The 1,153,433-nt window shown below is 43.0% G+C and overlaps 3 protein-coding genes and 1 long non-coding RNA gene across 4 annotated transcripts; 2 read left to right on the top strand and 2 right to left on the bottom strand.

The window, feature by feature from the left end:
* Nucleotides 1-416,102: 416,102 nt before the first annotated feature.
* Nucleotides 416,103-427,884, bottom strand: EIF1B (eukaryotic translation initiation factor 1B). Its single transcript, XM_030203301.1, has 4 exons — nucleotides 427,616-427,884; nucleotides 426,950-427,113; nucleotides 419,749-419,850; nucleotides 416,103-416,465 (listed from the first exon to the last, which is right to left on the bottom strand). Exons 1-4 carry the CDS (start codon nucleotides 427,644-427,646, stop codon nucleotides 416,421-416,423), a joined length of 342 nt encoding a protein of 113 aa, XP_030059161.1. The 5' UTR covers nucleotides 427,647-427,884; the 3' UTR covers nucleotides 416,103-416,420.
* LOC115470283 lies at nucleotides 418,056-419,037 on the top strand. The gene is made up of 2 exons (XR_003942164.1): nucleotides 418,056-418,669; nucleotides 418,864-419,037. It is a non-coding gene; the product is annotated as an uncharacterized LOC115470283 (long non-coding RNA).
* A 35,176-nt stretch (nucleotides 427,885-463,060) lies between the features above and the next one.
* PRLH (prolactin releasing hormone) lies at nucleotides 463,061-502,558 on the top strand. Its single transcript, XM_030189990.1, has 3 exons — nucleotides 463,061-463,101; nucleotides 465,543-465,719; nucleotides 502,008-502,558. Exons 2-3 carry the CDS (start codon nucleotides 465,563-465,565, stop codon nucleotides 502,169-502,171), a joined length of 321 nt encoding a protein of 106 aa, XP_030045850.1. The 5' UTR covers nucleotides 463,061-463,101; nucleotides 465,543-465,562; the 3' UTR covers nucleotides 502,172-502,558.
* A 22,477-nt stretch (nucleotides 502,559-525,035) lies between these two features.
* Nucleotides 525,036-1,017,172, bottom strand: MYRIP (myosin VIIA and Rab interacting protein). The gene is made up of 17 exons (XM_030203295.1): nucleotides 1,016,768-1,017,172; nucleotides 977,545-977,697; nucleotides 741,162-741,383; nucleotides 683,963-684,099; nucleotides 677,796-677,876; nucleotides 660,206-660,303; nucleotides 654,319-654,399; nucleotides 634,172-634,303; nucleotides 615,434-615,611; nucleotides 609,672-610,321; nucleotides 606,608-606,796; nucleotides 560,334-560,522; nucleotides 552,196-552,357; nucleotides 546,046-546,150; nucleotides 545,889-545,949; nucleotides 534,266-534,384; nucleotides 525,036-526,141 (listed from the first exon to the last, which is right to left on the bottom strand). Exons 2-17 carry the CDS (start codon nucleotides 977,652-977,654, stop codon nucleotides 526,109-526,111), a joined length of 2,547 nt encoding a protein of 848 aa, XP_030059155.1. The 5' UTR covers nucleotides 977,655-977,697; nucleotides 1,016,768-1,017,172; the 3' UTR covers nucleotides 525,036-526,108.
* Nucleotides 1,017,173-1,153,433: the final 136,261 nt, after the last annotated feature.

Raw genomic sequence — 1,153,433 nt, 5'->3', positions numbered from 1 at the left:
GGGTGCAGTGGACTTCAGGCAGGCGGACCCAGGCCCATCCCCCCTACCTGTTACACTTGTGGTGGAAAATGGGAGCCCTTCAAAACCCACCCAAAACCCACTGTACCCACATGTAGGTGGCCCCCTTCACCCCTTAGGGCTGTGGTAGTGGTGGATAGTTGTGGGAAATGGGTTTGGGGGGCTCTGTACCCAAGGTAAGGGAGCTATGTACCTGGGAGCAATTTGTGAAGTCCACTACAGTGCCCCCTAGGTGCCCGGTTGGTGTCCTGGCATGTGAGGGGGACCAGTGCACTACGAATCCTGGCCCCTTCCATGACCAAATGCCTTGGATTTGGCTGGGTTTGAGATGGCTGCTCTCAGTTTCCATTATGGCCGAAAACCGAGGGCGCCCATCTAAAACCCAGCCAAATCCAAGGCATTTGGCCGGCCCCAACTGTATTATCGAAATGAAAGATGGCCGCCCATCTCGTTTCGAAAATACAGTCGGCCCCGCCCCTTCACGGCGCAGTCCTCGGAGATGGGCGCCCTTAGACATGGCTGGCCCCGTTCGAAAATGCCCCTCTATATCACTCATTACTCAGTAAAGTGGGAATAAGGGAAAATACTTAGCTAAAGAGTTTCAAAAATCAGCAGCAAGTTTAAGACCCTCCAGTCATAGACCAAACTTCACAACTGGGTCTTGTCATGACTGTGGCCGTGACCCCTCTTTGACTCACCTTACTTCCGATGGTCAGCTTCTGAGCTAGCTCCTGTCTGCATTGTTGTTTCATTCCTGTGTGTTTCAAGCCTCACTTTGGTGTTCAGTGTGTTTCCTGCCTCTGTCCTGTAGGGTTTCCACTTCTTGCATGTTTCAAGCCTCACGTTCAGTGTATTTCCTGCCTCTGTCCTGTTTATAAGGAAGTTTTGGACTTTTATTCAAGGCCTTTGCAATGCCAAAGGTCTCCAGGTTAGTCCGTGTGCAGTGTGGCACATATGCCTTGTTCTAGTCTGTGTGCCCGTGGTCACTTCTGTCTTGATTTCTTGTTTAGGGTGCCTGTGTGCACTTCTGCTTCTGTTCTTCTCTGTTTGTCTGTGTGGGTCAGTTTTGTGTGCTGCCTAGTCTGCCTTGCTTGTTCTAGTCCCCTCTACCTTCAGCTTCAGCCTTAGTTCCGTTGTTTGTCTGTGTGGGTCAGCTTTGTGTCTGCCCTGTTGTCTTTAGCTTCAGTTCCCATCCTGCTTGTGTCTGCCCTGCAAGCCTTCAGCTTTAGTTCTGACTCTGCTTGTGTCCGCCCAGTTTGAGAATCCTGAATCCTGTTCCAGTCAAGCTTATGTGAGAATCCTGAATCCTGTTTCTTTGAGCATCCTGAATCCTGTTCCAGCCAAGCTTGTGTGAGAATCCTGAATCCTGTTTGTTTGAGTATCCTGAATCCTGTTGTTCCAGCATTATCTGCCTACAGCTTCAGCTCCAGTCCTATCTGTTCCAGCATTCTCTGCCTACAGCTTCAGCTCCAGTCCTGTCTGTTCCAGCATCCGGTTCCTGCCTAGCCAAGTCTGTTCCAGCATCCAGTTCCAGCCAAGCCAAGTCCATTCCAGAATCCAGTTCCAGCCAAGCCAAGTCTGTTCCAGAATCCAGCTCCATCCTTGCTTGTTAGTCCAGGCCTGGTTGGGGGGGTTTGCCTCCTGCTGCCGCTTGACGATAGTAGACCAAGGGCCTGATGACCCTACCCTACTATTTAGCATTTCTATAGCGCTACAAGGCGTACGCAGCGCTGCACAAACATAGAAGAAAGACAGTCCCTGCTCAAAGAGCTTACAATCTAATAGACAAAAAATAAATAAAGTAAGCAAATCAAATCAATTAATGTGTACAGGAAGGAGGAGAGGAGGGTAGGTGGAGGCGAGTGGTTACAAGTGGTTACGAGTCAAAAGCAATGTTAAAGAGGTGGGCTTTCAGTCTAGATTTAAAGGTGGCCAAGGATGGGGCAAGACGTAGGGGCTCAGGAAGTTTATTCCAGGCGTAGGGTGCAGCGAGACAGAAGGCGCGAAGTCTGGAGTTGGCAGTAGTGGAGAAAGGAACAGATAAGAAGGATTTATCCATGGAGCGGAGTGCACGGGAAGGGGTGTAGGGAAGGACGAATGTGGAGAGATACTGGGGAGCAGCAGAGTGAGTACACAATTTCCTGCTAGTAAAGCTTCACTTAGGAAATGGCGACAATCGTGATTGATACCCCTACTAAGATTAAACTGGTGGTTCCTGATGAAGCCCTGAAGTAGGTGAAACATTTTGGGCCCCGTTGACAAAATGCACAGTTGGAGTGGGGTCATCAAGCCATCTAAACTATAAGCTAAGTTAATCTATGCTTTAGCACTGGCTTGTTTGAAATACAAGGCTCTAGTATGGGCGTTTTGTGATTGAAAAAGAGTGAGATAGAAAACCCTATGAAAGAGTCTAGATCACGGACAAAAAATCTTATATAGATATCAATGTCCTGTTGGTCAGACCTTGGTAAATACCTTGGTTTCTGAGGGTTTTTCTGCTTTCACATTTGTTATTCACTCATTTAACATAACCCTTTAGGATTGTGATTGGCTGTTGATCAGTGTGTGGAGTTTTTTTTTATGAACAATGATTAAGGGAGAGCCTGCCTATTGTTATTGGTTGTTAAAGCCAATTAGCAGCTACTTTAACTATTAAGTTACATGCATTAATGGGCACTATTCTATAATTTGCATGCAAAACCTTGTATAGTAAACATCAAATTGTGCATGCATGTTTATAGAATCAGTGGGTTAATATGTCCTCATGGAGGCGTTAAGTGCACCTGTGCTATAAGACAGTGTTTCCCAAGTCCAGTCCTGGAATAACCCTTGCCAGTCAGGTTTTCAAGACATCCACAATGAATATTGTGATAATCACAGGACTGCCATACCCTGAGGAGGCCACCAGAGGGCGCTCTCCAACAGAAAACATGGGAAATGCCCACTCTGGCCACTAGAGGGAGCCAAGAGAAGTACGTCCCCGTAATGACCTGGAGGGACAGCTAGGGGGTGCTCAGGATACAGGACCTGTGTTCCGGAAGGGGCCACTAGGGGAGTGGTCAGAGTTGGGGAGAGACAGGTGAAGAGAGTTATGGGCCTGGACCTTTCTGGAACCAGGGGGAGGGGCCTAAAGAGGTGGGGTGGATTATTGGCCACCCTATAAAGAGCGTCCTCTAAGACAAGAGAGGGAGAGGAGATGGGGGACCTGCAATGGATGAAGTCAGAATGTGAAAGTGAAGGAAGAGGTCTGCTGGAGGAGAATTGGAAGCTGAGAGAGAGGGTTCCCTCAAAAACCCTGAATGTACTTACCTGACTATTGACATGTTATTAATGACACTGGGGATTATTTGAAATGGACTAACAGCCGTGGGGTGGAGGATAGGACTGTAGAGTTAGAGAGAGTAAAGAAAGTCCTATCCAGGGGAGGTGGCTGTTTTACACTGAGACCCATGTCTCTTCAGTAAGTGGGCTCAGTGGAGAAGAAGCCAATTGACTAATAAGCTGGAAAGAAGTGTTCCCCACAAGGTGCTAATAAAGTGTATTTGCATCCACTGTGGCTAATTTGCATATTTGTGAAAGCGGAGAAACCAGGGCAATATTCCCCAAAGAAAGTGTCAAGGGGAACTGCTGGAGTACCAGAAGGGTGACCGGTTACCAGAGGGTATAGCAGGTAAGGATTCATAGCAGCGGTAATAACTGGGGGGAACAGCCACCCTGAGTGAAGGAGCCCCAGTCCTTGAGGTTAGGAGTACAAGCAGCCATAGAGGAGAACTGTCTGAATCCTTTCCAAGAAGCCAAGTGCCAGTGAGGCTGGCCGGAGAGTATGTGAGACAGGACAAGAGCCACTAGAGGGCCTCAGCACATGTGAGAGACCCCTGGGGGTTTGCAATATGCATGAGCTTGATTTGAATACACTATCACCATTATATGCAAATCTCTTTCATGCATATTCATTGTGGATATCCTGAAAACCTGATTGGCAAGGGATACTCCAGGACCAGACTTGTGAAACCCTGTTATAAGAAGCCTTGACGGTTAATGCAACTATTTACCATGAGTTAACTGCCAGATTGTCCAATCCCCATCTCTGCCTATGATACACCTCATTCCCTCTACCATGCAGTCAACCCACCACTGTCCATGTTGCCCTTGGAAGTTGGGAGGAGGGGCTGAGAATAATATTATTTTCTTTCCATATGATATCCAGCCTATAGCAGTCAGAGTTTTTGAATTACTGACCACCATGGCCTGAATTAGCCTCTGATTTCAGTGCTAGACCCTATCCGGCTACTGGTACTGAATAGCCAGGCTTCAGTGGGCTCCGGAAATTATTTGGAACTGCTGATATTCAGTGTCGGAACCCAGATAACTAACAGGGCATAGCTAGGACTGCTTTTTATGTGGTCCCACTTGCTTGGCACCAGTATTAAATATCATCAGTCCCTGGATTACTTCTGGGTCTATCCTGATCTTGCCCCTGGACTGCTCCGGCACTAAACGGCTACTGCCACAGAGGTCAGACATAATATTCAGTAGCACTGTCTAGCTAAGTGTTGCTAAATATTATGACCTAACCCAGTCAGCACTATTTAACTGGACAGAGGCCTCGTTTGCATGAATAAACAGCGATAAACATTCACCTCTTTAATTTGAGTAAATTTCCCCCCTCCCCCCCCAAAAAAAAACAGAACTCTACAAGGGTGACTTAAAGAACAAATATGATCTCAAAAATCTACAAAACTCACAGCACATTCTCCTATTGATTTCCAAATATTAAAATATTTACTACTACTACTACTTACTACTTAACATTTCTAAAGCGCTACTAGGGTTACGCAGCGCTGTACAGTTTAACATAGAAGGACAGTCCCTGCTCAAGGAGCTTACAATCTAAAGGACAAATGTACAGTCAGTCAAATAGGGCAGTCAAATTGGGGCAGTCTAGATTTCATGAATAGGTATGAAGGTTAGGTGCTGAAGGCAACATTGAAGAGGTGGGCTTTGAGCAAGGATTTGAAGATGGGTAGGGAGGGGACTTGGCGCAAGGGCTCAGAAAGTTTATTCCAAGCATAGTCCTATTATGTTTTCCAGCAGCTATTGTTTTATATTTAACCACTGAACATGCCAGATTCTATTGAGTCTACTCTTGAATATGCTTTCTGAAAATTAATGTCAAGGATAATGAGAACAAAATACCTATTATTCTTTTTTTTTGTGAGGATATTTTCTGAGTCAAAACAATAGGTTTCCATATGACAATAGCACAGGAGTTATCACCTTGAACACACACAATTTTTTCAAGACAAAAGTCAGATTCCGATAGGTTGGATCAGTGGTGCTTAACAGCTGGCAACAATATATAACAATTTAATAATAGATTCAAACTAAGACACAAATGGAACAGAAAAGTTTTATATTTATTTGGCAGGATAATTTCTACAAGATGTGACTGGCTGTGGTTGAAAACATATTAGCGGCATGGTTATCAAGTGAGCCACCATTAAAAATTTTATTTCAAAACGAACTCATGCTATTGTACTACAGGTTCCATTTTATGCAATGAGACCTAGATACTAATAACCAAGGTTAACAGTACAATAAAATGTCTTAACAGTAGCCTATGCTGATGACTTCTCCCTCTTAGTCAATTATAACAGATGCACTGGTTAAAAAAACAAACCCCAAAACATTAATTTGAGAAAAGAGAAGGAGCAGAGGGTGTTGGTGCAGGCAGATTAGAAGATCTGCCTCCACTGGGGAAGGATGGATGAGTTTGTTTTTTTGCATGAGACTGAACTTGATTGAGACTCTTAAGACATCAACTGAAGAGACACTGAATAGAGCTACCGTACCTTGATAGCTTCTTTCATGCTATTTTTGGATTATGACTTGGTTACTTTGTAGTTTTTGATATTCTCTTTTTCATGGTCAGAATCACATGATTTTATTTAGCTGTGATCATGAGATGGCAATTACTAAAAGATTGATAAACACTGCTTTACAGACTGTACCACAGTTTGTTTGTTTTTTTTTGCCTTTTTCAGCTATCAGCTCTCTTAAAGTATCAGATTCTGTGTGGCCAGATTTGCAAAGGAGAATTTTCTTTTTCAAAGTTTTCTAACTGTGCTATTGTGAGTTGAAAGTGGCAACTTTAATAAGGAGGTGTATACCTTTTCCTTAAGTCACCTTAATTCTGGCAGTTCTTGCTGCTAGTCTCTAATAGTTTGACTTCAGATTTGACACAATTCCTCCCTGTGCTTGAGCTCTCTTTGAGCCTTTTCAACTGCTGTTTCTAATTCATGGCACATGTCCTCATTCTGTAATTTAAACTTCTTGAATTTGTTGCACCAGCTATTTCCCTTAGCTTGAGGTACTATCCTTACTGGTTTTCACTGTTTTCAGACTCCAGTCTCAATTGTGGCAACTTCTTGAGTCTGTGCTACTAACTCAGTTATTGCAGTTTGAGAGAAATCAATCTTGTCTCTTGAAAAGCCATTCATCTCTGAAGGTTTACACTTTCCTGACCTTAAATAATGAATGAGGAACAGCATCGCACTTAGGGGCCTATTTACTAACCTGCTATTTTACCATGTTATTTTCCATGGGATTAATTACCTGAGTATCACAATTTAATAAGTCCTGTTGTAAACATGCTTATGTTGATGCAGCAAGAAAACATTGTTTGTTGATAGGTATGTGGTGGTGGGCTGTAGCCTACGGCCATAAGCCCCTGTTGACCCCACTGCAGTTTCATTCCTTGTATTCAGATAGGCTCTGGTAGCTTGTGGTGCTGCATCCCAGCAGCCTCTATCCATAAAGTGGCCAGAATATTAGTATGTATAGGTTTGCTAAACATTTCTTTAAAGAAACACACACACACACACACACACACACACACGTCAGTCCTCAACCTCCCCTCCTAAAATAAACCCCACCAAAAATAATAAAACAGGTTTGTTCAATGAGTGTTGAGTTAAAACAATGGCTGATGAGCTGTGCAAACTATATAAATACCACCAAAATCTATTATTTTATGCTTATAAGTAAATTTTAGGATAGTCATAGGTGCTTTCCCCAGACACTTCATTTGTAATTATACTGGTCAATAATCAGCTGGTAGTGGTCAGCATGGTTTTAAATGTTAAGAGAGTCAATGCTGGGCCATGTCCATTCATCAGCATTGAATATCCAGGTCTGCCCACACTGCTGCTGGCTGCCCAAACTTATGTAGGTCCTGGCTGATAGTCAGCTGAGACACGCATAAAATACCTAGGCAGGTCCAGGCTGAATAGTAGCTGGGACCCTGTATAAGGTAAAATTATGTATAATCATACCTGATAATTTTCTTTCCATTAATCATAGCTGATCAATCCATAGACTGGTGGGTTGTGTCCATCTACCAGCAGGTGGAGATAGAGAGCAAACTTTTGCCTCCCTATATGTGGTCATGTGCTGCCGGAAACTCCTCAGTATGTCGATATCAAAGCTCCATCCGCAGGACTCAGCACTTAGAGAATTACACCCACGAAGGGACACTCTGCCCAGCTCACCACCGCCGAAACGGGGGAGGGGAATTAACCCAGCTCATCCCCACACAAGTGGGGGAGGGGAATCCGTCCAGCTCATCCCCGCGGAGCGGGGGAGGGACACCACACCCGCCGATGCGGGGGGATCTGGCTTATCCTGCAACCGCAACCGCGGGAGGAGCTGACTGACCCTAACACCGCCGAAGCGGGAGGGGTACAAAGCTGCCCTACAGCCGCACGAAGCGGGAGGGAGTGCCGGCAGAATTTATGTCTCAATCCAGCCCCGTAAAACGGAGGGGAGAGGAATGCAGCAGCTCACTGTAACACAAGTCGTCTCAACTCTTGAAGAATCCAAGTGAAAGAAGAACTTGAACACGAAGTCCTCCTGAAGTAACTGAAGGCTAAACTTGAACCTAAAATTCAACCAGAATATAAACAGTACAGATATCTGGGAGGGGCTATGGATTGATCAGCTATGATTAATGGAAAGAAAATTATCAGGTATGATTATACATAATTTTACCTTCCATATCATCAAGCTGATCAATCCATAGACTGGTGGGATGTACCGAAGCAGTACTCACCCAGGGCGGGACATAGAAATCCCTGACCTCAACACTGAAGCTCCAAACCGGGCCTCCGCCCGTGCAGCCACAGTCAAACGGTAATGCTTGGAGAATGTATGAGCCGAAGCCCACGTTGCCGCCTTGCATATCTCTTCCAAGGAGACGGATCCGGCCTCTGCCATCGAGGCCGCCTGAGCTCTCGTGGAGTGAGCCTTCAGCTGGATAGGCGGCACCTTCCCCGCGGCCACATAAGCCGCTGCAATGGCTTCCTGGACCCATCTTGCCACTGTAAGCTTAGCAGCCTGCAGACCCTTACGAGGACCTGCAAACAGGACAAACAGATGATCCAATTTCCGGAAATCATTGGTCACTTCCAAGTATCTGATGATGACTCGTCTCACATCCAGATATTCAAGAGCGGAGTACTCCTCTGGGTAGTCCTCCCTACGAAAGGAAGGGAGACAGAGCTGCTGATTCACATGGAAGCGAGAACCAATCTTGGGCAGGAAGGAAGGCACTGTGCGAATAGTCACTCCTGCCTCAGTGCACTGCAGAAAAGGCTCTCGACATGAGAGCGCCTGGAGCTCGGAAACTCTTCTGTCTGAAGTGATAGCCACCAAAAAGACTGCTTTCAACGTCAGGTCTTTCAGAGATGCCCTCGACAAGGGTTCCAAAGGCGGCTTCTGCAATGCTCTTAGCACCAGGTTGAGATTCCACGCAGGCACCACTGAGTGCAGAGGAGGGCGCACCACATCTGGCTGCGAAGCCAGGGAAGCACCCTTCAGGCGGCCCCTGAAGCAAGCCAGAGCCGCTACCTGGACTTTAAGGGAACTGAGCGACAGGCCTTTCTCCAGACCTTCTTGCAGGAACGCCAACACTGAAGAAATTGGAGCAGTGAAGGGAGAAAGTGAGCCTGCTTCACACCATGCTGCAAAGATACGCCAAACCCTGGCGTAAGCAGTAGAAGTAGAGCGCTTCCTCGCTCTCAGCATAGTGGCGATGACCTTGTCTGAGAAGCCCTTCTTCCTCAGACGCTGCCGCTCAATAGCCAGGCCGTAAGACCAAAGGGAGAGGGATCCTCCATCACCACGGGACCCTGATGTAACAGGCCCTGCTCCACTGACAGCCGCAGAGGATCGTCGACTGAGAGCCTGAACAAGTCCGCATACCAGGGACGTCTGGGCCAATCCGGACCCACCAGGATTACCCTGCCGGGATGCTTTGCCACCCGGTCTAGCACCCTGCCCACCATGGGCCAGGGCGGGAACACATAGAGGAGCTCTTGTGTCGGCCACTGTTGGAGAAGAGCATCTACTCCCAGGGATCGAGGGTCCCGTCCTCTGCTGAAAAAGCGCGGCACTTGGCCATTGGCCGATGACGCCATCAGATCTAGGCTCGGCTGGCCCCAGCGCTTCGTGATGTCCAAGAACGCCTGAGCAGATAGTTGCCACTCTCCGGGCTCCAAGGTATGGCGACTGAGAAAGTCCGCCTTGACATTCATGACTCCGGCAATGTGGGCCGCTGAAAGCTGCTCCAGGTTCGCTTCCGCCCACTGGCAAAGACTTATAGCCTCCTTGGCTAGAGGGGCGCTCTGGTACCTCCCTGGCGGTTGATATAGGCCACAGCCGTGGCATTGTCCGACAGGACCCGTACAGGCTTCAACACGAGTACCGGGATGAACTCCAATAACACCAAGCGAATGGCTCTGAGTTCCAGGAGGTTGATAGACCACTTGCCTCTGCAGGAGACTAGAGCCCCTGCGCTGTCCTTCCCAAGCAGTGGGCTCCCCAGCCCATCAAAGAGGCGTCTGTCGTGACGACAATCCACTCCGGGGTCACCAGAGGCAATCCTGCAGACAACTTGTCTGTCTGCGTCCACCAGCTCAGCGCCTTGCGCACTGCTGGGTCCACGGGAAGGCGCACAGCATAATCCTCCGACATCGGAGTCCAGCGCAGCAGCAGAGATAGCTGTAGTGGTCTCATATGAGCCCTGGCCCAGGGCACTACTTCCATCGTGGCCGTCATAGAGCCCAACAGCTGCACGTAGTCCCAAGCCCGAATAGGAGAGGCTACTAGGAACTAGTCCACCTGAGCCTGAAGCTTGACAATCCGATTGTCTGGCAGGAACACTCTGCCCACTTGGGTGTCGAATCGAACTCCCAGATACACCAGGGACTGAGTCGGGCGCAGCTGGCTCTTCTTCCAGTTGATGATCCATCCCAGGGAGCTCAAAAGAGCAACTACCCGGTCCATAGCTTTGCCGCACTCTGCATAAGAGGGGGCTCGGATCAACCAGTCGTCCAGATAAGGATGGACTTGTACTCCTTCCTTTAGCAGGAAGGCCGCTATGACCCCCATTACTTTGGAAAAGGTCCGCGGAGCAGTAGCCAACCCGAAAGGGAGGGCTCTGAACTGGAAGTGTCGTCTCAGGACTGTAAAACGCAGAAAGCGTTGGAGAGGAGGCCAGATGGGAATATGCAGGTACGCTTCCTTGATTTCCAAGGAAGCCAAGAACTCTCCTGCCTTCACTGCCGCTATAACAGAGCGGAGAGTCTCCATGCGAAAGTGCCTCACTTTCCAGGCCCGATTGACCCCTTTGAGGTCGAGGATAGGCCGGACAGAACCTCCTTTCTTTGGAACCACAAAGTAAATGGAGTAACGTCCCTTGCCAATCTGATTTTTTTCGGCACCGGAACGACCGCACCCAGGCGGATCAGGTTGCCCAAGTTCTGCTGCACTACCACAGCTTGACCGGAGACTTGCAGGGAGAGAGTACAAACCCGTCTCTTAAGGGTTGGCAGAACTCTAGCTTGTAGCCGTCTCTGATGACTTCCAGCACCCACGCGTCTGAAGTTATAGTGGTCCACTCGCCCAGAAACGAGGACAGCCGTCCTCCAATCTGCACTGGGGCGTGGACCAAGGCCCCGTCATTGGGTACGAGACCCTGGGGGAGGACCGGAGGGAGCACCTCCGGGACGGCGGTCTCTGCGAAAGGAATGCTGCTTGGGGAGAAATTCCTCCTGAAGGAAGAGGGGGCAGAGGAACCCGACTTGCCCGGGCGGTATGGAGGTATCGGGACGAGTACTAACCCGAGCCCTGACCTCTGGTAATTTCTTGCCCTTAGACGTGCCGAGATCGGTCACGATTTTGTCCAGCTCGACCCCAAAGAGCAGCTTGCCTTTAAAAGGCAATCTAGCCAGGCGGGATTTAGAGGCGTGGTCAGCAGACCAATGTTTCAGCCAAAGCCACCGCCGCGCAGAGACTGTCTGAGCCATGCCTTTAGCTGAGGCTCTCCAGACATCATACAGCAAGTCTGCCAAATAGGCTAAGCCCGATTCCAGGGCCGGCCAATCAGCCCTCAAGGAATGATCCGAGGGGGAAGCCCGCTGCACCATAGTCCGGCACGCCCTGGCCACATAGGAGCCGCAAACTGAGGCCTGCAAACTTAAAGCAACTGCCTCCAAGGACGACCTTAAGGCCGCCTCCAATCTTCTGTCTTGGGCGTCCTTTAGGGCCGTGCCACCTTCCACCGGCAACGCCGTTTTCTTAGTCACCGCAGTGATTAAAGAATCCACGGTAGGCCACAGATAGGCCTCACGTTCACTCACAGCCAAAGGATAGAGGCGGGACATAGCCCTAGCCACTTTAAGGCTCGTTTCCGGGACATCCCATTGAGCCGCAATTAAGGTGTGCATGGCATCATGCACGTGGAAGGTTCTAGGCGGGCGCTTCGTCCCCAGCATAATGGCAGAGCCAACAGGGGCTGAGGGAGAGACGTCCTCCGGAGAGGAAATCTTCAAAGTGTCCATGGCCTGTAACAACAGGTTGGGCAAATCCTCTGGGCTAAAAAGCCGCGCTGCAGAGGGGTCATCCGCTCCATCCGAGCGGGGATCTATCTCCTCCAAGGAATCCGCAAAGGATCGTTGGGAGACCTCAGACACGCTGCCCTCATCTACATCGGAGGAGACAAAAGTCCTCCAAGGCCTGGAAATCAACCCGAGGGCGTTTACCTCTGGGAACCTCAACCTCTTTATCAGAAGAGGGAGCAGGGGCAGCGTTTTGCATGAGGAAAGCCTGATGCAGCAGCAAAACAAACTCGGGGGAGAAACTCCCCAGACTGTGCACTTCCGCAGCCTGGGCAACAGGCCTAGACGCACTCTCAACCGGCGCTCGCAATAGCGGGGGAGAGACATGCTGCGCATCCAAAATGGCGTCCGGCGCGAAACTCCGTGAAGGAGCCGCGCGGGAAGAACGGCGCTTAACTTCAGCCGCTTTTGTGCCGTCGCCCAAATTAAGGGCGTTCATGGCATTAATGTCTCCAACCTCAAGGGCGGCCCCGAAGAAGCCGTCCGAGCCGCGTGGCCGGCCAAGATGGCGGAGGCGAGGAGTGGGGGATGGGCGTTTATGGCGGGAAAAAACCGCCACGCCGGAGGAACGACCGGGACATTCATCGGTCACTAAACTATCACCCATCAAGGGCGAATCAGGTTGTAAAACCCCCGCATCCCCTCTAGAAGCGCTCCAGCGATCCGGGGAGCGACCCTTTGCGCCCTCGCCCTCCGACGCCATTGCCACGAGGAGAAGAATCGGGGAACCCCCTGCCCGCTATAAAAAGGTAAAATTACCTGCTTGCCGCTCCGAGCTGTAACGAACTGGTGTCCCAGTGAGTAGCTGCAATGAACGTTTAAAGAAACGTCGAATTAAACGCCTTTAAAGACGTTTAAAAATATATATATATTTTTTTTTTTTAAACGGAGCCAGCGGGAGGGGGGAGAAAAGGAGGGACCTGGCACCACCAGGTTTGCACTTGCTCAAAAGAGCCCTCAACCCCAGGCCTCAACAAAACCTAAGGATTAGGCTTGGAGGCCTAGCCAGAGCTGCTGCTGTGTGTGACCACCACCTGCTGAGATAGAGAACATACTGAGGAGTTTCCGGCAGCACATGACCACATATAGGGAGGCAAAAGTTTGCTCTCTATCTCCACCTGCTGGTAGATGGACACAACCCACCAGTCTATGGATTGATCAGCTTGATGATATGGAAATGCCTCTTTAATTTTTTCTTCCATATCTCACCTCCTCTGATTTAACTTCCTGTGGGTGAGGCATGGGAGAAAGAGAGAGAGATGCTGGGCATGCAGGGGGTGTGAAGGAAAAGAGGAAGAGAGAGACAGACCCATACAAGGAGGGGGGAGATAGAGATATACGAGTCCTGTTGGGGAGGAGGGAGATAGACTATACCTGGGAGTAGGGAAGACAGGGGGAATGATGTTGGACCTGGGAGGAAGTAGAGGGAAGAAAAAGAGAGAGAGAGCACAGAACCAAAAGTGGGGGGAAGAGAAGGGGAGAGAATCCTAAACCTGGGGGGGGGGGGGGGGGGAGAGAGTGAGAGAAAGAGAGAGAGAGAGAGAGACTAGATCAGGGGAAAGAGAGGGGGAGAGTTGATGGATCAATGAAGGGGGGGGGGGGAGAGATTCCAGACCAAAAGAGGGAGAAATGTTGACCCTGGGGTAGGGAGGGCAGGAGCTGCTGGGGAGAGAGAGGAAGATGGGTGGGGTTGGACAAGGAAAGAAAGAGAGATGGGAAAAGCTGGATATGGGAAGGTACAGGGACGGAGAAGAGATGCTGGGTATGCAGGGAACATAGGGACAGGGACACAGAGAAGAGATGCTGAAAAGAGTAAGGTAGGGACACAAGAGAGAAATACTGAATATGGAGGAAAATAGGAACACTGAGAGGGCAGATGCTGAATATGGACAGAGGAAAGGGACAGGGACATAGAAGGGAGATGCTGGACGGGCCAGATAGGATGCAGAGAGAAGATGAATGGTGTAACATGGAGAGAAAAGAAATTCCAAAGAACAGAAGACCCTGAAAAGATAGTTAAAAAACAGATGAACAGAAAAGAGACACTGAGAGCAAAGTAATGCTTGAACAACAAAGTTCAAGCATTACTTTGCTCTCAGTGTCTCTTTTCTGTTCAAAGTTCAAAAAAAGTATTTCTTTCTGAATTTATTAATTTAATTGTAATAAGACAGCTTTGGGAAATATGCATCTCTAATATCTTGCATTTCAGTTTTTTATTTCTGTTATTCTGATTCTTCCTTCTCTCCTTATTCCCTTCCAACCACTCTTTCCTCCTTCTACAAGGTCCCCTATCTTTTCCCTTCTTCTCTTCAAGATCTCATCTCAGTGCGAATCTTCCTTCATGAGTACGCAGTTATAGAATGCACTTCCAACTCAACTGAAAACGATCAATGAATTAACTTTCTGCAAATCTCTGAAAACTTATCTCTTTAACAAGGCCTACCACGAGAACCCATAACTAACTATAACACAACACTTATCCACCTTTACTCAGTATTTATCTTTCTTTAACTGTCTGACCAGATCCTCTTCCCTTCCTTGACTTCTTTGTAACACCAACTGTATTCTTTACCCTGGTATGGCGATGTCATAACAGGTCTTTGTAAGCCACATTGAGCCTGCAAATAGGTGGGAAACTGTGGGATACAAGTGCAATAAATAAATAAATTCCACCAATCACTAGGATCTCTTTTCACACCATCAAAAAACTAATCCCACCATGAGAAATAATAAATTACTCAGATACTTTACAAAAAGTAACATAGACATATATTATTTAACACAGAAATCTATACAAATTTATGCAAATATGGATCAGAAACATAGACAAAGACATTTTTAACTCTTGCAGCAGAATCTACTCTGAGGTGCTGCAGGCAACTGGGGGCTTTGATTATAAGTATTGTACCAATTCATTTTAATGTAATCTAAATCAAGCCAGGAAGCAAGGGTAAATTGGGTGACTTTGCTTGCGCCGGTCGGGATATTGACTGACCTGCACACAGGCAGGCTTTTTAATCTAGGAAAGGCAATGTTTAAGACTGCTTAAGTATATTTGCTGGAGGAGCTGATTGTGAAAAAGCAGAGGATTCAGTGGAAGTTTAAACCAGTGCTTAAGTGTTAGCATTACCGATGACCACAGGTCAAAGAGCAATTGAGACAAGTACCTTCCTATTGTTTCTCAAGCACCTTTCCCTGACCAAGAGCAACCCCACCCTCTGGGTCGACTTGCTAGTACCCAAAGACACCCAGAGAAGTCAGAAGGAGAAATTGCTTTGTACTGACAAATCTGCGAACAATTTAACACTTTAAGCAAGCATAAGAAAGACTAAGAAATATATTAGCTTAAAATGACAGTAGCAGAATAGATCAGAAACTCTGAAGCAGGATAACAGAGGAAAAAGGAATCTTCCAACCTGAGTTCCTTATGCTGCATGTATAACACCTTCCTGCTAATTACACTGAAGGTTGCTATGAAGTAGGTACCTCCCAACCTGAGCTCCCTGTGGAGCATGTATGACACCTCCCTGCTAATTACCTTGAAGGTGCTCTGAAGTTCCCCCCTCCCCCCTGCCTCCAGCCAAAACCAGAAACAGGAGCCCTGAAGGCTCTCTGGGAAAGGAGGAAGGGAAGTAATTAGTCGCTAAGAGACGGAACTAAAGAGGACCCTGACTCAGAACCACTCTTCTCACCCATCTTCCCCCTCCTTCTCTGTTCTTTAATCACTGAAACCTGAAAGTCTGAAAGGCTGAAAGGCAAGCTGAAATAACACACAAGACCGGAACACCAGACCCCACTCCAAAGAACAAAGTCCTATCACGCATCCAATCACCGGAACATGGTCACATTAGTAGCCCAGAGAATAGAAACCAAAATGAATACCCTCAAACTATTCTTAATAATCTACTCCTTAACACTGATCCACGTAACACTAACCACCCCGCTTGCAGAAAGTAACACTATACCCATACTATACAATCATCAACGATTGATCAGATACACCACACCTAAATAGGGTTACCATTCGTCCGGATTTCCCCAGACATGTCCTCTTTTTGAGGGCATGTCCGGGGCGTCCGGCGGATTTTGCCTCTACCCACGTTTGTCCGGATTTCTGATTGGCCTGGAGGTTTGAAAATTACCCAGCAGATGCTGAATGTTACTTCATTCTTAGCCAGGAAGAAAGAGATACAGATCTATTTGCTGAGGCTCGGTGAATTATATGTCCTGATCTTCCCAGGAACTGTTTAGACAGTATGCAAATGTTTAGTTAGTGTTATAATTGATCCATATTACAGTTACCTATTATTGTTTGCTAATTGCACATGTTTTGTTCAGTGTTCAATTTTTATGAGAATAAACACAATTTGTTTGTTCACTCTGCTTGTCTGGACTGATAAAGAATCCTGGTGGTTTGTGTGTTGAGCCTGTGAGTGCTTTCTGGAAACTGTGGGACCACTTGGAGTATGGCCCCAGTAACCTAGAAATCACTGAGGATAATTTGGGAGTGGGAGACTTGCTCAGAGGCAGTTGTGACCCAGTCGGTGGGAGGAGGGTGCTAGTATAGAGCACAAGCAGCAGATGCAGGTGGACCTGAGCTGTGCTGGGGATAGACCTCTAAGTGTCCATGGGTAACCCCAGGTGGGTGGCTAGGTGTTTTGTGACAGTGTTAATACCAGTTATACATCTGATTACTAAGTAGGCATCACTGGAGTTAACGGTGGAGGAGAAGGATGCAGATAAAAGAGATTTACCCAGTGAGTGGAGTTCCTAGGGAGGAATGTAGGGAGAGATAAGAGTGGAGAGGTACTGAGATATTTATCACTGACATGGTCAACATCTTAAAAAATACCTTGGGCTTATTACATTTGTATGGGTCAATATTTAAACTCAGCATTTAAATTATTCATGGGTGGTTAGTGCCGTAATGCTAAATGTCCATTCAGAATGTGGAATTTATTTATTTATTTACGTCAATTTATATACCGTATCTTATTGCAACTGCAAAACAGAACGGTTTACAATTTGTAAAAAACAAAGTGTACAATAAAACAGACAAAGGATCTCCAATCATTACAGGAAAGCACAGCAAACCAGAATTAACTACATAGTATAAAAAGAATACAGGTTATGCTTTAATATACGGACAGCACCACATGACAAAATTAACTAAAAAAATGAATAAAGCCATGTTTCTTTTATTCTAAATTCTGTTTAGAACAACTCTCTGGATACTGGCAACACTCAAACTGTTATCCATATAGATAACCAGATAAAGGTAGGAAAACAGTTTTTCCCACCTAACTTGATCCAGAAAGTTATCCAGATTGTGGTCTGAAGATCACTGTTTTCCAGTTAACTGTTGGCTGTGAATTTGCCCCACCCTATTCCCTGCCCTGACACTATCTGGCTAATAAATATAACAGAAACCTTCAAAACAATTTTAAACAAAAATTATCACTCTCATGATTCGTATATATATAATTATTTTTTGAAATAAAATCCAAAAATTTTTTTTTTTATTGTGCTCAGTTTTTGGTGTATTGCTGTGGACTAGTAATCCAGGCTTAGCAGGAACACCACCCATTCATCATGGCACATCCTACCTCCATCCTAATAGTATTGTTCAATAGATGGGCAAAGTCCAAAAGAATATAATAAGCTTGATGTTCAAAAAAATATATAAATAGCAATTACTTAACTTAAGTAGAGATGTGCAGAAAAAAATCTTCTTCCTGCCAAGTTCTTGTCCACTGCAATGCTTTTTTTTCCAAAAAAAATCCCTCTGTGCAGGATGTAAGACCATAAAGGTCACGATTCAACAGTTTCAATTCAATTCAATTGAAACTGTTGAATCGTGACCTTTATGGTCTTACATCCTGCACAGAGGGATTTTTTTTGGAAAAAAAAGCATTGCAGTGGACAAGAACTTGGCAGGAAGAAGATTTTTTTCTGCACATCTCTACTTAAGTTAAGTAATTGCTATTTATATATTTTTTTGAACATCAAGCTTATTATATTCTTTTGGACTTTGCCCATCTATTGAACAATACTATTAGGATGGAGGTAGGATGTGCCATGATGAATGGGTGGTGTTCCTGCTAAGCCTGGATTACTAGTCCACAGCAATACACCAAAAACTGAGCACAATAAAAAAAAATTTTTGGATTTTATTTCAAAAAGTAATTATATATATACGAATCATGAGAGTGATAATTTTTGTTTAAAATTGTTTTGAAGGTTTCTGTTATATTTATTAATTTAAAAATTTGAAACCGTTTTTTTGAGAATACCCAGAATTACGTTTGGTATTACTATCTGGCTAATGCCAAGGTGGACTGTAAGGATATTCAGCATCACTATCTGTGTGAAGGGTATTCCTAAAATAGGACCTTCACATTTACATGACAGATGTGAATAGAATACTGGAACTTTCACAATAAATGTAAACTGGCTCATGTAAGTGATACCAAAACACCTAAGTACTGTTCTATAAGGGTGAACATAAGTGGCATACACCCTAATTCTATATGTAGTACTCAAAATTATATGCACAAATATGGGCACATACCCAATTTGTGTATGTAATTTAGTTGATAAACAAGCCAATTAATGCTGATAATTATTATTGGTGCTAATTGGCATTAATTTAAATTTATCCACGTATCTGTAGGAGCCAGCAGCCACACATAAATTTATGTGTGGATCTCAAAAAGGGGCATGACCATGGAAGGAGCATGGGTGGATCAGAGTATTTTTGGAATTTGTATACAGTTTTGAAAAATAAAAGGGATCCGTGCCTAATTTAGGTGCAAGAATTTATACCCGGTTTTACTTGGTGTAAATCCTTGGTGTATTGGACACAGGCAGGTCCATTTTTCACCACACCTGCAAAATAGGCCTTTTTGTGGGGCCGAAAATGGACGTGCGTGAAAATAAAAATTGACACGCATCCATTTTGGGCCTGAGACCTTACCACCACTCATTGACTTAGCGGTAAGGTCTCACGCATTAGCCAGGAGGTAATTGTCAGTGCACGTACAATGCCAATTACCGTTCGGTTAGCACCACGCACAGTAAAAATTCTGGCACGCCTACTGGACGCACGTACAAAATGAAATTACTGCCCAAGCCACATGGTAGCCGGGCAGTAGTTCCAAACTGGTGCGCATTGGGCACTCGTAGGTGCCTACGCGGCTTAGTAAAAAGTCCCCTTTGTTAACTCTTTTTTCCTGTATGAATGATATTAGTTAATTCTTTCCTGTCATACTCTGGTGTTCTTTTCTATTTTAGCAGTTGTTCTTATTGCTCTCAGTTGTAAACCACTTTGATTTTTTCACAACTAAGCGGTATAACAAATTCAATAAATGATAAACGACATACAGTGGACATTCCCAGTTTCGTGAAGCTTACAGTCAAATGAAAGAAGACAGAAAACAAGCAAGAAACAGACAAAATATGTGCATGGGAGATGGGGCCAGCTGCAAAGGATGAAGCTTCTTGAGAGTTGTGCCCCCTCCCCTCCCCTCCCCTCCCTGTAAGCCTGATGTGAATGCCCTAGCCCTAGCCAGACAAAAACAAGCAACCTATTTGTTCAATCATAAAAAGATGAGATACTGCATCTGAAAGAGATGAGTAGGAGCCTTGGAGCAATGTATTTTACTTTTATCATCCATCAACTTGTCATAATGCAAAGGAAATTGAATTAACTGAGAGTGTGAAATATGAGTTGTAAAAAAGACAGCAATTTTTTTTTCCTAAAAAGGTCTTTGGAGAATCAGCTAGTAACTCTATTATGAATTTAAAAAGACAAAGGTGATGTCGGCATCACAAGAGTTACGTGGTTTACAGTTGAAGGAAGAAATTAAAGATTGTTTTCTTGTTATAATCTAAAAACAATATGATTTGTTAAGTAGTGAAATGTGCTGGTAGTGGTCATTGCCCGTGGAAGGTACCTCAATGAGCAGTTCTTTCCTGTACTGCATATACTATGTATTATGTTGACATGGTAAGTAACATACTATGCCATAATATGTGCACTTATTTGAATCTATTGTCTATGTTCGACTTATTCTTCCCGTACACTGTCTTGGGTAAATTTCTTCAAAATAGTGGTAAACAAATCCTAATGGATCCTAATAACTAATAAATACAGTAGACCCGATATTCAGACTGCAGGAGTTTTTGGCTGGCTCAAACTTAACTAGCTAAACTGATATTCAGCACTGGCCAGTTAATTTTGAACTGGCAAAAGATGGGCCTGATATTCATGCAGCCAAATATGGCCACAAAACTTGCCTGAAAATTGGCGGATAGCTAGTTATATCATGTAATATAACTGGCCAGCTGCTAGCTGCTATCAGCGAATTTTCAGCTGGTCATGGCTGGTCATGTCCTGCTGAAAATTCACAGATAGCTGATTATGGTGTATTTTACATGCCAGGTGCTGATTCTGGCCAGTAAAATGCTTTTGAATAGCAGGGGGATTCAATTTATTTATTTATTTTATTTGTTACATTTGTATCCCACATTTTCCCACCTATTTGCAGGATCAATGTGGCTTACATAGTACCGGAGAGGCGTTTGCATACTCCAGTGCAAACAAATACAAAGTGATGTTGTGGTAAGATAACGATAAAGTTTATGTGGCACAGCCACATTAGAAAATTGTTCAATGGAAGAGTTGTGTTATGTTCATTTTGTACTTTAGGTTTGTATTGCAGCATTCATGCATTTTTTTTGTTACATTTGTACTCATGGCAGGCTCAATGCAGCTTACATGGGGCAATGGAGGGTTAAGTGACTTGCCCAGAGTCACAAGGAGCTGCCTGTGCCTGAAGTGGGAATTGAACTCAGTTCCTGAGTTCCCCAGGACCAAAGTCCACCACCCTAACCACTAGGCCACTCCTATGATGTGTTGGTAGGGTATGCCTTTTTAAATAGGTTAGTTTTTAGTTTTTTCTGGAAGTTTAGGTGGTCGTTCGTAGTTTTCAAGGCCTTTGGTAATGCATTCCACAGTTGTGTGCTTATGTAGGAGAAATTGGATGCATAGGTTGATTTGTATTTGAGTCCTTTGCAGCTTGGGTAGTGCAGATTTAGGTACGTTCGTATAGATTCAGATGTGTTTCTAGTTGGAAAGTCGATCAAGTCTGTCACCGTAGATAATTTTGTGGACCAGAGTGCAGATTTTGAAAGCAATGCATTCTTTGATTGGGAGCCAATGTAGTTTTTCACGGAGGGGTTTTGCGCTTTCAAATCATGTTTTTCCAAAGATAAGCCTAGCTGCCAGGTTTTGAGCGGTTTGAAGTTTCTTTAGTGTTTGTTCTTTGCATCCCGCATAGATTCCATTGCAGTAGTCTACATGGCTTAGTACCATTGATTGTATCAGGTTGTGAAATGTTTTCCTCGGGAAGAATCGTTTCACTCATTTGAGTTTCCACATTGAGTGGAAACATTTTTTTGTTGTGGATGTCACTTGGCTCTCTAGTGTTAGGTTGCGGTCCAATGTAACACCGAGGATTTTCAGGCTGTCTGAGATAGGGAGGGTGTGCTCTGGGGTGTTGATGATTGTGGGGTTGTCCGCGTTATGTTGGGATGAGATGATGAGAAGATAAGACAGTGTGTTTTTTCTTTGTCGAGTTTTAGTTGAAATGCATTTGCCCAGGAGTCCATGATGTTCAAACTGGTTGTGATTTCGTTGGTGATTTCTGTCAGTTTAGATTTGTAAGGAATGTATATTGTGACATCATCTGCATAGATGAAAAGGTTAAGGCCTTGGTTGGATAAGGACTTGGCTAGTGGGGTCATCATTAGGTTGAAGAGGATCAGTGATAGCCGTGATCCTTGTGGTACTCCACAGTCTGCTTTCCATGGTGATGATATGTTTCAGTTTGATTTTACTTGTTATGTTCTTGTGGTTAGGAAACCCTTGATCCAGCTTAGTATGTTTCCACCAATCCCGAACTTATCTAGTAGTCTTATTAATATATTGAGGTTTACCATGTCGAATGCGCTAGACATGTCGAATTGGAGGAGGAGGATGTTTTTGCCTTTTGCTATTTCCTGCTTGAATTTGGCTAGGAGAGTGAGTAGTACTGTTTCTGTGCTGTGGAGGGGGCGAAAAGCTGACTTTGATTCGTGTAATATTGAGAATGTATTTATGTAATCTGTAAGTTGTTTGGTTACCATGCTTTCCATCAATTTGACTGACATTGGGATGAATGCTACTGGACGGTAGTTAGTGATTTCATTTGTTTTTTTCTTGGTGTCTTTTGGTATTGGGGTGAGTAGTATATTGCCATTTTCCTTAGGGAAGAGACCTTGCTGTAGCATGTAGTTTAGGTGGGATGTGAGGTCTACTATGAAGCGGTCAGGGGCAGATTTCATTAAGTAGTTGGGGCAGGTATCTAGTTTACAGTGAGTGTTGGAGAACCTGCTGAGTGCCCGTGCAACTGTATTGATGGTGAAGAGGGCAAAAGTTAACCATATATGGCCAGCCAGGTATTCTCCCGTGGTTGGGTCCAACTCGTTAAGGATGTTTTTGATGTCAGTGTTGTCCTGAGGTAACATGTTGTGTAAGTTTACTATTTTTTCGTTGAAATACTTAGCAGGTTTATCTGCAGATGGATGTCTGTATTCGATGTAGTGACCAGGTTGGTGTCTAGGAGTTTGTTCATGAGTTGGTATAATTTCTTTGTATCTTTGTAGTCTGTCCCTATTTTAGTTTTATAGTATGATCTTTTGCTCTGTCTTATAGTGTATTTGTACTTTCTTAGTGATTGTTTACATGAGTTGAGTGTGTGTTCATCTTTTGATTTTTTTCCATGCTCGTTCGAGTTTTCTGGATTGTGTTTTTAGCCTTTTCAGTTCATCAGTGAACCATGGTATCAAGTTATGCTTACATGATGATCTTTTTCTTAAGGGTGCTATTTCATCTAGTATGCATTTGCATCTTTTATCCCATTCCATGAGGTAGTATATGGAGTCTGTTTGTGCTGTCCATTCATTCTTATATATCTGTTGCCAGAATGTTTTTGGGTCTACTTGACCTCTTGTTCTGTAGGTTGTGTGTTCTTGTGTTTGGTGTAGTCCCTTCTTCCGCCAGTGTAGGGATAAGTTTAGTTTATAGTGATCAGACCAGGGTGTTTTTGTCCATTTAATATCTGTTATTATTAAATTCTGGTTTGTTGAAAGTTTGTGTGAGATGAGATCAAGTGTGTACCCTTTGATGTGGGTTGCTTGGAATTGTGGGCATTTGAGATCCCATAATTGGAGGAATTCCTTACATTCTCATGAGTTGATTGAGTTTGGGTCTTCTAAGTGAAGGCTGATGTCTCCTATTACTAGTACATTGGAGTTAGTTACACATATGTTTGAGATGAAGTCCATGAAGTTAGTCTGGTTTTCGTTCCAGTTACCTGGAGGTCTGTAAAACAGGATGCAAGACAGATGTTCGCGAAGGGTTTTGTTGTGAATTCTGATTGAGGCCATTTCAAGTTGAGGTGTCATGGACTCGGCAGTAGTTTCAGTGGTAAAGTGAGATCGATAGATTAGTGCTAGGCCTCCACCTCTCTTTTATTTTCTGGTCCAGTGTATGATTTTGTACCCTGGAGGGCATAGGTCTAGGATTATAGGGTCCTTTTGGTAATGGATCCAGGTTTCATTGATGAAGAGTATGTCAAGGTCTTCTGCCATGATCCAGTCAGTTAGTATTTCTGTTTTGTTTACTGCAGATCTTGCACTGATGTAGCCTACTTGGATTGTTTGGAATGGGTCTCCTGGGTTTGGTGTAGTGTGGACTTTTATTACTTGTTGTTTTTTTGTTGATATGAGTTTGTTCGGACCCTTCTTTGCATTCTGTGGTGGTTGTCTGCATGTTGGTGATCTTCCTTTATTTAAGTTGTCAGTTTGTTTTGTGTCCTCTGAAAAAGAGGACACGTCACGCCCCCTACCCCGCCCCCGCCATGCCTCATGCCCCGCCCCTGCCACGCCCCCTCCGGGTCCTCGTTCCGGCCCTATTCCCCGCCCCCCTGTCACATAGTCCCCTCCCCCCCTCTCACATACCCCCCCTCACTTACTATCTAGCCCTGGTGGTCTAGTAGCGTCTTCTCTTCGGGGCAGGAAAGAGCCCCCTCTTTCCTGCCCGGAGCGCTGCCTGCCCTTGCCTGCTGCATCCTCCTCGGTCTGGCTGGGGATAAAAAAAGGCCACCGAGAGTTGAAGCGGCCTCGCGAGAGTTCAACTCTTGGCGGCCATTTTGAATTCCCAGCCAAACAGAGCCCAGAACAGTCAAGTTTCAAATAAAAACTGGTTACATGACTACTGACACTTCCTATTATCTATGTGCTAAATTTGGGGGTCTTTTACTAAAGCTCAGATCGAGTTATCTGCAGCAGGGCCCATTTTATTTCTATGGGCCCTGCTGCAGATAACTCGAGCTAAGTTTTAGTAAAAGATTCCCAAAGACAAGCCAGTTCTCTGTAACAGCTTTAAGCATAAACATGCAACATCTGCTGGCCAAACAGGAGAACTACACTTCAGAACATGATGCAGGAAAATATCCAATACATTTTTACATGCTTGAAAACACACTCTTTCTTCACAAACACACATTAATGTGCATTAAAAAAATTAACATAGTAAATGAGGAGCTAAGTCTACGACCAAGAACATGTATGAGTGATTTGGTCATATCTAAGGCATGTGTGTGTTTGTTGGAGGGAGGGGTGTAGTGTATAGTAGGTGTATTTGTAGTGTAATATGTATAGCAGTTTGTAGTGGTTCTTTGTGTGTGTGTGTCAGTCTGTCTGTCTATGTGAGGATGAGCAGGATCACGGAGAGAAGTGACTTGGAAAATGCTTGTGAGTACAATCCATCATCAGCTGCTTCAGTTTTTTTCCCCTCTCTTTGTCTGTGTTGTTTTGTATCAAATTACTGGAAGGGTAGGAGTGGGAGAGCTTTTGGAATGGAACACTGGTAAATATTCTGCACCCTCTCACTACTTCCCCCTTACTGCTACTTGGGTTTGCTAGGTTAGCTGATTTCAGAGGTCACACATTCCTAAGGCAAGCTGAACTGAACTTCATACAAATATTTTCCCTAGGTACAAAATAAGAGAAAATCAGTACTGAACAGAAGACAGCCCTTATTATATGCTGGTCATCATTTTTTCTGTGTGTGTGGTGGGGGGGGGGGGGGGGGGGGGGGGGGAGGAAGGGGGATGAGAACTGTTGGCAGGAGAGAAAAACAATTACACACTGTGAAGCCATGTACCACTCCAGGATGTATCCGTTTATATTTGAGATGAGGCGAGTGTGGATTGTATTTTTTCTTTTTCATAAAATCAGTCAGAGAAATTATTTATTGCATTTGTATCCCACATTTTCCCACCTCTTTGCAGGCTCAATGTGGCTTACAATACATCATGAATAGGGGAAATATATGATAAAGTATACTTTTAGTAATAAACAAAGGTTCTTGGGTAATAACAAGCAAATATTATAAGACAATTCTAGATTTATGTATAGGAGTTCATATTTGTTGATCTTTGTGGTATGCCTTGTTAAAGAGATGGGTCTTCAGTAGTTTGCGGAAGTTAGTTAGTTCATAGACCGTTTTCAAGTTGCGCGGCAGCGCGTTCCAGAATTGTATGCTCAAGTAGGAAAAGGTTGACGCATGCGTAAGTTTGTATTTTAGACCTTTGCAGTTGGGGAAATGAAGATTAAGGAATGTGCGGGATGATTTTTTTAGCATTCCTGGGTGGTAAGTCTATCAGGTCTGACATGTAGGCTGGGGCATCTCCGTGAATGATTTTGTGAACTAGGGTGCATATTTTGAACGTGATGCGTTCTTTAAGTGGTAGCCAGTGTAGCTTTTCTCGTAGGGGTTTAGCACTTTCATATTTTGTTTTGCCGAATATGTGTCTAACTGCAGTGTTCTGAGCTGTCTGAAGTTTCTTGATTATTTGCTCTTTGCAGCTGGCGTAGAGTGCGTTGCAGTAGTCTAGATGACTGAGTACCATTGATTGTACCAGGTTGCGAAAAACGGTCCTTGGGAAGAAAGGTCTTACTCTTTTTAATTTCCACATTGAGTGGAACATCTTCTTGGTTGTATTTTTCACGTGGCCCTCAAGTGTTAGGTGTCGATCAATGGTGACGCCAAGAATTTTTAGGGTGTCCAAAATTGGAAGATTCAGCTTTGGTGTGCTAATGGTGGTGAATTTGTTCGTGTTATGTTGCAAAGTGAGTATTAGGCATTGGGTTTTTTCTGCATTGAGTTTCAGCTGGAATGCATCCGCCCATGTATGCATGATGTGTAGGCTTTGGTTGATGTCATTGGAAATTTCCTTTAAATCTTGTTTAAATGGGATGTAGATCATTACGTCGTCTGCGTATATGTATGGGTTGAGGTTTTGGTTTGATAGTAGTTTGGCCAAGGGTATCATCATTAAGTTGAATAAGGTCGGTGAAAGGGGGGATCCCTGTGGAACTCCGCATTCAGGTATCCACGTGGCTGATATAGTCAAATTAGATGTCACTTGGTATGATCGTGTGGTTAGGAACCCCTTGAACCAATTGAGAACATTGCCTCCAATTCTGAAGTACTCGAGGATATGTAGTAGTATTCCATGATCAACCATGTCGAAGGCACTAGACATATCAAATTGTAGAAGTAGTATGTTCTTGCTAGGCTTATGATTCAAGTTTATCACTAATGGAGACCCCACAAATCCTTAGGGCCAAATGCAATAAATTTATTTTATGATGCAGCTAAATAAACACACAGTTATCAGGGTGGACTGCAGAACTGATTTCAAAGCCAGATATATGCTTTAGTTAAAGGTCACTAAAAGGATGCTAGGCAACTTGGAGTATCCCACAGCAATAAAAGTATAATCCCTCTACTAAAAATAGTAGAAGTCACTTGTTTGGATTCATAGTACCCTCAGAAATGACCCCAGTATATAGATGACTGTGAGAGAGTCTGTAGGAAATTGGCTTTGCCTCTTAACAGCATACATCACAGTCACACAGCCATCTTAAAAGGCAGGCCACCTTAAAAGGCGGGCCACAGAACAAGAAAGAGATGACTCAGCAGGAGCAGAAAACAGAGGGCATGGTGAAGGCAGGATAAAAGCCCAGATGATAGAGGAGAAGCCTTCCACTCTGTGCCTCCACGACAGAAGTGTAAGCAACATACACACACACACACACACACACACACACACACACACACACACACACACACACACACATAATTAATATATAAATAAAAATCAATGTATTTATGTGAAAACAAGAGGGTGACCTTTTTCTGTCACGAGAAAATAAGCACAAAAAAACCTCTTTAAAACAATTCTACAGCTAAGTAACTAAACCACATGATGTTCTAATCGTAAACCATCACTGTTAAGTCGATTCATAATCGTTAGTCGCTTCCTGAGTATAAATCATTATTGTAACTTCCACCGGAAGGCACACTGAAAACAATCATTGTAATTTCAACAGAATGTAAATTGTAAGCCACTTTGAACCATAACTGTTTTGGATAATAGTGGGATACAAGAATGCATAAATACATACATACATCTAATATAATAAAACACACCCTCAACGTTCTGAGGACAACGTTCTGAAGCCATCTGACGTCACTCCCAGGCTGAAGGGTTCGTGGATTCGTGGTGTGAAGCCTTCAAGCCAGCCAGCTGTCTCTGCCCCGCCCTCGCGTCAAACGTCATGACGTCGAGGGCGGAAAAAAAACCAAACAAATCCGGCAGCGAAGTGTCAGGGAAGGATGACGTCAAAAGAAGGCAGAACACAGCGAAGGGAAAGCTAGACGTCGGGAGCACCGCCTCCTTCCCTGACGCTTCGCTGCCGGAACCGCCACGGAGGTAAATTTAAAAAGAAGAAAAAAAACAAAAAGAGATGCATGGATGCGACAGCATGGATGCGAAGGGGGGGGGGGGCATGGATGCGAAGGGGGGGGGGGGGAGAAGAGGGCGGGCCAGGCATGGGAGAGAGAGGAGCATGGATGCGAGGGGGGGTCATGGAAGGGAGAGAGGGGACTTGCTGGAAAAGGATGAATGGAGGCGGCAGGGGACAGAGGAGCATGGATGGGCATGGATTGGGAGGGCAGGGCTCAGGGAGAGAGGGGAATTGCTGGAAAGGGATGAATGGAGGGGGCAGGGACAGAGGAGCATGGATGGGCATGGATTGGGAGGGCAGGACTCAGGGAGAGAGGGAAATTGCTGGATAGGGATGAATAGAGGGGACAGATGGGCATGGATGGATATGGATTGCAGGGCAGGCCTCAGGGAGAGAGGGGAATTGCTGGATAGGGATGAATGGAGGGGCCAGGTGACAGAGGAGCATGGATGGGCATGGATTGGAAGGGCAGGACTCAGGGAGAGGGGAATTGCTGGATAGGGATGAATGGAGGGGACAGATGGGCATGGATGGATATGGATTGCAGGACAGGCCTCAGGGAGAGAGGGGAATTGCTGGATAGGGATGAATGGAGGGGCCAGGTGACAGAGGAGCATGGATGGGCATGGATTGGAAGGGCAGGACTCAGGGAGAGGGGAATTGCTGGATAGGGATGAATGGAGGGGACAGATGGGCATGGATGGATATGGATTGCAGGGCAGGGCTCAGGCAGAGAGGGGAATTGCTGGATAGGGATGAATGGAGGGGGCAGGTGACAGAGTAACATGGATGGCCATGGATTGGGAGGGCAGGGCTCAGGGAGAGAGGGGAATTGCTGGAAAGGGATGAATGGAGGGGGCAGGGGACAGAGGAGCATGGATGGGCATGGATTGGGAGGGCGGGGCTCAGGGAGAGAGAGGAATTGCTGGATAGGGATGAATGGAGGGGACAGATGGGCATTGATGGATATGGATTGCAGGGCAGGCCTCAGGGAGAGAGGGGAATTGCTGGATAGGGATGAATGGAGGGGACAGGTGACAGAGGAGCATGGATGGGCATTGATTGGGAGGGCAGGGCTCAGGGAGAGAGGGGAATTGCTGGAAAAGGATGAATGGAGGGGGCAGGGGACAGATGGCCATGGATTGGGAGGGCAGGGCTCACACTCTCTCTCTCATATACAATGTCTTTCTGACTCTCACTCTCACACACTCTGTCTCACACTGTATCACATTCACTCTCTATGTGCCACACAGTCACTCACACACTCGCTTGGTCTCATACACTCACTCTCACAGAGAATCTGTGTCTCACACACACTCTCTCTCTCGCCCACACACACACACTCTCTCTCACACTGTGTCTCACATACACACTTGCACACACTCTCATTCTCACACACAAACTCTCTCACAAACACACTCACACCCAGACTCACTCTCTCTCTCACACACTCACACTTTCACTCTGACTCTCAAACAGTCACTCTCACATACACTCTCCCAAACATACACACTCCGAGGAAAACCTTGCTAGCGCCCGTTTCATTTGTGTCAGAAACGGGCCTTTTTTTACTAGTACATACATAAATAACAACTTTAATGACCTGGAGATTTAATATTTTGACTCACAGTAAAACTACTTAAAGATATGGATACAAAATTTAGGCATATTAAAAATGATGAATTCCATTCTACAAAGGATTTTTAAAACTGCAAGAAAGCATGAACAAGAACAATGAAGAGTAACTGTCAACTATCTTCAAATTCAAGGAGAAAGGAAGAGTGCTTTAGTTCACAAGTACAATAAAGAATGCATAATCTTTTATTTAGTCTTTTCTTTTTGATGCCTCTTTCTTACTCTAACGTATTATTCTTTCTGACATACCATTTGCCCCACAGGCTATTTTTTCATCATTTCTACTCTCTGTAATTCTGTTCCCAGTGTCCCCTTTTATGTGACACTGCCAAAAGGACTGACTGAACATTTCAAGGAGGTTTGGCTAGGCAGTGACAGTACATGGCAAGGAATGTAAAGAACTCTGTATAACCAATGTGATAATGTGTGGAAGGGCTTTCTGACTAAAAAAAGTCATTTTAGAAAGGTTGGTGTCATTTATATAGGATGAGGCAAAAAAAAAAGTAACCCCCTTGAGACTGTTGCCATTTTCTCAGAAATCGCTTTGAATTTCAAAGAGAAATTTTCAATACTTGTCGTTATATTTATGAATTGCTATTAAACAACATCTATCTTAAACTATTGATGTTAGACATTTTAGCATTACTACCTTACGATTTTTGCACATTAAAAGTGTTTGAGCTAAAACACCGTAAATTAACGTCATTCAAATGATATCATTAACATTGTGTCAGAATTTCACAGTCACTGAATGCTCAAAGTGTCCATCCCCAGTTTTAACACATCCATTGGTCCCTATGGTAGGCTGTCCTAGATAGCATGCACATGTAAATGCAGGTTTTACAATGATGCTATTTACACATGTAGATGCTGCAAGACATAAATGAACCAAAATTCAGCCATGGCATTCAGTGTATGTTTTAAATGCTAGCCACAGTGATTGTTATATATAGATAAACAACATCAACATCCAGGAATTGGGCAGTACTGAATATCTGGGTATAATCATGGAGAGAGCCATGAGTATCCAGGTGAGAGCAATGTTCAGTATCATTACCAGGATAGGCCTGAATAACTTAGGATGACTTGCTTTCTTCCTTCCTAGGTTATCAAGGAAGTTATTCAGATACTGCTGTTGAATACCTCTTGTGTCCAGATAACTCCTGGTTCTACCCAAGCTGCCCCCCGAACTGCCCCAATGCTATCCAAATAGTACCAGAGGCACCTGCATAGATTTTCAGGGCCATTATTGAGATAATGTTGATGAAAATCTGGCTATGGCGCGGGCTAACAGCACATATCCAGGCTAAGAAAGGACACAGGTAATTACCATTTTACAATGGGGAATGCATATACCTTTAAAAAACGTTCCCTGTTGGCATCTACAACTGCTCCAAAGCAATGATTGAAGGGGCAATGTGCTTAGCTCTGTGGTATCCAAATAAAAAGAAAAGAAAGTTATTTCACTCAGTTCTTTATTTGGTTCCTTTTGTGCAAGTTGTAAGTGGTGGCAAATTCACATGTATGTTGCAAGATTGGCACTTAAATGTGTAGTTAGTGGTGCTTACATGTGTAAACCCTGGAGTGGTGCTGCTTTTTATTATTTAATGGAATGGCTGTTGCTGATGGGTTTATTTGGTAGTGACCTTATATGTATTTTACAAAAAGTTCCATTAGCACAAGGAATCCAGCAGAAAAAGAATTAAATCCTCTGTGCTGTGCTCCCTGCAAAATCTAAACTGTAATGGGCCAAGGACACGGTGGTTTTCCAAGAATTCCTGCATTTGAGGTTATCAATAGAAATCAAACAAAATAAAACATGGAAAAGAAAATAAGATGATACCTTTTTTATTGGACATAACTTAATACATTTCTTGATTAGCTTTCGAAGGTTGCCCTTCTTCGTCAGATCGGAAATAAGCAAATGTGCTAGCTGACAGTGTATATAAGTGAAAACATTCAAGCATTGCTATGATAGTCTGACAGTCTGATAGTCTGCATTTGAGAAAAGGGCTGATAGTTCAATGAAGTGTTTAGGAAAGAAAATACTAAAAAAAAAAAAAAAGGAATGGTAAATCTCTAAGGGGCCCTTAAGCCTCGGTAAAAAGTGGCCTGCGGTAGCGTAGGCACGTGTATTGGGCACGCGCCGGGCCAGTTTTTACCACATCTACAAAAAATGACTTTTGTTAATGGGACAGGAAAAAGGTCTGCAGAAAAAATGAAACCAGTGCGCGCCCAAAACCGGCCTGAGCCCTTAATGCCACCCATTGATCTAGCGGTAAAAGCTCATGCGCTACACGTGCAGTGACCGGTGCTGATTACGGCCAGAATCAGAGCGCATAGCAGGAAATAAATAAATAATTCATCCATGCGTTATGGGCATGCACCAAATCTGAAATTACCTCCAGGAGAGTGCGCTGGCCTGGTGGTAGTCTCATTTGGGCATATGCTGCATGTGCGTAGAGCCTACCGCGGCTTAGTGAAAGAGCCCCTAAATCAAAAGTGTCTAACAAAGGCTTCTTTTCCACAGGCTGAATTATTGTTCCCTTAAGTAAATGAGGTGGAAAAAGCATCCCTTAAGGTAGCATTAATATTTGAATTATCTTCACCAGAGAAGTTTTGGTAGACACTAGAAAGAATTCATCTGCGAATATGGACATTTTACTTTCATTATCAAGACAAAAATTATATTATAATATGAAATGATATGACAGTGATAGTGTACATTTGTCTTGCATTGACCTGGATTTTTTGTTATCTCATACAAATTATCATACCAATATTTAAAATCCAGAACCAGCATTTTTTTTAAATGCTGGCTGTGGCATTTAAAACAATCACATATATTCTGTGCTGCAAAATGTATAGTCAACAGTGCTGAAATTACATTTAGCCACTGCCACTGAGCTATACATTTAGCCACTGCGCAGTTGAATATTGCCAGGATCTGTACTTTTAGATAGAATACTTTTACCCTTGCTCCACCCTGCAACTAAATGGACAGTGCAGAATGGTAAGAAGTTCTGACTGTATAGTATCACTGAAGGACCCTTTTACTAAGCCACATAAGCGTCTATGTGTGCCCAACGCACGCCAATTTGGAGTTACCGCCCAGCTACCATGTGGCTCTTGTGGTAATTTCATTTTTGGCGAGTGTCCAATATGCACATCTGAAAAATAATTTTTATTTTCTGGCAGGCGGCCGCTATGCGTGCCAAGTGGCATTTGACATGTGTAGGTCATTACCGCCCAGTTAACATGTGAGACCTTATCACTAAGTCAATGGCTGGTGGTATGGTCTCAGACCCAAAATGGATGTGCGCCAATTTTGATTTTGCCGCACGTCCATTTTCGGCAAAAATTTTTAAAAGATGGATTTGCATGCGCCCAAAACATGCGCCTACATTACCGCAGGCCATTTTCAGCGCACTTTAGTAAAAGGACCCCTAAAAATTCAAGGATAAGGCATTAATAGATTTAGCAGCCACCACTAAGTATGTAAGGGGGCCTTTTCATAGCAATGCTAGCGTTTTTAGCTCATGATAAAAATCAGCTAGCTGAGACACCCATAGGAATATAATGGGCATCTCAGCATTTACCGCCTGCTGATTTTTACCGCAAGCTAAAAATGTTAGTGCGGCTTTGTAAAAGATCCCCATGGAGGGGCATTTTTGAAAGGTCGTCCAAGTATGAATTAAGACGCCCTCGCAAAGTTGGCCAAAATCAGGTAGGTATAATCGAAAAATAGTATGGATGTACTTAGACATTCCATTATCGCAGTGCAAAACGCCCAAATCAGAGACGCCCAAAGTATAGTAAAAAGGACATCCCTAAAACATTCACTGTACTTGCCAATTTGTTATATCAACGTCCTTATTACTATACTTTGGACTTTTCCGATGTACCTAGTTGTTCCATAAGTACAGTGCATGTAGTTGCGGACATCCAGGTATGGGAATATAAGGAACATTCATAAGTGTAAAGTACAGTAACAAGGACGTGTTTCTCACAGAACTGCCGAAGGACATCCATCTTACTAGGCCCACTGAAGGACGGCGGGCCTGTAAGAGGGACGTTCTTCTGCAGTTCTGTGAGAAACATGTCCTTGTTACTGTACTTTACACTTATGAATTTTCCTTATATTCCCCGTACCTGAATGTCTGCAATTACATGCACTGTACTTGCGCAACATGCAGCTATGGGAAATATAAGGAACATACATATTTTATTGTGTATGTATGAAGAGGTTCACACACTTGATAATGATCTACATAAGGAAGGCTCCGCACTTATGAACATGTACTCATCCAAATAAGGCCCCGCACGCGTGATGACAGTCCATGCACGTCATGGACGTCCATGTGCTGACTCGTCCATATATGGGACGGTCGTCCATATATGGAACTGTGCATGTGAGGATGTCCATCACGCATGGGCGTCCATATAAGGTGATGCACGTTTTCCAACGGTTTATTCACTGAGTCTGCTCCTGGTGCAGCTCTGCCTGAGGTACCAGCGCAGGCTCTTCAGGCACCACCACCACTTGGCCCCAGGACTGTGTCCATTAGAACATGGACACAGATACGACAGATCCTGGAAAGGTAACTGCTTTTTTTCACACACCCCCCCCCACTGTTCCTGGGTTATCAGGTCCCCCTCCTGTAGCACCACATTTAAGAACTCCCTCAGCAGTGTAAGCACTAACTGTAGTCTGCATTCAAGGGTAATCAGTGATATGTGCACATGCACATTCATTAATAGAATCTATGTACTAGAAAGGAAAACCATTCCCACACTTACAATACTGCACACAAACAGTACTTTCTGTCCTCAATGACATCACCTGTACCAATGTAATGTCCCCCCCCCCCCCCCCAATCAGCAGTGTTGTCTGTCTCTACAATTTGGCTGCCAAATGAATTTGTGTTGTGAAAGCAGGGGGTGCAGGGAGGAGGACGTGGCCTCCCTTGAAGGACTTGGGGGGGGGGGGGGGGGGGGAATTGTATATAGTTCTATTTGTTTTGTTAAATGCACGTTGGAAATATTTTTTCATATAACAGGTTGTGTGTCTCTACTTTGTGCACCACATATTATCAAATGCTGGGGTTGATGTGAGAGGAGTCAGCAAGCTGGGTTGCATGACAGGTGAAGTGTGACAGAGAAACTTTGGTACATATGTGTCATAAATGTGGCCATACAGAAGGCCACCTGTTCCTTCCAAACTGCAGGGCTGTATGGTAAGGGGGGGGAGGCTGGGTGAGCATTTCTGTTGAGGAACAGAAATGCCCATCCAGCCTCTCCCCCCTTACCATAGAGCCCCACAGCACAGAGTTGTGTAAATAATAGGTATGTTGTCTAGCACTAGTGATCTGCCAAGTAGAAACTTGCAGATAACCATAGGTAGCGCATAGACGATGTTAGCTCTCTGATCACCAGACACCCTTACCCACAACCAAACCAAATTGGTGAGGGCCAGGAAGGAGCTACAAACAGCTGGGTCATCTTTTCACATTGAATGTGTCAGCAATGGTATATAGTGCTGAGGAGAAAAGAGAAAACAACGATAAAAGCATTAGATGGATGTTTACTTTACCACAATTGCAATATAATACATCAGGTACAGAAGGGAACAGGCTAGGGGAATTATATAGGCACTGGGCTGTAGCCACCTGCAGGTAACTTAGAATAGGAACTTTAACCAGAACCTCTCTCCCTCACCATGACTTAAGGGCTCAAGGCCGTGGTAGGCACGCACCTATGGCCACCTTGAAAATAGTTTGCAGGATAGAATTTAGAAATGTTGTTCCATAACTATGGAGGATTGTAGGACTGTGTTGAATAATGTGAAAAAGACATTCAGTGCATATATGCTTCCCACCTCCCCACCCCCAACAACCTTGAGAATGGGTGGGCACTTCATAAAAGGGGACTGGGGTTCACCACATAAAGAAGGATGGAACCTAGTGGGGAGACACATGAGATGGAAAGCGGGAGAAAAACTACCTGCTGTGTATACCCGTGAACCTGGTGAAAATAGAGGTAAGATTTGAATATAGAGAACATACAGAGAATGGGGAGCCCTTGACCATGAGGGATGCACACATCCATTCTCAGGTCATCTTCCCCTCCCCCACCCCCACCCCACAGGCAGCCACAACTGAGTGTGTCCAATAGAGAACAAGACATCTGTACAATGAATTGGGTAGAAACAATCATGGCTCTCAGAGTCCAGTGTATTACAGTCCACTGCTGTCTCTTGCAATCCTCTTGACCAGCTGTCCTGCAAGATGCAAGAAGTGTTTGTTTAGCACCTACATAGCAGAAAGGGAAGAGGTGGCTGAGAGGTATGAGCTTACTTTGAGCTTGTGGTGCAAGAATCTGTTGGCTCCAAGGGACCAGAGGCTACCTGCTTCAACAAAAGAGAGAGAGAATGGGGGGCAGTGAGGGAGCATAGCACACACAGGAAGGAGCTCCTGGAAGGTAGAGAATGGAGAATTGGTCACATGTAGAAAATGCAGAGTATATGCTAAGCTACCAGCTAACACCCAGTCTGAAACAAAGCCCACAGTTATCTTTCAAGAATTGGCCAAAAGTTCCCCCCCCCCCCAAAAAACAAACAAACAGATATACAAAAGCATACAGTGGCAAAAACAAGGTTTACTATAACTGAAGCTAAAATGCTTTGAAATACCACCCCATAATCTAAAGAAAAACCTCTAAAATGCAAGCACAGAGAAAGCCGTTTTAAAGAGGCGCCAATAAAGGGAATACAAATGGGAAGAGCAGCTGGGGACGTTTATCATTATCACGCATAATCAAAATGAGGACGCCCAAAACACAGAGCAGCTGGGGATGTTTAGGGATTTTGTTAATAATCGAAACTAGGACACCCATCTCAGGGACGCCCATCGCATTCCTACATGGGCGTCCCTGGGATAGTATTTAAGCATCCTTCTCTGTATTTTTGAATCTTTGCATCGCATTGGTACAATTGCACCAAAGCAACCACCCACTCACAAGGGTAATTTCTGCGACCCAGAAATTGAACTGCTGGTTCAGGAAATCCAGAGGAGGCACACGCATCTCTTTGCTCCCACGGGCCAGAGGCTGGCTGCTACAACAAAGCAGAGAATGGGAGGCAGTAAGTGACTGGCTCAATGCGGTCTTCAACTGCAGCAGGGATGTGGAAGACTGCAAACAGAAGTGGCGCCAGCTGAGGCGTGATGTCAGGAGGAAGGCTGGTGCCAACCCCCTAGCAGATGACACCGCTAACTTGACCCCCATCAAGCGCATCATTCATGGGCTCTTGCCCCAGGAGGGGATCCACAGTATTGGGTCCCTTGACACATCAGCACAGCCTGAGGGCTCAGGTAGGTTCACCATTAGGAAGCTGGGGTATCTGTTGTGCTGCACTACACTCTGTTTTACACAGTGGGGTGCTCCTCAGTAGAGGAAGGGGTGAGATTATCACATGCAATACAAATCACTATTCATTACAGACCATGACACAGGGAGTAGCAGGGGTACACTGCGCTCCTCGTCTCCAGCTCTGTATCATATACAATGACATCTGTGGCTTGCCTGCCAATCCCATTCATCACTATCTCTTTGCTGGGTCTTTGCGTGTGGGGCTATGTATATGAATGCTGAAAAACAAAAGTGGGTTATTTTGACCAACACATTTCCTCCCCTTTTGCTATGCAGTTGATGACAGTCAGTCAGAGGAAGAAGCTGGCCCTACTGGCCACCAGCCCCAGCACTCAGAGCAGCAAACCAGTGGGCCTGCACAAAAAACCACACAGGACCATGGGTTGGAACCACAGGACCCAGCAGCAGCGCTGGCTCTCCCTCCACGACCTGCAGCAGAGGCTCTCCCTCCACCACCTGCAGCAGAGGCTCTTCCTCCACTACCCGCAGCCTTTGCCGATGGTGACACTGAAGAAGAAGAAGAAGATGCAGAAGGGGGGGCACCTCCTGAGAAGAGGCCATCCAGCCACAGGAGGCAGCTACTGCGCCTCACCACACAGTTGCTGGGCCAGAATGTGCACATGGAAGACTACCGGTGCCAGAAATTGGAGCTGCAACGGGAAACGCTCCAGGTGCAATGGTTAGTGGTACAGCAGCTCCAACGGCTCCACAGCTGATGCAGCAACAATTGGCTTCTACTTCCACCACTGCACAGCAACCACCCACTAAGAAGAGGAACTTGAGATCCTCAGCCTCCCCAGCCACTGGTCCAGCAGCCACCACACCAGCTTCCTGGGTCCTGTGACCAGGTTGCAGGGCAAGCCACAGAGCGCAAGGTGGCTGGACATCCACAGGGCAGCCAAGGCAGCAGGCTGCCTTGTGGACACAGAGGAGGAGAGTGGGAGCTCATCAGAGGACTCTCAACAGAGTTCCCCTGCAGCACCAGCTGCAAAGGGACACGGTGGGAGGGGTAGGAGGGGACAGGGCCAGGGGAGGTGGCGGGGAAAGTGATGGGACATGCTGGGGGGGGGGGGGGTGAGGGTTAGAGGGAGGGGAATATGCACAGAGTGGGTGATGGTGGTGGTGGTGTTGGTGTTGGTGTGTAAATACTATGTCATAGAAATAAATGTCAACTTACTCTCACACAAAACTTGTCTCGATCAGTTTTTGTCTGGCTCTGACCCCCAGCTGGTGTGCATTTTGCTTTGCTCTGTGGGCGGGAGGTGGAGGGAGCTCCTCATCCTGTTCATCTGGGGCCTGCTGCTGTGGTGGCTGTGGATCTTCTGGGAGGACCTGTCCTCTGCACATTGCCAAATTATGTAGCATGCAGCAGGCCAGGAATATCTTTGCCACCTTTTGGAGACTGTACAGGAGCTCCCCCCCCCCCCCCCCAGAACAGTCCAGACATCGAAACCTGTTCTTAAGTTGTCCGAAGGTGCGCTCGATGATGCCACGGGTGATCCGATGTCTACTGTTGTAGTTCTCCTCTGGCCCTGTTTGTGGGTGCAGTATGGGGGTCATGAGCCAACTCCACTGTGGGTAGCCTCTGTCTCCTTTGGAGAGAAGCAGGATGAGAAAGATGAGTGTGTATTGTTTGTAGCAAGTATCTTGTGGCGGTGGGGGGGGGGGGGGGGGGGAGGAATAGTGGGTTGTGGAGTGAGCAGGAAGGAGACAGTGCTGAGGGTTGTCCGGTGGAGGAGGTATAGTTTGGGCAGTTCCATGTTGCACTTACATAGGAGCCATCCGCCAGTGATCTCCCCTCGCTCAAACCTGCGGAAGATTCCTGAGTGCTGCAAAATATAGGCGTCATAGGTGGAACCTGGGTATCGGGCACATACGTCTAGAATCTCCCCCTGGGCATCACACACAAAGGTGCAGTGAAGGGCGACTAAAATGATAGCGGGGATGGGACGACTTCCCTATGAAGAAAGACTAAGGAGGCTAGGACTTTTCAGCTTGGAGAAGAGACGGCTGAGGGAAGACATGATACAGGCATATAAAATAATGAGTGGAGTGGAACAGGTGGATGTGAAGCATCTGTTCACACTTTCCAAAAATACTAGGACTAGGGGGCATGCGATGAAACTACAGTGTAGTAAATTTAAAACAAATCGGAGAAAATGTTTCTTCACCCAACGCGTAATTAAACTCTGGAATTCGTTGCCGGAGATCGTGGTGAAGGCGGTTAGCTTGACAGAGTTTAAAAAGGGGTTAGACGGTTTCCTAAAGGACAAGTCCATAAACCACTACTAAATGGACTTGGGAAAAATCGACAATTCCGGGAATAACATGTATAGAATGTTTGTACGTTCGGGAAGCTTGCCAGGTGCCCTTGGCCTGGGTTGGCCGCTGTCGTGGACAGAATGCTGGGCTCGATGGACCCTTGGTCTTTTCCCAGTGTGGCATTACTTATGTACTTATGCATATTGAGTGAGTGGCCTCTCGTGCCCCGGGGGGAGAGGGGTCTGAGTGCGACATGTGTGCAGTCAATGGCGCCTATGATCGAGGGGAAGGTGATGTACTCAGAGGTGTGGGTAAGGAAGGCATCAAGGAACTGGGTGAGGCAGTTAGAAATGGAAGCCTGGGTGAGACCCGTGTTCATAGATAGGACAGAATGGAAACTCCCAGCAGCCAGAAAAGATAGAGAAGCAGTGATCTTTAGGTGCACAGGGATGGGGTTGTTCCTATGGGTCCTGGGCTGCAGGAGGAGTTTGAGCTAGTCACAAAGGTGCTGAATGTCAGCCCTATCAAAGCGGTACCTAGTGAGACACTGCAGGTCAGTGAGGTCTAGGAAACTGCTACGGGGCCTGAAAACTCTGGGGCATGAGTACCTCCTGCGGTGCCTCCCCTCTTCCTCCAACATGTAAGCCACCTATGCATTTAGTGCCTCCATTTCCCTACACTACAAGTGCAATGCAGTGCCACCAGTGCTCACCTCTCCCTACCAACTTGGTGAAACACAGCAGCAACAAACAGAAGATGACAATCCCACCACCGACAAACAATGCGGTCACACACAGCAGAGCCACACTGCAAGCACTCTCTGACCCACTACAAACTCTCCTGCCACACCCTCTAACCACTCACTCTCCAAGCAGCAAACGACAGTCTTCACAAACACGATGCAGCAGTACACAGGACTAAAAGACAAACAGAGACTACAAACAGGTAAGGGAATGAATTATGAACTTGGGGACAGTGAATGGGGAGGGATAAGGAGAGGGGATGGGGGAGATAGAGGAAGGAGTAGTGGTGTCTGGGTTTGGGGGCTAGAAGGGGTAGGGCAAGCTGAAAAGGTAAAACACAAAGGAGGCAGGTGAGGGTGAAAACGTTCTGACTACGGCACACAGACAAAGGTAACAGCTACTCAACAAACTCTCACCTTTCTCTCCCAACAACGCTCTCGCCACTCTCCAACTGCACAAAATCGCTAATGGGTCTAAAGACAACTTCCCCCTTACCCTGGTCACTTTTATTTCAGGTCTAACTAAGGATGCCCATGTTCCCACCCATGCAAAACCATTTCTCTAGCCGTTATCTGCTGGAGGCGCCCATCTCGTAACGCTGCCCCTAACACGCCCACTGTGGGGACAAACATAGATGGGCGTCCTCGTGCTGAGGATGCCTTTACAGCCTTGTTTCGATTATTGGAGTTGGGCGACCTTCTTTCACGGGGAAATGCTAAATAGTAATAGTAGTAGTAGACACCCATGCACCTTTTGTGTCACTTTTTGGATGCCCTTTTCTTTCGAAAATGAGCATATTAGTGTCTTTGAAAAACTAGTCTTAAATCTGTTCAGATGGTGATAGAATTTGCTGGTTTGAACATTATCTAGATACACTACACACTATACTTGTTCTTAGACAAAAGGCTGAGAAGCGATGTAACATGTCTCATGTAAAAAAGGACCTTAAAAATGAATATACTTCTGAGGATGGGAGAAAAACAATCAACATTCCAGAAAATCCAAAAGTCCTAAATCTAAGGAAGGTATAGAGTTTTAAAAATCATAATTTTTATAAATGAGAGAATTGTTTATGAACAATTTTTTCAAAGGCATTTACTTGACCTATATCAAAGCAAATGTTCAATTGCTTGAGTATATGTTTCTTTTATTTCTCTATGAAATATTTATCATATTTGAAGTACTGTACATTTGAGGAATTAAATTTTTCTGAATAATGTTGTAAATAAAATATGGTTGCTTCTTCAGCAAAATTATAGTAATTTTTGCCAACATCAAGGAGAGGAATAGGAAAAGAGTAAAATATTTATCTTTACCTATAAGGCATGCTGAATCAGCCTGAGGTCTATGGATCTCAGTATCCTGTGCCTAACAGTGGCTAGTCTCGCAGATCCCAAAAAGCAAATGAAATTTCTTATAACTCATATCAAAGGAAAAGCAATAGCTTTTCCAAGACTACTTATCTAATAATTGTGTTATGGATTTTTACATGAGAGACGCCCACAATGTTAGCCACTTTAATCTCATTCTCCGGCAACAAATTACACAGGCCAAATTATGTGTCATTAAAAATCATTTATATTATTTGTTTTCAATCTACTGGTGTTCCCTATTGAAACATCCTACTTCATTATTGATTGTATAAACATTTATAATATCTCCTCACATTCAAATTTTCTCCAATTTGAAGACACTAAACTGTTTAGCAGTTTTGCTTATGGAGGGAAAGCAACTATTGGGGATTAAGGGGCCAAAAAACATGGGACAAGTATATAGGATCTCTAAGAGAGTGAAAGGGAAAGTAGATGGCATGGATGGGCAGACAGGAAAGGCCATATGGTCTTTATCTGCTTTCATTTTTCTATGTTTCTATGTCAATCCCGGCATCAGTCTTTTTGGACATAAGTATGCATGTTTTCAGTTCTTTTCTGAATTGGGGATAGTTGGTGATGCTTCTTGTGATCTTTGGTTTTGAGTTCTACCATTTGGAACCCAGGTAACTAAATTTATCCATATAGATAGTTTTGTAGTTTATGTTTCTGCAGTTGGGTAGGTGAAGAAGCAGGTAGCCTCTGGTTTCTGGGCTTGCATTTCTCAGGGATAGTTTGATCATATCATAGCATATATTCAGGTAACATACCGAATAATATTTTGTAGATGATGGTGCTAGCTTTGAAGATTAGTCTTGCCTTGATTGGCAACCAGTGTAGTATTTCAAACAGCAGAGTGGCTTTTTCAAATTTCAACTTCTTAAATATTAGTCATGCTGCCATGTTTTCGATGGTTTGTAGCAATTTTAGTGTGTTTCCCTTACACGCTACGTATACTGCATTACAATAGTCTAATTGTGATAGTATCAACGATTGAATAGTCTCTGATCCTTCTCAGTTTCCATAGTGTTCTGAAGTATCTTGTTGTTACTGCTGATATTTGACTGTCCATTGATAGAAGTTTGTCAAGGATAATTCCCAATATTTTTTAGCTGTGTTTTGATTTTGTTTGTTTGATTGTAATGTTTTGGAGTGATGCAGGGTTGTGTGGACTTGATAGAACCAGGAATTTTGTTTTATCCCTATTTAGTTTGAATTTGAATGTTGCTGCCATTTTTCAATGAGGTTGAGACCTGTTTTAGGTTTGTCCAGTATTTCTGTGACACTGTTTTTGAATGGTACGTAAATAGTAACATCATCTGCATATATGAATGGGTTGAAACCCATTAGTTCCAGTTTTTTTTTCTGAGTGGAGCCATCATTACATTGAACAGTATAGGAGATATTGGGGAGTCCTGTGGTACCCCACACTTGGAGGTCCAGGAGGCTGATAACTGGTTGGACATCTTCACTATGTAGGATCTGGTCTTTAAGAAGCCATCGAATCACACGGCTACTGTCCCACTGATTCCTATGTAATTAAGCAGGGTCATTAGTGTTGCATGATCTACTAGGTGGAACATACTTGGCATATCGAATTGTAGTAATATTATACTCTGACCTTGGCTTATCAAGCTCCTGAACCTCGTTATCAGGGTTGTTATGACTGTTTCGGTATTGTGTTGTGGTCTGAATTCTGATTGGGATTTATGAAGTATTGAGAATTTTTTCATGTATCCCATTAGTTGTGCTACCAGGCTCTCCATTATTTTGGTCAGTAGTGGTATTGATGCCACTGGTCCCGAAGTGGTGAACTGGATTAGGAACTGGTTGACGGACAGACGCCAGAGGGTGGTGGTGAATGGAGTTCGCTCGCAGGAGGGAAAGGTGAGTAGTGGAGTGCCTCAGGGATCAGTGCTGGGGCCCCTTCTGTTCAATATATTTGTGAGTGACATTGCCGAGGGGTTACAAGGTAAGGTTTGCCTTTTTGCCGATGACACCAAGATTTCCAACAGAGTGGACACCCCGGAGGGTGTGGAAAACATGAAAAAAGATTTGAAGAAGCTAGAAGAATGGTCTAACGTTTGGCAATTAAAATTCAATGCGAAGAAATGCAAAGTGATGCACTTGGGGAGTAGCAATCCAAGGGAGACATATGTGTTAGGCGGGGAGAGTCTGATAGGCACGGACGGGGAGAGGGATCTTGGGGTGATAGTATCTGAGGACCTGAAGGCGACGAAACAGTGCGACAAGGCGGTGGCAGTAGCTAGAAGATTGCTAGGCTGTATAGAGAGAGGAGTGACCAGCAGAAGAAAGGAGGTTTTAATGCCCCTGTATAAGACGTTGGTGAGGCCCCACCTGGAGTATTGTGTTCAGTTTTGGAGGCCGCATCTTGCGAAGGATGTTAAAAAAATGGAAGCGGTGCAAAGAAAAGCTACGAGAATGGTATGGGATTTACGTTCCAAGAAGTATGAGGAGAGGCTTGCTGACCTGAACATGTACACCCTGGAGGAAAGGAGGAACAGGGGTGATATGATACAGACGTTCAAATATTTGAAAGGTATTAATCCGCAAACGAATCTTTTCCGGAGATGGGAAGGCGGTAGAACGAGAGGACATGAAATGAGATTGAAGGGGGGCAGACTCAGAAAAGATGTCAGGAAGTATTTCTTCACAGAGAGGGTGGTGGACGCTTGGAATGCCCTCCCGCGGGAGGTGGTGGAGATGAAAACGGTAACGGAGTTCAAACATGCATGGGATATGCATAGAGGAATACTGTGCAGAAGGAATGGATCCTCAGTAGCTTAGCTGAAATTGGGTGGCGGAGCAGTTGGGGGGAAGAGGGGGAGGTGGTTGGGAGGCGAGGATAGGGGAGGGCAGACTTATACGGTCTGTACCAGAGCCGCTGATGGGAGGCGGGACTGGTGGTTGGGCTGGGCAGACTTGTATGGTCTGTGCCCTGAAGGGGACAGGTACAAATTCAAGGTAAGGTATACACTTATAGGTTTCTCGTTGGGCAGACTGGATGGACCGTGCAGGTCTTTTTCTGCCGTCATCTACTATGTTACTATGTTACTATGGTCTGTAGTTTGTGAGATCACTAATCATGTTAGTTGCATTCTTGGAGATTGGATTAGTACGATTTTACCTTTATCTTTTTGGAATTGTCCTTTTGATAACATATATGTGAGGTTTACCATCATATAATTGGGTCATTTGTCTAGTAGGCATTTTGCATGTGTGTATTTTGTCAATGCTGCCTTCATTGTACTTGTTTTGAGTGGTTCAAAAACAAACCAGATTCTGTCTGCGATGGTTTGGATGTTGGTTTCGCATTCTTGTAAGAAGTCTGTGATGGATGCCTGAGGTATCGTGAGGTTGGATCTTATTTTTGTTATTTTTTGTTCAAAATAATGTGCAAGCTTGTTTGCATTAGGTGGTGTTTTGGTTGAAGCCAGTACATCCTAGGTTTTTAGTAGATTGTTCATGATTTTGAATATTTTTTTTCGTATTTTTCTGTTCTGGGTTCACACATGTGTTGTAGTATTCTGCTTTTACTTTCCTTATATTGTGTTTGTAAGTTCTTATGGCTTTCCTCCATATGTATTTGTTTAGTTCTGTTTTGTTTTTAGCCCATGTTCTTTCTAGTTTCTTGCATAGTTTTTTTTTTAATATATATATAGTTAGTAGTTCATTGTTGAACCAGGGTCTTGGTTATTTTTTGTTTCTTGTTTTCTTTTTAAGTGGTACTATTTTGTTCAGGATATTTTCACTTGCTTCATTCCAGTTTCTCATGAAGTGGATGTCATATGGTGTTAGGTTGCTATGTTCAGGGCCGCCAAGAGGGGGGGCAGGGGGGGCAAAATTCCCTGGGCCCCGCTCTGGGTCAGGCTGCAGGTGCTGCAGTCCCCGGTCTCACCTGCCTGCCTCCTCAGCTCCGGGCCCCCTGCATTCAAAGCGGCAGTCACAGATCGCCTCCCTTCGGGCCTTCCCTCCCTGTGTTCCGCCGTCGTGTAAACCGGAAGTTACATCGGACGAGGGCGGGACACAGGGAGGGAAGGCCAGAAGAGAGATGATCTGCGACTGCTGCTTTGAATGCAGGGGGCCCGGAGCCGTGGAAGCAGGCAGGTGAGACCAGGGACTGGAGCGGTGGGGGGGAGCCACGGAGGGTGGCAGAGGCAGGGGGAGCGGCAGGGGCGGCAGGGGGAGTGACATGGAGCGGCAGCGCCGGGGGGGGGGGGGGGGGGGGGTACGGAGGCAGGGCGGCCTTGCCCCGGGCCCGGCCTAGTCTCTTGGCGGCCCTGGCTATGTTCATTCCTTGCTGTTTCCAAGAAAGTATGGTTTTCTACTTTCCCTCTGGTTATGTATGTGTGTGGTAGTTTTGGTGTTCTGTGATTTCTGCTCTCTTTCCATTTTAATGTGAAATTGAGCTTGATGTGGTCTGACTAGACTACCTCTTCCCATTTGTGGTTTTCTTTTTTTTTATATATATTTGCATTTAAGATTCAAAAATAACATATAATGTTAATCAGGGGAAAAAAAAGGATAAATAAAGAAAGGCAACATTCTATGTAAAGAAAAATTTACAACTTGTAGACCACAACGTAAAGACAAGATACAAGGAAAAAATTCTGAATCCATTTGTGGTTTCTAGTGTGTGATTGTTGATTGCTAAGAACCTGTGAGTTAGTATGCTCAGGAATGACCATATGTATGGGATGAGGTCCTTTGTGCTGTTGTGAAATGTCATTGGTCTAAGAAGTTCATTAGCACTCTGGTGTTGGTGTCGTTCTGTTTATCTAGGTGCAGGTTGATATCTCCTATTAATAGGACATTTTGTTGGTGTGCAGGTATTTGATACAAAGTCCATGAAATCTTCTTGGGAATTTGACCAACTAGCAGTTGACCTCCTAGTTTTGTGTAGGTGATTTTGCATGCCAATATTTCAATTGTTGAGGATATGTGTTTAGCAACTGGCTCTATGGTGAAATTGGTTTTGTATATTATTGTTACACCATCTCCCTTCTTTTTGGTTCTGTTGACATGTATTGTTTTATATCCTAGTGGACATAGATCCAGTAGTGCTGGGTCTTGTAGCCATGTTTCTGTTATTATCAATAATCCTAGTTGTTCTGTTTCTATCCATGTGCTTTGGCCTCTTTAAGATTTCTTTTTCCTTTTAGTTTTGTCCAGAATGATGTTTCTCCTCCTTATCCAGTGGTCTTTTTTTATTACGGCTCTTTGCTTTGTCTGAGTTTCTTGTAATGACTCTAATGTTTAATTTGAAGTGTTACAAATGTGTGCAATTATTGTTAAAGTTGCATTAAAAATATCATGAAAAAATCTATACATACCAGAGAACAGCTGTCACTCCCCAGGTGGAAATAATAGGTCCGCCCTGTGCATTCCCTTTATGAAATAGGGAATACACATGTAGATTTTTGTCCCAACCAGATCACACTGAAACCATAACTCCAACATTGCACCTTGCAATTTCTATGTATTATGGACAGCCATATGTATATTGAGCCTCTTCTATAACTGCCATTTAGATATGAATATCCTTTTCACATATAAATGCCATAATTTTCACATGAAAATTGTGAATAACGGTTCTAAAGCAACATGTATAATAACACAGTAAATGATGGCAGATAAGGACCTATCTCAAGTTCACTTGGCTTATATCTTGTTTAATAAATTCTTCCAACATAAACAATCCCAAGATATTTAATCTCACCCATATATTCCACTTGTAGCAGGAAGAAAAGCCTTCAGAAGCTCAGAGAGCCAACATATAATAGTTGTTTCTTAAGCAAAATTCATTGTAGATTGCTTTAATTCCTGAGCAGCCTCGTCATCAGTCTAAAAAACATCAGCCTTTTATTTTTAAATGAGATAATTCCGCCTGAAATATAAATGAAAGAACCTGAATGTTTCCTCCTACCTGTTACACTTGTGGTGGAAACTGTGAAACTCACCAGAAACTGACTGTACCCACATATAGGGAGATAGGGTTTCTCCTTCCAATTTCGTTTGATTAAGGGAGGTTTAGGAAGAAGACTACAAGGAGGAGGAACAGTAAGTTGCAAAGCACTGTCTGGAAGCTCCTTTGGGCCCTCACGCAAGAAAGAATTCTGCATTTCTGTGTTCACCTGGACAACTACATGTTCTGCTACAGCTAAGTAATGGCGTGCAACATTGCTTGGTTTTTTTAAGGTGAACTCTGTGAATAAGGAAAAACACAAAGAATCAGATTCCAATGATAAGTAAGAAAGGTACAAGTTTATAAAGAAAATTGACACATTCTAATGTTAGAAATATATATTTATGTACTTAGCTGATAATCTTCATGCTAAGGTTTCTGTAGTACCTCTGTGGAATAAAAAGAAATAAACATCAGTAAATGATTATAAAGGCATATAGGAGACTTATGTTCAAATGTTAAAAATATATATATTATTAAATTACTAAAAAGGAAGGTTAAATACTTACCAGGTTGTGTTATGGGAAAAATACTTGTATTTGACTTTATAAAACAAAATAAAGAAACTGAAATTGATTCAACTTTTATTCTGTTCAACTTTTATTCTCATACCCTGGCTGTAAGAGTGGAAGTTGAGTTAAATGTACAACCTTCCCCCGTAGTCATCAGTGTGTTCCTAGACACTCAGTTCGACTACAAATATTAACATCTGATATCCTGGGCCACACCCTTTATGTTGCGAGTCCCAGGGGGACGGGGTTTACATATATAAAGTCCACAGCAGTGCCCCCTAGGGTGCACCATTGCTCTCCTGGGATGTCTGGGAGGGCCAGTCTGCTAAAATGTTGGCCCATCCTACATCCCAATGGCTTAAAAATGTGCATTTTTAACTTGTGTGGGTCTTTTTTTCGAAAAAGGCCTGAAAAGATAAATGCACAAAGCGCAAAACCTTGTTTGAAAAGGTATTAAAAAAAAAGATAGATGTTTTTCTTTTTTTTTTTAATGGCTACATTTGCTATTCGGATTTGGGGCGTTTAGCACTTAGACGTCATATCGAAAATGCCCCTTCACGTAATGTTGTAAATCTAAGTGCTTTGAAAATATGCCTTACAGTCAATGACAGCTGGCCTACTGGCATTAACTAAATTTGGAGTTTTGTAGGAGTGGTGATTTATTATGACAAAAGATTTTTTTTCTTTGGAGATGGGTTTATGAGGTGATGATTGCAACTATGATGTATAGTGTGTATTGTGAGAACTGGTGTAAGATGTTCTGTGGGATATACTATGGTGCAATAGATAGAATTCCTACCTTCTGATTCTCTGAACTCAACACTCCTGCTTGTTCATTTTCTTTCAATATTTTAAATCCAGCATTACGTTGCAAAGACTCTGAATTAAACATAGCTCAATGTTCTGTTCTGCTACAGGTAGACACAATAGTTCATTTTCCAAGTATTAGAGAACTTGTGACATAAGAATAAATATGTAGAAACTGGTTTAATTTCAGGAAATAATGTTCCTTAGAATCTCTGCAACCTGTTGTGATTCATGTGGATTATTTTGTACCTTGAAATCTCTTGTGGGCATTCATTGTATCCCTTTTGCCTTTTGCAATAAATGAGCAGTTATTGACCATGCTATTCCCTTCATTTGAGGAAGTTTATTGAAGTCCTCAAGTCATCCTTTCCAGCACTGAAGAACAACAGCAACTGAAATATAAACGTAGTTTGGAAACTATATGGAAATTTAAAACACTAAGCAAATCATTATTTGCAAGTATGAAGTTGCCTAACATGTGAAGTCTCTACAGGGGCAACGTATTGTGAGACTGTAAAATGGAAATGGATCCTTTTGCATCATCTGTTCTTGCTCAGTGCTGCAGGTCTTCAAAGATACTGAATTCCAAGTGTGGATGTGAAGCGACTGTTCACGCTATCCAAAAATACTAGGACTAGAGGGCATGAGTTGAAGCTACAGTGTGGTAAATTTAAAACGAATCGGAGAAAATTTTTCTTCACCCAACGTGTAATTAGACTCTGGAATTCGTTGCCGGAGAACGTGGTACGGGCGGTTAGCTTGACGGAGTTTAAAAAGGGGTTAGATAGATTCCTAAAGGACAAGTCCATAGACCGCTATTAAATGGACTTGGAAAAATTCCGCATTTTTAGGTATAACTTGTCTGGAATGTTTTTACGTTTGGGGAGCGTGCCAGGTGCCCTTGACCTGGATTGGCCACTGTCGGTGACAGGATGCTGGGCTAGATGGACCTTTGGTCTTTCCCAGTATGGCACTACTTATGTACTTATGTACTTATTTGTAGTCCCTGATGTTACCCATTAAAATCAGTTCTGCAGACACAGATTAAGCTGAGCAGGAGTCCTCCGACTGCACTGCTGCAAGTGGGTGGTGGTGCTTCAATATTGTGTTTTCAGTGACTAGAGATAGGCAGGTTCCCTGAAGTCCTACAGAGCTTGGCCTTTCCTCACTATTGAAAATGTAGTAGTGAAACAACACCCCCTACTGGTAATGCTGTAGGTGAAGGACTGCCGCTCAGCTTAGAGGGAACAATGGCTGCAGATCCTATAATGCTTCAAGATGAGGTTGTCAGAAATCCAGGACAGGCTAAAAGGTCTCCCTCCTTGAACTGGGTAACGTGGCAACCTCTGATATTGAACTTGACAATGTTGCCTTTTTTACTACATGGCCAAGTTCAGTGAGCAGGTTCTTCAGTCAGTGTGCATTGTGCAAATGTAGTGTATAGTACTCTGTACCTCGCAAAAAATGCAGCCTACTGAACCACATGGTGTATATCAGCAATGCCTTCATTTCTATGCCTGCAACCTGTTTCTCTCTACTGGCATCTAGACTCCACTGGAAGGGCCTCTTCCAGAGGAAAGCTTCATGAATAAGGCCTGTTGTGCTCAATAGTCACTTTAGAGCAGCCTTGATGATGACTTGAAATCAAATGGTCACTTGACTATCTAGTAATTATTGGATTTAACAGAAAAAAGGCTTCAACACACAGGTGCTTCACTTAGGGAGACTGAGAGGAATCAGAAAAGAAAGGAAAAGGGTAGGAGAAACAGTGGAAGAGGATAAAGATGACACAGTAAGTTGAAGTGAGAAAAGTTAGAAGAAAGAACAATCCAGTAGCATAGAGACAAAGATAAAACATGCACAGAATCATAAGCAAAAATACTACAGTGACCTTACTTAGACCTCTGGGAGCAAATGTGAACTATGTAGTTGACTGGAAAGGACGTTAATTGACATTCCCTCCCAAGCTGACAAATCACCAATAAACAGAAAACCCACCAGAGTGAGCATGCTCCTGCAGTTATATAAGAGACTGATGTTTGTGGCATCTAGATGAGGCAGAACTAGAATTATAGAAGAAGCACAAGAAGTAGTATTTACAGTATTTATTATGGATGATAGCTAAGAAAGTGATTCAAAAGAAGAACGATCTATATCTTTGCTTTATTGGCTTTACCAGGGTGTTTGATAGAATAAATCAAACTGATAGTAGTAATGTGCAGAGCTACTGCTTCTAAACATGAGATCAGGCTAATCGTGAATTTATATTGGAATCAAACAACTACAGCTAGAGCAACAGCTAGAGGTACAACATGAAAATATAAAGAGAGTAAGACATGGCTAGTCTTTTATTCAATTTAAACAGTAAATTTTTAATCTTGAAACTCTAGCAGGAAAGCAGATGCATCAGCTGAATATACTTGATGGACACATGATATGCTGAGGATAACAGTATTACTGGTAGCTAAGAAAACTTACAAAAATAGGTTATAAGCAATTTGTAAGTTCTACAGAATGTGCTTGAGCACCAAGAAGCCGCATTATGGTAATCAGCAGAAAGAATAGCACTGCTGTAGGAATATTTGCTGAAGGAATGAAAGTAGAACAAATTAAAGAATAGAGAAGTTGAAAAGTACACACACTCTATGTATTGTACAAAGCCATGCATTACATCAGTGAGATGATTGGGTGAAGAGCGTATGTGTGATTGTATATTAATGAGTAACCAGATGGGCTGTGTATGAGTGTGTAGCTGGGGGAGGGGTTCTTGAGTGGCGGGTTTGTAGGACTGGTGAGGAAACCATAAGACCAACCTGAACCTCTAACACTGTGCGGCTCAAGCTTACAGATAGCTGAGTTGTGGCAGGGGAAGCAGGAATCCTGCTGATCTTCTGAGAGCCAGGTAAAGGCTCTCGGTGGGCTGGGTTTTGGCCTGCAGGCCGTAAGTTGGACAAGCCTGTGCTCATGATGCTTGAAACCATAAGACCAACCCAAACTTCTGGCACCATGTGGCTCAAGCTTACAGACAGCCGAGTCACATGGGGAAAAAGGAATCCTGCTGAGCTTGAGCTGCTGGAGCCAAGTGGGAAAGAGACTGGGTGAAGACTGGGGGGGGGGGGGGGAGGAGGTACATGAGAGAGAGAGAGAGAAAGAAAGAAAGATTGGTGGGCCAATATTGAGACCACGGGAGGCAGCCTGGCTAACTCCTGCAGTCAGCAGCACTGAATATTGGGCGGTGGGTGTTCTCAGAGAATGTGTGAGTGTGTGATTCTCAAAAAACAGAGTGTGAATGTGTGCCTATGTATTTTGGCCCTTTGTTACAAAATATAAAATGTGGCCCCCAATATAAAAAAGTTTGTCTGACCTAGAACTATTCCGTAATAACTAAATCCTCACACACCAATGTGTACTTGTCCCAAAGAAGATGGAAATGTGTGTGTGTGTGTGTGTGTACTCAGTTTGGGGGTAATTTTATAACAGGATGCCTATTTAGAAAGGTAAAAAAGGCACCTATTCTAAACTTGTTTTATAAAGGTAGGGGGTGCCTTTAAGCACAGGAAAAGATGAAAGCATAAGTATTTAGTTCTTATATGCCCACTGGGAAAATCAGAAGCCTGTACCTAAATCAGTGCACAAAATAAATTAAGTCAACCGAATACACTGCAAGTGGTGAAGATGGCAAGTCCGTAATTGCCCTTCTATTGCACTGGAGCTGAAATGATCTAAGCCGAATATGATATGGCAGCTAAGCCATCTGGCTTCAGAAATGAGATTATACTACATAGAGGGGCAAAATGGAAAGATCGTCCAAGTACGAATTAGGGCGTTCTCACGAAAACGTCCAAAAATAGACCTGTATAATGGAAAAATAGTGTGGGCGTTTTTCGATAATCGATTATCCCTGTAAGAAAACAATCAAATGACGAGCGCATAAGCGTGACTAAATTGGGCGCCCTAAGACGGTCGATTATTGCAGGTGCAAACGACCAAATCACGTGGTGTGTAAAATAATGTACATAGGTGTATCGCAAGTACAGTACATGTTGTTCAGGCCATCCAGGTACGGAAATATATGAGGAACGCATATATGTGTCAACTACAGACATATCATGCTGCTCCACCCATACTTCCATCATATGTGCCCATCTGAATGTCCGGATCTGCATGCACTGTACACCTACTAAACATGCAGTAAATGCATATTGTGTATATGTGAAAAGGGTCGGGTGGGGTGCGTCATACTCATCTATATAAGGCACGTTTCACACTCCTGCAGGCATGTGCACGTCAAAGACGTCTATGCTTACGAGGGCGTCCACGTGCTGATAGGGGCCATATATGGAATGGTCATCCATATATGGAGCTGTGCATGAAACGACGTCCCTCACGCAAGGTCGTCTATATAAGGCACTTCTTTTCCAACACGTGGAAAAATGGCACACCGGCGAGAGCCCAATTTCGGCGAGGAGGAGAGCCTGCTGCTGGTGCGGCTGTGTGTAAGGCACCGGCACAGGCTCTTCATCCAGCACCATCACCTGCCCCCCAGGCTGCAGGCCATGCGAGCCTGGTCCCGCATCCGGGAAAGATTAGAAAGGTAAGGTTATGGCCCAACCCCCCTCCCCTCCTGTACCTACACATATAACAGCTCCGTCATCAATGTTACCAGCAGTAACTGGAGTGTCCATGCAAGGATCATGAGTAATATAGGAACATGCACAATCACTAATAATTTGTATGTTATTGAAACGACCACCATTCCCACATCCCTACAAGAATGTATTTCGTTAGGTTTGGTATGTGACTATGCTATTAGTGTTATGTGACAATTTCGTTAGTTATGTGAAGGCCACATTTTCCAACCCCTCTTTGGAGCCTCCGAATAGTGGAAGCATGAGACCAATGAAACCTATACCATACTTTATAACATGGTCATGATAACACATATAAAGTAGTTTAACAAGCATACATTATAATGTATACAAACGGTACTGTCTGGCCTCATGCCCACCTCTCTGGCATCATCTGCATAGGAACCAACTAGGTGGCTGCTGTGGGTGCTTCACCACCCCACCCCCAATATCAAATATGTATGGAGGGAGGGGTCATCTCCACTGGGGGTTCCACCCCCCAAAATGGAAAAAAGGTGGCTCCTATGATTCACTACCAATGGAGGTGCCCCCCCCCCCCCCAACACTGTAGACCCTCTCTCTCTGGTATGTGAATAGCAAATGAATGTGTGCAGAGGACAAAAAGGACCAACACCCCTGACCCCTGCTCTCCAAACTTATATCTTACAGACGCTTTGGAGTCCACCGGGACCTCGAGTCCCTCCGGAGGCGGTTCCGGCGGGTGAGGCGGGAGAGGCCCGACCTCATCCGGGCGGTGCGAAGGCACCTCAGGGCTCGCCGTAAGTATTCAAAAACAGGACACCTGTACAGATTACTACATACATTTCATGAATAAAGCAAATGTGTTGTACAATATCACTTCCCATGTGCCTAATAGCCACCTAGTAATACCAATCTGTCCCAGATCAAGGATGCAGGTTGCAGGGGTTCTCCCATGAGCGTGCCTGCAACGTCCGACCATCCCCCCGAGATGAATGAGATGATATGCCACACTTTACTATTCCCCTTATTGTGGTGGCTGATTACTGTGTCCTGGTACAGCTGCCTGAGGCCCTACTTGTACTGCATGTTATGGCCTAAATCACATAAAAGAATTGTGCTCAACACCCTTCCCACTGCCCCCCCCCCCCCCAATAACTCCTACAACAACTGCCCATCAACCCCTCGTTGCATCTCACAATGCAAACATGCTGGTCAGCAATGAATTTGGTATGGCAACATGTCCTGCGTGGTGTGTGTCAGAGGAGGGTCCAGGGTTCTGTTTCATGTCATCTGATGCAGCTCATTCCCCATGGGCATAGGCTACGCCTTACCACACCCTGCCCCATCCCCTGCCTCACGCCACCCAGCTACTGCACTATGCAAGCCATGGTGTATGCACTGATCTCAATCACACTCCTTTTTACATACACAGGACTCCACCAGCAGGAAGCTGAGCGGCAGGATGAGGAGGGCCACCACCTCCAGGAGGAGGAGGAGGAGGAGGAGGAGCAGGAGGAGGAGGAGGAGCAGGAGCACATGGATGAGGAGGAGGAGGAGGAGCAGGAGCACATGGATGAGGAGGAGGAGGAGGAGGAGCAGCAGCCAGGCCAGGAGGCGGCCCACCAGGAGGAGGAGGAGGACTCGGAGGAGGGAGTCCTCATCATAGATGAGGAGGACAATCATGAGGACCCCTCCCCACCTGCAGCTCCGTGTGAGGCCTCTCCCTCCCCTCAGGCAGCGCCATCGCCTGGCCCACCTCCATCCCCTGGGCCAGCGTCCGTGTCCCCTGGCCCACCTCCATCCCCTGGGCCAGCGTCCGTGTCCCCTGGCCCACCTCCATCCCCTGGGCCAGCTTCCGTGTCCCCTGGGCCATCTTCCGTGTCCCCTGGCCCACCTCCAGCCTTTGGCCCAGCTACTGTGGTCCGCCTCCTGCAGCAGCTGGTAGATGGCCAGCAGCAGCTTATAGTTGGCCAGCACCAGCTGCTGCAGGAGGTGAGAGCCCTACGGCAGGGCAATGAGCAGCTCCAGGGCCCACTAAGGGTACTGCTGGGGCTGCTCATTGCCCTGCTACAGAGGGCCTTGCTAAGAGGGCGTGGCCGCCCTTAATTGAAATAGGGGGGGCCTGTTGGGGGTGTGGGGAGTGGGTGGGGGAGGGAATTGTTGGGGTTGTGTGTGTGGGGGGAGGGAAATGTTGGGGTTGTGTGTGTGGGGGGAGGGAAATGGGGGTTCTGTGGGGGATGGGGGAGGGAATTGTTGGGGTTGTGTGTGTGGGGGGAGGGAAATGTTGGGGGTTCTGTGGGGGGTGGGGGAGGGAATTGTTGGGGTTGTGTGTGTGGGGGGAGGGAAATGTTGGGGTTGTGTGTGTGGGGGGAGGGAAATGTTGGGGGTTCTGTGGGGGGTGGGGGAGGGAATTGTTGGGGTTGTGTGGGGAGTTGTGGGGGGGAGGAGGGCATTGTTGGGGCTTATTTTGTAGGGGTGGGGGTGGGGGGAAATAAATGTTTTGTTACAATATAACTATCAGTGTGTGTGTGTGTGTGTTTGTCTCCCTTGTGCATTACATATCACCAAATGGTGCTGTTGAGTTGAGAGGAAGGAGGCAGCAATATGCATAGCATTAAATGTGCTGTGTGAATGAGAAGGTGATGTATGTCTGAGAATGTTGGCCATACAGAACGCCACCTGTTCATTCCAACCTGCATGCCCATATGTGCAGGGGGGTTGGGCCAGGGAGGCTGGATGGATATTTGTGTTTATTAATAAAAATGGCCAGCCAGCATCTCTCTCTCCCTCCCACCCCTCCACCATACTGACCCACAATACAGAGTGCCATCAATAAGAGATTAATAGTGTACCACGTGTGATCTGCCAGGTACACACTTCCACATAACTCCAGGTACCACATACACAGTGTTTGCTGTCTGATGGACACATATCCTTACCCACAATCCACATTGGTGGGGGGGGGGGGGGGCCAAGAAGGACCTACAAACAGCTGGCTCATATTTTCACATTGAATACATCAGCTATGGTATATAATGCTGAGGAGCAAAAGGGAAACAATGGGAAACCCAATAGATGGATGGTTACTTCATCACAGTTGCAATGTAATACTTGTGTTAGGGAAGGGCACAAATAAAAATGGTGCTCATTATTTGCAGCTGTGATCACACTTTCTCCAGTAGTCGATCAAGGTGTGTTACATTCAAGTATTCTGGGTTTGTGTCAAACTTTGTTCCTGAAGTGACTTGCCTTAGGTGGGATTTGAACCAGCAACCTTATGATTATAAGGCTGGTGCTCTAACCACTAGACCACAGCAGCCACCAGGCTTTAGCCACCACCAGTTACTTTGGGTTGGTACCTGTACACACACCCCTCTCCCTCACCACCACGTCATAGGACTCAGTGGGACTACCTGTAGCCACCTCGATCATTTTGTCCAGGCTACCGATTAAAAACAATGTAATGTGCATATTCCCTACCCTACTACCTATGGAGCAATTTAGGAAGGTGTTCCATAAATGTGCTATACACATCCATTGCATTAATCATTCTCCCCTCCCCCGCCTATGGACCTTGAGAATGGGTGGCCACTTCATAAATGGGGACTGGGGTACACCACATAAACAAGGAAGATGGAAGCTACCGGGAACCAATACAGCACCTCCAACAGCTGGCCCACACCACTGAGGACCTGCCAACCCGACAGTACAGTGCACAGGAACCTGGTGAAAAGAGAGCTACCTAACATCTGACTCCAGACTACATACATACAGTGAATGCACACTCCTTGACTATGAGCACAAAGAGAAGAGGTGGCAGACAAATGAGAGCTTACCATGAACGTCTGTTTCAAGACTGTGTAGTGCGCCTTTTATCTTCTGGAACATTAGCTGCACATCTCCCTGATTGAAATGACCCTTACCGAGGGGTGCTTGATTTGGGCCGACTGTACTAAATTCTTGGCCCCCACACACTGCCTGCTACAACCAGACAGAGAGAATGGGAGAAAGGAAGGGAGCATCAGGGGATGTGGGAGGCAGGAAACGGAAGGCGTGGTGGCTGAGGGCCAACAATTATTCCTCCCCCCCTAAATACACAGGTGTACCCAAGCATACTTAGCTAAACACATACCTTCATATAAGTGAGGGTAAAACCCTGTAAATGATTATTACGAACAACGGGCAAGGTCTAAGTGCAGGAAATGGCAGGTAAAATGGAAATGAAGAAAGGGAAGGCAGGTGGAGACGCCCATACTTATCTACTCATAATCGAAACCATGTGTTCCTAATCGCTATCTGAGCTGGGCACGCTTAGGAATTATGTGTATAATTGAAAAAGAAACGCCCATATCACAAACGCCTATTCCCCCGTCTCAATGGGCGTTCTTGGCGCCTATATAAACGCCCACTCCGTATTTTCGAAAACCCCATTGGTACAATGCCACCACGCATGCCGCCGACCCGGAAGGGTAATTTTGTCGAGGCAGAGGTGGAGCTCCTGGTGCAAGAAATTGTACAGCGCCACCGGAGTCTGTTTGCTCCCACAGGGCAGAGGCTGGCAGCAACAGTAAAGCAGCGCGAATGGGAGGCAGTACGGGACAGCCTGAATGCTGTCTTCCATGCTGGGAGAGACGTGGAGGACTGCAAGAGGAAGTGGCGGAAGCTGAGGAGGGATGTTCGCAGGAAGGCGGGGGCCAATCCCCCAGGCAATGACACTGCCAACCTTACACCCATGGAGCTGATGGTGTACTCCCTCCTACCCCAGGAGGGCATCCACGGGATTGGCTCCCTGGACACCTCGGGCCAGGCTGAGGACTCAGGTAGGTGTTTCATTATGCAGTTGGGGTATCTGTTGTGCTGCACTACACTTGTGTTGGGGTCAGGGGGAGGGAGGTGAGGAGTGGGGGGCAGGAGGAGGGAGGTAGGTGGGGGGGGGGAGTATCTCTGGCTGTCTTTATGTATATTAACAGGCCACCTTTATGATGCTGTTGTGACCTGGTAACCCCTACTCCCTAGCTCTCTACCCTTACTCCCTATCCCTACCGTTGTCATTGGGTTTCCTCTTACCTGTCCTGTGTGCCCATATTTATTGAATTAATTGTAAGCTCTATTTGAGTAGTGGTAGTGGTCATGTGTGTTATAGGAGCAAGCAGACAGGGTGGGTGCTGTGTGTGTGTGTGAGCACCCCCAATATTGAGGAAAGATCATGTAGCTGCGCAGGGAGGAGGGTTGGTCACTGGGCTTAGCACCCCCAATACTACTTTCCAGTTGGCTCCTATGGGTGTGTGTAGGTTACTACTGTGGCAGAACTTTGGGGGCCGTCCTTCCCTACTACTCCTCTATTTTCCCATTACCAAACTGTGCCTAGTTCCTCCTGTGACCTCTGTGCTCTACTGAGTGTGGGCCACATGCATTCAACTGAAGGAGCCTGTAATGGGGGTCATAAAGCAGTTCTATGCAGTTTAGCAAGTCCGTAGTAACACAACACATGCTGCAATGTTGTTCAATTTAACATTTATACAACTAACAGCTTGAGCACAACGTTGTGAGTGGTGTCCTTCTCTTGGCTGCTCATCCACCACCTCTACCCAGCTGCCTGCGGGGCTCTCTCTTTCGTACCCGTGTCAATTCCATTCCTCCTCACCATCTCTTTGCTGGGTCATCAGGTTGGGGGACATACCAATGTATATGAATGCTGAAAGACAAAAGTGGGTTATTTGCACCAACACTATTCCTCACTCTTGTGCTATACAGGTGAAGACTCGGAGGAGGCTGGCCCTAGTGGCCTGCAAGGCCAACGCCCTACACCATCCGTCCAGCCTCAACCTCCACAGCCTGCAGCACCAGCAGTCCAGCCTCCACCACCTGCACCAGCTATGCATCCTCTGCGTCCACCACCACCTGCACCAGCTGTCCAGCCTCTGCCACCACCACCACCACCTGCACCAGCTGTCCAGCCTCTGCCACCACCACCACCTGCACCAGCAGAGGCCGCACCTCCAGCACCGGAGGACTTTGTTGAGGAGGAGGAGGAGGGCCCAGCTCCCCGCCAGAGGCCATCCGGCCAAAGGAGGCAACTCCTGCGGCTGGCCACCGAACTACTCCGCCACAACGTGCGCTTGGAGGAGTACCGCCAGCAGAAACTGGAGCTGCAGCGCCAAGCACTGGAGGCACAGCAGCGAGCACACCAGGAACTCCTCCAGGCGCAACGTGAAGGCCACCAGGAGGTGCTCCAGCAACTGAGACGGCTGGAGCAGAGCATCCAACACCTGCGCCCTCAGGGCACCGCGCCTACTCCAGCCCCCATGCTGCTGGAGCAGCCCCTGCCATCAACATCCTCCTCCACTGACCACCAGCAACCACCAGCTAAGAGGTGGGCATTGCGATCCTCAGCCTCCGCACCCACTCCTGCAGCACCCACCAAATCTGCTCCCATTCTGGGTCCTGTGGCCAGACCACTAGAACCAAGAAGGTGGCCCGATTTCCACGGTGCAGCCGAAGCCGCAGGCTGCCGTGGGGATAGGGAGCAGGACACTGGGAGCAGCAGCTCAGAAGAGGGTGAAGAGACTTCCCATGCAGCACCAGCTGCAAAGGAAGGGCGTGGGAGGGGTAGGTGTGGGAGGGGGGTGGTGGTGGTGGTGGTGGTGGGGTTGAACACACACATATGCACTGAATGTCAAAAATAAATGTTCACTTACTTTCACCTAAAACTTGTTTCAATGAGTCTTTGTCTTGCTCTTACGCCAAGCTGGTAGGCATTGAGCTCTGCTCTGTGGGCTGGGGGTGGAGGGGGCTCCTCTTCCAGCTCATCTGGGGCCTCTTCTGGTGGTGGCTGTGGCTCCTCTGGGAGAGGCTGTCCTCTGCGCTGGGCCAAATTGTGTAACATGCAGCACGCCACAAAGATCTTGGCCACCTTTTCTGGACTGTAGAGCAGCTCTCCTCCAGACCGGTCCAGACAGCGGAAGCGGTTTTTCAATAAACCAAAGGTGCGCTCAATGATCCCCCGGGTGCTGCGATGTTTCCTGTTGTAGGTTTCTTCTGGGCCTGGTTGTGGGTGGATCAGGGGGGTCATAAGCCATGTCCTCTGTGGGTAGCCTCGGTCACCTTTGCAGAAAAGCAGAATGAGATAGATGAGTGTGTATCGCTTGGAGCAGGTACAGGGGGGGTGGGGGGATTTGGATAGTGGGTTGTGGTGGAGGAAGCCAGGGCGGAGGGTTGCCCAGTGGAGGAGGTCTAGTATGGGTGGTACATGCATGTTGCACTTACCTAGTAGCCATCCACCAATGAACTCCCCTCGCTCGAACCTGCGGAAGATGCCCGAGTGCTGTAGGATGTAGGCATCGTGGCTGGAGCCGGGGTACCTGGCACACACGTCTAATATCTCCCCCTGGGCATCACATACAACTTGCATGTTCATAGAATGAAATGCCTTCCTATTTCTGTAGGTGGCTTCGTGTGCCCGGGGGGGTCTGAGGGCTACGTGTGTGCAGTCTATCACACCGATGACCGAGGGGAATCTAGCAACAGCATAGAAGGCGGCCATGTTGTTGTGCAGGGCCTGGGGGGTGGTGGGGAAAGTGATGTAGTGTGAGGTGTGAGTGATAAAGGCATCTAGGAACTGGGTGAGACAGTGTGAAATAGAAGCCTGGGTGAGGCCTGTGTTAGCAGCTAATACGGATTGAAAACTGCCAGTGGCCAGGACAGAGAGAGCGGAAGTGATTTTGAGGTGGGCAGGGATGGGGTTATTCCTACGTGTCTGGGGCTGAAGGAGGGGTGTCAGCTGCTCGCACAGCTGACGAATAGTGGCCCTATCAAACCTGAACCTTGTTAGACACTGCTGGTCAGTGAGTTGTAGGAAGGTGGTGCGGGGCCTAAACACTCGGGGCCGTGAATATCTCCTGCGGTGGGTGGCTTCTTCGTGTAGCATGCATGCCACAAGTGCATTAAGTGCATCCATATCTCCACCACCAGTGCAAGTATTAGGACTAGTAGTCAAACAAACAGCAACACACACAGATCTTTCACTTCCAGCCACCACGCCCTCTGGCCACTCACTCGCCAAACAGTACAGGAACACAGAGACAAACGGAGGTCAGGGAATAGAGTACACACGTGGGAAGAGTGAATGGGGAGGGATAGGGGGAGGGGAAGGGGCGATGGAGCAAAGGAGTAGGAGTAAGGAACGGTCAAAGGGTAAGACACAAAAAGAGGCAGGGCACACAGACGACGGTCACAGGTACTCAACACGCTCGGCTTTCTCTCTGCAACCACCACTTCCGCTCTTCCACCAACAATATCGCCACTCTCCAACTACACACAATCGCTAATGGGTCTAAAGACGCTTTCCCCCTTGCTCTGGTCGCTTTTATTTCGGGTCCATCATATTACGCCCATCTTCCCGCTCAACCAGAGCCCTTTCGCTATTCGTTATACGTTGTACCCGGCCACGTCGTATCACCGCCCCTAACACGCCCCCGACACGCCTCTTATTTGGACGTTTTTACGTCCACGTACGAGCGACACGGGCGCACTGAAACATTGCTTTCGATTATATGGATTTACTCGTTTTTGTGAGATTAACGTCCATCTCTCGATTTAGGTCGGAACTTGGGCGTTTGTCTCGTTCGATTATAAGCAGGATAGTAACATAGTAGATGACGGCAGAAAAAGACCTGCATAGTCCATCCAGTCTGCCCAACAAGATAAACTCATATGTGCTACTTTTTGTGTATACCTTACCTTGATTTGTACCTGTCCTTTTCAGGGCACAGACCGTATAAGTCTGCCCAGCACTATCCCCGCCTCCCGCCACCGGCTCTGCCACCTAATCTCGGCTAAGATCCTTAGGATCCATTCCTTCTGAACAGGATTCCTTTATGTTTGTCCCACACGTGTTTGAATTCCGTTACCGTTTTCATTTCCACCACCTTCCGCGGGAGGGCATTCCAAGCATCCACTACTCTCTCTATGAAAAAATACTTCCTGACATTTTTCTTGAGTCTTTCCCCCTTCAATCTCATTTCATGTCCTCTCGTTCTACCGCCTTCGCATCTCCGGAAAAGGTTCGTTTGCGGATTAATACTTTTCAAATATTTGAACGTCTGTATCATATCACCCCTCTTTCTCCTTTCTTCCAGAGTATACATGTTCAGGTCCTCAAGTCTCTCCTCATACGCAAATCCCTTACCATTCTCGTAGCTTTTCTTTGTACCGCTTCAATTCTTTTTACATCCTTCACAAGGTATGACCTCCAAAACTGAACACAATACTCTAGGTGGGGCCTCACCAACGACTTATACAGGGGCATCAACACCCCCTTTCTTCTGCTGGTCACACCTCTCTCTATACAGCCTAACAACCTTCTAGCTACGGCCACTGCCTTGTCACACTGTTTCGTCGCCTCAGATACTATCACCCCTGTGGGGCTCATGGCCACAGTAACTGCCAATCATTCTACTGGTTTAGAGATTAAAGCCAAGGTCACAAGGTTGCACACAGTTGTCATGGAAATCTGGTATACACTCAAAGACATGAACAGTGCTTAGGGTCTTAAGAGGGGATAATGCAAGCAATGGAGCACAGTACAGGGAAACTGTCACTGTTGCAGTGCAATCTGGAGAATTTAGCTGATCATAGTTGATGGAAAAGCCTCAGGATCTTGGGCCTATCCGAGGGAACAGAAAGATAGAACATGCTTACCCATTTGGAGAGTTTCATCTTGAGATTTCTTGGAGAGTTCTTTGACAAGCTGTTCACAATGGAATGAGCTCATCAGGTGCCAACTCATATTCATAAAAATCAGAAGTTCCAATGGCCAATTGTTTGGAAAATCTTGAGGTTTTAGCAGGTGCTAATTATAGACTTTCACAAAATCCAAAAGCTCCCTACTTCATGATGACAGGACAGTTGTGATTGTTGTGTTCCTTGCCAAAACCACTGACTTGCAGAATAAGCAGTTCCTAGTATTGTTTGTTTATTTTATTTATTTACAGCATTTATATCCCCCAACAAATATAGCGGGTGAAAATAATGAATTGTGAGATAAACTTATCGATGATGGAGGGAAAGAAGACCTCAGATCAGTGACATTTATTGATCAGTAAGATCACCACATTACAGTCACAATCATGTAATCACTGGTCTTCTACCAGCCTCCTCCCTAAATGTTTAACTTGTGCGCTTGAGCATATAAATAAATGCTATATATCCAAAAAACAAAACCACAGCTACTTAGCTTTATTGTTGCAAACTTAAGGGCCTCCCCAATGGTCCCGTTTCACCAACTGGGGCTTCATCAGGGAGAGAAAGCCCCGCAACATCCAACTGTGGGAAAAAAACAGGCAAGCTAAGAACGCCGCCAGGAAAAAAATCATTTATATCCCACAATTTTCCACCCATGGGAGGCCCAATGTGGCTTACAACAATCTACATAAAAACACAGCATGTCAGGGGTCAAACAATTAATGTCCTAGAAGTATAATGGGGAAAAGGCAAAGCGAGGTAAAGTAAAAGAGAAAGAGCAGCGGTGAGTAATGTGACACCGGGGTAAGACAGATCAGAAGGTAGAGATGCCTGGCGGGAGTGATGCGTACGTTTTGCCAAATAGAAAGGTCTTGAGGCACTTTTTGAAAGTAGGGTGATCAGTAGTAAGTTTCACCAGTTTAGGCAGTTCATTCCAGAGATGAGCGCTAGAGTAGGAGAAAGTTGATGCATAGGTGCTTTTGTATTTAAGTCCATTATATACTGGGTAATGGAGGTTTAAGTATGTTTGTGAGGATCTGTGGGAGTTCCTTGGTGGCAAGTTGATTAGGGTGTTCATGAATGCAGGGGCTTCACCATAGATGATTGTGGCTTCAATTTAAGGATATCTGGGTGCAGTTCAATCTTCGATACCCCACCTAGATGCAGGTGATGTGAAAGAATGCTTCAATGAGTTATGATGATCCCATAACTCTCATCACTTTTCTTGACTCTGTTGACAAGTCAGAAAATATGACTTGTCAACAGACTGTATAATCCATGATGGACTGTCACATGTGAATGCACATTTTAGAGACAACATAGAAATAAAAATTGAGATATCCAGGTCGGGACATGCTAAATACTGGTAGCATTTTAGAAAAAGGATCTGCCAATGAAAAACTTTTTTCTAAACTACATGCAGGAACAGAAATGTATGTGCTGGCTATATGTGGTGGTGGTAGCACTCATTTTGCATTTGTGAATCTAAAATATGAATGGAGGCAACTCAGCAACATACATATTCAGATGTTGGCACATATTTGTCTAAATATACTTTCAAAAAACACTGGGGACTTTAGGGAGTGACCTCCCCTAATCCCTCATATAAATCACTTTTAAAAAACCTAGGCACCTCCCGAGCAACTGTAAATCCTAACATTGATCTCAGACTGCATAGCTGTAGATTCCATTTAAGAAATGGGGAATACATTTGAAGGCATCTGAAAAGTCAACCTCTGAGGTAGAGATTTCAGGGTTCTTAAAGAATCTGACTGACCCTATGATTTCCCTCCAGGTGTTTGAAAAGCTTAATGCTATTATAACTTTGGGGAAAGTTTGTACCGTTAATGGATTCCATAAGAACCAGAAATCACCAGGGCCAGATGGTCTGAATTTTACAAGCAATTTTGTAAATTTATTTTCTACTAAGCTACTAAAATTATACCAGTACATGTTGGATAAGGATTGTTCATGGAAGCCTGGTAAGGGCAGTCAATATATCAATAACTACCAGCCAATGTATTTAATTAATTAAGATACCAAGATTTATTTAAAAACTGTCTCTTAGACTGGGATCAGTATTATTAGTGCTAATTTATCCAGATCAGATTGATTATCTTAAAGTCAAGTCTATTGTTGATGATGTAAAACTGTTTTCCCACCTCATTCAGACTACATATGGGGTTTAGGAAAATTTTCTGGCAGTCTCAGTGGATACAGAAAAAGACTTTGATAGGCTAGAGTGAGAATTTCTGTTTTAAGTAAAAGAGAAGTATTAATTAAGATGCTGTGTGGCCCCTGATGAGAGGATTACTGTTAATTCTGCCACCTTGGAGACTTTTTTTCTATATAGAGAAACTCACCAATGCTGTCCTCTATCTCCATTATTTTTGATCTCAGCACCAGAGCAAATCAGACAATTCATCTGCACTTGGAGTGAGTGTTGGAACTACTTGCTGCAAGGTACCTGCTTATGTAGACCATGTGTTGATTTTTTCTCTCTCTCTCTCTCTCTCTCTCTCTCTCTCTCTCTCTCTCTCTCTCTCCAGACACTATTATCTTTAATATGGGAGCTTTTCCAACTTTCAGGCTATAACATTAACAGAAACACTGAGATTTTACCTTTGATTGTATACTGCTCAGTGGCCATAGTGTGTGAAGCTCAATTGAAGTGATCCCTACAAGTGATTTGGTTCTTGGGAGTGATCTTTCCTTTTCATCTTGATATGGTTCTTTCTCTGAATCAATCACTAAATAGCTCCAGTCTTATTGAATACAAAATATCTTTATTAAACACGTGTGCTTCAAAACCTGCTCACGTGTGTTTAAAACCTTTATTCACAAACAATGTTCTCTTATATCTTTCATACTCATTCACACCTTATAGTACCTGCATAGAAAATCTATAACAAGGAGGATTTATATATACATGACTTTCTTGAATATCATTACACACTGTGTCAGAGTTCATAACTTCTTGTCTCTCAAAGAGACTTCACAGAATTAGAAATACGGTACCTTTGCATGTGTCCATTCACTCTGCTCTTCCGGTTTCCGGTTTCACATAAAGTTTCATGAAAGTTCAAGACAAACCCCAACACACTTCTCTGGGGATGAACAACTCCACTTGCAATAGATTTCAGGCACTACATAAGCAGAATGAGACTTTCAATCTCATAACTGCTGTTACTCCAGTCCTTAAGCAAGCATCGGCTCCTCTATGCAGGACCGCATTTCGTTCTCTTCATCAGGAGGAACCACCATATCCCCTAAAATTACACAATTCCACTGTCACCCCTTCAATTCAAACCTCTAAACAAATTACTATCTCATCAAAATATAATGTTTTATATATAATAACTGCACTTACTTTAACCAATTCTGTTTGGCAGCGTGCCAACAAAGGACTTTCTCAGGCCGGGACCCTGCCGTGGCTCTGAACTAACCAGGGAGAATCAAAACCCCCACCCTTATATCTTCCCACAATGCATAGCTTCTTTTTTTCTTCTCCCTTAAAGAAACAGGCACTTAAATCCATTCTACCTCTTGATTAAGCCCCATGGGTGTCACTGTTTGCCATGTATAAATATATCTCTGTTCTATGGCTAATAATCTAGAACTGATGTCACCCCCACAGCTCCTGTCTAGGGGAATTTGTGTTAGTATCACACACTTTAACTGATCTACAGTGTGATTACACTCATACCAATGAGCAACCAAAGGGCACATCATTTTCTTCAAACGTAAATTACTTACATGCTCTGCTAGTCTGTTCTTTAAGGGACGTTTAGTGTGACCTATATAATAAAGTTCACAAGGACACATAATGCAATACACCACTTGGGAGCTATTGCAGTTAGTATTATACCTTAATATGAATTCTTTATCACTGTGGGGTATACCAATCTTTTCAGTGTTTAGGGAAAAGCGGCAATATACACATCTCCCACATGGGGAGTGTCTGCCTTCCTCCTCTCTTTGTTTTGATTTCTTTAGTAATTCTCCCACATTAGCTTGTCGTCTATAAGCTACTTTGGGGTGTTCCCTAAATTCTGGGTGTATCGAAAGAACATGCCAGTGCTTATGTATAATACTGCTAATATTAGATGCTTTTAAAGAAAACGGAATAACACATGCCAATGCCTTCGAAGGAGATCTTGACTTAGGTAACATTAACCAAGGGCGGTGGGCGTATAATGCCCTTTTGTATGCATTTTAAAGGATCTTCATTGGGTAACCCCGAGCTCTAAATCTTTCTATCATTTCAGCAGCCTGTTTCTTGAATTCTGAGATAGAGGAGCATAATCGTCTAAGACGCAGTAATTGACCAACCGGTATCCCTTTTTTTAAACCCTGATGGTGGAAACTCTGATAATGTAACAAAACGTTGCGATCAGTGGGTTTGCGAAAAATAGTAGTCGCAAACCCTTTTTCTTTTGTTCTAATTATTTTAATATCAAGGAACTCTATTTCATTTTGGGCTATTCGAGAAGTGAATTTAATATTAGAATCTACACTATTTAAATACTCCAGAAATAACCTTAATTCTACCATAGGGCCATGCCACAACATAATCACATCATCAATATATCGTTTCCAAGATGTAATATATTGAAACCATCTAGACGCATACACATATCTTTTCTCAAAGTGCATCATATAGAGGCATGCTAATGACGGAGCAACACTTGCCCCATAGCTACCCCCTTTATCTGTTTATAAAATAGATCTTCAAATTTGAAGTAATTATGGCATACCACCCACGTTAATAATTGCTTCAATACTTCAATTTTGAGCTGCGAAATGTGGAGATTTTCAAATTGCTCACATGCTATCTGTATAGCTCTGTCTTGGGGAATATTTGTGTAAAGGGCAACTACGTCCAACCCCACCATGTAAAGATCTTTTTTATTCAATGTGGGTTCTAGCTGTTCAAGCATTTGTATTATTTGCATTGAAGCAATTATTAACGTGGGTGGTATGCCATAATTACTTCAAATTTGAAGATCTATTTTATAAACAGATAAAGGGGGTAGCTATGGGGGCAAGTGTTGCTCCGTCATTAGCATGCCTCTATATGATGCACTTTGAGAAAAGATATGTGTATGCGTCTAGATGGTTTCAATATATTACATCTTGGAAACGATATATTGATGATGTGATTATGTTGTGGCATGGCCCTATGGTAGAATTAAGGTTATTTCTGGAGTATTTAAATAGTGTAGATTCTAATATTAAATTCACTTCTCGAATAGCCCAAAATGAAATAGAGTTCCTTGATATTAAAATAATTAGAACAAAAGAAAAAGGGTTTGCGACTACTATTTTTCGCAAACCCACTGATCGCAACGTTTTGTTACATTATCAGAGTTTCCACCATCAGGGTTTAAAAAAAGGGATACCGGTTGGTCAATTACTGCGTCTTAGACGATTATGCTCCTCTATCTCAGAATTCAAGAAACAGGCTGCTGAAATGATAGAAAGATTTAGAGCTCGGGGTTACCCAATGAAGATCCTTAAAAATGCATACAAAAGGGCATTATACGCCCACCGCCCTTGGTTAATGTTACCTAAGTCAAGATCTCCTTCGAAGGCATTGGCATGTGTTATTCCGTTTTCTTTAAAAGCATCTAATATTAGCAGTATTATACATAAGCACTGGCATGTTCTTTCGATACACCCAGAATTTAGGGAACACCCCAAAGTAGCTTATAGACGACAAGCTAATGTGGGAGAATTACTAAAGAAATCAAAACAAAGAGAGGAGGAAGGCAGACACTCCCCATGTGGGAGATGTGTATATTGCCGCTTTTCCCTAAACACTGAAAAGATTGGTATACCCCACAGTGATAAAGAATTCATATTAAGGTATAATACTAACTGCAATAGCTCCCAAGTGGTGTATTGCATTATGTGTCCTTGTGAACTTTATTATATAGGTCACACTAAACGTCCCTTAAAGAACAGACTAGCAGAGCATGTAAGTAATTTACGTTTGAAGAAAATGATGTGCCCTTTGGTTGCTCATTGGTATGAGTGTAATCACACTGTAGATCAGTTAAAGTGTGTGATACTAACACAAATTCCCCTAGACAGGAGCTGTGGGGGTGACATCAGTTCTAGATTATTAGCCATAGAACAGAGATATATTTATACATGGCAAACAGTGACACCCATGGGGCTTAATCAAGAGGTAGAATGGATTTAAGTGCCTGTTTCTTTAAGGGAGAAGAAAAAAAGAAAAAAGAAGCTATGCATTGTGGGAAGATATAAGGGTGGGGGTTTTGATTCTCCCTGGTTAGTTCAGAGCCACGGCAGGGTCCCGGCCTGAGAAAGTCCTTTGTTGGCACGCTGCCAAACAGAATTGGTTAAAGTAAGTGCAGTTATTATATATAAAACATTATATTTTGATGAGATAGTAATTTGTTTAGAGGTTTGAATTGAAGGGGTGACAGTGGAATTGTGTAATTTTAGGGGATATGGTGGTTCCTCCTGATGAAGAGAACGAAATGCGGTCCTGCATAGAGGAGCCGATGCTTGCTTAAGGACTGGAGTAACAGCAGTTATGAGATTGAAAGTCTCATTCTGCTTATGTAGTGCCTGAAATCTATTGCAAGTGGAGTTGTTCATCCCCAGAGAAGTGTGTTGGGGTTTGTCTTGAACTTTCATGAAACTTTATGTGAAACCAGAAACCGGAAGAGCAGAGTGAATGGACACATGCAAAGGTCCCGTATTTCTAATTCTGTGAAGTCTCTTTGAGAGACAAGAAGTTATGAACTCTGACACAGTGTGTAATGATATTCAAGAAAGTCATGTATATATAAATCCTCCTTGTTATAGATTTTCTATGCAGGTACTATAAGGTGTGAATGAGTATGAAAGATATAAGAGAACATTGTTTGTGAATAAAGGTTTTAAACACACGTGAGCAGGTTTTGAAGCACACGTGTTTAATAAAGATATTTTGTATTCAATAAGACTGGAGCTATTTAGTGATTGATAATACGGGTGCTCCAGCAGCTCTATTGAGTCCCTAATTGTATAACATTATCTTTCTCTGAATGCCAAGAGGATCCTGGAGTCAGTTAAAGAATTGTTAGGTACATGGTTACCACTGCATATATCTTGGTGGGGGAGATTAGAGATAATTTAAATGATGGTGTCCCTACTTAGCATGATCTCAGTGCTTTTTCGTGTAGGTTTTTTAAGGAGCTGCAGTGCATGACATCTTAATTTTTTCTTTCTTTCTTTTTTTTTTGTAACTTTATCTGAACATAAAGTACAATAGCATCAATGCAATAATTTGCAAAAACAAATCAGCATTCAGGAATAAATCAGATGAAAAATCAGCAAGTCAAACATCATGAGTTCCATGCATACCCATATTTATTTTATTTACTAGGATTTATTTAGCACCTTGTCCTGCAGAAAATTAGGCTGTGATACTTCCTATTGTACTAACATGAAAAACCTCCAAACAAGAAGCATGCCATCTGAGACCATAACTGTCACATGGGTTCCTTCTCAAGATGTCTTAGGATGTAATTATGGAATGAAGGAATAGCCTAATGGTTAGTGTAGTGGCTTGAAAACCAAGGGAACTGAGTTTGATTCCTACTGCAGCTCCTTGTGACTCTGAGGAAATCACTTAACTCTCCATTGCCCCAGGTACAAAATAAGTACCTGTATCTAATATATATATACCACTTTTATTGTAACCAAAGAAAGGCAGTCTATCAAACCCCATCCTCGTTCCTTAATTCAGTATTTTCAAACAAGAATCAATATAGCCAGCAAAAAGCCTATAAAAAAAGACATCTATGATTGTGTCATAAGATGAAGAGAATGGAGGAAGAGAAAATGTATTCTATTTTTAATAGTGGTGTTTTAACTTTATGTTTAGCATATACTTGTTGAGTGAAGAAGGTGTATAGTATTGGAAATTAAAAACTTGTGAAATAGATGATAGAATTTTTATCGGCATAAGGGAACAGCTAACTAATACCTTGCTGAAGGGCTTTATAATAACTATAATTCGATCAGTGTCGATAAAGCTACTTAACAGAACCAAAAGAAAACACCCTCACATATTCAGGGAATATGAAACAATAGAATTCAGTTGAATTTTTGCTTATTGCATTGTGCAGCTGTGTTGAGCCTTAAACAATAGAAATTCTCAAGCAGTGAATCATTAGAAACTAATTATTTGCATGGCAATTATCACTTTGAATAATTTGTATTTTAAATGTGTGATTTATTATTCAACTGCAAGGAGACAAATTATCTTTTTGATGTTTTCCACTCCAGCATTCTCTCAATATATGTTTGTATTCAGTCCCCTTTCTGTTTTCTCACCTCTGCTTTCTTTAGGGTATGACATAGTACATGGGCCAAGTAGTATAAGAATTAGAGATAAGACATGTAAAGATTATGTTCAAAGAGCTGCTAAGGCAATAGACAGTGCCTTCATCCCATCCATGATTCTTCTAGAATAAAGCTTTACTAACCACATTGGGCCTGCAGAAAATTAGGTTGTGATACTTCCTATTGAGCCAACATGAAAAGTCTATAGACATGATGCATGTCATCTGAGACTATAACCTCCATATGCATTTCTTCTTAAGTTGGCTTCTGAAAGAAACTTCTGGAATAAATATAGAAAAATAATTACTCAAGGATTTTAATAATAGTTAAAATATTTAGAACCAGAGGGATGTGACATTCTGCGAGTGATTCCTATAGCCTACCCTAAGAGGGTCCTTCTAGTCCAAACCTAGAGTTTATATATATATATTTCCCAAATAATTCCAGGGTTTCCTCCACAACTGCAATTGCAGAATTAGAATTTGTACATCATCTGTATCTTGGATAATGGATGTATGGAACAGGACCAACTGGGAATTGTTCTTACCCCTTCAACAACTAGGTATTCTTGCTGGTAAGGAGTTGTAGGCTGGCAACATCCGCATTAGTGGGTGCCATTTTTTTTTGCTTGTTTGGGATGGGGCAGAGATTGAGTTGCTGAGTGGTACTTACCTATTTACTTAAGTAAAACTCTCTAAACTTCACCATAGAACTAAAGCAGTGGGAGGTTCTAGAGGAGTGTAATATTTTGCGAGCCCATAGCCTCCCTTGAGGATCCTTCTAGTCAAATTTCACAGAGTATTATACTGCCCTGGAACCTCCTATTATTGTAATTTTCCCATTCTTCAACAGTATATTTCTGTCTATTTTTCTGAGTGGGGACAAACTATCTAAAAGGTCAATAGAATGAGACCAAATTTGGCATGGAGGAAATACAGGAAAAAGTCACATTGAGTTTGAAAATGGGCCAGATCAGATTGGGGATTCCAGAAAAATAAAGTACCAAAACATATGGCCTAGTTCATGGGAAAGGCAGTTCCCACAGCTGCAACATAGAAACATTGAGACATTAAAGCATAACTATTAGGGAATTGCTCCTTTAAAACTGGCCTTACCCTTTCCTATCCTCTCTAAGTTACACACATACAGCACACTGTTGGTCCCCTATTCCCAACAAAAATACATACATATACTTTTTCGTAAGAATTCCTATATTCAACAACAATCAGCAAAATTTCTTTTGTCATATGAATATAACTATGAGAAAACAATAGAAACAAATACACAAAGGGGCTCATTTTCCCAAATGTCCCAAAAGTGGGTGGATTTTGGGGGGCTTAGCAGACAAGATAAGGAAGCAATGGTGAGATGTGTACCTGGGAGCATTTATTTGAAGTCCACTGCAGTGCCTTCTAGGGTGCCCCATTGCTCTCCTGGGATGTCTGTGTGGCCAGTCTACTAAGAATGCTGGTTCCTCCTATATCCCAATGGTTTGATTTTGTGCATTTTTCACTTGGATTTTTTATTTTGAAAATGGACCAAAAAGATAAACGCACAGAGCACAAAAACAGTCATTTTTGGAAAAAAAAAAAAAGATAGACATTTTTTTGTTTTGAAAATGGCTACATTCCCAACTTGAATTTTGGACTTAGATGTCATATTGAAAATGCCCCTTAAAGCATTCCTATAAGTGGCCGAGGACATAGACCTTTTCAGCAGCTGTGGCAGCAATGAGAAGGAATTTGGGAGGGAGAAAAACAGAGAGAGAGAGAGAGAGAGAGGAAAGAGGTGAGAGTAAGTAAGGCTCCAACCTATGGCCTAGTTCCCCAAAACAGTGAGTGCTCCTCAAGGTCTGTTAACTATCCTATATATATATATTTTAATCATACATCATCTAATGTTGATGTTACAACTGTTTCCCCACACAGAAGTATATATATGGCAATTCAGCATATTCATGCAGGAAAGCTACGAGCACAAGCCCAAACTCAAACAATTTGGTTATGCCACCTGCCTGTGCCCCCCTGAACTTTGCCATCTGCTCACACACTCTCACACTGTTGTTCCATGTTCCAAAGGTCATGGTAGAAAAACAAACTTGTAAAGCAGTAACTAGCAACCGATCAAAGCATCCATTGTTGTAAATAACTCTAAGCCACCAGTGTCCCCCTCCACAGGTAACCATTGATCCCCAATGGGCAAACTGTGCACCATACCCACTCCCAGATGCCTGGTTCTTCATGTATAGTCATTCAGCTAGCACCCATACTACACATACACATGTACACATCATACACAGACACAATTATACAGATGCACACACAGAAACACATACAGAAACACAAGCCCAGACACACATAGAGGGGCACTTTTGAAGGATGTCCAAACAGAATTGGGATGTCCTGCTCATAACGTCTAAACAAATGTCCATCTCACAGCCATTTTTGAACAGGAAATATGTCAGGGTTTCCTATTTAAAAATATGTGAGAATGTCCAAAATGAACAGCCATTTTACAAACTGAAACATCCAAATTATGAATGCCAAAAATCCAGGTGCAAGGATGTCTGTCTGGCAGCATTTTTACAGAAATGGCCACACAGATGACCTTGCAGAACAGCGGGAGAGCCTAGTACTCAGTGCAATGGACTGTAACCCAGGGTACTCAGGTTCATATCCCCCTGCATCTCTTATTTTAAATGCTGAGCCCTCCAGGAACAGGGAAATACCATTTCAGTAGCCTTCAGGCTTGCAAGTGTCTTTAATACTTAGGTATAGTAGGTATATGTCTGTTTCTGGAGGGCTCACAATTTAAAGGGGAAAAAAAGAGAACTGAACTGTGAATTGAACCTGGGTCCCCTAGTTTACAGTCCATTGCTATGCCTCAGACCTGCTTTCTGCCTTGTTCAGAATGCCCATAATACATGATACAACCTGGTATTCCTTTCCAGTTTCACTTTCAGAGGAGAGGGGGGATGACAGCAACCACTGGGGGATTACTTAATCCTTCCTGTGGTCAGCTGCTCAATCAGAGCACTTTTTTTTTTTTTTTTACTCTGGTCATGGCTGAAACAGGTCTAAACAAAAACTTTTATTTTAGACTTGGACATTTCTTCCCATTTGTTTATCAATGTTGGATGTCCTAATTTTGGGCCCTCCCTAGTTCTGCCCAAAACACACCCACAACATGCCTCCTTGCTATTTGGATGAACTGCAGTGTAGGATGTCCAAGTTCCACTGTTCCAAAATTGCAATTTGGATGTTTTTGGCAGATGGACAGATTTATTTTTTTGCCATTTTGAGATGTTCATGCCCTTTGAAAAAGATCCCCATACTGAACATGCACACAGATATACACATGCATTCATGCATTCTTAGTCATATATGTACACAGACACACAGATAGACCCACAGATGAACATGCACATATAGATTAATATACATAGAAAAACACACATGCATACATTTATATATACATGCATACACATACACACATATATAAACACATACACATATAAATGTGTACACATAGAGATATACAAACATGCAAACACATGGATAAACACACACATGAAAAGGCATGGATGCAGACACAGACAAACATACACAGATATATAGACATACACACATGCATAGAAAGGTTGAAAATTATTCTATGTGGCATTTTGTGCATTTTCCCCTACCAACCTCTTCCTCCTGCTGTCACAGCTATTCCTGTTGGGCTGGTTCTTAGTAATTCAGATGTGCATTTTATTTTCTTTCTTGTACATTCTACTGTGAAACCTACCAACTGTATCTTCTTAATGGTTGCTATGGACTGAATCATGTGGAGGGGCATAATCGAACGCGAACGCCTATCTCCATGGGCGTCTATGTCCAAAAATGGGTATGTGAAGAGGCGGGACAGACCGTATTTTCGAAAAAATGGACGTTTTTCAGCTGGGTGTTTGTTTTTTTTAGCGATAATGGAAACTAAAAACGCCCAGCTCAAAAACGTCCTAATCAGAGCCATTTGGTCGTGGGAGGGGCCAGGATTCGTAGTACACTCGCCCCCCCTGACATGCCAGGACACCAACTGGACACCCTAGAGGTCAGTGCGGTGGACTTCAGACAACGCTCCCACATGCATAGCTCCCTTACCACGGGTGCTGAGCCCCCAACCCCCCTCTCCCAAAACCCACTACCCACAAATGTACAACACTACCATAGCTCTTAGGGGTGAAGGGAGCACCTACATGTGGGTACAGTGGGTTTTGGAGACCTCCCATTTACCAGCACAAGTGTTACAGGTAGGGGGGGATGGGCCTGGGTCCATCTGGCTGAAGTGCACTGCGGTACCCACTAAAAGTGCTCCAGGGACCTGCATACTGTGAGCACTCTGGAGGGCGGGTACAAGGGAGAGGGGATAGTGGTTCTTTCAGCCGGCATCATCCCCGGTCATTCAGCCCAGCTAGGAGAGCAGGGCGCCCTCTAGGGATCAAACTGCCAGGGAAAGCTGTAATGCAGGAAAAGAACTACACTCCCCAGAAGCCAGTGCAGGGTCAGCTGAACTCTCAGGAGGGGGAGGGTGGAATGACTGATTGGGAGATGAGGTCTGATCCTGGAGATGGGGAACAGCTGGTGGAGCTTGGGGAGGAGGAGGAGATGGAGTGGAATAAAGCAGAGGTAGAAGGAGAAGGTAAGGAGGAGTGCATGGAGGTTGGAAGGTTTGCTCAAACTTCCTCAGGAAAGGTAAAGGCTTTGGTGGCGGGAGTGTGGCCCAAGCTGTGCATACTTGGAGAGGATAAAATAATCCAGTGGGGAAGCCACTGGTGGAAGAAGCTAACCCATAAACTATCTAAGGGTAGAAGATAGTGCTGATGAGGGAAGGCTACAATTGGGAGCAAGACAAAGGTTTGCTGGGGGGTGATATTCTGAGTTAAGATTGGACTATGTTAATAAGCTGAATGTGGAAAGACTGAACTGACTCTTGCATTCTTGAGGAAGAAACTGCTTGAAGATTAAAGCTGTATTAAAAGATGCTGAGAGAATAAAGACCTGTGGTTTTCAAGAACTATAAGACTGCTGAAGTTTGTGTGTCCCAGTTGTGAGCTGATCCTGGGCGCAGGTCAGCTGGGCAGCAGTTAAACTAGGCTAGAAGCAGTGCAGCAAGGCGGTGGTTGCAGCTCGTACTGGGGAAAAGCTAACCAAGCTAAGCAGGGTCGACCCCGGCTCTCACCTGGAAGGGTGACCTGGTTACAGATTGGTGGCAGTGGTGGGATTGTCTGAACAACCCGCCGGTGAAAGAAGCGTGCATTGCTCCGAGTTCTGGTAAGCATATACGGGACTCGGGTAACCAGGTGGAGGGGGATATAGAGGGCCGGAGCTGTGTAATACCGCACTTGGAGAGTGTTCTTTGTTGTTCCCTTTCTCTCAGGTACCGGTGGCGAAGGCGACATGGAGTCGAAGGAGCTGCTGTCTTTTATGGCCCACCAGTTCCAAAAGCAGCAGGAAATGGCTCAGAGACTTCTAGAGGATTCCTTGGCTGCTTCTCGAGCACAGATACAACCGGTGCTGGAGGTGGTGCAGGAATTGTTACGGGCAGTACCCCTACCGAGGAAAGAGAGCACCTCATTGGAGGCTACAGCCACGGGAGCTGTGCCTGGAAGCCTGGAGCCTGGACGGGTTAATTGGCTGCCGTGGGGCAAATTAACAGAGCAGGACGACATTGAGGATTATCTGGGGACTTTTGAGCGGGTAGCATTGGCGGCTGCCTGGCCTCAAGAACAATGGACCATCAGACTGGCTCCCGCCCTGTCCGGGGAAGCCCTGGCAGCTTTTCGGAGCCTGTTGCCAGGGGACGTGGTGGATTATCAAAAGCTGAAAACGGCTATTTTGGACCGGTATGGGGTAAGCAGACAAACTTATCGCAGGCGCTTTCGGGGTTGGAGGTGGAGGGAGGGGGAGACTCCGAAGGCCTTGGCTCAGAAGCTGATGGACTTGGCTACCAAATGGCTAGAACCTGATAAGAGGGCAGTGACTCAGTTGATGCAGGATCTGGTGCTGGAGCAGTTTTTAGAGGCTCTACCGGACAGTATCAGGGTTAATTTGATCAGGAAGGGATGTGAGACTCTGGAAGAAGCTATCAAAGGCTTTGAATACTTTCTGGAGTCACAATACTCTGAGGGGGGAGAGGGGGTCTGGCGGGGTGGTCGGGGTAAAATGTTCAAAGGATCTGGGTGGAGGGAGGAAGGTCCTAAGGAGGATGATAGAATGTGCTACCGATGTGGGAAGTCGGGACATGTGAGGAGGGATTGTAGGGCCAAGTTGGGGCTCATATCTCAGGTAACCCCCTCTAAGGAACCCCAGTTTACGCATTGGGTTAAGATAGGAGGGGTCCCGGTGGAAGGACTTTTAGACTCAGGAGCAGACCAGACAATGTGCTCCCAGAAGTTGTGGGGGCAGATTGCCCGGAAAGGGGGGCAGCAGGGTAGGAAGAGAGACCGGTCCGTGGCTATTCAGTGCATACACGGGGCCTCCTCAAGGTATCCGGTCCGGCTAGTAGACATACAGGACCAGGAGGGCCTTCAGTGGGTGTGGGTGGCTGTACTTCCTAGGCTACCTCAGGATCTCATTTTAGGAAGGGATTGGGCTCCATTCACATACTGCCTTGGTGGTAAGCAAGCCTTGGTATCTACCCGGGCCCAGGAGAGGCAGGAGAAGGAGCAGGAACTGTCCCTGGCACAAGTATTTCCATTCCAGGGAGAGGTTATGGGGCGGCCGGGGAAGACAAGGAAAGGCTCTCAGCAAAAGAAACGAGGTCAGGAGCAAAGGCGGCAGCATTGTCAAGAGCTCCTTCATCAGGGGAGGTTCCCAGGGGATACGGAACAGGTGTTAGAGAGATTCCCGGATTTTTGCAAAGAGCAAAAAGATGACCAGACCTTGCAGTATGCGTGGGAGCGGGTAGATCAAGAGGGAGAAACCAGCTTCCCTCGGTTTGTTAGTGACAAGGGGTTGCTATATCGGCTGTCCTGTAAAGCAGGGGGGAAGGAACCTCAGAAACAGTTAGTAGTACCGAGGGGGTTTAGGGACCTGGTGTTACGGGTATCTCATGATCATATCTTAGGGGGTCACAAGGGGGCTCAGAATACTCTCCGGCAGGTATTAAACAGATTTTACTGGCCCGGGGTGTATAAAGAGGTGGAACAATTTTGCAGCTCCTGTAGTCAGTGTCAGAGGGTATCAGAGCAAACACCGAACAGAGTGCCCCTACGACCCCTTCCCCGTATAGGGACTCCTATTACCCGTATGGCAATGGATATGATCGGGCCCATTGATAAGTCCCGAAGGGGGTATTCCTATATTCTAGTGATCATGGATATGGCCACAAGGTATCCCTGGGCCGTGCCGCTTCGTACCACCTCAGCGAAAGTTATTGCGGCCCAGCTAATTCGGATCTTTTGTGAGGTGGGGTTTCCTAGGGAAATGATTACCGACCGGGGGACCAATTTCATGTCACGAACCCTGGCCCAGGTGTGGGAGGCTTTCGGAGTACAGCATATTCGGACCGCAGCTTACCACCCTCAGACTAATGGCCTGGTGGAGAGATTCAATAAAACCTTGAAAATGTTGTTGAGGAAAGGGTTAGGTTCCTCCCATGAGGAATGGGATCTTTTGTTACCATTTGTTTTGTATGTGTGTAGGGAGAATGTTCAGGCCTCTCTGGGCGTATCACCATTTGAATTGATGTATGGGAGATCACCCCGGGGAGTGTTGGATGTGTTAAGGGAGCAGTGGGTTCCTCCGGAAGAGGAGGATCGGGATGTAGTGAACTATCTAGTGAAGCTGAAGGAACGGTTGCATAAATTGAGCCGCGGGGCTCAGCAACACTGGGAGAGGAGTCAGGATTATCAGAAAGCCTATTATGACCAGAAAGGGGTGGAGAGGGCATTGGAGGTGGGGGACAAAGTCTTGATTATGGTTTCAGACTCACCTCATAAGTTCACGGGACGCTGGAGGGGTCCTGCTGTCATAGAAAAGAAGTTAGGTCCAGTCACCTACTTAGTAAGGAATGAGCAAGGCCGGGAGCAGACCTATCATATTAATGTGCTTAAACCTTGGCAGGAGAGAAGGGGATTATTTGGTCAGTCTAGGATAGAAGCTGAGGAAGAATTAGGACCACAGATCACGGAGATATTCAAGGCAGGAGAACCGCAGATTGCGGCTACATTGCCAGGGAGTCAGCAGAAAGAGGTTCAGGCACTGGTGGAGGAGTTTCGGGATGTCCTGACTCCTTGCCCAGGGGAAACCCACCTTATCAGGCATGATATCATCTCGGAGCCGGGCCGGGTGGTCAGACAGAGACCTTACCGTCTCTCACCCCCAAAGAAACAAGAGGTGGTCCGACAGGTACAGGAGATGCTGGATTTCGGGGTCATTGAGGAATCTGTCAGTCCATGGTCGAGTCCTGTGGTGTTAGTGCCCAAGTCCGATGGTACGTGGCGGTTTTGCATCGACTTTAGACGAGTTAATGCACTGTCAGATTCCGATGCCTATCCGATGCCACGTATCGATGAACTATTGGATCGGTTGGGTACTGCCCGATATCTGTCCACCCTGGACTTGACCAAAGGGTATTGGCAGATCCCTCTGACTCAGGAGGCCAAGCCTAAGACAGCCTTTTCTACACCCATGGGGCTCTATCAATTTAAACGCATGCCATTTGGTCTTAATTCCGCAGCAGCTTCCTGCCAGCGGTTGTTAGATCAGGTTTTAAGACCACATCAGCAATATGCGGCGGCTTACCTGGACGATGTTATCATTCAGAGTGAGGATTGGCCCTCTCATATGATAAGAGTGAGGGCAGTATTAGAGGCTTTCCGTCAAGCAGGTTTGACTTTGAACCCTCAAAAATGTTGCTTTGGGCAGGAGAAGGTTAAATATCTGGGATACCGGGTGGGGAATGGTCAGATAACTCCGCTCTGGGATAAGGTAGCGAGTATCCGGGACTTTCCCTGCCCCAAAAATAAGAAACAGTTAAGGAGCTTTTTGGGCCTAGTGGGGTACTATAGGAGGTTCATACCCCACTTTGCCTCCATTGCTACACCCCTCACTAATAAACTTCAGAAGGGGTCCCCCAACAGTCTACGATGGGAGGAGGGAGGGCTTCGGGTGTTCAATGAATTGAGATTGGCCCTGTGTCAGGAACCCCTGCTGAGAGCCGTGGATTTTGATAAGCCCTTTGTACTGCAAGCTGATGCCTCGGGGGTAGGGTTGGGGGCTGTGTTGTCTCAGGTACACGAGGGACAGGAACATCCCCTGATGTATCTGAGCCGGAAACTGCTCCCCCATGAGGTCCGGTACTCGACCATCGAGAGAGAATGTTTAGCGATAAAATGGGCAGTGCAGATGTGCCATTACTATTTAGATGGGCGTAAATTTACCCTGGTTACTGATCATGCGCCTTTGAGGTGGTTAGGCCAGATGAAAAATAGTAATGGTCGTCTCACAAGGTGGTATCTGGCTTTACAGCCCTATCAATTCAAGGTGGAGCATAGATCAGGCAAATTTCTGACAAACGCGGATGTTCTTTCTCGGATTGCCAGTGCAGGACAGGAGAAGACTGGCAATCGTTTGAGCCGGGGGGTGTGTGAGCACTCTGGAGGGCGGGTACAAGGGAGAGGGGATAGTGGTTCTTTCAGCCGGCATCATCCCCGGTCATTCAGCCCAGCTAGGAGAGCAGGGCGCCCTCTAGGGATCAAACTGCCAGGGAAAGCTGTAATGCAGGAAAAGAACTACACTCCCCAGAAGCCAGTGCAGGGTCAGCTGAACTCTCAGGAGGGGGAGGGTGGAATGACTGATTGGGAGATGAGGTCTGATCCTGGAGATGGGGAACAGCTGGTGGAGCTTGGGGAGGAGGAGGAGATGGAGTGGAATAAAGCAGAGGTAGAAGGAGAAGGTAAGGAGGAGTGCATGGAGGTTGGAAGGTTTGCTCAAACTTCCTCAGGAAAGGTAAAGGCTTTGGTGGCGGGAGTGTGGCCCAAGCTGTGCATACTTGGAGAGGATAAAATAATCCAGTGGGGAAGCCACTGGTGGAAGAAGCTAACCCATAAACTATCTAAGGGTAGAAGATAGTGCTGATGAGGGAAGGCTACAATTGGGAGCAAGACAAAGGTTTGCTGGGGGGTGATATTCTGAGTTAAGATTGGACTATGTTAATAAGCTGAATGTGGAAAGACTGAACTGACTCTTGCATTCTTGAGGAAGAAACTGCTTGAAGATTAAAGCTGTATTAAAAGATGCTGAGAGAATAAAGACCTGTGGTTTTCAAGAACTATAAGACTGCTGAAGTTTGTGTGTCCCAGTTGTGAGCTGATCCTGGGCGCAGGTCAGCTGGGCAGCAGTTAAACTAGGCTAGAAGCAGTGCAGCAAGGCGGTGGTTGCAGCTCGTACTGGGGAAAAGCTAACCAAGCTAAGCAGGGTCGACCCCGGCTCTCACCTGGAAGGGTGACCTGGTTACAATACACACAGGCATCTAGGACTTGTTGCTGCTATATAACATTGGCACACCAGTTGACACCTGAAGACTAATCTCTCCGAAAACGTTCTTTATTTGAATAAGCACGCTTACTCACAGTTAACTGCAGATCAGAGGTTGTGCCCCACTGGCAATGAGTCTCCCTGGTACTGAGATTAGCAGTAGGTCAGAGCTGGCAGAATGTTGTACAATGCCCTCTTTCAGCCACATTCAAGGTAAGAACTAAGTTCTGTAACGTGGCTAACACGTGAAAGGGATCTAAAACTGGCTTACAAAAATGGCCACTACCTCATGGACTACCAGAAACAAAACAGGGCACACTCTGACCCAGGACGCAATATAGGTGTTTTTCTCTTTTGATTATCAGCAGGATAGTTTGCTATTGATTGTTATGTGTATGGCTTCATAATGGTGGAAAAGCATATTTATTGCCTTTATACATTGGCACCCTGTGGTTGATACGTAAAATTCATCAGTTTGAACCTGTTGACAGCTAATAGTTAGATATATTAGATTTATTTTATTATTTCCAGATCAGTGGAACTTTAATAGAATAGATAATAGGATAACTGTAGGCACTAAAAGTCCAACAACAGAAAGAAGGAATAAAAGGATTGAAACCAATTCTGATGACGTACTTGACCCCTCTGCATCATTATACATTACGCCATCTAAACATAATTTGAACAGGTTTTCAGCTAGGGCAAATTTGGAAAAGAGGCTCAGTAACAGACACATCACTACCATAACCACAAAAGATTCAGAGGGCATAATTACCTTATTCCACAGGACCAGGGCGAGGAAGAGGGGGAAGGAGGAGAAGAGGAGGACCAATGAACAATAAATCTCAAGTTCAGATTGACCAGTTCAGAAATTTGAATAGGTTTTGGAAATAAAAGACCATGTTGATTTGGACACATCTAAAGAGAAATTATTTAATTTGTCATCTAGGATATTGACTCAGACTGAGCTTGCTGTTTTGGAAAAAGGGATAACGTTATATTCCAACCCCGAAATATAATGCTTTTAATACTAGGGTTAATTTATTTAAGTTCACAAGAAAACTTAAAATTATTATTTTTCCAAGAAAGGAGCTTCTAGCATGGATTTGTCAGTAATAGCGCATGGAATCCACCTGAAATACCAATCCTATGATATAAGCATTTGAAAAGATGATTCTTGAAGATGATGAGGTACTTGAATCTAAGGGTAAAGAACCATTTTTAACATGACCAAGGAGTAGTTTAGTAGTAGGTACAGTGCACTTCAGACGGGTGGACCCAGGCCCATACCCCCGCCCACCACCTGTTACATTTGTGGAGGAAACAGCTAGCCCTCCAAAACCCACCAGAAACCCTCTGTACCCACATATAGGTACCCCCATCACCTGTAAGGGCTATGGTAGTGGTGTACAGTTGGGGGTAGTGGGTTTTGGGGGGCTCAACACACAAGGAAAGGGAGCTGTGTACCTGGGAGCATTTTATGAAGTCCACTGCAGTGCCCCCTAGGGTGCCCGATTGCTGTCCTGGCATGTCGGGGGACCAGGGTACTACAAATGCTAGCTCTTCCCATATCCAAATGGCTTGAATTTGGACATTTTAGACTTGGATGTTTTTGGTTTCGAAAATGGAGGAAAATCAAAGACATCCAAATCCAAGGATGTCCATGGTATTTTCAAACACAAAGATGGATGTCCATCTTTTTTTGAAAATGACCTTCTCCCCGCCTCCGAATTTGGACGTTTTACAAAGACATCCAAATTCCTACTTAGACGTTTCTTTCAAAAATGTCCCTCAATGTTTCTCTGGGGTTGTACAAGGCACATTTGTAGGATTGTTTGAATAGTTTATAAGAATATCCTCTATCACAGAATTTATCAATCAACTTCTTAGAAGATTGTTTATATTGTGATGTGCTATCACAAATTCTTCTATACCGCAAAAACTGGGAGAAGGGAAGGTTGTTTCTTAAATGGATAGGATGCATACTGTCATACAAAAGAAATGAATTCCTATTAGTAGGCTTAATATATACATCCGTTTTGAATACTCCTTCCTCCTTGAGCACTAACACATCTATAAAATTAATAGCCTAAAGATGGGCCGCATACTCGAAACGAATGGTAGGATGACATCAATTCAAAAAATTTATAAATTCATGTAGATCTTCTTCAGTACCATCCCATAATATGAAAATGCCATCAATGTACCTACCCCAGTATTGCACCTTGGGAACAGAATATGCAAAATTTGTTTCAAAATGGCCCATGAAAATATTAGCAATGGAAGGAGAAAATTAAGCTCCCATTGCAATCTCTGATGTTTGAAGGTAAAGCACATCATCAAAAATAAAGTGGTTGTTAAACAAAGCTAATTTAATCAACTTACTCAAAAAATCAGTGACATTGCAGCATTATATACTAATATTATTCAGAAAGAAACATTGGATGTCATTAGGGATACATTACTTAACAGAACAGTTGATTTAAGAATCCCCACTGAATACATATTAAAATTGGCATCTATAGCCTTACAAGAGAATTATTTCATTTTTGAAGGCAAGTTTTACAAACAAATAAAGGGGACAGCCATGGGAGTGACCATGGCCCCCTCATTGGCAAACTTATATGTTGCAAACTTTGAAAAGAGATTTTTAGATGACCGTTCCTTTAAGGACAATTATGGTGCAGATTTATAGATGCTATCTTTTTAATTTGGATGGAAGATGAAGTACAATTATTAGAGTTTCATACATGGTTGAATACTAAAGATTTTAATTTGAAGTTTGATTTAAATTACAATGCAGTTGAAGTCCCTTTCCTGAACATTAAGATTAAGTATACAGGAGATAGATTTGAGACAACCTTTATCCTGAAGGAACTGATGTAAACAAACTTTTACATTTTGACAGCTATCATAGTATGGCATTGAAGCAGAATCTTCCATTCAATCAGTTTGTAAGAGTTAGGAGAATATGCAGAACTGGTATTGATGAATTATGTCAATTTAATAATATGTATGAAAGATTTCATGAAAGAAGCTATCCAGGTAAATATATTAAAGAAGGTTTGATTAAAGCTAGCAAAAAGGACAGGAGCTCGCTGTTAACTGTTCAACCTAAGAAATCCCAGGACAAAATAGTATGCACTATGTATTTTGATCATTTATCACATGACTAGCCGTTAAGCCCGTTAAAACGTGCAAGCTTTTTGTTTTTAAAAATGTAATGAAAGAGCAAGAGGAAGAAATGAAAGTTGAGGGGTGAGTTTTTTGTTGTTGTAAATTTAATAATTCTCTCTTCCATCCATCCATGTCCAGCAACCCCCCTCTCTCCCCTGCTCTCCCCTCCCCTCCATCGATCCATGTCCAGCAACCCTGCTCTCACCCCTGGCCTCCCCTCCGTCCACCAACCCTCCTCTCTCCCCTGCCCTCCCCCCATATCCAGCAAACCTCCTCTCTCCCCTGCCCGCAACCCTCCTCTCTCCCCTGCCCTCCCCCCATGTCCAGCAACCCTCCTCTTTCTGAGATGAAAAGTTGAAGCCAATGTTTAGTCTCTGTTTCTCCTTCAACACAAAGTAAACAAACTGTAACCTCTGACCTGCTGCATCCATGTTGTCATTCTTATATTGTTGGTATCATTTTTTTTAAATTTATCTCACTTATATTTTCAAACATTGCTGGCTTGTGCAGTATACAGATGTACACAGAGGAAGTATAATAAGGGAATAACTTTTCATAGGTAGTCATTTGTTAGAAAGTGTAATAAGTGTATCATTTGGAGGGGCTGGTTATAGGGACACCCTAGCACTGTTGTATTTGTGCAGACATTTTTTTTCTCAAGATAAATGGCCTCTAAAACAAACATCATATTATGAGTATCAGGTGCTCAACATTCAGAGTTTCTATTTATTTATTTACTTAGTTATATACTTTATATCCCACATTAAACATGAATTGGGTTGAAACCTGGAAGCATTTAAAAAAAATTTTTTTCCCATGCCTACATCAAAAGAAATTCAAGATGACATGAGGTGGAATGGGAGGAGCCAAGTCACAGTGGGTGGAGCCAATACAGAGTGGGCGTGGCTGGGGCATATACTAAAAATCTCCCTCACAAAAATCAGTACCCCCTGGCAGCAGCTCTGCCTTCAGTGCTTTTATCTGTGCCCTTTTGCTCCAGAATCCCACCCTTCTCAGGACAGCTTGTGTAGGCTGCAAATAAAATGCAGTATTAAAAGTAAACACTGTCACCCAAGCACAGTTTTCGGAGTTACTTCTCCTTCTCTTGCATTTTGGTAATGCAGAGTGCTGATCTTAAATGGACGTAGCAATACTACACACATCAGAAGCCTCCAAGTTACAGCCTGAAATGGGGTTTGCCCCAGGCAGCTAGCTAGCACAATTAGACCGCCATGCCACAAGGGGGTGCTCACACCTCGAAACTCACCCGCAGCGAGTACACTCTGGCCTGTGGATGCAATGCTCCACCGGCAGCACCGAGAGTCCTCGCAACACGCTCTCCTCCGCTTCCTCTTTCTCCTCGTCCTCAGGCAGTGCTGCAGCCCCACATACCAGCAGCAGTTCCCCTGATGACTCGGCTTCCGCAGTCTCTCCCTTCTCCCTCCCTCCCCCTCCAATTCCCACGCCCCGTCCTTCCCTCCACCCTCCCTCCCCTTTGCATTACGTTCGGGTTGTTTTCTGTACTCTCCGCCCCTTGCCTCGCCTCTGACTCCTTTCTGGTTCTGGAGCTGGTGGAGGTGGGGCTTGGACTTTTGCTCTCTCAACGTTCGGGCTCTACTGCGCATTTGCGGGTGAGTCGGTCCAAGCTCATTTATATAGATTGATATTATTAAGATTTCCAAGAAACATTGGCCTATTGTTCAAACCATACCACACTTTTCTAGAAAAAAGATTATAGTTGCTTTTATAAGACATAAGAATTTAAAGGATTTGATTGCACCATCTGCCTTACCTGTGCCATTCAGGAAGGATAGAGTAGGGGGACATTTTCCATGCTGCAAGTGTTCAGTGTGCTATGTTTATCTCTGGATGGGTAGTTTGTCTGGTGATTTGTCCTTGCAAGCTTTTGTACATTGGGAAATCAAAGAGACCATTTAATAAAAGGATCATCGAACATAAGATCGCAATCACAAGAAAAACTATAGATAAGCTATTAGTGGAACACATGATCTCAAAAGATCACAAGTTTGATGAATTATGTTTTTTAGTTTTACACAAAATTATACCTCATTGGAGAGGTGGAGATACAGATAAATTGGTATTGCAAGAAGAACAGAGATTAATCTTTAAATTTAATACAGTGATACCATATGGGCTCAATCAACAGTCTGATCTGATTGTATTATTGTAAACCAAAGAGGACACACAATAAACACATAAACACTATGATTGAATGATACACCTTATAATGAGGAATAACTGAACATGTTTTTGTATGTACGTTATCTTTATGTTTTTGAATAGAATTATTGATATTGTTTTAACTAGTTTATTCTTGTTTTTAAATGTTTTCATCACATCTTTGTGAAAGATTGTTAATAAAGTTGATTTTATGTTTTGTATACAATTATTCATATTGGTTTTAACATTATATGTTTTGGTTCATAAGTCATCTTATCATACATTCATGTGTTTTTTTTAAGTTTGTTTGCTAATTGCATTCTTTTTATATGTGTTAAGTTTCAAGGTACTTCCCCTGTCTCAATGACGACATTTTCATCATTGAAACATATCCAAGATGGTTGCTGGAAAGCATGGCATTTTTGATATTTTTACTATTTTTTCACGATTCCAGCATTTTGTTTTTTTTAATTAGCGATTTCAGGAGAGCACATGGTGAAGAATAGAAATATATCTTTGTTTTTGTTTAAAAATTTTTTTTAAATTGGAGCTTTTTTATGTTGATTCATTTTTAGCTGTAGCTTTGTTAAGTACAGTTTGAGCTTTTAGAATACTGTTTTATTGAGTCCTTCATATTTTTGTTGATTTTGATGGATTTTGAATTGTTTTGAGTAGTTTCTCTGCTATGTGACCTATGAATCCCAGAACTTGTATTTAAATGAGCCTTGATTCAGCATGGTGGTTTTCACAGCCTTCACTTTGAGAGTATGAAGAATTGCTTCAGAGCAGTATTCTGCTGTTACTTACAATGTAGGAGCTGCTTATAGAAAGTATCATTGATTTTGTGTCCTTCTTTTATACGAGTTCAATCTATATTTATGTGCTCTTTTATACCAATGAGCTCCTTTATATTTAAAAGGTCATTTTTACCTACATTATATATCACCCCTTATTAGGTATGTGTCCTTTTTGGTGTAAATATCAGTTATGTTTTCAGAAAGAGGCACATTTCATTTCACAACATGCTCTGATTGATCAAATGAATGCACATTTATAGGATGTTTTAAACACTTTGCATTGCACATTTGATAAGGATAAGTGATTTATTATGAATATTGTTTATGACTATCTCTCACTTAGTACACACATTTTCCACCTGTGCATGTTTTTTTTTTTACATTTTTTAATGGATTTATCATTTTAATAGTCTTTGCACAATGTTGATTCAATGCTTGCCTGTAATGATATGATTTTCCTGCTATGCATGTTTATTTTATCTTAATTTAAGTTATGTTTTTAGAATTAATTTGTAAGTGAAAGTTGTTTATGTCTGGTCCAACAGTGTGTTGTAAACTCCTGATGCAGCCTTTTGGCGAAACATGGCCATGTCTGGTAGTTGTAAAATAAAGCTTTCTACAAGCTAGTCTGCTTGTTGCTATTTGTGGATTCAGTAGAATGTTTGGGTACCGCTCTATTCCTCCCAGGTCTGAGACCCATACAAACACACACACACACACACACACACACACACACACACACACACACACACACACAGAGGCAACATAGATACAAACATATGCAAAAACACATACACCCACACACACACACACACACAGAGGCAACATAGATACAAACATATGCAAAAACACATACACCCACACACATACAGATAGATGCCAACAATCCAGATGTTATATCATATTTACTGTTTGTAGATGAGCTGAAACTCTACAGTTCCAGTGACCAGCAATTAATGGAGCAATTCAAGTGGTGAAAAGCTTTTAAAATGACATCAAGATGACCTTTGGGCTGGACAAGTGTGATAGGGTGACTTTTCTTAGGGGATAGTCAAGCAAAACTGAAAACATCTCTCTGACTGATGACTGTGAGATAAAGGAACTTGAACAGGAAAGTGTATATAAATATCTAGGAGTGGAGAAAGGAACAACAATCAAGCAGACATCACTGAGAGAAAACAATCAGTAAGCATTGTTTTAGGAGACTAATTAAGGTGCTCATTTTCAAAGCATTTAGATTTTCAACATTACATGGTAAGCTAAGTAACTGTAGTCTATACGCTTTGAAAATAAGCTTCCATAATTGATATTAAAGAGTGCATTAACATCAGGGAATAAGATACAGGCTACTAATCAATTGGCACTTGCACTCCATATAGCTTTGGCATTATAGACTGGTCTCTTAAAGACCTTGAAAAACTAGATATGTAAAAGAGAAAACTCCTCCGTGCCCATGAGGTCATTTATAAGAATCATTGTATACCTAGACTGTGCATTCCTAGATCTGAAGGTGGGATGGGTCTCATAGTAATAGGTTACACCTATCAAGATAGTACCATAGGCCTCCAGGCTTACATAATGGCATATTCAGATCCCAATTTAGAAAAGATATTAAACTATGAAAGACAATTTCTAGAATCCAGTTCTATCATTAAACTTGGCTAAGCATTCTGATGAGTGGAAGGAATGGTTGAAACTCCATTGGTAATGAAAGGGAATTTGCAAAGGATGAGTTTTCAAGGAATTGGGTCAGCAGGGGAGAAACAACAAGTGGCAAACGCATAAATACAGCAGGAAATACAAAATATTACCCCAGGAACCATTTATGGGTCAACATCAGACACAAGAATGGTTAAGGACTGGTGAATTGAACCCTAAGGCCATTGATAGTTGCAGCCCAGGACAGCGGATTACAGATGATATGGTTTACAGCAAGCATTGAAAAAGATTGGTGCAACAGACATCTATAGATTCTGTAAGAAAGAGCTAGAAACAGGTACTCATGGCAGTGCTGATAGCAGCAAATGTTTATACAGAAAAGCACAATGTTGCACATCTCATTCACTGGAAACTCTGTAAGCAGTAAAACATCAGTCTACTGGAAAAGCATTGGGATCATGACCCTAAGAGAATTCTGGAAAACATAGAGGTTATGATCACCTGGGACTTTCCCATCCTGACTGATAAAAAGCTGGATGCCAGAAAACCAGATACAGTGGTAATAGAGAAAAATACCAGAGCACCTTTTTTGCTTTGTGAATATTGATGTCCACAATCTTTGAAACTGAACGGTTGACTCATGAGGCAGGCATTTGATTGGTGAAACGCAGATCTGCGTCCGAGTCCACTTTATGTATGTATTTTAGACTTTCTGATTAAAGACTTTTTAAGTTACTCTTGTGTTGGAATTAGATTGGTCCTCCTCCAGTCCCTTTTGCTTCCCATTGTTTTTGGATTGAGGGATTGTCTTCTTCTTTCTCTTTTTTTTTTTGAGGTGCAAAACTAACCCATTTGGAGAAATTGCCCCCAAGACAGATAGACATGCAGAGAGGTTGGAAATTCTATGAGCCATGCGCCACATGCTTTCCTAACTTGTTTGATTCTGCTTCCTTGCCTTGCATGTCTTATGGTGTGAGAAAAAGAGAAAGGTGCATGTGTGCAGAGAAAGTATAGAATATCTATACATGTTCATTGCATCCATGGAAAGGAAAGAAAGGAAGGCATGAAAAGATGTAGATCATTGAGAAAAGAAGAAAGATATGAAAAAGATGATGGGTCCATTTTACTAAAGTGTGGTTATTTTTCTACTTATATTTACCCCAAGATTCTATGTAGCACGACTTACGTTGCATGTGGAAATCCAGTTGTATTCTGGATTTGCACGTGCAACTTAATTAGCTAACAAGTCAATCAGCGCAGATAATTGCCTCTTGACAATTGACATTAATTGGCATTAATTTGAATTTATGTGCACAACTATTTAAACGTATTCTGTAAAATGATGCATGTAAATTCTAAGGTGCACAGCTTAAAAGGGGGAATAGCCATGGGTGTGGAATGGGTGGATCATGGGCATTTCTAAAAATTATGAGCATTGCTATAGAATACAGCAGATCCTAATTTAGGCGTCAGCATTTACATCAAGTTTTACTTGGCGTAACTGCCTGCTACTAACTTTAGTTGCAGGCAGTTACGCTAGGTGTATTCTATAAACTGCTTTATACTTTATTGAATATGCCTATGCATTTTTTTTGAATGCCAATTTTTTAGGCATGATATATAGAATCTAGCCCTCAATGCCAAAATTAACATGCATTAAATGAAAAGCCTTTGTGATAAATGCAGGGACTGAGCCCTGCATCTGCTCTGCATTTACCACACAGGACAGAGAGTTACCACATCTCATGTTGCTACGTTACCTGCAGTGACAGTGAGTGAGGAACTATAATATCTACCTCCGCAGGTAATATGGTGTTAACTCAACATAAAGAAAGCTGTAAACCTACACTTTCAATACGGCCCTGTGTGTGGGGAGTAAAAAGCATAAGAACATAAGAGCCGCCATACTGGGTCAGACCAATGGTCAATCTAGCCCAGTATCCTGTTTTCCGAACAGTGGCCAAGCCAGGTCACAAGTACTTGGCACAAACCCAAATTGTGGCAACACTCTATACTACAAAACCCAGGGCAAGCAGTTGCTTCCCATGTCTGTATCAATAGCAGACTATGAACTTTTCCTCCAGGAATTTGTCCAAAACTTTTTAAAACCCATATACGTTAACCGCTGTTACCACCTCCTCCAGCAAAGAGTTCTAGAGCTTAACTATTTGTTGAGTGAAAAAATATTTCCTTCTATTTGTTTTAAAAGTATTTCCATGTAACTTCCTCGTGTCCCCTAGTCTTTGAACTTTTTGAACGAGCAAAAAATTGATTTACTTCTACACCACTCAGGATTTTGTAGACCTCAATCATATCTCCCCTCAGCCGTCTCTTTTCCAGGCTGGAGAGCCCTAACCTCTTTAGTCTTTCCTCATACGAGAGGAGTTCCATCCTCTTTATCATTTTGGCTGCTCTTCTTTGAACCTTTTCTAATTCCGCTATATCTTTTTTGAGATACGGCAACCAGAACTGAATGCAGAGCTCGCTGCTCTGCTTTGCTGCATGTCTAGAAGCATGCCTCCTGCCTTATTCTAAACCTAAATTTGGTAAGTATGATGTTATTACTTACTTTCTACATTGCCCCCACCATCTCTGCCCACCAGCCTTCTCATTGATGCTACTACTGCCCCTGGGCTTTTTCAATTTTCTCTGCCTTCGCTCCCTTTCCTTCTCTAACTACCCTGCTGCTGGCCTTGAAGCTTTCTCTGCCTGCGAATTGTGGTGTTGGCCTGCTGTCACTGCCTTCCCCAGGTCAGAACATCTAACACCAGCCACCACTATTCTGCGTCGTTCCCTACTCTTGCTCTGCATGGGATGCCAGTGTAGAGGGGAAGGTGAATGGGAGGGGTATGATTGAGCCTCCTGCTTGGTAAACCCTGCTGAGCTGGCTAATTGCCTTTTTCAGTGACACTGGGTAGTGCCACTGAATATTGCCTGTGACCACTCAGGAACTGTCTTATTAGTGGCGGGGCAGTTCAAGGGAGGAGCTTGGGTGACGTCAACACTTAACCAGTTAGCAGTGATAGTCAGTCCTCTGGCCAGTTAATATGTGGATAAAGTTAGGACAGCTAAAAGGCTGGGCTAGCTTCATCTACCAAGCTAACTGGACACTGGTCTGAATATCAGCCTGTGGCCAGTTAAGTTCTGGGTGACCTCACAGGCTGTATATTAGGCCCAATATATTTATTTGTGTATATGTTTACAATAATGTTGTTTAAGTAATTCAGGTACCCTTCCAAGTCACATGAATTGTCAACTATGAAAATGTGGTCTCATTGGAAAAAAGTCTGAAAAGCAAGCGTATAAAGGTTTTTAAGAGAAAAGCAAGTTGACTATTGAAAAAGGCTGTATAACACTGCAATGATCAGAAAGCAGCAAACTGAAACGTACTTATGTATGTATAAAAATGTATGCCATTCCTCGGTATGAAGATTTTTTGCTATTCCTTTTAAATGCTTACTTTTTTTATTTTGCCCCACCAAGATATTAAAAAAACACTTTTTTAGTGTTCTTTAACTAAATGTAGAAAGCACTATAATATTGATTAAAGCATTCTATTGGGAGGTATCTCATCCCAGCAGACTGATCTGAAACAAAATTGGAGGGAATGCAAACAATGTAGCTGTCACTTATCCTAGTGAAAATTAGATCAATAAGGCTACAGAGAAGGGAGTTATCTTGCATTTGGAAGGATAATTTTCTATATTACAACAGTGGGTTGGCTGCTGACGAGACGGCAGGCATTTTGGGCAAATAGGCAGTACCTATCTCGTCCACTGCTAAAGAGAAGACTGTGGCAGCTAGCTAGTAAACGATACCCGGTCAAAATAGCCCCAACGAAAAAGCTCCAAACAAAAAAGCTCCCGACATAATAGCCCCTGACATAACAGCCACTGTCAAAACGGCCTGCCTACAATATAACCCTTGACAAATTAGTCCCCTAACAAAAGGGCCCGATCAGGCTGCCCAGAATATGGCACTGCATTTGTTTTCCTAATAATCTTACCTTGCTAAACAGGATAAGGTTGGTAAGACTATGAAAATTATGACAATATTGTGTTTTTTAATTAGCATGTTGATGGATGAATAGCTTCCTTAAACAGCAGAACAGATCATGAATACCAGTTGGTAGCTATAGAATTTTGTTTATTTATATATGCTTTATACAATGCAATGTTGGTAGGAGCCTTTATCAGTGAAGATTTCACTTGTAGATTATTATCTTTTTTTGTGGTGTGTTATTTTTTCCTAGGGGGCTATTTTGTCAAGGGATATTTTGTGGGAGGGGCCATTTTGTCAAGGGCTATTTTGTTACAAGGCTGTTTTGTCGAGGCTATTTTGTCAGGGCTATTATGTTGGGGTGCCCTAGTAAACCCATTCTGCCAGAAAGAAAGAAGGCAGTACCCAGCAGCCTATGAAACCCATCCTGTTAGTCTTCGGAGAGTGAGGGTAGACAGCAGAGCTCATCATCCCCACCAGCCACCAAGTACGGGAGAATCTGTGCTGACTCTGCCGACTGCGGAGGAGTGTTTGTTTCCACCAGCCTAGCAAGAGTTTTTAAATTTTGCAAGCTGGCTAGCTGTGTTCATTTCATGCATGAGATTAATTCCACCAGCCAGTCTGTGAAATTTGACAATATTTAAGGTGTTGGCAGGAACAGACACTCCTCTGCTGCTATGCAAGAATGGACTAAACTGACTTTTGCATTCCGTTCCATCAACTATCAAAAAATGAAAAACAAACCAAAAAAAACCCCCATGGGATTGCTCATTTGAAAAGTGCTATCAAATCCCTGCATATATATGAGATGTTGTCACTGTATTGATTTATTTGTTCATTTCTAAAGAATGGGATTGCTATTCAATGAGAGATAACTGGGCAGGAGCAAATCCTGTCTGGTGAGTTCCCACTGAGTGACTCCACACATGATATTCAGTGGCAGTTTACCAGATAGTGTCACCAAATATTGTGTGTGACCACCGCTGCACTATCCAGTTAGTGCCGGGGCAGTCTGGGGACAGATCAGAGACAGAATCAGAGGTTATTGGGGCACCATCGATATTCAGTGCTAATGCCTGAATAACTATCATTTTGCATGGAAAGGGTAGTGAATTTGTGTAAAGGCCTCCCAGTGGGAGTGGTGGAGACAAAAGCAGTATCTGAATTCAAGGCGGCTTGAGACAAATATATAGGATCACTAAGAGAGTGATAGGAAGAGCAGATAGCATGGATGGACAGACTAGATAGGCCATATGATCTTTATCTGCCTACATTTTTCTCTGTCTCTTGCCTGTTATTGTAGACGATATACCTCCATGAATGATGAGAATGTTACAAATCCATATAAACCAGAAGACAAGGCAAGATTGGCCAAAGTATGACGAGGATGATTAGGACAACAATTCAAAGCCATAATAGGGACCAGTAACTGCAATGCAGAAGGAAATGAAACAGGATGCCTTCAACATCAAGAGAAACCCAGACTATAAGAGAAGCTGGGAAAGGCAATACAGGATAGCTAGGCCTTGATGCCTTCCTTATATTTGCGGTTATCAATAGAAATCAAACAAAATAAAACATGGAAAAGAAAATAAGATGATACCTTTTTTATTGGACATAACTTAATACATTTCTTGATTAGCTTTCGAAGGTTGCCCTTCGAAAGCTAATCAAGAAATGTATTAAGTTATGTCCAATAAAAAAGGTATCATCTTATTTTCTTTTCCATGTTTTATTTTGTTTGATTTCTATTGATAACCTTTAAGAGTGGACTAACACGGCTACCACACCTCTCTACTTATATTTGCGAGAAGAGCAATTTGGGAATCAGTTGCAGGTCTGCTGAATGGTAGTGCACTGCCACTGAGCAAACAAACTGGTCTGTTAAGTTTCCTACAATATTATAAGTAGGCTGATGGTATAGCATGGGCAGGGATCATTTCTATAGTTTATATACACAGGGTTCTTCCAGCTGGTTGTTTGGGAACTTAGTAGCACAGTGGGGCTTCGGGTGATGTTATTGGGTAGAATGTTCTGCATATTCTGTTGCTCTTCCTAAATGGAGAGGCCCTGTACAACAGCCCCATAATACCACCTCTCTACAGTGTTACTAAAGGATGGGTAAGCCTGCATGCTCTGTGGTGCTTATGGAGGATGAAATGAGAGACTAAGATGCTAGAAAATAAAACCAAGGTTACAATGCTCCAAATAGATTGCAGGATACATGACAGGAAGAGTTATCTCACTAAAAGACCAGACAATTTTAAAGAAAATAAGAATTTTATTTAACTCTGCAGCTGAATATTAAAAGACATTCTTATATAGACAATTAATTTTTGTTCACAGAACAGGTAAATTAAAACAAACTATGATCCGTAATTCAACATAAATAGAAAAATATATACTAATACTGTACTTTCTGTTTCTACGGTTCATCTTGTTTTTGTAAAGAATGTTTCTTTACAGGTAAAATTGATCTGCCTATGTTTTACCATTTTCAGATTCTGGATAAGCCCTCACTTATTGTATTCCCTCTCTTACATATTCAAACCCTAACACAGGTAAATCACATAAGCCATTTACGTTTATTATGATGCTGCTTCATATTTTCAAAATTCAACTCCAGGCTTCCTGTGGGGTGGAGGAGTAGCTCAGTGGTCAGTACAGCAGGCCTTGATCCTAGCAACCTGGGTTCAATTCTCACTGCAGCTCCTTGTTACCCTGGGCAAGTCACCCAACTCTCCAACACCCCAAGTACAAAAAAATGTAGATTGTGAACACTCTAGGGACAGAGAAAATACCTGCACATAATGCATACAACACTGTGTATGTCTAGTAGCACTATAGAAATGATTAGTAGTAGCTAATAGTACTTACAACATTTGTTGTGACACTGCTTTAATGTTTTCTAAATTCAGCTCCAGTTCATTTGTTTTACAGTTCTGCTGTTCTACCCACCCCCTTGACAAAATAATCATTGTCCAATGTGTTTTAGAAGCTTATCTGGAACCTTGCAATTAATATTTTAACAGAGCTCTGATTTTTGCTAATAGTATGTTTAGAATAGCAATGAACCTTTGAGTCTGTCAAATGTACATAATATGTGAGCTCAAGACTGCCACATGTGGGGAATCTTAAACTGCTAGTTTTCTGATCTCCCACAGGGTTCTCATGATGAAATAAGCTGGTCCCATATTTGCAGGCTTTCTCAGCCTCTCTTCATCATATTGCTCGGGCTTCTCTTGATCAGCCCTTTCCCACATTTTGTCTTCTATGGCCATAAATGATTTGAGTTCTTAGGATATCCCTAGTGAATATTCATATGAAAAATTTGCATACAATAGAGGCAGTATGTGTGCAAATCTATTTTGTGCATATTGATTAGCCTTTCATAAGCCACTATGCAATGTATTCATTTAATAATTGATTACAGTCCTCAGAAGGTAGTGTGATAGTGTTGACACATCGTAGCCTGTTATTTATAAACTGTGAAAAGAGGTTGCAATGTTAAATTTGATGCACCATTATGTAATTTATCGAGCTGTTGATAACATAACACTTGGAATAATTGTATTAGAACTTGTTCTGCAAAGCTACTTCATCAGCTCATTAAGAAGAAAATTAATAGGTGTTGTCAGCTTTTAAATTATCAGGACATAATAGCTTTTTCCTGTGCTGTGCTAATCATTTTCTGTTCAGATGGTAGTGGTGAACATGAAGCATCATTTCTCAGAAGATGTCTGGCTCAGAAAAGGGATGTTCAAGTCGGGCTGTTAAAAATTGCTTGGGGGGTTTTACAAAAGAGTCACTGAACACAAAGGGGTCGATGGCCAAAACAATTGAACCCGGCACATTTAACAGGTTAGTACGCTGAATATTAGCACTAATTTTGTGGGCAGTCCGAAAGCGGAGTCAGCACTTATGTGCTTAAGTGCCGTGCCGATATTCAGCACTTAACTTCTAAGGGCCCTGTTTACTAAGCAGCGTTATAGGCACGATAACATTTTTAACACGCATTAACGATGTACGCGCATTAACCATGTACATGCCTACAATATCCCTATAGACACCAACATGGTAAGTGTAGGCACGTTAAAAACACTAATGCACCTTAGTAAACAGAGCCCTAAGTAGACCTTTTACAAAGGTGTGCTAAAAATAAGTGTGCACTAAATGCTAGAGATGCCCATATATTCCTACGGCTGTCTCTAGTGTTTAGCACATGCTAAAAACACTACCATGCCTTTGTAAAAAAAAACCCTAAGTTAACTGGACAAATCGGACTGCATAAAGCACACTTCTGTCCTTGTCTGGTTTCACTTAGGTGGTTTAATGCTGAATAAGGCACAGAGGGGCCTTTTTACAAAGCCGCGGTAGGCTCCATGTCCGTGTAGTGTGCAAATAAATGAGACTACCCCCAGGCTAGCGCACCCCTGGCAGTATTTTCAGATTTGGCACGCACCCATACAGCTGGGACAAATTAATTTTTTATTTCCTACCACACACAGCATTTCCAGTGTTAATCGGCAGTTGGTGCACACTGACCGGTCACTGCACGTGTAGCGTGTGAGCACTTACTGCTAGATCAATGGGTGGCATTAAGGGCTCAGGCCACAAATAGGTGTGCGCTGGTTTCAATTTTACCGCAGGCCATTTTCCTGGCCCATTGGAAAAAAGCTCTTTTCCCCAGATGCGGTAATAACTAGTCCGGCACACTAAAAGCACACACCCACACTACCGCAGGCCACTTTCTGCTGTGGCTTAGTAAAAGGACCCCTTAATAAGGGATAGCTGGACACACAAATCAAGATATTCAATGTTGATGAATGGACATCACCTGGCATTGAATATTTGGGCATAATGCCAGCAGTTGCAACCCCTCCCCCCCAAAAAAGTGCTGATCGCTGCCAGCTATTTACTCCTGAGCCTTTTGTAAAATATGTACAAGGACATGTATATGTAAATTTCCTGGCATATACAGTGTGAACAGTCATACTGCAAGACATTGTGCAAAAAAACAAAACAAACAACAAAAGTGTGGCTTGATTCACGTGTTATACATGAACTAGTTAAGTGCCAAATTTGCATATTACACATGTAAGTCCTGACAATTGCCCATGTATGTGCTGGATTTTTAAAAAAACTAATAAATGAGACAATTAAGGAGCTGAGTTCTAAACTTCAAATTTTTGGCTTTTTGAGGTGACTTTTAATGTTCGAGATACACAGTGGGCACAATTGCCCCCTCACTTATTCCTTGAAACCCCAGGTTGAAAGAAGCAGTTAGCTCACACTTATGCATGCTTCAGAGGAGGTGTAAATATGGACAGGGAACATGTTTTAGAATATATGTGCATTACTCTACTAAAATGGGAACTACTTATACACTTTGGAAGCCTGCACACACTTGGGTCAATATTGAGCTTGTGGCAGCCAGCAATTTCACAGGCACTGATCACCACTGGCAGTAAATGACTCAGGTATTCAAAGCAAGCCTTATCTGGACAAAGGCATTCAATATCTGAGTCTTCAGCAGATACTGGAAACTATCCGGGTGCTGTTCAATAGTCAGAACAGTGCCCAGATGCCTATCTGGATTAAGTTAGGGACAGCACTTACCTGATTAGAGCACCAAAAATCATCACTAACCAGTAAGTGCCAGTTCTGCCCTAATTCTGTCTCTGGACCACCCTGTCAGTAACCAGATAGTGCCATGGGAGTCAGAGACATATTCAGCAGAACCAACTGGTTAACTGCTGCTGAATATGTGCTTTGGGGCTAGCCAGTGGGATTTAACCAGGTAGGAGCCTTCCTACTCAGTTAAATCCTTCAGAATATCTATGCCACTATGCCCAGAACATGCCCCCTTGAAATCTTTGCATGCAATGAACATACACGTGCATGAGCAGCTTTTCAAAAATCACTATTTATATAAGTATTCCTGTTTATGCATGCAAACTCACTTTTACACTGTAAATGCCATCTAGCCCACTGTAAGACAGTGAGGGGCATAGTGTGGACACCCTGTGGGGAGTTGCAGTTCAGCCATCTTTACAGCAGGTGGTTAAAACTCTGCCGGCACTCAGTACCCCCAAGTACCCCCTCAAAAAAAGCCCTGGTGCAGCCTAACTATGTTATGCGATATTCTGGTATTTCTAAAATTGATTCTACTCTTCCTCCTACTCACTGGAGGGGTAGGAGGAGAGTGGGTGTCTCTTGCTGAATCTGCCTTCTTTTATCACCTGATCCAGATCTGTGGTTTTTACCATATGATGTTGCACATATATATGCAGCCCTGTGCAGTTTAAACTAAGGGGGTCTTTTACTAAGGCATGCTCATGTTTTTAGAGCGTGCTAAAATTGGTCACACGCTAAACATTAGAGATACCCATAGGAATGCACTGGCGTCTCTAACGTTTAGTGCGTGCTCAATTTTAGCACGTGCTAAAAATGTGAGCGCACCTCAGTAAAAGGGGGTCTATGAGTCTGGTGCAGAAAGCAGCAAAAGATACACATAGCTTGAAGTGCCTGTGTCTGCCTCCTGCTGGTGAAAGAAAGGGGGGAGTAGGATGGCCAAGCAAGGTAGAAGAGAAAATAATCAGAAGAGAAAAGGAAAACAGAGAGTGTGCAGGGGAAAATAAGACTGAAAAAGGAAGCGAAATGGAGAGAATGAGGATGCCATGGGTGGGAGAAAAGGTCAAGGGTAGAGAGAGGAAGGACCAAAGATGGATGATATATGAGGGAGAGGCAGAGAGATCTAAGCCTAAAGGACAAAACAGGGCAGAAGTCTGAAGATGGGGCACAAAGAAGGGCGAAATCTAGAGGTGAGGTACAGAGAATGAGAACGGAGAAGAAAAGAAGATGCTTCCAGGAAGGGGGGCATAAGGCTGAATGGGGGCAGGAATAACTGGGAGAACCAAGGAACTGGGTTGTGAAAATGAAAATTTGGGTTGTGAGTAAGGCTACATGAGAGGAAGGGCAAGGGGTGACACTGGGAGGGAAAGAGGACTGAGAAACTGTAGAAAGTAAAATCTACAAGTCAGTGGGCTTGAATAAGAGAGAATAGAATAGTAGAGGGCAAAAGCCAAGAAATAGAAAATACATTTTAAAGTGGGGGTAAAGGATGTAGTGTGAAAGGAGAAGAGAATTCAGAAAAAAGGGGAAGAAAAGAAAGACCATCAAAAAAAGAAAATAAATAAAATACCCTGATACCTAAAAAGATTAAACAATATTTTATCAGTTGTGTGTGTGAATATACCATAGAATTTCTACAGAATTTTCTGCTGAACTGCAGCAGGAAAACAGGGGCTTTGGCTATAATACTGAGTCCAGGGCTAGGATGTTACATGGCCTGCAGGATTCTTCACTCTACTTGAAGAGAGCTGGCATGGGGCTACAGCCTGCAGTAACTAGAGTTGACAAATGGCTTCAAATTTGCCTGACAGGCTAATCATAGTTCTGATTTTCCAAATGTGTATTTCCCGAGAAATGCAAGACTACAAGTCCATACAAGCAATGGGCTAACCCAAAACTTGATCATCAGGCTCCCGGGCAAATATAGAGCCTGTTTCAAGCTTAATTGTAGTTTCTTAAAGATTGGGAAAAGCTACTTGGAGGAGATCAGTGCCACTGAACAAGGCCTGAAAACAGAGGGGTCCTTTTACAAAGGTGTGCTGAAAATGACTTGCAGTAGTGTAGACGTTGATTTTGGGCACACGCTGATCCATTTTTTAGTGCGCCTGTAAAAAAGGCCTTTTAATTTTTTTGCCGAAAATGGACATGTGGCAAAATCAAAATTGCCATGTGTCCATTTTGGGTCTGCGACCTTACCGCCAGCCATTGAACTAGCGGTAAAGAATCTGGGCGGTAATGACCTACGTGCATCAAATGCCACTTGGCACACATCCATTATGCGCACCAGAACATAAAAAATATTTTTCAGACGTGTATAGCGGACGGATGACAAAATTGAAATTACCAAAAGGGCCACGCGGTAACCGGGTGGTAACTCCAATTTGGCGTGCGTTTGGCATGCATAGGCACCTACGCAGCTTAGTAAAAGGGCCCCAGAATTACCCAAAGATTTTTGCTAGTGACATGTGCTGGTGGATAAAGAAATATTATGAAAAGAACAATAACAGTATTCACAATGGAGAAGGGTAGTTAGTGGGGTTCCTCAGGGGTCTGTGCTAGGACCGCTGCTTTTTAATATATTTATAAATGATTTAGAGATGGGAGTAACTAGCGAGGTAATTAAATTTGCTGATGACACAAAGTTATTCAAAGTCGTTAACTCGCGACAGGATTGTGAAAAATTACAAGAGGACCTTACGAGACTGGGAGACTGGGCGGCTAAATGGCAGATGACGTTTAATGTGAGCAAGTGCAAGGTGATGCATGTGGGAAAAAAGAACCCGAATTATAGCTACGTCATGCAAGGTTCCACATAAGGAGTTACGGACCAAGAAAGGGATCTGGGTGTCGTCGTCGATAACACACTGAAACCTTCTGCTCAGTGTGCTGCTGCGGCTAGGAAAGCAAATAGAATGTTGGGTATTATTAGGAAAGGTATGGAAAACAGGTGTGAGGATGTTATAATGCCTTTGTATCGCTCCATGGTGCGACCGCACCTTGAGTATTGTGTTCAATTCTGGTCGCCGCATCTCAAGAAAGATATAGTAGAATTGGAAAAGGTGCAGCGAAGGGCGACTAAAATGATAGCGGGGATGGGACGACTTCCCTATGAAGAAAGACTAAGGAGGCTAGGGCTATTCAGCTTGGAGAAGAGACGGCTGAGGGGAGACATGATAGAGGTATATAAAATAATGAGTGGAGTGGAACAGGTGGATGTGAAGCGTCTGTTCACGCTTTCCAAAGATACTAGGACTAGGGGGCATGCGATTAAACTACAGTGTAGTAAATTTAAAACAAATCAGAGAAAATTTTTCTTCACTCAACGTGTAATTAAACTCTGGAATTCATTGCCGGAAAATGTGGTGAAGGCGGTTAGCTTAGCAGAGTTTTAAAAGGGGTTGGACGGTTTCCTAAAGGACAAGTCCATAAACCGCTACTAAACGGACTTGGAAAAATCCAAAATTCCAGGAATAACATGTATAGAATGTACGTTTGGGAAGCTTGCCAGGTGCCCTTGGCCTGGATTGGCCGCTGTCGTGGACAAGATGCTGGGCTCGATGGACCCTTGGTCTTTTCCCAGTATGGCATTACTTATGTACTTAACAGGGAAGGTAGAGAGGAAAAAAAAGGATTAATAGGAGCATGAGGAAGACATAAGGTAAGGAAAGGACCTTGAGAAAAGACAATAGGACAGAATGACATAGGTGCTAAATGATGTTAATAGAGTACAAGAATCATTTCTCAAATAACTACCATATCATCCCATGAGTTGTACTCAGATCACTCAAATGTAATCCAAGGTCAGCTATAAAACAGACACAAATGTCTTTTGTCATATAGCGAAGAAGTCCTATGACTACAACCAATAAATGCATCTTTGTATCTTAATGAAAGATTGCATAATTTGTCTATAGAAATATCAGTTTTTTTCAAATCATGTTTGTCAAAGACAGAAAAGAGCATTCCATGTATTCATGTGAAAAACAATAATAACAATATTCAAATTGCACAATAGATCGAATAAATATCTTTTAGATTTTTCAAGATATACTTGAAATATTTGTGACTTTCTTTCTATGACTTATTACATGCTTTCAGCAGAGGCCTATATGTTTTATTTTTTAAACCAGAAGCACTCATTAGTGGACTCTTCCCCCCCCCCCCCCCCACCTTGTGATCATCTATTTTTGACTTTTACAGTGTTTGCTTTGAGTTATTACTTTTTCTTCTCTGATGTTTCTGGTATCAGCTTTCCAATTAACTCAGAAGCTGAAAATATACAGAAGAAAGAAACAGCTGGAATTCTGCTCTAGGTAAAGCTTGGGACTTTTTTTTTAGAAAGTTGAATATTGCTGATATACTTCTAGGCAGTAGCTAGAATTATGAGTTCAATGTATGATGTTCTCTTTATTAAACTATTATTTAATATTTGACATTAAATAAAAAGACTGTATTTACTAATGTTCTTTGCTCGGAGGAGGCCTTCTTTTTCCTTTAAAAGAAAAGAATAGATGTGTTCCCAAGGTATGCTTTAAAACCCTTCTTTAAAAAGAAGTTATTTGCTATATTTTTAATATTCTTAAAGCTCTCGGTTCTTTGAGAGAAGTGTTTATGCAGAAGGTCAAAAATTGGGAGTGATGCATTGATTTAATTGTTTCCTTGCTTTACAGTGGAAGATCACACAGTAGTGCAACAGGGTTGATATTTCCCCCGTGTTATAATCCTTGTAGCAGCTTGTTTATTTATATTCCATCTTTCTCAGGGTAAAGTATAAAAAAGCATTCATAAAACCATACAGATAACTACCTAAGGTGCCCTTTTACTAAAGCCTAGTGTGCACTAATGGACAGTAATGTAAGCTAAGTGCCAAGTGACCCATAGGTATAAAATAGGATGTGCAACATTAAATGCACGCTAAGGTCCTTTAGTGCGAACTCAGCTTTAGTAAAAGGGCCACAAAACACAACACAAATTAAAGACTACCAAATTACATAAAAAATCAAAAATAAATCCAACTAGTGGCAATGAAATTGCATTTGATGGCACATACTTTGCAGTGGGTATTGTGCATGGGTATAGTTTGGGCAGATTATGGGCAGCGTGCACAAGTATGTGCATTAATTATAAAAGACTATACAAGCTCATTTTCAAAGCACTTAGCCTCCCAAAGTTCCATAGAAACCTATGGAACTTAGCCTCCCAAAGTGCTTTGAAAATATGCCTCTATGGGAGCCTTTTACAAAGCCATGCTAGCATTTTTAGGTAAATGCTGAGATGCCCATGAGCATCTCAAAGTTTACTGCCAGCCATAGGTGCCCCGTTTAAGAGGCTTAGGGAGGCTGAGCTTCCCCAGCCCAACCGTGACCTTCCCCTGCTTCCTCTGTCAGTACTTCCTCGCTTAATGCCATCCATGCAAAGTCACTGCCTCTGCCCTCTTCGATTGGGGCAGGAGCAAGAAGAGAAAAATTGTATCTTCCTCTCCCCCACTGGCGCCCAACCCCCGCTCACTTCTTTGCTTACTCCGCCTGCCTGACTCGCTACCTCCTTGACTCAGTGACCTTAAATAAAGTGAAATCACCTATGGTGGTGGGGCTATAGAGCTTTGTGCACCGCGACTGCCTCTGTCAGTCCTCCCCAAACACTCACTCACAGGCTCACAGCCAGACTCTCCCCCTGTGAAACACTTTCTGCTGACATTCCGGCAGAGCCTGCGAGTGAGTGTTGCAGCATGCGGCTCTATACCGGCAGCTCTTTTTCTTTTAGTGCTCAGAACTGCTGCGGAAAGGAGCCGCAACTTTGAACTGGGGATGGCAGGCTGGCTGTGGTTTTAAAGTGGGGGCAGGCCACTGGAGGTAGGGAGCCCAAGGAGGTAAGACTGAGAACAAGAGACCTGTGTGAAGTGATGATGTGATTTCATGTGCCCTAATGAAAAGTGAATCAAATTTTACTTCCATTTAATTTCAATATAGCCTATCTTTATAACACCAGGGGGTATGTTTACTAAGGCGTGTTAGCGTTTTTAATGTGCCTTTAAAGTTAAAGCGCATTAAATGCTAATACACCAATACATTCCTATAGGCATGTTAGCGTTTGACAAGTGTTAAAACACTAACGTGCCTATAGCACACCTATGTAAACACAGACGCAGGCTTCCTAAGGCAGATTACAACAGCTGTTACGATGAACCCATCAGGAAAAAGGATATCCTCAATGAATTTGGCCATCTCTATTGCAAAGAACGGTGTAGAAAAATGAACACAAAATACAGAGTTTATAACTGCTGTTTCTACCAGCTACAATATTTTTTAAAGTTGTTTTAGTGATAATCAATTTTTATTTCATGATATTTAGCTCTATATATGGGAACAGTGCCGTAACGAGGGCGGCTGACACCCGGGGCGGGTCGCCACTGCGCACCCCCCCGGGTGCAGTACGGCGCACCCCCCCTCGGTGCGCGCACCCCCCGGAGCGCATTCTTACCACTGACGTAGGAAAGGGGACGGGTGGGAGGGCCGCTCCACCCCGAGTGCACGTCGCTGGGAGCTGCGTCGGCTCCGCTGGTTCCCTGCTGTCTCTGCCCCGGAACAGGAAGTAACCTCTTCCGGGGCAGAGAGAGCAGGGAACCAGCAGAGCCGACAACCCCCCAGCGGCGTGCACCCGAGGCGGACCGCCCCACCGCCCCCCTTCCTACGCCACTGTATGGGAAGCTTTCAAATAAATGAAAATCTGTCAAATAAGTAAAAAAACAAATTGTCCTCCATCTTTTAAGGCACTGCCTGTTCAATTGGAACAGCTTTAACTTTTTACAGATGGACCACGCAGAGGCAGTTCCTCATTTCTAATAATCTTTTGCTATTGTTTTCAATACCATTTACTATTGGGTGAGTGACAATGGTGGCAAGCTCTGCCTACTGGAATCAGCCCATATAATAGGCTAGACAGGTTTCCTATGATATCATTCTGCCAATTGTAATATTTACAGTGCTGCCTTTTCATGCATAATGTTGTTGCTCTTTGAGGGGCCCTTTTACTAAGCCGCTTAAGGCTCTAAGCGCCCAACACATGCCAAAATGGAGTTACTACCCAGCTACTGTGTGGCTTTTGTGGTAATTTCATTTTTGGTGCACGGCTGATACACATGGCTGAAAAATAATTTTTATTTTCAGCCGCACATATCAGACGTGTTGCAAGTGGTATTTGGCGTCTGTAGGTCATTACCGCCCGGTTACCGCATGAGACTTTACTGCTAGGTCAATGGCTGGCGGTAAGGTCGCAGACCCAAAATGGACGAGTGACAATTCTGATTTTGCAGTATGTCCATTTTCGGCAAAAATGTTTTTGGAGGCCTGCTGAAAAATGGATCGGCGCATGCCCAAAACCCGTGCCTACACTACCGCAAGACATTTTTCAGCGCACCTTAGTAAAATGACCGCAGAGTCCTCGGAGTTAGTGTTGTTGTGGTATAGTAAAGTTCTCAGTGTGTTTTTGCACAAGTTTGTGCATAGTGTTTTGCAGTTGAGGGATTGTATGTTGGTCTTACTGTGGAATTTGTTGCCAGAGAATGTGGTAAAGGTGGTTAGCTTAGGAGAGTTTAAGAAAGGTTTGGACGGCTTCCTAAAGGAAAAGTCCATAGACCATTATTAAATTGGACTTGGGGAAAATCTACTATTTCTGGGATAAGCAGTATAAAATGTTTTGTACTTTTTTGGGAACTTGCCAGGTATTTGTGACCTGGATTGGCCACTGTTGGAAACAGGATGCTGGGCTTGATGGACCTTTGGTCTGTCCCAGAATGGCAATACTTATGTACTTATGAAAGTGGTGATTGATAACGGTCATTGCCTTCAAGATGCAGTTCTATCAAACAATTGCAGAACAGAAAAAAACCCCACAGAACTGCATTCCATAGCAACAAAATAACCTCAGGTTCAGTGCAGCAGAGAAGATTATGGATGGTTTATTTTGTACTGTCATTTCTGTGTGTGTGCTTGGTTAGGCTGTCTGTTTTTAAGTGCCATTCTTTTATTCTTCGTTTTTATCATTTGTTTTATTGTAAACTGCCAAGATCCTTTTTGGATAGCTGGTATAGCAAATTTTACTAAATAAAACAATAAAAAAATACCTTCTTAATATTTTAAAGTATCAGTTTGATTTACTGATTTTATATAATGGGTGCTATGTCTTGTTGATCCCACATGTCCAAATTTTGGGAAATCAGTAAGGCAGAGCTTTACTACTAAGCCATCTCTACAGAGAGCCTATTTACTAATCTGTGTTAAGGTTTTGCATTTAATGCACATTAGTATCAATTTTGAATATATGTTAAGTGCAAAATATCTGCGGTTATTGTAAGACTGTAAAAGGAACATTTCTGGCATGCGGATACAACCAGCCCAGCTGTTTATGTGCATTACTAACTGTGAATGCAGCTGCAGATAACATGGATCCAGTCAGCTACATCTTTAGAGATGTATTATCATAATACAGTTAACTGCAATGAGCACTTCCCACCCCTTCCTCACCCCTTTCCTGCCTCTATCCCCCCATTAACACAGAATTCCAGGTTAGTAGTTAATGCATGATTTCATACGCGTTAACTGCCTTAATGTATGATTTCATATGTGTTAACTGCCTCAACTCTAATCAGAAAATATTGTTTTGATTTTAAAAGCTGCCTCAAAGATATTAAAACTACACAGTCCCAAGGAATATAAGAAAATTAGAGATACATGAAACAATCTCCTAGTGAACATGGTGGGGGAATGAACAATGAGGCTGATATTCAAAAGATTTGGGTAACATTGAGAATTACCTGCACAAATCTTTGTATTTACAAATTCCCTCATCCTCTGATTTGACAAACCCATGTTTTTTATTTGAATATTTCACATCTAGAATGAATTGAGGCTTTCACCATGGTCTTTAAAATGACAATCATACTCTGCCTATGTTACATCCAAAATGTACTTGGCCAGACAAAATTTAACCACTGACAAAGATGCATCATTGATGCATTCTAGATTTGTAGTTAAAATTAACCAGAAAGCACGGAATAGCAAAACTGTACAGATGAAGTTAATCTGGTCCCTGAGTCTGACAGAGGCTTTTCTAAAGATAAGCAGATAAAAGAAAACTGGCAAACTTTGGGACTCATTTTCGAAAGAGAAAAACATCCAAAAAGTGTCATAAGGTACAATTTGGATGGATTTCTTCTTCAAACGTCCAAATTGGTATTTTTAAAACCTGTTTTGGAGACATCTGGCACTGCATTTTGTCTGCAGTGTGCCCAAATCACAAGGGGTTATGTTGGGGGTGTTTAGAAGGTGGGATTAAGGTATGCCTAACACTTTAACTGTTTTACTGCCATAATGGAACAAAACCAAAACGTCTAGACCTGTTTTTCTAATGATTAAGACACAAAAAGGTGACCTAGATGACAACTAGATGAATTCAGAGATGACCCCCCCTCCCACCCACCCCCAAATATTGGGAAAAAATATACTCACCAGCCTCTATGACAACCTCAAATGTTATAGCCATGTCTATTAGAGCAGCATGGAGTAGTGAAGTGGTGGGTGCAGCGCATTAGAGACAGGTGGACCCAGGTTCATTCCTATTCCTATCTATGACACTTGTGATAGAAAATGTGAGTTCTCCAATACTCACCAGAGACCTACTATACCCACATATAAGTGCCACCTTTACCCCTAAGGATTTGTGACAGAGTATACATTCTGTCATGGAGAAAAGAGAACCACCAGCACAGGAGCCAGGCTAGAGCAAGGCTATGTAGAGTCACTACATGAATTTGAGTTAATCTCACAACAACCCTTTACATCCAAGGTGAGGATTTTAGACCCCTGTGTGGGAGGAAGTAGTCATCAGGGAAGCTATGTGGGAGATATTGACATAATTCCCTGATAGCTGGGTATGAGCAACAGGTGAACGGAGTGAAACAACCCTTATTTACATATGATCTACATAGGTGGGACTGAGATAAGACCTTGTAGTCAGTCAAGTAGTAGAAGTAGAGTTCATTCCCCCCTCCTCTTTTTTTTTTGGGGGGGGGGGAACAGAGAGAGAAAAAATAGTGGACTACTTGTGACTACTAGCTGATGGATTATTGTGACTACTAGCTGATGGATTATTGGCTGTGGGGTTCTAGATAGCTATTCATAGATGGCTTTTTTTAAATCTTATTTAAGATTCAATTTCTTGTTCTTGAGTTTTAGGTTCTCAACTTGTGTGCCTACTTTTTATTCTGGATTATCATAGTGCTACAGAATTGGATACTTGGTCTATACCTTCAGGTAGGTGGTATGGAGAATTGGATACTCAGTTCATACCTTCATATTGCTACAGAATTGGTCTACATATTCATGTGGATGGTGTGGAGAACTGGATACTCAGTTCATGCCTTCAGGTGGACAGAGCAGAGAACTGTATACTCGGTTCACGCCTTTGGGTGAGTGGTGCATGACAAGTGGTGACAGAAGTGGGATCATCGAAACCACACACAGTGCTGGATAGCTCTAGAACCCTTGCAGAGTGCAGACTCACATGTACCACTGGTAAAAGTACTTTCGGTGGTACAGGTTGAGGACAGAAAGTAGGGGGTTCTATGGAGTGCTTGGGTGGGGCTTAACACTTAAGAGGAGGCACACGTGCAGCTTTAGGAGTGGCACTTGGTGTTGTTTCTTTTCGATCTTTGCAAGAAGATGGCATCAGAAGCCTTCATGAAATAGGTCATGGAGCAGATGAAGGCCCAGCAAGAGGCAATGGACCTCTGGTTGACATGGAGGGGCATAATCGAATGGGGACGACCATCTCTAAGGGTGCCCATCTCTAAGGACGTCCTGGTGAAGGGGCAGGGAAACCCGTATTATCGAAACAAGATGGGCATCCATCTTTCGTTTCGATAATACGGTCGGGGACGCCCAAATCTCAACATTTAGGTCAACCTTAGAGATGGTTAACCTAAATGTTGAGATGGTCAACCTTAGAGATGGTCGTCCCCGGTTTTCGGCCATAATGGAAACCGAGGACGCCCATCTCAAAAACGACCAAATCCAAGCCCTTTGGTCATGGGAGGAGCCAGAATTCATAGTGCACTGGTCCCCCTGACATGCCAGGACACCAACTGGGCACCCTAGAGGGCACTGCAGTGGAGTTCAGAAATTCCTCCCAGGTGCATAGCTCCCTTACCTTGGGTGCTGAGCCCCCCAAACCCCCAAAAAACCCACTCCTCACTACTGTACACCACTACCATAGCCCTATGGGATGAAGAGGGCACCTACATGTGGGTACAGTGGGTTTTGGGTGGGTTTTGGAGGATTCACATTTACCACCACAAGTGTAACAGGTATGGGGGATGAGTCTGGGTCCGCCTGCCTAAAGTGCACTGCACCCACTAAAACTGCTCCAGGGGCCTGCATACTACTGTCATGGAGCTGGGTATGACATTTGAGGCTGGCATAAAGATGGTGGGAGGGGTTAGTGACCACTGGGGGAGTAAGGGGAGGTCATCCCCAATTCCCTCCAGTGGTCATCTGGTCAGTTTGGGCACCTTTTCACAGCTTGGTTGCAAGAAAAAATGGACCAAGTAAAGTCGGCCAAGTGCTCATCAAGGACGCCCTTCTTTTTTCCATTATCGGCCAAGGACACACATCTCTTAATCATGCCCCAGCCCTGCCTTCGCTACGGTGCCGACACACCCCCTTGAACTTTGGTCGTCCCCGTGACGGGAAGGGAAAGGAAAGGGAGTTGGGACTTGATATACTGCCTTTCTGTGGTTTTTGCAACTACATTCAAAGCGGTTTACATCTTCAGGTAGTTATTTTTGTACCAGGGGCAATGGAAGGTTAAGTGACTTGCCCAGAGTCACATGGAGCTGCAGTGGGAATCAAACTCAGTTCCCCAGGATCAAAGTCCACTGCACTAACCACTAGGCTACTCCTCCAGTTGAGGAAGCCCAAATTTGGCTTTCGATTATGCCGATTTGGGCGACCCTGACAGAAGGAGACCCATCTCCCGATTTGTGTCAGAAGATGGGCGCCCTTCTCTTTCAAAAATAAGCCTGATAGTGATTTTCTTGTAACTTGAAAAATATTGAGGCAGTTTGTGAGACCTTATGATAAGTGGAACTGACTGCAAACCCCAAGAAATGCTACTTAGGACAGAGAGAAGTTCAGTATCTGGGGCACTGAGTAGCGAATGGGTGTGTGAAGCCAGTACCATCGAAACTCGAGGCTATTCAGGCTGTAGTTATGTCCCAGACAAAGAAACGGCTGACAGCATTCTTGGGTATGATAGGATACTAACGGAAATTCATTCCCCAGTTTTTGGAGAAAGCTACTGCTCTCACAATCCTGTTGAAGAACTCCCGGTGAACCAGCTGGTTTGGGATGAGGCTGTGAAGCAGGAATTTAAAAACCTAAAGGAAGCCCTTTGTAAAGAACCAGTGCTAAGGAAGATTGACTTTGGCCAGGAGTTCATTTTACAGACAGCTGCCTCAGGGGTGGGGCTGGGGGGCTGTCCTGAGTCGAGTGAAAGGGGAGAAGAAACATCCGGTTATATATATTATTAGAAAGCTCTTAGATATAGAAAAAAATATTCCACTACTGAAAAGGAGAGCCTCGCTGTGAAGTGGGCTGAAGAAAGCCTCTGATATTACCTGTTAGGTAATTGTTTAACCCTGATAACAGACCATGCTCTACTAAAAGAATTAGACCTGATGAAAAACCACAACACAAAGCTGATGTGGTAGCATTTGGTACTTCAGGCCTATGACTTTTTGGTGGAGTGTGTAAATACAAACTATTTGTCCTAGGAAAATGGTGCTATATACCCTGAAGAAAAGCAGCAGAAAAAACCCCAAGGAGTCCCCAAAAGACTCATAGAAAAATACATAGAGTTACTACATGGATCTGAGTTAGTCTCACAGCAACCCCTTACATTTGAGGTGAGGATTTTAGACCTCTGTGCAGGAGAAAGTAGCTATCAGGGAAGCTATGCGGGAGGTGATTGGGGGGAGGGGACTAACCCTTATGAAAGATATTTGACATAATTCCCTGATAGCTGGGTATGATCGACAGGCGCCAGAGACTGAGTGAAACAACCTTCATTTGCATATGATCTAGATAGGCAGACAGACTGGGGAATTGTGGGAGGAATTAGAAATTTACCCTACACTCAAGGGAGAGACTAAGATAAGACCTTGTAATCGGCCAGGTAGCAAAATTGGAGTTCATTTTCTCCTTTGGTTGTAGAGAGTACTGGATTACTGCCTGATGGGTGTTAGGCTGATGGCTTCTAGAAGACAACTCAGTAGATTAGTTGCTGGTGTATTACTTATAGATAGATCATTGGCTAGTGGATGGTTTTCTTCCAGGTTTCTTACTTTGCTTGAGATTTATTTTTTTAGCTTTGAACCCTGGATTTGTGTATCTTAATTTTACTCTGGATTATTGTATTGCTAGAGAATTGGATACTCAGTCCACACCTTATGGCAGATGGGGCAGATGGTGGGATACTCAGTCCATGTCTTCAGATGGACAGGGCAGAGAATTAGGCACTCAGCCCACACTTTCGGGTGGGCGGTGCATGATAGGGCCATTATAGTGGTATACAGTTGGGGGGGGGGGGGGGTTTAGAGGGCTTAGCAGACAAGATAAGGGAGCAACAGTGAGATGTGTGCCTGAGAGCATTTATATGAAGTCCATAGTAGTGCCCCCTAAGGTGCCCCATTGCTCTTCTGGGATGTCTGAGAGACCAGTCTGCTACAAATGCTGGCCCATCTTACATCCCAATGGCTTGAATTTGTGTGTTTATAACATATGGTTGTTTTTCAAAAATAGAATAAAAACATAAATGCACAAAGCACAAAACCTTGCTTGAAATGATATTTGTAGGGGAAAAATAGATGTTTTTCTTTTATCGAAAATGGGTATATTTCCTATTCAGATTTTGTACATTTAGCGCAAAACATCCAAAGTCTGACTTAGACGCACTATCGAAAATGTTCCCCCACGTCACTCGCTGTGCTGCTTAATATAGCTCCATAGAACTGAAAATGAGGAAAGCATAGGACAAGCACAGAATAGCGGAAAAGCAACATAAAACTGGAAAATAGATCTATCTGAATCAGCAGAAAATTGATTTGTATTTGATTTGAAAAACATGTGGGACTCACAAACATTTCTGTTCGAAGTGTGAAGCAAATTCCTGTGAATTGCCTGAACTTCTACAGATTTTTTGACATCCAAGGCTTATTTTCTCTGCCTACTTCAGATTTTCATCAGATATGCTTGGAAAAAAAATCTGTTGAATTTCCAAGTGAATCTAGCAAAAATCTGAAATACACATGAAAATTGAATCAAGCTGCAGTACGCCTGGTTTGATTTTGACATAGAATAATTTGTATATCTCTACAGGAGAACAAACAAGGTTTGAGGTATTGCAACAGGAAGGAAAAGTAGGCAGTCTAGAAGAACCCTGTGGTCTTTGTCTGCTGTCACACTGTGATTTTAGATTTCACGATCCCCCCTTGCTTGTATAAAACAATTACATTAGTCATATACACAGTTTCTCAAATATTAAAATGTCAACCTGAAGAAAAAAAAAGGAAAAGTAGTCAGAAAGACGTAAATATTACTGAGTCAGATGGAATGAGAGATTATTATAAGTATTCAGAGTAGCAAGGAAGGTGCAGTGAATTATCCTGAGAAATCTCTGTGGTCATGCATAAATGTTGATGAAGCTACTGTTGAATAAAAGTATAATTTCAAAATGAGAGAACATTCCACAATCTCTTTAGAAAATCATTTCATATCACACATATTGTGGGTTTAAAGAAACACTTTAAAACAGGATAAAAAATACATATGGAGGAAAAAGGTCTCATTTAGGGGCCCTTTTACTAAGCTGTGGTAAAAAGTGGCCTGTGGTACCTTGGACACGTGAAATTGGTGTGTGCCGTAAATGGCTGTGCACTAAAATTAAAAGCAGCGTGAGGCTAATTACTGCCTGAGCCCTTACCGCCACCCACCGACCTAGCAGTAAGAGCTTACGTGCTACTTGCGCAGTAATCAAGCAGCAAGCGTCAATGTGGCCACACTGCCGATTACCGCTGGGAACGCCTTCTGTGGTAGAAAACAGAAATATATTTTCTACCACAAGAAATAGTACAAACCAACTTCGAAATTACAATCGGATGCCTTCGCTACCTCAGAGATAGTGTCAATTTGGCACACTACACACGCATTAGCCCTACCGCTGCTCAGTAAAAAGGGTCCCTAAATGTCTGTAATGCTCACATGCAGTCAGCATTAAAAAAGGTACAATCCTTGGGAGCAAGGGTCCACTTTCCAGGAGACCTCCAGAAGGCAACTCCTGTCTCTGAGGCAAAGACAGGAAATGCAGAAAAAAAAGTCCATAGTCTGATATTGAGATAGACATTGGGGGGGGGGGGGGGGGGGGGGGGGTATAGGGGGTAGGGGGATTTTTTTTTTGGAGGGGGGTTGATTGAAAATACTGTAAAAAATTTGAGGTTTCAATTGGTATTCATTGCAGCATTGATTATTTTTTTTGTGCGTTCTTATACAATATGCATTATGTATCAAGGTTGTGTATACATTGTATTGTATTTTGTCCTTACTATTTTGTTTCATTGGCGGATGTATTGTTTTTTCAATGCTTAATAAAGACCTTTATAAATAAAAAAAAAAGGCACAATCCAGACTTAGACATCATTGGCCAAAAAAACCTTCTTTTTTTGAATCCTCACTTTATTATATTTTCTTCTACAAAATGTCCCAATTCATATTTCAATTGTGATTTATTTTTGTCATTTTTTATATTTACAATGCATACTTAGAGCATATATAATCCAAACATCAAGCACACTTATCTTGTACTTCTGATAGGGTCCCGTTTTGCCCAAAGTTTTCTCAAGGGAGAATGTTCCCAACACAATCTGAAAATCCAAAATGTAGATATACCTGAAACAGCGTGTCTACGATGGCTCACATCCATTTCAACTTTGACATATTTGAAAAAAACTAATTATAAAAAATAGTTGAATGTTGAATCACATCACAGTACTTACTTGGCGACCTGCTCAGTTCATTCTCTCCACCACAAACATCAAACACGGCATCCACATTTAACTAAGACGCTCCCGCTCAGCTACTGCATGTTTTGAAAATGACTATTTGGTAGATGTTTTTGTGCTGAGTGCATCTAACTTGCAGGACCATTTTTGAAAAACAAAAGTCCAAGAGAAAAACACACGAAAACAAGGCTGTGGGATTTAGGAGGAACCAGCATTCCTAGTAGACTGGCCACACAGACATCCTAGGAGAGCAGCAGGGCACCCTAGGAGGTATTGTAGTAGACTTCACATAAAAGGTCCTAGGTACACATCTCACCATTTCCCCTTATATTCTGTGGCATACCCTCCAAAACCCACCAAAACTGACTGTACCCAACTATACAGTATTACAATAGCCCTTATGCCTGCAGGTACCACCTATATGTAGGTACAATAGGTTTTTGATGGGTTTGTTGTTGGAAACAGGATACTGGGCAAGATGGACAATTGGTCTGACCCACTATGGCTATTCTTATGTTCTTATGGTATCATCACCTTCTCATTGCTCCTTGCATGGCCCCAGCCTGCAAGAGGAATGAGTCAAGTAGTACGCCTTACCTGCAGCTGCTCTGGAAGGGGGGAAGGGCTGATCAGAGGTCTAGATCATATTAGATTGTATCGCTGCAGAAGAGCTATGATGGGCCAGCATCATGCTATATTTTTTGGCAGATAGCACAGGCTGAAAGAAGCTATAAATAGGGCCATGAACCTTTATGTAAGGAAAGTAAATAAAAGCAAGAGGAAAAAGGAAACCGATATGTTTCTCCAAGCAAGTGGTTGAGAAAATAAAGGCTAAAGAGTTGGCGTTCCAGAAATACAGAAAAACTCAAGAAAAGGAACACATGGAGGAATACCGGATGAAAATGAAAGAAGCCAAGAGAGAGATACGACTGGCAAAAGTGCAAGCGGAAGAACAAATGGCTAGAAATGTAAGGAGGGGTGACAAAAATTTCTTCAGGTATATTAGTGAAAGGAGAATGACTAAAAAGGGAATTGTGAGACTAAAAGATACTGCGAACCGCTATGTGGAAAATGATGAAGAAAAAGCAAATTTGCTAAATAGATACTTTTGTTCTGTTTTCACAGAGGAAAATTCTGGAGAAGGACCGTGATGGACTGGAAATAGTACAATTGAGAATGAAGTGGATAGAGCACCGTTCACAGAAGAAAGTGTGTATCAACAACTTGAAAAGCTAAAGGTGGACAAAGCCATGGGACCGGACGGGATCCACCCAAGGATATTGAGGGAGCTCAGAGAGGTTTTGGCGGGTCCTCTTAAAGATTTGTTTAATATATCCTTGCAGACGGGAAAGGTTCCGGGGGATTGGAGAATGGCAGAGGTGGTCCCTCTTCACAAAAGTGGTGATAGGGAAGAAGCTGGAAACTACAGGCCGGTAAGCCTCACTTCGGTTATTGGAAAAGTAATGGAGGCGATGCTGAAGGAAAGGATAGTGAATTTCCTGGAAACCAATAAGTTGCAAGATCCGAGACAACATGGTTTTACGAAAGGGAAATCGTGCCAAACGAATCTCATTGAGTTCTTTGATTGGGTGACAGGAGAATTGAATCAGGGACGAGCTATGGACGTAATCTACTTAGATTTCAGCAAAGCTTTTGACACGGTTCCCCACAGGAGGCTCTTAAATAAACTGGAGGGGCTGAAGATAGGACCTGAAGTGGTGAACTGGATTAGGAACTGGTTGACGGACAGACGCCAGAGGGTGGTGGTGAATGGAATTCGCTCGGAGGAGGGAAATGTGAGTAGTGGAGTGCCTCAGGGATCGGTGCTGGGGCCGATTCTGTTCAATATATTTGTGAGTGACATTGCCGAAGGGTTAGAAGGTAAAGTTTGCCTATTTGCGGATGATACTAAGATCTGTAACAGAGTGGACACCCGGGATGGAGTGGAAAACATGAAAAAGGATCTGAGGAAGCTAGAAGAATGGTCTAAGGTTTGGCAATTAAAATTCAATGCGAAGAAATGCAAAGTGATGCACTTAGGGAATAGAAATCCACGGGAGACGTATGTGTTAGGCGGGGAGAGTCTGATAGGTACGGGTGGAGAGAGGGATCTTGGGGTGATAGTATCTGAGGATTTGAAGGCGACGAAACAGTGTGACAAGGCGGTGGCCGTAGCTAGATGGTTGTTAGGCTGTATAGAGAGAGGTGTGACCAGCAGAAGAAAGGGGGTGTTGATGCCCCTGTATAAGTCATTGGTGAGGCCCCACCTGGAGTATTGTGTTCAGTTTTGGAGGCCGTATCTTGTTAAGGATGTAAAAAGAATTGAAGCGGTGCAAAGAAAAGCTACGAGAATGGTATGGGATTTGCGTTACAAGACGTATGAGGAGAGACTTGCTGAACTAAACATGTATACTCTGGAGAAAAGGAGAAACAGGGGTGATATGATACAGACGTTCAAATATTTGAAAGGTATTAATCCGCAAACGAACCTTTTCCGGAGATGGGAAGATGGTAGAACGAGAGGACATGAAATGAGATTGAAGGGGGGCAGACTCAAGAAAAATGTCAGGAAGTATTTTTTCACGGAGAGAGTAGTGGATGCTTAGAATGCCCTCCCGCGGGAGGTGGTGGAAATGAAAACGGTAACGGAATTCAAACATGCGTGGGATAAGCATAAAGGAATCCTGTGCCGAAGGAATGGATCCTCAGGAGCTTAGTCAAGATCAGGAGGCGGGGCTGGTGGTTGGGAGGCGGGGATAGTGCTGGGCAGACTTATACGGTCTGTGCCAGAGCCAGTGGTGGGAAGCGGGACTGGTGGTTGGAAGGCGGGGATAGTGCTGGACAGACTTGTACGGTCTGTGCCAGAGCCGGTGGTTGGGAGGAGGGGCTGGTGGTTGGGAGGCAGGGATAGTGCTGGGCAGACTTATACGGTCTGTGCCCTGAAGAGCACAGGTAGAAATCAAAGTAGGGTATACACAAAAAGCAGCAAATATGAGTTATCTTCTTGGGCAGACTGGATGGACCGTGCAGGTCTTTTTCTGCCATCATCTACTATGTTACTATGTTACTATGTAGGTGTTCTCCACTATCTGCCAATAAGAACATAAGAATAGCCATACTGGGTCAGACCAATGGTCCATTTAGCCCAGTATCCTGCTTCCAACAATAGCCAATCCAGGTCACAAGTACCTGGTAGAAACCCAAATAGTAGCAGCATCCCATGCTATCAATCCCAGGGCAAGCAGTGGCTTTCTCCATGTCTATCTCAAGACCAAACTATGGACTTTTCTTCTGCATTTCCTGTCTTTGCCTCAGAGACAGGAGTTGCCTACTGGAGGTCTCCTGGAGGGTGGACCCTTGCTCCCCAGGCAGAACCCCAGGCAAGAAAAACTCTAGCTACTAAATAAGTATTAGACATAATAAACGTTTATTCAAATAGTCCATGAAGCCAATCAGTAATTATTGAAATATCAATAAATAAAATCCCAATAGAGTATAACATGTAGCAAATAAAAACAGAGTTTTTCCCTGGGAGCTGTCAATATGTCCTCTTGCTAGTGTAGGCAGATTGAGGCTCAGTTCTGTTTCCTATTAAATACTTTTTCTTCCTTTCTTCATTATCTTAATTATAATTACCCTTCCTACATAATGCATATGCATCTTTCCAGAATATTCTATTTCCTGTTATGGTGAATCATATTCCAGCACATTCCATCAACTTCTATCATTTATTCCTTCAAATTCTTAGACAGTCATATAAAACATAAGTTTTCATTTGATATGGGTTGACCTATGTCCTTGTTATGCACAGTCATCATACTAGCCCCCTCCACCCTCTTGCTGAACCTACAATTTTAACCATGCCCACTTACTTCTTCTAATTGTTTATCTGGATACTGCAGGTGTCTTTAGTCATAGGAGTCTCTGTCTCTTAGTTGCTGACCAGCAACTTATCACAAGTTAGCATAGGCCAAATGTCAAACCACAGCCTTAGAAGGGTAGTTACCAGAAAGAATACAGTTTTATTGCTGTCTTGCAATTCCAGATCTGCTCCCAGCTTAAGAAAAGCAAAATAGCTATATTAAAATAAAAACTAGAAACATAGATGGTTTGCACCTTGCTAAGGCCTCTGTGATATACACTTTCAGGATCTAATCCAAACCTTTCTAAACCCAGATATGCTAACCACTGTTACCATATCCTCTGGCAGTTAATTCCAGAGCTTAACTATTCTTTTAGTGAAAATATATTTCTCCTATTTGTTTTTAAAGTATTTCCATGTAATTTCATTCAGTGTCCCTTAGTCCTTGTACTTTTTGAAAGAGTGAAAAATTATTCACTTTTACCCTTTCTACTCCACTCTGTCTGTCCTTTGCATAAATGCAAATCCCACTACAGCTCCTTCAGGTCTTTGGCAAGACACTTAACCTTCTATTGCCTCTGGTACAAACTTAGATTTTAAGCCCTCTGGGGATAGGAAAATATGTACTGTATCTAAATAGTATCCCACTTTGAGCTACAACTGAAAAAAAACATGAGCTAAATCTAAACCCCCCTCTTATTGAGGTAATTCTATACAACAGGGGCGGACTGACCATTCGGACAATAGGGCAGTACCCAAGAGCCCATAACAGTAGAGGGCCCACGCTTTTCTAGCCTCCATCTAGTTTAATCCCTTTTGATAGCCTGGGGCCCGTGACCCTTATTGCCCAGGGGCCCAAATCACTATCAGTCCACCCCTGCTATAAGGAGATGCCTAAAAATAGGCAAAAAGTATGTGTGTAAATGCCGGTATTCCAGCCATTTATGTGCACATGTGAATAGCATGCCAGCTATGCGCTACATATACATGTAAACACATACATATGTGCCATAGCAGGAGCTTTCCCCAGGTCTCTCTTAATAACACTTTGTAAACTTTTCCTCCATAGATTTGTACAAATGTTTTGTTAAACCCAGCTAAGCTAACTGAATTTACCCTATCCTCTAGCAATGAGTTCTAGAGCTTAACTATGCATGAGAGACTCCTGAGAAAATTAAAGAGTCATGGGATAGGAGGCATTGTTCTGGTGTGGATTAGGAATTAGTTATTGGACAGAAAACAGAGGGTAGGGTTAAATGGTCATTTTTTTTCAGTGGAGGAGGGTGAATAGTGGAGTGCCACAGGGATCAGTGCTGGGACTGCAGTTATTTAACTTATTTATAAATGATATGGAAATCGGAACAACTAGTGAGGTGATTAAATTTGCAAATGACACAAAACTATTCACTGGTGTTAAAAAATATGCGGACTGTGAAATATTGCAGAAAGACCTTAGGAAATTGGGCATCCAAATGGCAGATGAAATTTAATGTGGACAAATGCAAGGTGATGCACATTGGAAAGAATAATCTGAATCACAGTTACCTGATGATAAGGTCCACCTTGGGGGTCAGCAACCAAAAAAAAGATATAGATGTCATTGTAGATAATAAGCTAAAATCTTCTGCTCAATGTGTGGTGGCAGCCAAAAAAGCAAACAAGATGGTAGTAATTACTAGGAAAGGGATGGTAAATAAGACTGAAAATACTATAATGCCTCTGTATCACTCCATACAGTGGTGTAGTCACAGGTGGGCCTGGGTGGGCCGGGGCCCACCCACTTAGGGCTCAGGCCCATCCAACAGTAGCACATGGTAATAAAAATGCTGCTCTCCACAATACTGGCACCTTCGCATGCTCAGTTTTCAGCGCATGTCTGCTGCAGACTACCAAGGTGGAGACTGGAGAGAAGCATTTTCCTACCAGCTGAGATATTTTTTTGGTGTGGAGGGTGGGGGAGAGAACATTTGGTGCCCACCCACTTTTTGCCTAGGCCCACCCAAAATCTGCTGTCTGGCTACGCCCCTGGCTCCATAGTATGACCTCACCTGGAGTATTGCGTTCAGGTCTGGTCGCCGTATTTCATAAAAGATATAGCGGAATTAGAAAAGGTTCCAAGAAGACAGACCAAACTGATAAAGGGGATGGAACTCCTCTCATATGAGGAAATGCTAAAGAGGTTAGGGCTCTTCAACCTGGAAAAGAGACAGATGACAGAAGATATGATTGAAGTCTACGAATTCCTGAGTGGTATAGGGGACACTAAAGGAAGCTACATGGAAATATTTTTAAAACAAGTAGAAGGAAATATTTTTTCACTCAACAAATAGTTAAGCTCTGGAACTCTTTACCGGAGGATGCAGTAACAACAGTTAGCGTATCTGGGTTTTAAAAAATATTTGGAAGGTTTGGACAAGTTTCTGGAGGAAAACTGTATAGTTTGCTATTGAGACAGACATGGGGATGCAACTGCTTGCCCCAGGATTGGTAGCATGGAATGTTGCTACTAATTGGGTTTCTGCAGGTACTTGTGACCTGGCCTGGTCACTGTTGGAAACTGGACCATTGGTCTGAACCAGCATGGCTACTCTTATGTTCTATGTTCTTATGAGTGAAAAAAAATATTTTCTCTGATTTGTTTTGTGTATTATTTAGCAATGTCATGGTGTCTTCTCTAATTCAGCTAGAGGCAGATAGCATTTTTTAAACACTGACTGCTGCATGCTGAGTTAGGCCCCAATATACAATGCTGAGTCATGCCTGGGCACCAGCAAGGAATATCAGTGCCAGTCTGATCCCCTTGATCACTTTCTGAGCCACCCACTTCACTGATTCCCAACCACACCCCCCGATCTGAACCCCCTGATGGATATCACTATAGGAAGCCCTGCCTAAACCCAATACCTACCCCTTCCTGCACCCCCAAGACCTCTCTATCACCTCCCTTCACACCCAGGACTTTCCAGGCGAGATCCCTTGTATCTAGTGAGATAAGGCTGGAGTGATCCCATTTTTACTCCTGCCCCATTGGCTCCAACTGTTAAAATGGCAACATCCCTAGCAGATTTTTCTCAGTTGTTTAAACTTTCTTTTTAGTTTATTTCAGACATTTTTTAATTAAAGGCCTCTTTTTTCAAACTGCGCTAACAGTTCCCTCATGGCTATAATGATGGAGCCCATTCAAAGTGGATAAAAGAGGCCCAAATACATTAACCTTTTAACATACACAAATCACTTGCATGTGTGTTAACTTGAAGGTTAATACATATTAGATCAATTTTGAGTGCACTAATTTTTTAACCAGCTAAATGTACACTAATGAATGCATATCCCCTGGAATGAAAAGAGCCAGAGAGGGGTAGGGAGGACAGGGATAGGGAGATGGCAAGAGAAGGGAGATGGGCTGGGAATGGGGTTAAGAGAAGGAGGTGGAAAGTTGGATAATAAGCTAGAGGTAAAAACAGACGGCTTGATTTTCAGCCAGGGACGTCACCGTTTAAAGTTAAGCACTGGGCCCAGCACTTAATATATACAGTATGTGTAGCTGCATTATCCATTTAAATAGTGCTGTTGATTATACATGTAAGCTATGACCGTGCCTGTAGAATCCACTTAAATTTAGGTCTGCAGTTCACCCTCCTAAACCTACACATATGTCTATAATATAGCTCTAGCCAACTCTACACATACACTCCATCCACATACCCTCTTACACCCATACAAACATCTATACCTCTTTTGCCTCAAACACATCTCCATTATAAACTCCCCATACTTACACCTCACATTTGCACAATGCCCATTCTACAAAACTATATCGGAAAGCACTCCCAAACACATATCTTTGCATTCTTTTCTTTTTTTGCCTTCACTCTCTCAGCATTCTTTGCCATTATTTTATCCCACTGCGTTTTTTTCTGAGACTCAGGGGATCTTCACTGTCTGGAGGAGTCATTGGCTGGCTTGGGCTGCCACAATCATTGCATGTTTCTGAGTGCACTACTTCTGTAGTGATCCCATCCCTGAGGGATTCTGACATACAGTGATTAAACACAGATTTCCCACAGACTGCAACAGTCCAAGTCCTAGTACAGGCCCCAGAAAGCATGTTTTAAAAGTTAATTTAACACATCTGTCAGTGATCTCAGAATGATGATGTTAATTAGGTGTGCTCATACAAGGTCTCACAATCATTTGGTAATTATTAAACATAACTCTGGGCCATTACAATGTATGCTCTTCTCTTTGCCATCCTTCAGTATAATTGAAAGTATGAATATACTGTTATGATGCCAGACACAATTTCTGACTAATTTTAAGCAGCAACTTTGCTCATGTTGTCCCTGTGGAGGTGACCAGCCTAAAGCCTTCACCTCAAGGCTTTCTTGTCACAATTTCTCTGTTTTACTTTCTTAGTTCTTTGAAACATGTTTGACAGGTAAGAAATGATACACATAAGGGGATTTATCCTGTGTTGCCACAAATTAAAATGCGAAGACATCACCATGAGAAACCCTGAAGGGGAGAAGAACTATGAGTACAATGTTTGAAGTTGCTATTAATGCTACATAACACACATCCTAGAAAAACATGACAAGACTATGAAACATTTAAGGCTTGACGTGTTAAAACTTTTTTCCCCATTCTGCGTGTATGGGAAAAAAAAAGCTTAGTAAATCTGATCCTCAGAGTCATGCAAGCTGCGTAATCAAGACGCTTGCTGCCTAAACTCTTGAGAAATAATTTGATTTTGCATTGTGTTAACTGAATTGGAGGTGCTGCTCAGATTGCTTGATTTTATAGCATTGAGAATACAAATAGAGTTTTTGTTTTACACAAATGGCAAAGATTGCAACTGAGAGAAGAGCAAGCATGACTTTAATGATTATGAAGAACAGTTACTAAGCTGCATGATTTAAACTGCCATACACTGAATAGAAGATATCAGTGCATTGTCCAAATGCACTCAATCTGCAGCCCCCACATTACCTCTCTACCCTCATCTCCCCCTATGCCCCTACCCGTAACCTCCGCTCACAGGACAAATCCCTCCTCTCAGTACCCTTCTCCACCACTGCCAACTCCAGGCTCCACCCTTTTTGCCTCGCCTCACCCTATGCTTGGAATAAACTCCCTGAGCCCATACGCCAAGCCCCCTCCCTGCCCATCTTCAAATCCTTGCTTAAAGCCCACCTCTTCAATGTCGCTTTCGGCACCTAACCATTGGACCTCTATCCAGGAAATCCAGACTGCCCCATTTTGATTGACTGCATTTTTGTCCTTTAAATTGTAAGCTCCTTTGAGCAGGGACTGTCCTTCTTTGTTAGATTGTAAAGCGCTGCATAACCCTGGCAGCGCTTTAGAAATGTTAAATAGTAGTAGTAGTATTGTCCACAATGACACTTAGATCCTTTTCCTAAGTGGTGGCTTCTAATGTGAAACCTAGCATTGTGCAGCTATTGTCTGAGTTATTCTTCTCGATGTGTACATGTTTGTGACAGAGTGGACACCCCGGAAGGAGTGGACAATATAAAAAGGGATCTGCAAAAGTTAGAAGAGTGGTTTAATGTTTGACAGTTAAAATTTAATGCAAAGAAGTACAGAGTGATGCACTTGGGGATTAGAAATCAAAGGGAGCCATATGTGCTGGGAGGTGAGAGGCTGAGACAGGGAGAGAGACCTTGGGGTGAAAGTGTCTGAGGATCTGAAGGTAATGAAACAATGTTTTAAGGTGGTGGCCTTAGTCAGAAGGATACCAGGCTGCATAGAAAGAGGCATAACCAGCAGAAGAAAGGATGCCCCTGTACAAGTCATTGTTGAGGTCTCACTTGGAGTATTGTGATCAGATTTGGAGGCCGTATCTCGCTAAAGGTGTAAAAAGACTTGAAGCAGTTCAAAGGAAGATTTCGATGTCTCTGTACTTGTCTCTATATTTGACATTAATACTTATATTATATAGGAACTATTCAGGAAGATAGGGAAAAACATTACAATTATTAAACTATGTTTCTTTTCAATGTTACTCAAACAATTAAAACTCAATAAAATCTCTTTGAAAACAAAACAAAGGAAGGTGAGAAAAATATTATGGGGATTGCACCAAAAGATATATGAGAAGAGACTGGAAGACCTGAATATGTATACCCTAATGCAGTGCTTCTCAGCCCAGTTCTTGAGGCACACTTAGTCCCATCAGGTTTTAGGATATCCATAATAAATATGCATGAGATAGATCTGCATACACTGCCTCCTTGGAATGGAAATCTATCTAATGCATAATCATTGTGGATATCATGAAAACCTGATGGGACTAGGTATGCCTCAAGGGCTGGAGTTTAGAAGCACTGCCCTAGAGGAAAGTAGGGATATGATATAGACATTTAAATACTTAAAAATTATTAATATAGACACAAATCTTTTCCAGAGAAGGAGAAACAGTAAAACTAGAGAGCAGTAATTGAGGTTGAGAGGTGGTAGAAATAGGAATAATGTTAAGAAATTCTTTTTCACGCAGTGGGTAGTCAATGTTTAGAATGCCTTACCCAGGTGGTAGAGACAACAATGGTGATGGAATTCAAAAAGGCATGCAATGAACACAAGAGGATCCCTAATTAGAAAATAGATGGTATAATCAAAATTCTCAGGTATATCTGGTTATAAAATCAATTGGGACAAAACAGAGTGTCTTCCATTACACGACTCTCCTGACTTAACTGAATTCTTACCCACTTATAACACATTTATCACATATTAACTATCGAGGTATATATCTGTGTTGCTCTTTTTCAGATACCATTAGTAAAAATGTAGAAGAGCTTATAAGTTCTTTGAAAACTTCTACCTCCAAATGATCTTCATTATGTTTAAGTTGGTGGGGTCATCTTGAATCTATAAAGATGACCATAGCCCCTAGAATAATGTTAATCTGATTGTGAGCCCTTGTGCCTAGGCCAAGGCTTAGAAAGGACCTTGGCCAAGGCCTAGGGTAGACCAAACAAGCGCTAAGCAATACCACGGGCCAAAAAGCCCCGCACACTCAGGACAATCAACAAGCACCACTAGAAAAGGGAAATAGACCAGTCAGGTGGGCTGCAAGGCCGATCCGGAATCCACTCGTACAGAGTCCAAGCGTACGGGCCTCACAGCCAAACTGGAACTGAATCATACACTAGGGAAGGGAAAAGAACAACGAGGGGTCCCCGAAGGGACTGGAGCTCAAGCAACGTACACAGCGCTAGCCAGTGATACCAAGGGAAGGGCGACAGACAAAACTGGCAGAAACAGCCTACGACCAGAGGGAGAGAATACAAATAAAGGCTACACAGAAACTCAGGTAGTGGAGGGCAAAGCCCACAGGGAAAAAGGGAAAGCTGGGGACAGAATGGGACACTATAGACACGGACTGTATAAGAGTGAAGCTCCACAAGAAAGCTAAACAGGGAAGAACAGGCTGAAGGAAAAGGCTGCTTTCAAATAAGGACAGGAAAGAAACAGGCACACAAGAGTACAGAAAGGGATAAGGCAGACACCAGAGAAAGGCTGCCCAACAGAGGCAGCGCTCACAGAAGGCAAATACCAAGCACTGCACATAAAGGGTTAACACTGAGTAAAGGGAAACAAATAAAGCAGGAATGAGCTTACCATGGACAGAAAGGCTGCTTAACAGAGGCAGGGAGAGACGAGGGAGAAGACAGACCTAGCTGCCCTGCAGAGAAGCAATCAAAGACATGCTGATTACAACATAGCTATGGGTGGGCCTGGATGGGCCTAGGCCCACCCAGTTTATCTGATTCACCAATTGGCGCCAATCTTCTAGGCGCCAGTTCGGCTGCACAGCTTTTTAGTTCAGCCGTACAAACCTGGAGCGTTAAGTCCTACTTGTACCCATGGGCGTAGACTGGGGGGGCGAGGGGGGGCATTGCCCCCCCAAATGACGACGACCCGCAGCGGCGAACGGGCGGCCAGCAGTAGTAAAGGCAGCAAGCAGCAGACAGGCTCGACTCCGCTTCTCTGCCCTCTCTGCATCCCGCCTTCCTCTGATGTCATTTCCTTTCAGGCGGGAAGCAGAGAGGGCAGGGAAGCGGCGTCGAGCCTGTCTGCTGCTTGCTGCCTTTACTACTGCTGGCCACCCGTTCGCCGCTTCAACTTCGGTACCAGGGGCTGTTGGTAGCGGCGCTGCAGCGATTACAACAATCTGCCTCGGAGCCTCAGCCTTCCCTGCCACACGTCCCGCCTATGCGGAACAGGAAGTTGTACCGGAGGAGGCGGGACATGTAGCAGGGAAGTCCGAAGCAGACTGCTGTTATTGCTGGCTGGCTGCAGTGCCGCTACCGGCAGCGATCAATGCAAGTGAGTGAGGAGGAAGGAAAAGGGAGAGACGCTGGAACCGGGATTGGGGGGGAGGTGAGAAAAGGAGAAAAATGGAGGTACTGTTCAGCTGCACCTTTGGGAGGAGCGAGGTGATGGAACCATGAGGGTAGGGGTGAATGGTGGCAGGAGGAGGATCTACAGGATGGAGGGAGAGAGGTGCAGGTCTGCTGTGCTGGATATTTTTTTTTGGGGGGGGGGGATGATGAACAGAGAGGAAGAGGTGATGGATTGGGGGGGGGGAAGGGATTGTTAGATGTGGATTAGCTGGTAGGAGGGAAGAAGGGAGAATGGATGGTAGGAGGAAGGGAAGAGAAAAGAGAGTGTCAGGGAGACAGAGAAGCGAGATTCTGGTCATTGAGGGAGCATAGAGACAGGGACACAAAGGGACAATGCTGGACAGAGAGGGGATAAGGGCATACAGGGACAATGCTGGGAGGGAAAAGGGGATATTGGAAGATGCAGGACATAGGGTGGGTAAGAGGACAGGGGAGATGCTGGAAATGGGGCGTAAGAAAATGATGGGAGGGTGCTAGACATTGTACGGGGATGGGGACAAAGAGGGGATATGCTGGACATAGGAGAAATAATGATATAATGGAGAAGCTGACATGGAAGGGGACATGGAGGGATGCTGGATTGAAGTAAGGGAAGGAGGATATGCTGGACAGAAGAGGGTGAGAGAAAGAGAATATACTGGTCAGAGGAGTGAAAATAGGGAGAGAGGGTGCTGTATAGAAGGGAAGAAATAGAAAGAGAGGGTGCTGGAAGAGGGGAGAATTAGCAAAAAAAAACCCAGGAATAACAGGATGAAGATTGGGGTGAGGGACACATTGAGGGCAGATACTGAAACTCCAGGAGGGGTAGGGACAGGGCTACTGCATAAAGAAGGCACTGCATAAAACAGAAGACACTTGGGACCAAAGCGAATAGAAAAACTAAATGATGAGACAACAAAGGTAGAAAAAAGTATTTTATTCAGAATTTATTAATTGGAATATGTCAGCTTTTGGAAATGTGCATCTGTGATATTTTGCATGTAAGTTTCAATTTTTCTGGTATTGCTGCATGCTGAGTCTGTCCTTGGAATTAGTGCTGTTATGGTTTAGTAAGAATATGAGTGTGTTTTTGCACAAGTTTGTGTATAGCGTTTTGCAGTGGAGAGATTGTGTGTTGGCCTTACTGAGGTGGCACCAAAACATCAGAAAGGGTGTAGAGCCTAAATCATGACACACTACCTCTTGAAGGATCTACATATAGCCTATGCATTTCTAAGGTCAACACTGGCATGGTATGGGAAAGGGGGTGGGGAAATACTACAGGAGAGGAAGAGGAGGTGCTGGGTAAGGAGGAAAGAAGGAAGGGAGAAAGAGCCGGCTTGATATCTCATACATATTCATTATGGTTATTCCCAAAAAAAGCCAGCTCTTTTTCCCTTCCTTCCTCCCTATTAGCATATTCATTTGCATATGTATATATGCAAATGAATATGCTAATATGCTCCGCCCCATCCTTTGCCCCCCCCCCAAATGAAACAGTCAAACTACGCCTATGCCTGTACCTGCCTAATTTGTTTTCCTGCAGTGCTCGGGTCTGGGTCACTCTGGGAGCATGAAGTTGATTGTCTGCGGGAGCTGGAAGGACCTGCTCTGAGAGGGTAGTTTAGTAGTTTAGCAGCTCATCACTGACTGTATCGCGGATGCTAATGCTGCTGCTGCCATAGTGCTTTGTCTGCACTCTGCAGCTGCTCTCACCTAGTGGCTGCTGCCCTGCCCCCACGCCCCCCACACCCCACGGCATGCATGCTGTTTGGCTGGGCGCAGTCTCTTCCAACTGTGCCTGTGTACCACTGTCAGCACTGAGCTCCTCCTAGGACCCATCCCGAATCTAGGTCAGATCCTAGGAGGACCTCAGTACTGGCAGTGAAACACAGACACAGTTGGAAGAGACTGGGCCCGACTAAGCCGCATGCACACTGCGGGGGGACAGGGCAGCAGGCACCGGTGAGAGCAGTTGCAGAGTGCAGACAAAGCACTATTTCAGCAGCGGCATTAGCAGCTGCGATGCGATGTCAGTTCAGCCCCAGTCAGGCCTCAGTGCTCCCCCACTGCCACAAACAGGGCCAGGCACAGGATCCAGCACAGTCTGCAATGCTCTGCTCAGCTCTGCACACTGACTGCATAGTGTGCATAACTGCAATCTTTTGAGAAACTCAACAACACTCATGCCCAGGTAAAAACAAATGTTTTCATTTTTATTATGTGTAATGCTGGACTGCTGGTGGGTTTTTGGGTGAAGATGGGCTCAGTGTCCAGGTTAAAATAAAATTTTAAAAAAGGTTGTACATTTCATATTTGTGTGGATGGTTTCTTACAGAGACCATCCACACCAACATGAAATATACAACTTTTTTTTTAATTTTAACCTGTGCACTGCAGAGCCCATCCCCACCTAGAAACCCACCAACATTAAATACAAAAACATTTTAAAAATTATTTTAACCTGGGCCTGGGTACTGCAGATCCCAGGATTTTAAAAAAAAAGTTTTATATTTAATGTAGGCAGGTTTCTGGGTGGAGGTGGGTTCTGCCATGCGCAGGACATTAAAAAACAAAAGGTTTTATATTTAATGCTGGTGTGCTTTAAGGTAGGTGGGGGGTGAGATTAGGAAGGGCAGGGGAGATGCCAGATTATGGGGGGATGGGTAGGGTTTAGGACAGGGCTGACTTAGTGTCATGGACTCCGCCCCTCAGGAGCAGACCACGCCCAATTTCCAAATAAAATTTCTCTCGAACTGTAGTCGGTGACCTGTATCCGGGCTGTCTGACTCCCAAAGGACGGCGTCCACACCAAAATATAGGAAAGGTTATAGGAAAGGAGGTAATTTAGGGAAATAAGGATAGAACAAAGGAAAATATAAGGTACAACAATTACTAAACCAAATAACCAGTCCTCAATAAACTTTAAAATGTAACAATTTATTTGTCAGATAAACAAATATATATATATTCCTAAAATAACTACTTTAATTTCTATTTTCTAGGTTATCGTCTCTTCTATTCGTTACAAAACATCATTTTATAAACATCAGATAAGTATTCAAACGTTTGTTTCTCCTTTGTCTCTTATCTATTTGCAAGTCTATTTCATTTTCTCTTTTCTCAAAGAATTGATACTTTTCTTCACTTTTGTTTTTCAGGTCCTGGACCACTCAATACAACATAACGGTAAGTATGTTTAAGTTTATTTTCTTTTTATCTCTTTTCCTTTAATTTCTTTACCACACTCTGTTGTCTTCTTTGTTCTTGGCTGGCTCTTTGACCTTTCTTGAAACGTTGGGGCCCTTGATAGGTTCAGTATTCTTAGGGTCGAGTATTTTCTTTTAGGATTTTCTTCTTTCACCTAAACCTGTCCTTAACAAAGTAACTGAAGAGAAAACCCTTACTCCTTAACTTTTTCTCTGGATACCTAATAGAAGGGCTTAAATTATACACTGGCCATTCTAGATAATAAAAATAAATTAATCAAATACCCTAGACTAAATTTCCTATGCTAATTGACTTTTTTTCTATTCTCACAGAGAACTTCACTCTTCTTTACTGCTCTTCTCAATTTCCCATATACACTCTACAGTCACGCAATACTTAACCCCTATCTCAACTTTCATTAAATTTTCATACATAAAATATTTATTGTTTTCCTCTCAATCACTTTCATTTCACCATAAAACTCACTTTTTCACTAAACTTTGTCATTTAAACAATTTCCATACTTTGTAGGCCTTCACTTCGCACAGCTATTTCACACACACCCTTCTCCCTCTGTGTTCAGAAGCTCTCTCCAACTGCCCACTCGGCCGTTGCCTAGACAACGGAGCTTCCCTGGACATTCCGCCATCCAAGCAACCAATCAGGTGCTCTACTTGATTTGGAATTCCTCCACCTGTCCATCATGGAACCCCTAACCAAAATTCCATTCTCCATTTTAATCAACTGTTTACCCATTAAAAATCATTAAAAACCTATTTTCCCCAATTTTTACCCCTAAACTCTTCCCAATTAACTTCAAAATTTCCATGCCGCCTAATATAAATTCCCCCATAATCCCTATATTTTTAGAATTCAAATTAACCCTTTCCTTACCCCACAATCAAACATTACCCCATAACACTCCTCCGAAAACCCAAAACTCCCCAAAAACCTATCCAAAAATTAGAAGACCCCTTCCCGGACATAATATGTCGAAATTATTAAAATCGGACCATTTAAACCCCCCCGAAGCACCCCAAAATGTCCCCCTATTAAATTAACCCCGTAAACCCCAATTTTAAAATTACACCCCCCCTAATTTACCTAAACTAACCCCCCTGAACACAAATCTGCAAACAGAATTCAAATCCGTTAAACCGTTCAGAATCTACGCCCCTCTACACCTATTATCACATTTTAAATAATATAAAAAATAAAATTTGGGGCCAAATACCCCCTTACCTGAAAGAAAAATTTCCTCTTTCGCTAAGACCCCCGCTAGTTCCGGTCCCGGTGATCTCTCCTCAAAAACGGAGGAAAAACAAAAAAACCTCCGTGGCCGGGCCAAAATTTAGGCCCCGGCTTCGGCCTACACGGAGCTTCGCGCCTCTCGTGCACGCGCGCGCACGCCAACTCGTCGCGTTTCCTCTCCTCCTCCTCGTTTCTCCAGTGCAGAGGGCCCGCCGGCCCCCAAACAAACCCGGAAATGCTGCCGCTGCCTCCCGCAGCTCCGTAGCAACTCTTCACCCCCGGGGACATGCTCAATCGTCCCCGGGAGTCGCAATTCGTGGCGCTGCCTGGCCTCCACCCCCGGGAACGGAATAAAAAAACACGGCGCTGCTTCGCCAGACTGCGATCGGGCCCACACCTGCCCAGAAGACACCCCGTCCCTCTGGACCACCCGAACAGCCCCAGAACGACCCCCGCTCCCACAAGGTGGGACCGGACTTCCCCACAAGACTTCCCAGGTAAAAAAACTTTTCTTCTTTATTTTAACCCCTTATTACATTCGCCCGGACTGAGAATCAATATTGTCCCCAATATTACTATATTATTCTTTACAATCACAGACCACCACACAAACTTTCATGAATCCTATAACATTACTTCCTATAATCACTCTCAACCCAAATCCCCATTTTTTCTTAACCACCCTCAGTCATCCTTATATATTCCACTCTATTCAATCCTATTCTATATCTTATTCATATTTTTCCTCTTATATAACTCTTTAAACAACCATACGAATATTTTCATCTTGCAAGGTATACCGTTAAACTTTAACAGTACATTTCCAAAACATTTCATAAATTTTCCAAAATTTATGACAATTACTTTCAAATTCTTAAACTGTTCTTTAAAATAACAAAACCAACTTCAACTGTAATTTATTTTTTTCTTAAGTCCTACTTTTCATTTAAATACAAAATTTTCTTGTAAATATGTTGAACATTTTCCTTTGGTACTACGTTTTGACATTCGGATGTTATCAACATTTTCTTCTATTGTAGATTCACTCACAGGATTAATCCTAAATTCTGTATAAACCAAATATCCTTCATCTATTACATTTTTTCCTCTCCTTGAACAGCCTGACTTCACCATTTGACAACTCTCAATTTGAGTCTCTTCAATTCCTTCCCTGCACATATAATATTTCTTTACTAAATTCCTATTAATCACTTTTTCTTCCATTGAATTTTTTATTCTTAATACATTGGAAGTATCACCCCAAATTTGTACTATTTGGTATGGCTCCTCCTCCCATGTGTCCTGAATCTTGTGCCGACCACGAAAACCTCGCCTCTGCAGCAACACCCAATCCCCCTCCCGAAGAACTTCAGCTCTCGATTTCTTATTATATTGGCTTCTTAGTTTTTCATTTTGTTCCTCAGAAGCTCTTCGGGCCAGATCTCTCGCCAGATCTAATTTGGACTGGTGTTGCACTATCCAATCTTCCAAGGAATTAACTTGTCCTGTTTTCCAACATTCTTCTTCTTGTCTCACTAAATCCTGATGTGGCATCAAATTTTCTTTTCCCAAGAAAAGAAACGCTGGAGTAAATCCAGTAGCATTATGTATGGAACTATTGTAGATCTGGTTAATCTCAGGCAAGTAATTGGACCAGACCCTTTTCTTTTCAGGTGGAAAAGCACGTAATATCTGGTGAAATGTCCGATTGTATCTCTCACACCTCCCGTTTCCCTGCGGATGGTAAGGTGTGGTACGGGTCTTCTTTACTCCATATAAGAGACAGAGTTCTTTTATGACTTTGGACTCAAACACAGTTCCTTGATCCGAGTGCAACTTATCAGGTACTCCGTACATTGAAAACCAATGAGTGACCAGGATCCTCGCGGTTGTCTTTGCTGTTTGGTTTCTCGCGGCGACAGCGATAGTAAACCTTGAAAACATATCTGTCATCACGAAAACGTTTTCATATCCTCTGCTGTCCCTGTCTAATACCGTGTAATCCACTGCCAACACTTCGTGCGGTTTTACAACATTAAAACAACTCAATTCCGTTTTCTCAGCCGGGAATAATTTCTTTGAAAAACAGCATCTTTTGCAACTGTTAATCCATTCTTCTACATCTCTCTTCATTTTGGTCCAAAAATGTTCCTTTCGGAGATTCTTAAATGTCGTTTCAGTGGCAAAATGACCTCTATCATCATGGAATTGTTTTAATATTTCCTCTCTCAATTCCTTTGGTACCACCACCTGTAATTCTTCGCTGCCAAACCTACAGTCCTCATAGACCCTGTATAATACTCCTTCCCTTATCTGCAGACGTTCTCTGTGTTTCCACAGAAGTTTCTTATCCAGAGTATCAAGTTCTTCTAAACTTGGTAGCCGATTTTCTTTCAGCCACCTCATCACCTCTCGAATCGTATCATCCGACTTTTGTTTTTTCACTATCTCGGACTGATGTTCAGCACACTGTAATGTACCACAGGTGTACTTTTTCTTCTGGACAGATTTTCTCTTTTTAGCATTCACTCTCACTCCTTTACACAGAAATTTCAGGAAATCTTTCTCCTCCTCTGGATCGCTCAACTCAGGCTCTTCATTATTTGACAGTCTGGATAATGCATCTGCCACAGTATTGCTTCTGCCGGTCTTGTACTCCACACTAAACTCTAGTTCCGCCAACTGAGCTAACCATCGCTGTTCCACTGCTTGAAGGTTCGCTGTATCAAGATATTTCAGCGGATTATGGTCCGTTCGTACTACAAATTTCTTATAGATGAGGTATTCTCGAAATTTCTCCGTGCAGGCCCACTTCAACGCCAATAATTCAAGCTTAAAGACCGAATAGTTATTCGAATTCCTTTCTGATCTCCTCAGCCCTCGGCTGGCATACGCGATCACCCTCTCTTCGCCCTCTTGGATTTGACTAAGTACTGCCCCCAAGCCTTTGTAACTGGCATCAGTGGTCAGTATGAATTTTTCTGTGAATACTGGATATGACAGCACTGGAGCCGATGACATTCTCTCTTTCAGCTCTTCAAACGCACTTTGGCAAGCCTCTGTCCAAACGAATTTATTTCCCTCGGCCACATTTTTCCCGGTAATCAAATGTAGAGGAGCTGCTATCTGTGAAAAGTTCTTTATAAATCTTCGGTAAAAGCTCGCAAATCCAAGGAAACTCCGAACTTCTGTTTTATTTGACGGGATCTTCCATTCCTGTAACGCTTTTACTTTTTCAGGGTCTGTGGATACCCCTTGTTGCGAAACAATGTATCCTAAGTATTTAACTTCCCTACAAGCAAATCTACACTTAGACGGCTTGATTTTAAGCCCATGCCCTTTCATTCTTATCAGAACTTTTTCCAACCGCTCCAGATGTTGGTCAAAAGTCGGCGAGTAGATTAAAATATCATCCAGGTACAGCAAGAGGACATTAAAAACATAATCGCTCAAGATTGTCTCCATTAATCGCTGAAATGACGCTGGGGCATTGCACAACCCGAAAGGCATCCTGGTCCACTCATATAGTCCAAACGGGGTAGTCACCGCTGTCTTTTCAATGTCTTGAGGCCTCATTCCCATCTGGAAGTATCCAGATGTCATGTCTAGGGATGTGAACCACTGTGATGATCCCAGTGCATCCAACGATTCGTCTATCCTCGGTAGAGGATAGGCATCCCTTATAGTGATGGCATTAAGTTTTCTGTAGTCGCAACAGAACCTGATGCTTCCATCCTTCTTTTTAATTACCACAGCTGGAGATGCCCATGGACTTTGGCTTCTTCTCAATATCCCTTGTTGCACCAGATCTTGCACATGACTCTTGAACACATCAAAAATGTGAGGCGATACCCGCCTAAATGGTTGACGTATTGGATTAGATGTTCCTGTGTTGATAGGGTGTGTCACCAAATTTGAAAACCCGATATCACTATCGTTCGTCGAAAACACTGTCCTATGTTTCCATAGCAGTTTCTTTAATTTATCAGCTTGTTCCATGTTCAAATTACTCCAGTCCACCTTCACATTCGGAATCTGATCTTCCCAATTATGTCCCATCTCTTCCTGAATTTCCAGATTCATTTCAGATGAAATCATTTCAGGTACCTGTACCTCAGCTATTTGTGATTTACTTGGTATAATTACATCTTGGACTCCGATGTTTACCATACGAACTAATACATTTCCTTTATTTTGAGTTACCAATGTATTAGCCACTAATACTCTCTCTGGTAAATTATTCTTCCCCGAAGCTGAGACCAACAACGGTCCTGAGACTCCTCTGATTTGCTGGCATTTTCCCAGTAATATTCTCTCCGACATTGCCGGTAAAATTTGTCCCACACGCCCTTGGAGTTTTACTAAACCCACAATTTCTTTAACCTGTGTAGTTCTGTTCTGGGAAATCTTTGAAAGAATTCTCGATATTTTCACAGGTTCCATCACAAAACAGGATAGGTCCTTAAACAGCCCCTCCAAATGTTGAAGTACGTTCATCCCTAAAATTCCTTGTACTGAGTTTTCTTCAACATGTCCTTCCAAGAAATTATCTTTTACTATAAACACACATCTCTTTGGTATCAGCTGCCCTAAACACTGTACGTCAGCGTCGATGTATCCTAGTACAGGTAACTCTGTTCCGTTGACAGCCACTAATGTAAGTTGACTTGCATCTTTGAGGCAACTTGTGTCCGGGAAGTTTTTGTAGAAAAAACTTGCTAACACGGTGGACACGTTGGAACCTGTGTCAACTGTACACAGCGTTTCCACACCTTCAATTTTTATCTTCAGAAGTGGACTAGACCCGATAGCCCGCTCTCCAAAAAGTTTTTCTTCTTGACTTTGCTCCACATTTAGTTGTTTCTGCATCCTTACATTAGGTTTAAGGTTTTCACCTTTATTAGGGTTTGACTCTGCCTGATTATTTCCAGCTCTCATGGACGTTCCACTGGTCCCAGGAATTTCAGCATTCCTAGGTCTCTCTTCCTGTTTGGTCCTGTCAATTCTCTCACTGCGACAGTAGCGAGCGATGTGTCCGGGTTCTTGACAGCGATAACAGATGACATTATCAAAATTCGTTCTAGTAGGTCTCACCCTCTGACTTGAGCCGGGATACTCTCCTTGGTTATACGAGTATCTAGTAGTATCTCTTCTTCTCCTGTCCCCCTGTTCTTCCTGTCGCTCACATAGTCGCGAAAACATGTTCGTCATCTGTTGCATCATATTCATCATCATAGTGGTTTCTCTATTTTCTCCTCTTCCCACTTCTTCTTCGTTCTCCCTAGGTCTTTGGAGAATTCTCCTAGGTGCAGACTCACACATGATTAATCCTTTCTCCTCTCTGGCCCAGCGTATGGCGCTCTGCATAAGATCTGCAAAGGACATATGAGCATCCTCTTCACTTCTTTTTGACACTTCACGGCGTAGCATTTCATCTTTTAACCCCAACACGAATTGCTCTTTCAGAGTTTCTTCGGCATTGCCGATCCTCCCTCTGTCTCTCTTCATAATTGCCTCTAACTTCTCTTGAAGTTTGTATGCAAATACCCGTATGCTTTCCCTATCTCCTTGACGAAGATTGTAAAACTCCTGTATTCTCAGCCCAATTGCCGCTCTGTCTCCATACACTTGTCTGAGAAGCTTGTAGATCTCCTCTACTGCACAATCTCGTGGTAACGTATATTTCACGGTGTCCAGCGCTATGCCCTTGAGATGGTCCCGCACCACTTCCACCTGGTCCTCTTCTGGCACTCTTAGAATCCTTAACCTCGACTTCATCCGGTCTATCCATTCTTCTACCCCGAGATCTTCAGGGCTTCTTCTAAAACCCGAGAAATCTGGAACTGTTCTGTCCTGAGGTATTATCACCGTATGTGTGACAATCTGTGGAACCCGACTTCTCACGTCACCGCTTTCGTTCTCCATGCTGCTTCAGGTGAGAGTGTTGCTACAGAGGCAAGGCCGCAAACAACACCAAACCCAGACCACAACCCCAGTACTGACACCACCAAAATCAGACTGTTCACAGGAGATTATATTATTTACCAAATTCTTACTCTTACAAACCAAATTTTGTTAAATTTAACAATTGTTAACCCGCCCAAAGCTAGTAATCCTGCCGACTACGCCAATTTGTCATGGACTCCGCCCCTCAGGAGCAGACCACGCCCAATTTCCAAATAAAATTTCTCTCGAACTGTAGTCGGTGACCTGTATCCGGGCTGTCTGACTCCCAAAGGACGGCGTCCACACCAAAATATAGGAAAGGTTATAGGAAAGGAGGTAATTTAGGGAAATAAGGATAGAACAAAGGAAAATATAAGGTACAACAATTACTAAACCAAATAACCAGTCCTCAATAAACTTTAAAATGTAACAATTTATTTGTCAGATAAACAAATATATATATATTCCTAAAATAACTACTTTAATTTCTATTTTCTAGGTTATCGTCTCTTCTATTCGTTACAAAACATCATTTTATAAACATCAGATAAGTATTCAAACGTTTGTTTCTCCTTTGTCTCTTATCTATTTGCAAGTCTATTTCATTTTCTCTTTTCTCAAAGAATTGATACTTTTCTTCACTTTTGTTTTTCAGGTCCTGGACCACTCAATACAACATAACGGTAAGTATGTTTAAGTTTATTTTCTTTTTATCTCTTTTCCTTTAATTTCTTTACCACACTCTGTTGTCTTCTTTGTTCTTGGCTGGCTCTTTGACCTTTCTTGAAACGTTGGGGCCCTTGATAGGTTCAGTATTCTTAGGGTCGAGTATTTTCTTTTAGGATTTTCTTCTTTCACCTAAACCTGTCCTTAACAAAGTAACTGAAGAGAAAACCCTTACTCCTTAACTTTTTCTCTGGATACCTAATAGAAGGGCTTAAATTATACACTGGCCATTCTAGATAATAAAAATAAATTAATCAAATACCCTAGACTAAATTTCCTATGCTAATTGACTTTTTTTCTATTCTCACAGAGAACTTCACTCTTCTTTACTGCTCTTCTCAATTTCCCATATACACTCTACAGTCACGCAATACTTAACCCCTATCTCAACTTTCATTAAATTTTCATACATAAAATATTTATTGTTTTCCTCTCAATCACTTTCATTTCACCATAAAACTCACTTTTTCACTAAACTTTGTCATTTAAACAATTTCCATACTTTGTAGGCCTTCACTTCGCACAGCTATTTCACACACACCCTTCTCCCTCTGTGTTCAGAAGCTCTCTCCAACTGCCCACTCGGCCGTTGCCTAGACAACGGAGCTTCCCTGGACATTCCGCCGTCCAAGCAACCAATCAGGTGCTCTACTTGATTTGGAATTCCTCCACCTGTCCATCATGGAACCCCTAACCAAAATTCCATTCTCCATTTTAATCAACTGTTTACCCATTAAAAATCATTAAAAACCTATTTTCCCCAATTTTTACCCCTAAACTCTTCCCAATTAACTTCAAAATTTCCATGCCGCCTAATATAAATTCCCCCATAATCCCTATATTTTTAGAATTCAAATTAACCCTTTCCTTACCCCACAATCAAACATTACCCCATAACACTCCTCCGAAAACCCAAAACTCCCCAAAAACCTATCCAAAAATTAGAAGACCCCTTCCCGGACATAATATGTCGAAATTATTAAAATCGGACCATTTAAACCCCCCGAAGCACCCCAAAATGTCCCCCTATTAAATTAACCCCGTAAACCCCAATTTTAAAATTACACCCCCCCCCTAATTTACCTAAACTAACCCCCCTGAACACAAATCTGCAAACAGAATTCAAATCCGTTAAACCGTTCAGAATCTACGCCCCTCTACACCTATTATCACATTTTAAATAATATAAAAAATAAAATTTGGGGCCAAATACCCCCTTACCTGAAAGAAAAATTTCCTCTTTCGCTAAGACCCCCGCTAGTTCCGGTCCCGGTGATCTCTCCTCAAAAACGGAGGAAAAACAAAAAAACCTCCGTGGCCGGGCCAAAATTTAGGCCCCGGCTTCGGCCTACACGGAGCTTCGCGCCTCTCGTGCACGCGCGCGCACGCCAACTCGTCGCGTTTCCTCTCCTCCTCCTCGTTTCTCCAGTGCAGAGGGCCCGCCGGCCCCCAAACAAACCCGGAAATGCTGCCGCTGCCTCCCGCAGCTCCGTAGCAACTCTTCACCCCCGGGGACATGCTCAATCGTCCCCGGGAGTCGCAATTCGTGGCGCTGCCTGGCCTCCACCCCCGGGAACGTACCCAACCGTTCCCGGGAATAAAAAAACACGGCGCTGCTTCGCCAGACTGCGATCGGGCCCACACCTGCCCAGAAGACACCCCGTCCCTCTGGACCACCCGAACAGCCCCAGAACGACCCCCGCTCCCACAAGGTGGGACCAGACTTCCCCACAAGACTTCCCAGGTAAAAAAACTTTTCTTCTTTATTTTAACCCCTTATTACATTAGGCTATAGAGAGGGGTGGGGGGTAGGGTAGGGCTAATGCCTACCTACAGGATGGATGATGGGATCTTGTCATATGTTGAAGTGTTTGCTATTATAGTAGACTTATGTCTGGTCAAGTTTAAGATACGGAATAATGTAACTATATAAAAATATTGTTTTTCCATTAAGTATGCATGTGGTTTATGTTGATGAAGGCAGCTGTTGGGCAGAAATTCATGATCAAGTGCATTCTAAGGCATTATTTTGTAGTATCCCAAGAAACACTACTCATACTTATATACATAGTGCCCACCCATATTAGCTCTGGGCCCACCCAAAATGTCAGGTCTGGCTACGCCACTGCCAGCACACACATGGAGATCACAAATAAAAGGAGAGCAAGCAAAACTCCTCAAAATACACACTGTGCCAGGAGCACAGACAGAGAAAGAAAACCAGAGCTTAGCTGACAGGAATTTAGCACTAGGGAAAGGTAAGTTTAATAGGTCTGACTTCTGACTTCTGCTGCTTCAGACTTCAGCTCAATCCCTGACAGGCCAATCAGAAGTGAGTCCCAGTCATTCCCCTGCCTGTCTCAGTAGAATCATAACAAATAAATTACCTTCTTAGCATGCTACCTATTTCTTTACTTATTTCTCTATTTAAATCAATTGACAAGATTTTATCTAAATTTTCATGGAACTCTAAACCACCTTTGAAAATACTTGTTACCTAAAGATAAAGGTGGTGTCAATGTTCTTCATTTTTACCTATATCATGACGCTTTTATATTATCCAAAGGTTATCACTGGTTTACTCATACTATTGATGACTCTTCTCCTACTTGGCTTCAATTTGAATCTGAGCTCAATAAATCCTTCCCTCTATTTATTTTGGCTCTTTTCTCTTCACAGTGTGTTCACTCTAAAATTGGCACCCAAACTGTCACATGGGCCACTATCAGGGCCTTTCAAAGATTGACACCTGCTTTATGAGAACCCTCAGGTTGTGCAAATGTTATCGTTTTATGGAACAATAAAACTATATGTGTGGCCAAGCAACCCATTCATTGGCCTATTTGGCAACAGTGTAATATTTGGTTTTGTGGAGGGACATAATCGAACGGTGCCGGCCAAATAGATGGGTGGCCATCTATTTGGCCGGCGCCGCGAAAAGCAGTCCCGAACCATATTATCGAAAAAGGTGGCCGGCCATCTTTCGTTTCGATAATATGGTTGGGGCCGGCCAAATGTCAGAGATGGCCGGGTTTGAGATGGCCTGCATCAGTTTATACCCATAATGGAAACCGAGGCCGGCGATCTCAAACCTGGCCAAATCCAAGGCATTTGGTCGTGGGAGGGGTCAGCATTTGTAGTGCACTGGTCCCCCTCACATGCCAGGACACCAACCGGGCACCCTAGGGGGCGCTGCATTGGACTTCAAAAATTATTCCCGGATGCATACTTCCCTTACCTTGGGTGCTGAGCCCCCCAAATCCCCCCAAAACCCACTTCCCACAATTGTTCACCATTACCATAGCCCTTAGGGGTGAAGGGGGGCACCTACATGTGGGTACAGTGGGTTTTGGGGGGTTTTGGAGGGCTTAACATTTACCACCACAAGTGTAACAGGTAGGGGGGGATGGGCCTGGGTCCACCTGCCTGACGTGCACTGCACCCACTAAATACTGCTCCAGGGACCTGCATACTGCTGTCAGGGAGCTGGGTATGACATTTCAGGCTGGCATAGAGGCTGGCCAAAAAATATTTTTTTTTAATTTTTTTTGGGTGGGAGGGGGGTTGGTGATCACTGGGGGAGTAAGGGGAGGTGATCCCCGATTCCCTCCGGTGGTCATTTGGTCAGTTGGGGCACCTTTTTGAAGCTTGGTCCTGAAAAAAAAGGGACCAAGGGAAGCCGGCGAAATGCTCGTCAAGGCCGTATTTCTTTTTTCCATTATCGGGCGAAGCCGGCCATCTCAAAGCACGCCCCGTCCCACCTTCGCTACCCTACCGAAACGCCCCCTTGAAGTTTGGCTGGCTCCGCGACGGAAAGCAGTTGGCGCCAGCCAAAATCGGCTTTCGATTATACCGATTTGGCCGGTTTCAGGAGATGGCCAACCATCTCCCGATTTGTGTCGGAAGATGGCCGGCGATATCCTTCGAAAATAAGCTGGATTGTCGACTTATAACAGAAGGTTCTTTTAAATCCTTTGCCCAACTGATATATGAATTTCAGCTGCCTGAATCTCAGTTTTTGCATTGGATTCAACTCAAGCATGCTATTCAATCGTCAATCTGGGACATTACTCATGTGACTTATAAAAAACATATTTGGCCTTTCATAATTGGTCATTGTTCTATATCTCACTATGCCACTTTATTTCACAAGGAATTTCAAAATTATACCTCCAGTTCATTCCGCAGTACACAGCATGTTTAGGTGAAAGATTTGGGTAACTCATTGACTGATCTCCAGTAATTTACAGTCTGGTTGTCAGGCCCCAAAGCCTCATTGTCAGCTTTGTTGACACAATCTATGTTCTTCCTATACCACAGAATCTTATGGATACACAGAAAAAGTAAACTGTTAGGCTCAGGTACTTTTGACCTTTGTTGGTCGTGTCAATCAGCTATTGGTACACTTCATCTTATTTTTGAATGTTAAAATCTACAGACAAGGCCAACTCATAACTTGGGGGATGGAGTGTAGGACTAGATGTTTGGAACTGATGTAGCCTCTTCAACCACCACTGTCTGAGCTAGAGGTAGCTCAAGTGACTTTGCCTCCAGGGCTGCCGGAGGAGTACGTGTCCTTCATGGACATCTTTTCTAAGAAGGAGAAGGAAGAAGACTGGAGAAATGCTGCACAAGTGTTGGCGGGAATTCCATTAGAAACCGGACAAAAACTGTACAACATTACTTCTGAAGAGCCTAGGGCTTTGTGGGAAACTCCAGCAGCTAAGGCTGAAAAAAATAACATCCTGTTCAGTAGAGGCCCAGCGCAAGAGTGTGCATAAAATGTGGGAGTCCATGAAGGAGCCCCTGATCAATGCTACTAGGCAATATAAAGCCCCAATGGACAGGAAGAGATCCCCAGTGCTGGGCCTGAAGGTGGGAGATCATGTGTGGCTTTCTACACTGAATCTGAGGCTCTACACTCCATCCTCCCAGCTTGTTCCTAAGTTCATTGGTCCTTACCCCATCCTTAGATGGGTTAACGCCGTTACCTACCAGCTAAAACTTCCCCGGTCCTTGCAGGCACACAACTCCTTCCATATTTCCTTGCTTAAACTTGTAGTATGGGGAGCCAGCCAGAAGGGTTCTCCTGATCTAAGTACTGTCCTGTTGGATGCTGATGGGGAATTTGAAGTTTCCGCTATATTGGATTCCTGGGCCAGTTGAGGAGCCCTGCAATTTCTGGTAATGTGGAAGGGTTGTGGACCGGAAGACAACTCATGGGAGTCCGCAAGTAATGTACATGCCTGATGTTGGTACAAAAATTTGTTGGTAGGTTTCCCTGGAAGCCAGGAGCCCGGGGGGGGGGGGGGGTACTGTCACGGCCATCGACGTCCGTGCCTTGCTCTTCAGTGCCCTGTTCTATCTAGACCCATTAAATTTACCTGCAGTTCCGATCAGTGACCTGTGGAGTTGCTGTGGAGTGGTGGGGCCCGGGCCAGGGGTGTCATCGGTGCTGGGCCCTTCTTGGATTGGCCTCTGCGTGCACTCAGTGTTCTGGAAATGATTCCTGATTGAGCTCGGGCTTGCCTGGGGCTCTGCTGGTTCCATCTGCTGTTTCTCTGTTGGGCCGTGGCCTGAAGCATTGCTGTGGCTTTTGCCTTCCTGCTCTTCTCCGGTGGGACCTGCCTCTAGGCCTTGAAGTCCTGGGAGCTTCTTGCACTTCATCTGGGTCCCCGATCATCCTCTGTGGGTCCTTAGTCGCTGGCTGCAGTGAGTGGGTTCTGTGCTGTTTGTGCTGGGACGGCGTGGAGTGCTGTAGGTCCTGCTCTCATCATATCTCTGGACGAGGTGGATGTGCTCAGAGTACAGAGGGATCCATGTGGGCTGATCCTGGTTCCTGTTTTGCTGTGCTGTGCCTGCGTGTCTTTTGCCCTGGGAGCATTCAGCTCGGGCACCTTAGAGACTGTTACCTGTTTGCCCTGGGATCATTCGGCTTTGGCATTGCTTGCTTAAACCTTGTTTGCCCTGGAAGCATTCGGTTCAGGCACTTCAGAGATTGTTATTGACCCTCTGCCTTGGCAGCCTTGGCTCGGGTATTGCTTGCTTAAACCATGCTTGCCCTGGGAGCATTTGACTCAGGCGTTCCTGAGACTACTTTAAGTTCTTTTGCTTTGCTGCTGCTCATCTCCTGCTTCTGAGAGAGTTTACTTACATGAGAGTCCTGACAGAATGAACCTTTATCTGACTGCCAGCAGTTTTACCACTTCCAGCTAAATGCCTTTGCTTGCCATTGTCCCACCAGGGTAGGGCTTTACTTAGCTTCTTGTGTTTGCTTTTCCAGTTCGGCTGCACTGTTCCCCTATTTGCCATTATTGTATGCTGTATGTTTTGCTTTGCTTTAGCTACTGTTAGGATGTGCAGATAGGTTGCTTTGTTCTTTCCCTTTTGTTTTCCTAGGCTGTTTGTTTGCACTTTTGTCTTGTGTTCCCTTTGCTGCCAATAAAGCTACCTTAGTTCACCTCCACTTGCAATCCAGTCCAGTTCTTTTAAATACTCTTGTCTCTGATGGGACTCCATCTACCCAGAGGTGGTAGAGTGATCTTCACCCAGCCACTTCTGAGCCAAGGACTCACAAACATTACATACACCAAGGATGTGTCTTCAAGGGCTTCTGCCCAGGAGGGAAGGGTTAGGATGGCCATTTTAGTTGGCGATTCGATCATTAGTTATGTAGATAGTTGGATGGCTGGTAGACATGGGATTGCTTAGTCACTTGCCTTCCTGGTGTGAAGGTGGCAGACCTCACACAGCACCTAGATAAGGTTTTAGACAGTTCATAGTAACATAGTAGATGACGGCAGAAAAAGACCTGCACGGTCCATCCAGTCTGCCCAACAAGACAACTCATGGGAGGAGTCTGCTGTTTTGATACATGTGGGTACCAATGACATAGAAAAATGTGGGAGGGAGATTCTGGAAGCCTAATTTAGGCTCTTAGGTAGAGATCTCAAATCCAGAACCTCTAGGGTTGCATTTTCAGAAGTGTTCCCTGTTCCACATGCAGGACCCAAGAGGCAGGCAGAGCTCTGGAGTCTCAATGCATGGAAAAGGTGATGTTGCAGGGAGGAGGGTTTTAGATTTGTTAGTAACTAGGCAACATTCTGGGGAAGACGGAGCTTATTCCAGAAAGATAGGCTCCACCTTAACCAGGGTGGAACCAGGCTGCTGGCATCAGCATTTAAAAAGGAGATAGAGCAGCCTTTAAACTAGAAACTGGGGGAAGGCTTACAGTCGCTCAAAAGCACATGGTTCAGAACAAGGTATCTTTAAAAGATATCCCCAAAACAGGCAAGATAGAGCATCCCATTAGCGAGGTTGCAATAGAAACCGGACCAAGAGGGGCATTTTCGATATGACATCTAAGTCCGACTTTGAACGTTTTGCAAAATCTAAACAGGAAAGAAGGTCATTTTAGAAAAAGAAAAACATCTATTTTTTTTTTTCAAAAATACTGTGGACATTTTGTTTTGGACTTTTTTTTTGGTCCATTAAAAAAAAAAAAGTCTAAGTGCAAAACACACAAAATCAAGCCATTGGGATGTAGGAGGAGCCAGCATTTTTAGTAAACTGGTTCCCCTGACATCCCAAGACAGCAAAACGGCACCTTAGGGGGCACTGCAGTGCCCTCACTGATGCACTAACTGAATGGAAAAAGCCCTTCCCTTACCGATCCCTTAGCGATTCGGAAAGGAATGGGCATGCATGAAGGAAATCGCATGCAAATGAACTGCTCACTGTTAGCTCATTTGCACACGATTTCCTTCCTAAGGAGGGGAAGCCAGTGCAGAGCAGCCAAGCATTATGCGTGGCTGCTCTGCGCATGCCAAAGATGACTTAATACATGCAGACAAGCTGCATGTATAATAGCAGTCTAAACCTTAAATAAATTGCCATCTAAACCTTAGAAAAATACAAGTCCAGGTGAAAACGTCCAAGTGCTCGTCAGGGATGTCTTTTTTTTTTTTTGGAGTAGGGGTGAAGGACGTCCTTCGCTATGCCTCCGTCCCTGCAACGGGATGCCTAAAATGTGGATGTTTCTGTGAGAAGGACGTCCATGCCTGGATGTTTCTGTGAGAAGGATGTCTGTGCCTTTGCTATTTCTCTGACACCCCTTTTATTTATTTGGATTTTGGATCACAAATAGCAGCAGTGGGATTTGAACCGGCCACCTCTGGATTGAAAGAAGGACGTCCACACCTTCACTATGCCTCCGCTGACACACATACACCCCCCCCCCCCCCCAGGGACCTGCATACTGCTGTGATGGACCTGAGTATGATATCTGAGGCTGGCAAAAAAAGTTTTTAAAGTTGTTTTTTTCAGGGTGGGAGGAGGTTAGTCACCACTGGGGGAGTCAGGGGAGGTCATCCACGATTCCCTCCGGTGGTCATCTGGTCAGTTCGGACACCTTTTTGAGGCTTGGCTGTAAGAAAAATGGACCAAGTAAAGTCAGCCAAGTGCTCGTCAGGGACGCCCTTCTTTTTTCCATTATCGCTCGAGGACGCCCATCTGTTAGGCATGCCTCCGACATGCCCCCAGGAACTTTGGTCATCCCCGCGACGGGAAGCAGTTGGGGACGCCCAAAACCGGCTTTCGATTATGCCGATGTGGGCGACCCTGAGAGGACACCCATCTCCCCCGATTTGTGTCAAAAGATGGGCGCCCTTCTCTTTTGAAAATAAGCCTGAAAGTGACTTAAGATAGTCCAAATTATGACTTGACCAATTCAAGAAAATATGATCATGTAACCCCTTTATTGAAATTCAAACATTGGCTTTCTGTTAACCATAGAATCACCTTTAAGATCCAATGCGTAATTCAAAAAAGTTCACCATACAAGCATTCCACTACATTTCCATATGATCACTCAGATCAGCTTTACAAAATCAACTCATAGTTCCATCATACTTCTCTGGAACACAATTCTATTATACTTACATTTGGAGGAGTCATTGCAAATGTTTAAGAAACAGCTTAAATCTCTTTTGTTTCATGATGCTTTTGTGCTCCAACAGTTTGTTGACCTGAAGGTGGGGGCCAGATTGAACACCACCAGATATATACACTTTTGCTTCTATGTTTATATATATATGCTTTTTGTCTTCTTTACTGTTTTATTTTATAGATTATATATTTATTACTTTTCTTTTTTCTATCCTATGAGATTATAGTGTTCCTTTCATATTCATTTTAAACTAGTTTTGTAAACCACCTAGATGTTCTCCCAAATGGGTGGTATATCAAATTTTAAATAAAGTGGATAACCTTGAGGCTTGGACCAGAAGGGTAGTGGTTTGAATCTGGGTGGTGAGTAGTATCAATCAAGGGTGGTTGTGGCTTAGATCAGAGTATGGGGGAAGGGGTACCAGTCTTTCCATACATGCTACTTTAAGAGGCTTCTCTGGGCCACCAAGCTAAGCATTAGCAGCCCATTGTTGCCATTATCTTTCCATGAACAATGCAGCTTTCAAAATCAAATGTAAGCTGCATTATTCATTTTGTATAATAATTAGCAGTTTTACATGCATTTGCATCTCATTATTATTTACCTTGCATTGAGCTAAAACCATCTAGTAGGGGCAAATGATGCACGATTTTGTCATTTAACCAGAGGCATAGCCGCTCATTCCTCTATGCTCTCTCTCTCTCCACCCCCCACCCCCCCCCCAATTAAAAATTGTTCCTTTGCTGGCAGGAATGGCCAAGCCCCACCAATTCAAGAGCACCGTGGCCCGAACTTCCCCTGGTCTGAAGAAGTCAGCAGTGTGCTTTCCAGCCACTGATGCTGGCACTCCTTGTGCATGCTCAGTGCATATGCATGAACTGATTGTAGGCAGGTCTGTGTACCAAAAGGAGGGCATTGATGGAGTATCTATAGTGCTCTCCCTCTTGTATTCTTTAAGCCACTTATTCTTGTATCAAATTTCTTATGACTATCTACTTTTATGACAATTCATTATTTGGATTTGATTGTTTTCATGTTTTTAAATACCCAATGTACATAGGGAAAAAAACATTTTTATCTGTATGCAGACACTTTTTTTCACCATTTGTAAGACAGTACAATTAATGTTAACTTCTTAGCAGCAGCAGCAATCCATGTGTTTTGCCATAGAATGACCCTCAAGAGGCTGCAGATGCTCAAGGCCTTGAATATTAATAAGGTGAGGACTCGACTGAATTTGCCGCAACCTCATCTTTTAATGTACTTATGCAACATAGTCTGGATTTAATCACTATTTAAGGCCTCCTCAATAGAGTGATACAAAGACATTAATATAATTAAGAAGATGCTAGAAATCTCCCCACAATCATAAAGTGAATGTTCCCCAAATATTTATGCAGAAAAGCATCATTGATAGAGATGGATGAACTTATTGGTCAACCAATGAGACTGAGGAATTTCATTCCAAACATCTTGTAATGCTAAAATATGCACCAGAGTAAAGTGAGAGGCAGGAATGAAAAAATTCCGCAATGGAGAAAAATAGCTTATAAGGGAATAATTGGCTGGAAATGCTCCAAAATAATTAACTGCATGATGAAAACCAACATACCTAAGAGAGATGCTACTTTTGAAACATCCCTTGACAGCTTATGTACAACTTTCATTACTCTTCTTAACAATGCTGCATATTACATTTTCACAGCAGCATAAAATTTATACTAAATTTACAACTCTGATGAAGGCTTGTGCATGAATTTATAAGCTAATGCACAGTTAAGATACTTGGTTTGTGAAAGGATATCATCTGATAAATGCTCTAATGCACTATTTATTCTAAAACTTATTTTGGTATTTGTAAGAAGAAGGATCTTGGCTGAAAGTCTGGGAACAGCACCCTTAACTTAGTGACTAGAGATGCACATTTCATTTTGACATGAACAGAAAAACACGATGAATGAATCCTTTTTCAATTTGTTTCCCTTTAAACAAACTGAATAGAGATGAATCCTGAATGATATGAAAACCATGTGTTTCCATTTATTTTCAGCACCATTATAATCTATAGGTCTTGGAAAACAGCACCTATAGATCTTGGAAAAAGGCACATCTTTTTCTTGTATAGAGAGAAGCCACAATAAGGAGAGACAAAAAAAAAAAAAGAAGCAGGAACATTAGACTTACTATTTTGAAACTGTTTAAGAAGAGGTAGAAATAGCCTATCTCAGTCTTACTTCTTCCAGACAGGGGCGTAGCCAGATAGCAGATTTTGGGTGGGCCTAGGCAAGAAGTGGGTGGGCACCAAATGTTCTCTCCCTCACCCCCCACACCAAAACAATATCTCAGCTGGTAGGAAAATGCTTCTCTCCAGTCTCCACCTTGGTAGTCTGCAGCAGGCATGCGCTGAAAACTGAGCATGCGAAGGTGCCAGTATTGTGGAGAGCAGCATTTTTATTACCATGTGCTACTGTTGGATGGGCCTGAGCCCTAAGTGGGTGGGCCCCGGCCCACCTGTGACTACACCACTGTTTCCAGATGCTGTGACTGATAACATCATCATGAAACTGAAAGAAACCTTGGACCATCCCCATTTTAAAATCACTTCTCTCTTGGATTTTAGAGGGAGTGGATGATGTTTTAGCTTCAGGAGTAAAAAGGGGTGAAAACATCTCAGGTTGAAACAGAAAGAAACCAAAGAGAATATACAGGGCTCGGAGGCCAATGCAAAAAGCTACCACAGGCAGAAGCATGCAGTTAACAAGCAGTCTGTGCTCAAAAAGGATTTCTGAGCTGATGTTTTTTCACACGGTAGACATCAGCACACAGCATATTCTAATGTATCGTAAAGAAACTATCAGCTATTCTGTAGCATGTAATTTAGGTGGGATGTGAGGTCTGCTATGAAGCAGTCTGGGGCAGATTTCATTAGGTAGTTGGGGCAGGTATCCAGTTTACAGTGGGTGTTTGAGAACCTACTGATCGCCTGTGCAACTGTATTGATGGTGAGGGGGGCAAAGTTTAACCAGGTTCGGTCAGCCAGGTATTCTCTAGTGGTTGGGTCCAATTCATTAAGGAATTTTCAATGTCAGTGTTGATCTGAGGTGGCGTGTTACGTAGGTTTACAATTTTTTCATTGAAATACTTGGCAAGTTTATCTGCAGATGGGATGTCTGTATTCGATGTGGTGACCAGGTTGGTGTCTAGGAGTTTGTTCTCAAGTTGGTATAATTTCTTCATGTTTTTGTAATCTGTTCCTATTTTCGTTTTATAGTAAGATCGATTGGACTTTCTTATAGCGTATTTGTACTTTCTTTGTGATTGTTTCCATGTGTTGAGTATGTGTTCATGTTTTGTTTTTTCCATGCTCGTTCGAGTTTTCTGGTTTGTGTTTTTAGCTTTTTCAGTTCATCAATGAACCATGGTATAGAGTTATGCTTACGTGAGGTTCTTGTTCATAAGGGTGGAATTTAATCTAGTATGCATTTGCATCTTTTATCCCATTCCATGAGGTAATATATGGAGTCTGTTTGTGTTGTCCATTCATTGTTGTATATCTGTTGCCAGAATGTTTTCGAGTCTACTTGATCTCTAGTACTATAGGATGTGTGTTCTTGTTTTTGGTGTAATCCTTTCTTCCGCCAGTGTAGGGATAAGTTTAGTTGTAGTGATCAGTCCAGGGTGCTTCTGACCATTTAATATCTGTTATTATTAAGTTCTGGTCTGTTGAGAGTTTGTGTGAGAAGAGATCAAGTGTGTGCCCTTTGACGTGGGTTGGTTGCATTTGTGGCCATTTGAGATCCCAGAAGTGGAGGAATTCCTTGTATTCACATGCGTTTATTGAGTTTGGGTCTTCTAAGTGAAGGTTGATGTCTCCTATTACTAGTGCATTGGAGTTGTTCACACATGTGTTTGAAATGAAGTCCATGAAGTTGGTCTGGCTTTCGTTCCAATTACCTGGAGGTCTGTAAAACAGGACACAGTTCAAATGATCGCGAAGGGTCTTGTTGTGGATTCTGACTGAGGCAATTTCAAGTTGAAGTGTCATAGACTTGGCAGTGGTTTTGGTGGTAAAGTGGGATCGATAGATTAGTACTATGCCTCCGCCTCTCTTTTCCTTTCTGGTCCAGTGTGTGATTTTGTATCCTGGAGGGCACAGGTCTAAGATTATGGGGTCATTTTGGTCATGGATCCAGGTTTCATTGATGAAGAGTAGATCAAGTTTTTCTGCCAGGCTCCAGTCTGTTAGTATTGCTGTTTTGTTTACTGTGGATCTGGCGTTGATGTAGCCCACCTGGATTATTTGGAATGGGTCTTCTGTGTTTGTCTGACATCAGTGCCGGGCAAAATAGCAGAAACTAATATAAAGAATAAAATTACAGAACATGTAGGCACACATGGTTTAGTGGGACAAAGTCAGCATAGATTTAGCCAAGGGAGGTTTTCCCTCACTAATTTGTTTCATTTCTTTGAAAGCGTGAATAAACATGTGGATAAAGATGAGCCAGTTGATGTAGTGTATCTAGATTTTCAGAAAGCTTTTGACAAAATTCCTCATGAGAGACTCCTAAGAAAATTAAAAAGTCATGGGATAGGAGGCAATTTCCTTCTGTGGATTAGGAATTGTTTATTAGACAGAAAACAGAGGGTAGGATTAAATTGCATTTTTCTGAATAGAGGAGGGTGAATAGTGGGATGCTACAGGGATCTGTACTAGGACTGGTGCTATCTAACATATTTATAAATGATCTGGAAATCGGAACGACGAGTGAGGTGATTATATTTGCAGATGACACAAAACTATTCATGCGAATTGTGAAAAACTACAGGAAGACCTTAGGAAACTGGATATCCAAATGGCAGATGAAATTTAATGTGGACAAATGAAATTTAATGTGGACAAATGCAAAGAGATGCACATTGGGAGGAATAATTTGAGTCATAGTTACCTGATGCTAGGGTCCACCTTAGGAGTCAGCACTCAAGAAAAATATCTAGTTGTCATTGTAGACAATACACTGAAATCTTCTGCTCAGTGTATGACAGCGGCCAAACAAGCAAACAGGATGCTATGAATTATTAGGAAAGGGATGCTAAATAAGACAAAAATATTAAAATGCCTCTGTATTGCTCCATGGTGCGACCTCACCTTGAATATTGTTGCCACTATTTGGGTTTCTGCTAGGTACTTGTGACCTGGATTGGCCACTGTTGGAAACAGGATACTGAGCTAGAAGAATCATTGGTCTGACCCAGTATGTTTATTCTTATGTTCTTAAATGCTATTCTGTAACTATGTGCATATCTGATAGTGACCAGTTTATACTAATCCTGTAACCAGGTGACCCTTCCAGGTGAGGCCGAGGCTGTTCCTGCTTAGCTTCAACTGACTCTTCCCAACTGGATAAACCAGCCCAACTCTTGACCAGGGCCTGCTCTTTCCTGTTCTGTGTCTCCCTCTGTTAGTCAGCACCCTTCATGCTCGATCATCATACGATCCCATGGACTCCAGCACACTCAAGATTCTTAGAAAAACACTAGGCTTTATTGTTCAAGCTCTTTAATCACAGCATTAGTCTTCATTTGATCACCTCCTTCACCTGGAGGATTCATCTTAACATTCACATTTACTTCCTCAACACAGTTCATTCTATTTCCAAACAGTAACTGCTGGTCTTGCTCAGAAACATATCATAACCCTCATCAGCACTATCTTCTATAAGCAGACAGTTTCTGGGTTAATTGCTTCCACCAGTTTCTTCCCCACTGGCTCACTTTGGCTTCCCCCATCCTCCACAATCTAGGTAATACAGAAGCCACCAAAGCTTTTACCTTTCCTCCTTGAGTTTGAGCAAAACCAGACACCTCCATACACTCTACCCCTTCTTCTTCCCCTACTTCCTCTTTATTGCATTCTATGTCCTCCTCCACCCTGAGCTCCGCCAGCTGATTCTCATTCCCTAAATCAGAACTCATTTCCCAATCATTCATTCCTCCCTCCCCTTCCTGAGAGTCCTGCTGGAACTGCAGTGGCTTCTGGGGAGGGTAGTTCCTTCCCTGAACTAGTGGCTTCTGGGGGAAGTAGTTCTTTCCCTGAACTAAAGACTTCACTGGCATTTTGGCCACCAGAGGGCAACCTGCTCGTCTAGAAGGGATGACAGAGGAAGGACACTGACTTTTAAAGGAACAGCTCCCCCCTTGTTCTTGCCCTAGCACTGCAGAGTGCTCACAATACACATAGGCTGAGTCTGCATGGAGCATGGTTGGGTCACAATGTTGAACACATAACTCACAGAATACTATAAGTTACACATGTATCTCTGTAACATAGATGCACACACATATACCAGTACTATGTGCTCATGCGTAAGTGCATACATGAGTCTCTTACTTGCTAAGCTATGCCCGGGGACTGGGTTTAGAATCCCTGTTATAAAATAGTAGCACTTATGCCCATAAAAGGCATCAGTAATTGCCAGTTATGCATGTAAGTGCTAGGTGCCATTTTAAAATGTACCTGCCAAAGTCATTTAGTGGATAGGGGCAAGGGGTTGAACACATGAGCAGAGCATGGTGAACTTAGGCTTACCAACTTATACCAGCCATTAACCTGTCATAAGTGAGCATGATTCCATTTTGTCATGTTAGTGCAGCTTTGTCCTAATCTGTTATGGCTTAGGCATGCCCTGAAGCCGTCATATAATTGGCACCAAACCCACCTCCTTGTGGCTCCTACATCTTGGCACCAAGTTATAGAATTGGCATTTAAATGTTTTATTTTTATTGTGTGCTGTAAGAAGAGGCAGTAAAAAAAAAAAAAACTAGAGTCAATCCAGCTCATTTTCAAAAGGGATCGCAGCACCAGCCAACCTTCAAGGGGGGCGTGTTGGTAGGGTAGTGAAGGTGGAACGGGGGGACGAGGCAGGGGCGTGTTTACGGGATGGCCGGTTTCACCTTATAATGAAAAATAATGGCTGGCTCAAACGAGCATTTCGCCGGCCAGACTTAGTCCATTTATTTTTAGGACCAAGTCTGAAAAAAGTGCCCGAATTGACCAGATGACCACCGGAGGGAAGCGGGGATCACCTCCCCTTATTCCCCCAGTGGTCACCAACCCCCTCTCACCCCCCCAAAAAAACTAAAACTTTTTTTGCCAGCCTGTATGCCAGCCTGGCATATCATACTCAGCTCCTTGACAGCAGTATGCAGGTCCCTGGAGCAGTTTTTAGTGGGTGCAGTGCACTTCAGGCAGGTGGACCCAGGCCCATCCCCCCTCCTACCTGTTACATTTGTGGTGGTTAATGTTGACCCTCCAAAACCCCCCAAAACCCACAGAACCCACATATAGTTGCCCCCTTCACCCCTTAGGGCTATGGTAATAGTGTAGAGTTGTGCGGAGTGGGTTTTGGGGGGCTCAGCACCCAAGGTAAGGGTGCTATGCACCTGGAAGCTATTTTTGTTTTGGGTTTTTTAAATTTTTTTAAGTGCCCCCTAGGATGCCCGGTTGGTGTCCTGGCATGTCAGGGGGGCCAGTGCACTACAAATGCTGGCTCCTCCCATGACCAAATGCCTTGCATTTCGCCGTGTTTGAGATGGCCGGGCCCGGTTTCCATTATGGCTGGAAAACGAAGCTGGCCATCTCATGTAAATCCAGCAATCCTGCTGTAAACCCGGTGAGCGATTTGGCCGGCACCAAGCGTATTTTGAAAATATGCTTGGCACCGCCTCCTCGCGGAGCCAGCCCCCAAGATGGCCGGTGCCGTTCGATTATGCCCCTCAATATAATCAGTAATGTTAAATTATTATTAGGAATTAGCTCCCTCCTTTTTAGTGAGAATAGAAAGTGAATTACATTCCGGTATAGTAGGCATTTCCCTGTCACCAGAGGGCTTATAATCTATGAGTCTAATATTCAAAGGATTTATACTCCTAACTTTGGGGTCCTTTTACCAAGCTGCGGGGGAAAAGGGCCCTGAGCTAGTGGTGGTCATAAATATTAAATCATCAGAGTGGGCATATTATATTACTTGCATTTGTTATTTTTATTGATTGATCTTTTCAGATTTTTTTTTATGGTCTCACTTTTCTTGGACCATAGAGAAGTCATCAATAATTCCAGAAAAAAAAACGTATTTATCTTCAATTTTCTCTTTGGCACTCTATAGTCATGTTTTATGTATGTGCATAAATATCTTAAACAAGAGGAGGTTTTAATAATTTTTTACTTTGCTCATCCTGAAATGCATCTTTATTTACTTCTGCCCATCTAGCTCTGACCTGTCACATGCAGCCACACACCATTACCCTAATTTTCTTCAACACCCAAGGTATCCAAGCCTCCTGCCCCAGTCCTTACCTTGTTCAAAATATTTAGAGGAGGTTCTGTTATGAACTATTTTTATTGATTCTCTTTGATCAGTTATTGTATGTTACACTGAGTGGTCCTTGGTGCAGTAAAGTTTGGAATATACCCAACCCTGGCTACTCTAGAATGAGAAGTAGAAATTGAGATACATTATAGGTACATATTTATTTAGGCAGTAGAAAAACAAGACATTCGGATTTTTGCGACCCAAGTGTATGACCCTGCATTTTTTGGGAGTAAACCTTAGTTGCCAAATATCGGTCCATTCCTCTAGCTTCACTAGGTCCTTCCTCATGTCATTCACACCCTCCAGGGTGTCCACCCTGTTGCAGAGTTTAGTATCATCCGCATTGAGACTCCGGTGCTCTGCCTGTCTCTTGGGCCCTTCGCGTGGATCTGGATTTGAGCTTTCTACCTAAGAGCCTAAATTTGGTTTCCAGAACCTCTCTCCCACATTTTCCTATGTCATTGGTACCCACATGTACCAAGACAGCCAGCTCCTCCCCAGCACTATCTAAAATCCTATCTAGGTGACGCGTGAGGTCCGCCACCGCACTAGGCAGGCAAGTCACCAGGCGATCCTCACGTCCACCAGCCACCCAGCTATCTATATGCCTAATGATCGAATCATCAACTACAACAGCTGTCCTAACCTTTCCCTCCCAGTCAGCACTTGGAGACATATCTTCGGTGCGAGAGGATAGTACATCCCATGGTGGGCAGGTCCTGGCTACAGGAGTACTTCCTACTTCACCAGGGTGATGCTCTCCTGCTAGGAGACCTCCCTCCTTCAAGGTAGCACAGGGGCTACCAGACTGGAGGTGGGGCTTTGCTACAACATCCCTGTAGGTCTCCTCTATGTACCTCTCTGTCTCCCTCAGCTCCACCAAGTCTACTACTCTAGCCTCAAGAGAACGGACATGTTCTCTGAGAGCTAGGAGCTCTTTGCATCGGGCACACACATATGACATCTCACCAACTGGGAGATAATCATACATGTGACACTCAATGCAAAAGACTGGATAGCACCCCTCTCGCTGCTGGACTGCTGCCTCCATCTTAGTGCTTTTGAGTTTTTCAATAATTTAAAACTTGCTACAGTATTAAGGATATTAACCTAATATAAAAGTGTCTTTTAGTTTATATAGTATATTGTATGATTTATTTAGTGTTTCCTTCTTAGATGGTAATGAAATGTATTTAAAACTCTGTAAGAGCACTCCTTGCTTGTTACCCTAATTACAATAACTGACTATAAATGAAGAGTTGTCCTAGGGGTGGGCAGGAAGACTAAACTAGATCCTGCTGCGCCTGCTAGATTCTATCTGTTAATGCTGTGGTAAAAAGTTTTTAAAACTAAGTGGAAAAGACTAAGGAGATTAGTTGATAAAATTTGCTTTTTATATTTTTATTTTGCCTAACACTAACCTACAATTCCTTCTTTAAACCCTAATCTTTAAGTTCCCAAAGCACAATAGCGTTCACTTACCAGAGAAATGTCCTCTTTTCTCGGAACTTCTCAGAAAGAAAGTTCAGTGGGACCTTTCCTTTATATAGTTTTGAATCTAAGGGACCTTTTTTAAACAGACTGACTCAGCAACCTATGCAAGTATTCTACTTCCCCACACCTTAATTAACACTTATTTCAGGTTGCTGATGAGCTACCTCTCCAGCAGCCAAGGAACAGAAAATAATTGCCTTTTAGAACAAGAGTTTTTGGCTGTTTAGTTTCTACCTCTAGAAAAGGTTTCAGCTTAAAACTATGGGAAAAGGGTTTGTACACTATAAAATAGTTAATGATGCTTGCTTTTCTCCCTCTCTCTCTTTTTATTCCCCCCTTAAAACTAAACTAGGTCCTGCTTGCTTTTCCCGCTCTCTCTCTTTTTATTCCCCCTTAATACTAAACTAGATACTGCAGTGCCTGCTAGATCTATCTGTTAATGCTGTGGCACAGAGTTTTTAAAACTAAGTGGAAAAGACTATCCAGCTTATTTTTGAAAGAGAAAGACACCCATATTTCGACCCAAAATGGGAGATGGGCGTCCATTTCCCGTGGGCGCCCAAATCGGTATAATCGAAACCCGATTTTTGGCGCCCTCAACTGCAGTCCGTCACGGAGACGAACAAAGATCATGGGGGCGTGTTGGAGGCATGGCAAAGGTGGGACTGGGACATGGTTATCGGCCGAGGAGAGATGGGCGTCTTTAGCTGATAATCGAAACAAGAAGGGCGTTTTTGACGAGAATTTGGTCCGTTTTATTTGGACCCTTTTTTTCAGGTCCAAGTCTCAAAAAAGTGCCAAAACTGACCAGATGACCACCGAAGGGAATTGGGGATGACCTCCCCTGACTCCCCCAGTGGTCACTAACCCCCTCCCACCAAAAAAATCCCACTTTACAAACTTTTTTTCCCAGCCTGTATGCCAGCCTCAAATGCCGTACCCACCTCCATGACAGCAGAATGTGTTCTATCCTCTGACAGCCTTTCCCTGGTTCTGATGTGGGTCTCGGGTGAGTGTGACACCTTTTCTGTTAAGGGCACTGCAGAGTCACATCAGCAATGCATTGTGGTGGGTGTAGGGTATTGGGCTCCATGATTCCACTAGTTTGTGTTAAATGCTCACGATGTTGGTAGTTGGTAGGCTCTACTCCCATGGTGCTTTTCCCTCTGCTTACTGGGTCAGAGTGTGCCCTGTTTTATTTCTGGTAGTCCATGAGGTACTGGCCATTTGTGTAAGACACGTTTAGATCCCTTTCATGTGTTAGCCACGATGCAACACTTAGTTCTTACCTTGAATGTTGCTGAAAGAGGGCATTGTACACCATTCTGCCAGCTCAGACCTACTGCTAATCTCAGTACCAGGGAGACTCGTTGCCAGTGGGGCACAACCTCTGATCTGCAGTTAACTGTGAGTAAACGTGCTTATTCAAATAAAGGATGTTTTCGGCGAGATTAGTCTTCAGGTGTGAACTGCTGTGCCAAGGTTATACACCAGCAACAAGTCCTGTCCCTGGAGCACTTTTAGTGGGTACTGCAGTGCACTTCAGGGAGACAGACCCAGGCCCATCCCCACCTGTAACAATTGTGGTGGTAAATGGGAGGCCTCTAAAACCCACTGTACCCACATGTAGTTGCCCCCTTCACCCCTAAGAGCTATGGTAGTGTTGTACATTTGTCCCTCCCACGACCAAATGGCTTGGATTAGGACGTTTCTGAGCTTGGCATTTTTAGTTTCCATTATCGCTAAAAAAAAATGCCCATCTCAGAAAGGACCAAATCCATGGCATTTGGTCCGTCCGAACTGTATTTTCGAAAAGAAAGATGGACGCCCATCTTTTTCGAAAATACGGTCTGTCCTGCCTCTTCACATACCCGTTTTCTGACATAGACGCCCATGGAGATGGGCGTTCGCGTTCGATTATGCCCCTCTATGGAGATTAGTTGATACAATTTGCTTTTTATATTTTTGTATTGCCTAATACTAACCTACAATTCCTCCTTTAAACTCCACTCTTTAAGTTCCCAAAGCACAAAGCAAAATAGCGCTCACTTACCAGAGAAATGTCCTCTTCTCTCAGAACTTCTCATGACTTTTCACTTCTTTGCATTGAATTTTAATTGCCAAACATTAGACCATTCTTCTTGCTCTTGCAGATCCTTTTTCATGTTTTCCACTCTCCACTCTGTTACAAATCTTGGTATCTTCCGCAAAAAGGCAAACTTTACTTTCTAACCCTTCTGCAATGTTAGTCACAAATATATTAAACAAAATCGACCCCAGCACCGATCCCTGAGGCACTCCACTACTCACCTTTCCCTCATCCGAGCGAATTCCAATTACCACCACCCTCCGTCAACCAGTTCTTAATCCAGTTCACCACATCGGGTCCTATCTTCAGCCTGTCATGTTTATTCAAGAGCCTCATATGAGGAACTGTGTCAAAGGCTTTGCTGAAATCTAAGAAGATTACATCTATCGCACATCCTCGATTCATTTCTCTGGTCACCCTGTCAAAGAATTCAATGAGATTTGTTTGGTATGATTTACCTTTGGTAAAACCATGTTGTCTTGGATCTTGCAACTTATTGGATTCTAGGAAATTCAGTATCCTTTCCTTCAGCATCACTTCTATTACTTTTGCAATAACTGAAGCGAGGCTTAGCAGCCTGTAGTTTCCAGCTTCTTCTCTGTCAACACTTTTGTGAAGAGGGACCACATCCACTTTTCTCCAATCTCAAGGAACCTCCCCAGTCTCCAAGGATTTATTAAACAAATCTTTAAGAGGACCCGTCAGAACCTCTCTGAGCTTCCTCAATATCCTGGGATGGATCCCGTCTGGTCCCATGGCTTTGTCCACCTTTAGATTTTCCAGTTGTTCATAAACACTCTCTTCTGTGAACAGTGCTATATCTGCTCCATTCTCAAATGTACTTTAGTCAGTCAATCATGGTCCTTCTCCAGGATTTTCTTCCGTGAAAACAGAACAGAAGTATTTGTTTAGCACATTTGTGTTATGATCCTACTGGGACAAGCATGGTAGCAACAGGGTCTTGGTCCTGATTGGCTATGTCAGGGATTGGGCTGACGTCTGAGGCAGATGATGTCAGATGCCAGAACCTATTTAAACCTACCCCTGCTTGCACAGGACGCTCTAACGTTAATTCCCTCAGCTGTGAGCTTACCTTGTGATTCTACTTTGTCTGTGTATGGCATAGTGTGAGTTCTCTCTCTGTGAGGTTAGTCTTTAACCATTTACTTTCTGTATTTACTGTTTGACTCAGTGGGAGCTGTTCCTTCATTTACTTGTGCTGTAGCTCAGCTGTGAGCTGTTTCTTTGTGTAGGTTCCCTTTATCCCTTTACTTGCCGTATCTATCATTTGAATCCTGTTTAGCCTGCTCTTCCATTTAAGCTGTGTGACACAGCCCTGAGCTGCCTCACTGTGTGGTTTCCCTTTTTCCCTTTACTTGCTGTATCTGTTGTTTGAATCCTGTTTAGGCTGCTCTTCCAGTTATGCTGTGTGGCATAGCCCTGAGCTGTCTCTTTGTGTAGTTTCTCTTTTATCTTTTACTTGCTGCTGTTGTTACTGTTAGTACTTGTGTGTTTGGTCTTGTGACCTTTAGTTGGTGACTGTGTTTTGTGCAGTGTGTGCGGTCTAGTTAGTATTCCCTTCAGGGACTTTGAAGGGGTGAACAAACATGTGGATAAAGGGGAGCCGGTTGATATTGTGTATCTGGATTTTCAGAAGGCGTTTGACAAAGTACCTCATGAAAGACTCCAGAGGAAATTGGAGAGTCATGGGATAGGAGGTAGTGTTCTATTGTGGATTTAAAACTGGTTAAAAGATAGAAAACAGAAAGTAGGGTTAAATGGTCAGTATTCTCAATGGAGAAGGGTAGTTAGTGGGGTTCCCCAGTGCTCTGTGCTGGGACTGCTGCTTTTTAACATATTTATAAATGACCTAGAAATGGGAGTAACTAGTTAGGTAATTAAATTTGCTGATGACAAAAAGTTATTCAAAGTCATTAAATCGCAGGAGGATTGTGAAAAATTACAAGCGGACCTTACGAGCCTGGGAGACTGGGTGTATAAATGGCAGATGACGTTTAATGTGAGCAAGTGCAAAGTGATGCATGTGGGAAAGAGGAACCCGAATTATAGCTACGTCATGCAAGGTTCCACATTAGGAGTCACGGACCAAGAAAGGGATCTAGGTGTCATCGTTGATGATACGTTGAAACCTTCTGCTCAGTGTGCTGCTGTGGCTAAGAAAGCAAATGGAATGTTGAGTATTATTAGGAAAGGAATGGAAAACAAAAATGAGGATGTTATAATGCCTTTGTATCGCTCCATGGAGCGACTGCACCTTGAATATTGTGTTCAATTCTGGTTGTCGAATCTCAAAAAAGATATAGTAGAATTAGAAAAGGTGCAGAGAAGGGCGATAAAAATGATACAGGGGATGGGACAACTTCCCCTTTATCCGTTTTCGCATCCTGTTCAAACTTCTTCTACTAACCTATAAATGTACTCACTCTGCTGCTCCCCAGTATCTCTCCACACTCATCCTTCCCTAAACCCCTTCCCGTGCACTCCGCTCCATGGATAAATCCTTCTTATCTGTTCCCTTCTCCACTACTGCCAACTCCAGACTTCGCGCCTTCTGTCTCGCTGCACCCTACGCCTGGAATAAACTTCCTGAGCCCCTACGTCTTGCCCCATCCTTGGCCACCTTTAAATCTAGACTGAAAGCCCACCTCTTTAACATTGCTTTTGACTCGTAACCACTTGTAACCACTCGCCTCCACCTACCCTCCTCTCTTCCTTCCTGTTTACATTAATTGATTTGATTTGCTTACTTTATTTATTTTTTGTCTATTAGATTGTAAGCTCTTTGAGCAGGGACTGTCTTTCTTCTATGTTTGTGCAGCGCTGCGTATGCCTTGTAGTGCTATAGAAATGCTAAATAGTAGTAGTAGTAGGAAAGGCTAAAGCGGCTAGGGCTCTTCAGCTTGGAGAAAAGGCGGCTGAGGGGTGCTATGATAGAGGTCTATAAAATAATGAGTGGAGTTGAACGGGTAGATGTGAAGCGTCTGTTTACGCTTTCCATAAATACTAGGACTAGGGGGCATGCGATAAAGCTACAATGCAGTACATTTAAAACAAATCGAAGAAAATGTTTCTTCACTCAACGTGTAATTAAACTCTGGAATTCGTTGCCAGAGAATGTGGTAAAGGCGGTTAGCTTAGCGGAGTTTAAAAAAGGTTTGGACGGCTTCCTAAAGGAAAAGTCCATAGACCATTATTAAATGGACTAGGGGAAAATCCACTATTTCTGGGATAAGCAGTATTAAATGTTTTGTACATTTTTGGGATCTTGCCGGGTATTTGTGACCTGGATTGGCCACTGTTGAAAACAGGATGCTGTGCTCGATGGACCTTTGGTCTGTATATATATATGACTAGAAAACCTTGGGGAGGGTGGGTGGAACTATAAGTCTCAGTGAGTCAGCAAAGTGCAGTATGAAAAAAAGTTCTCTAGGTGTTGCCAGCAATGAAACAGTTTGATAAAACAAATTCAGTTTAATCCAACAGTCAAATTCAGCTAGAATTTAACTTTCCTTTTGTAAATCTAAATATTCCCAATAATTATAGCAGCTTCATCAATGTAAAATGCAAATTTAAAACCAGTGGTCAGTGATTTTAAAAACATGGAGCACCTCAGGCTGAGTATAACCTAGATATTCAATACCAGGTCATGTCCAGGCACCAATATTAAATATTCAGGTCAGCCATTGACCAGGAGGTTATGCAGGTGCTATAGCCAATATTCAGCACTGGCATCCACATAGCTAAGCAGGTGAAGATAGGACACCTTTTGTTCAGTCCTGTCTGCCCAGTTAACTACATCTATACTGGGATTGAATATTGCCAGGGCCTATGTAACTCCCAGCTCTTCCCCAATTCTGCCCAATGACCACCCCAGCACTAACTGCACAGTACCATGGTGATCAGAGGGAATATTCAGTGGTACTGTGTGGTTAAGGGCTGCTGAATATCCAGAGACAGTCCACTGAGCAGGATTTAAGCGTACAGGAGCCTTTCCTGCTAGTTCAAACCCTATTGAATACACACTCCCTTGTATCTAGAAAGTCTGAAAAAGTAAGAAGTTATTTTAAGACACTTTTTTTTTTTTAAAGATTTCTGACTGCACTTTATGGGAAAAGGGATTTTAACATCACAGCTGTGCATTTTTAACCTGAGTTTTAAGATATATATTTTACATTGTAATTTTTAACTATCATATTTATTAAATATTTATAAAATCATTTAAGTGTAATAAAAACTGTAAAATTTGCACAAGAATGCAATTGTAATATTTCTTCCCATAGCACTAACAACACCAGGAAAAATCATTAGCACATTATATAGCAACTTAATTCAAAAATATTCTTTTCATACACTGTTAGGCTCATTCTAATAGAGTTACATCTGATATCACTCAAGCCATTTGTAACATAATAATAACTGCTAAACAGGGGAAATGTAACTTCACAGATGAATAAGTTTACAGATGGCACCAGCTATGATTCTAACAAGTGGCATTTTGAGCAACCTGAAAGGCCTTCAGGGTAGATCTAAGTCCAGTGTCAAGATTACTAACGACTGCATCACTGCCTGAAATTATCAGCTGTCAGCTTCTTAAAGCACTGGATCAGATTCAGTTTAAAAAGGCCTTATGAACTGTTTTAAAGTTTCATGTCTAGTGTAGGATCAACAAATAAACCCAAGCTTTTAACATTTGAATCAGTTCATCCCTCTATATAAGGGAAATGGCTGCATCCCAATATCTCCAATCATTTTGAAATATTGACACCTATGCAGTAGTGTACGTATATAGCAACTCAGTGTCAGCTTTGTCTCTCACTAATGGTCAGCCTCTTGTAGATATGATCATGGCGTAATGAGGTCCAGGTAGCTCCATTTTTCCAGCACCAATGCCATATGTGACAAAGCTACAGGCAATGTCTATGATCTACTGTTGAAAAAACATTCTAGACCATTACTTGGGCAGCAGATATTTACATGCTCATAGCTCTGTCCTTACAAATGTCCTGCTGATCTTTATTCTACAGAGGCTGCAATAGCATATCTGACTGGAGAGGAGGGATGCAGGGATGAGAAAGTTGGTCCTTCCCAGTATCAAGAGTCCCACAGGCAGCAGCTAGCATTGCTTGGCAATGTGGAGGTTCAAAGGCTGGAGGGAAGGGCACCTGACATCCCAGCTGATGAGCCTGAAGAGGAGAAAGACCATGAAGTGGTGGGTGAGGAAGTTGCATTTGAGGAGATGCATCCTGATAAAGATGAGGTAGAGGATGAGGAGGACTGTGCAGCAAAGCCAGTGGAGGACAGCTACCAATATCATAAAGAGATTTAGGTGGATGACACAATATTGCGTTCCATAAATGGCCTTGGGCAGGAAGAAAACATAATATCAGAGCTACCAAGAGACATCCAGCAGCAACACGCCCTGCTCAGGGCAGAGATCTATAGCCTCTGCAGAGATGTTCAGGGTCTGGAAGTTACACTATCTTTATGTTTATTTAAAATCTTGATATACTGCTTGGGCTAATGGGCAAATCACAGCGGTGAACAGTTAAAATGGTCATAAAAGAAATAGCGGAAAGGAGCTTCATAAGCTAAAAGGAAAGTTACATTCATACCCATCTACAAATCGTCAACCTGGCTCCCATTCGATGCTTAGCATCCCACCTGTTCACTATAGGCAAGTCTGAAAAAAATGTGTTTCATTAATATGTAAATTTTTGATAGGAGGTTTCACCTCAGATCTGAGGGAGGAGTTGGTTCCATAGTTTTAAGGTTATGAAGAATAAAGAGGAGTTTCAAGTGCACTCATAATGAGTTTGTTTAAGGTCAGACAGGATACGTCTGTGTGAGTCCACAGACTTTAAATGGCACAAAGGTGTGTAGGGCATGGCCACTGAAGACAGATACGGTGGTAGACCTAGGCAATATGCTCTATGAGCAAGACAGAGAACTTTTAAAGAAATGCAGAATAATTCTAGGAGCCAATATAAACGTATTAACAGTGGTGTAACATGCAATGGGGAGTACTAAGTGTAATCATGAGAGGACTCTCCAGAGTCTCTGAGGGGGAGGGTTCTGAGGTTGTGGGTGGTAAAGGATCCAGCCCAAGGGGGTGGGTTCCTGGATAAGCTGCAGAGGGAAATGATTCTGGTCGTTGAATAATAGGAGAGGAGGAGTTAGGAGTTGATAAATGTTATTGTGGTGGAGTGTATGAGGTCTTTGGTTGCCTGTACTCTTGCTGGCACCCTAGGAAGAGAGGGGGAGTCCTGGATGGATTCAAGACACTAAGGCTGACCAAATAAGTGGTTTTTGTAAATTCCAGCATTAACCATGATAAGGAGGAATGCTCCAGGTGAGAAATAGGGGATCCCAGCCTGGGAGCAGGAACAGGGTAGAGCTGTTTGGAGCCAAATGTAGTAGCCCAGAGAAGTACTCCAAGTGTGGACAGACCAGGAGGTCTGGTCCAAAAAGGAAGAACTGATTGCTGCATAAGTTCTGCAGGCACAACCTTAGATTGTTACACCCAGAAGGGATGGATAAGGACAGGAGAAGCTGTAAATAAGTATATATTGTAGGATTATAAATTGCCTTGAAGAAGATGCACTGGAAGCAAAGAAAAAAAATGAAAGGAATCCCACATAGTATGTGATCGGCAAATGACAGTGGGAAAGAGGAGAAGGCTTGAGAAAAACCACAGACGCTGGATGGTCATCAATAGCAAAACACTTTATTGCTAATTTTTGCAATAACATGTGATACCCGACATGGCACCATGTTTTGGCACTAAGTTCCTGCCTCAGGGGTCATGAGACATTGATGTATCCAAAAAAGTGTTAACGCTTCAATAATAGCAGAATGATCAGATCTCTCAAGGAAAGCAGGCACACAGCATTCTAGCATAGATCACTCTGGCAGCAATTTGCCACAGCGTAAGTATCATTGGGGGGGGGGGGGGGGCACCTCGCTCAATGCTTGGCCATGGCAGGAGAACAAATAGGGAATGGGATGGGTAGCACAATTGCACATAGGGCATGGATAGAGTTGGTATCATGGGAGCACTGTACACATCTTTTCACATAAAGACACATAGGGTAGGGGTATATTTGTTACTGAACACAATAGGCACACCTTTACATTGAGACACATGGGGGGAAAGGGAATAATGTACATGAGGTCACTTCTAATTAGTGTGTCTGAAAGAGTTCATTCCTTGCAGCCAGTGCACACTGGAGTGCCTGTGGGGTATTAGGTTTTGATGTTATGCAACCTCCCCCTCCTCATCACTGTTGGTGCTTTGCAACATTGGTCCCTCTGAGTCAGGAATTCTGCAATGGAGTGTTTGGTTGTAGAGCATGCAAAACACCATGAACAGTGTTGTTCAAAGTACTAGGTCAAAGTACTTAAGTTAAACTAAAAGTACAGTGAAGAAGACATGAAAAAATTTACCTAAGTAAAAGTAAAAAGGTTATTACCAATATAATCCAACGAGATCAACCAAAGCCTCCAAATCATGCACTCTTGGGTGGATGCATTCCAGCTAAAACTTAACGCAGAAAAAACACAATGTCTTATACTCACCTCACAACATAACACAAGTAACTTCACTACCATAACCACACCAAACTTTATTCTTGGAGTTACCATTGATCGAAATCTCACACTAGAAACCCACGTGAAGAATACAACAAAAAAGATGTTCCACTCCATGTGGAAACTCAAAAGAATAAAACCTTTCTTCCCAAGATACATTTTCTGTAACCTGGTACAATCAATGGTGCTAAATCACCTGGACTATTGCAACACACTGTACGCTGGCTGCAAAGAACAGACTATCAAGAAACTTCAAACAGCCCAGAATACCGCAGCCAGACTCATATTTGGAAAAACAAAATATGAAAGTGCAAAACCCTTAAGAGAGAAACTTCACTGGCTCCCACTCAAAGAACGTATCGCGTTCAAGATCTGCATGACTGTTCACAAAATCATCCACGGAGATGCCCCAACCTACATGCTAGACCTCGTGGACCTCCCTCCCAGAAATGCTAAAAGATCAGCCCCAAATTTCTTAACCTACACTTCCCCAGCTGTAAAGGATTAAAATACAAGCTAACACATGCGACTAGCTTCTCTTACATGAGCACGCAGCTGTGAAATGCACTACCAACTGACCTGAAAACAATTAACGAAATAACTAACTTTCGCAAATCTCTGAAAACCTCTCTCTTCAACAAGGCCTACAACGAAAATCCATAGCTTAACTATAACACTTCACCACTCCACCCTTATTCTGAAACTCACCTTTCTATAACTGTCTGCTTAGATCTTATTTCTCATCCTTGATCTCTTTGTAACACCAATTGTATCTGTTTACCCTGGAATGGCAATGCCATAACAGGTCTTTGTAAGCCACATTGAGCCTGTAAATAGGTGGGAAAATGTGGGATACAAATGTAAATAATAATAATAATATAATACTTTTTTTTGAATAAAAAGTAAAAGTACTTTATTGCTCTACAATTCAATCCACTTTGCTTTTAGTAAACTAAATTCTGAAAATTACTGTCACTCATGAACGTGTGTTTATGAGTCATTAATTCAGCACAACTAAAAAGGCATTCAACAACTGCACTGGCAGGAAGTGATGTGTTCAGTCTGATAAAATGTTACTTCAAATCAGACTAGGCTACAATACTACTGATGCCTTCTAACTGGGTATGAAGGTATCGATCAAGGGAATCTCTGAAACACTTGCAGGCTAATTTTCAAAAGAGAAGGACACCCATCTTTTGACACAAATAGGAAGATGGGCGTCCTTCTCACAGGGTCACCCAAATCGGTATAATCGAAAGCCGATTTTGGGTGTCCCCAACTGCTTTCCATCATGGGGACAACCAAAGTTCGCGGGGGCGTGTCGGAGGCATAGCAAATGTGGGACTTGGGCATTCCTAACACATGGGCATCCTCCACCCATAATGGAAAAAAAAGGGCGTCCCTGACGAGCACTTGGACGACTTTACCTGGTCCTGTTTTTCTTACAACCAAGGCACAAAAATGTGCCCGAACTCACCAGATTGCCACCGGAGAGAATCGGGGATCACCTCCCCTTACTCCCCCAGTGGTCACTAACCCCCTCCCACCCTCAAAAAACATCTTTAAAAATATTTTGTGCCAGCCTCAAATGTCATACTAAGGTCCATCACAGCAGTATGCAGGTCCCTTGAGCAGTTTTAGTGGGTGCAGTGCACTTCAGGCAGGCAGACCCAGGCCAATCCCCTCCTACCTGTTACACTTGTGGTGGTAAATGTGAGCCCTCCAAAACCCACCAGAACCCCACTGTACCCACATTTAGGTGCCCCCCCTTCACCCCTTAGGGCTATGGTAGTGGTGTACAGTTGTCTAGGGACGACCATCTCTAGGGACGACCTAAATGTCAAGATTTGTCCATCCCCAACCGTATTATCAAAACAAAAGATGGACGCCCATCTTGTTTTGAAAATACGGGTTTCCCTGCCCCTCCACTGGGACATTTTGCGAGGACGTCCTCAGCAAAACTTGGGCATCCCTATCGATTATGCCCCTCTTGGTTTCCTTATAGCAAACAATGCTTTATCATTATCATTGTCATTATCATCTGCATTAGTGGTGCTATCTAATTAATCAATTGCATCTTCATCTTCATCTTGGTTATCATCATCATGCTGTCCAATTACAGAGAAGGCTTTCACAAAGTTGGAATCATTGTCTGTTGTTGTTCTAACAATTTTTCATCTGATTGCAAATTCTGTTTGAATATCTTTTAGAGCTGATGTAAGAACATCAAATGTGTGGGAACCCTTCAATCTTCTTAAGGCCAGACAAGAAGACTTTTCTGTAAAGTCTTTATCAATCCAGTGGAAAGTCACCCAGATTTAAAATTTTCCATGGAATGACCAGAAGTCTATTGTGGTAGAGTCATATGTCTTTTCACCAAGAACTGCAACCACCTTCAACTTCATCTCAGCTTTAAAGTGATCCAAATCATCACTCTTTTGCTTGGATGGAAATCAATAACCAGTTCAACAACCACCGGCAACTCCACTGTTCTCATAGACTATAATCCCTGAATACCAAAATTTAAGACACAATGATCCACTGTTAGTGTGACAAGTTTGCAATAGCAAAATCCTGTTCCAGTTTTGCTGCTTCATTTGGTTTACCGAAGAATCATCATTTATGTATTGCTAGTGCTTTTACTTTTTACTTCTGAATGCAAGCATCAGATGTAATTAGGTCAAGCAGTAACAACCTGTGAAATTACTACTTTGGTAAAAGTAAAAGAAACAAATGTTTCCTGTACTTCTATACAAGTAAAAGTGGCAAAACCTTTACTTAATACAGTAGCTAATTACATTTACTTATGATATGCAGTTCTTGTTAAATATTGATAACTCTACTGAAGATTGTTCCGAAATATTGTGGCTTTGTCTAAATTTCACTGGTCAATGGATGAAGGGAAACCATTTAAAACTGAATATAGTGAAAACCCAGATATTGTTTTTATCTGGATTTCCATCAGATGCTATCCCTATCCCTTTCTCAGTGGATGGTATTATAATTCCAATTGTTCAGTATATTTGGAATCTAGGGGTTATACTTGATTCCGCATTAACTATTCAACAGGTTTTCTTTAAACTGGGGTCTATCAGAAAAATCAAATATTATGTGAGTGAGACAAACTTTGGAATGGTAGAGCAGAGAGCATTGTTAGTCCTTATTTTGACTATTGTAATGGGTTTGCTATTTGAGAGCATTGCAAATGACACAAAACACCACTGCGAGAGCAATAGCTGGGTGTTCACTTTTTTTTTTCACATTACACCAATTCTGAAAAATTGCACTGGCTACCAACTGAACAACAAATTTAATTTAATTTTTTATTGTTTTTTAAAGTTTTAACTAACTTTGTTTCAGTTATAGTTTCAGCAAATCTAAAGCTTTATCAACTGCCAAGATCTTTGAGATCTGTTAATAAATGTTTAGTAAAAGTTCTTTTCATTCACTGAGATTGGAAGAATAGAGATCTTCTATTTTTTGGACTCTTGGCCATGTAATATAACAGCTATACATAGGGAAGTTTAAAAAAAATTTGAAAACCTTTTTATTTCAAAATTCATATGTATTAATCTCAAATGCTTTGATGCTGGAATTGGGATTCATATTGAGGTCTGATAAGATATTGAGGAGTAAATTTATTTTAATGATGTAAGAGCTGAACACTGTTCCCCTCTAAGCTGAATGAGAGTTCTCCAAATGCACTGCTGCCAGTGAGTGGTGGTGCTTCAATATTGTATCTTCAGTTTCAAGAGACAGGCAGGTCCCCTGCAGTCCTGCAGAGCTTGCCTGTCCTTCACTATTAAAAATGTGATAGTTAAACAGCACCACCTGCTGGCAGAACTGTGGGCGGAGGACTCCTGCTCAACTTAGAGGGAACTGTAGAGCTCAGTAATGTTGTGTTGTCTTATTTTTTTGTATTTTGTGAATGCTATGTTTTTGATTGTTTATTGTTCTCTGCCCAGAATTTTAAGATGGTGTAGAATACAAATAATGTAAAATAAATATAAATAAATTATTGAAATGCCTCACATGTATGCACATCCCATGAAGTAGGCTCCATTGAATCTGCATATTTATGATCTGAGCAACCTTCTCATCAAACCTGCAAATATAGGGGCCCTTTTACAAAGGCACACGAGTGTTTTTAGTGCATGCTAAAAATAAGCACACTCTAAATGTTAGAGATGCCCATATATTTCTAAGGGCGTGTCTAGTGTTTAGCATGTCCTAATCATTAGCGTGGTCTAAGACCTCTAGTGTGCCATTGTGAAAGGACCCCATAGTCAGCATATAGACATAAATATCTTGAGGGTAATATTCAACCATGGTGGTAAGCAGCTTGTAAGTTGCCTCCAGCTGTGGGCAGAACTAACCCCTGATATTCAATGCTGGGGCATTCACAACTCCTGGAATTAAAAATCTTGGTATGTGTGCTGACCCAAAAGTTAGCCAGGCATTCAGAGCAGTGCCCAGTTAACTCAGCACATAAAGTTAAGACAGTTCTTTTGCTGTCTTGGATGGTTGTGCTTACTTATCTGGATAGTGCCAGAGCCGGTGGTGCGAGGCAGGGATAGTGCTGGGCAGACTTATGCGGTCTGTGCCAGAGCTGGTGGTGGGAGGTGGGACTGGTAGTTGGGAGGCGGGGATAGTGCTGGGCAGACTTATAGGGTCTGTGCCAGAGCTGGTGGTTGGGAGGCGGGGTTGGTGGTTGGGAGGCGGGGATAGGGCTGGCCAGACTTATACGGTCTGTGCACTGAAGAGGACAGTACAAATAAAAAAGTAGCACATATGAATTTATTTTCTTGGGCAGACTGGATGGACCGTGCAGGTCTTTTTCTGCCGTCATCTACTATGTTTACTATGTTTAGTGGACTGAGTGCTGACTCTGCCCAAGCTCTGTCTCAGTCTGCCCCTAACCTAGTGGCCCTTTTACTAAGGTGCGCTGAAAAATGGCCTGTGGTAGTGTAGACGCGTGTTTTGGATACACACAGAATCATTTTTCAGTACACCCGTAAAAAGTGCTTTTTAAAATTTTTGCCCAAAATGGACGTGCTGCAAAATGAAAATTGCCACGTGTGGGTCTGAGACCTTACTTCCAGCCATTGACCTAGTGGTAAGGTCTCATACGGTAACTGGGCAGTAATGGTCTACGTGCATAAAATGCCAATTACCGCCCGATTACCACCTAGGCGCCAGAAAATAAAAATATTTTCTAGCTCACATAGCGGATGCGCGTCAAAATGAAATTACTGCAAGGGCCACGCAGTAGCCAGGTGGTAACTCAGAATTGACGCATGATGGGTGTGCGTAGGCGCCCACGCAGCTTAGTAAGGAATGCCCAGTTAGCGAAGATATTCAGTGAGACCACCCAGTTTAGAGCCAGTAAATATCAGCAGCTAGCCAGCTCAGTGGGGTTTAGCCTGGCAGGAGCCTCTCTTGCCTGGTTAAATCCTTTTGAATATCCACCCCCTCAATTCTAAATAATTCCTTAGCTGCAAATATTTGGAGGTAGTCATTTAGATATTTAGATAAGCTCAGGAAATATTCAGCTCTGTCTCAAGGAAATGTACTGCTGTGAATAATTTTGTTTGAAACTTTCCAAGGCTGCTGGATGATCTTTAAATAAAAGTGTTATAAGACTAGTGCAATTTGGATGAATAATTCTTAAACAATATTGGATCGATGAAGATATGCACATTGCTGCTCTGACTCAGTTCAGTTTAAGCAACATTGAAGCTGTGAACTCTGAAGATTCTATTTCTGGTGAGTCAGGTGGAACTGAATGTAATTCATATTATCAAATCCTTCCAACTGATGTAATATAAGTATTCTTAATTTCTTTTGTGTGTTGTCTTGAAACCATAGAATTTATCATTTGTATTGTACTTTGAAACAGATATCCCCCTTTCCTGAGAGTGATTTCATGGATAAGTGAAAAACTGTTGTGCATATTGATTGCTGATGTGTACAATATGGTCCAAATCATAACATACATGGGCCCTCTGTTTCATTTTTCTCTTCCCACTGCTCTTTAAATCTATCTCAATCTAGAGAAATACTCAGAGGGAGAGCAACCCCATGACCAGAAAGTGAAATGGCTGGAAGAGAACACAAGACAAATCAATGCAGCTCATTTTGACAAGCCGTCTATCCTAGAAGACATTAACAATGATGACTTTGCCAAAGATTTTATATTAAGCTGTGGGTATTAGGTAAATGGTTTGTCCTTCCTTAAGCATTAAAATCAGCATACAATGATCTGTTTCTGAAATGCCTTTGAAAGACCTAGCACAGTAGGCGTAAGTAATGTACAGGGAAGGATTGCTTCAGCACAATAATATGTGTGTGAAATAAACAAGGAGGTAATTTACATGGATTAATAGATGTGCTATCATATTTGAACTCCAGTTTAGGATGGCATAAATTCATTGACATAATACTTCAACAATGAGATGTGATGTGTTTTCATTTATATTGTATTAAACTAGCAGATTACAAATTTAGCCTGTTATGTTGAAGAAACCGTGGCACAAAATTGCTGCTTCTAACATATTAAAACTGTCCTTGTATGTCAAGCACTAATTGACATGTGAAATTAAATTACAGAGCACAATAGATTATTCTGTCTTATCAATGTATCCTGCTGAAGAAACAGACACTAACTCTATCTGCAAAGCTTTATATTTTATTCGGATTTAATCCCAGTATCCTACTACAAACAATGCATTTGATAATGAAGCTGCTAGATTACTATTTTTCCTTCCTAAAACCTATAGAAAAGTTGTTGTTCTGCCTGTGAAGCATGATAGCTAGTTCCTCAATACTAACTCATGAAAGAGCATGTGGTCATATATTTGATGTCAGGTTAGGGGCCTATCATAGTCACGTGAAGAACAATTCTATAAAATGACACCTCAGTGTAGGAACTCCAATGCCATGAGTGCTTAGCACCAATTCTACCATGACATTTTGGCGCCAAGATTCTGATATAGAATACTAGCCTAAGGTTAGCATTGGTGTGCCCATATGTAGGTACACCCTCTTACACCACGCCAATGGCAGATGTAAGTTGTAGTGCCTAGTTTCTATTATTCCATAACACGTGCCCAGCTGAGAGATATGCCCATAGCCCTCCCATGCTCTACCCACATGTACTTCCCCTTGCAGTTAGGTTCTATAGCACTTAGGCGCTACTTGATAGAATAGCATCTAGTGCATGTGGAGGGGTATTTTCAATATGACATCTAAGTCGGACTTTGGAAATTTTGTACTAAACATCCCAAATCCAAATAGGAAATGAAACAGCAAAAGTCTATATTTTTTTCGAAAATGACTAAATGCAAGATGTTCTTATGCTCTGTTTATTTATCTTTTTGGTCCATTTTCGGAAAAAAAAATTCCAAGTGAAAAAAGCACAAAATCAAGCCATTGGAATGTAGGAGAAGCCAGCACTCTTAGTAGACTGGCCACCCAGACATCCCAGGAGAGCAGTGGGGCACCATAGGGGGCACTGCTGTGGACTTCAATTAAAAGCTCCCATGTACACATTTCATGGCTACCCCCTTATATTGTATGCTGAGCCCTCCAAAAACCACCCAAAACTGTACACCACTACAATAGCCCTTATGGTTAAGGGGTCACCTATAAGTGGGTACAGTAGATTTCTGGTGAGCATGGGAGGGCTCCACTTTCCACCACAAGTGTAACAGGTAGCATGGGATATGCACCTCAGTCCTGCTCTCTACAATGCACTGCACCCACCAGTACACTACTTAAGGGACCTGCTTGCGGCTCTAAAAGTCCTGGCTATAACATCTGAAGCTGTCATAGAGGCTAGTATGCATTGCTTTTGTTCACATCTTTGAGGAGGAGGAGGGGGGGTCATCCCTGATTCCCTCTAGTGGTAATCTGGCCATTTAAGGCACCTTTTTGTGCCTTATTTGTTCTAAAAACAGGTCTAGACCCAAACATTTAGAATGTAACCCTGTACGGTTTGTTTTTGTTCCATTATGGCTGTAAAACATCCAAGTGTTATGAACGCCTTAATCCCACCTCCAACATGCCCCAACACACCTCCTTGTGATTTGAACTCACTGCATAGATTTGCATAGATAAATGTCTGCAAAATAGATTTTGAAAATACTGATTTGGACATTTTGAGAAGAAATTTGTCCAAATGCTGCTTTCTGTCACTTTTCGTATATTGTTCTCTTTCAAAAATGCCCCTTGTAGGCGCCTGTCAATTTAATGGCAGCAAAGTTGAATTGCACGTGTGTATGGTAGGGAAGTCAGGGAATCCTGGCCTAAAATATGTTTGTTTTATTTTATTCAGGAGAAGAAAGAACATATTTTTCTGAAAACTAGCAATGTGACAAATATTGGCATTGTGCTGAAGAAGTGAAAACTGAAATTTATTATATCAGTGCTGATGGCAATACTGCACTTCCATAGCAAAGTCAGAGGAGTGTGGTAGCCATGTTAGTCCACTCTTAAGGTTATCAATAGAAATCAAACCAAATAAAACATGGAAAAGAAAATAAGATGATACCTTTTTATTGGACATAACTTAATACATTTCTTGATTAGCTTTCGAAGGTTGCCCTTCTTCGTCAGATCGGAAATAAGCAAATGTGCTAGCTGACAGTGTATATAAGTGAAAACATTCAAGCATTACTATGACAGTCTGACAGGGTGGGAGGATGGGGGTGGGTAGGAGGTATGCATGGGGACATCAAAGCATATCATTGATATTCTAACAGGATGGGTGTGGATAGGTGAGGGGTGGGGTGATCAACAGAGAAATACAGCTTTATGGTTTATAATGGGCTAGGAACCCCAGATCCTTGTCAAGTCCTTTCTGTTGGGTGTTAAAATATTCAATCATTCTGACTTCAAAGGTCTTACGTTCTTGTATGGTTTTAAAGTTACCTTTCAGGATTCTCACTGTGAAGTCACTGGTACAGTGTTCTGGTCCTGTAAAATGCTGACCAACAGGGGTGGGAGCCCTACTGGCACCAGTATTGTTCATGTGATGTCTATGTAAATTGAATCTTGTCTTAAGCATCTGGCCTGTTTCTCCAATATAGCATAGCAAAGTCAGAAAACTCTGTTGTGTCACATAGCAAATGATGATCGATTACATCACACTGGCCACAGAATATAACAGTATTTGGGATTTTGAATGAAAATCATGTACCGAGACAGTGTTTTGTCATTAGTAACACATGCTGGTACCTAAAGAGTGAAAATCTTTTTTTCCACAGGAACCTTCTTGTAGGTGTTAAGACACATGATGATTTGCTATCATTCTTTCTTGGCCATGATCAGCATAGTAATTAATGATAAGATTTTAACCCCAACAGATCAAATATAAAGAACAAGTCTGTTAGTATAAAGTAGCTTCTCTCTAGGGGATGGAATATTGGGCTGGCTGTAGGGGAAGAATTCAAATGCCCTTGCACTATAAATCAGTGCTGTCAAATGCAATTAACAATGGCCTCAGGTGAAAAAGATACTTCCTTTGTATTCCCATTAGGTTTTATTACATTTGGTATTTAAGATAAAGTAGCACATTTCTGGCATATATAACCTAATTGTGTTTCTAGTTGGCACAAAAATCCACCAACGTGACAGAAAGCTTTGCATTCTTTGTACTGTGTTGAAAAACTACAGTTCCTTTTAAATAACAAAAATCATGGATTAAGACTAGATTGGGATTTTTCCCCACAGCTTTCTTAGGGGATTTTAGCTCAAAAGCTATAGGGCTGATAGCTCACAGCGGTCAACAGTTTCTGGAACTTATACGATTAGCAGACTGAAAATTGTCACTAACCGGGTAAGTCCTTGCTCTACCCTGACTTTGCCCCTGGAATATCCTGGCAGTAACCAGACAGTGACATGGTGGTCAGAGCACATATAGAGTCTGATTGAATGCTGATGAATATTACATTACAGTAATTACTTATATGCCGCTCAAGCCGTAACAGATCAAAGCAGCTTACAGTAAAAAGAAGTAGGGCAATTTTCGAGAACAACATGACAAGTTAACAACAGTAGTACAAAGGAATAAAGCAGTTCTCTAGATGAACTTAGGTAAATACAGGGCCACCGAGAGACTGGGCCAGACCCGGGGCAGGGCCGCCCCCGAGGTCGCTGCCGCCGCTCCCCCCTCCATCCCCTCCCGAGGTGGCCGCCGCTCCCCCTCCACCCCCGAGGTCGCCGCCGCTCCCCCTCCACCCCCCCCCCCCGAGGTCGCTGCCGCCACCCACCCCCTCCGTCTGCCACCGGGCCGGGCCCCCTGCATTGAAATCACAGCGCCTCTCACCTCCGTGTGAAAGCGCTGCAGGCAGCATGGCAGCAGATCGCCTCCCTTCGGCCCTCCTTCCCTCCTTGTGTGCCGCCCTCGCGGAAGTTACGTCAGATGAAGACACAGGGAGGGAAGGAGGCCCGAAGGGAGGCGATCTGCTGCCCTGCTGCCTGCAGCGCTTTCACACGGAAGTGAGAGGCACTGTGATTTCAATGCAGGGGCGTGGCCCGGTGGCAGATGGTCAACGATGGAGGGTGGGTGGGACTGCGGCACCGGGCCCGGCCCGGGGAATTTTGTCCCCCCGCCCCCTCTCGGCGACTATGGGTAAATATACAGAATAGCCAGGTTTTCAATGATTTCTGGAACAACATATAACTGGTTTGAGTGTGTATACATAAGAGTAATTCTTTTCATTCCACCACTTGGTGATCTAATATGGGAATGTCAATTCCAGCTCTTTCTTGTAAACAACCCCCTGGGGTGACAGATATTGAAATGTTAGAAAATGCCTTGAATTGCACTTATAATTCTTATCGAGCATGATAACAAAAGGTACCATATATTGCGGTGCCTGACCTTGGAGTATCAAAAAGGCAAAGCAGCATAATTTAAATATTGAGTGGGCCTTCCCTGGTAACGAGTGGAGACTTCACAATAAAGGTCTGGTGCTTTCAAATTTTGAAACTCTAAAAATTTGGCTAGCCACGGTATTTTGCAACATCTGCAGGCATTGCTTAATCTCTATTTTGCATCAAACATAAAAGAAATTTACAGTAATCTAAGTGCGGAATCAGTAAATTTTGAACAATCAATTAAAAGTCTCCAGAATGAAAGCAAGATCTAATTTGCCTTAATAATTTAAACATGTGCTCTAAGTGCTCTCTGGGATTTAAGCCTTCCCACCTGGTTAAACCCCTTTCTCTTTTCTCCATATTTTGTCTAAGGATCAGCTTACTTCACCTGAATACTATATTAGCAAATGCTACTGAGTAGGACCAATGTAGTTTGCAATTGGAATTGAGAGAACATACAAAGCATAAATTTTTCATGGTAAAAGCAGAGTAGTTCAACTCAACTCAGCTCAGCTCAACTCTGCTCTGCTTTGTATTTTATTTTAATTCCCTTAGCAAAACATTCAGTGAAATGTCTTGCCTTAAGCAATGACGCTGTTACACTGCAAAATCAAGAATGCTCTGGGATAGGATTTGAACTGGGTGAAAATGTTTCAGCACTCATCTTCTGACCCTACTGTACTCAAAGTGACACTGTTTAGTACCTCAGTTTCCCCTGAAAAGGAGTCCCAGAAAGGGAAAGGCATTCAGGTTGGGCCACTGTGGCTAATAAGGTACTGACTAACAGGACTCTCTCCCCCCCCCCTCATTTTTCTTGTGCAGGGGTGATGACTTCTTTCTGTGCTGCAAGTTTAGGTCTGATCAGCAAAGAGAAGGACAAGGGGCATGGTGGTGTGAGAAGGATGACTCCTTGGTGGAAGAAGAGCAGTGGCACGCAATTTGGTGGTGGGGGGGGGGGGGCGGGGCGGGGCAGCCCAGAGTAAACTAGGGGGCAACACATTCCTCACTCTCCCCTCTCCTCCATGTGGGCACACTAGGCATACCTTTACTGGCAAGGATGCCGGCCATCTTTCTCTTTTGATCTAGGCACAGGAAAAAAAAATTATTCTTCTAGGCTTCAACCTAATTCATGTTTAATGTGGGGTATCAATGTTATAAATATGTAAATAAATAGATAGAAACTCTGGATGTTGAGCACCTGATTCTCATAACAAATGGCTCTGGCAAGCTGGTGCAAGCTGGCTCAAGTACACCACTGGAGGAGGGGTATAGGGAAAGAGAAGAGGATAGCAACATTTCTTTTCTTCTTTCTCCCTTAATTGTTTTTATGTTATGAATCATGTTTTATATTGCAAATATGATTTTTGTGTTGATGTTGTAGTAGGGTACCTAAGCCAACTTTGCATCTTATAAGAGTAAACTGGGGGGTTAAGGCATTGGAGGCGTTCCATCACCCAAAAGTACCGCATGGGTATAGTATAGCACCAAGAGCATTGTGCGGACCCTTGCTAGTAGTATGGCAGGGTCTCAGTTTGTTTGCTGAGAAAGTCTTATGAAAGATTCAAAAATGCAGTACTGCAAAGCAATGCCTTATAGGAGAAAACTTATTTTCAGGTTTCTGCAATCCTTACCTTGGCTCAACAGCCCTCTCTATGGATAACATACAGTAGATGTAATGACCCTTAAGATATTCAGGAACCATTTCTTTAATAACTTTAAAAAACCTAATGTTCAGCGTGGTGTGTCCAGTCAGCATGTCATATGGACAGCTATATATAGACCTGGTTTTCAACTGGATATCCCTTTTCCAGTTTTGAATATTCCAGTCTAACTCATAGCGGCTAACTCCGACAATAGGTATGTGAAACCATTATAATTCAAATTTGAATGTTCTATCACTTCGATTTTATTTTACACTTTCTGCCATTATGCCTCTTTCTCAGTAGTTTCAGAGTGCCCTTCATTTGGAGGGTTATGGTAGGCATTGAGATGGTTGAGGGAGGCGGGTACATGAGGAATATTGAGACTATAGCTTGCTGGCATGTGACTGTTGGGGTTTTGAAGTCTATTATTGTGGAACTATTTATTCTGTGAAGCAGTACATTATAATAGCAAGACAAAATGATAAGGGGGGAAATGCCATTTTACAATAACTGGCTTTACCTGATAACCTGCTAATGTACTAGTCCTGGTTTTCATTTTTAGCCTGTTATATTTCATATTCCTGGCTGCCACTCTCAGTCATATCTTTTCCCTGGTTGCAATACCATCAGCTAGACCAGACTGCAAGGGCAGGAGAGTGGAGGTGGCGGAGGAGATGGCAGTTCTGCAGGCACAGCCCCACGGACAAGCTCCAGCACAACCCCAGCACTGGAGGCCCACAGGGTGTAAAGGCTGAAAGTGAGTTACCTCCAGCTCACAGAGGAAGAGGCATTTCAGCAAACCCGCTTTAATAGAGCCACCATTGCTGACCTTTATGAGCTGTTGAGAAATGATCTTGAGGCCCCACCCTGAGCAACCATGTCTTGCCAGTGGCTGTGAGGGTTATCACAGCCCTGACCTTTTTGGCTACTGGCAGTTTCTAGCATGTTGTTGGTGGCACCACAGGCATCACACAATCTGCCCCCTGCTATTGTATAGACTCTTTCCTGTGAGCTCTGTTCAGCCATCTGCGTAAGCACGTCACCCTTCCATGTACCCCTGAACAGAGGCAGCAGACCATGAGGGAGTTTCCTTCAGTGTTGGGGGTGATAGACTGCAAACACATTACCCTAAAACCACCTGGACGGAATAAGCAAGCCTACTGGAACAGAAAGATGTTCTATTCAGTGAACATGCAGGTAGTCTGCAATGCTGCGCTCCTCATCATTGATGTGTGCACCAGATTCCCCACTTCCTGCCACGACATCTTCATTCTGGACAAGTCCAGGCTAGAGCAGCACTGTGCCAACTGTCTCCTGGGGGATGCCTGTTTGTTAGGTAAGTGCCAGTAACAACAACAACATCTCTGGTCACCACACAAGGTTTTAGAATACATGCAGACACACACAGTGGTCTGGCAGGCCTGATGTTTGTACCACACCTATGCACATTTATTTATTTATTTGTAGCATTTGTATCCCACATTTCCCAACCTATTTGCAGGCTCAATGTGGCTTACATTGTTCTGTAATGGTGATCACCAATTCCGGAAAAGATAAATATATAGTTAAAAGGAGGTGACAGAGAGGATTAGGTAGTCAAATAAAGAAAGTTCATTTGCATAGCAAGAAATAGAAGGTATTTGATTAAACTTCAATCGTGGTAGATTAGCTTAAAGAATCAGGAATAAAGAGTTATGTTATGTATAGTTCTGATAAAGATTTTGTTACTAGTATCTAGGATGGGTCTTTGTGGTATGCCTTACTGTAATCACTACCCATCCATCACCACAAATGTATGCAGGGGCACAGATATGGGTTCTGAATCACACCTGTATGATTGTCAGCACTGTCACATATGCCCATTAGCACTGGGCCCCACTGCAGTACTGCCTGTGTGACTTCCACTTATGCCCATTGTCCTCACAGTGGTGGTACCCATGCAGAGTCAACCTGTATGGCCACTTAGCTATGTGACCCATGATAGCCTGATCTAGAAGGTAGCTGCCTTCCTATGTAAGAGTCATGGGTTCAAGCCTGCCTGGTCTGCCCCTGAGAAAATGGCTACTAACATCAGTATGATGTCCTCAGACACCCCAGGAGGAGTGCTACAATGAAGCTCACCAGAGGCCAAGCTCTATAATAGAGCACACCTTTGGCCTGCTGAAAAGCAAGTTTCATTGTCTCAATGGGACAGGTGGTGACCTTCTATATAGCCCCAAAAAGGCCTGTGACATTTTTGCAGCTTGTTTCATCTTACATAACATCACCGGGGAATAGCTTCCCAGAGTAGGAGATCACTGAAGATCAGGACGGAGGTACCATCTTCTGCCAGGAGCAACCTGCGCCCATTGGAAGACAATCATCTGTTGCTACAAGAGGCCTTTTAAATGAAAAGGTGAGAAATGTATTTACAAGTGACAACAAAGTGTGTGTGTTTGTATGTATGTGTGCTAGTGGTGGGGAATTAAATAATACAGGGGAGAAACCCAATGGCAGGGAACAAAAGAGTATGCACCCAACCTCCTTCTATGCTTTGAAGCCAACCCACCCCTCCCCTTCCTCCTTCTGTGACCCCCTCTACCTGGCCCTCCTCCCCTTTTCATGCTGCACCATACCCCCAAAGGTCCTCTTCAGAGTCCTTGCACTGAGGTGCAAAGGTGCAGCTTCTGAGGCTGTGCTGGCTACATCCTCCTCATGTTCCCTGTCTATCTCTGGCAGTGATGCAGCTGCTGGGGTGCTGGATAGGGGTGGTCTCTACTCCATGAGGGTGCCTGGATCCATAGGAGTGCTCCATGGTGGCTCAGCACCTTCACCACCTCTTTTAGGGAGGTTGCTATGCAGCTCAGTGCCCCTGCTATGGAGTTCAGCACCCTTTCTTGCCTCTGTGAAGACTGGACCAGCATCTCTGAAGCAAAGGCCTGTCTCTCTTGATACACCCCCATTGTGTCCCTCAAGACTGCCACATCTCCCACTAGCTGCCTAGTTAGTAGCAGCATCTCACGCTGATTCAGCTGCACCTAAGTAGGATCAATATTCTCCTCCTCAGAATCTTCCAGGATTGCATTTCTAGGGCTGCTAGCTCAGGCTGGGTGCCCTCTTTGGCCCAGGAGCAGGTGCCTGGGGTTGCTCCCTCTCTGTCTCCTGTACATGGTGGGAAGGTCACAGAGGCCTCTGGTGAAGGTTGTTCTATAGCCTGTGCCTATGCTGGGTGTGTTGCTGGGAGTGGCGACATTGTGACCTCTTCTTCAGGACCATTGCCTGACTCCTTCTGCCCCTCCTCCTCCTTCTCCACTTCCACTTGCTCAGTTGATGCAGGTGGTGGTGGTAGTGGCTCCCAGTCGGATGGGCCTGGGTGTGGCTCACTTGTGTGGACAAAAGATAGAAGATATATGAGATATCCTAACAAGGGTGTCATCACTTTTGGGCCATCACACTTGGGAAATCATAATGGGGTCCAGGTTGCTAACAGTTGTCCCCTCGTAACCTTGTACATCACCCTGTAGTAATATAACAGCAGTAATAGCTGACCATATATGTATTCCAGACATTATGCACAACTGTACTGTACCTCTGCACACATTCCACAACTACCTATGATAATGCACATTGTGCCTGCCATTGGATATGTGAATATGTGCAGGGGTATGCAGGACATGGGTGCTAGGTTCTCACAGGTAACCCACTGTATCCCACAACCTTCCCTACGACCAATAGGTGCCAATGTGTATGCTAAGTCAAAGATTGATATGTGTTGTAATGAGATCTGATATAGCTGTTCTGCTCCCTTACAGCTGTCTTGTAATGGTGCTTGTCCTGTGACACAAGTTAGCACTCCAGGTACATCCAATGGATGTGGTATATGCCAATGACGATGCAGTTGTGGCCTACACATGTACCATGCATGTCCACACACCACGTGATCCTGAGGCATATATCCCCTTGTACCCACATTTTTGAACTTCATACAGCCTTATATCTTGAACCACCCAGGAAATGTGCACATCTATGGCCATGTGCCTTCAGGCTGCCATCAGCCACAGAAGCTGCAATGTTGTGCATCTCTGTCATACAGCACTCTGAAGGCACATTACACACTTTCATATACAGCAAGTACCTGGTCTCTGACAAACATGTGAACAAATAGGCACTGGTAGATAGTACACAACCACTGCTATGCAGTAGCAGGTCAGAAAGACCAGTATGGCTCATGGTTACTTCCTGAGGCTGTGTGCTGTCCTGTGCTGCTCCTGCTCACTGAGAGGTGTTCTGGCATCTGCGGGCAGTTGGTGGTTCTGGCCCTTTTTTTTCATATATAGCGTTCCTCCACTTTTTTTTTAAATTTATATCTTCCATCTCTCTATTGTGGTGGTGGTGGATGGCGTTTATCTCTTCCATTATTCGCTGCCACAAATGCTGTCTCTCATAGACCTCCCCACTATCAAGGAGAATGTCCCTGTGTCTGAGGATCAGATTGAGAGTCAAAGTGATTCTCTGGAGGAAAATTTGCTTTTCTGGAAGCTGGAAACTTCCCTGCAGGACAGAGTTTCCCAAGTAATGGCTGGCTATATTGGGGAGATGCCTGGCTAAATTGGGTCAAATTAGATGGTTTATAGGGTAACCGGTTAACTTTTTAATATCATCCACATCTGAAACTGCTTATCCGCAGCTCCTGCAGTTAACACTCTCTAACCATCAATATTCAGCAGGTAGCCATGGCTAGGCTAACTGGCTGTCAATGAATATTGGTGCTTAGCTTCATATAGTGTAGAAATCTCTGTGCATATGAAAGCTGCTTGTTATGAAAAATGGATTCTGTACTCTGTAACCCCTGACTGAAGCAGATCCTGGCTGTTTCTTTTCGAGGTTGTGTGATAACAATAGCAGCCTGCCATGGAAAACTGATAACAAGTGAAGACATTAGCAGAATATCAGAAGGGTGAAGATGGACATGACAGACTCTAGGGGCAAGGTGCAGCTTAAAGATAAGAAGAGCATTTCTTAAAGAATGGAACTGATGGACTGATGTTCAGAAGCAAACTAGGGCGCTAGTTACTATTAGTGCCATACTAGTGCCTGTGTTTGCTACCACCTCATGATCAGAGCCCCCGAACATGTGAGACAATGCACTCGCGTGCTTTGACCACAAGTAGCATGCAAATGCATGCTAAACAGTGCTCGTAACGTAAGTAGCAATAAAATGCATGCTAAACATATTCCGCCCCAATGATCAGCAGGCAGCACACCAAACATTGGCATGCTGTCCGCAGCAAGCCATAAACTCTCTTATATGGTGGAGATTTGCATTTAGTGGAGGCAGAGCATGCAAATAACTCTCATGAATATTCATTGTGGATATCCTGAAAACCTGACTGGCTGGGGTGCCTCCAGGACCACGTTTGCATTAAAACATCGTCTTTAAGGAGGCAGCACAGGTCCCGTATAATACCTCCTTAAAGACGATGTTTTAATGCACTTATATTTATGTATTTTTTAGGGGAGCCCTTGACACAGCCTTTTAGGGCGAAACATGCATGTCGGGCATTGTTGAACCCCTGGTCTGACCGTTCAGTGCAAGTTAAGTATTGCTTATAAGTAACTTAGAGATTAAAAAGTAAAATGAACAGTTAAATAAGTAAATGAAGAAACAGTTTAATAAAATATTATTGCCAGTGAGGATTTGGGTGCTGTTGAATGTCCAATAAAAGAGTGAAGTTGGTCATGTTCACTGCTGAGGCGATAAAAAACATATGAATGATTTCTATATGATATATGGTTAAGGTGGAGGTTAAAACCTATATATGAGCCTTGTTAGGGGAGTAGTTATACTCAGATCCATGACAGCAGTATGCAGGTCCCTGGAGCAGTTTTAGTGGGTGCAGTGCACTTCAAACAGGCGGACCCAGCCCCATCCCCCCCTACCTGTTACGTTTGTGGAGGAAACAGTGAGCCCTCCAAAACCCACCACAAACCTACTGTACCCACATCTAGGTGCCCCCTTTCACCCATAAGGGCTATTGTAGTGGTGTGAAGTTAGGGGTAGTGGGTTTTGGGGGGTTGGGGGGCTCAGCATACAAGGTAAGGGAACTATGTACCTGGGAGCAATTTATGAAGTCCAATGCAGTGCCCCCTAGGGTGCCTGCTTGGTGTCCTGGCATGTGAGGGGGACCAATGCACTACAAATGTTGGCTTCTCCCACGTCCAAATGGCTTGCATTTGGTCGTTACTGACATGGACGTCTTTGGTTTCAAAAATTGCCGAAAATCAGAAATGATCATGTCTAAGGATGTCCAAATCTAGCGATGGCGAAATTTGTGGATTTGGACGTCACTGATGGTATTTTAGAAACGAAAGATGGACGTCCATCTTGTTTCGAAAATACGGGTTTCCTCGACCCTAGATTTTGCCGTTTTGCAAGGACATCCAAATTGCAAGTTGGACATCCCTTTAGAAAATGCCTCTCTATGTCTACTCCATTAGAGGTCGTATGCAAGAATAATCCTTTGTTGACCAAAGACATTATTAGATACAGTGAAAAATGGACAAAATTGAGTAAAAAGATTTCTTTTATGGATTGGCCAATGGGTGGTGGTTTAGAGGCAGCTACCCTTTTTGGCTTCTTAAAAATTATTGGAGGAAATCCGGTCAAAGCCACATAAGTGCATATGTGGGATTAATTGAAGACGCTTTACTATAAGTATTATATATAAACTAGTAAAAAGGGCCCGTTTCTGGCGCCGATGAAACGGGCACTAGCGGGCACAGGACTCCCTTCCCCTCCCCTTACGGTACCTGTTCTGTCGGGGCAGGAAAGAAAGAGCCCCCTCTTTCCTGACCGTAGCAGTGGTGGTAGCTTGCATCGTGTGTGGGAGTGCGGCTCTCGGCATTTCAAAATGGCCGCCGAGAGATGAAGTCTCGCGAGGCAGCTTGAACTCTCAGCGGCCATTTTCAAACGCCAAGAGCCGGACTCCCACTGTCCCACATGATGCAGCAAGGAAGCCATCGCTACAGGGAGGAAAGAGGGGGCTCTTTGTTTCCTGGGCCGACGGAACAGGTACCTCTAGACCACCAGGGAGACACGCGAAAGGGGAGAGAAGGTGACAGGGGGGAGGGAGGTTGGTGAGGTAAAAAGTGTGCTACCGTGGGCGGGGCGGTAAGTTGTAAGGGGCGGGGTTGTGTGGCGAAAGGGGCCGGGTTCATGTGCACGTCGGCGGCAGCAGGGATTTGTTGGAAGGGGAGGAGTAGGGAAACACGCTCCCTTGCGTTAATTTGTTTTCGTGTTCTGTCCTCCACGTCATGATGTGTGACGCGAGGGCGGGGCATGAAGATGTTGTGGCTTCACTACCATGAAACCACGAACCGGTGTGTGAGTGACTTCAGTGACATCAGTGTCCTCAGAACGTTGAGGGTGCGTTTTATTATAGTAGATATTTTTTATCAATTATTTTATTCATTGTATTTTGTTTACTTAGGGATGCTTTGTAGATTTTAGGATTGTAATATAATGACTGAAAAGAAGGAAGGTTTAATACTTGTAGGGTGGGTATGTAATGTTAATCCTTATTGGCTAAGGATATTAAATTGCACAATGACAAATGGCATAAATGAACTCTAGCCCTTTCTTGTCCTGGCTCAAATAGGAATCTCTAGTGGCCCATAAGTTGGTAGGCTTGTTGAAAACCTTAGGGAATTGTAAGAAGGACAAAAGTTTGAAAAAGCATTTATTAATGTTTGAACTTTGGAATAAAGTGAGAAAGGATGAGGCTAAGAGACTTACTAGTTAGGTTCAGAATGAAGTTGAAAGGAAATGAAATTTTAGACAAGGCATCTAAGAGCTTCTGCAGCCACCTCCATATAACAGTGATTCAGGAGCTTCTTCTTCTTCACTATATCCATCACTTATGTCCTTAACCAGCCCGATCCCTTTGGTGCTACTTCCTAATAGGTAACCTAATCCTGAAGATTTTAAAGTATGCCTCATGCATTTGTGCATTGGTTCCCCTAATTGAATCTAGTAGATGCATTTTTTTTCTCTGAGCATGAATGCTGATTTGAGGCAGTTTTTCTTCCACCTTTTTCCTCAGACTGTGAGGCTGATTTTCTGCTTTAGTGACAGGAGAAATGCAGAGGTTATCAGAGACTGCAGATAGAGGTACTTTAGGGAAGAGTAAGAGGAAACAATTGAATGATAAGTTGCTCAGCTACCGGCAACCAGACTTGGGTCCAGATGCATGAAAGTAACATTAAAAAACCATAATAGTTACGGCAGATGGTAGAATTTACCAATTTTGAAAAAACGACTAATGCTGAAAAGAAATCACATGCAAATGAGCCTCACGGTAATCCAAAGGCCGACGCGTTAAAGTTCCCACTAACCGGTTGAAATCCACATTAGCGAGGTTGCAAATACATGCGCACAATAGCCATTCGCTAAACATACGGCAAGTGCTGCAGCTGTTGTACATTTGTTGTATAAAATGTTTGTACGTTTGGGTAGCTTGCCAGGTGCCCTTGACCTGGATTGGCCGCTGTCGGGGACAGGATGCTGGGCTCGATGGACCTCTGGTCTTTTCCCAGTATGGCATTACTTATGTACTTATGTACATTACTTGTAATGATAGTTTAAATCCACATTATTCTTTTTTTTTTTCTATTCATTTCTGTCCATAGCTGTTTAAATGAGCACTTTCAGTTTGCCCCATAGGCAATATGCAACACCTCAGTTGACTAATTAAGCTTGTAAACAAGAACCATTAAGGTATCCATCCCAAGATAGCAACAAGAGAAGCTGGTTTCATCAGTCAAACTCTGAAATTAATGTCTCTTTTAGTGTGGAACTGGAAGTCAATGGTTTATAAAATACATTATTTTGTACAAGACAGCAAATTTGTATAAGATAACTGGTTTTGACAGTCTCTTAATCCAAATATGGATAAAGAAATTAATAGATCATATATAATGAATTCATCAAAAGATGTTTTGGCTTTTGCTGTAAAATAAATAGATATATAGTGTAATATAACCATACTTTGTTTACCAAAAACAAGCTAGCTCACTTTTAGAAGAGAAGAGCAAGGGTTCAATAAAAATATTTGAAATCATAAAAATGAATAATACCAGTTTAGATCTGAAGTGAACCTGGCTTACTATTGAACAAGACTGCTTACACAGGAGCCGATGCATGAAATAATGCTTCTCTTGGTGCCGGGACTTACTTTTGGTTTAGCATAAATATTTTTTGTGCGCTAATATAATTTTGCAAAGGTTTTAGTGCACAAAACATTTGCACTAAGTGTATCACTATCCTAAGGTTGGTGTGATGAGCATAGAAATACATGTGAGTGAGCTGCATGTAGAATTATTTCTGACACAATAGAGTATACTATATTTTAGTGCAGCTTTTTTTTTCTTCCAGCATCGTTCAGAATCTTTGCTTCACCCCTGCAAGTAAAGTGAACTTTTTAACATAGAATCTGAGTTTAAAAACAGGCCTGGTAGGCCTGATGAATGACAGGAAACATGTAAAAAAAGAACCTGGCACTCGTACCTCATCAGAGACATGACCGTGTGTCCTATTGTGCACCTAAGACAAGGTTAGATGTCCTAGTATGCTCCCACTTTACCTGGATACATGTTTAGTTGCCCTGTTGTGCCCAAGGACAGAACCCTGTGCCCTACAGGCCTACAGAGAGAGGGCCAGATACCTTGTTGCATCCCCCATCTGAATCAGATACAAGGGGTAGATGCACTGGTGTGCCTTAGCTCACCCAGAGATAGGGTCAGGTAGCCTGTTGGGTTTTACCCTACCCAGAGGAAGGGCATGATAACTTGGTGTGCCTTTGCCTCAGAGACAAGTCCAGGTGCCCTAGTGTACCTCTACCCAAGAGGGTAGGTCCTTCATGTGGCCCCACCTCAGAGCTACTAGAAAGGGACTTCCATGACTTATATACTAGATTGCTTTAAGTAAGTTTTAATATCACTGTAACTCCAAAAAGTGTATCAGGAACACAAAATGGTAAATAATGATTACTGAAAGCAAAGGACTTGACATGAAGCAAGGCTAAAAAGGAGCCAAGTGCTTGGCTGAGCAAGAAAGCAAGACTGAAGCAGAAGGGATTAAGCCCAGAGGCAGTGTAGAAATGCCAAGCCTGCCCTGGGATGGTTCCTGCTGGGCCAATCAGGAAACAGGAATTAAGATTACCAAAATCACAAGACACAGCTAGGAATAGTCTAGCTAGATGCAGACTCTTAAGAGGCAGAAGAGCTCCTCCTGAAAAGCAGGTGTTCTCTAGCTCGAGGCTCCCTGGTTTGAAACTGGCTCATATGCTAAGAAACTATTAACAATATCACAAAAATTAAAACATTACAGAAGTCTGAAAAACAATTTTCTAGTCATTTGGACATCCAGGATGGGGAGTAGGTTTTATTTATTTATTTATTTATTTATGTATTTATGCATTCTTGTATCCCACTGTTATCCAAAAACAAGTTTTAGTTCAAAGTGGCTTACAATTTACATTTTGGTGAGATTGCAATACTTTTTTACAATTTTGTCATGGAGAGGGTTTTGATTGATTCTGTAGTTGACTTTAGAATTTAGAGGATGTAGCTTTGAAAAGGTAGGACGATAGTTCATGTGGTTATTTTGGGAATTTTGAAGATGCCAGTTTGAAAGGTGGGATGATGATAGTTTGTGTAGTTAGTTGTCGGGTATTTGAAAAGGTGGTTCGAGGAGGTAGTACAGTGATAGTTTATGTTGTTAGGAATAGAATTTTTTAAAGAGGTAGGTTTTTAGTGATGCTTCTTGTGGCTTTTGGTATTGAGTTCCACTATTTGGAACCCAGGTAGCTGAAACCTGCTGTATGGTTTTATAGTTCATGTTTCTGCAGTTGGGTAAGTGAAGGAGTAGGTAGCTTCTGGTTTTTGGGCTTGCATGTCTCAGAGATAGTTTGATATATGTCCCGTGACAGTATAATAACTGGGAAATTCACACAAGGATTCAGAATTTTAAGTCCAGGACTTCAAGAAGGAAAAATGTTAACAAAGGCTCCAGAATACTTTCCCCAGAACTTACAGTGCTAGCAACATGGCACAAGAAAAGTCTTTGTAGTAAATTTCTAAAGTAGTTCCAGGAGGGAGAGGCTAGCACTCATCCTGATTCATTATGGGTACACTGCCAAACAAGACCAATAATACAGATCTCTAACCTCCTCAAAACCTGCTTCTGCTATCTAGATAGATCTTAAGAACAAAACGTTCAAATTGCTATTTTCAAAACCTATTTTGCAGACGTTTATCTATGCAATTGATCTGCAATGCGTCCAAATCACAAGGTGACGTGTTGGGAGCATGTTGGGGATGGGATTAGGGTGTCCCTAACACTTGGATGTTTTTCTGCCATAATGGAACAAAACAAAAACATGCAGGACTAAAACTAAGACATTTTGAGCTAGACCTGTTTTAATAATGACAAAGCCAAAAAAAAGTGCTCTACATGACTAGATGACCACTGAAGGAATAAAGGAATGACCTCCATTTACTCCCCCAGTGGTTACTGACCCCCTCCCACCTCCCAAAGATGTGAAAGAAACAGTACATACCCCACATGTGAGGCCAACAACAAAGAAAATACGAGAACGAATCATTTGCAAACGAACATCATGAAGGGAAGGAACTAGCAATAACACTTGATCTTGAGGCTGAACAGACCGAACAGGACAGCACTCCCACAAACTCTGAGTCAATGCCAATGGAATATCATCATGTAAATCTCTAAAAACCGACACCAGAAGCTTAAACTCAACCTGCCAAATTATAGGCAACCAATGTAGTTTCTGTAAATGCTGGCAATGGGTGGGTCAGGGAGGAGGGCTGACACTAATGGATAGGTCTGGAAGGTGATATCTTTCTGGTGGGCTGTGGGAGGTAGTGGGTGCTGTTTGGGAGGCAGGGTGGGCAAAACTGAGCAGCCGATTTCGGTCACAGATCTGGTTTCAGACAAAACCGAAAATCCTGGTTTCGGTCAGGCCCTATCACCAGTGCCAACGTGCATACTTAGATGACTCCTTCCTCTCAGGTGTAATCTTTCTAAAATGGGGTTTACATTTCTTACCCATTTGTAATGTTAAAATGGGGCTGGATTCATCCCCAGTTATTTCTGCCCCATTGGTTTGGTATTCCAAAATGTCACCAGCTGGGAAGGAAAGGGGGGAAGAGATTGTTGAAAAAGTGTAGGATTGAAGAATAGGGGAAAGTGTGAAGGGTCTGCTGTCAACTGAGGAAAAGGACTGGCAGCAAATGCTAGAATTTTACGTGATGGTGGGCCAGTTGGGGAGGGGGCACTGCCTGAATGTGCACATGAGCAGCAGGACAACACTAGAAAAGAGAGCTAGAAAGTGCATATACTTGTGTGTGTTTCTGTGCTCTGGTGCAGACAGTCTCAAATAAATAAAGTTTCTCCTTGATAATCTAGGCTGGAATGAAGAAGTTCAGTGAAGAGAATTAATAAAGTGGGAAGGATAAAACATACAAGGGTACTGTACAAGTGAATAGAAATTAGGAGTTAAAAGCAGCATCAAAATGTGGGCTTTTAGCCTAGATTTGAAGATGGCCAGAGATGGAGCTTGATGTACTAGCTCAGAAAATCTATTCCAGGCATATGGTACAGCAAGATAAAAGGAACAGAGTCTGGAATTGGCAGTGGAAGAGAAGGGTACAGATAAGAGAGATTTACCCAATGAACAGAGTTCCTGGGGAGGAGTGTAGGGAGAGATAAGATTGGAAAGGTACTGAGGAGCTAACAGTGAATGCACTTCTAAGTCAATAAGAGGAGTTTGAACTGTATGCGGAAATGGATAGGGAGCCAATAAAGTGACGAGGAGAGGGCTAATATGAGCATAGTGACACTGGTGGAATATAAGTCATGCAGCAGAATTTTGAACAGATTGAAGGGGAGAAAGATGGCTTAGTGGGAGACCTGTGAAAAGTAATTTGCAATAGTCTAAGCGAGGTAGGTGATAAGAGTGTGGATAAGGGTTTTGGTAGTGAGCTCAGAAAAGAAAGGACACATTTTGGTGATATTATAGTGAAAGAAATGTCAGGTTTCAGCAGTCTGTTGGACATGTGCAGAGAAGGAGAGAGAGCAGTCAAAGATAACCCCAAGATTATGAGCTGATGAGACAGAGAGGATGAGAGTGTTATGCACAGAGATAGAGAATGGGGGAAGAGGAGAGGTTGGTTTAGGGGAAAAGATAAGAAGCTCAGGCTTGGTCATGTTTAGTTTCAGATGGTGATGAGACATCCAGGTAACAATGTCAGACAGGCAGGCTGATACTTGGACCTGGATTCCTGAGATTTCTGGTGTGGAGAGGTAGATCTGGGAGTCATCAGCATAAAGGTGATACTGAAAACCATGGGATGAGACCAGAGCACCAAGAGAAGAAGTATAGATGGAAAAATGAAGAGGTCCCAAGACAGAGCCCTGAGGTACACCAACTGATAGTGGGATAGAAGTGGAGGAGGATCCACTAAAAGTGCAATGGGAGAGATAAGAAGAAAACCAGGACAGAACAGAGCCCTGAAATCCAAGTGAGGACAGTGTATTGAGGAGTAGGCAGTGATCAACAGTGTCAAAAGCAGCAGATAGATCAAGAAGGATGAGAATAGAATAGAGACCTTTGGATTTGGCCAAGAACAGGTCATTGGAGACTTTAGCAAGGGCTGTTTCAATTGAGTGAAGAGGGAAAAGGCCAGATTGAAGTGGATCAAGAATAGCTTGAGATGAAAAAAGGCAACACAATGGCAGTGAACAGCATGTTCCAGTATCTTGGATAGGAAAGGGAGGAGGGAGATGGGGCAATAGTTAGAAGGACAGGTTGGGTCCAATGAAGGTTTTTTTGAGGAGTGGTTTAATTATGGCATGTTTGAAGGAATCAGGAACAGTTGCAGAGGAAAGTGAAAGACTGAGGAACTGACAGATTGAAGGGATGACTGTTGGAGAGTTAGTGTTAAGTATATGGGTGGAAATAGGATCATAGGAACAGGTAGTTAGTTTGAAGGAGGAAAGAAAATGTGTGGTTTCCTCGTCAATGATTTCATTAAAGAAAGAAAAGGAGGCAGGGGTTGAAGGGGTGGAGGTGACTTGGTTGAGAATTCAAGGTTAATCTTGTGAACCTTACCATGAAAGTACTCAGCAAGAATCTGGGGAGAAAGTGAAGGGGGAGTTGGAGGTGAAGACACTTTGAGGAGAGAGTTCAGTGTGGCAAAGAGATGCTGAGGGTTTGAGCCAAGAAAGTTTGTCAACTGGATGTAGTATTCCTGTTTGGAAAATGAAAAAGCAGACCGGAAGGAGGTCAGCAAGAATCTGAAATGTATGAAATCAACATGGGCATAGGATTTCAGCCAAAGGCATTTGGCAGATCGGGCACAGGAACATAGGTAGCAGATTCTAGAGGTCAGCCAAGGCTTGGGTTTGGTATGCTTTACATAATGGGGAATTGGAGGAGCAAGAGTATCCATAGCAGAGGAGAAAATAGTATTAAAGGAAGAGACAACCTCATTGACAGACTTGGATAACATAGTGGTTGACAAGAGGTTTGGAACACTGAAGGACAGAATAGAAGAGTCAATAGCCTAAAGATTCCTAAATGTATTGGTGGAGATTGGATGGCACTGGTGGGAGGGTGGTTAAGTGTGAAAGTTATCAGATGATGGTCAGAGAGAGGAAGAGCTGAGGTGCAGAAACTGGAGAGTGAGCAGTTGGAGAAGATAAGATCAAGACAGTGGCCATTCTGGTGAGTAGGGGTAGTGGAGCACAGTTGAAGATTGAAAGAAGATGTTAAAGCAAGAAACTGAGAGGCATAAGAATCAGAAGGATCATTAGCATGAATGTTAAAATTACTTGGGGAAATATATTTGATCACTGTCCAAATTCTGCCTCCACTCTGCCTATATTCTTTCAGAAACACTGTTAAACCAAAGTTGGCTGATCTCTACTAATAATGTGTGAAATTGTCAAATAGATAACAAATAAAGTTTAGAGTAATACACCGCTACTGAGATGTGCGATCGTGTGGCCACTGCTAATGGAGGAGGAGTCTCATATTCTTACACAGCTGATTTCACATCACCCCACGGTGAGTCTTAGCTTCCGTGTACTTTTATAATCATTGACTCGCCTTCCCCCTCCTATTACTAATGTTGTCTAATGACCACTGCTCTAATACATTCTGTGAACACACTCTGGAGTGGTCTTATCTATGTCTTAACAACATCGATGGCTGCACTCTACTTATCTGTGTCGGCCACCATGCCCTGTTTCCCCGACAGGTGCCTGTTTCGCAAGAACGCTTTGTCAAGGAGAGATAATAGCCCGGACCGCTTCACCTCACTAGCGCCGTCTGTAGTAAGGAAGGCATCAAGAAACTGGGAAAGACAGTTGGAGATGGCTGGCTGGGTGAGGCCTGCACTGACTGCTAGCACTCAATGAAATGTGCCAGTGGCAAGAAAAGCAAGGGTGGCTGTAACCTTATGGTGGACTGGCACTGATTATTCCTGCATGTCCTGGCCTGACGAGGGGTTGTAGCTGCTGTATGGCAGCTCTATCAAAACACTACCTAGTAAGGCAGTCCTGATAATTGGGGTTCAGGAGCCAGGTCCTGGGCCTAAATACTCTCTAATAGGGGTATCTCCTCATAGGACTTCCCTCTAGACTCTCAGCCACATCAAGCAAAGCATTAGCCAAAATAGCATTCAGCAATATGGTTAATGTGCAGGTGTCCCACCACCACAGGTGCAACCCACTAACCCCAGAAATACCACTGTGCACACCCCAACCTACTGCACATAGCTGAAACACTGACTCACCAGCAGCAGCAGCAGCACACACAGCCCTCACAAGCTGGGACTGGACAAACACAGGGGCACGGCATGGATTGACAATGAGGGAGCTGGAATGGGAGGTGTAGGGGTTTAGAGACAGTGAGGATTTGGTGGGGCAAGGACACAGTGAAGGGGGAAGGGGGCTAGCAGGTGTTGTCAAGGGGTTCAAGAGGTGAGACACAGAGGAGGCAAGGCAGGAATTGTGAGGGACAAAGGTTTCAGACTGTGGCAAACAAACACAGCTAACAAACAATTCAGCCATCTTCCACTCTCATTCACAATGTGACCAAATCTACATCTCCAGTCTCCAGCTCAGCAAAAGCATAAATGAGTCCACAGAGAGGTTGAGGCTTGAGTTGCTCACTTTTATAGCAGGTCTAAATTGAGATGTTTTCATTTCCACCATGGACATCTTCCCCCGATCTGTTATCGCTGAAAAAAACATTCATCTTGTAACACCACCCATGACATGCCTCGACAACACCCCCATAACACCCATTCTCTAAATGTCTTCTCAGACATGCACAAACCACTTAAACATTTTCTGAAATTGTGTTTGGTTATGGAGATTTATTCGTTTTTGGCAGAAAAACATCTATCTGGCCCTTTTCAGATGTTTTTCTGCTTTGAAAATGAGCTCCATAGGCAGCCATAATAAGGAAAATTAATTTAAATTACAGACTCATCAATTAGTTTACAAAAAAAGGGGGGGGGGTAGAGGGAACCAAGGATAAAAGCTCTTAAGAATTAAAATACGTTAAGATGTGGAGGGGCATAATCGAACGTCGCCGGCGAAATAGATCACCGGTGATCTATTTTGGCGGCGGCGCTACAGCTGGCCGGAGCCGTATTATCGAAAAAGATGGCCAGCCATCTTTTTTTTCGATAATATGGTTTAACCCGGCCAAATGCCAGAGTTCGCTGGGTTTGAGATGGCCGGTTTTGTTTTTCAGCGATAATGGAAAAAAATGCCGGCGATCTCAAACCCGGCAACATCCAAGGCATTTGGTCATGGGAGGAGCTAGCATTTGTAGTGCACTGGTCCCCCTCACATGCCAGGACACCAACTGGGCACCCTAGCAGTCAGTATGGTGGACTTCAGAAAAAGCTCCCACATGCATAGCTCCCTTACTTTGGGTGCTGAGCCCCCCCAACCCCCCCCCCCCCAAAACCCACTACCCACAAATGTAGAACAGTACCGTAGCTCTTAGGGGTGAAGGGGGCAACTACATGTGGGTACAGTGGGTTTTGGAGGGCTCCCATTTACCAGCACAAGTGTTACAGGTAGGGGGGGGGAATGGTCCTGGGTCCGCCTGCCTTAAGTGCACTGCGGTACCCACTAAAAGTGCTCCAGGGACCTGCTTACACGCAGGCCTCTAGGACTTGTTGCTGCTAATAACCTTGGCACACCAGTTGACACCTGAAGACTAATCACTTTGAAAAAGTCATTTATTGGAATAAGCACGTTTATTCACAGTTAACTGCAGATCATAGGTTGTGCCCCACTGGCAAAGAGTCTCCCTGGTACTGAGATGAGCAGTAGGTCAGAGCTGGCAGAATGTTGTACAATGCCCTCTTTCAGGAACATTCAAGGTAATAACTAAGTACTCTAAAGTGGGTAACACATGAAAGGGATCTAAAAGTGGCTTACAAAAATGGCCACTACCTCGTGGACTACCGGAAACAAAACTGGACACACTCTGACCCAGTTAGCAGGGGGAAAAGCACCATGGGAGTAGAGCCCACTACCTTACACCCACCACAATGCATTGTTGATGTGACTCTGCAGTGCACCTAACAGAAAAGGTGTCAGACTCACCCGAAAGCCACATCACAACCAGGGAACGGCTGTCAAAGGATAGAACACATTCTGCTGTCATGGAGGTGGGTACGGCATTTGAGGCTGGCAAAATATGTTTTATTTTTATTTTTTTAGTGTGGGAGGGGGTTGGTGACTACTGGGGGAGTACGGGGAGGTCATCCCCGATTCCTTCCGGTGGTCATCTGGTCAGTTGGTGCACCTTTTTTGAGGCTTGGTCGTGAAAATAAAAGGACCAAGTAAACCCGGTGAAATGCTGCTTAACGCCGCTTTTTTCCCATTATCCGCGAAAGCCGGAAATCTGGTAGCCATGCCCATGCCCGCCCATGTCCCGCCTTCGCTATGCCGCCGACACGCCCCCTTGAACTTTCGCCGGCGAGGCGACGGGAAAGCGGCGATGCTTTCAAAAAAGCCGCTTTCGATTATACAGATTTGGCCGCTTTTGAGAGATCATCGGCCATCTCCTGATTTATGTCAGGAAATGGCCGGCGATCACTTTTGAAAATGAGCTGGATAGTCTTCTCTGCTATCCATTGTTTCTGAAAGACTCATTGTAGTCTCTAAAACAACTGTTTTCTTATTAATTCAACCAACTGCCACAGCTATAAGTAGACATTATAACCATGCAACTAATTACCAAGATCAACTAGGTCTAACAGAGACAATACCTGATTCATAAGAAAGATTTTCTCCAGTCTTTGGTATTCTGCATAAATTAATCCTGAAATGTTCCATCAATTTTTTAGGGATGAGCACAGCGCAAATTTTTGGTTCATGTTCAATTCAATCATCAGTTTGGTTTGTTTTCAGAATGTGAATTATTTGGATCATTTGATCTATTAAAGTAAATGGCATATGCAATTTTGCACTTAATGATGGGAGTTTCCATTCATTTGTAATCATATTTGCTGGCAGGTATCTGCCACAGAGGAGACACCACTGAAACATCAAGCGTGGCATAAAAAAATCACAGCATCAAAAGAGGGATAACATCACTAACAGTTTCATGAAGACTTCAGGCCTTGAACACTTCTGAATTTCTAAAATCTTTTTCAGTATAGTACCTCACTCCATGAACTCAGCACGGTTCAAAGATGGCCGCTGACTAACAGGCTGGCGATCAATCGGCTCCCGATCCCCTCTCGGAGCTCACCTGTTGTCTAGCAGGGCACTGGCCTGGATCTGATCTTTGAGGTCTGCGAAGATCTGGGGCTCCTCTTACCACCTGTCTTGGAGCAAGCTGTGTCAGGGAGCCATTGGTGATCTTCAAGTTTCGGTGCCGGTGGATGGCCTGTTCACTTTGCTGGAGCGGTTGTGGGTGCCAGGTAGGGGCGGGGTGCTCGATGGGCTGGCGATTTCTGTCTTCAGGCTCCCTCGGTTCGTCTGTGCCGCCGGTTTGCTCCGCTCTGCGGGACTGGCCCACCATGCTCTGCCTGAGCCCTATCGCTGCCGGGCAGACTGTTGACTGCTGGGTGCTGCGCTGTTGCCTCTCCCCTGTTCATCATCTCATCCATTGGGGAGTCTGCTGCCTTCGCGTCCTCCTGCCCGCCTGTCGGATTTGTACCCCGGCTTTTCTCTTCGGCTGGCCTGATGGAGGTGCATTGGAGGAGGTCTCTGGCTTGGAAAGCCCCGACGGTTGATGCTGCGGAGGACGACCGTTTGGTCCGCCATCTTGACTCTTGCACCACCGACTCCGTCGCAGAGGAAGCCTGCCTCCAGCGTCGTCCTGCCTCTGCATGCTGCTGCTGTGTCTTCAGATCTTCATTCGCCTTGCTGGACCTGTTCTTGTTAGGCTGGATTTCCATCATCCCTCTTGGCCCACCTGGACGTCTGCTGCCCATCTTTGTCTCCCTTACCTTTCCCTTTCCCTTCTCATTCTGCTCTCCCGCCCTATTGAAATGTAACTGTAACTGTATTTAATTTATTTTATTGGTTCATTGTAAGCCACTTTGGGGCTGCAAACCTGTGGCAAAAGGTGGGGTATAAATGTCCTAAAATAAATAAATAAATAAAACTACTTCTTTCTCAGATATCTCTTTTAGTAAAGCAGAAAGTTGACAAATTTGCCCTGAGAGTCCAAGTTCCCAAATTTGTTTCCAAATCTCCTCTAGATTAAAAATGTAAAATCTTGCCAAAGTTAAATCAAAATAACAATGAGGGTATTTTTACTCCTTCATTGGTTTCCCAAATAGATGCACCCACAACCATTCCCATGGATCTTCCATGGAAGAAGTTCCAGTCCTCTTATCATAGGTCTCAACATCAAGGAGACTTATTCATCCCATGACATCTAGCCCCCTCCTCCAGCATAATCCGGGCCTATGGCACTGTTCCCACAGCAGCCATAACTCCAGTGTCTCCCCCTCCCATCAAGGCTGTCTTGATATCATCCAAATTGGATGGCTTATCACTGATGCAACTCTGCATGGCTGGGTCTGTTGGTTGGATGTTCAGTAACATATTGCAAACCACGGAGGGCAAACGAGCAGTAAAAGCTCACGGTTCTTTCAGTGACTCCACACTAGAATCAAAAGTGACTTCATGTGCTACAGAGGCTATTGGTCTAAAATGTTGGGGTAAGCCTGGGTACAGATGGACAATCACAGAGTTTTCCCTTACCTTTTGCTATCATGGAGGATTTCCTGAAACTCTACAAAAGGTTTAGTGATAGTCTTTAAATACTGCCCTCCAGCCAGGCCAACAGAGTGGTTTACAATATTAAAATTTTTCTGCTGAGATATTACTGAATCCTACAAATACTTTGAAGGTTTATGAGACCGCAATATCATATGTTTTGTGTGACCATAATACTTTTGTGTTTGGTGCCCTATTTATATCACACTTTTGGATAGGTTAGGGGAACATGAGAACTCTAGGGACTTTTATCTGGATAAGTTCATGTCTCCAGACCACAAATGCATGCCATGCATGTAAACATGTGCTTTAGAATGTCCGTTTATTTAGTTCTTGATTGAAATTGTTGTTTTCTTTTCCTTCTTATTTCTTGGTCTATTTTTAAGCAATTCATAGAGTAATCTCTGGTGGTATAGAAACTGGTTTTATTTTGCCCACCTACTGGATTAGGTTTAGTAATAGCTATTTCCTACTGAATCTCATTCTCCCTGACTACCTCATTAGATCTTAAGTTACTTCATTTCAGAAGCCGAGTGAGAGAGTTTTTCCATCTCTCCTCTTTTTCTATGCTATCTTCCAGTTTTATGATATTGTGGCAATACAACAATAATAATATTAAGAAAAGAAACTTTTGCTGCCTTTGGGATGATATTAGTGATCAGAAAACTTTTTTCTCTTCACTTCAATTGTTATGCAGACTGAGAAAATGCTGTTTTCTTGTTTTAATTTCTGAAGAGTATTCATCCCCTCTGAGTTCTCACACAGCGAGAATAGGAACATAGTCCACAGTCTGGTATCCGAATGCATGACACAGTCAAAATAACTATACAAATAGCACTTTGTTTTCAGCTCTCCCAGGGTACTGGCACTGTAATTAATGGTCCTCTCCTTATGAGAGGCTGCCCTGGCCCCTACATCTAGAGAATGCTAGCAATTTCTGTAGTGGCTTTGTACTGCTTTCTCTGTTCTGCCACTGGAGAAATGTGGCAGCAGTTTCAGGGACCAGGATCCAATGCCCAGCTGAATCTAAGGCATTAGTAGGCACATACAAGCTTTTTCTGCTGTCTGTGCCATGGACAGCAGGGGAAGGGAGGGGCAGAAATTGTATAGGCAGTCACTGGTGTATTCCATTCTCTTTTGTAGGGCTGAGCTTCCCATTCTAGGGGCTGGGATTTTCCTGGCCTGGAGAGATTGTTTTTGTGGTTGAGTTTGGCCATTGTCATAGTATATTGGGAGTAAGAGTTTAAATGAAGGGGGATACAACTGGCAAACAAAGCAACAATGGTCTAACGTGGGACACACTAAAACATCCCTTATTAGTTTTTTGCATGTGTTTGCACTAACTGTATGCTAAATATTTTGGGGGAATTATTTTTAGGGGATGTGTCAGGGGCAGAGAGTGGGTGTACCTGCACTAACCAGTTAGTACAGCTACATTACTGCATGCTAACTGAGAGTGGTAAAGGCAGTTAGCTTAGTGAGGTTTTAAAAAGATTTGGACAGCTTCCTAAAGGAAGTCCATAGACCATTATTAAATTGACTTGGGGAAAATCCACTGCTTATTTCTGGGATAAGCAGCATAAAATGTATTGAACTTTTTCGGGATCTTGCTAGGTATTTGTGACCTGGATTGGCCGCTGTTGGAAACAGGATGCTGGCTTGATGTTAACTGGGCAACACTCGGAATATTAGCTGATTCCCAGTTAAGTTTTGGGTCAGTGGATATTCAATGCTGGAAGCTGTGCATGCCCCAGTATTGAATATCCAGAGTTAGGCCAACCTGTGGCTGGAGGCAGCTTATAAACTGCTTAGTGCTGTGGGCTGAATATTAAACCCAATGTTTCCAGTGCCTTCTTTCTCTAAATCAAACTCTAGTATTTGCCATCAGGTGACTGTTATCACATGTTCTAAGTATTTATCTTCGTTAAATCAATTCTCCATTCATTTGACTGCATTTATAAAGTCACACGTAGAAAAGAAAATGGCACTTCTCCCATAGTAATGGTGAACCATATATAGTATGGTTCTGACTGTGATTATTACAGAAATGTACCAAGCAGCACATTTATGTCTCTAGTGGGTCTATTATTAATTACTTTAATTATTTAGAATTCATTTTAAAAGCAATTAAAACAGACATGTATAAATGTACTAATAAAACAGAGGAAGTCCAATAGCAAAATATAGATCGCATATGCAGCAACCTGCCCTACAGCCAAAAGCAAAAGAAATCCATGCCATAGTGACTATGTAGATAAAATTGGCAAGCAAAATATGCAAACTTTTCCAAGGATTTAATTAATCCAATGGGAACTGTCAGTACTGAATTCCAAGCATATGGCAGTGGAGATTTGGTGCAGGAGTCAATATCTCAAATTTTTCTTAGTAGGTGCATTTCACTGTTGTGTGAGCACCATTGTTTTTAGTTCCATGCTTTGCTACTTGAGAAGATTTACTCCCTGTTTACAAAACTGCTCCAGCAGCTGCCGCATGGCAATGCCGACATGGTCCATTCAAAGTGAATTGGCTGTGTCAGTATTAGCACACCGCAGCCGCTAGCGTGGCTTAGTAAACAGGAAGGTTAGCCAAGGATGATGCTTCTGAAGGTGGTTAAACATTAGAGAATCTTTGGCCAAAGGATAAGGTTGCCCAATACTAGGTAAGAATGGTGTTGAGATGAGCTATTTACTACTAGATACATTAAACATCAAGCTCTGGATGAGGCACAGGGCTAAAAGGTATTCTACTGTCTCCATTGAAATAAAAATTGATACCAATTAAAATAAGAGTGAATGTTTCTATCTGAAATCTGGATGGTTTATTAGTGGAGGACTGGCCTAGTGGTTAGGGTGGTGGAGTTTGGTCCTGAGGAACTGAGTTTGATTCCCAGCACAGGCAGCTCCTTGTGACTCTGGGCAGGTCACTTAACCCTCTGTTGCCTGCCATGAGTGGGAAAGCACGGGGTACAAATATAACAAAAGAAATGTATACAAACGGAGCAATATTTAAGCTTCTTTGCGAGCATGTAGGCTTGTAGGGCCTTTTAACCTATAGGTCTTCATTCTATTCAATTCCTGGTTTTTATATCCCACATATTTCCAACAGGAATCAAAGCAGGTTACTTGTTTCAGTACTTGCTTCATCAAGAAACCAAGCTGCAAAATGCAAAATATGACATAAAAAACTATTCTCAAAACCAACTATATACTCACTTGAAATTACAAATAATTAAAAAAAAACTCCTACTGGCTACTCCTTCCAGCTTGAGAATGTGCCTCCCATGCTATGGTTCATTGCCATTTTTTGCTTCCATCAAACACTGGCAGAAGATTTCCGCGTATTGTCTACATTGACACCTAGACCTTTATCTTGGGTGCTGACTCTCAAGGTGGACCCTAGCATCAAGTAACTATGATTTAGATTATTCTTTTTAATGTGCATCACTATCCAGCTTATAATCGAACGAGAATAACGCCCAAGTTCCGACCTAAATCGGGAGATGGGCGTTCTTCTCACAAAAACAAATAAAGCGGTATAATCGAAAGCCGAACTTTGGACGCTTTCAACTGCACTCCGTCGCGGATGCGGACAAAGTTGACGGGGGCGTATCGAAGGCGTGTCGAAGGCGGAACTGGGGCGTGGTTATCGGGCGAACAGAGATGGGCGCCCTTCGCCGATAATGGAACAGTTTTGAGCTAGAATTTAGGACACTTTTCCTGGACCCTGTTTTTTGACGAATAAGGCCCCAAAAGTGCCCTAAATGACCAGATGACCCCCAGAGGGAGTCGGGGATGACCTCCCCTGACTCCCCCAGTGGTCACTAACCCCCTCCCACCACAACAAATGATGTTTCACAACTTTTTACTTTCACCCTCAAATGTCATACCCTCCTCCCAAGCAGCAGTATGCAGGTCCCTGGAGCAGTTGTTAGGGGGTGCAGTGGACGTCAGGCAGGTGGACCCAGGCCCATCCCCCCCCTACCTGTTACAATTGTGCTGCTTAATGCTACTAGTCGTCCAACCCCCCCAAACCCACTGTACCCACATGTAGGTGCCCCCCTTCACCTCTTAGGGCTATAGTAATGATGTAGACTTGTGGGCAGTGGGTTTTGAGGGGGATTTGGGGGGCTCAACACCCAAGGGAAGGGTGCTATGCACCTGGGAGCTCTTTTACCTTTTATTTGGTTTTTGTAAAAGTGCCCCCTAGGGTGCCCGGTTGGTGTCCTGGCATGTGAGGGGGACCAGTGCACTATGAATCCTGGCCCCTCCCACGAACAAATGCCTTGGATTTATTCGTTTTTGAGCTGGGCGATTTCATATTCCATTATCGCTGAAAAGCAAAAACGCCCAGCTCACACCTTGACGAATAAAACATGGGCGTCTTTTTCTTTTAAAAAATACGATCCACCCCGCCCCTTCACGGACCCGTTCTCGGAGATAAACGCCCATGGAGATAGGCGTTTCTGTTCCATTATGCCCCTCCATGTCTTTGTCCACATTAAATTTCATCTGCCATTGGGATGCCCAGCCTTCCAATTTCCTAAGGACTTCCTGCAATTTTTCACAGTTCGCATGCATTTTAACAACTTAAAATGTATTTGCAGATGACACAAAACTATTCAAACAACTTTGAATAGTTTTGTGTCATCTGTAAATACATTCCCCTCACTTGTCATTCTAATTTACAGCTCATTTATAAATATGTTAAATAGCACCAGCCCCAGTATAGATCCCTGCGGCTCTCCACTATTCACCCTCCTCCACTGAAAAATATGGCCATTTAACCTTATCCTCTGTTTTCTATCCATTAACCAGTTCCTAATCCGCAACAGAATGTTGCCTCCTATCCCATGGTTTTTAATCTGCCCAGAAGTCTCTCATGATGGACTTTATCAGAAGCTTTGTGAAACTATAGATATACTACATCAGCTGGCTCACCTTTAACCACATGTTTATTCACATCTTCAAAGAAATGAAGCAAATGCTCCTGCAGTAAACAGATTCATTGATGTGTTAACAGCAAAGCTTGCGAAGGAATTGGAGTTTGGAAGAATTACAGGGCCCTTTGATTTTCCACCCATACACAATATGGTAATATCACCTTTAGGAGTTAATCCGGAGAAAAAGCCAGATAAATTTAGATCAATCCATAATGTACAATATTTCTTGGGAAGGAGTATGTTTGTTTATTAATCTTGTTCTTTGCTCAGTATAGTATTCTTCATTTGATTCGGCTGTTGATCTACTCCGGTGCTTGAGATGGTTTCGTTGATGGCAAAGGCTGATGTTGAATCTGCTTTCAGATTATTGCCCATTCATCCTGATTCTTTTTATTTGTAGGACTTTAAATTCATAGGAAAATATTATGTGGATAAATGCACGCCTGTGGGCTGCACAATGGTTTGTGCATATTTTTAAGCTTTTACTTTGATGGATTGTGGCACAAGTGGCTTGTTCTGATGCTTTCAGTCACTATTTAGATGATTTTTTCTTCATGGGCATAGCAGATTCTAATGAATGTGAACACGTGGGTATATTTCAAAATCTAGTGAAAGTTATTATTCTATTGGCAGCAGAACAATCTGAAAGTCCCTGTAGGTCACTGACCTTTTAAAGGATAGAATTGGATTCAGTCAATGGAATCCCAGTTATCAAAGGAGAAAATTTCAAAGCTGTTTGAGCTCAGAGAGACAGTAAGGACTCAATTCTGTAAATGGCACCAAAATTTAGGAACTAAAAAAAAATGTGTGCAAAGCGCTAGTCTGTAAATGGCGCTCCAACTTGAGTGTTGTTTATAGAATAGAGCTTAGCACAGGGGTTCCATACTGTAGAAATATGCTAGCCCTTGCTCTCAGTAAAATATAGGCCAATGGCTCAGGCTAAGAGCTAGGCCTCTCTTAGAATCAAAATCATCTCTGATAGAAAATATATTTCACTGCAGCTCAAGCTGAAATGAGTTCCCAGAGAGCTAGGCCCTTAAGAATCAGAGATCACCTTTGACACAGTTATATTTCACTGTATAAATGCTGAACTGGCAAGGGAGGGGGCATTTGCTCTTGTCCACAATCCTGAGTCTGGCACCTGCAAGAAGTCATGAGCCAAGATGTTTTTGATTAAAATGAAAGATAGTAGAGGGTTAGCTGCAAGTAAAGGGAAGGGGGAGCTGAAGAGAGCAGAATGACCTATGAAGTCATCTCACAAGATACGCTCTGGACATATCTTGCTTAGAGTTAGAGCTTGAGAACTTGTGAAATCATTCTTATCAACTGATAAGGGTCAAGAGCCCTGGTGACAAAGCTGGGGTCCATTAAAATGAATAGGATCAAAATGGTTTATAAGGAGCAGTCTGAGGGGTATTAGATGCAGAAGTCTTCAGAAGGCTGGAGAGAGAGATGTGTCATGAACTGCTGTACCATCAAATGAATACCTGCTTGCCTGTACCATCTTTGGGTGAGAAGACAATGCTAATAAACTATATTACTCTATCTACTGAATACTGGGCTCCTTTCTAATTGGGGAGGTTGCTACTGCCTGACAGTTGTAGCTGGGTCACCCATCCAGGACCCAGCCAGGCTCAACCCTGCTTAACTGCCTCTTCCTCCACATGACTGTTGCTGTCTTGTCTTCACGTTGTGAGCCCTTAGGTCCCGCAAGGCCGAAAGACCTTAGAGGACAGCCGTGCAACCCCAATCTTTACCCGCGGCGACCGCCGTTCACCAGAGGTTGAGCCCCCAGCTGCAGGCGGTCAGCGGGACTGCTGGAACCGCGGGGTAGACGGCTGACCTGGCAAGAGTCGGAAGAAGCGGGCTAGCAGTAAACAGCCGTCAGGCACAGGATAGCTCTCAAGGCAGGCGGCTAGCAATCTGTGGACAAGGATAGCACAGTCTCTGGATAAGCGGCTAGCAATCTCTGGTCAAGGACAGCACAGTCTCTGGATACGCGGCTAGCAATCTCTGGTCAAGGATAGCACAGTCTCTGGAGAAGCGGCTAGCAATCTGTAGTCAAGGACAGCACAGTCTCTGGATACGCGGCTAGCAATCTCTGGTCAAGGATAGCACAGTCTCTGGAGAAGCGGCTAGCAATCTGTAGTCAAGGACAGCACAGTCTCTGGAGAAGCGGCTAGCAATCTCTGGTCAAGGATAGCACATACAATGCAACGCGGAATCGCTGCACAGGCTTCGGGAAACAGAACCGGAAGCAAGGAAGTCAGCTAGGTTCTGTTTTTAAATATCGCGCCACCCCGCCCTCGGGAAGAACCCCACCAATCCGGCCCATGGAGTCGGCAGAGCCCCTGGATTGGCTCTGCCCGAACTCCAGGCGGAGTCATCGCCCTGGTCCCCCAATCCGGTGCGAGGTAGGCGGAGCTCCAGAGCCCCCCGGCTCTGGAGCGAAGAAGACGTCGGCTCCGGTGCCGCCATTTTGGGCGGCGCGAACCTCATCCCGACCTCCCTTCCCCAAGAGGCCGGCGTTCGTAGTCGCCGGCCGCCGGTCCCGGCCTGACCTGCCAGTCCCGCGGCAGCGCCGGCTCCTATGTGGGACCCCTCTGGCCGTCCTCCTGTGCCGCGGAGGCCGCTGGCTCCCGCTCCCCGCAGCGGGAGAGCAGGTAGGGGCGCGGGACGCGACAGTTGCTTTCACTCCACAGCAATCTGGCTCCTCTGAGCCTTGGCTCCAGGCCCTGTGAACTCCCAGGACTTCCTCCTCCCTCCATTCCTTTCACAGAGGCACATTCAAAGCCCAATGTTTATAAGTAAGAGCTTTTATTTTCTTGCTTCAAATCAACAAAACACCCTTCACTCCAGGTTGTTTAGGCTAGCAGCCCAGAGCACAATTCAGGTTCAACACAGTCAAATTCAGGTTCAAAACAGTCCATATAACTTCACTTCACTTTAGCTCAGATTACTTCACTTAGGGAACAGTACATTATCAGAGGGAAAAAACAAATAGCTTGGTAGGTTGCAGCCCAGACCTTTTTAGTATGAAACAGTTTGCACCTTCTTACAGCACGGTTACACAGCTTTATTCCCACCTGGTTCAGGCTGGGGTTTCAATTGTGCCCAGCTCTCTTTCTCTCCCACAGGCTGCACCTGTTTCCTCTTTAGTAGAGATTTCCCCCAGTGCCTCAGCCTCTCTCCTCCGGTCTTCCACCAGTCTCTCCAAGGTACAGCTAGCCACCCTCTTACAGCAGCTTTTTGGGTTTGAGCCAGGGCTCCAATCTCCATCTGTTCCTCCCCTAGTCCTTCAGTAATCTCCATTTTATCCTCCTCTTCAACTTCCCCCGCCCCCAATCTCTCCAGCTGGACCTCATCACCTTCCTCAGAGACCATTTCCCAATCTTCTATCTCCTCCCCTAACTCTTGCACAGCCGGGTGGGGAAGAGAAGGATTCTGGGACTGGTAGTTCCTCCCCTTCTTCCTTAATCCAGCCAACCTCTCTGCCTCCGGTAGCCCAGCTTTCTGAATGTGGATGTTGTGCACATGAAATCTGCCCCGTTGGGATTCCCCAGCTCCCTGTACCCCCTTTCTTTGTGCCTTCCCGGATCCCCTTTCACCTGCACTCTCACACGGTGTAAGTCTGTCATGAGCAGATTCAAGGTTGAGGTAATTAAGTATCTAGAGGGGATATGCAGTTCTATCCAGGATAGTAGAGAGAGCCCCCTGGCTTCCGCTGCCCAAACGGGTGAGGCAGACCTAATAAAATAAACAATATCCAATTTACACCACCTGAACCTTGGGGTAAATCCCTGTCCCTAAATTAGGTGTGGATCCCCCGAATTCTATAACACTGCACAAAAATGCTAGAAACACACCTGACCCTCCCATGGTCATGCCCCCTTTTGGATCTGTGCAGACAAAATATATGAGAATACCCCTGTCCATGCCCCCCTCCTTGAAATTACACATTATGGGCCCTGTTTTCTAAGGTGCACTAGCATTTTAGCATGCACTAAAATGGGAATAGGAGGTATCAATGTCCTGGTTCTCCTAGCACCGTGCATCAAGGAAGATTGATGCTTATGCTTCTTGAGCTTCCATTGATGCATTAAGCCTCGATCCCCCTGTGTCGATGAGAAAACTGCCGAATCCATATGGGTTTTCAGTGTCTGTGTTGGGTCCGATGTTGACCAGTCCCAGGGCCTGCTAACAGCACCCAGTGTTGAGGGAGGTGGAGACCCACTCAATACTGGTGAACTCCCAGTGGATGCTGAAGTCAGAGCAGCCATGGAGGTTGATTCCACCAGTGCCGAAGTAGATGGATCAGCCTTTGAAGAGCAAAACAAGATGCTCCATTTGAGCCAGTCATATCCACTGAGTTCTCACCTGCATTTGTAAACAGAGATCACTGAGGGGTCATGATCTGGCCAAAGGCACCCGATGCACCAATTGTGTGGGACTATGGCAGAAATCACATGCCTACACTTGGCACACCTCTTGAAGCCACCGGGGGTCATCTGCGACTTCAAAAAAGGAATCTCAGCTAAATTAAAGTCCTCAATCTTGAACCGATAAAAAAGGGGCAGTGTTTAAATTGAGGATGGGCTGCAGCCTAAATGCACAGCCATGAGAAAATAAAGGAAACTTAAAAATGCCGTAAAAGAACTAAAAAAAAGGGGGAGGGGGGAATGGCAAAAATTGAAAATGAAGAAAAAGGATAATGAAAAGATGAAATGCTAGGACAGGAGGACCTGTGCTCATGCATTGCACAGGAAGGCACCAGAACATGCATGGTGGGACACTGGTAGAACTTTCTACCTTACTAGCTAGTCAGGGTTTGCCCAGGCCTGCTTGTCCTTGGAGAATTAGTCTTACATTCATACAGGTTAATCCATGTCTAAACTCCTTCAGTTCATACATTTATAAGCAATGCAATTAACAGGGCTCCATAAAGAATTTAATAGTAGAAATACATGAAAAAGAAACATCAAAACACTATGGACTTGATATTCAGCCGGCAGTGATTAGCGTTTTGCTGATCGCCACCGGTGTCATCTCTGGAAATTCAATGCCAGGCCATGTCTAGGATCCAGCATTGAATTTCTGGGTATATAGAGCTAGTGAAACCATAGTCATTTAAGTGCAATAGTCAGCACTTAACTGGCTCTTTTTTTGGAGTAGAGTCAAGTTAGACCAGGGTTAAAGTACACTAAACAAAGACTTGTTTGAAACATAAAAATAAAACTCACCCTTCCAAGAATATTATTAAGAAAAAAAAAAGAATAACTCAAATAAACTAAGGCTTCTAATTCAAGCACTCAGGCTGGAAAAACCATTCTGCTGGCAAAGGATAGGCCGGGGAATCTGGGAAGAATGGTAGGCAAAATAGTCCTTATCTGACAAAAACCTTCTTTATTTTGTAATGGTGGGATATTCCAATTGTAGGTGAATTTCATAAATTAAAATGATTGTCATAAAACCCTAAAAGAATCAGGCCAAATTAGACTGAAAAAGCTTTCTTAGAGGAACATAATGCAGGATGATTTGTTATAACTAGTAATGGGAGTGCTGTAAGCTGAAACTGCAAATATGAATGTTTAATAAACAGGAAAATAAAACCCACTGAAATTGAAGGATTATCATTCTGAGCTGGAGCATTGCTGAGGAACAGATTTTCAAGCTTAGAGAATCTATCCAGGAATTAGTTACTGGCTCAGATTCAGTTACAGCAAGCTGCTGAAGACTTCCCTGGAGTATTCCTCTCTCTAAAGATATCCGGGTTGCAGCTGTACACATGGGGAGTCAAATCTGTGTCATCTAGAGATAAATCAGAAACAGTTATAGCAAGGATTTTAGACTATAGCATAGAGCAGGGATGGCCAGCTTTCACCACTCTGGGGACAAACTGACTTTTTAAAAACCTTTTGGAATGCCAGGACTAACTCTGGGATTTTCAGCTCTATGGCAGAAAACAAAGCATTAAAGCCCCAATGCTCAAAACTCTGGTGATATTCTGATGGTATTTTCACTCTGCGCCATAAAAATACCATCAGAACAGCGCAGAAGGGGGTGCGTGTGTGAGAACGAAACAAGATGGTTGCTTACAGATTGAGCTCCGCTTCTCACTATACTGCTTTTCCTTGTCATAACATCAGGTCACGTATATTGGTGGAAAAACTGCATCATGGCCACATCAAGATCACATAAAAATGAGGTTGTGATTCAATACTCAACTCAGGGGCTAAAGCGATCAAAACAAGAGCTGCCATCACTTTGTAAAAATAAAAATGATAGCCGCAAAGAGGTTTCTCTTCAAACCTTGTTGGCTGAATTGCTTCAGGTTAAAGATTTAATTAAGGACAACGCAGAAACATTGTCTGAGCTTAAAGAAGAAATTCTGAATATAAAGCAGCAGCAATCCTATCATTCTTCTCGTGTAGAGCAGTCCGAAAACTGTTTAAATGCTCAGGCTGATCAACTGTCAGAGATTCCAAAACTGACTCAGAAGCTACAGTGGATGGACAGAGAGTTAGAAGATTTAAATAATAGATCTCGGAGGAACAATATTAAAATTTTGGGTTTACGAGAGAAATGTGAAGGACAAGATTTGTTTCAATTTTTGTCATCCTGGATCCCGAAAGTCTTACATACATCCTTCTCACCGCCGCTAGAGTTCGAAAGAGTTCACATGACACCATCATTTCTTATACAAGGAGCAAGGAGACCACGTCCGATAGTGGCAAGACTACTACGATATACTACTACTACTACTACTTAACATTTCTAAAGCACTACTAGGGTTACACAGCGCTGTATAATTTAACATGGAAGGACAGTCCCTGCTCAAGGAGCTTACAATCTAAAAGACAGGTGTACAATCTAAAGCTTACAATCTTAGAGACAGGTGTACAATCTAAAGACAATCTAAACAATCTAAAGACAAGTGTAGAGTCCGTCTGATAGGGCATACTATATTTCACAAAAGGTTAGGTGCCGAAAGCAGCATTGAAGAGGTGAGTTTTAAGCAGAGATTTGAAGCAGTGGCGTAGCCAAGGGTGGGCTGGGGTGGGCCCAGGCCCACCCACTTTAGGTTCAGGCCCACCAAGTAGCAGCACACCTATAATGTGGCTGGCAGGGACCCCAAGCCCCACCAGCCAAAAACTCCCAACAACTGTTTGCTGCCGGTGGAAATCTGCTATTTAAAAGGTATATGGGGGAGAGGGGATGTTTGAAAGACCATATGGCATGCAGGCAAGAGAGGGAGAAACCAAATCACTTGTAGGACAAGGCGGAGTTCTGCCCACCCACCTTGGGTCCAGGCCCACCCAAACTTGGGTGTCTGGCTATGCCCCTGATTTGAAGATGGGTAGGGAGGGGGCTTGGCGTAGGGGTTGAGGAAGATTGTTCCAAGCATAGGGTGAGGCAAGGCAGAATGAGCGGAGCTTGGAGTTGGCAGTGGTGGAGAAGGGAACTGAAAGGAGGGATTTGTCCTGTGAGCGGAGGTTACGGGCGGGAACATAGGGGGAGATGAGGGTAGAAAGGTAGTGAGGAGCTGCAGATATCAGCATGCTTATCAGATACTGCAACTTGCAAAAGCAACATCTACGTTGAAATTTGAGGGTCACTCTGTCCTCATTGTGGCAGATCTCCATAAACATACTATAGACAGAAGAAAAAGGTTTCTAGTAATGCGTATGCATTTGAAAAGCATAGGAGCCAGATATGGGCTGTTCTTGCCTGCAAAAATGAAAATTACGATCAATAATGCCACAAAATCCTTTGAAGATCCTGATGCACTGATGGATTACCTAGATTAGCAAGGTTTTTCACCTATGGATGTTTCTACTAAGAAGTCATTGTCTGCCTCCTGATCTTCCTATTGATGTTTACATTTCATTTAGGTTCCACTATATTGTGATCTTGATGTCAGAGTTTACTCTTATTCATTTTAATTAGAATATATTATTACTATATCCCGTTTTATTTATGGGAAGTTGTAGTTCTCTCTTTGGCTGTGAGTTCAGCTTGTGATGGCACTTAAAAAGTTACTTTTTAAAGTTGTTTATTCAGTTGTTATTTTTATTATTGTTTACATACAGATATTGTTATTCTTCAAAAAGCTAAGCATTGCATTTTATTTTTGCTTCTATAGGGCTAGATGTTTTTTTACATAATATTGTTTCGTTGACCATAATTTTTATTGCTCTAAATGTACAGTCAACTTAATTTTCTTTCAATTAATATAAAGGGTCTAAATAACCCTTTTAAGAGAAACAAGTTTTGGACAAAGTTGTCGCCAGAGGTTCTTTTTATTCAAGAAACTCACCTAGATTCTAATTCAATAAGGTTGATCACAAATCAAAAATATATCCTTGGGTCATGTTCTCCAGCAAAGGGAAAAAAGAATGGTACTACTATCTTCTTAAAATCTTCTTTTTCTTACTCTATTATTTCTTCTAACTCTGATTCAGAAGGTAGATGGTCTTATGTTGTTACATCAATTGGATCAATGCAATTTTTCTTTGGTTGTATTTATGCTCCAACAAATGATGACCCACAGTTCTTTAAAACAATTGCTGATACTTTAGAAAACTATTCTCATATTCCTATTTTAATTTGTGGAGACTTTAATGTAACTCTGAATCCTTTGATAGATAGAAAGTCTACTTGTTTAGCTCCGTCATCTAAATGTAGATCAGTTCTTCTGAAAATTATGGAAGATTTAAACTTACATGATATTTGGAGAATACTAAATCCAACAACTAAAGATTAAAGGAAACCGATATGGTTTTCAAAGCAAGTGGCTGAGAAAATAAAGGCTAAAGAGTTAGCGTTCCAGAAATACAAAAAATCTCAAGTAGAGGAACACGGGGAGGAATACCGGATGAAACTGAAAGAAGCCAAGAGAGAGGTACGTCTGGCGAAGGCCTAAGCGGAAGAACAAATGGCTAGAAATGTACGGAGGGGAGACAAAAACTTCTTCAGGTATATTAGTGAAAGGAGAAAGACTAAAAAGGGGATTGTGAGACTAAAAGATACAGCAAAACGCTATGTAGAAAATGATGAAGAAAAAGCCAATTTGCTAAATAGATACTTTTGTTCTGTTTTCACTGAAGAAAATCCTGGGGAAGGACCGAGAGGGACTGGCAAAAGAACACCTGAGAATGAAGTGGATAGAGCACCGTTCACGGAAGAGAGTGTGTATGAACAACTTGGAAAGCTAAAGGTGGACAAAGCCATGGGGCCGGACGGGATCCACCCCAGAATACTGAGGGAGCTCAGAGAGGTTCTGGCAGGTCCTCTTAAAGATTTGTTTAATAAATCCTTGGAGACGGGAGACGGGAGAGGTTCCGAGGGATTGGAGAACGGCGGAGGTGGTCCCTCTTCACAAAAGTGGTGATAGGGAAGAAGCTGGAAACTACAGGCCGGTAAGCCTCACTTCGGTTATTGGAAAAGTAATGGAAGCCATGCTGAAGGAAAGGATAGTGAATTTCCTAGAAGCCAATAAGTTGCAAGATCCGAGACAACATGGTTTCACCAAAGGGAAATCGTGCCAAACAAATCTCATTGAATTCTTTGACTGGGTGACAGGAGAATTAAATCAAGGACGTGCTATGGACGTCATCTACTTAGATTTCAGCAAGGCTTTTGACACGGTTCCCCACAGGAGGCTCTTGAATAAACTAGAAGGGCTGAAGATAGGACCCGAAGTGGTGAACTGGATTAGGAACTGGTTGACGGGCAGACGCCAGAGGGTGGTGGTAAATGGAATTTGCTCGGAGGAGGGAAAGGTGAGTAGTGGAGTGCCTCAGGGATCGGTGCTGGGGCCCATTCTGTTCAATATATTTGTGAGTGATATTGCCGAAGGGTTAGAAGGTAAAGTTTGCCTTTTTGCGGATGACACCAAGATTTGCAACAGAGTGGACACCCCGGAGGGAGTGGAAAACATGAAGAAAGATCTGAAGAAGCTGGAAGAATGGTCTAATATTTGGCAATTAAAATTCAATGTGAAGAAATGCAAAGTGATGCACTTAGGGAGTAGAAATCCAAGGGAGGCGTATGTGTTAGGTGGGGAGAGCCTGATAGACACGGACGGGGAGAGGGATCTTGGGGTGATAGTATCTGAGGACCTGAAGGCGATGAAACAGTGCGACAAGGCGGTGGCCATAGCGAGAAGGTTGCTAGGCTGTATAGAGAGAGGTGTGACCAGCAGAAGAAAGGAGGTTTTAATGCCCCTGTATAAGACGTTGGTGAGGCCCCACCTGGAGTATTGTGTTCAGTTTTGGAGGCCGTACCTTGCGAAGGATGTTAAAAAAAATGGAAGCAGTGCAAAGAAAAGCTACGAGGATGGTATGGGAGTTGCATTCCAAGATGTATGAAGAGAGACTTGCTGACCTGAACATGTATACTCTGGAGGAAAGGAGGAACAGGGGTGATATGATACAGACGTTCAAATATTTGAAAGGTATTAATCCGCAAACGAATCTTTTCCGGAGATGGGAAGGCAGTAGAACGAGAGGACATGAAATGAGATTGAAGGGGGGCAGACTCAGGAAAGATGTCAGGAAGTATTTCTTCACGGAGAGGGTGGTGAACGCTTGGAATGCCCTCCCACGGGAGGTGGTGGACATGAAAACGGTAACGGAATTCAAACATGCGTGGGATAGGCATAAAGGAATCCTGTGCAGAAGGAATGGATCCACAGAAGCTTAGCTGAAATTGGGTGGCGGGGGGAAGAGGGGTTGGTGGTTGAGAGGCTAGAATAGGGGAGGGCAGACCTATACGGGGTCTGTGCCAGAGCCGGTGATGGGAGGCGGGACTGGTGGTTGGGAGGCGGGAAATACTGCTGGACAGACTTATACGATCTGTGCCCTGAAAAAGACAGGTATCAATCAAGGTAAGGTATACACATATGAGTTTATCGTGGGCAGACTAGATGGACCGTGCAGGTCTTTTTCTGCCGTCATCTACTATGTTACTATGTTACTATGTATCTTCAATCATGGTCGTTTTTGATGTAAGCTGAATGTCGCTAGCAAATAACTGGGTCCTAATAAAGGTTTTCTGGAGCATCTCACCCTGGTGTCTCGGATTGATCTCTTGAAGTTGTGTTTTCCACTTCCTTCTGTTGTTGCTAGCAAATAACTAGCATTTGAGCCAAAATCCTGAATAACTTTTGCCATGGGAACAAGACAAATGTTGAAAAGAACTCAGGCAATACAGAGCTCTGAGGCATCTCCCAATGCAGTTGCTGTGGGCACAAACATTGACCATTCCAATTTATACTCTGCATTCTGATGGTAAAAAATGAAATGCTGAGAAGCTGTGTAAGGCCTATCTAAAGGTATTTCAAAGCAATTAGGAAGTAAGTCCTTTGATTTCCAGTCAATTCAAAACAAAAGCAATGCCTGTTTTGCAAAACTAAAATTTATTTGGGGTTAATATTCAAAAGGACTAGTACGTTTACTAGCAGCCGATAAACATGTGCTGATTTTTAACATCACTGTATGGATTCAACTGTCAAAAATCACTCTAACCTCTTCAGTACTGTCTGTATACTTGCAGGACAACATTTGGACTAAATGTGGGTAGTAATACCTAGCTATAAACAGTAACAATATTCAACTACTGTCCATACAGCTATGCAGCTGATTTTAGGTCTTTGCATGGTGGTCATTCTCGGCTACCTGCTGGTTTATTTATTTATTTATTTATTTATTTATATTTATTTATTTCACACACTTGATGTACCACCAAAAGTCTACACATAGGCAACTAAGCAGTTTGCAAAGTAATAATACATGAAAGGAAGATTAGAAAAGAGGTACATGATCAGTTCTGAGTAAAGACAATTAACCAAAAGCGGAAAAACAGATAGAGAAAAGATGGGTCTTCAGAGCTTGTTTAAAGGCAGGAAGTGAGGGTTGGTCTGTGATGTAAAGTGGTAAGTCAGTCCAGAGTTTAGGACCAATATGTCTAAATGCAGAGTGATAGGATATGGAAAAGCAAAGTTGGGTGGGAGAAGGCAATACTAGAAGATTGTTATCGCCTGAGCGGAGACAGCGGAAGGGAGCATAGGGAATGAGGAGGTTATTGAGATAGGCAGGAGCAGAGGGAGACCTGGATTTGTAGATGAGGAAAAGGATTTTTAATGTGATACAAGGGGAGATGGGGAGCCAGTGTTCAGAGAAGAAGAGAGGGATGACATGATGAAAATGGCATTGTGGAGTAATTCAACTGCTGTAGAGTGCAGTAGTTGAAGTCATTTGAGGGAAGAGAAGGGGGAGGCCAGCATAAAGGAAGTTGCAGTAGTTGAAGTGAGAGATGACAAGTGCCAGAATAAGTGGGCGAAGGAGGGCGGCAGGAAGGAAGAGGCAGACAGAGCATACATGATCAAGTGCTGCCCAATGCACCCACGGCCCTTGTTGTTTGCCATCCTTGCTCTGCTTCATGTCTCATGACTGGGGGCCCTCCATATAGCCTTAATGTAGCCAGGAATGTACAATGTTCATGGCCATGTTAATGGATTTAAAAGTCCTGAGAATTTTATGAAGCTCAGATGCCACAAGTTAGAAAATCACCATGGATTTATTTGTAATCAATTTTGCTATGCTAGAGTTGTACTGTTTTAGCACTCTTTAATAAATAGACCTGCTATATATATATATATCAAGTAAAGATATTTACAATGTTGATATCTACCTGAAAGTATTTTTACATTTCATCAAGACCCAGGTTAATTTCCTGTGCAAAACACAGATAATAGCCATTCCATAGTAGTAAGTGAGAAACATAAATAGACTAGAGAAGGGCAAATAAGGCTGTCTCAGGTTTGGAAAACAAAAGCAGATTCAGTGTATACTAACTAAATTATGTTCCTGTGACTGTGGAATATATCTTCCTACCACTACAATTACATAACATAAACAGTTTCTAGAAACTGAATACAAAATAGTTTTCAGCTATAATGATCATCCAGTAAACTGGCACAACACTATGCTTTTTATTTGCCATCCCTTTGTTTGATCATGGGCAGCAGCTAAGAAAAAGTCAAGGAACATTGTTACTGAGATCCCCGATAAAAATTCTAATATAGAACCTTCAGGATGGACTTCTAAAGGGTATTGATGTTACGGCAGTTTGAAGGCCTGTAATCTAATGCTCATTTTGCAATTGTCATCTGAGGTACAAGTCCAGAAATGGAGCTAATTTGGGTAGTAGAGAAGGAGTAAAAAACCCACAAATTTAAATGCAGATTGGAGAAATAACACTGACAGCCGATAAAGAAGACACTTGGCTGTAATGCTTTATCACAGCTGAGGGAAGGAGCTGATACAGTAATTGCATATGTCCTCTTCACTTTGAAAAGCATTTCCAATTGGCTTCAAGCTGTAATTATAAATAAATCGTTGAGAAGTGGCTTTCTTCCCTGCAAGATTATTGTGAATTTCTATAATCACTTTTGTGGAGATTTCATAGGAATCAAGCTGTAAAGATCTATTAACTAGAAGTTTGCATTGTTGTACACAGCACCTGTCATTTCACAGGACTCCATTTGTTATAGAAATGCCTAGGATTTTATTTAATATTTCTAATATGTTGTTTATCATAATCAGGACTCCTGGGGGCCCTTTTACTAAAATACTAAAAACTCCAGTAATATATCAAAACCTTTACTTTTTATTATCGCCAAATGCATTATTACAAAACAGGTGACATACGTCATCTAGCTGCACTCACATCCATCAACATACTAAGCCATGTAAGCATCTATGTGCGCCCAACATACACCAAAATGAACTTACTGCATAGCTGTTGCAGTAATTTAATTTTTGCCACACGTCTGATACGTGGCACTTGGTGCGCGTAGGTCATTACCGCCCAGTTACCACGTGAGACTTTACCACTAGGTCAATGGCTGGTGGTAAGGTCTCAGGCCCAAAATGGAGGCACGGCAATTTTCATTTTGCCACACATCCATTTTCATCAAAAATTTTTAAAAAAGGCTGTTTTTTGCAGGTGCACTGAAAAATGATTCTGTGCGCACCGAAAACCCACGCCTACACTACCACAGGCCATTTTTCAATGCACCTTAGTAAAAATAACCCCCTCGTTTGTAATGATGCTGCAGACAATGGAAAAATTAGCATGGGATCTGCAAAAAGAAAAAAGAAAACCCCTTTTTTGGGATGCAGTAAAAATGGGCTTAGGCCAGATGCAGTAAATGACACTCAGATTTGGGTGCTGGGAAAAATCAGCATGAAGCGCTATTCTATAACTAGTTCTCCTAGTTGCGTGCTTTTTATAGAATAGTGCCTAGAGCCGATTCCTGCACCCAAATTTGGGTGCCAATATTTACGTCAGCTGAAACCTGGTGTAAATACCAGTGCCCAACTCTTCTATCCAAAAATATTGTGGGTACTAGCACCACTCACACACTGTTATACCTACTATTCATATGCACACGAGGGGAATCAGAATTTCAATTTTGATCTTTAACAGCTTATCAGGCCTCTTGTGAGCCATCCCATGTCAAGTCCCAATCTTAGGTCTCAACATCCTCAATCATTTAATCCTCTTAATGTGCTTGCTTACTTATTTACGAATGTTTCAAATTTATTTGTTTAACTATAAATGTTACTTCGTAAAAAATGTACAGCTAATGCTATACAAACTTGCTATCAAAACATGACCAAAATCCCTATCAGGCTCATTATCAAAAGAGATGGACGTCCAAAAAGTGACATAAATCGGCACTTGGACGTCCATCTCACAGAGATGTACAAATCAGTATAATCGAAACAACATTTTGGACGTCTTTCTCAGAAGTCCGTCGCAAGGACGCCCAAATCTCAAGGGGGCGTATCGGAGGCGTTGTCGAGGTGGGACTTGGGCGTTCCTAAGAGTTGGATGTTTTTGAGCCATAATGGAAAAAAGCAAAGACGTCCATGACTAAAACTTGGATGTTTTCACCCAGACTTGTTTTTCTTACAAATAAGGCACAAAAAAGTGCTCGAAATGACCAGATGACCACTGGAGGGAATCAGGGATGACCTCCCGTTACTCCCCCAGTGGTCACTAACCCCCTCCCACCCTCAAAAAACATGATTAAAAATATTACTTGCCAGCTTCTATGCCAGCCTCATGTGTCATACTCAGGTCCATGACAAGGCATGCAAGGTCCCTGGAGTAGTTTAGTAGTAGGTGCAGTGCACTTCAGACAGGTGGACCCCCCCTACCTGTTACACTTGTGGAGGAAACTGTGAGCCCTCCAAAACCCTCCAGAAACTCACTGTACCCACATATTGGTGCTCCCTTCACCTTTAAGGGTTATGGTAGTGGTGTACAGTTGGGGTAGTGAGTTTTGGGTGGGTTTTGGGGGGCTCAGCAGACAAGGTAAGGGAGCAATGGTCAGATGTCTACCTGGGAGCATTTTATGAAGTCCACTGCAGTGTCCCCTAGGGTGTCTGATTGCTGTCCTGGCATGTCAGGAGGACCAGTGTACTAAAAATGCTGGCTCCTCTCACGTCCAAATGGCTTGAATTTGGACATTTTAGACTTGGACGTCTTTGGTTTTGAAAATGGCTGAAAATCAAAGACGTCCAAATCCAAGGACATCCAAGGTATTTTTGAACACAAAGATGGACGTCCATCTTTTTTTCGAAAATTGACCTTTTCCCCGCCTCCGAATTTGGACATTCTACAAAGACGTCCAAATTCCAACTTAGACATTTCTTTCGAAAATGCCCGTCAATAGAGTCCACCGCGATGAGCTGCCAGCGCTTATTACTGATGCCTTGCAGGTCCTCTCTATAGAAGATCCTGGGAGTACTGAGACCTCCTCCGGTAATCCGAGGATGGCAAGTACTAACAAGCCTGCTTGAGCCTTTCCTTTGCATGACTCCATCCAAGAGCTTATCACGGCTCAATGGGCTGACCCCGAGGGGCCTTTGAAAGTCGCCAGGGCTATGGGGCAATTATACCCTCTAAGTGAGGAGCATTTGGCGCGCCTAGCAGTGCCTAAAGTGGATGCCCTAGTCACGGCTGTGACAAAGAGGACTACCCTCCCAGTTGAAGGAGGAGTCGCCCTGAAGGACATGCAGGACCGATGCCTGGAATCAGGATGGGAGTGGTTAAATGTTGACTTCCCCCAACCTCTTTGCCTTCACCTAGATAGTAACGTCCTGGACTTTTCCTGAACCATTTCAGAGAAGGGGAAGGATCATGAGACAGGATTGACATTGCTTGAATACAGAATTTTTCTACCATCCTGACCTCATCATTGTCACCACTAAAATGTGTTCTATGATTGTTAGTCTCTGCTGATACATACATGAAGACCAACCTCATAAAGGTCTTGGAATCCTTATGGATAGAAATTCCATGTGTAAAGCAGACAAGGATAGTGATAGGAGTGTACTACCATCCACCTGGCCAGGATGAACAGACAGATGCAGAATGTTATCAAAATTAGGGAGGTTCACAAACTGGGTAACATAATAATAATAATTGATTTTAATTACTGCAATATTGACTGGGTAAATGTAACATCAGTGCATGCTAGGGGGGAACAATTCTAGACCTAGTCCTTAGTGGAGGTCATGATCTTCTGGAAGACATAATGGTGCTGAGGCCACTTGATAACAGTTATCTTAACATGATCAGATTTGATATAATCTCTGGAGTAAGTACACACAGGAAATCCAATACATTAGCATTTAAGTTAAAAGAAGAGAGTATGATAAAATGAGGAGAATGGTAAAAAACAAAACATAAGAATAACCATACTGGGTCAGACCGATGATCCATCTAGCCCAGTATCCTGCTTCCAGCAGTGGCCAATCCAGGTCACAAATACCTGACAGAATCCAAATAGGAGCAAGATTCATGTTACTGATCCTAGACTATGGACTTTTATTCCAGGAATCTTTTTTAAAGCCAGATAGAGTAACTCCTGATACCACATCCTCTGGCAATGAGCTCAGGGCTTAACTATTTGTTGAGTAAAAAAATATTTCCACCTGTTCATTGTAAAAGTAGTACCATGTAAATTCCTTGAGTGCCCCTAGTCTTTGTAGTTTTGAAAGAGTACAAAACCAATTTACGTTTATCCGTTCTACATCACTCAGTATTTTGTAGATCACTATCATATCACCCCTCAGCCGTCTCTTTTCCAAGTTGAAGAGTCATAAACTCTTAAGCCATTTGTCAAATGAGAGGAATTCCATCCCCTTAATCATTTTGGTTGCCCTACTTTGAACCTTTTCTAATTCTGCTATATCTTTTCTTAAGATACAGTGATCAGAATTGCATACAATATTCAAGGTGTGTTCGCACCATGGAGAAATACAGATGCATTGTAATATTCTTTCTCTTATTTTCTATCCCTTTCCTAATAATTCCTAGCATGCTGTTTTCTTTTTTGGTTGCCACTTCACACTGGGCAAAAGATTTCAGTGTATTGTCTATGATGACACCTAGAGTATGATAAAATGAGGAGAATGGTTAAAAAAACTTAGAGGAGCAGATGCAATGATCAAAAATATCAGGCGTGAATGTTATTCAAAAATACCATCCTAGAAGCCCAGACCAGATATATTCTGTGTAAGGAAGGCCAGATGACAGCCAGCATGGTTAAAAATTGAGGTGAAGGAAGTTATTAGAGCTAAAAGAAAATCCTTCAGAAATGGAAGGATCTGACTGAAAATAATAGGAAACAACATTTTTTTTTAATTCAATGAATAGTTAAGCTCTGGAACTCTTTGCCAGAGGATGTGGTAACAGTGGTTAGCGTATCTGGGTTTAAAGAAGGTTTGAACAAATTCCTGGAGGAAAAGTCCATAGTCTGCTATTGAGACAGATATGGGAAGCAAGTGCTTGCCCTAGGATTTGTAATATGGAGTGTTGCCATGATATGGGTTTCTGCCAGGTACTTGTGACCTGGCTTGGCCACTGTTTGGAAAACAGGATACTGGCCTAGGCAAATGCAAAGTGAAGGAAGACAAAGACAGACTTTGAAAAGAAGATTGCATCGGAGACAAAAACATATAGTGAGAACCTTTTTAGGTATATTAGAAGCAAGACCATGGTAAAAAGAATCAGTTGGACTGCTAGATGATTGAGGGGTAAAAGGGGCACTTAAGGAAGACAGGGCCATAGCCAAGAGATTAAATGAATTCTTTGCTTTAGGCTTTACTGAGGAATATGTAGGAGAGATAACAGTCTACAATCAATATATATCAATCCTCACAAAAAACAAATAGTACAGGGAAATCCATTGAAATCACGAGGAGGCAAAAGTCTCAGCAAGAGTGGATTTCTACTGGATTGTTTAATGCAATAAAGATGAATATTATAATCTGTTTTGTTTTTCGAAGGTGCTCATAACTGAAGTGGCCCTGCAAATCCCTGGTGCAGTTTGTCGAAACGTTATCCATCATCGGAGGCAGTTGGATAGCCACAGAAACACTGCTGTGAAACAGGCATTATTACACAAGCTATGAAACGGGCATTCATACACAAGTTAAGTATTTTTCATGAATATTATTATCTTTAATAGATTTACATTCAATTTGATTTAGCTTTGACACAGGAGGTTTTTTATGCCTATGATTGCAACAGAGCCTAAAAAAGACTGAGAGAGTCATGGCTTGTTGCGGCTTTTTCATCCTTGTGATTTCAATGGATTTCCCTGTACTATTTGGTTTTTTTTTGTGAGGAATGATATATATTAATTGTACATTGCAATACCTCACTTCCTTCAAATTTTTCTAGAGATATACCAGTACCAGAAATGGTATTCATAATTGATGAGTCATAGAAATTGCAACAAATCTCTGTAAACCAGGACAATATAATTGGGCAGTTTGACAAATTGAAGAGTATCAAATTGGACCAGATTGTATACATCCCAGAGTATTGATAGAATTGAAAAATGAACATGTGAAGCTATTGTTAACATGTAATTTATCCTTTGACCCAGCATGGTACTGGAAATTTGGAGCATGGCCAATGTAACGCCAATTTTATTTAAGGGTTCCTGAGGTGATCCGGGAAATTATGGACTGGTGAGCCTTATGTCAGTGCAGGCAAAATGGTAGAGGCTATTATAAAGATCAAAACTACAGAGCATATGCATAAGTATGGATTAATGAAACAAAGCCAACTCAAGGGAAAACTTGCCTCACCAAACTACTACATTTCTTTGAAGGGGTGAATAAACATATGAATAAAGGTGAACTGGTCAATATCGTGTATTTGGATTTTCAAAAGGCATTTGAAAAAGAACATCATGAAACACTCCTGAGGAAATTAGAAAGCCATGGGATAGGAGGTAATGTCTTATTGTGGATTAAGAACTGGTTAAAAATATAGAAAACAGAGAGTATGGTTAAATGTTCAGTATTCTCAATGGAGAAGGCTAGATAGTGGTGTTCCCCAGGTGTCTGTGCTGGGACTGCTGCTTTTTAACATTTATAAATGATATAAAGATGGGAATAACTATTGAGTTAATTAAATTTTCTGATGTTACAAAGGGCCCTTTTTACTAAACCATGCTAGTGTTTTTAGCGCATGCTAAATGCTAGTTGCTCATATGTTCCTATGGGTAACTTTAGCATTTAGCATGTGCTAATCATTAGCATGCACTAAAAACACTAGCATGGTTTAGTAGACAGGGTCCAAAAAAGTTGTTAGATCACAAAAGGATTGTGAAAAATTGGAAGATGACCTTATGAGACTGGGAGACTAGGCATCCAAATGGCAGATAAATTGTAAAATGACAAGTGCAAAGTGATGCATGTGGGAAAGGGGAACCCAAACTATAGCTATCTAATGCAAGGTTCCACATTAGGGAGTCAAAACCCAGGAAAAGAATCTAGGTGTCATTGTTGATGATATGTTGAAACCTTCTGCTCAGTGTGCAGTGGCAGATAAGAAAACGAATAGAATGTTAGGAATTATTAGCGAGGTGTGGTAGCCGTGTTAGTCCACTTTTAAAGGTAATCAATAGAAATAAAACAAATTAAAACATGGAAAAGAAAATAAGATGATACCTTTTTTATTGGACATAACTTAATACATTTCTTGATTAGCTTTTGAAGGTTGCCCTTCTTCGTCAGATTGCAAATAAGCAAACGTTGGTAGATGACAGTATATATAAGTGAAACATCAAAGCATTTCAGTGGCAGTCTAACAGGATGGGGGTGGATAGGTGAGAGACAGAGAGATATGCATGGAGACAGGAGGGTGGCAAACAAAGCAGTACATTTCTATGGTTTATAATGGGCTAGAAACCCCAGATCTTTGTTAAGTCCTGCCTGGTGGGTGTCAAAATATTTAATCATTCTGACTTCAAAGGTCTTACATTCCTGTATTATTTTAAAGTTACCTTTCAGGATTCTTACTATGAAATCACTGGCACAGTGTTCTGGTTTTGTAAAGTGCTGCCCCACAGGCGTGACATCCTGGCTGGCACTGGCATTTTTCATATGATGTCTATGTAAATTAAATCTTGTCTTAGCATCTGGCTTGTTTCTCCAATATAGCACTCTTCGTCACATTTTTTACACTGAATGATGTATACCACATTGGAAGATGAGCATGTAAAGGATTCCTTTATGTTGAATATTTTTCCTTTGTGAATGACTGTGGGGTCTTGTGAAATGTTTTGGCATAGTTTGCAGCTGGATATTTTGAAGGGGAGGATAAGGGTTTTGAACAGATGGAAGTGGAGGGGGGAGAAGGAAGGAGGCTCAAGAGCCGAGGGAAACAGAGCAGAGCCTTACCTTTAATCATTCCTCAGAGAGAGAGAGAAGGGAAAAGGTAGTGCCCCCTAGAAAATGGAGGTGGGAGGACTACATTTCCCAGCATCCCCGGGGAAAACCCTGGTATAGGGATTATTGGCCCCAGCATTCCCCGGGAGAAGGCTCTGACAAGGCAAGGGAGGGGCACCTGGAACATAATCAAGTAAGAGAGGAACAGCCGCCCAGAGTAGAGGAGAATGAGCCCATAGACTGGCAAGCTGCTGGAGAGAAGGAGCAGGAGGCCGGCTCTGAGGAACCCATGGACCTTTCTGCCTGGGCTCATGCCTTGAGAGCTAAACTGAAAAACCAGGTGAACTCTTGGTGTCTGAGCTGGGCTGAAAGTGGAATGGGGAAAGGTCATGCGGGAGGAGGGTCAGTGAAGTAATAGAGTGACCCAGAAAGGGGGGGGGGATCTTTTCCTCTTTCCCAAAGGAGTTCAGGCTGTGTTCTTTGAAGAGACTGTGTGTCTGAACTGAGTGCTAAGGCATTAAGCACTGTGGATTTTGAACTGTTGGGAAAACAAACCTTCTTTTGTGTGGGGGAGGGGAAAGTAAGCTACAGTGTTTTTTTTCCTTTTTGTGGGCTGAGGCCCACAGAACTGTGTGTTTTGAACTGTTTGCAGAAACCACATGGGGGTGGACAAGATACAGGGATTCTTTTTGGGGTGTGAAGTTGGACTACAGAGGAACCTATCTGTGGGGACTGTTAATATGGCTCCAACTGAATTGTGCAGCAGCTGGAAGGGGACGTGTTTGTGTTTCTGCTGTACCTGGGCCCTGAGAGAAAAACAGGAGCAACTGTTTTGAAGGGCTGCAGGATTCCTTTTGAAAGTTACTGAACTGTGAATCCCTGACAATAAAGGAGCTTGGTGACTTTTACCTTTCTTTTTGGAGTTTATTTTCTTTGAGCCCTGCCCTGTGGACTGCAGTGGGCCGAGAGGCTGAGTGGCCAGGGTGGAGACAAGTTCCCGAAGACCCTCGGGCGGAGGGAAGGATCTTTCACAAGATGTTGCAAGGATGTGTGCCATTCTCTTCTTTTTGAGTCTGTGTTGGGAGCTTACTTCTAATTAGCTTGTGTATTAAGTTGGGTGGATATCGGAAAACCAGTACTGGTGGGGATGGGAATATCTCTTTCTGTAATTCATCCTCCTGGAGTAGAGGCTGCAAATCTTTTTTTTTTTTTTTTAAATCATTTATTTATAATTTTTTCATTTTACAAGGATCACTTGCAAAACAGTAAAACAGAGATGATTGTACATTAAAACAATATTTGAAGAAAACAATCTCAACAAGATAAATGGATTTTGTACAATCTTTCTCTTTCTTAGACCACAAAATAAATAGGGAGAGTGAAACAAGACAAGGAGATCAATTTAAGCAACAGCAAACAAAGAAAACGTGGTATTAACCCGATTATCCCCAGTTATTATTTATCTAAATCATGTTTCCACATTGATCATCTGGTTGGTTTCTTCAAGACCATAACGGTGCATAGTCCATCAATTTCATTGAAAACATACTTATTGTCCAATATTAGTGAAAGTAATACACCTGATTTCATTTTTTTTCCCTTTTAAAACCAGAAATTGTTTAACAATACAAACCCTTGAATCTTCAATCCAATTCCCTCTGATTAAAGTAATCCCAGTTTCACAGGCTTCACTCCTTTTGAATTAATATATTAAGAGGAATCATTTCAGAGGAAAAAAAACATTAGGAGTCATACCTGGAACTCTGGGAAAACAACAATCTCGATATTAATCATCTACAACAATATTCATTTTGTTCAAATTTTTTCTGGTCTTATTATCATTTTCAAATCTTAACCGTTTCCTACTTCAGTAGAACTTCATTTGCTGTATATTCTCAAATGATTCGATTAGATTATCCATGTGGCTCATTAACAAGACTATATCTGAAGCAAAGTCATTCTCTACCACCGTCAGGTCCTGGAGCACCCTCCAGATGACATTCAATGCAACCTCCACGGGAGCCAAAAACTCCAAGCTGATAACTCTTAAGGGTTTAGGAGTAGCACCGCCGACACGGGTTCAGCTGTAAACGACTTCCGTTTCAGCATACACTCCTGACTCACTCCTCCACCCCTTTGGGCATGGTGGTTAAATGATTTTGAGCGATGAAGTTGTTTCCAGGTCCAAGAGCATCGACGCTCCTTCGTCGGCGCTAATCAAAGGACTCATCAACCCAGTCATCTATGGGCAGCTCGTCATACAGCGGTCCCACACTTGCTGCACAGGGGACAAAACGCTGGTCATCGGCGGCTGACCCCCCATTGTCCCCTTCCTCTGTTAAAGCAACTGCAATGCAGAGAGGAAATTTCAAGTGAACAAAAACTGAACTTCAGAGGACAGCTGGGCCGTTGAGTGTACGAGCTTCAGGTCACCATCTTTCCCCTCTCCCTAATTTGGGACACTCTTTGTCTGGTTTCTCCTCAGAGGCCTGTCTGATATGGGTAACCCTTCAGCATAGCCCTCTGAGTCATTGAAACACGGAAGCCCCTCCACCACTTACAAGGTGGTGTCCCTTCGGAGGGGGGCTGCAAATCTTTTATGATTTTTCTTAATTTTTCCAGCTCTGGGTTGTATGTCACTATAAGGGGCATTCTGTCTGTGGCTTTTTTTCTTTGTACTGTAGCAGATTTTCCCTGGGTGTTTTGAGAGAGGAGGCAATATTCTTGGAGATTATTTTGGGGTTGTAGCCTTTCTGTTCAAAGGATGCAGTCAGGATTTCAAGGTGTCTGTCTCTGTCCCCTGGGTCAGAGCAGATATAGTGGTATCTTGTGGCTTGGCTGTAAATAATGGATCTTTTTGTATGTGAAGGGTGGAAGCTGGAGTTGTGGAGGTAGCTGTATCTGTCTGTGGGTTTCTTGTATATAAATGTTTGTATATAGCCATTGCTGATTGAGACCGTGGTGTCCAAAAAATTGACTTTTTCTGGGGAGTAGTCAATTTTTAATCTGATTGTAGGATGGTATGTATTGAAGGAATTGTAAAATTGTTTCAGAGTTTCTTCCCCCTCAGTCCAAATCATAAAAATGTCATTGATGTACCAGTAGTATTTCAGGGGTTTGGTCTGGTATGCCATAAAGAGGTTGGCATATTGGGGTGCTGTTCTGGTGCCCATTATTTGTAGATAGATATTGTTAAAGTGGAAGTAGTTGTGAGTTAAAATAAATTTGATTAATTTTGTAACAGTTTCTGGTGAGTATTAATGGTCTTTATGGCTGAGCTGGAAGAGTCATTTCTGAATACATACCAGACCAAACCCCTAAAATACTACCAGTACATCGATGACTGTTGCCACAACATTTGGCCTTCTAAGAACAGATAGTAAATGTATGGAATAACATTAAAGTCAAGGTGATGGAGACAAAACTAGGAACAGAGGGTCCTTAACATGGGAAAGTTAGAGGAAAGTCAGAAGGGCCTATAATATTGCAGTAGGCTGTTAAAATTGACACATAAGATAGATCTGACAGCTGCTTTCCATCAATGTATATGTTTCTATACTTACATAAGCTTGAGAATGACACTCGTTTACAATTATCACTGCTGACTGAGAAAGACTCTTCAGATAATGAAAATGAGAAGAGAATCCCATGAGTGTTGAATGCTTATTTTAAATTTTCTTGTAATTTTCTCGTCTCTTTCAAGGAGAAATTAAGAGGTTCACCTAGAAAATGTAAGTACTGTTCTCAAATCAAAGAAAGAACTCAGAGTATAAAAATAAAGCACAGAAAAACATTGGGCCTGATATTTAAAAGGGTTTAACAGGGCAAGAGAGGCTCCTGCCTGGTTAAATGCCACTGAGTCGGCTGACCGGCCATCGATATTCAGTGGTGAATTCCTGGGTAATGCTGCTGAATATCTCCTCTAACCGGCCATTCTCTATCGTCTAGGTAGGTGATCCAGGGGTGGAGTTTAGGTAGAGCCACAACTAAGCCAGTTAGCAGCAATATTCATTCCATTAACCAGCTAAGCAAGGGGCCTTTTACTAAAGGGTTGGCGTGCGGCAACAGGCTTTTTGTGGCCAATCCGGAACTACCGCAGGAGCCCAGTGGTAGCTCCCACCCCCAGAGTGCACCATTTCCAGTGCTACAAATTAGGATTACTGTTGGGTTAGCATGGGAGTCCTTACTGCCACCTCAATGGTTGGCAGTAAGTGCTTCTCCCCCCCAAATGGCCACGTGGCAAGTGGTTCACTTACCACATGGCCATTTCTGTTCCACAAAAAGAAAGTCTTTTATCCGCTGCAGTAAAAGGAGGCCTTAGCATGCGTCAAAAACACATGCTGCCGCTGCGCAGGCCCCCTTTTACCGCAGCTTAGTAAAAGGACCCCTGAGTATATAAACAGCCTGAGTAAATTGAGCACCAGTCAGAATATCAGTTGGTGATCAGTTAATTTTTGGTTCAGTGCTTATACCCGAATATTTAATGCTGGGACAAATCATGCCTTACCATTGAATATCTGGGATTAGTTCAGCCCACAGCTGTAAGTGACTTACAATTTGCTTAGTGGAGGAGTAGTCTAGTGGTTAGTGCAGTGGACTTTGATCCTGGGGAGCTGAGTTCAATTCCCACTACAGCTCCTTGTGACTCTGGGCAAGTCACTTAACCCTCCATTGCCCCTGGTACAAAAATAAGTACCTGAATATATGTAAACCACTTTGAATGTAGTTGCAAAAACCTCAGAAAGACAGTATATCAAGTTCCCTTTCCCTTATTGCCATGGGATGAATATTACCCCAATTAATTCTTTAAAAAAAAAACACCCATTCAGTCTGATGATCTCATGGCTCTTAACAAAAAAGGTGACTAGAGAAAATTACGTGGAAAATGAAGTGGAGGGCGGCCACTCAAAACTCAAAGACCTTGGCTTCAAGCATGCTGGGAGGACATACAAGAAGTGGAAGGACAGTGGTCCAGGCTGAAAGAAGCTATAAATAGGGCCACAAACCTTTATGTAAGGAAAGTAAATAAAAGCAAGAGAAAAAGGAAACCGATATGGTTCTCCAAGCAAGTAGCTGAGAATATAAAGGCTAAAGAGTTGGCATTCCAGATATACAGAAAAACTCAAGAAGAAGAACATGGGGATGAATACTGGATGAAACTGAAAGAAGCCAAGAGAGAGATACGTCTGATGAAAGCGCAAGCGGAAGAACAAATGGCTAGAAATGTAAGGAGGGGTGACAAAAATTTCTTCAGGTATATTAGTGAAAGGAGAATGACTAAAAAGGGAATTGTGAGACTAAAAGATACTGCGAACCGCTATGTGGATAATGATGAAGAAAAAGCAAATTTTCTAAATAGATACTTTTGTTCTGTTTTCACAGAAGAAAATCCTGGAGAAGGACCGCGATTGACTGGCAAAAGTACAAATGAGAATGGAGTGGATATAGCACCGTTCACGGAAGAGAGTGTGTATAAACAACTTCAAAATCTAAAGGTGGACAAAGCCATGGGACCGGACGGTATCCACCCCAGGATATTGAGGGAGCTCAGAGAGGTTCTGGTGGGTCCTCTTAAAGATTTGTTTAATATATCCTTGCAGACGGGAGAGGTTCCGAGGGATTGGAGAACGGCGGATGTGGTCCCTCTTCACAAAAGTGGCGATAGGGAAGAAGCTGGAAACTACAGGCCTCACCTCGGTTATTGGAAAAGTAATGGAAGTGATGCTGAAGGAAAGGATAGTGAATTTCCTGGAAACCAATAAGTTGCAAGATCCGAGACAACATGGTTTTACCAAAGTGATATCGTGCCAAACAAATCTCATTGAGATCTTTGATTGGGTGACTGGAGAACTGAATCAGGGACGAGCTATAGACGTAATCTACTTAGATTTCAGCAAAGCTTTTGACACGGTTCCCTACAGGAGGCTCTTAAATAAACTGGACAGGCTGAAGATAGGACCCGAAGTAGTGAACTGGATTAGGAACTGGTTGACGGACCGACGCCAGAGGGTGGTGGTTAATGGAATTCGCTCAGATGAGGGAAAGGTGAGTAGTGGAGTGCCTCAGGGATCGGTGCTGGGGCTGATTCTGTTCAATATATTTGTGAGTGACATTGCCCAAGAGTTAGAAGGTAAAGTTTGCCTATTTGTGGATGATGCTAAGATCTATAACAGAGTGGACACCCGGGAGGGAGTGGAAAACATGAAAAAGGATCTCAGGAAGCTAGCAGAATGGTCTAAGGTTTGGCAATTAAAATTCAATGCGAAGAAATGGAAAGTGATGCACTTAGGGAGTAGAAATCCACGGGACACGTATGTGTTAGGCGGTGAGAGTCTGATAGGTAAGCTATACACAAAAAGTAGCACATATGAGTTATCTTATTGGGCAGACTGGATGGACCATGCAGGTCTTTTTCTGCCATCATCTACTATGTTACTATGTTACAGAATGAACTTGGAAAAAAATCTACAATCAAGGATTCTGGTTATTAGTGCAATTAATGGATAGTCAGAGCCAATGCTAGGGTCTGTGGTGACCCCTGCAAACTCTCAGTCGCCCACGCCCCAGTCCAGTCTAGCCCAACCCAGCATCTCCTTTCTCTCTTCTCCCTCCCCCTTCTCCAACCCGCCCCCTTTTTCAGCCCCAGTTCCAACTCCATTCTCTAACCCATCCTCTGGATCAGCTCCCACCTCCAGCTCTGCCTCTAGTTAAATGGGTCTGGTGCACCGGCAATGCATGCTCCTCAGAGCCACAGATTAACTACCTTCTGGTTTCACAAAACCGGAAGTAGTTAATTTTGTGACTCAGGAGTACACGGTGCCGGCACACCAGACCATTTGATTAGAGGCAGAGCAGTGACAGTGAAAAAGAACAGGGCAGCTGGGGAGGGCTAAAGCCAGGCACCCCCGAATGTTGGCAGCCCCCTGCCTTGCATACCCTGCTTACTGCGTTCTGCTGGACCTTTGAGTAGATTTATGCAATTATGTTTAAGGTTGGCATAAATCTGAATATAATTGCATGTGAAACTAATTTTCTTAAAATAAAATATGTCCTAACCTGTTGTATGAATCATAATTATTTTCCTTTGGCAGTTCTGTATGCCAGTTTTCATTTTTAGCTGCTTTTTTTTTTCCTGTTTCCCCTGTTACCACACTCTTATTCACTACAACCTGATTTCCCCTTTCAGAGATCTCTCTTTTTCATTCAATTCCTTCTACTTTCCCAATCTTTTCTTTCAATCCTCTTTGAATTTTGTATTTTAACAGAAGAGTTTTCAATTCATTTGTAATAAAAGGTACTTAAAAGTTGTGGTAGGTATTTGTTACAGAAGCACAAAGTGACACAAACTATGAAAAGAAGACCCAAAAATATGGAGAGAGGGGCAAAATGTCACCAACTTTGGCAGGAAGACCTCTAGGCACATATAATTCAAGGAGAACTTGGTTAGACAGCAGAACATTCTAGAGATTTCAGGTAAATTATATATCAATGTTGCAGATACAGCAAACTATGCTCCTAAGGTAAGTACATACAGTTAGAATGTGTGATAGATTCCTACTAGCCCAAACAGATAATTTGAGTACAGATGATCTGAATAATTACCGACCTATATCGTCTCTCTATTTTTTTAAATTTTAATCTAAGGTACTTGAGAAAATTGTTTATAGTCAACTGATGCATTTTGGGACTAATTAAAATTTGTTGGACAAATTTCAATTTGGAATTTAGACCTCACCATAATATTGAGATACTCTTGTTTGCTAGTCATGATGAAATACTTCATGGCTTTGGATGTGGAGCAAATTATGTATTTGATATCTCAGCTGCATTTGATATGATTGGCCATAATATATTGATTCAAAGGCTCTGGGGATAGTAAGTTCTGAATTGAGTTGGTTCAGATCTTTTGTGAGTGATCATTACCAATGAGGTTTTGTGAATGATGGTATGTCTTCTTGGGTGCTTTTATATACAGGAGTTCCTCAAGCTTCTTCCTTATCTGCATTATTATTTAATATTTATCTTCAACCTATATGTCAGTTGTTGGCTGGTCTTTGTCTTATAAAATCTATGCTGATAATATCCAATTTATTGTTCCAGCTGGCTGTTCTATAGGCCAGGCGTTTGACTTGGTAGAATTGTATCTCCGTACCATTGAAAAATGGATGTTGGCAAACAGGTTATTGAATATGGACAAAATTGAAATTTGTCTTTGTCAGGTTTTATTGACTTTTCACCACCAGATAAAATAATTATAAATGATCATCGCATAACTCTCATCAAATTGTTGAGAAACATAAGAGTTATGATTGATCCATGCTTTTCTTTAAAGGATCAAATTGCTGCAACTGTAAGAAAAGTGTTTTATAAACTTTTAATAGTGTGTCATTTGAAGCTCTATTGGAATTTTTTTAAATCTGTGTACTATTTTTCATGCTTTATTGTTTCTCATTTTGATTTTTTTGTAATGTTTTATATATAGGTCTAACAGAGATTGTGTTAAGACCATTACAGATAGCAGAAAAAACAGCAGCAAAAGTACTGATGGGAGGAAACCATTTTGAATCTGCATTACCACTCTTACAAGCATTGCACTGGTTTCCTATTATATACTGGATAAGATTTAAGATCCTATTTCTGGTACATAAAGCCCTTACACAAATACCAAGCAAGGAAATTCCCTACAAGAACAAGTCCACAACAACCAGAAAAGTAGGGAAGGGAAGATGGCCAACCAACTAACAAATATAGTCCAGAGATAGGTTGCTACACAAATTTATTAACTAGATACCAAGCACATACATCACTCAACATGGAACTATGTTTTGGCAACAGAATGCCTGCTTCAGGAGTCAGTATATCTGATATGTGATATTTGTATCATTTACAACCTCTAACACTTTGAAAGCACAGGTAAAACTTTTTGCTGGTAAAAAAAAAAATGCTAACGGCACCATTGCCGGTGTAAGGTGTTTGTGGTTGGGCTAGAGTTCTTATCCTTTGAATGGTCTTTTCATCACTAAAACAGCATGGGGCCTTTCATTTCCTCACCGAGCACCTGCATGAATCCGTACTCGGTTTGTTAGTTCGCATTTTTTTGGTGGAGGCAGCTGTCAATCCTTAACACGCAGTTTCTCAATATGCACTGTATTCAGCATTACAGCACCAGTCAGGGATCTTGCATCATGTAGGAAGAAGGGATAATTGATTTCAAAGCCCAAGATGCACTATTTCTAGTTAAAGAAGACACTCTAGACATGGATGAGGTGATATAAAAATAAACGTAGTTCCTCCCTCTGGGTAAACTAAGTAACAGATGCCAAGGGAGGGGGACAATATACCAATAGTGCAATATTATCCTCAGGAAAACCATGGAGAGGAATAGTGTATACAGGTTTGTATGTCTCAGTGGGGAAAAGACAGTCACAAACTCACAATCCAGGCTTTCTTATCCACAAAATGAAAACACTTATGCCAGCCTGTTGGTTGGGGTAACCAGCACTTCAAAACTTTGTGGTGAATTGTAGTTTCTCAGCAGCTAACCTTGCCATAAGGCCATCTCTTCTACAATCACAAAAACAAAACCATATATACCCCACTGGCATCCAAGCTAGAATCTCCGTGTTTTATAACTCCCAAACACAGAGCAGATAATTTTCAATACTTTTTCAAGTTTTTGAAACACTGTGTGTTCAGAAACAACACTGATTTTATCCCCAGGCCTTCACATTTTTTTACTTTCTTTTATGCTTTGTCTTGATTTTAGACTGGCTTCCATAATTTACTGTTATTTGAGAACACGCTAAAATGTACAGTCGTTAAAATCTCCCCTTTTTCTTTTCGGAGTAGAAACTTTTCAAATATATGTTAAGTTGTAACTTGCTTTTTGATATTTAAAAGAGCTTTTAAGTGTGTTCTCAGTTACATAAAGTCTTATCCTGCTCACGTATGATATGTGGTTAAAACTCTTTCTTATTAAACCACCACGCTTTCTTTGATCAATAAAGTATATCCAGGTTCCTGGAGAATGGCATTATGATGACATGGTAATGTTGTCTATTGAAAAATCATACTTAGTCAGCCTTGCTCTATTGGTAGTTTTCCATGAGTAAATATAGACAACTAGATACATTGACAAACAGGAATTAAGGCTGCTCTATCATTTCCTCCAAGATATTTTTCTATGGCTATAAAAGCAATGCAAACAGTAGTCACAAACATATGCTTATATTTATTTGGGATTTCATATATTGCTTTTGCTAATAAAAGGTCAAAGCAGTGAACAATAATACTACAGATAATCTCAAGCAGAGTTGATTACCAGGATGGACTGTACATTTTATGCCAGAAAATGTAACTAATTTGGAGGTTCTTTTCTGTTAAACCTATCCACAAGTCAGTCCATATCACTGAGAGGAATGATTATTGTTGTGAATATGTGGGGAAATTTGCAATACAAATTAATGGTTGTCATCTCCTCTTTAAATCATACAGGTTGGTCGCCATGCTGCGGGGCAGACGCTGAAAAGCTAAGCTCCGTGCTCATTCCCTCAAAAGCCCAGCAAACGAACTTTAAAACGCCTCCCAAGATACAGGGAAATTACAGGGAGATAGGGTAACTAGCCCTAGAGATATTCTCTGAAATTTGGGTCATCAGCTTGAGAAGATGGCGACAAAAACAGTCCGTAAGGATCGGGAGAAAACGAAACTACCGACGAACAAAATGGCGGAGCCTAGCAGTCCAGGAGAGGCATCGGCGGGATCGGCATGGGCCGCTGAAATCACTGCCGAAATCAAAGTGGCTGTGGAAGCGGCACTGGATAGCAAACTACAACAAATATACGATCGAACGGAGGAAGCGCATGAAAGACTAGACTCGGTCAGTCTCGAGCTGGATGCGGGCCTACAACGTACCTCCGACCTGGAAGATCAGGTGGCGATGCTTCGAACAGACAATACAGCCCTGGTACGGAAAGTGCAGGACTTGGAGTCTCATATAGATGATCTCGAAAACCGCAGCCGCCGGAATAATCTGAGGCTGGTGGGACTGCCGGAAGACATTTTGGAAAAGGATCTGCCACGCTTCCTGGAGGAATGGATACCCAGGGAACTCCAATTAGAAAGCAGTTTCACTACCTTTGCGGTGGAGAGGGCACACAGAATCGGCCCACAAAGGAATGCTGGCTCAAGACCGCGAATAGTAATCTTCAAAAGCCTGAATTTTCGTCATAAACAACAAATAGTGAACGAGCTAAGGAAAGGAGGTCAACTACAATATCAAGGGAAAAAAATATTATGTTTCCAGGACTACTCCCTGTTGGAATGTAATTGTATTTTTACATGCATTGCCTGTCACCTATTATTTCTCTGTGATTACTCTGTGACCTCTGATGTGAATTACTTAGAGAGGTCACACAGCTATGCAACTTCCTGTGGGGGTTAGACACATCAGATGCAGCAGACACAGCACATGCAGCACATGGAGCTCATGATCTCTCCTAACCTGAGAGGATCTATGGTGGTGTGAGCATCCATTACCATCTAAGCACATGGAAGGAGCTGATAATACAAATGTATAGTAATATGTATATATAAGCCTGTCTGATTATAATCTAACTACAAACTGTGAGTAAACAGATGTTTTGTTACTTCAACTTTAAAGTGACTCAGCAGTGAATTATTCAGGGGTGAATGAGAGAGAGATGAAGAAAGAAATTAACATTTCTAAAGCTGAAGCTGTGTGTACTAAAATCTGCTAATTATTTACTACAAATAATCCAACAAAAGGGTTATGGGCCCAGGGCCAGGAATTGAAAAAGAAGAGAAATATTACCAGGCAGAAAAAAAGGCCACATTTTTCTCTTAAGTTTTAAAGGAAAGATTCAGTCTGTCTCTCTCTCCCCCCACACAGCAGACAGAAGGCTAAGAAAATGGCTGAGGGAAGAAATTCACCATTGTTCTATTCTCTCAAGGTGCCTAAATTAACTGAGTTTAATTATCAGCAGTGGGAATTAAGATTCATATGTCTCCTTCGAGCAAAAGGATTAAATATATGCTTAGACCAAGACAGAACAGCTGAAAATATGGCTGAATGGGACAATGCAAACTATTATGTGAAGTGCATGCTTTTGGAAGCTCTCTCAGAGAAACAAGCCATATTAGTGGAGGGAAAAGATACACCAAAGGACATTTTATATAAACTGAGAACTATGTATGCAACTACATATGCAAAGCAGCAACCAATTTGGTTGGCAGAGTTGAATGAAACCAAATTAAGGGATAAAAGTAAATGTAATGATCACATTATGCATCTTATGTCTTCATTTCAAAAGTTAGAACTTTCTGGAATTCCCATGTGTGATGCATTGAAAAGAGCATTTCTTTTTACCTCACTATCAAAGAAGTTTGATGTTTTTAGGTCTGTAAATGAGGCCATTGAAGGGCAATCTTTTGAACAGGCAACATCAAAACTAAGGCAGGAATGCATAATAAATGATTCTGAGGAGATGTGTTCTCAAAGTCAGTCAGAGAGAAATGAAACAAATTTCTTGGCAAAGAACAGAGGAAGGCGGAGCTATGGGAAAACTCCACCCAAGGGCAAGCTGATTTGCTACTCATGTGGAAAGGAGGGACATGTATCTAAATGGTGTAAGGAAACACAAAACACTCCCTCTAGCTCACCTAAGCCAATGGAACTAAAGAATTTTCAAACCAGGAAATGTATGAAGGACAAAGATAAACACAAGGGCTTTCTAATGGCAGAAAAATCTTTGACTATGGTAAATAATAATTCAAATGAAAGTACTTGGATTTTGGATTCAGGGAGCACATGCCATTTAACCAATTCTAAGGATTTCTTTCAGGAAATGTGTCCAGAGGAAGGTATTCTTAAAACTGCAAACGCAGGGACTGCTAAGATCCAAGCAAAAGGTATTGGATTCTTAAAATGCAAAGTGTCTAATGAAGTTAAAGAAATTCCTGTAAGTGATGTCTTGTATATTCCCCAAGCAGTTTGCAATATGCTTAGTGTATCTACATTAGATAAGAAGGGATTTGTGATTCATTTTGAAAACAGTAAGTGCACAATCTCTAAAAATGATGAAGTGTATGCTGAAGCTTTTATGCATAATGATGTTTATAAACTGAGCATTTCAGGTGAAGCCTCACATATGGCGCAAGTAAGGAAGAATGATGGTAAATATAGTCTGGAAATCTGGCACCGCCGCCTGGGACATCGTGATTTTAAGGTGATCCAGGATCTTTACAGTAAGCAACTGGCCACCGGCATTCAGATAAGTGCAGATGCTGGTAAAATGGAGAAATGCATAGACTGTGTTACTCAAAAAGGTGTGAGACCCTCATTTCCTGCATACACAGGAAATAGGAGTAATAAAGTGCTGGACTTAATACACAGTGACTTATGTGGACCGTTTAATATCCCATCATTGGGAAATAACAGATTTGTGCTGATATTCTTGGATGATTTCTCTAGATACTGTGTGGCCTATTTGCTGAAAGAGAAAAGTCAAGTCACAGACATGCTGAAGAAATACGTAGCCATGGTGAGCAATAAATTTGAAAGAAAACCAAAGGTTCTTCAGACCGACAATGGTGGTGAGTTCACTTCACAAAGCATGCGCACATTTCTAGAACAAGAAGGCATTCAACATATCACAACAGTAGCTTATACACCAGAGCAAAATTCTGTTGCAGAGAGAAAATTTAGGTCACTTGTGGAAATGACCAGATGTATGCTGTCAGATAACAATCTCCCTAAAAGACTATGGGGAGAAGCCATTCTCACAGCAGTGTACCTACAAAACAGAATGCCAACTAAAGGCGCTGAGCGCACACCACATGAGACATGGCATGGTAGGAAGCCAAACCTGTCACACATAAGAACATTTGGAAGTACAGCATATGCTCATGTACCAAAGCAAAGAAGGCATAAGCTGGATTCCACAACAGAAAGGGGCATTTTAGTTGGCTATGCTCCAGGACACAAAGGATATAGAATTTTGAATCTGAAAACTGGCATTGTTGGCATAAGACATGTTACATATTTTGATGAAAACAAGAGGGTTGATAAAGGCTGGATTATCCCAGATGAGCCTTATCATCCAGAATATGAAACTAGAACCATAATAGACATGCCAGTGTATATAAATGCCATACCAAGGCAGATGTCTGAAAGCAACTCATCTGTATCTAACGAGGAACAGGCAGAGGAAGCAGACACAGAAAGGATCATTGAAGAAGACAGTACAGTTGGAGAAGGGGAATCAATTGGAGAAGAACTCTCAGATTTAGAGGATGCGGAAAGGTCAGACCAACCTGTTGTCAGACGCTCATCCAGGGAAAACAAAGGTGTTCCACCCCCAAGACTGTCTTACCTAACAAAGTCAGCAGAAGCTCAAGAGCCCTTAACATGGGATGAGATTGAGAAAATGCCAGCAGAAGAAGCTGCTGAATGGCATAAAGCTGCACAAGAAGAAATTGATGCATTGGATAAAAATAATACTTGGATTCTTACAAAATTACCTCCTGGCAAGAAAGCTATAGGATGCAAATGGGTATTCAAGTTAAAAAGGAATGCACAAGGAAAAGTGGAAAGGTATAAAGCCAGATTAGTCGCAAAGGGATATCTTCAAAATATGGAGAAGATTTTGATGAAGTGTTTGCACCTGTAGTGAAACACACGACAATAAGAACACTTCTGAGCATTGCAGTCTCAAAAGGCATGCAAGTCAAACACATTGATGTGAAAACAGCATTTCTTCATGGAGAAATAACTGAAGACTTGTACATGGAACAACCAACAGGTTTCATAAATACAAAACAAAGACAGCTAGTGTGTAAATTAAACAAAGGTCTTTATGGATTAAAGCAAAGTGCAAAATGTTGGAATGAAAAATTGCATGAAATATTGACAAATTTAGGATTTAAGCAAGGTGAAGCAGATAAATGCTTGTACACTAGGTGCAGAAATGGACAATATGCATACATTTTAGCTTTTGTTGATGATCTGCTCATTGCAAGCAAAAGTGAGCAAGAGTACAAGGACATTGTAAAGTGTTTAAACCTCAATGTTGAGATAAAAGAACTTGGTAATGTGTCATACTATCTTGGTATAGAAATTGAGAAACAAAATGATGGTTCTTATCTTCTAAGCCAGAAGCAGAAAATAAATGAGCTTATTGAAAGTTTAGGTATGCAAGATGCCCAAGTTGTAAGCACTCCCATGATCACTGATTTTCTGAAGGATGAAACAGTAAGAGAACCTTTACCAGATAACATCCAATATAGATCAGCCATAGGTAAGCTTTTATATCTAGCTACCACATACAGGGCTGATATAGCAAATGCAGTAGGAATTTTGAGCAGAAGGGTCAGCTCACCTACCAAATCAGATTGGACTGCAGTTAAAAGGATGGTAAGGTATTTAAAGGGTACCATTGATTGTAAATTAAAGATTTCAGCCAATAGTAATCCAAAACTAATATGTTACTGTGATTCAGATTGGGCAGGGGATCATTCTGATTATAAATCCACAAGTGGATATGTGTTTATGTATGGAAATGTACAAATTTCATGGGCCAGTCATAAACAAAGTATTGTGAGTTTGTCTTCTACAGAAGCTGAATACGTGGCCGTATCGGAAGCGTGCAGAGAACTGATGTGGATTGAAAAACTTTTGCTGGATTTTGGTATAGCTGAAAAAAGACCAATCCAGATAATGGAAGATAATCAGAGCTGCATCCGACTGTCACAGAATGACAAGGTTCAGTCACGTACCAAGCACATCGCAACGAAATACCACAACGTGCGAGAGTTGGCAAAAGAAGGGGTCATCAGTCTACACTATTGTCACACCAGTGAGATGACAGCTGACATCATGACCAAACCGTTACCCAGAGAACATTTTGTGAATCTGCGTATAAAGCTTGGACTTTGTATGAATAAATAATTGCATGACAGTTATGCATGAGAAGGGGTTTGTTGGAATGTAATTGTATTTTTACATGCATTGCCTGTCACCTATTATTTCTCTGTGATTACTCTGTGACCTCTGATGTGAATTACTTAGAGAGGTCACACAGCTATGCAACTTCCTGTGGGGGTTAGACACATCAGATGCAGCAGACACAGCACATGCAGCACATGGAGCTCATGATCTCTCCTAACCTGAGAGGATCTATGGTGGTGTGAGCATCCATTACCATCTAAGCACATGGAAGGAGCTGATAATACAAATGTATAGTAATATGTATATATAAGCCTGTCTGATTATAATCTAACTACAAACTGTGAGTAAACAGATGTTTTGTTACTTCAACTTTAAAGTGACTCAGCAGTGAATTATTCAGGGGTGAATGAGAGAGAGATGAAGAAAGAAATTAACATTTCTAAAGCTGAAGCTGTGTGTACTAAAATCTGCTAATTATTTACTACAAATAATCCAACACTCCCAACATGTACAACAACTGCGGAAGGCATTTTCCCCGCTATGTACGGAACTGTATCAGAAAAAAATCAGATTTGCGCTGCTCTACCCCGCCAAACTTAAAATTAATGAGAATGGGGTTACTAAGATCTTTGAGCAGGTGCCATCAGCGAAGGAGTACGTGCAGAAGATACTGGCGGGCCAGATGGGAGAGAACAGCAGAGAAGCTACCTGAGACTTCCAATGGTTTGTACATTTGTACAGTAGTAAGACCTGCAGGACATGTGTGCTAAGACCGTACTTTTGAAGAAATGTGAGAAGTAACAGCATATGAACAGATTATAGAAAGGGGACTGAGAAATAAAGAGATGAGGATATTATCAGGGGAAAATACAGGAGGCAGAACCAAGATGGGGGGGAATGATGGTGATATGAAGTGATCCTCTAACGAATAGGATGGATGGGATATGGTTTAGAGGGTGGGGGGGGGGGGGGGGGGGAGAAAGGGGGGGGGGGAAAGGGGAGGGAAAGAAGGGTGGAGGGGCTATTGTATAGATCAGATAAGAGGGAAAAATGTTTGTTATAATGTGGCATCTAAGAAATATGTATATATATGTGCTGTAAGAAATTTATATAATGATGGAGGAAGGAAATACACGGGCTGGCTGCAGCTGAGACAGCGACCCGTAATGTTTAGAGGGGAAAGTATGCGAGTAGGAACTCAGCTTAATGGAGAAACATGAAGGGGTTAACGTTATATTCATGGAACGTGGGAGGAATTAATTCTCCGATAAAGAGAGAGAAAATATTAGGAGCATTGAAAAAAAAAGGAGCGTCAATTGCTATGTTACAAGAAACACATCTCACAACACAGGAACACCAAAAACTTAAGTCCTGGTGGGTTGGTACAGTGATAGAGGCGTCAGCAGTGGGGAAAAGAGCGGGGGTGGTAATATTATTTCACAAAACACTGCAGGTGGAACAAGAATATATATACTGTGATCCTGAGGGTAGATATATCATAGCTAAGGTAAAGGTTAATGGAGTGAGGATGATAATGGTCAACGTCTATGCCCCTAATGTATATAATAAAACATTTTTTGGGAAATTACTTAAAAATATACAACGGATCAAACTACAAGATCAACAGGCTCGAATAATTATAGGAGGAGATTTTAATACAGTAGCGGAGCCAGGGATGGATAGAACGGGGAATTTGGGTACAAAACAAGGGGATCACACGAAGGGGATACCACTTATATGTGACACACTTGCAGTAGTCGATATCTGGTGAATTTTAAATCCAGACACTCGAGACTACACTCATTACTCCCGAGCACACCAAACACAATCTCGGATTGACTATATACTGATAGATGAAAATGGGGTTACTGAAATTCGAGAAGTTGGAATAGATCCCACTATCATATCTGATCATGCACCAATATATATAAGGTTTCATAACATAGGAACACAAAATCAAGCACGCAAATGGATGTTCCCCTTAGACTTATACTATGACAGAAATTTTCTTCCTTATATTAGAGGAAAATGGAATGAATACAAGAAACATAATGAGGAACATATCTCGAACCCAATATTATACTGGGAAGCAGCTAAGGCGGTGCTTAGGGGATTCATAATTTCCTATAGTAGTCACAAGAAACAAAGTAGAGAAAAAGAAATAATTCGCCTGGGGAAACAATTAGTCAGGTTAAGAAGGACATATAGATCCAAAGATCAGAGAGCGATTAGAGAACAACTGATGACCACACAGATACAACTGAACACACTAATACATCAAAGGGCGACAAAGTCTGCTACATATTATCAATATCATCTCTATAAATTTGGCAATAAACAAGGAAAATTTCTAGCGGGATTAATTAGGAGAAAGAAAGGACCACAGAAAGTTTTGGCGTTACAACAATCTTCTGGGAAAGTAGTTCATTCAGATGAAGAAATTAGACAGATATTTTTAACATATTATACTAAACTATATAATCCAAACAGTGATGAGCTGCTAGATCCAGCTATGTACCTAAGTAACGTAACCATGCCCCAGATAACAGAGACCCAAAAGGTGAGGATTAATAAGCCCATTGAAATAGATGAAATCACTACAGCAATTAAACAAAGCGCCCACCATAGAGCCCCAGGACCTGATGGATATCGAGCCAAATTTTATAAACTACTCGAAACAGAAATAGCACAACCACTTATGCGTTCATTCAATAGGGCAGTGGAACAGGAAGAACTCCCAGAGACACTGAAGTTGGCAGATATAGTGGTATTCCCAAAGCCTGGGAAAGACCCTAACAGACCGGAATCCTATAGACCGATCTCTCTAATCAATTATGAAGCAAAATTATTCGCAGGGATTTATGCCAATAGATTGGCCAGGATATTACCAGACTTGAAAGCGACACCACAGGGAGGATTTATAAAAGGGAGGCAAGTAGTTAAGAACATAAGGCAAATATTAGCTTCGCTAGAAGTGGTTAAAACACAGAAGGTAGATTCACTGGTTATAAATTTTGACGCCGAAAAGGCGTTCGATAGAGTGGATTGGGGGTTTATGTTTAGTACATTGGGAGCATATGGATTTGAAGGACAGTTTGTACAAGCTATAGCCACGTTATATAACACACCATCAGCTAGGCTATTTATCAATGGAGATTATACATCGGCAATAGAGATTCATAGGGGAACAAGGCAAGGCTGCCCATTATCTCCTTTACTTTTTGCTTTAACATTAGACCCCCTGATCCGGACAATCCTAACAGATACTGAGATCACAGGAATAAACATTGGAGATCGAGAATTTAAAATCTCCGCTTTTGCGGATGATCTATTAGTACATGTGGCCAGGCCGAGGGAGGTACTACCAGTACTATTGGACAGAATCAAAGAATACAGATCCTTTTCGGGATTCTTGCTGAACATGACAAAATCAGAAAGTATGCCTACTAATGCAACGATCCCAGAGCGGTGGGAAGGGGAGTTTCCGTTAAGGTGGGCTATGGGACGTCTTAACTATTTAGGAATTATATTAACTGCGAACCCACTAAAAATATATCGGGAGAATATAGATAAATTACTACAACATACTAAATATACATTGACTCAATGGCAGAATTTGCCGCTAACGCTGAGCGGTAGAGTCAGCTTGTATGGTATGGTGGTCTTTCCTCGGTGGCTATATGTGTTGCGGCAATTGCCATTATATATACAAAATAGTGATATGAGACAGTTACGAAAGATGCTATCCTACTTCTGCTGGGGGGGGGAAAAAACCTAAAATTGCATTAGAGAAATTAATGGGAAATTTGAGACTGGGAGGATTGGGAATGCCAAACCTTAGAGGGTATAACTGGGCGTGTTTGATGAGACATTTGGCAGACTGGATATTAGCATCAGATGACTACACTTCGTGGCAGCTGGAACGAACTCTATTTAAACCATACCATCCATATTATTTGCTACATGTGGCCACCAAGGAAATCCCGTCCCAATGGAGGAAACATATATTATTAGAACCGATGAAACGAACCTGGCAATATTTGGTAAAATTGCTGGGAGGTAACCCCAGATACACTGACCTCTTACCCTTGAAAGGGAATGCAGAATTTGCACAGGGACTCACATTGGGCAGATATGATAATTGGGCCACAGCGGGGATAATAGTGGTGGCAGACCTATATCAAGATACAGGAGAGTTCAGAACATGTGAGGAATTAAGGAGGATAGTGGGGGAGCAAAACATTGATTGGTATTCATATTTACAGGTGAAGACATACACAACTAGACTAACTACAAGAGGATACACTAAGGAAATGTATCAGATTTTAGAGCAATTCTTCCTACCCCCAGGATACCAAAGAGTAACAGTTTCTGGAATATATAGGGAACTTACTAAGGTGCTGCCGCCTAAACAGTATGAGGAGGTGGCGCAAAGATGGACACGGGATTTGGGAACAACAATTAGTACAACAGAGATTTTAGCAAATATAAGAACAATTAAAGATCATATACAAAGTGCACGACATAGAGAGACCCAATATAGAATAATTACAAGAGCATACTTCTCGCCTAAACAGGCATTTCATGCAGGACTGATCTCGGAATGTAAATGTCCTAAGTGTGATCATATAGATCCGTCTTTAATTCACATGCTATGGGAATGTGAGGAGGTGGAACGATTTTGGCGACATATACAGAACTATTGTGCATACCTACTGAATAAGCAGATACGATTGACACCTTCAGGTAGTCTATTGGGAAATTCGATGTTGGGAGCGTAAATTCCTATATAAAGCTTGTATAATAGGGAAACATTGTATCATGCAACGTTGGTTGGCAACGGAGGCTCCATCCTATTGGCAATGGCGAAATAGTCTACATATGTTGGTCTTATGGGAAGCGAAAGATAGTAGAGGTTCGCTTCGACGGACCAAGGAGTTTTGGGCAATATGGGAACCTTATATTCAAACCCTTCATTATCGAATACGAAGTTTAGTGATAAATAGTACACATGTATAGATTTGAGATAATTACGGATGTGAGGACATATGGAATATTATAGCCTGGATGTTACTGTAAGGAGACTGGATTGAAAGAGAAGGGGGGAGGGGGGAGGGAGCAAAAGGGGACTAAAAGAGAAGGGGGAATTAGATAAATGCTGATGATGGTAGATACCATATAGATATACATAGACATAATGACATATAGAATATAAGTCACATGTTTGATGTTACTGATATTATTCAAAGTGATATATCACCAATAATAAAGTTGAAGGGGGCGGAAAATATAATGAGGTGGGGGGGAGGAAAAGATAAAAGAATGATGACTGAATATATTGGAATGTTTGTTGAAAGAAGTTGACGCTATTCTATTGTATACATATTTGTAGGGCACATGTATAACTTTTTTTCTATGTTGTCATTAATAAAAACATTGAAACATAAATCATACAGGTTTTGTTCTAGTGGTTAGTGCAGCAGACTTTGATGCTGGGATACTGGGTTTGATTCTCACTGCAGCTTCTTGTGATTCTAGGCAAGCCACTTAACCCTCCATTGCCCCAGGTACAAATAAAAATCTCTGACAGGGTGTGTTTGTTGTAAAAAAACAGATAGGGGCCCTTTTACTAAGCCGCATAAGTGTCTACACGTGACCAACGCGCGCCAAAATGGAACTACTGCATGGTTCTTAATTTCATTTTTGACACACGTTCGATGCGCACATCTGAAAAATATTTTTTATTTTCGGGCGTGCGTAACAGACATGTGCCAAGTGGCATTTGGCGCGTGTAGGTCATTACCGCCCGGTTAGCGCGTGAGTCTTTACCGCTAGGTCAATGGCTGACGGTAAGGTCTTAGACCCATAATGGACACACAGCAATTTCCATGTTGCTGCACTTCCATTTTCGGCAAAAAAAAGGCCTTTTTTTACAGGCGCACTAAAAATGGGTTGGCACGTGCCCAAAACCCGCGCCTACACTGCCACAAGCCATTTTTCAGCATGCCTTAGTAAAAGGACCCCATAATTACTATTGCTTGATCTCAGCCCTTCATCAAAGGCACCTTCAAACTGTGACCCACTGAGTGAAAAGCTACCAAAAGAGATAAGGTCTATAAAAGTTTGGGAGGGTAAATTTGGGCAACTTTCATTTTTGAAAGGTTTGTGTACTATAGGGTCAGTAGAATAGGACTATGCAATTTTTCTCACAACTTTGATGTTTTTCATGTTCTACAGCCTAACAACTGCAGGTACCTAAAAGGTACCTAAGTGGGATGTGATTTCTAAGGTTAATTACTTTAATTTATTGATAAAAACAGTGCTTTTTTTTCTGCTGGTACGCACCGGTATGGCGTACCGGCACCTTTTTTCCCCCTGGCGAGTCCTGCACCCTTTCTCTCACTCCACTACTTACTACTATGTCAGACTCGGCAGTGCGAACAGTGCAGGCAGTGATTGAGAGAGGCTGGAAGCGTCGGAGCTTCCCTCTGCGAGTCTCGCCTATGTTGTTTCAACTTCCTGTTTCCGCATAGGCGGGACTCGCAGAGGGAAGCTCCGATGCTGCCAGCCTCTCTCAATCGCTACACCGTTCGCGCTGCTGAGTCCGATGCTGGCAGCCTTTCTATTGTTTCGCTGGGAGGAGGATGGGCTGAGGGAAGAAGAATCACTGGACATGGGAGAGGCCAAGGGGAGGGCAGGGGATAGAGGAGAATCGCTGGACATCATGGGAGGGCAGGGCAGAGAATTGCTGGACATTGTTGGGATGGGAGGGGAGAGCAGGGAAGAAATAATTGCTGGACATCGATGGGATGGGAGGGGAGGGCAGGGAAGAGAGAATTGCTGGACACACAACCTGCAATGGAAAACTGGGAAGGCCTAGAATTAAATCTGCAGTTACCGCACAGTAAAGTCCCACATTAAGCTGCAAGAACTGCATATTTTATCACAGTTTAGTAAAAGGGTCTCATAGGATAAGTACCATGGAAGTTCACTTAAATGTACAAAAATAAAGTGTATAAATAAGAATATAAAAACAAAAGCATTGCCATATTGTGACAGACCAATGGTCCATCTAGCCCTGTATCAAATTTATTTATTTATTTGCTGCATTTGTATCCCACATTTTCCCACATATTTGCAGGCTCAATGTGGCTTACATTGTTCCGTCATGGCGATCGCCATTCCAGAGTGAGAGATAGAAGTGGTATTACATAAAGATCATGAGCGACATAGTAGATTAATCAAACAAGTATAAAGAAATCACAGTTCAGGATAAGAGAAAGTAGTATAGCGTTAAAGTTCATATGATGGGTCGTTGCAGTATGCCTTGATGAAGAGGCAGGTCTTCAGTGATTTCTGAAAGTTGGATAAGTCACGCATTTTTTTCACGTCAAGTGGTAGTGCATTCCATAGCTGCATGCTTATGTAGGAAAAGCTGGATGCATGTGTTAATTTGTATTTTAGTCCTTTGCAGTTGGGGAAATGGAGATTCAGGAATGTGCATGCCGATCTTTTAGTGTTCCTGGGTGGTAAGTCTATGAGATCTGATATGTAGACCGAGGCCTCTACATAAATGATTTTATGAACCAGGGTGCAGACTTTGAACGTAATATGTTCTTTGAGTGGAAGCCAGTGTAGTTTTTCTCTTAGGAGGATGGCACTTTCCAACAGTGCTCACTATATTAAACTTGGGTTCAAAATAATTTATCTTTTTTTATTTTTATGTATGCACTTTAAAAAAATACTATAAAGTGTTTTAAATTATTTTAAATGTGCTCAGACCATACCGTTTACACCCATTATATCCCCAACAGTGGCCAGGTCACAAGTATCTGACAAGGTCCCAGAACAATAAAACAGATGCTATGCTTATCCTAGATATAAGCAGTGAATTTTCCCAAGTCCATCTTAATAATGGCTTATGGACTTTTAGGAAATTATCCAAACCTTTTTTAAACCCTGCTATGCTAACTACCTTTACCACATTCTCTGGCAACAAATTCCAGAGTTTAATTACACATTGAGTCAAGAAATATTTTCTCTGGTTTGTTTAAAACTGACTACTTTGTAGCTTAATTGCATGTCCCCTAGTCCTAGTATCTTTGGATAGAGTAAACAAGCGATTCACATCTACCTGTCCCACAAAATCTATATATATAAAACTCACCCTCAACGTTCTATTTGCACTGACGTCACTGAAGCCAGTTTCGTAAGTTCGAAGCTCTGAAGCCACACAAAATCACAGTCTGTGGGCCCCGCCCTCGCGTCAAACGTTATGACGTTGAGGGCGGAGCACATTCTCAGCTCCAACGTTGTACTGCACTGTAGCTCTGCTCCGCCCTCGCGTCAAAACGCGATGATATCGAGGGCGGAGCACACGTTACTCTATCGGTTCCTACTGCAGGGGCATTCACATGACGCTGAAATCTTCTGTTTCGGCAGGTCAGTGAGGTGGGGGGCCTTCGGAGAGGAGGGAGCGCCGGCAGCGACGACATCGGTGGGGGTGTAAGGGGGTGCACTGGCAACACGCACATCGGGGAGAACGGAACGGTCACGGACGCTGGAGGGCGTGCCAAAAGGGCCAAGGTCACAGCACATTCGCACGGAGGCTGCAGGGGGGCCGGCGACACACGGAGACAGAAAGGGACGGAGGGGAGCCTTGCTAGCGCCCGTCTCATTGAGATTTGAAACGGGCCTTCGTTACTAGTAATAAAATAAAAAAGAACAAAAATATTTGAGATAATATGATGGATCACCTAATATATTTTTACTTCATTTGTTAATTTCTGTACTTTGCAAGAGTTAAGTAGATAGCAGGTTTCTGCAGATTACGCTTCTATTTTTATAGCATGTTTACATATCCAATGGGATTCACAAATGCCAGAAGACACCTAACATTCAGTTTTATCACATGTGCAGGAACAGTAAATATAGCTATTTTTCTAATACCACTTGGCAGTTATCACTTCAGTTCCGCTCAATAATGTTCTAAACTGTTTATGTGTAAATTGCAAAGATGAATCTCTGTACAACTGTGTGACAATTATGCGTGACATATACTGGCTATGTGCAGCTCATTTAACACTTTGAAGTCAATACTATTGATCAGTTACTGCAAATATTTTCTCTCCATTCATTTTTGCTCATTGACATACTGTTCCCAAATAGGCCTTAATCCAGAAACCATGCAATTGGAGAGGCCCTTGCATGTATAAAAAAGCTTTACTCAAAGCCCTTAGTATCCTTATCAAAACAAACTTTGAAATCAAAGACCAGCATCCTATTGAGCTTGATTAGATCTGTTTTATAGACCTTTGTTCCTTCAAAAGCCCTGGTCAAATCCACTTTCCTAAATCCATCCAGCAGCTGCTCTGTCTCTGGTTAGCAGCATTTGTGTGGAAGCTGGTCTTTAATTAGACTTACTACATTCTCTACGTACTACAAAAAAAAAAAAAAAGCTTGCAGGGGACTATTAATCATCTGCTTGTTAATACATTTCAGACATTTCAGTTTTAACTTTTCCCTTGTTGTTTTTTCTATCTTCCACCATATAATTTTGTAAATGATATTTAATTTATTAATGAATACAAGAGGGTCAGAAAGGTTGATGGGCTTAATTATGGGGGGAGGGTCATGGCATTTATACACATGTGGTTTTATATCACTGGAAAAGGCCAATGTTTTCAATCCAAAAGAAATGTACACTTTTCTGGTATAAAAAATTCCCTCTTTGCTAAAGACACATGGTAGCTTATTTAAATTAAGACACTAGCCATTAATTTATATTATGAATATCTTGGGAAATCATTTATTCATTTTTCTCTGACTTTTTAGCACTATTAACTGAAAAATAGATTTTAAAAGGATTCATGTATTTTTATTGAAATGTTATGAACCTTGAAAGTATGATAATGCTGTAATATTATATAAAGCTAAGGAACAGAAATGAACACATTTATTATTATAACATGTATCTATAGTTTTTCCTAATACATTGAAATATTATACATTTATATTAATATTCACATTAAACACATTATAAAGCAAGAAAAATAAGTACATTTTTCAGTTTTATAGTAGATGACGGCAGAAAAAGACCTGCACAGTCCATCTAGTCTGCCCAACAAGATAACTCATATTTGCAGCTTTTTGTGTATACCCTACTTTGATTTGTACCTGTGCTCTTCAGGGCACAGACCGTATAAGTCTGCCCAGCACTATCCCCACCTCCCAACCACCAGCCCCGCCTCCCAACCACCGGCTCTGGCACAGACTGTACAAGTCTGTCCAGCACTATCCCCGCCTCCTAACCACCAGTCCCGCTGCCCACCACCGGCTCTGGCACAGACCGTATAAGTCTGCCCAGCACTATCCCCGCCTCCCAACCACCAGCCCCGCCTCCTGATCTTGACTAAGCTCCTGAGGTTTTCAAAGTAAACAATGCATAGTTTTACTCAAGGCTTTTTTTGAGGGGGTACTTGGAGGTACTAAGTACCGGCACCTTTTCCATTGTCTGCTAAAATTGACCCATGGACTCTAAGTTTTTTGAAAGAGCTCAGGCTCTACACATCAATTCTGCCTTGTCATAGATTCTGTGACTGGTTGCAGGGGGCCTGGTATTGTGAGGTGGGTCCCTCAATGATCACCTTAACCCTGAAGAGTAGTTTAGCATTTGAGTACCAGCACCTTTTTTGCTACAAAAAACACACTGGTTTTACTTCTGTACTGTGAAGTCACACTGGATGTAGCAAATTTTAATGATGTGACATGTATAAATCTCTAAACATTTCTGGATTTTCAAATTAATTATTAGCTCAATATTTAAAAGGTCTTGTCATATAAGAGAGACACTTAGGTCTGCCAAAATTTAAGCTTTTCCACTGAGCATCTACAGTCAGGGTCGCTGAGAGACTAGGCCAGCCCGGGGCAAGGCTGCCCTCTTCAGCCCCCCCCCCCCCCGCCGCTCCCCCTGCCGCTGCTGCCCCCATCGCTCCCCCCACAGCTGCCACCCCCATCGCTTCCCCCCACTGCTGCCGCCCTCCGCCGCTGCAGTCTGCGGTCTCACCTGCCTGCCTCCATGGCCCCCGGGCCCCCTGCATTCAATGCGGCAGTCGTAGATTGCCTCTCTTCTGGCCTTCCCTCCCTGTGTCCCGCCCTTGTCTGATGTAACTTCCTGTTTCCACGAGGGCGGGACACAACTATTACTACTACTTAACATTTCTGGAGCACTACTAGGGTTACGCAGCACTGAACAAAATAAACAAAGAAGGACGGTCCCTGCTCAAAGGAGCTTACAATCTAAAGAACGAAATGTCAAGTTGGGCAGTCTAGATTTTCTGGGCAGAGGTGAAGAGGTTAGGTGCCGAAGTCGACATTGAAGAGGTGGGCTTTAAGCAGAGATTTGAAGATGGGCAGGGAGGGGGCCTGGCGTATGGGCTCGGGGAGTTTGTTCCACGCGTGGGGTGAGGCGAGGCAAAAAGGGCGGAGTCTGGAGTTGGCGGTGGTGGAGAAGGGTACTGAAAGGCGGGATTTGTCTTGAGAGCGGAGGTTACGGGTAGGAACGTAAGGGGAGATGAGGGTTGAGAGGTAAGGAGGGGCTGCAGATCGAGTACATTTGTAGGTTAGTAGCAGAAGCTTGAATTGAATGCGGTATCTGATCGGAAGCCAATGAAGTGACTTGAGGAGAGGGGTGGTATGAGTGTATCGGTTCAGGTGGAAGATAAGACGTGCAGCAGAGTTCTGAACGGACTGAAGGGGGGATAGGTGGCTAAGTAGGAGACCAGTGAGGAGTAGGTTGCAGTAGTCAAGGCGGGAGGTAACGAGGGAGTGGATGAGAGTTCGGGTGGTGTGCTCAGAGAGGAAAGGGCGGATTTTGCTAATGTTATAGAGGAAGAAGCGACAGGTCTTGGCTATCTGCTGGATGTGCGCAGAGAAGGAGAGGGAGGAGTCGAAGATGACACCGAGATTGCGGGCAGATGAGACGGGGACAATGAAGGTGTTATCAACTGAGATAGAGAGTGGAGGTAGAGGAGAAGTGGGTTTGGGTGGGAAGACAAGAAGTTCAGTCTTGGCCATGTTCAGTTTCAGGTGGCGGTTGGACATCCAGGCAGCAATGTCGGATAAGCAGGCCGATACTTTGGCCTGGGTTTCTGCAGTGATGTCAGGTGTGGAGAGATAAAGCTGGGTGTCGTCAGCATAAAGATAATACTGGAAGCCGTGAGATGAGATCAGGGAGCCCAGGGAAGAGGTATAGATAGAGAAAAGAAGGGGTCCAAGGACAGAACCCTGAGGGACTCCAACAGAGAGCGGGATAGGGGTGGAGAAAGAACCATGAGAGTGTACTCTGAAGGTACGATGGGAGAGATAAGAGGAGAACCAGGAGAGGACAGAGCCCTGGAACCCAAAGAGGACAGTGTGTCCAGAAGTAAGTTGTGATTGACAGTGTCAAAAGCGGCGGATAGGTCGAGGAGAATGAGGATGGAGTAATGACCTTTGGATTTGGCGAGGAACAGGTCATTACAGACTTTGGATCATGCCGTTTCTGTCGAGTGAAGTGGGCGAAAGCCAGATTGAAGCGGATCGAGGATGGTATGAGAGGCGAGAAAATCAATGCAACGGCTGTGAACGGCGCGTTCAAGTATTTTGGAGAGGAAGGGTAGGAGGGAGATGGGACGGTATTTGGAGGGACAGGTAGGGTCAAGTGAAGGTTTTTTGAGGAGAGGTGTGACAACAGCATGCTTGAAGGTGTCAGGGACAGTTGCGGTGGAGAGAGAGAGGTTGAGGATATGACAGATGGGAGGGGTGATAGTAGGAGAGATGGTGATAAGTAAGTTGGTGGGAATGGGGTCTGAGGAACAGGTGGTGCATTTCGAGGAGGAGAGAAGATGGGCGGTTTCCTCTTTGGTGATATCAGGAAAAGAGGAGAAGGAGGCCTGGGTTGATTGGTTGAGGGAGTGGGTGATAGGATGAAGAGGAGGAGAAGTTTTAGTGGTGAATTTGAGGTTGATCTTCTGGACCTTGTCGCGGAAGTAGTCAGCCAGAGATTGAGGAGAGAGTGAAGGGGGAGTGGGAGCGGAGGGCACTTTGAGGAGGGAGTTGAGGGTGGCGAAGAGACGACAAGGGTTAGAGCTGAGGGAATTAGTCAAGTGAGTGTAGTAGTCCTGTTTGGCGAGGAATAGGGAGGACTGGAAGGAGGATAGCATGAATTTGTAATGAATGAAGTCAGTATGGGTGCGAGATTTCCTCCATAGGCGTTCAACCGATCGGGAGCAGGAGCGAAGGTAACGGGTGCAAGGGTTGAGCCAGGGCTGGGGATTAGTGCACCTTGTGGGACGGGAAACAGATGGTGCAAGGGTGTCTAGGGCGGAGGAGAGAGTGGCATTGTAGTTGGAAACAGCCTTGTTGATGGACTCGGAGGACGTGATGGACGGGAGGAGATTAGAGATACTAGCAGATAAGGTGGGGGGGTCAATAGCCTGGAGATTCCTGGAGGTAGTGGTTAGTGTTGGGCGGGACTGAGGGGGAGGGTGATGAAGTGTGAATGTGATCAGGTGATGGTCAGAAATGGGAAGAGCAGAGACGCAGAGATTAGAGGGCAAGCAGGTAGAAGAGAGGACGAGATCAAGGCAGTGACCTGATTTGTGAGTAGGGGTGGTGGAGCTCAGTTGGAGGTTGAAGGAGGAGGTTAGGGTGAGGAATTGAGAAGTGTATGAATTGGATGGGTTATCAGTGTGTATGTTGAAGTCACCAAGAATTAGGGATGGGGATGAGGGCTCAAGAAAAACGGAGAGCCAGGCATCGAAGTCAGTAAGGAAGGAAGGGAGGGACTTATCAGGGGGGTGGTAGATGACTGCAACTCGGAGTGGCAGCGGGTAGAATAGACGGATGGAATTGTCTTCAAAGGATGAGAAGCAGTGAGACTGTGGGAGGAGGAGGGGTTGAAAACTGCAGGAGGGCGAAAGTAGTAGGCCAACGCCGCCACCTCGGCTAGCTTTGCGGGGCGAATGGGAGAAAAGGTAGCCTCCGTGGCAAAGGGCTGCGACTGAGGCAGAGTCGTCGGGGGTGAGCCAGGTTTCGGTTAGGGTGAGCAGGTGGAGGGAATGGGAGATGAAGAGATCATAGGTGAAGGTAAGTTTGTTGCAGATTGAGTGGGCATTCCATAGGGCACACGAGAAGGGGAGGGAGGAAGGGGGGAGGAGGGCAATGGAGATGAGATTGGAGATATCGCGGGAACGTTTGCATAGATGAGACGAGGACGGGGACATGTGTGGTGGACCTGGGTTGGGATTGATGTCTCCCGCGGATAGCAGGAGAAGGAGCAAGAGAGAGCGGAGAAGGGTGGGGGAGGTAGGGCACCGAAGGCGCCGAAGGCTGGTTGCGCTGAGGAGGAATGGGGAAGGGTTCATGGCAGGAAGGAGGTGTTGGAGGTTGAGAGATAGGAAGGAGGAGGAGGACAGTAGGGATGGTGAGGTGGTGGGGGATAGGGGTAGGTAGGGTATTGCAGTAGTAGGCAGGATGGGTGGGGATGGGTAGTGAGTTCGTGTGGTAGACAGAGGAGGGAGGGGGAAGAGATTGGGGAGGGATAGGGCGAGGAATAGAATGTGAAAGGGGGCCATAGGTAGTGAGAGAGGTAGGGAGTGAGTGAGCAAGCAAGTTGAACAAGCTGGTGGGGTGGAGCAAGCTGATGCAGATGGACTGGGAGCTGGATCAGGTAGACTGGAGCAAGCTGGTGCAGATGGACTGGATTGAGCAGGGGAAGCTGGATCAGGCTGACTGGAGCAAGCGGGATTAGGTGGGCTGGAACAACAGGAGCAGAAGGCTGGAGAACTGGATCAGGCTGACTGGAGCAAGCTGGATTAGGCGGGCTGGAACGACACAGGGAGGGAAGGCCCAAAGGGAGGCGATCTGTGACTGCCGCTTCGAATGCAGGGGGTCCGGAGCCGAGAACACAGGCAGGTGAGACTGGGGACTGCAGCGCCGGCGGCCTGACCCTGGTGCCGGGCCCCCCTTGAAGGTCTGGGCCCGGGAAATTTTGCCCCCCCTGCCCCCCCTCTCGGCGGCCCTGTCTACAGTAAATGCAAGTTCCTACATTAATCAGGGGCTCTTTCACAAAGCAGAGGTAAGCCCAATGCGGGCTTGCTGCACACTATCCCAGAAATACCACCAACCCAACATGGCCATCAGCAGTGGTTCTGGCTTGAGTACCGTGAAAATATTTTTGTAGTGCGGCACTAACCCAGCGGTAATCGGGCAGTGGCTCCCAAACCTGGTCCTGGAGGTACCCCAACCCATCAGGTTTTCAGGATATCCACAATGAATATTCATAAGAAGATTTGCATGGACTGCCTCCTTGGTATGCAAATCTCTCTCATGAATAATCATTGTGGACATCTTGAAAACCTGATGGGTTAAGGTGCCTCCAGGACTGAGTTTGGGAACCACTGACTTAGTACTAACATTTGGCGCTATGTGTGTAGATGTTTAAAATGCTAGCATTTTTTGCATGGATGTGTGCACATCAATGCTAATATGGAGGGGTATTTCTGATATGACATCTAGGTCTGATTTGGGATGTTTTGTGAAAAACGTCCAAAATTCGAGCGACAAATAGAACGATTTCTGAACCAGAAAAATATCTATTTTTTTTGTTTTGAAAATCACCATTTTCTACATGTTTTTTTGCTCAGTGCTTGTTTCTTTAGGTACATTTATGAGAAAAAAAAGTCATAGAGAAAAAATGCACAAAAATAAGCCATTAGGTTGTCTGGGGGCCAGCATTTTTAGTAGACTGGCCAAACAGACTTCACGGCAGAGCAGGTTGGTTTAGGAAATCTATTTAGAAATTCGTCTAAAAGGTTGGAATTGTCTTTTGATTCTGATGTATATAAGTCAGAGTAAAAAGTGTGGAAATATTTTAAAATTTCTAGAGTATTTGAAGTTAAAGTTCCATCTGTTTTGACAACTGAAGTGATCTGTGTCTTTATCTTCTTTCTTTTAAGATAATTAGCCAATAACTTGCTACATTTATTAAATTCTGCATAGTGTGTTAGCTTTTGCATGTATATTTAATTTCCAGCTTTGGAACTCCAAATTTTATTATATTCATATGTTAAATGATATATCTGATTCAATATATTAGGGTCCTCTGACAATGAGTATTGGTGTTCAGCCTCCTTAATTTTAAGTTTCAGGTCAATTAGGTGTTTATTTTTGAATGCTGATGTCATAAGAGCTTCTTGTTGTTCAATAATTTTAGTATTCTAGTAATCCAATTTATATTTAATTTAAGTTCATGGGAGAGAATGTTCTTGAGAAACTCCTGGTTCTCATCGTTACACCCATTTATAGGAATATTATAGGCAAAACATTATGGTTCTTTTGCTGTTTATGTCTCTCTTTGTTTCAAACTGTTTATAAGACATGGATCAAATAATTCATTTTGGTATTCCTGGTTCTGTATTTCATTGTATACTTGTGTTAGAATTCTTTTTCAAGCCACTCATACTTATTTATTTATTAGGATTTATTTACCGCCTTTTTGAAGGAATTCACTCAAGGCGGTGTACAGTAAGAATAGATCAAACATGAGCAATAGGCAATTACAGCAGTAAAAATATTCAAGTAACAATACAGAGTATGGCATGGTATACTACTTGCAATGACTACACAATACGTAATAGAACATGCCATAGAACATGTCCATGGATTGAGGCAGTGGCGTACCAAGGGGGGAGGGGCGGTGGGGGCGGTCCACGCCGGGTGCACGCCGCTGGAGGGGTGCCGCGCGCCGGTCAGCTTCCTTCGTTTCCATGCTCCCTCTGCCCCGGAACAGGAAGTAACCTGTTCTGGGGCAGAAGGAGCATGTTAACGAAGGAAGCTGACTGGCGCGCGGCACCCCCCCCCCCCAGCGGCGTGCACCCGGGGGGGGGTCTTTCGCCTGGGTGGGGGGTGTCCTTTCGACGGGGGGGGGGGGGGGGCGCGCTGCACCCGGGGGGCGGGGCGCATCGGCGATCCGCCCCGGGTGTCAGCCCCCCTAGGAACGCCACTGGATTGAGGCATCCACTCAAAAGAAAAGAAAAAATTGGTTAGCTCTTAGGAAAATGCTCAAATAGCTCTCTTACAAGAAACCTACCTTTCTGATGATCTTCTCTATTAAGTAATTCAAATTGGGTTGAAAAAAATGTATTGCTCACTAGCATTAGGGAAAAAAAAACAGAGTGGCAATCCTTTTTCAGAAAAATGTTGATGTTCAGGTTAAAGAGGAACAGAGAGCTACAGAAGGTAGATGGATTCTGTTAAAATTACATCTTTGTATTGAAGACCTTCTTCTGTTGAATGTCTATGCTCCAACTCAAGACAAACCAGAGTTTATTTTCACATATATTTGATAAGATTTCAGAATGTGAATCTCTTCCTTTAATAATTGCTGAAGACTTTAATTTGCCTTTGGATGTTTGATTAGCTTGACAATCCAGAGCAAATTTTCCCAACTCCAAATCTCATGTAATGCTATCATTCTATATTTTTCAATTTTGTCTTAGAGATCTCTGAAGGCAACAGCACCCAACAGATAGAGATTACACTTTCATTTCAGCTCCATATCAAAGCCTGTCCAGAATTGATTATTTGCTAATCTCTAATAATTTAATGCAACAAATTACACATACTGATATTGGTATTGACCACTGTTGGAAACAGGATGCTGGACTTGATGGACCTTTGGTCTTTCCCAGTATGGCATTTCTTATGTACTTATGTAAGAACACAAGACCCTATCTAACTCTTCATCATCTCAAATGCCAGGGTCTAAGAGAGAAATCTACACTCACAACCAGTTTCACATACGTATGCATCAAAACCTGGAACTCTCTACTGAAAGACTTAAAGGGAATTAACAACTACCTAACATTCCGAAAACAACTGAAAACTCATCTCTTCATGAAATTCCTATCCGACAAAATCACATATCCAAGGAGATCCCAGCCACCTCACCACATCGCATGACCAAGGACATAATGGAACCAGGCTCGCAATGATACTTACAACTGGATACTTGTTGACCTAAGTTAATTCTAAGCCACATTGAACTTACCACTAGGTTGGAAAATGTGGGGTACAAAAGCAGAAATAAATAAATAAATGGCACATGTCAGCATTTGGTCCTTCATATTGAAGCTAGGTCAATATGAAGGACCAAACAAGTCTGTGTGCTCCCTTTTATATTCCCTCCTTACCATGCCTTGTAAGCAGCAATGCTTGTTCATTTCTGATAGCACACTAGATGTACTTCCTTTAATTTTACCAAATCTAAGGCCCCTTTAGTGATTTTCACAATCAACACAACCCCTGTATTTCAAAGATATAATACTTGCGACCCCTGAGGCAGGCAGCTTTATCCGCCGAAACATGGTCCCGTGTCGGTCCTATCCTGGTGATTTTTAAATAAAGTTTCTATTTGTATCAAGTCATTAAGTCACCTCCCCCCCCCCCCCCCCCCCCCGCCACACATACACACACAAACACACACACACACTTTTTCTCCTTACAATATTCTGTAATTTAGTATCAGGGCATCACTTGTTAAGACATACAGCTGCAGAGGGTACTAGCGAGCGATGTTGGGATGGCTGCGTAAAGAACTTGCTCTCTCCCCTGCTTGTAAAAAATTGATTTTTAATCTCCTGGATATTGCAAATGTTTGTAATATTTGAATGTACTACTGATAAGCATGTTGCTATCAAAATCCAGTAAGCAAGATGTAAACATGTAAACTCTCTACTTCCCATTAGCTCCATATGGCTGAAACATGATCCATCAACACTGGAGAAAATGATACCTGGTAAGGCAAATGCAACTGCATCAGACGCTTTAGTAGAGGAAATTAAAGCATTAAGAGGTCCTTTTACTAAAGGGTTCCTCACATGGGTGCCAGCTGTAGTTCCTCCCCCAGTGCACACCATTTCTGCATTAATGCTTAATGCTTCGGCCTATCCCCTGGTAAGCCTTTTCCTCAGCTGAGAGGTGCCCAGCTCTACCACCGCCTGCCTTTCAGGTGCTGTGGAGGACTCGCAGCTTATCTGCATATCATTTACAGCCTTTTCCGGGGTGACTCCCAGGTCCACTCCGATCCACTCAGGGCCTCTGCTCTAGGTGCCATTTTTCTCTTTACATCTACTTTTCTCTCAGTTTAAAAAGGGGTTAGATAGATTCCTAAAGGACAAGTCCATAGACCGCTATTAAATGGACTTGGAAAAATTCCGCATTTTTAGGTATAACTTGTCTGGAATGTTTTTACGTTTGGGGAGCGTGCCAGGTGCCCTTGACCTGGATTGGCCACTGTCGGTGACAGGATGCTGGGCTAGATGGACCTTTGGTCTTTCCCAGTATGGCACTACTTATGTACTTATGTACTTATGTAGTTACTACTTATGGCTCCAGTACACTTTTTCTTCTTGGCACTGTCCCTTCCTAAGTTCTTTCTCCATCTTAAACCACTGTACACTGCAGGAACACATTGTCCACCATCTGTATTCATCATCTCACCATCTCTTTTTTCCCTCTTCCTTTTTCTCAGCTCTCAACCTTAAACATTTCCTTCCTTCTATTCATCCATCTCCTTTCTATCTGAGTACATCTCGCCGTCGCTGTCGTCGTTCCTCTCCTACTCTTCTCCGTATTCTCTTACTCCTTCTCCTGCTCTCCGCTGGGGACATTAATCCCAATACTGGTCCTCCACATCAGCTCTCATCCTATCCATGCAAACACCTGTCCTCATCCTATCCATGCAAACGATTCCGGAATGTCTCCAATCTCATCTCTATTCCCCTCCTCCCCCCCCTCTTCCCTCCCCTTCTCGTGTGCCCTGTGGAATCCCCGCTCGGTCTGCAACAAACTTCCCTTCACCCATGATCTCTTCATCTCCCGTTCCCTTCAACTGCTCGCCCTAACTGAAACCTGGCTCACTCCCGACGACTCTGCCTCAGTCGCGGCCCTATGCCACGGAGGTTATCTTTTTTCCCATACTCCCCGCCCAGTTGGCCACGGAGGAGGCGTCAGGTTTTTACTTTCGCCCTCCTGTAGCTTTCAACCCCTCCTCCTACCACAGTCTCACTGCTTCTCATCCTTTTGAAGTTCACTTCATCCGTCTATTCTACCCGCTGCCACTCAGAGTTGCAGTCATTTACCGCCCCACTGATAAGCCCCCCTCTTCCTTCCTTACTGACTTCGATGCCTGGCTCTCCGTTTTTCTTGAACCCTCATCTCCGTCCCTCATTCTTGGAGACTTTAACATACACGCTGACGACCCATCCGACTTTTACGCTTCTCAGTTCCTCACTCTGACATCCTCCTTCAACCTCCAGCTGAGCTCCACCACCCCTACTCACCAAACTGGCCATTGTCTTGACCTCGTCCTCTCCTCTACCTGTTCACCCTCCAATTTCTGCGCCTCTGCTCTTCCTCTCTCCGATCATCACCTGATCACCTTCACACTTCATCACCCTCCCCCTCAGTCCCGCCCAACACTAACCACTACTTTCAGGAATCTCCAGGTTGTCGACCCTCCCACCTTATCCTCTAGTATCTCTAATCTCCTCCTGTCCATCATGTCCTCCGAGTCTGTCGACAAAGCTGTCTCTACTTACAATGCCACTCTGTCCTGTGCTCTGGACACCCTTGCACCATCCATCTCCCGTCCCACAAGGTGTACTAATCCCCAGCCCTGGCTGACCCCTTGCATCTGATACCTTCGCTCCTGCGTCCGAACTGTTGAACTCCTATGGAGGAAATCTCGCACCCATAGCGACTTCATTCATTACAAATTCATGCTATCCTCCTTCCAGTCCTCCCTATTCCTTGCCAAACAGGACTATTACACCCAATTGACTAATTCTCTCTGTTCCAACCCTCGTCGTCTCTTTGCCACCCTTAACTCCCCTCCTCAAAGTGCCCTCCGCTCCCACCCACCCCCACTCTCTCCTCAATCTCTGGCTGACTACTTCCGCGACAAGGTGCAGAAGATCAACCTCGAATTCACTACCAAGCCACCTCTTCCTCTTCATCCTTTAACCCACTCCCTCAACCAACCAACCCAGGCCTCCGTCTCCTCTTTTCCTGATATCACCGAGGATGAAACCACCCACCTTCTTTCCTCCTCGAAATGCACAACCTGTTCCTCTGATCCCATCCCCACTAACTTACTAAACACCATCTCTCCTACTGTCACCCCCCCCCCATCTGTCATACCTTCAACCTCTCTCTCTCCACTGCAACTGTCCCTGACTCCTTCAAGCATGATGTAGTCACACCACTCCTCAAAAAACCATCACTAGACCCTACCTGGCCTTCCAACTACCGCCCCATCTCCCTCCTACCATTCCTCTCCAAGATACTTGAATGCACCGTTCACAGCCGCTGCCTTCATTTTCTCTCCTCTCATGCCATCCTCGATCTGCTTCAATCCAGTTTTCGCCCTCTACACTCGACAGAAACGGCACTCACTAAAGTCTGTAATGACCTGTTCCTTTTTTCAATCTACACCTCTTCCCTGAGCTTGCTGATCTCATCTCATGGTTTCCAATATCATCTTTATGCTGATGACACCCAGCTTTATTTCTCCACACCAGACATCACTGCGGAAACCCAGGCCAAAGTATCGGCCTGCTTATCCGACATTGCTGCCTGGATGTCCAACCGCCACCTGAAACTAAACATGGCCAAGACCGAGCTCATTGTCTTTCCACCCAAACCCACTTCTCCTCTCCCTCCACTCTCTATTTCAGTTGATAACACCCTCATCCTCTCCATCTCATCTGCCTGCAACCTCGGTGTCATCTTTGACTCCTCCCTCTCCTTCTCTGCCCATATCCAGCAGAGAGCCAAGACCTGTCGCTTCTTTCTCTATAACATCAGCAAAATTCGCTCTTTCCTCTGTGAGCACACCACCTGAACTCTCATCCACTCTCTCATTACCTCTCGCCTTGACTACTACAACCTACTCCTCACTGGCCTCCCACTTAACCATCTATCCCCCCTTCAATCCGTTCAGAACTCTGCTGCGTGTCTTATCTTCCGCCTAGACCGATATGCTCATATCACCCCTCTCCTCAAGTCACTTCACTGGCTTCTGATCAGGTACCGCATACAGTTCAAGCTTCTCCTACTAACCAACAAATGCACTCAATCTGCAGCCCCTCACTACCTCTCTACCCTCATCTCCCCTATGCTCCTACCCGTAACCTCCGCTCAAAGGACAAAGCTTTGAAAACACATCTCTTCAACAAAGCCTACAAAAGTCACCCTCAATGAAACAAATCATTCCTTAAACTACCCAAGTACACAAAAAAAAACACCTCTCACACGACCTTACCTAACACCTTCTATCTAAATCCTCTTTCACCTCTGTTTATGATCAACTGTTTTTAAATCATGTAACGACGTTATCATATCTATACTCTGTAAGCCACATTGAGCCTGCAAAAGGGTGGGAAAATGTGGGGTACAAATACAATAAATAAATAAATAAATAATAAATAAATAAATCCCTCCTCTCAGTACCCTTCTCCACCACCGCCAACTCCAGCCTCTGCCCTTTCTGCCTCGCCCTATGCTTGGAATAAACTCCCTGAGCCCATACGCCAAGCCCCCTCCCTACCCATCTTGAAATCCTTGCTCAAAGCCCACCTCTTTAATGTTGCTTTCGGCACCTAATCATTGTACCTCTATCCAGGAAATCTAGAGTGCCTCAATCTTGATTGACTGCACTTTTTGTCCTTAGATTGTAAGCTCCTTTGAGCAGGGACTGTCCTTCTTTGTTAATTGTACAGCGCTGCACAACCCTGGTAGTGCTTTAGAAATGTTAAATAGTAGAAATGTTAAATAGTACTACAGAAAATAAGATTTTTTTCTAGCAAAAGGGATAACTGGTGGTAATCAGGCAGTGCTGCAAGCTGCCCAGTTACCACCAGATTAGCACAGGATCTCTTACCGCCACCTCAATGGGTGGTTGTGGGTGCTCCCCTCTGAAATGGCCATGTGGCAAGTGTGAACTTACCTCATGGCCATTTCTTTTTTTGGCCTTTTCACCCACTACAGTAAAAGGGGCCCTGGTGCATGGCAAAAATGGCCACCGACATGAACACAGAGCTCCTTTTACCACGGTGTAGTAAAAGAGATTTACAAATGAAACATTTTGAAACCACATGGAAATTAAAGAATGATTTGACTACTCTTACTGAATCATTAGCAGACTTTCAACAACGACTTGGAAAAAGCTGGTAGTACAGTTCGAGACCTTAATCAGCTTCAGTCCTATACAGAAAAGCATCTGCAACAATTGGAACATAATATGGAGGACTTAGCTAATAGAAGCAGGAGAAATAACACCAGAATCCTTGGTCTGAAGGAGGGTGCCGAAGGATGAAATGCTATTAAGTTTTTGGAAACTTGGCTTCCTTCAATATTGAAATTTAATTTAGATCACCCAGTTGAGTTTAAAAGGGCACATAGATCACCATCTAAACTTAAATCGGACATGAAACATCCACATCCAGTAATTGCTAAATTACTATGATTTCAGCAAGCACTACAAATTCTGACTGTGGCAAAAACTATTTCATCATTACTTCATGAACGCCACAAAATTCTGATGGTTCCAGATTTGGCTAAATCTTTGGCACTTAAGAGGAAGCAATTCCTGCTGATGTGCTCAAATCTGAAAGATCTAGGTGCACAATATGGCTCCCAATATCCAGTATGAATGACCATCACTCTGAACAATGTTTCTTACTCCTTCACATTGCCAGATTCTCTTCAGGATTTCTTGGATCAGTATTCAAACATAGGCATGGCTGGATGAGTATACCACTAGAGGAATTAAGGCATGACCCCTCATGATTCCCCCAGTGATTGTTATCTACCTTCCTCTCCCCTGAAAGTGAAACTGAAAAGGAATACCAGGCCCTATGACAGCAAAGGTATTATGGGTATTCTGAGTAATGTAGGTCCAAGGAATAGCCTAGTGGTCAGTGCAGTGGACTGTAAACCAGGGGATCCAGGTTCATTTCCCACTTCGGCTCTTTCTCTCTTTTTTTTTTTTTTTTTTTTAAGTTTAGATTGTGAGCCCTCCAGAAACAGATATATATCTACTGTACCTACAGATTTATGACACCTGCAAGCAGGGGTGTGCTGGTAAATTTTTAACAACAGGCTCTTTCTCCGGACGTAGCCAGCTCTGCAGTTGGAAAGGCCAGGGGTGGCCGGGGGTGGGGGTGGGGTGGGGGAGCAACACTTGCCTCTCTCCCCTCCCTCACTTCGTGCGGGCACGCTAGGTATACCTTTGCTGGCAGCCAATAAATGGACTGTCACCACTCCCAACATCTTGCTCTGAGCAGCATCCTGGAACTTCTCTCAAATGCTCGAGAGGTCCCAGCCTGATGCCCAGAGCTGGAAACAAGGAGCGGGGAGCAGCAGTAGTCTATTTACTTGGCTGGCAGGGCTCAGCATCCCCACCAGCAAAGTAAAAGAGAATTCAGCAGGGGGCCCAAGCCCACATTTTGGGAGCCAGTTGTTAAAGTAGCCATGGAGGGCTCTACTTTAACAACCGGCTCCCAAAATTCTTAAAAACTTAACAACCGGCTCTTGCGAGCCTGTGACAGCCTGCTCCAGCACACCACTGCCTGCAAGCCTGAAGGCTACTGAAATGGTGTGCAATCAGGTACAGTAGGATTTCCCTGTTCCTGGAGGGCTCAGCATTTAAAAGAGTTGTAGGGGGATATGAACCTGTCTGCATGCCTCCTGTAGCAAATTATCATGCCGACCCTCACCGGTTTGGGACCTGGAAGAGGGATTTCCTCTGCACCATTTATTAGCCAGCAGGATTCTGTACCACTAACAGATATAATGGACAGAAGATCTGGCCCACCAATAAGCTGCTTCATATCAAAGCTAGTTTAAATTAGTCAAGATAGAGGGATTTTTAGATCTGCATTGCTAAGACAACTTGCAATAAGTAGTAATGCTAACCCATTCTTAGTTACAATATAAAGATAAATAAAAGCAGAATGACCTTAGAGATGGAACTGATTCTCTAAAAGGGTAATTCTATAAATGTGTGCCGGCATTTAAGCGCTACCTGCTGGATTCTATACAGCACGCCTAGGATTCCATGCCAAAATCTAAGCATGTTCCATAACAACTTATGTAACTTAATTGACTCAACAGGCTAATCAATGTTGATAACAGCACTTAACAAGCAATAATGAGCACTAATTGGCAATAATTAGAATTTACACATACAACTCGCTAAGCATATTCGGTAATGAACTGCACCTAAATTCTAATGTGTGCGGTTCAAAAGGGGCATGGCTATGGGTGGGGAAATGGGCATTTTGTGGGCATTCCAAAATTTATGTGCATAGTTAAAGAATATGCCCCTGTGCATATAAATCTACACGCAGGGATTTATGCCATATTTTCATTAGTGTAAATGGAGGAGCATAATTTTAGGCGCTGGGATATCAACTAAGCATATTCTCTATACCACACATAAATCTAGGCGCTACTTATAGAATACGCTGCTTTGGTGGAAATGTTTACCATGTGGATTTTTTAGGCACCGCTTATAGAATCTAGTCCCACATGTGCAGATGAATGGTGCCTTAAGTGCCACTTACATGCACACTTGACTTAAGCACTAATCTATATAGGCACATGTAAGTGACAATGTGCGCACCTATGAGGGGAGTGTACACATGGATGGCGCTTGAGTAGAACATGGGTGTATCTCCAACTAGCATGCAACAAATAGAATACTATAAGATGTATACATAGCCTGCCACATTTACATGTGCCTATTTACGCTAGACATTGATAAAATAATCAAGCTGTAGGAAGTGGGAGAAGTGACAATCCAATTAGTGAAAAAAATAACTTTTCTGGGTATATAAGTCATTTCACCTTAACTTACATTGTACAGCTAGATATAAGTACTAAAGCATTAGAGCATAAGGAGAGCATTAAAGTCTGCATGTTAGGAAAAATTGCATCTTCTAGTCACGAATTTATTTCCCCACAACTTCTCTAAGGGAAACTATTTGCATATATTTCTGTGTAAGTAGAAATTTATGCAAACAGAAAAAAAAATCATTGCGGAATGTTTGACCCAAAGGACTAGGCAAAAGTTTCTCGGTGCTTTTGTACAAATCTTTGCTTGCCCAAATTTTCTGTAGAACTTTGTTCTCTTTCAGAAGTTGAAGCTGTGGGCAAAATCTGTTCTATTTCAATGTTTTGCAAAGTGATGTGGTTGCTGTGTTAGTCCACTTTTAAAGATAATAAATAGAAATAAAACAAAACAGAGAAAAAAAAAATAAGAAGATACCTTATTTTATTTGATTAGCTTTTGAGAGCAACCTTTCTTCTTCAGATCCGAAATAAGCAAATGTTGACAAATATCTCTATATATAAGTGAAACATAAAAGCATTCTAATGACAGTCTCACAGGAAGAGGATGGGTTGGGTTAGGTGAGAAACAGTGGGGGCTGGGTGGATGAGAGACAGAGAGGGAGGGATGCTAGATAAGAGGGTGACAAAGCAGAAGAATTTTATGGTTCATAATGGGCTAGAAAACCCAGATCTTTGTTAAGTCCTGTCTGGTAAGTGTCAAAATACTTCATCGTTTTGACCTCAAAGGTCTTATGTTCCTGGATTGTCTTAAAGATTCCTTTTAGTATTCTCTCCATAAGTGTTCTGGTTTTGTAAACTGGTGTCCCACAATCCTGGTTGGCATTTGCATTTTTCATATGATGTCTATGTAGATTTAATCTCGTCTTTAGCATCTGGCTTGTTTCTCCAATATAGTACCCTTCACACTTACTACTACTTATCATTTCTATAGGGTTACTAGACGTACGCAGCACTGTACACTTGAACATGAAGAGACAGTCCCTGCTTGACAGAGCTTACAATCTAATTAGGACAGACAAACAGGACAAACAAGAGATAAGGGAATATTAAAGTGAGGATGATAAAATAAGGGTTCTGAACAAGTGAATAAGGGTTAGGAGTTAAAAGCAGCATCAAAAAGGTGGGCTTTTAGCTTAGATTTGAAGACGGCCAGAGATGGAGCTTGACGTACCGGCTAATAACTGTTAGCATCTACTGTATCCAATTACCCCCATAGAGTATGTAAAACCCAGAATGCAGAGCTTCAAATCAGGTGTTCTGCCTGTCATTTCTTTGGGGTTTTTTGTATATATATATATATATATATATATATATATATATATATATATATATATATATATATATATATATATATATATACACACCACATTAGAAGATGAGCATGTGAAGGACTTCCTTATGCTGAATATTTTTCCCATGTGAATGACTGTGTGTCATTCTCTTCTTTTTGAGTTTCTGTATGATCCTTAAATCTTAACACTTAAAAACCTGAAAAATATCAGATGCAGTAATGGAACATCATGCTGCCACTCCACAGTTGATAGATACATTTCATATAAGTGAGAGCATCTAAAACTAAGGGCCAGGCTAACACAGTATTGGGAGTTCCAGGGAACGGACGGAATGCTAGGGACTCCCGGCTCCTAGAAAGGCGGAAGAGAGCTCAGGCCCTCCATGATATAGGTCAAGGGGAAACCATGCCGTGGGATGCAGGGGAGGTGGTAGCAAGGTTCCCTGCCTTTGCCCAGGGGCAGAAAGGGGATCCTGTCCTCAAGAGAACTTTGGAGCAAACCAGGGGAGTTCTTTCAGAGTGTGTCCCCCGCTTTAGGCTAGACAAGGAGTTATTATATAGAGAAATTCGGGAACCGGTGGGAGGCACCATCCGACAGCAACTAGTAATGCCCCAGGTATTCCAGAAAGTTATTCTCAAGGGCGCCCATTATCATCCGTTAGCAGGTCATAAGGGCTCTCAGAACACACTAAAACAAGTCCTGGAGCGGTTTTATTGGCCAGGGGTACATCGGGAGGTACAGGAGTATTGTCAAAGCTGCCCTCAGTGTCAGAGACTTATTGACCGGCTTCCCTCATGAGCCCGGTTGTTGCCCCTTCCCATCATAAGGGAACCTATGACTAACCTAGCCATGGACATTATCAGGCCCCTCATTAGAACCCCTAGGGGATTCCTGTACATTCTGGTCATCATGGACCGAGCTAAGTGGTTTCCCTGGGCTGTTCCCTTACAAAACATAAAGGCCAAGGGAATAGCCACTGAGTTAGTTAAACTCTTTTGTGAGATAGGGTTCCCTAGGGAGGTTCTTACTGACCAGGGCTCTAATTTCAAGTTCGGTAGCATAAAACAGTTATGGGAGGCCTTTGGCATCTGGCATATAAAAACCTCCGCCTACCATCTCCAGTCAAATGGAATGGTAGAAAGGTTCAACAAAACCCTTAAGGGTATGCTGAGGAAGGGATTAAACCGGCAGTATGAGGACAGGGATCAGCTACTTCCCTTTGCTCTATATGCCTGCCGGGAAAATATTCAGGCATCGCTGGGGGTATCCCCGTTTGAGCTAGTATATGGACGGCTACCCCAGGGAATTCTGGACATTATACAGGAGCAGTGGGTGGAGCGAACAGAAGACCCCCAACCCATCAGTATATAACTCCGGGAATTAAGGGCCCGGTTACATCACCTATCACAGTATGCGCAGAGCAATTTGGGAAGGTGCCAGGGGATTCAAAAGGGGTACTATGACCAGGGTACCAAGGCTAAGCACTTCCAGGTAGGGGAGCGGGTCCTGGTAATGATCCCCTCAGACCCTCATAAGTTCCTCTCGCAATGGAAACGGCCTTACACAATAGAGGGTAAAGTAGATCCTTGGACCTATGGGGTTAAAAATAACAAAGGAAGAGTCCAAGTGTATCATGTGAATGTACTACACCCATGGATAGAGCAAAGCGGGATGGGAGGAAGACCTAGGGCCCCAGCTGAGTGACCTCAAGGAAGGGGGTACTCCAGGTATAGGTACTTCCCTGGAGCCCCAGCAGAGGCAGGCGGTGGAGGCACTGTTGAGGCAGTTTCAGGACGTGCTTAACCACCTTCCTGGGGAAACACGGGTGATCACCCACTATATTCATATTGAACCGGGGCAGATCATTCGCCAAAGACCCTACCGAGTGCCCGAGGCTCAAAGACAAGAGATTATCAGGAAGGTGCAAGAAATGCTGGACCTTGGGGTCATAGAAGAGTCCCACAGTCCATGGGCTAGTCCGGTAGTACTAGTACCAAAATCTGATGGCTCCCAAAGATTTTGCATCGATTTCAGGACGGTTAATACCATCTCTAGGTTCGATGCCTACCCTATGCCCCAAGTAGATGGTTTATTAGATAGATTAGGACAAGCCCGGGATCTTACTACTCTAGACCTTACAAAAGGCTATTGGCAAATTCTTTTAGCAGAGGAAGCCAAGCCTAAGACTGCCTTCATTACACCTCTAGGACTATTCCAATTTAGGAGAATGCCATTTGGCTTGAATGGGGCGGCGGCATCCTGTCAGCGCTTAGCCGATCACATCCTGCGGAGGCATCATGAGTATGCAGCCACCTACATGGATAATAGCGTAATGTTTAGCAGGGAGTGGGCATCCCATTTGCCGCGGGTTGCAGCAGTGTTAGAATCCCTGCGGGAAGCAGGATTGACGGTGAACCCAAAAAAGTGCATGTTTGCCGCCCAAGAGGTGACATACCTAGGATATCGGGTAGGGGGAGGAGTCATAAAACCCCTAACCGATAAAGTGCAGGGTATACGGGACTTCGCCTTGCCCCTCAACAAAAAACAACTACGTAGCTTTCTGGGACTCATGGGGTACTATAGACGTTTCATCCCTAACTTTGCAGAGATCTCCAGCCCCTTGTCGGATATGTTAAAAAGGACTCATCCCAATACTTTGATATGGGAGACACAGGGGAGGGCAGCCTTCGACATGCTACGACACATCTTATGTCAAGAACCCTTCTTGAGGGGGGTAGATTTCGGGAGGCCCTTCCTTTTACAAACCAATGCCTCTGAAACAGGGCTGGGAGCTCTCTTGTCCCAGAAGTTTGGGCAGGAGGAACACCCAGTGCTGTTTCTGAGTAAGAAACTGACACCCGCAGAACGGCACTATGCGGTGATAGAGAGGGACTGCCTAGCCCTTAAGTGGGCCATGGAGGCTTTAAAATATTACCTCCAGGGTCAACCTTTTATGCTTATAACGGATCATGCCCCGTTAAAATGGTTGCAGCAGATGTGCGGCCAGAACAGCCGCCTTACGAGGTGGTATTTAGCCCTGCAGGCTTTTTCCTTCACAGTGCAGCACCGGGCAGGAAAGCTCCATGGAAATGCAGACGCTCTGTCCCAGATTGCGGACCCTTGGGAGAGTCCTCTATGGTCTTCCGAGGGTCGCAATTTCTTGAAGGAGGGGGGGGGGGGGTGTGATAAGGCTACTGCCAGAGTGGCTAGGATGAAGCTTTTAGACCCTGAAAAACAAGTACCAGAAGCCATTGCAAGGAGGGAGGCAGAGAGTAGCATAGAGACAAGGGAATAGATTCCCAGCTCCAGCAGAGGGAGCCAGGGGGATAGCCAGGCTGAGCCTATAATTTCATCACCCACTAGGGGGAGGCGGAGGGAAGAAGCTCAGTTCTCCTGGATACGCAATCAATGTACCATGCAGCCCAGCTGGAATAGAGAGGGGCCCGTGGAGAGGGAAGAAGATGATTGGATGGATTATACGGAAGGAGGGGTAGATCAGAGGGGAGAGGAATCCCCGGAGGGGAGAGAAGCATCTATGGAGTGGGAGAGTTCCAAGGCAGGGATGGCCAGCTCCTGAGGGCTCGGAAGGGTGTTGGAGGTGAGAGTAACCTGCTTTATTGAAAGCCTGATGTATTTGGAAACCTGCTTCATTTACCTGCTTTATTTAATTTTGCCTCTTGTTTTGCAAGTAGACTTTTTGTTTTTTTATATGTATTTGGGTTATTTTCTTTCAAAATTAAGTGTGAAATTTAATTTAAAATTGTCTGACCAAGGTGATAGCAACCATGATATTTGAATATTGATGGAGTCTGTGAATCTATGCGCTAGAATATTAAGTTGCTTCAACAGTGGCCAATCTAGGCAATAAGTACCTGGCAGAAACCCAGTTAGTAGAAACATTCCATTCTACCAATCCGGGGCAAGCAGTGGCTTCCCCCATGTCCATTTCAATAATAGACTGTGGAGGTTTCCTCCAGTAACTTGTTCAAAACTTTTTTAAACCTAAGTACACTAACCGCTGTTACCACATCCTCCTGCAGCAAGTTCCAGATTTTAACTATTCTTTGAATGAAAAAATATTTCCTCCTATTTATTTAAAAGTATTTCCATGTAATTTCATTGAGTGTCCCCTGCTTTTTGTACTTTTTCAAAGAGTGAAAAATCCATTCACTTTTACTCGTTCTACACTACTTAGGGTTTTATAGCTGTCAATCGTATCCCCCCCACCCTCAGTCATCTCTTTTCCAAGCTGAAGAGCTCTAACCTCTGTAGCCTTTCCTCATATGAGAGGGGTTCCATCCCCTTTTTCATTCTGGTTGCTCTTCTTTGAACCTTTTCTAATTCCGCTATATCTTTTGTGAGATACAACAACCAGAACTGAATGCAATATTCCAGGTGAGGTCGCACCATGGAGCAATACAGAAGCATGATAGTATTCTTAGTCTTGTTTTGCATCCCTTTTCAAATAATACCTCGTATCCTGTTTGTTTTTTTGGCTGCCACCACACACTGGGCAGAAGATTTCAGCTTATTGTTTATACCACTGTGGAGTGGCAGCATGATGTTCCATTAGTGCATCCGATATCATTCAGGATTATAGAAGGGTAATTTATTTGTGGAATATGTTTAAATTTCTAAATAAAGAGTTCAAAAAATTAATTTTTCTTCCACCCAAAAAGCAGGTGAAAACATCACAGCTAATATGCATCTATAGCAATAATCAAGGCAAAATCATGCACATAATTTGCTCTGATTATTAGTGAAACCCCATAAATAAAAATGACTCCCTTATTCTCATCCCTTCAGGCAGTTTGGTTATTGTCACCAATGAGAGCAATTTTCAAAGCCAATTATCCAGCTAAATATCAATTTACCAGAGTGAATTTGTCTGCTTGAAAATTGCCCTCCTGTGCTTGCCTAAAACAATATGGAGGGTTTCCATAATACTCATACCTTTAGCCAGGTTTAAAACAGGCATTTCCAAGAGTATATTTAGGTTGGGAAAACAGAAACATACGTACATTGTTTTTCCAAATATGTGCGTGCCCTTTTATTTCTTCCTCATCCATCTGATGTGCACACAAATAACAACTAAAAATGTATAGGCACTTTTTGCATATGGATTTTACAGTACCCCAATTACACACAGAAACTGCCATGCTGGTATCTTTTTGAAAATTAGCTTCCTGGTATGCAACATAGAAGTGCTTGCTTACTTTGCAACTACACAAGCTGCTCAAATTACCCCATCACTGTGTACAATGATTTCATAAATTACCTGGTGAGCTTCCATTTGCTTAAAATTGATTTAAAATAGGACAATTTTTAATTATGTGTTTTCTTTCTCTTCTTAGTGACATTCTATCCCAGCATATTAATTACATCTCCTGCAGTGTGCACTGGATTCAGCCCATGTTACACTTCCTCACGTCATTAACTGACATCGAGTGTAGTCTGTTAAGGCTCTTGGATCAAGGGAAGCCATTCATTAGACTGTACATCAAAGCACATATCCAATCACTCTTCCCTTGCAAAAACTTTTATTAAAGTATAAAGATACTTGAAATCATGTTTTGGTTTTCTTCTTTTTTAAATAATTAATCAGGAAATTAAGATATTGATAAACTGATGAACTATGAAAAAAACTTTAAAGACTTTTATAGACCTAATTATGTTCCAGGCTGGCTAAGCCAAGTGCCTTCTTTCTGGCCAATATTGACTCATCATTAAGTGGGAAATCTTGTTCACTTGACTCTATTACAACTTCTAAAAGAAACAGTATTGACTCATTTGAAAAGTGCAGAACAGATCTTAGGTTATATAAAAAGATAAAAAGAATTTTAGAACGTTTCTAAATGGCAGAAGGCTTGGAGATTATTCTGGTGCTATACAGGTCCTGAAGTTAAAAGCCAGAAGTCAACTTATGACCACTTGAAAATGCCATGAGCAAGGAAGACTCAACAAAATCAATTGTTCTCACAAGAAGTGCCACAGTGATAAGTTAAAAAATTAATTTGAGTTTCATTGCTGAGGTACAGTATGCCGAGCAGAATCACAGCACAATGTCTTAGATCATGGCAGAACGTCTATATGCTAAGAAGCTAACAATGAAATAACCTATTTCACAAACAGTATTGTGGGACCTATTTCTACTACTTTATACACTATAAACCAGTGGCACAGGCAGACCTGACATTTTGGCTGCGCCCAGAGCTAATATATATCAAACTTGATCAGATATGTCATGGAGTGGCTTAGTGGTTAAAGCACCGGTCTTGCAATCCAGAAGTGGAGGGTTCAAATTCTGCTGCTGCTCCTTGTGATCTTGGGCATGTCACTTAACCCTCCATTGCTCAGGTACAAACTTAGATTGTGAGCCCTCTTGGGACAGAGAAATATCCAGTGTACCTGAATGTAACTCACCTTGAGCTACTACTGAAAAAGGTGTGAGCAAAATCTAAATAAATAAATGTCTCCTATAATGGCAAATATGTCAACACACATAACAGTATAATTACAGCAATGTCATATACTTTGCTCATAACAAATGTAAATGTCTGATTAAGCAAAATAGGAAGAAAACCTTTCAAGTCTTTTCCCCTTCCTTTGGCTCTACTGCTTTCTCTCAATTCTGATGCATATTCTTCAACTTTGCTTTATAAGAAACATATATCAAAGGACAGAATGAATCACAGATGAAGAACAAACCAAAAAACTTTACTGAAAATGATTCAACATGATTTCATTTCGCCTGAAGGCTACGTCAGGGGCATTTGTAAAAAAAAAAAAAAGTTTTAAATAAAAACAAGAACAAAGCCATCTCTTACTTATGAAATGTAGAAAGTACAGGTGTGGTTGCATGCACTCAAGAAGTGTAACTTTTTAAAAAGAACAGTACAGTGTGCTTTAATACAAAAACAGTAAGTGCATAATATGGAATGCATATTGTGTTGTGGGACAAAACACATTTTTTACATATGTGTTTGGTGTAGTGAGACAAAGAAAAAAATCAAATACAGTTTAAATAAGGAGCACATATCTAATAGGTATTGACAAAAGGTATATCCTCTATAGTCAGCTCGGCCTTCTCAAAGGCTAAGAGCCTCTCTGTATATAGGCTTATAAAAGTACCTTGTGGGCAGCCACTAGTGATGTTTTAGATAAAGTAAATTGGAATTTGGTGCTAATGTACAATTCCAAAGCTGTATAATAGTATCTAGCAAATTAAGTTGAGAAACTATGCTCACTAAAGAATGAGGTGCCGTCTTTTGGTGTTGAATATATCAATAATTCTGTCATATTCCAATGAATCACACAGTTTTCTTTCAAATGATAACAGTGACAGATTATGGAGGCGACTGGTGAGCATTGAAGCTCTCGATGCCGTTTTGATCCTGTTTACAGTTGAAAACAGTTGTTCCACAGTGCAAGTTGACATCAACAGAGTGATAAGTACTCTTAAAAGGGCATTGACATATGGGAAAATGTCCACATTGCAGTTGTCTAGTACTTCGATTAAAGATGGAAAATTTATGCCTTCTGCTACTTTGCGTTTAAGATGCTGAACGAGCACTGTTAATTCAGCTTCCTCTATGGTAATGCCTTATAAAGTGCACGGGGGCAGTAGACTCTCTCTTCGGCCAAAGGCCTCAGATGTTGACATACAGGCAGCAGAAGCAGTCATCATTCCATAACCATCATCTTGAAAATGATTATTCAGTTCACTTAGCTGGCAGTCAATTATCTCATTCCACTGATGTCTCAAATCTTCATTGCTTTGAACAGAAGATTTACCTAAAGTGGAAAAAAACAATGAATCACCAAACTTTATAGGTAGCATTGTCTTTCGAGAGGAAGAAACATCCCACTTTTCAATATCATATTTCTCCATGAGATCCTCTGTTAACTTAAGAACTTTATCAAAGCCATTTGATGTGTTGTCCCTAAACTGAACAAAAGCTTCTTTTAGACACTCTATAAGATTAATGCAATCTGTAACAGACAATATGGCACTCTGTAGTCCTTTCGTGGCAAAATCACTGCTTTCAAATAATTTCCCAAATGTAACTGCCAGAAATAAGAATTTCTTTGTCTTTATCTGATCAAGAAGAGATAGGGAATCTAGTTTTGTCTGTTCAGCAGCATTTGAAAATTCAGCAAGTACTTCAAGAATAACATCAAAAAGCATCAATAATTTTTTCACAGAGCCAAATTTTGAGCTTCACCTTGTGTCTGTTGATTGTTCAAGTTCAAGGCATTGTCTATCAGGATGGAGTTGTTTCTGTACTTCCAAAAAACGAGCACGCCTATCAGGCTTATTTTCGAAAGAGAAGGACATCCATCTTTCAACACAAATCGGAAGATGGGCATCCTTCTCACAGGGTCATCCAAATCGGTATAATTGAAAGCCGATTTAGGATGTCTCCCAACTGCTTTCCGTCGCAGGGATGGCCAAAGTTCACGGGGGCATGTCGAAGGTGTAGCGAAGGCAGGACTTGGGCGTGCCTAACACATGGACGTCCTCGACCCATAATGGAAAAAAGGGCGTCCCTGATGAGCACTTGGATGACTTTATCTGGTCCTGTTTTTCCTATGACCAAGGCACAAAAAGGTGCCTGAAATGACCAGATGACCACCGGAGAGAATCGGGAATGACCTCCCCTTACTCCCCTGGTGGTCACTAACCCCCTCCCACCCTCAAAAAAAAAAACTTTAAAAATATTTTGTGCCAGCCTCTATGACAGCCTCAAATGTCATACTCAGGTCCATGACAGCAGTATGCAGGTCCCTGGAGCAGTTTTAGTGGGTGCAGTGCAGTTCAGGCAGGCAGACCCAGGCCCATCCCCACTTACCTGTTACACTTGTGGTGGTAAATGTGAGCCCTCCAAAACCCACCACAAACCCACTATACACACATCTAGGTGCCCCCCTTCATCCATAAGGGCTATGGTAGTGGTGTACATTTGTAGGTAGTGGGTTTTGGCGGGGTTTGGGGGGGCTCAGCACACAAGGTAAGGGAGCTATGTACCTGGGAGCAATTTATGAAGTCCGTTGCAGTGGCCCCTAGGGTGCCCGGTTGGTGTCCTGGCATGTAAGCAGGACCAGTGCACTACGAATGCTGGCTCCTCCCATAACCAAAGGGCTTGCATTCTGTCATTTCTGAGATGGGCATCCTTGGTTTCCATTATCACCGAAAATCAAAAATGACCAGTCTAAGGACGACCTAAATGTCAAGATTTGGGCGTCCCCAACCATATTATCGAAACAAAAGATGGACGTGCATCTTGTTTCGATAATATGGGTTTCCCCGCCCCTCCAGCGGGACATTTTGCGAGGACGTCCTCAGCAAAACTTGGACGTCCCTTTTGATTATGCCCCTCCACATGTATCTGTCATAAAACTATGCAAGGAGTTCAGAATTTCAAAAAACGTGCTAACAGAGGGACATGCTTTAGATGCTGTGCAGAGAACCAGATTGAGGCGATGAGAATTACAGTGCACATAAACAGCCCGCCGAAATGTGTGTTTCAAAATGACATGAACACCTCCTTTTTTTCCAGACATCACAGATGATCCATCAAAGCTGAAGCCAACACATAACTCTGGATCTAATTCAAGCACTTCAAGCACTTTTATGATTTTATCAGAAATCCCATTTGCTGTCTTGTCTGCAGTATCAACAAATCCAACTGCCCTTTCCTTTATTACTCCTTTGTGTAGGTACCTGACACATACTGCAACAAGCTCATGTTTAGAGAGATTTTTGCATTCATCTACTGGCGAAAAACACATATAAACACAATCAATAAACATGAGCGAACAACATACACCACGAGAGGAAAAATAGACCCCATAACATTCTGGCAACAGATCTACCAGAACGAATGGTCAACAAATGCTGACACCATCCAATTCCTCCAAGAATGGGACGAATTATGTACAACAACATTAGACAAAATCGCCCCAATCCAAACCAGAACATCACACAGGAAAAAACCAAACCCATGGTTCACCGAAGAGCTGAAAAAACTTAAAACACAAGTTAGGAAACTAGAATGCACATGGAACAAAAAGAGAGATGAACAAACACTAAATGCCTGGAAACTACTTCGGAGGAAATACAAATATACCATAAAACAGACTAAAAGACTACATTACAAAACAATAATAGGACCAAATTACAAAGACACACATAAACTTTTCGACCTTGTGAACAAACTATTAGACACCACACCAGTTACAAACAACAGCAAAGATATACCAGATGTTGACAACCTTGCGAAATACTTCAAGGAGAAAATTATACAACTACGACTTAAAATACCCACCAGCCCTATTGAATACGCCACACTTCTAGACTGTCTAGACCCAGAAGATGGAACATACCCAGCAGACAGAACTTGGACCGAATTTGAACTAATATCAGAAGACCTCATCTCTGAAACACTTAAAAGATTTGCCAAATCCCACTGCAAACTAGACATATGCCCAAACAACCTCATGAACTCAGCTCCTCAACAATTCAAAATAGACTTAACGAACCACGTAAACTTCATGCTACAAAACTGACTTTTCCCTAAAGACAAAAGAAAAATTTTACTCACCCCAATACCCAAAGATACAAAGAAAAGCGCAAGCAAAATAACCAATTACAGACCAGTAGCATCCATACCACTAATAACTAACATAACCGAAGGAATGATAACTAAACAACTCACAAACAATCTAAACAAACACTCAATACTGCATGATGCCCAATCAGGATTCCGATCGAACCACAGCACAGAAACAGTATTAATTACCCTCATGACTAAATTTAAACAAATGATTGCAACCGGCAACAATATACTCCTTCTACAATTTGATATGTCAAGTGCCTTCGACATGGTTGACCACGAAATCCTATTACACATACTCAAATATTTTGGCATTGGAGGAAATGTCCTAAACTGGTTCAAGGGGTTCCTAACCCAGCGGTTATATCAAGTCACATCGGAGTGGCCTAGTGGTTAGGGTGGTGGACTTTGGTCCTGGGGAATTGAGGAACTGAGTTCAATTCCCGGCACAGGCAGCTCCTTGTGACTCTGGGCAAGTCACTTAATCCTCCATTGCCTGCCGCATTGAGCCTGCCATGAGTGGGAAAAAGCGTGGGGTACAAATGTAACAAAAAAAAAACTCAACAACGTCTGCTGCATGGACACCTGAGTGTGGAGTACCACAAGGATCACCCCTCTCACCAACCATTTTCAACCTAATGATGACCCCCTTGGCAAAACTCCTATCAAACCACAACCTCAACCCATATATATACGCCGACGATGTAACAATATACATCCTTTTCAAACAAGACATTAAAGAAATCTTCAACGAAATCAACCAAAGTCTACACATCATGAACACATGGGCAGATGCATTTCGCTTGAAACTAAATGCAGAAAAAACTCAATGCCTGATACTCACTTCCCAGTACAACACGAATGAATTCACCGCTATAAATACACCTAAACTAAACCTTCCAATCTCAGAAACGTTAAAAATTCTTGGAGTCACTATCGACCGCCACCTAACACTCGAAACTCATGCAAACAACACAACCAAAAAGATGTTCTACTGCATGTGGAAACTGAAAAGAATAAGACCATTCTTCCCAAGATCCGTCTTTCGCAGCCTAGTGCAATCCCTCGTACTCAGCCATCTGGACTACTGCAATTCACTATACGCAGGTTGCAAAGAACATATACTGAGGAAACTTCAAACAGCCCAGAATACAGCAGCCAGACTCATCTTCGGAAAACCAAAATATGAAAGTGCAAAACCCTTACGAGAGAAGCTACACTGGCTCCCACTCAAGGAATGCATCACTTTTAAAGTATGCACATTAGTCCACAAAATCATTCACGGCGAAGCCCCAGCCTACATGTCTGATTTAATAGACTTACCACCCAGAAACGCTAAAAGATCATCCCGAACTTTCCTCAACCTCCACTTCCCTAATTGCAAGGGCTTGAAATATAAGGCGCTTGCCGCATCAACCTTTTCTTACATGAGCACGCAGTTCTGGAACACACTACCACGCAACCTGAAAATGATCTACGAACAAACCACCTTCCGCAAACTATTGAAGACCCATTTTGAGAAAATTTACGGAAAGAACCAAAACACATAAAGCCCACACTCATTGTTCAGTTATGCATCAATACAGCCACTCCTGAATTCTCATCCCCCGGAATCTCACCACACTCAAACCTTTACTCACAGAAAATGTATACCAAGTGTTTTCCTGTTATCATATATTGCCCCTTTTTGTCTCCCTTGTTTCCTTCCAAAGTTTCTGTGCTTTTTCCATGATTATACTCCTTATCGATACTTTAACTTTGACTCAAATAACTCATCACAATGTAATCCATAACCAAGTTGTAACAAATTGTATTTCCATGACTCATAATGAATTGTAAGCCACACTGAGCCTGCAAAAAGGTGGGAAAATGTGGGATACAAATGCAATAAATAAATAAATAAATAAATAAATCACCCAGAATTGTATAGTATGTATTATTGGTTTCATGTATTTCGGATTTTGGTTTTGCTCTATGTGCTTTAAGTCAACCACGCTTAAAACTGGGTGGGCGGGCCTGAGCTGAGATTGGATGGGCCTGGGTCCGCCCAGGCCCGCCCATAGCTACGCCCCTGTTTGGAACATCTCAGTGAGACAAAATGACAGAGACAAAATGACACAGCCTCTGGTACAGGTTATGTTAGCTAGTTTATAGGCTTCAGCCTGGATTACATATACATCCCAGACACTGAAGCACAAGCACCTGTTGGCAACCACCTTCCTACAGGTGAATGGACTGTCTGCTCATTTTGTGGGTCAAGAGGAATGTCCCTTTAAGGACAATTATGGAGTGGAGGAGTGGCTAGAGCACTGGTCTTGCAATCCAGAGGTGGCCGGTTCAAATCCCACTGCTGCTCCTTGTGATCTTGGGCAAGTCACTTAACCCTCCATTGTCTCAGGTACAAACTTAGATTGTGAGCCCTTCTGGGTCAGAGAAATATCCAGTGTACTTGAATGTAACTCACCTTGAGCTACTACTAAAAAAGGTGTGATGGAAAATAAAATTATGCTTGTTATTGGACAGTGGGACTTCTTCTCATGCACCAATGTGCAAACTCCTCGAATTACAGATGTGCTCATTCTGCCACATGTTAATGGCTATGACAGTGGTGTAGCAACAAACCACCTAGACTGTCACACACCAAACCTGTGTCTGGACATTTGTGTGGTAATGAAGTGGCAATACGCCAGTTAGACTTCCTAGTGTTGACATAAACAGTTACAATCTGGGTTTGTGAGAAGCTGTGCATCAGAGGTTAAAGTTGACAATATATATAACAGATGCCATGTCACCTTCATGACTGTGTGTAGAAAATGTCTACTGTGTGTTTTGGATGCGTGTCAAAAATGGAATTACCGTCCGGGGCATGTGGTAGCCGGGTGGTAGTTCCAATTTGACGTGTTGTACATGAGTAGCCACCTACACACCTTAGTAAAAGGGCCCCACAATGAAGTTAGCCAGAACTGCTATATAGGAAGCAACTTTATTGAAGACCCCACACAGGGCCTGCGTCTGGGGTCTGCATGAAAATTACATGTATATTAAATAATGATTGATATAACTCATAAATCTCAAACAAAAATAAATCAACAAAAGTAACATCTATTAAATTACATTAAAAAAGAACTTGAATGAAATATAACGTATAAAAGATCTATTATAAAAACCGTTTTTACATGTATCACAACAATCAAAAGTGAAAAATCAAAAATTTAAATGTAAACTATAAAGCATTTAGAATTACATTTAAAATCAAATATAAAATAAAGCAACCCTTGTGTAAAGAGAGGATATAAAGCAAAATGTACATGAAAAAATTGTGTGAAAAGAGAAAGGAATAACAGGTCATAAAGCTGCATAATAAAAACAAGATAAACTAAAGGGGTATTTTTTGTGAGCAGATAAAAGCACAAAAACTTTAAATAGCATTCTCAAATACAAATAGAAGCATTATGTTTCAGTGGCGTAGCAAGGGGGGTGGGAGGGGCGGTCCACCCCAGGTGTCAGCTCAGGGGGGGTGCTCCCTGCCAGCTCCCCCCCTCGGCGAATCGACACCCCCCCCCCCGACCAGCTCCCGCACCCTACCTTTAAAAAGAATATCGGGAGGCGAGGCGCAGCGCCTCGCACCTGCCCTGCACATAAAAGAAATGTGGACCGTCGGGTCTTCCCTCGCTCTGTCTGTCCCGCCCTCCGCTGATGCAACTTCCTATTTCCGCAAGGGCGGGACAGACAGAGCGAGAGAAGGCCCAACGATCCACATTTCTTTTACGTGCAGAGCAGGCGCAAGGCGCTGCGCCTCGCCTCCCAATATTCTTTTTAAAGGTAGGGTGCGGGAGCTGGTCGGGTGGGGGGTGTCATCGTGCTGCACCCGGCGGGGGGGGGGTGCAACGGCAAACCGCCCCACCCCGCATGGCAGCCCCCCCTGCTACGCCACTGCTATGTTTCCTGTGTTGGATCAATTTCTTTCAATAACTCAATCTGTTTAAAAGAAATATACAAATAGATGCATACATGGCAAAGTTACAGGAACAATATGGATTTACTATGAATTTAAAAAAATGCAAAGATTCTAAGATGATTCTAGTCAAATAAAATTATTCTGTGCTCACAACAAAATTTTGAATACTCAGTTTAGTGAATAAAAAGGTTAGTAAATAAAAAAATGTTATACAAACATGCCTAATAAAATCTATAGTGACTCAAATTATATGAGAGAGAAATGTGCCAGATTACTCATAAAATCTCACATGCAATTTTGTTCTATAAGAAATGGCTGCTAAAAAATGAAAGTGCAGAAAAATTGAAAACACAATTTGTAAACTGCTACAAACCATCAAAGTGAATGGGCTGTGTCAGCATTAGCACACGGCAGCTGCTAGCGCAGCTTAGTAAACAGGTGGGCATATCTTTTCAGAGATATCTGCACTTCATTACAGCCAAGGGAAATATTACCTCACTAATTTACCACATTTCTTTGAAGACATGACGAAACATGTAGATAAAAATCAGTCAGTTGATTTAGTGTATATAGATTTCAAGAAAGCTTGACAAAGCCCTTCATCAGAGACTCCTGACAAAATTAAAGGAGGCAATGTTCAGCTATGGATTGAGAACTGGTTAAAAGATAGAAAACAGGGGTAGATAATGGCCATTTCTCTCAGTGGAGGAAGGTGAACAGTGGAGTGTCCCTGGGATCTATACTAGGATTAATGCTTTTTAACATATTTATAAATGATCTGGAAATGTGAATGATGAGTGAGGTGATTAAACCCCCTGTTTACAAAGCCAGCTAGTGGCTGTCAGTGGAGTAATGCTGACACATCCGATTCATGGTTCCTCATTAGGATTCACCACCCAGGAAAAGGATCTATGTGTCATCACTGATGATAGGTTGAAACACTTTGCTCAGAGTACAGTGGTGGCTAAGAAAGTCAATGGAATGTTAGGAATTATTAGGAAAGGAATGGAAAACAAAACGGACAATATTATAATGTCTCTGTACTGCTCCACGGTGCAACTACACTTGAATATTGCATGCAGGTTTGGCCACCACATCTCAACAAAGATACTGCTGAATTAGAAACGGTACAAAGAAAGGCTGCAAAAATGATAAAAAAGGATGGGATCACTTTGCTACGAGGAAAGTCTAAAGAGGCCAGGAGGGGCATTTTTGAAAAAACATCCAAGTGAGAATTGGGACCTTCTTGCTCATAACGTCCAAAAAAGATGTCCATCTTACAGCAATTTTCGAACAGGAAGGATGCCCAGATTTCTTGTTCGAAAATATATGAGAAACACATCCTTACACTGGAGACATCTATCCTAAAAATGCACTTTTACAAACTGAAACATTTAAATTATAAATGGGGGGAAAACAAGGCTCAGGGACATCTGTCTGGAAGCATTCTTATTAAAATGGCCACACAGACTCTTTGCAGAACAGAGGAGTAGCCTAGCGGTGAGTGTAGTGAACTGTAAACCAAGGGACATATGTTCAAATCCCACTGTAGCTCTTTTTTTTTTTTTTTGTAAATATGATCCCTCCAGAAACAAAAACATACCTACTTACCTGAATGTACAATAGCCTTTAGGCTTGCAGGCATTGTCACTGAACTCTATAGTGAGTCTACTTTCACCATGTATTCAGTCAGCTTAAACTTAGTATTCCACTACCAGAGAAGGTTCTAAATGCTTAATCCAATTGTTCAATTTAATACAGTTGATCACAAATAAAAGAAAGATATACACTTACAGTGAGATGAGATGAAATAAGGGTTGTCATTACAGTTTTGAGTCCATTTTATGACCGACCCTTCTGATAGAGACGGGGCTGCATGGGGAACAGCTACATACTGCTGGTAAAACCTGTCGTTTCTTTCTCTTTAACATCAGCAAAATCCGTCCCTTCATCTCTGAGCACTCTACCAGAACCCTCATCCACACTCTTATCACCTCTCGCCTAGACTATTGCAACCTGCTTCTCACCGGCCTCCCACTTAGCCATCTCTCTCCTCTGCAATCAGTCCAAAACTCTGCTGCATGACTCATTTTCCGCCAAAATCGCTATGCTCACATTAGCCCTCTCCTCAAATCACTTCACTGGCTCCCTATCCGTTTCTGCATTCAATTCAAACTTCTCTTACTGACCTATAAGTGTTTTCACTCTGCTGCTCCCCAGTACCTCTCCACTCTTGTATCTCCCTACACCCCCCTCGAGCACTCTGTTCTGTTGACAAATCTTTCTTGTCTGTCCCCTTCTCCTCTACTGCTAATTCCGGACTCCGTTCCTTTTATCTCGCTGCACCTCACGCCTGGAATAGACTTCCCGAGCATGTACGTCTAGCCCCGTCTTTGGCCGTTTTCAAGTCCAAGCTAAAAGCCCACCTCTTTGATGCTGCTTTTGACTCCTAACCACTGCTCACTTGCCCTGTACCTTTTCTCCCCTCCTCTTTAATTCCCTTACCTCTAGTTGTTCTGTCTGTTACCTGTCTTGTTTAGATTGTGAGCTCTTTGAGCAGGGACTGTCTTTTTGTGTATGGTGTACAGCGCTGCATATGCCTTGTAGTGCTATAGAAGTGATAAGTAGTAGTAATAGGTAAATACTTAAAGGTTAAAAAAAAAATCAACATGAATTTCTAAGACTTGGGCAATCAAGCAGTAAGATTACTGCCTCAGCATGGAGAGGTTCAGGTCTCTCAACATGCTGGCACTCTAACAAGCTGCCTTCCTTCTCTTCAAGAGAGCTACACGGGCCTTCAGTGGGAGGGGGAGCTCTGTTCCTCCCAGCATATATAAGGCATCTAAGCAAGCCAGAAGGGTCCCATAAGGCACTGGGAATAGAGCTCAGGTATTCAGAAAAGTCAATCACTCAAGAACTACAATCACTGTTCCCTCTAAGTTGTGTGACTGCATGGCCACACATCTTCTCTTCAGGAGCTACACAGCAATTCGGGCCTGCCACACACCAGGCACACAGGACCTGTCCTACCTACTTCCTGCTGCTGCCGTTTTTCCAGACTAGCAGCAGCAGCAGAAAAAAATATATAGCCATTATGGGCCTGCACTGTGTAAACTTATGGATGCCGGACTCATCCCCTCCAACGTCACTTCTTGTTCCAGGGCACAGCCAGCAGCCACAGGTTTACATGTCTGATTCTGTGATAGGTATATTTTGTGACATTTGGCGCGCTAGGTCATTACTGCCTGGTTACTGCGTGAGTCTTTACCGCTAGGTCAATGGCTGGAGGTAAGGTCTCAGACCCAATGGACGAGCGACAATTTTCATTTTGCCGCATGTACATTTTTGGCAGAAATTTTAAAAAGGCCTTTTTTTACAGGCGCGCTAAAAAATGGATTGGCGCACACCCAAAACCCGTGCCTACACTTCCGCAAGCCATTTTTCAGCAGGCCTTTGTAAAAGTTCACATTTAGGGGCCCTTTTACTAAGCTGCAGTAAAATGTGGCCTGCAGTAGTGTGGTCGTGTGAAATTGTCACGCGCTGGGCCATTCTGGGCCACCTTGAGATCTTCAGACGCTACTGCTCTGAGGTAACCTCTCCTGGTCTGTGCACATCAGCCTGTCGCCTCTGGATTTCTGCACCCAAAATGCATTGTTCTGCATTATTTAGCATTAAAGCTGAAGTATCAGGCATTTGCCTACATTTCTAATTCTTGTATATTACTTTTAAGTAAAGAGAAAATTGCCCTTACCACAGAGTAGCTGAAGTTAATCTATTGACAAATAATGAGAAACGGAGCTAGTCACACAGAAGCTGCTAGCGTTTCTCTGCAATCCTATATCTTAACAGGGTCCATTGTGTGTACATATTCATACTTTAAGAGCTTGCAGTGCTTGGTGTTCTCAGTTTTTAACACAAGCTCATGATCGTTAAATATATCTCTTCATTAGTTTACTAAAAGAGAGAAAAGTAATGTAGCTTAGTTTGTTCCCAATAGTATCTTCAGCCCCAAACCCTTGCCGCCTCTAAAATTAAAAAAAGTAAGGCTTTTTTTTATTACTATTATTATTTCCACTGATCCTCATAGGTTATGCATACATTTGGCACTAGAATATTTTGGGGCCGTTACTAAGCTTTAACTGGTTTCTTCTTGGAGATTAGTATTATTTTTCAGAAAAGCTACTTAAATAACAACTTGCTTTTATTAGTGCAAGGGAGGGAAAGTAACAGGAGAGAAGGGCAAAGTTGGACAGCCAGATATGCAAAAATAAACCACTGCTAGAGTAAAACATTTTTATGCATCTGTTTATTTGCACAACCAATTTCAGCTGCCATTTTTTCCAGCTCGTGTAAGATTAATATTTAAAGATATAAATTATTTACGGAGTATACAATAAATGCCAATGTTATGAAACATTCATAGTTCAGAATGCTGTAAAACACGAGCCGCTCATCCACATTCGGAGATTTAAAAATGTGGTGTATGTAGGATATATTTCATGGAAGGTTTTCCAGAGAAATAATGTTGAGCAAAGAGCTTAAGAAATGGCAAGTTTATACTGTTTTCTTTCATATACTAAATAATAAATCAGTTGTTCATATCTCACCCAAAGTACACATTCACATCTACACCTGCTATTTATACTTTCTAACTCTTCTTACTCTCGTACCTTTCTAAATGTTACATCTTTGCTTATACCCTTCTCTATCAATTAAAATGTTCGATTTCATATTGTGTTGACATTGTAAGTAGTATACTATTAGACAAACTGTACAATTAGACAGGGATTTTCAAACTTAATTAACACATAATCCAAATACTCTAGGAAGTTTGAAAAAAAAATTAGTTTGTGTGTGTCTCCCCCTTGTACTGGAAGTAAAAGAGTTTTTTAAATCATCTGATTTTCTCCTGCAAGTATGAGTTTTTGCGGATGATTCCTTTTTCTCTTTTTCTCCTTTATGGAACCAATGATAATAACTTACTCCTAAATTTGATAGAGGTTTTGTAATACTGTATGTATTTTCCCTATCTGGAGCTTTGAGGTTCTGGTTGTGTAAATCCTGATTATGGATTTCCTGATTGAAATCTTTCCAGTACAAGGGGGAGACACACACAAACTAATTTTTTCAAACTTACTAGAGTATTTGGATTAAGTAGTATACTATCATACTTTGTATTGTTATTTCAATATTTTTAGTGCTGTAATTGCCCATCGCTCACGTTTTTTCTATTCTTAATGTACACCGCCTTGAGTGAATTTCTTCAAAAACGCAGTAAATAAATCCTAATAATAATAATAATATGGGCTAGAACGGAAAGATGTCTCTTTTGGCCTGGAGCATTGATTGGTGAGTTGTGCTTCTGTGTAGCATCTCAGCACGTGGTCAGTCCTCACTCATTCTCAAACTAGGAACTCCTCTAACCTTACTAAGGGCTCCTTTTGCTAAGCGGCGGTAAGCTTGCTATAATGGAAGTACCACCAGGCTACCGCAACAGCCTAGCGGTACTTCTCACCCCTACTGTGCTGTCATTTTCGGCTCCCCCTGAAATGGCCAGGCAGCAAGTGCTTTACTTGCCACCCGGCCATTTCCTGCAGGAAAGCAAGACCTTCCTTTTACGAGACTGGGAGACTGGGCGGCTAGATGGCAGATGATGTTTAATGTGAGCAAGTGCAAGGTGATACATGTGGGAAAAAAGAACCCGAATTATAGCTACGTCATGCAAGGTTCCAAATTAGGAGTTACGGACCAAGAAAGGGATCTGGGTGTCGTCGTCGATAATACACTGAAACCTTCTGCTCAGTGTGCTGCTGCGGCTCGGAAAGCAAATAGAATGTTGGGTATTATTAGGAAAGGTATGGAAAACAGGTGTGAGGATGTTATAATGCCGTTATATCGCTCCATGGTGCAACCGCACCTTGAGTATTGTGTGCAATTCTGGTCGCCGCATCTCAAGAAAGATATAGTGGAATTGGAAAAGTTGCAGCGAAGGGCGACTAAAATGATAGCGGGGACGGGGCGACGTCCCTATGAAGAAAGACTAAGGAGGCTAGGGCTTTTCAGCTTGGAGAACAGACGGCTGAGGGGAGACATGATAGATGTATATAAAATAATGAGTGGAGTGGAACAGGTGGATGTGAAGCGTCTGTTCACACTTTCCAAAAATACTAGGACTAGGGAGCATGCGATGAAACTACAGTGTAGTAAATTTAAAACAAATCGGAGAAAAGTCTTCTTCACCCAACGCGTAATTAAACTCTGGAATTTGTTGCCGGAGAACTTGGTGAAGGTGGTAAGCTTGGCAGAGTTTAAAAAGGGGTTAGACGGTTTCCTAAACCGCTACTAAATGGACTTGGGAAAAACCACAATTCCAGGAATAACATGTATAGAATGTTTGTACGTTTGGGAAGCTTGCCAGGTGCCCTTGGCCTGGATTGGCCGCTGTCATGGACAAGATGCTGGGCTTGATGGACCCTTGGTCTTTTCCCAGTGTGGCATTACTTATGTACTTATGGTACTTATGTACTTATGGTACTTATGTACCAGCTGTGGTATAAGGGGACCTCGGCGCGTGTGTAAAACATGTGCTGACACCAGCACCAGCCCCCTTTTACCACAGCTTGGTAAAAGGAGCCCTGGACTTTCCACTGCCCCATTCTCACCCACTTTACTCTCTTTTTCCTCACTCTCCCTAACACCTTCTCCACCACTAAATCTACCTGCCTTCCCAGCTTTTCCTACCTCCTGAAGAGACCACTATGAATCATATAAACTTTTCTTGCCACATCTGGTGAATTTTGAAGCCCCATAAAATCTTTACTTCTCACTTTCTATGACATTTTCCTTGACTGAGTGTTCCCAATAATCTTTATATACTTGAAATCCATTTTTTGTTTTTTGCTGAAGTGCCAGTATATTATTTGAGAGACATTATTGTGGTGTTTCCTATACTCGGTTTCAGCAATTTTACTGTAAGCACTAATTACATAAGCCACAGTTTCATCTTCTTCTTCTTTACATAGGGGTCCTTTTACTAAGCTGTAGTAAAAAGTGACCTGCAGTAGTGTGGACTCGTGAAATTGGTGCACACTGGGCCATTTTTTTACCACAGCTGGAAAAAAAAGGCCTTTTTTAATGGGACAGTAAATGGCCATATGCTAAAGTTAAAAGTAGCACATGGCTATTTACTGCCTGAGCCCTTACCACCACCCATTGGAAAGAGCACACGCCAACTACAAAATTACCACTGGGCACCCGTGCTATCCTGGCACTACCCATGCATCAGCCCTACCATTGCTTAGTAAAAGGCCCCCATAATCAACATTTAGAATCTTCACTAATCTTTTCTCTGTTTGCTTTCATGACATTTGTTTGCATAGCTTGCTGTTACGCTGCAAAAATAACAGTATCAGTTTCTCTTTTTAATGATCCATTTTGCAGCCATTGCCAATGTTTCTTTATTGTCTATGCTTTCATCTATGCTGTCTGGATATTGCCTGTGTAAGTGTTTTTTCTTCCAGTTCTCTGACCTGCTCTTAGGGGCCCTTTTATTAAGCAGTGGTAACAAGTGCACTACTGTAGTTTGGACGCATTAAATTGGTACGCGCTGGGACATTTTTTTTTACTGCAGCTGGGCAAAAAGGGCTTTTTTAATGGGGCAATAAATGGAGGTGCACTAAAATTAAAAGTAGCGTGTGGCTATTTACTGTCTGAGCCCTTACCGCCACCCATTGATCTAACGATAAGGGCTCACACGCTACTCGTGAGGTAATCAGGCAGTGTGCGTCACTGTGGCCGCACTACCAAATTACCACTGGGAACGCCCCCCACAGTAGAAAATAGAAAAATATTTTCTATCATGGGAATCAGCGCATGACAACTTCGAAATTACTGCCAGATGACAATGTAGATTTGGCATGCTACCCACATGTTAGCCCTAATGCTGCTTAGAAAAAGAACCCCTTAATTTGTTCCTTTCCATATTCCTGTTCTGTTTTCATTTCATACTTTGATCATTAATTTTTCGTTGCAGTGCAAGGCATACTCATTTAGACCCCTCTTTTCCTGTTCAATTGTTTAGAAAAAAAGAAACAATGAAGGCCATATGGCCTATGCAGTCTGTCCATCCATGCCATCTACTATCACTTCCTTTCCCCTAGAGATCCTATATTCCCACGCTTTCTTGAATTCAGTTACAGTTTTCATCTCCACCACCTCCAATGGGAGGCCATTCCACAAATTCACTACTCTTTCCGTGAAAAAGTATGTTCTCGGGTTATTCCTGAGTCTGTCCCTTTCACCTTCATCCTATGCCCCCTCATTCGAAAGCTTCCTTTCAATTGAAAGTGACTCGCTTCCTGTGCATTTATGCCAAAGAGGTATTTAAACATCTCCATCATATCTCCCCTCTCTCGCCTTTCTTTCAAAGTATACATATTGAAATCTTTAAGTCTGTCCCCATATGTTTTATGACGAAGAACCACTGAACATTTTAGCAAGTAAAACGAGTAGCCACCCTCTGGACCAATTCCATCCTGTTTATATCTTTTTGAAGGTGTGATCTCCAGAATTGTACACAAGATTCTAAAAGAGGTCTCACCAGAGTCTTATACAGAGGCATCATCATCTCCTTTTTCCTACTGGCCATTCCCCTTGCTATGCACCCAAGCAACCTCCTAGCTTTTGCTGTCACCGTTTCTACCTGTTTGGCCACTGTGACAGAACAGTGTGTTTTAAGCCTATAAAACTGCCTGTGTTTTGGGTCTGTGAGTGCTTTCTGGGAACTGTGGGACCACTGGGAATGTGGTCTCCAGTAAACTAGAAATCACTGGGGATAACTTGAGAGCAGGAGACTCGCCCAGAGGCAGTTGTGACCCAGTCGGTGGGAGGAGGGTGCTAGTGTAGAGCACAAGCGGCAGGTGCAGGCGGACCTGAGCTGTGCAGGGGATAGACACTCTAAGTGGTTGTGGGGTAACCCCAGGTGGGTGACTAGGCGTTTTGTCACAGATCTTTATTCCTTCTTTTATTGGCAGCGGTGGGATTGTCAGACTCAGTGCGTGGAGTGAGGGTCACCGTCCAATGTGTGGTTCAGAGTCGTTTTTATCTGTAACCCTTTATCATTTGTTGCCATTCTTTGAACCTTTTCTAATTTCGCTCTATCTTACAGCATCCAGAATTGGACATAATACTCTAGGTGAGGTCGCACCATGGAGTGATACAGGGGCATTATAACATTCTTTGTCTTATTTTCAAGCCCTTTCCTAATAATTCCTAGCATCCTGTTTGCTTTCTTGGCCACTGCAACACACGGGGCAGAAGATTTCAGCATATTATCTAAGCCATTACTTCATGACTTCCAAATGCTAAGTTTTCTCTTAGATTGCAGGATACTCAATAAGCCACAACATCCTATTGGAAGAGTAGCCTAGTAGGTACAGCATTGTACATGACATCCAGAGGCGCCTGGGTCAAATTCCATTGCTACTCTGTGTGATCTTGAGCAAGTCACTTACCCTCTATTGCCTCAGGTACAAAATTACCCATGGGCAGGGGAATATCTACTGTACCTGAATGTAACTTACCTTCAGCTAGTACTGAAAAAGGTGTAAGTAAAATCCATTACCCGCAGAACTGAAAACAATCGACGAAACAACTACCTTTCGCAAATCTCTGAAGACATATTTATTCAACAATGCCTACAATGAGAACCTACAGCCCCACTAATCCACTTCACCAACCCATTCAGTTATGAAAGCCCACCTTCTATAAATACCCTAATAAATCCCTTCCTTCTCTTTCTTCCCTTAATTAATCTCTACACAATATTAACAATACTTGATACACTGGAAAAACCATGTTAATAATACCACGTAAGCCACTTTGAGCCTGCAAATAGGCGGGATAAGGTGGGATACAAATGCAATAAATAAATAAATAAAATATTAAAGGTTGTAATAACTGTAATCCCGGTGGCAAACCTTCAGGGGGTGGTAGGCTCCCTTCAGCAGTCCACAAACAAAGTCCTTCCAGACAACACAACTTTTAGCTCCAAACAGTTTATTTCCCCTCCTCCACAAATCTCAGTTCAAGGGGGTTAAAGTCACTTCAGTTTCCAAAACAAAGCAACAAGAAAAAAACGTCCCTTTAAATCCAAGTTCTCCCCAGTTCAACAGCCTGGGTTTCAGTTTTAAAAGTCTATCCGCTTGGGTGGTTGCAGAATGGCAGTACACCGCCCACAACACAGCTAATTGACTCCTGTGACCACCCACCGCCTTCAGTCCCTGCAACTCTGCCCCAAAGTACAATTACAGTCCATGTCAACCGGCTCCTCCAAACCTGGTGTGCTGGTCCGTCCAGCCTCTCCTTCCTCCAAGCACTCCATTAACTCTGCTTCTCTGCTAGGCTGTTGGGTGGAGACCTCCTCCCCCTCCCAGGTGGAAGGAATCTTGTACTGATTTCTAACCTAAGGGAATTGAGCTTGGTCATCCCTGCTCCCCCTTCTGGCTCTCGTCTGCCATAGCAGCTGCACTTTCCAGTCCTTTTCCCCCTCCCTTCCACGTGGGGGCCATACCGGGTTTTGGGACCTACCCCCCCCCCCCCCGATCCCTTCTCTCAGGGCCTTGTGGGGAATGTAGTCTGGCTCCATACCTCCTCCTGACCTGCTTAGACCCTCCAACCTCCTTACAAGGTTCATTGACAAGCACTACCACCTTGCAAAATTACCAAATTTGGATCTAAAAGAGATGGTGTGCCAGATTCTTATTCTTAATACTATACACAGGACAAGTTGTATTTACAAAACTGGTCAGGTAATGCATTAATTATAGCACTCAGCTTTGGGAGTTTAAGGAAACAGAATGTGTATCATGATAAATATTGATAGAAAACCTGAATTATTAACTTTACTGGATCAGGATGAACTCACTCTGATTGGGGTTCCAGATGTATTCTTTCAACCGTCTGTTGTTGGTCAGGATGCTGAGGGAGGCTCTTGTTCTTGCAGAGGGGAGCCTGATGTTCATCCTTTGGCTGGCAGAGAAAGCGTTCTATTTGCAGAGTGGATAGGGGTGGAACATGGAGAGGGTCTTGCCTTCTGCATATTTATTTATTTATTTAGATTTGGCTCACACCTTTTTCAGTAGTAGTTTAAGGTGGGTTACAATCAGATATACTGAGTATTTCTCTGTCCCTGGAAGGCTCACAATCAGAGGAGTCCTTTTACTAAGACGCGTAGGCGCCTACATGCACTGAATGCATGCCAAATTGGAGTTACAGCCTGGTTACCGCATGGCCCTTATGGTAATTTCAATTTTGGCACACGTAGCGGACGTATGCCAAGTGGCATCTGACATGAGTAGGTCATTACCGCCCAAATTCTTTACTGCTATGCCTATGGCTGGCGGTAAAGTCTCAGACCCAAAATGGACACACGGCAATTTTGATTTTGCCACACATCTATTTTCGGCAAAAAAAAAGAGGCATTTTTTGCAGGTGCATTGAAAAATGGATCTACGCGCACCCAAAACCCACACCTACAGTACCAGAAGCCATTTTTCAGCATGCTTTTGTAAAAGGACCCCTAAATTTGTATCTGAGGCAATGGAGGGTTAAGACAGAGAGACTTCAGTGAGGGTTCAGCCAAAGAAAGGAAGTGAGGTCTGCCTATAATTTCTTGTTGGGCTGTAGGAACTGAGTACACTTGGTGCATAGTAATTCAATTTCAACACGATGACAGTTGAAACTGGTTCTTTCTAGGTTTTGACATGGAAGCATGAGCTTGCAGGATAAATCAGTTTGAACTGGTTCAGCTGGTCACGTGTTCTGACAGCTTGGTTCTCACACACGCATCCAGGAATATTCACGGTCTATTGTCTAGGAATTTCAGGATATATGGTCTTTCTTGATAATACCCCGCCCCTTATGATTATTATCAATATGTAAAGAGCTGAGGGCTATTATTTGGGGCAGGCATATCCCCTACCTGGAGAGTGGTGGCAGTTGACTCTCCTGCACTATTCCTGTCTTCTTTTGTTAGGCAGTGGTTAACCACCTAACATTTTTTTTCCAGACTGGTAATACTCTGAAAGAGGAGTAGGGGGCCAGATATGCTTTTTCAAAGCAAGTTTCAGCCAGAAAGTTTCAACAAGCCACTTTTATATTTTTGTATCCAGCATAATTATTTATTTAGGGTCCTATTTTCTAAGCTGTGCCATAGGTGCTAACTTTTTAGCCTGTGCTAAAAATTAGCATGTGCTAATGATAGAGACACCCATTATATTCCTATGGGTGTCTCCAGCATTAGCACACTAATTTTAAACAGGACCCTTAGTTAGTTATGCGTATGTTTGATATACTGCCAAATCATCAAAGATATTAAGGTAGTTAATACAAATATAAATGGGCATGTAGAAGTACATGTTATTACAATGGACAAGGACACATTCTGAACATCACTTTACATACATACTAAAGTCAAAAGTATAAACAACCCATGAGGGATCGGTTCAGGTGTGATAGAAATTGATGTCTCATGGGGGTTCCCGTAGATAAGATTTACCGAGGAAGTGTTAATTGGTATATGCTATTAATTTAAAAATCTAAATCTAATCTAATCTAAATCTAAATCTAATTTATGACAATCTGCATGTCTATGTGCTGTGGAAAATGTGAGGCTGCCATGAAATAATTAAACCTCGCTCTGAATAAGTCATGTGATTGACATTTTTCTTGAGAGTTAGAGTAGCCTAGCCTTCACTTTGAAACTTTCCTTTTTGAAGTTTGAAACCACCAGTTCAAAGCATCTACCTTTTCTCATTCATTTTCAGACGTTTTGACAGCAAACTTATAAACTGTAAGAAAAAAAAATAACAGGTAAAAGATCTTTCCCATATGTCATAGGCATAATTGCAGCTTGCAGAAGTCTTTGGATATGACACATTCATGGCCTCTGCTCTGAGTGCATGCTGAATGGTCTTTATTGTGACTGTGGCTTGTACAGATGTGCATTTAAATGAGTTCATCCATGGCTTCACAGGATTCCATTTACTACTTCAAGATATTTCAGATGAAAATTGCTCAATTCTTAGCTGTCATAGGGCATTAACATTAATAGGTCTTGACAGTTTATTCATTGTGAATTATTTATCTTTGTCAAACTCACCAGGAGGGCTCAACACTCAAAGGAGTGCCTGTTTTCCATTTTGCTAAACTGTCATTGCCAGAATTTATCATTTGACAGGTGGGTATTATTGACTTGTCTTAAAATAGCTTATGTAGGTCTGTTTAGTTTACCATTAGACTAAGAATCAAATATGATAGACACAACAAATTAAGTTTTTATTTGGCATAACATTTTATATTTCATGGATACTTTAGGGGTCAGATTTATTAAAATATTGTGCGATTGTAGAAATCTTAGAAGGTGCCCAACATGAGATTTATCATTCTCCAGCACCACCCACTTAGCCCTATAACACCTCATCCCTATGAATAAACCTTTGCTCATAAGTATGTTAATAAGTCACAACTTATGGAGTATAGGATTGGGACGAGAATACAAATGTTTGAGTGGGTGAATAGACATTTACACTAATGATCTTCAAAGTGTTGAAAATCTTCCTCTCACATATAAAGTCAATATTCTAAATTAGTTATACAAAAATTGTGGTCTGTAAGAAAATAATTAATGAAAAATAAGATGTTAAATTATTTTATAGTAATAGGAATGTGTTTAAGATCTGTTATCTATACATCCTTCAGTTTTTAGCACCAAGCAGTAAATGAAAATGTTACATCTAACGAGTAGTTACCACTAATCTGTGTTAAGGGAATAATACAAAATGGAGTCCTTTTACTAAAGGATGTTAAGCCCTAAAGTGTCATTAATGTGGGAAAACGCTTACTGCAAATCATATTAAAGCAAGTTATGGTAATCTGCCTATAGGGTGTTTGATTGTCTGCAGGAGCTCTTCTCACTTTAAATTAATTTAATTTCTTTTCACAGTTATTTAGTGATCATTAGATTAGTACCTTTTCCTGGGTTTTGGTTGCTATAGCGCAAACTAAGCACATGTTACGTATATTTGTAAAATATTTTCGGTAGGGGCATAGTGGAGGTGGAGAATGGGCGTTGAAGCATTAATCAGTTAACATTTGCATTAGCACATGCAAACTGAATAACATAGGCTTAGGGGCCCTTTTACAAAGGCACGGTAAGGTTACAATCAAGCTCATTTTCGAAAGAGATGGACATCCAAAAAGTGACATAAATTGGCACTTTGATGTCCATCTCACAGAAGCGTTCAAATTGGCATAATCGAAACCGCATTTTGGACGTCTTTCTTGGAAGGACATCCATATCTCAAGGGAACATATCGGAGGCGTGTTGTAGGGGTATTTACCTGAGATCTCACCTTTGCTGGTCTTGGCCTATACAGCCATTTTATTATTACAATATGGATTTCAGCTTGGCCTGTCTACATCAGTAACCAACTTTGTTGCAAAGGAAAATTACTGCTGAGCATTGCAAGATGATTTCATCCAAGGACATATTCTGTGTTGCAAACAAGCCTGCTATCTCCTGGGAAGATTGGAGGAGAGAAACACACATGGCTCCAGGAGTATCTGAGCAGACATGGAGGTTTGCTTGCCATCGATAGTAGAATTTCTTGACCGTGAAGTTGGCTGGACATTATGTCATAATATGTGATTGGTCCACAGGTCATCTGACCAGTGGATACCAAAACGTTTGCACTGAAGTGAAGGAGAGAGATGACCGGAGGTTTTGCAGGTGAACAGAACGCTCGAAAGAGCCAGAGACTGATTTTCCTAACACCAGTGAACTGCTTGCCTTGTAACCAACTGACAAGGCCTGCTCAGCTACAATATCAGGCCTTATCTAAGACTGTACCATTTGCATCCAGAATTCAAATCTCGGACCTTATTCCTGGACTGAGAGACTCGCTGAGAACTCAGCTTGAGTCTACAGGAGAAATCCACTTTGGAATCATTGGAAGTCTGCCACAGACTGCAGGGTGAGATCAGAATTTATTCCTATGGCCAGAGGGATAATTAGTCCTTGTCTTTATTCTGTGACAGATGGGTTATGTCATGACTTACGGTCTGTGAATTTAGCTGCCGCGGTATTTTGCATAAGACGTGTGGTATAACTTCTGATGCTAATCATTAGGAGTGGTTGTGTAATCACTCATTTAATTAGTCCATTAGGATAATCATATGTCATTACCTGTATTTTGGTTATAATCTCTTTGTATAGCAAGTTCTTGTATTTTGCTTGGCATTTTGCTGCAGAACTATTTTTATACATATATTTTTCTTTATATAATAAATAATATATATTCCTTCTGTGGCATTGTTTCATTTTCCAGCACAGCTATCTTGTCATTGGGATAAAGAGGTACGCTCCCCTAGACATGAGTCCAGGATATTGCTATTTAGTAGTGTTCTGTCAGCTAAGTACCTCTTGTATAGAACATACCTTACAGTGTTCAAGGCGGGACTTGGATGTCTTTGAGCCATAATGGAACAAAGCAAAAACGTTCAGAACCAAAACTTGGACGTTTTGAGCTGGACCTGTTTTTATTATGAATAAGGCACAAAAAGGTGCCCCAATGACCAGATGACCACTGGAGGGAATCAAGGATCATCTCCCCTTACTCCCCCAGTGGTCACTAACCCCCTCCCACCCCAAAAAAGTGTGGTGAACAACAATACGTGCCAGCCTCTATGCCAGCCTCAGATGTCATATTCAGGTCCATGACAGCGGTATGCAGGTCCCTGGAGTAGTTTAGTGGACTTCAGACAGGTGGACCCAGGCCCATCCAAAACCCACCAGAAACCCACTGTACCCACATCTTTCAACATAAATCGGAAAATGGACGTCCTTCTCTCAGGGACGTCTAAAACGGTATAATCGAAACCTGATTTAGGACGTCTCCAACTGCAGTCCGTCGCAAGGATGTCCAAAGTTCAAGGGGGCATGTCGGAGACATAGCGAAGGTGGGACTTGGACGCCGCTTAGTAAAAGACCCCCATAATGAGTCACAGACTTCCAAAGCCAGTGCAGGGATCTTAAGCCCCTAGGCAAACCATGAGCCAAGTTAATTATCAGGCTCCTAGCCCCTCCCCCCGACATATATTTTGATAATAAAACTTAACAGTTGTGACTGTCCTAACACCACCTCCCAGAATAGTCCTGAAAACATGCATTAATTGTACAACATAATGAGAAAATGGCTATTAAAAACTGTCTCCCTTCTGGTGAGTAAATATAAATGTTGATGGTAGAATATCAGGATCTGTTATACTGCACTGAATTCAGCTGCTTTTTACTGTCCCCCAGAAGCTGCTGCCCTAGGCAGCTACCTAATCTTGCTTAATGATTAAGTCAACCCTGCAGACTTCTAAGCCAATTGTTTGTGGTTCAGGTGAAAGCTGAAAGGTACTCCATCCTGGTTCTTTCAGTTAGCCAAAAGCTTTTTACAGGACCTACTTTTATCTAACTAAATTGCAGGTGTAACAGATTTCCAGCAGAATTCTACCATATTTTAGCACTTAGAGTATACAACCATACCAAGTCCAGATGGGGCCAAGGACAACTGTGTCTCTCTGCAGTGTGAATTATTTGCCAAGACACTTTTCTGGCCACAGACACAACTAAAGGTAATTTAATCAGCAGGGTTTTAGACATTCCAGCTGTTAACTAGAAGCCAAGCAGAAGCACCACTTTTTAAGAGATATGTATGCTTATTATTGCAAGCTCAAATATCTAAGGTGCCCTTTTACAAAGGCACGGGAGGGCTAAACCGTGGGTGGTGTGCGCCCAATATGCACTACCACCGGGGTAGCGTGTGCACCCGGCGGTAATTCTGATTTGGGCGCATGCTGAATCCCACTGTAGAAAATAATTTTCTATTTTCTATTGTGGGGGCGTTCGCAGCAGTAACTGGCAGCATGCCCACATTGGCGTGCGCTGCATGGTTATCGTGTGGGTAGAGTGTGAGCCCTTATTGCTAGGTCAGTGGGTGGCAGAAAGGGCTCAAGCCGTAAATGGGCATGCGCTAGTTTTCCCAGCCTATTAAAAAAATAGCTTTTTTCCCAGCCACAGCCCAAAATGGCCCAGCACGCGCCTAAAAGACACACCCACATTACTGCAGGCCACTTTTTACCGTGGCTTTGTAAAAGGACCCCAAGGTACTACTATTCATTTCTATATAAATAAATAATACCAGATCACCGTACTGGTCACCGGCATGTGGAGTCCCTCAAGGATCCCCCCTTTCACCCACAATCTTCAACTTAATGATGATTCCACTAGCCAAACTCCTGGCCGACCAAAACCTTAACCCCTACATATACGCTGATGATGTCACAATCCACATTCCGTTTAAGAAAGACCTAAACGAAATAACCAACGAAATCAACCAGAGCTTCCAGATCATGCACTCATGGGCGGACTCATTCCGGCTAAAGCTAAATGCTGAAAAGACCCAATGCCTAGTCCTCACATCCCAATACAATACAAACATATACTCCACTATAACCACACCTTACTGCACACTACCTATAACAGAAAACTTGAAAATTCTGGGAGTTACCATTGATCGAAACCTCACACTCGACACCCACGTGAAGAATACAACGAAAAAAATGTTCCAATCGATGTGGAAACTCAAAAGAATTAAACCTTTCTTCCCAAGAAATATCTTTCGCACCCTAGTCCAGTCACTAGTTATAAGCCACCTGGACTACTGCAATGCCTTGTACGCAGGATGTAAAGAACAGACCATAAAAAAACTCCAGACAACTCAAAACACAGCAGCCAGACTCATCTTTGGAAAACCTAAATATGAGAGCGCGAAGCCCTTGAGAGAGAAACTGCATTGGCTTCCGCTCAAGGAACAAATTGAATTCAAGTTATGTACAACCGTGCACAAAATCATCCACGCAGATGCCCCACTCTACATGCTAAACCTAGTAGACCTGCCGCCCAGAAACGCCAAAAGATCGGCCCACAAATTCTTAAACCTGAACCTTCCCAGTTGCAAAGGAGTGAAGTACAAACAAGCATATGCCACGACCTTTGCATACAAAAGTACACAGTGCTGGAATGCACTACCCAAAACCCTGAAAACCACGAACAATCTAACCAGCTTCCGCAAAGCTTTGAAAACGCATCTCTTTAACAAAGCTTACAAAAGTCTCCATCAATGATACAACTCTTCCCCCAATTCACCCAAACACACCTAAACACAAGCTTCCACCCAACTACCACCTCTCTTACCTCTGCTTTTGATCAATTGTATTTAAATTAGGCACTGTCTTTATCAAAACCTACTCTGTAAGCCACATTGAGCCTGCAAAAAGGTGGGATAATGTGGGGGTACAAATGCAATAAATAATATAGTGCTACTAGACATATGCAGCGCTGTGCACATTATATGCAGGTACTTTCTCTGTCCCTAGAGAGCTCACAATCTAAGTTTTGGTACCTGAGACAATGGAGGGTTAAGTGACTTGCCCAGAGTCACAAAGAGCTACAGGGGGAACTGAACCCAGTTCCTCAGGATCATCAAAGTCCACTGCACTGACCGCTAGGCTACGCCTCTACTCCAACTATTATCTAGTTGCTGTTTCTGAGAGAACTGTGCCTACCATGGAAGAGTTAGCCTTAAATGCAGAGCATGCTAGATCACACAGAAGAGCAGCCAAAGCATTGTACTTTAAAAATTCATGACCATATCAAATTCTGGTGTACTACAGTATCTTCTTTTTCAGATTGAATTCCCGTATTGATAATAAGAAGATCCTAGCATGGTACAATTGATTGAAAACTAATCCTGAATGGCTTGGAAACTAGCATATGCTGCTTTACTGTTTCCAGGTCATTAATTCTATACACTGTCATCAGCAGTTTATTGCAGACATATGTCAACACACATTATCATGCCTCAGTTCAGAGCAAATGTCAGAATATTGATTCCCGCTCTCAAACTCTGATGTCTTTCTGTGTTTACAAACAACCCACTTTTCAGGCACAATTAATTTGATATAAAAGTCATATTGTTGCAGCAGACTATATTATATAATAAATAATCATTCTGACATACTCGTTGATAAAAGTCATGGTAAAATGTCATACTTTCCACTTCAAGTCAATTACAGTGTTATGTATGAGCTCAATAAAAAACCTTTTTGCAGAAAATAAAATGTAAAGGAAAAAAGGTCCTTTCAGATTTCAAAGTAAAGTAAATAATGTATATATGTACACATATGTATATATAGACAGATATATGCTTATGGTTTATTAAGCATTTGATATAGCACAATTAGTACAGAGCACAGCAAAGCAGTTTACAAAAAATATTTAAGCAGGAATAAAGAAAAGAATACCAAAATTCAGATAGGAAAGAAAAACCAGATAATAGATGCAATTAGAAATGAGAAGCTAAAAGTCCAGCAACAGTTTATTACAAAGAAATAAAACCCAACTTGGCCATGTTTCACTAATTAGGCTGCATCAGAGGTAAAACCAATGTTTTTTCTATCTGATTCCAACATCTCTATCTGCTTTCAGTAGCTACAGAATTCTGTTCATAAAGGAATCAGATAGGACAAACCTTGATTTTTACGCTAATTGGTGAAACATGTTCACGCCGGGTTTTGTTTCTTTCCAATAAACTTTTATTGGCCTTGTATTCAGTGGGTCAACTGTTTTCTTGTATCCTGTGCACAGTGTGGACTCATAGCCACACCTTTGTTTCCTAGTATCTTCATTGGTTACTGATTGAATGGTACGAAAAGTTACAGATTTTGACTTTGGTGTTTAAGATGGCGTGCCTTTCCCTTCTGTTATTGCTTAATAATTCTTTGAGTCTGCATTGTCCTGAATACAGTATGTCTTCCCATGATCTGATTCATTTGGCTAAGCCTTCACTCCAACTATCCCGTAACGCCAGCACTTTCAGTAGAGTCATTTCTATAGCTGGCCAATTCTTTTGAATCCAATGCCATCAGTGTATAGAATAGAGAAGGATTTGGCAAGTTTTAGAAGAATGCTACAAATATTTTGTATTTCGGGGCATGTTTCTGAAGTGTTCTAAGCAGTTAGTGTGGGATTTAATGTGCACTAACTGTTAGCAAAAGCATATAGTAACTGCTTCTGCATGCAAAAAACAGCCAGTGCACTCAAAATCCTGTGTTAGGGGACAGGAACTGAACGGGTTATGGGCAGAGAATGGACAGCCTGCACTGTACAGTTAGCACATGGTATGTGCACCTGCACTAATTGTATGTACAAAGGGGGAAACCTCGCTCAAAATCAACCTCAATGGTAATGCTGAATTTCAAAGGTACCAGGATAACTTCTGATTCTACCTTGGTTCTGCCCCCAGACTGCCCAGATAATGCCACTGAAAATCAGTGCCTGACCGCAGGGCGACTCTTATCCAAGTAGAAGCCTCTCTGCCTCAATATCAACTTCTAAGCATTATCTGTAGTGTGGTCTATAAAATCTTACTTTTGGCTTGCATATTAACTCTGGTAATCCCCAGCACAGCAAAAAGCAATTGTACATATTCATTGTTCCATGCCAAATGATTGTAATTGTAGTTGAGGTAACATAATAAAGATTAGTGTAAAGTGATTCCTTTGGCTTCTGGAGTGGCATTGTTATTTCTATAATTGTTCTCTTCCAACAGTAATAGCCTTTGTAATAAACGTCAAGTTTATTGAGGCATCTTTCTGGTTTCTAAGAATTATTTCATTTTAATTGTAAGTTTTATTGCTTATTTTGGCATTGTTACCATTCATATGGCTAATTTTCTTTACAAATATACAACACATCCCACAGTAAATGTCCCTACAGTAAAGTGGTACACAAAAGTGCTATTTTACCATGGCTTAGTAAATAAGGGCCTAAGTTTGATTTCTGTTTAATGTAGCGGCTGAGCTACCAAAGGGAAGTAAACAGTAGACATATCCTCCAGAATTCATTGTCCAGTTGCAAATTATTTCCTTCTCAAATTATGATGTTCTTACCAAATCACTGAGAAGCTTTGATTCTCTCATTAAAATTAACATTTTATGCAACGAAATAGCTTCCAACTTTACAGAACTTTGAATATCACTATGCAACTTCTTTATTCCATTTTCCTAAATAGGTATGTTTGCTTAAGTAATTTCACTTGTACAAAGAGGCTTCAGCTTGTCTTATTAGTGCCCGCATGATAATTCCAAACAAAGGGTTCCTTTAACAAAGCTGCGCTAGCAATTCCAATGTGGCAAATGCAACAAAGCCCATAGAAATTGGATGGGCTTCATCGCATTTGATGCGCTAGAATTGCTAGTGCAGCTTTGTAAAAGGAGCCCAAACTGTTACAAGTAGCAACCGGCTTGCATTCATACATTTATGTACTCATTACATAAGGTATGAGGTGATACAACATATGCATACCTGATCTTGATTTGTCTATGCCATTTTCAGGGCATAGACTATAGAGTTCTGTCCGACACCGTCCTTGTTCTAAAACTTCTGAAGTTGCCATCAAAGCCCCTGAAAAACTTCATTCCAGTCCATCCAAATCTATTCAGTCACAATCAGGGCACAAACTGTAGAGTCTGCCCAGTACTGGCTTTGCTTCCAATTACCAGTGTTGCCACCTAGTCTCCGCTAAGCTTCTTTGGATCGATTCCTTCTAAACAGGATTCCTATATGTTTATCCCACACATTTTTGAGTTCCGTTATGGTTTTCATCTCCATCACATGCCGCAGGAGGGCATTCCAAGTATCCACCATCCTCTCAATGAAAAAATACTTCCTGACATTATTTCTAAGTAGGCATCCCTTCAACCTCAATTCACGCTCTCTAGTTCTACCACCTTCCTGTTTCTGGAAAAGATTTGTTTGCAGATTAACTCCTTTCAAATATTTGAACATCGGTATCATATCACCCCTGGTTCTCCTTTCCTCCAGGGTATAAATGTTCAGGTCATCAAGTCTCTCCTCATGCGTCCTGCTGTGCAAATCACATACCATTTTTGTTGCTTTTCTTTGAACTGCTTCCATTCTTTTTACATCTTTAGTAAGATATGGCCTCCAAAACTGAACACAATATTCCAAGTGGGACCTCACCAATGACTTGTACAGGGGCATCAATGCCTCCTTTCTTCTACTGGTTATACCGCTCTGTATGCAGCCTAGCATCCTTCTAGCTGCGGCCACTGCCTTGTCGCATTGTTTTGTCACAATGAGATCCTCAGACACCATCACCCCAAGGTCCGTCTCCTGAGCCGAGCTTACCAATCTCTTCCCTCCTATCTGGTATATCTCTTTCGGATTTTTGCACCCCAAGTGCATTACTCTGCACTTCTTTGCATTAAATTTTAACTGCCAGACTCTTGACTGTTCTTCAAACATTTGGAAATCCCTTCTCATGGTTTCTACACCCTCCAAGGTATCCACTCTATTGGCTATCTTCGTGTCATCTGCAAAAAGGCAAACTTTTCCTTCTAACCCTTCCTCAATGTCTCTCACAAATATATTAAACAGAATCGGCCCCAGCACCAATCCCTGAGGCATTGCACTGCTCACTTTCCTTTCTTCCGAGTGGATTCCATTTATCACCACCCTCCGCACCTGTTGGTCAACCAGTTTCCAATCCATTTCACCACTTTGGGTCCTAAGTTCAGTCCTCTCAGCTTATTCATGAGTCTTCTGTGAGGGATTTTATCAAAGGCTTTGCTGAAATCCAAGTAGATTACATCTAGTGCATGTCCTTTATCCAGTTCTTTGGTCACCCAGTCAAAGAAGTCAATCAGATTCGTTTGGCAGGATTTTCCTTTGATAAAGCCATGTTGCCTCGAATCTTGTAACCTGTTGGCTTCTAGAAAGTTATCTATCCTTTCCTTCAGCAGTGACTCCATTATTTTTCCTACTTCAGATGTGAGGCTTACCGGTCTGTAGTTTCCCACTTCTCTGTCCCTTCTTTTGTGAGGAGGGACCACATCAGCTCATCTCCAGTCCTGAGGAACTTTTCCAATCTTTAAAGATCTATTAAATAAATCCTTACGTGGTCCTGCCAGGACTTTTCTGAGCTCCCTCAGTATCCTGGGATGTATCCCATCAGGCCCCATAGCTTTATCCACTACCAGATTTTCATGCTGCTTATAAACACTTTCTTCCATGAACGGTGCAATATCCACTCCATTCCCAGACAGCTGGCCGCAGTCCTTCTCCAGGATTTTCTCTCATGAACACCAAAGAGAAGTATTTGTTTAGCACGTTTGCTTTATCCTCATCACTCTCTACAAAGCCATTCTCAGCATCTTTCAGTCCTACAATTCTATTCCTATCTTTTCTCCTTTCCCCAATATATCTAATCATAAATTGCAGCAAGTATATCATGCTTGGCTTATCGTTGTAAATTTTCCAACTAGTATTGCTGTGCGAACTTCCTCATCAGCCAGAAAAACCTCCGTTTACACTAAATGGAGGATTTTCTGGACAGTAGTTCTGGTTGGAAAATTTACATCTGATATATTTTCTGTAATTTATGATTAGAGGTTTCTCAAAAGCAAGATAATTGCCATACAGCAAACCCAATATATCTAAAAAAGGTCTTGTCACCTCTACATCTTTAGCCATATTTTCTTCTGCCTACACTTTCGCTAGCTATATTTCCCTCTTAGCTTCTTTGAGTTTAAGCTGGTAATCTCTTCCGTGACCTTCCTGTTGCATTCTTCTGTATTTCTTGAACAAAGCTTTTGCCCTTGTTTTTTCTCAGCTACCTGTTTGGCCATTAATTAAAAAATAAAATAAAACAGAAAAATCAGCCATTTTATCTCAATGGTGAAAAGTGAGAATGACCCGCATAAGGAAGTGCTAAGACCACTTTTTACTGCAGTTTGGTAAAAAGGCCCCTTTATGATCATTATCCCCTCATTCTATAACAGGTTGCAAAACTTGAGCACCATTTTTGCACTTACATTTATAGAATACTGTCATCCATGCTCATAAATATACACTTATGTGTGTAAATGGAAGCAGTACTCTCAGTGCCATTCTATAACTTACATATGCATATGTGTTAGCATGAAAAGGCTAAGGGGTTTTCACAGGGGAAGGGCATAAGTGGGGCTGACATTTATATGCTTAGTTTACAAAATATTACAATTTATGCACCTAAATGTTGCAATTATGCACTCATGTTCACCCCAGCCATAGACCTAGCCTAAATGTTAGTGCATACATTTAGGCACATCAATGCTGACTTACGCTAGTATTATATAAGAACATCTACCCATGCAAGCATTGTTATAGAACAGGTGCACTGCCTTAATTGTGGCATCTGCATTTGCCCCTTATATACATATATAGGAGTGAATTCTATATATGGCACCAAAATAATCAAAGCCGAAAAAAGCACTATTCTATAAGCAGCTCTTAAAGTTAGGCGTGGTTCATAGAATAGCACTTACACCCAGGACTAGCGCCTAACTTTAGGCGTGGCCATTTGCATCAATTGAAACATGGTGCAAATGTATGCACCTAAATTAGATGCATATCCCCATTATTATATAACAACACACTTAAATACTAGGAATAGCCCCATTCCGTCCATGATTCTCCCTTTTCTTCACTCCTTGTTTTTACTTGCGTGTAAAATTTTGGAACAGATCCCACACCTAAATTTATACATGTAAGTTCCAATTAAATCTAATTAATGACAATAATTGCTTATTAAGATACCGATTATTGGCACTAATTGGCTCATTCAAATAAATTAGGTGCATAAATTGGGCTCGCAATTTTTAGCGACTTTTATAGAATTATGAGGATGGGGCAATTCTAAAAATAGCACTCAAAAATGAGTGCTAAAAAAAAACTGGCACTAAGCACTATTCTATAAAGGATGATTCCCATGCCTAACTTTGCGTACCAAACTTACACAAGCTGAAACGTGGTGTAACTGTAGCACCCATGTTAGGTGCGCTACACCATATTCTATAACTACACTTGTAACTTTTTGGAATGCCCATGACACACCCATGCCCCTCCCTTGCCCATGCCCCCTTTTGGGATAGGCACTATGGGAGTTAGCCTTATAGAACAGCATTCAACCAGATGCATGTATAAATATTAATGAGTGTCAAGTAACATCAATAATTGGTTGTTAACACCCAATTATTCATGGTTAAGAGTTTGTTGATCAATTAATGTGTGTGTACCTCTGGCAGCATGCCCAACTTTGGATTCCATATATAGAATCCAGGGGATATGGGCATGTATGTACAAAAATGACTTTACAAAATACCCCATAATGTTATAACCTACCTGTTATTTTGTGGAGGAGTAGCTTAATGGTTAGTGCAGCAGGCTTTGATCCTGGCAACCTGAGTTCAATTCCCACTGCTGCTCCTTGTGACCTTGGGCAAGTCATTTTGTATTTGGGGCAATGGAGGGTTAAGTCACTTAACCCTCCATTGCTCCAGATACAAAATGCTTAGATTGTAAGCCCTCTAGGGACAGAAAAAGCCCTGTATATAATGTGTACAGCATTGCGTATGTCTAGTAGCGCTATTATAGAAATGATTAGTAGTAGTAGTAGTATTCTCTCACTTACAATAGAACAGATGTGATGATCCATATATCAGGCTTCCTGAACCTCCTCATTAAAAACCTCCAATTTATTTGGTGCTCAGTTCACCCAACACTGGGATTTATAAAAATTTACATCCAAAAAGTAATGCAACTTTTTCAGAGAATAAAAACAATTCAGATCCTATGTGGAGGAAGAACATATCTCAGGACTGTCATGTAGACACAAGGGCTTACACAGGATTTTAAGGCAGCCCCCTCCAAAAGGCAGGAGAGTGCGTTATTGCTTTCTTTTCAATATGAATGAGCCCCATTATCCTTCTTAACTACACATACAACTGGATCACAGCATGAAATTGCACACATCTGAAAGATGGGGCGGAGGAGCTCCACTGTCCTAGATGAGACTCTGATGTCAGCATGGAGAAATATGTATGCATGCTGTTTTACTCTGTTGACCTGGGAATGTCTCTTAATCCAACTGGAAATTTGCACATTATGGAAGCCCACATATACTTTGGCTTCAGGTATTTATTTATTTAGATTTTGCTCACACCTTTTTCAGTAGTAGCTCAAGGTGAGTTACACCTCCTTTTCCCCCCTCCTCTTTAATTCCCCTTACCCCTTAGTTGTTCTGTCTGTTACTTGTCTTATTTAGATTGTAAGCTCTTTGAGCAGGGACTGTCTTTATGTGTATGGTGTACAGCGCTGCGTATGCCTTTTAGCACTATAGAAATGTTAAGTAGTAGTAGGTACACTGGATTTTTCTCTGTCCCAGGAGGGCTCACAATCTAAGTTTGTACCTGAGGCAATATCTAGATAAACCATTATTCCTATGGCTAAATGGCTTTGAAAATTGTTATCCATGAAATCAGTTTCTGTCAGTAGCTCTAAGTGGGCAAATAGGTGCCTCTTGATGGGCATCCAAACCTTGCTCCTGATTTTGAAGTCGTTCCTCTGTGAATTGTACTGTTCTGAAAACCCAATTCTCTCTCCCCTCCAGTCTGGATAGGGGAGCACATACTCTTTGTATGACTGGATTTCAATGCAAGTACTTTGTGCAGCTTCTATTTTCAGTTCCTTTGTATGCAGAGCATATGCTAAGATGCGGTTTCTGTATGCCCACAAACACACGTTCTCTTCAGGATCGACCATCTGCTGCTCATAGTGTGGCTGTTTTTGCAGGAGAGAAGCCAGTTATTCCAATGCCAAGAGGCAGGGAAACCTAGCCCAACTGTCTACCTCCTGTCAAAGTCTCTTCTGACACTTGCCCTGTAAACTGGAACACCTGAAGAAAAGGGAACTATGAATCCATGACATATTTTAGTGTGTTGTGGGTAAGTAAACATGCCTATGTGTGGTCCTGGTTTTACTCTGACAAGCTAGTATGTGTGTCTCACTCCCTCACCCACACCATAGCCACCCCCCACATACATGCTACTCATGCAAATCTATCTCATGAATATTCATTGTGGATATCCTGAAAACCTGACTGGCTGGGGTGCTTCCAGGACCAGGTTTGCGAACCACAGTTCTGTTGCATATATCCAGTGCACTGTTGGCAGCTTGGTGTATTTATCTGATTTATTCCTCAAGTTTGTCACCCACCTCTCAGGCCCAGATGCATGAAAGACATTGGTAATTCCCGTTCCCTACCGATTCCATAGCGAATCGGTAGGGAACGGGAATGCATCAACGATAGGGAATGCAAATGAGCTACTCATTGTAGCTCACTTGCATTCTCTAGTCCTTCGGTACCTGAGTCGGAGAATCGAGACGTCCCTTTAGATTAGGCTCCTCTTCCTGGTCTCTTCAGCCAATCAAAGCGGGCTTAGCTGGCTGTTGTCAGCGAAACGCGTTCTGATTGGCTGAAGAGACCAGGAAGAGGAGCCTAATCTAAAGGGACGTCCCGATTCTCCGGCAACCAGGAAAATAGAAAAATTTCGCTGTGGAGGGGTAAGTGGCGCGGCGAAGACTCTCAAGAAGGGGGAAAAAAAACACGAGCGCCGGCAGAACAAAAAACTGCAAAAAAAAAAAAAAGACGCCCCTCACATGCGCTCCCTGCTTTTTTCTTTTTTACCTTTTTTGGGGGCCCTTTTCCTTTCCGATTCCCTCACAGGAGCCCTAACAAGAGGTCAGACATCTCGTTAGGGTTCCTATGGTAAGGGAATCGGAAAAACGGTAGTGCATCTGATTATAATGGGCTGCAACGGTACTGCAGCTCATTATAATAGCTTTTCAAACATTTGCATTCCGTTTTCGTTGCCTGCTACCGTGGCAGGGAAAATGCCCTTAGTGCATGCCCGGGGTGAACTACTTGCGTTTTAAACTGGCTGGAACCAGTTTAAAACGCAAGTTGTGGGCTCGTTAGGTTTTGTGCATCTGGGCCTCAGTCCTTTAGGGAAGGGAAGGGGGATGGGATTTGATAAACCACCTTTCCATGGTTACAACCAAAGCAATTTACATATTATATACAGGAACTTATTTTGTACCTGGGACAATGAAGGGTTAAGGAGGTCTTTTCCTAAAAATTAGTTCAAGTTATCTGCTGCAGATCCCATTTTATTCCTATAGGCCTTGCTGCAGATAACTCGAGCTAATCTTTAGTAAAAGACCCCCTAAATGACTTGCTCAGAGTCACAAGGAGCTGCAGTGGGAAATAAATAATAAATGACCTTTAATTGTGTGATTGTGATTAAAATTCAAAAAGGCTACAGCGCTCTCCCAACAATTTGAAGCAGCGCATAACAATCTATAAATATATTGCATTACATTAATGTCCAGTCCATTACTTATAAAACACCACGACATCATACAAACCAAGACCTTTGCCTTGAATTATCACATTCCTACAAAAATTATTTTGAATATCCTAGGTTTGCAGAGTTCCAAAACGTGACTACCTCAGTTACTCCTTTCATGAACCAGGAATTGTTTCTCAACTTTGTTTCTCAACATTTCTAATTCCAGAAATGTTTGATACACTCTTTGCCTACATACAATCTCTCTTATACTTATTATATCTGTGTTCTAGACCTCATACCTTTTCCTGTCTCCCTTTTTAGCCATGGTTCAACACAAAGAGAGAACAAAAAAGAGACATCAGATTGCACTAATCTCTATATGTTGTGCTTTCTTTGTGTGTGTGTCCTTTCCCCCTCCCAACTATTCATCAGCTGTACCTAGCTTAACCAAACTTGGGGGCAGATGCAGAAAACTAGTGTGAACCAAACTGTGTGGTTATTATGGGTTTATTATACAGGTTACTGGCCGAGCAGTGCAGAAAGGGGTTGAGAGTGGGTGTTAACTCATGCAGTAAACATGGCTGCACGTTGCATCAACATTTATGGTAATGAGGCAATTATCTATTCCCCCACAATGTAAAGGAAAAAAATGGTTTATGGTGCATATACAATGCTAGAGATTTTTCACAAGGTGTGGGGCAGGAAAAAAGGACTGGTTGAGAGGAGGGGGTGTCTAGCAGCACCCCTTCCCTCCCCTCAACCTGACCCACCTGCCCCCAATAGCTTTCCATAACAGTCCCTGGTGTCTAGTGGCCTTCTCCTTCCCCTTTCCCCAGCTCAATGGCCCCCAAAGTTAAAAATTAAAAAAAAATCCATGGTAGTCTAATGGTCCCTCTCCCTCCTCTAACCTGGCTCAATCCAACCCAACTCCTCCTTCCCCCAACTTAAAAAAAAAATTCCTTGTGTCTAGTGACCCCCTCCTTCCCCTGACCCAGCCCCCTTTCCCTTCACTTAAAAAAATGAAATCCTTGCTATCTAGGTTACCCTTCCACCCATATCAACCCCCCCTCCCCCCCACAAGGCATGACTTAAAGAAGCAGGTGCAATTCCTACTTGCGCCTGTCTCCAAAAAACATAATGCCTGATCCTGCACAATACATTTTGGGATGCACTAAGCAGGGGCAGTCTGCCATATAAGGGTAGAAGCTGAACCTTGGCCATTGGAAGGGGGCATCTGACATTTGTAATTTTCTAATTTTGGGAGTACTATGAGGAAGGATGGTAGGAGGAATCAAAGTTGCATTATTTTCCATAGGAATTCTGGGCCCTTTTATTAAGCTGCAGGCCTTTCCTGTGGACTAAGCCCAGGATTTTCCTATTTGTTTTATTTCTGGCCATGCACTAATATTGGCATTAGCATGTGGCCATTTAAAACAATTACGGCGGGAGCATTTACCATCTCTTATGTAGGAGGGGCTAAGGGCTCCCACGTTATGGATGTGCTAACCAGTTAGCACTGTGGTGATGGCAGTATTCTAGCTGGTTAGTACATCCATGCCCATTCTCCACCCTACGCCCGGATTTGCACACGCAACTTAAGTTGCTCTATGTAGAATCTAGGGATAGTGGAAAACAAACCAGCAGATCAGTATAATATCCAAAAAGACTTTATTGAGGATACCGTGTATGAAACAAATTCTCAATAAAGTCTTTTTGGATATTATACTGATCTGCTGGTTTGTTTTCCACGTTGGATTTTGCAGATCGTTTGCCTTGTTGCTTTCTGGAATCTAGGGATAGTGCCTTGCAAACGTCATCACACCTTTCTAGATTTTTTACATCCTGCTGTCTAAAAAGACAAGTGTCACATGTATTAAAATAGGAGGCAAACATTCAACAGACATTAAAGTTATATGCAAAGAAGAATGCATGCATATATATGATGATATTTCTATATTCGAACTACACTTTTCTGGGATATAGTTGGATTTTTAATATTATTATTTTTTTTTAATTTTTATTTATTGATTTTAATTATAGTACAAACAAATCAAGTTTGTAAGGCAATACAGAGAGTTATTGAGGAAAAAAAAATATATATATATATTCCATTTAAACATACATGTCAAACTTATTTATCTTATCTCTCTTCCTTAGACCACCATAAGATAAGGGGGGAGAGTCCAAACAAATTTAAGGAGAATTATTACTCTAAAAGAGAGAGAGAGAAAAAAAAAAAACTTAGCACAAATTGGCATAGTCTTGATTTTACTTTCTCTTAATTCTTACTTGCTGATATCAATCGTTCTTCCTGTTCAGCTGGATGGATTTTTAGCGTCCAGAAAAACCTTTAGCTGGGATGGCTAAAAAAAAACGTATTTAATGCCAGACATACGAATTATACATTTGCATGGATATGCCAAGGTAAATATTGCACCCAGCTCTTTCACTTCATCTCTCAATGCAAGAAATTGCTTTCGCCTCTGCTGTGTTATCTTAGTAACGTCAGGGTAGACCCATATTTTCTGCCCACAAAACAGGGCTGACGAATGTTTAAAGTACATTTTCATAATCATATTCAAATCCTGTTCAAAAACCATAGATATTATAAGGGTCCCTCTTGAAGTTATTTCTATCATTGAGTCTTCCAGTAGTGCTGTTAAGTTCTGAATATCTATTGCAGGGGGTTGAGGTACTTCTTGCTTTTGCACTTTAGGTAAATAATAAACCTTATTACAAGGTGGAATATCCGCTGGGGAAAACTTCAAAATCTCCTGCAAATATTTTTTGAAAAAGTCTCGGGGAGTCAAAGCTGGTGAAATAGGAAAATTCAACATTCTAAGCGTGAGGCGTCGGTTGTGATTTTCTATCTGCTCTATTTTACGAGCAGTGAAAACTTTATCCTTCACAAGAGAATCAACAGTTGACTTAACCATTTTTATTTCTTCTTTTACTATGGCAAATTGAGTAGCAGATTCTCTTTTAACTTCCTCATGGGATTCTGACATTAAAGTCAACTTACTTGCAATCGTGGAAACTTCTCTTGTAGATTTAGCCACCTCAACAGTCAGTCTCTGAAGCGCCATCCAAATAGCTTCCATTGTCACCTCCTGGGGCATTTCCAGCTCCAGTGTATTCTCAACTGCTGTTCCAGGGGAGAAACCGCCAGATAGGGACAAGTCATCGACCACATCGGTTCCCGCTTGATCCCCTAACTCCACTCTGGCTCCTGCGGGACAAGGAGGCGGATTCAGCGTCGGCGGCGATAGGGTAATATCTAGGCCCCTGGCCAACGTCGCTCCTTCGTTGTCGGCCAACGCGGGGATCGCCGAACCAGTATCGAGTGGTAAGCTTCTCACGAAGCGGTCTAACGTCTGCTGGTTAGGGGATGACGTTAGTGCAATTGGCGGTTGCACTTTTGTCGTCCCCTTTCTTTTAGTATGGGGCATAGTAGGAATCGAGGAAAAAAGTCTTAAGAAATACCCGCAAACAATTCGAGAGCTTCCGTGAGCACAGCTAGGACGCCATCTTGCTCCTCCCCCCGAGCGGCCGGATTTTTATTATTTATTAATGTGTGAAGTACTTTGTGCATATACTATTTTGCTGCATTAATAGGTATTTATTATTCAAGCCTGGTGATCACTGTATGTTTTTAAAAGTTGTCCATGGCATTTTTAAAAATATGTATACCAAAAAACCCCCCCATGAAACATGCAGTTTGCTAATAAGATGGCTATTCAAGACTGGGCTATTACACAAATAGGTGGCAGTGTTAAACATACATGGATAAGTGACTGAGAACAACTATGGGGTCGATATTCAAAGTGATGTAACTGGGTTTCTCCTGCCTGGTTAAATTGCTTGTGCCTAACTATCCACTGACATTCGGTCAGTGGCACTTAACTGGACAGAGCTGCTGAATATCTGCACTAACCACCACGGTCCATAGGCAGAGTTTGGGTGGAGCTGGTACTTAACCAGTTAGTGGTGATATTTCAGTTCACTAATCAGCTAAGTAACAGGATAAAATTAGGACAGCAAAAAGACTGCCCTAACCTTATTTGCTGAGCTAACCAGACACCAATTTGAATATAAGCTGGTACTTTGTTAACTTTCAGGTGATATTCCAGCATTAAATATCTAGGCTCAGGTCTGCCCACAGCTGTCAGAGGTTTAAAAACCACTGACCAACATGCAATGACTATTACCCACTATGGCCCAAATTCTATATATGGTGACTAAAGTTGCACACACAACTTAATTCACAAGCCAGTCGGCACCAATATCGGACAATAACAAGCAATTATCAGAACTAATTGGCACTAACTAGAATTTACACATGCAACTTTCTATGTGTATTCTGTAACGTGGTGCGTATAAATTCTAATGTGCAGATCTCAAAAGGGGTGTGGCCATGGAAGAGATATGGGCAGGTCATGGGTGTTCCTGCAAATTATGCGCAGTGCTATAGAATATGCCCTATCCGCACTTAAGTTAGGCATTTACATCAGGTTTTTGTTGACATAAATGGTTGTGTCTAAATTTTAGTCATGGGGACAGGCGCTATGTATATTCTATAAACTGCTCCATAAGCAAGGTTTATAGAATAGCTCTAAGTGTGATTGTTCCAGTACAATGTTTTCGGCACGATATATAGAATCTGGCCCTATATGTTGGTTTCATTGATCAAAGTACTAAGGGACTGTCTTGGAGTGATGATTTGGGGATGTGCAAGTGATTAAGCTTTGTTGCGGCATATTGAAATCATTAGATGTCAGAACATGTTTGAACCCTTGATGCAGGCGCTGCGCGTCGAAACACGGCCCATATCGGGTCACTAATGGAAGATTGATTTTCAAGTTTTACTATTAAAGGAACTGTGTCTCGATTTTGAAGGCTCATGGTGCTTCTTTTTTGTTTTCTGGGCTTTATTTTGTACTTTGGACCCTCTTTGTGCTGTTTTGCCTATATGTATGGCAGCAATATCTGGTCACTATGGAGGTGATTCTGTAGTTTGGTACCACAATTGAGGCGCACATTTTATATGGGCTGGGAGGCTGTTTATGCGTGCAATTTCAATTACAAAATACTAGCGTAAGTCGGCAGTTACAAACCTACATTTAGGCGTGCCCACTTACACTATAGCAGGAGTAAGGGCGCATGCCTACATGCAGCACTGTGAATACCCCCTTGCATTTACATGCTAAGACAGCTGTGTGCTAAAGTTATAAAATACCACTGAGTGCACACATGTATTAGTATTTATCTAATCTAATCCAATATAGGCATTTCTAGTCCGCTTTACCCGCCATTTGTCTTTATCTGTAATCCACCTTGAGCCTTGTGTTAAGGTAGTGGTTCCCAAACCTGGTCCTGGAGGCACCCCAGCCAGTCAGGTTTTCAGGATATCCACAAAGAATATTCATGAGAAGGATTTGCATGTATTGCCTCCACTGCATGCAGATCTCTCTTATGAGTATTCATTGTGGATATCCTGAAAACCCGACTGGCTGTGGTGCCTCCAGGACCAGGTTTGGGAACCACTACCTTAACACAAGGCTCAAGGTGGATTACAGATAAAGACAAATGGTTCAGAGAACCACTGAATTACAAAAAAACTTCTTAAGTAGAATACTTCATAAATCAAAAAAGACTGCATTTTAAATTAGCATAATCTTAAATTTACAGATACAGTGAATTAAATATGGTATAGATTGACCTTGCTGTGTATTTTTGAAAATGTAATAAAAAGATTTATTTTTAAAAAGTTAAAAATGTAACATTCTTTTCAGAATGAAGAATCATTCAAATATTGAGAAAAAAAGAAAGGTCTTAAGCACCTTTCTAAAGATGTGTAATAACACTCTGGAATTCGTTGCCAGAGAATGTGGTAAAGGCAGGTAGCTAAGCAGAGTTTAACAAAGGTTTGGATGGGTTCCTAAAGGAAAAGTCTTTGTGACCTGAATTGGCCACTATTGGAAACAGGATTCTGGGCTTGATGTCCCAGTATGGCAATACTTACATACTTATATGTACTTATCTTTTGGCAGATTATTCCATAATTCAGGACCTTTGCCAATTGTAGTTCTCTTCCTAGTAGGTGTCTTACAACAAATCAACATAGAAAGCATTTTTAATTTTATCTTTTGAGCCGAACACAAGGATCTTGAAACAGAGTAAATCGATACTTCATTAGAAAGATAATCTGGTACTAAACCATATTTATAACTTAGGTGCACAATTGGCACCTAACTGGGGGGTTCTTTTACAAAGGCATGCTAGTGTTTTTAGTGCATGCTAGTACACCGTGATTTGATGGCATGTACTTTGCCAGTAGCTGTGCACATGGGAAGAGTTTGGGCTGACCATGAGCAGACCACACAGATATATGCATAAATTATAGAATTCTATCATCTATGTGTGTAGGTGCATGGAATTTTATCAAGAACACCTGGAAAGAAAGAGATAAATCAGCCTATACCTTTGTAGGCTGACTGACCAAAAGTAAGTGTAGTGCCAATCCCAAGATAATTGACTCAAGAGCAAAAAAATAACACGATTATTGAAAGACATAAGGAAAAATATCTGGCAGATATTCAAAACTATTTAACCATCCAGGAATGGTTCCTGGTCAATTAAATAGCATTTTTGCACCTAACCTTGGATATTCAGCATGAGATAACCAGTTATCTCCAGCTGAATATTTGCAGTTAGCGGCTAGCCATTAACCAGCTATATTGCGCAACATAGCCAGTCAAGTATGGATATTCAGCACAAAACCAGCTATGTTTAGTAGATAAAATAGGCCACATGAGCACTTAACCGGTTAAGTTGCCGTGGTCAAAAATGAAACCGGATGTTCAATGCTGGTTGCTGGAAACAGCCCAGCATTGAATGTCCAGGTTGAATGCTGGGGGTGGGCAGTCAACAAGTTGCCCGCCACCAGCTGAATATTGGGCAGTATTTGTTTAACAACACTAAGGGCCCCTTTTACAAAGGTGCATTAGCGTTTTTAGTGGATGCTAAAAATTAGCGTGCGCTAAACTCTAAGACGCCCATTATATTTCTATGGGCATCTTAGCGTTTAGTGCAATAAATTTGTAGTGCATGCTAAAAATGCTAACACACCTTTGTAAAACACCCCCTAAAAAAGTGAAACATATGAAATTTTTTTCAAATGCTGAAGAAAATTAAGAAATATTTACAAAATTAAGAAATATTTATTAGCAAAGTTATAATGTTTAGAAGATAGCCAATCATAGATAGACCAGTGGAAGGAATTCAGCTCTGGAGTCTCCACCGATGCTGCCTGAGCAGCAAGAAAGCCAGTGGGTGCTCTCACCTCTGACATCGACACTTCCACGCATGCTCTGTTTAATGCATGAACTAAGCATGCACAGAAGTGCCGGCATTGGTGGCTGGAGCACCCCGCTGACTTCCTGCTGATTAGGCATCACAGGCGGGGGCTCCAGAAGTGAAACTCATTGACTAGCAGGGCTTGAGTATCTCTGCCAGCCATGCATCTGGTGCTGCAAGTTTGAAGGGCACCTCAGACCAAAGTGGGGGAGCCCAAGCCCCTGAGGCCCCCTGTGGCTGCACCACTGGTTACAATGTTAAGACTGGAAGCAAACTAGTCAGCCTACTATGGTATAGTTAGTGAGCAAGTGGTAGTTAACCTTTCTTTCTGGGTGCTCTCTATAGAATTCCATGGTAGGTACTAACATCTAGGTATGGGCATTTATACCAGTTGTAGTATTCTATAAAGAAAAGTAGATACCTACTTTCCTTTATAGAATAGGCTTAAAATAGTTGCCATAGCTAGTGCCTATAGAGGGTGCCCTGTTATAGAACTACCTTCCTTGTTAGAGCAATGTGGTTTATTTTGGAAGTGCTTTTCAGCAGGCCTAAAGTAAACAATTCTATAACCTAGGTGCCCATATTGGCTGAGACTATATCAGGCAAATGGTGTCCATTTTTCAGACATTGGGTTGGATATTTTTTTCTATCTGGAATTCAGGATTGATTGGAAACTTGTGTCTAGTACAACTGTTCTCCAGCCTTTCAAGTGAGGCAGTGGTGACAAGTTGAGCTGTCACCGCTAGTGACAGTGTTTGGGTGGAATTTAGGAATACACTGGTATGATTAATAGTTAAATCTATACTAAACAAAACAGCACACCAGTCCAAATGGCCAATCACATAGTGATATTGTAGGAGAAAACCCCTCAGAACCTATCGGACCACACGTCCTAGGTTTACAACATGCCAAAAAAATGGCCGTCGATAGTTTCTATCATGGGGGTTATAAACTTTTCTCCATTCATTATTTCTTTTCTTTTTTATGTGCAAATAAAATGCCTCAAAATTACAACTCAAAATACTTCTTTACCGTAGTAATACTGGAATACTCTACTGAAGCAATAAATACAGCTAAGTACTGTATTTATTGCTTCAGTAGAGTGTATAAATGTTGCTCGCATTTGGCGCTTCCAGTATTACTACGGGTGAAGAAGTATTTTGAGTTGTAATTTTGAAGCATTTTATTTGCACATAAAAAAGAAAGAAAAAATTAATGGAGAGAAGTTTATAACCCCCATGATAGAAACTATCAACGGCCATTTTTTTTGGCATGTTGTAAACCTAGGACGTGTGGTCCGATAAGTTCTGAGGGGTTTTCTCCTACAATATCACTATGTGATTGGCCATTTGGACTGGTGTGCTGTTTTGTTTAGTTTGGGTAGAATTTCCCTACCACATGTAGGGAAATCCTGAGGTTCAGTATGGGTGATGAAGATGGGAAGGGAGTACTGGAATGGTTCATATACCATGGTCCTGGGGGGGGGGGGGGAGAGCATGGTTCTGCTATACCTCAGACCATTTAAATTCTTGGCTCATATAGAACTTAGTTGACATGGAGGGGCATAACTGAACGAAAACGTCTATCTCCATGGGCGTTTATCTCCGAGAACGGGTCCGTGAAGGGGCGGACCGAACCATATTTTCGAAAAAAATAGACGTCCATGTTTTATTCGACAACTTGTGAGCTGGGCGTTTTTGTTTTTCAGTGATAATGGAAAATGAAAGCGCCCAGCTAAAAAATGAATATATCCAAGGCATTTGTTCGTGGGAGGGGCCAGGAGTCGTAGTGCACTGGTCCCCCTCACATGCCAGGACACCAACCGGGCACCCTAGGGGGCACATTTACAAAAACAAAAAAAAAGGTAAAAGAGCTCCCAGGTGCATAGCACCCTTCCCTTGTGTGTTGAGCCCCCTAAATCCCCCTCAAAACCCACTGCCCACAAGTCTACACCATTACTATAGCCCTAAGGGGTGAAGGGGGGCACCTACATGTGGGTACAGTGGGTTTGGGGGGGGGGGGGTTGGACGACTAAGCATTAAGCAGCACAATTGTAACAGGTAGGGGGGGGGATGGGCCTGGGTCCACCTGCCTGAAGTCCACTGCATCCCCTAACAACTGCTCCAGGGACCTGCATACTGCTGCCAGGGAGGTGGGTATGACATTTAAGGGTGAAAATAAAAAGTTGTGAAACATCATTTTTTGTGGTGGGAGGGGGTTAGTGACCACTGGGGGAGTCAGGGGAGGTCATCCCCGATTTCCTCTGGTGGTAATCTGGTCATTTAGGGCACTTTTTGGGGCCTTATTCGTGAAAAAACAGGGTCCAGGAAAAGTGCCCTAAATTCTAACTACAAACGCATACTTTTTTTCCATTATCGGCGAAAGGCGCCCATCTCTGTTCGGGTGATAACCATGCCCCAGTCTCGCCTTCACCACGCCTCCGACACGCCCCCGTCAACTTTGTACGCTTCCGCGATGGAGTGCAGTTGAAAACGTCCAAGTTCGGCTTTCGATTATACCGCATTATTCGTTTTTGGGAGATAAACGCCTATCTCCCGATTTAGGTCGCAATATAGGCGTTTTTGTCTTTCGATTATAAGCTGGATAGAGTAGAATTTGGAGATCCCACAGGGTAAGTGGCCATTTTATGGTTCTATATTGGTTTCATATTATTATCATTATTGTTTTCATGCTTACAAGTAATGTATGAATACACATTAGGCTGTAATTTTTGATTGGATATAAGCTTCCATTTCTTTGATATGTGATTGTTTAGTTATTCCTCCTGATGAAGATCTGTTGAAACTCAGCTGGAACTATTAGTGAAAGATTAGTGAAGCAGCTAGAGTCAAGGATTTACAAGATGGGACACATAAAATTGCTTTTATTTTGATACTACACTATTTTTGGTGTTTGTTTTTGATTTTCATGATTTATGGATATCGGCTTTGATGGGAGAAACATTTTTTGAACTGGGTGTGGATCCATCTTCATGCAACTGACGCTCTCTTATACGCTGAAAAAGCTTACAGATAAGTAGTCATATATAATGGGTTGCTTAATGAGCATATGCCAATCAGCAGACATTAACAGCACTTAGTGATTTAATCACCTAATTCCAGTCATTATTATGTCTTTGTAACATCTGTTTAATATCTTAGATTTATTATGTATACAGAGTGACATATTCAAATATATTTACCATAGGTAATTTTTATTAGCTTTATAATAATTGATATAACCAACTATATATGTAATTTACTCTAAATTAATTGCAATTGAAATTACCTTGGCAAGGTTTTGGTGATCAAATGCTTGTTAGAGACAACGTGTCTGTTTTAAATAATGAGAACGCTAAGGGTGCGATGATGGTTCTCTACTCAGCCAGTCACGTTTAACTATGACTGATGTGTGAACTGAGCACTCATTATAATAACACATTCAAAATAATATATATGTTGTTTAACTTTATGATTTAGGTGCATTATGTACAATAGGACTATATTATTTTGGAAAATACCTAATATTGATGTAATTGGATTTAGAGGTATAAGTTTATTTATTTAATTTCCTATAGACATTTTTGAGATATACCTCAGATCATGCCAAGGAGAACTATAAGGATTGACAATTAATAATTACGGTCAGTGTGTTACAATCTGACCATGAAATGGTTGAAAGTTGAGATTAATCTGTTATAATTTAAGTGTTAAATCCAAGTTGTTGGGATTAATATTTGTAAACTTAATATAGCTGTGATCAGTTGTGCTACAAGTAGTGTATGAATATTTAATTATTTGGGCTGGAATGCAAGTTGAAGAGGTGCAAGGGTATGTGAATACCAAAGTTAGGGAGCCACCTCTGGAATACACTGGGAAGGGGGGGAGGGTGGTGAGATAACATGGCTGAGCCTCATTAGGGAAGTATGGGAGTGAGGGGGAAACATTGGGAGGTAAGCTAGCAACTGGAGGTCTGTTGCTGATTGATTGTCTGGGCCCTGGGGTGAAAAAAAGGCTCAAATCAGAAGAAGGAGTTGTGGGAAATGAGGCGGCACGTTTTAGCAGGCTCAGTTAGCTCTGAGCCTGGGCAGTGAGAGGGTATTTCCTCATTCTGAGTGATTGATTTTGGAGGTCAGGGATCAGGTTTTGATACAGTTGAGCAGGGGGGATAATGCTGCAGCAGTATTTGAGTGGAATTTTCCTACCACATGTTGGAAATCCTGAGGTTCAGTATGGGTGATGAAAATGGGGAGGAAGTATTGGAATGGTTTATATGTGGTACTGTCACCAATAAATTTGTTCTGTTTGCTGAAATTGAAAAAATAAACAAATCCTCAAAAGTTTAATAGAATAAACTTAATAACAAAATGAAACCTCAAACCTCCTGATAGCAGTCTGCCGTAATCACATTCACTACCTGCTATCTTTATAGGAGTGCCAGTACTATCATTGGTTTCCCATTAGGTACTGCCATGGACCTAGGGGGAAAGGCATGGTTCTACAGTACCATGGACCATGACAGGGGGAACAGTAAGGGTTAACTGTTAATAATTACAGCCAGTGAATTACCGTCTGACCATGAAATGGTTGAAAGTTGAGATTAATCTTTTATAATTTAAGTGTTAAATACAAGTTGTTGGGTTAATATTTGTAAACGTAATAAAGCTGTGACTGGTTGTGCCACAAGTAGTGTCTGGATATTTAATTATTTGGGTTGGTATGCAAGTTGAAGAGTTGCAAGGGTGTGCGAAGATCCAATGTTAAGGAGGTAGGTAGGAGGGTCATCAAGTATTGAAGGCTAAGACAGGTGTTGAACGAGGCAGGTGAAAATGCTTTTCCCATACTTTTGACTTTCCTGTACTATGCTGCTCTGGCTAGTTCAGTTTTGAAGTATCAATGCATCCTATGAGGGGTACAGTGGAGATCACTATAACCAAACATATTCTATTTGTAAAGGAAGAGATCTGCAGGGCTTATTATAAGACAATGAAGATAACGTACAATGTGTAAAGGGATTGAGAAGATTTAAACTTGTGGAGTTTTGCATTTAAATGAACCTTCTTTAACTGTCAAAGAGCATTTTCATCATTTGTTTTCTCATTACAGCAGTGGATATGTTTTTATTTCACCTGGAATGAAAAACTTGTATCCTCCTCCTCCCCCCCCCCCCCCCCCCCCCCACACACACAAATACCTTTCTTTCTTTCTTTCTTTCTTTCTTTCTATTTTTTTATTCCTAAGCATTTGGTCTGAGCAAGTAGCAAGGAAATATTTACAAGAGGCATGGTGCTGAGCAAATATGTGTTTTTGGCTTCTTGACTTTATTTTGTATGATTCCAGTAAATTGTTTTTGGCCACTTTTATAGCAAATAGCTTCAGAAACAAGGAGAAGACAGTGTTTTATTAAAAACTGTCTCCCTGTTTTTCCAGAAGCTAATCATCAGATCCCTATATCTCCTGTTCCTTCACGTAAATTATTTGGTCAAATGAACACACATTTCAGCTTTCATGCATGACAGAATAAAACAAATCCGTAGGCAGTTCCACACCCTGTCTCATGCTGCAGTGCCGCATTTTACCACTCAACAGATGGTCTTAAGTCAGCAGGCTGATGGAGCTGGCAAGGAAGGGTGGCCAAGCTATGAAGGCAGCACACTCAAAGGAGGTGAGAATACAGCTGCCACTATTGTGACAGTCCCTAAAGAGCAGATACCCCTCCAGCCAATGGGACCAGAAGTACCCCAGCCAGCTGAGCAAACTGTCTTAAGTGAGAGGGAATAATACAGAGAAAAAATGTAGAAAACCTGTTAGAAAAAAAGCATTAATTATGACTAGAGTTTCTGAATTTAGGTTTTAACTAATAAACACTGATAAACTACTCACATTGAAAAAAGAAAATTTAGGGACTCGTTTACTAAAGGGCATTAAGCCCTAATGTGTGATTAGTGTGTGAAAAAAGGCTTTTTGAAAAATGTGTTAAAGTATTTTGTTGTAATTTCCCTGTTGTCACATGCTAACCATACAGTAACTACTTTTTACAAATATTTTTGTAGGGGGGGTGTATCATGAGCAGAAAGCAAGCATTCCTCTGCTATCTGACTACTGCATTACAATTAACGCATGCTAACTGAATAATGCAGTGTTAATACGGGAGCATCTAGCACCTCCTAAATAGTTCCCACATTAACCCCAGCAGGTAGTGCACGCTAATGGCTATATTAGCGCATGACCTGCATAAAAATATATATTTTTAAAGTTTTAAACATGCCGCACAAAATCTGGGCTTATCATGCTGGAAAATCCCACATTAAAATGCACTAAGCCCAGATTTCAGCATATTTTAGTAAACGTGCCCCCTTAGATAGGCGTTATTGGATAAACACCAGGGGGGGGAAGCACCATAGTATGCTCCCACCCCTCCCCTGGTTTTTCATAGTCTAACCACCTAAGAACAGAAGCCATAGTTATGACAGTAAATCACTCGAAAATAGTCATAATATTTAGAAACATTGGGGTCCTTTTACTAAGCAGCGCTAAAAAGTGGTCAGTGTTACCCCTAGCCCAGGACTTTCTCACATGCTGAGGCCATTTTTAGCACAGTGGTAAAATGGCCCCATTTTCCATTTTTCCCTATCAATGGTCACGTGCTAATTTCCCCATTACCACGTGGCAATCAGTAAGCCACCTATTTTGTAGGCGGTAAGGGCTCATGCATTAGCCATGTGCTAATTGGTTAGCGCAAAGTGATGTAGCTGTGCTAACTGATTAGTACAGAACACGCCTACACTTTGACCCCAGAAACACCCCCAGTGCTAAAAAATAAATTCTATTTTTTTTTAGTTCATGGGAAGCATGTACCGATCCCACAACTACTGTGGGTTGCCTGAATGCGCCTGCAGTGAACATGCATTAGTGCTCACTGCAGCTTAGTAAAAAGACCCCATTGGTTGCAAAAATGACAAACATTTCACTTGTCAGTGTGTGTACTATATTCTCCTGCATTCAGGTGGTCTGTTCTTCCCTTTTTGATGCCAACAAATAGCTCCCCTGAAATTAGAAAGGAGGCCAAGCCTCAGCTGTATGATTACCTTATCACGCAGATAATATTTTGCATAAGACCATCATATGTTCCATTTCTAGCACTGCCAAAAATTGCTTGGCAATTACATAAGTCAATTTAGTGTGCCAGATTGCTGTTTTTACTCTCTCTGTGACTGCTTCATTATTTAATAGGAAATGAATCCTTCTGCCTGTTACATAATGGGTCCAAATAAGGCTGAATAGCTGAAACTTGGCAGAAGCTATCAGATATTTAATAGCAGGAAGGGTAAAAGAAAACGATCATTTCTTTTTCCCTTTGAGGGCAGGATGTGTATCAGCATGTGCCAAAGAAAATAAAAGGAGGATTAAGGATATCAAATGTGCCTTGAAATGTTATCATGTAAACATAGACTGGTAAATTTATCAGTCAATTCATATTTATTGCCACTAAAATTTGAAATTCCTCATCATATATTTATAAATATTAAGTGTATATGACTTTTCTTTCCTGTAGTGTCCAGTGGTTTTTGTTGTTGTTCTGAAAGTATTTTAGGGGCCCTTTTACTAAGCCGCGTAAGGCTCTACGCGCACCCAACACGTGCCAGAATGGAGTTAGTGCCCAGCTACTGCGTGGCTCTTGCGGTAATTTCATGTTTGGTGTGCATCCGATATGTGCGGCTGAAAAAGTAGCATTTGGCACGTGTAAGCCCAGTTACCTAATGAGACTTTACCACTAGGTCAATGGCTGGTGGTAAGGTCACGGGCCCAAAATGGACACGCGGCAATTTTGATTTTGCCGCAGGTCCATTTTCAGCAAAAATTTTAAAAGGCTTTTTTTTACAGGTGTGCTAAAAATGATTCTGCACGTGTCCAAAACCTGCGCCTACACTACTGCAGGCCATTTTTCAGTGCACCTTAGTAAAAGGACCCCTTAGTTCTTTGCAGTGTCATTTTGGATAGTTCATATATGGGTGAATATCATGTGTGAGTGAAAATGTGCAGAAAATGTGACATCTACTGACGGAATTTCTCAGACATTTTCTCTTAATATGAGCAGATTATGTAACCACAACACCCGTTCTAAGTTTACACCTTTCAGCCATCTATAGATAGAATATCTCAGGGGCCCTTTTACTAAGCCACATAAGGGTCTACACACGCCTAATACACACCAACTTGGAGTTACCGCCCGGCTACCACATAGCTCTTGCGGTGATTTTAATTTTGGTGCATGTCCGATACGTGCATCTGAAAAATAATTTTTATTTTCGGATGCGTGTATCGAACATGTACCAAGTGGCATTTGACACACGTAGGTCAGTAAGACTTCACTGCTAATTGGACACGTGGCAATTTTCATTTTGCTGCACATCCATTTTTGACAAAAAAATTAAGAAAAGGCCTTTTTTACAGGCGCGCTGAAAACACGGTCTGTGTTGAGTCATGGATAACAATAAAGATTAGAGTTATTAGAGTGAAATCTTGCCATCATTTTGTCTCCTTCACTGTGTTGGTTTATATGTTTACATATTTTACAAGAGCAGCTCCCATCTAAAACTGACAGATTCCTGCTGGGAGAAAAATGTTAAGTTAGAAAGCATGTAGGCTAAGGTGTCATCCATGTATAGACAGAGGAGCTATTTAAACATCTAAGAAATAAACAAGGACTGCACTAGGGTTTAAATGTGTGTGTACTGTCAGTTAAACATATAGGTTGCAAAGTAGCAGCCAAGTAGTAGCACAAACATATATGGCTGCCGTTTTGGAAACCTACAGTGCATTTCCTGATCATCCCTGTATCAGACCCCCCCCCCCCCCCCCAAACAGGCAACCCCATCCCCATCACAATGTCCCCCCACCCATAACCAGGCACCCTCCCCGCAATTGGAATGCACCCCTTCTCTGGAATAAGCCCTTCCTGATTGGAAGGCTCCCTCAAGAACCAATCTTGCCATGATTGGAAGGTCCTCCCAAACCAGCACTCATGATTGGAAGGAGCCCCCAAACCAATGTCCCCAATTGGAAAGGCCCTCTGCACCAGACTAACTGATAGGATCCCTCTCCCCTCTAGCCAATCCCAAAACCCCACCCTCTCACAGGGTTTACCTGGTGGTCTAGAGTGTAGAGATGGGAGTGGTCCCCCTCTGCACCCACCCTGTCTGGTACCGGCTCAGGAAAGATATCCCATGAGCTCTAGTATTAGTCCTGCAAGACTATTACTAGGAGCCAACCTTCCATATACGGGCTAGAACCTCTAAAAGGACTTTTGAGTCTTAAAATACTAGGTGTTATTATTGACCGAAATCTTACACTTGAGACTCAAGTCAACTCCACCGTAAAGAAAATGTTTCATTCAATGTGGAAACTCAAGTGTATAAACCCTTTCTTCCCAAGGGATGTACTCCGTAATTTAATTCAATCAATAGTATTAAGCCACGTTGACTACTGCAATGGAATCTATGCGGGATGTAAAGAACAACTCACAAAGAAACTCCAGAAGGCACAAAACACAGCAGCCAGATTGATATTTGGTAAGACACGATTCCAAAGCGCCACACCACTCCATGAAAAACTGCACTGGCTTCCTATCAGAGAACATATCTCTTTCAAAATCTGCACCTTAGTCCATAAGATTATCTACGGTGAAGTCCCAGGTTACATGATTGACCTAATCAACCTCCCAATCAGAAATAGTACCAATTCATCACGGTCTTACTTGAATCTTCAATACCCAAATTGCAAAGGACTAAAATACAAGACAACCCATGCGTCCAACTTCTCTTACATAAGCACGCGCCTGTGGAACGCACTGCCACAAGTGGTGAAAACAACCTATGATCACCTAAAATTCAGGAAATTATTAAAGACTCACCTATTCGGAAAGGCATACCCGACTGGCCCAACTTAAATGCCTCAACCCTGCAACACTTCACAATCAAAGATTGTATTAGACATTAACAAACCCTTTTACCTTAACCCAACTTGATGAATTCTTAGCTTCCCTATCCCACTACAACATTTTTTGTACTTATCCCCTACCGGACTTGGTGAATGCCTTTACGGTATTATGTAAGCCACATTCAGCCTGCAAATATGTGGGAAAATGTGGGATGCAAATGTAATAAATAAATAAACTGTCTGCTAATCTGTGTTAACAATCTGTAAACAGCACTAATAATTCTAAATGAATACATTGTGAACTGTGTGACCCCTGCTAATTGGTACTGGATAGTTGTAAATAAAGACTAGGTATATAGCTGGCCACATGTTATATGCTTGACATTGTTGGAATATCAATTGAAGAAGTTCAGTAAAACTTCTGGTTCAGATTTTTAAAAACATTGGAGTCAGCTGAGTTATTTATGTAGAGACCTTTAAAAGTCTGAGCTGCTTATTCAGCTTCCTGATGTATGCCGGTCCTGGTCTTGGTTCTTCAACCAATAATTGTGATTGTGTACCCTGTCCCTACTACACTGGGTTTACCTTAAGCAATCACCTAACCACTACTGAACACATGGAGTTTTATATAAGTAATCAATGCATCGAAGATAAACATCCATCTGCCAATTTATGTCACTTTTTAGGCATTTCTGTCTTTTGAAAATGAGCCCCGTGGAGGGGCATAGTCGAACGCGAACGCCCATCTCCATGGGCGTCTATCTCTGAGAACGGGTACGTGAAGGGGCGGGACAAACCGTAGTTTCGAAAAAAACAGGCGTCCATCTTTTTTCCGATAATACGGTTTGTGCCATCCAAATGCATCAGGTTTGTGCGGATTTGAGCTGGGTGGTATCGTTTTTCAGCGATAATGGAAACCAAAGACGCCCAGCTTAAAAATGACCAAATCCAAGGCATTGGGTCGTGGGAGGGTCCAGGATTCATAGTGCACTGGTCCCCCTCACATGCCAGTACACCAACCGGGCACCCTAGGGGGCACTTGTAACAATTAAAAAAACAAAGCAAACTACCTTGAAGTCCATAGGTCCCTTCCCATGGGTGCTGAGCCCCCCAAATCCCCCCCCAAACCCACTGCCCATAACGCTACACCATTACCACTGCACTTATGGCTGAAGGGGGGCACCTAGATGTGGGTACAGTGGGTTTTGGGGGCGGTTTGGAGTGCTCCCATTTACCACCACAAGTGTGACAGGTAGGGGGGATGGGCCTGGGTCCACCTGCCTGAAGTCCACTGCACCCACTAACAACTGCTCCAAGGACCTGCTGTGAAGGAGCTGGGTATGACATTTGAGGCTGGAATACAGGCTGGAAAAAAAAGTTTTTAAGTTGTTTTTTTGGGTGGGAGGGGGTTAGTGACCACTAGGGGAGTCAGGGGTGGTCATCCCCCATTCCCTCTGGTGGTCATCTGGTCATTTAGGGCACTTTTTTGGGACTTGTTCGTGAAAAAAAAGGGTCCAAAAAAAGTGATCCAAATTCGCGCTAAAAACACCTTTCTTTTTCGATTATCGGCCGAGGAAGCCCATCTCTCCTCAGCCGATAAACACGCCCCAGTCCCGCCTTCACCACGCCTCCGACATGCCCCCATCAACTTTGGCCGTTTCCGTGACAGATTGCAGTTGAAGACGCCCAAAATCGGCTTTCGATTATACCGATTTGGACGCCCATGGGAGAAAGACACCCATCTCCCGATTTGGGTCAAAATATGGGTGTCTTTCTCTTTCGAAAATGAGCTGGATAGTGTCTCAAAGATATCAGAAAAGAGCTCTAAGCTCTAACCAAAACAAATGCACAAAGACAGGCATTTTCGAAAGGGACATCCAAGTTGCGATTTGGACGTCCTTGCAAAACGGAGAAATCCAGGGGCGGGGAAATCTGTATTTTTGAAACAAGATGGACGTCCATCTTTTGTTTCGAAAATACCATCAGAGACGTCCAAATGCTTAAATTTGGATGTCCCTAATCATGGACGTTTCTGACTTCTGGCGATTTTCGAAATCAAAGACGTCCATGTCAAAAATGTCCAAATGCAACCCATTTGGGCATGGGAGAAGCCAGCATTTGTAGTGCACTGGTCCCCCTGACATGCCAGGACACCAGCCGGGCACCCTAGGGGGCACTGCAGTGGACTTCATAAATTGCTCCCAAGAACATAGCTCCCTTACCTTGTGTGCTGAGCCCCCCATAACCATAGGCGGTCGGTGGCCCAACTTTTGGGGAGGCTAAAGGGGGCGTGGGGTAGGGGCGGGTTAGGGGTGGGGCCAGGGGTGGAGCTTAAATCCATAATTGTCTAATAACACACAGAAAAAAATAAATAAAAATAAGTCACAATTAATACCTTTTATTAAATTTAGATATTAGCTATGTATCATATGTCAAAGAATAAAGTGGTTGCTCAAAGCATATACTAACCACAATCACTCAACTGCAAAACACTATGCACAACTTTGTGCAAAAACACACTCAGAACCTTACTGTACCATAAATATTACACTGAGCAGAACCTAATACACCAATATACCACCCATACGGAAAACACAGACCGTCAACAATATGAAACAAGGGATCATAATATCACAATTCCTCATGTACAGCCACAAAACAACTTGTTAGGGTGGATAGTGTTCACAATGAGCTCCTTTTATTAATGACCAGATAGAGATAAGAGTTTTCAAGTTTGGAACAGTAAAGTCATCACAAGAACAAATTATAAGAAAACCAACGGACTGCATTAGGGGCGTATAGCCCATTTAGTTTTGTTTAAACAAAAGAGATCTGCATGAAACAAAATATTTGTTTTTATTTTGACTTATAAAACTTCTTTCTCTCTCTCTCTCTCTGCCCCATTCCAACATTGCCCCATTATCTTGCCCCCAACCACCATCCAACATTGCCCCTATGTCTCCCCATCTCTCTCTCCTCCCTTCATCATCCAGCATCATCACCTTGTCCCCCTCACCAGTCTCCTGTTCAACAAAGCAATCTACTATAATTAAACTCACCCTCAACGTTCTGAAGACAATGTTCTGAAGTCACTCAGCCACTCCCTGAAGGGTTCATGGATTCATGGTGGTGAAGCCACAACACTGACCATGTCTCTCTGCCCCGCCCTCGCATGACGGACCAATCAGAAAAAACACCCTCAACATTCTGAAACACAAAGGACCATCACAACACCGTTCCCAGGCAACACTAGGCAACGTAAGACGGACCAATCAGAGGAAACTACGTGACAATAAGGGAGGAGCATTCCCCAGCAGAATGGCTCATTATCTGTGCAGCACGGAGAGCACAGAACCACCGCTGGAACAAGAGAAGAATATTCCTGCTGTGGGTATGTGCAAAAATAGACCGGCACAGCACATCCCACAACCCCCAAGCAAAAAACAAAACAAAAAAAGACACACATCAACAACCTGCACACACACTGCACCCTCACACACTCACACACACACACACACACACACACACAAAATAACTCTGTGACACATACACACACACAAAAAAAAAAAGCCACATGCTAGCGCCCGTTTCATTGGTTTCGGAAATGGGCCTTTTTTACTAGTTTAGCAATAAAAGACTCAAACCAATGGACTGCATTAGGGGCTTATAGCCCATTTAGTTATTTTTAAACAAAAGAGATCTGCATGAAACAAAATGTTTATTTTTATTTATAAAACCTTCCCCTCCGAAGGGACACCACCTTGTAAGTGGTGGAGGGGCTTCCTTGTTTCAATGACTCAGAGGGCTATGCTGAAGGGTTACCCATATCAGACAGGCCTCTGAGGAGAAACCAGACAAAGAGTGTCCCAAATTAAGGAGAGGGGAAAGATGGTGACCTGAAGCTCGTACATTCAACGGCCCAGCTGTCCTCTGAAGTTCAGTTTTTGTTCACTTGAAATTTCCTCTCTGCATTTGCAATTGCCTTAACAGAGGAAGGGGACAATGGGGGGTCAGCCGCCGATGACCAGCGTTTTGTCCCCTGTGCAGCAAGTGTGGGACCGCTGTATGACGAGCTGCCCATAGATGACTGGGTTGATGAGTCCTTTGATTAGCGCCGACGAAGGAGCGTCGATGCTCTTGGACCTGGAAACAACTTCATCGCTCAAAAATCATTTAACCACCATGCCCAAAGGAGTGGAGGAGTGAGTCAGGAGTGTATGCTGAAACGGAAGTCGTTTACAGCTGAACCCGTGTCAGCGGTGCTACTCCTAAACCCTTAAGAGTTATCAGCTTGGAGTTTTTGGCTCCCATGGAGGTTGCATTGAATGTCATCTGGAGGGTGCTCCAGGACCTGACGGTGGTAGAGAATGACTTTGCTTCAGCTATAGTCTTGTTAATGAGCCACATGGATAATCTAATCGAATCCTTTGAGAATATACAGCAAATGAAGTTCCACTGAAGTAGGAAATGGTTAAGATTTGAAAATGATAAAAGACCAGAAAAAATTTGAACAAAATGAATTTTGTTACAGATGATTAATATCGAGATTGTTGTTTTCCCAGAGTTCCGGGTATGACTCCTAATGTTTTTTTTCCTCTGAAATGATTCCTCTTAATATATTAATTCAAAAGGAGTGAAGCCTGTGAAACTGGGATTACTTTAATCAGCGGGAATTGGATTAGAGATTCAAGGGTTTGTATTGTTAAACAATTTCTGGTTTTAAAAGGGAAAAAATGAAATCAGGTGTATTACTTTCATTAATATTGGACAATAAGTATGTTTCCAATGAAATTGATGGACTATGCACCGTTATGGTCTTGAAGAAACCAACCAGATGATCAATGTGGAATAATGATTTAGATAAATAATAACTGGGGATAATCGGGTTAATACCACGTTTTCTTTGTTTGCTGTTGCTTAAATTGATCTCCTTGTCTTGTTTCACTCTCCCTATTTATTTTGTGGTCTAAGAAAGAGAAAGATTGTATAAAATCCATTTATCTTGTTGAGATTGTTTTCTTCTAATATTGTTTTAATGTACAATCATCTCTGTTTTACTGTTTTGCAAGTGATCCTTGTAAAATGAAAAAATTATAAATAAATGATTAAAAAAAAAAAAAACCTTTAACCTGCAGCACTGTTAAATATTTGCAGTTGAGCTGAGAACACTTACCCGCTTGCTTGCTGCTCGATCCACTCAGCTCAGTCAGCTGCCTCCTTCCCTGGCTCGGTGACTCATAAGAGCCGCTTAGGCCAGCCGCATGCTGCAGCCTGCAACATTCATGCCACCCACCCTTCAAACGCAGGGCTGCCTGGCATTGCAGCCAAGCAACTCTCGAACGTTTCCTCCGATGTCCGATCCTTCCCTCCCTCAGCTGAGCTTCTGATCGACAGCCCTGAGCCCTCCTCTCTCTCCGTTCACCCCCCCCCCCCGGCGTGTGTTTAACTGTTTTAGTTTAGTGGCAGCGAGTGGCGACGGCAGTGATGAAAAAGAAAGCACTGCCGGCTCGCTTCCAGTCCAGCTTCTCCCTTCCCTTCTCTCACACAGTCCCGCCCTCACGGAAACAGGAAATACGTAATCACAGAAGGCAGGACTGTGTGAGGGAAGGGAAGGAAGAAGCTGGACTGGAGGCGAGCCGGCAGTGCTTTCTTTTTCATCACTGCCATCACCACTCGCTGCCACTAAACTAAAACAGTTAAACACACGCCGGGGGAGGGGTGAACGGAGAGAGAGGAGGGCTCAGGGCTGTCGATCGGAAGCTCAGCTGAGGGAGGGAAGGATCGGACATCGGAGTAAACTTTCGAGATATGCTTGGCTGCAGTGCCAGGCAGCCCTGCGTTTGTGGGGTGGGCAGCAGCAAGGGGAAGGTCACGGTTGGGCTGGGGAGGCTTAGCCTCCCCAAGCCTCTTATACGGGGCGCCTATGCCCATAACCCACTACCCCCAACTGTACACCACTACCATAGCCCTTGCAGGTGAAGGGGGGCACCTTTATATGGGTACAGTGGGCTTGTGGTGGATTTTGGAGAGCTTGCTGTTTCCTCCACAAATGTAACAGGTGGGGGGTATGGGCCTGGTTCCGCCTGTCTAAAGTGCACTGCAGTACCCACTAAAACTGCTCCAGGGACCTGCATGCACTGTCATGGACCTGAGTATGACATCTGAGGCTGGCACGACATATTTTTAAAGATGTTTTTTGAGGGTGGGAGGGGGTTAGTGACCACTGGGGGAGTAACGGGAGGTCATCCCCGATTCTCTCCAGTGGTCATGTGGTTTTTGTACCTTATTCGTAATAAAAACAGGTCCAGGTGAAAACGTCCAAGTGTTCTTCAGGGATGTCCTTGTTTTTTTCGATTATGGGTCAAAGACGTCCAAGTGTTAGGCATGCCCAAGTCCCGCCTTCGCTATGTCTCCGACACGCGCCTTTGAACTTTGGAAGTCCTTGTGACTGACTGCAGTTGGAGACATCCTAAATCGGGTTTCGATTATACCGTTTTAGACGTCCCTGAGAGAAGGACGTCCATTTTCCGATTTATGTTGAAAGATGAACATCCTTCTCTTTCGAAAATGAGCCCAAAAGACATTTTTGAGAGTCAACTGCTGTTGAGCATCAAGCCTCAGAATGCCTGCTGTGGAAATTGATTGTACTAACAAGGCCAAGGACAGTAAAGACCTTTGTCGTCTGGCAACCTTTTCTTTCGGAATATGTTTGCCTTGTATAAATAAATATACCTTTATTTCTGAACTGCTCAGTTGTATGTCAGTGTATCTCCTCTTCACCTGCTCCTCTTTATCCTTCTGAAATGTGATGCCTACATACATAAGTAATGCCACACTGGGAAAACACCAAGGGTCCATCGAGCCCAGCATCTTGTCCACGACAGCGGCCACTTCAGGCCAAGGGCACCTGGCGAGCTTCCCAAACGTACAAACATTCTATACATGTTATTCCTGGAATTGTGGATTTTTCCCAAGTCCATTTAGTAGTGGTTTATGGACTTGTTCTTTAGGAAACTGTCTAACCCCTTTTTAAACTCTGCCAAGCTAACCGCCTTCACCACGTTCTCCGGCAACGAATTCCAGAGTTTAATTATGCGTTGGGTGAAGAAAATGTTTCTTCGATTTGTTTTTAAGTAGAGGAGTGTGGTAGCCGTGTTAGTCCACTCTTAAGGTTATCAATAGAAATCAAACAAAATAAAACATGGAAAAGAAATGTATTAAATTATGTCCAATAAAAAAGGTATCATCTTATTTTCTTTTCCATGTTTTATTTTGTTTGATTTCTATTCGATTTGTTTTAAATTTACTACTCTGTAGTTTCATCGCATGCCCCCTAGGCCTAGTATTTTTGGAAAGCGTGAACATACGCTTCACATCCACCTGTTCCACTCCACCCATTATTTTATATAGCTCTATCATGTCTCCCCTCAGCCGTCTCTTCTCCAAGCTGAAAAGCCCTAGCCTCCTTAGTCTTTCTTCATAGGGAAGTCGTCCCATCACCTCTATCATTTTAGTTGCCCTTCGCCTTTCCTCCATATCTTCCTTGCTCTGGTGAGGAACATGCGGCCCATTAGGGATGTGCATTCCTTAATGTGCATTCAGTTCATTAGTGTACCTTAATAACTTAATTGCATGCTAAATTTATTTAATGCAGTCAACCCACAAATTAATTAGTGCACATTAAAACAGTTTCTCACATATTAAAATTTTTTTATAGTGACATGGAGGGACGTAATTGAATGGGGCACCCAAGTTTTCCTGAGGGCGTCCTCGCAGGACTTCCTCGCAAAGGGACGTGGAAACCCATATTATCGAAACAAGATGACCATCCATCTTTCGTTTCGATAATATGGTCGGGGATGCCCAAATCTTAACATTTAGGTCAACCTTAGAGATGGTCATCCTTAGAGATTATCGTCCCCAGTTTTCCGCGATAATGGAAACAGAGGACGCCCATCTCAGAAACGACCAAATCCAAGCCCTTTGGTCATGGGAGGAGCCAGCATTCGTAGTGCACTGGTTCCCCTCACATGCCAGGACACCAACCGGGCACCCTAGGGGGCACTGCAGTGGACATCACAAATTGCTCCCAGGTGCATAGCTCCCTTACCTTGGGTGCTGAGCCCCCCAAAACCCACTCCCCACATCTGTACACCACTACCACAGCCCTAAGAGGTGAAGGGGGCACCTACATGTGGGTACAATGGGTTTCTGGTGGGTTTTGAAGGGCTCACATTTACCACCACAAGTGTAACAGGTGGGGGGGGGGGGGATGGACCTGGGTCCACCTGCCTGAAGTGCACTGCAGTACCACTAAAACTGCTCCAGGGACCTACATACTGCTATCAGAGAGCTGGGTATGACATTTGAGGATGGCATAGAGACTGGCAAAAAATATTTTTTAAAGTTTTTTTTTGGGTGGGAGGGGGTTAGTGACCACTGGGGGAGTAAGGGGAGGTCATCCCTGATTCCCTCCAGTGGTAATTTGGTCAGTTTGGGCACCTTTTTGAGGCATAGTAGCAAGAAAAAATGGACCAAGTAAAGTCGGCCAAGTGCTCGTCAGGGACACCCTTCTTTTTTCCATTATCGGCCGAGGATGTCCATGGGTTAAGCACGCCCCAGTCCCGCCTTCGCTATGCTTCCGACACGCCCCTGGGAACTTTGGTTGTCCCCGCGACGGAAAGCAGTTAAGGACGCCCAAAATCGGCTTTCGAGTATGCCGATTTGGGCGACCCTGGGAGAAGTACGCCCATCTCCCGATTTGTGTCAAAAGATGGGCACCCTTCTCTTTCGAAAATAAGCCTGTTAGTAAATGTCAGCAGATAAAGACTTGTATGGTCCATCCAGTGTGCTTAGATGGTTTTCATCCTTCTTAACAAAAAGATCATACAGGGTTAAATTGGATAACAACCTTTCCAATAAGTGGACTAATCCTTGTGGTATTTCACAGGGTTCTCCACTTTACCCTGTTTTATTTAATGTTTTATCTACTCTCTGGGAATTTTATTATAAAATCAGGGATATAACATGTAGCTACCCTGGTGATACTACGGTTTTAATACCAGTTGGTTTAGAGTTAGCTGTCGAGTTAGATATAATATCAAGTTGTATATCATCTGTTCACAAAATACTCTTTAACATAATGATGATCCCATTGACAAAGTCCCTATCCAATCGAGGCCTTAATCCGTTCATATATGCAGACGATGTTACAATCTACATTCCCTTCAGACATGACTTAACAGAAATAACCAATGAAATCAATGATGACCTGAACATCATGGACTCCTAGGCAAACTCATTCCAACTGAAACTGAAAAAACACACTGCCTCATCCGCTCATCTCAATATAACAAATAAAAACCCACAACCATAGACACCCCAGGACACACTCTCCCTACCTCAGACAACCTAAAAATATTTGGAGTCACAATCGACTGCAACCTTACCCTCGAGAGCCAAGTATACTCTGTAATAAAGAAAATGTTCTATTCAATGTGGAAACTTAAACAATTAAAACCTTTCTTCCCGAGAGAAATTTTCCAAAACCTAGTACAATCAATGGTCCTAAGCCATGCAGATTACTGCAATGGAATCTACACGGGATGCAAAGAACAACTCACAAATAAACTCCAGACCACCCAAAACACAGCAGCCAGGCTGATATTTGGTAAAACACGATTTGACAGTGCTAAACCCCTCTGAGAAAGCTGCACTGGCTCCCAATCAAAGAAAGAATCATCTTCAAAATCTGCACTTTGGTCCACAAAATTATCTACGGAGTCCCAGGATATATGATAGACCTCATAGATCTACCAACCAGAAACAGATTCGGATCAGCACAATCATACCTAAACCTGCATTACCCAAATTGCAAAGGACTTAAGTACAAAACAACTTATGCATCCTGCTTCTCCTACATAAGTGCACAACTATGGAATGGACTCCCAACAACTGTGAAAACAATTCATGACCCTTCCAGAAGGAAGGGATCCTCAGAAGCTTAGCCGAGATTGGGTGGCAGAGCCGGTGGGGGGAGGCGGGGCTGGTGGTTGGGAGGCGGGGCTAGTGCTGAGCAAGACTTCTACGGTCTGTGCCCTGAAAATGGCAGATACAAATCAAGGTAAGGTATACACAAAAAGTAGCACATGAGTTTATCTCTTTGAGCAGACTGGATGGACCGTGCAGGTCTTTTTCTGTCGTCATCTACTATGTTACTATCCTGCTTATTTTCGGAGATCGCCGGCCATCTTCCGACACAAATCAGGAGATGGCTGGCAATCTCCTGAACCCGGCCAAATCGGTATAATCGAAAGCCAATTTTGGCCGACGCCAACTGCTTTCCGTCGCGGAGACGGCCAAACTTCAAGGGGGCATTTCGGCAGGGTACAGAAGGCGGGATGGGGCGTGGTTACGAGATGGCCAGCTTCGCCCGATAATGGAAAAAAGATGGCCAGCTCTGACGAGCATTTTGCCGGCTTCACTTGGTACATTTATTTTTAGGACCAAGCCTCAAAAAAGTGCCCCAATTGACCAGATGATCACTGGAGGGAATGAAGGATCACCTCCCCTTACTCCCCCAGTGGTCACCAACCCCCTCCCACCCAAAAAACAAAAAAAAATATTTTTTGCCAGCCTCTATGCCAGTCTGAAATGTCATACCCAGCTCCCTGACAGCAGTATGCAGGTCCCTGGAGCAGTTTTTAGTGGGTGCAGTGCACTTCAGGAAGGCAGACCCATGCCCATCCCCCGTACCTGTTACACTTGTGGTAGTAAATGGGAGCCCTCCAACCCCCCCCCCCCAAACCCACTGTACCCACATGTAAGTGCCCCCTTCACCCCTTAGGGCTATGGTAGTGGTGTAGAGTTGTGCAGAGTGGGTTTTGGGGGGATTTGGGGAGGGGGGGCTCTGCACCCAAGGTAAGGGAGCTATGTACCTGGGAGCAATTTATGAAGTCCACTGCAGTGCCCCCTAGTGTGCCCGGTTGGTGTCCTGGCATGTGAGGGGGACCAGTGCACTACAAATGCTGGCTCCTCCCACGACCAAATGCCTTGCATTTGGCCGAGTTTGAGATCGCCGGCAATAGTTTCCATTATCGCCAGAAACCGATGCCGGCCATCTCTAAAGCCGGCGAAAATGCTGAGATTTGGCCAGCTCCAACCGTATTATTGAAATGAAAGATAGCCGGCTATCTTATGTCGATAATACGGTTCGGGCGCCGCTTTACGGCGCTGGCCATATAGATGGCCACCCATATAGATGGCCAGCACGGTTCGATTATGCCCCCATATGTTACTATATTAAACTTCAGGAAATCATAAAAAACCAACCTCTTTAAAAAGGGTTACCCCACCGGCCCACCGTAAATCCCCACCCCCAGCAACACATCCTAACCAATGATAATACTGGACAATATACAATCTTCACTCCCTCCGATCCTCATGGTGCCTAATACATACCTACCTCTTTCGACCACAATATCACCTGTATTTGTTATCAACCAAATTGACAAACACCATTACGGTACTATGTAAGCCACATTGAGCCTGCAAATAGGTGGGAAAATGTGGGGTACAAATGTAACAAATAAAATAAATAAATAAAATCTTGGATGACCAGGTTTAGACTGAAGTTAAATACAAACAAAACAAATTGTCTATTGATAGATACTAAAGTTACTAATATTTCAAATTCTATTTGTGTCGCATATACACACTATAAACTCACATTGACTATCAAAATTTTGGGAGGATGGATTGATAATAGACTATCTCTACAACTGCAAATCAATCATCATATTCAGAAATCATTCTTTCTTATGAGAAAATTACATTTAATACGTGCATATTTCGAGACTGATAGTCCAAGCAATATGAGGGGTCCTTTTATTAAGCTTGGTAAAAAGGGGCCTGCACTAGCATCAGCATGTGTTTTTGATGCACGCTGAGGCCCCCTTTTATTGCAGCGAGTAAAAAGCTGTCTGTTGTTCTGGAAAAGAAATGGCCGTGCATTAAGTGAACCATTTGCTGTGCAGGCATTTTTTTGGGGGGGGGAGCTCTTACAGGGGTGGTGGTAAGGGCTCCCGCGCTAACCTGGCAGTAACTGGGCAGCACAAGGCACTGCCTGATTACCGCTGGGTAAGCACCAGTGCTACGAAAATAGAATCTTTTTTGTAGTGCGGGAAATGGAATTCCCGCTGTGGTGCACAGCAAGCCTGTTGCTGCATGCCAACCTTTAGTAAAAGGACCCCTTAGTTACTTAGCCTGCCCTCGTCAACAGCTAAAAACAATTCAGACCATTCAAAACACAGCTGTGCGATTGATTTTCTCCTTGAGTAAGTGTGATAGGATTTGTCCTTATTTTGTTCAATTTACATTGGTTTACCAGTTGAAGCGAGAATCTTGTTTAAATCCGCATGCTTCCTTTATTAAATTTTGCAAGATGTAGTCCCACATTATGTATACCAACATGTGGTTTTTGCGATTCAGATTGGAGAGACCATAGATTGCTTAACTCTAGTCTAATTAAGATACCACCGTATCTGCTCTGACCCAAGGGACAGAGACAGACATCTTGAAATCCTGACTGCATCCTTCGAACGGAAAGGCTACAACCCCAAAATAATCTCCAAAAATATTGCCTCTTCCTTCAAAACACCCAGGGAAAATCTGCTACAGTACAAAGGAAAAAAAGCCACAGACAGAATCCCCCTTATAGTGACGTACAACCCAGAGCTGGAAAAATTACGAAAAATCATAAAAGATCTTCAGCCTCTACTCCAAGAGGATGAATTACTGAAAGAGATATTCCCAGCCCCACCAGTGCTGGCCTTCCGACAGCCACCCAACTTAAAACACAAGCTAATCAGAAGTAAACTCCCAACACAGACTGAAAAAAAAGAGAAGGGCACACATCCCTGCAATATACCCAGCTGCAAGCTATGCCAAAACATTTCACAGGACCCCACAGTCATTCACAAAGGAAAAATATTCAACATAAAGGAATCTTTCACATGCTCAACTTCCAACATGGTATATATCATTCAGTGTAAAAAATGTAATGAAGGATGCTATATTGGAGAAACAGGCCAGATGCTTAAGACAAGATATAATTTACATAGACATAACATGAAGAATGCTGGTGCCAGCCGGGTTCCTACCCCTGTGGGGCAGCACTTTACCAGACCAGAACACTGTACCAATGATTTCATAGTAAGAATCCTGAAAGGTAACTTTAAAACAATACAGGAACATAAGACCTTTGAAGTCAGAATGATTGAATATTTTGACACCCAACAGACAGGACTTTACAAAGATCTGGGTTTTCTAGTCCATTATAAACCATAAAGTTGTATTTCTCTGTTTATCTCCCTCTTCCCTCACCTACCCACCCCCACCCTGTTAGACTGTCAATGAAATGCTTGGAATGTTTCACATATATATACCGTCATCTTCCACATTTGCTTATTTCCGATCTGACGAAGAAGGGCAACCTTCGAAAGCTAATCAAGAAATGTATTAAGTTATGTCCAATAAAAAAGGTATCATCTTATTTTCTTTTCCATGTTTTATTTTGTTTGATTTCTATTGATTACCTCTAAAAGTGGACTAACACGGCTACCACACCTCTCTACTTTTCCATCTATAAAAGAGAAAAAAAGGATGAGATTATTAGAACGCTCTTGGGTGTTTCAATTTGCAAAATTATGGAAGGACATTCTGCCTCTATTTTATAATTCACATTCCCACTTGGATTTTAGAAAGAGAATTAAAACCTGATTATTCGGGAAATTTGTTTTAACTAATAATTCTTGATGATAATATTAAGTAATATTTTGTAATAATGTTGTACTTTATCGTATATTGGATGTTATCCTGGGATATGACCTGGTTTCTTTGTTGTTAGCTGCTTAGAACTGAGAGATTATTGCAGCATATGAGGCTTTATGTAATGTAATGTAATGTAATGTAATGGGCGAGAGGGGGAGCCCTGCAGAACTCTGCAGACAGGGATCAAAGCCTCTGATAACACCCTGCTTCTTAATTCTGTAACTTTGCCCTACTAGAAAATCCCTAATCCAATTTAACGTTGCCCCTATGACACCAAAGCTATCCAACCATAGAAGTCTGCCCAGCACCAGTCCTACTTTCCAACTACTCAAGTTGCCATCAAAACCCACTCCAGCCTTGATCCTGATCTGCTTTTGTCATTTATGGTACCAGACTGTACAGGTCTGCTTGACATTGGGCTTACTTCCAAACCTCTGAAGCTGCTGTCAAAGTTCACAGTGAATGTGTGTGAAGCAGACCAAAAAATGTTCAGAAATCAGGATAAAAAGGCCAAATGAACTGAAAATGAACCAACAATTTTTGCCTTGTGCACATCTTTACTGCCCGTATCCCAAGAGGTTCCCTATATAAGCTATTTTTTTTTAATATTTTGGAGGAATACTGGGAACCCATTGACTAAAGTCACTCAACCCTGGGAGAAGTCTCATGAAGACAAGAACTTTCAGATGTTCAGACTAGATAGGGGATGGTACTTGGCCCCACACAAGAACTGAAGAGGAGGAGCAGCCTAGTGGTAAAAGCAGCAGGCTGAGAACAAGAGAAGTCAGGGTTCAAATCCTGCTTCTCTACTGTTGGCCCTTGTGACCACAAGCAAATCACTCCAACTTCTATCAATTTGTAGAATTAAATTGAGAGCCTGCTTGCACACAGAAATAACTGGTGTGCTTGACTGTAACTTACCTTGAGCTCAGATTTGGAAAAGGTGAGTGATTAAATCTAAAATCCAAACTGGCATTCAGGTTGAAACCACTGAATGCCTGTAGTGACCTTTAATTAGGAACTGACAATCATGCCAATACCTTGGCAACTGTAAAACCCATGTGCAATATTGACCAAGGTTTGAACACCACCTTTGGGTGGAGAAGACATATTTGTAGGTTTTTTAATGAATTTGTTCTCAATGCGTGCACTAGCTGTTTTTTTAATTGGTAAAGAGAAGCGCAAAAAGACATATTCAGCCTCAAAGGTCCATGGGTAAAGTACTTCAACTTCATCTCCTGTGCATGCCCTTTTTTTGAACTCTAGTTCTTGGTCCGAGCTGAGCATTTTCACTAATATGCAAGGTAGCACGATAGCAGCTGGTCTGAAGCAGATGCTAAATTATGAGCATGAAGAAGATCTCAGTAAACAGCATTGAATAATAATAGTCTACATTATTTATCATCCAAAAGGTAAGCAACATTTGTATATAGCATCCATTCATTCATATTTGCAAAGATGTAGATTTTAAAAAGATAAAGAAAGTATGAATCCCAAACTAGATAGAAAAACTGGGTTGAAAGAGCTATAATAAAATCTAATCTATTCGAAATCACATGAAGTAAGGAAAGTCAAATATCAAGAGACACATTTTCATTGAGAGATTCCATGAATATTCATTAAAGCCAAACCAGCTTTAACTTGCCATCTCAGCTTACTATCATTGCATCCACTTAACAAATAAAACAGTACAAAACCTCCACTCTCCATTTATAAATATCACTTGGAAAAAGCTCCAGCCAAACCAAACCAATTAGTTGTTTACTCATGAATATGGACACCGATCTGTTCTTTGCTTTACACTCATTGTTGTTTCATGATTTTAAGAAGAGGACACTAACATCTCTTCTAACTATTTCAGTATGTATATTTTAATCTGTTTCCAAACATGAGAAACTTACAAACCCCATTCCCCTTCCCAACAAAAAACACATACAAATTATTTTAGAAAAAAAACAGGGCTGCAGTTTTATTAATTATTATTAATCATATCTTGTACTCAATATGTATAACACCTTTTCAGCCTATATATCATAAATTTGAAATTCTTGACTAGACAGTGACATACTAGTCAAACAGTTAAAATTCAAAACTTCGGCCATTCGTGTCCCTCATATTGTGCTGAGGGACACTTGAAATCAAATGCTATCATAAACTCTTCAAACATGCATGAAATTCAAATCCTAAAGCGGTGACACAAGAGAATATATATACAGTGCACTCCATTTAAGTGCACGTCGGATAAGCGCATGCTCTAACTGCATGCCGTATTTCGGTCCCATTTTTGGCACCATCAATTTCTATGGGGACCAACTTCAGTTTAGCACTGTACATACATATATATATATATATATATATATATATATATATATATATATATATAAATGGTGAGTGTCGTACTCACTCGCAAATGCGCAGTAGAGACCCTCTCTGCCTCGCCCCCGCGTCAATATGTGATGACGGGGGCGGAAGAGAGGGTCTCTACCGCGCATTTGCGAGGGACACCGCCGTTGCTAATGCTCCCCCCACCCGGAGTCGCCGCCGCCACCCACCTTCCACCCGGTCGGGCCCTCGCTCCGCTATTGAAACAGCGAGGGCACGCAGCACACAGCTCTGCTGAGCTGCCGTCGGCCTTCCTTCTTCTTCTCTGCCTGTGTCCCGCCCTCGACGATGTTCGTCACATGAGGGCAGGACACAGGCAGAGAAGAAGAAGGAAGGCCACGGCAGCTCAGCAGTAGAGCTGTGTGCTGCGTGCCCTCGCTGTTTCAATAGCGGAGCGAGGGCCCGACCGGGTGGAAGGTGGGTGGTGACGGCTCCGGGGGGGTGAACTCGACGGCGGGGTGGGGGGCCTTCCAACCCCCCCTTCCTATACTAGCCCGTTTTTACGGGCTGAACGGCTAGTAAATATATATATATATAGTCTCTTAGGCGCCCCGTATAAGAGGCTTTGGGAGGCTAAGCCTCCCCAGCCCAGCTGTGAGCTTCGCGGCGGCCCCACCTGCCTCCCTCTCCAAATGTACCCCGAGACTCCCGACAACGAAATCTTCTGCTGCCGCCGCTTCTATTGAGCAGCGCAGCGGCAGCCGCTTTTCTTGGAGGCAGCATAGCATAAGAAGAAAAAGAAGCGCAGGGCCGCAGCAGCATTCAGACATGCGCTGTCGGCTCTGCCGGTCTCTGCCCCGTGACGTCAATTTCCCGTTTCGGGGGCAGAGGACCGGCAGAGCCGACAGCGCATGTCTGAACGCTGCTGCGGCCCCACGCTTCTTTTTCTTCTTCTGTCAGCGCTGCTGTAAAGAAGCCCGGGCCGGAGGGAGAGAACGTGTGGAAACGGTAGGAGGAGAGAGAAGGAGAGCAGGGGAGAGCCAGAGAGCGATTGGGAAAGAAAGAGGGGACATAGAAAAGAGCAGGGGAGAGCCAGGGACATGGAAAAAAAAAAGCAGGGGAGAGCCAGAAAGAGATGGGGAGAGAAAGAGGGGCCATGGAAAAGAGCAGGGGAGAGCCAGGGACATGGAAAAAAGCAGGGGAGAGCCAAAAAGAGATGGGGAGAGAAAGAGGGGCCATGGAAAAGAGCAGGGGAGAGCCAGGGACATGGAAAAAAGCAGGGGAGAGCCAAAAAGAGATGGGGAGAGAAAGAGGAACCATGGAAAAGAGCAGGGGAGAGCCAGGGACATGGAAAAAAGCAGGGGAGAGCCAGAAAGAGATGGGGAGAGAAAGAGGGGCCATGGAAAAGAGCAGAGGAGAGCCAGGGACATGGAAAAAAAGCAGGGGAGAGCCAGAAAGAGATGGGGAGAGAAAGAGGGGCCATGGAAAAGAGCAGGGGAGAGCCAGGGACATGGAAAAAAGCAGCGGAGATCCAAAAAGAGATGGGGAGAGAAAGAGGGGACATGGGCAGGAGAGAGAGAGAGAGAAGCTGCTGGGAAGAAACTGGGGGAGACCCTAGCTGTCAGACTGAGAAATGCTGGCTGGATGAAAGGAGGGAGAAAGAGGAAAAATGCTGGAAGGAGGGAAGAAACTGGTAGGGAGGGAAAGAGGAAAGACACTGGAAAGATGGGGTGAGAGAGGACATGCTGAATGGAAGAGGGTCAAGAGAGAGAACTGTCTAGAAGGAAGGGGAGATAGAGGGAGACAATGGACGAAAGGATTGGGAGAGGGTAATGGGTGGAAGGATGGAGAGAGAAAGAGAGATGACACTGGATGGAAGGGTAGGAGAGAAAGAGCGAAGGTGCTGGACATGGATGGAGGGAAGGGAAGTATATGCACATGGATGGAGGGGAGTGAGGAGAAATGCTGGATATGGATGGAGGGGAAACTGTTGAATTTAAGAGCTGGATCAGGATACTGAAGGATAGGGACAGGGCTACAGATGGTAGACAGGACGCATAAGGACACAGGAGGATGGTGGACATGGTGAGAGAAAAAATATCAAATGGAAAGAAGACACTGCATAAAACAGAAGACACTGGGACCAAAGCGAATAGAAAAACTAAATGATCAGACAACAAAGGTAGAAAAAAGTATTTTATTCAGAATTTATTAACTGGAATATGTCAGCTTTTGGAAATGTACATCTGTGATATTTTGCATGTAAGTTTCAATTTTTCTAGCATTGCTCCATGCTGAGTCTGACTTCTTGAGGTAACTTTCCAGTTTTGCCTTCATATCTGTTGTGTCATGTGGTTTTCATGTGTAATCAAGGTGCAGTATTCTACTAGTGTGTAGTATTTACAGCCCATTTTGGGTTTTTTTTTTTGTTTCACTAGGTTGTGTACTGGTGTTTTAGAGCCCAGTGTAATTACAGTGCTGCCTTTCCACGCATAAGATTGCACCTCGTCCTGTCCTTGGAATTAGTGCTGTTATGGTTTGCTAAAGTTATGAGTGTGTTTTTGCACAAGTTTGTGTATAGTGTTTTGCAGTGGAGAGATTGTGTATTGGCCTTTCTGAGGTGGCACCAAAACATCAGAAAGGGTTTTAGAGCCTAAATCATGACACACTACCTCTTGAAGGATCTACATATAGTCGTTCATAAAAGGAGCTCATTGTGAACACTATCCACCCTAAAAGGGTATTTTGTGGCTCTACATGAGAATTGTGATATTATGATCCCTTGTTTCATATTGTTGACGGTCTGCATTTTCCGTATGGGTGGTATATTGGTGTATTAGGGTCTGCCCAGTGTTATGGTACAGTAAGGTTCTGAGTGTGTTTTTTGCATAAATTTGTGCATAGTGTTTTACAGTTGAGCAATTGTGGTTAGTACATGCTTTGAGCAACCACTTTATTCTTTGACATATGATACATATTTAATATCTAAATGTAATAAAAGGTATTAATTGTGACTTATTTTTACTTATTTTTTTTCTGTGTTGTCAGACAGTTATGGATGTAAGCCCTGCCCCTGGCCCCACCCCTAACCCCGCCCCTTTATCCTCCCCAAACAGTTGGGCCACCGACCACCTATGTATAGTCTGTGCTCAAATAAACAATTACAATCATCTTACAGATAAAATTCTAGGGCATACCTTTCTACACCGCCAAGCTGTGACAATCCACCCATCCCTATACATCCAACCTGACAGGGAAGATGGGAGGGCCACAAAAATCCCTCACAACTTTGAGATTCTAATTGTAATGCTGGCAAATTCTTTCTCCCTACCGACTGGCTACAATTCCAGCCAATGACTACAATCAATTTTCCCAGCCAAGGCAAGCCCACCAAAGGGGACTGGTCATTCCTGCACATGTTATTTCAGCCCCAGGTAATTCTGGGGCTTTCTTCATATATTAAGGGAGTATTAGCTTTTATACAGGTTTCCTGAGAATGAACCTGAAAGCTGGAGTAAAGAGTTTTATTCAGTTTTGCCATTATATGGAGAATTACTGTAGGATCTGAATTTTTTTCTTAAATTTGCAAATAGGTTTTTGCAATAAATATTTCCCTAGTGAAAGAAGGCGGATCATAATCATTTACTACCCTCTTTTGGCTTGTAAAATACTGTATAACATATATTAGATTTGACATGTGTCAAATGCTCAGTTGTGGCACAGAATTTCTTAGCTGCACTTGCAGTATAAGTTTCTGCAGAACACTGGTTATTCTTGTATATCCGTGTGTTTTCTCACAGATTTCACTTTACTGTAAGGTAGGTAGTTTTCAGAGCTTCAGATACACTAAAAAAAAAACTAAATAGTGGCATAACAGCAAGAGCAGATTTTGGACTTTACTTATAAAGGAAGGTTTCCCATGCTGGAAAAAAAATCTTTACTAAATAAGACTCATTGATCTTTTGAGGCTGAGAACCCTCTAGAATCAAAACTAATAATAATGGGTGAATGACAGAATCTCACAAAGAACATTCTTCTAAAGTCTCACACATTTCATTGGCACTGTTAATTTTGCATTTCTTGTATTTTTATTTATTTATTTATTTATTTATTTATTTATTTATTTTATTGCATTTGTATCCCACATTTTCCCACCTATTTGCGGGCTCAGTGTGGCTTACAATATATTGTAAATAATGGAAATACAATTTGTTATAATCAGTTATGGATTACATTGTGAGAAGTTAAGCGAGACAAAGTCAAGGTATCGGGAATAGGACAAGAAAAAGAACAATGGAACAATGGAAAGAGACAACGGGAAATTGGTAGGGTAATAGAACCTTAGCAAAAGAACAATTCGGTATAACATTTTCTGTGAGTGAAGGTTTAAGTGTGATGAGATTACGGGGGATGAGAGTTCAAAAAGAATGTATTGGTGTATTTTTGGAATAGTGAGTGTGGACTTTATGTGTATTGCTCCTTACAGTAAATTTTATCGAAGAGATGAGTCTTCAGTAGTTTGCGGAAGTTGGTTAGTTCATGGATTGTTTTCAAGTTGTGTGGTAGTATATTCCAGAATTGCGTGCTTATGTAAGAAAAGGTTGATGCGTGCAGCGCCTTGTATTTTATGCCTTTGCAATTAGGGAAGTGGAGGTTAAGAAAAGTTCAAGATGATCTTTTAGCGTTCCTGGGTGGTAGGTCTATTAAGTCAGACATGTAGGCTGGAGCTTCACCGTGAATAATTTTGTGGACTAATGTGCATACCTTAAAAGTAATGCGTTCCTTAAGTGGGAGCCAGTGCAGCTTCTCTCGTAAGAGTTTAGCACTTTCGTATTTTGGTTTTCCGAAGATAAGTCTGGCTGCTGTGTTCTGGGCTGTTTGAAGTCTCCTCAGTATTTGCTCTTTACAACCTGCGTATAGTGAATTGCAGTAATCCAGATGGCTGAGTACGAGGGATTGCACAAGGTTGCAGAAGACGGATCTTGGGAAGAATTGTCTTATTCTTTTCAGTTTCCACATGCAATAGAACATCTTTTTGGTTGTGTTGTTTGCATGGGTTTCGAGTGTTAGATGGCGGTCGATAGTGACTCCGAGGATTTTTAGAGTTTCTTAGATTGGAAGGTTTAGTTTTGGTGTGTTTAAGGTGGTATATTCATTCGTGTTGTATTGGGAGGTGAGTATTAGGCATTGAGTTTTTTCCGCGTTTAGTTTCAATCGAAATGCATCTGTCCAGGTGTTCATGATGTGTAAACTTTGGTTGATTTCATTGGATATTTCTTTGATTTCTTGTTTGAACGGGATGTATATTGTTACATCGTCGGCGTATATATATGGGTTGAGATTATGATTTGAAAGGAGTTTTGCCAATGGGATCATCATTATGTTGAAGATGGTTGGTGAGAGGGGTGATCCTTGCGGTACTCCACATTCAGGTGTCCATGAAGCGGACGTAGTTGAGTTTGATGTAACTTGATATGACCGCAGGGTTAAGAACCCCTTGAACCAGTTTAGGACATTTCCTCCGATGCCGAAGTATTCAAGTATGTGCAATAGAATTCCGTGGTCAACCATATCAAAGGCACTTGACATGTCGAATTGTAGGAGAAGTATATTGTTGCCGGTTGCGATCATTTGTTTGAATTTAGTCATTAGCAAAATTGTATTTGCAAAATTGTCTAATATCAAGAAAACACCTCAAACCTGGCAATTAATGATTGTTAATTTGCTTTCCTCATTTTTTCTCTTCTCAATCCGACCCTGTGAAAAGGTAAGATTCAATTGAATGTAGTGACTGCAGGGCAGGACTCATGAAACAGACTCATAAATCGCAACCAAACTAACCATGACACTATTTCATAATGTTCCATGGCTAATTACCACCTTGCATACCTTTCTAATCCTCAAAATCACTAAAGTGCTTGCATTATTTTAAACTGAGATGTCTACATTTTTTCAAAAGGTATATCAGCACTGTCACAAAATGCCTAGCACCCACCTAAGGCTATCCCTGTGACCACTTAGAGGGTCTGTCCCCAGCACTGCTCAGGCCCACCTGCGCCTGGGCACATGCTCTATACTAGCACCCTAATCCCACTGTCTGGGTTCCACTTGCCTCTGGGTGAGTCTTCCACTCTTAAGTTATTCCCCAGTGATTTCTAGGCTACTAGGGCTACACTCTCAGGGGTTCCACAATTCCTGGAAAGAACTCACAGACCCAACACACAAACCACCAGGATTCTTAGGGGGTCTTTTACTAAAGATTAGCTTGAGTTTTCTGCAGTATGGCCCATTTTATTCCTATGGGCCCTGCTGCAGATAACTCAAGCTAATCTTTAGTAAAATATCCCCTTAGTCAGTCCAGGACAAACAGAGCTAATAAATGAATTGATTCATTATCATGAAAAATTTGAACAGTGAACAATATAAAACAGATAGAAAAACAACAAGCAATAACAGGTAACTGAATAAAGATCAATATGAAAACTATCTAAATACTTTATTACTACCTGGGTAGCACCTGGGGAATTTCAGGAAATTAACTGCTCACAGGACTTGAACAGGGACTCAGGACAGAGATGTTTCTTCTCTGTACTTCCACACTGAGACTAAAGAAAATCTAGTACCTCCTGGCTAGATTTGAACTCCAAAGCCAATCAGAGCCCAGGGCACCAAATTTGAAAGTATCTAGCCAATGGTACTGCAAATTGCCATTTCACAAGCTTAAACTGGAAAATAGTCCTTTCTGCAACAGCTTTAAAACACAAAACAGATGCCATCTGCTGGCCAATTAGGAGAAATACACTTCATTAAATAATACAGTCACAGGCATAGAAACTCACAGTTTCGTCACACCTTCTCTCTTTAAGAGACACCCCAGACTGCAGCCTCTTCAGTCCGCTGGTCAGGTCTTGACAGTCCAGTGTCAGGGCAGTCCTGGCTTTTCCTTCCTGGAGAGTCCATCAGCTTTTCTATGCTCACTGCCCTTCCAGTGTTGTATGGTGAAGTTGTACATCTGCAGGGACAGGCTCCACCAGAGTAGCTTCCCATTCTCTCCCGAGATTCTTTTAAGCCAGACCAATGGGTTGTGATCTGTGATGACAGTAAAGTCTCACCCATACAGGTATGGTTGCAGTTTCTTAAGGGCCCATACTAAGGCCAAACATTTTTTCTCAATAGTGGCATATGCTACCTCACTGTCAAGGAGATTGCAACTTAGGTAAACAATGGGGTGCTCCTCCCCTTTGCTATTCACTTGACTGAGTTTAGCCCCAATGCATCAGTCTATACCACAAATCTTTGTTGGTAATCAGGTGCAACTAGTAGGGGAGCTGTAGCCAGTGCAGTCTTTAATACTTGGAAGGCCGCTTCACACTCTGGCAACCAGGTAATGATTCGGGGCAGTCTCTTTTTAATAAGGTCAGTCAGGGGCTTGATTATAGTGTTATAGTGAGGCACAAACTTTCTCTAGTACCCTGCTGTCCAAAGGAAGGCCAATACTTGCTCTTTGGTTTGGGGAGTGGGCCAATTTTGCATAGCCTCCACTTTAGCTGGCTCAGGCTTTAACTGGCCACCTCCCACTCTGTATTCTAAATATTGCATTTCTGCCATCCATACCTGACATTTGCTAGGCTTGATGGTCAGATGGGCCTCCCTGATTTGGTCTAACACTCCATGTAAAATGGATCAGGTGATCATTCCAAGTCTGACTGTACACAGCAATGTCATCAAGATAAGCCGTAGCATGCTCCTGGAGTCCATCTAACAGATGATTCACCACGCACTAAAATGTACCAGGGGCATGTTTCATTCCAAAGGGCATCACAGTAAATTCATAAAGGCCAAATGGGGTAATGAATGCTGATCGCTCCTGAGCAACAGCTGTTAGGGGAATCTGCCAGTACACTCAGCTAGGGTCCATTGTAGTCAGGTACTGGACCCCAGCTAAGTGATCTAGCAAATCGCCCATCCGATAGATATCAGATATAGTGCATTCATTAAGCCTCCTGTAATCCACACAGAAGCAGGTTGTGCCATCTTTCTTAGGAACAAGAACTACAGGGGAAGCCCAGGGACTATGAGACTTCTTTATGACACCTAGAGCTAGCATCTCATCATTCTCCTGCTTCATTTGCTTCTCCACCTCAACAGATATTCCATAGGCATACTGCTTCAGTGGTTTATGATCACCAGTGTCTACATTGTGATTAGTCAAATGAATAATTCCTGGCTTAGGAGAAAACATATCACCATACTTTTACAATACTGCTTCCAGCAACTGCTTCTGAGTGGGGGTTAACTGCTCTCCCACTACAACTTGTTGTGTAGATACCTCTTGTAATATCTCTGCTAGGAGATAAGGTATGGGTTCACTATTCTGACACTCTTATGGTGGGCACCACACAGCTAGCACCATGGCTGTGCAATTTGCATAGGCCTTTAACATATTTACATGAAAGGTATGCTGCTTTCTATCTTGAGAGTCCATAGATATAATATATTTTTGTATCATTTAGGTGCCATATGACCTTGTATGGTCCCATTCAATTAGCCTGAAGCTTATTCTGAAATACTGGGACTAAAACAAGTACCTGCTGGCCCTCATAAAACTCTCTATTTTTAACCTTATGATCATACCAGGCCTTTTGTTTAGTCTAGGCTGCCTGCAAGTTATCTCTAACAAAGCCCACAAGGTCTTCTAATTTCTGCCGCATATTAACTAAATATTCAATTACAGGGGTGTCAGAGGTGTCAACTTTCCCCTCCCAATGTTCTCTTATTAGGTCAAGGGGCCCTCTCACTCTCTGGCCATAAAGCAGCTCAAATGGGGAGAATACAGTAGACTCCTGAGGTACATCTATGTATACAAACAGTAGGTAGGGCAAGTACTTTTCCCAGTCCCGGTCTACTGACTCCACAAAAGTCTTTAACATATGCTTTAATGTCCCATTAAATGTCTCTACCAACCCATTAGTTTCAGAGTGATATGGGGTGGTATGTACAGATTTCACTCTACAGTGTGCCCACAGATTTTGGATCAGTTCAGGCATAAAATGTGTCCCTTGGTCTGAGAGTATTTTTCGTGGATATTCTACCCAGGAAGATATTTCTAGCAGGGCAGTGGCAATTTTCTCTGCTTCTATTGAGGATAAGGCTACTGCTTCAGGATATCTGGTAGCAAAGTTCACCATTGTCAGTATATATCTTTTCCCAGTCCAACTAGGGACAGCTACAGGCCACACTGTATCCACAGCTATCCTCTTAAATGGCTCACTGAAAATGGGTAAAGGTTTCAGAGGTGCTCGGGGGTGATCTTGGTGCTTACCCACTCTCTGGCACACATCACAGGTTCTATAACAATCAGCTGTAGCTGAAGGTACTCCCGGCCAATAGAAATTGTGTCAATCTAGTGCATTTGCATGTCTTCCCCTGATGTCCTGCTAGTGGAATGTCAAGTGCAATCTGTAAGAGTTGTTCTATATATTCTTTGGGCACTACAAGCTGTTTGCCTGCTGTCCAGGGCCTGTTAGGATCAACGTGATCAGTTTCTCTGTACAGCAAGCCCCCTTTCCACAGGATACGGTCTTTATGAGTCTCATCAGTCGGTTGACCAGCCCTCTGCCGCAGGGCTTCCAGATCAGTGTCAGTGCTGTGCTTCCTGGAAAGCATGTTTCTGTCCTATGTCAGTATCCATAACTGGAAGGGTCTCTGCTGGTGACTGACAGATCAGGGTCAACAGTCTGCTCAATAGGTATATCAATTAAATCAGGCTGTTCCATTCTTATGACCCCAGTCACCTCTGGAACTGGTGCTGCTGGAAGCACTGGAGCACCTCCTCCTGCAGCTTGGTCAGCTGGTTCCTCCTGGACTGGCTCAGGATCTGGAACTGGAGAGGTGATCTCTGCTGCTTCTGCTTGTTGGGCCACCCAGGCCTGACTACAGGTCACCATAGCGGAAAAGCTGACTCCACTATCAAGAGTAATGTTCATTGGACCCATGTCGGGTCCCACACAGCATCAGTACCAGCATGTTTTCCATTATTCCTACTTCCTTGGAGACAGGATAGGTTCCGAGGGATTGGAGAACGGCGGATGTGGTCCCTCTTCACAAAAGTGGTGATAGGGAAGAAGCTGGAAACTACAGGCCAGTAAGCCTCACTTCGGTTATTGGAAAAGTAATGGAAGCCATGCTGAAGGAAAGGATAGTGAATTTCCTGGAAGCCAATAAGTTGCAAGATCCGAGACAACATGGTTTTACCAGAGGGAAATCGTGCCAAACGAATCTCATTGAATTCTTTGATTGGGTAACTGGAGAATTAAATCATCGACGTGCTATAGACGTAATCTACTTAGATTTTAGCAAAGCTTTTGACACAGTTCCCCACAGGAGGCTCTTAAATAAACTGGATGGGCTGAAGATAGGTCCCGAAGTGGTGAACTGGATTAGGAACTGGTTGACGGACAGACGACAGAGGGTGGTGGTAAATGGAGTTCGCTCGGAGGAGGGAAAGGTGAGTAGTGGAGTGCCTCAGGGATCGGTGCTGGGGCTGATTCTGTTCAATATATTTGTGAGTGACATTGCCATAGAGTTAGAAGGTAAAGTTTGCCTATTTGCGGATGATACTAAGATTTGCAACAGAGTGGACACCCAGGAGGGAGTGGAAAGCATGAAAAAGGATCTGAGGAAGCTAGAAGAATGGTCTAAGGTTTGGCAATTAAAATTCAATGCGAAGAAATGCAAAGTGATGCACTTAGGGAGTAGAAACCCAAGAGAGACTTATGTATTATGCGGTGAGAGTCTGATAGGTACTGAGGGGGAGAGGGATCTTGGGGTGATAGTATCCGAGGATCTGAAGGCGACAAAACAGTGTGACAAGGCGGTGGCTGTAGTGAGAAGGTTGCTAGGCTGTATAGAGAGAGGTGTGATCAGCAGAAGAAAGGAAGTGTTGATGCCCCTGTACAAGTCGTTGGTGAGGCCCCACCTGGAGTATTGTGTTCAGTTTTGGAGGCCGTACCTTGCGAAGGATGTTAAAAAAATGGAAGCGGTGTAAAGAAAAGCTACGAGAATGGTACGGGATTTGCGTTCCAAGACATATGAGGAGAGACTTGCTGACCTGAACATGTATACCCTGGAGGAAAGGAGGAACAGGGGTGATATGATACAGACGTTCAAATATTTGAAAGGTATTAATCCGCAAACAAATCTTTTCTGGAGATGGGAAGGCGGTAGAACGAGAGGACATGAAATGAGGTTGAAGGGGGGCAGCCTCAGGAAAGATGTCAGGAAGTATTTTTTCACAGAGAGGGTGGTGGATGCTTGGAATGCCCTCCCGAGGGAGGTGGTGGAGAGGAAAACGGTAACGGAATTCAAACATGCGTGGGATATGCATAAAGGAATCCTGTGCAGACGGGATGGATCCTCAGAAGCTTAGCCGAAATTGGGTGGCGGAGCAGGTGGGGGGAAGAGGGGTTGGTGGTTGGGAGGCGAGGATAGTGAAGGGCAGACTTATACGGTCTGTGCCAGAGCCAGTGATGGGAGGCGGGACTGGTGGTTGTGAGGCGGGAAGTACTGCTGCGTAGACTTGTACGGTCTGTGCCCTGAATAAGGCAGGTACAAATCAAGGTAAGGTTTACACATATGTTTGTCTTTTTCTGCCATCATCTACTATGTTACTATGTTCTCTGTATCTAGGCTTGGTACCCCAATCCAGGAATACTCAAGCAATGGGTACAGTCTCTCTGGATCCATTAGCCAGCACTACCTCTGCAGTGTGCCCTGGTAGAATAGCATCTTCTGGCACTAGCTCTGGTCATAACAAAGTCATGCTAGAGCCAGTGTCCACAAGCCCAGCCACCTGGGTCTGATTCACAGTTACTGGGGTGCTGTAGTGTAGCATTCATCTGCTTCCCTGCCTGATGAGTGACCAATAACTTTCTGTGCTGTGGCAACTGTGTGGGCCTTCATAGTGGTACTGGAGCCACCCACGAAAGCCGCCAGCTTTAGTGCAGGAACTGAAATGCTTTTTAGTGCAGGTTTGGGATTATCTGGGCAATCCACTTTGAAATGTCCTGTATGTCCACACTAACAAGAATGCTCATTCCTAAAGTCTTTAGGTCTTTTGGGAACACTGGAGGGTTTGCTGACAGTCTCTGAGGTTACAGGGATATTTGGCTTAGGGCCCTGGCTGTCCTTAGATCCCTGCTGGTGCGGATAAGGACAGCTTCTCTTTGCCAATCAGAGATGGTTAGCCATAAAAATGTCAGTCAACTCAGTCGCCTTCTCTGAAGTACAAGGCTGGTGAACATGTTCCCTCATCTCTGGATGACAACGCTGAAGAAACTGCTCCAGGATCATCAGGTTTTGGCAGTCCTCCAGGGTTTTAACCTCAGCTCCACTGAACCACCACTGATGCTAGTATCTTAGCTGAATCACAAACTCACTGTGCGTATCATTTGCCCCCTTTTGCAAAGTCCAGAACTTTAGTCTAGAGGTCTAGGGGGTAATGGCATAATGGTTCAACAAAGCTTTGTGCACCTCCTCAAACTAGGAGCACTTCTCCAAGGACAGTCCTTGGAATTCCTCAGGTGCTCTACCAGTGAGTTTTCCTCCCAGATAGCGCACCCAGTCTTTCTGAGGAATCTCATTCAGGCGGCAAATTTTTTCAAAGGCAGTTAGGTATCCATTAATATCATCTCGGGTATCAAATTGTGCATATAAGTTGGTCCCGATCCGAGCTGTGAATCCTGCCTCTGGCCTCAATGCAGAGGTTGGGTTGGAATTCTGGTAGTGAGCCATCTCTTTCTCCAACTTCATTTTCTGCAGATGGAATTCCCGTTCTTTTCACCGCCATCGCTCTTCCTGTTCCTCTCATCTCTGGTTCTTCATCTCTTAGCCTCCTTCAATGACACTGGCTGCCAGATTTTGAACCTATCTTTGCTTCTTAGTAAGTGGTACTTCCCCTTAAAACTTCAGCAGTTCCATCTGTTTCCTTCTAACTGCTCTCAGATCTGAATAATAGTTAGGTTGTACCCTGATCTCTCTCTCTCTCTCTCTTTGCAGATTATGTGTTGTTTTTTTTAGTACTTATAAAAAAAAGATCCTTTCTCTCCTCTCTAGGACTTAGTGCTCTTTGCTCCTTTTCACATGCTCACCTCTCAAGAAGGATGCACCTAGGTGCTAGGTGGCTGGGTTCCATCTCCTATAGCAAAGGCTTCCAGCATGTACTCATACTGCTTCTGGTTTCCAATCCTTTCCCTGATTCAAATATGGAACTGGTAGCAGCTTCAGTCTCCTCACTTCTCCCAGAGGTTAAGACAAGATGTCCTCAATGATCCTTCCTATCTTGTATCAAGACACACTTGGCCCAATACACTGCAGGAGGTAGCCAGGCTGTCTCCCGCGGTCAGCACCGAGCCCAGATATTTAATGTTGGGCTATTGCCGATGACTGGCATTGAATATCTGATTCATTTTGGGCTGCTAAGAGCATAGCCGGACAAGACGATATTCAGCACTGTCCAGCTAAGTTCATAGTGGCCAAAGATAGACCTGCTATTGAGGCGGCCAGTTTTAGCCACAAAACTTAGCCAGCGATGCACAATATAACCGGCTATCAGCTAAGCGCTAACCGGCTGAATATCTCCAGATAGCCAGCCAGGTGCCATTCCTGACTGGTTAAATGATTTTGAATATCAGCCAGACTGTGCCCTGTTGGAATGTAATTGTATTTTACATGCATTGACTGTCACCTATTATTTCTCTGTGATTACTCTGTGACCTCTGATGTGAATTACTTAGAGAGGTCACACTGCTATGCAACTTCCTGTGGGGGTTAGATGCAGCACATGCAGCACATGGAGCACATGGAGCTCATGTTCTCTCCTAACCTGAGAGGATCTATGGTGGTGTGAGCATCCATTACCATCTAAGCACATGGAAGGAGCTGATAATACAAATGTATAGTAATATGTATATATAAGCCTGTCTGATTATAATCTAACTGCAAACTGTGAGTAAACAGATGTTTTGTTACTTCAACTTTAAACTGACTCAGCAGTGAATTATTCAGGGGTGAATGAGAGAGAGATGAAGAAAGAAATTAACATTTCTAAAGCTGAAGCTGTGTGTACTAAAATCTGCTAATTATTTACTACAAATAATCCAACAAAAGGGTTATGGGCCCAGGGTCCAGGAATTGAAAAAGAAGAGAAATATTACCAGGCAGAAAAAAAGGCCACATTTTTCTCTTAAGTTTTAAAGGAAAGATTCAGTCTGTCTCTCTCTCCCCCCACACAGCAGACAGAAGGCTAAGAAAATGGCTGAGGGAAGAAATTCACCATTTTTCTATTCTCTCAAGGTGCCTAAATTAACTGAGTTTAATTATCGGCAGTGGGAATTAAGATTCATATGTCTCCTTCGAGCAAAAAGATTAAATATATGCTTAGACCAAGACAGAACAGCTGAAAATATGGCTGAATGGGACAATGCAAACTATTATGTGAAGTGCATGCTTTTGGAAGCTCTCTCAGAGAAACAAGCCATATTAGTGGAGGGAAAAGATACACCAAAGGACATTTTATATAAACTGAGAACTATGTATGCAACTACATATGCAAAGCAGCAACCAATTTGGCTGGCAGAGTTGAATGAAACCAAATTAAGGGATAAAAGTAAATGTAATGATCACATTATGCATCTTATGTCTTCATTTCAAAAGCTAGAACTTTCTGGAATTCCCATGTGTGATGCATTGAAAAGAGCATTTCTTTTTACCTCACTATCAAAGAAGTTTGATGTTTTTAGGTCTGTAAATGAGGCCATTGAAGGGCAATCTTTTGAACAGACAACATCAAAACTAAGGCAGGAATGCATAATAAATGATTCTGAGGAGATCTGTTCTCAAAGTCAGTCAGAGAGAAATGAAACAAATTTCTTGGCAAAGAACAGAGGAAGGCGGAGCTATGGGAAAACTCCACCCAAGGGCAAGCTGATTTGCTACTTATGTGGAAAGGAGGGACATGTATCTAAATGGTGTAAGGAAACACAAAACACTCCCTCTAGCTCACCTAAGCCAATGGAACTAAAGAATTTTCAAACCAGGAAATGTATGAAGGACAAAGATAAACACAAGGGTTTTCTAATGGCAGAAAAATCTTTGACTATGGTAAATAATAATTCAAATGAAAGTACTTGGATTTTGGATTCGGGGAGCACATGCCATTTAACCAATTGTAAGGATTTCTTTCAGGAAATGTGTCCAGAGGAAGGTATTCTTAAAACTGCAAACGCAGGGACTGCTAAGATCCAAGCAAAAGGTATTGGATTCTTAAAATGCAAAGTGTCTAATGAAGTTAAAGAAATTCCTGTAAGTGATGTCTTGTATATTCCCCAAGCAGTTTGCAATATGCTTAGTGTATCTACATTAGATAAGAAGGGATTTGTGATTCATTTTGAAAACAGTAAGTGCACAATCTCTAAAAATGATGAAGTGTATGCTGAAGCTTTTATGCATAATGATGTTTATAAACTGAGCATTTCAGATGAAGCCTCACATATGGCGCAAGTAAGGAAGAATGATGGTAAATGTAGTCTGGAAATCTGGCACCGCCGCCTGGGACATCGTGATTCTAAGGTGATCCAGGATCTTTACAGTAAGCAACTGGCCACCGGCATTCAGATAAGTGCAGATGCTGGTAAAATGGAGAAATGCATAGACTGTGTTACTCAAAAGGGTGTGAGACCCTCATTTCCTGCATACACAGGAAATAGGAGTAATAAAGTACTGGACTTAATACACAGTGACTTATGTGGACCGTTTAATATCCCATCATTGGGAAATAACAGATTTGTGCTAATATTCTTGGATGATTTCTCTAGATACTGTGTGGCCTATTTGCTGAAAGAGAAAAGTCAAGTCACAGACATGCTGAAGAAATACGTAGCCATGGTGAGCAATAAATTTGAAAGAAAACCAAAGGTTCTTCAGACCGACAATGGTGGTGAGTTCACTTCGCAAAGCATGCGCACATTTCTAGAACAAGAAGGCATTCAGCATATCACAACAGTAGCTTATACACCAGAGCAAAATTCTGTTGCAGAGAGAAAATTTAGGTCACTTGTGGAAATGACCAGATGTATGCTGTCAGATAGCAATCTCCCTAAAAGACTATGGGGGGAAGCCATTCTCACAGCAGTGTACCTACAAAACAGAATGCCAACTAAAGGCGCTGAGCGCACACCACATGAGACATGGCATGGTAGGAAGCCAAACCTGTCGCACATAAGAACATTTGGAAGTACAGCATATGCTCATGTACCAAAGCAAAGAAGGCATAAGCTGGATTCCACAACAGAAAGGGGCATTTTAGTTGGCTATACTCCAGGACACAAAGGATATAGAATTTTGAATCTGAAAACTGGCATTGTTGGCATAAGACATGTTACATATTTTGATGAAAACAAGAGGGTTGATAAAGGCTGGATTATCCCAGATGAGCCTTATCATCCAGAATATGAAACTAGAACCATAATAGACATGCCAGTGTGTATAAATGCCATACCAAGGCAGATGTCTGAAAGCAACTCATCTGTATCTAACGAGGAACAGGCAGAGGAAACAGACACAGAAAGGATCATTGAAGAAGACAGTACAGTTGGAGAAGGGGAATCAATTGGAGAAGAACTCTCAGATTTAGAGGATGCGGAAAGGTCAGACCAACCTGTTGTCAGACGCTCATCCAGGGAAAACAAAGGTGTTCCACCCCCAAGACTGTCTTACCTAACAAAGTCAGCAGAAGCTCAAGAGCCCTTAACATGGGATGAGATTGAGAAAATGCCAGCAGAAGAAGCTGCTGAATGGCATAAAGCAGCACAAGAAGAAATTGATGCATTGGATAAAAATAATACTTGGATTCTTACAAAATTACCTCCTGGCAAGAAAGCTATAGGATGCAAATGGGTATTCAAGTTAAAAAGGAATGCACAAGGAAAAGTGGAAAGGTATAAAGCCAGATTAGTGGCAAAGGGATATCTTCAAAAATATGGAGAAGATTTTGATGAAGTGTTTGCACCTGTAGTGAAACACACGACAATCAGAACACTTCTGAGCATTGCAGTCTCAAAAGGCATGCAAGTCAATCACATTGATGTGAAAACAGCGTTTCTTCACGGAGATATAACTGAAGACTTGTACATGGAACAACCAACAGGTTTCATAAATACAAAACAAAGACAGCTAGTGTGTAAATTAAACAAAGGTCTTTATGGATTAAAGCAAAGTGCAAAATGTTGGAATGATAAATTGCATGAAATATTGACAAATTTAGGATTTAAACAAGGTGAAGCAGATAAATGCTTGTACACTAGGTGCAGAAATGGACAATATGCATACATTTTAGCTTTTGTTGATGATCTGCTCATTGCAAGCAAAAGTGAGCAAGAGTACAAGGACATTGTAAAGTGTTTAAACCTCAATGTTGAGATAAAAGAACTTGGTAATGTGTCATACTATCTTGGTATAGAAATTGAGAAACAAAATGATGGTTCTTATCTTCTAAGCCAGAAGCAGAAAATAAATGAGCTTATTGAAAGTTTAGGTATGCAAGATGCCCAAGTTGTAAGCACTCCCATGATCACTGATTTTCTGAAGGATGAAACAGTAAGAGAACCTTTACCAGATAACATCCAATATAGATCAGCCATAGGTAAGCTTTTATATCTAGCTACCACATACAGGGCTGATATAGCAAATGCAGTAGGAATTTTGAGCAGAAGGGTCAGCTCACCTACCAAATCAGATTGGACTGCAGTTAAAAGGATGGTAAGGTATTTAAAAGGTACCATTGATTGTAAATTAAAGATTTCAGCCAATAGTAATCCAAAACTAATATGTTACTGTGATTCAGATTGGGCAGGGGATCATTCTGATTATAAGTCCACAAGTGGATATGTGTTTATGTATGGAAATGTACAAATTTCATGGGCCAGTCATAAACAAAGTATTGTGAGTTTGTCTTCTACAGAAGCTGAATATGTGGCCGTATCGGAAGCGTGCAGAGAACTGATGTGGATTGAAAAACTTTTGCTGGATTTTGGAATAGCTGAAAAGAGACCAATCCAGATAATGGAAGATAATCAGAGCTGCATCCGACTGTCACAGAATGACAAGGTTCAGTCACGCACCAAGCACATCGCAACGAAATACCACAACGTGCGAGAGTTGGCGAAAGAAGGGGTCATCAGTCTACACTATTGTCACACCAGTGAGATGACAGCTGACATCATGACCAAACCGTTACCCAGAGAACATTTTGTGAATCTGCGTATAAAGCTTGGACTTTGTATGAATAAATAATTGCATGACAGTTATGCATGAGAAGGGGTTTGTTGGAATGTAATTGTATTTTACATGCATTGATTGTCACCTATTATTTCTCTGTGATTACTCTGTGACCTCTGATGTGAATTACTTAGAGAGGTCACACTGCTATGCAACTTCCTGTGGGGGTTAGATGCAGCACATGCAGCACATGGAGCACATGGAGCTCATGTTCTCTCCTAACCTGAGAGGATCTATGGTGGTGTGAGCATCCATTACCATCTAAGCACATGGAAGGAGCTGATAATACAAATGTATAGTAATATGTATATATAAGCCTGTCTGATTATAATCTAACTGCAAACTGTGAGTAAACAGATGTTTTGTTACTTCAACTTTAAACTGACTCAGCAGTGAATTATTCAGGGGTGAATGAGAGAGAGATGAAGAAAGAAATTAACATTTCTAAAGCTGAAGCTGTGTGTACTAAAATCTGCTAATTATTTACTACAAATAATCCAACATGCCCAAGGTTCATCTGTTTTTCATGTTTACAAACCATCTTCACCCTGTACTTAGTCCCTATTCCTGGTCTTTCCCTTTGCCTCACTTTTTCCTCTTTACCTCTTAGCTCCCAGGATAGGAAACTCACCATACTGTACACTATCCCCGGGATTCTATATATTGCACCTTAATTTCAATGTGGAAATCGAAGTGTATTCTATAACAATGCACATAACTTAATTGTTTAACTAGCTAATCAGCTCTGTTAATTGGATGTTAACTAGATAAGAGTATTCTATAACATGGTATTTGAAAATTCTAAGTCGCATAGTTGAAAGGGGGGCATGGCCATGGATGGGGCATGGGTGTTTCTAAAATATATGTGTGTTGTTATAGAATACGCACGCTTTGTGCCTAATTTAGGCATTGGGATTTATGCCAAGTAAAACATGGAGGGGCATAATCGAAAGGGATGCCCAAGTTTTGTTGAGGACGCCCTCACAAAACATCCTGATCGAGGGGCGGGGAAACCCATATTATCGAAACAAGATTGATGTCCATCTTTTGTTTTGATAATACGGTCAGGGACGCCCAAATCTTGTAATTTAGGTCGTCCATAGAGATGGTCATCCCTAGACTTGGTCGTTTCTGATTTTCGGCGATAATAGAAACCAAGGACGCCCATCTCAGAAACGACCAAATGCAAGCCATTTGGTCATGGGAGGAGCCAGCATTTCAAGTGCACTGGTCCCCTTGTTATGCCAGGACACCAACCGGGCACCCTAGGGGGCACTGCAGTGAACTCCATAAAATGCTCCCAGGAACATAGCTCCCTTACCTTGTGTGCTGAGCCCCCCCAAATCCCCCTAAAACCCACTACCCACAACTGTACACCACTACCATAGCCCTTACAGGTGAAGGGGGGCACTTAGATGTGGGTACAGTGGGTTTCTGGTGGGTTTTGGAGGGCTCGCTGTTTCCTCCACAAATGTAACAGGTAGGGAGGGGGATGGGCCCAGGTCCACCTGCCTGAAGTGCACTGCACCCACTAAAAACTGCTCCAGGGACCTGCATACTGCTGTCATGGACCTGAATATGACATCTGAGGCTGGCAAAAATATTTGTAAATGTTTTTTTAGGGTGGGAGGGGGTTAGTGACCACTGGGGGAGTAAGAGGAGGTCATCCCCAATGCTCTCCGGTGGTCATGTGGTCATTTCAGGCACCTTTTTGTGCCTTGGTTGTAAGAAAAACACGATCAGGTAAAGTCGTCCAAGTGCTCTTCAGGGATGCCCTTCTTTTTTCCATTATGGGTCGAGGACGTCTATGTGTTAGGCACGCCCAAGTCCCGCCTTCGCTATGCTTCCGATATGCCCCCTTGAACTTATCATAATCTATTTTGGAAATGACAAGTGCAAGAAGTAGAATCCTAGCAGAAGAAAACTCATGCATTGGATAGATAGAGCATATTTGTTTAAGAGTAATAAAACTCTTACTAATTTGGATCTCAAAGGAAAGTGAGCTGTCACATGTAACATCAAGAACTTTTAAAGATTCTTTCAAGGGGAGAGCAACCACAAGAATGCAGGGTAGAGAAAAAGAAGGCAGAGGGGACTGAACTGGAAAAACAGTTGCCTCTGATTTTGGATGGATTAAGCTTCATGTGGTTCAGTACTAACCAATCGACTATCTTATCTAATTTTGAAGCAATTTCTGAGATTGAGAGAGATGAATAAGGATCCAAAGGGGCAAGGATTTGTATATCATCTGCACAGATTAAACAAAAAAAAAAACCACAACGCTCCAATGATTGAATGAGCAGTGCAAGTGGCGAGAGAAAGATATTGAAAAGAATAGGACTGAGGATAGAACCCTGGGGAAACCATGAGATGAGAGGTTCAGGTACTGAGGAGAAGGAGGAGTAACAAACCTGAAAAGAAGGAAGAGAGAATGGCTTTCTAAGTTAAAAGTGGCAGAAAGGTCTATTGAAACAAGGAGAGCGTCCCTACCACTGTTCAAAATCATAGCAGTGATAGCGCTTCTGAATACGTTTTTGGTGAGGTCTCATAAAGTGTCAGTCCAGATGACAGCTACTAATATGATCAGCAGTCTTCATCATGAAGCATACGGGAGCAGATAAATATTTAAATAAGTATTCCCTGGAGAAAAGGCAAGCTAAGGGAAAGCAGTTAGAAACATTTAAATATTTCTAAAGTTTAAATGACAGGAGGCAGGCATCTTTCAGTGGAAAGCAGGCTCTGGAACAAGGAGTCATAGAATGAGGATGAAAAGGGGTAAACTTGGTAGCAATTTAATTAAATATTTCTTTACAGTAAAAGTGGTAGATGCATGAAACAGCTTCCAGCTGGAAGAAATAGAGACAATGAGAGTACATAAATTCAATAAAGGAAGGGCCAAGTACAGAGGATCTTAGAAGGAGAATAAAGGATTGTAGATTTGGGCAATTAGAGTGGACGGACAAACTGGATAGTCTGTACAGTCTTTATCTACTATCATTGTCTATGTTTCTAGAGATTTCTATGTCTCTATTAATGCACAGTAGCAATCAATTAATAATTCATAAGCGTTAGTACCATAATGACTATCTGTGTGATTGAAGGTTAATTGTTAGATTGTAGAACAAAGGCAGGGAACGTCTAGTAAGACATTTATTCCTACTATATTTTTCTTGACAGCACACATAATGAAACTGTCAGTCTATAGTAGTCATACATCTGAGAAATAAGAGTTACATTATAATCTTTTAGAAATGTAAACCTTTACTTCAAATGTCATGCAGCACAATTGCCTTTTATTTTGGGGGGTGGGGTCTCTTTTTTTCAACAAATGCTTTTTCACATTAACATGGAAAGTGATCCTGATACAATATCTAACGTGGGAATGTATCAAATCTGGCATTTATATTTTAGAGGCCAGGGGGAGTATACCAGGGGAGTTCTCCTGATCAGTTTTAGGTGGTCTGCCAGTGGTACTGGAGAAGTAGTCTAATGGTTAGAGCAGTGGGCTGAGAATCAGAAAATCCCACTGCAGTTCATTTCTTGGGCAAGTCATTTAACCCTCCATTGCCCCATGTACAAAGCCCTTCAAGGACAGGAAAATATCTACTGTACCGGAATGTAACTCACATTGAGCTACAACTGAAAAAGGCATGAGCTAAATCCAGCTACACCACTGTTGATCAGTGTTCATTAGTTACCAGTGCAGGCTGACATTGAGTTTAAGGTTGCCTGCTTGGTCTATCTTAAAGATACCCGGACCATTAGGTAAAACACAAGTGATGTGGTTGTTGAATCCAAGGGATCATAAAAAAGAAGAAGAGAATCGAGTCACTTGTGTTTTACCTAATGGTCCAGGTATCTTTAAGATTAGGGACATTATTAATAAACACTGGTCAATGTTGGGCATTCTGGAAGGGTTTGAAAGTAAACCTAGGTATGCGTATTCCCGGGGGCAGAACTTAGGAGAACGATTGGCAAACAGGAATAACAAGCAAAGGGTGGAAGGAGGACATACTAAGTGTAAGGGCTGTGTGTATTGCCAATATGCATGGGAAACAAAATGGGTAAATATTCCTAATCAGCCAAACAAGAAGTTTTATTTGAAGAGTAGGACTGATTGTGAGTCAGATATGGTTATATATGCGATCACATGCCCATGTGGGTTGTGGTACATAGGACAGACAGTTAAAAAAGTAAAGCATCGCCTGGCACAACATCTTAGTAATATAAGGCTGTTTAAAATGGAAACTCCTTTAGTGGAGCACTGGATGTCCCGGAACCACTCTGTAACTGAAATTCGGTTCGTGGTGTTAATAAAATTTGAAGTGGCAGAAGGGGGAAACATTTTGCAAAAAATGATGAATAAAGAACAAAGCTTGATTTATGAATGGGGAATGGTGATTCCGACTGGGCTCAACAAGGAAGTAGAATGGGCGGGGATATGAGTTCCTGAAACTGGTTGGCTACAAAATGTTTCCTCAGTATATAAAGAGAGCGCATGCGCTGGTGTTTATCAGCAGCAGCACCATTAATCCGGGACTCCTATGGGAGATCAATCCTGTGTAAGCAGCTGGTCTGATGTTAAAAGGTACAGTTAAATAATATTTAGATTTGAATAATTAAAAATAAGAAAAGTGAGTGTGGTGTAGGATACTAGTATGGCTTTGTATCTATTTCATTATAGTTAAACCCCTGAAGATGCTGTCAGGTGAAACGCATTGAGTGCGTTGGGTTTGACACAGTAAGGTGCTGTTCATCTAGATTCACCAATGGAAGTAAAGGTGGTGATCAGCTTGTTGATATGAGATCATATAAGTGAAATACCGAGGAAGAAGCATGACACAAAGATGGAAGAATTATTATAGACAACTTATTAACACTTTGTGAAAATTTGATCGGTGATACATCAGTTTGGAGTTAACTACTCTGCTGTGGAAAAGTACCCTTTTGAATGGACTATCGTTGAGGAAAAGAGGATTTCACACTTGCAGAAAGAGATTTAGAGGAAGGTCATATATGTGATAAGTTGTAACAACTGATTGCATACCTATGGGTTATGTAAAATCTATGTATCGTGTGATCTCCTTGGATCCTATATAAACAAATAAAAGGTTTGAGAGAGGAGGAGACAGTAGAATGAATGTGTTTGAATGGATGGATGTGAGAAAACCATAAGGAAGTAATAAGTATTAAACTCTTACTGTATGTGGAAAACAATAAAGTCCAAAGCAATGGGAAAAGTGTAGTCACTAGATTGTTATTTAATTTAGATATATTGACTAGATTGAAATAAGGGGAACTCAGAAGAGGAAGTAATACATAGTTATTAGGGAAATCCTGAAAACCCAACCTGGCAAGGGCCAAGGTTGGACACCCCTGTGTAGCGCCTTCTTTTTCATAGCAACTATGCTACGATTTCAAACTTCTACTTTGAATTTCTAATATTGTTAGACAAACCCAGTCACAAAAAAAGTCTTTAATCTCTTAGCTTGAGCAAGCCAATAAATCAAGCAAGAAAAATAAGCCAGCAACTAACTGATAAGCAATGTAAAAAGTATCACTTTTTCATGAATATCAGGCAAAGCATTTAAATCAAAGGCCTAAAAAAACACCTCAGGGGCACTGGCTGATATCCACCATACTGTTCTCTAAAGATCTAGTATACTAACCATTTTGCCACGTTTGTCACATGTGTTCATTCTCATTATATTTTCTTATATTTGGATGCTGATTTTTCATTTAGCATAAACTGATGTATGATAATAGATACAATCAAAATCACATAGAGGTTTAGGCTAGGAATGTTCTCTAGGACAGTGGTTCTCAACCCAATCCTCAGGGTACACCTAGCCACTCACGTTTTCAGGATATCCACAAGGAATATGCATGAGATAGATTTACATGTGCTGCCTCTTTTATATACAGATGTCTCTCATGCATATTCCCAGAGCTTCCAAGATACCCAGTTCCAGGAATGAGATTTTAAGCCAGTCCTAGATTTCTGCCAACCTCATCCTGATGAATTATGGGATCTTAAGCACAAAGGGGGTCTTTTACTTAGGCACGCTGGTGTTTTTAGTGCGCGTTAAAAATAGGCGCACGAGGACTATAAATACCTCACTGCTTTGAGATATGTTTAAAACCAGGACTGGCCAAAAGTCTCCCTCCTGGTACTGGCTAACTTTCATAAGAACATAGTGTTGCCATACTGGGACAGACCGAAGGTCCATCAAGCCCTGTATCCTGTTTCTAATGGTGGCCAATCCAGATCTCAAGTACCTGGCAAGATCCCAGAACAGTAAAACAGATATGATGCTGCTTATCCTAAAAATAAGCACTCTGTATTCCTTGTGGATATCCTGAAAACCTGACTAGCTGGGTGTGCCTTGAGGACAGTTGAGAACCATTACTCTAGGATACAGGAGTAACCATCTCAAAACCATAAAATAAAGTTGAATGAAAAGTTCAGATATATTCAAATATATGCAAGGTTGAAAAATATGTGTATATTTGCTGTTTAAATAGAGGAAGGAAGGCTATGGGTGTGATCTTGGAAATATCCTACGGAAAATTGATGAAAGAAATTTAAAACGAAATCCCATGACTCCTAAAATGAAGGTAGAGTCATAAGTACTAGAGAGATATGTCAACAACAACCGCCTTCCAGCAGTTCAGTGCCATTGATAAAGAATAGCTTAATGCTCTTCTGAGTCCCAGAGGAAATCTTAAACACAGAAATTACAATCCTGGAAAAAAGATGATGGGTTAATATCTGAATTTTAAAGAGTTTTGAAAAGAGTTAAGATTAAGAAATCACCTCAATTTATCTATGTGATGAATTAATCTTGGCTGGGGCATTGTCAGATACTGTAACAAATGCCTTAATCAATAAAATTCCTGAAGGAAATAATCATTCTTTGTTCATGTGCAAATAAGTATCTTGTATATTTTTCTAAGTATTAGATAAAACCCTTGCTCATTTCCTCCATCCTCATTCCAGAGGTTTCAATAAGTTCTAATCTACATGGAAAATCATTTTCAGAACTTTTAAATGGATCACAGTGTTGATGCATTTACGCACCAGAAGAAAGGTGTGAGGTTGGGGCAGAAGGAGTTCAATGGTGTGAAGGCATGCACAGGGCTTCAAAACAGATGTAAATGCATGTGGCAAAAAAGATCTCCTTTCCTGTGGCCTGATGCATTTATAAAGGAAAAGCTCATGCAAGGAAACTGTCCCCACAGCAGTGGCGTACCTAGGGTAGTTGACAGAATAGTACAGATCGTCAATCCTGCACAGTCAAAACCAACTGAAAGTCATGTCTTTTTCACAAACACAGATACACCCTAATCCACTATAGAATAAGTAATCATAAACTTTCTATTTAGACAAAAATTAAACTAAACCCCCAAGATGCCAGACTCTGCATACAATGCAACACCACAGAAACAGAAAATGTCCCCGTACTGTGCAAAATATAAAGACAGCAAATTTAAATTTGAAAAAAACTAACAAATACCAATCACCACTTTACAAATTAACAAACAGAAATAAAACAAATATAGAAAATAAAATACCATTTTATTGGACTAATACATTTAGCTGTCAGAGGCCAAAACCTTCTTCCTCAGGTCAATACAGTATAGTGTGTTACAGTGTCCTATCCTGACCTGAGGAAGGGGGTTTTGTTCTCCGAAAGTTAGTCAAAATTTACTAAAATTAGTCCAATAAAAAGATTACCTTATTTACATGTTCTATTATAAACATTTATTAACACAGCTACAATACTACTTTATCCTAAAGCAAAAAATAAATAAAAATATATATTTTATTTACAGTTTGTTGTCTCTAGTTTCTGCTTTCCTCATCTTCTTTTCACTGTCTTCCTTCCATCCAGCATCTGTCTTCGTTCTTTCTCTGCCATCCAGTGTCTGCCCTCTCTGCTGTCCCCTACATCCAATGTCTGCCCTCTCTCCCTGTCCCTTCCATTCACTGTCTGCCCTCTCTCTCTCCCCCTTCCATTCACTGTCTGCCCTCCCTCTCCCCCCCATCCATCCAGGGTCTGCCCTCCCCTCTCCCCTTCCATCCATCCAGGGTCTGCCCTCCCCTCTCCCTCCCATCCATCCAGGGTCTGCCCTCCCTCTATCCCCCATCCATCCATCCATCGTCTGTCCCCCCTCTCTCTCTCTGCCCCTTTTTTCAGCCCCTAGTTCCAGCCCTCTTATCCCACCTGCCCCTAGTTCTAGCCCCAGACCACATCTTCCACTTGCCCCCCCTTTTCAGCCCCACTATCCCACCAGTCCGCAGTTTCAGCCCCAGCCCTTTTCTCTCACCAGTCCCGAGCTTCAGCCCCAGCCACTTCTCCTTGTCCCCTTTTCAGCCCCCAGTCCCCCCAGTTTTAGCCCCTGCCGCTTTTCAGCCCCCAGTTCCAGTACTAGCCCCCTTATCCCACCTACCCTTCTTTTCAGCCCCCAGTTCCAGCCCCCTTCATCCACATTCCCTTGCATTAGGGACCCCTTTTCAGCCCCAGACCCATTTTCCCACCAGCCCCAGGCATGGCTCCCATTTTCAAGCATGGCCCCTTCCCCACCCCACCCCCTTCTCCCCTCTTCTCCCATCTGAGATCCCCCTCGTCACCCCAGTCCCCTTCTCCCCTCTTCTCCCATCTGAGACCCCCCTCCCCACGTCCCCTTCTCACATCTCAGACCCCCACCCCCCCTTCTCCCCACCCCAGTCCCCTTCTCCCCTCTTCTCCCATCTGAGACCCCCCTCCCCACGTCCCCTTTCCCATCTGAGACCCCCCACCCCCTACTCTCCACACCAGTCCCCTTCTCCCCTCTTCTCCCAGCTGAGACCCCCCTCCCCACCCCAGTCCCCTTCTCCCATCTGAGGCCCCCCTCCCCAGTCCCATTCTCCCATCTGAAACCCCCCTCCCCAGTCCCCCTCTCCCATCTAAGCCCCCCCAACCCAACCCACCTACCACCTTCGTTGAGAGATGACAGCCCTCGTCTCCTGCCTCAACCCTGCCTTTAAAGAAAAATCTGAAAAGCGGCATGGCAGGCAGCGCTTCGCATCTGCCCTGCTTGTAAAAGAAAGCAGCAGATCTCCTCATCAACGTCGCGTCGGGTCTTTCCTCACTGGGTCCCTCCCTCCTCTGAGGTAACTTCCTATTTCCGCGAGGGCTGGACCCAGTGAGGAAAGACCCAACGCGACGTCGACGAGGAGATTTGCTGCTTTCTTTTACAAGCAGGGCAGACGCGAAGCGCTGCCTGCCATGCCGCTTTTCAGATTTTTCTTTAAAGGCACAGGATGGAGGCAGGAGACGAGGGCTGACAGCTGCAGCGCCAACGGAGCAGGGAGCACCCCCCCACCCACCCACTGACACCCGGGGTGGACCGCCCCCACCTCCCCCCTTGGTACGCCACTGCCCCACAGGCCTTCAAGGCTCGCAGCCAGTTTGAAATTCACCTTTTTAATAATGTAAAGGTGACTTAGACAAATAGGGTATTTCAGTTTTAACTTTCTGGGTTATGCTAGTGCTGGGGAGAAGCCGGCTATCTTGGTGCATGTGGGTACCAATGACATAGGAAAATGTGGGAGAGAGGTTCTAGAAGCCAAATTTAGGCTCTTAGGTAGAAAGCTCAAATCCAGAACCTCTAGGGTAGCATTTCCTGAAGTGCTACCTGTTCCACGAACAGGGCCCAAGAGACAGGCAGAGCTCCGGAGTCTCAATGCGTGGATGAGATGATGGTGCAGGGAGGAGGGTTTTAGATTTGTTAGGAACTGGGCAACATTTTGGGGAAGGGGGAGCCTATTCTGAAAGGATGGGCTCCACCTTAACCATGGTGGGACCAGGTTGCTGACATCGGCATTTAAAAAGGAGATAGAGCAGCTTTTAAACTAGAGGCTGGGGGAAGGCCGACAGTCGCTCAAAAGTGCATGGTTCAGAAAAAGGTATATTTTAAAGATATCACCAAAACAGTGAAGATAGGGTATCCTGATAGTGAGGTGCAAAAGAGACCATAGTAGATATGTGTCCTTAAATAAAAATAAAAATCAGACAAAAGATTGCAATTTAATACAGTCAAGTACCGAGCATGATGTAAATAGGAACAACAAACATAGTTTGAAATGTCTATATGCAAATGCCAGGAGCCTAAGAAATAAGATGGGAGAGTTAGAATATATTGCACTAAATGAAAAATTAGATACAATAGGAATCTCTGAGACCCAGTGGAAGCAGGATAACCAGTGGGACACTGTCATACCGGGGTACAAATTATATCGTAGTGATAGGGTGGATCAAATTGGTGGAGGGGTAGCACTGTATGTTAAGGAAGGCCTTGAATCAAATAGATTGAAAATTCTACAGAAAACAAAACACATCTTGGAATCCCTGTGGATTGAAATTCCATGTGTAAAGGGGAAAAGGATAGTGAAAGGAGTGTACTACCATCCGCTTAGCCAGGATGAACAGACGGATGTAGGCAGCTTGTGAGGATGGCTGCAGAGCCGGGGCCCCTCTGAGAAGGGAAATAGCGAATGCTACATACCTGTAGAAGGTATTCTCCGAGGACAGCAGGCTGATTGTTCTCACTGATGGGTGACGTCCACGGCACCCCCTTCAATCGGAATCTTCACTAGCAAAGACGTTTGCTAGCCCTCGCGCGCCGATGCGCACCGCACATGCGCAGTCGTCTTCCCGCCCGAACCGGCTTGTGTTCGTCAGTCCCGTATATAGCAAGACAAAGACAAGGGAAGACACAACTCCAAAGGGGAGGCGGGCGGGTTTGTGAGAACAATCAACCTGCTGTCCTCGGAGAATACCTTCTACAGGTATGTAGCATTCGCTTTCTCCGAGGACAAGCAGGCTGCTTGATCTCACTGGTGGGGTATCCCTAGCCCCCAGGCTCACTCAAAACAACAAACATGGTCAATTGGGCCTCGCAACGGCGAGGACATAACTGAGATTGACCTAACATTTTATTCAACTAACTGAGAGTGTAGCCTGGAACAGAATAAAAAATGGGCCTAGGGGGGTGGAGTTGGATTCAAACCCCAAACAGATTCTGAAGCACCGACTGTCCGAACCGACTGTCGCGTCGGGTATCCTGCTGCAGGCAGTAATGAGATGTGAATGTGTGGACAGATGACCACGTCGTAGCTTTGCAGATCTCTTCATTAGTGGCTGACTTCAAGTGGGCCACTGACGCTGCCATGACTCTAACATTGTGAGCCGTGACATGGCCCTCAAGAGCCAGCCCAGCCTGGGCGTAAGTGAAGGAAATGCAATCTGCTAGCCAATTGGATATGGTGCGTTTCCCCACAGCCACTCCCCTCCTGTTGGGATCAAAAGAAACAAACATTTGGGCGGACTGTCTGTTGGGCTGTGTCCGCTCCAGATAGAAGGCCAATGCTCTTTTGCAGTCCAATGTGTGCAGCTGACGTTCAGCATGGCAGGAATGAGGATGGGAAAAGAATGTTGGCAAGACAATTGACTGGTTCAGATGGAACTCCGACACCACCTTCGGCAAGAACTTAGGGTGAGTGTGGAGGACTACTCTATTATGATGAAATTTGGAATAAGGAGCATGAGCTACTAGGGCTTGAAGCTCACTGACTCTACGAGCTGAAGTTACTGCCACCAAGAAAATGACCTTCCAGGTCAAGTACTTCAGATGGCATGAATTCAGTGGCTCAAAAGGAGGTTTCATCAGCTGAGTGAGAACGACATTGAGATCCCATGACACTGTGGGAGGTTTGATGGGGGGCTTTGACAGAAGCAAACCTCTCATAAAGCGAACAACTAAAGGCTGTCCCGAGATTGGCTTACCTTCCACACGGTAATGGTATGCACTGATTGCGCTAAGGTGAACCCTTACAGAGTTGGTCTTGAGACCAGACTCAGACAAGTGTAGAAGGTAGTCAAGCAGGGTCTGTGTAGGACAAGAGCGAGGATCTAAGGCCTTGCTGTCACACCAGACGGCAAACCTCCTCCATAAAAAGAAGTAACTCCTCTTAGTGGAATCTTTCCTAGAAGCAAGCAAGACATGGGAGACACCCTCTGACAGACCCAAAGAGGCAAAATCTACGCTCTCAACATCCAGGCCGTGAGAGCCAGAGACTGAAGGTTGGAATGCAGAAGCACCCCTTCGTTCTGAGTGATGAGGGTCGGAAAACACTCCAATCTCCACGGTTCTTCGGAGGACAACTCCAGAAGAAGAGGGAACCAGATCTGACGCAGCCAAAAAGGAGCAATCAGAATCTTGGTGCCTCGGTCTTGCTTGAGCTTCAACAAAGTCTTCCCCACCAGAGGTATGGGAGGATAAGCACACAGCAGGCCTTCCCCCCAATCCAGGAGGAAGGCATCCGATGCCAGTCGGCTGTGGGCCTGAAGTCTGGAACAGAACTGAGGGACCTTGTGGTTGGCTCGAGATGCAAAGAGATCTACCAAGGGGGTGCCCCACACTTGGAAGATCCGGCGCACTACTCTGGAGTTGAGCGACCACTCGTGAGGTTGCATAATCCTGCTCAACCTGTCGGCCAGACTGTTGTTTACGCCTGCCAGATATGTGGCTTGGAGAAACATGCCGAAACGGCGAGCCCACAGCCACATGCTGACGGCTTCCTGACACAGGGGGTGAGATCCGGTGCCCCCCTGCTTGTTGATGTAATACATGGCAACCTGATTGTCTGTCTGAATTTGGATAATTTGGTGGGACAGCCGATCTCTGAAAGCCTTCAGAGCGTTCCAGACCTCTCGTAACTCCAGGAGATTGATCTGTAGACTTTGTTCCTGGAGGGACCAGCTTCCCTGGGTGTGAAGCCCATCGACATGAGCTCCCCACCCCAGGAGAGACGCATCCGTAGTCAGCACTTTTTGCGGCTGAGGAATTTGGAAAGGGCGTTCCAGAGTCAAATTGGACCAAATCGTCCACCAGTGCAGGGATTCGAGAAAACTCGTGGACAGGTGGATCACGTCCTCTAGATCCCCAGCAGCCTGAAACCACTGGGAAGCTAGGGTCCATTGAGCAGATCGCATGCGAAGACGAGCCATGGGAGTCACATGTACTGTGGAGGCCATGTGGCCAAGCAATCTCAACATCTGCCAAGTTGTGATCTGCTGGGACGCTCACACCCGGGAGACGAGGGACAACAGATTGTTGGCCCTTGTCTCCGGGAGATAGGCACGAGTCATCCGAGAATCCAGCAGAGCTCCTATGAATTCGAGTCTCTGTACTGGGAGAAGATAGGACTTTGGATAATTTATCACAAACCCCAGTAGCTCCAGGAGTCGAATAGTCATCTGCATGGACTGTAGAGCTCCTGCCTCGGATGTGTTCTTCACCAGCCAATCGTCAAGATAAGGAAACACGTGCACTCCCAGTCTGCGAAGCGCTGCTGCTACCACAGCCAGGCACTTCGTGAACACCCTGGGCGCAGAGGCGAGCCCAAAGGGTAGCACACAGTACTGGAAGTGACGCGTTCCCAGACGGAATCGGAGATACTGTCTGTGAGCTGGCAATATCGGGATATGCATGTAAGCATCCTTTAAGTCCAGAGAGCATAGCCAATCTTTTTCCTGAATCATGGGAAGAAGGGTGCCCAGGGAAAGCATCCTGAACTTCTCTTTGACCAGATATTTGTTCAGGGCCCTTAGGTCTACGATGGGACGCATCCCCCCTGTTTTCTTTTCCACAAGGAAGTACCTGGAATAGAATCCCAGCCCTTCTTGCCCAGGTGGCACTGGCTCGACCGCATTGGCGCTGAGAAGGGCGGAGAGTTCCTCTGCAAGTACCTGCTTGTGCTGGAAGCTGAAAGACTGAGCTCCCGGTGGGCAATTTGGAGGCATGGAGGCCAAATTGAGGGCGTATCCTTGCTGAACTATTTGGAGAACCCACCGGTCGGAGGTTATAAGAGGCCACCTTTGGTGAAAAGCTTTCAACCTCCCCCCGACCGGCAGATCGACCGGCACAGACACTTTGATCTTGGCTATGCTCTGCTGGAGCCAGTCAAAAGCTCGCCCCCTGCTTTTGCTGGGGAGCTCTGGGGCCTTGCTGAGGCGCACGCTGCTGACGAGAGCGAGCGCGCTGGGGCTTAGCCTGGGCCGCAGGCTGTCGAGAGGGAGGATTGTACCTACGCTTACCAGAAGAGTAGGGAACAGCCTTCCTTCCCCCATAAAAACGTCTACCTGAAGAGGTAGATGCTGAAGGCTGCCGGCGGGAGAATTTGTCGAAAGCGTTATCCCGCTGGTGGAGCTGTTCTACCACCTGTTCGACTTTCTCTCCAAAAATGTTATCCGCACGGCAAGGGGAGTCCGCAATCTGCTGCTGGATCCTATTCTCCAGGTCGGAGGCACGCAGCCATGAGAGTCTGCGCATCACCACACCTTGAGCAGCGGCCCTGGACGCAACATCAAATGTATCAAATACCCCTCTGGCCAGGAATTTCCTACAAGCCTTCAGCTGCCTGACCACCTCCTGAAACGGCTTGGCTTGCTCTGAAGGGAGCTGGTCCACCAAGTCCGCCAGCTTCCGCACATTATTCCGCATATGGATGCTCGTGTAGAGCTGGTAAGATTGAATCTTGGCCATGAGCATGGAAGAATGGTAGGCCTTCCTCCCAAAGGAGTCTAAGGTTCTAGAGTCTTTGCCCGGGGGCGCCGAAGCATGCTCCCTAGAACTCTTAGCCTTCTTCAGGGCCAGATCCACCACACCAGAGTCATGAGGCAACTGAGTGCGCATCAGCTCTGGGTCCCCATGGATCCGATATTGGGATTCTATCTTTTTGGGAATGTGGGGATTAGTTAGAGGCTTGGTCCAGTTCGCCAGCAATGTCTTTTTCAGGACATGATGCATGGGTACTGTGGACGCTTCCTTAGGTGGAGAAGGATAGTCCAAGAGCTCAAACATTTCAGCCCTTGGCTCATCCTCCACAACCACCGTGAAGGGGATGACCGTAGACATCTTCCGGACAAAGGCCGAGAAAGACAGACTCTCGAGAGGAGAAAGCTGCCTTTCAGGGGAGGGAGTGGGGTCAGAAGGAAGGCCATCAGACTCCTTGTCAGAGAAATATCTGATGTCCTCCTCTGCCTCCCACGAGGCCTCATCATCGGTATCAGACACAAGTTCATGGACCTGTGTCTGAAGCCGTGTCCGTCTCAACTCCGTGGAACCACGGCCACGGTGGGAGCGTCGAGAGGTGGACTCCCTGGCCGGCAGTGGCGAAGCTCCCTCCCCCGACGTCGTCGGGGAGTCCACCTGGGAGGCAGCCGAAACCGGTACCGCAAGCGGCACCCGTACCGGGGACCTCACCCCGGGCAAAGGGCCAGCTGTCGCCTCACTCGACGGCACCGGTGGCGCAAGCATCCCCGGTACCGGAGGAGAAGGACGCAACAGCTCTTCCAGAATGCTAGGAAGAACGGCCCGGAGACTCTCGTGCAGAGCGGCTGTAGAAAAAGACTGAGAAGCCGGTGCAAGTGTCGAGGTCAGAATCTGTTCCGGGCATGGAGGCGATACCGGGCTGTCTGGGGTAGAGCGCACCGACACCTCCTGGATGGAGGGTGAGCGGTCCTCCCGGTGCCGATGCCTGCTGGGTGCCGACTCCCTCGGCGACACAGAGCTCCCGGTACCAAGTCGGGAAGGTGACCGGTGACGATGCTTCTTTGACTTCTTCGAGCGAAGCATGTCACCAGAGCTCCCCGGTACCGATGAGGAGGACGTTGAATCCAGATGTTGCTTCCTCGGGGCCGGGGCCGAAGAAGGTCGATCCCGGGGGGGCTGTACCGCAGGAGCCCTCAGGGCAGGAGGAGACCTACCCGAAGGCTCACCGCCACCAGCAGGGGAATGGACAACCCTCACCTGCACTCCAGACGAAGCACCACCGTCCGACGACATCAGCACCAGAGGGGGTCCCTGTACCACCGACGCCGACGCACTCTTTCGAAGCCTCGGTACGGACGATGCAGGAGGAAGACTTCTCGATGCAGTCGACGTCGATGCGGTCCCCGAAGACTTCGGTGCTGCCGATGTCGATGCACCCGACGAATCTCTAGATGCCGATGCTGTCGAAGCGCCGGAGAACCGAACGTTCCACTGGGCTAATCTCGCTACCCGAGTCCTCTTTTGCAAAACAGCACAAAGACTACAGGCCTGCGGCTGGTGCCCAGCCCCCAGACACTGAAGACACGAGGCGTGCCTATCAGTGAGCGAGATTACTACTACTACTACTACTACTATTTAGCATTTCTATAGCGCTACAAGGCATACGCAGCGCTGCACAAACATAGAAGAAAGACAGTCCCTGCTCAAAGAGCTTACAATCTAATAGACAAAAAATAAATAAAGTAAGCAAATCAAATCAATTAATGTGGACGGGAAGGAAGAGAGGAGGGTAGGTGGAGGCGAGTGGTTACGAGTCAAAAGCAATGTTAAAGAGATTACCCGGGCGCACTGGGTGCACTTCTTGAAGCCGCTGGAAGGCTTCGATGTCATGGGCGGAAAAATCGCGCCAGCGAAATCAAAATTTGCAATGATGACAAGAGGCACCGAAACAAAAAGGGGAAAAACTCATGCGGGCGGTCAACGAGGCCGCTCCCGAAAGCGAAAGAAAACTTACGCGGGAAAAAACTAGAAATACGGGGAAAAAGGGTTTTTCTTTTTTTGTTTTTTTTTGAAAACATGAAAAGACGCGCGAGGGTCCTCAGAGGGGCACGAAACGGCGCAAAACACGACCGTCCCGAGTGCAGACAAAAGAAGACTGACGAACACGAGCCGGTTCAGGCGGGAAGACGACCGCGCATGTGCGGTGCGCATCGGCGTGCGAGGGCTAGCAAACGTCTTTGCTAGTGAAGATTCCGATTGGAGGGGGTGCCGTGGACGTCACCCATCAGTGAGAACAAGCAGCCTGTTTGTCCTCGGAGAAACATTTTTAAACAAGACTGCAAGGTGAGGGGAAGGAAGGGAGACAGACCATGGTGGGGAGAAGAGGAAGAGATGCCTAGACCGCAAGTGGGGAGATTGAGGAGAGGAAAGGGGATCAGGGACCCCATCCTTAATTTCTGCTCTGGGCCCCACCATGTCTAAAACCAGCCCCGAGTACCGAGTGCTGTGACATATTGTAATGTCTTTCCATTTTTATGAGTATTTGATTGGCAAGTCATCTTGAACCTGAATTGGCAAGGCAGGTTATAAATTGATTAAACGAACAAATAAATAATAGCATATGCAGAGCTGGAGCCATCATTAACTCTGCATCCAGCACCCTCAATTGTTGCTAGATGTCATTAATGAATTCTTTATGGAGCAGCTGGTCCTGGAACCAAGAGAGGGAAATGGTTTTGATCTAGTTCCCAGTGGAACACGGGACCTAGTGCAAGGGATACTGGTGGCAGATATGCTTGGCAAAAGTGTTCATAATGCAATTCAATTAGATATATTCATTGGAAAGAGAATTTTAAGTATAATGACTGCAGTAGCATTTTACTTTTAAAATGAGAGTATGATAAAATGAGGTCCAAGAAAACGAATAGGCAGGTGATTCTCAAGATCCAGCACAGAATAGAAAAAAGATGCGAATCGCCAATGGCAATGTTGAGAAAAATAATTTATTCACATTATTTAAAATAGGCCCGACACAGCCGCTTTTCACCCTCCTAAAGTCAGGGGCTAGCATATAACAACCCAGTGGCTACTTAATGGGAATCCTCCCATTCAGCTTTTCAGATTCACCACGAAATGCTGCTGCTGCTTCTCAGGAGAGGAGTTGCTTTAGTCCAGTAGGTGGAATTGGTTTTATTGCACCACTGGGTTGTTATATGCTAGCCCCTGACGCAGCCCTTTAGGAGGGTGAAACACGGCCATGTCGGGCCTATTTTAAATAATGTGGTGAATAAATTATTTTTCTCAACATTGCCATTGGTGATTCGCATCTTTTTTCTATTCTATGATAAAATGAGGAAATGGGGAGGGGAGGACACTAAACTGTATATTGCAGCTATCTGGTTAAGTTCTGGTGCTGATCACCTTACCCTGATAGGCCACTATCTGGGTAGTGACACCAAGAGGCACCAATCCAGAACTACTGTAGAAGTCAGGTAGTAGTTCCCACTTTAGCGCACACCATTTCTGGCATTACAAAAATATTGTCTATTTTTGTAGCGCCAGTGCTTACCCGGTTTACAGTGGGAGCCCTTACTCAATGAGTGGTGGTAGTGCTCCTTCCCAAAATGGCCGCACGGTAAGTGGTTCACATACCTCACGGTCATTTCTTTTCCAGAAAAAAGACAGCCTTTTTTACCTGCTGCGGTAAAAGGGGGCCTCAGCGCGCGTGAAAAACTCAGGCTGATGCTAGTGCAGGCCCCTTTTTACCGCAGCTTAGTAAAAGGACCCCTGAATATCTGGATGAAGTTGAAAATGCAATTAAAGGCATAAAACATTGTTTTAAAAATGGAAAGCAGATCCAAAGGAGAAGAATGGGGAAGAATATAAACACCGTGAAGTTTCATATAAAATATTGGTAAGGGAGGCCAAGAAAGAAATTGAGAAGAAATTTGGCAAAAAGGCATGAGGCTAATAATTAGAACATTTTCAAGGTCAAGCAAAAGCATGGCACCTCTGAGGGTGTCAGCTGGACTACTAAAAAGATTTCTCAGAAAGGACAGGGACACAGCAGAGAGATTGACAGGTCAATCTTAAGCCAACGTGCTAAGCATATTTAAAAACAACGGCTGTAGCAGTTAAAAAATATCCTGATATTCAGTGTCACTACCTGGATTGTGGCTGGCACTGAATATCAGGATAAGGCAATCAGTGACAGAATTTATCTGGATAGCAGCAATATATCCAGATCACTTAGGACAGCACTCTGGATAATGTAATAGCACAACGTGACAAACTAAAGATTAACAAATCACCAGCACTGAATGGAATTCAGTAGGAGTGTGCAGGCCAAAATTTTCCACTTTGGTTACTTCCTAATGTTGTTTACAGTATTATTTGTTTATTCTTTTTTTTGTTTGCTTTTGTTTTTGTTTTGAAAACAATGTGGTCAATAGCACGCCCTATTGCTCAAACAGTGCACACAATTGCTCAATAGTGTGCATATTGATAAATAGTGCACCTTATTGAGCAATCATGCATGCTATTTTGCACAATAGTGCACATTACTGATGGCAGAAAAAATAACATTTCAGATTTTTCCTGTCATTTCAGGTTAAAAATGAGAAGAAATGACATGGGAAATTTCATTGACATTTCTTAATTCAAATGAATAGTAGACACCTATCATTAAAATCAGCCATTATACCTGAAAATCAAAGGGATGCCACCGTGATGCCAATATTTTACAAGAGGGTGCAGGGGTGATGTGGGTGAGCCTGATGTTGGTGCTGGGAAAAACAGTAGAAGCTATTTTTAAGAACATTGTTGCTGGATATGTGGATAGACATGATTTTAACAGTAAGGAAGGTCTTGCCTTATAAATCTCTTAGAACTTTTGGTTCTTGTTGGTTCACACCCTCTTCGGCTCTCAGCATTAGCAAATGCTGGCGCTAGTCTGGCACTAATAGTCTCTAGCACCAGCATTTGCTTCTGAGCATCAGGGCATCAGTGTCTTTTCAAGCTTTGTTGTTGCTGCCTGCCTCTGAGCAGAATTCCCCCTCCCTTTGATTGCTCTCTTGAGGTAAATTGAGAGAGAAGGTAACTGAGCCTACTCATAGATCCAGCATGTAGAGAGCTTGAGTTGTCCATGCTGAGGCAGTAAACTGCTGCTTGTATTTTCCTCTCAGAGACAAATAAATAAGGATTATTGTTTTGCCCCCATTATATTGGGCAGTTTGTGCTGTTTGTGTGTAGCAGATTACATGTCTGTATATTTATTAAGTTGTGTTTAATGGACCAGGCCCCTGCATTTCTGTGGTCATTTGTAATTAGCCTTTATGAACACTTGTGTTCTGCTCTCACAGGCAGATGCTCAAAACTCTGGCGCTGTAGTGAACATCACCAGAGAAATACCGCCAATCAGTGCAGAAGAATAACTCCTTAGTGCTCAACACTAATGAGATGCAAATATAAGTGCACTCATAGCACTGAGCATTAGGGAATCCAGCAGGAGGACAGTGTCTTGCGCATGCGCTGAAGTGTTGTGTATTAAGCACAGTTCTTTAGCACATGCCCAGAATGCCAGAGGGGAGGAGGGAAGGAGAAAGAGGTGCTGAAAGCAGAGCTTTAGAAGAAACTTCTGTGTGTTCCAGGTCAAACTCTCTTCTGTTGCTAGCTGCTCTGCTCTTATCCCCAGTATTTGTGCTCTGTCTTTCTTCCCCCTTCTCTTTCTCTTTATGACTTTCTTTCTTCCTCCAGCATCTGCACCTGCACGTTCCCTATTCCTGACCACGGCTCGGCACCCTAACGCCAGCTCCGAGCTGGCATAGGGTTTTCAGCGGCAAGAGCGCCTTTCTTTGGCACGCTATCCTCTGAGCACTGGGGAGGAATAGGGCATTAGCTCATCAGCATAAATTTGCATTTTCATTGGGCTGGGAGCCGACAACCTTGTTGGTTCACACGCTCTTTGGTTCTCACCGTTAATGGTCTCTAGCACAAGCATTTGCTTCTGAGCATCAGGGCATTAGTGTCTTTTGAAGCTTTCTTGTTGCTGCCTGCCTCTGAGCAGAATTCCCTCTCCCTCTGATTGCTCTCAAGGTAAATTGAGAGAGAAGGTAACTGAGCCTAGTCATAGATCCAGCAGGTAGAGAGCTTGAGCAGTCATGCTGAGGCAGTAAACTGCTGCTTGTATTTTCCTCTCAAAGACAGAGTAGTATTCCATAGTGATTTTTTCATCTGTAGTGGCTGCTGCTGCTGTGGTTACTGTTAGTGCTGTGTTTGTTATTAATAAACTGATGAAACCTAAAATTCTCAAAGTAAGAGATACAATAACAAACTTAAGACTTAAACAACATCATTAATCCAAACCTCCACTTTCCATTCCCTCCCCCCCACAAAAAAAAACCTACCCATCACCTCTAGCTATCACACTGTATACTGAGTTACATATTCAGTAATCTACTGCGAGCAACTGGTGAGAACATGTCCCATAAAGGAGTCCAGACATGTTGAAAACACAAATCCTTAGGGGAAGCTATATCCTACTACTACTACTATAAATCACTTCTATAGCGCTACCAGTCATACGCAGCGCTTTACAATTGAACATGAAGAAGACAGTCCCTGCTCAAAAGAGCTTACAATCTAAATCAGGACAAACAGACAGGACCAAAAAGGAGAAGGGAAGGACAGACATTGCCACACTGGGACAGACCAAAGGTCCATCCTGTTTCCAATGATGGCCAATCCAGGTCACAAATACCTGGCAAGATCCCCAAAAAGTTCAATACATTTTATGCTGCTTATCCCAGAAATAAGCAGTGAATATTCCCCAAGTCATTTTAATAATGGTCTATGGACTTTACCTTTAGGAAGCCATCCAAACCTTTTTTAAACCCCACTAAGCTAACCACCTTTACCACATTCTTTGGCAATGAATTCCAGAGTTTAATTACACGTTGAATGAAGAAAAGGTTTCTCCGATTCGTTTTAAATTTACTACCTTGTAGCTTCATTGCGTGCCCCCTAGTCCTAGTATTTTTGGAAAGAGTAAACAATCGATTCATGTCTAGCCGTTCCACTCCACTCATTATTTTATAGACCTCTATCATATCTCCCCTCATCAGTCTTTTCTCCAAGCTGAAGAGCCCTTGCCGCTTCAGCCTTTCCTCATAGGGAAGTCATCCCATCCTCTTTATCATTTTCGTCACCCTTCTCTGTACCTTTTCTAATTCCCACTATATCTTTTTTGAGATGCGGTGACCAGAATTGAATTATCGAGGTGCAGTCACTAGTATTTCCATCTGAAGAAGAGTAGTCATATGAGCACGCCATTGCTGTAAAGTCAGAACACAAGGAGAAAGTCAACACACTATAATGGTCTTCTTCGCCATCAACACAGTTCAGGCCATGAAACCCTTCAGGTCCCATGGTACCAGAGAGGACAGTGAGGTATTATTGAATTGTAACAACAGATCATAGTGTACTCCACATGTCCAAAGATGAGAAACTGAAGTTAATAGCTTATACCAAAAGCTAGCAATAAGTGGACAACTCTATAACATGTGGCTCAAGGAAAGCCCGAGGGTTTGACACCGGACAAGAATCAGTAGCTGTAATGCCCATGCGATGTGTTCTGTGGGGGGGCTACGCAAAGGAGTAAGGCAAATTTACACTGTAGTTCCCAATGGTTAACATTCTCAGTGAGAAGGTAAATACTCAACATATATTCCTGAAAAACAGAAAAGGTAAGATTTATCGAAAGGTCCTCACTCCAGGCACTGGACAGGTGACCGTAATCCAGCTCAGTAACTTTGTCCCTGTTATGCCGATGATGATAAGACAGGGACACACTAAGTTGCACTCCCAAACTGTAAACTGAGGCCAGCTCCTCCTGGACATCTTCACTCAAGTTTTCCCAGGACAGGCTGGCCACATAGAGGGGCATAATCGAACAAAAACATCTATCTCCATGGGCGTTTATCTCTGAGAACGGGTCCGTGAAGGGGTGGACCGAACCGTATTTTCGCAAAAAATAGACGTCCATGTTTTATTCGACAATTTGTGAGCTGGGCGTTTTTTTCTTTCAGCGATAATGGAAAATGAAAGCGCCCAGCTCAAAAACGAATAAATCCAAGGCATTTGTTCATGGGAGGGGCCAGGATTCGTAGTGCACTGGTCCCCCTCACATGCCAGGACACCAACTGGGCACCCTAGGGGGCACTTTTACAAAAACAAAAAAAAAGGTAAAAGAGCTTCCAGGTGCATAGCACCCTTCCCTTGTGTGTTGAGCCCCCCAAATCCCCCTCAAAACCCACTGCCCACAAGTCTACACCATTACAATAGCCCTAAGGGGTGAAGGGGGGCACCTACATGTGGGTACAGTGGGCTTGGGGGGGGGGGGGTTGGATGACTAATAAGCATTAAGCAGCACAATTGTAACAGGTAGGGGGGGATGGGCCTGGGTCCACCTGCCTGAAGTCCACTGCACCCCCTAACAACTGCTCCAGGGACCTGCATACTGCTGCCAAGGAGGTGGGTATGACATTTGATGGTGAAAATAAAAAGTTGTGAAACATCATTTTTTTTGTGGTGGGAGGGGGTTAGTGACCACTGGAGGAGTCAGGGGAGGGCATCCCCGATTCCCTCTGATGATCATCTGGTCATTTAGAGTACTTTTTTGGGACCTGTTCGTGTGAAAAAAGGGTCCAACAAAAGTGTCCTAAATTTTCGCTAAAAACGCCTTTATTTTTTCGATTATTGCCCTAACGCATACATCTCTCCTCGGCCGATAACCACACCCCAGTTCCACCTTCACCACACCTCTGACACGTCCCCATCAACTTTGTCCGCATCCGCGACGGAGTGCAGTTGAAAATGTCCAAAATCGGCTTTCGATTATACCGATTTATTTTGTGAGATAAACGTCTATCTCCCGATTTGGGTCGAAATCTAGGCGTTTTTCTCTTTCGATTATAAGGTGGATAGTGTCGCAGTTGCATGTATGCAAAAGAGCCAATGCCTAATAAACCAAATTCCTGTTTCAAGTCTTGAAAGGATTTCATGTGACCATCATCAGTGACCACATGGTAGCTAAAAAAAGGGGTCAGTGTTGCTGAAAAATGATGGTGACAACATATCCAATGCCACACTGTTTTTGCCGTGGGCAGAAAATCTTTTAGTACAGAAGGCATCCCCCCCCCCCCCCCCCCCCCCCCCCCCGCGTATGTAGAAGACAACTCCATCAACTGAGCCTCCAAAGTGGTAACAGAAAAATCTGAAGTGTTGCAAAACCAGTCATTAATATGTCTCATTCTGCTGGCAACAGTCAGATGTCGAATACTCAAGAGGCCCAAGTCCCCCAGGGCCGATGATATCTGAGTAGTGGAAATAGTAGGCAAGCTCTTCTCCTTTGCCACAGATGTCCCTGCCAAAAATGGTTAAGTTGCTTTTCATCAGATTTTTTTAAATACAAAGAAAGCATAGGGAACACATATAACCAGCATTGGACCAATATCATGTTATACAAATGAATTTTCCTCAGAAGTGAGAGAGGATACACTCGCCAAGCCTGCAGCCTGGCGCACATATTCCTCAGTAGCTTACCCACATTTACCTCATATAACTGAGACAAATTACTTGGAATGAAGACTCCCAGATATTTGAGGGAACCATCCACCCATAACAAGGGAAATCACCAACCCAAGATGTGCGGGTATCGTCCAAGACCGGAAGGGCCTGGGACTTCTGTAAGTTCAATGTGAACCCTCAGAGTAATCCATAGATATGTATCAATGTTAAAAGCTTGGCTAGAGAGGCTTGTGGATCAGTAAGTATCTCAAGCAGATCATCTGAATAAGCAAGAGTTTTGATGTGATGATCTAGTATCTGTACCCCAAGTATGTCCTGGTCCCTCCCTGAGGACACACAACAAATGGTTCCAAGGAAAATAAAAATAGCAACAGTGATAATGGACACTCCTACCATGTGCCCCGTCGGATGGAAAAGGGGGCCACCCATATTTTATTTATTTATATATAGCATTTATACCCCGCTCTTTCCCGCTCAATAGCAGGTTCAGTGCGGCTTACAATGTATGGGTACAAGGTAACACAGAGCTAACAACGTATGGGTACAAAGTATCATAGGGGTAATACAATGTATGGGTAAAAGGTATCACAAAGATAAAACAATTGTATAGAGAAGGACAGGAGGAGATGTGGGGGGAAGGATTAAGACATGTTTAATGTTAGTGGTGTGGATTGGGGTCATAAATTAAGTTGGGTCGTTTGGATAGGCTTGTTTGAAGAGGTATGTTTTCAGCAGCTTACGGAAGTGTAGATGTTCATTTGTTGTTCGGATGAATCTTGGTATGGTGTTCCAAATTTGGCTGCCTATGACGGAGAAGTTGGATGCATAGTAGGTTTTATATTTGAGACATTTGCAGTTAGGCAGGTGAAGGTTGAGATATGTTTGAGATTTAGACCTGTTCCTGGTTGGAAGGTCGATTAGATTGGTCATGTAACTTGGAGATTCTCCGTGGAGGATCTTGTGGATCAGTATGTGGACTTTGAAGTTTATTCATTCTTTGATGGGGAGCCAGTGGAGTTTTTCCCCCATATCCCATTAACCAACAAGGAGGCTTGAGTATTTTATATTACCAGCCATTGACAGTTCCTCCTCTCTGGGAGAGGCTAATCACAGACATGGACTAACGCTGTATATACAGAATCCCTAATCCAGCTCAACATAATTGTAAGTGATTGATTTGTTTATCTTGTCATGAACTGTATTAAATAAAGAACTGGATTAAGAATTGGAGTCTCAAGTTCTTGGTAATAAGCAACCCTAGATTTAACTCTCTGAATAGACTCAGCACATAACACTGGGTTAAGGTCAGAAGTTACATTGAGCAGAGGAGTAGCCTAGTGGTTAGTGCAGCAGACTTTGATCCTGGGGAACTAGGTTCAATTCCCACTGCAGCTCCTTGTGATTCTGGGGAAACCACAACTCTCCATAGCCCCAGGTATAAATAAGTACCTATACATACTAAGTAAACTGCTTTGAATATAGTTGCAAAAAAAAAAAAAACAACACCAGCACAGAAAGGCAGTATATGAGAAGACTATGACAAACTACAGAAGAGCCTTGGCAGACTGGGGCATGCACCTTAAATGGAAGATGAGATTTAATATGAACAAAGGCAAACTGATGCATGTAGGGAAAAATAATCCTAAGTATAGATACTCAATGATAGGTTCTATATTAGAAGTCACCACCCAGGAAAAGGATCTTGGAATTCTTACGGATAATATCCTGAAGTCCTCAGTTTAGTGTGATTAAAAAGTAAATAGAATGTTAGAAATAATTTTGAAAGGAATATTGATCCATGGTGTGGTCCACCTTGAGTACTGTGTGCAGCAGCCTATGAGGCAGGAGCAGTGGCGTAGGAAGGGGGGGCGGTGGGGCGGTCCGCCCCGGGTGCTGCTCGTTGTTCCCCATACTAGAGCATTCAGAGCTAGTAAATGCGGGTGCTAGTCCGGCACTAGTGCCTTTACAACATCCGTAAAATCCGCCCCTTTCTTTCCGAGCACTCTACCAAAACCCTCATCCACACCCTTGTCACCTCTTGTTTAGACTACTGCAATCTGCTTCTTGCTGGCCTCCCACTTAGTCACCTCTCCCCTCTCCAGTCGGTTCAAAACTCTGCTGCCCGTCTCATCTTCCGCCAGGGTCGCTTTACTCATACTACCCCTCTCCTCAAGACCCTTCACTGGCTCCCTATCCGTTTTCGCATCCTGTTCAAACTTCTTCTACTAACCTATAAATGTACTCACTCTGCTGCTCCCCAGTATCTCTCCACACTCGTCCATCCCTACACCCCTTCCCGTGCACTCCGCTCCATGGATAAATCCTTCTTATCTGTTCCCTTCTCCACTACTGCCAACTCCAGACTTCGCGCCTTTTGTCTCGCTGCACCCTACGCCTGGAATAAACTTCCTGAGCCCCTACGTCTTGCCCCATCCTTGGCCACCTTTAAATCTAGACTGAAAGCCCACCTCTTTAACATTGCTTTTGACTCGTAACCACTTGTAACCACTCGCCTCCACCTACCCTCCTCTCTTCCTTCCCGTTCACAATAATTGATTTGATTACTTTATTTATTTTTTGTCTATTAGATTGTAAGCTCTTTGAGCAGGGACTGTCTTTCTTCTATGTTTGTGCAGCGCTGCGTATGCTTTGTAGCGCTATAGAAATGCTAAATAGTAGTAGTAGTAGTAGTAGTAGGGTGCACGCCGCTGGGGGGTGTCGGCGCCTCGCTGGTTCCTTGCTTTCTCTGCCCCGGAACAGGTTACTTCCTGTTCTGGGGCAGAGAGAGCAAGGAACCAGCGAGGCACCGACACCCCCCAGCGGCGTGCACTCGGCGGATTGGCTCTCCCGCCCGCCCCTCACCGCCTTTCAGGTATGTTCTCGTGGGGGGGAGGGGGGTTGCGCTGCACTCAGGGGGGGGGGGGTGTGCAGCGGTGACCCGCCCCAGGTGTCAGCTGCCCTCGCGACGCCACTGGGCAGGAGTGACTGAGGACGCCTGTTGTGGTCCCCTTATTAGATATCAAGGATAGCTCCAGTAGACCTATGCTGAAAACCCACCTTTTCACTGCTGCTTTTAGCTCCTAGCTACAATTGCCCTCCCCTTGTCCCTTCCTCCCTTCTCACCCATTACTTCCCTCACCCGTAACTGTCTTGTTTGTCTGTATTACTTAGATTGTCTCTTTGTATCAGGTGTTCAGCGCTGCATGCGTCTGGTAGCACTATACAAATGCTAATAATAATAATAGATCCTGGAGTGGGTTGTGAGGGTGAATATCTAGTTTGAGGACTGGGGATCTGTTTGAAAGGGCAGGATTCAGGAAAGGGGCTATTCCATCCAGAAGAGGGAAAGGGTGGGGTATTGGTTGGAGGTGGGCTTTGACTGGGGACTGTTTTTGAAGGGAGGCAGCAGGGTAGACATATCATAAGAAGACTGCCGGCCCCTGGGTGGAAACATAACAGCAGTTCAAAGCTTGTGAAGTTAAATTTAGGCTGCATTATTCAATTTGCATAATAATGAGGTGCTTCGGGGGACCACAAAGTCAATGGTCCTACCTAACTGGATAGGGTCAGTGAATATTGATCATGATGGCAAGTATACAAATCATTTAATTTAATTTAAAACGGGTACTTATATTCTATTTTTATTGATATGATTCAAAACGAATTACATAATCTAACAGTACAAATCTATTATGCATTCATGAGTACATCATAAGAAGAAAGTACAACATAAAAATACTAATTCCAATAAAACAGATCCTAGGGGAAACTTTTACTAAAATGTGCTAGAATCTGGGCTTAACACGTGATAATGAAGGATCTTACTGCGCAATAAACCCAGATGTAATGCCGCACTTTTGTTCTGGGTTCTTTTTTAAACATTTTATTGCAGGTCATGCACTAATGTTCTTATTAGCATGCAATACCTGTATAGAGTTAACATGAGATTACTCACAAACGAAGCACCAAAAAAACTTTCATAGAGTCCCTCAGACATCCATATGAATTAGCTATATCAAGGAACACCCCCTGAAATGACAAAGGCATCGATTAAAATTTATTATCCATGCCGTTCTCATAAATAATGCAAATACTTCATCCAATCTGAAATTAACAATGGAAATTACCTTATCTTTCAAAACGATGCCGGCATGCATGGATAATACATTTGAATTGATGCCTTTGTCATTTCAGGGGGTGTTCCTTGATACAGCTCTAAAGCGAACCATAGCCTATGTCAGATTTAAACCTGTGACTGACTGGGAATGCATCTTTAAGATGAGTAATGATTGGCGTTTTAATTTTTTAAAAACTAAAAATTGTTTGAGATCAGAGTTTAAAATAATGTAAAAAATAAAAAAGTGTTAAAAGAGTGTTAAAAAATTCATACTATGTGACCGATGAGGAGGTGAGTGCATAAGTCTTGCTGGTAAAAAAAAAAAAAACGTTATGATCCAGTGACGGTCACCACTGAAGTCCATAGTTTTAATTGTTTGGAGGCTGCTAATTCTTGTAGAGTTAACATGTAGGAGGTGCCAAGTGCTCCTGCATTAAATCTGTGTTAGAGAATGATACGGGGACAAAGTTTGTCCCCATCCCCGCAAACTTTGTCCCCGTCCCATGAACTCTGTCCCCATCCCTGCAAACTCTGTCCTCGTCCCCATGAACTCCCTCAAACAGTTGATTTTATATTTAAATCTTTTTATTACAGACAGTATAAAAATGAACAAACAATATTCTGAATTATCATTAATAAAGCAAAAATAGAAGACACCCCCCCCCATCTTCCGTCCCTCCTCCCCTTTCACAAATGATCCCATCCCCTACACTTCCTCCTTGCCCCACTACAAGAAACATCCTTGGCTTGCATTCAGTAAATATGAAGCACTCCCAGTCCCTATACTCTTGAACTGGTGTTCTGTTTTATAAATCCGTGGATGAGTAGTAAGTCATCCATATCAGGATTCAGTCAAGCTCTCCTTTCTTCCACTGTTCTTCCTGTAACAGAAAAATGCCCTCTCTGAAAACGTGCTGGTAGCAGGAAAGCACAGGATCATAGCCATTATGTATCATACATACTTTTCAAAACTTAGTAAACAAACCAACTTCTACAGACACTCCCTCAGAGTACATCCAAAACTTTCACATTTCCATCTTCCAAAATTCTAGACAGCAGATATGGGAGGAAGGGGACCCAAAGCAGTCCAAAACAAGTAAAGTCAGAAACAACTCAGTTTATTTATACCTAACTATTTAACCACCCTTCAGATTTACGTTTGGGTTTAAAAAGCAAAACCACGTGCATATAAGGACTGCATAAACGAATTAAAACAAATGCCCTTAAAATGTAATAATACTGGACTGGTCTGGCAAGCAATAATGAAACAGTGATGGAATTGAACATTCATTCACATAGCAAGCAAAAATGAGCACTAATTTTTCTAATCATTCTATAACTCCAAGTACAGTTAATTCTTTTCTCTCATCCAATCATAGGCTGGAGTTGTGCATGCACTGCAACAATGCTGAACAGATAAAAATTTTAGTTGGTAATGGTATAAAATCTCATTGTAGGCAGGGTTCCTCTGAGTGCCATTCTGGAAATTAGCAATTCCTAAATCAGTACAGTAGCGCACACATACATGTTTCTCAGGTGTCAACAGCTTACCAGTCTTCAGAAAGGGCCGCCCTGTGAAAACTGGCCTCAGAAGTCATGCTAGCTCCAGCCTCCCGCAGCCTCCTCAATGAACTTCAACCAACGTCCCACTGAAAATTCTAATTTCTTCCCTCACTGGCTTCAGTGGCTTGCTTTGATGAGCTTGAGGATCGGGGAAGGAAGAAGAAGAGGAGGCAGGCTGGCCTGGGTCTTCAAGGCAGGAAACAAATGACTCACAATACGAGTACAACACAAAGTCTCTCTCTCTCTCTCAAATGTCCTCCCTCCCTGCACGCACCAAATGCCGCCAACAAAGGAGAGGCAGTCCTTTTTCTCAGTTGCTGAGCTGCCCACCCTACTGTATTACTCCTGCGCCAATGAGAATTGACAATAAATTGAAGGACTCAAGAGAGGCCAATCAGGGATCCTCTCTTAGTAGTACTAGTGATGGCACACTGTGATCTGGTGGGTGTGCATCATGTATATGCCTGTCCTGTGCTCTAATAGTATTGCAGCCTGGAGGAGGTGGAGCGACCAAGTAGCAATGACTTGAGCAGAATGGATGTGGAAAAGGTAGGCGTCCATTTTATTGCGGGTGCAGGGGTTATTACCACTCCCGCGAGGTGGAGAAATAACCTCTGTTTGCACCCACAGTAAAACTTTCAAATTTTCTCCCATTCCCGTGGTTTTACCACGGATTACCACGGTTTACCACATTTACACGCTCCTGTGTCATTCTCTACTCTGTGTTTTCCAGCTAGTGCATGCTAATCATAATACGCTAGCTGGAGAATTCAGAAATGCCCACACGTCATCCATAACACACCCCCTCTGAAAATATTTGTAAAAAAATTGGTAACATGCAGATAAGTACACGCAAACAGGCAAAATACTGCATAAGGCTTCAATGCATTTCTGCAATAGTCTGTTTGTGTGCACTAACTGTTCATTAAGGCTTAACTCACTTTAAAAGGGCCCTTAAAATAGCTAACAATAAACTACCCAAAGCAGACTCTAGTTCACAGAGCCAACTCCATTGGAAAAGCCAAGTTTTAAAATGTTTTCTGGAAAGTAAGGTATCTTACTTCCCATTTGAGGTCTGGGAGAATGAGTTGTAATGGAAGAAGCCTCCTCTTCAGAAAGTACACTCTTGAAACCAACCAATCTGATCTCATTGGTAAGAAGAACCACCAAGCGGAAATCTTGTAGAGATCTCAATTCACAAGCAGAAATGTATCAACGAAAGTAAGAGGTAAATAAAATGGACTTGAGCCTCTAAAAGCCTTGGAAGTAAAGGTCCACACATCTGAATGTTGACTCTATCTTTTGCTCATTCTGGGGTCCTTTTACTAAGCCGCGGTAAAAAGTGTCCTGTGGTAGTGTAGGTGCATGTATTGGATGCTTGCCAGGCCAGTTTTTACCGCGTCTGCAAAAAAAGGCTTTTTTTAATGGGACGTGAAAAGGGCCTGTAGTAAAACTGAAACCAGCATGCACCCAAAATGGGCCTGAGCCCTTAACACCACCTATTGATCTAGCGGTAAGGGCTTGTGCAGTGACTGGTCCGCATGCACCAATTGCTGATTACCACTGGAAATGACACATGTGGAAGGAAATAAATAAATAAATCATCTAGGTGGCATGGGTGAATGCCAAATCTGAAATTACCACCAGGGGGCGCAGTAGTCTTGTTTTGGTGCGCACTGCATGTGCAGAGTACCTAACGCACCTTTATAAAAGGGCCCCTCTGTTCTGATATGAAGAGGTGAATGTCAGTTCTTGAAAGTTTATCAAGAAATGTATTGTTAGCCCAATAAAAAGTATCACCTTACTTTTTTTAATGTTATTAATATTATGTGCATCATACATTAAAGACTACCATTATAATTGCTGAAAAGCAATGTGGTCTTTGATCAAATTTTGAAAAAAATCATTTTGATTCATTATAGAAGTTAGTGTATACATCTGAAATGCTTTCTAGACTATTAAACTAAGAACAACTACTGTTGTGTTTATTTAACAATCTGAAGTTCTATTTACTCATGCCTTAGTTTATAAAGAAACCTGCAAGTATAGAGTGCCATCTAGTGTTGTGACTAGGTTTTTGAAAAATCTATGGAGAATACGGATTAACAAAATTCTAACATACATTAAGGCCTACTTATTAACAGACAAAGACACAGAAGAACAAATCTCCACAGCAAACAAGGTAAAGATGAAAGCACAGTGAATATGATGAAGTCACTTACAACAGAATAATTGGGTGCTAGAAACAATCTTTAATCCTATTCTTGTTCTTTTGTGTCAAAATCGCATTGAAGGAAATATGGAACTCAAGAAGCGTTGCCAATGGCTTTCTCACTGGAGCACCAAAATCTAACAACAACTACTGTGTTGGTGATGCTTCTTGAGTTCCATATTGTTTTCAATGTGATTTTGACACAACACAAATAAGAACCAGTTTGGTGTTTGACTCTTGATGCAGGCCTAGTGGCCAAAACACAGCCTGTGTCGAGTCAAGCATTGTTTACATTAAAGATTGTTTCCAGCACCCAATTATTCTATTGTATGAGACTTTGTCATCTTCGCTGGACTACTTACTAAACCATATTAGCTGCTTAATATGGGAATTACCATGAACAGTGTGGCCTTACAATAACAGTTAAAATGGAACTTTAAGAAGTAAATCATTTGTTAAACACCTAAAGTGAAAGGGGGTATGAAATGGAAAAGGACTGGGTATGGAATGTGCCTTAGAGTTATCATGGAGATAGTTACCATCAGGCTCATTTTCAAGAGATGGATGTCCAAAAAGTGACATAAATCGGCACTTGGACGTCCATCTCACAGAAATGTCCAAATTGGTATCATCGAAACTGCATTTTGGACGTCTTTCTTGGAAGGACGTCCAAATCTTAAGGGGGGCATATTGGAGGCGTGTTCAAGGCGGGACTTGGGCATGCCTAAGACTTAGACGTCTTTGAGCCATAATGGAACAAAGCAAAAACGTCCAGAACTAAAACTTGGACATTTGAGCTGGACCTATTTTTGTTATGAATAAGGCACAAAATGGTGCCCCAAATGACCAGATGACCACTGGACAGAATCAGGGATGGCCTCCCCTTACTCCCTCAGTGGTCACTAACCCTTCCCACCCTAAAAAAGTGTGGTGAAGAACATTACTTGCCAGCCTCAATGCCAGCCTCAGATGTCATATTCAGGTCCATCAATTTTACAAGATATTACTTATAACATACTCTTTGAAAACATTTTCCAACTCTCGCCTCAGTAGTGCTTAATTGTCCAACAATGATTTTTTGGCAATTTAACCAGCACTCAAATCTTCATCGGCTTTATTTTTATAATTAAATATTTTAAACACACTTATCTTTTGGCATTTTTCAAAATGGGGACTCAAAACTGCCCGACATGCATGTTTTGCCACCTGGCTGTGTCAAGGATTTCCCCTTTATGCCATTCTACTGCCAGCTCGACCATATTACTTATTCTTGACAGGAATATTTCCTAAGTAACATGGTCGAACTGGTAGTAGAACGGCATAAAGGGGAAGTGCTTGACACAGCCAGGTGGCGAAACATGCATGTCGGGCAGTTTTGAGTCCCCGTTTTGAAAAAATGCCAAAAGATAAGTGTGTTTAAAATATTTAAATATAAAAATAAAGCCGATGAAGATTTGAGTGCTGGTTAAATTGCCAAAAAATCATTGTTGGACAATTAAGCACTACTGAGGCGAGAGTTGGAAAATGTTGCCTGCCCTGCTCTCTCTTCCCCTCACATCCGACACGCTCATTTTAGTCAAATAGCAATTTCACTAAAAGGAGCATGCTGGACGTGAGGGGAAAAGAGAGCAGGGCAGGCAGTGCAGCGGGAGGAAGGGGAGGCCATCCCTGATTCTGTCCAGTGGTCATCTGGTCATTTGGGGCACCTTTTTGTGACATATTCATAACAAAAACAGGTCCAGCTCAAATGTCCAAGTTTTAGTTCTGGACGTTTTTGCTTTGTTCCATTATGGCTCAAAGACGTCTAAGTCTTAGGCATGCCCAAGTCCCGCCTTGAACACGCCTCCAATATGCCCCCTTAAGATTTGGACGTCCTTCCGACGGACTTCCAAGAAAGACGTCCAAAATGCAGTTTCGATTATACTAATTTTTTTTTTTTTAATTTTAAATTTATTTATTTGTTATTAACTTAAACAAGCCTTACATCTTGTCTTAGAAACACAGAGTTAGAAAATCATTTAAACATATGATTATCAAAATCATTAACATAAACATATATTTTCCTCTTCCTTAGACCTCAATAATTGGGGGTCGTTTCTACATAGACAAGGAGATCAAAGGAAATATATCAAAATATTTAAGGCGTTTCTCTATTTACACAATCTTAAATATTAATCGGCTGTTATACTTCTCACTGGAGTTACACTGGAGAGCTTTTTTTGATCCAAAAAACTTTTAAGTTGGTCTGGTTCAAAGAAAACATATTTCACATTTTGATATTTCACAATACATTTACATGGGTAGGATAACAAAAAACTAGCTCCAATTGCCCTGGTTTCCTCTCTAAGTAAAAGAAATAATTTCCTTTTTTCTTGAGTCATCTTAGTCACGTCCGGATAAATCCAAACCCTTGATCCACAAAAGTTTACGATTATACTAATTTGGACGTTTCTGTTATCTTGCAAAATTCATGGTGGAAAAAAGCGACTATCTGGGACTAGAAGTGTGAAAGAGTATATTCAGGTCCATGACAGCAGTATGCAGGTCCCTGGAGTAGTTTAGTGCACTTCAGACAGGTGGACCCAGGTGGACCCAGGCCCATCCCCCCACTACCTGTTACATTTGTGCAGAAAACTGTGAGCCCTCCAAAACCCACCCAGAAACCCACTGTACCCACATATAGGTGCCCCCTTCACCCATAAGGGCTATGGTAGTGATGTACAGTTGGGGGTAGTGGGTTTTGAGGGGCTCAGCACACAAGGTAAGAGAACTGTGTACCTGGGAGCATTTTATGAAGTTCAATGCAGTGCTCCCTAGGGTGCCTGATTGCTGTCCTGGCATGTCAGGGAGACCAGTCTACTAAAAATGCTGACTCTTCCCATGTCCAAATGACTTGACTTTGGACGTTTTAGACTTGGACATCTTTGTTTCGAAAATGGCTGAAAATCAATGACGTCCAAATCGCAAAACGTCCAAATTCAAGGACGTCCATGGTATTTATATTCATTAAACGAGTACCAGGTTGTGTTGGAATTATGACACACACACACACATATATATATAAATATAATTCTCCTAGTTTGATTATAGATGTAGCCCAGGAGTACTTCACTGTCAGTGTAAAAATTGACTGCATCTACTTCAATGTCCATTTCACTCCATATCAGCTCTGCTATATCCATTGCCAGAACTGCTCTACACATTTCTAGGTATTAGGCTGTGGTGCTAACTTGGCCTTCGCAATAATGAAGCCCACATGAGATATTCCTTCTGTATCTGTTGCCTTCAAGTAGGCAACTGCAGCTATGGCCTTCACAGAAGTGTCTGAGAAGGTATAAATCTCCTTGTGGATATCAGTAGAGTGGCGCAGCTTTATTGCTTAGAGCAGGAATGTATATGGACATAAGAATAGCCATACTGGGTCTGACCAATCGTCCATCTAGCCCAGTATCCTGTTTCCAACACACGTATCTGGCAGCAGGGACATAGCCAGCCCTCGAGGTGAAAAGGGGCCATAGTCCAAAGGGGGGGGGCACATTTTGGTCTACCACCCCACACCTCTGCCACCGCCCCCTCTGCCGCCTCACCGCCCTGCCACTCCCCACCCACTGCTGCCACTGTACAGCTTGGCTGGCGGGGGTCCCCAACCCCCACCAGCTGAAGCACCGCTGTCGCAAATACCTTTGCTGGTGGGAGTCCCCAACCCCTGCCAACTGAAGACTTCATCCAGCGCTGGTCTCTAGCGCCACTGCACTGCCTGCCCTGCTCTCTTTTCCCCTCATGTCCAGCATGCTCCTTTTAGTGAAATTGCTGTTTGACTAAAAGGAGCATGTCGGATGTGAGGGGAAGAGAGAGCAGGGCAGGCAATGCGGCGGCGCCAGAGACCAGCACTGGATGGTCTTCAGCTGGTGGGTGTTGGGGACCCCCACCAGCAAAACCAGGAGCCAGAGCAAATTTGGGGGGGCCAGGCCCCCATGGCCCCACATAGCTACGACACTGCATGGCAGAAACCCAAATACTGGCAACATTCCATTCTACCAATCCCATGGCAAGCAGTGGCTTCCTCATGTCTATCTCAATAACAGACTGTGGACTTTTCCTCCAGGAACTTGTCCAAACCTGTTTTAAACCCAGATATGTTAACCGCTGTTAGTACATCCTCGGGCAAAGAGTTGAGTGAAAAAATATTTCCTCCTATTTGTTTTAAAAGTATTTCCATGTAACTCTTGAGTTTCCCCTAGTCTTTGTACTTTTAGAACGAGTAAAAAAAAATCACTCATCTTTGGAGGTATTGGCTGCTCATAATGGTTGATTTGTCCTTTTTACCTTAATGCCACATACTAACCATAAAGAGGCAGTTAAGCCCACTGCCTCCGTGGGCCATACTTCAACCCCAGTCCAGAAGTCCATTAAGCGGTATGCACTCTGGAGGTCTCATAATGGTTCTGGAGTTTGAGAGCGCAATGTTTCCCGAGAGGAAGAAGTCTCTGAGAGCTTGGGTTTGAACTACTGTTTTTTTTTCTCCGGCCTGCAAAGCACCCCCATGTCCAGTGACAAAGCAGGATAAAACACCAGAGGAGCCGGTTGCGGAAGTTGCTACCGGAACTCTGGAGGAGGTGACTCATTCTGCTGAGAATTCCACCGTAGGCCTAACGCAATCTCTGGCCTCGAGCAGCATGACTCTGGATGGCGTTTTGAGGGTTCTCACCAAATTGGAAGCAAGTCTGACTAAAACATCAACAGATGTTTCGTCTCTCATGAGTAAGATCGATTTATTAACCATGAATATGGACAAAGTTAAAGAGGAATTTTCAACACAGCGCCAACAAATTAAGATGTACAGAGTAATTAAGAAGTTATTGTTTCCATGGCTAAGGACTAGTTGAATAAGCATAGGAAAATCAAACAGTTGGAAAATCTTTGACAGGAGGTTAAACCTCCATTTGTTAAATTTTCCTAATATGCGTTGTATGGCTCCCTTGGACATATTGAAAAAGTATTTAATTGAAGTTTTGAAATATTCCCCAGATCTTATTGCTCCTATAAATAAGATTTACTTTTTACCAGTTTCTTCAATAAAGAATCATAGTGATACCTCCCAATGAAATATACAAAAGAGCGGATTGAAAATGATGGAGTGGATGTGAACAATTTGACAGCTTTCTTAGAAAATTCTACCATGGATGTGATTGAGCATTCTACATTGCTTGTGATATTTGTCTTTTGGAAGGGAAGGAGAAATAGGACTTGATATACTGCCTTCCTGAGGTTTTTGCAACTACATTCAAAGTGGTTTACATATATTCAGGTACTTATTTTGTACCAGGGGCAATGGAGGGTTAAGTGACTTGCCCAGAGTCACAAGGAGCTGCAGTGGGAATCAAACTCAGCTCCCCAGGATCAAAGTCCACTGTACTAACCACTAGGCTACTCCTTTGAGCTGAACTCTCTTTTACAGCTATACTTTAGGAGGTCACAGGAATTATTCCTGGGACATAACGTTTGGATTTTTTTTTTCAGACATCACAAAATCAACACAAGATAGGAGGAAAGCCTTTTTAGCATCAAAGCAGCAAGTTAGGAAATTGGGTGCTTCTTTTTTGTTGAAATATCCTTGTAAATGTGTATTTCATTGTCTTAGAGTCTTTCTTTACACCTGAGCAGCTGAAATTTTTTGTTGATGCTAATGAGTTATCTTTGCCTCCAGCTTGATGTGATATGCAGTAATTTAGGAAAACAAAAGGGTATTTTCTGCCGGATTCTATATATTGTGCCTAGCGTTCCATGCCTAAATCTAACAATGTGCATAACTTAATTGGCTTAACAAGCCACTCAGCATTGTTAATAGCAATTAACAAGCAATAATGAGCTCTAATTGGCAATCATTAAAATTTACGCACATAACTCGATAAGTGTATTCCGTAATGAACTGTGCCTAAATTCCAAAGCGTGCAGGTTCAAAAGGGACGTGGCTATGGGTGGGAAAATGGGCATTTTATGGGCTTTCCCAAATTTAGGTGCGTTGTTATAGAATATGGTCCAGCCTGCGTAAATCTACATGCAGGGATTCATGCCATGTTTTCAATGGTGTAAATGGATGTGCTTAGTTTTAGGCACTGGGCTATCAACTAAGCGTATTCTATATATTGCACGTAAATATTATAGAATACGCTTAGGCAAAAATGATTTCTGCATGGATTTTCCAGGCACTATATATAGAATCTCCCTCTTTGGGCCCAATTCTATATATGGCACCTAAAATTAATGCGCATTAGGCAATTACGCCTAAGCGTATTCTAAATATTGTGTGTATATCTACGCATGGTATTTAGAATACACTTAGGGAGGCAATATGGTGTCTGAGTAAGACGTGTCAGAAGCGGCTCCCGTCTTACCTGCTTATCTCCAACTGACAAACCTTATTTCCTCATCACACAATGCCAAAAAGGAGAGGCAGACGTGTCAGTCCCACGACGCCTGTTCTACCTATTGCAGGGACGTTGGCTCGCTTCTTCTCATCGGGAGTTTTGGCGGGTGCTTCTTCATTGCCGGAAAGTTTGGGGAGAGGTTTGCCATCTCTCTGACTAGAAGACGAAACATCGTTCAGCCCCGAATCGAGAGTCCCTCCTCCTATGCCGGCAGTAACCCTGAAGACGGACCAGGAAACCCCAGGTGTAACAGAATCAACGGGGTCTCCGGGAGCGGGCGCCAACCCGAGGCTAGAAACGCCGACTTTTCCCGCAGTGACAATAGCAGGTGAAGGAGGAGCAGAAAGTATTCTTGGGGGAGATCTTGTGTTATCTGTGGAACAGCCAGCGGTGACTTCCTCGATAGACTTGGATATACCAAGTAAGTCTTACCTGCCTAACAAACCTCAAACAATAACTTTGGATAACATATGGGAAGCTCTGGTGGGTTTGGAAGCTTCCTTTTCCCAGAAGTTCAAATTTCTTACTCAGCAATTTAACTCTGAGTCGGAAAAAATGAAAGTTTTAGATAAAAAAACTGAAAACATATTCTTATTCTTTAGTAAAAATTAGGAATGATTTATGTAGGGCCGGCTCAAGGCATGAACCTAGTAAGGCACTGGCTTAGGACACAAGCCTTAAGGGCACATAAATCCTGCCTCACCTGTAACCTTGCAGCAGCTAAAACCTGCTTTTCTGGCTAGCCACAGCATGTCCCATACCTCCAGCATAATCCTCTCTGGCCCCAGGTCTGGCAACCCACCTCTCTCCCTCTCTCTGGTCAGCTTCCACTCAGAGGCGTAGCCAGGTTTTGACATCAGGGGGAGCAGACTTTTGTAAAATAGGCGCCAGTGCGAGGCTTGAAGGGTTGGGAGAGGGAATGGTTAAAATCAGTGGTGTGCTGGTAAATATTTAACAACAGGCTCTCTCCCCGGTCCACCTCTGCGCCCACCTGTCCACCTCTGCCCCCCCCCCCCCCCCACACACACACAAATTGCAGAGCTGGCTATAGCCTGGGAGAGAGCCTGGGAGGGGGGGGGGGGCGGCGGCAATGCATTACTCTCTCCAGGGAAAACAAAAATTAAATGCTCCCAGGTTCCAATCTAATTCATGTTTAATATGGGATAAAATGCCATAAGTAAATAAATATAAACTTTTAATGTTGAGAACCTGATTCTCATAACATGATGTCTGTTTTAGAACCCCTTTACCAGGAAAAAAAAATCTCTGCAGTATACCCAAAATGACAAAAACCAAATTAGCATACAGACCAAGAATTAGGAGAACAGACAGTCTTGCCAACTCTGAAAAATAATGTGTTTTGAACCTAACAAACAGATCCCTATTCAGGTACTTGGCTTTGCAGTCATACATGGAGAACAGAGATAGCCCCTATTCAAATTCTTCAAAAATTAACCTGAAATCCAAAGAAGTTAGACTCTGCATGCAGCACAATACCAGAAAAACAGAAAGAAACACGTTGCTATACACAGCAAGATATGATAGCAGATGTAAATTCTCAAAGTGGACATATTCCAAACACTAAAATGAAAATAATTTTTTCTACCTTTGTTGTCTGGTGACTTTGTTTTTCTGATCATGCTGGCACAGTATCTGATTTTGCTGCTCACTATCTGTTCCCTTGACTCCATTTCCAGGACTTCCTTTCCATTTATTTCTTTTCTTTCCTCCTTTCTTCTTCATTTCTGGTCCTCTGCAGACTTGACTGACCAGTGGATCCAGCTTCTTCCTATTTTCTCCATCCATGTGCAGTTTTTCTCCTCTCTTCCTTTTCCCTCATCTCCGTCCTCTCTTTTCCCTCCATGTCCAGCATTTCTTCTCTCTCCCTTCCCTCTCCTCCATCCATGTCCAGCATTTCTCCTTTCTCCCCTCCATTCATGTTCATCTCACTTCCTCTCTCTCTTCCCTTCCCTCCATCCATGTCCAGCATTTCTTCTCTCTCTCTCCCTTCCCTCCCCTCCATCCATGTCCAGCATTTCTTCTCTCTCTCTCTCTCTCTCCCTTCCCCACCATCCATATGCATCTCCTTGCTGTCTTCCCTCCCCTCCATCCATGTCCAGAATTTCTCCTGCCCTCCCCTCCATCCATGTCCTGAAACTCTCCTCTCCCCTCCCCTCCCCTGCCCTCCATCCATCCATGTCCAGCAACCCTCCTCTCTCCCCTGTCCTCCCTTTCATCCACCTATGTCCAGCAACGTTCCTCTCCCCTGCCCTCCATCCATCCATATCCAGCAATTCTCCTCTCTCCCCTGCCTCCTCCATCCATCCATATCCAGCAGCTGTCCTCTCTCCCCTGCCCTCCCCTCCATGTCCAACAATTTCTTCTCTCTCCCTGGGCCCTGCCTTCCCATCCATATCCATTGATGGCTTCCATGCTCCTCTCTCCTCTGCCCTCCCGCTCCCATGTCCACCTGCCCACCCTCTTCTCCCCCCAACATCCCTCTTTTTGCTCCTGCCGTACTGGGGGGTTTAAATCTTTGATTTACCTCCGTCGCAGCAGCCGCAGTGAAAGGCAGTCTCTAGCCTTCCGTTCGTTTCCTGTCAGTGTCTCACCCTCGCGGAAAGAGGAAATGACATCAGAAGAAGGCGGGACACTGACGGGAATGAAGGGAAGACTAGAGACAGGTTTCAATGCGGCTGCTGCGATGGAGGTAAATCAAAGATTTAAACCCCCCAGAGCAGCAGGAGGTGAGGTATGCATGGCTTGTGGCGCCCTCCTGCCATGCTTATCTCACTTACCGCTGGGCTGCACCACCCTTAGGAGCCAGCTTGCCTGCCAGAACCGGCTCGCAAGAGCTTTAAAAATTTAACAACTGGCTCGTGCGAGCCGGCTCCAGCACACCACTGGTTAAAATCTTCATAGGCATATGTGTGATCAGTGGAAAATAAATCTATTTGCTCAGGCTGCTTGCTATGTGAATATTCCATCACCATTTCATTACTGCTACCAAGCTTTACATATTAAGGTCATTTGCTTTAGGCAAATCCTAAGGATGGTAACCCAAGTTTGCTTGGGATAATGTGGGATATAAATATTTTTAAAAAATCCTTTATCCTCCACCTTTTAAGACACTGCCTATCCAGCAGGATGGTAATGGCACAAGGAAAGCAAGTTTGGTCCAGTGAAGACTAACTCAAAATAACCTGTTCCTTAGATGGGCTCTAGTATATTGAAAATGTGACCACACCATGCCTCTATGGTTATGTTCCACTAATAAATGATTAACTGGCTTTCTTGAAAGGATTATATAACATTTGGATGCATGACTAGGAACAAAAACAAACTTATTTATTCAATATCACATTTCCTCATGTATAGCCACAAAATAGTGTTCACAATGAGCTCCTTTTATTATTGACCAGATAGAAGAGATAACGAGTTTTCAGCTCTGGCACAGTATAAGTCATCACGAGAACAAAATATAAGAAAACCAATGGGCTGAATTTGGGGCTTATACCTCATTTAGTTATGTTTAAACAAAAGAAATCTGCATGAAACAAAATAGTTTGAGTTATAAAAAAAACCACTTGTCTGTGAAATTTGCTCAAAACAGAATAATCTGTGTATCTAAAATGTAACTTTCTACAAAACCTGAAGTGAAGATGTGATTCCATGAGCCCCAGTGAAAGGAGAGTTTAATTTTACTTCCATTTAGTTTCAATATATTCCATTACCTTTATAACACCAAGCTTCCCAAGGCAGATTACAACAGTTAAGATGAACCCATCAAGAAACAGGCTATCCTCACTGAAATCTCGTAATCTATATTGTATAGAAAAATGAGCACAAAATACAAAGTTTTTAACTACTGTTTCTATCAGCTACACATTTTTTTTTAAACGTAGTGATATTCAATTTTTATTTCATATAATGGACTAGATAGCTCACCCTGTCTTCTGTTTCCGTCCAACCTCCTTGGCTGATACCAACGCCTGTTCTCAATCTAACCTCCTTGTTCCTCCCCATCTATCCCTCAAACCTGCTTTTCTTTAGCAGGGAGCCCCTGCAGCGATAACAAGCTGCCTGAGCCAGTACGAAATGCTTCCCTCTGCCGCATCCCACCCTCACGTTAACAGGAAGTTGTGTCAGAGAGGCCAGGCAGCTTCTGATCGCTACAGGGCAGCAGGGAGAGGTGCCACTAAAAAGAGCAGGTTTGAGGGACCGAGGGGGAGGGGGTAGTGAAAGGGAAAGCGCCGAAGTGATGTTAGTCCATGCTGCTGTGTGGCAGCTCAGCACCAGCAGAGGTAGGTGCCATTTTCATGTGAAATCAGATTGGGGGAGCGGCCGCTCCCCTTGCGCCCCCCCTTAGCTATGCCACTGCTTCCACTATCTAACTTTAAAGGTGGTTTTCCCCTCTTGAGCACTGGCAGCGTTTCACTTAAAGCTACCCGCACTAGCCCCAGCAGCTTCCCTCTGCCGTACCCCTGTGAAAACAGGAAGTTATATCAAACAGGGTGAGGCATGAAAGAGGGAAGTTGTGCTGATTGCCTTTAGCTGAAATAAACCTAGATATTCAGTGTCAGCCACTATCCGGGTTTAGGGCAAGCTCCAGGAGTTATACTGCTGATATTTAGCTGCAGTACCCAAATAGCTACCTGGCTAACTCAAAACAGGTTTTGCTGTTCTAAGTTAACCAGGTAGCAATCTATATACCACTGTCGAAAATCGGTTGTGCCCAGATAGATTCTCAGCTTTGAAGACTGTTGTGGTGGTCAGAGCAGATATTCAGTGGCAATCTCTGGTTAAGGGGCCTTTTACTAAGCCGCATAAGCATCCACGCACGCCCAACGTGCGCCAATTTAGAGTTACCACCCGGTTACCACGTGACTCTTGCGGTAATTTCATTTTTGGAGCGCATCTGAAAAATAATTATTTTCTGGCGCGTGTGCGCCAAGTGGCATTTGACGACCGTAGGCCATTATTGCCCGGTTAATCCATGAGACCTTACTGCTAAGTCAATGGCTGGCAGTAAGGTCTCAGACCCAAAATGATGGACACCAATTTTTATTTAGCCGCACGTCCATTTTCGGCAAAAATTTTAAAAAAGGAATTTTTTTGCAGGCATGCAAAAAAAAAAAATGGATCTCTGCATACCCAAACCATACAACTACACTACCACAGGCCATTTTTCAGTGCACCTTAGTAAAAGGACCCCTAAGTGCCACTGAATATCAGCTCCTGGCCCAGTCAGTGATTAAATCAGGCTGGAGCCTCTCCTGTCTTGATAAATCACACTAAATATTGATCTCATAAATATTTTTTAATTGAAATAAAGTCATTAATACAATACATTAATGATACAGAAAAAATCAAAGAGGGGAAAAAAAAAAGAAAAAAGTAAGTAATATCAAAGATTTTCAGCCCACACTAACCAAAACAACTATGGAAAGTCTAACAGCAGGAAAGACTTCTATTAACCCCAATCATACATTCAACCAACTGGAGAAAGAAAAGATATTATCGTGATCTGTTCTCTCAGCCAAGAAATTATCCAGCTGCAATGGATCACTAAGAGGACGCCCAAGTTTTTCTGAGGACATCCTCGCAGGACGCCCCCGTGAAGGAACGGGGAAACCCATATTATCAAAACAAGATGAACGTCCATCTCTCATTTCGATAATACGGTCGGGGACGCCCAAATCTGGAAATTTAGGTCGACCTTAGAGATGGCCGTCCTTAGACTTGGTCATTTTATTTTCGGCGATAATGGAAACTAAGGACGCTCATCTCAGAAACGACCAAATGCAAGCCCTTTGGTCGTGGGAGGAGCCAGCATTCGTAGTGCACTGGTCCCCCTGTCATGTCAGGACACCAACCGGGCATCCTAGGGGGCACTGCAGTGGACTTCAGAAAAAGCTCCCAGGTACATAGCTCCCTTGTGTGCTGAGCCCCCCAAAACCCACTACCCACAACTGTACACCACTACCATAGCCCTTATGGGTGAAGGGCGGCACCTACATGTGGGTACAGTGGGTTTCTGTTGGGTTTTGGAGGGCTCACATTTACCACCACAAGTGTAACAGGTAGAGGGAGATGGGCCTGGGTCTGCCTGTCTGAAGTGCACTGCACCCACTAAAACTGCTCCAGGGACCTGCATACTGCTGCGATGGACCTGAGTATGACATTTGAGGCTGGCATAGAAAATGGCAAAAAACATTTTTAAAGAATTTTTTTGAGGGTGGGAGGGAGTCTGGGGAGGTCATCCCCGATTCCCTCCGGTGGTATCTGTTCAGTTCGGGCACCTTTTCGTGGCTTGGTCGTAACAAAAAAGGACCAAGTAAAGTCAACCAAGTGCTCGTCAGGGACACCCTTCTTTTTTCGATTATGGGTCGAGGACGCCTATGTGTTAGGCACGCCCAAGTCCTGCCTTCACTACGCCTCTGACACGCCCCCGCGAACTTTGGTCGTCCCCGCAACAGAAAGCAGTTGGGGACGCCCAAAATCGGCTTTCGATTATGCTGATTTGGGCGACCCTGTGAGGACATCCATCTTGCGATGTGTTGAAAGATGGACATCCTTTTCTTTCGAAAATAAGCCTGTAAGTATACAACCCCGATATTCAGTTGGTGACGGTGTACATTTTGTTGCCTGCTGCCGGCATTATTCCCAGATATTCAATGCTGGACCCTGTCCAAACTTCGGCATTGAATATCCATTTTTCTTTGGGGGGGGGGGGGGGGGGCTGTGCCAACTAACACAGCCAATTATGTCAATATTCAGCCTCTCATCACATAAACTAACCTGCTTAAAAATAGGACTGCTATTTACAGGACTGCTATTTAAATGGTTTATTTATGCAGCAGGGGGGTCCAGAGCCCGAGGTGAGGGGGCACATTTTAGCACCCCCCCCCCCCCGGTGCCACCAACCCCCGCCAGCCGAGCCGAGCCGAGGTCCTCTTCTTCCCAATCCTGCGCAAGGCTTCGTTCTAGTCTGACCGTCAGACTCACAGAGACAGAATGAAGCCTGGCGGCAGGGGGTCCAGGGGCTAATCTACGGGAGCCCAGGCCCCCCTGGCCCCATACTGGCTACGCCACTGTTATGCAGTGAGGGGCTGAAAATCTGCATTTTTTAAAATTTGTACCCCGCGCTTTCCCACTCATGGCAGGCTCAATGCGGCTTAGGTACTTATTTGTACCTGGGGCAATGGAGGGTTAAGTGACTTGCCCAGAGTCACAAGGAGCTGCATTTAACTTGACTCCGCCATGGAGCGCTCACAAGTTAGCCGCTTTTGAATTTGGCGCTAACTGGTCATTTTCAGCAGCGATAACCAGTTAAGTGCTGATCGGATAGCTGCAAACAAGCATCTTAACTGGTCAGCAACCGTTTCAACTAGAACATTGACCAGATAATTATTATTCTCTAATGTGACCAGATATTTACAAGGAAAAATTTAAAAGAATGTGGTTCCCAAGACTAAAACTCTAGGGGCCCTGTTTACTAAGCAGCGTTATAGGCGCGTTAATGTTTTTAACGTGTATACACCATGTACGCGCCTACAATATCTCTATAGGCGCCTACATGGTTAGCGCACACATGCTAAAAACACTAACGTATCTTAGTAAACAGAGCCCTAGGTTTTAAAGCTAGGAAGGCCTTCCTATGTAATAGAGTAGGTCTAGACACATCAGTGAAAACAATCAGCTGTCCACAAAAAAAAAGTGCATTCTTCTTACTGAAATACAATTTAAGAATGTTTTTTTTTTTTTTTAATCTTTGTCTGAAAAGTAACTAATAGGCCACATAAATATTAACAAACAAGCAACAAAGCCCATTTTGTGAAAAATGAAATAGGCCCTAGAAAGGGGAAGGGAAGGGAAATGGGACTTGATATACTGCCTTTCTGAGGTTTTTGCAACTACATTCAAAATGGTTTACATATATTTAATTTAATATGTTGCATTTGTACCCCACATTTCCCCACCTATTTGCAGGCTCAATGTGGCTTCAGGTACTTATTTTGTACCAGGGGCAATGGAGGGCTAAGTGACTTGTCCAGAGTCACAAGGAGCTGCAGTGGGAATTGAACTCAGTTCCCCAGGCTCAAAGTCCACTGCACTAACCAGTAGGCTACTCCTCCACTCCACTGGCTCGTCTAAGCGATTTCTCCTCTCTCTCCTGCCCTCCCCTCTCAGCCATGTCCAGAGATTCTCCTCTGCCCTGCCCCCCCTCCAATTCACGTCCAGCGATTCTCCTGTACCCTCCCCTCCCCTCCGTGTTCCGCGATTCTCCCCTCCCCTCCATGTCCAGCAATTCTCTTCTCCCCTTGCCTTTAAGCCCTTCATGTTACCGCAGGTCACAGCGGCAGCTTCAGCTCGCGTTGCCTCCAGCCTTCCCTCTTAGTGTCCCGCCCTCCTCTGACATGATTTCGTCTTTCCGTGAGGGCAGGACACTGAGGGAAGGGAACGCTAGAGGCGAGCTGACATCAGCTCATTTGCATGCTATTACAAACCCAGTCAGCCACCCAGGGAAGCAGAGTGACCAATTATTATATAGATAGTATTTTAGTTAGAATAGTCAATTGGAAATTACTTGAAAATAAATATGGCCATCCCTATACATTTCTGCAGAAGCAACATAACCACAGTTAAGCTAGATGCAAAGCACTGATAAAGATGGCCAAAAGAGAATATGAAGAAAAACTTGCCTCAAAGACAAAAACTCATAGTAACGCCTTTTTCAGGTACATCAGAAGCAGAAAGTCTGTTAGGGAATCCGTGGTACTGTTAGATCATGAAAAAGCAAAAGGGACACTTAAGGAGGACAAGGCCATAGCGAAAAGATTGAATGAATTCTGTGCTTCAGTCTTTATGGAAGAAGATGTAAGAAATCTACCTGGTTTCCAAGGCTGATGATGAGGAAGCACTGAAAGAAATCTCAGTGAACCTGGAAGACGTACTGAGCCACATCAACAAGTTAAAGAGTGATAGATCACCTGGACCGGATGAAATACACCCCAGCGTACTGAAAAAACTCAAACATAAAATTACTGATCTGCTGTTAGTGATCTGTAACCTGTTGCTAAAATCATCCATAGTACCTGAAGATTGCAGGGTGGCCAATGCAATGCAGATTTTGAAAAGGGTTCCTGGGAAATTCCAAACCAGTAAGCCTGACTTCAGTGCCGGGCAAAATAGTGGAAACTATTCTAAAGAATAAAATTGTGGAACACATAGACAAAAATGGTTTAATGCGAGAGAGTAGGTTCAGCCAACAGACGTCTTGCCTCACCAGTTTGCTTCACTTCTTTGAAAGCATGAATAAACATGTGATAAAGGTGAGCCGGTTGATGTAGTGGGGCATTTTTGAAAGGGACGTCCTTGCAAAACAGCAAAATCCAGGGGCAGGGAAACCCATATTTTTGAAAACAAGATGGACATCTATCTTTCGTTTCAAAAATGCCATCAGAGACATCCAAATCCTTAAATTTGGATATCCTTAGACATGGACGTTTCTGACTTTCGGCGATTTTCAAAACCAAAGACGTCCATGTCAAAAACATCCAAATGCAAGCAATTTGGGCGTGGGAGGAGCCAGCATTTGTAGTGCACTGGTCCCCCTGACATGCCAGGACCCCAACCGGGCACCCTAAGGGCCACTACACTGGACTTCATAAAATGCTCCCAGGAACACAGCTCCCTTGTGTGCTGAGCCCCCAAAACCTACTACTCACAACTGTACACCACTACCATAGCGATTATGGGTGAATGGGGGCACCTAGATGTGGGTTTCTGGTGGGTTTTGGCGGGCTCGCTGTTTCCTGGAGGTGTAGCCTAGTGGTTAGTGCAGTAGAGTTTGAGCCTGGGGAACTGAGTTTGATTCCCACTGCAGCTCCTTTGAATGTAGTTGCAAAAACCTCAGAAAGGCAGTATATCAAGTCCCATTTCCCTTCCTCCACAAATGTATCAGGGGGGGGGGGGGGGGGGGTATGGGCCCACTAAAACTGCTCCTGGGACCTGCATGCACTGTCATGGACCCGAGTATGACATCTGAGGCTAGCACAACATTTTTAAAGATTTTTTTTTGAGGGTGGGAGGGTCTTAGTGAACACTGGGGGAGTAATGGGAGGTCATCCCCAATTCTCTCTGGTGGTCATCTGGGGCACCTTTTTGTGCCTTAGTCGTAAGAAAAACAGGTCCGGGTGAAAGTGTCCCAGTGATCGTCAGGTATGTCCTTGGTTTTTTTTGATTATGGGTCAAAGACGTCCAAGGGTTAGGCACACCCAAGTCCCACCTTTGCTACGCCTCCAATGTGCCTTGAACTTTGGCCGTCCTGCGACAGAGTACAGTTGAAGACATCCTAAATCGGGCTTCGATTATACCAATTTGGACATCCCTGGGAGAAGGACATCCATCTTCCGATTTATGTCGAAACATGGACGTCCTCCTCTTTCGAAAATGAGCCCAGTAGTGTATCTAGCTTTGACAACGTTCCTCAAGTGAGACTTCTGAGAAAATTTTTAAAAAAGTCATGGGATACGAGGCAATATCCTTCTGTGGATTCGGAATTGGTTATTGGACAAAAAACAGAGGGAAGGGTTAAATGGCCATTTTTCTCAATGGAGGAGGGTGAATAGCAGAGTGGCGCATGGATCTGTGCTGGGCCTGGTACTACTGAACATATTTATAAATGATCTGGAAATCAGAACAAGTGAGGTGATTAAATTTGCAGATGACAAAACTATTCAAAGTTCTCAAAACACATGCAGATCCTGAAAAATTGTAGGAAGACCTTAGGAACTGGAAGAGTGGTCATCTAAAGGACAGATGAAATTTAGCATGGACAAATGGAAAGTGATGCACACTGGGAAGAATAATCTGAATCATAGTTACCTAATGCTAGGGTCCAACTTAGGAATCAGAACGCAAAAATCTAGATGTGATTGTAGGCAATACGCTGAAATCTTCTACCCAGTGTACAAATGTGGCCAAAAAAGCAAACAGGATGCTAGGAATTACTAGGAAAAGGATGCAAAATAAGACCAAGAATATTAGAATGTGTCTGTATTGCTCCATGGTGCAATCTCACCTTAACTTAAGTATTGCATTCAATTCTGGTCACTGTATTTCAAACATGATATAGTGGTATTAGAAAAGGTTCAAAGACGACTGACCAAAATTATAAAGGGGATGGAACTCCTCCCATAGGAGGAAAGGTTAAAGAGGTTAAGGCTCTTCAGCTTGGAAAAGAGGCAGCTGAGGGAGGATATGATTGAGGTCTACAAAATCCTTTCCACTTTTTAAAAAAAGTACAAAGACCAGGAGACACTCAATGAAATCACATGGAAATACTTTTAAAAGAAACAGGCAAAAATATTTTTTCACTCAAAGAATAGTTAATTTCTGGAACTTGTTGCCAGAGGATGTGATAATTAGCATATCTGGGTTTAAAAAAAAAATGGACAAGTTCTTGGAGGAAAAGTCCATAGTCTGTTATCAAAATGGATGTGGGGGAAGCCACTGCTTGCCCTGGGATTGGTAGCATGGAATGTTGCTACTATTTGGGTTTCTGCCAGGTACTTGTGACCTGGATTAGCCACTGTTGGAAGCAGGATACTGGTAGATGGACCATTGGACTGACCCAGTATGGCTATTATGTTCTCTCTTATTACCTACATAACTATGTAGCAAAAGATGTAAGGAACAAGCAAGCTGCTCCTTAGAAATGTAACTTCTTTTACTCCTTCCTCTCATCAAATTAAATGTATACAAAGAATTAAGGCCCCCTTTTACCAAGCTGCAGCAAAAGGCGGCCTGCATTGGAATTGGCACGTTTTATACGTGCGCCAAGGCCCCCCTTTTACCGCAGCTGGTAAAAGGGCCGGTCTCACTTTCCTTCAAGAAATGGCTGCACGGCAACTAAAGCACTTGCCACGCAACTATTTCGGGGGGGGGGGGGGGGGGGGGGGGGGGGGGGGGGCCTTACCAAACGGAGAAGCTAGACAAGGACCTGATTCCTGTCTGCAGAATCGGAAAGTAGGGAGATTGTGGATGCCTGTTAAAGTGCCTTGCTCAGTCAAATGGTGATGGAAGGGTCAATGCTGGATCTAGTGCTCACAAATGAGGGTAGTGTTTCCAATATCCGAGTGGGTGCCCACCTATGTAATAGTGATCATCAAACCGTATGGTTTGATATAAGGGCGAAGGCGGAGTGCGAACACACAAAACTCAAAGTACTGGATTTCAAACGTACTGATTTTGATAAAATGGGGGAATACCTGAAGGAGGAGCTGTTGACGTGGGAAGGCGCAGGAGATGTGGAATAACAGTGGTCCAAGCTAAAGGCTGCTCTACATATAGCAACTGATCTTTTTCTGAGGAAAGTAAACAAAAACAAGAGAAGCAGGAAGCCTATATGGTTCTCCAAACAGGTAGCTGAAAAAATAAGAGCAAAAGAGGCTTGGTTCAAGAAATACAAAAGAACACGAGAGGATCACTGAAAAGATTTAATTTGTTGCATTTGTACCCCACATTTCCCCACCTATTTGCAGGCTCAATGTGGCTTACATATTACCGTGAAGCGTAAGCCACCTCCGGTGATGAAACAAATACAGAGTGATGTGGTAGAGAATGAGATGTGTGTGTTACAGACACATAATAGAATCGAGAGAATAAGAGTTGCATGATGTTCACTGGTTTCGTTGTTTTACTCAGTCCAGGCACTTAAGTTGGTTCAGTAAGGCATGCCTTCTCGAACAGATCGGTCTTTAGTGATTTCCGGAAGCTGAGGTGGTCATGCGTTTTCGTATTAAACTCAAAGAAGCGAAGAGGAAAATATGGCTAGCAAAAGCACGAGCGGAAGAAAAAATACTAAAGATGTAAGAGAGGTGACAAGACCTTTTTCATATATATTGGAGAAAGAAGAGATAGGAATGGAATTGCGAGACTGAAAGAAAATGAGAATGGCTATGTGGAGAGTGATGAAGGTAAAGCAAATGTGCTAAACAATTATTTACCTTCGGTGTTCACGAAGGAAAATCCTGGAGGAACAGTCAGCTGATGAGGGAATGTCCGGGAATGGAGTGGATACTGTGCCGTTTACAGAAGAAAGTTTATAAACAGCTTGAGAATCTGAAGGTGGACAAAGCTATGGGGCCAGATGGGATACATCCCAGGATGCTGAAGCTCAGAGAGGTCCTGGCAGGACCTCTTAAAGATTTATTTAATAGATCTTTACAGACGGGAGAGGTTCCTCAGGATTAGAGATGAGCGGATGTGGTCCCTCTTCACAAAAGTGGAGACAGAGAAGTAGGAAACTACAGACCAGTAAGACTCACATCGGTGGTAGAAAAAAATAATGGAGTCGCTGCTGAAAGGATAGTTAACTTTGTAGAAGCCGACGGCTTACAGGGCAAGAGGCAACATGGCTAATTTGGCAGTTAATCACAGGATGCTGAGCACTTCCTACATTTAAGGAATTAAAAAAAAAAAAAAAAAAAGTGAAAAACCTCTACCTTACACATACAATCCCAGACAATTACAAATTACAATTTAACAGTTCCAAAAATGAAACAGGTGGGGTTTAGAAGGGACTAAGAGGAGTAAAATGTAGAGGACCTGTCTTAAGTGCCCCTATAAAAGAAAAGAATTCTAAAAGGATGAAACTACAGTTATGTCTTTGTCAATGTTGTCCATTTTTTAGTACTAATTCCACTATTAAGGAATTTCTTGGAAGTTTTGTAGTGATCAGTTCAATCACCAATAAAGACAATTTTGTTGAGTAGCAACATAACATGGTTTTATTACAACAAAAACATCTTAGATCAGGTGAAAAGTAAACTGAACAATCAGCACTAAAACATTTCCATTGGAAATGTGCTAAAAATCACAAACTTCTTGTTACCATCTTACAGCTGTTTTCTTATGTGTTATTAGCCTACACATCACACCCCTGTAGTCATGCAAATACAAATTAAATGTCGAATGCTCAGACAAGTGGAAAGTCCATATACTGCAAAGAATCATTTTTCATGAAGTAGCCAGCAGTGGCAAGGGAAAAATCCACAAACGATTCTTCAAGTGTTCATACACATTTCAGAAGCCATGAACCTTAAGTTGCTCCTCCTTGACGATGCCAATCTATTACAAAACACAACAAAAAAGTTACAAAGCATGAACACAATATAATTAGTTTAGGGAACCATGTTTTAAGTGTTTATTTAACCCACAAAAAATGTCACTTGTTTCACAAGCAGCTCTTTCAGTTAAAATTATGTAAAGGTGAGTAGGAAAACTGGAAAACCTAAAAGTAAAAACCTCAAACATTTGATTCTGTACCACTCACCAAGCAAGGACAGAAAAATGCCACTATAGGACCTACATGACAAGATCATTTTCCAATCCAAGAAATTCTAGAAAGAAAAGTGTTGAGCATGCTTATCTAGCTGATGAAAGTAACTTAAACCTTAACAGAATAGGACCAAATGAAGCATGGGGGAAATATGCATTAAAGCTAAAAGATGGACAGGTTCCAGAGAATTTACCATCCCCCCCCCCCCCCCCCCCCCCCAAAAAAAAAAAAAAAAAAAAAAATTGCTTGAGTATCTGCTCCAGCTTTTCCAGCATAGAAACATTTGTACTAAGTTAGGGAATTGATCCTTCCAAAACCACCTCCCCGCCCCTTTTTTTTCAAAAATCCTGTGGCGTGACTGTGAGAATACAGATCATTTCGTGAGGCATGCCCCCCCCCCCAAGGGTCAGTATATATTACTAGTGACTTGTGTTAATGTAAGAAGTTATGTGGTAGAAACCATGTTAGAAGCTTTATTATGATCTTTCCACAAAAACTGCTCATGGGATGCAGTAATTTAATAAGCACGCAAATTACTACAATGTTAAAATTTTCAGCAGTAACTACAGCTCACTCTAAGATGTCACCCCCTACCAGTGTGTGAGCAGTGATGGCTTTCACGCTGATAGTTTACGTTGTATACGTGTCAAAGTCCACAGTTAATTTGTGCAGCAAAATAATTTATGACTTTACCATCCATTTTAATCAAGTGTACAACCAAGTCTTCCACATGAGCTGACACCTGTTCTCAACGCCTCTGCATTGCATGGCAAGTTAACATGGGCATACTACCTATGGTTACAGCACTGGAAATCATGGTAGCTTTCTAGTTTGATCTCCGTGTACTACTGGTTGCTATGTGCCATGCCAACTAATAGTGAAAAAACACATCAATACCTGTTGCTGTGGGACAAGAAGCAACCTCTAGGAGGGTCTAGGTCAATGATGACAAACCTATGGCACGTGTGCCAGAGAGGGCACGCAGAGCCCTCTCTGTTGGCACACGCGTCGCCTCATCCACCGAAGTTTGTTCCCTCCTCCCTTCGAGTTCCAGGCCCCCTCCCTCCGAATTTTAAAAAAAAAGTCATCTATTTTACCTTGTCGGGGTTAGGGCGGCAGCATGCAGGCTCGGTGCTTACTTCAGTTTTCCAGTCTCTCTGTCAGCTCTGGTCCCGCCCTTGCGGAAACAGAGCTGAGAGAAGGGAAAACTGAACTAAGCACCGAGCTGAGCCTGCATGCTTTTTACCGCTGTTGCCGCCCTAACCCCGACGAGATAAGATAAATGACTTAAAATGTGGAGGGAGGGGGCCTGGAACTCGAAGGGGGGGGGGGGGGACCCTGGAACTGGGAGGAGGGACATCCTTTCCTTGGGCCCTAAAGGAGCTGTAGTACATCTAATTTACTAAGACCATTTCCCATAGAAACCAAATGGGGAAACAAACTTCAGTTACAGAGACTCTTAACATGCCATTGTATAGAGCTAGTGGAAGCCAGCAGCACCTCTCCCTCCCTTAGCATGCTGTGAAAATGAAAATTGCCTGCTCCTGATAGCAGTGCCAGAGGTGAACTGCCTTTGATGCATTCAGCTGTGACAGAGGAATTCATTCCACTCTGCCCCCACCATCACTCAAGTCTCTTCCTTTCTCTTATCTTCTCACCACCAAAATATCCTGTTTCCCTCTCAACCCTGCAATCTCAACCTTCCTAGTCCTGGGTTGCAGGAGTAGTGCTTACTTCCTACTTTCCATTTTCTGTTTTCATTCCAAAGTCTTTTTAAGCATCTGATTTTTTTCTATTCCTTCTGTCCCTTGTTTCTTCTCTTCCTTTCTCCCAAACATGTGTAGTACCCGCATCAGTTTTTTTGGTGGTGGCTCACCAACAAGTGCATAAGGCAACTGGCAGGGAGCCCGCTAGATGCAGTAGGGGGAAAAAAATCATGGAACCGAGCTCAGAAAGTACAAGAGAACCCCTAGTTAAATTTAAAAAGTGTGCCGTCAAAGCTGTCAATTTCCTGCTAAGGCTCTCCATCAACTTATGCCTGAATTTAAGTTCGCAGCAAACTAATGTATGTTAACTGCCTTTATGAAGAAGCTCATCCAAGGTGGTGGTGTACAACTGGTATAGCCTGACTGACAACTTATTCAATGTAAAAATAACCAAAATGTCAACAATGCACAAAACAGCAAGATCAATGTAGAGAAGAGCAATATGCTAGCATCAACATATACAACAGCACAACACTAATGTAACAAAAAATGACATTGTGCCAGCATAATACAATGCTTAACAGAGCAGCAAGGACAGTTGAGAGACAAGATGGGTACAACAGCAAAGGATAAAACAGGGCAGCTAGATTAGGGGTGGGAATTACAGAGTTGGGGGTGGGGAAAAACATGCAGAGTTGAAGATACAGTATCAGTATGTGAAACTGGCCTCTGATGTAAGGTAAGCCTCCCAACATGGAGTCCATCACTGGGTAACCAGGCAATTGGATCAAATGGATTAAGTTAACTTTTCATAGGGGAACATTTAACCACCAACATAGGGCCATTTACCTACTAAGCCCTGTTGGAGTGGAGGAGTGGCCTAGTGGTTAGGGTGGTGGACTTTGGTCCTAGGGAACTGAGGAACTGAGCTCGATTCCCACTTCAGGCACAGGCAGCTCCTTGTGACTCTGGGCAAGTCACTTAACCCTCCATTGTCCCATGTAAGCCGCATTGAGCCTGCCATTGAGTGGGAAAGCACAGGGTACAAATGTAACAAAAAATAAAAATAAAACTGAATACAGCATTAGGATAAGCAATAAATTAGTAGTTGAAACCCCCCCCCCCCTCCCCTTACTGCTGGCTTACGGTCAGTCTCCAAGGCTATATAAAAGTGTCTGTACTTTGGAATTTGCACATGCTTATTAAATACCTTAACCTTTCCATGATTAATGAACAGGGATCTTATGACTAAGCAGATTTCATATGCAAGTGCTATGAATAAAATGGGATATTCCAAGTCAACTGCCTATAGCCAGAGAGCAGCAAAAAATCAGTTAATTGTACACTGGGTCTGAAAATTGCTTACCTCTAAGAGAAATTGGCAAATGTTCTTTCGCTGATCACCTTGTAGCTGGATAACTTCTCCGTACTCTGGATGCTCAATCACAGTACCATTACAAGCAAATTTCTGGGGGGGAAAAAAAAAAAAAAAAAAAAAGATTTAGCTAAATCCACAACACTAATCAAAATTATTTATAAACAGCTTACTATTCTTATTTCCATATGCAACCAACAAGCTACAAAACAAGGAATTCAAGCTTCAATATTCACTTTACTAACATAAAAAGTAGCAAATTTTTAAGTAGCTGGACCAATATTTTATGATGAACCTTGACAAATGTTCACAAAATCTAGGAGCCAGCAGAAGACACCTCTCTTACTTCTCCCTGTCCATCGTTCCAAAATTGTCCCCAGTGAACTGGGGAGGCGAGAGAAGGCAGGGGGGAAGAGGGTGGAATCCCCTTCTAGATCAGCAATAGCTCTTTTAGAAACTAGCTAAGAACTTTTCTTATTTTGTATCCGAGAGCAAACAAAAAAAACAAACTTTAGTAAATCAGTTTTACATGTCTCTGCAAAATGACTGGCAAAAGCCAGTAGTCTCCTTTTCTAAAGCACTGTCAGCTGTGCCAGCATCTTCTGGATAGGTGAAAAAGGTTAATTGCCTTAGTTTTAAATGTCACCAAAACCTGGATCCCCACCAGCCTTCACCCCCACCCTCTTTGAAACTACTCCCCCCCCCCCCCCCCCCCCCCCCTTTCACCCTGCTGCTATGCCCCTTACATCACAGGTTGCTTTGAAAAGAAAGGAAACAGCATGCTTCCTAGCTGGTGCGATTTATCTCTCAAGTAAACTTGACCTGCGCGGTACAGGAAGTTTGGGCTGGTCTTGCAGTTGAGTCCTGTGCGACCCCTGAGCTTCTCCACCATGCAGCTCAACCTTACAGTGGGAGTTGAATCACACTGCAGAAGCATTAACAGATACAGGTAGTGTTACAAAAACCCCACTAAAATTCGAAGGGCTTTAAATCCCAAGCACCAGTGTACAATTTCTAGGCACCATGGTGACCTGGCACTTGGAATTTGTCAAGCCCTATAACAAAAAAACTAACCAGACACGCCCATTAAAAAGAAAAACCACAAAACAAAGTCTCCAAAAGCAAGCAAGCAGCTATTTATGTTTTCATGCTAAAGTGCCTCTGAGGAAGTACATCAGATTTAGTCTCATACTCTACTCTATTTTAAAGAGCTCCATCACGTACCACCCCCACCAGCCGTCTCTTCTCCAAGCTGAAGAGCTCTAGCTGCTTTATCCTTTAATAGGAAGTCATTTCATTCCCTTTATCATTTTTGTCATCCTTCTCTACCTTTTGTAAATCCGCTATATAACAGAACAGTATTAGAGGCATGGTCACACAATAAAAAGCATATTTTTGTTTTCCATTCCTTTCCTAATAATTCCTAGGATTCTATTTGCTTTCTTAGCCACTCATGCACACTGTAAAGGTTTCAACTGTTTCAACGATAACACCTAGATTCTTTTTCTGGCGGCAACTGGAACCCTGTATCAAGTAAATATAGTTTGGATTCCTCTTTCCCACATGCATCACTTTGCACTTGCTCATATTAAATGTCATCTACCATTTAGATGCCCAGTCTCATATGGTCCTAGTGCAATTTTTCACAATTTATAAACTGCATGTTAAAAAGCAGCAGTCCCAGCAGACCCCTGTGGAACCTCATTATCTATCCTTCTCCATTGAGAATACTGACCATTTAACCCTACTCTTTAACCAGTTTTAATCTACAATAGCACATTACCTCCTATCACATGACATTCCTGGGGAAATTAGGAAGTCCTGTGATAGGAGCATGATGTTGGTGCCGGGTAAGGCTATTACATAGAACAAGATTACAGAACATATAAGCATGAACCGAGACAAAGCCAACATGGATTTAGTCAAGGGAAATCTTACCTCACCAATCTACTACATTTCTTTGAAGGGGGTGAATAAACATGTGAATAAAGATGAGCTTATCAAATGCATTTTAAAGTCCAGATACACAGTGTTGACCAGCTCACCTTTAGTCAGGCTTTTGATGGGAACGTCATTGTACTGAATTTCTGGACTGCATCTCTTCCACCCTACTCTCCTTTCCTATTTATGAAATATTTTTTTTCCTTCCCATTTAGAATACAATTTTGTAAACTGCTCAGAATGGTCTTCTGAATGGGAAGTACATAAAACTCATCAACAGAGGCTAAGGAAGTCAACACTCCCAACCACCACATTTTGTTACATTAGTTTTCATGCTGCATTGCCATTACATTTATTGCATTTGTATCCCACATTTCCCCACCTATTTGCAGGCTCAATGTGACTTACAATGTTCTGTTATGGCATTCGCCATTCCAGAGTAAAAGATACAATTGGTGTTACCTAGAGAAAATGGATGACAAAATAAAATTACGCAAGCAGATATAGAGTAAACATTCAGAATATAGGTAAAGTGGTGATGTAATAACTACACTATTGATCATTGTGGTATGCCTTGTTGAAGAGATAGGTCTTCAGAGATTTACGAAACTTAGTTAGTTTGTAGATTGTTTAAGTGGCAATGCATTCCACAACTGCGTGCTCATGTAGGAAAAGCTGGCCATGAGTTCTCCACCTTAATATCACACTCCACACCACTGGGTAAAATGTGTACTTGTGGATAAAGCATACACCCAAAACTGGAAAACAAGTCACCACCTCATCCATGTCAATACTTGGAGACACTCAACTATGCTGCAAAAAGTGCTTCTGCCAACTTCTGCACACCTAGATTTGTACATTAGGCCATTCTTGTATACAAAATTGTTCACGCTGTCATTCCTTGGAGAGCAAATCTTAAGTCAAACCACAGCTGATTATACCGAGGTTAGGGCTCTGACAGGACACCCAAGGGAATATACCTTTTTGTTCCTTGATGTGGGTCATTAGGCTAAAATGTATCCTATTACAGTTTCTGCTCTGAAGCATGTTTTCCTTACTTTTTCTTCATCTATTGCCCCTTCGCAAACAAGCGCTGATAAACATCCCCATAACATGCTGCTAGCATCACCATGCTTTATAGTACATATGATCTTCTCTGGGCAATGTATTGATTATGTATACACAGAATTCAGATCGGGAAGTTCTGGTTTTTCCAGACCAGTGTCACATGGCTCTAGTAGGAGTGTTCCTTACATACATAAGGCTACTTGACCATAAAAAGTAAGTCCGCTTTCTGGTTACCTCCATAATCAGTGTCCTTGCTTAGTCACCCATGGGTAACAGCATACAACTGTCACATATAAAAGTATTTAAAAAAGTCAAGATACAATAATGTCCGATATTTTATCTGTTTATGCTTTCATATATACTTTTCTGCATGTTTTACTTGGAATCTGTCTAGATACAGAAAAACTAAAAGTGAACAAATTTCTACAGGTTTTGAATGGAGTATACTTTTTGTTCTTGTGTATTACTACTCTCAGGCAAGTAGATTTTGGAGGGGTGAAAGAGAAGACAGGAATTACCGTAACAGTGTGCATACCCCCTGTATAAACAGTACAAGAACGTTACTACTAGTCTTATCTTACCATGTAAAGATTCTCAGTAGCACATTTATGTTGAACTAGTAAAAAAGGCCCGTTTCTGACAAATGAAACGGGCGCTAGCAAGGTTTTCCTCGGAGTGTGTATGTTTGGGAGAGTGTATGTGAGAGTGACTGTGTGAGAGACAGAGTGAAAGTGTGAGTGTGTGAGAGAGAGTCTGAGTGTTTGTGAGAGAGTGTGTGTGTGAGAATGAGAATGTGTGCAATGTGTATGTGAGACACAGTGTGAGAGTGTGTGTGTGCGCGCGCGCGAGAGTGTGTGTCAGACACAGATTCTCTGAGAGAGTGAGTGTATGAGACCAAGCGAGTGTGTGAGTGACTGTGTGGCACATAGAAAGTGAATGTGATACAGTGTGAGAGTGAGAGTCAGAAAGACATTGTATATGAGAGAGAGAGTGTGAGCCCTGCCCTCCCAATCCATGCCCATCTGTCCCCTGCCCCCTCCATTCATCCTTTTCCAGCAATTCCCCTCTCTCCCTGAGCCCTGCCCTCCCAATCCATGCCCATCCATGCTCCTCTGTCACCTGCCCCCTCCATTCATCCCTATCCAGCAATTCCCCTCTCTCCCTGAGCCCTGCCCTGCAATCCATATCCATCCATCCCTATCCAGCAATTCCCCTCTCTCCCTGAGCCCTGCCCTCCCAATCCATGCTCCTCTGTCACCTGCCCCCTCCATTCATCCCTATCCAGCAATTCCCCTCTCTCCCTGAGGCCTGCCCTCCCAATCCATGCTCCTGTCCCCTGCCCCCTCCATTCATCCCTTTCCAGCAATTCCCCTCTCTCCCTGAGCCCTGCCCTGCAATCCATATTCATCCATGCTCCTCTGTCCCCTCCATTCATCCTTTTCCAGCAATTCCCCTCTCTCCCTTCCATGACCCCCCCTTGCATCCATGCTCCTCTCTCTCCCATGTCCCAGCCTGGCCCGCCCTCTTTTCTCCCCCCCCCCTATTCGCATCCATGCTGTCGTTTCTCCCCTGCCCTCCCGCTCCCATTTTTCAACTTTACTGCCCACCCTCTTCTCTCCCCCCAACATCCCTTTTCTTTTTTTTTCTTTTTAAATTTACCTCCGTGGCGGTTCCGGCAGCGCAGCGTCAGGGAAGGAGGCGGCGCTCCCGACGTCTAGCCTTCCCTTCGCTGTGTTCCGCCGCCTTCTGACGTCATCCTTGACGTCAGAAGGCGGCGGAACACAGCGAAGGGAAGGCTAGAGACGTCGGGAGCGCCGCCTCCTTCCCTGACGCTGCCGGAACCGCCACCACGTAGGTAAATCCGTTTGGTTTTTTTCCCGCCCTCGACGTCATGACGTTTGACGCGAGGGCGGGGCAGAGACGGCTGGCTGGCTTCACACCATGAATCCACGAACCCTTCAGGGAGTGTTTAAGTGACTTCAGAACGTTGTCTTCATCAGAACGTTCACGGTGCGTTTTATTATATTAGATAGTTTTTGCCAATACTTTGTACCATTGTTTGCACTCAACTTCCTCATAAAGTCCCTAAACCATCTCAAATAAGGCTGCTTGGTATTTAAGCAAAGAATTTAACATCTTACTTGGTATAACCTTTACCATACATTTAAGAGTACGGTGGTAAAGACGATTTTGAAGAACAATCCAATCACACAAATATAATGGATCATCCCACTCAATCAAAGATAATAGTGAATTCTGGCTTCCACTGAAAGCCAGTTCAGCTTAAAAAGAAATGGAGTAAATAAGCTGTATATACCAGCCAAGCCAAATTATTCTCTATGACCTGTGTCCATTTACTCAATGATTTGAAACGTCCTATGTAAACATTACAATAGTCTGTCCTGATAAAATTATGGTTTGAGCTAATAATCTAAATTTCGCTGGTTCAAAATATTTGCGTAAACGATCTCAGTTTTTAAATACAAGAAAAGACTTGTACTAGACATTATACATAAGGTTTAAAAGATGAATTGCCCAACTCCATACCCAAAATATACTCAAAAGTAAATGTATCCGTATTAAAAACTCTGTGGAAACCCGATTTTGTCAAACGAACCTATTCATAAAAACTTAAGTTTTATCACAATTCAGCTTAAGTCAATGAGTTGAAATCCAATCTTCAGTTATACACTCTAGTCTAGACTCACCCTGGCTTGGGCTCCAACTTAGGCCTGGCCTAAACCCAGCAAACTGCTGCATGTATGCATAAACCTCCAAATCCACAACCGAGAGCTAGTCCAGCTCCACTCCTTGGCACTGCTTGCAGTACTTCCCCCACTGATGCCACTCTTGCTGCAACTCTTAAAATGTAGCAAACCACTACTGGACTCTCCTGCCTCAATGCCCCAGATAAAATACCATTTTTTAAACAAAACAAAAATAATTATATAGATAGATAGATAGATAGATAGATAGATAGATAGATAGATACATAGATATTTGGGCTAGCTGTAGGAAAAAAATGTTATGAATATTTTTATAAATTTATTCTTTTTTAAACAAAAATTATTCTATACCCACAAGTCAATTATCCAGTATCATTCTACCTTGATGTGAAAAGGTACCGGTTGTACAAAGGAGGAGCCACCGAGACTGGGCATCCAACCAACAGATATTGTTTAATGTGAGCAACTGCAAAGTGATGTATGTGAGAAAGAGGCCTCTTACTATAGCTATGAGATGCAAGGTTCCGCATCAGGAGTCACCAATCAGGAAAAAGATCTAGGATTCTTCATTGACGATACTTTGAAAACCTCTTAGTAGTGTGCTGCGGCAGCAAAGAAAGCAAATAGAATGTTAGGTATTATTAGGAAGAAATAATAAAAATGAGGATGTTTTAATGCCTTTGTATCGCTCCAAGGGTGCGACTGCACCTTGAATACTGTGTGCAATTCTGGTCACCACATCTCAAAAATGATTAGTGGAATTAGAAGGGTGACAAAAATGATAAAGGGGTTGGGACGACTTCCCCTATGAGGAAAAGCTAAAAAGACAAGGGCTCTTAAGCTTGAAGAAGTCAGCTGAGGGGAGATATGATAGAAGTATATAAAATATTAAGTGGAATGGGTAGACACGAATCGCTCGTTTACTCTTTCCAAAAATACTAGGGCTAGGGGGAACGCAATGAAGCTACAAAAGTAGTAAACTTAAAACGTATCGGAAAAAATATTTCTTCATTCAAAGTATAATTAAACTCTGGAATTCATTGCCAGAGAATGTGGTAAAAAAAATTTAGCTTAGTGGGTTTTTAAAAAGGTTTGGCCAGCTTCCTAAAAGAAAAGTCCATAAACCATTATTAACATGGACTTGGGGAAAATCAACTGCTTATTTCTGGGATAAGCAGCATAAAATGTTTTGTACTGTTTTGGGATCTTGCCAGGTATTTGTAATCTGGATTGACCACTGTTGGAAAACAGGATGCTGGCCTTGATGGACCTCTGGTCTGTCCCAGTATGGCAACATTTATGTAAGGACTGAAGAGAATTTCCAGCATGCACAGCACAAAAAAGGCATACCTAGCAAGGATAACTACTGGATTTAAATTTATTTTTGATAGTTTTTGCTATTCTCAAGCTCACTCACTCTTCTAGAAAATACATCTGCACACCGTTCGATGTTTTACCTTCTTGAAGGCCTTTACAAGTTTCTTTTTGTCGTAATCATCCGCAATCCCCTGGACTGTGGTCAGCGTTTTACGGCCGTTTCGTTGCTGGATTCTTATATGGATATAATCCTCAGTCCCTGCCGGGAGTAAATCGTCACCCTTAGTTGCATCAGCAAAGGGGTCTGCGAAACAAAAGGGGAGACAGACAAAAAAAAATCATAGATCAATAGAAAACGCATTTACACACTTATTTATTTTTTATTACGGAAGGAAGAAGGCCTTAAGGGTGTTGATGGCTCAAAGGAAAAAAAAAGTTTTAATGACTTTCTTCGCCACCCAGCCTGATCTTTTATCAATATGGGAGTTGTGGCACTTCCCCGCCATTTAGCGTTGCATCAGCCGCAGCCTTTGGCCGGAAGTCGCGAGACAACGGAATTAAAAATAAATCGTCACAAACCCAAAATAACAAGGACATCCAGGGGGAAGGCAAGAGAACCAGGCCAGGGGATGTATCTACCCCGGGCATGAGCCGCCCCACAGTGACCGCCGAGAGAGGCCGCCCACAACTCCGCGCCCAAGAGAATTCACTGACATCCTCGAGAAATTCGTTAAAAAAAATAAATAACCCAGGTATCGCAAGGGCCCGGCGACAGAGAGAGTCCCGAGGCAGGCCAGGCTCCTCACCGAAAGATTGGAGGTTCTGGATAGAGGACATGCGATACTATTGCGAGACCGGTGTTGCGATGAAAAGGCTTCAGCAGGCTTTTGCCGCTTCTTCTCTTTTGTTTCTGTCTCTTAAGAATACCGCGACAACGGCGGGAAAATGAGAAAGATTTTTTTTTTTTAACGGTGTCTGTCGAGTGGGAAGGAACGGAAAACAATCCCCACAGGAGAGCAAGCGCCGGAACCTGACAAAAAACCGCTACTCCCACAAAATGGCCGAAGAACGCTCCGAGGCAGTTCCCTCCCCCGACCCCCACCCTTCCTTTTTACTGTGCCGCGCTCACGTGACACGGGGCTGATGGGAAGTGTAGTTTCCGCGGCGCAGCCTCCATGTATCTCACATGGACACACCTCCAAAATGCGGTTTGAAAAGCCTTAAAAAGTTCCAAGAGTTGGAATATAATGGCAACCAAGTGGGATACGACTGACTATACTGAACTGCAGCACTGGCAACGTAGTAATTACTGAAATTTGCATTGCTGACATAGGGGGCTGGCTGATAGTAACATGTAACATTAGTAGTATTTGGGATGATGTTCTGTTCTGCAAACACTCGCAGAGCAAGAAGAGAAACGAGGTTGAGAGCGTTTGCCTCCGTTCGTGTCCTATGAGGCAAACTGTGCTCTCATTGATAACACGACGCAAAATCATTAGATAATCATACTTGAAGTGGTTTTGGAGGTAGCTCTCTAGCTTCCGTTGCTGCTCCAAGATGTCTGAGAAATTATGAAAAAACGGGAGCACATATAGCGCTCCAATCAGGATGCTTTGTTGAAAAAAAAAAAAAAACTCTGGGCATTAACGTGTGAGTATATGTTTGCGGAGCTGCCGGGGTGACTGCAGTGTTGAAGCCACCGGGAAATTCTCCCCCCACACCGTCAGATTAGCATCTGGTCCCTGCTGTTTTAAAGTGGCCAGAAAGGAACAAGGTCAATGCTCACTCAGCACGTGAGGTTCCTGATGCTCATCTTATGCATTATGAGATCAGCAGCAGAGCCTGCGGGTTGACCAGTTTAGAATTTGCTTGTGTCTATGGGGAGACACAGCAATAAAGAGAGGGAAATATTCAAACCTCCAGGAACAAAGTTCACACTATACATCAAATAGATGAATTCCCACAGAATGTATGCATAAACTCAGTGATTAATATTGTCAAGAAATAAAGTAAAATTAGTGTGAAGTGTTCTCATAGCAGTGGTGGACTGACTGGTGGGAGTAGGACCCCCTGGGCAGTAAGGGTCATTGGGTCGCCAGCCACTGCCCACTGCTGCCACAGTTGTCGCACCTGTCCCACACACTACAGACCCCTCCAAGTGGATCCTATCTTGAAGGGCCCTGGTGGTCGAACAGCTTCTTCGCGGGCCACTCTGTCCTGTCCACTGCCACTATTCGCAGTCTTGGCAGCCATTTTTAAAACATGGCTGCTGCGGCACCAAGCACAGGCACAGTAGTGGCAGTGAGCAAGAAAGAGTGGAATTCTTTCCTGCCCCCATAGAGGCCACTAGACCGCCAGGGATGGCTGCAGTGTGTGGCGGTGGCAGGCAACCGGGCAGAACCTCTGGGCTCCCAAGAGGACCTCGGGCACTGCCCGGTCGCCCGAATAATCAGTCTGCCCCTGGCTCATAGGCTACAGCAGGACTAACACTGACTGACCAGGGCAACTATATGTCCAACAAGTTTAATCATTGCACACTACATTTACAGATCTGCAAATCTCTCACATGAATATTAATTGTAGATATCCTGAAAACCTGACTGGCTGGGGTGCCCCAAGACCAGATTTGACAATCACTGAAGTTTCCCTGGAGATAGAAGAGAGGGGCTGGCACCAGAATAAAGAATGAATTATATAGCAAAAAAATGAAGGGGGTTATATGGATGAAATATGCAACTAAAGGTGATTCTTAACTGTAAGAAATATAGAATTACTAGTCAAAAAGGCCCGTTTCTGACACAAACGGGCGCTAGCAAGGTTTTCCTCGGAGTGAGTATGTTTGAGAGAGAGTGTGTGAGAGTGACTGTGTGAGAGAAAGAGAGTGAATGTGCGAGTGTGTGTGTGTGTGTGTGTGTGTGACAGAGAGAGAATGAGACTGGGTGCGAGTGTGTCTGTGAGAGAGAGCATGTGTGTGTGTGATTCTCCTCTCTCCCCTGCCCCCCTCCAGCCACCCAGCGATTCTCCTCTCTCCCCTGCCCCCCTCCAGCCACCCAGTGATTCTCCACTCTCCCCTGCCCCCCTCCAGCCATACAGCGATTCTTCTCTGTCCCCTGCCCCCCTCCAGCCACCCAGTGATTCTCCTCTCCCCTGCCCCACTCCAGCCACCCAGCGATTCTGCTCTCTTCCCTGCTCCCCCTCCAGCCACCCAGCAATTCTCCTCTCTCCCCTGCCCCCCCAGCCTTTTTTGTAATCTAAATGACTATTATAAAATTATCCCCTACATATATGTGTACTATGTAGTACCACTGTATATTTTTTGAACTGATGATTCTAGAATTTAAATCAACAATTAACTAACTCCAAACTGAAGACTGTAAAATAAAGGGGCAGCACCCTTAAATGAGCTAGTAAGAGAACTGTACTATTACCAGGTGACACATATTCATCCCCTTATTACATGGATATTTCTGCTCCAAATGTAGGGCATGTTTACTAAAAAGCAGCCAGCAGTATCCAGCACAGGTCTTTCTCAAGTGTTGAGGCCACTCTTAGGGGTACTTTTATCAAACTGTGGTAAAAGGACCCCTGCGATGATGTTGGCACACGGGTGATCTGGCACTAATTTTCCCATTAGCATGTGGCCATTAGCATATGAGCACATACCGACATCTATTTTCTAGGCAATAAGGGCTCACGTGCTAACCAGGTGCTAATTGGTTAGCGCACAGTACATGCCTACTCTTTGCCCCCAGCACTAAAAAGATCTATTTTTTTAGCGCATGGGAAGCACATGCTGATCCCAAAACTATTGCAGGATGCTTGAGCACACTCCATGGTAGTGGTTTTTTACCTTCAGCAAGCACATGTTAGTGCTTATGGCAGCTTAGTAAAATTGCCCCTTAGGGGTACAGCAAGGGAAAGAGGATGGGATTTGGTATACTGCCTTTCTGTGGTTATAATCAAAGCAGTTTTATATATTTTATGCAGGCACTTATTTTGTTCCTGGGGCAATAAATGGGTTAAGTTCACTGGGTAAATCTCTCTTATCTGCACCCTTCTCCTCCACTGCTAACTCCAGACTCGGTTCCTTTTATCTTGCTGCACCATATGCCTGGAATAGACTTCCTGAGCCGGTACGTCAAGCTCCATCTCTGGCCGTCTTCAAATCTAAGCTAAAAGACCACCTTTTTGATGCTGCTTTTAACTGCTAACTCTTATTCACTTGTTCAGAACCCTTATTTTATCATCCTTGCTTTAATATTCCCTTATCTCTTGTTTGTCCTGTTTGTCTGTCCTAATTAGATTGTAAGCTCTGTTGAGCAGGGACTGTCTCTTCATGTTCAAGTGTACAGCGCTGTGTACGCCTAGTAGCACTTTAGAAATGATAAGTAGTAGTAGTAGTAGTTAAGTGACTTGCCCAGAGTTACAAGGAGCTGCAGGGTGAATCAAATGCAGTTCCCCAGGTACTCAGGCTGCTGCACTAACCATTAGGCTACTCTACAGCAAATAATTCAGGGGGTGCTCAGACATCCACAGTACCCACAGAGCTGATGCCTATGTCTATCAGAGCCAGGCTTAGGTATTTAACAACAACAAAAGCAGAATGCATACAATCCACAAATGGAGCTGGATACTTTGGGCCCTGTTTTCTAAGGTGCACTAGCATTTTTAGTGTGTGTTAAATGCTAGAGACACCCATAGGAATATATAGGTGTCTTCAGCTTTTAGTGCATGCTAATGTTTAGCGCATGCTAAAAACACTAGCACGTCCTTAGCTTCTTGGTAAACAGGGGCCCCTTTTTTTGGAAAAGGGATGGACTTGGTTACCCTCAGAATCTGTACAGATCTTCTGAATTTCCCTTCTCCAGGTTTATGGCAGTATGAGGAGACAGGGGAGGGATAGGAGTGTATATCAGCTGCTAGCACTGGGGGCTGAGGCAGGGGCGTAGCCACGGGTGGGCTGGGGCCCACCCACTTTGGCCTCAGGCCCACCCAGCAACGGTGCACGCTGCAGGCCTTCTTTCCCTCGGGCCCTCCCTCCCCTTCGGGCAGTGCCGCAGTCTACCTGTACAGGAAAGTTGCACGGCACCGGGTCGTCCTGCCGCTACGCTGCTGCCCTCCGCTCCATTGTCATCTTTCTGGCACAGAGTTGTTACTCATTCTTCTGCTGCTTATCTGCAGTGGATCCGCGCGCTGGCAGGGCTGTATGCTGCTGCGACTGCTTCCTCTGCACTGGCCCCGCCTTCTGCCTCTTCAAGCCCTAGCAGCGCGCGGATCCGCTGCAGATAAGCAGCAGAAGAACGAGTAACAACTCTGTGCCAGGAAGATGATGACAACGGAGCGGAGGGCAGCAGCGTAGCAGCAGGACGGACCCAGTGCCGTGCAGCTTTCCTGTACAGGTAGACTGCGGCGCTGCCCGAAGGGGAGGGAGGGCCCGAGGGAAAGAAGGCCTGCAGCCAGCATGTCAGTGAGTGGTGGCTGGGGAAAGGGAGGGGAAAAAAACCTGCAGCATGCTGGCGGGTGGTAGGTTTGTTTTGTGTGTGTGCTGGTGGGGGGGGGGGGGTTCAGGGAGAGACAGGAGCACTGTTGGGATGAGGGAGTGAGACAAGTAGGGGGAGGGACGGAGAGATGCTGCAAGGGAAAAGAGAGGGAGAATGGTTGGATATGGGTGGGATGGGGAGAGGGAGGGAAAGGGCATGAGAGAAAAAAATGTGTTGGACATGAAAGTGGAAGGGAGGGAGAGATGAGAGGGGAAATGTTGAACATGGCATTGAGGTGAGGGAAAGGAAGGATGGAGAGATGTTAAACCAGGGGCTCAAGGCAGGGAGAGGGAGAAAAGTTGGACATGAAGAAGGTGGAGAAGAGGAAAGGAGAGATGCACAAGCGGGGGAGGGGAGAAAGAGGGAAGATGGATCCAGGGAGAGAAGGTAGACAATGGATGGTAGGGAAGAGAAAGGGAAAATACTGGACAATGGGGGAGGGGAGAGAGATGGGACAGGAAGATGCTGGTGCTGGGAGGTAAAAGGTATAGGGATATAGGCTATGAGGGTGAGGAGGATAGAAAGAGGGAACAGATGCTTGGCTGGGGGGGGGAGAGAGAAAATTTTGTGCCCACCCAAAATTGGCTGTCTGACTACGCCACTGGGCTGAGGGTGAAGAAAGGGAAATGGGACTTTATATACCGCCTTTCTGAGGTTTTTGCAACTTCATTCAAAGTGGTTTACATATATTCAGGTACTTATTTTGTACCAGGGGCAATGGAGGGTTAAGTGACTTGCCCAGAGTCACAAGGAGCTGCAGTGGGAATCTAACTCAGTTCCCCAGGATCAAAGTCCACTGCACTAACCACTAAGCTACTCCTCAACACTTGCTGGCCATAGGATGTGGCAGTAGCATAGCCAAAGGTGGGCACGAGTGGGCCCAGGCCTACTCACTTTGGGCTCAGGCCCACCCAGTAGCAGCACACCTATGATATGGCTGGCAGGGATCCCCAATCCTCACCAGCCGAAATCTCCCAACTGTCCCTCCTGCATACCTTGTAAATAGCAGATCTTCACCTGCAGTGAGCAGTGACTGATACATACTGCTCGCACCAGCCCCACAGCCTTCCCTCTGATGTATCCCTGCCTATGTAGAAACAGGAAGTTGCATCAGAAGGAAGGCTGTGGGGCCAACATGAGCAGTGTGTATTAGTTGCTGCTTCCTGTCAGTGAAACTCTGCTATTTAAAAGGTATGCAGGGGAGGAGGGGATGTTTGAGGGACCATATGGCATGCAGGCGAGAAAGGGAGAGACCAAATCACTTATGGGACAAGGCGGAGTTCCGCCCACCCATCTTGAGCCCAGACCCACCCAAAATTGGGTGTCTGGCAAATGTATTTATTGAATTTTAATTATATGATATGCAAAAGCAAGAATACACAGTAACGCCTTCTACATGTAGCAAATAGCTATTAGGGCAACAAGAAAATAAAAAGTAATTATTAACTGCAGTAAGACCTCCTAAGCCACTTAGAACACAGAAAGTTGCAATAAGAAGGCAAATAATTACCAAATATAAGCTGAACAAAACTTAATATGGAGAGTCAACCACTCCTAAGCAGCAAGAGGAATTCATGTAAACTCTCAAGAGACAGGAAAGGGTGACCTAGCAGATTGCTGACTTGAAAGTAACATTTGCAATTGATCAGGTTCCTCTGACATTTAAACAAACACTTGCAGAAGCAATGGAAAAAAAATAAAATAAGAGCTCCTCCAGACAGCTTGTGAGTGCAAAGTCAGTAGAAGATTTTGTTTGTGCTGGGTATTGTGAGAAATATCTGGTAAAACAGAAGGCTTACATCCCTGAAAGAGCAATTCTCTCTTTTAGAAAAAATGGACTCAGAGCAACAGATATTGAGAACAGCAGAAAGCATCCCCACCCCCACCCCTTGAAGAATCTCCTAAGAACATTACCATGGGAAATATTTCTATATCTTTCTGCCACATTTTCTTTGTCTCTGGCTGCATTTCTGTCATGGGTTTCATTGGACCTAATGTACATTGAGAGCACAAATTTTCGAAGCAATGGACAGAACCTGCTCCCATATAGTCTGTTGCTCTGACGATGTACTGTATATGGGCTAATAATAGTTTATAGACTTGTCTTCTAGGAATTTGTCCAAACCTTTTTTAATTTCAGTTATGTTAGGTGCTTTCACCACATCATCTGGCAAGAAATTCCACAGCTTGTTTGCCGAGTGAAAAAAAAATGCTTTCCCCAGTTTGTTTTAAACCTGATACCTGTTTTTTCATAGAGTGTCTCCTAGTCCAGGTTCAGTTTAAAGGCTTAAATAACTGGTCTCTGTTAACCTGTTTTACCCCACTCATGATTTTATCATATCCCTATCAGTCATCTCTTCAAGTTGATGAGCCCTAATCTGTTCAGCCTTTCCTCATAAGGGGGCTTTTTTTTGTTACATTTGTACCCCACGCTTTCCCACTCATGGCAGACTCAATGCGGCTTACATATTATATACAGGTACTTATTTCCATCCCCTTCATCATTTATATCATCCTTCTCTGCACTTTATCATTTTTAAGATGAGGCAACAATAACATTCTATTTGCTTTTGTGACTGCTAAGCAGACTGGCCTGAGGATTTCAATGTATTCTCCACAATCGCTTCAAATTCCTTTTCCTGGGTACTGACTTCTACTAGCATTTTCCCCCTAATTCTATATATGACACTCAAAATTGTGTCTGAAAATTTGGGTGTACGGCCAATTTTCATGTGCAATTTGTTTGTTTAACTAGCCAATTAGGGCCAACAATTTGGCGCTACCAATCAATTATTGGCGCTAATTGGCAATAATTGGAATTTAAGCATGCATTTTTATAGTTACTACTCTATAAAGATGTGCAAGTACATTTTTACTCATGGATCCAAAAAGGGGGCAGGGCCATGGGAGGGGTATGGGTGGGTCAAGGGTGTTCCTGAAATTTGCACCCAGTGTTGTGTTACAGAATAAGGCTAATCTGCACCTAATTTATATGTGAAAATTGACACCAAGTTTCAGTGGCTATAAATCCTTGTGCCCAAAATTTGGTGCAGATCCTGCTTCCAAATGCTATTCTCTTAACAATGCCCAACTCGGAGCTCCATTCAAAGAATAGCGCTTAGTTCTCATTTTTTTTCAGTGCCACCTACAGAATCTAGCCCTATAAATACAGTTAGCACTGTTGTCCCCTAAGTGCATCACTTTGGACTTCACTTTAGATTTCATCTGCCATTTGATGCCCGCTTCTCCAGCCTGACAAGAAGACCCTTTCATAAGCATAGTAACATAGTAAATGACGACAGATAAAGACCTGTATGGTCCATCCAGTCTGCCCAACAAGATAAACTCATTTACATGGTATTTGATACTTTATATGTATACCCGAGTTTGATTTGTCCTTGCCTTTTTCAGGGCACAGACTGTAGAAGTCTGCCCAGCACTGTTGTACTAAGTTCTGAAGCTAACGTCGAAGCCCCTTAAAATTTACACTCCAGCCCATCCCTATCTATTCAGTCACGATCGGGGCATAGACCATAGAAGTCTGCCCAGCTCCCATTTTGTTTCCTAATTACCGGCGTCGCCACGCAATCTCCACTAAGATTCCGCAGAACCATTCCCTCTAAACAGGATTACTTTGTGTTTATCCCATCCATGTTTGAATTCCATTACCGTTTTCAATCCACACGCCCACCACCCTCTTCATGAAAAAATACTTCCTGACATTAGTCCTGAGTCAGCCCCCCTTTAGCCTCAATTCATGTCCTCTAGTTCTACCGCATTCCCGTCTCCGAAAAGGTTAATTTGCGGATTAATACCTTTCAAATATTTGAACATCTGTATCATGTCACCCCCTGTCTCTCCTTTCCTCCAAGGTATACATGTTCAGGTCAGCAAGTCTTTCCTCGTATGGTTTGCAACGCAAATCCCATACCATTTTTGTAACTTAAAAGCAGTGGAATGAGGTGGCCACATAGGCTATTGCTCAGTACAGCATCAGCAACTGGATAACTTAAGGGTGGAGCTAGAGATTGGTTTGTGTGGCTCCTCCAACCAAAAAGATGTTCTGCTGTACTTGTTCAGAGGTTGCCTGTAAGAATACGTGAAGAACCACAGAGCTTCCAGAGAGATCAGTAAGTAGAGATCCCTTCTTTCAACCACATAGACTGCATAGGAGGTGCTTTGTGCCAGGAGCAGCTGCATGTCCAAAGGCAGGCATTTGAAGATTAGGCAACAGAATGGGGCGGGCCACTGGGCCATGGCCTCATCAATAGTTTGCTCAACACAGCATCAACAACTAGAGAGCTGGGGTGGGAGTGGAGGGACTGGAGATTGTTTGGTTTGGCTCCTTCAAACAAAAACATATTCCGCTGCTCTACAGAGTTATCACTGCCTCCAGTTTCAAGTTTATTAGGTTTTGATTCACTACAGAGGGAATAGAAAGGAATGACAATTAGGATAGGAAAGGCACAAGCAACCAAAGCACCGCAAATTAGAGAAGCAATCCAGCGCACAGAATGCATATGTCGTGCACTCGGCCCATGCGATCATAATCATAATATTCAAAACAGATGGCTAACAGAATTATGTAGTTATGCAATGGCACTGTCTCTTGCCAAGGTTGGAAAGGCCTTCTGAAACAGATATGTCTTTACCACTGAGTGGAATTTTGGATAGTATAGTTCCAAATAGATAGAGGCTGGAAGAGTCTTCCAGAAGAACAGAGTAGTGCAATAAAATGCATTCTTCCTAGTTGTTTTGAGTTTTAGGGCCCTGCTTACTAAGCAGCGTTATAGGCATATTAACGTTTTGTAACGTGCATTAACCATGTACGCGCGTTAACCATGTACGTGCCTACAATATCCCTATAGGCGCCTACATGGTTAGCGCGCATGCTGAGTGTAGGCACGCTAAAAACACTAATGCTGCTTCGTAAACAGGGCCCTTAGTTTCACACTAAGGGGATATTCAGATGATGGTCATTGAAGGAATATGAAAATCTCAAGGATGCATAGGGGACAACAGAGGATGAAGGAAAAGAAGAAGCACCAGAGTGTAAAACCTTATGTTGCATGCTAAGCGGTTTGTGAGCTCTCTACCTTTTCCATGGAGTTAGGAAAGTGAAAGCAAGTCTAAAGATTCCCATTTCCTTTTTTTTTTTAATTTATGAATTTTAATTCAACATTCACATAATAAACATAAATGTATAGCAATATCAGCACTGAATAGTAAAGAAAACAAATATACTAACGGAAATCTCTCCATCGACTTTGTCCACAAATATTTGATCCAGATACTAGAAAAATAAGAGTAAAGATAGTAGGAAAAAGCATCTTAATCAGTGGAGCAGTAAGGAGCAAACAGACACCCACAGCCACTAAGGGGACCTCACTTACTCCCTCCTTAGAATTAATAAATTCCTGCAGTTTCTTTGGGTAAAAAAAAAAAACATAATTAATTAGGTTTAGAGACACTATACAACTACAGGGAAATTTTAACATAAATACTCCACCTAAGTTGAGAACTCTTGGTTTTAAGGCCAAGAATTCTCTCCTTCTTTTTTTGTGTGTCCCTAGCTAGGCCAGGAAAAACTTGAATTTTTGATCCCAAAAAAAGAGCATTTATATGACGAAAGTAGGAACGAAATATGTTGTTTCTACCTGGCTCTAAGGCAAGAGTCACCAGAAGAGTAGTCCGTTCTGTTATAACTTCTAAAGAACTTTCCAAGAATTCAGTCAAATTTAAATCAGGTTGAGGTTGATCTGATGGTAATCTTGAAATTCCTGTTATATACTATGCTCTAACTATAGGTGGATAGCCTTCAGCCGGAATATCCAATATTTCACAAAAGTATTTTTTAACATATCTAATGCTGGAATAAGTGGTGATATAGGAAAATTTAGGAACCTCAAATTATTCCTTCTACCTTGATTTTCCAAATTTTCAAGCTTACGAGCCTGAATATTGTTCTCCTTAATGACTCTTAAAGCAAAGTTCTGTAGTTGATTAACTTCATTTTCTAGTGAGTCAGTCTTGTTTGCTTGAACTTCAGTCTTACCATACAGAAGTTGATTAGTTTGTTTTAGCTCAAAAACCTCTCCCCTAAAAGAGTTAGAAATCTGCAGAAGGGAAGAGTTCAAACCTTGTATTGCAACCCATTGTTACCACAGCTGGTCTCATCAAACCTCCATTTCCTCTGGAAGCAGGGCCCTGGGTATGCGAAGAAGAAGGCTGAATAGCCTGTCTATCTTCCGATGTTGTAACCCCTGGGGACGACGTGGCGACAGGTCCTACTCGGTCAGCAAAAGAAGATTGTCCCACCTCGGGTGCCTCAGCGTGCTGCCTATCCATCGTTTAGTAACTTCTTCCAGGTTGTGGGGGAGCTGTGCTTGAGGGAGGACTAAGTGTAACTCCCTCAATGCTGCGGTCTGTGTCTGCAACTGCAGAACCCCTTGAAGCGAGTGTCAACGCTCCCTGCGCTCGAACTCCAAAGTTCTCTAGAGTAGCCTGGCCTGTGGTAGGGGTTATAACCAGGCTTGAGGAGGTAAGAGCTTTGGTTTTCCCTTTTCTTTTCCCCTTAACCAACACGGGGAAAGTTCCAAATGCTTGGCTTTCTCACGGAGCTTCAGGAGCTCAAAAACCGCACATCTACTCCAATCGTCCTCTTGGATGGGGAACCTCAAGATTCCCATTTCAAAAATTCTATAGATCCTATAGTTGAGGAATAAGTATTTCAATAGAAGCCAGCTCTGTGAGTGCAGTGGGGTGCTCAGCACCTCCAATATTGAGCAAGCTCTATTGTATCCAGAGAGGGGTAATTTGTATTGGTTTTTGGCACCCCAATCATGTTGAAATGTTGACACCTATTTTTCCCAGCCCTTGTTGTTATGCCTTGGAGAGAGTCCTCTCTCTGCATTCTGGAGAGCTCCAGTTTGGGACTGTTCAGGAAAGGGACTGGGACCCACACAGGGGCATTTTCGAAAGAGAAGGGCGCCCATCTTTCGACACAAATCGGGAGATGGGCGTCCTTCTCTCAGGGTCGCCCAAATTGGCATAATCGAAAGCCAATTTTGGGTGCCCTCAACTGCAGTCTGTCACGGGGATGACCAAAGTTCACGGAGGCGTGTTACAGGCGGAGCAAAGGCGGGACTAGGCGTGCTTAAGAGATGGGCATCCTCGGCCGATAATGGAAAAAAGAAGGGCGTCTCTAACGAGCATCTGGTCGACTTGGTCCATTTTATTTCACGACCAAGCCTCAAAAAGGTGCCCAAACTGACCAGATGACCACAAGAGGGAATCGGGGATGACCTCCCCTTACTTCTCCAGTGGTCACCAACCCCCTCCCACTCTAAAAAAAAAATTTTTTACATTTTTTGCCAGCCTCTATGCCAGCCTCAAATGTCATACCCAACTCCCTGACAGCAGTATGCAAGTCCCTGGAGCAGTTTTAGTGGGTGCAGTGCACTTCAGGCAGGCAGACCCAGGCCCATCCCCCCTACCTGTTACACTTGTGGTGGTAAATGTGAGCCCTTCAAAACCCACCCGAAACCCACTCTACCCACATATAGGTGCCCCCCTTCACCCCTTAGGGCTATGGTAGTGGTGTACAGTTGTGGGGAGTGGGTTTTGGGGGGGTTTGGGGGGGCTCAGCACCTAAGGTAAGGGAGCTATGAACCTGGGAGCAATTTGTGAAGTCCACTACAGTGCCCCCTAGGTTGGTGTCCTGGCATGTGAGGGGAACCAGTGCACTATGAATGCTGGCTCCTCCCACGACCAAATGCCTTGGATTTGGTCGTTTTTGAGATGGGCGTCCTCGGTTTCCATTATGGCCGAAAACCGAGAACGACCATCTCTAAGGTCGACCATCTCAACATTTAGGTCGACCATCTCTAAGATCGACCTAAATGTTGAGATTTGTGCGTCCCCGACCGTATTATCGAAACGAAAGATGGATGCCCATCTTGTTTTGATAATACGAGTTTTCCCGCCCCTTCACCGGAACATCCTTAGAGACGGGCGTCCCCGTTCAATTATGCCCCTCACAGTGTTATCTGCTACGATCTGTACAAGGGAGGGTTGCAATACTTGTCCAATCAGTGTAATAAGGGGCTAGAGAACTGGGAAGAGTCTGCCAATCTAGTATATGAAAGGAGAGGAGAGGAGTGTATGCTGCTCACGGGGCAGTGTGGCTGCACTGGATTTCAGGCTCCAGGATTCCTTGAAAGTATTCAAGGGGGAGGTCCTGACTGTGACCTGTGAATATGTAAATGGAAATATAGGTATATAATATAGTAAATGTACTCATAGGTAGTCGGTGACTCAGGTGTTTTGGGAAGGCTAAAATGGGGCAATGCTAATGCAGGGTAGGTGGGGTATGGTGAGACAAATTTAAATCTTTGGAGTCACAACACCTGTGTCTGTGGGGGCACTTTTGGGCACAGCAGAGAAGAGCACCTTCTCTGTGTTGCTCTGGTGCAGCTGCACCAGCTGTCTCCCCTCGCTTCCCTGTACCTCTGTTACTCATGGTAATATGTACACTGAACACACTCCAGTGAATTATGTGCCACAAAAATCAAAATAAAGCACCAAAGTAGAACACATTAAACAGAATAATATTTGTAGCATTCAGGAAATAAATGCCCATACTTTAACACTCCCAGTCAGTTCTAGCTCCCCAATTCAGCAACTTCCTTTTGGCCATGTGAATAGAACTGGACAGAAATCTAATAGTTATTGCCGGTGATAAAATCATTTCTCCATCAATGTATTAGTAGTTTGCCAAATGGCCACCAAACATGTTTGGATTATGTATTAGTGGCACCTAATAGAGCAGCAGGCTGAGAACCAGGGAAGTCAGGGTTCAAATCCAACAGCCGCTCCTTGAGATCTACACAAGTCACTTAGGGGCCCTTTTACAAAGGTGTGTTAGGTGCTACATGCATGCAGTGAGTGCCTACATGAGACTACCACCAGGCTACCATGCCTCCTGGATGGTAATTTTAGATTTGGCACACTCCCATAATGCCTGGATGATTTATTTATTTACTAGTAAAAAAGCCCCATTTCTGATGCAAATGAAACGGGGGCTAGCAAGGTTTTCTTCTGTGTGCATGTGGGAGTGTGTGTGTCCCTGCCCTCTGCCCTCTCTCCCCTCCCCCCTCTGAGTCCTTCACTGCTTTGCTGTGTTTTCCTTCACTGACTGTTTGTGTTACAGAGAGGGCGGGGCAGACACTCATGGGGAAACCGGATATCTCTCCCCCTTCACACTTCCGGCTGGAGACTTCATAGAACGTTGGTGTTGCCTTTTATATAGAGAGATTTCCTCCCATGTGCGTTGTTTCCAGCGGTAATCGGCAGTTGGCATACACCGAACGGTCATTACACATGTAGTGCGTGAGCCCTTACTGCTAGATCAAATGGACTCACATGGCTACCACACTATTTCACCCTACATTAAAAATAAAATTCTTTTTTTTTACCTTTGCTATCTAACATTTCATTTTTCTAATTGTGTAGGTCACAGTCTCTAGTTACTGTTTTCCTGTCTTCTGTTAACTCTTTCCATAGTCTCCTGTCCATTTATCATTTTTCTCTCTTCCAATGTCTTCTTCATATCTTCCACTACATCCATCTCCAATACTGATATTTTCCTTTTGTAGCTGGGTCCCCCCTTCCAGGACCCAGCCAGGCTCGACCCTGCTTAGCTTCCTTCTTCACTCAACTGTTGCCTCACTCCACACCACCTTGGCCTGTTCTGGGACTCAGCGCCAGATCCCCTGAGAGCTCGCAGGACTTCCTCCTCCCTCTTGTTTCCACAGAGGCTCAATCAAGACAAAACGTTTATAAGAAAAAAAAAACTTTATTTTCTTGCTTCCATTCAGCATAAACATAAAAAGAAACACCTTAATCCCAGGTTGTTACGGTTTGCTGCCAAAGTCTCATTCAGGTTTTAAACAGTCCATGTAACTTCACTCCTTTTAACCAAAATTACTTTTCTTTGGAACAGAGCATATCCAGCAAGGAAACCCAGCAGCTTGGTATTTTGTAGCCCCAGCACTTTCCAGTATCACACAGTTTACACAGCTTTTCCTGCTTCATCTTACAGCCCAGATAAACAGCACTTTTCCCACCTTGGTCATGCTGGGGTTTGAATTGTACTCAGCTCCTGTCTCTTTCCTGAGGCCAGCACCTGTCCCCTCTTTAGCAGAGACCTCCCCCAGTGCCTCAGCCTCTCTCCTCTGGTCTTCCACCACTGTCTCCAAGGAGCTGCCAGCCACCCCCTCACAATACCTTTCCTTGTTTGGGCCCAAGCCCCAATCTCCATCTGCTCCTCCTCTAGTCCTTCAGCAACCTCCATTTTATCCTCATCCCCAGCTTCCTCCACCCCCAACCTCTCCAGCTGGCCCTCATTACCTTCCTCAGAAACCATTTCCCAATCTTCTATCTCCTCCCCTAGCTCCTGCACAGCCGGGTGGGGAGGAGAGGGATTCTGGGAATGGTAGTTCCTCCCCTTCTTCCTTAACCCTGCTAGCCTTTCAGCCTCCGGTAGTCCGGCTTTCTGAATGCCGGAGTGGTGCTTATGAAATCTGCCCTGCTGGGGTTCCCCTGCTCTCTGCACCCCCTTTCTTCGTGACTTCCGTGATCCCTTTTCACCTGCCTGCTCACACTTTCTTCTTTCATCCATTTGTCTGCCTCTCTGAACACTCAGACTTAATTCATTCTTCCTATCCATTATTCATTTTCCCTTGAATCACTCATTATTATTATGTTGCCCAGTTTGTTAGCCTCCCTAATTTCTGATAACATTACTACATCTGTCTGTTCATCCTGGCCAGGTGGACGGTAGTACACTCCTATCACTACCCTTTTCCCCTTTACACATGGAATTTCAATCCATAGGAATTCCAAGATGTGTTTTGTTTCCTGCAGAATTTTCAGTCTATTTGATGCAAGGCCCTCTTTAACATACAATGCTACCCCTTCACCAATTCGATCCAGCTTAGCACTACAATATAATTTGTATCCTGGTATGACAGCGTTCCACTGGTTATCCTCCTTCCATCAGGTCTTAGAGATGCCTACTATATCTAATTTTTCATTTAGTGCAATATATTCTAACTCTCCCATCTTATTTCTTAGGCTTCTGGCATTCGCATATAGACATTTCAAACCATTTCAAACCATGTTTTACATCTTGGAGTTGACAGTGTTAAATTGCTATCTTTTGTCTGCTTTTTATTTAAAGACAGGTCTACTATGGTCTCTATTGCAACCTCGCTATCAGGATACCCTATCTTTCCTGTTTTGGTGATATCTTTGAAAGATACTAGGTTCTAATTTAAAAGCTGCTCTATCTCATTTTTAAATGCCGATGCCAGCAGCCTGGTCTCAGGATTACTTCCAGCAGCACCAGGGTAATGCTCTCCTTTTAGAATACCTCCCTCCGACAAGGCAGCACAGGGGCTGCCAGACTGGAGGTGGGACTTCTCTACAACATCCCTGTAGTCCTCCTCTATGTACCTCTCTGTCTCCCTCAGCTCCACCAAGTCTGCTACTCTAGCCTCAAGAGAACGGACTCATTCTCTGAGAGCTAAGAGCTCTTTGCATTGAGCATACACATATAACCTCTCATCAACTGGGAGATAATCATACATGTGACACTCAATACAAAAGATTGCATACCACAACTCTCTCTGCTGGACTGCTGTTTGCATCTTAGTATTATAGAGTGGTTTTATTAAAACTTCTTAAGGTACTTGGGATATCAGATAAATATAAAGAGCCTTAAGATTATATAGTATAATTTGTAATTTATTTAGTGTTTGCTTCTCAGAAACTAATTAAATGGTAGTACATGAGTAGTGTAGAAACGTGCAGATTCACCACGTCCATATACTGTGAGCTGGAGAAAGTGTTGGTAGGTGTTTTTGTCTATTTCTTTAGAGATATTTTATCTGACTCACAGATTAATGGATGGCTAACAGTTTTATGTTTTAAAGATTATGTTTATCTGAGCCCTTGAAAGGTATGGCTTATTGTCTATTTTATTTATTTTATTTTTAGCTTTGAACTAAGTAGGTGACACCTGTTTTTCTCAGTGCTCAATATTTTGTTTTTAGAAGTTCAGGGAAAGATAGATGATAACAAGGTGATACCTAGCACACTTCAAAACCTCCTAAGAACCGCATAATAACACCTAAAAGTGGCCATGAGGAACTTCTAAAAACAAAATATGGAGCACAGACAAAAATAGGTAATGATTGGGACACCTCAAAAACTCCTCAAAAACTCATAAGAACCCATAATAGTGGACAACAAAAAAACTTGCAGCAGCTTAGGGACACTGCCACCAGCTGCAGAGCTTGGAGAGTTGTGGCTGCTGGACGAAAGGAGGAGAAGGTCTTGGGGATCTCTGCCAGCTGAGGTGTTTATATTTTGCATTTCAACGGGGGAGGGGGGAGCCAGGTTGAGAGAAAATTTGATGCCCTCCCCCCACCATCAGCCCTCTGGCTCTGCGACTGAACACATTACAAAGACAAGTATTGTTTTATGTTTTATTATTATGAATGTAATCTCTGTAACCCGTTCTGAGCATTGTCAGGAGGACAGGCTAAAAAATTGAATAAATTAAATCTGCAATGAATATATATCTCAAAGCTAACACATTCCAAATAATAAACTAAAAATAAAACATGTTACTGTTACTTTACCTTTGTTGTCTGGATATTTTATTTTTCCATCATGTTGGTCCCAGTGTCTCTTTTCTGTCTCCTGTCTATCTTCTGCTAATTTTCTTTGTAGTGGCCATTGTACATTTGTGTTTTCTCATATCTCCAGTCTTATTCCATTCCCTCACTACACCTGTCTCTGACATATTGGTTTTTCTCTTTCAGCTCTTTCAATTTTCTTTTCTCCTTATTTGTTCACTCAAATTTCACCTTCTTTCTCACTCTTCTCCATCTTTTTACTTTTCATCTAGCTACCTATCAGCTTTCCACCTCCTTCTCTTACCCCCTATTTCTTCCATGTCTCATCTCACTCCTTTCCCAGATTCCTTTTCCCAAAGATGCCAAGTTACCCAGTTCCTCGTTGGAGATTTTAGACAATCCTGGATTTCTGAACACCCCATCATGTTGCATTATGGGACTTGAAGCACTGATTTCAATGGGAAGGATCAGGTACTACAAATCCCACACTGTTTTGGGATGTAAATTCAAAACCAAGACTGGCCCAAACTCTCCAGCTTGGAACTGGGTAACTTAGCATCTCTGTATTCTCTTCCATCTTTCATCTAATCCCCTTTACCACATTTCTACCTCTATACTCACTATGCTCCTCTCATTCATCTCCATGCCACCCCCTTTGCCTCTTCCACATGGTTCCACCATTTCTAGTAACTCCCCTCCCTCTCCTACCCTCCACTCTTGTAGCCCATCTCCTCTCCCTCTCCATCTCCCCCCCCCCACCCTACCCTCATGGCCTTACATTTCCCTGTCCCTTTCCCTCCACTGCCCAGCATTCTCCTGTCTCATCTCTACCCTCTTGTCCCCCATGGTCCACCATCTTTCTTCCCCACCCCCATGGCCTGACATTGCTCCTTCTCTCCTGCTGTTTTTTCCTATCCCTCCCTCCATCATAAGCCAGGATCTCTACCCCTCTCTGTTCCCTCCCATTGTTCAGTATCTCTCCCTTCCTCCATTCATTCCACCCCAAGTATAAAATTTCTCCCTTTTCCCTTCCTCCCTTCTTTTCCTGGATCCAAGATCTCTCTCTTTCTTCCCAATTGCTTTCTCATCCAGTATCTCTTCCTCCCTCCCCACCAACACCAGGTATATCTCTCCCTCTCTTCCCTTCCCTTCTTTCATCCCATTGTCCACCATCTCTCTCTCCCCCTTCCATCTATTCTGGGCTCATCATTTCTTCCTCCATCCCTCTCCCCCCACTTCCAGTCCAGCATTTCCCCTTCTCTCCTCACCCAGGCCTTACTTAAAATAGCTCCAAAAGACCCTTGTTGTACAGCATCTTACCCCAATCCGATGTCTCTTTCTTTTCTCCTCACTTTCTTGTCTACCTTGACATGCACTTCTCTTTACACTGGAGTTGCTGGTGTGGCAGTGATTTTGATAGGTTGCCTGTGGCTGCCCTGGAGATTTCCTTCTGCCGCGTTCCACTCTCTTTTGATGAAACTTACTGTTTCTGATTGGGCAGAACATGGCAGAGGGAAAGCTCCTGGACAGTCGTAGACAGCCCATCAAAATCATTGTCATGCTGGCTACCCCAGTGTGAAGAGATATGTGAGGGGAAGACTGAGAAGGTGAGGGGAAGGGAGGAGGGAGACATGGGACCAGGTTGGGGAGAAGGGTAAGAGATGCTGGACCATGGGGATGGGGGCTTCTTGGAGCTATGGGGCCAAGGGCAGCTGCCCTGTTTGCCCCCTCCCCCCAATTCCAATCCTGGCATCAGTATGTGTACTCTACACTTTTCAAAGCCCAACACACATTTCTGTAGAGAATATTCCAGTTAACCAATCATCTTCTGTAGCTACTCCAATGTAATAAAACATCCTCAGTATAACGTAAAATGCCACATGAGACATATTCCTACTGTCTTTCAAACTGAAGGGCCGATACAGTAAAATGCACAAGACTTGTCTTTGTGCACTAGTTTTCTCGGTTTTAGCACACAATTTTGTGGGTGTTCTATATCACAAGCATGAGCTAACCATGCACAAAGCATAGCAAACACACCACCGCACAGCACATTTAAATCCGTGGTAATGAGGCTATTGGCTATTCAGATCAGATGCTGAGAGGGGCAATTACAACTGAAAGACTGAGCACAATATTGGGGATTTAACACCAGGTCTAAAAGGTTGCTCAGAACATCTGCGATAACATTAATGAGGATTTCATGTCTGTTTCTTCCTTTCAGTGTGAGCATAAGGATCTGCAGCTTTTTTTAAGTGCATGTGGGAGGTATGCTTGTACAAAGAGTGTCAGACACAGATCTGCACACAAAGAATTATATTGGCACCTGAGCTGCATGCGCATATATCTGCATATGTGCTAGAATTCTATTCTGTGCATAAATACTGGTATCACAAAAATATTTGCTATCTACAAAATAGCATTCCAGCACATGGAATTTTGGGTCCTGATTTGCATGTAGGATATAGATTCCACTAACACAGACCCACCTGTGCATATACCCAGTGCAATCTCCTATGTTAATTCATGTTTTTTTCGCAGCATGTATTTGCATACTGTTTGGTTACTGCAATGGGAAGCAAAACTTTGGTTTTACTCTCACATTAGGAAGCCTTGTGCTAAGCTTTAATGCATGGCTCTAATGCAAGATTTCTGCATCAGCCCCCTGAGAACACAAATGGAAGCAAGGTGTTTACAACAACGCAAGAAAAAAATTGTGTCAGCCCCTTTTAATAAGTGTAAGACAGCAACACAACAGTTCAGTAATATCTCACTTCTGATAGGGATATATAATCAGGAAAGTAGTACAAAAGAAAGTGTGGTTAGCTGTATCTTTGTACTATCATTCATGTCTGCATCAAAACCATTTACAGAATGCAAGCTTCTCCAAAGTGATGATGTCACTTCCTCAGGTTCTATAAAACTTGGCATTCATTCTCATGTACCTATTTTGTTTACTTATACTGAATTATCACATTTATTTTCTGGTTCTAGCCACAGACAAAAATGTCAATACTAATCAATTTCATTTATGCAAGTCACACAGTGTGGTTGTATCAACGGAATGGGCAGATTCTGAAGAGGCATAATTCACTCTGTAAAACTGAGTTTAAGACTGTCTAAAAGATTCTCTGTGTCACCTCTTCCAAGGAACTCATGCAAGATTTTTCACAGTATTTCTGTAACAGATTTTTGTATGTATTTTGGGATGAATTCTATAGATGGTGGCAAAACAATTTGGTGCTGAAAAAACACGCTTCGCGGTAGTCCATAAACGTTGCCTAAAGTTAGGCCCAGTGTATAGAATACAAATAGTGCCCATGCCTGCAACTAAAATTTAGGTATGACCATTTATGCCCACCAAAACCTGATATAAATGCCCCTACCTAACTTAGGTGTGGCTCGGACATATTCTATTATTTTTAGGAACACCTAAGACCTACCCATGCCCCTCCCATGGCCACCCCCCCTTTTGAGATCCATGCATTAGAATTTATGTGCACCACTTTACAGAATAGAACGCTGTATGCATAAATGCTAATTAGTGCCAATTAGAGCTGACAATTGCTTGCTAGTGGCCAATTATCAGCGCCAATTGGCTTGTTATCCAATTAAGTTGTGAGCATAATTTGGCCCCACTGCCAAATTTGCGCATGCAACTTTAGGCACCATATATAGAATCTGGGGGTTTCTGTACAATATATGACAATAGTATGTGGGCAATAAATATACTTAGAAATAATAATAGTTAAATTCATATCACATAGGACCCTGTTTACTAAGGTACGCTAGCATTTTTAGCACGCACTAAAAATTAGCGCATGCTAACATTAGAGACACCCATATGGTTAGCGTGTAGAGACACCCATATGGTTAGCGTGCCTATAGCGCAGCTTAGTAAACAGGGCCCATAGTTATATAGTAGAAGGGTGATTCTATACTCTAGTCACCCACATGTACTCATTCCTTGCATTCGTTGCACATATGTGTGCACACACATGCTTAAATGCCAGCAGGATGCCTAAGTGCTATTCTGTAGCAAATATCTGCTTAACATACATAGCATGAATTTGAAAGGGGTGTGTACACAGGAGCAGAGCATGAGCGAGACATGGGTGGGGCTCTCACTTGTGAATGTAACTTACAGAACAAATGTATAAGTTGCTCATAGATTCTCTTAAAAATAAAAGGAGGAAAAGACCTCAAAGACCCAGGTGCTCAAGTGAACTTGTCACTGACATACTTTCAGCACTCAACAGGCCATTATATTATCATTTGCCAGAAACCTCCTAAATATATATTTTGTTCTTATTTGTGCTCAAAAAATCATATTGTGCTCATCCATACATATGAACAATGAAATGATGCAAACATAAGAAAAACAAAAAATGTATATAGAGGGATTTAACGTCTCATTTAATCTAGCTGCAAAACTCCTGACAGGGACCCGTTTCGCCCTCTGTTTTTTTCAAGGGAGATAATGGAAGCACTTTGTTCCCAGCCCCAACTGCAAACTTTCCTGCCCACTGGAAAACTGCCTTCCTGTATTGATTTGCTCTCTCTCTCTCTCTCTCTCTCTCTCTCTCTCTCTCTCTCTCTCTCTCTCACTCCTCTATCCTGCCACCGCCTTACAGCATCTTTTGTTTCCCTTCTTCTTGTTTCCACCTTGGCCAGGTCCGTGCTAGTTAACAAGGAGTGAAGATGCGTGGGACCGCAGTTCTCCTTGCATCACTATTGCTTCCTCTGCTGATCCCAGAAGTTTACGTCAGAGGAGATGGACTAGCAGGGGAAGCATTAGCGAAACAGAGAGAGCCATGGTCCCACACATCTTTACTCCTCCTTTACTAGCACGGACCCGGCAGAGGTGGAAACAGAAAGAAGGGAACCAAAAAGGTGCTGCGTGGTCACAGGGGTTAGGAGAGGGGGGAAATGCTAGCTTATGGTTGGGGAGGGGAGGAGAGAAATGAGGCAAGACTGGATGGGAAGGGAGAGAGAGAGAGAGAGAGAGAGAGAGAGAGAGAAGGACAAAAATAAGAGCAATGCTAGATGGAGTGAGACAGAGATGGGGCAGTATTGGATGGGAGGGTGCAGAGAGAGGCAGAGCCTAAGCTTTAGATTGTAAGCTCATTTGAGCAGGGACCGTCCTTCTTTGTTTATTTTGTACAGCGCTGCGTAACCCTAGTAGCGCTCTAGAAATGTTAAATAGTAGTAGTGATGGGATGAAGACAGTATGAGTCAGCAGAGAGGAGAAATACTGCATGAGTCAGAGCTAGAGAGGTGCAATTCTGGATGGGAAAGCTAGAAAGAGATACGAGCAGTGCTGCATACCAAGGGGAGAGAGACAGACAGGCAATACTGGAGGGGAGAGAAACAGACAGGCAATACTGGATGGTGGGTGGGTGGATGGGAGGAGGGGAGGGGAGATGTTGGATGGGTGTGGGATGGGGCAATATTGGATGGTAGGGGAGGAGAGACAGAGGAGATGCTGGATGGTGAGAGGAGAAAGAGACAGACAGACAGTGCTGAATGGTGCAGGGGTGGGGGAGGAGAGGGGGAAATAGATAGGTGGGGCAATGCTAGATGGTGGGGCAAGGGAGATAGACAGCAAGGAGATTCGGGATGGTAGAGGTGGGAGAAAGTGAGAGAAACGAGAGAAGATGCTGGTTAACAAGGGGAGAAAGACAAGAGAGGAGAAACTGGACAGCAGAGAGAGAGAGAGAGAGAGAGACAAACAAACAAACAGAGGAGAAGCTGGATGGTGGTGGAGAGAGAGAGAGACAGAAAAGATATTTGATGGCAGGTAGTAGAGAAAGACAGAGAGAAAATGCTAGACAGCAGAGAGAGAGAGAGAGGGGGGGGGGGGGGGAGAAGAGTTAAAGACTGGGGAATAAGAGGAAGGAGAATGAGAGGGTCAGGGTGAGGGTGAGGGGAAAAGACAGAAAGTTGTAAGTAGACACAATACAAAGAGGGAGATAAAAGACCAGATAATATGAATGAAATCTGAATGGAAAGAGACAGAAAAAATGGAAGAAAGCTGAAAGGAACAGATCAGTGTTGGAGTTGCATGTAGTAGAGGAAGTGAGAAGGAAAAGGAAGAAGACAGAAGAAAAAAATGACAAATGGACAGAAGACCCTTGGAAAGAGAGTTAAAAGAAGGCAGAAAAGCAGTAACCAGAGACTGCCGGAAATCCAGCATGAAGAGAAAACACAAGAAAATTAAATGGCCAGACAGCAAAGGTAGAAAAAAACAACTTTATTTTTAATTTAGGATGAAGTAGCCATGTTAGTCCACTTTAAAAGTTAATAAAAGAAAAAAAAAGAAAAGAAGGTGATACCTTTTTATTCAACTAAATAATAGAGCTGCATTTCAATTAAAATGTTTAATCACAATTAATCAAATGATTTAAAAAATGTAATCATGATTAATCGCACAATTAAAGGAATTGTATTTGCTTATTTATATATTTCCCACTGCAGCTCCTTGTGACTCTGGGCAAGTCACTTAACCATTCATTGCCCCAGGTACAACATAAGTATCTATATAATATGTAAACTGCTTTGAATGTAACTACAGAAAGGCGATATATCAAATCCCATCCCCCTTCCCTTACCTAAAGGACTGATAATCCCCCTCCCTCCCACTCCCAGATCCAATCTCTCTACCTTTCTCTTCCTTCCTTCCCTCTCCTCTTCCCAGATCCATTATCTCTCTTTCTTTCCTGGGGTCCATTCTCTCTCTCTCTTCCCTTACTTCCTGCTTCCTATTGTCCAGCACCTCTCCCTCCCTCCCTCCCTCCCTTCCCTCCAACTCCAGGAGCAGCAACACATACTTGGTGGCGAGCAGCACTAAGTTCTTCTCATGGCTGCTGGAGCTCATTGCCTTGGCCATAGTTTCAATCAGTGGCCCCTTCAGTTCTGCTTGAGGGTCTGCAAATCACTCCCCTCCCCCACCTGGGGTTCAGCATCTTTCTCCCTCTCAATCCACTCTGTTGGTCTACCTTAAAGGTGATTTTCTGTTGGTCCCTGGAAGTGGCAGCATTGCACATATGCTGCCTGTGGCCTGCCCAGAAGCTTTTGCTCTGGCCTGTCCTGCCCCCTCTGACATCACTTCTTTTTTCTGCAAGGGTGGGATGGGTCAGAGGGAAAACTTTGGACCAGACTGCAGGCAGCATATGTGCAACGCTGCCGCTGGCAAGGGTGAGGGGAAGATGTCGGATTGTCTCATTAATCCATGCTTTTGAATATGCTGTGTAATTTTGTTCTTTATAATAGTCTTTACCATTTTGCCCGTTTCTGACATAAGGTTCAGCAGTCTATAATTTCTCGGATCACCTCTGGAACCTTTTAAAAAAATCAGCGTTATATTGGCCACCCTCCAATCTTCTGGTACCATGCTTGATTTTAAAGATAAATTACATATTACTATCATTAGTTCTGCAAGTTCATTTTTCAATTCTATCAGTACTCTGGGATGAATACCATCCAGTCCAGGTGATTTGTCAAATTGCACCTTTACATCTTCCAGGTTTACAGAGATTTCATTCAGTTTCTCTAACTCGTCATATCTGAATATCTTTTCTGGCACCGGTATCTCTCCCAAATCTTCCTCGGTGAAGACCGAAGCAAAGCTTTGCCTTCCCTGAGTGCCCCTTTTACCCCTCAGTCATCTAGCAGTCCAACTGATTCTTTTTCCATCTTCTTGTATTTAATATACTTTTAAAAAATTTTACTATGTGTTTTTGCCTCCAACACAATCTTTTTTTCAAAGTCCCTCTTTGCCTTCCTTATCAGCGCTTTCCATTTGACTTGACATTCCTTATGCTGTTTATCATTATCTTCAGTCGGATCCTTGTTCCATTTTCTCAAGGATTTTCTTTTAGCTCAAATAGCTTCCTTCACCTCATTTTTTAACCATGCCTGCTGTTTAGTTTTCTTTCTTTCTTTTTTAATACACAGAATATATTTGGCCTGGGATTCCATGATGGTATTTTTGAACAGCATCCATGCCTGATGTACATTTTTGACCTTTGCAGCTGCTCCTCTAAGCTTTGTTTTCCACCGTTCTTCTTATTTTATCATAGTATCCTTTTTAAAAGTTAAATGCTAACAGATTAGATTTCCTGTGTGTATTTGCTCCAAAGCTGATATCAAATCTGATCATATTATGATCACTGTTATCAAGCGGCCCCATCACCATTACCTCCTGCACCAGATCATGCACTCCACTAAGGGCTAGGTCTAGAACTTTTCCTCCTCTTGTTGGCTCCTGTATCACCTGCTCCATAAAGCAGTCCTTGGTTTTGTTAAGGAAGTTTACCTCCCTAGCATGCCCTTGAAATCACCTATTACTACTACTTCTACTTACCATTTCCAGCACTATTATTATTGTGTTCCCTAGTTTATTAGCCCCCCTAATTTCTGATAACATTTCTATATCCGTCTGTTCATCCTGGCCAGGTGGACGGTAGTACACTCCTCTCGCTATCATTTTCCTCTTTACACATAGAATTTCAATCCACAGAGATTCCAAGAAGTGTTTTGTTTTAGAATTTTCAATCTATTTGATTCAAGACCCTCCTTAACATACAATGCTACCCCTCCACCGATTCAATCCACCCTATCACTTCGATATAATTTGTACCCTGGTATGACAGTGTCCCACTGGTTATCCTCTTTCCACCAGGTCTCAGAGATGCCTATTATATCTAATATCGATATTGTGTATCTGGATTTTCAAAAGGCATTTGACAAAGTACGTCATGAAAGACTCCAGAGGAAACTGGAGTGTCAAGGGATAGGAGGTAGTGTTCTATTGTGGATTAAAAACTGGTTAATAGTTTAAAAAAAAACAGCGAGTAGGGTTAAATGGTCAGTATTGTCAATGGAGAAGGGTTGATAGTGGGGTTCCTCAGGGGTCTGTGCTGGGACCGCTGCTTTTTAACATTTTTATAATTGATCTAGATATAGGAATGACTACTGAGGTAATTATGTTTGCTGACGATACAAAGTTATTCAAACTTGTTAAATTGCAGGAGAATTGCAAGAGGACCTTATGAGATTAGAAGACTGGGCATCCAAATGGCCGACGACGTTTAGTGTGAGCAAGTGCAAAGTGATGCATGTTGGAAAGAGGAACCTGAACTATAGCTATGTGGTGCAATGTATCACAATAGGAGTCACTGACCAGGAAAAGGATCTAGGTGTCATTGCTGATGATAAGTTGAAACTCTGCTCAGTGTGCGGTGGTGGCAAAGAAAGTAAATAGAATGTTAGGTATTATTAGGAAATGATTGGAAAACAAGAATGAGGATGTTATAATGCCTTTGTATTACTCCATGATGCGACTGTACCTTGAATACTGTGTGCAATTTTGGTCACCGCATCTCAGAAAAGGTATTGTGGAATTATAAAAGGCTCAGAAATGGGCGACAAAAATGATAAAGGGGATGGGATGACTTCCCTATGAGGAAAGGCTGAAGTGGCTAGGGCTCTTCAGCTTGGAGAAAAGATGGCTGAGAGGAGATATGATAGATGTATTTGAAATCATGAGTGGAGTGGAAAGGGTAGGTATGAATCGCTTGTTTACTCTTTCCAAAAATACTAGGACTAGGGGGGCAAGCAATGAAGCAAGTAGTACATTTAAAACAAATCAGAGAAAATATTTCTTCACTCAACCAGTAATTAAACTCTGGAATTTATTGCCAGAGAATGTGGTAAAAGCAGTTAGCTTAGCGGGATTTAAAAAAGGTTTGGATATCTTCCTAAAATCAACATGGGCTTACCTCTTGCTAAAAAGGAAGTACTGCCAGGCTAACCCAGTAGCCCAGCAGTACTTCCCACCCCCAGTGTGCCGTCATATCCGATGCTACAAAAATTGGGCAGTGCCACACGCTGCCCAGTTACCACCAGGTTAGCACTAGAGCACTTACTGCCAGCTCATTGGGTAGCGGTAAGGGCTCCCCCCACCCCCGAAATGACCACGCTGTAATTGCTTCACTTGCCGCATGGCCATTTCTTTTAAAAAAGAAAGACCTACCTTTTACCAGCTGCGGTAAAAGAGAGCCTCGGCGTGTGTCAAAATCACGCACTGATGCCACCACAGACCCCCTTTTGCTGCAACTTGGTAAAAGGGGCCCCTAGTTTGTAATAGATTCCTAACATGTAATTTGTGCCAGTCTCAATTCTACAATGATAGTTGCAGCCCTGGATTAACCATTAAGCAAACTAAGCAGGTGCTTAGGGCACCAAGGGAAGGGGTCACCATAGAGTTTTTTTCCCCTAGCTATCATGCCCTTAACCCTTTCACTGCCATCTGCCACACCCATTATCCAACAATCAATGTCAGTGTTTTTCTAATCATTATAAATATATATGATGTTTTGTCTCATGTAATAATGATATTTCTCAGTACTTATTGAGTCTCAACGGCTTTTTAGTTAAGCAATGGAAGAGCTGAGACGTCCCACTATTGGGCTGTGCTTAGGGAATCTGTTGGACTTAATCTGGCCTTTGAAACCTTTACATTTTAACTTTTTGAAACATGCTAATGGAACACTTCCAAAGTCTTTTGTAAGAATTCCACTTGCTAATCAATGGCGTAAAACAGCATGTGGAAATAAATGAAAGATAAATAAGATGGTAAATGTAATTTTAGTACTGCTGTGGGATTAAGTGGTTCCTTCCTGCTATGGATCACAGATAGATAGAAACAAGTAGAAAATTAAGTTTTCATTCAGATATCTACTTGTTAAAGGTTTTTTAAACTCAATAAAAAAATTATTAGTGAAAAAATTGTATTACTGATAATATTCTTGTCCTTAATTTTTGCTGTGCAAGAATTTAAAAGTGATTTTTCATGTTGTAGGAAATTCAATGGTACTGTATCTGTTTAGATAATAGCACAATTGACATCTTCAAAGAAAATGGTAGCTACAATATATACAATTGAAAGCATTATCATAAATATTTTTTAATACTAATTTTTACTAGTGAAACTTTTGAATCCCTGGAAATAGCAATATTTTGTTGTTTGAGACTGAAGGGGGGCAGACTCAAGAAAAATGTCAGGAAGTATTTTTTCACGGAGAGAGTTGTGGATGCTTGGAATGCTCTCCCGTGGGAGGTGGTGGAGAGGAAAACGGTAATGGAATTCAAATATGCATGGGATAAACATAAAGGAATCCTGTTCCGAGGGAATGGATCCTCAGAAGCTTAGCTGAGATTAGGTGGCAGAGCCGGTGGTGGAAGGCGGGGCTGGTGGTTGGGAGGCAAGGATATTGCTGGGCAGACTTATACGGTCTGTCCCAGAGCCAGTGGTTGGGAGGCAGGGATAGTGCTGGGCAGACTTATACGGTCTGTGCCCTGGAAATGACATACAAATCAAGGTAAGGTATACACAAAAAGTAGCACATATGAGTTTATCTTGTTGGGCAGACTGGATGGACCGTGCAGGTCTTTTTCTGCCGTCATCTACTATGTATGTTACTATGTTTGGACAATAATTCTGAAATATTTCTAAACCTGGCAGATCCCAAACATGAAAGAGAATTGTAGGAGAATATCTTGTAAAGTTGAGGAAATGCAAAGCAACAGAGATTTTATGCATAGATGAAATGTAGTATCCAGTGCCTCATATTTCAGATTATGATGATGATTGGTATTATTTATTGCTGCTCAGTGCAGGGCTTCTCTTCAACTCTGGTAGCCCTCTTTGGTGTCATATGGTAGAGAAGCAAAGACTGAATCTCCCTTCAGAGCCAAGTAGGCCTGCACTCTGCAATATCAAGCATTTGCTATTACAGAGTGATACTACTACTACTACTACTACTACTATTTAGCATTTCTATAGCACTAAGGCATACACAGCACTGCACAAACATAGAAGAAAGACAGTCCCTGCTCAAAGAGCTTATAATCTAATAGACAAAAAATAAAGTAAGCAAATCAAATCAATTAATGTGAACGAGAAGGAAGAGAGGAGGGTAGGTGGAGGCGAGTGGTTACAAGTGGTTACGAGTCAAAAGCAATGTTAAAAAGGTGGGCTTTCAGTCTAAATTTAAAGGTGGCCAAGGAAGGGGCAAGACGTAGGGGCTCAGGAAGTTTATTCCAGGCGTAGGGTGCAGCGAGACAGAAGGCGTGAAGTCTGGAGTTGGCAGTAGTGGAGAAGGGAACAGATAAGAAGGATTTATCCATGGAGCGGAGTGCATGGGAAGGGGTGTAGGGAAGGACGAGTGTGGGAGAGATACTGGGGAGCAGCAGAGTGAGTACATTTATAGGTTAGTAGAAGAAGTTTGAACAGGATGCGAAAACGGATAGGGAGCCAGTAAAGCGACTTGAGGAGAGGGGTAGTATGAGTAAAGCGACCCTGGCGGAAGACGAGACGGGCAGCAGAGTTTTGAACCGATTGAAGAGGGGAGAGGTGACTAAGTGGGAGACCAGCAAGAAGCAGATTGCAGTAGTCTAAACGAGAGATGACAAGGGTGTGGATGAGGGTATTGGTAGAGTGCTTGGAAAGAAAGGGGCGGATTTTACGGATGTTGTAAAGAAAGAAACGACAGGTCTTGGTGGTCTGCTGGATATGAGCAGAGAAGGAGAGAGAAGAGTCAAAGATGACCCCAAGGTTTTGAGCCAAGGAGACAGGGAGAATGAGAGAGCCATCAACAGAAATAGAAAATGGGGGGGAGTGGGGAGGTGGGTTTGGGGGGGAAAATGAAAAGCTTGGTTTTGGTCATGTTTAATTTCAGGTGGCGTTGAGACATCCAGACAGCAATGTCAGACAAGCACGCTGAAACTTTGGTTTGGATGCAAGGTGAGATATCAGGAGTAGAAAGGTAGATTTGGGAGTAATCAGCATAGAGATGGTAGGAAAAGCCATGGGATGAGATTAATGAACCAAGGGAAGAAGTGTAGATAGAAAAGAGGAGGGGACCAAGAACAGAACCCTGAGGTACGCCGACAGGCAGAAGGATCGAAGTAGAAGAGGATCCACCACTGAAGGTGCGGAGGGAGAGGTAGGACGACAACCAGGAAAGGACAGAGCCCTGGAATCCAAGTGAGGACAGGATATCAAGGAGTATGCTGTGATCGACAGTGTCAAAAGCAGCAGAAAGATCAAGAAGAATGAGGATGGAATAGAGACCTCTGGATTTAGCCAGTAATAGGTCATTGGAGACTTTAGTAAGTGGAGTTTCGGTTGAGTGGAGAGGGCGAAAACCAGATTGTAGTGGGTCAAGAATAGCATGTGAGGAGAGAGAATCAAGGCAGCGGCGGTGAACAGCACGCTCAAGTAATTTGGAGAGAAAAGGGAGGAGGGAGATGGGTCGGTAATTAGAGGGACAAGTAGGGTCGAGTGAAGGCTTCTTAAGGAGAGGTGTGACCACAGCATGTTTAAAGGCAGTAGGGACAGTTGCAGTGGAAAGTGAGAGCTAGAGACTGTGGACTCCAGTGCATCCACAGCAGAAGACCAGCCTAGGATCAGGAGATAGATTCGACACTTAGAGGGAAATTCTATAAACTGAGCCTAAAAAATTGGCACAAAAAAAAAACGTGTAGCAGTATTCTATAAACTGTGCCTAAAAATAGGCATGGTTTTTAGAATTGCGCTTAAGCCGAAGGATCATGCCTACACTTAGACATCGCCATTTGCACTAATGAAAATATGATGCAAATGCCCACACCTATATTTAGGCATGAAGCCCCATATTCCATAATTATGCGTGTAACTAAAAGTCACAGCCCCAATCCTCCCATGGTCCTCTCATTTTCATGCCCCTTTTTCTGACTCATGCATACAATTTAGGTGCGGATTGAATGCCTACATTTATGCCCGTACAATTGCCTGTTAGAGGCTAATTATTGGCGCTAAGTAGCTGATTATTCAACTAAAATACGTGTGCAAATTGGGCACATGACCAAATTTGAGCATGCATTTTTAGCGCTTTTTATAGAATTAAGGGGTTAGTGTTCCAGTTGGGACAACTATGTCTAGGAGACTACACCTTGACCAATCAATACTTCAAGAGGGTAACTTTCAAAGCCATGTCTGTGCATAAGAACCAACACGTCAAGACGATTGAGGGTTTCAAACACAATACAAATTTACCCCTCCCTGGACACAGCTGCAAACGTTTGCTTGATATTGTGGGTACTCAGCACCCACAGAGCTGGTTTCTATGTGTCTGGGGATAAAACAGTGCATTACCCACAGAAATAGACTTTTACAAAATTACCTACCCTTTATGAAAGTAAAGGAAGAGACAGACCATTCAGCATTCACAAAGTGGAGAAACAATTAAGGTAGGAACTTGCTGGTAGCAGGCTGTGGCTAGATATTCTCCCAAGGAACTGGAGGAGGATAAAGGGAAGGGGAAAATGTAATGTGAGAAGAGAAAAATCTAGATCATATGAGGGAACAAGTAGGAAGGAAGAACCCAGTGAAAGTTCTGTCACCCGAGTTTTCCTGGGACTGCCAGCCTGGAAAAGAAAGTGTTTGATTCCTGTGTGTTTTGAAGTAGCTTTGAACTTAAAGTTGCAAGAACAGCCAGTGTTTTGCAGGGACCATACATCCAAGGTAATTAAACTGTACTAGAAAAGAGAAGCTATTTGGTCCTGTAGTGGAAGACTTATGTCAACCAAGGCCTGACCAAAGGGACAATTGACCCAGACAGAAGTATACGATGCTGGGTTCCACATTAGGAGTTACCAATAAAGAACAGGATCTGAGCAACGTGTGCTGCAGTGATTAAAAAAGGCAAGTAGGATATTAGAAATTATTCAGAACGAAATGTTAAATAAAACTAAGAGGGGCATAATCGAATGGGGGCGCCCATCTATAAGGGCACCCATCTCTAAGGATGGCCCCGTAAAGAGGCGTCCCCGACCGTATTATTGAAACAAGATGGGTGGCCATCTTTCATTTTGATAATACGGTCGGGGACGGCCAAATCTCAACATTTGGGTCGACCTTAGAGATGGCCGACCTCAGTTTTCGCATATAATGGAAACTAAGGGTGCCCATCTCAAAACTGGCCAAATCCAAGCCATTTGGTCGTGGGAGGAGCCAGCATTCATAGTGCACTGGTCCCCCTCACATGCCAGGACACCAACCGGGCACCCTAGGGGGCACTGCAGTGGACTTCAGAAATTGCTCCCAGGTGCATAGCTCCCTTACCGTGTGTGCTGAGCCCCCAAAACCCACTCCCTACAACTGTACACCACTACCATAGCCCTTATGGGTGAAGGGGGGCACCTAGATGTGGGTACAGTGGGTTTCTGGTGGGTTTTGAAGGGCTCACATTTGCCACCACAAGTGTAACAGGTAAGGGCGGATGGGTCTGGGTCCGCCTGTCTGAAGTGCACTGCACCCACTAAAACTGCTCCAGGGACCTGCATACTGCTGCGATGGACCTGAGTATGACAATTGAGGCTGGCATAGTGGCTGGCAAAAAATATTTTTAAAGAATTATTTTGAGGGTGGGAAGTGGTTAGTGACTACTGGGGGAGTAAGAGGAGGTCATCTGGTCAGTTCTGGCACCTTTTCGTGCCTTGGTCATAAAGAAAAGGACCAAGTAAAGTCATCCAAGTGGTCGACAGGGACGTCCTTCTTTTTTCAATTATGGGTCGAGGACGCCCATGTGTTAGGCATGCCCAAGTCCCACCTTCGCTACGCCTCCGACACGCCCTCGGGAACTTTGGTCGTCCCTGTGATGGAAAGCAGTTGGGGACGCCCAAAATCGGCTTTTAATTATGCCGATTTGGGTGACCCTGGGAGAAGGACGCCCATCTTCCGATTTGTGTTGAAAGATGGGCGTCCTTCTCTTTTGAAAATAAGCCTGCAAATCAGGCATGGAAGTTATTAAAAAATACCATCTTGAAAGCACAGACCAGATGCATTCCACGTATTTGCAAAGGTGGAAAGAAGAGAAAATGACAGCCAGCATGGTTAAAAGGTGACGTGAAAGAGGGTATTGAAACAAAAAGAACGTCCTTCAAAGAATGGAAAAAGGACCCAAATGAAGAAAATAAGAAGCAACATAAGCACTGGCAAGTCAGATACAAAAGATTAATAAAGAAGGCTAAAAGAGAATATGAAAAGAAACTTGCCGCAGAGGCTAAAACTTAGAATGACAACTTTTTCAGGTACATCAGAAGCAGAAAGCCTGTGAGGGAATCCGTGGGACCGTTAGATCACGAAAGAGCAAAAGGAGCACTCAGGGAGGACAAGGCCACAGCAGAGAAACTGAATGAATTCTTTGATTCGGTCTTTACAGAACAAGTTGTAAGAAGGGGGAGGACACCTGAACTATGGATGCAGTTCATCAGGTGGTGAGCATGTAACTGAAGCTCGAGGAGCTGGTGGGTCAGATGACACAGAATAGGTAAGGCATGGGGGATCGTGCCATACTTGTGCCCCAACTGCCACGGCGGGGCACAGGTCTAAGTCGTAAGACATATGGAATTGTTTAAGTGGAGCTTGGGTGATGGTTATTTTACACTGTTCTATGTTAAACTATTTTATCTATTAAACAAAGCTGTGGCTTATGTTTTTACCACACCTACTGTGAATTGTGTTATTGGGGAATGGGGCAAATGGGTTGAGAGAGGGGGTTGTGGGAGGGGGTGGACTGAGTGGTGGAGTCCCAGCTCCAAGTGTTATGGAAAGAGCCACTAGTCTGGTAGTGAACACAGTGATCAATTTTGCCTCTTTAGATAAATTATGTCGGTAGTCCATACTGGCCAACCCACAGAAGACAGATGAGTGCTCTAATAAGATTCTCCTCAGATACCCTTACTCAGTCAACTCTTTCAGATGAAATCTGGGATCACTGAGTGTTCTGAGACATCTCAACACCTATCAGAATGTTCCTAAAAAAAGATCACTTACAGAGCCACAACTTTATAGGTTAGAGACAAAACCATCTTAGCAAGGTCAAATCAGGATGATCCTGCTCTTTTTTGTATATAGTCTACATTTTGTTGAAATCCATTATCCCGTCGGCTTTCCACTAGTGATCCCTTTACTAGATCTTTCAGTCTCTACATCCCTTCTACTTCACATCTCAAAAGAGATCAAAATTTACAAAGCCTCTTTAACACTATGGGGGGAATTCTATAATGGCACAAAAAAACCACATAGTGGTATTCTATAAACCATGCCTAAAGTTAGGCGTGGTTTATACAATAGTGATTAAGCCCAGGGATTGTGCCTATATTTAGGTGCGGCCATCTGTACCAATGAAAACGTGTGGAAAATGCCCATGCCTATATTCAGGTACAGAGTCCCCTTACTCTATAATTATGTGTGTAACTAAAAGTCATATCCCTGATCTACCCCGATCCGCCCATGGCCCTCACATTTCTGGCCCCCCTTTTCCAACTCATGCGCAAAATTTAGGCACGGATCCTGTTCCTAAATATGCACACATACATGTTAATTAAATCTAATTAGTGTCAATAATTGCTTGTTAGATATCTAATTTATTGGTTCTAATTAGCTTATTATTCAATTACAATAGGCAAATTCAAATTTGCAGGCACATTTTTAGTGCTTTTCATAGAATTAGGGGGTATGTGTGTGTATGTGTTGGGAAAGCATCACAACATGCCTGTGGTTTGAAAGTCAGTGTTGGGATCTGGAAGATGGATGTGCGATCAATGGCTGAAGTGATGGCACTGACGCAGGAGCCACCTCCAAACTCCCTTCTGTTCTCCATTAGGATGCTCATTGCTCAGCCCGCTCAGGGCTCATCCAGGGGCTCCTGCATTGGGCTTGTCAGCTCAGGGACTGACAAAGTGCGCAAGGACGTGTCGTCAAGCCAAAACAACCCCTTCACCCCACTGACAAGTGGCTTCTTAATGGAACATGAATAGCATGAAAGCTGCTTCTAGCCCGAAATGCACGCGGCTGACGTCCACCATCAATCTAGCGGTAGGGGCAGATCGTCGGGAGCCTGTATAAAAGTGTAGGAGGCTGGTCCCCGGGCTCCAGAAGTTGCGCTCCTGCGGCTGCCTTGCGCACCTACAGCCCAACCTTCAGCCGGGGGGGAGGAGGTGAGTTCCCGCGCGCGCTTCCATCGCTCAGCTTAACCATTCGCTCTCGCTTCCTTTCCATTCATCTGAAAAAGGGCTGCACGGTTTTTGTTCTGTAGCTCAACAACTCAGATGTGATTTTAAGTCCATACTCTCTCACATTGGATAGAGAGTTATATCCCCCTTCTTTTCAAAATGCTGGCTTTTTCTGGCAGCAGCCTCCTAAGAGCAGATGCCTTCAAACTCTTCAGCTGTTGTAGTCCTATGTGATCATTAATTTATTACTTAGGGGAAATCATACCTGAGAGGCTTCTCGGGGCATTAGAGCTGAGATCTCTGCACTCTCCATAGACATTGTCTTATCTCAAGTGTTTTCTACCTGCTCCGTCTGCTACATATGAAAATGTGTAGGGTGGAGCGATAGTTCTACAACACAAGTTGATCAAGGTACAGCTCTGATATTTTAATACCTAGTCTTTATCCTTCTTTACGGGTTTTACTACTGGCCCATTTTCAGCGCATAAATTATACGTCCGGTCAGGGAAACGTTGTTCTGAAACCGTAGTTTTGTTCTGATGGTGTAGTTAAAATGTCTTGTAGAACTACAAGTTGTCAATCAGCCGAAAATTCTGTTAACGTGAAATGAAATATTTCAGTCCTGTGGGAAGATTTTTTTTTTAAATGAGAAAAACGGGAAAAGATAAACTTCTGAAAATATGGGCTGGATTAGAGCAGACTTGTTTTTTCTTCGGTTATAAATGTTGGTGTATACATTACTGTCCCTACAAGGAAGTTTACGTCAAATTGGTAGAAAGGATTCTAAGAAAATATACCAATGTAGGGATTTTATCATTTTTAGGACATGGATCACAAATTAGTGTTTCCTTTTTTTTTTTTTTGTCTGTTTCAATACTAGTAGGATACATTGAATACAGTTTAGACAGGTAATTTGATTATTTCTTTCTTCAAGTGTCAACACAAGAATCTAAGGTTGCCTTTTACTAAGCGGCAGTAAGCACTACAGTGGTGTGAAAAGTCTTGCCATCACCTGTACAATAATAATGATTTCTGACCAACTTTCTGCCCAAATGTAAGGTGCCATTTTATTCAGAATTCAAGTTTGCATCAGTTGTATGGTTTTTCTGATATTTTTTGGCGCCTGTAATGGTTTTTATCCTGCCCATTTGTGTTCCATTAGGAACTTCTAAATTTGATGCGTTTTCGGATCAAAATGAACCAGTGGCGTTGAGAGTTTTCTGACCAATGAATATGCTTTAGTTCTTAGCCAAGTATTAAAGTTGATAAATTGTTTCAAACGGTCCTTCTCAGGGCCACAGAATTAAAAAAAAAAATAATTCATAAAAAAGTAAAATAAATTTAACTGTGCTACTCTAACACTTGAACTTGTGATATATGTAATACACTTAGCATCATACTACACATGGCTCAAAAATAGGATAGATGGGGCTAAACAAAAATTTTCAATGCTAAGTACATGCAAAATTGAATTTACTACTTACTGATGAACTTAATATATGAATTTGGTTTCATTAACTCAGACAGTAGCAGAAAGAGAAATAAACAAAAACATTATTTTCTGAACAGGTGATGCAGGACTTTTTCACACCACTGTACCATGTGCATCCCGTGTGCCACAATGCACTACTGCGAGACACACTCAGGTGCCCTGCGGTAGTTCAGGCATCTGCACACTCTTTCATAGTGGGGGGGGGGGGGTTGGGGTGGAGAGTAGGTGTGCCCAGTGCTAATCGGTTAGTGCAGTTACGTTGTTGCATGCCAACTGATTAGCGCATGGTTAGCGCGTGAGCCCTTTCTGAACACTAAAAAGGTGTTGATAAGGGCTCACGTGCTAATGGCCGCACGCTAATTGGGAAATTAGCTCCTGGCCATTAATAGAAAAAATGAAAATGTGTCCGTTTTACAGCCACATTAAAAGCGGCCTTAGTGCATGGGGAAACCCAGGTGCTAATCAGAGGGCATGGCCCCTTTTAGTGCAGCTTAGTAAAAGAGCTCCTAAGCACACTTTTAAAAACATAGCTAGAAAATCTAGCTCTCAACAGTCCAAAGGTACATTGAATTTAACTTATTATGCATGCGTTTTGTCCTGAATTAATATTGTGCATTATATGTTAATCAGAGACTCCTGTAAGAAATAGTTATATGCTACATTTGCATTTAATCTTTAAAAGTAGGGGAACGGCAAAAGTGAAACTTATCTTTTCCCTTTTGCTTTCACCAACAACATGCAATACGAATTTCAGGTGACAGCAGTGCGAGAGGGAATGTTGCCTAGATTAGGAGCAGTAGACTAACCATTTGACTTGTGGTTTGTAAGTGATGACTATCTAAACATGGCTAATGTTACTTTAATCTTGGAATGTTTGGGGGCAAATTGGACTAGCCTGGAGCTGACACACTCTTTCTTACGTGTACTGTCCCAGTCTTCTGCAGTTGTTCCGTTATGTTGCATTCCGTGCCTTGGACGACCATGTATCAATGCTCACTGCAGTCCAAACAGCTAAAACCAGGGACTGTCTACATCCTGCTATTGCTGCTGGCATCCCTCACCTTCTCTTCTGTGCAGAGCAGACCACTTAACCGCCAGATTGACAACAGAAGTAAGCAAATGCTTAACAACATTAACAATTGTTTATTGAGCTGTGGTTTGGGTGCATATGGTTTACCTGTTAACCTTTTTTCTAAAGGGAGGGAAGCTTATGATGTGCGTGTATGTGTGTATGTGCCTATCTATGCCAAATTTTCTGTAATGTCAAGGGGTCCAAGGAAGATATCCATTTCATTTGGATTCATGAATATGCACACACATATGTGCCCATCCCAGAGAAGATGCTCCATTAGTTCTATGTTGAGCTATTTGTTCATGATGCATATATCTTAGTCCAGATGTATATGGCATTTAATAAATTGTAATGTGGCAAAATAATTCCAGCTGCCCCTGGTGACTGTTTTGAACACTCACTATGTACAATGGGTTGCACATGGCATTCTTCTTCTCTGGTTAAAAGGCTATGAAATTACTGATGCACACTACAGTGCATGCAACACTTTATTGTTATCCAGTATAAAGTCATGTACAAAGTAGCTTACTTCTTTTCAGAACTGACATGTTAAAAAGCTTTGATTTTATAAGAACATAAGAATTGCCATAGTGGGTCTGACAGTGGCCTATCCAGGTTATTCCAAGATCCCAGAGAATAGATGCATTCCTCGTTAGAATAAGTGATAGCTTTCCCAAGCCTACATGGCTAACAATGGATTTTTCCTCCAGAAACTTATTTAAACCAGTTTTCAATCCAGCTATGCCAAGTGCCTTGACCACATCCTCTGGCAACAAATTCCATAGTTGACTTGTATGTTGAATGTACAAATTGTTTCTGTCACGTTGGCATTTTCATGTAGTGGCCTCTAGTCTTAGCACTGTTTGAAAGAGTAAACAACCATTCCCAATTACATCTGTTCCACCCAAGATTTTATCATGTCTTATCTCAGCATCCCTTCTCCAAACTGAAGATTCTTAACCTGCTTAGAGCTGCTTCATAATCATAAGGGAGCTATTCCATCCCCTTTATCAATTTGGTTACCCTTCTTTGTACCTCTGAAGCACACTGAGCTGAGGATTTCAATATATTGTCTGCAATGAGTCAAGCGTTATTTTTCCTGGGTGGTGACTATTAATACCGCAGCGGGTAAAAGGACAGTCTCACTTTCCTGCAGGAAATGGCCGTGCAGCAAGTAAAGCACTTGCCATGTGGTCATTTCAGAGGGGAGCCTTTACCGTCATCCATTGTGGTGGCAGTGAGGGCTCCTGCTCTAACCTGCGGTAACTGGACATGGCACTGTCCAATTACCACTGGGTACACTCCAGCACTACAAAAATAAATATATGATGGCGTGCTAGGGGTGGGAAGTACCACTGGGCTCCTGTGGTAGTCCATCGGTTCTTCCTGTTTAACGACCGGTAAGCCCGTGTTGGGCTTACCGCCTCTTAGTAAAAGGGGCCCTTAGTGTCTGGTTTCTCCTCTCGTCTTATTATTATTATTATTATTATTATTATATTATGTTACTACGTTACTATCCTGCTTATAATCGAACGAGAAAAATGCCCAAGTTCCAACCTAAATCGGGAGATGGACGTTTATCTCACAAAAACGAATAACGCGGTATAATCGAAAGCCGAACTTGGACGTTTTCAACTGCACTCCATCGCGGAAGCGTACAAAGTTGATGGGGGCATGTTGGAAGCGTGGTGAAGGTGGGACTGGGGCATGGTTATCACCCGAACAGAGATGGGCGCCTTTCGCCGATAATGGAAAAAAAGTATGCGTTTGTAGCTAGAATTTAGGGCACTTTTCCTGGACCCTGTTTTTTCACGAATAAGGCCCCAAAAAGTGCCCTAAATGACCAGATTGCCACCAGAGGGAATTGGGGATGACCTCCCCTGACTCCCCCAGTGGTCACTAACCCCCTCCCACCACAAAAAAAATGATGTTTCACAACTTTTTATTTTCACCCTCAAATGTCATACCCACCTCCCTGGCAACAGTATGCAGGTCCCTGGAGCAGTTGTTAGGGGGTGTAGTGGACTTCAGGCAGGTGGACCCAGGCCCATCCCCCCCACCTGTTACAATTGTGCTGCTTAATGCTTAGTCATCCAACCCCCCCAAACCCACTGTACCCACATGTAGGTGCCCCCTTTCACCCCTTAGGGCTATAGTAATGGTGTAGACTTGTGGGCAGTGGGTTTTGAGGGGGATTTGGGGGGCTCAACACACAAGGGAAGGGTGCTATGCACCTGGGAGCTCTTTTACCTTTTTTTTTGTTTTTGTAAAAGTGCCCCATAGGGTGCCCGGTTGGTGTCCTGGCATGTGAGGGGCACCAGTGCACTACGAATCCTGGCCCCTCCCACGAACAAATGTCTTGGATATATTCGTTTTTGAGCTGGGCGCTTTCATTTTCCATTATCGCTGAAAAACAAAAATGCCCAGCTCACAAATTGTCGAATAAAACATGGACGTCTATTTTTTTTGAAAATACGGTTTGGTCCGCCCCTTCACGGACCCGTTCTCGGAGATAAACGCCCATGGAGGAATAATTTAAGAATCTTAAATTTTCCAAAATGTCCATTGTTACCCGCAGCCGATATGCTCAAGAAATATTTTAGAGAAATACTGGAGATCCCAGAGGAGGGTTTTCCGCCCATAACGAGGGCCCAGTATTTATCAGGAATAAAGGGTTCCAAAGGATTAACTCAAGATAATCCTAATCTTAATCTAACAGATTTTTTGAAAAACTCTCTTGATATTGTAAGTGAAAGAACAACGTTACTTGTCACATTTGCCTTGGAACCAGACAAAAACAATATATTTTGACTATATTTCCGTCACTTAAATGACCTTTTTCTTGGGGGCAAGATTCAAATTTTTCCAGACATTGCAAGAAATACGCAAAAAAGGAGAAAAGAATTTCTTTTGTATAAATCCAGGATTTTGAATTTAGGTGGTCTCTTTGTGTTAAAATTTCCTTGCAGATGTTGTATATCTTTAGAATCTCTTAATTATGTATTCTATACCCCCAAAAAGTTGTTGGAATTCATTGAACTTAAAGAAAAAGGGAATAGACCCCTGGAAACAATCTCATAAGTAATATGCTGTAAAGTCGGCTGTTGGCTACTGTTGTCTCTAACTGCTCTGTAATTTGATTACTTTTTTTTTTCTTCTGTTGATTATCCTAGTATCTTGATTCAAGTTTTGCTTTTGATATAGGGGACTAAATTAATAGTATATTTCAATAATATATTTACTATATGTAAAATATGTTATCTATATAATCCTTTATTTTTTTCTGGATTTCCAGACATTTATGTTTTAAATATGTAAATGTAAAAAATTAATAAATATGAAATAAAAAAAAAAAACGCCCATGGAGATAGACGTTTTCGTTCGATTATGCCCCTCCATGTCTTCTCTTATTCTGTTTTCCCCTTACTTTTTTCTCCCAATGCAGTTTGACTTTTCTTTTGGGGTAGGATGCTTTATAACCCACCCCCCATACCTGCCCCCTCCCCCATTCTTTACTTTTCTGCTACTTCTTCCTGACCTAACCTGACCTGCCTTCCCCCTACTAACTCCTCCACCCATTGGTCCCCTTTTGTTTTATCTTGGTCAGTGCCCCTTCCCACAGGCTAGGCTCATCCATCCCTTATACATCCTAAGCAGATTCCTCACACATTTCAAAATTTTTATCCCCAGCTTTCTTAGCAAGGATTATATTCGTACTCCCCCTTCCCAGAGCCCCAGACACCATTCATATCTAGAACTCAGACTGAAATACAATAGCAGTTACACATCCAGAAAGGCCCTATGAGCTGCCCCACCACCTGCATGACAAACCTTGGAAGCTCAGAAATCAGTTGCTCCACAGCCCCTAGGGCCACATTTGCATGTGGTACTTCCTGCCCTCAGACTGAAAATCCCAAAGATCACATACTGAGCAGGAAATCAGTGAATCCAAAGGCATGCATTCATATCAGCCCACTGTGTGCCAGCCCACCTGCTAAAGTTCAAGTGGTCACAGAGTAAGTGGTTGGCTTGGGGAGCTGAGTGAGCACTGACTCTGGTGCCTTCTACAAAAATGGAAACTGGCACCTCATTTGGTGGTAACAGCTTTGGCACAATGCCCCCTCCTTTATTAGTCGTGACTCCAGCACAACATCCCCCTTACTCTCTCTCTCTCTATCTCCTTTTACCAAACATCCCCTTCTTTTTCTTCTATTCTCTGCCCTACACCATTATCCCCCCATTCTCCTCTTTTCCTGGCCCACATGATATGGAAGGATATAGCACAACCCTCTCATTTATGGTGTCCTGCACAGCCACACAGGCCACACACCCTAAAAGCTAGTCTGTAGCAGAACTCTGCTGGGAGTGAGAATGGAAAGTCATGGCTTGTAGCTGAGCCAAGAAGAAAACCAAACCAAGAACCAGGCTCTTACCCAGTGGTGTGCTGGAGCCAGCTCGCACCGGCTCGCAAGAGCCGGTAGTTAAAAGTTTGGCATCTTACGAGCCAGTTGTTGAGGGAGTGTGAGCCGGTTTGCCTTTCCTCCCCCCACCCTGCGAACTGCAGGGTCACAGACTCCCAGCACTGGCTCACCTGCCCACCCTCAGCTCCCCGATAGCCCTCCTTTCCTTCCTGCTGCTGCCCTGCTTTTAAATATTTTATTTTACCTCAAGTCACAGTGCTGGTACTGAAAGCAGCAGGCTCGGTTCACCTCCAGCCTTCCCTTCCCTCTCAGTGTCCCGCCCTTGCAGAAACAGGAAATACATCAGAAGAGGGCGGGACACTGAGAGGGAAGGGAAGGCTGGAGGCAAGCCAAGCCTGCTGCTTTCAGTGCCAGCGCCGCGATTCAAGGTAAAATAAAATATTTAAAAGTAGGGCGGCAGCAGGAAGAAAAGGAGGGCTATCGGGGAGCTGATGGCGGGCAGGTGAGCTGGCCCTGGGGTTTGGAACTGGAACTCGTCTCAGGGGCTGAAAAGGGGGACAGGTGGAGGCTGGGGCGAGTCACTGCGTATGGATTGGATGGGAGGGGAGGATAGGCGGCAAAGGAGAATCGCTGGACATGGAGTGGAGGGGAAAGAGGAGAAATCTCTGGACACGGATGGTTAGGGGAGGGCAGAGAAGAATCGCTGGACATGGATGGGAGGGAAGGACAGGGGAGAGAGGAGAATTGCTGGACATGGATGGATGGAGGGGAGGGCAGAAATGCTGAACATGGATGGAGGAGAGAGAAGACAGGAAGGATATGCACATGGATAGAGGGGAGGGGAGAGAGGAGAAATGCAGGACATGGATGGAGGGGAGGGAATTGAAGAGAGGAGGAATGTTGGAGGGGAGGAAAGACAGAGGAAGGAGATGCACACGGATGGAGGGGAAGGCAGAGAGGAGAAATGCTGGACATGGATGGAAGAGAGGGAAGACAGAGGAGGAGATGCACATGGATTTAGGGGAGAGAGGAGAAATTCTGGACATGGATGGAGGGAAGGAAGAGAGGGGAAGTGAGATGAACATGGATGGAGCGGAGGAGAGAGGAGAAATGCTGGACATAGATCAAGGAGGGGGGAGTTTCACTGATCTGTACAACATATTATAAAGGGTAAAGTGTCATGGATTTGATATGCTACCTTTCTGTGGTATAACCAAAGCAGTTTACATATATTATATGCAAGTACTTTGTCCCTAGTGAGCTAACAATTTAAGTTTTTTGTACTTGGGGCTTGCCCAGGGTCAAAAGGAGCAGCAGTGGGAACAGAACCTGATTCTCCAGGTTCTCAGCCCACTGCAGTAACCATTAGGCTACTCCTCCATCCCACTACACATTTAAGATGAAAGAACCATTATAGAAATATTGAAAAAATAATTTCGAAAAAAAGTTTTGATTGTATTGATTGATAGTCTTCACACCAGTATCAGGCTTATTTTCGAAAGAGAAGGAAGCCCATCTTTCGACACAAATTGCAAGATGGGCGTCTTTCTTACAGGGTCGCCCAAATCAGCATAATTGAAAGCTGATTTGGGGCATCCCCAACTACCTTCCATCCGGGGATGACCAAAGTTCCTGGGGGCTTGTCAGAGGTGTAGCGAAGGCAGGACTTGGGCGTGCCTAACACATGGGCGTCCTCAACCCATAATGGAAAAAAAAGAGCGTCCCTGATGAACAATTGGACGACTTTACCTGTCCTTTTTTTCTTACGACCAAGCCACAAAAAGGTGCCCGAACTGACCAGATGACCACCGGAGGGAATCGAGGATGACCTCCCCTTACTCTTCCAGTGCTCACTAACCCCCTCCCATCCTCAAATATCATACCCAGCTCCCAGACAGCAGTATGCAGCAGTGGTGTAGCCAGAAGGCAATTTTTGGGTGGGCCAACAGGTTGGATGGGTGGGCACTAGAGTTGCCAACTTTTTTGAAAAAGAAAAAAACAGCAAACCTGATGCACCCATGCTCTGTCCCTACCCCACTCCCCATAACTTCAATGAGGGTTGCAGTGCAGGCTTCAGTGGCTGCAGGCCAATTGAGAGCTAAGGGAAGTACAATAGACTGCACTATTCAGCCCCACTGAGCCATGGTCCTTCAACACATATATGGTATTGAAGCCAAACACATTCTGCATCCAGAGAACCTCCTGGCCGTCCACCAACAATGGATACAGAGCACAGCAAGGACAATTCTCCATAAAACTCATCATATAAAGAAATTTTGTTTTCTAGTGTAATCTCAATTACAGACATATTATAAATTAACTTAAAAAAAATCTATAAAACAAAAGTCACTCAGAACCTAGAGCAAATCTACCATGCCAACACTAACTTCCAAAAACAAAGGTCCTACCTATGAAAAAGAAGTGCCTTAAATATTATAGTAGGGCCCTAAAATACAAATACATTTATCAGGAAAGCTGAACAAGCCAAATTACTACAGAATGCTACATGGAAACTTCATGCTAACAGAATACCTCAGTCACACACACAAGACACAAATGCCAAATACAGAATAAGTGAACACAAACTCTAGAAATATAAATTAAACGGAAACCCCAAGAAACTAGACCTTGCATGTAGTACACCACCAGAGAAACAAGAAAGAAAGGCACTTGCTCCTGTGCAAAATATAAAGATGGCACATGCCAGGGATGGTGTTAGGGGATGCAACTAGGGCAATTGTGCTTGGTTCCTTGGCCAGAGAAAGCCTGCATGCTGGAAGCTGAAGGAGCAGCCTGGTAATGGACTTTGGGGTCCTTTCCTAGATTTCTGTCCTGGACCCCAGCCATGTTTACCATCAACTTTGGCAAGATGTACATTCCAAATCCAACATATTATATTCACAACATTGAAAATAAAATATTTTTTTATACCTTTTTGTTGTCTGGTCATTTTTTCTCAAATAATATTGGTCCCAGTCTCTGGTTTCTGCTTCCCTCTGTCTTCTCTTAACTCACTTGCCAGGGTCTCCTATTTGACATTTCTTCTTTCTTCATGTCCATCATCCATCTCCCATCTCTGTTTTCCTATATTTCCTTGTTCAGTATCTCCACTGTGTTCATATCCCCTCATCCATCATCATTCCTCTGTGCACCTATGCACCCCATGCCCAGCATATCCCTTCTGCATTCCTATTCTCTCCCTTGTCTGGTATCTCCCCCCCCCCCCCGTGTCCATATACCCCCCTCTCCAGTGTCCAGCATTTTATCTCTATTCTATATCCCCCCCTTGGTCAGGCATTACCCCTCTGTGCCCATGTGCCATCCCCATACAGCATCTCACATTTGTGTCCCTGTCCCCATGCTCCCACCTAATGCCCATCATCTCCCTTCTGTATCTGTATACTTCCCTAGATCCCCTTTCTCCCTCCTCCACACCAATGTGTCCCTCTCCTCGCTGATCCCACCCCCAACCAGCTTCTCTTCCTCTCTTTCCTTCCCCTTATGCATCTGGCTCTTTCTCCCTGCATCTCTCTCCCTTCCCTCTGCATATCCAGCACCTCTCCTTCAGCCCCCCCCCCCCCCACACACACACACGTCCAGCATCTCTTCCTTTCATCCAGCCCCCCTACATGTTCAGCACCTCTTTCCCTTTCATCCAACTCCCATACATGTCCAGCACCTCTCCCCTTCACTTCAACCCTCTGCATATCCAGCACTTCTCCCCTTTCCCTCCACCCCCCTGCATATCCAGCACCTCTCCCCTTCCTTCCACTCCCCTATATATCCAAAACCTCTCCCCTTCCTTCCAACCTCCCCTCTGCAAATCCCAAAACTTCTCTCCCTTCCCTCCAACCTCCCCTCTGCAAATTCCAAAACCTATCCCCTTCCCTCCAACCTCCCCTCTGCAAATCCCAAAACCTCTCCCCTTCCCTCCAACCTCCCCTCTGCAAATCAAAAACCTCTTCCCTTCCCTCCAACCTCCCTTCTGCAAATCCCAAAACCTCTCTCCCTTCCCTCCAACCTCCCCTCTGCAAATCCCAAAATCTCTCTCCCTTCCCTCCAACCCTTGCAAGTCCAGCACCCTTCTGTTCCCTCCCCTCCCTGCCTCCCCTTACTGGGCCAGCACACAGCACCCCACTGACTTCCTCACCCTCTCCCACCCCTGCCGCAGTGCTTCATTTAATGTTGTTGTCGGCGCTGCTGTTACAGTTTCCCACCCCCGCGGCGGCGCTTTACACTTTACCTGACGGCAACGCTACAGATGCAGTGCTGACGTCCGACGTCCTGCTCCGGGGCCTTCCGCGTCCCGCCTCCGTAACAGGAAGTTACATCAGCGTGGAAGGCCCCGGAGCAGGACGTCGGACGTCAGCGCTGCATCTGTAGCGTTGCCGTCAGGTAAAGTGTAAAGCGCCGCCGCGGGGGGTGGGAAACTAACAGCAGCGCCGACAACATTAAATGAAGCACTGCGGCAGGGGTGGGAGACGGTCACGGCAAGGATCTGCTTCTGGGCGGGCCTGAGGCTAAACTGGGTGGGCCTGGGCCCATCCAGGCCCACCCGTACCTACGCCCCTGGTATGCAGGTCCCTGGAGCAGGTTTAGTGAGTGCAGTGCACTTCAGGCGGGGGGACCAGGCCCATCCCCCCTACATGTTACACTTGTGGTGGTAAATGTGAGCCCTTCAAAACCTACCAGAAACCCACTGTACCCATATCTAGGTGCCCCCCTTCACCCATAAGGGCTATGGTAGTGGTGTACAGTTGTGGGTAGTGGGTTTTGGGAGGGGGGTTGGGGGGCTCAGCACACAAGGTAAGGGAGCTATGTACCTGGAAGCTTTTTCTGAAGTCCACTGCAGTGCCCCCTAGGGTGCCTGGTTGGTGTCCTGGCATGTCAGGGGGACCAGTGCACTATGAATGCTGGCTTCTCCCATGACCAAAGGGCTTGCATTTGGTCATTTCTGAGATGGGCGTCCTTAGTTTCCATTATCGCCAAAAATCAGAAATGACCAAGTCTATGGAATACCATCTCTAGGGATTTATTTATTTATTGCATTTGTATCCCACATTTTCCCACCTATTTGCAGGCTCAATGTGGCTTACAAAAAACCTGTTATGGCATCGCCATTCCAGGAGACAATACAGTTGGTGTTACAACAAGATCATGGATGATGATAAATGTCAAGATTTGGGTGTCCCTGACCGTATTATCGAAACAAAAGATGGACGCCCATCTTGTTTCGATAATACGGGTTTCCCTGCCCCTTTGCCGGGACGTCCTGCAAGGACGTCCTCAGGAAAACATGGGCGTCCCTTTCGATTATGCCTGACTTAGGAGTCAAATTTTAGGAACTCAGCATGTTTTGAATTTTGAGTTCAAAATGACTTAGGGGTCCTTTTATTAAGCTGGGCTAAGAAATAGGCTTAGTGCATCCTTATGCAGGCTTTTCTTGCACTCTAAGGCCATTTCTTGCACGGCTGCCAAAAAGGGTTTTTTCCTATTTGTTTTATTTCTGGCAGTTTGCTAAAGTTAGCAGTAGTGCATAGCTATTTAAAAATATCCCCCACAGCAGCACTTACTACCTCCTATTTAGGAGGCACTAAGGGCTCCCGTGTTATGGATGCACTAAGCAGTTACAGTGGCAGTGGTGTCAGCATGCAAGCTGGTTAGTGCATCTACGCCCACTCTTCGTCCCTGTTACATCCCTTCCAAAAAAAGTTTAAATTGCTGCATGCTTAGTGCATGCAGATGGCAAGACTAATTTGGAATGCTTTGGCATTCCAGCATTAGGCCATTTTTGCTGTTTTAGGAACACAATACCTAGGGGGTTGGGCTCAGGCCCACCCACCTTTCCCAAGGCCCACTCAGAATCTGGGCTGAAATTCTTCCCTCACCGCAGGATGGCCAGCATTGATTCATGTTCGGGATTGCTGCAGCTTCGGCTTCCTTCTCTTTCCCCCGCCGCCACTGCAGTGCACTGTTTGCAGCTTACACTTTCGGGACGCCCAGCAGCAGCGATTCACAGAGGTACTCCGGATCCTTCTCTCTGCCGCGTCTGGCCTTCCCTAAACAGGAAGTTACATCAGATAGGGCCAGACATGGCAAAAGGAAGGATCTGGAGTACCTCTGTGAATGACTGCTAGGTGTCCCGAAAGTGTAAGCTGCAAGTAGTACGCTACAGTGGCGGCAGGTGAAGGAGAAGGATGCTGAAGCTGCAGCGATCCCGGAGATGCGGCAGGGAAGCCAATGTGGGATGCTCAATTGTGGGTGGATGGGTGACTGGACTCGGGGAAGGGAGAGGTATACTGAACATGTTGTGGAAGGAGGGGGCTGCATGGAAGAAAGAGATGTGATGGACTTGTTGGGGGGTTGCAGGGAAGGAAGAAGTGTGCTGGGTTTGCTGTGGGAGGAAGAGGCTCAGGGAAGGAAGATGTTTGCTGGACTTGTTGTGGGAGTTGGTGGTGGGGGGGTGGGCTGCAGGGAAGAGAGTTGTTCTGGACTTGTTGGGGGGCTGCAGGGGAGAGGTGTGCTGGGCTTGTTGTGGGAGAAGGGGGCAGCAAAGAAGGGAGAGGTTTTCTGGATCTGCTGTGGGAGTTGATGGGCTGCAGGGAAGGCAGAGGTGTGCTGTACTTGTGTGGGAGGAGGGGCCTGCAGGGAAAGGAGAGGTGTGCTGGACTTCTAGGAGGAGAAGGGCTGCAGGGAAGGGGCAGAGGTGATGGCCTACAGGAGGAGGAAGGGAAGGGAAAGGAAAGGAAAGAAATGCCAGACCAAAGGATGAACGGAGTGGGGCTCAAATACTGAACCAACAGCAGAAAGGAGGGGGGTGGATGGGCAGGCAGACATGCAAGCCAGATGCTGGAATGATTGGGGGGGGGGGTGAGAGGGAGAGAAGCAGGATGGGGTGGGTTTGGAGAGGAGAGAGACACATTGGCATGGGGGAGGAAGAGAAGGGAGAAGCTGGACAGGGAAAAGGAGATGCCAAACAGAGAGGAAGATAGAGACAGAGATGGAAAAAGATGGATAGTGGACATGGAGAGAGAAGAAATATCTAATGGACAGGATACCTTGGTCAGCGAGTTAAGAGAAGACAGAGAAGCAGAAACCAGAGCTTGGGACCAACATTTGAAAAATAAAATGACCAGACAGCAAAAGGTAGAAAAATAATTTTATTTTTTAATTTTGTGATTAGAATATGTCAGATTTGAAAGGGGCATCCTGCCAGAACTGGTGCTAGACATGGCTGGGGACTAGGGCAGAAATTTGGGAGGGGACCCCAAAGCTTACTACCAAGCTGCATCTTCTTCAGCTTCTAGCAGGCTTGGGGCTCTCTCTGGCCAGGGGGTCAAGGCCAGTTGCTCTAGTTTTACCCCCTAACACCATCCCTGACATGTGCTATCTTTATATTTTGACCAGAATAGGAAGAAATGCATCTTTCTATTTCTCTGGTGTTGTACTACATGCAAGGTCTGTCTTCTTGGGGTTTCGATTTAATTTATATTTATGGTTACTTATTCTGTATTTGGCATTTGTGTTCTGTGTGTGACCGAGGTATTCTGTTAGCATTAATTTTCTATGTAGTATTTTGTAGTGATTTGTTTTGTTTAGTTTTCTTGATAGATGTATTGATATTTTAGGGCCCCACTGAAATATTTAGGGCCCTAAGGTATCATAGGTAGGATCCTTGTTTTGGATGTTAGTGTTGGTATGGTAGATTTGCTCTAGGTTCTGAGTGACTTTTAGTTTGATAGATTTTTGTATTACTTTAAAATATGCCTGTTATTGAGATAATACTAGAAACAAACATTTTTATATGGTGAGTTTTATGGGGAAATGTCCTAGATCTGCTCTGCATCCACTGTTGGGGAAGGGCCAGGGGGTTATATGGATGCAGATTATTTGGGGGAAACACATGTGTGTTGGGGGACTGTGGCTCAATGGGGGATGAAGAGCACAGTCTCTTGTTCTTTTCCTAACATCAAAATGGTCTGCAGCCACTAAAGCCTGCACTGGTACCCTTATTGGAATTATTGGATGTGGGGCAGGGGTGGGGACAGGGCACGGGTGCATGAGGTGGCAGTTTTTTCTCTAGTACCCACCCATCCAACCTGTTGGCCCATCCAAAAATTACCTTCTGGCTACGCCACTGCCTAACACAGCTTAGTAAAAGGGCATCTTAAAACATTAAGAACTATAAGGCACATAGAAGAAATAGCCATCAATATTTCAAAGATCTAGTTTGATACCAGTTTAGCAAAATAAATCTCAACTGTTTTCTAAATGCAATGCATTGACTCACCCTGTGGTGACATATAAGCACATAATCAACTTTCTGATAAATATAAGTGCCAAGTACCATTTGTGTGGTGGCTGGGAGATTAACAGGCTTATTTTCAAAAGAGAAGGGCGCCCATCTTTTGACACAAATTGGGAGATGGGCGTCCTTCTCCCAGGGTCGCCCAAATCGGCATAATCGAAAGACGATTTTGGGCGTCCTCAACTGCTTTCCGTCGCAGGGACAACCAAAGTTCATGGAGGCGTGTTGGAAGCATAACGAAGGCGGGAATGGGGCATGCATAACACATGGGCGTCCTCGACCAATAATGGAAAAAAGAAGGGCTTCCCTGACAAACACGTGGGTGACTTTACTTGGTCCATTTTTTCTTGCAACCGAGCCTCAAAAAGGTGCCTGAACTGACCAGATGACCACTGGAGGAAATCGGAGATGACCTCCCCTTACTCCCCCAGTGGTCACTAACCCCCCTCCCACCCTAAAAAAAACTTTTTAAATATTTTATGCCAGCCTCTATGCCAGCCTCAAATGTCATACCCAGCTCCCTGACAGCAGTATGCTGGTCCCTGGAGCAGTTTTAGTGGGTGCAGTGCAATTGAGGCAAGCGGACCTAGGCCCACCCCCCCCTACATGTTACACTTGTGGTGGTAAATGCGAGCCCTTCAAAACCCACCAGAAACTCACTGTACCCACATGTAGGTGCCCCCTTTCATCCCTTAGGGTATGGTAGTGGTGTACAGTTGTGGGGAGTGCGGTTTGGGGGGGTTGTGGGCTCAGCACTGAAGGTAAGGAAGCTATGCACCTGGGAGCAATTTCTGAAGTCCACTGCAGTGCCCCCTAGGGTGCCTGGTTGGTGTCCTGGCATGTCAAGGGGACCAGTGCACTATCCACCTTATAATCGAAAGAGAAAAACGCCTAGATTTCGACCCAAATCGGGAGATAGACGTTTATCTCACAAAAACGAATAAATCGGTATAACCGAAAGCCAATTTTGGACGTTTTCAACTGCACTCCGTCGTGGATGCGGCCAAAGTTGATGGGGGCGTGTCAGAGGTGTGGCGAAGATGGAACTGGGGCGTGGTTATCGGCCGAGGAGATATTTACGCGTTAGGGCGATAATCGAAAAAAATAAAGGCGTTTTTAGCGAACATTTAGGACACTTTTGTTGGACCCTTTTTTCACACGAACAGGTCCCAAAAAAGTGCTCTAAATGACCAGATGACCATCGGAGGGAATCGGGGATGACCTCCCCTGACTCCCCCAGTGGTCACTAACCCCCTCCTACCACAAAAAAATGATGTTTCACAACTTTTTATTTTCACCATCAAATGTCATACCCACCTCCCTGGCAGCAGTATGCAGGTCCCTGGAGCAGTTGTTAGGGGGTGCAGTGGACTTCAGGCAGGTGGACCCAGGCCCATCCCCCCCTACCTGTTAAATTGTGCTGCTTAATGCTTATTAGTCGTCCAACCCCCCCAAACCCACTGTACCCACATATAGGTGCCCCCCTTCACCCCTTAGGGCTATAATAATGGTGTAGACTTGTGGGCAGTGGGTTTTGAGGGGGATTTGGGGGGCTCAACACACAAGGGAAGGGTGCTATGCACCTGGGAGCTCTTTTACCTTTTTTTTTGTTTTTGTAAAAGTGCCCCCTAGGGTGCCCGGTTGGTGTCCTGGCATGTGAGGGGGGACAGTGCACTACAAATCCTGGCCCCTCCCACGAACAAATGCCTTGGATTTATTCGTTTTTGAGCTGGGCGCTTTCATTTTCCATTATCGCTGAAAAACAAAAACGCCCAGCTCACAAATTGTCGAATAAAACATGGACGTCTATTTTTTGCGAAAATACGGTTCGGTCCGCCCCTTCACGGACCCGTTCTTGGAGATAAACACCCATGGAGATAGATGTTTTCGTTCGATTATGCCCCTCCATGAATACTGGCTCCTCCCATGACCAAATGGCTTGGATTTGGTCATTTCTGAGATGGGCGTTCTCGGTTTCCATTATCGTCGAAAACCGGGGACGACCATCTCTAAGGTCGACCTAAATGTTGAGATTTGGGTGTTCCCGACCATATTATCGAAACGAAAGATGGACACCCATATTGTTTCGATAATATAGGTTTCCACGCCCCTTCGCCAGGACGTCCTGCGAGGACGTCCTCAGGAAAACTTGGGAGCCCCTTTCAATTATGCCCCTCCACACCTTCTTACCCTGAAGTAAAGATTAACTTTTAACCTTATAATTAATACACATCTCTTAATTTTTATTTTTGTTTTACAAACTTAAGTCTGGCATGAAAGTACTCTCATTGGCATGAGCAACTGTAGGTGTTGCCAGATGTGTAGTCTAGTTGTCAAGTAGCAAAATACACACGTTGATTATAAAATATACTGATCTACATGCATAGTGATAATCTACATATGGACATTTATACTTGCTCTTGAGCAGGCATAATATCTGAGCCTTCAATGTAGGTGTTGTTGCTGCTGGATCTGTGCTAGTATTTTATAAAAAGACTAATAAAAAAGGCCCGTTTCTGACACAAATGAAACGGGCGCTAGCAAGGTTTTCCTCGGAGTGTGTATGTTTGGGAGAGTGTATGTGAGAGTGACTGTGTGAGAGACAGAGTGAAAGTGTGAGTGTGTGTGTATGAGAGAGAGAGTGAGTCTGGGTGTGAGGGTGTTTGTGAGAGAGCGTGTGTGTGAGAATGAGAGTGTGTGCAAGTGTGTATGTGAGACACAGTGTGAGAGAGAGTGTGTGTGTGTGGGCGAGAGAGAGAGTGTGTGTGAGACACAGATTCTCTGTGAGAGTGAGTGTATGAGACCAAGCGAGTGTGTGAGTGACTGTGTGGCACATAGAGAGTGATTGTGATACAGTGTGAGACAGAGTGTGTGAGAGTGAGAGTCAGAAAGACATTGTATATGAGAGAGAGAGTGTGAGCCGTGCCCTCCCAATCCATGGCCATCTGTCCCCTGCCCCCTCCATTCATCCTTTTCCAGCAATTCCCCTCTCTCCCTGAGCCCTGCCCTCCCAATCCATGGCCATCCATGTTTCTCTGTCACCTGCCCCCTCCATTCATCCCTATCCAGCATTTCCCCTCTCTGCCTGAGGCCTGCCCTGCAATCCATATCCATCCATGCCCATCTGTCCTCTCCATTCATCCCTATCCAGCAATTCCCCTCTCCCTGAGTCCTGCCCTTCCAATCCATGCCCATCCATGCTCCTCTGTCACCTGGCCCCTCCATTTTTCCCTTTCCAGCATTTCCCCTCTCTGCCTGAGGCCTGCCCTGCAATCCATATCCATCCATGCCCATCTGTCCCCTCCATTCATCCCTATCCATCAATTCCCCTCTTCCTGAGTCCTGCCCTTCCAATCCATGCTCCTCTGTCACCTGGCCCCTCCATTTTTCCCTTTACAGCATTTCCCCTCTCTGCCTGAGGCCTGTCCTGCAATCCATATCCATCCATGCCCATCTGTCCCCTCCATTCATCCCTATCCATCAATTCCCCTCTTCCTGAGTCCTGCCCTTCCAATCCATGCTCCTCTGTCACCTGGCCCCTCCATTTTTCCCTTTCCAGCATTTCCCCTCTCTGCCTGAGGCCTGCTCTGCAATCCATATCCATCCATGCCCATCTGTCCCCTCCATTCATCCCTATCCATCAATTCCCCTCTTCCTGAGTCCTGCCCTTCCAATCCATGCTCCTCTGTCACCTGGCCCCTCCATTTTCCCTTTCCAGCATTTCCCCTCTGTGCCTGAGGCCTGTCCTGCAATCCATATCCATCCATGCCCATCTGTCCCCTCCATTCATCCCTATCCAGCAATTCCCCTCTTCCTGAGTCCTGCCCTTCCAATCCATGCTCCTCTGTCACCTGGCCCCTCCATTTTTCCCTTTCCAGCATTTCCCCTCTCTGCCTGAGGCCTGCCCTGCAATCCATATCCATCCATGCCCATCTGTCCCCTCCATTCATCCCTATCCATCAATTCCCCTCTTCCTGAGTCCTGCCCTTCCAATCCATGCTCCTCTGTCACCTGGCCCCTCCATTCATCCGTATCCAGCAATTCCCCTCTCTGCCTGAGGCCTGCCCTCTCAATCCATGGGCATCCATGCTCCTCTGTCCCCTGCCCCCTCCATTCTTCCTTTTCCTGCAATTCCCCTCTCTTCCTTCCATGACCCCCCCTCGCATCCATGCTCCTCTCTCTCCCATGTCCCAGCCTGGCCCGCCCTCTTGTTCCCCCCCCCCCCTTCGCATCCATGCTGTTGTTTTTCTCCTACCCTCCTGCTCCCAGTGTTCAACTTTGCTGCCCACCCTCTTCTATCCCTCCAACATCCCTTTTTTTTTTTTTTTTTTTTTAAATTTACCTCCGTGGTGGCGGTTTCGGCAGCGCAGCGTCAGGGAAGGGGGCGGCGTTTCCGACGTCTAGCCTTCCCTTCGCTGTGTTCCGCCTTCTTCTGACGTCAATGATGACGTCAGAAGAAGGCGGAACACAGCGAAGGGAAGGCTACAGACGTCGGGAGCGCCGCCTCCTTCCGTGACGCTGCGCTGCCGGAACCGCCACCACGGAGGTAAATCTAATATACTGAAACGCACCGTGCGTGGGTGCGATCAGTTTGTTTGTTTTTTTTTCTGCCCTCGCGATCCGTTTATTTTTCCCTGCCCTCGACGTCATGATGTTTGACGCGAGGGCGGGGCAGCGAGTCTTGGTCAGTGGCTTCACCACCACGAACTTACGAACCGTCTGGGAGTCTGAGTGACTTCAGAACGTTGTCCTCAGAACGTTGAGGGTGCCTTTTATTATATTAGATGTGGTGGGGCATTTTTGATATAATGTCTAAGTCCAACTTTAGACGCTTTGCAAAAAATGTCCAAAATCTGAACAGAAAAGAATTTATTTTTCAAAAAAGAAAAACATCTATCTTTTGTTTTTGAAAATACTGTTTCTAACAAAGGTTTTGTGCTTTGGATGTTTTGTTTTTTGGTCCATTTTCAAAAAAAGAAAAAAAGTCCAAGTGAATAACATAGAAAATCAAGCCATTGGGATGTAGGAGGGGCCAGCATTTTTAGTAGGCTGGTCTCTCAGACACCCCAAGAGATAAATGGGACACCCTAGGGGGCACTGCAGTGGACTGCAAAAACATGCTCCCAGGTACAAATCTCACCATTGGTCCCTTATGTTATCTGCTGAGCCCACCCAAAACCCACTGCCCACTACAGTAGCCCTTATGGGTGAAGGGGGCACCTATATGTGGGTGCAGTGGGTTTCTGGTGAGTTTGACAGGTAGAGAGAGATAGGGACCAGAGTCCTACATTCCATAGTTACTGCACTAACCACTATACTACTCCAGGGGTTTGCATGCTGCTCTAATAGACCTGGCTGTAACATCTGAGGCTGTCATTCAGGCTGCTAGGTCATATTTGTATTCACATTTGTAGGGGGTAGGAAGGGGTCAGTAACCACTGGGGGGTATTGGGGAGTCACCAAATTGTCATCTGGTCATTTAGGGCACCCTTCTGTGTCTTATTCATTATAAAAACAGGTCTAGCTGAAAACATTTTAGTTTTAGTCCTGGACACTTTTGTTTTTTTCCATTATGGCTGAAAAACGTCCAAGTGTTAGGAACGACCAGGTTCCAGCCTTAACAAGCCCCTGACACGCCCCCTTGTGATTTCAACGCACTTCTGACGGACTTCATAGAAAAACATCTAAAAATAGGTTTTGAAAATATCAATTTGGATGTTTTTGTGAGAAAAACGGCCCAGTGCAGATTTATGCCACTTCTTGGACGTTTTTCTCTTTTGAAAATGAGCTCCATAGCAGGACCAAAATAGGTGCATTTGGGCTGCTAAACCAAGTTGTCCTGTTATAAAATTATCCTCAATGAGTTGCATAAAACAAATAGCACATCACTCTGCTATTGCTATCCCTATAGTAAAGCATGATGTTAGCAGCATAACATTGTGTGAGACCATTGTAGCAGCAGGGTTTAGGAGACGTGTGTAGATCGAGGGAAAATGGATAGTGCAAAGTACAGGAAGATCCTGGAGGAAAACCTGTTCCAGGATGCCATAGGCCTGGGACTAAGGCGAAGATTCATCTTCCAGAATGAATCTAAGTAAAAGCATCAGTGGAGTGGCTCAGCAAGAAGAACATGAATGCCTTTGAGTGATTCTGTCATGGCCCAGGCCTAAATCCAATAGAAAATCGGTGGAAAGGCTTAAAGACTGCAGTCCACAGATATTTCCCAGTATTGTGAAAGAGATTGAACTATTCTGCCAAGGCGAATGGACAAAATCCTTCACTGTCCCACTGTGCACAACTGGTAGGCACTTATCCTAATGACTCGTGGCTGTTACTGAATCAAGGGAGGTAAAGACGTATGCAATCAAAACATTTTGATTTCTTATTCTTGTATTGCATTTTGAATATTCCTATAATACCGATTAGTGAAACAAACTTCTACATTAATGTATTTTGTACTGTTTATTTTAGGCAGCACAATACAAAAAATGTACCAGTGTGTGAAGACTTTTGCAAGACACTTTACTTCTGACTGCATATGCAGTTTAGAGGCTGGCACCATGACTAAAAACTGTATTGCTTCATTTTGGTGCTGAGTCTTCAGGTTTGAATGCCCTTTTTCATCAGATCAAGTCTAGGGGTTTGGATTTGGATTCCTCATTCCACCCCTCAGATCTTATTAGACCAGGGTTTGTCATGGAGATGGTGTGGTGAGGTATAAAGAGAGAGAGATGGCCAGGAAAGGTAACTGACATAGCATTGGCAGCCTGCAGTGCTAATAAACAGCCTGGAGGGGGCACATCAGAACATCACATCTTTAGGCCCTGGACTAAAGACAGTTCCAGAGCTGCCCAGACAGACTCCTGGGGTCCTGAGGAGGAGTGAGCAAAAATGGAGACATTGGAACTAATGCAAAAGGGGGAAATTGGTCTTGATACAGTATACTGCCTTTCTGTGTGTGTGTGTTTTTGTTGCAACTACATTCAAAGTGCTTTACATAATATATACAGGTAATTATTTCTACCTGGGGCAGTGGAGGATTTAAGTGACTTGCCCAGAGTTGCAAGGAGCTACAGTGGGAATCAAATCTAGTTCCCCAGGATCATAAGTACATAAGTATGGCAATACTGGGACAGATCGAAAGTCCATCATGCTCGGCATCCTGTTTCCAACAGTGGGCCGTCCAGGTCACAAGTACCTGGAACGATCCCAAAACAGAAGAATACATTTTATGCTGCTTATCCTAGAAATAAGCAGTGGATTTTCCCCAAGTCCATTTTAATAAAAATTTATGGACTTTTCCTTTAGGAAGCCATCCAAACCTTTTTTAAATATCCCGCAAAGCTAACTGCTTTTACTACATTCTGTGGTAATGAATTCCAGAGTTTAATTACACGTTGAGTGAAGAAAACTTTTCTCCGATTTGTTTTAAATTTACTATTTTGCAGCTTCATTGCATACCCCCTAGCTCTAATACTTTTGGAAAGAGTAAACAACGATTCACGTCTACCCATTCCACTACACTCATTATTTTATAGACCTCTATCATATCTCCCCTCAGCCGTCTTTTCTTCAAGCTGAAAAGCCCTAGCTGCTTTAGCCTTTCCTCATAGGGAAGTCGTCCCATCCCCTTTATCATTTTTGTCACCCTTCTCTGTACCTTTTCTAATTTAACTATATCTTTTTTGAGATGCAGATCAAAGTCTGCTGCACTAACCACCAGGCCACTCCTCCACTCGTTGCACTTATTATGGTGACTAAGTCCAGAAAGCTCATGATGTTCTGATGTAAGAGTGAAAAAGATGGAGTTTTAGGAAAACAACAGAGCTTAGCTTTTCTGAACGGGCTGAATTCTACATTAAAAGGTCTGTGAAGAAACAGGACTTAGATGACCCCAGTTTAGGACTACTGACAATTTAAAATGAGACTAGTTCTCAGCCTTTCTCCCAAGTCACTTTAGCAGTGAGATACATTTCAAATAATCAAATTCTACAGGAATGTTATTGTCTTTTAATCTCAACACAGACAAACGTTATCTATTTCATATAGCATTCTTTAATGGGTTTATAAATTAACACAGATCAGTGCAAAGCTGCATTAGAAGCCCACAAGAGCCAGGTTAAGCATTCCTGATGTAAAAGCAAAAAAATGCATATGTGTAATAGGTAGGGGTGTGCAGCTCTGTTTCTCTTTGTTTTCAGTGATGTATGCATATTCCTTTAATTTTATGGGTGGAGTGGAGTATTTTGGATTTTTTTTTTCTTTTTAGGGTCTGCTACTGGTAGTGTGCACAAAAATAAAAGCCTCTGCCTTAAGCTTCAAAGAAACCATTGCCAGATCTGATACCATTTTGGAATATAGCACTGGCAGAGTGAGAGCGACAAGGGATTTCTTGTTCTCCATTTGCATAGGCGTTGCTATGGAGTGACAAATGCCACCCCAAAAATTGCAAAGTTCCCCTAGCGAGTCCGGCCTTTACCTCCTTCTTACTTCCCTCTGTCTTTTCTCCCTCACCACGGGCCCTATAAACTTGTACTGTTTGCCGGCTCTGACTTGACGGCAGCGATTGTACTGTGCCACATAGTTGCTACTGAATAATGTAAATTCTTGCCACAAAATGAAGCCCTGGACAGCCTCAGATAACCAGGGGCTATGGCTATACTCCCTTCAAGTGGACTAAAAGGGCAACCACAATATTTCATACAGCAAATCCAAATTGCCCTAGCTGCTATAAATTGTAAAAACTGAAACAGTTACTTTAAAAGAACAGCTACGTTATTCTGTTTGCTTAGGGGCCCTTTTACTAAAGCTAAGTGTATGCTAATAAACATTAGTGCGCAAACTGACACGTGGCCTATAGGTATAAAATGGACTTTGCAGCAGTTAGTGAATGCTAATGTCCATTAGCACACTACAAGCTTTGGTAAAAGGGCCAATTTACCCTTTGCTTTACTTAATTCGAGATGTAATTTGTTGCTAGAAGGAACAGTTTAAAAATTGAGCTATGTTTTACCTTTCATCCGCTATGAACTGGAAACTTGAGAAATTGCGCATGGTTAATTTATCTTTTCTTCTTTTCTATTTCTTTCTCATATTTTTATGGAATGTCTCATAGAAACCTAGAAAAATATAGCCAAATAAAGACCATATGATTTATCCAGTCTGCCCATCTTTGCCATCTACTCTCTCTATCTCTCCCTTGGAGATCATATGTACTTGTACCAAGCTCTCTTGAATTCAGATACGGTTTTCATTTCCACCACTTCCTCCTGGAGGCTGTTCCATGAATTTGCCACCCTTTCCATGAGGAAGTATTTCCTCAGGTTACTTCTGAGTCTGTCCCCTTTCATCTTCATCCTATGCCCCCTCGTATCAGAGCTTCCTTTCAGTTGCCTCCTGTGCATTTATGTGCATAGGTATTTAAATGTCTATATCATATCTCCTCTCTCCCTCCCTCCTTTCTTCCAAAGTATACATATTGAAGTATTTAAGTCTGTCCCCATATGCTTTATAATGAAGACCACTGACCATTTTAGTATCCTCCATCTGGAGTGACTCTATCCTGTTTATATCTGTGTATTCCTTTATGTATGCACGTGGTTATAAAAACAAGTTAATCCACAGAGAGAACAAAAGACCAGCCAACCGATCAGCAAACACCATGTGGCATGCATACATAAAGGAATTATTCAAGCCAATCAGCTTCTTCTCAGAGAAAGCTGTTTGTGACCCCTGAGGCAGGCACTTTGGCGCCGAAACACGGACCGTGTCGGGTCCTTGATATAAATATTTTTTTTTATATTATCTCCCTATTGGTTTGTGCATTTGTCAGCCTCTACTTTTTTTTTAATTTAAAAAAGTCTTTATTAGGCATTGATAAATTATACAATACATATGTAACTCAATTCAGAACCATGAAGTCTGGTACAAACAATGTACATAACTCTAGCATCCTATAGTTACCAACACAATATCAATGCTAGAACAGAAACTTATTATGCTTCAACATTTATCCATTTTTGTGATGTATGAACCACCCTTCCCCCCTTCAATCCCTCCCCCCATCTATCCCCTACAACCACCCATTCATCAACGAGCACATCTCTCAACCAGAGCACCTGTCAGCCTCTACTTTTGCTGTTTTCCTTTTTCCTACTAGCCATTCCTCTCTTTATGCACCTTTTCTACCTATTTGGCTACCTTAAGATCATCACATATGATCACAGCCAAGTCCAGCTCTTTTTTCATGCACAAAAGTTCTTCTCCTTCTAAACTATACCTGTCTCTTAGGTTTTTGCAGTCCAAATGCATGGCTCTACATTTTTTAGCAAAATCTAAACTTTCATATTCCATACCATTCCCTCTAGCTTTGCTAAGCCCTTCCTTGTTATCCACACCATCAGGGGTATATATCGTATTGCAGATTTTGGTATCATTCGCAAAGAGGCAAACTTTACCAGACAGCCCGTCAGTGATATCACTTACAGAAATGTTACAAATTACCGGCCCAAGAACCGAACCTTGCGGCACACCACTGGTAGCATCCTTTTCCTCAGAATGAGCTCCATTTACCACTACTCTCTATTGCCTTCCAGTCAACCAGTTCCTAACCCAGTCAGCCACTTTAGGACCCATACTGAGAGCACTCAGCTTACTTATTAGTCATAATAAATAGAAATAAAACAAGAAAAAAAAAAAAGAAAAAAAAGATGATACCTTTTTTTTCATTGGACTAACAATACACTTTTTGATGAGCTTTCTGAAATTCCTATCCAAAGAATAAGGGTTACCTTCGAAATCTCATTAAAAAATGTATTGTTAGTCCAATAATAAAAAGGTGTCATCTTGTTTTCTATTCTGTCTTGTTTTATTTCTGTTTATTACCTTTAAAAGTGTACTAACATGGCTACCCTACCACTTTATTAGTCGTCTGTGCGGAACCACGTCAAAGGCTTTGCTAAAATCTAAATACAGCACATCTAGCGCTCTCCCTCGATCCAACTCTCGGGTTATCCAGTCAAAGAAATTAATCAGATTTGTCTGACAAGACCTACCTCGGATCCTGTAATCCGCTGGATTCCAAAAACTTTACTATTATATTAACATAGTACATAACAGCAGATAAAGACCTGTACTTTCCATGCAGCCTGTGTTTCCATTAATTTACTTACCACAGAAGTCAGACCTATCAGCCTGTAGTTCCCAATCTCTTCCTTCCGCTTTTATGGAGATGGACCACATCTGCTCTTCGCCAGTCCTCCGGGACCACTCCCAACTCTTGAGAAGCTTTGAAAAGATCAGACAGTGGAGCCGCTTGAACTTCCCTAAGTTCCTTCAGTACCCTTAGATGTGTGCCATCCAGCCCCATTGCTTTGTCCACCTTTAGTTTAGCCAGCTCCTCAGGAAAATCATTCAGGGAGTACCACCCCCTCCCTTCCTTTTTGTGTCTCAAACGGCATTGTATACTTGAGATATTTGACTGCCACAGAACAATGAAATTGACATACATTATGTGGTAAAGAGAATTTATCTACCCTTCTATTTGTTTTTGTTCTTTGCCATTTATTATTTCTCTGACACAAATCTTTTTTAACTTATGCTATCTTTAAATCAACTTACCAAAGCTTGCACTTTTAGGGACCTGTGCACTAAAAGTCACATTAAAAAAGCTTTAGCATATATGTGCAAAACATTTCCATGCACATGCAAAATGGCTTTCAGCATCTGATGCATACAAGTCAATATTCAGCCATGGAAGCAAGTGGTTTTTTTTAAATGCCAACCACTTCATTTTAAAAAATACATATATTCAGTGCTGAATGTGCATGGCACTGCTGAATATATGTGGAAAGCACTCACCATGGTAGCTATTCGAAAAGTAGCAATGTTCAGCCACCACAGATATAGCCCTTATCTAGGGCAGAGAACAATAAAACATACAGAACATGCACATACATATCACATCTTCCAATGTAGTCCAACAGACATAACAATTAGCAGAATCATCCGGCACAGTTCAGTGTTCAGATAGCTTTATTGTTGGCCTTAATTAAACTGCTTAGCTCTGTGGATAGTGGCAGATTATTTCCTCTATACATATAGCTTGGCAAAATGCCTTCGCTCTGACTTGGCACCATCCAGATAGTGCCAAAGCATTTAGAGGGAATTTGTGATGGAACTATGAGTCCCTTTTGAATACTGGCCTAGAAATTTTTTGCATGCTTGCTGAAATATAACCTTTTTATCAAGTGCACAGAAATAACATTCACCCTAAGCCTCTTGAAATCCCTACTAGTCCAAAGTGAAAGGGAGAGCTAACAAAGGGGTTTTGTACCCCATCCAACACATCAGTCAAGTACCCTTACACCAGTATAATCCAGCCACCAACACCAAGCACAAAGACAGGACTGTCTCTTCCATTTGAAAAACTTAGACAATCTAAAGCAGTGGTTCTCAACTCCATCCTTGGGACACACCCAGACAGTCAGGTTTTCAGGATATTATCAATAAATATTCATGAGATAGATGTGCATACAGGGGAAGCGGCACATGCAGATCTGCTTCATGCATAGTCATTGTGGATATGCTGAAAAAACAACTGGATGAGGGTACACCAAGGACTGTGTTGAGAACTACTGTCCTAAGCAGTGGGTCTCAACCCAGGCCTCAGGACACACCTAGCTAGTCAGGCTTTTAGGATACCCACAATGAATATGTATGCAATTTGCAAATTGATCTCATGCTTATTCATTATGTGTATTCTGAAAACCTGACTAGCTGAGTGTTTTCCAAGGACTGGGATGAGAGTCCCAGTCCTAGAGTAGTGTCCTTCATTTCAAGAGCCACAAGCCAGTGACAGCCCTTGTGAATCTCTAATTTAGCCCCCATTGCCTTTTCAGCGGTTTCTTTTGTTTTTGTTTGTTTTGTCTGTTCCTGATGGAATCATCATTGGCTCGCTCAGCTGAAGAGGAGGCGGCTTCTGCACTGGCCAGTGATAGGAAAGAGGCAGGAAGGAGACATATCGGCCAGTGCAGGCAGGAGGAATGTCAGGTGGTGTGGGCCAATGATGGAAAAGAGACAGAATCAGCAGACCTGCACTGGCTGAAGAGGACCAGCAGCAGGTCAGCGGGAGGGAGGGAAAGGGCAGAAGCAAAAAGGAAGACATCATGCTCTGCCAATAACATCATCCGGTGCTACCGAGGAGACACCATCAGTAACCACGTGAGCATAGGAGAACTGCTGCCAAGCCGGGATCCAGCTCAAAGTAAGAGGCTGCTACTGGGAGAGGAGGGCTTGATAAGTCTCCTACTCTGGGGTGGGTTGAGAGCAGAAAATATGGTCAAATGGTTGTTTGTGTGTGTTTCAGAAGTGTGGTTGTTCCACAGTCCTGCGTGTTTTTGTGCTTAGTGCGTCTATCTTTTTGGACAATTTTTGCAAAAAAAAAAAAATAAATCCAAAGAAAATGTGCACAGTAGCAAGCCACTGAGAAGTATGAAGGGGCCAGCACTTTTAGTAGACTGGCCTCACAGACATCCCAGCAGAGCAGTGGGGCACCCTAGGGGGTGCTGCAGTGGACTTCACATAAAAAGTCCCAGGTACACATCTTACCATTACCCCCTTATATTGTATAGTGAGCCCTCCAAAACCCACCAAAATCCTGTTGTACCCAACTGTACATCACTACAATAGCCCTTATTCCTGCAAGTGTCACTTATACGTAGGTACAGTAGGTTTTGGGTGGGTTTCCACCACAAGTGTACCAGTTAGAGTGAGATATGGGCCAAGGTCCCCTTCTCTACAGTGCACTGCATCGACTACTAGGCTAATCCAGAGACCTGCTTGCTGCTGTAATGGGACTGGCCATAACATCTGAAGCTGTCATAGAGGCTGATATATACTGTTTCTTTCAAATCTTTGGGGGATGGGAGGGAGTCAGTAACCACTGGGGGAGTAAGGGGGGGGGGGGTCAAGCCTTAATCTCTCCAGTGGTCCTCTGGTCATTTAGGGCACCTTTTTGTGATTTAGTTGTGATTGAAACAGGTGTAGACCAAACTGTCTAAATTTTAACCCCGGACATTTTTGTTTTGTTCCACTATGGAAGAGAAATGTCCAAATTTTGAGAATGCCCAAATCCCACCCCCAACACACACCCTTGTGATTTGGACGCACTGCATACAACTTGCATTGAAAACTGTCTTAAAAATGGGTTTCGAAAATAGAGATTTGGACATTTTGGCCAACAAAACATCCATCTTCCACTTTGTGTTGCTTTTTGGTCGTTTTTCTGTTTTGAAAATGAGCCCCTTGGGCACCCAAGTGTCCATACAGAATAGACTCTCACCCCACATTACCAGAGCACCTCAATGGAGATGCCCTGTTATAGAATTATCTCCATAATGTGTGTGCAAATATTAGTGCCTAATTTCTAAAACTACTAGCTTAGAGTCTACATTGGTGCCTGAGGCAATGGGAGATAAGTAACTTGCCCAAAGCCATAAAGAGTGGGATTTGAATCCTGGTGTTTGTGGTTTTCAGTCTGTTGCTTTAAAAACTAGACCATTTCTTTACCCTGCTGGAAGAAATAGTAATGCTGCTCTAGGATCTGGTCTAGTTGTTGCTGTTTGAGAGTTAGTGCTGTTTCGGTATGACAGATTGCCAATAAACTGTAGGTTCTGAGTGATTCTTGTGCAGGGTTTGAGTTACTTTATATAAGCCTTACAGTGGAAGAAGTTTCTTTCACTGTTACTGAGGTGACAACAGAATCTGAAAATTTTCCATATGGTGAGAACTAATGGGAAACATCCTCATTCAGCCCTGCCCCACATTTCAAAAGCTATCATCAGCCAATGAGATATTGGATTCCTTGTAAGGTATAGATCTTAAGGGCAATTCTATGAACTAGTTATGCACATTTAGGTGCATAAATGTTTAGAATAATGACATCTACTGTACACATACTCATGTAAATGCAAAAATGTTGCATAAGCGCTATTCTGTAAATTCCCGCTTAACTTACATAGTGCATATTTGCAAGAGGGGAATACACAGAGGTGGAGCATGGATGGAACATAGGTAGGGCGTCCACTTGTGTGCATAACTTATAGAAAACTATAAGCAGTGCACATCCATGCTGCATTTAGGCACTTGCACTTACACCAGCTCTATGGCTGACATAAGTGTGTACACCTAAATGTTAGTACAAAAGTATTGCCATACTGGGAAAGACCAAAGGTCCATCAAGCCCAGCATCCTGTTTCCAACAGTGGCCAATCCAGGTCACAAGTACCTGGCAAGATCCCCAAAAAGTACAAAACATTTTATACTGCTTATCCCAGAAATAGTGGATTTTCCCCAAGTCCATTTAAAAATGGTCTATGGACTTTTCCTTTAGGAAGCCGTCCAAACCTTTTGTAAACTCTACTAAGCTAACCGCCTTTACCACATTCTCTGGCAACAAATTCCAGAGTTTAATTACACGTTGAGTGAAGAAACATTTTCTCTGATTCATTTTAAACTTACTACAGTGTAGCTTCATCGCATGCCCCCTAGTCCTAGTATTTTTGGAAAGCATAAACAGACACTTCACATCTACCCGTTCAACTCCACTCATTATTTTATAGACCTCTATCATATCTCCCCTCAGCTGCTTTTCTCCAAGCTGAAGAGCCCTAGCCGCTTTAGCCTTTCCTCATAGAGAAGTCGTCCCATCTCCTTTATCATTTTTGTCACCCTTCTCTGCACCTTTTCTAACTCCACTATATATTTTTTGACATGCGGCGACCAGAATTGAACACAATATTTGAGGTGTGGTCGCACCATGGAGCGATACAAAGGCATTATAGCATCCTCATTTTTGTTTTCCATTCCTTTCCTAATAATACCTAACATTCTATTTGTTTTCTTAGCCGCAGCAGCACACTGAGCAGGTTTCAATGTATCATCAACGACTACACCTAGATCCCTTTCTTGGTCCGTGACTCCTAACGTGGAACCTTGCATGACGTAGCTATAATTCGGGTTCCTCTTTCCCACATGCATCACTTTGCACTTGCTCACATTAAACATCATCTGCCATTTAGACGGCTAGTCTCCCAGTCTCGTAAGGTCCTCTTGTAATTTTTCACAATCCTCTTGTGATTTAACCACTTTGAATAACTTTGTAGCTCATTTTCGAAAGAGAAGGGCACCCATCTTCCTACACAAATTGAGAGATGGGTGCCCTTCTCTAAAGAGCGGCCAAATCGGCATAATCGAAAGCCGACTTGGCCCTTCCCCAACTGCTTTCCGTGAGCAAAGTTCCCGGGGGCGTCGGCAGTGTACCAAAGGTGGGACGAGGGCGTGGTTAAGAGATGGGCGTCCTCGGCCGATAATGGAAAAAAGAGGGGCGTCCCTGACAAGCATTTGGCCGACTTTGCTTGGTCGAATATTTTTTCACATCCAAGCCTCGAAAAGGTACCCGAACTGACCAGATGACCACCGGAGAAAATTGGGGATCACTTCCCCTTACTCCCCCAGGGGTCACCAACCCCCTCCCACCCCAAAGAAAACAAATTAAATAACATTTTTTCCAGCCTCTATGCCAGCCTCAAATGTCGTACCCAGCTCCATGACAGTAGTATGGAGGTCCCTGGAGCAGTTTTTAGGGGGTACTGCAGTGCACTTCAGGCAGGCAGACCCAGGCCCATTCCCCCCCCTCCCCACCTGTTACACTTGTGGTGGTAAATGGGAGCCCTCCAAAACCCACCACAAGCCCACATCTAGGTGCCCCCTTTACCCTTTAAGGGCTATGGTAGTGTTGTACAGTTGTGGGTAGTGGGGTTTGGGGGAGCTCAGCACCCATGGTAAGGGAGCTATGCACCTGGGAGCAATTTGTGAAGTCCACTGCAGTGCCCCCTAGGGTGCCCGGTTGGTGTCCTGGCATGTGAGGAGGGGATCAGTGCACTACGAATGCTGGCTCCTCCCATGACCAAATGGCTTGGATTTGGTCATTTTTGAGTGGACTTCACAAATTGCTCCCAGGTACATAGCTCCCTTACCTTCAGCCAGATGCACTAACTGAACAGAAAAAGCCCTTCTCTTACCGATTCCTTAGCGATTCGGAAAGGAATGGGCATGCATGAAGGAAATCGCATGCAAATGAGCTTCTCGCTGTTAGCTCATTTGCACATGATTTCCTTCCTAAGGAGGGGAAGCTAGTGTCAGGGCAGCCAAGCATTATGCGTGGCTGCTCTGCGCATGCCAAAGACGGCTTCATACATGCAGACAAGCTGCGTGTATAATAGCCATCTACAACCTTAAATAAATTGCCGTCTACAACCTTAGAAAAACACAAGTCCAGGTGAAAACGTCCAAGTGCTTGTCAGAGATGCTTTTTTTTAATTTTTTTTTTTTAGAGTATGGGTGAAGGACGTCCTTCGCTATGCCTCTGTCCCTGGTCCAAAATGTGGATGTTTCTGTGAGAAGGATGTCCATGCCTTTGCTATGCCTCTGATATCCCTTTATTTATTTACTGGGTAAATCTCTCTTATCTACACCCTTCTCCTCCACTGCTAACTCCAGACTCGGTTCCTTTTATCTTGCTGCACCATATGCCTGGAGTAGACTTCCTGAGCCAGTACGTCAAGCTCCATCTCTGGCCGTCTTCAAATCTAAGCTAAAAGCCCACCATTTATATGCTGCTTTTACCTCCTAACCTAACTTGTTCAGAACCCTTATTTTATCATCCTCACTTTAATATTCCCTTATCTCTTGTTTGTCCTGTTTGTCTGTCCTAATTAGATTGTAAGCTCTGTCGAGCAGGGACTGTCTCTTCATGTTCAAATGTACAGCGCTGCGTATGTCTAATAGCGCTTTAGAAATGATAAGTAGTAGTAGTATTTTGGGATCACAAGTAGCAGCAGTGGGATTTGAACTGGCCACCTCTGGATTGCAAGACCAGTGCTCTAACCACTAGGCCTCTCCTCCACTCCACTCCCTTGAAATTTGGCCGTCCCTGTGTGTGTTTGTGGGGGGTGGGGGGCAGTTCAGGATGACCAAAATGTTTGAAAGAGGGATGTCCACGCCTTCGCTATGCCTCCGCTGACACACACATACCTCCCCCACCCCCCCAGGGACCTGCATACTGCTGCGATGGACCTGAGTATGACATTTCAGGCTGGCAAAAAAAGTTTTTAAAGTTTTTTTTTTCAGGGTGGGATGGGGTTAGTGACCACTGGGGAAGTCAGGGGAGGTCATCCCAGATTCCCTCCGGTGGTCATCTGGTCAGTTTGGGCACCTTATTGAGGCTTGGTCGTAAGAAAAAATGGATCAAGTAAAGTCGCCCAAGGGCTCCTCTGGGACGCCCTTCTTTTTTCCATTATTGCTCGAGGACGTCCATCTTTTAGGCACACCCCAGGCCCGCCTTCGCTACGCCTCCGACATGCCCCCGGGAACTTTGGTCGTCCCCACGACAGGAAGCAGTTGGGGACGCCCAAAATCGGCTTTCGATTATGCCAATTTGGTCGATCCTGAGAGAAGGACGCCCATCTCTCGATTTGTGTCGAAAGATGGGCGCCCTTCTGTTTTGAAAATAAGCCTGATAGTAGCACATAGTAATACAGTAGATGAAGGCAGATAAATATCTATATGGTCTATCCAGTCTGCCCAACAAGATAAACTCATAGCATAAGGAACGTTGTGACTGCATATGTATACTTGATCTTGATTTGTCTCTGCCGTCTGAAACTGGAAAGGAAGGGATGCAGCTTTTAATAGCACAGCACGAGGAAGAAAACTTAAACAAGACCTCGGCTGGGCTGGCGGGGGTTGGGTCCCCCGCCAGCTGAAGTAAAAGGCACCGGCAGGCAGGAGGAAGCGGACCTCGGTGGGGGTAGGTGATGGTGATGGCGGTGGGGGGGGGGGCGGCGGCTGTGGCCGGGGGGGGGTTATAATGTGCCCCCTCACTCTAGCCCCTGCCCCCCTACCGCTGAACCTCAGATATGGTCCTGGCTCATGCTGGCCTGACTCTAGAAGGTCACGTCGTGGCTCAGTGTCAGAACCATGGCCACATCGGTAGCTCATTTGAGATCAGCTTCCATTCCAGAGATTTGCAAAGCTGCAACATGGTAATCGGTCCACACATTCATATCCCCAAGTAGAAGAAAATACAACTTACAATATAAGAGGTCGCGTAGATGCAAAAACATTTTGGCAATCGATATATGACAACAACTGGTCAGTTTTTGCTGATTCTGAATACTTCCTTGCAGAATGGGAAAAGAGATGCATTTCCATTCTAATTTAAATAGCATGTATACGAACAAAAAGCTCATACAAACCCAATAAAACACCTTGGTTCAAAGACGATTTGAAAATACTAAAAACAATATCTAGACAACTTGAAAGAGCATGGATAAAAAATAGAAATGCCCAAACACTAAACACATGGAAAGAATCACAAAGAAAATACAAAAATGAGATTAAAAAATCCAAACAGAATTACTATAAAGCACAAGTTGGAACTGACTTCAAGGACATGAAGAAATTATACAAACTACTGGACAAACTACTGGACAAACTACTAGACACCAAACCAGTTACCATATCAAATACTGACATTCCACCAGCAAAAGAACTTGCCAAATACTTAAAAAAAAACATTTCCATACGCAAAACCATGTCTCATGAAAACATTAACCTTGATACCTTCCTTGATGAACTGGACCCACACTCTGGAGAATATCCAGCAGATTGGTCTTAGTCAACCTTCACCCAGACTACAGACGAAATAGTTGCACAGGTAACCAGAAAACTCTCATCTGCTCATTGTCAACTCGACGCATGTCCTAACTATTTAATGAAATCACCACCTGACCGATTCATTGCAGATCTTACATCCCATCTAAACTACATGTTCCAACAAGGCTTATTCCCCAAGGACAAAAGCAACATCTTACACCATTACCTAAAGACACCAAGAAGAAATCAAATGATATCACCAACTATCATGCTGTGGCATCCATCCCACTGACAACCAAATTGATGGAAAGTATCATAGCCATGGACAAATTCTCAATACTTCATGAATCACAATCTGGTTTCATACCCCTCCATAGTACAGAATTCAAATGCCAAATTCAAGCAAGAAATTGAACTAGGTAAAAACATTCTCCTACTTCAATTCAACATGTCTAGCGCATTCGATATGGTAGACCACAATATACTACTAAGTATACTCGACAGGATAGGAATCTGAGGGAATATGCTCAAATGGATCAAGGGGTTCCTAACCACAAGGTCATATCAAGTAAAGTCAAACTCCAACATCTCTCCACCCTGGGAAGCCAACTACGGAGTACCTCAGTGATCACCTCTCTCACCCATCCTTTTCAACCTAATGATGACCCCCCTTATCCAAGTCTCTTTTCAATCTAGGCCTTAATCCTTTTCTGTATGAAGATGATGTCACAATATACATACCTTTCAAATCGAACCTTTCAGAAATCACCAATATAATAAAAAACAGCCTAAGCCTAATGGATACCTGGGCTATGACATTCAAACTAAAACTCAATAAAGAAAAAAAAAAACCACTGCCTTATTCTTTCATGTTAACATCTTACAAACTACCCCACAGCCATATATACCCCGGAACACACTCTTCCAATCTCAGATAACCTGAACATCCTCAGCATTATTATTGATAGCAACCTAATGCTAAAGAACCAAGCTACCGCCATTACAAAGAAAATGTTCCACACAATGTGGAAACTCAAACGGGTAAAACAATTCTTCCCGAGGGAAACTTTTCGCAACATGATTCAAACAATGGTATTAACACATGTCGATTACTGCAATGGAGTATATGCGGGTTGCAGGGAACAAATCCTAAGGAAACTACAGACTGCTCAGAATACAGCAGCCAGGCTTATCTATGGAAAATCTAAATTTGAAAGTGCAAAACCCCTCCGGGAAAAACTACACTGGCTACCAATCGAGGAATGTATTGCTTTTAAGATTTGTACCTTTGTTCACAGAATAATACATGGTCTAGCTCTGAGCTCTATGTCTGAACTAATGGACTTACCAATTAGAAACACAATTGAATCAGTCAGAACGTACTTAACTCTTCATTTCCCAAGTTGTAAAAGCTTGAAGTATAAATCAACATCCCCGTCGTTTCTCTTATATATGCATACAGCCCTGGAATTCTTTACCAAAATGCCTGAAATCTATGAATAATCATCTAGAATTCCGAAAAAAACTAAAAACTCACCTGTTCAAGAAGGCATACCCCACAGTATCTGACATAAACACTGAATAATGAAATATAGCATTTTAATCAGGAAATGGACAGTTTTCTACCCCGACGCATGATCACACCCTAACATTTTGTCTGAATCACCCCAACCTATTTACTGATACTTCTTTACTACTTGTCACTGTAATAGTACCCCTATGCTGTATTTGTTCACACTGGAGTCTGTGTAACCACCTCTCTGGAACTATGTAAGCCATTTTGAGCCTACTAATAATTGGGAAAAGGTGGGATACAAATGTAATAAATAAATATATACATATGGAAAAATAAACCCAACTACAGATATAAAATATTGATTTCCAAGTTAGGAATCACCACCCAACAGAAACATCTCAGCGTCATTGTGGACAATATCCTAAACAGGTTAGGACTCTTCAGCTTGGAGAAAAGGTGACTAGATGACCTGTGGTAGAAGTTTTTAAAATCACGAGTCAGATGGAATGATTGAATAAGGAATTGTTCATATGATTTATCATGCAACTCTAAAACAAGAGGACATTCCATGGAACTAATGGCTAACATATTGAAAACAAATTGTAGAAAGTTATTTTTTACACAGTGCTTATTTAGGCTGTGGAGTCTGTGACAATTTGTTTATATGTTTGTCATCTATTTTATTGAATTATCATTTTCTTAGATACTATTTACCAGATGGTTGTATTCTATTAATTGCAACTCTGAAGTGAATGTCTTGGTTTCTTTAATGATGTAGACTGCTTTGAACTTTATGGTATTAGCGGTATACAAATATCATGTTATGTTATGCAAAATGTGGTCAAGGAAACTAACATAGCAGGGTTCAAAAGAGGTTTGGACAAGTTCCTGAAGGAAAAGTCCATTAAAAAATTATTAGCCAGGTAGACTTGGGAAAGAAATTGCTTATCCTTTGAAATGAGCTATGAAAAATTGGATCTCCTTTTTGGGATCTACCAAGTAATTGTGACCTTGACTGGCCATTCTCAGAGATAGGATGTTGGGCTTAATGGACCTTAGTCTGACTCAGCATGGCTTTTTTTTATATTCTTTTGTTTTCCTAGAAGTGCCTGATGTCTTTCTATGACATGGAATTCAGTAGACATTGCAGAAAAAAGTTGACTATTTTCTGATTTGTAATTAATTGAGTTGTATAATATTTCCTTATATTTAGAATTTGTGAGGGCAACTTCCATGCTAAGTAGCAAAACAGATCGGCATACTCCCTACAAAATCAGGCCAAATACTCAGTACCGAATCCATTACATAAAAACACATAGCCAAAAAGCAGACACTACTTAAATTTTGCTGTAGAAATCCCAGTTGAGTAAGATTTAATTCTTATGGGGAAACAAAATCAAAGTTTAGTAAACAATAATGGAGTGGTGATGGGAGGCTAATATATATCAAAGGTGTTTTTAGTTTTGTACAAGTGGTATCCTCACTGAAATATAAAAGCATAAGATGTGTCATGCCAGGTAACACCAATGGTCCATGAACCCTAGCATCCTGGGTCTCTGTCAAAGACCCTGAACATCCATACAGGTTTCTGTTCTCTATTTTGAATCCTAAGTCTACAGTGATAATTTCATTGATCAATTTGAGGCGATATTTGCCCTAGAAGGGTTTTGTGATACATCAGCCTTATTGTCAATTTCTCCTATGGTTAGCAAGTGGCAGACAGTAAAATCTGGAAGACAGGGCAATTCTATAACTGGATGCACATTTTTACACACCACTTGCACATGTAAATGTACAGAAAACCAGCACTTTTGGGGGTAAGTGTACACTTACATGTGTAAGTGGCATCAAAGCAGCTATAATGCTATTTTGTCAGGATGCATATAAGTGGCATAATGTGTAAAATGCAAGGGAGCATTCATATGAGTGGCACATGAGAAGACATGGACAGGGCTACCACTTACATACACAACTTACAGAATACTGTAAATAATGTGCACTCTTGTTGCTTTTAGGCACCTGCAGTTACACCAGGTCTATGGCTGGTGTAACTGTGGGCACCTAGATCTTAGGCACCTCAATACCAGGATGCATCAATATTTTATAATGGAATCCATGAGCCCAGATCCTGTTATAGAATAGGTTCTCATCATGTGCCATCGGGGTGCCTAAAAGAAGATGCCCACTTATAGAATTACCCCCTAAATACGTGCCAGATGCCCATATTGACCAGTTGACAAAATACACATTTCTCTGTTAATCAGTCTTGTTCAAAAGCCAGCGGGCAGTATGCACACTGGCATATGGTATTACTCAGGGGCAGCTGCGGTACTTTAATTAATGATCTTGATTCTTTTGAATTGCAGGTCCAGAAATTGACCCCTTCTGGTATGTGGGCCGTGGTGTGCGCCCTATTGGCCGATTCGGAAAAAGGCAGTCAAAAAACATCAGCAGTTTGCATCATGGTGTCATCAGCCTAGAACTGATTCTAAATGCTTTGCGGGAGCAGGAGGCACTAGACGTGGCCTGATCAGTGCAAGATGCAGACTGGTGACCACAACTTGGGAAGCCCTATTTGCATATAAGCTGCATTATTCCATTGTTTATAACCAATCTAGATTTGCTCTTGTCTGGTTATCCATCATCTTTCTTCCTCTTATTAATTGCCTGTGAAATGTAGTCCTGAAATAAATACACTCAGGTTCTCAGGGTCCAAAGCTTGAAGGGAGTCGAATGTGAACACTTCACTTGAAGAACTGGCTTTGGTGTCCTTTAAACCAGGTCAGTTCTTACTACATGTTTGAATGAAACCATAGTCAGAGTATTTGAATGCACTGAGCTGTGAAACTGATATGCCTAGACTTCTAAATGTATTCTGCCTAGACCAGGGTCACACTTTTACATGATGAGAAACTTTATTTGTGTGTGTTATCTGAAATCATAGATTAAAGGATGGTGGATAACCAACAGAAAACTTTCCAATAATTATGTATTTATATGCATTAAAATGATATATAACTAAGTACATATTAGATCTGTTGTTGTAATTTTTTTTTTTTTTTTGCCCAATACTCTGAAGACCAACTTTGAAGTGATTTATGTGAGTAAAAAGGCATTGTTTTCACCTGGGTTAAATAACTATTGGAAAACTGTCCAACTTCAATGCAACATGGCATGCATTTCACCACATTGGATAAGGAGGGGGGTGTTGGGAGGGGGGTTAGGTTATGATTGGAAAAGTAGGCACATAGATGGTGCAATTAATTCTTTAGCCATGCTTCACCAGCCAAATTCTACCCACATAAAAAAAAAGGTGCAAAGCCACCATTAACTCTGAACCCATGGTGAGTTTCAGAGCGCCCTTAAATATGTACTTTAATGGGTATAAAGAACATGGAGCCTTTGTGCTTGCACAGATCATGTGAAAATTGTCACCTCTACACTTACAGCAGAAAATTGTGTACATGCAGACACCCATATACAAAATTATGTACTTGTGAGACTGGACAACATAGGGGCCTTTTTACTAAGCTGCATTAGGCACCAGTACATACCTAATTCAGCTGAAAATGGCGTACCTCAGGACCAGGGGTAGCCCAAGGCAATCTGCTGCCTGAGGCAAGGGATGAGATGATGTCCCCAGCATCCCCCCCCCCCCCAACTTCCTCCTCAGAGCTACAATCAGGGAGTAAGGTGGTTGGGAGTGATAGAATACTACAAACTGACAAGAGCCAAGCAATTAAGTTTATTACACAATCATGAAAATATATAAACCATATATAGTTATATTTTCACATAAAACAAAAGTGGAACAGCCTAATAGATTCAAACCACACAAAAGAAAAATGTCTTATTTGTTCCACCAGGATTGAGCCCTCTGGTGCTGGCAGCCACCAGGACCTAGCTGTACACCTTTGAGGCCTGGGATGAGAAGTACAAGTACTCACAGAGAATATAGAGTATAATTATTCATTCATGGAACATTCCCAGATCAACCAATAAAACTCTCCCAACAAGAGGTACAAAGCAAAAATAGAATGTTTCACTTTACAACTCGAAATGTGAAAAAGATGGGAGTAGGGAAGGACCAGTGGTTTCCCCACAAAGGAACCAAACCCAGAGGTCAATTTAAAAGAAATCCAGTTTTATTGTCCAAGATCAATCAGATACAATCAAACTCTATCAGACTCATGTTGAGCCATGAAAAAAGAAATTATTTCAGTTTATCAGAACTGCCCTTCCAAATAAGAAAAATGTTATTTATGTACCTCTTATAAAAACAAATACTTTCCTTGAATGGGTAATCTGGTAAAAAGGCTCTTTTGAAGTTGGCTACATATAAATTTGTGATATCGGGGGCCATAAAGGCACCCATCATAGTTCCTTTAGTTTGCTGATAGAATTTGTGTTGGGAACAAATAATTCTTCATTAGTGCAGTGGTGATGAGAGTGAGAATCAGGTGGTTTGGAATTCTCTGAACATTAGTATGGCCTCTCAATGTTTTCTCTATAACTAATAATGCTTCTAACAGAAGATTATTGGTGTAAAGAGAATCGATATCTAAGTAACTAATATGATATCTGAAAGATCTCCATCAAATTCAGTCAACAGGTTGATCATATGCGTTGAATCTCTCACATGATTCTATCAAGGGTATGTATGGGCACCTGTACATATGTAGCCAACTTCAAAAGGGCTTTTTTATCAGATCATCCATTCAAGGATAGTATCTGTTGTTTAAGAGGTACATAGATAACATTTTTCTTCTTTGAAGGGGCAGATCTGAATTGTTTTCATGGCCCAACACGAGTCTGACAGAGTCTGATTTTATCTGATTATACTTGGACAATAAAATTGGATTTCATTTATATTGACCTCTGGGTTTGGTTTCTTTGTGGTAGACCATTGGTTCTTCTCTACTGCCATCTTTTTCACTTTTAACTACATAGAGAATTTGCCTTCATGGTGTTCCTATTGTCCCTTTGCTATCAGACAATGGCCTTCCAGCCCTGGGACAATATCCTAAGCTTCATAGATTGACTCCAGTAACTCATAAGTGATCCACTCATGCTGGCAGAGTAGGAGGAGACTTCTACACCAGACACAATAGCAGACAGATGGTATGATGTTGTACAATTGAAAAAGAACATTATTTGCAATGAGTTACACTTTGCAGTCATTCTCAACTACTGTCATTCAAAAAAGATCCCCCAGAGGTCTTAGAATTCTCAAGGCACAAACGATGTTCTTGGATTGGTGGTATGCTATTCTCAATAAATGTTCACTAGATCTCATGATTCTAGTAACAGAAACTTCTAAAAAGAAAAGTGAAATCATGCTCACCACATGTGAACTCAAGAATGAGGACACCAGTTTAACACCTATGTTTACTAAGGTGTGCTATAGGCGCGTTAGTGTTGTTAAAGTGTGTTAATGGTTAACATGTGTTAAACACTAACATGCCTGTAGAAATGTATAGATGCATTAGCATTTAACGCACCTTAATTTTAAAGGCACGTTAAAAATGCTAACGCACCTTAGTAAACACACCCCTACATTTTGTGTTACAAGATGTTAATAAACGCTTGGACACTTTTAGAAAGGAAATCAGAGAAAACAAAAATAATAAGTTCAAAATGAATGAATTAGACTATAAGAGGGGTTCGATTTACCCCTTTCCTAAATTGAGACCTTATAATAAACCCAGCAACAACTTGAACAATATGCCTAAATTAGACACAACAGCACCTACAGAGAGGCAGGATTCAGGAAACGCAGGTAGAAAAAGAATAAGGAACGATTCTATTGAGCTCTGCATGTCTCCTTTTAGCAGCCCTTTTTCCTCATGCCAACCTGGACCTTTTTTTAGAGCACATTTGGAACAGGGAGCCCCTGAAAATGTGATTGTCCAATGAACATTTTCAGAGGAGGAGGTTTCCATTATGCTGCAGAACACAGGGCAGGGGCAGAGTCTTTTGGAACAGAACACTCCCACATATAGACAGTTGGAAACAGACATTCCTATTTTCAATCTATCAAATATTACATTGTCAGATACAGATATAGGTGCGTTACAAAAAGGTTTAACATATGTACTATCCACTCATTATGATCCCTTTCAGACACGTGTGAGACTTTTTAAGTTCAATCGAAAATTACAAAATCATTCATTCTTTTTCTGGGACTAGTATTGAACACATAGATATTTCAGTGGAGAAAAAAAGTCTTCTACATGGATGCCTCCTGGACTTATGGGTCCAATTATTTACATAAGCAACCAGAGCATTTAGTGCAATATTAGAAAGATAGAACATTGCAAGAAACAGCGGTTCTATAACCTCATGAAACACGAACAGGCAGCAGTACGTGCATTGACATCTAATCAAGATATTGTAATTAAACCAGCGGATAAGGGTGGCACATAATTATTTTGAATAGAAATGATTATATCAATGGAATTGAGAGACAGCTAAATGACAGGAATCATTATGCACCCTTTGCAGTTGATCCTACTAATACTTTAAAGAAGAAATCAATGAGGTAGTCAGATTAACCACCTCAGTAGGATATCTCACTACAAAAGAAAGCAATTTTCTTATTATGAAAGTCCCCGTACATACCCTTCATAGAATCATATGTGAGAGATTCAACACATATGATCAACCTGTTGAACAAATTTGATGGAGATCTTTCAGACATCATATTAGTTACCATAGATATCAATTCTCTGTACACCAGTATCCCTCAGTTAGAAGCATTATTAGTTATAGAGGACATATTGAGAGGCCATACTAATGTTCAGAGCATTCCGAACCAACTGATTCTTACTCTCACCACCATTGCACTAATGAATTATTTCTGTTTCCAACACAAATCATGATGGGTTTCTCTATGGCCCCTAATATCACAAATTTGTACGTAGCCATCTTCGAAAGGGCCTTTTTATCAGATCACTTATTCAAGGACGGTATCTGTTTTTATAAAAGGTACATAGATAACATTTTTCTCCCTTGGAGGAGCATGCAATTTTGATAAACTGAAAGAATTTTTTTTCATTACTCAACACAAGTATGACAGAGTTTGGTTGTATCTGATTGACCTTAGACAATAAAATTGGATTTCATTTATATTGACTTCTGGGTTTGGTTCCTTTGTAGTAAACCATTGGTCCTTCCCTACTCCTGTCCTTTTCACTATTAACTACGTAGGGATTTTGCCTTCCTGGTATTCCTGTTTGTCACATTACAACTCAACCTACAAACTCTGGTGTCAAATCAATGATAGCAACACAAACTTCATTCACTATCAGACATCTCCAACCTCCCCCTTGTTAGCCCACAGCCCCCTTTACCCAGCCCCAGCATCAGACTGGTCACATCAGCTCCCTTCTCCTATCTGCCCAGCACCACTAAATCCATGTCGCGTTCTCGAGGGCCTTGGCATTCTGTCAGGCTTCTTTCCCGGGAGCACTGGGTTTGTGAGCCCTTGGACCACTACCGTGGAGCGGCAGTGGCAGGCAAGGTCACCTTCAAGGTAGAGACGAGGCAAGAATGGAGTGGAACCCCGGACTGGAGTTCTGCACAGGAATACACAGGACTGGAACGCACCGGACGGGTGCGCACTGGAGTGGAGCCCACTGGACTGGAGCACACTGGAGTGGAGCCCACTGGACTAGAACCCACGGGACTGGAACCTGCTGGACAGGAACACACTGGATCTAGGCTTCACCTGCGCTTAGCCACCGTTCCCTGAGGGTTGAGCCCTCCGGGTAGCCAGCAGGGCTTACAGGAAAACCGGAACTGGAACTAGCAAGCAGGAACAACAGGAATCAGGATACAGAAGTGCCCCAAGGCACCTAGGCGAAAGCAAGGCAGACAGGCAGGGGATGTCCTTGTTCCGGCAATAGTCAGGTCTGGCCACAGGCAGAGAATATCCGGGTTCAGGCAGCAGGCAGCAAGTATCGGGTTCAGGCAGTAGTCGGGTCAGGCAGCAGGCAGCAAGTATTGGGGTTCAGGCAGTAGTCAGGACAGGCAGCAGGCAGCAAGTATCGGGGTTCAGGCAGTAGTCAGATTCAGGCAATGGTCAGGTCAAGGAGCAAGACTATGGCTGGAGCTCCAGTAACAAGGAGTACTGGCAGCAGACAGGACTAGGGCTGAAGCTCCAGAAGCAAAAGAAAACACACACGGGAAAACCAGAAAGCTAAAACCAGGCCCACCCGTAGCTACGCCCCTGCTGTACTCTTTCTCTCCTTGCATCCACATTACAGTGTGTCTGTCTTCAAATCTAGCCTAAAAGTCCATCCTTTTGAGTCTACTTTTAACTCCTAACTCCTAACGCCTATTCACTTGTTCAGTACCCATGTCTGTTTTATCATTCTCACCTTAAGTAATTCCCTTATCTCTTATTTGTCCTGTTTGTCTTGATTAGATTGTAAGCGCTGTTGAGCAGGGACTGTCTCTTACATGTTTAGTGTACAGCAGTGTGAATGTGCTATAGAAATGATAAGTAGTAGTAGTAGCATAAGGAAGAAACAAGCACCTGTACATCAGACCACTTCCTCCTCTGCTGGCCTGGGCCCACTACTTATTTGAAAAACGTGGAACTCTGTACAGTAGATGGGCCCAGGCCAGCAAAGGAGGAGAAAGTGATCTGTTGCACAGCCGCTTGTTTCTTCCTTATGCCACATGATCCAGAGGACAGGGTAAGCTGGGTGGGGGAGGGGAGATTTGTATGAGCAGTCTGTGGGTTTATACTGCAAGGGGAGGGGGATCAGAAACCTATTTTTCTACCTTCTGTTACCTGTGCAGAATTCTGCAAGGCAAGCACAGAATTCTGTACAAATTATGCATTGCACTGTGGTGCAGAATTCCCTCAGGAGTAACCTATTAATAGGCAACACTACAAATATTACACTGCCTTCCCACAGGAAGTATCTACAGTTTTTGTTGGGAACATAGCACTTTTCTAGTACTGTGTGCTGCCATTTAGCCTTATGTCAGCTCCCAGCTAGTCACTACACAGGAATTGAAAGTAGTCAAATGTCTAGCGGTAGTTGCAGCGTCGCTACACAGACTGGGAGTCCATCCAGCTTATAATCGAAAGACAAAAACACCTATATTGCGACCTAAATCGGGAGATAGGCGTTTATCTCCCAAAAATGAATAACGCGGTATAATCGAAAGCCGAACTTGGATGTTTTCAACTGCACTCCATCGTGGAAGCGTACAAAGTTGACGGGGGCGTGTCGAAGGCGTGGTGAAGGCGGAACTGGGGCGTGATTATCGGCCGATCAGAGATGGGCGCCTTTCGCCGATAATGGAAAAAAAATATGCGTTTTTAGCGAGAATTTAGGGCACTTTTCCTGGACCCTGTTTGTCCACGAATAAGGCCCAAAAGTGCCCTAAATGACCAGATAACCACTGGAGGGAATCGGGGATGACCTCCCCTGACTCCCCCAGTGGTCACAAACCCCCTCCCACCACAAACTATGCCGTTTCACAACTGTTTATTTTCACCCTCAAATGTCATACCCACCTCCCTGGCAGCAGTATGCAGGTCACTGGAGCAGTTATTAGGGGGTGCAGTGGACTTCAGGCAGGTGGACCCAGGCCCATCCCTCCCCTACCTGTTACAATTGTGCTGCTTAATGCTTATTAGTCGTCCAACCCCCCAAACCCACTGTACCCACATGTAGGTGCCCCCCTTCACCCCTTAGGGCTATAGTAATGGTGTAGACTTGTGGGCAGTGGGTTTTGAGGGGGATTTGGGGGGCTCAACACACAAGGGAAGGGTGCTATGCACCTGGGAGCTCTTTTACCTTTTTTTTTGTTTTTGTAAAAGTGCCCCCTAGGGTGCCCGGTTGATGTCCTGGCATGTGAGGGGGGACAGTGCACTACAAATCCTGGCCCCTTCCACGAACAAATGCCTTGGATTTATTCGTTTTTGAGCTGGGCGCTTTCATTTTCCATTATCGCTGAAAAACAAAAATGCCCAGCTCACAAATTGTCGAATAAAACATGGACGTCTATTTTTTTCGAAAATACGGTTCGGTCCGCCCCTTCACGGACCCGTTCTCGGAGATAAAAGCCCATGGAGATAGACATTTTCATTCAATTATGCCCCTCCATATGTTCCCTTATCTCAATAATTGGCTGATGAAAAGCACATTGGAGGACGGTGCTCAGAAGTCCATGTGGAGCTCATGTAGATGGGCTTCACACTCAAGGTGTTTGGTCTGCCCAGGAAACAGATCTCTAGATCAATCTCTTGGAGCTTCCGGCTATTTGGAATGCTCTAAAGGTTTTCAGAGAGACTGGCTGTCTCACCAAAATGTACTAATTTAAACAGACAATCAGGTTGCAATGTATTACACCAACAAGCTGGAGAGGCACCAGATCACACCCTCTGTGTCAGAAGGCTGTTCGAGTGTGGTGTTGGGCTCTCCGGCATGGTATACTCCTTCACACCACTTATCTGGTGTGCAAAATCAACAGCCTAGCCAACAGCCTGAGCAGGGTCATGCAACCACACAAATGGTCTCTCAAGATGGGCATTCCCTGAGAGATCTCTTTGCCATTCACAGTTCTGTTCCAGGATCCAGGTCCACAACGGACTAGCGTTGGATGCTTTCCTCCTTCATTGGGGATCAGATCTTCTATATGCATATCTTCCCATACCTCTTATGGGGAAGACTTTGTTGAAACTCAAGCAAGACCACAGAACCATGATTCTGATCACTCCCTACTGGCCTTGGTAGATCTGGTTCCCTCTTCTTCTGGAGTTATCCTCCAAAGAACTGTAGAGATTGGAGTGTTTTACAACTCTTATCACACAGAATGAAAGATCTCTTCTTCACTCCAAACTTCCAGTCTCTGGCTCTCATGGCCTTGATGTTGAGAGCCTAGGATTTGCTTCCTTGTGTCTGCCAAAGGCTATCTGCCTGGTCTTGCTGGCCTCCAGGAAAGATTCCACAAAGAGGTGTTACTCTTTTAAATGAAGGAAGTTTGCTGTCTGGTGTGAGGGCAAGGTCTTAGATCCAATTTCATGTCCTACACACACCCTGCTTGAATACCTTCTATACCTTTCTGAGTCTGATCTTAAGGTCAACTCCATTAGGGTTCACCTCAGTACGATTAGTGCTTATCATCAACGTGTAGAGAGTAAGCCTATCTCTGGACAGCCTCTAGCTGTTCGCTTCATGAGAGGTTTACGTTTGTCAAAGACCCCTGTCAAACTTCCTCCAGTGAATAATACCAGGGACAGTGGAGAGCCCTGAGGCACTCCACCCAGTGGAATCCAACTAGCCAAAATTTGATGTACCATTTTGACCTTATAATATCTGACAGCAAGGAATTCTTTTATTCAAGCCAAAACCTTACTTGTAATCCCTAACGAACACAATTTGTACAAAAATATATCATAATCTAAGCACATAAACATTGCCATAGTGGGACAGACCAAAGGTCCATCAAGCCCATTATCCTGTCTCCAACAGTGGCCAATACAGGTCACAAATACCTGGCAAGATCTCAAACAGCAAAACAGATTTTATGCTGCTTATCCTAGAAATAAGCAGTGGATTTTCCCAAGTCTATCTTAATAATGGAGTGGCCTAGTGGTTAGGGTGGTGGACTTTGGTCCTGAGGAACTGAGTTCAATTCCCACTTCAGGCACAGGCAGCTCCTTGTGACTCTGGGCAAGTCACTTAACCCTCCATTGCCCCATGTAAGCCACATTGAGCCTGCCATGAGTGGGAAAGCACGAGGTACAAATGTAACAAAAATAAAAAAAAATAATGGCTTATGGACTTTTCTTTTAGGAAATTATCCAAACCTTTTTTCAACCCTCCATTGCCCCATGTAAGCCGCATTGAGCCTGCCATGAGTGGGAAAGCACGGGGTACAAATGTAACAAAAAAACAAAAAAAACCCTACTAAGCTAACCGCTTTTACCACATTCTCTGGCAACGAATTCCAGAGTTTAATTACTCATTGAGTGAAGAAATATTTTCTCTGATTCATTTTAAATTTACTGTTTAGTAGCTTCTTTGCGTGCCTCCTAGTCCTAGTATTTTTGGAAAGAGTAAACATGCAATTCACATCTACCTGTTCCACTCCACCCAATCTAATGTGTCTAAAGTTGCAGTAAGATCAAACTGCAAAAGAATGGCAGTTTTACCATATCAGGCACTTACCTAATGCCTAAGTGCCTGACATACCTCTGACCTGCCCATGCCCCTCTCATGTTAACATCCCCTTTGCAGTTATGCTATATTTTAATGGGCCAGGAAATGGACCTGTGCTAATATTATATTTATGTGTTATGTGTTACATTTATATCCCACATTTTCCCACCTATTTGCAGGCTCAATGTGGCTTACAGAGTACTGTAAAGGCATTTGCCATTTCGGTTGATAACAAATACAAGATTGTGTTGAGGTCAGATAAGGTAGAAGTGAATCAGGCGTCATGGGGTCGAAGGGAAAGAGGAAAGTAAATTGTCCAGTACGATCATTGATTATGTTGTGTTGCTGGGTGTGGGGATTTATGTTGGATCAGTGGGATAAGCTTTTTTGAAGAGGTGGGTTTTCAATGATTTCCTGAAGTTTAGGTGGTCATGCATTGTTTTCACTGCATATGGGAGTCCATTCCATAGTTATGCACTTATGTAGGAGAAGCTAGATGCATAAATTGTTTTGTATTTTAGCCCTTTACAGTTTGGGTAATGTAGGTTTAGGTATGATCATGCTGATCCAAGTCTGTTTCTAGTTGGTAGATCTATGAGGTCTGTCATGTATCCTGGGACTACGCCGTAGATGATTTTGTGGACCAAAGTGCAGATTTTGAAGATGATCCGTTCTTTGACTGGGAGCCAGTGCAGCTTTTCTCGAAGGGGTTTAGCGCTTTCGAATCGTGTTTTACCATATATTTTTATTACATTTGTACCCCGTGCTTTCCCACTCATGGCAGGCTCAGTGCGGCTTACATGGGGCAATGGAGGGTTAAGTGATTTGCCCAGAGTCACAAGGAGCTGCCTGTGCCTGAAGTGGGAATCGAACTCAGTTCCTCAGGACCAAAGTCCACCACCCTAACCACTAGGCCACATATCAGTCTGGCTGCTGTGTTTTGAGCCGTCTGGAGTTTTTTTGTGAGTTGTTCTTTACATCCCACATAGATTCCGTTGCAGTAATCTGCATGGCTTAGGACTATTGATTGTATTAGTTTACGAAAGGTATCCCTCGGGAAGAAAGGTTTCATTCGTTTGAGTTTCCACATTGAGTAGAACATTTTCTTTATTACGGTTTTTACTTGGCTCTCAAGAGTGAGGTTGCGGTCGATTGTGACTCCAAGTATTTTTAGGCTGTCTGAAATAGGGAGTGTGTATCCTGGGGTGTTTATGGTTGCGGGTTTGTAGTTGTTATGTTGAGATGAGAGGATAAGGCAGTGTGTTTTTTCAGTGTTCAGTTTCAGTTGGAATGAGTTTGCCCAAGAGTTCATGATGTTCATGCCATCATTGATTTCATTGGTTATTTCAGTCAAGGAATGTCTGAAGGGAATGTAGATTCTAACATTATCTGTATAGATGAATGGGTTAAGGCCTCGATTGGATAAGGAGTTTGCTAGTGGGATCATCATCATGTTGAAGAGTATTGGCGATAATGCTGATCCTTGAGGTACTCCACAGGCTGCTTTCCACAGTGGTGATATGTTTGAATTTGATTTTACTTGGTATGTTCTGGTGGTGAGAAAGCCCTTGATTCAATTGAGTACATTACCAACAATCCCGAAGTGGCCAAGGAGTCTTAGTAGTATATTATGGTTTACCATTTCGAATGCACTCGACATGTCGAATTGAAGAAGAAGTATGCTTTTACCTATGGCTATTTCCTGTTTGAATTTGGCCAGGAGAGTGACTAGGACAGTTTTGGTACTATGGTGGGAGCGGAATCCTGATTGTGAGTCATGTAGTATTGAGTACTTGTCCAGGTTTTTCGTAAGCTATTTGGTCACCAAGCTCTCCATCAATTTTACTACTAGAGGGATGGATGTAACTGGGCGTTAGTTGGTGAGGTCATTTGTTTTTTTCTTAGTGTCTTTTGGTATTGGGGTAAGTAGGATGTTACCATATTCCTCGGGGAAGAAACCTTGTTATAGCGTGAAGTTTAGGTGGGATGTGGGGTCTTCTATGAATCGGCTAGGGGCGGATTTAAGTAAATGACTGGGACATATGTCCAGTTGGCAGTGGGTGTTGGCGAATCTATGAGTCTCTTGTGTAACTGATTCAGTGGTGAGTAGATTGAATGTAGACCAGATACGGTCAGCTGGGTATCCACCCAGGATAAGGTCTAGGTCGTCGAAGAAGTTTTCAATGTCGGTGTTGTGATGAGGAAGAGTGCTGCATAATTTTGTTATTTTGTCCTTGAAGTAGGTAGCCAGTTTGTCTGCGGATGGGATGCCTATGTTGGATGTAATGGCAGGGGTGGTGTCTAGTAAGTTATTTACGAGTTGAAATAGTTTCTTAAGATCTTTGTTATCTGGTCCTAGTTTAGTCTTGTAGTAGGACCTTTTGGTTTGTCTAATTGCGTACTTGTATTTTCTGTGTATTTGTTTCCATGCATTGAGTGTATGTTCATTTTTTGTTTTTTTCCATGCTCATTAAAGTTTTCTGGATTGTGTTTTGAGTTTTTTTAATTCATCATTGAACCATGGTATTGAGTTTTGTCTTTTTGATATTCTTGTCTTTAAGGGTGTTATTTTGTTTAGTACACTTCTGCATCTAGCCTCCCAGTGGTTGAGATAGTGTATAGAGTCAGTTCGTGTTGTCCATTTGTTGTCATATATTTGTTGCCAGAATATTTGTGGATCTATTTGCCCTCTTGTAGTGTAAGTTGTTTGTTCTGGTGTATGATTTGAGCCCTTCTTTCGCTAATTTAGGGATAGGTTCAGTTTGTGGTGATCGGTCCAAGGTGCTTCTGACCATTTGATATTTGTTATTGATAGGTTATGATCTGTGGACAGTTTGTGTGACAAGAGGTCCAGTGTGTGTCCCTTGGTGTGGGTAGCTTACATGTGAGGCCATGTGAGATCCCAAGACTGTAGGAAGTCTTTGCATTCGCGTGCATTGGCTGAGTTGGGGTCTTCTAGGGGAAGGTTTATGCTGCCTAGTATTAATGTATTGGAGTTGTTTACACAAGTGTTTGAGATAAAATCCATTAAGATAGGCTGGCTTTCGTTCCAGTTACTGGGCAGTCTGTAAAACAGGACACAGGTCAGTTGATCAATCAAGGATTTGTTTTGGATTCTGAGTGAAGCAATTTCTAGTTGGGGTGTTATGGACTTGGAGATGGTTTCGGTAGTGAATTGTGCTCGGTAGATTAACGTGATGCCACCACCTCTCTTATCCGATCTGTTTCAGTGAGTGATTTTGTAACCTGGGGGGGCATAGTTCGAGGGGGGCATAGTTCGAGGATTATGGGGGCCTTTTGATTGTGAATTCATGTTTCACTGATGAAGATAAGATTGAGGTTTTTTGAATTAATCCGATCTGATATTGTTGTTGTTTTGTTAACTATGAACCTAGCATTAATGTAACCCACTTAGATATTTTGGTATTGGGCTGGTAGGTTTGATGTTGTGTGGATTCTTGTAAGTTGTTGTTCGTTGAATGGTGTCTGTTTGTTGTGATATTTCCTTCCATTGCATTGCTAATGACCGTAATTAGATAATCTTCCTTTACTTTGGTATCAGATTGGTGGAGTGTGGAATGTTTGAACAGTCTTTGGTGGTTTTGAAGGATGGGTATGATATTGTATTCTGTATGTGGGATGGATAGTGTTAGGTGGGTCAATGTGAGGGAATAGATTGCTAGGAGTATTTTGATTGTATTCATTTTGGTGGTGATTTGGGATAGTTAGATAACTCACAGTCAGATGCTCGAGAGTGATGACCTGGTCACAGTGCTCTGTAGCTCTGGACACCGTCTCCTTCCAGTTCTTTCCTATGAGCAGCTTAATGCTGCGGCTCCAGTCAGAGGCCAGAAGCCGTTCGTTCCTCACACTGTGCCTCGTGGTCGTCGTCGGGATGCTCCTCGTAGCAATCACCTGTCTCTCCGTGCGCTGTTCCTTGCTCTCCTGTTCTCTTGTGACTGTGCCAGACGGCCTTCCAGGATGTGCAGCCCGCAGTTAGATGATCAGAAGTATTGCCCCAGGGCCATTAGGCTGCCTGAAAAAGTACTTTGGCTCCATCTGTATGGCAAGAATCAGCCACGTGGAGTGCACATGGTTTTGCTTTTCAAACCTAGAGATGAAATCCCAGGGGTGGTGGAGCAATTAGGCATTAACTGTGTTGTTCCTTACTTTACTTGTTTTGGACTGTCCTGGGTGCTGCAGGTTTGTACATCTGCTGTAATTAGGCTAGGAAGAAGGGCTTTCCTTGGATGCTGCAGCGCCAGCGGACTCTAAACTAGCATGTGTCTATTTATGGGCTGAGATTGACTGCCACCCAGTGACCTAGCGGTAAGGGCTTCCCATGTGGTAATCACGCAGTGTGCCAACATGGGCGTGCTGCCCATTACCACCAAGAACACACCCCCGTGGTGGAAAATTATTTTCTACCATGGGATTCGGTAAGCACCAAACTCAGAATTACCACCGGGCGCACACACTACCCTGGCGGTAGTGCTGATTGGGTGCAGGCTACCCGTGTGTTAGCCCTCCTACGCCTTTGTAAAAGGGCCCAAGAATTAGGCATGTAACTTTGGACTTAAGCCAGTATTCTGTAAATGGCAATTATACGTATAACACTGTAACATAGTAAGTGACAGCAGATAAAGACCTGAATGGTCTATCCAGTCTGCCCAACAGTCACAGTCATTTGCAATTCAAGATTAAATCAACAATGAATGTGATATTGTATACCTGATCATGGTTTTCTTTAGTGTTTCTGGGACATAGACTGTTGAAGTCTGCCATGTTCTCTCCTTATGTTCCAGTTACTGGAGTTACCGTTAAAGCCCACTCCAGCCTATCCAAATCCATCTTGTCATTTGAGGGACACAAACCATAAAAGTGTATTTGTTGATTATAGAATTTATGCTTAGTGTGCATCATCCTAGAACCTACGTTTAGGCTACCTGTAGAGAGCTACCACTTTAAAGGGTGATTCTGTAACTAGTTGCTCATGAGTATACACCCTTTGCACGTGTTAAGTGCAGAGAAAATTAACCATTCTAAAAGGGTGCGTGTAAACACTCTGGCACACAGTTTCAAGCATGCAAGTATGTGGGTGGAGCATGGGCATTTAAGCACCTGGTGTACGACTGGGTAACTGCATATGACTGGGTAACTGCGGACACCTAGCTTTTATCTGGGCACCCAGATGCTGTTATAAAATAGGCTGTCTCTATGTGGCATCGGAGCACCTAAAAGTGGGTGTCCCCTTATAGAACTGCTCCCCTAGATGTCCTTTTACAAAGAAGCACTGAAAAATGGCTTGCGGTAGTGTAGGCGTGGGTTTTGGGCGTGTGATGATCCATTTTTCAGTCTGCCTGTAAAAAAGGCCTTTCTAAAATTTTTGTTGAAAATGAACGTGTGGCATAATCAAAATTGCTGCGCGTCCATTTTGGGTCTGAGACGTTACCACCAGCCATCACCTAGCGGTAAAGTCTTGCATGATAATGACCTACGTGCGTTAAATGCCATTTGGCGCGTGTCCGATACACATGTCCAAAAATATTTGGACGCACGTATCAGATGTGCGCCAAAAATGAAATTACTGTAAAAGCCACGCGGTAACTCCATTTTGGTATGAATTGGGTGCACCTAGTCGCTTACACGGTTTAGGAAAAGGATCCCCTAATGACTAGAATATTGGCAGCTACTGTTCATGCATACTTTCCACCCAAATTATGCAGTTCCTTATAGTATTACTTGTAATTTCTTCTGTGGTACAGGCCCATGGATTTTTCAGAGGCACAAAACTGAACAATACTTTTGTCGACAGATTGCCAAGTTCTTATGAATAATTCAAGCCAGGTAGTTAGTTCCATTCCATTTTTAGTTTATTGATAATTTACATAACCATATACGCTTTATTTTGCATGGAAGAGAATATAAAACTGTGTTTTTCCTATCCTTCCCTTAAATCTCATTATTACACCATTGAAACTAAACAGCTCTCTCTTTACTTGAACCATGACATGTTCAGCAAGCACACTTCTTTTGATGTTCAGCATCTGGAATGGAATATAAAATTAGAAATGTATTTAAGCATAATAGAAACGTGAAGCCTGATCCAATAAAAGAAAATATGTGTATGCAATAAACAGAGGGAGGTACATATTTTCCCAAAATTAAATGAGTAAGAGAAGATGTGATGGTGGTACCATTCTGGGATTGGATGTCTGTGCATCCTCTCTTTTCCTTCTATAAGAGTGAAATAACCCAGCTAACAGGAAAGCTAAATAACCCAAACAAATCAAAAGTGGTCAAATACAATATTTCCGTTTAGACAGATGGGTCAATATTCAGAACTATTTGTCCAAATAATGGCCACTGTTATCCAGATACAGTAAATGTCATAGGGGTCCTTTTACAAAGGTGAGCTGAAAAATGGCCTGTGATAGTGTAGATGCATGTTTTGGGCTTGCGCAGAGTCATTTTTCAGCGCACCTGTAAACAAAATGCCAGGCATTGACCTAGTGGTAAAGACTCACATGGTAACTAGGCGGTAATGACCTAAGCACGTCAAATGCTACTTGGTGTGCGTCCGATAAGCGTGTCCGAAATAAAAAATATTTTTCAGACGTGCGTATCAGACGTGCGCCAAAAAATGAAATTACAACAAGAGCCACGTGGTAGCCGTGCGGTAACTCCATTTTGGCGCACGTTGGGTATGCATAGATGCTTATGCAGCATGGTAAAAGGGCCCCATAGCCAGCACTGGCCACCGATATTCAGCAGTGTTACTGGATAGTGCTGGGCAGTGCATGGGCGAAGCTGTCAGTTCTCCAGGGAGCAGTGATATTCAGACTGCTATCCAGTTCACCACCTAGGAAAAACTGTGATCCTAAATGTATCTGGTTTACTCTCTGGATGGCGGTTTTAAATACTGCCTCTATCCAGATACTGGCAGCACCTCCTACTTTATCTGGAAATTAGAACTGCTCACTATCCACATAGTGGTGTATATCCATTAAGAATTTAAATGATGCAACCAGTGTGTAAAAGAAACTCCAACTACAGATTTTAAATATTTGACCCAATAATTTAGAAACATTTCCTTCTTGTCTCTTGGATCTTCGACAGTGGCCAGTGTGGGTTACTTAAAAGCACTCATGGCAAAGGACCTCCTATAATGGCATGGAAGTTTCAGTGCATTGCCCCAAGTTTCAAAATGTAAATATACCATGGTTGCTTGAAAAATAATAAAATTTAAAGAAACATACTTATATTTATTATTATTCCGGCCCATTGGGCTGCCTAACCCCCGATATTTAGCGGCACTAAACTGGGCAGTGCCGCTGAATATCACCTCTAACAACCCATAGAAAAATGGACAGGTCAGGGGCAGTACAGTGGGTGGCATTGGGGAGGAGCCAGCAGTTATTCAGCTACTGGTAATATTCAGTGCTATCACCCACATAGCTAAGTGGGCAAATTTAGGATGAGCAGTCACGGCAGCCATTTTCTTAGGGAAGTCGTAAGGGGAAGAGTGAGTGGTTTTCGCTCCTGTTCTCAACAACCCCACATGGACCACCAGGGACATCAGGCAGGCCCGGGGGGGGGGGGGGGGGCTACCTATGGCATGGGGTTGGGGAGCATTCCGAGGGGTAGGGGGAAATTTTTTATGGCAGTGGGCTGGGGGAGGGGGCTAGGAAGGGGATTGTGGACTTTAAAAGGGAAAAAATGTTATGCGGGCACCAGCCAATATTCAGCCAACACCTGTATAACTGTTTTATGCAGGCCCCGGCTAAATATTGGCCGAGACCTGCATAAGCTCCGGTAACCAGAATTGGCCAAATCAGCCCCCAATATTCAGTGCCAGTGCCCGGACATGGCCCAGCACTGAATATCTGGGGCTAAGCCAGCCAGCAACAGTCAATGTTTAAAAAAAAATGTTTACTGCTGCTGGCTGAATATTGGTTGGATTATGTTTACAGTTTGAAACTTGGGGTAATGTACTGAAACTGGAAATTATTTAATTGTTCTTGAGCACCTGTATGCAATTAAAGGAAAACAGGACCCAACTGAGACATGAGAGCTGCTTTAATTCTGTCAGTAGCGACATGCTTCCGTGGCTGGTGTTAGACATCATGGGGCCCATGGCAGAAATGTGGGAGAGGGCACCTAAGATCCAGTGTGGGGCTCCCTGTGGCTTGGGAGACCTGGGCAGTTGCCCTGTTTTCACCTCCTAACGGTGGTCCTGCTGAACAGCATATTGAAGCATGGTTGCTATAGGGTTAGGCTATAAGACAACTGAAGTGGCCTGTGGAGTGAGGGTGAGAGGATAGGACTGGAGGACTTAAAAAAAAAGTTTGATTAGAAATTTTGTCTTGAAGACACTATTTATTTTCTTTTACTGAATCAAGTCCTGACATTCTTACTTGTCCATAGTCTATATCTGATCCAGCGTTTATCTCTGAAACTATACATAGTTCAGTTCCCCCCCAATTATTTGTATGAATTAAAATATTTTCATTTATAGAAAATTAATCTGAATACATATTAAAACTAAAAGTTAATATCACTTGATGGCAAAATAATTCTTTGTGTGCTACGTGTATTTTATACTTTCTTTTAACTTTTAAGCAGTAATTATTTGCACATATTTGGCACAAGTAAACTTTCTGTAAAATTTCAAATACCATAGAACAGGATTTTTTTTTTTTTTGCAAGGCTTACCACAGTACACATTTCTTATTAAAGAAGACTTATATTTTAACATTGCAACAAGACACTAGCTGCTTTTCATGCTTGCTTTGAAAATCATTCTAGTTCAAATTAAGTTTTAATCACATTAACAGGATAAAAGGCAAAATAATTAATTGTTTGAAAATCATTCCATTCAGATTTGATATTACATGTAATAGCTAATATTATTACACAAATAGGCAGACCACCATCAGTCACATGTCATGAGATTTTATCACATAAATCTGCATGGACCAAAATTTGATAATGTACATAAGTTCAAATCTCCTTAGCTATAAGATGTTTGCCATTGATGTAATATAGGAGAACATTTTGGCAAAGTAGGTGATAAGTAATTATAGTCTAGTGAAGACATTTTATTTTGGTAAATGTTTCACTAGATTACACGACAGTGATTTATAATGAACACAAGTGTAACAGAAGAGAAGGGTAAGCAGATTGGAAATATGGCGGAATTTGACTAATGTGTGCTCTGTATATTAATGATATCACTATAGTACACTCATGCGTGTTGATTCAAACAAAATGGTTTGCATGTATTGTTAACTTCCTATTGAAGAATACATGCCTGACCTTGTTATGCTCTACATCTGGGTTCCCCTGAATCAATCATGCATAGCCGCCGAGAGGGAGGGGGCAGGAGAGGGAAATCCCTGGGCCCAGACCTCTGGGGGAGCCCAGCGCAGGGGTCTCTCTCTCTCTACTGACGGGACCTGGGTGATCGTGTCTCGACAGGAGCAGGAGAGAAAAAACTCCAGCACTGGGCCCCCCTTGCATTGCCTGCCTAGCAGCTGCTGGGCCCTCAGGCTCAGTTTTGTGACTGAGCTTGTGTGACCTGAGGAAAGCAGCCGCAGAGGCAGGCAATGCTGGGCAGAGGAAGAAGCCATGCTGCCTGCAGCTGGTGGGGCCAACCAAGGTATTTTGGGTAGGCGGGTGGGAGGGAGGGGGGATAGCGGCGGCGATGACAATTTTTTGGGGGGCAGCGGCAGCGATGACGACGACCCTGCCCCAGCTCAGTCTCTGGGCGGCCCTGCAATCATGACTCTACATGTGTATTAAACTCAAAAAAATACTGGCTATGACCTATATTATCAGTTTTCTTTTTCAAACAATCTAAATCAGAATTCAGAAAAATGTTCTGTTTCTCCTTCAAACCAATATTCTGATGTATTATTGAAATATTAAAATGTATGCACTATGCAAGCCTCAGCCAGCCAATCAGATTGTCAGAGTCTTTCTTTTCCAGCATATACCCCGAAATTCTATAAATGGCACTTAAAACTGCATGTGCAAATTTGGGCGTGTACCACATGGTATAAAGAATACGGCGAGCAGCCATGACAGTGCCTAACTCTAGGCGCTGCCATTTACACTAAGTAAACCTTGGTGTAAATACCGGCACGTAAGGTGCAGAACAGGTGTATTCTATAACCCTGTGTTTCGTTTTCTGGAACACCCATATCCTGCCCATAGCCACGCCCCCTTTTCAGCAGCATGCATTAGAATTTATGCACACCGCTTTGCAGAATATGCTTAGTGGGTAGTGCGTGTAAATTCTAATACCAATTAGTCCTGATAATTGCTTAACATTCAATTATCAGTGCTAATTAGCTTGTTAACTAATTAAGTTATGTGCATTGTTATGGAATATGCTTCAATTTCCATGCAGAAATCTCTGCAAGATACATAGTAGATGACGGCAGAGAAAGACCTGCACAGTCCATCCAGTCTGCCCAACAAGATAAACATATATGTGCTACTTTATATGTATACCTGACCTTGATTTGTATCAGCCATTTTCCGGGCACAGACCGTAGAAGTCTGCCCAGCACTAGCCCCACCTCCCAACCACTAGCCACACCTCCCAACCACCGGTGCTGCATAGAATATTCTGTGTGGTTTATATTTATTTATTTATATTTATTTATTTATTTAACACATTTATACTCCACATTTTCCCACTTAATTGCAGGCTCAATGTGGCTTACATAGTACCATAGGGCAGACTACTGTTCAGTAAAATACAGTTAAACAATGTAATAGTAAATAGTAATCGTGTAGGTATCGTATAAAGCAACAAAGACAATAAAAGATAATAAATTATCAATAGGGTCCATGGATTTTGCTGTAACAAAGAAGTAGTACATTAAGTTGGGTCTGGAAGGTATGTCTTCTTGAACAGGATGGTCTTCAGTGATTTCCTGAAGTTTAGATGGTTCTGAATTGATTTTAAGATTTTAGGCAATGCATTCCATAGCTGTGTGCCTATGAAAGAGAAGCTGAATGCATAAGTAGATTTGTATTTGAGGCCATTGTAATCTGGATAATGTAAGTTTAGATAAGATCGGGAAAAACTGGTACTGTTTCTAGGTGGTACATCTATTAGAATAGAATACTATAATATTCTATTATAGAATATTATATTATAGAATACAGCGAGTGCCCATCTACGCGAATAAATTTAGTTGCGGGCAGTTACGTCAAGTAAAACTTGGTGTATGTGCTGACACCTAAATTAGACGTGGACTGGGTGTATTCTATAACAATGTGCATAGACTATAGAAATGCCCACAACCTGCCTATTCCTCGCCAATGGCCTTGTGCCCTTTTGAACTGTGCGACTTAGAATTAACACATAGCACGTTATAGAATACGCTTAGGGAGTTGTACGTGCAAATTTTAATGAATGTCAATTACTGTCTACTTGCTTGTTAAGTGGCAATTATCAGTGCTGACTGGATTGTTAAGCAATTAAGGGGCCTTTTTACTAAGGTGCGCCAAAAAATAGGCTGTGCTAGTTTAGGCGCATGTTTTGGGCGCACAGATTCAATTTTCAGTGCAACTGTAAAAAAGGCCTTTTCAAATTTTTGCCAAAAATGGACGTGCGGCAAAATAAAAATTGGCACGTGTCCATTTTGGGTCTGAGATCTTACTGCCAGCCATTGACTTAGCGGTAAGGTCTTGTGCGTTAACAGAGCGGTAATCATCTACGTGCGTAGAATGATGATTACCACCTGGTTTCTGCTGTGTGCCAGAAAATAAAAATTATTTTCCGGCGCGTGTAGCGGACATGCGTCAAAAATGAAATTACCAAAAGGGAAACTCAAAATTGACACAGGTTAAGCGCGCATAGGCGCCTTCGTTGCACACACAAATCCAGAATATGACTGGAATTCCATGCACAACTTAAGTTGCACTATATGGAATCCAAGGGTTAGTGCATTAATTTTTAGGTACCAATTTTTGGGCGCTATTTATAGAATTTGGTCCAGACTACAGATCTCAGATATGTGAGATGGGCACCAAAAACACAGCGTTTAAATCTGCCATCATTAAGAAGCAACAGTTTGGGTAATTAACAGTGATTTGATTTCTACATTGACTTTATTTGTCAGATCTCTTGAAAAAATAACCATTCATACTGTCAAATTATTTGGGAGAGAATGTGGTTTTCCATCTCTGGCAACTGTTTATATATGAATAATGAGATGATATGATGCCCTCATAAAAGACACAGCATGTTGCTCTGTTGCATAATATATTATTTGATATGACAAATAACACTGTCATGCTGTAAGAAAACATATCAGTTTCTATTTTCGAGCAATGTTTTGCCATATTAAGGGAGTGGGGACAAACTCTTTTGAAAGTAGAGCTCTTTTCCCATTATTCTCTCAGTTTGAAAGTAGGAGTTATATTTCTTGATTTGGTGGTAGGGGTTATAGGACAATTCTATAACTTGGCACCAAGATGTAGGTGCCACAATGGGGTGTACTTAGCACCGATTCTATAATGGCATTTAGGCACACTTAGGGGCCTGTGCTGGTGTAGGTACGTGTTTTGGATGCATGCAGGTCCATTTGCTAAGCACACCTGGAAAAAAAGGCATTTTTTTTGTGCCAGAAAAAACTAGCACGCGTCCATTTTTGGGCCGAGACCTTACCGCCACCCATTGACTTAGTGGAAAGGTCTCACATGCTAACCAAGTGGTAAGCGGCCCGCGTGCATAAACTGCCGATTACAGCCAGGTAAGCGCCACGTGTTTTGGGCGTGTCAAAAATGGAATTACCGCATGGGGTAGCCGGATGGTAGTGCCAATTTGACATGTGCTGGACACACGTAGGCACCTACACACCTTTGTAAAAGGGCCCCTTAGGACCTTATTCTATAAAGGTTATGCTCCTAAATTTATGCTCCTAAATTTACGCTCCAAAATTGATTACTCTTGTAAATTATAATATCTGCTTGCTTTAAACTCTAATATGTTATTCAACATCTCTATGTAATAATAAGTGATTACGTTCTAATTTATTACCACCAAGAACGATACATTGTAAGCCACATTGAGCCTGCAAAGAGGTGGGATAATGTGGGATACAAATGCAATAAATAAATAAATAAATTTAGAAGCATAAATTTAGGAGCACACATTTTAGAAATGTAAATTTAGGAGCATAACCTTTATAGAATAAGGCCCTTAAGCCATTATAAAATACTAGGCCAAAACCATTTTGGTGCCCCATTTACCAATAACTGGTGTAAGTTGATATGCTTAAGTGTTCCATGCAATGCACACAACTGATAGTATTCTATAAGTTGTGTGCCTCGCTTAACAACACATCCAGGCCCCACCCATGTGCTGTCCACAGTACGCACCCTCGCAGCTAAACATTGAGCAACTCTGATGCACACTTTAAAAAATAGCACCTTACAGTTACACGTGTAAATGCTAATTACTGGCGCTTCTGAAGAGCCTAAGTACTAGCTTCTATAAACTATGCATGTACTTGGGACCTTTTATGCTCCTAAATTTACGCTCCTAAATTTTGAGCCTAATCTATACTCCAAAATAGATTAAGCTCATAATTTAGGAGCGTAAATTTATTACCTTTATAGAATAAGGCCCTTGGCCCTTAATAGTAGGCACCAAGATATAGAATGAAGGGGTAAGTTTTTTGATTTAGTGGAAAGAGTTATGCCTTTCTTTCTCTTTTCATTTCCTTGAAGAGGGCTTTAAGCACATTTTTTAGATCATCAGTTTTAGCCAAGATTAGTACAGAACAAATGCATACTTCAAATGGAATCCATTGCGATGATTGCAAGAGAGTGAAGACATGCAAAAAGATAAGAGTCAGAACATCTCTATATGGAACTAATATTTTCTTTTCCTTTGTTACATAAAGTAATGAACAATAACAGCTGGATTAGGTATACAAAACATACTTTTTTTTAAAAGATAATATACTTGAGTACTATTGACAAAAAAAGTGCATCTTAAAAAGTGAAACCTTGCTTATGAAACGCGATATCCTTTCTGGAGTCTCTTGAAAATTTAAGGCAGCGTTTCATTTATATCACAATGCTGAAGACTTGGACAGTGTTCTTAGTGAGGTATCCAACACAGCCCTATTATGGAGGCATTGTAGGTACTTGAGGGATCCATTTTCTACTGGACATGGGTACAATGGCTGTTAAAGGAAGGCACTCTCGTGTACAGCCTTAGGCAGTGTGTTATTGGCAGTATAGTTTTGGTCTTACTAATACATTATGGTAGATCCTCTAGCTGGCTCCTGGAAGAAAAACAAGAAGAAAAATAATTAAGATGTTTGACATAGTAGATCTGTATTACATACAGGGCCTAATATTCAAAAAAAGCTGAGCTCCTAAATTTATGTTCCTAAGGGCATAGTTATCCACATGGGCTGCCATTAAGACATGTTATTTTACCACTAACATACTATTTTAACACAGGTTCTATTTTATGTAATGCAACCTAGTTACTAATAACTGAGGTTAACAGTAAAATAACACATCTTCATAGTGTTGATCATTTCCTCCCTTAGTTAGGAGCCTATAGGGGCCCTTTTAATAAACTGCAGCAAAAGATTTGTGAGCCCTTTTATTAAGGTGCGTAGGCGCCTACATGCATCCAATGCGCGTCAATTTGGAACTACCGCCCGGCTACCGCGTGCCCTGGGCGGTAATTCAATTTTTTATGTGTGTCCAATTCGTGTGGCAGAAAATATTTAAAATTTTCTACCACGTGGCGCTAACCGGGCAGAAATCGGCAGTGTATGTGCGCTGATTACCACCCGGTTAACGCGTGAGACTTTACCACTGTCAGTGGGTGACGGTAAGGTCTCAGGCTCAAAATGGTCACGCGCTGATTTTTATTTTGCTGCACGCCCATTTTTGGCAAAAAATGCCTTTTTTTGCAGTTGCGCTGAAAAATGGACCTGTGGGCATCCAGTACACATGTCTACACCAGCGCAGGTCATTTTTCAGTGCACCTTAGTAAAAGGACCCCTCAGTTACCATGGCTTAGTGTGAGATTTTACCATGTGGTAGATGCATCTTTTAACACAGCACCTAGTAGGGGTGTTCTCACTATTTTCTATTACAGGTCATGCGTTAACATTCAGATTATCAAGCAATGTCCGCTCCTGGTTAAGATAGAAGCACCCAGGGCCTACTATTTAGGAGGTGATAAGTGGTCCTATGTTAACTGCATGTTAGGCAGTTACCCCCAGATTCTATATAGCACACCTAGAGATCTATATAACATGCCTAGAGATCGGCGCCGAAATCGGTGCAGATACTATAACAATGCGCATAATTTAACAAGCTTAACAAGCTAATGAGTGCTGATAACAGCATTTAACAAGCAATAATGAGAACTGACACTGATCAGAATTTAGGTGCACGACTCACTAAGCGTATTCTGAAACGATGTGCACTGAACTTTAACGCACGCATGCAAAAAGGGGTGTGGTCATTGGTTGGGAAAAGGGTATTTCATGTGTGTTCCAAAATTTACATGCCTAGTTATAGAATATGGCCCAGTGCGCCTAAATCTACGTGCTAGGATTTGCATTTTCGTTGGTGTAAATCCTGGCCCTGATTATAGAATATGCTTAGTCAGCACTGATTTCAGCGCCAATTTTTTAGGTGCCATATATAGAATCTGCCCCTTAGTGCATGGTAAGTGCATTAACTGCCAAATGCCTTCCAAGCCCACTTTCCACTTATACCATGCCCCATGACACATACACATACAAAAAATGGTTAACAAGCGGTTTCCCACACACTAACTGCAAAAATACCTCAAAGCCCCTTAATTTGGCTCTGTAGTAGAATGTGCTTTAAGTGCTTACTGTGGTTTAGTAAGTTTTCAGCTGAAAAATCATCTCAATGTAAGAGCTAAAAGTTATTGGGTCAAAATCCAGTACCAGTCAGATCACAATGCTGTACACTGTGATGTGACACAAAACTCCACAAAAGTCAGGCAGGACCTACAGAGCAACGCTACCATACCATAATAGCACTTCTTTCTAGAAGTCACACAAGGGCCTACCTAGAAAAAGACAGCACTGTGAACACTGCAGTGGGCACTAGAGCATCATCAACACACCTATTGGGAAAACTAAACAAGCTGGATTATTATAGATCGATCCTATGCAGACATTCAGTATTAACAGAACACCTGTGCTTTCAAACATGCAGAAGCTAATCACAAACTAAGAACAGAACTATGGAGAGAAAAATTACACTGAAACCCAAAGAAGACATACTTTGCATAAAGTGCAATGCTAGAGAAAAAGAATTGGTTATGCACGACTCCCTGTACTATGCAAAATATAAAGACAGCAGAGATAAATTTCAAACACTGGCATATTCCAATCACTGTTACAAATTAATAAATAAAAATAAAATAAAAATTAAAAATAAAATAAAAATTAAAAATAGGGAGATACTATTTTATTGGGCTTACTTAATACATTTTTTGACTAGCTTTCAGAGGCCAAAACCAGCTACATCAGATCAGGGTAGCATACTGCTGTTATGGTATAGTGTCCAGACCTGTGGAAGGAGGTTTTGGCCTTTGAAAGCTAATTATAAAAGGGTAGATATTGAAAAGGATTTAACTGTGCAGGACAGCTCTTACATGGTTAAATTATGCTGGCTGGCCCAAGAGCACATATTCAGTGGCCCTTTTCTGGCTAATGTTGCTGAATATGCGCTCTGACCACTGTGGAATGATTGGGGTAGAGCCAAGGTGGTCTGGGTGAAGCTGGAGACTTACCCAACTAGAAGCAATTTTCAGTTCAGTAAGCAGGTAAATGCCCACATAAACTGACCTAACATTGTCTGGCAAGTTATCAAGGCACTGGCCTAAATATTGGCTGGATCCTGAATCACTTCTAAGACCTAGATATGCAAAGCCAGTGCCTGGATTATACCCGGCATAGAGTGTCCAGGTCAGACTTAGCCCGAAGAGGTCAGCACCTTTAAATTTGTTGACCACCACAGGTTCAACATTGGGGGTGGGGGAAATGTATTAAGTTAGAGAAATAAAAAAAATATATCCTTTTTTTTCTTTTGTTTTATTTTTTAACCTTTCCATTGCACTGACACAGCTACTATACTACTTTATTCTAAACTAAAAATAAACTGGTCAATATTCATCCTGCAACGGACACTTAGCAGGCCCCAGCTTAATATCGGTTGGGACCTGCCTAAACAGAGTCAAGTGTCTCAGCACCTCCAATACCCTCCTTCCTCCCTGCAATCCTGATCCCGATCCACCCTTCCTCAAACACAATAATTGCCCCAAACTGAGTCCCCACTCCCACCCCTGTAGGCTACCCTGGGCCAACTTGGAATCTCTCTAGTGGTCAAGGGGTCCTACAGGCAGGAGTATTGCCTACTTGGCAGCTCCTGTCCATCGCAGATCCATCCTCAAACTGGCTGCCATAACCGCTAGAGACTTCCACCATTTTACATGCTATATTGTCACATATGCACGAAAATAGCTTTACAAAACAGAAAACTATACTTCAGTGAGCTGTAGTTATTATTTTGCATGCCCAGACAACAAAAGGGTATGCAATCTGTAAATAAATAATTCATACAATATATTATATTATGTGGTTCTTATGGAGGGGCATAATTGAAAGGGACGTCCACGTTTTCATGAGGACATCCTCGCAGAATGTCCCCAACCAGGGGCGGGGAAACCTGTATTTTTGAAACAAGATAGATGTTCAACTTTTGTTTTGATAATACGGTCAGGGCTGTCCAAATCATCAAATTTATTTTTTATTGTTACATTTGTACCCTGTGCTTTCCCACTCATGGCAGGCTCAATGTGGCAGGCAACGGAGGGTTAAGTGACTTGCCCAGAGTCACAAGGAGCTGCCTATACTGGGAATTGAACTCAGTTCCTCAGGACCAAAGTCCACCACCCTAACCAATAGGCCACTCCTCCACTTGGTCGGCCCTAGACTTGGTTGTTTCTTTTTTTGGTGATAATGAAAACCAAGGACGTCCATTTCAGAAATGACCAAATCCAAGCTCTTTGGTTGTGGAAGGAGCCAGCATTCGTAGTGCACTGATCCCCCTGACATGCCAGGACACCAACCGGGCACCCTAGGGGGCACTGCAGTGGACTTCAGAAATTGCTGCCAGGTGCATGACTCCCTTACCGTGTGTGCTAGGCCCCCCAACCACCCTCCCAAACCCACAACTGTTCACCACTACCATAGCCATTATGGATGAAGGGGAGCACCTAGATGTGGGTACAGTGGGTTTGTGGTGGGTTTTGGAGGGCTCGCTGTTTCCTCCACAAACGTAACAGGTAAGGGGGGGTTGGGGCTGGATCCGCTTGCCTGAAGTGCACTGCACCCACTAAAACTGCTCCAGGGACCTGCATACTGCTGTGAGAGACCTGAGTATGACATCTAAGGCTGGCATAGAAGCTGGCAATCAATATTTTGAAAGTTGTTTTTTGAGGTTGGGAGGGGGTTAGTGACCACTTGGGGAGTAAGGGCACGTCATCCCCGATTCCCTCCAGTGGTCATCTGGTCATTTCGGGCACACAATTTCCTTCCTAAGGAGGGGAAGCCAGTGCAGAGCAGCCAAGCATTATGTGTGGCTGCTCTGCACATGCCAAAGACGGCTTCATACATGCAGACAAGCTGCGTGCATAATTGCCGTCTACAACCTTAGAAAAACACAAGTCCAGGTGAAAATGTCCAAGTGCACATCAGGGATGTCTTTTTTTTTTTTAGAGTATGGATGAAGGACGTCCTTCGCTATACCTCCGTTCCTGTGATGGTGTCCAAAATATGGATGTTTCTGTGAGCAGGATGTCCATGCCTTTGCTATGCCTCTGACATCCCCTTTATTTACTTGGATCAGCAGTAGCAGCAGTGGGATTTGAACCAGCCACCTCTAGATTGCAAAACCAGGGTTCTAACCACTAGGCCACTCCTTCACTCGGTGCCAGTCCCTTGAAATTTGGCTGTCCCTGTGTGTGTGTGGGGGGGGGGGGCAGTTCAGGATGTCCAAAATGTTTGAAAGAAGGACATCCACGCCTTTGCTATGCCTCCGCTGACACACACATACCGCCCCCCCCCCCCCCCCCAGGGACCTGCATACTGCTGCCATGGACCTGAGTATGACATTTCAGGCTGGCAAAAAAAGTTTTTAAAGTTTTTTTTTCAGGGTAGGAGGGGGTTAGTGACCACTGGGGGAGTCAGGGGAGGTCATCCCCAATTCCCTCCGGTGGTCATCTGGTCAGTTTGGGCACCTTTTTGAGACTTGGTCGTAACAAAACATGGACCAAGTAAAGTCGCCCAAGTGCTCCTCAGGGACGCCCTTCTTTTTTCCATTATCACTCGAGGACGCCCATCTATTAGGCACACCCCAGTCCTGCCTTTGCTATTCCTCCGACATGCCACCAGGAACTTTGATTGTCCCCGCGATGGGAAGCAGTTGGGGATGCCCAAAATCGGCTTTCGATTATGCCGATTTGGGCAACCCTGAGAGAAGGACGCCCATCTCCCAATTTGTGTCAAAAGATGGGCACCCTTCTCTTTCGAAAATAAGCCTACAAGTCAAATGCTGCTGATAAATCTAGTTGCATTAGCAGAATCTCAAACTTTCTATCAAGATAGCCCTATAATATAGGCATCAATGCTAGAAGTACAGTCTCGGTACTATAATGAACAAAACCCTGATTGTGAAGGGTCTAATAGGTCAAACTAATCCAGGTACTCTTGAAACCTTACTGTCACAATTGCATTTTTGTCAATGTAAGAAGGTTAGCAACTAGCCGGTAATTATTGCAATCCATCTGATCTAATTTATCCCCCTTAAACAAAGGTTTGAGTAATAATCCCCATATTTTCTGAATAAGCACCGCCTTCCAAAAAAGAATTTACTAGATCTTAATAAATCTGCTGTACATGGGTCTAGAGAACAATGTCCTTTGGCAGATCGATTTACAATAGTCTGTATGCCCTCTTCATCTACTAAGAGGTTCACGGACAATCTAAAGGGATGCTACTCAGATAATTGTCTGCTTCCAAACAAGCAGCCATTGATCCAGACTCCACATGTATTTAATATCTTACTTATTTTTGCCTGAGAAATATTTGCAAATTCTGTGCTGAAATAGTCTCCCATAATATTTATTTATTTACTGGGATTTATTAATCACCTTTATGAAGAGATTCACCCAGTATCTGCAGGGAGTAGCCTGGTGGTTAGTGCAGTGGACTTTGATCCTGGGCAACTGGGTTTGATTTCCACTGCAGCTCCTTGTGACTCTGAGCCAGTCACTTAACCCTCTACTGCCCCTGGTACAAATAAGTACCTGTATATACTATGTAAACTGCCTTGAATGTAGTTGCAAAAAAACCGCAGAAAGGTGGTCTATCAAGTCCCATTTCCCTTTCCACAAATCTTAAAAGCTCTCTACTTAGATTTATACTCCTACTAATACATTCTGAAACAAATTGCTTTTTTGCCAGTTTTATCCATTTTTTATAAAGATATATACAGGCCCTCAAATTTACTCCCTGTCATCATAACTCTTATTAATACTAGCTTATCCACTGACCAAGTTCCCATGCTATGGAAGACAGCCATAGTCCGCCCAGTTCTAAAAAAAAAAAAAAACTAAAAAAAGTGTTGGAAAAAATAGTTTTTCTTCAAGCCTCATCTTTTGTTGAAAAATCCTTTGCTCTGCATCCCAGGCAATCTGGCTTCAGGGCCAACTTTAGCACAGAAACAACCTTAGCTTGCCTTCTCACTGAAATGCACACTCACCTAAATAAAGCACAACATTGTGCTTGCAGTCTCTCTTGATCTATTGGCTGCCTTTGAATGACTTAATTGAGCACTCTCTCCTACTATCCTGCCTCTCATCTCTTGGATTTCAATGCACAATTCTCTCTTGGTTCTGCTCTTTTCTGTCTACCCGGTCATCCCTTAATGTTTTTAGTCTCAATGATCTCTATTGTTTCTCAAACCTCACACTAACACTATTTGATTTGGTCTCACCTAAAATGTAAACCACACTGAACCCTGGAAAGGGGATATCAGCGGTATACAACAATTGATTTGAACTGAAAAACTCTTACTGCGTGATCATGTGGTGGGGGGCACTTACCACCACCCTCTGAGGTGGTGGTAAGGGTTCCCGCAGTAGCCCGGCGGTAACTTAGGCAGCACACAGTGATGCCCGACTATGTCTGGGTTAATACCTCACTAAGGAAAAAAAATTTTCTGGCATGCTGGAAATGGTGTGCACTTCAGACAGAACTACTGTCGGCAACTGCGTTGGGCCACTGGAAGTTCTGTTTTAGTGTGTGGTAAGCCCGCGTTGGGCTTAACGCTGCTTTGTAAAAGACCTCCTTAATTTGATTCTTAACATTTGCTTGTACTTCATAGCATTTCTTTGATGACTGCACTCTGCTACTACTACTACTTTCTTTAGCGCTACTAAAAGTATCCCACCCTATATGAGCAACAGAGACAACAGAGGGGGTTGATTGTATTGTTGATCTCTGCTTCCTGTTTTATCTGTATTCTTGATTGTGCTTTTGAAATCAATAAAAATGATTTAAACATAAAATATATTTAGATCAAAGCAGTGACGTAGCCACAGGTGGGCCTGGGTGGGCCAGGGCCCAGCCATTTAGGGCTCAGGCCCACCCAACAGCAGCACACATTTAGCGGTAGCTAGTGGGGATCTCAAGCTCTGCCAGCTGAAGACTTCCTCCTGATGGTAACGAAAACGCAACTTTCCACAATACTGGCACCTGTGCATGCTCAGTTTTCAGCACATGCCTGCTGCAGACTGCCAAGGTGGAAAGAAGTGTTTTCCCACCAGCTGAGATATTTTTTGGTGGTGGGAGAAAACTTGGTGCCCACCCAATTCTTGCCTAGGCCCACCCAAAATCTGTTGCCTGGCTACGTCCCTGGATCAAAGGCTGTTTACACCTATCTGATTCATTATATTGTATTTAATATTTATTTGTTGACTGTCTACCCCTTTACCCTTTGTTTCTACATACTGTTTTTGCAAGGGACTAGCCTCTGTTTACTTCCCTATTGTTATTATTCTACATGTTATTTTTCTTCCCGATTCATATTCATGGGAGGGAAAAAAAGTGAAAAAGTAGGCAAAAGTTCTGAACAATAGCATTTATGTATGTGCCACGATTTCTGGCATTTTTACTTCCTAATGAGAGCACAATAACTAAATAAACGATGAATGAACTAAAGAGACCTCATCAGTGAAGTACACAGAAATCAGGCAGAAAATTTTAAAAAGCTCGTTTGTATTTTGGTTACAGCTCAATCATAATTACTTTAAGTGCCTCACTGAAAAAAAATGTTTTTACCAATAATTCCTTGGCAGTATTTTTCCTGTCTTTATTTCTTTGTGTCAAAGATCCTTGAAGTATGAAATTTTTGTTAAATGTCCTTAGTGTTGTCACTGGAGAATTTTCAGCTTTCTCACCTAGAAAACACAATAAAATGCAAACAGTTCATGAATGCATGAAATCAGATATAACGGGTTGGAAGTGGCAATGATCTATTTGTATTGAAGAATACGGTGTTATTCAACATGGAGGGGCATAATCGAACTGCGCCGGCCATCTATATGGGCGGCCATCTCTAATGCCGACGCCATAAAGAGGTCTCACGAACCGCATTATCGAAACAAGATGGCTGGCCATCTTTCGCTTCGATAATACGGTTGGGGCCGGCCAAATGTCAAAGATGGTCGGGTTTCAGATGGCCGGCATCAGTGAGTTCTCCGTCTTCTGGCGGATTTCTTCTTACACTTAGACATGACCATTTACACCAGATCAATGGCAAGCATAAGGGAGTGCACCAAGGTGTGCCATGCAATCTGCATAACTTGTAGTATTTTAAAAATTAAGGGGTCCTTTTACTAAACTGTGGTAAAAAGGGGCCTGCGCTAGCGGCAGCGGCCATTTGTTGCTGTGCACTGTGACTCTTTTTTGCGCAGTGGGTCAAATGCCTGAAAAGAGCCATGGCAAAGTGGTAAGATTACTCTTACCACATGGCCATGGGTTGCGGTAAAGGCTCCTGCGCTAACCCAGAAGCAACCGGGTAGTGCACGGCGATGCCTGATTACCGCCAGGTTAGCACCGTGCTAGAAAATAGCCATCTATTTTCCCTACCAGGGCAAATGATGCGCGCTGGGGCTGGAACTACTCCTGGTGCTGATGTTGGCCAGTGGTAGTTCCAGATTAGCGTGCAGAAAGCCCACATTAGGCTTACTGTCGCTTTGTAAAAGGGCCCCTCAGTGCATTAATTGGAGACATACCTGCACCCCCTCCCATTCTCCGCTCACTTGTACATCTCTTTGCAGTTATATACTAAGGGACCCTTTTACTAAGCTGCGTAGGCACGTCAAATTGGAGTTACCACCTGATTACTGCATGGCCCTTGTGGTAATCTCAATTTTGGCGTACATCCACTACACGCACCTGAAAAATACTTTTTATTTTCTGGTGTGCGGTAGCTACATGCGTCAAGTGGCATTTGACATGCGTGGAACATTACCACCTGGTTACCGCATGAGACCTTACCACTAGGTCAATGACTTGCAGTAAGGTCTGAGGCCCAAAATGGACGCGCCACACTTTTCATTTTGCCGCATGTCCATTTTTGGCAAAAATTTTAAAAAGGCATTTTTTGTACATGCGCTGAAAAATAATTCTGCACGCGCCCAAAACACGTCTGCACTACGGCAGGCCATATTTCAGCATACCTTAGTAAAAGGACCACCTAAAACACTTTCTCACTACCTTTCTCTTAGATTGCTTGATGCCCCCCCCCCCCCAAAAAAAAAAAAGATCATTATGAGTCTACAAGGACCTCTGCTTTCTTTTTTTTATGGCCTCTAAGCTCTAGAATGATCTACCCCCAATTATCAGATCTGAACATTCATTTGCTAAATTTAAATCCCATTTTTTTAAAACTAGCTTATGCTTAACTTTAAGCTGTTTATAGAGTAGCGCCAAGTGCTATTTCTTCATCACTGATTTTTTAGGCTCCATTTATAGAATTTAGTCCAATGTGCAGAAGTATGTGCCCTGCCCACACTCTGCCCAAACTTCACCCGTGTGAACATCTGCCTGCAAAGTATGCGCTACCGCATCTAGGCATGTACTTATAGAATACCACTCAATTGGAAACTGTTTATTTACATGCATATGTGTTTACACAGACATACAAACTATTACAATACCAGCATTTACATGCATTCTTGCCACCAAATAAACCCCCAAGTTATTACTACTTCTTAAGCAAAGGCATTCTTCCTGACTACAGATTGGTCCCGTGTGTAGTGTGACGTGAACATATATAGCAAGGCCCAAGTAGATGCTTTGCAGAAATGTACATCTTTGTAGAGATGTAAAGTTTAAAACAGCTACAGAACAGTAGCTTTTATCTGGTGAGCTCTGACTGTGTTATGAATATACAATGCTACACAATTAGCCACTGGAGAACCAAGTCAGTTATGGATGAAATAGACAAATTACAGAGATTCCCTGAATGACACTATCCTTGTCATGTAATAAATAAGAGCTTGTCTACAGCCTAGTGTGTGAACAGCTTTCTCACATGCATAGTTAAGAGTCTTCAGGTAGAAGCTAGATAACACTACTACTTCACTAATGGGAAAAGGTGTAACTATCTTCAGGAGGAATTTAGAATGCGTCTGCAAGAGTATCATGATAGAATACAGTGTTTGCCTCATATGTGATGAAAGCTTTTAGCTGATGTAACTCCTACTAGGAAAAAATACTTTCCAGATAAAATACTTTAGCAATGAGGTTTTCATTGGCTAAAAGGGTTTTCTTATGAGAGAAGAAAGTGCACGGCCAGGTCCCATGAGACTGAAGGCCTTTGAAGTGGTGGTCTAATATGAAGAAGATTGTTCATGGATCCATAGACCACCACACAGTGGAAAGCTGGAACATGGCCTTTTAAGACATGAAATGGTGCTGAGGTGTACTTTGACTGAAAACATTTGGACATATTGACATACATAGTATAGGTATTGTAGGATAACATCTGGTGGGCCTGTAAAATTATCAACTTCCAGTTGAAGCCATAAGATTTCCTCCTAGAAAGATTCATTGCCTTGATTTGGATGTGGCAGTCCTAAGAAAGCAATTAGATGATACTACCAGGCTGTGAGTGCTAGGGATTGAGACTGGGTTGCAGAAGGGCACCACGATTTTGAGTTACTAAGACTAGGAACACTTGGAGCTTGTATGGCAGTCGAACCAATAGACTCTTAAAGAAGGGAAACCAGTTTTGTTGAGGCCAGTCTAGAGCTATAAGAATCATTGTACTTGGTTTCCTCTGGAACCTGAAGATTTCTGTTATGAAGGATATTGATAGATGTGGATACCTTCTGCAATAAAAAGATAGTTTCGCATTTGGCAGCAATTTATCTTTAACTAGTAAAAAAGGCCCGTTTCTGATAGAAATGAAACGGGCACTAGCAAGGTTTTCCTCGGAGTGTGTATGTTTGAGAGAGAGTGTGTGTGAGAGATGGAGTGTGTGTGTCAGAGAGAGAATGAGAGAGAGACAGCGTGTGTGTTTGTGTGAGAGAGAGTGTCTGTGTGTAAGACTGTGTGTGTGTGACAGAGAGATAAAGTGTGATAGACAGAGAGTGTGTCAGAGAGAGTGTATGTGAGAGACAGTGAGTGTGTGCCCCCCCTCTCGCAGGGCCCCCTCCCCACCCCCACCTCTCTGGTCTCAGGACCCCCTCCCCTCCTCCCTCTCCCTGCCCCCCCTTCAGCCATCCATGTCCAGCGACCCTCCTCTCCCCCTGCCCCCCCTGCTGCCACCCATGTCCAGCGACCCTCCCCTCCTCCTCCCCCACTGCCCCCCTGCAGCCACCCATGTCCAGCGACCCTCCCCTCCTCCCCGCGCATCAAACCCCCTCGCCACCCGCAGCTGCTACTGGTAATGCTGTCCGGCCACTGCTGCTTCTCCTGTTGAGCAGCAGCGGCCACTACAAAAAGAAAAAAAGCAATAAATGTTTTTAAACATCAAGCGCTGCACCGCAGACAGCCATCAGGCATTGGCTGTCGGCTCTGCAGCCGCTCCTCCTTTCGCCTCTCACGTCGCTGTGCTCCTCTGGGGTTTTACTCCAGGGGCAGTGATGTGGAGGCGAGAGGAGGATTGGCTGCAGAGCCTGATGGCTGTCTGCGGTGCCGTGCTTGATGTTTAAAAACATTTATGGCTTTTTTTCTTTTTGTAGCAGCCGCTGCTGCTCAACAGGAGAAGCAGCAGCGGCCGAACAGCGTTACCAGTGGCAGCTATGGGTGTCGAGGGGGTTGATGTGCTTGGGAGGGGGTGTTGATGTGTTTCGGGGGGCAGGGGGGTGTTTGATGTGCCGGGGGGGGGGGGCTTGGGTGATGCGCCGAGGAGGTGTTTGAGCGGCACACTCACAGCTGATTGCCAGGCAGGGGGAGGAGTAGGGAAACACGCGGAGCTCCGCATGTTTCCATACTCCTCCCCCTGCCTGGCAATCAGCTGTGAGTGACGTCAGTCTGGCTACGGAGCCTAGCTCAGCAATTCCAGGAGCCATGGACACAGGCAATTACTTTAGAACGTTGGTGGTGAGAATTATTATATAGGATTGGGGGACAGATATGCCACAAGGTTTGAATGAGGAGGTTGATTCGGCGGCAATTTAAGGCCATGGAGGTTCTTTTTTCCATTGAGAATCACTGGCGCTCCTATGCACAGGTGTTAGCATCTTTTCACTGGTGGCGATCTGTGGCCCATTACTGTTGGAGCGTTCAGCTCTTTGTATCCAGGCAGAGAGTTTTTATGAATAGTTTCAACCCCTGAAGACTCAATAGCGATACATGGACCACATTGGGTTGTCAATAACAGGCTGATGACATTAAGCTACATTGGAACAAGGATCTGGCAGTTTAGCGATTGGACAATTACATTGTGGAAGTTGAAAGTTGGCAAGAAATATAGTGGACATTATCACAATTGAAGACTGATGATGGTGGTTTACAAGGACGTTTCAACATAGTTACTACAACTGCAGATAAGTTGTAATTTGGAAGCAGGTTATAAAGACTGTGTGAGCAAGAGCCACTACTCGTTTCAAATCCACAAGTGACTTTGGAAAGTATCCTAAATTATAAGAGGTGTAATTGGATTAGGAAAAATATGGGATTGTTTTATATTTGTAGTACAATAAAATGATATGATTTAAGATTATTATGTGCATAGTTATGTAAAAAAAAGTATATTTATATGTGATAACTATAGTGGAATTAAATGAACCTCGACTGTGTACTAGCAATCAGGCATAGCCAGACAGCAGATTTTGGGTGAGCCTAGGCAAGAAGTGGGTGGGCACCAAATGTTCCCCCCCCCCCCCCCTGCAAAACCACCACCAAAAAATATCTCAGCTGGCAGGAAAATGCTTCTTTTCACCCTGGCAGTCTGCAGCAGGCGTGCGCTGAAAACTGAGCATGCGCAGGTGCCGGTATTGTAGAGAGTAGCGTCTCCGTTACCATCAGGGGAAAGTCTTCAGCTGGCAGAGCTTGGGATTTCCACCAGCTACTGCTAAATGTGTGCTACTGTTGGGTGGGCCTGAACCCTAAGTGGGTGGGCCCTGGCCCACCCAGGCCCACCTGTGGCTACACCGCTGCTAGCAATGAATATGCATGAGATAAATTTGCATGCCAAGCAGGAAGTGCATGCCAATCTATCTCATGCAAATTCATTGTGGATATCCTGAAAACCCGATGGGACTTCGTGTGCCCTGATGACTAGGTTGAGAAGCCCTGGACTAGAAGCCGATGTTAGTTCTGAGACTAGAGGGAGTGAGATTCTTCAAACTGGTGTAATGATCTTGGATGGTATCCATCAACACTTTTGACTTTCTGCACAAAAAGATCATCATTAATACAAGAGGCATTGATCAGTTTGGCATTGACATCCTCTCCAGGTCTCAAACCCTCAGCCATGCTAGCAGCAATGAATGAATGGATTCATAATACAGTGTCAACCATTCAAAGCCAAAAGGGGGAAGAGAACTTCCACAGTAGTCAAATGAACAATCACGAAGTGGAAGGAAAGGAATGTTTCCAAGAACATCTTCCATTACATGTCTGGGCTTGTGTAGATGTTGGGAACAAGATATTCAGCAGTCCATTTCTGATAGCAGCTGGACGCAGCTCTGGCGCTCAGTGTTTCAGTGTTCCAGGTCTGCAGCCATCACACAGTCCCTTTATTTTTTTATTCACCGGTCCTTATGGACGCCCCTCGGGTCGCATACCATTAATCCATCCATTCCCAGTTTATGTTGGTCTTGTCATGTTCAACAAGGCACTATCAGACACCTTGTTTTTGACTGTGTATGCCTTCAATCATTTTGGACTGATGTCTGGTTCACTTTAACAGATATATTTCATTTCCATGGTCCCATGCTGTATAAATATGTGTTGCTCAGAGACCAATGTTTTCGCTCTTCCTTAAGCCATAATGAATGCTTACTTGTTAATACTTTGCTCACTTTAGCCATGAAAGTAGTTTTTGGGCACTGGAAGACCCTGGGTCAAGTCACATATCAAGAATGGTGGAATTTGGTATTTCAGACTTATAAAAATGATACTTTTCTGGCTAAAAAGTCATGTCGCTATATCACTTATAAGGAGAAGTGGTCTTTGTTATTGTCCTACTTTAGAGATGCTTGATGAGAAGTGTTTTTCTTTTCTTCCTCTCCACTCTTTCACTCTTCTGTCCTTTACATGATTTTTGCAATTTCTATAGCTGTTGTACTGTTACACTGAATTGTCTTCTGTTATTCTCTTTTAAATTTAATAAAAATACTATGACCAAAAAAAGCCTAAAAAAAATAAATAAAAAAAATAAACCAATGAAAACAATGTTGGTGTCATGTAAAGAAGAGGTTGTAAGACCAAAAAATATTGGGAGGGCTTTGCTTCAGCACTAGTTCAGAAGATTGGAAAAATGAGGTGGCTGAGGTGATTGCTGCATGCGCGAAGAACCATATGTGGGCAGAATTATAGTCTAGTTCTAAGCTCTGGGAGAGCTGTTCCATCCCAGCACTATCTGTTGGAACCAGTCACTTGTGCGCACAATTAAACCCTCTTGATGGAGAATACAAATCTATAAATATTTTATTGATATTTCTTTACCTTTCAGAGGTAGGATAAGCTGCATGATGGCAACATTTAGTTAACACGTGATTTATAAAAATACATGTAAATGATTTAATCCTAGTGGAAGACTAGCAGAGCTCGAGAAAAATAAAATATTTTGAGCTTGATTTTCCAAGCGATTTCCCTGGATGAAAAATGTTCCGCTTTGAGTGGCTAAACATGAAAGGGCTATCACAAACAGGGCACTTTTAGCCTTATTGAAAAGAAGATTTTCCCCAGGGAGTGCTTAGATAAGGGGGAGGAAACAACACAATTGCACTTGCAAGTTCATAAGTATGTTGCCCCTCTTGCAATATCCACAGAAGTAGCAGGTATAAGATATGGGGAAATTTCTCTGAAAATTAGGCATAAAATTGTGCACTTTGCAATAGTGCATGCTACTGAAAATGGTCCTGTTTAGAGACCTTAATTTTAAGAATATTTTGCCAAATAAATCATTCAATTATGGGGCCAAGAATACATTGCCCCATGTAAGCAGCATTGAGCCTATCATGAGTGGGAAAGCGCGGGGTACAAATGTAATAAAAATAAAAATAAAATAAAAATAAATGAATTTTAAAAAGTCTATACTTTAATCATTTTAATTGTTTTCCTACTATAAATGAAACTGCAGTGTTTTTCTTTCCAAGTGGTAATAGCATTAGTCATTCATAAAGGAACTATACTTTGTATTCACTGTCTATCTTAGAAAAAAATTTGATTAGGCTACACGGCAATATATTTTACGAATAAAACAAGTGCTCTTCAAATAGAATTCAATATGAACATTGCAATGGCTTGAGGTTTTACAGACCTACAGGTAATTCGCTTCTTTGACTTTACAGGCTACATTTAAGACACAATAATGCAATCAAGTTTGCCATGGCAGGAAATTAGACCAAAATGTACATGGTTCAAAAAAATCAATTCCTTGATTGGTATTGAGTCAGAATCTGATCTGTTCTGACTCGGCAATGGTTCAATACTAAATGTACATCTGTGCTCTCTTAATAAGCCATAGTCACGTACAAGTGAATTTCAAAATGTGGAACCCAATTTTACATAGAATGTGGAGACCAACACTGAAATATGCAGGTCAGGATGTACTGAATTTTGAAACATATGACATTGCCTTAATAGGGAACCTCAAATGTAACTGTAAAGATTTAAAACTTCCAGCAAAGAGATCTAATCAATTTCTTTCTGCAGTTCAAAGAATCTATTGAGCAAATGGGCATTCCCCTATGTTTTAAACCAATGCTGTGAGAGCTGAAACATGGCCACGTCAGGCAGGTGACTTTTGTACCAGCAAATGAACTAAAGACATTTTACTATACTGCTTTGTTTTCTTAATTTTTTCCAATTCTGTCTTCTGACTGTGTGCATGTCTTTCTCAGCACATGCAGTGGAAGCAGCCATTTCAGAAATGCACTCATGGATAAAATGAACCTTCCATGTGTAAGTTATGCTGCTTCCATGTGTAGTTGCCCACTTTCTAAACCTACACACGTACATGCCACCAATGAAGTGACGAGACCACAATTTTAATTTCACTTTCCCTTTGGAGGCAGAAATAAACAATGGGAAACCTTTGCAAGACCCTGAGGGAGTGATCCTTGCAGGCAGTGAGGAAGCCACCTGTCACCGATATTATCTGCTGGGCCTGCTGGCCAGCTTTTTGCAGGTACCCTGCAGTGGTCCTCGGCCTGCGGTGCATGCCTGCTGGCACGTGCCCAAAGGAGTGTGACCAAAGGGGCAGGTCCCACCCCCAGGGGTGTAGCCAGACAACAGATTTTGGGTGGGCATAGGCAAAAAGTGGGTGGGCACCAAGTGTTCTCCCCCCCAAAACCACCACTAAAAATATCTCAGCTGGCAGAAAAATGCTTCTTTCCACCTTGGCAGTCTTCAGCAGGCATGCGCTGAAAACTGAGCACGCGCAGGTGCCAGTACCGTGGAGAGTAGCGTCTCCGTTACCATCAGGGGGAAGTCTTCAGCTGGCAGAGCTTGGGAATCTCCACCAGGTACTGCTAAACATGTGCTACTGTTGGGTGGGCCCAAGCCCTAAGTGGGTGGGCGCTGGCCCACCCAGGCCCACCTGTGGCTACGCCACTGCTTTGGAGCCCCCTCAGAGCCACAGAGAAGCAAGGAGAATGCCACTCTGCTCCTCATTTTTGGAGAAGCATAAAGGAGGCACGAGTAAGGCCATGGTGCCACAACCTGTTAAGGGACTTATGGACTAACGTATTCAACAGCTAATGGAAAATAATTCATCTTCAATCGTGAGTACTGAACTTTCTCCTGAGATTTCCCTATTATTGGGGATAAGACTCCTCCCCCACAACCTGCTGAACTATGGGAGCAGATCAGTGTCCCTAAACAGGGTTATATTCTACCCTCTGTGGGAAGTATTTCTTCTCACTTATCCTTAAGCTCTAGTCAAGCAGAAAATATTTCTGGACATATTAAACTACCATCAACAATAGTACAACATACTACTTAGATTCTGAGCCCACCAGAGAGACACCCAGTACCTGAAAAATGAAACTGTAAATTGCATACACATGCATTCCCCTTCTAGAAGTTAGTTCCTTAGCTCTGCTCATTCAGACTTTTGGAATCAGTTCCCACTCCTTTGCGGACCATTTCCTTTTAGTTTACTACACTGGACCTCTTTCTATTAATCTCACACCTCTGCAGAACTGCCTCCATAAGGTGGCCTCATTGCTCAAGAACCAACGCCTTATTTTGAACCCTGATTAAAAAAAACTGTTATTAGCTGGATCATAGGTGCCCTGTCTCAACTTTCAATGAATCATAATGTTTGACAGACAAAACACCTGTTTCCTCATTTAAATACTTAGGGATTATCATTGATTCAGCAATATCTTTTGCCCTCAAATTTCCTATGTCCTTAAGACTGGGTTCTTTTTCCTCTGTAGTCTAAGATCAGTTTGAAACATGGTTGATATCAATTCACTTTGCTCCCTGTTTTATGCCTACATAAATGCTCGATACGACTATTGCAATGTTGCTTACACAGGAATTGCCAAACAAACTTAAAACACCTTCAGATGCTTCAGAACACTGCTGCTTGTATCATCTGTTGAGCCACCTGATATGATCGAGTCACACCACTCCTACAGCACCTTCACTGGCTATCACTGGAATATAGAATTAAACTCAAGATTCTTTCCTTGGTGCACAAGGCATTTACACCTCTATCCCTTCCTATCTGGCCATGTTGATCATTCCATATTCACCATTCCGTACACTGCGATCTCTTCGAACTAAAGTCCTCCCACCCCCCAACCACAACCACGAGATTACCTCTACGGGGTAGAGGAGACATTTTGGATTCAGGCGATGACCACTACCCATAACTGCTGATTGGACCACTTCAGACTCCCCGGGTAGGTCCTGAGGAGGGGGTTGTGAGTTGGGGGAAGAGAGGGCTTCCTAATGTGCATGCTAATTTGTGCATTAACTTCTTAATGCATTTTAATAAAAGAGCCCCTTAGTTTACGTGGAGGGGCATAATTGAAAGGGATGTCCAAGTTTTGTTGAGGATGACCTCGCAAAATGTCCCGATGGAGGGGCGGGGAAACCCGTATTATTGAAACAAGATGGACTTCCATCTTTCATTTTGATAATACGGTCAGGTATGTCCAAATCTTGAAATTTAGGTCATCCCTAAAGATAGTCGCCCCTAGACTTGGTCATTTCTGATTTTCGGCGATAATGGAAACCAAGGACGTCTGTCTCAGAAACAACCAAATACAAGCCCTTTGGTCATGGGAGGAGCCAGCATTTGTAGTGCACTGGTCCTCCTGACATGCCAGGATACCAACCGGGCACCCTAGGGAGCACTGCAGTGGACTTCATAAATTGCTCCCAGGTACATAGCTCCCTTACCGTGTGTGCTGAGCCCCCCAAAACCCACTACCCACAACTGTACACCACTACCATAGCCCTTACAGGTGAAGGGGGGCACCTAGATGTGGGTACAGTGGGTTTCTGGTGGGTTTTGAAGGGATCGCTGTTTCCTCCACAAATGTGTAGGGGAGATGGGCCTGGGTTCGCCTGCCTGAAGTGCACTGCACCAACTAAAACTGCTCCAGGGACCTGCATACTGCTGTCACAGACCTGAGTATGACATCTGAGGCTGGCATAGAGGCTGGCAAAAATATTTTGAAAGATATTATTTGAGGGTGGGAGGGGGTTAGTGACCACAGGGGGAGTAAGGGGAGGTCATCCTCGATTCTCTCCGGTGGTCACCTGGTCATTTCGGGCACCTTTTTGTGCCTTGGTCGTAAGAAAAACATGACCAGGTAAAGTCGTCCAAGTGCTTGTCAGGAATGCCCTTTTTTTCCCATTATGGGTCAAGGACGTCCATGTGTTAGGCACGCACAAGTCTCGCCTTCGCTATGACTCTGATACGCCCCCTTGAACTTTGGCCATCCCTGCGACGGAAAGCAGTTAGGGACGTACAAAATCGGCTTTCAATTATACCGATTTGGATGACCCTGTGAGGAGGACGCCCATCTTCCGATTTGTGTCGAAAGATGGGCATCCTTCTCTTTCGAAAATGAGCCCGGAAGTTTTTCTATCACTTCATGAATACTGAAAAATCTGTTAAACAGCATTATCTACTTGTTTACTATAATGGGTATTTCTAAAATAATTGTGCTTGCTACAGCAATCAGTCAGAATGGGGCTCCAATGGTCTTATATTTAAAATGAGATTTTTCATTGTTTTTGTTTGTTTTTCACCAACCTTGCATTGGTGGTGCCGGTAGTTTTCTCCTCTGCTGCCTTGATGTGTCTATGGTTTGCATCTATAAGGAAATCATACGTATTAAACACTCATAAACAGAAAAACCTAATTCTCCAAAAATACTGCAATACGCTTAAAAAGAGATTTTTTGTTGTACCTGATGCGCTTGTGTTTGATCCTGTTTCCTTGTGAGACGTGCACATGAAGTAATATTCAAACCTGCCATGGTAAGGGCTGAAATCCTACTCTCAATGTCCGAAATCTAAAATAACACAAAAAGAAATAGAATTTAATTTGTTTTTCATTTACCTACTGCAACAAATAATTTTTTGCTGGCAAGTGGAAGGCCTGATTTGGGGTGAATTAAGCCCACAGTAGTGCTTTTTCATGTTGTCTTTAAATGATTATTTATATGCTGTGTTTGGAAAAGCAAGCAGAGAAATCTCTTGCTCATCTCAGGGAACATGAATAAACCTCCTTTACCACTTTTTCTAGGCAGGGCTGCAGAGAGACAAAGCCAGACCCAGGAAAAACAATCTTAAGGGCCCCTGCCTTGCTCTGACCCATTCCACTGCCACACCATTTTTGCTCTTGTCCTTTGCTGGGCCCCCTGCTGTTTTCTCTAGGTGTGAAGGGAGGCTTCCAGTGGCAGGCAGAAAGCTAGCTCGGTCTCCTGTTCCTGTGCTGGGTTATCACGTTAATTCTGCTCTGCCGGCCATGGGTCCTATGTACTTCACAGGACCTGTGCTGGCAGAGCATCTCGGGATTGTACCGGGGAACCAGTCAGCATGCCCTGTGGTAAACTCTTATGCGTACTGTCCTGAGCTCCTAATGATTGCTTGGCCACTGTGATTCTGTTTTGCTCCATAGATCTTGAGCAGTGTGCAGTATCACAATGGGAGAGGCTAGAGAAATGGCTTAGATTGCTGGATTGAAGCCACCAGTCCAAGCTCTTCTTCATTTGAGAAGTCCAAAGGAGCCGAAGATCATAATTCTGAGATACTGGGGACCAACAGCACGAGAGACTGCTGAAGCAGTCGCATGTGAGCTCTGGCCCATGGCACCATATCTAAAGTCACTGCCATAGAGTTCAAGACCTGGACATAATCCCAGGTATGACAGTGGGGAGACAGGAGTAAGAGGATAATCTGATTTTGAAGCTTGATCATTCTCTGATCTGGTAAAAAGACCTTGACCTGAGCTATGTCAAAATGAACCTCCAGGCATTCCCAAGTCTGTGTGGGCATTAGGTTGCATTTAGGAAGATTGATGACCCAACCTAACGATTGTAAGAGAGATATCACTCTGGATGTGACTTGACAACTTTCTTGGAACAAAATCAGCCAGTAATCCTGATAGGGATGAACTCTGATGCCCTCCTTTCTCAAAAACAGGGCCACCACCACTATGATGTTGGAAAAGGTTTGGGGAGCTGTAGCGAGACCGAATGGCATAGCTTGGAACTGAAAATGCTGTCCTAGAATAGCAAAATAAAGGAATAACTGATGCAGTGGCCAAACTGAGATATGTATGTAAACCTCCTTGAGGTCCAAAGCCAAGAGATATTCCCCTGACTGCACAGCTGCCATGATGGAATGCAATATTTGCATGTGGAAATGCTTGTCTTTCAGAAATTTGTTGACCTTTTTGAGGTCGAGAACTGGGCAGTGAGACCCTCCTTTCTTTGGTACCACAAAATAAATTGAACAACAACTTTGACCATGGTCTTGTATGGGCACTGGAATCACTACCCCTAACTCTTGCAAAGAGTGCAGAGTGGAGAGTACCACTGCCCATTTGCACAAAGCGCTACATGGGGACTCCAAAAAAAATCTATGATGGGAGAGGAGAACTCTACTTTGTAGCTTTCTTTTATAATTTCTAGGACTCATTGGACTGTAGTAAACTTGGCCCACTCCTTGCAGAATCGGGACAGCTGTCCTCTGATCTGCATTGAAGAGTGGGCTGGAACCCCATCATTGTGAGGAATGAGTGCCGGGAGATCTGGAAGTTGGGTTGGAAGATTGCTTTTCAGAACAAAAGGACTATTTCTGCTGTATCTGGACTTCTGATATAAATTAAACCAGTCAGGTCAATATCGCTTGGTATCCTTAAGATGGAGGCAAGTCTGAGCTGATCTAAAGGAGCTTTAGGCTTCTCCTCAGGATAACGCTGAGACTTTGAATCACCCAGATCCTTGACCAATTCATGTAGATCTTCCCCAAACAAAAGTCTACCCCTGAAAGGAAATTTTACAAGACACTTTGGAAGCAGCATCTGCAGCCCAGTGGCGTAACCACAATAAATGCTGAGCAATAACTGCCAATGGCGTTTGTTTGGCAGACACTCTAATAAGGTCATACAAGCAGTCTGCCAAATAGGCAAGACATGTTTCAATATTTGGAAACTCAGAAGATAATTGTAACCCAAGCCTGTCAACGAATTTGTTGCTTGCTGAACCCAGCTAAGACAAGCCCTGACAGCGTACGAACTGCAGATAGCCACCTGCAGAGAAAGTGCAGAGACCTCAAAGGAACGTTTTAAAGAAGATTTCAGCGTTTCCAAGGTGGTCTTCTTGGTTACTGCAGCTACTACAGAATCTATCTTGGGCAATTTCAATTTCTGCAGTTAATCCTGTGAAATGGGATAGAGGTGAGACATTGCCTTGGCCACCCTAAGGCTGGCACCTGGAGTGGCCCATTGAGCACAAATGAATTCCTGCATAGCCTCATTAACTGAGAAGGACTTAGGTGTTTTTATTTTTATTTTTTTTTAGTGCTAGCCATTTTAGGATTAGAGGAAGCAGGATTCTCAGAATCAGCAGAAGAAATATTTAGAACCTATAGATAAATAGTGACATAGGAGCGTTTTTCAGAGTTTTACAGCAGATGCAAACAGCAGTTATTTCCCCACCTCGCTGGAGCGGTAAAAACCTCTGCACCCACAGTAATAACCCCTCGGCTGGCGGGGGTTGGGGTCCCCCGCCAGCAAATGTATGCGATGGCGGGTGGGTGGGCGGGGGGGTCGAGAGGGTTGTCGGCAGGGGGTGGGTCAAAGTTGTTGGTGGTGGTGCTGGCGGCGGCATGGGGTGTTGGCAATGGCAGGGGGGTTGTCGGCAATAGCGCCGGGGGGGTCGGCGGCACCGGGGGGGGGGGGCTAAAATGTGCCCTCTCACCTCGGGCTCTGGACCCCCCTCCCGCCGAAGTCTGGCTACGCCCCTGGTGTGAGCCCAGGCCAGGAGTCGGAGATTGGACATTGTTTGTGACAAAGACCATGCTACAGTAAGGTAAGGTGCCCCACCCTCCCAGCATGCTGGCTCCTTAACAAAGGACACCTGCAAATGTCTCCTCCTCCTCTGGTCCCATTTAGTCAGCTTTTTTACAGCTTTAGCTAAATCCTCTCCCTCCCCCTCCCTAGTAATGTAGGCTGTAGGGAGTGGGAGTGGGGCTCCTTGTATTGGTGCAGAGATGTTTTTTTTCACCTAGTAACGGGTCACCAAAACAATCATCATGTTGTGAGTAGGGAAGGGAAGGGAGACTTGATATACTACCTTTCTGTGGCTTTTGCAACTACATTAAAAGCAGTTTACACATTATGTACAGGTGCTTATTTTGTATCTGGGGGAATGGAGGGTTAAGTGACTTGCTCAGAGTCACGAGAGCTACAGTGGGAATTGAACCCAGTTCCCCAGACAAAGTCTGAAGCACTAACCACTAGACTACTACTCCACTCCAAGTATCGGGAGCTGTTCAACAATAAGACTTACAAATTATAATTAAAAAACAAAACATTAATTAGGTTGACTTGAGAGACCTTCCTTGGAGTGTTTAACATCTTTTCCTGTGCCTACATCAAAAGAAAAAAAGATGGCATGTGGGCACTTGCACCTTTTGTTTTTGGAATGCAGTGGTATGATATATTATAAAAATGCACTTGCCTTATTTTATTACTACTATTTCACAGAGAGGTAATGAGGGAAGGGCTTCCCTCATGCTGAAGTTCAGTCAATCTAAAATGTGGCAACTGGCAACATTGTCCAGTTCAGCACACTAGTAGCTGCGGCGCCAAATTCATATAAAGTGACTTATGTTCAGTGGAATATAAATCTTTTGCCTCAGGCTGTTTGCTATGTGAATGAATATTCCATCACTGTTTCATTATTGCTTGCTACCACTTGCTTTAAACTTTGTTTTAAATCATTTATTCAGTCCTTACATACATGTGGTTTTGCTTTTTAAAACCAAAGGTGAATCCTAAGGGTGGTTAGACAATCCTATATAATAATTTGCACCTCCAGCATTCTGAAGCTGACTTCCAGGAAGTTGAAGCCCGGTTCGTAATGTCTGAAGCCTTCCAGTGACGTCACTGTGTTGCCTGGGAAACCGTGACGCTTCTAAAGCACAGGCGCTACGAGTTCGCACCACCATCTCCATCCCCTCTCGGTTCAGCAGTCCCGCCCCTCCCCTGTACGTCTCCTCCGATGTCCGTGCCCCCTCTCCTCCCATGTCCACCAGCCAGCGCCTCCCTCCCTCTGTCTCCATGGCCTCTGACATGAACCGTACAGTGTTCCATATGGTGTATTGATGGAGAAGCAGAGATACAGGTATCTGAGAAAGTGTTTTGTCCATGGGCAAGATAATGTAAACAAACCTCAGTGGGCTGCCTGTCCAGATGCGCTCTCTCTCTAGCTTGATGAGAATGTCAACATCAGCCAATCAGGATTGAAGTCCTCCTTCCCACCCATTGTGTGTCATGTATCTCTTCAGTTCTTTCTTTTCTACGTACAATGACGGACACAAGCTCTCTCTTCAGGAAAGGAAAAGCTGAACCATGAAATTTTTAAAAAAGGACAGAATTTTGTACCTGCGGGTTCATTATTTTCAAATGTCACAGCTGTTGTACAAAATATGGCTCCTTAGGAGTACCGTTTATTGCTGGCATCATTGAGCCTGCCCCTTAGTCAATGGCTCACAGCGCTACTGCTTCAAAACTGTAAAAGGGAAAATCCCCTAAAGCAGAGCACTTTAAAACTGTCCTGTTTGAATACTTGTTTTTGGTTCTTGCTCAGAACTGGAGCTATACATGCTGGGGCCCAGGGCAGAAATTTTGGAGGAAGCCTCAAAGCACACTGGCAGGTTGTATCTTCTTCACCTTCAAGGAGGCTTGAGGACCCCTATGGCCTGGGACCCAAGGCAATTGCCCTGTTTGTACCCCCCTAATACCAGCCCTACCTCTGCTTCCCCAGCCATTGTACCACAGAGGGAGGGGAGGGATCTTTGGCTCTGATATCCCGGCCACTGTATCATTTGCTGGAGGTGATCAAAGACTCTGGCTAGCCCAGCCATTGTGCCATAAGAGGTAAAGAAGTGGTGAGCAGTGACAGGATTGCTGAGGTTTCTGAACTTGCTTGGAGGTGTAAGCTGGAACAGTAAACCAGTCCACTGCTACTTCTGAGGAGGAGAAAGGAGAGAAGCAGCTGAAGAAACAGGTGAAATAAATAGGGGATCTAGGTCCTGAGAAGCAGGAAGGGATGCAGAAGTCCAAGGAATCTACATAGATAAGAGTGGGTTAAAACTAACTAGGGTTAAAACTAACTCTGAAGGTGTACCTGAGTTAAAGAGATACAGAAGAGTCTCAGAAGTGGAGAGTCCTAAAGGAGAATATAAGTGGCTGTAAGTGTATGATACTCTTTTTGTTTCTTGCTTCTGCCTGTAGTTTTGCTGTTGTGGTAATTTGCTCAGATTATTTTTTAAGTAAATCTTTTTGGTTCAGGAACCCAATTGTAGCCTGGACTGAGTTTTATGTCAGTGGAGAGTGTGAATTATTATACCAATGGCTCCCCATTGATTATTGGTCGCAACTTGGACCTACCAACAAAATATATAGTAGGTATGTGCTCTACCTAAAACTGATCCGAGCAGAAAGAGATTACATTACTATGCACAAATGTTGAAATTATATAGTCTGCTATAGAATGAACCAAATAGTGTTGATCTATCAGTCTGTAGAACATCACAGACAGTATTACAGATATGAGATGGTATGCATCAAAATTTGATGGTTTGATGGCATTTCCACTGAAATCTATACCTAAACACACACACTGAAGCCAAACACAGCTACCAGGTGTTGTTTCTACTTTTATTTTACAGTCAACATATATAAATAGTTACCTAAGTAAGTAATTTGCAAAATACTGCTAGTAAGACAGAACTCCAGAGATTAAAATTAACTCAATGAAACTTTAAGCTAACAACAAAATTCCATAGCAGGTCGCTGAGCTAGAGAGTGGAAAAGGCTTTCTCACCTGGAGCTCAGCATGATGAACCTGAGCTGCTGCTGTTGCAACCTGGTCTTCTAGATCAGCTAGTTCTGACTCTGTTGTAACACTGTTGATTTTGCGTGCAGAATCTTCCAGTTCATTTAGCTGGCCTTCTAACCCATATACAGAACCTGCTGTCAGGTACACCTGAAATGTTAAAATGACTGCACATTATTTTAGGTGAGGAAAGCGTGTCCCCTAAATGGAACATCTTGAATGTCTATGATGTATAGACCAAAGGAAAAACTTAGTACTGCACATAAATATATTTAAATCATTTTTATTCATGACAGGAAAAAAAAAACAAGTTCAGTGCAAGTAGCATCAATACAGATATCATCAAATATATTTTCAAGATGAACAACCCTATATCCTCCTTACCTCCCACCCAACCCATCCTATACTTATGTCAACCTAGCTCTATGTGAGAATACGTATATGGAAATCTGTTTTGAATATCATTAAACAAGATGACCAGGATTCAAGTGTACAATACAATCCAACTCGAGAAACCAACTGAGTTCGATTCCCACTTCAGGCACAGGCAGCTCCTTATGACTCTGGGCAAGTCACTTAACCCTCCATTGCCCCATGTAAGCCGCATTGAGCCTGCCATAGTGGGAAAGCGCAGGGTACAAATGTAACAAAACAAAAAAAAACTGTCATCATAATAAACTCTATAACCCTATATCCGGCTTCTTTCATTCAAAGAGTGGTAAGCCAACTCTGCCAGAGTTCATCAACCCTACTTAGAATGTTCTACCCCTCCCCCTCCCCTGCTGCACATAAATATGAAGAGTACCACAGGGATCACCTCTCTCACCGATCCTATTCAATCTAATGATGTCCTCTTTAGCCAAATCCCTCTCCAATCAAGGCCTTAACCCTTTCCTGTATGCAGATGATGTCACAATATACATACCTTTCAACTCAAACCCATCAGAGATCAACAACTTAATAAAGAACAGCTTATGCATAATGGATTCCTGGGCAGCGGCATTCAAACTCAGACTTAACAAAGAAAAAACACACTGTCTTATTCTTTCATCACAACATAGAACAAATCATCCCGCAGCCATACATACCCCGGAATACACTCTCCCAATCTCAGAAAACCTAAAGATCCTCAGCATCACTGTTGATAGCAACCTAACACTAGAGAACCAAGCCACTTCCACTACCAAGAAAATGTTGCACACAATGTGGAAACTGAAACGGGTAAAATGATCCTTCCCAAGGGAAACTTTTTGAAACATAATTCAAACAATGGTATTATCCTACGTCGATTATTGCAATGGTATATATACAGGATGCAAAGAACAAATCCTAAGGAAGCTTCAGACCGTTCAGAATACAGCAGCCAGGCTTATTTTCGGAAAGACAAGATTTGAAAGTGTGAAACCCTTTCACAAAAAACTGCACTGGTTACCAATCAAAGAACACATCGCCTTCAAGATTTGTTCTCTGGTTCACAAAATAATCCATGGCCTAGCTCCAGCATACATGACCGAACTAATTGACATACCAACAAGAAACATTTTCGTGCAAGGGATTAAATATAAATATAAATCAATATACGCATCCAGCTTTTCCTACATATGCAATCAGCTCTGGAATACGCTACCAAAAGACCTAAAAGCCATGAATATTCATCTAAACTTCCAAAAAAAACTAAAGACCCACCTCTTCAGAAAGGCATACCCTACAGAACCGACATAAACAGCGAAAAATAAAACACGACTAAACTAATCACCAGTCAACACTCAACCCCTTTCCAAATTACCCACTCTTGCAAAATGTATGGGACATTACACAACAAATCTAACTGTACTACTACTCTGTATTTTACTACTACTCTGTACTACTATTATTCTACTACTATGTATTGTCCACACCTCAACGGAACTTTGTAAGCCACATTGAGCCTACTATATGCGGGAAAATGTGGGATACAAATGTAACAATTAAAATAAATAAATATTCAGCCCGCAGGAATCAGCATTAAAAAAAAATGATGATCCTTACAATTAATAACACAGTGTATTCAGTGCCTTTTTGCCATCCTAAATTTACCTGATTAGCGTTCTGAATATCTCCAAACAGAGGTGTAGCCAGACACCTAATTATGGGTGGGCCTGAGCCTAAAGTGGGTGAGCACGAGAACCCTACCTGGCATCTCTCCCTCCCCTCTCCCCCAGGCGAATGGACATCTCTCAACCCCCGCCCTCCGTAGCTTTTAGAGCTTTAATTTCTTTACCAGCAGCGACTCATACCCACTGCACACGCTGGTCCTGAATCTTCTTCTGAACTGGTTATATCTGTGTGGAAACAGGAAGTTGCATCAGAGGGAAGGTTTGGGGTCAGCGCGTACAGCAGGTATGAGTCACTGCTGGTATAGAAATGAAGGCTTTTAAAGGTATTGGGGGGGGGGGGGAGTTGAGATGCCAAAATGCTGTGAGACAGGAGAGGGATAGATGTCAGGAGTCTTCAGCTGGTGGGCTTGGGGAGCCCCATCAGCCACATCAGAGATGTGCCATGTGCCCACCCAGGCCCATCCGTGGCTTTGGCACTGCCTCCGACATATTCAGCAGCATTATCTGGTTAATTCCTGCTAATCTGTTTTAAGTTTGCCGTGCTTTCCTATCAATTTGATGGAATTCTTTTATATTTTTTGTTTTTATGTTATGATTTTTTTATACTGATATTGTAAACCATTCTGTTTTGTGCATACAATTTGTAACGGTATAGTAAATGAATAAACGATAAACAGATAAGTTCCTTTGAATACTGACCCCAAAGATTTCACAAAAATCTGAGTCTGCCCAGAAAGATAAACTCATTGTATGAGCGTTTTTAAATGTATACCTGTCCTTGATTTGTCCTTTCCATTTTTAGGGCACAGACTGGAGAAATCTGCCCAGCACTAGCTTTGCTTTCCAATTAACAGTGTTGCCACCCAATCTCCGCTAAGCTGATGTGGATCCATTCCTTTTGAACAGGATTTCTTTGTTTATCCCACACATTTTTGAACTCCGTTGCCGTTTTCATCTCCACCACCTCCTGCGGGAGGGATTCCAACTATCCAACTCCTTCTCTATGAAAAAAATACTTCCTTACATTTTTCCTTAGTCTGCCCCCCTCCAACTTGAATTCATGTCCTCTAGTTCTACAGCCTTCCTGTCTCCAGAAAAGGTTTGTTTGTGGATTAATACCTTTCAAATATTTGAACGTCTGTATCATATCACCCCTGGTTCTCCTTTCCTCCAGGGTATATGTGTTCAGGTCAGTAAGTGTCTGGTCATACATCTTGTAATGCAAATCCCATACCACTTTTGCAGCTTTTCTTTGCACTGCTTCAAGTCTTTATACATCCTTAGCAAGATACGGCTATGGCGTCTGATGCCAGGTCTTTGGGGCCCAAAGACATAACATTGGAAAACCCCCGATTTGGTCCTTGGTCAGCATGACTTCAAATCCCAAGAAAAGAGTATAAGAAGTGCTGTAGAGAAACATCTGATTATGCTGGCTATTATCAAGGACAGTTTGCATGAGAGCTGCTGACAGACAGCCCCACCTGAGCTGGCCACAGGATGATGGCTTGGAAAAGAAGTGGCCAGATCACTTGCATAATGTTTGACTTGAAGCTGTGATTCTCCTCTCTGCTGTCCCCTCTCCTACAGCAGTGCTCACTGAGACAGGCAGGCTCTGCTGAACTTGTTTGAAAAGATACACAGGAGTGCTATATATGCCATTGGTGTACAAAGAACTCCTCATTCAGGGTGAGCTTGAACAACATTCAAATTAAAGAGAACAGCCAGGTTTGGAGGGAGGTGTGTAACTGAGACTGGGGAGAAATAAAAACTAAATAGTGTAATTGTTAAAATCTGTAAGTGGTTCAAAGTTTTTGGGGTTTTTTTCTGAGCTTGTACACCCAGAGGAGGGCTTGACTGCATAATTATCAGGTAACGGGATAGCTACAGCTGAAAGCCATTTCATTGGCTGGTGGTTCCAACAGTACCAGAGGAAGTTTAGCTAACGTGTAGTGTATAATAGCTGGTAAGTGAAAAATCTGATTGGTTTTTTTTGGTGTTTGTTTTTATATAAAAGATTCTCCTTAGATAGGAAGAGTCTGTGATATGTGAAAATATATTTTGCTTTAATGAAATTGCTAAACTTTAGAGTCAAGAGACTTATCAATGACAGAAAAAGAAAGTCACCAGACAACAAAGGTAGAGAAAAATCATTTTATTTTCATTTTAGTGTTTGGAATATGTCCACTTTGAGATTTACATCTGCTATCTTATTTTGCAATGTATAGCAATTTGTTTCTAAGAATATTGCTGACAATTCCTGTCAGTGTGGCAAATGGTGAGCGATCATTTTCATGGTTAAAAATCATAAAAAAACTAGTAAAAAATGCCCATTTCAAAAGGGAAGGAAATGGGTGATAGCAAGGCCATCCCTCACCTTCCCTCCCTCGCTGTTCCAGACACTGCCGTCCCTCCGTTTTCACCCCCCTTTCCGCGACCCAGTCGACTCCCCCTTCTCGGCGAAAAACATCCCCCGCCGCCGTCCAGTACCTGTGCTGATGGGGGACCCCAACCCCCCGTCAGCAGAAGTCCTGTGCTGGCCTTCGAGGCGTTGCTTCTTCAATGATTTTGTGTCCAAGTTGCTCTGCGTGCGTCTGACGTCAGACGCACGCAGAGGAACTTGAATCGAAGATCATTGGAGAAGCAAAGGCGCGAAGGCCAGCACAGGACTTTGGCTGACGGGGGTTGGGGTCCCCTGTCAGCACAGGTACTGGACGGCGGCGGGGGCCGGTTTTCACCGAGAAGGGGGGGTTGACTGGGTCATGGAAGGGGGGTGCAGTGGGCTGTAACACTGGGGGAGGAGTAGCCTCCCCTTGCTTTGGTATCAGCTGTCACTGACGTCAGTGCATGCCTGCCTAACAGACCACCTCCGAGGGAGGCACGGTCCCAGGCACATCCTGCTGGAGGTGAGAATTATTATATAGGATTATTTGCGATCAAGTATTTCACAAGAAAGGCTTGTAAGCCTTGCCATGATTGCTATAGAGAATGATATATGTGCCCAGTTAGATATCAAAGATTTAATTGCTAATTTCGTGAACATGAAAGCACGAAAGCTAAGTAGTTGTAAACCCTCTATTTGTTCAGCAATCCCACAAAGATGCACTCCATCTTTCACCTTCTATTTCCTTTGCATCTTGTGCCACACGGAGGGGGGGGGGGGCGCCAACTGATAGTCTGCAGGGGGGCACCAGAGACCCTAGGCATGGCCCTGGAAGTGGCCACCCTGCCTGCAAACTCACCTGCTTGGGGAGAGCTACCATCGGCTGAGCAGCCTGGGGTCTCCGCTGCTGCCGTCCCGAGATGAAGAGCACCTGCCATCCCAGCTGTGGTACCTGCCTTCTCCAAAGAAGTTCAACAGCTCCTTGACTTGCCTCTCGATCTGGTGATCATGAGTAGATGAGAGTGTTGCCATCTGTCAGGTTGAAATGCTTCTTGCTTTCATTGCACAGTGCCTTGGAAGTTAGGTGCCCTATAAGTTCTAGGACTAGAGCAAGGGGGTGTTATCTTTGCTTTACCTTGACAGGTACATAAATTCAAGGTTCTACTATCATTTGGGGTAATCCTGCATAAATGCAGTGTCTCTGATTTGCAATGCTACTATTGCTGTCAATATATCTAATAAAACAGCTTTTCTATTTTTTCAAAATATCTGAGCCTTGTGTCCGATGATCAAAGGTAAATGCTAGCGCTAGAGGCCACTGGCACCGGACTATCACCCGCATTTACCTTCACAACCATGATCATCGGGCAAATAGCGCCCACACCCCTCAATACTGCAGAGCTCATTTACATTAGATTTAAATGAGAACTGTAGTATTCTGTCCCTATGATCACAGAACAGCGCTCTGATTGGGGTGGAATACTGCCTTGACCCTACGGAAGCTCAGAGCTGGCATTAGGGTTAAGACTTTTTCTTTCTCCCCACCCCATCATACTCAGGTAGTCCGGGCTGTCACTGTTATCTGGGCTGCCACCGTGTCCTGGGAAGCCCTGGCACTCACTATCTGAATAGTGCCACAGTGGTCAGATCAGATATTCACTGGCACTTGATCGCACAATATTTGCTCTGGGGCCAGCCAGTGCAATTAAATAGGGCAGTATCCCAGGAATTTTAAGCAGCCCTTTTTGTGTTAGTAAACAGTACACAAACCTTTGAATACCCCCTTACTGCATCTTAGTCTATCTAATGGAAACACACCCTTGTGACTCTCTCCTCAAAAAGCCTCATCTCAATCCCTCTCTTCCATCTAACTTCTGCCCTATTTCCAATCTTCCTTTTTTCTAAAAGATCCTGGAGAAGTTTGCTCTCATTCAATTGGAGCAACACATTGAGAATACAAATATTCTTCACCCCTTTCAAGCTGACTTTCAGCACCATCACAGCAAAGAAACCCGTCTTTTGGCCCTGAATGACACCATCCGTGCTTCCCTGGATAGATATCACTCAGGTGGTTGTTTCCTTGGATCACTCCTCCATTTTGAGCTGGTAGGCCTTTCCCTACTTCTTCACTGCCTAAGCTCCACTGGCATCACTGACATAGTTCTCTCTTGGTTTTCCAGCTTTCTTTGTGGTTGTACCTATCAGCTAACTTTCAGTTGCACAGCCACCACCTCCTTTGTTCTCCTGTCTGGTGTACCATAAGGTTCTATTCTTGCTCCAACACTCTTTAACATCTTTCTTTCTCTGCTACATCATTATTCAAGATCATGGTTGTACACCATTCTGCTATGCCGATGATATTCAGATACTTTGCTGTGTTACTGACCCCTCTTTCTCTATCTCGTTTCTTAACAACTGTCTGAAGCAGGTCTCCACGTGTATCAAAACTAATCTTCTCTTTCTTAGCTCTATAAAGTGTGAATCTATCTGCTTTCCCTCCTCTTCCGGCACCCTTTCTTCCCTCCTCCCCTATCAACGACCTTGCTCTTTCATACAAAGATACTATTAAGGTCTTAGGCATCATTGTTGACAGTAAACCTACATTTAAACATCAAACTGACTCAGTCATTTGTGCTTCTTTTTTCTTTCTCCACCGTATTCACTTAGTCTGCCCTTTTCTTCTTTGGTAATTTCAAGTTTAGACTACTGCAATTCCCTATATGCTGGTATTCCCGTTTACTCCTTCAAACGCTTACAGCTCATCCAACCTATGGCTGCTAAACTACTTCACAATGCATATCGCTTTGATCAAGCAATCCCTCTCCTTCAGTCTGAACATTAGCTTCCGGTCACTGCACATGTCAAATTCAAACTTCTCGCTATGGTCTACAAATCAAGATTGCCCTGTGCTCCCTCCTACCGCAACAAGTTTCTCGTTCCCTACACGCCCCTCCATTTCTTTTGCTCTGCAGATAATAACTTTCTGTTATTACTTTCATTATCAGAACTATACCTCACTTCATCATATGAAACTGTCTTCCACTACTTAGGTCCTATTTTTATGGAACAAACTTCCCCTCCACATCAGGAACCAATCCATCCTCTTGCTTTCAAAAAACTACTGAAATCTCATCTCTTTACACAATTCTTTCGCCTGCTGCTAATTAAATTCCACCCTCTCCCTTCTCTTTCTTTTGTCCCCTCCTCCTTTTTATTTTAATTTTGTTAACCCATGTTGAAGCCTAGCCCCGGTCATATAGCGGTATATCAAATGGTATAAATAAATAAATAAAAATTGTCCTCTCCATACAAAAATCTTCAATTACTACAATCAAAAATCATATCTATCTTTCAATGGTATAAATATTCCAGAAATGCATTTCAAAAGGTCTTCATAGTGCTCTTAGACAGCACTGTACTATGTTGTGGATACTGGCACTTTACAAGAGGTTGACAACATGCTCACCTTAGGAAGATGTACTGTATATTCAAAATATAATATAGGCTGTGTGCTTATTGCCTACCTTCACAATAACAGATTTCAGGGTGTTTACAGCACTGCTAGACAATGGAAATAGTGGGCGAATGCAGGATGTTACTGGTTTTCCTGAAACAGTAGATATAGATAGACAATTATATTGCATGCTTACATTTTCTTCCAGTTTGGTGAGTTGCTCATCTAGTTTGCCTGGGTCAGCAGCTAAAGGACATGGCCCTCTGTCACTTGTCTCTGCAGGGCAATCTATTGGGCTTGTGGATTCTGCTATAAGTTCTTCTGTGGCATTGATGACTTTTAACACTTCTGTTGATATGTTGCAGAGCGAGACAGCAGAGTATTTCTGTTTTGTCCAAAAGCAGACAGGGATAAACAACATCATATTGTTAGCAATTGCATGTGGTGTCTATTTTCTCTTCAGACTAATACTAGGACCATGTTTACAAAGTCACGCTGTAGGCACGCTAGTGTTTTTAGCACACGCTAAAAATTAGCATGCGCTAACACTAGAGACACCCATATGAGTATCTCTAGCGTTAGCATGCACTAAAAACGCTAGCACACACAAGGCCCCAATTTCTCAACATCTCTTCCAAACAAAATTGTTGCAGAAAATGGAAACTCATATTTAAAAAAAAATCTTTATGTAAAAAATCAATTAAAAAAAAGCAAGACATTAAATGCAGTTCATGCAATATTCACACAGTAGAAGTACTAAATGGTTCTTAACCTACTCCTCAGGACACACCCAGTCAGTCAATGTCAGAATATCCACAATAAACATGAACAAGACTGATTTCTAAACACTGCCTCTGTTCTATGCAAATCTATCTCATGCATATTTGTTGTAGAAATACTGGAAACATGACTGGCTGGATATGTTCTAAGGATGGGTTTGAGAGGACCGGTATAACCTCTTCCATGTGCTCTTGCCTTTGTTATCATCTACAGTGTAATCTCCAGGACATGAAGTCGCGTGGAGCTTAATTTTATAGCAATTAGAAGTAGGGTTGAAGGATGAGTCTTACAACACTAGTCACTCATACACTGATTTCTTATGAAAAACAGTGTTTTTTTTTTTTAACAAACAGCTAGGCCCTGACAAGGGACCATGTTTTGACATGACAGCCTGCCTTATGGGTCTGCTGTTAATGTAGAATGAGGAAATAACTCTTCTGAGTTAGAAATCAATATCACGTTTAAACAAATCTCTCTCTTTCTCTCTCTCTCTCACTTTATATATATATATCCAAATATGTGGCAAAGTATGCCAAGTGAATAAATAACAACAGTTTGCAAGGGAAAGCACACATAGAGGGGCATAATCAAACGGGGATGCCCATCTCTAAGGACGTCCTGGCGAAGGGGCGGGGAAACCCGTATTATCGAAACAAGATGGACGTCCATCTTTCGTTTCGATAATACGGTCGGGGATGCCCAAATCTCAACATTTAGGTCGACCTTAGAGATGGTCGACCTAAATGTTGTGATGGTCAACTTTAGAGATGGTCGTCCCCGGTTTTCGTCCATAATGGAAACCGAGGATGCCCATCTCAAAAACAACCAAATCCAAGCCATTTGGTCATGGGAGGAGCCAGCATTCGTTGTGCACTGGTTCCCCAGACATGCCAGGACACCAACCGGGCACCCTAGGGGGCACTGCAGTGGACTTCACAAATTGCTCCCAGCTGCAGAGCTCCCTTACCTTTGGTGCTGAGCCCCCCAACCCCCCCCTCAAAACCCACTACCCACAACTGTACACAACTACCATAGACTTTACGGGTGAAGGGGGCACCTACATGTGGGTACAGTGGGTTTCAGGTGGGTTTTGAAGGGCTCACATTTACCAGCACAAGTGTAACAGGTGGGGGGGGGGTGGGCCTGGGTCCGCCTGCCTGAAGTGCACTGCACCCACTAAAACTGCTCCAGGGACCTGCATACTGCTGTCAGGGAGCTGGATATGACATTTGAGGCTGGCATAAAGGCTGGCAAAAATGTTTTTAAAATTTTTTTTAGGGTGGGAAGGGGTTGGTGACCAAAGGAGGATTAAGAGGAGGTCATCCCCGATTCCTTCCGGTGGTCATCTGGTCAGTTTCGGCACTTTTTTGAGGCTTGGTTGTCAAAAAAATGGACCAAGTAAAGTCAACCAAATACTCGTCAGGGACGCCCATCTCTTAAGCACGCCCCAGTCCCACCTTTGCTATGTCTCCGACACACCCCCATGAACTTTGGTCATCCCTGCGACGGGCTGCAGTTGAGGGTGCCCAAAATCAGCTTTCGATTGTGCTGATTTGGGCAACCCTGAGAGAAGGATGCCCATCTCCCGATTTGTGTCGGAAGATGGGCGCCCTTCTCTTTCGAAAAAGCCCTTGATAGTTTCACTTTGAAAATTACCCCATGGAAAGCACATGCAAACCATTACATCTATTATTTAGCATGCTTAAATGTCCTGACTTATTTTACATGCACAATTTAAGAAGCAAGTGCATAAACACGAACACCTCTGTTTTATGTATGCAAATAGCTTTTAAAATTATCCACTATATTGATAAAATATGCTAAAAATACAGTACACAGAGCATGCCCTCATCATTTCCAATTCCTTTTAATATATTTCACTATGGTGAACTACCACAGGGGAATCATAACTTATTCTAATGAAAGGGTTTAATCAAGTTTTTGTGTGTGTATTACATAGTGCAATCCATCACACACAAAAAAATGGTTAACTCAAAAACTTACTCATTACAGCATCTTTGCATATTACTTATTCAAGTTTTGAATCAGATTTACAATTTTATCATATTCCTGACATGGAGAAAATAGTTTATTTTTGATACTGTTAACTTTCTCACATAAAAGAGTTCATTATTGTTGGGTTGCAAGAATATAAAAAATAAGAAAAAAAAGGAAAGAAAACAAAAATACATAGACTTTACACTCTAAATCAAGTGGGGAAATTCAAAAGGCCATCATAGACTCAACACTCTGAAGCCCATTAAGGGGCAGACTCAAGAAAGTGCGCCAAAATCTAGGCATGAAAAATATGGCCTTTGGATTCTATATAGCGTGTCTAGCGTTCTGCGCTGAAATCCATGCATATTCTATAACAACATGTGCAACTTAATTGGCTTAACAAACTAATCAGCATTGTTATCAAACAATAATGAGCACTAATTGACAATAATTAAAATTTACACGTGCAAATCACTAAGGTCTAGGTTTACTAAGCGGGTGCTATGGGCACATTAGCATTTCTAATGTGCGTAAATGGTGTATGCACGTTAAATGCTAACGCGCCCATAGAAAAGTATAGGCACATTAGCGTTCAACGTGCCTTAAACTTACAGGCGCGTTAAAAATGCTCATGCACCTTAGTAAACATACCCCTAAGTGTATTCTGTAATGCACAGTGCCTAAAATTTAATGTTCACAGGCAAAAAGGGGCATGGCTATGGGCAGGAAAATGACGTTTCATGGTCATTCCAAAATTTATGTGCACTGTTATAGAATATGGCCCTCTGCACCTAAATCTACAGGCAGGGATTTACGCCATGTTTTCATTGGTGTAAATGCAGGCACATAGATTTAGGCAGTAGAGTGTCAAGTAAGCGTATTCTATATACTGCGACTAAATCTAGACCCTGCTTATAGAATACGCTTAGGCATAAATGTTTTCCATGCGGATTATTTTAGGCACCATATATAGAATCCTCCCTAAGCACCAATTTTATAATGATAGGTGCATGCGAAATTGCTGTTATAGAATAGAGCGCAAGTTGGCATGCATGTGCTTAACTTTAGGCACAAGCACTTATGCTATGTCAAAAGCTGTAACCCCCCCCCCCCCCCCTCCCAACGCTATGCCATGTATTTGTTCATAACATTTGCCTTTGTTGTTACCTTCAAGATACTTCTCATTTTTTAAGATAATTACAGGATATTCTGGAAATTCCAACTGACTATATCCTGGTTACTCTGGATATAGTCTCTTTGTATACTAAGATTCCACATGAAGGAGTGATGATAGCTATTTGCTATATATTGGAAAAGCATCCTGCACCTCAGAGAATTCCTACTTATTTCTACTGGTACTTACAGTTATGCTCATATTAGCCCTCTCCTCAAGTCATTTTACTGACTTCCTATCCATTTCCGCATATAGTTCAAACTCCTCTTATTGACTTATAAGTGCATTCCCTCTGCAGCTCGTCAGTACCTCTCCACTCTCATCTCTCCCTACATTCCTCCCCGGGAACTCCGTTCACTGGGTAAATCTCTCTTATCTGCACCCTTCTCCTCCACTGCAGACACCATTCCTTTTATCTTGCTGCACCATATGCCTGGAATAGACTTCCTGAGCCAGTACATTAAGCTTCATCTCTGGCCGTCTTCAAATCTAAGCTAAAAGCCCACCTTTTTAATGCTGCTTTTAACTCCTAACCCTTATTCACTTGTTCAGAACCCTTATTTTATCATCCTCACTTTAATATTCCCTTATCTCTTGCTTGTCCTGTTTGTCTGTCCTAATTAGATTGTAAGCTCTGTTAAGCAGGGACTGTCTCTTCATCTTCAAGTGTACAGCGCTGCGTACGTCTAGTGGCGCTTTAGAAATGATAAGTAGTAGTAGTAGTAGAGGAGACTTTTGAGCAGGCTCATGATAAAGATTGGGAGCAGCTGGGGAGAGGGGAGAGACAGATAGAGCCTTTGGAATGGATGCCTGAGGAGGTGATTACCGAGGCCAAAGAGGTTGGTGAAGGAATGCAGGTAGAGCCCATGGATATTTCTGCCTTAGCCCGGGTGGAAAAGGGGCAATCTCAGGGCCTGTTAGCAACCTTGATGAATCGGTTAATTCAATTCATTGAGAGAAAAGCCCAGAGAAGTATCTGAGCGGGTTCCCTGGGGAAGTAGCTTCCACCTGGCCCTGGGCTCAAGCATGACCCTTGGGGAGGATACCAGGAGTTAGTGGCTGGTATGAATGGGAGGGGGTCCCCTTTCCTCAGGTTGCTCTGAGGTGAGGGTTTGCTAGGGTGAGTGTGAAGCGTGCAGCAGAACCTTTTTGGCTGAATGAACTTTGGGGAACTTTTGGATGAAAGAATTTTGGGGCTTTTTGCTGAATGGACTTTGAGAGCCTTTTGCTGGGGAAAGTGCTGGAACATTTGCCCAAGGATTAGTGGACTTGGTGAACTTGGGGAGGAAAGGATTTGGACTGTGGGACTCAGGGCTGGGTTAATACCTGTGGGAAAAGAGCTTGTTTTTCTGTTTTTCTTTTTGTTGCTGAGTTGAAACTACAAGAGTGCTGGAGCTATGTACTAAGCCCGGGGAGGCATATAGCCCCAGAGAAGAGACTGTTCCTAATTAAATACAGGAAATTTCTGACTGGTTTGATATTGTTTGAACCAGGGGCGTATCTGCGTGGGGCCTCAGGGGCCTGGGCCCCCGCAGATTTCGCCCTGCACCCCCCTACCGCTGCCAACCCTCCCCCTCCATTGCTCGCCTACCTTCGCTGGCGGGGGACCCCAACCCCCGCCAGCCGAGGTCCACGTCCTCCTGCCCCTGCCGGCTGCCTTTAAAGAATTCCATCAGCTGGCGGGGGACCCCCAACCCCCGCCAGCCAAGCCGAGGTCCTTTCATTTTTCCACCGAAGCTGGCGCCGACGAAAGTTTCTTTTGAGTCTGACGTCGCTGCACGTTGTACGTGCAGGACGTCAGACTCAGAAACAGAATGAAGCTGTTTCTGAGTCTGACGTCCTGCAAGTACAACGTGCAGCGACGTCAGACTCAAAAGAAACTTTCGTTGGCGCCAGCTTCGGTGGAAAAATGAAAGGACCTCGGCTTGGCTGGCGGGGGCTGGGGGTCCCCCGCCAGCTGACGGAATTCTTTAAAGGCAGCCGGCAGGGGCAGGAGGACGCGGACCTCGGCTGGCGGGGGTTGGGGTCCCCCACCAGCGAAGGTAGGCGAGCAACGGAGGGGGAGGGTTGGCAATGGCAGCGGCTGGGGGGAGGGGGATCGGCAATGGCGGCGGTGGCGCGGGGGGGGGGCTATAATGTGCCCCCTCACTCTGGCCCTGGCCCCCCCCTACCGCCGCAGTTCAGATACGCCCCTGGTTTGAACTGCTAAGCATCCAGAGTTACCTAGTAAACCTGGTGTGGAGAATTCAAATCTGATATATTCTAATCATAAAATAGAAAATAAATTTTTTTCTACCTTTTGTTGTCTGGTCATTTTATTTTTCAAATCATGTTGGTCCTAGGCTCTGGTTTCTGTTCTGTCTTCTCAACTCACTTGCCAGGGCCTCCTACTCATTTGACATTTCTTCTTTCTCCATGCTCATGATCCATCTTCTATCTCTGTATACCTATCTTTCCCCATGTTCGTATCCCCTATACTTCTCTGTCCAGCATCTCTCCTGTGTCCATCTCCCTGCAGTCAGGGCCGCAGAGAGACTAGGCCGGGCCCGGGGCAAGGCCGCCCCGAGGTCACCGCCGCTCCCCCCCCCCCCGAGATTGTCACCACCACCGCTCCCCCCTCCACCCGCCACCGGGCCGGGCCCCCTGCATTGAAGTCACAGAGCTACGCACCTCCATGTGAAAGCGCGCATGCAGCAGCAGATCGCCTCCCTTTGGGCCTCCTTCCCTCCCTGTGTCCCGCCCTTGTCTGATGTAACTTCCGTGAGGGCGGGACACAGGGAGGGAAGGAGGCCTGCAGCGCTTTCACACGGAGGTGAGAGATGCTGTGATTTCAACGCAGGGGGCCCGGCCCGGTGGCAGACAGTTAACGACGGAGGGCGGGTGGGACTGCGCTGGGCCCCCCTTGTAGGCTCGGGCCCCTCTCGGCGGCCCTGCCTCCATTCATCATCATCACTTTATACCCCTATCCCCTCCCCCTGCCTCTTTCCACTTCAGCCCAAGTGCTGTCTCTCTCCCTCCAGCCCTCTCTAGCACTGCCTCTGCCCCCTTCAGTTCCAGCCTCTCTCCCTCCCTCCCTCCCTCCCTCCAGCACTGCCTCTGTCCCCTTCAGCTCCAGCCAGGGGCAGACTGACAGTGATCTGGGCCCCCAGGCAAGGATCATTGTCCCCCCCCCCCCCCATCCCATCCTACTCAGATCACTGGTTCTGCATCTGTTCTTTTTGTTACTATGTGCTTATTCTATGAATGTGCATGTGCCACATACTTGTAAGGTCTCCAAAGCTATTAAACAGTCAAAAATGAAGAAATAGACATTTATCGGAAAACGTTTAAAAACTAAAATCCATAATGGAAGTAAAAAACTAAACATTTTCCGATATTCGAAGATACCCCAAGAAAAGTTTTGAAAGAAAAGAACCTGAAAATTTCCTAGATGTTCAGAGATAAACATTTCCACCAATCAAAAATACCCTATGCAAAACGTGTAATGGCAGTACTGGTCCCCGCATCCCAAAAATGTCTATGGCAGGACGTTATATATATATGTATATGTATGTAGAGGGATGTTCCTCAGTGGCCACAGACATGTCTCTGAAAAGGGAACCAAATTACAGCACTCCTGGGACAGTGTTCCTGATTCTCCCGTGCCTGACACATTTTCAAGCACCGCAATTACCACCTCCAGCTGCCCCCACACAATGTCTCCATGAGGGCATGTAGAACAATCAGAACAGTCCTGGGAAGGTGTGTGCAGCATTGTCTCCCAAGACCACAGCACCACTCATGTGCAAGCACCATACATAGGGAGGGTCACATGCACTGAGGTCCCTTTGTTGTTGCAATATATGTTATTGCTTTTTCATAAGAAAGAAAAAAAACACATTGTTGAAATCAGAATGTACAGAATGTAATGACAAGTAATTATGGGGCCCCCGTCCACTAACCATGCAATGCTAAAATGAAGGGCTCCACATATCTGGACCTCTCCCTCCCCCATCCTGGCCCACGACTACATAGTGATGGTAACATTGGCAGCAGCTCACTAAAGAACATTGAGATGCCCAAAGACACACCTACTTTACACCACTGCCCATCCCACCTCCCAGCAACAGTGCACATGCTCCACAGAAAGGCAACCATGCCACCCTCTGTCCCAATGGCCACCTCAGTTCACAGAGCACCAGTGCCTGTGTAATGCCTACCCATCCCCTAAGCCCTCCCCCCAACTACCTGCTGTCATCTGCCACAGCTTATGTGAGGAGCATTGCACAACATGCTGTCAAAAATAATAATGTATGTGACGCCAAGAAGGCCAATCATCTGAACCCTGTTAAGATGTGTTTTGCAGATGCTTTGGAATACACTGGAACTTTGAGTCTCTCTGGCACTGGTACCAGTGTGTCCAGCGCAAAGACACTGCCTTAATCCTGTCGTTAAAATCATCCGTAGTACCTGAAGATTGGAGGCCAATGTGACGCTGATTTTTAAAATGGGTTCTAGGGGTGATCAGGGAAATTATAGACTGGTAAGTCTGATGTCAGTGCCAGACAAAATGGTGTTGAGTCTGCTTGTATATTCACCAATAAAATATCTTCAGTATTTTACGTCTCTTTTGTTGGATTAAAAGGCTATTCATGCATCCCTACCTTTTCCATGCTGTATGGACTAACAGATAATTCCTTTTTCATGTGAATTCTTTTTAACTAACTATTTAAAAAAGCATCCACATAGTTTGCAACTAAGCATGTTATTTGAAAATTGCCTTCTAGAATTACTTTAGTCCAGCAGTACTGTAGATGTAGTCCATAAGGAGCTGCACCCTGAGGAAGCATAAGCAAATCAGCCTGTTTGTTGAGGAACATTTTGTTTTTGTGTGTTAGACACCTGCTTCTCCCCTGTATATTTGTATAGGCTAAAAGAACATAAGAATAACCATACTGGGTCAGACCAACGGTCCATCTAGCCCAGTATTCTGTTTCCAGCAGTGGCCAATCCAGGTCACAAGTACCTGACAGATACCCAAATAGTAGCAACATTCCATGTTACCATTCCCAGGGCAAGCAGTGGCTTTCTCCATGTCTATCTCAATAGCAGACTATGGACTTTTCCTCCAGGAACATGTCCAAACCTTTTTAAAACCTAGATACACTAACAACTGTTACCACATCCTCCATCAATGAGTTCCAGAACTTAACTATTCACTGAATGAAAAACTATTTCCTCCTATTTGTTTTAAAAGTATTTCCATGTAATTCATTGAGTGTCCCCTAGTCTTTATATTTTTTGAAAGAGTAAAAAATTGATTCACTTCTACTCATTCTACACCTCTCAGGATTTTGTAGAGCTCTGTCATATCTCTCCTCAGCCATCTCTTTCCCAAGTTGAAGAGCCATAATCTCTTTAGCCTTTTACATGAGAGAAGTTCCATCCCCTTTATCATTTTGGTTGCTCTTCTTTGAACCTTTTCTAATTCTGCTATATCTTTTTAGATATTCAGCAACCATAACTGAATGCAATACTCAAAGTGAAGCCACATATTTAGAAGAAAAGTAAAAAAAATAAAAGCCAGCATACAGACTATGTCAACAAGGAGGCTACGAGATGCCCATTACGAAGCAGGATAAGGGCTACTTGTTGCAGATCAGAGATGCTTGAATCAAAGGTAGCAAGAGTTCTCTGCAGCTCTTAATGCTTTTTGCCCTAACTCTTGCAAGTGCCAATTAGTAGGTAACAGATCCAGAACATTACAAACAGGAGGGAAGATCAATGCTGTCTGAGTTTGGTTACCTGCCTTCATGTGAATCTTCACTTATTCTATCCTATTAATTAACACTAAAGCACAGTACATGTGCGTCTCACATTTTCTTCAAAGAACACCAAGTGGAGTTCTTTGTTTTAAAGAATTGCTGAAAGAATTCAATATATCCTCTGTCAGTAATTACACTATTGCTTGTTTCTCTTCTACATCAATAATGATAATACTTATCATTTCTATAGCACTATTGATACACGCAGCCCATATGGTGCTGAGAAGTATTCAGGTACAATATGCTCCTACCCTCAGTTTATAATCCAAATGGGTACCTGAGGCAATGGGGAAATAAAAATGGCAATTCCACATACCAGACGATAACATTTATGCATCCACTGTCTGCACAAATGCTTAGAATGCCATCAAGTAGATGTGCACTCACATGCATATATGCCAGTATGCTGCCTAAACACTAATGGGGGAATTTTATACAAGGTGCCCAAATTATGTATGCAACTTAATTGATTAATGAGCCCTTAACTAGCAATAATTGGGCAGTAACAACCAATTATTGCAGTTCATTGGCAATCATTCGCAGAACCTGAAGATTGGAGGGTGGCCAATGTGATGCTGATTTTTAAAAAGGTTTCTAGGGGTGATCCGGGAAATTGAAGAAGATTGTAAGCTCTTTGAGCGGGGACTGTCTTTCTTCTATGTTTGTGCAGCACTGCGTACGCTTTGTAGCACTATAGAAATGCTAAATAGTAGTAGTAGTAGTAACCTGACGTCGGTGCCAGGCAAAATAGTGGAAACTATTATAAAGAATAAAAATTACGGAACACATAGACAAACATGGTTTAATGGGCCAGAGTCAGCATGAGTTCTGCCAAGGGAAGTCTTGCCTCACCATTTTGCTTCATTTCTTTGAAGGCATGAATAAACATTTGGATAAAGGTGAGCCAGTTGGTGTGGTGTATCTAGATTTTCAGAAAGCTTGTGGTAAAGTTCCTCACGAGAGACTCTTGAAAAAACTAAAGAGTCATGGTATAGGAGGGCAAGGTTCTGGTGTGGATTAGGAATTGGTTATTGGACAGAAAACAGAGGGTAGGGTTAAATGGTCATTTCTCTCAATGGAGGAGGGTGAATAGTGGAGTTCCGCAGGGATCAGTCTCGGACGGGTGCTATTTATCATATTTACAACGCATGAGGTGATTAAATTTGCAGATGACACAAAACTATTCAAGGTTGTTAAAACACGTGCGGACTGTGAAATATTACAGGAAGATCTCAAGAATTTGGAAGACTGGGCATCTGAGTTGCAGATGAAATTTAATGTGAACAAATGCAAGGTAATGAACATTGGAAAGAATAATCCGAATCACAGTTAGTTGATACTATGATCCTCCTTGGGAGTCAGCACTCAAGAAAAAGATCTAGGTGTCATTGTAGATAATACGCTGAAATCTTCTGCTCAGTGTGTGGCGGCGGACAAAAAAAGCAAACAGGATGCTAGGAATTATTAGGAAAGGTGTAGATAGAATGTATTTGGATACAGGCAGCAGATGATGTTTTGTATATTCCTGAGAATCTAGCATGTGATGTTTTTGTTCTTTCCTGAGAAAGTAGCAGAATAGCAGGTGATGTTTGTACATTCCTGAGCAGGTTCACGAGCTGTTCATGTAGAGTTGTTCTTGTAAGCAATGCATGATCATGGTTGTGTAAGCAAAATGTAACCAATAGTAATGATAATACATGTAATATCCATGAATATTCATAGAGTATATAAGAAGGGGATTGACTCCCAAATAAAGAGTTTTTTGCCCAGACACACGAGAGGAGAGTTATTTTGCAACATCTGGTGATCCCCGACGTGATCGGTGAAAACGTGACGTACTTACTACGACTGGAACAGTCAGCGCGCCATTCCTTCTACGGAACACTGTAAGTATGGGGGGAAATTTAACATCATCACATAAACAACATGCACAGGAGCTATATACTATAACGCAAAGATATGGTTCCTCCCGAAATCCAATAACTCTTAAAGATATAGAGCGTTTAATTGAGGAAATAGTTTGTCAATGTCCCTGGTATCCAGAGAAGGGATCATTCGATCCTCAAACATGGGAAAAGATAGGGCAGCAGTTTCGTTTAGAGCCTAGAGTTTCGACTCCTATATTATTGACTTGGAGAGAGATATATTCTACTATAGTAATTCTCTCTTCTGGATTGACAGGCATTACTAACGAAAATATATCCAACAAATTGCCAGGCAAGACCTGGTCTCTTTTACCTCCCGCGACTCTTGGACCTACACCTTCTCCTCCTTCTTGTCGGCTGGCCACCGATATGGGAAGGGAAGAGCAAAACAAAACTCCTGACTTTACTACTACTACCCCTAATAAACCAATTGAAAATATCCAAAACAACAACGCTAATGATAGCGTTATTATTACCAAAACACCAAAGAGCGTAGAACGACCTAGTTTAATTCAATTAGGTATACAGCAAGCACGAAAAAATGGTGAATTCATTTGGAACGATGATCTATGGGATAATTCGGAACCTAATCCTAATTTATACCCAGTTACTAGAACTACAACAATAGAGGCAGGGAACGAAACACATCATGCAGAATGGACTGCTCTACCTTATCAAGTTTTGAGAGAATTACGTAGAGCTATCGTAGAATCAGGTTTAAAAAGTTCATTTGTTCAAGGCATGATAGAAGGGATTAGTAACGGTTACTTAATGACTCCAAAAGATTGGAAAGACCTTTTCCGTATGCTGTTAACTCCTGCGCAATATGTAGTGTGGGATAATGAATATAAGCAAGCAGCACAACTTATCACTGGGACTAATTTGGTGCCTGATCAAATTTATGGATCGGGACCATTTTCAACCCTTGATATGCAAATTCAACAAAACGCTACCTGTTTTCAAGCCATAGGCACTTGTATCTTGCGAGCATTTAAAAGAACACCAGAAGGGAATAAACCAACAAAATCTTTTGCATCAATTAAACAGGGTGCAACCGAATCTTACCTTCAATTTGTTAATCGATTGCAGGAAGCTGTAACTAGGCAAATTGATAATCTTGATGCGCAAACAGAGTTATTGATTAAATTAGCCCAAGAAAATGCAAATTCAGATTGCAAAAAGGCATTGCAGACTGTAGCTCATCGCCCAGGAATTACTTTAGCAGATTTATTGAGCGCATGTGCAGATGTGGGGACTCATGGTTATTCTATGAATTTGTTAGCAGGAGCTATACAAAAAGGTAATAAGCCACAGGGGACGTGTTTTAATTGTAAGAAACCAGGACATTTTCGAGCTCAGTGTAGAGCCCCAGGAGGGGGTGCCAACTTTGCAAAAGGACCTTCTCGACCTTCTCGAAAATGTCCTCGATGTAAAAAAGGATATCATTGGGCCAATCAATGTCGCTCTAATCCAATTAATTCCACACCGCCACCCCCAAAAAACTTTGCTCCGGGTTAACTCCTAACCTCGGTCCAAAGGGAGTGCAAGGGTCTTTTGCTCATAGTACTACTGCTACACAAGGTAGTGCAGGAATTGACCTTATTGCAGCGGAATGTAAAACTGCCATCTTACCTCATGAAGTTTTGGTATATAATACTACCTTTAAAGGACCCATTCCAGCGGCTACTGTAGGTTTAGTATTACCTCGCTCCTCTGCATCGAAGGCAGGTATTCATGTTATCCCTGGAGTTATTGATGCTGATTACACAGGCATTGTTAAAATTCAAGTATGGTCCTCATCACCTTTAACAATTTCTCCCGGGGACTCGTGGGCACAATTAATTATTTTACCATATTTTACAGCACCTATTCCTTCTACTGTCTCTCGTACAGGGGGCTTTGGATCTACGCGACAGGTAAGTGCAGTTTTAAAACCGGTTTCTAATGCACGACCCACTGCTCAATTTTTATTGCAACAAAAGCCCTTTGTTGGTATATTAGATACCGGGGCGGATGTTTCTGTCATAGCTTATAAACAATGGCCTGTGGAATGGCCCATTGAAGATACTTCACATGTGACAGGAATAGGGGGAACTCAGTCAGCCTCCCAAAGTTCTCAATGGTTATCTATTACATATCCTAACGATACCAAGGTTCTAGGACATATTAAGCCCTGTATTTTACAAGTACCCTTTAATTTATGGGGTCGTGACCTTTTGGAACAATTAGATGCATCATTGATCCTACCTGATTAACAGTTCATAAATATGTCTTTTTCTCTTCCTTTGGAATGGAAAACTGACAAACCTGTTTGGGTAGAGCAGTGGCCGATTACCAGAGAAAAACTGTTGATTTTACATCAATTGGTGGAAGAACAATTACAATTAAATCACATTGAGCCTACCAATTCTCCATATAATACTCCGGTATTTGTGATCAAGAAAAAATCCGGAAAATGGAGATTTTTACATGACCTACGAGCTATTAATGCGATTTTAGAACCAATGGGCCCGTTACAATGTGGTATTCCAAATCCTAATTTGATTCCTTATGATTATCAATTAGCTATTATAGATCTGAAGGATTGTTTTTTTTTCAATTCCTCTCCAGGAAAAAGATTATAAATACTTTGCTTTTACTGTACCTGTTTACAATAATGCACACCCTACTACTAGGTATTGTTGGAAAGTTTTGCCCCAGGGAATGTTAAATTCACCCACTATTTGTCAATACTATGTTCATCAAGCCTTGCAACCATTTCGTGCCTATTTCCCTCAACTTTTGGTATATCATTATATGGATGATATACTAATTGCAGGGATAACTCTTCCCCCTTCTTGGAAATCTACTTTAATTTCTATCTTGGCCTCCTCAGGATTAACAATTGCCTCAGAGAAGGTTCAAGAAAAGGAACCCTATTTATATCTAGGTTTCCGTATGACTAAAGCTGCAGCCCAACCTGTCGCTCCTCATCTCAATTTACAGTCTCCCACGACATTACATCAATTACAAGAGATTTTAGGAAATCTCAATTGGTTACGTCCCTACTTGAAACTTCCTACAGAATTTTTACAACCCCTGTTTCTCGCATTAAAAGGTCATAAAACACCTGCTGAATTAATTACACTCACTGCATCGCAACAAACAATTCTGTCACAATTGGATCAAATCTTACAAACAAAATGGACAGATAGACGAGATGCATTTGCCCTTTTTTGTTTTTGCGTTCTCAAAGACCCCACCCACCGACAACCGTTTGGTGTCTTATATCAAGATACAACTCCTCCGAAATTGATAGAATGGGTCTATTTACAGAATACTCTCCATTCTACTATTACACAATGGCCCCAGCAACTAGCCTTGCTGATTACTAAAGCTCGAGAGCGAGCAACATTCATGACTGGTTTCGACATTCTTAAACTCATCATTCCTCATTCTTTGTGGCAGTGGGAAAAAATGATTCAGTTCTCCGACGACTTGCAATTTATTTTAGCCACTTATGTTGGTATTATAGATTGCCACTATCCTAAAGACCCTCGCATACAGGGCACATCCATTTTGCCAATCACTCTTCATGATCCCATTTCTTTACGTCCACTCCCTACTGCTCTCACCGTCTTTACAGATGGTAGTCCCACTCGTGGGGTGGTTACTTGGTACAATCTGAACAAATGGCACGTCAAATTTACCTCTCCACAAACCTCTGCTCAACGTTCAGAGCTTGCTGCCATCATCCTGGCTCTTTCTTTATTTTCAGATCAACCACTGAATCTTATTGTTGACAGTCAATATTGTGCTAATCTTGTCCGTCGCATGCCCGACAGTTATGTATCATTCAAAATGGATGCCTCTTTTTATGCTTTACTGTTAACCCTCCAAGGTTACTTGGAGAATCGCCTTTCTTCTCTCTTTATAGGTCATATCCGCAGTCATCAACCTTTTCCTGGTGGTCTGTCTGAAGGGAATGCTCGAGCGGATCGCCATCTTCATTTTTTCTCCACAGCACACTGCAGTCATGAACTTCATCATCAAAATGCACCTAGCCTAGCTCGCCAGTTTCAAATTTCTTTAGAAGAAGCTAGAGCTATTATCAAAAATTGTCCACAATGTTCCTTTTCAGCTCCTACTACCTTTTTTCCTGGAGTTAATCCTCGTGGTCTGGAAGTTAATAGCCTCTGGCAAATGGACGTTACTCACTTTCCCCCTTTTGGTCAATGGTCTAAGCTTCATGTGGTTGTTGATACTCATTCTGGATTTTTGTGGGTCACTGCACAAAAAGGGGAAACTACATCTCATGTCCGCTCTCATCTTCTCCAAGCTTTTGCGGTCATGGGTGTTCCTAAAACTCTCAAGACAGACAATGCCCCTGCTTATACTTCCACCTCCTTACAGGAGTTCCTGACCCTCTGGCATATTGAGCACCTTTTTGGTATCCCCTATAACTCCACTGGTCAAGCTATTGTTGAACGTGCTAATCGCACACTGAAAACTGCTTTAAGTAATCTGACTACAAAAAAAGACGGTATTCTCCGTCATAGAGTAAGCATTGATGAATGCTTAGCACAAATCCTTTACACACTGAATCATCTCAATCTCATCAATAATCCTGCTACAAAAACTTTTTCTTCCAGATTTGAACAACATTTTCGTACTCCTGCCCCACCTTTATCTCGTCCTTTGGTCATATACCGACAACTACCTTCTGATCAGTGGAGTTCCCCTGTGCCTCTCCTTACCTGGGGTCGTGGTTACGCTGCTGTTCAAACAGATTCTGGCCCGGTGTGGATTCCAGCAAAGTGGGTGAAACCTCATGTCGTGGCATCAAGGTCTTCACAACCCAATTCCCAATTTCACACTCACCCTTCAAGGACCGCAGATGCAAACACGCAAACGGTCAGTGACTCGTCAACCTAATGCTCCTGTTACTTGGGGACAAATTAAAGCCTTGAGTCAACAAGCTACAGAGACTTTAGAAAAAGCTCATATTGAAAAGACTGATGATAACTTCGTAGTGGCTATTATTGCAGCGCTTAATGCTAATTCCATTACATTGCTTCTACTGTGTTGTTGTTTGTACATACCTTGTGGACAGTCACAATTACTTCCCACAAAAAATATTTGGGAAGCGTTTGCAATTTCACTGAACCAAACTGATTTCTGTCTTTCTCATCAAAAGGCAGTTGGAGAAGTTTTGGCAACTTGCCTGATTCCAGTATGTCATGATCCTAAAGATATGCAAAATGATACTTGGTTTTATTCACAGCTTCCTGTTAATTCATCCTATCGAAATGCTTCTTATGAATACCATAATTGGGGAACACAAACCCTGTTGCCGCCTACTTTGGCAATGCATGTGAGAACCAATCAAATAGCTAGTATCAATATGACATGTGCTCGTATGGTTAATTGTACCCGATCAAATTGTGTTAATTTTGGACCAACTTTGTTAAATTGTAGCTCCTACGAAAATGTTTCATATATTTATAAATTTACTCATTTACCCCCTGGCTGGTTTTGGTCATGTGGAATGTATACCTTTAATTATATTCCAGCTAATATATCTGATGGTACTACATGCTGTCTAAGTCGACTCACTATGGTACTTCCCAGTAAACATATTTTATTTTCTAACTCCTCACATATGCGATCCAAGCGTATGACCCTTGCTGCCAATTGCAATGATAATGTTAAATTTCTGAGTCAAACTGAATATCTGGCACTTGCATTTTCATTAATAGGTGTCCCTGCATTGGCAGCGGCAAATGCAAAAAATATTCGTGAATTAGCCTGTTGGGCAATTAAATCAATCAATGCAACCTCCACTGCTATTAGTTTACTTAATGCTGAGCAACAGCAATTACGTCATGGAGTTTTACAAAATCGAGCAGCCATTGATTATCTTTTATTACTTAACCATCATGGTTGCGAAGAGTTTCAGGACATGTGCTGTTTTAATTTATCTGACAATTCAAAGGCCATTGACAAACAATTAGCTTTCCTACGGAATTTAACTACTCATATTACTATTCATAATAACCTACTCTCTGATGTATGGGATCAATTGTGGCAATGGATCCCTTGGACCTGGCTCCGCCCTATTATCCAGTATTTAGTCATTGGTATTTTTGTTTTCACTATTTTTGCTGTTGTATACAATGCATTCCTAACCTTTTTTCTTTATGTTTTCCTCGTCCATTCGCTCCAACACGTCACTCTGCTCAATATGTTTATAAGCTATTACAAACATCTCCACCTCCATCTCCAGCTGGCACACCACGGAGATTTCATTAAAAAAAAAAAAAAAAAAAAAAAAAAAGGTGGAGATGTAGATAGAATGTATTTGGATACAGGCAGCAGATGATGTTTTGTATATTCCTGAGAATCTAGCATGTGATGTTTTTGTTCTTTCCTGAGAAAGTAGCAGAATAGCAGGTGATGTTTGTACATTCCTGAGCAGGTTCACGAGCTGTTCATGTAGAGTTGTTCTTGTAAGCAATGCATGATCATGGTTGTGTAAGCAAAATGTAACCAATAGTAATGATAATACATGTAATATCCATGAATATTCATAGAGTATATAAGAAGGGGATTGACTCCCAAATAAAGAGTTTTTTGCCCAGACACACGAGAGGAGAGTTATTTTGCAACAGAAAGGGATGGTGAATAAGACCAAAAGTATTAAAATGCCCCTGTATCACTCCACGGTGTGGACTGCACCTTGAGTATTGCATTTAGTTCTGGTCACCATATCTCAAAAAAAGATATAGCGGAATTAGAAAAGGTTCAAAGGAGAGCTACCAAAATGATAAAGGGGATGGAACTTCTCTTGTATGAGGAAGGCTAAAGAGGTTAGGGCTCTTCAGCTTGGAAAAGAGATGGCTGAGGGGAGTTATGATTGAGGTACAAAATCCTGAGTGGTCTACAACGAGTAGAATTGATTTTTTACTCGTTCCAAAAGTACAAAGACTAGGGGACACTCAAGGAAGTTACATGGAAATACTTTTAAAACAATAGAATGAAAACTTTTTTCACTCAATGAACAGTTAAGCTCTGGAACTCTTTATCAGAGCATGCAGTAACAGCAGTTGGCGTATCTCCGTTTAAAAAAGGTTTGCACATGTTCCTGGAGGAAAAGTCCATAGTTTGCTATTGAGACAGACATGGGGATGCAACTGCTTGCCCTAGGATTGGTAGCATGGAATATTGCTACTAATTGGGTTTCTGCCAGGTACTTGTGACCTGGCTTGGCCACTGTATGGAAATAGGATACTGGGCTAGATGGACCATTGTTCTGATCCAGTATGGCTACTCTTATGTTCTTATGTAATTAGAATTTGCGTGTACAACTGGCTGCGCACTATTCTACAATGCTTGGCACCTAACTCTCATAGAACGTATCTGAAAGGGGGCGTAGCCAGAGAGCATGTCAGAGCATTCTGAAAAGTTGCACACGGAATCTGATCTAAATGCACCTAACTTGGATGCTAGCATGTCTACCTGGTTTCAGCAGGCTTAAGTCCACTGCCCAAAAATTAGGTGTAGGATCTACATCTAAATGTTATTCTATGCACTGAAATCTTCTGCCAGTATGTGGCGATAGCCAAAAAAGTAAATAGGATGCTACAAATTATTAGGAAAAGGATGATAAATAAGACCAAGAATACTATAATGCCTCTGCATCGCTCTATGGTGTGACCTCACCTACAGTATTACATTCAATTCTGTTCGCCATATCTGAAAAAAGATATAGCGGAATTAGAAAAGGTTCAAAGAAGAGTGACCAAAATGATAAACGGGGTGTAACTCCTCTCACATGAGGAAAGGCCAAAGAAATTAGGGCTCTTCATCTTGGAAAAGAGATGTCTGAGGGGAAATATGATTGGGGTCTACAGAATCCTGAGTGGTGTAGAATGGGTACAAGTGAATTGATTTTTTTACTCATTCATAAAGTACAAAGACTAGGAGACACTCAATGAAATTACATGGAAATACTTAAAAAATAGAAGGAAATATTTTTTCACTCAATGAACAATTATGCTCTGGAACTCTTTGCCAGAGGATGCAGTAACAGTGGTTAAAATATCTAGGTTTAAAAAAGGTTTGGACAAGTTCATGGAGGAAAAGTCCATAGTCTGCCATTGAGATAGACATGGGGGAAGCCACTGCTTGCCCTGGGATTAGTAGCATGTAATCTTGGTACTGTTTGGGTTTCGGCTCGGAACCTGTGACATGGATTGGCCACTGTTGGAAGCAGGATGCTGGGCTAGATCGACTACTGGTCTGATCCAGTATGACTATATAAATACAGATAAACTGACACACATGCACACACACATACATTCTCATACACATAAATACATGCAGGAGACAAAAAGTGTATTCCATTACCACAACGGGCCATGCTTCAATTTAAAACAACTGTGATTATGACAAATTGGTGGCACCTAGTGGTTCTGTACAAAAGGTGCATGCTGGATTTTGGAGGCAACCAAAATTTGTTGTCTCTTGTCCAAAGACTGCTATTACCATTGCTGGGTTAGATGGGAACTGGGAAAGGAAGAGGGGCAGTTATAATGGAAACGAACCTTGGGTAGTTGTGAATGAAGGCTTATGGAATCATAATCCAGAATAATTCCAAAAGAAATGAAAGCCCAGGGAAGCAAGAGAAAGCTACCAAGCCACCCGAAAGTAAGTGTATGATTTTCTCTCTGAAGAAATGTTTTTAACACACTAGTGTTTGCATGCTACTTTAGATGGCAAAAATATTCATTTATAATTTCATCAGACTGCGTACATTGAAAGATTTCATGCAATTAAAGCAAACACTTATTAGATTTATGCCAGGAATTACTCGAAATCTTGCCCAATAATTTGGTAAGTAACTCAGGTGAATAATCTAACTTACAAATGTTAATAATGTTAAAAGGCTGCAAACTCAAGACCCTGAAAATGAAATTCATTTCCACAATGAAATACATTATGTGGTCAGTGACACGCTGTAGGGTAGAAATTGCATTTTCTACAATGATGCAATGACTCAAACTTCACATGGCAATTTTGAGGCATGTGTTTATCGGAAATTGACTAATAGATATTTTACAGATCTAGGAGGCAATTTTCAAAGGGATTTTTGTAGCTAACACATGAAAGATCCTAAATTAAATACTAGCTCATTTCACCCCCTCCCCCTCCCTGAATTATGGATAAAGTATTATGCAATCTGCAGTATCTTGCTATTTTTACCTGATCTAAATAGGAAGTGCAGTGGACTATAGAGTTTCAAATTGCCTTCTCAGTTTTTTCTGAGAAATCTATGAGACATAGAGGGGCATTATGGAATGGGGCGCCCAGTTTTCCTGAGGGCGTCCTTACAGGACGTCCTTGCGAAGGGGCGGGGAAACCCGTATTAACAAAACAAGATGGGTGTCCATCTTTCGTTTCGATAATACGGTCATGGGTGCCCAAATCCTCCACATTTAGGTCGACCTTAGAGATGGTCGTTCCCGGTTTTCGGCGGTAATGGAACAACCGAGGACGCCCATCTCAGAAATGACTAAATGCAAGCCCTTTGGTTGTGGGAGGAGCCAGCATTCGTAGTGCACTGGTCCCCTGACATGCCAGGATACCAACCGGGCACCATAGGGGGTACTGCAGTAGACTTCAGAAAAAAATCTCCCAGGTGCATATCTCCCTTACCTTGTGTGCTGAGCCCCCAAAACCCACTCCCACAACTGTACACCATTACCATAGCCCTTAGGATGAATGGAGGCACCTAGATGTGGGTACAGTGGGCTTTGGAGGGCTCACATTTACCACCACAAGTTTAACAGGTGGTGGGGGATGGGCCTGGGTCCGCCTGCCTGAAGTGCACTGCAGTACCCACTAAAACTGCTCCAGGGACCTGCATACTGCTATCATGGAGCTGGGTATGATATTTGAGGCTGACACAGAGGCTGGAAAAATATTTTAAATTTTTTTGAGGATGGGAGGGGGTTAGTGACCACTGTGGGAGTAGGGGGAGGTCATCCCTGATTCCCTCCGGTGGTCATCTGGTCATTTAGGGCACATTTTTGTGGCTTGGTCATTAAAAAAAAGGACCAAGTAAAGTTGGCCAAGTGTTCGTCAGGGACGACCTTCTTTTTCCATTATTGGCCGAGGACGCACATGTGTTAAGCACGCCCCAGTCCTGCCTTCGCTACGCTTCCGACGCGCTGATGTTAGAAATAGAGTTGATGATTCAAATTCCGACACTGAATACTTTTTTAATTTTCTTCAGCCCACCTTGGGTGCCAATCCGGCTGACCGTACCTGGTCTAACTTTGATCCTCTCACCACTGAATCAGTCTCACAGATGGTCCTAAGGTTCTCTAATTCTTATTGTAAACTGGATACTTGTCCCAACTATTTACTTAAATCTGCCCCTTTCCGATACTTACCAGATTTAACAGGTCACCTAAATTTTATGCTTATACAAGGCTTCTTCCACGAGGATTATGGTAACATCCTCCTCACCCCGATACCAAAGGATACCAAGAAAAAGACTGATGATATTACAAATTATCGCCCAGTTGCCTCTATCCCACTGGTGGTTAAATGAATGGAAAGCATGGTGACTAAACAATTTACGAATTATCTAACCAAATTTTCTATATTACACGACTCACAATCAGGATTTCGCTCCTTTTACGGTACTGAAACTGTTTTAGTTACTCTTCTGGCCAAATTCAAGCAAGAAATATCTGCAGGGAAAAGTATGCTTCTCCTCCAATTTGATATGTCTAGCGCATTTGACATGGTTAACCATGGTATTTTATTAAATCTTCTAGATTACTATGGGACTAGTGGTAATGTATTTACATGGATTAAAGGCTTCTTATCTTCTAGATCATACATGGAAGTAGCAAATTTGCAACTTTCATGCCTAAATGTTGCTGGTTTCATGTGTAGCTGCCACATTTTAAAAACCTACACATCTAACTGCCACCAATTAAGTAGTGAGGCTGCAATTTTTATTTTTCAGTTTGGAGGCACAAATAATCAATGGGGATTAAGGGCAAATAGTCCCTCATGTAAACCCCTGGCCAAAATAAGCACATTTTAAAAACATGTGCATTCCTCTGAGCTGGTGCAAAACTCAACAGTGAAATTTGTATTCACTTTATAAAATGGGAAATACATGTGTAGGTTTTTGGCTCACCCAAACCATACCCACACCACACCCCCTTGAAATCTCTGCATGGTGAAGATTGCAACATCTAAAATAGCTACTTTCTGAAATTGGTGTTTACACGTGTATGCAATCTACATATGTAAATGCTGCTATTTATTTATTTTATTTATTTACACACTTATAATCTGTCTATAACTACTGTAAGTGGATTAGAAATTGAACATATATAATAAATAGCTTCAAACGACATTAAAGGCTGAAAACCTGTATAAACAAAAGCATCTTCAGCTGTTTTTAAAGCCCTGCAGCCAACAATCAGAAACTTTTCAGGAGCTTATTTCCATTCTTCTGGATGAGAAATGAGAAATTACAGTATCGTGCTTCTGAAAAAATGAATTTTGTGGACAAGAAATGGACAAACACTGAGTGCCTTCAAACTGTGGATGGATAGGAGCACTTGCTATTCTGCAGTCTTTATTCACAGAAACGTTTACGTGTGTAACCATGGCTCAGTTTTATAAAAGCCCTTTTATATGCATAAAACAGAGTTTTACACTCACAGTTTTTAAAATTACCCACATCCTGCCACATGATCACAAATAGAGATATACAGACAAAACTGAACTGGAAACACCAAGAACCCAGATTCTTGGGGCTCTTTATAAAATTCTGATGCATATTAACATACATTAATAGAAAGCAGTGAAATCCTTGGTATGCAACACACATTAATGCTTACTTATGCATCGTGATTAATGCAGTACAACACTGGAGAAATAAAGCCAGAAATGCATTTCCTCCTGTACTGTGCAAAATGCAAAGATATAAAACATGCACTTTTCCCAAAGCTGATGGAGAAAATGAAAAATAAACTTCCCATAAAATAATGAGCAGGAGAAATTCTGTCCCTTCAGCCGCCAAGACTCCTTGCACATGCTCAGTTCACGCAAGAACTGAGCATGCTCAGGGAGTCCTGGAGTCGGCTGGAGGCATGCTGCTGACTTCCTGTTTCCTGCAGCAGAAAGAGGAGGAGAGGGGCAGCTCAGCAACAAATTTCATTGGCTGGTGGGGCCTCGGCATCCCCGCCAGCAAAGATATTTTTAACGTGCCTGGGTGGGGATGGGGGAGAGGTAATGTGTTTCCCCCAGGTCCACCCATGAGTCCCTCCAAAATACTAGGGCTGGCTATGCCCCTGAAGACAGGAATTTTCCCCCCTATTGTTTTCCCGCCCTACCTCCAATATTGGTAGTTTGGTTATTACAGTGATGGTCCTGGGCCAAGGCCATGTACTAGGGCTCTTTCTGCAATTCTGCAATCATGAGTTATGAATCTTGGAATTAAAAGGGCAATTCTATAGCTGGGTGTCCACGTTTCAATGTCATGTGCATGCATTAATGCACAGAATACCAGCACTTTTCCGGATAAGTGTGCACTTACACTCAAAAGTGGCAGCAAATTGGCTAAAATCTATCCTGTAATGGCATTTATACACACAACTTATAGAATACTGTAGCTCACATGCACCCTAGATGCATTTATACGACCACAATTCTGTGAAGTCTATAGCTGGGGTAACTGAAGAAATGTTAATATTAGGTGTACCAATGCCAGGATGTGCTGATATTCTACAATGGTATCTGGGTGCCCAGATGATGTTATAGATAGCTTCTCACCACTCAGCATCAGGGTGCCTAAATGGAGATACCCAGTTATAGAATTGCTCCCTAACCCACAATTCTATAACAGGTTGCCTAATGTTAAGCACCATCCTCTGGATTCTGTAAAGGTCACCCACATTTGGGCGAGGATCCCAGTTAATGGGCTCCAATGATTTCTTATGGGAGTCAACAAGCACTTAATTGGCCCTAATTATTATCTGGGTGCCGATCTGACTACCTGCTATTCTGTAACAACTAAACAGGATCATGCACAACTCAAAAGGGATACGGCCATGGGAGGGGCATGGGCAGGTCAGGAGTATTCACAAAAGATATGCACACTATTACAGAATAGTGGGGATTCGTGTCCCAGCTTGCGTGCCAGAATTACAGCAGCTTTCAGCTGGCACAAGTCCTCATACCCAAAGCTGAGTGCAGAATTCGGCGCTCAACGCTATTCTATAAAGAGTGCTCATCCCTCAGTGCCCTTTATAGAATTGCGTTCACTGCTGAATTTTATGGTGCCTAATATTCGGGCCATTTAATAGAGTTTTCCCCTGTTTGTGTGCTGAAATTTATAGCATATGGTCATCCATGCATGTAAGTGTATATTGATGCATGTAAATGGCAGCCAGATACATAGTACTATTCTATAACTTTAGTGCACAAATATCTTAGGTACGTATATGCAAGGGGTCATCCACATGGGAGGAGGTGTAGCAGGGACATAGGCAGGTCCAGCATTTACACAGAGAAAATGACAGCAGATAAAGACCATATAGCCTATCATGTATGATCATCTATAATGTCTACTATCCTTTCCTCTCCCTTAGAGATCCTATGTGCTCGTCTCATGTTCTTTTCAATTAAAATTAAAATCTTCATCTCCACCACCTCAAATAGTAGTCCATTCCACGCATCCACCACCTTTCCGCGAAGAAGTGTTTCCATAAATTACTCCTGACTCTATCCCCTTTTACAGCTCCTTCATCCCATCAATCTTTCATTCCAGAGCTTCTTTTCGATTGAGACTTCCATCTATGCATTTATGCCATGCAAGTGTTTAAACATCTCTATCATATCTCTCCTCTGCCACCTTACACCTTTATGCACTTTCTGCATGATATTTAAAAACATTTAACTGGCCAGGAATGGCTCCTGGCAGGTTAAACGGCACTCAGCCAGCTATCTGGCAATATTCAGTGGGAGATAGCTGACTATCTCCCGCTGAATATTGCCAGTTAGCGCTTTGCGAATAGCCAATTATATCACACAATATAAACTGTCTATCTGCCGATATTCATTGCATCACCAGCTAAGTTTTGCGGCCAAATTAGCAGGTATATCTTTGTCCAGTTTAAACTTAACCAGCCAGTGCTGAATATCGACCAAAATATACCCGGATATTCAATGCTGGTCACTGGAAATGACCCAAAGTTGAATATCCAAACTCAGTGCCGATCATGGGAGGCAGCACACATTCTGATTATCGGGCCTTTATTTACAGAATACTGTCATTTAAGCATGTAAATGTCACATTAGGTGCTCACATTTATATCAGCCATAGACCTTTTATAAGAGCACGTGCCTAAATATAAGCACGTTGATGCTAGTTTACGCTAATATTCTATAAGAACCTCTAGGTATGTGTTTGCCATGTAAGTAGGCACCAAAATTCTGGTGACCTGTTATAGGAATTGCCCCCTAAGTATCACCCCCACACACTGATCAAGACTCCCTCACCACCCCAGGATCTGTGATAGTTGCCTCAGTAGCAACCTCCCCCCCCCCCCCCATCCAGCTGACCTAGCAAATGATAAGTACATAAGTACATAAGTACATAAGTAGTGCCATACTGGGAAAGACCAAAGGTCCATCTAGCCCAGCATCCTGTCACCGACAGTGGCCAATCCAGGTCAAGGGCACCTGGCACGCTCCCCAAACGTAAAAACATTCCAGACAAGTTATACCTAAAAATGAGGAATTTTTCCAGTCCATTTAATAGCGGTCTATGGACTTGTCCTTTAGGAATCTATCTAACCCCTTTTTAAACTCCGTCAAGCTAACCGCCCGTACCACGTTCTCCGGCAATGAATTCCAGAGTCTAATTACACGTTGGGTGAAGAAAAATTTTCTCCGATTCGTTTTAAATTTACCACACTGTAGCTTCAACTCATGCCCTCTAGTCCTAGTATTTTTGGATAGCGTGAACAGTCGCTTCACATCCACCCGATCCATTCCACTCATTATTTTATACACTTCTATCATATCTCCCCTCAGCCGTCTCTTCTCCAAGCTGAAAAGCCCTAGCCTTCTCAGCCTCTCTTCATAGGAAAGTCGTCCCATCCCCACTATCATTTTCGTCGCCCTTCGCTGTACCTTTTCCAATTCTACTATATCTTTTTTGAGATACGGAGACCAGTACTGAGGGACCAAACTGGTTATATTCCTCATGGCAGTGCACAGGACTTGCTCTTGAGTCACTGGGCTGGCTAGGTCCTGGTGGTCTCATGTTGGTAGGTAGGAAGATGTCCAATTATACATCTGTATGTGAGCAAGCTTCTTGATGAGAGTAATGGATTGCTACCTTATACAGCTGAATATGGTGACTTCATGATGCTAAAAGATCGTACATATAAAAAGGGGAACTCTTGTCCTTGAAAGCCTGGCTTCAATAAATCTCTTAAGCCTATAGGGTGTCATCAACCTCTTTCTGATTAATGTAGATATAGTTGTACATATGTTCCCTGAAATTCTATAAATGGCACTTAAAATTGCGAGTGCAAATTTGGGTGCATACTCCATTCACATGCACAATTTAACTGAAAATCAAGCCAATTAGCACCGATAATTGGGTGCTAGTAATCAATTACTAGTACTAATTGGCACTCATTGAAATTTATGCATGCACTTTTAGTCACTAAGATCTGCATAAAATTTATGCATGGCTCCAAAAAGGGGGTGCAGCCATGAGAGGGCAGATCAGGGGCGTTTCTACAATTTATGCGTGATGTTACAGTATAAGGGGGATCTGTGCCTAATTTAGATGCAAAGATTTACACCAGGGTTTACTTGGTCTAAATCCTCACATTTAAAGTTAGGCACTGATCCCAGCGCTAAGTGTATTCTATAAATGGTAACTAACTTTCAGCGCCATTTTTAGAATAGTGCTTAGCGTGTTAGCTTTTCTGTGCTATTTATAGAATTTGGTCAGTTAAGCCCTGTTACCAGGCTAGAACATTAATCTTACCAGGGCCAATACTATCACCAGAATCCTGGAATTATGCTTGTTATTGATCATTCTATGGTTTTACAATTTTATTTTTATTATTATCACTAATATAATAGTCTTTATTTTTTAACATTTTCACCTCTTTATGTCTATTCTGTCAATACATGTGCAAACACTAGTGCCAATAAAGTATCCTAAATCTAAATCTGAGCTGGATGCTTTGAGCATCAGAAAACTGTGTGATTATGGTCTGATAAGGATGGTGCGCATTGCATCGCTCAGTTCAGGGAAAGGTTCTGATCCACCAAGTGTTTTTTCTCTCTCATAAGAACAGGATGAAATAAAACCTTTGATGAGTAATTCCCTAAGAAAGTCATGATGACTAAAATATTAGTGGTCCTACAAAAGGCCATTTAAAGGAGAGGACATCAAGAAGGGCTTTTGGCATTGTACCGAGAAATAAAACTGTGCAGACTAGATGGGCTGTAATGATCCATATCAGCTGCCAAATCCTCTGTTTCTGTGTTAATTGCAAGGTGAGGAGTCCAAGGTATTCTTGCTATAAGCCTTGGTGGTAAGTAATAAAGGGATTCTAATATGCAGTATTAACAGACCTCTACCTCCTATAGGTTGGCATGTACACCAAAACAGTGCTGTTAAAAAATGGATGGGATGAGGGGAAAGAATGATGAGGTGGCAGACACAGTTCATAGATGTAAAAGAAATGAAGTGTACAAAATCTTCTCACCTGTTGCAGTACAGAGGATAAAAACTGCAGTTTTAAATGGAGATCTAAAGCCTTTTGTTTTTCCTAGGTTGTCGGACAGCAATAAGATTTAAAGACAGGTAAAAAGTGCGTGTTAATCCCTAAAGAGGTAAAGATTAACAATTACAGAAAAATACAGTAGAAAGAATATATGAGGCTACATTGTAGAGAACTGTGGTTTCCAAATACAGTTCTGGAGTATTACCAACAGGTTAGGTTTATCAGGGTAACAAGAAATAAGGATGGCAGTATTCAGCAAAGTGCTTTATCCATTAAAGGTATACGTCTATTCAGCCAACTCATGCATTTAGGCAAAGCAGCCAAATATACATACATAACTAACAGGGACAGCTCAAAAGTATCTGAAACCCTAGTGAGCCTTCAACAGTATGCCACTGCCACCCTCATCTCACTCCACCCCACCAAGGAGTGGCACAAGGCCCTTCCCATATTACATCCAGCATCTTACCATTCCTCCCTCCCTCCCTCCCTCCACCACATGCTGTCTATCATCTCTCTCCTTCCCTCCTCTCTTCCTCCTCCATTATAGTGTCCAGAATCTCTCTCCTATCCCCCCATCCCTCCATAATGGTGTCCAGCATCTCTCTCTATCCCTCCTCTCACTCCCAAACCCCCTAAGATGTTCAGCATCTCTCTCCTTCCCTCTTCTCTACCCTTCAAGGTGTCCAGCTTTCCTTCCTTTCCTGCCCCTGAGATGTCCAGCATCTTTCTCCGTCCCCCCACTCCCAAGGTGTCCAGCATCTCTCCCTTTCTCATATCTTATAGTACTTTATACATTTTGTTTTATTATATTAGTGATGCCCTGTTCAGTATTAAATGCATGTATTCTCTGTTTTACTGATGTAGCAACCCAGTTCAATTTCACTCAGATTATAAGTCTAGTAAAGCTAAGTTCACCACAGATAAATAGGATATTTCCTTTATTTGATCTTGTCGCAGGGCTGGGCAACTCTTGTCCTTGAGGGCCATCAACTGGCCAGATCTTCAGAATAACCCTAATGAATATGCATGAGACTAGTGGCAATGCATATACATCTACCTTGTATATATTCATTAGGGTTATCCTGAAAACCTGACCAGTTGGTAACCCCGAAAAACATGAGTTGCCCAGCCCTGTGTGTGACCAAAGGGATATGTACAATTTTGCTGTCCATAGTGCATATATTGAGAATGACATACTTTTAATATTTACTCATACAGTAAGCTCATAAGCTAGACATTTTTAAATAGGTATAGAGGTAAAACAAATGCATGTTGCCTCTATTACAATGTGCAGTGTGCACTGTTCTCTCTAAGCTGAGTGGGAGTCTTCTACCAACAGTCCTGCCAGTGGAGGGGGGTTCACTATCACATTCTCAACAGTGAAGGACAGGCAAGCTCTGCAGGACTCTAGGGAACCTGCCTGTCCTTAGCGACTGAAAACACAATATTGAAGCACCACCCTCCAAGGGCAACAATGGAGGACTCCCGTTCAGCTTAGAGGGAACAGTGGCAATACATATCAAGAAAAGTCTAATTTTACAGACATGAGAATAGAACTCATTTCTCAGCTATGTATCTATAAATTTTCCACAAGTGTATACACATTTCTATGTGAATAGCTCATACAGTGTCTAACAAAACCCCACTCTAAGAGCAAACACATATAATCAAAGTCTCTTCAGGGTACGCTAGCTTGGCCATATATTTTATGGTAGAAGCTATACTTGATTAATCATGTATTGATAATGAATATAACTATGTTGTGGCCATAATAATAAAAACATTCTTTGTACTACTGGCATGCTGTTATAGTACTGTGTTCAAAGATTGCATCAAACAGAACTGCTTATATGTGGTTATCATGGTGGCAAATTGCCGACTGTCCTGTTTGTGCTGCCAGTGTTTTATCATGAAGGAGCGTAACCTACATGGAGTGGCAGGTAGGGCTGTTGCTACCTTGTTGGGAAGACTGGATGGATGTACAGATATTCATCTATATCATTCATAGATATTCATCTATGTTACTTTTATCAATTAAAGGAATATATACTTCTTTTTTTTACTTCACGTAATGTAATTTCCTGTTGGGAGGTATGGTCTCTCTCAAAAAGCAATAAATTCCTACCATAGAACAGGGAATGATGGAGTGTAATTCATAAGAAAGTGAAATTGCTTACCTGCAATGGGGGTTCTCCATAGACAGCAGAGGAAAGCAGCCACACTTGTAGGTGATTGAGCCTGTATTCCGGAGCTGTCCACTAGCTCATTAACCTTTAAGGCTTGATTGAGCATGAGTTGGTATTCCCGCAGGTAGAGCAGCTCCCTCCGAATGTTCAGTTTTTGTCCAATAGCTATATAGAGGAAGAGGAGAAGGAGGGCAGGAAAGTGTGGCTGCATTCCCCTGCAGTCTACAGAGAACCTCCATTACAAGTAAGCAGTTTCGCTTTCTCCGTAGACAAACATGGGAAATCCAGGCATACTTGTAGGTGATTCCCAAAATAAATTGTAATTGGGTGGTTGGTGATAAAGTCAACATGCAAAAAGGTTCTTTAGTACAGATTGTCCAACTACCGTATCTTGAGCATTAGAGAAACCCAAACAATAATGCTTGGCAAATGCAACAGGTCTGACCCATGTTGCTGCTTTATAAATGTCCAAGAGAGGTGTATTTCTAAGGTGAGCAATTGTAGAAAAATCTATAAGCCATTATTAAGATGGACTTGGGAAAATCCACTGCATATTCTAGGATAAGCAGCATAAAATCTGTTTTACTATTCTGGGATCTTGCCAGGTATTTGTGACCTGGATTGTCCACTGTTGGAAACATGATACTGGGCTTCGTAGACCTTCGGTCTGTCCCAGTATGGAAATGCTTATGTTCTTATGCATCCTAGAACTGGAAGGCCTGCTTCTTTATAGCAAAATTCAATACAGTCTGCTACCCACAGAGATATAGTCTGTTTAAAAGCTGGAAAGCCATAATTATTGGGATTGAAAGTGATAAATAACTGCATAGATATCAGGTGCCTTACCTGGTTCAGGAAGCCGCTAGAGTCCTGCAGCATGCCGTGCCTAAGAGCATTGTGAGTGTTTTGCTGCACTTTCCTTTTATAGCCCTAGATAGGGGCACTGATGACCTAACTTCCTGGCTAGGGATATATAAGTTTAGGGTTACCATATAGCTCTAGAAAAAGAAGGACAAATTGAGCCAGTCCGGGTTTTACTTCCATGAAAAGCAATAGAAGTAAAATCTGGACTGGCTCCATCTGTCCTCCATAAGGAAGTGCTGTACACTCCTCCAGTGCTTCAGAAACAGGCTCCCAAAGTTGTGCCTCTCCAATGCTCATTGTCTGGCCAGTTCTAGCCCTGCTTGTTCCAGCTTCCAGCCCTGCTTGTTCCAGCCCTGCATGTTCCTGTCTCCAGCCTTGCTCCCTGGCCTTGACTCCAACAGGCCAGCCCCCAAGGTCTCTTTTAAGAGCCAGCCTCTAGACAGCCCTGTTGTGTTCCAGCCTGTCTGCTAGGCACTGCCTACTCCTACGCTACATCCAGTCTGAGTCAGGTCCTATCTTCTTCAGCTCCCAGACTCTGCTATGTGGTCCCGTCAGCAGCCATCGAAGAGGGCCTGTGCGGCACTTACTCTGCACAAGTAGAGCCAACCTTGTCACAGTCCAAGGGCTCACCTTCCCCAACCATGACAGTAGTTTTACAACTGCCTTCAGTGTGCTTTAGGTAATACAGTAATGCATGGCAACAGTCCAGAGTGTGAAGAGAAGTTTCTGCTGATGAAGATTTTGGAGATGGAAAAAAGGTTGGTAGAATAATCGATTCAAATGAAAGCTAGTTGCTACTTTGGATAGAAATCTTGGATAGGTCCAGAGAACTACCCTACTGGGAAAACATTGTGTGAAAGAAGGATATGTGACAAAGCCTGTAGCTCAATTACTCAACATGCTGATACAATGGACATGAGAAATATAGTTTTCCATGTGATGTATTTCAAGGAGGAAAGACCCATGGGTTCAAAACATGTATTCATTAAATGATTCAGAACTACATCGAGATCCCATGGTGGGAGAGGGCTGTGGAGAGGCGGGTGTAAATTCGTTAGGCCTCTCATGAACCAATAGATTGTAGGATGAGTAGAAACAGTGTGATTGTTAACTTTTCACTGTAAGCACAAATAGCTGAGAGGTACATTTGTACTGATGTAATCTTGAGGCTCGACTGTATAAGATGGAGCAAATATTCAAGGACATGCTGAAGTGGACAAAAGAAGGGATCTTCATTCTGCTATATAGACCAAGTAGTAAAGCTAGTCAATTTTGACTGATAAGACTTGATGGTACTTGTGTGTCTTTCTGCTAATAAAACAGACTTAACTTCATTGAGAAAAGGGACGAGTATCTACAAGATGCTGCTCAATCTCTGCATTGTGATGGATAGGCTGAGAAGACTGGGCTGCAATAACTGACCCTGTTGCTGTGCCAATAGCTTGGGATGAGTACCTAGCGGGATTGGAGTATCCATCTGCAATGATAGGAGTCGACAGTATTACAGTTTTTTGGCCAGTGTGGAGCTATCAAGATGATTTCTGCTGAATCTTGTATTACATTTTGCAGCACTCTGGATATGAAAAGGAACAGAGGAAAAGAATAGAAAAGGTGCTGGCTCAATGATATGTCAAATGCATCGCTCGCCAGACATGAAGCTCCTTGCCGAAGAGAGCAAAAAATTGGGCATTTTGCATTATCTGGGGATGCAAAAAGATCCACTTGAGGGAATCCCCGTTTTTGGAAGCAATGTTTTACAACCTCTTGTACTGAGTGACCACTTGTGTGGCTCAGAGAGTCGGAAATCTGATTGTAGTGGCCTGGTATGCACATTGCTCTAATACTGAAGAAATGACCATGTGCCGTATTTGTGTCGCCTCTTGACAAAGTTGGAGGGATCCAGAACCTCCCTATTTGTTCAGATAGAACATGGCTACCTGATTGTTCAGATGAGAATATTCTTGTTGGTGATAGATTTCTTGAATGTTTGGAGAGCATAGTATAATGCTTGAAGTTCTAGGTGGTTTATGTGAAGTGCCTGTTCCATGGTAGACCAGCCACCTTGAGTTTTCTGATGAGTGAGGTAGCGCCCCATCCTGCAAGTGATGTATCCATTGTGATTGTAATCTGAAGATATGGGAGTTTGAAAAAGCATCCTGTTGTCAGACCAAACAAAGAGAGTTTTTCAAGGATTGAGGAACTGGAATGCGATGGCTTAGAGAATGTGTCATGTGCCTTGAGGTGACACTGTATCGGCCTCATGTGAAGTCTGGCATGAGGTACAAGAGAGACTGTAGCAGTCATGTGTCCATGCAGTTTCAGGAAAGTGTGTGCAGTGGCTGTATTGAGTGTGGTATAGACAGTTGCACCATTGATTTATGGCATGTCTCTTTCAAGCGGTAGAAAGGTTCTCACAGATTCAGTGTCTAAATTGGCTCCTATGAATGTTAAGTTATGAGTTTCCTTGTTATAGTTGATCACGAAGCCAAGGCTTTGAAGAGTGTGAAGCGTTGATTGCATTGTAAGTTGAAGACGATTTCTGAAGTGCACTGAAAGAAGCCAATCATCCAGATAAGGGTATACAAATAAGACTTGCTTCCTTAGATGAGCTGCTGCTACTATAGGGCATTTTGTGAATACTCTGGAAGCAGCTGATAGGCCAAATGGTAGGACTTTGTACTGCTAATGTTGCTGTCTGAATTTGAATCTGAGGAATTTTCTGTGGTGAGAATGATATGAATGTAGGCATCTCGGAGGTCTAGGGAGGCCAGCCAATCATTGTGGTTGAGAAGCGGAAGGATGTTGGCTAAGTTGTCATCCTAAAGTTTTCTTTCTTGAGATATTGGTTGAGAGGATGTAAGTCTAGAATAGGGCAAAGGCCTCCCTTGGCATTAGAAAAATTCTGGAATAGAATCCTTTCCCTCTCTGAGGACTCGCCAAAAACACATGCCCACACTACCACAGGCCACTTTTTATCGCAGCTTAGTAAAAGGACCCCTAAGTTCGTACTTGAGGCAATGGAGGGTTAAAGTCATATGCGAGAGGTCACAAGGGGCCACAGTGGGATTTGAACCAGTTCCGCAACTCTAACCATTAGACTACGCCACTCCAGATGGCCATGTTGGGTTTTCTGAATTTGTGATTACTTATTAGTGATTTTTATTTAAGGTGTTTTATCTACAGACTTTTAATAAATTTGATTTTTGTGTATTTAATCTTAAGTTCTGTTTGCTGTTTTTTTGTGGCACAATTCATTTTTAATTTCATTTTCAAACTTAACCAAAAAGCAGTACACATAACCACATGGTTTTTTTTTTCATGAGTTAATTTTAAAAGCCATATTTTGACTGGTCTGCTTACCTGAGCCGCCAATGTCCTGTCCTCCACAACTGAAGTGTTTGCTGGTTAGGAATTTATCATAACACAATTTGTACTAAAATAGCACATCTTAAAGGTAGCCCATGTCGATAACTTCCCCCTAATATTTCTATCATGTAGAGGGAAAGCTATCAACATGGGTTGCTATTAAGTTGGGCTATTTTACCACAATTCCAGTTATCCCATCCCCTTTATCATTTTTGTCACCTTTCTCTGTACCTTTTCTGATTCCACTATATCTTTCTTGAGATGAAGTGACCAGAATTGAACACAATATTCGAGGTGCAGTCGCACCATGGACCGATACAAAGGCATTATAACATCCTCATTTTTGTTTTCCATTCCTTTCCTAATAATACCTAACATTCTATTTGCTCTCTTTGCCGCTGCTGCACACTGAGCAGAGGGTTTCAACATATAATCAACGATGACACCTAAATCCCTTTCCTGGTCGGTGACTCCTAATGTGGAACCTGCATTACGTAGCTATAGTTTGGATCCTCTTTCCCACCTGCATCACTTTGCACTTGCATACATTAAACATCATCTGCCTTTTAGATGCCCAGTCTCCCAGTCCCATAAGTTCCTCTTGTAACTTTTCACAGTCCTCTTGCGATTTAACAACTTTGAATAACTTTGTGTCGTCAACAAATTTAATTACTTCACTAGTTACTCCCATCTCTACATCATTTATAAATATGCTAAAAAGAAACGGTGAGATAGAAAAGAAAAAAAATAGAAAACAAATACAGAAAAAAAACCCCAAATACATGGTTGTTGCAGTTGTTATGCTGATACACTGAAGGTGCATACAGGTCAGTAAGTTATTCATGTCACATTTCTCATTACAGTTTCAGTTTACCTTGTTTTTACCATTTGTGTAACCAGTGTTTCCTGAACATTATTTCTTTTTGTAACATTGGGGTCGATATTCAAAGTGAATTAACCAGCCAGAAATGGTTCCTGGCTGGTTAAAGCACCTGTTCAGGTCTAACTGCTAATTTTCAGCAGCATGTAACTGGTTAGTGCTACTAAAAATAACTGGTTATTGTTGAACTGAAACGGCTATTTTGGGAACATTCCGGGGATGGAGTTAACACTTGCCAGTTAAGTGTCAATATTCAGCACTTAGTCAGGTTAACTGCATAAACAGGACCACATATAAGTCAGTCCTATCTTTCTGTGGTGCTGCATAGCTGATTAAGTGCTGAATATTGCATTTAGAGGTCCTTTTACTAAGGTGCACTAATAGATTTATCCCATTATATTCCTGTGGGCATCGTATCATTTAGAGCATGCTAAATCTGTCAGTGCACCATAGTTAAAGGACCCCTTAATCAGCTACACATTAGCCGGCTCCACAAACCTGGAAATTCAATGCTGGTGCCCGGATATGGCCCGGCATTGAATTTCTAGGCTTAACGCTGGTGGTGGTCAGCAAAACGCTGATCGCTGCTGGCTGAATATCAGGCCCATTATAACTTTATTAACTGTATTAAACAACTCTCTTAATAAATTTGTTTTTATTTTTAAGTATATAAGAGTGTCTAAGATTTATTATCTACCACTGGACATCTGGGGTTTTTTTCCACCTTGATGTGGCTCTTCCTTCCTCTGAAACATTTGTAAAACGCCAGGCTCCTCTGATTTAAGCATGTGAACAACGGGGAAGAGAGGGGGCTTCTTTGCACATATTGTGCCATTACATCAGCAATTCTGATCATCATTTTACCCAGTTGCTCCCAGAATACTTAAGCTATTGATATTGTTTGGCTGACAGAGTAAATGGACTTATAAAAGTCTCTCTTACTCAGATCAATAGTTAGAGACATACTCTGTAGATTGTAGGAGGGCATTTTCCTATAAGCAGCTGCACTGAAGACTAATAGACATCAGTAGTTAATTCAGAGATAGACCACTACGGTCAAGAACAGAGAAACCACATAAATAGCTGCAAAAAGGCATAGTACAACTTACTTGAGGAGTGCACATATTTTGATCTGAAGGCTTTTAATGGTAGTCACGATGATGCAGGGCACTTGTGCATCCATTTATTATTATTATTTTTTTTTGTAATAATGGCAAAAGATACAGATGCATCACCAGCATCACAAAATGTGTGCTGTTTAATACATTTTGAGCCTGATTCATTATGGCTTCTTTCCCTTCAACTACATTGTATGTCTATGGGGGAAAAACCCCCAGTAGGTCTCTATTTCCTAACACTTGGTGTGATTTCATCATTATCTGCCACAAAGCCCACTTTATTCAATGGACTTTACAGCAGATAACACACGACAATACCATTATCATTCACTAAGCATTAGTAAATAGGAGTCTTAGGGGCCCTTTTACTAAGCCGCATAAGTGTCTATGCACACCCGATGCGCGCCCGAAAAATATTTTTTATTTTCTGGCGTACATCAGCTACGCATGCCAAGTGGCATTTGGCACGCATAGGTCATTACCTCCCAGTTACTGCGTGAGATTTTACCGCTATGGCGGTAAAGTCTCAGATCCAAAATGGACACGCGGCAATTTTGATTTTGCCGCATGTCCATTTTCGGCAAAAATTTAAAAAAGGGCTTTTTTACATGCATGCTGAAAAATGGATTTGCAAGTGCCCAAAACCCGCGCCTACACTACCATAAGCCATTTTTCAGCGCATCTTAGTAAAAGGGCCCCTTAGTGAATCAGGCGTGCTATTTTTATGTTTGCTTCCCATAAAGCAAAGTTACTCACCTGTGGCAGGTATTCTCCAAGGACAGCAGGTCAAGTATTCTCACAGATGGGTGACATCATCTGACAGAGCCTGGTGCGGATGCTGACTAGCAAGTTTAAAAATTTTCTAGCAGAATCCCACTGTGCATGTGCTGGTGACTTACCGCCTGACGTCCAAGCATAGGTCCCTCAGTCATTGTAAAATGCTAAAGAATTCAATTCCAAAGGGAGGTAGGAAAGTGTCCTTGAAGAACACCTACTCCAGGTAACTTTGCTTTTTCTGAGGCCAAGCAGGCCATTGTATTCTCATAGAAGGGAATCCCTAGCTACCAGGCTCCCCGAAAATAACAATGCTAGGATAATAGGGCCTTGAAACATTGAGGACTGAAATTCAATCATTCTGAAACTATAGACATACTAGGTGTGGAGCTGCAGCCTGGAACAGAACAAATTTGGGCCTAGAGGTATGGAGTTGGTTTCTAGTTACCAAACAAGTTCTTCAGGACTGCCAGCCTGAACAGGCTATCATGTTGGCTATCCTGCTGAAGGCAGTAATGAAATGTGAATGCGTGTATAGATGACCACGTCACATCTTTGCAAATCTCCTCAAGTGACTGACCTCAAGTGGACTACCAATGTAGCCATTGCTCTGACATTATAAGTTTTGACATGACCCTCCAGAGTCAGCCCAGTCGAACATTATAAGCCTTGACATGACCCTCCAGAGTCAGCCCAGCCTGGGCATAAGTAAATGAGATGCAATCTGCTAGCCAATTGGAAATTGTGCATTTGCCAATGGCTACCCCCATTGCAGTCTACGTTATGCAGTACACTCTTGCGAGGATGGGCATGTGGTTTGGGGAAAAATGTTGGCAGGACGATCGACTGATTAAGATGGAACTCCAACCTACCTTGGGAAGGAACTTTGGGTGCGTGTGGAGAACTACCCTATTATGGTGAAACTTAGTGTAAGGTGGATCAGCTACTAAGGCCTGAAGCTGACTGATTCTAAGAGTGAGCTAAAGTGACCACCACAAAAAAAACTTTCCAAGTCAAATACTTCAGATGACAGGACTCAAGTGGCTCAAAAGGAGCTTTCATCAGCTGGGTGAGGACAATGTTGAGATCCAATGAACAGCTTAAAGTTTGGCAGGGGGCTTTGTCAGTAACAAACCTCTCATGAAGCAAACAACTAGAGACTGTACAGAGATGGGCTTACCTCCCACATGGTGATGATAAGAACTGATTGCACTTAGATGGAACCTTACAGAGTTTGTTTTCAAATCAGACTCAGAAAGCTGCAGGAGGTATTCAAGCAGTTTTTGTGTAGGGCAGGTGAGAGAATCTAAGGCCTTGCCCTCACACCAGATGGCAAACCTCCTCTACTTAAATGAGTAACACCTCTTAGTAGAGTGCAGGAGACTCTCTCCAGCAAATCCAAGGATTCAAATTCTACGCTCTCAACTTCCAAGCCTTGAGGGCTAGGGATTGGAAGTTGGGATGCAGGAGAAAGCACTTGTTCTGCATGATGAGGGTCAGAAAATATTCAAATCTCCAAGGATCTTCTGAGGACAGCTTCAGAAAAGGAGGAAACCATATCTGCCTCAGCCAGTAAGGCGCGATAAGGATCATAGTCCCCTGGTCTTGCTTGAGTTTCAGTGAAGTCTTCTCTATCAGAAATATTGGAGGATATGCAAACAGAGGTCCCTTCCCCCAATGTAGGAGAAAGGCATCTGATGCTAATATGCCATGTTATCCAAGCCTGGAACAAAACTGGGGGACTTTGTTGTTGTGAAGAGTGGCAAAAAGATCTACTGAGGGGGTTCCCCACACTCAGACGATCTTATGGGCTACGTCCATGTTGAGAAACCACTCATGTGGTTGTAAATCCCTGCTGAGTCTGTCTGCCAGGCAGTTGTCCTTTCCTGGTAGGTATGTGGCTTGAAGTACCATTCCATGATGGAGGGCTTACTGCCAAACCCCGCTGCCTCCTGACACAAGGGGTAGGATTCAGTACCTCCCTGCTTGTTTACATAGAACATTGCAACCTGGTTGTCTGTTTGAAAGAGAATAAATTGGTTCTGTAGCCACTCTCTGAAAGCCTTTAGAGTGTTCCAAATGGACTTCAGCTCAAGAAGGTTGATATGGAGATCTGTTTCCTGAGCAGACCAAGTTCCTTGTGTGTGAAGCCTATCTACATGAGCTCCCCACTCCAGGTTGGATGTGTACATTGTTAACACCTTCTGAGGAGGTGGAATTTGGAATGGTAGTCCCACAATCAAATTTGGTCAAATTGTCCACCATAGAAGGGCATGAGCTAACTCTGGTGGTATCCAGATTGCATCTGCTAGATTTCCACCTTCCCGAGACCAGTGGCAAGCCAGAGTTCACTGGGCCACTCTCAAATGGAGATGTATCATGGAAGTGACATGCGCTGTTGAGGCTATAAGGTCCATCAATTTCAACATTTGCCGAGCTGTAATCTGCTTGCTGCTGCAGGTGTGCAAGGCTAGAGCTGTCAAGGTGTCTGCCCTCACTTCTGGGAGAAAAGCCCGAGCTTGCAACATCTCAAGCAGGGCTCCTATGTACTCTAATCACTGGACCAGGAGAAAGTGGGATTTGGAGTAGTTTATTACAAATCCTAGGAGCTCCAACACCCAAATAGTTTAGGAGCATTGACTCTGATACCCCCTCCTGTGATACACTCTTGACCAGACAATTGTCCAGATAGAGAAACACATGTACTCCCAGCCTGTGTAAATACTCTGCTACTACTGCTAGACACTTGGTGAATACCTGGGAGCTAACGTGAGGCCAATGGCAGGAAGCGGTACTGGAAGTGGTGTTTTCCTATCTGAAATCTGAGACACCTCCTGTGACTGGGAAGTATTGAAATGTGGGTATAGGCATCCTTCAAGATAAGAGAGTATAGCAAATCATTTTCCAGGTTCCCAGGGAATTCATCCTGAGCTTTTCTTTGACCAAGAATTTATTTAGGGTCCTTAGATCTATGATGCGACAAAATCCTCCCCCCCCCCCCCCCACCTCACATCATCTTGGGCATGAGGAAGTACCTGGAATAGAAACCATTCCCTTCTTGTACTGGTGGCACGGGTTCGATCACATTAGCCTGTAGAAGGGCGTAGATTTCCTCTACAAATACTTGCTTGTGCTGAGAGCTAATGTACAATGCTTTCAGTGGGCAATTTGGTGGTCTTAGATGCCAATGCAGGATTTAACCGATATGGATTATTTGAAGAACCCACCAGTCGGAGGTTACAAGGGGCCACATGTGTTGGTAAAAATTCAGCCTGCTCCCTATTGGTAGGCCATCCAGGATGGTCACTTTGAGTGCAGCTATGCTCTCCTGGAGTCAGTCAAAAGCTTATTCCTGGCTTCGACTGGGGCGCCAGCTGGGGTATCTGAGGGCAGGACTGGCAAGGCCAAGTACACTGGGCTTGGGAGTTCTGGGCAGAGCGAGAAGGTGGTGGAAACCTGAGTCCATCCCAGGCCCACCTGTGGCTATGCCACTGATTAGCCAGGTCACAAGTACCTGGCCATGAGAGTCTGCACATCCCCACACCCATGGCGGAGAGTCTGAACACTATATCGAAAGAACTGTATATGCCCCTGGTCAGGTATTTATGACACTCCAGCTGTCTCTAGCTGGCGAACTCTGCAGTCTGCATCTGTGGGAGAGAATCCACAAGACTTAGTGAACTGCGGACCAAAGATTGCAAGTAAAGACTCATGTAGAGCTGGTAGGACTGGATGCAGGCAATAAGCATCATGGACTGAAAAGCTTTCCTCCCAATTGAGTCCAGTGTCTAAGCCTCTCTACCCAGGGGCACTGAGGCGTGAGTCCTGGAACTCCTAGTCCGTTTGGAGGAGACTCATAGTCCAGGACAGTTAACATTTCCGCCCTAGGCTCTTCCTCTGTCTCTAACTTAAAAGGGATGGCCAAAGCCAATTCCCAAACAAAACCAGATAAAGAGAGACCCTCTGGTGGAGATTTACATCTCTCTTGAGGTGGGGAGGGATCAGAGCATATCCCATAAGAATCCTCCTTTGAGAAGTAGTGTGGGTCTTCCTCTGAGTCCCATGAACAGTCCCACTCAGACTCTTCACCATACTCAGACCTGGCTGAATGAGCCTGTGCCTGCCTTGGCTCAGTAGAACCATGGCCACACCACAAAGAGTGCCGAGGCCCAGCCCTAACTACAACTCTGAGGAAACTTCATTCCCCATTGTCGAGAGCGGTACTGTATGTGTTGATATTGACACCCTTTGAGGCGCCGGCACCGAGGATCTCTGCACAGCCATGGGATGAGCCTTAGGAAGATCTGAGGCTGATCTGCTGCTGGCGCAAGTATCCTCGATGCCTGAGTGGTTTGCAGCTGCAGCATCTGTGCCAGCTCCTCCCTATGCATGGCTTGGAATCACTCATTGAAGGAAGGCAACGCCAAAGGCAGGACAACCTGGAGAAAGGTAGCCTAAGAAAGCATTGGTGCCAAACCAGAAATAGGGACCCAGCTGCTCTGAGACTTGTGCACCGGCACTACTGTTGCTTTGGAGTTTGCATTTCTTTTGTGTCCTGGGGGAAGAAAAGGGTAATCCCACCCGTTAATGCTTCTTTCCCCAGGTGGAGGCACCGAGCGCCAAAAGAGTAAGGAAACGACGGAGACTGCCCTCGGGAGGATCCAGTCAAATCGCTCCCCGAATCCAGGAGCACCCAAGTAGAGGTGCATTACAGAAGCTAGAGGGATTATTCACAGTTGCAAAGGCTGCAGTTACAAGACTTGGCCAAAAGAGGGTCCAGATTCTAAGTGAGCTAACATAAATGGGTTCTCAGAGCTGGAAAGGCTGCAGTTACAGGTCTTAGCCTAAAGAAGGATGAGATTCTAAAGAAATTAATTTATAGTGACTCCACTGTACTAGGAAATCTATCAGTGCTGGTCCCAGATAACAGAGGACTAAAATCCTCAGGGGCCCTTTTATGAAGCAGCAGTAAGCCCAACACTGGCTTACCACACGCTATTCTATACTACCGCCAGCCCAACTCGGCAGCTGGCGGTATTTCCTGGTCGAGCACGCACCATTTCCAGGGAAAAAATAAAAACCACGGAAATGGTTAGCGTGCTCCCTACCACATGGCCACGCAGTAAGAGTTATCTTAACGCATGGCCAATTCGTTGGGGGGGGGGGGGGGGGGGCTTTTTACCTGCTGTGGTAAAAAGGGCCCTGGCATGTGGGAAAAATGGCCTCCACCACTACCGCAGGGTTCTTTTCCCCGCAACTTGGTAAAAGGACCCCTATGTGAGCTAAACTCATAGTGGCATTTTGTTTGGATTTTCCTGGGGAGAAAGGAGGGAAATCATACTCACTAACACTTTCTGCCCTGGGTAGAGGCACCAGGTGCCACACACTTCAGGGACTGATGTAGCCTGCCTCAGAGTCCGAACCAAGGACACTCACATGTACATTTCTAAAATGGTTGCTCCAACTGTACGTGTCAGCAAATAGTTATGCACTCTTGCAGTGTATCTACAGAGCCTCTTCTAAAATACTGTTGGAATGGAGCACAGCCCAACCTAGATGTCTTAATTCCAATCTCTACTTTCTAATGTTTAATGGTTCTTTAAATTTATCATTTCAGAATTTGAATTTAAAGTCAGTTTGCACAGTGTAGTGCTGTCCTGTAACACCACCATCTAGATTTCTACCACCAATCAAGGATCCACCAGCACAAATGCTGCTAATAAAAATACAGGAATCTGGCATAGGTTTAGCACATAAAAGTCTTGAATGACCATGTGATAAGTACTATCTGAATATGAACATATATTCAAGGGTCCTTTTACATACAAATGAGTGTCCTTTTTTTAATTCATTTTAAGGGAACCTCACATCTAAAAAAAAAAAAGGATTCTAACAACTTTTCTCATACTCTGAGCAAGGAATGCCATGTATAATCTATTATAGATTATGCTATATTATTTCAATTCTTTTACATAAATACATAAGTATTGCCATACTGGGAAAGACCAAAGGTCCAACAAGCCCAGCATCTTGCTTCCAACAGTGGCCAATCCAGGTCACAAATACCTGGCAAGATCCCAAAAAAAGTACAAAACATTTTATACTGCTTATCGCAGAAATAGTGGATTTTCCCCAAGTCCATTTAATAATGGTCTATGGACTTTTCCTTTAGGAAGCCATCCAAACCTTTTTAAAACTCCACTAAGCTAACCACCTTTACCACATTCTCTGGCAACGAATTCCAGAGTTTAATTACACGTTGAGTGAAGAAACATTTTCTCCGATTCATTTTAAATTTACTACATTGTAGCTTCATCGCATGCCCCCTAGTCCTAGTATTTTTGGAAAGCATAAACAGACGCTTCACATCTACCCGTTCAACTCCACTCATTATTTTATAGACCTCTATCATATCTCCCCTCAGCCGCCTTTTCTCCAAGCTGAAGAGCCCTAGCCGCTTTAGCCTTTCCTCAAAAGGAAGTCATCCCATCCCCTTTATCACTTTTGTCGCCCTTCTCTGCACCTTTTCTAATTCCACTATATCTTTTTTGAGATGCGGCGGCCAGAATTGAACAAAATATTCGAGGTGCGGTCGCACCATGGAGCGATACAAAGGCATTATAACATCCTCATTTTTGTTTTCCATTCCTTTCCTAATAATACCTAACATTCTATTTGCTTTCTTAGTCGCAGCAGCACACTAAGCAGAAGGTTTCAACGTATCATCAATGACAACACCTAGATCCCTTTCTTGGTCTGTGACTCCTAACGTGGAACCCTGCATGACGTAGCTATAATTCGGGTTCCTCTTTTCCACATGCATCACTTTGCACTTACTCACATTAAATGTCATCCGCCATTTAGACGCCCACTCTCACAGTCTCGCAAGGTCATCTTGTAATTTTTCACAATCCTCCCAATTCCAGTGCCCTTTATAGAATTCTATTCAGCGCCAAATTTTGAGTGCCATTTACTGAATGTAGTCCAATGTGTACTGTTATTGAATGTTTTTTTTACTAAATTAATTGCTTATTGCTCTTGTCCAGGTTATTCTTGCTGTATGTTGTCTAGGGTAAATTTCTAAAAATGCATGGTAAATAAATCCTAATAAATAAATAAAATAAAATAATTGATCCCTCATTATTTGAAATACTCTTAGGAGCCTATTTCTAAAGTGCAGTATAGTTTTGTACTTACAGCACATTAAATTCAAAAATGAATGTGTGGCAACTGCAAAGGCTGTGTGCTAACTACTGTTCCCAGCATGTTTCCATACAGATATTGCACAGAAAATAGAGAATGACATGGGGACAGGGACCTGCAGTAACTGAGGGGATGGGGACGGGGACAGAGCCCATGAGGATGGGGACAAACTTTGTCCCCATGCCACTTTTTAATTTGAAGCCTGTTAATAAACTGGACTGTTAGTTATGTTTCATTGATGTGGACAACAATATTTTTATTTTTTGGAAAAACCAGTGCGTTTTTTCTAGCGGAAAAGGTGCCGGTACTCAAATGCTAGGCCACCCTTCAAGGGTGGGGTGTTCACTGAGGGACTCACCCCACAATAGCCAGGCCCCCTGCAACCAGTCATAGAATCTATGACAAGGCAGAATTGGTGTGTAGAGCCTGAGCTCTTTCATTAAAACTTGGGGTCCATTGGTCGATTTTAGCAGGCAATGGAAAAGGTGCCGGTACTCAATACCCCCAAGTACCCCCTCAAAAAAAGCCCTGGGAAAAACAAGCAAACATTCTGGCCACAGCTAGCAAAATTTGCCTGGGGGATCCTGTACATCCTGCTACCAGCACATCTTCTAAGAAGACATTTTCTATTGCAGGATGGACTGTGGAAGACAGGAGAGCTAGACTGAATCCTGAGATTTTTGATTTCTTATTCATCCACAGATTGAAAAATCATAATAGTGCTTCATTGGGCATATTTCTACCCTCTAGGGCATACCGAATGGGTTGTATTTTGTACCCCGGACATTTTAACAGGGTGGATTAGGATTCTTTGGGGTAGTAGAAGTCAGCTATTGTTGGGGTTGGAAGGGTAGAGGGTGGTGGGGGTGGTTTTTTTTTTATAGATGTTTGTTGTTATTATTGTTTTCTATTTGTAATTTATACACAACAGTTGCACAGCATATTGTTCCTTTTTATACTTTAATAAAAAGATTTAAATATAAAATCATAAGTATTCGAGGCTTCTGCAGATGAGGACAGAGCCCACAGGGATGGGGCCGGGAGGAGGACAGAACCTGCAGGGACGGAGACAGGATCTGCATTGACGGGACAGGATGGAGACAGAGCCTGCGAGGATGGGGTGGGGATGGAGACAGAACCCACAGGGACAGGGCGGGGATGGGGACATATTTTATCCTCTGCCATTCTCTAACAGAAAAGTTCTTTACCACACGGTGAGTCCTCAGCTAACTGCACAAGTGACAGTCAGCGGTGAAGTACCATATGTTAAGAACAATGTGCAGTCCATGCCCATTTCCTGCCTATTATCACTTTGTTTCCAGCCACAAAACAAGGCATGCAATTAGCATTAATGAGTGCACACTGGCATGTCAGCATACTTTAGTAAACATACCCCTTAGTTTTAGACAAAAACAAAAATATTATTTCATATTCACATTCACCATACTAGTTACAAGAGCTCCCTTTCAACAAATAACTGACATATATTTTACAGGACGGCTGAATTATAGGCTGCACACATACTTAAGCCTACATTATCTAGTCTTATAAGAGGAATTCAAAACTTACTTTCTTTAAATCGTCTTGCATGCATCTTCCATTTGCTTCTGAGGAATCCTGTTCTTCACTTGATGAAGGCTCCTTGTCACTTGTTTCTGTGGCTAATTCAGATAACCGGGCTTTAAGTTTTTCCTCTATTATATCCTCCTCGGCTTTATGGTGTAGATCCCCATTGTTCACATCTGCATCAACGCTACCCTAAGATGAAAATCAGGATTATGAATTACACTATGCCAGCCTTCCTATGTTCTTAACACATTCCATATGCTACAGGAACTACAGGGTAAATATACATTTTTCTTTTTACACAGTCTAGCTGCTTTCCCTAGATCACTGGTGGTCTGGGGGCTGGGGGGTCTTCAGGCAACAGCAATGCCCAGTTCTGCACTGGATTCAAAATGGCACAACAACTGCTAGGGGTACCATTTTGAAGCTGACACAGGACTAGGCAGGAGCGACTGGGCATCACTCCTGCCCGAAATCCCCAGACTCCACTGCATCACAAATGATACAAAGGTAGCCCTTTAGGGTGTGATGGCTACCTTTGCGATGGGGGAGTGGGAGTTGGGCAGACCGCTCATGCTGAAAAGTCCTTCAAAAGGAGCACTTGAAGGCAAACCCGTGTTATACATCAAAAACAATGCTTTGACATGAGGAAACTGTGATACACTGATTACTTCACGAGAAATGTTATTTAGAAAGCAGCATCACTTCTGTTATTGCCATCATAAGAACATAAGAGTAGCCATACTGGGCCAGACCAATGGTCCATCTAGCCCAGTATCCTGGTTCCAACAGTGGCCAAACCAGGTCACAAGCACCTGGCAGAAACACAGATCGTGGCAACATGCCATGCTATCAATCCCAGGGCAAGCAGTTGCTTCCCCATGTCTGTCTCAATAGCAGAGTATGGACCTTTCCTCCAGAAATTTGTCCAAACCGGTGCCCTAAATGAGCAGATGACCACTGGAGGGAATCAGGGATGACCCCCCAATACACTCCCAGTGGTCACTGACCCCCTCCCACCCCCCCAAAATGTGAATAAAAATATGACTTACCAGCCTCTATGACAGCCTCAGATGTTATAGCCAGGTCTATTAGAGCAGCATGCAGGTCCCTGGAGTAGTGTAGTGGTCGGTGCAGTGCACTATGGGATGGGGGACTCAGGTTTCTACCTCTCACACTTCTGATGTAAACTGTGACCCCCCTCCCAAAGTCACCAAAACCCTAATGTACCCACAAAAGTGCTATTGTAGTGGTGTACAGTGGGGGACAGTGTGCTTTGGGTGGGTTTTGGAGGGCTCAGGGGACAGGATAAGGGAACAAAGGTGAGATATGTACCTGGGAGCATTTTTATGATGTGCACAGATGTGCCCCCTAGGGTGCCCCATTGCTCTCCTGTGATGTCTGGGGGACCACCCTGCTAAAAATGCTGGCTCCTCCTACATCCCAATGGCTTGATTTTCTATGGTTTGCACTTACCCAGTTTTTTTTTTTTCGAAATGGACCAAAAAACAAAACGTCCACAGCACAAAACCTTGTTTAAAATAGTACTTTCGAACAAAAAAAAAGATAGACATTTTTCTTTTTCGAAAATGACCTTCTTTCCTATTCAGATTTTGGACATTTTGTCCAAATTCTGCCTTTTCAAAAATTGCAATGTAGACGTTTTCGGCACAGGGACGTGTTTTTCGTTTTCGGCAGGTGGATGTGTTTTTGGCCATTTTCAGACATCTGCTTCAAAAATTAGTTCCATAGGCATTTGTGTTATATAGTACCAGGAAAGCTACAGAAATCCCTACTAAAATGAAGACGTGGGCATTTATGCCAGCTTGGGAGCTGGTATAGTGTTCATATGTAAAGTACATGCAAATATGTGCATGTTGTAAAGTACATATGTCCAAAGAGAAACAGGAAAGTATCCTCTGCAAAAGTCTGAAGAAACCCAAGAAGTAGAGGATAACAAGAAGTTCAAACGGGGAGTGTGGTGCCTAATAAAGAAGGTTTTTGAACATACTCCCTGTTGGAAGTTCTTGTAAAATACATGTGAACATGCACATTTTATTAGGTATGTGCAAAAATCATTATTCTACCTGCACGCCACCCAAAACCTGCCTCCGAACATGTCTACCCCTGTGTCACATAAAAGTATACTTTCTCTGGTCATCACATATACTTTAAAGGAAGGGGACAGGATACATTTATAAAAGGTGTTTTACATGCGTATACTGTCATACATTTTCAAAAATGCCTTTACAAAACTACCCCTATTCCTTAAGGCGTCTCTGTGGATAGGAGAAGTAGCACCAAGCAGATGTGTAATGGATGGAACTGTATGTTTTTGGTTGCTTGATCTTTGTACGAAAGGTTCTTTCCTGTTTTTATTGGTGTTCTTTTCATTTAACTAGTTATTATGCATTTTTGTACGTCACCTTGATTTATATAATAAAAAAGTAATTCATCAAGATAAAATAAACATAAACATATAGCACTTTTCAAAGGAGAATTTTGTGCATGACTTCACTTTGAAAAATTACACCACCAAAACACTACAAGTAGAAAACGTCAAACTAAAGGCCTCCAAGCATAATATCAGAAAGGACCTCCAGAATAGGGGAAATCCAACTCACAAAACAAGGGGCAGCTATAAGTGGGTTCCCTCCTTCCCTGGGCCTCCTTGCATCAAAGGGGTTTCTTAGATTGAATTTATGCAACTGCTGCATAGCATTGCTTCAGCTAATTTGTGCACAGCTTCTGCTCAAGAAAATTCAGGTTCTAGTTATACAGCTCCAAAGTACACATATACATGCTAATTCCTGTCCATCCGTATTGCAGGATCACTTCTTCTCATTGTGATAAAAGTTACTTGCATACAAAGATGTACAGACATGAGTTTAACCACACATCAGGCCATTTCTGCAGGTAAACCACAGTTTTACTTGCAGCAATGCCTCTGAAAATTACTCTGTTTCCTTGTACAGCACTGCATAGATCTGGTATGCGCTAAACAAATCATGATAATAATGATGACTATTTCTTATAAAACCAACCAGAATGATGTATATAATATTACCTTATTTGGGCTCAGATTTTTCTGTTGGACTTTTATGTGATTACTTTTCTCACATAGATCTTCCGACACATTTTTGGCTTTTCTCCACTTTCTTGACCTCTTTTCTGCATCATAATGGACCTCTTCAGTTTCACTGCTATCTGAATAGTTCAGACTGGCAGCATGTGGATTTAAGTTTATATCTAATTTACCAAATGAGCTGTTTTTTGACATTTGGCCATTTGGACTCTTTTGTTTTGGCAAAGGGAGTTTGGCAAGCCCTCTTATTTCCTTTGAAGAGTTGACTGAGGACGTTTCAGAGTCAGAGTATACCGTCTCTGTATTTGTGTAGAGTCCAGAAGAGGGTGAAGTCACAGGATGATATTGGTCATTGCCATACGCCCATTCGGTATTATACTGGGAGCCAGCATAGCAAGAATCATCGGACAACTGCCCAGGTCTTTGGTGGAGCACAGTCAAGGCTACATTCCACTCAGCCTCCTCTTCACTGTCAGACCCCATCTCATCATAGGCTGACACAACACGGGACTCATTCTCCAGAGCTCTGAAGAGCTGGCTCTTTGGTTTGGCCAGAATTCGAGGGCAAGGCAATGTCACATTTTGCAGAGCCAGCCAGTTTCCATCAGAGCTTTGCAAAAGGGGAGGTGGGCCTAGTCAATTCATAAAAAACAGGAATCAATTAAAAACAAAATCTACAGGAGTCAATTACAAAATGTTCTTACTTTATAGCACATTGATCAAACCATGTATATTTATGAAGAATTATATAGATTAGGGGTTCTAAACTCAGTCTGCAGGACACACCCTGCCAGTCAGGTTTCCGGGACAACCATAGTGAATATGCATGAGATAAATCTGTATATGCTACCTCTATTGAATATAAATCTATCTCATGCATATTCATTGTGGGTATTCTGAAAACCTGACTGGCTAGGTGTGTCGCAAGGATGGGGTTGAGAACCTTTGATATAGACCTATTTTACAAAAACTGGCTCGCTAAAAAAATATTCTTTGTGTTTTCATTTTTAAATAATCACATAATCAAATAGGTTTATTAGTAACTAGACAAAACATAGCCAAAACATAAACACAGCAGCATACTCTTACATGCAATTCTGAGTCATCCACGAAAAGTCTTATAAACAAAAGGATAGTGGTCAATATTCAACACTATTTAACTGGGCCAGAGAGGTTTAACTGGACAGTGCTGCTGAACATATCAGCTCAGACTGCTGCGGCACTATCTGGTCAGTGCCAGAACAGTCTGTCGGCAGAATTGGGGTGAAACTGGAAGTTATCCGAGTATCACAGATTTTCTGAGTCAGAATCCATTCACTAACCAGGCAAATAGAAAAGCATAAAAAGCAATGGTAACTAAGCCTGGTTAGTGAGATAGTTTCTGGTGACCACAAAATTAGGCCCAACACTGAATGTCCCATCTAATTCAACCTGTGGTAGTCTGTGGTTTTTGTAAATTCTGACCGCTGCAGGATGAATATTGACTCCATAGTTTTTTTTTGGCAAGAACTGCCTAGTAAATCATATTAATCTGAATTTACCTAGTGTCTTTCATTCAATTTGGGTATCATACATTATTTTAGTGACATATTCAGCTCTCTCTGTATGAATTACTCAAAAGTTTGATTTACATTTCTAGTATATTCCAGTTAGTATATTATATTATCTATTATATTATCTAGTTAGTATATTCCACTAGCTAAAATATAAATGAAGTTGCCTTTGTTCACAGAACGCATCTATTATAAGAATTTGCAGCTTACTTTAGAAGCATCTCCACAAGTAAATAGCAGCATTTATATGCGTAGATTGCATACATATTTAAATGGCAATTTAGGAAAGCTGCTATTTACATGTGGAGATCCACATCACACAGATATTTCGAAAAGGTGTAGAAGTGGCATGCTTTTACTGGCCCATGGGTGGGACAAAAATCTACATGTATATTCCCCATTGTACAAAGGAAATACATGTTTATAGGGATAAAATTCACTGTTGGGTTTTACACCAGCTCAAAGGCATGCGCAGAGTTTTAAAAAGTGGTCGTTTTGCACAGGGCTTTTCATGAGGGATTAAGGGAGTCATTTTTCTTAATCCCCTGTTGTTTATTTCTGTTTCCAAAATGAGAAAAACAAATTACAGCCTCATTACTTGACAGTGCTCACACATGGTATTCCTGAGGGAATTCTGCACAACTGCGCAATGCAGACTTTGCGCAGAATTCTCCCTCCCCGCAGAATTTGGCCAACTACTGGGCTCAAAGAGTGTAGAAGCAGTGAAGAACCTCACCAATTAGTTTGTCTGTTTTTGCTCTGTACAGTATATTCTTGCAGTACGTGTAATGCGTTCTGCTCCCACGTTGTGTGTGTATAACATAATTTTTGTATTTTTAGTCCAGATTGTACCCTGATCTAGTTACTTTACTTCCTGCTAGTTACACTTCTGGATGTTATTGGTCATCCCTTTGTATGAGATGCCTTTGCTCCTCCTTGAGAGAGACCTGTCTTGTCTGCTTCAGTTTCTTGTCATATGTCCTATTTTGGCCGGTCTTAGCCTCTGTCCTGCTGCTTTCTGGGTGTGCCTTCATCATTTTGTGTGCAGAGAAAACAAAAGGTTCCACCTTGGCTCCTGTGAGCAGCTCCAGGTGTCCTCTTCTCTCTTCATTACAGCACCTTCTTTTTATCTTTCTCATACTACCAAATCTCCACCACAGCAGTGGCATAGCCACAGGTGGGCCTGGGTGATCTAGGGCCCACCATGCGACGGCACACATCCTCAGTGTAGCTGGTGGGGATCCCCAAACCCCTCAACTGAAGACAACCTTTGCCTGAAGCCCCAGGTCTTGCCAGCACTGGGGAAGTAGGCAGAACACTTGCATCGTTGAGGCCTGCCCCACCCCCTCCACCCCAAAGTCCACCCCTGAAATTCACCTCTGGCTATACTACTGCACCACAGTTCCAGGATCAACTGCCACAGCAGATGCAGCAGTTCCAGGGTTCTAAATTTAACCTCATCTTTCTAACCCCCCCCCCTCCCAACCCTGCATACAATAAGTGGTCTGTATCCTGTTTGCAACAAACTGTTGGAATTTCCTTATGGAGGATGGTGTAGGTTAAGCTGCTTAGATACCAAGACATATACACATTTTGCAACACCAGGAACAGAACAGCTCATAGTGCACCACAGGGTTCTCATGGGTCGATGATCAGCAGCCCCACACTGTTCCAAACAGTGCTTTAAAAATAGCCCTGGAACAGCGCGGGGCTATAATGCCCCTATGATCAAAGCTAATAGCATGAAAATTTATGCTCGCTATTAGTTCTGATCATAAGGGTACTTCTGTGGGAGGATTGTGCCTGGGCATGCGCCCAAGGCACAATCCTCGCGCAGATGTTTTTTGACAGGTCTGGGCTGGACAGCTGCCCCCCCACACACAAACACAAGACCTGGAAGTCCAGTGGACCTCCATGCCCCCCACCCCCAAAACGCAAAAACCCTGGTGGTCCAGTGGGACTACTATATAGCTAACTAGCCCACCCTCCCTCCCCCCCCAGCGGTCTACTTCTCTGTAGTAGTAGTAAGTGGAGGAGGGAGGGAATAGTACCCCCTTACTCCTCTTCGGGCACCTTCCCAAAATGGCAGCTACCACCCTGCCCGGTGCGATGCTCCAATCAGGGAGCCCTGTCTGGCACATCCCAGGCTGCCCCAAACAGGGTGGAATGCCACCATTTTGGGAAGGCGCCCAAAGAGGAGGGAGGGAGTGCTAGTCCCTCCCTCTTCCACTTACTACTACTACGCAGAGATAGGCCGCCGAGGGGGGGGGGGGTAGAGGAGGGAGAGCTAACTAGCTAGATAGCAGTCCCACTGGACCACTAGGGCACTTTTGTTCGATGTGGAGGAGGTTGGGGGGGGGGGGAAATAGCAGTCCCACTGGATCACCAGGGTTTTTGTGTTTTGGGGGTGAGGGACCTGGATTGTGTTTAGGGGGGTGGGCTTAGGTTTGACAGGTCCGGGAGAAAATCCTGGACCTGTCAGACCTCTTCAGTGGGTCTCCCTCATTCCTCCATCGCTGGCAAACCCTAATGCGAGCTCTGAGCTGGCATAGGGTTGCAGTGGGAGTAGCGCCCTTGTTTGGCGCGCTGCCCGCTGATCATGAGGGAGAAATGCGGGAGATCCTTGTTTGAATGCATTTGTATGCAATTAGTGTTCAGAGCCGACAAGTGCATTATTACATGTGCTTGCCGGCTCTGATCATCGGGTGGGAGCAAACGCGGGTGTTAGTATGGCGCTATTGGCTTCTAGCACCCACTTTTGCTTCTGATCATCTGCCCTTCAGTTTGTTTGAGCCTCGCAGTGCCTTTTGTCTCATACTGCTCTCATGAGAATGAGATGAGAGCTCAGCAGGACAGCACAGGCACCATTTGGATCAAATACACAAAGAAAACGCTGTAGAGAGAGGAAAAAAAAAGCTAAAAAATTAACTGGTGAAGACCCCCACAGATTTTATACTCTGTGATCCTGGCAGCTGACTACTTTGACTGGGGATTAGCTTGCTACTTCCTTTTTTCTGGGGGTGGGGGGGAGGTCACTGCTATATTGCTGCATGCTAAAGCCATTGGTTAGTGTGCAGCAATATAGCTGCACTAACCGATTAGCGCATAACATGCCTACTTTTCGCCCCCCCCCCAACCTGCCCCAGTGCTAAAAAATGAAACTATTTTTTTTAGCATGTGGGAAACCTGTGCTAATCACAAAATTATTGAAGGATGCCTGAGTGCGCCCCGCAGTAAGGCCTTTTGTGCTGTGGTAAGCAAGCATTAGTAAAAGGACCCTTCAGAGTTTTATGTTTTTGCCATGTCCGACTTGACCCCTTTGTCACAGCTTGATCTTATTTAGCCCCATACTTGCTAAGCTGCGCTAGCGGCTGCCGTGTGCTAATGTCAACACAGCCCATTCACTTTGAATGGGCTGTATCGGCATTGCCGCACGGCTTAGTAAACAGAGGGGTTATTTAGTTATTTACTAAGCCCAACTTTACATTGTTTTACTACTGTTTTATTAAAATTCTATTAACTTTGTATTTCAAATTACTATGTAAGCCGCATTGAGCCTGCATTATGTGGGAAAGCGAAGGGTACAAATGTAATAATAATAATAATTTATAAAACTTTATATACCCTCTTCTTGGCAAACAAATTGCCATTCAAGATGATGAATAATATAATAAAATTATAAAAGTACATAAATAATAAATATAAAATCACAATCTGGCATAATTTAGCTGGTGCATATGGAGAGGTATTCATCTTAATGCATACCCAGCCATAATTTGTTGCACGCAGTTATACAAAAGACTGTTTGTTTTTCTTAGAGAGTCAATCCATTTTTTAAAAACCCTACCATTCTTCAAGAATGTGAAAACATTATATACAAATCGTTTCCTTTAATGGAGACATTTCAAGCTATATTATAAAACAAGAAATGCACTCTTGTTCTTGAGGATTGTAAACCAGTCTGCTTTTCAGGATGTCCACAATGAAAATTCATCTGCTATATCTAACTGATCTGATACATGGTTACTTTTTTAATTTTCAAAGATTGTTTATCCAGGTCACCAGACCTGTTTCCCACCCTTGAGGACGAGGGTTGTACAGCTCTCCTTGAAATTTATTTGAACCAGCTAAGCAGAAATGCCACATCTCCAACTAAATTCCAACTAGAAGAAGATTTGACAGTATTCCTACTTGAGTTATCGAGCCTGTCCATACACTTCCAGCTGGCTAGGGAAGACAGACTAGGTTCCACTGGTCCTCTGATCTGATCTTTCTGCTGCGGCCATATAATTCCAGGCAAAGCAGTGCTGAAGTCCAGCTCTTTGTTTGGAGTATCTTCACTTGTCAAGGAAAATGCAGATGGAGACCTCTGGTGGAACAAAATGGAAAATAGAAAAAAGATATTGCATCGTATCTTAACAGATGTTAAGAGCAGCACTTTCCAACCTTCTCTTGTGACCACATTTCACTGTTTGGAGCCTCAGGGCCCCTTTTACTAAGCTGCGAAAGCATCTATGTGTGCCCAATGCATGCCAAAATAGAGTTACCGCCCGGCTACTGCGTGGCTTTTGTGGTAATTTCATTTTTGGCTCGTGTCCAATAAGTGCGAATGAAAAATTATTTTTATTTTCAGACACGCGCCAAGTGGCATTTGACACGCGTAGGTTATTACTGCCCAGTTAGTGCGTGATACTTTACCGCTAGGTCAATGGCTGGTGGTAAGGTCACAGACTCAAAATGGACATGCGGCAATTTTCATTTTACCGTACATCCATTTTCGGCAAAAATTTTAAAAAGGCCTTTTTTACAGGCGCACTGAAAAATGGATCGGCGCGCGCCCAAAACCCATGTCCACACTACCACAAGCCATTTTTTAGCGCACCTTAGTAAAAGGACCCCTCAGTGTATGCAAATCTATTCCATGAATATTCACTGTGATAATCCTGAAAACCCAACTGGATAGGGCTGCAACGTCAGACTCTGAACTGGATTCAGACGCTTTCAACTCCAGCATGTTGGCCACGGCGGAGGAAGAACCTGCAAGTTGTCATCTCGGGTTGGTTGGCGGGGGTTGGGGTCCCCCGCCAGCTGAAGAAATATTTTTAAAGGCGCAGGAGGAAGCGGACGCAAAAGTAAGAAACGGCAGCGGGGGAGGGCTGGCGGCGGGAGGGGGGCCAGGGCGAAATCTGCGGGGGCCCAGGCCCCTGTGGCCCCACACAGATACGCCCCTGGCGCATCTTAGTAAACAGGGCCCTAAGTTTTCTCTGGGTGTTTTAAGGAAAGAGGCAATCTTCTTGGAGATTATTTTGGGGCTGTATCCTTTTTGTATGAATTATTCAGTCAGGGTTTTGAGGTGATTGTCTTTGGGGTCAGAACAGATGCGGTGCTATCTTGTGGCTTGGCTGTGTATAATGGATTTTTTTGTATATGAAGGGTGGAAGCTAGAATTGTGGAGGTAGCTGTATCTGTCAGTCGGTTTCTTGTATATAGATGTTTGTATATTGCCATTGTTGATAAGACACTGTGATGTCTAGAAAGTTCACTTTTTCTGGTGGAGTAATCAATTTTGAAATTGATTGAGGGATGGTATGCATTGTAAGAAGTGTAATTGTTTGAATCTCTTCTTCCTCAGTCCAAATCATAAAAATGCCATCAATATACCGGTAGTATTTTAGGGCCACGCAGACATAATGGGCCAAGTTCTATATAAAGCACCTAAAAAATTAGTGCATTAAACATTTCCGCCTAAGCGTATTCTATAAATGGTGCCTAGATTTAGGCGCGGTATATAGAATATGCTTAGTTGATATCCCAGTGTCTAAAACTACACGTCTCCATTTACACCAACGAAAGCATGGTATAAATCTCTGCATGTAGATTTATGCGCACTGGGCCATATTCTATAGCTACATGTGTAAATTTTGGAATGCCCACGAAATGCCCATTTTCCCACCCCCTAACCACACCCCTTTTGAACTGCGTGCATTAGAAATTAGGCGCAATCATTACAGAATACGCTTAGCGAGCTGTGCGTGTAAATTCTAATTATTGTCAATTAGTGCTCATTATTGCTTGTTAAGTGCTGTTATCAATGTTGATTAGCTTGTTAAGCCAATTAAGTTAGGCGCATTGTTATGGATTACACTTAGATTTCAGCATGGAACTCTAGGCACGCTATATTGAATCTAGCAGAATGTGGGCCAATTACAAGCAGAGTTCCTCATTCTTGTAAATCTTACAATAGCTGGAGACTTTACTGGAATTGTTAAAGTTATTTATGAACTTTGCTCTAAATCTCCAATAACCTGCTGATAATAGCAGAATATACCAGAATCAATGATTATCCATAGCTTGTGTCATATGAACTATGATGTAAAACTGTTAACCTATGACAATGCTTTTCTAATAAAAAAGGTGAAGAAGCCTGAATGGGGAGAGAAAGCCCTGTGTGAATTCGCTGTGATAAAATGACATGGACTCTTTCCCGCAGGCCTTTGTTATATACTAACTGTATCCTGTTGTCTGCGAGTTCTTTTTGTTTTCCTTGACCTCTCCCAGGGAAAGGAAGAAAAGTACTGAGTGGATTGCTTGAGGTGGGTATTGTGAATATATACTACAAAAGAATCAAAAACGATCTGCCAAAACAATCAAAAATGAAAAATAAATATCAATGATATCACTCATATATACCAATAAAACACTAATGGAGTAGTTACAGGTCACCTTGTCTCAAAATAAGATATAGTGGAATTAGCAAAGGATACACAAACCAAGCAGTAGGGTAGACTGGGTCTTTCAAGGAACACAAGGGAGACATAATGGTTCTTATGTATGAGAATTTATTGGAAAACACCAAAGACTCGACACAGCAGCCGTGTTTTGATGCAATAAGCGCCTGCCTCAGGAATCTGAAATTGTGGTGTACAGTAAGATAGATAATGTATCTGAGGTAATACACGGGGAAAACAGGAAGTCTAACAGTTTGCCTCAGTAGGATGGCTACTCTATGTGATTTTCTTTCTACCATTGGGTCATTGATTTGTGTCCTACAGAGGCAAACTGTTACTTCCTGTTTTCCCATGTATTACCTCAGATACATTATCTATCTTACTGTACACCACAATTTCAGACTCCTGAGACAGGCACTTATGCTGTAAAACATGGCTATTGTGTCGAGACTTTGGTGTTTTCCAATAAATTCTTATATATAAGAACCATTATGTCTCCCTTGTGTTCCTCGGAAGAGGCAGTCTACCCTACTCCTTGGTTTCTGTGGGAACTAGAAAAGGAAAAGAGAAGGGAAAGTGTAATAATGGGGATGGAATGGCTCTTTTATGAGGAAAGGCTTGGAGGCTAGATAGCTGAGGGGAGATATGACAGTGGTGTATATTGACCTGAATGGAGTGGAACAGATAAACACAAATCTGCTGTTTACTCTTTCTAAAAGTAAAAAGACTAGGAGACATGTCATGGAGTTACTATGTAATACATTTAAAACAAATCAGAGAAAGGAAGATCATTTCCTAATCTCCATAAACAAATAGAGGAAGTTTCCCCAGCAAAAGATCTCTTACTTATTATTCAGCGCTGAAGTGTAGATCTAGGAATTTCAACTGAACTCCTGGACTTGGCTTAAAATTATACCAGAGTGTGAGTAGAGAATCTCTAGGATGTTATGTAGGGTTTATATGTCTCAATCTCAGCTACATAAAATGGGCAGAGTAGATAGCCCCATATGTGGGAAATATAAACGAGAGGCCAATACTCTTTTTCATATTATTTGGGACTGTCACCAAATTAAGAAATTTTGGAGGGTGATTGTGGGGTTTTTGGAAAGGGTTCTAAAATCAATATCAGATTTCAACCAATGGGTATACTGTTAGGACAAATATCTACATTGGGAGTTAAAGGGAAGGGGGTTGGGACATGAAGGCTTGCATCGTAGAGAAGCACTGCATTCTACAATATTGGACGCAGAATGAGCCACTATCATACTGGTATTGGAGAAATAGGCTGCATGAACTCTTCTTGATGGAGCTGAATCACGTATAACTTTCAAGCTTCTTAGCCATATGGTTCCTGTATATTCACAAGCTTTGCACTCAAGAGCACATAGCTTTATTTTGAATCAGATAGGTAATAAATTTCAACACTTCAAGATAATTAGATCTAGGTGAGAAGATATTATTGACTCTTAACCCTCATAGGCAATATCTTTCTTTCGGAGGAAAGGAGATAAGAACGTTCTTGGGGGATTGTTTAGGAATAAAATGGGTCCTCATGCAAAAACCTCAAGCTAAGTTTTAGTAAATGTGGGGGGGGGGGTTGATTTGGTGGGGGGAATAGTCAGAATTTTGTAAAGCATTATTCTGGAAGGCTATAAGAATCCAAGTTCTTTAGATTTTGTATTTGTTTGGTTTTGGGGGTTAAAAGGGGGGGGGTGATATTCATGGGGGGGGGGGAGGGTAATTGAATTGTGTATGTTTGTTTTTAGCTTTTTTTCTATTTTATTAATTTGTTTAATAAAAACTATTTAAATGTAAAAACAAATCAGAGAAAACATTTTTTCACTCTGTGTATAATTAAGCTCTGGAATTTGTTGCTGGAGAATGTGCTAAAACTAGGTAGTGTAGTTGGGTTAAAAAGCGTTTGGACAAGTTCTTAGAGGAAAAGCTTATAAAATGTTATTAAGGTAGATCACAGCTTTCCTGGGAGTAAGCAACATGGACTCTACCTGCTTTTGGTGATCCTGTCAAGTATTTTTGATCTGGATTGGCTATTGTTGTAAACAGGATACTGGACAAGATGGATTCATGGTCTGATCCAGTATAACACTTCTGATCTTCTTATGTACTCATATCCTTTCAGAAATGGAGAGAGGAGAATGGCACAATATGCAAGGTTTATGGCTGTACAGTTTGGGCTCTTCAGCTTGGAAAATGTGCAACTGAGAGAGGATGTGACAAAAATGAATAAAATCAAAGATGGGGTGCAATGGTTAAATAAGACGGTTGTCTAACCTTCAAAACAATACTAACACAAGAGGATATTCCAAGAAACTACCAGCAAATGGAAAACAAATCACAGGAAGTGTTTTTTTATGTGGTGTACAATAAAGCTGTTGAGTGTGTTGCTTGAGGATGTCAAGGCAAATAATAAAGTGGAGTTCAAAAGAAGTTTGTGAAACTACCTGGAGGAAAAATCCACAAAAATAGTTAGTTTATCCCTGGAAATGATCTAAAAGGAACAGATTTATTTTGGGGGAATCTAGTGGATATTTGTGACCTAAACTGGTCACTGTCAGAGACAGGATGCAGGGCTTGATAGACCTTGATCTAACTGAATACAACTTATTGTATGCTCTTACATTTTTAAGTAGTGTTGGATGGAACATAAGAACATAAATAGCCATATTGAGTCAGACCAATAGCCCGGTATCCTGTTTTCCAAACAGTGGCCAAGCCAGGTCACAAGTACCTGGCTGAAATCCAAATCAACACTCCATACTAGAAATCCCAGGGCAAGCAGTTGCTTCTCATGTCTGCCTCAATAGCAGACTATGGACTTTTCCTCCAGGAATTTGTCCAAATCCTTTTTAAACCCAGATATGCTAACCGCTGTTACCACATCCTCCGGCAAAGAGTTCCAGAGCTTGACTATTCATTGAGTGAAAAAATATTTCCTCCTATTTGTCTTAAAAGTATTTCCATGTAACTTCCTTGAGTGTCCCCTAGTCTTTGTACTTTTGCAATGAGTAAAAAATCTATTTACTTCTACTCGTTCTACACCACTCAAGATTTTGTAGACCTCAATCATATCTCCCCTCATCCGTCTCTTTTCCAGGTTGAAGAGCCCTAACCTCTTTTGCCTTTCCTCATATGAGCCCTAACCTCTTTTGCCTTTCCTCATATGAGAGGAACTCCATCCCTTTTATCATTTTAGTTGCTTTTCTTTGAACCTTTTCTAATTTTGCTATATCTTTTTTGACATACGCAACCAGAAGCGAACGCAATACTCAAGGTGCAGACACACTATGGAGCGATAAAAAGGCATTATAGTGTTTTTGGTCTTATTCATCATCCCTTTCCTAATAATTCCTAGTATCCTATTTGCTTTTTTGGCCAGCGCCGCACACTGAGCAGAAGATTTCAGCATGCTAGCTTGAGCACTGACCCCCCAAGGTGGACCCTAGCATCAGGTAACTATGATTCGGATTATTCTTTCCAATGTGCATCATCTTGCATTGATCACATTAAATTTATCTGCTATTTGGATGCCCAGTCTTCCAATTTCCTAAGGTCTTCCTGCAATATTTCACAGTCCGCATGTGTTTTAACAACCCTGAATAGTTTCGTATCATCTGAAAATTTGATCACCTCACTTGTCGTTCTGATTTCCATATCATTTAGAAATATGTTAAATAGTAACGGTCCTAGTACAGATCCCTGCAGCATTCCACTGTTCACTCTCCTCCACAGAGAGAAATGACCATTTAACCCTACCCTCTGTTTTTTGTCCAATAACCAATTCCTAATCCACACCAGAACTCTTTAATTTGCTCAGCAGTCTCTCATGAGGAACTTTATCAAACGCTTTCTGAAAATTTAGATACACTACATCAACCTGCTCACCTTTATCCACATGTTTATTCATGCCTTCAAAAAAATGAAGCAAATTGGTGAGGTAAGACTTCCCTCGGCAGAATCCATGCTATCTCTGTCCCATTAAACCATGTTTGTCTATGTGTTCTGTAATTTTACTCTTTATAATAGTTTCCACTATTTTGCCCGGTACCGATGTCATGCTTACTGGTCTATAATTTCCCATATTACCCCTATAACACTTTTTTAAAATTGGCTTCACATTGGCCACCCTCCAATCTTCAGGTACTACAGACAATTTTAACGACAGGTTACATATTACTAAACAGCAGATCAGCAATTTCGTTCTTGAGCTCTTTGAGTGCCCTTGGATGTATGCCACCTGGTCCAGGTGATTTACTACTCTTTAATTTGTCAATTTGGCTCAGTACATCTTCCAGGTTCACAGAGATTTCTTTCAGTTCCTCTGCATCATCACCCTTGAAAACCAATTCTGCTACAGGCAGATCTCTTACATCTTCTTCCATAAAGACAGAAGCAAAGAATTCATTCTGTTTCTCCGCCATGGCCTTGTCTTCCCTGAGTACCCCTTTTGCACCTTCGTGATCTAACGGTCCCATGGATTCCCTCACAGGCTTTCCTGGAAAATTTGTTACTGTGAATTTTAGCCTCTGCAGCAAGTTTATCTTCATATTCTATTTTAGCCTTCTTTATTAATGTTTTGCTTCTGACTTGCCAGTGCTAATGTTGCTTCTTATTTTTTTCATTTGGGTCTATTTTCCATTCTTTGAAAGACAATCTTTTGGCTGTAATGGCCTCTTTTACTTCACCTTTTAACCATGCTGGCTGACGTTTTCTCTTCTTTCCACCTTTGCAAATACATGAAATGCATCTGAACTGGGCTTCCAAGATAGTATTTTTGAATAATGTCCATGCCTGATTTAGTGTCCTAACCTTTGCAGCCAATCCTTTTAGTTTCTTTTTAACCATTTTCCTCATTTTATTATAGTCAACTTTTCAAGAATTAAATGCAGCTACAGTAAATTTCTTTTACGGGTTCATCCTAGATAGTAGCTCAAACTTGATCATATTATGATCACTGTTTCCCAGGGGACCCAACACTGCCACCTCTCGCACTATGCCTTGCACGCCACCAAGGACCAGATCCAAAATGGCTCCCACTCTTGTCGGTTCCTAGACAAGAAGCAGTCGTTTAATACATCTAGAAATTTTATCTCCCTGGCACTCTCCGATGTAACATTTATCCAGTCAATACTGGGGTAATTGAAATCACCCATTATTATAGTGTTGCGCAATTTGCCAGTTTCCTAATCTCTGTAAACATTTCTTCATCAGTCTGCTCATTCTGTCCCGGTAGATGGTAGTACAGCCCTAATACTCCTTCCCTTCACACATGGAATTTCTAACCATAATGATTCCATGCTGCTATCTTTGTCATGTGAAATATTTGTTTTTATTTTACTCAATTCCCTCTTTAACATATAGCGCACCCCCCCTCCAATGTGATCCTCTCTATCATTGCGATATAATTTGTACCCTGTTAACACAGTGTCCCATTGATTGTCCTCTTTCTACCAAGTCTCTGAGATACCTATTATATCTACCTCATCATTTAGTGCTATATATTCTAACTCCCATTTTAGTTTTCAGGCTTTTAGCATTTGCATACAGGCACTTCCAAATTGTGTTTTTTTCTTTGATCTACAATCTGCTTAGAAGTTGAAGGGGATATCGTGCATCCCTTATCCTGCCCTCTCATTAAGCACGCCTGGCTTAATGAATGTGTGCCCCTGGAAACACTGGATACTGATGTCATATTCATGGTTTAACTGCATGTAACTTTTGAAAAGAATTTCTAGTTCTAGTTAGCAGATCTAATAAGAGTCCAGCAGATGGCACCATTCACCAACCTTTTCCCATGTTTATTTGATGAGCTGCATCTTCCTCTCATTTACTTTATTTTTTCTTTTATTCCTTTCCTCTCCTCCAAGTTTTCTTTAAAACAGCATTTTAGGCAGAGCAATGAGTGATACATATAGAAGTGAAACCTGAAATTTTCAAGTTCTAGGAATCCTCGATAACCTTATGAAAAACAGCAAAACAGTGGAATGGGCATGGTAAAATATTAGAGAAATCATAGGTAAGGAATATTTTATGGAGATTTACTGGAAAATAAGGATTAAAGAAAAAAATCAGTGCCACGGAATATACCTGGTTAAGCAGTAGGAAGCTATTTAAGTGAGCAGGAAAGGTTCCTGACCACTTAAATCGCTTTGAATATCAGCCTCTATTAATCTAGGCACACGTATTTAAACTGGCATAAGTGCTCGCATCTAACTGCTTACCTGCATATAGACCCATGTGGTAGTATTCTACAAAGAAAAATAGGCACTTCTTCTCCTTTATAAAATAAGCTCCAATTTGGCAGCCCTTTATAGAACTGCCCTCGAACTGCAAATTCAACACATATAGACTACAGAGACTGAGAACATTTGAAACTAGAGCTGATAAGGTCTGTAGGTGGAAGGTCCAGTTTCCTTCTTGATGTGTACGTGCTTTAATTAGCTAAGAAAGTGGAAGAAACATTTTTGTAATCAGGTTTGGAATGCAGCTAATTCATGAGAGACTCTGAAAGCCAGAGCAGGTTTAAAGGGGCAGAATATTTTACTCTTTTTGCTCCAAATTCACCTTATAGTAAAATATTGGGGGAGGGGCATAAGTGGGAAGGTATTCCTGAGTGGCTGTACTTTGGACTTTCTTTTAATTATATATGCTTTTCTGTCCCGACTTGGGAAAATAAACCCCACTGCCAACCGACTTTAAGCACAGTCAAGGATAATTGAGGATTCCCTTGTTCCTTTGTTGGTAAAGAGCACTAGGACACCGGAAAAACAGTTACAGCATCAAAGACTTTCAACCCCACAAGTTTGCTGTCCGCCACTGGCATTAAATCCAGATATTCAATGCCGAGCCGTTTCTGGTGACCGACATTGAATATCTGGGTTTATTTTGGCCGCTAAAAAGTTAACCGGCTATGCTGATATTCAGCGCTAGCCAGTTAACTTTTTAGCAGTCAAAGATAGGCCTACTATTTAAGCAGCCTACTTGGCTGCTCAACATAGCTAAATATCCGATCCAAACCAGCTATGTCGCTCGATATGGATACTCGGTGGAAGATAACCGGTTATCTCCCACTGAATATCCATGGTTAGGTGCTTAAATGGTATTTAACCGGCCAGGAGCTGTTCCTGGTTGGTTAAATAGTTTTGAATATTGGATGACTAGTGTTTATTTCAGTAGGATTTAGCACAGTAAAGCCCTGGATTATTCATATTTGAATTTAAATTACTATTCCACTGAATACGAACAACATATTTAGGGCTGAATCGAGTCGTGCAGCCCCAATATATATGTACATATATACAGAGAGAGAGAGAGAGAAAGAGAGAGAGAGAGATTCAAAAGATCTTATACTGTCAGCCAGTAAATGAATAAATCTACTGGCAGTGGATTTTCAAACGGAATCGCTCTCACAGCTTCAGTATGTGAAGGGCAACTCTATAACTGGGCTCCCCTTGTGTGCATAAATTGACAGAATACTAGCATCTACCTATAAAAGGAGCTCATACACATAGGTTTGACTCCCACTTATGTACTTAACTTGCAGAATATTGTCAGTTTTGTGCATTCCTGCTCCATTTAACTGATTGTAATTATGCCAGATCTACGACTGATGTAACAGTGGGTGTGTAAATGTTAGGTTCCTCTTGTGCATTCTCAGGGCACCTAAGTGGAGGCATTCTGTTGTAGAACTGCTCCCTATCTGTATAGTTCCTGGGAAATTTAGGGCAGAAATGTCTAACTACACATTAACAGTGATATTCAATCACTGTCAACACAACTTAGCGGCTGACATTAGGCCTGCTGAAAAATAGTCCTAATGCTAACTAAACAGCTATACTGACTGCAGCTAAATAGTTCCATTATCTGTATAGATATAGGTGGCCATCACGTTAATAGGGGGTAATTCTATAATAGGCTTTTCCAACCTGAGGGCCAGAACCTGGCCCACCAAGTGCTTTTTTCTGGCCCTCAGAAGCTTGGCAATCCCTGTGGTGCTTACAGCAGGATTCCTGCTTCCCCTCCATGACTTGGCTTTCTGTGACTCAAGCTTGCAGAGATCAAAGCCATGGTGGAGAAGCAGGAATCCTACTGTTCTCTTCTGCAGTGGAAGCTAGGTGACAGTAAAGAAACTGGGTGAAGGCTGTGGGTGAGGAGTTGTTACATGAGCAAGACTGTATGAAAGCTGGGGAGGGGATGATGCACCATCACATTTTGGCACTATTTGACAAAACATGCAACAAAATACAGCGGTGTGTGTGTATTGGCCCTCTGAATGTTACAAAATATAAAATGTGGCCCCCGATATAAAAAGGTTGGACAACCCTGTTCTATAAGATCCTACCTAGTTTAAGGTGGCAGTATTCTACTCATTTATGACAGTATTGATGCCACCCTTTGGAGAATGCTGCCCAGTGGAAACGTTCATGCCATATTTTGATGTCACATACTTTGCTGATGGGTGTGCGTATGACCAGAGTTTGGCACAGGTAAATTATAGAATACTATAATTTATGTGTATTCTGGCTAACATTACTTGTGGGCATTTACACCAGCTTCAGGGCTAGTATAAGTGATCACACGTTAAATATAAGCACCTTTTCTGCTATTAGAATAGGTTTTAAATGGGCACCTACTTATCCTCTTACTGTAGGTACCCTGATATACAATTATCCCCATCCCCCTAATTCTATAAATGGCGCTTTAAATTGCATGCACAAATTTGGGTATGCCCCCAATTTGTGCGTACAATTTAATTGAATAACAAGCCAATGAGCACTGATAATTTGGAACTAACAATTATCAGTGCTAATTGGCATTAATTAAGAATTAGGCATATATATTTATGCGCTCGGATGGACACATAAATATTACGCACAGCTCCAAAAAGGTGGCAGAGCCATGGGAGGGACATAGGCAGATCAGGGATGTTCCCACAATTTATGTGCGCTGTTATAGAATAAGGGGCATCCGTGTCTAATTTAGGCACAGCGATTTACACCAAGGCTTCGTTGGTGTAAATGGTCACACCTAAATGTAGTTGCATATCCCGCTGCTTAGCACTATTCCATAAATGGAGCCTAACTTTAGGGTCCTTTTACCAAGCTGCGATAAAAAGGGCCCTACGGTAGCGGCAGGGGCCATTTTTGCCATGCGCCAGGGCCCTTTTTACTGCAGCAATTAAAAAGTCCCTAAAAAAGACATTGCTCTGCAGTAAGATTATTCTTACACGTGGCCATGCGGAGGGAGCACTTGCCGCTGGGTTCCCACGGTAACCAGGCAGTAACCAGGCAGCACCGCCAGGTTAGCGCCACTCTAGAAATCACAGAATTATTTTCCGTAGCACCGGAAATGGCGCATGTTTGAGGAGGAACTACCACAGGCTGCCATGTTGGGCCAGCGGTGGTTCCAGGTTACCGCACCACAACAACCTTGTAGCAAAAGGACCCCTTTGAGCGCTGTTTATAGAATAGCACTAAGTGCTATTTTTTTCAGTGCCAACCTTTAGGTGCATTTACTGAATTTATTTATTTATTACATTTGTATCCCACATTTTCCCACCTATTTGTAGGCTCAATGTGGCTTACATAGTACCGGAGAGGCGTTTGCAGACTCCAGTGTAAACAAATACAAAGTGATATTGTGGTTAGATAAAGTTCATGTGGCACAGCCACATTATGGAATCGTACAATGGAAAAGTTGTGTTACGTCCATTACGTACTTTAGTTTTGTTGTGTTGCAGAGATCAGGCATTTATGTTGGATTGGTAGGGTATGCCTTTTAAACAGGTTAGTTTTTAGTTTTTTTCCGGAAGTTTAGGTGCTCGTACGTAGTTTTCAAGGCTTTTGGTAATGCGTTCCACAGTTGTGTGCTTATGTAGGAGAAACTGGATGTGTAGGTTGATTTACATTTGAGTCCTTTGCAGCTTGGGTAGTGCAGATTTAGGTACATTCGTGTTGATTTGGATGTTTTTCTAGTTGGTAGGTCGATCAAGTCTGTCATGTATCCTGGGGCTTCACCGTAAATAATTTTGTGAACCAGAGTGCAGATTTTGAAAGCTATACGTTCTTTGATTGGGAGCCAGTGTAGTTTTTCGCGGAGGGGTTTTGCTCTTTCAAATCGCGTTTTTCCGAAGCCTAGCTGCCGTGTTTTGAGCAGTTTGAAGTTTCTTTAATGTTTGTTCTTTGCATCCTGCATAAATTCCATTGCAGTAATCTACATGGCTTAGTACCATTGATTGTATCAGGTTGCGAAATGTTTCCCTCGGGAAGAATTGTTTCACGTGTTTGAGTTTCCACATTGAGTGGAACATATTCTTTGTTGTGGAGGTCACTTGGCTCTCAAGTGTTAGGTTGCAGTCCAATGTAACGCCGAAGATTTTCAGGCTGTCTGAGATAGGGAGGGTGTAATCTGGGGTGTTGATAATTGTGGGGTTGTCCGCGCTGTGTTGGGATGAGAGGATAAGACAGTGAGTTTTTTCTTTGTTGAGTTTTAGTTGAAATGCATTTGCCCAAGGGTCCATGATGTTCAAGCTGATCTTGATTTCGTTGGTGATTTCTGTCAGTTTAGATTTGTACGGAATGTATATTGTGACATCGTCTGCATAGATGAAGGGGTTAAGGCCTTGGTTGGATAAAGGCTAGTGGGGTCGTCATTAGGTTGAAGAGGATCGGTGATAGCAGTGATCCTTGTGGTACTCCTCAGTCTGCTTTCCACGGTGATGATATGTTTGAGTTTGATTTTACTTGATATGTTCTTGTGGTTAGGAAACCCTTGAGCCATCCTGAACTTATCTAGTAAGCTTATTAATATATTGTGGTTTACCATGTCGAATGCACTAGACATGTCGAATTGGAGGAGGGTGTTTTTGCCTATTGCTATTTCCTGCTTGAATTTGGCTAGGAGAGAGAGTAGTACTGTTTCTGTGCTGTGGAGGGGGCGAAACCCTGACTGTGATTTGTGTAATATTGAGAATTTGTTTATATAATCTGTAAGTTGTTTAGCTACCATGCTTTCCATCAGTTTGACTGACAACGGGATGGATGCTACTGGACGGTAGTTAGTGATTTTGTTAGTTTTTTTCTTGGTGTCTTTTGGTATTGGGGTGAGTAGGATATTGCCATTTTCCTTAGGGAAGAGACCTTGCTGTAGCATGTAATTTAGGTGGGATGTGAGGTCTACTATGAAGCGGTCAGGGGCGGATTTCATTAGGTAGTTGGGACAGGTATTTAGTTTGCAGTGTGTGTTGGAGAACCTGCTGATCGCCCGTGCAACTGTATCAACGGTGATGAGGGCAAAATTTAACCAGGTTAGGTCAGCCGGGTATTCTCCAGTGGTTGGGTCCAACTCATTAAGGAAGTTTTCAATGTCAGTGTTGTCCTGAGGTAGCGTGTTGCGTAGGTTTACAAGTTTTTCATTGAAATACTTAGCAAGTTTATCTGCAGATGGGATGTCTGTGTTCGATGTAGTGACCAGGTTGGTGTCTAGGAGTTTCTTCATGAGTTGGTATAATTTCTTCGTGTCTTTGTAATCTGTCCCTATTTTAGTTTTATAGTATGATCTTTTGGTCTGTCTTATAGCGTATTTGTACTTTCTTTGTGATTGTTTCAATGTGTTGAGTGTGTGTTCATCTTTTGTTTTTTTTCCATGCTCGTTCAAGTTTTCTGGATTGTGTTTTTAGCTTTTTCAGTTCATCATTGAACCATGGTATCGAGTTATGCTTACGTGAAGATCTTGTTCTTAAATGTGCTATTTCATCTAGTATGCATTTGCATCTTTTATCCCATTCAATGAGGTAGTATATGGAGTATACGCTGCTGTTTATTCATATAGTGGCGCTGAATATAAATATTTTAAAACACCTTAACTGATGTTTAAAAAATTTGGTGGTAACAAAAGAGAGGGAACAAAGTACAAACTAAAGTCCAAACAAAAAAACAGCACCATGGGCCTTTAAGAATGGAACACAGTTCTTTAATGAATGAGCCTTGACAAAAAGACCCGACACGGGCCGTGTTTCGGTGACTAGCACCTGCGTCAGGAGTCACAGTGATGACGTGGAAAACTTGAGGAATAATTCAAATATATTCCTCTACAATATATTATTCCTTACCCCACATCTCATATAGTAAAAGCTACAAAGCAACAAGGCACTTTCACTTTCTGTATCCAAAGTGCTAGTCACCGAAACACGGCCCGTGTCGGGTCTTTTTGTCAAGGCTCATTCATTAAAGAACTGTGTTCCATTTTTAAACGCCCATGGTGCTGTTTTTTTGTTTAAAAAAATGTGGTGAACACTATCGCTGAATATTTACCCAGTGGATACCAATATCTATGTATCCATATAGATTATATTCCATAATGATGCAGTCCTTTCACTTGTTGCACCACATTTCAACTTAGACAAGCAAGAATTGTTCAAATCACTGACAAACGTACTGCCTATAATATAAGATAAGGCATTTAATTTCATTATGATTGCTCATTAGGAAATCGGCTGTTCAAAGTACAGGAAGAAGCTCTATGTATGGAGTACACTGCTGATGACAAAATTAAATTGCCTGCCAAGGAGGTGATAAAGCAGATGAAATGAAAAAAATGGGTAAACGAGTGGTGTGTGAAATGATGCTTTATGTAAATGAGTTCCCCTTCTGAGAAATGATAATATGGGGGTCTCTGCTGGATTTTTTCCAGGTGGCATGTAGTATACACTGTATGCGTGAAGACAAAATTAATTAGAAATATTTATCTTTATATGCTTTCTGAAATTTTAATTAGGGTTCTTTGTAAAATGTGTGCAATGAACCTGGGATCTGACATCCTATCATGTTTTAGTGTCTAACAGGCTGAGTTTCAAAGTGTTTAAGAGCCCAGTTTTAGAGTCAATGCAGAAAACGACATGCACTGATGGCTTACCACATGGCTTCTAATGAAAGTGTAATGCCAAACTTGTAAGTACTGATGCAGTGAATAAATTATATACAAAACTTGTGTGCTAATCAGGCTGAGCACACCAAATGCATGCACACATGGTTCAGTGCTAAGGGCAGCTAGTGCTATGTGCATGTCTGAGAAAAATATATCAGCACACTTCTGAACATGGGCTGGAATGCTATTCTGACCACATTACCCCAGCTCTGAGATGATTATATTGGTTGTCTATAGAGTAAACCACTAGACATAAAGCAGGGATGCTGATCTATACATTGCATCATAATCTAACTGCAGACTGCTTACAGATCATCATAGTAGCCCATGCAGCTAACCAACTCTGGGCTGGTTAACAGTTCACCTATGTCCTACCATTACTGTTGGAGTATAATCTTTATGTGACAAAGGCAAAAATCTACCTACTTGTTTAGGCAAGTCAGTGGCGTAGCCACAGGTGGGCCTGGGTGGGCCGGGGCCCACCCACTTAGGGCTCAGGCCCACCCAACAGTAGCACACATTTAGTGGTAGCTGGTAGGATCCCAAGCTCGGCCAGCTGAAGACTTCCTCCTGATGGTAATGGAAATGCTACTCTCCATGATACCGGCACCTGCGTATGTTCAGTTTTCAGCGCATGCCTGCTGCAGACTGCCAAGGTGGAAAGAAGTGGTTTTCCCTTCAGCTGAGATATTTTTTGGGTGGTGGTTGGGGGAGGGGGGAGAACAATTGATGCCCACCCAGTTCTTCCCTAGGCCCACCCAAACTCTGTTGTCTGGCTACGCCCCTGAGGCAAGTGTTATTGTTCTCCTTGGTGCGTACTTCTATTGCTGATCCTTAATATGGCTTTTGTTATTATTGCAGTTTTGTAGGTGCCTTGTTTTATCTTTGTTTCGTATTATATTACTTGTACCTATCCTATGTATGTTTGATTTTAACCTGCCTTGAACTGTAGTGGGAAATAATTTCATTTATAAATAAATACATTTATGTGCAGAAGAGCATTCTAGCACATGCTTAAATATGTGCCAATACAATTTTTTTCTGCTCAGACCTGTACGAAACTGTAGCTGCCATTAGCACAGAACCATCACCTCCTCTGTTTTGTCTTTTTTTAACCCACGCTCTTCATGGAGGTCATAAAAAAGTTGGCAGGCCCCCTACACTTGCAGGAGAAAGAAGAACGGGCATTAAGGGTCAGATTCTATATAAGGTGTCTAAAAAATCTGCGCAGTAAAATTTCCGACTAAGAGTATTCTATGAGCAGAATCTAGATTTAGGCACAGTATATACAATACACTTAGTTGATATCCCAGTGGCTAAAACTACGCGCCTCCATTTACACCAACGAAAATGTGGCATAAATCCCTTTGTGCAGAATTATGTGCATTGGCCACATCCTATTATTATTTTCGGGGTTTCATTCATTTGTCCTTAAGCAGGTGTTTTCTTGTTGTCTTTTCCTCTCAGGATAGTATGTACTTTTTCTATTCCTTGGTTTTCATCTTGGTTTTTCTATTTGTCCATGTCACTAATACTTTTTGTTTACATACACACACACACATTTTCTTTGGTGTACACTATTGATGGATATGTGTCCTTTGTTCCATGCGAGCTCTCTGTCATCACGTTTCTTTATAATTATTAATACCATATGGATATTTGTTTTTACTAAGCCAGTCAGTCCATGGATGGTCTATTTGATGTACCTTAGTTTTTTTTAACTCATGTGTAAGTCCACCATTAACAATATTTTAATGTATTTTTTTATGTATTTTATATCCCCAGATGAGTTTATTCGCCAGTCCTGTCTTTTTATATTTATTTCTATTGTAATATTCTGTAGCATGCATTTTTTTACATATATTTGTTCATGAATGACACTTATTAATGTCTTTTAGAACACTAATGTGACCCCTGAGGCAGGCGTTCTGTAATGCCGAAACACGGACCATGTCGGGTCCTTTCTGTCCAAGCAGCAAATAAAGCATCTTTTAAACCACCATCTTCTGTGTTGGATTGTCCTTTGGCCAGCGTCTAGTCCTTTGCTCTTGCCACATCTTATAACTACATGCATACATTTGGGAATGCCCACAAATGCCTAGTTCCCTGCCCATAGCCACGCCTCTTATGAACTATACACATTATAATTTAGGCGCAATTCATTACAGAATACACATAGCGAGTTGAGCATGTAAATTCTAATTAGTTTCAATTAGTGTTCAGCATTGCTTGTTAAGTGCCGTTATTAATGCTGATTAGCTTGTTAAGCCAATTAAGTTATGCACATTGTTATAGAATACACTTGGATTCTGGCACAGAACACTAGGCATGATATATAGAATCTGTGGTAAATCTTTACAGATGCTGCTGGAGAAGAATGAGCCAACCATTCTATATCACCTCAGCCTTAGCATTAAAGCCACAGTGTCATGCTCACCCTTAAAGTCTTCTGTGCATTTCTCTGCATTGAGATGGAATATCTAATAGCAATATTAGCATTCATTTTAATATGTTGTGTTGATGTTTAAGGCACAGTTTTGTGCAGGCTTTGCTTCAGTCCAAAATGTTTGAATCATACATCCACTAAATTGTACACAGACATGGCATTAACATCTGAGCAAGCATTCTGCTACAGCCCCTTTGAGAGTTAGGAGCCTACAATGGTGCTTTTGAATACTGACAAGAGCTGTGTTCCTAAATTTTAGTTACCTAATTTCCCTAGGAGCCTAAACTTAGGACATAAATAGGTTAGTTCTGACACAAGCGTAACTAGCAACTAAATGTCTGGAACTAGGATCTGGAAGTGTGATTGCTGACCTTTCTGGTGCTAAAAACCAGCTCCCACAGTCTCAAAATAGCATTTTGGGGCTGTGGGAGCTTGAATGGCTACCCTTTGGCGTGGAGTTATGTAAAATTCAGTACTTACATGTCTAGGTGGCAAAATCTGGCACAGTGCAAGTGGCAGCACTTACATGGTGATGCTGCTCTTTTTTTGAATGTGTAGTTTTGTACAATGATGGCAATCACACATGTGCCACCAAATAAACATATTTTTTCCAGTAGTCTTTTCCATATTAGACTATTTCTCAAGCATCATTACATTCCTCTTTACTATGGAAGTTAAGATCTTTGCTTTCATCAGTACAACTGGCTGAATATGTCTACCTACACTTTAATTACAGACATATCATTCGTCTTCCTAGAGCTTCTTACTTTGAAGTCTGAACTAGGATAACCTATAAGTGGTTTGGTTACTCACCCATAACATGTTGGATCCTCTATAGCTCTCTGGAAACATCTGGTCTGACATAGGGGAAGAAGTCAGGTTACTGCTCCTGGGCTGTGGCCATTCAAAGTCAATCTCACTTTTGCTTTTTTTCCTCCTTATAATCTGTAGGCATTGAGAAATACGAGCATTATTACTGGAATGTGGAACTCAGTATGATCAAATAAAGCACTGCACAAGGAGCCGGGGGAAAGAGCACATCTGACTAGTGCCTTTCTGCAAGGAGACACACTGTTCTTTTTGATCACAGTAACTGTGCCAGGAGAATATGTAGCTCTTTGTTCTATTTCTGCCACTAGTTCTCTGTGTGACTGAGTAATTCATTTTACACTGCCTGGACAGGTGAGGTTCAATTGAGATCACCATTTCTAGCCACATTCTGTTGTTTTTCTCCATAAAAATCCCAATATAACATATTTTTTTAATGAATATACACAATACCAGAAAAATTATATCAAAAAATTACAGATGTTTTAGCATCCTTCTTTGAAGGTCATGAATAGATGTTTAAAATTCTCTTGCTTTGCCTCACTGCCTCATTATACACAACCATGATGGAATAAGATTCATTAATGCATTATTTATTCAGTCTTCTGGTGAATGTTATGAATTGAACAAGATATTATACACTATTATCCTTTCATGACAAGCTTTTATTTGGAGCAGAGGAGTAGCCTAGTGGTTAGTGCAGTGGCCTTTGATCCTGGGGAACTGAGTTCAATTCCCACTGCAGCTCCCTGCGACTCTGGGCAAGTCACTTAACCCTCCATTGCCCCTGGTACAAATAAGTACCTGAATATAGTGTCAACCTTATTTTCGAAATTGATGGGCGCCCAGATTTCAACCCAAATCGGGAGATAGGCACCCATCTCGCAAAGGCGCCCAAATCAGTATAATCAAAAGCCGATTTTGGGCGTCTTCAACTGCAATCTGTCACGGAAACGGCCAAAGTTGACAGGGGCGTGCCAGAGGCATGGTGAAGGCGGAACTAGGACTGGGGCATGTTTATTGGCCAAGGAGAGATGGGCGCCTTCGGCCGATAATGGAAAAAAGGCGATTTTAGCGTGAATTTGGGTAATTTTTATTGGACCTTTTTTTTTCACAAACAAGTCCCAAAAAGTGCCCTAAATGACCACATGACCACCGAAGGGAATCGGGGATGAGCACCCCTGACTCCCCCAGTGGTCACTAACCCCCTCCCAGCATAAAAAAACAACTTTAACAACTTTTTTTCCAGCCTGTATGCCAGCCTCAAATGCCATACCCACCTCCATCACAGCAGTATGCAGGTCCCTGGAGCAGTTGTTAGTGGGTGCAGTGGACTTCACCCAGGTGGACCCAGGCCCATCCCCCCTACCTGTTACACTTGTGGTGGTAAATGGGAGCCCTCCAAACCACCCCCAAAACCCACTTTACCCACATGTAGGTGCCCCCTTCAGCCATAAGTGCTATGGTAATGGTGTAGAGTTATGGGCAGTGGGTTTTGGGCGGCATTTGATGGGCTCAGCACCCAAGGGATGGGAGCTATGGACGTGGGAGGTATTTAAATTTTTTTTTAATTGTTACAAGTGCCCCCTAGGGTGCCTAGTTGGTGTCCTGGCATGTGAGGGGGACCAGTGCACTACGAATCCTGGCCTCTCCCATGACCCAATGCCTTGGATTTGTTCGTTTTTGAGCTGGGCACCTTCGGTTTTCATTATCGCTGAAAAACGAAACCGCCTAGATCAAATCTGCACAAATCCGAGGCATTTGCCGGGCACAAACCGTATTAACAAAAAAAAAGATGGGCGCCCATTATTTTCAAATACAGTCTGTCCCGCCCCTTCACATACCCGTTCACGGACATAGACGCCCATGGAGATGGGCATTCGCATTCGATTATGCCCCTCTATGTAAACCACTTTGAATGTAGTTGCAAAAACCACAGAAAGGCAGTATATCAAGTCCCATTTCCCTTCCCCTTCCCTTTATATCAGACTCAATTTGACCCTAAAGCTTTGGGCCCCCCCCTATGTGAACAGTAGCCAAATGTTTTCCTCCAAATCTCTCTCTCGAAACAATTTGCTATAGCTCTGAGTTGGCTCACTATGCTTAATACACTGGAAGATGCATATTTGCTATTGTGTTTTGGGATATATGATGATCAATAGGCTTTCCTCTCACTGAAAATCTTAAATATGAAAACTTTAAAAGGGGTAGCTCTGTTGGTCTGGTGTAACAAAAGTGACAGAGGCAGGTTGCACCTTATAGGCTACCACATTTATTGAGTCACAAGTTTTGAAAGACCAGAGACCACTTCGCCAGATACCATCTGATGGAGTAGACTCTGGTCCTTGAGAGCTCATGCTTCAATAAATTGGTTAGTCTATAAGTTGCCACCTCCCTCTATAATTTTAATTATGAAAGATGGTGCTTAAAAAGATTTTCGCCTTCCATGCATTGCCCACAGGTCGAATCATGTAGGCATGAAAACCTAGGCTATCATGAACTTTCTGTAGATGAAATTGTGCATGATGATACATAACATGCATACTTTGATCTGATGCAACAGGCATGTGTGTCTGGTAGAGAAACAGTATGAAAACTGTGTCCGCTTTCAGTCAAGTGAGGCTACTTGTGCAGATGCTGTTTTGCCCCATCAATTTGACAGGCATTTCCACTAGTCTACTATGATTAAAAAACAAACAAACACACAAACAATATTCCATGCTTTTACCCTATTTTCTGTAGTAAAGTGAAACCTGGCTTTTCGGACAAATAGGGGCCCTTTTACTAAAGCACAGCACAGGTTAACTGACATTAGCATGTGCTAAATAACATGTGGTCCATAGGTAGAAAATAGGATGCACAGTATTTAGCGCGTGCTAATTCCATTAGCGAGCACTAAAAGGGTCCTATTATAAGGTGAAGTTCTTGTGACAGCAGAATCAATTTACTGAGAAACTGTGAGGGTGTGGGGGATATTGTTGGTGTTGGAAGGTTGACAAAGAATGAGGTGGGTGAGAAAGGGTGGTATGGGAGATAGAATAATCAATTTGCTTTTATTTTATGGTACTCACCTCAAGCTATTTTTGATAAGAAATTTGTATCAATTATTGGAACTAATAAAATAAATGAAATATTCATGCCATTTTGAAATATAACAAATGAGTAGCAGAAGCTGGCTACCTGGTTCATCCAATCTGCCCAGTTATTCTATCTGTACACCAACAATACAGCCCAAGTGCCAGTCCCTTGCTTTTGGCGCCTAACCACCTTCCCCATTCATGATACCTACACTGACTACATAGTTTATTACCTTTAGATTGTAAGCTCTCTTGAGCAGGGACTGTCCTTCCCCTTGTTTAAAATTGTACAGCGCTGCGTAACCCTAGCAGCGCTATAGAAATGCTAAGTAGTAGTAGTAGTAGTCATAGAAGCTTGACTGCAAGAAGGATATCATTTCATATTTAAGTCAGGTTTTGTTTTTCTCATTTGCTGTCTCTCATCCAGGGTAGATAGGAATACAAGATCCCACACAATCCAAAATCCAAAGCTCTACAACAATTTAAAAACAGCTACCAAACCAATGAGGCTGCTACACAGATATCCTGCCTCTGATCCATATGGATTTGGTAGACAGTCTATCATCCAACCTGTCGGCTTCCAAAAAGTTATAGTCTGCTAGTATTAACCTGCCTCCACATGGCTTTCAGTATTGCCAGGTCATGTTTTCTTTCAGTACCAATCAATCCAGTTTTATTAATTCTACCTTTGACAAAATGCCATACACCCAAACCAAGATTGCCTTTTTATTCACTTCCTTGCCATCAGAGAGCCTCTGAACATTTCTCATCGTTTTAAATTGTTCCTGCTCTTACTTCACCACTTCCATTTGGAAACCATTCCACGCATCCTCAATCTTTTTCATGAAGAAATTTTACAGATGTTGCTCCTGAGTCTACTCCTTTAGACTCCTTTAGACTCCTCTGAAAAAGGATTTCTTTTTTCCCTTGATTTATACCTTTCAGGAGTTTGAATATCTAATTCATCTTGCTTCTCATCTCCTCTTATAGAGTTGAGACCAAATTGAAATGTTTGGAGTTTGCAGGAGATAGAGTTTGCATATACTATCCATTATTTGATTTTGCTCCTCATGGAGTCACTTACCCACCTAGATATGCAACTTTCTTCAGTTTCCTCAGGCCTCTGTCCTGAACAGATTTGTTTCAGTTCAACATAGAAACAAGTCCATCTCATAATCTTTCCTGCAAAAGGCAATCTATTTTTGTTTTCTTACTATGAAAATTCAAATGAGCTAGCTACTTGCTCTTTTTACCCTATCTAATTCTGCTGAAACTGAAAAAAGGTACAGGAGAGTTGAAAAAAATTCATGTTGTAGAATCCTTTCTCAACACTTTCAAAGAGACAAGATTGTGATGACTGTAGCATCCACTGCCAGTATTGGTCTGGGAGGACCAGCAGAAGGAAAGTGGTGTTCACCTGCCATTGCTGAGACATGTCTCATGCTCACTTCTCACAATTAACATCCTGCACAAAAGAGGCGCAAATAGGGCAATATTTTCTGTTCTACTTTAACTAAGATGGAATTTGTTGCTGGAGGACGTGTTAAAAGCAGAGTAGCTAGATGTAAAATAGGATTTGGAGAAGTGTCTTGAAGAAAAGTCCACAAACTGTTATTAAGACAGATTTGGAGAAATCTACTGTTTATTCCTGGAGATAAGCATTATGGAAACTATTTTTGGGACACTGCCAGGTACGTGTAACTTGGATTGATCCCTGGTGGAAACAGGATGCTGGGCTTGATGGACCTTTGGTCAGACCTATTAAGGCAATTCTTACATTCTTATGATATGCATTTCGGATGCACTTTAGTTGTTCTAGATGTACATTGATATTGCAGAAAAAGCTGAATCTCCTGTAGCAGATTATTTTTATCTGAGGAAAGATTTTGCAGATCTGACAGAGACGGTACCTGAATAAATTCAGGCTGAGCAGAGTTGCATGGACATACAATATCCCATATTAGCCATCTTCACAGCTTGTCTGTTGGAGTGGAAGTGAAGGCCATTATGAATTATATAGCTATTGACTCATTCCAGAGGGCCATATTCATCAATCATCTGTTTCCAAATGGGTCAGCTCTTTTCTGAAGGCTATGTTTACTTACATGTCTGATTACATTTGGTATTACTGTACTGAGCAGGAGAAGAGAAGTACAAATGGGTTTCTTTGATAGAGCCAATTTTCCCAATGCCATCAGAGCTATGGGGTTTAGTTTCTTCAAGAGGCCAGGATATCAACTGCCAGAATCATATGCATTACTACAATTTAAATATTTAATAGTGTTGTGATCATCACATGCAGGTGATGAATGAGATGGCCAGGTTTCCTGGCTCCTGCAATGATGCCTATATATTGTTCTCTCCATTACTACTGATGTGCTTGAAATTCAATAGGTGGAGTTTTATTCTTTCCTGGCTTGCATCTATAGAAATTACTGGAACTGTGTATTCTTGGTTTGCTTCCTTTCTCTCTGATTGTAGATTTTTGGTACATTTCAGGGTAATTCCACTCTCTACCCACTGAATCAAGGTGTCCCACAGGGTTTTCTCCTTTCATCCCTTCTTTTTAATATTTTCTTGGCTCCTCTTGCTTTCTTTATTCAGACTCAGGCATAAAATGTTATATTTATGTCGATGATGTCCTATTGGTGTCTTCTTATGAAGTGGGTTCTCCTAATTTTTCTGCTCTTCATTGGATCACTGGTTAGCTGCAAATCATTTGGTCCTAAATCCTTTGAAGTCTCTTGCTCTCTGGGTTTCAAGACATTCACCAACCCCTGCTTCAACACCTTCTATTCAGGGCTAACTGCTTAAAGTAGTTGATTCCTCAAGGTAAGTGGGTGTCATTTTAGATTCACATCTTTCCTTCTCCTCCCATATTTCATCTGTGGTGCGGTCCAGTTTTTCTTCAATAAATTCATATCCTCTGTCCTGTTCTGGATAATGAGGCTTGTTTGACACATTTTCCCGATACTTAAACTGCATCACTGGCTTAAACTGCATCACTGAATACAATACAAAATTTTGATCCTTATAAACAAAATACTCTTTATGTTGATTCTGTCTTATTTATCTTCCTTGATTTTCCCATATTATCCAACACGCTTCCTTCGTTCTTCAAAGCAGAGTTAACAATTCTCACTCTGGCTCACACTAGACTACAACCTACATGTCAATCAGCCCTCTTCTCCTTGGGACCGTCTCTCTGGAATGCCTTACCCTTCTGTCTTCGTATTGAGCAATTTTATTCCTGCTTTAAGGTTGCTTTAAAGACTCATTTATTCACTCATGCTTACTAATCTGGCCTTGAGTTGTGATGTTCTGGCCGGCGTACCTATGCAGCTATGTGTGCCCTTTGTTATTCTTATTTTATCTAAATGAATTCTTCTCTTCTTGTATATTTTCTCTCTTTCCGATATTGAGTTGAAGTTCCTTTCTTATGTTTGCTTTTTTTAAAAATATTAAACCACTCTGATTTTATGAAGGGCAGTATATCAAGATTAAATAAATTAAACTAAACTAGTCTTTAATGATTTTAAGGATGTCTTTATAGTTTCTAGTATCTCAAGGCATGCCATTTTATTTTTGTGATTACAGGTGTTAACGATATTACTTATTAGCTTGATTGCTAACACTGGGCCCTTTTACTAAACTGCTGTAAAAAGTGGCTTTAGTGCATCCTTATGTGGGTCCAGGGGCAGTGGGATGCCTTTTTGTTTGGGGGGGGAGCTCAAGCTCTGCCCACAACTCCACCCCAGCTCCACCAACTCCAGCACCTAATATACAATAGTCCCTCTCCCCCATGGTGTCCAGCATCCTTCCCTACCTCTAAACCCCAAACCATTGTGGCCAATATTTCTCTCCTCATTTTCCTCTCACTGTCCCCCTCCCACCCACTGTGATGCCCAGCATTTCTCTTCCCTTCCCCCACCCTCCCCCATGGTGTCAAGCACTTCTCTCCTTCCCCACCACCTCTCAGACTGAGAACCAGGGAAGCCAAGGTTTTACTCAGACTGCTACTCCTTGAGTTCTTCTTGGACAAGTGACTTCACCCTCCATTGCCTCAGGTACAAAACTTACCCCCGTTTATTAAGCCACTCTAGCGGCTGCCGTGCGCTAATGCAGACACATTGGCATTGCAGAGCGGATTTAATTTGTAAGCCCTCCAAGGACAGAAAAATACCTACTGTACCTGAATGTTGCCTTGAACTATTACTGAGAAAGGCATGGTCTAAATCCAAATCCAAAATCCAGTACTAGGCATATTGTGAAGTAATATAAAACACTACAAATGTCACTCAGGATCTAAAGACCAATTCTACCATAAGAACAGTTACTTCCACATCAAGGACCTGCCTAGAAAAAGACAGCACCACAAACACTGCAGTGGGCAATATAGAACATCAGTAAATCCATTAGAAAACAAAGGGGGTCTTTTACTAAAGCTTAGCACGAGTTATTTGCAACAGAGCCCATAGGAATAAAATGGGCCCTGCTGCAGATAACTCGAGCTAAGCTTTAGTAAAAGACCCCCTAAATGAGCAGATTAGTACAGATTGATTTTACGTGGTTTTCTGTTAGCATTGACTGTGCATCTTTCACATACATAGGATACAAACAGACCTCCACCCAGTTCTTATTCGATAAGACCTACTCCACTGGCAACTCCAATGTTTAACCTCCCTCTTCCCTCTTGCCGTCGCTTCGCCCCTGCCATTTACCCTGTGTTATCCCCTGTTCCTTCCCCTGTCACTTTCTGAGTCTGAGCCATCATTGTCTTGTATTTTATGCACTTGATTTATTGTAAGCCACATTGCGCCTGCTCATGTGGGTAAATGTGGAGTAGAAATGTACTAAAATAAATAAATAAGTTTAGAATAAGTAACCACAAATTAAAAACAGAAATATGTAGACAAAAATTAAACTGAATCCCCAAGAAGCCAGAGTGCAACACCAGAGAAAGAGAAAAAGTGATGCATGTCCCCCTGTACTGGGCAAAATATAAAGGTAGCAAATGTAAATTTCAAAAACTGACATATTCCAATCACCTCATTACAAATTAACAAATGCAAATAAAACAAAAAAATGGAAAATATGATCATACCATTTTATTGGACTAAATACATTTTACCAATTAGCTTTCAGAAGCGAAAAGCTTATTCCTCAGGTCAGGACAGTACACTGCCGTTATACTGACTGAGAAAGGAGGTTTTGGTCTCCAATAGTTAGTCAAAAAAGTATAAAATTAGTGTAATAAAAAGATATCACCTTATTTCCATTTTCTATTTATGAGTAGAGAGGTGTGGTAGCCGTGTTAGTCCACTCTTAAGGTTATCAATAGAAAACAAGCAAAATAAAACATGGAAAAGAAAGTAAGATGATACCTTTTTTATTGGACATAATCAAGAAAGCAAATAGAATGTTAGGTATTATTAGTAAAGGAATGGAAAACAAAAATGAGGACATTATAATGCCTTGGTATCGCCCCATGGTGCGACCGCACCTCGAATATTGTGTTCAATTCTGTTCACCGCATCTCAAATAAGATATAGTGGAATTAGAAAAGGTGCAGAGAAGAGCGACGAAAATGATAAAAGGGGATGGGCTTATGAGGAAAGGCTAAAGCGGCTAGGGCTCTTCAGCTTGTAGAAAAGATGGCTGAGGGGAGATATGATAGATGTCTATAAAATAATGGGTGGAGTGGAACGAGTAGACGTGAAGCGTCTGTTTACGCTTTCCAAAAATATTAGGACTAGGGGGCATGCGATTAAGCTACAAAGTAATTAATTTAAAACGAATCGGAGAAAATTTTTCTTCACTCGATGTGTAATTAAACTCTGGAATTCATTGCCACAGAATGTGGTAAAGGCGGTTAGCTTAGAAGAGTTTTAAAAAGTTTGGACGGCTTCCTAAAGGAAAAGTCCATAGACCATCATTAAATTGGACTTGGGGGAAAATCCACTATTTCTGCAATAAGCAGTATAAAATGTTTTGTACTTTTTTGGGATCTTGCCAGGTATTTGTGACCTGGATTGGCCACTGTTGGAAACAGGATGTTGGGCTTGATGGACCTTTTTGGTCTGTCCCAGTATGGCAATACTTATATACTTATGTGTTAATTCCATGCTGCATATGACCAGTAAAAGCATATGTAGAGGCAAAAGAGACACAGAGGAGGCCAAAGGCTGATGCAGTGTTCCAAAAGGCTCACCAACACATTCCAAAAGTTCACCTAAGAACTCTTTGAAAAGTGTGTGGTGGACACAGTATATGTTGTAACATAGCTGACGGTAGGCTGGGGAAGGGAGTTGAGGGAGGAAGAGGGGAAAGATGCCGCTACATAAAGAGTGTAGCCTAAGGCCCCTGCCTCAGTTGGCATAATGGAAGGGCCACCACTGCGCCTTTAGACATGGAAACAACTTTTAAAAAGTATCCCTAGAACCATAAGTTAGATGGTCACTCAAGTCTCACAAATAGCAGGTATAACCTAGAATCATTGAACATAGAGGAATGAAGTTTTACAAGTATATTCGGCAGTGACACCGAAAAAGATGCCGCTGCTATATATAGGTGTAATTTGAAACAGCTAAGTCAGACAGCTGAATGTTGATATTTATTGCATATTATTTTACATTTAAATGTTATTTTGAGTATAATGGTACCTTAGAGAGAAGCAGAGCCCATTTAACAATGTTGAATAATCAGTGTTGGCTTAATTACAAATATATATGCTTAGTAGATTTATGGTGCTAAGGTTTTCATTACTTAATTTAAAAAGGAAGGGAAAATAAGTGCTTTAAGCATTGTTCATTATTTTGATGTAGTTTATTAACTGTGGTTTTTATTACCTTGGTTATGATAATTTCAATAATTTAATTGGGAGGACTTTTATGAATGCAATGTCTATGCAGTTTTATTAATAAATGATATGTTTGTTATTCATACTATGATGCAAGGTAGGTATTTTTTATTTCTTTTAGGGGCCCTTTTACTAAGCTGCGTAACCATCTACGCATGCCCAAACATACACCAAAATGGAGTTACCACCCGGTTACCGCATGGCTCTTGCAGTAATTTCATTTTTGGCACGTGTCCGATACTTATTTTGGGGTGCGCATATTGGATGCATGCCAAGTGGAATTTGACATGCGTAGGTCATTACCGTCTGGTTACTGCATGAGACTTTACTGCTAGGTCAATGGCTGGCAGTAAGGTCTCAGACATAAAATGGACGCGCACCAATTTTGATTTTGCTGCACATCCATTTTTGGCAAAAATTTTTAAAAAACATTTTTTTACAGGCACACTGAAAAATAAATCTGCTCGTGCCCAAAACCCGTGCCTACACTACCGCAGCCCATTTTTCAGCGCGCCTTTGTAAAAGGACCCCTTAATTTTTATTTCTTTTTTGGCCTGTTTTGCATCATACAATATCACCCGTTGTTGAAGCTCAGTCTGCCTGTCTGTTAGTCTGTCCATCTGTATGCACATCTTTGTTTGCACATGTAACAAAGTTATGTGTAAGGTGATATGATGCAGTAGTGTCAGTGGAGGTTTCCATCCCTGCCAGCTGAACATTAGTGGAAAACTGCAGTTCAACATATTTGTACCTCACCTGCAGAAGAGCTGGAAGAACCAGAGGTGAAAGCAGTTCAGCAATCAGAGAGCTGGACCCTGCCTACTGGACCAGAGGATATAGGGGGATGGGGTTATAGGGAAGTAGAGGGTGAATGAAAACCTCCAACCACTCAAATTATCTCCATTGTTCTCAAATCACATACCTTTCCCCTCCCCTTCACTTACTCTTCTCAGAAGTGCTCATTTAGCTTAACCCCCACATTCCCTCAACCAACTGTCACTCAAACTCCATATCTATTCACTCACTCAGGCCTCCTCCTGCCACCATTCACTCACTCAGCACCCCTGACACTTATACCCCAATCTGCTTACTTACTCAGCCTACCACTCTAAAGCCTGCATTGACTAACGCAGCCAATTCACCCACCACTCCTAATGACTTTATCTACTCAGAAACCCCATCCACTTACAAGGTACCTTGACACTTATAACCCTATGCACTCACTCAGGCTGTCTGCTATTAATAACATCCATATCCACCTATCTAATAAGCCCATACTATCCCATTCTAAACCTCCATTAACTCATCCCCCTGCCAATCAACCTATCATACACCCATTCCCTCAGCCCTCTCATTCAATCAGCCCTACCATCCAATAATTACCCCTCATTTAGGCCCCCCACCCCACTACCTCTCAAAACCTTCCATCCATTTAATGATTTGTTTAGTCCCCTGCCCAGTTTTAACTGCTCTATCTACTTTCTGACTCACACACCCCAAGCACACACTTCATCAGTGAATCATGCCTTTGTGCGGCATTTAGAGCACGTACTTTACAACTTGTGTTTTAAAGGTGTTTTTGAATTTTACTATCAGGCTTATTTTCGAAAGTGATCGCCGGGCATCTTCTGACATAAATCGGGAGATGGCCGGCGATCTCTCAAAAGCGGCGAAATCGGTATAATCGAAAGCTGCTTTTTTGACACCATCGCCGCTTTCCCGTCGCCAAGCCAGCGAAAGTTCAAGAGGGCGTGTTGGCGGTGTAGCAAATGCGTGACATGGGTGGGCATGGGCGTGGCTACTAGATGGCCGGCTTTCGTGGGTAATGGGAAAAAAAAGCGGCGTTAATCAGTATTTCGCCAGGTTTACTTGGTCCTTTTATTTTCACAACCAAGCCTCAAAAAGGTGCCCCAACTCACCAGATGACCACCGGAGGAAATGGGGGATGACCTCCCCATACTCCCCCAGTGGTCACCAACCCCCTCCCACACTAAAAAAATAAAAATAAAAACCTTTTTTGCCAGCCTCAAATGTCATACCCAGCTCCCTGACAGCAGTATGCAAGTCCCTGGAGCAGTTTTTAATGGGTGCAGTGCACTTCAGGCAGGCAGACCCAGGTCCATCCCACCCCCCACCCCCCACCTGTTACACTTGTGGTGCTAAGTGTTGAGCCCTCCAAACCCACTGTACCCACTTGTAGGTGCCCCCTTCACCCATAAGGGCTATGGTAATGGTGTAGAGTTGTGGTGAGTGGGTTTGGGGGGGATTTGGGGGGCTCAGCACCCAAGGTAAGGGAGCTATGCACCTGGGAGTTATTTGTATATTTTTGTTTAATTTTTAGAAGTGCCCCCTAGGGTGCCCGGTTGGTGTCCTGGCATGTCAGTGGGACCAGTGCACTACTAATGCTGGCTCCTCCCACGAGCAAATGCCTTGGATTTAGCCGGGGTTGAGATGGCCGCTTTTAGTTTCCATTATCGCTGAAAAACAAAACCGGCCATCTCAAACCCGGCGAACTCTGGCATTTGGCCAGGCCAAACTGTATTATCGAAAGAAAACATGGCCGGCCATCTTTTTTGATAATACGGTTCGGCCAGCTGTTTGCGGTGCCGCCAAAATAGATCGCCGGCAATCTATTTCGCCGGCGCCGTTCAATTATTCCCCTCCACGGCTCCTACAAAGACCAAGAATTTGGAAGTTTTGAATGCTGCAGGTTCGAAAGAAGTTTTGCAGATTCAAGATAGGTTTTGTGAAAGGTGGAACATTTAGTGTCGCTAATAGCATCTGAACACAGCCCCAGAGGCTTAGGTTCATATTTTAGGAGAGGAAATTGGTAGAAGCCATTGATTCAGCTGGTCATTGTCGTTTTACTTCTAGGTAAGAGAAAGCTTCTCTGGATTTAATGGTGGCAAAGAAGTGGCCTCTTAAGACATGTTAACACGAATCAAGATATTGTAGTTCAAGCTAGGCTAATGGTTAGAGCAGTGGGCTGAAAACCATGGAAGCCAGGTTCAAATCTCACTGCCACTCCTTGTGATCTTGGGCAAGTCACTTAACACTCCATTGCTGCAGGTAAACTTGGGGCCCTGTTTACTAAGCTGCACTGTAGGCGCGCTAACTTTTTAGTGCTTGCTAAAAATTAGCGCGCACTAATGATAGAGACACCCATTATATTCCTATGGGTGTCTCTAACGTTAGTGCGCACTAATTTTTAGCGCACATTAACAAGTTTGTGCGCCGACAGCACGGTTTAGTAAACAGGGTCCTTAGATAGATTGTAAGCTTTTCTGAGCAGGGACCGTCCTTAGTTATTAATTTGTACAGCGCTGCGTAACCCTAGTAGCGCTCTAGAAATGTTAAGTAGTAGTAGTAGTGTAAGCATTCTGGAGACAGAAAAATACCTATTGTACTTAAATATAACTTGCCTTGAACTGCAACTGAAAAAGGTGTGAGTTAAACACACAATCCTTTCTCTTCTCTTCTAACCCAGACGTGGCAATGGTGAACAGCCAAGTCAGTCAGCAAGAAGGAAACACTCACAGATGGGTTTCACAACTGAATATTTCTGACAGTCTTAGGAAAGTTTGGCTACAGTTGACAATATTTAGAGGTGGATGGCCAATGCCAAATAGATGTAAATATAAGCAAAAGTAGCCCCAAAGTTTAATAGGAAAAAATCTTATGTGTCTAGTGAGACTTTGGATAAAGAAAGTGTAGGGCCTACATTGCAAAGGCAGAAAGTTACACTTGCTCAAGGTGCAAAGGTACTGGGTGCCATAGGTGAACCTTCAGCTTTACGCCCTCCCCAATTAAATTTCAGACTCTTAATCTGCTCCCACACCTGAAGACAAATAATGGGGGGCAAATTCCAAAGTCTAATGGTTCTTGGTATTTGTGTGGCTGTAAGGATCAATTGGTTTGCTTTGACTGAAGCTGCTCTTTACTGCCCCGTAGCAGTTTCCTCCCTAGGTAACCACCTACTGCCCGATATTTAAAGCCATTTAACTGGCCAAGAGCCAATGACACTTAACTGACTATCTGCAAATATTCAACGAGAGATAGCCGGTTATCTCCCACTAAATAGTGCTGGTTAGCGCTTAGTGGATAACCAGTTATATTGCATGATATAACCAGCTGTCCACCAATATTCAGCATATCGTCAGATAAGTTTGGCGGTCAAAGTACACCACGAAAATAGAAGGCCTATCTTTGGCCAGTTTCAACTTAACCAGACAACACTGAATATCGGCTTGGCCGGTTAAGTTGAAACCAGCCAAAAAACAAAACAAAACACTGAGATATTCAATGCCGGTCACCAGAAACAGCCCAGAATTGAATATCCGGGCTCAGTGCCGACCGTGGGAGTCAGCCCCGCTATCTTCCATGGTCTGAATATCAGGACTCTAGTCTTCCCTAATGGTTTAGCCAGCCCTGTGCCCAATGAGGGCATGTGTAAATATCTGCGTGTAAATTATCAAACATATAAATGGCAAGAGGCGTACTCACTCGCAAATGCACAGTAGAGACCCTCTCTGTCCCGCCCCCGCGTCAATACGTGATGATGGGGATGTGACAGAGAGGGAACCTGTGCACCTGCGAGTGAGGGAACCGCCGTCGCCACCGCTCCCCCCCCAGGGTTGCCGCTACCGCTCCCCCCACCCACCTGGAGTCGCCGCCGCCACCCACCCTCCACCCGGCCCGGGTACCTGGCTTCACTATTCAAACTGCCGGAAGCAGCACACAGCTCATCTGAGCTGCCGTTGGCCTTCCTTACCTGCCTGTGTCCCGCCCTCGCCGACGTTACGTCACACGAGGGCGGAACACACGCAGAGAAGAAGGAAGGCCGACGGCAGCTCAGATGAGCTGTGTGCTGCGTTCCGGCGGTTTGAATAGTGAAGCCAGGTACCCGGCCCAGGTGGAGGGGTGGCGGAGGGGACTCCGGGGGGGGGGGGCGGCGGTGACCCCGGGGGAGGGGCGGTGCCGACCTATCCGGGGGGGGGAGCTTTCAAACCAACCCCCTTCCTTTACTAGCCCGTTTTTACTGGCTCAACGGCTAGTTCAAATATGAATGTAAATTTGCCTCTTTTATAATCTACACATCTACTTGTGAGCTATACCCAAACTCTACCCTTGTAAGTGGTTAACAGCAAAGTATGTGCTGTCATGGTAACGTGTACTTTTATATCAGTCAGAACTTTATAACAGGCCATTTACATGCATATGTTGCCACATACATGCAAAAATGACTTCCTTAGATTTTATAACTGGTCACTTAGGTTGAAAGGACAAGAAGATGCCTATTTGTAACCTATTTTACAAACATATGTGAGGCACCCAAGTGACTTTATAAATTGGCCCCAGAAAGCGGTAAATATTGCAGCTAAAATGAAGATGCTGACATTTTTGCTTGCTTGGGGAGCAAGTATAAAAGTCTATGAATAAGTTGCAACTCTGCCTTCTGTGATTTGCACAGCAGGTCAGGAACTAGGAGCGAAGGGGGTGGTGGTGGTAAGGATTAGCCCTAAGGAAACCTCAGTGAGCTCCCAAGACCCAGAAGATGAGGCTTGGAAATGTGCAGAAAACTTTACTTTACTTTGAGCTAACACAGCCCCTGGCTTGGGAAGGCCATACAGACAAACTAAGCCAGATCATTGCACAAATGGAGAAGCAAAGCAGAACTCGAGGGGTGCACAGGTGAAACAGATGATGTTTGAACTGTGCAGTGCTTCATAAATAGAAAATCCTGCACTTTAAACTGACCAGTCTGGAATTGTGCAGCCTGGCTCCTTTGCGGAGGAGGAAGTAGTTGCCTACAATGAGACACACTGTTACTACCAGAACTGCAGCCCAGGCTAGGTCAGACAAGCTTACAGATGCAGCAGTACAGGGAACAATACAGGGATGCAGCAGTACAGGGAACAAGGCCAAGATGTGCTCATTGAGGGCCAACACCGGGAAAGGCTGAGGCGTCAGTTCAGAGATAGTCTGCAGAACTGCTGGGGTTGAGATGGGAGGTTGGTCCTGGCTGCAGGAAGACTGACACACGGCACCTCTTCTATGGCGAGGGAGAGGTCCTTCCAGCACCAATGCTTCTCAGGTGCCAACTCCTTCGGCTCCCCGGAGCTCCTGGTACCGTGTGTCGAGAGGGATTGATGCCAATGCTTCTTGGCGTTTGCCTGAAGCTGGTCATCGAAGCTGCTTGGTGCTGATGAGGATGATATTGAATCTTCCCATCGCCTCGGGATTGGGTACAACGCAGGTCGGTCTCAGGGGCTCTGCACAGCAGTCGGCACCAAGGCACTCGATGCACAACTGCTCCCAGTGTCTATAGTTCTAGTAGCCATACGTAACGATGCCCCCGATGCTGATGCAACACCCGAAGCCAATATCAATGCCAAGGAATCAGACCAGACTCCAAAAATCATCTCTCACTGAGCATCTTTGGCCAACTGGGTCCTTTTCTTCATGGAAACACACAGGACACAGTTGTAAGGACTATGATCAGGCCCCAAATACTGAAGACACCAAGAATGGGTGTCTTTACCAGGGATGGCCCTATTGCTCCAGCAGCAGCGCTTAAAGCCACTGGGAACCTTCGTGAACATGGAAGGAAAAACTTCAGTGGCCAAATCAAATGACTGGATGATACCAAAAAAAGAGGCAAAGCAGCAGAGAAAAAAACAAAAAACAAAGAGAGAATCCGACTGAGGTCAAGGGCTAAATGCAGTCTAAAGACGCAGAAATGGAAAGAGAACTTAAGTGGGAAAAAATAACTAAAAAAATACTGGAAGGGAAAGGGAAGAATCCGAACATGGGCAACAAGAAAAAGCACAGCGAAACAAATCACCATAAAGCACGCCACAGCTTCTTCTGAACTGGAACTGTGAGGAGCAGAGAAAAATGGCGTCTACTCCCCACCACGGTAAAAAAGAACTGCAAGTACCACGCTCTCATAGCAGGCAGGAAGACAGTCGCACATACGCACTGAAGTGTGACTCATGCTCCACAAAACTCTTTTTAGCTTAATATAAGCTCCAGACTGGGCAATGCAGGTTGTTTACCTACATGTGAGAATCATAGGTCTGCTTGTCCTTGGAGAATACTAGCATAAGTCTACATTTACGCACCTAACATTAGGTGCAAGCACTTACTCTAGCTCAAAGACTGGTTTAAGTGGTTGCACCTAAATTTAGGCAATTAGGCGCTGCCCCTCACCTGGTTCAGGAAGCTGCTAGAGTCCTGCAGCATGTTGTGCCTAAGAGTCTTGTGAGTGTTTACTTCCTGGCTCCTGCACTTCCCTTTTATTGCACTAGATGAGGCGCTGACAGATGACCTCACTTCCTGGCTAGGGATACAAAAGGAAGTTCTCTACACTCCTCCAGTGTTTCTGCAACAGGCTTCTATAGTTGTGCCTCTCCAGGGTTTGTTCCTGCTTCCAGCCCTGTTTGTTCCAGCCCTGCTTGTTCCTGTCTCCAGCCTTGCTGTTCCAGCTACTCCCTGGCCTCGACTCCGCTGAGCCAGTCCCCAAGGTCTCTTTTAAGAGCCAACCCCCAAGGGCTCTTTTAAGAGCCATCCCAATGGCTCTCTTAAGAGCCAACCTCTAGACAAGCCCTTTTGTTTTCCAGCCAGTCTGCTAGGCACTGCCTAGTCCTATGCTTCTGCCTGTCCAAGTCAGGTCAAGCTGTCTCCAGGTCCTGGACTCTGGCAGGCAGTCTCATCAGCAACCATCGACTAGGGTCTGTGTGGTGCTTATGCCGTACAGGTAGAACCAACCTCATCACGGTCCAAGGACTCACCTTCCTCAACTGTGACAGGTGTTTAAATGGAATCGTTTTTTTTTTTCCACTCTTTCAAAAAGTACAAAGACCAGGGGACACTCCATGAAATTACATGAAAATACTTTTTAAACAAACAGGAGGAAATATTTTTTCACTCAAAGAATAGTTAAGCTCTGGAACTCATCACTGGAGGATGTGGTAACAGCGATTAGGATATCTAGGTTTAGAAAAAGGTTTGCACAAGTTCCTGGAGGAAAAGTCCATAGTCTGCTATTGAGATGGACTTGTGGAAGCCACTGTTTGCCCTGAGATTGGTAGCATGGAATGTTGCTACTATTTGGGATTCTGCCAGGTATTTGTGACCTGGTTTGGCTACTGTTGTAAAATGGATACAATCCAGTGCCAGCTCCTCCTCCATGTCTGATAACCAATGGTTCAACCTTATTTTATTTATTTTATTTATTTATGACATTTATATCCCGCATTATCCAGAGTGTGTAACTTATAGAATAGAAGCTCATTGGTGCCAGTTAAGGCCAATTATAGCCAAGAATTGGCCGTTAATTGGAGTTATTCTATGCATTGCATGCACAACTTTGCAAGCTAAGTATAACGTTGGTGCCCAACTTTATGGAATTAGGGGGGAAAAGTAAAAGATCCTTCAGCAGTTTTAACCTGAAAATTTAATATCCTGACCAGTATGTATGGAAATGAACTTTGCAAGACTTTTGCTGCTTAATTACGGAGGAAGTAAGGTACCCTGGCATTTTTAGTGCATGCTAAGCTTTAGTGCATGCTAAACGTTAGAGATGCCCATCCAGCTTATAATTGAAAAAGAAAAACGCCTATATTGCGACCCAAATCGGGAGATAGACGTTTATCTCACAAAAACGAATAAAGCGGTATAATCGAAAGCCGAATTTGGACGTTTTCAACTGCACTCCGTCGCGGATGTGGACAAAGTTGATGGGGCGTGTCAAAGGCGTGGTGAAGGCGGAACTGGGGCGTGATTATCGGCCAATCAGAGATAGGCGCCTTTCGCCGATAATGGAAAAAAATATGCATTTTTAGCGAGAATTTAGGGCACTTTTCCTGGACCCTGTTTTTCCACGAATAGGGCCCCAAAAAGTGCCCTAAACGACCAGATGACCACTGGAGGGAGTCGGGGATGACCTCCCCTGACTCCCCCAGTGGTCACAAACCCCCTCCCACCACAAAAATATGCCGTTTCACAGCTTTTTATGTTCACCCTCAAATGTCATACCCACCTCCCTGGCAGCAGTATGCAGGTCACTGGAGCAGTTATTAGGGGGTGCAGTGGACGTCAGGCAGGTAGACCCAGGCCCATCCCCCCCCCCACCTGTTACACTTATGCTGGTAAATGGGAGCCCTCCACACCGCCCCCCAAACCCACTGTACCCACATGTAGGTGCCCCCCTTCACCCCTTAGGGCTATAGTAATGGTGTAGACTTGTGGGTGGTGGGTTTTGAGGGGGATTTGGGGGGCTCAACACACAAGGGAAGGGTGCTATGCACCTGGGAGCTCTTTTACCTTTTTTTTTTTTTTGTAAAAGTGCCCCCTAGGGTGCCCGGTTGGTGTCCTGGCATGTGAGGGGGACCAGTGCACTATGACTCCTGGCCCCTCCCATGAACAAATGCCTTGGATTTATTCGTTTTTGAGCTGGGTGCTTTCATTTTCCATTATCGCTGAAAAACAAAAACGCCCAGCTCACAAATTGTCGAATAAAACATGGACGTCTATTTTTTCCGAAAATACGGTTCGGTCTGCCCCTTCACGGACCCGTTCTTGGAGATAAACGCCCATGGAGATAGACGTTTTCGTTCGATTATGCCCCTCCATATATTCCTATGGGTGTCTCTAGCATTTAGTGATTTAGCGTGTGCTAAAAATGTTAGCGCGCCTTAGTAAAAGGACCCCTGATTGATCTTGAATTCCAATTTTATGATACAAACATCCACTGCACCTCTGTACCTTGGAAAAGAAAATATCCAGTTCTGCCTTTTGGATTGCCTGCTGTAGACGTTGCTATATGGCCTACTCATAGTTCTTTCTGCTTGCGTGTTTTTTTTTTTTTTTTGTCACTGTGACTTTAAGTAAAATAGATTTGATCACACTTTAGCTTACACACAGTAACACTTAAAAGTACTGTTATAAATCTACAGGGTAAACTTATCCACACAACTCTAGAGATATACTATGTTATTTCTCAGTAATGCTTCATGGAGCCACTGCTACAATGGATTTTGCTGCTTTATTAACTGCTTCTGTTTCACTGTTTATATTTATGAATTTGTGACCTTGCAGTAAACAAACACTTTTCAATTGCCACTCTTCATAACAGAAAATAACATACTCAGCACGTTTTGGCCAAAAAAAGGAATCTGGAAAATGTATAATACCTTCTGCACTATTGTGGTGGCCAGCTCTTCAATCAGCTCTTCCTTATGCTCTCGTAAATAGCATGCCTCATGTTGTTTGTCCTGAAGAAAGAAGAATATTCATAAAAACTACAGACATGTAAGACTAATCTATGCCACCAGCTTTGTACAATATATAAACAGAGAGGGTGATGATATTCAAAGTGATTTAAGTGGGCTGCCTGATAAAACTGTACTATGTGAGTTGGCCGCTGAATTGAATATGGGCACTGACCGACCAGTTTGTAAGTAGGCCAAAGAAAGGCATTTCAGAAATGGGGTTGGGGAGGAGCTGGCATAAATAACAGTCCTATCTTTGGTTGTTTAACTATGCTGGTGCACCAGACAGGAGCAAGTGGACGTTGCTCCTGCCAGTTTCCCTACTAGACCATCAGGAATCAGGCAGGTAAGCCCGCCATGATCCTGGAGGAGTCTTGATGTTCTTGGGAGGGGGGCAGAGGAATCAGAAAGGGGAAGGTCTGCAATGTTCCAGGGGATTGGAATCAGGGTAAGGGGGGTTTGAGAGTGGACAGAAATAGTTATGCGAGTCCCAGAAAATATTAAACCAGGACCCACATAGGTGTCTTATGCAGGTCCAGGCTCAATATGGGCCAGGACCTGCATAAGCTCTGGCGGCTAGCACATAACAAATTAACCCTGGATATTCAATGCCAGTGACTGGACATCGCCCAGTATTAAATATCTGGGGCTAATTCTGCTTGAAGCAGTCAGCATTTTTTTTAAACGCTGACCGCCGCAGGACGAATATCAACTAAAGAATTCTTAGTTGGCATCCATAACATCTTTCCAACTACTGGTCTCCTAAGGAATCTCCCCTCTCACCTATCCTGTTCAAACTCTTTATGTCATCTCTTGCCTCAATACACCTGGGTCTTAATGAACTACTATTAGCCTACACAGATGACATCCTGCTTCTCTTACCAGTGACAGCATCAAACAAACTCATGAATGGCATGACTGCTGTTAGCACCTGGGCTCTGACCAAAAAACTGAAATTGTGCAAAAACACAAGTTCCTGTGGTTCCAAAATCAGGGAGTTGAGGTCCCATCATCAATATCTTTGTCCAATGGTCAAAGCTTTACAGTCAAGTCTGAAACCAGAGTACTAAGGGTCTTGCTTGATTCTTCACTCACCTTCTCTTCCCATATTAACCAGCTATGGAAGAAAACACTATTCAAAATGAGTCAGCTATGTCTAGACAGAACATTCTTCGACCAAAATATCTTTGCACTACTAGTCCAAATGTTAGTCTTACCTCACTTGGATTACTGTAACTTTCTATTTCTTGGTATTAAGTGTCAATATCAGAAACAGCTGCAAATCATACAGAATACAGCTGCTAGACTAATATACAGAATGAACAGATATACTAGTGTTTCAACTCATCTTAACAAACTGCACTGGCTTTCCATAGCAGAAAGACTCAGGTTCAAAACTGCTTGTTTAGTTTTTCAAATCTTACAGGGTTTGACCTCTGAACTGCTGACTTAGACCACTTCATTACATTTGGTCCAGTCTAACAGACTGAAAAAACAACTGATGCTAGCATCACCATATCAACAGACAATTCGAAATCAGAAGATTTTCAGCTCTCTATTCCCTGTACTTGGAGTTAAAATATGGGACTCTCTAGCTATTGCCATCAGAACAGAAAACAGCTACCCTAGCTCCAGGAAGAGGCTAAAAACCTTTCTCTTCCCAAAGACTGCTTCATAACAATCCATTGATTTCTACCTTCTAGTATCATCCATTATCTTTCCTATAAAGGTTTTGGTCTCATGAATTACACCAATGGTCTTTAATTGTTCTCATACCTCACACTAACATTATCGGCCTTTGACTCACCTAGAATGTAAATGGTACTGAACCCTGGCAAGAGGATATTAGTGGTATACAAGAATTGATTCGATATAATATCTGATTAGTTTATTAGTAATCCCCTTATTTAATATTTAAATATCAAGATATCATTCTGTTAGAATCACCTCTTCTCCTATCAAAATTCAACTTAATCATAAAATTGTTTTTTGTAATTCTGTATACCGGTCATTGTTGTGCCAAGTGCACTTGAATAGCAGTTATTTAAAAATTATTTAACTGCTAAGTTCAGCAGGAAAGCACTACAAGTATCTAATGCCAAATATACATTAGTATCAGCAAAATCTTTTAGGTAACAAAGGGAATCCTGGTTTTTTTTTCCCTTTCATATTCTTCATTTTCTCTCTTTCTTTATGTTTTTTACTTTTGGGGGAAGAAGGGGGTTCTTATTTTTGTTCACTTTTTGGTACCTTTTGTATTTCTTTGGGATGATTTTTGCTATTTTTTGTTTTTTTGTGTGTGCTTTCATTCATCCCATCAGTTACTCCCCTCCCCATCCCCCCAGCTATCCTCTCTCAAAATTCTGCTTCTCCACTGGTGCCTACTTGGAAGAAATATAGGGAAAATACAAGGGGAAAAAATGAAGGACAATAGAACCCCTTTCTCTCCACCTTTAAGGGGGGGTGGAGTTATCAATGTGGGCTACTGTTAAGACATTTTATTTTACTACTAACCTCAGTAATTAATAACTAGATCTCACTGCATGAAGTGGGACCTGTGCTAAAATAGCACAAGTTAGTGGTAAAAAAACATATATACTCAAATATAAACCAAGATTTTGGGGGCCAAATCAATGGCCCAAAAATGGGGATCTCAGTTTATAATCGAGTCCCCATCCAATGATTGGTGCTTTTGTCCTCCCCACTCCACCTGATAACTAGCACTACTGTTCCCTTAGTATCCACCATAACCTCCCTTCCTTGAGGAGTCCTTCTGCAGCTGGTTTTGCCCCAGCCTCCCAACTGGAAACTCCCACTTGTTCATCCATCCATTGTAAAGAAGACACCCCCCCCCCTTCCGGAACCACCATAGGTGCCTCCCCTGGCCTACCTCACAGCCCTGCAGATCCAGTGGTGAGCAGGGGCGGCAGCCATTTTCAGTACAGAGATTGCATGGGCAGGAGCATAGGAGGATCGCTCCTGCCCCAGCTCACTGCTGGACCACCAAGGCTGGAAGGTAGGCCCAGGGAGGGGCCCTATTGTGGGTCTGGGAAGGGGGGCTTCCTCTTTACAATGGAGGGATTGAGCGAGTGGGAGTTTCCAATTGGGGGGCTGGGAACAGAGCCGGCTGCGACAGAACACACCAGGAAAGGGAGGGAACGGCAGGAATGCCGGATGCCCTGGGGAAGGGAGGGAAGGATGGAGAGAGAGAGGATTACTTGAATATAAACCATCAGTTAATATTCAAGTTGACATTTGTTATCTCAATTTATATTCGGATGGGCTTATATTCGAAGAAATGCAAAGTGATGCATTTAGGGAGTAGAAATCCAAGGGAGACGTATGTGTTAGGCGGGGAGAGGGATCTTGGGGTGATAGTATCTGAGGATCTGAAGGTGACGAAACAGTGTGACAAAGCGGTGGCCGTAGCTAGAAGATTGCTAGGCTGTATAGAGAGAGGTGTGACCAGCAGAAGAAAAGAGGTTTTAATACCCCTGTATAAGACGTTGGTGAGGCCCCATCTGGAGTATTGTGTTCAGTTTTGGAGGCCGTATCTTGCAAAGGATGTTTAAAAAATGGAAGCGGTGCAAAGAAAAGCTAAGAGAATGGTATGGGATTTGCGTTACAAGACGTATGAGGAGAGACTTGTTGACCTGAACATGTATACCCTGGAGGAAAGCAGAAACAGGGGTGATATGATACAGACGTTCAAATATTTGAAAGGTATTAATCCGCAAACGAACCTTTTCCGGAGAGGGGAAGGTGGTAGAACTAGAGGACATGAAATGAGATTGAAGGGGGGCAGACTCAAGAAAAATGTCAGGAAGTATTTCTTCACGGAGAGAGTGATGGATGCTTTGAAAGCCCTCCCGCGGGAGGTGGTGGAAATGAAAACGGTAATGGAATTCAAACATGCGTGGGATAAACATAAAGGAATCCTGTTCAGAAGGAATAGATCCTCAGGATCTTAGCTGAGATTGGGTGGCAGAGCCGGTGGTGGGAGACGGGGCTGGTGGTTGGGAGGCGGGGATAGTGCTGGGCAGACTTATACGGTCTGTGCCAGAGCCAATGGTGGGAGGCGGGACTGGTGGTTGGGAGGCAGGGATAGTGCTGGGCAGACTTATACGGACTGTGCCAGGGCCGGTGGTGGGAGGCGGGGCTGGTGGTTGGGAGGCGGGGATAGTGCTGGGCAGACTTACACGGTCTGTGTCCTGAAGAGGACAGGTACAAATCAAGGTAGGGTATACACAAAAAGTTGCACATATGAGTTTATCTTGTTGGGCAGACTGGATGGACCGTGCAGGTCTTTTTCTGCCGTCATCTACTATGTTACTATCCAGCTTATTTTCGAAAGAGATCGCCGGCCATCTTCCGACAAAAATCAGCTGAACCCTGCCAAATCGGTATAATGGAAAGCCGATTTTGGACAGCACCAACTGCGTTCCGTCGCAGAGCTGGCCAAACTTCAAGGGGGCATTTTGGCAGGGTAGCGAAGGCGAGATGGGGGCGGGATGGGGCGGGGCATTGTTATGAGATGGCCGGCTTCGCCCAATAACGGAAAAAGATGGCCGGTTCTGACGAGCATTTCGCTGGCTTCACTTGGTCCATTTATTTTTAGGACCAAGTGTCAAAAAAGTGCCCAATTGACCAGATGACCACCGGAGGGAATCGGGGATGACCTCCCCTTATTCCCCCAGTGGTCTCCAACCCCCTCCCACCCAAAAAATATTTTAAAAAAATGTTTTTGCCAGCCTCTATGCCAGCCTCAAATGTCATACCCAGCTCCTGACAGCTGTATGCAGTATTTAGTGGGTGCAGTGTACTTCAGGCAGATGGACCGAGGCCCATGCCCCCCCTACCTGTTACACTTGTGGTGGTAAATGTTGAACCCTCCAAAAAAAACCAAAACCCACTGTACCCACATGTAGGTGCCCCCCTTCACCCCTTAGGGCTATGGTAGTGGTGTAGTTGTGGGGAGTGGGTTTTGGGGGGGATTTAGGGGGGCTCAGCACACAAGGTATGGAAGCAATTTTTTAAGTCCACTGCAGTGCCCCCTAGGGTGCCCGGTTGGTGTCCTGGCATGTCAGGGAGGCCAGTGCACTACAAATGCTGGCTCCTCCCACGACCAAAAGGCTTGCATTTCGCCGGGTTTGAGATGGCTGGGCCCGGTTTCCATTGTGGCCCAAAACTGAAGCTGGCCATCTCTAAACCCGGCGATCTCCACATTTGACCTAAATGTTGAGATTTTAGCCGGCGCCAACCGTATTATTGAAAGAAAAGATGGCCGGCCATCTTTTTCAATAATACAGTTGGCGCCACCCCTTTACGGCGCCGGCCATATAGATGGCCGGCCATCTATTTGGTCAGCGCCGTTCAATTATGCCCCTCCACGTAACCTGTCTTAGCAATAGCCTATGTTGATAACTATATCTCTTAACAAGTAACAGAAAGTTACAGTATCTGCTATTTGAGGGGTAACCATGCCAGTTAATTCTTCGACACCCACAAAGATATTGCATTGCATTTATGAATGGCAAAAGTTTTATTAATAAAATGACTCCAAAACAGTGGCAAGCATATTGGCACCCATGAACTGTAATACTTCTCAACCAGTACTTCTCGAGCATATAAAGTAGAATGTTAAATACATGTAGTGGACAATGATTCCAGGACAAAATAAAAACACTCTGCCTCCTGTTTGCAGAAAGAAACAATGTATTCAACTTACATAATGCTTTAAAATTTAAAATATTGACTGGTTCGAAACTAATTTAATAAAAAAGGACAATCAAATATTAATAGTCTTTACCAGACTGTCACTACAAGCTTCTGCTTTGGAAATGGCTTCTTCTACTGCTTCCTCTGCAACACGCAAGGCCACAGCAAGGGTGTCCATCATACTGTGCCCTAGGCATGAAAAAGAAGATATAGTTGACAGTCCTGTGACAGAGATTTAGTGTCATAATTGTGGTGGTGAAGGGAAGGGGAATCTTTATCAGGCAGTAGACTAAATGGTTTCAACAGCCACAAAATACACAACCTGAAAGTAGTTACTACACAGCACTGAAATACTCATTACTTTTGCAACACTCAAAGCTGATAAGGTATAGCGGTATTAAATAAATATGGATTTAAGTTATTTCTGTTAAATATGAAAGATTATTTTATTTACTTTTGTTGTGGTATTTATATAATATTGTAGATTTTCATGTTTTTATTTATAGGATAATTATCATTTTGTCAATCAATCATTGTAATTCACCTTACACTGGCTTGTTGGCTAAATAGACTATACATGTCATATTATAAGTAAATTAAGTTAAAAGTATTTGAGATCCATCATGTACTGTTCATGGTTTGTCATAAATCCTAATAAAGCTGCACATTAAAGAGCTGTTGATAATCACCCACCTGGAACAAGTACCCACATGAAATTACTTTGTGCACAGTATATCAGTTCTGTCAAAAAAAATGTGTTAAACTACAAATCCAAAATAAAAGTATAGAAACTTTCACACTCAGCAATTCTTTTAAATGCCTGCCATGGCATTTACACATACACTCATTTATCCTTTATTTGGATCTGTGGTACCACCAAGTCTGGAGAAAGGTTGCGGCATTTACAGTGGTGGAAATAAGTATTTGATCCCTTGCTGAATTTGTAAGTTTGCCCACTGACAAAGACATGAGCAGCCCATAATTGAAGGGTAGGTTATTGGTAACAGTGAGAGATAGCACATCACAAATTAAATCCGGAAAATCACATTGTGGAAAGTATATGAATTTATTTGCATTCTGCAGAGGGAAATAAGTATTTGATCCCCCACCAACCAGTAAGAGATCTGGCCCCTACAGACCAGGTAGATGCTCCAAATCAACTCGTTACCTGTATGACAGACAGCTGTCGGCAATGATCACCTGTATGAAAGACACCTGTCCACAGACTCAGTGAATCAGTCAGACTCTAACCTCTACAAAATGGCCAAGAGCAAGGAGCTGTCTAAGGATGTCAGGGACAAGATCATACACCTGCACAAGGCTGGAATGGGCTACAAAACCATCAGTAAGACGCTGGGCGAGAAGGAGACAACTGTTGGTGCCATAGTAAGAAAATGGAAGAAGTACAAAATGACTGTCAATCGACAAAGATCTGGGGCTCCACGCAAAATCTCACCTCGTGGGGTATCCTTGATCATGAGGAAGGTTAGAAATCAGCCTACAACTACAAGGGGGGAACTTGTCAATGATCTCAAGGCAGCTGGGACCACTGTCACCACGAAAACCATTGGTAACACATTACGACATAACGGATTGCAATCCTGCAGTGCCCGCAAGGTCCCCCTGCTCCGGAAGGCACATGTGACGGCCCGTCTGAAGTTTGCCAGTGAACACCTGGATGATGCCGAGAGTGATTGGGAGAAGGTGCTGTGGTCAGATGAGACAAAAATTGAGCTCTTTGGCATGAACTCAACTCGCCGTGTTTGGAGGAAGAGAAATGCTGCCTATGACCCAAAGAACACCGTCCCCACTGTCAAGCATGGAGGTGGAAATGTTATGTTTTGGGGGTGTTTCTCTGCTAAGGGCACAGGACTACTTCACCGCATCAATGGGAGAATGGATGGGGCCATGTACCGTACAATTCTGAGTGACAACCTCCTTCCCTCCGCCAGGGCCTTAAAAATGGGTCGTGGCTGGGTCTTCCAGCACGACAATGACCCAAAACATACAGCCAAGGCAACAAAGGAGTGGCTCAGGAAGAAGCACATTAGGGTCATGGAGTGGCCTAGCCAGTCACCAGACCTTAATCCCATTGAAAACTTATGGAGGGAGCTGAAGCTGCGAGTTGCCAAGCGACAGCCCAGAACTCTTAATGATTTAGAGATGATCTGCAAAGAGGAGTGGACCAAAATTCCTCCTGACATGTGTGCAAACCTCATCATCAACTACAGAAGACGTCTGACCGCTGTGCTTGCCAACAAGGGTTTTGCCACCAAGTATTAGGTCTTGTTTGCCAGAGGGATTAAATACTTATTTCCCTCTGCAGAATGCAAATAAATTCATATACTTTCCACAATGTGATTTTCCGGATTTAATTTGTGATGTGCTATCTCTCACTGTTACCAATAACCTACCCTTCAATTATGGGCTGCTCATGTCTTTGTCAGTGGGCAAACTTACAAAATCAGCAAGGGATCAAATACTTATTTCCACCACTGTATATATCAAAACAGTAGGAAATAGAACTCCAATAATAAGATAGAAAAGAACATTCATACCTGCACTCAAAAGAAGAACACAATAAAAATAATTAACTGTTACCATGAACACCATGGTCTCCTAATCCTACAATAACACATTCATACAGACAATGAAGATCTCATCTCCTCATGAATCACTTGGTTCTGATACAGTCCACAGTTTGAATTCCAAATGCACTCGAGGAAGAGCTTACCAGGATCTCTGAAGGCTGAAAGATCTTATAAGAGTTTCAGGGCATTATTAAAGGCTCATTTATTCACTAGTGCAGTGGCTCCCAAACCTGGTCCTGGAGGCACCCCAGCCAGTCAGGTTTTCAGGATATCCACATAGAATATTCAGGAAAGACATTTGCATGCACTGTCTCCAGCGCGCTCTAATCTCTCTCATGAATATTCATTGTGGATATCCTGAAAACTTGACTGGCTGGGGTGCCTCCGGGCCCAGGTTTGGGAACCACTGCACTAGTGAATAAATGAGCCTTTAATAATGCCCTGAAACTTATAAGACCTTTCAGCCTTCAAAGATCCTGGTAAGCTCTTCCTTGAGTAGATTTTTGTTTGTCTTTAGATGTAGCAGCTATGGCTGACCTACGATCGGAACACTAGCGGAGAGATCTGTTTGGAACATAAGGAATAATCAAATTGGACAAAAAGAAATCAAAACCTTAAAGGCAATTCAAAAGCTGACTGGAAGCCAGTGATACTGTAATAACAATGGAGTTACATGATTAAACTTGCTCGCCTTACCAAGAAAACAAATTGCTACATTCTGAAGCTTTTGTAGCTGGTTTAAATTGTTTGGTAAAGTCTGCATACACAATATTATAATAGTCAATTCTGGAAGTAAATAATACATGAAGAAGAGAATGCTGGGTAATATCATTACAAAAAAACAATGAAAAGCACTTAAGTGGTGAAGACCAAAAAGTCTTTCTTCACTATGTTTGAGACCTGTTCACTAAAGGAAAGCTGGTACTCTGTGACTACTCCTAAATGTCTAAAAGGAGTTCACTTGTTTCATGGGTGTTCCAAACAGAACCAGAGTCATAAACGGATGCACAGTGCTGCCTGTTAACCAACAAACTGTTTTGTCAAACATTATGTATCAAACGATGTTCCAAAAGCCATCTCATCACTATATCCAGACAACACTAGAGCACACATGAATGGAAAGACCAATCCATGAGGAAGGTATAGGATCAACATAAGGCAGTGTTATGTACCACAGAAAAGGAGCCAAAGGACTGTAAGGTAAAAGACTGCAAACAGTGAATTGAAGCTAAACCATGGTCTTTCCTTATAGAAGATTGGGAAGAGTCCTTTAACACAGTTGAAAATATTATGCTACTACCAACAGGTACATAATGATCCTGACAGTGCCCAGACATTGGCATAACTAAGGTCTGAAGAGAATTGATCTTGGTATAGAAGGAAACCACCAACTCGTCAGCTGTTGATATAGCAGATAATAAGCTACAAAAGGCCTGCCCTCCCTCCCACAAACAAAAGGTTCAATATATTAGAATACAATTTCTTAGCAAGATTCCATGCTGACCTGAGAATAGTTCTATAATAGGTTCTTCTTAGCTAACTTTAATTGACAGTTATAACATGCTCCCTACAAAGTTTTAAAGCAGTAGGTATTCTTGATTTCCTCCAACAACTTTCAGCACATTCCACTTGTCTTTTTAAAAGCTTCAAACTACTATGATACCATGGATTTTCAGAATCTGCAGACATGTATTTAATGCATATGAGGTTCACTTGATCTGATGTGTCCCCTAGAACACTGTCCCAACATTATACTTGATCATCTAGAGGTCTGGAGACAAAAATCCTAAGGAAACAAAGTTTAAAAAAAGGGGGGGAGGGGCTAAGGTAGACGAATCAACTTTATAAAGTGATCCCATATGACATATCTCATTGCTAAATGAAGATGCAAGAAGGCCTGGGCAGGAAAAGCCAAAAAGAATGGCAAAATGGCCCATCCAAGAGCCAGGAATCCTCATAAAGTCAGCTAATTTAAACTGAAGTAATAACGGTCCTTAACCAGATCTAGAGTATAGCCCCCAAAGTGAGTGGCCCTGACAAAAATTGCATCAAGTCCATTTCACCAGAAAAAGACTGAAAAGATAAAGTTCTCGGTACACTGAGAGAATCCACATGCACATTAAAATTCCCCCAAATTAACATGAGCACCATGGATTCCTGGGTAACACCATTCAAATGAAAACTCAATAAAGAAAAAACACACTGTCTCATTCTCTCATCCCAACATAGCACAAACCTCCCCACAACCATAAACACCCTGAAGTATACTCTCCCAATCTCAGACAATCTGAAAATCCTTGGCATTACCATAGATAGCAACTTAACTCTATCTAAGCCACAGCCACCACAAAGAAAATGTTCCACACAATGTGGAAACTCAAACATATAAAACAATTCTTCCCGAGGGAAACATTTCATAACATGATTCAAACATTGGTACTAACCCACGTCAATTACTGCAACGGAATATACGCAGGATGCAAAGAACAAATCTTAAGGAAACTTCAGACTGCTCAGAACAAGGCAGCCAGGCTCATCTACGGAAAAACACAATTTGAAAGCGCAAAACCCCTTCATGAAAAACTACACTGGCTACCTATCAAAGAATGTATATCCTTCGAGATATATACTGTAGTGCATAAAATAATCCATGGCCTAGCTCCGGGCTACATGACTGTCCTGATCAACTTACCAATTAGAAACAACTGAATCAGCAAGAACGTACCTAAACCTTCACTTCCCAAGATGCAAGGGACTGAAGTATAAATCAACATACGTGTCCAGTTTCTCCTAGATATGCACACAGCTCTGGAACACATTACCAAAAGACCTGAAAACTACGAACAATTACCTAAACTTTCGAAAAAACCTAAAAACTCACCTTTTCAGAAAGGCATGCCCAGTGGTGCGCTGGTGCCGGTTTTTAAATTTTTAAAGCTCTTGTGAGCCGGTTTTTCTGGCAGGCGAGCCGGCTCCCAGGGGCAGCGCAACCCGGCAGTAAGTGAGGTAAGCATGGCAGGAGGGCACCACAAGCCATGCTTACCTCACCTCCTGCCGCTTTGGGGGGTTTAAATCGTTGATTTACCTCTGTCGCAGCAGCCGCAGTGAAAGCCCGTCTCTAGTCTTTCCTTCATTCCCGTCAGTGCCCCGCCTTCTTCTGACGGAAAATCAACAAAGCAGATCGTGTACTGGATATAATTTTTAATATATCTATTAATAAATTACATTTTTTCATCACGATCTGCTTTGTTGATTTTCCGTCTTGGAGTTTGCAGACCGTCTGCCTCTTTGCTTTCTTGGACCCCGCCTTTTTCTGACGTCATTTCCTCTTTCCACAAGGGCGGGACACTGACAGGAAACAAAGGGAAGGCTAGAGACGGGCTCTCACTGCGGTTGCTGCGACGGAGGTAAATCAACGATTTAAACCCCCCCCCCCAGCACTAAATACCCTACCAATTGCCACCATTATCTGAAAAGGTTTTTTTTCTATTCTGTTATCCGGACACTGGTGCTGAATATCATCACTATCCATATATTATTTGGCTGCAATCAGCCTCCACCCCTAGCCCACCCTGACACTATCATTATTTTCAGTAGTATTATCCAGATAAGGCAGCTGAAAATCAGTGAAGGCCCTGGTGAGCAGCATTTTACAGGTAGCAGATGTTGCTACCCAGAAAACAGTTTTTTTTTTTAAATATAGGGGCTTTTGTCTTTAGCAACATAGGCCATTTTGAGGGTATCAATTCTCTGTCCTCTTTTCTACTCTTCAGTGATTGATTCCAAAGCGAGTTCTGATAGGTTGTCAAAGAATAACTTCTTGACACGAGGCCAAAGTACTAAACTGCTAAATAATGCATAAAACATTGATATTTAAGTTTTTTGTATATTTATTTGCATAGAGGGCCCATTTCCAAAAAAATTTACAAAATTAGATCCTCATAAGTAGTAAACTCTTACACACATAATTCTATGCAGGAAAGTTTACTGCAAATTAATGTTGATGAGCTGCTGTGATGCAGTATCACACAACACATCAAATTCAGAATTCAGCAACCAGCACTCAACAGTTATTTATGCAGACCTTAATGAGGTGATTATATCTGCAGCTGGGATGTATGTAAATTTTCTCACGACTGGAAATGCCATGGGTTACTATTGGCCTCATTTTTGAAAGAGAAGGACGTCCAAATCGGTATAATCGAAAGCCGATTTAGGACGTCTCCAACTGCACTCCATCACAAGGATGGCCAAACTTCAAGGGGGCGTGTCTGAGGCGTAGCGAAGATGGGACGGGCATGCCTAACACTTGGACGTCCTTGACTCATAATCAAAAAAAACAAGGACGTCCCTGACGAACACTTGGACGTTTTCACCCGGACCTGTTTTTCTTACCACTAAGGCACAAAAAGGTGCCCGAAATGACCAGATGACCACCGGAAAGAATCGGGGATGACCTCCCGTTACTCCCCCAGTGGTCACTAACCCCCTCCCACCCTCAAAAAACATCTGTAAAAATATTTTGTGCCAGCCTCTATGACCGCCTCAGATGTCATACTCAGGCCCATGACAGTGCATGCAGGTCCTTGGAGCACTTTTAGTGGGTACTGCAGTGCAATTCAGACAGGCGGACCCAGGCCCATACCCCCCCCCCCTACTTGCTACCAGTGGCGTAGCCAGAAGGCAGTTTTTGGGTAGGCCAGTGGGCAGGTTGGGTGGGCATGCATTTCCTCTTCCCTTCCCCCCTCCCCCAACCATGAACTTTAAAAAATTAAATACTTTAGCTAGTGAAGATCTCTAGCCCACAGACCCCTGTTTAGAAAAGCACAGCAGCCAAAGGCAGTGCTCCATGCTAGTGACATTGGCTTCTTCACCATAGGCATGCTCAGTTCTCATGCATGACATATTCCAATCACTAAATAGAAAATAACATTTTTTTTTCTACCTTTGTTGTCTGGTCATGTTATTTTTCTAATCATGTTGTCCCAGTCTCTGCATTCCTCTGTCTTCTCTTCTCTTAACGTATTTTCCAGTATCCTCTGTCCATTTGACCTTTCTTCTCTCTCCATGTCCACCATCCATCTCCCTTCTGTGTCCATGTCTTTATCCTCCCTCTGTGTCCTTGCTCTTATCCTCCCCCATGTCCAGCACCTCACTTTTGTGACCCTGCTCTTATCCTTCCCTGTGGCCATAATCTCCCCCTATTCCTTACCTCATGTCCTGCATCCTGTCCTTCCTTTTGTTCAGAATCTTCTCCTATTCTTTCTCTCATGCCCATCAACCCCTCTCTGTGTCCAGTCCTTCCCTGCACACATTCTTCTCCCCTTCCGCAGTTCCTTCCCTCATTTCTTCACTTATCCAGCAACCCTTGTGAGCATTCATTCTGGGTATCCAAAATCTTCCACCATTCTTCCTTCATAACCAACATGCTCTCTCTATGTCCTGTTCCTCCCTGTGTCCACCCCCCCCCCCCATTGCTTCCCTATATCCCGACCCCCAATTCAGCATCTCCTCTATTTTCTGTCTTCCTCTGTGTCCTTTTTCCTCACCCCCAATCCAGTATATCTTCTATTTTTCAGTCCTCCTCGGTGTTCTTCCTTATGCCCAATTTTTGCCTTCTTGTTCTCTGGCACTCTCAAGTCTTCCTGTCCCCTACAGCAGCTCTTTCCCCTTTAACCGCAAACAGCTACTTACCCATGGTTACCACTAAACCCAGCAACGATGCAGTCTTTACAAGGTGGTGCTGGACTTCTCAAGTGGGACTCCTGCCCTCTCAGAAACAGGACGTCTGTGTCGGGCACCGCAGAGCCATCAGCATAATTTGACTGGGAGGTCCCTTGCTGCTTTCTAAGGATTATATCATTGCTGCGGGCCGTCCTTTTGCAGCGATCCTCTCTCCCACCCCTGCCACAGCGCTTGCACTTTGTAGACTCGGTGTCCTGCTCTGGAGCTTTCCCTCTGCCACACTGATACAACTTCCTCTTTACACAGGGATATGGCAGAGAGAAGGCCCTGGAGCAGGACGCCATGTCTGTGAGTTGCTGCCAGGCAGCGCCGATAGTAAAGTGCAAGCGCTGCGGCAGGGGTGGGAGAGAGTGAGAAAGAAATGGAGGTGTGCTTCTGGGTGGGCCTGAGGCAACACCCCTGCCTGTTACATTTGTGGAGGAAACAGCGAGCTCTTCAAAACCCACCACACCCACATCTAGGTGCCTCCCTTCACCCGTAAGGGCTATGGTAGTGGTGTACAGTTGTGAGTAGTGGGTTTTGGGGGGGGTTGGGGGGCTCAGCACACAAGGTAAGGGAGCTATGTACCTGGGAGCAATTTATGAAGTCCACTGCAGTGCCTCCTAGGGTGCCTGGTTGGTGTCCTAGCATGTCAGGGGGACCAGTGCACTACAAATGCTGGCTCCTCCCACAACCAAATGGCTTGCATTAGGATGTTTTTGATATGGACATCTTTGGGTTTGAAAATCATCGAAAGTCAGAAATGTCCATGTCTAGGGACATCCAAATTTAAGGACTTGGACATCCCTGATGGCATTTTCAAAACAAAAGATGGACATCCATCTTGTTTCGAAAATACGGGTTTCCCTGCCCCTGGATTTCGCCATTTTGCAAGGATGTCCAAATCAGAACTTGTGCGTTCCTTTCGAAAATGCCCCTCCACATCAGCTTTCTAGTTTGGTTGAGTAGCCAAGTAAGCATTCAATAGGAAGTAGTTGTCCTCTGCACTGCTTGTGATTCAAACTAGTATGGTTCATAATCAAGAAAGGTTTGAGCTTTATAATGTATAATGGTTCTTTTATTTCTTTATTTAAAAAAGTGTCTAGCCCTCATTATCTTAAAATCGAAGCAGGATATAACATATGGGATACATATATATATATATATATATATATATATATATATATATATATATATATATATATATATATATATATATATATATATATATATATATAAATCAAAATTAAATTAAATGCTTAAAACAAAAAAGATAATTACAAAATTATATTAAACACACAAAAACCATTATTATAATAGTTGATTCTAGAAATGATGAAGACCAAAAAGCCTTTCTTCACTGTGTTTGAGACCTGTTCACTAAAAGAAAGCTGACTATTCCAACAAGAAAATAAAATAAGGATAAACTAAAATAAATCAAAATAATCCATAAACTTCCCAAAATTGTACATACAGCTTGTTCTACATCTTTATATGCTGTCATCAATAAATCCATCCATTTCTATTCCTACTTTCTAAGTTGCCCACGTAGAGGATTGCCACATTGGATGCCATGGTGTCTCCCATGGCTGTGCCACAGATAGAAACAGTCCAGGAAGCAGAAATAACTTTTTGTGAGAGCTATAATTGCTAAAGTGATAATGAACCAGTTAGGAATGAGACTGACATCAGTGTGATCTTGTACGGCTGCTTCAATAATACGGATGGCTTCCAATTGAGGAATATTTGTGTATTTTTTATTACATTTGTACCCCGCGCTTTCCCACTCATGGCAGGCTCAATGCAGCGGGCAATGGAGGGTTAAGTGACTAGCCCAGAGTTACAAGGAGCTGCCTGTGCCAGGAATCCAACTCAGTTCCTCAGTTCCCCAGGACCAAAGTCCACCACCCTAACCACTAGGCCACTCCTATCTATATCCATAGTGACAAGTAAAGTGTTTAAGGGGGGAATGGGACTTATATACTGCCTTTCTGTGGTTTTTCCAATTACATTCAAAGTGGTTTACATATTATATACAGGTACTTATTTGTACCTGGGGCAATGGAGGGTTAAGTGACTTGCCCAGAGTCACAAGGAGCTGCAGTGGGAATAAGATCACCTCCCTTCTCCAACGAAGGTAGGGGGGTGGGGAAGGTCCGCTAGACCACCAGGTAGGGGGGATTGACTCACAGCCCACTGGGCCACCAGGGACATTTGAGGGGGGAAGGTTGGGGGGCTGGAGACCCACCGAATCTGCAGCCCCCCTAAACCTGTGTCGGGGGGATTGTGGGGACCAGAGGTCCATCAGACCTCCAGCCCCTGTGTTGCTGGGGGAGAGGGGCTCGGGTCATGGTTACTGTGGTGGCGGTGTGCTGCATTGGGAGGAATGGGGAGCCTGCTAGCATGCAAATGCATGCTTGACAGGGCTCACCATTCCTCCCCAATGGTCTGCAAACTGTAGCATTAGTTCCGAGCTGGCATAGGGTTGGGGAGGAATACATTTAGCTAGTTGCATTCAGAGCTCACGAGCGTGATATTTCATGCGCTCGGGGGCTCTGATCACGGGGCGGTAGCAAACGCAGGTGCTAGTATGGCGTTAACAGCCTCTAGTGCCTGCATTTGCTTCTGATCATTGGCTCAATAGTGCACTTGTGCAAGGGGGACATACAGAGGGACGGAGCATGGGCAGGACATAGGCTGGGCTCCAACTTGTGCAGGCAACCTACAGAATACTATAAGTTATGTTGTCCCTGCTGCACGTAGGTTCTCGCACTTACACCAGCTCCATGGTGTGAAGGTGAGCACCCAAAATGTTTGGGGATAGATTCAAGAGAGCACCAAACTTTAGGTGCACTAGTGATGCTTTTCACTCGCTGATCTTAGCTCTTTAGATAACTAGACTTGATTATTGTAATTGAATTTATCAAGAGATTTCAAAATATGTGCTTAAATGACTTCAAACTCTTCAAAATATGGCTATCCATTTTTTATGTCATCTTTCTAAGTCAGATCATGTAACAGCATATTTAAAGAATCATCACTGGCTTCCAATTAAGTTTCGCGTTCAGTTCAAAATTCTGGTACTAACATTTTGAGCGTTTTGTCAAGGTACTCCATCTTATTTGTCTAGTTTGACAATTCCCTAGTCTCCTGCATGAGTTTTGAGATCATTAAATGATCAGGGTCCTGTAAACCTCAGATGGAGAGCACTCGTCATAGTGCCTTTTTCTATGCTGCACCATCATTATGGAACTCTGTGCCTCTATCCCTGCACAGTGAGACCTGTCATGTGCAATCCGATTCCTCTAGCGGCTAGAGGAATCGGATTGCTACGGTAGCCAGTCAGTGCTTTTTAGTCTCCAGCAGGTGGTAGGCTTCCTGTGCAACCTCTGTTGGTCTGGTAAGACTTTATTTCCATTTCATTGGTCAGTCATATAAAAACAGCAACAGCAGGCTGGGAGGGGTCTGGATTTCAAAAGAAAAAAACCCCAAACAATTTTAGGGGTATAACACTTGGGGGGGGGGGGGGTCCCAGGTTTTTCTCTTTTCCCACACCCAACTCTTTTCTTAAGGGGTTATGCTCTTCTTGTGCCTCAGACCATTCACATGGGCAAAATCCTTGAGTGCCGGAACTTAACTAATGCTCAGTTTAACCAGCAGTTGCCTGTATCAGTTGCTTCTTTGATCTTTATTTACCCACTGTGGTTTACCTGAACAAAAAAAGGCTGCTCTGGAAGGGCTTTTGCTTTTGACTCTGTTGGTTTTGTTTGTCAGACTAGACTCTGCAGGGTTGTTGGATTGTTTTCACTTTGGCTGCACTGCAGGATAAAAAAAACACTCACTGTTCTGTTTCTGGAGAGCAAAGGATGGCTACCATAGTGAGGGGAAAATGTGAACAGTGGGAGGAGAAAGCTGTGTTTCCTTTTCTCTCAGAGCTGAAGAACTGTCAGATAAGCAGCACTCTGGTTCCTCTGGCTAAGCACAGCCAAACAGTTCACATGGCAGAAGCAGTAACAGACCCAATTTTGGAAGGAACCACTGTGGTTGCTGCCAGAGACGAGTTTCCTAGGTAGTCTCCCACCCTACTAGCTGCAACGGATCCTTCTCTATGATGAGTTAGATTACTATCCCAGTTGGGGAGGGGGTGCAGTGTTGAACGATCCCTGGGACCACAGGATGGAGTTTTTTTTTTTCTTTAAGCAAGCATTTGTAGTCTCTGCATTAGCCTTGCAGGTGGCTGTCTGTGGAGGCTATGTAGTGTTCATATCTATTGATATTGCATTACATGCACAAATAGATATTAACACTAATACATGTATTTTACCTCCAATGCTTATTAATCATGTTTTTAATCTTCATATTCACATGCACCTTTACTGAAAGCACATTTTATCAACACCTATCCTCTGTATGTAAGCATTTATTCACCAGTTTAGATGTTTTTAATGTGTTATTTTATTTCTTGTGTGATATTTATTGATTTTATTGATTAGATTTTAATAATTGTTATTTAATTTGTTATATGTTTTTATTTTAGTTTTACCCTTGACACAATCTGTGGGTGAAACATGGCCATGTCGGGTAATCATTTGTAATAAACCACTCCTTTTATTATCACTGATCTACCTTGTATGCTTTTTTTTATTGCCCGTTGGCAGATCTGTGCCTCTTTGTGCTTTGTTTTTGGGATTATGTGTTGGCCTTATTAAGGTGACATCAAAACTTTAATTTTAGTTTGCCATAATACCAGGCATAGTTTAGGAAATTTTGAAGGATCTGATGTATGTTGAGGTGGTTATCTTCATAGGAAACATGTGTGTGATCAGATTTAAAATATGGAATACTGCCCCTTGAGGGATATTTAAATACAGATGAACTATTTCCATAGATGTGTATGTGGTTTAGTGTTGGTAAGTGCTTGAAATAATTGAGTTTGAAATATATAAACATGTCACCATTGAGACAGAAATTCATTTTTAGGTACAAATGAAGGCACTACTTGTCAATCAGAATAGCCAGTAGCCCTTCCTTGGGCCTCAGTCCCTTCACAACCATACTAAATTTATGCACCAAGTGCACTGCAAAAAAAGCCTCACCCATTGGCTTTCAGTCTCACTTCCTGGGATGATACTGCTCACTTTTTGGGATGGGCCATCCTTGGCATCTCTGCCCTATGGTCTAGCATCTTCCTTCCCTCCCTTACCCCCATGTCCAGAAGCTTCCGACATGCCACAACAACAACAACAACAAACTTAACCAAGTATATATAATAGCAAAATTAACATTGTCAAGAGTAAAGCTTTCCTTAAAATACTAAAAGTTGTTTTATGCGTTAAAGTAGATGCATATATTTCAAGAACACTGCAAATACTGTTCTGTCTATTATGTTGTATTTTGGTGCATAATTCCCTGGAGTGTGTGCAGTGTGATTATCAGTGACAGGTTACTAGGGTAACTATTGCTTATTGCATGCTGCTGAAACTGGTTCTGCTGGTTTGTATGCTAATAAGAACCATTAGATATACATAGGTCCCTCAATTCAAGACAAATCCTGAGCACAAGATTGACATGGTACCTAGAAACTGATGATTTTATGTCATCTAAAAGTCCTGTCTGTCTACATTGCAGAAATGTGCTTTCCATCCAACTAAACTGTGCAGTCACCAAGTTCTCATTTATGTGTGTGTGTGTGTGTGTGTGTGTGTGTGTGTGTGTGTGTGTGTGTGTGTGTGTGTGTGTGAGAGAGAGAGAGAGAGAGATTGACTGGCTGTGGGGAGATGGGATGAGAGAAAGAGGGGGTAAAATGACTGTGTGGAGATGGGATGAAAGAGAGAGGGGGTGGAATGCCTATGGGGAGGTGGGATGAGAGAGAAAAAGGGGTAGATTGCTGCGGGGTGCTGAGAGAGAGAGGTAGACTGGCTTCATCTCAGTAACTTACCTATTAAAGCAGGTTTGCTTTTCGGTGAGGATTTAGAAAAATTGGTGAAAAATCGGAGTCCAAGGTTCCTAGGCTTCCAGAAGATAAGTACATAAGTAATGCCATACTGGGAAAAGACCAAAGGCCCATCAAGCCCAGCATCCTGTCCCCGACAGCGGCCAATCCAGGTCAAGGGCACCTGGCAGCTTCCCAAACGTACAAACATTCTATACATGTTATTCCAGAAATTGTGGATTTTTCCCAAGTCCATTTAGTAGCGGTCTATGGACTTGTCCTTTAGTAAATCGTCCAAACCCTTTTAAAACTCTGCCAAGCTAACTGCCTTCACCACGTTCTCCGGCAACGAATTCCAGAATTTAATTACTCGTTGGGTGAAGAAACATTTTCTCCTATTTGTTTTAAATGTACTACACTGTAGTTTCATCACATGCCCCCTAGTCCTAGTATTTTTGGAAAGCATGAACAGACACTTCACATCCACCTGTTCCACTCCACTCATTATTTTATATACCTCTATCATGTCTCCCCTCAGCCATCTCTTCTCCAAGCTGAAAAGCCCTAGCCTTCTTAGTCTTTCTTCATAGGGAAGTCGTCCCATCCCCACTATCATTTTCGTCGCCCTTTGCTGCACCTTTTCCAATTCCACTATATCTTTCTTGAGATGCGGCGACCAGAATTGGACACAATACTCAAGGTGCGGTCGCACCATGGAACGATACAACGGCATTATAACATTCTCACACCTGTTTTTTTTTTTTAATTATTTTTAGAGGTTTTTCGTCTACTGCACACTTGAAGAAGTCCAGGAGATATAGATTGGTAAGAGTGAATTCTACTCAGCACAGTAAATTTCCTTTCAGAGGTCAGTACTTTCGAGAAAGCCATAGAGGAGGTCAATATTTCTCTGTAGGAATGTCAAGTACTAAACCAAGAGTTCACAATAAAGGTTTGCGGCCTGCTGTCTGGTATTTTTGTAGGAGATCTACTGAAGTCATTTTACCAGAGGTGGGTCCAGATAATCAGAAATCTATGAGTACTAGAAGTTACTAGAGCTGGTTGTACTCTGGAGTTTGCCACACCTGTTCCTGAGGCGTTTCTGGAATCACGCTGTTGATTCTTGCCTAAAGTTGGTGGCAGTCCAACAGACCTTACTCAGAGTTCTTTAGTTAGAAGTGATGGTTCCAGTTCTATCTCCAGAGGAGAAAACAGGATGTTATTCAATTTATTTTGTAGTTCCAAAGACAGAAGGTACCTTCCATCCGATTCTTGATCTCAAAAGAAGTCAATGAATTTCTCAGGGTTCCAAGTTTTCAAATTGAGTAGAGAGTTGTGGTAGCTGTGTTAGTCTACTTTTAAAGGTAATCAATAGAAATGTATTAAGTTATGTCCAATAAAAAAGGTATCATCTTATTTTCTTTTCCATGTTTTATTTTGTTTTATTTCTACTGATTAAGTTTTCAAATGAAATCTTTAATGGAAGCCACTGGCCCCCAAGCTGTGTAATGAAGAACACAGCACTAAGACCTAACCATATCACACTTTGGGTTCTCTAGGACAAAACGCTTTATGGGGCAGTCTTGGGGGCAGGAGTGATCTAAATTAGGCCTTATTATCGCTGTACTCTCACTGGTCTTCCTCTCAGCCATCTCTCTCCTCTCCAGTCTGTCCAAAATTCTGCAGCACGGCTTATTTTCCACCAGAATCGTTATACCCACACTAGCCCACTCCTCAAGTCACTTCACTGGCTCCCTGTCCGCTTCCGAATACAGTTCAAACTTCTCTTACTGACCTTTAAATGCATCCATTCTGCAGCACCCCATTACCTCTCCACTCTCATCTCTCCCTACATTCCTCCCCGTGACCTCCGCTCACTGGACAAATCTCTCTTGTCGTCCCCCTTCTCCTCCACTGCTAACTCCAGGCTTCATTCTTTTTCTCTTGCGGGACCTTATGCCTGAAATAAACTTCCTAAGCCTGTACGTCTAGCTCCATCTCTACCTGTTTTCAAATCTATGCTGAAAACCCACCTTTTCACTGCTGCTTTTGGCTCCTAGCCACTACTCATTTGCCTCCCCCCTTGTTCCTTCTCACCCAGTACTTCCCTCGCCCTTAATTGTCTTGTCTGTCTGTATTATTTTAGATTGTAAGCTCTATTGAGCAGGGACTGTCTCTCTGTGTCAGGTGTTCAGCGCTGCATGCGTCTGGTAGCGCTATACAAATGCTAATAATAATAATAATACTCATTTCTAGAGAGTAGGAAGCTGACAGTAATGGCAGGTGCATTACTAAACTGCTACTCGCAGTGGGAGTTAATTCCACCTCTAGAGATGTAGTTAATTCCTGCGGCTTTACACAGGTTGCAAAATATATCATGATCTCTGTAAATCTTTGGCATAGCAATGAACTTCTTTGCATATGATGCAGCTCACTAATTTGGAAAGATACAATTTTCTAACAGTGCATGTTATTTTCCAGTAGAGCATTATAATACCTTTTATCATACATTGACAATTTCAGCATTTGAATGCACAATTACATGTTATTGAAGGATATCATTTTTCTAAGAAACAAAGAAATACAGATTCAGCCACACACTTTTACATAATACTCCAACAAATCTTTATCTAAGAACCCAGGAATGCTTCTGTTACAAAGATATATGTGCCATTATGACAAAAAAGTAACAGAAAGGTTAAATGGCAGTACGACCTAGGTTTTCCTTTATTCAAGCTTACTATCTTGCACATGTTTGAGAGAAACTATTAAAAAGAAAGCGAACTGTTCCATAAACCCTAAAAGAAAGGACTTACAGGTTAATGAAAAGCTGCACCTGAACACTGATGGTAACAGCAGGGTTTCATGTGGCCTGTTCTAGTGGTGATCAAGAGATGCACCTCTGGTCTGAAAATGAATTCCCCCTGATGATGGTATTATAAAATATTAGGATGCTGTATGTTTAACATATCAAGTTATCTAAACTCAAAATATTTCTTGCGATTGCATCAGAATAGTCAGTCAATTGAACAATTCCTCTAGTTTTTGTTTTTCCTGTTCTCCACCAGATGGCAAATGTGAAATTCAAATGTCAGAGATAGAGAGTCAAAAGGTTTTTGAGGTTAAAAAAAAGAGACATACTAGATTATAAGTAAACCATGTGAGGAATGGAGAAAAGTTTGCTATTTCCCATCTGAACTTCTCAATATAATGAGGCTCATTTTCAAAGCACTTAAACTTATAAAGTTCCATAGTAATTTATGGAACTTCATAAGTTTAAGTGCTTTGAAAATATGCCCATGATTTAGAAAAAAGGATTACTGGTCTATTACTGATTCATCAGAAAAAACTGGTACTCCTCAACCCATCGCTCTTGCTCTCACACAGTACTCGATTGTCAGTCACAGTCCAGATTAATGTTATGTGGTACTTACCTTCTGTTTGTCTGTAGAAAGTAGAGTCGCTTCCACATATGCTTCCATCATTCTCTATGCTTTCACCAATAATACTTCCTTCTAATCAGAAAACAGAGCAAAGCAAATTGTTGTTAGGATTACTCATATGTGTGGGCAAAACATGCAATGTGGACATCCTAAAAGGTTTTGATATCTGCTCCAGTGCACTATGCCAACTGTCACCTGTTGTACAAACTGCTCTAGAATCCTTTAACGCACATCCTTGAATCCCTGGAGCCAATATTCAAAGGAAGTCATATGTTCACCAGCAGCCAGTGAATACATTAACTTCCTTATTCTTAGATTTCTGGCTGCTATACAGATAGTATCAGGCCGAAAATCTGTCTAAATGGCCCAATACTATACATATAGTAAAGGGGCAGAGGGAAGGTGGAGGGAGGGCAGACCACAAGATCATTCATATACCAGCCATATTCAGCCACTGTCTGGATAAGCTACATATTCAGTTTAGGCCTGCTCAACAGCAGGCCTAAACTCAGGGTATTGTGGTAGCAGCTGAAAACACATTACACATATTTTTAGCACTACTGAGCAGCACAGAATGTACATATTAATTCAAACCCAGAGATGGTGTTTCAATGAATATAGTTACTGCTGCCACTGAAAACTGACCTCGCCATCCCCCTCATTCTGTATAACACGATGCCTAAATTTAATGCCTGTTGTGCACTCAATTTATAGAATTCTAGCATTTGTTTTAGGCATATTCTAAAAAGAGGCGCGTTTAAATTCTGATGCACGTAGCTGAAAAGGGGGCACAGCCACAGAAAGAGTGTAGGTATATCAGGGGTGTCAATCACATTTACACGCATTGTTATAGAATTCGTGGCTGTTCTAATATAATTGTGTTCCCCGGCCTATGAGCTAGTCTATAAACTGTGTCTATTAAATATTACACACATAAATCTCATTTATGTGCCAACATAAACACCAGCCATAGATCTGGTATAAATATTACCGTCCAAACTTCAGCATGTTGATGCTGAGTTATGCTAGTTTTCTATAACAGCAATTATGTGTGTGCCATTATAGCTGTGCTTCTCAACCCAATCCTTGAGGCACATCTAGTCGCATCAGATTTTCAGGATATCCACAATGAATATGCATGAGATAGATTTGCATACCAAACAGGCAGTGTATACAAATGTAGCTCATACATATTCATTGTGAATAGCCTGAAAGCCTGATGGGACGAGGTGTGCCTCAAGGACTGGGTTACAGAATAGGCTCACAACCCACGTATAATGGACACCAAAATTGTACTGCCCAATTATAGAATTGCCCCAATACTTATGAATTGCCTTTTGAAAAGAAACCTTAAAATTTTACATTTAAATCAAAAAGATCAATCTCGTATTTTTGGTTTTTTTCCCCAACCATCTTATATAAAAACTCACAGTGATGTCACTAATTGCTGTTAAAGCTTCTTTCCCATTGGCTGGTGCCTCATGGGATGTTCAACATATGGTCACATGTTGACTAGTAAATTACAATGTTTAATTTTTCACAGCCACTTTATAAAAGATGATATTACAAACGAAGGATGCTTTCAATCTTGTGTCCTTCAGCATTCAAGAAATGTAATCAAATTTTTAGTCCGTACTCTGGAGTGTGTTATAGCATTATTAAAATAGGACTAAACTCTACATAGACAAATTAGCAGCAGCTTGGCCCACTCATGGTCATGTTTGCTGGAAAAACAATAAAGCAAAGAACAGCAGAAGGACAATTATTCTGTATGCCTTCTTTACATCTTTAAATAAACTATCAACAAAAGTGGAAAGCTACTCACAACTATAAAAGGAAAAGAATTAAACGAACGTAAACCCTGATGTGATAGTCTCAGCTTTTGTAAAGCATTTTCTTCTCCCCAAAGAGTTCAAATATATTGATGACATTAGTAGGGGATTCAGCATGCTGTGTTTTCCTGCAAGCATTTTTGCCACCGCATTAAAATATTTAATGCTAAGCCCACTTACCCATCCGTGGTGGCCTCCATCAAGCCCCGACACCCCCCAATCACAACATTTAGCACCCCTTCAATTCCAAGGTACTTTCACGGCGGCCGGGGGGAGCGGCGGGGGGTGGAAGCAGTGGCAGGAGGGCGACGGTGGGAAGGCGGTAGCAGCCCCGGGGTGGAGGGCGGAAGTGGCGGTGGGGAGGCAGGCAAAAATGTGTCCCCCCCCCCACCTTGGGCTCTGGCCCTCCCCTCCTGTCAAGGTCTGGCTATGCCTCTGCCTGGCAGGATCAATGGAAATGCATTTCTACCACACTAACTCTACAGTCAGAGGAATGGCCTGCTGCAATCGATAATATGGGGGGGGGGGGGGGGGCGGGGAAGGGATATAATAACAGATATTTTGCATATAATCCATGTTTTACACAGGTAAAAATCCACATACAGTGTAGTGACAAGAAGATGACCACTTTTAGGATATTCATATATAGGTGTGTTCTGGGATGTAGTTTGGGCACAGCGTAGGTGGTATCACAGAGTATATATGTAGTTTATAAAATATGTATCTATGTGCAGGTGTATGTAGGCCATCCATATGTAGTGTAGTATGTACTCTGGGGGCCACTGCGCAAGCGGTCAGAAAAGCGGACAAAACAGGAAAAATCCTCTGTTCAACTTTAGTTCTTTTTGTGCTTGGTCCCTTTAAAAGAGGTTTGACTACAATTCCCAGAAGGCTATGCATTGCGAAGCCAGGAGAGCCATGATCAGAGATGGGGAAGCTGCTGATTCATCAGACTTCCAGCTGGGCTATTTTAGGTTTGAGAAGGGAGACACACCTAAGGGGAAGAACAGCATTCCAGGGTTCTAGAGAGGCTCCACGAGAGGGCAGTCTAAGGTTGGAGGACAGGGCAAGGCTCATCCTTGTCAACTCACAGCCGTGCCTGGAGTGGGAGAGGGAACTGTTCCTAATAAGGGGTGGGCCCTAGGGTTGATAATGCTCTGTTGCCAAAGGAGCCCCAGTCTAGAGAAAGGCAAAGAGGGGGCAGTGCTACAATGGGTAACTGAAGTGAAGGTTCAGAGGCTGGGACGAGGGAGTAGGATTCCTTGAGGCTAGGAACCAGTCCAGTGGTTGGTACAGAAGGGTTCAAGCTGTAACAGGGACAAGGAGCTAAGTGTTGCGGGTTGATGTTCCACTCAACCACAAGGAGCTCCATGAGTTAGGGTAAGTTCCAAGATAGTTCTTTGTGTTTGCTCTCCTGAGTTACAGTATGTGGTAAAGGGAGAGGCACCTAATATTGTATGGAAGTCTTTGGAGACAAGGGCACAGAGAATACCCTGGTTATGATAGTGTAGTGGGGGGGAGGAAGGGGCAAGTGGAAAAGCGGAAAACCCATAGCTATTTCAAATGATAAAAGAATGGTGTTTGTTCTGGTTATGTGGTAACACAGTGGGGGAAGGGCTAGAGAAAAAGTAAAACCCTGTAGCTAACTTAAAGGGTGAAAAGAAATGGTGTTTAACCCTGAGATTGCAAGGTAGCATAGTGGGGAAGAGTCAGTTAATAAGAAATACCCCATAGATACTTAAATGGTTGAAAAGGAATGTGATTTAATCCATATTGTAAATGATATGGAGAAAAGTGCCTAGAGCTGTGCTGTATAAGACCAGTAATAAGATCTGTCCTGGATTGTGTGAGGTGAGAAGGTCAGGCAGGAGATTAAGTAAGAGATTGCAGGACTGTGTATATGTGGAATGTATTTTTGATGACCCAGTTTCTGTTATGTGCTGTTTAGCTTGGACATATTAAAGAACTTGTATCTTACTGAATGGTCTTTAGTTTGTGTCTCATTGTGGGTAGCACAAAAAGGTTGGGGGGGGGGAGGCACCCCAGAACAGAGGGTAAAAGCCTTAGCCCTAGGGCGAGAAGGGTTGCCCCAACAGGAGATATCATAGTAGGCATGTTCAGTGATCTAGTTTAGATATAGTGCAGGTGGAATTACAAAGTCCTCCTGGCAGTTATATCATGCTTGGGGCTATTTTGAGGCACTTAACCAGGCAGTGCCATTGAATATCCCCTCTGATTGCCATGGCACAGTTCTAGGGTGGAGCCGGGCAGTCCCAGTGCTGCTGTTCACATAGCTAACTGGGCAAGAAGGAGCACTTAAAAAAAAATCAGTCCTAACTCTGCTCAGGGGTCCTTTTACTAAGCTGCGTTATAAGGGGGCCTCCGGCCTCTGCTAGTGTCAGCATGTGTTTTGATGCGTGCTGAGGCCCTATTTTACTGCAGCTGTTTTTTTGTTGTTGTTGTTGTTTTGTTTTTGAAGAAATGGCCATGCGGCCATTTCTAGAAGGAGCACTTACCACCATCACCCATTGAGGCAGCGGTAAGGGCTCCCACACTAACCCCACTGGTATGCACTGCCCGATTACCACCGGGTAAATACCAGTACTTCCAGTTTAATGAGCAGTAAGCCCACATTGGACTTACTGCCGCTTAGTAAAAGACCCCCTCAGTTAGCTATGTGGGTACAGCACTGAATATTGACTGTACCCACATAACTCCAGATTTTGTAACTGAACTGGATATTCAATGCCAGTGTCCAGACATGGCCCTGCTTCTGAATATCTGGGTCTAAATTAAGCAGTAGCGGTTGGCATTTAATTTAAAAAAAAAAAAAAAAACACTGCCACCAGCTGAATATTGACCAATTACTCTCTAAGAGCCCATGCATACGTAGGTTTGTGAAGCATGGGGTTAACAAAGAGATTGATTTAAGTTTTTTGTTTTTTTTCTGGAAACAAAGGGAACTGCATTTCCTCTCAGTCTGAGCCATGTCTATTTACTAAGCTGTGATAACATATTTCTGTACTTTTACCATACAGTAAAATGTTAGTACTGCTAAAAGGGATATAACACATGGAAGTTCTAATTAATCCAGTACTCCATGCTCTCCAGATTTGTAAACCTGGTGCGTCACATGTTTGGAAATGAGCTGCTTTGCATGAAAATGAAATTACAAGCTGAGCTTGTGCTGTTCTTTGTGTGTAAGACAAAGTAACATATGGGGGTCGGTTGGCATCATTTTGAAAAATGGTATAGGTGGGCAAGAGCAACTAGGGATTGGTCCTGACCTCCAGAGATTTCAAGGTATGACTTGAAGAGGGCTTGGGGGAGGGAACGGGGGAAACATTTTTTTAAATAGAGGGTAGGCCTTCTAATGGAGCTTACGGGAGTCCATTTCCATTCTTTGTAAACCTGAGAATGCACCAAAGTAAGGACAATCATTGCAGAGTTCACTAAACTGCAATATTCAGGTACTACAGCAGGTCATGGGCATAGCCAGACCTCACGGTGGGAGGGGGCCAGAGCCCAAAGTTGGGGGCACATTTTGAGTGCCTCCCACCGCCCCTCCCTCACTACCATGCCTCGCCTCCTCGCCTCGCCCTCACAAACAAATACCTTTGCTGCACAGGAGGAGCAAGAAGAAAGAAGTGCAGGAGGCAGGCAGCGAACACAGCTGCGCTGGAGACCGCACTGAAGAAGGCTTTGGCTGGTGGGGGATGGGGACCCCCGCCAGCCAAACCAGGGGCCCGGACAAAATTTGTGGGGGCCCAGGCCCCTGTGGCCCCCCCGTTGCTACGCCTCTGCTATAGCTTAGTCAATCCTATGGTAATTTTCTTATGGTAAATAGTATTCTAAAACCTAACATGTACAGGAGCTCATTTTCAAAGTACTTAGAAAATACCAAGTACCACAGTAACCTATGGTACTTTGTGTGTCTAAGTGCTTTGAAAATGAGCCCCTTGCAACATTTTCTTTTACTGCTAATCATGTACTACTACTAATCATTTCTGTAGCGCTACTAGACGTACACAATGCTGTACACATTATATGCAGGTACTTTGTGAGCCCTCTAGGGACAGAGAATCTTAAGTTTTTGTACCTGGGACAATGGGGAATTAAGTGCCTTGCCCAAGGTCACAAGCAGCTGCGGTGTGAATCGATCCCAGGTTGCCAGGATCAAAGCCTGCTGCACTATTAGGCCACTCCTAATATAGCTCACAAAGGTTAAAACAAACTACTCCAGCATTCAAAATAATACAGATTTTGTTGTTTTGAAATGGTAGCATGATATCATGAAAAAATGTCTGCATTCAAAATGAATGGTACCTATTAGATCTGAACACGCTCCACTCTGTAGTCTATGCTTTCTGTACAAATTCTTCAGGACTTTGGCACTGCCAAAACGTTTGAAGCGACTTTTCACATTATTGTAAAACCACTCCAGAGACTGTGTTCGTAGGAGTCTAGAGAGAACATAAATAGAGCATTCAGTATAGTGAATGGTAAAATTGAATCTATCTGATTTTAAAACAAATCATATTTCAGTGCAATGGGACCAGCCGGTTCCTGTGGGAGAAGAGAGCTGGAGTTCCATTGGGCAAATTGGAAGCCTCCAAATGTCAAAAATAAGCAATTTCCACAAATATAATACAATTTTCACAAAATTCCAAACAATATTATTTAAAATATTTTCTGCTTACTTAGATTCTTCCCCCCAAAAAATGGAAATTAGCAAAGCAACTTATCTTGATCTTTATTCACACACAATTATATTCAATTATCTATATTTTTTAAATGAGCTTACGGTCCCTTTCTTTACATAATGTTCCATAAATTTTATCCCCAGCAAGATATCGAGCTATCATTCTTTAAAGGCTAATATAGAGTGGGCTCATATACCACAGCCGTAGTCTGACCCACGTAAATTACAAAAGACAATTATTTGTGGCATATTTGTAAAACCAGCATCTATCTAATGGTACAGTATTTCCTTAACTAGCAAGTAGGTCCTGACATATCATAACATAAGATGGCATATGATAAACCAAACACTGAATGAACACACTGAAAAGAGGAATGCAGAAACATACATATTCAATCTACTACCAGGATTACTTTAAAGTCAAAAATAAATATTTGCTTGAATGCTGTAATATGCCTATTGCTTTGACAGTAAAAAAAAAAAAAAAACATTTGAGTATTTCAGTTTGCCTTTCACTTTGAAGTAATGATGGAAAATGGATTAATAACATAGGGGGTCTTTTACTAAGCTGTGGTAGTGTTTTTAGCTCACGGTAAAAATCAGCTGGCAGTAAACGCCAAGACACCCATTATATTCCTATGGGCATCTTGGCATTTAACACCAACTGATTTCTACCGCAAGCTAATCAATAGAAATAAAACATGGAAAAGAAAATAAGATGATACCTTGTTTATTGGACATAACTTAATACATTTCTTGATTAGCTTTCGAAGGTTGGCCTTCTTCGTCAGATCGGAAATAAGCAAATGTTGGTAGATGACAGTATATATAAGTGAAACATCAAAGCATTTCAGTGACAGTCTAACAGGATGGGGTGGATAGGTGAGAGACAGGAAGAGTCGGGTGGATGAGGGACAGGGAGATATGCATGGAGAAAGGAAGGTGACAAAGCAGTATAATTTTATGGTTTATAATGGGCTAGAAAACCCAGATCTTTGTTAAGCCCTGTCTGGTGGGTGTCAAAATATTTAATCATTCTGACTTCAAAGGTCTTACGTTCCTGTATTGTTTTAAAGTTCCCTTTTAGGATTCTTACCATAAAATCACTGGTACAGTGTTCTGGTTTTGTAAAGTGCTGCCCCACAGAGGTGACATCCTGATTGGTACTAGCATTTTTCATATGGTGTCTATGTAAATTAAATCTCTTCTTTAGCATCTGACTTGTTTCTCCAATGTAGCAGCCTTCATTGCATTTTTTACACTGAATGATATATACCACATTGGAAGATGAGCACGTGAAAGATTCCTTAATGTTGAATATTTTTCCTTTGTGAATGACCGTGGGGTCCTGTGAAATATTTTGGCATAGTTTGCAGCTGGATATATTGCAAGGATGTGTGCCATTCTTTTCTTTTTGAGTCTGTGTTGGGAGCTTACTTCTAATTATTATTATTATTTATTGCATTTGTATCCCACATTCCCCCACCTATTTGCAGGCTCAATGTGGCTTACATAGATTTGATAACATTGTCATAACAGGATATCGGATACAGTTAATAATTAGCTTGTGTTTTAAGTTGGGTGGCTGTCGGAAGGCCAGCACTGGTAGGGATGGGAATATCTCTTTCAGTAATTCATCCTCCTGGATTAGAGGCTGCAGATCTATTATGATTTTTCTTAATTTTTCCAGCTCTGGGTTGTATGTCACTATAAGGGGGATTCTGTCTGTGGCTTTTTTTTTCTTTGTACTGTAGCAGATTTTCCCTGGGTGTTTTGAGGGAGGAGGCAATATTCTTGGAGATTATTTTGGGGTTGTAGCCTTTCTGTTCGAAGGATGCAGTCAGGATTTCACTTATATATACTGTCATCTACCAACATTTGCTTATTTCCGATCTGACGAAGAAGGGCAACCTTCGAAAGCTAATCAAGAAATATATTAAGTTATGTCCAATAAAAAAGGTATCACCTTATTTTCTTTTCCATGTTTTATTTTGTTTTATTTCTATTGATTACCTTTAAAAGTGGACTAACATGGCTACCACACCTCTCTACCGCAAGCTAAAAATGCCACTGTGGCTTAGTAAAAGACCCCCATAGAGAGATACAAATATGTTGTCACAGGCTCCTGCCACTGGCTCAAGTTCATTGATATCTACCAGGACTTCAAGTGTTCGCCACTCCTCCCTAGGTTGATGGGCATCTTTTAGCGACTCTCTATATCTTCCTCTTTATCCTTGGTTCACTCTGAAACAAGCTGTGCTTTCTAATCCAATTCCCAACTCCTAACTGGAACAGAAAGTTCCCTTTTCTTCAAGGAGCTGTGAGTTTTGACTCTAGGGAAAAACCCATTACTGCAAATAACAATCTCAAGTCTGTCAAGGTAAGTGAATAATCAACCACCCAGCCAGCTGTCTCCTTAGAAGGTCCTGGTCTCTTTCTACAAAACTGTATTTTAATAAGTTCTTTTGCAGAGTCCTGGCTCACAAAGCTGGCAGTTCCCTGCTTAAACAGGGTAGCTTTTTTCTTTTAGGCTTTAAAGTTGTTTCTCCAGGGAGTCTCCATCCAGACCCAGAATTCAGGGTTTTAATCACCTCCTCCTTTTCATCTGTGCTGCTGAAAATGCAGCAAAAGCAAGAAAAAAAAAACCTCCTTTGTGAAAATGGTCTGTTAAAGTTTCTATAATGAAAGTTCCTTTTCCTATTATAAAGAACTGGTTATCATTACAACCCGTTAATCGTCATACAAGTTTAATTCCAAAGTCCCAAATAAACAATTCACAGTGTTCCTAAGGTCTGGCCACCATTCTTGCAGCCCTTACAGCTGATTGCAGCCCAGCATCAAACAGCCCCTCCCCTAGGATAATTATAAGCAAACTGTCCTTTTTATCCTCCACCTCAGGGCTGTCTGTGCAGTGGAAAGAAAAAGAAACATCCAAAAGATTAACTTTGCTGTATTCCTTCAGGCTGTACTTCTGATGCAGAACTTAGCTGCTGTTCAAGGACCTCCATTTGATCAGAATCCTGGACTATGACTGGGTGTGAAACTTCCTCTATCTCCATAGGTTCAGTCCCTTTCTCCCAGGCAGCAGAGTAGCCCAGAGACTGCACTGGTGGAGGAGACACACCTCTTCCTGCCTCCTGGAGTTAAGTTATATTGATCCATGGAAATTGTAGGCTCCCCTTCTCATTTGCACTGATTGGAGAAATGGGTGTTTATGGACGGAGTAAAAGAGCCCAGCTAGCTTGAACCTAAGGATCCTGACTGTGTGTTCCCCTCCCCCAGTTCTTAAAGGGTATATCATCGCTTTTTGCCTGACCTTGGGGTTTCTTTGCTGCTCTTCCCTTTCCTTAAACGTTCTGCGTGTCTGTCAAGGGAAACCCTTGCTCCCCCGCTCAGGTTCATTACTATATATAAACCATTCAGTGTGACATATATGCAATAAGGGAAATCAGGAGTAGGGTGAGGACATTTTCATATCACTGTACACATACATACATACATACATACATACATATATGTGTGTGTGTACATAAACAATGATATGAAAAATTCTCCACCCTCCTCCTGATTTCCCCTATTATTGCATATATGTCACACTGAATGGTTTCTGAGCTGAACTAACCGACTTCCGCAAACTACCAAAGACTCATCTCTTCGAAAAAATCTATTGCAAGGATCAGAACACATGAATTCCATACACACTAATAGAAATGCATCAATACACTCTCTTCTGAATTCTCTTCCCCGTACTTTCGCCACACCTAAAACTCTACCCTCAGATAAAATTGCTATACCCTAATGCTCTCTTGCTATTGTTCTATCGCCCTATCATTTCCCCATCGATACACTGCATTGTTCTATCCACAAATGATATTTTGTCCATTGATACATTCCACTGTTCTACTTCCCAAATTACATTCTATCGCCCTATCATTTCCCCATTGATACATTCTACTGTTCTATTTTCCCAAATGAATTTTTGATTTTGACTTTGCCTTCACATAACTCCTCACTATGTAACCATAACAGTACTGTAACAAATTGTATTTCCATCATTCACAATATATTGTAAGCCACACTGAGCCCGCAAAGAGGTGGGAAAATGTGGGATACAAATGCAATAAAATAAAAATAAATAAATAAATCTTTAAACCAAAGGTTATATTAGACAAAGGGAACCTGAGTAAACACATAACATAGTTTTTTACATTATTACATCATTTATTTAATGAACAAAAACGCCCTTTTACTAAAGCTCATCTTACACTGACATTACTGCACACTAAATGCTGTGCATCCTTTTTTAAATCCATGGGCCACATGACATTTTGCGCATACTGTAATGTTCATTAGCTCATGCTAAGCTTTAGTAAAAGGGTCCCAAAGATATCCAACACCCATGGAGTTCGCTCGCAGGAGGGAAAGGTGAGTAGTGGAGTGCCTCAGGGATCGGTGCTGGGGCCCCTTCTGTTCAATATATTTGTGAGTGACATTGCCGAGGGGTTACAAGGTAAGGTTTGCCTTTTTGCCGATGACACCAAGATTTCCAACAGAGTGGACACCCCGGAGGGTGTGGAAAACATGAAAAAAGATTTGAAGAAGCTAGAAGAATGGTCTAACGTTTGGCAATTAAAATTCAATGCGAAGAAATGCAAAGTGATGCACTTGGGGAGTAGCAATCCAAGGGAGACATATGTGTTAGGCGGGGAGAGTCTGATAGGCACGGACGGGGAGAGGGATCTTGGGGTGATAGTATCTGAGGACCTGAAGGCGACGAAACAGTGCGACAAGGCGGTGGCAGTAGCTAGAAGATTGCTAGGCTGTATAGAGAGAGGAGTGACCAGCAGAAGAAAGGAGGTTTTAATGCCCCTGTATAAGACGTTGGTGAGGCCCCACCTGGAGTATTGTGTTCAGTTTTGGAGGCCGCATCTTGCGAAGGATGTTAAAAAAATGGAAGCGGTGCAAAGAAAAGCTACGAGAATGGTATGGGATTTACGTTCCAAGAAGTATGAGGAGAGGCTTGCTGACCTGAACATGTACACCCTGGAGGAAAGGAGGAACAGGGGTGATATGATACAGACGTTCAAATATTTGAAAGGTATTAATCCGCAAACGAATCTTTTCCGGAGATGGGAAGGCGGTAGAACGAGAGGACATGAAATGAGATTGAAGGGGGGCAGACTCAGAAAAGATGTCAGGAAGTATTTCTTCACAGAGAGGGTGGTGGACGCTTGGAATGCCCTCCCGCGGGAGGTGGTGGAGATGAAAACGGTAACGGAGTTCAAACATGCATGGGATATGCATAGAGGAATACTGTGCAGAAGGAATGGATCCTCAGTAGCTTAGCTGAAATTGGGTGGCGGAGCAGTTGGGGGGAAGAGGGGGAGGTGGTTGGGAGGCGAGGATAGGGGAGGGCAGACTTATACGGTCTGTACCAGAGCCGCTGATGGGAGGCGGGACTGGTGGTTGGGCTGGGCAGACTTGTATGGTCTGTGCCCTGAAGGGGACAGGTACAAATTCAAGGTAAGGTATACACTTATAGGTTTCTCGTTGGGCAGACTGGATGGACCGTGCAGGTCTTTTTCTGCCGTCATCTACTATGTTACTATGTTACCCCTGTGAAAAAGTAACTATCCCTTTACTTAAGCAATTGACTAGATTTAATTGATAATTAGATTCAGCTGATTGAACACAGACTTGATTGCAGCTAGTCCTGTTGAATCTAAACCTCACTATATATTGAACCTTACCATGAGAATGGAAAACGCTATGCAATGATCTGAGGAAATTGCAGAAGAGATGAGAAAAAAAGTTGTTGAACTGTATCAATCTGGAGAAAGTTACAAAGCCATTTCCAAAGCTCTGGGACTCCACTGAACCACAGTAAGAACCATTATCTCCAAATGGTGAAGATTTCAAACAGTGGTGAATCTTAGTGGCCAGCCTGGAAAAATGACTCCAAGGGCACAGCAACATCTCAGCCAGGAGTTCATAAAACATCCCACAATATCCAAAGATTTGCAAGCCTCTCTAGCCTCAGCAAAGGTTAGTGTTCATGACTCCACAATAATAAAGAGATTGGGTAAAAATGGGATTCATGGGAGAGTAGCAAGGCAGAACCCACTGCTATCCAAGAGTAACATCAATGCTCATCTCACGTTTTGCAAAAGCACTCCTGGAAGATCTCTAACCATTTTGGAATAATATCCTATGGACAAATGAGTCAAAAAAGTGGAACTGTTTGGACAATACAGATCCTATTATGTCTGGCAAACGAAGAAAGAAAGTGGATCACAGGAGATGAAGTAAAAATAATTTTATTGACAATAGCCCAACATCGCCACATTTTGCCTATAAGGCCGCTTCAGAGGCAGCAACTGTTAATTAGACATAAGACATAAATTAAAAAGAAATGCGAAGAGGAGGCGTGAGTACATGGACACTCGTTGAGTACCCAGAAGCATCTGTCAGCTGTTGGACTCTCTTAGATACCATCCACCAATCCGCTGATGCTATCTGCACAGGCCGGCCCAAAGATAAAATCCAGCACAATCCAGCACTAGAGGAGGAGGAGTGAGTACCTGGACCCTTGTTGAGAACCTGGAGGCTTTTGTCAGCTGTTGGACTCTCTTGGATATCATCTGCACAGGCTGGCACTACAGAATAAATACAGCGCGCTCTCTGTGCTATAGTTGCAGGGCGTGGCCAAAGGGGTGTGCCCTATGGAGCACACCAGGCTCCTTGTGAGCCCCGCTGGAGTCCAGGTGGTCATGGAATCATATATGTCATCTTGAGGATATCATCTGGTAAGAACTGTTTTATTTTTATCATGGGGAAGTGCAAAGCCAAAACACTTGACTGTCAGTACTCCCAATGCATCTGGGCCAATTGATTGACATCTGGTGCCTATGAATAAGGTCCCTCCCTCCCCTCTAATTAAAAGATATGAATTGGGTGCTTCATTAAGTTCAGGAGATAGGCTGACTCCTGATCCACCTACAGCTTCTCATCTATCCCCTGCTGAGAGTCTATTCCCAGTAGGTTTGTCCCCAGCTGGGGGAATGCAGACTTTGAAACAGCCATCTCCAGCTCCTTTATTTACTGATTTTTCTATTCAACCAGTCATGTTTCCTAAAGAGGTCCACCTTTTAAGGCTGGCCCTTCAGATGTTAAATTGTTAGATGTTTGGAAGGTGGTAAAAAGGACTAAAGCAATGCTCCAAGGTCCAGTACAGCAGCTCTGTGCCTTTTCTTTGGGCGGTGTCTCCAAAGTAGATTATATGGCCTAAGATTTTGACATTAAATAGTTCCTTGAAGAAAGTACAGTCTCAGCTTGGTGTATAGCAGCAAGTGGGGACTACCAGTATGAAGGTCAGTCTGTACTTACAAAGACAACTTGAGATGTTAGAAAATCATTTCCTGTTTGGCCATTATTATCTGTTGAGATCCTACTGAGAAAATACTTCAAGGAGGTTTTCACTTTGTCTAATGCTGATACAATGATGATTGCTAAATGTTTCTATTTGCCTAAAAGTTTGGGAGGGAGGGAAATCAGAGGGGACTCATAAAGCTTTAGTATCTAAGACTGATCTTATGGCAAATTTAACTAAGTTGAGTCTATTCAGGATGAAATGACTCAGCATGCCACTCTGTTAGTTTCATTCTCTTCAGAAGCAGATAAAATGTTCATTATGAAGAAGGGCTTGTGGTGAAGAAGGCCAGGCTGGCGCCAGAGGCACAACACATCGTGAGGCAAGCGCCTCCGTTGTCGCGATGACAAAGGCTCATTTGGGGGGACTTGAGGGGGGATTTTGAATTGTTTTTTCCCAATTCAGGGAGTGTTTTGTTTTTTTGGAAGGATGGATGGGATTGTACAAGGAAGGGGACGGTATGGGGTGTTATCTTCTGTTTGGCACTCTAAGCAGGAATTTCCTGATGACTGGATTTTTAAAGCTGTGGAGCTGGATACAATTGGATAAGCTGATGTTTTAAAAGTTGGTTTGATTAATGCAAGATCAATTAAGAAGAAGGTAGTGCTGATTTATGATCTATTACTGGAGGATAATTATGATATTTTATGTGTGACTGAGTCATGGCTATTGAAATCTTATTTAGTTGTGGTGAGACAATGTTGTCCACCAGAGTTTAAATGAGAATGGGCATGTCGTTTTTTTTAGAGAATAGTTGGATTTTAAGGTTGCATGTGTGAATGTTGATGGTTTTGGGGAGTGTTTGGTGTTAAAAAAATACAAATTTAATGGTGTATTTTATTGTCCACCAGGAATATTGAATGATTTATCTTGTTGGGCAGACTGGATGGACTGTACAGGTCTTTACCTGCCGTCATTTACTATGTATGTTACTATGATTGTTCTACTTTATTAGAATTTTTGTTTCAGTGATGTGGTGAGTGTGAAAATGTTTGTGGGATGGGGGATTTTAATATTCCATTTGACCCATTAGAGGATATTTTTTTTTGAAAGAAAACATGTTCTTTTTGTGGACTATCTGCTATGCAATTACAGCAAGTTTTGAATGAAGTTACCCATAAGGCAAGTCATGTATTGGATCTTGTATTTGTCTGTAGGGTTGGTACATTTTTTGTGTCAGTCATGAGTAAAGAGTGTTCCTTGGTCAGATAATGTTTTTTATCTCTTTTGCCTTTTGTTTTCCTAAGAAAGATATGTGTGCTAAGATAGATCCGTTAACCTTGTCTATTAGATCGCACTTTGTGATTGATGATTTGCCTGATCAGTGGTTGCCCACATTGAGTACTGATGATGATCTTTCAGTTAGTGAAGCTGTTGAAATATGGAATAGAACTTTGAAGGAAACATTGGATGTTGTAGCTCTCATTAAACATTTGACAAAGAAGAGTGATGATAAACCTTGTCCTTGGAGAACAGTTATGCAAACTAGGAGGGAACTGAGACAAACTGAAAGGAAATGGAGAAAAGCCAGTGATGGTGACGATTATGATAGTTAGAAGTTACGTTTAGTGGAATACCTTGCTTTATGTGAGCATATGCAAAATGATTATTTACATAAACGAGTTCAGGATGATTTGAATAGACCCCAGGAATTATACATGTAAAGTATTTGACTGAAGGGTATAAGGATGTAGGTCAGAGAGGTGGGCCTGATCCTATAGCTTTTACTGATTTTTTTATGGATAAGATGACCACACTTGAGAAGCAGGTAGGTGACTGTTGTTGTCAACAAGATGATAATGAAGCATTGCTTACTGAACCTATATGGGTTAGGTTTGAGGAGGCTGGGTTGCAGGAAGTGATAAGAATGGTATCTGTAATTATTCCTACTAGGTCATCATCTGACCCATGTTTATCTGGGGTTATTAGAATTTTATCACCCTTGACGTCTATCATTAATAAGTCTCTTAGTGAAGGTATGCTTCTGCCAGCATGTAAACAAAAGTTAAACCATTGTTAAAAAAATAAGAAATTAAATTCTGAAAGGATAAGTAGTTATGGACCCATTTCTATGGTCTCTTTTTTAGGAAAAATTATTGAGAGAGCATTTTGTGGAAGTGAATAATTGTTTGAATAGATTTCAGTTTGGCTTTGGAAAAGACCATACTGTGAAAACATTATTAATTTCTACAGTAGATTCTATGAGGAGAGAAATGGATAGTAATTTATGCTATTGTTTAATATCGTTGGATGCATCATCTGCCTTTGATTCAGTTGATGGAGGTATTTTGTTAGCCATACTGCACAATCTTGGGATAGGGGGTAAAGTGTATGATTGGTTTGCATCTTATTTGTCAGAAAGAATTTTGTTAGTTCAAAGTGGAGGAGGAGTTTCTAACTCTATTCTTATATTGAGAGGAGTCCCACAGGGATCTGCTTTGTCTTTACTTTTGTTTAATACCTATATGGCCCCTATGAGTGAAGTTTTGGATACATTAGATGTAGAGTACTGGCTTTAAGCTGATGACACACAATTTTACTTCCCAATAGTAGCTTAAAGGGAGCAGTTGTCCTTTCGATTGACAACTTGTATGACTATGATTAGTAAATGGATGACAGCTAACAAACTAATTCGTATAGTAGGGAAGCCAATCAGTGCCAATAATTGGCATTTAACAACCAATTAGCAGCACTAATTGGCTTTAAATAGAATTTATGCACACCCATTTCTAGGCATATTCTATGATGTGGTGCGTGTAAATTCTATTGCACAGTAAAAAAAAGGGGCGTGGTTATTGGCATGGAATCGGCCAGTTGTGGGCATTTCAAAAAACTATTTGCACTATTATAGAATACACTCAATCTGTGCCCAACTTAGCTGCAGGTATTTAGGCTTGGTTTAAGGTGGCCTAAATGGGTGCGCCTCAACTGCAATTTTAGATATCCGTATCCCGGCTTGATACAATCAAGATTTGGACGACCAGCAATATTCACTGTCACTGCACGCATATCTAAATGGACAGATGGAACCGCATAAAAGACAGTCCCATCTTTGCTAGTTAGGTATGCAGGAAATAGCACTGAATATCAGCCGCCACCCACATAATTTACGGGTCCACTGATGATCCAGATAACCAATGTTGGTGCTTGGATATGGCCCTGGAATTGAATATCTGGCTCTAATTCAGCCGTGGCTGCAGCAGCTTTGAAAATGCTGCCTGTGGTGAGCCGAATACTGACCTTGTTCATAATATAATGATTTTTGACCATGCACATGTCTTTAAAGTGGGATTCTCTTATTGCAAATTCTCAGCTATGGAGATTAAATGTTTGTCTACTAGAGAAAAAAGCTTTCAAAGATTTGATAAATCAAGCTCCAGGAGACTATTTCCATTTGAATAATGACTCTGAAGTTTCCATGGCAATTGAATGGGAAACACATAAAATAAGAATAAGAGCCGTCATAATTAGTTACTTGATTTCTAAAAATAAAAATTGTACATAGGAGTTAGAGGATCTGGAATCCAAAATTAAGCAATTAGAAACACAGCTTATCAAAAAAGAATAACATACTGATGTGTTCACAATCCCCTGAAGTAAGGAATGGTTCCACAGAATCTTAGCGGAGATTGGGTGGCGACGCTGGTAACTGGGAAACAAAATGGGAGCTGGGCAGACTTCTACAGTCTATGCCCTGATCGTGACTGAATAGATAGGGATGGGCTGGAGTGTAAATTTTAAGGGGCTTGGACGTTAGCTTCAGAACTTTGTAGAAGAATAGTGCTGGGCACACTTCTACGGTCTGTGCCCTGGGAAAGGCAAGAACAAATCAAACTCAGGTATACATATAAAGTATCACATTGTCAAGCCTCTTAAGACTTGTTAACTGTAAAGTCTCAATATCTTGAAGCATAACCTTGGCACACCGGAACACACCTGACGTCTCTTTATTTTCTGAAGTTTCTTTTATTGAATAAATACAGATAATTTACTCACAGTCAGATGTTCAGAAGTGTTGCCCCAGGGCATAGAAACTCCATAATTCTGAGAGCTGTATCAGTGGTTGGAGATAGAAATCTGAGGAGAGGCAGCTTTATTGCAGAGGTGAGAAAATAGTTGAACAGGTAGAAGTATCTCAGAGCTGGGTGACTGGAGAGTGCAATATCTCATTAGGAAGATATATTCAAGGTAAAAAAAAACAAGTTTGTTCCAGGGAGTTTGGCAGGACAAGTGCTGTCTGACACAAGATGGAGAATGCCTCATGGCAAGAGAGACAGGGAGGTCAAGAAGGCTCACACAGGCCCAGGGAGGAGGAGGTAAAGACCAATGGGGACAGAGCCTGCCATCAGGTGACAAGGGTGGTCCTAGAGGACGGCCCTCAATTGGAGGGAAAGATTGGCTGACCTTTCAGGACAGAGATAGTAAGGATGACCAGGAAATGATAGCAGGAAGATAAAGGAGCCAAGCTTGGCTGAGAAAGAGAGGAGGTCTGGGCAGCAGCACAAACCAATGGTAACAGTTCTTGTACAGACAGGCAGGTGTGGCTGCATTGCCTGTGAACTACGTTACACACAATGCATTGCTCATGTATCTTTGCAGTGAGAACTGCAGCAATGAAAATCCTTAGAAGTGAGAATAATAGCAAAAGCATTAAACACATTTTAGGAGCACATTATAAACTAGTGTGAGGCTGTCAGAAAACAGAACACACATACCATGTATTTATTTATTTATTTGTTACATTTATACCCCACATTTTCCCACCTATTTGCAGGCTCAATGTGGCTTACAAAGTACCGTAAAGGTGTTTGCCATTTCGGTTGATAACAAATACAAGATTGTGTTGTGGTCAAATGAGATAGAGGTGAATCAGGCGTCATGGGTCGAGGGGAAAGAGGATAGTAAATTGTCCAGTATGATCTTTGATTATGTTGTGTTGCAGGGTGTGGGGATTTATGTTGGATCGTTGGGATAAGCTTTTTCGAAGAGTTTTTGTAAATGAGTACATCTTGTTGGGCAGACTGGATGGACCGTACAGGTCTTGATCTGCCGTCATTTACTATGTTACTATCCAGCTCATTTTCGAAAGTGATCGGCGGCCATTTTCCGACATAAATTGGGAGATGGCCGGCGATCTCGGAAAAGCAGGCCAAATCAGTATAATCAAAAGCCGCTTTTTTGGCAACATCGCCACTTTCCTGTCGCATCGCCGGCCAAAGTTCAAAGGGGCATGTCGGTGGCGAAGCAAAGGTGGGACATGGGTGGGCATGGGCGTGGTTACCAGATGGCCGGCTTTCGGCGATAATGGGAAAAAAACCAGCGATAAGCAGTATATCGCTGGATTTACTTGGTCCTTTTATTTTCACGACCAAGCCTCAAAAAGCTACACCAAATGACCAGATGACCACTGGAGGGAATGGGGGATGACCTCCCCATACTCCCCCAGTGGTCACCAACCCCCTCCCATACTAAAAAAATAAAACTAAAAACCTTTTTTGCCAGCCTGTATGCCAGCCTCAAATGCCATACCCACCTCCATGACAGCAGAATGTGTTATATCCTCCGACAGCCTTTCCCTGGTTGCGATGTGGCTCTCGGGTGAGTGTGACACCTTTTCTGTTTAGGTGCCCTCCAGAGTCACATTAGCAATGCATTATGGTGGATGTAGGGTACTGGGCTCTACTCCCATGGTGCTTCCCCCCCCCCCCCCTGCTAACTGGGTCAGAGTATGCCCTGTTTTGTTTCCAGTAGTCCATGAGGTAGTGGCCATTTTTGTAAGCCAGTTTTAGATCCCTTTCATGTGTTACCCACGTTAGAGAATGTTATTACCTTGAATGTGGCTGAAGGAGGGCATTGTACACCATTCTGCCAGCTCTGACCTACTGCTAATCTCAGTACCAGGGAGACTCTTTGCCAGTGGGGCACAACCTCTGATTTGCAGTTAACTGTGAGTAAACGTGCTTATTCAAATAAAGTACTTTTTCAAAGAGATTTGTCTTCAGGTGTCAACTGGTGTGCCAAGGTTATACAGCAGCAACAAGTCCTAGAGGTCTGCGTGTATGCAGGTCCCTGGAGCACGTTTAGTGGGTACCACAGTGCACTTAAGGCAGGCGGACCCAGGCCCATCCCCCCTACCTGTAACACTTGTGCTGGTAATGGAAGCCCTCCAAAACCCACTGTACCCACATGTAGTTGCCCCCTTCACCCCTAAGAGCTTTGGTAGTGTTGTACATTTGTGGGTAGTGGGTTTAGGGGGGGGTGGGGGGCTCAGCACCCAAAGTAAGGGAGATATGCATGTGGGAGGTTTTTCTGAAGTCCACAGCACTGACCCCTAGGGTGCCCAGCTGGTGTCCTGGCATGTCAGGGGGACCAGTGCGCTACAAATGCTGGCTCCTCCCATGACCAAATGCCTTGGATTTCACCGGGTTGGAGATGGCCAGCATTTTTTTCCATTATCGCTGAAAAACAAACCCGGCCATCTCAAACCCGGCGAACTCCAAGGCATTTGGCCGGGCTAAACCATATTATCGAAAAAAAGATGGCTGGCCATCTTTTTCAATAATATGATTCCGGCCAGCTGAAGCGCCACCGCCAACATAGATCGCCGGTGATCTATTTGGCCGGTGACGTTCGATTTTGCCCCTCCACGTTATTCTGCACAAACAGGATTGGTTCATCCACCTTCCTTCTCAACTGAACGCGAATAGAGAGCAGCCCCGACTCTTACACTGAAGAGAAATGCCCACGGACTGCTCCTGGTTGTCCTTCCCATTCAGTATTTGTTATTGGGTGTCCTGATTTAGGGCTTTCCCTATTCACACCCATAACATGCCCCCTTGTTATTTCAATGTAGTGCAGTGTGGGACATTCATTTCCTGCCTTTGCAAAATCGGGATTTGATATTTCAAGCTATGGACCTCCATTTCAGCTTTTTGATACATCCATGTGCTTTGAAAATAAGAGCTTTAGTGAATCGGACCTTAAGGGTCTCTATGGTAGACATACCTTCAATGTTGCATATATATTCATTTTTTCAAGTTATGGTAAATAGCTTTATATCAATCTAGCCCAAGTTGTTCCTTTCATGACAGTCACTAAAAATGGAAGTTCTGTTAGTAGGAAGTAAGAAATGGAAATACTTGGCATGAAGTTATATTTAATTTTCCTATTGTGAACTACCTTTTATTACTATTGGATATGGTTACTGTGTAACAGCATGAACCTCTGATTTTATTGAGCAATATGGTATATAAATGTTTCAAATAAATAAGTAAATACATTACTGTATATTCTCATGGCCAAAAAAGTAATTGGGTGAATCAAGTACTAAAAAAGCTATTAATGCTGATATTTTTACTTTATAAGTACACACTGAAAACATCTTTAATTTCAGCAAAATATTTCCTGCATAAGAGTTCCTTTGAATCAGCATACACAAAGATAAATAAAACCTAAGAATGATTACTATATAAATTTTATTAAGCAAAGAAAATTACATTTTTGTAATACTACTTTTCTACTACTGAAAGGAAGTTGGAGTAAGAAAGAACTGCTCACCACAGGAAGAAAAATGACTGGGAATAGTATTAAATATTATTCATTTTTATATATTATTATAAACCTGCTGTGAAAACATACAAATAGAAGCTGGAAAGAAGCGCTATCTTGAAAAGTTAAAGCCAGAAGTCATGAAAACGGAAATTCACATTTCTACAGTCCGTAAACCATTTTTTGTTGTTGTTGATTTTTTTTTAAAGCAGTGGTAAAAATGTTCCAAAGCATTAAAAACCAGGGGCCATAATTTTATGTGTACATTTTGCACTTTTCCCTGCAGGTGAGCTTCATTCTTTTCTTTTCCAGGTCCACTTGCAGCTCACCCTTGACTTGCTGTTCATCGCCATTGTGTTGACTTTCTTTCATCTCAAGCTACTCTTAATCTACTTCATTCTGGCTTTCACCCTCTTCACTCAACCGAAACAGTCCTTGCTAAAGTCTCCAATAACCTGTTCTTGACCAGATTCAAAGGTCTCTATTCTATCCTCATCCTTCTTGATCTATCTGCTGCTTTTGACACCGTTGATCACTGCCTACTCTGATATGCTGTCCTCACTTGGATTTCATGTCTCTGTTCTTTCCTAGTTTTCTTCTTATCTCACCCATCACCAGTGCATTTTTTTGTAGGAAAAAAGGTACCGGTACTCATTATGGGTGGGGCCACCACCTTTGGCTCTGCCCCTATGATAGCCACATCTCTTATATGAACCATGGTGCATATAAACCAAGCATTATACCAGTATAGGAGAAAAAAATAAATTTTTTCATTATAAATAATTTCTGTAAGATGTTACAGCTCCAGTATACCCAGTGCAAAATAAGATATCAGATGTAAATTCTCAAATTGGACATATTCCAAACACTAAAATGAAAATAAAATTATTTTTTCTACCTTTGTTGTCTGATGACTTTGTTTTTCTGATCATGTTGGTCCCAGTCTCTGATTCTGCTGCTCTCTATCTGTTCCCTTAACTCCGATTCCAGGGGTTCTGTTCCATTTATTTCTTTATTTTCCTCTGTTCTTCTTCATATCTTGCTCTACATCCATAGGTAAAAGGTGGGTCCTCCGCAGACTTGACTGGAGGATGTATAGAGTGGATCCAGTTTTTGCCTATTTTCTCAATCCATGAGCAGATTTTGTCCTCTTTTTCCATTTCCCTCATCTCCGTCAGTATGCATCTCCTTCCTATTCTTTCCTCCCCTCCATCCATATGCATCTCCTGTCCTTTCTCTCTCTTCCTTCTCATCCATCCATGTCCAGCAGATCTCCTCTCTCCTCCCCTTCATCCATGTTCATCTCACTTCCTCTCTCTTCCCTCCTCTCCATCCTCCTCTCTCTTCCCTTCCCTCCATCCATGTCCAGCATTTCAACTCTCTCCCCTCCATCCGTGTCCAGAATTTCTTGTCTCCCCTAAATCAATGTGCATATCCTCCTCTGTCTTCCCTTCCCTCCATCCATGTACAGCATTTCTCCTCTCCCCCTCTCCTCCCCTCCATCCATGTTCATCTCACTTCCTCTCTCTTTCCTCCTCTCCATCCATGTCCAGCATTTCAACTCTCTCCCTTCCCCACCATCAATATGCATCTCCTTCCCCTGTCTTCCCTCTCCTCTATCCAAGCCCAGCATTTCTCCTCTCTCCCCTCCCCTCCATCCATGTGCATCTCCTTCCTCTCTTTCCTTCCCTCCAACATTTCTCTTCCCTGCCCTCCACTCCATCCATGTCCAGCATTTCTCTAGCCCTCCCCTCCCGTCCATCCATCCATGTCCATCAACTTTTCTCTCTCTCCCCTGCCCTCCCCTCCCATCCATGTCCAGCAACTCTCCTCTCGCCCCTGCCCTCCCATCCCATCCTTGTCCAACATTTTTCCTCTCTCCCTTCCATCAATGGGCATCTCCTTCCTGTCTTCCCTCTCCTCCATAAGTACATAAGTAATGCCACACTGGGAAAAGACCAAGGGTCCATCGAGCCCAGCATCCTGTCCACGACAGCGGCCAATCCAGGGCACCTGGCGAGCTTCCCAAACATACAAACATTCTATACATGTTATTCCTGGAATTGTGGATTTTTCCCAAGTCCATTTAGTAGTGGTTTATGGACTTCTCCTTTAGGAAACCATCTAACCCCTTTTTAAACTCTCTAAAGTTGACCGCCTTCACCACGTTCTCCGGCAACAAATTCCAGAGTTTAATTACATGTTGGGTGAAGAAAAAGTTTCTCCGATTTGTTTTAAATTTACTACACTGTAGTTTCATCGCATGCCCCCTAGTCCTAGTATTTTTGGAAAGCGTGAACAGATGCTTCACATCCACCTGTTCCACTCTACTCATTATTTTATATACCTCTATCATGTCTCCCCTCAGTCGTCTCTTCTCAAAGTTGAAAAGCCCTAGCCTCCTTAGTCTTTCTTCGTAGGGAAGTAGTCCCATCCCCTCTATCATTTTAGTCGCCCTTCACTGCACTTTTTCCAATTCTACTATATCTTTCTTGAGATGCTGCGACCAGAATTGAACATAATACTCAAGGTGCGGTCGCACCATGGAGCGATACAACAGCATTATAACATCCTCAAACCTGTTTTCCATAATTTCCTAATAATACCCAACATTCTATTCGCTTTCCTAGCCACAGCAGCACACTGAGCAGAAGGTTTCAGTGTATTATCGACGACGACACCCAGATCCCTTTCTTGGTCCGTAACTCCTAACGTGGAGCCTTGCATGACGTAGCTATAATTCGGGTTCTTTTTTCCCACATGCATCACCTTGCACTTTCTCACATTAAACGACTTTGAATAACTTTGTGTCATCAGCAAATTTAATTACCTCGCTAGTTACTCCCATCTCTAAATCATCAAACATATAAACGGCGCGTGACCGAACTCACTCGCATATGCGCAGTAGAGACTTCTCTCTCTGTCCCGCCCCCGCGTCAATATGTGATGACGGGGGCAGGGCAGGACAGAAAGGGAAACTGCGCTCTCCCCCGAGGTTGCCGCCACCAGTAACCCCCCCCCCCCCCGAGTCGCCACCGCCACCCCTCCACCCATCCCGGGCCCTCTGATCGCAATTAATACAACTTACATCGCCGCAGCACGCAGATCAGCTGATCTCCGGTCGGCCTTCCTTCCCTGCCTGTGTCCCACCCTCGCCGACGGTACGTCACACGAGGGCGGTACACAGGCAGAGAAGGAAGGCCAGGCCGACGGGAGCTCAGCTGATCTGCTTGCTGCGGCGATGTAAGTTGAATTAATAGCGAACAGAGGGCCCGGGCCGGGTGGAGGGGTGGCGGCGACTCCGGGGGGGGGGGGGGTACCGGCAGCGGCGACCTCGGGGGGGCTTGGAAAACCCCCATTCCAGTAGTAGCCCGTTTTAACGGGCTCAACGGCTAGTTTATAAATATATTAAAAAGCAGCGTTCCTAGCAAAAACCCCTAAGGAACCCCACTAACTACCCTTCTCCATTGTGAATACTGCCCATTTAACTCCACTCTCTGTTTCCTATCCTTCAACCAGTTTTTAATCCACAATAGGACATTTGCTCCTATCCCATGACCCTCCAGTTTCCTCTGTAGCCTTTCATGAGGTACTGTAGGGGTATTTCCCTGTGATCTAGCCTAAGCTGGTCTTGGCCTATACAAGCCTATGACATCTTGGATAATAAGATGGCTGCTGCAACATCTCTGTGTCAGCAAGATCCAGCTTCAGCTTGTGGAAAATCACTGACAGGCTTGCTAAAGCCAAGGACAGTCTGTGTTCTAAACACCCCCCTTCTATCACCCTGAGAATGGAGTAGGGAGGCAGACATGGCTCCAGAAGTTACCATTCTCCAAGGTCACAAAACAAAGAACTCTTCTTGCCATGTACTGAACTGGACAAGATCCTGATTGTTTCCTACCGTCACCTGACCGAGAGGTACGGGGAAAGCGGGAACAAAAGTAAGTTAGTGAGTCGGAGACCCTTGGAAGAGGGGCAACTGGTAAGAGTACCTGAGAAATCCAGCAAGGCTCGGGGGGGGGGGGGGGAGCCAGAGACTTTGTATGATACCAACCTCGTGACCTGCATCCTGGTGCAAATACCTGTGGCAGAGATATTGGCTCGGATAACCAAAGGAGAGACGGGAACCTACGTGTTTGCTGATAAAGACCTGCACTACATAAGACACAGACAGCTAAGATAGCGTCTGGGGAGATTCTGCTCCAGTCTTATCTGAAGCCGTCATCAGGACAGCGTGGTAAGATCACAGTGATATATTTCCTGGTCTGGGGTTAGGCAGTGGTTTTATCTAAGTACGACTGGTTTATGTCAGCTCTTGGTCAGGGACAGCTGCTAATGTGTATTTTGCATAAGATGTGATAAGTTTCATAAGGATTATTAGGTTATCATTTGTACTGTTCTAATCATTACCGTACTTAGTCTCAGGATATATTGCATCTGGGGTAGTGGAGGGTTGGGTATGATCTTGTTTCCATCAGGTTTCTTATTGGTAGGTCCTATCCACGTCCTTTTCCCTTTTATACATGAAATTTCAACCCACAATGATTCAAAGGTGTGATTTGTGTCCTGCTGAATTTGTAATCTATCTGAGTCAAGGCTCTCGTTAACACACAATGCTACCCCTCCACCAGTCCGGTCCACCCTATCACTACGTTATACTTTGTACCCCGGTATGACAGTGTCCCACTGGTTATCCTCCTTCCACCAGGTCCCAGTAATGCCTATTATATCCAATTTTTCATTTAGTGCAATATATTCCAACTCTCCCATCTTATTTCTTAGACTCCTAGCATTTGCATATAGACATTTCAGAGTAGGTCAAACAGTTAATGTCCTAGAAGTATAATGGGAAAGGACAGAAGCGAGGTGAAGAAAAAGAGAGAAGCAGAGGTGGTAATATGACAGCGGGGAAGACAGTTCAGAAGTTAGAGATGCCAGACGGGAGTGATGCGTATGCTTTGCCAAATAGAAAGGTCTTGAGGCGCTTTTTGAAGGTAGGATGATCAGCGGTAAATTTCACTAACTTAGGCAGATCATTCCAGAGATGAGCACTAGTGTAGGAGAAAGTTGATGCGTAGGTTCTTTTGTATTTAAGTCCAGAATATACTGGGTAATGGAGGTTTAAATATGACCGTGCAGACCTATGAGAGTTCCGTGGTGGCAAGTTGATCAGGGTGTCCATGTATGCAGGGGCTTCGCCGTAGATGATTTTATGTACTACAGCGCAAATTTTAAAAGTGATACGGTCCTTGAGGGGGAAACCAGTGCAGTTTCTCTCACAAAGGTCTTGCACTGTCAAATCTGGATGCACCATGAATTAGCCTGGCAGCCGTATTCTGAGCTGTCTGTAGTTTTTTCAGGAGCACGTCTCTGCACCCTGAATAGATGCCATTGCAATAGTCAAGACGGCTGAGGACCACAGATTGCACTAAAGTGCGAAAGACGCCTCTAGGAAAGTATGGTTTGATACGTTTAAGTTTCCAAAGTGTGAAGAACATGCTTCTGATAGAAGTTGTGTGCTGCTCTAGCGTTAGGTTTCGATCAACTATCACTCCTAAGATTTTCAGGGATTTAGAGATGGGGAGGGTAAGCTCAGGAGTAATTAAAGCTTGTGGGGCATATTTGGTTGTAAAAGGCATGCTTTTTTTTTGGGGGGGGGGGGGGTAATCTTTGCCTCCCTGCTGTGTGTTTGTATATAGATGCGTCCTAGGAATAATGATGGCTAAGAAAAAGCAACAGTAGAAGAGTTGGAGCTGAACAACATTTATGTTTTCCAAATGGTGGTGCATAGCTTGATGGGATGTCCTTTTTGTAAGACCAGAGTAAATTATCTCTTAGCTTGTTGGCTGTAAGGTGACTACATTTATTTGCCTGTTTAATTTCTTTTTTGATGTGCTGATATCATGAAATTTGAAATGTTGAGGTTCCAAGGCTCCATTGCAATCAACAAACATAACTGATAGGAAGTCCATTTTACTCACTGTACAGTCTTATATAACATCTTTGAAGGAGCCCAGATACGACAAGTCTATGTTAGACTCAGTTCGTAAACCTAGATTCAAGGGGTTTATAGTCTGCGTCGACAGTTTGCTGATGCTCTATGACTTCTTAATTGGTAAACCTGCATATCAAATGAGATTCCTGTATGCCTTTAAAGTAAGCATAGATCATGAAGAGTTATTCTTTGGCAAAATTTGGCATCTCAGGGGCTGTAACAACAACCCATCAGCTAGGCATTTCATTGCTGCACATAGAAAAATGCTTGTGCATAATGATCTGCAAGGTATTCTCCAAGGTAATTGCCTGCCTCTGGAAACTGTTCCCATTTTAACTGTATCAAGCAATTACATAGCTGAAGTAACTCCCTCAGCATCAGTCCTTAACAATTCTATTAATGGAAGTGGATCCAAGATGGCCGCCTGAGCAGACGCGCGGGACAGAGCTCCTGCTATCCGCCGAAAACTGCTTCGATTGTGATGCTTCGGACCCGTTATGGGAAAGAGGAAGGGGAAATCTGGAGTGCCTACCTCCACGGACAAGGTTAAACCCCCTCTCTTGAGGCAGATGACGTTGGAGGAGTCGGGACTCCGGACGCCGGGAGTTGGAGTGATCGCTTCGGGAGGTCTGGGAGAGCAAACAGACCAGAGCGCTGAGGGAGTTTCCTTGAGTCCTCCCTCGCTAACGGTCCCTCCAAGACCTGGAAGAGGAATGACAGGCGCGAGTGAACAGCACTCTGAGTCTGGAAGTCGGTCTCTAGCGGCTGTGTGTGGAGACCCCGCTGCCTCGTCAACGCCAGTGAGTTTGCCAGCTCAGACAGTTTTGCTGCCTGGAAGAAATCCTGATGAACCCTCCATAAGTCTTGGAATTTTAAAGAAACCTGCTACCGTTACAATGGAATCATTATGGGATGCAATACAAGGACTGAATTCCAACTTGCAACAAATGTCAGGTATTTTGTGTGGTGAAGTTGCGGACTTAAAGAAATCACAATCTGATTTGGTAATGAAAGTTGCAGAACAATCTATAAAAATGGAGTTTTTTGATAAATAATTAAAAACGGTGAACTCTTTGACGAATGCGTTGATAAAAGACACTAGCCTCCAACAACGCAAATTGGAATATTTAGAAAACCAGATTAGGGGGAATAATTTATGTTTTCTCAATTTTCCTAAATCCCCTCTTATTCCAGCGATTGATATGCTTAAAAAGTATTTCACTGAAGTACTAGGTATCCCTCTAGAGGGATACCCACCTATTACTAAAGCAATGCATATATCAGGAATTCGAGGGAAAGAATTGCCTCCTGACCCCCAATGTGGACTAAACTCAACGGAATTTCTAGAATCTTCACTTGAGGCTATAACTGAAAGAACTACTTTGCTGGTCACCTTCGCTCTACAACTAGATCGGAATAATATTTTCAAACTTTATTTCCACCACACTAATTCACCCTTCCTTGGCTCAAAAATTCAGGTTTTTCCAGATTTTGCTCGAGAAACCCAAAGGAAAAGAAAGCAGTTTTTGTTGTTGAAAGAGAGGATGTTGCGAATAGGAGGGACCTTTTTGTTAAGATTCCCCTGTAGATGTTGTGTTTCTTTGAATTCTGTAAATTATATATTTTTTGAACCAGAGAAGTTAAAAGAATTTATTGTATCAAAGGAATAATGTTGCAGCAGTCCTTGAGTGCAAAGCGTTTAACCGGCTAGCGACACTCCTTACTCTGCTTGATTATATGAAGTAATTCATTTCTATATTAATTGGGTTTTGTTTGAATTTCCTTTCTTGGATCCACATTTTGAGGACCAATGGTCACAGATTTTTCTTGATATGATAATATGTATGAAAATTTTTCCTTTGTGTGAATTTATGTTAATTGCATAAATGTAAATTGAATAATTATAAATAAAAAAAAAAAAAAAAAACAATTCTATTAATGGACACAATCTCATTGATCCTGATAAAAGTGTAATACCAGACCGTGATTACACTTATATCCGACATGCCCATCTGTCCATGTGTTCAGAAAAAAAATGTTCTATATATTGCTGGATATGTTGTTTTTAAGTTGCAAATATCTCTACATTGTGAGCCCTGCATAAAAACACTTTGAATAATGATAGTGGCAGCGAACTGTGCTCATTGATAACACAGAAAAGTAAAGGTGGCCTTATTTTTTCCCTCAAAAGATGTTACTGAAATTTGTATTAAATGTGAAAATGTTTTTTAGACGTAGAATGTGATCTTGCATTTTGCTTCCTACAGTAGATAATGCATTTTTATTTTTATTTCTCCTGTGCTGTACTGGTTATAGAGAATGTGATTTCTTAGTGTTTCCTTTTCTAATTTTTGGTCCTTTATTCTGTAATTGGTGAGGATTGGTCTGTGTTCTGTGAGTGACTGAAGTAAGAGATTTAAAAAGGTCTGTGTTTCCAAAGTTTCAGTAAGTGTGAATGTGGTTTATTTATTTAGATCATTTATACCCCGTTTTTTGCCACGTAAAGCAGCCCCAGAGCGGCTTACAATGAACTAATGAAAACAATTACAATGACAGTTGAAGGCAGAAGGGAAGGGATGATTAATGCAATATTTAAACAAATAAGCAGCAGGCAGGGAAAGAAATCAAAAGAAGGAAAAGGAAAGAGTAACGAGTCCAGAATCAGATCTTGACTCGCCGAGACTCATTAAATCAGATCTTGCAACCAGGAGGAAACAGACGCAGAACTGTTTACTTAGAAATCCATTACTCTAAGGCATTATTTGGTATACTCCTAAACACTACTCACACCTATATGCCTGGTGCCCCCCTCCCATGTTAACTCTGAGCCCCCTCTCCCCCAAAATGGCAAGTCTGGCTATGCCCCTGACATGGCTATGAGAAAGTTAATGCACTTTAGTGAAAAGGGGATGTGATTTTATAAGTTCATTATCCCTCTCATTAGCATGTGCTTGATTTGTTCCCGAATCACATTACAACAGCAACTTTCTGGTGCACCACAAACTTACGCAGTCAACCTACAGCCTTGGGCATCGAAAAAAAAGTAGGAGACTGTGTGAGTGTGTGGGGTTCCTGATGAAGGGAAGCAGGAACCTAGGGCTGTCCACTCCCACTGCTCCTCTACTTCAGACCAAGGGTCATTACAGAGGGTTCAAAATAAGTCACTAGCTGATAACCAGTGTGAATTTTGTGACACTTGGGGAAAGACTAAAGAGAACTTTTTACTAGGTAACTTTGCACATATTTCAGAAAAGGACAAATGGCCAAAATTTGCTTTGTTGTATTATCATGCCTAGTCATCCAGTCATGTTGGCTACAGCTAGTAATATCTCCTTGGAGTCTTGAGCATGAGAGAGATTTCTAAAGCATCTGCAAACCAATTGACAAGACTGGACAAAGGACTATATTTCATCATGCCAAACCAACACCTGCATAGCTTCGAGTGACAGAAAAAAATTGCTTCCATACAACAGGGAAAAAAGTTATTTCATCCTAATTTTCAATTAATAGATTTTTTAATGCTAGAATCTAAATCTTAAATAAAGGAATTACTGGGTAAAAGCTAATAATGAACACTCTTTATACTGCATATCTAATCTGCACACATTAATGTACTGAGGCGCAGCATACCTTTTCCTTTCAGCCTCATTAGCGAACAGAGTAAGATTAGAAAGTTTACAAGTCATAAGGGAGCTGTTATACCAATAATCCAAAAACCTGAATATTTCAAAGTCTAGCTTTGTTGTGGCATGTTGGCCCACTTGTACAGAAAGGCACCTTTTGCCCTGGCCTCCGTAAAGAACATTTCTCTTTCTCTACCATGGAAATCTGAAAACAGTTTCCCCTCACTCTCCATTTTCAAATCCCATTTCAGAGTTCATCTTATTTTTCCCATTATGTTTTTCTCTTCACTGGATATCAGTTTGCTTGCTCACCATAGTAACATAGTAGATGAAGGCAGACAAAGACCTGTACTGTCCATCCAGTCTGCCCAACAAGAATAAACTAAGGTAAGTACTTGATCTTGATATGTCCTTGCTATTTTCAGGGCACACACCGTAGAAGTCTGCCAGCACTGGCCTTGTTCTCCAGTGACTGAAGCTGAATCTGTCCAGCCAGAAGTCTGTCCAGCACTGGCTTTGCTTCCTAATTACTGGTGTTGCCATCTAATCACTGCTAAGCTTGTCTGGTTCTATTCTTTCCATACAGTATTTCTTTATGTTTATCCCATGCATTTTTGAATTTCGTTACTGTTTTCATCTCCACCACCTCCCGCGGGAGGGCATTCCAGGCATCTACTATCCTCTCCATGAAAAAATACTTCCTGACATTATTCGTGAGTCAGTCTCCTTGCAACCTCAATTCATGTCCTCTAGTTCTACCACCTTCCCGTCTCTGGAAAAAGTTTGTTTATAGATTAATATCTTTCAAATATTTGAATGTCTGTGTCATATCATCCCTGTCTCTCCTTTCCTCCAGAGTGTACATCTTCAGGTCCTCAAGTCTCTCCTCATACATCTTGTGGCACAAACCCCATACCATTGTTGTCACTTTGAACCGCTTCAAGTCTTTTTATGTCCTTGGCAAGATATGGCCTCCAAAACTGAACACAATACACCAGTTATGTCTGGGCAATGCAGTAGTCAGCATTCCAAACAATGTCACTGTGCCACCTCATATTTGTTTAACCTCTAATATTCCTTCCTCTAGCATACCTAGGGTGGGGTAGTGGGGGCGGTGTGCCCCGGGTGCCAACAGCAAGGGGATATGTGAGCAGGCGCGTGACTGTTGGCTCTGCCGGTCTCCAGCCCCGGACCAGGAAGTTGACGCTAGAGGGTCTGGGGATCAGTAGAGCCGACAGCAGGAGGAAGGGGTGTGAAGCAGCCCAGGGGTGGAGTGGGGTGAGGTGAGCGCAGCCCGGGGAGGGTGTTCTCTGCCTGGGGTGTGTGCGCTCTTCACCCAGAGGGGGTGTGCACTCCACCCCAGGAACCATATAAGGTAGGTACACCATTGATTCTTTCCATTATTTTACTATCTCACTCTCCTGCTTTGCTAAAATACACAATGGAACTCATACCTCAATGTAATTCATCTTTGAGCTATCAATGAAAAGGTGTCAGCTAAATCATCATCATCATCATTATCATGATAGAAATGATTTATCAAACAGTATTATTGTGAGGGAGTCTATAGGATGCTGTCACTTCCTCTTAAGGATACTCCCTCACAGTGTCAAAGCGACCTTAAAACCTATAGTTCCGCCCAAGGGGGAAGTGATATAGGAGGGGTGGAAGCTAGGAGGGCATGATCTAGGAAGGATAAAAGCCCAGAGAACAGATAGGTTAGGGAGGGTCAGAGGGAAGCAGCGATGCCCAACTGCATGTGCCTCCACCACCTGCGGGTGAACTGCAACTGCTACAGTCAAGTAGGCCAAGTTTAGCTTGGAACCTTGCACCTGTAGAAATTTGGCCCAAGTTACTGCTAGACATTACATTGACAACTCTGGGGAACCAGGCCAGAGACAAGGAAAATATGCCATCGGACTGGTAGACAATAAGGTACATTGTGGTCCTGCAGGAGCAATCCACCCAAGAACTAGTTTTGTGTTTAACTTTTCCCCCACCAGTGAATGGAACCAGACCCCTACCTGATACTTATAATAGTGTTTTATCTGCACCTTTTGTGTGGCTCCAGTTTGTCCTGGCTCCAGGCTGGCGCTTGCTCATGTTACCACAACTGTTGTATAACAAATAGACACCCACAAAACATTTGTGATGGCTCCTGTATTCACCCCCCACCAACTCAACCCAGGCACTCTTCCCCTCCCCTTTGTCCTTGATGGCACTATCTCTTTCTCTTTCCTTCCCCACTACTTCCCAGCACACTATTCTCCCTTCTCTCTCTGTTCCTGCCACCCCTTCCCCCAATGTTCTCTCTCCTTTGTGGCACTATCTCTCACCCTCCCTGACTGGTTCTCAACATCTCTTTCTCTCTTTACCTCATAATTTGAAAAGGGAATTTCAAACTTGAAATATTAATACCAAACCCCTAATAAGTTTGAAAATATGAAAATATCTTTGTGCCTCATCCTCCTGTAACCTTCAGATTTCAACCAGGAAATCCCTAGATGAATTTTAAACAAATGGAACCTCAAAAACCTCCTGATAGGGAAAATACCACCAACAGTATACAAAATCCACTATCCAAACTAGGAGTGATGTACTATCATATCACTGCCTGGAAAAAAAAAGAATCATCTGCAAAAACTAGAGAAAATCAGATGATTAAAAAAAAACCTTTTTTCTCAAAAGAAGAACAGGTGAGTGATGACACAAAACATAAAAACAAAAAACATGAACCCCATATAACACTACAAAAATCAACAAACACCAAAACAAAACACCCAAAAAATGGCACTGGTCCTAAGAGACCTGGAGCAAAAAAGATACCCCTAAGCAAAAGCAAACCCCTTTAAACAGGCATGCACTTACATTAGACCAAAAAACGCTGAGCCTGTAAATCTAGTAATACTTATAGTTGAAGTTCAAATTGATGCTAGTAGGCCCGCTAACACTTCACTTGGGGAAGATGCTGCACATTTTTTCAATTGCTCCTTAAAGTCTCCACCATCCAGTCCAATCCAAGGTGCTGAACTTTCCAATATCAAGCATCTCCCTCAACAAGAGCGCCTTGTTTCGCCTATCTGTTGGCTGCTTCAGGAAAGAAATTACTCCTGGAAATCGTCACGCATTCACTATCATATCTGAAATCAAAGACGGCGCTGGAAGAATCTCACACGCAGAGAAATTTTAAGTCTTCTGCATCACCGGTTGGCCAATCAAAAAGGGAGCCGGCGCCGCCAATAGAAGGGCACGCCAGTCACCACAAAGCACAAGCCGGCTGCCAATCAAAAATAGGCATTACATTCAATGTTTCTATTTAAACCATACGGTTCTGTTGTTTTAAGCATAAAGATCCAATGTTGCTCCTTACGCCAAAGAATGTTTTTAATATCCCCCCTCTCTTGGGGGTTCATGCCAACTTGTGCATGTAGCAGCGCTTTTTGAAGGGCTTTAATAGCACGCAGGCCATACAGAGAGGACATGTCTAATGCAGAGTTGGACTTATTCAACGATGATGCAGGGTGAGTGGGTTTTGGCGTGGATTGCCTGGGTTCCTGGTGTGTCGCTGCATGGCCAGATGACTGGGTTCACAGTGGAGTCACCAAGAGCATCATCTTCCTGGAGTTGTTCCCCTTGGTGGTGGCCTGCGATCTCTGACCAGGTAGACTGTGCGACAAATGCATTCTGTTCTGATGTGATAAAAAGGGGATAGTTGAGGTGGTCAATCGTCATGCAGCCTAGCACTTGCAAGTCAATGGGTTGATGAGGGAACTGGTGTTAAGATGCCTGAGGCTTAACTTGTGCATTACAGCGCGTTGTATGCCCAGTGCAGTGAATGAGATAGCTGACTTTGTCTCGGATGCAATTTGCCAGGTTCTGGAGGTTGATGCCGACTACAGTGGTGAATGGGAAGAAAATGCCAGACCAATTGTGGGGCCTAGGTAGGCAGCGGTCTGGTTGCTACTGAGATCTCTGCCGCCCTCAACATGGCAGCGTTATGTGCATGGTTTCGAGAAGCTGCCGGAATTTTTGCAGGTCAGAGGGTGGTCAGGGGGGGGGGGGGTGGCTGAGTACATTTCAAAGGCAAAGTCTATGGGGCTATCAAAAGGGGTGGTACCCCAGCACGTTGCAGGATTTACATTCTTCAGCCTCGCTATTGGCTGGGGCAGCCCTTTTTTGGGCTTCCTGGTGTGCCAGATGTTTGTGTTATGGGGGAGGCTGGTGCAACCGGATCAGAGGTTGCCAATTACACACAACAGATTGATCAAGGTGTTAGAGGTAGTGCATGATGTATCGTTGTTCAAGGCCTCCTTCTTGATGGCCTTCTTCAGGTCCTTACGAGTGGGCGAGCTTTTGGTAGGCTGGAGCACTGGGGCAGCATGGGGACTGCGCCTGGACCAAATTTCAATCAAGGGCAATGTATTACAGTTGTTTGTTGCCAGATCCAAGACGTATAAAAGAGGTAGGGGAGATACAGCAGTTTTGCGGCAGATCAAGAATGACACCTCGTACCTGGTGCATTTAAGGGTCTGGGAGCGGCAGCTGGGGCAGAGGAAGCACTGAGAGGTGCATTGCTGGAAAGAGGACAGACAATCTTGAGGGAAACGGATTGCAATCAGAGACATCAGGAGCAGCTTTAGATTATAAAGCCCAAAGAGATGGGTAATGGACTGGAGACGTATATTTGCACTTAATTTTGGATTGTCCAAAGTAACATTAAGCAGTGGATAAGTTTATACCAGATAGTCCTGGCTGGATTAGATCAAAACCTCTTAAACTAAATGCTGACTGAATTTAAAGAAGTTTGCAGTTCGGATTTACTGCCATTGCAGAGTTTAGTAAAGTTTGCATAAAAGAACATTCTTGGTGTGTTGTGTGTCCTTTGTGAGAGAACGAGAGAAAGTGAAGAGTGAATTTCAAGACTATTGAGGAGACTGAAATCCCCCCAAATATCCAGCTTAATATCTTATGGCCTTCCAGATCTTTATCCAGCCCAAGCCTGCACCCAACCCAATGTGGAAAGTAATCTGACTGTGAGTGGAGAGTGAGATAGTTTCCAGGATCATGAACTTGATTTTTTAGCCTGGGTCAGAGAACTGAGCTGGTCAGCGAAACCTGGGCTACATTTATATTTAAAGATGACACAGGATATGGAATCTGGCTGTGACTCCCCACGAGGTTCATCCTGGGCTGGAATTGTGCCATGTGCGACACATCCCTAGTGCATCTATCCCACCCACTGTGCTGCAGCCACCACAGACGTGTTAAAGGCATGGAATTCCAGAGGGTAGGTGCAGCGAAATAGAAAGCTCGATGTCTAGTAGATTCTAGTATTGCTTATTTGGGATTTGGAAGGACAAGGTGATGATCATTTTGAGAACGGAGGGAGCGTGAAGGAGCATAGGGCATGGTAAGGGAGGATAAGTACCCTCGGAGTCGCACTTATGCTTATCCACCCAGAATAGCACTTAGGGCATTTACTGCATCAAGTGCCACTTTTCTTTGCATTTGCACACACAAAAGGACATGCAACTGTGGGTGTTTAAGTATAAAATTGTCCGCCTGTGCCTGTAGCCTGATTTACTAAGGCTTTTCTCCATCCTGACTCAGATCCTTGGGCAAATCGGGTGGTATTTTGCAAAACCTCTCTTCCTGCTGCATACTTCATAATATGGCTGGAAGGCATTATATATTCCATCAATTGTTTCACTGGAATGGACATTTGCAGATTCATAAGTGTGGGGGACAGATTAATAACCTCTTCACTTTCATTTCTCTCTAGAGCGAAGATCAGGCCTCAGGGATACTCTAATGAGTTTTCAAAATCCAATGAAAGCATTCTAAAGTCTGAGGGTAATCTCAACAAAATGCGACAGTCCAGATAGCAGTTGACATGGGATTCAACAGTAAAGATTTTCAACTGAACAGTTTTACTAAATAACCTTAAAAGATCTATGGGCATGGAAACACTAGGCAAGTAAGCATTTTTAAAATAATAATGTTGGCTAGATTCTACAAAACTTCATCTTTCTTGGTTCTGTCCTATTTTTTGCTTTCCTTTAGTCTTTCTTCTAAATGAATTTTACCTGTTATAGTTTTCCACTTATTTGGAATAAATGTTAAATTTCCTTGAGGTCCTTTTACCAAGCTATGCTCAGAAGTGGCTTGCACTGTTTGCAGTGCATGTTTTTCCTGTGCACTGTGGCTTCTTTGAGGGCTGTGGTAAAATGGCTGCATTTGTCTAATTTCCTGTAATGGTCACACACTAATTTCCTACTTAGTTATGTGGTCATTATCATGGAAGCCTTTACTGCCACCTATTTATTAGGAGTGGAGGAGTGGCCTAGTGGTAAGAGCACTGGTCTTACAATCCAGAGGTGGCTGGTTCAAATCCCACTGCTGCTCCTTGTGATCTTGGGCAGGTCACTTAACCCTCAATTGCCTCAGGTACAAACTTAGATTGTGAGCCCTCCTAGGACAGAGAAATATCCAGTGTACCTGAATGTAACTCACCTTGAGCTACTACTAAAAAAGCAGCAAGTATGAGTTATCTTGTTCGGCAGACTGGATGGACCGTGCAGGTCTTTTTCTGCCGTCATCTACTATGTGTGAGCAAAATCTAAATAAATAAATATCTACTCTCCACCAGGGGCAGACTGACAGTGCTCTCCCTGGGCAGTAAATGTCATTGGGCCCCTTGGGCACTGCCCACACCACCTCATCTGCACACCACTACCCCACCCCCCCCCCCCCCCTCGCACACTCCCTGGGCCTACCTTGATGAGGCAAACTACACAAAATGCAGTATAAGCCAGAGTCTGAAACTCTATAATACCAAAAAATGCAAGACTCTCGATAGTATAACTTCTAAAGAAGTACTCTCTAGTGGAGAAAAACCCTCAAAAACCTGCAGCACTCTGCTGCAAGTTTAGAGCGGGGGTTACTGACACTTAAAGTAACCCGCGCCCAGTTCTAACATTGGGTATAAAAAACTCCACAAAAAACAGCTGAGTGTTTTTCTTGCTCTTTAGCTGAATGAAACAACTTTATCAAACGAGACATTAGAAATGGTTAAGAACTAAAGATTTATGCTCGTTTGATAAAGTTGTTTCATTCAGCTAAAGAGCAAGAAAAACGCTCAGCTGTTTTTTGTGGAGTTTTTTATACCCAATGATAGAACTGGGCGCGGGTTACTTTAAGTGTCAGTAACCCCCGCTCTAAACTTGCAGCAGAGTGCTGCAGGTTTTTGAGGGTTTTTCTCCACTAGAGAGCACTTCTTTAGAAGTTATACTATCGAGAGTCCTACCTTGAAGAGCCCTGATGGTCTAGTGGCCTCCTCGGGAGCAGGAAAGAACCCTACTCTTTCCTGCCTGCTGCTGCTGCTCTGCCTGGCATCACCATGTTTTCAAAATGGCTGTCGAGACTTCCTACATTAGTCTCGCGTAGGGTTACCATATGGCTCCAGAAAAAGGAGGACGGATTGAGCCAGCCAGGTTTTACTTCCATTGCTTTCAATGGAAGTAATTGAGCCAGCCGGGTTTTACTTCCATTGCTTTCAAAGCAATGGAAGTAAAACCCGGCTGGCTCAATCCGTCCTCCTTTTTCTGGAGCCATATGGTAACCCTAGACTCTCGCGGGCTAAGGGGAACTGTAGTTTGTAGGGGGGGAGGGAGCCTCTGCCTGTATGATCAGTCCGCCCCTGCTCTCCACCCATAGCCACACCACCCACATCAAAAAATAAAACTATTTTTAGCATGGGATTAGTGCTTGCTGATCAACACACTACTGCAGGACACCTCAGTGCATCCCACAGCAGTGCTTTCTGGCACACGGTAGGCATGCACCAGTGCCTACTGCGGCTTAGAAAAAGAGCCCCTTTGTTTCTTTCTGTATTTTTCAGATTATTTCCATTCCAAAGTCCACCCTTCAGTTGGTTATGCTGCATTTATCATGTTTTATGCAAATACAGAACCAATATGTTGTCTGAAAGGTCAGTACAGCCCAGCTTTAGAGGTCCTTTTACTAACCTACAGTAAGCACTAGCGCTTACTGCAGTTTAAAATGGCTTACTGTGGAACATGCTCAAGCACCCTGTGGTAATTATTGGATCTGCATGTGCAAACCACACATTAAAAAATATTTCATTTTTTAGCGCAGAGTGGAGCATATCTGAAGGCAGAGAGTGGGCATTTCTGCACTGATCAGCGTGTGGTAATGTATTTAATCTAACCGATTAGTGCAGGATTCTCATATGAGTCCTTACCATCTACAAAATAGGTGGCGGTAAGGACTCATATGCTAATTTGTTTTTTTCATGGCTCCACACTAATGGAAAAATTTGCTCATGGCCATTAATTCAAAAAATAGAAAATTTGGTCATTTTCTGGCTGCAATAAAAAATGGCCTTGGCACACGGGAAAGACTGCAAACAAAAAGGGGTAGGATGAACTCCGTTCGCTGGGTAAATGTCTCCTGTCGTCCCCCTTCTCCCCCACTGCTAACTCCCGGCTCTGTTCCTTCTATCTCGCTACTCCCTATGCCTGGAATAGACTCCCTGAGCCAGTACGTCAGGCTCAGTCTCTGGCTGTCTTCAAGTCTAGGCTTAAAGCTAGGGTTACCATATGGCTCCAGAAAAAGGAGGACGGATTGAGCCAGCCGGGTTTTACTTCCATTGCTTTCCATTGAAAGCAATGGAAGTAAAACCCGGCTGGCTCAATTACTTCCATTGAAAGCAATGGAAGTAAAACCCGGCTGGCTCAATCCGTCCTCCTTTTTCTGGAGCCATATGGTAACCCTACTTAAAGCCCACCTCTTTGCTACTGCTTTCGACTCCTAACCATGACTCTCTTACTCAACACCCTCACTTATCACCCCTACCATTGCAATTTCCCCACCCCTAGCTGTCTGTTCGTCTGTCCAATTTAGATTGTAAGCTCTGTTGAGCAGGGACTGTCTTTTCATGTTCATTTGTACAGCGCTGCGTAAGTCTAGTAGCACTATAGAAATGTTAAATAGTAGTAGTAGTAGTAGTAGGATGATCTGGCCCTTTCAATCAACCAGGGAGACGTATAACACTACAAAGTCTTTATTAAACAACATCAAGTGGCTTGACACAGCAGCCATGTTTCAGCGCCTATGCGCCTGCTTCAGGAGCCTAAAAAGGACATATAAAAAAGCATGTACAAAATATAAAAACACAGAGTCATAAACAACCATCTGTTTATAAAAACAGGAAATATACATAAAATTTAAATGAATTGGTTCGTGCATTTAAAAACATTTGACATGTATACGTTTTAAAACAAAAACAATATAACGTTAGAAATTAATATTACATATAAAAAGGTGCTCAAAATCACATATAAAAATGTGTGTGTATGTACTCTAGATAAACTAACCTTAAGGTGTTCCATTACATAGAAAAGAAAAAGATTCTTGTGCGGTTAAGTTATTGGATGTAGCAATCCTATAAAAAGAGCAATGTAAAAATATGGGAAACAGCATAAAAATCACATAAATGTAAATAGTAGTATGTATATATAGAAGAAAACAGTGTGATGAGGGAGATACCTTTAGAAGTTGCCCCAAAAAGACTCTCATAAAAGTGCCCTAAGACCACTTTTACGGTAGCTTAGTAAAAGGACCCTTTAAATGGTTCAGATTAATTCCATCAAGAGTAGTTGAGGAATAGCCCCCATTAATTTCTCCTCAGGAATGAAAAAAAAAGATTAAAAAACAAAGACTCTAATGTTATAGCATTTGCCAACTGCATTAACTTAAGCTGTTCTAAGTGTCTCAGTGCTCTTGAATACCAGATTCAAAGTGGAAAGACAGTACAGCTGATTAGTTTCTGTCCTTTTATCTGTATGGTCACATTTCAAAAATTACCCTTGGGGGTGGGGTTTGATCAAAATCATGTTTTTTGAGTACATTTTTAATTTTCACTGGTAAAGCCCATAACAAAAATTCATTTTTCAAAATGCCATAGTGTAAATATGCTAACTTAGCTTCATGGTTTGAATCTTTTATTGAACAAAACTAAAACAAGCACACTTTTTCATTTTAAAACAAGTGGGGAACGCATGCTCATAGAATGCTTTTTGTGTATGTGTGTGTTTGCCTCTGTTTGTTCTGTGTTAGCTCTGCATGTGCTACATTTGTAGTGGAATGGTGAGGAAGTTTGCTGGAGGACAGCTGTAGGGAGAGGGGCAATTTGCAGCACGGCAGTTACAGGAGGTAGCTTTTAGGATTGTGGGCAACTGGATGGGATATTTTTGACAATGGAAGGGAGTTAGTTTTGAGGGATGCGACCTGGGGCAATTTTCAGGTGATAGTTTTGATTTTGAGGCAGTTTGTGGGGGATGGAGCAGATGTAAGTGTAGTTTTTGTGGGTGGGTAATTTGTGGGCTGGTGGAACAGTTGCAGACAGGTAGATATGAGGCATGGAGTAGGTTGCACAGAGGTATGGTGGTTGTGTGGATAGCTTTTGGGGGTGAGGCAGTTTGTGGAGTGGCAGGATAGTTGCAGAGTAATAGTGCTGTGTTCTTGGTTCATGTCCAGCTCCCTGCTACTTGTGTTCCTGCTTGTACCATGCCTTGTGTCTTGTTCTGACTTCTAGTCTGGCTCGTGCTCCAGAATTTTGTTTGGATGCTTTTCTTGCCTTGCTTTAGAATATTCTGTTTATTTATGTTATTTATTTTCCAGAATTTAATATATACACATCACCAATATGTTCAGAGTATATTCTAGTTCTGGACGCTTGCTAGGGTAAGTGCTGTTTGTTAACTTGCACATAACACACAGCAGGCACACCATCCCCTATAAATGTAGCACACAGCGTGTGACATGTGCAAATCGGGTCCCTTCTCCAGCTCACACACTTAAGGGGCCCCATCTCATGCACTGGCGTCCTCCCCTCCCCTCCCCTCCTCTCCTGTGGGTCAGGCATCTCTCCACATCACCCCCTCAAGTGCAGCACTTTTTTCCCTCCTTGTCCTACCCACGCTCCTGCAATTTGGTACCTCTCCTCTTCTCTTTGTGCCACAATTAATTTGTTGGTGCAGTGCCAGTACCCTCAGGAAGAGTAGGCTACTTCAGCCAATCCTGGGGGCCTTCCTTCAGCTGTGGCCCACCTTTGCTGAAGGAAGGCCCCCAGGATTAGCTGAAGCAGCCTGCTATTGCTAAGGGTGCCAGCACTGCACAAACAGATTAATCTCGGCAAGAAGAGAAGAGATACCAGATTGCGGGGGGAGGACAAAGAGGAAGAGAGGTGCTGCATCTTGGAGGGGAGGACAAAGAGAGTGGCAGGTGCTGCATCGTGGGAGGGAGGACAAATAGGGAGACAACTGCTGCATCGTGAGGGAGAGGACAAAGAGGGAGAAAGGTGCTGCATCAGGATGGGGGGAGACAAGGAGAGAGAGAGGTGCTGCATCAGGGGTGGGGGCAAGAAGGGAGAAAGGTGCCGAATAGGGAGATCAGATAGGGAAGAGAGAGATCCAATTAGGGGGGTGAGGAAGAAAGGTGGCACAGAATGGGAAAGAGGTGCTGGACTTGGGGGGGGGGGGGGGGGGAAGAAGGACAAGAAAGGAGAGAGGTGCCAGGACCTGCAGGGAACGAATGAAGAGAGGTGCTGGTCCTGCAAAAGGGAGACAGAACAGAAGTGAGGGAAAAGAAAGGAACACTTCTGAACCTCTGGGGGGGGGGGGGGCAGAGAGAGAGAGAGTTACTGGCACATGTGGGGGGGGGGAAGGAGGGAATAAGGGAAACAGAACAGTTATGTTGGACAGGGCAAGGATAGGGACACAGAGATGGGAGATGTTCAACATGGTGGGAAGAAAGGGGTGATGCTGGGTCAGATAGATAGGGATGCAGAGAGAAGATGGATGGTGGACACGGAGAGAAAAGAAGTGCCAAATGGGACAAAGAGACTCTGGCAAGACAGTTAGGAGAAGAAAGAAGAAAGTAGAAACCAGAGGCTAGGATCAACACAATAAGAAAAATCAAATTACCAGACAACAAAGGTAGAAAAAAAGAATTTTATTTTCTATTTATTGATTGGAATACATCCGTTTTCTGGAATGTGCATCTGCCAAAACTAGTTTCAGACATGGCTGGGGTCCGTGAGAAAAAAACTCATCCATTGACCTTTAGTCTCTAGCACTGCAGTAGTAAATTTCCAGCATAGGGATGGGCCAAAAACAAGCATATGAGTGACTGACGACCTAAGTATTCTACTAGGTACATATGGTTGAGCTAACGTGGCCAAATAAGGAGGTTGGTGATCATAAACTGCGTTTTATAAAAAACTAGTAAAAAAAGGCCCGTTTCTGGAGCCAATGAAACGGGCGCTAGCAAGGCTTTCCTGTGCCCCCCCCCCACCCGTCGTCGATGTTGGTGAATTGCTCCGCCTCCGCCCTCAATGTCATAACGTTTGATGTGAGGGCGGTGAATTGCTCCACCTCCGCCCTCAACGTCATAACGTTTGACGCGAGGGCGGGGCCCAGACACTGTGATTTTTGAGGCTTCAGAGCTTTGAACATACGAACCTTGGCTTCAGTGACGTCAGAAGCCAATAGAACGTTGAGGGTGAGTTTTATATATATAGATTAATAATTTACAACTCAATTCTACAAGCATTCAGTAACCAATGAAACTTAGAATTTCAACTTCAGATTTTCAACGGTTCAATTCATCTGAGTAGGATTGCTAAAAACATACATATAGGGGGGCATTTTTGTAATGACGTCTAAATGTGATTTGGGATGCTTTGGGAAAAATGTCAAAAAAACAATAGCAAATATGTTCAAACCAGAAAAACATCTGACTTTTTGCTATGTGTATGGGGGGGGGGGGGGGGGGGTGGGTCAGCATTCTTAGTAGACTGGCCACATAGACATCCCAGCACAGCAGTGGGGCACCCTAGGGGGCACTGCAGTGGACTTCACATAAAAGGTCCCAGGTATATATCACACTGTTAGCTCCTTATATTGTATGGGGAGCTCTCCAAAACCCATCAAACACCTACTGTACACAACTGCACACCCACTACAATAGCCCTTATGCCTGCAGGTGTCACCTATATGTAGTTACAGTAGTTTTTTTGTGGGTTTTGGAGGGCTCACGCATTCCACCACACATGTTCCAGTTAGAGTGGGATATGAACCCGGATCCTCTTCTCTACAATGCACTGTACCAACCACTAGGCTACTGCAGGGACCTGCCTTCTGCTCTAATAGGACTGGCCATAACATCTGAAGCTATCATAGAGGCTGGTATGTACTGTTTCTTTCACATCTTTGGGAGGGGGTAAGGGGGGGTCAGTGGCCACTTGGGGAGTAAGGGGGGGGGGGTCCTGCTTTAATTCCTCAAGTGGTCATCTCGTCATTTAGGGCACTTTTTTGTGACTTAGGCATCACTGAAACAGGTCTAGACTAAAACATCTTTTAGCCCTGGATATTTTTCCCCAGATCCTGTCCCCAACATGCCCCCTTGTGATTTGCACACACTGCAGAGAAAAACATCTCAAATCCAAGTTTCAGAGAAAAACATCCACATGTCACTTTTATGCCTTTTTGAGACATTTTTCTGTGCTGAAAAAGAGCCCCATAACTTTTAAAAGATAATTTACCTATTTAAAGAAAGAGTTGCTATTTGTGTAATCCGATTTGGCCAAACAAGTTGTCTGTTGAGCAGCCAAATATTGCACTCAAGGGTCACCTTTAAGATCTGCCCCAGGCTGCCCCATCCTGTCACATATTGAAACAATAACTTTGGTTGTTTAGCAACTCATACAGCCAAAGTTATTCATTTAAGTTACACCAAAAACACTTATGCAATTAGCACCGCTCCTGAATGTATAAGTGTTTTTGAATATTGACATTTATATTTCTCTGTTACACCACATTTAACCTGCCAAAAAATACAGATTCACCTAGAAACAGACGTTTTATCAGCCTCTGGAAATCTGTAAATCCTGATATGTTTATTCCTACTGGAGGCTGAAAAGCCTAGGCCAGGGTACTACCACAGTCTTTCAACTCTTAATACTACCAATGGGAGCAATTTTGTCACATTTAAAATTCAATTATGCATTGGTACAATAGCAAGCTAACTGCAACAAACTTCTACCTTTTTCTCAATCAGATGACACTCTTTGTAAGTGTCAACAACCTTCTACTATTTTAAAACACTGGATAAAATGTTCCCTTTTTAAAGCCACTTTTAAAGGGGAACTGCCAGTTTTCCCACAATTTTAACAGTTTATAGAAGGATAATACTTCTAGTGTAACAAATGAAAGTGAATTTCCAAGTTTTCTTGTGTTTTGCGTTACCTTCCCCCACTCCTTCCAAATGACAAATGGTGCTACCTACCACCATGTCTATCGGAGGACCTCCTGAAAGACCGATTTGGCTGGTACTTGTTCCTCCATTTGATACTCTTACCAAATTTCAGCCAAATGTGTACATGTGGTTAGATGGACATACCAATTGACACACAGAGCAACACCAATTTGCATTGATAATATACGCCTAAAAAACGTCTTTGAACCATGCTAATGCTTATATTCTACGTAACAAGCATGCCATTTGCCACCAACCAGATGAAGTTAGGACTTGCTGTACTAACTTGATCTGGATAATTATCTGGTTAGCGGATTGAATATCCCCACTAACCAGGTAACCTCTGGCCCTGCCCAGGACTCTCCCCAAACGGTCCCTAAATGATCCTCCTAATTCAATAAACTTGTGCACATAATTTTATACTTACCGCACAAAGTTGCACATGTAAATTAATAATTAGCAGCTAATTGGTGTTAACTACCATTACTGGCTATAATTGGTGGTAATTTGCATAAGTAACAACTTTTAAACTATAAAGAACAGCGCTGGATTTTCTTTCTTAATACTCTTTTTCCTATGGGGCTGAATTCAGAACTAGAATGGTGGTCGTTAATCTGATTGGCTTTGGGGATGTCCTTTGTAAACCAATGAGAATGAACTCGTCAGTCAGCTGCTTCCTATTTAAATACTGGCGTTTCAAAAAAAAAAATGCCATGGTCATTTCTTGTGTATGAGAGGAACATGCTGGTGCTAGTAATGTGAGTATTTTGTGGCAGAGGGTGACATATAAGTTGGTTATTTTCTGAACATTATTTACCTGGAGAGATTTGTTTACTTCTCTGTATTGCTTTTCAGTGCACCTCTTCCCTGAGGAAGGTTCGAAACCTGGCCATGTCAGTGGAGGTTCCTGCAACTTTGAGATCAGCTGCCAGTTAAGTAACATGAATAACTTTTTTAAAAATTCTGTTGAAAAAACTAGTTTTGGTTGCTTCTTGGATCACAATTTTTCAAAAGTATTTTTGAATAGCTATGTGGAACAAATGGAATAAGTGGACTCCTTTGAAAAAAGTAAAAAAAGACAGAGAAAAAAAATCTTTAAAATCTGGATCGATGAAGATTTGCCCACCGCTGCTTGAAAGCTACAGCAGCAGTGTTGAGGCTGTAAGTTCTGATGATCCTTGAATTAATTCATATATTGATAAGTTGCTCTTTCTGCCATTGTGATTAAGATACATGAAAAATTCAAGTGCCTGGGTCATTGATTTTGATTGGTACACACCTAAAGTCAAGCATGTAACCGCAGATTTATGCTAGTATTCTATAATGGCACTTGTGTTCACAGTCGCCAATATGGAATTTGTGCTTAATTCCTGGGATTCTATATATCGCACCCCATGGAAATCAAAGCGTATTCCATAACAAGCTAATCAGCGTGATAACTGGATTTTTTCCCCTCAAAACTGCCTATTTAAAAAAAGAAATTAACAAGAAAGTTATTTAGGGATGGGGCTGCATGAGAGGGAGAGGCGTGGAACCTGGGTTCCTGCGGTAGGGTAGGAGATAGGGAATTCCGCCTAGGAATTCTGCCGTTTGTACGTTTGGGAAGCTTGCCAGGTGCCCTTGGCCTGGATTGGCCGCTGTCGTGGACGGGATGCTGGGCTCGATGGACCCTTGGTCTTTTCCCAGTGTGGCATTACTTATGTACTTATGTACTTAATCATAAATTAGAATTTACACGCACTAGTGTCTAAGTGTATTCTGTAATGTGGTGCGCATACATTCTAGTTGCATAGTTGAAGAGTAGGAGTGGTTATGGGCATAGAATGGGCAGGTCATGGGCGTTTCTAAAATCTATGTGTGTTGTTCTAGAATACACCCGCTCCGCGCCTAAGTTTAGGCATCGGGATTTATACCATGTTTTAGTTGGCGAAATTCACCGTGACTAAATTTAGCCATGTGGACAAGTGCTTGGCGGATTCTATATACCGCATGGAAATTTAAGCCTATTCTATAAAATTTAGGCGTACTTTAGAGAATACGCCTAGGTGTTTTTTTTTCCACATGGGATTTTCAGGCACCATATATAGAATCTAGCCCAGTGTGCATCATCCTGGCACACAACTTTAGGCGATCTACAGAGAATTACCCCTATCCGCTGAGTGCCGAGGCAGTCAGAGGAAATATTCAGCTGCATTATCTGTTTAGTTCCACCTGCTAAGTGCCTTTGAATATTAACCCCTCAATTTAAGCAGACATCATAGTAGAGAACCAGTCTCTGTGATGACTGGTTGTTATGCTCTGTAGTGCATACTGCTCCAGCATATTATTGATGGTTTTCAATTTGTAACTCTGTGAAGCTGACTTGCTTTGAATCGCTACAACACCTGAGGAAGGCTCTGTGTCGAAACACGGCTCATGTAGGGTGCTTGTGTCAGTAGTTCTTTGGCAAATAAACTTGTTGCTGCTTTTATTGCTTGTTTGCCTGTGTCACTTGGAACTTTCCACTCTCTCACCCTTGTTGGCGCTGTTTGCTTCTCCTGTGAGATCTGTGAGGACCCCTCCTTATGTCTGTTTGGAGTGTTTTATGGCTCCAATTTACTAAACTGCATTAGCCGCCTCATTCTATAAGCTGGCTCCTAAATTCAGGCCCCAATAGTGCACGTATGTTACAGAATAATAGCACTTACGTGCATGATGTACATCAATAATTGAAAGTTACGTGTTTAAGTACTATGTGCTGTTCTGTAACCAGTGCACACGAATAGCTTAGCACAGAACTGAAAGGGGGCGTACAAGTAGATGGAGTAAGGGCATGTCATGGGCCTGCTGCCAAGCATGACAAAAGTTTGCATGCTGAAAGCGGCTTTGTGCTAGTATACTTCTTAGGCACTTTAGGACTGGCCCTAAACACTTCCCATTGTGATGCTTACAACTTGGCACCAAGGTGATTAATATGGCTTTTTGAGTGCAGTAACTTAACAGGGAGCTCAAAAAGTCATGTTAGCAGCATCTATTAACTGCTAATATGGCAATGGGACAGTTAGAAACACCTCAAAGTGTGGTTAACTGTTTCCCACATTAGTGGTCACGCCATTAATGTACCATAGTGACTAGTTAGGAGTATGGCTCCATACACTTAAGTGCCAGTAATGCCCACAACAATTACTGAGGAGGGTTTGCAGCTACCTCAGGTCCATATGCATGCACAAAATGGAGATATTGGTCTTTGTCTGTTTTATAATTTTATTTTCTAAACTGTATGTTGTGTATATAGCTTACGTTTTTAGACTTATTTTCTGTGCTTTGGATAATTTGTATAAGGTCAGGGAAGTGGTCTGTAAAAATGCCAAATAAATAAATGTAACCATCCTTCAAAAAAAGTAGACTATGTTTTGTGGTAGCAGAGCAGCAAGTAGGCTATAAATCTTAGGTTAAACGACAAATAAAAAGGAATTGATCCATTAGAAAGTTAATCTCATCATTTTGCAGGGCACATCATGGTACACCAGTACCCACAGGACAAAAGATGCTGCCGAATTCAAATTGCAGCAATCAATAGGATCTGGCTGCTTTTAGACTCCACATTCTGTTTCCATTTTCCAGCTTTGGGTCTACTAATAATTATAATTATCTGTGTCTCAAGCATATGTTTTGCATTTACTGCTTAGTCGATTCTATTCAATTATAAAAATATGACAAACTTCAAGGTTATTTATCCCTCCAACACAACCATTCATCTTTTCACCACTTAATGCTCTTAACAGACCTGACCAGTTAAAGCAATTTTCTTGAGTGCCTCAGTTTTAATTAAATTCTGGTAGCATCCTCACTTTAGACACATAAATCTTATCACAAGTACTTGTGATACTGTCTCATTAAAAAAAAAAGAAAAAAAAAACTAAAGGAAAAACAAAACACAAACATATATATTTCTAGCTTACTAATGATGTGGGAGATGCAGAACTGCATGCAACTTATGCTGAGTGACGTCCAAGTTGGGTGGGACCTTTGACAGTTCCCTTTGCTCTGCCACCATTTGCATGCAGACAGGTTGCCTGTTGTTTATATGAATATGTTGGACATTGTTTACATCAGATTGCATTGCCTGTAACAGTTTACAGTGCTTGTGCCCTTAATGAAGGCAGGAAATGCCTTTGGACTACAAATCATAGTCTTTCTGCAGTGCTCTGTAATAGGCTTTTCTTGAGCATATGTCCCAGTTCCCTATGCCTTATGGAACTTTTCCTATTGGCTGGCCCTTATCCCTGTGAATACTGGGCTAGCAGCCCACCCCTTCTCTCTCCAATGGGGTTGATAGAGTATCTGCAGCATGCTTTTCTAAGATCTCTAAGCTGACTTGCTGTACCTTGTGGCATACTCTTTCTTCAAGCTACTGTAAAATTACCAAGTTTTTACCAGTTTAAAAGTATTCACAGCACCTACTCTCTTAGCTCGGTACTGAGATCTCCTGGATCCCCTTGTACACAAGTTGAGCTGGTAGAGAATAGACTCCAAGTTCAGCAAGGCAGAAACATTTGACCATTACATCTAACTGTAAGTCATTTCCTTTATTTCATTTTGCATTAAAAAAAATTTTGGTTCTACAGTTCCAAGTCTTCACATTGATGCTCTGTACTCTGGTTAACTGCATGCTAATCTCCTGAGTAGTGACAGCCTATCAGGAGTCAGAGGAGAAAAGTAAAAACTTGGTCAGTAAAAACTCAGGGGGCAGTAAAAATTTGGATACTACAGTAAATCTCAGGGGGCAGTGAAAAGGCTTGTTGCACATTCTCAAAGTAGCACATGTATGGCTAACAGAGGAACAGTGGGGGCCCTGAATTGCAGAAAAATATGTGGCCTGCTAAGCAAATATATCTGAATAGACTCTTACTGTTGCTCAGGCTGCATAATTAATTAGCTGGCAGATACACAGCAAAAGTAACAATCACTGCATAAGCCTCACCAATGCTATAGTGATCAGTAAAAGTATCCATTCATGCAGTAATCCCTCCCACCGTTGCTATAGGGACAAGCAAACTAAGTGCCCAGACCTGAGACACACTCACTGCCTTCAAAGCTATTCAAAGGAAGAAAAAATGGTTTCCATATTAGGGCTTCCTGGCTCCCTGCAGTCTCTAAGGACAGTTAGGTGTTGTGTGCAACAGAACTACAGAGAGCTCTCCCCCTCCACCCTCATTTTTTTTTTTTTTACCTGTGCAAGCCATGGCCAGTGTTGCCAGGTGGGCGGTTTTACCGCCCAATTGGGCGGTTTTCCGCGACCCGCCGCGGGAAATTTTTGCCCGCGGCGGGTTGCGGTTTTTTGGTCTGTTTTTTGGGCTTCCGGGCGGTTTTTTGTGCGGCTTTTTCGGCCGCGGGGGCGGGGTTAGTGACGTTTTTGGGCGGGGTTAGTGACGTAGGAGGTGGGGCCGATGACGTGGGAGGCGGGGCCGGTGACGGCGGGGGCGGGGTTAATGACGGTGGGGGCGGGGTGATGACGCGGGGGTGGGGGTGTCAGGGGCGGGGTTTGAGTTTGGGCGGGTTTTGGGCGGGTTTTGTGCTGCATTGGGTGGGAAAAAAATTTTCCACCTGGCAACACTGGCCATGGCAGAGCCTACTGAGTCAGAAAAACCTGTAACTGAACAAAACACAGTACAAGCCAGCCATGGCAGTGACAGGGGTTCAAGGTTCACAAGACTGCATAAACCAACAAAGAAAGAGAACTGTATGAAGCTGAAGTAGAAAAATATGTTTCCCTTTTGAACAAACTCCAGCTCAAAGTAGGGCAGGAAATGCTTGAAGTTCCAAAGGGGAACCAGGCTAAGAGCCTAAATACTGACCTGCTGCATGAAACATATCAGCAAAAACAAGAGAAATCACAGGAATATTGTGAATTTCTTAGCAGGCAAAATGCATCAGACAGTTTGGCCCGGAGGGAAAGACAGCAGGCCACAGACCTTACATGCCAGGCCAGGGTGGTGGAAGCAATGAGAAACTTAGAACCTCACACAGACCCAACAGGAGAAATCATTCTCAGTACTCTGGAAATTCCAGACACAGTTCTAGAAATTCTAGAAGTTCTAGGTCCCCGAAATCACACAGGACAAGCCATTCCAGCAGGTCCACTATGGTCTCTCTTGCTCTTAAATTGCGAATTGATGCAGTAGCTGCAAAATCAAAGATTCTTTATAGTAAAAAAAAAAAAAAGCCACAATAGAACTTGAAAAACATTCCTTTTAAGAAGGAAAAAAATCAGTGGCGGAGGCTGCTCCCACTACCAAGGCTAATGCCACGAACATTGCTGCCATCCTGAATGTAAAAAGGCAGAATTAGACATCTCCTTGAAGCTGCTCCATCAGGAGAAAGAAGCAGCTGTTGTTGAGGCCCAAGTAAAAGCACTTGAATAAACCACAAAGCAGAATAGAGGAAAGAGTCAGCTCAGCCACATAATCGCAGAAGATTCTGCCCAGCAAAAAGCAGAATATGTGAAGGCTCATACCCTGGCACACAATCACAGTCCGACTCAAAAGAGCCATAAGATTCTGAGCAAACATGTTCCACTACATAAGAGTCTAATTCACCTGAAAGATGCAAGCCTAAGGTAAAGCATGCTACAGAGGCAATCCTCCAACACAGTGATCCACACACTCGTATACATACAGATGCACTACCACTAGCTCTCACTCCAGGAAAGCACACCAACGAAAATGTTTCATTTCAACCACAGACTCTGCCGCTACCGAGGAACTCGGCTCAGGTAAATGTTGAGCAGTTGTGCACAGCAAAACACCCTGTGATTAAGCAAGAGCCACCTGACCAGTCACACTTCACGTCTGACCCCAGAAAAACCCCAGCACACAGCCAACCACAGGTATCTGCTGCCAGCACGTTAGAAACTTCAGAGAGAGAAGATTTTGTAACATACATGGCTCACAAAAAGATGGTGAACATTGGGCTCACTCAGTTGAACAACTGCCCCCAAAAGTATAGAAGATGGAAATCTATCTTTAAAGATGCCACAGCAATTATGAAACTCACTCCAGTGCACGAGATGAACCTAATAGTAAACTGGCTGGGAACTGAGCTAATTTTATAAACAGACTACCAGATGCATTTTTGCATGACCCATCAAGAGGTTTGAAAGAAATATGGGAAAGACTTGACCAGTGCAATGGCAGCCGAGAAGCTATCCCACAAGCATTAATGAAAAGAATGAGTTACCCAAAGGTAACAAATAGAGACAATGACAAGTTACAAGAATTAGGAGACCTCCTCCAAGAACTGGAACACTCTCTTGATTCTGGTAATACTGAAAAAAAGAGAGTGTCCGACATATCTTATGTCAACATTTTTCTGGTTTATTCGGATGAGCTGTTTTTTCAATATATATACTAGAAGATTCACGACTGCGATCTTCAGTACATTTGCTTTCATCAAATCTACCATATTTTGACAGTAGAGGATCATTGTGTAGATTTCTTCATATCATCAATTTATGATCTTACTTTAATTTTTATCTTAGACATAAGACTCCTAATGTAGGCCACCAGACCGAAACAGAACGTTGTGTCGAGTCATTTTTAATGTGAAATTAATAAACATTTTTTGTCTTAATATTCAATTGACTTCCTTGAGTGTCCCCTAGTCTCAGTACTTTTGGGACAAGTTAAAAATCGATTTACTTCTACTTGTTCTACACCACTCAGGATTTTGTAGATGTCAATCATATCTCCCTACTTTCATCTCTTTTCAAAGCTGAAGAGTCTTAACTTTTAGCCTTTCTTCATACGAGAGGAGTTCCATTCCCTTTATCATTTTGGTTGCTCTTCTTTGAACCTTTCCTAATTTCGCTATATCTTTTTTGAGATATGGCAACAAGAACTGAATGTAATACTCAAGGTAAAGATGCACCATGGAGCAATACAAAGGCATTATAGTATATTCGGTCTTATTCACCATCCCTTTCCTAATAATTCATAGCATCCTGTTTGCTTTTTTGGCTGCTCCACACACTGAGCAAAATATTTCAGTATGTTATCTACAACGAAACCCAGATCTTTTTATTGAGCACTGACCCCCAAGGTGGAACCTAGCATCAGGTAACTATGATTCGGATTACTCTTTCCTATGTGCATCACCGTGCATTTGTCCACATTAAATTTCATCTGCCATTTGGATGCCCAGTCTTCCAATTTCCTAAGGATTTCCTGCAATATTTCACAGTCCACATGTGTTTTAACAACCTTGAATAGTTTTGTATCATCTGCAAATTTGATCACCTCACTCGTCATTCCGATTTCCATATCATTTATAAATATGTTAAATAGTAATGGTCCTAGTACAGATCCCTGCAGCATACCACTGTTCACCCTCCTCCATTGACAGAAATGATCATTTAACCCTACACTCTGTTTTCCGTCCAATAACCAATTCCTAATCCACACCAGAACCTTGCATCCTATCCCATGACTAATTTTCTTAGGAGTCTCTCATGAAGAACTTTATCAAAAGCTTTCTGAAAATCTAGATACACTACATCAACCGGCTCACCTTTATTCACATGTTTATTCATGTCTTCAAAGAAGTGAAGCAAATTGGTGAGGCAAGACTTCTCTTGGCTGAACCCAAGCTGACTCTGTCCCATTAAACCATGTTTGTCTCTGTGTTCTGTAATTTTATTCATTATAATAGTTTCCACTATTTTACCCGGCACCGACTTGAGCCTTACTGGTCTATAATTTCCCGGATCACCCCTAGAACCCTTTTTAAAAATTGGCGTCACATTTGCCACCTCCAATCTTCAGGTACTGACAAGTCACTTATTGCTAATAGCAGATCAGCAATTTCATGCTTCAGTTCTTTGAGTACTCCTGGATGTATGCCATCCAGTCCAGGTGATTTAATACTCTTTAATTTTTCAATTTGGCTCAGTACATCTTCCAGATTTACCTAGAATTCTTTCAGTTCCTCCACATCATCACCCTTGAAAACCATTTCCGGTACAGGCAGATCTCTTACATCTTCTTAAGTAAAAACAAAAGCAAAGAATTCAGTTTCTCCACTATGTCCTTGTCCTCCCTGAGCGCCCCTTTTGCTCCTTCATGATCTAATGGTCCCACAGATTCTGCGCTTATGTTGCTTCTTATTTTCTTCATTTGGGTCCTTTTTCCATTCTTTGAGGGACAATCTTTTAGCTGTAATGGCCTCTATTACTTCACCTTTTAACCATGCTGGCTGACGTTTTCTCTTCTTTCCATCTTTGCAAATACGTGGAATGCATCTAGACTGGGCTTCCTAGAAGGTATTTTTGAATAACGTCCATGCTCGATTTATGGGCTCATTGTCGAAAGAGAAGTACGTCCATCTTTTGACATAAATTGGAAGATGGACGTCCTTCTCCCAGGGACGTCCAAATCGGTATAATCGAAACCCGATTTAGGATGTCTCCAACTGCACTCTGTCGCAAGGACAGTCATAGTTCAAGGGGACGTGTCGGAGGCATAGCGAAGGCGAGCCTAACACTTGGACATCTTTGACCCATAATTGAAAAAAACAAGGAAATTTTCACCCAGCCCTGTTTTTCTTACCACTAAGGCACAAAAAGGTGCCCGAAATGACCAGATGACCACCAAAGAGAATCGAGGATGACCTCCCATTACTCCCCCAGTGGTCAGTAACCCCCTCCCACCCTCAAAAAACATCTTTAAAAATATGTTGTGCCAGCCTCAGATGTCATACTCAGGTCCATGACAGCGCATGCAGGTCTCTGGAGCAGTTTTAGTGGGTACTGCAGTGCACTTCAGACAGGCGGACCCAGGCCCATACCCCCCCCCCCCCACACACACACATGTTACATTTGTGGAGGGAACAGCGAGCTCTCCAAAACCCACCACAAACCCACTGTCCCCATATATAGGTGCCCCGCTTCACCCGTAAAGGCTATGGTAGTAGTGTACAGTTGGGGGTAGTGGGTTTTGGGGGGGCTCAGCACACAAGGTAAGGGAGCTATGTTCCTGGGAGCAATTTATGAAGTCCACTGCAGTGCCCCCTAGGGTGCCCAGTTGCTGTTCTTCATGTCAGGGGGACCTGTGCACTACAAATGCTGGCTCCTCCCACGACCAAATGGCTTGCATTTGTCCATTTTTGACATGGATGTCTTTGGTTTCGAAAATTGCCGGAAGTCAGAAATGTCCATGTCTAGGGACGACCAAATCTAGGGACGCCCAAATTTAAGGATTTGGACATCTCTGACGGTATTTTCGAAACGTCCATCTTGTTTCAAAAATACGGGTTTCCCCGCCTCTGCATTTTGCCTTTTTTCAAGGACGTCCAAATCGCAACTTGGACGCTCCCCTTTCGAAAATGCCTCTCGTGAGTGTCCTAACCTTTGCTGCTGATTCTTTTAGTTTCTTTTTAACCATTTTCCTCATTTTATTAGTCTCCAATTTAAAAATTAGATGCAGCTACAATAGATTTCCTTTGCAGGTTCATCCCAGATAGTAGCTCAAACTTGATCATGTTATGATCACTGTTTCCCAGGGGACCCAACACAGCCACCTCTTGCACTATGTCCTGCACGCCACCAAGGACCAGATTCAAAATGGCTCCCCCTCTTGTCGGTTCCTGGACCAGCTGCTTCAAGATGCAGTCATTTATTACATCTAGAAATTTTATCTCCCTGGCACTTACTGATGCAACATTTATCCAGTCGATATTGAGGTAATTGAAATCACCCATTATTATAGCATTGTCCAAGTTGCCAGCTTTCCTAATCTCTGTAAACATTTTTTCATCCATCTGTTCATTCTGTCCTGGCGGACAGTAGTACAGCTCTACAAGAATACTCCTTCCTTTCACACATGGCATTTCTATCCAATATGATTCCACGCTGCTATCTGTAAAATTTAAAAAAAATATTTGGCACTGATCACAAAGCATATAAAAATTTGCCAGGTGATATTCAGCCAGAAGTGGTCAGTGGTTTTACAGCCACTGCCAGCTGTGGGCTGAATTAGATATTCAATCCCGTACCATGTCCAGACACTGGCTCAGAATATCTTGTACCGCTGTGGACCCACAGGTTATGTGGGTACCACCCAATATTTAGTGCCGGAACCCGCATACCTAATTGGATAAAGATAGGACTGTTTTTCTGCAGTCCTGCCTGTCCAGTATTATGCAGGCATCAGCAATAAATATGACCAGTGCTTGCATATTTTCTGGGTCCACCCAGACTCCACCTAGAGTAGAGACCATCCCAACATTAACCAGACAGGACTGCTGCAGTCAGAGGGGATATTTGGTGGCACTGCCATGTTAAATACCATTGAATATCCACTCCTGCCCTTCAAATTAGGGTTTAAGCAAGCAGGTGCCTCTCCTGCCTGCTTAAACCCCTTTGTATATCTACCCCTCAGTATAGCCATTTTCTGTAAGATTTAACTTTGGGTTTCAGTTTGTATGACTTGTACTGCAGTTTATCATTCAATGGCATGATCGCTGAGGTAAGTATTTTTTTTTTTAATAACCACATCGAAGTCCTTTGGGGTTTGGGTTTTTTTTTTTTTTTTTTGCTGCATGCACACAGGAAATTAAATACATTAAATGAAAAATGGGGCATGCACACAGGAAATTAAAACAGGGCATTTCATTTTTTCATGGGAGTTTTTGATGTTCATATTAAATCAGATCTCATATCAAGCAGGAAGATTTTCATATTCAGTAAGTCAGAATCAAGTTTTGACTCGTGCATCGTTTATGTCTTTTTCTAGTATGGCCAGTATCATAAACAGAGGGATAGATAATCAATGGGATTTAACCAGGCTCTGTTGCAGATACTCAGTGATGCTTAACCAGTTAGTACTGTTGAATGTCAGCACAGACCACCACAGTACTATCTGGTTAATGCGAGGGTGGAGTTGAGGCAGAACCAGGATTTACCTAGTGTTCTTTGATGCAAGGAACAGGGCCCAATGGTGGCTCCCATTATCATTTTGTTTTTCTCTCCTCTTTACTCTCTGTCTCTCTACTCATGCTTATGAAAGAAAGGGGAAAGTAGAAGTGGGGAAGAGCCACATGCTGAAGGACAAGACATGCCTCAATAGAAAAAGAGAATGCATTTGGACATTCTCACCTCCTTGAGGATACTCCTATTGAAAAATTTGAAGGCAGACTAGTGGGAATGGATGTCATTGAAAGATGCTGGTCCACAGTGTTGTACCCATGAAGGGACCTTTAGATCATGAAGGAACAAAAGGGCATCTCAGGGAGGACAAGGCCATAGCAGACAAATTGAATGAATTCTTTGCTCCTGTCTTAAATGATGAAGATGTAAGAGATCTGCCTGTACCGGAAATGGTTTTCAGTGGTGATGATGTGGAGGAACTGTAAGAAATCTTGGTGAATCTGGAAGATGTACTGGGCCAAATTGACAAATTAAAAAGTATTAAATCACCTGGACTGGATGACATACATCCAAGGGTACTCAATGCTGATCTGCTGTTAGTAATAAGTAACCTGTCATTAAAATCATCCATAGTACCTGAAGATTAGAAGATTAAAGGGTGGCCAATATGATGCTAATTTTTAAAAAGGGTTCTACGGGTGATATGTCCCATACTGGGTCAGACCAATGCAATCTTTTTTTCAAAGTCCCTCTTCATCTTCCTTATCAGCGCTTTGCATTTAACTTGACATTCCTTATGCTGTTTCTTATTATTTTCAGTCGGTTCCTTCTTCCATTTTCTGAAGGATTTCCTTTTAGCTGTAATAGCTCCCTTCACCTCACTTTTTAACCATGCCGGCTGTCGTTTGGTCTTCCTTCCTCCTTTTTTTAATACGCGGAATATATTTGGCCTGTGCTTCCAGGATGGTATTTTTGAACAACATCCACGCCTGATGTAAATTTTTGACCCTCGCAGCTGCTCCTCTAAGTTGTTTCGTTCTTCTCATTTTATCATAGTCTCCTTTTTGAAAGTTAAACACTAACGTATTGGATTTCCTGTGTGTATTTACTCCAAAGCTAATATCAAATCTGATCATATTATGATCACTGTTATCAAGCGGCCCCATCACCCTTACCTCCCATATCAGATCATGCGCTCCACTAAGGACTAAGTTAAATGCAGAAACTGAATAAGAATACCATGGGAGTAATTAAAGCAAGTGACAAGGATGTGTTCTGGTTATAGTGTTGTAATACATGTGTGAAGAAATGTTATTCTAAAATTAAAAGGAATCACACTAACAGTAACAATTTTAAAAGAGCTATCACACTTCATGGGGTTCCAGCTCTCACTTAGCAGATTCTGGGGGGATGTTGGCACATACTATGCAACAGCTAAAAACAGGAAAAAAATTAGCAAATCAATTAGCAACTTTATGGGTTGGTTGGACATTTAGCTATTAGACATCATTCTCTTGTTATAGACAATAGGATACAGCTATTAGATGAGATTATTATAGTCAGTACCAAAATTATAAGCGAGCCAGAACACAAATGTATGTATAAAGCCACAGGAAGTGGTGGATGGACAATAATATTGCATATCTTGGGACAGCTAGAATTGACACAAATTGTATGTATTCTCCAGAATGGATGTACAGTAAACTAGCTTCCATGATCAAGCAAGTTTACATTGATTTCAATATGTTGGCAGTAGAGCAGATGATGATAATGTCTGCTGAGTCAGTGAGGGTTGAAGGGGTTGAAGTGCTTTAGGGTTGAGCTTAACAGCAGATTGAAAAACATCTGGATTTAAGAGAGAAAATTAGAATGTGGCACACTACTTGAGCAGCTAAAATGAAATTACATAGTAACATACCTGCTTATTTTCGAAGGAGAAGGGCGCCCATCTTGCGACACAAATCGGGAAATGGGCATCCTTCTCCTAAGGTCGCCCAAACGGCATAATCAAAAGCAAATTTTGGGCGTCCTCAACTGCTTTCTGTCATGGGAATGACCAAAATTCAAGGAGGCATGTCGGCAGTGTACTGAAGGTGGGACGGGGTGTTGTTAACAGATGGGCGTCTTCGGCCAATAATGGGAAAAAGAAGGGCGTCCCTGACGAGCATTTGGCCGACTTTACTTGGTCCATTTTTTTTCATGACCAAGCATCAAAAAGGTGCCCGAAGTGACCAGATGACTACTACTACTACTACTACTATTTAGCATTTCTATAGCGCTACAAGGCGTACACAGCGCTGCACAAACATAGAAGAAAGACAGTCCCTGCTCAAAGAGCTTACAATCTAATACCACTGGAGGGAATCGGGATGACCTCCCCTGACTTCCCCAGTGGTCACTAACCATCTTCCACCCCAAAAAAAACAACTTCAAAAACCTTTGGCCATCCCTGTGGGGGGGGGGGCAGTATGCAGGTCCCTGGGGGGGGGAGGTATGGGTGTGTCAGCGGAGGCATAACGAATGCGTGGACGTCCCTCTTTCAAACATTTTGGACATCCTCAACTGCCCCCCCCCCCACAGGGATGGCCAAATTTCAAGGGAGTTAGGTAGAAGAGTGGCCTAGTGGTTAGAGCACTGGTCTTGCAATCTAGAGGTGGCTGGTTCAAATCCCACTGCTGCTACTTGTGATCCAAAATCCAAATAAACAAAGGGTGTGTCAGAGGCATAGTAGGCATGGCTGTCCTTCTCACAAACATCCACATTTTGGACGTCCTCAACTGCCGTCGCTTCCCCTCCTTAGGAAGGAAATCGTGTGCAAATGAGCTAACAGCGAGCAGATCATTTGCATGCAATTTCCTTCATGCATGCCCGTTCCTTTCCGGATCGGTAAGGGAAGGGCTTTTTCCATTCAGTTAGTGGGACCAGTGCAGTACAAATGCCGACTCCTCCCATGACCAAATGGCTTGGATTTGGTCATTTCTGAGATGGGTGTCCTCACCTTCCATTATCGCCGAAAACCAGGGACGACCATCTCTAAGGTTAACCTAAATTTCATGATTTGGGTGTCCCGACCGTATTATTGAAATGAAAGATGGACGTCCATCTTGTTTCGATAATACGGGTTGCCCTGCCCCTTTACGGGGGCACCCTTAGAGATGGGCGCCCCCGTTCGATTATCCCCGTCATAGTAACATAGTAGGTGACGGCAGAAAAAGACCTGTATGGTCCATCCAGTCAGCCCAACAAGATAAACTCATATGCGCTACTTTATATGTATACCTGACCTTGATTTGTATCTACCATTTTCAGGGCACAGACCGTAGAAGTCTGCCCAGTACTAGCCCTTCCTCCAAACCACCAGTGCTGCCACCCAATCTCCGCTAAGCTTCTGAGGATCCATTCCTTCTGAACAGGATTCCTTTATGTTTATCTCACACATTTTTGAATTCCGTTACAGTTTTCATCTCCACCATCTCCCGCGGGAGGGCATTCCAAGCATCCACCACTCTCTCCGTGAAAAAATACTTCCTGACATTTTTCCTGAGTCTGCCCCCCTTCAACCTCATTTCATGTCCTCTAGTTCTACCACCTTCTTGTCTCCGGACCAGGTTCGTTTGCAGATTAATACCTTTCAAATATTTGAACGTCTGTTTCATTTAAGTTATCAAAACATCTTTGACCTCTCCTACAAGCTGATTTATTTTTTTAATGCTGTTATTCTGGGATAATATGTTAATAGACTATTAGGCTTATTTTCAAAGCACTTAGCCTCCCAAAGTTCCATAGAAACATATGGAACTTAGCCTCCCAAAGTGCTTTGAAAATATGCCTCTATGAAATGGTTATCTTTGCATGGTTTATGCACTAACCCATGTTAAAATAAGAGGATATCTAAACTAAAGAATATGCCCTCATTAAACAGTATATGACCATGGTAATAATGCAGCATTAGGTAGCATGGGAAACACTGATTTCCATGTTATTTCCCATGACCTGGAGTAACAGAAATGGTTCTTGAGTCCATACTGTACTGTATTTGTATATGCGTGGCAGAAGGTCAAAGGCACCATTTTAATTTGCAAAAGGGAAAACAGCACCCTTTGGCCAATGAAGATTCCTAATTAACAGGGGATGAAGAAGGAGGTAAGTTAAATTAACATTTCAAAGTATCATTGCTGTATAATATAATACCTAATAAGACATTATTTATTTTCCCCACTGTATCACCTGTCTTTCAATAATAGCTCAAGGCAAGGATAAATAACAAAAAAAGACAACATACTATAAAGGCAAATGCACTGATAACAGAGTATATATATCAAGATTTTACTGAATATAACAAAAATATTTGTATATCATTTTGCCTATTAATGCTCTCGTGTCTAGATGATACTATTACCATCTGTTACCCAATGATAATGCCAACACACACAGTTAATGCTCATATACCACTAACATCCAGTAGTACATAAGTTTCCTAATGTTAAATATATTTGTGGTCTTTAATTTTCAAACCTTAGTGAAGTGTAATGTGTTGGCTGTAGAGAGGAAATACAGATACAGAGAAAATGAAGGCAAGTAAAGACCATATAGCCTATCCAGTCTGCACATCCAAACTAACTACTATCCCTTTCTATCCCTTAGAGATCCCATGTACTTGCCCCAAGCTTTCTTGAATTAAGATGCAATCTTCTTATCCACCACCTCCACCAGGAGGATGTTTCAAGCATTCACCACTTCTTTCCATGAAGATGTATTTCCTTAGGTTACTCCTGAGTTTGTCCCTTTTCACCCTTATTCCACAGCTTCCTTTCCCTTCACTTGGAATAGTAGGGATAACAGTGGAAGCAAGTGATTGTTCTACCTCTCCTTAAGGACCCTAAGCTGGGCATTTTACAGTACAACTGAAAGGGTTCAGATAGATTGACTCCTAATGGTAGTACTGCAAGACTGCTGCTAGGGGTCGCTGGGTTCCATTTTGCACCTGGAGCCAGATGGGGTGGGAGTAGAGTTAGATTGCTCACTCCCCATCCCACTAAACCACTTAGGTAAGATCTAGAGGTTAGAGACCAACCAAAACTAGTGGCTTTGGTTCCGGCAAAAAACAAATCTGTGGCCACAGTTTTGGCTGGAACCAAAGCCAAAACCACCATACCTTCCCTGCCTGCCCCATCCTGGCAGGAGCCAGCCAGCTGCCTGCCCACAGGAAAATGGGTTCCTCTGAGGCACTGCCCCTTCCCCTCTTCTCCTTCTCCCGGCAAGGACCTAATCCCCTGGGCTGCTGGGGAACAAAGCCCACTCATTCTTACCCAGTGTCGCTGCTGAATAAACATGTCTACCAAGACTGCCTCAGGAGGTCCCGGCAGCCATTCTGAGATTGGCACTGGCATAAGTAACTCTTGCTTATGCCAGTGCCAATCTCAAAATGACTGCTGGCACCTTCCACAGCAGTCTCACGAGACTGTCGCGGGAAGTCTTAACAGCCATTTTTATTCAGCAGCAGCACCGGGCAGGAATGAGTGGACTTTGTTCCTGTCCCTGAAGAGGCACTAGACCACCACAGCCTGTTAAGCTAGGCCCAGGCAGCCCAAGGGGAGGGGTGGAGAGTGTCATGGGTTCTCAAGTTGGAGAGGGAGGGAAAATTTTCCAAACCCGCATTTTGGATCGATTTTGGTACAGAAACTAAACCAGAAATTTGGTCAGCCTTAACTGGAGGTCATGGGAGATTGAGAAGAGGTCAGGTGGACAGTTGGGTTTTGAATCTGTGAGTGGGGCTTTAATGCAACTGAGGGGCTTATCAGGGGACTGGCAATTATTACAGCTAAAACATGCTAGTTTACCTTGTGCTAGTTGGCTTTTGCCTCCAACCCACCCAGGTCACAACTGGCTTCCGCCCCTACCCGTTTTAAGCAGCTAATTTGGCTCTTGTCCCAAGCTGCTGGCTTTAACACACAGTAGATGTTAGAAGACTGGGGTGCTACATTACCTTGCTTGTTGGCAGACATTGCAGATCCATGCCTTCTCCTTCTTTTCATAGGTACTGCAGCTCTTGCAGATGTTGTACTTGCAGTCCAGACACTGCCGCTTGGAGTTGAAGAGGAACGTGAACGGGGTACAGCAACGAATACAACAGTGCTCGTTGAACTTCTGCTGCTTGGAGAGGATAGTGCACTTGTTGCCTTCTTCATCTAATTTCTGTTTCATTTCGCTGAAATGAGACAACAAGAAAAATAAAGTCACCAGAGATTTTGGGCACAGAAACAGAAAAGAGATGCAAGAGAAAGCCTTCTCTCCACAAGCTGAAGTTTCACATTCTGCTATTTCATCTGTTTAAACCCTCCCATCTCGTTACATCAATCCAGAAAATTGCTGAAAATTCTACAGCAGAGTCTTCACAAACACAAGGCTTTTTGTGCTGGTACTTGCACTGGAACTACTGTTTGCTTAAAAGTAACTATGAAAAACTGCCTATCTAAACCTTAAATGTAGATGTAACAATGGTCTCACTCAACATCTAAAGCACTGCAAGATTATACTTTGTTAAGGGGGTCTTTTACTAAAGCTTAGCTCAAGTTATCTGCAGCAGGGCACATAGGAATAAAATGGGGTCTGCTGCAGATAACTTAAGCTAAGCTTTAGTAAAAGACCCCCTAAAATTGTTAAGTCCCCATAAACTGAAGTAATATTTTGCAAACAAACTTCTTAAAATCAATTGGTGTGCTTTGGAATTATTTTAGGGCAGTTAAGACTAAGGGGCCCTTTTACCAAGCCACGTTAGCGTTTACACATGCCCAACGAATGCCAAAATGGAGTTACCGCCCGAGTACCACGTGGCTTTTGCGGTAATTAAATTTTTGGTGCACATCCAAAAAATATTTTTTATTTTCGGACAAGCATAATGGATGCGTGCCAAGTGGCATTTGACACGTAGGTCATCACCGCCCAGTTAACATGTGAGTCTTTACCGCTAGGTCAATGGCTGGCAGTAAGGTCTCAGACCCAAAATGGATGCATAGTAATTTTCATTTTTTGTCGCACGCCCATTTTCAGCAAAAATAAAAAAAGGCATTTTTTTACAGGTGCGCTAAAAAATGGATTGGCGTGCGCCCAAAATCCGTGCCCACACTACCGCAAGCCATCTTTCGTGCGCCTTTGAAAAAGGACCCCTAAATTCTGTATATAGCACCAAAAAGATGAGTGCTAAGCGTTATTCTATAAATGGTGATCCAAGTTGGGCACCGTTTATAGAGTAACATTCGGCACCGAGATCTGTGCCCAACTGAAACCTGGTGTAAATTCTTGCACCTAAATTAGGTGTAGATCTGCCTACTTCAATAACACGGTGTGAAAAACTCCAGGAATGACCCTGACCCACTCATGTCCCTCCTGTGGCCACGCCCCCTTTTTAGATAGAATGTAAAAATTGGCATGCACATCTTTATAGAATAGCGACTAAAAGATGTGTGCATAAATTTTATATATTGACAATTAGCACTGATAACTGTTAGTGCCGTATTATTAGCACTAATTTTTATGCAATTAAATAGTGCACACAAATTGGGTGCGTGCCCAAATTTATGTGCGCAATTTTTAGCGCCATATATAGAATTAGGGGGTTAATGTTCTTTTGCTTTATTGTTCCAGTTTTACTTCATTTTTCACTTAAATGTCTCTTAAAAGTCAAGAGTGGAAGAAGTCTTTTGAGTTTATCCAACACATTAGGTAAAATTATATCAGAATATATTATTAGACTTTAAATTCCTTTATTATACATTTTATTATTTCACTTTAAACTCAAGCTATATAAGAAATGTTTCTTTCATGCTGGGCAGACTTATACGGTCTGTGCCAGAGCCAGTGGTTGGGAGGCGCGGATAGTGCTGGGCAGACTTATACGGTCTGTGCCCTGAAGAGCACAGGTACAAATCAAAGTAGGGTATACACAAAAAGTAGCACACATGAGTTGTCTTGTTGGGCAGACTGGATGGACCGTGCAGGTCTTTTTTCTGCCGTCATCTACTATGTTACTATGTTACATTATAGAAAAAATGTAAAACCAGAGCATTTGCAGTGCATTGTCGCTATTCACGCAGATATGATTCCAAAGTGATGCATTATTCCAATGGCAAATATCGGGTTCATTTTATCTCATATTCCAAAAACATCTACCAAAGTCAGACTATATATTGATCCCAAGAATGGTCAGGGAACTTCAGTCAAACAAGTTGTCTGCCCCCAGATCCCATAACAGTCTATTACTGATGAGGAAACTGAGTAATACAGCAGAGAACATTAACTGTTGCACATAGGCAGTGGAACTGTTTAGAGATTACTTCAGAGACTGGTGCAATTAGTGTGGGATTGATGTTGGCCATGTGTGCTCACTCATGATCTCTGCATGACTGAATTTATTCTCTCCCTAAGTAATAGCACTACCTGTTATGCATTTATAAACAGAAAGAATGTGTTAGGCATACTGGAGCAGGCTCATCAGAAGCAAAATTTATTCAACTGTGATTAGTGAGTAGCTTTCCTTATCACATTGGCTGCATATGCTTTATGGAGACTGTCTACAGACTGATGAGATTTGATTACCTCACTTGAGTTGTGGTAAGTTTCAAAATAGAAAATGGAAGCTTTTCTCTCTTTTTAATTTAAACAAAAACAAACAAAAGAGCTTGTATCTATTCAACCACTATGCAGTAAGCTAAGTACGATCAGTGTACTCGGTGTCTGGATACCGTATTTGTATGTGTATATGATGGTAATCACAAGAGATGATGAAGAGCTGCAATACAGCTGTGAAATACAGCCTCTGAATTAGATAATACCTTTTGGTTAAACAGAGGCATAATTATGTAACATTTAGAGGGTTTGTGATGAGGACTATGTAGCCAGGGCAAAACTAGAGATTACGAGGGCAATTTTCAAAGTGCCCACGTTGCTGCAAAATCTGCAGCTACATTTACCCACAGACTATGATCTAATTGTCATGCTACTTTCATTCTGAAAACAGCTAAAGAAAATAGTGCTTGCAGAGATTTATTTTTTATTACAAAAGGCAGTGTAGATAATGCTACATTTCAAGAGAACTTTGTCTTGGGGCAGTCCATTAAGTGGCTCTACTTCCCAAGGATCCACAGAACATTTCATTTCTCCCAGTCCTCTCCCCTTCTTCATTCAGCATTTATACATTCTTCTCCAAAGAAGCAGGATCACTCTGTGGGGATAAGGATTTCTCTTCAAAGCCCAGGCACAGATTTCTCACTTCCCTATTAATAATCAAGAGACTAATATGGGATGCTCCAAATAACTTTCCTGATAATGTGTGCAAAACACTTAGAAGGGTAATTCTACAAAGGTTGCCCAAATTGGGGCACCAATATGCAGGGCACTGAGTTTGAATTCTACAACAGCATCTGAGTACCCAGATTTATGTTACAGAAAGTGAAGTTGCTTACCTGTAATGTGGGTTCTCTGTGGACAGCAGGATAAATCAGTCACACGTATGGGTTATCGTCATCCTGACAGCTGCAGACCGAAGCACAGAAGAGAGAAAAAGCTCTCTGGGCGTGTGCAAATGCTCCCTCCCTAGCAACTGATGCCCTTCCTGCTCAGTCGGTTCTATAGCTATGGGTAAATTCAAACATGAGAGGCAGTAGGAGGGTTGTGTGGCTGATTTCCTGTTGTTCACGGAGAACCTATGTTACAGGTAAGCAACTTCACTTTCTCCATGGTCAAGCAGGATATAATCAGCCACATATATAGGTGAGTCCCAAGCTGAGGGTGCAAATGTACAATGGAGTCTACTACATTCAGCGAACCCTTGCAACCTGAGTGTAACGCTGTGGTAGGAGGTAAGGTTAATGGAAATATGAGTGGTCATAGAGCATAGACTACTATGTGAAGAAGAAAAGGTACTGAAGAGGTCATGTATGTGAACCAAAGAAAAGTGAAAGGAGATGAGACAGAGCTAAAATGAGCAGAGTTATTCTATTATTTCAAAATACAAAGAAAATTAGTGTTGGTGTATTGTGGAGATGGAAATGTAACAGTAGTGATAGGCAACAACGCAAAGGATTTCAACAATGAATGTATGGAAACAGACTAGAATATGTTTCCTACTCCTCACAATTTAGGAAATGTCTATCCGACATTTCTGTAATGTTAGTGCATTATGAAGTTATACCCCAAATAAAACAATATTAAAGATGTTCCTGTAACTAGGACATGAGTTTAACTAGAGAAAACTAGGGAAGCATGGGTGGGGATATTATACTGTGAAAGAAACCTCAACTAGAGGGCAAAGTGTATATACCAGAAACATAGTTATTAGGGGATTGGGCATGTGACATGTGGTTACAGTGTGATGGTTAGGAATAACTCAACAGAAAAAGATATGACCCACTATTGTGATAAGAAGAGGTAAAATACAAGGTGATTGAATGAAAAAGGACTGTCAGATGTCTGTTAAAGGTGTCCTTGGAGTCTACCCTAAAATGAGTGAAAGGGTAGGGTTGGTGAGAATGAGGTTTTCTTCAGGATAATTATTGTGCCAAAGGCACTATATTGAAACACCTTCCCTTATATGAGATAAGAAAGAAAGTATAAATTCCAGAGACATTGGGGCTCATTTTCAAATGAGACAAACATCCAAAAAGTGGCATAAATGTGCATTTGGATATTTTTCTCACAAAAACGTCCAAATTGGTATTTTTGAAACCAATTTTTAGATGTTTTTCTCTGAAGTCCGCCAGAAGTGCATTCAAATCACAAGGAGGCATGTCAGGGGTGTGTTAAGGGCGGGATCTGGGCATTCCTAACGAACATTTTTCTGCCATAATGGAACAAAATAAAAACATCCAGGGATATAAGTTGGACATTTTGTGCTAGACCTGTTTTATTAATGAGTAAGCCACAAAAAGTGCCCTAAATGACCAGAAGACCACTGGAGGGAATCAGGGATGACCTCTCCTTACTCCCCCAGTGGTCATTAACCCCCTCCCACCCCAAAAAAATGTGACCAGCATCTAAGACAGCCTCAGATGTTATAGCCAGGTCCATTAGAGTATCATGCAGGCCCCTGGAGTAGTCTGGTGGACAGCATACTGGTGGACCCAAGCCCATACCTCCCCGTTACACTTGTGACCCCTCCAAAACTCACCAGAAATCCACTGTACCAACATATAGGTGCCCCCTTCACCCATAAGGGCTATTGAAGTGGTACATAATTGGGAGTAGTGGGTTTTGTTTGGGTTTGGGGGAGCTCAGCAGACAAGATAAGGGAGCGATGGTGAGATGTGTACCTGGGAGCATTTATTTGAAGTCCACTGCAGTGCCTCCTAAGGTGCCCCATTGCTCTCTTGGGATGTCTTTGTGGCCAGTCTACTAAGAATGGCCGCTCCTCTTACATTGATTTTGTGCGTTTTTCACTTGGACATTTTTTTTCAAAAATGGACCAAAAAGATAAATGCACAGAGTACAAAAACACCTAGCAAATAGCCACTTTAAAAAAAGACATTTTTCTATTTTGAAAATGGGTATATTTCCCACTTGAATTTTGGAAGTTTTTAGCAAAACGTCCAAAGTTGGACGTAATATCAAAAATCCCCTTCATTGTGATTTATATACTCACTAGAATTAAAACAATTATCCTTTATGTCTTGATTATAGATGTAATTCTGTAGTAAACAGGAATATAATTTAAATCTCATAATATGATTCATGCGGAATGTGGAAGGGTAGTATTTGTAGTTCTTCAGATTTGAGGGTAAGTATGGAAGAATTTCTGCGGTTGAAACCTGTAATGTTACAGGGATTCAGGTAAACGCCATATGAAGTCCACAGAACAGAGTATTTGTATAAGACCATACTGGGTCAGACCATTGGTCCATCTAGCCCAGTATCCTGCTTCCAACAGTAGTCAATCCAGGTCATAAGTACTTGGCAGAAACCCAATTAGTAGCAACATTCCATGGTACCAATCCCAGGGTAAGCAGTGGCTTCCTACAGGTCCATCTCAATAACAGACTATAGACTTTTCCTCCAGGAACTTGTCCAAACCTTTTTTAAACCTAGATATGCTAATCGCCATTACCACTTCCTCCAGCAACAAGTTCCAGAGCTTAACTATTTTTGAGTGAAAAAATATTTTCTCCTATTTATTTTAAAAGTATTTCCATCAATTTCATTAAGTGTCCCCTGGTCTTTGTACTTTTTGAATGAGTGAAAAATTGATTCACCTCCACCCGCTCCATACCATTCAAGATTTTGTAGACCTCAATCATATCTTCCCTCATCCGTCTCTTTTCCAAGCTGAAGAGCCCTAACCTGTTTAGCCTTTCCTCATATGGGAACAGTTCCATCCCTTCTACCTGTGTCAGGGGGGTCAGAGGGACCGGAGGTCTGTTGGACCTCCGGTCCCCGTTTTGTTTGGCTCGGGCAGAGGTAGTTGGGGTCCCATAGTTCCATGGACCTCCAGCTCCTGTGTTTGACAAGTCAATCAAGTGCAGAAGGATTGTCAAGTATGGGAGGATGGTGCCTGAGCGCATGCTCAGGCACAATCCTCCTGCACTTCTACCCCATGATCAGAGAGAATTGCGTACCTAAATTTACATGCAATTATCTCTGATCCAGGGCTGTGCCAATGCAGTAAGCAGGGTAAGCAAGGCAGGGGGGCGCCTACCTTCCAGGGGTGCTGCCGTCCCTGCCTTCCGCTCACTTGCAAAATCTTTTACCTGAAGTTGCGATTCTCCTATCTCCCCTGCCCTCCTTTTCATGGTAAACCGGAAGTGAAAGCAACAGTAGTATTCACTGAGGCAGGCAGGCTCTTCAAGTTATTTGAGAGAATGCAACCAGATTGCTATATATGCTTTGGTTTGGCGCTAACTCCTCACTCAGGGTGAGCTTCAGAGCTTGAACAGCATTCAAATTAAAGAGAACCTGAAATTTTAAAAGTGCTAAAAATAAGTTTTAAAAGTATTTGCATTAAATCTAATTGCAGAATTCAGGTGCTGGGAGTCTGTACTTGGTTGTCATATGCTCAGATTTGTTTAAATCATATGCAAATTAGTCCGTTTTTGGGAGGTTCTCATTTGCATATTTATGGATAAAAAATGATGGAATGTTAACAGCCTTAATATTAGGTCATGGCTCTGATCAAAAGTGTGGAGTTTGATCCAAAAATGAAGGGTTTATTTTCACTAAAAATTCCCATGAATGTCTGTATGTTAATCTGCATTCAAATAGAGCTCTCTGATTGGATGATCAGCTTCTGTTAGAAATCTGCGGGGAAGGGAACAGAGTGAGACAGCAACTGACCGTCGGTTTGGCCAAGAGAGATATGCAGCTGCGAGTTCCTGTGTGTGTTGACTGAAATTATAAAAGAGTGCCTGATTATGTGGTAAATGAGAAAATATGAATGAAAAGAGGTTGGTGGAGATTGAAGTTTCTGTAGTGAGAAAAGGATCTGAATATTTCAGGATTACTTGAAGTTTATGAAGAATAGAAAAGGGTGAATTTCAGTTTAAGAGTGTTTAAATCCTATAAGCTATATAAAGGCTAGGTAGATTTAAGTGACTGTAAGCAAGGAAACCTTAATATTTGATCTGAGGTAGTTGATCAGAGATAAATGCTTGATCTGAATTATATCCTTTGGTGCAAAGGAGATTAGAAAAAGAATCTTTGGAAACTAAGAGGACTTTGCTCACATTTTGAATTAGCATTCCTATTTTGAGTTGGAAATCTTTGAAGTGTTATGAAAATACATTTTGCTTTAATGAAATTGCTAAACTTTAGAGTCAGAGACTTATCAATGAGGGATACATAGAGTGCTATTTTTTCCTGAGGTCCGGCTTACTTGCCTGCTCCCTTCTGTTCCTGCTCTGCTAGATGGAGGGGGTGGGGCGCCAACTGATAGTCTGCAGGGGGGCACCAGAGACCCTAGGCACGGCCCTGCTCTGATCATAGGTGTGTTAAAGCCACACGCTGTTCCAGCACTATTTTTAGAGTGCTGTTTGGAACAGAGCGGGACTTTTGATCATCTGCCCATTGGAGACTTCTTTCTTTGTCTCCTCAGGTTCTGCAGCAGAAAGTTATATAGCCGGTCTCCCACAGGGTTGTGTTGTTGAGAATGATTGTTGTTTTGTCCTGCCTTAGTATGGCTGTGATGAATGGCTTGGGTTTTTAATGATGTTTTGTGTTCTTTCCTTTCTTTTAATGCAGTTCTTTTATGTTACTTGTTTTTATTTTTATATATACTGTTAACTGATTTGACTTGCTGTGCAATTAATGTCGGTATAGAAAATTCAATAAACAATAAACAATCTACAACCAAATTTTAGCCCTAGAAATTTTTGCTTTGTTCCATTACGGCAGAAAAACATTCAAGTTCTGGGAATGCCCATCCCTGACTCCCTTCCCCCCATCACACCATCTTGTAATTTGGACACACTGCAGACAAACTATATAGAAAAATGTCTTAAAACTGTGTTTCAAAAATAGCGATTTGGACTTCTATTTGTTTCAAAAACAAGCCCCTTAATCACCTGCAAGGAAAAACCTGAGGGTGATATGAAATAAACAACAAAATCAACATGTGCTTTCAAGTTATCTTATATGAGCACAGTTTATTGTTATATTGTACAGTAGCAGTATGTGAGAAAGAACCCTGGGCAGCTTTAAGAGGAGAGGCTAAAGGAATTTATTTCTCCAGAGGAAAGAATGCAGTATCCAATGATTCCTGGGAAACACCCACTGAGGCGTGGCTCACCAACCATTAACAGAGAAAGATAAACCCTGAGCAGTGACCAGGTTCAAATCAAATAGGAAAAAGCTGAATCTTTACTTACCCTAAAAGCTCTACCTGCCCTCTGATCTAAGCTGTTCTTTCTACAGCATTATAAACATTGAAGACAGCGGTACAAATTACAAGAATAGGGTCAGTGTTTTCAGAGAAATTCAGCTTAATATTCCTGTCATATGTTAGAGAGACATAATTTCTATATGTTGTGAAAGAAACATGTTTAAAAGTGAAAATAAACAGGTTCATTCTGTTTTGTAATATGATCTACTGGAGCAATTTTTGGCAGGAAGTCCTTGACACAACCATTCCCAACCCAGTCCTTGGGGTATAACTAGTCTCACTGGGTTTTCAGGATATTTATTTATTTATTTATTTGCTGCATTTGTATCCCACATTTTCCCACCTCTTTGCAGGCTCAATGTGGCTTACATTATGCCATAATGGCGATTGCCATTACCGGAATGAGAAATACAGAATATTATTGCATTTAAAGTACAGAAAATATAATATAAATTAGAAATGAATAGATATACAATTCATTTCAGGTATTTGAGAACAAGGATAATGTATAACATTCAATAATGTTAATGAGATTAAAGTAAACAAATAAAGAGTTCAATGTTGACTTGTTCTGGTAAAGGAAAACCCTTCCCAACCCAGTTCTCCGGGCACACTTAGTCGCATCAGGTTTTCAGGATATCCACAGTGAATATTAATGAGTTAGATTTGCATGCAGTTGAGGCAGGTCATGCAAATCTATCTCATACATATTCATTGTGGATATCCTGAAAACCTGATGGGACTAAGTGTACCCGGAGGACTGGGTTGGGAATGGCTGCCCTAACAGGACTAAAAGAGAACAGTTAAATGATTCCTTTAAGCATAAGATTCTTTACTACAGAAAATGAACTCCCTAGAGGACCCCTAAGTTAAATGAAATGAGGCTATTACCATGTTCTTAGCCCATGTTAGAATGAAAACCTCAAGGGCAGCTTACAAAAAGTGGTGTGGTATCTCTTAACACTGTCCAGACAGTGTGAGGAGAAAAAATATCAGCAAATTCTTTACATGGCAAAGGTGGCACATATACATCTCTAGTAAATAAATCAGTTTATTTAGGGAGTTTACTGCTCCCTTATCAGCACTGTTTTTACATTTACCAACTCGTGAACAAACTACTAGACACCACAGTGGTCACTACAACCAATACAGACATTCCATCTGCAGACAAACTCACTAATTATTTTAAGGAAAACAAATCACAAACCTACGCAAAACGCTACCTCATGACAATACTGATATTGAGAGCTTCATCAATAGTTTGGATCCAAACCCTGGAGAATACCCAGCTGATTGAACCTGGTCAAACTTCACGCTCCTCACCGTCGAAACAGTCACCCAGGTGATCAAAATGTTCTCCAGCACCCACTGCAAACTGGATACCTGCCCCAGCTACCTGCTAAAATCCGCCCCTGATCGCTTCCTAACAGACCTAACATCCAACCTAAACTACATGCTCCAACATGGTCTTTTTCCTGAGGAATACAGCAACATCCTACTCACCCTAATCCCAAAAGACACTAAGAAAAAAACAACCGAACTCACCAACTACGACCAGTCACATCTATCCCACTGACTGTCAAACTGATGGAGAGCATGGTAACTAAACAGATTACTGACTGCATGGACAAGTTCTCAATACTACATCTGTCACCATCGGGATTTTGTCCCCTCCATAGTCCTGTGCTAATCACTCTCCTGGCCAACTTCAAACAGGAAATAGCCATAGGTAAAAGTATACTTCTCCTCCAATTCAATATGTCGAGCGCATTCAACATGATTAACCACAACATACTACTAAGACTCTTAGACTACTTTGGTATTGGCGGAAAAGTACTTTGCTGGATCAAGGGTTTCCTACTCACCAGAACATACGAAGTGAAATCAATCTTAAACATATCCCCACCTTGGAAAGCAGACTGTGGAGTACCTCAAGGATCACCACTATCAACAATACTTTTTATTTTCTGGCTCATGGCGGAAATCGGGTGATAATCGTCATTCTACGTGCATAGACCATTACTGCCCGATTAACGCATGAGGCCTTACCGCTAAGTCAATGGGTAGCGATAACATCTCAGGCCCAAAATGGACGCATGTCAGTTTTTATTTTGCTGCATATCCATTTTCAGCCCCTCCCCTGAAAAAGGCCTTTTTTGCAGGTGCACTGAAAATACATCAGTGCAGGCCATTTTCAGCGCACCTTAGTAAAAGGACCCCTTACTGCTAAGCTATGTCTTAGCTTCCTATATAAATAATAATAAAAAAAGAGACACACACAGAAATTATCAGTTTAACCAAAATCTCCCTTTCTATAAGTTTTATGACAATTTCTCTGTAAGTAAATAGTCACAAGTGCAGATGCCTTCCCAGCAGCAGCAACTCCTGTTTCAGTACTTCTGCACTATCACTTCAGAAATGTGTAAAAATAAACGTTCTCCACACCCCAGTCTTTTAAAAAATATATATATACATGAGGCATCCATTCCTATCTCCACCCTTATTTCCTGACTCCCAATCAGGAGGGGCCACCTATAATAGACTGCTAAAAAATGTTTAAAAATACACCAGCCTATATTCAAAAGTACTTATTCAGCTAGTGGGTTCCACTATCTGAATATGTGTCAGTGTGTGGTATATTCAATGACACTAATCACTTATTCAATGACACTAATCACTCAATACCATTGAAGGTTTCCTCTGACCACTTCAATTTTGGACAGTGCAGTAACAGTCTATGGGCATAACTAGGGTGGAGCTAGAAGATACCTGGTTAGCAGTGATATTCAAACTACTAACCAGAAAGTTAACCAACCAAAGCTAGGACAGCCTTTTTCCTGTCCCAACTTCAGTCAGTTAGCTCTCTGGCCAGTAGCACGAACACCACCACAAACCTTTTACAAATACAGTCAGGGCTGTTTCCCTGGTATTAAGTTGCAGCCAGTATCCAGATACTGGCATATAAAGGGTATATTTTTAATTACAGCCATTGGCATTTTTATAATCACTGACCACCATGGGCTGTATTTCAGCCCCACAAAGTCCTCATCATACAGTATAATCTCCTTCATCTCTGTCTGTGATCCCTTTCACTGTTTATCAGTTCTGTCAGATTAGGGCTTCCTGAATGCTGGGCAAACCTTCAGTTGAGCGTCAAAAGGGCTTTTTTCTCCTTGATGAGATCCTCTCCATATAGACTCCTTCCACAAGGGAATATTTTTCTTATAATACCTTCTCCTGAAGTTAAGTGGAGGAGTGGCCTAGTGGTTAGGGTGGTGGACTTTGGTCCTGGGGAACTGAGTTCAATTCCCAGCACAGGCAGTTCCTTGTGACTCTGGGCAAGTCACTTAACCCTCCATTGCCTGCCACATTGAGCCTGCCATGAGTGGGAAAGTGTGGGATACAAATGTAACAAAAAAAAAAGTCCTATTTGGTGTTTCTCTCTCTCTCTCCTTAGGTTTATAGCTCTGGGAAAGGGGGTGGGGGAGGAATACTATCACACGTACTTCACACAAGGCCAATAACTAAACATCAAGGAAGATTTCATATTGGATATAAACAACCCAGGCCTCAAGGCTGAGCCCCAAGCAAACAAAGAAATCCTCTACATGTCCAACATCCAAAATTACACACCAAGCCCTAGGGGTCTCTGGCTTATATATATGGACAGGCAGATTATTGCAGCCATCGCAGAACGGGGTGCTGTAAATTGTATACACCAAACCACCTTTATGAAGAGATTCACACAAGACAGTGTACACTAAGATGGTATAGTCCTGAGTCAAGGAGCATGCTGGGCTAGTACTGAAGGTCCTGAAGGGATCCTTACAAATATAAACACCTCCTAACTGTTTTTTTTTTCTTTCAGCAAAACTTTATGCATTGTGTTTCTCCCTTGACCTAACTCTGCCTATAGAAATCCTTCCACTTAAAAAGTGGACAAAAATATGTGTGTAGTTTTACCTGAATACAGGTAGAAGCATGCTTTTTATCAGTGGCGTACAGGTGTTGGCTCCGCCGGTTCCCTGCTCCCTCTGCTGTTACTTCCTGTTCCAAGGCAGAGGGAACAGGGCAAACCGCCCCGGGTGGCAGCCAACCAAGGAACGCCACTGCTTTGTATGCCTGGAGACTGCTATGAATACTGGTGTTCTTATCATGTCTCATCTTGTTCTCACAATATAACACAAACAAACCCAATACCATAAACACCCCAGACTATACACTTCCGGTCTCAGACAGCCTGAAAATCCTGGGAGTCACAATTGACCGAAATGTCACACTGGAAGACCATGCGAAAAATACAGCAAAGAAAATGTTCTACTCAATGTGGAAACTTAAAAGAATCAAACCTTTCTTCCCAAGGGAAGTATTCCGCAGCCTAGTACAATCAATGGTGCTAAAAGTAGGTCCTTATTTATTTATCTCAAATCCAAAGCGGCCACACACATAATTAAAAACATATCACAATATACAAGTAGTGAGAGTCTGATATGTACAGACAGGGAGATGGATCTTGGGGTGATAGTATCTGAGGATCTGAAGGTGACGAAACAGTGTGACAAGGCGGTGGCCGTAGCCAGAAGGTTGCTAGGCTGTATAGAGAGAGGTGTGACCAGCAGAAGAAAGGAGGTGTTGACGCCCCTGTACAAGTCGTTGGTGAGGCCCCACCTGGAGTATTGTGTTCAGTTTTGGAGGCCGTATCTTACTAAAGATGTAAAAAGAATTGAAGCGGTGCAAAGAAAAGCTACAAAATGGTATGGGACTTGTGTTACAAGACGTATGAGGAGAGACTTGCTGACCTGAACATGTATATCTTGGAGGAAAGGAGAAACAGGGATGATATGATACAGACGTTCAAATATTTGAAAGGTATTAATCCACAAACAAACCTTTTCTGGAGACAGGAAGACGGTAGAACTAGAGGATATGAAATGAGGTTGAAGGGGGGCAGACTCAAGAAAAATGTCAGTATTTTTTCACGGAAAAGAGTGGTGGATACTTGGAATGCCCTCCTGCGGGAGGTGGTGTAGATGAAAACGGTAACAGAATTTAAAAATGCGTGGGATAAACTTAAAGGAATCCTGTTCAGAAGGAATGGATCCTCAGAAGCTTAGCGAAGATTGGGTGGCAGAGCCGGTGGTGGGAGGCGAGGCTGGTGGTTCGGAAGCGGGGCTAGTGTTGGGCAGACTTCTACGGTCTGTGCCCTGAAAATGGCAGAAACAAATCAAGATCAGGTATACACATAAAGTAGCACATATGAGTTTATCTTGTTGGGCAGACTGGATGGACCTTCCAGGTCTTTCTCTGCCATCATCTACTATGTTACTATATAGCAAAATCTCAAATCAGCCTGGTTCTTACAAGTCCATAGTACAATCCATATTATTTAAGAATTGTCAGCTAAACTCTTACCATAAGACTGTTAAAAAAGAAAGGATTTAATGCTTTCTTAAATTCGTTTTCTGTTTGAAGCTCTTGAATATACAAAGGTAATGCATTATACATTTTCATCCCCACTATGAAAAACACAGCAGACCTATATTCTTCCAGTCTGATGGAATGAACAGAAGGTACATCCAGTAGTTTTTTTATTTGCTGGCCTCAGTGCCCTTGGGAGCTGATAGATGCTTAGTTTTGAGGAAACCAGGACTGATACTGCATTATTCAACACCTTAAAAACCAAGAATACAATTTTAAAATGGATCTGCTCCTCAGTTGGCAACCAATGGAGCAGTATCAGAATGGGAGGTGATGTGTATGTACCTAGAACAACCACTAATGACTCTTTGAAGTCCCCAGTCAATGAGTCAGCTCTGAAGACCTTCAAGTGCCCTGATTTTGAGTTGACTAGATTTCTGTAACTCACTACTGGCCGGTGCTGCTTACTATTCTATTTGCAGAATACATCTAGTGCAAAATACTGCTGTGAAACTCATTACGATTAAGAGAGTGCTCCTTGCTCACAAGGCCTTTTTTCTGGTTTGCCCACTTATCTTTCATCTATGTTGATTCCTTATTTTTCTGGATGTGTTCTTCACTTGTCAAATACTAATCTGTCAGTTATTCTGTTTGTCTCCTCTTTACATCTTCATATCAGTCCTACTGCCTTTTGGGGCTTGGCACCTCATTTGTGCCCAGCAGAGCTGCATGTGGAACCCTCAACTATCATGGTTGTTTTTTTTTAACTAAAGTCTTTGATAAAATATTTCCTTCAATTTTGTTTTCTTTAGTATTTTTGCCCTTTCTTTTGCATTTGGTTTATGAAAGTGCTGTCTAGGTTATATTTTTCCAGTTCTACCCCCCCCCCCCCCTTTTTACGCCCTGTTTGTTTTTGTATGATTGCTGTTTTGCATAACCTATTTTTCCCTAAACCATGTATGGCACTGCATGCCAGCTTAGCTTCATACTTTGTATCTTCATATTCTGATACTCTCAACCAGACCCTAATACACCTCAACAAAGGTATGCCTTACGATCTGGCAGATCCAACCCCCCCATCCACTACTGCCCTCTGCAAAAGCCGGCCTCCAACAGTAACCAATGCAATGCATATAATAATGGTGTCACCCGTTCATAGCTTTTGCTATACATGACCACTTTTGCAAACAAATTTTGAATGCACTGAAACATTTTTATAGATTACATAGGCAAACCCAAGTAGATAGCATTACAGTAGTCCAGATGACTTAGCGCAATCAGCTGGATTGCTGTTCGAAAATGTGCTAATTTCTACTTGTACCCATAGATGTCGCTTATAGGGTGGCAAGTGCTTCTTAAAAAAGGGGGGGTTCCCTCCCCTTTGCCACCGCAGCCAGAACCATACCATGCTGGTCTGGCATGGTTCAGGCTGAGGGTATGGTGGAAGCAACGGGTTTCATTGTAGGCAGTTTCTTTCTCCTTTGCAGAGCAGCTAGGCTATGCGATTCTTCATCACTCAGTCTGAAGCACAGGGCTCTGCCTATGCCTACTTTTGTTATATAGGCTTCAAATAGGTGCATTATTTGTCCATAAAAATAGTTGCCCCTTGATAAAATTACCCTCCACATGCCCATCTGGATCACAGATACTGTTCTTCCTAGGTTGAGCCAGAGTCCTCCACCTACAATCCTGCCAGTGGGAGGTGCTGTTTCACTATCACATTTTCAATAGTGAAGGACAGGCAAGTTCTACACGACTCCATGGAACATGCCTGTCCCTAGCAATTGAAAACACAATATTAAAGCACCACCCCCTACTGGTAGCAATGCAGTTGGAGGACCCCTGTGCAGCTTAAAAGGAACAATAATCACAGACCACTCTGCCCTCCACAAAGGGTACAATAGCTACATTAGCCTTCTGAGAAACCAAGGTGGAAGGATAATAACAATGACCAATCATGCTCTAACTTCCTTAATTACGTGTCTTAAAATAGTGCTGTTTCTACATTATTCATCTTTGCATTCACCACTGACACCTTTTCTTCTTGAACCTCCTTTTCCTGCTCTGCCTTCTCCACCTAGCTTCCAAGATCAGGAATAACCTGGCATAAGTCTGAGATCAGCCCCCTCATTTCACTGATAATCAAGCTGACCTCAGCTATTAGCTCCCCTTTCATCTCATTTAGCATTACTTTCATCTCTCTACAAGTAAGGGAACTCTTTCTGCTCCCAAGCTCACTAACACTGGGACTTTCCAATACCAAATCAGCTGCACTGTCAGAGGCCTGTTCAGCACCTCAATGTGCCTCCGCATCTGATACCACTCAGCTTAAAGAATGCTCTGAGATCACATACATGATTTCTTGCTGCCATTGTGATTCTAGGCAGCATTAGGAAGTTATGTTATGCCTTTTCAGCTTCAGATAACGGCCCAGCATCAAAATAAAGTAATATTTTAAACATCTGTCAGATCTCACAGAGTATGCTGCCATCTCATGCAGTAACATCACTTTCTCCTCCAAGATACTGTTTTTAAAATTGCCAATTGCTTCACTAAACCCACTTATAAATCACTTTTTTAAATCTATATTCAACCTTAACCAATTCTCTTATGCCATTAATCTATTACTTTCATATATTGCTTCGAATTCCCCTGCTGATTGTTCTCCAATTTGTCAAAAGGCATTAAAAAATGCACATCAACAGCATACTGAAATAATACCCAAAGGAATGGATCAGTTGTGCAAGAGGACTGAAATATACATTAAAAAGGATTGATAATAGAGGAACACCTGCATAGTACCCCATCTTCCAGTATCATTTCCATGTAGCAAGTGACAACATCCCAAATTCTAAAAGTTCTCCCTGTAAAAACACTGGTAAACCAGACTAATGCACACGCTCAGTCTCATCTATCTTCCTAGTAGAATTTTATGATTAAAATACACAGCAATTTTGTCCTTACTCAGCCCAAACTATGTCCCTGGGTGTATAAATATGTGCAATCTTGTCAGCATACGCTTATATATGTGTATACCATGGGGCAATTTTATATAAGATCTTTTCTGTGGAGTGGAGTGGCCTAGTGGTTAGGGTGGTGGACTTTGGTCCTGAGAAGCGGAGTTCAATTCCCACTTCAGGCACAGGCAGCTCCTTGTGACTCTGGGCAAGTCACTTAACCCTCCATTGCCCCAGGTACAAATAAGTACCTGTATACAATATGTAAGGCACATTGAGCCTGCCATGAGTGGGAAAGCACAGGGTAGAAATGTAACAAAAATAAATAACAAGGCCTTTACACGCTGAAAAACATTTATAAAATGTTCCCTTGTGTTCAAAGTTTAGAGCTGATGCCCCTTGTTATACATATTATTGTTATTGCATCTTGATAACCCTAGGGATGTCAAGACAAAGAGCTTATTTGATTTTCTTGCTTTCTGGCGATTTCTTCTGCCACATTCCCAATCCTCCCACATTAGGGGTCATCTGCTGTATCTACTGGCTTATAGAACTATGCATATGGAGAATTTCTACTTGGGATACCCATCCTGGTGCCATGTCCCTTGGACAGACCATAAGACTATGGAGTTCACTCTTTACTGGAGAGAAGTTACTAGGTATTTTTAGTCCACTGTCACCTCTCCTTCTTTTAAATCGAGAGGCAGAATTGATCCTGTAAAATTCTGGTGTGGAATCTTTGATAGTCCACAACTTCCAAATGCAGACAGCAAGGATTTCTTGTGTAAGTGGGATGAGTTATGTAGTTCTACCCTGGAGAATATAGCTCCCATCAAAGTTTTGCCCATACTCACCTATAAGGTATCTCTCTGGTACAATCAGGATATTCTCCTCCTGAAGAGACAGTATAGAACATTAGAGAGGAAGTGGTCCAGACATAAATCTGATGAGAATAAAATGCTTTGGAGGAAAGCTATCGGGTATTATAAGAAAAAGATTGTAGAAATTAAAACCATCTACTACAAAGAGCAAATTGGTCACAACCACTTAAACACCCATAAGCTCTTTAACCTTATTAATAAGCTTGTATCGACTGAAAACTTAACATCAGTAACTGTAGCCATTCCCTCTGCTAATCAATTAGCTACGTATTTTAAACAAAAACTAATTAACATTAGGGGGGCTGTGTTGCAACTTAAGGCCACTGACATTCAAAGTTGCTTCAAGCAGCCTTTTACTATAGGGTTGGTGTGTTGCAACGGGCTTGCCGCGCGTCACTCTGGAATTACTGCCAGGCTACAGCAGGAGCACGGTGGTAGTTTCCACCCCCAGTGCATGCCATTTCTGGAACTACAAAAATATTTTCTATTTTATAGCACCGGTGCTTACCCGGCGGTAATCGGGCACTGCCGAATGCTGCCTTGTTCTCGCTGGGTTAGTGCGGGAGCCCTTACAGCCACATCAATGGGTAGTGGTAAGTGCTCCCCCCCCCCCCCCCCCACCAAATGGCCAGTCTTTTACCCGCTGTGGTTAAAGGGGGCCTCAGTGCATGTCAGAAACACGCGCTGATGCTAATGCAGGCCCCCTTTTACTGCAGCTTAGTAAAAGAACCCCATACAGTGGAATCAGAAAAGAAGAGCGACCAAAATGATAAAAGGGATGGAACTCCTCCCATATGAAGAAAGGCTAAAGAAGTTAGGGCTCTTCAGCTTGGAAAAGAGACGGCTGAGGGGGGACATGACTGAGGTCTATAAAATTCTGAGTGGTTTAGGATGGATAGAAGTAAATCGATTTTTCCTTCTTTCAAAGACCACGGGACATTCAATGAAATTATGTGTAAATACTTTTAAAACAAATAAGAGGAAATATTTTTTCACTCAACGAATAGTTAAGCTCTTGAACTTTTTACCAGAGGAGGTGGTAACAGTGGTTAGCGTATCTGGGTTTAAAAAAGGTTTGCACAGATTCCTGGAGGGAAAGTCCATAGTTAAGCTCTAGTACTTGCTGCAGGAGATTGTGGTAACAGTGATTAGCAAATACGTGTGGCACAAAATAAAAATTATTTTTCGGCCGCACGTATCGGACATGTGACAAGAATGAAATTACTGCAAGAACCACATGGTAGCCGTGTGGTAACTCCATTTTGGCGTGCATTGGGTGCGTGTAGACGCTTACATGGCTTAGTAAAAGAGCCTTTTTTAAGTACGAGGGGCCCTTTTACTAAGCCATGTAAGCATGTACACATGCCTGAGTGCCAAAATTGAGTTACCGCACAACTACCACATGGCTCTTGCGGTAATTTCATTTTTGCCACGTGTCTGAAAAATTATTTTCTGCTGCGCATATCGGACATGCACCAAGTGGCATTTGGTGCACGAAAGTCATTACCGCCCGGTTACCGTGTGAGACTTTACCGCTAGGACACACTGGACAGAGCACAATTACCTTGGGCTGACTAACAAAGGTGTTCATCAGCCCAGCAGTAGCAGTTGCAGACTGAGAGAATGTACCCTACATTTCCATCTCATCTATTAAGGTGTTAGTACTCCTAGATTTCTCAGCAGCTTTTGATACTGTGGATAATGATATCATGCTAGCATAACTGGTAGAAACAGGCAGTGATGTGCTGGAGCAGGCTCTCACAGGCTCGCAAGAGCCGGTTGTTAAGTTTTTAAGAATTTTGGGAGCCGGTTGTTAAAGTAATGCCCTCCATGGCTACTTTAACAACTGGCTCCCAAAATGTGGGCTTGGGCCCCCTGCTGAATTCTCTTTTACTTTGCTGCTGGGAATGCTGAGCCCTGCCAGCCAAGTAAATAGACTGCTGCTGCTCCCCACTCCTTGTTTCCAGCTCTGAACAGCAGGCTGGGACTTCTCCAGCATGTGTGAGAAGTTCCAGCATGCTGCTCAGAGCAAGACGTTGGGAGTGGTGGCAGTCCATTTATTGGCTGCCAGCAAAGGTATGCCTAGCGTGCCCGCATGAAGGGAGGGAGGAGAGAGAGGCAAGTGTTGCTCCCCCCCCCCCCCGGCCCTTCCAACTGCAGAGCTGGCTACGTCCGGAGAAAGAGCCTGTTAAAAATTTACCAGCACACCCCTGGAAACAGGTATCAATGGAACACTACTTGCGTGGTTCAGATGCTATCTATCAGACAGAACAATCCATAATGTTTGGAAGCACCTCATCGCCATCATGGACACTGACCTGTGGGACAGCACAAGGATTGACACTGTCACCCATTCTGTTCAATATCTACCTCAAAACACTATAGAAGTACTTAAGTGTTGCTATACTGGGACAGACTTCAGGAAGCAGATGAAAGCTTGGCTTTTCAACCAGGCCTTACACACGCATACACACACACACACGGAGTGACACAGGCTGCACATACTACAGCAGGACAAGTTTATCTACTTATCTCTAGCTGAGATAACATTTAATCATCTCTCTGACCTAATGTGCAACTTTCTTTAAATTAGTCACCTTATTTTCTAACTCCTCTTACTCTCTTACCTATCTATATGTTCCATCTTTGCTTATACCCTACACTGCCTATTAAAATGTTCCTATTACATATTGTGTTGACATTGTAAGAAGTATACTATGCCATACTTTCTATTGTTATTTGAATATTTTTACTGCAGTAATTATCTATTGCTTATGTTTGATTTATTCTTACTGTACTCCACCTTGAGTGAATTCTTTCAAAAAGGTGGTAAATAAATTAAGTAATTACATTTTTAAATAAATAATTAAAATCCAGTGGAAAACTGAACCTACACCTCTATATCACCATTTAGGATCTGAGCAGGCCTATATTTCTTACTCATATCCAGAACACATCTATTAAGCATAATACCATGTTTTACTGTTTTCATTTAAAGGCATCACATATTCATTATCCATAGACTAATGTTAGTTTTGCTAAAAACTAATTACTAAATATTTGACATTAGGATCTGTTCTGCAGGACCATTACAACTATGTTTAATAACTTGGAGGGGCATTTTCGAAAGAAACATCTAATTTGGAATTTGGACGTCTTTGTAAAACGTCCAAATTCGGAGGCGGGGAGAAGGTCATTTTCAAAAAAAGATGGACATTCTTGGATTTGGACGTCTTTGGAATTGGACGTCTTTGATTTTTGGTGATTTTCGAAACCAAAGACGTCCAAGTCTAAAACGTCCAAATTCAAGCCATTTGGACGTGGGAGGAGCCAGCATTTGTAGTACACTGGTCCCCCTGACATGCCAGGACAGCAATTGGGTACCCTAGGGGGCACTGCAGTGGACTTCATAAAATGCTCCCAGGTACACAGCTCCCTTACCTTGTGGTTAAGCCCCCAAAACCCACTACCCCCAACTGTATACCACTACTATAGCCCTTATGGGTGAAGGAGAGCACCTATATGTGGGTACAGAGGGTTTTTGGTGGGCTTTGGAGGGCTCACTGTTTCCTCCACAAATGTAACAGGTAGGGGGGGTGTGGGCCTGGGTCCACCTGTCTGAAGTGCACTACACCTACTACTAAACTACTCCAGGGACCTGCATGCGCTGTCATGGATCTGAGTATGACATCTGAGGCTAGCATAGAGGCTTGCAAGTAATATTTTTAATCATGTTTTTTGAGGGTGGGAGGGGGTTAGTGACCACTGGGTGAGTAACGAGAGGTCATTGCCAAATCCCTCCAATGGTCATCTGGTCATTTCGGGCACCTTTTTGTGCCTTATTTGTAATAAAAAGAGGTCTGGGTGAAAACGTCCAAGTTTTAGTGCTTTTTTCCATTATGGCTCAAAGACGTCCAAGTGTTAAGAATGCCCAAGTCTCAACCCTGCCTCTGATACACCCCCTTCAGATTTGGACAGACTTCCGATAAAGACGTCCAAAATTGGATTTTGATTATACCGATTTGGACGTCTCTGAGAGATAGACGTCCAAGTGCCGATTTATGTCACTTTTTGACATCCATCTCTTTCGAAAATGAGCCTGATGGTCACCAGAGTATAGGGCTTCCACTGGAAATGCCACACACTTATTAGAGATGATCCATGTTTGGCAGTGTTTTATTGTTCTTTCACTAGCAGAGACAAAAAAGTATTAAATAATGCTTGACAGATGGTGAAAAATGGAGGATATCTTTTAGGGCAGTCTCCAAAAACCTTTTGATTGCTTTTTAAACTTTTCCTGTTGCTATTCTACCCAGTGATACTCTGAATACTCTGATTGCTTACTTTTATAAGTTGGATACTCCTGAAATTAGCATGCAAGCATGAGGGTATGTCAGATGGATATGATGGAAAATGCCTGAAAAGTATTTGATTCCCTAATGCAGTCAGGGACAGTGTATGCGTATTAGGCAAAACTTCAGCCTTGCGCCTGAATTAACTTCTAGTCTCCTTGTGCCCCCCTCCCCCAACACCATTCTTCCCAGAATAATATGAATAAATGATCTGGTTAAACTACCTTTTAGTTGTTTTGAGTTTCTGTGGTTGTCACAACCTATTGTTTTGCTTTGACTGGATCTCTAAGGGAATGAAAGGGAGAATAGATGGCATGGATGGCAGACTGGACAGGCCATGTGGTCTTTATCTGCCTTCATTTTTCTCTGTTTCTATGACTGTAGCTGCTTAATGCTTCCCCTGAAAGCTGCCACTCTGGTCCTACCTTATGGCTGGGCCAGTCCTGAATGCAGTGCACCAGTGGTATATTTTCAACTGCATACTGGAGACACATGAGGACAATTCCATAATCACAAGAAATCAGCATATCCCTACTACTACTACTATTAAACATTTCTATAGCGCTACTAGACTTCGCAGCGCTGTACAAATTAACGTGAAAAGACAGTCCCTGCTCAACAGAGCTTACAATCTAAATTGGACAGACAAACAGACAGCTAGGGGTGGGGAAATTGCAGTGGTAGGGGTGATAAGTGAGAGTGTTGAGTACCTCATTCTCTATTTTATTATTGTTCATTATTTCTTATTCTTGACATTTTAACATATTTAATTCAGATCAATTTGCTGCAAAACAAAGCCTTCCTACATAATGGGCAGTTACCTAATACCTCCCATCATTTAGATCTGCAATGTACCAACTGCATCAGAGCATACAGTTCAGATAATCATACCATTAAGAACTATTTTTATCTAACGAAAGTTATAAAAGTACATTATCATTTTATAGCACAGGATTCTTAACGTGTTTGCCAAACCATAAAAGTTAATATTAACCACAATGCTGTCAAATCCAGTCCTATGAAACACTATACCATGCACTAGATTTTTGTGAGACCAGTTTTGCATGTTGCAATATTACTTTCCATCATGTGCTATTAAACTTTAGCATCACCTTTTCTCCTGTGCAATTATTCACCAGATTTAGTTACAAAAGACCTAATCATTTTCAATGGGGAAAACACTGATACAAAATGTAAAAAATGAGTCCCACAATTTTCAGCACAGGAAATAACAAAAACACATGTAAATCCCTCTATGTAAATCCTGATTGTTTTATAGGTTGTATAGGTAGGAAAAGGGTTATCCAAGTGGAGACATTCAGAATCTGTTGTACATTTTACAAAAGATTTGCTGACCATGGAGCCTCTTGGAATATATATGCATCTGCACCTCCAAATGAAAACATACATAGGACGAGGTACATATATAAGAGACTGAAATCATTGGTGCTTACATATACAGATACCATGTAAGCCATCAGAGGCACCAGGCAGCATCTGTACAAGTACCGGTGATTTCAGCCCTTAACCAAAGTATCTAGTTTTCCATGTATAAGTAGGGCTATCGGCTGTCCAGGACTGAAGCACGTGTCCTTGGTCCTCATGGGTTCCAGTGCTCCCTACATTGGTTTTGGACATTAAATCAAGATGGCATCAAGAGGACTGGTAACCTTTTGCAAGGAGTGCCTGATCCTGGCTCTTACTTGGCTGGTCAAAGAAGAAATCTTTAGAGAGATAAATGCAGGGCCATGTAGAGATAAGCATGCTATTTTGATTGGCCTCCTACTTTGATATATCCTGGGTCAGGTTGAATCTTGACCTGGGTCCTGTAATTCAGGACAGCTACCATTATACAAGAACCCCTATAGGAATCTTAAGGTGCAAGTAGACTTGGTGACAGATTTGGCTGCATTTGCACCAATGGCCTGGTTGAGTGGTTTGTCACCCTCTGCTCATCTCTCTCTAGTGACCTCTTCCTTCACTTGGCATTTCTGACATCTTCACATGTACTTCAGAGCTCCACCATCAGCTCATAGTGTGTTCCAACTCCCACTCCATATTGTTGGCCCTGACCAAAGAAACATTCACTAATCACCCCACTAATTCTCCTCTAGCCATTTTAATTAAAGAAGCTGGACAAGGATCCAGCTGGCAAATGACTAGACTGATCTTAGCCAGGATCTCCAACATTTGATTATCAGTAATCCCATCAAACTGAGACTAAAAACCATTTGTAGCATCTAAGACCCCAAAGCATTTTCAAAACATGCATTCTCACAATACTAATCATTATCTCACCAGAGGCCAGTCGAGCAGTTATTTGCTCTTTGACATTAATAGCCTCAACCATGGCCATTTACTCCTTCAGTTCCTCACAAATTTAAGCTACTTTCTTTCCAAAAATTCTTATGCCAAATCTTGGCATAAGAATTCTTGGAAAGAAAGTAGCTTAAATTTGTGAGGAACTGAAGGAGTAACTGGCCATGGTTAAGTCTTAATCCTCTATTCAAAAATGCCCACTAAGCTGCTTAAAAAAAAAAAACCCAACCTGATAAACTCTAAAATAACACTTGGTTCTATCTTCCACTAAACCCTCTCATCACCTTAGCCTGTTTCTGATCCCTTTGGTTTCTTTGCCAATCCAATCATCATATATCTGACTAGTGGAATGATATTCAGACCTAGTGTCATATCGTAATTCCAGAAAATCACCAAATTATTCACATCAGTTCTCTCAACCCTTCCTACCACTGTATCTAACACAAATAACTGAACTGGAGCTACAGTCTGCCAAGGATGAATCAATTTAATCTCTTCTTCCTTTTCGGACTTTAACTTCCGTCCTACCACAGAACAGGTACACTCTGCAGGACTTTAACCCTGGACAAACCCCTTATATTATTCACCAAATCCAAGATTCTCCTGGTTTCATGCTGGGACCATCTACAAACTGTTGGAAACCTAAAAGCTGAAGAGTCACAGTAACCTCAAATAGATTCCCTCTCTTCCCTATATCTACATTAAAATGTCTAATACTGACAGATATTGGGCAATTAAAGCAAATTCAGCCACTAAACCCATATCATCTTGAATTGACAACAAATGTGTAGATGGAGCAAATAAATTATGAAGACTACAATTTCTGAACTCCTGAATTCAATAAAACAATACTGTAATCTATTAACATAACAAAGGTTCATCACATGCACCTATCAAGCCATTTTATAATTAAACAACACCCTTCTTCCCTTCTTCTTCTGCCTAAAGCCATTCACTGAACAAGAACCCTGAGGACAAAGTTGGCTTAAAACTATCCTGACTCACTCAACCGTGTCTTATTAAGTGCTAAAAGATCTAACCCTTATTTTGTATTGAACAGGCATTAATCAACCCATGTTTCATTCCCATAAGAACACTTCATATCTGTACAAAGCTTCCTAGAAACCTGACTCCAGAAAAACCATGAATGCCCAACAATTTGCCCTTTTCTATACCCATGAGCATACCTTCCAAAGACTAACACTGCATCAATAACCTAAGACCACCCAATATTTTTTCTTGGACAGAAGAATCAATCAAATTCCCATTTCAACCTCTAAATTATTCACTGGGATACCAGTGGCAGTGCGCCACAAGGTCAGCATCTCTTAGAGGGTGTCCAATGATAGTCTGTCAGGTGTATGAAAAACACAATACAAAGACATATGACACCCCGTAGAGGAGCTCACTCATTCCAATAGGCCTAACCTAAAACTAACATACATCTCCCATTAGCAATGTAGATCTTATCAGAACCATTCAGAATCTTTATATATATGCTTAGAATCTTTCCACTTAGCCATTGTTTTAAGCTAAGTGGAAAGATTCTAAGCATATATATATATAAAGATTCTGAATGGTTCTGATAAGATCTACATTGCTAATGGGAGATGTATGTTAGTTTTAGGTTAGGCCTATTGGAATGAGTGAGCTCCTCTACGGGGTGTCATATGTCTCTGTATTGTGTTTTTCATATCCTATTGTACATCTAGGTGTTATATTCGTGCACTGGGAGTGATATATTGTTTACTATAAGATATTCCCTCCTTTGTTTTTTGACCACAGAATTTTTCTCCCTAAGATTGGTGATAATTGGAAGTTTTTGATTTCTGTGGGTTTTTTTCGGAAGGAGGTAGGAGCCTATGATGATAACCATTACAGTGGAGTCCTATGATGAGGTTCCCTGGGTTTTTGAGGCTATTTATTTATGATTGATTAAGATACATTATCAGGTTGGTCCTAGTGCCGAATCTAACATATGATAGAGTGATTTTGTTGTTAGTATTGTAAGTAGTATACCATGCCATACTTTGTATTGTTTTTTAATATTTTTACTGCTGTAATTGTCTATTGCTCATGTTTGATCTATTCTTACTATACACCGCCTTGAGTGAATTCCTTCAAAAAGGCGGTAAATAAATCCTAATAAATAAATAACGTTTAGCACGTGCCCAATTTTAGTGCACGCTAAAAACGTGAGCACACCTTAGTAAAAGACCCCCTCAGTTCTTTTTGCTTATAAATGTTGGGGCCCTTGGTCTTCAGCTGATGAGGCAATGAAGAGCCTGTAACCTACTTTTTTAAATAAAGAAAACAAATCTGTCTCCCTGTCTCTGTCAGTTCCTTGTGACAAGTGTTCCTATGCGTCTTGGGATAACTTAAACACTGGTTCTCTAAATACATTAAAATTCCCCTTTTCTAGGAATCTCAATTTAACTAAAACTTTTAGGGGGTCTTTACAAAGGTGCGTTAGCGTCTTTATTGCACGCTAATGATTAGCGAGTGCTAAATGCTAGAGACTCCCATAGGAATAGATGGGCATCTCTAGTGTTTAGTGCACGCTTATTTTTATTGCATTCTAAAAATGCTAGCGCGCCTTTGTAAAAGGACCCCTTATTTCCCTGACTAAACTAGTCTTTTTGGTGGGTTCTTCAAAATAGCAGCATTCCAGGAACCCATTCATCCAAACTCACAAGCTTTCAAAAAATTCTCTAATCCTTTTCCTCAAAAATCTGTTCTTTCTTCAAGAAATCCCTTTTTTAAAATAGGGAGAGTCTTCAGTCAATAGAATTTAAAATCCCAATTCTAAGGAAAACAGACTTTTAAACTATGAGTCTCAGCTTTAATAACTATAACTTTTATATGGATTTAAATTAAACTTTACTTCACAAGATCACCACACAAATTTTAACTTCTGCAATTTCTCAAGAAAATGCAGGAAAACACCTGACAATCAATTCTTACTACATTCAGAATTTCAGGCTTTAAATTCTAGTATTATTAGATTAGCTCTTGTCAGTATTCTGACCAAAATTTAATTTAAGCTGTGACTTCAGGAAAATGTAAGACCCTGTTTACTAAGGTGCGCTAGCATTTTTAGCACTTGCTAAAAATTAGTACACGCTGTGTAGATGCCCATAGGAATATTATGGGCCAGTAGGACAGTTAGCACATGCTTATGCTTAGCATGCAGTAAAACCCTAAAACCACTAATGCGCCCCTAGCGCAGCTTAGTAAATAGGGCCCTTAGCTTCAGTTCCAGTTCCTCGATTTGAGAAACCAGCAAATTCTTAATATAATTATTTTTCTCTTAAACCAAATTTAGAGCTCCAACTTCAAATAATGACCTTAAAACTTTTTCCACAACAATAGCTGAAACACCTCATCAATACTCAACCCCCCCCCCCCCCCCCTCCCCATTTACAAAGCCGCACTAGTGGCTGCCGTACAGCATTGATGACACAGCCCATTCAAAGTGAAAGGGCTGTGTCGGCAGAACCGCACCGCCAGCCACTAGCATAGCTTTGTAAACAGGGGCCTCAGAGTTCTCCTAAAGTCTTAGAAAAATCAGAATAAAATTTTCCAGATCACATTCATAGGCTTATAGTCACTTCACTTTTACCCGTTACTTCAAATTTCAGAACTCAAATTATTTTTCTACTTTCCTCAATCACACTCACACAGAACTCAAGCATGCAATTCCTGCTGCAGCATAGAATAGCATTTATTCTAGGAGTGGAGGAGTGGTTAGAGCATCAATCTTGCAATCCAGAGGTGGCCAGTTCAAATCCCACTACTGTTCCTTGTGATCTTGGGAAAATCACTTAACCCTCCATTGCCTCAGGTACAAACTTAGATTGTGAGCCCTCCTGGGACAGAGAAATATCCAGTGTACCTGAATGTAACTCACCTTGAGCTACTACTGAAAAAGGTGTGAGCAAAAATATAAATAAATACAATTTATAATAACTATTAAGTGAAAAGAAATTGGATGTCAAGTAACAGTGCTCAACTAATTAGAAACATTTTGCAATATAATTCTAAATAATTTGCTAGGCATCATATGTTGTAAATATAATTAGCTCAATATTTCTTTATGTAATTAAAGTATGCAGTTTAGTTCCATGTAACTGTAAATTTATAATGACAAGCAGTAACTACTTTAAACTTGGTTTCTTCAATGTTTCCATAAACACAGCAAAAAATAAAACAACAAAAACATAAAGAAGGGCACTAAAATAAAAATCCAAGTCTGAATGGAAACATCTTGCCTATAATGTCCAGTTCATAGCCATAATCAAACAGGAAAAACGTCCACATTTCCTGTTTGATTATGGCTGTGAAATGGAGGGTTTTGCACTGAAAAAGTCCAAAACGAAGACATTTTCCAAAGTGAAAGGACCAACTTTTGAATGACAAAAAAAGAGGGACATGAATGGCTGCCTGGCATCATTTAAAAAAAAATATGGCCACACAGAGGTCCCTGCAGATCAAAGAGTAGCCTAGTAGTTAGTACAGTGAACTGTAAACCAAGGGACACAGAATCAAACCCCATTATAACTTTTTTTTTTTTTTGTAAATGTGATCCCTCCAGGCCTTTAAAACTTCCTACTGTACCTGAATGTAATACCACTTCAATAGTCTTCAGGCTATATTTAGGTACAGTAGGTATTTGTCTGTTTCTGGAAAGCTCAGAACTAAACACTGCACTAACCACTAGGCCAGGGCTGGTCTTAGCAAGTGCGGGGCCCTGTGCAGACCAATTTGGTGGGGCCCCATCCTAGCTCCACCCCATTGATAAGATTATTCCATTTTTAGAAATGTTTTTTTATTTATGAAATTTCAAATAAAGACAAATGAAGCTAAACTTATACAAAAAAACTGATTGAAATAATAAGCACAATGCTATCATGAAACCTCCCCTCCCCAGAAGTGGAGTGGCCGAGCCACGGGATCATCATGAATGATGCGGACGGTCGTCCGAGGCGAGCGGAGGTCGGAGCGGAGGCAGAGCGGGGCCCCCTTAGGCGCGGGGCCCTATGCGGCCGCCTTGGTCGCCTCTGCCTAAGACCGGCCCTGCACTAGGCTACCCCTCTGACCTACTTAGTGCTTTTTTCAGAACAGCCATAGTACCTGCAGCTGACATACAGCCTGGTTTTCCTTCCCAGGTTCACTTTCAGGGGAGAGGGAAGGGGACAGCAACCAAAGGGGGACTAAGGAGGGGTCATGCCTTAATCCCTCCAGTGATCAGCTGCTCAATTAGAGCAACTTCTTGTAACTTGGACATGACTGAAACGGGTCTAGATAAAAACATCCTTCTTTTAAGACACTGACTTTCTTCCCATTCGAAAATCCCTGTTGGATGTTCTATTTTTGGGCCCTTCCTAGTCCCATCCAGAACATACCCACTTCATACCCCTTGCTACTTGGAAGAACTACAGTGTGAAATGTCTAAATTCTGACTTTTCTAAATTAGAATTTGTACATTCTTAGCAGATTTATTTTTAGGCATTTTAAGACTTCATCTGCTTTGGAAATGAGCACCAAAATAAAATAAAATAAGCTAGATTTTTGAAAGAAAACTTGAATTACTCACAGGAAGTAGTTCCTCCATTAAATAAGATTTATTATATACCTAGCACAATGAAAAAGGTTGAAGGAGAGATATCAAATAATTTACAAAATGTCACAGCTATTTTGGAGAAATCTATAGATGATGCAAGTGAAAGAGGGACACTGTTGGTGTCCTTTGTTTTTCAGCAAGACCTGAATGCAATTATGAGATTATATTTTAAATTAACTAACCATATTTTTGCAGGTCAAAAGATTTGGCTTTACCCCGATATGACAAAATCAACTCAAGAAAAAAGAAAAATGTTTCTTTCTATGAGGTCAAAAGTTGTTGATAAAGGGGGAACTTTCCTCTTGGCTTACCCGTGTAAATGTCTCATAAGGCTTAATCAGACAAAATATGTTTTTTATGTTCCTGATCAGCTTAAATCCTTTCTGGAAGTAGAACAGAGTCAGAGTTAAAAGAAATGTAGAGAAACACGACTCCAATTTGGATAAACTATTTGATAATTTGATTTTTGTTAAACTTCACTAATTCCTACCCCCCCTTTTTTTCTTCGCCTTATTAGGCTTTGAGGTCTAAGTAAACCAGATTGTATTGGATTGTAAGTTTGAAATGATTATATCTGTATGACTATTATGGCTGTGTTTAACTTGACAATTTGTTATACCTGTTAAAGTTTGCAAATAATAATAAAAATTATTAAACATAAAATAAAATAAGTGAGTGCAAAGACAGTGTAGCCTTTCTTTCCTAAGCAATAACATAGAATATGAAAAAGCCTTGGCAAGTCAAGACCTCTTATCTAAAACCTCTTGGACAAATCCAAGCAGCAGCACTGCAGAGAAAGTCAGATTAACTCAGGAGTCCTTTTACTAAGGCACGCTGCAAAATAGCCTGCGGTAGTGCCGACGCGTGTTTTGGGCGCGCGCAGAATAATTTTTCAGCCTATATGTAAAAAATGCCAAAAATGGACATGCGGCAAAATGAAAATTGCCGTGTGACCATTTTGGGTCTCTGACCTTACCACCAGCCATTGACCTAGCGGTAAGGTTTCACTACACACGTAAAATACGGATTACCACCTGATTACCGTCTGCACACCAGAAAATAAAAATATTTTTTGGTGCGTAGCGAACGCACGTCAAAAATGAAATTACCGCAAGGGCCACACGCTAGTCGGGTGGTAACTCAAAATTTATGTGCATTGGGCACACGTAGGTGCCTACGTGGTATGGAGGGGCATAATCGAATGGTGCCGGCCATCTAGATGGCTGCCCATCTAGATGGCCGGCGCTGCAAAAAGTGGTCCCGAACCATATTATCGAAAAAGATGGCCGGCCATCTTTCGTTTCGATAATACGGTTGGGGTTGGCCAAATGTCAAAGATGGCTGGGTTTGAGATGGCTGGCATCGGTTTTCGCCCATAATGGAAACTAATGCCGGCGATCTCAAACCCGGCCAAATCCAAGGCATTTGGTTGTGGGAGGAGCCAGCATTTGTAGTGCACTGGTCCCCCTCACATGCCAGGACACCAACCGGGCACCCTAGGGGCCACTTCTAAAAATTAAAAAAAAAAATTAAAATAGCTCCCAGGTGCGTAGCTCCCTTCCCTTGGGAGCTGAGCCCCCCCCAAATCCCCCCCAAAACCCACTCCCCACAACTCTACACCATTATCATAGCCCTTATGGGTGAAAGGGGGCTCCTAGATGTGGGTACAGTGGGTTTTGGGGGGGTTTGGAGGGCTCCCATTTACCACCACAAGTGTAACAGGTAGGGGGTGGGCCTGGGTCCACCTGCCTGAAGTGGACTGCACCCACTAAAAACTGCTCCAGGGACTTGCATACTGCTGTCAGTGAGCTGGGTATGACATTTCAGGCTGGTACAGAGACTGGCAAAAAAGTTTTTTTGTGTGTTTTTTTGGGGTGGGAGAGGGTTGGTGATCACTGGGGGAGTAAGGGGAGGTGATCCCCGATTCCCTCCGGTGGTCATCTGGTCAAATGGGGCACTTTTTTGAGACTTGGTCCTGAAAATAAATGGACAAAGTGAAGCCGGCGAAATGCTCGTCAGAGGCAGCCATCTTTTTACCATTATCCATCTCGAAACCACGCCCCATCCCGCCTTCACTACCTTGCCGAAACACCCCCTTGAAGTTTGGCCGGCTCCGCAACAGAACGCAGTTGAAGCCAGTCAAAATCAGCTTTCGATTATACCGATTTGGCCGGGTTCAGGAGATGGCCGGCCATCTCCCGATTTGTGTCGGAAGATGGCCGGCGATCTCTTTTGAAAATAAGCTGGTTAGTAAAAGGGCCCCTCAGTGTTTCCTGAACTTGTGCTGAATTTATGCCTGATTTTCAGGCTATGTGTAATGAATATCTATGAGACAGATTTGCAGACAATGGAGACCTAGTGCTTGCAAATCTCTCATTGTGCCAATTCTGAAAATCCAACTGGAAAGCTGTGCTTACAAGACAGGATTGTGATACACTGAGTTAAGCATTTTCTCTGCGAGTATAATTTCGTTGACATATTCCTCCCATAAATAGCGTGCAAAATCTCAGAAACATTCGTTTTTATGGAGTGCAAAGGGACAACTGAGCATTTCTTAGACAAATGTAGCAATAAAGCAAACTCCAAGAGGAAATATAATATGAATGTCAAAAATAGGGACACAATCTCAATAGTAAAGAAGCCCATTATTTTACTAGAAATGATGGGAGAAATTGATTCCAGGTGGAAAATAGTTACATTTTGGCGAAAGTTAAACTTTTGGGTCTGACTTTGCTGAAGCACTGTCTTTTTTAAGCCATATATTTTCTGCTCCGACTACAAAAGCATGTTTTTTTTTCTGTATGTTTCTGCTTTAGAGAAAACATTCCCCAGCTGGTATAGAAAAACAAGCTTTGCTCCTTCTTATCAATCCGTGAGATAACTTTAAGGCACAGCTTGGGGGGAAACATCTCCACTTTCCCATCCCTGTTAGACACCTGTGATAAACAAGTGGTTTTTTTATTGTTCTTATGTTTTCTGATTGGCTACAGAAGACGTGGAGGGGCATTTTCGATATGACGACTAAGGGGTATGTTTACTAAGGCATGTTACCATTTTTAATGCACCTTTAAGGTTAAAGCGTGTTAAACACTAATGTGCCAATACATTCCTATAGGCACGTTAGCGTTTGACACGTGTTAATGTTTAATGAGCGTTAAAAATGCTAACGCGCCTATAGCACGCCTTTATAAACACAATCGTAAGTCGGACTTTGGACGTTTTGCACTAAATGACCAAAATCCAAATAGGAAATATGGCCATTTTTGAAACCACAAAACATCTTTTTTTTTTCAAAAATACCGTTGGCAATACGGTTTTGTGCTCTGTGTTTATTTTTTTCAGGCTATTTTTGAAAAGAAAAACGTACAATTGAAAAATGTAGAAAATCAAGTCATCTGGATGAAGGAGGGGCCAGCATTTTTAGCAGATTGGTCCCCCAGACATCCCAGGAGAGCGATGAGGCACCCTAGAAGAAACTGGTGTGGACCTCATATAAATGCTCCCAGGCGTGGCCATTTTGGGGGGGGGAGCCCTTACCGCCACCCATTGAGGTGGTGGTAAGGGATCCCACGCTAACCTGGCGGTAACCAGGCAGCGCATGGCACTGCCCGATTACCGCCGGGTACACACCGGCGCTACATAAATAACAAAAATTTTATAGTGCCAGATATGATGTTACACTGGGGGTTGGAAGTGCTGCTTGGCTGCTGTGGTAGCCCAGCGGTACTCCTTTTTATCGAGTGGTAAGCCCGCATTGGGCTTACCACTGCTTTGTAAAAGGGGCCCTAAAGGAGGAAATCAGATGGAACTCAAGACTGCATGTGATCACCTATCTAGGGGCACATAAATTACAGACAACCAGGGAGTGAGGATTCAGCAAGATTATAGTGTGGTTCTGAAACAGGTGGTTTATTGAAGAAAAGCAATAAAAATGACTTAATGCAGTTCTACGTTTCGGCACCACATGCGCCTGCTTCAGGATGTAGCGCAACCCCCCCAGTGAAAGGACCCCCCCCCCCCGCAAAAGAACCCCCCCCCTATGAACACCACTGGAGCCGCAGATGAATAAAATGCAAACATTAGGGCAAAAGCCTCAAATAATTCATCATCCGAAATGCTGACAAAGTGCCAAAGCAGAAAAGCATTTTGTCATCTGTGGCTGAAATAATTTGTTTGACTCCTGAAGCAGGCACATGTGGTTCTGAAACGCAGCACTACGTGAAATCATTTTTATTGCTTTTCTTCAATAAACCTCCTGTTTTGGAACCACACTGGCCTGCCCCTTCTTCTCTTTTTTGTTGCTGTGTTGTGGACTATTGTTAGAGGGACACTTCTGCATTTTTTTTTTTTTAGTGAGGATTCAGCAACATTTTGTTCCAGAGTGCAAAACTTTTACCCATTTTAGAAAGGAGAAATCCCAGGTTCAAAAACTGAAGCAAAGTTTGGGCAATGTTTTGATAAATATATCCACAGGTAGTTTTCAGTTATGTGGTTCACAAAGTTGCAATATTTGCCATAGAAATGTAAGATTCATCTTCTCATATAGGGGATCTTTTACTAAAGCTCAGATCGAGTTATCTGCTGGCCATGCACTGACTCCATTACAGACAAATCTTTGTCATGCATATTAAACATGAATATCCTGAAAAAAACTGACTGGCTGGGTTCTCCCATGACCATTTTAGGATCTACTGCCCTAGAGAATAAAATGGCAATTTATCAATATTGAGCACAACTACTTAATTAATGTAACAGAATGAAAAGGAGGTAAATGGATTTCAATTCTCTTGGCTATTTCTAGTTACATAAACAAACAAATTCCTGCTGCAAACAAAAGAGAAAGATATGCTATGTCTTTTATAGTTATTGCCTATAGGAAAACAATCAAGAAAACATGTCAGAACCACATGTAGCTTTGAAACTATGAGGCAGATAGAAAGAATTTAACACGGGATAAACTGTAATCATCAAAATCTACCAAAATGACAGGCATTTTCTATGTATGTACATATATATGATACAGCTGGACACATTCAGCCCCATATTTAAAAGCATTAAAGCGGGCAGTAGCAATGCCGACCACACATTTTTTTTTTCATTTCTGACACTTGCAAGACGCATAATTTTGGATGTATAAATTCTATAAGAAGCCGACTTTGACAAAACAGAGATGCTGATGAGATCGATGTTTGATATCAGCGTGCAAGAAAATAATTTATATTTGTGCAAAGGGGAGAATGGGCATTTCTGTGCTAATCATATGGCACAGCTACATTACTGTACGTGAATTAATTAGAACAGGATTAGAGCGTGAGCTTTTACAGCCTACAAAGTAGGTGGTCCGTAAGTGCTCACACACAAAGTTTTTTAATGGCTAAGTGCTAATGGCAACATTAGAGCATGGTTCAGTAATATTACTTTGCATGTGTCACTAGTCTCTATAAGGAGGTCTTAATTATGCTATATATATATATTCACCTCCTGTTAATTATTGTTTAATCACTGACCTCAGCAGTGCCACTCACTGAATCAAATTTCTAATCAGTAAGCTTTACGCATCCACCTCCTCATTGGTCTGCGAAATATTTTCTGTTTTTAATAATTTTACATTTAATAATTTTACATTTTCTATTTTTACAGCAATAAGTAATGAAGGCTACAAATGCTGATGCCGTCTAAATTGAGGGGAGTTTCTTGAAACAGCCTAAGGCGAAACATAGCCTAAGTTGGATTACAGAATCCCCTGACTTAGAGTCCTGACATTCATCTATAGATGATTATTTTTGTCTAAATTGGCATTAATGAATAACAACAATGATAAATTGTGGATTATAAAGTAAATGTGAGCAAGTGCAAAGTGACACATGTTGGAAAGAGGAACCCGAATTATAGCTACGTCATGCAAGGTGTCGTCGTTGATGATACATTGAAACCTTCTGCTCAGTGTGCTGCGGCTAAGAAATCAAATAGAATGTTAGGTATTATTAGGAAAGGAATGGAAAACAAAAATGAGGATGCTATAATGCCTTTGTATCGCTCCATGGTGCAACTGCACCTCAAATATTGTGTTCAATTCTGGTCGCCGCATCTAAAAAAAGATATAGTGGAATTAGAAAAGGTGCAGAGAAGGGCGACGGAAATGATAAAGGGGATGGGACGACTTCCCTATGAGTAAAGGCTAAAGCGGCTAGGACTCTTCAGCTTGGAGAAAAGACGGCTGAGGGGAGATATGATAGAGGTCTATAAAATAATGAGTGGAGTGGAACGGGTAGATGTGAAGCGTCTGTTTACGCTTTCCAAAAATACTAGGGCTAGGGGGCATGCGATGAAGCTACAATGTAGTAAATTTAAAACGAATCGGAGAAAATGTTTCTTCAATCAAAGTGTAATTAAACTCTGGAATTTGTTTGCCAGAGAATGTGGTAAAGGCGGTTAGCTTAGCAGAGTTTTAAAAAAGTTTGGATGGCTTCCTAAAGGAAAAGTCCATAGACCATTACTAATTGGACTTAGGGAAAATCCACTATTTCTGGGATAAGCAGTATAAAATGTTTTGTACTATTTTGGGATCTTGCCAGGTATTTGTGACCTGGATTGGCCACTGTTGGAAACAGGATGCTGGGCTTGATGGACCTTTGGTCTTTCCCAGTACATCAATACTTATGTACTTATGGGATAAGCAGCATAAAATGTTGTTTTTACTTTTTTGGGATCTTGCCAGGTATTTGTGACCTGGATTGGCCACTTTTGGAAACATGATGCTGGGCTTGATGGACCTTTGGCCTTTCCCAGTATGGCAATACTTATCTACTTATATTGTGTGGAAATCACTGTCATACATATTCATAAGGGATATTCTGAAAACCTGGCCCCTTGCGGTCATCAAGAACTGGGAATACCAAGGCCCCAAATGGATAGCCTATCTGTGCAAATTTTTCCAGCTACTACTGTTTTCAGACTTGTAATCTCATTTCTGAGGCTGGCAATACTGCCTTTCCAGTCCCTCTACCCAAAGAGAAGAGTATATATGTACTGTATATTTTCTCAAAGCAGGGTGTAATTATAACATACAAAGCATAAGTACATAAGTACATAAGCACTACCACACTGGGAAAAGACTAAAGGTCCATCAAGCCCAGCACCCTGTCTCAGACAGCGGCCAATCCAGGCCCCAAGAACCTGGCAAAACCCCCAAATTTAATAATGATCAATGGACTTTTCCTTCAGGAATCTGTCTAGACCCCCTTTAAACTCAGCAAGGCCAGCTGCCATCACTACCTTCTCTGGCAATGAGTTCCAGAGTCTAACTACGTGCTGAGTAAAGAACAACTTTCTCCGATTTGTTTTAAACCTACCACATTCTAGTTTCATCTTGTGTCCCCTGTTTCTATTATTGTTAGAAAGTGTAAACAAATGCTTCACATCTGTCCGCTCTACCCCACTCATTATTTTGTAGACCTCTATCATATCACCCCTCAGCCACCTTTTCTCCAGGCTGAAGAGTCCTAGCCATCTTAACCTCTCCTCATAGGGTGGTTGTCCCATCCCTTTTACCATTTTTGTCGCCCTTCTCTGCACCTTCTCCAATTCCTTTATATCTTTTTAAAGATGAGGCGACCAGAACTGAGCACAATACTCCAGGTGCAGTCGCACCATGGAGCTATATCACGGCATTATAACATCCTCATGTTTTTTTTCCATCCCTTTTCTAATAATACTCAACATTCTGTTCGCCTTCTTAGCCACCGCAGCATATTGAGCTGAAGATTTCAACGTCCTGTCAATAATGACTCACAGATCCCTTTCTTGGTCCGTAACTTCTAAAGCGGAACCTTGCATGACATAGCTATAATTAGGGTTCCTCTTTCCCACATGCATCACTTTGCACTTGTCAACATTGAACTTCATCTGCCATTTGGATGCCCAATCCCCCAGTATCATGAGGTCTTCTTGTAATCTTTCACACTCCTACTGCGATGAGATGACCCTGGATAACTTTGTGTCATCTGCGAATTTAATTACCTCACTAGTTACTCCCATCTCAAGGTCATTTATAAATATGTTAAAAAGCAGCGGTCCCACCACAGACCCTTGAGGGACCCCACTAACTACCCTTCTCCTTTTTGCATTTGGCTTGACATTCCTTATGTTTTATTTATTTATTTATGTCGGTTCCCTTCTCCATTTTCTGAAGGATTATTTTTTTGGCTCTGATAGCTTCCTTTACCTTACTGTTTAGCCACGCCAGCTGACGTTTGGTCTTTTTTCCTCTTTTTCTAATACGAAGACGGTATATTGAAAAAACCTCCAATTTAGATATCATATTCAAATACTCCTAGTACCATGAATTCCTGTAGCATGCAAACTATCTGCTCTATGCTTAGAAGAGTCAGTGCATAAAAAGAGAGTAGATAAATCTAAGTCATGTCAGTACACAACTGTAATCGTCTACATTTCAATGAGAGGGCTGAAGGATGGATGATTATACATTAGATACTCTCCACTCTGTATATAGCTCTTTTGTATGTGATGGGTGTTTCTCTCCTAGATATTCATAATTATAACAGATAAGTAAAACCAATTTACCTCCTCCCCTTCTGTCCCTTATTCCTCTCCCCCCTCCAAATATAAAACCCACTTCAGAGATCCTCAGTCATTACAGACTCAGTTGCTACAGTAACAACACAGAGAAGAGGTCATTGTGCAACCTGGAATTGCACATTAATCTAATTCTTGTACGAGCTCAAAACTAGCCCTTGAATTTTCCCTGGGCTGGTCTGGAGAGATACATGTATTTATTTATTTCGATATACTGCCTTTCTAACATGAGATGAAGGGGGAAGGGTGGAGGTACTGAGGACTGGGGAGTGAAAGTGAGGAAAGAGAAGGGAGAAGGGATGGAGGAGAGGGAGTAGAAGCAGCAGGCAGGTAATAAGAGATAACGTGGATTCAGGGAAACCGGTGAGAAACGCAGCATATATCTATTGCTATGACTGCAGGCTGTAAGTAGATTACTAGCAATTATATTACCGATTCAAAGGTTCTGCCAGACACTGCTCTCCTTTAATTAAAACCTCTGCTTGGCATCCCATATCGGTCAAAAGTTTATTTTTATTTATTTTATTTATTTGTTGCTTATATCCCACATTTTCCCACTCGTGCAGGCTCAATGTGGCTTACAGTAAATTAAATAAAAGTACAAACTTAAAGGTAATACAAGCATCTAACAGAGTGAACTAGATAGGGAAGGGGACAAGGATACATTAATCAACATTGCAAGTTGAGGGGTAAGTCTTAGCAAAGAGGAATGTCTTTAACAACTTCTTAAAAAGGCCGTGGTCTTCTTGAGTTTTGAGGTAATGAGGTAACATATTCCAGTGTTTGGGACTCCAGTAACGGAAGGACGAGGCAAAGAGTTTCTTGTACTTTACTCCCTTACAGTTCGGAAAGTGAAGATGGAGATAGGACCGAGCGGCAGGGTTGGCATTTCTAGGCGGAAGGTCAATCAAGGGGAGCATGTATTCCGGTGCAGTCCCATAGATGATTTTATGAGTTAGGGAGCAGATCTTAAAAGCAATTCGCTCATGTACAGGCAGCCAATGAAGTTTAAAGCGCAGGGGTTCGGCATGTTCAAAACGTCTTACTTTAAGGATGAGCCTCGCCGCAGTGTTCTGAGCCGTTTGGAACGTTTTCAATAAGGAAGCCTGACAACCCACGTAAATACCACTACAATAATCCAGGTGGGATAGGACCAGCCAGTGGACAAGGGTACGAAACAAGTCTCTTGGAAGGAGGTATCTGATGCGCCGAAGCCTCCACATTGCCTGGAACATTTTTTTGGTAACCAAGTGTACATGATCAGCCAGCTGGAGATGTGAGTCCAGGTGTATTCCTAAAAGTCTCATGCTATTGGCAATCGGGAGGGCCGAGCCCAGTACTGGAAGCATTGTGTCAGATACATGAGCGTACGTGGACGAGAGGATGAGACAGTGAGTTTTTTCCCTGTTGAGCCTGAATCGGAACACCTTGGCCCAGTGTTCTAAAGTGGTGAAACATGCATCTATGAGGTTGGCAACTTCTGATATTGAGGATTGAAAAGGGATGTAAACTGTAATATCATCCGCATAGATGAAAGGGTTGTTATCATTCTCAGGTGGCAGACTTGGCTGATCTGCAGGTCCCTTTTGACTGTGAGCCATAGGCAGTGCCTAGTTTGCCTATGCATTAATCCTGCTCTACTCTTCTGCCCAAACCTGCAATAACCTTCCCACATATGGTCTGTGTTTGACAGTATCTCAGAGAGACACCTTTAGATTTACTAGTATAATTATTTATTGGAAAGGCACTGATTTCATTATTATTTCTAAATCAATGGTGCAGTATCAGTGTTGTGAGATGAACATAGAGAAACCTAAGGGTCCTTTTACTAACCTGTGCTAAAAACTGGACTGCATTATGACTAGGGTGTGGATTTCCCATACACTGAGGCCACTTTCAGCGTGGCTGTAAAGTGGTCACATTTTCAATTTCCTCTATTAACGGTTATGCGCCAATTTCCCAGTTAGCACCTGGTCATTAGTGGGGACCCCTTACCAGCACCTATTTTCTAGGCAGAAAGGGCTCCCGTTCTAAACACATACTAATCGGTCAGCACGTGGCGGATGTAGCTGTGCTAATGGATTAGTGCTGGGAGCACCTCCTCTCTGCCCTCAAATACGCCCCCCAAAATCTGTGAGCTCTTCAGTAGCCACATTCAAGTTATACAATGAAACTCAGGCACTAGACAAACAAATTTAAAAATGGAGCATATTAAAACAAGGTCTGCTCGAAAGATAAATTGCTCAGAAAAGTCAAGTTATCTAGGAACGAAAGAAACAGACTAGAACACAAACAGTTGCATGAAGGCATTTTAAAGATCCATGCCATTTTTTCTAATTGGATCACCTTCATGCAGCTGATAGTATTCTGGTTTCTTTCCTTGCTTGTATGTAGCCTGGATATTTACTGGCAAGAATAGTAATAGCAAACCAAACTGGAGAGAAGCTATGGATCTGTAAGAAACCACAAGCCAAAAAAAAAAAAAAAAACGGAACAGATGCCAGATCAAAGTCCAGTTGGGGTCGGAGGCTGTTTGTATATATTTTAGGTAATAAGAGAAAGACTGCTTTGAGTCCCTATTAGTATTACCCATGACGCAGCCTTTGGGCGAAATGTGCCCACGTCAGGTTATCTTTTAATACATATTTGCTGTGTGACTTTCATTAAAAATAGTAATAAGGCATGTATTGTACATGCCTGTATTAGGGAGTTTCTTTTCATGCTGGATAATTTTGTCTTTTTCTTTTTTCTTGAGCAAGATCATTAATAGCAAAATCCAACTAATGAGGAAAAAGCACTAGAAAGAAAGATAGCAATGCCTCCTTGAGAAAAAAAATACGTAGGAGAAAAAAATAAGTCACTGCATGCAGAGATGCCACTAATAGGGTTGAGGATGCCTGAAATGAGAACAATTCAAAACCTCTGAAGAACATCATAAATTCATAGCTTCCAATAACAAATTGAAACTAGCAGAAGTACAAATGTTGAGGACATATGAAGAAACCAGAAAAAGGTGAATTCTACAGGGAATCAGGGATGTATATTACAGTTAAAACAACATTCACAAAAGCTGGAGAGGCTTACATCAGAATCGTGCCTTGCACAACAGAGAAGCTGAATAGCTACCCAGCACAGAGCAGGCAATGGAAAAGGTAAACTTCGAAAGTGGAAATTTGACTGAGAAGTACCCGAGCTCTGAAGGAGTAACATCTCTCTATCACAATATGACAAATGGCAAAAATGCACTGTTCAGACAACCAGATTAATTTCTCAGTGGTTGATAACAGGAAGAACACTTCTTTCAAAAGAAGGCCTGACTAACATCTCTGAAAACTACTACCCATAACTTGTGGTCTACAATTTACAAGTTGTTCACTACAACAGATGCATATAGAATATATGAACATCTAGATTCTAATATTACGGCAGGAGAACATAAGAGCAATGAAAGAGAGAGAACTGTGGGGGGGAGGGGGGAAATTGAGAGAGAACTGCAGGGAGAAGGGGAGGGGAAGGAGGGAGGGACGGAATTGAGAGAGAACCACAGGGGAGGGGAAGGAGGGAAGGAATTGAGAGAGAGAACCGTGGGGGAAGAGGGGGGAGGGAAGAAAGTGAGAAAGAACATCAGGCGGTGGGAGGGCGATTGAAAGAGAACCACGGGCAGGCAGGTGGGAATTTAGAGAAAACCTCTAGTGGTGACAGTGGGGGGAGGAGAGAGAACCAAGGGCAAGGCCAAAAGGGGAGGGAGAGATGCTGGTTTATGCACGGAGGGGGGGGGGATAGGAAGAGATGCCGATTAAGGGAGAGAAGGATGGCGGGAGGGATGTGGAGAGAGAAGAGAGGGAGAGATGTTGGGCTGAGATGGAGGAAGGGAGGAAGGAGAGTGGAAGATATGGACCTGGAGTGGAGAGAGTGGTGGAAAAGAAGAAAAAGAGAGAGGTGCTGGACTTCAGAGGGAGTTTGGTGAGAGGGAAGAAAGACAGATAATGGACTTGGGGGTAGAGGAGAGGGAGGGAAGAGTAGGAAAAAGAGAAAGGGAGAGATGCTGGGTCCAGAGAGAGGGAGCGAGGGAGGAAGCAAGAAAAGGCAGTAAATAAATCATAATAAATAAATAAATAAGAAGAGACAGCTGAGGGGAGATATGATAGAGGTCTATAAAATACTGAGTGGAGTGGAATGGGTAGAAATATTAGACTTAGTGGGCACAGAATGAAGCTACTAAGTAGTATATTTAAAACAGCCAGAGAAAATATTTCTTCACTCAGGGGGTTGTTTACTAAAGCTTAGCTTGAGCTATCTACAGCAGAGCCCATAGGAATCAATATTAAACTCTGGAATTTGTTGCCAGAGAATATGGTAAAAGAACTTAGTTTAGCAAGGTTTAAAAAAGGTTTGGATAGTTTCCTAAAAGAAATATCTATAAGCCATTATTAAGATCGACTTGGGAAAATCCACTGCTTATTTCTAGGATAAGCAGCATAAAATCTGTTTTACAGTTCTGGGATCTTGCCAGGTACTTGTGACCTGGATTGGCCACTGTTGGAAACAGGATACTGGGCTTGATAGACCTTCAGTTTGTCCTAGTATGACATCACTTATGATAAAACACCGACTACCAGAAAAGCATGGCATGTACTTTGCCAATGGGCATACATATTGGTGGAGTTTGGATGGAGCAATAACAGAGCTCACAAATATGCATGTAAATTACAGAATACTCTACACAAGTTCTAGGTCACGATTAAGCAAAGGCACTTACATCAGCTAATGGGCTGTCATGAATGCTTGCAACTTACATGTAAGTGTGTTTTTGGCCACTTGACCTAGCATTCTATAAAGGAAAGTAGCCACCTACTTTCCTCTTTCCCACTCTGTCAGACTGTCAAAGTGATGCTTTGATGTTTCTCTTATAAATACTATCTGCCAACACATTTGCTTATTTCCAATCTGACAAACAAGGGTAACCTTTGAAAGCTAATCAAGAAATGTATTAAGTTATGTCCAATAAAAAAGGTATCATCTTATTTTCTTTTCCATGTTTTATTTTGTTTGATTTCTATTGATAACCTTTAAGAGTTGACTAACACGGCTACCACACCTCTCTACTTAGAATAAGGTTAAAATAGGCACCATAAACAGTGACTTTCATAGGTATTCTGTTATAGAATTATTCTCTATCATTTTTGCTTCCCTTCTTTTTAACTTTTGTACTTTTTCTTTTAAATGGGATGACCAGAATGCCAAACAATACTCAAGGTATGGTTGCTGCTTTATCCACACAGATTTTCTCCTTATATGGAAGGATATCCCTTAGCAGTAGTACCATGAAGACTACTTCAAGGAGTCATTGGCACCATTTTAGATCCCAGCGCAGTCCCAGGCAGTTCTCTCACATCATCAGATTGAGGGTTGTCGAAGAATAGGGAATATGGATAGTTGGGGATCAGACGGGGAGAAATATTGAGGAAATGAGCAGCCACAGCAGTTCCTCAGTTTTTAATTATTTGATTTTTCAGTGAGATTGCACTACATGACATGCAATGAAAGATAGGGGTTCTGTTACTAAAGTGCACTAAGGGGCTCATTTTCAAAAGAGAAAAACATCCAAAAAGTGGCAAAAATCTGCACTTGCACGTTTTTCTCACAAAAACATCCAAATCAGTATGTTTGAAACCTATTTTTCAGACGTTTTTCTGTGCTGTTCTTCTGCAGTGCATCCAAATCTCAAGGAAGCATGCCAGGGGCATATTAAGGGTGGGATGTGAGTGTTCCTAAGACTTAGACGTTTTTCAGCCATAATGGAACAAAACAAAACTGTCCAGGACTAAAAGTAAGATGTTTTGAGCTAGACCTGTTTTTATAACAAATAAGGCACAAAAAGGTGCCCTAAATGACCAGGTGACTACTGGAGGGAATCAGGGTCACTGACCCTCTCCCACCCCCCAAACATGTGAAGAAAAATATGACTTACCAGCCTCTATGACAGCCTCAGATGTTAAAGTCAGATCTATCACAGCTGGCTGCACCTACATCCCAATGGACCAAAAAAACAAAATGTCCAAAGCACAAAACCTTGCTCAAAACAGTATTAAAAAAAAATTAGACATTTTTCTTTTTTGAAAATGACCTTCGTTCTTTCCTATTCGGATTTTGGATGTTTTTAGCAAAATGTCCACAGTCAGACTTAGATGTCATATCGAAAATGCCCCTCTAAGTCAAAGTAAGAGACTAGTATGAGAAACATCAGAATGACTAAAGCAGTTCCTGACCATTAATGTTGCATGGCCTAATCTGATCCCGGGATACAATAGAAAGTCTTTTAGGTGCTAGTCTGCTTGACTTAGGAGCTGTCCTCTAGGTATGCACATTTCTTAGCATGCTGGAGGGACTGTAACACACTAAAGTTCCCTGCATGCTTCTCTTTGATGTTGGAGATCTTTCACTTGTTGTAAGCTGAATAGTTTGGGCTTGGGGTATGACATTTTTCTTTGTTATTAAAGATACTAGTAAAATAATAAGTCTTAATAGTAGCCTAGCTCATGCTGTTTTACCACAGGTCCCACTCTATGCAATGAGGGCTTGTTACTAATAACTGACGGATAACAGTTATAACATGTCTCAATAATAGCCAAAGTTGATAACTGCCTCTACTTCAGAAAGCAGGTGAAAGCCTGGCTCTCGCCTTCAGTTTAGCCACCCATCTATTTAACCCAATCAACTCTGTACTAGCCATCTTGTCCCCGTCTATATATCTGCACTTAGCCCCTCAACAATGTAGTGTAAGTGGGGGGCTGTATTGTAGAAAAAGCATTAACATCATGTTATTTGAATATTCTAATGTGTGCTTATTAGATGTTTCATTGCTATCATGCTGACATCGTATTATATCTTAGTTATTCAAATGTTATTCCATGCTGTCTATTATAGTATTGTTTGTATTGTACTAACATTTATCATATTCCTGTTACATAATTGTTTTATAGTGCTATTAAATGTGTGTGTTTCTGATATAGTTTTCATGTTAGTTCTATTATTAGATTTCAATTTGCCATTTCCACGTTTAGCTCATTTTATTGAATTTATGTTATATGTTTTATGTTAAGCTATACCTGCTGCACACTGCCTTGGGTGAATCTCCTCATAAAGTCCTCATCTTAAAATTTCAGGAAGTGCATTTCTGTATCCCCTCCTACCTCTCGCTCCTTACTATACCTTACACTCTCCCCTGTGTCTTACATTCAATTAATGATCAATGTCTAGTGCTCCCTGGGCCCTTTCAAACCAAACGGGAATGGACCATGAATTGTGCTTTGTTTTCTAGCTACCTATCTGTGGAACAAACGACTGTTATCATTACGCAATGAATCATTGCTTAAGGCTTTTAAAACAATGCTGAAAACTTACTTTTTCACAGTTACCTCGGATTAACCATTGGACTTCCTTACCCAGCAGACTCTGGATTTTTTGGAGGATGGAATTTTGCCTCCTGTTTTGTCTGTACCCTATAAAATGCTTGTTTCTTTCCTATTTTAATACTGTAGTTTATTTTCTTTTTCTTTATGTAAACTGTCCATTATAAACCGCCTAGAGTTGTCTTGCAATTGAGGCAGTATAACAAACATGAACAAACCATAACGGCAGTAACTAAATCCCAATAAACAAATAAATTATGCCCCTTAGTCCACACAAATCAATTTAACATGCACATTCTCTAAATTAAGACAAATAAAATTGATTTGTGTATGTTGAATTTTTTTTAATAAAATGAATATGTGAAACAAAGTGAAAAAAGTAATGAAAACAAGAGAGCAAGTCAATTTTTCTGAATTATGTTACAATCAGGCTTATTTTCGAAAGAGAAGGACACCCATCTTTCGACACAAATCACAAGATGGGCGTCCTTTTCACAGGGTTGCCCAAATCGGTATAATGGAAAGCCGATTTTGGGCGTCCCCAACTGCTTTCCGTCGCGGGGACGACCAAAGTTCCCGGGGGGGTGTCGGAGGTGTAGCGAAGGTGGGACTTGGGCATGCCTAACACATGGGTGTCCTCGACCCATAATGAAAAAAAAAGGGCGTCCCTGACGAACACTTGGACGACTTTACCTGGTCCTTTTTTTCTTACGACCAAGCCACAAAAAGATGCCCAAACTGACCAGATGACCACTGGAGGGAATCGGGGATGACCTCCTCTTACTCTCCCAGTGGTCACTAACCCCCTCCCACCCTCAAAAAATTTTTAAAAATATTTTTTGCCAGCCTCAAATATCATACCCAGCTCCATGACAGCAGTAAGCAGGTCCCTGGAGCAGTTTTAGTGGGTGCAGTGCACTTCAGGCAGGCAGACCCAGGCCCATCACTCCCTACCTGTTACACTTGTGGTGGTAAATGTGAGTTCTTCAAAACCCACCAGAAACCACTGTACCCACATGTAGGCACCCCCCCTTCACCTGTAAGGGCTATGGTAGTACAGTGGTGGGTAGTGGGTTTTGAGGGGCTGAGCACACAAGGTAAGGGAGCTATGTACCTGGGAGCGTTTTCTGAAGTCCACTGCAGTGCCCCCTAGGGTGCCCGGTAGGTGTCCTGGCATGTCAGGGGGACTAGTGCACCACGAATGCTGGCTCCACCCACGACCAAAGGGCTTGCATTTGGTCGTTTCTGAGATGGGCGTCCTTAGTTTCCATTATTGCCGAACATCAGAAACGACCAAGTCTAAGGACGACCATCTCTAAGGATGACCTAAATGTCAAGATTTGGGTGTCCCCGACCATATTATTGAAACAAAAGATGGACGCCCATCTTGTTTCAATAATACGGGTTTCCCCACCCCTTCGCCGGGACGTCCTGCGAGGACGTCCTCAGGAAAACTTGGGCACCCCTTTCGATTATGCCCCTCTATGTTACCTTGCTCATTCTGGCCAAATTCATACCATTAGGTAGGCTAACAATGCCCTTTCACCCACAGCTCACCAATATTCTGACAGAGAGGGAACTATCTACCTCTGCAAGTCAACAACTGAGTACTGAAAGCTCATGTTACAAGCCTCCATCTACATAGCCATCACCCAGGCAGTAACAGTCCTGCTGATTATTTCTTCAGCAGCTTTACCACCAAAAAGGAAAAACAATTTGAAATATTGCCATTCAACATGCTGAAGTAAAGGTCCATGCTGACTTCTTTCTTTGTCACGCTGTTCCTAAGGCCATGACCCTTCCACATATAAAAACTGCTGAAGCTTCATACATCTGCTTACAAAAAAATTCTCCAACTGGAAAAAAGAAAACAGAAATGGATCCAGGCTCAGATGCAACTCCTAATGCATGTGAACCCTGAGCAGGACAAACTTGAAACTTAAAGGTCAGTATCCAACATCCCGTTTCTCGGAAAACTCTTAGAGCAAACAGTCTGTGTTCAACTTAATGAATGGCTAGAAAAGAGTAACTGGCTAGATCCATGTCAATCTGGATTCAGACCCGGTTATGGAACAGAAACAGTCCTCGTAACCCTGCTAGATGATCTTCACAGAAACCGAGACAAGGGATTTGCCTCGATGTTAGTACTGCTAGATTATTCAGCAGCTTTTGACACTGTGGATCATGATATCTTGCTAGCACAACTGACAGAAACAGGTATCAATGGAACAGTACTTGCCTGGTTCAGATCCTATCTATCAAACAGGCAACAATGTTTGGCAGCAACTCATCACCATCATGGACACTGATCTGCGTGGTACCACAAGGATCAATACTGTCACCTATTCTGTTCAATATCTATCTCAAGCCACTAGCTGAGCTGATTTGGTCAATGGACACTCAGTTCTACATCTACGCGGATGATGTGCAGCTACTTATACCCATTGAACCTGACTTACCTACAGCCCTGAATAAACTGATTACCTGTCTAACATCAATTCAAGAATGGGCTAAACACAACAAACTTTGCCTAAACCTAAGTAAAACCGAGCTTCTCTGGGTCCCTAACACAAGTGGATACATACCTGACATCAAAATCCCTTTTGGGAAGTATGAACTCTCCCTCATATCACAAGTCAGGAACCTTGGAATACAGTTAGATTCAACACTTACTCTGATTCCCCAAATCCAAGCAACCTTCAAGAGCTGCTTCTACTATTTGAGACAGCTATGCTGCCTCTCTCCTTGCATCGAGAAGGAAAATATTATCCCAGTTGTGCATGCCATGGTAACATCAAGACTGCATTACTGCAATGCACTATACAATGGTCTGACTACAAAGGGTCTGCACTAGCTCCAGTTGATTCAGAATGCAGCAGAAAGACTCATAGAAGGTTGCAAGCAACAGGACCACATCACACCATTTTTGCAAAAACTTCTTTGGCTACCAGTACAATACAGGGCTAAATTTAAAACTCTATGTCTGATCTTCAACGCCCTGAAAGGAAATGGCCCTGAGTATCTGAAGAATAGGATGATCCTCCACACACCACCAAGGACACTAAGGTCCTCCCAAGGACTTACACTAACCACATCCTGTCCAAAAGACATTACACGATGTGATACCCGCAAGTGAGCCTTCCCTGGAGTAGCCCCCACACTCTGGAATGCATTGCCTGAAAGGCTCTGCTTAACACAAGTCTGTCTCTACTTCAGGAAGCAGGTGAAAGCTTGGCTCTTCAACCAAGCCTTTAATGGAAGAAGTAACTAACTTGTTAGTCTCACTCACACACATACAAGGAGTGACTCGGGCTGTACATACTGCAGTGGGACATGCTTATCCACTCCTACCCTAGCTGAGATAATATTTAACCATCTCTCTGACCTCATGTGTAACTTTCTTCAAATCAGTCACCTTACTTTCTAACTCTTCCTACTTTCTTACTCATCTATATGTTACAACTTTGCTTTACCCTTCACTATCAATTATAATGTTCTATTGCGTATTGTGTTGACATTGCAAGTAGTATGCCATGCCATACTTTGTATTATTAGCTGAATATTTTTACTGCTGTAATTGCCTATTGCTCATGTTTGATTTATTCTTACTGTACACCACCTTGAGTGAATTCCTTCAAAAAGGTGGTAAATAAATCCTAATACATAAATAAATAATCTCTTAGCTCTTCCTCATCAATGCACAGAGAACCCACTAACACAGGGGATGGCTCTGAGGCTCAAAATATGTCATGCTCTACTCCCGTGGACTAATCAATTGATTAAATTCATGAAGGTAACCAGTTGCTTGAGGAAAAGGATTGGTTCCTAATAAACCACATTACCTCCTGGTGCCCAGCCTCCCATACTTCCCTTTGTTTCAAGCTACTGAACCTGCCCACTCTAGTGTTTCATAGTATGACATTTCACAGATTTTGTGACCTCCCCACAGGCTATCATCTCCCTGATATTGTATGTAACTGCTCATATTTTTGTGAAATGTATCATCACCATTTCTACTAGTACCACAATAGTTAAGCAGTTCTCAAGTCTGCTAAATAACTAAGCTTCAAACACCTAAATATTATTCATTTCAGGTCAATTCTATAACAGGGAGCCTGTAATTAAGCACCCAAAGGGCAGGTGATAAAAGCCCATTCTACAAATGAAGGTAGGCGCCTACTTTCCTTTATAGATTACTAGCATAACTGGATTTATAGTTGGGAAGGTGCTTAGGTATGAGCACCTACACAAAAGAACTGATATTTTAGCACCCAAGTAACTTATAGCATTCTGGGTGCCTTTTACTAAAGGGTTGGCTGTTGCCGTGTGCCAATACGGAACTACCACAGGAGCCCGGCAGTATTTCCCACCCCCAGCACGCATCATTTCTGGCGCTACAAAAAATATTTTCTATTTTTGAAGTGTCAATGCTCACCCAGTGGTAATTGGGCAGCGCCGTGTGCTGCCCAGTTACTGCTAGGATAGCATGGGAGCCGTTACCGCCACTTCAATTGAAGTGGATGTAAGTGCTGGTCCTGAAATGACCAGGCAGTGAGTGGTTCACTTACAGCATAGCCCATTTCTTTATGGGAATAAACACAGCCTTTTACCCACTGCGGTAAAAGGGAGCCTCAGCGTGCATCAAAAACACACACTGACACTAGCACAGGCCCCCATTTACCACAGCTTAGTAAAAGGACCCCTTTGTAAGTTACACACAAGTTTGAGCCCTGCCTATGAGCCACCCACGCTCCACTTATGTGTACACCCCCCTTGGAAATACCCTCCTAACTTACATAACATGTATTTATAAAATAGTTACACATGGGCATGTAAATTTACCGCCTCTGTTATATCAGAAAAGACCTAAAGACCTACCTCTTCAGGAAATTCTATGAGTAAAATATGCACTAATCATTCTAGAACAACAATACACAACACAACCTCTAACTGTAATGCATCTTTTCATTTAAGAAATGAACTAAGGCATATCTTCTCAAGAAACCCAGGGGTCCTTTTACTAAGCCGCGTAAGCGTCTATGTGCACCCAACGTGCGCCAAAATGGAGTTACCACCCAACTACCGCGTGGCTCTTGTGGTAATTTCATTTTTGGTGTGCGTCCGATACGCGCGCCGAGTGGCATTTGGCATGCATAGGTCATTACTGCCCGGTTACCGCGTGAGTCTTTACCGCTAGATCAATGGCTGGTGGTACGGTCTCAAACCCAAAATGGATGCGTGGCAATTTTCATTTTGCCGCATGGCCATTTTCGGCAAACATTTTTAAAAAGCCTTTTTTATAGGTGCGCTAAGTACATAATAATACATATTATGTACATAAGTACATAATAATACATAATTATTGCCATACTGGGATAGATCAAAGGTCCATCAAGCCCAGCATCCTGTTTCCAACAGTGGCCAATCCAGGTCACAAATACCTGGCAAGATCCCAAAAAAGTACAAAACATTCTATGCTGCTTATCCCAGAAATAAGCAGTGGATTTTCCCCAAGTCCATTTTAATAATGGTCTATGGACTTTTCCTTTAGGAAGCCATCCAAACCTTTTTTAAACCCTGCTAAGCTAACTGCCTTTACCACATTCCAGAGTTTAATTACAAGTTGAGTGAAGAAAAATTTTCTCCAATTCGTTTTAAATTTACTACTTTGTAGCTTCATTGCATGCCTCCTAGTATTTTTGGAAAGAGTAAACAGAAGCTTCACGTCTACCCATTCCACTCCACTAATTATTTTATAGACCTCTATCATATCTCCCCTCAGCTGTCTTTTCTCCAAGCCCTAGCCTCTTTAGCCTTTCCTCATAGGGAAATCGTCCCATCCCTTTTATCATTTTCGTCATCCTTCTCTGCACCTTTTTCAATTCCATAATTCCCAAAATCCGCTCCTACACTACCGCAAGCCATTTTTCAGCGCGCCTTTGTAAATGGATCCCTTAATGACTATTCCATACCACTAACAGTTATCTTGCCAACCACTGTAAAACACAGTGTCATACAACATCATAAATGCAATTGAATCAATGTAATCTCTAATAACTGTTAAATGTAAGCCACATTGAACCAAAATTCATTTTTGGATAATTGTGGGATATAAGTATGAATGAATGAATAAATAAATAAATAATTGCCCCTTTACTGTCCACTGTGGTCGATGTTTTTCTTTCATGCCAAAAAATTAATATTAATTCTAGAAAATAAGTAGGTCAGATCCTGTCAAATGGTGAATAACTGCTAATAAGAAAAACTACTGAACCTCTGCAATCTCTTTTAAAAGTCATTTTCTGAAAACAATGCTATGCTCACACAGGGACTGCCAGCATGCAGCTTCTGAAAGCCTATGCGACAAACGTTAAAAGACAGATTAATAGTAAAAGCTGTAGAATAGTCCTTTTAAGAGCTTTATTTTAAAAACATTTCCAGATTAGTAGTCATGAGGTCTATTGTTTGCCGATATTATTTTCAGTGCCATACAACTGATTTTAACATGCTGGAACAGACATACGTTTGCCATGTTGTAGAATAAAACAATGAATAGCTTCAGACTGTGCTTTATTGGTCAAGCAGCGTTTGTGCCCCTGTAGAAAATAGCATTCTGTTCTTGGACAGAAAACAAGCATCTATAAATAGATATCCTCTGTTCTTCATGACCTGCCACTAATGAAATTTTTCTCGACCCATAGATCAAAAAACGGGAAAGTGAAGTCAATGAAATTCTACTGGGCTGTTGAGTTGTAGAAATAATAAAAGGAAAGTCTGAGAAATCAGTGCATCAATGTTGGAAAAGAAGTGAAAGTGATGCCTAAACTCTACAATGATTTGTTTTGTACTAGCTGTTAATATAATGTGGTCAACTCATAGCAGGTGAATTCCGTGTAGTGCCCTTTCAATATAGTTCTCCACTTAATTCTGCTTCATTGAACAGCATGACAACTAGAGGCAAACCATTTAAACAGGCAATTACTCTGTCACAAGCCGTCTGTTTTGACTCCAGAATCCTGGATATACATCCATCATGGGGTAAAGGTTCCTAATATCATAATGAACTGTTCAGGCAGACCACCAACCTGTTGGGGTTTCAGAGTATCCACAATAAATATGCATGAGAGATATTTGCATGCCTAGTATCTCCACTTGTATATAAAAGGCATAATTACTTACACAAGCCCTGCAGCTGGTGTAAACTCCCACACCTAGATACTATCATATACATATGTAAACGATAGAATTTGTGCATGTATCTGTGTGTTCTGCCCAGGAACATGCCCACTGGCAACACACACGCCATCAAATCATCGTATGCACTTTCTGGAAGTTAGTATTCTATGAGGTCATTTGTAAGTGGCTAGTCACACATGTAAATGACTAGAGTACTACAATTTAGGCACACCTGAGAAGCACGGGGGTTGGTAAAAAAGATTTGGCACTTACTACTGCAGCTTGTAAAATATAATCTGTCGTAAAGTAGTTCCACCGGCACCACCCAACACTACCAGAATTCTTAAACAGTGGGGCCCCTTTTACTAAAGTGTAGAATGTTTTTGCATTTATACCTTTATTGTCATTGGAGCCAAAGAACATACAAAATCAGAAAACAAAATCGATCAAATCAATTCTTGTATACTGCTAATATCCCATTTCCAGGGTTCAGTGCGGTTTACATTCTAGGTGAGACAAAAGCTGATAATGTTAGTGTGAGGTAGGAAATAGCCAGAACTCCAACCTAGTCATCAATGACATTTTATAACAAACCCCTTTCCCTCAGAAAACCCTGAAACACCTCCCACCAACCCCCTAAACCCTTCCAAATCAAAATATATTGCCTACAATATAGAGACAATCAGGTTAGTGGACCGCTCTCATATAGATATGTGGGGACTATAATATGAATATATTCTACATTGTGTCTTTGAATGTTTGGGACACAATATAGAGACAGCATTCCCCTTGAAAAGGTGAGGCACTACTCCAAATCCAAATTATTCAAGAAAACAGATTGCATTCTCCTTGTTAATGTGTTCAAAAAGGGGGGTCCATATTTTAAAAGCTGTTTTCGTGTTGCAACCCCTGTCCTCCACAGAGAGGCGCTCCATATGCAATAGCTCATGCATCTGAGTATGCCATTCGAAGCAACTTTGGTGGTCATGATAGTATCCATTGGAGCATAAGACACTGTTTAGCAACCAAACACGCTTTCCTCAAAAATAGCACAGAAATCCACCCGCCTTCCACAGTATCATCCATCTTGTCCAGTAAACTGCATTGCGGACTAGCAGCCCACCTCTGGGAATACATATTATTTGAATGTTTCCAGATCGCGTGCCAAAAGAAAAAGATCACAGGACAATCCCAAATGCAATATTTATAAGATGCCTCTTCTGCACCACACTTGAAACATTTCCCATCAGAGGGAAGGTGCATTTTACAAGCTCTAGATGGATGAATATATATATGTGAAGTAGCGTATCTCTTGCAATTGGACACTCTCTGCCAAATGTACTTCTTCCCTCAAGCTCTTTTTAAGGCTTTCTATAGCATAATCCCCAAAGTCACGAGTCCATCTTTTCACAATTCTATTAGGGGGTATTGAGCCAACCACTTTTTTTATAACCCTCATAACGACATCCCATCAGTCCCTTCATAACAGTTGGGAGGGGCAGCAATCATCAAAGTCAGATTCCAGAAAGTCAATACGATAGGATGTTAACAGAGATTGAACATAATGTTTCAATTGGCATTTACTGCTCCTTAACAGCAAATATTAATGTGAAGTAAGTGCAAAAGTTGTGTGGTAATTGTTGTGAGTGTGCCCAGCATGTTCTCCACAATTACTGCACTGAAACATTCTTTAATGTCTGTTTGCAATTAGCGCGGATGCTCTAAGGAGTTAATTCTATAAGGAGCTAGCTAAAGTTAGTGGCAACTATGTGCACATAAATGCCAATATTCTAGTTATTTGTGCACATATATGAACACATACATGCATAACTAATCTGTAAATAGGTGCATATCTTTGATAGCGCATACTTTGAAGGTGGGAGAGGGCAGAATCTTGGTGGAGCATAGGCAGGGCACACATCAGGGCGGCTGAAGGGGGGGAGGAAGGGGCAAAATTCCTCAGGCCCAGCCTCCAAGGGGGGGGGGGGGTGGTCCAGTCTCGGGCACCGGCAAGCTTCTTCCTGCCTGCTTCTGGGTCTGTCCTCTCCTGCTCCTGCGTGCAGCCCAGGACCCAGATGATACCGCATTAATGCAATCATCTGGATCCTGACTCCTGGCATGGACAGAAACAGTGAGGGTGAAGCCAGAAAGGTGTGGGGATGGTGGTGGCCCAGGTGGGGGGGGGAGTACGGGGGTGTGAACACGTGTGTGCGTGGCGATCCAATCCTGCCCCAGGCCCGACTGTGTTTCTCGGCAGCCCTGGCACACACGTAAGCATGTAAGATTCACAAACTTACTAAAGCTTAATGCGCACTCATGGAATTGGAGTGTGCTAAATGTCAAAATGCCCATTTTATACCTATGGGATTCTTTGCACTTAGAGTGTGGGCTAATTACCTCATGGAAGTAGGGGAATCACTTACTAAAAAGATGGGCAGCTATCCATATGCAAAGATAGGAAGCCATTTTATATAAGATGGCGTTTACGGTCTCCTCAGTTATCAAAGGAAAAAAGGCCATAATTTATCTAAGGGATTGCCTAACTTAATATCATCAAATAGAATCTGAGAAATTTTATAAAAAAGAATAGGGCCCAATTTTCAGCTGATCGCTGCCAGCATTATCCCCAGAAATTCAATGCTGCGCTATGCTTGGGCTCTAGAACTGAATTTCTGGGTATATAGGGACAGCGAAAACATGGCAGGTTAACTTTTACGCAGTCCTATTTATGCAGTCCTCTTGGCTGGTTAATTAATGAATATTGGCACTTAACTGGCCAAATGTTCACTCCACATCCAGAAACCCCCCCCCCCCCCCCCCCCAAATAGTCAGTTTCAGATTGGGCACTAACTGGCATTTTCAGCAGCACTATGCACTACTACTACTTAATATTTCTAGAGCGCTACTAGGGTTACGCAGCACTGTACAGATTAACAAAAAAGGACATTAACAAGATTAACAAAAAAGTGTCATTGAATATGCCTGGTTAGCCCTGGACAGGTGATTTATTTATTTATTTATTTCATTTGTTACATTTGTATCCCACATTTTCCCACCTATTTGCAGGCTCAATGTGGCTTACATAATACCGGAGAGGCGTTCGCTGACTCTGGTGTAAACAAAAACAAAGTAAGATGTGGTAAAATAAGATTCATGTGGAACGGTCACATTAAGGAAATGCAAAGCGTAAGAATTGCGGTATGTCCATTACGTACTTTAGTTCAGGCATTTAAGTTGGGTCGGTAGGTTAAGCCTTTTGAAACAGGTTAGCTTTTAGTGATTTCCGGAAGTTTAGGTAGCTGTATGTTGTTTTCAAGGCTTTTGGTAGTGCATTCCACAGGTGTGTGCATATGTAGGAGAAGCTGGATGCGTAAATTAATTTGTATTTAAGTCCCTTGCAGCTTGGGTAGTAGCCTCTCCTGACCATTTAAATCATTTTAAATATCAGCCCATGATCTTTAAGTAAAGTCTGTCATGTAATATTAACTCTTTCTGAAAAATAGCTACCCAATTCATGGGGAAGTTCTCAGTGTGGGCTACCATTAAAACAGGTTATTTTACCACAAGTTGTGTTTTTTAGCACAGGGTACCCCTGCTAAAATAGTACAACTTTTGGTAAAATAACCTGTTTTAATGGTAGCCCACACTGAGAACTTCCCCCCTTAATCACACCAGGTTCATTGTCTATGTAGCGTGCATTAAACTCTTCACCTCCACAAATGTACAACAAACCTCTTGGAAAAAGCAACGTAAGAAATGAAAAAATAGCAAAATGGTTATACGTCTATCAAAACGCGCTCCAGAAGATGGCAGAATGCTTACAAATATACAACAATGTCCAAAATCAGATTTAGATGCCATATTGAAATCGCCTCTCCACTTCATATTCAACTAGCATATAGAATATACATTACACAATTCTGACAATTCTTTTATATTTGTGGAGTTTACATGTATGTATTTATTCATATATTCATTTATATCTTGTACCATTTTTGTTGCCTTCCTCTGAATTGCATCACCGACACAAAAAAACATTAATGGCCCGATATTCAGCCATTAGTGATCAGCATTTTGTTGACCACTACCAGTGATTAAAACCAGACATTCAATTCTGGGCCATGTCCAGGCTTTGGTATCAATTTTTGTGGAGCCAGCTAATGCATAGCCAGCTAAGTCCAATATTCAACACAACCGGCTATGGGTTATCGCTTAAAGATAGGACTGCCTTATATGCGGTCCTTTTTATGTGGTTAGCCTGGCTGGTTAGTTGCTGAATATTGGCACTTAACCAGCCAGGTGCTGACTCAGTCCCTGGAATGCCCCCAAAATAACCAGTATTCAGTTCAGCGTTAACAGATTATTTTCAGAAACACTAACCAGTTTAAGTGCTACTGAAAATTAGCGTTTAGTCCCCGACAGGTGATTTAATCAGCCAGGAGCAGTTTCCAGCTGGTTAAATCACTTTGAATATTGACCACAACATGTATACTTGTCCAGAGGTCACCTTCAGCCTCAATTGATCTGGGGACCAGATACATATTTTATGGTACTTTTTTATGTATAGGCTTTCTGACATCCAGTACAGATAACATAGTAAATGATGGCACAAAAAGACCAACATCGCCCATCCAGTCTGCCCAGTTAAAATGATTTGTCTGGGACATCACCATCCCAGATGGTTATCTAAGAGCAGATTTCCCTTCCGTCCAGTGCAAAAAAGGTAGAACCATAGCTTTTTATCTTTTTATTTTTGTTGTTAGTGCTGGTGACGGAGCTTCTTCTCAACTATTGAAAACCTATCATTTTGACAAGATGTACAACAAAGATCAACACATGTAACGGTATAATCTTTGACTTATCCAGTAATGTTTTATACTATCTTTTGCTTTAATACTATCATTTAACCCAAAACTCACTGTTAATGATAAATGTATGTTCCCTTCTATTTCCTATATCCACGATGAATTGTAAGCCACATTGAGCCCGCAAAAAAGTTGGGATAATGTGGGATACAAATGCAATAAATAAATAAAATAAATAAACCCTCTGGCCGATCTATAAAGTTATTGAAGAAGCATGGTGCTAATATCTGATCATATGCCTGCCTGCAACTAAACTCACAGATCAGTAATGATAGAAAGATGGTGCCTAATCCTCCTGCTAATGCATAAGCCTGTGTCCGAGGAGCACTCGGCTCTTAACCAAGAGTACTGGCGTGTGCGTTCTACAATATCTACCTGTGGGGCTGGCCAGTTAATACGTTAACAAATGAAGCTTAATACATGTACATCAGTATTTTTGGTGCCTGTATATCCTTTTCATTTTTACAAGACAGTCTCTCAGACTAGTACAAGATATCATACAAAGGGAGTTACTAAATCAACAATGGTGCTAATATCAGATACATGAAAGTACAAGTACAAAGGAACAAGCCCATGCAAGTATTTTTTTTTAACACTAAGATTGTGGAAAATACAGTCTGCATTTATATAATACAATCAAGCCAGAAGGTGCCTCACAGACTAACATTCTCTATAACTGTACTTTCAAAACACAACAGGTCATGGTTTTGTCATGCAAATCAAATGTCTTAAACTCTCATGAAGCACCTGTGCATAAATGTGTTAATTAAACTTAGTGATTCTCCTGCTTAAAAATTCTAATGTGGCTGCTAAAGAGTTGCCAGTTTTCCCATCATACAGTGGTGGAAATAAGTATTTGATCCCTTGCTGATTTTGTAAGTTTGCCCACTGACAAAGACATGAGCAGCCCATAATTGAAGGGTAGGTTATTGGTAACAGTGAGAGATAGCACATCACAAATTAAATCCGGAAAATCACATTGTGGAAAGTATATGAATTTATTTGCATTCTGCAGAGGGAAATAAGTATTTAATCCCTCTGGCAAACAAGACCTAATACTTGGTGGCAAAACCCTTGTTGGCAAGCACAGCGGTCAGACGTCTTCTGTAGTTGATGATGAGGTTTGCACACATGTCAGGAGGAATTTTGGTCCACTCCTCTTTGCAGATCATCTCTAAATCATTAAGAGTTCTGGGCTGTCGCTTGGCAACTCGCAGCTTCAGCTCCCTCCATAAGTTTTCAATGGGATTAAGGTCTTGTGACTGGCTAGGCCACTCCATGACCCTAATGTGCTTCTTCCTGAGCCACTCCTTTGTTGCCTTGGCTGTATGTTTTGGGTCATTGTCGTGCTGGAAGACCCAGCCACGACCCATTTTTAAGGCCCTGGCGGAGGGAAGGAGGTTGTCACTCAGAATTGTACGGTACATGGCCCCATCCATTCTCCCATTGATGCGGTGAAGTAGTCCTGTGCCCTTAGCAGAGAAACACCCCCAAAACATAACATTTCCACCTCCATGCTTGACAGTGGGGACGGTGTTCTTTGGGTCATAGGCAGCATTTCTCTTCCTCCAAACACGGCGAGTTGAGTTCATGCCAAAGAGCTCAATTTTTGTCTCATCTGACCACAGCACCTTCTCCCAATCACTCTCGGCATCATCCAGGTGTTCACTGGCAAACTTCAGACGGGCCGTCACATGTGCCTTCCGGAGCAGGGGGACCTTGCGGGCACTGCAGGATTGCAATCCGTTATGTCGTAATGTGTTACCAATGGTTTTCGTGGTGACAGTGGTCCCAGCTGCCTTGAGATCATTGACAAGTTCCCCCCTTGTAGTTGTAGGCTGATTTCTAACCTTCCTCATGATCAAGGATACCCCACGAGGTGAGATTTTGCGTGGAGCCCCAGATCTTTGTCGATTGACAGTCATTTTGTACTTCTTCCATTTTCTTACTATGGCACCAACAGTTGTCTCCTTCTCGCCCAGCGTCTTACTGATGGTTTTGTAGCCCATTCCAGCCTTGTGCAGGTGTATGATCTTGTCCCTGACATCCTTAGACAGCTCCTTGCTCTTGGCCATTTTGTAGAGGTTAGAGTCTGACTGATTCACTGAGTCTGTGGACAGGTGTCTTTCATACAGGTGACCATTGCCGACAGCTGTCTGTCATGCAGGTAACGAGTTGATTTGGAGCATCTACCTGGTCTGTAGGGGCCAGATCTCTTACTGGTTGGTGGGGGATCAAATACTTATTTCCCTCTGCAGAATGCAAATAAATTCATATACTTTCCACAATGTGATTTTCCGGATTTAATTTGTGATGTGCTATCTCTCACTGTTACCAATAACCTACCCTTCAATTATGGGCTGCTCATGTCTTTGTCAGTGGGCAAACTTACAAAATCAGCAAGGGATCAAATACTTATTTCCACCACTGTAACTGTGATGAGGAGAAATTGCCGGCATATATAACTTCATCTGAACAAGTGACACATCATGGGAGAAAAATAAAATCACTGCTTTTCAGCGTAAAACGTATTTGCTTTTTTAGAATCATATTTTCATTACCATTTCTTGGAAACCTTGATATGAAGACAAATTCTTTTTTTTAATAATTCAATTTTTATTACATTTTTGCACAACAAAAGAACAGTGAAAACACATCATAACAACTTTTAAAGTCTGAGGATTCACATTGACTTAACATGTCCTGGATTTCACCAGTTATGTTACCCACCTATAGACAAATTCTGAAGGGTTCAGTTTTGTGGTGGCCAATGGCTACCACTTTTTAAATTATACCACTGTTCTAAGTAGATTACAGTTATTCCCAGATCCTATGGAAATTACAGTGCAATACAAGCTCGACTTTAGTGGAATAACGGCATTATGTATGTATGTGCCCATATGCATATATAAATGCCATTATTCTAAGGGCCCTGTTTACTAAGACAAGCTAGCGTTTTTAGCGCGTGATAAAATTTAGCACATGCTAATGCTAGAGACACCCATATATTCCTATGGGTGTATCTAGTGTTAGCATGTGCTAATTTTTAACGTGTACTAAAAATGTTAGCGTATCTATAGCGCAGCTTAGTAAACATGGCCTTAAATGTCAAAAAGGAGCAGCCAAAGGAACCAAATAGTGGCTAATAAATGAAGAATTTATTTCATAGAAACATAACAAACTGTAGGCAGATAAATACCATATGACCTATCCAGTCTGCCCATCCATGCCATCCACTCTCCCTATCACTCCCTTAGAGATCCTATGTACTTCTTCCAAGCTGTCTTGAATTCAGATACATTTTTCATCTCCACCATTTTCACCAGCCAGGAGACTGCTCCATTAATTCACCACCCTTTCCGTGAAGAAGTATTTCCTCAGGTTACTTCTCAGTCTATCCCCTTTTACCTTCACCTTCAAGCTCATTCCAGAGCTTCCTTTCAATTGAAAGAGACTCACCTTCTATGTATTTATTCTGCATAGGTATTTAAATATCTCCATCATATCTCCCCTTTCAAGATATAAAAGGGCATTTTCAATATGACGTCTAAGTCCGACTTTGGACGTTTTTCTGAAGAAATAAGGTCATATTTTTCAAAAATTCTGTTTAGAACAAGGTTTTGTGATTTGGACATTTTGTTGTTTGGTCCACTTTAGAAAATAAAATGTCCAAGTGCAGAACGCACAAAATCAAGCCATTGGGATGTAGGAGGAGCCAGCATTTTTAGTAGACTGGTTCCCCAGACATCCCAGGAAAGTAATAGGGCACCCTAGGGGGCACTGTAGTGGACTTCATAAAATCTGCCAGGTACACATCTCACCATTGTTCCCTTATCTTGTCTGCTGAGCCACCCCCCCCCCCCCCAAAAAAAACCTGCTACCCCCAACTGTACACCACTCCCATGGCCCTTACGGGTGAATGGGCACATTATATGCAGGTACTTTTTCTGTCCCTTGAGGGCTCATAATGTAAGTTTTTGTACCTGGGGCAATAAAGGGTTAAGTGACTTGCCCAAGGTCACAAGAAGTTGCAGTGGGAATTGAACCCAGGCTATCAGGATCAAAGCCCGCTGCAGTAACCATTAGGCTACTCCTCCACTCCTATATGTGAGTACAGTGGGTTTCTGGGCTCACAGTTTCCTTCAAAAGTGTAACAGGTAGGGGGCAGTATGGGCCTGGGTCCACCTGTCTGCAGTGCAGTGCACCAACCACCACACTACTCCAGGGACCTGCATGCCGCTGTAATGGACCTGAGTCTGGCATAGAGACTGGCAAGTAATGTTTTAAATCACATTTTTGGGGGGTGGGAGGGGGTTAGTGACCATTGGGGGAGTAAGAACAGGCCATCCCTGATTCCCTCCAGTGGTCATCTGGCCGTTCAGGGCACCTTTTTGTGCCTTATTTATTATAAAAACAAGTCTAGCTCAAAACGTCGTAGTTTTAGTCTGGACAGTTTTGTTTTATTCCATTATGGCTGAAAAATGTCAAAGTGTTAGGAACGCCCAGATCCCACTCTTAACACGCCCCTGACATGCCCCCTTGTGATTTTGAATGCACTTCTGACAGACTTCATAGAAAAACATCTAAAACTTGGTTTTGAAAATACCAATTTGGATGTTTTTGTGAGAAAAATGTCCAAATGCAGATTTATGCCAGTTTTTGGACATTTTTCTCTTTTGAAAATGAGCTCCAAAGTGTGTTATATATTGCCCTACCACATAGGTGTTTCAGTCATTTCCCAACATGTTTTTGCAGCAGGACTGCCTGCATCAGGGACACATTCAATCTTTATAATAGGAACACACCTTGAGAAGAGATTATCAATGCATAAAGACTACCTACACTGGTGGATGGGGGGAGGGGCTAGATGCTCTTGCTTCACCATCTCCCTAGCAGCAGTTTCAAGGTACTACCAATAGGGGGTCAACCTACCTACCACTAGGGAATTTTAGCAGCCAATAGAATAGTTAAACCAACGGGGAAAGCAGGTCTGGAATCGCTTCTGTGCCTAATTAGCTACTAGAAAGCCCCCATTAGGTCGGGGTGAGGCCGTCAGGTGGGGTTAAACCTAAAGGATATTAGGATTAAAGGGGTAGGGATTTAATGTACAAGGTCATGGGGAGATGTCTTCAATACCAGCCAGTTGTTAGATAGCAGTCCCCAGCAGTCGGGTAGATATAATGCTCCTAGTTGCAGCGGTTCAAAATTAAAATTTATTGTGGCATTTACTAACCTGCAGTGGTGAGGAACCAGACGTTGGTTACTAGCATAGTTAATTTTGCAGCAGTAGGAGCTCCGTATGTAAAACAATTTGGGCTTGTGATATATAGCGCTAGCAATAAGTGATGAACATGAAGCAGTTTTTCTATTCTTACAACCAGCTGATTTATATATTTCTTAGGCCAATCTGTGAATTGAAAGCAGTAAGAAACTGCAAGTATAACAAATTTGTTAATGACGTATTTTATTTTGTGCTGGTAAAGCACTTTTCGTATTAGCTTTGGTTCTGGGAGGAGCTCTTTGCTGATCTGTTCTGATTGTTTTATTGCTGGATTGCTGTAGCTTGCTCTGCTCTTGGGTATCTGGATAGATCCTTTACTTGAATCTGTTTATGTTGAATGCCTTGAAAATTTAATCACCATCAATTAATTTCCCTCTGTTTTATACTGCGTTGTCAAACCTGTCTACATAAAATGTCAAATAGATGACAAGAGATGGAGGCATTCTTCCAGATGTCAAAAAAATGGAGCGACAGAGTTACATATTATCTATGAATAGCACTCCTGTCTACCCTGTTTGCTTACGTGCACAGTGACAGAGTCAATGTTAGATGAAACAAAGATAGGAGAAGCAAAATATATGAATGTTCAAGCCAGCAGTGCCCACTGATTTTAATGTAATTAGTGAGCAAAATAATAGCATACTAAACCCCATGGTACAAAAACAGAAGAAGAGAAGCAATGCACAAAATGATAGACTAATTAAAAATAGTCACAAGATGGGCAACTGAAGAAGAGCCGTATTCTACCCACACTACACTTGATCTTAGCCGAAAGGCCTCTGTCAGGGCTCCTGCTGGGCATGTCTATAAATGGTGTTAGATCCAAGGCAGCAAATGAGGAGAAAGATTTTTGAACTTCTCAAGCAATGTCCATGAGGCAAGAGAAGAATAAAAGCAAAGAAAACAGCGGCTCAATCAGTCAAAATAAGAAAATCAGCACAACAGCAAACTATAGAGGACTCCTTATGTCTACAAGTAGGCATTACAGGGCCTGCCAAACTGGATTTAATGACAGATTGAATGCTACATTACAAGACCCCAGCTCCTTCCCCAAGATCCAAGGTTCTCTTTCCCACCATGGAGGCAAAGATGATTTTGCAGGAAAAACTCAAGTCAGATATAGTAGAATTGGAAAAGGTACAGCGAAGGGCGACGAAAATGATAGTGGGGATGGGACGACTTTCCTATGAAGAGAGGCTGAGAAGGCTAGGGCTTTTCAGCTTGGAGAAGAGACGGCTGAGGGGAGATATGATAGAAGTGTATAAAATAATGAGTGGAATGGATCGGGTGGATGTGAAGCGACTGTTCACGCTATCCAAAAATACTAGGACTAGAGGGCATGAGTTGAAGCTACAGTGTGGTAAATTTAAAACGAATCGGAGAAAATTTTTCTTCACCCAACGTGTAATTAGACTCTGGAATTCGTTGCCGGAGAACGTGGTACGGGCGGTTAGCTTGACGGAGTTTAAAAAGGGGTTAGATAGATTCCTAAAGGACAAGTCCATAGACCGCTATTAAATGGACTTGGAAAAATTCCGCATTTTTAGGTATAACTTGTCTGGAATGTTTTTACGTTTGGGGAGCGTGCCAGGTGCCCTTGACCTGGATTGGCCACTGTCGGTGACAGGATGCTGGGCTAGATGGACCTTTGGTCTTTCCCAGTATGGCACTACTTATGTACTTATGTACTTATGTACTTATTCTAGTATAGTTAGGAGGGGTCAGAATGGATTTGAAGGACATGGCGGACAGGGTGGAGTGTGTGGAGGAAGACCTCATGCCTGAGACAGAGGAGGACCTATTTACATTAAAAAGAGACTCCGATACTCAGGGTAGTTTAATCCAAAAATTGCTAATCAAATCAATGATCTGGAAACCAGATCTACACATAATTATATAAGTATGCGAGGCCTGCCAAGAGTGACTGGTGAAAAATAATCCGGAACAATTTTTAGAAAATACATTTAAAGAGCTATTCTTTTCTCCTGCACTATCGGCTGATCTTTCCATTGAACGAGCTCAGACAAACCCACCAGCTGGGGAACAGACCATGACCAATGCTGGCAAAGATATTGAACGTTAAGAGTAAAGAGTTGCTCTTGCATAAGCAAGGAAGATAAGAGTACTAAAAAAAGCAAGGACAATTATATCTGGTTATTCCAGTATTTAAAATGCAGAATTGGACAGAAAATGGCAATATCGTGAAGTTAAAAAAAAGGCTTCATATTCATGGAATACAACTGGTGATCATATATCCAGCAAAATTAAAGATCTGGTAGATAGTAAGAACTAGTGAGGTAATAAAATTTGCTGATGACACAAAGTTATTCAAAGCTGTTAAAACACAAGAGGACCTTATGAGACTGAGAGATTGGCATCCAAATGGCAGATGACATTTAATGTGAGCAAGTGATGCATGTGGGAAAGAGGAACCTAAACTACAGCTACGTAATGCAAGGTTCCACATTAGGAGTCACCACAAAAGATCTAGGTGTCATTATTGATGATATGTTGAAATCCTCTGCTCAGAATGTTAGGAATTATTAGGAAAGGAATGGAAAATAAAACTAAGAACGTTATAATACAAACACACCTCGAATACTGTGTGCAATTTTGGTCACCACATCTCAAAAAAGATATAGTGGAATTAGAGAAGCTACAGAGAAGGGTGATGAAAATGATAAAGGGGATGGGACGACTTTCTTATCAAGAAAGGTTAAAGCGACAAGGGTTCTTCAGCTTGGAGAAGAGATGGCTGAGGGGGAGATATGATAGAGGTCTGTAAAATACTGAGTGGAGTGCAATGGGTTGATGTGAATCACTTGTTTACTCTTTCCAAAAATACTAGAACTAGGGGGCACATAATGAAGCCATTATTCACTGACAGAGAATGTAGTAAAAGCAGTTAGCTTCCTGGGGTTTAAAAAAGGTTTGGATAGCTTCCTAAAAGAAAAGTCCATAAGCTATTATCAAAATGACTTGGGGAAAATCCACTGCTTATTTCTAGGATAAGCAGCATAAAATGTATTGTACTCTTTTGGGATGTTGCCATGTACTTGTGAACTGGATTGGCCACTGTTGGAAACAGGATACTGGGTTTGATGGACCTTCAGTCTGTCCCAGTATGGCAATACTTATGTATTTATGTACCTTTTCTACCACCATAAGATTATAAGACATGATCAGCCCAGGTCCCACTGTTCTTTGATGCATGTGCTCTCTTTGCCCTATGACTTGCCAGAAACTCACTAATTTAAGAGAGTTTTCACCTCAAATTCTCCTTGAGCACCTGGTCCCATTTTGTCAGAGCCGTAGCAAGGGGAGCTGACACCTGGGGCGGGTCGCTGCTGCGCACCCCCCCCCCCCCCGGGTGCAGCATGGCGCACCCCTGGAGCGCATACCTCCCCCCCCCCCGGAGCGCATACCTGCGGCGAGGGACGGGCGGGAGGGCCAATCCGCCCCGACTGCACGTTGCTGGGGTGTGTCGGCTCCGCGCTGATTCACTGCTCTCTCTATCCCGGAACAGGAAGTAACCTGTTCTGGGGTAGAGAGGGCAGTGTACCAGCGCGGAGCCGACACCCCCCAGCAGCGTGCACCCAGGGCGGACTGCCCCCCCCCGCCCCCCTTCCTACGCCACTGCATTTTGTGGCAAAATCAAGAACCCACCCAGAGCATTCTCCCTCTATCAACAGCTGATCCCCAAATGCCTGGCAAGCTTGTTATTTTCAGCAAGGCTGACACACAGACTTTAGGTAGTTATATCTAATAGATGTTACTGTGTTAAGAACAGGTACAGCATTTGGTGTTCAGGATGAAAGGGAATGCAACTTAGCTTTACAGCAGCACAGGTCATTAAAAATCAAGACGGTGACTAGATAATATAGAATGAGAGATAAGAAATAACAGACAAAAATGTAATAAGAACAGCAGTCAGGAAACAAGAAAGATGGTGTTACTTACGATGTCTATTCTCTCTAATGTCTGCCACATTAAAATGAAGAGTTTCTTAATGAGAATCTGTACAAAAAAAGAAACTCAATAACAATTACTTCAGTGCAGAACTATGTAGTCCAGATATATTAATTTGAGTAGTTTGTGAACTTAGAAAGAAAATAAGACATGCAGCTTCAGTCCTTCTGCATGAAAGCAACTAGTGCAAGAGCTGATTAGAGTCTTTAGGAAATAGAGATAAACAGTGGGGATCTTTACTGTGATAAGTGCCGTTTAACATTTACATAAATGATCTGGAAAAGAGAACACATGACATGGTCAAATTTGCAGCTGACATAAAATTATTCAGAGCTGTTAGAACACAAACATAAGGAACTGTAGAAGAGCCTTGCCAAGCTGGGGAACTGGGTGTCTAAATGGCAGATTTAATGTGGACAAGTGCAAAGAGAGTCACCAGCGAGGAAAAGGATCTTGAAGTCATTGTGGTCATTATGTTGAAATCCTCAGCTCAGAGTCTGGGAGCACTGAAAAGGCAAATAGCATAGGCGCCAACATTCCAAAATCATTGGAAGTGCCAAACACAATACCCCTCCCTGGGCACAATAAAGGATCTGTTCAAAGTGGGCTATAATTTAAAAAAAAACAGACAATAAAACAAAGAATATCATAAATGCTTTCTATATCAATTTCTGGTGCAACACACCTTGAGTACTGTCTTCAGTTCCGGCCACCCCATCTCAAAAAAGATATAGTAGAACTAAAATTTATAGAGAGCGACAATAATGATACGGGGATAGAACAGCTCCCTTATGAAAAATGTCTAAATAGGTTAGCACTGTTCAGTTTAGAGATGAGGAAACTGAAAGATGATATGATAGATCTTTAAGTGGGGTGGAACAAGTAAATAAGGAATGGTCATTTACCCTTTCAAACAGTACTTTGAGGATGTGCCATGAAGTTAACAGGTAGCAGATTTTAAAATCTCAACACGTAATCAAGCTGTGAAATTTCTCGCCAGAGGATTTGGTCAAGTCATGGAGCACCATCAGGTTTCAAAGTGATTTTGACAGGTTCCTAGAGGAAAAGTCCATAAATAGTTATTAATCAAGAAGACTTGAAAAAGCCTCTAATTGTCTATGGGAATCAGCAGCAACGAATAGATCTATGTTCTGGGATCTGTAGTGTACTTTCTAGTAGACCAGCATTGGACTTGATGGATCTTTTTTATGACCAGAAGAGAATGGCCGTAGTGATGCTGGCTCACAGGCTTCAGGCTGGCCACTCTGCCAGAAAGCCTTTCTTTGGCAAATAAGAAGCTTGCGTATGAGGTGGGGTGGGGCCAATGACCAGCATGGCTGTTCTCCTCTGGCCAAGAGAGGAATGGATTGTGTGGAGACTTGTGGAAGAGGAAAAGGGAGGCAGTCACAATGGTACAGAGGAGAGGAGAAATGGGGAGATGCAGTAACAGTGTATGTTCAAATCATTCTTCACGATACTCCCTCCCCACCTTCATTTATCACTCTCCTTGTTTTCTTTAAAATATAATGACAGCAATCCCATATCTTACGCACAAATCTCTGTCATTTAATTGCACACATTTATACCTGCTGTATTCTGGCAAAGGTGCTCATACCTAAAAGACAGGCATTTTCGCTACTACATTAGTATTCTGTAAAGGAAGGTAAGCGCCTACATTCCTTTATAGAATAGTCTCCTACCAGGCACCCAGCTATAGAATAGAATTTCCCCCTTAGAGGGAAGAAGACAATAGCAAAAGAGACACGTGGAAGCAATTTATAAAAACAAATATTTGGAATGGCAGCATGCAAGAAGAGAAACTACCTCACACACTTCATAAATGCTCTCACTCTACTGACAGACATTTTAACTATACTATAAAACTGTCACCTTGCACTAATTTTCCCCTGTTAGTCCTGGACATGATAAATTAGTTCACCTTGAGCAATGTTGGATTTTTGGACTTGATTCTTTAATTCCCAAAGGTCTTAATGTTAATGTAGATTGTAAAGCCTGCATTTTTAACAGCGATGTCAGTGTCAAGACAGCAGAGTAATTTTTTTAAACGTGAAAATGTATTAAAAATTACAGTAACATTGTCAATAAGTAGATTGCTAACCAATCAGAATGAGCCTAGTTTTTCGCTGATGCGTGGCTGGCACTTTTTCTGAAGGCATTGAATTTATAATTCAGACACCATTTTGAATGTGTTTAGCAAACAACGCTGAAAAAGAAGAGCTATCGGCTGCCCTTTTTACGAAGGTAAAATTTCCTTTTTATAGTATGTGAATTATTTCTTTTTTGGTGTGAATACCTTTCTGTTCTGGAATTCAATATATATATAATACCACTTAGCAAACATGCTTTATGAATATCAAAAGTCCCTAACTCAATTTTTGTCCATTGTAGGAAGTGGTGAAAATTTAAAGTAAGAATGTGAAAGCAGTTTGTTTTTGTAAAAGAATCCACTATTGTTGCTCCTGATGAAGCTTTTGTAAAACTGCAATGCTCTGTTGAGCAAGTCTGAGTACATCTTTGCCAGATAAGTGGTATTCCATATTAATGATTATTTTTCAAGTGATTTGAAATTACAAAAATCAAAGTGGAATAGATATATTATGAAAGAACTTCATTAACGAATTAAAAAATAATTGGAGGTTTTTCTGACTTGTGAAAAAGCTCTGCAGTGAAACTGTGTATATTTTGCACTGGTAACTGAGCATCTGAAGTCTTTTCCTCCTGTTTTAACACACAGTTGAACTGAATGAATCTATTTACTTGCAATTTTGTGTTCTGATGTTTAACATTCTTCATGAGTCATCTTAAGAACCAGTCTCTAATATTTCTCTGGACTTCAAGTTATTCATTCATAGGTAGCAAAAGTCCTATCATATGAATCTTATCACAGCTAAGTTAAAGGAGAAACCAATCCTTGGGATACACCCAGCCAGGGAGGTTTTTATGATATACATAATGAATATGAATAAGATAAGGTTATACTAAAAAACTAAAATAGGACCAGGTTACAAAGATCTGAAGAAACTATTCCAATTCGTAAATAAGTTACTAGACTCCACCCCCATCACCACAACCAATACAGACATCCCACCCGCAGACAAACTTGCTATCTACTTTAACGAAAAAATATTAAAATTACGCAGCACACTTCCTCAGAACAACTCCAACATTGAAAACTTCATCAACAACTTGGACCTAATCCTTGGTGGATACCCAGCTGACCACATCTGGACAACATTTACCCTCCTCACCACTGAATCAGTTACACAAGCAACTCATAGGTTCGCCAACTCCCACTGCAAACTGGATACATGTCCCAGTCATCTACTTAAATCCACCCCGGCCACTTCATAGCAGACCTCACATACCACCTTAACTTCATGCTACAACAAGGTCTCTTCCCCAAGGAACATGGTAACATCCTTCTCACCCCAATACCAAAAGACACAAAGAAAAATACAAACAACCTCACCAACTATCGCCCAGTTGCGTCTATCCCACTAGTAGTCAAACTGATGGAAAGCCTGGTAACCAAACAGCTTACGGAATACATGGACAAGTTTTCAATACTACATGACTCACAATCAGGATTCCACCCCCACCACAGTACTGAAACTGTCCTAGTCACTCTCCTGGCGAAATTCAAGCAGGAAATAGCCACAGGTAAAAGCATACTCCTACTCCAATTCGACATGTCGAGCACATTCAACATGGTAAACCACAATATACTACTAAGACTCCTTGGCCACTTTGGGATTGATGGAAACTTACTCAATTGGATCAAGGGTTTTCTAACCACTAGAACATACCAAGTAAAATCAAACTCAAACATATCACCACCTTGGAAATCAGCCTGTGGAGTACCCCAAGGGTCACCATTATCACCAATACTCTTCAACATGATGATGATCCCACTGGCAAAGTCCTTATCCAATCGAGGCCTCAACCCGTTCATCTACGCAGATGATGTTACAATCTACATTCCCTTCAAACATGACTTAACAGAAATAACCAATGAAATCAATGGTGGCCTAAACATCATGGACTCTTGGGCAAACTCATTCCAACTGAAACTTAACACTGAAAAAAACACACTGCCTCATCCTCTCATCTCAACATAACAAGTACAAACCCACAACCATAAACATCCCAGGACACACCCTTCCTACCTCAGACAGCCTAAAATTACTCGGAGTCACAACACTAATCAAAGTGATTTTTTTTTCTGCTAGTGCTGTATACAACCACTTGTGGGCTCAGAGTGAGAACAAATTTCAGGAAAAAGACACTGAGGGCCCTTTTACTAAGTACGTGGGATTCCGTGTGCTCTGAGGCCACTTTTAGGGGTCCTTTTACTAAGCCATGTTGGCGCATACGCGTGTCAATTTGAAACTACTGCCCGTCTACCATGTGGCCTGGGCGGTAATATAATTTTTTACGTGAATCCACTACGCACACTGGAAAATATATTAGACGATTAATGCATGAGACCTTACCCCTAAGAGAATGGGTGGTGGTAAGGTCTCAGGCCCAAAATGGACGCACACCAATTTTTATTTTGCCGCACATCAGATATGCTGAAAAATGAATCTGCAAGTCATTTTTCAGCGCACCTTAGTAAAACGACCCCTTAGTGCAACTGTATAATGGCCATATTTCCTTTTCCCCCCACTAATGGCCACATACTAATTCCCCAATTAATGTGACCATTAGTACGTGAGCCCTTACCAACACCTATTTTGAATGTGGTAAGGGCTCACGTGCAAAGCATGTACTAATTGGCAGGCATGCAACAATATAGCTGCACTAGCCAATTAGTACTGGGCACACCTACACTCCGCCCCCCCCCCCCCATACATGCCCCCAGCACTAAAAAATAATGAGTATTATTTAGCGCATGGGAAGTACGCGCAGATACCAAAACTACTACACGACGACTATGCGTGCCTCATGGTAGTGCATTTTACCACGCAGTAAGCACATATTAGTGCTTACCACAACTTAGTAAAAGGGCCCCTGAGAATCCTAAGAGAAAATATTACACCAAACAAACCCAAAATGGCTAAGAATTTCATCACAAGGCAGGAAACTATTATAAAGAATAAAATTACAGAACACGTAGACAAACATGATTTAATGGGACAGAGTCAGCATGGGTTCAGCCAAGGGAAGCCTTGCCTCACCAATTTGCTTCAGTCATGCTTCAAGGAGAATTTGAGGTGATAACTCTCTTAAATTAGTCAGTTTCTGATAAGTGAATAAACGTGGATAAAGTTGATGTAGTGTATCTAGGTTTTCAGAAAGGTTTCGATAAATTTTCTCATGACAGACTCCTGAGAAAATTAAAGAGTCATGGGATAGGAAGCAAGGTTCTGGTGTGGATTAGGAATTGGTTATTCAACAGAAAGCAGAAAATAGAGATAAATGGTCATTTCTTTCAATGGAGGAGGATGAACAGTGGAGTGCTGCAGGGATCGGTACTGGGACCAAGTGCTATTTAACATATTTATAAATGATAAGGAAATCAGAATGACGAATGAGGTAGTTAAATTTGCAGATGATACAAAACTATTCAAGGTTGTTAAAACATATGCGACTGTAAATATTGCAGGAAGACCTTAGGAAATTGGAAGACTGGGCATCCAAATAGCAGATGAAATTTAATATGGAAAAATGCAAGGTGATGCACATTGGAAAGAATAATCCGAATCATAGTTACCTGATGCTATGGTCCGCCTTGGGGGTCAGCACTCAAGAAAAAGATCTAGGTGTCTTTGTAGATAACATGTTGAAATATTCTGCTCAGTGTGTAGCGGCGGCCAAAAAAGCAAACAGGATGCTAGGAATTATTAGGAAAGGGATGGTGAATAACACCAAAAACACTATAATGCCTCTGTATCACTCTATGGTGCGACCTCACCTTGAGTATTGCGTTCAGTTCTGCTCACCGTCCACCTTATAATTGAAAGAGAAAAACGCCTAGATTTCGACCCAAATCGGGAGATAGACGTTTATCTCACAAAAACGAATAAATCAGTATAATGGAAAGGCGATTTTGGACGTTTTCAACTGCACTCCATCGCGGAAGCGTACAAAGTTGATGGGGGCGTGTCGGAGGCGTGGCGAAGGTGGAACTGGGGCGTGGTTATCGGCTGAGGAGAGATGGGCGCCTTTCGCCGATAATGGAAAAAAAGTATGCGTTTGTAGCTAGAATTTAGGGCACTTTTCCTGGACCCTGTTTTTTCACGAATAAGGCCCCAAAAAGTGCCCTAAATGACCAGATTACCCCCAGAGGGAATCGGGGATGACCTCCCCTGACTCCCCCAGTGGTCACTAACCCCCTCCCACCACAAAAAATGATGTTTCACAACTTTTTATTTTCACCATCAAATGTCATACCCACCTCCCTGGCAGCAGTATGCAGGTCCCTGGAGCAGTTGTTAGGAGGTGCAGTGGACTTCAGGCAGGTGGACCCAGGCCCATCCCCCCCCTACCTGTTACAATTGTGCTGCTTAATGCCTATTAGTCGTCCAACCCCCCAAACCCACTGTACCCACATGTAGGTGCCCCTCTTCACCCCTTAGGGCTATAATAATGGTGTAGACTTATGGGCAGTGGGTTTTGAGAGGGATTTGGGGGGCTCAACACACAAGGGAAGGGTGCTATGCACCTGGGAGCTCTTTTACCTTTTTTTTTGTTTTTGTAAAAGTGCCCCCTAGGGTGCCCGGTTGGTGTCCTGGCATGTGAGGGGGACCAGTGCACTACGAATCCTGGCCCCTCCCACGAACAAATGCCTTGGATTTATTCGTTTTTGAGCTGGGCGCTTTCATTTTCCATTATCACTGAAAAACAAAAACGCCCAGCTCAGAAATTGTTGAATAAAACATGGACGTCTATTTTTTTCGAAAATACAGTTCGGTCCGCCCCTTCACGGACCCGTTCTCAGAGATAAACGCCCATGGAGATAGACGTTTTCGTTCAATTATGCCCCTCCATATCAGATATCTCAAAAACGATATAGCGAAATTAGAAAAGTTCAAAGAAGAGTGGCCAAACTGATAAATGGGATGGAACTACTCCCGTATGAGGAAAGGATAAAAAGGTTAGGACTTTTTAGCTTGGAAAAGAGATGGATGAAGGGAGATATCATTGAGGTCTACAAAATCCTGAGTGGTGTGCAATGAGTAGAAGTAATTGATTTTCAAAAGTACAAACATAGGCGGTCGGTGGCCCAACTGTTTGGGGAGGCTAAAGGGGGTGGGGTTAGGGGTGGGGCCAGGGGTGGAGCTTAAATCCATAATTGTCTGATAACACACAGAAAAAAAATAAATAAAAATAAAAGTCACAATTAATACCTTTTATTAAATTTAGATATTAGATACATATCATATGTCAAAGAATAAAGTGGTTGCTCAAAGCATATACTAACCATAATCGCTCAACTGCAAAACACTATGCACATCTTTGTAAAAAAAACACACTCAGAACCTTACTGTACCAAAAATATTACACTGGGCAGAACCTAATACACCATTTGGGGCTTATAGCCCATTTAGTTATGTTTAAACAAAAGAGATCTGCATTAAAAAATATTTATTTTTATTTTGACCTATAAAACCACTTGTCCCTGAAACATGCCTAAAAACAGAATAATCCAGTTGTGTATCTAAAATGCAAATTCCTACACATGAGATGACGTTAAAATGTGATTCCATGTGCCCCAATGAAAAGTGAGTTTAATTCTACTTCCATTTAATTTCAATATACAGTATTCTATCATCTTTATAACACTAGCTTCCCAAGGCAGAGTACAACAACAGTTAAGATAAACTCAGATAAACTCTCAAGAAACGGAAACAGGATGTATAAGCTCAAGAAACAGAAACAGAATATATAAGCACAAACAACAGAGTTTATAATCGCTTTTTCTACCAGTTGCAATACCCTGCCTATTAACAGAAACAGCTTTAGCCTTGTTACAGATCAACAATCAAGAACAACCTGGATGCAGCAGCTCAAAAGTTTGTTTGTTTTGTTCGGGCTGAAGGCAGTGAGGATGTCACACTGGGGAAACACATTAACCAAATTGGCTTCCTTGTTTACTTACTGGGCTAGCAAGACTCACTTCCACTTGGGCAGCTCTGCCCCCCCCCCCCCCCCAAGAGTCTTGCATCTTTCTCCCTGTTTCTTCTGCTGCCTGCAGCTGCTGACTCCCCGTCATCATTTTTACTGCCTTGAAGAGTTGTGCCCCGGCACCGGCGATTCAGAGTCAGCCTTCTGCCAGCGTCGGGGCTTCTCCTCAGGGGCGTCCTGGACTCTAACGTAACTTCCTCTTTTCCGCAGAGGTAGGAATGAGACGCGCCTGAAGAGAAAGCCCTGACGTTGGCAGAAGGCTGACTCTGAATCGCCGGTGCCGAGGCAGAACTCTTCAGTGCAGTAAAAATGACGACGGAGACGGCGGGCAGCAGAAGAAACACAAGATGGTCAGGGTTGAGCTGGGGAGGCTTAGCCTCCCCAAGCCTCTTATATGGGGCGCCTATGAGTACAAAGACTAGGGGACACTTGAGGAAGTTACACGGAAATACTTTAAAGCAAATATGAGGAAATATTTTTTCATTCATAGAACAGTTAAGCTCTGAAACTCTTTGCTAGAGGTTGTAGTAACAGCAGTTAGTGTATCCAAAATCCTACGTGGTGTAGAATGAGTAGAAGTAAATCGATTTTTCACTCGTTCCAAAAGTAGAAAGCAGTTAGTGTATCTGGATTTTAAAAAGGCTTGGACAAGTTCCTGGAGGAAAATTCCATAGTTTGCTATTGAGACAGCCATGGGGAGGCAGCTGCTTGCCCCAGGATTGGTAGCATGGAATGTTGCTAATAATTGGGTTTCTGCTAGGTACTTGTGACCTGGCTTGGCCACTGTTTGGAAACGGGGTACTGGGCTAGATGGACCATTGGTCTAACCCAGTATGGTTACTCTTATGTTCCTATGTTCTAATGAAAAGAAAGGGCAAAAAAAACCCACACAGTTTCAAAAAGGGTGATTAATGGAGCCTTTGCCACTTTCCTGGCAAGTAGAGAGAGAAAAATACTGTCTCACAAAAAAGTCAACCAAAGTGTATGAAATATATAAGAAAAAACAAGTGAAAACAATGAGAAGCACTATAGAAATGAGTAGTAGTAGTAGTAGTAGTAGTAGAAGAAGAAGAAGAAATCTTAAAGAGGCCATAAAATAAATGTGTTTTAAAGGCTGCTCTCCATGTTTGGCTTTCAGTATTGAAAGAAAGGCACATTTTACCACCAGTTCATTGGCACCTCGTGATTTAGCTATATCTCTGCTTCTGCTTATGCCATGCTCTGTCACTCCCTGTTGTACTCCTGTGTTATCTGAGAAACACAGATTTACTTTATCAGATTGTGCTGTTTTCAGTATACAAGATATGAGGAAAATTATTCTAGGGAGCTCTCCTGTTGATCCTGAGAAAATCAAGCAGAATTCTGCAATGGTAAATGTGTGTGTGAGAGAGAGAGAGCTGATGAAGATTGTGTGCCACACTGGCAATAATGGCAAGAGTGACAGTTTTAATAGTTGCAAGCTCAAGATACAATCACACAGAATCACAGGATCACTGCTGTAAACAAAGCACCATTACTGAAAACAGAAAGGCTGGTGGGTGGCACTCAAAGGAATGGAACAAATGTACATAATGCAACACTTCCTGCTTCTATGACATCATGAACTTTATCAGATTCATCACCAGGTGATGAGTGGCTCTAAGTGTACCAGGAGACTTTGACATTCCTGTCACTACAGGCGGCATAACTGACTCTTAAGCTGACTACAGATAATGCTGAAGAGAGCACCAGCATCACATTGAGAGGAGACATTGTTATTATATAACATGTAAAGTATAGAAGAAAAGAGATTCAGGGAATGGGGGCATAGCCTAATGAATACTGCAGTGAGCATAGAACCAAGGGAATGGCCCAATTCCCATTGGGACTCCTTGTGATCCTGGAAAAGTCACTTAACCCTCCATTGCCCATTACAAGACTTAGATTGTGAGCCCACTAGGGACAGAGAAAGTACCTGCATATAATATATGTAAACCGTTTTGGTTATACCACGGAAAGGCATTATATCAAATGGATGACTCTTATAACAGGGGGCACTGACTGCAAAGTTCAGGAATCTTGGGATACTGCTAGACTCATCACTCACTCTGATCCCTCAAATTAAAACAACCTTCAAAAATTGTCTCTATCATCTACGGCAGCTACGAAATCTCTCTCCATATATTGAAAAGACGAGTCTGACCACAGTGGTCCATGCCATGATTTATTTATTTATTTGTTTTTGAACATTTATACCCCACTTTTTTCCACATTAAGCAGACTCAAAGTGGCTTACAATGTACAGGAATCAAATACAATTACATTAGATAGGGTAAAAGGAACAGGGTAGGAAGTAAAAGGGAAAGGGTAACAGAGTCTAAAATGGACTGTGGATAACATCACAACTAGGCTACTGTAATGCCCTGTACACTGGCCCAACCAAAAACATGGAAGCTGTAGAAAGGATCGCTGCAGATTTACTACCATTCAGGTTGGTGGAGAACAAAGAATTCCAAAGCCGTCTCGAGCATTTCAGCCTTGATGTAGTGTGCCATCCAGAAATATTTCTCCACCATTTCAATTCCCAGTAATGTACAGTTTAGCATGTGAAAAGTCCACATCTACATTGAAGTATTTCATTAAAGGGAAAAGTGGATACATCTGAGAACAGGGATAATGCCAACTAATATAGAATAAAATGATATCCTGAGAATGTGCTATTTCCAACACACACACACACACACACACACACTGCAGTACACTTGATGTGCTGAGGCAACAAACATAGCATTGGCTAAAATCACAGGATCTTCCAGTGGGATTTGATATTTCTGGTAATGAAGTATACAACAAATGGGTTTTCAAAGAGGGTGGTGTGTTATATCTGTTGTTTTACCATTATCTCAATTTAATCAGCTACAGTTTTGTTGATGAAGGCGGGATATTAAGGATCTTGTGTGAACTGGCAAACAAATTTGTAGTCATTTCAATTATTTAAGCAAATCCTGGCTGCTTACTTACTGCACGTTGTGCTTTAGTTCTGCACAGAGTGAGAGCTGTTGTCTGGATACAGCCTGAGATACTCTGCTGAAGTCAGAGAGGGAGTTGGCTGCTTGAAGCAGCTCTGGGAGTGCTCTGGGATCTCCACCAACCGGGGACCCTGGAACACCGAGAACACCTTGGACACCATTGCTCCTCGCTGCTTAGACTGTCCTTAACCCTAGTGATCTCATCAATAAGAGGTTGATGCCTTACTACAACAGGGAAGGTGGTTTTGCTATTATTTTGTTGTCTCCCCTACAGCTGTTATGTAATTGAATGGGATACATGGAGCTCTGAAAACACTTGGATACTGCTACTGAGTGCTGCTAAGAATGTCAGACCCGTCCCTTAGCTTGAGTGACACCATACTATAAAAGGACGATAGTATAGCCAGTTTCAGATTCTTTGCACCAAGCCACACCATATCTGCCCTAGATGCAAAGATATTTTATACTAAGGAAAAAACAGTACATGTGTTTTACTATAGATACAGTGTTCTTGCTTAGCAGGGCAAGAGATGGGCTACCCACCAAAGGACCATGCTTAAGGGACCTTGTTTTGGACCATGGGGATGATGATTGCCTCTTGGCTTTTTTTATATAGGCTGGTTTTTTTTTAAGGTTTTATGTGTAACCTGTTAGCAATGTCTGCGGTGCTCACATACCTGAATCAATTAGCAGGGGTCCATTTTGAGTCATTGGCCTGTCCCTTTCTGGTCTTTTGTTTTAATTAATGTGCATGCTATTGTTTCTAAGGTTGAAATTATGAAGTTGATGCTGATATTTTTTTTGTATAACCCAGTTCTGGTTACCTTCAAGTGATTATTTTGTTTTGAAGTGGTATGCGCCCTAGTTATATCTTGAGCATCAGCCTTGGCTGGAAGAAAAAAAAAACAGGAGGTGGTTTTCTAAATATTTTAAAAGCAAATTTGATTTATACACAGGTTGCAATTACTGAGATACAAGGGGAAGAGGTGTTAATTGTATCTTTCAATGGCTGGGGAATATGTTTAGTGTATTGTCCACCCAGGAAATAAATGGCCCAGATCCAATTTTGTTGGTTGAAATGCTGTGCTCTGGAGATATTGATTTTTCTAAACATTTGAACTCGGGTGATTTTAACTTCCATGTAAATGTCACTCCTATGCCAGTAGAAGAATTATTATTTCTTGATGCCATGGGATCGCTAGGGTTTACTCAAAAGACCTGTGGTTCAACCCATCAAAAAGGGCATGCTTAAAATGTATTTTTTTTTCCTGTTGGCAGTGATATTAATAATGTTAAGTTTTCTTTTAGACCTGTACTCTCCTATGGCCATGTTATTAGTTTTCTTAGATTGCTCCTTCAATACATTTTAAATTAAAGAAAAGGAAAAGGGCCTGTTAAAGGTCAGTGTGAAGGTTAATCTGGCACTTTTTGCTTCTCATAAGGTCATCCTTGATTTAGGAGTGGAAAATGAGATTGTGCTGGAATCGATAGTAACAGTTTGAAATGTGTCCATAAACGTTGCTTAGGAGGAATTAGTTGGTCCTAGAATGTTGATAGCACCAGAATTCCCTGTTTTCAGCTGCAGTAATGCAACTAAGGGGCCTTTTTACTAAGCTGCATAAGCGCCTACATGCGTCCAACTTGCATCAAAATGGAGTTACCGCACAGCTACCGCGTGGCTCTGGCGGTAATTTCATTTTTGGCGCGCATCTGACACGCACATCCGTAAAATTATTTTTGGATGCTCGTATCGGACGTGCGCCAAGTGGCACTTGACACGTGTAGGTCATTACCGCCCGGTTACCGCATGAGTCTTTACCATTAGGTCACTGGCTGGCGGTAAGGTCTCAGACCCAAAATGGATATGCGGCAATTTTCATTTTACTGCACATCCATTTTTTACAGGCCCAAAACCCGCGCCTATACTACCACAAGCCATTTTTAGAACACCTTAGTAAAAGGATCAATAAGTGTTTGTTGTGTAGGATTGAAATATGATGCCGCTCAAACTCTTTGATGGTTACCTATACAGAATTTTCATCATTATTAGTTACAGAGAGACCAGTCATAGGGTTGCAAAGAATTTTTATCCTACACAGCTATCTAATTCTTTTAAATGACCAAGAAATTTGTTTAATTTTTGAGCAAAGAAGTTAGCTGCTCCTTTACATAAAATGGATGATGACTGCTTATTTAGGGGGAAGAGTTATCTACCGTATTTTTCAGACTATAAGACGCACTTTTTTCCCCCAAAATTTGGGAGGAAAATGGGGGGTGCGTCTTATAGTCCGAAGGTAGACTTCTCCCTACTCACGCGATCTTCCCTGGTGGTCTAGTGACGTCGGGGCAGGAAAGAGCCTCCTCTTTCCTGTCCAGCGCGCTGCTCTCCATCTTCCTGTATGCAGCCTGACGGTCTCGGCGAGATTCAAAATGGCCGCCGAGACTTCAATTCTCGGCGGCCATTTTGAATCTCGCCGAAACCGTCAGGCTGCATACAGGAGGATGGAGAGCAGCGTGCTGGGCAGGAAAGAGGGGGCTCTTTCCTGCCCCAACGTCACTAGACCACCAGGGAAGATCGCGTGAGTAGGGAGAAGTGGTGACAGGGCCAGGGGGAGGGCGGGATTCGGACAAGATGCACCGGAGCACCTAGGTTTTAGAGTTGGGAAAAAGGAAAAAAAAATGTTTCCTATTTCCCTCCTCTAAAACCTAGGTGCGTCTTATGGTCCGAAAAATACGGTATATAGAATTATATCTCTCAGTTTGAAGAAATACTGGCCAAAGAAGAACCAGATGCTCTACTGCATTGAAGTTTACACTAGTTATGGCTGAATGAGTGACTGAGGACATAGAGGACATTTCTAACAATACAAAGGATATTGATCCTTGCCCCACTGACCCTGAAAAGCCATTAAAAATTATTTGCTGGCAAGAGATATGGAGAATCAAGATAGCCACCCTAGAGAGATGATGTGCACCTCAACATGATCTGCAATTCTGAGCACTTACAGACATGGGGAAACAGACAGGGACAATCAGGACTATTCTGACTGAATCCTCCCCTGTACCTATTCCAGGATTCATGGAGTGGTTTGTCATGTGGGGTCAAACATAAAAAGGCACAACAGTGTCCACACGAGCCACACAAACAAGAAGAGTGAAAAAAGTTTTATTCTCCAATCATGCAATGCTGAACGATTGACCCAACATGGGTCATGTTTCGACAAAAACAGTCTTCGTCAAGGGTTTCTTAATAAAAACAAAAGAACACTATATAAATATATTGCTAAAATAAAAACTTTGATACATATAAAAATATGAAATAAAATTGACTAACAACCAAACAGAAATCGGATATTGAGATGACATACTCTAAAAAAAAATAATGATTGACAAGATTTTCAGGCACACTAAAACAAATAAAATAAATATAATACAAGCACATCTTTTAAATCAGCAAGTTAAGTATAGCCACACTTAAAAATATGTCATAACAGCATTACTCTAAAAGACAATAAATATTTTAAAAAATAAAATAATGAAGCAAATTATATTATTTCAACCCACATATCTCAAATACAATGTTGTGGTGACTTTCAGGCTTATTTTCGAAAGAGAAGGGTGCCCATCTTTCAACACAAATTGGGAGATGGGCATCCTCCCAGGGTCGCCCAAATCGGCATAATCGAAAGCCGATTTTGGGCGTCCTCAACTGCTTTCCATCGCAGGGACGACCAAAGTTCATGGGGGCATGTTGGAAGTGTAGCAAAGGCAGGACTGGGGCGTGACTAACACATGGGCATCCTCGACTGATAATGGAAAAAAGAAGGTCGTCCCTGACGAGCACTTGGGCGACTTTACTTGGTCCATTTTTTCTTACAACCAAGCCTCAAAAAGGTGCCCAAACTGACCAGATGACCACCAGAGGGAATCGGGGATGACCTCCCCTTAGTCCCCCAGTGGTCACCAACCCCCTCCCACCCCCAAAAAAACATTTTAAATATTTTTTGCCAGCCTCTTATGCCAGCCTCAAATGTCATACCCAGCTCCATGACAGCAGTATGAATGTCCCTGGAGCAGTTTTAGTGGGTGCAGTACACTTCAGGCAGGCAGACCCAGGCCCATCCCCCCTACCTGTTACACTTGTGGTGGTAAATGTGAGCCCTTCAAAACCCACCAGAAACCCACTGTACCCACATGTAGGGCTATGATAGTGGTGTACAGTTGGGGGCAGTGGGTTTGGGGGGGGGGGGTTGGTGGGCTCAGCACCCAAGGTAAGGGAGCTATGCACCTGGGAGAAATTTCTGAAGTCCACTGCAGTGCCCCCTAGGGTGCCCGGTTGGTGTCCTGGCATGTCAGGGGGACCAGTGCACTACGAGTGCCAGCTCCTCCCATGACCAAATGGCTTGGATTTGGTCGTTTCTGAGAAGGGCGTCCTCGGTTTCCATTATGGCCGAAAATTGGGGACGACCATCTCTAAGGACGACCATCTCTAAGGTCGACCTAAATTTCGGGATTTGGGCATCCCCAACCATATTATCGAAACAAAAGATGGATGCCCATCTTGTTTTGATAATATGGGTTTCCACGCCCCTTCGCCGTGACGTCCTGAGAGGACGTCCTCAGGAAAACTTGGGCGCCCCTTTCAATTATGCCCCTCCACGTGATTCAATAATCCATCCTGAGCTATGTAACCCTTAAAGAGTATAACTAGTGATGCTAATTCTCTAACCACAAAAATATACATTAAAATCCTTCTGTGAGAATGTACAAAATGCTAAACTGGGTTATAAATGATAGAACAAATTAATGCAGAAACATTATGCATAAAGCTTCTTTTACAAGCAGAAAATGGTTCTTATAACTGCATGGACAAAATACACGCATATAAGCAAGCAAGTTGACAAGATGGCATGTACTGAGTGTGGGGGGTGCAGACAGTAGACAGAGTTGGGGTGCAGTTGCAATGTACTCACATATTTTATGAAATATTTGTGAATTTGCATAGAATATACACACATGGGGGGTCAACATTCAAAAAGGTTTAACTAAACTGGGCAGGAGACGCTGCCAGCAGCCAGTTTTCAGAGGCATGCAACCAGATAGTGCCACTGAATATTGCCGCTAACTGGTCATTCCCTAACTGGCTAGACTAGGGGCAGTCTGGGGATGCAGCACTTAGTGGCAATATTCAGCCGCTAATAAGATGAGCAAGCGCATATAGTTGGACAGGAAAAAACTGTCCTAACTTTATGCACCAAATTCACTGGTCATTGTTGTAAATATTGGCCAGTGCCCAGTTAACTTCTGGGTCAGCACATATACCTGTACATTTAATGCTGGGATATGCACATTCCCTGGCATTGAATATCTGGGGTTAGTTCAGCATGCGACTGGGTGTTCAGTTTACAAGATGCTTACTGCTGCAGACTGAGTACTACCCCCACAAAACTACACTTTCTTCAGAACTGGCGTTAATTTGTTCAAACGTATTGTGTAAACTATTGGGAACACAACATAGAAACATACTGGACAATATTTTTTTTAAATGCTGATTGTCGCCGGCCAGATTAGCCCTGGATATTCAGTGCCAGGCCATGTCCGGGCACTGGCACTGAATATCAGGGGTTAAATTTGGTGGGGATGGCCACCGGGGCCTATGCAAGTCTGTCCAATATTCAGCTGAGGCCCACATAAGACAGTTATAAAGGCCCTGGCTGAATATCAGCTGGGACCTGTATAACAAGTTTTCAGCTCAAAGTCCCTCCCCCCCTCCCCGGATCCCCTTCCTGGCCCCTGAAAAAAAGCCCCTTTCTTCCTACCCCCTCCCCCATCCCACAAGACTGTAAACCCTCCTCCCACCTCTAGAATGTCCCCGCCCCCACTCCAACCCCACATGATATAGTTAGGCCTCCCTGGGCCTACCTGTATCTCTAGTGGTCCTAGCTGAGGTGATGGGGGCAGGAGCAAAACCAATTCAGTGCTGCCCCTGCCCACTTGCTCCTGCCCCTTCTCCATTTACAGGAGGCAGCTACGAGGGGCAGGAGTGACTGGGCTTCACTCATGCACCCATCTCCCCCACTAGGGATACAAGCAGGATTGGGGGTGGGGCCTATCCATAATCGCAGGAGGGGGGTTGGAGGTAATTCTGGGGGGGGGGGGTTACAGTCTTGCGGGCTAGGGGGTAGGAAAGATGGTGATTGGGGGACTTAGGAATGAAAGCTTAGTTATGCGGGTCCCAGCACTGAATATTGCCAACATCTGCATAACCCCCTGGCTCCTCCCCAATGTACCACCCCTGACCTGCCCAATTTTTGGTTGGTCGATCTGTGGTGATATTCATTGGCACTGTCTAGTTAAGTGCCACTGAATATCACTACTTAGTCGGTGATAACCAATTTAACTGGGTAGGAGAGGCTCCTGCCCAGTTAAATAATTTTGAATAATCGGCCAGATAGAACATGATGGCAGATAATGATCATATGGCCTATCTAGTCTTCCCATCCATATAACTACTACTTTCTACTATACTTTCCTCTCCTCTAGAGATGCTCTGTTTGTCCCATGCTTTCATGAATTCAGATACAGTCCTCACCTCCACCAGCCTCCAGCAGGTGGCTGTTACACGCATCAACCACCCTTTCTGAAAAGAAATTTGTACGTTGAACCTGAGTCTGTCCCCTTTTTCCTTCATCCTATGTCTTCTTGTTCCAAAGCTTCTTTTCAATTGAGAAAGGCCCAACTGCTATGCATTTATGCCATGAACGTATTTAAATGTGTCTATCAAATTCCATTCTCCTGCCTTTCTTCCAGAGTATACATAAGCCAGTCTTAACTATGGAAAATCTAAATTTGAAAGCACAAAACCCCTCTGGGAAAAACTACACTGGCTACCAATCAAAGAACATATCGCTTTCAAGATTTGTACCTTTGTTCATAAAATAATACATGGTCTAGCTCCGAGCTATATGACTGAACTAATCGACTTACCAATTAGAAACAGAATTGAATCAGCCAGAACGTACTTAACTCTTCACTTCCCAAGTTGTAAGGGCCTGAAGTATAAATCAACATACGTGTCAAGTTTCTCCTACATATGCACACAGCTCTGGAAAACACTACCAAAACGCGTGAAAACCATGAATAATCATCTAAAATTCTGAAAAAACCTAAAGCCTCACCTTGAGGAGTAGCCTAGTGGTTAGTGTAGCAGACTCTGATCCTGGGGAACTGGGTTTGATTCCCACTGCAGCTCTTTGTGACTCTGGGCAAGTCACTTAACCCTCCATTGTCCCAGGTACAAATAAGTACCTGTATATAATATGTAAACCACTTTGAATGTAGTTTGGGAAAAAACACAGAAAGGTGGTATATAAGTCCCCTTCCCCTTCAAAAAGGAATACCCCACAGAACTGACATAAATACCAAATAATGAAATATGACAATTTAACCAGGAAACGGACAGTACTCAAGCCCGACACATGATCCCACCCTAACATTCTGCTTGGGTTGAACCACCCCAACCTATTTACCGATACTTCTTTACTGTATTTGTCACTGTAACAGTACCCCTACCCTGTATTTGTTCACACTGGAGTCTGTAACCACCTCTCCGGAACTATGTAAGCCACTTTGAGCCTACTAATAAGTGGGGAAAGGTGGGATACAAATGTAACAAATAAATAAATATTGAGATCTTTAAGTCTGTCTCCATATGCCTTATGATGACCATTTTAGTAGCCACCCTCTGGAATAACTCCATCCTGTGTACATCTTTTTGAAGGTGTGATCTCCAAAATTGTACACCGTGCTCTAAATCAGGCCTCTCCAGGGGCATTACCACCTCTCTTTTCCTACTGGTCATTCCTCTCCCCATGCATCCAAGTATCCTTCTGGGTTTTGCATTTACTTAACTTTATCTGTATATGAGCTTATTACTACATATTGCACTGTACTCTTTCTCTATGTAACTCAGGTGCAGATCTTCAGGTTTCAGCTGTAATAAAGCCTGTAAAACAGTCATATATGTCTCTCCTCAGTCACTGTGTTTAGAGTAGCGGGCTGAGAACCAGCGAGGACAAAAGTGAGTCACTTAACAATCCATTGCCTCAGCTACAATGTTAGCCCTCTGGGGAAAGGAAAGAACTGTGCTTGAATGTCAGTATCTTTCCTCCTCTATCCTGTCTCTACCTTTCCCCCTCATGTTGGACCTCCCTGCAGTAATTTCCTGTCTGTTAATGTTTTTAACGTGCGTTAACCACGTACGCATGTTGACCGTGTACATGCCTACAATATCCCTATAGGCGCCTACATGGTTAGTGCATGCGCTAATTATAGGCGCATTAAAAATGCAAACGCACCTTAGTAAACAGGGCCCTAGGTGCAATATATAAAATCTGGAGGTAAACAGTTAATTGCTGCCAAATATCAGTGGATACCCCACACAAGCAGTTAAACGCGTTGAATATCAATTCCTTAGCCTTTCTTTGACAGTGTATGAATTGTGGTATATCAAGGGTAACAAACATAAATTGTGGTATATCAAGGGTAATAAATAGATACAAATAAAAATAAATAAATATAACTCACCTCGAGCAACAATTGATAAAGATGTGAGCTAAATTCTGAAATACTGTGTACTTTTTAGATGGAAGTGACTTACTACATCAGCAGGACCAAATCCGTAAAAATGTAAGCTATTTAAAACTCTTTTGATATTCACAAATATGCTTTAATATTTATGCAGTGCAAGAAGCAGGTCATCTTCTTCACACATACTGTCTGTCCTTATGATAAATAGCAGAAATTCAGCATCGAATTAATATTTATATTACCTTGGACGTGCATCACAGGAGAATTCATGAATTGTAAATATCACACTTTTTATTCAGTAGCAATAAATCCTATCAAATTGTCTTTGAAATGGAACCAAGAATCGGCCCATGCTGTCTAATGCAAGGCTCTGAATAAAGGTGTGTTTTTCATAGCCTGTCTCATATGAGTGAGTAAAATACAGTTAACACATACATCTTACATCTAAAGTGTCTTTAAATTTCTCTTCGAAAGTGTTCTTTGATTAAACAGTGAATAAACCATCATACATGTCTAGCAAACTTTTATCCCCAAAAAACTGTCTCATATTCCAGATATCAATTAGGGAGGTGTATTTGTTAGCACACATTTCGTTCATTTGGGAACCTTACAAATTTTAAAGTGCACAAAGTCATGGGCCTTTTTACTAAGCCACTTAAGTGTGTATGCACGCCCCGAAATGGAGTTACCACACGGCTACCACGTGGCTCTTGTGGTAATTTCATTTTTGGCGCGCATCGATACATGCAGCTGAAAAATAATAGTATCGGATGCGCACCAAGTGGCATTTGGAGTGTGTAGGTCAATACCGCCCGGTTACCGAGTGAGACTACCGCTACGTCAATGGCTGGCGGAAAGGTCTCAGACCCAAAATGGACACATGGCAATTTTCATTTTGCTACATGTCCATTTTCGGCAAAAATTATAAAGGTGCCTTTTGTACAGGTGCACTGAAAAATGATTCTGCGCACGCCCAAAACCCACACCTACACTACCGCAAGCCATTTTTCAGTGCACCTTAATAAAAGGACCGCTTAATTCTACACATATGCACTTACAAAAAGTACATGCAATCTGACTTGTGTGCATTAAAAATGTTTTAGGGTGTGTAAAATTAAAAAAAAAAGCTATTGAAAGTGTCGAATGAACCAAAAAATCAGAAAATCTTTAAACAAATTTGGGAAAAATCCCAAAACACACCAAGTGGGGGGTATGTTTACTAAGGTGTGTTAACGTTTTTAACATGCCTATACATTTCTATGGGTACATTAGCGTTTAACATATGTTAACCATTAATGCGCATTAACAACGCTAACGTACATATAGCGCACCTTAGTAAGCATAGGTGCAAATGTTTTAGCCTCTCACACCCCTAATGTCAACTTCTATTTTATCTTGCAATCACCATCTGGTTGAAAGTTTTACAGAGATTTGGGAATAGCAAAATTCCTTTTTTTAAAAGGTTATCTACCAGTTTCATGGTAAGTAAGCAAATGCGAAGCCTTGTTACATGCAGCTGCATACCTGTTTATTTATTAATCACCCTTTTGAAAAAGAATTCACCCAGTCGAAAATGGCAACTTAAACAGGAAAATACATCATAACAGTATGACAGGTCTCGGTGCCAGGCTGCAAGACAGTTGGTGGTACTAACTGTCACATTGGTAAATAATGTCTCCTCTAGGATATGCAATAACTAGCATGTATATGTAGACATGTCACATTGAATAGATCGTGCAAAGACTAGCATAAATTCAGGGAACAATTTTATACAGCTTTTTTGCATGAAAAACCTGTTTTAGATATTGGAAAAGGACTTTTATAAAATGTGTGACCACAAACACACATAAAAAGTATACTCTTGTAACGGTATCAGTTTATTACTGAAATATGTAGTATATTTGCTGGATATATATACAGCAATATATTTGTGTATCTTTTAAAAATATATATTTGACACAGCAGCAGAGAGAATAGTTTTATTTCAAGCCCCTCTCTCTCCATTCCTTTTTCTGGGAGCTTCTGAGAGCAGGAATAAGTTAACTACAAACACTTAACAAACACAAAAGAGCTTCCTCTGCCCTCCCACCTAACAAAAGATGGACTAAGGTGGACACCTGAATACTCAGAGGAAGCATAAACAGGACATTTGCTTGTCAAAGGTATACCTGCCCCTCCCATCAGCTTCCAGACATGTGCAGAAAGGAAGGACTTGTAATGTGTATCTGCCCCAGAGACTGAACAGGACATCAAAAGACATTTGCCAGCAAAATCCAGACTGTAAGTCTCGTGATGTCATACCAGGACTCAGGGGTCGTGTGCAGACATGAGACTACATTAACCATAATGCCTTGCAAAATATCCAAGACATGCACACACCATGCTTCTCTGCTAACATTATAAAAGGCCTGGAAACAGCCCAGCTCGCTCTCTTGGAACCTGCTCCTCTTGGAACCTGCCTCTCTTGGGACCTGCCTCCTCTGGAAACCTGCCTCTCTTGGAAACTGCTGCTCTCTTTGGGGTCCGCTGATGCCTTGCTCCTAAAACATGTGCTTACCTAATGCTGTTCATACTGTGTAACAAGGACTTGTAAGTAACATAACTTTTGATCTACCTGCTACTTTGTTCTATTTTAGGCACAGATTACCTGTAAAGATTCCTCTTAAAACCTACCTCTCGTGTGCAATTGTATATTAAATCGATCTTTTTGAAGCTAAAAATACAGTCTCTTTGTGTTCTGAGTATATAGAAGCTATATATACTTAATTTATTTAATTTATTGCAATTATCACCTTTGGTGATTGGTGGAGAAATCAATATAAATACAGCACCTGCTCTTAAATTATAAGCAGTGGCGAGTTGCTCTAGAGCTATTTTCCCCAAATTAAATCATTTCTTCCAACATATTAATTGCTGGAGAAGTGGGTAGAATTTCTTGTAACATATTAATTTGTGGAGAATGTGGGCAGAAATATTGTGCCAAAATAGCAGTGTTCTTAGATTATATTCTTGTATTTTGCTGCTTTATAGAGAACTGAGTATCAGGTTTCATTAATTAAATTTCCGATTGATAAATTGATAAAGTTTTCAGGGCATTTAGAATATTTAGAATGCTGTGCTGGATGGATGTTTGGTCTTATTTAGGTACTTATGCACTCATGTACTTTATGTATTTCATAATCAAATCTTTAGGCATGCTCTGGCATAAAATAAAAAACAATTTTGCAGTTTCTTTTGAGAAGGACATAGATAACCCCACTTTGCCTAAGCAATGCGTAGAATCCTCTGGCCCTAATCCTTGGACCCGTAATGTAACTGATGATATTTCCATCCCCTCTGATATTGAAACAAAATGTTATTTATATTCAATTAAGGAAGGGAGCAAGAGAGTTTCTGCATGCACTTGGTTAATGTTGACCATGTGTAAGAATGCCTTAAAAGAACATGCAGAATTGAATGAGAAGTTACTGGCCAAAGAGAGAGAATGCTTGCAGGTAAACACAGAAAAGGATTTTCTAATCACAATGGCTAGTTGCTTAAATGATCAATTAGACGCCCTTAGAATGCAGGTACAAAGCCAGGCAGCTCAGGAAAATAAAATGAAAGCCCAAATTTCAGCCTTAGAAATGCAGGCCAGCCAGGTTCCAGACTTGAAGCATTTAATCAGGGAATTAACACTGCAGACGCCACATATAGATGAGAACATTGATCATGTACAGGATTCACATTTGCAGGGGTCAGCCATTACGGGTCTCCCATGTGCTCCTCCAGACCCAAATACAGCTACAGCCATGCCTGTTTCAGCTATGGTAACAGTATCACAGTCCACACCCGTAGCAGGAGGTTCAACTAGAACCATTAGTTCTCAGACCCCCTCACAGCATCCAAAACCTCAGCACATATATGCACAACCTGTTCTGCAGTCTAATTTAAATGCTCATGATTCAGCTCCTCAGCACACTGGGCTGCATTCTGATCTAAGCTCCCATAGAAGGGAACCTCTAATAAAGAAATCAGCTCCTAAGTATGTAGCTACTGAAAACCGCCAGCAAACATGTGACATTTTAAAATCTCATGGAGCCTTGCAGATATTACAGATAGCTAACAATAACAAGAGAAATTTGCCACCAGATAAACAGAAACTTATAACTGCAAGTCCTGCTGGACCAGAAACTGACATTCTGTCAGCCCTTCCTGCAGATTAATTCCTAGAAACATGAGGAGATGCATCCAGCCTGGACTGGACTTCTCCACAGCATGACCCACTCTGCAGATGGCAGGGAAATCCAGGTGCTAATTTTTAAAATATGTTGGACTGGAAAATAGAAAAAGTTTTTGCAATGGCCCTTTGTAACACTGATAAGAATTAAAGATGTAGCTTCTATTGTTCTTTTAATTTTAAATGTAGCTTTTATTGTTCTCTTGATTTAAAATGTAGCTTCTATTGTTCTTTTAATTAAAAATGTAGCTTCTATTGTTCTTTTGAACATTTAAGATTTAGTAATGTCTCTTTGCAATAAGTCAGATTTAAAATGTCTCTCTGTGATAGCTTCTGTTGTAATTTGTTTTTGATATAATATTGTTTAAGGATTTAGAAATGTCTTTTTTCCGATGAGTGACTCCCACTGGAGTTGAAACTAAAATACTGGGTAAGAAGTTTTAAAAATGCCTCCTTATAATAGGTAACTCCCGCTGGAGCTGAAACTTAATATTGTGCTTTAATGTGAATTAACAAGATATGCTTACCTTTATAGAAAAGAAACTAAAGCTTAAGAAAATAAAACATGTCTGCACTGCACGCTGCTCGCATAAAATGGTCTAAGATTATGGGAAGGAACTGTGAACAAGAGAGGGATCCCCCACCAGAACCAGCCATGTGACCTGCTAAAATTAATGTGAAAGTGTCTTTCTGTCTTTTTCAGAGTTCGAGTTCTACTTATGAGATATTAATATTTTTATGGCGCTAGTACATGGCTATCTCAGATACTTTTCTAAATAAATAGATCTGATTCTGTTCTACTTAAGAGATTAATATATTTTAAAAATAAACAGATCTATGTTGTTCTACTTATGAGATAGTAAATGAAACTGCGGTGGTAATCCAAATGAATGCCGCAGATGCTGCTTTTTGGTGCTTTATTAATTTTGCTAATTGTTGCTTATTTTTATGGCGCTAGTAATGAATACATACATGGCTATCTCAGATACTCTTCTAAATAAATAGATCTGATTCTGTTCTACTTACGAGATTAATATTTTTATGGTGCTAGGATATTTTAAAAATAAACAGATCTATGTTGTTCTACTTATGAGATAGTAAATGAAACTGCTGTGGTAATCCAAATGGATGCCACAGATGATGCTTTTTGGTGCTTTATTAATTTTGCTAATTGTTGCTTAGTTCTAAATGAATGAAAATGCTTTGGCAAATCCAAGATGGATGCCGCGTACGTTGCTTTTGTGTTCTTGTGCTTTATTTGCAGGTTAAGCTCAATCCTGGATCTGGAATGGACGATCGGAGACCTAAAGGCCTAATAGAGTTCTTTGTTTGTTTGTCATGTGGTCTCCATGTTACATGTTTGTTTTATGTTATGGGGTACCCAAGAAACTATAAGCAGACATTAATAGACCCTCCCTACTAACAGTCCCTCCATTAGTTCACATTGTCCAAGAAAGAAAGAAAGAAAGAAAGAAAAAAAAAAGAGACCATTTTCACTGGCAGGCAAGCTATAGAAAAGAATCATTCAAGCTATGGCTCACGTATAATAAGTTCTACCAATTGCTATCTAAGGTTATATATTCACATGTGTATATTTGAAATTATGAGCAAAGGTTTCCTTTTACATGATCTATCAGGTACAATCAGTACAGGGAATGTTTCTGACCTTTTTAGTTTATTCTGCATTACAGCCAGTATGCACAAAATGCTCTCTCTGGAATGAAATATTGGCTGTGTGCAAAGCAAAATTAACATATCTTTTCTAAATTCTTTACAACATTAAACACATGAGTATTGTCTATTAAAGTGCAACATTAAACACTGCTAAAGCAGATAAATATGGTAACCTTTTACCACACTCATTACCCATAAAAGGTTTCTCTCTGAAAAATAAAAAGTTTCTCTCTGAAAGGTAGTCCATGGCACTATACCATGACTCTGTTTTTGTTTATTTGGTCAATGATTAAGTAAATATTATTGCATAGGAATGATAGGAATAATTGTTTTGTGTGTAAATTATTATAATTGCATACATATGTCTTTCTTGTTTCTAATGAAACAGTAGTATAATAGCTCCACATTTACACCCTTGCTTATGTATCACTGCTGTGAATACCTCAGTTAGCCTCTGAAATAGAGAATATAGGGAAACATTCACAGTGTTAGGAAACATTCATAGAATATTTTTCCTTGGAATGTCAAACGCTGAAAATATGACTGAATAGATTGTTCCACCCCATTGCGGTGGTAAATTGGTCAATTGCGCACTCTCATGCTATTGATTTGGCTAGCATACTGGGTAAGATATCCTGTGGCATAAACTTGGGAGCAGCCTATGCCCCTGAGCAGGTGACACAAAAAGAGGTGGTCTCTGGAAATAGAGCAAAATGACGCTTGTGTGGCTGAAGTCATATAAAGTGTACTTGCAATCCTATTTTAAACCAGAGCAAAGCCATACTCTGCCACCTGACTGAATGGAAGCCTAATGAAACTGACCACAGAAAACTTAACCCTAGCAGCCTAAATGTAAGTCATGAGTAAACAAAAGTAATAATGATGAGTCTTTTTGCTTTATAACAGTCATATTCCAGCTAAGGACATATTCCAAGATTCATAGTGATGTGACATAGTAGATGACGGCAGGAAAATACCTGCACGGTCCAGTCTGTTCAATGTTCATTATTAAAAGATTCACCTCTTCCAGTACACATGCCCATGTAAACAGTTCAGTACCTTTGCTATTGTTCTTTTGATATTATGCTACTGTACAAGGTTAGAGTTGTTTTTTTTAATTTTAGCTTTTATAGTTCATTTTATGGCTCCTCATTCCAATATATTAAAAATTTATTTTCACTCGGAGCCAAGAGAGGGAATGTAACGGTATCAGTTTATTACTGAAATATGTAGCATATTTGCTGGATATATATACAGCAATATATTTGTGTATCTTTTAAAAATATATATTTGACACAGCAGCAGAGAATAGTTTTATTTCAAGCCCCTCTCTCTCCATTCCTTTTTCTGGGAGCTTCTGAGAGCAGGAATAAGTTAACTACAAACACTTAACAAACACAAAAGAGCTTCCTCTGCCCTCCCACCTAACAAAAGATGGACTAAGGTGGACACCTGAATACTCAGAGGAAGCATAAACAGGACATTTGCTTGTCAAAGGTATACCTGCCCCTCCCATCAGCTTCCAGACATGTGCAGAAAGGAAGGACTTGTAATGTGTATCTGCCCCAGAGACTGAACAGGACATCAAAAGACATTTGCCAGCAAAATCCAGACTGTAAGTCTCGTGATGTCATACCAGGACTCAGGGGTCGTGTGCAGACATGAGACTACATTAACCATAATGCCTTGCAAAATATCCAAGACATGCACACACCATGCTTCTCTGCTAACATTATAAAAGGCCTGGAAACAGCCCAGCTCGCTCTCTTGGAACCTGCTCCTCATGGAACCTGCCTCTCTTGGGACCTGCCTCCTCTGGAAACCTGCCTCTCTTGGAAACTGCTGCTCTCTTTGGGGTCCGCTGATGCCTTGCTCCTAAATCATGTGCTTACCTAATGCTGTTCATACTGTGTCACAAGGACTTGTAAGTAACATAACTTTTGATCTACCTGCTACTTTGTTCTATTTTAGGCACAGATTACCTGTAAAGATTCCTCTTAAAACCTACCTCTCGTGTGCAATTGTATATTAAATCGATCTTTTTGAAGCTAAAAATACGGTCTCTTTGTGTTCTGAGTATATAGAAGCTATATATACTTAATTTATTTAATTTATTGCAATTATCACCTTTGGTGATTGGTGGAGAAATCAATATAAATACAGCACCTGCTCTTAAATTATAAGCAGTGGCGAGTTGCTCTAGAGCTATTTTCCCCAAATTAAATCATTTCTTCCAACATATTAATTGCTGGAGAAGTGGGTAGAATATCTTGTAACACTCTAATGAAGAAATACTGGAATCGAAGTCGATACATGGAGCAGCAGGTAACAATGGAGGGGTAACCTCCACAGATTAGCAGGAACAACCTTAAACAAAGGTTCAGGAGGGGAAAGCTGCATAAAGTTTCAGGTACAACCCTGAACAAAGGTAAAGAGGGGGTAACCTGCACAGAGTAGAAATACAGCCCCAGGCATCTCACTGAGAAGACTAGATGGGCCAAGATGGACATTATTTGACATCATTTACCATGTTAGTACCTAGTGTGTGAGACAAATCTAACAATCACAACCTTATAGGAAAATTAAGGCTATTGGTTCAAGCATTGATTACTTTGAAGCTAAAGTACTGCAATGTAATGTGTAATGGTTTGCTGCTGATACATTCACAATGGTTACAATTAATTAAAAATATTATGGAATCATTGACAGCCAAATATAAGAAATTTGATTCAGTTTTATCAAACTGGATATCAATTACACTGGAGTAATTTTAGAAAGCTATTTTCACACAAGTGAGTAAGTGGCCTCTTTTAAAATGCCGACCAACATATAAGTACGGGCTTTGGCATGATAGTGCGTACTTTGCTCGTGGATGTGCACGGGGTGGAGTTAGGGCAGAGCACAGACTGAGCAAGCATGTAATTGCATAAAGTATGTGGAGGGGCATATTTGATATGACATCTAAATCTGACTGTGGACGATCTGCGGAAATCGTCCAAACATCCAATAGAGAACATGGTTATTTACAAACATGAAAAACGTCTATCTTTTTTTTCAAAAATGGACATTTGCTAGATGTTGTTGTGCTCAGTCATAATTTGGATGTTTCACACTGCAGTTCATCTAAATAGCAAGGGGTGTGTTGTGAATGTGTTTTGGGTGGGAATAGAGAGAACCTAAAAGTAGAACGTCCAACGGGGATTTTTGAATGGGAAGAAACATCCAAAACTAACAAGAATGACTTTTTAGCTAGACCTGTTTCAGTCACATCCAATTTACATAAAGTTGCTCTAATTGAAAAACTGACCACTAGGGGGATTAAGGTATGACCCCCTCCTTAATACCCCAGTGCTCCAGTGGTTGCTGATCTCTTCCCTTTCCCCTGAAAGTGAACCTGGAAAGGAAAACCAGTCTCTATGTCAGCTGCAGGTAGGTATTATGACCATTCTGAACAAAACAAGAACAAAACAGTACGCAAGTCAGAGGAGTAGTGTAGTGGTGAGTGCAGAAGGGAATGAGCAAGCAGATCAATATAACATCAAAAATATTTTATGGAAGATACCGTATATGGGCAATTGTCTCATATACGGTATCTTCAATAAAATATTTTTGATGTTATATTGATCTGCTTGCTCATTCTCCACGTTGGATTTTGCAGATCGTTTGCCTTGTTGTTTTCTGTGATGAGTGCAGTAGACTGTGAACCAAGGGACCTAGGTTTAAGTCCCACTTCAACTTTTTGTTTTTAATATAATTCTGAGCCTTCCAGAAACAGAAAAATACCTACTGTACCTAAACATATAAGGCACCTGCCAGCCTGAAGGCTATTGAAGTGGTGTACATTTTCAGGTCCTGGAAGGACCACAATTACAAAAAAAAAAAAAAACATTACAGTGGGTTTTGAACCTGTGTCCCTTGGTTTACAGTCCATTGTACTAACCTCTAGGCTACTCCTCTGTTCTGTAAGGATGTCTGTATGGCCATATTTTTCAAAATGATGCCAGACAGATGTTCATGTCCCTGGTTTTTGATGCTCATAGGTCTATTTTTCAGCGCACCTGCAAGAAAGGCCTTTTTTTTGGCCGAAAATGGACGTGCAGCAAAATGAAAATGGGCACGCATCCATTTTGGGCCTGAGACCTTACTGTCTGTCACCCATTGACTTAGTGGTAAGATCTCACATGTTAACTGGGCGGTAATCATCAGCCCATGTACAATGCTGATTACTGCCTGGTTAGCGGTTTTCCAGCGCGTTTAAAAAATGAAATTACCACCCAGTCCACGTGGTTGCCGTGCAGTAGTTGAAAACTGACACACATAGGACGTTTGTACGTGCCTACATGGCTTAGTAAAAGGGCCCCAAAGTCAAATGCTGTGTTCTTGTCTAGAAGCACATCCTTATTGCCATCGGGTTTAAAACAGATTTCACTTTGAGCAAGCCAGAAACACTGTTGTCTGGGAAGAGGAGCATTAACTTTGTCAGAAGAGACCAAAAGCAAGGAGAAAGACCATTTTCTTAACAATTTTAGAAACAAAGGAAAATTAGAGACAGATCTATAATGTGAGGTATTAGTTGAAGGAAGGCTGGAGTTTTACACTAACCTTCTTCCAACAGCTCGGAAAAATGTACTGAATTGGACTTCAGTTAACCATTACATGAAGACTACTGCAATGCACTCTACGCTGGTTGCAAAGAACAAATAATCAAGAAACTCCAAACAGCTCAGAACACTGCAGCTAGACTAATATTCGGAAAAACAAAATATGAAAATGCTAAACCCTTACGAGAAAAGTTACACTGGCTCCCACTTAAAGAATACATCACATTCACAATATGCATCCTAACTCATAAAATCATTCATGGAGACGCCCCAGCCTACATGTCAGACCTGATAGACCTACCATCCAGGAATGCTAAAAAGTCATCCCGCACATTCCTTAACCTGCATTTCCCCAACTACAAAGGTCTAAAGTACAAAACAATGCATGCATCAACCTTTTCTTACCTGAGCACACAATTCTGGAATGCGCTACCACGCAACTTAAAAATGACCTACGAATTAATTCATTTCCGCAAACTTCTGAAGACCCATCTCTTTAACAAGACATACCACAAAGAACAACAAATATGAGCTCCTATACATTCACCCAGAATTGTCTTATAATATTTGATTGTTAATCTACTAATATATTCTGTTATTATCATGACACCCAAGATCCTTCTGTAATACCAAATGAATATTTTCTCATGTATTTCCATTATTCATGATATATTGTAAGCCACATTGAGCCTGCAAAGAGGTGGGAAAATGTGGGATACAAATGCAATAAATAAATAAGAAAGAGATACACAAGGAAAACCATACTTAGACCAGAATCCATCAAGTCAAGCATCCTGTTTTCAACAACGGCCAGTCCAGATCACACATACCCGGTAGATCCTCAAAGTACATCTCTTTCCTATGGTTCATTTCCAGGGATAAGCAATGGCTCATCCAAGCCTACCTGGCTAATAATTTTTTATGGACTTTGGGCCAGATTCTATATATTGGTGCATGCCCAAATTAACATGCGTAACAATTGAGTCATGAGCCAATCAGTGCTGATAATTGGCTGATAACCAATTATCAGCACTAATTGGCAATAATTAGGATTTGCGAGCATATCGTATTATATAATGATATGTACATAAATCCTAATGCATGCACATATTTGGAGCGCAAATAGGAGTATTTCTGGGGGAGTTCCCAAATGTTATGCATGTTGATATAGAATATGGCCAAACTGTCTAACTGTAATTGTCGACATTTAAACCTGCTCATAGCAGACCTAATTGCAGATGCCTACAGTTAGGTGCAGTTTATGGTTTATGCCTAAGCGTGATTCTATAAGGATGCATACTCTTTACAGAATCGTGTTGTGTTAAATTTTCAGTGCCAATTTTTAGACGCTACTTATACAATATGCCTCTTTTTGTCTAGGAACGTCCAAACCTCTTCTGAATCTCATTGTGTTGGTTGTCTTAACCACATCCTCCAGCAGCACATTCCTCAGTATAAGTATGCACTGCATAAAAATGAGTTTCTATGAGCTTGCAAAATTGCATTGCATTGAAGCTATAGCCCTATAAACATAGTGAAAATCTGCAATATATATACAGGTTGATATTCAGCAGCCACTCACTGGGGCCAGTCACTAATTTTCCAGAAAAAACCACTGAATATCTTTACTGACTGGTCTAGCACTATTCGGATACTTCCGGGGCAGGCCGGGCGCAGAGCTAGAACCTGTCCAGGTACTGCCAATATTTGACGACGGTAGCTGTATAACTATCTGGACAACTTTGCTGTTCTAACTTGCCCGGATAGTTCTCCAGCTACCAGCACTGAATAGCGACAGTCCCTGGATAATGTTTTGTATCCACTTTCTACCTGGATATTCTGTGCTGGTATCTGGGAGCAGCCTGAGGCATAATATCTGGATGCACATTTAAATTCCATGGTTAGTGTTTTAAAAACAATGCTGACCGTTAAACACGTTGACTGTAGCCACCTCTTTCCTTTTTCCCTGCTGCCCTCTTTTGCCCTTGCTGTTCCTTTTACTAGGTTTGATCTTTCTGGCAATTATATTAGAAGCTGACATTGTCCTAGAAATTGAAATGTCATTTCTTTTGTAGAGCACAAACCACAATCTGCAATTTGAGAAAGAAGCCAGGGAGTAAAGTAAGGTCATTCACAAAGTCAGCAATCAGTGGCAATAACATCTTAGAGGTTTGTTATATTGCTTTTGTGTCTTCTTTCCCATATATCTCATTCAGACATTTCAGTCAGCCCCATCTCTCTGCACATCTTTTAACACATTTCACTTGTCTTCTTTGTCCTTGTTAACCTATTGCCTAAAAGATTTCAACTCTGAATATGTTTTTTTCCTTGTACTAAATCAAGTATGTTTAGTGTAAATATGTGGTAATAATAACTGATTGTATCAGTCTGTCACAATAATTGCTTTGTTGAGTTTCTTCAGTCTTGGAGGTCATTCAGTTTTAGTGATCAAGCAAAGGGGTAAACTTCGGAATTGAATGGAAAGGCGCACTGAGATAGTACAAGAATACTAACTGTAACACTGGTACTTTTATCAAGGCCTAGTCCTTTTAAGAGGTTCCCAGGAAGTATCGGATCATGCATCAGCAGCCTGAGGCTCCAGGGGGAAAAAAGATAATCCCAGCACTAAGTAGCATTATCTTCCCATGACTAATGCAGGTTCCAGAGGAAATTCGGGAAATTATAGACCAGTGAGTCTGACGTCGGTGCCGGGCAAAATGGTAGAGACTACTATAAAGAACAAAATTACAGAGCATATTCAAAAACATGGATTAATGAGACAAAGTCAACATGGATTTAGTGAAGGGAAATCTTGCCTCACCAATCTACTACATTTCTTTGAAGGAGTGAACAAACTTGTGGATAAAGGTGGTTGATATTGAGGGGCATAATCAAACGCGAACGCCTATGTGTAAGAACGTCCATCTCTGAGAACGGGTCTGTGAAGGGGCGGGCCGAACTGTATTTTCGAAAAAAATGGACGTCCATCTTTTTTTTTCGAAAATACATTGCATTAGGGCGTTTTTTGAGCTGGGCGTTTTTGTTTTTTTAGCAATAATCGAAACCGAAGCGTCCCAGCTCAAAAACGACCAAATCCAAGGCATTTGGTCGTGGGAGGGGCCAGCATTCGTAGTGCACTGGTCCCCCTGAGATGCCTCTATGCCAGCCTCAAATATCATACCTAGCTCCATGACAGCAGTATGCAGGTCCCCAGAGCAATTTTACTTTAGTTGGTGCTGCGCGGGACCCATGCAGAGAGGAAAAATCAGAAGAAAAAAAAAACAAGCAAGCAAGTGCAGTCAGGGATGTCCAAATTAAACCGATAGTTAAAGGGGGATTCAAACCAGCAACCTTCTGATTACAAGCTCACTACTCTAGCCAGTGCACCACGTTATTCAGCTGTTTAGATGGCCTTTGCTTTCCATTAAGTCCCTCCAAGTTTCTGTCAGCCAATCACACTCATTTAGCTTACATCTGTTTAATTGAATAAGGTGGTGCAATGGCTAAAGCAATGAGCTTGTAATCAGAAGATTACTGGTTCAATTCCCCCTTTAATTTAGATGTCCCTGACTGCACTTGCTTGTTTTTTTTTCTTCCGATTTTTCCTTTCTGCATGGGTCCCGCGCAGCACCAACTAAACTAATATTACTTCGGGGACCTGCATACTGCTGTCATGGAGCTGGGGATGACATTTGAGGCTGGCTTACAAGTTGGAAAAAAAGTGTTTAACGTTCGGTTTTTTTTTGGTGGGAGGGGGTTAGTGACCACTGGGGGAGTCAGGGGAGGTCATCCCCGGTTCCCTCCGGTGGTCATCTGGTCATTTAGGGCACTTTTTTGGGACCTGTTCGTGAAAAAAATGGGTCCAACAAAAGTGACCTAAATTCTCTCTTTTTTCCATTATCGGCCGAGCACGCACATCTCTGCTCAGCCGATAACCACGCCTCAGTCCCGCCTTCACCACGCCCCCGACATGTCCCCATCAACTTTATTCGTTCCCACAATGGAGTGCAGTTGGAAACGCCCAAAATCGGCTTTCGATTATACCGATTTGGGCACCCGCGTGAGAAAGACGTTCATGTCCCAATTTAGGTCGGAATATAGGCGTTTTTCTCTTTCGATTATAAGCAGGATTGTGTATCTGGATTTTCAGAAGGCGTTTGACAAAGTACCTCATGAAAAACTCCAGCGGAAATTGGAGAGTCATGGGATAGGAGGTAGTGTTCTATTGTGGATTAAAAACTGGTTAAAAGATAGAAAGCAGAGAGTAGGGTTAAATGGTCAGTATTGTCAGTGGAGAAGGGTAGTTAGTGGGGTTCCCCAGGGGTCTGTGCTGGGACCACTGCTTTTTAACATATTTATAAATGACCTAGAGATGGGAGTAACTAGTGAGGTAATTAAATTTGCTGATGACACAAAGTTATTCAAAGTCGTTAAATCGCGGGAGGATTGAGAAAATTTACAAGAGGACCTTACGAGACTGGGAGACTGGGCGTCTAAATGGCAGATGACGTTTATTGTGAGCAAGTGCAAAGTGATGCTTGTGGGAAAGAGGAACCCGAATTATAGCTACATCATGCAAGGTTCCACATTCGGAGTCACAGACCAAGGAAAGGATCTAGGTGTCGTCGTTGATCATACGTTGAAACCTTCTGCTCAGTGTGCTGCTGCAGCAAAGAAAGCAAATAGAATGTTAGGTATTATTAGGAAAGGAATGGAAAACAAAAATGAGGATGTTATAATGCCTTTGTATCGCTCCATGGTCCGACTGCACCTTAAATGTTGTGTTCAATTCTGGTCGCTGCATCTCAAAAAAGATATAGTGGAATTAGAAAAGGTACAGAGAAGAGCGACAAAAATGATAAAGGGGATGGGACAACTTCCTTATGAGGAAAAGCTAAAGCAGCTAGGGATCTTCAGCTTGGAGAAAAGGCGGCTGAGGGGAGATATGATAGAGGTCTATAAAATAATGAGTGGAGCTGAAAGGGTAGATGTGAAGCGTCTGTTTACGCTTTCCAAAAATACTAAGAATAGAGGGAATACGATGAAGCTACAAAGTAGTAAATTTAAAACGAATAAGAGAAAATGTTTCTTCACTCAACGTGTAATTAAACTCTGGAATTCATTCCCAGATAACGTGGTAAAGGCGGTTAGCTTAGTGGAGTTGGTCGGCTTCCTAAAGGAAAGTTCATATACCATTATTAAATTGGACTTGGGGAAAATCCACTATTTCTGGGATAAGCAGTATAGAATGTTTTGTACTTTTTGGGGATCTTGCCAGGTATTTGTGACCTGGATTGGCCACTGTTGGAAACAGGATGCTGGGCTTGATGGACCTTTGGTTTTTCCCAGTATGGCAATACTTAAGTACTTATGTAACATTTAAGAGCTATCACTTTGTCATGTAAAAGGGAGGCACAAACGTGAACTCACAAGTGTTATGTTGTAGGTACATAACTTAGAGAATATTATAATTTGTGTGCTAAATGTGGGATCTGCCCATGCCCATCCTCTGTGGAACCCCCCTTTGCAGTTACATGCTATCTGCCCTGCGTGCTCACGCTCTAGAATATTGCTAAGCTGGCACAAGCACACTTAAGCACATGCATGTAACATTCACACACAAGTGCTAGTAATCTATAATCCTACTGTGCAAATGGTATTTACACTTGGGCACTTTGAGATTCAATGCAATTTAACCAGCCAGAAATGGCTCCTGGATGATTAAGTTTTCAAGTTTCAAGTTTTATTATAGTTTTACTATCCCACTCTATGGAAGACCTTCAGGGTGGCTTACAACCTAAAATAAAGTGAAGAATAGGAAAGTAGATAGTGGGGGTCTAGACATGACTTTCAAGGTAGAGGGTAAAACTACAATAATAGATAGGATGGGGGAGGGGAAGAACAGGAGGGAGTGCTACAGGTATTTTTGAGATACTTCCCAGGAAACCACCAGAAACGTATACAAACATTAATGGTATGCGTCTTTGAAAAGATGGGTCTTAAGGTCCATTTTAAATTTGTCAAGTGATGTCTGTAGACGGAGAGGGACGGGGAAAGAATCCCAAAGTTGAGATCCTTGCACACTAAAGATAACGTCTCTAGTGTGTTCATGGGTTATTTCTCTGTGGCTGAGTACCACCAATTGGTTGTGTTGTGCAGATCTAAGTATGCATGTGGGCTGTAAGGAGAATACAGTTGCTAAATGAGGACATTTATTCGCCCGGACAAACTGAGTTTCATAATTTAATAGTCAAATTTATACCGCTTTTCAATGCAATCATTAGTACATACTGTAAGTAATAATCTCAGTGATGTAAGCAGACCATAAAGAGGCATACATGCCATTATAAAACGAGAGATGGCTCATCATATACAGAAAACTGGAGCATAGAGCTCACCCCTTCAAAATTCATTGGTCTAGTAAGTCAAAGTAAAATTCTACATCAATGTCCATATAACTTTATGGTTATATTCACAAATCAAAACAAGTGTTTTTACACTTATGGATTTAAGCCTTTCAATAAAGAACTTCAAAAAATCTTCCAAGATATCCAACATATCCCTCCTTTGGCGAAAAACACACATAAACGCAGTCAACAAAAACGAACGAACAACATACACTACGAGAGGAAAAATAGACCCTACAACATTCTGGCAACAGGTCTACCAAAATGAATGGCCAGCAAACACAGATACCGCACAATTCCTCCAAGATTGGGACAACATATGTAAAACAATATTAGACTCAATTGCCCCAATCCAAACCAGAACATCGCACAGGAAAAAATCAAATCTATGGTTCACCGAAGAGCTGAAAGAACTCAAAACACAAGTTAGAAAACTAGAACGCGCTTGGAGCAAGAAGAAAGATGAACACACACTGAATGCATGGAAATCACTTCGGAGGAAATATAAATACACCATAAAACAGACTAAAAGACTACACTATAAAACTATGATTGGACTAAACTACAAAGACACGCACAAACTCTTCCACCTTCTAAATAAGCTGCTAGACACCACACCTGTTACAAACAATAACAAAGAAACACCAGGGGTCGACGACCTCGCGAAATACTTCAAAGAGAAAATCATACAACTACGACTTAGAATACCCACCAGCCCTACCGAATACACCACACTCCTGAACTGTCTAGACCCTGAAGACGGAATATACCCAGCAGACAGGATCTGGACCGAATTCGAAGTACTACCAGAAGACCTTATCTTTAAAACGCTTAAAAGATTCACCAAATCACAATGCAAACTAGACATCTGCCCAACCAACCTCATGAAAACAGCTCCTCAACAATTCATACTAGACTTAACGAACCACCTGAATTTCATGCTACAAAACGGACTTTTCCCAAAGGAAAAAGGAAAAATCTTACTAACCCCAATACCCAAAGACATAAAGAAAAACACTAGTGAAATAACTAACTACAGACCAGTTGCATCCATACCACTAATAACCAAAATAACAGAAGGAGTGGTAACCAAACAACTCACAAGTTACCTCGACAAATTCTCAATACTGCATGACGCCCAATCAGGATTCCATTCAAATCACAGCACAGAGACAGTACTAACTACCCTACTGACCAAATTTAAGCAACGGATTGCAAGAGGCTCCAATATACTCCTCCTACAATTTGACATGTCAAGTGCCTTTGACATGGTTGACCACGGAATTCTATTACACATTCTTGAATATTTCGGCATCGGAGGCAATGTCCTAAAATGGTTCAAGGGGTTCTTAACCTCACGCTCATACCAAGTCACATCAAACTCAAGCACATCTGCTGCATGGATACCTGAGTGCGGAGTACCGCAGGGATCCCCCCTCTCACCAACAATTTTCAACCTACTGATGACCCCACTAGCAAAACTTCTATCAAACCACAACCTTAACCCTTACATATATGCCGATGATGTAACGATATATATTCCTTTCAAACAAAACATCAACGAAATCTCCAACGAAATCAACCAAAGTCTACACATCATGAACACCTGGGCTGATGCATTCCGATTGAAATTGAACGCAGAAAAAACTCAATGCCTCATACTAACCTCCCAATACAACACAACAAAATTTACCGCCATCAACACACCCAAACTAAACCTGCCAATCTCAGAAAATTTAAAAATCCTTGGAGTCACAATCGACCGCCACCTTACACTTGAGACTCACGCGAACAACACAACAAAAAAGATGTTCTTCTCCATGTGGAAGCTGAAAAGAATAAAACCATTCTTTCCAAGATCTGTCTTCCGCAACCTGGTACAATCACTCGTATTAAGCCATCTGGATTATTGCAACTCACTGTACGCAGGCTGCAAAGAACAAATCATGAGAAAACTTCAGACAGCCCAGAATACAGCAGCCAGACTCATCTTCGGAAAACCAAAATACGAAAGCGCAGCACCATTACGTGAGAAACTACACTGGCTCCCACTTAGGGAACGTGTCACCTTTAAAATATGCACGTTAGTGCACAAAATCATTCACGGCGAAGCTCCTGCATACATGTCTGACTTGGTAGACCTGCCACCCAGAAACGCCAGAAAATCATCCAGAACGTTCCTCAACCTCCACTTCCCTAAGTGCAAAGGCAAAAAGTATAAAGTATTACATGCATCAACCTTCTCCTACAAAAGCACGCAACTCTGGAACGCACTACCATGCGGCCTGAGAGCGGTCTATGAGTTAACAGACTTCCGCAAACGATTGAAGACCTATCTCTTCGAAAAAACATACCGCAAGGATCAAAACATATAAATCCCACATACATCACAACAATGCCTCAAGACATTACTTCACGTACTCCACTTCACCGTACTCTCTCCCTTCCAACAATCTACCCACAGATAAAACCTGTTTACCCCATTGCTCTCTTGCTATTATTCGATCACCGTAGCAATTCCCCAACGTCATATCCTATAGTTTCTACGCCCCAATGGTGATTAACCTGACCCTATCGTCTTAACTTTTCACAATGTAACCCATAATCGTAATGTAACAAACTGTATCTCCATTATTTACAATGTATTGTAAGCCACACTGAGCCCGCAAATAGGTGGGAAAATGTGGGATACAAATGCAATTAAATAAATAAATAAAAAATAAAATAAATAAACATGAATCCATATTTCATTACAACTGCATCAGGCATAAGTATTTTTGGTCCTCCTTTTATTCATTCCTATATATTTTTGTTCCAACTAATTTATGGGGGATCAATATAGAAAGGGAAAACAGAATGACCTTCCAACACCCCAGAAATGATTTGTGGAAGTAAATGTTGAGCTTTATTAAGAAGACTATAAGTCTCGACACGGTGCCGTGTTTCAGCAATCACATGCCTGCATCAGGAGTCTACATATCTACAAACATATACAAAAAATTCTTTTGTAAATAAAATAACAAAAAAAATCTAAAACATGATAAATTAAATTACATGCAAATTGAATAGGAAGAACAGAATTATTGTTTCTAAAACCACACACAAGATATTTTTATAAAATATAAAAACATATACTTAGATAAAGCGAGTCAATAACATTCTGTAACTAGTCACAAAAATCAAAACCTATTTAAAACAAAGTGCAGAGTAAACACAACTGTTAAAATGTCATAATCTAAAATGTACATTCATTGATCTCTCCTCATATATAACAAAATAGTATAACAACTAATATTATTGCCACAAAAATGAAATTAAATCAATGAACAACAATACATGAAATACATGAAAAGAATACTACTAATGAGATTGTGTTAATAAGCATACATATGGCGATCTTTAAATTTACTTAAACATCTAAATGGTGTTATAACTATAAATTATGGCCACAGAAATATTTTGAAAGACACCGAAAGCAAAAAACGATTGCCGAAACATAGCACCGTGTTGAGTCTTAATGACCTGTTAATAAACCTCAACATTTACTTCAATTAATCATTTTTTTGTGCTCTTGGAAGTCCATTGTCCTTTCCCTACTGGTCTGGAATGTTTTGGATTTTGCTGTTGTGGATCCAGATTCACCCAACAGGGTTGATCCAGTCCTGGGCTTACCCCATTGCATGCAGGGATTTGTGGTTCTGATTTCCCCATGGGATTCCCTAAGAAAAGCAAGGTTACAAGTCCCTGCATGCATTGGGGTAAACCCAGGACTGGATCAACCCTGTTGTGCGAATCTGGATCCAGTTGGCAACCTGAGTCGTAGGGCTTTAATCTCCCTCTTACCTTTCACATTATAGAAAGGGAGCAATATATCATATCACATTTTTTTTTCATAATGAGCATCAGCACAGCTACTGACCACAGTTCTGTGGTTGCATAATACTGTGTAGTGATAAATGCAGAAAATAAAGTGTCAACCCAAAATATTACAGTGTTTCCAAATGTTGCAATAAATAACCTGATTTTAAGCACATTATATTGATGATATATAAGCACATGGATACTATTGAAATCTGTTTCCAAGCTCACTAAACTCAATCCAGTGCTAAGAGTAAACTCTTGAGGGATAACAATTTACAGGTACATAAAGCCCACATAAAATGATGGCCACCAAACAGTTCACAAAGACAGATCTCCATAATGAAATGGTAAAGGGATTTCTACTAACATTTCCCCAGAGGAAAATTTGCAACTTAAAGTTTCTGCATGTGAAAGGCAACCTGACCTCTAGTGGTATTACTGCAAGACTACTGTCAAGGTTCACCAGCGGAATTTAAGCTCCGCAACGCAAGGGCTGGAACAACTGGGGATTGTTCCTGCCCACGGACCCACCGGGTCACCAGGGACATTTGCCATTAGGTTCTGTCGAGGGAGGTCCTTAATTAAAGGCTCTCAATTGGGGGACATTGATCAGGGGGCCTTGACTGGTGGACATTGATTAGGGGGGTGTTGATTGGGGAAGGGTGATGATTGAGGGACTGACAGCACAGATGGCCCCTTTAAAATGGGATCAGATTTGCGTTACCTGAATAACCATGCATTATTCAGAAACAACAGGAGTTGGTAACCTATGGTACTGCATTACCACTGGTTGCCGACTACTTCAGTGAACTAAGGTGAACTAAAGGTCTGATTTTTATAGTACCTTGATAACTTCCCCCCTAAATCATTTATTGGCAAAGGAGACATGTTTGGACTTATTAAATGAAAAAGTGATACCACTTGGGTGAAATTAAGAAATACATTTATTCTCCTACTTGAAATACAAATCATATCAACTAAATTGTACTAGAAGCTCGCTAGGCCAACTTTTTTTTTAATTACTTTTTTTAACCATGGTATTGGACTTATTTGGAAGAATATGGGAAAACTGCAGGCATTATACTTGGGGAAAAAAAGAAGGACTTTACCTTGCAGTAAAATTAATCTTTCAATTAATTTAAGTGTTGTTTGCACAGACAAACAGTAGATGCATTTATACACTATGCACTAGGTGAAGCTGCTGCTATGCCAAGTCCCAGCACAAATAAACATGTAATAAATTTAAGTACACAGTGCTGCAATCACTTGATAGGGGTTTCCTCAAATCATTCTTTTGATGGCTTGATAGGCAACATAAAGCCAGACTGTGGATTTGACAGTGTGATCCACACAGTGGAAATACTTAACTAGTGTTAATAAAATAAAGCACAAACATCAGAAGTGACCATAGATTTATAGTCTTAATTTGCTAAAGGTATTAGCCATAAGACCCTTGGACATGTATGGGATAATTATATAGCTGAACACAGACATACTTTTCCCAGTGCGGGTAGTGGTACATTTTCTAACTGAAAGCATGTGCATATTTCTATTTTGAAAATTACCCCCGAGAATTAATGCACTTAACATTTACAGCTGCTCTTTATCATGGACAGGTTTTGAATGTTTATATTACATACACATGTATTTTCAAAATTGTGCACATAAATATAACTCCCCCCCCCCCCCCCCCCGCCCCCCAGCTGCTAGATACAGGTGGATGCAGATCTTCTCCACAAAAATGGAAGGAAGGAGGAGGGTGAGAAGTACTAGTCAGTTACTCTAAACTTGACAGTGAGTAAATTGATAGGATCAGTGCTAAAACAGAGAATAATGCAATTTATGAAGTCCAGAGGTATAGCTGCATAAAAAAAGGAGCAGCATGGTTTAATCAGAGGTAGCTCTTGTCAGACGAACATGGTTAATTTTGTTGACTTAAGGACCTGGAGAGCTGATGTAGGCGAGAGTGCTAGATGTGGTATACCTTGATTTTAGCAAGGCCTTTGACATAGTTCTGCATAGGCAACTAATATATGATCTGAGGAGCCTTTTTACAAAGGTGCGGGAGGGCCTACATGTGTACAGCGCACGCCAAACGGCACTACCACCCAGCTAGTGCATAAGCCAGGTAGTAATTTTGAATTTGGCACGCACCAAATCCCACAGTAGAAAATGATTTTCTATTTTCTACCATGGGCCACTTACCTGGCGGTTAACAGCAGTTGGCGTGCGCTGCATACTTACTGAGCAAGTAGCGTGTGACATCTTGCCACTAGGTCAATGGGTGTCGGTAAGGTCTCAGGCTGAAAATGGACGTGTGCTGGTTTCAATTTTAGCGCATCCTAAAAGTGATTGGGTTAGAAACTGGCTGACTGGAAAGTGACAAAGGGTAGTGGTAAATGAGTTCACTGTAAGGAAAAGGGCATTTATCAGTGCTGCAAGGATCAGTCCTCGGATAAGTTCTTTTCAATATTTTTGTAAGTGACACTGCAAAGTGGCTACTGAGAAAGATATCAAAATCTACAATAGACACCCTGGAAGGTGTGGAAAATAAGAGTAAAGACCTAGTGAAGCTTCAGCAGGGCCTGTGGGTGATCTTACCTGATGATCTTATGGTGGCCAAACAGAGAGAAAAGGCAACGACAAAAGCAAGGAGGATGCTTAGGTGTATGAGAGAAATGGCCCGCAGAAAAAAAGAGGGGATATCGCCTCTGCAAAAGCCTCTGGAGATCACACATCAAAAGGATATAAAACCTATAGAGTCGATCCAGAGGTCAGCTACTAAAATGGTCAACAGTCTTCATCACAGAGCATATGGAGATAGACCAAGCGGCAGTAAAAGGTGGCCCACAGTGCTGTCGGTGCATGGGATTGCTGTGTGCTGATGCCACCTTTTACCACTGCAGGTAAAAAGGTTTTCTTTTTTTAAAGAGGCAGTAAATGGCCATACGGTACTTTTAAAAGAGCCCTTACCGCCTCCTAAGGTGGTGAGGGCTCTGGTGGTAACCTGACGGTAATCAGGCAGCATGTAGCACTGTTTGATTACTGCCGGGCCTGCCCACTCCCCACCCACCAGTGCTAGAAATTTACAAATATTTTCTAGCAACAGAAATAGTGCATGGCAGACCTGGAAGCATTGCTGGACTCCTGGGAGAGCCTGGCAGTAGGGCCGATTCATCACCTGCAAACATGGCGGTAGCCCTATAACCTCATCGTAAAAGGGGTCCTTAATGATCTAAATATGTAAACCCTGGAGGAAAGACTGAAAATGGGGAAATATGCTAGAGGCATTTAAACATTTACAAGGTATAAACACATAGGAGTAAGACCTTTTTCAATGGAAAGAGGGCTCTGAAGCAAGGGGCCATTGGATGAATGTGAACAGAAAGGGTAGTAGACATGTGGAACAACCTCTCCGTGAAGGTGGTGGAGACAAGGACTGTATCAGATTTCGATAAAGTATCTGATAGAGAAGAAACAGCTGTAGGTACTGGGCTGTTGGTTTGGATGGGTAAAAACAACAACAAAGAGAGTCCAAAATCTCCCGCAAAAAAACAAGACCACAACAAAACGAGCGGAAGCTATCCAGAAGGACCAGACTGAATCCACAAATGTTGGAAACCAGAATAATTTATTACGACCCAACATTTGTGGCTTCAGTCTGGTCCTTCTTGATAGCTTCCGCTCGTTTTGTTGTGGTTTGGATGGGTAACCAAGACAGACCATGTGATCCTTTTCTGCTGTCATTTGCTATCTTTCTATGATATTGAATTTAACTGATGTTTGTGTGAAATGGAGAAGACAGGGATAGAGCTTAACATGATTCAAAATGCATTTGCCTAGGGAACCTCCTAAGCAGAAACAGTACATCTCTTTTCAGTAATCCTGAAACACTAAAGTGCGCAACTGCGTCGATGCATCAAAGGAAGTGAACAGCATGAGAAGTGATTTAATAATGCACAGGTAGTGATTTAATAATGATTTAATAATCCACAGGTAGTGGTTTTATTTGTGGCAGATAAATTAGATGACACAGATATGCCATGTCATGTGCACTGGGAGTGTGACACAGTCATCTAGATGACATCATACTCTCATACAGCCCGTTTTCTGAGGCATCCAGGAAAAGAGCAGAAAAAGTAAAAGCACTGGTGGCCATAGCAGAGAATCATGGTCACAGCACTAGAAACCATAATCAAAATGACAGAATGCCTGAAAGGCAGCAAAGAAGAGGGAAGTACTTTTCTTAACTTTTAATCCCATGGAGCTGAAGCACAGCACGTCAGTTGCCATGTAAGCATCATGGAGGCACAATGGCTAGAGAGAGTTGTGATATGATGTCCCATGTAGGAGCTGGAATTGTCCTCAACGCCTCCTTCCTCCAGCCATAAGGAGAGAGGAAGATGTTCACAGCTGGCTGGGTTTGTTGCCAGATAAGCTGCTTAAGGGCTGTTGCTTCCTCATCTGCAAAGTAGATATGTTTTCCAGTGACTCCTTAGAGTTTTGAGGAGGAAAACCCTTACCAGGTGCTGAACTTCAGGTTAGAATAGTGACATTTACAGCTGAAACAGGGCAATGAAGTGAATAAGAAGTGGCATACAACAGGAAAAGTAATCAGAAAGATCTGCCCTAGAACATTTTAGTCAGTCTTGAAGCTATAACTCCAACGGAGAGAGACAGGCCTGAGACAGTTGAGAGAAAGACTCCTGAAATAGAACAGGACCAACAGCAAAAGTCAAAAGAGATGCAACTTGCAACTAAATGTGTATATCCTAGGAAAAAGAGACAGGAGGGATAGGAAGAAACATTTAAATTTTTCAAAGTGTAGACAGGAAGCAATACATTTTTCAGAGGAAATAATGAAGCTCCAGTGGAATAGATTCAGGAGCAATTTGGTCATGGGAGGAGCCAGCATTTGTAGTGCACTGGTCCCCCTGACATGCCAGGACACCAACCGGACACCCTAGGGGGCACTGCAGTGGACTTCAGAAATTGCTTCCAGGTGCATAGCTCCCTTACCTTGTGTGCTGACCCCCCAACCCCCCCAACCCACTCCCCACAACTGTTCACCGCTACCCTAGCCCTAAGGGGTGAAGGGGGCACCTACATGTGGGTACAGTGGGTTTCTGGTGGGTTTTGAAGGGCTCACATTTACCACCACAAGTGTAACAGGTGGGGGGGAAGGGCCAGGGTTTGCCTGCCTGAAGTGCACTGCACCCATTAAAACTGCTCCAGGGACATGCATACTGCTTTCATGGAGCTGCGTATGACATTTCAGGCTGGCATAGAGGCTGGCAAAAAAAAAATATTTAAAATGTTTTTTTAGGGTGGGAGGGGGTTGGTGACCACTGGGGGAATAAGAGGAGGTCATCCCCAATTCCCTCTGGTGGTCATCTGGTCAATTCGGGCACCTTTTTGAGGCTTGGTCATAACAAAAAATGGGCCAAGTAAAGTTGCCCAAGTCCGCGTCAGGGACGCCCTTCTTTTTTCCATTATCGTCGAGGATGCCCATGTGTTAGGCACGCCCCAGTCCTGCCTTCGCTATTATTCTGACATGCCCCTATGAACTTTGGTCGTCCCTGCGACGGAAAGCAGTTGAGGACGCCCAAAATCGACTTTTGATTATGCCAATTTGGGCGACCCTGGGAGAAGGACGCCCATCTCCTGATTTGTGTCGAAAGATGGGTGCCCTTTTTCTTTCGAAAATAAGCCTGTTGGTGTGCAAGAGATCTAAATTGCTAATTTATTTTGGCTATGAATGACATTTTCATATGCTGTTAAGTGAAGAACTGTATGTGCCATTACATAGGATAATACACGCTAAACTACTAGATAATTTAAACAATAGTTTCACAGCTATAGTATGTATTAGCACATTTTCAGCAATCTAGCTGAGAAATCAAGATGAGCTGGCAAATGCTTTCATGAATTCTTTATTTTTGTGTCCTTTACCTGCTTCAAGCCTTTTCTTTCACCAGCAGCTATCATTATCTTTCATTATCTTTCTCTGTTGGTATGTTCAGTGGCAAATATAAAGGCTTATCAGAAAGAAAGTGAAACATTGCAAGGTCATGTCAGAATAAAGCAAATAAATGAAGCCAAAAGCAGAGCAATGCCAATTCTTGCAAACTAGTTGAATGACCTTCACAGGAGCATGTCTACTTGACACACTTCTAAAAATTAGTTTTAGCACTGCACATATTGGGAGTAATTTTATAGGTGCCTGTGCTCCTTTATAAAATAAGGTCATTTTGAAGTGTATTTTCAAAGCACTGAGACTTACAAAGTTACGTGGAGGGGCATTTTAGAAAGAAACGTCTAACTTGGAATTTGGACGTCTTTGTAGAACGTCCAAATTCGGAGGTGGGGAAAAAGGTCATTTTCGAAAAAGATGGACATCCACAGTGATTTTTTTGTGACGGTACACGCCGGTATGGCGTACCAGCACCTTTTTTTCCGACTTTCCGTTCTACCCCTGGAAATCTATTTACCTGAAGTCGCAGTGGCGAACCGGCAGCAGTGAAAGAAGCAAGCAGGCAGGCAAGCTCGCCTCCGTCCTTCACTTCCCTACCCTCTCAGCGTCCCGCCTTCCTTTGTCATTTCCTTTCTGCGAGGGCGGGACGCTGAGAGGGCAGGGAAGCAAAGGACGGAGGTGAACCTGCCTGCTTGCTGCTTTCACTGTCGCCGCCCACCGGTTCTCTGGTGCAACTTCAGGTAAATAGAGAGTGGAGTGGAAGTGAACCTATCTAGTCCACTGTAAGTAAGGAAGACATTTGATTAATCTCTGTTTCTACTCCCCCGTGCAGTCGTCATTGCTGTTCACTCAAAACACAGCAAGTAACCTGTGAGCTGCTGCATCCACGTTGTCATTCTTTATTGTTGGTCCATCTTTAAAAAGTCTAATACTGTTTTTGTTGGATAGGCAGTGCCTTATAAGGTGGAGGAGAAAAGACGTAATTGAATATCACTAAAACAACTTCAAAAATTATTGTAGCTAGTAGAAACAGCAATTGTAAATTCTGTAGTTTGTGCTTATTTTTCTTCACTGTGCTGCTGTACAATTCAGATGGCCAGATGTCAGTGAGAATATTCTGTTTCCTGATGGGTTCATCTTAACTGGTTGTAATCTGCCTTGGGAAGCCTGGCATTTATAAAGACGATGGAATATATTAAAATTAAATGGAAGAAGAATTAAACTCTCCTTTCATTGGGGCACATGGAATCACATATGTTTTGTAGAAGTTTACCCTGGACATGGATGGGAGGGAGGGCAGGGGAGAGAGGAGAGTTGCTGGACATGGATGGATGGAGGGGAGGGCAGGAGAAATGCTGGACATGGATGGAAGAGAGGGAAGAAAGGAAGGAGAAGCACATGGATTGAGGGGAGGGGAGAGAGGAGAAATGCTGGACATGGATGGAGTGGAGGGCAGGGAAGAGAAATGTTGGAGGGAAGGAAAGACAGAGGAAGGAGATACACATGGATGGAGGGGAAGGGAGAGAGCAGAAATGCTGGACTTGGATGGAGAAGAGGGAAGACAGAGGAAGGAGATGCACATGGATGGTGGAAAGGGGAGAGAGTTGAAATGCTGGACATGGATGGAGAGGAGGAAAGAGAGAGGAAGTGAGATGAACATGAATGGAGGGAAGTGGGAGAGGAGAGATGTTCCATCCATGCTGTACATGGATGGAGGGGAGGGAAGACAGAGGAGGAGATACACATGGATTTAGGGGAGATGAGAAACTCTGGACATGGATGGAGGGGATAGAGTTGAAATGTTGGACGTGGATGGATGAGAGAGAAGAGAGAGGAAGGACAGGAGATGCATATGAATGGAGGGGAGGGAAGAATATGAAGGAGATGCATACTGACGGAGATCACCACCAAAAAGACCACCTTTAGGGTCTGATCTTTCAGCGATGCCTGCCAAAGAGACTCAAAAAAGAAGCCCGCTAGGATGCACAAGACCAAATAGAGATCCCACTAAGGAATTACTGGACAATAAGAGGGCTGGATTGTCCAGGAAATAGAAATATCTGGATGTGCTGCCAGAGAAACTCTCTTTACCCATCCCCTGTAGCAGGCTAACATAGAGGGGCATAATCGAACGGCGTCGGCCATCTCCGTGGCCGGCCATCTCCAGGGCTGGCTCCGCAAATGGGCGGAGCCAACCGTATTTTCGAAAAAAAGATGGCCGGTCATCTTTTTCTTCGCTAATATGGTTGGGCCCAGCCAAATGTCAGAGATGGCCGGGTTTGAGATGGCCGGCATCGATTTTCGGCGATAATGGAAACTAGTACATATGTAATGCCATACTGGGAAAAGACCAAGGGTCCATCGAGCCCAGCATCCTGTCCATGACAGAGGCCAATCCAGGCCAAGGGCACCTGGCAAGCTTCCCAAACGTACAAACATTCTATACATGTTATTCCTGGAATTGTGGATTTTTCCCAAGTCCATTTAGTAGCGGTTTATGGACTTGTCCTTTAGGAAACCGTCCAACCCCTTTTTAAACTCTGCTAAGCTAACCGCCTTCACCACTTTCTCTGGCAATGAATTCCAGAGTTTAATTATACGTTGGGTGAAGAAAAATTTTCTCCGATTTGTTTTAAATTTACTACACTGTAGTTTCATCGCATGCCCCCTAGTCCTAGTATTTTTGGAACGTGTGAATAGATGCTTCACATCCACCTGTTCCACTCCACTCATTATTTTATATACCTCTATCATGTCTCCCCTCAGCCGTCTCTTCTCCAAGCTGAATAGCCCTAGCCTCCTTAATCTTTCTTCATAGGGAAGTCGTCCCATCCCCGCTATCATTTTAGTCGCCCTTCGCTGCACCTTTTCCAATTCTACTATATCTTTCTTGAGATGCCAGCATTTGGTCGTAGGAGGAGCCAGCATTTGTAGTGCACTGCCCCCCTCACGTGCCAGGACACCAACGGGCATCCTAGGGGGCACTTCTAAAAATTAAAAAAATAAATAAAAATAGCTCCCAGGTACATAGCTCCCTTATCTTGTGTGCTGAGCCCCCCAAATCTCCCCAAAACCCACTATCCAGAACTGTACACCACTACCATAGCCCTTAGGGATGAAGGGGGGCCCCCTACATGTGGGTACAGTGGAGGGTTTTTTGGGGGGGGAATTTGGAGGGCTCCCATTTACCACCACAAGTGTAACAGGTAGGGGGGGTGGGCCTGGGTCCACCTGCCTGAAGTGCACAGCACTCACTAAAAACTGCTCCAGGGACTTGCATACTGCTGTCAGGGAACTGGGTATGACGTTTCAGCTGGCATAGAGGCTGGCAAAAATGGGGTTTTTTTTGGTGGGGGGGGGGGGTTGGGTGGGAGGGGGGTGGTGACCACTGGGGGAGTAAGAGGAGGTGATCCCCGATTCCTTCCGGTGGTCATTTGGTCAGTTGGGGCTCCTTTTTGAAGTTTGGTCATGAAAAAAAAGGGACCAAGTAAAGCCGGCAAAATGCTTGACAAGCCTGGCTTTTCTTTTTCCATTATCGGGCGAAGCCGGCCATCTCAAGAGGATGCCCCCATCCCGCCCCCATCCTGCTTTCACTACCCTACCGACACGCCCCCTTGAAGTTTCGCCGGCTCCGCGACGGAAAGCAGTTGAACCCGGCCAAAATCGGCTTTCGATTATACCGATTTGGCCGGTTTCAGGAGATAGCTGGCCATCTCCCGATTTGTGTCGGAAGATGGCCGGGGATCTCTTTCAAAAATGAGCTGGATAGCCACCTATGCCTTGCAAAAATGTAAACCAATTTTGTGAGTGGCTAACTTGGTACTGTCCTCCAATTTGGCCGAGTTCACTAGTCATTGAAAATTAGGAAGGAATCTGAACCCCTCCTTCTCCCATCACCTTCAAGAGTGTTCTGCTTGCTATAGTTAAGCCAAAGGGAAGAGCCCTGGACTGATAGTGACAGCCAACCACACAAAAGTGAAGATATTACAGGCTCTGCTTCAGGATGGGGCTGTGGAGATATGCCTTTGACAAATCTAAGATGGCGAGGAACTTCATTCCTTCCCCTCCCCGACTGCTGCAATCACTGATTCAGAGTCTCCATACAGAACCAGACACACACAACATGGCCTTAACTCCTTTAAGCTCTAGGACAACAGGAGCCCCTTTCCTGTGAAATAAGAAATAAATCAAATACTGCCTACAACCGTCTTCCTCAAAAGGCACTGGGACAATGGTATCTAAGTGAAGAAGGCATGCCAAGATTTCCTTCCTTGCAGCCCTTTTGTCTTTGACCCTCAGGGAGATAACATAAAAGGAATCAGAAAGCTCTGCGAACTCTAGGGTACAGCCATATTAAATCACCCTGAGCGCTCATTGCTCCAAGGATAGGGACAAGGAAAGAAGATGCTGTAAATAGGAGAAGGGTTACAGACAGAGAGGAGATGCTGGACATGGGGGAGGATAGGGACATAAAGGGGAGATACTGGACATTGGAGGAGGGATATGGATGCAGAAGGGTAATGCTGGACAGGGGAAGTTATGGGCACAGCAGGGAGATTCTGGACATGAGGGGAGAATATAAACACAGAGGGAAGATGGATGTTGGGCACAGAGAGAAAAGGACTGTCAAACGGCCAGGAGAACCTGGCAAAAGAGCTGAGACAGAGGAAAGGAGAAACCAGAGACTAGGGCCAATATGATTAGAAAAATAAAATGACTATACAAGAAAGATAGAAAAATAATTTTATTTTGCATTTAGTGATTAGAATGTCAATTCTTGGAATGCATATCTGCCGGAGTTGCTGTTAGACATGGCTGGAGCCCAGGATATTCTCTACTCAATCATGGAGAAACTTCCAATTCATATCCATATTGAAACAATATATCATTCAATAAAAGTGAAGTGAAGGTGCTCAGAATATAACAGCTTCAGTGAATTGCTGACTGCTATAATTCAATCATCGCATCAGTAGTGAATATATGACCAAGATTCTAAATAATGGATAAGATAGTGCAAGTTTGATAGTCACATTGACAAAATATTTCATATTTTGCTGCAAATCTTGCTATCTGAATGTTTAACTGATATCAGATGTCCATGATTATGTTATACTTGAATCTACAAATTCTGCTGAAGTTCAAATGTAGTCCACATTTCAAAAAAAAGGTTGTGTGCAATTCCTACATGGCTCAATCTAAACATGGTCTTGTCCACGATTGCTCTCAAAACTTTCATATTCTTCAGATCTCTACATAGCACTATGTTTCATATGATGCATCACCAGGAGATCTGACTAAAAATTTATAAATTATGCTAAGATCGAACATTTTACCATCAGCAGCTGCATTCTATAATTCATTAAAATCTTAGTTTTGGCAATCTTCAATATAATTTTCATGGATACCATCTGGGGGAGAGCCGGCTGGGCCACTTCCCTCTCCAGAATGAAGGGACACTGGCACATGCGCTCTAATGTATTCTCCTGCTCCTCCTCTTGACGTATGACTAAATTGTAAAGTATAGTTGGACTTAGGCACCCTCCATTTATATCTATACTGAAAATCATTCGATATTGTTATTCAAATTCTCCGGAGCCACTGTATTCCAGGTATACATCATTTTCTGTTCTTTAGCTAGCATCGTTTTTCAAATATCCCCTTTACCTTTTTGTGGTAATCTGCAAAAATACTACAAATGATAAATCTGCTATTGAATGGTTTGCTTCACTCATAAGTACATAAGTACATAAGTAATGCCATACTGGGAAAAGACCAAGGGTCCATCGAGCCCAGCATCCTGTCCACGAAAGCGGCCAATCCAGGCCAAGGGCACCTGGCAAGCTTCCCAAACGTACAAACATTCTATACATGTTATTCCTGGAATTTTGGATTTTTCCAAGTCCGTTTAGTAGCGGTTTATGGACTTGTCCTTTAGGAAACCGTCCAACCCCTTTTTAAACTCTGCTAAGCTAACCGCCTTCACCACTTTCTCCGGCAACGAATTCCAGAGTTTAATTACACGCTGGGTGAAGAAAAAGTTTCTCCGATTTGTTTTAAATTTACTACACTGTAGTTTTATCGCATGCCCCCTAGTCCTAGTATTTTTGGAAAGCGTGAACAGACGCTTCACATCCACCTGTTCCACTCCACTCATTATTTTATATACCTCTATCATGTCTCCCCTCAGCCGTCTCTTCTCCAAGCTGTATAGCCCTAGCCTCCTTAGTCTTTCTTCATAGGGAAGTCGTCCTATCCCCGCTATCATTTTAGTCGCCCTTCGCTGCACCTTTTCCAATTCTACTATATTTTTCTTGAGATGCGGCGACCAGAATTGAACACAATACTCAAGGTGCGGTCGCACCATGGAGCGATACAACGGCATTATAACATCCTCACACCTGTTTTCCATACCTTTCCTAATAATACCCAACATTCTATTCGCTTTCTTAGCCGCAGCAGCACACTGAGCAGAAGGTTTCAGTGTGTTATCGACGACGACACCCAGATCCCTTTCTTGGTCCGTAACTCCTAACGTGGAACCTTGCATGACGTAGCTATAATTCGGGTTCTTTTTTCCCACATGCATCACCTTGCACTTGCTCACATTAAACATCATCTGCCATTTAGCCGCCCAGTCTCCCAGTCTCGTAAGGTCCTCTTGTAATTTTTCACAATCCTGTCGCGATTTAACGACTTTGAATAACTTTGTGTCATCAGCAAATTTAATTACCTCGCTAGTTACTCCCATCTCTAAATCATTTATAAATATATTAAAAAGCAGCGGTCCTAGCACAGACCCCTGAGGAACCCCACTAACTACCCTTCTCCATTGTGAATATTGCCCATTTAACCCCACTCTCTGTTTCCTATCCTTCAACCAATTTTTAATCCACAATAGGACATTTCCTCCTATCCCATGACCCTCCAATTTCCTCTGTAGCCTTTCATGAGGTACCTTGTCAAACGCCTTTTGAAAATCCAGATACACAATATCAACCAACTCCCCTTTGTCCACATGTTTGTTCACTCCTTCAAAGAATTGAAGTAAATTGGTCAGGCAAGATTTCCCCACACAAAAGCCATGCTGACTTGGTCTCAGTAATCCATGTCCTCGGATGTGCTCTGTAATTTTGTTTTTAATAATAGCCTCTACCATTTTCCCAGGCACCGACGTCAGACTCACCGGTCTATAATTTCCCGGATCTCCCCTGGAGCCTTTTTTAAAAATGGGCGTTACATTGGCCACCCTCCAATCTTCCGGTACCACGCTCGATTTTAAGGATAAGTTGCATATCACTAGCAGTAGCTCCGCAAGCTCGTTTTTCAGTTCTATCAGTACTCTAGGATGAATACCATCCGGTCCAGGAGATTTACTACTCTTCAGTTTGCTGAACTGCCCCATTACGTCCTCCAGGTTTACCGTGAAGTCAGTAAGTTTCTCCGACTCGTCCGCTTGAAATACCATTTCCGACACCGGTATCCCACCCAAATCTTCCTCGGTGAAGACCGAAGCAAAGAATTCATTCAGTCTCTCCGCTACGTCTTTGTCTTCCTTGATCGCCCCTTTTACCCCTCGGTCATCCAGCGGCCCAACCGATTCTTTTGCCGGCTTCCTGCTTTTAATATACCGAAAAAAAATTTTACTATGTTTTTTTGCCTCTAATGCTATCTTTTTTTCATACTCCCTCTTGGCCTTCTTAATCTGCGCCTTGCATTTGTTTTGACACTCCTTATGCTGTTTCTTGTTATTTTCAGACGGTTCCTTCTTCCATTTTCTGAAGGCGTTTCTTTTAGCCCTAATAGCTTCCTTCACCTCACTTTTCAACCAGGCCGGGTGTCTTTTGGACTTCCGTCTTTCTTTTCTAATTTGCGGAATATGTACATTATATGCCCTGTGAACAACCTTTGCTGGATATTGCCGCTGGAGAAATATAGAGGTCGTCAGCTGGGAATGTTGTTGAGATTCCTCCAAAGTGGAGCACAAATGCTTTAACTGGAGAAATTGACCTACAGGAATGCTGTTCCACAGGCTAAAAGGATGAAATCTCTTGCAATGAAGGATAGAATTTCTATCAGTAGCTTTCCTTTGTATAGTAGTATTAAACTGATTATGTAAATATCTGATATGTATATCTAAACTATTACCTTCCAAATTTCCTATGGTTGATGTAAAGGTTATATTAGGGTCACAAGGGTCAGTCTGATTACTTGATATTCTGCAAAAGACTGAACACTTTCCTCTTTAAGAGGTTTCTACCCGTTGATGGAGTGTGTTAGATTGTAACTGGCCATCAATGGTTTATTATTTAGTTCTTATTTGTATCTTATTTGTGCTACTCTGCTCTTACTTGATACTTTGTTTATGGTATTGTAAACCTTGACTGTTGTTTTATTTATTTTAAGCAACATTTAATTCAGGTATGTTTGGGATAATGTGTGGGATAAATGTCAAAATAAATAAATACAATTCTTTATAAATAAATAAATACTGTATAAACAGTGATAAAGTCATATCATCATCAACCCAAGTGAATATGTCATCAACGAATCTCTTCCAACTAATAACTGCTTGCATATATTGAGATGGATACACATGTCATTCTTCAAACTGCATTCTGGAGAGGGGAGTGGCCCAGCTGGCTCTCGCCCAGAAGTTATCTGAAAATTGCCAGAAGTATGATTTTAATAGATTATAAAATAAAAGAGTGAAGTAAAGGAACTGTTCATGGTAAAATGTTTGAAATTAACATAATGTATTAATTTTTAGTCAGATTTCCTGATGATGCAGCATGTGGAAGTTTTGAGAACAAATGGGGACAAGACAACACATTTACTTTGAGCCACGTAGAAACTGGATACAAAAACCTTTTTGGCAATGTGGACTACATTCAAGCTTCAGCAGAACTAGTGGATTCAAGGTTTACATAATCATGGACATCTGACATCAAGTTAAACATTCAGATAAGTGCAAGTTTGATAACATTGACATCTAATATTTCACATTTTGCTGTAAATCTTTTTTTTTTTTTTAATTTGTACCCCACACTTTTTCCCACTCATGGCAGGCTCAATGCAGCAGGCAATGGAGGGTTAAGTGACTTGCCCAAAGTCACAAGGAGCTGCCTGGGCCGGGAATCAAACTCAGTTCCTCAGGACCAAAGTCCACCACCCTAACCACTAGGCCACTCCTCCATCTTGCTAGCTTATCTATTATTTACAATCTTGGTCATATATTGACTACTGATGCAATGATTGAATTATAGCAGTCAGCAATTCACTGAAGCTAATGTTATATTCTGAGCACCTTCACTTCACTTTTATTGAATAATATATTGTTTGAATATGGACATTAATTGAAGTTTCTCCATTATTGAGTAGTGAATATTATGTAGGGGGAATTTTTACAATTTATAGTAACCCTATTATATTTATTGTTTGTTGGAGCCCAGAATAGAAATTTGGGAGGGAGCACCAAAGCCTACTACCAGCTTAAGGTAAGCTTGGGCCACTCTCTGGGCCAGAGGCCAAGGGCAATTGCCCTGGTTGCACCCCCCCCCCCCCCTAACATCATGTCCAACATCTGCTATCTTTATATTTTGCAAAGTACTGGGGGAAATACATATTTCTATTTCTTTGGTATTGTACTACATGCTAGATTTTATGTAGTGATCTGTAGTAAACCAGCTTATTCAGTTTTCCCAGTAGGGTCAAAGGTAATATTTAGGGTGCTGCCTTTCATTGGTAGGATTCTTGTTTTGGAAGTTAATGTTGGTATGGTAGATTTGCTCCAAGTACTGGATGACTATTTTTGTGGTATTTGTACTACTTCACAATATGCCTGGTATAGAGAGAGTTTATTTTGCTGATGTGTTGGTGTGATTTAGACTCATATAATATTTGCAATACTTTTCATATGCTTCATGCCATGGCTGGTTGCAGGGGGTGTGGTTACTATAGGGATGTGGTTACTGTGGGGGTGTGGCTATTTTGGGTCAGAGCCACATTCCCCCCCGCTATTGTTGACTTTTTTCCTAGAAAAAAGCACTGCAAGTACCAAAAATGGCTATCAATCCTGCTGTCAGGAATCTACAGGTGAGAACGCTGATGCTGACTCAAGTAGTGGTCAAAAGTCACATGGAGGGGCATTTTCAATATAACGTCTAAGTCCAACTTTGGACATTTTGCAAAAAACGTGCAAAATCCAAATAGAAAAAAAGGTCATTTATGAAAATGAGGAATGCCTTTTGTTTTTGAAAATACTGTTTCTAACAAGGTTTTGTGCTTTGCATGTTTTGTTTTTTGGTCCATTTTTGAAAAAAAGTCCAAGTGAAAAACATAGAAAATGAAGCCATTGGGAGATAGGAGGGGCGAGCATTTTTAGTAAACTGGTCCCCCAGACATCCCAGGAGACTTCAAAAACAATCTCCCAGGTACACATCTCACCATTGCTCCCTTATTTTGTCTGCTGAGTCCCCAACACCCACTGCCCACACCTGTACACCACTACAGTAGCCCTTATGGGTGAAGGGGGCACCTGTATGTGGGTACAGTACGGTTTCTGATGAGTTTTGAAGGGCTCACAGATCCCACCACAAATGTGACAGGTAGAGGGAGATAAGGACCTGAGTCCCCCACACAATGGTGCACTGCACTGACCACTATACTACTCCAGGGATCTGCATGCTGCTCTAATAGACCTAGCTCTAACATCTGAGGCTGTCATAGATGCTGGGAAGGTATAATTTTTTTTCACATTTTTGTGTGTATGTGGGGGGGGGGGGTCAGTGATCCCTGGGGGGTATTAGGAGGTCACCCCTGATTCCCTCTAGTAGTCATCTGGTCAATTAGGACATCCTTTTATGCCTTATTCATTTAAAAAAAACAGTTTTAGTCCTGTATGGTTTTGTTTTGTTCCATTATTGCTGTAAAACGTCTAAGTCTTGGGAATCACGCCCTTAACATGCCCCCAACATGCCCCCTTCTGTTTTGAACGTACGTCTGATTCATAGTTTGGAATGTTGCTACTATTTTGATTTCTTCCAGGTACTTGTGACTTGGATTGGCCACTGTTGGACTAGATGGACCACTGGGCTAGATGGACCATTGGTCTGACTCAGTATGGCTGTTCTTAAATCTCTTAAATCTTAAAGGTAAAGTCAACACAAAATGAAGAGTATCAGCAGAGGTCCATATCTGTACATGTGCAGGTTTGGAAAAAATACCTCTCATATATCTTATGAAATGTTAATTAAGTTCTTGATATATCACACTTCTGGCATGCCAAACAGAGTGGTATCTAAATAGATGGCAATAGAAGGAACTACAAATGATGTCAGGAAAGAGAAAGGCGGATAGGAGAGATACCAGGAGTAAAATCACAATTCTTAAGAAGATTCCTACACCAGGGAACCTTGGGAAGCCTTGAAAATTAGTTTTGTATTAGATGCATGTTAGAAGGCAACATAAGAACGTAACAGCCATACAGGGTCAGACCAATGGTCCATCTAGCCCGTATCCTGCTTCCAACAGTGGCCAATCCAGGTCACAAATACCTGGCAGAAATTCAATTAGTAGCAACATTCAATGCTACCAATCCAAGGTCAAGCAGTTGCTTTCCCTATGCCCATCTCAATAAGAGACTATAGACTTTTCCTCCAGGAACTTGTCCAAACCTTTTTTAAACCCAGATATGCCAACCAATGTTACCACATCCTCCGGCAGTGAGTTCCAGAGCTAAACTATTCTTTGAGTGAAAAATAATTCCTCCTATTTGTTTTAAAAATATTTCCATGTAATTTCATTGAGTGTTCTCTGGTCTTTGTACTTTTTGAAAAACAGTGAAAAATTGATTCACTTCTACCCATTCTATACCACTCAGGATCTTATAGACTGCAATCAAATCCCCCCTCAGCCATCTCTTGTCCAAGCTGAGGAGCCCTAACCTCTTTTAGCCTTTCCTCATATAAGAGTTCAACCCCTTTATCATTTTGGTCGCTCTTCTTTGAACCTTTTCTAATTCCGCTATATCTGTTTTGAAATACGGCGACCAGAATTGAATGCAATACTCAAGATGAGGTCACACAATGAGCGATACAGAAGCACTATAATAGTCTTGGTCTTATTTTGTATCCCTCTCCTAATAATTCCTTGCATCCTGTTTGCTTTTTTGGCTGCCACTGCACACTGGGCAGAAGATTTCAGCTTATGATCTATAATGACATCTAGATCTTTTTCTTGAGTGCTGACTCCTAAGGTGGACCCTTGTATCAGGTACCTATGACTCAGATTATTCTTCCCAATGTGCATCACTTTGCATTTGTCCACATTAAATTTCATCTGCCATTTGAATGCCCAGTCTTCCAATTTCCTAAGGTCTTCCTGCAATTTTTCACAATCTACATGCGTTTTCACAACTTTGAATAGCTTTGTGTCATCAGCAAATTTAATCACTTCACTTGTCTTTCCATTTTCCAGATCATTTATAAATATGTTAAATAGCACCGGTCCCAGTACAGATCCTGCAGCACCCCACTATTCACCGTCCTCCATTGAGAAAAATGGCCATTTAACCCTACCCTCTGTTTTCTGTCCAATAACCAATTCCTAATCCACAGAATGACAATAGCCTCCTATCCCATGACTTTTTAATTTTCTCAGGAGTCTCTCAAGAGGAACTTTGTCAAAAGCTCTCTGAAAATCTATATACACTACATCAACTGTCTCACCTTTATCCACATGTTTATTTACGCCTTCAAAAAAATTAAGCAAATTGGTGAGGTAAGACTTCCCTTCTTTGTCTACATGTTCTGTAATTTTATTCTTTATAATAGTTTCCACTATTTTCTCTGGCACTGAAGTCAGGCTTACTGGTCTGTAATTTCCTTCATCACCCCTGGAACTCATTTTAAAAATCAACATTACATTGGACACCCTCCAATCTTCAGGTACTACGGATGATTTTAACGACAGGTTACAGATCACTAACAACAGATATGCAAGTGCAGCAAGCTAAGGTATTGAGTAGATATGCAGTTTCACCATGGGGCACAAGAATGATAAAAAGCAAAAGATAAAGCAACACAGTAGAGACATAGCTGGGAGAAATAGAACTGGAAGGCACAAGGAGAAGAGCAAGGTTGTAAAGAGATGACAAGCACTGAAGAAAAGAGGCTCAGTTTAGTGACTAGAATGCTAAGTGAATATCGAGACTATTAGAGTTGATAAATAAGAATACATTGGTGAAAAATAAGACAGGAAAAGGGAAAGGGAAAAGGATTTGTTAGCATACTCCTTTTCAGTAATAGTTCAAGGCGAGTTACATTAAGGTTCACTAGGTCCAGGCTCAACAAATCCCAAGCACCAGGTCACCATGGAAACTAGAAATTACTCCTGACACCTGAGATTTTCTTGCCATGTACGCATTTTAAATGCTATTCTAGGCAAACAGGAGCTGTTTCTTCAGTGATTCAGGCAGCTTTCTGAAGTTTGAGCTGTGTGGTGCAGGAAATCCCATGCTAGTCACAGGATCTCATATCTCGCAAGACCAGCACAGTAATTCCTGCACCATATGGCTCACCCTCTCAGAGAGCTGCACAATTCAGTGAAGCAGCAGCTTCTGTTCCAGGGGCAGCAACATAGGCAAAATAAGTACAGCAGACCTAATGGGGATCGGGGTAGTTGCCTGACTTTGCAGTGACTGTGGAGAAGATTTAGATGGCTAAACGGGGAGGGAGGAGTGACTATTTGGTGATGTTACCTGGAGAGTGGAACTAGTTGGCCATATAAGAAGGCAGATGCTTCAGGGTGGCTGACTGGCTTCCTGGGTGGTGAGGGCTAGTGGGGATGGGGGGAGGAGTTGGCTGCACTGGGAGCTTTGGGGGGGCGGGGGTAGGGGGTAGGAGATTAGCTTGCTGGCTATCTGGTGGAGCAAGTGAAGGCTGATAGATGCCTAACTGGATTTCTGGATGGTGAGGGTTAGCTGGAGGGGATGTATGGCTACATAAGAGGTAGGAGCTTCAGGGTTGTCTGACTGGCCTCATGGGTAATGAGGGCTAGCTAAGGGGGAGTGGCTGATTGAGGAAGAAGAGAAATGGTGGAATAGGGGAGGGTGAATGGTGGGGGAGAGAGGGATAAGAGACAGAAATAGAGGTTGGGTGGTGACAGGATGGGGAATGAGAGACAGAGAGACTGGATGACAACAGGGTTGAAGAATGAGAGAAAGAGAGAGAGAGAGAGAGCGCAACTGGGTAGGGAGAGGAGGGGCTGGCTGTGTATTTCTTTCAGTAGCCTGCATTAAGGCTCAGATTTACTAACCTTAGTCATGGAATGGGAAAGCCACCTTAGTAAACCAGGCTCTAAAGAAGCTACATAGACCTTGGAAGGGGACATTTTTCGTTCCTCAACCCCCGCTCCTCAATTTTGATCAAGACAATGGGGGTAGAGTGGGGAGGGTGAAAGGACTCATCCACTACCTCCTAAATTTTGGGAATGGTTCCTGAATTTAAAAAAAAAAAAAAAAAAAAAAAAATATATATATATATATATATATATATATACAGTATATATATATATATCAATGCTTGCAGTAGGTACACAAATAACTACCCCACGGCATTCAAAAAAGAAAATGTAAACTGTGAGAAAGAAAGCCTGGGAGAAAACCAATTCATTTGGACAAAGTAAGATTTACTACTAAGGGCCTGATTCATTGAGTCTTTTGCTATGAACACAGAATAAGTGGAAAGCCTTGGGGGCATGTTTACTAAAAGGTTTTACAGTGATAGCACACATTAAACATGCTGTTTACCTAAGGTCCCATTAATTTCTATAAGGCCTATTTACTAAAAGCGTGCACTAAAGTGTTATCATCATATCACTCCCTAGTAACTATATTCCTTACTGAACCAGGCACTAGCTAAAATCACCCATATGAAAGGTCTTAATGTTCCTTCTCCAAATTCAGTATAGTGAATCCTTCTCAGATGAGAACTATGAAAAATGTACATTAATGTAAGGGTAATGCAGGTAGAAGTATCTTTATCCTGTGCTTCTACCTGTAGCCAGTAATTCACTCAAATATGTAAGGGGGGGGGGGGAGTCATCAATGTGGGCTACCGTTAAGACACATTATTTTACTGTTAACCCCAGTTATTAGTAACTAGGGGACCCTTTTACTACCTGGCGATAGGACTACCATCCGGTTTGTGTGCAGGAAATCGGCCCTACCGCCAGACTCGCTCAGGAGCCCGGCTTCCGGTGTACGCTGTTTCCGGTGCTAGGTTTATTTTTTAATTTTCTAGTGCTGGGTTAGTGCTGGAGCTCTCACCGCACTAACCCAGGTGGTAAGGGCTCCCCCAGCAAATGGCCACATGCCAATGTGTTTCATTAGTGCATGGCCTTTTAAAGAAAATTACCTTTTAGCCATGGTGGTAAAGGGTTGTCTTGGCGTACGACAATCCCATGTGCTGATGCCGCTGTGGGTTACCTTTCACCAATGTTTGATAGAAGGACCCCTACGTCTCATTGCATCAAATAGGACATGTGTTAGAATAGCATGACATAGTGGTAATATAACCTGTCTAAATGACAGCTCATGTTCATAACTGCACCCCTTAGGCAACTAGCAAAGTAAGAAGCCAGACTTGTCATATTAAAATGGGATCCCTAAAAATATTAATATGTCTAGGGAGGAAGGGAAGACACACACAGCTAAAAATGCATTTTTAATTATTGAATTAAATGTCATTAAGTAGCAATAGATGAGATACAGAGCTCGGGAGTCTCGTTCTGCTTTCTCAGCTATAAGAAACTACAGTAATACCTTCTCTGAGGCAGGAAGCTGAGAGGTAAGGAAGTTTTAAATAAATAAATACTCATGGTAGCAAGTCCTAAACCACCAGCTATAGTAAACATTCTTGTGAAGGTGGTTATGTGATGGGTTAAAACGACTACTCGTGAGAATTTAAGAACGCATAGCAGGGCAAGAGATTTTCAAAGGAAAAAGGGAACAAGAAAACAGATTGTTTCCTACTGAATTGACCTGTTTTTGTTCTAATGAGTTTTTAGGGAACAGGCTAGTAACATCATCAAATTAAAAAAAGCATAATGAATGCTTCTTATCACTGATTCAGTCACAGAATTAGCATTGACTGCCCTTGGTTTCAGGGTGACATTTTTGAGTCACCACTCATAAAGGCATATCTTAGACTCTGTCATTATATTCAGATATTCAACAAGATAATAATTTGGTATAAAAACGTCAATGGCGCTTGTACATTCTAGCTTCAGTGGTTAAAAATAAAACCATAATGGATCTAAAATATTAAAATGCAACGTCATTCTTTGAATGCATACAAGTAATCACAAGTCTTTACAGGACTACTGGTACCTGTCTAGAAAATCCTTTAAAGAGAAATAAGGCTATAAATCCCTCTCCCCCCAGATTCTACTGTTGTTTCTTTACATGAACTCTAGATTGAAATAAACACATTTAGGAACTAGCTGGATACTCTATTCACTAAAACCTCAAACAGAACTGACCATATTGGGTAAGTAGGTAATTAATTGCCTAAAATGTTAGAATATAATGATAAAGGCAGTGATTTTTTTTTGTGCCGGTATGTGTCGGTACGGCGTACCAGCACCTTTTTTCTGAGGGCCGGCTCACCTGCCCGCTTTCATCTCCCTAACTTTCCGTTAGTGCCACCTATGCTGAAATCTTCTACTTTTTACCTGAAGTCACAGCGGCAAATCGGCAGTGAAAGCAGCAGGCAGGCTCACCTCCTCGTCGCTTCCCTTCCCTCTCAGCGTCCCACATTTCTCTGATGTAATTTTCTTTCCACGAGGACGGGACGCTGAGAGGGAAGGGAAGCCTGCCTGCTTTCACTGCCGGTTCCCCACTGCAACTTCAGGTAAAAAGTAGAAGATTTCAACGCAGGAGGCACGAACGAAAAGCGTGGGGCTGGGGTTGGAACGATCTCGGTGGCAGGTGGAGGCTGGGGTGAGTCACTGGACATGGAAGGGAGGGGGAGGGTAGGGGGCTAAGGAGAATCACTGGACATGGAGGGGAGGGAAGAGGAGAATCGCTGGACATGGAGGGGAGGGAAGGATAGGGGGCAGGTGGAGGCTGGGGCAAGTCACTGGACATGGAAGGGAGGGGGAGGATAGGGGGCTAAGGAGAATCACTGGACATGGAGAAGAGGGCAGAGGAGAATCGCTGGACATGGAGGGGAGGGGAGGGGAGGGGAGGATGGGGCAAAGGAGAATTACTGGACATGGATGGGAGGGGAGGGAAGGGGAGAGAGGAGAGTTGCTGGACATGGATGGATGGAGGAGAGGGAAGGAGAAATGCTGGACATGGATGAAGGAGAGGGAAGACAGGAAGGAGATGCACATGGATGGAGGGGAGGGGAGAGAGGAGAAATGCTAAACATGGATGGAGTGGAGGGCAGGGAAGAGAAATGTTGGAGGGAAGGAAAAACAGAGGAAGGAGATGCACACGGATGGAGGGGAAGGGAGAGAGGAGAAATGCTGGACATGGATGGAGGAGAGGGAAGACAGAAAGGAGATGCACATGGATGGAGGAGAGGGGAGAAAGTTGAAATGCTGGACATGGATGGAGAGGAGGAAAGAGAGAGGAAGTGAGATGAGCATGGATGGAGGGGAGGGGAGGGGAGAAATGCTGTACATAGAGACAGAGGAGGAGGAGATGCACATGGATTTAGGGGAGAGGAGAAATTCTGGAAACGGATGGAGGGGAGGGGAGCGAGTTGAAATGCTGGACATGGAGGAAAGAGAGAGGAAGTGAAATGAACATGGATCGAGGGAAGAGAGAGGAAGTGAGATGGACATAGATGAAGGGGAGGAGAGAGGAGAAATGATGGACATGGATGGATGAGAGGGAAGAGAGAGGAAGGAGATGCATATGGATGGAGGGGAGGGAAGAATAGGAAGGAGATGCATACTGACGGAGATGAGGGAAAGGGAAAAGAGGAGAAAAACTGAACATGGATGGAAAAATAGGCAAAAACTGGATCCACCCTATACCTCCTCCAGTCAAGTCTACGGAGGACCCAGCTTTTAATATGGATGTAGAGCAAGAAATGAAGAAGAAAGGAGGAAAGTAAAGAAATAAATGGAAAGGAAGCCCTAGAAATGGAGTTAAGGGAACAGATATAGAGCAGCAGAATCAGAGACTGGGACCGACATGATCAGAAAAACAAAGTCACCAGACAGCAAAGGTAGAAAAATCATTTTATTTTCATTTTAGTGTTTGGAATATGTCCAATTTGAGAATTTATATCTGCTGTCTTTTTTTGCACTGAATATACTGGAGCTGTAACAGCTTACAGAAATTATTTATGATGAAAAAAATCATGTTATTTTTTCTCCTATACTTGTATAGCATTTTCAGTGATACCTGTTTATATGTGCCATGGCTGGTATAAGGGGTGTGGCTACTGTGGGTGTGGCTACCATGTGGGCAGAGCCATATATGGTGACCCCACCCATAATGAGTATCGGTACCTTTTTTCCTACAAAAAAAGCATTGGGTAGAGGCAACGCCCTGTTCAATCTTCAGCCAGCAGTCCATGCGCATTTCTGCTGCTGCACCAACATAAAATCCCATGGCTGTGGTGCCTGGAATTTCTTACCATATAGCATGGCAGCCTTAACACTGCTTCTCCACTGTTTCTGGCAGGTGCAGAAAAGCAGCAGTTATGGGCAGGGCTGCTGATGGATGGCACAGAGAGTTTACAGGTCACCTGTCCATCTAAGGGTAAATTGTGAAAAGCTTCTCTGAGTACAGTGTCACTTGGTACCAAGATAGTATAAGTTGCAGTTGATAAAGGTGATGCTGTGCTCAGAACAGGTTTTCACAATTTTCCTTTACAGGACAGGTGACCTGTCAACACTCTGGGGTTAATATTCAGCCGTCGCCAGTGAGCGTTTTGCTCACCGCAAACTGCATTATTCCTGGATATTCAAAGCTGGGACCTGTGTAGGCTTTGGCTTTGAATATCCAGTTATTTTTGAGCTGGCTAACACGTGGAGGAGCATAATTGAAAGGAATGCCCAAGTTTTGCTGAGGACATCCTCGCAAAACGTCCCGATGCAGGGGCAGGGAAACCCGTATTATCGAAACAAGATGGACGTCCATCTTTCGATTCGATAATACGGTCGGGGATGCCCAAATCTTGACATTTAGGTCGTCCTTAGAGATGGTCGTCCCTGGACTTGGTCGTTTCTGATTTTCGGCGATAATGGAAACCAAGGACACCCATCTCAGAAACTACCAAATACAAGCCTTTTGGTCATGGGAGGAGCCAGCATTCGTAGTGCACTGGTCCCCCTGACATGCCAGGACACCAACTGGGCACCCTAGGGGGAACTGCAGTAGACTTCATAAATTGCTCCCAGGTACATAGCTCCCTTACCTTGTGTGCTGAGCCCCCCAAAACCCACTACTGTACACCACTACCATAGCCCTTACAGGTGAAGGGAGGCACCTAGATGTGGGCACAGTGGGTTTCTGGTGGGCTTTGGAGGGTTCACATTTACCACCACAAACGTAACAGATGGGGGGGGGGGGGGGCTGGGCCTGCCTGCCTGAACTGCACTGCACCCACTAAAACTGCTCCAGGGACCTGCATAATGCTGTGATGGACCTGAGTATGACATTTGAGGCTGGCACAAAATATTATTAAAGATTCTCTCCGGTGGTCATCTGGTCAGTTCAGGCACCTTTTTGTGCCTTGGTCGTAAGAAAAACAGGACCAGGTAAAGTCATCCAAGTGCTCATCAGGGACGCCCTTTTTTTTCCATTATGGGTCGAGAACATCCATGTGTTAGGCATGCCCAAGTCCCGCCTTCGCTATGCCTCCAACATGCCCCCGTGAACTTTGGTCGTCCCTGCGACGGAAAGCAGTTGGGGATGTCCAAAATCGGCTTTCGATTATACCGATTTGGGCGACCCTGTGAGAAGGATGCCCATCTTCCGATTTGTGTCGAAAGATGGGCGTCCTCTTTTGAAAATGAGCCTCATAGGCACTTAAGTTGATAATCATCACTTAAGCGGCCATAGGTTATCACATAAAAATAGGACTGACTTTTATGCAGTCCTATTTATGTGCTATCCTGGCCATTTGGGGGGGGGGGGGATTCTATATATGGCTCCTAAAAATCCGCACAGAAAACATTTCCGCCGAAGCGTATTCTATAAGCAGTGCCTAGATTTAGGCACACTATATAGAATACACTTAGTTGGCATCCTAGCACCTAAAACTATGCACATCCATTTACATCAATGCAAACATGGTGTAAATCCCGGCACATAGATTTAGGCGCACTGGGCCACATTCAATAACTATGTGCGTAAATTTTGCAATGCCCACAAAACGCCCACTTCCCTGTCCATAACCCTTTTTGCCTGCACGCATTAAAATTTAGGCACTTAGAAATTTGTGTAGGTAAATTCTAATTATGATCAATTAGTGTTCACTATTGCTTAAGTGCTAATAATGCTGATTAGCTTGTTAAGCCAATTAAGTTACACGCGCTGTTAGAGAATCCACTTGAATTCTGGCGTGGAACACTAGGCACGCTATATAGAATCTGAGTGTTAAGGGTTGAGTATCAACACTTAAGTGGCCACGTGCTGAGTGTAGCCCCAGAACGCCCCCAGGATAGTTGGATTTGTGTTTGGCGCTAATCACAATATTCAGCGGCACTTAGGGGGTCTTTTACTAAGGCTCTTGTGTTTTTAGCGTGCTCTAAAAATAGGTGTGCACTAAACATTAGAGATGCCAATGTATTCCTATGGGTGTCTCTAACATTCAGCGTGCGGTAAAAACGCAAGCGCGCCTTAGTAAAAGACCCCCCTTAGCTTGTTAACTGCCACTAAATATTAGCGGCTAGCTCTGACCAGGTGGTTTAACTGGTCAGCAGGCGAAATCATTTTCAATATGGGGCTGTCTAGGTTCAGGCTGCTAGACCTTAGTGGATAACATGACCTGGTGGGGAGTATGAAAGATCTCTTATCGCTGTGGTGTTTGGCGTTCTTGAATACTGTGGGCATTTCTGCAATACATGTTTCCCCAATGCAATGTTTTGATGAAACATGTTGAGTTGTTGAATGATATTTATTTATTTATTTTAGCTCATTTATACCCCGCTTTTTGCCACGTAATGCAGCCCCAAAGCGGCTTTCAATGAACTAAGGAAAATAATTACAATGACAGTTGAAGGCAAAAGGGAAGGGAATATAAATACAAAATGTTAAGCGAATGAGCAGCAGGTAGGGAAAAGAACACAAAAGTAAAGAAAAATAGGATATTAGTTTGATGTCTGTGGGTGTATGTTAATTGTATGTTTTTATTAATTTGGGGTATCATTCAAAGATTCTGTATGATTCCCAGACTGCAATGAGAACAATATCTAATAGCCAGATTATAATACTACAGTACATACAGTGCTTGAACTTGAATTTCATTTCTGTTCATCTCCAGTAAACATAATTTTTTAATTAGAATGTTTAAGTGGAAATAATTGCTAGTCCTAATTGATGATCATCATTTTATAATCTCTGCATTCCAGGTGAAATCTAACATGACATGAAGACCCAATCATCACGGAGGAGCCCTTTTACAAAGGTGCGGGAGGGCTAACATGTGGGTAGTGTGCACATCCAATCGGCACTTCTGGCAGGGTAGTGCGTGCATCCAGTGGTAATTTTGATTTTGGTGAGCGCCGAATCCCACGGTAAAATATAATCTATTTTCTAGCACAAGGGGCATTCCCAGTGGTGACTGGCAGCGCACCCACGTTGTCACGAGCTGCATGGCTATCATGTGGGTAGCTCATGAGCCCTTACCACTAAGCCAATGGGTGGCGGTAAGGGCTCAGGCCATAAACAGGCATACACTAGTTTTAATATTAGCACAGGCTCATTTCCCGGCCCATTAAAAAAATCACCTTTTTAAAAAAAAAATCGCCTTTTTCCCAGCCACAGTAAAAAAAAAAAATGGACCAGCATGCGCCTAAAAGATGCACCCACACTACCACAGCCACTTTTTACCACGGCTTTGTAAAAGGGCCCTTGAATAAAGAACTTATGTGATTTATCAGTTTGCATATAATTTACTGTCCTCACTGCCCAACTGATACAAAATTGAACTTTGACACAGCAAACAGTAAACATGAGTCTCAGGTGGAATTATGTGGCCAAACTCAAGACTACTTTGTTCTAAGTGCTACTTCATGCCAGAATCTGGAGCTTGTAGGAAGCGCCTCCATCTCTTCCCCTGCCAAGATCAGCAGCTGTACCTACCACTTTTCCCTGACCAAGATATTCTCTGGCCAACAAACTACCTTATCTAGCAGTTTTCTGAAAGCACAGAGATGTTCACCTCTATGTTCCGGCCAAATCATTCTTTATAGCTTGTTCAAGCTCATTTTTACTGCAAGTTCAATTACACACTTGAACATTAATTCCTTCTTGGCTTCCCTATACTGTGTATATCTGTATATGATCCAAAGTACTATTAAAATTAAGTAATGGTTACCACTGTTGCAGAACTGATTACACATGTAGAATGGGGGCGGGGAGTGCCTTTTCACCTTTCCCTGTAATATTGTGTGGAGGTTGCTGTTAAACACTCACAAGAATGCTGGATTTGATGGACTTCTGCAGGGTCCAGGGCAACCCTTCAAATTCCCACCTTTCCCATTAATTATCAAGTCTCTAGCCCTTCTGGCCCTGAGATTGTGATAATAAAACTCAACAATCATGATTATCTCAACATCACCCTTCCCAAAATAACCCTGCACAGTCACCAGACTTTGCTTTATATATATTTACTTAATGGGGGCAATTTCCAACAGCAAAATCAGAAAATACTTCTTCACAGAGAGGGTGGTGGATGCCCGGAATGCTCTTCCATAGGAGGTGATGGGGATGAAAATGGTGAAGGAATTCAAAAAAGCATTGGATATGCACAGCGGATCCCTATTTGGAAAGAGAATGGAATAAAAGCCCCAGTTTAGACAGGTCGTAAAAGTAGGAATTGAGACATGCAGGTCAATATCCACCTTATAATCGAAAGAGAAAAACACCCATATTCCGACCTAAATCGGGAGATGGACGTCTTTCTATCGCGGGTGCCCAAATCAGTATAATCGAAAGCCGATTTTGGGCGTCTTCAACTGCACTCCGTCGCAGGAACGAATAAAGTTGACGGGGGGTGTGTCGGAGGCGTGGCGAAGGCGGGACTAGGGTGTGGTTATCGGCTGAGGAGAGATGGGCGTCTTTAGCTGATAATTGAAAAATTAAGGCGTTTTTACCGCGATTTTGGGTCACTTTTTTTGACCTTTTTTTTTCATGTACAAGTCCCAAAAAAGTGCCCCAACTGACCAGATGACCACTGGAGGAAATCGGGGATCACCTGCCCTGACTCCCCCAGTGGTCACTAACCCCCTACCACCAAACCCCCCCCCCCCTTTACAAACTTTTTTCCCAGCCTGTATGCCAGCCTCAAATTCCGTACCCACTTCCATGACAGTAGAATGTGTTCTATCCTGTGACAGTCTTTCCCTGGTTCTGATGTGGCTCTCGGGTGAGTGTGACACCTTTTCTGTTAAGGGCACTGCAGAGTCACATCAGCAATGCATTGTGGTGGGTGTAGGGTATTGGGCTCTGTGATTCCACTAGCTTGTGTTAAATGCTCACGATGTTGGTAGTTGGTAGGATCTACTCCCATGGTGCTTTTCCTGCTTACTGGGTTAGAGTGTGCCCTGTTTTGTTTCCGGTAGTCCATGAGGTAGTGGCCATTTGTGTAAGACACTTTTAGATCCCTTTCAAGTGTTAGCCACGTTACAGCACTTAGTTCTTACCTTCAATGTACACCATTCTGCCAGCTCGGACCTACTGCTAATCTCAGTACCAGCGAGACTCGTTGCCAGTGGGGCACAACCTCTGATCTGCAGTTAACTGTGAGCAAACGTGCTTATTCAAATAAAGGCCGTTTTCAGCGAGATTAGTCTTCAGGTGTCAACTGGTGAGCCAAGGTTATACAGCAGCAACACGTCCTGTCCCTGGAGCACTTTTAGTGGGTACTGCAGTGCACTTCAGACAGGCAGACCCAGGCTCACCCCCCCCCCCCTACCTGTAACACTTGTGGTGGTAAATGGGAGGCCTCTGAAACCCACTATACCCACATGTAGTTGCCCCCTTCACCCCTAAGAGCTATGGCAGTGTTGTACATTTGTCCCTCCCACGACCAAATGGCTTGGATTAGGATGTTTCTGAGCTGAACGTTTTTATTTTCCATTATCGCAAAAAAAAAAAACCCACCCAGCTCAGAAAGGACCAAATCCATGGCATTTGGTCCGTCCAAACTGTATTTTCGAAACAAAAGATGGACGCCCATTTTTTTTGAAAATACGGTCTGTCCCGCTTCTTCACGTACCCGTTTTCGGACATAGACGCCCATGGAGATGGGGGTTCGCGTCCGATTATGCCCCTCCACGTCTCAAATATTTATTTCAGAACAAAATCTGCTAACGTACAGCCTGTTCTAAAATACAGGAGAAATGGGCAATTATACTCTGGGTGTCTGCAGCATAAACATCCATTTTAGAAAGAATAAACATATAAAAAATCGAGTTCAAGCCAACACATAGCCAGTTATCTTTGCAACCTACGAAACATAAGTGGCTATTATCCCAGTTTCTCTTGAAAGTTCAGCATTTTTGGGGGGGTAGGGGGTATAAAAACCACTGAAGGATTAGAGGGCAACCTCCACTAATCCCTACAGTAGAGGTCTGCTCAATAGCTTGATAGCAGGTGTAACTCCCAAAGTTGATCTTTTAGGAAAGAAGTGGGCAACCTCCATTATTCAAGGACCCAACCCTGTCGGGTTTTCAGGATTTCTGTAATAAATATACATCAGATCAATTTGCATACAATGGAGGCAATACATACAAATAGATCTCATGCATATTTATTGGGGAAATCTTGACAACTCGACTTAGTTGTGACCCTCGAGGAGCAAGGTTGCCCACCCATTTTAGGACATAGATGTTTAATACCATTTTGAAATGAAGACTAAATGTTGTAGCTGGGTCCCCATTCCAGGACCCAGACAGGCTTGACCCTGCTTAGCTTCCTTCTTCACCCAACTGTTGCCTTGCTCCACACCACCTTGGCCTGTTCTGGGAACTCAGCGCCAGACCCCCTGAGACCTTGCAGGACTTCCTCCTCTCTCTATTGTTTCCACAGAGGCTCAATCAAGGCAAAACGTTTATAGAAGAAAAAACTTTATTTTCTTGCTTCCATTCAGCATAGACACAAAAGGAAAACACCTTACTCCCAGGTTGTTAAGGTTTGCTGCCAAAGTCTCATTCAGGGTTTAAACAATCCATGTAACTCACTCCTTTTAACCAAAATTACTTCTCTTGGGAACAGAGCATATCCAGTAAGGAAACCCAGCAGCTCTGTCTTGTGCAGCCCCAGCACTTTCCAGTATCAAACAGTTTATACAGCTTTTCCTGCTTCATCTAACAGCACAGATAAACAGCACTTCTCCCACCTTGTTCATGCTGGGGTTTAAATTGTACTCAGCTCCTGTCCAGGGTTGCCAGCTGGGAAAAATTTTCCCAGCCCCAAACGAGCCGTAAACCGCCCAAAAACCGCCCGTAGCCAATACCCGTCTCCCGCGTCACCAAACACCAACCCGTGTTACCAACCCCGCCCCGCGTCACCTAACCCCGCCCCATGTCACTAACCCCGCCTCCCACTGCACTAGCCCCCTCCCATGTCACTAGCCCCGCCCCCTACGTCATCCTTGACGTCAACCCCACCCCTGCCGGCGAAATTTTCCTGCCGCCACTGGCAAAAACCCGCCCAATTGGGCGGTAAAACCACCCACCTGGCAACTTTGCTCCTGTCTCTTCCTGAGGCCAGCACCTGTCCCCTCTTTAGCAGAGACCTCCCCCAGTGCCTCAGCCTCTCTCCTCCGGTCTTCCACCAATGTCTCCAAGGAGCTGCCAGCCACTCCCTCACAATATCTTTCCTCATTTGGGCCAAAGCCCCAATCTCCATCGGCTCCTCACCTAGTCCTTCAGCAACCTCCATTTTAACCTCATCCCCAGCTTCCTCCGCCCCCAACCTCTCCAGCTGGCCCTCATTACCTTCCTGAGAAACCATTTCCCAATCTTCTATCTCCTCCCCTAACTCCTGGATAGCTGGGTGGGGAAGAGAGGGATTCTGGGAATGGTAGTTCCTCCCCTTCTTCCTTAACCCTGCTAGCCTTTCAGCCTCCGGTAGTCCGGCTTTCTGAATGCCGGAGTGGTGAGTATGAAATCTGCCCTGCCGGGGTTCCCCTGCTCTCTGCACCCCCTTTCCTTGTGACTTCCATGATCCCTTCTCACCTGCCTGCTCACAATGTCTATGAACTTGTCGTACCCTTGTTGTCCCACCCAGACCATGCCCAGACCACGATTCCTTGCCATTTGCATACACTTAGGTTTGATGTGTGCATATCCGGCTTTGTAAAGAAATTACGTGGAAATACTTTTAAAACAAATAGGAGGATGTTTTTATTATTCAAATAACAGTTAAGCTCTGGAACTCGCTGCTGGAGGACGTGGCAACAGCAGTTAGCGTATCTGGGTTTAAAACAGGTTTGAACAAGTTCCTGGAGGAAAAGTCCATAGTCTGCTATTGAGATGGACATGGGGGAAGTCACTGCTTGCCCCAGGATTGGCAGAATGACACTGAACATCTGGATATAACTTGTTTATCAGCAGTTAATCAACTTCCAGGTAGGAGTTGCTCTTACCCAGATAAGTACTGCTGAATATTGTGCCCCACATTTTCAATTTATTTGATTTTTCACCCTTTTTCCAGTGTCAGCCACTGGTCTATGCCCATCTTCTAGCTACATACCATTATATTTAGGTGTATTTTTTTTTTTTAGAATAGTGCACAACTGGAAATTTGTCATATATGCAGATTATATGCTGGCATTCTGGTCATTTATGCATGTTCTTGGTACCTAAATGTTAGCACTTTTTTTTAAATTAGTCCCATAGTGCCAATCCCTCCACCAACTACATCTTTCCTATCATGTTGATATACTTTCAGACTTATTTTCGAAAGAGAAGGGCATCCTTCTCTCAGGGTCGCCCAAATCGGCATAATCGAAAGCCGATTTTGGGCGTTCCCAACTGCTTCCCATCATGGGACGACCAAAGTTCCCGGGGGTGTGACGGAAGCATAGCAAAGGCGGGACTGGGGCGTGCCTAACAGATGGGCGTCCTCAAGCGATAATGGAAAAAAGAATGGCGTCCCTGACGAACACTTGGCCGACTTTACTTGGTCCTTTTTTTTTTTATGACCAAGCCACAAAAATGTGCCCTAAATGACCAGATGACCACTGGAGGGAATCGGGGATGACCTCCCCTGACTCCCCAAGTGGTCACTAACCACCTCCCACCCCGAAAAAAAACAACTTTAAAAACTTTTGTCTTTTTTAGAGTATGGGTGAAGGACATCCTTGCTATTTGTTTATTTAGATTTTGCTCACACCTTTTTCAGTTATAGCTCAAGGTGAGTTACATTCAGGTACACTGGATAATTCTATGCCTCCATCCCTGCAAGGGCAGTTGAGGATGTCCAAAGTATGGATGTTTGTGAGAAGGACATCCATGCCTTCTATGCCTCTGACACCCCCTTTATTTATTTGAATTTTGGATCACAGGTAGCAGCAGTGGGATTTGAACTGACCACCACTGTATTACAAGACCAGTGCTCTAACCACTAGACCACTCTACTCCCTTGCAATTTGGCCATCCCTGTGGGGGGGGCAGTATGCAGGTCCCTGGGGGGGGGGGGTATGTGTGTGTCAGCAGAGGCAAAACGAAGGCATGGACGTCCTTCTTTCGAACATTTTGGACGTCCTAAACTGTCCCACTGATCCAAAATCCAAATAAATAAAGGGGTTGTTGGAGGCATAGCAGGCATGGACATCCTTCACACAGAAACATTCAGGCATGGATGTCCTTCTCACAAACATCCACATTTTGGACATCCTCAACTGCCGTCGCAGGGATGGAGGCATAGCAAAGGACGTCCTTCACCCATACTCTAAAAAAAAAAAGACAAAAGTTTTTAAAGTTGTTTTTTTCAGGGTGGGAGGTGGTTAGTGACCGCTGTATGCCTTTTTCCATTCAGTTAGTGCATCAGTTAGTCCACTGCAGTGCACCCTAGGGTGCCCGGTTGGTGTCCTGGCATGTGAGGGGGACCAGTGCACTACAAATGCTGGTTCCTCCCATGACCAAATGACTTGGATTTGGTCATTTTTGAGATGGGCATCCTCGGTTTCCATTATCGCCAAAAACTGGGGACGACCATCTCTAAGGTCGACCTAAATGTTGAGATTTGGGCGTCCTCAATCGTATTATCAAAATGAAAGATGGACGCCCATCTTGTTTCGATAATACGGGTTTCCCCGCCCCTTCATGGGACATCCTGCGAGGACACCCTCAGGAAAACTTGGGTTCCCCGTTCGATTATGCCCCTCCATGTATCCCAGTATCAGTGTCCCATCTCTTATGCTCCCTCCATCAGGTCTCCGAGATACCAACTGGGAGTAATCTCATAAAGAACCGTCAAGTTTTAGGCAGCCATTCAAACACACATGCAGTTCTACAGCTGGCTATACCCTGGCACTGTCTAAGATCATATCTAGGTAATATGTGAGGTCTGCTGCCTTCACACCAGGCAAGCAAGATACCAAGTGATCCTCATGCCCACTAGTCACCCAGCTATCTGCTTTCCTAATGACTAAGGGGCCCTTTTACAAAGGTGCAGTAGACTCTAAGAGCATGCAGTGCGCACATGCATATGCCAAAATGAGACTACTGCCAGGCTAGTGCGCCCCCTGGTGGTAATTTTGAATTTGGCGTGCACCTATACTGCTGGGACAATTTCATTTTTTTATTTTCTACTGCACATGGCATTTCCAGCATTAATCGGCAGTTGGCATGCACCGACCGGTCACCGCACATGTAGCACGTGAGCCCTTACTGCTATACACACACACACACATTAGCACAGTGCAATAACAATATACAGTTATGATATTAACAGTAATAAAAAAAGATTAGAGTGCTTAAAGCTTATTTACAGATTCCAACCCCCAAACCTTTTTAAAGAATTTAAAACATCAAACACTCTTATTACAAAAATATTTCTGAAAATACTAGGTCGTCAAAGGTTTCTTAGAAGAAGAGTACCTGTGTGTTAACTGCTTAGTACTTGGTAAAAGGGCCCCTTAGTATACTTTCTGTTACACCACAATTGAGCTAAGGCTAAAGATGCCATTACTCACTTACAGATATGAATCCTTAACTGATTCTTGTTGTGAAAAAAATTCTCTCCAAATTTCTTAATTGAGGAAAAAGTAGAATACACGGGAACAACGTGAGGAGATGGGGAGGGAAAGTGGGAATCAAATACCACAGCTTTCTCATACCTTTTCACAGAAAAATAATACCTTTTTGTAAAGATTTTTTTCTCCACATAGACACATGCATTTTATTAAAAAAAAAAAAACCTCACAGAGAATGTATTTAAAATCTTTCTCTCTCTCATGAATTTTCCATATCTCACAAAAAATATATAGTAGAATTAGAAAAGGTTCAAAGAAGGGTGACCAAGATGATTAAGGGGATGGAACTCCTCTCATATGAGGAAAGGCTTAAAAGGTTAGGGTTCTTCAGTTTTGATAAGAGATGGCTGAGGTGAGATTTGATAGAAGTCTACAAGATCCTGAGTGGTGTAGAATGGGTAACCATGAACCGATTGTTTATTCTTTCAAAAGTGCTAAGACTAGGAGACACTCAAGTTACAAACATTTACTTTTAAAACGTAAGGGAGGAAATGTTTTTTTCAGTCAACAAATAGTTAATCTCTGGAACTCGTTACCAGAGGATGTGGTAACAGCAGTTAGCATATCTGGGTTTAAAAAAGGTTTGGAGAATTTCCTGGAGGAAATGTCCACAGTCTGCTATTAAGATAGAAATGGGGGAAGCAACTGCTCTAACTGAGATGGGTAGCATGGAATCTTGTTACTCTTTAGGATTCTGCAAGGTACTTGTGTCTTGAATTGGCTACTGCTGGATGCAGGATATTGGGCTAGATGGACCATCGCCCAGTATGGCTATTCCTATGTTCTTATGTTCTTTGAGTCACACATTTTCAGAGCAAATCAATACTCATTGTTCATTCATTCATGAGGAAGCTGCCACTGTCAGCATCTTATCAGCAATCAGATTATAGAGAGAATATCTAAGGATATTCATTTTCTTAAAGTAGTAACAACATCTTTGGTAATTCACACTGCAATAGTATCACAGCTATTCACCCTGTCTCTACCAGAGACACACAGAGACAGTTCCTACACCATGAAATTTACAATCTAGTCTAGGTTTCCACAAACAAATCTGGGTTTCGCAATCATGCATTCAAAAAGGAAATGATTGAGTTACAACCCATTGTCCCAAAAGAGCTCAGCTGAATAATCCATTTACCAGAACTTGAAAAGTACTACTGGATTAATGAAGACCTACAATCAGAAAATAAATCTTACACTTTTTTCTTCAGAAGGCAGCAGATACTTTGAGGTCTTACTTTCTTTCAGAGTGCAGAATGCCTCTTCCTGTCAAGCCCCAGAAGAAAAATTCAAGTGGGCCATGGAGACTGCTAAAGATAATAATAATGCATCTGGATATTGGGGAGGAGAAGGAGGAGAAGTATTTGTTTTTATGTTTAGAAAATCCATACATTGCTCTCCATTGCAGTGGAAGATTTGATTGCAGACTACTGATAGAAGCCTGAAACATAAATTATACGGTAGAGTCAACATCATTGCACTAAATTATTATTACCAGAAACTACTGTCTATTTATTTTTTAAACTTGGCTCACACCTTTTTCAGTTGTAGCTCAAGGTGAGTTACAATAAGGGAAAACAGAGGGCTCCCATCTAATGTTGTACTTCAGGCAATGGAGAGCTAAGGGGCCCTTTTACTAAGCTGTGTAACATAATAGTAACATAGTAGATGACGGTAGGTGCCTACATGCGTCCAACATACATCAATTTGGAGTTACCACCCTGCTACCGTGTGGCCCTTGCAGCAATTTCAGTTTTAACATGCATCCACTACGCACGCCGGAAAATAATTTTTATTTTCTGGTACGTGGCAAAAAATGGGCAATAATCGTCAATCTATGTGTGTAGATGATTACCGCATGGTTAATGCGTGAGACCTTACCGCTAAGCCAATGGCCGGCGGCAAGGTCTCAGACCTAAAATGGATGTGCACCAATTTTTATTTTGCCGCATGTCCATTTTTGGCAAAAATATTTTTAAAAGGCCTTTTTTACAAGCACGCTGAAAAATGGATCTATATGCGACCAAAACTAGCACAGCCCATTTTTTGGCACACCTTAATAAAAGGACCCCTAAGTGACTTGTCCAAGTTTACAAGGAGCAGCAGCAAGATTTGAACGGGTCTTCCCTTGTTGTCAGCCTGATGCTCTGACTAGGCTACTCCTCCACTCCTTCTGGTGATAAATGTAACAACATTTTCCTACAGAAAGGCAGTTCTTTACTCATTGTAATTTTTTAGTGATATCATCTCTTTGCACTGAAAACATATATATGCACAGTAGATAACTTACTAGAGAAGGGAAATACAACTACATGAGCAAAGATAATATGTAATTTCTGAGAGTTGAAATTGCTGCAATACATTTTACTTTAAGAATGCTGTACAGTCTCAGCAGGTTTTTGATATCAAGAGAAACAAGGAAAAAAAATAGCAGGCAGCAGTGTACAAGCCCAAACCGGCCCAGAGAGTCAAAGCTAGCTCAGGAAAGAAGCCTAGACCCAAGCTGGCTAGGGAAGCATACAAACCTTCATTAAGCACTCACCCAGAGAAAACCACAGCAGAGTCAGATCCAGGAAATGGTTCAAAATTGCTGTTTGTTTGTTTTTTTTAAGAGGCAGGACTGAGTCCAATTGCCATATAGCTCACCAGCCCATATGAAGAGCACAGAGGTAGGCAAAGGGGGGGGGGGGGTATAGACCTGGCACCCTCAGGTGTACCCCAAAGACAAGCTGAGCTACACTAGAACCCCCAGCTCAACTAAACCTGAGGGAACAGGTTGGGAGCAAGCACCAAACTATGGCTTTTAGCTTACCCGTGTTATGAGTCTGACAGCCTTTAGGGAAGACATCCACCAACTTTATCATTTTATTCACCTTCACAGATTTAACAGCATCACCCGCTTAAATGTCCCTACAACCCTACTGCAAACCTCACTTCCTAATATATAGCAATCTGAGAGGTCTGGAGAAAGTACTCCAAATAAAACTTAATAAGGGCAATATTCAGCTCGTAGCAGTCAGTGTTCTCTTTAGTTTTTTTTTTACCACCATAGACTTTTTTATGTCTAGATCAGAGGTTCTCAACCCAGTCCTCAGGACACACCTAGCCAGTCTTGTTTTCAGGATAGCCACAATGAATATACATGAGATAAATTTGAATGCTCTACCTGCACTCTATTCATTGTGGATTTCCTGAAAACCTAACTGGCTAGGTGTGTCCCGAGGACTGGGTTACTACTACTACTTACCATTTCTATAGCACTACTAGACATACACAGCGCTGTACACTAAACATGTAAGAGACAGTCCCTGCTCTACAAAGCTTACAATCTAATCAGGACAGACAAACAGGACAAATAAAGGATACAAGAATTACTTAAGGTGGGAATGATAAAACAGATGTGGGTACTGGACAAGTGAAAATGAGTTAGTCGGGATGGGGCTGATGTCTCACCACTTTAGAGGAGGGGTGAAGTCAGTCATCGAGCATGCCTTCCCCCCTCTCCCCCAAACCATGATCTTCCCCAAAGAGAAGCACCCACATAAGGAGAGCTTGCTTAACCCCATTTTCAAGGTTGAGTCAGTCATCCAGTTATGGAGCCACAGCCATATACACGTCACATCACTGAGGCCACTGACTTGGAATTAACTTAAAACAGATCATATAAAGCATCCACTAAAAATGCCACTCAGGACTCCAAGCATGCAACTTCCAAAGTTGCTAGTAACTGCTACACCAAGGAGTGTAAGTCTCTAGTTACAGAGCACCAATATATAGCTGCTTGGACCCCCATAACCAAGGAGGAGAACATCTGTTTGAGCAGAACCTTTGCTTTCTGATTCTGGAAATCTTTCAGGGCTATGTTTCTATCCACTGAAACAGTAGGTCCCTGGTGTTAGCCATCACCAGGGAATACAACTTACACAAGCAGGGTAAAGATGACCCAACTAGCTCTAAGAACCTCCACTCCAACAAAACCATCTTGAAAAGAGCCTTGTGCAGGAAGAAAGCCCTAAATGGTTTGCAGAGGCCCTTCAAATGGAGTATCCTTCTGTCACTTCCTCTGGAGCCACCTTTGTGATGTGCAGAGACATGGTTAGCTGTGAAATTAGCAGGGAAGCTTGTTCTAATGGAACCAGCAGATAACAGAGAGGTCATCTCCTTCATTGTTGTGAGCTCCCAGGACTCTGGTGTTATGTCTGTGCTTTCCTCGCCCTCTGGTGGCCAGAACAGGTAGCTGCTGTGGACCATCACCCGTTCCAGATTTTAGCTGAGTCCAGTCCGGAACTTCCAGGCTGCCAGGTTTGCTTGCTTGGATTGAGCGTGCACAGCTACCATAGCTTCCTGGTGATTGCTGCAGCTGAGTCTTACCTGTCTGGGCTTATTAGCCATTTTGAAACTTTCTGGCTTTGCCTTTGCATTCCGTCTAAGGCCCTGGTATGTTGGTGCTTGTTGCACTTCTGCTAGTCCAGTGATTTGTCTGAGATTCTTGCCTGTTTCTAGTTAGTCTGTGTTTGGTTTAGTTTAGGTTTTACTTGTTTTCCTAGCCTTGTTTCTTGTTTGTATATCAGTGTTTAGTTTCTGTTTGTGTGCTGGCTTTGTGGCTGCTTGCAGCTTTTAGTTCTGTGTCTTGTTAGTCAGTGTTTTGTTCCCTGTTTCAGTGACTGCTTGCAGCTTCCAGTTTCTGTCCCCTAGCTTGTCCTGTCCCTGCCTTGTGTTGTATTGTCTAGCCCAGTTTCCTGCCTTGCTGCCCATGTTCCTTCCTTTCCCCTCTGCCACTCAGTCCCTGTGCTGCCTAGCTGTTATCCAGCTCCTGCCCTGTCCTGCAAAGTCCTGTCGGCCACCTGAAGCTGGGAGCTCAACTCCTGGTGGAAAGTGGCCAGGTACAGGTGAAGCCTAACTGTTGTCAGAGTTCTGCCTTGCCCCTGGTGTGGGGTGGTTTTGCCTGCCACTGCCGCTCCTCGGCAGTGACCCAAGGGCTCACAACCTAGTTCCAGCTTTGTAAACGTGACATCTGGTGACAAGCTTTCCAAAACGCTAGTGCACCCCACCACCCCCTTCATCCTCAGCTAAGTCCCACTCTTCTTTTAAGGATGCCACTGGGACTGCAGTCTTAATGCCACCATCCACTCTTGGACAATTGCTGGCCCAGCTGCTCTCCACAGGATAATTATGAGACCTCCCCCCATCGATCCCTTTGCATGAGCCATCACCATACTTTCTTAGGCCAGTTCCTTAAGTCCTTCCAGTGCCTTTTGAAAGCACACAGTGAGGGTTTGTGTAAACTGAGGCCCTAAAATCACTGCAAGCCTCCCACTGAGCCTTTCTCTCCACCCCCCCCCCCCCCCCGGCAGGGCTCCCTGGTCACAGGCCAAAACAAGAGCAGCTACATCCCCAGGCAAGCCCTATGGTTCCATAAACTGGTGCCCTGAAGCCACATGGTCATGTATTACAATGGCTGCTGTTCCTGCTAGGAACTCCATGACTGGCAATAATCTTCCCCTGACTGGCTCCAAACTACTGTAGCCTCTGATGTCAGAACCTCTTATGCGTTCCTCAACTCATCCCCCCAAGACCACTCCATCATATTTAGGCCAGAAGCAGCCAGCCGTGCTGCCAATACACCAGCTCCTGAACTTCCCACACTGATAGCCTCTATTAGGCATCTCCTCAGCGCTGTCACATGCATCTTTCCTCTGGGTTCCTCAATCACCTGGGAGTCCTCTCTCTCTGCTACTGTCACTTAGGTTTCACTTTCACTTCAGTAGCTACAGCTTCTTTTATTTATTTTTGCTTTATTGTGCGGAGGCAAGTAAACGAGGGATTAGTCCACATGAGCAGGAAGGAGGGGGGACCAGATTAAAAAAAAAAGGAAGCCCTAACAAAATTCAGGTACTGACCCCACCTTGCAGTGGCCCCACAGGATCACTGCCAGATATGGGATCACCAAGATGAGGCCCTCAGGCTGGGGACTGGAGTGCCAGGAGGCAAAACTGTTGCTTAAACAGGGGAAGGGTCCACAGAATGACCCTGGGCTGTTAGCTACCCTTGGCCAAGGTCTCAGCCATGGCCCACAACCACAGACTGTGCCCAAGGGAGTCAGGTCTAACACAAAACAGAATCCTGCTGCAGCAGTTCACCTATACCATCTGCTGAAGGCAGAGAAATACGGGCAAGTTCCGCTCATTTTATTGGTGATTTCACTGCGAATCCCAGGTCTCTGCTTTCATCTGCTGGTAGGGTGGCATAATCTTGTCAATCTGTACTGGTCTATCAAGATGATAATGAAAACCCCTTTCAACAAAATGGAGAAATCTGATGACACTGCTAAATACTTTAAAAAAAATTGAATCGCTTTTTTGCAGTCATAAAGGCTACGTCTGAAAATGTTCACTCTCAAACAATTTACAATAAAGGAATAAAACTGTTAGTGGAATATATTTATGACACTCCAGGGCAATGCATTTAAAAGTCTCTATGGTACCAAGATTTCACCATTCTAATTGATTCATACTGCAGTAATGAGGGGAAAGTTTCCTGTGGAAAACGGATCTATAAACAGAATCACTCTAAACTATACATTCAGCTGATGCAAATTTATTATAAAAGATCTTGGTAAACATCTCCAAAGCCAATAACAGGCAAAAATTATCCTTAGATAAGCAAAAGACTATATGAAGAACAGGCAAAATTGGCTCCTCTGATTATCCACAATAGTTTTTCACACTGCACTGTGATAAATCTATGGGACAGATTTATTTCTACAGACAAATGGGGAAGTAAGTCATTTCCAGATGCTTAGATTCATGACCCTGGACAAGCCAGGAGAAAAATTATTCACTAAAGTCTCTCTTCAAAATGACCCAATTATTTCACTTACAGTGTATGACATAAAGGACTTTGGAGTAAAACCACCACCCCTTCTGTGTTTATGCCTTTCTGCTTGCCCATACTGTTTGTACCTGTCATCCATCATACTACTGCAGACATTTGTTTTCCAAAGCCCATGGACAGCAGTAGTGAATCAGATCCCTTTAACTTATTTATGGCATAATTTTATAAGGGATTTTTATTTAATTTCTTATTTACCATCTGAAAGCTATTGAAGTGGTGTACATGAAGGTACACGAGGCATTTTCTTGTCTCTGGAGGGCTCACAATCTAAATTTACAGCTGAAGCAATGGAGGGTTAAGTGACTTGCCCAAAATCATAAGGAGGCACTGTGGGATTTGAACACTGTTCCCCCCGACTCTCCTGCTCACTGCTTTAACCATTGAGCTACTCTTTCAAGTACACATGTCTGTATCTTATAAACCCCTGTGGTTGCGTGACCAACCATAAGGCTTGGTCTCGTCATAAAATACAGACAGCGGTAGTGAGAAGGTCAAAAGGAAAGCTTTATTTCTGTACAAAGGGAAAAATAAACAGGCTTGTTTTTCCACTGGTTCTGCACTGTTAATAAAGTCTCTCAAATACAATCCTTGTAGTCTGTCCCCAATAGGATTCACACATCACCATACAGTTTTCCCTCATGAATCATGGCCCCTGTAGTTTGTCCCAGACACATCTCTCATAGGTTAAAAAAGTGGCATAGCTACGGGGAGGTCTTCCCCTAATCTTGGCTCAGGCCCCCCAGGCTTTCTGCATGTAATTGTCTGCCCCCTCCCCAACACCACCACCTCTGCCATACTCCAGTAACTCTGTTCATTCTCTTCCCTTCCCTTCATTCCTTCATGGTGCAACATCTATTTCCCTTTTCTCCCCGTGCCCCCGACGCTGCAGTCCTCTGAGCTTCCAGCAGTGTTGCAGATCAAGGCAACCTCGCCTCCTGCCAGCACCTGAAGTCTTCCCTCTGCACAACTTCCTGTCCCCATATAGGTGGGATGATGCAGAGGGAAAGCTTCCGGGGCTGGCAGGAGACAAGGCTGCCTGGATCTGCGATGCCAGATCAGGTCAGAGGACTGTAGCACTGGGGGTAGGGAGAAAAGGGAAAGATGCTAGACTGTGTGCACGTGGAGAGAAGAGAGAGAAATACCAGGCTGTGGGGGTGGGGGGGGGAGGGTCCAAGAGAGAAAGAGATGATGCACCTATGGGTGGGGTGGGGGAAGAAATATGAAAAAGAAAAGTCAGGTCACGGGGAGTAGGGGGTGGGAAGATAGAGCTTGAATGAAGGGGCAGGGAAGAAAAGTGGGGAAAGATGCCTAACCCACAGAGGGGGAAAGGGAGAGGGAGAGAGAGAAGATGTCTCTGAGACAGAGAGAAAGAGAGAGAGATGGTGGGATGGGGTGGGGAGTGAGCAGAGGAGGAAAGATGATGCTAGATCAGGTAAGGAGGAAAAAGGGATACTGGAGGATGCTGGACATGGGGTGAGTAGGAAGATGGGAGATACTGGAAATGGGGGGGGAGTAAGAAAATGACGGGGGTGCTAGACAATGGATGGGGATAGGGATAGAGAGGGGATATGCTGGACATGGAAGGGACAGGGATGTAAGGGAGATGCTGACTTGGAAGGAGAGAGGGACATGGAAAGATGCTGGATACGAGGGGAACTAGGGTGACTGGGAGAGATACTAGATTGAGGTAAGGGAAGGAGGATATACTGGACAGAAGGAGGTGAGAGAAAGAGAGATAAAATACTGGTCAGAGGAGTGAAAATAGAGGAGGAAGGAAATAGAAAGAGAAGGTGCTGGAAGAGGGGAGAGTTAGCAAAGAAAAACTGACATAACAAGATGGAGAATGGGATAGTTGGGTGAGGGAGATGAATAGCTGTTGGTAGATGCAGTTAAAAAAAAAGGAAGACTGAAAACTAAGAACAAATGAAGTCTGAGCAGATTGAGAGATGGAAAAATAAATGAAGGAAAGCTGAAGGGAAAAGATCAAAATCAGAGATGGATATAGGAGAAGAAGTAAAGAAGGCTGGAAGGGAGAAAAGAAGTAGGAGATAGACTGGAGATCTTGAAAAGAAAGTTAAGAAAAGCTACAGGAAAGCAGAAACTGGAGCCTGGAACAAACATGACGGGGGGGTGGGGGGGGGGGGGGGGGGGGGGGGCAACCAGACAACAAAGTAGAAAGAAGAATTTTATTCTTAATTCAGTGAATGGAAAATGTCAGTTTTACAGTAAATTTATACTGCTTTCTTTATAGTTTGAAGAGTACTAGGTGCAATTTCTATTCTCTTTCTCTAGTGTTGCACTGTCTGCAGAGTGTGGCTTCATGGGATTTAAGTTTAATTTTTGTCTAAGTATCCATATTTTAAGTTTGTGGTCACTTATTTTGTACCTGGAAGGGTCTATTTGTGTTCAGTGTTTGTGACAGGCCAGATACTCTGTTTGCATGGAGTTTCTGTTTAAGCTTTGTAATAATTCAGCTTGTTCAGTTTCTCAATAGACGTATTGTTGTTCTAGGTCTGAATGCAGCACAATAAAGAGAGGGTACAAAACTGGACTTTAATAATGAGGGACAGCATTTTTATCATGACACATGTGCGGAGGAGCGAGCCTTGCCACTGCACACAGCCTTTATAACCCTTGTGACTCCTGATGCAGGCACTGTGCGACGAACCACGGCCCGTGTCGGGTCATTTTTTGAAGACTGTTTCCTAAATTGTGTGATTAAAGGAATTCTGTCCCTATTTTGAAGGCTCTTGGTGCTTTTCTTTGCTGTTTGGACCTAGGTCTGAATGCAACATTTATTGTGTTGCATTATCCTAGGTAGGGCTCTTGTTGTGTTTCTTCTGTAAGTTAGTGGTGTTATGGTAGTAGATTAGCTCTATAGGTCCTGAGTGATTTTTGTAGGCTTCATCGTTTATTAGTTTTACTGTACCATCTCACTTGCAAGGCATATCAGAATGGTTTACAATCATTTGTATTATAGATACAGTACTTCACAATATGCTTGGGACTGGAAAGGATCTATGTTTTTACTGAGATTACACCAAAATCAATTTTTTTTTGTATGAAAAGTTCCTGGTGAAATGCCATTTTTTCTGCTTTATTTATTTATTATTTACTTATTAGGATTTATTTACCGCCATTTTGAAGGAATTGCATCCATTCTTAGAGGAGGAGCTATGGGGTGTTTTGTGGATGCAAATATATATGTTTAAATTAACAGCTTGATAGTGCAGTGTGCAGTTTTAGGGGTCAGTATTTTTTAGATTCCTTAGACTACATATTTAAACTGCTACTTCAAAAGTATTTACCTATTTTATTAATACAGCTTATTAAGGTGTTTATCTTTGTTATAAAGCAAAATTGAAGGATATGTACCATTGTGGTAATTATTTTTCAGGATACTGTGATGTGTGTTGCGATGTTGACCAGACTAAGCTCTACTATAATTATAAAGTTTAAGTAATGGGATAAAGCAAATTTATTTTAAAATGTCAGAGTTTCCAAAGGGCTCCTTTTACAATGCTGTGGCAGTGATTCCCGTGTGGCAGATTTTATTTATTGTGATTTATTAACCACCGTTATGAACAGATTCACCCAAGGCAGTGTACAGCAGGGCCAGTTTAACATAAAACTCACGATTTTGTTAACAACATAACAATAGTAAAAAGGACCAAAAATAAACAAATATAATAAATGAGGAGAACTTGGAAATATGATGTCAGCACAATACAAACAATAATTTTATTTATTTATTTAACTAAGCAGATCAAAGTGGTTAACATATTTAAATGCGACCGAGCTCATAGGAATTGAATGGGCTTTGTTGCATTTGCCGTGCCAGGAATTACTACCGTGGCTTTGTAAAAAGAGCCCCGAGTTTCCATAAATATGCATGGGGTTTATGATTGGTGTAGGATAGACTGTTTACTTAGAAATCTGTCATCAAGTGCATGCTAAAGCATTATTTAGGAGTATACCAAGAACTACTCACGCATATATGCCTAGTGCCTCGTCATGTTAAGTCTGCTCCCCCCTCCCCCTAAAATGTCAAGTCTGGCTATGCCACTGGGTTAAATAGTCACTTCTAAGATTGTCTTAACTTAGGTTCCAAGGAATTTCTCCTACCTTATTGGAACCTGTCTTTCACACAAACTCAGGGTAACAACATCCACTGAAGGCTACTCCACTTCTCCATACCTTCCTCAAGACTACAGCCAACAGGATACACTGGAAGGATCCTTGCCCTCAGGGTCTTCCCTTCCAGAGACCTCTTGCCTCAGGGTCTTACCCTGGGAAGCTTCTTGCTTCAGGACCTCTCTGAACTCTTCTGGCTCAGAATTTAACCACCTCCTTGCCTGAGCCCGTCCCTTTGACTCTGTCTTACATGACAGGTTTAACACCACCTGCCATAAGATGGCTAAAATGGAACCCCAGTGAGGGAGTGTTCCTAGGGATACCTGCCACTATATCATTCACTCCTTCTCTCCTCCAAGAAAAGACATGCAAGTACATGTTATGCCAAGTAGTTGCCTATTTTTACACAACCTGGGTGTAGGTATGTTTGAGGGAGTAGTTTGGGCAGAGCGTGAACTGAGTCACAAAGCATACATGTAGGTGATAACATGTACTCCAACCACATACATTTACACCTGATTTCAATGTACATAGTTTCATTAGTCACAGTTTCAGCTGCTTTTCTGCTAGTATTTTATAAAGACCTATAAGGACCTGTGTGTCCTTATACAATACGCTTAAAATAAGTTCCTACCTGTCCTCCCAACCAAAGGCTGTTTTAACAAAGATGTAGTATGTGTCTGTACAGCCAGTGCCGGCCCAAGGCAAGATGCCACCTGAGTAACATAAATAAGCAAAGTAAATGACGGCAGATAAAGACCTGTATGGTCCATCCAGTCTGCCCAACAAGATAAACTCATTTTACATGGTATGTGATACTTTCAGGCTCATTTTCGAAAGAGAAGGACACCCATCTTTCGACACAAATCGGAAGATGGGCGTCCTCCCAAGGTCGCCCAAATCAGTATAATCGAAACTCGATTTTGGACGTCTCCAACTGCTTTCCGTCGCAGGGATGGCCAAAGTTCAAGGGGGCATATCGGAGGCGTAGCGAAGGCAGGACTTGGGCATGCCTAACACATGGACGTTCTTGACCCATAAAAGAAAATAAAAGGGGGTCCCTGACGAGCACTTGGACGACTTTACCTGGTCCTGTTTTTCTTACGACCAAGTCACAAAAAAGTGGCCTAAATGACCAGATGAGCACCAGAGAGAATCGGGGATGACCTTCCCTTACTCCCCCAGTGGTCATTAATCCCCTCCCTCCCTCAAAAAATATCTTCCTTTCTCTGAAAAAGGTTCATTTGTGGATTAATACCTTTGAAATATTTGAACGTCTGTATCATGTCACCCCTGTTTCTCTTTTCCTCCAAGGTATACATGTTCAGGTCGGCAAGTCTCTCCTCGTACAGTTTGCATCAAATCCCATACTGAGGCAGAACTAAGATGCCATCCTCACCCAGGCCAAGACGCCACCCCCCCCCCCTCCCTGCGGCATTTACTTGTTTCATCACATTCCAAACCCAACAGCGGCAGCGATTCCCATATGCTGCCCTACCATCGGCACCTGCCTCTTCCCTTTACTGCAGCTGCCTGAGCTTCCGATGAAACAGGAAGTTACTTCAGAGAGGCGGCTGCAGTAAAGGGAAAAAGCGAGTGCTGGCAGCAGGGCAGCGTATGGGAATCGCTTCCGCTGTCGGGTTTGGAACATGACAAAACAGGTAAACGCTGAGTGGAGAGATGCCGCTCCTGAAGAGTGCCACCTGAGGACCCCAACTCAGGTGGCCTAATGGTCGGGCCGCCCCTGTGTACAGCACTATACACACCAGGTAATGCTATGCAAATGATAATAATATTTATCATAAGTTTGTACTGCTGTCCAGAAAGCTTTAAAAACATGCTATTATACCTTAGCATTTCCCTCTACTAATTTGCTTTAAAACCCTTTAGTGTCCAATGTTCCTATCAATATGTTCTCATATGGCTTATACGGGAACACTGGACACTAAAGGGTTAATGTAACTCTGCTGACTGCTTTCACTGTAGACCATGGCATGTCTTGTGTTTATTTATGGTTTCCTGTTCCCACCTTTTTTTTGTCTTAGAGGTAATTTTACTGTTTAATACATTATCAATTACATTAACTTTGCAATCTAGGCCTCCTTTGTAGCTTCTTTGACTCTTTCTGACTTTGTTCTCCTCATATTTTGTTTCATTGTAAACCACCTAGCCAAATCAACTTTATGGGAAGTATATCAAATAAAAATGAACTATGATGCCTAAAAGTGGAGGCCATCAAATCCGCAACAGGTTTGAAGCCTGCTTGGCACAGATAGAGACGGCATTGCTAACGGCAAATGATGGAGATAACTGGAGAAAGAGCACTGTAGACAGGGGATAAATGGGCAGACCAAATAGACTAATAAACATGCATACTGTGCTATTACTATAGGTTGTTCTACTCGTAGACTGCAATTTAATCTTAACAGATCAAGAAACATGAATTTCATATACATCTCTATTCCATTTAGTTATAGGAGGATAATTCTCGTTCGCTTATATCTTCAGAGAGGACACACAGAGAACATGTTTAGACCATATAAAAATACAGCAGCCAGATTGATACGTTTTGTTACAAATTTGAGTGTCCCCTCTTTCCTACACATTGCAATGGTTACCAACTGAAGCAAGAGCTAAATTAATTATCTACTGCAGTGTTTAAAATATTACATGGTCAATCGCCAAAAGATAAGATACATCTTATAATCTTTCAAAGCAATGATCCTACTTCAAGCTTGAGAAATCAGTTAAATCTTTGATTCCCACGCTTTTAAAAAGGGTAAGACTTTGTATTAGTGGTCTTTTGCTTTTCAAGCAAAGTCTGGAATAATCTACCTAATACGTTCAGGGTGATGACAAATTATATGATATTTCAGAAAAGTTTGAAAACTATTCTATTTTTTTTAAATATGTAGTTAGATCAATGGATTAGTACTATTTTTATTATTTTATGTAATTCCTATTTGTCTTTTCTGTGATCCACACAGAGCTGTAAAAGGTATTTGCGGAATACAAGAAATTGTATTGTATTGTACAAATCTGCATGTACCTCTAGTCCCAATCTATCCTTCTCAGAAGATGAACTGTGACAATCATGGCATCAGGAGGGGCAGACAAGACAACACTGGCAGGGTGAGGGATGTTGTCACCATATCCCTGTCACTACAGCAGTGGCAGAGAATCTTCTACACTGCCACTCTCTAGAAGAGGACCAATTTTCTTGATGTGTCATCAAAGAAGAACATCCCCCACTAACCAACTTTTATTTCAGAACCTCCAATTTCCCTCTTTCCCAAAATCTTTGGCTGCTATTTAGTCCCGCGGCAGTCCTAGTTGTAGTTAATATGCCATTCTGAAATAACTAAAGGCCAGGAAGGTAGAATGTGGGCACAATTTTGTCATTATAAAAGACAAGCAATACTGGGGGGAACATGATAGTACTTTTTCTCTGTAATCTCAAACAAATCAGGCCCCAATACTCAAAGCTTACCATGCTTGCAACATTTGATTTAGATTGGTTGAAGCCAGTCTAGCGCATACATTATTCAGCGTCTAATGCACAAAGAGGTTCTGCTTCATTTTTACCATTCGCGGTAGCAGCTACCAATAAACATATGCAAACGTATTACAATGAGCTCATTAGTATTAAAATGAGAATTCCATGCAATGCACAGAAAGAAGCGCCTACCTTTAACGTTCAAAATGTTCCAGCAGGTCTGGATCTGTTGTTGCATGAGGAGAATTTCTCGGTGGAGAAATCTGCTTGCATTTTTTAAATAGTATTTGAATGTGTGTGTTAAATGTGCCATGTGCACATTCTATATGTGTGTGTTCCACACATAACAGTTGTGGAACCCTATAATGTGGTTGTCGCCTTTTTCCCCCTGGGCATGTGTATAACATGACACTTATCTACCGAGCTGCTTGCAGAATTTCCATGCATCTCATTTGTATCTGATTCCTTTGAGCATTGACTGCTGTTTCAAAATCAGTAAGTTCAACCATGGATATAGACGCATGCGGTATTTAATCGACAAGTTAAACAGTGATAAATCACCTGAACCGGATGGTATAACCCCAGGGTACTAAAAGAACTCAGACATGAAATGCTAACCTGCTGTTAGTGATCTGTAACTACTCATTAAAATCATCCATAGTACCTGAAGATTGGAGGATTTTTAAAACAGGCTTGCTTACCAATCACAGCGCGTTTAGCTGACACTGGTGTCAGCTAAATATGCAGTGATTGGCACAGAGAGACCAGCTAGAATGGCTGAAGCAAATGGGGCTGGTAAGCCCGGCTACATTTGTACTGATCTCTCCATAATGCTATGAAAGGTTTTGTTTGTTTTAACAAATTCTAAACCTTTAGCTCATATCTACAGCTCCAAGCTATTTTATTTTGCACCGCAGCAATAGTGAAACGAAAAAAAAATGTTTTTTTTAATTACATTTGTATCCTGCACTTTCCCACTCATGGCAGGCTCAATGCGGTGGGCAATGGAGGGTTAAGTGACTTGCCCAGAATCACAAGGAGCTGCCTGTGCTGGGAATCAAACTCAGTTCCTCAGGATCAAAGTCCACCACCCTAACCACTAGGCCACTCCTCCGTCAGAGTTCAATTCTATTTCAAACCTGGACCTTAAAAAAATTGAGAAATCACTTTCTTGAAGAGATGAGCTTGTTGCAAAAATATTCTATTTTCCCCTATCCCCTCCCCTTCAAGTGCTTCTGGAAGAGATAACTTCCTGCCCTAAAATCCAGGTGCCCTTGGCCTGGATTGGCCGCTGTCGTGGACAGGATGCTGGGCTCGATGGACCCTTGGTCTTTTCCCAGTGTGGCATTACTTATGTACTTATGTACTTAAATGGGCACAAGGGAGATTTCCAATGGACACTTCAGCAGCTCCTAGATTGAAGATCAGCTTCCTTGCACCAGCAATAGATGGTCTGCAGCTCACAGCAGCCCCAGCAAGGCATTAACAAGAGCTACAGACCTCCCGTTAGATTTTCCACGGTAAAGGTAGGAACTACTTTTGTACATGGGGTCGGAAAACGGCTGTGCATCGCCTTGCATGCACATTATAATAGTAATTAGCTCATTATAATAGCTTTGCATTCTGTTTTGTTCTGCTACCGTGACAGGAAAATGGCTCGGAGAACCCCTTTGTGCATGTCTCATTTTACTACTTGCTCACTAAACCAGCTAGAACTAGTTTAAAACCCACATTGCTGGCTCATTAGATTTAGTGCATCTAGGCCCAAGAATGTTATAATGCCTCTGCATCGCTCCATAGTGCGACCTCACCTTGATTACTATATTGAGTTCTGGTCATCATAACTCAAAAAAGATATAGCAGAATTAGAAAAGGTTCAAAGAAGAGTGACCAAAATGATAAAGGGGATGGAATGCCTCTCATAGGAGGAAAGGCTGAAGAAGTTAGTGCTCTTCAGCTTGGAAAAGAGATGGCTGAGAAGAGATATGATAGAGGTCTACAAAATCCTGAGTGCTATAGAACGGGTAGTGAATCGATTTTTCACTCTTTCAAAAAGTACAAAGACTATGGGACACTCAATGAAACTACATGGAAAAACTTTTAAAACAAATAGGAAGAAATATTTTTTCATTCAAAGAATAGCTTAGCGCTGGAACTCATTGCTGGAGGATGTGGTAACAGCAGTTAGCATATCTGAGTTTCAAAAAGTTTCTGTAGAAAAAGTCCATAGTCTATTATTGAGATGGACATGGGGAAGACATGGGGAAGCCACTGTTTGCTCCTGGATTAGTAGCATGGAATGTTGCTACTATTTGGGTTTCTGCCAGATATTTGTGACCTGGATTGGCCACTGTTGGAAGCAGGATACTGGGCTAGATGGACCACTGGTCTGACCCTGTATGACTACTATGTTCTTAAAAAGGTATCACCTTATTTTCCATTTTTGAAAAATTTATTCATTGTAAACTGCTTTGATATTAATTTCAAAGGCAGTGTATCAAATTCCAACAAATAAAATAAACATAGTCACACCCACCCGCTGTCACACCAACTTGCTCAATCCTTGTACAACACACACACACACACACACACAAACCCGAACTACACAAACACCTCCATCCAAAACAAGTCCCCACTAGCAACCTGCTCTCCACCTATGCAGTCCACCCATTTCCATTCAGCCATGGAGAAGCACAACAGTCCCCTATTACAAACTTAAAGATAACTTCACCCACTCAGACATACTGAACCCAGTTGCTCACTCTCACAAATACATTATATACATTCAAACATCACACTCAGCAGTCACTCACCCACTTATTCCATCCATTTGTGCATACTACAATCAGTCATTCACTGTCCACAGACATGCACTCACAAAAACACCACACCTTCCCCAGTAAATACAACTGCTAACCTCAGTCAATTTATATGAGGGTTGAATGATAAGTAATGCCTCCACATCCATCATTTTTGTTTAAATGATGATATTATAATGAATAAAAAATGAAAGTAATGTTTGAAGCTTGCTCTTTTATTACGTGTTTACTTTTCTACATATCTGCCAATGATAGACAAGTTTTTCAAAGCCGTTGTGAAAGAGCTGCACATCGTGTCTCTTTAACCAGTTGCTCACAGTGTTTTCCACCTCCTCATTCGAGTCGAATAGATGCCCCTGAAAGTATTCCTTCAATTTTGGGAAAAATATGGAAATCACATGGCACTAAGTCTGGGTTGCATGGTGGATGGAATAAGATTGTGAAACCCATCTTTGCTATTGCCCCTGTGTTTTGAACTGTGTGAAGCCTAGCTCTTCTCAACTCTGGAACACCACACCAACACACATTAGAACAACCAACGAACTTCTACCCTTCCGAAAGTTGCTGAAAACATACCTCTTCAAACGAGCTTATTTGAACGACCCAACTTAATCTAAGTACCCAAACTACATCACTATTTCAAACCACTAACATTAACCACACCTTATCCTGCCCCCATATCCCTTCATCTTCTCATTCTCTATACAACTTGTTATCTCTGTAAAATGATGTATCCATACATTGTGTTATCTCTGTTACACATTGTTCCATTTATTGTAAGCCGCACTGAACCTGCTATCGAGTGGGAAAGAGTGGGGTATAAATGCTACAAATAAATAAATAAATAAATAATCATCTAACTTTTAGCCCCAGATGTTTTTGTTTTATTCCATTATGATGGAAAAATGACCAAATCCCACCTCCAACATGCCCCCTTGTGATTTGGATGCACTGCATAGAAAATCATCTTAAAAATGTTTTTTGAAAATAGTGATTTGGATGTCTTGGCAAAAAAATGTTCATCTGCCACTTTGTACCGCTTTTTGGACATTTTTCTGTTTTGAAAATGAGCCTCACAATGTTGCATATCAGTCCTACTGGGTATCATAGAAAGCTGTCTGTGAAGAGCAATATAACACCAAACATGTCAGAGTTTCTTGCTTTAGGATAACTGAGCTGTCACAAACTCACTTGACCCACATAGCACAGCACTGCATGAATGCTGCACAAACTCTTTTATGCAACATCTGTGAAACAATGCATCCCCTCCAGCAACATCCATCTCAAAAATCAATAAGAGAAACACAAGGAGAATTTCTTTCGGCAGCAGTAATCATACTGTGCTAACATCATTCCACTTTATTCCAGGCTTCGGATGAAATAAATAATTATTCTTCCCTATTTTGGATGAATGCTCAATGCTACAGAAACAAAAGCATTCACAGTGTTTACTTTATAACTCTTACATACTCCATTAACTTTAACTTGGGCACACTAAGCACACAGAGCGCATCAACATGGCAGCTAAAGATTCAATATGATGATTTGTTGCTCATTTTTAAACAGAAAATCTGAGACCAGTGACTCCATTTGTTCACAGTTACTGTCACCCGTTGCCCGACTGCTGTGCAGGGGTGCATTTGGGTGCTGCAGCGTTCCACCTAGATCACTGCAGCACCCAGGTTCCTACAGTGGGAAGAAATACTAGCAGCACTGAATTGGCATATAGCCAATTCATAATACTACTGATGTGGATCTGTCTCAATCACGATTTAGCAAAGGCTGTAGTGTGAAGATAACACCTGTTACCTTGACTGATGAGACCTTGAATTGCTCTAATAAGGGAGAAAGGGTGATGGTAATCCTGCTGGAGTTGTCTTCTGACTCATCTGGTGAGCATGGGCAACTGATTGAAATTTTTTTTCTTGCAGATTAGAGAAATGATGCTAAAATGGATTGCCTCTTTCTTAGAAAATCATCAAGGCAGTTTACAGCAAAGTGCTTGTGAATCCTCCAATGCAGCATGAAGCGAAACAGAGATTTCTCTGGAATTTTGAGCAAGAATGCCAAAAGGTGAATCGTAAATGCAGCAAGGAGCTCCTAGCTCTCTGAGAATGAGTCTGTTCTCTTGAGGCTAGAGTAGCAGACTTGGAGGCGCTGCGGGAGACAGAGAGGAACATAGAGGAGATCTACACAGGTGATGTAGAGTAGCCCCACCTCCAGTCTGGCAGCCCCTGTGCTGCCTTGGAGGAGGGCTGTCTCCTAAAAGGAGAGCCTCACACTGGTGAAGTAGGAAGTACTCCTGTAGCCAGAACCTGCCCACCAGCAAATGCAATATCCTCTCGCACCAAGGATATGCCTCCAAGAACTTCTGTCCAGGCATTAAGGGTTAGGATAGCTGTTGCAGTTGGTGATTCGATCATTAGGCATGTAGATAGCTGGGTGGCTGGTGGATGTGAGGATAACTTGCCTGCCTGGTGTGAAAGTGGCAGATCTCACGCATCACTTAGGATTTTAGATAATGCTGGGAGGAGCCAGCTGTCTTGGTACATGTAGGTACCAATGACATGGGAGGGAGGCTCTGGAAGCCAAATTTAGGCTCTTAGTTAGAAAACTGAAGTCCAGATCCTCCAGAGTAGCATTTTTTGTAATGCTTCCCATTACACGAGCAGGACCCAAGAGGCAGACAGAGCTCTGAAGTCTCAATATATGGTAGAGACGATGGTGCAGGGATGAGGGAACTGGGCAACATTCTGGGAAATGGGGAGCCTATTCTGAAAGCAGCGGCACTGAACCAGGCTGCTGGAACTAACTTTTTTTAAAAAGAGATAGTGCAGCATTTAAACTAAAATAGGGGGGAGGGGGAGGAAAGCCAACAGTCACCCAGGACCGCATGGTTTAGTATAGAGTATCCTTGAAGGATACTATTGAAACAGGACATTTAGGAAATCCCAATAGAGACGTTTCAACAATGGTGAAAGAAAGCCAGGAGAGTTTAAGGATCACGAAGGAGAAAAAGTGGAGCTAAGGGAGGACAAGGCCATTGCGAAGAAACTGATTGAATTCTTTGCTTCTGTCTTTACGGAAGAAGATATGAGATCTGCCTGTACTGAAAATAGTTTTCAAGGGTGATGATGCGGAGGAACTGAAAGAAATCTCGGTGAACCTGGAAGATGTACTAAGCCAAATTAACAAATTAAAGAGTAGTAAATCACCTGGACCAGATTGCATACATCCAAGGATACTCAAAGAACTCAAGCATGAAATTGCTGATCTGATGCTAATAATATAACCTGTCATTAAAATCGTCCATAGTACCTGAAGATTGGAGGGTGGCAAATGTGACGACGATTTTTGAAAAAGGTTCTAGGGGTGATCCGGGAAATTATAGATGGGTAAGCCTGACATCAGTGCTCGGCAAAAAAATTACAGAAAATGTAGACAAACATGGTTTAATGGGACAGAGTCAGCATGGGTTCAGCCAAGAGAAGTCCTGCCTCACCAATTTGCTTCATTTCTTTGAAGGCGTGAATAAACATGAGGATAAAGGTGAGCTGGCTGATGTAGTGTATCTAGATTTTCAGAAAGCTTTTGATAAAGTTCCTCATGAGAGACTCCTGAGAAAATTAAAGAGTCATGGTTCTGGTGTGGATTAGGAATTGGTTATTGGACAGAACACAGAGGGTAGGGCTAAATGGTCATTTCTCTCAATGGAGGAAGGTGAACAGTGGAGTGCCGCAGGAATTTGTACTGGGACCTGTGCTATTTAACATATTTATAAATGATATGGAAATCGGGACAATGGGTGAGGTGATCAGATTTGCAGATGACACAAAGCTAGTCAAGGTTGTTAAAACACGTGCATACTGTGAAATATTGCAGGAAGACCTTAGGAAACTGGAAGACTGGGCATCCAAATGGCAGATAAAATTTAATGTGGACAAATGCAAGGTGATGCACATTGGGAAGAATAATCCAAATCATAGTTACCTGATGTTAGGGTCCACCTTGGAAGTCAGCACTCAAGAAAAAGATCTGGGTGTCGTTATAGATAATACACTGAAATCTTCTGCTCATTTTACGGCAGCAGCCAATAATGCAAACAGGATGCTAGGAATTATTAGGAAAGAGATGGTGAATAAGACCAAAAATACTATAATGCTTTTGTATCGCTCTATGGTGTGTCCGCACCTTGAGTATAACGTTCAGTTCTGGTCGCCGTATCTCAAAAAATATAGCAAAATTAGAAAAGTTTCAAAGAAGAGCGACCAAAATGATAAAGGGGATGGAACTCCTCTTGTATGAGGAAAAGCTAAATAGATTCGGGCTCTTGAGCAAGGAAAAGAGATGGATGAGAGGAGATATAATGCCGTTGTATCGCTCCATGGTGCGACCGCACCTTGAGTATTGTGTTCAATTCTGGTCGCCGCATCTCAAGAAAGATATAGTAGAATTGGAAAAGGTGCAGCAAAGGGTGACTAAAATGATAGCGGGAATGGTGTTACGTCCCTCACCTGGTGCCAGGCCTGCGTGGCCGATTCGCTGGCGAGTCGTGGCCCGGCGAAGATAGCCGGCCATCTTTGTGTTGGTTAGCTTCAGGAAGGAAGGAGGGTCTGTTTCTGTTTCCTATTTCTGGCAGCCGTCATCTGGGTTGGATCAATGGCCGCAGCCATCTTGGATAGATCAGGTCCTGTGAAGCCATCTTGGAGTAACGAGGTCAGGAAGGAAGCCCATATTTGGACGTAGGCACCTCTGCTGATGGGGGCAGCCATCTTAAATCAGCTGCACATGCTTGAGCCTAATTCCTCCACTACTTACGGCCCTGCCTTCAGTCCTTCATTGCTTCGGCCTTGATTGTCTCAGAGGTCCATGCCGGAGTTCTGTTCACCGGCTTGCCTCAGTTCCTGTATTCCTGTGTACCAGACCTCAGCTTGTTTTCCTGACCACGATTGTTTGCTGCCTGCCTAGACCTTGGACTGGTTTGACTATTCTTTGCCCTACAGATTACTTGGCTATTGGACTGTGTCTGCTTGCCCGTCAGCCTGGTCAGCGGCTGTGCAACCCCGCCGGTTCCAGAAGTCTTGGTGGCCACCTGCAGCTGGGAGCTCAACTCTCGGTGCACGGTGGTTGCTTCCCAGGTGAAGCTAGGGGTTGTCTGGATGCCTGACCGAGTGCGGCGTCACTCCATCTCTGCCATGCTCAGTCGGGGCACAGGGCTCACTACTACTGGGTCATAACAGATGGGACGACTTCCTTATGAAGAAAGACTAAGGAGGCTAGGGCTTTTCAGTTTGGAGAAGAGACGGCTGAGGGGAGACATGATAGAGGCATATAAAATAATGAGTGGAGTGGAACAGGAGGATGTGAAGCGTCCACGCTTTCCAAAAATACTAGGACTAGGGGGCATGCGATGAAACTACAGTAAAGTAAATTTAAAACAAGCCGGAGAAAATGTTTCTTCACCCAACGCATAATTAAACTGGAATTCATTGCCGGAGAACCTGGTGAAGGCGGTTAGCTTGGCAGAGTTTAAAAAGGGGTTAGATGGTTTCCTAACGGACAAGTCCATAAACCACTTCTAAATGGACTTGGGAAAAATCCACAATTCCTGGAATAGCATGTATAGAATGTTTGTATGTTTGGGAAGCTTGCCAGGTTCCCTTGGCCTGGATTGGCCGCTGTCGTGGGCAGGATGCTGGGCTCGATGGACCCTTGGTCTTTTCCCAGTGTGGCATTACTTATGTAGGTCTACAAAATCCTGAGTGGTGTAGAACGAGTAGAAGTAAATCGATTTTTTACTCGTTACAAAAGTACAAAGACTAGGGGACACTCGAGGAAGTTACATGGAAATACTTTTAAAACAAATAAGAGGAAATATTTTTTCACTCAATGAATAGTTAAGCTCTGGAACTATCTGCCAGAGGATGTGGTAACAGTGGTTAGTGTATCTGGGTTTAAAAAAGGTTTGGACAAATTCCTGGAGGAAAAGTCCATAGTCTGCTATTGAGATAGACATGGGAGCTTGCCCTGGAATTTGTAGTATGGCGTTTTGACACAATTTGGGTTTCTGCCAGGCACTTGTGACCTGGCTTGGCCACTGTTTTAAAAACAGGGTACTGGGCTAGATGGACCATTAGTCTGAGCCAGTATGGCTACTCTTATGTAATATGTAGTATAATATGTAGATTTGTTTATATTTTGTGAAAACCCTGGGTTTGTCTCTCCTCAAGCAAACACAGTCATTCCCAACAGTATAATCCTTGCAGGTCTTTTTCAGACTTCAATACAAGGCCTTAAAAGAATCTGGTCCAGGTTTTCTGCCTTTATTCATACCAAAAACACAGCAACAGTTCTTAGCAAACAAAAGTTATTGGACTAGAGTTCCTTTACCTTGACAAAGTGTGCACAGTGTTTAGGCTTCAAAAGAGTCTTACTGCTGTAAACCCCTCCACTCTTGTGGAGCTGGCAGCACACCTCCCACTTCACAGATCCACTTCCACTGTGACCTCTCACTTCTGCCTTTTAGCACTACCTTGTTTTGTCTTTTATCAAGCTTCCCATTCCTCCTGTAGAGTGGAGCACACCCTCCTCCAAATACTCCATGGCCTCTACATCCTGGAGGAACTCCTCTCCCTGCTCCTGTCTCTTCCCCTCCACCAGTTCAAACTCATCCCTCTTCAGCTGCTCTGGGGATAGCTCCTCCCCCCTAGATTCCCTTTGGAAGAAGCAGAAGAAACTGCTTTCTTAGCCAGGGGAATTGGGCTTCATCTCTCTCACACCCCCTGTCTACCTGGCAGGGTAGCTCAGTCCCTACCTCTGTGGGGAAAATCCTGGTCTTCCCTTCTCCAGCTTTTCCTTTTCTCCCTCAGCAATGGGATTTCTTATTTCTATGGGTATTTTTATTCAGAACTTGCGCATCAGGGGAGGCCTTTGGGGCTACTTCATAATCATTTATAAGCTTGTTTACTATACCAATGATTTATGTATTCTATATTGTTAGTTGCCTGATTTAGGTCCTTATTTTAGAAGTATCTAGAAGTGTAAGTGACACCCCTAGTACCCTTTTTAAAAAATCAATGTTATACTGGACACTCTCCAATCCTCTTGTACTAGAGCAGATTTTAGTAACAAGTTACAGATTACTGATAATAGGTCTGCATTTTCATTTTAGAGTTCTTTCAGAATTCTAGTGTGCATGCCATGTGGGCCTGGTGATTTGTTAGTTTACCAGTTTGCATTATTGCATCTTCTAGGTTCACTGTGATTTGTGTTAGTTTCTTTGATATCTACCTGACATCTTCCTCAATAAAGACAAAGTAAAGAAATCAATTAATTTTTTCTACTACGGCTTTAGTCATCAAGGGACAGATTCTATATAAGGTGCCTAAAAAATCTGTGCGGTAAGCATTTCTAAGTATATTCTGTAAGCAGCACCTAGATTTAGGCGCGGTATATAGAATACGCTAAAACAATGCACCCCCATTTTCACCAACAAAAACATGGTATACATCTCTGCGTGTAGACTTACGTGCACTGGGTCATTTCTCCGCCCACAGCCATACCCCTTTTGAACTGCACACATTAGAATTTAGGCGCAGTTCATTACAGAATACGTTTAGCGAGTTATACACATAATTATTGCCAATCAGTGCTCATTATTGCTTGTTAAGTGCTGTTATCAATGCTGATTAGCTTGTTAAGCCAATTAAGTTACGCGTGTTGTTATAGAATTTGGCGCGGATATCTAGGCATGCTATATAGAATACGGCAGCAAGTGGTTCAACTAACTACTTGAAAAAGATTTTATTATAAATTTTTGCCTCTTTAGCAAGTTTGTTTTCAAATTCTCTTTTGGTCTGCTTGATAAAACATTACATCTAAATTGCCTGTGTTTTAAAGAAAGTCACACCAGTATGCTGGTGGAAGTCACTTACATCTTTGAATTAAGAAAGCACTGAAGTAATAACCTAGCTATTAACAAGAACATTTTCTGTAGCTACAGAGATATTTCTTCTTCTTTTGAATAATTTATTCTCATTTGAAAAATAAGTTGGAAACTGAAAAAGAAACAGGAAAGCCTGTCTTGCTACAACAGCAATATTTTACATTTTTCATATTTAGCCTACTTCATTAAAAAAAAATATTACCTTTATAACTAAGGGGTCCTTTTACTGAGTGGCGGTAAGAACTAACACATCCTTCCCACGTGCCAAAATGTACTACTGCTGGGTGTGCTCAGGTGCCCTGCACATGTTTCCCCAGGGCTAAAACATACTTTGTATATTTTAGCGCTGGTGCATTTTGGGGAAGAGAGTAGGCGTGACCAGCACTAATTAGTTAGCACAGCTATGTTGCCACACTCTAACTGATTAACGTGTGGTTATCGTGTGAGCCCTTTCCACCTAATAAATCAGTGTTGTAAAGGCTCCCGCGCTAATGGCCACTTGCTAATTTGGAAGTTAGCGCCAGGCTATAAATAGGAAAAATGAAAATGCAGCCATTTTACAGCTGAGCTAAAAGTGGCCTCAGTGAGCGGGGAAACCCATGTACTAATCCTCGCACAAGCCACCTTTTTAGATTTAGATTTTATTATTTATAACCTGCCCTTATCCAGGGTGAGGTACAAAATACACCCATAAAACTCATAAAAACTTACTACTAAAAAAAAAATGACTAACAACAAAGCCCAAACTCAGCAATTTCAAAACAAATTCATAAATACTAGCAATCTATTTAAAATCTAGAAGCAAGAAAAGCCAGACACATCAAATGGTGATTTAGCTTGCACTTGAATGTTAACAAATGAGTCTCATGTTTCAATCCAGCTGGCAAGCGATTCCATTCTAAAGGCCCAGCAATCGAAAAGGTCCCTCTCCCCGTGACATCCAGATGAAACAGATTCAAAGCAGGTACAATTAAATTTCCAGCATTCATAGTCTGCAATTGTCTTGATGGAACATAACACTTAATAGCATTCTTCAAATACACAGTAGTATCATGATATAAAACATGATGATTCAACATTAACAACTTAAATTTCACCCTGAATGTTACCGGCAGCTGGCCCAATCGCTTTCAATAAGCTGAAATATGGTTATATTTCAGCAAGCCAAAAACAAGGCGTACTGCTGAATTCTGTACAAATTGCAGTGATTGGGTACAGGCTGAAGAATCCAAGATATACAATGTTACAATAGTCAATACCAGATAACAACACAGCTTCCACAACTTTCACAAAATCGACCATAGGAAGTAGGCGACGCAACCTACTTAAGAGATGCAATTTAAAAAATGAAGTTCGAATCTGATGCTGAATCTGTGGCCTGAAAGTAAAAGCAGAATCAACCGGTAACCCCCGAGTCCGCACCTCAGACAATATCTGCACAGGATCGCCTGATAAAAGAACAAACTCAGGAAATATAATAGCAGGTTCAACACTCACAAATAACAATTCTGTTTTGTTCACATTCAGCTTCAAACAATTATATCTCAACCACAGCTGAACCTTCTCGAACACATTCTGCATTCTTAGAATACTACTATACTTAACACGTCTATAGTGCTACAAGGCATACGCAGCGCTGTACACCATATACGTAAAGACAGTCCCTGCACAAAGAGCTTACAATCTAAATAGCATCATGATCACTCATAGAGACTGTGAAGAAAAACTGTATATCATCCACATAAATGCGTAAAGATACTTCCAACGATTGCAACAAATGATCCAATGGTCTCAGGTAGATATTAAAGAGCATAGCAGACAAAACTGAACCTTGAGGAACACCCGTATCAAGAAAATGTAGTGAAGATAATTCATCTCCCACATGCACTCTCTGTTTCCTCCCCTTCAAGTATAATTGAAACCATAACAAAACCATTCCCTGCATGCCACAAGCACCAAGGTGATTCACTAAGATCTCATGATCAATAGTATCAAATGCTGCTGATATTGCCAGAAATGCAAAAAAATAGCTAACATGATTGTCCAAACCTAAACGTATCTCATCTACAGTCACAACTGTCAAAGTCTCAGTATTATGTGCTTTACGAAATCCATACTGATTCTCATCCAACAAATTATTTCGCGTTATAAAATCTTCCAATTGCACATAAACTGATTGTTCCAACAATTTAGCTAACACTGGTAAAGATGAAATCGGCTGACAGTTAAATCATGTAGGCCTACTTTACAGTCTTTCACCACAGTGCACACAGTTGACACCTTTAGGTCCTCCAGAACAAACCCACAAGATAGAAAGCAATTTACAATCTGAACTAACAATAGTACAATCACTGCACCTAAATTCTTTAATAGTGGTGAATACACATCTCCTACCACTCTTGTTGGTGAGATTTTTTGAGGCCAGACATCAAATCTCTTTCTTGCACTGGTAAAAATTCCTCCCATTTATCGCCTTGATTACAAGTTCCTCTCCAGAGAAAGAGACCACAGTGTTCTGAACTTCCTGATTAAAATAATTTGCATGTTCTTCCGACAAAAAAGGAGTAATAGAAACAGTGGTAACTGCATTCTGTGTAAGTGATCACACAATAGAAAACAACTCTACAGGATGATTTAAAGATTCTCTAATGTGCTTATGGTAATAGTGCTCTCTACTATTCTTCACAACTTTATCACATATGAATCGCAAATATCCGAGTCATGGGATTGTCTCCAATCAAGTTCTATCTTTCTCAGTTCCTGCCTCACCTGCCTCATACCAGGGGGCAACCAAGCTGCAGCATTCTTCCTTACAAGACATTCCTTCACAATCGTTATCACGGCAACAATATCCAAAGCCTGCAATAGGGTACTATTTCAATGCTGGACCAAAATCTCCTTATCCAGCACAGAAATATCCACAACAATGGAGCTCAATACCCCATAATTGATCACAATCAACCCACAGATGAACCACCTTTACGTCTGATGACTTATTACTTGTAATCTTTTTTATCAGCATTTGTAACTCTATTAATAAATGATCTGTCCAGAATAATGGCCTTACCACCACCTGCTCCTCTGCAGCCTTCTGCTGTGGTAAAAACACCAGATCCTGGATATGTCCTCCTTGAAGGGTAACCTGTCCCACCACTTGCTCATAAGACAACACATCCAAAGTATCAAGCAAAACATGTGAAATAATATCACCAGGAGAAAATGGAAGATTAAAATCACCCAGTATCACGAGAGTAGATAGATTCACAGAAAGATCTAACAATATCGCCAATAAAGAAGAACAGTCAGCATCACAATATCATGGTGGACAATAAATTAAACATACAGAATATATTGGGCCACTTATCAACAACACACCTTCAAAGTCTTTGTCAAACACCTTAACAAACTGTGGCTCCTCTCTAAATATTAAAAAAAAACTCCTCCTCCCCTTCTCCCCGATCTACAACCCCACTCCCATTAAAACCCAATGGACAACATTCATTTGCCAAAACTACATCTGACATCTCAAACCAAGACTCTGTCACCGCCAAAATATTTAAATTAAACTGCTGCACCAAATCTCTAATTATTACCACTTTGTTTCTCACTGAATCTTCAAAACATCAGTAGACACTCCATCCAAGCCATTTTTTAAAGGCACATTCACTAACACTCATTCACCATTCTCTCTACTACTCCTCCATTTTGCAGACAATGGCCCATAACGGCCATTGCCTTGTACAACAGAAATATTACACAATACACAACAAGAAAAAAATACAACTAAGCACAGCTTAGTAAAAGAGCCCCTAAAACAGTTAACAATTCAAAAATACAAAGTCTTGTTTTGTTCGAATTACCTTTTGTTGTTTGGTTTGTTGAAAAAAACTAACCATAATAAACAAGATTATTAATGCAGTCTAAAACCTGTTTAGTGGTGAGAGTTTGCTCCCTTTGCAAAAATATTCACTGAATATCCATGATTAATTGAACCTAATAGCCTCACAAGTAGGTGTCTACTTTGGTACTAAATAAAATACCCAATCATCAAATTCATATACCTTCTGAAAATAAAACATGCATCTCTCTCTCTGAGTTCTGGTGAATTGGTATCAAGGTTATATCAAACAACAAGAATGCTCCTTTACTAGAAAGATCAAAGGGGCACAAATCCTCCATGAGCACTGGACCTTGCTTCAGTAGGCTGTGTACCAGTGGAAGATGAAAAGGACCCCCGTCCAGCAGTCAAATCAGGTCCATGTACCACGGCCTCCATGGTCAATCCAGGGCTATAAGAATAATTTGACCATGGTGCAATGTGATCCCTTTCAACACATAGTCTAACATGGACCAAGGAGAGAAAACCTACAGTAGATGCATCTCCAGCCAGGGCTGCATTAGGGCATCGATCCCCATCACACCAGTTCTATCCAACGATTGAAGAACTTGGGCACTTTGGCATTCCTTTTCGACACCATCAAGTCCAGAAGCAGAGAACCCCATCAGTCCACTATCAGCTGAAAACTCTGGCTGAATAATTCTCATTCTTCTGGGTTCAACTCCACATTCAAGGACCCAGTAATGTGAGCTGCCAACAAGCAGAGAAGATTTTTCTCCACCCAACTCATAAGGAAGGCCACCTCCACTGCCATTGGACAGCTGTGGGTCCTACCTTGATTGTTGATATGAGCCACCGCTGTTGCATTGTCAGAGAAAACTTGGACGGGGCCCAGGGAGCAAAGTTGCATAAGGCATTCTGCACTACCCTGAGATCCAAGCAATTTATCAACCACCGAGACACGCCTGTTCCATCCAGGTGCTCTGTGCCAGATGGAATTTGTAATGACCTCCCCATCCCAACTTGCTGGCCTCTGTTGTTACCACCTCCCCTTGTGTTATCAGAAAGGGAGCTCTGACAATCAAATTCCTGGGCAACAATCACCATTGCATACTCTGTCTGACAACCAGCATCCAAGAAAGATGAAGATTGTACTTCTATGATAGTGGAAACCAGCAACTGAGAAGAGATTCCTGTAATGGATGTATGAGTCCTTGCCCATGGCACCACTTCTATCACTGCTGTCATTGACCCCAGAACTTGGATGTGGTCCCAGACCCTGGGCCTAACTTGACTGAGGAGAAGATGAATCTGCTGAACCAGCTTTAACCTCCAGCACTTCCCTGCTGTGTTGAATAGAACGCCCAAATACTCCAGCATCTGTGATGGAGTTAGTCTGCTCTTCTCGAAATCGATCATCCAACCCAGTGACTGCAGAAAACAGGCAAATTTGTCCATCAACACCACACTGTCCAAATAGGACAATGCATGAATGAGCCAGTTGTCAAGATATGGGCGAACTCTTATTCCATGGTGCTCAAGAAAGACCTCCACTACTACCATAACTTTGGTAAACATTCTTGGACTCCTGGCAAGAACAAAAGGCAAAGCACTGAACTGGAACATCAGGTACATGTTAAAATAAACCATCTACTTGCTGGTCTGCTCTATGTTTTGCTGCTTTGCTTGCCTGCAGATCATCACCTCCCAACATTTGTTCATGCCCATCCCATGGCCACAGCCCTTTCAGGTTGTGCGCTATGACATTTAGATGCCCATGTTACAGAATATTTCATAGGGCAGATCTTCAAGTAACTCCTAATTACTGCCAATTAAGTGTTTAATGTCAATAATTGATTTTTGATGCCTAATCAGCTAATTAGTTTATGTGTGGATCTGTGATTGGTTTTCAAAATTGTGCACCCAACTTTGGACGACAAATACAGAATCTAGTATTATCTGGGTAAGTGCTGCTGAATATTTAGGTAAAGCCCTGCCAGCAGGAGATAACTGGGTAGGAGCCTCTTCTACCCAGTTATCTCCCTTTCAATATCAGCATTTTAAGGGGCCCTTTTACAAAGGCACACTGAAAAATGGCCTGCAGTAGTGTAGACGCGTGTTTTGGGTGCGTGCAGAATCATTTTTCAGCGAACCTGTAAAAAATGCTTTTTTAAAATTTTTGCCGAAAATGGACATGCGGCAAAATGAAAATTGCTGCACACCCATTTTGGGTCTGAGGCCTTACCTCCGCCATTGACCTAGTGGTAAAGTCTCATGCGGTAACCATGTAGTAATGACCTACACGCATCAAATGCCACTTTGAACGCGCCCAATATGCATGTCCGAAAATAAAAATTATTTTTCAGACACATGTCAAAAATGAAATTACCGCAAAAGCCATGCAGTAGCAGGGTGGTAACTCCAGTTTAACGTGTGTTGGGCACGCATAGACGCTTACACTGCTTAGTAAAAGGGTCCCTTAGATTTTCCAGCTAGCTAATTGTTTAATAAGTGTCATTCTTTGTAGGTTTGTTCTACGATTATAAATTCTTAGTAGCACAGACACTTTATGTGAAAAAGAACAGGAATGAGATAATCTAAAAATAAGAACATACAGAAAAATCAGGACATTTCATCCCCAATTCCCTGTGCACAAGTATACATTTGGAAAGCAGCTTCAAAGCATGGAAACAAAATAAAGACTTCTTTAAAAAAAATATAGTGAATATGATTTCAGCCATCTAACAGCTGTGCTTTCCTGTAATCTGTGAAATATGTCAAAAATATGCAAATACTTCTTCTGTACCAAGTGAAAACCTTACTGGTAAGTTATTATTTTTTAAATTATTTAATCTCTCTCTTTCTCTCTCTCAAAAAGTAACAAATATGGGGTTACAAATAACAGAGATAAAGGCTAAGGGCCCTGTTTACTAAGGGGCTCAGTTTCAAAAGAGAAAAACGTCCAAAAAGTGACATATCTGCATTTGGACGTTTATCTCACAAAAACGTCCAAATCAGTATTTTCAAAACCTCTTTTAAGACATTTTTCTCTGAAGTCCATCAGAAGGACATCTAAATCTCAAGGGGGCATGCTAGGGACTTGGGACTAAGACTAAGCCATAATGGAACAAAACAAAAACGTCCAGGAGTGAAACTTTGATGTTTTGGGAATTGAACCCACTACCACAGGATCAAAGTCCACTGCACTAACAACTAGGCTACTCCTTCACTCCACACAAAAAGATGCCCTTACTCCCCCAGTGGTCACTAACCCCCTCCCACGCCAAAAAATGTGATTACAAATATTACTTGCCAGACTCTGATGTTATACTGAGGTCCATTAGAATAGCATGCAGGTCCCTGGAGTAGTCTAGTAGTGGTGCAGTGCACTGCAGACAGGTGGACCCAGGCTTCTACCTCCCCCTACCTGTTACACTTGTGGAGAAAACTGTGAGTCCTCCAAAACCCACCAGAAACCCACTGTACCCACATATTGGTGCTACCTTCACCTGTAGTGGTGTGCAGTTGGGGTAGTGGGTTTTGGATGAGTTTTGGGGGGCTCAGTAGACAAGGTAAGAAAGCATTGGTGAGATGTGTACCTGGGGGCATTTTATAAAGTCCAGTGCAGTGCCCCCAAGGATGCCCTATTGCTTTCCTGGAATGTCACTTTTCCACTATTCCACCTGATGCCAAGCTTTCTATTTTTTTTTATAACATCTGAGCCTTGTGTCTATCAGCAGATTTGGGCTTTGAATTTAGATCTATAGATAAAAAGGAGGTCTCATTATATATATCTAAATACTAGTGCTATTTTTCCCTACTTCATAGCAAGAGTGTACATTCCCTAATTACCTGTCCCAATACAACTGAAGCTTTTACCTCCTCAGTGCATGTAAATGGTTTCATCCCTGTGTGGATTCTCTGATGCCGTGTGAGGCTTTCTTTCCAACCAAAGTTTTTACCACACTCAGGACATGTACATGGTTTCACTCCTGTCTGGATTCTCTGGTGCATTGTGAGGTTTACCTTCTGACCAAAGCTTTTATCAGACTCTATACATCAGGGGCGTATCTGCGTGGGGCCTCAGGGGCCTGGGCCCCCGCAGATTTTGCCCTGGACCCCCCTACCGCCATCAACCCTCCCCCGCTGCCGTTCTTACTTTTGCTGGCGGGGGACCCCAACCCCCGCCAGCCGAGGTCTGCTTCCACCTGCTGCTGCCGTAAAAACTTCTTCTTCAGCCGGCGGAGGACCCCAAACCCCCGCCAGCCGCCCCGCGGTGTTTAAAATTCATCTTCGGCCTCCGTGGCCGTGCTGCTGTGATAGGCGCTGTTGAAATCCACTTCGGAGTCTGACGTCGCAGCACGTACAACGTACAACGACGTCAGACTCCGAAGTGGATTTCAACAGCGCCTATCACAGCAGCACGGCCACGGAGGCCGAAGATGAATTTTAAACACCGCGGGGCGGCTGGCGGGGGTTTGGGGTCCCCCGCCGGCTGAAGAAGAAGTTTTTGCGGCAGGTGGAAGCAGACCTCGGCTGGCGGGGGTTGGGGTCCCCCACCAGCAAAAGTAAGAACGGCAGCGGGGGAGGGTTGGCGGCGGGAGGGGGGTGGAGAGAGTCATTGGTGGCGGTGGGGGCTCGGCGGTGGGGGCTCGGCGGCGGGGGGGGGCTAAAATGTGCCCCCTCCCTCTGGCTCTGGCCCCCCCCCTCTGGCTCTGGCCCCCCCTACCGCCGGAGTCCAGATACGCCCCTGCTATACATGCAAATGGTTTCTCTCCCGTGTGGACTTTGAGATTTACATTACAACCAAAGCTTTTACCACACTTAGAACATGTGAATGGTTTCACTCTATTGTAGATTTTGTTGTGTATTTTGTACGTTTTGCATTTGGATGTTTTTTGTTTGAAAATGGACTAAACAATAAAACGTCCAAATCACAAAATGTTTTTCCAAACAGCATTTTCAAAAGGAAAATTACCTTTCCTGTTCTGATTTTGGACGTTTTACAAAAAACGTCCAAATTTAGACTTAGATGTCATATCCAAAAATATCCCTTGTGTATTTCACTTGCCCAAAGTCACAAGGAGTAGCAGTGGGAATTGAACCCATGTTGTCAGAATCTAAGCCCGCTACACTAACCATTCAGCCACTCCTCCTCTGTTTTGGACATTTTGCATTTGGACATTTTGTGATCAAAAATGGATAAAAAAAAAAAAGTCCAAATCACAAAACTTCCAAATCACAAGACGTCCATAGTATTTTCGAACACATCTATCTTTTTCGAAAATGACTTTCTTTCCTGTTCAGAATTTGGACGTTTTTGTAAAACGTCCAAATTCTGATTTAGATGTTCTATCAAAAATGCCCCTCCACACCACACTAGCATTTTTAGCGCACGCTAACAGTTAACACGCGCTAACGCTAGAGACACCCAGAGGAATATATGGGTGTCTCTAGCGTTTAGTGCGCGCTAGAAACGTGTCAGACTTGTGAGTTCTTGAACAAAGTAGAGCGCTGCTGAGCCCGGTACTCGGACCAGGTTCTGCTTGGCAGCCGGACAACCCCGAGTTTCACCTGAGCTGACTGCCGTTCCCCAGAGGTTGAGCCCCTGGACGCGGGCGGCCTGCAGGGCTTACGAGATGGAGCAGGATGCGGGACGGTGAACGTAACAGCCAGACAGGCAGCAGGCAAGAGAGTGATCCAGGTACAGGCAAAGTCAATAGGCAGGCAGCAGGCAAGGGAGTAATCCAGGAACAGGCAATGTTAACAGGCAGGCAGCAGGCAGGGGAGTAATCCAGGTATAGGCAATGTCAATAGGCAAACAACAGGAAAGAGAGTAATCCAAACACAGGTAAAGTCAATAGGCAGGCAGCAGGTCAAGAGAGTAATCCAGGTACGGGCAAATTCAGCACGAGGGACAAAGTAGAGAAGAAGCACACTACTGAGCAAGTAGCACCTACCAAAGTAGAAGCCGAAGCGTAGAGTCCAGGAAGAGCTCCGCTGATAAAGTGCTGGTGTCTGACATCAGCAGGGACCAGCAGGGAGAAGCAGCACAGCCATAGGACAAGAGCAGGGGAAAGAGGAACCAGAAGACCAATAGGAGAGAAGCAAGGGAAGCCAGGCAGAGAGAAAGCAGACTCAGGTGCATGGAAGCAAAGCAACCAAGGAGCCTGGAAGCCAGGAAGAGAGAGCAGAACCAGGTGCATGGAAGCAAAGCAATCAAGGAGCCTGCAGCCAGAAAAGAACTACACACACATGGCTCAGGGCTGTGCCAGTCAAGTGTGCATGTCGACGGGACCCCGCACAGTCCGAGGACGCCACTTGCGTTGAGGTAGGGGACATCACAAAACGTTAGTGCACCTTAGTAAACAGGGCCCTAAGTTTGGAGGGACAACTTTAATTTTTGAAAGCTTTGTGTACTATAGGGTCACTAGAATGGGATTATGCAATTTGTTTTCACAACTGTGATGATCTTCATGTTCTGCAGCCTAAAAACTGCAGTACCTAAAGTGGGGTATGTGAATTACTCCAGCGCTGTCATTAGTGAGCAGTTTCTTTTGCCAGTTTCGCATCTAAGGGGACAAAACCACTGGGCCAGTGGTTCCCAAATCTGGTCCTGGAAGCACTTCAGCCAGTCAGGTTTTCAGGATACCCACAATGAATATTCATGAGAGAGATATGCATGCACTGCCTCCACTGCATGCAAATCTCTCTCATGAATATTCATTGTGGATATCCTGAAAACCTGACTGGCTGGGGTGCCTACAGAACCAAGTTTGGGAAACACTGCACTGGGGGATTAAGGGGGCTGTTTCCCAAATCCTAAATTTGATCGGTAGCAGGTGTAACTCCAGCCATCAATCTTAGGACATGGACATTTAGTCCCCTTCTGAAATAGGGAATAAATGTCTGTGAACTTGCCATTTGCACATACTTTGGTCGAACACATGCATATCCTGGCTTTGTAAAATGGGGACTTAGACGTTCATGCAAGATAAATGTTTAAGTGCCGATTTATGTAAGTATCATGTGAATTGGGCTTACAAAATGAGGGCCAAAGTCACAGAAACACTCTGCATAGTACATTACATAAAACATTTTCACTCTGCAAATTTAAAACATCTGTTATTGTAGAAATGCTCTCTCCTCACTTCTACCATGGAAGTAGCTTGTTTTTATCAGACAGAATAACATATGTTTAGAACACTAAAGCGAGTTTTAAAGTTTTCTTTTTAATAGTCCACCTTTTCTTGGTTCCTTTATTCTAAAAGATTAAAAACATAAGAAAATATTCCAACAGGTAATGAACTTCTTGGCATATTCCACAAACAACGAGTTAACGGTCAAGGCACATTCTTCTTAACTGAGCAACCAAAAGCAAGTAGTATTTATGACCAAGATATTCCTTGGAACAATGAAAAAAATAATAATTTGCATCACTTCACCTGCAGTCAAGTGTTACAAAATTACCCATCAGAGCAATCACTGAGTTCAGATCACAAAGTTCTCTGTGAAATTACAAACAGAGCTTTTCTTTTCAAACCTGACACTACATATCACAAAGTTGGGGCCATTGACTCTAATTCTCATTCGTCCTTTGTTTCTTTACCATTGTTTGGACCTCCCTCATTATTTCAGCTTCTGACAGTGACAACATGCGGAATAAAACAGCAAAGATCATTTGGTATTTGAATACCAGCCTACTTGCTCTGGGCGTCTCCATTACCTGCAAGATCAGGTATGATAACTAATGAGAACAAAAGTACTACACTCCAACCATAGGTAAACACTGAGTCACAGACAAACCTCTCCTTCAAAGAGATACACCCAGTACTATAGAGTTTCCTAACTTTATTTACATTTCTTACTCTCTTCAAGTAAGCCTATTACACTGCAATTCCCATGACACAGATTTCACTTTTGTTTCTGTTTCCAGTGCCGCAGCGAGGGCGGCTGACACCCGGGGTGGGTCGCTGCTGTGCACCCCCCCCCCCCCGGGTGCAGCATGATGCCCCCCCTCGGCGCGCACCCCCCCCCCCCCGGAGCGCATTTTTAATTGATTTAAAAGCGAGAGGCGGGCGGGAGGGCCAATCTGCCCCCGAGGCCACGTCGCTGGGAGCTGCGTCGGCTCCGTTGGTTCCTTGCTCTCTCTGCCACGGAACAGGAAGTAACCTGTTCCAGGGCAGAGGAAGCAAGGAACCAACGGAGCGGACACCCATCCAGTGGCGTGCACCCGGGGCGGACCGCCCCACCGCCCCCCCCCCTCCTACGCCACTGTCTGTTTCTAACCTTAAATCCTGTATTTTGAAACTGCACATAAGACCAGTGAAACAAATCCTGGCCATTCCATGAGTTGTCAGTAAAGTTGGTTTTGTTTTATTATTATTATTGGGCCCTGTTTACAAAGGCGCGCTAGCGTTTTTAGCGCACGCAAAAAATTAGCACGCACTATCCATGTAGAGGCACATAATATTCCTATGAGTGTCTATATGGTTAGCACATGCTAAGAAAGCTAGCACGCCATTGTAAACAGGGCCCTTTGAGTCTAAAAGTTATTTGTTTTTTGAACCGAAACAGCTTACAGACTTCCCCCCTGTTTACAAAGCCACGTGGCAATGCCGATACAGCCCACTCAAATTAAATAGGTTGTGTCGGAAGTACTGCACTTCCAGCCACTACAGCAGCTTTGTAAACAGGGGCCTTTACTTCTTCAAAGTGGAATTAAGGGTTACTGTGTGATGTTGCTGTGTAGATCAGCATGAGGGTATCGGGTAGATTTTGTGATTATTCATTATGCTTCCTTTTTCCTGATATTTTCTTTTCCTTTCTTGGACCTATTATTTCCTCCTTTTCTTCTGGTAAATGAAATTTAAGTTTTTATATTATGATTAAGATATTTCTTTAGAATTATTATTTCTAAGTCTGAATGTCACAGTGTGCTTTTCTGTGATTGCTATTGTTAAAGTTTAATAAATAAACACATTTTTAAAACTTGTTTCACAAAATCTCTTCTCTCACTTTACCTCTGTGTACCTTATCCAAAACATTGATGCGGTGCTTATTTCTAGCTTAAGCAGCATAAAATGTATTGTACTTTTTTGGGATTTGATAGGTACATGTGACCTGGCTTGGCCACTGTTAGAAACAGGACCTTCAGTCTGTCCCAGTATGGCAACACTTAAGTACTTATTTCAGACTTTGTACAGCATTCTTCATCAAAGTAAGTTACAACAACTTACTAATTAGTAGAAGTCTCTTTTGCAAAGAGAAGAGTAAGCACAGCAATACTTCAAGGGGTCCTTTTACAAAGCAATGTTAGAAAGTAGCTGGCACTGCGTGGGTTTGGCACGCACTCCAGCCACTTTCTAGCATGGTGGAAAAATGCCAGAATTGTAATTTATGTCAGTAATGCCTGTGCATTAATTTCACAATTGGCGCATGGCCATTCCCGCCTGTGCCCATACTACCACCTATTTAGTTGGCGGTAAGGGCTCACGTGCTACTCTTGCAGTAATCAGTGTGCGGTGATGGTCATGCGCTGTCCGATTACCACAGAGCATACCTACTCCCCGCCCCCACGCTAGATGGCCCCCAAATGAGGTAGATGGTAAGGATAGATTTCCTCCTAGTGGTAGTATCATGAAAATACTGTTAGGGGTCAGAGGCATCATTTTGATGCTGGAAGCTCACGGGGGAGCAGTCACTTGGGATTGCTCCTGCCCATCATCAGGACTAGCCCCAGTAGGTTCAGGTGGTCTCTTAAGGAGGCAGTCTGTTTTGAGAGTCTCTTCAGGTGGGGTATCTGTTTTGTGGGTGATGGTGGTTGTCTGTTGAGGGGACAGGTTTTGCTGGGGGATCAGGGGTAGACATAGGAATTAGGTTACAAGTGGCACATTTAAGATGATTTCCTGGAGTATTGGGCCATGTGTTACCTAGTAGTAAAAATAACGCTCGCTAACACCTGATGTTATAGAATGTGCTTTGCATGCTCTCCATTTCATTATTATGTTGCCCACGTTATGACCAACTAACATATTAAAGACAAATAACACACAATTTTGCCATTTAATGAATCCTAAATGCAAAAATCCTGCATTATTCCCTTAACTGCTCCTCTAAGTAATATATTACATTTTTGTAACATGAATGTTCTAGTTATGTTGCAAACACTGTATTACTGTTCTTTAATTTGCCTATCTCCTAGTTTACCTCATTGTTCTAACTGGCATTTTGTCATTTTACTATTGTTATGTTGTTACTTTAATGTAATTTGCCTATGTCAAGTTACAAATGTGGTGCACCACCTTCAGTGAATCTCTCCATAAATTCTATTAATAGCTCTTAATAAATGAGTCAGTGAATGAAGTGAAGCTAAATTCAATTTAGATTGCTTAGGCAGGATGCCACAGCATGGTAACATGCAAACCCTAAAAGTATGCTTGGCTGTCTCAAATAAACAAAGATGTCCGATATTTAAAACAGTTTGACTAAAACGGCACTTAACTGACTATCCGGGGATATTCAGTGCCAGATAGCTGGCTATCCGGCGCTGAATATCGCCAGGTAGTGGCTTAAAGATAGCCAGTTATATTGCACAATATAACCAGCTATCCAGCAATTTTCACCAAGGAGCCGGCTAAGTTTGGTGGCCATATTTAACCACCACGATAAGTGGAATAATTTTGGTCAACTACAACTTGACTGGCTAGTGCTGAAAATCAGCTTGGCTGGTTAAGTTGGAACTGGCCAAATTTAAACCAGATATTCAATGTTGGTCACCGGAAATGGCCAGGCATTGAATATCCGGGTTCAGCGCTGACCGAAGGAGTCAACATGGCTATCTCCTGCGGTCTGAATATTGGGGACAGAATGTCTTAAACAGGAAATAAAACCCCAAGGGATCCTTTTACCGCCCAGTTTCTGCTGCGCACCAGAAAATGAGAAGTATTTTCCAGTGTGCGTAGTGGACGCATGTCACAAATGAAATTACAGCAAGGGCCACACTGTAAATGGGTGGTAACTCCAAACTGACGCACATTGGGCACACATAGGTGCCTATGTAGCTTAGTAAAAGGGCCCCTAAGCAGTGCCGGGGTCGACAGGGGTGATGTTTGAGCACAGCCGGAGGCGGTAATTTTCAGGTTGCTAACCAGATAAGTAACAGATAAAGTTAGGATGGCACAAAGGCTGTCCTAGCTTTATCTGCTTATAAAGACATTATTTCAAACTGGCAAATCTTCTTTATCCACCATTAATATTTCAATACAGTACATAAATGGTTCACAGTGATTTAATGCTTTAACTGCCAATCTCAGCAGTGCAACTTGTCAGTATATAATTTTCACTGCAAGAAATATTTCCCAGTAAAGATGAAATAATTATAACAACAGTGAGTTGACACTCAAAAATTTGGGGTGATCCTTGAGACAGCTCAGGTGAAACATTGGAAAAAAAAACATTTTGAGATTTTTTTTTTTTTTTTGAAATTTGAGACTGCCAGATCAATGAGAAGGTGGGTGCTATAAATCTTGCAGTGAAAATTATACCAACAAGTTGCACCTCTGAGATTGTCAGTTAAAGCATTAAGTCACTGTGAATCATTTATTTTATTTTATTTATTTATTTGTTACATTTGTATCCCACATTTTCCCACCTATTTGCAGGCTCAATGTGGCTTACATAGTACAGTAGAGGCGATTGTCAAATACCGGTATGAACAAATACAAAGTGGGGTTATGGTAAAGTAATGATCAAGTGTGTTATGTCCAGTACGAACTTTTATATTGTTATGTTGCGGGGTTAAGGCATTTAGGTTAGATCATTAGGGTATGCCTTTTCGAATAGGTTAGTCTTTAGGAGTTTCGAATAGGTTAGTCTTTAGGAGTTTCCAGAAGTTTAGGTCGTCGTATGTATGTACTGTGCTACTAGTTTTATCTGGTTCATTAATGTGGGTTCCAAGCTGAATATCACTGGTACTTGGATAACTGCTGGCGCTGGTATCCAGGCTTGTCATGGTGCTGAAAATCTAGATATAAAACAGCCTGTGGCAGCCAGCATTTAAAATCACGCTGGCTGCCATAGATTGAATACTTGTTCCTTATATGTTTTCCCACTCTAGAATCCAGTCCTAAGTGCTTTCCACCTTTATAGTACAGTACAGTCTCAATTGCCTGACCTTCACTAATCCGACCATCTGGGATATCCGACAGATACCTCACCACCGGTGATGTCATTGCATTGCCGTTAAGAAGTGCGCCTGTTCTCTTTCTGTTTTCCAGCTTCACATGCTGCAAGGAAGCCGTGTTTGATCTGAGACTGTGCTTCTCTGCAATACTGTATTTTCAATACAGATACCCTATGTCTGTTCTTTATGCATAATGTAAGTTTTCTATGTGTTTTTTTAAAGGGTTACCATTGTTTTCTGTATTATCTGACTTCTCACTGTTCTGACAATGGCTCGGTTCCATTTATGTCAGATAATTGAGACTGTACTGGGTTTCTAAAAATGTTATTTATGTTAGGGGGATAACCTTGTATAGGTCATCTTTTTTTAGGAGTATAGGGCTAGATTCTATATTTCACGTGGCCATGGGCGTGGAATGGGTGGGTTGTAGATGTTTCTAGGTAGGAAAAGAGACAATTTGGTCTGTGTATTTAAGATTACACTAGCACTTTATAAAAAGCTCCGCAAACCAGAGTCCCTTTTATAAAATACATACAGTGCTACCAAAAAAATATATATATTTGGTGCAACATACAATAGAAAGACCATTTCATAAAATAACACATTCAAGAAAACAGCAGCATTACTAGGGTATGAATGTACAAGTGGAGCTAAACATATCCATGGGCTATGATTCTGCAACTTCTACATTTAGGTGGCACCACTTACATATATAAGTAACAGATTTTGTAAACCTGAACATCCATGAGGAGCTTATTAGAGGGCCAAGCTCCAAAACAAACATTTTGGCAGAAGGAGATGATTTCAGATGCCAGCAAAGTGAGCACAATTGCCACCCAAGCAGCCCTCCAAACCCCAGGTCCAAATGGAAAGATAGGCAAGGATGGGGGGTGGGGGAGGGGAGATTATGTGTGACTCAAAGTAAATGTTAATCTTGACGGGGAAATTTTCCAAGCGGTACTGTATTACCGTTCTAAAACATTGACTACACATATACTCTGAAGTACTGCCCAAAACACTCCCAGAACATGCCTCGCCTCCTTTAAATCTCTGTGTACTGTCACCTATTCTACACGTGAAAATGGTATCTAAACATTCTAAAGTCCCAAAACCATGAACTAACAACAACACACATTAAAATTTGCTAATAGTATTACCATAGTTCATAGCAAAGTTACTAAGGGGCCCTTTTACAAAGGCACGCTGAAAAATGGCCTGCGATAGTGTAGCCGTGTATTTTGGCCACTTGCAGAATCATTTTTCAGCGCACCTGTAAAAAATGCCTTTTTAAAATTTTTGCCAAAAATGGACGTGCGACAAAATGAAAACTGCCGCGTGTCCATTTTGGGTCTGAGACATTACCGCCAGCCACTGACCTAGCGGTAAGGTCTCATGCGGTAACTGGGTGGTAATGGTCTAAGTGCATACAATGATGATTACCACCTGATTACTGCCTGCACGCCAGAAAATAAAAATATTTTCCGGCGTGCGTAGTGGATGCGCGTTAAAAATGAAATTACTGCAAGGGCCACGCAGTAGCCAGACGGGCATGCTTAGGTGCCTTTGCAGCTTAATAAAAGGACCCCTTATGGACATAGTTATCAACATGTGCTTCCGTTAAGACGTGGTTTTTTTTACCACAAGTCACATTTTATGCAATGAGACCTAGTTACTAATAAATGAGGTTAATAGTAAAATAGCATGTCTTTACAGTAGAAACAGAGACAACTGAAGACAGATAAAGACTATATGGCCTGTCCAGCCTGCCCATCCATACCTTCTACTAGCCCTTCCTCTCCCTTAATTATCTTATGTACTTGTAGCCCATGTTGATCGTTCCTCCCGCAGTGTCAATGCTTTTCTAAAAGCTGGAATGTTTTCTCCAAAATATGTATGCCTCTCTTTTTTGGCCTATTTCTCTTTTGTTTTATAAGGTTTTTAACTCTTTTGTTCAAAAATATTAGACCAATTTTTAATTTCATTTTGAGCAAATGTAATTAAATATGCACACATTCATTACAAAATATTTTCCTATAAAAGGTTCCCCTCCAATACCACCACGATCAGTGATAACCTATGTGCAAAATGTTAGATGAATCAGAGTAATATTACAGAAGACTTCTCATAAAATATATGTTCCAGTTTGTATGAATCTATGAATCTTGCAAGTGATGAGGCAGAAAGAGCTCTTGAACACTCTCATCACGATAATGTGAAATGAATTTTTTTATTAACCTGAGCATAACGATATACATATGGGGGTAATTTCATGGCAGACTACCTACATGAATGGCCAAAAATGTACTTATATTATAAAGGTAATACAGGTGCCTGTGTCTTTAAATAGGCTCATATGTTGACCTGTAGTAGCATATAAATCCTCTTATACGAATTTATGCTCTGAAGGGGGGATGTACTTTGTGGGGATAATTTTATAAAGTCTGTTTCACATGCATGCGGCCAAAAGCATACGAAAATGGCCATTATAAAATTCCAACCGGTGTAAAAATACTTACATTGACATAACAGTACTTGCATACTCCCTATGTGTTGTCCAGACTCTTCCCATGTACAAGCCTGACATCAAAGTATGTCAGGCTTGTACATGGGAAGAGTCTTGGCAACACATAGGCAGTATGCATGTAGATTATAAAATAGGCTAATTTTTGCATGTACTTAAATAATTTAGGAACAGAGATTTCTACCTGTTCAAGAGCAGGTATAAATAATCAGCGCTTGCAATGTGGGTTTGGTTTCTGCAGCTTTTACACTAAAATTCAATAAAGACAGGGCATTTTTGATATGATGTCTAAGTCGGACTTTGGACATTTTGCGCTAAATGTCCCAAATTCAAATAGCAAATGTAACCAGTTTTGAAAAAGCAAAACGTCTATCTTTTTTTCAAAAATACCATTTCTAACAAGGTTTTGTGCTCTGTGCGTTTATCTTTTCAGGCCATTTTCGAAAAAAAAAAAAAAAAAAGCACGTGAAAAATATAGAAAATCAAGCCATTGGATGTAGGAGGGGGTCAGCATTTTTAGCAGATTGGCCCCCCTGACATCCCAGGAGAGCAATAGGCCACCCTAGGGAGCACTTCTGTGGACATCATATAAATGCTCCCAAGTATATATCTCACCATTGCTCCCTTATCTTATACTCTGAGCCCTCCAAAACCCACCCAGAACCCATTACCCCCAACTGTATACCACTACAATAGCCCTTATGGGTGAAGGGGGCACCTATATGTGGGTACAATGGGTTTCTGGTGAGTTTTCGAGGGCTCACAGTTTCCACCACAAGTGTAACAGGTATGGAGAGATATGAGCCTGGGTACACCTGTCTACAGTGCAGTGCACCCACTACTACACTACTATGGGGACCTACATGCAGCTCTAATGGACCTGACTATAACATCTGAGGCTGTTATAGAGGTTGGAGAGTACTATTTTTATTCACATTTTGGGGGTGGGAGGGGGTCAGTGACCACTGGGGGAGTAAGGGGGAGTAAGGGGGGGTCATCCCCGAATCCCTCCAGTGGTCATCTGGTCATTTAGAGCATCTTTTGTGTCTTATTCATTAGAAAACAGGTCTAGACCAAAACGTTGGAAGTTTTTGCCCTACATGTTTTGATTTTGTTCCATTATGGCTGTAAAATGTCCAAGTGTTAGGCACGCCCTAATCCCACCTTCAAAACGCCCCCCCCCCCCCCCCCCCCAACCTGCCCCCTTGTGATTTAGACTCACTGCAGATGAAATGCATAGACAGACATCTGGAAAATAGAGTTTGAAAAGACATTTTGAGAAGAAATCCATCCGAATAGTGCTTCATGACACTTTTTAGATGTTTGCCCCTTTCGAAAATGAGCCCCATACGTGCCTATCTTTCTTCACAAAATAGCATCTAAATAGGTGCCTATTTGACCACTTAAACCAGGCACTCCCTTAGAAAAATTACTCTCTAAGGGAGTATTTTTGTAACATGGCACCTTGATTTAGTTTCAACTACTCTCTAGCTCAAAAAATAGATCTTATGAAGTTTGTTTATTGTACACAGTGCATAGTTTACAGTTGAAGAGACATTGACAGGCCCTTTTACTAAGCCGTGTAGGTGCCTACGTGCACCCGTGTTTCATTTTGGAGTTACGCCCAGCTACCGTGTGGCCCGTGTGGTAATTTCATTGTTGACGCACATCTGCTACGCGCACCAGAAAATGTATTTTATTTTCTGGCCCGCTGTGAAAATTGGGTGTAACTCCGACTTGACACACATAGACAATTACCACATGGTTAACACAAGAGACCTTACCACTTAGTTAATGGCTGGTGGTAAGGGCTCAGACCCAAAATGGACACACACCAATTTTTATTTTGCCGCACATCCATTTCTGGCAAAAATTTAAAAAGGCCTTTTTTACAGGCACGCTAAAAAATGGATCTGCACGTACCCAAAACACGCGCTTACATTAGCGAAACCCATTTTTCAGCGCATGGTACCGGAAGATTGGAGGGTGGCCAATGTAACACTGATTTTTAAATAGGGTTCTAGAAGTGATCCAAGAAATTACAGACTAGTGAGCCTAACATCGGTGCCAGGCGAAATAGTAGAGACTATTATAAAGAACAAGATTACAGAGCATATTCAAAAGCATGGATTTATGAGACAAGGTCAACACTGATTTAGTGAAGGGAAATCTTGCCTCACCAGTCTACTACATTTCTTTCAAGGGGTGAACAAACATGTAGATAAAGGTGAGCCGGTCGATATTGTGTATCTGGAGTTTCAAAAGGCATTTGTCAAAGTACCTCATGAAAGACTCCAGAGGAAATTGGAAAGTCATGGGATAGGAGGTAGTGTTCTATTGTGAATTAAAAACTGGTTAAAGGATAGAAAACAGAGAGTAGGTTTAAATGGTCAGTATTCTCAATGGAGAAAGGTAGTTAGTAGGGTTCTGCAGGGGTCTGTGTTAGGACCGCTGCTTTTTAACATATTTATAAATGATCTAGATATGGGAATAACTAGTGAGGTAATTAAATTTGCCAACGACACAAATAGTGAAAAATTGCAAGACGACCTTACGAGACTGAGCATCCAAATGGTAGATGATGTTTAATGTGAGTAAGTGCAAAGGGATGCATGTGGAAAAGAGGAACCCGAACTAAAGCTACATGATGCAAGGCTCCGTGTTAGGAGTCACCGACCAGAAAAAGGATCTAGGAGTCATCGTTGATACTTTGAAACACTCTGCTTAATGTGCTGCAGTGGCAAAGAAAGCAAATAGAATGTTAGGTATTATTAGGAAAGGAATGTAAAATAAAAATGAAGATGCTATAATGCTTTTGTATTCCTCCGTGGTGCAACTGCACCTTGAATATTGTGTGCAATTCTGGTCACCGAATCAAAAAATATATATATTAGAATTAGAAAAAGTACAGAGAAGGGAGACGAAAATGATAAAGGGGATGGGACAACTTTTCTGTGAGGAAAGGCTGAAATGGCTAGGGCTCTTCAACTTGGAGAAAAGATGGCTGAGGGGACATATGATAGAGGTATATAAAATAACGAATGGAGTGGAATGGGTAGACGTGAATTGCTTGTTTTCTCTTTCTAAAAATATTAGGATTAGGAGGAACACAATGAAGATACAAAGTAGTAAATTTAAAACAAATTGGAGAAAATATTTCTTCACTCAACATGTAATTAAACTCTGGAATTTGTTGCCAGAGAATGTGATAAAAGCAGTTAGCTTAGCAGGGTTTAAAAAAGGTTTAGATAGCTTCCTAAAAGAAAAGTCTATAAGCCATTATTGAAATGGACTTGGAAAAATCCACTACTTATTTCTAGGATAAGCAGCATAAAATGCATTGCACTGTTTTGGGATGTTGCCAGGTACTTGTTAATGCAGAGAGAATGTTTGTTTTTTAAATGGCAACTTCATCTTGCTCCTAACCACAATGGTCCTAGAATGGTTTTCCTCTGACTACACATATAGGGTAGTCACTTCTTCTACATTTCAACCTTCAATGTGGTGTATCCCAAGGGTCTATCCTTTCTCCTCTTCTTTTCAATCCTTTCTTAGCTCCTTAGCCACTATCATACAGAACATTTCCACATCAGCCCACTTTTATGCTGACAACATCCTGCTTCTTTACTATACTGACCCAGATGTACCATCCATCACTCCTCTACAGACTTGTCTTGACTCAGTTGCTAACTAGCTCTCCACTCATTACCTTGTCTTAAATAATGACAAGACAATTGCTTGCTGGATTACTGGCCGTCCAGCAAAACCAACTCAAACCCTCAACCTCATTGGTACTCCGCACAAATCTCTGCACGTGTTGCCAGAGCAGTGTTCAAGTCAGCAGCGCACATCAACTGCTAACATTGGCACTGCCATGTATGCTCAGTTCAGTCGCTGAGCACAGCATGCACGATAGAGCCAGCATCAGTGGCTGAAGCACACCTGATGACTTAAGTGCTGCACAGACAGCACAGGTAGAACATCCCTGCCAGCCACTAAAGCAGAGGCGGCCCCAAGCTCAAAGGAAAGGGTCCAGTCCCCGAGCCCTCACTCCTATGGCTATGCCACTGTTTACAACCCTCTAACCCCTGTCAGAAAACTGCAGCAGTCAGCAGCAGTGCTCCGAGCCGCCAACACTGGCACCTTGGGCATGCTCAGATCTCATGCATGAACTGAGCATATGAAACAACTGAGAAAGCCTTCAGTGCCAATGTTGACAGCTTAGAGTACTCCTGCTGATTGCTGTTGTTTTCTGATGTGGACTGCAAATGTCTTCAGCTGGAAGATCTTGGGGATCCCCACCAGCTACATGAACGGTGTGCCGCTACTGGATAGACCTGAGGTTGAAGATGGGCAGGCCTTGTCCCACCCATGGTTACACCCTTCCCACACGGCCTTTGCACTTGACACAATTAATCTGCTTTTAAAGCACGGGGAATGAAAAGCTTAGCATGCTTTAGTAAAAGGGCCCAATGTCCTGATATTTCTTGAGTCTTTTCTATTTGCCAATGCACAGTTTGTAGTGATCTGTGTACAGAAAAACAGATGCTGGCTGTATTGTGAGAGGTCACTGGGTGATAGGTACATAAGGAAATGTGTTGAGGGCTCCTTGTATATATTATTGCAGTGGTCTGCAGATAGCTCTTCTGTTTTCTTTTGGCTGCTTAAAATGGATTACTTGACTGTCACTGCATAGTTAGTATGGAGTCTATTAACCAGAGCAGTGAATACATTTATGTTCTTTTCATTCTCCAGTACTGATCACTTAATTGTGATGCAATTCAGGGTTTGGAAAGATGAAGTAAAGGGTTTTTTTTTTTTTTACAAGGCAAATAATACAATTCTCAGAAAAAAGTGACAGTGGCTCTTTAGAAGCAGATAGGAAAATTTATACAATGTTTAAAAATAGGAGATTTATGTGAAGAAAAAACAAATGAGAGGAAAGAGACAAAACAGAGTGTTGTTATTGCTAGATTTTTGTTTTCATACCAGTAAGAGAGTTTTAGAAGTGTCAAAAATTACTCTAATGGGGCATAATGAGAGCCAGGTGACTGCAGTAGCACTTGAGCCTGGGCTTACGCAGGAAGGAAGACACATGCTCAGGAGGGCTCTTGGGTGTGAATGAAAATATGCGTGCATAAGTGGGTTTGACTCTGGGCAGAGTGAAGAGCATTAATAGAGCATCTAAGATGAGGACTCTTCCTCTGTGATCTTAACATCTTAAACAGGGTTGTGATGAAATATCTGGTTTTACAAACATTTGCAATCATGCAATTTTTAGGAAAGGCTGGGAGGGTGTGTTGGAAAGAAAACAAATTACATTCAGATACACTAGGCATTTTCCTGTCCCCTGAGGGCTTACAATCTAAGGGTCCTAACTAGACTCACCAATGGTATGTATATATACAATATAGTCTTATTACATAATTGCAGGAACCAAGTATGATTTCAAAAATACCGTTTCTCAAAAATACAATTTACCCAAAAATAGGAAGGAAAAGACCTCATAACAACCCAAACCCACACTCCTTGCTGGCTCAAGTTCCAGTATTCCATAAATGTGGTTGGTCTATCTATAATCATGGGTCAGAAAAACCTCCCCAAAAAGTTAATGTTCAGTGGATCCAAAACACTTTTTTACTTTATTATACTACTAACATCCACTAAAACAAGCAAAAAAAGTTAGACCACTTGATTTAAAATGCACAGCTGAGTTTCCGTTCAACTGAGGTCCCAACGGGGACCCATTTCTCAGCAGCTTCTTCTGGAGACTCAGCCAAGGGATGTCTAATGATGTGTGTTCATGTTATGGCTAGCTTACAATCTAAGGGGCCGTTTTACTAAGGTGCACTACGAACTGGGCTTAGCTTGTCCTAAGCTCATTTCTAGCAAGTCCCCCAAAAAAGGGCTTTCTGTATTTTAATTTTCAGGTTGTGCACTAATGACAACACATGGCAACTGGAAATAATGAATGCAGGAGCACTTCCTGCCTCCTACTGAGGAAATGCCGGGTGCTTCCACATTAACCCCTCATTAATGAGGAAGGACCTAGCGAAGCTAGAGGAATGGACCGATATTTGGCACCTAAGGTTTAATCCCAAAAAATGCAGGGTCATGCGCTTGGGTCACAAACGTCCGAGGGAACGGTACAGTATAGGGGGTGAAGTGCTTCAGTGTGCGAAGGAAGAGTGGGACTTGGGGGTGATTGTGTCTGACGACCTTAAAGCTTTCAAACAGGTAGAAAAAGCGATGGCCAAAGCCAGAAGGATGCTTGGGTGCATAAAGAGAGGCATGACCAGCAGGAAAAAGGAAGTGATAAGGAAAAAGGAAGTGATAGTGCCGTTGTATAAGTCTCCGGCAAGGCTTCATTTGGAGTACTGCGTGCAGTTCTGGAGACCGCACCTACGGAAAGATATAAACTACTACTATTTAACATTTCTAGAGCGCTACAAAGTGTACGCAGCGCTGTACAAACACAGAAGAAAGACAGTCCCTGCTCAAAGAGCTTACAATCTAATAGACAAAAAGTAAAGCATTTAAATTTAAAATATTTAAGCAGTCAAGCACAAGAGAACAGTCACAGAAGGACAGAAGATGTTGAAGGGTGGTCAGTGTGATTAGGTGTAACTCTGGTTGGAGTAGTGGGAGAAGGTGATAGAAGAATAGAAATGGGTGAGGTAAAGTAATGAGTGGGTTGATAGGGAGGTTATATAAGACATGTCACTCTAGGGGTGGGTGGGTAGAGGGGTAGGGTGGGTAGGATTAAGTCTAAAGCAGGAGAAGGTATTCTCTGCAGCCTATCTGTGAGATGGAAAATGCTCTCTGAAGCTGCTGCTATAAGTTGTTAGTTTTCTCTCCCTGAAAGAGATCCAAGCCACACCCACGAAGTTCAAACTGTCAGTGGGGAGGGTGAGGGGAGGAAATGGCAGTGCTTGATGAAAAAGAGAGCTCAGTTTGATAGGAGATATACTATAGGATGTCATTCTGAGGCCAGGCTAAGTCTAAAGCAGGAGAAGGTATTCTCTGCAGCCTATCTGTGAGATGGAAAATGCTCTCTGAAGCTGCTGCTATAAGTTGTTAGTTTTCTCTCCCTGAAAGAGATCCAAGCCACACCCACGAAGTTCAAACTGTCAGTGGGGACGGTGAGGGGAGGAAATGGCAGTGCTTGATGAAAAAGAGAGCTCAGTTTGATAGGAGATATACTATAGGATGTCATTCTGAGGCCAGGCTAAGTCTAAAGCAGGAGAAGGTATTCTCTGCAGCCTATCTGTGAGATGGAAAATGCTCTCTGAAGCTGCTGCTATAAGTTGTTAGTTTTCTCCCCCTGAAAGAGATCCAAGCCACACCCACGAAGTTCAAACTGTCAGTGGGGAGGGTGAGGGGAGGAAATGGCAGTGCTTGATGAAAAAGAGAGCTCAGTTTGATAGGAGATATACTATAGGATGTCATTCTGAGGCCAGGCTAAGTCTAAAGCAGGAGAAGGTATTCTCTGCAGCCTATCTGTGAGATGGAAAATGCTCTCTGAAGCTGCTGCTATAAGTTGTTAGTTTTCTCTCCCTGAAAGAGATCCAAGCCACAGGATGGAGTCGGTCCAGAGGGCGGCTACGAAATTAGTAAGCGGTCTTGAATGCAAAAATTACAGGGACAGGCTTAGGTACCTCAACATGTATACGCTGGAAGAGAGGCGGGACAGAGGAGACATGATAGAAACGTTTAAATATCTCAAGGGCATTTATGTACAGGAAGAGAGCCTTTTTTAAATGAAGGAGAGCTCTGGAATGAGGGGGCATACGACAAAGTTAAGAGGAAATAGGCTTAGGAGTAACCTAAGGAGGTATTATTTCACAGAAAGGGTAGTGGAGGCGTGGAATGACCTCCCTGTGGAGGTGGTGGAGTCGAGGACTGTTCCAGAATTTAAAAAGGCATGGGATAAGCATGTGGGATCGCTTAGGAACAGGAAGAATTAGGGGTTACAGAGGATGGGCAGACTAGATGGGTCATATGGCCTTTATCTGCCATCATGTTTCTATGTTAATCAGTTAGCATGCGGTAATGGGAACGCGCTAGCTGGATAATGCTTCCATGCCAATTCCCCACCCACTCTGCCCATGATACAGCCCTCCAAAAAATAAACTAGCAGTCTATAAACCAGGCACACTATTGGCATCTAAATTTCGGCGCCAGCTTATAGAATTGCTTTTTTCATTCTGATGTTTTTGGATTTTTTTTTTTTTATGTAGGTGAGCTTTCTCTGCCTTCAGTGTCGCAGCCTTCTTAACTTTCTTCTTCTCCAGGAATGAAAGATTTGCATTTGATTTTTCCTGACTCCTATGGACTTCGGGCACATATGTATTTCTGAGTGCAAATAAATAAGAGTGTGGTGACAGAAGTATGTGTATGCGTTTTTGGCTTTTCTTCCTTCTCCTTAAGTAGACACAGGGAATAGGAATGTTCAGTGATCTTCCTCTGCCACATTCCAGATGTTGATGATATCAGAATATCAACTCTGCAAATCCTAGAAAGAATAGTGAGGGTCTCATATGTTACACTGGAGCCAATACTGTATTATGTGATTCTGACTGAGGTCAGAAGCTGGTACTTGGAGGATGTATTTGCTTTTCCTTAGATATGTGGAGCATCTGAGTCACAACTTTTAACACAGGACTTTAAGATTAGCCCATGAGTCACACCTACATCTTTCTGCTCAGTCAGATTTCCGTCTGAAGGTACATGGAAATGAACCTTCTCATGAAAGGAATCTTCACTCTGGAATAATGTTCTCATAGGCCTGCAATGAGCCAGACTATCTGCCCATCAGATAGCAGATAAAAACCTGGAACCCAATATGCAAACACTTATACTGTTAATTTTCAGAGTTACGCTTGTATATACAAGAAGTCAAATAATCATCAGGAATTACAGGTTATGCTTATAACAAATGAAAACAGTGCACAGTTTAAGTATCCTGACTTAAGTATTTCCTATAAAGATAAACATTTTCTATACTACCACTCAGGGCTTTTTTGAGGGGGTACTGGGGGGTACTGAGTACCGGCACCTTTTCCATTGTCTGCTAAAATTGACCCATGGTCCCCAAGTTTTAATGAAACAGCTCAGGCTCTACATACCAATTCTGCCTTGTCATAGATTCTGTGACTGGTTGCAGGGGGCCTGGCTATTGTGGGGTGGGTCCCTTATGGGGTGGGTCCCTTAGTGATCACCCCACCCCTGAAGGGGTGGCCTGGCATTTGAGCACCAGCACCTTTTTCACTAGAAAAACTGTACTGCTACTACTATTACTACTACTTATCATTTCTATAGTGTTACTAGATGTACCCAGCGCTGTACACTAAACATGTAAGAGACAGTCCTTGCTCACATAACCTAGGAATCCAAATTTAGGAGCTCAGCTTTTTTAGAAGATCAGGTCCCTGGCTTTTTCAATCAGTGTTTAGGGGAAAATGTTGTTAATTTGAATGTTACTGGTATAGAGAATTGACTTTTCAACCTACTATGACATATGAGAATGGAGGAGTGCCCTAATGGTTAATGAAGCAGGCTTTGATCCCAGCATCTTGGGTTCAATTCCCACTACAGCTCCTTGTGACCGTGGGTAAGTCACTTAGCCTTCCATTGCCTTAGGTACAAAATCCAAGATTGTGACCCCTCTAGGAACAGAGAAAGTACCTGATTATAATGTGTGATAGTTCTCTGCCTTGAACTATATGTGTTAGATTATGAATGCCAGAATTAAATTAAATTCTGCTGCTCTAGTAAGTTATCTAGGCAGAGTTTTCTTTTTGATTTTGCTTATCTTGTGATACATGTTTCTCCAGTGGTTAATTCTTCCTACTGTATCATGTCTTCTTTATGTTCACGCTGATTGTAAATTGTTATTTGTTTCGTGTTATTTAAATTCTACAGTCAGCTGTCATCATTAGCCTGGAAGTTTAAGTTTATCTTCATTTTAATTTAATTATGTCTATTTGGCAAAATCAACAAATATATAAATGCTGAAAATTGTTCTAAGTTACAAGTTTAAATGACACGAGTCTCTGGGTTCCATAGAGCAAGACCACAAGAAGCAAGGCCAGCAAAACCAAATCTCAATCCTCCTTTATCATCTAGGGCTGCCTTCCTGAACACATTAAAGTGCAGTCTAACTTCCTGCCTGGTCAGCAGTGATAGAAATGCACACTTCCTTATATAACCACACAAAATGCAGAAAGCTCCAATGGCTAAGAGCACCAGTTCAGACCAATACATTCTCCACATAATGGCAAGAAATAGTTTCAGACAGCACTTTCAAACCACACAATCTGACCCTTCTTATAGTGCAACTAGCAACCATTAGAGCTTCACTGGAGAAGGAGGATATCTTTTATGTCACTAACAGTTTATTTTATGATAAATACAGTAGACTCAGCTTTAGAATACAATAAGCATTTTTGATGTGCCATAATCAACTATTGCTAGAGAGGCGATCTTGAGACTTTCCTGAGAAGTCTTCAGATTAATCGACCCACCTGCAAACTCATTTTCAAAGGGAAATGCCCTTGAAAATTTGCTGGAATGCAGGCCATGGGTGCACACAATGGAAGGAAATTTTATAATAATAAGCTGAGCAGTGAAAATAAGAATACGTAAATCAGATCACAGAAAAGTAGGTAAATATTGTATTCTAGACAAGTAAATACATGAGTACTGGCTGAAGATACACATGTATCTTTAGAGAATAGGAAAGTACCAGTGATTTTTTTAAACAAAGTTGCCCATGAGGGGAATAATCGAATGGCGCTGGCGAAATTGATGGCCGGCCATCTTCGGGGCCGGTGCCATAAGAGGGTGGAGCCAAGCGTATTTTCGAAATACGCTTGGTGCCAGCCAAATCACTCGCTGGGTTTAGAATAGGATCGCCAGCGGATTGCCGGGTTTAGATAAGATGGCCAGGTCCGATTTTCAGCCATAATGGAAACCGGACCCGGCCATCTCAAACCTGGGAACATGATTTAAATCTTCGACGAACAACTATGGAATAAATTTTGGTTTAGAACTACACATACTACTAGATCTGCATCTACATCGCAATCCATGTTTTACTTGGCACATAGAGCTCTCTGGACTCCAAGTAAAATTGCCAAACTAAAAACACAAGTTCCCAAAAACAACACGGAAAAATGCTGGTCATGTAATAAAGATAAAGGAACTCTTAAGCATATTATTTACTCCTGTACTTTTATACAAGAATATTAGAGATCAATATGGAATACCATCCACCTTATAACTGAAAGAGAAAAACGCCTAGATATCGACCCAAATCAGGAGATAGACGTTTATCTCACAAAAAACCGAATAAATCGGTATAATGGAAAGCCAATTTTGGACGTTTTCAACTGCACTCCATTGCGGAAGCGTACAAAGTTGATGGGGGCGTGTCGGAGGCATGGCGAAGGTGGAACTGGGGCGTGGTTATCGGCCGAGGAGAGATGGGCGCCTTTCGCCGATAATGGAAAAAAAGTATGCGTTTGTAGCTAGAATTTAGGGCACTTTTCCTGGACCCTGTTTTTTCACGAATAAGGCCCCAAAAAGTGCCCTAAATGACTAGATTACCACCAGAGGGAATCGGGGATGACCTCCCCTGACTCCCCCAGTGGTCACTAACCCCCTCCCACCACAAAAAATGATGTTTCACAACTTTTTATTTTCACCCTCAAATGTCATCCCCACCTCCCTGGCAGCAGTATGCAGGTCCCTGGAGCAGTTGTTAGGGGGTACAGTGGACTTCAGGCAGGTGGACCCAGGCCCATCCCCCCCCACCTGTTACAATTGTGCTGCTTAATGCTTAGTCGTCCAACCCCCCCAAACCCACTGTACCCACATGTAGGTGCTCCCCTATTTGTTAATTTACTTTCTTTAAGTCCTGCCATATGAGTCCATACAAGTGAACTGTCCGCAGACTGAGTTAGAGATACTGATTCTTCCCAGTAACATCATCAGTACATAGGCTAGTGCCTCCTGGAATTCTCCAGTATGCTCCTGCCAAAGCATAGTATGGTCCAATGTGCCACTTCGAAGCTTTGTCTGACCACTGTAGCATAAAAATGGAATCCATTTAGTATTTGCATGCATCACTAGAGAGAGAAAACAGAAAACTCGAATCTTCCAGGGCCTATCTCAAGCTGGTATGACAAGAATCAAGGAAAGGAAATTAACAGGTATGACAAAAAAGTTCACCTTCCTTATTGTATCTGCCATCTGTACAAGTAGGTTGTACTCAAGCAGAATCTCATTGGGAGGGGGAAGACAAGGCCTCCAGAATAACTGCCTTACCAAAGGCTGGCCCCTGTCTGGTGAGCACATCAAGTCTATAAGGCTTCACAATGGAATGTAGAGATGATCAAGCCACCACTCTACAGATATCGTCAAGCACCTGTTTATTCCAACAAATATATGCCACTTTAATCCAACATGTGCCATGGAAATAATGGAAACCGAGGACGCCCATCTCAGAAATGACCAAATCCAAGCCATTTGGTCGTGGGAAGAGCCATCATTCGTAGTCCACTGGTCCCCCTCACATGCCAGGACACCATACCTATTTTATTAATGAATAAGCCACAAAATGTGCCGTAAATGATCAGATGACCACTGGAGGGAATCAGGGATGATCTCCCCTTACTCCCTTAATGGTCACTAACACCCTCCCACCCCCTAAAATATGATTAAAAACATTACTTATGAGACTCTATGCAAGCCTCAGATGTCATACTCAGGTCCATTAGAGCAGCATGCAGGTCCTAGGAGTAATCTAGTGGTGGATGCAGTGCAGTGTAGATAGGTGGACAGGCCCATACCTCACCTACCTGTTACACTTGTGGTGGAAACTATGAGCCCTCCAAAACTCACTAAAAATCCACTGTACCCACATTTAGGTGCCCCCTTCATCCATAAGGGTTATTGTAGTAGTGTACAGTTGGCGGTAGTGGGATTTGGAAGGGATTTGGGGGTATCAGCAGACAAAATAAGGGAGCACTGGTGAGATGTATACCTGAGAGCATTTATATGAAGTCCATTGCAGTGTCCCCTAAGGTGCCCCAATGCTCTCCTGGGATGTCTGTGTGGCCAGTCTACTAAGAATGCTGGCTCCTCCTACATCCCAATGGCTTGATTTTGTGCATTTTTCACTTGGAAGTTTTTTTGTTCAAAAATGGACAAAAAAAAATATAAACGCACAGAGCACAAAAAACATCTAGCAAATAGTCTTAAAAAAAAAGATAGGACGTTTTTCTGTTTTGAAAATGTCTATATTCTCCACTTGAATTTTAGATGCTTTTAGCAAAACGTCCAAACTTGGACTTACAACACCATCTTGAAAATGCCCCTCAATGTCTGCTTGTGCTGCCAAGGAGATCTCACAGATCTTCTCCCTATAATAAACAAGCGCAAAACCTGAATCTTCAGGGAACTAAGGTTCAAACCCTTCTCAAATCCCTTTTCTAAGGGGAGAGTAAGCATTTTCCACATCAGTGCTCAAAAACCCTCCACAACCGGACATACACTAATGAGGTAAAGACTTTATGGGCCTTGAGAAGAGTAGCTATCAAAGAGGGAGAGAACCCCCATCCCATGAAGCACCACCACTCAAGGGCCAAGCTGTAAAGCAAAGGGATTGGGATCTTCCGTCTCCACTGGACCCTGCCTCAGAAGGCCTCAGCCCCTGGGGAAAGGAAGCAGAGGCTCTACTACAAAATGGATAAGATCTGTGCACCATGGCCTTCAAGGCTAGTCTGGGGCTCCTGATCAGAGGCCAAAGAGAGAAGATGTACAAGGGCTCCTATCCGAGCCACTGCTGCACCAAGGCATCAATGCTGGCCTAGCCACCCTCCCTTCTGTGGCTGAAGAAGCTCTCTGACTTGACATTCAGCTTCAAAACCATCAGGTCAAAAACCAGCAGACCACATCAGACCAGCAGAAGCTCATAGGCTGTCAAGCTAAACTCCCATTCCCCAAAGTCCAAGATCAAGCAACTGAGGAAGTCTGCTTGAACATTGTCCTTCCCAGCAATACGGACCACTAAGAGATGCCTCAGCCATCTGGCAAATGCGCACCACCACCTAAGCCACTGCCTGACTCCTCATTCTACCTTAATTATTGACATCACAGCCATCACACTGTCCAATATCACATAAACTGCATTCCCCTGCAGCAAGCCAGGACCAGCATATCACCCTCATCTCTAGCCAACTGAATGACCAGGATGCTTCCAGAGAGAACCTGCATCCCTGCGCCTTCTGGTTAAAGCAATGAGCCTCCAGCTCAAAAGGTTAGGGTCGGTGTTCACCATGATCCAATCTAGGAGATTTAGAGGAACTCCCACCATGAAATGTCATGGACTGCCCCACCACTTTATAGCTGTGTGCTCAGTTATGGTCGGACCACTACAAAGCAAATATCTCTCTCAACTGGCAAAAAACACACATAAACACAATCAACAAACATGAGCGAACAACATACACCACGAGAGGAAAAATAGACCCCATAACATTTTGGCAACAGTTATACCAGAACGAATGGTCAACCAATGCTGACACCATCCAATTCCTCCAAGAATGGGACGACTTATGCACAACAACACTAGACAAAATTGCCCCAATCCAAACCAGAACAACACACAGAAAAAAATCAAACCCATGGTTCACCGAAGAGCTGAAAAAGATTAAAACACAAGTCAGAAAACTAGAACGTGCATGGATCAAAAAAAGAGACAAACAAACTCTAACTGCCTGGAAACTACTTCGGAGGAAATACAAATATACCATAAAACAGACTAAAAGACTACACTACAAGACAATAATAGGACCAAACTACAAAGACACACACAAACTCTTCTACCTCGTGAACAAACTGTTAGACACCGCACCAGTCACAAACAACAACAAAGATATACCAGACGTTGAAAACCTTGCAAAATACTTCAAGGAGAAAATTATACAATTAAGACTCCAAATACCTACCAGCACTACTGACTACGCCACACTTCTAGATTGTTTAGACCCAGCAGACGGAATATACCCAGCAGACAGAACTTGGACCGAATTCGAACCACCATCAGAAGACCTCACCACTGAAACACTTAGAAGATATGCCAAATCTCACTGCAAACTAGACATATGCCCAAATAACCTCATGAAAGCAGCCCCTCAACAATTCATAATAGACCTAACAAACCACGTGAACTTCATGCTACGGAACAGACTTTTCCCAAAGGAAAAGGGAAAAATTTTGCTCACCCCTATACCCAAAGACACAAAGAAGAGCGCAAGGGAAATAACCAACTACAGACCAGTAGCATCCATACCACTGCTAACCAAAATAACCGAAGGAATAGTAACTAAACAACTCACTAACTATTTAAACAAATATTCAATACTGCATGATGCCCAATCAGGATTCCGATCGAATCATAGCACAGAAACAGTACTAATTACCCTCATGACTAAATTCAAACAACTGATTGCAACCGGCAACAATATACTCCTCCTACAATTTGACATGTCCAGTGCCTTCGACATGGTAGACCACGGAATCCTACTACACATACTTGAATATTTTGGCATAGGAGGAAATGTCTTAAACTGGTTCAAGGGGTTCCTAACCCAACGTTCTTACCAAGTCACATCAAACTCAGCCACGTCTGCCGCATGGACACCTGAATGTGGAGTACCTCAAGGATCACCTCTCTCACCAACCATCTTCAACCTACTGATGACCCCCTTGGCAAAACTCCTATCAAACCATAACCTCAATCCATATATCTACGTCGATGATGTAACAATATACATCCCTTTCAAACAAGACACCAAAGAAATCCTCAAGGAGATCAACCAAAGTCTACGTATCATGAACACCTGGGCAGATGCATTTTGTTTGAAACTAAATGCAGAAAAAACTCAATGCCTGATACTCACTTCCCAATACAACACGAATAAATTTACCGCTATAACTACACCTAACCTAAACCTTTCAATCTCAGAAACGCTAAAAATCCTTGGAGTTACTATCGACCGCCACCTAACACTCGAAACCCATGCAAACAACACAACCAAAAAAATGTTTTACAGCATGTGGAAACTGAAAAGAATAAGACCACTCTTCCCAAGATCCGTCTTCCGCAACCTAGTTCAATCCCTCGTACTCAGCCATCTGGATTACTGTAACTCACTGTACGCAGGCTGCAAAGAACACATCCTGAGGAAACTTCAAACAGCCCAGAATACAGCAGCCAGACTCATCTTCGGATTACCAAAGTATGAAAGTGCTGAACCCTTACGAAAGAAGCTACACTGGCTTCCACTCAAGGAACGTATTACCTTCAAAATATGCACATTAGTCCACAAAATCATCCATGGCGAAGCCCCAACCTACATGTCTGAGCTAATTGACTTACCACCCAGAAACGCTAGAAGATCATCCCGAACCTTCCTCAACCTCCACTTCCCTAACTGCAAGGGCCTGAAATACAAGAAGCTGCACGCATCAACCTTTTCTTACATGAGCACGCAGTTCTGGAACGAACTGCCGCGGAACTTGAAAACGATCTATGAACAAACCAACTTCCGTAAGTCATTGAAGACACATCTTTTTGATAAAATCTACGGAAAGAACCAAAACACCTAAAGCTCACACTCACTGCTCATTAATACATCAACATATCCACTTATAACCCTCAACCCCTAATCTCACCACACTCACACCTCTACTCACAGAAAACGCCCTTAATTTCCTGTTGTTCTCTTCCAATGTCCCAATGTTCTTTTCAATTGATTTATTCCTTATTGATTTTGATTTTGCCACGTTTAATTCCTCAATGTAATCCATAACCTGAATTGTAACATATTGTATTTCCACCAATCATAATGTACTGTAAGTCACACTGAGCCCGCAAAAAGGTGGGAAAATGTGGGATACAAATGTAATAAATAATAATAATAATACTACACTGTTCTAATTGCTGGACTACAACAGTCCTGGGCTTGTTATCCAGATAAGTGTAGTCAGCTGAGTCTGTCCAAAGATTTTCAGTGGCACACATTAATGACAGATGTGACACAATTTGCATAGTGCAAGGCAGAGCATGGGCAAGCCTAGGAGTTATTCAAAGAGTGGCGATATTCAGTCTGCTATCCGTACAGTCTATGTAGATAACTTAGGACAACAAACAGACCACCAGTCACTTCTTTACCCAGATATTCAGAACCAGCACAATCTGGTTACTGATGCTGAATATCCAGATATTTTTTAGCTGCCATGACCAGCATATTTTTTAAACATCAACTGCTGTGGCTCAATATCAAGCACATATTGATTTTTGGACTTAAATCTTATAAATAGCAAGTGTCTGCCAGACAGAGAAGCACCCAGGCACCAACGTTCATTCCCCAGGAACAGACTTTGATGAGCTGTTTAAGAAGTTTGCAATGATTTACCTGCAGTAATATATTTTTATATGGCCCTGAAAAACCAGCATTTGCAAAGTTCACTTTCCCTTGGCAAGGATCTTAGAGCTAGAGGGCTACAAGAAAGAGTATATGAGAACATAAGAATAGCCACACTGGGTCAGACCAATGGTCCATCTAGCCCAATATTCTGTTTACAAAAGTAGTCAAGCCATGTCACAAGTACTTGGCAGCAACCCAAATAGTGGCAACATTCCATGCTACAAATCCCAGGGCAAGCAGTAGGTTCCCCATGTCTGTCTCAATAGCAGACTATGGACTTTTCCTCCAGGAACTTGTCCAAACCTTTTTTAAACCCAGATATGCCAACCACCGTTACTACATCCTCCGGCAGGGACAAAAGATATGTTTTCTTCCTGGAAGAAACCTATGTTAGGAAAACAGAGAACAAACAGTCTGTGATCAACTCAGTGATTGGCTAGAAGAGAGAAACTGGCTAGATCCATGTCAATCTGAATTAAGAACCTATAATGAAACAGAAACAGTCGTTGTAGCCCTACTAGATGATCATCACAGGGATTTGCCTCTATGCTAGTACTGTTAGATTTCTCAGCAGCTTTTGACACTGTGGATCACGATATCATGCTAGCACAACTGGCAGAAACAGGTGCCTGAAATGACCAGATGACCACCGTAGGGAATCTGGGATGACCTCCCCTTACTCCCCCAGTGGTCACCAACCCCCTTCCACCCTCAAAAAACATCTTTAAAAATATTTTGTGCCAGCCTCTATACCAGCCTCAGATGTCATGACTGCAGTATGCAGGTCCCAGGAGCAGTTTTAGTGGGTGCAGAGCACTTCAGACGGGCGGACCTAGCCCTATCCCCCCTACCTGTTACATTTGTGGAGGAAACAGCAAGCCCTCCAAAACCCACTACAAACCCGCTGTACCCACATCTAGGTGCCCCCTTTCACCTGTAAGGGCTATGGTAGTGGTGTACAGTTTTGGGTAGTGGGTTTTGGGGGGGCTCATCACACAAGGTAAGGGAGCTATATTCCTGGGAACAATTTATGAAGTCCACTGTAGTGCCCTCTAGGGTGCCTGGTTGGTGTCCTGGCATGTCAGGGGCACCAGTGCACCAGTGTTCAGACTGGAATCGGCTAACGTTGTTAACGGCAATATGTAAGCCACATTGAGCCTGCAAAAAGGTGGGAAAATGTGGGATACAAATGCAACAAATAAATAAATAAATGCTGGCTCCTCCCATGACCAAATGGCTTGCATTTGGTCATTTTTGGCATGGACATCCTTGGTTTCGAAAATCGCTGAAAATCAGAAACGTCCAAGTCGAGGGATGTCCAAATCTAGGGATGGCGAAATTCAAGGATTTGGACGTCCCTGACTGTATTTTCGAAACGAAAGATGGACGTCCATCTTGTTTCGAAAATACAGGTTTCCCCACCCCTGGATTTGGATGTTTTGCGAGGACGTCCAAATCGCAACTTGAACGTCCCTTTTGAAAGTGCCCCTCTATGCCATACTTTGTATTCTTATTTGATTATTTTCATTGCTGTAATTGTCTATTGCTTATGTTTGACTTCTTCCTGTACACCACCTTGAGTGAATTCCTTCAAAAAGACAGTAAATAAATCCTAATAAATAAATAAATATTTGTATTCTGCATTACCCAGCATATAGATTACCGAGATAAAAAAGAGATCAGTAAAAAAAATAGGAAGTACAGTTATTAATATTTAAACATCTAAAGTATTATTCTTGAACCAGTTATTTTCAAACATATTTCAAAAAGAGAAAAGTTTATAGAATCTGTAATAAGTAGTTTCTAATCAAATTTCTTCTAGTAACAAATTCTACAAGAAAGGGGCTTGATAGCTAATAGATAATGAGAAAATCCTTTTAGAGGTTACCCTTTTCACAAATAGAAATTGAATCTGCAGATGGATCTGACCACACAAGATTCAAAAAATTATAAAGGGGGGTCCTTTTACTAAGGTGCGTTAGATGATAAGAAGCCCATTATATTCCTATGGGCATCTTAGCACTTAGCGTGCGTATAATCTGTTAGTGCACCTTAGTAAAAGGACCCCAAATATAGGGTGAGGTAGGCAACACAGAGAGATAGGAGTGACATGTGAGGTGATCAAATTTGCAGAAGACACAAAGCTGTTAAAACAGCAGATAATTGTGAGAATTTACAGAAGGATCTTGATAAAATAGTGTGGTGGCCTTGTTATTCTACTTTTAAAGAAAATAAATAGAAATAAAACAACAAAAATAAGATAAGATGATACCTTTTTTTCTTGGACTAACTTCTGTTCTGAAAAAGAAGGTATTGCCTCTGAAAGCTAGTCAAAAAATGTATTAAGTTAGTCCAATACAAAAGGATCCTGTGAGAGACTAGGACACTGTGCATATAAATGGCAAATTAAATTTAATGTGGACAAGTGCAATCCCAATGACAGGTACAAAATGTTCGGTTCTGAGATAGGAGTCACCCAGGGCCACTTTAACCACCTATGGGGCTCTAGGCAAACTTTTGTGGATGCCCCCCCACCTCCCCGTCCAGCAGCACAGATTCCTTAGCCCCTGCCAACCAAGCCAATTCCTGCCAAAAAAAACCAAAACAAGCAGCCATTGACTAGGCCACACTGTTGATAGCTCTGCTGGTTCTGCCCCTCAGAAACAGGAAGCCCACATCAGAAGAGGTCGGGACCAGCAGAACCATCAGCAGTATAGCCTAGACCACAGATCCACACCTTTATATCACCTCTATTTCTTTTTTCTGGAAAGTAGTGGTGGTGGGAGTAAGGAAGCTGCTGGATCAGGGGAGGGGAAGGAAGGAAGCTATTGGACCAGAGTGCAGAGATGCCAAGGAGTGGCCCATCCCAAAGAGTGAGAGTGAAGGCCAACAAGTGAGGTTTTTCTTGTGGTGCATTTGGAAGAAAAATTTGATATGGTGGTGAAGGGACAGAGGCCACCCTATTGACTAGTAATGCCTTCATGTGAACCTAAAAATGGATTTCTGTATCATGAGTGATATGTTATGTTGAGAATATGGCCTAGTAAATATGAAGGCCCAGTACAGATCTACAGGCAGTGAAATATTAAATACATTTCTCTTACTATGGATCAAAAACAGTTCCCTGCAAGGATCAGGCCAAATCAATTAAACAATTATCTCAGAAAACACTCCCCTTTTCTCTGAGGAGAGGAACTCTGCTACTGTATAACTATGCCCATGACAATGTGTATATCAAAGAGGGAGCCAGCTGGAGATAAGGTCCAGTATTCCATCAGCACTATATTTATGGCTAGAAGGGTATGGGAAGAAGGAATATGGGGACAGGTGAAGAGACCTTGGCCCTAAGGCGAGGGAGAAAGATGGAACAGGGAAACAAACTAGTTCCTGAGAATGTGTCCTTTTCCTCAGGACTATGACCCTTACCTTGTATAACTTTAATAATAAGCTTCTAACAAAGAATGTGCCCAATGAAGACTCAGGAAATGCATCTTTTATGTGCCTTCTCAATCGTATACTAAAAAGACAATGACATATTACAGAACCAGCATTTTTGTACTCTGAGTTAAGAGAATTGTATATAAGTCTCCTGTCAGGAAAAAGAACTGGGGCACCGAAAGCCTCTCTTAGTCAGTCTCCACTGACTGTGAAATAGGTGTCCATTCCGCTGGCCCCCTTTTACATATGTCTCCAAATTACCTTGCTTTTATTCTGCTGCTAATAATTTCTTATGGTTCATAATCTTGTTAAGAATAAACATTACTAATGTGATAAAATTCTTTTGTTTGTAGTTTTTCTTTTTTTTTTTTTTTTTGTGATTGGCCAGGCTGGTGTCCCAAGAAAGTGCAGCTGAGGATATCTGTTTGGGGAGGGGCTCGGTTCTGGTTCTGAGACCCAGTCCCGACAGTCCTGAACAGTAATGGTAATAAGTCATCTGGACTACTGTAACACATTGTACGCTGGCTGTAAAGAACAGACTATTAAAAAAACTCTAAACAGCCCAGAATACAGCAGCCAGACTCATATTTGGAAGAACCAAGTATGAAAGTGCGAAACCTTTAAGAGAGAAACTTCACTGGCTCCCACTCAAGGAACGCATTGAGTTCAAGATCTGCACGACTGTATACAAAATTATCCACTCAGATGCTCCACTATACATTCTAAACCTAGTGGACCTACCTCTCAGAAACGCCAAAAGATCAGCCCGTAAATTCCTCAACTTGCACTTCCCCAGCTGTAAAGGACTTAAATACAAGCAGGCATACGCCACGTCCTTTTCGTATAGGAGTACACAGATACGGAACACACTACCCACAGCCCTGAAAACCATTGATGATCTAAGTAATTTTCGCATATCCTTGAAGACACATCTACAAAGAGAACCCTTAACGACACAAAATCACCACACCAACCCTCCCTAATACCAAAATACACTTCCAACACTACCCTATCTACCACCTTCTTCTCTAATTCCTCTTTTAATCTGTTTATCACCGATTGTATCCAAGATCCTACCATGACTATGTCATAGCAACACGCTGTAAGCCACATTGAGCCTGCAAATAGGTGGGATAATGTGGGGTACAAATGCAATAAATAATAATAATAATAATACATATTTTTAACTCAATTATTTCAAACATTTGACCACATACACATCTATGGAAACAATTCAGCTGTGTTAAAGACTCCTCAAGAGGTAGTGTCTCATAAGTTAAACCTGATCCGACATGTCTGCTATAAAGACAACTACCTAAACGCACATCAGATCCTGCAAAATCTTCCGAAACCCCATCTGATATTATAACAAGCTAAAATTATATTAATGCTTTGATGTAATCTCAGTAGGTCCAACACACAATCCCATCACTGCAAAACACTATACACAAACTTGTGGAAAAATACATGTAATCCTCTATTATATTGGGGATTACTAAACTGATGAGAGACCCCTCCTTCAGAGTCACGGGAGTAAACTATGGAGGGAGAGCGAGAAGCTCATTTCCAAGGGGGAGTATTCATAGGAAAGTACTGAGGGAAATGTTTCTGGTTATTGAAAGTAGGGGTGGGGTGGAGTTTATAAAAACTGTGGTTGTGCAGAGCACATGGTCTTTGGTTGCCTTCACCCCCACCAGGATCCTTATGGAGAGGGGGTGCCCTGAGGCCCAATGACCTTAACCAAGTGGAGGTTTCTGCCAATAAAAGCATTAACTGTGTGGCGTGAGAGGAGTGCTCTGGATGGAAGAAGAGTTAATCTAGCCCAGGAGTAGACCAGGAAAGAGCCTGTTCGGTACCAGAGGCAGCAGCTCCGAGTAGTGCACCTTTGGAGAGAAGGACAGACAGGGAGGTCTGGTCCTAAGAGGAGCACAGATCAGTAATAAAGAGTTTAACGTACATGACTGAACTGGAACAGTCATGAACAGTTCAGTCATGTACAGTTCAAACTCCTCTTATTGACCTATAAGTGCATTCACTCTGCAGCTCCTCAGTACCTCTCCACTCTCATCTCTCCCTACATTCCTCCCCGGGAACTCCATCCACTGGGTAAATCTCTGTTACCTGCACCCTTCTCCTCCGCTGCTAACTCCAGACTCCGTTCCTTTTTATCTTGCTGCAACTTATGCCTGGAATAGACTTCCTGAGCCGGTTCATCAGCTCCATCTCTGACCGTCTTCAAATCTAAGCTAAAAGCCCACCTTTTTGATGCTGCTTTTAACTCCTAACCCTTGTTCACTTGTTCAGAACCCTTATTTTATCATCCTTATTTTAATATTCCCTTATCTCTTGTTTGTCCTGTTTGTCTGTCCTAATTAGATTGTAAGCTCTGTCGAGCAGGGACTGTCTCTTCATGTTCAAGTGTACAGCGCTACGTACGTCTAGTAGCGCTATAGAAATGATAAGTAGTAGTAGTAACTTCAAGAAGTCAGATTCTGAATATACAGCAAACAGAGAAATAGAAACTGAAATGCACCATATCAAAGACAATCATTTCCAAAATATGACATATTCCAATTGACAAATTCAAAATAAAATATGTTTTTTTACCTTTGTTGTCTGAGCATTTTATTTTTTCATTCGCTTTGGTGCCAGCGTCTCTTTTCTGCATTCTTTTGTTTTCTTTTTTTTTTTCCTGTACTTGCAGGGTCTCCTGTTCATTTCTTCTCTCTCAACATCCACCATCCATCTTCCCTCTGAAATCCCTATTCATCCTATTCAGCATCTCCCTTCTGTATCCCTGTCTCTATCCCCTCACCATGTTCAGCATCCGCCCTCTCAGTATCTCTATTTGACTTTGTCATGCTCATCATCTGCACTCTCAGTGACCCTATCTCTCCTCCTTTTTTAGTATGCATTGCCCCTTTGTGTCCCTATCTTCCCCCTTCCAGCACTGCCCCTCTTGCTTCCCTGTCCCCATAGTCTCTATCTGCCCAGCACCTCTTCTTTATGTCTCTTGTTTATCTCTGTGTTCAGCTTCTCCTTTCTTTCTCTCCCTCTCTTCCCTTCTTCCCGCACCTTCTCTCCTCTGCACATACCAACCCCTCTCCCCTTGTTGTCTAGCAGCTCTGCCGTTCTCTTTCCCTCCTCCAGTCTGACCTCTCTCTCGCTTTATCTCCCTTCCCCACGAGTCCTGCATCTTCCATTCTTCTTTCCCTCTCTCCCCCCCCCCCCCCCCCCCCCCCCGGTGGTCCTCCTTACTTGAACTTTGCAGGCAGCAGCAGTGCTTAGCACAAAGCTGCCAGCTTCGCAACAGGGCCCTTTCACTGCTGCAGCCTGCCTATGTAGAAACAGGAAGTTGAATCAGAGTAGGTGGGACACGGAAAGGCTCCAACACTGGCAGCCTGTCCTATGCATTGCTGCTGCCTGCAAAGTTAAAGAAGTACAGAGGACCACTGGAAGGAAGGGGCAGAGAGTGGCAGACTGAGGACACATGGGGGAGACAGAATGAGAGACTGGACTCTGGGCCAAACTTACCAATGGGCAACTGTGCAGTTCGGCCCCCTTGGCAGAGGCCCAGGACAACTGCCCCTTTGCCCATTGGTAAAAGCGGCTCTGGAGTCACCACCCAAGAAAAAGATTTTTCAGTTATTGGGGACAATATATTGAAATTTTCAGCCCAGTATACTGTGGTTGCTAGACGGGACGGAGAGCAAAACTGAGAATATCATGCTAGGTGGCCTGGTGGAGGGGTGACCAAGTGCGTGCCTTGGACCCACAGAAGCAGGCCACAGCAGAGAGAGCTTGTGACTATAAAAACTGACTTTGTATGTTTATTTATCTCTGACCTGGGTTGAAAACAGGATATACAATTTTCTACATGTAAAAAAAATATTTTCCTTTCACATTTAACCCCTGTGTGACTGTGTTTACTGAGAGCCCAAGCCTGTGGATTCACGTTACCACAACCACCTTGGGTGAATTTCATCAAAAAGGTGCTAAAAATAAATAAAATATTCTAAAACCCTGCAGCCATCAGTCTTCAAATTTACTCCCTGTTTACTAATCCGTGCTAGGGGCTGCCTTGCACTAATGCCGACACAGCCATTCACTTTGAAATGGGCTGTGCTGGCATTGCTCTGCGGCTTAGTAAACAGGGGAGTTAGTGTGGATGGCTGGGTTTTCCTTTCCATGACAGCTCCCCCTCTCTTAGTGGCACTTCTACTGTATTAACTGAGGGAGGTGGGGGGTACTACATAGGGATGAGTGTTTACTTTCCAGCTGGTTAAAATACAATCAGGGAAATCAGCTTTTATCCAGATTACAGAGTCGATTTGCAAAAATTAAAAAAAAACAGATTTTCAGCTTACAGCACAACCCCCCATCTTAAATTCTACATCCAAAACATGGGTTATGCAATATATAGATACTAGCAGAACTCAAGCAGCAGAAGCGAAGTTTTTAAGGAAGGAACAGAATAGAAAATATTAGGAAGGAAAATATAATACACAACCTTACCTAACACCTTCTAACTAATTATTCTTTTACCTCCAGCTTATGTAATGATGATATCATATTAACACCATGTAAGCCACATTGAGCCTGGGATAATGTGGGGTACCAATGCAATAAATAATAATAATAATAAAAGAATTGAATATTTATTCTACAAATAAGAAATTCAAATATTATATGAACAACAATTGAAATGCGAAGAAAGAAAAGAACATACAAGACTCTCAGAAGATGCTCCTTAATATCAAGCTACAGGAAAAGAAAATCCTGGTAGGTCTAAGGACCATTTTCATGCTATACTTAAATTCACTTTATTTATTGATGCCCCTTGTATCCCCTTAAAGGGAGATAACCGTGTGATATATCTATTTATACAGAAGCAGTACAGTATACAATCCCTGAGTCATCATGCAGATCTGTAACCTCTGTCTTTTATTTGGCATTCTGCCACTTAAATTGCTGAGTCTTTCATGAAACATTTTGCCAACAAAGGCACACTTTAGAAAATCTGAGGATTCAGTTCTCAGGTCTTGTGAGACCACAGAGGACATAAATGTATGATTCAACACAGAATGAGACTGTCTTTTGAACTGACTGTGCCAGGCTCCCTCAAACTGGCATCTGGGTTGTAGATATGAATCCACAGATGTGTCTGACATGCTGGAAAAGCCTCCCTCGCTGCGCACATAAAATTCACATAGTTAGTGCTATATAAAATGAGAATGTGCAATCAGTAGGGTGCCTTATATAAAGTAAGGGCACCGGCTCATTATGAAACAGAAGTCAGTAGTTATTACAAAACTGCATTCTGACAGATTAGATTAGACTGCAGGAAGGCCAACTTGGAAATAAAACACAGTAGCACGACTAAAACTCCCAAGCAGGGTTACTGCCTCATTCCAGGTCTGCCACACAGACTGATCTTGTCCTGGCTCTGCCCCGTTGCTTACATGGCCTAGTTCTGATTCGAATGCTGATTTCCATAAGGAAAATCAGAACTACAGATCCATGCATGCAAAAAGCCAAAACTAGAACTGAATCAGCCTATTCAGCTGACCTGGGGTGATGTGGCACATGTGGAGGGGCATAATCGAAAGGGGCGCCCAAGTTTTCCTGAGGTCGTCCTCGCAGGACGTCCCGGCGAAGGGGCAAGGTAACCCGTATTATTGAAACAAGATGGGCGTCCATCTTTCATTTAGATAATACGGTCAGGGACGCCCAAATCTCAAATTTAGGTTGACCTTAGAGATGGTCGTCCCCGATTTTCTCCGATAATGGAAACCGAGGACACCCATCTCAGAAACGACCAAATCCAAGCCTTTTGGTCATGGGAGGAGCCAGCATTCGTAGTGCACTGTTCCCCCTGGCATGCCAGGACACCAACCGGGCACCCTAGGGAGCACTACAGTGGACCTCAGAAATTGCTCCCAGGTGCATAGCTCCCTTACTTTGGGTGTTGAGCCCCCCAAAACCCACTCCCCACAACTGTACACCACTACCATAGCCCTAAGGTGTGAAGGGGGGCACCTAGATGTGAGTACAGTGGGTTTCTGGTGGGTTTTGAAGGGCTCACATTTACCACCACAAGTGTTACAGGTAGGGGGGATGGGCCTGGGTCCACCTGCCTGAAGTGCACTGCACCCAATAAAACTTCTCCAGGGACCTGCATACTGCTGTGATGGAGCTGGATATGACATTTGAGGCTGGCATAGAGGCTGGCAAAAAAATATTTAAAAAGTTTTTTTTAGGATGGGAGGGGGTTGGTGACCACTGGGGGAGTAAAGGGAGGTCATCCCCGATTCCCTCCAGTGGTCATCTGGTCAGTTCGGGCACCTTTTTGAGGCTTAGTTGTAAAAAAAATGGAACAAGTAAAGTCGCCCAAGTGCGCGTCAGGGACGCCCCTTCTTTTTTTTCATTATCGGTCGAGGACGCCCATGTGTTAGGCACGCTCCCGTCCCGCCTTCGCTATGCTTCCGACACACCCCCGTGAACTTTGGTCATCCCCGCGACGGAAAGCAGTTGAGGATGCCCAAAATCGGCTTTCAATTATGCCAATCTGGGCGAGCCTGTGAGAAGGACGCCCATCTCCCGATTTGTGTCGAAAGATGGGCGCCCTTCTCTTTCGAAAATAAGCCTGTAAGTGACTCCATTACTATCATTCTTTGACTGAGGAGGATGATGTTGAAAAACTATCAACCTGAGGTCAGAGAATTTATAGTGTACATCAGTGTTTCCCAAATCGGTCCTGGAGTATCCCCTTGTCAATCAGGTTTTCTGGATATCCATAATGAATATGGCAGGAAAGACATATGTATACAATGGAGAAAGAGTATACAAATGAGTCTCATGCATATTTATTGTGAATATCCTGAAAACCTGACTGGCAAGGGGATACTCCAGGACTGATTTGGGAAACACTGGTGTACATAATGCAATTTCAGATCTGCTACTTCAGTGGTTCCCATCCCTGGTCCTGGAAACCCCAACCAGTCAGGTTTTCAGGATATCTGCAATAAATATCCATGTGTCACGTCTGTGGCCGTGCCCACCCTCATACTTACCCTGTTTCTGGGAGTCAGTGGCTGTGCTGGCTTCTGCTTGTCTCTGTGTCTGTCTCTGTCTTAGTTTCTCTCTGGCTCTGTGTGCTGATTGCCCTACTGAACCTCACCTGTGTGGGCTATGCCTCTTCCAAGATGGCTGCCGACTCCTCTATGCCAGTATCTAAGATGGCTCCCGCTGTTCCTTCCTGTGGGCTGACTTCTCTGTGTGTCAAGCCTCTGTTTGGAGGCAAGGAGATTGCTGCAGCTGTGCCTCTGGTGTTGAAAGGCTTTATTAATCACTTAGAGCCTGCAGCCCTTGCCTTTGCATTTCGTCTAAGGGCCCTGGTATGTAGAGTGCTCTGTACACTGCTACATTGTTTGCTCTGTGTGAGTTTCTATGTTTGACTAGCTAGCTTGGGCACAGCTTTGCTTGTTAGCCTGTGTACAGCTTTGCTAGTTCTCTGTGTATGTTCCTAGTGTATGACTTGTTAGCTTGGGCACAGCTTTGCTTGTTAGCCTGTGTACAGCTTTACTAGTTCTCCTGAGATTGCTCTGTGTATGTTTCTAGTGTATGACTGGTTAGCTTGGGCACAGCTTTCTTGTTAGCTTGTGTACAGTTTCCTAGTCTCCTTGTGTTTAGCCTGCTGATTTTCCCGTGTGTGTTTTCTTTTGCTTCTGGAGCTTCAGCCCTTGTTCAATCTGTTGCCAGCACTCCTTGATACTGAAGCTCCAGCCTCAGCCGTGTTCCTTGACTTGACCATTGCTTTAAACCTGCCTACTGCCAGAACCCGGACATTCCCTGCCTGTCTGCCTTGCTTTCGCCTAGGTGCCTGGGGGCACTCCTGGATCCTCATTCCTGCTGTTCCTGCTTGCAATTTCCAGTTCCGGGTTTTCCTGTAATTCCTGCTGGCTGTCTGAACCTGAGGGCTCAACCCTCGGGGAAAGGTGGCTAAGCGTAGGTGAAGCCTAGGTCCAATGTGTTCCTGTCCAGCGGGTTCCGGTCCCGTGGGTTCCGCTCCTGTATGTTCCAGTCCAGTGGGGCCACTCCAGTGTGTTCCAGTCCAGTGGGCTCCACTCCAGTGTGCACCCGTCCGGTGTGTTCCAGTTCCGTGTATTCCTGTGTAGAACTCCAGTCCGGGGTTCCGGTCCAGTCTTGTCTTGTCTCTACCTTGAAGGTGATCTTGCCTGCCACTGCCGCTCCACGGTAGTGGCCCAAGGACTCACGAACCCAGTGCTCCCGGGGAAGAAGCCTGACAGTATGCCAAGGTCCTCGAGAACGCGACACCATGAGAGAGATTTGCATGCTTTGCCTTCATTGCATCAAAATTTCTCTCATTAATATTCATTGTGGATATCCTGAAAACCTGACTGGCTGGAGTGCCTCCAGGATCAGGGTGGGAACCACTGTGCTACTGAAATACTGTAATAATCCTAGAAACCTCTGGTGGGGCTACTTTCCCCACTTGTAGGCTGAGTGCCAGTATCCATGTGGAGCAGCTGCAGCATTGTGAAAGTCAAGCATGACTATATTAGAGAACAAGTAACTCAACATGAACGTGTAAGTGCAAAAGTATAATCAATGTAATCTTCGGCTTTAAAGAAAACAACATCCACTTCATTCAGGGTGAGGTCAAAGGAGTTCATACACAGGCAGCAAGTCCTGCCTGCCAGTCAAAACTGGAACCAATATTAAATATCTTCTCGTGTTTGTCTTACTCTGTTCATCTGTCAAGTGAGCCACAGCGTTACAGCTGAGTCTTTCCTATAACTGGAATGGCTGGTGTGCTATAGGAAGGCAAAGATGGACTCATTTACCCTCCTGAAGCAATACAATTCTCACACATTTCAGCAAACACACGGTCTGCCCACATTCACAGTCTAGCTCCAACTGGTATTCTGTGAAGTATGAAACAAACTGATATCCTGAAGGGAGAGGATTTGTGCAATCTATAAATACAAACTAAAGAAGTACAGAAAGAAGCAGGCTGTTTTGCACAGCGGCTTATCAACCTACTCCAGTGATACCCAAACTTTTTACTACAGCGGAACGCCTAACATATTTTTTTTTCATACACCTAGGAATCCTCAATTTATGTAAACATATCTAAAAAAAATACACCATATACTCATCACTAGAAATAACACTAGAAAAAAACAATTTTAATGAAATGGGGTAGATTCTGAGTGCCTCCAACCCCAGCAAATACAAGACTGGTAAAAAGCATTGCTGGAATGCAGACAATACCCAGCAGAGTGGCAGGTGCAGAAATGCGGTAACAGCCACCTTTCCTGGCCCCATGGACGTAGCTCACCCACACTAACCCTCATCCCAGGTCATCCCTAAGAATGTCTCTTTTGCATGACAGTCAAGTTGGGTACAGCTTTACATTGCCTACTACCCACCTCTGGGCATGACATCAAGCACAGCAAAAATGTCAGTGAATTTTCTGATGAAGAAGGGCAACCTTCAAAAGCTAATCAAGAAATGTATTATGTTATGTCCAATAAAAAAGGTATCATCTTATTTTCTTTTCCATGTTTTATCTTGTTTGATTTCTATTGTGTCAATCTCAAACAGCTCATTTTCAAAAACGCCGTTTCCGGTTTTATTTTTATTTTATTTATTTTATTGTATTTTATTTCTGTCTGATACCACCCCAGCTTTTGCATAACCAAGAGTATATATTAGAGGAGGCTGGCTCTGGATCTCAGGCTGCAGCAATGAACGGTCTGATGCAGGAGGCTTCTGGTTGATGGCACATGGTATGAGTGACAGGTGCAGACCATGGGAGTAAGCCCCTGGAGACCTAGTTATAGATCAACACTGAATGTAAGTATCACAATAGACTTCCCTCTAGCCTTCTGGGCTGAGAAAAGTTGACTGAGCATGCTGTCTAGTGAGTGGGTTGGTTAAAGAAGGAAAAATTGGATGGGGGAGGGGGCGGCCCTTAAAATTTAAAGAGAACAACAGCAGCATAAATAATTGGATCTCTAATGATCGAAGTGACTCGGCTGCACAATATTTTCAATATTACTTGATCTTATTGATTTAACAGACAGCCTTTCATCATATCTATCAGAGAAGCTTACAACAGAGGGATTATACAATCACATGAACACTGAAATACTTGCAATACCAATTCAATTTAAGTACCTCAGGAAGAAAGAAAAATGAGAGCGTTTACATAGGATCAGAGCACAGTGAAGTTACATTTTTTTCTGTCTCACAAAGATATTAGAAACAAAAAAGCACTGGAGGTAATTTAAAAGTTGCTAAAGCATAGCAGAGAAGACGAATTGAAAAGTTAATAATCCTGCTAAAATAGAGCAAGCCGAAGCATTACCAGAAATACATGGAAGCAGATAAGAAACCTGTAATAAAAGAATCATCTGTTAATGAAACAAATGATACACATGTCCAACCAATTTTCCTCTGAGCTCCTTTTAATGCAATGTAAACTCCTTTATGGAAATAAGATCATTTTACTTGCTGCCATCTTATAAAAACTTTAGCAGAATCATCCTGATAAAGAATCAGTCTTGCTTAAATGAAATCAGTTTGAGAGCATTAATCTGTGTTGTGTCCATCAAAAGAGGGGCTGGCAAGCACATTTCTGTAGGGGATCAGTATTTTAGACATCTAACAACAGAAAAAGAGCAGAATCTCAGAGCGTCTATGGTCACGTTGCCCCGCATGCATTTTTATTATACATGAACTCTCATAAGGGAGTGGCCCCAAGTAAGGACCTCCCAGTATATGCAGAGAGAAGGCTACAGTACCTGAGGGAAATGCCAAGGAAGAGGAGTAGCCTGAGCCTAAGTGTTTCCCATAATTAACTTCTGGAGGCTGAGTTGAAATTATACAGGTAAGAGAGACTTCAAAGGTAGAAGATAGCCTTGAAGTATATATCGAGAGAGTTCTTGACTTTGGTGTATGGCCAGACTTGGCCCAAGATGGTGTTAGGAGCTACTGTGTTTGGGCCTTGCTAGGAGCCAGCCATGTTAAGAGTATTTCCTCTGACTATATTGAGAGAGACAGACAGACAGACTCTAATTGAAAGAACTAAGTCTGTGAAATAACAGAGCTGATTACTGTCCCTTTGTTTACATAAATAAAGTGTTTTGACTTTTACCGCAACCTGTGTGGGAGTGTGCCACATTTGTGTGAGGTCCTGCAGTCAGCCGCTATCCTCTGCCACAGGGACCTATTTACAAGGAGAAATATTTTACTGTGACTAAAAACTTTGTGGGATTTACTAAATTGGGATATACAATTTAATAAACCCTGCTGCATTTTTCTCAAAGGACAAGCAGGATGTAATATTCTCACCGACAGGTCACGTCCTCCCATGGAACGCAGTGTGGGAAATGTTCCCCAGCGACTTTTACATAAGTTGAAGGACTCTGATGAGATGCTTTGGGCAGAGACTAAGAAGCATTGGCGTTGATCTCCCTTGAAAAACAGCATCAAGAGCACCACATCACCTAGATAAGATTTTAGATTGTGCTGGGGAGTAGCCTGCTATCTTGATACATGTGGGTACCAATGACATAGGAAAATGTCGGAGGAAGGTTCTGGAAGCCAAATTTAGGGTCTTAGGTAGAAAACTGAAGTCCAGATCCTCCAGGGTAGCATTTTCAGAAATGATCCACATTCCATTCGCAGGACCCAAGAAGCAGGTAGAGCTCCCCAGTCTCAATGCCTTATTGAGATTATGGTGCAAGGTTGAGGGATTTAGATCTGGATAGCATTCTGGGGAAGGGGAAGCCTGTTCCAAAAGGATGGGCTCCACTTTAACCAGGATGGAACCTGGCTGCTGGCGCTAATATTTAAAAAGGAGATAGAGCTGATTTTAAGCTAAAAAGGGAAGGAAAGCCGATAGTCACCCAGGAGCGCATGGTTCGGTGTGAAGTATCCTCAAAGGATACTATTGAAACAGGACATTTACAGAATCCCAATAGAGAGGTTTCAATAATGGTGAAAGAAAGCCAGGAGTATATAATGAGAGACTAGAGTAAAGGATGTGAATTATTCCTAACAACTTCAAAGCTTGTAGAGTGTTGTAATCGGTTCTGGTCGACATTTCTCAGAAAAGATGTAGTGGAATTTGAAGAGGTTCAAGGAAGAGTGACCAAGGAGGTGAAGGGGATGGAACTCCTTTCATGTGAGAAAAGGCTGGGGAGGTTGGGGATCTTCAGCTTGGAAAAGAGATGGCTGAGGGGAGATATAATTGAGGTCTACAGGATCCTGAGTGATGTAGAGTGAATGGAAGTGAATCAATTTTTTACTCTTTCAGGCAGTACAAAGACTGGAGGAAACTCATTGAAGTTACATGGAAATAATATTAGAACAAATAGAAGGAGGTGGTTTTTTTTTTTTTTTTTTTTTGCTCAACAAGTGGTTGAGCTCTGGAGCTTGTTGCCGGAGGCTGTGGTAGTAGCAGTTGGTAGCAGGGGGTTTGCACAGGTTCCTGGAGGAAAAGTCCATAGTCTGCTACTGAGACAGACATGAGGAAGCTACTGCTTGCCCTGGGATTGGTAGCATGGAATGTTGCTACTATTTGGGTTTGTGCCAGGTAGTTGTGACCTGGATTGGCCACTGTTGGAAACAGGATACTGGGCTAGATGGACCATTTGTATGACCCAGTAAGGCTATTCTTATGTTCTTATGTTCTAAGGCATCAAGATCACTGATGCCCTCAAAGTGACCCCAATGTGGGGGCTGCTCACCCTCCTGGAAACCAAATGGGATGCGACAGTCTTCACTAAGCCAAGACCAGATCACTGATACTTCCCTTATACCTTTGAAGGACATGACCACTTTGGCTGACTCCAGCTTTCATCGATGGCAGTCTTCGAGGAACAAATTCAGGCCATGCTCCAGGAGCAGGTGGAGTGCCTATTCGCTTGGCATGAAGCTAAGGCATTGAGAGCACTGGTGCCGACAACTCAGGCAGTCCAGTCTATCCTGGAGACCCATGCACTGCCTGTTGGATGCAATACTGAGGCCTCAATGGCATCCTAGCTGCCATGCACCAAGCCAGTGTCGATCTCCATTCCCTTGGAGGGGAGGGGGAGCCTCCTTGGGGTGGGTACCTGGGGACTATAGTACCTCAAAACTCCCATCCCAAACTTGACCACGGTAGTCATCCAAGGCAGGTAGAAACTCAGATGTCTCCAGGGGAGTACTCTGAGTCAGACATTTACAAGTACACAGGACGCATAAATGCAGGCTTGTAGAACTGCTCTTATAGTGAGATGGGATAAAAGAGAGTGCACATAAACAAATTCATTTGTGTAAAAGATTTCCTGGTTTTATGCTCACTGCGGTAACTGCTCATGTCAGGTGAAATAAATTCAATTTCAGCCATCAGCAAAGAGAAGACTCCAAAGATTTGGTCTAAAACACTCAGGCTCACAAATGCATTTTTTACAATAGCCTTCTCTGGTCCAATTTGTCAGTGTAGGTAATTCAAATTGGGTTGAATCTCATGTACATGACCCAGGAGTTCTTAGAAAATAGGATGGCAAGGTTATTTTTTTTTCTTTTTATACAATCCTTTTGTGCTGTCTTGCTGCATTGAAAACCTACAAAGCATCCTTTAAAAAGCCAAGCTGTAAAAAGGAGCAACCTGTCTGTCACTTCCCTCACAGTATCAAATATATGTGGCCCAATAAAAGAGGGCCATTAGAGATTTACTCCTCTGCTTTCAATGGATGTATCCATAAAGCTCTTCTACTCACAGCTGCAGAATCTAATGTCTTTATGGCTACTCTAAAGGCCCATACGGCAAAAATGTAATCTTCAATCACAACCCGCATGAAGACATTTGCTGGAAATGCTGGGGAAAAAATGCTTGTTACATATAAATTGCACACCTCGTTCTCTTTATATCATCCACCACTGAGAATCACAAAACTGGACATTTACAAAGAGATGTGGTTATTCAAAGGGAAATTCAACTACTGCCACGTCAGCTAAATGAACTCATTATCATTTGCTTCAAAGACACAGGAAAATTGTACAGTTTAAGAGGAGAACTTCAAGAGCCAGACTACTGAAATGGAAACTATTTTCAGGACATCCACAGGCAGCTCCATTACTTCATAAAGAACCACACTCCAATGGCCCACAGCCTCTTCTGGTATAATGAAATATCGTCATTAAAAACTGGTTCCATTATGAGGGTGATTTTATAAAATGACATACATGGCCAAGTCAACAAGAGACCCCTATGTCAAGCCTATTTTATAAAGGCAATATTGACACCTAAGGGGGTAATTCTTAAAAGGTTGTCTATAGTTATGTGCCAAGATGATAACACTAAGGGCTAGGTTCTATATATGGCACCTAAAAAATTAGTGCCGAATAAAATAATGCTAAGCGCTATTCTAAAAACTGTGCTTAAAGTTAGCCATGGCTTATAGAATAGCGCTTACACATGGGAATTGTGCCTAACTTTAGGTGCGCCATTTCAACCAAATGAAACATAGTGCAAATCCTTGCACCTAAATTAGGTGTGTACCCCCTTTATTCTATAAGTAAATGCATAAATTCTAGGAACACCCCAATCCGCCCATGACCCTCCCATTTCTATGCCCCCTTTTTGGACTCTTGCATAAAATTAAGGTACAGATCCCACGCCTACATTTACATGCATAACGGCTAATTAAATCCAATTTGTGCTATAATTGCTTCTTAAGATGACAGTTATCAGTGCTAATTGACTCATTATTCAATTAAGTTGTGCACACAACTCAAAGCGCAATACATAGAATCCAGGGGTAAGCACAAATTTTATATATAGAATGCTAACATAATTCTGTACTTACATGCCTAACTTTAAGTGTGAGCACTTAACGCTAGTTCAAAAGCTGGTGTACATGCTCACACTTAACTGCTGTCAGTTAGGTGTGTAACTTATAACCTGCACACATAGGTGTCAGATCAACACCCCCTGACCCACCCATGCCCTTCCAGGTCCACTCCCCCTTGCAGTTGTGAGCTATGGATTTTGTGTGCCCAATTTGTAGAATCCTGACTAAAGGATGTTATTTGCTTAACTGCTAATTAATGCCAATTAGCACCAATTACAGCTAATAATTGGTTGTTAAAGGGTAAGGATAAAACATTTGATGTTCTGCCTTTCTGTGGTACAACCAAAGCCAATTACATACAGGTACTTTCTCTCTCTCTAGGGAGCTCACAATCTTACTTACTCTGGAAACCTTTTTCAATGGTGATGATTGTACCCCACACTTTCCCACTCATAGCAGGTTCAATGCGGCTTACATATTTTATACAGGTACTTATTTGTACCTGGGGCAATGGAGGGTTAAGTGACTTGCCCAGAGTCACAAGCAGCTGCTTGTGCCTGCAGTGGGAATTGAACCCAGTCCCCCAGGCCCAAAGTCCACCACACTAACCACTAGGCCACTCCTCCACTCTAGTCATTTAGGGCAACTTTTGTGTCTTATTCATTGTAAAAACAGGTCTAGACCAAAATGTTGAAGTTTTCATCCTAGATGTTTTGGTTTTGTTCCATTATGGCTGTAAAACATCTAAGTGTCAGGCATGCCCTAAGCCTTCACATGAACTCTAACCCGACCTTGCCACAGTAGGCTATAAGCTGTTCTTCCATTATTTACCCACCTCTTGGGGATGAGATCAAGACAAGGAGGTGAGAGCTTGCAAAACAGAGAACTGCAGGTGGCATGAGAAGAGATGAAAAGGGGAGATGTTGGCAGGGAGAAGGTATGAAAAAGGACAATGCTTGGGTAAAAAGGTGAGAAGGGACAGTGGGAAAACAACATCCCAAAGTCTATTTGCAGCAGGTACAAAATCTAATGTGGCAAAATCTAAAATCCACTCTAATGTTTATTCTTATTCTTTTTATTGCTATATAAATTATGAATGCAAACATAAATTCACCAAGCATATACCACTTGTACAGAAAAGTGATTAAACCCATACATCATAGTGAAAAGGAAAAAGAAAAAAGAAAAAAAATGTCAGAAATTCTGAGTCCAAGGATTTAAACACTAAAGTCCACAACATTAAGGGAATGAGGCTCTTCACTTAGATAAAGGAAATGTCTTGAATAGATAATAAGAAACGCTAACTAGGTGAGTACAGACAATACTCCAAGAATATAATTCTTTATGCCAAGGATTATTCTAGTTCTTATAGTAGTCCATATTGAACTCAACCAACCTTCTTATTAGCAGCCAAAAAACTGGATAATTGAAACGGATAAAAGAAAACATACTTAATGGACCTATACTTAACAATACATTTGCAAGGAAATTTCCCTGCAAATGTATTCTTATTATATCTCTGAGACACTCAGCAGGGCCATGTCAACTGGGAAGCTTTGGATTACCCTGCAGAGGAGAAAGCACTGTAAAACAGTGTTTGCATACTGCCAATTAGAACTATGTCTGACAGTCCGATAAACAGACGCACATTATAAAGGATGAGTGAACAAACATAAGAGAATCCTGATTAAAATTCCATAGCCACAAGAAATGTTTTAGCTCCTGTCTCAGCTTCCTCTAGAAGCCATAGGTTCAGCCAAAAGCTGGCAATGGAGAACACAAATGAATCTCAGCCAAGGCTCATTTCATGTGCAGTAGAGAGCCGCACGGAAAAGAGGTTTGCGAGAATCCCGCAGTTTCCATGGGACTCCTGTGGGGATCCCTTCCAGGTCCACAGGACTGCCGCAGAAGTGTAGTGCCAGGCCAGCCTACCCATCCTTTCATTGTGCCATGGCAACTATAATAGTACTAGAAAAATAATTAATGTATATGGTTGATAGCATTGAAATCCCCATAAGCACTGAAAGGGGAAGTTATCAACATGGGCTACTGTTGAGTTATTTTGCTACAAGTCAGGTTATTTTAGTACAGGGGACGGACGGGGATGGAGGAGAATCCAGTGGGGATGGGCGGGATGGGTTAGGTTCCAGTGGGGATGGGTGAAATTTCTGTCCCAGTGCAACTCTCTAACATACAGCACATATACAAATATTGTATTAACATATTTAGTGGAACGTATATTTTTTCCACACTAGCCAGCCATAACATAAATGTGGAAGGCAACTGAAAACTACTCTTTTTCAGGTAAAGTTTGCCTATTTGCAGATGATACTAAGATCTGTAACAGAGTGGACACCCCGGATGGAGTGGAAAACATGAAAAAAGGATCTGAAGAAGCTAGAAGAATGGTCTAAGGTTTGGCAATTAAACTTCAATGCCAAGAAATGCAAAGTGATGCACTTAGGGAATAGAAATCCACGGGAGACGTATGTGTTATGCGGCGAGAGTCTGATAGGTACGGACGGGGAGAGGGATCTTGGGGTGACAGTATCTGAGGATTTGAAGGCGACGAAACAGTGTGACAAGGCGGTGGCTGTATCTAGAAGGCTGTTGGGCTGTATAGAGAGAGGTGTGACCAGCAGAAGAAAGGGAGTATTGATGCCCCTGTATAAGTCGTTGGTGAGGCCCCACCTGGAGTATTGTGTTCAGTTTTGGAGGCCGTATCTTGCTAAAGATGTAAAAAGAATCGAAGCGGTGCAAAGAAAAACTACAAGAATGGTATGAGATTTGCATTACAAGACGTATGAGGCGAGACTTGCTGACCTGAACATGTATACCCTGGAGGAAAGGAGAAACAGGGGTGATATGATACAGACGTTCAAATATTTGAAAGGTATTAATCCGCAAACGAACCTTTTCCGGAGATACAAAGGCGGTAGAACGAGAGGACATGAAATGAGATTTTAGGGGGGCAGACTCAAGAAAAATGTCAGGAAGTATTTCTTCACGGAGAGAGTGGTGGATGCTTGGAATGCCCTCCCCCGGGAGGTGGTGGAGATGAAAACGGTAACGGAATTCAAACATGCGTGTGATAAACATAAAGGAATCCTGTTCAGAAGGAATGGATCCTCAGGAGCTTAACCGAGATTGGATAGCAGAGCCGGTAGTGAGAGGCGGGGCTAGAGGTTGGGAAGTGGGGATAGTTCTGGGCAGACTTATACGGTCTGTGCCTGAAGAGCACAGGTACAAATCAAAGTAGGGTAAACACAAAAAGTAGCACACATGAGTTGTCTTGTTGGGCAGACTGGATGGACCGTGCAGGTCTTTTTTCTGCCGTCATCTACTATGTTACTATGTTACTATGTTACTTGCAGCCCGGGAGCATCTGGCCACGGCTTGGCAGCCCAATGCTCCCGGCCGGTAAAATAACCCCAGCTTTTAGCTTATTTTACTGTGCTTTTGGTCCTAATGCGACTTGCAGTGAATCACTGCAAGTCACATAAGGGTATTTGCATAGTAATGAGATGCAAAACATGCATTTCCATGTTTTGCATCTCATTACCATAGAACACGCAGTGCCATAAATAGCACCACGGTATTTTAGGTCAGGCAGCATTAGGGCCTTTTAATTCGCGTTAAGGCCCAATTAATGTGACTTAAAGCCCCAACGCTGCTTGATGAATTTCCCCCTTAACCACCTATGATAAGCAACTATATCGAACCTCATAAGCTTCAGTCCTTTTTTAATACGGTGTTACTTAGGTGGTTATCTGCTCAATAATGCACTTAACCGCATAAGTGATAGCCAACCGCATAAACCCAGATTTTCAATTCTGATGCCCAGACACAGCCCGGCACAGAACATCCAGGAAGAGCACCACCAACGGCTAAAAAACACTCACCACTGGTGGCTGAATATCTATCCCTGAATACTTACAATCCCTTAACAATGTTAGCAGAAAACACAAGATCCAATTCTTTTATTAAGCTGATGATATAAAACATTATATATTGGTGGATAAGGACACTGATGCTAGTATTCTTAGATTAAATGAACGGTTAAGTGAAGTAATGGGCTGGAGAACAGCACTGCTGCTAGTCTAGAATGCTTTGCTAAGATTTCATCAGGTCTCAATTCCAGGGATAACACCCCCCCCCCCCACCCCCACCCTTTTACAGCACTTCACTGGCTTCCTATAAAATTCCATTTGCATTTTAAAATATTAATTCTGACTTTTAGTGCTTTATGAGGTCTTGCCCCCCACACAGTTAATGGAACGAGTCACTCGGTATACAAAAGACCATATTATGATCTGTCAATGAATATCTTTGCATGGTGCTATCACATTCTGCAATTAGGTTCATGAAAAGTAGTCAGAGAGCATTCAAAGCCATTGCTTCTGAATTATGGAGCACGATGCCTAAAGATATTCATTTTCTGTATAATTACTGCCCATTCAGGAAGATGACACAGGGTTGGTTATCCTGCACTGCTTTTAATCTCTGAAATCCATTTAAGAGATGGGTGGTTAATTTTTATATAACCTTAATTTGTATTCTCTGTTGCACTTTGTAATACCAGTCATGTGGTTCTGCTGCAATGTGTGATTGATGATATATACATAATTCCGTGCTCTGTTGAAGGAGGTGCTCCTTCCCCCCCCCCCCCCCAAACTGGACTTCATTGTATTTTAATTGCCCTTCTCCAGGGCCTGGTATCCTTTGTGTATGAAGTATGGAGCTGAATTTTTGGGTTGAACATTCTGGCTAACTAGGTTGTCTTTTCTCTCATGTTTTATTTGTTAATATCCAAATATATATATTCTTATTTACTCAAAAAGAATTTTAAAAATACCAGGAGAAAAACCCAATCCCAGAATAAAAATCTTATGATCTAGATACTTAAATAATACCAAATTCAATACTATTTTAATCATTTTTCTCATTGTTTATCAACATACAATCTGAACTATTTAAACTATTTATAAAGGGCCCTGTTTACTAAGCCACGTTATAGGCGCATTAGCATTTTCAATGTGCATTAACCATGTACATGCGTTAACCATGTACGTGCTTACAATATCCCTATAGGCACCTACACGGTTAGCATGCATGCTAATTGTAGGTGTGTTAAAAATGCTAACGCGCCTTAGTAAACAGGGCCCAAAGTGATATATGTGCTGCATTTTTGAGTACAGGCATACCCTATTTTTATTATCAGCTATTTCCCCCCAATGAAGCCGTAAGGATGAACCTTGGATCCATGTTGGAGTGTTAAAAGCACAAATTCTATCACGCTTTTGACTGGCCCTGAGCATTTTTCATCTTATACAGAGATATGAAGACACTGGTTTGATAGATGTCAAAAGATGGACTCCATGAGGTCACAGATAAGTGTTGTTTTTTGATTACATGCTCTACTTGTTTTTCAAGTGTGGGGACCATAATACAAGAGAGAGACATTCACTATATATGTGCGATTATAGAAATAAAGTGGCCGAGATTTTGATAATTTTAAAAGGCACTTTATGGTATCTGAGCGCATATTTTAATTTATAAATAATTTAAATAGTTTAAATTTTATTTTGATAAAAAAATAAGAAAAATGATCAAATAGTATTGAGAGTGGCCATAACGTATGTACCTGAACCACAGGCTTATTGCACAAGGTGTCATTTAATGCAAAACCATTTTTATTGGTTAACGGCAACCACCATACAGATACCGCAGTTTTAAAAAAAGACAGAGTAAAGTCTCAGTATTATTTGCCAACTAAGAATTGTATATTGCCTTTTTGTACATATAAAATACTTTATATTCCCTTGCAAACAATTCTCCCTCCCCATCCCACCATAATATTACAATGCCTCCCCAACAGCAAACCACCCAACTACAGCTCATATAAGTTCTTTATTCTCTGAACATTAACCCTAACCCCCCTTCCAGACCCAGACCTCCTGCAATATTTGAAAAAAAAAAAAACATATTCATTAAAAAGAAAACACAGGGTGTCATTAAAAGAAAAAAAAAATCAGAATGGCCAGTATTCTTTCTTCTCTGCACTGGTTGCCTATTGCTTAAATAATTCCAATAATATCTGAAATGACAGCATACTAAAGTCTAGTAATTCTACATTATTAAATATGAATCAGGTTAAAAAAATATTGGGAGTTCATTTAAATAGCACTTTGACACCTGAATTACAGGTCAATACATTGGTAAAAAAAAATCATTTCTACTGTATGCCCCCTGGTGGCGGAGCAAGATACTACACTGATGTTACAAAAATTTGTCACAGTGTTTCCCTAAATAAACTCTACACCAACCAGGGACTTTAATTTGAAACATTTAAAACAAATTAATTGCAGTATTCACTCAACTTTCCCTCTTTTACAAGGTTTACAGCATAACCTTCATGAATATTCCCAGAACATATTCAACTTTTTCAAAACAGGATCAGATAAGTATATCATTTTAGTGGTAGTCTAAAGTTAAGTCACAATGTTAGCTGATCCTATTAGTCAACCTTTGAGTTTGATACTTTCTGTCGACCTTTGTTTTTCAGGACAAACCTTAAACTGAACCCCAATACAGGTAAGTATGTTTTTTTTCCTCACTTCTATTCTGTTTTCACAGTTCACTTTTACTTTATTTAATAGAACCTTGGGACTTAGCTAGGCTTCAAGCTCTCTTGAATTACTCTTCTTTCTTCACCTTTCTTTCGTAGGGTACCTTTCTCCTTTCTGCAGTTGCCAAGTGGGATCAGGAGTACCTACTACTCTGACTTAACAAAACTAAAAAAACAAAGTTCAGAACTTAGGGGCCCTTTTACAGAGTGGTGGTAAGCCCAACGTGTGCTTACCGCTTGCTCTTCCGGGACTACTTATGTAGCTTTTTAAACAATGATATTAAAAAAATTACTTTAAAGAAATAAACCTGGAACTCACTGCCAGAGGTTAGCAAATCATTTTCACTGCACACAGAGACCAGAGGGTTCAAAGTACTAGAACAAGTATTCAAAGACTTTAGTGCAGGGCTTCTCGGACCTGCCCTGTTAACCCCACTCTCAGCTGCGTCTTCAGGTTACCCACAATGAATATGCATGAGATAGATTTGCTTTCCCTAGAAACCCAGCATATGTTGATTTAGCTTATGAATATTCAATTTTTGGTATCCTGTAAAAAAGACTGACTGTGTGGTCCACAGGATTGGTTTGGAAGCCCTACATTATCATTTTAGGTTTCCAGTTCAGATGCAAGTCCTTATTAAATGATATAATAGGGAGCGCCATGTTGAGAGCTCAGAACCAGACTAAGAGGCAGGAGAGACTGCAGAAAAAAAAGTGAGGTTATGCTAAAGTTATTCATGGAAAGCGTGAATACATATTGGAAGCTTAGTATTTGGCTATAGTGTTTGTATCTTTTCTTTAGACAGTCGCAGTGACCACGGACCCTGAAGCAGGACCTGAAACTCTGGCCACAGTTGGCCGTGAATAACAACGAGACTGTATGACTGCAAATATAAGTTTCACTCACAGAGCTTTGATTAAGAGTGGTTAAAACCTAGCATAGAGTGAATAAATTATGAAACAGTGGAGGTTTTTATGCCAATGATGCAAGTGAGTACTCCGTAAGTGTACAACAGTGTGACTGCGAAGTTCGGCATTACTTCATGATGCGTGAGGCTTTTCCTCCAGATTTAAAAAAGATCATAGCACGCTGTTTATATAAAAAAGGATTTCAGCATATGAATAGCTTATTAAATGAAAAACAGAACATCTGGTAGCTGTTTAATGGTCTTTGCAAAATGAGTTGGCTACAAGTCCATTTCTGAATGGAACCCTTGTTGGCAGTCTGAGTAGAAAGTGCAAGCACTGAACAGACATGAAATCCTAACTGCCTTCTAAAAGCAGATCTGATCAGGGTTAAGGAACATTGGTAAGGCACTAGTGATGAGAAGGTAGTGTGACATCATCCCGGACGACAGCTTTTTCCATACATGGCTCTATGTGACAGAATTTCTTACCTTTGTCCCATCAGAAAAAGAGATGTGTGTTGGTTTTCCATAAGAAAATAGTTCATTGTTTGCCTTTACTTTTTATATGGCAAATTATACTTTTACAAATGCCTTTGGATAGCTTTTTGGGCTCTGCTATTTCTCAACTTCATTGTTTGTTATTTGTTTGCAATATCAATCATGTGATTCTGTTGCTATATGTGATGGATGATATGTACTTTTGTGTTCTGCTGAAAGTGAGGTTGCTTCCCACCTCCAGACTGGAAGATTTTTCTGCTAAATAAATTAATTACCATTACCTAGCCAGTATTCTGTGGGAGTATAGAAGACTTAAATTTCCCAAGCCCATAATCTGGCATAATTCACAAACTCTAAATTTTGTTCAAAGTTTTCAAAAACAATACATATTATACAACTATACAGATAGTGCAAATATGTTAGTACCAATAATACTAAAATTTAAGCTTCTATTCTGACATTTTGTTTTATTCATTATGATACATTCTCTAATCAAATGTCATTCCTTTTAAATCATAAAATAATTGATTTTACAGGAATAATCATATGTGCTCTCATGATCATAGTTCCTAATGAAGTAAACTTCCTCAAATCCCAACATGCACACATACACATTTCTTTATTTATAACAATTTATTAATCGCCTTCCTGAATCCAAAGGTTCCACCCAAAGCAATGTACAATTAATAGGCACATATAAAAACCCTGTTAAAATCCACAGAGGTGTCAGTCAAATAAACTACACTGTGTAAACATGCTGCAAAACTGACATGTATGCAAACCATAGCTCTAGGCCCCAATGATGCCTTCCATTTAATAATACGGCAAATGTGAGCAGGCAATTTTATCTGGTACCAAAAGGGTCCATGGCAGTACTGAGAGGTTTTAGTCAGAGTACTAAAGGTCGCTAGGTCGCTCTACGCACTAACCCCCAGATTCGATATAGGCCACCCAAAGATGCGCATGCAAATTTGGGTATGGATCGCAGATCCGTGCGTAAACTAATTAGTTAATGAGGCATTCATCAATAATTAGTGTTAACTGGCACTCATTTGGATTTGCGTGCAGATCCACCCTGCGCCCTATTCTATAACATGCACACCTGAATTTCATAGCATGCAACTCAAAAGGCGGCGTGGCCATGGGCAGGTCAAGGTGTTCCCCAAAATTAGGTGTAATGTTATAGAATGCTTGCATTTATATGCCTAACTGCCATCAGTTAAGTTTGCTTGAAAGACTATCAATCTGTACAGAGAGAATATAGAATAACTACACCAAATGTACTCTGCTAATAACTGCTATAACACTGCACTATTAATCTAACAAAAAGATATTTATGTATAATGTAGTACATGAGGGTGGTAACACACTGAGGGGCCCTTTTACTAAGCCGTGTAAGCATCTATGCACGCCCAACGTGCACCAAAATGGAGTTACCACGTGGCTCTTCTGGTAACTTCATTTTTGACGTGTGTCCGATATGCACGTCTGAAAAATATTTTTTATTTTGGGGTGCACGTAACAGACGCACGTCAAGTGGCATTTGGCGCACGTAGGTCATTACCGCCCGGTTACCGCGTGAGTCTTTACCACTAGGTCAATGGCTGACAGTAAGGTATCAGACCCAAAATGGATGCATGGCAATTTTCATTTTGACGCATGTCCATTTTCAGCAAAAATTTTAAAAAGGCCTTTTTTACGGGCGCGCTAAAAAAATGGATTGGCGCGCGCCCAAAACCCGCACCTACCCTACCGCAAGCCATTTTTCAGTGTGCCTTTGTAAAAGGACCCCTGAATGATGTAATTAGACTCTGGAATTCGTTGCCGGAGAACGTGGTACGGGCAGTTAGCTTGACGGAGTTTAAAAAGGGGTTAGATAGATTCCTAAAGGACAAGTCCATAGACCGCTATTAAATGGACTTGGAAAAATTCCGCATTTTAGGTATAACTTGTCTGGAATGTTTTTACGTTTGGGGAGCGTGCCAGGTGCCCTTGACCTGGATTGGCCACTGTCGGTGACAGGATGCTGGGCTAGATGGACCTTTGGTCTTTCCCAGTATGGCACTACTTATGTACTTATGTACTTATGTACTTATGATTCCACAAGCATATCACACTAGCAAAACAGAGATTTAAAGAGTTACTTTTGCTTAAGTGTTCATACATCCTTGTAATTTCACTTGAGAACATATATCTCAAATGAAAGCAGTGTCAAAATCTCAACTGTGCCCATAAAGCAAATGCTGTGTTTAAAAACATGCCCCAAAAGAAGCACCCAAAAATCAACATATTGTCTCTTAAAATGTATCTCATCAGTCACTTAGCTGTGGCAAATGAGAATCGACTGCAGTTCTATGAGGTGCCCTGTTTCGTATCACTTCTTCAAGAGTTATACATGCAGCCAAACTATTCGGTTCAATCACTCAATGCCATCAAACTGCATGATGTCAGAGATGCGGGCTTGATACACACCCACAACAGATTCCTTTTTGAACTTCAATACTCTGATGTCACACTGAGTGATTCCACATTATACATAAATATATATTTTTTTTAGTTTAATGGTATACTGTTCTGTCCTATAATGTCCTGTAAAGCAGTATAGAATATTGACAGGGTGTATGTTTGGATCAGTTAAGTGTGAGCATTTACACCAGCTTTTGGCAGGCATAAGTGCTCACACCCAAAGTTAAGCATGAGAAGCACCATGCTACTATTCTGTAAAGGGTGCTTTGTGCAGAATTTATTTATTTATTTGTGACATTTATATCCCACATTATCCCAAACAAGTTTGAATTCAATGTGGCTTACAATAAACAGTATAGGATGCATAACAAAGAATAATGCATAAGAAAGTAATTTGCTGTAAGAATCCAATTTTACAATACAATATCATAAACATACTGGGATAGCCATGGATGTTTAACATTTAGAAAATCTATTATGAATGAGAAATTGTACATGAAGCAAATAGAAAGTTAATGGTAAATAGGGTAATAATCAATTCAGGTAATAAGTAATTTTTTGAGATATGGTTGTTCTTTGTGAGGGTTTACTTGAATAGGAATGATTTGAGGATTTTACAGAATCTAGTAAATTCCTGAATATTTCTAATTTGGGATGGTAAGGAGTTCCACCATTTGGTTCCTAGGTAAGTGAAGTCTGCAGAGTGGACAGTTTTGTAGATCACTTTTTTGCAATTAGGGAGGTGTAGTCTGAGATAGTTTCTTGCCTCATATTTAGTGTTTCTTTGAGGTGAGTTTATTAATGGTACCATATAGTCTGGAGCTGTGCCGTTTAGTATTTGAAAGATAAAGGTACATAATTTGAAGGTGATTCTCGCTTTGATAGTAAGTGAGTGCAATTTGATTAATAAAAGGGAGACACTTTCAAAACGAGAGATTTTGTATATGAACCTGGCTGCAGTGTTTTGAGCTGTTTGGAGTTTTTTCAACAGGTACTCTTTACAGAATGCCTTTTACAGAATAATATCTTAGCATAGATCATAACGGTGCTTAACTCTGGGTGCCATTTACTGAATCCGGCCCTAAGGGGGGAATTGTACGACTGGGTGCCTCCAGTTAGGAAACCCAAGCATGTGCAGTGAGAGCTCGTTCTATAACTGCATCTGAGCTCCAGATTCCATTATAATGTTATTGTATTGTATTCTACAAATTGCAAGGCGGATTACATAGTAGAAGCAACTTCACATTTGAAGGAATTTACAACAATAAATTACAGTTTACAGTTGTTGACTCAAGAACAAGCAAGTTTTAAGCACCTTATGAAAAAGAAGATATGATGTAAATGCAGAAGGGACGCACATCAATTACAATAAAGTTATGTGTCTACGTCCCCCTCCCCTTACAGAATAGTGCTTAGGTGCCCTGCTGGCACTTTCATGGGTATCTGTATACTCACATGCATAAGTGATAGTATTCTCTGCATTTACACGTGCAAAGGGGTGCATAAATGCGGGTTCGTAGTTCACAGAATTACCCTTCACGAACTTAACACAAGTGAAAAAAGAAAATACAGACTAGACTGCAACTGCGGGGCCTATTTACAAAGCATTTTCCCATAGATACAAAATGTTAGCTCTGCCACATCTGATTTTAATAATGCAGCAGAATATTCAAAACATGGGAAAAGTGAGATGACCTAACTAGTCATTATTCCATTATTTAGGACTGCATACTAGATGGGGTGGTGGTGGGGGAGACCTCTCCTCCTCTCATTGCAAATCATCACTCTCTCTCTCTCTTTCTGCTCACCCCCTTTTCCAAAGTTCCTCTCTCCCTGCTTAGCCTCCCCTCTTCTGCACAGTGCCGGTTTCCACCAGCTAGCAGAAGAACAACCTCATAGCGACCTCCTGGAAGCTTGCTATATCAGTCTTCAATACCATCATCCATAACTTCACGCTTTGACCAGCATATGCTGATCACAGATCCAGGAACTGAAATGCCTGATGGCCAGAAGCAGTAATGAAACTCTCATGCTGCTGGTCAGCCTTTAAGGGGCAACTTTTAAAGGAGGCAGTGTCTGGAAGGGAAGGGAATATGAGATGCCTAGCAGGGAAAAGAAGGAAAGATGGAAATTACACAGCAGAATATCCTCGGGAGAGAAAAAAATCAGAAACACCCTTGTATGAATGGCCATTTTAATGCTTCTGTAATCCACGTATCATTAATTTATTAATCGGTCCTTTTTAACATGCTTCCTAAATATGCAAGCTTACCACTACTAACCTTCAAAATTTAGTGCAGCTTGGTGCATAGACTCCAGGATTTTAGAATCTCAGGAAACCATAATACAGACTTAGCTTACCAGCAGACACACAAACTATAACAACTAGAAATAAACACAGACAAGTCTCTGTTGTAGCACTACCACTGTATCCCCCACTGAGGGACTTTGCTGAGCTGTGCACAGTGATGGAGAATTTGTTTTCCAACTAAATGCACTTCATTTAGTCTGAAATTCAGAAGGAACGGCATGAAGTGATCATTTCGTGTCTGGGCCAAAACAATAAAAGTGACAGTCATCCTACCTCAGCCTTTCTTCTTCCTTCTTTCGAAGACTAAAATCTCGCTGGACCACTTGAAGGACATGCTCAGCTTCATCTTCTGTCAAACCAGAAAGATCCAGTTTCCTCCCCATGACTTGCCTGATCTAGGAACAATGCAATTAACAAAATAAGGACCTAAAAGAGAGCAAAGGGAGACAAAGCACAGTTACTGGAAACATTATAATAATTCACTGGGTCCACACAATCAACACACAGTTTAAAAAAACAAATTAGCAAGTCTACATTCTGCCTCATTAGAAGTTTACTCTTAAAATATCATACTGGCAAAACAATCTCAAGAAACTGCTGCTTTTGAAGACTGGTCTTTTCAAGTTGGATAGGATTTAGGGACCCTTTTTTCTTATTTTATACTGTATCATAAGGGGCTTGCTCTGTTTTATTTTGTCTTATTATTGAAGCCATTTTGGTGACATTTACTTATTTGTTTTTATTGCTGTTTATTAACCACCTTTATAAAGAGATTCACCCAAGGCAGTGTACAAGAGGTACAGTTCGGCATAAAACCTACAACTAACAGCATAAAAATAGTAAAATGTCCAAATATAAGCATAAATACAATCAATAAGGTAAATTGGAGATGATAGATTTAATTTTAGTAATAGGACTAGATACAGTATCAGAAATATACAAATTTAACAGCACTATAACAAATATGACAAATGTCAGTACAATATAAATGATATCATAATAGGCAACATGGAAGACAAATAGATATGGGGTCAATCTTCAAAAGGGAGTTATCTGGATAGGAGAAGCTTCGCTGGGCCCAACCTAGATATAAAGTAATACATACCTAGATTGTTCTGCAGAATATCCAGTTAGTGCCGGGTGGTCCAGGGATGGTACACAGATAACTATCTTGATATAATCAGAAAGTGAATGAGAGTTTTGATAGAATGCTCAGAAAGAAAGGGATGGATTTTAGCAAATTTCAAAAGGAAAAAAAGGCACGCTTTAGCAGTGTTTTGGATGTACATAGAAACGGAGAGAACAGGGCAACAAAGATCAACATGAAGTGATACAAAGGCATTATAATGTCCTCATTTTTGTTTTCCATTCCTTTCCTAATAATACCTAACCTTCTATTTGCTTTCTTAGCCGCCATCGCACACTGAGCAGAGGGTTTTAATGTATCATCAATGATTACTCCTAGATCCCTTCCCTGGTCAGTGACTCCTAGTGTGGAACTTTGCCTCACGCAGCTATAATGTGGGTTCCTCTTTCCCACATCCATCATTTTACACTTGCTCACATTAAACGTCATCTGCCATTTGGATGCCCAGTCTCCCAGTCTTGTAAGGTCCTCTTGTAATTTTTCACAATCCTCTTGCGATTTAAAAACTAATAACGTTGTGTCATCAGAAAATTTAATTACCTCACTAGTTACTCCCATCTCTAGATCATTTTTAAATATATTAAAAAGCAGCGGTCCCAGCAAAGACCCCTGCAGAACCCCACTATCTACTCTACTCCATTAAGAATACTGACCATTTAAACCTACTCTATGTTTTCTATCTTTTAACCAGTTTTTAATCCACAATATCCCATGAATCTCCAATTTCCTCTGGAGTCTTTCAACTGGCTAACCTTTATCCACATGTTTGTTCACCCCTTCAAAGAAATGTAGTAGATTGGTGAGGCAAGATTTCCCTTATAGTTTATTGCAGATTTGATATACAGCTATCACAAACCATTTGATCATAGCGGTTAACAATGGGATTAAAAACAATTACATAATTGGAAAGGAACACCAATTCTGATAGAAAAGCAAACTCACACACAGAAAATAGGGAAGGGGTAAAAGTTGAGTGAGCTTGGGCGTTCCTGGCTGTAGGGAAAAAAAGAAGTACAAATTAGGGGGGCATAAGAAAACATCAAAACACCAACTGAAAAAAGTGGTCTATAACAGGGACTTGAATTTAGAAATAGAAGATTGAGATATGATTAACAGGAGGGGGAGCTTATTCCAGAATTTAGGGGTAATGAGAAAGAAAGCTGAGGTGCGGGATGACTTGTAGTGAGCAAAACAGGGGGAAGTTAAAGTGAGCTGATTTGCTTCAAGGTTTTTGAGAAGGCAGTTCAGGGTGTAGGGATGGTTAAGGAGAAGAGGTAAGAAGAAGAGCCAAGATGAAGGGCTTTGTGAGTAAGAGAATTTTGAAGAAGGGGGATGCATTTTCATATTTGTGTGCTTTGTAGATTGAATGAGCTACTGAGTTTTGGAGTATTTGTAACCTATGGAGGGAGGATTTAGAGATGCCACAATAGATGGAATTACAGTAATCAAATGTAAAATTAGAAAAGCATGAATTAGTGTATGGAGTGATGGGAGATCAAAGTAGCTATGGACTGACCAAAGCCTTATCAAGGCAAATAAACCTGATTTCAAAACTTGGCCAACTTGTGGGTCAAAAGACAGTTGGGATGATGAACCCAAGATAGCGGAAAGAATTGACAGTCAGAATGGGTCTATTAAAAAGGACAGAGGTAACAGAGGGATGATGATGAAACCCTGTGATCCAGGAGGTAACTGTCTTTGATGAATTGAGGACAAGTTGGTGGGTTGTGATCCAGTTTGCTAGAGCATCCAATCAACAAAGGAGCTGTGTGAGTGGAGGTGTAATGTGAGAGGTAGGAAAAATCAGTAAAATGTCAACGGCATAGATAAAGAAACAAATGTTATGATCTTGAATCAGAGTAGCTAGCGGGCTGAGATATATGTTAAACAATAATAGTGATAAAATTGATCCTTGCGGAACACCACAAGCTAGGGAATGATTAGCTGATGTAGAAGATGGTGCGGCAACACTAAAGGAGCAATTGGAAAGATAAGAAGTAAAACAAGAAAGGATGGGGCCAGCAAGGCCAATATCATGAAGTCAGGAAAGAAGAACAGTGACTAACCAGATTGAAAGCAGTGGAGAGATCTAAAGAAACAAGAATAGCAATTTGACTATGGTCTAGGATAATATGAAGCTCACTCAGAAGGGCAGTAACAGTTGTTTTGGTGCTATGGAATGCGCAAAATCCTGTATGATGTGGATGGTGAATTGATGATTGCTCACAGTGGCTGAGTAACTGATCGAAAACAATCTTTTCGCAGAGCTTGGACACAAATGAGAAATTTAAAACGGGTCAGTAATTTGAGGGGCAAGTGGGATCCAGGGATGGTTTAAACTTTAGTGTCCAATGTTCCCGTAATAAGCCATATAGGAACAGATTGATGGGAACATTGGTCAGTAAAGGGTTAAGATAGAAATAACGATGTCTTTCTTCCAAGCAAAAGGGATATGGCCAGAGGAAAGGCTTTGGGCAATCATTTGCAGGCAGAGTAGGAAAAGACCATGGGAATGGTAGGAAAACCATTTAGAGGACAGAGGTTCGATGGCACAAGTGGTGAGGTTCACAGATTAAAGGGCCTTGGTAAGCTAGATGAGCGTAGGTAGGATAAATGAGTTCCAAACAAAAAGGAATGCTGTAGCAACAGTAGGTGGGACCGACGGGGAAGATGGAAGAGGTGGGCCTGGGGAGATAGAAGATAAGGAACTGGAAAGGGTTGAAATCTTGGAAGTAAAATAGGTTGCCAGGTTGTTAGCAGCTGGGAGGGAGGGATTAGACTTTGAGGGATGCTGGGTGAGTTATGAGACAATCAAGAAGAGAGATTTAGTGGTGTTTGTTGATTTAGAGATGAGAGGAAAAGTTGGATCTCTTAGCGTCTTTCAGTTTTCTTCTATAAAGATTTGATGAGAGCGGAGAATGCAGAAAGCGCTGTGAGAGCGATGTTTCTCTAATGACGCTCGGCCCTTCTGAGCTGCTGTCTGAGGTGGAAGAGATCATGGGTGGTACCAGGGGCATTTTCTCCATACAGGAGCTGAGTGAGAGAGGGAGAAATTGGAGAAAAAGGAGGCGAGGGTGTTATTCCAGCTATTAACCTGGTCTTCCAGGGACTGAGAAATCAGGAGGAAACAGAGAGTGCAATGGGGAGGGGGGAGGGAATGAGGCAGGATCGTGAAAAAGGAAGCAGGACTTCTTTAACAGAAAGCAATTTACCTGGGATAAGAGTAGAAGGACCATGCATAGGATAAACACAAAGGAATCCTGTTTAGAAAGGAATGGATCCATGGAACCTTGGCAGAGATTGGGTGGCAACACCAGTAATTGGGAAGCAAAACCAGTACTGGGCAGACTTCTACAGTCTATGCCATGATCATGACTGAATAGATATGAATGAGCTAGCGTGTAAATTTTAAGAGGCTCTGACGTTAGCTTTAGAACTTTTAATAAAAAAACAGTGCTGGGCAGACTTCTACGGTTTGTGCTCTGAGAGTGACAATCTTGGGTATACATATAAAGTATTGCATGCCATGTAAAATGAGTTTATCTTGTTGGGCAGATAGGATGGACCAAACAGGTCTTTATCTGCCGTCATTTACTATGTTACTATGTTAATGGCCAGAAAGTGATCTCACCAAGAGAGGGGCTGGGTAGAGGGGTGAGTGAAGGTGAATGAAGAAGATGTAAGAGACATGATCAAGTCAAGTGTGTGACCACCCATATACAGTAAGTGGGAGAATGAACAAGCTAAGAAAGTCCTATGTCAGAAAGAAAAGAAAGAAATGCTGAGGCACAAGGGGAGGCAGGAAGGTCCATGTAGATGTTAAAGTCTCCAAGAATCAACAAGTTGGGGAAATGGACCACTGGGTCAGCAAGGGTTTGCTCTAGGGCGGCCTGAGTTGGGGAGAGAGAGATGGAGGGCAGTAACAAAATAAGGGTTGTGAATGTCCAAGGTGAAGAGATTGAAAGAGCTAAAAGTTCAGAGTAAGAAAAGGTGTGGGTAGGGATCTTTTGGCACTGGAAAGAGGAAAGGAGGCAGAGGCAACCCCACCTCCCTTCTATGAAGAACAGGCTGTGTGGAATGCGTTGAAGGAGGGAGGAAGAGCCTGATAAATAGGATTCTTCCCCTTCCTGGAGCCAGGTCTTGGTAATAGCAAGCAAATTTAAGTGGGAGGAGGAGAAGAGATCCTGGATAAGTGAAGCCTTGTTGCAAACAGAACAAGCATTAACAAGCCCTACCCTGATGGCAGAAAGAGAGGGGTGGAGAGGGGCAGCACCCAAAAGGGTAGAGAACGCATACTTGCAAATTACCAGGTTATCAGGATGTTGGATAGATGGGGGCAGAACACGGCCTGGTCTGCGGCCCTAAAAAGTGGGGATGGAGGAAACAGTGAAGGTTCACATGGTGCTGGAAAGAGGGAAAGGGACAGAGGAATTATTTAGGCAAAGTGAGAAAAAACACATCGTTAGGATAATGGTAAGGAACAAAACCTGTAAAAAGGATGGGGTGAGGGTCAAAGTTCGCACCCGGAGTTCACTCCAAGGAGTTTGCGACCTCTTGTGGCAGCTCATGGTACTTCGTGTAGTACCATGAGCTGCCGCAAAAGGTCGAGGCAGCCATTTTGAAAGACAGCCACGAAGGGGCAGGAAGTAAGGGGGCTGCACTTCTGTTCCCAAAGAACCCTGCTGGACCATCAGAGAACCAGGTACGCCCAGGGGGGCTACCTCAACATCTGGAGGGGGAGGGGGCAGAGGGCTTGTTGAGGGGGAGAGAAGGGTAGGGAGGGACTTCAGAAACCGCAGGCAGGGAAGGAGGGAGGGGTGCAGGGAGGGGATCGGGAGGGTTAAAAAAAAGTTATGCAGGTCCCGGCCCAATATTGAGCCAGGGCCCACATAACTCTCTTATACGGGCCCAGCTGAATATCGGCGAGGCCCACATAAGCTCCAGCTGCCTGCCCGCTCAAAATTATCCCCCGATATTCAATGCCAGTGCCAGGACATGGCCCTACTCTGAATACTGGGGGATAATTCAGCTTTTAAAAAATTGCTGACCACCACCAGCTGAATATCGTGGGAAGGGTTTGAAATGCTCTTGGTATTCTAGCTTCAGTTCCTCATTGTAGAATAGAACTTCTGAGTTGCCTGGATGTTGAATGGGAGCCTGGACCCTTGTTCTGCTCCGCAGTTTTGACCATTCTGAGTTGTGACTTATTGGGGTTACTATTTCATTTTTGTTTTCATAGTTCTACTTTGTGACCTGTAGTTGGGGAGCATCTGAAATTATTTCCTAATTATGTTTATTTTATTTTCAGGACTCCTTAGACATGGATAGATTTTTAATTTAAAAAATGTAAGTTAGATGATGACAGTGAATTAGATGTGGCAGGCACTATTTCAGGTAGTAATGCACATGGTACCGTCAGTGTTAGTAGAGCGTTTGCTTATCAACCATCCATCCTCGAAGAAGGGATATTATGAAACATCACCAAGCACAGATTCCCACTGATTTATTTTTTAGAGGGTGGGGGGGGGGGGGTGGTAATTCACTTTAAAATTGTTGTTGTTTTTTTCTATTCTATTCCACCAGAGTTTATATACTGCCAGTTCATATACAGCCAATTTCCAATGGGATTTGTAGTGGTTAACAAATCTAAGAAATTCAACAACATAGCAGAATGACAAAACACAAAAATGAAATAGAATATACATAATAATAATAAAACCAACACTATCTCTCATTTAAACTGAAAAGCTTTTAGGGCTTTCCTAAAGACCAGATAAGAGGGTAGGTTCTTTATATTTCCTTAGAATGGAAAAGAATCCTCATAAATAGTTTAAAACAAACATTTTTGAAAGAGGGAAAACCCAATTTCAAAGTCAGTAAAAATCCTATACTCCTTTCGGATGATGAAAAAACAAGCAATACTCCTAATCTCTCTCTGAATTTAATCCAAAAATTGATTTAAAAATAAGACAGATCACTTTGCATTGGCATAGCGGCATGTTATTTTTGGCTATAAAGAAAACACAATTATTACAATTTTAACAATCAAACTTTAAACACAATCTTAATACTCATTTGTTAAATGATAAAATATATCCTTAAAAAACTGATAGTGTGCCTTGACAATTTTTGTGCCTTGTAAGTGTGCCGCAATTTGAAAAAGGTTAAAAATCCCAGAGGAAAAGGGAACACTGTTTCACTGCAGAGGAGAGAAACCCTAGGCATCCCTGACTGAAAGTTTTAAAAACCAAGTGTTGTCTCTTGGCCATTAATCTCACTGGCAGCTGAGGACTTTCACACAGCCCTATTATTGCAAACTCTGCTTAGGGATAGAAAGCTCAGGAGTAAGAAGTTTGGGAAGAACTGAACATTATTGTGCGTTTATTTTTTTTTTGTTTAACTTTTTATTTATAACAATTTCAAAATTGAATGCAAGAACGCTCTTGCATAAGGAAATGCAGAATAGGAGCATATAATGCAACAATGTGAACAAATTATGCATAAACAGGAAATAAATTATACACTTCTACTGTTAGCCCACAATAGGGGGAGGGGGGTGGAGATTCCTGAAAACAGCAGGGAGCTCAAAAAGGAAAAAAGATCAACATATAAGCTGATTAAGGGCAGGCATTTAACACATTAAACAGATTTATCTTCATGAGAGTCACTTCAGGGACCTATTATGTCAAACCACAGGTCCCTGGAAGATAAATTTCTTCACATTAAGAAAGGATCTCAGCTGTTGAGGAATAAAGAAAACATATTGGACTAGATTCTATATATCATGCCTAAAAAATGGTCTCCAAAAATAAATACACCTAGGCATATTAGTATGCCTAAATTTAGGCGTACTTTATAGAATATGTCTATATTTCTGGGTGATTTATAGAATACTCCAAGCACCCGTCCATGTGACTACATTTAGTCGCGGCCAGTTACGTCAAGTAAAACTTGGTTTAAATGCTAACATCTAAATTAGTCTCGGACCGGGTGTATTCTATAACAGCGCACATAGATTTTAGAAATGCCCATGACCCGCCCGCTCCATGCCCGTAGCCATGCCCCCTTTTCAACTATGCATATCATGTTACAGAATATGCTTAGATAGCTGTGTGCATAAATTATAATTAGTGCCAATAATTGATTAATTGGCAATTATCGCACGCTCGTTAACTAATTAAATTGTGCATGCAAATACAGAATACAACCGGATTTGTGTGCACAACTTAAGTTGCGCTATATAGAATCCGGGTCTGACTCCGTCCCCACTCCTTTCCATTATATTTTACTACACATTTACAAAGAAACCTTAACTGAAAAACTGCGCCAATAGAGATAGTCTCTTGGCGCATTGCAAGAAATAACTTATGCCTCTCCTCAGTTGCTCAGGAGAGGTCAGGGATAATCCAAATTTTTTGACCTTCAAACACCTTTGAAGCTTTCCTACAATAACAATGAGTTCAGGTTTTGTTCGAATACCAAAGAAACAAGTAAAGTAGCTCTCTCCACCACAGCAATCATGGACTGAATAACTCCTGAAGTATCCAAACTATCCACTGAGCCTAGAGACACATCCAAATTAGATCCCATAGTTCCTATAGGCACTGAATCCTTCTTTCTCTTAGGTAAGAAATAAATGTTCCCAACAGGTTGTACTGCTTCCAACTGATAATCCAACACTTCTGCAAGATATCTTTTAAAAGTTTCCATTGGTGTAACAACTTATTACAGGAAAATTCAGCACACGAAAGTTAAGACGCATTATTTGGTTTCCCAAATTCTCCATTTTTCTTTTTAGCACTCTTTATCCTTAATAACAGTAACGTGTACTTCTTTAATTTTTCCAGACTTTTCCTTTAAAGAATTAACTTGATCTTTAAAGTCTTTAACACTACCTTTGTGTGCTTGAGACAGCGTCTGTATGGATTGCACCAAAGATGAAAGTTCCAGAGTACAGCCCTGCATGGAAGTCTCTAAGCGAATGGTGCTGCACCCAAAGTTTCTAATGTGAAATTCTTGTAAGCAACCAAAGCAGGAGGTACTTTTCCTACAAAAACCTGGGAATCCTCCTCTGGGGCCATGCCAAAAAATGGCTTTCAGATGACATGTCTCCAGGAACTTTTCCTCCTGCACTCGCCACCGATGAACCAGCAACAGCGCCACACCCAAGGAAGTCCCCCACAATGGCTGCTGAAGCTGCAACGTCCTTCCTCGGGGTCTCCGCAGTCAACTCTATGGTCTGCAGCTGTTGAAGTGGCAGAGAAACCTTATCAGAGGGGGACAAAGATATTTCTTCCGAAAGCTGGGATTCTCCCTGCGTCCCACACTGAGCCGGGATCTCACCCTCATTTCCTTCCAGCTGTGGCCACTGTTGGAAAGAGGATACTGGGCTAGATGGACCATTGTCTGACCTGGTATGGCTACTCTTATGTTCTATTGGGGGGGTGGAAATCATTGGAAGTTGAAGGGTGGGGGAGGGTTGGGTATGTTGGAATGTTCTGTTAAAATTATTTGGTTCTAGTACTATTGTATTTTGTACTTGCTGTATTTGTGCTCTGAACCAATAAAAAATGATGTATATAAATAAATAAATAAATATATAAATAAATAAATAAAAGTGCAGTGCCTTTAGAGGACTTAAAGAACAGCCTGGAGAAATATTTGTGGGTTTTGTTTTTTATATGCATTGGAACCAGCACAGTAGCTGACAGTCAAGGATGGTACATTGAATGCAGCCACAAACTGAACTTGGAACACTTCGAAGATTCACACATGTATAGTGGCATTCTGTGGTTCACTGCCACCCGGGGCGGATCGCTGCTGCGTGCACCCTCTCCTGGCTGCAGGGCAACACGGCACCCCCCCCCCCCGGCGTAACACGGCACCCCCCGACCCAGTCCCCACCTGTCTACCAGCTCCGTCCACCCGGCGCCTCGCGCGACTCTGCACTGCTGTAAAAGAAGACAATCGCCTCATCAGCCCTTCCCTCAATGTGTCCCGCCCTCTGATGTAACGTCCTATTTCCTCGAGGGCGGGACAGAATGAGGGAAGGGCCGACGAGGCGATTTTCTTCTCTTACAGCAGCGCAGACGCGAGGCGCCGCACCACACAGCTGCCGGGTGGATGGAGCTAGTAAGGACGCGCCAGCAGAGCACCCCCCCACCCGTTGACACCTGGGGCGGATTGCCTCCACCACCCCGCCCTTGGTACGTCACTGCACATGTAGCTTTATGTACTGTACTTTATTGCATATTACTGGCAGCAGAGTCTGACGGCAAACATGGCTTAAAAACCTAGGAATTTTACAAGTTTTGGTTCCACTGGATTACAACATTTGACAACTATTTAACCTCCCAATGTGCGCACAACCCAGAGGATCTGAAAGGGCACATCTGCCAGGAGTTGCCTCATTACTGGGACTCCGCAAGCGGAGTGGCGTTAGAAATGACAACGTGTACTCCACATTTCAGAACCACAAGAAACATATTCCTCAGAGAATTCCTCCACTGGCATTTACACATGCTCCAGGACAACTTGACTTTAGGACCTGGGGTTTCAAGGAGTGTTTAATAGTGGAGATGTATATAAATACTGGAATGAATGAATGGTTTCTTCTTTATGTATACAGTCACATTAAGAATATACACATGGCGCTATACTTAACCTCTAGAATGCTCAGCACTCATCGAACCTTTCATAAAATCATGCCTAGCTCTACATAGCCAGACCTAAACATCTGTTTATTCACCCACATGACTTACAGAAAGTTATCCTTTATAAAATCTTCAAGATTAATTGCACCTATTAAAGTGTGACTTTTATAGCATTCCCCATTGTATTACGAGACTTTGAAAAGACTGACTACAAACAATTTCAATTTACCCTCCTCCATTTTGCAGAATGTGTTAAATCCTGTATATAAATATAAGCACTTAGCAGCACCTAATAAACCTGTGGAGTCTTTTCTGGCTCATGTGTTAGCCATGCCGACATCCTAGGAAATGTAGCTGAGTGCAATCGTTATGCATCAGAAGGCATGGATTCAAGAAATATAATAAGCGTGGCATTATAATTCTGGCATGCAAGCACATTAATTTCCTGTAGTTTCAAAGAGCCATAATGCGCTGTGCATTATGTCCGCGTCAGTTTTCCAATTTGACTCCTTTTTATAAGTCATATTTTTAAATCTCTTTATGTGCCCACATCATTATGCAATCAGCACACTCCCTGGCTGAACAGTAGATTGCGCTCTAAATAATCTGATATAATTATGCAATCTTATCACATTTTCATGTCATGCTGTATAAATTCCAAATGACTGGGAAAGTTATGCTAACATTTGAGCATATATAGCTAGATTCAATATATCACTCCTAAAAAATCAGTGCCAAAAAAAATACGCCTAGACATATTCTATAAAGTACACCTAAATGTAGGTGTATTTTATAGAATATGCCTAAATTTCAACACGGTTTATAGAATATGCCAAGCAGCTTTCCACGCAACTAAATTTAGCTGCGGGCAGTTATGCCAACTAAAACTTGGTGTAAATGCCGATGCCTAAATTAGGCGCAGACTGGGTATATACTATAATAACATGCATAGGTTTTAGAAACACTCATGGCCACGCCCCCTTTTCAGCTATACGCCTTAGAATTTATGTGCACCACTTTACACAATACGCTTAGCAACTACTGCTTGTAAATTCTAACTAATGCCAGTGTCAATAATTACTTTTTAATTGGCAATTATTGGTGCCGATTGACTTAAGTTGCGCGCACGCGCAACTTTAGTCACACTATATATATACTTTTATAACAGGACACCTATGGCAAAGTTGGAAAAGTCACCTCTTTAGCCTATTTTACAAAAGCGATATAGATACCTATCTGCTCTTTATAATACAGGCACCCAATAGTGTACAAATTTATACCTATTCCCAGTGCTTTTTTTGAGGGGGTACTTGGGGGTACTGAGTACCGCCACCTTTTCCATTGTCTGCTAAAATTGACCCATGATCCTAAGTTTTAATGAAAGAGCTGAGGTTCTATACATCAATTCTGCCTTGTCATAGATTCTGTGGCTGGTTGCAGGGGGCTTGGCTATTGTGGAGTGGGTCCCTCAGTGATCACCCCATCCCTGAAAGGTGGCCTGGCATTTGAGTACCGGCACCTTTTTCACTAGAAAGAATGCACTGCCTATTCCGAAGGTGGAAGTGAGAGGAGAGTCCGGAGTGTGTGTGTACTGTGGAATTGGTGCTGTGTGCCAGGGGTGCTCTTGGGTGGAAGGGTTGTATGCTGCTGAAGGTAGGGTTACCATATTTTGTCCTCTGAAAAAGAGGACACATGTCCCGCCCATGCCCCACCCCTTGCCCCACTCACACCCCACACCCCACATCACATATTCCCCTCCCCCCCCCGGGTCACATATTCCCTTCCCCTGCCCCCCCATCACCTCCCCTCCCTCGAGTCACCTCCCCTCCCCTTACTTACTATCTACTGCCCTGGTGGTCTACTGACCTCTTCGGGGCAGGAAAGAGCCCCCTCTTTACTGCCCAGAGCTCTGTCCTTGCCCTGCATCCTGTTGCTGTGACGGTCTCAGGATTCAAAATGGCCACCGAGAATTGAAGTCTCGCGAGGCCGCTTCAACTCTCAGCGGCCATTTTGAATCCCAAGACTGTCACAGCAACAGAATGCAGGACAAGGCAGCGCTCCGGGCAGGAAAGAGGAGGCTCTTTCCTGCCCTGAAGAGGTCACTAGACCATCAGGGCAGAAGATAGTAAGTAAGGAGAGGGGAGGCTAGGATAGGCTCGCCACCCGCCCGCCCGTTTGTCCAGAAATCCGGACAAACGGGCGGACTGGCAAAATCTATCCGGACGCCCGGACATGTCCTCAAAAAGAGTACATGCCCGGGTAAATCCAGACGTATGGTAACCCTAGCTGAAGGGAAAAGAGACAACTGTTGTGGTGTGAGTGCTGGGAGGGAAGGGGATTGAGAGAGAGCATTATGGTGAGATATAAGGTGTGGAGTGGATGAGTGCTTAAATAAAAACAAACCACGGAGGTTCACACCCTGTTTGAGGTGATCATAGCCTAGACATTCAATAGCAAAAGTTCCAGGAAGGTGCATGTATATATCATGGCATCAAAAACATACTCAATGAGTTGTGTTCCTAATAATCTACTAAAGAGTGCTATGAGATGCAAACTTTATGTGATGAGCTAATCCATAAACAAAGCACTGAGCTAGGAAAAGTAAACTCAAACGTATTGTCAGATAACGAAGCCTTCAATTTTAAGGTGTCCAGAAGTTAGAAGCAGCAAAGGCGACTTCATTCAGCCTTATCAGTAAGAGGAATCTGGACATAAACCATAGCTTTCATTTAAAATGAATCCCAAAATGCTTTACTACATGTATTTCATTGTTTGACTGCTTAGTTTGGGTGGAGCAAGGTTTAGGGAGATCATACTGGCAGTGGGGGGAGGGAAGCCAATTCAACCCCAGCATCTGCAGCATGAAGGGTAATGCCCTTCCAAATCCCAACAAAGTACGCTTACAAATTTAATCATTCCAATGCATTACAATAGTTATAACTATTGTTTAAAGTCTAACCTGGTGCGTATGGAAGTTTTCAAATTGAAAACGGTTGCTATTATTATGCAACTTCAGCTGGGTAATGTGAGAAACTGAACTGGCTAGGATATCATTATAGGTAGTTTATTTCACAGTGCATAAAAAATTTAACTATTTTAATATTAGTTTGATAGTTTATGTTTATTATGAGAATACTGAACTCTACAAATAAAACAAATCTTCATAAGCTTGAATTTCAATTAATTGTCTTTACAAACCCATCCCAAGATGAGTCACATTCTGATACAGAAGGTATTTCTTTGCCCCCGAGCACTTACAATCTAAGGGGTCCTTTTACTAAGACGCGTAGGCGCCAATGTGTCAGACCTGTGAGTTCTTGTACCACGTAGAGCGCTGCCGAGCCCAGTACTCGGACCAGGTTCTGCTTGGCGGCTGGACAACCACAGGTTTCACCTGCGCTGACTGCCGTTCCCCAGAGGTTGAGCCCCTAGGTGCAGGCGGCCTGCAGGGCTTATGAGATGGAGCAGGAAGCGGGGTGATGAACGTGACGGCCAGACAGGCAGTAGGCAGAGCTTTTTATAAAATATATATCCAAAGATACAAAACTAAGTGGCAAAAATACAAAAGTGCCAACAACTGTGTAAACAAACCCACCCAAATAATCTGGGGATGTATTAATGCATTTGGCACCAATTACACATGCATGAGGTGACTTCTCTAAACATGCACGCACAACAGCAGGGAAAAAGGGAGCCTTCCACAGAAAGGCAAACTTCCCCAGGATCGGTGCATTTGTTTTTTAGAGTAGAGCACAAATCATCACTTACAAGCAGTCCAAGGTCCAGATCTCAAAAGTCAAATTAATCAGTGGTTGCGTGTGATCTTCAGCAGATGTTGATGCTGGTGTGGAACACTGCCAAGGTGTAAGTGTATCATTATAATGAAACACAAAATTTCCATACTTCGAAGGATTGCCCAGAATATGGCTCCTTTCCATGTACCTCTGTATACATATATAGGCACATGCAGATCCTATTTCTACATATACAGCTGGCACCTAAAGTTTATAAAATCAGTTCCTTAAAGTGTAGCAATAAACTGCAGGAAGATTAAGCATCCTTGCCAGATCACAAAATAGTTTAAGGGTTAAACTTTGGAAGAATCACCTTTCTACAGGATGAAAGGGATGTCATGATGTCAAATTAAAAGTTCACACTAGAGGCAGGTAGGATACCAAGGGGCTCTTTCAAGTGTGTACTTACTGCACCTTAAGTGCAAAGCCTGTGTGGTAAATGCAAGGGTGTGCCCAGCATCTGCACTGCATTTACTGCACAGACAGTGCGTTACCTGCAGTGGCAGATATCGCCGGAGCACACTGCGCTATCTGCCACCACAGGTAACACAGTGGGAGCTCAGTCCTTAATTTCAAAAGTACATCCAGTCATACCATGGAAGTACACTCCACCCCCTGATCCAGTCTCACCAGACACATCCCTGCACCCTGACAGAATGCCCTGCCCCAACAGAAAAATGCCCCCAACAAAACTTTTCCCCCCTCAGAGACCTTCCCTATCCCTCAGGACCCTCCCAGGGGTAAGCATTGGTAGGCAGTGGTCCAGGACAACAGCAATCCCTTCCCCCCCCCCAAAAAAAGGGGTGCCTATGACCCCTAGCAGCAGTCTTGCGGTACTACCGATAGGGGTCCTCCTTCTGTATAAGGATGGTTGATCTTGGGTGGGGGCTTCATTATGGGGGACACAATCAGGGGGTTAAGTATGAAAAAGGTTATTTTCCAGAGGAGCCTTATGTAGCGGGGAGCTTCTTGGGTTCTTGATTGAGAGCTGCTGATCAGAAGAGTGAGACTGGCCAGGTAAGGGATAGGATTGAGGAGATACAATTGGAGGGGGACGCAGTTTGTAGGGGAGGGGAGAGGCAATCTGTGCCACCACAGCACCTTCTGTATTTAGGGGAGGGGGGTCAAGCTGTGCACCACAGCACCTTCTGTATTTAGGGGAGGGGGGTCAAGCTGTGCACCACAGCACCTTCTGTATTTAGGTTTGCAGCAGGACCCATGTTACATGCCTCAGTAGATAGTATGGGTACACCCATGCTATCTGCCACGGCATGTAATATGAGTCCATGCAATAGACGTCTGTCCTGTACAGTAAGTGCAGGTCAGATGCTGAGCACAATCCATACATTTACTACACAGGTTTTGCACTTAAGGGAGGCAATTCCATAACAAGGCACCAACATTTAAACGCATATTATTGCGAGCAGTGAGCCTTTAAGAACAACATTTATGCATGTAATTTACAGGCCCCATTTGAAAGTACATCTCACTGTGCTTTTTTATTTCTTAGGTCCTCATTACCCCGAGAGCTTAGCGCAGAGCCTGTTTATGTAAAGTTTAAACTCTCTTCAAAACACATTTATTTCAGCAGGCCTTCTCCTGAGACCCCTCCTTGAGATAATGCCTAAGGGGAGTGATGCCTGCAATAGCGCAATTCTGTCATAATTGTTTATATTGTTAATTTTATTCTGTTTAATTTTTCTGTTGGTATGGGTTCTTTCCTGTTCTCTCAGAATTTTGGCATTCTTTTCTATAATTTTAATTGATTTTATACTGTATTGTTCACCGCTTTGTTGTACAACTCATTGAAGGTGATATATTAAGTTTAAAATAAACCATGTGTTCTTTAGAATACTAGCATAAACCCACATCAATGAGCCAAAATTGAGGTGAACACATTTATGACAGGTCTATGGCTCATGTAAATATTAGTGCCTAAAAGCAACATTTATTTATTTATTTATTTATTAGGATTTATTTAATTTACTGCCTTTTTGAAGGAATTCAGTCGTGGAAAGTGTATAGCAAGAATAAGTCAAACATAAGCAATAGACAATTACAACAGTAAAAATATTCAAACAACAATACAAAGTTTGGCACAGTATGCTACTTTATAATGTCAACACAATACACAATAAAACATTTTAATAGACAGCATAGGATATAAGCAAAGATGGAACATAGAGATAGATAAGATAGAGTAACAGGAGTAAGAAAATAAGGGACTAGTTAGAGTTGCAAACGATGTCAGAAAAGTGCTTGAACATTATCTTGGAAGAGTAGGAGTGGCTAAACGTGTACTGCTATAATATGTGCAGCAGGTGTCATTTACTTCTGCCATTAAAGGCCCTTAGACGGGCATAATCGAAAGGGCGCCCAAGTTTTCCTGAGGACGCCCTCGCAGGACGTCCCGGTGAAAGGGCGGGGAAACCCATATTATCGAAACAAGATGGGCGTTCATCTTTCGTTTCGATAATATGGTCAGGGAAGCCCAAATCTTGACATTTAGGTCGTCCCTAGAGATGGTCAACCTTAGACTTGGTCGTTTCTGATTTACGGGGATAATGGAAACTAAGGACGCCCTTCTCAGAAACGACCAAATGCAAGCCCTTTGGTCGTGGGAGGAGCCAGCATTCGTAGTGCACTGGTCCCCCTCACATGCCAGGACACCAACCGGGAACCCTAGGGGGCACTGCAGTGGACTTCATAAATTACTCCCAGGTACAAAGCTCCCTTACCTTGTGTGCTGAGCCCCCCAAACCCCCCCTCAAAACCCACTACCCACCTCTGTACACCACTACCATAGCCCTTACAGGTGAAGGGGGGCACCTAGATGTGGGTACAGTGGGTTTGTGGTGGGTTTTGGAGGGCTCACATTTACCACCACAAGTGTAACAGGTAGGGGGGGGGGTGGGCCTGGGTCCGCCTGCCTGAAGTGCACTGCACCCACTAAAACTGCTCCAGGGACCTGCATACTGCCAACATAGAGCTGGGTATGATATTTGAGGCTGGCATAGAGGCTGGCAAAAAATATTTAAAAAATCTTTTTTGAGGGTGGGAGGGGGTTAGTGACCACTGGGGGAGTAAAGGGAGGTAATCCCCGATTCCCTACGGTGGTCATCTGGTCAGTTCGGGCACATTTTCGTGGCTTGGTCATAAGAAAAAAAGGACCAAGTAAAGTCGTCCAAGTGCTCGTCAGGGACGCCCTTTTTTTTCCATTATGGGTCGAGGACGCCTATGTGTTAGGCACGCCCAAGACCCGCCTTCGCTACGCTTCCGACACGCCCCCGGGAACTTTGGTCATCCGCGCAACAACTAACCCTGGAGCTTTCCCTCTGCCACATTCCAACCAGGTGGCAACATGAAGTTGCCTCTGAGGGGAAATAACACAGCAGAGAAATCTCCAGGGCTAGCCACAGACAGCATATCAGAATCACTGCTGCTGGTGGCTTTTGTGAAGAAATATGTGTTTTAAGGTGGGGAGGGGGAGACAGATATTGAACTGGGGGAAGGGGATGAGATGCCAGACCACAGGAGACCTCTGTAGCTGTGGGGCCCAGGGCAACTACCATGTTTGCCCCCTCCCCCCAACCCTTAATACATTTAAGTACACAAAAGGCGCTTAAATTTTGGTGACTGGTTATAGAATGAGGGGGGATGTTTACTAAGTAGAAAAATGTATTGAACTTTAGTAAACAGGCCCCAAGATTCATTTTATTTTCCATGCACGTTCCCACTCTTTCTTACTGGGTCAAACAAGGTTGCATCTCTCATCTCCTGTTTGACTTACACAGTGCTTTGCAGTACACATCAGATGGTACATTCACAGTACCAGGCATCAGTGGCGTTCCTAGGGTGGCTGACACCCAGGGCGGATCGCAGATGCGCCCCCCCCCCCCCCGGGTGCAGTGCGACCCCCCACCCCCAGCAAAAGGATACCTCCCCCCAGCGAAAGGACACCCCCCCAGTGCATTTTTACCTGCTGGGGGGGGGGGGGTGCCGCATGTCAGTCGGCTTCGCTCGTTCCCTGCTCCCTCTGCCCCGGAACAGGAAGTAACCTGTTCCGGGGCAGAGGGAGCAGGGAATGAGGGGAGCCAACAGGCGAGCGGCACCCCCCCAGCGGCGTGCACCTGGGGTGGACCCACCCCACCCCCCTCCTTGGTACGCCACTGCCAGGCATCCAAGGAAGCAAGGCAGTGATGCTTTATTTCCATGTGGATAACATCACCACCATCATCACAAAGTAGGTATCGATGAGGAAATTGGCAGAGATATGCAAGAACTTCAAATACTTATATCAATAACAACAACTTGAAAAAGGTTTTAGGAACAAGAGAAAGAGCTGTGGTTAATTGGAAATAATACTATCCAGAGAGTGAGATCTAGCTTCTGACCTGCTCCCCTTCTCCAAGATAAGCCTAGACAGAAACTTGTGTGAGCTGGAGTAGCCCAAGAGGAGAGACTTGTGAACGTGAACCTGAAGTTGGGATTGTGCAGACTGAGAAAACTGTCCATCAAAAGAGAGGTTCTCACTGTACTCCTGTATCTAGAACAGACATGGACTCCTCTGGCAACAGTAACCAGAGCTATAACAAGGGGAGTCTTATTCATCTAGAGCTCCAAGTTTGTGAAAATGTGCAATTCTTTAAAAGGGACCCCTAAAAAGGGAACACCATACACTGGAGCATCTTTGTTTGCAAAAGAAATGCCCTAGGAAGCAAAAACATAGCACCCGTGGAGGGGCATAATCGAACGGCGCCGGCCATCTATATGGCCGGCCCTGTAAAGCGGCACCACAACCGTATTATCGAAATAAGATAGCCGGCTATCTTTCGTTTCGATAATACGGTCGGAGCCTGCCAAATGTCAGCATTTGGGCCGGCTTTAGAGATGGCCGGTATTGGTTTCCGGTGATCTCAAACCCAGCCAAATCCAAGGTATTTGGTCGTGGAAGGAGCCAGCATTTGTAGTGCATTGGTCCCCCTCACATGCCAGGACACCAACCGGGCACCCTAGGGGGCACTGCAGTGGACTTCAAAAATTGGTCCCAGGTGCATAGCTCCCTTACCTTGTGTGCTGAGCCCCCCAAATCCCCCCAAAACCCACTCTCCACAACTCTACACCACTACCATAGCCCTAAGGGGTGAAGGGGGCACCTACATGTGGGTACAGTGGGTTTTGGGAAGGGTTTGGAGGGCTCCCATTTACCACCACAAGTGTAACAGGTAGGGGGGATGGGCCTGGGTCCACCTGCCTGAAGTGCACCTCACCCACTAAAACTGCTCCAGGGACCTGCATACTGCTGTCAGGGAGCTGGGTATGACATTTGAGGCTGGCATAGAGGCTGGCAAAAAAATATATCCAGGACCTCTTTATCTCTTGTCACCTCCATCTGCTCGCCATAACAGAAACCTGGCTCTGCCCTGATGACTGCTTCAGTCGCAGCCCTGTGCCATGGCGGTTATCTATTTTCACATACTTCTCGCCTTGCTGGCCGTGGGGGTGGTGTTGGACTACTTCTCTCTCCCTCCTCCAGCTTTCAACCCCTTCTTCCACCTCAATCTCACTGTTTTTCCTCCTTTGAAGTCCACTCTATCCGCCTTTTCTCTCCTCTGCCTCTTCGAATAGCGGTCATTTATTGTCCCCCTGATAAGTCCCTTTCATCCTTTCTCAGTGACTTTGACGCCTGGCTTGCCTTCTTCCATGATCCTTCCTCCCCCTCTCTCATCCTTGGTGACTTTAATATTCCTGCTAATGATCCTTCCAACTCTTATATTTCCAAGTTACTCGCTTTAACGTTGTCCTTTAATCTCCAACTTTGCTCCACCTCCCCCACTCATTAAAATGGTCACTGTCTTGATCTCATCTTCTCCTCCAACTGTTCACCTTCTAGTTTCCTTGCCTCTGATCATCCCTCCTCTGATCACCATCTTATAACTTTCACACTTAAATCTCCTCCCTCCCAGTCCCGTCCTATCCTATCTAATTTATCTAGGAATCTTCACGATATTGACCCTTCATCTCTATCCTCCCATGTTTCAAACCTCCTCTCTACTGTGGCACCATCCACGTCTGTCAACGAGGCTGTTTCTTCTTACAACAATACTCTATCCTCTGCCTTAGACACTCTTGCACCTTTGATGACCCGCCCTGTAAGGCGTACAAAACCCCAACCTTGGCTGACTTCTAATATCCGCTACCTACGTTCCTGTACCCGCTCCGCCGAACGCCTCTGGTGGAAATCTCGGGCCCTTGCTGATTTCTTACACTTTAAGTTCATGCTGACCTCCTTCCAATCTGCTCTTTTACGTGTCAAACAGGATTATTATATCCAACTGACCAACTCTCTTGGCTCTAATCCTCGACTTCTCTTCACCACATTGAACTCTCTCCTCAAGGTGCCCCCTCCCCCCACTCCCCCTTCATTATCTCCTCAGACCCTTGCTGAATTCTTTCACAACAAGGTTCAAAAGATAAACCTTGCTTTCTCTACCTCACCAGCTCTCCCTCCACTAGTCCGTTCCCCTCTCTCTCCTTCCCCTCATTCCCTTTCCTCCTTTCCTGAAGTTACTATTGAGGAAACTACACTTCTCCTTTCTTCCTCAAAATGTACCACCCGTTCCTCTGATCCCATTCCCACCCACCTTCTTAATGCCATCTCTCCTACTCTTATTCCTTTTATCTGTCACATTCTCAACCTCTCACTTTCCACTGCGACTGTCCCTGCTGCCTTTAAACATGCTGTGGCCACACCTCTCCTTAAGAAGCCTTCACTCGACCCTACTTGTCCCTCTAATTACCGACCCATCTCCCTCCTTCCTTTTCTCTCCAAATTACTTGAGCGTGCTGTTCACCGCCGCTGCCTTGATTTTCTCTCCTCACATGCTATTCTTGACCCACTACAATCTGATTTTCGCCCTCTCCACTCAACCGAAACTGCGCTTACTAAAGTCTCCAATGACCTATTACTGGCTAAATCCAGAGGTCAATATTCCATCCTCATTCTTCTTGATCTTTCCGCTGCGTTTGACACTGTCGATCACAGCATACTTCTCGATACCCTGTCCTCACTTGGATTCCAGGGCTCTGTCCTTTCCTGGTTCTCTTCCTACCTCTCCCTCCGCACCTTTAGTGTTCACTCTGGTGGATCCTCTTCTACTTCTATCCCTCTGCCTGTCGGCGTACCTCAGGGTTCTGTTCTTGGTCCCCTCCTCTTTTCTATCTACACTTCTTTCCTTGGCTCATTAATCTCATCCCATGGCTTTTCCTACCATCTCTATGCTGATGACTCCCAAATCTACCTTTCTACCCCTGATATCTCACCTTGCATCCAAACCAAAGTTTCAGCGTGCTTGTCTGACATCGCTGTCTGGATGTCTCAACGCCACCTGAAATTAAATATGACCAAAACCGAGCTTCTCATTTTCCCCCCCAAACCCACCTCCCCGCTCCCCCCCGTTTTCTATTTCTGTTGATGGCTCTCTCATTCTCCCTGTCTCCTCAGCTCGAAACCTTGGGGTCATCTTTGACTCTTCTCTCTCCTTCTCTGCTCATATCCAGCAGATTGCCAAGACCTGTCGTTTCTTTCTTTACAACATCCGTAAAATCCGCCCCTTTCTTTCCGAGCACTCTACCAAAACCCTCATCCACACCCTTGTCACCTCTCGTTTAGACTACTGCAATCTGCTTCTTGCTGGCCTCCCACTTAGTCACCTCTCCCCTCTCCAGTCGTTTCAAAACTCTGCTACCCGTCTCATCTTCCGCCAGGGTCGCTTTACTCATACTACCCCTCTCCTCAAGACCCTTCACTGGCTCCCTATCCGTTTTCGCATCCTGTTCAAACTTCTTCTACTAACCTATAAATGTATTCACTCTGCTGCTCCCCAGTATCTCTCCACACTCGTCCTTCCCTACACCCCTTCCCGTGCACTCCGCTCCATGGATAAATCCTTCTTATCTGTTCCCTTCTCCACTACTGCCAACTCCAGACTTCGCGCCTTCTGTCTCGCTGCACCCTACGCGTGGAATAAACTTCCTGAGCCCCTACGTCTTGCCCCATCCTTGGCCACCTTTAAATCTAAACTGAAAGCCCACCTCTTTAACATTGCTTTTGACTCGTAACCACTTGTAACCACTCACCTCCACCTACCCTCCTCTCTTCCTTCCCGTCCACATTAATTGACTTGATTTGCTTACTTTATTTATTTTTTGTCTATTAGATTGTAAGCTCTTTGAGCAGGGACTGTCTTTCTTCTATGTTTGTGCAGCGCTGCGTATGCCTTGTAGCGCTATAGAAATGCTAAATAGTAGTAGTAGTAGTAGTAGGGTTGGTGACCACTGGGGGAGTAAGGGGAGGTGATCCCCGATTCCCTCTGGTGGTCATCTGGTCAATTGGGGCACTTTTTTGAGGCTTGGTCCTAAAAATAAATGGACCAAGTGAAGCTGGTCAAATGCTTGTCAGAGCCGGCCTTCGTTTTTCCATTATCAGCCGAAGCCGGCCATGTCTTAACCACGCCCCCGTCCCACCCCCGTCCCACCTTCACTACCCTGCCAACAAGCCCCCTTGAACTTTGGCCGGCTCTGCGACGGAAAGCAGTTGGAGATGGCCAAAATCGGCTTTTGATTATACCGATTTGGCCGCATTTAGGAGATGGCCGGCCATCTCCCAATTTGTGTCGGAAGATGGCCGGCGAGCTCCTTCGAAAATAAGCAGGATAATATCCTGGTTTATATTCTTCTAAACCTGAATAATACTGGACATGGAAGAGAGCTCTCTGCTTTACAACAGGTCTTTACTAGTGTACTTAAAGGAAGTGATGTAGTTTATGAAAGACTTGGCACTATGACATACTAGGATAGATAACCAAAAAAGTAATCTAAAAGCTACATGGCACAAAGGAAACTGAGGAATCTGTAAGCAATCTAGCAGACGCCACCTATTCTGTGGTGTGGCAGAATACCCAGAAGACTATCAAAGCACAGAAACTTTGCATGGATGGCTATAGAGGACAACCCATCTGTAAGGACATTCATATTTATGATGAGCCTCAGCAGGCCTTAAAGGTTGCAGAAGTGAAGACACAATGCTTCACCTGTTGCGTGATGCCCTTTTGCACAGAACTTACTGAAGCCTATGGACACAGAATTCAGAGCTTACATCCCAAATAAATCTTCAACCAACTGTTTCTGAACACACACCCAAGTCAGAAGTCAGTCAAGATGTCTGGAAACTCCTCTGCTGCAATGAAAGATAAACTTGCCCATCTACGCCTGCCATAACTTCATCCACCTTGTTAGTTGACCAGAGCATCAATGATGGGTTTCAGGAGGAAGATGAAGAATGAAGGTCACAACAGTATAAAGTTTTAGGTGCCATAATGGGGTACACTTAATGCCAATTCTATAATAGTTTCACTGCAAGCCTAAGCCAGTATAGAATACTAGCATAAGCCATATCGTATGCCAAAGGTTATGCGTATCCACTTACAACATGTCAATGGCAGGAATATGTTGGTGTGCCTAAGTGCACCATACAACACTCACAACTGATAGCATTCTATGAGTTGCGCACATCACTTGGCGACACATCCATGACACACCCATGCTCTGACCACATGTATGCCCCCCTTGCAGTAACTTAGGCACACTGGTTACAGAATAGTGCCTAAAATTGCCGATTACTGGCGCCAATCATGCATATGTGTTAGTATTCTATAACTTAGTCGCCAGTTTATAAAATTGCCTTTCATGTATTTTTAATGTAGTAATTCCACAGGCCAAAAGGTAGATGGGCTTGTACCACCAGGTGACTGCTCCCAAGAAACCAACTAGGTAAGTGCCAGCAAGCCCATGATGAGCAAGACCAAGCATTGTGTATGCCAATATTTTCTCATTCTAATCTACATAACAAGAATATTTTCCATACCCTGCCATGAGAACAGATATCTAATTTGATTTTCTCTTACTACAATACAGCTCACTATGGAGTTCATTTTCGAAAGAGAAAAACGTCTAAAAAGTGGCATAAAGCAGTATACGTTTTCCTCACAAAAACGTCCAAATCTGTATTTTCAAAATAAATTTTTAGAAATTTTTTCTATGAAGTCTGTCACAAGTGCGTTCAAAACACAAGGGGGTATGTCAGGAGGGTGTTAAGGGCGAGATTTGGGCATTCCTAAGACTTAGACATTTTACCGCCATAGTCAAACAAAACAAAACTGTCCAGGACTAAAACTAAGATGTTTTGAGCTTGACCTGTTTTTATAACGAATAAGGCACAAAATGGTGCCCTAAATGACCAGATGATCACTGAAGAGAATGAGGGGTGACCCCCCCCCCAATACCCCCCCAGTGGTCACTGACTTCTTCCGACCCCCCCAAAATTGTGAATACAAATATAACTTCCCAGCCTCTATGATAGCCTCAGATGTTAGAGCCAGGTCTATTAAAGCAGCACGCAGGTCCCTGTAGTAGTGTAGTGGTCAGTGCAGTGCACCATGGCTTGGGGGATTGAGGTCCCTATCTCCCTCTACCTGTCACATTTCTGGTGGAATCTGTGACCCTCCAAAACTCACCAGAAACCCACTGTGCCCACATAGGTGTCCCCTTTACCTATAAGGGCTACTGTAGTGGTGTACAGTTGGAGGTAGTGGGTTTGGGGGGGGGGGCTCAGCAGATGTGTATCTGGGAACATGTTTTTGAAGACCACTGCAGTGCCCCCCTGGGGTGCCCCACTTATCTCCTGGGATGTCTGGTGGACCAGTGTACTAAAAATGCTGACTCGTCCTACATCCCAATGGCTTGATTACGTGCGCTTTGCACTTGCACTTTTTTTTTTTTAATAGACCAAAAAACAAAATGCCCAAATCACAAAACCATGTTCAAAACAGTATTTTCGGGGGAAAAAAATAGACATTTTTCTTTTTTGACAATTACCTTCTTTTCTATTCAGATGTTGGACTTTTTTGCGAAACAACCAAAGTAGAACTTAGACGTCATATCAAAAATGTACCCCCCCCCCCCCCCCCACGTAACTAACTGTTGCTTAACTTTTTAGTTCAACTATATATGCAATTTACTAGCTATAACAGGTACTATATGTAGCAGATCTCTCTTTTTTTAATTGCAATGCATCCAATACTGAATTAATGATTGTTATTGTAAAGTGAATATTTTTTGTTCTGTTGGTAAAACACAAAATTTCTTGTAGCTCTTGGACTACATTTTAGAAAAAGAAGACTGAATGCTTTACAGGTTAAGGAAGGAGAATTTATGGGCCAAAGGGAAAAGCCTGCATGCTCAGTCAATTTAAAATCACTTTTACAAATTAACATTTTTTAATAGAATGCAGATTAAACCATTCTCTTGTTTAAGATGGCACTCTTGTGCCTCAAAAATAGATGAATAACAGTCTCACGCACAAAAAAGCAGACGTGATATGAAAACCAAACATAATAGGAAACTAAGGAACAGGGAGAACCCTACCTAATGTAACATAATGGGACCATCTTAAATTGTTGTACTTACTATGCTATCCTGGAAAATTTCCACAAAGTGTTCTGTATTGCTCTGTTATCCCCTGCCAACCTCATTCACAGAATATTCCAAGGTGATACATGTTGGGGGGGGGGGGGCAGAGAGATCATCTCTTCGTGAGGATCCTGCATTTTGTGTGCTCTCTCATTTTGACAGCAGTTCTGTAAAGGGGCACTATCGATAAAGAAAAGTATGACCCACTTTCCATTGCAGAATACATTTACAAATACTAATGTAACCAGATATATAGACACGCAATTGGTTAGGCATGAGCACTTATTCCAGCCAAAGACCGGATGCATTTGTGCTTAAATGCCTGAAATATGCACATATTATAGTATTCTATAAATTACTCATATGAGTCCAGCCCACATTCCGCCCAGACTCTGTTTATATGTACGCCCACCTGTAAAAAATATACTATGTAAGGTATTCCCTTTGTACAATTTACATAAAGAAGTGGTGATTAAAGGCTGTGATGGGGTTTAGAATCAACTACACTCTAGTATTGTTCAGATGCAGATCGACTACAATATATAAATACACACAAAAAAAAGATCTGCTGTCAACAAATGACATGAAACTACCTACAGCTCAAGCTGTATTATAACCAGCAGGAAAAAAGGCCTCAAAGAGCTTCCAGGTCCTGAATCGATCTGTTGAAGCTATAACGGGTCCATGGACCCTGCTTTCATCATTGGCCAAAAAAACCTACTATTATATCAACCTGCTGGTGAGGAGTAATCTCTATAACTTCATAGGCAATTAACTACATTTATTTTAAATCGATAAACACTACAATTATCTTTATGGTGGGTGCTTCCTGGACAGCGTAACGTGCTGTGTTCCTCTTTTTATTATTAATGTGGGAAATGGTTGAGTGAAATCCATGATCTCAAAAGTGGAAACAATTCAGAAAAAAAGCAATTCCAAAGTCCAAGAACTGTTCCACAGTTTTCAGAGATAGCTGCTGATCTTGCAGATGTATTGAAAACTTCCTGCCCCATTAAGATAGTCTGGGATAGATGGGCAAATGTAGCCTTTCAGAATCTCAAAGAGGAACCAGTTCTTTAAAAATACTGATTTCAGGCAAGAGTTCACCCTGCAAACAGATACTTCAGGGTTTGGACTGCCTACAGTTCTTAGTCAGGGAACTGGGGGGGACGAACACCCAATTATGTATTTAAGCTGGAAGTTAACAGAAGCTGAGCAGAAATATTCCACCATAGAGAAGGAATGTCTGGCTATTACTACTTATTAGGCAGACATTTCAGTTTAATAACCGATCATGCCCCACTGAAGTGGCTAGGCCTGATGAGAAATAGTAATGCCAGATGAATGCGGTGGTACCTAGTCCTTCAGGCCTATTTATTTATTTATTAGGATTTATTTACCGCCTTTTCAAGGAATTCACTCAAGGTAGTGTACAGTAAGAATAGATCAAACATGAGCAATAGGCAATTACAGCAGTAAAAATATTCAAATAACAATACAAAGTATGGCGTGGAGGGGCATATTCGAACAGCCCATCTGTAAGGACGGGTCGGCGAAGGGGCAGGGAAAACCGTATTATCGAAGCAAGATGGGCGGCCATCTTTCATTTCGATAATATGGTCGGGGATGGCCAAATCTCAACATTCAGGTCAATCTTAGAGATGGCCGACCTAAATGTTGAGATCGCTGGACTTAGAGATGGCCGACCTCGGTTTTCACTGATAATGGAAACCGAGGTTGGCCATCTCAAAAACGACCAAATCCAAGCCATTTGGTCTTGGGAGGAGCCAGCATTCCTAGTGCACTGATCACCCCTCACATGCCAGGACACCAACCAGGCACCCTAGGAGGCACTGCAGTGGACTTCAGAAATTGCTCCCAGGTGCATAGCTCCCTTACCTTGGGTGCTGAGCCCCCCAACTCCCCCCCCCCAAAACCCACTACCCACAACTGTACAATAGTACCATAGCCCTTAAAGGGTAAAAAGGGGCAACTACATGTGGGTACAGTGGGTTTCGGGTGGGTTTTGGAGGGCTCCCATTTACCACCACAAATGTAACAGGTGGTGGGGGGATGGGCCTGGGTCCGCCTGCCTGAAGCGCACTCCAGGGACCGGCATAGTGCTGTGGTGCAGCTGGGTGAGGCTGGCAAAAAAATGTTAATTTTTTTTTTGGGGTGGGAGGGGGTTGGTGACCACTGAGGGAGTAAGGGGAGGTGATCCCCAATTCCCTCTGGTGGTCAACTGGTCAGTTCCGGCACTTTTTCAAGGCTTGGTCATGAACAAAAAAGGACCAAGTCGGCCAAATGCTCGTCAGGGCAGCCCTTCTTTTTTCCATTATCGGCCGAGGAAGGTCATCTCAACCACACCCCCGTCCCGCCTTCGGTACACTGCCAACATGCCCCCTTGAACTTTGGCCATCCCTGCGACGGAAAGCAGTTGAGGATGGCCAAAATCGGCTTTCGATTATACCGATTTGGCCGCCCTTAGGAGAAGGACGCCCATCTCCCAATTTGTGTCGGAAGATGGGCGTCCTTCTCCTTTGAAAATAAGCTGGATAGTATACTACTTACAATGTCAACACAATATGTAATAGAACATTTTAATTGATAGTGAAGGGTATAAGCAAAGATGGAACATATAGATACGTAAGAGAGTAAGAAGAGTTTGAAAGTAAGCTGACTAATTTAAAGAAAGTTGCACATGAGGTCAGAGAGAAGGTTAAATATTATCTCAGCTAGGGTAGGAGTGGATAAACATCACAGTAGAACATTGAAAAGGAAGAATTATACAAACACAGATTATTTGTCCCAGGAGGGTGGAAGAATAGCCCCCAAGAGTGAGGGTTCCAGAGAAGGACTGAGAGTCTTTGAAAAAAGGGAGGAGGTATGTGACGGGGTCTGTGACTCATCCCATAAGAAACCTTATTCCTGGCAGGAAAAGGGGAAGGTGGAGACCACACCAAAGAACCAGCTTCAGTCCTGCAAAGCAAACTAGAGCTCACCAGCTCTGTGAACCACAAGATCAATTCCTAGAGAAACTGCTAGAACACGGAGATCACATGACAGTCAGAAAGAGGTACTCTGGCCCTTCCAATAGAATCCGTGGATCATCAGGGACTCCAATTGGGTTGGGGGGGTTGATGCATAAGGGAGGAGTCTAATGCCCTATTAAAGAGGGAAATGAAGGCAGAACTCAGTCTCCCTGTGAGGATTCCAGAACCCATTCTGCTATACTGACAGAAGTTTGCCAACACCCACTGCAAACTGGATACATGCCCTAGTCATCTACTTAAATCCGCCCCCAACCGCTTCATAGCAGACCTCACATCCCACATAAACTTCATGCTACAACAAGGTCTCTTCCCTGAGGAATATGGCAACATCCTACTCACCCCAATACCAAAAGACACCAAGAAAAGCATAAACGATCTCACCAACTACCGCCCAGTTGATCTATCCCACTAGTAGTATAACTGATGGAAAGCTTGGTGACCAAACAGCTTACGGAGTACTTGGACAAGTTCTCAATATTACACAATTCACAATCAGGATTCCGCTCCCACCATAGTAACAAAACCATCCTAGTCACCCTCCTGGCTAAATTCAAGCAGGAAATAGCCACAGGTAAAAGCATACTTCTCCTCAAGTTCGACATGTTGAGCACATTCGACATGGTAAAACCACAATATATTACTAAGACTCCTTGGCCACTTCGGGAATGATGGAAATGTACTCAACTGGTTCAAAGGTTTTCTAACCACCAGAACATATCAAGTAAAATCAAATTCAAACATATTACCACTGTGGAAAGCAGCCTGCGGAGTACTTCAAGGATCACCACTATCACCAACATGATGATGATCCCACTGGCAAAGTCCTTATCCAATCAAAGCCTCAACCCGTTCATCTACGCAGATGATGTTACAATCTACATTCCTTTCAGACATGACTTGATAGAAATAACCAATGAAATCAATGATGGCCTGAACATCATGGACTCCTGGGCAAACTCATTCCAACTGAAACTGAACACTGAAAAAACACACTTCCTCATCCTCGCCTCTCAACACAACAAGTACAAACCCACAACCATAAATACCCCAGGACACACCCTCCCCACCTCAGACAGCCTAAAAATACTCGGCGTCATACTCGACCACAACCTTACTCTCGAGAGCCAAGTAAACTCTGTAATAAAGAAAATGTTCTACTCAATGTGGAAACTCAAACGTGTAAAACCTTTCTTCGAAAGGGAAACGTTTCGAAACCTAATACAATCAATGGTCCTAAGTCATGCAGATTATTGCAACGGAATCTATGCGGGATGCAAAGAACTCACAAAAAAACTCCAGACCACCCAAAACACAGCAGCCAGGCTGATATATAGTAAAACCCGATTCGAAAGTGCCAAACCCCTCCGAGGAAAGCTGCATTGCCTTCCAATCAAAGAATGGCTCATCTTCAAAATCTGCAAGCTGGTCCACAAAATTATATATGGTGTAGTCCCAGGATACATGATAGACCTTATAGATCTACCAAAAAAAAACAGAGTCAGATCATCACGATCATACCTAAACCTACATTACTCAAACTGTAAAGGACTTAAATATAAAACAACTTACACATCCGGTTTCTCCTACATAAGCGCACAACTATGGAATGGACTCCCAAAAGCTGTGAAAACAATCCATGACCACCTGACCTTCAGGAAATCACTAAAAACCAATCTCTTCAAAAAGGCCTACCCCAACGATCCAATGTAAACCCCTCCACCCAGCAACACAGCATGACCAATGATCGTACTGGACAACATACAATCTTCATTCCTTTCGACCCTTCACAACTACCTCACTCGATCACTATATAACCTCGTATTTGTATTGTATTTGTTATCAACCGACTTGGCGAACGCCTTTGATGGTACTATGTAAGCCACTCTCTTGTTTGTTTTACCTGTGGTGGTTTATTTCTGTTTTTTTTTTTTGTTCCCCACAACATGCCTTGTTTTGAATGTGTTTAGGAAAAAACAAATTGTGTTTTTTCCTGCCAGTGGTGGGGTTGTAGCCTCAATTGGAGCTACATGGGTGGTGGCAGGTGGGCAGGCCAAAGCCAGACCTAGCCCAAACCTGAGACCTTTCTGTCTTGATTATTTATTTGAGCTAATGGTGCAATTGCTGTGAACATTTTTCTTTTTGTTGTTTATACTCAAACCACTAACTGTTTGGACTTGTGCTGATAGATAAGGAGATTTGATTTGGACTGTTTTGGGATCTGTAACAACCCTAAGTTTACCCCAAGTTGTGGGGAGGGTCCATTAGACATTTAGGCCACACTTATGGGTGGACGGTGTGCTTAACTGGAAACTCGGTCCAGGAGGATGCCTGGGTGGTGAAGTGAGAGGAAATTTGGCCACAGGTAGACAGCGTGACAAGGGCCTTATTCAAAATTAACGTTTTCCTATTTTGTGCCATGGGCAAACAAATGATTCCTGAATAAGCCACTAAGGGCCCCTTTTACTATGCTACGGCAAAAGGGGGCTGGCGCTGGCGTCGGTGCATGTTTTACACATGCGCCGAGGCCCCCTTTTACCGCAGCTGGTAAAAGGGAAGGTCTTGCTTTCCTGCAGGAAATGGCCGGGCGGCAAGTAAAGCACTTGCCGCATGGCCGTTTCAGGGGGAAGCCCTTACTGCCACCCATTGAGGTGGCAGTAAGGGCTCCTGTGCTAACCCGGCGGTAACCGGGCAATGCTTACTGCTGGGTACAGTCTGGCGCTACAAAAATAAATAAATTTTAGTAGCTCCAGAAATGACGGCACGGTAGGGATGGGAAGTACCGCCAGGCTGCTGCAGTAACCTGAGAGTACTTTCCTTATAGTAAGTGATAAGCCTATGTTGGGCTTACTGCCGCTTAGTGAAAGGAGCCCTAAGGCTCTGTCAGAGAGGTGCCTTGCTGGTAGCAGCTTTCTGTAACATCTAAAGCTGTCTATAACTTATAGCCCTTTTTATAGCAAGACTATTCTACCCATCTTCTTTACAGGTCTGACCAAACTGATCTGTGTTTACATATTAACAGCTGTACCAATTTTAAAAGAATATAATGCAGTGATCTGCATACTGGAACTGGAAGAGTCACTGCAAAGTTTACAAATCCTGGAATTATGTGCCATCTTTGAACATGTCATTTTATAAATGCTGGAATAATGTGTTTTATTGGGGAGGGGGGGTTCTCCAAGATTCTTAGGTCTTCACTACATTCCATCAGTTATTTTAAACCTGTATAAAACATAAACCTTGGAGCTGGGACCCGTTCACCACAAAGCCCCCCCCCCCCACCCCCCCCACCCCATCTTCCCCCTTTTTCCCTTCACCGTAATAACTTTCTTGAAACCATTGTTGGGAAAACTTAGGCCGCAGCTTACTTTATTAACAATTCAAATTAGTTAACTTGTACAACTTATCATCCCCCCCTCACCCGAGCTACGTGGGTCCGGCCATGCCATAAGCCTGGACCCCCCCCCCCCCATCCGCCGATCGCCCTGTCAGCAAATCGGCACTCTCGTCTAAGCCCCGCCCTCGCAGCAGGGGCCGACTCTGTGTGGACCTCCACACTTGTCTCCCGGGTCACCCGACCCGCCTTTCATGCTCCGGCTCAGCCCCCCCCCCATGAGCCATGTCTTTTGTAGCTCGGGTTTTCGTTCTTTATTTTTGCCACAAGAGGAGGGTCTTGCACCTGCAAGACTCTCCTCTCCCCCCAAAGAAGCTGCGGCCTACCTCATTGTTGACCCCAAATGAACTCTAAACACTCTTGTATGTCCAACAAAAACAAATCTAGCCCCACATCAGACAAATGGACTCGATCCCTGGCAAATAGCCCTGCACATGATGTATCCACCCAATCGTGCTTTATTTGATACCCCCCCCTGGCTGTAACCCAAAGACCCACCTGCCGATTTATCTTGCTTAGCCCGCGCCGCCATTTGCGGGCTGGCAGGCAAGCCGGCCTGGGTATTATATCTGACCAAACCAGTTTGGTATCCGGATACCACATCATGACCAGGCGAAAGTCATCCTTCACCATGTCGATCAGTCTCTTGCCAGTCAAACTATCCACATCATTGTCTCCCAAATGAATCAGCAATATCCGCGGAGATCGCTGTCTTCCTCGCGCCCGATACAGCAAGGACACCAGCTGCCTCCACCTCATTCCGCGATCGCCCCACCACGATATTCGGAGGCCCCGCGTCGCCAATCCCAGATGGAGTCCACCCGGGCGCCTGGCTGCCCGAGCACCGGCCCAATGCACAAAGGAATGTCCCACAATCCATACAGCTTCCGCGACTCCTCCATCTACAAGGGGAAGCAACCAACACAAAGAGTCCCCACTCCGTGTCAACCGACAGCAGACCAGAGAACCTCACCCCCCCGTCGCCCCGCGCCCCTACACACCCCCTTACCCCTTTTATGTGGGCCTAATATACCCCCGATATGCCCCCGACGCCCAACGTCCAATGCGACGAATATCGGCCGCTCCAAGCCCAGCCTGATGTGCACTGGTCGCCGCTCCTATCCGGACGAATGGGTACCAAACTGCCGGGGATCTTCCCCCACCGCCATAAGACTCTGGCGCAATACTGCTGCAAATTGGTACCTCGTCAAGACCTGCCCGTCCGCGTGCACCAACAAGGATGACGGCCCCGCTGGCCGGACCTCGAGGTACGCCGCCACCAATGCTACCGGACAATAGTCAACGCCCGGCACCCCTCTCAACACGATTGTGCTGCCCACTCCTCTCTGATCCGTTTTTGACCGCAGCAATCTGATACTTAACTGCCCGTCTTGAATGGATGCATTCTCCCGTAATATACCTGAACACTCCGTCACCGACCGGCGTCTTTCCAGGAACCCCCCACCCATATGCCTTACTGAAAAATAAAAACCCGCTAAATGCCTCCGGACCGCACTGCGCGAAGTCCCCGACCCTCGGGCACTCGCAACATAAGCTGCTAACAGTTCATCAGATGCCCGACCATCCTCCCAACCCTGGCTGTGTAGGAAACCAGTCACTTTGTCGAAGCCACATGCGTATGCTGTCCATGTAGCTGGGGCAACTGAAGACTTCAACAACTGCCACACCTCGGGTCTCCGAGTCGCCAAAGTTGTTCTGGCATTCGCTGCCCTTCCTGATCCGCCCCCGGCGCTAATGTTCTGAACGTCTGCAATTGAAAACGGGACAGCGCATCAGCTATCCGGTTATCCACTCCTGGAACATGCCTCGCCCGCAAATGAACATTTAGTCGCAAACAGCGCAGCACTAATTCCCTCATTAACGAGTTAACTAATAAACAACGCGCTGACTGCTTATTCACCACCTCCACTACCCCTATATTGTCACACCAGACTACAACGCTTTTGTTCCATAGTCGCTCTGGCCACAACTCGCAGACTACTACAAATGGAAACAACTCCAGAAATGTGATATTTTTTGTAATCCCAGACGCGACCCACCAACCTGGCCAGGGGGCCGCGCACCACGCACCCGCACAGTACACTCCGAAACCATGACCCCCTGCTGCATCTGTAAACAGTTCCAAATCCACGTGCGCCACAACTGGACTCTGTAAAACCAACGTGCCATTGAACTCGGCAAGGAATTCCAACCACATACGCAAGTCTCTGCGCATCCCTGCGGACAAACGGATGTGGTGATGCGGCTGTGATACGTGAGCCGTTGCCGCCCCCAGGCGCCTCAAAAAGGCGCGTCCCATCGGAAGCACCCGACAGGCAAAATTCAGGCTTCCCACCAACGACTGAATGGCCTCGAGCGTGGCCTTTTTTGCATGCAACACCCCTATGATCTGCTCCACTAGCTGCTCGACTTTCCCGTGCGGTAGCCGCGTCACCATTTGTTCCGTGTCAATCTCAATCCCCAGAAATGTGAGGACTGAAGTTGGGCCCTCTGTCTTGTCTGCGGCCAAGGGAATACCAAACTCCTCAGCCACTACCATAAAGGCAGCCAGCAACTGGCCACACGCCCCCCCCGACCGCTGCTCCTATAAACAAGAAATCGTCTAAATAATGGACCAGTGTGTCCAACCCTGCCTTCTGAGCTGTCACCCAATGTACAAAGGAACTAAAGCGCTCGAAATATGCGCAAGACACTGAACACCCCATTGGCATACAGCGGTCGTAGTAGAAGGCCCCTTCGAAATGGAAACCGAGCAAAGGGAATGCCGTCGGGTGCACCGGCAGTAAACGAAAGGCCGCCTCAATATCAACCTTCGCCAGCTGAGCGCCCTCTCCGCACTGTCAAACCAACCGCACTGCGCAATCAAATGAAGTGTATTGGACCGAACAGCAATCTTTTGGGATACCCGCGTTCACCGACTTGCCCTCTGGATACGAGAGGTTATGTATGAGGCGAAACTTCCCGGGCGCTTTCTTAGGGATCACTGCTAGCGGGGAAATCATGAATGGGGAAAAGAGGGGGTTCTGAAACGGCCCCGCAATTCTCCCTAAACTCAGCTCCTCATCCAGCTTTTGCCGTACCACCTCCTTCAATTTCGTTACGGACGCCGAATTCTGCACCCAATTGGACTCTACCCTCCCCAGATAAGGAATCCGAAACCCCTCCCGAAAACCACCCTCCAGCAGTTGAGCCGCTGACCGCACCGGATATCGATAGAGCCATGGCAGCATCGCATCGACTTGCACCGGCGTGGGGGCCCGTCCTGCCCACTTACTTGTCAAGGGTTGTGCCCCCTGCTCCCTTCTTGTTACATTTAATGGACGGGTGCCCCTGCCCACACGTGGAACAGGCGTGCCTGAATTTACAATCGGGGAATAGACATGCTGCTCTATTGAACCGCCAGCATACATCTGCTGTTGAAGCCGTCCCCGTCCCGCCGGCGCCCCCCTCTCCTCTCCCCGCAACCCGAAAGGGCCGACTACTCGAGGTCTGCTGAATACCCCCCCTTCCCACTCCCCCAGCCACCGCGCCACGAGGGGCCATGTGCGTTAGCCACAGGTTTATATCCTGTGTCCCCCATGTCATGTGGAGGTTTTCTTCCATCTTATCTCTAAAGGCTTCATCATAATTTAACCAAGCCCAACCCCCGAAACACTGGAATGCATCTAAAACTGAATCTGCATACGCCAGTAATACGCCATACTGGCCCTGGTCCCGCTGCCCTCATACACTAGCCAAACGTAAAAATGCCCGCATCCAATTAACTATTGTTTTCGCTACCTTATGCTCCTTATCGGCCTCTACTTTCTTACCTCGCTTTTTTCCGCGCCTAGGCTTCCTACCTTCCAACAACCGGAATACATCTATACACTTCCGGCGCCGAATTTTTTGCCGTAACGCCCGCGGGACCTGTTCCCATAGCTCCGACAACGCCACTAGCGCCGGCGGCCCTCTCTCTCCTACCCCTGGCATCCCTGCTGCCGCTCTCCCCGCCTCTTGCCTCTCAGGCCTAGAAGTGGAGGAAGAGGACGAAGAAGTCGTAGATGTGTCAGACGACGAGGACGAGGACCTATCCCTTTTTCCCTTCCCCTTACGCCTGCGCCGCCCTCGCCTCCCCCGCTCTCCCCGTGCGCTCTCACTGTTACCACATCCAGATGGCCCCGCCGTGGGGAGCGCTGGCCCATCTCCTGCTGCTGGGCCACTGCCCGCTGAGCATGCCGCCTGGTCCGTGGTCACCGTACGCTCCGCTGGCCTCGCTCGACCTCCCATCTCGGTCTCCAGCTGTTCCGCTCGTGTGGTCCCAAACTGGTCCGTCTCCTGTCCTGGGCGCCTCGGTGCTGGCACTCCAACCGCGTGGACCTCTCCTTGCACCTGTAAAGACAAATTGGGAGGAGCAGCAGGGGCAGCCCACCGTGTGCCCCATCCGGGGTCCCGAACCCCCACCCCAGGACGTCCTGAGCTCGGCCAGCTTTCCATCCAGCCCGGAGCTCCGCCCCAAGGGACTGCCCACTGGCCTGCTACTTGTTCCGACCACAAAGGCATCCCAAACGTGGGCCAAGCACCCCAAGGGTACTGGCCCCACCCCATCCTATCCCCACTTACGCCTCGAGGGGGGCATTCACCAAAGCCGCCTGCAGCAAGACCAGTTGCTGAGGCTGGGCCACCCGGGGCTGCCCTCCATGACCAATCTGGGCCGCTCCCCCGCTCCGGTGCTTGCTGGCTCCCCCCATCCTCCAAGTCCTCCAACCCCTCCCGTCCCCTGCTCCCACTAATGCCCCCCCTCCTACCAGTGCCAGCCCCTACTCCCCTCTCTCTTACCTCCGAGCCGCCCTGTGCTTCCTCCTCAGGCCCAAACCCCTGCCCCAGAGCACCCCCCACCCTGCCTGCACTAAGATGTCGAGTTTTCTTCTGCCTCTTCTTCCCTGCCACAGCTGCATCAGCAGCTATGGCTGTTCTAGCAATCTCCTTCGATCTGCGGGGGCCTGCAAGCTCTCCTCCCTCCCTCCCCCCCCCCCAGCACTCACTTCCTCCGGACTCCTCCCGATCGAGTCACTAGCACAGAAGGACACCTCCGCTCCTCCAGTTTCCTCTCCAGACTCTCTTCCATCCGCCATGCTGGAGAATCAGGGTCCTGCACAAAAAACGCCACAAAAAAAACGCCAAAAAACAGCCTCCGCGGATCACCAGCACCCTGGTATCCGACGTCTCCCTCCTCCCTTTATGCCCTCGCCCAGCCCCGCCCCCTTCCACCTTCCCAGCCAATCAGCAGCCTGCCCTGCCCCAGAACCAGAGTGCATTGTTTGCCCTAGCCAATCTGAGCTGGCTGCTCTCCTGCATGACCCCTCTCCCTCCCAGCATGCCCATCGCTGGCTCGAACGGGCCCAGCCCTCGTTTAACTGGGCCCTTCGAGACCAGCTCTCGGGCCTCTCATTATGGCTTTTTCCTGCTGTAGATTATTGCTCTCCTAAACATACAGTGAAGGGTGCAGGAGACCGTCCACATTTTGCAAATGAAAAAAAAAAAAAGTACTGCAGTCCCCAGCCTCCAAAACATTTTATTTTAGTTCCTAGCACAGATTTGTTACTGAACCACCAGTAAATCTGCATGCTCAGAAACACACTAATATTATGGGAAGATCTTCCTTTAGTTGCAATATGTTTTATTTTCTTTCCAAAACTACACCGAACTCTGTGCTTACACATGCACACTGCTTCTGCATAGAGCACATACCTGACCCCTGCACGAACATTCTTAAGCAGCACAAAATAGTTCTGTTTTATTTAGTTCTCATTTTTCTACTCTGCCTTTTCTCAGAGATTACAAAGCGGTAAACAGCATTTCATGAATGCAAAATTAAAAAAAAATGGTAAATATAAAACACACACGACAGACACAGATTTGAGAGCTCATCCTATAGGTTCAAAAAAACCAAAGCTTTGTAACGCTGAAAGGTGCAGATCTGTGCAGGAGACTAGTAATCCTGTACTTCACTAAATCTGACATCGGCTGCCATCGTGTATACACAATGTACGTATCTGATTCCTGAATTGTATTTAAAGGAAACGAGTCAGAGCGTGCACACCCCAAGGTTGCTGCTTGTCCACACCAGAATCCCCAAAGTGCCAAACTGGCTGACTGACCTTCTGTTTGAATAGCTGTGGTTTCGGATAATTTATTTGATTTCACTGCACGTCTGATGACGCCAACACCCAATAAACAAATGACTGACTCCCTGCTGTGTAAGAGAATTTTATTTGAGACGAGAGAGACCGGCAGCCACCTAAGGCAGCCTTGGGAACTGTAGCTTTAACCTTTAGAATACATGCAAAAGGAGTTGAGCTAAGTATTCGGCTTCTCTTTTATCTTTATCACCCCTGTTATTCATCTCTTGCAAAGCAATGAATGTGGTTCGGGAGTAATTGAGTGGTGTGATTCAAAATATAATTGGGATTCCAAAGCCATGTGTCAAATACAAGGCGGTGTATTATTTTGCGTTGAAAGTCCCAACGCCCGCGTATGAATATTAACATTCTAAGAAGAGAAAAGGAGGGTAGACATTTCCCACCCCCCTATATTATACCATGTAATCTAATGTTCTTTCCTCGGTAGCTACAGTGTCCTGCATTAAACTCCCTTCCCTCTGTGACGAGGCACAAAACGCCTGATCATTACTGCTTAAAAACTGCACTTGGAACACATTTCCCAGATCCGATTACCCGGTCCAAATACCTAAAAAAAAGAGCGACCTGCAATCATTTTCAGCAGTCCCAAACCGTAGGAAGCTACAGGAAGGAACTGACCCTGGAAAGAAAGCAGCAACGCCAGCCAGACATTCCCTCCCCAGCCTCTCGTGCCGTTCCCTGCCTGCACAGAGCAAAAAACAATGACATCTGTAAACGTCTACTTACTGTTCTAAAAAGAGACCAGAAGGTGACTGAGCAACTTGAACAGATCGGGAGCTCTTCTTGATCCAATCACCGGCTGAAGTCCCGTTCCAGTCTGTACCTTGAGCTGCTTTCGCGCTCGGTAAACGAGGGGCAGAGACAGAGAGCAGCAGTCACAAGAAACAGTAGCTGCTTTTCCTGCCAAACGCTCCGTGTGAGAGAGCAACACAAATGTGGTAGTACTATTACTCCTGGTTTCTTGCTTGGCATTAGCAAAGGGCAAAGATCCGGAGGAGAGCAACAAGGTGACAGCAGTCCTGAGTCCCGAGGGTTTCGTTTTGTGTTCTTCTTCTAGTACCAGCAGCACTGTCTGATGGGTAGGTGCAGGGCTGCTTTGCAGCAGCAGCTCAGCGATGATGATGAGGTGCAGAGAGACACAGCTCCGCACGTCCCTCTACCTCCCCGAGCCCCACTGCGGCCACCTGGTGACACCCCCAGGAATGAGAGGCGGACCTGCAAGTAAAGGGCGACAAACGATCAGTTCTTACTTGAAATCTCGCCCTGCTGAAAGAAATCCTTTCCAGTGCCTTGTAATGGTGCAATATGTGGACGCTGAGACCATGTTGTCTTATAAAAAAAAAAAAAAAGAGATCCCGCTTATGCTATTACAACGTACAGTAAGTTGCGTGGGCTGGGCTGGTTCTTTAAGTGGGTGGTACACACCAGAAAATGTGCTGCTGCTGTCAAGTGGCTCAAAAAAAACAAGTGCATGCTTAATTTTTAAATGAGGGGGTGATGAGCGTCCAAGCTCACATTCTACACAGATGTGTATGAACTATAGATGTGAGAAATGTAACACAAGGAAGAAGCTGCAGTGGAAAAGGCTGGCGCCAACTTTGTTTCATGGAGAAAACCACCTCCCCCGCACAATAAAAAGGCTATTCAGCAGCTGATTTCTTACTATCAGAACAAGTGTGACTGGATTCTATCCTCATGCCCCCAATCTCTCCCTCTCCAACAAGACTGCTTACAGCCCCCTTAAGCACCCCCCACCTCGATTATATAGGAAGTAAAATTGCTAGTGGGATGTGAGGCTCCTTGTGTTTTCCAGTCAGACAGACTCTCTTCTCCTGGGAAAGGGGGGTTGCCTGGGCCCTTTAAGTAAGGGGGAATCCGTGTGACCATAAGGAGCATCTACTGGAAAAGTGGGATTTGAAATCTTGCTTTCCTCGCTCTCTGTTGCTTTAACCAGACAAAAAAAATGGCAAAAAGTAATAAAATATTAAAGTACTGCAGAATATGGTACAAATGTAAGTAAAGTGCTGTGACATGTTTGGTGTCAGTACTCCTAAAATATAACAAAATAAAAATGTTAATACACTAGCCCAAAGGAGTATCTATCTGTCTATCTATGATACCCATATGATAACGACTTTGACCCAGACTATATATCCCACTTTGCTGCCCCCCCCCCCCCCCCCATTGCCTATCTCTACCTACTCATCCCTTCTTTTATTCTGGTATACTTAACTTTTACTCTCTCTAACAATATTTTGTATTCCCATTACTATGTAAGCCGCAATGAGCCTGCTTTGAGTGGGAAAGTGCGGGATACAAATGTAATAAATAAATAAATCTATCTATTTGTCTATCTACATATATATATATATATATATATATATATATATATATATATCAATATATATAAACGGCGAGTGACCGTACTCACCGCAAATGCGCAGTAGAGACTTCCCTCTCTGTCCCGCCCCCGCGTCAATACGTGATGACGGGGGGGGGCGGGACAGAGAGGGAAACTGCGCCGCCGACGTTGCTACCGCTCCCTCCCCCCACTCGGAGTCGCCGCCGCCACCCCTTCACCCGGCCCGGGCCCTCTCTTCGTTATTCAACTTACAGCAGCGCCGAAACAGCAGCAGCTCCCGTCGGCCTTCCTTCACTGCCTGTGCCCCGCCCTCGCCGACGTGACGTCACACGAGGGCGAGGCACAGGCAGTGAAGGAAGGCCAACGGGAGCTGCTGCTTGCTGCTGTTTCGGCGCTGCTGTAAGTTGAATAACGAAGAGAGGGCCCGGGCCGGGTGAAGGGGGGGGGGGGGTGGCGACTCCGGCATGGGGGGGGGCGGTAGCGGCTACCTTGGGGGGGGAGGGGACATGGGACGTCTCAGGAGGGGGGCCTTGGAGCTGGGAGGGAGGGAGGGAGGGAAGGGGGCCTTGGGAGCTGGGGGGGCCTTGGGAGCTGGGGGGGGCCTGGGGCCTTGGAACTGGGAGGGAGGGAGGGCGGGGGGCCTTGCAGCTGGGAAGGGGGGAGGACTGGAGCCTTGGAGCTGGGAGGGAGGGCAGGGGGGCCCTTACAGTTGTGAGGGAGAGCAGGGGGCCTTGGAACTGGGAGAGAGGGAGGGAAGGGGGCCTTGGGAGCTGGGGGGGGCCTGGGGCCTTGGAACTGGGAGGGAGGGAGGGCGGGGGCCTTGCAGCTGGGAAGGGGGGAGGACTGGAGCCTTGGAGCTGGAGGGCAGGGGGGCTGTTACAGTTGTGAGGGAGAGCAGGGGGCCTTGGAACTGGGAGGGTGGGAGGGAAGGGGGCCTTGGGAGCTGGGGGGGAGGGCCTGGGGCCTTGGAACTGGGAGGGAGGAAGGGCAGGGGGCCTTGGGAGCTGGGGGGAGGGCCTGGGGCCTTGGAACTGGGAGGGAGGGCGGGCAGGCAGGGGGCCTTGCAGCTGGGAAGGGGGGAGGACTGGAGCCTTGGAGCTGGGAGGGAGGGCAGGGGGGCCCTTACAGTTGTGAGGGAATGGGGCCCCTTACAGTTGTGAGGGAGAGCAGGGGGCCTTGGAACTGGGAGGGAGGGAAGGGGGCCTTGGGAGCTGGGGGGGAGGGCCTGGGGCCTTGGAACTGGGAGGGAGGGAGGGCAGGGGGCCTTGCAGCTGGGAAGGGGGGAGGACTGGAGCCTTGGAGCTGGGAGGGAGGGACAGAGGGGGCCTTGGAGCTGGCAGGGAAGGAGGATGGCAGGGGCTTTGCAGCTGCAACGGGAGGGGGGCCTTGGGGAAAAAAACATTCCAATACCCGCCCGTTTTTACGGGCTTAACGGCTAGTATATATATATATTGTAAAGAGTATGTAGAAAGCCTGGGGGGACAAAAGGAAGGAAGGAGGGAAAGAAACTCCACCTCCCCACCGTACCCTAAGGAATCCTGGGCTAGGCAGGAGTACCCCCGTAGCAGGCAGGCATTGCCCAAGAGAGGCCCTAGAATAAGAGACTACAACTCCCAGGATGCCCCAAGGGAACTAAATGGCAGAAAAAACAAGGGGCAGTCCCAAGAGTCTCCAGAGGGGGCCTGCAAAGGAATGAGTAAGGCTGATTCTCCAACCTGGTGGAAGAGGTGGTGGAACAGGTGGCTGGAGAAGGAAAAACAACAGCAGGACTTTAATGAAAAGGAGGCTAGGCAGCTGGGAGCAGGGCGGGGTGAAGAGAATATGGACTGGGCTCCTGAGGAGGAGAGAGGAGAAGTGGAACCTTGCCCTATGGAGCTGACTGAGCCTGAGATTGCTCTGGAGGAGCCGATGGACATATCAGCTCTGGCTCAGCGAAGGCCAGAGAAGTAGCGGGGCCAGACCGGGTCAAGCGGGAGGAGGTCAGGTAGGATTGTGACTGACCAAGAGGGTGGGACCCTAGGCTTTCCAGTCAGGTAGGATTGTGACTGACCAAGAGGGTGGGACCCTAGGCTTTGAGCCCGCGCAAAGCCAAACTGTGTTTTGAAAGCCTGGCTATATTGAACTGTGCTTTGAAAGCCTGGCTATATGGACTGTGATTTGCAAGGCTAGCCAGATTGAACTGTGTTTTGAAAGCCTGACTATATTGAACTGTGCTTTGAAAGCCTGGCTATATGGACTGTGATTTGCAAGCCTAGCCAGATTGAACTGTGTTTTGAAAGCCTGACTAGATTGAACTGTGCTTTGAAAGCCTGGCTATATGGACTGTGATTTGCAAGCCTAGCCCGCCTGCACTGTGTTTTGAAAGCCTGGCTATACTGAACTGTGCTCTGAAAGCCTGGCTACCTGGACTGTGTTTTGCAAGCCTGACCAGATTAAACAGGGTTTTGGAACCAGGCCAAATCCAGCCGGGGAAAAGGGACTGTATTAATGCAGGTTGGGATAAAAAGGCTGATAGGGGTTACTGTCTGAAAACCCAGGGGGGGTGTTGTTTTTTTTTGTTTTGGATAGCTGCATCTCTTCAGGAGAGGGAGAGAGTGGAAGCAGCTGCGTAAGCCTGGACGGTGTTCAGACCGGCTTTAGAAACAAAGGGCTGTTAACTAAGGGAGAGGGAGGCTGTTCCTCCGCTTCCATAGAAAGCTTCCTTTTTGGGTTGTGTTTTTTTTTGTTTGCTGTTTGAGAGTGTGTTCCTGGTGTGGGAGCTGCAACGGCTGAACCAGAGCGAGCAACTTCACAATTGGTGTCAGGAGTGGGATTCCTTTTTGGACCTGTCGCTCGAGGAGGCCGCGACCAGCATAACAGACAAGCCCGGCGGAAGGGCCAACCCTGACTAAAGGCGCAGACCCGTCTTGGGTTCCGGTAAGCGGGACCTAGAGGGGGGGTACTAGGGGGAGTGTGGAAAGAGGGCAAACAGTAGTGGTGAAATCGCACTTGGAGTTTGTCCTCTGTTTTTTTTTTTCTCTAGGAGGCACTGCTACGGAGCCAGGATGGACCCCAAGGAGATCTTCGCGTGGATGACTATGCAGTTCCAGAAACAGCAGGAGCTGACAGCGAAGATAGTGGAGGACTCTTTAACTGCCGCCAGAGAACAGCAGCAACCGGTGCTAACTATGCTCCACGACTTTTTCCAGAAGGGAACCAGTTCTCCAAGGGATGTTGAAAACGGAGCCACTGGACCAGGGCCCGGAGGAAGCGGTGCGGTAGGAACTTTATCCATGAACTCACTTAACTGGGGAAAGTTGTCCGAGCAGGATAATGTAGATGATTTCCTGACCGCATTCGAGAGGGTGGCCGTGGCGGCCGGGTGGCCCCAAGAGCAGTGGGCCATGCGTTTGGTGCCTTCATTAACTGGGGAAGCGCTGGCAGCCTTTAGGGACTGGTCTCCCGGGGAGGCTGCCCATTATGAGAGGTTAAAGGAGGCCATTAAGGACCGATATGGACTAAGTGCCCAGGCTTATAGGCGTAAGTTTCGGTCCACTAAATGGGAAAAGGGGGAAACCCCTAAAGCAGTAGCCAATAAGCTAATGGACCTAGTAAAAAAATGGCTGGAGCCGGACCACCACACCATGGCAGAGATTCTACAAGAACTGGTAGTGGAGCAATTCCTGCAGGGCCTACCAGGGGAGATTAGGGCAGGATTGGTCCAAAGGGGCTGTAAGACGGTGGAGGGTGTGACAGCGGGGTTGGAGTGTTATCTAGAGGCCCAACATTGGGGAGGGCCTGATCGGGAGGTAGGGCAGCCCCGACATCAAGCAGGAGGGGGTCCCGGGGTTTCCCTCTTTAAGCCAGACCAAAAAGGGGTGAAGCCGGATTCCCGCTGGGTGGGGAAAAAACCCGGGGAGCCCGCAGGACCTGAAAAAAAGTCTACCTCTTATGGGGGCAAGCTCTGTTATAAGTGTGGAAAAACCGGGCATTTCAAGAAGGATTGCCCGGGGCGGGAGGGATGGACCTCGCAGGTTGCCCAAGGGTTTAGGCCCCGGTATACTACCAAGGTGCAGGTGGAGGGTTTTCCCGTGGTAGCCATGCTAGACTCCGGGGCAGATCAGTCCATGATCTCTAGGAGGTTATGGGATCAAATAAGAAAGAGGAGGACTGGATGTAAGGGTACATATGAAGGAGCCGTGGCTATACAATGTATCCATGGGGCCAGTACTCGTTATGCCCTCCATAGAGTTAATGTAAAGGGGCCCACAGGAGAGATAGAGGTGGCCCTGGCGGTGTTGCCTAGGTTACCGCAGGCGATAATTTTAGGCAGGGACTGGCCTCCGTTTACAGACTGTATTAGTGAGAGGAGAGTGTTGGTAACTACCCGCTCTCAGGCTCGGCAGGACCCCGAGGCTGAGGAAGAGGGAATAGGAGAGATTTTTCCTTTTCAGGGGGAGGTCTTATGGGAGCCGGGAAAAGGGAGAAAGGGGAAAGCGATGAGAAAAAAGGAGCAGAGGGGTAGACGGGAGGCTTTGGAACAGGTGCAAAAAGAAAGTTACCTGCCCGTTGCTCCGAGGGAATTGAATGAACAGTTTCCCCAATTTCATAGGGAGCAGGCCAGTGACCCCACTTTGGAATATGCCTGGGAAAGGGCCCGCCAGAGTGGGGGCATGGAGGCTCCTGGCTTCCTCATAGAGGGGGACATACTCTATCGCAAGGTGCCCAGCTGGGAGAACTCTGAAGTAGGGAGACAGCTAGTAGTGCCCCTTTCGTTTAGGCCCCTGGTGGTCAGGCTCGCTCATGATCACCCTTTGGGCGGACATAAGGGATCTCAGGCTACTCTTACTCAGATATTGGCGCGATTTTATTGGCCAGGAGTTTATGGGGAGGTGGAGAAGTATTGCAAGTTCTGCCCAAACTGTCAGAAGGTGGCCGACCGGCTACCGCCTAAAGCCCCTTTAAGACCGCTTCCTAGGGTGGAACAACCTGTGAGGAGAATAGCCATGGATATTATAGGCCCTGTAACAAAATCTCAGAGAGGTTTCCTATATGTTTTAGTGGTTATGGATATGGCCACTAGATATCCCTGGGCCCTACCTTTAAGAAGCATATCGGCGAAGGGCATTGCCAGGGAACTGATAAAAAATTTTTGTGAGGTGGGCTTTCCCCAAGAAGTTTTGACAGACAGGGGGTCCAACTTTATGTCAAGTACCCTAAGGCAAGTGTGGGAGGCGTTTGGGATACAACATATCCATACAGCGGCCTACCATCCCCAAACCAATGGGATGGTGGAACGTTTTAATAGAACCTTAAAGGGTATGTTGAAAAAAGCGTTAGGCGAGGATAGGACAGGTTGGGACCAACTGTTACCCTTCGTGCTATATGTCTACAGGGAGAAGGTGCAAGACTCCTTAGGGGTTTCGCCTTATGAATTAATGTTTGGCAGGAGACCCAGGGGGATGTTAGATATATTGCAGGAACACTGGGTGCCTCCTGAAACAGCCGATCAGTCTGTGGTCGAATATTTACAGGATTTAAGGGCACGATTAGATAAGTTACAAGAATATTCTCAAGATAGGCTAGAACAGAGCCAAAATCAACAAAAGGAATATTATGATAAAGGTACTCGGGAAAGGGAGTTCGTAGCCGGGGATAGGGTCCTAATCCTAGTCTCGGAAGACCCTCATAAGTTTGCCTCCGGGTGGAAGGGTCCATGGGTGGTGAGGAGGAGACTAGGGCCCCTCACGTATGAGGTGGCTAACGAGAAGGGTCGGGTCCAAACCTTCCATGTCAACCTTATGAAACCCTGGGTAGCGAGGGTAGGTTTTCAGACCCGGGTGGAGGAAAAAGATGGAGAGGAGTTGGGACCTCAAATAAGGGATATTTTCAAGCCCGGGGAGCCTGGGGTTAATCCCCGGCTGACAGGTGTCCAAAAAAAGGAAATAGGGAAGCTCCTGAGAGGGTTTGAGGATGTCTTGACGGCCTGCCCAGGAAATACTCACCTGGTGGAGCATGACATTATAACCGAAAGGGGTAAAGTAGTAAGGCAAAGGCCCTATAGACTTTCCCCCATGAAAAGGAGGGAGGTTATCAAACAGGTACAGGAAATGTTGGACTTTGGGGTTATTGAAGAGTCAAATAGCCCCTGGTCTAGCCCAGTGGTGTTGGTACCAAAACCCGAGGGAGAGTGGAGATTCTGTATTGATTTTCGCCAGCTTAATACCATCTCTCAAACCGATGCATATCCTATGCCCTATATTGAGGAGCTGGTGGATCGGTTGGGATCAGCACAGTATCTCACTACCCTGGATTTAACAAAAGGGTACTGGCAAATCCCACTTACCCCAGGGGCACAAGCGAAGACTGCTTTTAGTACGCCCATAGGCCTGTACCAGTTTAAAAGGTTACCCTTTGGCCTTAATTCAGCAGCAGCAAGCTGTCAGAGGTTGCTGGACCGGGTTCTCCGACCCCATCAGGCCTACGTAGCGGCTTATATGGATGATGTAGTGATACATAGTGAGGACTGGAACACCCATTTAAAACAAGTAGAGGCAGTACTGCAGGCTTTTAGGGAAGCAGGACTCACCCTGAACCCAAAAAAATGTTATTTTGCACAGTACCGGGTGAAGTATTTAGGGTATAATGTGGGCCGGGGGGAGGTGCGGCCCTTATTAAACAAGGTCAAGAGCATCCAAGAGTTTCCCCGACCAAACACCAAGAAGCAGCTGCGTAGCTTCCTGGGGATGGTAGGGTATTACCGCAGATTCATCCCTCATTTTTCCTCCATCGCCACTCCCCTAACGGACATGCTGAGGGGGAAAAATCCGGATCCCTTGAGGTGGGGGGGGCGAGGAGTTGGGGGCATTTGAGCAGATGCAAAGGGCGCTGTGCCAGGAACCTGTGTTGAAGGCAGTTGATTTCGGGAAACCCTTTATCCTTCAAACAGATGCTTCGGGGAGGGGTTTAGGGGCAGTGCTGTCCCAGGAGCATGAAGTGGAAGAACATCCGGTGCTGTATTTAAGCCGGAAGCTCTTACCCCATGAAGATCATTACTCCACCATAGAGAAGGAGTGTTTAGCCATCCGATGGGCCGTGCAAGAGTGTAGTGTCTATTTAGAAGGGAGAAGATTTAAGCTGGTAACTGACCATGCTCCCTTGAAATGGCTGAATATGATGAAAAATAATAATGGGAGACTAATGCGCTGGTACCTAGCTTTGCAGCCATTCCAATACGCCGTGGAGCATCGCCCGGGTAGATGTTTGGGAAATGTAGATGCCCTGTCCCGGGTAGAGGAAGGGGATGGAGCGAAGGAGAAACACTCGGGGAAGGGAAGCTTAAGGGGGGGGGGGTATGTAAAGAGTATGTAGAAAGCCTGGGGGGACAAAAGGAAGGAAGGAGGGAAAGAAACTCCACCTCCCCACCGTACCCTAAGGAATCCTGGGCTAGGCAGGAATACCCCCGTAGCAGGCAGGCATTGCCCAAGAGAGGCCCTAGAATAAGAGACTACAACTCCCAGGATGCCCCAAGGGAACTAAATGGCAGAAAAAACAAGGGGCAGTCCCAAGAGTCTCCAGAGGGGGCCTGCAAAGGAATGAGTAAGGCTGATTCTCCAACCTGGTGGAAGAGGTGGTGGAACAGGTGGCTGGAGAAGGAAAAACAACAGCAGGACTTTAATGAAAAGGAGGCTAGGCAGCTGGGAGCAGGGCGGGGAGAAGAGAATATGGACTGGGCTCCTGAGGAGGAGAGAGGAGAAGTGGAACCTTGCCCTATGGAGCTGACTGAGCCAGAGATTGCTCTGGAGGAGCCGATGGACATATCAGCTCTGGCTCAGCAAAGGCCAGAGAAGTAGCGGGGCCAGACCGGGTCAAGCGGGAGGAGGTCAGGTAGGATTGTGACTGACCAAGAGGGTGGGACCCTAGGCTTTCCGGTCAGGTAGGATTGTGACTGACCAAGAGGGTGGGACCCTAGGCTTTGAGCCCGCGCAAAGCCAAACTGTGTTTTGAAAGCCTGGCTATATTGAACTGTGCTTTGAAAGCCTGGCTATATGGACTGTGATTTGCAAGGCTAGCCAGATTGAACTGTGTTTTGAAAGCCTGACTATATTGAACTGTGCTTTGAAAGCCTGGCTATATGGACTGTGATTTGCAAGCCTAGCCAGATTGAACTGTGTTTTGAAAGCCTGACTAGATTGAACTGTGCTTTGAAAGCCTGGCTATATGGACTGTGATTTGCAAGCCTAGCCCGCCTGCACTGTGTTTTGAAAGCCTGGCTATACTGAACTGTGCTCTGAAAGCCTGGCTACCTGGACTGTGTTTTGCAAGCCTGACCAGATTGAACAGGGTTTTGAAACCAGGCCAAATCCAGCCGGGGAAAAGGGACTGTATTAATGCAGGTTGGGATAAAAAGGCTGATAGGGGTTACTGTCTGAAAACCCAGGGGGGGTGTTGTTTTTTTTTGTTTTGGATAGCTGCATCTCTTCAGGAGAGGGAGAGAGTGGAAGCAGCTGCGTAAGCCTGGACGGTGTTCAGACCGGCTTTAGAAACAAAGGGCTGTTAACTAAGGGAGAGGGAGGCTGTTCCTCCGCTTCCATAGAAAGCTTCCTTTTTGGGTTGTGTTTTTTTTTGTTTGCTGTTTGAAAGTGTGTTCCTGGTGTGGGAGCTGCAACGGCTGAACCAGAGCGAGCAACTTCACAATATACACACACACACACCTATGGGGGGATGGAGGGAGGGGCTGTAAAAAAAGGTGGATGGTGTGGGGGGAGGAAGTTGTAAAGGTGGATGCTATGTGTGGGTGCGGGGAGGGCTGGAAAAATGTGGATGATATCTGTGTATGGGGGTGCTTTAGTATTGGTTAAGTTATGACAAAGGCAGAATTTTGAAAAATTTTCCCCAGAATTTTGATTTTTCTTTTGGCACAGAATTCTGGTAGGAATAAAACTGAAAGCTAGTAATAAGACTAACATGAATCTGTATCAGAAACATACACATTTAAGAACACTGTAGGGATGGGATTTCATATTTTTTATACAGCCTTTCTCTGGTTACAATTAAAAGCAGTTTGACTTGGCACATTATAAACAGCTACTTATTTTGTACCTGGGGCAATAGAGTGACTTGCCCAGAGTTACAGGGAACTGCAGTGGGAATTGGACCTGGTTCCTCTGGTTCTCACACCATTGCACTAACCATTAAGCTACTCCGACACTATAGAACAAAAATATAACAGAAATATGATAAATGTTAGTGCAATACATAAAATGCCATAATAGACAGCATGGAAGAAAATTTAAATAACATGTCAGCATACTAGGGGATGGGACTTGATAAGACTGCCTTCCTGTGGCTACAGTCAAAGCAGTTTATATATTATATACAGGTACTTATTTTCCAGGGTGTAGCCAGACTTCGGCAGGATGGGGGTCCAGAGCCCGAGGTGAGGGGGCACATTTTAGCACCGCCGACCCCCTCTGCCTTTGCCGACCCCCCCCCCCCCCCCCCGCCGCTGCCACCACCACCAACAACTTTGACCCCCCCCTGCTGACGACCCTCTCGACCCCCCCCCTCCTGCCGCCAACCCTCCCCCGCTACCGCCATCGCCTACCTTTGCTGGCTGGGCACCCCAACCCCCGCCAGCCGAGGTCCTCTTCTTCCGGCGCAAGGCTTCATTCTGTTTCTGTGAGTCTGACGTCCTGCTTGTAGGACATCAGACTCACAGAATCAGAATGAAGCCTTGCGCCGGAAGAAGAGGACCTCGGCTGGCGAGGGTTGGGGTCCCCCGCCAGCAAAGGTAGGTGACGGCGGCGGTGGGAGAGGGTTGGCAGCAGGAGGGGGTTGAGAGGGTCATTGGCAGGGGGGGTCCAGGGCCAAACCTACGGGGTCCCAGGCCCCCATGGCCCCACGTAGCTACGCCACTGCTTATTTTGTACCTGGGGCACTGGAGGGTTAAGTGACTTGCCCAGAGTCACAAGGAACTGCAGTGGGAATTGGACCTGGTTGCACAGGGTCTCAGGCCATTGCACTAACCATTAGGCTACTCCTCCACTCCAATGAAACATCTAAAAAGCATACATTAGAACATTCAAATAACATAGATATGACTAATGCTGTTCCTACAATACCGTAAGACATCTTACTATGTAGCCACGGGCCAAATGCAAATATATGGATGGGGACGAAAGGAAGTACAAACTCAATTGGAGTAAATAGATGGGTGGCTAAACTCAATGCATGTTCTATGTACAGTCAAACAAGATATGAGGAACTGGTCTAAGTTACAGGATATGCAGCAAGCTAGTCCAGGTGCAGGGTGAGTGTATTACTCCTAGGGGAATTCTGTACAAACTTTTAAAAAATTCTATGGTTTATTTGTAACATTTTTGCACAGAATTTCCCCATCCTAATGCCTGAAATTCCCTCCTATTTTCCCTCTTCAAGCTCCAGCCTCCACCCTCCCCAATGGCACTCTCACCTTTTGTCTGCTTCCTCACTCCAATGGCACATTCACGTTTTTCTTCCCCCCTCCTCATTGTACCCCTGGACCTGACTCTCCCTCTCCCCCACAAAGATCACGTGGCAGGAGGAGGAAGTAGTGAACCACTGCACATTGAGTCACTTCCTCCTCCTCTGCCAGATTAGACTTGACTGCTTATGTGAATCGCAGGATTCCCGCAGTTCACATAAACAGTCTGGTCCAAGCCGGCAGAGAAGGAGGAAGTAACCCCAGGGTCGGCTTCACTTTCAGGAAGGGGCAACTGACTTTGGGGGTTGGCCAGGTGGGGGGAGGTCTGGGAGGGCGTGCCAGTGTGAGGGCACTAGACCAAAAGTTGGCTCAGGGCACCACGGTCCTTTGAGCCAGCGCTAAGTGACCAATGTGCAGTGGTTCACTTCCTCCTCCTCCTACTGTACGATCTCTGGAGGGGAGAAGGAAGAGAGATCCGATGCTGGTGCGGAGCAGAATTCTGCACAATATTTTCAGAATTCTGTTCAAATTCTGCACTGTGCAGTTGCACAGAATTCCCTCAGGAATGTATGGTCAGTCATCACATGTATTAAAGGTTTAGGAGAAGAGCCAAGCTTGCTTTCTGAAGCAGAAGTAAGTAGTCTCGAGTTAGACGTAGTCCCTCTGGAAAGTAAGTTCCACAGTGTGGGGGTAACTCCTGAGAAGGCTCACTGGTAGGTATCACATCGTGCTTCTTTCTAGTGATGCTCTTTGAAAGGATCTTAAGGTCTCAAAGGTGTATAGAGGGCTAACTTATTTTTCAAGTACTCTGGTCCATTTTGTATGAGGACCTTGAAAATCAGAGTTTTAAATGTAGCCTTGTAAGGTACTGGTAGGCGGTGTAATTTCTGCAGGAAGGGTGAGATGAGGTAACGCTGCTTGCAGTCTTCTATTAGTCATGCTACAGCACTCTCTGTCTTAGTTGGAGCTGGTGCAAACACTTTTTGACTTGACCAGTGATTTCACTGTATGTATGTATGTATGTATGTATGTTTTTATTGGGATTTATTAACCGCCTTTATGATGAGATTCACTACTACTACTACTATTTATCATTTCTATAGCGCTACAAGGCATACGCAGCGCTGTACACCATACACAAAAAAGACAGTCCCTGCTTAAAGAGCTTACAATCTAGATAAGACAGGTAAACAGACAAAACAATTAAGGGTAAGGGAATAAATAGGTGAGGATAAAGGACAGGGCAAGTGAGTAGTGGATAGGAGTCAAAAGCAGTGGTAAAGAGGTGGGCTTTAAGTTTGGACTTGAAAACGGCCAAAGACGGGGCTAGACACACAGGCTCGGGAAGTCTACTCCAAGCGTGAGGTGCAGCAAGACAAAAGGAACGGAGTCTAGAATTAACAGTAGAGTTGAAGGGCACGGATAAGAGAGATTTATCTACAGAACGGAGTACCCAAGGAGGGGTGTAGGGAGAGACGAGAGTGGAGAGGTACTGGATTCACCCAAGTAGTCCAGTGGTGACGTTATCATGGCATGATTCATGTGGTCAGACTCATCTTTTCAATATATGGAGCAGTATCTTAGCCACAAGAGGGGGCTTGGGCCCCTCTCAATATGGGTTCAGGCCCCCCCAGAATTGATGGGCTATCTACTTGTTTGCCTAGCTGGTGGGGCTTGGAGACCCCTGCCAGGCCAGGTATGTGGGGTTACGGCAGGGGTGGAGAGCAGCGGGGCAAAATTTTGTGCCCCCCCCCCAAAAAAAAACAGAGGTCTGGCTATGCGCCTGATATGTAGAGAGATTTCTTAGTTACCACAGAAGATAGAAAATGTTTAAAGGTTGTTTGAATTTGCGGGTTCAAAGTGAGTCTAGCGGCATCCCAAGATTCCTGACCTGTGATTTTAGAGGGAGTTCATACTTACCAAAAAACTATTTTGAAGTCAGGTATTATTTGTCCATTTGTGTTAAGTACCCAAAGAATCTGCCTGCCACTCAGCATTCTCATCCTTCCAGCCCTATGGTATAGCTCTTTTTGTCATTTCACAGCTGGTCTGTAACTGTCCCTGGCTTTTCCCAATAGCCTCTCTCTCTCTCTCTCTCTCTCTAAGGAGGAGGAGGAGGAGGAGGAGGAAATGAAGCAAAATAAACCTAATTACTATCAGGAGAAAGAAAGGGGGTACAGTTAGAAACTTACTAGAAAGAAAAATGTTACAAGGGATGGTGAAGCTCTTAAGCAGAAAATAAATAACTTGTAGTTTCTGAGCTGCTTCCCAGTTTAAAGATGCACACTAAGGGAGATGGAAATCAATCCTTCAATTAGTAGCTATAATTGATTTACACTCTCCCTTTCCTGGGGGAACTTAACCCGCCTTCCCACCTCTTCAGCCCTTGGAACAATAAAGAAAACCAGGATGAAAAGCAGTATCTGATGCAGGCAGCTGTTTATTTTTTTCACACATGGTAAATGTGAAGCAGTTTTGAAGCTTCTTTTCTTGATTGTACACGTGTGAGGACCTGACAGGTTCAGTTTAATGGAGCACTACCTACATTGTTTTCACTTTGCTGGTGCCTGTGTACTTTTGTAAACTAAGGATCCTACCTCCTGCCCACTAATAACCTGGAACTAAAGCAGCAATCCAGACATTCCTTATTCAATCTCCAAAGCCTTCCCCAGCTAACAGAGAAAATAAAACAAGAAAAAAGGCATATACTATATAGAATAAGATGCAGCAAACTGACAGGCTGATTCTCAAAACCTACTACCGGCGGTAAGGCCAGTTAGCGTGGGAATAGAACGCATTTTAATGTGTGCAGAATGCTCAGAGGACTTTAAAACGTGAGCACCAGAGATCACTGCATATTGTATTTAAATTTTGTCAAATGTACATTAATGACGTGGTTTGCTATGCCTTCTCAATGCTCAGAGAACAGCGCACAAACAAATCCTGCTTTACTGCAGGAATTCTGAGAATAGGCCTGTGAAAGCTGTGTGAGCAACTTGAACAGAGTAATTCTGCGCCCCAGGTCACCCCCTCCCCTTCAGTTGACACCTAGGGGAGAAATTCTATAAATTGCACTAAAAAATGGGTGCCAGAAATGATCGATGCTAAGCACAATTCTATAAAAAGCGTGCACCCTTTATAGAATTGTGCATAGCACCAATTCCTGCACAAACTATGGGCACCAGACTTACGCCTGCTAAAATCTGGTATAAATGCTGGCGCCTAAGTTGGGCATGCTGACCCTGTGTTCTATAAATACACATACAACTCTTTGAATGCCCTTCGTGTGTCCATGTCCACTTTTGAGAAACGCACTATGGAGCTCTTTTACAAAGTGGCAGTTCAAGTGTACAGCGCTGCGTACATCTAGTAGCACTATAGAAATGATAAGTAGTAGTAAGCCCAGTGTGGGCTTACTGCATTCTAATCTGGAACTACCGCTGGCCCAACGTGGGCATCAGCGCTAGTTCCAGCCAGTGGCGTAGATAAGTGGGGCCACGGGGGCCTGGGCCCCCGTAGATTTGTCCCTGGACCCCCCTGCCAATGACCCTCTGAACCCCCTCCCGCCGCCAACCCTTTCCCACCGCAACCGTCGGCTACCTTTGCTGGCAGGGGACCCTAACCCCCACCAGCCGAGGTCCTCTTCTTCCGGCGCAAGGCTTCGTTCTGTTTCTGTGAGTCTGACGTCCTGCACGTTGTAAGTGCAGGACGTCAGACTCACAGAAACAGAATGAAGCCTTGCACCGGAAGAAGAGGACCTCAGCTGGCAGGGGTTAGGGTCCCCCGCCAGCAAAGGTAGGCGATGGCGGGGGAGGGTTTGCGGCGGGAGGGGGGTCGAGACTCTTGGCAGGATCGTCGGCAGGGGGGGGTCAAAGTTGTTGGTGGTGGTGGTGGCGGCGGGGGGGTCGGCAATGGCAGGGGGGTTGGTGCTGCCGGGGGGGGGGTAAAATTTGCCCCCTCACCTCGGGCTCTGTCTGGACCCCCCTCCCGCTGAAGTCTGGCTAAGCCCCTGGTTCCAGCCCCAGTGTGTGTGCTATTTCTCACACTAGGGAAAACAGGGCCGAATTTTTTAGCATGGTAACTCGACAGTAATCGGGCAGCTCCACGCACTACCCGGTTACTGCTGGGTTATCGCGGGAGCCCTTACTGTCACCTCAGTGGATGGCGTTAAGTGCTCCCTCCCGAATGGCCAAGCGGTAAGTGAAATCTTAGGGCCCTTTTTACAAAGGCGTGCTAGCATTTTTAGCGCATACATTAAATATATATGTGCTAAAAGCTAAAGATGCCCATATATTCCTGTGGGCGTCTCTAGTGTTTACTGCACACTAATCAGCATGTGCTAAAAACACTAGCGAACCTTTGTAAAAGATCCCCTTACCACATGGCCATGTCTTTTTTTTCGGCCTTTTTACCTGCTATGGTAAAAAGGGCCTCAGCGCATGGCAAAAATGTCCCTCGTCACTAGCACAGGTCCTTTTTTACCACAGCTTGGTAAAAGGACCCCTATGAGAGTTAAGCCAGATATGAGTACAAATTCTAATGGGTGTCAAGTCACCTCAATACTTGGTTGATAGCACCAAATTATTGATGGTTCAGAGCTCGTTGTTCAATTAATTTGTGCGTGCACCTCGGTAGGGCCATTGCAAGGGTATCTGGTGCCCCTCTGCAACATAGCCTACTTCCTCCCCCTCCCACACACTCTCTTCCATCCCTTCCCCAGGGGCAGCAGAATACCTTCTTGATTGGGGGGGGGGGGCACAAACTCCACTCCCAGCTCTATCTCTAGTCCCAGGTTCTGACACCAATTTTCATTTAGTCAATTTTATGTAAATCGTATACCTCCTAATCCTATAGCAGAATGTCTAAAGTTAGGCGCCATCCCCCTAATTCTATTAAAGTTGCCAAAAATTGTTTGTGCAAATGTGGGCGTGTGCCCAGTTTGTGCATGCAACTTAATTGAATAGTGAGCCAATTAGTGCCAATAGTTGGCTTTGTAACCAGCAATTATTGGCACTAATTAGATTCAATTGGAACTTACACACGTAAATTTAGGCACGGGATCTGCACCTAAACTTTACGCGCAAGTAAAAAGGGCATGAAAATGGGAGGGACATGGGTGGAACAGGGGTGTTCCTAGCATTTACTCGGGGATACATGCCTAATTTAGGCGCATACATTTGCACCACATTTCAGTTGGGGCAAATGGCCATGTCTAAAGTTAGCTGTGATTCCCAAGTGTAAGCGCTATTCTGTGCACCGCACCTAACTTTAAGCACAGCTTATAGAATAACACTTTTTTTCAGCGATGATTTTTTAGGCACCATATATAGAATCCGGCCCATTTATGCACGTATGTTATAAAATACTCTGCTCTCTTGTTTCCAATTTTACAATGCCGAAGCGTAGGGGAAAGTCGACTCCCATTTCAGCCTCTGGTTGGCTTCCCGTCTAGATGGCTGGACCGAAAGACTTTTTTTGTGCAGAGCGCCGAACAGGTCGGTTGGCGGCACACTTGCGGCGCCCAGAGTGAGTGAAGACCCTGGAGCGACGCCAGTGCTAGAGGTCATGCTAAGCCCCGATCATAGAGCACCTCCCCCGCAGCCACAGATTACTAGTTCTCCATTGACGGTGTCACCCTTTCTTCAGCCAGGCTGCGTAGCTAAGAAGGGACGACAAGAGGTGCAGAAACAACCATCAGAGGACTTGAGGAGTTCAAGTGATTTGAACGCCCAAGGAGCTGTGCAAGAATCATCTATCTCTGCGAGAGACTTCCTGGCTACAGACAGTGAGTTGAGCGCTCCTACTTCATTAACTCAGAAGGTACAAACTCCATATGCTTTTTCCTTTTTACAAGAAAAACCATCTGAAGTAACCCTTGATAACCTTTGGGCCTTGATTGCTAATCTGGGAAACGTCTTGTGTCCTCAGATTCAGGCTTTGGAATCTCAGACTTAAACCTTGAAAGAAAATCTAGTATTGGTTAATACTGATGTTAAAAAATTATCAGAGAAAGTTGAAATGTAGGAGAGAAATAGTGAAAAAGCGCAAGTTACTATGATAAAAGATATAACGAATATGCGCAGGAAAATTGAATCCATGGAAAACATCCAGAGAAGCAACAACTTATGATTTTTGAATTTCCCTAAAGTGAGGTCTATATCACCTACGGAAATGTTAAGGAGATACATAAAAGAAATTTTTGGGGTCTCTGAAGACTCTATACCCCCTTTCTCTCAAATATACTATTTACTGAGTAAACCGACAGGAGGCCAAATGGTTCCCTCAACAAGCTGATTCTCCTTTAGATATATCAGCAATTCTAGAGTCATCGGACTCTGAAACAGTTATTTCCTCTACCATATTGGCCTCTGTTGCGTTAGCGCCAGATAAAATATGGTTGATGAAAATGTTCTTCAAGAACAAAGACAAAGATTTTATGGGACTTAAAATACGGATATTCCCAGATGTATCAAAAGAGACTCAAAAAAGACAATGTCAGCTCTTAATACTTAAACCAGGGGTTCTTCAAACGGGTGCCACTTTTTTCCTATGTTACCCATGCAAATACGTAGTTCGGTATCAGTCAATTAAATGTGCTTTTTGAGCCCTTACAACTTACTGAATTTCTGGTATACCAGGAGATCTGGAGGGAAAAGTTAATATCAACATCAATGTTTATCATTAGATGTTTATGTTAATGCAGCTCTAGGAATGTAATAAGGTTCTTTAGGACCACTCGGGTTATATTTCCTATAATTATGTTGATATATAATAATTCACCTTTTGCAATCTTGAATCTTAAATGGTGGACTTGAGGATAGTTACCAGCAAGTTTAATTTCTTCACAATTTTTTTCATGTAATAAATAGCAATAACTTACTTTTCTGTACAAGCTTTGCTTGATTGTAAGAATTTGATATGAATAAACAAATATTTAAAAAATGCTAGCACTAACGCACATATAATGCACACTTAGGTCTGTAATTGCTGTTCTATAATTTACTTAGCACATAAATGCAAGGATCATACATTTGGGCTCCCAGTTATATGTGTAGCTTAGACAGTACTGTAAGTTATGTGCTAAAGTGTCATATATAGCCATGAACAGTTACACTTGCCATAACTGTTCACACCTACAATTAGGTGCATCAATGCTGACTTAGTCTAGTATTCTCTAATGACATCTTGGTGCACACATGCTGTTATAGATTTAGCGCTCAGCATGCAGCATTGGCACGCATAAATTGTGGTGCCCTATTAAAACCAAAAAAGCAACACTGGGCCTTCAAAACTGAGACAACAGGAGTGTTTTGTTGACAAATGACCCGACATGGGCAGTGTTTCGGCATTAAACAACGCCTGCCTCAGGGGTCAGGGTTTTGGTTGTGGAGTGTGTAAAATGTATATGTTCAACGCATTTGGTATAGTATCTCATATTGTATGTGAAGTGTACTGTATAGACTGAAACCCTTCAGTCTTTATCCCAGATCCCTTGCCATTGTTCCTCTTCAATATTTATTGAATGAAGACGCCTTACATACCCTAATACACATGTTGTTAATATTTATTTATTTATTTATTTGTAGCATTTATATCCCACATTTTCCCACCTATTTGCAGGCTCAATGTGGCATATATTGTTCCGTAATGGTGATCTGTGCAGGTATATCAGGCAATAAGTTAAAAAGGCTTCAAACTCTGCAAAATGCAGTAAATAAACTTCTGGGTAATAAGCAACAACATAATTGTTATTCTGTTATTTGTTCAGTATCATTGGTTGCCCATTAGGTTTAGAACTTCTTTTAAGGTTTTAGTTTTGGCACACACACAACCCCCTCCCCCCCCCCCCCCCCCCGTTTACTAAGACGCACGGCAAGGCCAACACAGCCCATTCAAAGTGAATGGGCCGTGTTGAGATTAGCGCACTACCAGCCACTAGCGCAGCTTAGTAAACAGGGGGGAAAGTTTTGTATGGTTTGAAACCATCTTACTTAAATACTTTGACTATTCCATATATTCCAGGAAGGGTACTCAAGTCAACACAAGATTTTAGAACGGTAGCAGCCTCCAGAACCAAAGTGAAGGGAGACTGGGCAAGGGAAAGAACATTTTCCTATACAGCACCCTCTTTGTGGAATACTGTTCCGAAAGAAATGCGTGCCGAAGTGAACTTAGTGGAGTTCAAAATTATGCTTAAAACTTTCCATTTTAGGTAGACATTTAATTTTATTGGACAAGAGGAATTTAAAATTTATTAGGTTTCTGTTTTTGTGAAGACAGTAACTTTATGGATACCTTCTTGTTATGGATGTCTTGAGAGAATGTGGTTGGGTCTTTCCTATTACAAAAATGGCATTCCTTTCTATTTAAAGCTGATTTTATTGTATTGTCAACCGCTACGGTCTGTTCAAGATAGGTGATATATAAAATTTTTATAATAAACATTTTTATAATAATCATAAACATATTACCCCCCTCCCCCAGCTTCTCATATCTATTTTTCCTGGTACCTGAATTTTTGTGGGGGTTCCTCCCTCTGTGATAATAAATATACCCTGGAAAGTATAGCCCTCTTTAGCACCGGCTTTAAAATTTAATAGGTCAATATTCAGCTGTCGTGATCAGCATTCTTTATAGGGAAGAGGGATGGGACTTGATATTCCACCTTTCTGTGGTTACAATCAAATGGGTTTATGTATTATATACAGGTATTTATTTGTACTTGGGCAACAAAGGGTTAAGTGACTTGCCCAGAGTCACAAAGAACTGCAGTGAGAATTGAACCTGGCTCCACTGGTTTTCAAACTACTGCACTAACCATTAAGCAACTGCTTCACTCCAACACCAACAGTCAAACATTAAGCATGTCCAATTCCAGTATCTGGATAGTGGCTGGTGCACAATCTCTGGATAAGGCAATCACTGCCAGAACTTATGCAGACAGTGGAAATATTTGGTCTGGAAAACCAATCCGGATAACTTAGCACAGCCTTTTTAAACTGTTCTAAGTTATCCAAATAAACTGTCTAGATAGCACACTATCCAGCTTAAAATCGAAAGAGAAAAACGCCTATATTGCGACCCAAATCGGGAGATGGGCGTCTTTCTCCCGTGGGCGCCCAAATCTGTATAATCGAAAGCCGATTTTGGGCGTTTCCAACTGCAATCCGTCGCGGAAACGGGTAAAGTTGATGGGGGCGTGTTGGAGGCGTGGTGAAGGCGGAACTGGGGCATGGTTATCGGCCGAGGAGAGATGGGCGTCTTTAGCTGATAATCGAAAAAAAAGGCGTTTTTACCGTGATTTTAAGTCACTTTTTTTGGACCCTTTTTTTTGCACAAACAGGTCCCAAAAAAGTGCCCCAACTGACCAGATGACCACTGAAGGGAATCGGGGATGATCTCCCCGGACTCCCCCAGTGGTCACTAACCCCCTCCCACCAAAAAAACCCACTTTACAAACTTTATTTCCAGTCTCAAATGCCGTACCCACCTCTATGACAGCAGAATGTGTTCTATCCTGTGACAGCCTTTCCGTGGTTCTGATGTGGCTCTCAGGTGAGTGTGACACCTTTTCTGTTATGCGCACTTCAGAGTCACATCAGCAATGCATTGTGGTGGGTGTAGGGTATTGGGCTCCGTGATTCCACTAGCTTGTGGCAAATGCTCACGATGTTGGTAGTTGGTAGGCTCTACTCCCATGGTGCTTTTCCCCCTGCTTACTGGGTCAGAGTGTGCCGTGTTTTGTTTCCGGTAGTCCATGAGGTAGTGGCCATTTTTCTAAGCCAGTTTTAGATCCCTTTCACGTGTTAGCCATGTTACAGAACTTAGAACTTAGCCTTGAATATGGCTGAAAGAGGACATTGTACACCATTCTGCCAGCTCTGACCTACTGCTCATCTCAGTACCAGGGAGACTCGTTGCCAGTGGGGCACAACCTCTGATCTGCAGTTAACTGTGAGTAAGCGTGCTTATTCCAATAAAGGACGTTTTCGGAGAGATTAGTCTTCAAGTGTCAACTGGTGTGCCAATGTTATATAGCAGCAACAAGTACTAGAGGCCTGCGTGTATGCAGGTCCCTGGAGCACTTTTAGTGGGTACCACAGGGCACTTCAGCCAGGCGGACCCAGGCTCATCCCCCCCCCCCTACCTGTGACACTTGTGCTGGTAAATGGGAGGCCTCCAAAACCCACTGTACCCACATGTAGGTGCTCCCTTCACCCCTAAGAGCTATCGTAGTGTTGTACATTTGTGGGTAGTGGGTTTTGGGGGAGGGGGTTGGGGGCTCAGCACCCATGGTAAGGGAGCTATGCATGTGGGAGCGTTGTCTGAAGTCCACCGCACTGACCTCTAGGGTGCCCAGTTGGTGTCCTGGCATGTCAGGGGGGCGAGTGTACTACGAATCGTGGCCCCTCCCACGACCAAATGGCTTGGATTAGGACGTTTTTGAGCTGGGCGTTTTTAGTTTCCATTATCACTAAAAAAAACAAACGCCCAGCTGAAAAACGTCCATTTTTTTGAAAATACCGCCTGTCCTGCCTCTTCAAGTACCCGTTTTCGGACATAGACGCCCATGGAGATAGGCGTTCGCATTCAATTATGCCCCTCCACATTTCCACTATCCAGATAAATTCCAGAACTGCTCTGGATCCATCCACACTTCATCCCAGCAGAGGTCTCAGCCATGTCTGTACTTACAACTGTTGTGGGTTATGTCTGAATTCTTAAGTGCAGACTGGCATGGGATAGGGGTGTGGCAGGCAAACCCACATAGGAGTGCAGGAGTAGCCTAGCGGTTAGTGCAGTGGGATTTGATCCTGATGAGCTGAGTTAAATTCCCACTGCAGCTCCTTGTGACCCTGGCCAAGTCACTTAACTCGCCATTGCCCCAGGTACAAAATAAGTACCTATATATAATATGTAAACCACTTTCATTTAAGTACTAGTATATAAACCACTTTGATTGTAACCACTGAAAGGTGGTATATCAAGTCCTATCCCTTTTCCTTGTATGCCTTTTTTTCTCACCTTCCTCCTGTTCTGTACTCTGACTATGGAGTTTCTTTCCTTTTAATGATTTTATCTTGTACACTGCTCTGATTTTTTTTTTGTGAAGGGAGTTATCTGTATAAAGCTAAGGTGGTTGGTTGGTTGGTAAGGAAATCCAGATGCACTGTCTGCAGTGGTGCTGCCAACTATCCCAACCAGAAGTACTTATCAGGGTAGCTTGTGCTGTTATCTGAATATGTGCTTTTGAATACTGACCTGATATTTATTTATTTAGATTTTGCTCACACCTTTTTCAATAGTAGCTCAAGGTGAGTTACATTCGGATACACTGGGTATTTCACTGTCCCTGGAAGGTTCACAATCTGTTTGTGGAGGGTTTTTGTTTTGGTGTTACATTTGTACCCCACGCTTTCCCACTCATGGCAGGCTCAATGCGGCTTACATGGGGCAAAAGAGGGTTAAGTGACTTGCCCAGAGTCACAAGGAGCTGCCTGTGCCTGAAGTGGGAATCAAACTCAGTTCCTCAGGACCAAAATCCACCACCCTAACCACTAGGCCACTCCTAAGATCCTAAGGAGCAGCAGTGGGATAAGTAGTAGTAGTAGTGGGATTTGAGCCAGCCACCTCTGGATGTCAGGGGCAGTGCTCCAACCACTAGGCTACCCCTCCTCTTTGCTTTCTGATGTTGCTTATAATACGAAAGGCAAAACACACAGTGGATCCAAAAAAAGGTCCTCTCACAATGAGTGTCTTCCTGAACAAGGTCTTTATTAACAATAGCTTATAATACTCCAGAAATCAGTCTGCAGTTTCTTCCTGTAGGAATCTTATAACTCTTTCCCCTTTTATTTAAAGTGTAGATGTTTGTTCCATTTTGTGTCTTATTTGTTGTGCTAAATTTGCCAATTTTTGCCCCTGAGGCATACTACCTTTGGCTACATATCCTACTACAATATGCCTCATGTAGTTTCCTCCAAAGCACTTTGTAGTCTCATCTCATTGTTTTACTTTACATTATGATCTCAGACTTTCAGTTTTTCCATGAATACAATCTACTTATTTCTGTCTCTTTACCCTTGTGACATAAGATAGAAAATAACCCCTATTTACTATTTTTAAGGCATCCAGCATCAAACTCAGATTTGTCTCTGGCGTATCTTTATGTTTAATATATTCTGTTATTTGATTTTGAATACACATGCAAAACTTCTCATCTTGTAGAATTACATGTTTTAGTCCCCAAGAGCTTCTTGGCTAAAGCCAAGGGGACTTTAACTGTTAGATGCACCGGTGCATGATAGTTTCGCATGAAGTTGTTATTGGAGCCATACTAGGGCTGATCAAAAAATAGTCCAGCCAGGCTTATGAGTTATGAACCTGTGAGTAGCAGGTGTAATCTCTTTTTTTTTTCTCAGCATGCCTTTACCTGATTTAAGCCATATTCAGATATTAGTTTAATTATGTTTAGACTTTCCCCCACCTTTTCTCTCCTAGTGCTGTCCAACCCCTCATCAATTTCCATATTAATATCACCCCTATTAAAGGAGAACTTGCAAAATTATTTACTTTGATGAAAGCATCTGTGACAAATTTATATTGTTCCTTATTAGGAGCGATACCAAGGGTGAGAGCACCAATCTCCACTACCATAAACAGTGCTTTCCCTGGTCTGTCTCCCCCAGTGTTTCACACATTAGCATGTTCTTCCTGATCAACATAGCATCCCCAGCACCTTAGATCTGCCCTAGGGTATTCCAGGCCTCCCAACCTAGGCTGCATTCAGTTTGCACTATCTGATTTTTTTTTCCTGGAGGAAGAAAATCTCCAGCCTTGTTTCAGCCAGTTCCTATGGTGCCCTCTTTTTTCTTTTTACAGATTGTAACTACCACCCCCTCACCCCACACTTGAAAAGTCATCACACCCATGGAGGCTACTTTTTTCCCCTATCTAACCCCTGATCTGTAGGTACAGTAACCATTAGGACACAACCAAGCACAGCACAAATGTTCTAAAAATTCCATTGCATGCTATCACATTTGTCCAGATGTTTCTTAAAAGATTCTAAGAAGAGCAAACAAAATGATAAGGGGATGGAACTTCTCCCATATGAGGAAAGGCTAAAGAGATTAGGGCTCTTCAGCTTGGAAAAAAATGGCTGAGAGGGGGATATGATTGAGTTCTACAAGATCCTGAGTGGTATAGAACGGGTAAATCGATTTTTCACTCTTTCAAAAAGTACAAAGACCAGGGCACACTCAATGAAATTACATGGAAATACTTTTAAAACAAATAAAAGGAAATACTTTTTCACTCAAAGAATAGTTAAGCTCTGGAACTCATTGCTGGAGGATGTAGAAATAGCGGTTAGCATATCTGGGTTTGAAAAAAGTTTGGATAAGTTCCTGGAGGAAATGTCCATAGTCTGTTATTGAGATGGACATGGGAGAAGCCATTGCTTGCCCTGGGATTGATAGCATGGAACGTTGCTATATTTGGTGTCAGGTACTTTTGACTTGGATTGGACAGTGTTGGAAGCAGGTTATTAGTCTAGATCAGTGATGGCGAACCTATGACACGCGTGTCAGTACTGACACGCGTAGCCATTTTCGGTGACACGCGGAGAAGCAGCGGAGTTCCTTGAGCGCGACCTCCCTCCCCCGGTGAAATCACCCCCCCCCCCCCCCCGGTGCATGTTTACCCGCTGGAGGGGGGTGCCGTGTGCGCTCCTATTGGCTCCCTCCCTGCTGCTCCCTCTGCCCCGGCTCCTGCACGGCCGTTAGGGGATCTTTGATCTCACTTCCGGCCGGCGGAGCAGAGAGCAGCGGAATGCCGTGGGGGACGCATCTCTGAGGGCCCTGTGATCACCATTACCCACAACCATCATCCAATCTACTGTTCTGGGGTGTCGTGGATTTGTAATTGACCATCATTACTGAGATAGGTGAGGGGGAGGCTGGGAGAGGCGAGGGCATGTGCTATGGGTGCCGTTTCCCGCCATTAGAAATAGCGGCAGCCGTCTTAATTTACATAAGGTGGTCAGTTAGGCTAGTTAACCCCTAATTGCCTGCAGGGCTAACAGGCTATCTATAATTCTATCTTCTGTCACTGCCCCCCTGATGGAGAACCCAAAAAATAAAAAACCAAGGTTAAGTAAAGGAAGTGGTAGTAGCAGTAGCCGACCCTTTCAAGAGACATGGACCGAGATGTATGGCATTATAGAAAAAAATGGCAGATCATTTTGCGTTCTATGTACTGAAACGATAGTAAGCAGAACGTGGAATATAAATAGACATTTTGAAACTAATCATTCCCAGCTCTTGAAAAAAAGTGAGGATGAAAGGAAGGAATACATTTCCAGGCAGCTACACTTTTATAAGAGCCAATCTAATTCCATCCTTAAATTTGTAAAAGGTTCTACAAATTTAACATCTGCAAGTTTGAGCATTGCTCACTCCATAGCTCAGCATGGAAAAGCACTCAGTGAGGGAGAATTTATTAAAGAAACTCTCCTAAGATGTGCACCAGTTCTATTTCACGATATGCAGAATAAAGATGCAATTATTAAGAGAATATCTGAGTTACCAGGAAATTTGGAGTGCCTGGATCCGATTACCAGACACTTTTAGCACCCTGAAAAATATAGCAATGGCTTTACTCACAATTTTTCCCTCTACATACTTTTGTGAAACCTTATTCTCAACGTTAAATAATATCAAAACCAACAAAAGAAACAGATTGAAAGATGAAGTTAGTAGCGCTTGCTTGGGCTTGAAGTGTACAAAATACCAACCTTCAATTGAAGATTTAGCCTATGAAATTCAGCAACAAAAAAGTCACTAATAGGCAGATTAGTTAAAGAATTCCCCCTCCCCCTCACTTATCTTAGTTCACGGCACCCCACACAAGTTAAATAATATCAAGACCAACAAAAGAAACCGACTGACAGATGAACAAAGAAGTCACTAAGCAGGTAAGTTAAATAATTAGGTTTTGGTTTATTAAATACAGTTATATATTACAATTATACATTTTTGTTATTTAAACTATAAATATCGCGAAATTATGGTTTTTTTCTCGAAGTGACACACCACCCGAGTTATGCTCGGTTTTTTGGCGAATTTTGACACACCAAGCTCAAAAGGTTGCCCATCACTGGTCTAGATGGACCATTGGTCTGACCCAGTATGGCTATTATGTTCTTTTGAGAGTTCAGGAGAACTGCCCTGGTTTTAACCATAGGGTCTGGTGGGGACAATGCAGAAAAAAAAAACCTTTTCCCCTCACTGCCCACACCAGCATGCTACAGACAGACCATAGACACATGTAACAAAAGTGAAATGGACAAGCGGCACATTACAGACCTCATACAAGTTAAATAAAATCAAAGACACTTCAATATCATTTTTGTTGTGTTCATTATTAAAATATCATTTTATATTGCTAGCTTAATTTGCAAAGCAAAACACTCATATCTTTATAGATTTATACCCTGGATACACTGAGAACTCTCAGCCTTCAGTCTCACTCACTGGGATGGCATATATCACTCTTTGTGATGGGCCACCCTTGGCATCTGTTTTACACAGAGATTACTCAGGGTAATAGATGCTGAATTCAGAGACTGTAACCCAAATTCAAATTCAGGTAAGTTTATGGCCATGCAAAGTTTTACACGTGTTAACCAAAGTACTACATTTAGGAGATGGTTTTAGAAGGATTAGGTGTTATTTGCACATGTAAAAAGCTGATTTACATATGTAAGCTGACATACACATATAAGCGATGATTTAGAAAAGTGTGACATATGCTGATGGCTATACAAGTACCCAGTCAACCTCATACAACGCACCCAAAAGTGTATGTCCATCTTGGCTCTTAACGTGGCTTGCAACATGGGGTGATGCTCTGGAAAGCCCTAATAGATGGTGTCTATCTGCTACTTATTCAGAGCTTGCTCCTTCATCCACTGCTCTGTTTTACTCTATGTACAGCCTAATGTCCATGGGAGTATATGAATACCGCAGTCCATACTCTTACATTATAAATTGATGCACTTTCCTCTCTTTCCTTGACAGTGGTGGCAGTTCTCTGAGACTTGTATGGCTGGGTTCACATCACAGGTGAATAGGTGTCAGCTCTGTGTAAGCTGTGGGTGCTTGAGCACCCTCAATAATCAGTACAGAGCCACAGGGAAAGACAGAAAGGAGTGCTTCTGTATCCAAGCTACTGCTCCCACCTCTCCTGCAGCGCAGGGGCATAGCCAGACCTTGAAGTGGGAGGGGGCCAGAGCCCAAGGTGGAGGGTACATTTTGGTCACCACTGCCCACCTCCACCACTGTAACATCTTGGCTGGTGAGGGTCCCCAACCCCGCCAGATGAAGCTCCGCCACTGCAAATACCTTGGCTGGCGGGGGACCCCACCCTACACCAGCTGAAGACTCCGTTCAGCGCTGGTCTCCGCACCGACGCATTGCCTGCCCTGCTCTCTCTCCCCCTCACATCCGGCACACTCCTATTAGTGAAACTGAGCATTCTCAATTTCACTAAAAGGAGCATGCCCGACGTGAGGGGAAGAGAGAGCAAAGGAGGCAATGTGGCGGCACCACCACAGACCAGTGCTGGACAAAGTTTTCAGCTGGTGGGGGTTGGGGACCCCCACCAAGGGCCCAGAGCAAATTTGGGGGGCCTAGTCCCCTTGACCCCACCTAGCTACGCCACTGTTGCAGCCTAGTGGCTACCTACCTGACCAGTGAGCTGCAGGGGAAGAGGGAGCTATTGATACTTCTTTATATTGCTGCCAGTAAAGACGGAAAGGGCAGTAGATCAACACAAAGAAAAGAAAAGGAGATAGACTTTCCTAGCTTTATTGTCATGACACTTGTATATGCGTTACCAGAGTAATAGGTTTAGCCAGTGTTCTGGGCCCTTGAGCAATAAGGGTCATGGGCCCCTAACCACCTATCAAAAGTGATTAGATAGAAGCTAGGAGAGAGTGGGACCCCTACTGATGTGGGCCCTTGGGCACTGCCCTGGTCCCATTGGTCAGTCCACCCCTGGGTTTAGCAGAAGACAGAAATGTGCTGGGAGAGGAATAAAGAGGCTAGGAAGTGATGATGTGTATTGAACAGGGTTACTGCCTGGTAGAAAGACTACTGGTGTGAAGGGGTAAAAAATGTAGAAACAGGAAGAGAGGCTGGTTGATGGGGACAGGAACTGGGAGTACAGCTGGGTGAGAGGAGTAGAAACAGGCTGTGAGAATGAGAGGAGCTCAGAGGGGGCATGGGCTGTAATGGAGAAAGGGACCTGGGAAAAATGCAAAGGGAACACAAGCTTGCAGAGGGAAGAGGAGCTTAGGATTGGGGAAAAAAGGGCTTTGAGCAAGACTGTAAGAGGAAAAGGTGGGCTGTGGTGAAAAGTAGACACATAGGTGGCTTCCCTTCCCTACTGTACTTTCATGCCTCTCTCTCCCTCCGAGGTGTCCAGTGGCTTCCCTTCCATACTGCTTCTGGGACCATACTGGCATGGCAGATAGCATGTCTAAAGAAGACAAAGTGTAACCAGTGTGGGGACTTGACCATCCACACATGCTCAAAGCCTGTTGGATCTCATTTCCTCTGAATTTCCTGTTTTTGGAGGTGGTGGGATGCAGCAGGCCTTCAGCATGCACAGGTGTCCAGGACCCCACACTGATCCTACTGAGTCTTTTTTAGACAAGCAGACTACCATGCAGTGTCACCCCAGAGGGAATAAGGAAGGGAAGGGAAACCACTGGACAGCTCAGGGAGGGGGATAGTGAAGGGAAGATATTGGATATTGTAAATTGATAGGACTTCAATTATACAGGCAATATATGAAATAAACTAAACTGTAAACCTTAAAGATGCTGGATACCTCAGAGAAAAGAAGAGGGGAGGGTAGGAAAGGAGAAATCCTGAACACTTTGGGAAGGGGTAGGGGATAAGAAGAGATGACACGCTGCACACATCCTGTCAAGGTGCATTGTTGTGTTTGGTAAATCCTACATTAAACACATAAATGCAGTTTAGTAAATAACACCCCCCCCCCCCCCCACACACACACACACACACACCAAATGCAAATGTTTTCAATTTTATTTAATGTTTCATTGTTTTGAGTTCATTATTTTTACTACTGAATACAGCTCAACCCCATTATGACACCATGCTTGGGGTCCAAGGAATCACATCGCGGTATAAGCAGATCATGTTAAAAATGTCAACCTATTTTTCTGCAGTCAACTTATACAGTACCTGCTATCTGTTTTGCATGTGCATGACAATTGTATATTGCACACCTCTTGTTATAGACCTATTCTGTGATATAGCCATCATCTCTAATTATCTTCTGAAGCTGGGTGGGGTATGAGCATGCTGCCTCATCATCAGCTAAATGTACAGTATATCTCTAGAAATAGTGGTTTTGGTTATCCCATGTTGCCCTTTAAAGTGATTTAGCTATACACTACTTGCCATAAATGACATTGGCCCATTTCCTTGAAGTCTTTTTGAAATTATTTGGCTTGCATGTGCAGATGGGGTCCAGTCAGAGGAGTGCCTTCAGATCTTTCTTGGACAAACCACTGAAACACAGCTTTATCAAACTGGTTATCTTGAGGCATAGGCACCGACTCTGGGTGCTGTGGACACCCGAGCACCCTAAATAATTTGGTACCCAACCAGAACGCATCGTAAGTGGCACTACGGCTACCACAGGGCCAGTACAACCCAGTAAGGGGCAATGAAAGCAGCAGGCTCACCTCCAGCCATCCCTGCCCTCTCAGTGCCCCACCCTCCTCTGATATAATTTCCTGTTTCTGCGAGGGCGGGACACTGAGAGGGAAGGGAAGACTGGAGGCAGAGAAGGGTTGGATACTGAGAGGGAAGGGAAGGCTGGAGGCAAGCCTGCTGCTTTCACTGCCGCCGCTGCTATTTGAGGTAAATTAAAAGTTTTAAACACAGGGTGGCAGGAAGGAAAGGAGGGCTGTTGTGGGAGAAGAGGGCAGGCAAGTGGGGCTGGAGTTGGAACTGGAACTCAGAGGCTGAAAAGGGGGGCAGGTGGGGGTTGGGGCGAGTCACTGGACATGGATGGGAGGGCAGGGCAGGGCAGAGGAGCATCGCTGGACATGGATGGGAGGGGAGGGCAGGGGAAAGAGGAGAAATCACTGGACATGGATGGGAGGGAGGGCAGAGGAGAGAGGAGAAATTGCTAGACATGGAGGGGAGGGCAGGGGAGAGAAGAGAATTGCTGGCTATGGATGAAGGAGAGGTCAGGGGAGAGAGGAGAGTTGCTGGACATGGATGCATGGAGGGGAGGGCAGGGGAGAGAGGAGAGTTGCTGATCATGGATGGATGGAGGGAATGACAGGAGACATGCAGGACATGGATGGAGGAGAGGGAAGACAGGAAGGAGGTGCACATGGATGGAGGGGTGGGGAGAGAGGAGAAATGCTGGATATGGATGGAGAGGAGGAAAGGCAGAGGACATAGATGCACATGGGTGGATGGATGGATGGATGGATGGAGGGGACAGGAGAAATGCTGGACATGGATGGAGGGGAGGGAAGACAGAGGAGGAGATGCACATGGATGGAGAGGAGAAAGGAGAAATTCTAGATATGGATGGAGGGGCGGAAAGACTGAGGAAGGAGATGCATTTGGATGGAGGGGAGAGAGGAGAAATGCTGGACATGGATGGAGGAGAGGGAAGAGTAAGGAAGTGAGATGAACATGGATGGAGGAGAGGAGGAGAAATGCTAGACATGGATGGAGGAGAAATGCTAGACATGGATGGAGGGAGGAGAGGACAATGCTGGACATGGATGGAGGAGAGGGAAGAGAGAGGAAGAAGATGCATATGGATGGAGGGGAGCGAATAAAGAGGAAGGAGATGCATACTGATAGAGATGAGGGAAAGGGAAAGAGGAGAAAAACTGCACATGGATGGAGAAAACAGGCAAAAGCTGGATCCACTCTATACCTTCTCCAGTCAAGTCTGCGGAGGACCCAGCTTTTACCTATGGATGTAGGGCAAGAAATGAAGAAGAAAGGAGGAAAGTAAAGAAATAAATGGAAAGGAAGCCCTGGAAATGGAGTTAAGAGAACAGATAGCAGCAGAATCAGAGACTGGGACCAACAAGATCAGAAAAACAAAGTCACCAGACAACAAAGGTAGAAAAAATCATTTTATTTTCATTTTAGCATTTGTAATATGTCCAATTTGAGAATTTACATCTGCTGTCTTGTTTTGCAATGTATAGCAATGTGTTTCTTTCTGTTTTTCTGGTATTGTGCTGCATGCAGAGTCTAGCTTCTTAGGATTTCAGGTTAATTTCTAAAGACTTTGAAGAGGGACTATGTCTGTTCTGCATGTGTGACTGCAAAACCAAGTGTCTGAATAGGGATCTATCTGTTAGATTCTGAGATTTTCATGACATATTGTTTCAGGTTTGGCAAGACTGTCGATGGTGGCATGAGTTGTCCAGTGCTTCCCCGAGTGGGACGACAGCTCTTTACTTTGGGGTATTCAGGAATACTTGGTGGAGCAGGGCATCTTGGCCTTGCAGTGCCACTTCCTTTATAATGCTCTTTTGCTCATCAAGAAATTGATTATGTCCTATTGGGAGGCAGAAGATTCACCACCACTATCTGCAGCTATGGTTTGTCAATATGTTTTGAACTTAGGACCTATCAGCACAGCAGTCCCACTGTCTCCCACAGCTGATGATAAGAAATGCTGTGGTGCAAGTTTTTACACTTGTACCCTGCAACTACTTAGACGGTAGACTCATTTTGCACACCATTCATTTTTTATTTGATATTGCTCTGTTATTGTTTTATCTGACTGTTGCAATAAAACATATTTAAAACAAAAGAAAGGTGCATGTAGTCTAAGACTATTTCTTTTTTGGTGCACTGGCATCAGGGAACTTGAAGTCCTCACCATTCATTGCCAGGGCTGTAGCTAGTTATGTGCAGCTGCACAGAGCATTAGAGAAGCTTGAGCACTAAACTTGCATCCTGTCCGTTGGCTTCCCTTGATAATGTGACACAAGTGGATGGGGTGGAAGAGTTTGGGGGGGGGGGGGCATGACACACACATTTCTTGCTTACGAAGCTCCTGTGCATTACTTCTTAATTACAAATATATGATAAATTTAGGCATTGCACAGAGCAAAGAAACCGCCTGTTGGATCGATTAACAGGATCAGCTGACTGCCTAGACATGCCTAGTTCCCAGTCTTTAATTTTAAAGTCTTAAAGAGACCAGTCAGTTAAGAGCCCTTCAGTTTGGAATAGCATGCCCTACATAATCTTATGGTACCATATTAAGATGGATTACACTACCATGTATAATATTACCTGTCTTAGTTACAGCATCATAAACAATGCCCCTTGCTTGTGCAACTCCCCTATACTGAATGTTTTGTATAGATAAACGGATTTATGAGCTTGGTATCAAAGCATGTGTCTCTTTCACCTGAAGAGATTTCATTTTCTCTGTAATACTGTCATAGTTTTAAATTGGATTGGAAACAGAAAAGGAAGCAGACATTTTGAAGAAAAACAGTCTTTTATTGGTTGTTCAAATTGTACTTAAACTGGACAGTAGTATTACAATGCCCCTTTGATTTAAAGTGGACAAATTATAGTACGTGGAGGGGCATAATCGAACGCGAATGCCTATCTCCATGGGCGTCTATGTCCGAAAACAGGTACGTGAAGAGGCGGGACAGACCGTATTTTTGAAAAAATGAACGTTTTTCAGCTGGGCATTTGGTTTTTTTTAGCGATAATGGAAACTAAAAACGCCCAGCTCAAAAACGTCCTAATCCGAGCCATTTGGTCATGGGAGGGGCCAGGATTCATAGTACACTGGCACCACCTGATATGCCAGGACACCAACTGGGCACCCTAGAGGTCTGTGCGGTGGACTTCAGAAAAAGCTCCCACATGCATAGCTCCCTTACCACGGGTGTTGAGCCCCCAACCCCCCTCCCCTAAAACCCACTACCCACAAATGTACAACACTGCCATAGCTCTTAGGGGTGAAGGGGGCACCTACATGTGGGTACAGTGGGTTTTGGAGACCTCCCATTTACCAGCACAAGTGTTACAGGTGGGGGGATGGGCCTGGGTCCACCTGGCTGAAGTGCACTGCGGTACCTACTAAAAGTGCTCCAGGGACCTGCATACACGCAGGCCTCTAGTACTTGTTGCTGCTATATAACATTGGCACACCAGTTGACATCTGAAGACTAATCTCTCCGAAAACGTCCTTTATTGGAATAAGCACGCTTACTCACAGTTAACTGCAGATCAGAGGTTGTGCCCCACTGGCAACGAGTCTCCCTGGTACTGAGATGAGCAGTAGGTCAGAGCTGGCAGAATGCTGTACAATGCCCTCTTTCAGCCACATTCAAGGTAAGAACTAAGTTCTGTAACGTGGCTAACACGTGAAAGGGATCTAAAACTGGCTTACAAAAATGGCCACTACCTCATGGACTACCGGAAACAAAACAGGGCACACTCTGACCCAGTAAGCAGGGGGAAAAGCACCATGGGAGTAGAGCCTACCAACTACCAACATCGTGAGCATTTGCCACAAGCTAGTGGAATCACGGAGCCCAATACCCTACACCCACATAACAGAAAAGGTGTCACACTCACCCGAGAGCCACATCAGAACCAGGGAAAAGCTGTCACAGGATAGAACACATTCTGCTAGCATGGAGGTGGGTAAGGCATTTGAGGCTGGCATACAGGCTGGAAAAAAAGTTTTTAAAGTGGGTTTTTTTTTGGTGGGAGGGGGTTAGTGACCACTGGGGGAGTCTGGGGAGGTCATCCCCGATTCCCTCCAGTGGTCATCTGGGCAGTTGGGGCACTTTTTTGGGACTTGTTCGTGAAAAAAAAAGGGTCCAAAAAAAGTGACCCAAAATCGCGGTAAAAATGCCTTTTTTTTCGATTATCAGCTAAAGACGCCCATCTCTCCTCGGCCGATAACCACGCCCCAGTTCCGCCTTCACCACGCCTCCGTCACGCCCCCATCAACTTTACCCATTTCCGCGACGGATTGCAGTTGAAAACGCCCAGAATTGGCTTTCGATTATACCGATTTCTGCACCCACGGGAGAAAGATGCCCATCTCCCGATTTGGGTCGCAATATAGTCGTTTTTCTCTTTCGATTATAAGCAGGATAGTGTCTGGAAAAACAGGACACCTTACATAATTTCAAAATACTTTGCAATTGTTTAAACATTTAGTATGACCTTTGAAAACACATTAGTATAATGGGGGGGGGGGTTCTTAATTCATAATTTGTGTTTAAAGTGTCCGCCTTCAATGTTGATACATCCATAAAGTCTTCAACGTCACCAAGCTGTTGGATTAATAAGCTTGATGCATTTGTGAGTTGGGGTTCCCCATTGTTGTTTCCTCCTGAAGAAGAATCACAAAACTCGGCACTGAGTAGAGGGAACAGATTATGTGACATTTAAAATATTTTATTGTATGGGCATTTGGTGATGGATCTGGCCTGAGGACTTATTTCTTCGCATCTCATTATGAGTACCAGCCAGGTATTTGATACTGTATGATCACTGACATCTTTGGAATCCATTTACAGTTACAGGATAAGTACAGTGATTTGCTTATTTGAGTACCTTTGAATGTGGATTAGTTGATCATACTAAGCATTTCCTGCATAAGTTGATATTTATTTATGTAAATTATAATGGTGTAGATGAAGCTAGGCAGTGCAGTGTATTACCACTGATAAGTGCAGATGTTTTGAAAAGTCTATACTTTCGAAGAAAAAGGAACATCAGTATGCGATGATGGTTCTTGACTCAGCCGGTTGTATATTTATTTGACTGGTCTGTGAACTGAGCACCTGTAAAAATTTCCAATAATATTTTCTAATTTTTAATGATTTATATTGTGTTTGTTGTATGAATGTGAATGAATGGTTTAGTGTTATATTGATTACTTTATGGTTAATGGGATAGATATACCTTGTTGAGTATGTCTAATAAATTGGAACCGGATCAAACAGTGCAAAGGGGCAACACCTCATTCTATCTAGCACTACATGTAACTACTTTATCAGCTACAATCTGTACCATCTATAATTTTTAATAGATTTTTGGGCAGCCTCAGTAATCAAGGTGGCTAAGAACAACAGCTTACATTTCAAGTCTAAAACTTGCAGATGTAAAAAGAGGCAAATCTGAATAACCCAAGGCTTTTTTGTTTTGATTTTATTTATTTATTTTTTGTAAGATGGATGGCATCTGACCCCGTAAGATGAGGGCTGAAACCAGAATTGCATACAGGATTTTTACTTTCAACTGCTTGTGAAAATAACACCATTAAGCTAAGTATTGAGATGTTTTCTGGTAAAGTCATCAACTCTTACTCATAAAATGCCAGTTTTCAAGGATTTAGCTTTAGGTCTGTCGCTATCCATCCAATTTTCTAAGGCTTTTCTCCCTTATATGGCAGCTTGACTCCTGACACCTACTAGGGGTCAGGCTAGAAAAGGGGCAGGGAGGGTCTGAGGATTACTTCTGCCCCACCACAAATCTGATAATTGCTAGGGAGGAATGGGGGATGATCACAGTGGCTGAGCTGCTTATCGCAAGTCTGGATGAAGAAGCTGTTTATGTTGTATAGGAGCATACAAACATAAGATTTGCTATACTGGGTTAGACCAAAGGCCCATCAAGCCCAGCATCCTGTGTTTACCAGTGGCCAATCCAAGTTACAACTACCTGGCAGAATCTAAAAGGTTAGACAGATTCCATGCTGTTTATCCCAGGGATAAGCAGCGGATTTCCCCAAGTCCACCTTAATAATGTGTGGACTATTTCTCCAAGCACTTGTGCAAAACTTTTTAAGCCCAGCAAAATTAACATTTTCTTCAGATCCTCTGGCACTGAATTCCAGAGCATAACTATACACTAAGTGAAAACATTTTTCTGGTTTGTTTTAAATGTACCACTTAAGTAACTTTATTGCATGTCCCCTAATTTTTGTACTTTTTCATAAAAACAACAACTGATTCATGTTTACCCATTCCAATCCATGCCACTATTATTTTATAGACCTTTAATATATCTCACTTCAGCCGTCTGTTCTCAAAGCTAGAGCCCACCTCTTTAGCCTTTCCTCACAGCAGGATTGTTCCATCCTCTTTATTTGGTTGCCCTTCTCTGTTCCTTTTCTAGCTCCGCTATTACTTTTTAGATATGCAGTAACCAAAACTGCACATAATACTCATGGTGCAGTTGCACCATGGAAGCATACAGAGATATTATATATTCTGTTTTGTACTCCATTCATTTCTTAGTAATATCTAGCTATTTGGTTTCTTGGCTGCTGCTGTACACTGATCAGAGGATTTCGACATATCTGCGATAATGTCTAGATCCTTTTTCTAGATGGTGACTCCTAATGTGAAACCTTGCATCGTGTAGCAGCTGTTTGGTTGTTCTTCCCTACATGCATCACTTTGTACTTGTCCACATTATATTTCATCTGTCATTTGGATGCTTAGTCATGCAAGGCCTTCTAAAATGTCTCGTAATCCTTTTGTACTTTAAGAACTTTGAATAATTTGGTGTTATCTGCAAATTTGACTATGCCACTTGTTCCCATTTCCAAGTACTTTTAAAAATGTTAAAAAGCGGTGGTCCCAGTGCACATCCACGGGGCACTTCATTGAGAAAATTGACCATTTAGACCTATCTTTTTCTATCTTTTAACCAGATCCCAATCAAAAATACTATGACCCTTATTTTAGAAGATCTATTCATGTTTTGGACGTCTAAAACTGACATTTCAACATCTAAATGTCATGGATGTCCAAATCCCGATTTTATAAAGCCAGGATATGGACATCTAAAACTGCAGTACGTCCTTATGGCAAGGTAGTCTGGGTATGTTTTGGGTGGCACTAAGGAGGGGCCAAAATATGGATGTGCAACTCTGATTTCAGAAGGGGAAGAGATGTCTATGCCCCAAAAGATATATGTTATTATTGACACATCCAAGTTACAGAAAGGTGCTCTGATGAAGTCGCCTCCTTAATGTCTCAGTGGTTGCTGTCCCTCTCCCTCCCCTGAAAGTGAAAATAGCAAGGGATACCATGCTATATGACAGCTTCAGGAGCTATGGACATTCATGGTCTAACATCTTTGTTGAAATTAAGTTCTTAATAAACATCTGTGCAGAGTTGAGGAGTAGCCTAATGGTAAGAGCCGTGGGCTGAGAACCAAGTGACCTAGGTTCAAATACTACTTCAACTCTTTGTGATTTTGTTTTTTTTTAATTGTGTCCTCTAGGGACATAAAACTATCTACTGTCCTTGAATATATAAGACTTGCAAGGCTGAAGGCTAATGAAGCAGTGTACATTGTGGGAAGGTGATAAGCATCCATGCTAATTTCAAGCAGAGTTAATGTGGTAATGAATATTTCAGCGCAGTAATTGCAGAGGATGTGTTGGGCATGCTCCCAAAAATAAAAAGAGCACAGCCTTTGCACTTAAAGGCACATTAATGTTTGGCGTTAAGGCAGTTAAGGAGTGGAGGAGTGGCCTAGTGGTTAGGGTGGTGGACTTTGGTCCTGAGGAACTGAGTTCAATTCCCACTGCAGGTACAGGCAGCTCCTTGTGTCTCTGGGCAAATCACTTAACCCTTCATTGCCCCATGTAAGCTGCAGTGAGCCTGCCATGAGTGGGAAAGCACAGGGTACAAATGTAACAAAAAATAAATGTTAAGTGCAAAAACAGCACAATTTGGTAAAATGACCCCATTATATTTGTAATAACTTGTCTTAAGGATGACAGAGTAGAAATGGTTTGTTATGGAGTTATGCGTGAACACTTTGGTGAACAAAAGAAAGTGGAGAGTAGGCTGTGTAGATCAGTGAAACATTATGAATATTAATTTTTAGGCCACAGAATGTGAAGAACATGTAAGGGATGAAAACTTTTACAAGGCACTGCTTATAAAATCACTGTAAGAAACCAGAAGTGGGTTATGCCACCAAACTTGTGCTCCATTTCTATGTTTCTGTGTTTTGCTTCATCTTTCAATTTCTCACGCGCTATCTACCGTACCTTAAGTGACACCTGATGATTTTACATTGTTTTTGAGCACTACCATCATCTCAGCAGAACTCTCCTAACATACCTGACAGATTTTTATGACCCCAGAGTCAGGCGGCGTTCCTGACAAAACACGATCTCATGTCATATGAGGTAATTTCTTCAATAAACTTCTAAATCAAATCTCTGGAATCCTGATTTATCTGTAAAGGTTGATTGTCCATCCCTACTTCTGTCCGCCCCACACACACACACACTTCATCTTAGTACTAGAAGCAACGTGCAGCCCAGTAACTTTTTTTAAGCTCTGTTTTTATTTTCCTGTTCCTCTGCTAGAACTTGCTGTTTACACTTTCCTATCAAACTCGTAACAGGGAGCAGACATATCCTCTGTTACTTTTCAGTGTAACTGTTCTCCCACAGGCTTGGCAGAAGTTTGTTTTCTTTTCAAGTTTGCTGCTGGCTTGCTGCCACTCTAAGACTAGCACAACTGCAGAGATTATTGCTTCTTCCAGACATATCGGGGTTACTTCTATAACATGGTCACTATCTTTTACACCTTGATTACACATGTAAATGTTTAGAATAATATTTACATGTGTGTGTCCACAGGGGTGGCCTGACCATTAGGTCACCTGAGGCGGGGGCCTCAGGCGGCACTCTTTTGGGAGCGGCATCTCCCCTTTCCTTCCTCCAACCCGTTCCCCAAGTTTAACTTCTTTCTTCATGTACGAAAAGCCAGCGGTGGCAGGTGCAATTCTCATATGCTGCTCTGCCACTGGCACCCACCTCAATTTGCTTATGCTTACTTGGGTAGAAAAGAACCAGCATAATGTGCTTTGCTATTACTGTGAAATGGATGAAAAGCTAGACAGATTTAAAAATTCAATCATATTCAAAACTAAAGGTTCAGTAAGTGCAAAAGCCTATATGGCGCCGGCACAAACTTCCAGCTACATGTATACAATATGGGAGCAACCCAACCCCCCCCCCCCCACAACAGTACCTTCCCACCCAATCTAATTTGGTGCCATTTTGGAACCCAGAGCTAGAAGGGGTGGGAGCGGAGGACGCTATTCTTCCACTATTCCACTAGATGACCAGGGATTATCCACAGGTAAATTCAGGGATAGTTGGAGGATTGGAAAAGGTCTAGTTGGAACCAAATGGGAGGTGGCACTGTGACAGGCCACATCTATACTTTTTCCCTTGGTGCTCTGATCTGATCTCATAGTTTTCAGTATCAAGTTTATGCTGATGACTCCCAGATCTACCTATCCACACCAGAAATTTCAGCAGGAATCCAAGCCAAAGTATCAGCCTGCCTGTCCGACATTGCTGCCTGGATGTCTCACTGCCATCTGAAAATGAACATGACCATGAGTTTCTTATTTTTCCCCGTAAGCCAACCTCTCCTCTTCTCCCATTCTCTATCTCTGTGGATAAAACTCTCATCCTCTCTGTCTCATCAGCTCGTAACCTTGGGGTCATCTTCGACTCCTCTCTCTCCTTCTCTGCACATATTCGCTAAAATCTGTCATTTCTTTCTCTATAATATGACCAAAATTCACACTTTCCTTTCTGAGCACACTACCAGAACCCTTATCCACACTCTTATCACCTCTCGCTTAGACTATTACAACTTGCTTCTCACAGGTCTCCCACTAAACCACCTCTCTCCCCTTCAATCTGTTCAAAATTCTGCTGCGCTACTTATATTATTTCAATGTCACTATGCTCATATTAGCCCTCTCCTCAAGTCACTTCACTGGCTTCCTATCCGTTTCCACATACAGTTCAAACTTCTTATTGACTTACAAGTGCATTCACTCTGCAGCTCCTCAATACTTCTCCACTCTTATCTCTCCCTACACTCCTCCCTGGGAACTCCATTCACTGGGTAAATCTTTCTTATCTGCACCCTTCTCCTCCACTGCTAACTCCAGACTCCGTTCCTTTTATGTTGCTGCACCATATGCCTGGAATAGACTTCCTGAGCCGGTACATCAAGCTCCATCTCTGGCTGTCTTTAAATCTAGGCTAAAAGCCCACCTATTTGATGCTGCTTTTAACTCCTAACCCTTACTTACTTGTTCAGTACCTATGTTTTATCATTCCCACCTTAGTAATTCCCTTATCCCTTATATGTCCTGTTTGTCTGTCCTAATTAGATTGTAAGCTCTGTTAAGCAGGGACTGTCTCTTCATATCCAGTGTATAGTGCTATGTACGTCTAGTAGTGCTATAGAAATGATAAGTAGTAGTAGTAGTGTTTTAAGCCTTTGAAATTGACTTTATTAAATCTTGAAGCACATTTCTCTAGTTTGGCCAGCAAGTGCTGCATGTTATGTTTTAACTGTTACAAAGAATGGACCTTTCTTTCCTTAGTTAACACAGATAAGGAAATGCCTGAGTGATGTAACTATCTTTTTTCAAATGTTGTTGTTGACTGGGCTCTGATTGTCCCAGGAGCTTTTTTCATTTCAATTGTACTGGCTTATGCTCCAGTTTCAGCCCGGGAGAAGAGAGAAAAAGCTGTTTGATGAAGCCCTGTAGAAAACAGTTATATTTGATAACTGGTGAACAGATATATGCCCTGATCTCCCCAGGTAATTTCTACGAAGTAAATAAATGTTTAGTTAGTGTTATAATTGATCCATATTTCAGTTACCTGTTATTGTTTTCTGATTGCACTATTTTGTTCCACTCTTTGATTTTTAAAAGACAATAAACAATATTTAATTTATTGCCTGTCTGGACTGATAAAGAATCCTGGTGGTTTGTGTGTTGGGTCTGTGAGTGCTTTTTGGGAACTGTGGGACCAATGCGAGTGTGGCCCTAGTAATCTAGAAATCACTGGGATAATTTGAGAGTGGGAGACTTTCTCAAAGGCAGTTGTGACCTAGTTGGTGGAAAGAGGGTGCTAGGGCAGAGCACATACAGCAGGTGGCGGGTGGCTAGGCATTTTGAGACAGGCACTACTAAGAGTCTTGACAGTGTTCAGCACTGATCCAAGGGCTAGCTTTCACTAGCAGCCACATCTTTTCTCTGCCCCTGTTCCACCTATGACCCACCCCTACCTGTGTTATGCAGCTAGTGTGGGAGTTTTACTGTGCAGGCTGGTTTTAGTATCCAGTAATCATTAGCACACATCCATGCTAACATCCATGCAGTAAAACCCTTACTAGTTGCTTAATGCAGCTTAGTAAAAGCCTTCTTTAGTTTACTCCCTCTTCCCAATAATGCCTTTTTTTAAAATGAACCTGAAACTACACACATTGTAAGATATATTTTAGCCACTTCATTGGAAATAATTTTGCAGCTCTGTGCATCTAATCAGCTAATTTCCTAGTTTGCTAGCTAGGGTCTTCTGAGAAGTGTGTGTCTTAGGGTATGTGTAGCAAACAGCACTCACTGGACTGGGTGTTTGGTATGTACCAGGGTGACCAGTCCCTGGCACTTCCACTCAATGGGCATCTCAGGGGTAAGAGATAGGATGCACCTTGTTGTTCCCACATACCTTACTGAGGACAACTGCTTATGTCTCTTCTTTCTGTCTTCAGATTCCTTTAAGTATTTTTCACTTCTCTCTTCCAGTCTCATTTACTTCAGCAGTAGCTGTGGATTCAAGTCAAGCCAGCTCCGGGGATAGCAACACCATCAAAAATGCTATGTCTCAGGCTGCACCTAAGCCTCCTTGGTCTCCTGGACTTCTGTAGAGGGTGCATGAGGATGCCTTCCACCTAGATACAGGGTCTTTAATACTCCTCTACAAAACTAATGGAGGAGACACCTCTTGACCAGATATTGACAGGCAGGTCCATCTTCTATTACCTGATACTATAAGCAGGTCGGATAGGGAGCAGGGACTCCAGAATGTTCCTCTGTATGACCACAGAGGCCAGATTTTTGAGCCCTAAATTTGGTAAGACGATTAACTTTTCTTGCATCAATTTCTGTCCCATCTGAATCGGATAATGTTTATGGAACCCTGTCACTCTTTAGGTGCAAATTCTGTTTCTTCCTCTATTGATTTAAGGCAAGATAATCACTTTAGCAGGGTAATACAAATGCCTGGGGCTTTTGACAAACCAGAAACAATGCAGCCTTCAAAAGCACATTCTTTGGGGCAGTAGATGCATCGCGTGTTAAAGTAACAAATAGTAAAGATATTTTTGACATCTTGTTAGAATGACTTGAGTCACATTATTCAACATGATGAAAGCACTGCCATTGTAGAAGGATTTGAGTTTGGTTAGTCTTATGACAGCCTGAAAGTTACAGTATTCTGAAACACTGACTTGTGATTGTACAGGCACTGAATCTAATCATTGTTTGAGATGCTGTTATATAAATGAAAGCAGAACAGATGGAGCAGAGTATCAGTGGTTTGAAGCCAAGTAGTGAAAGTAGAAGAGCAGCAGTGTTCCAAAATCCTATATAATTTAACATAAATAAATTTCCTTTTTTGTATTCTAGCATTTCTAAGAGAGCATGGAGCAAACACGAAGGATCTGTAGGGAGAGGGAGGGATTGTAGAAGCTTAGTAGTTGGTGTGGATGGGCAGACTAGATAGGCTATACAGTCTTTATCTGTCATCATTTGCTATGTTTCTATATTTAATAGCTACATGAGCACCACTTTTAAATAGAGCTGTAGAGCAAATTCTAGATAAGACCCTATGTAATTATGGTTACTGTATGGTCCCCTTACTATTAAGAAATAGAGGAGGGGGGTTTCAAATTCAGAAAGCTAATCAGGGAATGTATTAAATTAGTCCTGTAAAAAGACACCACCTTATTTTTGTTGATTTTTGTTTTATTTGTTAGCCTTTGCTTTTGTGCTTTTAAGTAGACTACCATTCCAGCCACACACTTTATTCAAATTGATTTGGGTACCAGCTTAGGGGTTGATACAGAAAGCTACTCTGGGCAGAAGTGTGCACTTCCTGAGAGGTCTTCACACATGATAATGGAAGCATGATGTACAAAGGTTCAATGCAAAATTTCCATGGTAGATATCGATGTACAACTTATTAGTTAGACTAATATTCTCTAAATCAAAATACGAGAGAGTAGCTACTTTGTACATCACACTACACTGGTTACCATTTCAAGCAAGAGGGATTTTTAAACTCTGCACCATGACACACTGATTTTTACATGACAAAATGCCAGAATACTTAAACCGTTGGATAACACTACCTAGAAAGAGAAGGAGAAGACTGAGAAGAAATCTTCAGAACCTGTTATTTCCATCAATAAAAGGTGTCAGATTTAAGACAGTACACTCAGCAACTTTTTTGTACCTATCAGCAAAATGTTGGAACAACATACCAGCGACCATAAGATCAATATCAGATACGGAATCTTCTGTAAACATTTAAAGACTTATCTATTTGAAAAACACTTGCTAGGGAATGAGGAACAATGAGTACAGCACGCAATGTCATTTTTTTCTTGAAATACTTCCAGCCTAAAATGTCTTTTTCTCTTGAAATGTCTTGAGCTTAAAATGTAACACTTATTTAACTGGGTGACCAAACAGTTGGATGTGGGAGAGGTGCTAGATTTCATGTACTTGGATTTTTAGCAAAGCCTTTGACACGGTTCCACACAGGTGACTGATAAGTAAACTGAATGCCCTTGGTATGGGACCTAAAGTGACTGACTGGGTTAAAAACTGGTTAAGTGGAAAGAGACAGAGGATAGTGGTAAATGCAGTTTGCTTTGAGGAAAAGGATGCTATCAGTGGTATATCGCAGGGGTCGGTCCTTGGGACAGCTGTTTTTAACATCTTTGTGAGAGATATTGCGGAAGGACTGTCTGATAAGCTTTGTCCCTTTGTGGATGATACCAAACTCTGTAATAAGTGTGGATAGCTTGAGGAAGGATCTAGCGAAGCTTGAAGAATGGTCCAAAAATTGGCAACTAAGATTTAATGCTAAGAAATGCAGGATCATGCACTTGGGTCACAAAAACCTAAGGGAACTGTACAATATAGGGGGTGAAATGCTTCTGTGTATGAAAGAAGAGCAGGACTTGAGGGTGATTGTGTCTGATGAACTTAAGGTGGCCAAACAGGCAGAAAATGCGACACTCAAAGACATAAAAATGCTCAAGTGCATAAGGAGAGGGATGACCAGCAGGAAAAAAGAGGTGATAGTGCCCTTGTACAAGTCTCTGGTGCGGTCCCATTAAGAATACTCTGTGCAATTCTAGAGATCGCACCTACGGAAAGATATAAACAGGATGGAGTCGGTCCAGAGGGCAGCTCCAAAATTGGTCAGCAGTCTGTGTCATAAAACATATAGGGACAGGCTCATGAACGTCAACAAGTATACGCTAGAAGAGAGGCAGGAAAGAGGGGATATGATAGATGTTTAAATACCTCAGTGGCGTTAATGTACAGTAGGTGAGCCTTTTTCAAATTAAGGAAACTTCTGGAATAAGAGGGCATAGGATGAAATTAAGAGGAAGTAGGTTTAGAAGGAATCTGAGAAAATACTGTTTCACAGTAAGGTTGATCAATGCATGGAATAGCCTCCCAGTGGAGGTTGTGGAGACAAGGGCTGTGTTAGAATTTAAGAAAGTGTGAGACAGGCACATGGGATCTTTTAGGAAAATGAGGAGTTAGTGGTTACTGAGGATGGGCAGACTGGATGGGCCATTCGGCCCATATCTGCAATCGTGTTTCTATGTTTCTATGTGCCACTATTTGAATGACAGTGGTGCTGGAGGCATGAATGAATAGGAATTGCTCCTGCCTTTTGAGATTTTGAGGTGGGTGGGTGGGGGAAGTCCAGGGGCTATGCTAGACTACCAGAAAAAAAAATTTTAATGTTGGAGAGAGAAGTCAGGTCAGGAGGCCACTGGACTACCAGTCATTTTGTGTGTCAGGTTGGGGGGAGTCTAGGGGCTACACTAGACTACCAGGAATTTATTTTTTTTTTTAATGTTGGACAGAGAGGTCAGGTCAGGGGGCCACTGGACTACCAGGCATTTTGTCTGTGAGGAGTAGGAGGGTCAGGTTGGGTCAAGGAGGGTGAAGGCGGCTGCTAACTACCAGAGCTTTTGGTTATATTTTGGAGGTTGGGGTTGGGGTGCAAACCCAGTGGCTTTTTCTTAAATGTCCCCCTTCCTGTCAGCATTTGAGCCAATCACTGCTCATGCACTGACAAGAAGGGGTATATTTTAGCAATGAGCTGCAGATTATTGCCGTGGTGTGCACTATTTTTTCTGACAGCGCACACTTTTTAAAGCGGCTCTACTTTGTGTTAGGAGCTGTGTGCTCAGCCATTGGTGTATGCCCCTAATGTGTGGCTTCCTGCATCAACACCATACATTGTATACTCTCATGTGACAAGGAAATCTCTAGTAAACCTGACTTTAACTCACTGTGAGCTAAATCCCAGGAAAAAATGTATAAATAAAATAAGAACTACTTATTGTCTTCAGAGGAAACAATAATCCAAAAGGCATCCAGGTTTTTGCAATCTGGAATGGCAGTAGACTCTCTGGATTCATGCATTCTGGTGAATGTCACACCATGTGAGTTTGTCTGACAACAGCAGGATAATTCCTTCAGAAGCCTTAATAGTTCCCTGTTGAAGTACAGCAAACATTTGATTGCCCCCATGGAGGGCTAGGCTACATCTGTGATATGTCCCTGCAGGGAATAGTGCTACCTCTGAGATCTCTGCTGGTTCTTTATTTATTGTTTTGTAGAACACCTTCATATGGGACCCTGATTGATAACTGGGTATTCCGAACGATCATAGTAGGCACAGGTGTAGAGAAAGACTTTGGAAATTAAGCACATCCCCTTAGGTTATATTGCTAGAAAAGTATTGCATTTGGTATGATCTCACTTTTGCCAAGGGAAGTTGCTTATACAAACATAGGGGCCCTTTTTCTAAGCTGCTCTAAACGGGACCATGTGCTGTGATTAGCGCGTGGGTTTCCCCATGCACTGAGGCCACTTATAATGTAGCTGTAAAATGACCAGGGGCTAATTTCCAAACTAGCGTGTGGCCATTAGCACGTGAACCCTTACCAACACCTATTTAGTAGGCAGAAAGGGCTCACGCGCTAACCATGTGCCAGTTGGTATGTGGCAATGTACCTGAGTTAACCTATTAGCGCTGGGCATGCCTACTCTCCGCCCCAAACACCCCCCCCCCCCCCTTGGTGCTATAAAATACAAAGTAGTTATTAGTGCTAGAGAAGAGTGTGCAAATGCTTAAATTACCACAGGGCACCTGAGTGCACCCCATGATAGTGCATTTTAGTGCATGGGAAGCATGCTGTAATGCTTACTGCTGCTTAGTAAAAGGACCCCATTATTAGTAAATATACTGCAAAATCATCAAAACTAAAGACATGCTTTTAACACAGTTTTAACAGGCGACATATTTTCAGCCATGACCTACAATAAAGAAATAATAAGAAAAAAAAATAAAAGATTGAATTATGGCAAGTAATCATTTCTGGCTGTTGTGCTAAACAGAATATTCATGTTTTGGAGCAGCAGGTTACAAGACTGCTAAATCAAGGGGAACAAATTGATGTCACTGTCATACTGCCAGACTTGGTAAAAAAGCAAAGTACTGAGAAAAATCAAGGGGGAGAGAGAGAAAAAAAAGATAGGAAGAGGAATAACCACTAATAGCCTACAAGAAAAATAATCATGCTAATAAAGTGGAAAGATTATTTTTTAAGGGTGGCTGACTGACGATTTTAATGCTCAGCTATTTTTTAGGAAAACAAGCATACTGCTGGATTTCCACTTGTAAAGAGAAACGACTCTTATTGACTTCTTTGACTGGGTGATCAAAGAACTAGATGAAGGTGATGCACTAGATGTAATCTACTTGGATTTCAGCAAAGCCTTTGATACAGTCCCTCACAGAAGACTCGTGAATAAGCTGAAAAGGCTGAACCTACGACCCAAAGTGGTGAAATGGATAGGAAACTGGTTGACCGACAGGTGGCAGAGGGTGGTGGTGAATGGAATCCACTCGGTGCAAAGGAAGGTGAGCAGTGGAGTTCGTCAGGGATCAGTGCTGGGGGTTGATTCTGTTTAATATATTTGTGAAAGATATTGCTCAAGGGTTGGAAGGAAAGGTTTGCCTTTTTTCGGATTACATGAAGATAGACAATAGAGTGGATACCCTGGAGGGAGCAGAAACAATGAGAAGGGATCTCCAAACATTGGAAGAATGGTCGAGGGTCTGGCAGTTAAAATTTAATGTTGTCAAAATACAGCACAATGTATACACTTTTAATTTGAAATGTATGAAGTTTTATATAAGAATGCACATTATACTTAAAGCATATTTCCATCAAGCTACAAACTTATAACGATAGCTGACACAGTGATTGGCATGCACCTCTTTATTGACTCTAACTAAACATGTTACACCTACTGACTAACACATTGTCCATAAAACAAGTCTTATATCCATGTACCATCTAGTTCTCTTGTTCTCATCTTCGAGCTGCAACATGTGATATCTCTAGAGGCCCTGTGAGAGCTGGATAAGAGCTTGTTTTACCGTGAATAGCCTTGGAAAACCTGGGTTCAGCTGGAGATACAGTGTGGTGGTGGTCAGGGACAGCTGCAACCTGTGAATGCAACCGCAGGTGCATAGCTATGGATACATGCCCAAAAGGGCAAGCCATGCCCTTTTGGAGCCCATTGAGAATTGTGGGATTCTGTATAACTGCTCCAGTACTTATGGGAAAATACAAGAGCACCAAAGTGGCAAAGCCATTTTCTGTAATAGTGAGAGGCCCGCTGGATCAATATCTTCAGGCTATATTGGGTACATCTAACCTGAGAACAGTGAGAACACTCCTCTCCTCCACAGTTCTCTTTCGTTGGGTGGTAGAACTTCTCCTCCTCAACTTGCTTCTTTTCCAGAGTTGCAACAAGCTTCCAGGCTGGCAAGTAATGCAATTCTGGGGGTGATGCAATCCCCTCGGTGGGAAGGGGATAGCTCCAAGGGACCCCTGGTAACTTGTCTTCTACATTTTGCCTTAAAAGAATTAGGTTTGTTGTGGTTTCAGTAGCTCTGTATATTGTTCATTCCTTAGTGTCTTCACCAGACCAGTCTAGAATCTGTGGGTTGTGCCCATCAACCAGCAGATGGAGACAGAAAAAAAAGTCATAGTCCAGCCTTAGATGCTCTGTCTCCAGCAGATGGTTACATGAGGACCGTGTAGCTCCTGGACTGGTTACTGAATCAGCTACTGATCTAGTTGGAGAGCTGGGCATCAGTTGAGCAGAAGGCATCCTACTTGAGGATTTTAGCTTAAAAAAAGGGGGGGTGACATTTTCTTGGCATCGTCAACAGACCAGTTCAGGGCTTGTGGGTTTGTCCATCAACCAGCAGGTGGAGATAAGAGCAAAACTGTGTTCTGCCCTATAGGGCATTGTTTTGCAGCTCAGATGAATCAGTAATTCTCTATCTCAAGCAGGTAGAAGATGGATCCCTTTGGAGGAAACTATTTTGATTCACCTTCCTGGGTAGGGGTACACTTGGTAGTATTGGGTCCCTCCCCTCTCTACCCCCACCCCCTGGCTGCTACTTTGATGACCCCGTCCTCCTTTTTTTTTCTGTTACCCTTATTTGAACTACAACTACAATAATAATAATAAGGCCTACCTGTTTGATGCTGCTTTTGACTCCTAACTTGTCACTTACTCGTAACCTTTACCTTGTCCTCCTCTCTTCAATAGTCCCTTTCCCTATGTGTCCTTCTGTCTGTCTTACCCTTATCCTTATTGGTCCTGTCTGTCTGTCCTAATTTAGATTGTAAGCTCTTCTGAGCAAGGACTGTCTTTTCTTCATGTTCATTTGTGAAGCGCTGCGTACGACTGGTAGCGCTATAGAAATGATTTATTGTGGTGGTAGTAGTAACTTTAGATTTTTCAGATATTGGGTCCAGAGACACATTGCCGATTCTAGTATCTATATTATTTCCTCAAGCTTTGTCTGCTTCTTCATTAATTGTTACTATGAATATCTCTTTAAAAGGCAGCAGTGTTCAGGATGGAAAGGGTTTTGTCTGAGAACTTATTAATATTAAGTTATCAACTTTTTCAGAAAAGACTTCCTTTAAGCTTGCTGAACATGATATCAATGTTAAATCAGTGGAGCAACATTTGTTAAGGAAAGATTCCCAGCTAAAATCGGTTTAGGCTGTAATGGCAGCAGTTACAAAGGATAACCTTCTAATGTATATACAGGTGGAAGCAATTGAAAATTCTGCTAGGGCATGTAATTTGCATATATTGCATTTTCCTGACACATTACATTTCCCCGAGAGAACTGTTTAAGTCTTAACTGAGAGATGTTCTTCAGTTTCCCAATTATGATTTGATAGTTGTGACTAATTTATATTATATTCCTAGGGAAAGCGAGTTTAGCCTTTATAAATTACAAGAGATCACAGAAAGAGGAAGACAGGTGACAATATCTAGAAAAGCTAAGAGGAACTGGAAAAGTAGTCAGGAATACAAAGATGCAAATGGAAGAAAAAAGCTAGCCAATACCGTAAAATGGGGGGACAAGACTTTTTTTTAGATATACTAGTAATAGGAGAACGTGTAAAATTGGCATTGTGAGACTCAAAGATGGAAGGGAGGAATATGTAGGAGCTGATAAAGATAAGGAGGAATTGCTTAACAAATATTTCTGAAGTGCCAGGAGCAGGATTGCAGAAGACAAACACAAATAGGAATGGAGGGGTGGTAGTCCCTGAACAATTTTCAGAGGACTGTATTTGTGAGAATTTGGCTAAACTAAAGGTGGACAAAGCAATGGGACCAGATGGCATACATCTGAGCGTACTGAAGAAACTTAGGGAAGTTCTAGCGGCTCTGCTGGCTGACCTTTTCAATGCTTCTCTAGAGTCAGGAGTGGTCCCAGAGAACAGCAGATGTGGTCCCTCTCCACAAAAGCAGAGGTTGCAAACTACAGGTTGGTAATTCTGACTTCTATGGTAAGTAAATTAATGGAAATGCTTTTAAAACAGAGAATAGTAAAATGTTTGGAATCCAATGGATTACAGGCCCCAAGGCAATATGGTTTCACTAGAGGCAGGTCTTGTCAGACAAATCTGATTAATTTCTTTGAGTACATGTGATGTATTTAGATTTTAACAAAGCCTTTGATATGGTTCCACATAGATGACTAATAAACTGAATGCCTAACTAGGTTAGGAAGGCAATAGAGGGTAGTAGTAAATGGAGCTCATTCTGAGAAAAAGGACGTTATCAGTGGTGTGCCACAAGGTTCGGTTCGTGGGCCAATTCTTTTTTACATTTTTGTAAGTGATATTGCTGAAGGGCTGTTCTCAGTTAGCTAACCGGGCATAGTTAGGCCAGCATGCCTGCTTAGCTATCTTGGTATCCGTATCAAATATCTATGGTACCTAGAAAATATTTGCTCCTGGACTACCTCAGCACAAACTGGATAGTGCTTCAGCACTCAAAGCATTCAGGGGATCTTTTACTAAAAACAGGCATGTGTTAAATGCTAGAGACGCGCATAGGAATACATTGGCATCTCTAGTGTTTAGCGCGCCTTAGTAAAAAAATCCCTCAGTGGTAATATTTAGTCAAGTGCTGCTGAATATCTTCTCTAGGATTGGCCAGTGTGATTTAACTAGGCAGGTGCCTTTCTTGCTTGGTTAAATCATTTTAAATATTGACTCTGTCATAGTAACGTGGTAACATAGCAGATGACGACAGAAAAAGACCTGCACGGTCCATCCAGTCTGCCTATAATCCTCTGGAAAAGTATTTGAATGTTTTTTATATGATTTTTTTATGACTGATATGATTAATGTATGATTTAATGTATGTCAGTCTCTCACTTATACATATTTGAAACCCTTATGCATGGTTATCATGTTTATTTATGAATTGATTTGTACTATATGATTTTAATTATATTGTTTTGCTGTGCAGTTCTGCCTCTGATGATCCTCTTAGCAAAATGTGGCCATGTCAGGCACGTCTGATTGTATGAATTAAATCCTTGCTTTTTATCTTATATATTTGTGGGACCGCTGTTTGTTTTGCTTTGCTTGCATCGCAGATCTTCTGCCTCTCTTGTGTCCTTGTAGATCTTAGAGCAGGAAAATATTGTTTTAAATATTCAGAATAGAAATAGCTGCAAGGGAGACAAAAGCTGAGAGGTCCAGTTTATAGGAAATAGGCTCCTCTGTCTTCAAGTTTTCATCTCTCTCCATCTGGTGGTTGGGTGGACATTATCTCATCATTTGGTCTGTTCTGGAAGAATACTGAGAAATCTCGTTAGATAGGAGCATTTTTTCTTATCAGAGATGACACAGAAGTTAGTACATTCCTACCCTCAATGGTAATCCAAAGAAATCACATGTGTCAGTTTATAAACATTGACTTTAAAATTAAAACAAGGTAGAAAAGTATAATGCTTTGACTTTCTACCAAGGTTCTTATATTATGCTTTTTGAGTAGCAGTTGCTGAGTCCGGAGCTCCCAGTAGCTCATTCCTTCAGCTGATTATGATATTTGGCCCTTTGACAAATTCTGAAGCTGGCACCAGTCATGTCTGTTCTTTCCCCACCCCTCTGCAGTAGACTGGAGAAGCTGTGTTCAGGAAGGAAACTAACAACACGCAAGAGAATGACCAACATACTGCAGTTTTTCTTTTTCTTTTTTTAAAGTTGTCTGGCAACCACAAATCTAGTCACAAGAAGACAGTATAATATTTTTAAATTGCTTTAATGTCCTTATGTAAGCCTTGAGAAACTACTGAATTCAGAACAGGATACAGTTTGCAACTTTCTAAAAGGGTTACAGAATTGTCTAGACAGAAAGGAACCCAGATATCAGTCCTCTTCAGCCTTCTTTTTAATTGTCTGAATGTTCTGTTTTAGGATGCCCTTTTTTGGTCTTTTTTTTTTTTTTTCAAACTAATATCATAAAATCTAAACATCAAAAATATATAAAGCACTGTGTTTCATATTAGTCAATTTAAATGTTTGTTCCCAAATGTCTATAATTTCAGATGAGAGTGATCAAAATCATTACACACTTGCAGACCTTATTATTTCCACAGGATCTGGAAACTCATGAATTTGTTTGCTGTACCTGGTGGAAATTCTATTGTAGCAGGTCCACAAAATCTTCCTCGATTTGCATATTGTGATGGTGACCTGCTTAGATGCAGTGAGATAGGCAGGAGATTAAAAAAATACATATGCTCTTATGCTGTAATGTGTAAAAGATGATGTCAATGGAAGATGGGCCTAGGTATCCATCATTGCTTGTAGGAGTTCCTTTGTGTGTTTTGGAGGAACAGGCTATAGCTGTTCTGAGAATACATTTTAAGCTTCTGGAAAAGATATATGAACAAATGGCAAATGAAGGAACCCCTTAAAAAAGGTAGTTTTCTGTATCCTGTTTGTTAACTTTATTTCTGTACATTCAAATGGATTAGCATGGTAACCATGGTACAGTATCCAAGGAACAGAAAGGCTTCTTTGCCTTGCCCTGTGCTTTATCTGCTCCAGGTTTAGCCCCTCCCCATATTTGCTGGCTGCTTCCTGAGAGGGGTAGGGCTGTAGCAAGAAACAGAAGGCTCTTCATGGCTTCATGATATTCTAGGTACTGACCAATAGAGTCACTGAGGTAGAGCCCATTGTGCTCCTCAGGCAACTGCTCCTTTTGCCCATAGGTAAAAATGGTCCTGCCACTTTCAAGGCCCCCTTCCCGGTCTCAGCAGTAGATTAGGAAACAAATGGAAATGAGTCTTTACACATTTTCTTAACCAACAGAAGGAAAATTACTTTGGGACACATTCTGGTGATCTTACCATTCAGACAGACCCTGCCCTCCCCATGTTTATCTCCAAGCTAGTCTCTGTCCCATCCTTTGCAGGACATCTTTCTAGTGACAAAATTCTTACTATATTATATGGAGTATGGGAACTGTGGGAGAAAGTTATCATGCTGCATTAGGGCACTAACCCATTCTATTTTCCCCTTAATGTTTTTTAAAGGGCTCTAAGACTGAGTTTGCTGCCCTAACACAGTGCTAAATAAGTTACCCCATAGTACATAGTAATGAGATGCAAATGAATGTAAAAACAGCTCATTGCTATGTAAATAGCATACTGCAGCTTGAAGTGTGACACAGATGCACACAATGAGCTGAGGCATAGCCAGTAATATAATCCCAGCTAAAAGCTGGAACTATTTTACTGTCCTGGTAACATCAGGCCACCACATTGCAGCCCAATGCTGCTGGGCTGCATTTTAAAGTGGTTGGTACCCAGATTATATATGAGTGGGCAGAGCACCCATCCTGCAATCATAGCCCCCAATGAGTACCCCTAGTCAAGTTTCCTGCCCACAATCAAGGTCCCCACCATGTGGCCTCAAGCCCCCCCCCCCCCCATCAAAGTCTCTCTCCAGCCAACTCTACCCAGCTGAAAGCTTTCCCCCATAGAATGCCCCCTTTTCAGCCAGGCCTCCCCCACTCACCTACCCATCTATACCCCCCCCCCCCCCCCGCAAGAATACATTACATCATCCCTGGGGTCTAGTGGGTGTCCAAGCAGAAGCGATTTCTACTCGATCCTGTCCTCATTGTCACTGAGAGTCAAAATGGCACCAGCGACCCCTAGCAGTAAATATATTTACTACAGGCAGTGTGTTTTTTCTAGCAAAAAAGGTGCCAGTACTCAAATGCCAGGCTACCCTTCAGGAGTGGGGTGATCACTGAGGGACCCACCCCACAATAGCCAGGCCTCATGCAACCAGTCACAGAATCTATGACAGGGCAGAATTGGTGTATAGAGCCTGAGCTCTTTCATTAAAACTTGGGGTCAATTTTAGCAGACAATGGAAAAGGTGCCGGTACTCAGTACCCCCTCAAAAAAAAGCCCTGACTACAGGAGTTACCAAACTGCTATACTGAGATACCACATGTTGGCGAATCCCAAGGTGTGTTAAAAGCCCACCTTTTCCTACACCTTAGTAACTTCCCCTTTGTGAGCAAAGCCTTAGTTCCTGCTTTCCTTGCATATGAGGATCACATTGCTGAAAGGAGATATGCAGATGGAGTGAAGGGTTTTCAGGGACCGAGAGGTTCACAGCAGTATGAGGTCCATAATCCTATGATGATCTTGCATCACTGGACAGAAATTGGAAGTAAACTCACACTGGAGTTACAGCTATGCCGGAGAAAGTGCTAATCTTGCATAGGAACATAGGAGAACAGGCAGTACTTTGCTGTGAATAGGCCACATGAGAGAGGAAAGCAAAGAGGTTACATCCTGTGAGCAATGGATAGATCATGAGGCAGAGGACAGTTGCTAGAGAAAGAGAGAGAGTGGTTATGGGGGAAGGATAGAGTGAGCAATGTGGACTGAGGGTTGACAGAGTGATTGAGTAATGGATGTTGGAGTAGGGAGTAAAACAGCATTTTATTCAGAGTGGAGAGAGAAGAAACAGCCTCCTGTCACATTAAACAAGTAAAAGAACGTAATTTTTTTCTCTTTTTGCCACACTTTAAATTTATACTGATTTAAAGTAACCTCAGTGTTAATGAGGAATGACACCAAAATCTTTCCCTATGTACTAAGATGAGGAAGTTTCTGGAGTTTCTGCTCCTGTTGTACACAAACAGGTATGCAAATAATGGCACTACATTTAGAGAACAAACACACCTGATCATTGATCCCAAGCTTACAAATCTCCTTATCTACTGATAAAAGATACAGACCCTCAGGATCACAAGAGTATACTGATTTATTTAATAGAGCAATAAAGACAAGCAGTATTGAAGCTATAGAAACAGCTCCTAAGCACTACTAACCAGGAATAACATGTATAGAATGTTTGTACGTTTGGGAAGCTCGCCAGGTGTCCTTGGCCTGGATTGGCCGCTGTAGTGGACAGGATGCTGGGCTCGATGGACCCAGTGTGGCATTACTTATGTACTTATAAGTCTAATACAGATAAGCACTTGGTACAAAACACTTTCAAGATAATTACTAAGGGGCCAATATTCAGCTTGCAGCATGGTTAAAACCTGCTTAACCCAGAAATTCATGGCAAGCCATATCCAGCGATCGACACTGAATTTCTGGTTTTTAGTTTTGGCCGCCGGAACTTAACTGGTTAAGCCAATATTCAAGACTAAACGGTTAAATTCCTAATGGTTAAAGATAGGACTGCTAATTACGTGGTCCTATTTAACCGCTAAACCCAGTGCTGGACATCTACTACTACTACTTACTACTTAACATTTCTAAAGCGCTACTAGGGTTACGCAGCGCTGTACAATTTAACATGGAAAGACAGTCCCTGCTCGAAGAGCTTACAATCTAAAAGACAAATGTACAGTTAATCTGATAGGTCAGACAGATTGGGGCAGCCTATATGTTCGAAAGGTTAGGTTCCGAATGCAGCATTGAAGAGGTGAGCTTTAAGCAAGGATTTGAAGATGGGTAGGGAGGGGGCATGGTGTAGGGATACAGGAAGATTGTTCCAGGCATAGGGTGAGGCAAGGCAAAATGAGCGGAGCCTGGAGTTGGCAATGGTGGAGAAGGGTACTGAGAGGAGGGATTTGTCATGTGAGCGGAGGTTACGGGCAGGAACGTAGGGGGAGATGAGGGTAGAAAGGTAGTGAGAAGCAGCAGAGTGAGTGCATTTGTAAGTAAGGAGGAGAAGCTTGAATTGGTTGCGGTATCTGATCGGAAGCCAGTGAAGCGACTTGAGGAGAGGGGTGATATGAGTATATCGGTTCTGGCGGAATATAAGACGTGCGGCAGAGTTCTGAATGGATTGAAGGGGGGATAGATGGCTGAGTGGGAGGCCAGTGAGGAGCAAGTTGCAGTAGTCGAGTCGAGAGGTAATGAGAGTGTGGACGAGAGTTCGGGTGGTGTGCTCAGTGAGGAAAGGGCAAATTTTGTTGATGTTGAAAAGGAAGAAGCGACAGATTTTGGCAGTCTGCTGGATATGCGCAGAGAAGGAGAGGGAGGAGTCGAAGATGACCCCGAGGTTGCGGGCAGGTGAGATGGGGAGGATGAGGGTGCCATCAACTGAGATAGAGAGTGGGGGAAGAGGAGAAGTGGGCTTAGGTGGAAAGACGAGGAGCTCGGTCTTGGACATGTTCAGCTTCAGGTGGCGGTTGGACATCCAAGCAGCAATGTCAGATAGGCAGGCCGATACCTTGGCCTGGGTCTCTGCGGTGATGTCTGCTGTGGAAAGATAGAGCTGGGTGTCATCAGCGTAAAGGTGATACTGGAAGCCGTGAGATGAGATCAGTGAGCCTAGGGAAGAGGTGTAGATAGAGAAGAGAAGGGGTCCAAGAACAGGTCCCTGGGGAACTCCAACAGATAGCGGGATGAGAGTGGAGGAAGATCCATGAGAGTGCACCCTGAATGTGCGGTGGGAGAGATAGGAGGAGAACCAGGAGAGGACAGAGCCCTGGAACCCAAATGAGGCCAGTGTGGCGAGAAGTAAATCGTGATTGACAGTGTCAAAAGCGGCAGAAAGATCAAGGAGGATGAGGATGGAGTAGTGGCCTTTGGATTTGGCCAGGAGCAGGTCATTGCAGACTTTAGAGAGTGCTGTTTCTGTCGAGTGGAGAGGGCGGAAACCAGACTGGAGTGGGTCGAGGATGGCATGAGAGGAGAGAAAATCAAGACAGCGGCAGTGAACGACGCGCTCAAGTATTTTGGAGAGGAAGGGTAGGAGAGAGATGGGGCGATAGTTGGAGGGGCAGGTAGGGTCAAGTGATGGTTTTTTGAGGAGAGGTGTGACTACGGCGTGCTTGAAGGTGTCAGGGACAGTTGCAGTGGAGAGAGAGAGGTTAAGGATGCGACAGATGGAGGGGTTGACAGTATGGGCGATGGTGTTAAGTAGGTTGTTGGGGATGGGAACAGAGGAACAGGTGGTGCATTTCGAGGAGGAAAGAAGGCAGGAGGTTTCATCCTCGGTGATCTCAGGAAAGGAGGAGAAGGAGGCCTGGGTTGGTTGGTTGAGGGAGAGGGTTAATGGGTGAAGAGGGGGGGTGGGGGTGATGGCTTGGTAGTGAACTCAAGGTTGATCTTTTGCACTTTGTCGTGGAAGTAATCAGCCAGTGATTGAGGAGAGAGTGAGGGGGGAGTGGGAGCGGGGGCACCTTGAGGAGAGAGTTAAGGGTGGCGAAGAGACGACGAGGGTTGGAGCTGAGATAATTGGTCAATTGGGTGTAATAGTCCTGTTTTGCAAGGAATAGGGAGGAGTGGAAGGAGGATAGCATGAATTTATAGTGAAGGAAGTCTGAATGAGTACGAGATTTCCTCCAGAGGCGTTCGGCAGATCATGCGCAGGAGCGAAGGTAACGGATGCAAGGGGTCAGCCAAGGCTGGGGATCAGTACGCTTTGTGGGATGGGAGGTGGATGGTGCGAGGGTGTCCAGAGCAGAGGAGAGAGTGGCATTGTAAGTGGAGACAGTCTCGGAGGACATGATGGATGGGAGGAGATTAGAGATACTAGCGGATAAGGTGAGGGGGTCAATGGCCTGGAGATTCCTGGAGGTGGTGGTTAAGGTTGGGCGGGGCAGGGGGGGTGAAGAAGTGTGAATGTGATCAGGTGGTGATCGGAGAGAGGAAGAGCTGAAGCTTGGAAATTGGAGGGTGAGCCGGATGAGGAAAGGACGAGGTCAAGACAATGGCCGTCACGGTGAGTAGGGGTGGTAGAGCACAGCTGGAGGTTGAAGGAGGAAGTTAGGGTAAGGAACTTAGAAGTGTGAGGGTCGGATGGGTCATCAGTATGTATATTAAAGTCTCCGAGAATGAGAGACGGAGATGAGGGTTCAAGAAAAACAGAGAGCCAGGCATCGAAGTTGGTAAGGAAGGAAGAGAAAGATTTATCAGGGGGGCGGTAGATGACTGCCACTCTGAGTGGTAGCGGGTTGAATAGCCGGATGGAGTGGGCTTCAATGGATGAGAAACAGTGAGACTGCGGTAGGAGGAGGGGTTGGAAACTACAGGAGGGCGAGAGTAGTAAGCCAACGCCTCCACCGCGGCCAACTGGGCGGGGAGTGTGTGAGAAGAGGTAACCACCATGGCAAAGGGCTGCGACTGAGGCAGAGTCGTCCGGGGAGATCCAGGTTTCGGTTAGGGCGAGCAGTTGAAGGGAGTGGGAGATGAAGATATCATGGGTGAAGGGCAGTTTGTTGCAGACTGAGTGGGCATTCCACAAGGCGCAAGAGAAGGGGAGGGAAGAAGGGGGGAGGAGGGGAATAGAGACGAGATTGGAGACGTCCCGGGATTGTCCACGTGGATAGGACGGGGACAGATGAGGGGGACCTGGATTAGGGTTAATGTCTCCCGCGGATAGTAGGAGGAGGAGCAAGAGAGAGCGGAGGAGGGGGGAGGACGGGCGACGAAGGATATCACCGCTAACTACAGATATTCAGCGGAGATAACCAGTTATCTCCTACTGAATATTTGCGGTTAGCTGGTTAAATGCTATTTAAGTGTTCAGCGGATGTTGCTGACCAGTTAAATAGCGCTGAATTTGGGGGGTTAGCTGACATAAACTCTAATGTGAATGTGAACACAGAACTTGACCATATGGCCTGCACTTGGCAATGGAGTTTTCTTCTCCACGGTAACAGGATGAGCAGGAGCAACAGACCTGGTCACAGGAGGTGGTACCAGTCCCTCTTCTCTGCCTAACTAGCTTATCTTCGCATGTCCATATATATACAGTTTGTTATCAGTCATGTCCTTCAGGTCCTGACAGCACAATGGATGCTGTATAGGAGACCTTTGTTATGGTTCTCTCTTTTTTTTTTTCAAGTGACATCACATTCTCTCTTAAATTTTTCTTCTTACATGTTGTGGTTCTAAGCCCAGTCATAGAGATATTCTCCACGTTATCTCCAGTTATCCCTAAAAATAGGGTACCAGGCTCCAAGTGGTCTGAACCTGTCTAAACAATAGTCCTCCAAGGTCTTCTTCATTCTTCAGCTGATTTTTAGATATGTCACTGAACATACTGTTCCATCAGGGTCACGGTCATTACCCTTATGATATAAGGCAGTCTTTAGCACAGAGAATCCAGGCCTGTACTACAAGCTTGTTCAGATCAAGTTCTGCGATACACACATTAAATTGTGTTAATGGCTATATTACTTACATAGGCCTAAAGTACTGATAAATGAACTCAGATGTTGTGAAGGTCTGCTTTGTGTGTATGTGTTCTCCAAAATAATCTGAAGGAGTCTATCATACATAGCCTGGGACCCAGAAAAAGGAAGAGGGGGAACCCAACCAGTGCCCAATTAGAAGATTCTAAAGGAAGATGAGAGAAGGAGCCAGGAGCTTGAAACAGAGAACTTCTGGGAATTTGCTTATTGCTTTTACTCTTTTACTATTTTTGCCCTGAATTAACATTATTTTGGGGGAAACACCAAAAGCATGTGTTTTTACTTACAGATACCCCTTGATGTGGATTTACACTTCTTTCAGAACTTTGTTGATGTCATTCCATTCATTTTCGCCTCCCTAATCCAACAAGACCCTTATACATTGTGGATTTCTTTTTTTTTTTTTTTGTGCCCTACAGGGGCTACCCTCATCTGAACTACATAAATGGCATCCAAATAGGGACCTGCTGATGACTGGTTTGACATTTTAAATGGTTTTGTTACCTTCAAGTTTTTTCAATGTAGTGCCTGGATTGATTTTTTTGCAGGATGTAGGAGAGCTGCTGTATGCTGGAGACTTAGGATGGACACTGCAACTTGCTGGCACTCAGTCAAGTCTATGAAACTGGCACCATTTCATGACAGACACCATACAAGGGGAAGGAGAAGTCCCTTATGATAGAGAAGCAGCCAAAGAGGAGCTGAATGACAGCACACTGGGTCCTTAGAAAAAAATATTTTCTTCCATTGAGTCCTGGGGAAAAATGTTTGAAAATTTAAAAAACTACTTAGGTCTCACCATAACCAACTGTTGAAAATAACAGAAGGCTTTGTTTCTCTGCCAAAACCGAACATTTTATTGGACTCACTTAATACATTTGTGACTAGCTCGTATCACCTACAACTTCTATGTTGAACAAATTTCAAAGCTTCAGTAGAAAAAGAAATCTGGTTTTATTGTAACAGACAATATTACATATCGCCACATTACAAACAGCACCTGATTCAGCCAAAAAAAAATAAATGCCCAGCAATAGTGATAACAGCATGAAAACATAGATAAATACTGATATTTGTGTCCTCAAACACCCTAATTACAACTAAATTTACAAAGTATAAGCACCTAAATACAAAAAAAAAAAGATATTGATGTATGCCAATGTTATTAACTGAGATCAATTTAACATTGTTTTATTATTCTTACTATTTTGCCTGTGATTATCAATGTGGAGGGCAGTGAAAATTTGAATCTAGTGTGTTTGGTCATTAAGAGCTGGATGAAGGCAGAACTGTTCAGCTCGTACAGACAGTAACAAATGTGAGCTCCACAGATATGACACAAGCTACATTTTTCATGCTACAGGTTTAAAGGTCTCACTGCAAGAGTGAAAGGACCTTTTCCTTTTGGGAGCCTGCATGCTGCCTGTCAGTCCTTGTTCCTCATTATTCTTATCCCCTCTTGCAAGCCTGTCTGCTCATTCTTTCTTCTCCTGGTCTTGTTAAATCATCAAGTACGATTTCTAGTGGATTCTTTTTCATATAGCATTTCTTACAGATAGAACATAGAAAATGTACATGATGGCTCTTAGCAGTTACTTTCAGCCCTGCTCCTTGTCATGCTATGAAACAAAAATGCTTACCCGCTAAATATAAGAAAAACGTGGCTACCAATGGAGAGAAACTAGTTCTGTAAAATTCAATGTAATTTCCTCAACCAGAAACCATTTTAATATAATTGTGGTGAACTGGGGTGTTAATTTTGGCTGTTAATGCACTGCAAGTGCAAATCGGTACTACACTTTAGTAAAAGGACTTCAATCTTGTTCAGAAAAGTCTGGGGGGTTTTTCTCTCTTACAATCATGAAGAGATTCTAAGGCATATTTTCATAAATTACTATGCCATTTTCTATTGCTTAATGTAGCATTTCACAAACCTGCTGGAATTATTGTGCGCAGGTGTTTTTGATATATTTGCATATAATGTAGACAAATTTGCTTCATTCATATTCATTATAGATATTATGAAGACAGGCTTGCTTTTCTGAAGTAGGCTGTGAAAACTGTAAGACTGTTTATAGTTATTCTGCATGCTCTTTTAGATTCTTTAGGGCCCCTTTTACCAAGCTGTGGCAAAAGGGGGCCTGCGCTGGCATCGGCATGTGTTTTTGACACGTGCTGAGACCCCCTTTTACCGCAGCGGGTAAAAGGTAGGTCTTTCTTTTCTTTAGGAAATGGTCGTGCGGTAAGGGCTCCTGCATTAACCCAGTGGTAACCAGGCAGCTCACAGCACTGCCCGATTACCACTGGATACACACCAGTGCTACAAAAAATATTTTTGTAGCGCCCGATATAATAGCACACTGTGGGAGGGAACTACCGCCAGGTACTTCCTTTTTAGCGAGCGTTGGGCTTATCACCGCTTTGTAAAAGGGCCCCTTAATTTTGTAATTTTTCTATTTGTATTTTGTATTTCTTATCTTTTTATTACTTTTTATTCTTTAACTTTTTAGGGCTGCATTTCGATTAAAATTTGTAATAGTGATTAATTGTGTGATTAAGGGTATGCTATTTATTTATTTTTTCTACTGCATTACCTTGTGACCCTGGGCAATGACTTGCACAAGAAGCTGCAGTGGGAAAATAAATAAATAACATACCTTTAATTGTGAGTTTAAAATTGTAATCGAAATGCAGCCCTAGTTTGGGTACCACCAAATTAATATGCACACAAAGGCAAGTGTTAAAAAACATCTTTCTATTTTTTTGCATTTTTACACATTCTTGTAGTAGCTCTAGAAACCTTTCAGGACCTTTAGCAATCCAGTAAGCTCATGATTTTAGGATCTTACCCTGTTAGCGTAGAAAGGAGGTGTATATCGTTCTGATACAGCATCAACATCTGGGATGACAGCAATGGTTCTGCTTGTCCATGTATAAGACAGAGATCTCTAGGGTGTGTGTGGATTGTTGTGTGGATTATAGTGGTGGAATCTTCCTGTGCTTAAGGCTCAGCCTTCAGTTCTAGCTAGTGTGTGTCCAGTGTGAAACCTCCCTTGAGTCTTTAGTTATTGCACTTGTGTGAAGTACTTAAACAAGTCAGAGGTTTAGCCCAACCCTCTCCCTGCCTACAGAAGTCAGAAGTGAATTGGAGAGCTTGAACTGAAAGGCTGGAGACAGTAAGAGGGGAGAGAGAGGCTGTGGTAAAGTGAATGCGGGCAGGCCTGGTGCCCAGGCAGAGCCACATAGCAGTTACAGGTAAAGGAAAAGAGCATTTATTAAAGCTGTTAGGTCAGGGGTCCTGTTCCATTTACAGCTAGGAAGAAAAAGGCAACTTAAAGCTATTCCATAAATGTAAGACCTACAGAGCCACTGTGTACCATATTGCCACTCAGTACAACAGCACACTTTACCTGTCCCTGGCCTGGTTCCTCAAAGTTACCAGGGAAGTCTCTAGCAATTACTCAGGTCAAAGTACAAAATCTGCAAAGTTCCAGATATTTGGAAGGAAAATTAAGATGGCCGCCAAGCACGAGTCTCCACAATGTGATCTCCAGAGACCATCAACACAAACATAATTCTGGCAAGGATAAAACCGCAGCACGACCTCAGACAAAACTGTGATGCGATCCCCAGAACCTTTCATAGCAGAAACAAAAGATGGGACACTGGAGGCAGTCCAGACTGATAAACCCAAGAAGTCCAGCCAGACCAAAACAGCTGCTGGCTGCCCAGGGATCTTACAAAGCAAGGACCTCGCTGAGCCTTGCCAGTGGCTGGCGCACCAACCTGCATCACATCATTACTGCTTCCAGCGCAAAGATCTTCCCCTGAGACCGGAGACATGTGACCGGAGCCACGTGGAGGAACCCAGCCAATGAGTGCACGGAGAGCTTTAGTCGAGATCCCGGGGAGCCTCCTCAACCAACACTGACCAACAAGTTGAATCCGGAGCCTCCAACGAGTACTCAGAGGATGAACACCATACTCGCTTGCAGACATGTTGCCTCCCACCATCAAGAACAGTAGGGAGCTGTTGAAAATCCAATGTGGGAAGATCTTGGGGCCTGTGGTCTTTCGCCTGATTTGAAACTTGCTTTTTATTTCCAAGTTGGAACAATTAGAGAAATTTTTGGATCGGACTGATATTTTACACCCTTTCCAGATGGGATTCAGGAAAGGTCATAGTACAGAAACTGTGCTTCTAGGCCTTATTAAGTACATTCAGCAACACTTGGCCCAGAATATCTTGGTCATTCTTATATCTATCGATTTGATGGCAGTTTTAGACACTATTAATCATGATTTGCTGCTTGCACATCTTTGTGATATAGGTCTCTTATTTCATGGGTTGTTCCACCATTGTAAAATGGAATAATTCTTGAACAAGCTCTTATATGTTACCCCGTGGAGTTCCTCAAGGTTCCTTGTTGGCTCCTGTGCTTATTTATTACTAGTAAAAAAGGCCCGTTTCAGGCAAAGGAAACGGGCGCTAGCAAGGTTTTTCTCCCCCCCCCCCAGTTCCAGACCCCTCCATCACTCCCCCCCAGTTCCAGACCCCACCATCAGTCCCCCTCCAGTTCCAGACCCCCACCCATTTCCAGCCCCCCATCACTCCCCCTGCCAGTTCCAGACCCCCCACATCACTCCCCCCAGTTCCAGAACCCTCCATCACCCCCCAGTTGCAGACCCCCCATCAGTCCCCCCTCCAGTTCCAGACCCCCCACCCATCTTCCAGCCCCCCATCTCTCCCCCCGCCAGTTCCAGACCCCCCAGCATCCCCCCCAGTTCCAGACCCCCCATCACTCCTCCCCAGTTCCAGACCCCTTCATCACCCCCCCAGTTGCAGACCCCCCATCAGTCCCCCCTGCAGTTCCAGACCCCCCACCCATTTCCAGACCCCCATCACTCCCTCTGCCAGTTCCAGACCCCCCCAGCATTCCCCCCCAGTTCCAGACCCCCATCACTCGCCCCTCCAGTTGCAGCCTCCCATCACTCCCCCCCATTTGCAGACCCCCTTCCCTCCTTCAATCTGAATTACAGACCCCCCCTCTGTGTTCCAGACCCCTCCCTCCCGCTGTCCAAGTTCGAGACCCCACCTCCATGGTTTCCTCTCTCCGATTTTTAAACCCCCTCCCTCGCAGTTCCTGACCCGTGGACCCCCCTGTTACGAGCGTCGGGAGCCCCCGTTCCCTCCACCAAACCGCCCCAGCCGCTCTGGTGTACCTGTGCTGTCGGGGGACCCCAACCCTCCGCCAGCCGGCCGAAGTCTCCCCTTCACGGCAGCGCCTGATGGAGAAAAATGCAGTGAAGTTGGACTCAGTTTGTGCTTGTGCATCTGACGTCAGACGCACGCACACAGAGTTCAACTTGATTGGTTTTCCGCGTAATGCGTCGTGACGCCAGAGGGCTTCGGAGACCCAAGTTACGGACACCAGGCAGCCAGGTTTCGAACGTTGGGGGTGAGAATTATTATATAGGATGTTCATGGCCCCTTCACTCTTTTTGGCCCGGTTGCTGGGCTTTATGTCTTATGTATATGCTGATGATATTCAGTTATTGTATCCTATTGATAACAACAGTTTACAGGACATTCAGATTCTTTCTGTCAAATTAGAATCATTGGCAAATTAGCTGAAGGCACACAATCTGGTACTGAACCCATGGAAGACATGTGCAGTACTGTTTGCTAGGCCAGGTTCTCCTATATTGCAATATCCCTTATTTATGGCAGATAATAAAATAATTTTTGGCCAGACAATTTTTTAGGAGTTGCATTTGATCAAAACTTGATTTTTGTGCCCAGGTCTGTCAGGTAGTTAAGTGAACCTTTTATAGATTGAGCACGTTATATTCTGTCTGCTAATCTTTTTACCACTTCTGCTTTGCATTCTAATACATGCATTTGTTGTAGCCCTGCTTGACTATTGTAAAGTTCTTTACAATGGCCTGCGTCAATCTGATGTTAAGCGATTACAAATTGTCAAAAATATGGCAATTATGTTGCTGACCAATTCACACAAATATGATTACATTACTCCTTAATTATGGAAGGAACACTGGCTACCTATTCCCTTTAGGATATGGTTTAAACTTCTTTGTTTTTTAAGGCCTATGTACAGGTACATAGTAACATAGTAAATGATGGCAGATAAAGACCTGTACGTTCCATCCAGTCTGCCCAACAAGATAAACTCATTTTACATGGTATGTGATACTTTATATGTATACCTGAGTTTGATTTGTCCTTGCCTTTCTCAGGGCACAGACCGTAGAAGTCTGCCCAGCACTGTTTTTGTACTAAGTTCTGAAGCTAACATCGAAGCCCCTTAAAATTTACACTCCAGCCCATCCCTATCTATTCAGTCACGATCAGGGCATAGACCGTAGAAGTCTGCCCAGCTCCCGTTTTGTTTCCAATTACCGGCATCGCCACCCAATCTCTACTAAGATTCCACGGAACCATTCTTTCTAAACAGGATTCCTTTATGTTTATCCCACGCATGTTTGAATTCCATTACCGTTTTCATCTCCACCAACTCCCGCAGGAGGGCATTCCACTTATCCACCACCCTCTCAGTGAAAACATATTTCCTGACATTAGTCCTGAGTCTGCCCCTCTTCAACCTCAATTCATGTCCTCTAGTTCTACACCTTCCCGTCTCCGGAAAAGGTTCATTTGCGAATTAATACCTTTCAAATATTTGAACGTCTGTATCATATCACCCCTGTTTCTCCTTTCCTCCAAGGTATACTTGTTCAGGTCAGCAAGTCTCTCTTTGTATGGTTTGCAATGCAAATCCCTTACCATTTTTGTAGCTTTTCTTTGCACCGCTTCCAGTCTTTTTACATCTTTAGCAAGATACGGCCTCCAAAACTGAACACAATACTCCAAGTGGGGCCTCACCAACGACTTGTAGAGGGGCATCAACACCTCCTTTCTTCTGCTGGTTATGCCCCTCTCTACGCAGCCTAGCATCCTTCTGGCCACGGCTGTCGCCTTGTTGCATTGTTTCTTCACCTTCAGATCCTCCGACACCAACACCCCAAGGTCTCTCTCCTGAGTCGAGCTTACTAATCTCTCCCTTCTATCCGGTATCTCTCTTTTGGGTTTCTGCACCCCAAGTGCATCACTCTACACTTCTTGGCATTAAATTTTAACTATTCAACCTTTAAAGCACTCCTTTTAAATGTATCTTGTTTTTACAATTTTTTCTTAAATTTTTATTTGTGTAAAAACAAGATATGTTTGAAAGGAGTGCTTTAAAGGTTGAATAGTTTGAACATAATTGTACTCCGGGTATTAGATATTTTCCCCTATGGTATTGTAATTGTTAATTAAATTTTAACTTCCAGACCCTTGACCATTCTTCTAATGTTTGGAGATCCATTCTCATCGTTTCTACTCCCTCCAGGGTATCCACTCTATTGGCTATTTTTGTGTCATCCGCAAAAAGGCACACCTTTCCTTCCAACCCTTCAGCAATATCTCTCAAAAATATATTAAACAGAATAGGCCCCAGCACCGACCCCTGAGGAACTCCACTGCTCACCTTCCTTTCCTCCGAGCGGATTCCATTTACCACCACCCTCTGCCACCTGTCGTTCAACCAGTTTCTTATCCAGTTCACCACTTTCGGTCCTAAGTTCAACCCTTTCAGCTTATTCACGTCTTCTGTGGGGGACCGTATCAAAGGCTTTGCTGAAGTCCAAGTAGATTACATCTAGTGCACGTACCTCATCCAGTTCTTTGGTTACCCGGTCAAAAAAGCCAATGATTTGTTTGGCAAGATTTTCCTTTGGTAAAGCAATGTTGCCTCTGGTCCTGTAACCCGTCGGTTTCTAGAAAGTTAACTATCCTTTCTTTTAGCAGCAATTCCATTATTTTTCCTACCACCGACGTGAGACTTACCGGTCTGTAGTTTCCCACTTCTTCTCTGTCTCCACTTTTGTGAAGAGGGACCACATCCGCTCGTCTCCAATCTCGCGGAACCTTTCCGTCTCTAAAGATCTATTAAATAAATCGTTAAGAGGTCCCGCCAGGACCTCTCTGAGCTCCTTCAGTATCCTGGGATGTATCCCATCCGGCCCCATAGTTTTATTCAGATTCTCCAGCTGTTTATAAACGCTTTCTTTCATAAACAGCGCAGTATCCACTCCATTCCCACATGTTCCCTCGGCAGTCAACCGCAGTCCTTTTCCAGGATTTTCCTCCGTGAACACTGAAGAGAAATAATTGTTTAGCACGTTCGCTTTATCTTCATCACTCTCCACATAGCCACTCTCATTATCTTTCTGTCTCGCAATTCCATTCCTATCTCTTCTCCTTTCTCCAATATATCTGAAAAAAGTCTTGTCACCTCTCTTTACATCTTTAGCCATTTACATCTTTAGCCATTATGTATATAAGTACATAAGTATTGCCATACTGGGACAGACCAAAGGTCCATCAAGCCCAGCATCCTGTTTCCAACAGTGGCCAATCCAGGTCACAAATACCTGGCAAGATCCCAAAAAAGTTCAATACATTTTATGCTGCTTATCCCAGAAATAAACAGTGGATTTTCATTATTCCATTATAGAGGTGGCCGGTTCATATCCCACTGCTACTCCTTGTGATCTTGGGCAATTCATTTAACCTTCCATTGCCTCAGGCACAAATGTAGATTCTGAGCACTTCAGGGACAGAAAAATACCCAGTATACCTGAATGTAACTCACCTTGAGCTACTACTGAAAAGGTGTGAGCAAAAATCCAAATAAATAAATAATAAATACATAGCTAGTTTATTACTTACATATGTCCCTGAGCAATTTTGAGATCTAGTACTCAAAACTGCCTGAGTGTTCCATCCATTGGGACTTTTTGTTTGGAAACAATGCATCCCAAAATGTTTAGTATCGTTGGGCTGCTTTCTTGGAATGTAATGTCGATACATCTGCAGTTGGAGGAACCTTTTCATATGTTTAAGTGACTCCTAAGATCATATTTATTCAAAGATGAATTTTCAGGTCTCCCCCCCCCCCCCCCCCCCCGCCCAATCACTGGTCCTTTGATTGGGGGTCAGGCCTGCCAGCACTGGATATGATACAATATTAAGATGCTATGTTGTGGTTGGGATTACGTTGTATGTCTAGTTTCTTTTGGCTTTGTCCTTGTTTTTAATCTTTCCAATTTTATCTGGAATTCTATTTATTTTATTTTATTTTATTTTATGTACTTATAACTTTGTATTGTAAACTGCTCTGAAGGTTATTCCCATGGGTGATATATCAAAATTTAAATAAAATCTGAAACTTTTAAGACCTGTGATCCCCCTCCTGCCCCCAATGCAGCCCCCTCATCTTCCCCCTCTTCCCAGCCTTCAAGAGTCACAGCCTCTCTTTTCCCAGAACATCCCCCCAAACCCCCAATCCCCTAGTCCAGATAAGCCCTCTTGGACCTACCTTCCATCCCTGGTGGTCCAGTAGGGGTGATGGGGCAGAAGTGAAGCCCACTCCCTCCTGCCCTTTATGACTGCCTAAAGAAAATGGCTGCTATAAAGTTTTGTGGCAGCTTATACTACTACATAGCTGCAAGAGAGGTGGGGGGGGGGACATTCTTGGGGAAGGGGGGTTGTGACTCTTGTGTCTGGGAGGAGGTTGCTGCATTAAAAAAAAAAAAAAGGCGGCAGGGAGATTGCAGGATTTAAAAAAATAAGTTATGTGGATCCTGGCCGATATTTAGTGCCAGGATCCGCATAGCTAATCAGCCTATTTAGGACAGCTTTTGAGCTGTCCTAACTTGGCCAGGCTAGCGATGCAGTCCTGGCACTCAATATTGCTGACATCCGCATAACCACTGGCTCCTCCCCAATGTCTCTCCCTGTACCGCCTCTGACCTGCTCATTTATTTAATGGGTGGTCAGAGCTGATATTCAGCAGTACTGCCTAGTTAGGTGCCACTGAAAATCAGCACATTGGTAGCCCCAGGTGATTTAAGTAGGCTGGAGCCCCTCCTGACCATTTAAATTGCTCTGAATATCAGTCAGAGAATGTTTATTTACTGTTGTGCAACCTCAGGAAAAAAAAAACTACCTCTCAAAACCAGTTGTTTGCACCAGTTTACAGTAAAATTAGCTGAAGAATCCATCCCCATATGTGTCTCTGAGCGTTTGTGAAAAAAAAAAAAAAGGGAAAATCTATGCTTGGGCCTTGAAGGGAAATCTCTTCCCCCTGGAGAAAAGCTACTACCAAGAGAAGAGTGTCAATGTGCTGAATGAAGAAAGGAATAGGACCAGAAGGAACATAAATGTTCTGAGGGCTCTTTAGATTGAAAGCCACATGATCAACTGCTTGAGCAAAAGTGTCCCTAGAGTTGGTGCTCAATGTGGTAGAAACCTAAATTAAACAGCAAAGGTAGGAATTTACATCAACTGTATATATGCACTTCTGAGTGGATGGTTAATGGTGTGAAGAGATGGTGGTATGGCCACAGTTCATGGGATTGGGATGGGTTCACCTCCCAAATGGAATGCCACAATGGCAGATAGTTCTATCTGCTATCACTACTACTACTACTACTTATCATTTCTAAAGCGCTACTAGACGTACGCAGCACTGTACACTTGAACATGAAGAGACAGTCCCTGCTCGACAGAGCTTAGCTTACAATCTAATTAGGACAGACAAGCAGGACAAACAAGAGATAAGGGAATAATAAAGTGAGGATGATAAAATAAGGGTTCTGAACAAGTGAATAAGGGTTAGGAGTTAAAAGCTGCATCAAAAAGGTGGGCTTTTAGCTTAGATTTGAAGACTGCCGGAGATGGAGCTTGACGTACCGGCTCAGGAAGTCTATTCCAGGCATATGGTTTCATTTTCCAAGCTAGAAGACAATCACAATGGGAAAGACAAATATATGGTGGTGGCTTCTGATAGCCACCTTGCAGCACTTCTTAAGAGGGTTGGTTTCTATAGCTAACTGTACAGTAGAAGTTGGAGACATAGCTCCTGGCGGATGAAGGCTACGGGGATGAGGTAAAATGTTTCCATTTTATTTTTGTATAATGGTTTTGCTTCTTTATTTTTTTTTATTTTTTTTTTTTTGTGTTTCCTTAGTTTCTTTTTATTGCAACTAAAACAAACACATTTCTGCCCCATCAATTTTTACCACATCCTCTCCCCCATGCCAGATTGCCTCCCATCTCCCCTCACCTCTAATCTCTTCTCACTTACCCAATGAAAATCGGGCCAAGAGTGATCTCCAGGCCTCTGCACGTTTTATTTTTAAGACGATAATGCTTGCTTTATTTACAGTTTTGAGAAAAAATAATAATGCTCTGAACAATTCCAATCTCTGGAAAGAAAAGAAAAGAAAAAGCCAAAAGAGTAATTTCAGAACTTCTTCATGGCTTCCAGCAGCTTCTTATCAAAAAGATCAGTTTCATCGCTGCAGTCTCTTGGCTTTCTGAATTACCTTTGCATTGTCTTCTAGCCAGAGGAGCCTAAAAATAATAAGCAGTGCTCTGTAAGCCATGAAGCTGGCTAAAGCAAAGACCCAGGCAGAAGTTCAAATTAAATCTCGCAAGATGCAAGTATGAAAAGATTCCATAGTATTAAACTCTTTTCAAAAGAGCAGAGAATTGTTGTGTTATTCCACTTGGATATATGGAAATAGAATTGCAATTTACTGCGCCCGAACAATGATAGCTACACACTGCGGCATGATGGAATAAAATGTAAACGTGTCCTCTTGTGCTTTGAATCACTGTCTAGTGATAATCTTCTAATATTGCTTTGTGAGACTCCTAATAATACATTTAGCCACAAAGCTTTATGCTTTTATCACTTGCACTGCTTCCTGTTAAGCTCCCTGACCTCTCTCACAATGTGGATTGTACCAGCGATTACAGCAAATCGCTTTGATGTGTGACAGATTGCAAACTGCAAAATGAAGTTGTTTTAATTGCTTTGAACTACACCAGTCCTTTTTCTCTGCATCATAACTCCAACCTATCCTGACTCTATTAGAATATCCTTAATTCAGATATTAATCTTGGATACCAGCAAAAGTATGGCAACAGTACACTCAGGGAGAAGCTCATTTTCAAAAGAGACAATTGTGGGAACAGTTTTTGGTCGGGGTAGTATGTGGGATGGTGGGGTGGTTGCATGTGGGTAGTTTGGGGATTATGGGGGCAGTTTGAGAGATGAGGCAGTTGCGAGAATGGATAGTTTGGGGGCTGAAAGAGTAGGGAATTTCACCTTTCAAACTGCCTTGTCCAGTTACCTAACTGCTACATTTCATCCTAATTTTCTACGCTGCAAAAGCTGCAACTTGTTTCCCATAGAAATGCATTGGGCCATTCTGAGGGTTATTTCTTCAGAACCTCTAGTCCAATTTAGCCAATGTTCACATTTGTTTGCATCTTTTTACCATCTTTTTCCTAATGCCAAGTTTCATCCCATTCTATTCAATTTTCAAAGAGTTATTTTGCCCCCAGACAAACATTTTCAACCCATATTGTATAATTATTTCCTTGGTCGGATCATTTTTTTCTTTCATTTAGTCTTTCAAATACTTTTGTAGCCCAGCAATTAGGAGATTTTCCTAAACCTTACCAGGATCTGTCACAGTTCACTACGGAGAATGTGGCTAAACACTTTTCTTTACATCTTGTGAGTTTCCAAACTGCTTCTCTTATGGATAAAACTTCTCTCATCTATATACCACCTTGGCTCCCCTCCATCCAACCACGTCTAATTCTCAGTTAAACTATCCTTCTAGGTGTACTTTTTCTATTCTTCTCCAATGGCGGAAGCTGCGGCATCAGGAACACCCTTGGCGAGAAACCTGAACCCCCTCTAGCTTACAGTTTTATAAATCCTCGGCTATTCTATATAAGGAATCTGTTCAACAGGCTAAAAAGGAATTTTTTTCATCACAAATTTTGCGAGCCCCTCATTCGGCCGCATTATACAGAATATGAGCACCTCTGACTACTGCCCCGCCTCAATCAGCCAATTCTACTCCTACAAGACAGTCTGCTGCAGATTATTATTGCTCCAAGATTTCCAAGTTTTACATATCACTATCATTTTTGTCAAGTTTTTTTGGTACCCTCAGGCCGCTGTTCCTTATTCATCTGCTCTGGTTCCTGCATCCCAGCTAGGCCAGGCTAATATGTAGGGGACATTTCTACCTTCACTCTCCTTAAGACTGCTCTGGGAAAGTCTGTGAGTGCAGTTAGAACAACTACCGCTTTCTTTGTTTCCATTTCCACTGCATTTGTCAAATGACTTATTACTTTGTTCCTTCTTATACATTTGATGAGGTAGAGAGCCTGGACGTTCCTCAGGTCTGGAAGCAAACCTGCCCTAAACTCAAGGACCCTAAGTCTAGGGATTCAGATACAGCTAATTACTGACCTATTGCCAACTTGCCTTTTTGGGGGAAACTGACAGAATTGGTCATTCTTTCACAAATGGAGGATTTTGTGCAGCGAACTGATGTTTTACACCCTACTCAAACTGGGTTTAGGAAGGGTCATGGCACAGAGACAACACTCCTTATAAGTACATAAGTATATATGTATTGCCAGACTGGGGCAGACTGAAGGTCCATCAAGCCCAGCATCCTGTTTCCAAGTACCTGGCAAGATCCCAAAACAGTACAATACAAAAGGTGTGAGCAAAATCTAAATAAAATAGTCACTGGACCTGCATTTTGGAATACTTTGGTGCTGAATGTTTGGCAGGAAGCAACCATTACATTATTTAAGAAGCAGTTGAAAGCTTTTTTTATTTACAACAGCTTTTGGCCCTTGATCTCAGAGTTTTAATTTCCCCTGAATCGCTTTGCCTGGGGGTGAATTCTCCAGAGTCTTTGTAATTTGTTTTGTATATATGTGTATAAGAATGCATGTTGTATTGTTCTCTCTGTTCTATTCCCTTTCCTGTCAACATAGGCATTCTTTTCTAGTTTTTATTTTGATTTTATTATTGTAAACTGCCTAGGATTTACTTTGAGGTGGTATATTAAATTTTAATAAACTTGGAAACTATTAATGAAATATGTAGAGGTAGGAGGGAAATTTAGGCTTAAATAGGTAGCATAGCCAGAAAGGAATTTTTGAAGTGGTACCCATTTCATCTTTCTTCTCCCCACTCCCATACAAAATCAAAAGTACCTGCATGTAATAAATGTAAATTGCTTTGGTTTACAGAAAGATGGCATATCAAATCCATGAGCCTTTACCTTTACTTTCATTGGGTTGGAAAGAATAAAATATATGTGGCTGTATTTTTTGGGGAAAAGAAATAGCCAAGCAGGAAATTACCAATTACCACCGGTTAAGTTTCGGTGCTACAAAAATAGATCATATTTTTGTAGCACCATTTAACACCGGAAATGGCATGCGCTAGGGGTGAGCAGTAGTTCCAGATTGGCATGTGGTAAACCCAGGGTGGGTTTACTGCTGCTTAGTAAAAGGGCCCCTTAGGGATTAACTGAAACATATAATTAGACCAAGGGAACTTAACCCTTTGCATATGACTGAATTTAATTACTTTGTCAGCCCAATATGTTTCTGTAAGGAATGTATTCATTAACAGCTCATTAATGTGCTCCTCCAGTTTTTGATAAGAAGATAAGTTTTTTGCTATTAATTACCTAGATTGCAAAGGTTCAGATATTTGAGGTTAGCAGTGTCCATGCTGAAACATAAATTCCATCTTAATATTTATCCTTGAGTATAATATTACTTCTCATATCTAGGTCTACATATTTCCTTAACTTGTCAATACCATGCTTTCATTGGCTCTGAAAGTAATTTTTTTACACTGGAAATCCTTGAGTCAGGTCACATACCAGGACTGGTGGACTTTATTGTTCCAAAATTATAAGTATGAAACATATCTCGCAAAAAAATCTTTTAAGTTTGCATTGTATGAGGAGAAATGGTCTCCACTTGTCTCTTACTTCCAAACTCCTAATGTACCACGTTGTGCTTAAAATCTCTAGCCGCTGCTCTTCTGATGTATATGGCATTTGCATGTAATGTGTTTTTTTCTTTCTCTCTTTTTCTTTCTTTTTTATTAACTTTGTACAACCGTTTATGATTCCTGTTGCATAGCTGTTGCTTCTTGCTTGTACTGTATTGAAAACCAATAAAAATATTAAAACATGAAAACAAAGTTGAAAAACTTCTACATATTTTTAATTTTCACATATGACATTTGGGACCCATCAATACTATCTAGTGCCATTTGTTCAGCTTTCAAATTATCTTTTTAAGTCATGGTATTGTTGTTGTTTTTTTTTTTTTTTGAAGAGCACAATATATAAAGAAAGTAACTATATCAATACATGATATATATTTAAGACATTGAAAAATAACAAGAAGAGTGTAGAAAACCGTTATTTAACTCTTGCCAAATTCCTCACACATATACCTCTTCAGATCAATAATTTTAATTTGCTTCTATAACCTTTTACCGACCCTGCAAAAGTTCTTAATTAAATGGATAAAATCTCTGTACAGCTGGATTGGTCTTTTTATCTGTCATTTAGAAGATAGATGGTACTGCTCCTTAAGAAGCTGTTGGCGAAACGGGAGCTCGCTATAGGGTGTACCTGGAGTCCTGTATGAGAAAGCAGCAGAAGCTAAGTGTACTCTTTATGTAATAATGAAGTAAAGTGACACATATATTATAAATGATTAATAAAAAAAATAAAAAAAAAGTGATGCAGAGGTTTTTCAGCTAATGAGGATGCTCGTGGTAGGCGAAACTTTTGTATAGTAAAGTAATTAAAGTGCCTACAAACGAGTCAGTGAGCCTATAAACAAAGGGATTGGTTCACTGAGCGTCTGAAGCCTTTTCCTCTGTAGTATGGTAGTAGAGGGAAGTTGTCTTGCTTCTTGAGGATACCTTGACAATATTTATATATACATTTGAGAAGCTTTCTAATATAAGTACATAAGTATTGCCATACTGGGAAAGACCAAAGGTCCATCAAGCCCAGCATCCTGTTTCCAACAGCACCAATCCAGGTCACAAATACCTGGCAAGATCCCAATAAATTAAAAAGCTGTCAAATAAGTAAAAAAAGAAAAAAAATCTTTTGTCCTTCACCTTTTAAGGCACTACCTATCCAACTGGATCAGGTTTAGACTTTTTACAGATGGACCACACATAAGCAGTCCGTTATTTCTAATAATCTTTTGCTATTGTTTTGGGTGAACTAAAACGCGGCAAACTCCACCTACTGGCTTCAGCCCTTTTTTCTTTAACCTCCTTGGTAAAAACCCTTTGGCAGAACAGAACAGAGAGGCTGTAGGAGGAGAGAAGCTGCTCTGTAGTTTAATATTTCCCCCACTGATGTGTAAGCTAGGTAAGCCAAGTTTTAACTGTAGCTTTACAATAATCCTTTTCTTGAGGGCTGGCTGGAACCAGATCTATGTTTGGGCAGTCTGCAAGTAGATGTATGTGGGTTTGGGACCTGTCAGCTACACACCTGGGTGAAGTTTGCCTTTGAAACTGAAGAAGACCTTATTCTGTATTTACTGTAACTCACGAGGTAATATGGATCAGTATTTGATTAATAAAGAGAGTGTGTTTCATTTTTATTCTTGTCTGGCTGTATTTTATGAAAGCCTCCCACTCCAACCACACTCGCACTATCACAGGGGGTTATTTTACTGCAAGTCGAGTTATTATAGCACAGGATCCCATGTTATGTAATCAGACTGTGTGCTAAAATAACATGACTTAATAGTAGCTCATGTTGATAACTCCCCTCCTCCCTACCTCCCCCCTTACTGGTGATTAATAATAGTTTTTAGATGAGCTTATGAAATGTATACTGAAACCTGACTATAATGTCACTTAGGAGACAGTCACTAAAATGAATCTTATACAAGCGGTCTAGGTGAAACTATATCACTGTAAGTAGATAGGGGTTGTTTCTGAGGCTGAGGTGGAGGAAGATTTGGGGGTATAGAAATAATTCTGTACCCAAGTTTAGCAATTGACGAAGCTTACTTTTTTCTTTTATAATTTGTTCTTACTTTTTATTTTCAACTTTTTATTTCCATCTTTCCTCCATAATGTGGGCTAAAGTCTTAACATTTCCTGCATGTTTCTTTTTGAAATGTAATGGATATAATTTGAAATAAATTTTAAAAAATAAAACCTGTTTCCACCTTTATATTCCAGTAGGCTGATATTCAAAGCCACTTAGGAGCATAAATATCAACGTGAACTACCATTAAGATGTGTTATTTTACCATTAACTCATGCAATTTCAGCACAGGTTCCTTTTTATGCAGTGAGACCCAGATACTAATAACCATGGTTAACAGTAAAATAACTTAACAGTACACCACATTGACAATGTTCCCCTGTTATCTGGGTAGCAGTACTTGCTACTTGGATAAGTGCCACTGATCAGACCATCCCTTGATTTGCAGTAGCACTATCTAGATAATGCTACTGAACACAATGGCAGACTGCCCTAGTGCTCTCCAGATAGTGCCAATGTGGTCCACAGGTGCAAAAAGGACAGTTCCCAGAGTTTACCTGTTAGCAGCATTCAATATTCAGTCTGTTAGCTGGATAACTATCCAGATAAAATTAGAAAAAAAAAAGGCCTTCCTAACTTTATGCGGTTAGCTATCTGAATACTGGCAATATTCAGATTTATTTCAGCCTTAGAGATCAGCGTTTAAAAAAAGGATGCCTCCGCTGAACATTAACCTGTATGTTTGTATGGTTTAGCAATGGCAAAATAGATGCAGTTTCCAAAGATGCTCTTTAATTGTTCAGAGATACAGCCTTAGGGAGCAATATTCATTGGCCCAATATCCAATTCAGGTTAACCAGATAAGTTAAATTTAACAGGATAGTCAGAGAATGTTTCTGAATTCAGCAGGTTAAAGTTAACCATATAATTGATCAGTTGACTATAGAACAGTTTTTTTTGTGTGTGGCCTGAATTAACATGTCAACCATGTTAACATGTTAACCAAGGGTGCAAAAGTTACTTCGTCGAGGGTCACAAACTGGTCAGATTTCAGGATATCCCTAAAGCAGGAGTTCTCAACCCAGTCCTCGGTACACACCTAAAGTCAATCAGATTTTCAGGATATCCACAATGAATATGCATAAGATAAATTTGCATACACTACCTCCATTCTATGAAAATCTATCTCATGCATATTCATTGTGGATATCCTGAAAATCCGACTGGATAGGTGTGTCCCAGGGACTGGGTTTAGAACCTGAACTGTAAAGAATATGTATGAGATAGATTTGCATACAATGGAGCTATCTTATGCATATTAATTAAGAATATCCTAAAAACCATACTGGATCAGGCTGATGGTCCATTAAGTCCAGTATTCTACCAGGTACCAGGTCACAAGTGCCTGGCAGAATCCCAAATAGTAGCAAGATTACATGCTATCGATACCAGGGCAAGCAGTGACTTCCCCTTTGTCTTTCTCAATAGCAAACTATGGACATTTCCTCCAGGAACTTGTCCAAACCTTGATACCACATCCTACGGCAATGAGCTCCAAAGCTTAACTATTTATTATGTGAAGAAATATTTCCTCTGGAGTGGAGGAGTGGCCTAGTGGTTAGGGTGGTAGACTTTGATCCTGAGGAACTGAGTTCAATTCCCACTTCAGCCACAGGCAGCTCCTTGTGACTCTGGGCAAGTCACTTAACTCTCCATTGCCCCATGTAAGCCACACTGAGCCTGCCATGAGTGGGAAAGCACAGGGTACAAATGTAACTAAAAAAAAAACAATTCATTTTAAAAGTATTATCATGTAACTTCATTGAGTGTCCCCTAGTCTTTGTACTTTTGAAAGGGTAAAAAATCAATTCATTTTTACCATTCTACACCACTCAGGATTTTGTAGACCTCTATTATATCCTCTCTGAAGAGCCCTAACTTCTTTACTCTTTCCTCATATGAGAGGAGTTCCATCCCCTTTATCATTTTGGTTGCCCTTCTTTGAACCTTTTCTAATTCCACTAAATCTTTTTTGAGATAATGTGACCAGAATTGCATGGAATACTCAAGGTGAGGTTGCACCATGGAGCGATACAGAGGTGTTATAATATTCTTTGTTTTATTTCCCATTTCTTTCCTAATAATTCCTAGCATCCTGTTTGCTTTTTTGGCCACTGCCACATACTGGGCAGAGGATTTGAGTGTATTGCCTATTGTTTGCAGAGCTTGAGAACTAAGTTTGTGTACCTGTGCTGTTAATTTTAACTGGATACTGTTGACACTCAGTACTATCTGGTTAAAGTTTAACCACAATCAGGCACATATGTTTTTTTCTTTTGCTTTTATGTTTCCCCTCCTACTTTAATTTCAAGCAGTCTGTGGGATGCAATTTTGAAAAGCTAAGATTTGCCCAGGTATCTCAGGCAGTGGCGTAGCTAGGGTAGCTGACACCCGGGGCTGGTCATTTTTTAACACCCCCCCCCCCCCCCCAAATCCAGTACTAGGCATACCGAGAATACAAAACACTCAGGACCTATAGAGCAATTCTACCATACCATAAGCAGTAATTTCTACGAGTCACACAAGGAAAAGGAAAGCATCTTAAACACTACAGTGAGCACTAGAACATCAATTCACCTATTGTAAAATGAAACCAGACAGAATAGTACAGATCGTCGATCCTGCACAGTCAATGCCAATTGAAAGCCATGTCTTTTTCACAAACACAAATACACCCTAATCCACTATAGAACAAGTAATCATAAACTTTCTATTTAGACAAAAATTAAACTGAACCCCCGATGCCAGACTCTGCATACAATGCAACACCACAGAAACAGAAAATGTCCCCTAGTACTGTGCAAAATATAAAGACAGCAGATGTAAATTTGAAAAAACTAACAAATACCAATCACCACGTTACAAATTAACAAATAGAAATAAAACAAATACAAAAAAATAAAATAATACCATTTTATTGGACTAATACATTTAGCTTCCAGAGACCAAAATCTCCTTCCTCAGGTCAATACAGTATAGTGCTGTTACAGTATCCTATCCTGACCTGAGGAAGGGGGTTTTGTTCTGTGAAAGTTAAGTCAAAATGTATTAAAATTAGTCCAATAAAAAGATTACCTTATTTACATGTTCTATTTATAAACATTTATTAACACAGCTACAATACTATATCCTAAAGCAAAATAATAAAAATATATATTTACAGTTTGTTGTCTCTGGTTTCTGCTTTCCTCATCTTCTTTTCACTGTCTTCCTTCCATCCAGCATCTGTCTTCGCTCTCTCTCTGCCATCCAGTGTCTGCCCTCTCTAATGTCCCTTTCACCCATTGTCTGCCCTCTCTCTCTGCCCCTTCCATCCACTGGCTGCCCTCTCTCTCCCTTCCATCCACATCTGCCCTCTATTTCTGCCCCTTCCATCCACCATCTCCCCCAGTCTGCCATTTCTCCCTTCCCCTTCCATTAACATCTGCCCTCTCTCTCTCTCTCCCTCCCATCCACATCTGCCCTCTATCTCTGCCCCTTCCATCCACCATTTGCCCCAGTCTGCCCTCTTTCTCTCTCCCCTTCCACCCACCATCTGCCCCTTCAATCCGTCTTCCCTCCCTCTCCCATCCATCTAGGGTCTGCCCTCCCTCATGCTCCCCCCTTCCATCCAGGGTCTGTCCCCTCTCTCTCTGCCCCCTCTTTTCAGCCCCTAGTTCCAGCCCCCTTATTCCACCTGCCCCTAGTTCCAGCCCCAGCCCACATCTCCCACCTGCCTCCCTTTTCAGCCCCACTATCCCACTAGTCCACAGCCCTTTTCTCCCATCAGTCCCGAGCTTCAGCCCCCAGCCACTTCTCCCTGTCCCCTTTTCAGCCCCTAGTTTCAACCCCAGCCCTTTTCTCTCACCAGTCCCGAGCTTCAGCCCCAGCCAGTTCTCCCTGTCCCCTTTAAAGCCCCTAGTCCCCACAGTTTCAGCCCCTGCCCCTTTTTAGCCCCCAGTTCCAGTACTAGCCCCCTTATCCCAACTACCCTACTTTTCAGCCCCCAGTTCCAGCCCCCTTCATCCACCACATGCCTTGCATCCCCCCTTTTCAGCCCCAGACCCATTCTCCCACCTGCCCCAGGCATGGCCCTATTTTTCCTCCTGCCCCCTTGTCAGACCCCAGTTCCAGCTTCAGACCCCTTCTCCCCTCTGAGCACCCGCATCTGGGCTCCCCCACCCTCCCCAATCCCCTTCTCCCCTCTGAGCACCCGCATCTGGGCTCCCCCACCCTCCCCAATCCCCTTCTCCCTAATGAGCACCCGCATCTGGGCTCCCCCACCCTCCCCAATCCCCTTCTCACCTCTAAGCACCCGCATCTGGGCTCCCCAACCCTCACCAATCCCCTTCTCCCCTTTGAGCACCCGCATCTGGGCTCGGGTCCCCCACCCTCCCCAATCCCCTTCTCCCCTTTGAGCACCCCTCTCAGCTCCCCCATCTGAGTCCCTGCTCCCACCCGACCCGACCTGACCTGACACACCTACCCGCTCCGTTCTCCTGCTCCCACCCTGTCCTACCTTAAAAAAATTTTTGCAGCGCCGGAGTGGCAGGCAGTGCCTCGCATCTGCCCTGCTGGTAAAAATCTCCTCGACGTCGCGTCCGGCCTTCCCACATTGAGTCCCGACTCCCGTCCGCTCTCACGGTAATAGGAAGTTACCTCAGAGGAGGGCAGGACTCAATGTGGGAAGGCCGGAAGCGACGTCGAAGAGATTTTTACCAGCAGGGCAGACGCGAGGCGCTGCTTGCCACTCCGGTGCTGCAAAAAAATTTTTTAAAGGTAGGACAGGGTGAGAGCAGCGGGAGCGGAGCACCCCCCCACCCGCTGACACCCGGGGCGGACCACCCCCACCGCCCCGCCCTTGCTACGCCACTGATCTCAGGAGATACTCTGCTGCATTATAAAAATGCCAAGTTCTGAGGTGAAGAGCCAGTGTGCATGCTGGCTGTTTCCTGATTCAAACCCAGTTTTAGCCTCATCCATGATATCAGAGGGGCCACAGGCAGGTCCCTGCTAAGGATGTGCCCCCTTGGCATGCCCCTTAGAATGGCAGTTGGAATTTTTATGAATGTTAATTATCTTAGAGCTTTGGGCAACTCACTCCAGACCAGGAAGATGGACTACAATGCCAGATAGAGGCCAGGAAGACTGTTGCCATTCCAAAACAGTTTCTGGAAGCTGTCTCCTCTTTCTCCTTGCTTTGGAACCTCAAGGAATCCTTTTCTCAGTATCTTGACAACAATGCCTGTTGTGACCAGAAAAGCCCTCAGTTGGTAACATGATCATCAGCCCACCATCTTGGAAAGTTGGCCTTGGGTCTACCTTTAGACCAGTGGACTGATGCTAGGAGGACCTTGTGAGCATTGTGGCTTGGTGACTTTTATTGGACTCCTGGTAACAGTGCGTTGGTGAAATTTAGGTTTTATTATTGTGGGATAGTTGTTAGGTTCTGTGATTGATGGCTGAGGACAGCCCCTCCCCACCCCCTAGTTTAAGCTAGGAGAACCCTCTGAGGGGCATAATGGAACAGAAACGCCTATCTCCATGGGTGTTTATCTCCGAGAACGGGTCCGTGAAGGGGCGGACCCAAGCATATTTTCGAAAAAATTAGACGTCCATGTTTTATTCGCCAAGTTATGAGCTGGGCGTTTTTGCTTTTCAGCGATAATGGACAATGAAATCGCCCAGCTCAAAAACGAATAAATCCAAGGCATTTGTTCGTGGGAGGGGCCAGGAGTCGTAGTGCACTGGTCCCCCTAACATGCCAGGACACCAACCAGGCACCCTAGGGGGCACTTTTACAAAAACAGAACAAAAGGTAAAAGAGCTCCCAGGTGCATAGCACCCTTCCCTTGTGTGTAGAGCCCCCCAAATCCCCCTCAAAACCCACTGCCCACAAGTCTACACCATTACTATAGCCCTAAGGAGTGAAGGGGGGCACCTACATGTGGGTACAGTGGGTTCGGGGGGGGGGGGTTGGACGACTAAGCATTAAGCAGCACAATTGTAACAGGTAGGGGGGGGATGGGCCTGGGTCCACCTGCCTGAAGTCCACTGCACCCCCTAACAACTGCTCCAGGGACCTGCATACTGCTGCCAGGGAGGTGGGTATGACATTTGAGGGTCAACATAAAAAGTTGTGAAACATCATTTTTTGAGGTGGGAGGGGGTTTATGACCACTGGGGGAGTCAGGGGAGGTCATCCCCGATTCCCTCCAGTGGTCATCTGGTCATTTAGGGCACTTTTTGGGGCCTTATTCGTGAAAAAACAGGGTCCAGGAAAAGTGCCCTAAATTCTAGCTAAAAACGCATACTTTTGTCCCATTATCTGTGAAATGCGCCCATCTCTGTTCGGCAGATAACCACGCCCCAGTTCCGCCTTCGCCACACCTCTGACACGCCCCCATCAACTTTGTCCGCATCCGCGACGGAGTGCAGTTGAAAACATCCAAAAATCGGCTTTCGATTATACCGCTTTATTCGTTTTTGTGAGATAAACGCCCATCTCCCGATTTAGGTCGGAACTTGGGCGTTTTTCTCGTTCGATTATAAGCTGGTCTGTAATTTTATTCTTCTCTTAGTAATTTTAAGGGTTGTCAAAAGGAAGAATTTGCATGGTCTTATGTGAGTAGTTCATTTTAATATGGGTTTCCCTTGAATACATTCTGCTCCAGTTACTGCAATCCAAGTAAACTGTTATGGCTAATGAGTGAGGTCAGTAGCTTTACAAGGATGTCATAGAAGAAGATGTTTGGTATGAATTGTGTAGAAGGCACTCAGGTTCTACTTTTCAAAGACTGTACAGCAGATACTTCAAGTTACCAGGATAAGGTATGTGACCTTTTGACCTGATTGACAATGGGAAGAGGAGGCACCCTTTGGTGGGACAGTATGTTAGTATAAATGCCATGCCCAGTGGGATAGCCTTGTATTTGGTTCTAGTTCTACTATAGCAAAGGGAAGACACTTGGCTCTATTCTCTGTGACTAAAATACACCTAAGAGGAAGATAGTCTCTGTCTATCTTAGGCACTGTACCTGGAAAGATAAAGGAGTGGGGTGCATATAACAGAACCAACAAACCTGCTGCTCAACACTCTTCCTACAAAGACACAAGAGGAGAAACATAACAAGACCAAGCCTGAAGAACTGTCTAGAACAGAGAATCTCAGTAGCAGTGTGCCTATCTGGGAAGGGACCACCAACAAGAACTTTATTTATTTGTCATTTCTAGTCCATCTATTTATTAGGTGGATTACAATAAAACACACATAATTAAAATGACAAATACAATATCAACAAACAGATGTGCTCCACAATCCTACAAGATCTATTTTTCACACATAAAGCATAAAAGTCTGCTCTTTAAATCTTGTCAATAGAGTGATCAAATTCATATTGACTGGTAATTTATTCCATAGAGGACCCACTATGGAAAAAAAACACTTCCTTTTTTCAGCTTAGTGTAGTCTGATAATGAAGGTAGTGACAGCAGTTATGTCCCTTCAGATCTTAATGTACTGGACTGTTGAAAGATATGCAATGCCTGAATCATAAAGAAAGGGGCCAAACCAGTCAGAGCTTATAAGCATCACAAATATAACTCAAATTCTATAGTAAACTAGAAGACAATGTAATTCTATCAAAGATGAAGTAACATGATCATAATAAGGTAACCCAATCACCAGACATACTGCTACTTCTTGTACAGTTTGCAATGCTTGATATTGTCTTTGTCACACCCAAATATAAAATGTTGCAGTAATCCAGTTTTGACAAAACCAAACTTCACTACTACCTGAAAATTCCTTATAGGTAATATTAATTTGAACTCATTTAATAAATTCATTTGATAAATACCAACTGTATAACTTTTATCACTTGAACTTGCATGGTCACTATATATCTCCTCATGAGCTTTTTACAATGTATTTAAAGAATATTTTGCAGTTTTCTATGTGGGAGAAAGTAGTAATTCATAATGCTTATTATGGGGGTCTTTTACTAAGGCACTCTAGCGTTTAGCACGTCCTAATCATTAGTGCAAGCTAAAAATGCTAGCATGCCTTAGTGTAAACCCCCTGGTGGCAGAGCAAGGTATTAAAATGATGGTAGCAAATATGTCACAGTGTTTCCCCAAAATGACTCAACACCAACCAGGGAGTTTAACAATAAAAAGAAAATATTTTTTTTATTATTTGAATTATATTTAAATGCTAATGAAATGTTACCAACTTGCAAATTTAACATACGTATTTCAATTACAGGTTTGCAACACAAACCAGTTTAGTCTCTAGAAACATTGAGAGCATCCTCAGATAAGTATAACTATTAGTTACATAAATCATTTAGGTACATTCAATTCCATAAAACACCAGACTCTTCAAAGTCTCCCCTCTCCTGTCCCTCAGACCCCCGGCGACCCCCAAGGATCCCAACATGTAAGTTTTCCTCTACTCTTTTTTTTCTTCTTTTAGTTATCTCTCACTTATTGTTCAGGTTTCCTTTACTATTTTCTCTTATGTGCACTTTTTTAAATAGTTTCAGTCACTTAGCTGCTCTCTTTGTTTTCTCTCTCTGGCTCTCTTGAACGGTGGGCGCCTTTTCTTTCAGGTGATGATCTCCAGCATCAACTTTCTTCCAGTCTTTCCCTAGTAACATGTTCTTACCAATAGAGCTCCCACCCAACTGCCAGCCTGAGCTGTTTGTCACTCTCCTGAGAGTTCCATCAGCATGCAGAACACTCAGCGCATGCACACAGACCACTCAGTTTCACTGCACTGCTCACTGTCTCCACACCAGATCCAGAATGAGCCAGGTAATATTTTAACATTTAACCCATAGGGTTACATTAGTAAAAGACACCCTTAATACCTAAGAGCTCCAAAAAGGAAAAGGAGGAGGGTGCTTTTGACCTGCTTAATTCTCCAACTAGTTTAGATCTTTCTAAATTTTTGGAGTCATCTAGGATATAATTAAAAAGAGGGCCCCTTTAATTGTTTCTTTGCAATCAGAATCATTTAAGATGGAAATATTAAAATGTTTTTTTCCCTAAAGAAACAACTTCCTTTTTGTGGGCAGGTAATTTATTTGTTTCCAGACATTACTAGATCAACTCAGCTCAGGAGGAAATCTTTTTTGCAATTAAAAGTGAAAGTTTTGGCGATTGGTGGGACTCAGAAGAATACATAACTGCTTTGTTTTCTATACTTTTTGATTGATTGTACAAAGTTTGTTGTTATCCACAGTAACTTGGATTACTGCAATGTTATTTATGCAGGTTGTAAAAAAGATCTTATAAGGAAGACCCAGACCATTCAGAATACGTCCTCACGCCTAAATTTTTCTGCTCATAAATATAACAGAGTTTCTCCATTATTGAAGGACTTCTATTGGTTACCAGTGGAGGTCCGAATTTAATTTAAGGTCTGTATCATAGTACATAAAATTCTTTATGGTCAGTCACCTGACTATATGCTTGACTGGGTACAGATGACTTCTAGAAATAGAGATCTTAGAGATACTTTCTTACTACATTATCCTAGCCCTGCTAAAGAATAAAACAATGTATTCGGCAAGTCTTCCTTTTTTCTGCACTTATGTTTCAAGCCAAAAATATGCAGCAGCGCAGGAAACAGGGCATGCAACCAACCCAGAACTCGCCTGCAACTGCACCCTGCATCCCTACTCCAATTGGTCCACAAACTGTTTGTAAGGAGTTGGGTATTCCTTTGGCGGATGATAAGTCTGAGGGGCTTGGTATTTTGGGGGATTGAATTGAATGCTGTTCGAATGGAATCTCGATTATCTCGGTCAAAGGTGGAGCTTTTGAGAGATTTGATTTTAGTGACTGACGAATCCGCAAACATACATATCCAGACAGCAAAAAATTATCATCCAAGATCAACCCAGTAGAATCCAAAGTGTGCTTTGCTGGGGCAACCAACTTCCCAACATGAAAAGCCCAAAAAAAGCAGTCAGAAAAAGCAGCTTGAAATAATAATACTTCAAAAGAGGATCTACAAATCTCACCCAAAACACCACGCAAAGCAGCAACCCTGTCATGCAAAAGGAGGAGCCACACTTGGCAAACAGAAGTAGAATGCGCCTGCCAAGAATACCCACACATCAATTTCTTCATTAAGAAGGATTGTGTAGGATCACAAAAGCCTTGCAGTTTTGAGAAAAAGGCTAAACAAGCCAAAGCCTGGCCTAAAATTCCAGCTAACCAACACTCAGACTAGCAAACAAAATAGTGTTAAGACTGGCACAAGAATCGTAAATTGACAGTGCACACCACACTGCTCAAGAAAATGTTAAAACTGCTTCCAACCAGCTCCACATATTAGGAGCTAAAGCTCGCTTAAACAGCTCTCCACAGACTCCAGAAACTGGACCACAACTCCTCCAGCATCAAGCTAGGAAGTCTGTTCACATATAGGGCTAACACCTGGAATTGAGGCCGCTGTGAAAGGGAGAGAGCATCAGCAATATCATTAGTGCCACCTGGAACATGTCTAGCAGAAATAGAAATATTTAAACGTAAGCAATACAGCACAGTGAAACAAAACAAAGCAATCAACAAAGGATACGAAGCAGATAAGTAATTGATGGCCTGGACAACTGCCTGGTTCTCAGAATAGAAAATGACAAAACAATTCCGTAAACAATCACCCCAGATCACCAACACCATCCACACAGGGAACAATTCCAGGAATACCACTGGACAATCCACTAAAAGGGGGTCCTTCCAGAGAGAGGCCCAGGTCAAAAGGGCACAACCTGAGAGGGAGTCATCTCTGCCAACCACACATCCACATCATGATAGCCCCAGGCATCTGATTTATCCTTTGCCAGCCCTTTACAGAACTGCTCATCATAACTGAGACAGGACCAGACCCCATATATCCGATAGGCTCACAAAATCGAATCCGAATACTGCAGCAACCCAGGATACAAACTAGGTTAAATGTAGCTTCCTCATCTCAGAAGGCCCTGCAAGCTCTACTATTATCCATGGCCGAATACCTCAAGCCTGCAGTTCACCTCTGAGCTCAGAGACAATTAAACTAACCTCGCCTATGAAGTCCTAGACCATGGAAGGGAAAGAAAACTGAAACGATTTTACGACCAAGTAACCAGACAGATGGTAAGTACAAGTTACTAGTTGTTTATTTAAACCCAATTTGGGGTATGGCAAAAGTGATGTTCTTAAAACATTAGGTTCTTTTGTAACATAAAAATAAATTTATACATAAACTAATAACATAAATTTTTCTAACAGGTGCAGCAGTAGAACAACAGTGAAACCAACAAACAAGTATTAACCAAAGTATCTTATTTGTTCTCTCTCAGTCTATAAATTTCCTTTATATTGTGTGTCTCAAGAATCAATTATTTTGAATTACTTTTGTCTTTTAGGTGTGAACACCCAGATTCAGTCTCTACAACAGGTAAGTCAGATTAAACTGTGACCTTTCAGTGTCCTTTTGCATAGGAGTGAAGACTTATCTTTGGCCCTTCTTGGAGCTTCTTTGTTCTTCCCCTTGCTTATATGTTGGAGCTCAGGATCTTCTCTTTCAGTACAGGAACCTACTGTCTCACCCTTTAAATGAAATCAACAAAAAAACCTTCCTTTCCGACGAACAGCACTAGCTGGGATTCAGGGCTAACTGTGGCCTGATAACTAACAAAATAAATAATAATTGTATAACCTTAAATAGTTTCTCTGTTCTTGTACTGAGTTCCCTAACTAAGGAAGGGCACTCTTCATTGGATCTTGTAGTCACACTGCTCACAGCAACTTGGTCTCTCCAAACTCATGCAATCTTCCACTCTAGTGCACCAGCATGTGAACACACATACTGCAAGCCCCAATCTTAAGCTTGGAGACCAGTTTTCCTAGTGACTTAACTGGGATTAATCCACTTGCATAAACCTGTCTTACACAACCATGCAAAGGTCTCTCCACCACAATCGTAACTGTAACACTTTTAAACAGCACACAAACAAAAAAAAACAGTTTAGTTCTTCTTTCTCTTGTTCAAACCCAACACCTTTCACCTTTAGCACACTTCACCTGCATTCAGTGTTTCAGCACTAAACACTGGCAGAGAAATTCCCTTTCAGATATTTAAACAGTACATTAAAAAAAAAACATCAGCTTTAGAACTTTCTTTCTCTGCTCAAATCCAACACTTTTCACCTTCAACTCTCTTCACCTGCATTCAGGAATTCAAAGCTCACAGAAAAACTTACTTTCACACACTTTTCTGCCTAGAAATCCTGTCATGCACTCAGAGCTCTCCCAAACACATCTTTCCTCTTCAGTGTCTTCAGCCCCTCCTCCACTTCCTGGCAAGCTGTTGCCAAGGGGCACTGGGTCTCTGAGTCACCAGCTGACCTCTGCTGGCCAATAAGGTGTCAAAACACAGCGTGTTTTTCTCATGTACACTAATTAACATTTTTTCACAATCTCCATTTTAGAAAATAATTTTCCATAGGAAATAATAGAAAAGCATTGGGGCAAACCGCAGACAGCGCAGCTCCATGCAGGAAGTCCAGAACTGCTTCTGGAGTCACAGCACTGGCCACCAACAATCTTTGGGAGCCCAGAGCCCCCCCCCCCCAGGTAAAAATAAAAAAATAAATATAACCCACCAGGTTACATTAACCTCACCCAAGACACTAGAATAGATGTGAAAATCAAACATCCAATTGAAAATAGTCTTCGACTTGCGGCCCTTTTTGTTCCCCTCCTCCTTCCCTTCATCCAGCTTCTTCTCAGAGTCTTCCCGTTCGTGAAACAACAAAGTAAACAGATTAACATATTTTCCTCTTAAACTTTTTTGCTGCATCTTTTGGGAAATCTGACAATCCAATGGTGCAGTTTCACAAAGTGTGTGCCCCCGCGGCTAAATTAGCCACTAACTGCACACTCCCAGGCACTGCAGAAGAAAACTCACAGGATGCCAACCCAAGTAAAGAAGAGGAAGATGAGGAGGACTCAGAAGAATCCCATGACTCAGACAAATCCCACACATAAAAAGCATCAGTCTGAATCCCTCTCCGCTGACGCTTATCAGCATCCAACCTTCTTACAGCATGATGCAGCTACTTCATAAATTTGTGGTCATGCAAACGTTTTCCCTGAGACTGATGATACTGCCCATGTACATCACGTCCTGCAGACCCATCAGACAAGACCCCAGCACCCTTATCCACCCTCCAAATCATTGTAAGACAGATTGTAAAACACCATGTAACTCACCAGACATCCTCACACCAGAATGACCAATCTCTTCAGAAGGCAACACAGGAATAGCAGAAGATGGACCAGCACCATCATCCAAGCCCATAATACCTGAAGAAGCAGCCCGCTCAGCTGCCCTAGGCACATCAGCAGCATCAGAAGGAACACCAGTATTACCAGGTGCAGATACCTTACTGGAAGCCCCCTGTCGACCTCCAGCAACCTGCTTCCCCTTCCCCTTACTATTACTGGAAGCAACAACTGGTCCCTGAATACAACCAGTAATAGGCATAGCTCCAACGTTGTGTGCTCCGCATGCCATGACGGAACCCATCTTCATCCGTGAAACTTGAGTCCTTTTGCCCCAGCCTGCCATGGAGGACTTTCATGGGGCCATAATGAAAAAGGGGGAAAGCATGACTAAACAGCAAAAACATAACCTGCACTAGGATCCAGTATCGCAGACAGTGCTCATGATGATGCCCGGCATTAACAAACTCACAGCAGCAAGAAAACCCAACAAAGAATAAAAACTGCAGAAAAGAGGTGCACACGCCACAGGCAGTACGGACCACGAGCAACAACAAGAAAAATTCATCCCATGGTCATCTAAGCATCCCATGATAAAGCAAACCCAATAAGGCAAACCGGTAAGCACACTTGCAAGAAGACACCCACCAATGAACACCTCATAAAACTCCATTAAATTAATTTTTATTTTATTTTGTTATTATTATTATTTATTATTATTTTTTTACCAAACACTCTTCAAAGAAACACAACAAAACCAAACCCTTCATATCTATTTCCTCCCAACCATCACCCGCTAGAAAAATGCCCACTGTCCGCCAAAAAAACAAGCAAATAAACCCACATTCTAAATCACCCAACCCCCTTTCTCAGCCTAACATTTCATCACCAATCAAAACCAGCCTCCCATTCCCACTCTCACTTCCCCACCTAATCAGTCCCTCACCTCCTACTGCCTCTACACAGCTCTACTTATAAGCCTCAGAGCTTAAAGATATGGGCTGCCTTAGCGTGGGGCCATTAGCGTGTGAGCACTTACTGACACCTATTTGTAGGTGATAAGGGCTCATGTGCTAGCCACATACTAATCAGTTAGTGTATGACAATGTAGCTATGCTGATTAGTGCAGAACATGCCTACTCTCTGCCCCCAATTCATCCCCAGCACTAACAAAATCAATTTTATTTTTTAGCACGTGGGTAGCGTGCACATGTAAAAATTATTGCAGGATGTCTCAGCACACCCTGTGGTAGGCCCTTTTTTGTTACGGTAAGCACGCCTTGGTCTATAATCCATGAACTATCAGACAGGTGATTTACACTTCCTTTCACTTTTTGTAACCTCATCTTGTGTTTTTTTATTTCTAATTTGGTTCTTGGAAGGAAGGAAGAAATTTGAAAAAGCACAAGTCAGATCTCTGGTTGTAAACTATATACAAACAGATCACTATGAGCTAGCGGGAGCACTGAAAATGTACTACCAATTAAAATAGGTTTCAAGGGAAGTGGTAAGCTGGTAGAGAATGAAGACACTTTTAAAGAAAACCGTACCCTCTGTGAAAATAGCAGTGATATTATGGATAGATCCATGAGTTGCAATTTCTTCTAATAGCTAAAAATGTTACTTGTGCACCAGTATTTTTACAATTCTTTAAAGTCCCCCTCTGTGCTTCTAAGAGCAGTCATGTTGTCAAAAATTGCAACTCTAACTGGCTATTTATTACCATTTATTTCTTGCCTTTCTTAAGAAACCTCACCCAAGGCAGCAAATGGCAAAAACATAGTCAGAGATAATCAATGTCATATTATAAATTTAAAAGCATATGCAGCATAGTGCATAATCAGCTAGTTGACCCCTGTCAAGAGGGATTTCACAGGGAACATAATGAAACTTCATCAGAAGGATAAAGCTAAAGAGAATTCAAGTGAATTTATGTTGTGTGATATATTTGCTTTTAAATGAGTTTATTTAAAAAAAAAAAACTTTTCACCCTTTCCTTACAACCTGAGAAGATGCTGGCATTGTGGAATCTGTTATCCTTCAATCACGGTCTTTGATATTTTTAATTAGTAATCTACAGATTATTTGGAGTTTTGTAATCCACAATGATTTATGACCCACTGATTATGGTTTGTGATTTATGGATTGTAGTTCATGATAACTGAATCATGTTTGCTAATTTTCTGGGTAGCAGGGTTTTTTTTTTTTACCTATTTACAGTACCTATATGTACAGAGATGGTGGTGATGATGGTGGTGGTGAGGGAGAGGGTTAAAATACAAAAAATGTACTCTGAATCTCTCAACTAGTGATCTATTCATTGTCATACCCTATGATTCTCAGATTGGAGATCATAATTTTAATTCATTGTTAAAACAGGGTAGAGGGTTTTGCTTTCTTTGTTTTTGAGTAACTCTGGTGGCAGATTTCAGAGGTCATTTTTTGTAGTAAATTCTTTTGATCTCTGTTGGTTTGTGCATAGCTGTGTTATGGTAATTATTTTTAATTGTATACCACCAATGATGGCCTTTTGGTGTGAATTTTGGTGTAAATGTTTGGGGCAGTATTCAGCCTGTAGTCCTCAATGGTTTAAAAGTTGCCGACTGCCATGAACTAATTTTGACCTGAATATTCAATGCCAGGCCATGTCCGGACATTGACATTGATTATTCGGGTTAACCGCAGTACAAGAAGTTATACAGGTGCAAGATGATATTCAGTTCCAAGTTTATTAAGTAATGTCTAGGCAATTAAAAGCAATCAGGGAGGGGTGGCCTAGTGGTTAGAGTGGTGGACTTTGTTCCTGGGGAACTGGGTTCGATTCCCACTGCAGGCACAGGCAGCTCCTTGTGACTCTGAGCAAGTCACTTAACACTGCATTGCCCCAGGTACAAATAAGTACCTGTATATAATATGTAAGCTGCATTGAGCCTGCTATGAGTGGGAAAGTGCGGGGTACAAATGTAAGAAAATAAATAAAATAACAGACTATGAGGAAAGGGAGGAATGAAATGCAATGTTTGATAGGATAGATTGGTGGGAAACACAAATGGAGAGGGGGTTGTGTAGTTCAGATCAGCGTCCAGTGCCCTCATACAAGCAACATAAACATCAGACTGGAGAAAACCATGATGGATTACTCACCCACAAGCTTGACAGCAAGCAGTATTTGTAGAAATCTTTGGGATGAAGAAATGCAATATAGCATAAACACTGCAGTAATCGCTGCAACACAACATAACTAAAGCATGTAATGGACATAACACAACTCTTCCATTGTACGATTCCCTAATGTGGCTGTGCCACATGAACTTTATCTTACCACAACATCACTTTGTATTTGTTTACACTGAAGTCTGCAATCGCCTCTCCGGTACTATGTAAGCCACATTGAGCCTACAAATAGGTGGGAAAATGTGGGATACAAATGTAACAAATAAAATAAAAAGATGAAACTCTAGTATAGCAATCTTTTATAGCAAGCTTGAAAAGAAAACTCCAAAAGAAAATAGGGAAGGAAAAGCCTCAAAGTAGCTCGAAACACAGTTTTACAGAGCCATGGTGGTCAAAAGGGACCTTATTTCAACATTGGCAAAAACCTTCCCACAAACAGAGCGACTTCATCCAAAATGTACACTACACAAAATATCAGTGCTCAAAGAAAAATCACTTCTCATGGATGGAATGAAGTACTCAGAATGTATCTGGTGGAGGTTTCAAGATGCAGAAGTGGCCCCGGCCAACGTTGGCCAATGTTACGTGAAAACTGCATCAGGGTCCCAGAAGGCAAAAAATCTGAAAAACAGGAAAAATGATGACTAGTTTCATCATACAGGAAACATTAAGAAGTTTACAAATATTGTCACCGTCCCGCCCCCTTGTGACAGTGTCGATAATTCTCCATAGTATATCTGATACCGCATGTGCTTCATCTAACCAATGCTGTACAATAGGAGCTGTCAGAATAAGTGCATAAGTATTGCCATACTGGGAAAGACCAAAGGTCCATCGAGCCCAGCATCCTGTTTCCAACAGTGGCCAATCCAGGTCACAAATACCCAGCAAGATCCCAAAAATGTACAAAACATTTTATACTGCTTATCCCAGAAATAGAGGATTTTCCCCAAGTCCATTTAATAACGGTCTATGGACTTTTCCTTTAGGAAGCTGTCCAAACCTTTTTAAAACTCTGCTAAGCTAACCACCTTTACCACATTCTCTGGCAACAAATTCCAGAGTTTAATTACACGCTGAGTGAAGAAACATTTTCTCTGATTCGTTTTAAATTTACTACATTGTAGCTTCATCGCATGCCCCCTAGCCCTAGTATTTTTGGAAAGCGTGAACAGACGCTTCACATCTAGCCATTCAACTTCACTCATTATTTTATAGACCTCTATCATATCTCCCCTCAGCCGCATGTTATTGTTAATTCGGGATTTATGTTCAGCTAATCTTACTTTTATGAGGCATAAAGAACATCCCACGTAGATCAAATCGCAAGAACAAATTATATCATAAATCACATTGTCTGTCTCGCATGTTGAATTAGAATGGGTAACCAAAGTCTTATTGTTGCCTGGTACAGTCCAGGAAATGCCAATAAACACTGATGTGCACCATTCACAATGGGTGCATATAGTATGGCCAGTCAGCTGGAAAGAAGTATCACAGTCCAAATTGTTTGTATGAGAGGATTTCTTCGATAGGTTTTGCCTTTACGAAAAGCAATAATAGGATGTTCCCGAAAACAAGAATGAACAGAAAGGACATCCCAACACTTATGAATTATTGAAGTAACAAATGCAGTACCATTATTATTGGGCAAAACCGCAATCATTCTATCTTCAGATTCCTTTGACTTGTATTGGAGCAACAGATCACGATTAGCAAATTTTGCTCGTAAATAAGCTTTCTTAATAATGGAATAGGAGTAGGCTCTTTCTGTTAACCGCTCCTTTAGTTGTGCATGAAGGTCAAACTGAGCCATTGTAGAACAAGTTTACTTGTTACGTAAAAATTGGCTGATTGACAAACTCTTTTTTAGACTTTGTGGGTGAGAACTAGTAATCTAGAGCAAGGTGTTGTGTGCTACCGGTTTACAATATAAAGTTGTTTGAATCAATGTTTCTTCTCTCTATATATGCAAATATCCAGATACTCTAGCTGTGGTTTGTCGAACATCATGGTAAATTGTAATGAACTTGTTAAAGAATTTAACCATTTTAAAAATTCTTGTAATTGTGCACTGGAATCTTCCCAAATGAAAAAACATTGTCAAGAAACTGATGCCATATTTTTATTTTTGTAAACCAAATTGAGAGGTATAGAAATTTTTCTTCAAAAATGGCAACAAATAAGGTAGCTGCTGAAGGGGCTAATGATGCACCCATCACTACCCCCTTCTTGTGTTGTATAAACTTATCCCCAAACAAAAAGTAGTTCTTCTCAATTACTAAAGATGCCAATTTCAAAAGAAAGGAACTAGATATTCTTTGTGGACCACAACGCTTGTCCAACACCTCCTTCATCACTTGAAGCAGTTCATCCTGAGGTATTTGAGTATATAAAGAAACTATAACGAGACAAAAATTGAATTCTCAGTCAAATGCACATCTTTCAATTCCCGTAACAAATGAGTGGTATCTTGAAGATAAGATGAAACCTGTTTAGCCAAAGGCTAATTTATCCACAAACTTGCTCAACGGCTCTAACACTATCATCAATGCCACAATGGGTCTACCCTTAGGGTTATGAACATTTTTATGTATTTTTGGCACAAATATATAATCTAGATTATATTGGATTCATATTCATTAAAAAAATCTCCTTCTGCGTAAACATGTTATTTAAATATGCCTGTAACGATATCCACAATGAGATTAAATGAGTAACAGGATTGCCAAGTAACACTAGATATGTGTTCTTGGTGGAGTGCAGGGCATAGTGCGAAAGGTGGCGGTGTCGAGTCACTTGAGAAAAAGTGATCATAACATGATCAAGTTTGAGTTACTATCTGGGATGAACCCACAAAGGAAATCTACTGTAGCTGCATTTAATTTTCAAAGGGCCACTATAATAAAATTAGGGAAATTGTTAAAAAGAAGCTTAAAGGATCAGCTGCAAAGGTGAGAATACTAAATCCTCGTATGAGGATAGGTTAATTATTATTATTTATTGCATTTGTATCCCACCTTTTCCCACCTATTTGTAGGCTCAAAGTGGCTTACAGATTGTGGTTATGACATAATCATTTCGTGTTAACAGGTACATTTCTTATAGTTTGAATGTTGGTAAGAGAAGATAAGCATAGTCGTTTCATTATGACAATTACAATTCTTGCTGTTTAAAGATTGGGTAAGGAGGATAGACAGGGAAGTGTTAGGTAAGTTAGAGGTGAGCTATGGTAATTGTGTGATTTGTTGAAGTAGGCTAAATAGGTTAAGACTCTTCAGCTTGGAAAAGACACGGATGAGGGTAGATATGACTGAGGTCTACAAAATCCTGAGTGGTGTAGAACAAGTAGAAGTAAATCACCGGAGAAGTAAACACCGGAGACTGCAAACGCACCTCCGGTACGATGTAAGCCACATTGAGCCTGCAAATAGGTGGGAAAATGTGGGATACAAATACAACAAATAAAATAAATAAAAAGTAAATCGATGTTTTACTTGTTCCAAAAGTATACAGACTAGGAGACACTCAAGGAAGTTAAACTTTTAAAACAAATAGGAGGAAATATTTTTTCACTCAATGAATAGTTAAGCTCTTGAACTCTTTGCCAGAGGATGTAATGACAGTGGTTAGTGTATCTGGGTTTAGAAAAGGTTTGGATAAGTTACTGGAGGAAAAGTCCATAGTCTGCTATTGAGACAGCCATGGGAAGCAACTGCTTGCTCTGGGATTAGTAGCATGGAGTGTTGCCATGATTTGTGTTTCTGCTAGGTATTGTGTCCTGGCTTGGCCACTGTTGGAAACAGGATACTGGGCTAGATGAATCATTGGTCTGACCCAGTATGGCTACTCTTATGTTCTTATGTAAGCTTCATTATGTGGTGGGGGAGAAGAAATGAGCTCTGCAATAGACAAAGGGCTGACAATGGGCTGACCTTCAGAGTACATTCTCATGGATCTTCCTCTACCCCCATCCCGCTCTCTGTTGGTGTTCCTCAGGGATCTGTCCTTGGACCCCTTCTTTTCTCAATCTACACCTCTTCCCTGGGCTCACTGATCTCATCTCATGGTTTCCAATATCATCTTTATGCTGACGACACCCAGCTTTATCTCTCCACACCTGACATCACTGCGGAAACCCAGGCCAAAGTATCGACCTGCTTATCCGACATTGCTGCCTGGATGTCCAACCGCCACCTGAAACTGAACATGGCCAAGACCGAACTCATTGTCTTTCCACCCAAACCCACTTCTCCTCTCCCTCCACTCTCTATTTCAGTCGATAACACCCTCTTCCTCCCCGTCTCATCTGCCCGCAACCTCGGAATCATCTTCGAATCCTCCCTCTCCTTCTCTGCGCATATCCAGCAGACAGCCAAGATCTATCGCTTCTTTCTCTATAACATCAGCAAAATTCACCCTTTCCTCTCTGAACACACCACCCATACTCTCATCCACTCTCTCATTACCTCTCGCCTTGACTACTGCAACCTACTCCTCACTGACCTCCCACTTAACCATCTATCCCCCCTTCAATCCGTTCAGAACTCTGCTGCACGTCTTATCTTCCGCCTAGACCAATATGCTCATATCACCCCTCTCCTCAAGTCACTTCACTGGCTTCCGATCAGGTATCGCATACAATTCAAGCTTCTCTTATTAACCTACAAATGCACTCAATCTGCAGCCCCTCATTACCTCTGTACCCTCATCTCCCCTTATGCTCCTACCCGTAACCTCCGCTCACAGGACAAATCGCTCCTCTCAGTACCCTTCTCCACCACCGCCAACTCTAGGCTCCGCCCTTTCTGCCTCGCCTCACCCTATGCTTGGAATAAACTCCCTGAGCCCATACGCCAAGCCCCCTCCCTGCCCATCTTCAAATCCTTGCTCAAAGCCCACCTCTTCGATGTCGCTTTCGGCACCTAACCATTATTCATCTATTCAGGAAATCTAGACAGCCCCAATTTGATTGACTGCACTTTTTTGTCCTTTAGATTGTAAGCTCCTACGAGCAGGGACTGTCCTCTGTGTTAAATTGTACAGCGCTGCGTAACCCTGGTAGCGCTTTATAAATGTTAAGTAGTAGTAGTAGTAGACCTTGGAGAGAGCCAATGAGTGTCCTAGGGGGGAAAATGGATACTGAGAAGGGGTGAGGGATGATAGAAAAGGGAGAGGGGGGGGCTGATGCAAGTTGAGGGAAATAACTGTCACCAGCTACAAGAACTTTACATGGTGATGCTGAGAACTAAGGATGGTGGTGCTCCCTATATTTCCAACTACCCCAATAAAGGCTGCATTTTGGAAAATATTTTGTAAAGGCTACAATTAGAGTTTTTTTATCTGAGCATTTTTTTAGAGCTTCATAATAGGGATGTCCTGATATTTGTTGTCCTTTTGGTTTACCTTTTGTAGTGTCTTCCCCCTTTTCCAGCTCTACGTTTGGTCTAGTTTCAGTCCCACATACGATCATTCTAATATAATCTCATTCAGGCTTATTCAAATTCAGACACTGAGGGCCGCAAACAGACCAGGCTCAACATATCCCTAATGACTATGCATGACACAGATTTGTATGCAAATACATCTCTATGTGAGAAGCAACTGCAGTTTCAGCAGCATTGAATTTGAGACCAAGCCATGAGTTTAAGCATATGAACAGCTTGCTAAAATATTTCTCAAAGGAAAGATAGATTGAGGATAATTTCAAGTGGAGGATTTTGAACATCACCCTGAAGGACCAGATTGTGACATTGGACATCAAGGATTATTTTTTGGTTGAAGATCTACAGCCATGGTGAACTATAATGGAGAGTTTGTTTAATGGAGTGTTTTTGAGAAGATGTCTTCAATTTTATGGACAGTGATTCTCAATCATTGAGATTTGAATTTTGCCTCAGGAGGTCTGACCAGGATCTAGAATTTAGAATTTCTTTATTCCATCGCAGCAAGTGAAGTTTTGGTCTGGGATATTCCAATAAGAGAAGAACGTTGAAGCAGACTAGTTCAAAATAAGTACAAAGCTGAGTGAGTTATAAGAATGTCAATGGAATGATAAAACAATTTCTTTGTGTAGAGTGCTTCATGACTTTCATTATACATCATGATATCCCAGAGAAGTAAATGGGGATGTATTTAGCACTTGTATATGCTTATATTATATATTGCAAATAAATGAAAGAATTGTTTTGTGGTAGTATGACATATTTTTTACAAATACTTTAATCAACAATTAATATTAGGATAGTTATATAGATTGTTGAATTTTATATGATTGATCGCCATATTATTATTTAAATGCATATTCATTAGTGATATCCCAAAACCTGGCTGGTTTTCAGGCCTCAAATACTGGACTTGGACAAGCCTGCTCTAGACTTTTTTTCTAGCAAACTTGTAATCACGGTTGCAGGGGATGGCAGATCTGTGAATATATTGTAGCTCACTGTAATTACAGTAGCCTCCATCATAAAAGATATGAATGATAAGCAAGCTATATGCATGCCCAAGTCCATTATTTTATAGCAGCACTTTAAGACTAATATATCTGCCACTTATCCTTGGCACAATGCTGGGAGAGTATGAGTAGATATATTTGCAGGAACTATTTGCTTCTGGAAGCAGCAAAAACATTATTTCAATTACATTTTTTTTCAGAGTATAATGAACTGTGATAAAGTCAGCTGGGACTCTGATATGATACAACCAATTTAATTGATGTTTGAACTCTTAACTTATCTTGACACATGCGACCATTCCGCTCAGTCTTGTGACAAGCAAGTGGGAAAAGAATAGAGAGGCATGGCTCTGGGAATAGTTTCCAAGATAGATTTGTAGCAGGGGCTGGTGATGTTCTTCCAGTACTGATAGAGCAATGCTAAGTTTCAGTTTATTTCTTCTTCTTGGTGTGTGGCCCCAGGGCCAATGTAAGGGTATTGGGCATCATAGATGGACCTCCATCCTTGCAGTCCTCTCTATTAACATTCAGGCTTTTAGGACTCCCCCCCCCCCCCCCTTATAATTAAAAAATACCGAACAGTCAATTTCTACAACATCGTCCCTCTCAAAAATGCATAATCATTTATAGTAATGTCAAATAATTAACTATTATGTGTATGTGATTTGAAAATTGGATACATTGGAAACAGCTCCTAATAGAATGCAAACATATGATTTCCTAAAATGCGGGGTACAAATGTCATAATAAATTAATTAATTAAAATTGCCCATCCTCCTGTTAGTAAAAGTTCTTAATATGATTCTTTGAGTTTTTGGCTGTCAGGACCCATTATTTTGTGCTGACTGCAGATCATCTTTGCTGCCCCACCCAGAACCACATCCAACTAGTCTGCCTAATGGGTATTTATTTATTAGGATTTATTTACCGCCTTTTTGAAGGAATTCACTAAAGGTTGTGTACAGCAAGAATAAGTCAAGCATAAACAATAGACAATTACAGCAGTAAAAATATTCAAATAACAATACAAAGTATGGCATAGTATATTAATTATAGTGTCAACACAATACATAATAGAACATTTTCATAGACAGTATAGGGTATAAGCAAGGATGGAAAATTTTATTTAGGCACGCTGGTGTTTTTAGCGTGCGTTAAAAATAGGTGCGTGCTAAATGCTAAAGACACCCATAGGAATACATTGGCGTCTTTAGTGTTTAGCGCATGCCTATTTTTAGCATGTGCTAAAAACACCAGCGCACCTTAGTAAAAGATCCCCATAGATAGGTAAGATAGAGTACCAGGCGTAAGAAGATAGGGGAATTCACTTAAGAAAGGTATGTGTTCAGGTTCTCAGAATATCCACAATTTCCTCTGGATATCCACAGATTGCAATCCATGGGGGTCCACTTTTAGTAAAAAGATGGGTCTTGGTGGATTGGGGAGGGTGGGCAAGGCAACTACCTTAAGACCTTTATTGGCTGAGTTGTGAAATACCAATAACTAATCCCCCCCCCCCCCCCCCCCCGAGCAAGTCCGCAGTCTGTACACTTTTTAATAAACATTCAACTTTGGTATAAACCGCAAATGTTGCTAGTGCACACAGAAACCTAGACCAAAACAAACTCTGGAGGTTCAAAGAAAGAAAAGTTCTCACTGCTCTTGTAGTCAGGTTAACTACAATAGGCCTGTCTTCTTATTGACTGTCCTTCTCTTCTTCCTGGGTCCCGGCCTGTGTAGTCCCCTTGCTCCCCAAAACACTCTTAGCAGGATAAAATTCCATAAGGCATCATAAATTCTTATTGGTACTTATGTCAAAAGAGACAGAGACAGGTAGCACCTTACAGACTAAACAATTTCTTGAGGCTTGAGCTTTCATTGGAGGAGTAGCCTAGTGGTTAGTGCAGTGGACTTTGATCCTGGGGAACTGGGTTTGATTCCCAATGCAGCTCCTTGTGACTATGGGAAAGTCACTTAACCCTCCATTGCCCCAGGTACAAAATAAGTACCTGTATATATGTAAACCGCTTTGAATGTAGTTGCAAAATACCACAGAAAGGTGGTAGATCAAGTCCCATTTCCCTTTCCCTTTCAAGGCCGGATGCAGAGGTGAGTAGGGGTGGGATACAGGTCAGGGTGTAGAAAGGGAATGATAATAGCAATATAGTTCAGGATGACCTAAAATAGTTAAGGGACACTCCAGTGTGCAACTGCTAAATTGGGAATGGACTTCATGTATATTTTATGCATCTCCTAATCTAAGCACTTCATGCATCTGACAAAGTGGGGGTTGGTTCTCAAAAGCTCATGTGTCAATACATTTGTTAGTCTATAAAATATCATCTGTCTGTCATTTTTGTTACACCAGACTAACATGGCTACTCCTTTGAAAGTACTTGTGTAACGTTTGCACTTAGCCGGACATTCTGTAAGAAAAAAAAATCTCAGAAATCATTCTCCAAAGAGAGGTACCCTTTGGGAAAATACAGATTCCCAAAGAAAATATTTAGAAAAAAATCCTGTTTATCCTTACTTTATGCTTGGGCTGCACCATAGATCAGGCACTACAAAATCCATACTGCTTTGGAATGTAAGTTCAAAACCCAGGACTGACCAAAAAGTCTCCAGTCTAGAACTAGGTTTTGAACTTACATTCCAAAGCAGTATGGATTTTGTAGTGCCTGATCCTGCCCATTGAAATTGGTGCTGCAAGTACCATAATGCACCAGGATGGGGTAGTCAGAAATTCAAGACTGTCCCAAAATCTCCAGCCTAGAACTGGATAACTTGGCACCTCTTGCTGCACTGGGGTTCAGTCCCTCACAACAGAGTCTGGATTTCTCAAGATGTTAAATGGGATGTACCCTTTCCACCACATTCTATAAAAGTCACTAAAAATTATGTATGCAAATTTGGGCACACGCCCAATTTGTGTGTACAATTTAACTGAACAACAAGCTAATTAGTGCTGATAATTGGCTTGTTAACAAGCAATTATTGTCACTAATTAGATTTAATTAAAATATATGTGCATATATTTAGGCGCAGGTTCTACACCTACATTTTACATGTGAGTTCAAAAAGGAGTTGTGGAAATGGGAGGGTCATGGGCAGAATGAGGGTGTTCCTAAAATTTACAAGTTGGTTATAGAATAATGGGGATATGTGTCCAATTTCAAAAATTTGCACCACGTTTCAGTTGGTGCAAATGGCCGCACCTAAAGTTAGGTGCAGTTCCTGGGTATAAGCACTAATCTATAAACCGCACCTAACTAAGTTTGGTTTATAGAATAGCACTTTTTTGGTGCCTACTTTTTTTGGCACCATATATAGAATTCACTCATTTATGTCTCAGTCTCCCAAGGCCCCAGTCTTACAACTTGAATCCTTCTGAAACCTGAGTCTCTTTAGGCTTGAGGTGCCAATAGTTGCCCACAGCTGGACACTCCAATGCCATATCCTCATTGAGTCTGCCCTCATTTCAGCTCCTCTTTGCTAGTTAGGCATAACCAGTTTATAGAGCCCTTCTCTTTACTGCAAGAGTTAGCTGATCATGAAACAAGCAGTTCCATGTTGCTTCCCAGCCAGTGGCAGCCCTACCATTAGACCAACTGAGGCGGGGGCTTCAGGCAGCACCCTTTATGGGAAAGCATCTTTCCCCCCTTCCTTCAACTCCCCTCCCCAGCCTACCTCTCTACTGTGGGCCACTTCACTGACATAACTTCCTGTTTCCTCAGAGGTGGCAGCGTAGTGTATGGGGATCACTGCCACCACCGTCTTTTGAAAACAACAAGAACAAAAAAGAAGGTAAGCTTGGAAAAGGGAGTTGAGGAAAGAAGGGGGCAGATGCTGGAGGGGCCAGGGCACCGGGGGGGGGGGGCAGTAAGGAGTTGGCAGAGAGTGTGTGGAACTCGGGGTGGGGGGCACGATGCCAGAGAGGCAAGGGCGCCATCTCATCCCTGCCTCAGGTGGAAGATTACCTTGGGCTGACCCTGTCCCCAGCAGCACTGACCCCCAGAGGACTCTCTCACACCAGCACTGGCTAAGAGCAACTCCCATGCAGGGTATTTTATAGTTCCCTCCAAAATGCATTATACATACCTACTTTTAATGATGAATGTGCAGACCCATTATATCAACTTAGGCACTGGCCAAATTAAGAGAAGACTCCAGATATTTCCTCATTGTAACAACAGAGAAGCATTTTGGTGGCCTGCATCATTTGAATATGCTGGGTTTTCAATGCATGAAGACTTAGCTCATGCATATTCATTGTCCTGAAAATCTGGAATCCCTAGAACTGAATTGGGAAGCCCTGTCCCAAAGGAACTAAGACAAGTCATGTTATTAACCAAGTAGATAAGAAGAGTGTATTTAAGGTTCTCTGTGAGTTACCAGGTAGTCAAGAAATCCTTCCTAATTAGTCAATGGCCAAAGAGCCTTATGGAGTCTTGTGCTTCAAAGTTAATATAGTATATGAGCTGTAGATATTATATTGAGATAATTAGCTGTACAGCAGTGCTGGGCAACAACGGTCCTTGAGGGCCACGGTCCAGTCAGGCTTTTCAAGATTTCCACAATGAATATGCATGAGATCTATTTGAATACAGTGGAAATTATATGCAAATCAACCTCATGCATATTCATTGTGCAAAATCTTGAAAATCCAACTGGATTGTGGTCCTTAAGTACCGTGGTTGCCCACCCCCGCCCTGCAACATAAGGTTGGCCAAACTAAGGTTGAATTGTACATCCAGTGTTAATACCTTATGAGGTCATTTATATTTTTATATCATTAGTATATATATTAATATTGCTGTTTGGGGTCTGGCATTAACACTAATGCATATGCAAATATCCATCACTGTATATGAGGTGTTAGCTAATGCACTTTAGTAGGTAGACCCTCAATGCTCAGGGTAGGCTGGTCTTCACTTTTTTGGGCTGTAATTTACATTTTGCTTATAAATGTACTGTAGCTTATTTTTTATAGCTACTCTAGAAGTGTAGGCTGTTGGATTAGATACTGTTTTCTGTATCCAAATGCTGGAAGTGCTCGGAATGTAGCCTGATATGCAGTAGAAATTATAGCAATGATCTCTTACTAACAATAATCTTACCAAGTGAACCATTCCATAATGTCACGTTAAAATATAAGACATATTATTACTCAATACGCTGCTGCATGTTATGGTGTTAGCAATATTATATATTTATCAAGGGCAATGAACTGTGTTACTAGCATAGAAAAGTCACTAAACATAAAAACTCTGACATTCTAAACAAGTGTGTATTGTAGTGAGATAATTAGCTATATATCAGTAATGCTTCAGTTATATTAGATCTTATCATTTGAGTGAGAATTAAATATTTTAATACACCATGCTCAGAATGCACAATAGACTTGCATTTGGCACAGAATCTGAAAACATAAATTCCACTTCTTTTAATTTGCTTTACTGGATGCCATTAATTAAAATTCAAAGCCAGTCTATAACATTGCACTGAAATGTGTTTATATATTGTGTGATGTATTCGTAGCACCATAATGACAGAGACTTTCTGGCCATGTGATACATAAACTCAGCCTACATGTATTCTACAAACTGTGCTTAATTTTAGGCACAGTTTGCAGAATATGTGTAATGCCGTCCACACAATTAAAATGTAGCCACTCATTTACACAAATGAAAAGCTGGTGTAAATGAGCATATCTAACCTTAGTTGCAGAACAGGTTATTCTATAACACTGCGTATACATTTTAGGAATGGCCATGACCTGCCCATGCTCCTCCCATGGCCACATCCCCTTTTGAGATCCACATGGTAGAATTTACACGGACTACTTTATAGAATACGCTCAGCGAGTAGTGTGCGTAAATTCTAATTATCGGTGCTGATAGGCTCATTACTCAAGTTACATGCGCAGATTGCATATGTATGCTGATTTGCACATGCAACTCTAGGCACCATATTTAGAATCTGGGGGATATTGCTTAATTGGTAGCTGAAAGAGCTAAGCAATGGAAAGGGGAGAGACTGGGAGAGGTAGGAAGGAGGAAAGGAGGAGGAGGAGGAGTGATGGGTGAGAATGTGTGGAGGGAAAAGCATGTATCACCTTCTCACAAAGTCCCAGATCGTCAGCACTTCAGTGGGCCTTAGAGAAAAGCATAAGACCTTGCAGTGCTTTTTTTGTAGGGAAAAAGGTACCGGTACTCATTATGGGCGAGGTCACCATCTATGGCTCCACCCCTATGATAGCCACATCCACAGTAGCCACACCCCTTACACAAGTCATAGCGCATATAAACAGGTATCATTGAAAATACTATACCAGTATAGGAGAAAAAAATAACATGTTTTTTTTTTCATTTCAGTAAGCTGTTACAGCTCCAGTATACCCAGTGCAAAATAAGACAGCAGATGTAAATTCTCAAATTGGACATATTCCAAACACAAAAATGAAAAAAGAATGATTTTTTTCTACCTTTGTTGTCTGGTGACTTTGTTTTTCTGATCATGTTGGTCCCGATCTCTGATTAAGCTGCTCTCTATCTGTTTCTTTAACTCTGTGTCCAGGGCTCCCTTTCCATTTATTTCTTTCCTCCTTTCTTCTTCCTTTCTTGCCCTACATCCATAGGTAAAAGCTGGGTCTTCCAAGGACTTGACTGGAGGAGGTATAGAGTGGATCCAGCTTTTCCCTATTTTCTCCATCTATATGCAGTTTTTCTCCTCTTTTCCCTTTCCCTCATCTCCGTCAGTGCATCTCCTTCCTCTTTCTTCCCTCCTCTCCATTCATAAGCATCTGCTTCCTCTCTCTTCCCTCTCATCCATCCATGTCCCAGCATTTTTCCTCTCCCCCCTCCATTTATGTCCAGCATTTCTCCTCTCTCCTCCCCTCCATCCATGTTCAGCATTTCAACTCCCTCCCCTCCATCCATGTGCATCTCCTTCCTCTGTCTTCTTCCCTCCCCTCCATATGTGTCCAGAATTTCTCCTCTCTCCCCTAAATCCATGTGCATCTCCTCCTCTGTCTTCCCTCCCCTCCATTCATGTCCTGCATTTCTCCTCTCCCCCCCCCATACACCCCATCCACGTGCATCTACTTCCTCTGTCTTCCCTCCCCTCCAGCCATTCCCCACCATTGGTGTGCATCTCCTTCCTCTGTCTTTCCTTCCCTCCAACATTTCTCCTCTCTTCCCTAACCTCCACTCCATCATGTCCAGCATTTCTCCTCTCTCCCCTCCCCTCAATTCATGTGCATCTCCTTCCTGTTTTCCCTCTCCTCCATCCAAGTCCAGTATTTCTCTTGCCTTTCCCTCCATCCATCCATGTCCAGCAACTCTCCTCTCTCCCCTGCCTCCCCTCCCATCCATGTCCAGCCATTTTCCTCTGCCCTCCCTTCCACATCCAGTGATTTTCTTTCGCCCCTACCCTTCCCTCTCCTCCATGTCCAGAGATTCTCCTCTCTCCCCTGCCCTCCCATCCATGTCCAGCAATTCTCCTCTGCCCTCCCCTAACCATCCATGTCCAGTGAATTCTCCTGTCTCCCCCTGCCCTTCCCTCCCATCCATGTCCAGCGAGTCTCCTCTGCCCTCCCATCCATGTCCAGTGACTCGCCCCAGCCTCTACCTGCCCCCTTTTTCAGCCGAGTTCCAGTTCCAACCCCAGCCCCACCTGCCCGCTCTCAGCTCCCCGACAGCCCTCCTTTCTGTTCCTGCCATCCTGCATTTAAATCTTTTATTTTACCTCAAATCGCAGCAGTGGCGGCAGTGAAGGCAGCATGCTCACCTCCAGCCTTCCCGTCCGTCTCAATGTTCCGCCTTCCTGTGATGTAATTCCTGTTTCCGGAAGGGTGGGACACTTAGACAGAAGGGAAGGTTGAAGGCAAGCCTGCTGCTTTCACTGCCGCCGCCATGGCGACTTGAGGTAAAATAAAAGATTTAAATGCAGGGCAGCATACCGGAACAAAAAAAGCACTGAAGCCTTGTCTCCTATATGGGGGGGGGGGGGGGGGGGGGATCAGAAAGAACCTGCACATACAGTTCCTTCAGCATCATTAGTGCATATTCCTTGTAGTATGCACACGCATGGTGAATTCACACTCTTGTTCAAACTGCAGCTCCCATAAGTTTAGCAGTACTCCTTCTGCAAGACAAGATAATCCCTTTATTATTCAGTACTATCTGATCCTCCTTCAGGCAGAGGAGGGGCAAGAAAACACCATGTTGGAGATCTTTGCTTAGTCTCTCTCACAGACCTCAAACCTATTATGCAAATTAGCTTTCCTATAACACAGTCTGAGTTTTTATTCTTTTTCCAGCCTTCCTTAAACAAATTTAAAAAGAACAAGATTGGCTTCTTCAAGCAAGCACTAGGAGCTCCAGTCTAACAGACTCTCACCCTGGATAGGACCAGACTCAACCTTAAAGTCCTATCCTCCACCCTTGGCTGTTTTCCTGAGCCAAAAAAAAATGTCTAAAATAACATTTTCTGTTGTTCATTTCCAGAACAGTTCCCTCACTTACTGGTGAGTAGCTAGTCTTCTACCCCAATCCAATAGGTTTCCTATGTGTGAGCATTTCAGGCCATAGCTTCCTCCTCAAATCACAGGCTGTGAGATCTTCTTTTCTTCCTCCCCAATGTCTTTTCTGCCTGCTCTACTGCTAGGGGGTGCTCTTTAAGGGACTCAAGGCACTAAACCTATCCCTTTTCATTATGTTTCCACTTCCCTGTGAGCATGGCTCCTTTTTGTCCCAGTTAGGATAATTTGCATTCTCCTTTCAAGCTTTTCCTAATATGGGCACAGTTTCCTGATGAGTTGCAGGCTTCCTTGCCCCACCCTTCTAGGACATGCCTCCTATTCACCTTCAACTTGGGCCAGAACTTTCCTAGCTAGCCCTTTCTTGGTGCTGGAAGGTCTTTATCTGCCCGTCATTTACTATGTTACTATGTGAAGCCTCCTGGGAGTTGTAGTTTCCTTCCCCTTTTCTTCTTAAAGGGAAACATCTTTTCTGTCAGCTTTATTGAAAGAACCAGACAGAGTTCTGCAGCACACACCCAATTTAGACTGATGCTAAGATCTATCCTGGATTGTCCATCACTAAGCAAGCATTTAGGGTTCTGGAGCCCCCCCCCCCCTCTAAGACCCTTTCCTGACAGAACAGAACCTGTCCATGTCACACCCTACATCCCATGTGCTCACCCTCCACACCCTCCTCATAATTACCTCTCAAACATATACCTACCCTTTTCTCCATTTCTCTTTCCAGTCACATACGCAACCCCATTCCGTCAGATCCTCATTTATGCCCCCACTCCAACTCCTACTCCTCTCTCTCATTCTACACATCTAAATATCCAGTTCATACCCTGAACCCTCTCTCCAAACACCCCTTCACACACTCTGTCTTATCTGTTCCTTAATCTTCCCTCTGCAACTAATGTTTTACTGGCTGTGTTCACATCAGGCTCCCACATTTCTGGCTAAATAACACATTATTTGTTTATTTACTGCTCAAATTGTTACATATTTCTGCTCAGTATATGTTGGGTCACTGGGCCTGAGTTTATTTTGAGTTTTCTTTCCTTCACTTAGTTTAATTTCATTGTTTTGACTGGATAAAAGCAACTTTCTGTCTCCGTTCACTCTACAAGCAAGCAACTTCTCCCTTTCCTGTGATGAGTTGGATCTACAACAACAAAAGAAAAAGCCTCCAGTGATACGCATCTGCATCAGTTGGATCATCAAACAATACCAGGAACTGCATAATGATGAAACCATAACTGCAATTCTATGAGTTGAAGTTCATATCTTTAACCTATATTATCTCTAAATTTCTGATATCCTGCTGAAGCTGAAGCTCCCCCTCAATTAAACTACCAATAATCTCACAGATGTGAAATACAGTCTTTAGATTTCTAATGAACAGAAGTGCCTGCTAGATATCAGATAGTGGACTTTAAAACTATTTTACCTTGTTTCAAGATATAAAAGTACAAAATATAAATAAAATAAACAGTTCTACTGAATGCATATATATCAAAGAATCTCAACTTTTCTACTTCAAAGGGACTCAGACCCTCATCAAGTACTGTCTGCAAATTAACACTCCCCTGTTAATTGCAACCAAAGACAAACTGACTTTTGATAAACTGAATTAATAGAAAGCTCCGAAACCTCAACTACTTTAATACAAAATTCTTCTCTGGCCAAATAAATAAAAAATCTTCATACACCCTAATAATCTGAGGAAGAAGATACAACAGCCTCAAGAAAAGCAATGTTTTCTGACTTAAATGAGATTTAAAACAAGCATAGCTGCATTCCAAAACAGAACACTACAGTACATATATGAACCTCGACCAGACCAATACGAAAAAAATATTTGAACTCATGAACAAACTACTAAAAATCCAGAACATTGGCAACAACTGAAACACCAACAACTGCAGACAAGCTTGCACAATACTTCAAATACAAAATAACAAACATAAGATCAAACCTTGCAAAACCACTAGTAAACATCACAGAAACACATGACAATGACACCGCAGCAGACAGAAAATGGACCACCTTCAAACCACCCCAACTACACACAGTAAAAACACTATTGACAAAATAAGCACATGCATACTGCCTACTTGACAAATGCCCCAACTACATGATGAAAAGCTCACCAGACTGGTTCATCGAGTACCTTACCAAACACATCACATTCATGTTTGAAAGAGGTCAATTTCCAACAGACAAAGGTGACGTGCAAGGGGCATAATCGAAATACTGATAAATGCCACTTTTTTTTTTCCATTATCCGCGCCCATGCCTGCCCATGTCCCACCTTCACTTCGCCGCCGGCGTGGCGACGGGAAAGCGGCGATGGTTTCAAAAATGCCGCTTTCGATTATACCGATTTCGCCGCTTTTGCGAAATTGCCGGGCATCTCCCGATTTATGTCGGAACATGACCGGTGATCACTTTCGAAAATAAGCCTGATAGTACTCACATCTATCCCCAAAAACACTACCAGCAAGATCAGTGATTTTACAAATTATAAACCAGTAGCCTCAATACCACTAGTCACCAAAACAATGGAAGTTCTAATAACACAGCAACTAACAGAACTTGACAAAACACTCAGTTCTTCATAAATCCCAATCAGGTTTCAGACCACAACACAGCACCGCGATGGTCATAACCACCCTAACAAAATTCAGAAGCATAATATGCCAAGGAGAAAACGTATTACTACTACAATTTGACGTCATGTGTGTTCGACCTTGTAGACCACACTACACTAATGGCACTGCTCAACAACATAGGAATCAGTGGTGGAGTGACAACATGGTTCAATAGCTTCCTAAAGACCAGATCCTACAGATGTCCAACCCAAACATCAGCCTCATGGATCCCTGAATGCGGAGTACCACAGGGATTGCCAATATCACCAGTACTGTTCAATGTAATGATGGCGCCACTCAGAAAAAAGCTGAAATCAATGGGTTTCAACCCATTTATATATGCAGATGACGTCACCATCTTCTTACATTTCAAAAACAATATCACAAACATACAAGACAAAATTAAAAAAGGATTGGACCTCATGGAAGAAAACTTTCAAACTCAAACTGAACAGAGACAAAACCAAATTCCTAGTACTATCCAGCTCACACAACCCCACATTCTACCAAAAATTCACAATTAACCAAAAAACATACCACATTGAGTTTTTCTATTCGCTTTGGTCCCAGTGTTTTCTGTTTTATGCAATGTCTTCTTTCCATTTGATATTTTTTCTCTCACCATGTCTACCATCCTCCTGTGTCCTGTCTACCATCTGTAGCCCTGTCCCTATCCTTTCTCCAGTTTCAGCATCTGCCTTCAAAGTATTCTGATCCTGCCCTTAAATTCAACAATTTTCCCTCCATCCATATCCAGCATTTCTCCTCACTCCCCTCCATCCATGTCCAGCATTTCTCCTCTCTCCCTTCCTCTCCATCCATGTGCATCTCCTTCCTTTGTCTTTCCTTCCCTCCATTCCTGCCCAACATTTCTCCTCTCTCCCCTGCCCTCCCTCCATGTCCAGCAATTTCTCCTCTCTCCCTGGGCCCTGCCCTCCCATCCATGTAGATCCTTGTCCATCAATGCTCCTCTCTCCCCTTCCCTCCACCATCTATCCATATCCAGCAATTCTCCTCCCTCCCCTCCATGTCCAGCAATTAATCCTCTCTCCCTGGGCCCTGCCCTCCCATCCATGTTCATCCTTGTCAATGCTCCTCTCTCCCCATCCCTCCTGCTCCCATGTCCACCTGCCCGCCCTCTTCTCGTTCAACTATTTAAATTTACCTCGCTCCGCCTCCGACATCTGCACAGCGTCAGTGAAAGCGCTGCCTGTCTGACGTCTCTCCACCAGCCTTCCCTTCGCTTGTTTGTTCCCTCAGTGCCCCGCCTTCTTCTGATGTCATTTCCTTGAGGGCAGGACACAGAGGGAATGAACGAGCGAAGGGAAGGCTGGTGGAGAGACGTCAGACAGGCAGCGCTTTCACTGATGCTGCACAGATGTCGGAGGCGGAGCGAGGTAAATTTAAAGCGCTGGGGAATCGGGGATGAAGCGGAGGACTGGAGGCTCAGGCTGACTGAGGCGCGCCGTGCGGGGCCCCCTTAAGCGTGAGGCCCTATGCGGCCACCTCGGTCGCTTCGGCCTAAGACCGGCCCTGACAGAAAGTACCTACTCCTACAAATACCCAACTGCAAAAACACCATCTACAAAATATTTTACACAGCAGGATTTAGCTACCAGGGTTCCAAATGGTAGAACTCAATACCAAAAACCATAAGAAGCATCACAAATCTCCTCCAATTCAGAAAAGAAATGAAAACCTACCTCTTCAAAAAATTCTACAGCTAATCACGAAGATATCATCGCCTTCCTTTCAAATCTACCTCTTCAAAACTATATGAGTAAACATTGAAACTCTACAACTGAACACAAAAGCTACCACTACCTTTTCCTCTTCAAATCTACATCTTCAAAAACTCTATGAATAACCACATGAACTATATATGCATTCTACACATTACACAACACTACTGTAACTTCACCAAAGTGTAAATTGTAAGTCACTTTGAACCAAAATTTGGTTTTGGATATTAGTGGGATACAAGAATGCATAAATAAAATAAAATAAATAAATAATAAAATACCCCTATATACTCCTTCCCCCACATAACTGCACTTCTATTTCACTTCCTCCCCACAACTACTATACACGCATACCACAGGAGGAAAAACATCATTGTGTCATACTTTCCCAACTTACATTTAACTAGTTTTCCTCCTGAAATGCAATCCTCTGATCATTTAAAATTCTAAAGTACTGCATAAAGCAATCATCTAAGGCAACTCTGAATAAAATCTATTTTATAGCTGCCAGTGTGTAAGTGCACTATACACTTGATTTTTCCAGTACACTGATGTGCTGATAATTTACAATTTATATGTCAGTAGGCTCCAAGCTAAGGCATTTCTTGGATTGGTTACCTATAGAGATAATCAATCTTGGATTCTGCAATACACAGGCAGTTAGGAAACCAAAGCTCTTTCCTCCCCTTGTACGTACTTATTGCTAAAGCAATAGCTTTTCCCTGATTAACCAGCATGGACTAAAGCAGGCGCTTGTGCCAAAGAGCACTATTCAGAGGATTTTGATAAAGCTGGTAGGCTACTGGATGACTCAGGAGGCGCCAGCCCCATGCTGCACTCCTTTGGAATTCATAAGCAGCTAGAAAATGCTGCAGTTTTTAAAGATGTGCTGCCTTTAGTTAAGCCTTTGCCTTGTACTGCTTAGAATCTCGCAGATCAATGGACATTGTGCATGGAATAGTCTTAACATGATGTTGAATTATGTATTGAGCAGTTTATTACAGTATTCTAATTATTCTAATCCGCTTTGATGGTCTGACCCTAAGCAGACAATCAAATAAATGAAGCCTTGAAACCTTGATTTTCCATAATTTTCCTTTTTTAAAAAGATTCCAACAAAAATAACAGAACAGTTTGTGCAATTGCAAGAAAATGAATTAATAATGGAAGAAGGAGAGGACCTCAGACTGGTGACAGCTTAATCTTAATCTTAACTAATACGATTACTTATTTAGTCACCATATTTCAATCATAGGTCCCTACCAACCTCCTCCCTAGGTGTTCACACACACTATTAGTGTATAAATACAGCAGGTCTTGTTCATTTATGTCCTGCTGTATTGATTGAATGCTGGGACTTGGCCATTTTCAATTGAGCAGTGCTTTGCAGTTGGGCGTTCTTCCCCTGACGAAGCCCCATCTGGCGAAACGGGACCGTTGGGGAGGCCCTCAGTTTAAGCTGTAATAAGCTAAGTAGCTTTGCTCTCCGTTATGGCTATTTTTGTATTATATTTATACACTAACAGTGTGTGTGAACCAGGGGCGTATCTGGAATCCGGCGGTAGGGGGGGCCACAGCCAGAGAGGGGGGGCACATTTTTGCCTCCCTCCCCCCCCCCCCGCCGCCGCCGCCGCCGCCGCCGCCTCTCTCCACCCCCTCCCCGCCGTCAACCCTCCCCCGCTGCTTACTTTTGCTGGCGCCGAGGTCCGACCCGCAATCTCCGTTTTTCGTCTTCCTCCGTGGCCATGCTTCCAGGAAGTAACGCTGCAGTGCTGATTCGTTGAATCCAGTTCGGCGTCTGACGTCAGACGTCGAACTGGATTCAACGAATCAGCACTGCAGCGTTACTTCCTGGAAGCATGGCCACGGAGGAAGACGAAAAATGGAGATTGCGGGTCGGACCTCGGCGCCAGCAAAAGTAAGCAGCGGGGGAGGGTTGACGGCGGGGAGGGGGGCCAGGGCGAAATCTGCGGGGGCCCAGGCCCCTGTGGCCCCACGCAGATACGCCCCTGGTGTGAACACCTAGGGAGGAGGTTGGTAGGGACCTATGATTCTCCTCTGCCCTCCCCTCCTTGTCCAGTGATTCTCCTTTATCCTCCCCTCCATGTCAGTAACTCACCCCAGCCTCCACCTGCCCCCCTTTTAAACCCCTGTCGAGTTCCAGTACCAACCCCAGCCCTACCTGCCCGCCCTTAGCTCCCTGACAGCCCTGCTTTCTGTTTCTGCGCCCCGCGACACATTTAAATCTTTTATTTTTTTTTACTTGAAGTCAAAGCGTTGGCGGCAGTGTTAGTGAAAGGACCAGGCTCGCCTCCTCCAGCCTTCCCTTCGTTAGTTTGTTCCCTCTCTGTGTCCTGCCTTCCTCTGACGTTGTTTCCTGTTTCCGCGAGGGCGGGACACTGACAGGGAACGAACAAATGAAGGGAAAGCTGGAGGAGGCAAGCCTGGTCCTTTCACTAACGCCGGCGCTTCGACTTCAGGTAAAAGAAATAAAAGATTTAAGCACGTCGCGGGGTGCAGGAACAGAAAACAGGGCTAAGGGCGGGCAGGTGAGCTGGCTCTAGGGAAAAAAGGTGCCGGTATGCCATACTGGCGCATACCGGCACAAAAAAAGCACTGAGTTAGGGGTCTTGCTTGATTCTTCACTCACCTTCTCTTCCCATACTAATCAACTATGGAAGAAAACACTATTCAAAATGAGAGAGCTACATCTAGTCAAACCATTCTTCAACCAAAAAGCCTTTGCACTACTAGTTCAAATGTTAGTCCTACCTCACTTGGATTACTGTAACGTTCTATTTCTTGGTATTAAGTGTTAATATCAGAAAAAAAATCTGCAAATCATACAGAATACAGCTGCCAAACTAATATACAGGTTGAATAGATATACTAGTGTTTCAATTCATATAAACACTGCACTGGCTTCCCATACCAGAAAGACTCAGGTTCAAAGCTGTTTGTTTAGTTTTTCAAATCTTATACAGCTTCACCTCTGAACTGCTGACTAAGGGTGCTTCATTATATCTGGTCTAGTCTGACAAAATAAAACAACAACTAATGCTAGCATCACCATTTCAAAAGACAATTCAAATCAGAAGATTTTTAGCTCTCTATTCCCCGTACTTGGAGTCAAAATATGGAACTCTCTACCTATTCCCATCAGAACAGAAAACAGCTACCTCAACTTCAGGAAGAGGCTAAAAACTTTTCTCGTCCCAAAGACTGCTTCATAATAATCAATCATGACTTCTACTTCCTAGTATTATCCAATATCCTTTCCTTTAATGTTTTTAGTCTCATGCATTACACGAGCGGACTCTAATGTTTTTCATACCTCACACTAACACTATCTGCTTTTGTCTCACCTAGAATGTAAACCACCCCCTAGTCCCCCATTTCACCTACTCTCCATTGCCTCTCATCCCTTCAGTCCCAGCTCCATCCCTGTCTCTCCTTCCTTACTCTAGGCCCTTCTTCTATCTCTTACCCTATATCTCATCTCCTACTGCCTCTCAGGGCTACAGAGAGGGGGGCGGGGGGGGGCAAAATTCTCCGGGCCTGGCCTCCAAGGGGGGGCCCCGGCTCGGGTCAGGCACCGTCAAGCTTCTTCCTGCGTGCTTCCAGGTCTGCCCTCTCCTGCTCCTGTGTGCTGCCCAGAACCTGGATGATTACATTAACGCGATATTGCATTAATGCAATCATTCAGGTCCCAAGTATCCTCCCGGCACACCAGTAGTGTAACCAAGGGTGGGCCTAGGCCCATCCATTTTGAGCTCAGGTCCACCCAGTAGCAGCACACCTATGATGTCAAAAACTCCCAACAACTGTTCCTCCTATATACCTTGTAAATAGCAGATCTTAACCTGCAGCGACTGATACATACTGTTCGCACTGGCCCCACGGCCTTCCCTCTGATGTATTCCTGCCTATGTGGAAACAGGAACTTGCATCAGAGGAAAGGCTGTGGGGCCAACATGAGCAGCGTATATTAGTTGCCGCTTGTTGCCGATGAAAATCTGCTATTTAAAAGGTATGTGGGGGAGGGGAGATATTTGAGAGATCATATGGCATGCAGGTGAGAGAGGGAGAGACCAAATCACTTGTGGGACAAGGTAGAGTTCTTTTGCCCACCCATCTTGGGCCCAGGGCCACCCGAAATTGGGTGTCTGGCTATGCCCCTGCGGCACACAGGAGCATTGGAACAGGAGTGAACAGAAAGAGGGAGCAGCACAGCAGATTAGAGACAGAAGGGTGCGAGGGCTAGGAGGGGCACGCGCAATGTTCCAGTCCTGCTTCGGGCCTGGCTGTGTCTCTTGACAGCCTTGCTGCCTCTCTTTCAATGCCTTTTTAACCCTATTTCCAACCTCTGCAACCCTTTCAGGAACCCACTCCCTTCCTCTCTCATACCCCTCCACAGTATCCCCATTTCTTTTCAATGTCCTTGATCTTCTCTCCAGTCCTCTCAGTAATTTGCATTAGTCTCAGCCTCTCTCTCCACACTTCATCCTCTTTCTCCCACCTTCATTTCATACGCTCACTCATACTCCCAACCCATAAACACCCCCCTTCACTCACACCTACCAATTGCCAGGTACTCACTATCCTCTTGAAATTCCCACTCAGTATCTCCTATCCTTAACTCCCTGCTTTGCCCCCAATACTCTTTCCCTCAACTACCAAGTCTGAATCATCTGCTTGGTTCTCCTTCTCCCTCCCCAACCCCCACCCCCAAATCCCATGCATCTTCTGTCCTGTTTCCCTTCTCCCTTTCCCATCCTTCATGTGTTCTGTTCTTTTTCCCCCCTTCCATTCCCAACTTCCATCCATCTTCTGCTCTTTTCCCCTTCTACCCCTCCCACCATTCATCTCCATAGGCTTTATGAACTGGGAATTTCAGGCATTGCCCTTGCTTGGTTACAATCTTATCTTGATAAACATTCCTTTAGAGTTCACTGTCTCTGTATCACACTCTATTCATTATGGGGTTCCTCAGGGCTATATTCTTGGACCCATATTCTTCAGTGTCTTCTTCTGATGCTTAGCACTTCTAATGCAATCGCTAGGCTTAACATTCTTTATTTACGTAGATTATATACAGTTGTTGGCACTTGATACCTACACTTCTGCATCCATACTTGTGATTTCCAAAAAATGAGATATTATTGCAACTGGGATTGTAGAGCATGGCTGGAAGCTGAATCTCTCAAAGACAACTGCTGTCCTGTTCCCCTTTCATGCCCCCTTGATACGTTCTTGCCAAAGATCCCTAGAACAACTACTCCACTTAGTTCAACTGTTAAGATTCTTGGCGTTACCTTTGATCTTCATTTTGCTTTTAATTTGCACCATTTCCATCGTAAGGAATTCTTTTTTTTCCATTTTGAGATAACTACATGCAGTAAATCTCCACATGGATCAAGATGCATATTTATTATTACACTTGCTTATCTTATCCGACCTTGATTACTACAGCTCCTTACATCTAAAATACTGGTGAAACTTGAGATGCACTAACTTTCATGTCTCAGTTCCTACTTCTCTGACATGTCTAAAATGGGTCTGATTGGTGTATGTGCAGTGGAAGTAAATCCAGGATAGATCAGCCTGTCCTGAAATCTGGAGCCAGTTGCAACCCAGTTTCAGGTACAGAGGGATATGTGGGTGCATAAGTTTTCATTATTTATTATTAGGCTTGTTTGACCCCTGAGGCAGGCCTATGTGCCAAAACACGGCCGTGTTGTATCATTTTCTATGACTGGCACAATAAAGATCATCATCCATTTTGATATCCCCTTGGAATTCGCTTCACTTTTTTGTTCTGTTGCTCACGCTTGTGTGAGGTTTTAGCTTTTCTCTTTTTTTCTTTTGACTGCACAGTACTAGGGGACATGCATCACAGTTTCTGTGGTGTTGCATTGTATGCAGAATCTGTCTTATTGGGGGTTCAGTTTAATTTTTGTTTATATATTTCTATTTTTAGTTTGTGGTTACTTATTCTATACTGGGTGAGGGTGTAACTGTGTTCTGTGTTTGTGAAAAAGACATGGTTTTCTGTTGGCAGAATCATCTAATCTGGCTTGTTTAGTTTTACAATGAGTGTATTGATGTTCTAGTGCTCATTGCAATGTTTAAGATGCTGTCTTTTCCTAGATACACCCTTGATGTGTGACTTGTAGATTTTTTACTAAAAATACTTTTTTCATATAGAGGAGGAGGCTGTTAAAAATGATCAGCCCCAGGTGTCAAATACACTAGGTATGCCACTGCCCACATCTGTGCTGTCTGAGCAGTGAGGAAGCAGGCAGGTGCTCTAGCCTTTGATACCCACACTCCCATGCATGCACAGCTTAATGCATGAACTGAGCATGTGCAGGAGTGACAGCATCAGTGGTTGGAGTACTTAGGCAGCATGGGCAGGGCTCCAGAGATGAACATCTTTGGCTGGCGGGGCTTCAGCACCCCTACCAACCATGCATCTGGTGTCAAAAATTTGAAGGGGGCTTAGCTATGCCATTGGGGCATACAAGGAGGTGCCCTAGGAAGCACCATTATAATAGTATAGATAAAATTAACAGACTAGGGGCCCTGTTTACTAAGCCCCACTGTAGGTGTGCAAACCTTTTAGTGTGTGCTAAAAATTAGCGCGCGCTAACGCTAGATACACCCATAGGAATATAATGGGTGTCTCTATCATTACTGCGTGCTGAAAAGTTAGTATGCCTACAGCACGGCTTAGTAAACAGGGCCCTAAGTATAATATCTAGCTTCTCTACACAGTAATATAATGTAATATTGAGGGCTAATATACTATCAGTCCTATTTCATACAGGACACAGAAGTTGGAATTGAGAGGTCCAAGTTTATTCCCTTTCTGAAATGGGGAATAAACATCTATGAACTTGTCACACCCTTGTCCTGCCCAAAACACACCCAGATCACACCCCCTTCCATTTGCATGCTTATTTTAACAAGATAATAAAGTGTGTAGAATAGCTTATTAGCAGTAAGCAAAAATTGCATGCAGTCAAACACTCACAATGCAAATGCATTCAGAAAATCTTTGCTATAACTAGAAGTGTATTACAATTTTAGTTTTACAATCCTCATTAATACATTTATGTATTTTTATGCATGTACTTGATAAAGTAAATTCTACCTCATTTGCATCTCATTAGCACTGACTATACACATTTAAAATATCATATTTATTAGTGTTAATGGGTATTGTAAATGCAATTTTTGTACATCTGCCTTTAAGATAACAGGTTACTTGTTAGCAAATGTGTAATGATATTTTAGCTCAATGATTAAATTGAGAATAGAACTTCTGAAAGGTAAAGAAAAATGAGACCTGGTAACAGGGCACAAGAGAGAATACAGTAATAGCTGATCATGCAAGACGCAGTTTTTTGAATAGTCATTATGAGGCAGATTCAGTAAATGGTGCTCAGACTTTGGAGCCGGGGAATATCTGTGCTAAGCGCTATTCTATAAAGGGCATTCCAGGCTAAGTGCCCTTTATAGAATAACACTTAAGAGTGGATTCCTGCACCCAACTTTGGATGTGAGGGCTTACGCCTGCTGGTATAAATTCTGGTGCGCAAGTTGGGCTTGCAACTCTGGTATTCTGTAACACTGCACCTAAATATTTGGATTGCTCCTGACCCACCCATGTCCCTCCCATGGCCAAGCTCCATTTTGAGTTGCGTATGAGATTTTTTTGGGGCATGCAGCATTATAGAATAGCACTTGTGCAAATCCAAATTAGTGCCCATAAAGTGACAATCAACTCCAATTAACATCAATAATTGGTTGTTAGGACAAAATTGAGTAATTCGTTTGTATGCACATCTGGGCTCTGCACCCAAACTTGAGTGACCTATATAGAATCTTGGTGTATACTGGTACTTAATTTAAAGAGTATTACCAGTTTGAATACTTTATGAAAAGTCATAGCTGTATTTCCAATCATGCTGTAAGAGTGAACACTGATAAGGCAAAATCCCTGATGTCATGAACTTTCCCTGAATTCTAATTTTCATTCCAGTTTACCTCAGTGGTGATAGATCCTCATTATTACTGAGCACTCCCCTTTCTAGAGTGTATGCTGTGTGGGAAGAGGAGGACATTTTAATGGAAATATGCTTGTAAGTAAAACCTGCACACAGTAATATGTCATTAGTCTGAAGATTCTTAAAGAACTGATCACAGAGGCAAGTCAGACTATGTGCAGGTAATTTATTCACTTTGGAGATAATTGGAGATGATTTTCTTGCGATTTGAACTTCAGCTTCTAGAAAACATGTCTGATCTAACATAATGAATTCCCCCTATTAGAATGTATTGAATGAACCTTGTGACAAACAGAAATAGGTATCCTTTTATCAGAACAAAACATTCATATACATATTCATATTTTTCTCTCACTCTCTCTCTCTAACCATATGATAGAGGATATGGCTTACTAATTAGAGCAATCGATTGAGACCTACTGAATTCAGCATTCAAATCATATATTTGCTGCTAACACTCCTGGTGACCTTGGACAAGTCAATCGGGCTCATTTTCAAAAGAGAAGGACGCCCATCTTTTGACATAAATCGGAAGATGGACATCCTTCTCCCAGGGTCATCCAAATCAGTATAATCAAAAGCCGATTTTGGACGTCCCCAACTGCTTTCCATCGCAGGGGCGGCCAAAGTTCATGGGGGCGTGTCGGAGGTGTAGCGAAGGCGGGACTTCGGCGTGCCTAAAACTTGGAAGTCCTTGACCTATAATCGAAAAAAACAAGGACGTTCCTGACGAGCACTTGGATGACTTTACCTGGTCATGTTTTTCTTACGACCAAGGCACAAAAAGGTGCCCAAAATGACCAGATGACCACTGGAGGGAATCGGGGATGACCTCCCCTTACTCCCCCAGTGGTCACTAACCCCCTCCCACCCTAAAAAAATCTTGCAGAATATGTCCTGCCAGCCTCAGATATCATACTCCATGACAGCAGTATGCAGGTCCCTGGAGCAGTTTTAGTGGGTACTGCAGTGCACTTCAGGCAGGCAGACCCAGGCCCACCCCCCTACCTGTTACATTTGTGGAGGAAACAGCGAGCCCTCCAAAACCCACCACAAGCCCACTGTACCCACATCTAGGTGCCCCCCTTCACCCATAAGGGCTATTGTAGTGGTGTACAGTTGTGGGTAGGGGGTTTTGGGGAGGCTTTGGGGGGCTCAGCACACAAGATAAGGGAGCTATATTCCTGGAAGCAATTTCTGAAGTCCACTGCATTGCCCCCTAGGGTGCCCGGTTGCTGTCCTGGCATGTTAGGGGGACCAGTGCACTTGAAATGCTGGCTCCTCCCACAACCAAATGGCTTGCATTTGGTCGTTTCTGAGATGGACATCCTTGGTTTCCATTATCGCCAAAAAGCAGAAACGACCAAGTCTAGGGATGACCAAGCCTAGGGATGACCAAACTTCAGGATTTGGACATCCCTGGCCATATTATCGAAACAAAAGATGGACATCCATCTTGTTTTGAAAATACGGGTTTCCCGTCCCTGATTGGGGAGGTTTTGTGAGGACGTCCAAATAAAAACTTGGATGTCCCTTTCGAAAATGCCCCTAAATATCTCCCGTCAATTTAGATACACACTTAAGAGCCCATTTACATAAGCCATTAGTGTATGGTTGGCGCATGAAAACAGAGTACTGCACAAATCAGTTAAAGAATTTTGCAGTATTTTACCTGGTTTCATGTGTGGAGTGTGTCATTTGGTGGAGAATGGGCATGGAAGCATTAACCAGCTAACATATTATACTTAACATGTGCTAACTAGCTAATGCAGAGTGTGAAAGGAACAGGTTGTGCCGAGTCTTAGAGGTATCACAGCAGGAAGCTCTGACTAAGGACTATAGGAAATGGCCTTGCCCTTTTAAGTTTGACAAGGGACCTGTTAGGGAGGAGAAGAGGTCATGTTCCTTTTAAGAAAAGGGGGTCAGCTAGGAAAGTTCTGGCCCCATCTGGAAGAAGAAGAGTGTTCTGGAAAGGGTGCGGTTTGGTCCCAATAGCCCTGTAAAAGCTCTCCCCAAAAAGCAGAGTGAAAGAGGGGGAGAAGCCAGGAAGAGAAAGCTCCTTGTGACCCTGGGCAAGTCACTTAATCCTCCATTGCCCTAGGTACAAAAACTTAGATTGTGAGCTACTAGAGACAAGTAAGGGTAACCTGGGAGGATGTGAGAGGATTCATTTTGTGGGAATGCAACATAGTCTGTCATTCTTTAAATTTATGTGTTGTTCAAGGATCTGGTACAAGCACCTAGGTTGAAGTAGCAAGGCAAGTGTAGGACTTGGGAGAAGTAGGTCTGCACTTAGATCTTTCTCCTGTTTAGCAGGCAGCATCCTAGCAGACAGTCAGCATAGGATGGAACCATGACAAGGTGGAGACAGTCTAGAGCAGAGACCTTGAAAGTTCAGAGGTCAAAGGAATCACAGCCATAGACAAGTTCTGAAGAAATGAGCATGGTGGTGTTGGAAGGATTGAAATTCATGAGCCAAGCTCTGGAACTTGGGTGGGGACTTTGCAAGGGATCTGTGAGGAATGAACAAATACCTAAAAGTGTTTCTAAGAAAGAAAAGACCCCAGGGAGGAGAAAGAAGGGATACCAGTGTGTGACAAAATGCATAAGGTTCAGTCACACTTGACAGTATAATCACTCATGTTGTGGAATGATGTCTGGCAGTACCGGAATCTAAGGAAGAAATGGGAGACTGGGAGGAAGAATGGCATCCTTCAGTCAGTTTGTGGGGTGAAAAAGTCATGGCAGGCAAGAGGAAGCCTAGATGCCATGAGAGTTCAGAGATGACTAATTACACGGAGGCAGTAAGTTTCATGATTAGGCTGGGAACCCAAAGGGAAGATGATGTCAAAAGAGAAGGGGGTCATGAGGGACCTGCTGCTGGGACAGCACCCAAAGATCCAAGGAATGGGGACGCCGAAAGCCTAGGAGCAGGAAGGAGGGTGCCCAGAACAAGAAGGAACCCCAATGTTGCAGGAAAGGAACAGTCCTGGAAAGAAAGGGAAGAAAGGTAAATCATCTAGAAGAGTGAAAGAGGATATAGGCCCAAGTATTTAATCCCTGTGTGAGAGGGCTGAAACTTGTTGGCCCATACACCCTAAAAGCCACAGACACGGTATCAAAAACAAAATTCCTTTTCATTTCTTTATTAGTTTGCTAGCAAAAGTTCTTGATTTCAGTCCTATTATTGAGTGTCCTCAAAATTGTCAGGTTGCTAAGGGAATCAGAAGGGCAGTTAATATTACATAATGTGGCTCCTTTTTATTCAAAGAAGATCCTCAGACCTTCTGTGCTGATATCTGTATACCTTTCATCTCACACATGTGAGTTACACATTTCTCAGATTAATACCAAGTGGATCTTCTTAGGTCTTTAATTGAACTACAAATATTTTGTAAAACGCATGGATCTGCCATGGTTTAATGTTTGTTTATTAAAAATCTTATATATTGCCTAAGCGGTAACAAGACAGTAAATTTTATTTATTTTATTACATTTGTACCCCATGCTTTCCCACTCATGATAGGCTCAATGCAGCAGGCAATGGAGGGTTAAGTGATTTGCCCAGAATCACAAGGAGCTGTCTGTGCCGGGAATTGACCTCAGTTCCTCAGGATCAAAGTCCACCACCCTAACCATTAGGCCACTCCTCCACTCATTGTACCAAAGAAAATGGAAAATTGACTTGGGCTTTAGTATATCTGACAACCAATGGTTTAAATGTGCAGTAACAATGGCAAACCCTTCAGCTTGTATTGCTCACCTGTAGTTTAAAAACCTGGCTCTACGACAGCTGTCGATAATATGGCCATTCTTAATAAAGCAGCAAGCAAGTGTAAGGAGTAGCCCAGTGATCAGTGAAGTGAACTTTGAACAACAGGACAACTTTAATTCTCCTTTTTATTTCTGTACAAATATGTGAGCCTTCCTGGAACAAAATATCTACTGCACCTAAATTTATAAGACTCCTGCAAGCTTGATGGTTATTGTAGTGGTGTACCTTTAGGTACAGTAGGTTTTTATCTGTTCCTGGAGGGCTCACAATAATATATAAAGGAACTAAGGTAGGGTTTGTATCTTGGTCCCCTTGTTTAAAGTCCACTGTATTGATCACTATGCTCCTCGGCTCTGTAGAAATGTCTGTGTGGCCATTTTTGTACAATTGATGCCAGATAGATATTTTAGTGCCTGCTTTTTTGGTGTTCATATTTTGGACATTTCATTTTGGAAAATGGCTGTTCATTTTGGATGTTTTCACTCAAGAACGTCCATCTTATGTATTTCCAAACAGGAAATCCTAACATGTTTCCTGTTCAAGAATGGCTGTGAGATAGCAGGGTTTTTTTTGTTACATTATGAGCACGATATCTTAAGTCTGACTTGGATGTTCTTTCGAAAATGTCCCTCTATATGTCTCTATTATGGGGCCCATTTACCAAATAAAGGCAGCTTTAGCGCGCCCTTACGTAGGTCTTTCCTGCATGCTAAGGGCATTATTATCACTGGGGTAAAATGGCTGAATTTTCTATTTTTTGTATTGATAGCCATGTGCTAATTTTGGCATCAGCGCATAGCCATTAAAATAGATTAGCGCATGAGCCCTTACTGCCACCCCTTATATAAGCAGTAAGGGTTCATGTGCTAAGTATACGCTAATCAGTTAGTGCACGGCACTCTAGCTGTGCTAACCAATTAACGAAGAACACAACCACTCTCCACTCCTATCCTCAGTGTCCCTATTTCTCAGTTTCTTCAATTTAGGAAGATCTACTTGTCAAGGGAAGATTTTTAAAAATCAAAAAACAAAAAAACAAGCCTTAGGTTTAAGTGAGAGATTGATAATTCAAGGATGTGACTAGAAACATGCCTTGTATAAGGACAGGGATCTTTTCTGTCAGGAACAAAGGAAAGATCAGGAGGATGCCATAACCTATGTGTTACAAATTGGAGAAGGGCTAATCAAATAGCAGAGACTCTGAAGAAAATTGGTATATGGTATCTACACTCCCTATGTTTGCAGAAATGTCTTTACGTATAGCCTTTCAGAAAGGACATAATTTGAAAGAACAAGTGAGTCCCTCCCAACTATGATCTTTTGAAAGTATTCATGTCTTTCTTTGTGCCATAGATGCTGAATAAGTGAGATTACTTTAACAATTTCAACATTTGTTCACCCTGTAGATGGACAGGTTTATCATTTAAAATATCAAATGACCTGTGAAAATGAACACATTATCTATTGCATTCTATGTCCATTTCAAAAAATATATGTATGATGAACATTGTAGTGTTTTGAGGAGATCCAAAAGTGAAGCACCTGTAGTAGAGTACTGTTTTGAATTTCACCATGACTACAGAAAAACTCAAAAAGAGGAACACGGAGAGGAATACCGGATGAAACTGAAAGAAGCCAAGAGAGAGATACGTCTGGTGAAAGCACAAGTGGAAGAACAAATGGCTAGAAATGTAAGGAGGGGTGACAAAATTTCTTCAGGTATATTAGTGAAAGAAGAAAGACTAAAAAGGGAATTGTGAGACTGAAAGATGCTGTGAACTGCTATGTAAATAATGATGAAGAAAAAGCAAATTTACTAAATAGATACTTTTGTTCTGTTTTCACAGAAGAAATTCCTGGAAAAGGACCGCAATTGACTGGCAAAAGCATGAATGAGAATGGAGTGGATAGAGCACCTTTCACTGAAGAGAGTGTGTATGAACAACTTGAAAATCTAAAGGTGGACAAAGCCGTGGGACCGGACGGGATCCACCCCAAGATATTGACGGAGCTCAGAGAGGTTCTGGCGGGTCCTCTTAAAGATTTGTTTAATAAATCCTTGGAGATGGAAGAGGTTCCATGGGATTGGAGAATGGCGGACGTAGTCCCTCTTCACAAAAGTGGTGATAGGGAAGAAGCTGGAAACTATAGGCCGGTAAGCCTCACTTCGGTTATTGGAAAAGTAATGGAAGTGATGCTGAAGGAAAGGATAGTAAATTTCCTGGAAGCCAATAAGTTGCAAGATCCGAGACAACATGGTTTTACCAAAGTCGGCCGATAATGGAAAAAAGAAGGCCAGCCCTGACCAGCATTTGGCCGACTTTACTTGGTCCCTTTTTGTTCACCACCAAGCCTCGAAAAGTGACTGAACTGACCAGATGACCACTGGAGGGAATCGGGGATCACCTCCACTTACTCCCCCAGTGGTTACCAACCCCATCCCACCCCAAAAAAATTTTTTAACATTTTTTGCCAGCCTCTATGCCAGCCTCAAATGTCATACCCAGCTCCATGATAGCAGTATGCAGGTCCCTGGAGCCGTTTTAGTGGGTGCAGTGCACTTCAGGCAGGCGGACCCAGGCCCATCCCCCCCTACCTGTTACACTTGTGGTGGTAAATGTGAGCCCTCCAAACCCCCCCAAAACCTACTGTACCCACATGTAGGTGCACCCCTTCATCCCTAAGGGCTTTGGTAGTGGTGTACAGTTGTGGGTAGTGGGTTTTGGGGGGAGGATTTGGGGGGCTCAGCACCCAAGGTAAGGGAGCTGTGCAGCTGGAAGCAATTTGTGATGTCCACTGCAGTGCCCCCTAGGGTGCCCGGTTGGTGTCCTGGCATGTGAGGGCGACTAGTGCACTACAAATGCTGGCTCCTCCCACGACCAAATGGCTTGGATTTGGCCGGGTTTCAGATGGCCGCCATTAGTTTCCATTATCGGCGAAAACCAATGGCGGCCATCTCTAACGCCGGCAATCTCTAAGGGCGGCCCAAATGTTGAGATTTGGCCGGCCTCGACCGTATTATCGAAACAAAAGATGGTCGGCCATCTTGTTTCGATAATACAGTCGTGTACGCCTCTTGACGGGGCCGTCATTAGAGATGGCCGCCCTTATAGATGGCCGGCCCTGTTCGATTATGCCCCTCCACATTACTATATTACAAAGAGTTTTGCTGCTTCATTATTGACCACAACCCCAAAGATTGACAGTGGGGAGGGGGTGGGGAGGTTGGGATCGATGAAGAAGATTGTAACAGAAAGAGCAATACTGGATTTTTATGTTGAAATCCATGATACCCAATGGGCCTAAATCGTGGCTTTGATTAGTATTATTTTTATTAACAATATAGATTAGTAACCATTTTTCTTGTAGATGTACCCTTAAACTTATGGATAATGAGGAGTATAGACAGTGGGATCCACCTATGAGACAAGAATGTGAAGGGAGACTCCTGTATTTTTTGGAAGATGGGTCTATCATGTAAGTTAGGTTATTCCATCAATGAGAACTGTAGAAGGGTGGATACCTGCACGCTGATTCCTGCAGCGATGATAATGGATTTCCCTCAGTAGCTAACAAACATAAAAACGCCAAGATGCCATGCTTCTCTGCAGGAGCAAGGAATGAAACTTTGTTGTAGTAAGTTGAAAGCTTGCACAACGGGGGTGTTATTATGATGTTTATCAGCACATTGATTGAGGAAGTTTGTTGCAGATGGTCCTTTCTAAGCCCTGAAGCAACGATGGCAGATCGTAAATACTGGCCACTGTTGGCAGGACCTGAAAGCTTCAAAGATACATTTGAAATGTCAGTTCCATATCATCAAGCTGATCAATCCATAGACTGGTGGGTTGTGTCCATCTACCAGCAGGTGGAGATAGAGAGCAAACTTTTGCCTCCCTATATGTGGTCATGTGCTGCCGGAAACTCCTCAGTATGTTCTCTATCTCAGCAGGTGGTGGTCACACACAGCAGCAGCTCTGGCTAGGCCTCCAAGCCTAATCCTTAGGTTTTGTTGAGGCCTGGGGTTGAGGGCTCTTTTGAGCAAGTGCAAACCTGGTGGTGCCAGGTCCCTCCTTTTCTCCCCCCTCCCGCTGGCTCCGTTTAAAAAAAAAAAAAAAAAAAAATGTAAACGTCTTTAAAGGCGTTTAATTCGACGTTTCTTTAAACGTTCATTGCAGCTACTCACTGGGACACTAGTTCGTTACAGCTCGGAGCGGCAAGCAGGTAATTTTACCTTTTTATAGCGGGCAGGGGGTTCCCCGATTCTTCTCCTCGTGGCATATGGCGTCGGAGGGCGAGGGCGCAAAGGGTCGCTCCCCGGATCGCTGGAGCGCTTCTAGAGGGGATGCGGGGGTTTTACAACCTGATTCGCCCTTGATGGGTGACAGTTTAGTGACCGATGAATGTCCCGGTCGTTCCTCCGGCGTGGCGGTTTTTTCCCGCCATAAACGCCCATCCCCCGCTCCTCGCCTCCGCCATCTTGGCCGGCCACGCGGCTCGGACGGCTTCTTCGTGGGCCGCCCTTGAGGTTGGAGACATTAATGCCATGAACGCCCTTAATTTGGGCGACGGCACAAGCGGCTAAAGTTAAGCGCCGTTCTTCCCGCGCGGCTCCTTCGCGGAGTTTCGCGCCGGACGCTATTTTGGATGCGCAGCATGTCTCTCCCCCGCTATTGCGAGCGCCGGTTGAGAGTGTGTCTAGGGCTGTTGCCCAGGCTGCGGAAGTGCACAGTCTGGGGGGTTTCTCCCCCGAGTTTGTTTTGCTGCTGCATCAGGCTTTCCTCATGCAAAACGCTGCCCCTGCTCCCTCTTCTGATAAAGAGGTTGAGGTTCCCAGAGGTAAACGCCCTCGGGTTGATTTCCAGGCCTTGGAGGACTTTGTCTCCTCCGATGTAGATGAGGGCAGCGTGTCTGAGGTCTCCCAACGGTCCTTTGCGGATTCCTTGGAGGAGATAGATCCCCGCTCGGATGGAGCGGATGACCCCTCTGCAGCGCGGCTTTTTAGCCCAGAGGATTTGCCCAACCTGTTGTTACAGGCCATGGACACTTTGAAGATTTCCTCTCCGGAGGACGTCTCTCCCTCAGCCCCTGTTGGCTCTGCCATTATGCTGGGGACGAAGCGCCCGCCTAGATCCTTCCACGTGCATGATGCCATGCACACCTTAATTGCGGCTCAATGGGATGTCCCGGAAACGAGCCTTAAAGTGGCTAGGGCTATGTCCCGCCTCTATCCTTTGGCTGTGAGTGAACGTGAGGCCTATCTGTGGCCTACCGTGGATTCTTTAATCACTGCGGTGACTAAGAAAACGGCGTTGCCGGTGGAAGGTGGCACGGCCCTAAAGGACGCCCAAGACAGAAGATTGGAGGCGGCCTTAAGGTCGTCCTTTGAGGCGGCTGCTTTAAGTTTGCAGGCCTCAGTTTGCGGCTTCTATGTGGCCAGGGCGTGCCTGACTATGGTGCAGCGGGCTTCCCCCTCGGATCATTCCTTGAGGGCTGATTGGCCGGCCCTGGAATCGGGCTTAGCCTATTTGGCAGACTTGCTGTATGATGTCTTGAGGGCCTCAGCTAAAGGCATGGCTCAGACAATCTCTGCGCGGCGGTGGCTTTGGCTGAAACATTGGTCTGCTGACCACGCCTCTAAATCCCGCCTGGCTAGGTTGCCTTTTAAAGGCAAGCTGCTCTTTGGGGTCGAGCTGGACAAAATCGTGACCGATCTCGGCACGTCTAAGGGCAAGAAGTTACCAGAGGTCAGGGCTCGGGCTAGTACTCGTCCCGGTACCTCCAGAGGACGGTTGCAGGAAGCCCGTCGGTACCGCCCGGGCAAGTCGGGTTCCTCTGCCCCCTCTTCCTTCAAGAGGAATTTCTCCCCCAAGCAGCATTCCTTTCGCAGAGACCACCGTCCCGGAGGTGCTCCCTCCGGTCCTCCCCCAGGGTCTCGTACCCAATGACGGGGTCTTGGTCCACACCCCAGTGCAGATTGGAGGACGGCTGTCCTCGTTTCTGGGCGAGTGGACCACAATAACTTCAGACGCTTGGGTGCTGGAAGTCATCAGAGACGGCTACAAGCTAGAGTTCTGCCGACCCTTAAGAGACGGGTTTGTACTCTCTCCCTGCAAGTCTCCAGTTAAAGCTGTGGCAGTGCAGCAGACTTTGGACAATCTGATCCGCCTGGGTGCGGTCGTTCCGGTGCCAGAAAGTCAGCTTGGCAAGGGGCGTTACTCCATTTACTTTGTGGTACCAAAGAAAGGAGGTTCTGTCCGGCCTATCCTCGACCTCAAAGGGGTCAATCGGGCCTTGAAAGTGCGGCACTTTCGCATGGAGACTCTCCGCTCTGTTATAGCGGCAGTGAAGGCAGGGGAGTACCTGGCATCCTTGGACATCAAGGAAGCATACTTGCATATTCCCATCTGGCCTCCTCATCAACGCTTTCTGCGTTTTGCAGTCCTGGGCCGACACTTCCAGTTCAGAGCCCTCCCTTTCGGGTTGGCTACTGCTCCGCGGACCTTCTCCAAAGTAATGGTGGTCATAGCGGCCTTCCTGCGAAAGGAAGGAGTACAAGTCCATCCTTATCTGGACGACTGGTTGATCCGAGCCCCCTCTTATGCAGAGTGCGGCAAAGCTGTGGACCGGGTAGTTGCTCTTTTGAGCTCCCTGGGATGGATCATCAACTGGGAGAAGAGCCAGCTGCGCCCGACTCAGTCCCTGGAGTATCTGGGAGTTCGATTCGACACCCAAGTGGGCAGAGTGTTCCTGCCAGACAATCGGATTGTCAAACTTCAGGCTCAGGTGGACCAGTTCCTAGTAGCCTCTCCTCTTCGGGCTTGGGACTATGTGCAGCTGTTGGGCTCTATGACGGCCACGATGGAAGTAGTGCCCTGGGCCAGGGCTCATATGAGACCACTTCAACACTCTCTGCTGCAGCGCTGGACTCCGATGTCGGAGGATTATGCTGTGCGCCTTCCCTTGGATCCAGCAGTGCGCAAGGCGCTGAGCTGGTGGATGCAGACAGACAAGTTGTCTGCGGGAATGCCTCTGGTGACCCCAGAGTGGATTGTCGTCACGACGGACGCCTCTTTGTCGGGCTGGGGAGCCCACTGTTTGGGAAGGACAGCGCAGGGGCTCTGGTCTCCTGCAGAGGCAAAGTGGTCTATCAACCTCCTGGAACTCAGAGCCATTCGGTTGGCGCTTTTGGAGTTCATCCCGGTACTGGTGTTGAAGCCTGTACGGGTCCTGTCGGACAATGCCACGGCTGTGGCCTATGTCAACCGCCAGGGAGGTACCAAGAGCGCCCCTCTAGCCAAGGAGGCTATGAGTCTATGCCAGTGGGCAGAAGCGAACCTGGAACAGCTGTCAGCGGCCCACATTGCCGGAGTCATGAATGTCAAGGCGGACTTTCTCAGTCGCCATACCTTGGAGCCCGGAGAGTGGCAGCTATCTGCTCAGGCGTTCTTGGACATCACGAAGCGCTGGGGCCAGCCGAGCCTAGATCTGATGGCGTCATCGGCCAATTGCCAAGTGCCGCACTTTTTCAGCAGAGGACGGGACCCTCGATCCCTGGGAGTAGATGCTCTTCTCCAACAGTGGCCGACACAAGAGCTTCTCTATGTGTTCCCGCCCTGGCCCATGTTGGGCAGGGTGCTAGACCGGGTGGCAAAGGATCCCGGCAGGGTAATCCTGGTGGGTCCGGATTGGCCCAGACGTCCCTGGTATGCGGACTTGATCAGGCTCTCAGTCGACGATCCTCTGCGGCTGCCAGTGGAGCAGGGCCTGTTACATCAGGGTCCCGTGGTGATGGAGGATCCCTCCCCCTTTGGTCTTACGGCCTGGCTATTGAGCGGCAGCGTCTGAGGAAGAAGGGCTTCTCAGACAAGGTCATCGCCACTATGCTGAGAGCGAGGAAGCGCTCTACTTCTACTGCTTACGCCAGGGTTTGGCGTATCTTTGCAGCGTGGTGTGAAGCAGGCTCACTTTCTCCTTTCACTGCTCCAATTTCTTCAGTGTTGGCGTTCCTGCAAGAAGGTCTGGAGAAAGGCCTGTCGCTCAGTTCCCTTAAAGTCCAGGTAGCGGCTCTGGCTTGCTTCAGGGGCCGCCTGAAGGGTGCTTCCCTGGCTTCGCAGCCAGATGTGGTGCGCTTTCTCAAGGGAGTTAATCACCTGCGCCCTCCTCTGCACTCAGTGGTGCCTGCGTGGAATCTCAACCTGGTGCTAAGAGCATTGCAGAAGCCGCCGTTTGAACCCTTGTCAAGGGCATCTCTGAAAGACCTGACGTTGAAAGCAGTCTTTTTGGTGGCTATCACTTCAGCCAGAAGAGTTTCCGAGCTCCAGGCGCTCTCATGTCGAGAGCCTTTTCTGCAGTTCACTGAGGCAGGAGTGACTATTCGCACAGTGCCTTCCTTTCTGCCCAAGATTGTTTCTTGCTTCCATGTGAATCAGCAGCTCTGTCTCCCTTCCTTTCGTAGGGAGGACTACCCAGAGGAGTACTCTGCTCTTAAATATCTGGATGTGAGACGAGTCATCATCAGATACTTGGAAGTGACCAATGATTTCCGGAAATCGGATCATCTGTTTGTCCTGTATGCAGGTCCTCGTAGGGGTCTGCAGGCTGCTAAGCCTACAGTGGCAAGATGGGTCAAGGAAGCCATTGCAGCGGCTTATGTGGCCGCGGGGAAGGTGCCGCCTATCCAGCTGAAGGCTCACTCCACAAGAGCTCATGCGGCCTCGATGGCAGAGGCCGGTTCAGTCTCCTTGGAAGAGATATGCAAGGCGGCAACTTGGGCTTCGGCCCATACATTCTCCAAGCATTACCGCTTGACTGTGGCTGCTCGGGCGGAGGCCCGGTTTGGAGCTTCAGTGTTGCGGTCAGGGATTTCTATGTCCCGCCCTGGGTGAGTACTGCTTCGGTACATCCCACCAGTCTATGGATTGATCAGCTTGATGATATGGAAGGTAAAATTATGTATAATCATACCTGATAATTTTCTTTCCATTAATCATAGCTGATCAATCCATAGCCCCTCCCAGATATCTGTACTGTTTTTATTCTGGTTGCATTTCAGGTTCAAGTTCAGTCTTCAGTTACTTCAGAAAGACTTCGTGTTCAAGTTTTTTCACTTGGATTCTTCAAGAGTTAAGACGAGTTTGTGTTACAGTGAGCTGCTGCATTCCTCTCCCCTCCGTTTTACGGGGCTGGATTGAGACTTAAAATTCTGCCGGCACTCCCTCCCGCTTCGTGCGGCTGTAGGGCAGTTTTGTACCCCTCCCGCTTCGGCGGTGTTAGGGTCAGTCAGCTCCTCCCGCGGTTGCGGTTGCAGGATAAGCCAGATCCCCCCGCATCGGCGGGTGTGGTGTCCCTCCCCCGCTCCGCGGGGATGAGCTGGACGGATTCCCCTCCCCCACTTGTGTGGGGATGAGCTGGGTTAATTCCCCTCCCCCGTTTCGGCGGTGGTGAGCTGGGCAGAGTGTCCCTTCGTGGGTGTAATTCTCTAAGTGCTGAGTCCTGCGGATGGAGCTTTGATATCGACATACTGAGGAGTTTCCGGCAGCACATGACCACATATAGGGAGGCAAAAGTTTGCTCTCTATCTCCACCTGCTGGTAGATGGACACAACCCACCAGTCTATGGATTGATCAGCTATGATTAATGGAAAGAAAATTATCAGGTATGATTATACATAATTTTACCTTTTTGTATCCCTGAGATATTAAGGGACTCATTTTCAAAACAAAAAAAAATGTCCAAAAACCTCATAAGGTAGCAGAAGGACGTTTTTCTCTTAAAAGTCAAAGTTGTGATTTTCAATGACCCCATTTTAGACATTTTGCTCCTCAGTTCATCCAAATTTCAATGGAATGTGTTGGGGGCGTGTTTTGGTCAGGACATAGGCGGCACCAAACAATAGATATATTTTTGCAATAGTGGAACAAAATGAAAATGTCTAGGGCCAAAATTAAGAAGTTTTTGGCTACACTGTTTCAATCATGACTAAGTGACCAAAAGGTGCCTAAATGACCACTGGAGGAATTAGGACATAACACCCCCTTACTCCCCCAGTGGTCACTGACCCCCTCCCAGCCCCCTAAGATGTGACAGTACATACCAGGCTCTATGACAGCTTCAGATGTTAGGGCCATTTTTCTTAGAGCAGCAAACTGATCCCAGGAGTAGCCTAGTGGTCAGTACAGTGGACTGTAGAGAAGGGGACCCAGGCCCATATCCCACTCTAACTAGTAAACTTGTGGTGGAATGTGTGAGCCTTCCAAAAATCACTAAATACCTTACACCTACATATAGGTGACACTTGCAAACTTGAAAGCTATTGTAGTGGTGTTCAGTAAGGTACAGTAGGTATTTTTCTGCTCCTGGAGGGCTCACCATACAATATAATGGGGTTATATTGAGATGCACCTGGGATCTTTTATGTGAAGTCTACTGCAGTGCGCCCTAGACTGCCCACTGCTCTGCTGGGATGTCTGTGTGGCCAGTCTACTAAGAATGATGGCCCTCAGACATCCCAATAGCTGATTTTTGTGTGTATTTCTCTGTTTTATGTTCCAAAATAGCCACAAAAGAAAAACACACTGAGCACAAAATATGTAGGAAAAAGTGATTTTCAAATCAAAAAGATAGATGTTTTTCAGGTTTGAAAATGTCTATGTTTTTTAGGTTTGCAAATGGCTATGTTCAGCAGTCGATTTTTATTTGCTTTCATATTGTTTTTGGACACATGATTTACATTTGCACATTATATTACACTATGGAGCTCATTTTCAAAAGAGAAAAGCACCCAAAATGTGTCATAAAACCCAATTTGGATGTTTTTCTTATCAAAACATCCAATTTTTGAAACTTATTTTGCAGATGTTTATCTATGCAATTCATCTGCAGTGCATCCAAATCACAAAGGGGCATGTCAGGGACATTTTGAAGGCAGGATTAGGGTGTGCCTAACACTTGGATGTTTTACAGCCATAATGGAGCAAAACCAAAATGTCCAGGACTAAAACTAAGACGTTTTGGTCTAGACCTGTTTTCAGAACAAATAAGGCACAAAAAGGTGCCTTAAATGACCAGCCAGCTCATTTTCAAAAGTGATCGCCGCCCATCTTCCGACACAATTCGGGAGATGGGTGGCGATCTCCTGAATCCGCCCAAATCGGCATAATCGAAAGCCGATTTTGGGCGGCTTCAACTGCGTCCCGTCGCGGGCCCGGCAAAAGTTGAAAGGGGGCATGTCAGCATGGTAGCAAAGGCGGGACGGGGGCGGGATGGGGGCGGGATGGGGGCGTGCGTTGAGATGGCTGGCTTCGCCCGATAATGGAAAAAAGAAAGCTGGCCGTCAGGAGAATTTGGTCCGTTTTATTTGGACCCTTTTTTTTTAGGTCCAAGACCCCAAAAAGTACCCCAACTGACCAGATGACCACCAGAGGGAAGCGGGGATGACCTCCCCTTACTCCCCCAGTGGTCACTACCCCCTCCCACACACACCCCAAAAAAAAAATCAGACATTTTTTGGCAGCCTGTATGCC

The sequence above is a fragment of the Microcaecilia unicolor genome, chromosome 1 (assembly GCF_901765095.1).
Source record: "Microcaecilia unicolor chromosome 1, aMicUni1.1, whole genome shotgun sequence".
Taxonomy (NCBI): domain Eukaryota; kingdom Metazoa; phylum Chordata; class Amphibia; order Gymnophiona; family Siphonopidae; genus Microcaecilia; species Microcaecilia unicolor.
This window is presented reverse-complemented; position numbering and strand designations above follow the sequence as displayed.

What these genes read in the sequence shown, in the direction of transcription:
- PRLH (XM_030189990.1), top strand. Translation starts at nt 465,563, where the DNA reads ATGTTGCATTCCGTGCCTTGGACGACCATGTATCAATGCTCACTGCAG. An exon ending in CCGCCAGATTGACAACAGAA is followed by an intron (nt 465,720 to 502,007) that starts GTAAGCAAATGC and finishes TTTGAATTGCAG; the next exon opens with GTCCAGAAATTGACCCCTTC.
- MYRIP (XM_030203295.1), bottom strand. Translation starts at nt 977,654, where the DNA reads ATGGGGAGGAAACTGGATCTTTCTGGTTTGACAGAAGATGAAGCTGAG. An exon ending in AAGGAAGAAGAAAGGCTGAG is followed by an intron (nt 741,384 to 977,544) that starts GTAGGATGACTG and finishes GTCTCATTTCAG; the next exon opens with CGAAATGAAACAGAAATTAG. An exon ending in AGCGTGTTCAGATCTAATAG is followed by an intron (nt 677,877 to 683,962) that starts GTACCATTCATT and finishes TTTTCTGATTAG; the next exon opens with AAGGAAGTATTATTGGTGAA.
- EIF1B (XM_030203301.1), bottom strand. Translation starts at nt 427,646, where the DNA reads ATGTCCTCTATCCAGAACCTCCAATCTTTCG. An exon ending in CCAGAACCTCCAATCTTTCG is followed by an intron (nt 427,114 to 427,615) that starts GTGAGGAGCCTG and finishes TTTGTTTCGCAG; the next exon opens with ACCCCTTTGCTGATGCAACT. An exon ending in TTGTAAAGGCCTTCAAGAAG is followed by an intron (nt 419,851 to 426,949) that starts GTAAAACATCGA and finishes TTTCCCCCCCAG; the next exon opens with AAATTTGCTTGTAATGGTAC.